This window comes from Diabrotica undecimpunctata, chromosome 5 (assembly GCF_040954645.1).
Source record: "Diabrotica undecimpunctata isolate CICGRU chromosome 5, icDiaUnde3, whole genome shotgun sequence".
NCBI lineage: Eukaryota > Metazoa > Arthropoda > Insecta > Coleoptera > Chrysomelidae > Diabrotica > Diabrotica undecimpunctata.
This window is the reverse complement of record NC_092807.1, coordinates 117,630,291-118,783,723: the sequence shown is the minus strand read 5'-3', so window position 1 is coordinate 118,783,723 and position 1,153,433 is coordinate 117,630,291. Positions and strand designations below refer to the sequence as shown.

General features: G+C 32.6%; 4 protein-coding genes and 1 non-coding gene across 6 annotated transcripts; 2 read left to right on the top strand and 3 right to left on the bottom strand.

Moving 5' to 3' along the window:
* Window positions 1-477,864: 477,864 nt before the first annotated feature.
* Window positions 477,865-494,730, bottom strand: LOC140441709 (NPC intracellular cholesterol transporter 2-like). 2 transcript variants are annotated; one of them, XM_072532592.1, is made up of 5 exons: window positions 494,581-494,720; window positions 494,383-494,495; window positions 489,748-489,858; window positions 482,097-482,269; window positions 477,865-478,020 (listed from the first exon to the last, which is right to left on the bottom strand). In XM_072532592.1, exons 2-5 carry the CDS (start codon window positions 494,477-494,479, stop codon window positions 477,907-477,909), a joined length of 495 nt encoding a protein of 164 aa, XP_072388693.1. In that variant the 5' UTR covers window positions 494,480-494,495; window positions 494,581-494,720; the 3' UTR covers window positions 477,865-477,906. The 2 variants fall into 2 exon arrangements, with proteins under 2 accessions (XP_072388693.1, XP_072388692.1); XM_072532591.1 differs by having other exon boundaries at window positions 494,383-494,730.
* A 44,586-nt stretch (window positions 494,731-539,316) lies between these two features.
* LOC140441708 (NPC intracellular cholesterol transporter 2-like) lies at window positions 539,317-558,383 on the bottom strand. The gene is made up of 4 exons (XM_072532590.1): window positions 558,224-558,383; window positions 547,928-548,038; window positions 541,747-541,919; window positions 539,317-539,548 (listed from the first exon to the last, which is right to left on the bottom strand). The coding sequence occupies exons 1-4, from the start codon at window positions 558,318-558,320 to the stop codon at window positions 539,462-539,464; spliced, it is 468 nt and encodes a 155-aa protein (XP_072388691.1). The 5' UTR covers window positions 558,321-558,383; the 3' UTR covers window positions 539,317-539,461.
* An 11,908-nt stretch (window positions 558,384-570,291) lies between these two features.
* Window positions 570,292-609,078, bottom strand: LOC140441707 (NPC intracellular cholesterol transporter 2 homolog a-like). The gene is made up of 4 exons (XM_072532589.1): window positions 608,792-609,078; window positions 579,709-579,819; window positions 574,828-575,000; window positions 570,292-570,566 (listed from the first exon to the last, which is right to left on the bottom strand). The coding sequence occupies exons 1-4, from the start codon at window positions 608,886-608,888 to the stop codon at window positions 570,480-570,482; spliced, it is 468 nt and encodes a 155-aa protein (XP_072388690.1). The 5' UTR covers window positions 608,889-609,078; the 3' UTR covers window positions 570,292-570,479.
* Window positions 609,079-621,746: 12,668 nt separating this feature from the next.
* Window positions 621,747-1,140,203, top strand: LOC140441706 (protein turtle-like). The gene is made up of 14 exons (XM_072532588.1): window positions 621,747-621,870; window positions 675,281-675,489; window positions 836,730-836,840; window positions 935,100-935,315; window positions 938,011-938,162; window positions 992,881-993,025; window positions 1,002,502-1,002,632; window positions 1,030,198-1,030,357; window positions 1,036,259-1,036,552; window positions 1,107,964-1,108,076; window positions 1,111,095-1,111,290; window positions 1,131,065-1,131,295; window positions 1,134,956-1,135,209; window positions 1,139,742-1,140,203. The coding sequence occupies exons 2-14, from the start codon at window positions 675,309-675,311 to the stop codon at window positions 1,140,003-1,140,005; spliced, it is 2,448 nt and encodes an 815-aa protein (XP_072388689.1). The 5' UTR covers window positions 621,747-621,870; window positions 675,281-675,308; the 3' UTR covers window positions 1,140,006-1,140,203.
* Window positions 671,246-671,352, top strand: LOC140442539 (U6 spliceosomal RNA). Its single transcript, XR_011951065.1, has one exon. It is a non-coding gene; the product is annotated as a U6 spliceosomal RNA (small nuclear RNA).
* Window positions 1,140,204-1,153,433: the final 13,230 nt, after the last annotated feature.

Sequence of the window (1,153,433 nt, the reverse complement as noted above, 5' to 3'; positions counted from 1 at the left end):
ATAACCGGCCATATAAACACCAAATCAGTACAAATTACTGCATATGCAGACGATGTAGCCATCATTAGTAAGAATAAGCCACGACTAATGGAAGTGTTCAAACAAATTAATCCTGAAGCAAGAAAAAGAGGTCTCAAAATAAACGAAGCAAAAACGAAGTATATGACAGTCAAAAGAATAACTGACAATGAAAATAATATCACAATAGACAACTATACTATCGAACGAGTGGATGCCTTTACATATCTCGGCACAGAAATCAATCAAAAGAACTCCGTAAGTAGCGAAATTAATGCACGTATTTCCAGCGGGAATCGTACATACTATGCTAATAAAAGATTGATGACATCGAAATTATTAGACAAAAGAACCAAAATGACTATCTACAGAACACTGATTAGACCCGTAGTAACCTATGGATGTGAAACTTGAGTAATGACGGAAAAAAATGAAGCCCAACTCAGGACATTCGAGAGAAAAATACTGAGGAAAGTATATGGCCCGGTACAAGAGGAAGATGGCACATGGAGAATCAGGAGAAACGACGAGGTTAATGAGTGAAATGAAGGTTATGACATTGTAAGATTTGTGAAAAGTCAAAGACTGTCATGGCTGGGACATGTGCAGAGACAAAACGATGCAAAAACAACAAAGAAAATGTTACAATGGAAGCCCATAGGAAGACGAAAAAAAGGAAGGCCCAGAACGAGATGGTTGGATGACGTGGAAGACGACCTCAAAACAATAAACATTAGACAATGGAGAAGAAGGGCACAAGAGAGATCTGAATGGAAGGACATAGCCAGACAGGCAAAGACCCATCCAGGGTTATGATGCCAAAAGAAGAAGTAGGTAGTTAGGGTTGTTAATATTGCTATATAGTTTAGCAGCATACCTTAGTGTGGTATATTGTCTTCTTATAAACCAAGGTGGTTCATTTAATGCAGCTTGAAGACTTGCCACCGGACTAGTACGGAAGGCACCAAGCACAAGTCTCAAAGATGCACTTTGGATAACGCCTAAGACTTTAAGAATTTTTTTACTAGCAGTAGAATAGCACATTGCACCGTAATCTAATTTACTACGGATGAGTGATTTATATAAATATAGCAGAGTAGTTGTATCAGCACCCCAATTTCTCTTAGAAAGTATTTTAAGGAGGTTTATTTTTGGCTGACAGGATAAGGCTAATTTTTTAATATGGTTCGTCCATTTCAAATTACTGTCGAATCTCAATCCTAGAAAGTCTGTTGAATCTACTTGTTTTATGTTAATATCATTTAGAATTAGGGTAGGTTTGCTATTGGTTTTATTTTTACTAAAGATAATAAAGTAATTCTTTTCACTTGAAAAGGTAAAACCACTTTAAATCTTTTCTGGTTTTTTTATCTGACATGTTTATAGTTTTAACTAATATTAACACAGTTAACTGAAAATAGAAAACAAACCTACAATTGAAACTATAAATAACTTAGTTGTTCTGTTAATATATTTTTTTGTTATAGGTAAGTTCTTTTGACATCTACAAGCATATACAACAATAGACGGTAAGTAAATACTAACAGTAACAACATTTAATTTCTACTTAACATAGTTACAATACGTGAATCGAATAACGAGTAAATAATATGGAGGTGAATATATTACGATCCTTAGATATATTTTCCCTCTCTTCCTCTCTCGAATATATTATATATACATATATTATATATATATATAATAAAATATTTATTAATATTATTATTTATGTGATATGATTTGTATTATTTATTAAATGTTCTTAATTATATTAATTTCTTTTGTATTTCAAAATAATAATCTCAATAAATCACTGTATGACCCAGAACTATCAATTTTGAAATATATTTGTCTCATGTCCTCGATAGTATAGTAGTCAGTATCCCAGCCTGTCACGCGGGAGACCGGGGTTCTATTCCCAGTCGGGGAGGGCTTTTTTATTAATATTAATACATTGTAAATTAAACACATGTGTAAGTAGAAAAGTATATTATTGTCATTTTTAAATACTTATTGTATTTCTGTATTTTTATATTAATAACAAAATAAACAATGAACTTTACCGCAGGGTATGTGTGAAAAACTTTTTGCATTTAACTCCTTCAACCCTTCATTTACTATACTCCTATTACAGGTCAAATGTTGTTTATTAATTGTTAGTAAGTTGTTATTAATTCTGTTTCTCTTTCTGCTATGTCTTACCTATAGGATTACATATGTAATGATTATGCAGATTGACTCCCAAATAAATTTATTACGGCAAATGCGCGTATAGAAGTGTAACTTCTACCGGCAGTCCCACTGGACTTCCACACCCGTTTTTTATTTTCTATTACTAATAAAACACCCAGCTATTTAGTTTTAAAGTTTATTAGGAAACAATGATGATATTTTATATTCCCAATTACAAAAAGTTTTTATTAACATGTGTTTGCCTGTATAGAAAATATCAAAGACGTCTTTTAAAAATATTTAGATAAATATAGTAATTTGAAAATATTCTATTATAATAAATAAACTATTTTCAATTAATAATCCAGGGAACACCTATTGTTAACATACTTGTCTAGTTTCAAAATATTTTGAAAGCTTGTCTGGCTTTCACAACTGTATTCTTGTTTCATTCTAATAAACATGGCTGCTCATATCAGTTAGCATGAGTTTATGCTGACTACTCTATTTGTTAACCTTTGAGAAGTTTCGGAGTTTTGGTGCGACGTTCTGGATTTAAACTAGCTTCCTTACTGGTTTTATACTTATATTTGTCCGCTTTTTGAGTTTAATAAGGTGCTTTATAATAATTGTATCCTTGATGCCAGCAAAAGTAATAATTTCGCAATCTTTCAAAAATAAAGCTAACCTTGAAAAAAAAGCTATCTGGTTCTGTTCTACTTTCTGTCTCTAATATTGCAGCTTCAGTCCAAACGCTGACATTATTGCTCTCGCTGAAATAATATTATTATTCTTTCCTTGCAATTCTTTGTTTAATATATTTATACTCTTAAAAATGTCCGCTAAATATGCGAGATATGCAACCCAGAAAAAGTTGTTAAACTTATCTGCGAGAATATTTTTTTGATCAACCATAAAAATTTCGACTTCAGTTTTGAGTGTCCATACTCGATTTAGTACCTCAGTGACGTATAGTTATTTTAAGAAAATTTTTTTAAAAATTTTAATATATTATGTGTAATGTTTAGTTTCATAAAGTATCACATAAACTGTAATCTCACGACTAGTAAGGAAGACAATTAATAATTATAACTAGATAATTTTTATATTGATTTGTTCACAGATGTCTTGAAAAAGAATTAAAATAAATTCGAAAGCTTGACAGTAAGTCTTCTTTGTCTTGTGGGCCAAATAGACTGTAGAATATATATATATATATATATATATATATATATATATATATATATATATATATATATATATATATATATATATATAAATATATATAATATAGGGTTTTTATCGCGGTTCTCAAAGAATTAGTTTGTAAGTACTTTTTTAAATTATCTTTATTAGATCTACTATGAAACACACATATATATATCTAAACTAGCTAATGTAAATTTAAAATAAACTATCTTTAAATTGAAATTCTTATGAAACTAATTAAATTCTATAGACAATGTAAAATTTAAACAAACTATCTTCAAAATTTAAATTGTTATGACACTAACTAAATTATATTAACAAAATTTTTGTACCTTTCTGTCACTGAATGCCTAAATGAATTGTTTTCCACTATATAGATTATAATCACCACTCAAATGTCTTCTTCTCAGCTTCGGTTATCCTTGTTTTTATAAAATTACTTTTTCCAATTATCAGCTTCCACCAATTTAAGATATTTTTCTTCACAGCATTTATAAACCACCAAGCAAACCAGCAAACAGCATTTATATTTATTCTTCTTTTCTATATACCAATATCCAATCACCAAATATATTATTTAATTTTAATATTCAATTAATAGTTCTTCCATTATCCAATTATCATTTATACATAACATAATTTTTAATCTTCAATATTATTTTCTTTATACTGTTTCTTAATATTGATTTAACTCACTATATTGAACAATTGTAACTGATTGACTGCCTCTTACTAATTTTCATACTAAAAAACTCATAACTGATTGACTAACTGAATGGACTTTCTTACTAAACTTTCTGACTGACTTCTTGAATCCAAATCACCGGGTATTTATATCTTTTTGGATGTTCCAGAACCATCTGGTAAGAAATCATGTTCCATTTGTTCTATTAAAAACATGTCTGAATTTTCTGGAAACAGTATATCCACAGTGATCCACAGACATAACTATTATTCCCGAATGTTCGACCGTAAACAAAGGTCAAATTCTGCATTCTGGAGAATTCGTTAATTTTTTATTGATAATTTTGTTGACATTTAGGCTTTTCAGATCAGAATAAACACTTAAATCAGTAAATATATATAAATTAAACATTTTAAACTAACATTATTATTATAACCCCACTTTATATTCCTAATTATTTAAAATGTCACTTGGAGAGTAGGTATACTGTCTGTCATTCACATGTATAGTTGGTTGCCTAGTCACATGGCTCACTTAAATATATCTACCACATTATAATTACTAAAATACAACTTTTTACAATTATTATATGCTAATTGTTTAAAAATGCCCTCACATAAATATATTTTTCTAAAATTTTCTAGTATATAACTTATTAAAATAACCAAATACTTTTCATATCTAATATTATGTAGTATATAATTTATAAATTATTTTCTTTAAACACTAATCATATCAATATATATATATATATATATATATATATATATATATATATATATATATATATATAATTTGGATTTCTAATTTGAAACCCTCCTCAATATTCAACAGATCCGCCAGAATCATGATTTTTAATTAACATGCGTATATTAATGGCAAAATATATCTTATAATCATTCCTGCGGCATAAATGTTAATTACTACCTACTACAATATTGTCGATTCAAATTTATGATACTCCTGGTTGTTTAGGCAGTTTGAATGAAAGTAAATAATGAATATTTCCGAACGCGTTCCAGGCTTCGGGCAGTTCTTGTTCTAGCGTTCGAAATCCATTACTGAAAAGTCAATGAATGAGCTTTTACCAATCTATTCCCGCATATTTGTTGTACTCGACAGCTCATATTAGCTTAATGAAGTAACTGCCAGTTACCTTTGTAATGCACTACGGGTATTTAACTTTTTCCATAATTTGTTTTTGCAGTCACGCCGAGGGTGGTAAAAGACAAAGGTAATGGATAAAGAATAAAATTAATTTAGCTTTTTGTAAAAGTGTTTTTTTTTCTTCAAAGGAATAAATATCCATTTGCATAATTATACAAGGTGGTCCAGAATTATGTACATTAATTTCTAGAGCTCATACATAGTACGTCAAAAAATAAGGGTACTTCTTTATGTACACTTTTTTATAAAACTGAATAATAAGGGAGATACAACCCTTTAAAGGGGTGAATTGAAATTCTTATTTTTTCAAATATCTTCCAAACGGTTTTGAATACTAAGTTCATATTTTGGGAGTGATTATAAGACATTAGGATAATTAATTTCATGTCACCACCTACCACATCCTATATTAATACAGGGTAGTTTTGGAAGGTAAGTGGGGGTTATTGCGTCACATGTTTTTTAATTTTTACATATTTTAAAAATTGTTTCCTTAGATTTTTCTACGCAAAAAAGGTGCTCTTGTAATATTTCGATAGATATCACCGTTTTCGATTTATTTAAACTCGAAGGTATACATGTATATATTTTATTGTAATCGTTACATTTCTTAATATTCATCAAGTATGCTTTGGAATTGACACTTGTGTTAGCAACAACACTTTAATCTCAAGTAGTCTATGAATTGTCAGTGACGTTTAATAACAATTAAATTATTTTATCTACACTTTTATTGCACTCGGCAGTGAAATTTGTTTAACACGTCTCTTTTGCTATATTTTTAAATTTGTTTGCCCGCAATATGGCACACTATTCAAATTCTGAGATGACAGACATACTTTTAGTATTAGGGGAATGTTCGGGAAATGCTGCTGCCGCTGTAAGACGCTACAGAGAAAAGTATCCGAACAGAAATATTCCCAATGCCAGGACTTTTGTAAGTACTGAACGACGACTGAGAGAAACCGGTTGTCTTCAAAGAAGGAATACAGATGCTGGTCGTCGTAGAGAAGCAAGAAATGTTCGCGTTGAACAGCAAATATTGGATGCTGTAATAAATGACCCCACAGTAAGTACACGCAGGTTAGGATTAAGAACGAATATTTCCCATCAAAGTGTTTTAAGAGTTCTGCATGAAGAGTAATTACATCCTTACCACTATCGACAAGTGCAGGAATTGTTACCTGACGATATGCCACTTAGAGTTGATTTTGTGAAGTATTGCAAAATAAAGTTCAAACTGCACCAAATTTTTTAAGCAATATTCTGTTTACAGACGAGGCCACATTTACAAGACAAGGTATGTTCAATTCTAGAAATATGCACTTCCGGGCTGAAGAAAATCCAAGGACTACAATGGAAACTCACTTCCAACACACGTTCAAGATAAACGTTTGGGCAGCTACTTTAGGAAATAGTTTCATAGGATACCACATCTTTCCCGGAAATTTAAATGGTAACATGTATTACAATTTTCTAGACAATATTTTATATGATATTTTGGAAGATATTCCATTACAAATACGAAGAAACATGTTTTTCATGCATGATGGTGCTACACCACATTACACAAGAATTTGTAGAAGGTGGTTACATGAACATTTCCCTGATAGGTGGATAGGCCGGGGTACGGATGGACCGATTCATTGGCCTGCTCTTAGTTGTGATCTTAATCCAATGGACTTTACAGTATGGAGTTATTTGAAATCAAAAGTGTAGAACACTCCAATTAATACAGTAAATGAGTTAAGAGATAAAATTGAACAAGTATTTTCCGATTTACAAAACGATCCAGTAACATTAAATGGATTAATGCGTTCGCTAAATAAAAGAATTAGATTATGTATTCAACAAAATGGAGGAAATTTTAAACAGTTGTTGTGAAATATTATTTTCGCCATTAATTAAATGTTAAGTATTAATTAAGTTTTCCAATAATTTGTAATATTATTGCTAACACAAGTGTCAATTCCAAAGCATACTTGATGAATATTATGAAATGTAACGATTACAATAAAATATATGTATACTTTCGAGTTTAAATAAATCGAAAACGGTGATATCTATCGAAATATTACAAGAGCACCTTTTTTGCGTAGAAAATTCTAAGGAAACAATTTTTAAAATATTTTTTTAAAATATGTAAAAATTAAAAAACATGTGACGCAATAACCCCCACTTACCCTCCAAAACTACCCTGTATTAATATAGGATGTGGTTGGCGGTGACATGAAATTAATTATCCCAATGTCTTATAATCACTCCCAAAATATGAACTCCGTATTCAAAACCGTTTGGGAGATATTTGAAAAAATAAGAATTTCAATTCACCCCTTTAAAGGGTTGTATCTTCCTTATTATTCAGTTTTATAAAAAAGTGTACATAAAGGAGATTTAAACAAATCGGGATCCTTAGTGGCATCTACAATAATCTGTAAGACCATAATTCATTATTAATCCATTGCACGGGTGTTTTTTCAGCTGTCTGTCGTACTGTTTTTAGTGGAAAATGCTTAAATATCAAATAATTGATATATATTTCGGTAAGAAACACTTTTAAAAAATCAGGATCTTTATTAGTATCATAAAAAAAAGTTCATATTTGTACTAGCTAGCGCACGTTTAAGCTTTTGTAAACCATAAAAATTCTGCAAACCGTTGAAATGTTTGATAAGTGTCAGCAACTTTATGCTCAGAGTCAATAAATAAAAATTTATCTCTATGGTCAGAAAAAGAAAAGGCTTAAATACGCCCACTCTGTAGATATTTTCAGAAAAATTTGTCATACTATTGTCGATGCAATTACTGGACTGGGATGTGATTCTAGTATAATCGTTTATAGTTACTTTTACACCAAAAGATGTTAAAAGATTTTGAATATCAAAAAAAGAGACAGATTCAATTTTAAAATTTATATTAAAATCACCAAGTATGATTAGTTTATCTGCTTTACTCAGCAAGGACGTTATGAAATTTTCAAAATTTACCAAAAACAAGTTAGTCACCCTTACCCTAGATTAAGAGAGGAATACATAAGATTTTCTTTTACACAAATTGCATCTCCGCCTTGTTTTTTTTACTCCACAAAAAAAAATTAGCTAATGAAAAGCCGGAGATGCTAATTAATTTTAAATTTTCTTCACTTTGCCAGTGCTCCGAAAAACATGTGACGTCATATAATTTTTGATCTGCAACAAAAGCATTGATCATATCTACTTTATTTGAAATAAACTGCAAATAAACATGAAACATGCTTACCGTACCTTATCGAATTTGTTGATTTTGATAAAAGTTTGTAGAAGCTTCTAGGTTTTTTCCTCCGTCTCCTTTATGTGCTAAAAATTTCTTTTAAAGTCAGAATTTAGAAACAACTTTAAAATGTTGCTCATTAAGCTGATGGTCCGGAAATCATTGCAGCATAAGGATTTTGTTCTCTTTCGTAGAGCAATAAACGTTGACTTCAGTCATTATCTTGGTATTACCCATTTTAATATATGTCATTGAATATTTTTGTTAGTCGTTGAGTAACGTCGGTGTTAAATAGCTTTATGAGTTAAGCAGATGCATTTTTAGGTCCAGGAGCTTTGCCATCTTTTAGTTGTGATATTGCTTTTTCCACTTCATCTTATGTAATTGGTAAGTAGTTATTACTTATGTAGTACGGAGATTGTTCAACCTGTTATGATGATCCCCTGTTGATCTTGCAGTTTGCTAGTTATGTTGGATTTTTGAAGACCAGCTGCTTGTTTTACCTTTTTATGCAAATTAAATGTATCGTATTTTTGTTTCAACAACTCATCTCTTCACACTCTCTTTTTTTAACCAATTTTCTATGACCTTTCGTATTTTGGTTCTTATTTGTCTCTGAATATTTTTATACATTCTTTTGTTATTTTTTGATTTTTTCCTTCTTCCATGAGTTGCAGTATAGTGTCATTGATCCAATTTTTTTCTTCTCTTATTTTCTATTAGATGTTGTTCTCTAATCTTGTTAAAGGTTTCACATATATTCTGGAGTAATTCTTCTGGATCATATGTGCGCTCGATGTTAGTAAGTTTTTCTGAAACCTTTGTCTCCTTTGTTTCCTTACCTTTTAGGTATCATTTAAGTCTTCTCATATCACATTTTTTGTTACTATTCTTTTGTGTAACCTTTTTAAATCTAAACCTAATCGTTTTTGGTTTGACGAAGAGTGTCAGGCGATAGCAAAGGAAAAGAAGAAGATCAGACAACAAATATAAGCAGATAATAGAGAGTGTAAAAAAACAAGAAAATATAATAATTCGAGGAAGATTGAAAGTTCTGTGTAGAAGGAAAAAGAGATACCACAATGAGTTGAAATTAAAAGAGATAGAAGAGAAGTTTAAAAACAAAGAGGTTAGGTCGTTCTATCAAGAAGCAAAAAAAAAGGGAAAAGGTTATCAAAGCCACTGTAGTTATACGAAAGGTAAAGAGCGATCCGGCAGAAATAATGACGGAATGGAAAGAACACTTTGAAGAATTATTAAATGGTGAGGTGGAGCATGAATCAGTAAACAACTGGATGGTTGGAGAAGATGCGATAGTTGAAAGACAGCCTTCAGAGGAGGAGGTGGTGATACAAGAAATGAAAAATAACAGAAATCCTGGTAAAAATGACATAAGCATAGAAATGATCAAGTTTGGTGAAGAACAACTACAAAGAAAAATATACCAGCTACTAGTGCAAGTATGGAAAAAAGAAATAATGCCATCGGAGTGGTATGAGACCCGCATATGCCATCTGCACAAAAAAGTAGACAAACTGAAGTGTGACAACTATAGAGGATTAGCCTTACTAGACACGGTATACAAAATCTTGGCAAGAATGTTGAGAAATAAACTAAATTGCTATACGGAAACAATCATACATGAGTATCAGGCCAGCTTTAGAAAACATAGATCTACTGTAGACCAAATCTTCTCATTAAAGGAGATACAAACGACTTGTTATGAAGGTAAAGTTCCCCTGCATGTTTTGTTTGTAGATTTTAGACAAGCATATGATAGATTTGATAGAATCAAAATGTATTGAGCAATGGAACATTTGAGTATACCAAAGAAACTGATCCGGCTAGTTAAAATCACACTAAAGAACTCTACGTTTGAAATTGCTTGGCAGGTTCACATATCAGATCAATTTACGGTTGCAAAGGGCTTGAGACAGGGAAATCCTTTATCCACTACATTATTCAACTTTCTTCTTCTTCTTCTTAGCCTTCTGTCGTCCATGCTTGGACATAGGCCTCTCCCAACTCCTTCCATCGGTCTCTATCCTGAGCAACATATTTCCAATTTGTTCCGGCTATTCTTTTAATGTCATCAACCCATCTTATCTGTGGTCTTCCTCTTGGTCGTTTACTTTCGTAAGGTCTCCAATGTTGTTATTATTCAACTTAGTGTTGGAGAAACTGTAATCAAAAAATGAAGCATGAAGGTAGAAGAAATAATCATGAAAAATGAGCACCAGTGCTTGGCATTTGCTGACGATCTAACGATCTTAGCAAAAATCGAGAAATAATTAAGAAGAGTTGTGAAGAAAATCATTGAAGAAGCACAGAATTTCGGATTGGAACTAAATGAAGACAAAACCAAATATATGATCATGGAAGGGATAGAAGGGAAAAAAGAAGACTTTAGTGTGAGGTTAGTAAGTGATAAAAGCTATAGTTTTAAAAGGGTGAACAAATTTGAATACCTGGGTGTAGTTTTCGATGAAAATGGAAAAAAAATGGGAGCTCGAAGCCAGAATAGCAAAATGGAATAAAAAAATTAGGTAGTTTAAGAGTCCTACTGAACTCAAAATACGTTTCTAGACAAAGTAAACTCAGAATATATAAAACAGTAATTCGACCCACAGTAACATATGCCAGTGAGACATGGACATTAAATAAGAAGGAAGCGGATACTCTGGAAAGATGGGAAAGGAAAATATTGAGACGCATATTCGGAGGACGGAAGACAGAAGATGGTTGGGAGAGAAGAACCAACAATGAATTAATGGCTTTATACAAAGAACCTACTATTACTAAGTTCGTTAAGTCACAAAAAAATCAGATGGTTGGGACATGTGGAAAGAATGGCAGCAAACAGAATGCCTAAACTAGTAATAACTAGAAAACTAATCGGCCCCAAAAGAAGAGGTAGACCCAGAACGAGGTGGATTAGTAAAGTGGAGGAAGACCTTAAACACGTGAAGGTGAGGGACTGGAAAAAAAAAGCACAAAATAGAAGCGAATGAAGAAATATTGTCCACCAGGCCCTTCAGAGCAGTTAAGAATGTTGTATATACATATTTAAGTTAAAGTTTTGTTTAAAATATTTGTAATTAGTTAATATTATGATTATGTTTAAAAAAAATGCCCTAGGCCTTAACGACCTTGTTCCAGAAATGAACATATTGTTTTTAAAATATAAAATAAAAATGTAAATTTAGACTTTTCTTAGTGTAGAATAAGTAAAATAGTCACTTTATGAAGTTTGCTCGGGATACCCGACTTATTGGCGCCACAGCCTCTTAAATAGTTTTCACACCTAAATACAAGAGGGGTAATCTTCACTTTAAGTTCGCATCAAGTAGTATTATCAGGTCAGTTCATTCTCACACGCCCTTGAGGCATGTGCATTTTAAAACACTCTCAATTCATATATAAAATATTTCTCTACGCTGAAATCGGGCATTTTTCTCATAAATACGGTTTTCTCTTTTACGTGTGATAAAGAAAGGATTATTTGATATTGTACTGTCAGCTACGTCCGTATTGAGGCTTCTTTACACTAAAAATAGTTAATTATAAGTCGATAAACTAAAAGTGATTTTATTTCTCTGGAGTTATATTTGCTCACATTAACAATCCTTACCCTTCAACGGTCACTGAAGAACCAAACCTATGGAGATACATCCACTCACAAGTCCTTTGAAGTAAGGCTTGGAATCAAAAGATTTCCAACCCTCGAATGTAGGGATCCAGTTACAAGGCCCCCACATTTCGTGGTCCTATCGAGCACAGATTATTTGATGAAACAGGACTGAAGAAAGAAAAGGATTACACACGCCGGAGAGCAACAGGAAGAAAGAATAATGGTTTCTCGTCCCTAGAAGAAAGATTGCACAAGTTGACCTTCGTTCAAGATTAGACACGTGTGTTTTGTGAAAAGTGCGTTATGTGTTGGTAAGCGACAGCGGTAATTAAATTGGATACTTGAAAAACATTTGGTGAGGTTAAAACTCTTTCTATATTTTCTATACTCACTGCATGCACATAATTTATATTGGTAGATATTTGTCTCGACTTTTATTTGTTTATTAATATTTATATTAACTAATGGCTTTGATTTGACAACAGATCTTTCTTCTCAATATCTCTAAAGATAGCTGACAATTATTTATTATACAGATTGTCTCACAGCCCGCTCTCACGAAAAATATTTATTTATCACTCTAGTGAAAATACTCGATTAAAATTAAAATCGCGTCTTAGTTGAAAAAGACATTTACACTAAACAAAATCATTCACTCTTATTTCTCGCTCAGCATATATTTGCAAATAAATTCACTTTTAAATAAAATATGGAAGCTTTAAAGAAAAAGCGTAAATCACTTAAAGCATCAATTACACGTATCTCAGAATGGTTTATAGCCAATAAAGACAAAGAAAACGAAATACTTGATTTTGAAAATAGGAAAGAAAAACTTTTTAATTTTTTCACACAATATGAACAAATTCAATTAGAAATCGAACAGACTGATGACAGCGACCAACAATCAGCTGATCGAGCAAATGTTGAAGAAAAATACTTCAACACACTCAAAGGTTTGCAAAGAAAAATAATAGAATTAAATGTAACAGAAAATAAAGCACCTAGCTCAAATAATAATGCTGTTTCCAGTGCGAGGCTGCCTGAAATTAGCATGAAAACATTTACCGGAAATTTCTCAGAATTCAATGAATTCTTTCAACTATTTGAAACTCTGATTACAAACAATTCAAGTTTAAATAATGTACAAAAGTTTATATATTTAAAATCCTTCCTCAAAGGAGAACCTTTAAACTTAATTAGCAGTATCGAAGTAGTAGATGCAAATTTTGCTATCGCTATAAAAATCCTAAAAGAAAGATATGATGACAAATCACAAGTGATTAGTACTCTTATAAAAAAGCTGTTAAAGTCTCAATCTCTAGTTAAATGCACTCCTCAGGTACTAAGAGATTTTCTTGTACACACGAAGCAAACGCTTCAAGCTCTTAGTAATCTCGAAGTTCCAATTGAACATTGGGACCTCCTTTTAATAGAAATATTTTTAGAAAAAATAGATTTTGCTTCTCACAAGGCTTTTGAATATGAAGTGGGTTCTAAGAATGTTCCAACGCTCAAACAATTTTTTGAATTTCTAGAAAAAAGATGTGATGTTTTAGAGAAACTTAATTACACTGAGACTCAGTCAAAGTTTTTTAATAAAGTCACTCAAAAAACTGCTCATATTTCCACTATAAATAATAATAAATCTAGCTATGAAAATTGCATATTTTGTAAACAAACTGGTCATAAAATATATCAGTGCAACTTATTTAAAGACACAAATTCTCGAGAAAGGTTTAATTTTGTAAAGCAAGCACAGCTTTGCAGAAACTGTTTTGGCACTAAGCATTTTACTGATAAATGCATCTCTAAATACACATGTAAAATTTGCAATAGAAAGCACAATACACTTCTGCATGATGAAAATAATTTTTCTCACACTCATGAAAATAATTTATTCTCTCCCACTCGAAGCAATCAAAGTGCTTCAAATTCACATGATGGTAATCAAAGTCACGCCAATAGGCAACAATCACGCTTTAATGCACCACAAACCTCTCAATCGTCCGCAAGTATACAAGGTGATTCACAAACTCGCCATAGTGCACCACATATCTCTCAAAGTCATTTTCATGCTCCTCAAAGAAGTAATAATGCCCAAGTTACTAGAAGAATTAATTCTCCACATTCATATAATGAATCACCCAACACTTCTACTCACTTAAGCACTCAGACAAATGAAAATTGTCTACTCTTAGACACGCAAAGTCAAAATTCATCTTGCATCTCTTCTCTCTCAACTTTCCATCCAAAAAACGAAGTTTTGCTAGCCACAGCGCTGGTAACAATTTACTCTAAAAGTGGACAACCTGTACACGCAAGATGTCTTCTCGATAATGGATCTTAATCGAGCTTTGCAACAAAAGATTTAGTAAATAAACTTAATTACTCTACCACTAATAAAAGATTACAAATTTCCACAATCTCTCAAAATTGTTCCATCTCAAATGAAATGGTAAACATTGAATTTTTCCCATATAAAAACAATGATATGAAATTTGAAGTATCATGTGCAGTTTTGGATAATATTACGTGTAAAATACCTCAGGTACCTCTAGATCGTAGCAAAATAAAAATACCAGTCGGTATAAAGCTCAGTGATCCCTCTTACTCCTCCCAGGGAGAATCGATCTCTTATTAGGTGCAGAAATTTACTGTGATCTATTAAAGGATGGTTTAATTCATATTGGAGCAGGTCTTCCAGTGCTTCAAAACACTCATTTAGGATATGCCATGTTCGGTAACCTATCTCCACAAGTTTCATCTAAGAAAAAGATGTACTCTCACTTAAACTGTAACTATTCACACTCGAATCATATTTCTTTATTTGTTCAATCTCACACTGAAGAAGAAAATATAAATAATCTTCTCCAAAGGTTTTGGGACATTGAAGAAGTTCCCGAAATAAAGCGTTTAAGTCCTGATGATGAAAAGGCTGAGAAAATATTTAAAGCCACAACACAAATCCTAGCGAATGGACAGTTCCAAGTAGATTTACCCCTATGCACGCCTAATGAAAATAATAAATTGGGCGACTCTTTCCAAATGGCGCGAAGGCGATTTCTAAATTTGGAGAACAAATTCTCAAAAAATAATTCTCTTTACAAACAATATAAATCTTTTATAGATGAGTATGTTGAATTAGGACATGCAAAATATGTTCCGTTGTCTCTGCAGAATGTACACTCAGAAAACAAATATTTCTTGCCTCACCACAGTGTAGAAAAAGACACTTCTCTCACAACTCGTTTGCGCGTAGTTTGTGACGCATCAATGAAAACCACTTCTGGTTTTAGCCTTAATGATATTATGTTAAAGGGTTATACCACACAACCAGAACTATTTGACACTCTAGTCAATTTTAGACTCTTTAAGTATGTGTTCACATCTGATATAAAAAAGATGTTTAGACAAATCAGAATTAACCCAAACCAAACTTTCTTATTAAATATTTTGTGGCGCAACTCTCCCTCGGAGCCGTTAAAATATATACAATTGGAAACGGTTACCTATGGAACGAAACCAGCTACCTTCCTTAGCACACGATGTTTAATTTAACTCGCAAACATGCATAAGGAAGAATATCCTCTCGCTCGTGATATGCTCATTAATTTTTGCTATATTGATGACATACTATATGGTACAAATAGTATTGAAACACTCACACTTGCGCATGAGCAAATCACTGCACTGCTACAAAAGGCAGGCATATCTCTTCACAAATGGTGTTCAAATTCACCACAATTTTTAGAAAATATTTCACAATTTACAACTGACTCTACGTATGTTATATCTTCAGAAAATCATTCCAATAAAATATTAGATCTTTGTTGGGACTCTTAATTAGATAGTTTCTCTATTTTAGTGCCAGAAATCGAAATAAAAGATTCCTACACTAAGAGACAAGTGCTCTCGATAATCGCAAGTTTTTTCGACCCCAAGGGATTAATTAATCCAGTAGTAGTAACTGCAAAAATAATAATGCAAAAAATTTGGCTTTCAAATATTCAGTGGAATGAAAGTTTAGACTCTACACTCTTAAACGAATGGTTAAATTTTCTCAAACATATTTCAGCACTAAAACATTTTCCGACGCTAGTGATAAGGCATACGCCAGCTGCATATATATTAGAGTTACTTATAGCTCAAGAAATGTCTCTTCCACACTCATCACCTCTAAAAGTAGGGTAGCTCCAATAAAAACATTAACTTTACCTAAGTTAGAACTTATGGATGCTGTTTTATGCAGCAAACTCACTAAAAGAATAGTTGAAATTCTAAATAATAAATTAACTCAAATAGACTCAATAAACTGCTGGACGGACTCAGAAATCGTACTTGCTTGGTTAGGCTCACATAGCTCGAGATGGTCACAGTTTGTTGCAAATAGAGTTTCTGAAATACAACGAAACCCACAATTTAAGTGGCGATATATAAAGTCAAAACAAAACCCCGCAGATATTGCGTCAAGAGGCATGTCTGCTCCTGAACTTCTAAACTCAAAATTTTGGTTTCAAGGTCCCTCATTTCTACTTAATTATGACTATGATTTAACTTCTTATGATTCAAAACCAAATGTAAGTAAAATACCCGAGGAAAAGAAAATAGTTCATCTAGCAAAAGAAAGTCCAATAAGTTTCATTGAAAATTTATCTCTCAAATTTTCAAACTTCTCAAAACTACAACGCAGTATCACACTTATTCTCAGGTACATTCACAATTTCAAGTTTCCAAATGAAAAATATGTTGGACCCTTCTCTGTTTCAGAATTAAAAAATGCTGAAAATTTAATAATAAAACTTTTGCAAAAGGCACACTTTTTTCGAGAATTTTCTTGTCTTGAAAATAAGGAGATAATTTTAAATAGAACAATTTTAAAACTCAACCCATTCATAGATAATCAGCAAATGATTCGTGTAGGTGGTCGTCTAAGGTACTCAGACGTCCCATATGAACAGAAGTACCCATTACTTCTACCATCTCATAATCACATAGTAAAATTAATGCTGCATAGAGAACATATAAGATTATGTCATGCAGGCCCTCAAAATACTCTTTCCAATTTTCGTTTAAGATATTGGTGTCTAAATAGTCTCAAAGAAACTAAAAGGATAATTAATAAGTGTCACGATTGTTTTAAATTTAAAGCAAAGACAGCCACACAGTTAATGGCTGATTTACCACGGGAACGTTCATGTTTCTCCCCTTCATTTACCAATGTTGGTCTAGACTTTGGTGGTCCATTTCTTATAAAAAGCTCCAATTTAAGAAAGTCTCCAAAAATAAAATCCTACATAGCGTTGTTCGTATGTATGGTTACTCGTGCAGTGCACATCGAATAAGTCACAGGTCTCTCTACCGAAAGTTTCTTACTTGCTTTAAAAAGATTCATCAGTAGGAGAGGCTGTCCACAAATTATCTACTCAGATAACGCCACTAATTTTCTAGGAGCTAGAAATCAGTTGAGGGAAGTTGCACTATTTCTTAAACAAAAGGAAACCTCTATGTCCATATTCAATTTTCTCTCCTCTTCTGAAATCCAATGGAAATTTATTGTAGTCCATTCTCCGCATCATGGTGGAATTTGGGAGGCAGCCATAAAAAGTGCCAAATATCACATTTTAAGGCTTTTAGGCAATACCATTTTAACTTTTGAAGCCTTTAGCACAGTTCTCGCACAAATAGAAGCAGTACTAAACTCACGTCCTCTTTGTGCTATGTCAAATGATCCAAATGACTTTAACACATTGTCTCCAGGACATTTCCTAATAGGAAAACCAATTACGTCATTTCCTGAAGAGATAGTGACGAAAATACCTGACAATAAATTAACAATTTGGCAAAACTACATGAAGATTCAGCAATCATTTGCCAAACGCTGGAAAATTGATTACCTTAATCAACTTCAGAATCGCCCCAAGTGGTTAACACCACAGAAGAATCTTGAAGTTAACGACTTAGTTCTATTAAAGGAAGATAAAGTTCCACCCCTACACTGGCCATTGGCAAGAATTGTTAAATTGTTTACTGGTAAGGACGATAAGGTCCGTAGCGTTAAAATAAAGACTAGAGATGGATATTTTAACAGACCCATTACAAAACTCTGTCCTCTTCCTGTGGACAAAGTAGAAAATTAAAATTTTAAATTTTGTCACATTTATATGTATTACTCTAGTTTAGGAATAGTTATTTCTTAAATTACATTTAAGTTAAGTTTGCTTACTTTCTCAAATCACTCTTTCTTTCGTTTTGAAGTAAATACTTCAACGCGGGCAGTCTATGTTCCAGAAATGAACATATTGTTTTTAAAATATAAAATAAAAATGTAAATTTAGACTTTTCTTAGTGTAGAATAAGTAAAATAGTCACTTTATGAAGTTTGCTCGGGATACCCGACTTATTGGCGCCACAGCCTCTTAAATAGTTTTCACACCTAAATACAAGAGGGGTAATCTTCACTTTAAGTTCGCATCAAGTAGTATTATCAGGTAAGTTCATTCTCACACGCCCTTGAGGCATGTGCATTTTAAAACACTCTCAATTCATATATAAAATATTTCTCTACGCCGAAATCGGGCATTGTTTTCTCTTTTACGTGTGATAAAGAAAGGATTATTTGATATTGTACTGTCAGCTACGTCCGTATTGAGGCTTCTTTACACTAAAAATAGTTAATTATAAGTCGATATACTAAAGGTGATTTTATTTCTATGGAGTTATATTTGCTCACATTAACAATCCTTACCCTTCAACGGTCACTGAAGAACCAAACCTATGGAGATACATCCACTCACAAGTCCTTTGAAGTAAGGCTTGGAATCAAAAGATTTCCAACCCTCGAATGTAGGGATCCAGCTACAAGGCCCTCACAGGCCTGTTGTGCGTAAAAATAAATAAATCGTTTTTTGTAAAATGCTTTTAGTAATTTTTGTTTATAATTTATTTATTTTTTATTCTAGAATTAAAAATAATAAAAACAAAGTTGTAGATAATTTAATTTTCTACAAAAAATATATATAATTTTCTGTATGGCTGCAAGTTAACGAAATATAGTTTGCATGTCTTTTCCCAACATGGCGGCAAGGGGGACAGGATGGCGATCCCACAAACTTAAACTTACGCTTATTTTTAACCACCAAATTTACCCCAAAAATAAAATTCTGTCCTCTCAAAAATCCAACCTTACTGTAACTTTTCAATGGACTAAACTGACTATTAATTATTAATTTATTAATATATTAAAGTCGTTTTTGCACTACTAAAAAAAATTTTTTATTCATCTTGGTTTTCATATACCATCTATTTCAGTCTTTAGTTTCTTGAGTACTTCAAGATGCTGTAAAAGCGTGTAAACAGTGGAACCGGTCGCTTATTTTTTGTTTTAATAAAAAACATATTATGGATTAAGAAAGTATGCCTTTTTTCTCTAACATTTTTAAATATGTGCTCACGCCAACAATCCTTTCATCATTGCAGGATGGAATTAAATGTTAGGTCCAGGTTTTATGAACTCAGAAATAACTTTAAGCATAGAAAATAAAAAATAAACAATTTATTGTATTATTTAGTTATTTCTCAAAATATCTAGTAACATTTATTTTGCTCTTTTCTGTATCAAGCTTCATTTTTTAAAAGTAAAATAAATGGGCGTATTTGTTGCAGTTGTAACATACTATTAGTTTCACGTAATAACAGGCGCTTTCTCACTAACGTACGATATAACACGTAGCAAAAATTGTTTTCGCAACCGTGTCTGGAATTATAAATAATAGCGCAGTTTATAAACTGAGTTAAATGCATTTTTAATTAAAGGACCTCCATAATTTTACGGTAAAACAGTTTTATTTGGTAGTTTAACTTAAACATCATAGTTTTGTAAGTTAAAATGAAAAAATTTAAGAATGAAAGAAAATAAAATCTGTAATAGGATCGTCTGCATCTGTAGATTATATTTCCTCTACGGAGATTGAAGATCAATATGACAATCAATAATTTTACTTGCAGCTATAGTCCTACCAGATATCTAAGAGTTATTAATTTATTATCGATAAGTGTCTACCGCAAGGTAGCGGGGAATCGCCTCTGGACAGGATCGTACTTTTATTTTCGATTTGCATTACTTATTCGATTGTCAGGTGTATTTAAAAGCCGGTCTTTATCATTGTCTACTAAAGTTATAATAATTTCAAAAATATTTACAAACACTACAATCACATATTTACAAATCTTTATCATTTTTAAATAGAGTACAAAAAGAACAGGCAAAAATATTTTAGAATATTATTTTCAAAATCGAGATGTGTCTAAAAGCTGGTTTTGCACTGTTATCAACTATTTAAAAATATTTACATAAATTACGGATAAATAGAAAATTTACCATTTATAAATACAATTCAAAAAGTACTTATATTTAAAAAAAATTACATGGACAAGTCAGTTCAAGTTCACTATCACTGTTGTTATCTAGATCTATAATAATCTTGATTTATATAAGATCTTTTCATCTTTAGAATATGGGCAACACTATTTTTCCAGCTGTCATTGGCTATTTTCTCCATTTCTAATTCAATTAGACGAAATACAGATGATTAGGGTGGGCAAAACATTACTTCTCCTTACCGATGCTTTTAGCTCATGCCATATGTGTTCAATCGGATTAAATATGCAATAGTAAGGAGGAGGTCTTAATAATGTATGACCCATTTCTCTTGCTCAACTGGCGCAATGATATTGTTTGCTGATGGAAAATGATTTTATAGTTTAAAGTAATTGTTTTTTAGAATAATAATCTTAATAATATATCATTTTCCAGCATATATTCCTGGATTCAAAGTTTGGTGTCATTGGAACATGGAACTTTATTTAGACTACGACTATAGAAGGTGGCATTGTCCATTATAATTACACTGTTTGGTGGTATATTTGGCAGTAGCTTCGTTGACAACCAGTTTTCAAATAATTCTGACGTGGTGTCATCAAGATAGTCGAGACGAGAGTCTTAATGTTTTTGCATGACAAGGCTAAACCATTATTTATAAACCATTTTTTGTACCTGCATGGATTATTGTAATACGTTTTCCTTTATTTGATGGAGCTTTTGTTGTACAGCAACCAGAAGATTTTGTCCAACTATATTTTGCAACGTCATGGATGTCAAATAACGTCTCATCCAGATAAACAATTTCTCTTTCACTTTTTCTGTATTTATGAATTTGAATTAAAAATTCCGTCTTCCACATTTGAAGACCAGCAGATTCCATAATCACTTGGCGTTTATATGTTTTTATTTTAAAGCCGTTTTTTAGAAGACATTGCCTTACTGTCTCACTGCAGCACTTGATCTCGTCATCTTTCTGCAACTTTTGCATGATGGTTTTTAACCTGAGGACCATCTCTGTTCTTCATACTACATTATTCTTCTTACATCACTCCGGTCTAGTTTCCGAAACATACCAGCGTCTTTTCTTTTCCTTCTACTTACTAACGGTTGTTTTGTTATGGACTACACTGTATTCATTGGTCTTCGTGATAAGGCTGCCGCTTCCTTAACTGCATTAAATTTGGAAAGTTCTCATTCAAGAAGGTTAGTGTAAACGTCAAGTCAAATATCACTTTTTTTTGTGTCAACTGACAAATCACTGCGCTTTACGGGTTTGTTAACACTGACGTCTATTTTTTCGGCATTATTATTATCATTAACTTCACGGGGAATAATAGGCTCTTCCCACGGACGAAACATTTTTAAATAATATTGTTTTATACACAAATTGTCTTCCTTTATGAAAAAAGGCAAACAAATAACTAACGAAATGTTCGATGGATAGGACATGTAATTAGGCGAGATGAAGATGTAACGATCAGAAAAACTTTCGACCGAAGAGGTCCAGTGAGAAGACGAGCCAGAGGAAGACCAAAACTTAGGTATCGAGATAACATAGAGGATGATCTGAAATCCATCGGAGTTAAATCATGGAGAATAGTTGCCAGATACAGGGACGAATGGAAGATTGTTCTGAAGAAGGCTTTGGCTCATAACGAGTTGTAATGCCACTGATGATGATGATGATATTTCGAAATCCAAAAATTTCATCACGACCCAATTGGAAATAAAGATTTGACTTAAGCGCAGTTTCATCAATACATATAATACAATTTTTAAATTCTGGCATAGTCTTAACTTTTAAGTGAATAGTATTAAATACAAAGGTCTGAGTTAATCCAGGTTTACAAACAATTTTTCTAGTCATTTCTTCCAAACAACATTTTCTTTACTACGTAAATAAAGAATTTTTTTCAAAAAGTGATAAGTTTTGGGTAGAAAAAAGTATAATGTGAGAGCAAATTGTTTGTATTCCTAAGAATATCTTCTGGCATTTGGAACTTTTTCCTGCAACAGTGCCTGAGTTTTCACAAATTCGGCCTATGATTTATTAAGAAAGTTGTCACATAATCTTTTAAACTGTTCTACTCTTGTTTTGTGCCGTTTTGTTTTTTACATATTTTTCTATCTAAAAGTTTCCTTTTTAAAAACTTGATTTTATTCGTGTGCTATTTTCAGCTTAGACTCGTCTGGTACTCAATTTATACATAAAAGATGTTGGTTTTGAAGGTGATAACTGGGAAACATCTTTTACATTTGGTGTAGAAATCTCTCCTTATTTTTCCACACTGAGGCAGACAGAAACATGTTTAAAGGAATAATAGGTCCCAGATATTAGTTGTAAATTATTTGCCGCAGGATTTATTTTATTGTCTAAAAAATCATCTTTTTATTATTAAAATTATTGAGATTTACACAATTTTTTACCTGATAATATTTAAACTTTTTTTCGACGGCTTCTGAGACGTATAAATTGGCGGCATAGCGTTGTCATACAACAGTTTTCGTCGCGAAGATGAGCATAAAAATTTATTTTCAAAATGCCTTTCGCAAACGCTGTATTTAGTTAAGCCTTATTCTAATAAATCTTACCTTTTAGTAGCTTTTAACCATAGCTGGGCTCATATAACATAAGATGTTTTTTAATACAAATTTAATTTCTTATTTATTTCTCTTTTATTTTGTAAGATTATTTTGACTATTTTTAATAACAGGCCTTTAATCATTATTACTAGTAACTAAAATCATATTAATTTACTGTATTCAAGACAAGACTTTTTTTAACGTTTATTAAAATAATACTTGGAAAAAACTATTTCTAACTAAATTATGCTTAATTAGACTTTCTTTCTAAATTATATGCCGCCTATGCGATATGCCGCTTAATCAGTGTTTTGTATAAAACTCGGTGGTTAAAGGATGCTTAGAAATAATATTAAAGAAAAATGCAATGTTTTGACTGTAAATAAATTAGCGAAAAATAGCAACTATAACTGTCAATAAATTACGAGAATTAACTGGTCTTAACTCATACTGTCATTGGTACAAAGAATACAGACTTATCTTTTGAAATATTAATGTATTTATAGCAGGCAAAAGCATTGGTCGCGGTGCGTCAGCGCCGAGGCTTAAAAGAGGACTTAACCAATACACTCGATATGCTTACTGTACGCTGCCTCGTGATGAAGTCAAAGTGTTGAGACGGTCAGAAAAAACCCTCTAACCGTTGAGTGGTTTATGGAAAAGTGCATCTCATAAATCAACCCTAATGTGGGACGCTTCTGAATAGCTACAATCCAATTCAATGATCACAATGTAACACGATACTTTAGACGTTTTGTGTGTATTATCGACACAAAAATAACAAAAAAAGTCAAATTCTCCGTACTTAAAACATAATAAATGAGATAGCCAGTTTAACAATTTTACGAGATTTTATGAAATAACCGGAAACAGTACATATTTTAAAGCCAATAAGTTAGATTATACCATTAAATCAGAGCATATTATAATATACTAAAAGTAAGTAAAAAAAATATAAAAACATGAAAATAAATAACTACATACTTTCCCAAACAATCAGCATTTAGAAAGTAAATTAATTCATTAATGACAATACATACCTTACTTCATCCTTATGCAATCTTCTTCTTCTTGATGTGCCTATCCGTTACGAATGTTGGCGATCATCATGGCAATATTTATCTTATCTGCAGCAGTGCGGAAAAGCTGCACAGATGTTGTGTTAATATTGTTCTGAAGCTATTTTCTTGTGGCATTTTAAAGTAATTACGATTTAAATGGGAATAAGCCACAATTAAAGGTTAAAGTCAATTTCCACTTCGGAAATTGTCTTTTGAGAACGATTTCCGAAGTGGAAATTGAAACGTCAATAAACGTACTTTAAACTTTAATTGTGGCTTATTCCCATTTAAATAGTAATTAGATGTTGTGTTGAATCAGATTCTGAGGTTCTTTAACCAAGATGTTCTTCTTCTTCCTGTACCGCGTTTTCCAAATATTTTTTGTAATATTTTTCCTTGGAAATATATTAGGATTAGAATATAGGCAATCTAAACAATGATATTCCTTGACCGATCTTAAACGAACACCCTTCACGTTAGTAGATATACGTTGTATACTTACTATATTATTATGTTAGACAATTGATGCAAAAGTTTTGATCCATTTTTGAATTGAATTCCGTTATTGTCCAAGACATACCACATACCCCCTCGTGCCTTCGGAATGTCACTATCTGGTCTTTTATTAAGGTCGCGGCATATTATCGTGCACGTATAGTTTTCAGCACGTAGCGTTTCCACTCCAGCAATTGGGCTGCGCGTTCACATTTTCATACATAGAACGTTTCACTTTGGTTCGGTGAAGATATGATCTCGCTTTTCTCGACAAAAATTATGTGCAATTGCTCTTCTACTTAACGATGAAGAATGAAAAACTGTGTCAAATAAGAAGGTTTGAAGTACATCCAGTGCAAAGAGAAAGGAAGAAGGAATGTGAATACTGGACTTTATACAGAGAATTAATTGATGATGATGAAAACTATTATGGATATTTTAGAATGAATAGGATTTAGTTTAAATATGTTTTAAATTTAATTTCACCTTCAGTTAAAAAACAAAATACTACATTTAACGAAGCCATACATATCAAACCAAAAAGTATTTTTAAAAAGAAGAGGTATTATATTATAGACAAAATAGCTCTTCGAAAATTATTTTTTTTAAATTCCCTGTATCAAAATCAAACAAATACCTAAATAAACAACGAGGGGAAAACGACAGACATCTAATTCACATTATCCTTACCAACCAGTAACAACTCATTACGTAGCCGTCGGCATCAGTAAAATATTGTTTTTAAATATACTGAAGTGTCTGAAATGCTATGTTCCGGACAGTGTGCGTTGTTCATATTTAAAACCATTTAAATTATGTTTTTCGGAAACTAAACGCTATGTGCTGGAAACGCAACGTGCACGATAATACGCCACGACCTTTACACTTAGTCCATCTTACGTAAATTCCGAAACATTTATCTTAGTCGCTACATAGTTTTTCACACGATAGATCATTCATCCGAGCAATCAATCGGATGGTCGTCAGAATCCTCACCCAAGTTGATTATTGTTTGATCAAGATCGACATCGAATTGTGGTTCTTTTGTCACAAAATTATCCTTAATCGAAATAATTTAATTACAAACTTTTTTTCAATCTTCTGCAGGAAATTTGTCAAAAAACTCATCGCATAATTCGGTGATGTCATTTAATTTAAAACTATCAATTTTTGGTCCAACAAAATTTTTTAGTGCAGCCCATACCAGTTCAATTGGATGATAAGGAACCAGTCTTAATACCTCGTGTCCAAAACTTCTAATCACAGAATCAATGGAATATTTAACAAATCGAGTCTTATGTAATTTAATTGATTCGTAGAAATCTGTCCGAAGCATATCCTCGGTGTACGGTATATTTCGTTCTCTAAGCAACATTTGCATATTATCTGTTTTCGAGATGCCAAAGTTGGAAGTTTATCCTTTTGTTTGTTGTGATACGGTGTATTATATAACACAATAACCCAGTTAAAATGTAAATTTAGCAACAGTTTTTCCGTAAGCCACTTGTGATAGTTTTCATAATTCATATCGTCGTGGTAGTGTCCAGTTTTAGATTGGGATTTCCATCTTAGATACGAATCCTTGACGAATCCGTCCTCAGATCCAGCAGCAACAATGATTAATCTCTGTCCTTTTGATACTGGCTTCCCCAAACCGTCGGAACTGTTATTACTTCAATTATATTCTTTTAAATAATCTGAGTGCAAGTATCTCTCATCCGTAAAAACCATTGTTCGCTTTTCGCTGCGAAATTGTTAAATTTTTTTAAGATAATCTAGTCTTAATTTCCGTATTTCATGTTTTTGTAAATTGTAAATCTCTTTTCCAAGAGTTTCTATACTTCGGGTGTACTGCAATTACTCCACAATTTTTTGATGCAATCTTTTAATTGTCGGCAACATTTTCTGCTGAATATAGACGTTTATTATAAATCGACGTAACAAGCCTTCGTCAACTACATCCATTTCTAGTTTGGAAACTGTGTGCTTTTTTGTAGATGGAGAATTGAACATATTTCTGCTCGTGCAAGCTTTATCTGTTACCCGACTATTCGTTGAACTGATCTTAAGCTTATGCCTGAAAGAAAGCAATATTTTTTATTGGACCAGAAAAAAGCTGAAAGTATGACAAATATATTCCGTTTATTTTAGTTTTTATAAAAGTAACATTTTTGTTGTTTAACTATACACCTTGTGGGAACTAAAAGGTAAAAAAATGCTCTAAAAATTTATTACGCCTTACTATTAGGAAGATTAAAAACTATAAAAACTTTTAACTTCAATCTAAGCTATTCATAAATGATAACTATAAGTAAATTATAAAAATTTTGAATTGATCATTTTACTTTCATTTAAAACTAAAAAATCAATCATTTACGTTATATATAAAATATATTTTTATGTAGAATAAGTCCTGCACATAACAAATTTTAACTCAACTAGATGCAAAGTTATATAAACAGTATAATACATATAAAGATATATTACCTATAGCATTATTCTTCAGTAAATATAACAATTTCACTTAAAATAACAATTATATTATCAATAATAGTGAACTTTAAATTACTAATTAACTGATCCATTGTTTACTGGTAATCTAATGCACTATAATTTTTTATTTATTTATTGATTGTAATTTAACTTATCAGTTTTTTCGGTTGTAAACTTAAAAACATTGAAAGTTATTTCTTTTTCTTGAAATCCCAAAGGTTTGCCCTTTAATACACTTGCCATTTTAATAAATATAAATAATAATAGTTTATATTATATTTCCACTCCAAATAAAGATGAAAATGCTTGACAACACTGTCAGAAATCTAGCACAAATCACTACAATGTGAACTCCTAGCCGACAGCAATAGTAATGAGCAGTTCCTTCCATTTTTCAATTTGTTCTACGCGCAATCCGCCAGCTCTCGCTTGTTGGATTGTAGTAACTCAAATCTCCTTTGGGTAACCGAGAGTGGGCGAAGTTTACCAAAACTCGGTACCCAGGATTTACGCGACTGTTTCGCATCTGTGTGTTCTGTTAATTTGTGATGTAACCCACATAAAAATAAAGACAATTAATATAGGTACGCGTAAATTCTACAAACAATAATAGTTGATCACTGCATAACAAAACTCATCAGCCGAAATGCAAAATACAAATAATAACCGTGTAAACAGTTCTTGGAACGCTTCGCATCGTAAGACCGGCTAGTACCTGCACTTACTGATTACACTTCCTTGAATTCTATCCTTTTACCAGTTGGAATATAGTGAATAAATTGGATTTAAAACAGTTTGTGTATATAATATTACCTATCTTCTTTCTATAGGATATTATTTTTATTTTTGCGTTGTTAGAAAATTTGTTTTGTTACCACGGCGAAAGTTTGGCATATATTTTTTCCCAACTAGCAGAAAACTATCTACCCTACTAAATATTTCCTGAAGCATAACGCCGAGAATAAAAAAGATGTTAGAAATTATAAGTTGTGAAGCTCTTGCTATGTGATTCTTTAGCTTGTTGGAAGCTTTAAAATTCAAATATTTTTAATGAAACCTTTATGTGTTAATATGTTTCTTTGTTTTCATAATAACTAAATAAAAACCAAAAATTCAACACATGTTTGATATTTTAGTATACGAAATTAGTTTTATTTAAACCAACACTTCATGAAAATTAAATTATTCTGCCCTACATTATACGAAAATAGGTTACCAATACCTATTCGATTGTACTAAATTAGTAATGCTAATGCTGATAAATCATCAAAATCAGATTCACGTGGACACAACATACCATAATCGCTGTTAGGGGATCTAGAAATCTCAAGCCTCATCTGATTATTCATGACCTGAATTGTATAATTGTAATTATTAATGCTGTATATAAATGCGAAACTATTAATTATTTTTTTAATTTTTAAGTTCATTTACCGTAAAAACATTTTCTATATTTATTATTTATTGAAAATATTTGTACCGTAATATAAAATTGAACTATGCTTTCGCTGCATAATTGTCCCCTGTGTGCATGGATTTTTTGAAAGCATTTTGTTTAAAAGTGGTTAAATTTTTTATTTATTATTTATCTATATATTGTTATATTTAAATTTATGTCATAGTGTTCACTTGAATATCGTAGACTTAGGACCTATTCCGACTAGTGCGATAGCAAAAAGTGGCCACCGAGAGGAACGAGTAAAAACGTAGTTATTAAAATAAACAGTAAAGTGGCAGGGGCGTACCAAATTATGTTTTCTACAATGAGCAATTCACACACACGAAACAAAAACAAACAGTGTCTATTGTAGTATTAGCAGGTAAGCAACAGATCCACTATTAACAAATATTCAGGAACATGTACTCAACTCCCCAACAATATACGCCACTAGAATACACATCCGAACATGCACTAAACCACATATCACTGGCTCCTGTGAATAAGCACATACGTCAGCAAATTATCAAAAGATATATACAGTGTGGAAAGCACTTGTGGAATAAAATTGTTTGTGCCCTTATTTTAGAAAATAATAAAAAACTCTGGGACACGTTAACTTTTAAATTTAAATGTGCGCTTTTTAAACATAAATTTAAATTTACAGGGTGATCCACGCAAGTCTGGCATAGTCCATAATCCCTATTTTTATTAAAACATTCTGTATATTTTTATGATTTTAAAATATTCTTAACAACCTGATTTCAACGAACTATATCATGTTGAGTCTATAATTAATAATACAAGGTAAAATTTTGAAATTAATAATTTATCACGTGTTATGGTATTATTTTAAATTAGCTAAATACAGACAATCCACTTCTACTCTAAGTATCAGTGTATTTGGGAAAATTTCTGTTTAGTAACCGCGATAACATTTTTTGTCATGAATAGGTAAAATTTGTCTAGATAGTCTGCTAATTAAAATAAATCGGTAAATAATGCGGATTGTTATCAATCAGTTGTTGGTGTGTTGACATTTTACATTAAAATAATAAGTTCCTAATTAAAAGCTAATTTCTTGCAGATATAAAAATAAAATATTTAACTGAGACCCACCGAATTGAGATTTTAAAGATAATCGGTTACGGGGAGAATTGTAGAAGTCAAGTTAAAGTAGCAAACTTATTTAATTAGAGATATCCTTAGTTGCCTAATATTGCACAAGGAACTGTGTCTAAAATGTATGCACAATTTAGAGAACTTGGACATGTCAAACCATTAAAAAGAAAACCGAACTTCATTGAAGATAAAGTGAAAATGGATATTTTGTGAAGTGTCGCAGAGAATCCAAAGTCAAGTTAACGTCAAATTGTACGTCAAAATAATGTAAGTCACACAACTGTCCTAAGGTGTCTCCATGAAGAAAAACTTCATCCAAATAAGTTGACTTTTGTGCAGGAGCTAACAGAAGACGATCCAGATCGTCGAATGGATTTCAGCGAAAGAACGATGGATAAAATTAACAGAAATGAAATAGCTCTTGCCACAATTCTTTTTTCTGATGAATCAACATTTACATTGAACGGAGAGGTAAACCGACAAAACTGTAGATATTGGTCAGCGGAGAACCCTCATTGGATGCATGAGACACACACTCAGTATCCTCAAAAGTTGAATGTTTGGGCAGGTATTATAGGAGATCATATTATTGGTCCTATATTTGTAGATGGTAATATGACAGCGGAAAAATATTTAAGCATGCTAAGAGACGATGTTCTTCCTCTGGTGGCTAACTTATATCCCAATCCAATAAATCTGACCCTACCGCATGAAACTGTCTGATTTCAGCAGGACGGTGCAACACCCCATTATTCTTTAGTGGTGAGAAATTACTTAAATGAAATCTTCTTCAATAAATGTATTGGACAAAGGGGTACTATTAATTGGTTAGCTAGGTCGCCAGATCTTCCGCCTTTGGATTTTTTTTCCGTGGGGTTATCTTAAGAACAAAGTATACGCAATACAACCAACTAACGTTAAAGAACTCAAAGAAAGGATAACTACAGAAATACGGAATATTTCACCTCAAACTTTAAACAAAGTTCGGGACGAGTTTTATAGGAGGCTGTGTTATTGCCAACAATACGGTGGAGAACATTTTAAGCATTTATTTTCTACTCCATCACCAGCTTGTTCAGCTGTTCGATTTTTTTTAAAACATTGAAAATTTTTTAAATTTATGTTATTTATATATATATATATATATATATATATATATATATATATACATATATATATATATATAATATATATATATATATATATATATATATATATATATATATATATATATATTGATTTAGAGTATCAGCAATCGGTCAGGAAATAAAACTCTATTTGTTCAGTCTCTCAATATTTCGTCACGATTTTGTGACTTCTTCAGGAGAAAACTGTAAATTTATTAGAATAATTAATGATTATATGTAAACAAAATGAATATTTTAATACTTACAACTATAAGAATGAAAATTTAAATTTTTCTGGCATATCTAGATAAATGACATATTTTTGTTTGATTTTATTAAGGAGTTATGGTAACCGCAATATGTTATAGAGTGAATTCCCGTTGTACAATTTTCAGCGAGTAGGTTAAAATAAACAATTACTATGACAGTATTATTCATTTTATAAAGAAAGATGGAATTATATATTCATTCAGAAAGATGGAATTAATAAAATTGAGAAAGAATCAGGAACACGATAAATTGATCTATAAAATGTAATTGATGGTATGTAGTCAGTTACTGCAATACTGATATTTAGGAATGTAATAAAATTATAGGTACAGTTACTAGAGAATTAATATAATAAGTATGTGTTTAAAGGTTAAGATCTATCATATTATATATTGTTTAGTATGTTGCAGTAGATATTACTTAAATGATTGGTGTCTGTCTTATAATTGATAGATTCAGGAGTTTTATTAATGTGTACCATTTCAAGGAAAAGCCGATTTTTATAATTATCAACTTGTTCCAAGATTTTTACATTATTAAAGTCAAAGTTATGTCCTGTCTTCAAGTGGTGGTCCACTAAGGCACAAGAGTTTTTTTGTATGTTACAGTCACTTTTGTGTTGAGTGACACGTTTTTTAAGCCACTGTTGACTTTGACCAATATAACAACTTTGACATTGACTGCAATTTATTCTATAAATTATATTACTCATTAATGAATTTGGAGTTTTAACTTTTATTTTTGTGAATAACCTTGAATTTAGAAGTGGATTGTATTTAATTAATTTAATGTTCGGAAATGTTTTGAAAAGTGGGACAATTTGGTCTGTTAAATTTTTTATGAAAGGTATTTTTTTATATGAAACTGGTTGTGGATTATTTATTAAAGCTCTATTGTAAAAGTTAGTGTTATAAATAAGTTTTTTTAATATATGTTTTGGGTAGCCATTGTTTAAAAACATTTCAAAAAGTTTCTTTAAATTGACATCTAGGAAACTCCGATCACAGATTGTCGTTACACGATTTTTCATAGATACAATTGTGTTAAATTTTTGACTTCTAGGATGATTAGAATAATAATTTATAAATCTGCCGGATGCAGTATCTTTTTGATACCAATCTAATATGATTTTGTTATCATTAGTTCTTATGACTTTGGTATCTAGAAAAGGTATACTATTTTTATTTTCATATTCGACAGTGAATTGAATATTTTGATGGAGTGAATTAAAGATCGTTTGTACTGTCTGAATATGGTTGAATGGTACACTGCATATTATATCATCAACAAATTTATAAATAAATGCTAGTGAAAACGGCAATTTTGAGATTCCAAGGTCTAATAAATGGTCTAGGATAATTGTTGCTAAAATAGGACTAATAGGACTGCCCATTGGTGTTCCAAATATTTGTTTATAGAATTTATCACAAAAACAAAAATATGTGCTGTCAAATAAGAATGTTAATAATGACAGGAAATCTTTCTTAGATAATGACGTGAATTGTTCTATTTTAGACCATTTTTCTTGTATGATTTCAATGATTAACTTTATTGGGATGTTAGTAAACAATGACACTACATCTAATGATATTAAAACATAGTTATCTGGTAGCTGAATTCCATTTATAGCATTGACAAAAGAAAATGTATCTTTTGTATTGAAACTTGGCTCATTTTCAAATGTCTGTGTAAGTATATTTCCCAAGAATTTGGATAGGTTGTAAGTTGTGGAGTTTATAGTACTTACAATTGGACGTAGTGGTATATTTGCTTTATGTATTTTTGGTAGGCCATATAATTTGGGTATGTCAGAATTGTAAATTTTTAGTTCTTTAGCGTGTTGTTCTGTAAGCTTATTTTCGTTCTTTAAAGTTTTTATTAATTTATTATATGTAGTTTGGATGGAGGTAGTCGGATCATTGTTAATTTGGGTGTATGTTGTATTATCTTGTAAAAGAGTATCTATTTTTTGAATATAGTCTAATTTGTCCATTGCGACTGTACATCCTAAAGATTTACTAAGAGCAAAGGTAACCAATATAACAACGAATTTTATTCAAAATCCTAATACCGTAAAATTCTCTCATCTTAAAACAACATTTTATAAAACAAAAAAATTTCTCAAGGATCATCCTGACTTATACATTCTACCAGCAGACAAAGGAGGATGTACAGTCGCAATGGACAAATTAGACTATATTCAAAAAATAGATACTCTTTTACAAGATAATACAACATACACCCAAATTAACAATGATCCGACTACCTCCATCCAAACTACATATAATAAATTAATAAAAACTTTAAAGAACGAAAATAAGCTTACAGAACAACACGCTAAAGAACTAAAAATTTACAATTCTGACATACCCAAATTATATGGCCTACCAAAAATACATAAAGCAAATATACCACTACGTCCAATTGTAAGTACTATAAACTCCACAACTTACAACCTATCCAAATTTTTGGGAAATATACTTACACAGACATTTGAAAATGAGCCAAGTTTCAATACAAAAGATACATTTTCTTTTGTCAATGCTATAAATGGAATTCAGCTACCAGATAACTATGTTTTAATATCATTAGATGTAGTGTCATTGTTTACTAACATCCCAATAAAGTTAATCATTGAAATCATACAAGAAAAATGGTCTAAAATAGAACAATTCACGTCATTATCTAAGAAAGATTTCCTGTCATTATTAACATTCTCATTTGACAGCACATATTTTTGTTTTTGTGATAAATTCTATAAACAAATATTTGGAACACCAATGGGCAGTCCTATTAGTCCTATTTTAGCAACAATTATCATAGACCATTTATTAGACCTTGGAATCTCAAAATTGCCGTTTTCACTAGCATTTATTTATAAATTTGTTGATGATATAATATGCAGTGTACCATTCAACCATATTCAGACAGTACAAACGATCTTTAATTCACTCCATCAAAATATTCAATTCACTGTCGAATATGAAAATGAAAATAGTATACCTTTTCTAGATACCAAAGTCATAAGAACTAATGATAACAAAATCTTATTAGATTGGTATCAAAAAGATACTGCATCCGGCAGATTTATAAATTATTATTCTAATCATCCTAGAAGTCAAAAATTTAACACAATTGTATCTATGAAAAATCGTGTAACGACAATCTGTGATCGGAGTTTCCTAGATGTCAATTTAAAGAAACTTTTTGAAATGTTTTTAAACAATGGCTACCCAAAACATATATTAAAAAAACTTATTTATAACACTAACTTTTACAATAGAGCTTTAATAAATATTCCACAACCAGTTTCATATAAAAAAATACCTTTCATAAAAAATTTAACAGACCAAATTGTCCCACTTTTCAAAACATTTCCGAACATTAAATTAATTAAATACAATCCACTTCTAAATTCAAGGTTATTCACAAAAATAAAAGTTAAAACTCCAAATTCATTAATGAGTAATATAATTTATAGAATAAATTGCAGTCAATGTCAAAGTTGTTATATTGGTCAAAGTCAACAGTGGCTTAAAAAACGTGTCACTCAACACAAAAGTGACTGTAACATACAAAAAAACTCTTGTGCCTTAGTGGACCACCACTTGAAGACAGGACATAACTTTGAATTTAATAATGTAAAAATCTTGGAACAAGTTGATAATTATAAAAATCGGCTTTTCCTTGAAATGGTACACATTAATAAAACTCCTGAATCTATCAATTATAAGACAGACACCAATCATTTAAGTAATATCTACTGCAACATACTAAACAATATATAATATGATAGATCTTAACCTTTAAACACATACTTATTATATTAATTCTCTAGTAACTGTACCTATAATTTTATTACATTCCTAAATATCAGTATTGCAGTAACTGACTACATACCATCAATTACATTTTATAGATCAATTTATCGTGTTCCTGATTCTTTCTCAATTTTATTAATTCCATCTTTCTGAATGAATATATAATTCCATCTTTCTTTATAAAATGAATAATACTGTCATAGTAATTGTTTATTTTAACCTACTCGCTGAAAATTGTACAACGGGAATTCACTCTATAACATATTGCGGTTACCATAACTCCTTAATAAAATCAAACAAAAATATGTCATTTATTTAGATATGCCAGAAAAATTTAAATTTTCATTCTTATAGTTGTAAGTATTAAAATATTCATTTTGTTTACATATAATCATTAATTATTCTAATAAATTTACAGTTTTCTCCTGAAGAAGTCACAAAATCGTGACGAAATATTGAGAGACTGAACAAATAGAGTTTTATTTCCTGACCGATTGCTGATACTCTAAATCAATATTTAAAACAGTACGGTCGAAAAAATAATTTGAAAATATATATATATATATATATATATATATATATATATATATATATATATATATATATATATATATATATATATATATATATATATATATATATATATATATATATATACATCCTACTATCATTTTCGCATCGATACATTATGCTTTTCCCATCAATTTAGCATCGTCTTGCAAAGTAGCATCTGTATATCGACGCTACTTTACAAGACCTCAATAACTGTTTTCCTGTACTTGTTACAAGAATTTTAACCATCTCATTGATTAGAGTTTTGATACCGTGTTGGTATTTTAAAATATCCGCTTTCTCTTTTTATCCCTTACTGAGTTATATAAGTTTATTCCAGAAAATGTTTGAGTCTAAAATGATGGTACAGTGAAAATATTATATATATTTAGTTCAGGGTTTTACCGTTTACTCGCTGCCATTATATACATGAAAATGTATATCCCACTTTCATTATCAATCATTTTAGCATCAGAAATTTGGCATCGCTGTTGAATATAATATTGCCCACAACGAAATAGTAAATTTAAGAATATATATATATTTTTTTCATCCACAAATCATTTTGGAATCATGTTTGGTTAAAAGGAACGGGTTATGATATATTGCAACTACCTATTGTATCTTCACTCCAATTCGTCCAGTCGCGACGTACAGCCCCTCAAATGATAGGATTTAACCAATAAAATACAATAAGATAGAAAAATCAAATATAGCAGCATGTCAAAAAGGCCTTAATTATATATCTTCGTTTCTATAAGTCCAATCGTGACGTACAGTATCTCAAATGACAGGATTTAACCAATTGAAAACAATGAAATAAAAAAATGAAATAAAGCAACATGTCCAAAGGGCCGTAGTCACGTATCTTCGGTCCTATTAGTCCAATCGTGACGTATGGTACCTCTAATGATAGGATTTAACATAAATAATACAATGGGATAGAAAAATCAAATGCAGAACAATGTCAAAAGGGCCTTAGTTGTGTATCTTTAGTTCTGTTAGTCCAATCATGATGTGCAGTACCTCAAATGAAAGGATTTGACAAATAAAATACAATGAGGTATAAAAATTAAATGGAGTAGCATGTCAAAATGGCCTTAGTTATGTATCTTCGGTCCTATTAGTCCAATCGTGACGTACGATACCTCAAATAATAGCACTTAACCAATAGAATACAATGACATAGAAATCAAATACAGCATCACGTCATAAGGGCCTTAGTTACGTATCTTCGTTTTTAGTGGCCCAATCGTGACGTACAGTACCTCAAATGATAGGATTTAACCAATCGATTACAATAACATAGAAAAATAAAATACATCAGCTTGTCAAAAGGGCCTTAGTTATGTATCTGCGGTCCTATTAGTCCAATCGTGACGTTTCGTACCTCAAATGATAGAATTTAACTAATAGAATACAATGAGATATAAAAATTAAATAGAGTAGCCTGGCAAAAGGGCCTTAGTTATGTATCTTTGATCCTATTAGTCCAATCGTGACGTACAGTACCTCAAATGGTATAATTTAACCAATAGAACACTACGACGTAGAAATCAAATACATTAACACCAAAAGGACCTTAGGTATATATCTTTGCTCCTATATATGTTATGTCAAAAGAGCCTTAGTTGCGTATCTCCGGTCCTATAGGTCTAATCATGACATATGGAGCCTAAAATGATAGGATTTAACGGAGATAATACGATGGTGGAGAAAAATTAAACATGGCGGCATGTAATAACACCTTAAACTGGCAGCAATAAAACGAATTAACGCACAGAAGTGTGTGACATATTACGTGACAGGATTATTAGCGAATACCATACGATTACGTCATGCATATCTTTGCATACGTCCACTTTTAGTTAACTACTTAGTATGTATTCAGTACTTTGCTTTACGGTTGTTGAGGCATGGGCTCTTAAACAGAAGAATGTTAAAAATCTTGAAAGCTTTGAGATGTGGTGCTACCGCCGTATACTAAAAATAAGTTGGGTGGATAAAATTACAAATGAAGAGGTAATACGCAGAATAAATAACGATCCAAAAGTTATACTGAATATAAAAAAGAGAAAACTTGAATAGTTTGGCCACCTGATGAGAGGACAAAAGTACACATTCCTACAAAATATAATGCAAGGAAAAATCCAAGGACGCAGAAATCCAGGCCGTATAAGAATGTCCTGGATGAGCAATTTAAGAGAGTGGTTTGGCTGTACCACTAACGAATTATTCAAAACAGCAGTAAATAAAATTAGAATCGCCCTAATGATATCCAATCTCCGATAGGAGAGGCACTTAAAGAAGAAGATATGATAAACTCGAAAAATCTCCAACGTTCACTGTTAGACATATGCCTCCCGTTCAGTGCACACATTTACTGCTCCTTGACGCTGTGATGAGAATGAGATAGGATTTAACAAATAGAATGACAGAAAACTAAACAAGACAGTGTGGCAAACGTGGAATGCGTCGCAGAACGTGAAATATTAGCGTAAAATATCCATTTAATTTTTTTCCTCAGTTGAATAATTCCTGCTGGTATTTGGTCTAAGCTTACTTCTTTTCCCCATTCAAGCTGTTTCATAGCTAATTCTACTTCCTCTTTATAGTGCTCTGTTCATCTGTTTTGGTAAAACATAAAACAGTTGTTTCAGATATCTTTATCGCGTTTCCTTTTTTTATCGATGAATATGCTGTCGTTTTCATCTTCTACTATTTCATATGGAGCTACACGATTAACAATTCCAAATCAAGAAAACACAAATAACACTCAGAATTATATTATACAACTAATAGTCGAAAAATGAAGAGCAAGAGATAGATAATCAGACAATTAAGATCAGCGCTACATGATGCACGCAATTCCACATTTGAACACTACATTAGTACATTGTCTAAAGAAAATCATTCACTATGGATAGCAACAAAAACACTTAAAGAGACCTGAACAATACAACCCACCAAATAAGAAAGATGACGTTAGTTGAGGAAGATCAGACCAGGAAAAAATGTCAACATTTTCAGAATACCAGATAATAATAATCAAGCAATAGAACACTGAAAACTTTTGTTTTTAACTGTACGCCCGTGAATGACTTATTATTTTTTAAATAACACTTAACATTGCACTTTTTTATTGTATTTTTTCATCTTTCAAGATAATTCTTATAGGAATATATTTATTTATAACATACGGTCTTATGGTCTTATTACGGCTTTAAGATTATACGACCTAAATGTATCTTGTACCGCACTGCTAATTGAGAATTTTGTTTGTAATGCGATAAGAGGTCCGGATATACGAGACATCAGTGACTCATGCCGCACTGATAAAAATCCAACAGGAATCTGCATTTCTATAAAAAAAATAGATTAATTTGTTTTGTGTATTAATTTAGTTTAGTTTAGTCGAACAAGAGTTGCAGTAACAGATTTTTCTAAATATAGAATGTAAACCATATTTCCAATGCTTTGTGAAAGAGAACCAGTTTATAATATTCCGGACGACGTAATAACACCTTATTTTAGAATATTGGTCGTTGAATTGAAATCATTGTTGAAGAAACGAATTATTCATGTGCAGATGTTTTACTATAAAAACATGTAAAACCAAAATCTCGATTAAAAAAGTTGCAACCAGCTACTCACGATGAAACTTAACCCCATAATTGATTTTACAAGTGATAAAATGGGTCGACAAAAGACCAGCTTTAATCCTTACAACATTTAAACATAATAGTTGTATCTTGGTTTAATCAAATGAAAAGAAAAATTATACACAAGTACTAAAACCACAAACTATTCTCGATTATAACTTGGTGAAAAAGAGTGTTGATTTTAGTGATCAAGTGGCTTCTTACCAAAGCCCAATACGCAAAATTCTGAAGTGGTACCGGAAAGTGGCAGTGGAATTAATATTTAATGCCGCATTTAATACCGTAGTAGTCAATGCTAAGTTGCTAAATAATAGAAAACGTAAAAAAAGCGACAACCTATCCTTATGTTCAGACTGGAGTTCGCGAAAGCATTTGCAATTAAAGAAATGTTGTAACCCTCACGACCAGTTACACCCAAAAATACCATCTCAGGCAAAGCGATGTAGATAATACAAAGAGAAGAAAGTGTGCAAGATGTTACAAACTTTTAAGAAGAAGCATGACTAGTAGAAAGTTAAAACATACTGTGAAGAATGTGATGGCAATACTGCAATATGTCTAGTGTGCTTCATTGAAGCACATTAAAAAATAATTTTTCTTATACAGGAACTATTATTGAGTAAAAACGTATTGTGCCTCAAGTGGCCTATAGTATTGGAAGTCGTAAGTTGATAGTTTCTAGTAGAACGTTTTTATTGTTAATTACCTCCGTAAAAGTGAGTTATAGTATTTATAAAAAGATGGATGTAAATAATATGCCTTCGACATCTAAAAAAGCTAGATGTGAACATAAACGTAGATTGACCACTGCTGAATTACAATCATTGTTAGAAGCATCTGTCGAGGACGATGTAGATTAAATGAATGATGGAAGTGACTCTGATTGACTCTGACGAAATATTTGCACAAAGTCGTTCAGAAAAATCGAGGATTGCATTTTGGAAAGAGACAACACAAACAGAATTTAAGACTTTTCTCGGACTTATGTTCCATATGGGGACAATTAAGATGAACCGTCTGAATGAGTACTGGAAAAGTATGGGTAACTTCTATAATAGTGTTGACTTGACTAGATAATTGCTCATAGCCCATATTAAGAAATAAGCGAATAGACAATCCTCACTTGTCAAAGAAACTGAAAAAACGTGAAGTGGTCTAAAAACTAAAAAGTCCCCTATTCAAACTGTTTTTAATAAAAAATTTAATAATATGTTTAAGTTTTTTTAATATACCCTAAAACTGAAAGCGCAAAGAATCGATTGCAAGTTACAAAATACTTGTAGAGTCATACTGTTTGGACAAGTACGGTTGTTTAAATAATCGGTTTCTGTCATAAACAAATTGAATAAATTGTAAAATATTTTTTGATCTGCTTGATATTTAGCACACTTTAATAACTGATCAATTGCCATAATTTCAAGTAGCTATATTACCTGTCGTTAGGCAAAAAACAAAGTTATTAACATTTATAAATTACTACAAACATAATATCTTAAAGTTAACGGTTTTTTGAAATTATATCAATTATTTATGTATTTAAATTTGGTATTTCTCTACATAAAAAACTTTTTATGGTCTACAACTTTTATTTGAATTATTTTTCTTTAGAATGTATACAAAACGTTTTATAAGCAAAAAATTTTTTTTTGCCTTTTAAGATTGTTTAAAAAAACAAAGCAAAATCAAGTGTACGTCTTTACGAATTTTTCGTCAGCTACCCCTCAGACTATTTAGAATTTAAATTTCTGTATAAGATTTTTTTAAACTATTTAGCGAGGTTCCGTGAACTACTTTCTTATGGCATGTTCAAAGTCAAATATTATTTTTTTATGTGATTAAGCCACAATTATTGGTCGTTATTGAGATGAAAATTACATTTTTAATTAACTAATATTTAACGTTTTGATTTCCACTATTATTTTACAATAACTTTGTTTATTGTACAAATTATGTAAACATGTGTATACACATTTTGTACAAAAAAACGTTTTTTGAGAACGATTTCCGGAATGGAAATCAAAATTTCAAACATTAACAGGATCACAACCAATAATTAAGGCCTCATTACCATAAAACCATAATATTTATCTCAAACTATTCATCGATAGCTTCGACTAAACAGGTTGTAAATTGAAATTTATGTAAAATATTCCCCTACACGATTCTCTGGGCAAAAATATCTAGGTTGAATAAATATAACATCTAAACGAAGAAAAAACCCGTTGAGACTGCAACTTGTGAGCAGGTAGTTTCAATGTCGTTCTTTGAACTTGAACCCAAAGCGATCGATATTTAGGTATCTAAAATATTATTTTAAGGATTAATACCGGCAACATCTATTGGCTCTAAAATGATGCCAAATACAGTGATTTTACCGCTCGATGTTAAAACGTAGGTATGACGTAAAAAATTAAATATATAAAAAAAATCGGAATATTGAAAAACCGACAACAGTGCCAAGCCTACAAAGGTGCACTAAACGAACATACACAATTTATAAATAGAAAATGATAGCAATTCTTGGTGATGCTAAATTACTGCAACGTGAAAAGTGTTTAAAAGGATAGCGGGATGTATATATATATATATATATATATATATATATATATATATATATATATATATATAAGTAAAAAGTAATGGCATGTCTCGCAAAACAGAAAACCAAAAATGGTATATCGATGGAAGGCAACCGTATATACGTATTTCTGACTATTGGTCGTCTTCAGTACGGTGCCGCCAAGTTAGAAAAGGAGCATATTAACTTGGGAAAGGATCACTACAGGAGCAATGCAACCAATTTGTGGCATTAGAGTTAGAAGACCCTGATGGTTTCCAGGGCAACAACTAACACCAACCACGGAGGAAGCTACAGCTACCTGGGGAAAGGAATGCCAAACGTTGAAACGTTTAAAACAAATGGAAAAGGATAATGCGAGTGAATAATAAAAGTAAAAAGTAATGGCATGTCTCGCAAAACAGAAAACCAAAAATGATATATCGATGGAAGGCAACCGTATATACGTATTTCTGACTATTGGTCGTCTTCAGTACGGTGCAGCCAAGTTAGAAGAGGAGCATATTAACTTGGGAAAGGATCACTACAGGAGCAATGCAACCAATTTGTGGCATTAGAGTTAGAAGACCCTGATGGTTTCCAGGGCAACAACTAACACCAACCACGGAGGAAGCTACAGCTACCTGGGGAAAGGAATGCCAAACGTTGAAACGTTTAAAACAAATGGAAAAGGATAATGCGAGTGAATAATAAAAGCAAAAGGTAATGGCATGTCTCGCAAAACAGAAAACCAAAAATGGTATATCGATGGAAGGCAACCGTATATACGTATTTCTGACTATTGGTCGTCTTCAGTACGGTGCCGCCAAGTTAGAAAAGGAGCATATTAACTTGGGAAAGGATCACTACAGGAGCAATGCAACCAATTTGTGGCATTAGAGTTAGAAGACCCTGATGGTTTCCAGGGCAACAACTAACACCAACCACGGAGGAAGCTACAGCTACCTGGGGAAAGGAATGCCAAACGTTGAAACGTTTAAAACAAATGGAAAAGGATAATGCGAGTGAATAATAAAAGTAAAAAGTAATGGCATGTCTCGCAAAACAGAAAACCAAAAATGATATATCGATGAAAGGCAACCGTATATACGTATTTCTGACTATTGGTCGTCTTCAGTACGGTGCAGCCAAGTTAGAAGAGGAGCATATTAACTTGGGAAAGGATCACTACAGGAGCAATGCAACCAATTTGTGGCATTAGAGTTAGAAGACCCTGATGGTTTCCAGGGCAACAACTAACACCAACCACGGAGGAAGCTACAGCTACCTGGGGAAAGGAATGCCAAACGTTGAAACGTTTAAAACAAATGGAAAAGGATAATGCGAGTGAATAATAAAAGCAAAAGGTAATGGCATGTCTCGCAAAACAGAAAACCAAAAATGGTATATCGATGGAAGGCAACCGTATATACGTATTTCTGACTATTGGTCGTCTTCAGTACGGTGCCGCCAAGTTAGAAAAGGAGCATATTAACTTGGGAAAGGATCACTACAGGAGCAATGCAACCAATTTGTGGCATTAGAGTTAGAAGACCCTGATGGTTTCCAGGGCAACAACTAACACCAACCACGGAGGAAGCTACAGCTACCTGGGGAAAGGAATGCCAAACGTTGAAACGTTTAAAACAAATGGAAAAGGATAATGCGAGTGAATAATAAAAGTAAAAAGTAATGGCATGTCTCGCAAAACAGAAAACCAAAAATGATATATCGATGGAAGGCAACCGTATATACGTATTTCTGACTATTGGTCGTCTTCAGTACGGTGCAGCCAAGTTAGAAGAGGAGCATATTAACTTGGGAAAGGATCACTACAGGAGCAATGCAACCAATTTGTGGCATTAGAGTTAGAAGACCCTGATGGTTTCCAGGGCAACAACTAACACCAACCACGGAGGAAGCTACAGCTACCTGGGGAAAGGAATGCCAAACGTTGAAACGTTTAAAACAAATGGAAAAGGATAATGCGAGTGAATAATAAAAGCAAAAGGTAATGGCATGTCTCGCAAAACAGAAAACCAAAAATGGTATATCGATGGAAGGCAACCGTATATACGTATTTCTGACTATTGGTCGTCTTCAGTACGGTGCAGCCAAGTTAGAAAAGGAGCATATTAACTTGGGAAAGGATCATTACAGGAGCAATGCAACCAATTTGTGGCATTAGAGTTAGAAGACCCTGATGGTTTCCAGGGCAACAACTAACACCAACCACGGAGTGAGCTACAGCTACCTGGGGAAAGGAATGCCTAACGTTGAAACGTTTAAAACAAATGGAAAAGGATAATGCGAGTGAATAATAAAAGTAAAAAGTAATGGCATGTCTCGCAAAACAGAAAACCAAAAATGGTATATCGATGGAAGGCAACCGTATATACGTATTTCTGACTATTGGTCGTCTTCAGTACGGTGCAGCCAAGTTAGAAAAGGAGCATATTAACTTGGGAAAGGATCACTACAGGAGCTACAACCAATTTCTTTTCTCATTCCTAAACAAATTATGTAAATTACTATTATTCCTACATTTGCAAACTAACTTGTAATCTACATTTGCAAACGCTTACAAATAAAATTTTATTTTCGGATATTCCCAACCGATTTGTTTTCTAATTTCGATAAATTTCTATAATTACGATAAAGCTTATCGTAAAAATTTTGTTCAATTTGTCCTTTGAAATCTACTGATAATACTTAAACGAAAAAAGAAGTCATGACATCTTAACTACTTTTTTCTATCTCCTCTTGTTTGCGGTGTACCTTGCAAAACGTAACAATTTAAGACACCCTGTATAATGCCATTTTTGTGTTTTGGCGGTTAAATTCTAATTTTTTTATCACGCCGAAATTCTGGTTTGACTGAGTGCTTATTATTGTCATGAGGTTTCATATCAATAAAACGCAGTTATTCTATTTTGATTATACTTTTGACATTTACGATATTTCTAATATCAGATTTACTTATTTTCAAAGAATATATCTTTATATCGTTTATCTTAGACACCATAATGTCAATTCATTTATTGCCACAATAGTGTTACGTCCAATTGAAACAGATTTTTAATGACTAATGAACAAGCGGTATTTAGTACTTAAAAAATAATATTATGTAACCATTGAACAACTTCATCAACAACGGCTTATTTCTTCTACAAAATGCTGATACTTTGGGTCAGAGAAAAGCGATCGAAAAAAGCTACTTAATACACCATTACGTTAAGGATTTCCGGTGTTTTTACAAGACCCACAATGTGACAAGAAAATAAGTTGCTGTTGATCTCGATTTATCCATAGCTTACGCCACACTGCGGGCTGATTTTGATTTATGAGTAGGGAATGTTACTATTTGTAGTGATTAATACGCTTTTGGCACGTGAACAGATCCAACCGCTTTCTCACGAATTCAATAAAATAAAGCTTTTAGTGTTAACCAGGTACCTGAGGTAAAAAAGGATGGAAATTCGATTGGTTTCGCCTCTTATCATTTATTTGCTTTGAGATTCGAGGGGATGTTTACCATCAGATTGAGAACAGCATCTCGAGAATTAGATGCTTGTTGAAATTTCCCTTATAAATTTCGAAATGGGAAATAGTATACAAGCACGTTTCATGTTTTTTTGTTTGGTAAATGCATATATATATATATATATATATATATATATATATATATATATATATATATATATATATATATATATATATATATATATATTAAAATATACTGGAATGAAGTCGTAAGTAATTATAGTTTATTTCACGAAAAATGGTTGAGTGCTTAATGGTTACCTGAGTTGATCCTATTGTGTATACAAGAGTCTCTCAATAAACTACCGAAGTACACAGGGTCGCATTTCAGAAAGTTTGTTATTTAATATATTTCATTGGTAGCTATGTAATACACGATTATAAAAATTTATTAAATTATTTCATATGGTATTTTCAGGTTGTTCAAGTGAATATACTTGATAATTGAACAATTTTTATCATGAAAAAAGTAGTTTTTTTTTGTGCTACGTGAATAATTGTAGTATATGGAGCTAAATTCAGAAAGGTACTTTTCTTCACACTTTTTACAGGCTTAAGACTGTCAACAAAAAACTGGCGTGTTTAAAAGTTTTTCCTCCTAATCTTTCTTTCTTCTAAAAGTCTTCCTAATCGGATATAGTTAAAAATGTACAGTAATAATAGTTCTATTTACAGTATATACATACAAGCGAATACATAATGTACAAAAAATAGATAAATTAAAAAAATATATAGAAAAATATATACAAGTTAATATTTACAAACCAAAATATATTTATGAATTTCTAAATACCTAATTCTCTTTCGCTGTCGCTATCCTCTTCAAGATTAATAACAATTGGTTTAATTATGGGATTCAAAGTAACATATAAATTTTCTATGTTCATTACATGGCGTACTGAATTTTTCCAACTTTCTGGGGAGATATCATCCATCAACACATTTCCTTATTAATTCGACTACACTTCCACTTACAGTCGGAGAAACATTTTGTGACCTAACATTTGACTTTAGTTGGTGCCACATATGCTCTATGGAATTAAATAAGCAATAGTAGGGCGGAAGCCGTAACACTGTATGTCCCATGTCCTCGGCCAATGCGTCACAAACATATACTTTTTTAATAGAAAATAATTTTAACACTTCTAACAGTTCATTTTTTAAATAAATTTCTTTAAAATATATATCATTTTCTAACAGGTAGTTTTGAATTTCAATTTTCGTGTTATTTGCTCTTGGAGACTTATGTAATTGACGACTGTGGTAACTTGCATTGTCCATTACTATCACACCATTTTGAGGAAGGTTAGGTATAAGACAATTCTTAAACCATTGCTCAAAAAGTTCTGCCATTGTATCCTCATGGTAGTCCACGCAGGAGTCTTTAATGTTCTTTGTAGAAAGCCATAAGGCATTTGGGACCCAACCATTTTCTGATCCTGCATGTAAAATTGTTATTCTTTTCTCTTTGTTTGATGGAGCTTTTGTTTGATATCTGTTGGAAGAATCGGACCATACTTTGGATGGTGTTTCATGAGTGTCAAACCATGTCTCGTCCAGATAAATTATTGGTCGATCTTCTGTACGGTACTTTCTTATGGAAGTTATATATTCAGTACGCCACTTTTGTAAACGATGGGACTCCATAAGCACTTGCCCTTTGTCAATTGTACGATATCTGAAGCCCATTCTAGACAAAATCCTCCAAAGACTAATGCGGCTACAGTTTATTTGTGTATCATCATTAGTAAACCGTTGTTTTAAAGCATCTAATGTAGGTATCCGTTGCTCTTCGTACATTGTGTAAATTTTTCGTCTTATTAAGTCGTTATCACTTTCGTCAATACATTTGGTAGAACCGGCATCCTTACGCTTCCTTCTTGACTTAATGGGATTTGATGTAATTATTTTCACTGTGGTTAGAGGTATTTTTGTTAAATCAGATATTTCACTGGCAGCAGTATTAGCAGTAAGTCCTCTTGTAAGTAAAGAACTATATATTGTTTCTACGATTTCTCTAGCGTTAGCAGATAAATGCTTTTTCTTTGCTGGAACACTGGAAGAAGCACCATCAATGTTTTTTCACGGACGCCACATAATGCTGTTTTATAGGTATAAATAGGTATAACACTATTAACACTTGTAACACTTTCAATTAAATGAAACAAAATGTATATTTAAACATTTCTCATCGGTTTTATATACTTTTACAAATTATACAGAATAGAGGGAACCTGTATAATTATTCCAGGAAATACTTAACGATCAACAAATTTATTGTGGTCATTAAAAGATCAACCATTGATAGTGAAACTCACGGTTCAAATGTTTACAACTTTATGGAATAAAATGTATTCTAATCGTTTTTATAATTTTATACAATTTTTTAAACTTTTTTATATTACCAGGAATTCATTATACAAACAAGATAACGACACTCCACAGTAGCTTCAATTTTACCTGAATACTTACCTGCTCAACTAATATTGACTAAGCTGGGGTACTTGCGGTCTAGTTTTATTGCAATCATTAAGCACTCAACCATTTTTCGTGAAATAAACTATACGAATAATAACATTACCAAAATAATAATATTTTAATATTCAGTAAAAGAGATAAGTGTGCTTGCATCTAAGCTAGGTATCTAAGCTACGTAAATGTTTAACAAGATCTTAGATATGGAATTGTTACAGTTTAGCAACTGTATAAAAACATTGTTAAAATGTAGATATTTTGCTAGTTTTGGTTAAATTTTAATCACATTTAACAAGCTAAAAGTAACTCTCTGTATGGACATAAAATAAATGTGAAGTAGAATATGGACATACAATATATTGTCATTATTTACTGCAATTGTGAAAATATCATAAAATCAGATGAAATTTTTATTAACGGAAAAACACGCATAAAGTCAAACGCAACTAAAACTTAGTCTGTTTCGTATTCAGAAGCCAATTAGTTTTTACTCCTGGCGTATCTACTTTGCGGTTGGTGAGAAGCTTTTTTGTATCTTTGGTTCCAAAAAAATTTTTCTTTTGCATTTTCGTAACCTGTAAGTGTTACAAAATTACGGATATTTTTTACGGAAGTTTTTTATAATATTTATGTAATCGTCTTCTAATCATCTCATCTGTAGATTCTTTGTTGTAACTTAAATGCTTTTTTTATGTCTGAAAACTTGCTGTCGTTTTTTAAAAAACTATTACCGGAAACCAGAAACCATAATGAAATATCTTCCAATGTCAAATGATTTTCCAATGCAGCCTTTCACATTAGTATAATTTTTATATATCGGTATTGGCCACCACAAGAATCTGACCAAAGTATAAGATGTTTCGAGGGTTCAGGAACATGTAGTGCAATATGCTTGAGCAGACAAAAACCTACCTTCTGAGCTCCTCTACCAGCCTTGCCTTCGAACCGTGTATAACAAAATCCTTAATTGAATTTGCATGAATGGATACCAGTATTATAAAACCATATCTGTCTTTGATAGAACTTTTGGCAAGGATAATGTTATTTCCATGTCAAACGTAACGACTTCTAAACTGTCATCTATTGTTGCCTGTTGCATGTTTTTGTTCATTTTGTTTCGTGCTTCTTTCTTATTAGTTAAATGTATTTTATGCTCCTGCAAAAACTTTTCTTTATGATCGTTACTGTTTTACATTTTACACCAGCATTTAATTTGTCACATAGATTACAGGTGTCTTTTTTAACGGCTTACGTCGTAGATTAAAATTTGAATAAAAATTTTGTTTGTACTTTTGATAGCTGACTGGATTTTCCACTTCTTCTGAATACAAAGAATGCCTTTTATTAATAGTTATGTGGCTTTCTAAATACATAGCACCACACATTTCTTCTTGTCTGTAATGGGTATTATATTTTGGAAGTCTTTTTATGTGGTCAATAACTTCGCTGAGACGTATACTGCGAAGTTTATTGTACTTATGTTACGTATGTACGTTGTATTAACACGTTTTGTTGATAGTTGAAAAGTTTTAACAAACATGTCCCGGCAAACCTTAATACTACTTATTTTATATACTCGAGTAAATTGTTTCTTCCGATCACCAGAATTAATTCCATAATGACGCTTGACTGGTTCTTCGCTAATTAGTGTACCTAAATAAGCTATTTGTTTGAGAACCATATGATCCTCATTCCTAGGATTTCTTAAACAGATTTTCCCGTTCTTCCACGGAAACCATCTTACTGTACCTATTTTTACACATGCACACATAGTTTTCAAATTCTTTGGAATTAGGAGTGATTCCTGTATAATTTACGTAAGGTTTGTTAGTGTTCTTGAACTTTTTCCTGCGATTACGTGTTTGATTATTATATTTACGTTTTCGACCCTTTGGCGGTCTACTTGTAGAAGTACTCTTATTGTTAACTACATCTCCCAACGAAGCATTTTCATGTTCTGTATCTAATGAGGAGGGTACATAATCTGCATCAGCAATGCTATCATCGGTGTCTTTTGAAAAATCACCCAAATCTTGTAACAGATTATCACTGTCAGTAGCAGGTTCCTAAATAGTATTGAGGTTAGGTTTCAAATAATTTTACTAAATCTGAGCAAACTAATTTTTGCATGCATTTGATAAATATTACATACCTCATCTTTGTTTTCTTTTTGTGCTAGCTGCACGATATATCGTCCTCTAGACACAGACATAATTATATCGCTCGTTACACTTAAAATGTAACTGAAAGATAATGATTTATGTAAACACAACTGGAACCAAGAATAGCATAATTCTATGTATGAAATTTGCACTTTTGGTTCCTTTATGCAGAATTCTGCACCAGCGTTTTAGGGTATACGTAATGATTCCACAGATGGCGTGACTATGCATGTAAATAAGTTGGATGTTAATTGCAAGGAATATAGACGCTTATAGAAGATCAGTTCAAATGGGCGCTTTGGTTACGGTTTATACTTCAAAACACTCCTTCACAATAAAATCTTTAATTTTAATATATTAAATTGTTAAATTTTAAATTTTAAAACTTAAAAATGTATGATATTTACAATATTCAAAGTATTTATTTTTTTAGTTGTATAACTTTGAATTAAAAATAGATTTGTTCCAACACAACGAAAAACTGTCATATAACTTTTTATTATACTGTTTTTCTGCCCAAAAATTAACGAAACATTTTAAAAAAATTTCAAAATTTTTCAACCAAAAATTTAACTTTGTCAGGACTTTTCATCAAACTTTTTAGACAATTTTCCAGTCTTCACCACTTTAGTCGTCCATTTTTTTGTATACTCGTTAACACAGTTTACCCACACGGTCCCTTCGCTAAACGATGTTTTATGGAACTGCAGAAGTTCATTTTGACCTTAGATAGGAGCCTTCATCAAGTGCTTGCTCCAGTTTGTTAATGATCAAATTTGCTTGAGCCCGATCTAGTTGAGTATCAGGATGGTGTCTGTGTGCTACCACTTTTGTCAGGGTGCTTTATGACCTAGTCTGCTCGTTAGAGCACCTTCATTTCTTAGCAACTCTGTTACGAGGGTGTGATGGTATTGTCCCGAAGTCTCTTTTTATCGTCGGGTGTTGCTGATTTTGATTTCTAAGTCTATAGTCTATGTCCCATCAGCCATTTTTGTCTTTTTCCTATCTTCCTTTGTTGAGCTCTAGTGATTTTCAAATTGTAAAAAATATTTCTTTGGTGTATGTGTTAAAAAGCAATTCTAGCGTACTAACAAGATCAGGAATTGTTTTTTGATCAAAACACCTTACAATTTTTTGAGCTTCCTCTCCCGGTGATTAACTTTTAATTAATTTTATTTATAGTTTATAAGAAGAGAGTTTTAATTATATTATTTGTAGATTTGTACATATTTCAATTAAAAATTTGAATCATAATAATTTCCTCAAAAAGATTAATTTATTAAAAGTTACAATAATATTATTTTCTTTCAAAATTTTATAAAACGCAAAAATTTAATCCTATTCTACGACCACGCGGCATCTACATATAAAAATATCTAAAGTTGCATTTGTTGCCCCACTCTTTCATATTTTGCTCTCTTGATCCACCTCGATCCACCTCTCACTCTTGTTTATAACGTGCGATTCACCCTGTTCAACCTTTGCCGACCTTCAAAAATAACAGTGAACAAATCTTCTAGAAGCGTCTATATTCTTTGTTAATTATTTTGCAGTTTAAAGAATACTAATTTTTATAATCGAAAGCTGCATTATCTCAAAACTGCCACAATGTGGGTTGGTTTCTTCATGCAGAAATACATGTAACTATAGATACTAAAAAGATTTACCTTTGCTTAAAATATTAAAACCTTGAAGCAAAAATGATTTACAAAAGACCTTTCCCTTATAAGAAAATTCAATTATAGTTAACTAGTATTTTCTGAACTGTTGTGTAGTAATTGTTTTCGGTATTTAATTTAATAAAACAGACTGGCAATAAATCGAAATAAGCCTTAAGCTGCTAGTAAGCCGTGGATAAATTGCGATCAAGAGCAACTTATTTTCTTGTCACTTTCTGAAGTGTGTAATAGAAAAAAGGAAAAATCCCTCGGCGTGACGGTTATTAAAAAGTTCTCTACGGACGTTTTCGGCTCCATCAAATAATTTAATGATGCGAAGGAACATGTTTCGCCCTTGATCACGCCAATAACAAATAAAGCTCCATTTTTCAAGTTTTCCAAGTTTTTTCTGCTTCGACCGAGACGCCGCCATGTTTAAAATATCACGCTCTCGGTTAATATATTTTATAAGAAAACCTGTGCGAGTAACGTGTTATAAATTCGATCAAAAAAAGTTTGCATTATACGTGGATAGAATTATCAACCTGTGCAAAAAAGCAAGTGGAAGGGCGCATTGTAATTTCTTTTCCAACATATTAACTTTGATTGGATTTGATAGATTTTAAATAAACTGGTAGCCTGTTTCAAAGCAATATACTTGGGCCACATATATTTATGATTGATAAGATTTTATATACCTATTAGTTTACCCCATTAATGCACAAATTATTTTTTTTTATTTTTTTTTTTTTTCGGATTTTATAGTAAAATCTGGTTTAAATGGAATGGTATTTTATAAAACGTGACAAATTATAATTAAATTTTTATTACAAAGTTTTTTTGGTGGCTAGCCATATAGCCTCTTAGTATTTTTTATGTAAATTGATCATAAATTTCTTTAAAATATATTTTTTTTAAAGAAGACGAACAAAAACAGAAAATTTCAGTCCCAAAAATCTTTTTTTAAATAATCTATATCGAAATAAACTTAAACAAAAGCAATAAATGATCGTATATACTGCAGTTACGTTACGAAGTACAACAGTGAGTTATTTTTATTTTATATATCAAAAACATTTCAAAGCATACCGTTTGTAAGGTTAAGTGGCGGCCGACAGGCCTGTTATAAGAATCATTTCTGGTTCTATAACTGGTTTTATTAAGTACTAATGAGTTAATCAAATGATATCAGATCCGACCACAAAAATTTGTCAACAGCCATGACTGACGATCAACAATCTCAAAACAAAACATCATACTCTGCTGTGCTTAATAATACTCGAATTAAGTTTCCTTATAAGAATTAAGCAATTTTATTTAATGCTCTACGGGAATATATAGATAACAATACGGAACCTCCAATTACACTAAAAACTGGGGTATTAAACCAAGGATCAGATTTAATGCCCGATATAACAAAATCAGAAATCAAAGAAGCCCTGAAGAAAATGAAAAATAATCGAACCCCGGGTGAAGATGGAATAGTATCAGAAGCACTAAAAATTGGAGGGGATGTATTACTTGAAAAAATTAAACAACTTTTCAATACCTGCCTTCACAGCGCCAATATTCCAACAGACTGGAACAACGCTACTATGATTCTATTACACAAAGCAGGAGACAAAGCAAATTTAGAGAATTACAGACCGATTAGCCTCCTCAGCCATATATATAAGTTGTTTAGACGAATACTAGTTAAGAGAATGGAAAGAAAATTAGAGACTTATCAACCAAGGGAACAGGCAGGATTCCGAAAAAGTTACGGAACAAATGACCATCTACAAAGTATAAAAACCCTAATAGAGAAAGCAGTGGAATACAATAAACCTCTAGTTCTAATATTTATCGATTTTCACAAATCCTTTGACACAGTTGAGCTAGGCAAAATATTACAGGCGCTTAAAGAATGCAGGCTAGATTATAGATATGCTAAATTATTATACAAAATATACCTGCAGGCAACAACCACTGTCAGATTACATACTAACAGTAATCGAATAAAAATATAACGGGGGGTTAGACAAGGAGACCCAATGTCACCGAAACTTTTTAATACGGTGCTAGAACATGCTTTTAAGAATTTCGATTGGATGACAAAGGGAATAAAAATAGATGGAGAATATCTAAACAACTTACGTTTCGCCGATGATATACTTATAATAGCTGAAGATCTAGGTATGGCAAGAGAGATGGTACAGGAACTCGTTGTGGCTACAGAAAGTGTAGGTTTAAATATAAATATCTAGAAAACAAAACTCATGACCAATTTGGTACCCAACCAGAACATCAGTATTGGTGGGAAAGAAATACAACTCGTAGATAGATATAAATACCTGGGACATGAAATTATGATTGGCAGGGACAACCAGACTCATGAACTGAAGAGAAGAATCTGCCTTGGGTGGGCAGCATTTGGAAAACTGAGAGAAACTTTTAAAAGTGAGCTGCCCACATGCCTAAAGAGAAAGCTATTTGATCAGTGCGTCCTCCCAGTCTTGACGTACGGAGCAGAAACACTTACCTTAACAAAAGCAGCAGCTACCAAACTGAGAGTCACGCAGACAAGAATGGAGCGGTCCATGTTATGAATAACTCTGCGAGATAGAATAACCAACGAAGACATCAGGAGAAGAACCGGAGTGACTGACATCATCGAGAAGATATCCAGACTAAAATGGAGATGGACAGGACACATAGCCAGAATGACAGATGGGCGATGGACAAAGAGGTTATTGGAATGGAGGCCAAGGGAAGACAAGAGAAGCGTCGGTCGACCACCTACAAGATGGACTGACGATTTAAGAAGACTCAATAAAAACTGGATAAGAGCGGCGCGAGATAGACGGGGTTGGAAACATGAGGAAGAGGCCTATGTTCAGCAGTGGACTCTTAAAACTGGATAATGATGATGATGATGCTCTACGGGATACTATAATGGAAGAGTATGTACTTAATTGTTCTTGGTAAAGTTGTTCATCCACGGAATATATTATTTTCCTCAAGACTATGAAATAACAGAATATATATTTATCTCTTCAGCGAATCCTTGGTTAAAACTTTGATGTACAATTCAGCAGAAATGACAAGAAAAGGCAAAAATATAAAAGCATATAGATTAATAACTCCGAACGGAAGACTGTTACTATCTAATGTTTGTCCGTCTATTCCACACACTCTAATATAAAATGAGTTAATTAAATTGGGTCTTAAATTAATGTCATATTTAACCTTCCTTAGAATAGGTAGTCAGCTCCCAGAATTTCAACACGTCTTTAGTTTTAGAACACAAATATATTTTAACACCTTGTAGATCTATACTTACATACCTCCATCCTTCTTAATTATGTATGAACAAACTTCGTGTCGCATATTTTAAAGTTAAGATAAACCCTCATGTTTTATTTGTAAGCAAACGGATAACATTGCAGCAAATTGTTCGCAAACAACAACAATAATCCTCACAGTCTAACAAATCACCCTTAGAAATAGAACCAGATCTTGCCCTCAGTAATTCTAGTACTGAACCTACATCTAACCAAGAAACAGATACGAATTTAATACCTCCCGTACTTATAGAAACTAATTGTATATCTAAAGATCAGTCAACGATAAATAAGAGAACAATTTCGGAAATCAATACTACTTCATCTCCCACTGAAGAACAGATCAATTCAGGAAATGATGATACAAACAAAAATAATATTTCACAATATGTCAAATAATTTTAACTTAACATATGAACAAACTCTTGACTTTTTTAAAAATTATTCTAGCTCGTCTGATCCCCTCAGCTTACTACAAACATACACATCAGATATACCCAACTTTATGAATATAATAACAATAATTAAGCCGTATTATAGAAAAATGTATGAAGTATGAAGATCAAATACACTAAAATAATAAACAAAATAAAAAATCCGTTTAGAAATGCTTAAACATTTATGTTCGATAATCTCACCATCAATTATTTGTTTACAAGAAACAAACTTTAAAGGACAGCATGTTATGACATGAGGAATTATTCTTGTTTCCATAAAAACCGAAAAGACGCAAATATTGCTAGTGAAGGAGTTGTTACATTATGTTAACCAAAAATATGAATCGGAAGCATTATTAATCAAAAGTAAATTAGAAGTAGTAGGAGTATCAATGTCCTATTCACAAAAAATAAATATCTGTAATATATATTCCAACTGACTTAAAAATCGCAGAAGCAGATATTTCAGATGTAATAAATCAAATTCCCACTCCCACAATAATTGTTGGTGATTTTAATAGTTACAATACAATATGGGGACCTCTCGGCATAAATTCCAAAGGAAAAATTTTAGAAATCATAATTACCTTAAAAAACCTAAACTTGCTGAATGATGGACAATCAATACGATATAATATCCATACATGTACCTCATCAGCTATCGACTTGTCAATATGTGATCTTGTGCTGTCACCAAAGGTTTCAGGTAATGTAATCCCGTTTTTATATGGAAGTGATCATTTTCCTATCAAAACATTAAGTAATAATTATGAAGATATTAATACAATTCCAAAATGGAACCTAAAGAAAGCCAATTGGTATTTGTTCAAAAAGTATATCCAAGAGAACTGCCATACCTTAAAATAAGTCAACAAAATCATCACATAGATGAACTTCTAAATTCGTTTATATCGCTAATTAATTTTGCTGGTGAAAGACATATAGGTAAAAAAAAATCCACAAGGAAAATAATTCCTGCAGCTGGCTGTATACCACGTATTACAAAAAGAGGTTAATCTTTGTATATGGGTATATTTTATAAAAACTCTTAAAATGGCTACATTAAAAACACGAACGTTTTCGGAACAACAGTTCCATCATCAGGTTAAAATACAGGTTACCATGCCTGAGCCACCAAAATATTTGGGTAAAAACCCTTTAAAATATTGTATTATGTTACCAAAGATTGTACATGATGTTGATAATATTATTTGTTTATACATTGATGTTTAAACATCAAATAATATTATCAACATCATGTACAATCCTTGGTAACATAATACATTTTAAAGGGTTTTTACCCAAATATACTTGAATCCTTTTGGATTTTTAAATTTAATTTTCAATTAATTAATTACTTTATTTATATAAAATGTTATATATATATATATATGTGTGTGTGTGTGTGTGTGTGTTATGTATACTTATAGATCATATCTAGAAATAATTCGTAGGTATAAATAATTTTTGTAAACCCACCAAACATGTTTCTTTCTTAACTAAAGGGCAAAGAAAGCTTGAAAACAAAATTTTAACTACAGATTAAGGTAATTTGTTTTTAAGGTAATTATCATAGTTATCAACATACTTATTTTAAGCAAATTACTGAGTTTTGTAACCCAAAAGCATAATAAATAATCTATTTCAGTTAATATTCCAAAACGTAAAGTTAAACTTGACTACCAGAAAAAGAATTAAAAATATAAGACCTGCTTTACGTCAATGCTCAAGCTATTACCAGAAATAGAATATTTTCGGTTTAAGCATTTTTTTATTAGACATAACTCATAACCTCCTCGTTGATATAACTTCAACGGCATTTCAGTATTTCTCTTTATGACAGATGGAATCGCACCTTTAACACTAAAACCCCTGAAATATATAAGAGCATGACATTCGCAAATGGTATACTTTACCGACGATACATTTATACATAGAATAGGCTAAGGCAATAGCAGCAATAGCATTTTCATCTGAAATTCATATAATACGGCAGGCGAAAAGAGCTTCGAGTTGCATAAATTCTCCCTATACTTCCCTATATTTTGTTGTAGCCCCAGGTCGAATTGGAGTAACAGCGGGGTTTTAATGGGTTGGTGAAAAATGTGAGCCAGACATGAATATAAATGGCAGACAATAGTTATACGGATATTTTTCACTTGAAACTAGTAGCTACAATAGGCTATTTTCCTGATTATTAAAAAATATTCCATTTGCTAATGTGTAAAGAAAAATCTAATAGTTCGATCAGATTTCACTATAACCAAAAAAAAAGAAATAAATCAAGGATGACAATTTAGGAAAATTTAGGTGTCTATTATTAAATAAAATAAAATTTACATTCGTAAAGCACCTTCGTTTTTCAAAATCTTGGAAAAATCATTGAGTTTTCATATTATGTTGTGCTGTATTTTAATAATGCCTAAAATAACAAGTCCTTTTAGTATACTACGATCGACTTACCTTAATAATTTGCCACAACAATGTTTTTATACCTTTAGTAATTTATGATGACCTTGAGACACATTTTTTAATTAACTTATTTTTTAATTCATAATTTGGGACAATTACCAAATACAAAAATTTAAGAAAAAGAAGACAAAAAAAAATGTATAAAAAAGATCACTTTTAATATAAAAATATATTTGTATAGCAAGTTAGAGATTATTTAATTTACAAAAATATGTTAAAAACTAAGCGGATTTAGTTTTTCAGAGCAACAAATATTTTTCGTGATAAATATTTATACAATTATTAACCTTCGTTAGTGACATGACTAGGCGTCGGCGACAAATGTCACCCATTTTTTATGTGCCATTTTTTTTTAACCTTTATTTTATTTTCTATGGAAATATAATCAGTACGGTGTATCTATCAAGACAAATCCAAAAAATTATTACAACAAAACTTCATATTCAAGTAAACGATAATAAATTCACATAACCTCATTTTGATGGCAGTTTATATAGATTTCTTTTAAATAGTCACCACAAACTTATTTTAAACATTTGGAACAGAATTTTTTGGTGGTTTTATTCCGAACCCTTCCACATACATAACATCTTCCTTGGAATCCGGTTCTAGTCCTGGCTGGATACTCATCCTCAAAACCAAGCAGCAGTTTTGCGCTGCGTTCGTCAGTACCGTCCACATGTCGAACAACATTGAACAACGGGGTTTCCATTAGTGTATAATAGTTCGCTAGTTATTTGCATTTTTGGTCTGTCAGACTCTACTCGACTATTCGAATAACTTTTGTGAGTTCGACAAGTAAACTTATTTTCCTATTTTTTGTCAAGTATAACCCGCATAGGGTAAGTATTTAAAATTCCTGTTGTTATATATAAATATAGTAATGTTCCAGCCTTTAATTTTTTTTCTTGTATTTTAGATTTCAGTGATGCAAATTCAAAGATTACAACAGCCCTATGATAAAGTAGAACAAGAAAATATTGATTTGGAAAGCTAGCCAAAATCAGACAGGTGTGAAGAAAGTGACCACAACACAGACACAGAAGAAGAATGGGAAGAAGAATTGAAAGTAGAATTGGAGGAAGGATTGGAGAACCTCCAAAAAATATTCGGACAAGAAGTTCTACTTTAATTTCATACTTACCAGGTTAAAAAAAACGCTCGTCAAGCAGTTAATCCTTTAGAGAATAAGATTCTCGAAACCACTGTATAGCACATTAATATATTTATTTGTAAACTAAGAAACACTTATGCAGATCCGAATAAAGCCACAGCTACAGATACTGTGGAAATAGAGGCGTTGATTAGTCTATTATACCTAGCTATGGTTTTCAAAGCAAGCCGTCAAAATTACAAAGAATTCTGGGCTACTAGAATAGGCGATTTGAATTCTTGCTACGTTGCTTGCGTTTTGATGACGTAAATACTTGAAAAAAAAGAAGAACTATAGACCAACTTGCACCAATAAGAAACTTTTTTGACCAATTTAATCAGAAATACAAACCTAATTAGGTTCCTGAATCTTGCTTAACATTAGACGAGATGCTTTTTGCATTCCGTAGAAGTTGCGGATTCTGCACGAACATTCCGAATAAGCCAGCCAAATATGGCATAAAAATATTTTTCTTACTTCTTCTTGATCCGAGCAGACCACAGTACTCGTCTATGTTTGTATTTTCCAAATCCCTGACTTTGGTGTGGTATATTTCAAAGAAACAAAAAAGTCGTGACGCTATTACCATGTTCTCACTATGATGACTCGATTGATGAAGATTCTGGAGATGCCTGTAAGCCTAATATTCTAACTTTTTATAACGTAACAAAATTGGCCGTTGACTCAGTCGATCAGAAATGTGTGGCTTTAATGTGCTATAATGTATCCAGAAACAGCCGAAGATGGCCAATGGTCATTTTTTATAATTTTCCCACATAGGTTAATTTCTTTACTTCTAACTGCTGTACTAATTCTATAGAACTCAACCAATTATCGGCTGTAATATTACGGTTGGTTCCATAAAATGGTTTAGCAAGCCGAAGAACAGGTAGAGTTAGTTTATTCATCTTGTTTTCTTTCTCAGGTAACCCTTTTCCGTCAGTGTCCTTGCCTTTATATATATATATATATATATATATATATATATATATATATATATATATATATATATATATATATATAGGCATTATATATAAGTAGTTTGTTCGTTTAATGCCATCTTCCACAGGATTATTAGGCATATACATTTTGAACCTACACCTTCCACTAAAGCCAACCAACATTTCATCAATACAAACATAATATGTGCCTACGGAATACAGTTATTGACAATTTGATATACATATATTAAATATGTTGCTAACCGCTGCTGTTGGATCTACTTATCTTCTTTCCTCTCTATCCAGAGGGGTATCAAAACGTAAATATTTTAGAAATATTGCAAATCTTTCTTTTGACATCTGGCATATCTGAATATATCCCTACCAATGCCATCTGTAGCAGACATAGAGTTTATATCTTCGTCACTGAATTTTAAAGCTGATGTGCATAAAAGCAATCCCAAACAGGCTTGCAGTTCTATTTTGTCAATTTCATTTAGTTCTGGTCTGTTAATTTTTCTATAGTTTTCACGAATTACACGAAATTTATTATTTGTCCATTTACGTATTTCTTATATTATATAACGAAGTCTCGTTTCTTACATCTTTGGACCAAAGAGTTGGTAGTGTTGTTACAAGATTGTGTAACGGATTACTTTCATTTTTGAGGCTTATGTAGTGGACCACTTAGAACGATTTTTGACGTACAAATATAACTTGCCAGTAGCATTTGAATCATATTAGTCTTCAGAACATTCCGATTGCTCAACTCCGGTGTCGTGTTGACTTTCAATGCCTACTTCTTTGCTTACATCGTCAATATCACTATCACCAAAATATTTTAAATCGCTAGGTACTTCGTCAGTCCATTGAGGTAAAACAGCCTCAAAATCATAATCAGAAGTTTTTACAGATTTGCGAGTAAATATAGAACAACTTGATAAACTTGCTGCCATACTAATAGCGAAAGAATACACTGTACTGCTTTTAACTATAGAAATGTAAACACTGACATGCGGTACGTGATACCGCAGGAAAACTTTACGTCAACATAGCTCAAAGACTAAATCCATACTAAAACTGCAGCAGTTAGAGCAGGTATAATAACACACCACTTGAAGGTACACAGATGGTTTTCTAGGAATCTTTTAAAAAACACGTTTTACAACAAAATATGTTTAAGGCGCGGTATGCTGTACCGCATGTCAGTGGTTAAGGGTTAAAAAATAGTACTTACCAAACTAATAAATGTCACAAATTTACAAAATTAATTTTGTTATGCTAAAGGGCGCGGTATATCAAGTTGAACAACATTCAAATATATTTTCGTTCTACCAAAAAAAATTACCAATGACCGATCACGTTCTGTAGAGGTAGGAAACTACAGGTTACGACAATTCCCGACTGTTTACGAGACACACATACTGGCACAAAACATTAGCATATTTTGTTTATTATATATTATTATTACCATCTTTATAAAAAGCAGTTGTTAGATACCTATATCAAAGATTGTAACGAAAAAAGCTTTTCTATTTTCTCTAGTCTATAACAGCTTATGGTAACCTAGTCACATAAACTAATAAAGAAAGCACCATCATATTTAGCAGATAACGTACATCCGCTGCCCTAATTAATTGGTTGTGATCTTTAACGATCTCATAACTTAAAAGTAATTAGCAAATATATATCACCGTTTTTATCGTAAGCTCTAGCTAATTTCCACTATCGCAGAAAATATTGAACCAGCGGCGCTATATTGCTTCGATTAGGATTTACGGCTTAGAGTTTAACTTCAAAGTGGAAATGTGTTTCTGCTATATGATGCTCCTCTGTGAAATAAACATCTACCTGTTTCAGGAAATTAAGGTTCATTAAATTGTGGCCCGAGGACTTGACGTTTTACTTTCTTACCTTCTTGTACCTAATTGGGAATCTTAAGATGCTCTCGGTTAATTACTTACTACTTCCTAGGAAATAATTCGAATTTATCCTTGGTAATTGCGACTTGAATTAAATATGATTTTCAAAGTTTAATTTGGGGTGGTGCAGTTAATGCTAAAAATCTAGTTATTCCGCTTAAGACTTCTTGTTATCCAGATAAGTTACACGAAAAACCTTAATATTTTCGTATTGAGCATAAATTTTAGCATATATAAACTGTTATTTGTATTTATTTTGATCTTTTTTTATACTAGATTTGATCACCTTTTCAATATTTCATTATGTACGTATACTTTTATTTTATTTTTAAAATTAGAAGTTATTTACAGAGGTAAAACACTTAAGATTACCAACTGGAAAAACAAAGCAAGAAACAGAACAGAATGGCGGAAAATCCTAGAACAAGCCAGGACCCAGAAAGGGTTGTCGAGCTACTGATGATGATGATGATTTACAGAGGTTCTGAAATTGTTTTATTGTGGGATTTTTAACCCTAATCTACGCAATTTCGTTTCCAAAAAGATCTGGACGATGTAATTGTGTCTACAAAACAAGAAAAAAACTAGAAATATTTTTTTGCAGAAATAATTTATTATAAACAAAAATTTTGTTACAATGTTGCCATTGCGCATCAAAGGGACAAACTTAGTTCACGTAAAAGTTGACAAAGCAGTTATTATTTTTGTTTAAATAAAGATATACACCACATTTAGAACATTTTATAAGGGAGACTCACCTCTTCTTCTTCAGCCTTAAGTAATCCAACTTTGGACATAGGCCTCTCCCAAATCAATCCAGTGTTTTCTATTTTGCGTCACTTGCTTTAAGTTGTGTCCTCCGATCTTCTTAATACCATCAGCAATCTCATTTGTGGACTTCCTCTGCTTCTGTTTCCTAACCATGGTCTCTATTGTTGTATTTTGTGGTTACATTTTTTATCCTTTAGTCGGGCATTGTGTCCTGCGAAGCTCCATTTTAATTTGGCAGCTGGTTTTCCTGCGTCTTTTACTTTGGTCTTTCGTGTAATCCATTTGTTTGTTTTCTTTGTGTCTATAAGTCTCACCCCGAGCATTGATCTTTCCATCGCTCTTTGTGCCAAATGGTGCCAAATATGGAACATCATGCAACAATGTAAGATTAAAGTCAAACTATTTTGAAGCTACAGTATACACTATACAGTATGAAACTGCAAATAGCAGTTTCTGTCTTTATTAATACACAATGGTATTGTGCATTTTGTGCACACTATATATGTTTTCCCTGTACAGCCTGGAAATTTACATCTTGACCTAGTGCTCTCATCGCAATAGGGAAAATGATCAAACCCATCTTTACGGATGTCTTATTGGAGTATTTCTTTAGTGGGTCTGTTTTTTCGTTTGTTCTCGTACATCTGCGAAAAGGTACTACTTGACGGTCTTCCTACTCTGTTCTGTTTAATTGGTTTTCCGGCTTTGCATAGAGCATCGGCTGTTGCTAGTTTGGTATCCAAAAGAGGTAAATAAAATTTCTTCGCTCTTTTGGCTAATAACCAACAGTTCACGGCTGTCATGTCAATGAAATGAAAAACTATTCGTAAATAATATTTCTTCGACCTGACTTTTTTACGATAAACTCCTAAAACAGAATCAAGGAGATCTACACCTTTCATGTAGTTGTAGATTAGGACACTGTTCGGACAAGGTATCATTTTATGTATACTTTCTTGTTTGAAAACTCTTCTTTTTTCTCATTTTGGTTCACTTCCAGCATATGTTCTCATTGTAGTAACAATTTTATTATCAAACCAGGACACTACACTGACATCCACATTGTCTATATTGGCTATTTTCTCTACCATATGACCTCTGCCTTCTTCATTTATTTCTCAGCTGGAATCACAACTCCAGAAACATGATTAAGTCTTACTGTTCCCAAAGGTAAAATGCCCTCTTTGGTCAGATATATCATTAGAGGTATGCTGGTGAACCAATTGTCAAAAAACAACTTGTAATGTTGGTGTTTTGGTATCGAATCTGCTAATTTGACAACCACGTTGCTGCTCATACTAAGATTTGGTGCTACTAGAGGTACAATATTACTCTAAGAACCAGGAAACAAATTAAAGTATAACTGAATAACAAAACACCACTCAGTACAAAGTTTTTGAAGCCCCACGTTTTTTTTGGGTTACACTGCTTTAGCTATCTTTGCGCTTTTGTTGGTATAATCTGTTCGTCTACAGCTAGAAATTCTTCTTTCGGAACCATGAGTAGTCGTTCTTTGATTTGGTTCAGGACACGTCTAATTTTGAATAATATGTCATGTCCAGACTGATCTTTTTGAATCATGTCATCATTGTTATTGAAGAAACGTTATTTTTTGGAATCTGTTACAGCTCATCACATTGCTAATTGTTGCTAATATTAGCATTCCAATAGTGTCTTGTTGATGTAAGTTGAAATATCGGCATGTAAATAGTAATTCCTATAAATTGTTCTAGGTATTTTATATGTTTTTATATTAGCTGGTTTATCTGGACGTTGTTGCACTGAGTATAAATTTGATTGGTCTGTGATATGCTCTATAAGACTATCAGGAAAGAGAAACTTAAAAAATTGGACCGGAGTTTCTAATTGTAAAATCAAAGAAGGTAAATTTTCAGAACAAGTAAATTTTGTATCATTTTCTGATATTCTCAGATTTCCTTTCACCGAATAATGAAATTTCTTCCTTTTATATCTTAGTCTTTTAGACAAAAGGGTATCATCATCTGAAGAATTTGAGGATGTGGCAGAAATGACAGTTCCCTTGATATTGCTTGGTAAATGTTTACGCTCCTTATTGTCACTATCTTGACACAATATCATCTCATTTGTGCCGTCTTCATCGGAGAGATCTGATTCTTCACTACTAGTACTATTTGGAATTCTAACTGCATTCATTGTACCATAAAAGAGTTTCAGATCCATGTCTATAAAACAATCACTGAGTCCATAATTTCATAGTGCCATTTATAGCACAAAGCCTTTATGGGGTTTTAGAGAGGCTTTCAACATTCTTAATTTTTAGTACTTACCTAAGCAGATATCTTATATCACAATACAATAAATTTCAATTTTTCTCGCCGTAAAAAACGTTTTTACTATGAAAAATAACCTCTAACTTCGAGCACTGTTTCACGTGGTACAAAAATGAACTTGAAACTGCGCACGGCTGCCTATCTCGCCGTCAGAACTATGCCGCATATCTCGCGTACACTATTAGTACGTGTCAAATATGGGCTGCCATGCATCTACGATAAACATTGAGTTAAAACATTAAAAAATTTTTTGGTTTGTGCCATTTATGGCACCTGAAGTGGTAATATACTGTATGTATTTTTTTCTTCTTCAGCTTTCTTTTTTTCTTAATTATTTTATATTTTGGTAAGTCTTAATACACTGTTAAGATATTGAAACATTTGTTTTGTATCCTGTAACACGCATTCTAGTTTTTTGACCGTGAAGTATAAAATCACCATATGGTTTGGCTTCGTAAAGTAAACTTTTTTGATACCAAAACCATTGATTTTGAAATTTGAAGGTAAATTTTTGGGACCATATTTTTTTGTTCTTTCGTAATAAAAACTAAAAAAAAAATAGTGCGGCCACCCTAAACGTGGGTAATCATGTCTCTTTGCGAAATTCCAAAAATTGAATGAGCGAAAGAAGAGTGATTTTGGAGAGTAAAAATGTCGCGATTTACAATTACTGTAGAATCTGTTGAAAAGCACCTACCGAACTGTAAAACAACAAAAAGGTCTTTTTAACACTTGTAGAATAATGCTTTTGTTTTTTTTTCTAATCTACAGCGTGAGTTTTAAATATGGAACGCAATAATTATCTCGCAAACGGCTTGTATGATTTTTATAGATTTTGGTGCGTAAGTAGTATTTATGTTGGTCTTGGAATGCGGCCGATATTATAGTGGTATTGACACTGTTATCAGATCTTGAGTTTTTCTGGAAACACTCCTTAAGAAATACTGATTATTTTTTATATTATGTTTCCTATACCTCAATGTTATAATTACTACATTTATGTGGCTATAACTGTTACAATAACAACTTTGACGTTTCAGTAGTATTGTCGGTGTCCATTTAAAGTCACAATATATTGTATGTCTAAAAAAGAACGAATTGGGATTCTATTGATATTAGGACATGGTGATATGCGTAGATGTCAACAAGAAACGTGAAATATCTTTAATAATTTATATCCTAAAATATCCTATAACAAGGTCTAGCTTTAGTAAATTAGTAAAAAACTTTAACGAAACTGGTTTGGTAAATGATTTATTAATATCAGCGAGCAGAAAACATAGATCAACTAAAAACAAATCCTTAGATGTTTGTGTCCTGTTACAAGATGATCCACACTTAAGTACTAGACAAACATATAGGGAACTTGTGATTTTACAAACAGCCGTAATGAAAATTTGACGTTAAAATAAATTCCATCCATACAAAATAAGATTAGTTCAGGAGTTGTCATATGACGATCTTGATAGACCTGTTGATTTTTCACACATAATGAGAGGAGAATATTACAATTAAAACGTTTTAAATTATAATGTTATTTTTTACGATGAGGACACTTTTAATTAATGGAAACGTAAACTGGCATAACTGAAGACTGGTCTCGTAGCAATCTCCGCTGGATGCGTTTATACCACACACGGTATCAAGATAAATTTAATGTATGAGATGATATAATATACTATATAATAAGCGACAAAATAATTTGTTTCTTTTCTATTTCAGGAAACTTAAATGGTCCGACATATTTAAATTTATTGACAAACAGTATTATGCATGAGTTGGCTCGGTTAATTCCAAATCCAAGTGAGCCTTTTTAATAACATTTTAATATAGAAATTTCATTATTCGAAACCTTCAAACAATAACAACATCCCAAACGGCAATGTTTGATTGCAACAAGATGGTGCTTCACCTCACTATGCGCGCGTGGTGAGGAAATAGATATCTAAAGAATAGGTTTACCAGAAGATGGATTGAAAGCCTAACCTAACCTAATATAAATCTTCTAGACTATTGCCTCTGGGGTCACTTGAAAATCATTAATAAAATTATTACAAGCTGCAACACCTTTGACTGCTACTTACGTTTTTAAAAAATTTGGGAATAGTTCCTTAGGATTCCAATACATTCACAGATCTAGATTTTGGACCATCTGCTATGCCTAAAAGAAATTTAAAGAATAACAGTCTACCTCTGACAAGTCAAGATGAGGCAATTGATCTAACTTCAACTGCAGTGCTTCGTAACGGTAACGATTTTCAGTTGACAGTTTCCTCTGCAGACAATATAGCAACAACCTCATTTGGAGCAAATAGCCCTTAAGATACACGTCCTCTGCCAAATAAAAGTAAATTAATGGAGCCAACGACGAAAAGGTAAAACAGCTATAACATGTAGTTCATATAAGCTAGAATTAGAACTTAAAATAAACACGAAAGAGGCGAAAAAAATAATAAAAAAAATGAAGATGATAAACACGAATATAGTAAAAAAAGATACAAAAAAATAAAAAATTTTTCTTTCAAAAATGCTTGGAGAAAAAATAAATAAATGTAACTATTAGGTACATGTTAAACGCAATGATAAAAATGCTAAATTTTTTTACTGAAACGAGTGGTTTTTCTCATCTGCCGATGAAATAGGATGGGTATGTTGTCCGGTCTGTCTGAAATGAGCTCATGAAGCATGTGCAGGAATAGAGCCAGAAGATGATGAAAAAGTTCAGTGTTAATTTTGTATTTCTAAATAAGTATTTATTTTTACTAATGTGCTCTTACCGGTTTTCTAAGTTTCAGCCATTGGGTAATGAAATAGTTAGATTTTCCTTGACAGTTTGCATTATCCCACCCTATAAGGCAATGTGAACTTGTGGCATATAGTTAGTTGTCATTTTTTTCTGTAAATACGCTAACTACATTCAGTTTCAATTGCAACTAACTGATGAACGAACGTTCCTAATTAATTATTCAAAAAAAAATCTGGTTTAACTATATGTCCATATCTTCCTTAGATGATTTACAATGCCCCATCTTCTTCTACATACTTGTATACTTTATTGGCTACATACTCTATTTTTCGTCGGTTCACTATACATTTTATATATAAGGTTTGGTGGTATCCAAAGATAAGTAATAAAGTTAAAAAAGTATATATATATTTTTAATATTCTCAAGTTATATGACGCATTCACACATCCTAAACTTTTGCTAGACCTTATACTACTTAATTATTCTAGAAAATATAACTTTTATATAGTTAGTAACGCCACTGTAATAGATATGCCGAATCTCCTCTTTGTTCTGGATAAAACCAATCCTTCTACAACGTCAACTTTCATCGGCCATGTGCTTGAGGATGCCTTATCCTGAAGAGGATCGTGTGACAGGAAAATAAATACGGTTGCTGAGGCTATTTATGTGTGATAAATTTACTGCAGACATAAATACGGATTGTCCGTTCTTTGTACTTGAGATTGAACATTTACCAAAAACTCTTTTGTAAAAGTAATACCTTAAGTTTTGGTGCATGTACAACAATAGTTTGCATAATGAAACTTTATGGATTTTTCTATTAGAGCTCACTAAATTATTTTTAATAAATTGACAATTTATTCATTATAACAATAAAACACTGAAAATTTTGTTTTCAAAACTCTGAAAAAATTTATTAGAATATTTTATTACTACAGCTGTTTCAGCAGAGTGCCTTTCTCAAGTGATCTATTTTTGGATGAGTTTACAATTTAAAGTCTTTAACGAAATAGGTTAAGAAGGGGAAAAATGTTTATCTCAAATTGGTTATTCAAAATTAGGTCTGTTTTTTAATTTGTTAATTTCCATAGATTCTAATAAAGTTATCTTAAGGCCTTTATTTTGGATGTGAAGAATTTGAAATTCGTCATTACAAGAATAATTATGATCTAGAAGGTGAAGTGCGTATGTAGAATATGTTTTTCTATTATTGAAAGCCCTTTTATGTTCTGCTATACTTTTGATAAAGGTTCTACCAGTTTGACCGATGTAAGTTTTTGGAAGTCGCAATATTTAAGTTTGTATACACTACTGTGTAAGTGCTTTTTATTTTGGCTTTTGCTGTTTTTAATATATTTGCCTAAGTTGTTGTTTGTTCTAAAAGCTGGTGTTATTCCTTCCTTTTTTTATGTGTTTGGCAATTTTTGTTGTTATTTTGCTTGCATATGTAATCAAGCAGAAACTACTGGGTTTTTTCTATGGTGGTGTAAATACTAATTTCAGGGCTAACTTGTGAAATATTTGATTTAAAATTTTATTAATTGTTTGTTCATTCTACCAATTGCTTACTGCTATTTGCTTTTTCTTCTAAATGTGGCTATCTTCTACAGATGATAGCGACCACATAGACCCATCTTATTCTAATCACAACAGCTCGAGATAGATCAGTTGACGTTAGACCAGTCCACTTTCTAAGATTGCCAGCATATACGTCTACGTCCAGGGCATCTCTTACCCTTAATCTTGCCTTTAAGAATTAACTGTAGAGGTCGGTATTTATCATTACGCATGATGTGGCCAAAGTTAGCCAGTTTTCTGTTTTTATGGTGTTAATAATTTCTTTGTCTTTTCTTAACCTCTGGAGAATCGTTATACATGGGTGGTTTATATAAGACCCTCAACATACGTCGGTAGCACCACATTTCAAATACCTCCAATCGTGTTATGGCATCTTCTGTCTAAAAGGCTCCAGCTTTCTACTCCATTAAGGAGGACACTAAAGACGTAACATCTAAGAATTCTTATGCGTATATTGATAATTAAAGATAAATTGCAGAGAATTTTCCTAAGGCTGTTGAAAGAGCTTCTGGCTTTTTAAATACGAGTTTTTATTTCGTAGCTGTGATCTCAAGTATCCTTAGTTTTAGGCCATACTTATTATATGCCTCTACAACCTTATCAATCATCCTTTACAGCCCCTGCGCACTATCTGCCAGCAACACTATATCATCTGCATATCTAATATTGTTTATAAGTTGGCCATTTACAGCAATCCCATCTTCTAATTCGTCCAAAGCCTATCTAAAGATGTTTTCAGAGTATATGTTAAATAATGCTGGTGACAATATGCAACCCTGTCTAACTCCTTTTTCGAGTTTGAAGATCTCGGACAGTTCATTAATGATTGTGCTATTTGCTTAATGATATTTAATTCTGACATCGGAATTTTTATTAATCTATGTATCATGCTATAATAGGCTGCCATTTTATGTTGTATAGGATGGGATGATGAATTGTGTTTAGTCGTGTCAGTATAGATAGGTTTAAGAAATACGGAGAACTCATGTTTATTTTTAAGTCTGATGACTTTTAAATCTAAAAAATGATGGAATTGATTTAATTCTGTTTCTATTGTAAATTCGATATGACTATGGAGTGAATTAATATGCGATAAAAATTGATCAATTTGTCTGTTAGTTCCTGCAAAACAAACAAGTATATCGTCTACGTATCTCTACCAATATTTTAAGAATTATGGATTTTTTAATGCTACATCATAAAAAAATGAAAATAAAAAATGTTGAGCAAAAATAAAAACAAATGTTTGGTGTAAACCACCGTTAATCCTTAGGGATATAAAAAATATATTACGACCCATTCTCAGAGCTACCGAATACATAGGTAAATGTACAGCAATTTCAAGTAAATTTATGCTCTTTATGTATTTTCGCTATCCTTTTGGACTCCTCTTTAAGCCTGCCTAAGATAACTCGTTCTTACTTATTGCTGATGCTAATGGTACCAGTTCGGTAAAAAAGTTCCCTTTTTCCCGGGTTCTCCTAAAAATATTTGGCAGATTTTTTAAGGCTCTATTATATTATTCGATGCTGGAGTCTTTTCTGCGTTAGTCATTTGGATCAGCTGTTTGATTTTTTCTGGGAAGGTGTGTGTATGTCCTTTTAGACCCCGTCTGCTTCTTAGTATTTGATTTCTCTTTTAATCAGTTTTGAAAAACAGAAAAAGTACAAATAGTAAAAAAGAGGTGTCGCACAATATAATCCTAGACCGCATCCTAAGACTAAATATCCTCCTAAGGGTTGTAAGTTTGAAATTCCAGACACAATATGTATAAAATGCTTGAAAAAAACAAGTTTCTGTGGAGACAGTCAATTTCCAGGCTCTGTCTCTGGAAAGTGTTCAAATATATTGGTTTTAGGTTTAAAATAAAAGATAATAGAAAAGCCTTCTGTGTAAGAGTTAGTGTCGTTCACAAAAGAATTGAGTTTAAACAAAAACTATAATAAATTAAAAAACGAATACGTTTTCTTTGTTTATTTAGATGAAACGTGGATTTTTGCTAAGGGTCGAATAATACGGAAACATATTTTATTGTAAGCGGGTAAAAAACATGGTTTTATTGTTGAAACAGATCTTGTATTTTATTTAATTCATAATACGCTGATTATTATGATAACATGAATACGGAAATGTTTGTGAAATAGTTAAAAGAAAAACTGCTTTAAAGTTTACATGAACCATCTGTTCTAGTTTTGAAGCAACCAACAAATATATAAAGTAAAATAATAGTTAACGAATAAAAATTCTTCAGTTTCTTCCTTTCAGTTTCTCAGGATTATTGTAAGCTGGAATTTCTTTTTATACTTCTAAGGAATTCTTCCTTACCATTGTAAACTCAATTCTATTAAAGATATCGTTCATTTGGAAGAAGAGGGTTACATCTCAAAATGTTAAATTTTTTTTATTGCATCAATAGCTTCCAAATATATTCGGTATATAGAGTTATAACTAAAGATATACCCATTTTTCTTAAAAATATAACGTTAAAAGTAAATATTATGTTCTGATAGAAAGTTACTTTCTTAGTTGTAACTTTCTTTTAGATAATATATCATAAAATAGAAGCAATGTAGTGTGCGTAAAAAGTAGTTTTGTGAAAGATAACCTTATTGTTTAAAAATATTTTGTTATATTTGAATTACCTTCTTTTTATATTGGTAAATTATTATAATTATTATAACTTAATAACAGCCGTACGAATCGTATTTTTGAATCGAAAACAACAAAGTGGGTGATGGAACATTTTGTCAAGGAAAAATTAGAAAATTCTCCTGTTGTTAAGTTCTTATTTAGATCGAAAAAATACGGATTTTTTGTATAAAGATTTTAGATTTTATTAATAATAGAGACCCATCTGAAAAAATCTTCAGCAGCCCTATTATGATAAATGATGACACATGTTTCAATGGAAATAATAATTTTTTGGGTAAGATAAAATACAAAGATACACTGCTTTAAAGTTACTAAAAATGTAAATATTATTATAAGTGGTATTATTCTTATTTTTAGAAACTCAATTATCTAAAAAACTATGCATCATCTAGCAGTAACACAACTTCGGATACAGACAACAGTTCACAACATTCTAAAACCGATCATTATGGATCAGATGACAGCATGCAGATCCTCTTTTTAATCCACCTGTCATTAAAAGGCAAGTTAAATTAACAACAGGTAATGCAATTTAAAAAAGAAAAGTTAAACATCCTTCAAACAATGAAAATGTGGGTAGGAAAAAACTTCGGCAGCCTGCAACGTGGTAACAGGCAGACTCAAAGAGATTGCGAAATGGCGGAGAAGCCTATTTATCTACCAGAATTGTTAAAAATGCACACGGCACAAAAACCAAATCCAAAATATTACAGCCAGCTAAAACCCTTTTACCACCCTGCGGAAATAAATGCAAGTTAAAGTGTTCCGAAAAATTAGACGAAGCACAGAGAAACAAAATATTTAAAAAATACTGCTCACCACTATTTTGCCCATAAAATCAATAACTCCTAAATTTTTTGACGTGTTCTAATGGTTTTAATGACGTGTTTTATCTTAAAGCTTTGTGTGCAGACTTACACCTTACTATTCCCAAAAATTTTAAAATATCTGATGTGAGGATCTTGATGTTAGATCGCAACAATCCAGATCAATATCAGATAGATATCAGATCAATATTCAATAGATCAATATTCTTTATTATAAATCATCTTTTAATCAAGCAGAATGTGATCAAGTGGGAATTGTGCGTTCTAGGCGTGAAAATAATATCAATTATATTGCTTTAAAGAAAGCTTTTACAAAAAAGTGGGAATCACCGAAGCTAAAAAGTTTATATAAGAATTTGTAAAGAAAAACAATCGTTATTATTGTTGCTTTATGTTTCATATTGTGTTGTGTAATGGATACGAACTAGTTATGTAGTTTTTTTATGTTTTATTAAATAGTTTTATTAAATAATATTGATCTAATGGTATTTTTAATAATACTTTACCAATACAATTTCTAAAATGTAACTTTATGAGCAAAATCAATTTCTTCAGAAGATAATATTTCTTTATTCAAAAGGGTTATATCTAAGTTTTTTTTCTAAACCTGATATCTTATAAAAACAAAAATTTGTCAGAGCGATTAAAAGATCAGAAATCTATCATACTCAATCAATAAATCCTACAATATCAATAAACACTGCACAATATAAATAAAATAAATTGATGAGAATTTTAAAACCTCTCTACTGAAAAAGTGAAAATTCTTAGATGTAATCCTCTTCTTCCAAATGAACGATATGGGAAATATGAAAAACTTACTGTAACTTACTTACTGATAACTATATTGATGTAAGGGGTATAGTGACGCAGTTTTCGCAACATGACAAGAAGCATTGAATACTGTTATTACTGGAAAAAAGTACATATGCGGAAATGTGAAACGTTAATAGAAGAATGTTGGATACTTAAAAATTGCATCGAAGCAAATAACCTAGTCATCGTAGTTAATCCAAATGAAAATACTAATGACAGTGATTATGAGTATGGATCTAATTCTTGATTACACTCTAAGGTAATATGTTTTTCATTGTCTCATTAAGAATAATTTTGGGTATTATCGTTATTATTTTCTCAGTAAATACTTTGCAATAATAATTGTGTATTTCTCCAAATAAATGTAAAATACGTTATCAGTTAAAATTGTATTTTTGCTTGTTTTCGACAATACTTTAAATGTTAGAATTTGCTATTAACCCATTAGTGCTCAAAACTAAAAACGCTTAAAAGTAAATTTTGTTATAGATCTTATTACGATGAGGGTTATACATTTACTAAGAGATGTTAAAAAAAATTAAGGTCTGTCAAAAGGTTGTCAAAATGAGTGAGTCATTTTTGAAAATTTTGACAATCAATTACAAATATCGGAGGAGAAAATACAACCCTAGAGATGACAAAACGTATACAAAAATTAATATTGCACTGCAAGATACCAGATGCATTGAGAAACAGTATAATGATACGAATGTTCAAAAAAGGAGATAAAGACGACCCCAACAATTATAGAGGTATAAATATACTAAACAGGGCACTTAAGCTTACCCCAAAATTCCTAACCAACAAAATTAATAAACTAATAACTTTATCAGATAAACAACAAGAATTCATATCCGGAATATCCTGCATAGACGCCGTATTTGTACTAAGATAACTCACAGAAAAGGCCACCGAGTACAATAAACCAGCATATATGTTTTATAGACCTGACAAAGGCTTTCGATTGCTTCCAAGTCGAAGACGTCTTACACGTACTGTATAAAAAAATGAACCAATCAATAATATACAAACCATCGAAAACATTTTCTTCCATAATCGAATACAGGCAAAGATAAATGGAAAACTAACATAGTGTTTACCAGTACAAAGCGGAGTCAGATACTGTGACTGGTTAAGCCCACTTCTCTTTAATATAGTATTGGACGAAATAGTCCGGTAAAATAAGGATGCAACCTCGGAATGAAAGATAATAAGCTGAAAATTTGCATACGTCTTTATTTTGATGGTATAAAACTTACCTCAAAAGTCTCATATATTCACGTGTCCGCGACTTAAGATATTTAAGGTCAAAGGTCACGAAAATGAGTTTTCTGCAAATATCTCGTTTCCCTTACACTTTATGACATTTAAGGCGGTAAGAACAATTGTAGAATGAAAAATTCTCTTCAATTTTTGTCTCAAGTACTTTTATGTACCTTCAACCCTTCTTAAGATAGAGCGCAAAGAGTGGGGGACCGCTTACCTGTGTATACGGTAACGCGAAGTCAGCCAGTAGGATTCAATAAATTATAAGTTATATAGTTAATTATTCACTTAAAATACTATTATTATCATTAAATTTTTATTATTTATTATTTAATAAACTATACTTATAGATATTAATTATAAAATATATATTTTTTATATAATATTTATTTTATTTTTAACAAACATACAATATTAAATGAAATATTTCAAATGAACTTTAATGATATTTTTAACAGCTGTATATACGATAAATTAAGATCAAGTGCAGAATTCAACAATAATCATTTTTATATTTAATTAAATACTGAAAAAATCATATTTATTATTTTATAAAAAAAATCATATTTATTATTTTTTTAAATTATATATTTATTTATTAATCCAATAATCGATTTATTAAAGTTACAAATATAATATATATTCTTTTACTATGTATGGTTAATATTTTTGTATTAATTTTCTTCTTCATCGTCTTCTTCTTCTTCTTCTTCTTCTTCTTCCTCTGACTGCTCAATATCGGATTCATCATCATCATTCTCGTTTATTAAAGTATCAGAATAAAAATATTTAAGAATATCAGGTGCATATTCACTTTCTTCATTGAAATCATCTGAAGTTGATGAAGCGTTTAGACATGATTGTCCATTACACTGCCCACAAATTAAAGTACATTGCAATCCTGATTTCCTGCATCCGCAATTAGAACCACAACCTTACTTGCAATTGCAATATTGTATTCAGCAGTTCTTCTGGTGCTGGCGGTAATAATGTTGTTATTGGTTCCAGAAATTCATTTTGCATTACCCAGCCGAATTATTGGCGTTCTAAATCATTTCCTAACCAAATTTGGGTCTGATAATAGACACGAATGATATGCTGACGAGCTGCTGCACTTGAAGGTGAAAGACTTGATAACTGCACTGGTTTGTTGAGTCTTGTTGATGTGATGAACTGGGTGTATCGAAAAGAGTCTATATCGTCTTCTGATGTTGGAGCATTATACGCTGCTAAGAAAATACGTACTCCATTTTCAAATAATTCTTGTACAGAGCAGTTTTTTTGTTGAAATAGTTGAAGTGACTGATGTAAATGGTGATTTTTTTCGAACATTTTAATAAACGATATTTTACCTTTCCTATAAATCGCAGAAGTCGTATCACATCCACTAAACGCGTGTAAAAATAAGATGTGTTTCTTAGAATGAGAGTATTTATCAAAACTTTTCGATGAATATAATTTTGTCTCCGCATTACCCTTACCAATTTTTTTAAAAAAAATTTCTTGTTAATGTGATTGAGCTCGTCCTATAAAGATAACTAGCAAATCAATATCTTCTTCTACAATGACGGAAGTTTTTCCTACATGTTTAGACTCTGCAATAGCTGTTTCTACAATGAGAACATCAGCATTATCTCTGGCTTGTTTTGTAGTGATATTAACAGCTGTTAATTTGTCGATAAGCATGTCTATAAAGATTTTTTTATTAGATGTGTTCGATAAAAATTGTTCTTGGCTGATAGGTACATTCACACAAGGAGCATCTGCTACAGCTTCGCAGAAACAGCAACCGCCGTACAAGAGATTTGTATTTCGAGATATAATATTCGTAGTAATATGGACGAGAAGTATTTTATTTAATATTGTATGTTTGTTAAAAATAAAATAAATATTATATAAAAAATATATATTTTATAATTAATATCTATAAATATAGTTTATTAAATAATAAATAATAAAAATTTAATGATAATAATAGTATTTTAAGTGAATAATTAACTATATAACTTATAATTTATTGAATCCTACTGGCTGACTTCGCGTTACCGTATACACAGGTAAGCGGTCCCCCACTCTTTGCGCTCTATCTTAAGAAGGGATGAAGGTACATAAAAGTACTTGAGACAAAAATTGAAGAGAATTTTTCATTCTACAATTGTTCTTACCGCCTTAAATGTCATAAAGTGTAAGGGAAACGAGATATTTGCAGAAAACTCATTTTCGTGACCTTTGACCTTTAATATCTTAAGTAACGGACACGTGATTATATGAGACTTTTGAGGTAAGTTTTATACCATCAAAATAAAGACGTATGCAAATTTTCAGCTTATTATCTTTCATTCTGAGGTTTGCTCCCTTTTTTGCCTTATTTTACTGGATTAAAATATACTCATATATTCCGTAACATTAAAATTTATCTCTTCATCATACTCAACTATAAATTGATCCCCACCAAAATGAATTTATTTTGTAATTATAGTTTCAACTTCTGATTAAAACTAATTTTTAAAAATACAGTAAATTTGTAATTTTCTGTTTAATTTCATCCGTAATTCAGTTTAATGTAATTGGTATCCATATTAATAAAACATGACACATTTGATGATTACACACTAAACAAATACTATAGTTATGCCGGACGATAGTCAGACATTTCAATACAAATAAACCGATATAATTTGAGCATCATTTCGAATTAAACGTCATACTAAGGGCTTTTAACGTATTTAATAGATTCTGGCATGGTTTCCGTGATAATTGCATTTAATTTAAGAACATAGTGAACTGTGAAACTTATTTTGGTGAAATTTGAATAAATAATATTTTCCAAAAAACTCTACAAATTAATGGAATATAAACTGGTACGGCACGCGTCCAAATATCCCACATAACCCTAAATTTAAGTAACAACTGAAGTACCTGCAAACTATTTTTATGATTTCTTACTGATGTAATTATTCACGACGTACAAAAGACTCACTAGACTTTATAGAAATTTGAATTCATGGCATTAGCTAAGAACAAAGTTAAAATAATCGAAGACATCTAAGGATTAATCAAAGAAAAGAAACTGTTTTATATGAAAAGTTTAAACACTTAAGCTCCAGCAGACATAGAGAAAAATAAAGAGAAAAACAGAGAAGTAAAATGAGGATGGGTAGAAAAGAAAAGAATGAAGAATGGAAGAATCTGTGTTAAAAGAAACGGATTCCTGGAAAATAGTAAAATCTATAATGAAAAGTAGCCACAAAAAGATTAAAATGCAAGACATATTACACTTAGAATAAGAAAATTGATATAAAGGACTATTTACAAAAAAAACTCCTCAGAATTTCTTGAAATTATCATAGAATAGCAACTAAATTAAAGTAAAAATAAAGAACAGATAAAGCTAACATTAAACGAAGTACAAAAGCGAAAAAAACTTTAAAAAAACAAATTAAGAGAACCAGGATGAATAATAGAAACTAAGTTAATTAATTACGGAATAGTAAAGCTATAAAGTGTTTTATTATAATTAAAGAACTATACTAAGATGGACTATACTAAAATTGTGTGAATCATCCTGTACATTTAAATTTAAATTTAAAAAGCGCACATTTAAATTTAAAGTTAACGGATTTTAACGTTTTTTTATAATTTTTTAAAATAAGGACACAAACATTTTTACTTCTTAAGCGGTTTTCACACTCAATTTCAAAATTTCATACTGTGGTATTCATAATAGTCCCTACATGAAATAGTTCCTACATTTGCAAAATGCCGACTATGCCATCACTAAACCAACATAATCACATATATCTACCAAAATGTCACGGCTAGAGTAAAACTGTCAGAACAAGAAACAAATAAATATTCTGTAGACAGCAAAGAGTGCGGCAAGGAGACACCGACGTTCCAAAGTTAACCACGACACTTTTAGAACATACTTGTATGAAGGTAGATCTAAACGAGTATGGTATCAACATAATAATGTTGGCAAAAATATCACGCTTGGTTCGAGGTCGGACTGAAGATTAACATGAACAGCGTTTTTGAAGCATATTTCAAATGCCTCACATTAGTTGCCAAAAGTCAAAACTAAAATATCATACTATAGATTTTGAGGGATAGGCCCTAGTTATCGAAACTTTATAGTGGCCTGTCAATATAAGGCATATATTGTATTGGTCTTATAAAAAACATAAGAAATTGCAAAATTCGCGTCACGTATATTTCTTCACCACCTTTAGAAAATCAATGTCTACTTGCGGCTAAATAAAACAGTTGCGTACGTAAACTTAACCGTTTACTCTTAAAATGCATCTTGATTTTTGTCGATAGAGCACTTAAATCAAAAGATATCGAAATTTAAAATCGACGGTCGCTTCAAGCGTTATTTCTTAGAGAACGGTTTATACTGCACAAAAAGTGCCAAAAATCATTTTTGTTTAGAATTATCTCAGCTACATTTTTTATTTGAAACATTTTTTCCCAAGGTATACGGATTCTTGGTATATCGAATTTTTTGCGATTTTTTATCATTAAATTGATAATATCTGGATTATTATTCATGCAATAAAATTACCTGATATTCCTATGTGGATTGGTTTTCTTAGTACGATTGATGATATTGACTTTCTAAAACAACATGTATTTTATTTATTTTCAATAAATGCTTTACTTATAAGCTATTCTGTTGTCTTGGAAACCATTTAATAAAGTAAAAAGATTACTGTAGAGATAAATCAATTATCAATGTAAGTAAAATATGATTTGGCTCTCACCAAAGCTTTAAAAATTCGAGCCACAGAAAAACCTTTATATGGGAAACTTTTTATTTTAAGTATTATAAAAAAAATTTATTTCTTAATGACAAGTTTTGAATGATCTTAAACCTAGAATATAATTACCAGATATTAAATATATACGCAGTTTGTCAAAAAATATAAATTGTATGTATACTTCATCTAATTTACTTACCGTTGCATGTCATCCGCATCATAGCCCGTGAGGTCACATGATACCAACACGAAATATTTAGGCGGTAGGTGTGTTCTTTTTTAGAATCACTTTGCCAAGTACACTGACATTACAGCCACTAGACATATTTTATTATATACGCGTAGAAATAATATTTAAAGATTTATATTAATGTTAACTTAAAGAAATACCAAATAATATGTTTCATTTAATTTGTATAAATGCATTATAAGTCGTTTTTATGAAGAACATGTGTTCGGAACTGTAATCGAACGATGGTGATATTTTGGCGTAAATAGGTAACACTTATTTGACAGTTGCGGTATTGACTAATATTAATAAGTAATCAAAAATGTATTGTTTTTGTTTAAGTATTCCATTTTACATCTTTGTACGACGCATACAAGCGGCTCAAATTGTTTTTAACAATATTATTTTTTAACATCTTTATCAACGTCTGCTATGCCTTGCAATTTTTAGAAGGCTCAGATTAAGGCAGAAATCTGAATTGTGTTTCGAAACTATTTTACGGATTTAATATCAGATGTCGCTATTGCGTCCGTTTCGAAGCCATTTTATTGTTGCTTCTTAAAGACAGGAAAGATTTATTTTTCACGTTGAGAACGCCTATGAATATCTGTTCTGATGAGCTTTATTAGCCCAGATATTACTACCGTCCTTTTAAAAGGCAGTGTAAATTATGCGTAATTTAGGTTAGTACAGCTACCAACTGATAGATGGCTCTAGATGGAGTGTTTTCAAGAGCCAGCATTCGACAAGTTTTAACGATTTTAGTGCGCGCACATGCTGTAATTGTGAGGTTATCTGTGTAAATTGCCAGGTTTTGGACTACAAAATGGATGCTTATAATTATAGGTAAGTCTAGAATTAAAAAACTGTTATTTCACGGCATTGGCATGTGGATTATTGTATCATAGGGACTTATGTACGTATATTCTTGGCTCGAATAGTTGTCACGTTGTTTCAAAGGCTCGCCGCCTGGGAGAGCCCTTCGTCTGGGATACATAGTTTGGTTTTCTCCTTACCAAGATAATTCCACTACAATACCTGAACAATATAAAGTCCTTGGATTGGGTGCATCAGTAGTTCTATCCTATGCAGACAGATTGAATGAAGTATGGCCTCAAAGGCGATTTCATCTTATTTTTGATAATTATTTTACTTCTATTCATTTACTGCATGAGCTAAAACAAAGAGGCATATTTGGTACAGGCACTGTAAGGGAAAATCGCACCATGAAATGCCCTTTACCCTGTTCATCTATTATGAAAAAAACTGAACGTGGTAAATACGAGTATCGTCTTGATAAAAATACAGGAATAGTGGTTTGCCGCTGGCATGATAATAATATCGTTTCTATTGCTTCCAATTTTGTACCAGTAATGCCTTGCTTCTCTGTAAAGAGATTTTCACAAGCAGAGAAAAAACATATTCAAGTTCCTCAACCAAATATTGTTAGAATATACAATAACTTCATGGGTGGCGTTGATCGCAGTGACCAGAACATCAGTTTATATCGAGTGTCCATAAGAGGAAAGAAATGGTATTTTCCCCTTTTTGCTAATTGCGTTGATATGGCTATTCAAAATGCGTGGCAGATTCACAAAACTCAAGACGGTAAACTGGATCAACTTGAATTTAGAAGATCTATTACAACTAATATTTTGGAAACTTTTAAAAAAGAAACAAAACGCGGACCTTCTAAGCGGAATTCGAATTCGGTAGCCAATTCAAGATATGACGGTATTAACCACTGGGTCGTTTATCAAGAAAAGCAATCGCGATGTGGATATTGTCACAAAAAAGTCCAGTTTTTGTGTGAAAAGTGCAAAATACCTTTACATCCAAAATTTTGTTTTAAATCCTTTCATTCTTTGTAAATTGATACTAATAAAATATATATGATATCTGGTACCGTATATTACTACCGTCCTTTTAAAAGAACATGTCAAAACTTGACAGGTATCGTCATAAAAAAATATATGATTGTGTTTTTTGGTTCCATATGCTATAATTTCCATGAAAATTCGAAATTAATTCAAAATGTTAACAATAAAAGTTTCAGTAATATCTGGGTTAAAGCGAAATACGTATAAACAGATACATAAACGCTTTGTACGTGAAATCAAATCTTGACTGTCTTTTTCATTTCATATTATTTTTTAACTCTTGTTTTGTTTCTATTTATTTACAATAAATATTAATTTGTTTTGTTGTATAATCCACTTTTGCAATAATTATGTGACCTATTTGATTTAAAATGGATTCAGGATATTTTTATACTTTGGCAACTATGTCAACTTCGATCTCTGTGAATGATAATGATGTACAACGGTAAGTAAATTAGATGGACTGTAAGTGTTAACAGTATCCACAATTCATACTTTTTGACAAACCGCGTATATGACAGAAAAAAATTAATACTTGATAATTGTATTTTGGAATTTAGAACAAGCCGGATTCTTATTTAAAGTATAACTTGTTTTTAGAAAACTAAAAATTTAAAAGTTTCCTATAGGGTGTCGACTTAATTGGATACCGTGTATAATATCATTTATCTACTTTTTCTTTACTATAACAATGACAAATTTTAATGTCATTACCCTATTTTTCTATTAAGTTTTTGAGTATTATCTCATTTATCTTATTTATAACCTTTTCCTTTACATTTGATACCTTACCCGCTTCTCTGGCAAAGGGTTGAAATTATCAAAACAGTGTGACTGATGAGGAAACATTATCTAATTATTACATAAGTAATTTATATACAGTGATGAGTGTCTTACCACCCGGCTTTTTAACTTAAGAGATAGAAAACACAGTTACCTTGTGAAATAAAAATAGATGAAACTGGTAGAGGTGAGAAATAATCGGAAAAACCTATAATTTATATTACATTACATTACCACTATCGATAGTCTCACACCTTTAGACTTTAGATACGAGCTAAATCACCTCGGTCATAATTATTACGAGTAACGTCGAATGTGTGACGTATTTCCATTTTTTAATTTCGAATAAAGTAAAAACTGATTGACCACAATAAAGCAGTTTTAAATTATTAACCAAGAATAATTTCTACTATGATGTGAGGAGTTTCATACACACTTGTCACGGAATAATTATAAATCCTTCGTGGATTACTGGAAAGAATTCGACATTGCGATACAGACATCGCAGACGATTAGAGTTCAAAACCCACATGTGGTTTTTTTTTTTTTTAATAATTTGAAATTATGCAAAGATCGTTTTGCTTTGAATCACTAAACAAAACTAAACAAAAACTAAAGTTAAAAGAAAAAATCTTATTGACAAAACAGTATCATCGTACTTTCGAAAATAAAGTAAAAACTTTTAAAGAATGTTTAAATAAGTAAACATTCTACAAAAATAAAAAAATATCCGTGGCCACTAATCAATCGATTAGGAAAAGTCCCACTGAGATATTCACTGACGATGCGAGAATTATGTACAGGACAACCATCGTGTTGAAACCATATGGAATGGAAAGGTATTGGTAAATTAAAAAGGGCTGGGACAATTTCATTTTGCAGAAGTTCCAAGTATTTCCGCCCAGTCAACATACCGTCTATAAAAAATGGACCAATGACATGATTCCCTATTATGCCTCCCCAAACATTTACTTTCCGAAGACGCTGGGTACGAGCGACATAAATCTTACGAGGATTTCCTCGAGATGAAGATTTATTGAATTGTGACGGCCAGGCAATGAAAACGTATATTCATCGGTGAACAAAACGTTCTCTAAAAAATGTTCGTCTTGATGTGACATTTTCATTGCAGTTTGACAAAATTCTAAACGTCTATATTGATCCCCAGGGAATTGTTCGTTGGATTTATGAAGTTTATAGGGACGGTATCGATGTCTTTACAAAATTTCACCTACTCTAAATCTTGGAATTCCACATTGTTCTCCGAGACGAGGTGTTGATTGGGTAGGATTTTGCTCAATACTTGCACAAATCAAAGTGTCCCTTAGTTCCAAATCTGGATTTACCTCCCTTCGTCTGCGAACTCCTCTTGGATCGAACACGGATCCATAAGTAAAAAAATTACGTATAATAGACTGAATTGTTGATCGTGCTGGAGCCGGCCTATTTGGAAACATATTTACAAATTGTTGTCTAATCATCTTCTTCTCCAGTGCGCTATCCGGTCCGGATGTTGGCGATCATCAAGGCTATCATAGTTTTGTTGACTGCTCTGCGAAACAGCTCCGCTGAGGTCATCCCAAACCATTGTCGGAGATTTTTTAACCACGAGATACGACGGCGTCCCGGTCCTCTTCTGCCAAATACTTTACCCTGCATAACAAGTTGAAGAATTCGATATTTTCACGCGCATCCATTCCAATGTCGTCAATTGTTTTGAAAATCATTACCTGTACAGAGGAATTGATATTAACACTGAGAATTTAGTGATGGATTTGACATTAAACAGTCTTCAATGGATTATTTTCCATTCACAACTGAAGACTGTAAAACTGGAATTGAATTTTAAATATTTTGTATTTCTATTTTATAACATCGGAATAAGAATAAATTGTAAATAATGAGTTTTTCCAAAACTTGTTATCTAATACGTATCATATTTTCTATTATTTTTGATTGAGTAAAACAAAAATTTTACCCTTGGTGTGAATTGAACCCCAGTCTTCTTATCAATAGACAACGTCTCTAACTATTACGCCAACTCTACATACAACAATTGTTTTCGTACTGAACATAGCTATTTAGTTTAGTCAAATATTTCAGTTGAGTTATTTTTATTATTAAATAAACTTAAAGATTTATAATTTAAAATCGCTACTAATTAATGTTTTTTACTATAATATATCTTAATATATTTAATCATTTATTCTAACATCAGAAATTATTAAAATGAAATATTTTCGAGGTCATCCGTATAATTATGACTGAAGTCAAATAGACACGTCTAATAACTAGTCTTATCTCGTATGTTCTCACAACGTATTCTCGATGTGTTATTATTTGATAACTTGAAGGCTTGATAATTTGGTTAGCTATAAAGCAGGTAGCTGTTTGCGCTAGTCTTCAATAGATTATTTTCCATTCACAACTGAAGACTGTAAAACTGGAATTGAATTTTAAATATTTTGTATTTCTATTTTATAACATTGGAATAAGAATAAATTGTAAATAATGAGTTTTTCGAAAACTTGTTATCTAATACGTATCATATTTTCTATTATTTTTGATTGAGTAAAACAAAAATTTTACCCTTGGTGTGAATTGAACCCCAGTCTTCTTATCAATAGACAACGTCTCTAACTATTACGCCAACTCTACATACAACAATTGTTTTCGTACTGAACATAGCTATTTAGTTTAGTCAAATATTTCAGTTGAGTTATTTTTATTATTAAATAAACTTAAAAATTTATAATTTAAAATCGCTACTAATTAATGTTTTTTACTATAATATATCTTAATATATTTAATCATTTATTCTAACATCAGAAATTATTAAAATGAAATATTTTCGAGATCATCCGTATAATTATGACTGAAGTCAAATAGACACGTCTAATAACTAGTCTTATCTCGTACTATCTCACAACTTAATCTGACTTCTATCCTTTCCGCTATTTTGCCGGGTGGTAAGACACTCATCACTGTATACAAAAATTAGCTGTTATGCTATAACGTAAGTACGATCACAATTAAATGAGCCTTAAAGGTGTCTGGCAAAAGTTTGCCAAGATCGTAAATGTATGGCAATGAATTACGTAATTTTCAATGATACTCTAAAATAAATATCAACAAATCACGCTTAATTATTTATTGAAGATAGGCTGCTATTTTATACATATTTAGCGCAGTTTATCTGCCAAGGCCAAGATAACTCAAACATCATGATGGTCTATCGTTTGTAACTACTGGGAGCATGCGTTAACTAATTTTTAACTTTATAAAATAGCGAATATCTGGGCTTCATGAGCTTTTGCCCTACTATAGTAATAGGTATGTATTCAAAAGAAATCCACCGTGTCTGAACTATCCATTACACTCCTCCCAAAAGAGTTTAGTACTTACCAATTTTGTATCGAGACATAGAAATTTTTGATAATTTGCTATATAAAATGAATAATACTTTCGGTATTCGTATTTTATCAGTAAAAGTTAAAAGCATTTTAATTTAACTTTTGAAATTAACAACTCACGCAATGTCAAATTTATTCTGAATATTATATATAAGAGATAATTTATGTATTAAATCTGTCCTAAGTTTTGCCAAGTTCTGATATCCATAATTCACGTTGACATAATAGCCTGTCGGAGTAACATTAGGCCATCGATTTATCGGTCGATTTAATAACCAACAGATTCAATCAGATGATAAGATTGTGCGTTACTGTCTACAGATTTGCGGCAAGCACAGATTTGTCTCCGGCATAGTTAGCAGGATAGTGTAACTTAATTTGAATATGAATGACCTAGGCATTCATGATTTCAATATAATAGGGAAAAATAATAGAAATATTATAATAAAATAATATATTGCTTAACTTAATTAGGAAGATGAAAACTTTTGTAATAAAAATATGTTATTAATAAAAACACTATCAAAAAAATTAAATAGTATTCACCAGTAAAGAATATATTTTATGACAACACTTTCAAGTAAACTATTACCTTTTGATACGCGCTGAACACCTGTTACGATAATCAGCTGAACTACTCTCTAAGATTGTAAAGTCAACACATCCGTCTTCAACTTATATCAGCTTGTATTGTGATTTCTTTATTATGTGGTTCAGGTTTTGGACTTGTCGTATCTCATTTTCACCTTATTTTGTCAACTAGTTATGTTGGTAAATCTAGCAAAATATTTTCAGTAATATTGTGCTAAAATTATATAGAATATACAGAATATGATGAATTTAGTAAAGGGGGCTATATATTTTTCCTTTGGTGGATAACTTTTGGGAAAGTGCCAGGTAAACAATTGGCCAAAGATGGTTTAAGCCAGTTTGGCGAAGAACTTTATTTAAAATGTGAAATTGTCGTTGATAGGCTGTCGCCTTCATCAGCACCTAAACAGAAAACTTATTAAGTACAAGTGGTGGAAGTTAACATCTAAAACTAACATTAAAAATGTTCAGTTAGTCATTTTGAACATTGTCATAAAATATATTAAAAAAATCATTAAAATTTTAAATAAAAACATTACAATATAAAAGGGTATTTTTAAAAATACAACACAGAAACATCTAAAAGCAACAAAAACTGCAACTTCATGTCAAAGGCACCTCAACGAGAAGAAGTGGAATAGAAGAATTCTTCTTCTCTTTTGTTGAAAATCTTGCTATTTTTTGTCAATACATTATATGTAACAAGGTTATATTTATATTTACACCTACACCTCATGCAATATGGAACCACCAGTTGGAACAAAACTCTAAAAAAATACAATCACCTAAGAAATGAAATCTGTTTTAAAGTGCAGGTAGGTCATGTGTATATGTTATGATAAGTTATTGTGGTAAACCTTTTATATAGAGAAAAGACGTAATAGTTTTTCTTTGCCTTGCTCGTTTTATTGTTATTCTAAAATGTATATATTCGCGATTTGAAAGTGTTTTCGATAAGTGTTGTGGTTACGAATAACGGGTTAATGCTGTTTTTACATTTTTTCGACTGATGTCTGTTTATAGGGTCGGATAATCTGTTAGGTCTGTCGGCAAAACTAGTAACTACTTTTGCGACAAGGAAAGATACAAGTTGAAATTCAGATGTCTCGACTATTTGATAATTTTTTCTAACTTCCAATTTAAACTTTGGTTTTTGTTGAAAGTTATTGAATTCATTTAACAAAATATCCATTTTATCTTCTGGTGCTAAACTTAAACAGTTATTAATATAACAAGAGAAAAAAGTATATCGAAATCTTTTTTATTTAAATCAATTTCTTCTAGGTACTTTCAATTTATTGAGCACTAGATATACTAGCGCCCATTGCATACCTGTTAGAATATTTTATTTTTATAGACGAAATAAGTTAACTTTAATGTTGTTTGGGTTGCTAATATTAATTCTTCTAGAGAAATGTCTAGAGGGTGTTTAAATTACACCCTCGCAGATTGTACACTTGGACTTCACCACAACACAATGAAAACAGAGTAATCCGTAACCAAATAGATTACATATTGGTCAACAAAAGATATCACAATACAATCATCAGTGCAAAAACATATCTTGGAACTGACATCAATTCCGATCATAATCCTGTTGTTGCAAAAGTTCGCGCAAGATGGAAACTAATAAAGAAACAAAAACCTCAACACCAACTATTAGACATCCAATTATTGAAAAACGACACCATACATCAGACAGTAAATAAAGAATTAAACAAAAATTTAGGAAATATCGACCACAATAGAATTAGCGAGTACGATGACATAAACGTTCTGTGGAAAACTATTAAAGAACAAATGAACAATGTTACGGAAAAACATCTAAAAGTAACACCTAGAAATAACAAACAGGAATGGATGACAGAAGAGATTTTACAATTAATGAACAAACGAAGAGAATCTAAAGGAAAAAATGACAAGGACGGAGAATACAAAAGACTAAATAGAATAATTCGAAAAAAAAAATACCCGAAGCAAAACAGAAATGGCTGGAAACAAAATGCGTGGAAATAGACGAACTACAACAAAGGCACAATTTTTTTAATTTATATAAAAAGGTAAAAGAGTTTACATAACTGATGACTAAGATAAACTGAAAGAATGGGAAAACTATATTAAAATTCTTTTTCACGACATACCAGATGAACCAAGATTGGTAAATAACAACGAAGGGCCAACAATTCTGAAATCTGAAATCATAAATGCAATTAATCCTCTTAAAACAAATAAAAGCCCAGGTCCAGATGGAATATACCTAGAAACGTTAAAATTAATCAGCGAAGAAAATTTCGAAATATTTGTCCTTTTATTACAATCGCATTTATGATACAGGTAAAATACCCCAAGATTGGCTGGAGTAAATATTCATCCCACTACCAAAAAAGCCAAACCTACAACACTGCAATGAGTTCCGTCTGATAAGCCTTATGAGTTATGCAGTAAAAGTCCTACTAAAAATCCTATACAATCATATCTATAGAAAGTGCAAAACAATCATCGGAGACGATCAGTTTGGATTCAGAGCCGGCATGGGAACGAGAGAAGCTCTGTTCAGCTTACTAGTTCTCGCCCAAAAATGCTACGACCAACAGAAAGAAATATTTATATGCGTTATAGACTTTGAAAAAGCATTTGATAGAGTAAGACACGACCTACTATTAGAACGTTTGCAAGAGGTCGGTTTAGATGGAAAAGACATCAAAATCTTAAAAAACTTGTACTGGAACCAAAACGCCAGAGTTAGGATCGAAGGTTTCACATACGCAGAAGTAGAAATTAGAAAGGGAGTTAGACAAGGATGTGTTCTGTCGCCTCTGTTGTTTAATCTTCACTCCGAGTTTCTATTTAAACAAGCATTGGAGGATTCCAAGGATGGAGTCAATGTGAATGGCGTAAATATCAACAGTATCAGATACGCCGATGATATAATATTAATTGCGGATTCCGACTTAGGTCTACAACGACTCATCGACAAGACCAACTCGACCTGTGAGCAATTTGGTATGAAAATAAACATTAAAAAAACCAAAGTGATGTCAATCCGAAAAAACCAAAACGTACCTCAACCTTGCACAAAAAATGGGCACATTTTAGAACAGGTCAATAGATTTAAGTACCTGGGATGTTGGATCGATAGCAGCCTAAATCCTAATCTAGAAATAAGATCGAGAATAGAACAGGCTAGAAAATCTTTCGAAAAAATAAAAAAACTGCTTTGTGATTCTCGAATAAAACTCGAAATTCGACTACGTTTATCGAAATGCTACGTCTGGTCGACTTTTCTATATGCAGTTGAAACGTGAACCCTTAAAACATCAACCGTAAATAAATTGGAGGCCTTTGAAACGTGGATCTACCGGAGAATACTCAAAATTTCATGGACATCGCATACCTCAAACGAAGAAGTGCTGTAAAACTTAGAAAAACATCATACCTAGGCCACGTACTGAGAAATAATAAGTACCAATATGCCCAACTTATCGTGAAAGGAAAAATCGAGGGAAAGAGAGGTCTAGGAAGGAAAAGACTATCGTGGCTTAGAAACATCTGACAATGGACAGAGCTAAATTTTGAACAGCTAATAAGAACAGCTGAAGACAGAGAAGAGTTTAAAATTGTAGTAGCCAACCTCCATTGAGGAGAGGGCACTTTAAGAAGAAGAAGAGAAATTCTGTACACACGTTGATTTTACTCCACTTTTTTAAATAATATCTTTCGCTAAAACTATTAAAATATAAGTGTATTGAGATACAACGTAAAGAGAAATTAATTTATAAATTCTATTTAATCCTTTTGAGCCGGCATCAGATGAAACGTAGTAGTTTCCCAGTACGGGCAAAGTCAAGAGTTGCTGATTAATCCGCTTCCCGCTCACAATCAGTAATTATGGTGGTAATTACATATAATCATTTTTATTTATTTTTCTGTTCGTATTGGCGTTATTAGAAAAAAAGAAACAAGTTAGTTACTAACAAAATCATTTTTATTTAAATTAAAAATTTATAAAGAAGCAAAATAACCAAAAAAATGGGCACAAAAAAACATCAATTCTAATTTTGAAATAAATTCAACAATACAGAACTCAAAATTTTTAAAAATTGTATGATATCGTTCAAAACAACTAACTACACACAAAGGCACATTACACTTTTGACACAAGTAACTTGTATCTTTTCTAATTTTGCGTTTGGCACAAACGACAAATCTTTTTGACAAAGGTCGCCTGTTTTCTCGTAACGGATACAGGATAATACATTCAGGTTTTTCAACTTCTTGGTTTCTGGTACTTTTGGTTTTAGATATTATATTAGCTTTATGCATGGTTGTCATCATTACAACGTCTATTTTATCTTTCCATTTGAGTGCCAAAGATTTGTCAGTAGAAAAGTATTGTATAGAACCTTTTTCCAGATTATTTTTAAATTTTTGCATATGTTTTCGATTCTGCTTTACAGTTCCACAACAATTAGTCTTTTTTTCGAATAAAGCTTCAGCTAGTAATAGACTACTGTACCAGTTGTCCATGAATATTTTGTGGCCATTATTCCAATATGGCTCAGTCAGTGTCTTAACGGTGTTTTCAGATATACCAAGATTTTCAGAATACTGAGTTATATCTGTATCCGCCCCGGTATATATTATGAAATCTAATATATAACCGGTTTCACAATCAACGGCAACAAAAAACTTAAGTCCAAAACGTTGCTTTTTTCTTCGGAAGATATTGGCGAAACGAGGTACGTCCTTTGAATAACATAAGGCTTTCATCTATGGAAATATTTTTAAATGGATATAAGTTTTATTTCAAAATATTCCTAAAATAGTCACTTATGTTTCTAATTTTCACAAGACGGTAATTTAAGTTACAGTTAAGTTGTTATCCGAAAAGTGGATATTTCTCAATAGCTGAAAATATCTATCTCGAGGGATATACTGTTATAATGTTGGTGTTTGTAGTGAAGAATCTTTGATCCAATAATCACGCGGTATCTGCTTTTTTAGTGGTGGCATAAGCAAAGATACGAAAATAAAAACATATATCTCATCAATATCTGTGTTTTGCCAGTTTTTCATGTCAAAAGGGCCACGCATTCCAGAATTGGCATTATCACCGAATATATTGGTTTGTTCAACGACAGGTTCCATTATCTCTTGTTTAAAAAAAAAGGCTTTAAACACTTGTAGGACAGATGGAGCGTCCGACAATGCTTCAAAACAACATCCAGAGGCATCGTTTGAAAAATTATGTATTATAGGAGCAATATTTTTTTCTTTCCATTCGAAATAATCCCATTCTTTTTGTTTTTTTTTTTTTCGTCTTTTGGGTTGTGGAATATCAGGAACAACGAGTTCGGTGTCACTTTCTGAACTGTCATGGTTTTTCTCACTATCACTGCACGTCGGTTCGCAAATATTTTCCCACCCGTAGCTTTTCTCTGATTCAGCATCAAAGTTTTCGTCTGAATCACTGTTAAAAGCAAGTTCTAATATTTCTTCTTTAGATAAACCCTTTATACGAAATATATTATGAAAAAACGTGCAAATACAATGCGTATGCCTACGAAGTTATGACTTCACTGACGCAAAATCAACAAGTATCGATCCGTATCGGAGCTAGTAAGAATCGATGCTTGCAATCCCCACTACTGATATTTTGCTAGTGCCCTGTTACGTGAATGATCACAATCAAGTTATCCATGCGCTGATTAATACGTTTTCCGTCTCGAAGTGCATCCTCTGTCCCTGCGGACTTATACGTCTCCCGGGTATCGGACTCGTTATGATTTCGCGGATATATCAGTTTCCCGTTACAAAAGGGTTAAATGTATATTTTTGAGTTTAGATTTTAGGTTATCAGCGTCTTTTGAATTGTATGGATTTTTAGTAACTACAATAATGGTCTTCAAATATTTTAGAAGGTTTCCAAAACGAGACTGAATATATAAGACAATAGGGCGCAGAGGCACACCCTTCTTATGTGTTTTGAACAGACCGCATATTTTCGGAGCTAAAGCATTTTGTATTTTAAGAAAATTAGCAGTATTTTTTAGCACAATTTTAGCAAAGTGTGATATGGCACTTTTTTTTTTCATCTATCAACTAATTTATTTTTTAAAATGTGTTGGTAGGGTCATTTTTTATATCACAGTATGTTGTTTTGTCATTTAAGAGAGAATCCATTTTATTGTCATAGTCATTGGACTCCATAATAACAGTCCTATTTGTTTTGTCAGGTTTCAGACCAACTAAGTTTTAGATCTTATTTAAAAAATCGAAGAAATTTAAATCTTATTTCTTATTCTTCTTATTTCTGTTTATTTCCTGACAGTTCATTTACGTTTTTTGTTTCATCCCCTTCTGTTCTTATTAAATTCCTTTATTTTTTTTTTATTTTATAGGTAAATCATATTTGTCTACATGAAATAGATAATTCCATTACTATTGAATCATTCATTCCTTTACTGAGTGTTTCTTTAGATCCTTTGTAAAACATAGCACTCTATCCCTAGGAAATAAATCATTCCCTCGTTGCCATTGTTTTAATTTGCTACTAGTCAAGTTCAAACAGGGACATAACCTTTTATAATACGTTCGTGTGAATTACGTTAATAAAACGTTTTATCGTAGTTTATTATCTCGGTGTGCGTGTTTGTAGGTTTCAAATCTCGGTTGACAACAACATGAATATCGCAATAATTACCTTTTGGTGTTCGAATTTGTCGTGTGGATTTTATTTTGCGTTTAAAACTATAATAAATTTATTAAAATTTATATGTATCGCTTTAAAATAGTCGATGGTCGATTTAAACCACTCTTAATTGAACATAACTTTTGCGACTAGAATTAAAAAGATGTCAAATGAAAATGCATTATGTAGTAAAATGTTACAATACGTGACACAAATGCGTGGGCACATTTTGAATAAATAATATATGAATTTAATTTGTTGTTGTTGGTTTGCATTACAAACAGTTCTCCACAAATTTAGATCTACAACTATTTGGGAAAAGTGCTGCATAAACATGTATGCAATTTACTAGCGTATATAGAAGCAACTTTAAAGAAAAGAAGAAAAACAAGGCTTAACAATAGATAAAACAGATAAAGATTAAGTAAAAAACTATAATAAAAAACTATATAGACAAGGAATTGGTGAAACTAATAAAAATAAACAAAGCAAATAAATAAATAATAGGATCTGTAATTGAATTTAAAAAATTTAAAGAAAAATTAAATGTATTGAAAGCTAAAGGTAAATTATTATATTATACACTTAAAAACATAAGAAAAGAATTTTTTAGAATCCTGTGTTTCCTGGCAGTATTTAAGTCAAAAAATATCGCGGTTCACTTTCTGTTAGTTGCAAACGATTCCATTATATCCCTTTCGAGTTCCAGAATATTATCAGCCGTTGATAGATTCTGTCTAAATTCATTTTGCTTAGTAATCATCAGTAATCGATTTTGTTCCAATGTCCACATTAATTTACTGTTAACGATTTTTTCTATAAGTTTGCACATGGAACAAGTAAATGAGATTGGCCCGAACGATTCCACACCATATCGTGATTTTTTGTCCTTTAAAAGAGGTAGGAAATTAGTAGATAGCACCTCACTGGTTGTGTACGGGGTCGAAGCTCCTCTTCGTCAGATCACTTGACAAAACAGAAAAAGAAAGACGAGTCCTTTCGAATGAGCTGAGAAAACTTACTACCAATTACAACATATTATAATGACATATTCTTTTAGATCGCTAAGAAGCTTAGGCACCATTTATCAAACTCATTCTTTATTGCGATTGATAAAGAACCGTTTGTAACAAGTTCAGGAAACAAACAGCACACACACAACTTCAGGAAAGGAATGCCATCTTAAAATTTATGTGTATTGATCAAATAAAGTAGATATATACATGGTTATGAAAAAATAAGTACTGCCGCCAAATTGTCAGTTAACAATGAAGAGTTAACAAAAACTACATATGAAGGGTACACGGAAAAAACCGGCTAAGTCCATTTTTGTCGAAAATCTATTTTTTATACCATATTGTAGTAAAGTCCAGTTTGCATCTTCTCAAACTTTTAAACAAGGGAATATTAATTCAGGAGAAGAAGCCCATAAATATATGCCCATACATGACAAAAATAAGCTAAGTCCACGCGGTATGGGAAAACAACAATCTAAGTCCAAAAATCGAGACGCGACTGCTTTCTCATTTTGGCATCAATCAGACGATCAGTAATAACAACGCTCATTTTGTGTTTACTTTTAAGTACTCTCCGAAATTTGTAGTCGTTTGGTGTTAAAACTATATTACAGTTAACTAAAAAACGGTTGTGAGTAAAACTGGGGATGAAAATAAAGATATTGTGTAACATGTACGAATTTTTAAGAAAAAACAAATATATGGCCAATTCCAAGATGTAAACAAAAAACTACGTCTACAGAGCCATGAGTTTGGGACGGAATATTCCAGCAAGCGATTGAAATGTTTTGCTAAAACTCCGCAGGCTTCAAAACAACATTTTAAGAGAATTTAATAATTTAACCTCTGTTAATAAACAAAATGTGTATTTGTGTGGGCTGATAAGCATTGTAGTGGTGGAAAAGGGACGCCGTAGGAAACATGAGAATAAAGCAACTTTGAGAGATTGTGTTATTACATACAAGGTGAGATACTCCTCCTAAAATGTATCGAATTCAAGAAAAACGTGTGCCGTCAAGACTTTTTAGCTTTGCATAGTATTACGAAAAGCAAAATCGAGTACTTAGTTCAATTTTTAAAAATAGGTGGAAAATAGTCCCTAAAGATAATCGCTTATCACACAGAAATTGTCCTAGAAAAGTTCCTTTAGTAATGTTAATATCATAATGGATCACATATGTTCAATCAAAGGACGTGCTTTTCATTATAGCACAAAAGATTCAACAATAACTTATCTCCAAGAAGAGATAAATTTGAAAACATTATTTCTAATATTTAAAGAGAAATATCCAGATTGTTCTGTATCCTATAAATTTTATAGAAAAATTTTCACGGTCAAATTCAACAAAACTTTTAGCTATCTCAGGATGGACCTTAGATTAAAGAAACCCTTTAATCTAAGGGATGGACATATGTAGCGTCTGTAACAAATTTTTAGCTAAGTTGAGGGCCTGGAAAAAATGCAAGGTGGAACCTAGTGAAAGTACAAAAAACATAGAAACTAAAATAAACCATCAGAAGATAGAAAATGGGCTTCATAAGAGACGAGCAGTAGAATTTTATTCTAAAAATTTATTCGTGAATCTGTAGCATTTACAAATTCTGTGATATATAAGTTCTTATATATATATATATATATATATATATATATATATATATATATATATTGAAATCCTCTCGTATATGTATTAAATTGAAATCCCCTCATATACGCATTATAATAATGAAGAATTTTTTCCGTGTTTCTTAGTTCGTATCTTTCAAGTTAAAACTCAAATAATATTTCGTTCTTTTTACGTCGCCAAGTCGATAATAAATTATTTTATTGTTTGTTTATGTCACAGGCGAAAATTCTTCGATATTTTTTCTTTGATCGTTAAACCGCCCGATACTGCGTTGTCAAATTAATTCAATTCGCGTTTGTGGTTGTTTATACCCAGCGTTTTGTTTATTCTAACTTATGCGATGAATTTTAAAAGATAATTGCTGATTCTTACTTTAGTCGCTATAAAAGAGAGTCGGCTTAGGTCTGGATCCAAATTCATTCGTCGTCATTTGTAAAGTTTTCTGTTTTTACCCCTTTTTATGGAAATCTTCGTCTTACGTTATGGAAAGTGATTTGAGTGGCAGTTAATAGTAGCAATTTAATGTGTATGCAGTCTAATTCTACCTGTTCCTGTTTTTTAAGAGGCAGAGTCCAAAGTTTTGTGTTCTGTGCCGGCTTCGGCCTCAAATGGTCGGTCCAATTCGCAGTGTGAGATACAATCCTTTTGTTTGTGTGTTCGTGTCCAGAGAGTTCAACTCCAGTTTCCAACCTCAGAAACTTAAAGTTATAAAGTAAAATCCAGATAACTTTTTGTGTATAAATTTCAAAGTAAAGTAGACATTTTTTTAAATAACAATAATTGCTTTCATACTCCCAATTACCCTAGCTTGGTTTAACATGGTAATCAATTTGTATGAACTATGGTAGGTACTCACCCATTCCTAAGATAAATAACAATGACGTCTGACAGTTGGCAAAAAAGGCAGTAACAATAAATTTCTGTATAATCACCTGGATGGACAAATTCGGCTATTAAATATTTTTTGTGACTTCTGCGGAGGACAAAACAAAAACTATACAATTTTTCTCTTTCTACACCATATAGTCCATAAACAAAAACATATACAACAATATGTTTAACAATAAAAGGGCAGCAGTAAAATGCAGTATATATTAAAAAGTAAAATTTTATTAAAACAAAATTACAAAGTGTGGAATTCCTTAAAATATTCTTTTAGGTGTTATGGTATTTTATTCCATAACATCCGTCTTGTTGGGTCGCGTTTTTATTGGTTTCTAGAAGGTTGCAAGCTATTTGCCTTCTAAATTCAAGCTGATTAAGGCTTTCTCCGAAAAGTTTCTCCCTCTTATAGAAATCCGGTAAAGACTGATGTTTTGGTCACAGTGGTCTACGTCACCCCTAAAATTAATTATATTGCTTTATAATATTTGGTTTAGAAACAAAAATTTCTCTCTTCTCCTGATGGGAAAACCGTTTTAATAGGTGATGTAGTTTTGCTTAACATAAGATAGATGCGATTCTAACGGCAGTATTATCGTGGTATCGACAAACCCCAATTCCTGTGTTTTATCTAATCTGCAATCGTTAGTTCCTCTTTCCTTTTTTTTTTCATAGCTGTTAGGGCGAATGGGGGGCGTTTTAGTGTTTTATTGTTCCTTGTTGTACTTGTACCTAAAATACCTCTATAATGTTCTGAAGCTATTTTATTGTGGCATTTTAAAGTAATTACTATTTAAATGGGAATAAGCCACAATTAAAGATTAAATTACGTTTATTGACGTTTCAATTTCCACTTCGGAAATCGTTCTCAAAATATAAACCTCCAAAATACCTCTAGTTTTTAACTCATTTAGTAGATGCATGGATAACAAGTTATCAAAAAAGGTGAAATCTCGTTTTTTGGCCAGCATGATTGAAGCACATCTGCATAAGACCCAAGACAACAACAACAACCGACGAACCAAGACCCAAGTTTTTGAATGTGTCTGGTGGAGCGATGTTGCTTAAAACTGGAAGCCATTGGGTTGGTGTGGGCTTTATAGTTCCTGTTATGTACCTTATTGTTTGGTTTAACTGAGTATCTATGACGTTTGTGTGATGACTGTTTAGCCAGAGAAGAGTGCAATATTCTGCAGTAGGATATACTAAGGACAGCGCGTTCGTTCGGATGATCTCTGCATTAGACCTCCATGATGTATTTGCTAATTTCTGAATAATGTTATTGCGGGTCTTTATTTTTGCTGAAGTGTTTTCCAAATGCTGTTTAAATGTTAGAGTACGATCTAGAGTTACACCGAGGTATGTTAGGTTCAAACTGTGCTTTAGAATTGTCCCATTGCATTCTATGTTTAGTCTGTAATTTGCCTTGTGGTTGTTAAGATGGAAAGCAGTTACTTCAGTCTTCGATGGGGGTGGTTGTAGACTAGCCCATTGCGACTAGTCGTCAACAAGACGACTAGCCGCAACTCAACATTCTAGTTCAAAAATGCTAAGAAAACACAGCACTACCGATAAATACAGACATCGCTAAGCTAGACCAAAGAGAGTTAAGACTAAAATCCAGACATCCACCTACTAGAACTGCTACAAGATTGGCTGATTTTACTACTGAGGAGCACTGAATGGGCGAATGGAATCCAGATATCAGAAATGTTAATCTCATAGAAAACTTTACAATTAAACCAGACGGCTTTTCTGTTCCTCGTCGTTAATGGTGCAACCTTGATAGAATACGAGTTGGCCATGGAGTTTGTACCAAGTCTCTGAACTAGTGGGGTATAAATGCCAGTCCGGGATGTGACAAATGCAACGCTATTGAATAAAGAATTAACCACATCGTCTTCGAGTGCCCAGCCACCAAGTTCGTTGGCAGTCTTCAAGAAATCCACCAACTCACTCCCAAGGCAAGAGATTGGCTTGGAGGCTGTAACCTTCGACTTAAATAATTTTTATTTTATATGTTCTATGTTCGTGTTTTCTTATTTATTATTGTTATTATCATTATTTTTTTAATGTAAAACTGCAATGTGTAAAGTTCTTACGAATATATATATATATTGAATGTGTCTGGTATTTGCATTGAGTTGCCCTGATACGGTATAAACAATACAATATAACTTAGACGTAAATTAGCTATCCAGAGATTATAACCCCAGTGAATGGGTTTATTTCGTATAAATTGTTTCGTAGGGTGCCTTCCAAAATATGGTACCGTAGCTTCATCTATGCTATGTTCTTGTTCGAAAGGAGCGTAATTTAAAAAATTGGAATTTATTGCATATAATGGCCTTATTTTAGCAAACTTCTCTGTTTTGTCCATATTATTATTATCACACACATGAAGAATTTTCATTATATGGGAAAAACTGTCTCTACATAGAGATCTGGCGACTTTTTTATAATGTCTGTTATTACCATTTTGATAGTACATATTTTTTGTAACCACGTAGACACTTAAAATAAGCACAGCCACAAAATACCCAATTTCTTTAGTTGTAATGTCACTAGACAATTTTTTTGTGCCGCATATATATTTGTATCGAGTATCACCACGCCCTGACAAGGGCTCAAGGAATGAGGAGAAGGATGTGTTTGTATATGTTTTTATATTGGATAAGTGATCGTCAAAAAATAGTCTGGAGAGCTGTTATTCCTAAATCCGGCTCTTCTACAAGCTGATTTTAATTGTCGAAAGTAACCTTCACGTCATTTCTCAAATGGTTTGCTAGTAAATAACCTATCAATGTGACATTTTCGTCTCCTGAATCACACTCTGTTATATTATCATTTGCATTGTCTAGAGGAAAAATAATTGTGCTATCAGGAAACGTTAGAATCCCGTCTGTCCAAATTTCTGCAATTAACTCATGCAATTTTAACTGTCGCCTTAAAAAATAATTATTTTGTAGTGATTATTAAGAATGTCCTTTTAAAAGAACATAACAAAAAGAGCTATATACAAGAAAGTAACAAAAATCTCAAACCATTATTTCCACTATAATTACACGTAAGTAAAGTAATGACTAGCAAATCATGTAAAACGCCCAAACTTAATATATAATTAAAAAAAACTTACCTCCAGCTAGAAATATTCATGTTTAAATAAAAAACAAAACAAATTAATCCTATGCCGGTAGGTAAACAAGCTTTAACGCGAGCGATTGATGAAATATCTTAATCCATATGTTTGACGGTAAATCCCACAGGTGCCATCTATCAACGGTAAGTTTAAGTTATCAAAAAACCGATAATAGATCGATTGCTTTTTAAAAGAACAGTAGCAGTATGTGGGTTAAATGAATGGTGGCTTCAAGAATAAATTCAATCTCAACAAAAACTATGAAACATAAAAACAACAGTTACGAGATGGAAGAATAAGTGTAGCAACAGGAAAGATCAAACTAAAACAAACAGACTGATATTAGGACATAACCGCTTAACACTTCTTCTTCTTCTTCTTCTCGTAGTGCCTATTTGTTTCGAATGTTGGTGACCATCATGGTAATCTGTATTTTGCAAACTGCGGCTCTAAAAAGATTTGTGGTTGTTTTATTGAACTACGTAAATAGATTTCCTGGTCCCCGTTTTTCTTCTACTTTTCCTTGAAAAATTAATTGCAGCAACCCATATCTTTCACTCTTCCTTATGATGTGGCCGAGGTACTCGATGTGTTTAACAACTCTTTTGTAACCTCATAGTAACCTCATTTTTATGGGTACTGATAAATCGTGGCATTTAAATCGCCTAGCCATTTTTTGAAATGTAGATCTTGCTTTTCTTGTCCTAGATTTTATTTTTAGGGAATGGTCCTAATTTTCATTGACATTCGTACCAAGGAAGGTGTATGTTTTTATTCTTTTTATTGGTTGACCATTCTGATTCTTTTAATTTGCTATTCCTTCTTAGAGATCATTATACATTTTGTTTTCTTAACGTTCAGTGAAAGTCTATATCTCTGACTCGTTTCCGTGATTATATTCAATAACTCCTGGAGGACTTCTAACTCTCGGCGAATACCACCGTGTTATCCGCGTATTTGATGTTATTAATACATTCTCCGTTAATTCGAATTCCGGCTTCAACATCCTCTATTGTTTCTTGAAAGATTTCCTAAGAGTATATCGATGGCTTCACGACAAAAAGGCATAAGCGCCAAAATTTATAAATTTATGTTTTGGTATCAAAATAAAATACATTTTACGTCCTATCGACTATTAAAATGACGCAGCTGTAAAAAATTCCAACTCGACTAAAACAAGCTTTGAATTTTCTAACCGCCAAACGAGTTTCTTAAAAGATGAGACACCGAAATCAGTAAGCGACAAGATCCGTAGTGGAAGGTGGTGCTTACGTCTTGGGTCTGAAAACGTGGTTATATCAATAAGGTAAACAATAATTTGAAATATTATTAATATTTAATGTTTTGTTAAGCGTTTAGTTAGATTATTTATCTTGAGAAATCATAATATACCATAAGAATGTACAATTTTACCGACTATCGGTTAGGCCTTTTCAGAAAAAATTTTTTCGTTTATCTAACCGCCATTTGGCCATTTGAAATACACTATGACTTAGATTTGCCATAGAAAAGTTACTACTTAACCGACTTAAATAAGGTTTGAACCTAAATAAAATATATATTGATTTTGTTGCATAGTTTTCGTTTTTTTTTAATTTTAAAGTTATATTTTGGTAGTAATATTATTTTAAAAAACTAACATTTGAATGGCGCTTACTCCTTTTTTTTAATGGTATTTAGAATGGTTTCTCGGGGGCACAAAATAATGAATCTTGCATTGCAATCCATTTGGGAAGATCAGGAAAGCAATGTGCAGGAATCCTGCGGAAATAATGAAAACCATGGTTCATTTTCCACTGAAAATGAGGTCCTCAATGAAGCGCTAAAGCATGATGTTCTTTTAGAGCCTGTACTAAAATACCATGAACAAGAACTCCAAATGCCTAGTTCTGTTCTAGATGATGATGCCATTGTGGATTTCAGTTTTCCTCGAAGTCCAAATTTGAATATTGACAGCCGTTTATTTTCGAATATTGATGAAACTGCCGAAGAGACTGATTTATTAACCTGTGATAAAAAGCTTGTACCTTACTCAGATAGTGATGATAGTAGTAATAATGCCGCAATAGTATTTAGTTCATTAGTTGATGATAAGATAGGTTGTAATGATTTTATACAACAAAATGATTCTTTAAACTCCGAATCAGATTCATCATCCTTGACATTATTTTTTAAAAATGAGACTGAAATTGACAGCATTAGTTCTAGCTCATCAACTGGTTCAATTTTCTGTTATATCGGTCCTTCGTTTCTATTAGTTTGTTTTGTTATTGATAAATGTTATTTTCTGTTATCAAATTTTGATTTGTATTTTATTTCTTTTAGTTTTATAATACAACTTACTTCGTTATCAATGTAGAAAAAATGGTACGTTTTAATAGTTTTTATTGTTTTTTACTTAATATAACGTGATAATTATATTAACTTTATTTTTGTATTTTTTTACACCAATATAACTCTAAGAAACTCATAAATATATTATTGTGTATTGTTTAATTTGTATTATTTTTACTTAATTGTTATGCTTTAAAATATAAAGAATTATTCTCCATTTTTATTATAATTCCGTAAAATTGAAAGGCATACAAGTTCCTAAGCGACATTTTTTGATTAAAATACTTTTTTCCAAATTAGGTAACCGCCTTTCAAAAAGGCTTAAACACCTCAGAACCTAACATTAAAGTCGTAAGCACCGAAATGTTAAATATCTCATGTTTATAATAATTGTTTTATAACTAACATATTATGGTAAGTCAAAATGCCTCAGTTCGATAATAATAAAATGCCAAAAAAAGAAATATTAAGCGATATTAAACGTTTTTTGTGTCTCCTGAAAAAAACTGTCAATGGCGCTTATGCCTTTCTGTCGTGACACCGTCGATATGTTAAACAGCAAAGGTGATAGTATACATCCCTGTCAAACCCCACGTTTGATTTTGACAATATCAGATTCTCCTGCCTCTGTACAGATAGACGATGTTTGATTCCAGTACAGATTGCTAACAATTTTTAGATAACAGATGTTTATTTCCATAATTGTTAATATCTCCATCAGCTTTTCGTATTTTACTGTATTGTAACGCTTAACACATAAATACCATATTGCTGGAAGTGTTAATCCTTCTTCTATTTCTTGTAATACTTCAACCCAGGGTGGCTCTTGGATGAGTGCACAACTCGCATTCATCTTATCACACCGATCGTCCATGATAGTTAGGTCAGTGGGTAGCCCAATTGTTCTTAAATCTGACCATATGTTTATCACATTTGCGGACATCCTAAGTGCTTTTTATCTGTCTATTGAGTCTGTGGACATGGCCAGCCCATCTTAGATGTTGGGATTTTAATCTCTTGGACTAATTGCTATCTCTATACATCTATTTGACCTCGATATTTGGCAAGTGTTAATCCAATGTACAGTAAGTGTTTTAACAGTTTAAGTGTAGAGCATATCTTATTTGACTGCCCAGCATATTCAAATAAAAGGAAAAAGTGCTGACAACGCTACGTAAGTGTCTAGAAGAGAACTGTATCTATCCTTTAGATTTAGGTTTCTTAGATCAATAGAAGTGTATAAGAAAATATAAAAATCAATCTATATAAATGCAATATTCTATCTACATATATATAACAAAATAAATTTATATATGTAAAAAAATCTTTATACACTCTGGACCAAAATTAACCATCCACCTTAAAAATGGGTATTTTTTGATTTCTTATATCTCCTAAACCTGTTGTCCGATTTAAGTGATTTATTTAATATGTTATAGCCCTATTACTTAACAATATCTTTATAATAATATTGTTGCTAAATAGGTAAATTTTCATTGTATACCGGGTGTACGAATCAAACTGTGTTTTTTTCTGAAAGTTTGCATCACCCTGTGGAATATTCTAGCATTTGTAGAATACTGAAATTAAATCGTAACTATATCCTTATGCTTTCTGAACATTTTGTTTTTTTATTGATTCGCTTATGTTGGATAATACAAAAGTTAGGTGCTTTAACAACTAGACATGTTTTTTATCAATTTTTATCTCCGCGGAAGAGAAAAAATAATCTTTTAAAAAAAAAGTCATTAAACAGTAAAAATCCAATGAATAAAATCTTTGAAAAAAGTTTAAATTAAAAATGTTTTGGAAATCAAAGTCTAATTAAAAAAAAAATTGGGTATCAATAATGGGTTTTGCCGCCTCTACCCCTTAGGACTTCTTGTAGCCGGTTTGGCAATCCATTCATGATATCCTGGATATCAGATTGGGGGATATTGTGCCACTCCTCTACTGCAGCTGTCTTCAGCTCTTTAAAGATTGCAGGAGCTGGTACTCTAGCTCTTACCCATTTTCTAAGGTTATTCCAGATATGCTCAATTGGGTTAAGATCGGGACTGTATGCTGGCCATGCTAGAACTTGAATACCGATCTCATTAAGGTACTTACGGGTAGATCTTGCTGTATGGTAACGTGCATTGTCATGCATTAGTTTGAAGTTATCACCAATGAATGGTGCAAAAGGCATGACATGGTCTTGGAGAACTTCTTGCACGTATACTTGGGCATTGACACTGCCTCTACCGAACACAACAAGATCAGTACGCGTTTCGTAAGAAATACTCCCCAAATCATTATTGACCCTTCTCGGTAAGCCACTGTTTCGGTTATAGCGCATGCAGCAAACCTTTCATTTTGACGCCTATAGACACGTTGGCGTCTATCTTAACCTTTTAGGGCTATTCTGTTCTCATCTGAGAACAGTATATTCTTCCAATCCGTCATAGTCCAGTTAGCATATTCTCGCGCAAAATGAAGTCTAGCCCTACGGTGTTATAGGAGCAGTTGTGGTGCGAGAGCTGGACGAAAAGCCCTCAAGTTTATATCTGATATTCTTCTTCTAATCGTTTGTCTACTCACACTAACGTTTCTTACCTCAAGAAGAGACCTACGAGCTTCAGGAGCGGTGCAGAAGCGATTTCTCAATACTTTATTGACAATGAAGCGGTCATCTCGAACTGTCTCCCGAAATCGTCTGATCGCATCTTGTATCGTATTTCTGGGTACATCGAGTATACCAGCGATATGACGTTGACTGTAACCAGTGTCAACTTAAGCCACTGCCCTAGCAGCATCAGTTGGAACGAGTGGCAATTTTAAAATCACAAACAGTAAATAAGCACCAAAATTTCAACTTAAACAATATACGCTCACAATGATATAAAATTACAATTTTAATTTGCAACAAACGACTATATGTCAAAAATCCTTCGATGACACAAATTTAGGAAACAAACTGTCACAGGTAATGTAAACAAAACAATAATAAAGGTGGTCGGGTTAATTTTGCTGGTGAGTTAAATCGTCTATATTGATGAAAAACATGGCTAGTTGTTAACCCTGCTGTCCTGTTCGGGTCTATTTGACCCAAAAAAAAAAATTATTTCTTATTTTACAAATTATTACGCGGCGTAACGTTTTGGTATTCCGTGACTTTATTACCTAATCTGAGGTCTTTCAATTGCATATGAGATAAAACTTCAACTTCCTGATTTTTTTGATAAAAATTAAATTGTTACCTATGATACGTTCGGGTCAATATGACCCACTTATTTAAACCGTTAAAAATTTCCTGTGTACGTATGTTTAGTTGGCAGTGTTTTATATTTTCTAACAGTGTTTGTCAGTCATGTAAGTTTATAAATAAAAACAAGATTCTGAAAGCTAGAACTTGTAAAACATTTGAAGTGTAGCTGGACGATGTCAGGTAGAAGGGCACGTCATGTAGAAGGAAGTGGGGGTGATAGACAAGTGGTAGGACACTGATGATATGTCAAGCGCTTTCATGCCATTCATATACATTTCAGTCTATTTTTTCATGTTGATAATGTCGCATCGAAGAACGCTAACCGAAAATGAGCTGCGCGAGCTCGCGAACGTGTCAGACAGTGATGAATACATATCAGAAACAGAAAAACATACAAGTAGTGAGAGTGAAGAAGAAAGTAATGATGATTCTGTTATTCCATTCTACGTACCACATCCTGTAGAACCTTCTGTAACAGTTCCTTCGAAAGATGGTAATATTCAGTGGTCGCTTGATCCTCCTTATCAACGCGGTCGTTTTTCTACGGCCAATGTTATAAATAATGCTCCAGGAGTTACAAGGTACGCATGTGCACGAATTTTCGATATCAAAAATTCATTTGACGTGCTCTTTTCTGACATAGTTGCAAACCAAATTATTAATATGACAAACATGAAAGGCCAGCGTGTTTTTGGAACTAACTGGAAAGACTTGGATAAAATTGGTTTTCAAGCATACATTGGTCTTTTATTATTAGCTGGAGTTTTTAAGTCCCATGGTGAATCAACTAAAAGTTTGTGGAATGAAGAAACTGGTCGTAGTATATTTCGAGCAACAATGTCCCTTGAAGTGTTTACAAAAATTTTGCAAGTGATACGTTTTGATAACAGGACTACTAGACAGGATAGGAGACGATTAGATAAACTTGCTGCAATACGTGAAATTTGGGGAAAATGGGTGGAAAATCTACCAAAATTTTTTAACCCTGATGAAAATGTTACTATCGACGAGCAATTAGTAGCCTTTAGAGGTCGCCGTCCCTTCAAACAGTACATTTCAAGCAAGCCAGCGAAATTTGGGCTTTATGTGACACCAAAAGTTCTTATGCTCTAAAATTGCAGATCTATACAGGAAAAGATGCAGGTGCCGCGCCAGAACGAAATCAGGGAATGCGTGTGGTGTGCGACTTGACTAATGATTTGAAAGACCACAATATTACTTGCGATAACTTTTTTACATCGTACAATTTAGGCCATCTTCTTCTAAAAAGAAAAAATACAATGCTGGGGACTATAAGAAAAAATAAACCAGAGCTTCCAGCACAAATTGCGAATAAAGAAGTTTATAGTTCGTATTTTTACTTCACGCAAGATACCACTGTTGTTAACTATATTCCTAAAAAGAATAAAAATGTTGTTCTTACGAGTACTTTGCATCATGAAAAGGCTATTAGTGACAGAAATGACAAAAAGCCCCAAATTATTTTAGATTATAATTCCAGAAAGGGAGCAGTGGATACTCTAGATCAGCTTGTTGGTACATATACATGTAAGAGAAAGACAAATCGCTGGCCCATGATTGTTTTTTATAATATGCTGGACATTTCTGCCTACAACGCGTTCGTTTTATGAACATCAATAAATCCCCAATGGAACACCAATAAACTTAAAAAACGGCGAATTTTTCTTAAGGAATTGGGAAAAACACTGGTGAAACCACTTATCCTTTCCAGGAAAAATTAACCAAAAACCAAAGACTCACAAGAACTGGTAAAAAGGACACGAGCAGAAGTGAGTAGAGAAGATGGAAATTCTAGTTCGTGTGAACCGTCTATGAACAATCCAACTCCACCTGCTAAACGATCACGCTGTAAATTTTGTTCTAAAAACGATAATAAGACTGATATTTTATGTCGTATATGTCATAAACATATTTGTAAAACCCATTCTTTTTATTACTATCCCAGTTGTAAACTGAATTAAATTTTGTAGATATTTGTTATTAGGTATTTTCTGGTTAATGAAAGAAAAAAATACCTTTTGTTTTTGTTAATAAGGTTTAATTTACATTAACAACATCATTTTTGTTTAATTAAGCATAATTTTTTGTTAGTAAAGTTTTGTTTAGCACTATTAGCTTATTTTATTTCGATTAAGGAGCGTAAGCCATAGTTGGGTCATATTGACCCGAACAGTACATTTGTGTAGTTGAATCGAACGGGACAGCAGGGTTAAACTACCTAACTTATCCAACCTAAGCGAATAAATCAAAATACAAAATGTTGAGAAAACATGAGCCTATAGTTAGCTTTTAATTTCAATATTTTATAAATGCTAGAATATTCCACAGGGTGATGCAAACTTTCAGAAAAAAACACAGTTTAATTCGTACACCCGTTATACAATGAAAATTTACCTGTTTAGCAACCATATTATTATAACGATATTGTCAATAAATAAGGCTATAACATATTAAAAAAATCACTTAAATCGGACAACAGGTTTAAGAGATATATAAGACATCAGAAATTACCCATTTTTAAGGTGGCCGGTTAATTTTGGCCCAGAGTGTATTATCGAACGGAGCTAATTACCACATTGCATTAGCCACAGGTTGATGCGCCTTAAATGTTAATAAAAAAATTAGTAACATACCCTTATTGTAATGTTTGTATACAATATTGTTGGAGTTGAAGGCTATTGCAGACGTGGTATATTAAGTTCAATGAAAAAGAAATCCATTGACATTTTCTTTATATTTCATTAGTTGGTATAAACACAAGTATTTAACGTCAATAAATAATTACCCCAATACCCATAAATTCTGGTATGTCGTAAATAAGTTTATTATCATTTTATTCTAGAAGTCAACAATCTCCTTTAGAACATAAAGTTCGCAAGGTTGGTCTACATTTATGTTGTAACATTTTGTAAACGTTACGTCCAGCTCTGAAAAGGAGCGGTCTCTGAGCCAAAAGGAAATTACAACAAGAGAAAACCGTAAACTTTCCAACCGCTGTAAAATAAGTAATTTTGATGGTGCTATAAAATGCACAATTTTATTTAAAAATACCTTATATTTGACGTTTTTGTTTACATCTCGGATATTTGTTATTAAAATACAAGTTAAACAAATTATTTTGTTCTGTTATTTTGATTAGATATAAGAAATTCATATAATAGCTTAATTTTATCTGCCTTATTTAAAATCATATTTGAGACAAATCTTGAATGTTTTAAAATAGAGAAATATTATTTTTAGTATTTTTAAGGAGCGTTCGTGGGACTATTTTACTGTAGGATGGTTAATATTGTGCACAAGTCTTATATGTGCGTGTTTTTCCTTTTATCCTCAAGTTCATATTTCTCCATATCACGTCTCGTATTCATCCTGAAAGGTATGCTGCTTTATTATTTTGTATGAGGGTTGCTTTAAAGATGTTTCCATAATACGATATTTGCGGTCACATATAGTTGAATTTCGATACTATACTAAAACCATTTTTAATTAAAGGTGATTAATTGGCAACATCGTACTTAACGAAGCACTTAACGATAACTTAGCAACAAAATCATATTCCACTTATCAATTTTGCAGAGGCGTAACAAATTAAATTTTAAGTATCTATTTAAACGCATAAGTAATTACGTAAAAATTAAATCTAATACCGATATAATTATTAAATTATCATGTTTCTTTTAACAGGTATCTTATAGTTGTCTGGAAAAATAAAGTAAAATTTTATTGTTATTAAAGAGTACCTAATTCAGTATTTCAAAAAACAAAAACTTTGGAAAAAGCTTATTTTTTTTATTAGACTAAATCTGAAATTTTAATATACGATCTCGTCATTACACTTCATTCTCTATTTATAGAATTACTGTGTGCTGTAAGCGTTATATTTGTTTTTTTCTTAATGTAAATTCCATCATCAGTGTAACAAAGTATACATGCTATAACCCACTAAAATATATGGGTGAAAACCCTTTAAATGTTATTAATTTATAAATATGTTACATTATTATGTTATTAAAAATTATGATGTTTAAGTTATCGTTGGAGTTGGTAAAATGTTTTTTTTTTAACTTTATTTGAAAGTTTCCTTGTGTTTATTTGTTTTATATTCCATACAAATTAAAATAAAGTAAGCTAAACTATTACCATGTGAATGCGTGAATATTGTAGTGCATTTGCTTATTTGAGTAAATTCTCGAAATATGAAGTGAAGATGGCACTAACTACTAAAAAGTTAATAGCTTTGTTAGAAAAAGACTCAAATTGTGAAAATGCTGACTCACTTAATGTGGGTTATTTGCTGTCGGAATTAGAAGTTTCCAATTTAGAAGACACTGATGATAATATTATTTGTGAAAAATCAATAAAATTGGATATTGCAGTTACATATGAGATACAAGTAATTGACGATTCTGATTATGATATTCCTCTGAACCACAGATAAAACTTGCAAAGAAAAAAACAGGCAAAACTGTAAATCCAAATTTGTCTGAAGTTATTATTATCAACAACAGATACTCTTTCGTACTCAGTAGTTAGTTTTTTTACTCTTTTGTGATAAATAAGTAATTAAGAGCATTTTATATTTTACAAATATTTATGCAACGTAGAATAACCGTCATGATTTTAAAATCAATGACATCGATTAAAAAAAAATTGGCATTTTTATAGTATCTGGTTCACACTCTGCTTCAAGTTGATATGTATTGGTCGAAGGATGAGTATAAGAAAGTGCACATTATAAGACTGAGCATGAGCCGACATAGATTTATATTTGTAATTTATAATAGTGAAGAAACCGCTACATAAGTGTCAAACTTAGGACATGAACATCAATCTAAATTTGCTTTACCAGATGAAACCAGATTCGACAATATTGGCCACATTACAAAAAGAGACGATAGTGTTAGAATGTCGGATGTGCAAAAGTAATACTATTTATTTATGTAAAAGGTGCAGAGTACTTCTACATCTCGAATGTTTTGAAAATTTTCACCTTAAAATTTAATTACCTAACCTTTAAGATACATTATGTTCCTTTATTAAAAATTTGTTCTGTTTTCCCTTGAAAATGAGATGAAAATCTTTTTGGTTGTAAATTAATCTTAATTTATGTGTTTTTAATCCAATCTATTAAATTAATTGTCAAATTTCTCTTGGTTTGTTGTATCGCCCTAATGGGTTAACACTATAAAAAAGAATAAACTTAGGTACCTCAAATTTACTTTACTCACCTTAAAACTATTTTATAGTTAATAATAAAGTATATTTAATAAATATATTCTCAAGAAATGGAACACACTACGCCTTGTAACGTTTCAATCAACCAATTTAACGTGACACCAAGCTCCGCTTGGTACTTGTCCCCCGTACTATATTATTCCAAAGCGACCTCACTAAATTATAAATATTTTTATTAGCCGACGCACTCTATATAAGACAATACAAATTTTTATTTGCTCTTTTTAATTATATCAATACAATCATTCTTAATGAAACTCTAGTCACACAAATTGTTTAGTGTCTTAGCCGTATACACGGGTAAATATCTTTTTCTAGTTTTAGGCCTCTGTTTTTTACTTGTTTTCTTTTGCATAGCAGATACTTTCTTTCTTAAATAAAAGCTAAAAACATTTTAATTTTTATTTTTTTACTGTATATATGTACCTATATTACCTTATTTCCTTTAATATCTTATTAATAAAATCTTTTCCTACAAAGTTCAATCAGTACACCCAAGCTTCAAATTTCAAAAGCTCAATGGATCAACATTAACCGACAAAATCCGGGATTAGTTCAAATACGAGAAACTCTGAATGAACTATTTGCAGAAATGATTCTTCCTAACTTGACCTGCCAGAGCAAAATTTCTAAAGAAAAAATAAACAAAATTTGTTGGCAATGGTTCCCTATTTGAAGAAAGAAAATAGAAAATTTTATGAAGACCTATTTAATCCCAATACTCCTTAGAACCTACATGTTTTGGTGTTTTTCCTTATTACTTACCCCAATATTTTATATTTTTGTGATAGGACTTAGCACATTCTAAGATTTTATAGCGGTTTTATTTTTTTTTTACAATTGAAGGGCCACGGGAAAGAACGATCAGACTCCATTTTTGGTTGGAATTTAGATATTGGGACCATATTTTAGCTTTTCTTGGAAAGAACGCAAGCGTGGTTTCGTTCGTACAATAACGATCACCGTACAGAAGATAATAAAGGGGAAATATATAAGCCAACGTAGAAGAACGATCAGGTTCCTCGCGCTGACGGCTAATAACGATCAGATTCCGACAACCTTGTAAATGTACGTAGATTGTCATTTGTATCTATAGCATCTTAGCGTCAGTTCTATTCTGTAATCGCTAAGCGAGCTGCTGCTGTTTTGTAGTTTTCATTAGTTTGTTTTTGAGAAAATTCATAATGTCAAGTTATCTTAGTGATAGTGATATATCTAATGAAAATAATCAGCCAGGTGAAGTTAAATGCGGAGAAAAACCGGCAAAATGAGTGATGTAATGAAAAAATTACGTGTCACCACTCACGAGATCGGGGAAGACTGTAAGTGCATTCGTTACAACTGTTTTCAAGTCATCCTTTCGAATAAAAGACAACGATTAATTTCTCATTTTAATGAGTTAGGGGACTACAATGTTCAAAACAAATATTTAACAGATCTTGTCACGGTTATACCTGATGGTAGACTGAGAAGCCAAAACCCTGAAGCTGAAGCAAGTTTTAATCAATCTTCTTATAGCTATAAAGTTCGGGTAAATGTGAGTGGCGCGTTACAAGATACTGTTGCTTCCTATAAAGCATTTTTGTCTTTACACGGCATCACTAATTGCCGTGCTCAAACCATAAGAAAAATTTACTTAAATTTGGCGATACTAAAGAAGGTGGTTATAAAAACAGACATAATAAGTTGACCGATGAAACAAGGACAATGGTAATGAGCTTTATACAGTCCCTGAAAGGTAGAAAATCACATTATTGTTTGCATGATACTAGTAAAATATATTTACCTGCAGAACTTAATACAGCCAAACTTTATCGAATGTTTAATAAATCATACAATAATAATAAAATTAGCTACACTACATTTCATGAGATACTTGTGAGTAATTTCAACATATCATTCGGCTACCCACGTAAAGATACATGTAGCTCTTGCGACACTTTTAAAGCTAACATTGCAATTACGAAGGATAAAATTGCTAACTGCACTGATGAAGAAAACAAAACATCAGTGACAACAATACTGCAGACACTAATGCGTGAAAGGACAATCCATTTACGGAAAGGCGAAAAGTTTTACACCATGAAAAAAAATATAGAAAAGAATCGCGAAAAAACGAAACAATGGAAGCCATAACGATGTATTACCAAAAAAACCTCCCCACTCATAACATCTCAACATCTGATGTTTACTATCGCCGACAAATCAACTTCATATCATTTAATATTCATGTACTGTCAAATGCAACTTCAGTGTTTTATACCTACGACGAAACAGTTGCCCGAAAGGGTGCCGATGATGTTTGTTCGATGTTGAAACATTTTATTTTGCATATTTTGGACTTAAACATACGCCATCTAATAATTTTTTATGATTCGTGCGGCGGACAAAACAAAAATTTTACCGTAATTCGCTTTCTCCACTACGTAGTGCACAAGCTTAATCGATTCGACCTAGTGCAAGTGATATTTCCTAGTCGTGTAGTCGTGGACACTCTTACCTAGAATGTGATAAGGACATGAGTTTTGTGAATTCCAAAATTCACATTAAACCATTCGCATTAAACCATCACCATTCAAGGTAATAAACTGTGCAGATGAAGTTAACTATCAGACATGGACCGAGTATTTGTCCCATCCTTATGTGCCAAAATATCCTACGGCAACTAGGCCTATCAGGATTTAAAAAATAGAAAAAAACCACTCACGGCTTGTGTTACACAAAGACCACTATTGTGGCCTGTATCTTATAGCTGTGTTAGTTCCCTCAAAAAATCAGGCTCGTAAGAGAAAATTGAAAGCTGTTCCACTAAAGAAGCTATATAATGAACCTTTGCCTATTAAGACTGCTAAATTGCATGGTTTATTGCACCTAACTCAATTTCTGACAAACCCTGAAGCGCATTCCTTTTACCAAGGACTAGTTTCCGATGCCGGTACGAATGAAGGTAGTGATGTGGAATTTATCGACGATCCACCAATCGACATTTAACGAGCAAAATAGATCAGACTCCAGCTCTTTAATTACAAATTTGAAGATTTCAAGTACTTATATAATTAGCAAACTATTTTTTTTCATTTTTGTATTAAAAAGTCTTATAGTAATAAACTGATAATTAAACATTTTGTATTTAATTTTCCTGAACCAAAATAAATGACTTAAAACTTTAAAATTCGATTTGTTCAAAATGAACATAATGTGAGTCTGATCGTTATTTCTCGTGGCCCTTCAATTATTTTACAAAAAGTTCGCGAAATTATTTAATGCACAAAAGCATAATTCACTTAAATAAACCTATGTTTAATTTTGAGAAAGTTATTTCTAACACATTCATTGTGGAAGAAAAAAATCAATTATTTCGAAATAATGATTTTGGCACTTACCACATTATTTATTTCAAGTCTTCAATTATTATTTTTAAAATAAGTTTTGTATAAGCTACTAGGAGTATGGTAAATAATGTATACTTTTCTTGTATATGAATCTTTTAGTGTACTTACACGTAAAAAGAGTCTTTAATAAACAAACGGTAAAGATAATCAATAATAGACTATTTAATATTGCATTTAAGTTTTATTTTAATAAAAACTCCAAGTATTAGGGATATTTTAAAAGCGGAACTTTGTTACAAAATATAACGTGATCGTTTATGCTCTCGTGATGCATGTCAAAAAATGAGACTTCCTATAAAGTATATTGAAAACTCTCGAGTTTGCAAGCCCCCATGTTTGATTAAAAAAGTCAACAATGTTCGCTATTATAAGCTAGATAAGCTAAAAGTAAACCATTATTCGTTTTCCATTTACTTTTCAGAGCTTTTTCGAAACATCGTTGAATGTTATCTTTCCTTTACAACAAACAGTTGCTACAAGAACAAACAGTCGTATCTTGTCTGTATATTTTCTTTTCTCGAGCAATGCACTGATGACAAGGCAGGACAAAACCGATCTTTCCCCGATGTCAATTTTCATCGGACCGAAACGAGGCCTTAGCCTTAAACGAAGGTACGACAGGATAACTGACGTAATCTGGAGTATAGATGAGTTTTTGTCGGTGACATGTTTATTTTTAGATTTCTTTTTATCTTTTCGTTAAGACATATACAATTTTTAACATTTTTATTTGAAAATTCAGTATTTAAATTTCACTCATATTAAGTATTTTATGTATATTTTTTAAAACAACAGTCTAATATATGCGTAATTAGGTATGAATTTTAGAGAAATGTTAGACTCAGTGAAAAATATTAATTAAAAAAGATCGTTTTTTAATAAAGCCATTATCAATGCAGCAAATAAATTAATTGGAAAAACAGCTTTTCATCCAAAAAGTTCACCTGTACCGTGACGGAACGATGCATGCAAACAGGCATTAAGAAAATCTAAATCGGCTTTTAATATATCTGATCGATATAAAACTACTGAAAATCATTTGAAATTAAAAAGAAAATAAGTATTAAATGTAGATTTATTATTCAAAAAAGCAAACTAGAGTCATGCCAAAAGTTTGCTTCAGAAATCAACAGATCTACTCCAATTGGTCATATCTGAAACTTGGTTAGAAATATTTTTGGACAAAATTCACATCACTCTATAAAGTATAGTAAACTCGCGATTATCCGAGGTAACTGGGACAGTGACTACTTCGGATACCGAAAAAACTCGGTTAACACTGAGATTGGTTATTATACTGATAGAAAAAAGTGTGCTAGAAAATGTCATTGATAATCGACTTAAATGGTATATTGAACATAAATATCTTTTTATACGCGAACAAAGTGGATTTACGGGAGTTCGGTTTTGCATCGATAACTATACTGTTGTATTCAATGTGGGCTCCGAATATTTTAAACATTAACAAAATTTAATGTAAGTTATAAATTGAGAATCTTAGTGATATATTGAAATAAACTGTAAGTGTACAAACTCTTTACATAATATCCAGTTAAATTAGCATAAAAGTCAGCAAATTGCAATTATTTGTTATTGTTGTCAATAAACAAATCCAGTTTTACCAGCAAATAACCGCTTTTAGTAAAGAACGATATACCTGTTTTAGAAGGTGTGCAGGGTCGGACGTACTTTTCACAAACGTTTATCGAAATGATTTCAAACATGGAATCACACAACAGTTCTACAATACAAGACCATCAAAATCAAATAAACATAACACAGTCATATTATTCGGCAGCGTCGAGAGTGCAATTTCCTTTAAAGTCCCAAGCAATTATCTTTAGTGCCTTAGAAAACACCAAACTTCAAGACTACCTTCTCCCACTTGGAAATATAATTCAACTGAAAAATATAATCTTCTCTTCTAGATTATCTAATAATCGCATATGTATGTATTTATCCAATAAACAAATAGTGGACGATTTTATGAATAATCATGGTCAAATAGAAATACAAGGTAAAATTGTCAGAGCAAGAAGGTTAGTTACACCAGCAAAATGACTTGTGCTCTCCGGCGTATGTCTTCAATACCGCACGACTTGCTAATCAATGAGTTACAAAAAATCGGCATAGTTCCTGTCTCTCCCATGACCTTTCTCAAAATAAGAGCTTCGATGCCTGAGTACAATCACATCCTTAGTTTTCGAAGACAAATCTATATCAGTCCTCACAATCTAACACTACCAGAGACATTTACTCTTGTTTTTGAAAACACGACTATTATTTCTCATATAGACTATTCATTTCTCAAGACAGTTTAGTTTGCTTTAGATGCAAGAAGCCAGCACACATCGCTTCACAGTGCTACGAACCACTAGCTCAACTAAACCCCAACCTAAACAATTAAGCATCGGTATCCAGCGCAACAAATATATCCTTGCAAGCATCCAATGACACAAACGCTTCTCAGTGTGAACAAATGTCTATTTCTAATATCCCGGAGATACCGAACAAAGTAGATGCATCAAATAAGGACAGTCACATAATTAATCAACCAAAAAGAAACTTTGATGAAATTATTTCACCTGAAGCAGATCCATCTTCAAAAGAATGTAACATTTTTCCACTACCTAAAGTCCAAGCAAAATCTAAAAAGCTAAAATTAGTTTAGCAAGCACTTCTGAATGTTCATTTTCTCTCTTACTTGACCCTGCTAAAAACTTCATAGAAAATCATCCTCTACCTTTCCCTCTAAACGTTGATCAACTTAACATGCTCCTAATGAATATCACGTTGTCAACAGATCCTATAACCACAATTCAAGAATATACCCCCAGACCTACCAGCTTTGTCCCATATGCTCAGTCATGTTTATCCCCATTTAAAGAAAAGATCCATAAAACGTAAATATTTTAGTTCGCGGATAAGCCACATTAAGATAACAGGAATATAGCGACAATGCGCTGTCCTGAGCTTAGAATTCGGTTAGGAAACCATGTTGGGGTCTATTACCCAGGATCTCCACATGAAGAGCATTTGGCTGATAGTTGTGCCCCTATAGCAATAGCATATACCCACAAAGCATATATATGCAATCAAGGATGTTAAGCCATATTCTTTAATGTAAAAAAGGCTTTTCCTACAGTATGGCGCTATGATATTCTAACCACACTCCACAATTGGAAAATGCACGGTAACATGTTTGCATTTATTTCAAACTTACTACAGCAACCATATTTTCAAGTTCTAACCAATGACCATTTGTCTAAATCTAAATTCAGGAAAATGGAATTCCACAGGGCTCGAATCTTTGCACAGCGCTATTTTTAATTGCTACTAACAATGTTGTGTCGTAGTCCAAAGATCAATTTAAATTTTGTTATTTGCTGGTGATCTGGTAATTGTAGCAAATAATAAAAACATATTATCTGCTCATAATCATATTGCTGCAGCGCTTAAGTCGATACAATCGTGGTCTAACTGACTCCAGTTTTCCACCACGATAACAGAAGGTATACATTTTTCGCGAAAATTAAATCACAATATCCCAAATCTATTTTTATACAATTCTCCTATAGAATATACAAAAGAAATAAAATACCTAGGTATGCAACTCAACCTAAAATTAAGCTGGATAAGTCACATTCACTCGCTAAGACTATCGCGCCAAGCTGGAGTAAACGTTATGAAATCTGTATCGCATTAAAATTGGAGAAAACAGCTTTTAACTTTATGTTTAAATGTATGTATATGAAGCTTTAATAAGATCAATACTGGACTACGGACGTGTTATATACAACTAAGCAAAAGAAATATTGCTCAAAACTTTGGATGCTCTTTAGAGTTCAGACGTGCTCTTGGAGCATATTGAACCAGTCCTGTAGAGTCCTATGTGAAGCTAGAGAACCACCCTTAAATCTAAAAGTACAGTACATTATTCTATTGTATGTCTTGACTTTAAAATCTAACTCTAAATATCCAGCCCTCCATCATGCTGTGACTAACACATTTCAGGAAGTATATCAAAAGGGAAAAAGGGGTCCTGTTCCTTTTTATGAACAAGCTAATTGATAATTATTGTATTTTACTCCTATTTATCCTACCTTTAAAATAAATTTATTTTTTCCTTGGGTTATTCCCTCTCTGCTTTGCAGTCTTAAACTTACAGTATATAACAAAACGTAGTTGCCGAATACTTTTTTCGTGAAATGTATGAGAGCACCGACGAAAGGCAAGATCAGCCCATGACCAAAATCATTAATCAGAAATCAAAATTAATGATCACAAGAATAACACTATATGAAGTCAAAACGGACTTTTAGAAATGAAAAAAAAAAAACAAATCTGATAATGAATTTGACCAAACTTTTCACCAAACGCATGTACTAAGAAAAAACTCCTTCTCAATTAAACAATGCAGTTATTGCTTTATTATATAAGCAACCAAACCTGATAGATCTAAAAAACTACCATTCTGTCAGTTTGCTTTTACGACATATAAACTTTTCACAAAAATTATCACAACAGTATTTTACGCTTAATTAGATTTTACTAGAAAGCATTTGATACCATATAAGCTAGCTGAAAGTTTTGACAAGATACCAAAAAATTATCGCTACACTTATATCATCAAATATATCTACAAAATTGCCACACCTAGCGTAAGACTATCTGAAGAAGAAAAAAAATATGTGTACAGCGAGAACTACGCAAGGATACACCGTCTCTTTAAAACTATTCAAAATCTTTTTTTAAATTACTTGTAATAAGGAAGATCTAAACGAGCATGATATCAACATAAATGGAAAGAAGTTTGATCATTTGAGATTCGCAGATGACATCATCCCTACAGCCGATCGTATTGATATTTTTTTGAAAAATTTTAAATATCACGCTTTCTTGGACGTCAGAATAAAGACTATTATGAACTATTAAAGATTATTATAAAGAAGACAGAAAATTAGGGCTTTTAAAATGTGACTTTATTGTCGAATCCTGAAGATATTTTATAACGACCACGTTACTAACCAAGACGTTTTATTAAGAATGCAAAAAGAGAAAGAGTTGTTGACCACAATAAAAGCAGATAACATCGAATACCTAGGTCACATCATGAGGAACAGCAAAAAATATGGGTTCGTACAATTAATTCTACAAGAAAAAGTAACAGGAAAACGAGGACCAGGGGGGCGAAGAATTTCGTGGCTAAAAAATCTACGTACGTGGTTCAACACAATAACCAGAAAGCTTTTTAGAGCAGCAGTTTACAAAATACAGATTGTCATGATGGTCGCCAACATCCGAAACGGATAAGCACTACAAGAAAAAGATGAAGAGGACGCAAATAATGACTAATCTGGAGCTAAATCTAAATTATGCTGTTGATGGAAGGAATATTGTGCAGACTGCATCGTATAACTACTAATGATATGAAATTCGGTCGGGCAGGTATAACCAGACATGTGAGATCTCACGTTATTGGCACCGTTTTGTAAATTATTAAACTATGTAAATCGGACCTACCAATTTGCCTCAAAAGAAAATATTTGGCCAAAGTGTGTGACTTGTACTAACTTATAAAGCGGGAATAATAATACTCACCAAAACGGTAGTGAATAAGATTCGCCTTACTCAGAGGGCTATGGAGCACCAGATGTGAGGCGTCTCTCTGAGAGGCCGAATCCCAAATGAATAAATTCGTCGTAGAAAAAAAAAACAACAGACGCTATCAAAAAAATTGCGTCTCCAAAGGAAAACTCGGTAGGACATATTGCCAGATTATCGGACAACTGGTGGACACAACTAAGACAAGACGAACTACGGAGAAAAAGGATGTCCAGCAACTAGATGGACTGACGACCTGAAGCGTGTTAGCGCTAAATGGATACAAGCCGCACAAGACAGAGGCAGATGGAGAGAACTAAGAAAGACCTATTTCCAGCAATGTAAGGGTGCAGGTTGATAATAATGATTTAACAAAAATAGCATGATCCCCAATTTTTTTACTCACATTCTTTATGTTCTCACGCAATACAAGTATTACCATCTAATATGCACAGACGTCTCCAAGACAATAACTAGAGTAGGAGCATGCTTTTTGACAATACATGAACATTCCATCTATAGTCTCCTGAGACAAGTATTTTTACAGCAGAACTATTTGCCATAATTAGGGATCTAACCGTTATTATAAAAAAAAACTGACATCAATTTCTCAGGTTTACTCCTTTCATCCAATATTACAGTGGATTAAGTTAATTTTATACTGCATATACCGAAACAATTTGGCAGTAGGATTCCTCTGGGTAGTATCACGCATTAGAATAGATGGTAATAAAAAGGCAGGTAATCTAGCTAGGTCCGTAGTAATCAGTACAGCTACAAGTGCTACAACAGTGGAAAACTGCAAAATTGCACAATGTTTGGCAAAACTAATGGAATAGAAGCAATACTAAATTGATAAAAATAAAATCTTTCGTCCTTCTCTGGAACTTCTGGTCTTCAAACCGACAACATCAAGTCCTAATATTACATCTTATATTAGGAGACACAACTGCAACACACGACCACTTGTTAAAATGAGAAGAGGAACCAGTGTATGTTTTTTTTTGAAATGTAAAGTGACAGTAAAGCACATTTTGATCGACTGTCCAATATATTTTGTTAAAAGACTATATTACCACCTTTCAAAAACATTAAAAAGAACTTAGAAAATCTAAATACATAGCTGACTTGGTGCAAATCTTAAAATCTATAAACTTGTTTAATCCAATTTAATATAATACTGGGTTTTTCAAAAAGGTATGTCATAAATTAAATCACATTATTCCGGGGAAAAAAATAAATTGATTAAATCCAACTTACCTTTGTACGAATGTATTCAAAAAAAAATTACAGCCCTTTGAAGTTACAAAATAAAAATTGTTTTTTGCATTATCTCCTAAACTACTTGACTTTTTGTAATAAAATGGACACTCTTGGGGGGTCTTCGGCGTGCTACCTGGTTCGGGGTGTCTTAAAAGAAAAAAGATTTGAAAAAATAATATAAACTAAAAAAAAATCTCCAAAGAAAATAAAATTCCTGAAGTTGACTGTAGCTTTCCGTAGCTAGATAATGCCTATAATAGATATTTAGATATTTTAGATATTTATACTTCATCACTTGTTCTATTATCTGACCTTCCAGCTATAATATATGTTGTAGTAAATTTGCTGTTAGATGCATGCATTCTGTCTTTTTTTGGGAAAATTATCATGTTTAATTGTCTGGCAGTTATATTAAATTGGTGCAACATACGTTGCAAATCATCTTTATTTTGAGAGACTAGTGTTGCGTCGTTTGCATAGCAAATTATTTTAAGTTGTTTTTCTTACCTTTTTTATTCTTTTTCAGTTCTTACTTTTTTTATTATTTTATCAATAATCAGATTGAACAATAGAGAACTTAAGAAGTTTCATCCCATTATTAACTTCAGTAGGGTCAGTTAGTTCTTCTTCTACTTGATGCTATAAAAACATAACGAAATGTAAAATTAATACTTGTTATGTTACGGTACTTTCTATGGGTTTTTGTAGCAAGTTTTAGGGCATATCAAAAGACCTTTTCACTACAACCTCCTTCTTTGGCGCAATTTGATTGGGGACTGCTTATTAGATATATTCGTAGCTAGTTTCGATATCTAAAAGACGTCCACTTTTTACCACCTGTGACCCCGCTGATAGCCAACGTATGATAGTTAACATATTAACCTTAACGACCTTCTTTGTTAAACGTACCAGGTGGGAACTCTATTTCTAATTTTCTGTATATTAATGTCGTACACTGGTCACTAAATACGAACACAAAAAAAAGCTCTTAAACCGTAACCTGTCAGCTGAAGTCATGCAGACTTCTAGTACTTTAGAAATTATTGTAACTTTTCCGATGACCTTGAATCTTGCGCGTGGTCATGTACCTATAAGCGTTGATTGAATAACCCATTTGGGTTATTCAATCAACGCTATAAGTCACTGTTATAGTTGTTGGTATTTAGTGGGTATTCAGCTAGGCTTATAGATTTTTGTTATTCAATTAGACAATAATTTTGAAAGTACTGTTTTAAGATTTTAAAATGAGGAAGATTCTGACTGTTCGGCTATAGAAAATGGATAGGATATCGAAGAAGAACAAGACTATCGACCTTTAAGTGATCATAATGAACAATCTTTCTGAAATGATAAAAATATTGATGAAAAATTAGAAAAAAAGAATGAGGATGAAGTTTAAAAAAAATTGACTTAAGATAATAAAAAAATTATGGAAAGATCAACAAAAGTAAGCAGTGAATAAACCTGTAAATAATGTGCGAACTACAGAACATAATATAGTCATAAACCTATCAGGATTTCAAGGTCCTGCTCGTACTCCAGGAATTGAAGCTACTCCAGAAGATATATGGAACCTTTTTATCTCTGAAATTATGATAAATACTAAAGTACAGTATACAAATATAAAAATTACAGAAATTCGAGCAAGGTTGGCTGTAGAGACATGAACAGATTTGAAAGATATTGATAGTACTAAAATAGGAGCTTTGATAGATGTACTAGTATATATTGCGATCTATAATATGCAGATGAAACCAGAAGAAGGATTTTTGGAACTGTTATGAGCGGAAAACCATTTAGTGTCTAATAAATTGCTTAAGGTTTGATCATGCCACATCTAGGAAAGAAAGACTGAAAGAAACACCAGTGGCTCATATTAGTGACATTTTTGAAATGATTTTTAAAAATTCTTAAGATGTATTTTCCATTGAATGAATAAATTTCTTTACTTTTTGCATGAAAATTAATGATTAGTATTCCCTTAAACCTAATATAAATTCTAAACTTCGCAATAATAAATATACTTATACAGCTATGAGTGAATAAAGTTCATCCAGTTGTAATTTTTTTCAAATACCTAAATGTTTTATTTTTTATTTGTTAAAAAGAAGTCCTTGGGACTCTACAACACGCTTAATGTAACTAAAATTGTACCTCACCGGTTATAGGTTGATACACTTCGTATTTATTAATTTATATATGCCTTGTTTCCTGGCAGAATTATTACTGAATAATATTTTTATCTGATTTAAAAACAAAACATATAATTCGTATTTTGCTTTGCGTTTCGTCTTTGCGGTAAAAGATCAAATAATTTGGCAACGAAAAATATTTCATAAATATGAGCAACTTCAGTTTTGGCTTCTTAAAGGAGTTGAAGCTTTTTTATTTTGTAAAAAGTTTTGAAGTAAGTATGCATTAGTTCTGTTTCACCGAATATTATGCGGGTGAAGAAATCCGCTCTTTCCATCGCATTCTTTTTCACTCAGGAAATTAAAAAGTTCAAAAGTCGTAATTGTCTTATCCACCTGTAGAAGTTCTTGAATTTCTAAATATAAAAGTTTTTAACTCTTTACAGGGGTAAAGTAGAAATAAGAATGAGATGATTCCGTTAGGAAGTAAAAAAGGCAACCAATACAGTCTAAAAAGAAAAAATGTAAATATAAAAAATATTTATCTCCAAACTAAAATATTAGGCAAAATATTACACATTATGTTGATGTTTTTGAGTATTAGACTTAAAGAGTAGATGTTACTTATTGATTAAATTAATGAAAATATGTATATATATATATATATATATATATATATATATATATATATATATATATATATATATATATATATATATATATATTGTTGTGATCTGCTTTATGATGTTTTATTATTAATTAACACTAATTTAATTAATCCAATTATTTAATTAATTAATTCACTAATTTATGCAGAGTCATACAAATCAATTACTATTAAAAATTCTCAGGGTGCCTTTTTAATTTTGCTTTAATAAATTTACTTTATATATCTCTTCTAGTGGGTTCAGTATCTCCTAGTTGCTCATAATCGGGATAGAACAGGAAACGGAACTAACATTAAAACAACATAAATATGCACACAAATTATTATTTATTTTCAATAAGCAATACGATGAATATTAATAAATAACTTTTGTGGGCAATTATTTTTCCCAACAAACTCCTATACTCTAAATTTGATTTTAATTACAAACTATCTATTGATCTGTTTTATAATAATATCTACTAAAAAAATGACCATATAAAAATATAATTTATTCACAAAAAATAACTCTTTGAAACTTGTAATCTTAGTTCGTATGCTTATATTTGATTTTATCTTTAAAATATCTTAAAATTTTCTTTCATTCAAATTATTTGACTGACCTTTATTTTTTTACACCAATGATGTCTCCTCTCGATGAAACCACAGTTCATTCTTTGATTGATTATGTCCGGCTACCATCAAATCTTTCCCGTTCTCAGCATCGATCCAAACCGCATACCAGCAAACTACTCCTCCGAAAACACAAGCCCAAGCCTCTTTTGACCGGTACTCTTTATTCACAAGTTCTCCTTTCTTTCTCAATTATATCTCGTGGACTATGCAGACTCAAAAGAGGTATTAATCTTCTCGATTTTGATCTGCTCTCAGCTTCCACCTTTTTCACTAACAAACGAAAACACTGGCACTCAGATTGACTACACGAAAACACGTCTTCTCTTCTGGTCTGCCGGTAACATAATAATCTTTTCAATCTCTCCAGACAACCTTCTCAACTCTCTCATTTCCACCATTCCTTTTTAACCAATCATAAGCATTCATCTTTCCCACTTATTTTCGATTTAGAAAATTTCCAACATGATATTTAAAACAAATAAACTACTTTCACTCAAATTATTTTTCAGAAACCATTAACAATTTTACCTTTTTCAACAGAAATAAGTTTCCAAATTCTTGTTATCTCATATCTAAATCTAATTCTTATTTACTTTCGAAAAATGCCCACCGCAAAATACAATTACAAGTTTATTCCTAAATCTATAATTATACGGGTTCCATTGTCCTTTCACTATTCACTCAGGGTCCCGTCACGGAACAATGTTTTCTCTTATTCTAACTATTACAAATAAGTACAGGGTTGTATTTTAACTTATATGCCCGCGATATATTAAAATAATAAAAAAACTCTTTATTCTATTTCTGATCGATAAACTGATCCATAACAATATATATATATATATATATATTATATATATATATATATATATATATATATATATATATATATATATATATATATATATATATATAATCTAATATAATATATATATACACACATATATATATATATATATATATATATATATATATATATATATATATATATATATATATATAAGGTAACTCCACTCATGAACTGATTGTAGTGATTAATCACCTGAGATCTATTAACCATTTTGTATTCCTTTTTATGTTTTGACCATCTTCTGCATTGTTCTGGGTTGTTAGCAGCAAGGTATGTTGACAAAATTGTAACAGGTTTGTTGCCTAATCAGCGAGTTATGGCAATGCTTCCATCACCTCGAACCTTCGTTTCAGATGTATCTCTTGGATTTTTCATGAACTATTATTCTGGAGAAAAGACAAAATTCCGAGGGACTTTCTTGTTTACAATCATGCCTGTTGCGTGGAAACCTCTTTCTAGTAATACATCAAAAACTTTTATTGTCATAAAATAGCGATCGAAGTAAATTAAATGACCAGTAACAAGACCTTTACACAAACTAAAAAATGCTAATTCACCCAAGCCATATGTCTGTGCTGTAAGCTCTGAAAATGTTGAATCACTCTGATATATTATCATATCGCATACTAACCAATTGGGATTGGCAAGTACAAACATCTTAATTTCAACAGGATTTGATTTTCCTGGGTAGTACTGACGAATTCTGAAATGACCGAAAAAGATATTATGATTTCATCTAAACTTATATTATCAGATGTTATTTGAGCATGAAAACCATTTAATATAGTGTTGAACAGAGGCTAGAACAAATTTTGTTTGTGCTTTGTTGATTATCGATTTCTTTATCAAAAACAACTTTTAAAGATGTCTGACTATAAAAAATGTCATAGCATTTTTGACGATTGGGATATCATACTTTTTCGACCAATACATTTTAATTTTTGGGAGCTCTATAGCACTCAGAACGAATAGGGCACTAATATTTTTTTTTAATTCTTTACTTGCCAATTTTAGCTCTATTCCTTTTTTTTACAGTCATGGTTTCCAATATGCGGTCATCAATCTTCTTCTTCTTCTTCCTTTGCCCTATCCGTTTCGGACGTTGGCTATTAACAAGGCTATTTTGACTTTGTTTACGGCACCTCTGAACAGTTCGGTCGATGTTAGTCCGAACCATTGTCGCAGGTTATGCATCTATGAGTGTCGTCTTCTTCCCGGTCCCCTCCTACTGTCAATTCTTCCTTGGACTATTAACTGTAGCAGCCGGTACTTAGTATGCCTCATGACATGTCCGAAGTACTCAAGCTTCCGTTTCTTTACGGTGAAGATTATTTCTTTGCTTTTGCCTATTCTCTGCATTACTTCCACGTTAGTGATGTGGTCTGTCCAGGATATCCGAAGAATACGGCGATATATCCACAGCTCAAAGGATTCTAGTTTCTTCAGGGTGGCTTCCGTTGTGGTTTATGCCTCTGCTCCATAGAACAAGACCGGGAAGACATAACACTTGACCAGTCTTAATTTTAGTTCCAATGAGATTTTGCTTGTGAACCACTTTTTCATATTGTTGAACGCGTTTCGCGCTTTTTCAATTCGTGATATTATTTCTGTTGACTGGTCCCATTTTGTGTTGACTGTGGTTTCAAGGTATGTGTATGTCTCCACTTGTTCTATTTTTCGGTTGTTTAATGTCAATTGCATCGGAGGTTGTTGTGTTCTGCTGATGAGCATGCATTTAGTTTTGGTTGTATTGAGTTCTAAACCATATTCTTGACTTGCTGTGTGTATGCTTTGCATGAGTCTTTGAAGCTCGTTGCAGTCATTTGCGATAATAGGTTATCAATATATTGCTTAATAAAATTTTAAAGAGTCAATAACGGTATAGGGGTTATTCTAGGGAAGAAAAATTACTGGTTCATGCATCAGTTAAGACTGGTAGTGGTATTGGAGTACCATTACGGCGACCTCCACTACTGCTTACTCTTGTTCTGACACCACGACTACAACCGACTCTGATAGATCTACGAGACGTACATGTTTCTTGTGGTAATGACGTTGAGAGTGATACTACTGACTCCGAGAGAATCTCTGAGATTTCTTTTGAGGTATCCGAGTTATTTGAAGAATTTATGTAGTCAGAATTGTGGTTATCTGATTTTGGCGGTAGAAATAAGGGGTCTTCTTCATCGGAAAGGTTTAGATCCGATTCGTACAGAAGCTCTTCAAGTTCTTGTTGAGTTAGTGCAGTAACAAATGAAACATTTGTTACGGTATTGAAAATCGTACAAAATTGTTGGCATACATTAAGACCCTATGTAGTGTTTTGCATATGGTGAATCTATACAAAGGCTCTAGTATAAACGTAACCTAATTTTCTCACTACATTACAATTGGCTCATACATTGAAATTTTGGGAAATGAGTCCAGTTTTTTCTTTGTCTAAACGAGCTGTCAATTTTAATAAATTTTATATCCCCCTGACCTAGTCAGTTGGGTGTTTTTAATCCTTAAACAAAGTCATCCTCCTTTCGAGCAAGGAAGATGTATGTTTATGTGAAGTCCTATAACATCCATCTTGTGTCATTATATTATTCTATTTAACCCTGATTGTGAAATTTAATAACCTAAAGGTTTGACTACCTATTTTCGTAGCTAGTTTCACCTACTTTGATTAGTCATTTCCACATGTTTAGTAATTCAACAATCCAAGTTTGACCTTATATTTGTGGTTTAAAATCAAACTATACTTCTAGATTTTACTGATGATGTCCCGATTGGAGCAAAAACGTTTTGAAAATTGGTAATACTTTTAAATAAATTTTAAATATTTTTAATAAAATATACCATCATACACCCAAAGTCTTTACTTCTCTGTAGATTTTTTTAAACTATGGCGTACAATCAACTACTGAAATTTTTCTCTTTTACTTTGTAATTAGAATTTAATGACCACCATAAAAGTTTTAAAGAGTAGGAGTACAAGAGCTGATTTGGTATCAAAAAACTCAGGACTATGAAGGAGAATGTTGCGAATTCTAGAGAATATAGTAAGATATAGTATAAGGTATACAGACAATGAAAGCATAATTAATGATAGAAACTTAGAAGTCAGTAATATAATAAAAATTCGCAAATACTAAAAAACGACAGTAACATCTCTGGTAAACTTTTCTTCTAATTTATTGTAAATATTTTTGGTTCCGTCTGTTAAAGAGCTTTGATTGATAACTTAACTGATAAACTTTAATAATTAATATACAAAAGGACTTTTTTCAAAATTCAGTAAAATCAAGATATCATCTCCGTTTAACCGGAAGCCAATCGCATAAGTTCCATAAAAGAAACCGCAGTTTAGTGACAGAAACTCATGAGATCCCACTGCAGATGTCCACAAAAGATAATAAATTTCCCGAGTGGTCTTTTTCCCCGCACGCTGCACTCACGACGTCGGTCAAGACAAAACCGATCCTTCCGCAATGTCAATTTCCATCGGCCGCCAACGAGACACTTGATCCCAGAAAAAAGGACTGGTCTACAGGATTACTTTCATGTTGGCGAAGTTACGATGGGCGTTTTAGTTTTTTCTTTAGCTACAGAAACATTTTACTGACATTTATTCAAAACTGCAACCTATATGAGAATTTAATCATTTTTTGAGTTTCAATGGAAAACTTTTTACTAGAGAACATATTTTTTAATTGGACTTCTCTTTCCTCGAACACACTTAAAATAAATGTGACGAAAATTGAGGATCTATAAAATCTTTTATTATTATGTTTTTAGTATGAAACTTTTGCATTAATAATTATTGAGTTTTGTTAATTTTTTAGTATTGTCTCTTATTGTGGGTTTCTTTATTTCTTGAAATAGTCCACTTGTTGTTAAAAATATTTTGAACGACTTGTGATATTTACTGCAGATCCAATCGAATTTTCATATTTTTAAAGCATTTGCAAGAAAACAATTTATTTTGTTTTAAATGAGGGTTTCCACATATGCATTGTAACGACTGAAAACTCCGATATGTTACATATTGTCCAAATTTGGTTAATTTATTAAATTTTAAAACACCTAGTATATGGTTTTAACTTCTTTCTCATAAAAACATCTTTGTTGACTGTTTCAAAAGATATCGTAATCTTTAACTAAATATTTGATGTTTTGTATTCTAAATGGTCTGTACGAAACCAACCGTTAGGTTTCTTTTTGAAAACGTGCCGACTACAGGTACCGATCGGATCGTTTAAAACTTTATGGCACCTCTTCATAATCGGCGAATCGGCGATTAGAGACGTGTAATTTTGTAAATAATTTCGATGAAAACGCAATATGCATTTAACTTCTGAGATAGTTTAAGTAGTCTTAAAAAATCCTATGAAAAAACTTATAGACAACAGATCAAATTGTGACCATAAATTATTGTTAAAAAAAAACGCAAGGTAAAAATACGAGTACTTTTTCATCTATTCGTCATCTAGTAACCTTCACCTATGTCTTAAAAGCTTCAGAAATCTGCGAAAAAATTTTCGACCTTTTTTTTAACCAGACTAAGTGGCCGTGATTATAATATTTCTGTTTCTTTGTAATATATCTGTAATATACCGAGAATTTTATCATTTTTGTAGCTTTTGGCTCCTTTGGTGAGCTTGTTGTAGATTTTATGGTGTTTTGTGAAATTTAAATTGAGTTATACGCTTTTTACTGTAAAAAAATTATTATTAGGAATATTTTCAACTCTTTATGCTATTTTGTAGGTGTAGTGTCTTTGTAGGTATACCTACTTTACATGGACATAATTTTCATATTTTAGAAGTTATGAATAAGGTATGTTTAATTATTATTGGGTCAGTACTTAATCTGATAGGTTTGATGGTTTCAAGGACTCGGTAGTGGAAAAACTTTGGGTCATTGCTTGTTGTCGTAAAGACAAATTTAACACTAAAACCTTAAGGATTTGTTAGAAACACTCTCCAACAGGTTCAACATAACTGTTGATCCACAGTATAGTGGATGAACACAGTTGTATCATTTTGCAAACGTTATGCACGCGTTTTGTCATTGTCAAACCGTAGGAATCTGCTGATGCTCCAAAAACGATTTATGCCCATACTTGCTCGGTACAATGTCCAATATCTATGGGTCAATGCTCTGAATTCGAATTCCGTACTCCTGCTGTGATAAGAATACCTAAGTATGCATCAAATTCTTCTGTTGTGAGTGATTTCCAAACTTTTCCAGGTTTGTCGGGGTTTTTAGCCTTATACTTTTCACAAACGCCATTAGCTTCTCGATTGATTTCGCGTATAGTTATGTCACACATTACGTCACTAAAAACACATTTGAATGTATCTTTAATAGAAAGAGTTTTAGTAGAACGTACTGGGCCCGTCTTTTTACGTAAAAGATTACGTTTTAGTGTTCAACTGCAGTAAACGGGTTTTGTTGCAAATCGTTTTATCTTTTGCAACTAGAACATCACTTTGGAAAGAAGTTCCTTGAAAATCGTCAAAATCTTCATCACTACTACCGTTGTCGTCGGTATCGATTTCAATCTTATTATTGATATCAGTAAAAACGGACGTGTACGAACTCATCACTACATAGCCCCTCATAAAATTATTAGACCCTCGGAGATATAGTAAACTGATCACCGGCATCCTTTGGATATTGGTAAACTCATCACCATAGATAGGTAAACTCATCACCGGGATTTTTGCCTGGTTTCTAATGCGAAAGATTGCCTCTTACCTGTTATACTTCTCGTTTATGTGATAATTTAATAAATTCAGAAATTATTTTAAGCAAGTTGCTTTAAAATTTAACTGAGATATTAATATGTCTCACGGTGTGGCCTATTAGACGTATCTGCCAATCTAAATGGTTTTGAGATCTAAAAATTTAGTTGCATAGGATTTCGATAGTGAACTTTAAAATGAAAATATTTGTCAATATGTGTTATTTTTGTTTATATCGGAAGTAGTCCCAACTTCGTTATTTTATTTTCATTGCATTTTTATATTTCTCATTGAATTCTCGAGATAATTTGTTAAGCATACATTCGGTCTAAGTTTTACCGTTTTGGCGTTATTTGACTATTTTGAAAATAATACACGATTTTGGACAGTTAGTAAATATAAAATATCTGAAAAATAGGAAAAGCTAAAAACTTGAGTGTGCTATTACTGCATTGAAGTCGAAGAAAACCTAATTTTTTACACGTGCAAAGCTTTAAATTTTATGGCATCATTGGCGGAAATTTTTAAATTTGAAGTAATCAGCAATGCATTTATTATGACAGAATGTATCAAAATGCTTAAGTACAGCTTCCTGTACTTTATCTTTCAATGACTTGTACAAAGATCCCACAATTAGAGTGCTTTTAAAAGCAATATTTTTACATTTTTTGGTTAGTTTTCGCCATTATTTGTAGGAGTCAGATGAGTTGTTCATTTCATTTCATAAACATCATGACAACTAACCTCAATTAGTGTAAGATACAAAATAATTTTTATTCTGTAATTTGTACTAATTTTGTTTATTGTAGCACCGTGATGATGCAAATAGAGATTTGCGAATGCTTGGTAGTTTAAAAAGAGTACTTCTTTGTCCTATCTTCGGCTGCACACCCAAATATATAGTTGTGTTTGTAGTCTAACTGATCAGCGTTGACTACAAGCGTTTATCGCTTTTTCAGTATATGTATCTAAGAGTCCAATTAAGTTGGTACCACATGGAAATTTTTTTTATTTTTAGTTTTATGAAAAAAAATTTATTCTCTAGTTCTGAATGATCTAGAATTTCAGTCATCAGAATCAGATATTAGTATTCTTCAGTCAGTTACGCGGTTCGTTAAACAACATGAATTTTATTAAGACTTGAGAATATCCACAATTCAGTTTTTTTTGACAAACCGCGTATACAATTAAAAAAAATTTTTTATCTGATCATTGTATTCTAGGTTTTAGATCATTCAAAACTTTTTATGTAACATAATTATAATTTACTAATGTTTGTATTTTGAGAACGATTTCCGAAGTGGAAATTGAATCGTCAATAAACGTATTTTAACCTTTAATTGTGGCTTATTCCCATTTAAATAGTAATTAATTTAAAATGCCACAAGAAAATAGCTTCAGAACAATATAATTATTTTATATAACAAAATTCATAGAACTAAAAATAAAAAGGTTTCACATATGGTGCCGACTTTATATATATATATATATATATATATATATATATATATATATATATATATATATATATATATATACATATATATATATATATATATATACATATACATACATATACATATAACAATGTGGCTTTAACAATTTAATTAGAAATCTCAAAATATAATATCAGAAAAGGTAATCTACAGCAACAAAGTAATATTATGCCTTGCCTACAAGAAACATCTTATACAGTTAACTTAAAGAACTTAATTACACTGATTTTTTTTCTGTTTGATCAGGATTATTCGCGAAAACCAGTGCGAAACAACTAAACAAAAACGGTATAACATTTCTACTCACCAGTTGTATGACATTTAGCCTTACACCCTTTCGTCGCACAAGTCCACAAAAGGCAATTCGATTTTTTAGAGTCTTTCGCATTCAATTGAAATTTGAAATTATTGATAACCATCATTTTTTGTCCGCGTTGGCTCAGGACGTAATAAATTAGCAGTTCACTATGCATGTTGAAGAAACAAGGACAAATAAAGAGAAATTTTTCTTTTCGCATGATTTTAGGTAGCTATCAATAGAATTTTGTGGAATTCCCAAATAAAAACCAATAAATTGAAGTTGCATTTAAGACATCTGGAATTGGATTATTCTGTGAAATTACCAAAAACTAGCAGTTTGCTGGGATTTTATGGTCTATACCTGATCCAGGCTGCAGGTAGGCCAGTGATCAGTTTACCAATCTCTTAGGGTCTATTTTGAAAACCCTACTTTTATGGCGGTGATGAGTTTGTACTATGTCTGAGGGTATTTATGGTAATTGGTGATGAGTTTACGTGTACCCGTAAAAACCTCCTCTATGTCAGAAGTTTCATCTCCATCTGGTTTGCTTTGCCGAACATAGTTCTCATCTGATTCCTGGTTTTCGATATTTTTGTCTACTTCCTCATATATATCGTCTATAAATTGTTGCAAATACTTCTATTGCTTTTCATACGCCATTCTAAAATGAATGATCTATTTATAAAATATTGTAAAAATAAACTGTTATAACTTACTTTATAAATTCGCTAGCACTCACTTCTCTTCTTGCCATTATTACAACATGAAACACGCTTATTATAGTCACAAAAATATTAACAACTTGTAAGCACAGTTAAATGAGCACTGAAAGCAAACAAACAAAAATACCAAGCGATATTTTCTGAACGTACGAGCGAAATTGAAATTGACCGAAGGTACCTGGTAGCACGGGTATAGACTACCGTATCAGATATTTGAGTATAGACACAACGTTCAAATAATCTTGCACAAATAAGCTCTGAATTCCGTGAATTCAATAGATTTCGGTACTGTTGTTTTTAGCGAATACATTATTGTGGGCCAATAAAGCACATATTTAATAATTTTCATATGCAGTATATTTTCGGTAGAATTAATCAATACCTTATATATCTTATATAGATTTTAACTATTAATAACTATTCTTGTGCAGAGAAAGATTAATTGTAGCATATTCTCTATTAATAATAAAGCCCTGTAGTCATCAACGAAACAGTATTTTCTTTGCCATCAAATTAATGAGAGCTATTTCAGGAGGCAAATTCGTCCTCTCGTCTTTGCCATTGTCGTTCAATAACAATAAGTGTTGTCCCTGGCTCCCTCTCGTTTACCTTCTTGGAACGTGTCGTCATTTTGGCTGCGACAGAAGAGGCACAGAACATACACCGACACTATAGACTCGCGCGGGAAGGTGCTTGATTACATGTCTTGAATACTAAGCAACGCAATCGAATCTATCACGCCACCTTTACGACACAAAATTAAATTAGCTACCGACCCCGTACTGTCATATATCGCTTGCCAATTTCCTGCTCCACTCACTCTTTCCGGACAAACTCGTTTATAATGTGATGTATTACTTGTTTGGATAAAGGGGAATCCCCTTCGCATATCCCTTATTTTTGTTAATTTGCGAAGTAAATATTTGAGAAACATTCTATACTTAATTTTATGCTAGATTTCGTCGATTATAAGGAAGTCGATATGAAACAACAAGAGTTAACAGACTTTTTTCAACATAAAAATTATTACTCCTAACTTATACAAAATGAAATGGCGGAAATTTATTTTCGGAGATGAAGTATTTTAAAAATGAGATGAATTTTTTCGACAAAGAACAAGCAAAAAAATTTTTTATGGACTTTAATAATTTAAAATATTTTTGTCTTTTATCTTTTGCTTGCTTGTACTTTTTTATATTCGAATTCAACTTCTGGTATCGTAACTGTATAAAAGAAAATACAGATTATAAATTTGGTTTAACATTCTTCATGTAGGTATTAAAGTATTTTTTATTTTATGAATTATTTATACAACGCAATTGTGTATAATTATACTGTTGTTTTTAGCCTTCAGTAATGGAGAAGACACCTTAAGAAGAAGATACTGTTGTTATTTTGTATTATTTTACTTATACTTATACTGAGGTATATATTTTTCTTCCTTTTGTGTTTTTTTATTTTATCGTGACACTGTTAAAATGTGGGTTTTCTTAAATTCCCAATTGGACTGACAAAATCAAATTGTTTACTAGTTTGTTTTCTAGTACTGTGCTTACTAAAAGTCTTTTCGTTCTTTCTTTTACTAAAAGTACTGTCTTTTCATTATCTTTGATATTTTTGGTAATAGACTTATTGGTTTGTATGTGCTATCTTTTGTGGTTTATTTTCTTCATTTGGCGGTAATAATGATCAGCGCGTATTTCTATTGGATCGGAAAATGACAAGGCAAAGAACAAGAGGAGCCTCAAAAAATCTTCCCCTCTCATTGTTTTTTCTTAGGATATATTGAGAAGACCAGAGGGACTTGAAACAAAAAATGATTTTAATTTTTTATAATTATTTATGTAGACCATTTGCAATTTAATAGTTATTTATTGTACAAGACGATAAAATTGTACTTTATCTTCGAGAGCGTTTTTTAGCGTCGAGACGTCAGTCGAGACGCTAATTATGCTTGAGAAGATAATGCGATTTTATCGTCGTGTGCAATACAACATTTTTTTTCTATAGCAAGACTTTAAGTTCAGGTGAAAAATAGAATTTCAAAGAAAATTGTAATTTTTCGAACAAAAATCGCAATTGTGTTGCTCCGTTGCTAGGGATATGCTCTGTCAACAAATGTCAAACAAATGTTACGTTTTGGTTTTTACGGAGAATATTGTTGTTTTCGTACGAAGTGAATAAATACGAAATGGACGGAAAAGAATTGGCGCAAAAAAAGAAAAACCTGCCATCAGATGTAGAAAATGCAGCGTTGAAAGCAGAAAGTTTATTGTTGACACAAAAATCTAGGATGATGTATGAGAAAGAATACCAGTCTTTTAAAAAGTGGAAAAGCATTAAGAATATCAATGGAGTGAGTGAAAAAATACTTCTGGCATATTTTTCTGAAAAGTCGAAGAAAGCGATGCCATCGTCATTATGGTCGTATTATTCGATGCTGAAGCGTACGTTGTTGGTGAATAAAAATTGTGACATTTCTAAATTCAGCAAGTTAACCACCTTACTAAAAAACCTCAGTGGAGGATACAAAGCTAAAAGTCCAGAATCCTGGAGTCAGATGACATTATTAAATTTCTGACAGAAGCTCCTGAGGACGTCTATTTGTTGATGAAGTTTATTGCTATTTTTGGTGTGCATGGAGCGACTAGGTCCGATGAATTGTACAAGTTAGAAGTGTTTAACGTGGACGACAGAAAATCGGTGATAATCCTTTTTTTATCTGTTACTAAAACCAAGCAGGAAAGGTCGTTTTGTATTACTGACAAGAAAAGTGGACTGAGTTTCTTGGAAATTGTGAGAAAGTATATTGCCTTGCGCCCCAAAAACGTACCTCACAGTAAGTTTTTTGTAAATTACCGACAGCAAAAGTGCACTACTCAACCGGTGGGGATTAACACTTTATTTAATATCCCCAAGAAGATTGCAGATTTTTTGAAACTTGCAAATTCAGAAATGTACACGGGGCATTGTTTCCGTCGTTCTTCAGCTATTATGTTCGCAAATTCTGGAGCTGATCTAGTAAAAGTTAAACGTTTAGGTGGATGGAAATCGTCATCTGTTGCAAAATCTTACATTGAAGAGTCAATAAGCAATAAGATTGCTGTATCCAAGTGTATACTTGGCGGACCAGAAAATCAATCCAGTACCTCGAATCAATTGTTTAAGCAAACGAGTACAAGTTGTGATGCTCCAAAAATAGATATTTCTAATAACGTTAATTGTAAAATTTCAGTTGTTTTTAATCCTTAATGTGTTTGCATATGTAAATTTTATTGAATAAACAAAAGTTAAAACATTTTATCTACTCTTGCTGTTAAAGTGTCACTTTATCTACCCTTGTGGTTAAAGTGATACTTTATTTACTCAAAACAGTTGTTATAGCAACACTTTAACATTAGCTATGGAAAAAAGATAATATGTAGTATAAGTAAATTGTGTTTTATTTAGCTAATCTTGTCATAATTTTCCATGCTACCAAAATGTAATTACTTAAAATGTTTAGATTTACTTAAATAAAATGGTGTAAAGTATCTCACCGCTCCCTAGGTAAGGGAGTGTTGAGACAGGTTATAGGAATCATTGTGACATTATAAGCTTTTGGGAAATGTTTGTTATTTATTAAACAAACAAAAACATAAGAAAATTTACAACGCAAAGTGTTCATTAATTAATAATCAATAACGGAAACTGTATTTCAATTAATAAAAAAATGCAAAAAAACAAAATTTTGATAATAGCGGAAGTCCAAGTCAAATGTCAGTGACAATTTAACTCTTTCTCTTCCACCTATATTGTTTGGATATCGTTATTTCAAAATAATATCTTGTTTAATAACTAAAGGAATGTCTTTCATTGGTGGATAAATAAATTTCCAGGTGGCTTTGTGACGACGTAAAAATTTAATTTCATATTCATAATCTGCCCTTGTTTGTACGGATCCACATAATGCACAGTTAAAGTCTTTGTCCAATTTAACTATAACGAAGTCTCACACTTGGAGGATCTTGACATCTGAGCTTTAATTTGAAGAGTTTCTCTTTCGTAGCTTTCAACATCTGAAATATTCTCGCTGCTTGCGTCTAACTCTTTTTGTTCCTCTACATCACTCGAAGAAGATTCTGGTGGACTTGCAAGTTTTTCGTAAAGATTTCTGTTTGTCTGAAAAAAGATTTTCATGCACCAATGAAACAACCTTTTGATCTTTTTAGCATTTTCTTCAGCCTTTTTAGTGCTTTTTTCTGGTGGGTCGGTAAGAATCCTTATAGAATCCCGTTTTCGCTTTGTAATATGCTTCCGTGGACCTGTCTTCGGAAGCAGTCGCAAAATTTCTGGACTAAAAAAATTTTGTTTAGTGTTGACATTACATATTGTATAGGCTTTTAACGTTAAAGGTTTTCACTCTAAAATCTTCACGGTGTTTAAAATTTCTTTTTGTATGTCGGTTTTCGGTAAAGATAAAGCATCTCTTAGAATTGATGATTCCAGTGGTCGATCGGTCACTTCGCTAGACATAAAATCAATTTCAGTAAACACATCACAATTGAATATAGTGGCACAACTCAAAAGTGCCGGTATTGCATAGAATGATAAGATCTTGTCACAAGAATGTCGACCCAATTTCGACTGCCACTGCACAGCTAAAATAAAAAGGGTCAGTACTGCGAGAAACAATTTATCTCAACCGACAACATGTCATAGCGACACTAATGACGTCAAGCGGACATTTTGGTATTATTATTGTACCAGTTTGGCTGGTCATAAATAGGGCTTTTTTAAGCCCTATGGTGGTGTTAACTTAATTTGGCAATTATTGAGTTAAGCCACTATTGCATACAGCCGATGAAATAATCTAACCTAAAATTCTTGTTAAACTTCTAATTTATCAGATAATCAGGATCCACTCGAATTTTTACTTACTACAACGTTATCACAAAATTAAGATTTACTTTTGGCGTAACTTTTGCACGTATACTAACAAAAGTGTTCTGCTAATCATTGTCGCCGTTACGCTGGCAGAGCAGTGAGAGACTTGATTAAAGTTATTAACCAGTAACCAACAGATAGTACTGTTTACCCAATTTTAAGAAATAAATGTAGTGTCTCATTCCTCCTTTGTTTTAAGTCTCCCTAGTCTCCCTTTGCTAAAGACTTATAAATTTTTTTGGTTGCTTATGAATTCTTTGAGTATATTATAATAGGCTTAATAAAAGTAAAATACAGTAGTTCTTTTCTAACTATAACTGCAAGACGTGCTTTAGTTTTTATATTTTTTTGTCATATGTCGCATAGAAAATACACACAAAATACTTTTAAAAATATTAGTATACACCAGATACCACAGATAAAGACGAAATATAAGAAAAAAAGGCAAAAACTACTTAAATGAGTTAATTAATCAAGACTAATGCTAAGTAAAATTTACGACTATTATATGGAAAATGAGTCAATACTCACAATCTTATGTAGTTTTTATATAATAAAGTTGGTGAATTTTGGGCTACCGATTTCAAGACTTACAATATTTGTCCCATCATCAGGCCCAGTACATTATTTTTATATGTATTAAAAACTTAAAGCTAAAACAACATAAAACAAGCAATAAACAACTGAAACACAATAAATAACACTAAATTTATTTAATCTTAAACCTGCTGTTAGTTATTTTATTTATTTTTAGTAATAAACAGTAACTTTAACAGTAATAACAGTTTTTTAAGTTTGACTTTATCCTCGAGGCAATAGTTATTTTTACATGAGAAACAGCAACAAGCAATATCGAAGCTGAAAAATGAATTACATCGCTTCATATCTGTGAATATCTACATTACCAACAACTACTGTATAGGGTTTCTAATTTCTAATTTAAATACGGATTTATTCAACCCCTTTCGCATCATAAGATACACTAACCCGCATTACATTCACACACGCTATAATATTTTGACTGCACGATTCGCCGTTAAGGGGGCCCTCCATTAGCATTTCCAATCAGCTGTCTTTACCGAAGCATTTGACAGTTCGCAGTGTTGAGAATATTATTTTAATTCAAATTTTCTCATTTACATAATTCCTACTTCGTTCATTTGCACATTTTCCGGAGCACTGTGTAATGGTGATGAGTCTAAAGAGGTTTATATTTAGGAAATATTAGATTTGTGTCAGGATAACGTGATCAAATGTTTGCAGAACGAATTGTGTTAAATATTTCGGGTTCACTTTACTGCCCGCTAGAGACAAACTGAGTTGTGGTTACGTAGTTTGTGTAAATACGGGAATTGTTGACTTTTGTCAATTAACAAAATAAACTGAATAAGTCCTTTAAAAACCTTCATGTTTTTTCGGAAAAATCCAATAAAAGCAGAAATTACTGATAAAATGTGTAGGTATTTGAGTATAAGTAAAGATTAATTATTAAAATAAAATTATTGTTATATAAAAACTTTTCAAAAATTAAGTATAATATTAAAATTACATAAAATTGATTATTCTTAGAGGTTTTATCTGCTTTTATCTAAAGTGATTACAACTTTTACCTATTGCTTTATTATAGTTTTTTTTTGTATAACCAAGTTTATTCCTTCTACCTGATGTATCATAGTATTAATATGAAACACAAAACTCAACTCAATTTTTTTGGTGCGTAGTTTCGTAGATTCGATTTTTCGAGCATACAGGTTGAAAACCTGTCAGCTAACTTATTATTAACACTTTAATTGTTTAAATGATTGTATCTACCAAACTATAATATTTATATAATAATATAAGTGTATCCATAAACTAATCTGCTACATATGGACAATAAAAGTCAGAGAATTGAAAAGTAGAAATCATACTTCCTAAGTTTTATATGCAGTTTTATTCATAGATTATATTCCATACCTCTTTTACCAACTAATTTCAATAAAGAATTAAACATTGTTTAACAAATTGCAGTTAACAATCGTTATGATCCGTCTATTATAAATAAACTTTAACACAAAAGAGAGCTCAGACTCCTCAAACAATTAGCCTTTCACGCAATTTTCAATATTTATGTCTTTTACCGTTTTATTATACCAAATTATCCACAAGAATCAAACAAATCATCTTTACCTCTTTTGACAACTTCAAAATTTCATTTACAATATAATTAGTAACAGTTTAACCAATACAAAGGACCCCATATATAACATGAATCGCAGTAGTGAATACAAACTCTCTTGTTCAAATTGCGATGCTAACTGTATTGGTAGAACTTATAGATATTTATCCTCCAGATCCTCCGAGCACTCCAAGAGAGATTCCACATCTGCCTTTTCACACCATTTAAAATTCAATAAACATCAACTCAAGATTTCTGAAGGTTTTATACGAAGAGTTAGAGATCATTGAAGACATGAAGAACAGTCTCAATTGTGTCCACAGACATACTTCTATCCACCGTTATTTTGTTTCAATTCATCGACAGTAAGTTGTTTTTTTAATCTTTATACTTTCTTAATTTTACTCAATAATCTTACTATTTACATATTTATTACTTCATCATTTCCTTCTATTTTCACTATATTCCAGTACCTCATTAACTACAATTAATTTATCCAGATCATCTTATTCTCAACTGTAATAACTCCAATCGTTTTCTCCTGCTACTATACCGACACTCTTCTTTATCTTAATTTCTTGAATATAAAATCATTACACCAAATAATAGAACAATTTCTTTTTTTTTTTCATCATAATTTGATATCACCTTTATACTTTTTACTGACACACCTTCACTTTAGGAATCATTAAGTGTGTCCCATTTTAAAGTAAGATATTAAAACTATGAATATTACGCAGTGGTGAAGGAAAGTATTCGACAGGTAAGAATAAAATAACGTTGTTAAGCAGTACAAGACCCACAAAGGATTATAGCGTCATCAAAAAAAGAAAAAGAAGGTAATGAAAGTTCTGTTTATTTTCAGTACACCATTTTAAAGATATACATTCAAAACCTATTGGTAGGTTACTAATTCTTTTGATAACTAAAAAGCATACCCAAAAGATATACAGTTGAACCTCGATTATCCGTTAGGGAACCGGACCGGAAGGGTATAACGGATAATAGAAAACACGGTTAACAGAACATTAAAAAAGATAAAACTTCATAGTATAACTCTCAGATTTTATTCGTATGTTTAATTTGAGACTATAAGAGGGATTTATGTTAGTACAGTCGAATCAATTTGATTTAAAATATTCTGAAATATTTGTTTTGTCAGTTGCATCATCAACATCGCCACCGGCAAAGTCTGTGTCAGCTTCTGAATCAGTTTCGTCCGCCTCTGTTGCCATTTCAACGATTTCATCATCTCTCAGCAAACGATAGCCGTTTGCGTCCTCATCAGAAATTAACCATTCGTTATGTCATCTTTAGTAATGAAAACAAAACAGTTGATTCAGCCATAACTTCATTTAGTACCGCATCACGCTCGGTACATCGACATTTTCATCTTGAATTGATTCAGGCCATAATTTATTCCACACTCTTTTCAGTGTTACTTTCGAAACATCAACTCAAGCATCCACAGCATTGTCGACTACGTGTTTTGGACTGTATGCTTTCCAGTATTCTGGCAAAGAATATTCCTCTTTCATAAACAGGTTTTGAATAATTTTTTTTCTGTATCTTCAGGCAGAGAAGAGCACATAATATTTCCATCGTCACTTGCAGTATCGCGGCTTTAGGATGGGCAGGTGCATTGTTCAAAATGAGAATCGCCTTTGGAGGCAAATTTTTTGCTTGCAAGTATTGTCGAACGTCCGGTGTAAAAACCTAAAAAACAAGACGTTAGAAAAATATGTAAACAAATTTTGGTAGTACATACCTTTTTGAACCAGTCAGCGAATATTTATGCCCTTGAAACAATGTGGTTTTTTGATATACCAATCAATAATAAAGGAAGGCGATGGTCACCACTTGCATTTGAACACATTATTGCTGTGATTCGTTGCTTTTGCGCTTTAAATCAGGATGCATATTTTTAAGACAGTGCAGCGAGTGTTTTCGTTGGCAATGCCTTGTAGTTTAAACCAGTTTCATTCGCATTGAACACTTGATCGCGTGTCAAACCATATTCCTCGATCATAGCTTGAAACCTTTGTTTTATGCTCGTCAACGACTTCAATTCTTGCGACACAAAATTTTTCAAATTTAATTTTCAGTTCCCGTATACCGTGGCGATTTTTGAACTTTTCCAACCAACTGCCGCTTTCTTTGAATAAAGAATCGCCATTCAATTTCATGTTGAAAAACAACAGTTTTTCGGCAACAATTGGTCCAGACAAAGGAACACCTTCGCTTCTTTTTTAAACGAAGCACCAATACAGAGCCGTGTCGAGTGATTCATTTGTGGATTTTTTCATTGTCTTACGATGTTTCACCCGACCATCCAACGATTCCATTTGCAAAGCATACTTTTCAATTCCTTCAGAATTTGAAATTTAAATTTCAGATTTAAATCATTGATTGTTGTTCTCGGAACATCATAATTTTTGCTCAATGCGCCAGCAAAAATGCCTTTATTTAGTTCTGCAATAATTGCTATTTTTTTTCCAATTGACAAAACATCAACTTGACAAAAATTTTCTTTTTGATGCTCCAGAGGTGGAAGGCTCTATTTTCACAAAACTTGATTGATCAGACGACTAAGTGACACAATCAATGTTCGAGCTTCATCACCCAGCTCTTTGAGTCAACTTCTGGACATAGGCCTTCCTCATTTTTGTCCATTGTGCTCTATCTTGAGCACTTTTCATCCAATTTCTTGACATTTTCTTGAGATCGTCAGTTCAACGAGTAGGGGGTCTTCCTCTACTTCTTTTGTTTAACCTCGAACTTCCCTTAAGCAATCTCTTCGTCCACCTTTCATTACCGATTAGGGCGACGTGTCCGGCCCAGTTTCATTTTAGTGTGGCAATAGGGATGTTCACAAATTTTTAAATATAGTTAAATTCAATTTAATTCAATAGATTATAAAATATATAAAAATATAGTAAACATGAAATTGTTTAAAAATATATATTTTTTAAGACAAATCAATTCTTAATTTTAATTTTGATGGAGGCTAGAAAAACGGCTCCTCGCAGCGAGGCTACGGTGTGTGACGTCAGCAGTCGTATCGACAACTTGTTGTGTATACGTATTTACGAAGTGTAACCAGTTCTTTAAGTATTTATACAGTGATCATGAAGCCAAATAAGTGGTGTTTGTTACAAAGAGAGAGAAAAACTAGAAAAGGCAGTTATTATGCAAGTTAGAAAAAAAATAAATGCAAATATCTGTACCTCGGAAGGAATCAACACTATGTTCATTTTTAAAACTTTACAGGAGAGCAGTTTTAAACTTTTTTTCACCAAAAAGTATTATTGCTGCAGCTCTTTATTAAGATATTGAAATAATATTTTACTAGAACATTCTGTTTAATGTTATTTACATAATACATTTGTTATAATTAAAAACAAATTTGTTCCTGTGTTTTTTAACCCTTTTAACGGACATGGTGTTGTATCCATCTAATAAAGTTATTGTACTGTAAGAATTAGTATGGGGTATTCAATAACAACTACAATTCTATTTGACTTTTACTGACAAAATTTATTTAACCATACAATTTACCTTTACAAATACAAATATGTATGTAAAAATGGCATTTTAGGTACAAACTACTCAGTCATCCACATGTAAGTCTCCTTCTGGATAGTCACTATTAGTATTACTAGTAAGTATGCTTTAAGCTTTGATAAAAATCATGGCAAAATGTAGGAACATTTGACAGTAATGCCAATAGATCGTTATACTTTTGTTGTGATATAAGTATTGGACTTTGTGATACCAGCTGCAAATCTTTTGGCAATGTAAGGTGTCGCCTTCGAAACCTAACAAGGTCAATTTCCTGGTTTTCGTCATGAAAATTACTTTTTAAAAACATAGTTCCAATGCTGTTTTGTTTAACTTGCAGTTAAACACAGTTTGACAGAAGAACTTGTTTGTTAATGTCTCTTTTCTATTAATCAAAGGCGGATTTTAAGATGTTTTGACATCATACAAAGACCTTAAATTTTTAAATTCTTCTAGTTCCATATTATGTGCGGTATATTTCATTGAGGTTTATCTGACTAACGGCTGCCAATCCCAGGGCGTGTAAATAGAAATGTTAAGTTTTTTCTCTTTCGCTCTATCAGCGCATGGACAGTGTCCGCCTCCATGTGGGTATTACTCTTTAGTAGAAACTTCTGGATGATAATTTTTACTTTTTGAAACAAATATTAATGCTAACATTTTTATTCTGGCCGTAACATTTGTAAGACCGTAGTATGATTTCTTCTATGTTACTGTCAGGAATGACGGTATCTGCCCATTTTAGTAATGCAGATCTTATTTTACTTCCACTACGAATAGTTTATCAGAACTTTTCTCTATATCAGACTGATCTTCGTTATCACAACTCAAGGCAGCTCTAATAATATGCTCTTCTTTTAAAACATCATTGCTTGGTGTATTATTTTTTGATTCTGAAATTAAACAAGGCGTATAATATTGGTTGTAAAAGATTTAATAATATTGCTAGTCTAAGGTTGGTATCAAATCACTACATTATCCTTTTGAGGTTATGTTTTTTAATAATTTAAAAATAATGAGCAAAAAGGTAGCTTACCTGTAAATGCAGTAGAAGAATTCGCAGAACTTTTTAGTAGGTACTTCAAGAATCTTTCTCCTACGAGAATTATGGTTCATTGTTCTTATTATTAGTAACAAACCACTGTAAACACACCATAAATAGCAAAAGTATTATGATAGCAAAAGTCCACATGGTGTTTTATCCCTCTAAGTAAAAATGGACTTGGTGTTCTTTTAAAGGTCACTTTCTCTATCAGCAAATGGTTTAGGACCTAGTGCTCTATTCCTTTAAATAAAGTTATAAAAGTTAATTATTAGTCTGTAAAATTGTCAAAATTGAAAAAATGGACATAGTGCTGTAGAATATCCCTCCGAGGTACAGATATAAAAACCTGTGGTTTGACTTTTTTATGTGAATATGGTGTTAAATTGTTGGGAACTGTAATAAAAATCTTCTCAGAATTGTTTTTAAATGTATTTAGACGCCCAGGAACAAAACACCACTTAATTGGCTTCATTATCAGTGATTAAATATTTAAAGAACTGGTTACACTTCGTAAATACGTACACAAAACAAGTTGTCGATACGACTGCTGACGTCATACACCGTAGCCTCGCTGCGAGGAGCCGTTTTTCTAGCCTCCATCAGAATTGAAATTAAGAATTGATTTATCTTAAGAAATATATATTTTTAAACAATTTTATGTTTGCTATGTTTTTATATATGTTATAACCTATTGAATTTAACAATATTTAAAAATTAGTTAACATCCCTATTCGGGAAATTAAATCGATAACTCCTGTTCTTCGTCTTAAGTCTTCATTTATAACTCGGTCACGAAGCGATATACTCAGCATTGAGCTTTCAATTTTCCTCTGAGCTATTTGCAGCGTTTTAAAAGTTGTAGCTGTCGGTGTCAAAGTTTCGACACCATAGGTCATCACAGGAAACATACATTAGTCAAATCTTTTACGTTTTAAAAAATTGGTATATTGCTTTTAAATACGTCTTTGAGTTTTCCATAGGCTGCTCATACTAGGTTTATTCTTCTTCGTAGTTCGCATGTTTGGTTGTCTCTTGTGATCTTTATTCTATGTCCAAGGTATATATATTTTTTTACCAGCTCTAATTCGTGGTATTCAATATTAATATTTCCGCTAGGTACTAGGTTTGTCATGAATTTTATTTTGGAGATGTTTATTTTAAAACCCACACTGGCACACACTAACTGAAGTTCATGTAGCATTGTATATCTCTCCTTGATATTGTCTGAGAACAAAACTATTTATTATGCTCAGGCCTTTTTCTTCCCATTTAAGTTTTTTACAAGTATATTCTATTACTGCAGTAAACAGTTTAGGCGATAAGGTATCACCCTGTCTGACTCCTCTGCCGATTGAGATATGATCTGTGTTTTTATGTAGTTTCACATACATAGTTTTTCTTGCACATGTATTGTAAATTATTCTTATAGTTTGCTAACAGTGATTTTGCTAGTAAATGCTTTTTAGCATGCTAGGGTCTTTCAGTGAAAATCAGAATAAATAAGAGTTCGCCAAAATATACGTTTCTGTTTCCTATATAATACTGTATACCAACTATATAATATTGCCTTTTACTCAACTTAATTTATCAAACAAACTTTATACGAAAAAAATTATAAATCCACAGGCTTATCCATTTTACTACTACTACCAAACAATTAGTTTGGATACAAACGAGGATGTGGAATTTTAGATGCTCTAGCTACACTTGTAACGGACATACAGAGTAACTTTTCTAGAAATAACTATTTGCCTACCTTATCTCTAGATTTAGAAGGTGTTTATGACAGTGTGTTTACATATTTACCTTGATTAAAAGACAAAATGGTCAATCAATTTTAAATACCCACAACTCTGGCACAAACCATAATAAATTTCTACACCAATAGACGCTTAAACGTTAGAAACTATAAAAATGAATTTCATGGACCACATTATAACAGTTGGGGATTACCTCAGGGATCAGTTTTAAGCTTTCTTCTTTTTAATCTGTATACTGCTGATTTTCATATCCTTAATATACCAAGTATCACTTAAAAAATAATCCAATATACTGATGACTTCTTAGTCTATACAGAAAGGACTAAGTATGAATACTACCTTACAATCTTACGAAATTTACATGAACATTTCTCAAACTGGTTTTGTGAAAATGGTTTTAATTTATCCACTAATAAATTAAACGTGTTTATTTTTTCACGACATAATATTCCTAACATAAATATTATTTTATTAAATGATCAAACTTTAAATTTCTGTAAGTCAATAAAATATCGAGGTATGTTTCTAGATCAAAAGTTAACATGGAAATTACACATCGAGTATATGCTTGTCAAAATCAATAAAGCTCTCAATTTTTTAAAATCAATTTCTAAAACTTGGTGAGGTGCTGACGTAGAAACCGTAGAGTCAGATCCATTCTGGACTATGGATGTATACTTTATGGATCAGCAAGTAAACCAATTTCAAATAAAATTGATGTATTTCAATGGACTGTTCTAAGTACCTGTATGGAAGCAATGAAGTCTACTCCAATAGCTCCATTGCATGTTGAAGCTTAAGAACCTCCGGTAAATTTAGACGAGATTATCTAAGTGAAAAATTTGTAGTGGAAATTTTATATATCAACAATTCCTTATATTCTGGCATAAGCTCACTAAATACAGATGATTTAACAAACAGTTACTGGACTCATAAAAATTCACCAACCTTTAGAGCTATGTGTAACAATAAGAATTCCAACAGTATTAGCAACCTTAATATTAACGACTATTTCGCATTTTTTTAATGAAGCTGACATACACATACCAACATATTATAATACTTCATTATTAGATTCATACGTCTTAAATTCTTATATAAAAAAAATGGCCCAAGGCAACTGTAATCTATACAAATGCATCCAAAACATCGAAAGGAACCGGATGTTCTACATTCCATCCAAGTCAACAGAAAAAATGTTCAATCAACCTCTCAATTGCTCCATTTTTAGTGCTGAAGCACTTGCAATTCTTGAAGCCTTGATATATTTTGATAGTTTAAACAATAATGCAGTTTTAATAATATCCGATTCATTGTCAGTCTTATTAGCTCTCAAAAATACAAAGTTGCCCAATTATAATTCTAAAAACATTTAAACGATTGAGATTTGGCCAATCTTGTTATCCTGTTCATTTTACACCAATCAAAATATACAATTCTTTTCATTTCTTACATCAAACTTATGTGAAACTTGTCAAGAACAAGGAGATCTTAACCACATCTTTTTTAAGTGTTACAAATATCTTCAGCATTCAGGAACTCTATTAAAAAACTTGCAAACTCTGCAAATATTTTCTCCATATCAAATAAATAACCTATTGGCTACTAATAATAAAAAAGTCTATGATTGTCTGAGTAAATTTATACATAGTGCAAATGTGTGTCTGTAGTCAATCTTAGCTAAGCTCGTTAACTTTTGTTTTAACCCAATTGTTATTTACCTTTCTCTCCGTGACTTATTGCTAGTAATGTCTTAAACAAATGTCCTGATGGGTCCCTGGATGAGAAGTGAGTATCGCTGTTTTTCCTGATATAATTTTCTCTTTTTGTTTGATTAAGTTATAGGGATTTTAGGAGGTTTTTTTTTACTCGGATACGGATACACTTTTTGCACTAGCAATTATTAGTATAGATATACACTTTTTTATTTTCTTTAGTAGCAATTATATTAGAATATTAATATTAGTAATTTTTCATTTATTATTTCTTAACATGTAATTGGCTAAATAGCTAAGTGTTAAAGCCACAAAAAAAAACATCAAAGATTGCAAATAAACAATCCTTCCTATATACCAAAATTAATTTAATCGACACCTTTGCAGCATTTTTTTAAAACAATGTCAAAAGTTTTGTTAATAATTGAGTAGTATTTTGCATTTAAGAACTGTAGACAAATGAAAAATACATACTAAACACTTATTTTTCTGGTCTGTTGTGGAAGATATAGTTACCAATCAATTTTCTATATTACTTAGTAGAATTTTAGTTTATTGATATACCGATTATTTAAATATAAGATTGTATTTACCATTTGTTTTACTTAAATATCGAGTATCTATTCTAAAACATGTCAATTTATCGAACGCCACTGGTATGTAGACGAGCAAGTTCTAAGTTTCCGTCGGACCGCAAAATCAAATGAATGAATGATAAGGTTGATCTAAGTACTAGCGGAAAACTAGTCTTCAGGAAGCAATTGGGCGCTTTCGGCCCACATCAAATGTAATTTTGAAGTAAGTTAATGTCCTGGATATAATAGATATAAATCGTTTTATTTCAGCCACAATGTCTGCGCTGCCAAGCCTTGTCTGATTTCTTTAGACCAGTCAAGGGTGTTTACAATAATAATGAAAATTAAAACCTTTTAAAATAGTTAATTTATTGAACACACCACATCGTTTAAGAATCTCGTTGAGTTATTTTATTCAAACGCGTTAAATGGTAGTATTATAGAGTATAATGTATTTTAAACATTTCAAAGGCCGCAAACTAGATGACTCTCAATAAAATATATACCTTTGGTAAAACCAAAATAAGGCACTAGATAGTAAATCACTTATTGTTATCATTAACTAACTAGATCACTCATAGTAAAATAAGTGCGATTTGCCCGCCTAGTCTGCTTGGCTATCGAATGATCAGATCATCACAAAGTAATACAATCTTTATAGTTCAAATAATTAGAAATCTGTAGTTACATATAATTAGAGTTTTTGATAGTTAAATCTTTTGACAAAATAAATTCACAGCGGATCCAAATTTTTTTCTTCTATGAACGCCGTCTCTTTTCTACGTGGGTGGTACACACACAAACATACACACACCCACACTCACACGCACACATACATATATACATATATATATATATATATATATATATATATATATATATATATATATATATATGTATTGGATGATTTAGTTTCTGACCGTTTGGGTCTTTTGGATTTTCAGGTCCCTTTTATTAAACGGTATGTTGATGACTTATTATTAGCATTACCCCCAGACAAGATTCAGGCCATCTTGTCTTTGTTCAATGAGTTTGATCCTCATTTACAGTTCACTGTTGAACTAGAGGACTCTAACACAAATAGTATTCTCTTCTTGGAAATGCATGTCATTAGAATGATAGATAACACCTTAACTACAAGTTGGTACAGGAAACCAATGGCCTCTAATAGGTTTCTCAACTACCACTCTTGTCCATTTAAATATAAATTAAACTTAATTAAAGCTTTAAGCTGCAGGCTAAATAGACTGACACATCCGGTTAATCGAAGGGAATCCCTTTAATTGCTTAAAAAAATTCTGATTGAGAATTCCTATCCATCTTCCCTTATCAATAAATACCTCTTCTTACAAAGCTATTGTTTTTCTTTAAATGACATACCCAATGGTGACCAACTTAGAATAATATCAAATAATTCCATTAATAACACTGTTCTGCCTAATACTGTACTTGGGACTCTAACTACCCATTATTCATCTGTACCTTATTTTCCTCAAGTTACTGAGAAGCTCGTTAAACTGTACAAACACAATAACGTACCTGTTAAAATTGCAGTTAAGAATGCTAAGACTGTCAGGAATTTGTTTTCTAAAACTAAAACAGCTTTGTCCCTTCTGGAACAAGTTAATGTAATCTATCATATACCTTGTGCTGAGTGTGACTCATGTTACATCGGTTAGACAGGGAGATCACTGAGAGGGCGTCTTACGACACACCGCAGTGATATCAACTTATCTAAGCAAACTTGTGCTCTTGCCCAGCATGCTATTAACTCTAAGCACAATGTGAACTTTGATGGAGTTAAAATTCTTGGCACTGAACGCAATTTCGTCAAAAGACAGTTTTTGGAAATGTGTTCAATACTAAAACACCCAATACTCTCAATAAGAGAACCGACATTAGTAACTTGAGCCAAATTTATCATGCATTAATTCTACAGAATTAGGCTCCATATGTTATTTACTTTGAATTTTTTCTTCTTTTAATTAACTTGAATTTATTAATTTACAATTTTATTAAATATTTTGTCAATATCACATTTACATATATTAAGTAATTCTTTTTGTTGGTTGACTTGTTTAATAAAATCTTTTTATTGAAACTGATTCATAGAATATTTTTCATTCACAGTTCCAAATGCTATGAACCTTGGACTGTGGAAGTTAAATCAATCTTCACCTGTTGGCTGGCTAACCAGTCACAACGTAGATATTATAATATATGATATTTTGGATTGACCTCGCTTGCTTTGTTTTTGAGTTTTTGAACCAATCACTGGGGGGAAAATGGTGTTTTTAACCACCTTTTCCTTTCATTTTTTGGCTTTTTGACTTATAATGACAAGTTGTCATATTCCTGTTAGTTAATATACTTGTTATATATTTTCATAAAATATAAAATTGTACATGTTGTATACCGAACTTCCCTACTCGCAAAAATGGACTCTCCCAACAGTCAGGCGTTTTAGATTAAAATAAACAAAACATATAATGTATAATTATTGACCACTGTTACATGATACACTTTATATTAAAAGTTTTTATTGCAAAATATGCGAAACTAAAAATACCAGTCGACTTTCGTCGATTGGTATCAAACGCGTAAAGATCGTACAAACGTTCTTTTTAACACCCTCGCATTTATTAATTATACAATTTAATCCATTTGGCTATTCCACCCTGCAAACGAAGCAAAGTAATAGAAACTATAAAAAAGAATGCTGAAAGCTAAATAAAGATAAACTACGTTAGAGTAAAACTTTGATATTATTAGGTATTATCTAAGGTATTATAATATTAGGTAGCTATTATACATAAATATAAAGGCTACAATTTACTAAAAAAATAATCGAATCAACCTAGCTTCTAATAATGACGAAAGTGACTGAAATACTATATTTCTTTGTGTGAGTTCTTAATAATAAATAGGGTGAAAGGGTAACTCGCTGTTCGGTTAGCATTTATTTTTTGCAGTGTTTTACGTTGCAAGTTAAAGACGAAAAGCGCGCTTGAGATAAAATAATGGTTTCATGGTAGATTTCTTTCAAGAATACAAAATCATTCGTTTCACTCCTTCCTCTGTAAACATTTCTACTAAATATTTATAGATGTTTTGTGCTTGTTGGAAACGACCTGTAAAAATAATGGTTTGGTTGTATTTTACTTTGTGTTTTCGCTTCAAATAAGAGCAGAAATTTTGTATCCATGTCTGAAACTCACGAAAGGAAAATAATATAGCAACAACAACAGCACCAAACAAACAATAAGTATTATTATTTATTTTAAAAATAAAATTTCTCGTGAAATGGTATAGATATTTCATCTTTCTTATTTTTTTGGTCGTCGATTTATTTAAAAGCATTAATTTAAATTTAAATCTAAATTTAATTTAATCCAAACGATTTAGCGTATATACTTAAACAATTTTTAAATGGAGGTGATTAATAAGCAACATCGCACTTAAAGCAACATAATCATATTCCACTTGATGGCGTTGTAACGTAGTCTGTAAATAATTATTTTTATAATTATTATTGTCTTACGACGAGGGAGATTTCGTTTATTCAGAGCAACTGCATACTTTAAGTTGCTCTGATGAGACCTAATGATGTTGAAATACGTATAAGCGGCTTGCAGATGCCCTGAATCAAAATTAAATCTAATACCGTCTTTCTGCAAAATTTTATTGTTATTATAGAGTAATTAATACAGTACTTCAAAAAAGAGAAAACTTTGCAAAATACTTAGTTTTTCATTAGACTAAACAATCTGAAATAACATACGATCTCGTCGTTACACTTCATTCTCTATTTATAGAATTGCTTTGTGCTGTAAATGTTATATTTTTGTTTTTTTTAACTCGATTTGAAAGTTTCCTTGCTTTTATTTATTTTATACTCCATATAAATTAAAATGAAGTAAGCTAAACTATTGGTCTCCAAGAGACCAAGAGGCGAGGAGTGATCTGTGGAGATCTGTGGCAGACCACAGAAGAGATAAGCAGATGATATCAAACAAGTCACAGGCAAGCAGTGAATGAGAATTGCCAACAGTAGAACTAAATGGAAGCAAATGGAAGATACCTATGTCTAGCAGTGGACGAATACAGGCTGAAGAAGAAGAAGAAAAAAAAGCTAAACTATTACCATGTAAATGCGTGTATATAGTAGTGCATTTTTATTATTTTAGGTAATTTTTAAAATATGAAATGAGGAGTGCACTAACTACTAAAGAGTTAATAGCTTTATTAGAAGAAGACTCAGATTGTGAAAATGATGACTCACTTGATATGGTTTATGTGCCGCTGGAATCGGATGAAGTTTCCGATGGAGAAGACATTGATAATCGCTGGTCTAGAGGACTTTAATTATTACACAATGATTATTTCTAACAGTTCCACTAATCCATCTCATGGCACAAAATGAAAAATCACTAACACTATTCAAGAAAAGTTTAACACAGTTATTGAGCGGAACGCAGGTGAAAAGACTTGAACATTGTCTTAATAGACATTAATATTTAGAACTATCTAAAACATTTATTTTTAATATTTATCTTTTTGACATCGTGGTTTTAAGGGGTATATTGGCATTAAAACACCACGCCTGCCAGACGGGTTGGTGAGTTTTCTCAGTATCACAGCCGGTTAAATCAACTTGATTGCCGCTTGAGACTTTGTAGTACTGCACCTGTAAAGAATTCTATTCCTCAGCCATGGGCCACTAATAATACGGCTACTGACTTGTGTCATATCCTCAGTTGTTCCGCGGGTACTTATTTGGCCAAGCTTTATTCGTACGTGTCCTGCATATCTACAAGAACTTCCCTATCAGTCATTGGGGCGTGCCGTGTCGGAATTGAGGACTCCCCTGCCTAGAATGTCTTGCGCAGAGTGCTTAAGGACCCCTATTTAGTTCAGAGTCCCTCCTTCACGCAAGCTGAGGCTGGCACGGGAATTGCATAAATTGAAGGCCAAGAGCAGACAAAGGTACTAGAAGAAGACAACCTACATGTTAGGCTGACAAAATTAGGCGTATTACCAAAAATTGGAAACAAAGAGCACAAAATCGTAAAGAATGGAAGAGTTTAAGGGAGGCCGATGTCCAGCAGTGGACGAAATAAATGAATGCTGGATAATAATAAAATATTTTACGTTTGTCACTTAATTCCATAATAAGAAACCGTCAATGTACTTTGATTTAAATAAATTATTAAATAAATATTGTAAATTTAAGGATTCGTGTACATTTGCAAAATTATCAAAATAATTTGAGAATTAAAAAAAAATCCACAAGGAAAATAATTCCTGTAGCTGGCTGTATACCACGTATAACAAAAGAGGTTAGTCTTTGTATGTGGGTATATTTTATTTCATAAAAACCCTTAAAAGGGCAACATTACAAGCACGAACGTTTTCGGAACAACTGTTCCATCATCAGGTTAAAATACAGGTTACCATGCCTGAGCCACCAAAATATTTGGGTAAAAACCCTTTAAAATGTAATGTGTTACCAAAGATTGTACATGTTGCTAATTATATTATATGATGTTTAATATTTTAATTAGATTTTACTTCAGGTAACATACACCCATGCTTAAGTGAGTTCCAGTGTCCGGAGAGTAAACCTCTTCAAACGGACTACGGTTGGCTACTTGGTTACTTGGCTACTTGGTACTATGTTGCCAACCGTAGTCCGTTTGAAGAGGTTTACTCTCCGGACACTGGAACTCACTTAAGCATGGGTGTATGTTACCTGAAGTAAAATCTAATTAAAATATTAAACATCATATAATATAATTAGCAACATGTACAATCTTTGGTAACACATTACATTTTAAAGGGTTTTTACCCAAATATTTTGGTGGCTCAGGCATGGTAACCTGTATTTTAACCTGATGATGGAACAGTTGTTCCGAAAACGTTCGTGCTTGTAATGTTGCCCTTTTAAGGGTTTTTATGAAATAAAATATACCCACATACAAAGACTAACCTCTTTTAATTTGAGAATTGTTAGTACTGTACCTATCAATAGATTTGGTTCAAAAAACTAGAATAGGTAATGACATGTAATGATAAATTAAGTTTATCAGGCTGTCCATGTTCTTTTTTTGTAACTAGTCTATATCACTAAGAAAGCACGATTATAGAGTTATTGAGTGTCAAGAGCAGTGAGACTCGTCCAGAGTATATACCCCCCTAGTAAGGTAACTCCCATAGAAAGTTTTGGGACAGAGTTTTTAGCGCCAAATACGGACGGGCCGAAACTAATTTCATTTGGCGGCAAATTCAGAAAATATGCTCTGAATTTTAGGCGCCAAAATTTAAAAAGTATGCTTTTAATGGAAAGTAAATATAGTCATAAAATAAGAAATAAAAACTTATATGTCAAAAAATATATTCTCTCTGTCCAAAAATACAGTTTACAGTTACACATTTTTATATATAAATGTATAACATAATATCTGATACAGAGAGAGTATATATTATGGCATATGACAGTTTTTATTTAATATTTTATGATTATATCTGTTTTCCATTACATTAACAAACCAAAGTCCGAAAAATAACAAAATAAAACACAGACATCCTGACACTTGTTTGTGCCAAGTATTGGCTCCAAATCTCCTCATCCTCCTCATTTTTTGAGCGCTTGTTAAGGTGTGGGTGGAGACACTCTAAATATTGTTAGCTTGCTGTCTCTATTGGCTGCAATTCTGTACTAGATGGACAACTTCATGAAGGGATTTTTCCACCAATCTTCATTTAATCTTTCCATCGTGTTGGAGATCTTTCTTTTGATATACAAATATAGATACCTCTATATTTATTAGTAATGGTTTGTTCTGAAGTGTGTGTGTGTGTTTGTTGTGTTATGAAGTTTCATACCTTCTAAAATACTCTGCCTTAAAGTACCATCTGTAGATAATAAAGTGTAAACTCTAGCATTACTGCGATCTTGCTCTTCAGGATCATCACAAATTAGCATCAAATTAGCATGTAACTTCATGTAAGTATTGCTCAGAAGTAGAAGATTCATGAAAATCTAAAATAATGAAATTTTATTAAAATTAAGAATGTATGACTTGTTTTTATAAAATAGGGTCAATTTTAGGACTGCAATTATAAGAGATAAGAGTTTTTTTTATAAAATAAGGCAACTTTTAGGAATGCAGTGATAAGAGTTAAGAGTTTTAATGATTTTAAAATATATATAGTATATAAATAGACTTCGGCAAATATGCAGATAAAAATGTAGAAAATATGCGCATAAATATGCACGTGTTTACCCGAAAATATGCAAATATTTTACAAAATATGCATACAAATAAATAAAAAAATCGTAAAATAGTAACAATTTTATTTAAAAAAAAGTGTACATAACTAAATATTTCCTACTATTCATTAAGATTTACATTTATTTTAAGTAACTACATCATTTTTAAGTATGAATAAAATTATTTAGAATTATGGTAACAATAAATGATCAAGTGGTGTTCAAAATTTTCTAACAAAAACTTGTGGCTTCTGTCTGAGTACATATATTTATATATGGAAAAACTTCGTTCAACATCAACTGATGTAAGGGGAGCATTTTTCAAACTAACCAAAACATTTGTTTCTAAATCAATTGTTTCCGAAATATTTCCAGCTAGAACACTGACTACTTCAGAAAGAATATGGTAACCTTTATTTTATTCCATAGTAGCTTCAATTTTTTTTAAAATATCTTTTCCAATATTACCTCTAACGTTCCGACAACATGACGCAAATTCTTTTATTAATGCTGTACTGAAAAATATTTTTAAATTTTGTCCTGCTTTCACCATATAAGGAGCAGCATCCAATAAAATAAGCAGTAATTTATTAGAAGGAATAGTTGTTGGAAGAAAAAAAGTTGCTAATGTTTCTTGTATAAAACGCGAAATTGTTAAAGCATTTGTTTTCTCAAGTTGCTGGTATGAAATAAGATGAGATTTTGGTAAGGTATCTTCTTTAAGAACACCAATCAATAAATGAGCAATATACTTTCCTGAGGAATCAGTGGTTTCGTCTACAGATATGTAAAAATAATTATCTGCAATTTCTTCCTCAATATTAATTAACACCGACGAGTATAGCCCGTTCACATTATTTCTTCTTAGAGACCGATCACTTGGAACATTAAGTTTGCAATATTTTTTTAGAAACGAACTAAAATTTACATTTGCTAATTTTGAAAGCGGTATGTTTGCAGACACTAATGCGCGACACAAGTCTTCATTAAAAGTTTCTTGCTCATCTAATTTTTTTGAAGTAGATTGGAAACATTTAGCCATTGAAGTTTGATGTTTTCCTCCTATTTTTCCTTTTTTTGCAATGTGTGAAGCAGTTCTCACATGTTGGTCTATCTGAAATTTCTTCTCACATGCTATCTATAAATAAAAATAAAAACCTTTATTTTAACCCAACCTTTAAAATATAAAAATATACAAGGTGTTTTTGGTTAATCAAATAACTGGTTTGGAAAAAAAACACTCGCTAAGTGTTTTAAATGCAGTATTAATCCCCAAATTAGTTTTTGTTACTAACCATTAGTACATCATATAACTTATTTTAAAATTCAACAAAAGTTTTTTTTTTGTTAATTCAATTACAATAAAAATAATTGTGTTTTAGAATAGCTGACTTCATAAAAAAAGTAAAGGTGAAAAATTTTTCTAAATACACACCATTGTATTGTACCATGGACAATTTTTTCTCACTAAAGGAAGCTATTTTTCATTTAAAAACAACCTACGAGTACTAAATTTCAAGTAAATACGTTTATTGGTTTTAAAGTTATTGTTGTTATTAACTAAAAGAATTTAATTTTTTTTAATTTTAACACCCTGTATCTCGAAAAGTAAATAAGTTTGACCCCTCATTAACTATATCGTTTTGTTCAATTTTTCGAGAAGTATCTACAGTCAAACGTTGTAAGTGTCATTTGGAAACACCCTGTATGTATGAAATATTAGATATTTAATAGAAAATATTAGATACTTACAATTTTGCCACAGACTGAACAGTAGATTTTTCCCATATCCATAGACAGCTCTTTATAAGGTTTATTCCAAGTTGAAGCACTGTTTGTTTTAGGCATTATAAAATCACAATCTTCCTTTTTGTTACGCACAACGAGTGTTTACGCTTTGAATATCAAAACAAAAATGATTTACAAATCTGAGCATCAAATTAGAAATGTTTAGGTACCTAATTCAATAAACTGGGAGATTTTGGAAAATCCCTAAATTAGGAACAAAACTATTAGCCGTTTACCTGCTGTTAACATACAATAAATTGTAGATAGATTTGGGGATTAGATCATAAAATGCAAATGAGCGAACCCTTAGCGATTATCCAATAACTGAATGCCTCAGTGACCGAGACTTTCTAAGAATGTTGAGGGCTACTTAAATTGATCTTCTTTGAAATTGTAAATGTTTTGTACTTGTAGAGATTACGTACTTAGATCATTTCTTGATTAAAATGACTACAAAATTTTATACAAGAATTGAAATAAATTGGTATGTTTAAAAATTTTCAAATACAGTATAAAAATCTGAACTTTTATGCACTTTATGCAAACTTTTATACAAATATGCCAAAATATGAAATATTTGCATAAAATATGCACAATATGCAAAATATGCAATATGCATATTTGCCGAAGTCTATATATAAATATAACACTAATGTTGGTTAAGATTTAAAGGTAATTTAAGTACAAAAACAAAATAGTATTGAGTTTGTATTTACTAACAAAAGTTTGGTATAATTAGGTGCTGTTCTTACCTGGTGCTTGTAAAAATAAACTCCTAATCCTCAGAGTGTTTAATAGCCATTTGTCCAACTTTAACTTTCACCCATTAACAAAAAATATTCTTTTGGTTGGGAATACTATACCATTGGTAATGTACCTTCTTCTCTTTTAGCAATGTTTATTAGATATATAAAAATTGATGTATACTTTTTTTATCGCCTTTTTCTAAAATTTGGAATATGATGTTTTATAACGCCATTTCCAACTTGCAAAGGCGTGGATTGGTGGATTACAATGTTGCCACTAACGGTACTGCACTAACACATTTTTTTTGGTGGATACTCATAATTCTTTAGAAATACGCTGTTATAAATTTAAGTGTTGATTTTAGTAGAACTTAGTAGATTTAGTAGTAGTATAATCATTATTTGGGTAAATTTGCAAAACTAGTGAAACCATGGCAACAGCACTTACATCAACGTCATAAGTCTTTTGCTATGTCATACCCCCCACCTAACGTGACTAGTAGCGCCGTCGCCATTACGAACGGATGGGCCCATGCAAATCACTCTCCCCACCCGTCCTATTCCACTTGCGCTACTATTGGGTATGTATTGTGGACTCGTCTATAGTCTAGAGGAGACGACAGTCAAGAGAGATTTTTCTGTTGCATTGTCCAAAAATGTCTGTATTTCTAGAGAGTGGAGATTAAAGGTATGAGTAGAAATTATTACTAAGGGTTGGATTAAGTAATGGGTTTCAAATTAAGATTAGGAATTATACGAATTGATTCCACGAAAACTATACTATTGGTTTTTGCATAAAGTCACTAATATGATCGTTCGTAAATAATTAGATTTGAAATATTTAAATTATTCATTAATTGCGTCTAATAATATACACAATACTTTATTTTATCTGATCGAATCGTGCTTGTGCATTTAAAAATATTTAATTTTACTACAAATTGATTTAAAAAAATAACCATTTTACTTTTTAGTTTAAAAAGCTTTATTTTATCACGACTGTTATCACTATCGTGATAAAATAAAGATTAATTATAATAAGAATATAATAAATTAGAAAATAACCTTGTTTCAAGAAAATAATTATATTATTTTCTTGGAAAAAATATCAGTCCATTAAAAGGGGACCACTGAATAAATAAATAAAATCAAGCTCACTTGCAAACCAACACAAATAAAAGCGCATTGTTTACTTTTACTATTCAAACCGCTACAATTCTTAAAGGACAAATACGGTTACCACTAAACTCGGAAAGTTGTTTTGAATAGAACTACCTCCAAACATTGTTAAGTTTGCCTTTAGCGGTTCGTAAATAGTAGAAACTAGTGGACGCTGTGTGTCAAACTAATTCTTAAGAAACGGTTAAAGTAACACAATTTCAAATCCATACATTTGCAATAGCTTTTCAATTGATTTTAAGCAAACGAATAAATTTGTATAGGTATCTATAAAAGAATAATCATCGTAATACTTAGTAGTCTTGTTCTTTTGATGCCTATTCGTTTTGAATTTAACCATATTCTCAGGTTTTGTAATCATGATATTCTTCTTTTCCCAATTTCTCGCCATCCGAATACTTTGCATTGAAGGATTTTTTTCAGTAATCTGTATTTAGTGCCGTTTCTCATGATATGTCAGAGATATTCTAACTTTCTCCTTTTAATGGTATACATTACCTCTCTTTCCCCATTCTTCGAAGTACATTCTTGTTGGTTATCTTGTCCGTCCATGATATCGTTAGGATTCTTCTGTATAGCCACATCTCGAAGGCTTCAAGTTTTTTCTCCATTGCTTCAGTGAGTGTCTAGGCTTCAACTTCGTAGTATAATATCGAGAAGATATAACATCGTAGGAGCCTTACTTTTATTTGCAGATTAACCCATTATAACCCAAGCTATTTTTTTTGTAATTTATTAAAAAACTAATATATTTTTATTAAAAATGTATAATAATAGACAAATTAACAATTGTTTAACCGAAAAACTTATAACAAAACAAAAAAATATGTGTTACATAAATGTAACGCTAGGTCATTACGGTACCGTAACTAAAATAAAATAAGTTCTTAAGAAACATAATGAAATTTATATTATAACTAGAATGTCTTTTGTTGTTAGGTCTAAATATTAAAAGGTGATTGTTTTCATCGTACTTTAGATTGTCTGAGATTCTATTAAGCGGACACTAAATTTCGAAGAACTGGGTCTTCCTCCATGCTTTGAAGCATTTGTATATTTTTGAAGATATGACTGAGCAATACATCTTCTGAAATCTAATTGGGAAATCTTGGGGTAGTGGTGCTTGTAGAGTATCCAGCTGTTACTAATACTTGCATCAATAAGCAATCTGAAGATACACCACCACCACTTCTTTGAACGGATTCCAATTCTATATGTATAGATGTTTTGGTCCAATAAATCCGTTCCTCAAATATAATTGTTATATTTGGCAATGATTTGCGGTATTGGAATTTTTTACGTGTGTGTTTGTATTGTGTTAACACATACCCCTGAGAAATCACTTAATGAAAAAAAAAAGAACAAAAGAGGGCACTGAATAAAAAAACTAAAACCTATATAAAGGTGAATTAAAATCGTTAAGAAAGGGAAAAACGTGAAGGTACCATCGAAAAGCAGACATATTTCAGAAGAAAGTGATATAAGTCAGAGTGAAGAGAAAGTCAAATATAAAGAGGATTCCTCAGACATGGAAATGGATGAAGAAACTTTTATGCTGGATCAAGAGTCGAATATTCCAATACCAGAAGGAAAATTTGTGCTCATACGGTTCCCCGGTAGAATACACGATGTTGCAAAAGTTACAGGTAACAATATAGCAGATTAGCAGTTACAGGTAGCAATTGAAGGGGTGGCTGCAATAACCAGGCAGCTCCACTTTTTTACGAAAATGAGATTTTCAGTGACTTACTCTTAACAAAAATCGGCCGATCGTTCCCTGCAACAAACGGGTATCTCTTAATAACGGCACATAACTGGCAACGATATTTGGAGCTACCTTGCTTTCGGTTTGTAGCAAGAACCGGGCAGCTCCTGGAGCTGCCTGGTTCTTGCACTTAACTGTTGACAAAATAATATAATAGAAAAGATATAAAAATATGCATGGAATATAAAAAATAAGTTTGATTCCTTCATGTATTTGTTTAGTTTCTATTGAATTTTATGTAATAATACAATAATTTTAATATTATTCTATTTCTAAACAGTTTGTAATACGGTCCTGTTCATTTTCCCATGCGCCGCCGTGAACTAGTTACTTACTCGTTTAGTCGGGCAAGCGCAGGTGCTCGTTGTGTTTTAGTTTAGTTCAGATCGACGTGTTGTTATACATAGATACACACTTTTCTTACGATTCGTAGTGAATAAAATTTAGTATTATTTATATTTGAAATGGCAAGTGAACTCAGTTCAAGTGAAAGTGAACCGTTTCAAGATTCGTCATCGGATTTCATTCCTGATTCCGAATCAAGTGAGGAGAATGCTGTAAACGAAGTTGCTGCAAGCAATGTTGCCACTACGTCTGGACTGGTTGAAAATAAAAAATCGAAAAAGAGGAGCAGGGAGCCGAATATGTGGAAGCGAAACCAGAGAAAATTAAGAAGATCTAAAGGTGAAGAGTACATTAATGTTAAAGGAAACATAGTGGAAAGACGAAGTAGAGGAGGTCCATGCCAGTGAGGGTTCAAATGTTTTGAAGGCATAAGCGAAGAAACTCTTGATAACATTTTCACGTCTTTTTATGAAATAGGTGATAAAGAGCAACAAGATATCTATTTAGGTAAGGATAAAATTATTGGCGCCTGAAAGCACGTATTAGTTATATATCGTTTCATAGGTTCTTGGGTATGCAGATTTCGGTTCCGAGGTTTATTTGATATTTAAACAAATAAATGACGATTCCAATAGCCTTCCATACCTGTTGGTACGGACGGCAAATAATGATTTTTACGAAATATTGATTTTCTGTTCTTTTTTTCAGGTGGTTTAATACAGACGAGAAACGTTGACAGAAGGCGACCGAAAGGAGGTGGTAGAGTTCCAAGAGGCCAAACGTTTTTATATAAAATAAAGAGAGGCATATTTGAGAAAAAAGTGTGTAAAACGGCATTTATGAACATTCACGCAATAACGAAAAGCAGGGTGGAGAGAATAGCGACTCATATGGCTTCACAGATAGTAGGTCCGAAAGACATGCGAGGGCGCCATGAAACTAGACCAAATAAAATCCCAGATCAAATTATCAAGTCCATTGAGGATCATATAAATAGCTTTCCAAGAAGAAAAAGCCATTATAGCAGAAATGATAACCTAAACAGAAGATATCTTTCATCCGAACTGAATTTAAGGCTTATGCACAGATTGTATTTAAAAAAAATATGAACCAGAACAGCATAATCTATTAGACACACCAGAGTTTAAGCCAAATTTTCATACACATATTATCGGCGTGTATTTGTGGAAAATTTTAATTTAACCTTTGGCCACCCTAGAACAGATACTTGCAAAACTTGCGACATCCTTGACAATAAAATAAAATGTGCCAAAGATGATGAAACTCAAAACACATTGAAGGTGGAAAAAAAAGTGCACCTGACTAAAGCTGATACTTTCTATAAAGATTTAACAGAGAAAACTGCTTTGGCTAAGGAAGATCCCAGAGTTGAAGTCATGTCATTTGATTTTGAACAAAACATGCCCCTGCCACATGTTCCTTCTGGTGACGTGTTCTACAAGCGCCAGTTGTGGTTTTATCCATTTTGTATCCATAAGGGCAGCGTTTCGAAGAGTTAAGAGTTAAACTAAAATACTCATGTTTTACTGTGTACTGAATACGGTCTCAATGTGCCTCGCGTAAGGTACACAATGAGACAATTTTCATGAAAAAAAGACGCTTGTTCATAATTTGCGTTAGGTTTTTTTTTTAGTTTTAATCTATTGTGTTGTTGGCGTAAATAGGCATCTAAACCGTGGTTAAGTAATTAAATTTAATTTTTGAAATTTCCGAGTTCTATTTGACGAAATATGATTTTTGTCTCACTGTGGACCACCCTCCTATAGAGTAAATCGATCACAATTTTTAATATAAGCGTGGATCAGTTAATACGAGGAAATAATAATTTTAGATCACGATTTATAAACAAAAAAAAAATAAAAACGTGTGTGGCAGTCCAGTGGGACTATCGGTAGAAGTTATACTTCTATAAACGCGTTCGTCGTTACAAATTTATATGGGAGTCAATCTGCACAATCATTATATATGTAATGCTATAGGTAAGGGAGAGCAGAAAGAGAAAAAGAATTAGGTATATAGGTATATGGTGCATCGTTTGCTGTAGATAAACATTTGACCTGTAATAGGAGTATAGTAAGTAAATGACGGATTGAATCAATATTTTAATGAAAATATATATTTTTATTTTCATATATGTGTAAAAGGAGTTGAATGCAAAAAAATTTTTTAGACATACTCTGCAGTAAAATTTATTGTTAATTTTGTTATCAAAATATTGTGTATTATTATAAAAATACAATACAATACACTTCCACATAATTCAATATTATAATACAATAGAAATTAAAATGCAACATTCATAAGTATTTAAAAATGACAATATTCATAACTTACGCATATGTTTAATTTACCATGATAATATTATTAATTAAAAAATAATAATGTTAATAAATATTAAATATGTTTACAAAAGGAACATTTTTATTCTCGAGAGAGAAAGAGACAGAAAATATATCTTCTGTCTCTCTCTTACCTATATCTTACATATGTAATGATTTTGCCGATTCATTCAATATATATATATATATATATATATATATATATATATATATATATATATATATATATATATATATATATATATATATATATATATATATATATATCGCACCCTCAGTGCAAGACTGCAGTAACTCAAAATTTTATGAAAATGAAGTAATCATGGAATTCGATTGTAAACATGCATATCTATCCCCTGTAAAACTTTAGTAACTTTCAAATGCTTAACCGGCTAAATATTACAACAACAACAGTTTACCTATTTTGCGTTTTTGTACATAAGTTCCGTGCAAAACTGTTGTAACTCTAATGTAACAGAGTTACAACAGTTTTGCACGGAACATTGCAATGGTTTCGATAACAAGCAATGAAAACCACGAAAAAAGTGAGATATTTGTCATATTTGTTATTTTAATATGTATATCTGTGGTGTTTAATATTAATATACAGTGTGTCTACGTAATCCATTAACGGTCGAGACAATAAACAAAGATTAACGAGACCAATCTATTCATGTAAGTTTTATGTCCTTTGTGTATCATTATATTTTCCATAAAATGTTTGCGATGTCGTTTGACCATTTATTTATTAGATTGGATTAAAAACACATAAATTAAGACTAATTATTTACAGCCAAAAAGTATTTTTTTTATGAAAGGAAAAACAGTTATCTTAAAACTTGTGTATTAACAATACTGACAGGTTAAAAATATCTATTCTCAGAAAACTTGTTCTATAAAAACTAAATCCCAAACTATATTAAATTTTCACGTAACCTTCCGGGGTGATCGTCATCATATTATTGTCCCCACGTAATTCCCAACTTTTACTAAGGTAGTAAATTCCAATACTTTTGTTAATCACTTTACTCAAGGTAGCCTGATTTGCATATTTTTATTATAGTCCTTTTGTTTTGAATTTAAATAAAAATATTCAAAGTTTTACAAATAATGTTTCTACCTTGTTATGGCATTGTCATTACAAAGCGAAGGATTTGTGGCTATCAGAAACATGTGCAGAAATAAAAATATTAAATTGCCGCTAACAATAAGCCGTTTTATTAGGTATAATACCTATTTATTCTAGTTAGCTATCTGATTTCTTGGATTCTATTAAATGTAAAGTTTATTACCATACTAAACCACGATTGCTGTTGGGGATTATTTTTTCTTTACTTACCCGATGATCTATTGGAATTTATTAAACGTAGATACTTAACCCCGGGAATTACTTTCCCTTTACCTACCAGGTGATTTCTGTGAATACATTAAATGTAATGTTTAGTACTATTCCTATCGTTGTTGGAGATTATTTTCTCTTTACCTACCCTATTAACTCATTAGAAACAAGTTCTCAGGGAAGAAGTACGAGTAGGTACATTTTAGTAGTGTAGTTTTTAATATAATCTGTTATTAGCCCTTGCAAGTGATAGATGCAGAATTAACGATTTCGAAAATGTCAAAATTTAATAGTTCCAGAACATTGAGGATTTTATCCCTGTGTGCGCAGACAAGTGAGGATAGCAACGACATGCAGAGTAAGTTGAATTTAAATTAATCGTTGTATAATAATCTATTTATCTACTCTTGTTTTTAAATTCAATGGTGAGAATTTCTACGGCTAGTGTAAACTGAACGAAATAGGGGCGTTCAAAAAAATACTTCTGATTTAAGCAAAATGATTAAAAGTACATAGAAGACACAATGTATTAGAGAAACAATAATACTAAAGTTTATTTAGCAAAATAATTTTATATTCGAAACCGCACGATAACAATATTACTACTTATTTACAGAGATTGTTTCATTGTAGAAAGTGTGTCTACACTTTTTACAATTTTTTCCGTGCAAAAGTGTTGTAACTTTGAAATTCCTAATTTTTTTAGCATTAATATTATTTTATTTAAATTTTTATTTTTCGTTAATGTAATATAGGCTAAAAAGCATGCAAAATAATAATTAAATGTTAATTTTTCTTCAAACTTGTGTCTTATTTCATCGATATTAGCACGAAAATAAACAAAATCGTCTTTATCTCGAAACTTACTTATTCTGACTTACTGCAGTCTTGCACTGAGGGTGCGATATATATATATATATATATATATATATATATATATATATATATATATATATATATATATATATATATATATATATATATATATATATATATATATATTGTTATGTTTCTTCTTTCATCGCTGTGTCTTTCATTCTCATTTTCCTCTATTTGTGTATGATTTACCTCTCTTCTGTTTTCTTTTGGTCTGTCATATCCGTTCCGGTTTCCACGATATTCCTGTTCATTTCGTCTATTGTAATTTCTGTTTTCAGGATATGCGCGTGTGTTATTTCTGTTGTGATTTTCTCGATATCTGTCCTCATTCCATAGCCGATTTCTGAAATCATCATTTCCTCTTCTGTTTTCCCTATTTTCGTTTTCCCTCCTGAGAATAAATTCTCGTCTAGTGTAATCCCTCCTAAAATTTTGTCCTCTCTCTCTGTATTCCTGAGTTTCTCGGTGTCTGTAATTTTCTTGTGACCTTCTTGCTCTTTTTTCCTGTATCCGTGATGCCCTTATTTGTAGGAATTGGCATAAACTATCGATGTCTTTGTAGTTTTGTAGGTTGATTTGATCTTCAATTGTGTCATCAAAGTGTCTTGCAATCAACTCTACTAATTGCTGGGATGAATAATTGTATTGCAGATGTTTTGCATTATTGTACATTTGCAATGCGTATGTTTTTTCTGATATACCCATCCTCTCATGGTATTTCCCATTTTGCAATTCCTTGTTTATCTGTAATTGCTCTGTCTTTCCCCAGAAAAAACTCCTGTTCTATGGACGATAACTTCTTTTCTCTCTGCTCCTCTTAGTTTAATTTCTGCCATTTGTTTTTCATTTTGCTTAAGTTTCCTTTCCATTTCTTTCCTGTCTTCTTGTAACGCCATTTTAAATTTTTTTCTAACTGTTTTAATTCCTTTTTCTGTACAGTCTTAATATCTTTCATTTTAGTTTCTATTTCTTCTCTCTGCATCTCTAGTTTCCCCTCTGTTTCTTCTCTGACTTTTTCTAAACAGACTTTTATCTCATTTTCATATTTGTGCAAACGCTTTTCCATTTTCCTATAATTTTCTTCTAATTTTTGTTCATAGTTTTCCAAACGCTGCTCTATATTTCTGTTATTTAGTTCTATTTAGTTCTATTGTTTGTTTTGTTTCATCCATTTTTAGTGATGATTCTTGTATTTGTTGTGTCTGTATTTGCATCATTGCTAATAATTTTTCCAGCATCCCTGTTTCTTTTCTTTCCTCCATTATTGTAGCATTTCCTTCATTATCCGATCCTTCATCAATAATTGTTTCCTCTTCTATCTTATCCTCTTTCCTTTCTTGCGTTTTGCTTTCACTCCTTGTGGTCGACATGTTCGTTAGATTATTTATCCCCGCCAAATATAAAGCTTTGAAATTTGTGCAATAATATCCCCGCCAAATATGAAATTCGAGTAATGTTGCAAAGACGAAAACTTTTCCTCTTATCCCAAATGCAATAAAATTTTAAAACTTTTTTCAGTTGTAAAAATCAATCAAATATCATAAATTATATCATGTAAAAATTTGTACCTAGAGAAATTTGAAATGTAATGTCATAAAAGCAAATATTATAAACTTTAACCATCGGCAAATAAATTTTCAATCTATCTGCGTTCTTTCTCTACCCGTTTAAATTTTAACTAGAAATACTCTCTACTTCCTTACACGTTGTTGGCCATTTATTATGATTGTTTATTTTGACTTTAATCTTATTTTATTGAGCCAATAAAAAAATATAACTTATTTGTTATCAAAAGTAAAATAAACTCCTTATATTACCTGTGTTCGATGGATTCAAAGATTTTCTAGTTGTCTTTTATCGGGATAGAGAAGAAAGATAAGAATAAAAAATATATTATATTACCAAAAATTTACGTTTCTTTATTTTATATGAACGAATAAAACAATTATCAATTTCTGTCGTTATCTTATCAATCAGCATACAAGAAAATAAATCAAATTTTTATAATAAGATTTTAAATCTACATACATTTATGTTAAGTGAAAACCAATTTTACTTTAATTTTTCTTTACTTGAAACAATAAACAACAAAACTTTAAACTTTTGATTAGCCTAACAAAACCTCAGTTCTTAAATTTTAATGCTAATGACCATGATGTCAAAACGATCCTTCACAGATATAAAATTCAATTGTACAAAACACTTACAGCTTATTTTCTTATTGAGTTGTATGTTGGAACATACCCAGAAAAGTCCAGTCTCCTCAACGATGTGATCTCTCCTCTTTGGCACCTCGACTCCTTCCTAACGTCTCTGCAAACCTCCTGCAGACTGCACAAAAACACCTGATTCACTTCTCCAAACTTAGCTACTTATTTATGACACAAGGACCTCCTTTTGTCAACTTGATGCCGTAAAACTACTTTCACATATACTTCATAAAATGCCCACGGTAGATACAAGGACCTTTTTTAATCTACTTGTTATCTCATTCTGCAAAACTATTCACTTCTTTTCACAATGCCGGTATCGAAACTCACGAACCACACTCTATCTTAAGACAAACGACTGTTTCTTTCGATGACCAAATTATAACTAACTTCTCCGGTCTCATGATCGGCTCACAAATTCCCATTTAAAAACGACCGTCCAATCAAAAGCTCAAATTGTGTTTACCATGATTTTGGAAAAGCCTAATTTCGGTTTCAGAGAAAAACTAAATAGCTTACTTTAAAATTGGTTTTGTCAATACACAATTTATACATATTTCAAAAGATTAGAATATGATCATTTACTACTCGATTATACAAACAATGAGAAGATTAACTTACAGGTAAAATGTCTTCTAATTCTAAGCAAAGGTTTTTTGATAATTTTGTTTGAAACGGAAAAAGGTCGTTTGCCAAACAAATTTCTATTCTTATCTACACTAAATCTTATCTTAAATTACTATATGCAATTTGTTTATATTAATATCTTAAAATTTTATTTCGATGGATTTTTTTATTTATTTTTCTTTGGTTGGGAAAGAAGAAACATAACAAAATATATATATATATACATATATATATATATATATATATATATATATATATATATATATATATATATATATATATATATATATATAATACACACAAATTTCCAACTTCGAACGCGCGTATAGAAGTATTCAAAAAGAAGTATAGAACTTCAAAAAGAAGTATAGAACTTCACGTTAGTTAATGCAAGATATTATTATTTAAAATATATTAAATACTATACCAACACATTTATCGGTAAATCTTGAAATATATCTGAACATCCAAAACACATTAGAAGGAAAAATTATTAGTTTTTAAAAAAGTTCCGTTCACCATAGCCAAAAACTCGACAAGTAAGTTGAGTTTTCATCCTGGGAAATATATAAGATTAGTAGCGAGATCAATTTCAAGAGAGGGAGCCATAAATATCGAGACGACGGCTAAAACTTCCGAAAAGAGCCATATTGCCTTCGTAATACAATAACAAATGAATAAATTCAAGTTTGGTAAAAAAAGTTTAATGGAATTCAGAAATAAAGAGAGCGGTTCTGTGAAATATTTGTCCCAGGACGGTATATGGAAAACTTTTGGTAGAGACCTGGAGAAGATGCGTGCAATTTAGTTGAGTGTCCCTTTGAACGTAGGCGGACGAATTGTTTCATTTCAAAAGATAAAAGCAATTTATGATTCTCTTTTGACAATATAGGTCAATGCTGAAAGATTTTTAATAAAATCGAAATACAAATAAAGATTTTCCCGATGCTATTCGAATAAACGAAAGCAATGGTTTTCTTATATTAGTTGGCTTTGGTATAATAGTTGCTTTATTTTTTTGTTTTCTAGTAGTAGTAATCTGTAGTTCACATAGTTACTACAATTCATATAAAGAAGTGGATATCAAAACTATTTTTTACACAGTAAGTATTATTTGTTTGAAAATTGTGTCAGATAATTTCTAAATATAAATGGTATAAGGTAAAAGAAATAATAAATTAGACTTACTTACAATCAATTTAATTTAACTATCAGACGACCGGTTTCGCTTTCTACAATATGCAAAGCATCTTCAGGTCACGATACAAAGTTAAATAATTGTACTATATTAATTGATGGTTGAAAGAACATGGTAAAAACTCATTGTCTCCAAGTAAGGGATGTAGTTCTTTTAAAATCCTCCCCTTTTTAAATTTAATGTCTGTTTCGTCCCCCCGTTTTTTAAGTGTTTTCTGTGTGTTTTCTGTGTGTCTTAAAGTGTCTCAATTTTAATTTTTAACTTTATATATTGGACTTTACAACAATTTGCCGCATATTGCAACATAACTTTATCAAATAAATTTAATAATTACAAGCAGATATAATTGCACACCCACACAATTTGTACATCTATTCTTATTCATTGTCTCACAACTGTCACCTTCCAAAACAAAATTAAAATCTCAATAAATAACACACATTTCATAAATATATCTCCAGAATAAATATAAATAACTTTAAAGAACTTAATGGTATAGAACATTACTTTCATCAAACAAATAATTCCATTTACCTATCTCTACTTCATTGGATAAAATCTGTCTCCTCAAGAACTTCCCCGTTTACTGTTAAACAATTACAATAGTTGACTTGAGTTCTCCAATCAATAATACAAGATAGTTTGAACCATGTTCTTTCAACCATCAATTAATAGAGTACCGGCATCATTTATTAACCTTTGTATCCTGACCCGAAGATGCTTTGCATATTGTAGAAAGCGAAACCGGTCATCTGATAGTTAAATTAAATTGATTGTGAGTAAGTCTAATTTATTATTTCTTTTACCTTTTGAAATGGACTCACACAAGCAACACATTCATGATTTGATTAATGGTATAGTTTGGTTCAAGATATAAGAAATTTTGCCTGAGGCTGGTGGGATGACCCAGTCGGCCGCAGTATTATAATAATAAACAACACCTATTGATGTTACTAATTCCTTAATTTTCTTTGCGGTGGGTAGCATTAGTTTTGGAACAGCTTACCAGGACCAGACTTTATATTATTTATAGAACTGACTCGTTACCTATCAGTGCAAATAAATTGTTAAAATTAAAATTTCTACACAATGCTTAATATTAAAAAAAAATTTGCTATACACGACTTAGTCATCTTTGCTTACGCATCTGATTTACTGATCTGAAATTAAGTTGCTTGAAATCAATTATTATTAACGATCACAAACAATTTTCATGTTCAACTTGATTACTTGAATTTTATTGACTTACAGTATTATCTGTTTTATGTCGTTTGCAGTTTAAATAAAATGGACTTTCGATAATGAACCTTTTTATCTTTAAATAAAAGAAAATTAAAAAATCATTAGCAAGTGTATTAGTTAAAGATAAAGTATACCTCTTACTATTATTCTATAGCTTTACACACTGTAATTCTCGTGCTAATAGGTATTTAGGTATAATTAGGTTTTAATAATTTATCTAGAAAATGTAATTTATGAAACATTACGAAAGGGAGCAAACATATTTAAGTTTGACATTTGTACATTCAGGCAGTTATTTTCCTGCATTTAGATCGGTGGTTAGGTCACGACTATTCTAGTAAAATGTAAGGAAGCTAGTCCTAAGTGTAAAATACGTTTACATTTATCTGTTGATGCTAAGGAAATTATTAGGAATGTTTATCAAACAGTAAAAGAAGATAATCTAAATCCAGAAGACGGTAAATTTCATAGCAAGGCAACATTTTGAATGACAATGATGCCATATACAACAGTGTGGAAAATTATTACAGATAGAATTCAACCTCGTAAAAAGCGGAGTGACTTTTCTACATATAAAGCAGTAAATGAAAAAGCCGCTGAGGTAATTAGAAAAGCAGTTTATAATTCCTATTCAAAGAACCTAGTTCCAACGCTTAGTATGTTCTACGATCAACTTATTAGACTATTTTATTAAGTATTCGGCTTCAACTTTATCAAAGTTTTTGAATCACATTGGTTTTTAATACAAGAAAATTAATGAGCGATCATCAATAATGGATTCCCCTTGACTTATTAACTGGAGAAACGAATACTTGAATGCTATATCTAAATATAGAGATGAAGAAAGACCGATATTTTATTTGGATGAAACATGGTTCGATACCCACGATACTGCTCAAAAAGGTTGGACAGACGACTCTGTTAAGTGTGCACTCAATTATAAAATTAATAGAGGTCAGACAAAAATTATTCTAAACATTGGATCCAAAAATGGCTGGCTTGGAGGAGAAAGTTTTTTACTATTGGCAAAAAACATTAAAGATTCAAAGCTGGATTACCATGAAAATATGACGAGTAACTTGTTTAAGGAATGGTTTGAAAAGAAAGTGTTGACAAATTTGCCTCCAAAATGTGTCATTGTAATGGATAACGCGACGTATCACAGCGAACAAATTAGAAAAATCCCCAGTGTAGGCTCGACGAAAAAACAAATATCGGATTTTTTGTATGAAAATGATTTGTACTTTGAAGAAACATATGCAAAAAACAAATGTTGGAAGTTCTTTACACAAAAGTATTTGAGAAACAGTTTGTTTCTGAAATACTTTTGTGCTGTTTCTCAAATACTTTTGTGTGAAGCCGAAACGAATAAGTAAACGTGATGGTCATATTATATTGCGATTACCTCCTTGTTACTGTGTTTGCAACACTATTACATTAATCTGGAGCCTATTTAAGGGAAATTTACGGCGAAACAACTGCTGTCCCAAATTTAGTAGCCAATCTGTATCACATGTTGTAGAAGAAATAAAAAAGATTTCTCCAACACTGTGGCAAAATTTCGCATATTATAAAAACGGAAGATCATTACAGAACATTAACCTCACATATTAAACCAATAATTATAACATTAGATGATGACGATTCTACTGAAGATGGCAGCGATAGTGACATATGAGTTGTAATTTGTAATTATTTTTAAAGTTATACCTATAACTACATGGATCTAAATACGTATTAAATATATGATAATATGATATTTAATTTTATATTTATTATTTCAACCCTATTAAAATATTATATATATTTAATATTTAAGTGTTAGATGCTTAAGTGTTACGTGTGGCCTGTTCTCCTGTACGGAATGGAAGCATGGACGTTAAAGGCCAGTTCCATTAACAAACTTAAAGTGTTCGAAATGTGGTGCCTGCGTCGAATGCTCAGAATATCATGGACGGACAGGGTCAGAAATGAGGAAGTACTCAGAAGAGCGGGCTTACAGGATAGGGAACTTTTTAATTATGTAAAAAGTAAGAAGACTGCATACTTGGGGCACATTATACGAGGAGAACGATACACTTTTCAGCAACTGATACTCGAAGGGAAAATAGAGGGTAGGAGAGGTCTCGGACGTAAAAAAATGTCATGGCTGCGCAATATTCGACAATGGACAGGAATCCACAGCTATGAAATGCTTCGCAATGCTGCTAAAAACAGAGTTATTTAATCCAGAATATTTAACATCTCACCTGACAAGACGATGTACGGTGGACGCCTACGCAGAAATGCATGGCACCTTAAGAAGAAGAAGAAAATATTATATGTACTTGAACTTTTTTGTTAATTTTAGCGACCCCTCTCCTGGAGGGTCTGTTGTTTGTTATTATAATACTAAATCGGTAGGGTGGTCCCACCAGCGTTAGGAAAAATTTCTTATAACTTAACGGAAACTATACTTTATTTTAAATAATCTACCGACCTCATCAGGTTTATTTTTAAATCCTCCTACCAAAGGAATGTGATAAACATTAATTTATGGTTTATCACAAGGCATTGGTTTTTAAACGTAACAATACGTGATCTCTTCTTTTATATCTACTTCTATATCTATATCTACTTGTATTTAAGGTTTTGTTAATTTGAAATGGACCTAGTTTTAGTTTGCCAATTTTTTTTTTTAATTTTTGTTATTTTTGCACCAAATGTTTATAGTTCTTCGGGAACAATAGAATGAGCTTTTCCAAAAACAAATATTCTATGCTATAGCCGGTTACGAAGTAATCTATTTTATTGTATTCATTTATACATTCGTCGGAAATTTTTGTCCATGCTATTAATCCTTGATTTAGTTTGTTTGCATCTTATATTTTTCAATAATGTTTTATTAAGTCTATGTTTAAGCCATTTCAAAATGGGCGGTCCAATTCTGTAAAGATTATTTGAATATTAAAATGTTTCATATATTATTTTTAAATATTTTGGAATTAATTCTAGAATACCCAATAGGGTGGGCCGATTTGTATACGAAATTCAAAAATATTTTAATTTCAGATTTTGCAATCCAAATAAACATGTGGAGTAGGAAAACAATTTTTTTTGTAAAAATAAATTTTTTCATATTTTGCAGTTTTGAACTGCCACAAGGTCACTAAAATTTTGAATTTAAAATTTTACTAGTGTTACAACTTGCATATCCGAAAATGTTATAATACATAGAATGAAACAAATTCTGTTAATTATTCATGTTTTTATTTTTAATATTTTAACTGCCACAACGTCATTTACATTAATATTAAAAAAAATCATTAAATCATTAAAAATAAATTTTATGCTTAACTTAAACAAACAAACAACTGTTCTTACAACTTATAATTTTTTTTGGCCTAAAAGAAGGCATAATTCGGTGTGATTCCAGTTTGGTTCTGATCAAACCATCTCTGCTATCAGCACCACAAACTTTTGCTGAAGCTTCTGTCACAAGTTTAATCATGCATTCAACTGCTTGGGTGTGAGACGGATATAACTTAAGCTCCGATAACAGTGCTGATGTCTCCGGATTAACCACAATTTCCTGTAAAGTTTCATTCGAACTTACAATTGTTAATGGTGGTTTAGTTAAGGGTACTGTACTCCAATTTATGATATCGATATAATCCATAGCGTTCATATTAAGCACAGGTGGTACCTCAAATGTTCGTAGTCGCTAGTTTATATTACTTGTTCGAGCTTTAAAAATACGGCGCACAGCAAGCTCTCTAATATGTTTCCTTGGATTTCTTAACATTCCAAGTAGCATATTTGCTGGATGTGCAAAAAAACTATTTCGCAATAGAACTGGATTCATTACATCCTTTAGGTGTTGTGGTAAATACCTAGATAACTTAATCATTTTCCAAAAATTAAAGGCTCCATGTAGGCAGGACGGTCTAGTTTTTATGTTGCATGGTGGGAATGCTGGTTTGGAAGTTTGTTGGCAATACTTCGCTCTGAGATTACAACACACATGTCAAGAAGATATTGTTGATCTGTACTTTAATCAGACCTATCCACATTCTCCTGTACATATGATTTAATTACACTGAACTTAACAACAGGTAGATTTTCACATCCAATGAGTGCTTGTCCTATAGGTTCGTTGAAGTGACGAGGTCCAGTTGTACTATCAAGGAAATTCATAAGGTGTCGCAAAGGTAATTCCTTACAGTGCAGCTGGCAAATATGCCACTGCAACGGGCGATTTAAATGTTTTTCTAATTGCACAATAACACCATGAAACTTTCCAACATTAACATTCGTCCCATCACACCGTATTACTCTTAAGACATCTGTTGTTCAATTTTTTCACATGCGAAAAATCATGTCATTTTTTCGCTGTATTACTAGCTACCATTCTACCACAATTTTACAATTATTTCCCGTTCTCCAACCCTTCCTACTCACATTTTAACCCCACTCCATTAGAAATACAGACAGTTGTAAGATAGAAAAGAAAGTCACACTCTCTTGCCTGTTGTCTCTCGATGATAACAGACACTCTCTCTTGACTGCTGACTGTTGCTAGAGACAGTCGTCCTCTCTTTCGTCTGCTGAGTCCTACTAGGCAGACGTATTATCTCTCTATCGCTACCTATCGCTTGGTACAGACTTACCACGCTTTTTCTCTACTCTAATTATCTCTCTCGCTTATAGTTACGCGAAAAATACCGCAAGTACTATTTTAAATCGTGTACAGACGCAAATGTGCTATATCTCGTGTGATCTAAGTGTTAGTACCGCGAAACACGTCTTCAGAAACCGGTAACCGGACAGTTTCCCCGTATGAAGAACAACCGCGACTGAAGCCTCTAAATACCGCGAGTGTGTGTATGTGCAGCAGAAGAATTGGTAAGACTTTGTATAAACTTTTTATTTGCTATAATCTGTATAACCTTTTACCACATATCCTAATTTATTTGAACCAGCCCTATGTAATACAGTCCTCATTAACTGAAATTATATTTATAATTTCACATATGTACACCCTTTTTGTACATCTGTGGATACGTCAGAGTCACCAAAATATTTTAAAATGCTTTTTAAAGCATTACCAGAACCAGGAGTAACATGCGCCAGATAACTCGACTCAGGCATTTTTAAGATTGTAATATGTTCTTCTCGAATTAACTTTCGACGATTATCTTCCATTTTTAACGTATTATCCTTGCGACCATCGAAAAAAAAGCCACGTAACTGTGAAGAATCGTCCATTTCAAGAAGGGCACATTTTTTTGTTCTAGCACGACGAATTTTGTTCTTATCTATAATGTTGCTATTATCTTCCACATTTATAATACCGACGTCTTATAGTACTGCTGAAGCGACTGCACCACCAGCTCGATCAGAAATACCAAAACGATCAAGTGTTCTTGCAAGCACAGGTAATTGTAACATATAATAGGAAGCTAATGATTTTTGCTGCACATTAGAAGTTTCCGCAGAACTGATCGATTCATGTGTAAGTGTTTCCGTCGCTATTCTTTTCTGCCGAGATCGATTTTTCGGTAAGTGAACAACATTCTCATTTAATTATTTTTGAATTTGCAATAAATTTCTCTCCTCTCGGTTCTGTAACTTTTTGGACATTGTTATATCTATGATACCAATTACCATTCGTCTTTGAGTTCTTTGGTCTTCTAAAAATGATCGTTCAGCTGCTGGCACTTTAAATACTTTATCGCAAGAACAAGTATTTAAATCTAGACATTTACAAGCAGCCACATCAAATAGTACTTTGGATTGTGTTCTGAAATCATTTAACTGTTTTTTCTAACTTGCAACACCACTGCGTTGTTTATAAGGTTTTAGTAAATTTCTAATTTTAAGAAGATAACTTGTTATTCGCTTTATAATACTGCACTGCTGAACGGTTGGAATTGAAGCACGACTCCAAATTTCCTGAATTTTCTTTGCTAGAATTTGACTTGTCTCCGTTGCGGTTTGTTGTGGATTTGTTGCAATCGGTTTTAATTCGTGTTCAACATAGTTGAAGTAAGTGTTCATATCTTCATATGTTGGTAAAACTGTTTCGTTTATATTATTGGACGCTCGAAATATAGGACACTTTACCTAACTTCTTGTGTTACGCGCCATTTTATCGGTAAACATAAACATATAAACAAACTTATATTACGACATAAAAGATTAAGAGATACCGTGGTTGTTAGTCGAAAACTGATTCATTCCCAAATGAAAGAATACCTCTTTGTCTGAAATCGATAAAACATTACGATCGGTCTGAAAACATCGGACAGCCTAGTCAGTGATTTAGTTTTAACATAATGTCCTTGTGGCAGTTGACATATTAAAAATATACAAAAACTTTATTGTAAAAAAACTTTTAGTTTTAATTACTTAACAATGTGGTAAAATGCAAAATTTAATATTTTTAATATAAAAATTTAGATTTTTGACATTTATGTGGCAGTTCAAAATAATTTTTTTTTTATTAATATTTAATATCAAAAATTTTGTTTTTATACACTTCAACTTTTTTTCAATTTCATTTTACCATTTTATTAATTTCGAAAAATCGGCCCATCCTAATACCCAACTGATAATAATATTTTTATGACGTGTTTATCATACATTTTAACAATTAATCCTATTATATCTAAGGACATTATCTCAAAAGAATTTTTTGTTGGACCCAATTGTGACAGACCATATTTATTTTCAACCTATTTTTGTTTTATTTTTACAGCAGTTCTCGCATTTTTACCAACACAAATATAACCATAAATTTTGTTAATTTTGTTTATTACCTTAGTTCCAGAATCTGGATAAAATTGTCTTTTTATGCTTCCTTAAGTTATGGAAAAGTGGTCCAAAAAGTTTAAAACTGTTTTTCTCATTTTATCTATTATTCGTCAATTATTGTTTTGATCTTGTTTTATTTCGTTTAGAGTAACTATGTTTATTATTACTATTTTTTATCAGGTCTTGTAAGAAGTTCTCCTTCCTCAACGGACTTCCCTCAGTAATAACTTTGTCTAATAGTTATAAAATAACTAATTTTCGTCCCGTTAGCCAGTATTGCCAAAAGTTTATTTCTTCTTTAATTGCAAGGCATTCTAAAAAAATTCATTGTTATTTATTTGATATTCTTTTTTTTTTTTCGAAATATCGATTTCGATAATTTTTCAAAAAGTAAGCTACTGGTTTCATTTTTAGATATTTTTTTTTAATTTAGAATTGCACCAATTCCTAAAATTCTAACATCTGTATATATAGTTAAATGAATATTTAAATCAAAAATATATAGGATAGGTTCCGTGCAGAGAATATTCTTTCTCCTATTAAAAGGCAGCTTGAAGATCAGTAAAATTTGATAGCTTCTAATTAAATTATGTAATGGTTCTAATAACCCAGCTGAATCTTTTATATGTTTGTGGTAAAAATTTACTTTTCTCAAAAACTGTCGTATATTTTTTTCGTATCTGGTGCTAGAAAATCTCTAATTGATAATAAATAGTCATGTTATGGACGAACTGAATTGTTTTTCACAATATATTATAACGATATGGCCTCCTTCAACCTGTAAACGGGCGTTGCGTGCCAATGTGTAACAATAGACTATACTTTGTCTCAAAATGACTAGTCTGTACAGGGTAAGATATGAAATGCTTGCCGTTTGCGAATTTCGCCAAGACGTTGCCAGTTTTATGCAGTGAGCAATGGCGTTCTCTATTGTCTAACTTTCAAAATAGGCGGAATAAACCAGGAGTTTTCAACAAGTCCTCACGTACAATTTTATGTAATTTACAAATATCGTTTGCTAATAATTTTACATAATACTATACATTATTTGTTTCTAATAGTAAGTTATCAACTTTTATCTTTTATTAGTAGCAGTAATATAATAAAATGTGCATTAAATAAGCATTTGTTTCGAAGTTTAAAATAATTCCGGTAATTTCTACTAACTGCCAAATTTTTAATGTTATTTATGTCCCTGCGGTGCTAATTACTGCCATAATGTGTAAGGAATTTGTAATTTTGGTTGATATCAACTGCAAATACTTTCTTCTAAGTTATTCAGTAATTAAGAAGTAATTAGAGTAATTCTTGTACATAATATGTTTAAAAGCTTGATACATCCAGGGCCTTAATTAGTCTTTATTTGTTCTTCAGAGCGCGTAAACATACTCGAGTTACAATTATTTGTACCATTTTGGATGTACTGTTACTGTTTTGTTCTTGTTATTATTTGTTGGTGGCTGTTGTTGTGATTTGCTGTTGGCAATTATTGTTATTTTCTGTTGTTGGCTATTGTTATATTTGACTCCGAATTTTTACCGCAAAATGGAGGAAATTGTTCAACGGAAACGTGGAAAAGCTCTGAAACTTTTAGAGAAGAACATACTAATGAATATTATTAATTATCACCTTAATATCAGGATAACAAGGATTATGTATCAAGTGTAATTAGGAAAGTGTCAGAAATGAGTGATGTTTGCCAAAAGACTCTGTTTCGCATACGGCAGGAATATTCATCACCTGCTGGATTACAATCTCCAAAAAGCAGGCCCAAGAAGCGAAGGTTGGTAATTCTTGTGACAACAAGTACGATGGAGGTGTCAGGGGCCAAATTCGTAGAATAGTTCATTAATTTTTTTGTGACAACATACCACCAACAATAAACACCATATTAGCTGTTGTAAATGTCGAAGAAACTTTGTCCAACTTTTCACGGGCCACGCTACATCGCTTGCTGAGTGATATGGATTTTGTGTTTATAAAACGTGGCAGAAATTCAATTTTGATTGAAAACCAGAAATCATCTCGTGGCGTCATCGTTATTTACGCGCAATTTATAAATACCGTGCAGAAGGATACAACATAGTGTATTTGGATGAATCATGGGTAAATATCGGGCACAGTGTGAAAAAAGAATGGGTTGATAAAGCAATTACATCTTATCGCGATGCTTTTCTTCGTAGTCTGACAGGATTAAAAGCCCTAACAGCTCGCGGTACACGCTTCGTTTTATTGACGCAGGATCTACCAGGGGATTTGTTAATGGAGCAGAGCTCAAGTTTTTGGCAAAAAAACTACCACGACGAAATGGATGGACCGACCTTCGAAGATTGGTTCGAAAATAACTTAATGCTAAATTTGCCAGAAAAAACTGTTGTGGTATTGGACAATGCCTCCTATTACAGCAATAAGTCAGAACAAATTTACAACAGTTCAACACCAAAAAAAGATATTTAAGAATGGCTTCTATCAAAGGACCTATTTTTTGAAGAAGACTACCTAAAATGCGAGTTACTTGATGTAGTCAAGGCTTACAAAGCAAAATATGACAGGTACATAATAGAAGATATTGCCAATATATGAAGATTCTAAGGCTCCCACCCTATCACTGTGAACTCAATCAATTTTAAAGAAGCTGAAAAGCAAAATTTAATTACAGCAGCGTACCAGGTCATTACGCCAGAGAAATGGAAAAACTATGTAAACCACGTAATAGCAACAAAAAAAATGTGGGAAATTGACAATTTGTTGGATGATATTGAACCAATTAATATATATATATATATATATATATATATATATATATATATATATATATATATATATATAAATAACGGAGATAGTGATGACAGTGACGATAATAATGATGATGATGATAGTGAAGCAGAAACTAAATGGGACAGCGATTGACAGAAAAAGAAACTAAATATAATGGTGTACAATTACGATTACTTACACACGAAATTAAATACAATGACTTCTTTAATTTTCAACTTATTTATTAGTTTTATTTTCAGATATTTCTACGTTTTGTTACTGCCAACATATACAGTGCGGTTTTTTAAAGTCCTTCCCCCCTTAACTTTTGAAAGGAACAATACATAAGTAAAATGTTTTCTTATATTTTAGTTTTATTTTATTCGATTTTATTTAAATCTATAAACAAATAGTTTGTATCGCTAGCACATACTGTAGAAATAAAAACAAACTGCTTGTGTGACATAAATAAAAGGCATTTCTTAATTTCTATTTTATTTTAATTTAACCCAAGTATGTTGTAGCAAATATTATTTATGTTTGAGAACCACTGACAGAAGAAAACCAGGCAGGGTTGTTAGTGGGCATTAGTACTTAAGCTACCCTCAACACAAAAGATGGATTAGGCTAAGTAGTAAAAAGTGACGTTTATTTCAATACAAGTTTGCAAAGAAGTGTGACATCGATGTTGTGCATTTACCCTGTACAGTCTAGTCACTTTGAGACAATATATACCAAAGAAAATTGAAATACTATTATAAACTAAAACCTCAATTATCTATGGAATCTTATCGTCCATGTTTCGCCTAGTTCAGTCTCTCAAGTGTGAATCTGTCTTGCCTCAGAACTATGAATTAAACAATGATAATTCAGTTGGTAACAAATAAAACAATAAATTAACGAATCATATTTATTTAGCATAAAACAAAATAATGATACTTAGTTTGCACAAACAAATCGTGCCTATAGCTTTACAATAAAATAAAATGATACTTATTGCATCGATGGTTTGCTTGCTTCTGTATAGTTGGTTTAGTCTTAGTTGGTTGGTTTTATATGTAGTTAATCCATCGTCGACGATGTTTTCAGGAGGTTCCTCCCGAGAGAAGAAGCAGAAATTAGTTTTATTTAATAAACTATCCCATAAACCCAAAAATTATTTTATATTTCCTTCTTTTATAAATTTCTCCACTACACTACAGACAAAAAAAAATATCCCACCACGTTAGAAGAGCTGATTCACTGAAATAGTGGGACTAGGGACAAAAGTTGTGACTACAATGAAGTATAGCACAGATGCCATAGAACATACGTTTAAGCTATAATTAGTTTTTCTGTCAAAATAGACAGAATAATTAGTCTACCAGACAGAAAGAGATCGAGTGCCAACTATTTTTTTAAGAAAAAATAGTAAAAAAGAAAAATAAGGAATAAATAAATAAATAAAAAAAATTAAAATAAAATAAAGTGACGTCTATAACGTTACAATATCTAAATTTTTTACCTCTTTTCTTGAAAAATTACATTTTAGAAGTTTTATCCTAAATCCCTGTTAGAGAATTACTTCTATGATCTTATATTATATGATCTTATATTATACTATGTTTTTTAAATGATAATTAAAATATTTAAATGTCTGTAGTTTATCTATGTAGTTTATACAAAATGAGTTTAAATGATGTTTTCTGATAACATTACCTGAAATTCTTTGAAATATGGCTGGAGATGTTTTAAGCTCAAAAGATGCATATTTACATTGCCAATGTCCATTTTGTGTACCGAAAGCATACATCAAAAAGCAAAATTTATATGTAAAGTAGTAAAGAACCAAGCACTAAAATCTCGTTAATTAATTAAAAAGGTTGCGGTTCAGGAATAATTAATTTGTTTAATTCACAAAAATCATTGCATAATTTGGATATATATATATATATATATATATATATATATATATATATATATATATATATATACAGATTGAACGAATTTAAAACGGAACATACGAAATCAATGTATTTCGGCTCAACTCCGCTCTAGGTGGTTGGCCAACAAAAGGTTGTCAAATAATTATATTATAAAAATCCAATACTTCAGCGGGCTACTGGATTCGGAACTCATTCAAGAACAAGTCAAAACTCCACCCAAATAGGTTGCCTAGAATCACTGAAAAACTAGACTTAAAAAGCAGTTATTATGCTGTCAATCCACTTATCGCTTCCTTATAGTCCAAGAGATAGGGCCGAATTTATAATGTTAACTATTAAATATTTTTGGTATAACAAATAGTAATTTTACTTATTTTTTATTACAATAAAAAGGTTTTTAAATTTACATTGCATAAATAATGATTGTTCAGATATAAGAAAAATTTGATTTATTATTACATTAATAATCAAATACAAAATATATTATTTCTATTTATCAATAGGTAAAATTCAAATTGTAGAATTCCTTTAACATTTTATAAATAATTATTAATAAAAATCAATTTAATAGTGGAATTATCAATTTTTTAAGTTTTGAAATTTACTTTGTAGATATTTTCAATATTTTTTTGACGTGACAACGTCTTAAATTAGGTTGTGGCTCGGAGTCATTCATGAAAAAGTGTAACGCCCGCTCACGTCTGTTACAGTGAGTCACCGAACGAGAGAGAGGCCCGCCGGACCGGCGAATGCCTTGCGTCTCTCTCCCACTCAAACATGATCGGTCCGCTGCGCGCGCAGCACTAGAGAATTAGGCGCGTTGAATCGGTGCGTGCTTCCGTGCTTGTGTCTCTGTCTTTCTCGAGCGTTCTTGGCGTTCAAGACACATTACAGCAGAAACACTTCCTTTCATTTCATATTTCTCCTATCATCGTCCTATCCTCAACAAAATCACTCAAATAGAAATTAGTTAAGTTTAAGTTTACATGTACAATGTTTTAGTAAACAAAATATATTTCTATAGTTAAAATTTGTGCAATTCTTATTTTCATTCAATTCCTTGTTCCTATTGTGCAATTTAATAATATTCATATCAATAAATATTCTACCGAGAAAAAGACGTTGTCACGTAAAATCTTCGCCCGTAAAACCGACTTTACAGGCAACCGATTTTTTTTAACTTTCAAGTTGATTGAATTTTTTTTTCATTAGTTAATTATAATTTTACAAATTCTGTTTGGACATTAATTTTGCATCATTATTATTTTAAAATATTAAAATAATAATGATGCGCGTTCATTTAGATCAGTAATTCTAGACGCATGCGCTAAATGTAATAAGTATCAAGATGCTTTTATTCAACTTCGATTTGACTGACTTCGATTGTAATGAAGTTTTTGAAACCTTAGTCACTTATATGGAACAGGACTGACGAGAACAAGCTGCGAGCTCATTATATTTCAAATATTTGGACAAATGCTCATAAAAAAGTACCAACAGAATTGATTGTTGAAGACCATGGTTGGGAGTTTGAAGATGAAACATATAAATTCAAATGGTTTAGTGGACCTCAGATGCCAGAATCAGTTCGAGAAGTAGTGATTGAAAATGAAGCAGATAATGAATGTGATATTATTGAAAGTAAAAGTGACGAAGATTATGAATGTGATAACATCAATGAGAGTGAGAAAAATGACGAAGTTTTTCTAAATTTTTTTTTTCTTATCGGAAAAATCGTTTGAAAATTTTTGGAAAAAAATCATGGTATAACTTACAGAAAATTGAAAGGATTCTACAAATTAGATTTTACCTCAAAAAATTACGAAAATTTTCATTTACGGAAATTTTTTTGGAAAATTTTGAGGAAAACTCTACTTGACGCTTCTCAGAATAGTAACAGCAGTGAGCATACAAATTTTCAAATCAATCGGTATAAAAATATCATAATAAAATCAGTTTGAAAATTGTTACCGAGACCTAAAATGCGCAGGCAAGTGGTACATTTGACCCCGTTTTGTGGCTCTCTGTACCAACCCAGCTGTCCGCCCTTTTGGATTTAGAGTTTTTAGGGGCTAAATAATAAGCCATGAAAATGGCGGACATATTACTTATCGTTAATTTTTCCCCAAAAAATTGCAACTTCACCCCTGTCCGCCACCCCTTATGTATCCACTCTCGCGTCCGCCCTTTGGGATTTCGTCTAGTTATACCAAGATCTTACTCTGGGCAAATTTTCAGCCATATTATCGATCGTTAATTTTTCCGAAAAAAATTTCAACTTCATCCCTGTATAGCCACCCCCTGTACCACGAGGGACGTCCGCCTGTAAGGCAAAGTCTTAACCCAGATACAATGAATATATTCCAATAGAGAAATGTCATATTACTGATCAGTTCAAAATTTCGGCTCTATCTCTCCGACTATTAGGCAAACTCCTCTTTCCTTTAAAGGAGACAGATAGTTGAACGATATTTTATACAATGTCTATCACCGGGTATGTATTTATTTTTGTCCAAGTTTTATATTGGTCCACTATTTCAAATGCAGTTCAAACAGACATATATTAAATTGTATGTTCCGTTTTAAATTGGTTCAATCTGTATATATATATATATATATATATATATATATATATATATATATATATATATATATATATATATATATATATATATATATATGAAAATTACTGAGTTCTCGGGAAGAACCGCGTTGAGAATTTAAAACTCGACACCCGTGCTCGTTTCGGCACCCGTTTTGGAGCCATTATGAGTAACAACCGGTCTTACCCTCAGTCGCTGCTTTTATACTCGCTGTATGCGCGGGAACGGTATGCGCTGACGTGGCCTGAGCGGTGTGGGAGGGAGGTCGTTGAAGCAGGGGTCGCCATGTTGCCGGCAATCGTTTCGCGTCATCACGCGTGTTCAAGCTGTTAGGCCTTTTTTTGATTTCGATAGCTTCACGAATGATTCTAGCTTTTAATGAGCGGATGGGAGCGATGGTTTTTGCTAAGAATATGAACTGATATGATGTTGGGCTAGGGCTGAAGTAGTATCAGAATGTTTGACTGATAGAGAATGTTCGTAAATACGGTTATGGATTCGTCGGTTTGTCTGTCCTACGTATGTACGTGGGCAACTGGAACAAGGTATCTCGTAGACACCATGGTCTTCATTGGGGATTTGGTCTTTTACGGATCTGACGAGATTGGACAATTTGGAGTGAGTGGTGAAGATGGTTTTGATATTAAGAGCGATAAGAGTTCTACTGATCTTGTCAGTGACACCTTTAATGAAAGGTAGAAAGATTTTGGGTTGATCCGGCGGCAAGGTTTCTTTTTTGGATGGAATGGGGTTTAGAAGTTTTTGAATGCTTCTATTGATTTGGGTTTTGTGGTAGCCGTTTTGTAGGAGTGTTTGTCTTATTGAATTGATTTCGGATGACCTGTGATTGTTGTCGCTAAGTTTTATGGAACGGAAAATAAGAGTGTTGATGACTGAATTAAGTTGGGCGGGGTGATGATGTGACTGGGCATTGAGATAGCGGTTTGTATGAGTGGGTTTCCGGTACACGGAATAGAAAAAACTGTGAGGTGGATTTTTCTGAATAAGAACATCAAGGAATGGCAAAGACGCTTCAGACTTAACTTCCATCGTGAATTGAATGCTGCGATGTATTCCATTCAGGTGGGAGAGGAAGAGATCTAATGTGTCTTTACCATGGGGCCAAATGACAAAGGTGTCATCAACGTACCGTAACCAGCAGGTGAGTTTGAGATTTGACGAGGACAAGGCTACTGTTTCGAAATGTTCCATGTATATATCTGCTATTACGGGAGAGAGGGGCGATCCCATTGGGGCACCTTTGATTTGACGATAGAAATGATTTTGGAACGTGAAATATGTATTAGACATGCAGTGTTTTATAAGAGATAATGTGTCTTGGGGAATTTAATGTTTAGAGTCCAAGATGGAAATGGTTTCATCGATGGGAATGTTGGTGAATAAAGAAATAATGTCAAAACTGACTAGTATGTCTGAGGGTGAAATAGAAAAGTTTTCAGAAGATCAATGAAATGAAAAGAGTTTTGAGGCGTTTTCGGCTAATGGTTGTAAGGATGAAGCGAGATGTTTTGCCAATTTCTGAGTGGGACAGTTCTATGCACTGATGATGGGTCTTGGGGGAACATTGGGCTTATGGATTTTTGAAAGGCCGTATATCTTTGGAATTCGGGATGATTTTTCTCTGGAGAGAAAAATCTCTATAAGAGATTTTTTGAGGTCTGTAGGTAGAGTATACTTATTTATAACGGATTTGGTCGTTATTTCTAGATATGTGGTTGGATCATTTGGGACATGTTTGTATTCTGTGGAATTCAGAGGTTAGGATATTTTGTCGAAATAGTTAGAAGAGTTGAGAATGACGGTGGCATTACCTTTGTCGGCCGGAAGGATGACGATGTCAGGGTTGTTGTAAAGTTCTTTGAGGGCACGTCTTTCTGAAAGACTGATATTTGAAGGTGGGGCTGTGAAAGTACGGAGAATTCTGGCGACATCTTGTCTGGCAACTTCGGCTTGGTCGGAAGGAAGATGGGAAATAGCTTCTTCAGTTTGACAAATAATTTTCTCGGTTGGAATGGAAAGAGAAGTGACAGAGAAATTGAAGCCTTTTGACAGAGCTTTGGTAGCTGAATCGGATATGTGAATATCTGAGAAATTGTGAACAACAGTAGAAGGTTGTTGATTTGAAATGGGCGGTGGATTTTGCTTTAGCTGCTAAGAAATTTTTGGATTTCTACGTTTTGGTTCTGTTCTAATTGTGCTTCAAAAGGCTCTATGGGATTTCCCTCCTTAAAATTTGTTGAGTATTCTGTAATATTAATACTATTATTAAATTGTTTATTCTTTTTTTCAATATTTGCATCCAATTTTTGATAAACTTCCAAATCAAAATCTTATTTGATTTAAAAATTTAAAATGGAGTCTAATCTAAGTAGTATATTTTACTCTAAATATTTATCAACCGTTTATCGTTTTAAACATGTTCCTATCTTTATAAATATTTAATCTTAACTTTTCTGTCACCTTTGAATTTAGAAAAGTAACATTTGAACCTGGGTCATAAATACCACAAAATTCCCGATTACTTAGGAATACTTTTAATTTGATCAATGGATGCAGTCTAGTTTTTTTTGTCATTTAATGTTTCATATTCCTGTATAGCAATATCATTTCCCTGTATAGCAATATTATTAACTTATTTAGTAGTGTTTGATTTGTCGTCGTGTGTTGTTTTTCTATCTTTTTATTTTAAAACGACATATTACTTCTTGATAAAACCATCCAGGGAACTCATTTTTATCACAATATTGACAAGATTACTTTTCTTTTAATGTTACTTTTTTTCATAACGAAACTTTTTATTTTTCAGTTTTTATTATCAGTTTTTTTAATGGTGTAACATTAGATCTATTAATAAAATCAATAGGAGAGTAACTTTTTACATTTTTATTCACATTTAACCCATTTACTGCTAAGTTTTTTTCTGTTTTTTTTTTAAATTGACTTTTGATCTAAAAAATAAAAAAAATAGTTTATTTAATACAATTTAAAAATTGGTATTTTGTCAGTTTTTTTTTGTTTTTTTGTTGAGTGTCCCAAAAGGAAATCGGTTGTTCCTTATTGACTGTGGGACACGTTTTTGAGATAACTTTTTCAATGAGGGTCGGTCAAGATTTTTTGGATTGGAAATTAAATTTACTTGAAGATAAGCTCTAAATATTTGCCTTCTAAGTTGCAAGAGCAGTATAGCATTATTAGGATGACAATAGAGTACATAACAACTATCACATCACTAACGTTTATCAAAATGAGGAAATACCATTTTTTGCCCCGTAGTTTTATTCGATATTTATCGATCTACCAATCCAATTTATCAACGCCACCCATGAATGTATTGTAACTATGTATACAGTGATGTAATTGTGTAATGTTAATCTGTTTGTTTTCAGTCCTTTACCATCGATTTACTTTGTCTAATGGGCTCATCGCTTGGTGGTTAGACAAGATTCTGACACATTTATTGTCTTTCCATATGTTACCAAATACTTTATTTTTAGTATCAAATCTATAATCTATGGCACCTCGGTCTTCTTTCTTCACAATTCTTTCACAATTGTTCATTCTGTTTGATAGCACTGTACCGATGGCTGCTATTTTTTATCCGTTAAAGTCTTCATCAAGTTAAAACTTTTTTAAAAATTGTCAAAATAGAAGACGTGGTTTGATGGTTTTTTGATCACAGATATTATATTTAGTATCACAGATGCTCCTAAACTTTGAACTTTATACTCATCATCCCTTTTTCCAGTGTACAATTCGGTATAAGAACAATACTCACGTTCGGCACAACACACTGTCCACTGTTTGAAACCAAACCAAATTGGCTTTCCCCGAATAAATTGTTTAAAATAGTATCGGACCATCTGTTTATAAAGAATTATATTATTGTTTGAAAATATGCCAAATTTCAAAAAATTTTGTTCATTTTAGAAATCAACGGACTAATTTTAGATTCTGGTTTACGTGACTTTTTATTAAGACCAGCATTATCATTGAAATGTAAATTTCTCTTTATTTCTAAATACCTGTTTATTAAAAAATATTTTTTTATACTGTCTATACATAAATCCTCATCTTTTCACCAATACATTTGTTCTTGAGGTAACGAATGACAGCCGGTAAGCATCAAAAATTCCAAAAACTATCTTAGATAATCTACTGAGAATGTAAAATCATATTTGTTATTCTATCCAGCATATCTAACAGATTGACAGATTGTATTACTATATCACACATAATGTCGTCATCAAATAGCATCTCGAACACCTCTACATGAGTTTTTTCCTTTAGAGACTGGCCTATTTCTTCTTTAGCTTGTACAATCTCCGTATTATCCCCAAAGTTTTTATAAAGTCTGACCTACGTTTTTGCCATGCTGAATTTGGTTTTAGTTTCTGAGTTTCGGTTTTCTTTTGGCGTTTCTGTGATATTTCGTTTTGAGTGTTATAAGAAGTCTCATCAGGTGTCTCATTTAGCGGTGATAATAATTCAGTATTTATAGCAGCTGAAGGTATTTCTAACTTGCCGTTAACATCTTCAGAGCACGTGTTTTTTAGTATGTCGTCATCTATTTCTTTAACATCAGACACATCATCGACGTTAGAGGGTGGCAATTCAACAATATTAATTCCATCATCTTTATCGTCGTCCAAGGAATGGGGGTCATTTATAATATCCTTTAATTTAGCCAATGTATAAAATTGTCCTGTACCCATTTCTGAAAACAATAAATAAACTTCTGTAAAAACTATTTATTAAAACCTATTATTATATTATATATAATCAATATTATTAGAGTATAAAGATACATAAATCGAAATATTATTACAGAATGTCCTACGATGAAAAAATACACAGCAATCATATACACAGCTGTCTAAAAAAATAATTTTCCATACCTTAAAACTATTAACTAAGCCTACTGTGGTCATTTTTGATTCAATCACTCTGCTATTTTATCAAGAAACAGGAACACCAAAATATTTAAATCAGTATTGTCATAAACTGGTGGTTATCGTCATGATCTATAAATCTGTCAACGAATAGATGTGAAATTTTTACTGTTCGAGTTTTTTTTCAAAATTAATAATAGCCTTAAAAAGAATAAAGCTTACACAAACAGAACAAATTGAGATTTAAATCATGATTGATGGTAAAGATAAAGTGTGGACTCATGCATAAAACCATAATTTAATGCTAAATACTCCAATCGCGAACATATTTCTTAATTCACAATTAGAAAAACTAATAAAAAATGGATGGATAGGACATGTAATTAGGCGAGATGAAGATGCAACGATCAAAAAAATTTTCGACCGAAGAGGACCAGTGGGAAGACGAGCCGGAGGAAGACCAAAACTTAGGTATCAAGATAACATAGAGGATGGTCTAAAATCCATCGAAGTTAAAGCATAGAGAAGAGTTGCCAGAGACAGGGGCAAATGGAAGATTGTTCTGAAGAAGGCTTTGGCTCATAACGAGCTGTAATGCCACTGATGATGATGAATAACAAAATGGGCCAAGATGGGTAAAAATGGGTAAATAATCATAATTTAGTCTTTATCAGCATCTACCTGACATCGCAAATATTCTTATTCAAAGGTCTTAATTTATTAAAAATTTTTTTTCCAATAAAATATCGAAATACAAAATTATCTTTTATTTTTTTAGTTTTTTTTTTCAACTCAGGTATATTTATATCACTAAGTTTTTGGATTAACTCAAATAATGACAGAGATTGTTTAATTGATTCTGTCGTCTTAGACACTGGTGGTCTGTTGTAAGTACCCATTTTGATAAATCACATCACCATCTATCAAAATAAATCTCCTTCAAATTATCTTCTAATTAAATATTCATATCCTAAAGGACCCTCTTATTTCAATAGCTGCTAATATATTCTTTACTTTTTTCAGATATAGTTCAGGATGACCATTTTGGAGTTGCTGTTCAGGAAGAATTTCATAATAAAATCGGGATTCTGTTGGCTGAAACCACTTAAACTTACATACATTTTTTTATTAAAGGTTTTGCTTCCTTCTATCGATTTATAGATTGCTTTATTTTCGCTTTATCAGCTTAAGTTTTTAATGTAAATAAGTGAAATATTACACTCTTATATTTGCGAAGAGATAACAGTTTGAATCTAAAAGGAGTTTATTATCCTAGGAATTACAATATTAATGTAGGTACTAATAATATAACAAAATTTTTTATTTATATTTAAAAAAAAACTTACCTAAAAAAAGAACAATGCTATTTTTTGGAAAGAACGATTTGTTTGACAGTTGTGTCACATAATTTATAAATGTCAATGATACATCATTTCAAGCAATCTCCAAACTATTTATTCTGTAAAAGGTACAACAAACTCTGTGCACTTCCGCTTCTCGATCTTCTGCAATATGGAATTATTGTCCTGCATTTGATATGAGTCCATTTACGATTTTATTGCATATGGTTGTCTCTCAAGTGCCTTTTTAAATAACTGGTCCGAGTAAACATTAACAATGTCGGCGACAAAATGCAACCTTGTCTGACTCCTCGTTGTACGGAGATTTCATCGGTGTACTTATCTCCAATTTTTACGATAGTAGTTTGATTCCAGTACAAATTTTTAATGACACGAATATCCTTGTCATCCAGTCCGATATTTTTTAGTATTTGCAATAATTTTACATGCTGTACTTTATCGAATGCCTTTTCGAAGTCCACGAAACATGCAAATACATCTTTTCTTTGGTTACGGCATTTTTGTAATAGGATGTTAAGCGTAAAAAGTGCCTCTCTAGTTCCCATAACATTTCTAAAACCAAATTGGGTATCTTCGAGATTTTCTTCACATTTGGGTTTAATTCTGTTGTGAAGTATTCTTAGGAATATTTTAAGAATGTGACTCATTAGGCTAATGAGCTTTATAATAGCTATAATAGCACTATTACATACGATTTTAATTTATTAATTATGTCCATTTCTTTTCTTCCTCATTATGTGATGCATTTACTTTTTCGCCTTAGTGCTGATTTCTTTAAACTTTCAACTGCTTAGTTTTAATGTCGTTTTTTAAAACCTTTTGAAAACAAAGTATTATAACTTTAAAGTTCAGAATTGTATTTATTGTTACTTTTTGACGTTTATATTTTTATCGTTTTTTAATCTATCTACTAATATACATCTTATGTTTCAGGTAAGTTTGCTTGAAACTTGAAAGTAGTAAGTATTATTTAATATTATATATTGATAAATTTAAACCTTAGCTGGTAAAATTTTTTGTACGCACTACCATGTTTTCCTAAATTTTAAAAACTGTTTGTGTATCTATGGCTTATGATAGGCAGCTTAATGTAAACTTGCTGCCCACAAAATTTTATAATTCGTCGTTGAGAATCATTCATTTTAAATTAAATTATCACAATGTAGACTATGCAATAGTGGCAGAACACAAAACTGGTAATTTTTCAAAACGGGGGTTTTGAAATTTTAATGTGCCAATAATTTTGTCTTATTTGTTTTTCAAATTTTGGAGTATTTTGGGGAGCAATAAGTAGCCTTTAGTAAATTGTAACACAGATTTTTAAATTCAACCCTTATTTTAAGTTGTGCCACTATTGCACATCAACATTTTGTCTTTCAAGAGTAATTAAAGTAAAGACAAAACTGGCATTTTTTTGTTATTCCTATCAACTAAAATAAAGGTTCAATAACGAATACTACAAGCTACTTGAATAAGAAAATATATTTATTACAACTATAAGAAGTACGAAATAAAAAAGGGACATATTGATAATAATAGGAAAAGTTATGATTATCAATGCTTTAAATGTCGGTAGAAATCATCATAAATTGGTGGAGCACTCTTGTCTTCATAAAGGCTAGCAATGTTTTCTTCTTTTCAGTTATTGGCAGGCTGCCAGTGTAAGCCTTTTCTAGTTATATAATATTCATGCTTTCTAAACTTTTTTATGTTTTTTTCTTGGTGGTATCAACTGATCTGTATTCCTCTTGTACAAATAAAGTTTTGAAATAGTAGTGAGCTTTTTTTACATGAATTTTACAAATATCGTTGAAATAAAAAGTATTTCCTTCGACGTCTTCATTGAAAATTGTCACTGTTTAAGTATTTAGTGTTACTATATATTTATTCTTTTGGTAAAAAAAATGATTATGACATCATTCTTGTCCTTCAAATGGGTATTTGCAACGAGCAGTTCAGATCAGCATATTCTAATGAGTCGGTAGATAAATAGGCCCTCCTTTTTTAAGCTGTAATGATATTTCCTTTTATTAAAGAGTGGCAGCTGTCACCCTTATTTTGAGTATGGCCGACAACTAAATAGCGATGAGTTATAGAAGAAATTTTGAAATGAGTTACAGCGTACTGATACATTGCAATTGGGTACTTGTTTTTTCCTTGGCCACCACAATTTTCTGAGTAAAATTCAAATCTTCAGAATCGGCTTTTATAGATGTTTGTTCCAAATATATCAGCAGGCACGAATCAATTTCTATGGCACCTTTACTGCCTTCTCCATCGTTCGAAACAAAGCTGTGCATATTTTTCAGTATTTTTTCTAAAGTTCACATATAAAAAAATAATATGTTGACAGCTTTAATTAATAAAAGAAAACGAAAAGTCCCCTTTTGGTATCGGAAGAGCAGCTTGTAGGTCAAAACAAGCAACTTTTTAGTTAGTTACTTAGTTAGTTAGTTACATTCTCTTTGTCAAGTATTTTTAGGTCCCGGCTTAAGTTTTTCTCCTTATGATGGTTATTGTAAGCATCTTCTAGGGCCATTTTATCTTTAGTGCCCAAATTTTTGTATTTTTCACAATACAAAATGGTTTGGGATGACCTCAGCGGAGCTGTTTCGCAGAGCAGTCAACAAAACCATGATAGCCTTGATGAACGCCAACATCCGGACCGGATAAGGCACTGAAGAAGAAGAAGACAATACTAACATTGATATTTTTGGGAGAAAAGAATGCATAGTTAAATCCATAATTACTGTCATTGTTTTACCTTCTTTTATATATTTTTTTGAAGTACTACTTTCGATAATACTGGCTCTCTATTGTCGGAATTAAAGAAAGTTGTTTACGAACCCTGTTCATAATATCGTTACAAAATTTTTTACGCGTGCTATATTAACCTCTTTGTTCATTGCTTATAAATCCACTTTTCGTCTTCCCAATAACAGTTCGAATACATGTATTAGTAAATCTAATGGTGGATATAAAAAATCTTTTGCACACTCATATTTTTTTCTGATCACGGTTTTCCAAATAAAATGCATTGTTATAACCACGACTTGATGTATTACCGTTATTTCCATATCGATATGTTGGTTTAATTATAGACATGGATTTCAGATAAAACTTCGTTGTTCATTTATATTTCCCATTGACCAATATTTTTCAAAGATCTGAGTTCTTTCTTGTAACGTGAATTTTTTATGACATTTCGTCTACATGGATTGCAAGATGGACCTAAACTGCGAGCCTGTACAAGATTAATGTTAACATTGGTGTATTTTTGGCCTGAATTTCTAAGAAACTTTCTGACATTTCTTTTTTATTGGTCCGGACAAGCCTTCCTTTTCCTACTTTTAGGTTTATTAACCGTTACGTGTTCTATCACCTAAAAGGCTTAAAATAGACGATCCTCTCTTTGCGAACCAGTTGGTGTAAACCAAAATGGGTTTATTTTTTGTTTAAACCGGTGGATGTAAACAAAATATCGTCTAAAGTTTTCTACTAAATCGATTATTTGGAATTATACAATTTATTACTTTTATTTAATGTGACACAACTCAAAAATTCTCACTGATAGAGTTTGAAAATATCTAAAATTGTCTGATATAGTGGCACAACTCAAAAGTGTCGGTATTGCATAGAAACTTGATATCGATACGGTTCAACTTCCACTGCATAACTAAAATGAGCCAGTACTACAAGAAACAATTTTCTCGACTGACATGTCATAGCGAAACTAGCGACGTCTAGCGGACATTTTTGTTATTACTATTGTGCCAGTTTTGCAGGTGCTAAATAAAGCTTTTTCAAGCCCTCTGGTGATAACTCAATTTGGTCAATCTTTAAGTTAAGCCACTATTGCATACAGCCGACGACATAACTGTCTTATATGTACCGCTTATCAGTAAAAGTTTAATAATTAGCCAGATTACATTGATGTTTAAAACTTAAAATTACTTTCACCACTTATTCCTTATGAAACCTGTTTTTTACGATCTATTCAAAGAATTTGCCGTCAATAGGCAATGGTTTTCCTGTTAAAATCACTCTAAGAACAATGAATAAAAACAATTAGAGCTATATAGGAGAAATATCGAAGAGACCATCACATTAGCTCATCTATTTTGGTAACCTGGATATCATGAGCATAAATTAACGCTGTACAAAACAAATTAGGTTAGATAGAAAAGGCTTAAATGAAAATAATTATAAGGAATAATTACATGGTTTATTTTACATAAATAAAAAACGAAGAAAATTTAAGATCTTTAGGAGAACCATTATCACCATCATGATAGGAAGAAGAAAACCTCAAAGACGAAGGAGTTGGGGTATGCGAAACAGACGGGAGGAAAGAGGAACTACCAAACATTTTTGACATTTAAGATGAAGATTAAAACTGACTGAAGCCTTGATTAGGATCCAGGTACTGACACTGACAATCAGAAATATAAATCAAGATTTATACATATGTCCACTCGATTTTGAGAAAACTTTTGATAAGATCGACATAACAAATTAAAAAAAATGAAAACAGCTGGATTGAAAGATAAATTTTCAAGAATATTTACAAATCTATACTGGCACTAAGTGTCAAGAATAAAAGTTGTCAACAACAAGAACTGTTGCATAAAAAAACGCAAGCTAGAATACTTCGGTCACATTATAAGACACTCTGACAAATATGAACTTTTGTATTTGATCATTCAGGGAAAGATCCAAGGTAAACGTGGTCCTGGTAAATGAAGAACATCAGTGCTGAAAAATCTAAAACTATGGCACGGAAAATTAAATGTATTTTATTTAGAGCTGTTGTCGGTAAAGTCATTATAGCGAATAGGATAGCCAACATTGTATCCAAAGACCATAACGGCCAATAAACTAAAGAAAAAAAGTAAAATATTTGTGATAGCTTTATATAATGTACCTTATCAAGGTGAACTAAAATATTGTAAAGCCATTTAAAAAGCGATTCACAACTGATTGAAATAAAAAATATCAATCATCCATATTAAAAATATGGCATTTACCTAATGGCCAAACACAAACATAATAACAATAAATAAAACATCAATAAAATAACCAAATAAAATAAAATAATTTTTTAAATTTCCACCACATTATTGTCAGTTAAATCCAATTAGAGACGCTGTAAAAGATTAGAATCGAAAATATCACTTTGATTTGCAGATACAAAGATTATTTTAATGAAGCGACAGAAAAATTATACATCGCTACAAAAATCTGACATATTCAATATGAATTCAATATAAAATCAATTTTTAAACAATAATAAATATCATTTATAATAGCAGCTCATCAGATCTACCGAATCGATATAAATGTATGTAAATCGATATAACTATATGTAGGGGAGACTGGGGAGGGTTGAGCCACTTTTTTTCAGCGACCTGATTTTCTGCCTTGCTTTAGTAATTGCATAAAGTTTTTTACATATTTATTAACTATGGGTTTTAGTTTTTTAACGCAATAGTATGATTATTTTAAAAATTGTTATTTAAGCAAAAAATTAATGATTTAAGTACAACATACACTTGTCTCAAACCTCCCTTATGAAGGGACGCTTGAGACAAGCAAAGTTAGGTTTGAGACAAGCATAGGGAGGGTTGAGACAAGAGTAGTAGGTAACGATAAAGTCATGAGTTAAAATTAAATTTATTAAAGAAAGTGACTAGGTATTATTTAATCCCGCAATAGCAATAATAAAAAAAATAGTAACATTTGAAAAATATGCCAAAGTAGTATGCATCTCATTAGAATAAATTTTCATATTTAGAAAAATCAACTAAAAAAGAAAAAGTCCTATGTGTTCTAGCTATTTCTCCAGTAAAGATGGGGTTTGGTAACCTAACAAGATCGCTGCTCGGTGCACAACATTCATCTGCAATATCGGGAAAAACAAATTTGTATCCTGGAGGTTTTATTCTCATGCACAATAGGTCGTAATCGTTGCCATTATTATTTATGACTTCAGAAACGTAATGTCGGAATTATATTTGGTGAAAAATCGTACAAAAACATAGTAATTCTTACAAACGTCTTGATTCATAAAGTTTCTTTAGCATTTTCTTGTTCAATCTGTTCCTCGATATCAGTTAACTCATCAGAGCTAGAAAAATTGAAGGAATCTTTAGATTGTTCAGAGTCCTCCATGGCTATCTCAATTTCATTTTGTTTAACTGACACTTGTTTTTCATCTTCTAATGCCAATTTTTTTTTAATCTTTCCACCCCTTCCTTCTTTTTTTATTTTGCTTTTCCTTGTTCTTAGCTCTTTCTTCAAATTCTTTTTCTATTTGGTCTTTTTCGGGGTTGTCTGTTAAAATCCGCGTTTTTCCACATTTCCTTTCAGCTTTCTTTTTACGTGAAAGAGATTTCGGAAATGGCCAACCTCAGGGCTTACAAATGCATTTGGATTATTTTGGGAAGTATGAGGGGTAGCCAAAAGTAAATTTTCTGTAGCCTGTAAAGCTTGAGATGGATCTGGCCAGTCTGTAATTTCCGCACTGGTAAAATCACTATCTGTAAATACAGCTAGATTGTATGGACAAATACCAGTATGTGAAAACACACCTATGATATTGGCAGTTGTAAAAGCGCGAACGTAAGCACTTCCCACAACTTCAGGTATTTCTTCTAAGGATATCAGCTATGCAGCATTGTTAACCATCCAGTTATCGGCTGCTTCATTATAAAATCTTTTAAATGACCCGAAAACGTTGGTATCCAAGGGCTGTAACTTATGGCTAGTATGAGGGGGAATTTTAAGGAGTATTACTCCATTGTTTTTAGAGATGTTAAGCCATTTTGGCGAAATATGGCTATTATAATTATCTAGTATCAGCAGACACTTGTGATTCATGTCGACTGGGGAATACCTACGGAAGTGCAGTAAATATTTTTCGAAATTCTCATGTCATCCAGCCTGATGGGTTAACAGCAGCATCAGCACCAATGGGAAGCCCACTTGTCATATAATCCTGGATCCTAACCCTAGGATAAATTAAAAATGGGGGAATAATGTTACCAGACGCACTTATAATACATAAAACTGTTATCAGTAATCCTCTTTCACACGATGTTGCCTTTGACACCTGCTTCTGCCCTTTATTCGCAATTATTTTTTGCGGCTTTGCAGTAGTACCCAGTTATTTTAATTCTTTATTTTGATGTTTAATGTTTTCTTGTTAGTGATAGTTCTGTATGCTCTCTATGTGTTCTATGATATCTCGTATGTCACTATATATTAATAATTAATGAAGATAATATGAAGCCACCTATTAGCAGTCGCCGTGTTGTTTTTTAATATATTCGTTATGTCCCTCATTTACTTGCTATGTAGCATGTTAGGATTCGTTTACTGTATACGTTAATTAATAAAGATACTTTCTAGTGCTCTTACAGTAGTCACTTTGTTTTATGTTTTCTTTCTTAATATATTGGTCATATCCTTTAGTTTTATTTACTATGTCGCATGGTAAAAGTCGATCATTTGTTTATTTTGAACTTAACCAGAGGGCTTCTTTAAGTCAATCATTTAAAATTTGTCTTTTAGTTAATTTATTTTCTTATATCTTATATCTCTTATGTAACTAAATGTTCGTTACTAATGAAAATACTGTGTAGTGCCCTTTTGGTAGTCGCCTTGTTAGTTTTTCCTATCTTAATCATATTTGTTATATACTTTTCTTTCATTTGCTTTGTAGTATATTAGGATTCGATCAGTTAATTATTTTGAACCCAGCCAGAGGCCTTATTTAAGTGAATAAATCAAAATTTGTCGTTTGGTTAATCTATTTTCATCCATAGTGTCCTATAATTTTTCGTATGTAACTAAACGTTCGTTAGTAATGAAGATACTGTGTAGAGTCCTTTTGGTAGTTGCCTAGTTTGTTTTTTCTCTCTTAATATCTGCATTGCATTTTTTCCTATCATTTGACGTATCACATGCTCCAATCGGGCACATAAAATCGGAGATTATAATATAATGTCCTTTTGGCAATACCGCCATGTACGTTTTTTTGTCTTAACATACTGGCTACCCCCTTTTCTTTCTAACCCCAAAACACTCAAAAAATATTTGAATTATTTTAATAAGTGGTAAATACAATTATTCCAAACTGAGAGAATTTCATTATTAATAATTAAAACTAGATACTTAAAAAGAAGAAATAGCTACATTATTTGCAACTCTCTTAATACACCACTAGTTTTTGGGTAATCTGTATAAATGTCATTTTCTGTAGGAATCTAACTAAATAAATCATTTAGTTTCTTTTTAACAATAAAATAATATACTTTTTAAAAAGTTTTTAAATTATTCTTTCTTCCGTTCACTGTTCTGGCTGTTTTTTTTAGCAGCCGATCGGCGAGCGAACGTAAAACTCCAGTATCATTTACGAACTTTGAAAGGACTACAAAATATCCAACGGAAACTTTTTATCCCATATCATTTAATACTTTTCGCAAACAGATTTTGCGTAACTTTAAATTACCTTCCCATAAATATTCTTCATCCCAATAAAGGGGTATTTTTTTACAGAAAGTAACAGTACGGTGACAGCTACTTATTTCAGCGGAAAATTGAATTATTTCAGTCGAAACGAGTTAAGTAGGTAAAAGTGTACATTCATGAATAGAGCCGACGCATTTGTCAAAGTAAATAAAACTTGAAATGATTACATAAAAGTTACCGAGAGCCATCCCAGATATTCGTTTAAACTTTTCCATCTCCAAAGGCGACAAGGAAATGATTTATAGCTCTTTGCAGTCGTCGAAATTTATTTGCCTGCAGTTTACTATCGCATGACTTTCTTTCAGACTTTTGTACTTCTTGAAAGCTTGCAGACTCATCAGAAACTTGCTTTCGGTTTATTATGGAAGCTTTTAAGGAAATATGGAGCTCCGTTACGGCGCAGTTTTTAAAAATGTTAGCTGACCCATTAAGAATTTTTTTTGGTAATAAGTCCATTATAATATTAAATCAGGGCAAAGCATTTTAAGGAAATTAATAAGAATATTAATAAAAACATAGGATAGCGATATTTATGTTGACACTCAAAAACAGTAACATTGCCAAAAGTTATCGGTTAACAAATTTAATGCAAAATCTAAAATCACTTTCACCAGAACGCAAGTTAGACCAGGACAGAACTGTGAAAAAACATTTTAATTTGTATGTGAGAGGTGACATTCAGATTTTTGCAGAATTACGAGTAGTTAGGTGATAAATTCGGTAATAATAATTGACTTATCCTCTTTGTCAAATAGGTCGAAAACGTTATTAAAAAAATTTAAATATTTAAAAATTACTAAAAAGATCGATTTCTTCTATTTTCTTGCTTAAAACTTTAAAACAGTTTATTTAGGAGCAAAGTCGTAATGAAGCGACAATTGAATTTTCTATAAGATGCGGCTGGCTAAAAATGTTTTAACCTTTTCACTACTAGCGGTACGTGAGCGTACCAGCACTTGTAACCTCTTAAAATCCCAAGAACCTTTCTGCTTGAATATTAAAAAGTTTTTATTGTTTTCTGTTTTAAAATAATTATTAAAGTATTATAGAGTTCACAAAATAGTCTGAAGATGTATTTTTACAAAAAATATATTGGTGTTACTCACAAGTACCGCTGGGAAAATCTGTATGTCATTAAAAATTTTAGGCACAATACTTTTATTTAAAAAAAAAATACATTTTTCAGTAATCCATTCCATGATACTCAGCAAAACAATTCTTATTTGCACTAATACACAAAAATACTTTGCACTGAGGTAGGTTGAACAGGTTGAAGTAGGTTTTGACTGGATAGCTTTTGAGCTGAATACTTTGCATCTACCGCGTCTTTCCACAAACTTTGGCCAGTGACTTCCAACTTGAGTTAGCCTTATTCCATAAGGCACGCTATGATCATAACGTCGTTTCTTTGATGAAGTACCTGTTGAAGGAACATATTTTATTTTTTCTTCGTGGAGATAGGTAGCAAAGGCTTCTGGTAAGATCCCTTTGAAACTGTAATAAGTTGGTGGGAGGTTTATCTAACACTTTTTTTGCAATTACAAACGCATTTACAAATGTAATTTCCATACACGCCCAAAAGATACGTTGCCACCATTTTCTGGACCTCCGATCTAAACCATAGCATTGACGCAATTGATCATGGTAGTCTACACCTCCCATTGATTTATTATAGTCTTTAATAATAGAAGGGGCATCTACTTCGGATATTGTACCATCCATCACGTTGTTTTCTTTTGACTTTGATAGCTTCGGAGCCGTAGAAATTTGAAGCAATACTGACCACACGATTATCTTTCCATTTGAAATATGAAATTCCTGTATTAGAAATTCTAAAATCGTATTCACCCTTTTTAAGAATTTTGTCTTCTTTCATTTTAGGTGGTAAATATTTGCGGTTAGTTCTTATCGTTCCACAGGCTAATGTATTCTCTCCCTTTAACTTCTTTAATAATTTCACTGTGGTACAAAAATTATCAAGGTAGATAATTTTATTTTTCTTCCTGTCGCCTAGTCGAGCACTACTCTTTCGCCTAAATTATACTCTTTGTATTTGTTATCTATCTTCTCATTTTTTCCCTGATAAATGTCAAACTTTTTAATAAAATCACTCATATCACTATAGCACCATATCTTGTATCCCCTTTTAATAGGTTTCATCGGATTATATTGCTTTAGTGCAGAGCGCCCTTTGAATTTGATGATAGATTCATCGAGAGACATTACTTGTTCCCCACAATAATTTATAAACTGAGTATTATTAACGGTCTGTGTTCGGTGTTATTAACGGTTATTATTAGCGGTAAACGCACTTATTAACGGTCTTACTTTATATAATCGATCTGTGTTGTTTTTGAGTATACCCTGATTGTCGTTTATGTGTAAAAAAAGATAAAATAGCTTGGAATCTATTCTTAGGCATTATCTTTGGCACAAGTGAAACTGAAAGGTCATCCTGCGTTGACCAATAATCAGGAATTGATGGCAGAGTGTGATACCCCATTAAAAAATTAATTAATAAAAATGCAAGAAATTCTTCTTTAGTCATATTTAACTGTTTTCCTTTTTGTACTGTATTTAAATTAGACTGAAACGTTATATCGATGGCGTCACGACAAAAAGGCATAAGCGCCAAAATTTATAAAATGTTTTGGTATCAAAATAAAATACATTTTACGTTCTATCGACTATTAAAATGACGCAGCTGTAAAAAATTCCAACTCGACTAAAACAAGCTTTGAATTTTCTAACGGCCAAATGAGTTTCTTAAAAGATGAGACACCGAAATCAGTAAGCGACAAGATCCGTAGTGGAAGGTGGTGCTTACGTCTTGGGTCTGAAAACGTGGTTATATCAATAAGGTAAACAATAATTTGAAATATTATTAATATTTAATGTTTTGTTAAGCGTTTAGTTAGATTATTTATCTTGAGAAATCATAATACATATACTATAAGAATGTGCAATTTTACCGACTGTCGGTTAGGCCTTTTCAGAAAAAAATTTTTCGTTTATCTAACCGCCATTTGGCCATTTAAAATACACTTTGACTTAGATTTGTAATAGAAAAGTTACTACTTAACCGACTTAAATAAGGTTTGAACCTAAATAAAATATATATTGACTTTGTTATATAATTTTCTTTTTTTTTAATTTTAAAGTTATATTTTGGTAGTAATATTATTTTAAAAAACTAACATTTGAATGGCGCTTACTTCTTTTTTTTAATGGTTTTTAGAATGGTTTCTCGGGGGCACAAAATGATGAATCTTGCATTGCAATCCATTTGGGAAGATCAGAAAAGCAATGTGCAGGAATCCAGCGGAAATAATAAAAACCATGGTTCATTTTCCACTGAAAATGAGGTCCTCAATGAAGCGGTAAAGCATGATGTTCTTTTAGAGCCTGTACTAAAAGGCCATGAACAAGACTTTCAAATGCCTAGTTCTGTTCTAGATGATGATGCCATTGTGGATTTCAGTTTTCCTCTAAGTCCAAATTTGAATATTGACAGCCGTTTATTTTCCAATATTGATGAAACTGCCGAAGAAGAGACTGATTTATTAACCTGTGATGAAAAGCTTGTACCTTACTCAGATAGTGATGATACTGATTAAAGTAGTAATAATGCAGCAATAGTATTTAGTTCATTAGTTGATGATAAGATAGATTGTAATGATTTTATACAACAAAATGATTCTTTAAACTCAGATTCAGATTCATCATCGTTGACAGTATTTTTTAAAAATCAGACTGAAATTGACAGCATTAGTTCTAGCTCATCAACTGGTTCAATTTTCTGTTATATCAGTCCTTCGTTTCTATTAGTTTGTTTTGTTATTGAAAAATGTTATTTTCTGTTATCAAATTTTGATTTGCATTTTATTTCTATTAGTTTTATAACAACTATACAACTTACTTGTTATCAATGTAGAAAAAATGGTACGTTTTAATAGTTTTTGTTGTTTTTTACTTAATATAACGTAATAATTATATTAACTTTATTTTTGTATTTTTTACACCAATATAACTGTAAGAAACTCATAAATATATTATTGTGTATTGTTTAATTTGTATTATTTTTACTTAATTGTTATGCTTTAAAATGAAAAGATTTATTCTCCATTTTTGTTATAATTCCGTAAAATTAAAAGGCGTACAAGTTCCTAAGCGACATTTTTTGATCAAAATACTTTTTTCCAAATATGGTAACCGCCTTTCAAAAAGGCTTAAACACCACAAAACCTAACATTAAAGGCGTAAGCACCAAAATGTTAAATATCTCATGTTTATAATAATTGTTTTATAACTAACATATGGTAAGTCAAAATGCATCAGTTCGATAATAATAAAATGCCAAAAAAATGTAAAAAAAGAAATATTAAGCGATTTTAAACGTTTTTTGTGTCTCCTGAAAAAAACTATCAATGGCGCTTATGCCTTTCTGTCGTGACACCGTCGATATACTCGGGAACATTTCCCAGCAATTTTATAAAAATATGAAGAGAATTTTGACACTCTTCAAAATAGTTTTCTTTCCAAACATAGTTTGGTTTTACATAGGTAGGAATTTCTGTAGCCTTTTCAATTTTGTTCCGCTGCCTCAAAACTTGTTCTTCTGCACTAGTCAGTATGAGCTCATTAACAACTTCTCCTTATTCGTGAACTTCAACACTGATCGTGAACATCGTCAGTAAATTTAGGTATTTCACAACTATCATTTTCATTTTCGATTTCATCATTCAAGTTAGATTTTACGTTTCTATTGGATTCCACTAGTAGCTGACTTTCCGGAAAATCTTCTTCGTTTTCAGATTCTACATCAGTGTCTTCATTGTTAACCATTGGTACCAAGCGGTGGTAAAAATGCAACCATATCCTTATCATTTTCAATGATTTGTGCCAACTCGTCGTATGTCAGGACTTTCTTTGCTAACCTGCGGTTTGCAGCCATACTAAAAATTATAAGAAAAATCATGATAATTGGGTCCTACATTTTTTGTACAATTTTTTTGTTGTATAACAAGCATTCTTGTGAAAAAAAAAAACAGTTAAATTACTAAATATGGAAAATCTATCGTGGCATCAAAACAACACAATTAGTACCAACGGTACGTAGAAGTACCAGTTAAACTTAAGTGTTTTTTTATTACTTACGTGCCCATATATTGTGAACCCAATTGTATGTGTGAAGAAAATATAACTTACCTACTGATAGTCTCCAAACAAAATCGTAACGACGAAGAAATCAGCAAACAATAAATATCAAATAATTTATAAAAATATAACCTTAAATACGTTTACACTGACAAATCTCAAGGGTCACTGACGCATCAAAAACCCGCCAAGCAGATCGTGTGACGTTGCAATAATTTAAAAATGCTGGACGAATATGTACATTTGACAAAAATAGACTAAGTTGGTTTATGTTTTATTGTAACGTCGATTTATTTTGATGGTAATTCCGCGTACCGCTGGTAGCTAAAGGGAATATTTTTTGAAAAAGATCCGGTAGTTAAACGGTTAATGTATCAACCTTGCTGCAAAATAGCAATATATTCAGAAAAAGGGGGTGAACCAATATTTTTTTATTCAATATGTTTCAACCCCTTAAATTGCACTTAGGACCTTGATAGTTTGTCTAGAAAAAAGTAAAGTAAAGTTCGTGTAACCTTCTGGCCAAGGTCCAGGGTTTTCAGGTCACGCAAGCGCCCCTAACATGACTTACCGACTACTTTCATAGCCGGGACCGACGACTTTACGTGTCTTCCGAAGCACGGTGGCAGCTCAGTTAACACATTAACGCCGAAAAAAAAATCTTAAAATTTTAGAAATTAACAATAATAATGACTAAAATAAGACCCTAGGATAAACTTTTGATTATATTTTTTATTAGGAAAAACAAGATGCTTAAAAATAGCTGTTCCCATATGGACTCGTTAGGCGCAACCTATGTTATACACAAAAACAATTATTTTTATAAAAATTAACTATTAATTATGAAACATTCGAAAACAATCTATACAAAGTTCAATATTGCATTTGCAGCACATTGTTCGTCATCTACTATTGCAATTGTCACCCCCACATCTTCGCCTTTTACCTTCGGTGAATATAATAATGTAATGATGCATTCCATCATATCTAATATTATTTCTAACTCGAAAATCACTCGCTGCTGCTTTCAGTGTTCGTCCAGTAGCTTTCGGTTGTACCCTGTATCTTGTTAAATACATCCGAAATAAAGAAAAGAAACACAAGAGTACTACTGACCAGCTTCCTTCTACCTGTTTATGTACCTGGTAAATACTTCGTCTAAAATCTAGTTAACTAATTTTTCGGTCACTTTTTCTGTACAAAATCCATGCATTCTGTAATGCAGCGTCAATTAGATAAGTAAATATGGGCCAGTACCATTTATTTGACCTAATACCAATGCGATAACTACAATCATATAAAAAATTATATTCTAAAGGCAGACAAAGAGACAAACTTACCAAGATATGTTGTTGTCCATTTGGTCAGTTCCACTCATATTTTTATTGTATTGCGCTATAAGATTAGGCCTTGGTATGAAAAGTATTTTCTTTGCTTTTCTGTTAAACCTGTCTACTGCCTTCACTGGCTCAATACCATAACTCGTACTAGCAAGGGTGACAACAATATTGTCCATCCATCTAACATACATTATTCCAGTTTCCCTGTCTTTGTTTTTCAACCTTCTTTTTTGAAGGAAGAGGGCAGTCCTTTGGCAAGCGGTTTTTACTTATAGTGCCGGTTCCACTATAACCATTAACTGCTTTTAGAGTACATAATAAATTTGGATTTGTAAACAAGTTATTGAAAAAAAAAATTGTACGGAAAGTTTCCTTTTTCCTTTAGTTCCATAATCATTTGCAGTAGAGCAGCCGTTGGTTTTCAAAAAATTGATTCGTAATTAGAATTTCATCTGGGATTTTTTCCTTGGTATACTTCAAAATTCACCAAGTAACCATTCGGAGTATTCAACGACCAAACCTTGTATCCAAATCTTACTGGTTTGACACGGATAAATTGTTTACATGCATGGTGACCAAAATACCGAATCATCGATTCATCGTAGAAAAGATTTGGTTTAGGTATAAAGTGTAGGAAAACTTGATTTTAAGTGGTCTGTAATTAGCCGAAGCTTGTACATTTTATCAGAGGTGTTTACATTATTATTATCAACAAAATGAATAAATCTACAGATTTGCAAGAATCTCTTTTAATTCTTCTATGGTCATGTTAGGATCAGGACAATTTTAAAATAAAGCATAGTTGATATGAAGAATATCGTCGGAGACAAAACATACAAATATCTCTGACCAGCTCAACGATTGGTATTTAGAGTAGTCCCCTGGTGGAAATGTACGACTACCGGTTTGCAAATCTCCTTCAACAAAATTGGTGACTGCTGGTTTGATGGCTATATTTAGTAAATAACTGTCCTTATTTGGAACATGTAGATGAGTTGATGCAGATAAAATATAAATTTTATCAAGGTTGAGTCCCAGTCTGTCTTTGTTCGCAAATACAATCTCAGCTGGAGCACTCAGTTGTCCTGCCGACAAATTGTCTGCTAAACCACTCTCATCTTCATCTGCAGGGTCTTCATCAGTTAAGATGTTACTATCAGGAGGCTCAATATATATATATATATATATATATATATATATATATATATATATATATATATATATATATATATATATATATATATATATATATCTACGACATTTCCTTTATCATAAGCTATATCTAGAGCTTCTTGAAGCATAATTCCCCTAAAATGAAGCACATTATTCTTAAATGGCATTAACCCCTAACGAGCCCTTATGTTTAGAGGCAAATTTTATAGCCATAATAATTTAGACAAAAATAGTTTTTACATCATAACATTCCTTCACATGTTATTGATAATATACATATAAATGCAATTAGCTAGATAATATTTTCAGAGTTAAATAATACTACACAAATTTGATGTCCATATTTTTCACGAATATTACTATCACATGTATTCAAATATCCAAAACAAACGAAAACTTTTACCACTGGTTCGCACAAACTCTCCTAGGCATGTACCGACATGTACTAAGCTTGTCTGGCTACTAAAACCACTTCGGAGTCCCCACTACAAAAAATTCTTTACGTTTTAAAAACCTTCTAACGAGCCCATATGGTACCGTTAGGCGCTAATAGGTTAAATTAGAAATTGAAAATTTTGTTGGTGCCGAGGTTCGAACCCGGGCCCTCCAGCTTCTTAAGCCAGTAACATAGCAACCCAAGCTACGGCTACCACTAGTCTAAAAAATCTTTATAGTATAGTCAAATAGTCCATTATTAAATCTGTTCTGTCTTCTTGCTTGTGTAATAAAGTAATAACTGCATTATTTCATTGAGAAGGAGTTCTTCGTTCGTAGATGTATTCGGTGAAAAGCTTGGCCAAATCCTGGTTAATGTTATTTCCACCTAGTTTGATTGCTTCGATCACTACTCCGTTATCGCCAGGGGATTTATTATTTTTCATTTCTAAAAGTGAGGCAAATGTTATTTCTGACATTAATTCCGATCCCTGATTTGTAATTTTGGGCAGGGGCTGATCTTGCATTTCGTCGGTGCTCTCATATATTTCGCGATAAAAGGATTCGATGATCTCAAGGATTTTGGTTCTATCAGTAGTGTTTTTATCTTTGTTTTTTATTTTGTGTACATATTTTTGTTGCCTATGTTGTTCGTATTTAGCCTCAAAACTTTTGTTTTCTTAAATTATTTTAGTTATTTCTCTTGTATTGTTTTCTCTTACATCTTTTCGTATTGACCGGTAGATATCTTTATTAAATTTCTTTATTGTTGTTTAGTGGAAGCCGTATTTTTCCATCAGCTGTCTTCGTTTACCTATTAGCGCTTTGGTATTTTGGCTTAGTTTTTTGTTATGGGTCAGAACGGTCGGTAGCACTCCCTTTCCGTTTTTTTTTTAGAGCCGTCCTTATGCCATCATTTGCTTGATCTACATCTTCTATTTCGTCTTGCAAGTCTTGTATATGTCTGGTTAGTGTAAGTTCATCCAGATCGTTGTTTTGTGGGGGAATCCATTTCTTTTTTCTTGTTTTTAGTATTATCTTTGTTCTTTCCAATTGGACATTTAATAGTATCTTATCTCAGATTATTCTGTGGTCGCTTCTTATTAATAATAATAATAATAAGTAATCTCGAAAATATACAAATAAGTTTCCATTTGACGGAACTATAGCCAGACTCATGTAGTATAATGACAATTTGTAGATTATAAAATATTACTTTTCTCATAAGTTATAGTATAATAAATACTTACTAGAAGTACTCAAATTAAGAGAGCAACATTTAGTCGTTCTAACGACTAACTTTTGCTCTCTTAATTATATAATTCGAATGACATACCCAAATACTATAAGTTGAATAATTTGAAAAACCAAAAAAAAAAAATTCAAGTAAATCAATAAACATGACAAATGAGCTAACTGTCAATTAAACGTATAAACGTCAAAATGTATAGTAAACAAGGTATCAAAGACATGTCATAATGTTGATCCTTGTTTAACTTATTGTGATATCTATAGACAAACGACTTAATTTTGCAATACTATAGTATTTTATATATAAAAGTGCGTGCACGTCATTCAAGATTTACTACGTCAGAACCCCACAGTGTTGCCAAAACATAAGAATAGTAAGTAAGTGAGGAATTTTTAAATAGTCAACTATTTGTCAAACTATTATATTAACAGTAAATACACTTAGTTTTAAGATTACTGCAACGCACTAAAATACATAAGAAAACATTCTATTACGAAATTATATATTCTAAATTTTAAACTTGCCACTTTTAGAGCATTAATAGTAAAAACGTCCCGCTATTATTTCTTGTTCAAAATAATCTAACTTATATGAAAGCTTATCAGCTTTCTACAGACTATTTAGTTGTTTTGGCATATCATAATCACAATACACAACAATAATTAGTTTTTAAAGCTATGAATCTAAATTTAATATATAATTATAAATACAATTTATAAATAGATAGATAGAACGTTTATTGACCACTTTACATAAAGTTTGAAGTCCGTATAAAAAATACAATAAAAGATATAATAATGTAAACTTAAAATTAACTTAACCATATTGGCTAAAGTAATATACATATGTAAGTATTAGCAGAAGAATTAAAATTAAAAATTTAAGATAAAAAAATCTCTAACCAAAAAAAAAAAAACAAACCTAAACTGTCACATAAAAAATCTTTGAAATATGGAAGTAACAAAAATGTGCAAATAATTAAGAATATTCCCGAATCGATGACTAAATAAACTAATACATAAAACTTAGTACATTTTAATAGCAATAATACAATGTGATATGTAGATAGTAAATGGACAGTATTCTGATCAAACTGGGTACACGTTATAAAGGTGTATTGAGGTATTCTGTCTTTGAGTAAAAACAATATGTTAAAAAATGCTTTCTGATCCTATTTTTAAACAGTGGTGGAGACAGAATTTTTATTTCGTTAGGCACATAGTTATACAAGTGAATATCAATTGAATTCTTTGTGCTCTTTGATAGTCTGAATCGTTGTGACCTAATTAAATCCCTCGATCTTGTTAGATGATCATGTAATTGGGAGTTTATAGTAAACTTATTTCTATTATCGTGAATTTCCAACAGTGTTGCATACATATAAAGCGAAGGTAGAGGCATAATACCCATGTTCAAAAATAATGGTTTACAATGATCCCTTAAATCCGCTCCAGCAAGTATCCTCACCACCTTCTTTTGTAATTTAAATATTCTGTCGGCATGACCAGAGTTGCCCCAAACAGCTATTCCATATTGTATATGACTATGAAACAATGAAAAGTAACACATTTTAAGGGTACTTTTAGGTACCAAATAAACCAGGTTACGCATTACAAATATTGTACTGGCGAGTTTAGAACTTAAGTTGTCTATATGGATGCCCCAATCTAAGTTGTCATCCATAAAAATCCCTAACAATTTGTTTGTTTTTACAGTTTTTAATTTTAAGCACATCGTTTCCTATTTTGTTATTTAAATTATATTGATTCTGGTCGGTACTAATAACGGTTGTATCATCTGCAAAACATATACACCTTAAGGGGTGGGTATAATGAAATGTACCGTTGAGATATAGAAGAAAAAATGTAGGTCCTAATATAGACCCTTGGGGAACTCCATGTTCAACATTGTGAAAATTGGAGTAGTTATTATTTAAAAAAACGGCCTGTTTTCTGTTTATTAAATACGATCGAAATAAATTAAGAGCATTTCCCCTTATGCCATATTTGTGCATTTTGTCTAAAAGTAGAGTGTGTGAGACACAATCAAAAGCCTTAGATAAGTCACACAATGTTAAAGACACGAAGTGACCTCTCTCTAGGCCATCAACTACTTCCCTTACAATTTCCTGAATTGCTTGAGTAGTGCTGCATTTTTTTCTGAAACCATATTGATTACAATGAAGTATTTTGTATTTTTCTATGTACTCTATTAAGCGATTATTCAAAATACTTTCAAAAATTTTACCAAGAATGGGAATAATAGAAATAGGGCGATAATTTTCAATTTCTTCTGGAGATCCTTTTTTGAGTAGCGGTAACACTTTTGTTACTTTTAATACATCGGGAAAGATTCTTTCGATAAGGCAAAGATTATAAAGTATGACCAGTTTATCAATAATAATATCCAGAGTTTCTATCACTAATTGTTTGTTTAAGAAGTAAAAATCAGTGCATTTTGAGTTTTTCAAGCTGTATAATGTATTCCTAACTTCAGTATCACTAACAGGTGTTAAAAACAACGAGTGGCAAGGGGAGTATATTCCCTCCAAAAAATTCATGGCATCATTTTCATCTGTCTCATCTAACGAGTTCAATATATTTCCCGCTACCGAAGTAAAGTAATTATTAAACTCGTTTGATGAAATATTACATGAAGTTACTTTTTTATTTTGAGTTTTATTCCTATGATAATTGATGACTTTCCAAGAATCTCGAGATATATTATCAGATTTTAAGAAAAACTGCTCATATGCCAGTTTTTTCTTTATTGATATTGTTAATTGATAGTGTTTTTTGAATTGATTATACAGAGTGTAATTACTAGTAAGGTTAGCAGTAATTTTTATCTTCGAAAGGTTTACTCGCATTTTCCTTAGTTCATCGTCAAACCAAGAAACAGGTGCCTCAAAATGAATTCTTGACTTTTTTACTGGAAAGCAAACTTCAGTTAATTTTACATATGTGTCAATTATGAACTCAGCTAATTCCGTTGCTCTTATTGAATTGTTTATTAACGACCAATCCACAGATTTTAGTGATTGTTTTAACATTTGGGTGCCTTTACATGTTATGTGTCTTCTGAATATCCTGTCATTGTCAATTTGATCAGATTTTATTTTTAAATTCAGGAATTGAGCACAATGATCAGCAAGGCATGGGTCTACAACACCACACCCAACTATTTCATTATCTATATTTGTTAAAATATTATCTAAACAACTTGCTGATGTAGCAGTGATTCTTGTAAATTCATCAATCCTCATAGTTAAACCAAAAGAAGAAATTAGATCGGAAAAATATTTTAATTCATTTGAAGTGCCTTTGAAATCAATATTGAAATCCCCAATTATAATTGTTTGAACATAATTATTAGAACAGAATATTAATAATTTTTCAAATAGGCCTAAGAAAATTTGGAAATCTGCGTTACCTGTTCTATACACTGATACTAGAATAGTTTTTATATCTATAATTTCCAAAGCACAAAATTCACCTTCATATTCACAAGATATATCATTTAAAGAAACTGGACGTGTAGATATTTTGCCATCGCAGAAAATAGCAACACCCCCATGTTCTCTACTTTTTCTACAGTAACAAGTTGATAAAAAGTATCTGTCAATTATCACTGTTGTTAATTCAGATTCTCTAAGCCAATGTTCAGAAAAGCACAAAATATTGTAAGTTTTATCTTTTAAAAAAATGTTAAGTTGATCAATTTTATTTAATAAACTTTGTGTATTTATATGAAAAATGCTTACCAAACTGGTTTGGTCAGGATTTACTACCAACTTTTGTTTATCAGAACTTATCATATCACTTTCACAAAAACAGGTGTTTCCTATATTCTTTTGCACTACCGCTGATTCTATTCGTACACTTTTATCTACATCTCTTGCGGCTTTCTGGGTGTTACGTGAAAAAAACGTTGTACGTGAGCTCCACATGGCCATATTTTAGGAGACATAGCTTCTTTAAAATTGTTATTAAAAATTGTAACTTTAAATGAACTGTAAATATCAGGATTCTTTGATTTTAGGGATTCTACCTCTACTTCGGGAAATGTAGTCTTCATAAGTTCCCTCATATTTTCCGCAGTCATATCGGGATCGACCCTGTATACATGTAGGTCTATCAACTTATGTACTCCCTTGATTTCTTTTCCATTTAATATCATTTCAGTGTTTTTTCCCACAACTAAATGCTTTCTTTTTTTCCTTCTATCTCCTTCTGTCCATTCAGATTTTTCCTGGTTACTTTCACCTACGTATATGTACTCATTTAACTTTTGTTCTGTAGTTACTTGTAATATCGCTTCTGAAACATCTTTCTTTGTAACTTCACATTTCTGGGAAGAACTGGCAACAGTGCGATCTCTGTTCGCGTTGATGGGTTGACGAACTGATTTTGTTTCGACTGAATCCATAAGTGTGTCTTTGTTTATTACCTTATTTTGATGTATAAGTTGTTCTTGATTTTCGACAACATTTTTTTGCGAATTTAATTGTTTTAGTAAATCAATATGTTGACTCATAAGGTCAATTTTTCCGTATAGCTCTTTAATTAGGGTATCTTTTTGTCTAATTATATATTTGAATATGTTAATATCAATTACCTTATCATCTGTTATTAAGTTATCCATTGCTTCCAAAAATATTTGATCTTCAGGTTTCACTGGTAAACAACATATAATATATAATATATATTAAACAATATATAATATATAATATATATTAAACAATATATAATATATTATGATCAAATTTTGTAAGAATTCAAAACATAAACAAAATTCTTACTCTAAAAAAGTGGCAACCCTTTAAAACAATATTGCCATACGCTGAACTGTCAAAATTTGAAGTATTCCCGTATCAGGTGTGTACATTTGTTTAATATATTTAATTAAAATTATTATTTTGTGGAATATTAGACTTACAGAGTTATTTCATAAAATTTATATTGTTAATAATAACAAATGTTTTTGGTTATTTAATAAATATAATTCTAAAATTTTCAATATAATGATAATTAAGTTTTTGGATTTCGTATGGGTTTCGTATTATTAGCTGTGTTAGGGAAATTTGAACTCTAAGGTTGACGTTCTGGAAATTTTAAATATAAGTAACGTCACTTTATATAAATTGTGACGTTCACGCATTTTTATATAAAAAATACTATAGTTTCTTTGAGTAAAAAGAGACCTACAGCCGGAAAAATGAATGATTACCCATGAAGAATCATATTAATAACTTATTGTGTATTTGCTGTCTTTTTCTATAAATAATAAATGTTCGTTACAGAAAAAGATAGCAAATACAAAATAAGTGATTAATATGATCATTTATGATTTTTTTCAAATTTTGCAAATAATTTTTTACGTTACTATGGTTACTTCTATTGATTCTCACTTTGACAAATAAGAAAAATCACCGATTTTTGCGTGAGTAATTAAAATAAAAAATAATTGGAAAAATAAAAAAATCAACATAAATAATTACATTATTAATGCAAATATTATAAATAAATCAAAATAAATTTTGAGATATTTTTTTTTTCTTTTTTGAAAATAACATATTTTTGTACTTTGGTGACCAGGCGTAAAAGTGCTTTACTTTTCCGTCTAGGTGTAAAAGAGACATTTACATATTTTCAATCATGTAAAAATTAAACTTTGGTGACGATTAAAAAAAATTATTTATTTATAGTCCACATATCAGACACGAAAATGCCACTAAACGTCTAAAAATTGTAACGGTAAAATTTGCCTACCACATTGTGTATCACTTATGGGAGCTGGAAGTTGGGACTGAGCAAATAGGGTAAAGAAATAGTGTAAACAAACAAACCGAAACGTTTGCGAATGGCCACTTTTAGTTTGGTTAGAGAGCTTGGTCGTAAGAAAGTGAATAAAAGAGGGACTGGATGGGGTAACTACAAAGAAAAAAATATAAAAATACTTACATAGATTTCCTGGGCAACACACACAAGAAGGTTCCTAAATTATTTGAATTGGACGCCGTTTAAAAGAATCTTCTTGCTGGATAGAAGGCTTTTCTTTCCTAGAAAAAATATTAAAGGCTAAAAATTTTTTAAAGGAAATAATTCTACAACTCCTGGTTTAGAGAGAAACTTTCCTGACGTTGAAACACATATAAGAATTTAAAATATTATTACAAACTAAAATTATCTAAATTTTTCAACATAGCTTTCATTGAGGTTAACCTTTAAACAAAACAATTTAAATTTATAGATGTCAGGATAATACTGACTGTCATTTGTCGAAATAAATTATCAAACGTTCTTAAAATATTAATTAAAGTTTAAAATTAATTGCATTTAAAAGAAGTTTAATATGATAATTAGCTCATCTATTAAACTTATAATTTTATTTATTTAAAATTTTTTAGTCTGAAAGCAAATTTTTTATTAATAAAAAATTGTTTATTTTTACTTTAACAAAACTTTACTGGAAAAACTTTAACAAAAAGTACCTTATATTACTCGGGTTGGTATTAAGTTTTTGGGATTAGGATTAGATCAAAAACACTGTCCCACACAAACTTTAAATGGTCTGGGACGACCATGGAACATAATAATAGACACATCTTGGGAAGTTAGGACACTGATTAGGGCTTTGGATTATCCTGAATGACAACACCTGCACTTTTCAAAACTCGCCCCCTTAAACGCTCCTGCTTAAAACCATGTGGACTTTGTCAAATTGTTGTAACGCTGCTTTACAAAACTCCTCGATAGGACACAGCACAAAAAATCGGTGATTAATTCAACAAAGACTGCCATTTAGCATCGTGAGCTCAAATTCACCTCTCCACAAAAAAAAATTGCCAGCTTTGCAGCACTACACGCAGCAAGCTATTTCTTCCGAATCAAAATCCCAACTTTCACTTAGACTCCACACTGCTACACTACACATTTTCCCATAACAAAAAGAAATAACAAAAAAACAATAACACATTTAAAGAAAATCCGGACTAAACAATGAACCAAATGCTTTGGCGATCCATCGTAGAGTAAATCACTTTACACTATATTTCTATGACAAAAACGAATAACGAAAAAACATTACGAATTTAAAAAAGAAAAATTCGGACTAAACAATGACCTGACTCCTATGGTGGTCTATTACAGAGTGACATCATTCTTAAAAGTCCTTCGCCTCCCCGCATAACGTTCTCACCAATCTAAGTGGATGATTATTTGACGCGCAATATTAAGCGGAATCAACATCAAATAAATACCATCTGTGTTACATAAATAAACTTAAAATGATTATATTATCAATCTCAGCTACGCAAAAAATTGAAAATATTTTTCGGTGTTTTAATACATACGAAAGGAAAATAGAAATGCAACAAAATCATATGAACAAGCTGAATTTTGCCACAGACATATATAATAAACATAGACTGATAACCACAATAGATTAGCGTTCCTCCAGTGCGACAGAGAAAAAAGGCGAACGAAAAGAGAAGCAAAGCACTCCCTGCATCTTTTTCTAATGGACGGGGTTTATTGACCACCTGATTATCCCACTGGTTCTTTTAGGTCTCACGTGGTCAAAAAATACAGGTCATTAGAAAGAGATGCAGGGACTACTTTGCGTTAGTTTTCTCTATCGCACTGGGGGAACAACGATGCATTGCAACGCTCAGTCTATTTGTATTATATGTCTATAATTTTGCTGAGAATGTTAATTTTGGCACCCCAAAAAATACACAAAACAAAAGTTTACTACTCCTACCCCCCGACTTTTTCCAAAACCACCAAAACGGACAAATCATTTACCAAAATCTGTACGTATTAAAAAATATATTTCAAATTAAAAATATAGCTAGGCCTGGTCGATCAACAACAGACCAGATCTTTGTGCTAGGGCAAATACTGGAAAAAACCAATGAATTCAATATCGACACATACCATCTTTTCGTAGACTTCAAATCGGCCTATGATAGTGTCCTAAGAAATAAATTGTATGAAGCCATGGATGAATTCCACATCCCCGATAAACTGATAAGATTGGTTAAGGCTACAATGCGTAAAGTTGTTTGCAATTTCAAAATACAGGGCGAACAATCACAGGCATTTGAAACACATGGGCTGCGACAGGGAGATGCGCTGGTATGTCTCCTTTTCAACATAGCTCTGGAATAGGCGGTCAGGGGTGCCCAAATAGACAACAGAGGAAATATTTTTAGTAAATCATCCCAAATTGTGGCACATGCAGATGATGTCGACCTAGTTGCCCGCACAACACGCAAGGTAGAAGAAATGTATACCATCTTGTCAAACGCCTCAAAAAATATGGGCCTGCAAGTAAATGAAGATAAAACTAAGATAATGGCATCAACATTCAACAATAGAGCCAGAAACATCGGCCACCAATTCACGGTTGATAATTCTACCTTTGAAGAGGTGGACAAATTCAAATACTTAAGCTCCCTAATCACCAAGGAGAACGTCCTGATGGAAGAAATCAAGCGATTTCCAAGGCAGATGAAAATCTCCTGCTTATATTTGAATAAAGGATCCTGAGAAGAATATTCGGTGGCATCTGTGAAAATGGTGTTTGGAGAAGGAGGTACAACTACGAGATATATCACAGATATAAACATATATTTGGTGGTAAAGACGTAGTATCCTTTATAAAAATGGGAAGACTAAGATGGGCAGAACATCTGGCAAGATCACAGCAGAACAACCCTCCTAGAAGAATTCTTATGTCGCAACCTGTGGGAAGTAGAAGTAGGGGTAGGCCAAAACTCAGATGGAGGGATGGTGTAGATGAGGATGGTAAACAAATAGGCGCAGCAAACTGGCAACAGTTGGCAATGGATAGAACTGACTGGCGTAATAGACTTGGGAAGGTCGAGGCTCTTTTATAGGGCTGTAGCACCAATGATGATGATGATAATATAGCTGGGATTATTCTGAACACAAATGTTAACACTTTTTGTGTTTATAATGTTAATGATGATGATCAAGCTTAGAATCATCAGAATATACCTAATAAAAAATTATTATTGAAGAAACAGTTGACAAGACAAAATATTTCGCAATTTACATTTCGTATAAAATCCGACTTTAAAGCAGTCCTATTAATATTCATTTTAAATAGTATATTGACATCAGCATATTTTAAATAGTATATTGTGGATTAGTGTATTATGTAAGTATTTTGTAGTTTTCTATATTTTTAGTTAAATTCGTACAAAGTCATTGTTAATAGATTTTTCTGCTCCATCTGCCAGAGCAAAACAAATTTATCCCCTATTGTACAAAGTTCCACAGAATTTAATCGATTGTTAAAGTTTGCACATAATTCAAAGAGTCAGTGATAGTAATCCACCTGAAAAATGGTCGTTGCACTTTTAACGACTAGAAAGACCGGCAGAGCGACTGGAACTTTTGTTTGACATGTCAATAGCATCTTTTAGTGAAGGATGTCGAAAAATTCCTACAGAAACTCGAGGGCCTGACTGTCACCCATTGTTAAACGATTCCCGTCTCATTTAAAACTTCCTGCTGAGCATATTTAAAATATATTACAAAAATCTTTTATAGCAAAGTTTCAAGTGCAAATATTAAACCCTATGAATCTATATTCGTCTGTGGAATAATATTCTTGTCAAAAAATATCGCTGTGAAATTTTTGTACTGTGAAAAGCAAACAAAAAAACATTTTTTTAATCAATACAAAATAGCAACTACGAGGTTATTAGCAATTAAGATGCAAAAATCAAATTCTTAATAAAAAATTTACAACAAAATAACAACGTGTATAGAAAAACTTAAAAAAAAAAACGGTATGAAACAGTAAAGGAGGGCGCGCATTAGATCGGCTCAGACCGGTTGGCTCGGCTAAGAGCAATCGGCAGATTTTGCTATACATGAAAATAAATGAGCCAACGCGCACCGCTTAACCCTTATTCGGAAAAGTTGTGTCCATCGGACACACTTATAGATATGTTAGACTGTATATTTCAAAAATCACAGCATATAATTACCTCAAAAATTAGAACTTTGTCGACTTTAAAATAAACTTATTGGAGACAACAACTAAATATTTTAAGCTAATCAAAATATAATATGAAAAAATAAAATTATTTTTACTGACGTAAACGGACAATGCATGTCCGTCGGACACAAATTGTTATTCGATGCGGTTACGCTACTGGTCATCAATATTTATCGAATGTCGGTCACATGGAGTACTAAACAAGCTATGACTAGTTGGACAAGTAATTTATAAGTATAAAATAAATCGTAGATTGAGACTAGTATACCTTATGATACAACTTCAGCTCTTGAACAACACATCAGAAACAGTCAACCAGAAATGTGTGTTGCTAAAAATAAAACTGAGTGGTGATCACAACCTTTTCCGACTGGACGAACACGAGTTCATAATTTAGTAAAAGAACCACTACACAAAGTTCTAATTCCACATGGAACACGCATTGAAGACCCACTAGACACATTTCGCTTATATTTGACTGAAAATGTTGTGGATGACATTGTCCGTTACACCAATCTAGAGGCTCATCCTGTATTGCAAAATAAACCATGTACATAAGTCCTACGATAGAATTGAAATGTATGCTTTCTTTGGTCTTCTGTTTACCGCCTGGCATCTGAAATCAAACTGTGAAAGTTATGAAGCTTTGTGGAACTCAGTTTATGGACCACAGATTCTTCGACCCACTATGAGTATAAATTGGTTCAAAGAGCTTTTGCGTTTTATTCGTTTCGACGGCAAAACGACAAGATCCAATAGACGTAAAAAAGATAAACTAGCTGCTATACGGGATATATGGGATCAAGTACTAGGAAATTTGAAAAAGCATTATTTGCCAGGTCGAAATATAACAATCGACAAGCAGTTGATTCCTTATCGTGGAACATGTCTGTTCAAACAATATATTCCCTCAAAACCCAACAAGTATGGAATGAAAATATGGTGGGCATGTATGTTCGAGATTGTTAATCCCCATTTTAATTCACGAGTTCGTTACAAAACTTTTCCATCGACCGTACTTTTCAGAAATAAATATATCTTAGTTTAAATTTTTATTTACTTAACGATAAACAACAATTTTGTTAGCTTTCATTAACTTTATTCAAAGTTTAATTTTTCTTAGTGAAAGTTGTATTATTGTAAACATTAATATTCGAAATAGTACAATAATTACTAAAATTAAAGGAAGGTATTGATAAATGATTATCTGCTGTATAGCATTTTGACAAATTTTTTCAGCCGTCTCAAGTTTATTCTGCATAGAATTATCTATATAGCCTTCTGTTACATCAGCCGATTTCTGTTACATCAGTCGACCAGCCACCTAGTCTTTTATTAGCTGAAAAGTCTGCACCACTGTCACACAGTATTGAGGCAGAGGAACGTATAAAACAATGCCCAGTGTAGAGATGAGGGGTACACTAATTTTATCAATTTAGCAATAGTGGAAGGAATTTTGATGAAAAAAAAAATGAAAAATCGTTTATGTGGTGTGTGTGCCGGTCTTAAAGAAATATAGTTTTTAATCGCATTGAAAATGGTATTTGCTTCGTTATCTACTATGGTAAATATTCTATTTGTATGTGTTTTTGATACTTTTATTGTGACAAGAAACTTTGGCCTCAAATCTTGAACGTTATTTGTTTCTAATTTCAATAGTTTGTCCTTTCTTAACGCACTAGCAACTCCGAAAATCAATGCAACCTACAAAATAAAATGTTATAAAATACAAGTATTAAATATATAAAATTAATTAACTGGTTTACCATTATCAGTAGAAACACGTCGTTAGGAGCACTGGAGATTAGGATGGATCGAAAAAAACTTTTTTTCGAATTTGATAATGGCCCTTGTGGCAAAAGTTGCCATTCATAAAAGTAAGTTTTTTGCCAAAAAAATTTTTTTTTACATCAACCCCTTTAGGTGCCCCAACCCCCTAAAAAAAATTTTTTTTTTTTGAAAAATTTTTCGATACGGCCCTATATGTAAACTCTTCTTAAATGTTTAAAAAGTTTGTGTTCAAAATTTGGAGGCTCTAGGAACATTTTTGGAGGTGCCCCAAAGACCTAACGGAAAATAAAAAAATCCTATTTCATGTAGATAATACAATTTTAGCTGAAATCTAAACAAATTAACGGAATAATACATTTATTGACGGTAATACGACTCGTTACATTTCTATAAGGTAATATTAAATATTAAAAGTGAGTGTAGGAACAATAATGTAGGTAAGAAAAATAAAACTAACAATTCAACAAAACACTTAAGCTGCCAAAACGTATTTACCTTAAAAGGAACGTGTACCGATTTACAAAAAATATGTTATTATTAACAAATATTTAACTTATAACGTATATTATTATTAAATGGAACAAAAGGTTATTTAAACTTAAATTCTGACTTAGAATTAAATGATTTCATTAGCTTCCTGGACTCGATTCGAGATTTTATGAAACCATCTCGTTTTTTCTCTCCACAAACTTTAGACGATGCCTCTGTAACTAAATGTACCCATCTTTCAGTGGCCTGAGTGTGGCAGGGGAACTTGGACAAATCTAGAAAGGGTGCTGCAGTTTCTTGACCAGATACAAAACTTTCCAGGTCCTCGTCGGAGACGTGCTTTATTATTGGTGGTTCTGACCTATCTGTTTCATACCAGTAAATTATATCTGTATAATCCTCTACCTGCATGTTTAAAGGAGGTACGCGAAATTGTCTGACAGATGTTGAATTTTTGTTCTCTTTTCTAGAAGCAATTATTCTGCGGCAGGCTAACTTGCGGATGTGCTCTCTGGTATCTGCCAACATCGCTAGAAGCAGGTTCTCTGAGTGGCCAAAATAGCCATTTCTTTGTATTACCCCATCTACTATCTTCCTTAAATCAGTCGGCATATATCTTGAATATGCAATCAATCTCCACAAATGTCGTGGACCTTCAGTACACAATGGCTTACATTTGATACTGAACCATAATGGACCATATACTTTCATGATAAATTTAGCTAAGTGTACCAGATTTTCGGAGGGGTGCTCCGATGCGACATATAACCGAAGGATTCTACTCGCCGTTGTCACCCATCTTGAATGTACGACTGGTCCTGGTTTAATCCTCGCAAGGTCTTCGCTGCATTCTCCAGATGATACTGCATGCAACATATCATACAAATATTGCTGATCAGTACTCAAAATCTTTCTATCTAAATCAGGAATAGTGTTACTCACAATGTTCGAGAATCTGACTAAAGGGAGGGTTTCACAAGCTTGTATTGATTTTCCAATGGCACCAGAAAAAGCTTTCGGACCTTGAGTAACACCATCAAGTTGGATTAAAAGGTGGCGTAACGGAAGTTCGTTTAGATGTAACATGCAAATAAACCACTGAAGAGGGCGATTTAGGGCAATTTCTAGTAGTCTTATTATTCCTGCGTTTGTCCCTGTGTTGACATTGGTACCATCACATCCAACTGCTATTAACGATTCAGTCGATACTTCTTTTCTATTAAAGAAATCCAATATTGCATCTTTGATGACGACAGCTGATCCAGACGATACGGCTAAATGGCCGAGGTAAACGGAACCTGGCTCTTTTACCAAGGATATATGTTCCTCTGTGATGATACTATAGTAATACTTATCGCCCTTCTTAGTTTGTGTCAGGGATTTATCCTTCCGTCCATCAAAATATAATGCTTCTACTACCTCCATGTTCTCATTTTGCAATTCTTTCCTGTTCTTTTCCCTTTCCCGACGAACTTTATTTCGATCTATTATTTTGGAAGTGTCCTGTTCATTAATGATGCCCAAATCTTGTAACAGAGCGGAAGAAAGTGATGCAGCGCTTCTGTCTGAAACACCGTAACGATCGCACTCCCTAGCAAAAGCTGTGAGATTTACCCTCATTTGCAAATTTGTAACGTTTTCAGATGTGGAAGAACAACAGGGCTGGGGATCAGAGTCAGACAACTTTCCAGGATCAGTCCTAGTCTCATTCTCAGAGTCTCCTGGCTCAGATGCAGTATCTCTAGACTTTAATTTTGGGCGTTTTTCAAATTGTTCTTCATGTTCTTGAGATCGTTCCATCATTCTTTGGTTTCTTTTTGCTAATTTCCTGGATGATGCTACATCAATTGATCCTATGACTAGGTTTCTGGTAGTTCGCTGATCTATTACAAATTCCCTTTCTTGTGCTGGAATCTTCTTCTCTTTGGAGCAATGGCAATCGTTGAGGTCTTTACATTTACAACTAGCAATATCAAAGAGAGTTTCCTCCGAGCTAAGTTTTAAATCTGTAAGCTTCTTTGTGTAGCTTTCAGATTGCTGCCTGCCCTTATATGGTTTGAGTAGAGTCCTATAGTCAGTATTCAATTTTTTTACTTTCTCAGTAACTTTTTTAAATGTAATTGTTGGAACCGATGACTTCTTCCAGATGTTCACTAGAGTGTTTGCAGTTTCTGTTGCTATTATTGAAGCTGGTGGATCTTTGCCTGCCATGATGCCTTTTTTCTCATTCCTGACAAAAAAGTAGTGTCGAATTATATCCGCATTCGTGGGAAGTCTTAGCTAGGACATCTTGGCAAGGGTTGCAAAGATAGGACAGGACAAAGGGTGGTTTTCCTGGTAGGTGTTCTTGCGCTCATTTTACTTTGTTTGGTATATGAAACAAAAGCAACTATTATAATATTTTTAACTATAGAAATTTAATTAACTTGAATAAAACGAATTAATGTGAAAAGTAACCAAAATATATTTGAAAGTCAAAATAAATATAAACACATATTTCTTTACGTAACTGGGGCACCTCCAAAAATGTTCCGAGTGCCTCCAATTTTTGAACACACACTTTTTAAACATTCAAGAAGAGTTTACACGTAGGGCCGTATCGAAAAATTTTTCCAAAAAAAAAACTTTTTTTTAGAGGGTTGGGGCACCTGAAGGGGTTGATTTAAAAAAAAAATTTTTTGGCAAAAAACTTACTTTTATGAATGGCAACTTTTGCCACCCGGGCCATTATCAAATTCGAAAAAACGTTTTTTTCGATCCTACCTATTGGAGATGAATTTCTGGACTCGTTCTTTTTCAAGTGTTTTTGATTTCTTTGGTACACAACCTCTTCTTTTTTTCTTGATAAACATAATTAACTTATTAAATTTAGATATATCAATGTTTGATTTTAAACTTAAGGTTGATTTTAGCATATAATATTTGGGCCACAAACTTGCTATTAGTCCTTTTTCGGCAATGTTTGAAAAATATGCCAACAATACTGATTCTGAATATTGTATTATTTTTCTCTTGTCACACCATGCAATAAATTCAGTGTATCTTTTTTCGTGCAGTAAACTTAAAAATATTTTATTTGTAGTTTCTGACACTTCTGGTGGAGTTAAATTAAACTCTTCGTCAATATCCATCCTTTGATTTTTCAAATACACAGAATTTTAAACAATAAAGTAAATAATGACATACAATGACAGATAGTACTAACAGCGGCTACTTTATTTTAAATTTTTTAGTGGGAATATAAAAAGGTATATGTTTGGTTGCCTTCCTCACAGGTCACTGCAAATCACAGAACGTTTAATTAATTTATGCAAGCAATGTATATTATGTTGCCTATAATGAAATCGTTCATTAATAGAAAATCATTCATTAATAGGGGTCATTAATTAATGATTTTGAGGGTGTTAAAATTGATCATAAATGGACGGTCGACGGAAATAAACGTTACGACATCCTGACATACGACAACTCTTTAATCAATTCTGATTAAAGAGTTGGTATAATTTAAAATTATATACTTTGCGCCACTGCCCTTGACCGTTTATAGCTCCAAATATTTTGCGGAGTATCTTATGCTTGAATATTCCCAGAAGTCTTTCGTCCTTCTGCGTTAAAGCTCATGTTTCCGCCCCATATATCAGGACCGGCCTCAGTAGTGTTTTGTATATAATAATTTTAAATACAAAAATCGAATATTTTTGTATATAATATTTATTTTGTACTACCCAATTTATAATAATTTTAGTTTTTCTTTGACTATTTCTTGAGTGGAATTATTTTTTTGAGTTCATGGTTTGCCCCATTTGTAAGGTTTATTCGTCTTTTATTTTCTTAGTAGTAGTCACTAAGAAGTCAAGGTATCTGAAGCTGTCAACACGTTCAAAAATATGACTTCCAAGGACGGCTTTCCGTTCCTCATTTGCTATAGAACCCTTAGTAACCAACATGTATTTGGGTTTTGTCTTCGTTGATGACTAGATCGACTTGTTTCGCCGTCCCATTCTAGGAAATATTGCTCAACATCTCGCTTGCTACGTCCTATTATGTCAATGTCATCAGCGTATGCTAAGATTTGTATGGATCTATTGTAAGTTGTACCGCCGTCTCCAGTTCGTGTGTCTCGGACTACCTATTCCAAGACAATGTTAAATAGGAGACAAGCTAGAGCATCCCCTTGTCTGAGTCCATCCTTTATCTCAAATGATCGAGAATTTCTTCCCTGAAACTATTGTATGCGGTCTGGAAGTTAACGAATAGGTGATAGATAGGTTGGAGTGTTAAATCGTAATCTTTTCTCTAAAATCTGTTTTAGTAAATGAATCTGTTTAATTTTTGATTTTTCTGGAGTAAATCCGGCCCGGTACTTTCCAACCATGTTAACTGTGTAAACTTATAGCCTTTCGAAGAGAATAATTGCTAGTATTTAGTAAGCAGTTGTTTACAGGGTTATACCTCTGTAGTTGTCACACTGAAGCTGATTGCCTTTTTATGTAACGGGCATATCATGCCTTGAGGCCATTTACAGGGCATGGTCTCATTTTGCCAGATAAGAAATAAAAGTTTATGCAGTGTTTGTAGCAGGGTATCGCCATCACTCTTGTAGAGCTCTCTACAAATTTGATAAGTTCCTGGTTATTTATTATTTAAGTTTTTAATGGCTTAGGAAACCTCCACAGTGGTAGGTTGTCTTTCGTTTGGGTTGAATAGATTCCAATCAATCAACCCATTGGTTCAAGATTAAGGCCGTATCACATAAAACATTTCCTTTTTCATCCATACAGCTCCCTATTCTTGGCTTAAACTTTTTTACTTATTTTCTTTATATTTCTCTGGAATGTTCGAGCTTCGTTTTTATTCCTAGCCATTCTATGTTTACTGTTTTTCTTTAAATTGCCTTTATTTTCTTGTATGTTGTCTTTTTTTTCCTTCTTAGAGTCCGCTACTCTTCCTTTGCCCTTCTTGTGCAACTGTCTTAAATTGTATTTATAAGTAATGCTCTGTTTTTGTTATCTGCTGCTTCTTGGCACTCCTTGTCAAACCATTTGTTTTGTTTAACTGTTTCTTTGCTTTCTCAGTTATTATGTTCCTACATTTTGTGCACAATTCCTCCACATATTCCCCACTTCCAGGATCGCTATTTCCTCATCCATTTGTCTTCTATAGTCTCTCTCAACGGTTTCAATGCGCAGATTATCAACATTAATTATGTGTTGTTTTATATAATTATCCTTCTTTAGGTTTATTATTCTTCCCCTGGTTTTTGCAATTACACGAAAGTGATCAACATCTACGTTTGGATCTCGGTAGCTTCTGACATCCATAAGGTAGGAAGAATGTTTTGTATCTAATGAGATGTGAGCTATCCAGTTAACGGTTTCGTTGTCAGATGATTTCCATGTTCCTTTGTGTATCATTTTATGGGGAAATCTTGTTCCTCCTACTATCATATTTTTGGTGCTTTTATGCAAAGTTTGTTAGTCTCAGCCCGTTATCATTTGACCCTTTATGTAAGGTATCGTAGAATTCATCTTTTTCGTCGCATTTCTTTTGTTCCGTGGGTGCATGTACACTAAGTAAGCTACAATTGAAGAATTTTGCTTAAGATGTAGATAACATATTATGTTGTTTATGGTTTAAAGTTAAGGCTAATTGCTTTGCCTTTTTACTGACTAGAAAACCACTGCCAAACTCGTGTCGAGTGCTATGTTCGCTATGGTATATTGTAGACTTTTTCTCAGTAATTCCTAAACCAGTCCATCTCATCTCTTAAATCGCTATTACGTTGGCTCTCATTTTATCCTGGGGAAGAAAGGTTTCACGTGAACATCCGTAAATCGTAATTCCTTTGCCGTTTTCTAGGTCTTCGTGAATTAAAGAGTACGGCTTTTTTTCTTTGTGCTTTTATAACAATAAGTTTTTTTTAAGGTGCGAGGTCGTTTGTCAATTTGTTCAGCTCGCATATGCCTTAACTCTATTTCCCACTGGAGTTGATTACCGCAATCTTCCACAGAGTGTCTTAAGTTACCGAGGTTCACCACGTGGAGATAAGAGTTGGAATTGAGTAGGAGAGGCTAGTGACGCTAACAGAATACAGCATAATATTTTGAGCGTCACTACCTCATTTAAACCCCACTAATCCAATCTTTCAATTTTCTCAACCCTAAACCCAATATCCCCTTTTTTTTGAGTTCCGTTTGAATTTCATTATTAAATTTCTAATAATATCCGTGGCCGTGAGTAATACGTGTTGTTTAATTCACTCCGAATACTTTCCATTTTTGTTTTACGAAATTCAAAAACTTAAAAAAAAAGACTTTAATACATTTCACATGGGAATCAGTCTGATTACTGGCATATGTAATATCTACTCCTGCTTTTTTTCTTGCCAGTACACGCATCCAAGCTGCTGGCATGGCAATTACTCGCAAAAAATGTGTTTTGTGCATACCAGCTGTGTTGCTTACGCCAGCAACTGGTATACAAGTAACTTTCCCATTTTACAGGCATGCGTATCCCCGGCTTGTTTTAGTAAAATTTGAAAGTATATACAAACTATCTCTTTTAATATTATTTTAAGTACTTTTTCTTTACAATTTTAAGCAATTAATTGTACGATTTAAGGCGCTGTCACTTTTGCCTTAACCTTCTACCACTGACGTGTACTTTCTGGAACATAACTACGGATGTTGTGCCATGTACACCCCATGTAATTTCTATTTGGTATTGCCAACATTTTTTTAAAATATGACAAATTATATTCAATATAATTTCTTTGATATATTTTACAATCAATCATCGGTTTGTTCAGTATTCTACTGATGTTCATTTTTAATTCTCTTGGAAGTGTTTTGTTGATAATTCTTTTGTTCGAATGTCGTTCAACGAGTTGTTTGGCGAGCACCTTCACAAATTATGTCCGTAGTATGTTATTTGCTTCTGGATAACTTTGGTATAATATTTATGAATTAACTCCTGCGATGTCGATGATGGAATAAAATACCGTCATAGGCCAACGCCTAGTACGTCTACTTGAATTGAAGCGTGCATTTCCATAACGTTGTAAGTGCCAATATGCCTCATTTGGTTTTTTTTTTAAGTTAAATGAGTTGCAAGTGCCATGTTCCATCGCCTAAAATTTATTTCATGTCGATATGGCTAGCGACGGCGTGAAAAGTGGGGATAAAGTAGCGGTGCAAGTCATAACGTTGTAAGTATCGTAGTGCAATTCTGTTAAATGTAGAGTGGCGCATCAGTTACTAAATTATTTTTGTTTGGACGTGTTGTGTTGGGTTTAAACATAAGTATTTGGAACGAATATGGATGAAACTACAGAACAACGGTCCAAAAAGAAAAGAAGAGTTGTTGATAGTTGAAAAAAAAAATAAAACCAAGAAAATGAGAAACTCTGGCGAAGAATATGTTTCTCTAGTCAATAAAAAGACCGTTACAAAGAAAATGCTATCAGCTGATGAAGGTATGGTTTAAAGAGATACCTATCTAAATAGACGTTAAAACATAAATAATTTTTTTTTGTTTAAATCTATCTAAATAATCCAAAATTGTTTTAGGTAAAATGCAAGTGTCCACTAGCATGTAGATCCATAAGACTGGAATACCTTGTTGAGTTGTACAATCATTTCTATGAAATGGCTGATTATAGTAAGCAGCAAAGTTACCTACAAAGGTTTATTCATCCCAAATTAATCAAAAGGAGACGTCATGGTCAGTACGAACATCCCAGTGAAAGTAGGAGAAAGCACTCTTTCACTCTTTTGTAGTACGTTTGCCGTAACTCCAAGAAGAGTGCAACTTTTGGGAGAAAAAATTCTTGATGGTAAAATGGATATGTCAGAAAAACGAGGAGGGGCTCGACAAAATATTTTCAAGACTGTCTGGACTAACAAGATTATAGAGCATATCGAAAGTTTTCCAAAAATTGAGAGCCACTACGCAAGGGCGAAAACCCCGGATAAGCTCTTCTTGTCACCGGATTTAAATGTAAGTAGAATGTACCGTGCATTTTTAGAGAAATATTGTGCGGATTATCAGCCGCCTAACAAACCACCAGTGACTAGACAATGGTATAATGAAATTTTTATATCAAAATTTAACTTATCTTTTGCGAGGCCTAAAGTAGATACATGCTCCACATGTCATAGTTTGGCTGTTCAAATAAAATTAGGAGATAAAGCTGCTGTAACAGAACAGGAGCTTCACCATCGGAGAGCAGAAGCTGCTACAAAAGCAATGTCAACCGAGACCAAAAATGCATGTACAAGTAATTGCTATGTTCTTTCCTTCGATATGCAGCAGCAAATGTACATTCCCCAATTAACTCACTCCGAAATGTACTATTCACAACAGCTTGCAGTGTGTAACTTAGGAATTCACGATTCCATCACAGGAAAGGGATTCATGTGTTTATGGACTGAGGACTTTGGGGGAAGGGGTGCCTTGGAAATAAGCTCCTGTTTATATACTTACCTTACTAAGGAAATTGGCAATCACGGAAAGAAAAAGCTTATTTTGTGGTCGGATAATTGTGGGGGTCAAAATAAAAATCAGTTCATGATCGCCATGTATTTGACCATACTAGCAAATAACGTTTTTGAGGAAATTATTTATAAATTTCCTGTAAAAGGACACACTTTCCTTAATTGCGACAGAGATTTTGCAATCATACAAAAACGTAAAAAAGTGTGTAAGGCTTATACATTGATGAATGTTGTTAACATCATTATTAGTGCGGCCTAGAAAAATCCATTCTCGTGCATGGTGGTTAAGGACTTTTATGATTTTAAAACCGTTGCCTGTGATAAACTGAACACAAAGAAGTTAGGAATTTCAACAGCTACGCAGCTTCGTCTTACAAGAGAGAAATTTGGTACGGTGATGGTGGCTAAAGGACATAGTGAGCTCGCTGGATGGAGTGAGACCAATGTACTCAAATCTGGAGTTACATTAGAAGACTTTAAAATCATAGACCTTCAAAAAACTAGAACTCACTTTGGTGTCCCAGAGAAAAAAAGAACAGATATTGAAAAAATGCTCCCTTATCTTCACGTTGATGCCAAGAAGTATTTTAAAGAAAAATTAGGTCAACCAGGGCAAGTTTCTACTGTAGGAAACAACGGTTAAAAATCTGACACTTAAAACGTTTTGACTTGCAAACCTGATGGCACTTACAACGTTTTGACCTTAGACAGATTTTTGAATTTTTTTTTAAGTAAGCTTTGTTTATTGTTCCTTTGCGGTATGTTTGTATTATATAATACCTTTAAACTAATCTTTTTTCAGTATAGTGTCCTGGTGCTGCTGCCTTAATGTAGATGATTTTTCAATATTTTTCTTTAATTTTAGTTTAATGAAGTTCATCGTCTATGACCATTTATGAATGATTTGGACACGTCCCTTGGGGCTGTCCTTATATATTTGATGTGGATTTGAATTTGAACAGCAGCTGCATATTTTTAAATGTTGTGTTTTAAAAATGGAATAACAAAAAATTTTTGTTATTCCGTTAATTTTCAGGAGATATATTTCCAACAGGATGGGTGTTCGGATCACAACTCTAGATGAACTATTGACTTCCTCAATCAAATTTTTCCTGATTGACTGATAAGTACACGTGGTACAATTAAATGGCCCGCTAGATCCTGTGACAAATTAGCTCCTAACAATTTCTTTTTTTGGGGTTTTCTCAAAGAAAATATTTTATAGGCATTAGTTTAAAAGTGCCACAAACCTAGTCAAATTAAGGGCAAAAATACGTCATTTTTCTGCTAGCATTACACCAGCCCTACTCCAAAATATGAGGAGAAATCTGTATGATAGATTTAGTTACTGTTTATCACAAAGAGGTGGAATATTTGAGCCCTCAATTCATGAATCTGCTTTCCTAATTTTTATTTCTTGTTAGGTACATTTTACGAAGTTTGTAGGTTCTTAATTAGGTAGTAATATTTATGTTTAAGTTTGGAAGAATTGTATTGTTTTTTTTTTCTATTTAAAAGTACAAACGATTCATATTCTGATTTTTTTTTTCTTTCTTATCTTATTGTTATGAGCTGTGTTCATAAAATTTGTACAACTTTCAGTGGCAATAAAGCATATTACAATGATATTACTTATTCACTTACTTATTTATTTGTATTGCTATTAAGACTATAGAATAAACAAAAAATTAGTTTTAGAGCATTATAAGAAATATACTCTAGAGATGGGATTGCAATAAATATTAATTCCTATGGTTAACAAAACAATGTCGTGATCTGTATATTAACAAAAAAGTATTTAAATTTTTATTGAAAAAAGTGTTAAAAAATTAACATAAAAAACAAAATATTAGGAAATACCAGCATGTGCTACAGAGAAAGTGGATGTCCAAACTTTTTTATTTACCTAGATTAGTTAATAAAATGTTAAACAATCAGTAAAAAGGCTATTTTAAAAGCGAGTGCTGGCACGCCAGAAAACCGATTCAAAATTAATCAGTTTGTTTAAAGCAACAAATTGAAAAGAGCTAAGCGGGATGAAAACAGGTGTAGGGCGTTTATAATTGGTTTTTTAATTGAAATTTAACGATCCATTATGCAAATAAAAACAATTTTTAGCAAGAATAACAAAACCCAACAATTTATCATGTGTTAAAGCGGCATACAGAATATAAACATCGCTATATTTTTCTTTGTAATTACATGTGAAATGTTTATAGGCCGTTACACAAGGAGCGAATGTTGGCGCAGCGTTCAGAATGAAATGAGTACATCTTAAAAAACAACTGCGCATTGTACTTCTAAAAAATACCAAATGAACCGGAACGACAAATGTTTCTTTCTTATCCATTCTTTTTTGTTAAATCGGTATTCTGTCGGTTCTACAATGTCTCCTCCGAGAAGACGTTTAGATAACGTTTATTTCAAACGCATTGATGTGCTCCGTAAATGTTCTGTCCCGTACATTTATTATTTTAAAAAATAAAAAGAAGTAATATTATTTGGTGCACGCAAATTTTTAAAATTTTCTATTTTAACTGTTTAACTGCTTTTGCTAAAACAAAATACATTGCGTTATTAATTAATAATGTTTGTTGAAAGACTATAATATCTAAGCTATAAACTGATATTAGGAGTACCTAGCCCTGCATCACTTGAACTATGAACATTTCTCTCACGCTTCCGCATTCTACAAACGGTAAATCCTTTTGCACTGTTGCCCCACTTCCAGCTGACTTTTCTAGTGTCTCTTTATCGATATGCTTAAGCGTATGCAATGTTTAGTTTAGACTGGTAATAGATATGTATAGTTGTTAGTCGTCTGCAGACCTGTGTGAGAGTTTCTCTCATCGCTTGAGTTCTTACGTTACGTAAACATATTACTTGTAGGGTTAAAGAGAATTTTGGTAAGTAAATGTAAGTTTTATGATATACAGGATGTTTTGTTATTGCTATAATATAATTTTAGATAGCACACAATGAGTAGACGACGAATGCTTTGACACTTAGGGCAAATTCGATATGAAGATATTCAAAGAGAAGAGATGATGGCTCATCCTCCACCACCAAATGTACGAATGCCTACAACGAATATTGTTAGTCATATACCGGGCATAAACATTTTTGCAAAAGTAAAAATACTTCGAAGACTTGCTGGGAATTATATATTGCAGAAGCATTAAAAGAGAAAATCGTTTATTAAGCAAATATCTATACAGTAAAAGTACGAGACAATTTTACCAGAGAAGTAGATTGCCACTGCAGAGATATATGCTTATATTGGCTTAATATACATGGCTGGAGTACGGAAGGCTCAATACGTAAATACTAAGTAACTACTAACTTTGGGAGAATTCGATATTTGCACGTGCTTGCTTTAGACAAACGATGTCACGAGAATGCTTTCACTTTTTAGAAAGAACATTAAAATGTGACAATGCCTTTGACAGAAACAAAAGAAAAGAGTACAATAATTTAATTGTTACTAGAAAATTATTTAAACATTTCGAGTTCAGGTGTCAAAAAAATATACCAAGTTGAAGAGTATCATACGGTAGATGAAATATTAGAAAGTTTTAGAGGATGTTGAAAAATGTCGGTAATATATTGCTAACAAACCTTTTAAATATGGCATTGAAATGTACGCCTTAGAAATATATGTATGCAAAAAAACAGCCGTATGGTCCTTTTCATCTAGACAACTCTTCATCTGGTGTTGTTAAGTCTACAGCATATCCTATATTACATACAAGAAGAAAAATTACACTTGGCAATTATTTTACGTCAGTGCCGTTAGCAAAAGAATTACTTGGTAGAGAAACTAAACTCGTCCACACCATAAGGCAAAACAAGATGGAAATTTCACCAGTATTCATACAAGATGAACGTCCTATACCTAGCAGCATGCTTGATTTTTTAGAAGGATATGGTGTTGCTGTCGTATAAACCAAAGCCTCAATAAACCGTACTGATATTGTCTGTATTTCACTTTGATGGCTATATCGACTCGGAGTCTGGTGAATACGTAAAACCTGAGATTATTACGTTTTACAACGTAACAAATGGAGGAATCGGTGTGATTGATGAATTAAAATCAACGTTTTCTGTTTTCAGATTTTGTTGCTGCTAGCCACTTAGAATTTTTTATGGTTTTGGACGTTGCTGTTAGTAATTCAAATATAATATATAAAACCAATACTGGAATTATCAAAGAACGTAGGATTTATATAAAGAGCACATAAATAACAAAAACGATAAAAAATCGAAAGTTACAATATTTCGGTCAAGTAATGAGACATCCAGAGAGGTATAACCTTCTACACCTCATAATACAGAGTAAAATCGCCGGAAGGAGAGGCCCAGGCCGACGAAGAACATCCTGGCTCCGAAATCTCCGAGAATGGTATCAAGAGGCCACCGCTAATTTATTTAGAGCCGCCGTAAACAAAGTTATTATTGCTAATATGATCGCCAACGTTCGATAATCGGACAAGGTACTGAAAAAAGAAAAAGAAGTAGGATTTATCTGAATAGTCTGGATAAAGTTTTGGTTAAAACCCCTGTTGCTTCGTCATCTAATAGGTAGGTGTTTGCCAATTAATAGCAGAAGCATGTTAGGGAATATTTAAATATACCCCGGATTGAACAAAATAGAGGAGCACTTCCAGAATTTGGTTTACTTTGTCAAAGAAGAAAGAAGGGAAAGTAAAAAAACAATGCGTTAACTGCAATGTTGCTTTTTGCACAGAGCATACCATCTTCACATGCTCAACGTGTGCTACCTTAAACGATAATAACGATACTTTAAGTGATTAAGTTTTCCATTATTACTGTGTTTTTTATCTTATTTAATTTTCACTAATCAAAACTTTGAGGAGATCCTAGTGTGAGATAATCTCTTACACGCGAGTGTGAGAGTATCCAGATTTCAAACGAAACTAAAAGTTAAGAACAGCAGGTTTTTATTCCTATTATTTTCTTATTACTTTTTTATTTTATTTTTTTCTGTCCCTAATATATTATTACTCGTCTTTGAAAACAATTTTATTCAACAAAACTTGTTTACAATACTTTAACAGAATGACAGCTATAAACTTTAACACATTGGCTGCCACCATAAGAGTGTTAGGTACGTTCTCCAGGAGCCAAAGTAAAAAATGCTTACAAAACAATATTTATTTATACAAATGGTTAATAATACAATGTAGGTTTACATTCTCATATTTTTTTTTTAAACAGCAAGATTACGGGTGATCGTAATGGCACTGCAATAACATATTACACACGTATGTACCACTAGTATCACCGGTGCTTTTTAGTAAAACATGTAAAACAGTGAAATTTTTCACAAACATTACAAAATCTAGAAACAAGTTTGGGTTTCTTTTGAGCTTCTCTACTGCCATTTGTTGCAACTGTTTCAGTGTAACACTGGTTACAACATTTTCTCTTCTTCCTCTTGTTTGTAGTTTTGGCGTCAACTGTAACAAGCATTTGCTCTACAGTAGTAATGGGTTCTGGCATCGGACTGTAATTGACTAAACTTAGGATTAGCATTTCCCGAAATGAGATAACCTATTGTTTTGGTGTGTTGAAAGAATTATATATTATCAAACTATTGATGACAGCCGTATTCAATAAAACTTTAATTGAAGCTTTATGGTACTAGCGAACAGTTTTTCTCAGAGGTGAGAAATAGCTTGCGAGTTGATCTGAAACATCAACATTATCTTTTCCTTCGTTGTAGTATATAATTGCTTCAGGTTTATTTATAGCTACACTATCTTTCTTATGTTTACCTGTCTCTTTTATGTCGATTCCATGTCTGGTCGTCAAGAAGAGGACATCACGTTTATCGTGCCATTTGCCTATTACAATGCCATCACGATGTTTTTTTATGACTTTTTCTAAATTTAGTACAATTTTTCACGATAAATTTTGCCCTTTATTAGCCATTTTCCGGCATACATATTCATTTTTAGAGTATAACCTGCAGGATTACATAATTTAAACAGTTTCAAGCCATAGCGGTGACGCTTTGAAGGTATATATTGTTTCAAAAGTAGTCTTCCTCGAAAGGGAATCATACTTTCATCAACAATTAGTATTGAACCAGGAATACATTGTTGGGCAAAACGTAATTGTGTCATTTCAAATAATTTTCTAATTTTATGGCAACGATCGTTTGGTAAAGCAGCCGTGTTATCAGCAAAATGCAAGAATCTCAAAAGAAGCTAAAATCTGTTTCTACTCATTACAGAATAAATAAAAGTAAAATTATACAATGGTGACTTACTCCAATAATCAGCAATTTTGGGAAGCTTGACAACTCCCATAAACATAACACAACTCAAAAATTTTAAAATTTCTTCTTTATTGGTAGATTTCCATGCATGAATTCTGGATGATCTGCTATAACGTTGCGTTGTGCATTTTTTACTTGCGCAGCATTTCTGTTAGTCTCCTCTACAATAAGTTGTAAAATTTCATCATCGATCAGTTTCCTGCATACATGAAAAGAAGTTAGTTCGGTTCTATTTTGAGGATACCTATCATCACAGACATATGATTCATTACCAGGAAACTATATATCGAAATGTAAATGAGTACAGTCAACTTCGTACCATTCATCGTCATTATTTTGCTGGTCGTTAGATTCTACCGATTGTCGTGTATTTTCATCCAATAAGCTGAAATCACTGTTACATTCATCTTCTATATCAGATTCTTCTTTGTCACTCGGGTTGTTGTCTGAACCGGATAACACAAATTCGTCAGAATCCTCCTCTAACAATTGGAGCAACTCCGCCTCTGTCAACTTTTTATTTTTATTTGGCAGACGCTGTGTTTTACTTGTACTTGGTAAATTATCCATGATGTGAAAAACAAATTCCATTTAAAACAAAAGTAACTTTACTATCACCATTGTTCATTAATTAAATGTAAGCAAAAACATTTGAGGTTATGTAAAATAAATACTGTAATATTTTGTTTATCTTTACAAATATTCAAGCAACAAGATTTTAAAACGAATAAACTACATATTTATGCTTACTTTATATAATTTCAAATTTACCAAAAAAACTGATAATTCTGTAGAAAAACTTGATAATAAATACCACTAATCGGTTCTACACCGCCTTATTATCAACTGTCGTTATAGGCTATTTACGGCAATCGCGCCTCACAAAATAATATAAGCTAGCTATGGGTTCCTAGTGTGCCACAGTAAAACTATTTGAGCGTCCTCACAGTGCCGATCGTTATAATAATTCTGAAAGTTAAATACTCACAAGTAACACCGGTGATATTAATGGCACAATTATAATCTGTTAGTTAGGATCGCCGGTAATCCAATGTGTTAAAAATTCAATTACAACTGTTTTTCAAACTGTCAACAACATATGTTTATATAAATTGTTTGTCGTTCCAGACTTCAATAGATATTTCATGATTTTTCAATGGCATTTTGAGTATTCTGGAATTTAATTACTTCTTCTGTTTCGTCAAGTGACTTTTTCTATGTGGGATAAACCTGCCGGAACTTTCGTAACACTGCTATCTCCTTTACAGTTATTCGTTTTAAATAACCGGTCTATTAGGGACCGATTGAAGCTGGCAGGGTGGATCAGTACCATGGTATGGAGGTAATCGCTCGATAAGCAGTACATTGAGCGTACTCCTAGATGAAAACTGGATGTACTAGATTATATAGTTTATTTTCTGCAGGACGGTGTACGGGCCTTTCCAGTTTCATTAAAAGTTTTGGACAAAGTCCTTTCTTACCTGTGGGATTATAGATTCTGGGATTACTTTAAAGCTTTAAGCTTTTACAAGCAAATTCGTAGAATTTTTTTATTTTTTTTTTATTTTTAATGTACGTCAGGAATAAACGTTTTCCTTCGCATTGAGGCAATTTTTCAAAAATAAGAGTTTGAGGAAGCTTTGGTTCTATTTCAGTGATCATCATCGATGAAAACTAACCTTTCGCTTTATATTCGGAACTTTTATAGACTAACAGGAATAAAAGAATAAAAATATTCCAACCTTTTTTATTCTCAGTGACAAATATTGAAAGGTATTGACAAACAGTTCTATTATGTATTTCGACCATTCGATCGGATTAAGGATAAAGAGGCGTAGTGCGAGTTTTCTTAATACCCAAGATTTTCATTAATGCTTCATGTCTTGATATGATGTGTGTTATGAATGGTTCTGCTACTGTAGTAACTTTTTGATTAGGAAGGGGTGCAATTTTAGACCATTTTGAAAAATAATCCATTGCGACAATTGAGTACTGCTTTTCTCCCTCTGGCATCGAAAGTGGACTAAAAATAGCCACTGAAAATTGTTCAAAAGTCTCTCCGGAAATATATTGTGCCATTTTACTACGACTTCTTATTGTATGTAAGCTTATAATACCCTTAAATAAAATACATGTCTTACATCAATCTTTTACATCTCGGCGACAATTAATCCAGTAAAATCTCTCGCCAGTGTTCTTTTGACACCAAAATCCTCCAGAAAGGCTGATATAAAGTTCTTGTAACACACTTTCAATTTGCAATTTTGGCAGCACCATGTGTTGAACGGTATGTACTCCATTGGGACTTTCACACTTTTTATATAACATTGGAAAGATATAAAAATTCTTATTGGCCGCAGTACGCCTTTATAGTTCCACTGATTTTAGTTATTTCTTGACAGGTCTTACTCCAGTTTTAAACCATTCTCTTATAACTTTTAAATTATCATTTTTTTACTCATTTTGGGGTTTTCCAGGGAAGTTTGAACATAATCTTCTTCTTGTATGTGGGTACCTCGACACTTACTTCTTTGGTTAGGTTCTCTTTATCTTCAAGTCTTCTACAGTGCTAGCATTGTCGGTCCAAACAAGGTTGCCTAAAAAGAATATCGGCATTGTTATGGAGATGCTCTTTTCTATGTTTTATGTCAGTATAATATCTCTTTATCACGCAGCAACCTGTCATTTTGGCTTTGTCAAATTCATTGGCCACTGCAACGTGCTATGTTTAGTTCTTTTTATAAAATTTCTGTTATAAAGAAAAGTATAAATGTTTTGAGGCTTTTATAATAGCTACGGGCTCTTTTCTAGTAACTCAATAATATTTTTCAGCCTTTCCTATTATTTGATTAAAATATGCAGTAATTCTTGTTCTTGTGATAAAACAGCGTCAATACCATACTAAGATGTTACAATCCAACAAAAATTTGCCATCTTTGCGCCATCTAGAAACGGCGCTGTTTTTTTTTTAAATCTACGAAGGCATTTTAACAATTCGTTGTCGTCAAATCCTGTTATTTTAGGTTAGTCGATAGCGGGGCTAATTTTCTATTTTATTTCCTAGTTTAGGCCAATCTTTAATAACTAAAATCTTCGCTGGATCAGTTTTAATTCCTTCTGCTGAAACAATACATTCTAAATAGTACGCTTCTTTATAAAATTGTAAACATTTCTTATAATTTAGCCTTAAATTTGCATTTCTCAATCTGTAAAATATATAATATCACTTAATACTTATCAAAGGTTTTGGATATATTCATTATATCAAAATAATCCTAGACGTGTTCCAGGTAAGTTCTCATAAAACCATCTCCATCAGACGTTAAAACGTAGCTGAAGTATTACAAAGACCAAATGGCAGAACTTGAAACTTGTAGGGACCACTACCAGTTGAAAAAGCTATTTTCTCTGAATCATGAGGACGGTCTATTATCTGCCAGTAGCCGTTTTTAAATCTAAGGTCAAAAAGCATTTAGCACATGATAAAGTGTTTACTGTGACATCTATGGTGGGCTATGGATAACTGTCTTTTCGTGTAACCGACCTGGTTTATTCTTACGTAGTCTACACAGCGAGCAGATCCATCTTTCTTAGTTTCTAAGACTATCGGTGAACATAACGGACCCAAAGCTTCTTTGATAATATCGCCATTTATCATGTCTTGTATTATGTAATAATTTTTTGGCTAGCTAATGGTAATCTCTGTGGGACTGGACGAATTTTCTTACATCTTTAGTATAAATTCTGTAAACGAGTTGAACTAAACGAATACGCCATGTAGATTTCTCAGATTCAAAAATGTAGTTTCCGTAAAAAGTTTATTAATTTTGTCTATTTCTTCAGTTAATTAAAAAATATTTTTGATTATTTGCTTCAAGAGGCTAGTGTCAACTGGATTATTTGAAGCTGTATTTTTTAAAATATCTATCGAACTTGAATATTTTTTCTATTTCTATGGATTATAGTTTCTATTTGCTGTTCTTTCTTTAACTTGAAAGCCTCTTTAGACAAATTAGCAACCTTTACTTAAATCATATCATCTATATTAACGATGCATCTAGTTATCAAAATTTTGTCACTAGCGGGTTCCTCGCTTTGTCTCCAAGTAAGAGATGTAGTTCTTTTAAAATCCTCCCTTTTTAAATTTAATATCTGTTTTGTCCCCCCGTGTTTTAAGTGTTTTCTGTGTGTTTTCTGTGTGTCTTAAAGTGTCTCAATTTTAATTTTTAACTTTATATATTGGACTTTACAACAATTTGCCACATATTGTAACATCACTTTATCAAAGAAATTTGATAATTACAAGCTGATATAATTGCAAACCCACACAATTTGTACATCTATTCTTATTCATTGTCTCACAACTGTCACCTTCCAAAACAAAATTAAAATCTTAATAAATAACACACATTTCATAAATATGTCTCCAGAATAAATATAAATAACTTTAAAGAACTTAATGGTATAGAACATTACTTTCATCAAACAAACAATTACATTTACCTATCTCTACTTCATTGGATAAAATCTGTCTCCGCAAGAACTTCCCCGTTTACTGTTAAACAATTACAATAGTTAACTTGAGTTCTCCAATCAACAATACAAGATAGTTTGAACCATGTTCTTTCAACCATCAATTAATAGAGTACCGGCATCATTAATTTAACTTTGTATCGTGACCTGTAGATGCTTTGCATATTGTAGAAAGCGAAACCGGTCGTCTGATAGTTAAATTAAATTGATTGTGAGTAAGTCTAATTTATTATTCATGATTTATCAAAAATAATGTGTGTCTGAGCGTTGTGGTCTACTATAACCAGAACTAGTTGTGGTCCTAATGGTAGGCTACTTTTCTTATTAATATTTTTGGCTCCACAATAAGTATCTACGGCATAACAATATCCACTGGCACTACATCACAACCAATTTTTGTAGCAGAATCTAATAGGTATACTTTTTGTAAATTGCTTGCTGGTACGTCTTCCAAAAATTTAACCATAGATTCATGAATACATAAATATTAATAAAAAATACCCCACTGTCTCTAGTTCTGATTCAGCCACGTTAGCAGAGGTTCAACTTTTGTCATTTAATCATGTGCTGGTAATGCTGTATTGCCAGCAAGTTGAATGTAAAGCTTTATATCTAGATATATATTTCTAGACATAGGTGCACAAACAAACGGCACATTTAAATCTCCGAAGAGTCCGAAGAGACTCCAGTCATTCTTTCACTGGGTAGTTGGTGACATGCTGTTTGTAATATTACACCAGAAAATGTTTGTGTATCTACCTTGAATTTTAAGAAACTAAGGTTGTTACATTGAGACGAACATAAATTAGTTTGGGTAACTTGTAATCAAATATACGGGCCTTAACACTTTTGTTCTTATAATCTTTTCAACCTTACTGCGGAAGGTACATTCTTTAAGTCTTCGTTTTCATCTAAAGAGCTTCTTCTTTTGGTGCCTATTTGCTTCGAACATTGGCGATAATTCTGGCTATAATTATTTTTTTAACTGATGCTTTAAATAGATTAGTTGTTGTTGTGGGGAACCATTTCCTCAGGTGTTTTAACCATGATATTTTTTATTGTTTTAACCAGTAATCTGTATTTAGTGCGTTTCTCATTACGTGTCCAAGATATTCTAACTTTTTCTTTTAAATCGTATACATCACTTCTCTTTCTTTCTCCATTCTTTGTAGTACAGTCTCGTTGGTTATCTTATCTGTCCATAATATCCTTAGGATTCTTCTGTATAGCCACATCTCGAAGGCTTCAAGTTTTTTCTTCATCGCTTCAGTGAGTGTCCAGGATTCAACTCTGTAGTATAATATCGAGAAGATATGATATCGTAGGAGCCTTACTTTTATCTCCAGATTAAGGTTGTGGCTTTTAAAGAGTTTGGCTGTGTTGTTAAATGCACTCCTAGCCTTTTCTATTCTACATTTTACTTCTTGTGAGTGTACCCATTGTTTGTTTACTACTGTTCCGAGATAGCTAAACTGTTTTATTCGGTCCACCGCTGTATTCTTTATAAGCAGTTGGACGTTTCTAATTTTATTTTTGCTGATGACCATGAATTTAGTTTTTGATATGTTTACTTGTAGTTCAAATCTTTCACTTACTTTATTTACTTTGTTTATTAGTTACTGGAAACTGTTTAAAATGTCTGCAAAAATAACGGTGTCATCTGCATAGCGATTGTTGTTTACGTGTTCTCTACTCAAAAGGATTCCATGTTCGCAGTTTTCCAAGGCTTCACTATATATGTCCTCTAAATATAGGTTGAATAATATAGATAAAAGTATACATCCTTGTCTAACGCCTCCCAGAATCTGGATCACTTCCATTACTTCATCTCCAAGATTTTTTCTTATTGTGGCTGATTGTATTATACGCCGGTCTTTATTATCTATTTGGGCTTGTGTTAGAACATCCATCATTTTTCGGTGTTGAACTTTGTCAAATCCTTTTTAGTAGTCCACAAAGCAGGTGTAGATATCGCAAGTAATATCTCTGCATCTTTGGAATAATATCTGTAGACTAAGCAGTGCATCTCTCGCATCTACGCCTTTCATGAATCTAAACTGTGTGTCTGTTATTCTCTCTTTGCATAGCTTGTATATTCTGCGATGTATAATTTTAAGAAAAAGTTTGAATGTGTGGGTCATGTACTAAAACTTTTTAGTGGTTTTCGCTCCCTGTTTCTTTGGTAACGTAATAAATTCTGACACTAGCCAATCTTTTGGAATATTGCCTGTGTCATAGATAATATTGAACATTTTACATAGTATTCTTAAATATTCATCATCAAGAAGCTTAAGAAATTAAGACTACTCTGTCTGGTCCTGGAGCTCTTCCTTCTTTTAATGATATCATGGCTGCTCCTGCTTCTGCCCCTAGTATAGGTGGTCCTGTTTCTGTAGGTATTGCGGACTGGTTCTCCCTCTCATCAAAAAATAAATTTCGTATGTATCTAAAGGGCAATGAACTTTAATTTCACCTACGTCTTTAGGTAGTGTCAAATATCCTTCTATAAGGTATCCTTCTATAGAATATCATAGGATATAGAAGATTACAACTGATCCTTAAAGGCAAAATTAAAGGCCGTAGAGGTGTAGGAAGACAACAGATTTCTTGGTTAAAAAATTGACTGAGATATCAAATGCAGGACAATTAGTTCATGTGGCAGAAGATCAAAAGGCCTTTGAAATGGTGATCGCCAATGTCGAATGTCTCTGTTATGGCACGTGAAGAAGAAGAAAAAAAAAAGGTTATCATCCCCAATGTCTTCCTTATCAGCTAGCATATCTAGATCTAAAGGAATAATAACAATATCCACCTCAGACCGTAAATTAGAAGCACGAATATTTTCTATAGCTGAACTTTGGTGTTTGTTTCCATAGATAGTTCGACCAATAATACTCTCAAACTTATGTAGAGATGGTATATCTGTAACAAAATTGTAAAATATCAAAAATACTCCCAAACGCTCATTGTACTCATATTAGTTCATCTAAGTTTTACAGTATATAAATCATGTTAAAATTAAAATAATTTATAAAATTATTCACTTAATCCCTTTAATAAACTTATTATAAACTAACATAAACCATTTAATGACAAAAATAAGCAAATGAGATAAACTTACTGTAAATTTACAAAGTCGATGTCGAGAAAATAAAAACTCGGGTGTTGACTTCATAAATAATAAATCAAAACTAACAAACCAGCTGAATTATTCAACGAAATCTGTTAAGGTTGTCGTCTTAGGCATTCTGCACACGAAGAGTATCATAATAGACGCGTATAAGTTTCATCATGCACGATTCTTTTACGCCTTAAAATCCCCAAAAATGTCTTAGGCATACTGCACACGAAGCGTATCGTCATAGACGCGTATTAGATGCGACGACGTACAAAAAGTATACGCTTTCGTTCTGCTCACTTTTGTCTTTATGGAATACTGTACACGAAGCGTAAGCGGCGTGGAATCGTCAACGCAGACAATCTTCAAGCCACCAGGCGTACAACGATGTCAGTCGCTTGCAGTACGTTTTAGTATTAAAACACCTTTTTTGACGGAATTTTATGAGAATGGCGGATCAAATATTAAAATTTGTTCAACTGATTGAAAACGATCAGTGTTTATATAATAATATCCTACAAGAGTACTCCAGAAAAGCAAAAAGTTAAGCTTTGGATTATTGAGATCCATTTGGTCAAATTATCTGGACCAGCATTCCAAATTAGATCATTTTTAAAAAAATCAAATTAAATAATTAAATTTTACAAGAACTGTTTAACCGATCTGGCTCATCTTTTGCGTTCAATTTAAACACGATAAGATCCTCAATTTCAAGTACATTTAAAAAATTTTTAATAAATAATAAAAAAGATTAAAGATATTCAAAAATATCGATTTTGTTGTTCAGTTTGCAATTACATTTTTGTTTATTAAGCGATTTTATTTTTGAAAAAGTTGTCGGTTGACACCAAATCTCTAAATAGACAAGTTTTTAAGTTATGACCAAAATAATAAGTTTAACGTATTGATTGTTTATTTAAAAATAGTTCCAATAAAAAATTAAGAAATCTCTAGACAAGAGTCCTTTAGTACTATCTCATACTACACATTCAAATTGTCAAACCCATATGTACAGTTGTAACGAAAAAGTTCTTATTTTTGACTTATAACTTAATTGATCTAAATATCAAAAAACCATATATCTTATATTGTCGACTACATAATACGCAACTGGTGTCGGAGATCGACAGGTATCGTTTTGGGTTGAGTATGGCTATTATCGACGACGGGTGACAAATATTATGAAATCGGACAAGAGGGAAACCTTAGCTAGGGGTTAATTCGACAATCATTAATCTTATTTTCTCAGGGATTTGGTCAATATTTCAGACCAATAATAACACACCCAGAATATAGTATGTTTTAAAAAAATTTCCTGTTTAAGTAGCAGCATTAATATATATATATATATATATATATATATATATATATATATATATATATATATATATATATATATATATATATATATATATATATATATATATATATATAACTATGTTTTGGATGGGTTGGAGTCAATAAAAGGGGCTATTATGTAACTATTTTTTATCTAGAGCTTTCAATTGTATTTCCAATTACTTTCAAGAGCTGCTAAAAAATACAAAATATCTTACAAAGTGAAACTAGAAAAAAAAATTATATTAATTCACCCAATAAAATTAGTTTTGTTAATAAATGGCTGCTAAACATATTTCAAAAAACTATTTTAAAAACTTTCTTATCTAATAAATTTTTCTTAAATTTTGTAATATAATTTTGAAAAACTTTTTTAACACAAAAACAATTGAATTTATAAATAATTTAGAATAGCGACAAATTACAAATAAGCCTCAATGTCATACTATACAAAGAGTTAGCGCCTAGTACGGATGCTTATCTTTCCTATCTCTACCTATGCATCAGAAACTTGGACAATTAAAAAGTCCGACTTACGACGTATAATGGCCTTTGAAATGTGGGTATATCGTAGAATGATGCGCATACCCTGGACAGCACATCGCACAAATGTCTCAATATTGACAGAACTCAACAATCTAACATTCTATCAATACTAAGCTTACCACAATCATCAAAAAAAAATAATGAGGTACTTTGGACACATTACCAGACGAATATAAGGCATGGAGAGGTTGGTGGTCGAAGGCAAGGTAGATGGTAAAAGAACTCGAGGAAGATCGCTCGATGGTCAGTACAAAAAAAGTGCGCTACCGGTTACTCTCTATCTGAGGCAGCACACCGCGTACAGAAGAGAGACTGGTTTAAATGCAGTTCTATAAAACTCTTCAGAGTAGAAGTAGATAGAGTGAAGATAGTGATGATGATATCCAACCTCCGATCGGGAGACGGCACTTAAAGAAGATGGTCCAATTGTCCATGGTCACTTCAGACCAACTATAGCTTGTGTGGGACACAGTTGTGTTTATTTGCAGTATTTTGATCAGGTTCCAATCCCAATAATTTTTTAAAGGAAGTAGATCAGCTAGATTGATATAAGGTACTGTTTGTTAAAATTTTTCTTGGTAAAAATAGACACTTTTCATTAATAAAAAATTTGCTTCCATGACAAACTAAAAAATTGTAAATAAATTAAATTATAAGTTTTATGAATTAGCTAATTGTTATATTAGTTAAATTAAATTAATTTTAAAAATTTAATTAATATTTCAAAAAGTTTTGATATTTCATTTCGACATATGAGTGTCAGTATTATCATTTTTTGACAATTGGTACATAACCATAAATTTTAATTGTTTTGTTTAAAGGTTAACCTCAATGTAAGCGCCGTCGAAAAATCTAGATATTTTTATTTTTAATAATAATTTTAATTTCTACAAGTATTGCCAACGTCTGGAACTTGTTGTAAATCGTTACAAATAGCGTCATTGTAAGTTTTCTTGATTTTGTTAATATTATTTGTATATAACTGCTGATGTGAAGTAATAATAAATATGTTATGTTTCTTTTCAAGCCAGCAGTTGTGGAATTATTTCTTTTAAAAAGATTTTCATTTTTTGATATTTTATAAGGAAAGAAAAGCCTTTCTTTCTATGCAGCGGGAAGGTTCTTATAAATGACGACCAAATTCAAATAGTGTAGGAACCTTTTTGTGTTTTGTTTCTCAGGAAATCTATGTATTTTTTTATTTCTCTGTTTTTAGTTACCCCTTCCAGTCCTTCCTTTATTCACTTACTTACGACACAGCTTCTACAACCAAATCAAGAGTGGCCGTTGGGAAACGTTTCGGTTTGTTTGCTTACCCTATCTTGTAGCATTTGAAAATTCTTTGGATATATATTGAAATTTCCTCGTATTTGCTAAAGCAATCGAAGAATATTTTAGTGTATTTCATTTCCCATTCGTACGTATTAAGACACCGAATTCTTCCAATTCATCTTTACGTCGTCGAAGTTAATGTAAACCATTTTTAGAGTTGTTTATATTTCTTTGATATTTTCCTTTGATCGAAAACGCTAAATATTCTGCGTTTCAAATAAACATTCATTGAGATCGCTGAGAAGTTTTTGCCGACAAGAAAATTGTTCACTCTTGCTAAAGCGGCTGTCGGCTAGAGTCGCTTATAGTGTTAGTCAAAAATGTTTCTTCGAATTTGTATTGTTTCCTGTGTTGTTCCTTGTCATGGAAATATAGTATGCAGTAGCAGTTAAATGTTTGGTATTGAGCAGTTTTACAACAGTTTTTGAAAATGGCCTTATGTTGCCATTGTGCTGTGCCTGTTCCAGTTTTTGAAGGAGACGAGTTTTCAAGGTTTGTGTTCCAACCGGTGTTGGCTTCCGCCCTCATCTTCTTATCCCTGGTCGTCATCCCGGATCTACCCCCAGTATAATTCCAGCATGAACCCAGTTCCCGACCTCAGACATCATCATTATCATCAGTGGTGCTACAGCTCTAGTTGAGCCTTGACCTTCCCCAGTCTATTTCGCCAGTCGTTTCTGTTCATCGCCAACCGTTGCCAATTTGCCGCGTCGATTTTCCTTTCGTCCTCGTCCACACCGTCCCTCCATCTCAGTCGTGGTCTGCCTCTACTCCTATTTCCCACTGGGACCGATAATAGAGTTCGTCTGGGTGGGTAATTTTCATTTGCTCTTGACACATGTCCAGCCCATCTAAGCCTACCTATTTTTATGAAGGATATTACATCTCTACCATTTACTATTTTTTTATACTTCTCGTACAATTCGACGACAGACATGCAGAGTGAAATTTAGTGAAATTTAAGGTAACTTTTTGTGTTAAATGTTAAGGTCAAGATAGACATTTTAAAAAAATAATAATAATTGCTTTTATTATTTAAAAAGATAATTTTTTAATTGCAATAATTTCTTTATTTGCCACAGTTTATAGCTCAGTAACATTTGTAAGTTTTTGTAGCATCTCCCGAGTTTGTAAATGAATAGAACACATGTAAGTTTTTCTTTGATTTTTATATTTACTTTTGTGATTGTCTTTATATATTATCTGTATTTTTGACTGTTTGTGGTGAGACACAATAAATATTTAATTTTTTCTAAACCATTTTGTTTGTTTATCTTGACTAACTCTCTAACCGTTTTTTAGTTTCATTTGAAAAGATATATTTTTTATGTTTAATAATTATTTCAATAGTTACAACTAGCTGTTGTATTGGTTATAATTTGACACCTCGAAGAAGCGTCCTTTTTAAATTGCTAAAGGTATTTCCTGTTTTCTTTTATTTTGTTTGTCCCAAGAGATTTACGTTAGTACCTCTTTGTTTCCCCAGTCCCCACTTTCAACCCCCTATAAGTAATACCCAGCGTGGTGGGCAAAATATTCCATTACAAAGTTCAAGGCAAAAGATCAGTTGAAAGACGCCAAAACTCGTAGCTGATAGACCTAACGAGATAGTTTGACCGCTCATCCACAGAAATCTTTCGTTCGGCAGTTTCCAAAGCTACAATTGGTATATGGATCGAAAATCTTCGAAAGGAGACGGCGCAATAAGAAGAAGAATCATTTGTTCTGAATTGTTTGTTGTTAAGTTTGGTTTAAGACAAAAGATATCAGCGTATTTGTTGTTTTAAATGTTAAATTTTAAATTTATTTCTTATCGTTTCAAGTTTTTCTGATAATCTTAATATATGGTTGTGGTATTTTCCTCGTATCATGTGCTCTAAATGTTAAAGCATTTTATTTTATGTTGTTCGATTTTAATTTCTGTATTTTGAACATAGTTTAATTAAGGCTTTTTTTATGGAGTACCGAAAGTTAATAAAACAAATACACTAATTAGAACTCTTTGTCCATGAATTATCTCTATAGTAAAATGTCAATGTTTTATTAAATATTATATAACCAAGAGTTAAATTATAATTACACAATTATATACAACGAACAACATTTTTTAAGCAAATATTGAATACTGAATTTAATCCAAATAATAATTAGAGAACGAGAGGCCGATAGACTAATGATATCAAGCGAATGGATGGCCACGAATGGAAGCAAAAATCAACAAATGTTGTTAATACGTTTTGATATAAATGGTATATTTTTAAATTTGGCTTTAAATCAAACTTCATAAAAATATTAAAATTTAAGATTCAATTTCAATACTGAGCACCACCTTTTGCTTATACGTATTTTAACTTTATATAATTATTAAAACGAACTGCAGCAAGCTCTAGGAATAAAATATAATAAAAATAAAAACGTTATTGTCTTAATAAATGGTCACATTTTCATACTTGAGATATTTAACCTAAGATATTTTAGCCTTCTTTCTTCTAGTATTCCGCTTCTGTACCATATATTGTTTATAAAACTTTCTCTTCTGGTACCTCATATTTCTTACATTGACCCCTTGGCTTCTTTCTCTGTAGGTACTTTTTTTAGCATCGTACCTACAAGTAAACAGAAGTAACTGCGATGGTGACGATTTGACTCGACCAGACATTGATTAATGCGGTGTTGCCTAATCGAATATTATTTTAGAGGTTGTCCATTGAACTGTCATATTAATACTCCATAATTACTGTAATGAGTTTATAATTATATTTATTATTAGAGCCCTAATATCAAAGTTAAAATGTTTGAGGTAATTGATAAAATATGTTATTTGCTGAAGTTATTAGTCATAATCATTAAAATGAACTGAATGAATGGAAATCTATTATAAATTAGAAAGCTAAATTTGTTTCATACTGAGAATTGCGATATTTATTTAAAATAAATTGTTTCCGACGGTTGCGGAAATAAGCTTATAAAAATAAATTTACCTGTTTTTATTTTCAAATATCAAGTTCGCTATTTTCGCTGTCGGAATTTAATTGTAAATCGTCGCTATCTGAATCTTCATCTGGATTAATAACAATACGATCTACGACTACATCAATTAGTGGCTCTTTTGACATCAATTCACGTTCAGTTGCGATGACTTTGTCTGTTATTTTTTTCCACTCCTCCACAGGAAAGGTTTCAAAAAATTCGTCCGACAGCTGCTGGATTAATGTAAATGTAAAGTCTACATTTCTGGCTCCTACATATGATTTTAAAGCTGCCCAAACCATTTCAATGGGATTCAGATCTGGATGGTATGGTGGGAGTCTAAATACATCATGTCCTTGTGCTCGTATAATTCTATCGATTGCATATTTTACATAACGAGGTTTATGCAATTTTATTATGTTATAGAGATCAGGCTTCAACATAGAGGCAGTATATGCAATATTTCTTTCCCGAAGCCATTCCTGCATAACACACTTTTTCGATGCAGATGAGGGACATTTATCTTCCTGTGTATTATGGTATGGCGCATTATCTAACACTATTACACTATTCGGAGGCAAGTTACACAAAAGATTTTCTTCCAACCATTTTTTAAAATTTGCATAGTTCATGTCATCATGATAGTCTCCAGATTTTGACGTCGACTTCCACCTCACATAAGAACCAGGAACAAAACCTTGTTCATTTCCTGCCCCAACAATAATTAAACATTGCCCTTTTGACACTGGTTTTTTAGTTTATTATTACTGGTATTACACCAATTGTTTTTTGCAATATGGCTAGTAAGTAAATAAGTTTCGTCAGTAAACACTATAAATTTATTTGCATTTCTTGCTTCCTTGATATTCCTCAGATATTGCAGCCTTAAATGTCTAATTTCGTGTTCCTCTATCAACATTTTTCTGTTGTCGACTGTTTTTTTCCAGCGAAACCCAAGTTTGTGGAATTCCATCCTCATACTTTCTCTACTACCTGCATAATTCAATTCATTTACAAATTATTGGTAAATTTTTTTAATTGTGGGAACTTGTTTATGGCGATGATGAAAATCATATATTTGTCTCCGTAATATACTTTGATCACATGGATCTAGCTGTATTTTTGAGGACTTTTTTTGTCGTTTATTAGGTGTGGAGAATCCGGGGGTTTCTCCATTTTCAACCTCATGACCCTCTTTAGCTATTTTTCTGACGCTGGATAAACTGACACCTATAACAATTAAATATTATGTTAACTTTTTCCTCTTATTCGATTATTTTCTATATCTCTATATCACCATCTCTTTTTTTAATTGATTTATAACAAAAAATGGTAATCTAAGTATGCAAAACATTTATAATATATTATATACATTTTAATATAATTATACAATCGATTTACCTGTCAAAGCAGCTACTCGTTCTTGCACTTTCGATAACTCAATAGGAAGAACATTTCCTTCTGCTTCCTGTTGCGTAAATTTTAAAACCGAGTATATAATTTCACGAGCTTGTGCACTCAGAACCCGATTTTTTACGGCACTTACGTGATTCATTTTAATAATAAGAAATAAAATAATAAGAAATTTCAGCTCTTGCGTACTAGAATATTATGAAAATTCAACAAACAATCACTATTTCACGAATTACGAGGTTATCTGACAACGTAGCAAATAGCAACGTAGGTTTTATATGGATGTTTACGCTTCGAAAAATTGCATACAACTGACTATCGGCTCCTCCGTTTATCGATGAAGTGACCTTAAGCATTGCAGCTATATCTGTCAAATTGTACTTTCCTTTTTTTGTTGTCTTCAGCAACTACCTGACTAGACCCTGATCAAATGGTCGATCAGTAGGTGTTTTTTTTGTATATCCTCTTTATTCTATTTTTGTCGACGACGTCCCTGGTCTTTAGAAGCCCTCTTGTGGTTTGGTGGAAAAAGTAGCTTGTCCTTTTCTCAGCAACCTATCTTAGTGATGTGTACTGGTGTTGTTTTCTGATGGTTGCATTTGTCCTTTTGTCTTTCCATATTGACCCGTCGATTACTTTGTAACACGCTGTTTCTGTTCTTTCCAGTTTCTTCCAAGTGGTCTCTGCTGAGGAACTTTATACTGAGACTGCATACAGTATCGCCAATGTAATGTACGCCTGATATAATTTGATTTTCTTGTCCTTAATAGTTGTACCTGAAAATGTAAGGTTGAATTAGTCTTTTTGTAAAATTAGCTTTTACCCTAATGTGTTGTGTATTGTTCGTGAAGTTTAGTATCTTGTTGAAGTAAACTTCTAGGTATTTCACTGATGTTTCTGATTAAATGATGTTTTCTCTTATCGTAAGTTTGACAATTGGAGAATTATTCTGTTATGTGAACATGATGGATTGGGTCTTTTCAACGTTGATTTTGATTTTTCATTTATTTGTGAAATGTGCAATTCTTCTTAAGTGATTTTTTAGTATCTGGATAATGCTTCTGTCATATTGTCCTTTTGTATATACATTGCCTTGTTACCGGCGTACTTGTTCTTGCATCTGTTGGTAAATCTAAAACAAAAATGTTGTATAAAATGGGCGATAGAAAACTGGCCTAAGCCATCCCTGTTTAGATTTCTTGAATCCTGAATATATCTTTTAGCCAGCTGAAACTTATAATGTTCTATTAAATAAATATGTGCTACGTATATTAACTAAAGCAATCTATTTCTGCCCATCTTCCAGATACAGAATTTCTTCAAAACCGTGTCGTATGCTTTTCGATGTCTAGGCTGACCATTCCTGTTTTCTGTGTTGTGTTGAATTGGATCTTTGAGTCGCTGATGACTCACTCAAGCTGTAGTTCGCTATTTTTTCCACTTTTAAATCCGAAATAGTGTTCTTGGACAATTCTTATCCATTCTGTATATCTTATTAATATTCTGTATATGATTTTCTTCACAATTTTTTCTTTTTCCAGGACTGCTTTTGGTCTTTAGCTGTTTGGTCTTCTTCCGTCCTTCCTTGATTTTAGTGAATGGATGATTTTAGCATGTTTCTATTTAGTCGGAAAGTGAGCTTTTTTTAGGCAAAATCTGAAAATGTAGTAAAGTTATACTATTATTTTCTTCGGTAGTTCTTTAAAAGCTATGTTGTGGATGTCCTTTACTTTCTGAGCTCTGTCTTCTTTCAGTCTTCTCATGATTTTAGTAATTTTGGTTGGATTTAGATATGCTTCTTCCTCTACTAAAAAATTGTTTCTTCTTGTTATCCTTTCGTATTCGTTGTTAACCTCTTTTACGTTGCATCCTGTTGTTACCCGCAATGGTATTCAATTTTTTTGTGATTTAAAGTGTGTTCGTTTTTTGTCTATTATTTGAGGCATCTTCTGTGTTTTTCTCATCTTGGTTATAGAATTTTCTATACATTGCTGTGACTTTTTTTGCTCTTGTAGTAACTCACCTCCCAATGTCCTGAGACTTCGCAGTATATCTTAGGTATCCCGCAGATATCTACTTCTTCTTGATCAGTTTATTTTCTAATATTTACAACTTACCTCTGCTTTCGACGTAATGCTAAGTTTGGTCTTTAAATAATTTTAGCGGTAATTAGTTGTAAATATATTTTGATATAAGGTTAAATGCTCGAATAAATGAACTTTAATCAAATGAAAGGCAGATATCGAGCATAGTATATTTATTCTTGCTCGAGTACTTTCGCTCCTAGAGCATCTTCAGGGGCATTTCATCAAATTTGGCCCATCCAATAATCTATTGAGAATATCATAAACATAATAATTATTACTACACGACACATGAATGATTCTCTCTCCTGATGTCAACCAATATGTAGCTTCGCCGTTTTTAAAAAAAATTAAACTGTTTGTCCTTGTGTCCTGTACTGTTAATTGTATAATTATTATGTTTATGACAATCTCAATAGATTGTTGGATGGGCTAAATTTGACGAAATGCCCCTGAAGATGCTATAGAAGCGAAAGTACTTGGTCAAGATTTAATAAATAAACTGTGCTTGATATCTGCCTTTCATTTGATTAGAGTACATATATTTGCCAATCAAGTTGTTTTGAATCAAAGATTGGTTAAAATTGATTAACCCTCGAGCGGACGCGCCTATAATTATCGCGTGAGTGGACGCGTGGTGCAAATATGCCACCAGCAGCAAATTAAAGTTCTATAAGTATATAAAGTTTTAGGAAATTGTTTTAAATATTTATTAAACGTATATTTTACATAGCAAATAAATAAACAAACACTGTAAACATAAAAAGTTAGTCACTTTCATCAGTTTCCACTAAATTGGTTTTACATCGGTGACAGGTAATCGTAGTTTCACTGTACTCTTGACAGACAAAATTATCACATTTGTCACACAATTGTGACGTAAATTTATTTTTCTGTCTTCCACATATGGCGCAACGTCCCCGCTTTTTTCTTGGTACATCATGTTTTTGTGTCTCTTCTTTAGCTTTGTAAGTCGTTAAAAATAACTGAATATCTGAAGGTAACGACGACATTTTAGACCTTTTTTCTAAGTGAGATTTCATAAGTTGAAATGATAAATTTTTAAGAAAAATTCTTCTTGGCCTCTTTGCGTTGTTTTGGTTACTGTTATATAAAATCTGGGCATTTATTCCAGCAACATTGAAAAGAGCATAAAATAATGCTAAGGGCCACCTTCTGGTGTTTCCCGAAACAGAATATCCCCCACATAATTGGTCGACTGTATCGACGCCACCCGTGGTCTTATTGTAGTCAAGAATTATCTCGGGCTTTCCAGTTTTTTCGTCAATTTTTCCATCATCATGCATAGTAGAAAGTAATACTACAGATTTCCACTTTTTCGAAACGTAAGACACCATACACACCTCTTTTTAAAAACCATGGCACAAAGATCCAATTGCACGATCTTTGTAGGACAAAAATGAAAGGAGGTATTTCTGATTTATTTTTTCGCGTAGTACCAATGGTTGTAATTTTTTGTTTCAAAACTGAACATGCCAAAGAATAGCTGGTGTATCAATTATCGGTGGTCAGATTTCTATTAGTACTTTTTATATGCGCAACTAGTCTGTTTACTATATCAGATGGAGAGTTAGATTTACAGTAGGGCCCCTCAGGCTGTTTGCCACAGTAAACTTCAAAAGCACTGGTATAATAAGTTTATTCATCGTAAAGCGCAAAAATGTTTAAACCGTATTTGGCCGGTTTATTCGGGATATATTGGATAAAGCTGCATCGTCCTCTAAAAGGTTCTAGTTTTTCATCTATGGTTACATAGTAACTGTAATTATAATATTTCTTACAGTTGTCTTGAAATTTGTCTAAAAATACTCTAATTGCCGCTAAGTTTATCCAATTTTTTACGTTGTTCTCGTGTTTCTTTATCGTCAAACCTTATACATCGCAGCAATAATTGAAACCGCCTATAGCTCATGCAGGCCCTCAAAATTGGCAAACCTGTTCCGTCATTTGTCCACAGTTTCTGGACATTAGTCCAACTTCCTTTTTGAGTACCAATTAGAAACAATAATCCAAACAAAGCCATCATTTCAGATTTACTTGTAACTTTAACTGCTCTTTCTCTGCTATAATTAACCCCCTTTCTCTTTTTTTCAATATACAGATTTGTAAAATGCACGATATCATTTATAATTATATCATCAATTAATTTCAAAAAGGCCTCAATCTCGGTGGTAACGTTTTTTGCAGTCCCTTTCGGACCAGGATTCGTTTTTAAAAGATTTTTTGAACTGGTCTTGGAAGTTTGTGAATGGTAACTATTTTCTCTCCATTTGGTTTTCTTGTTTCTACCTGTATAAAAGTTATTACCGATTTTGCCAGGCAGACTGTCAGAATCTACTTCCATATCAGAACCGGGGTCACTAGCATAAACAGCCTCATTTTTCTCAATGTCTTCCAACTCTATCTCTGAACCTGAATTATGGTCTTCTTTAGTTACAATCAGTCTTCTTCGCTTCATTCTCCGTCATCTGAGTCATTAATTTCTTCTATATCAGACATATCTTCTAAAAATTTTCGAAGCTCTTCCTCCGTAAGTCCTTTTGTCCTAAAATACAGTAAAATGTAAGTTTTGGCAACGCTGTAATACAAAGAAACTGATAAACGACATTTTTTTAGCAATCTAAAATTAGTAGTAGCAGAAAAAATATTATTATAAAGAAAAAAATAAAAATTAATTCACTTACATGACTTGACGCGTGGTAGCAAAAATGATCCAATTAAATTTAAGTTGCCGTAGACAAAGACGTTAACGAAATTAAATCGCACAAATTCAACTAACACTTCCTCGTCAATTTCTAGGAAGATACTGAGAGGTATAAAAACAAATAACCCAATAGTCACGCGCCACCCCCTCATAAAGTAATATTGGTGCACCAGCGCCTCCACTCGAGGGTTAAGACGCATATATTGAAATGGCAATAATAGACCAAGGGGTGCAAAATATGAATATGGTTAAATTAAAAATATGCAGCATCTTTTCATTGGTAAAAACTGTCTCCATCGGAGCACCCTCGAACATTTGTGTCCCGCTATTTAATGTGGAACCGACAACGTCTAATATTAAGCTTAAATTCTCTAAATAAAATGTCGGAACTCAGAATAAAAAAACAAGTTTCTGCAAACCACTTACACCTTTAAGCTTCAACTACTGACGTGGATATTTCAGGATGTAGACACTGACATGCGGTATGTCATACCGCTGTCAATGCCCTTTGTTTTCAATATGAATTTGTCTCATATCACGGTATTTGTTTTTTACATCAACTACGGAATGTATCTTCACACTTCTGTAAAATAAAATACTGCTCCAAATAAAACAAACTTTATTTTTTCAAGAAAATAATTATGAATGCATGCATGATATTAAAAAAAATGGTAGAAGTTATTACAAAATCATTTATGAATTAAATTACAAAAAAATTTGAGTAGGTATTGGTAACTGAAAAATAGAAAATAGTATTAAATGGCACAGACTAATAATATTATAAATAAACAAAAAATAAATTACAAACTACTAACAATAAAACATAATGACGGAATTAGATTTTTGTTTTGATACAGGGCAGCGACAGCAGCTTATACGTATTTCGACCTCTTTAGGTCTCCTAAGAGCGGTATAGCCACTACTCTGAACTAAAACAAAAATATTTCCCGTCCTAGACAATAGTTATCAAAATAACTATATACGGACGTAACTACGCCATCTAAAAACAAAAAGAGAAATCAAACGATTTCTACCTGGCGAAACCGAATTCAAATTTTTACCGCTGTGCTTCCTAAAACTTGCGAAGCAAACAGCTTGATAAAAACTCGGCAAGGGAATCTAAAATTGCATTCCACATGCCGTTCATCATGGTCAAAATTCGTAGTGAATCGGTATCTCTTTGAGCAGTTGGTAGAGTTCATGGTTGTAACTGGATCTCCATATTTCGCTTTCGTTAATAGGTCCAAATATCTTTCTTAGGACTTTTCTTTCGAAGACTTCCAGTTTTCTTTTTTTTTTTGTCTCTTCTGTCATCACCCATATCTCGCATATATAACATACTATTGGTCTGATAATAGTTTGATACACCCTGATTTTCAAGCTCCGGTGTGTGTTTTTGGAGCGGAACACATAATCGATTGACAAATAAGCTTTTTATTTCCCTTTACTATTCTTCTTTCTGGTTCTTGTGTTCCATCCGTGTTTAATGCAACTCCTAAATATGTGAAACTTTCTACCGTTTCAATATCGTCCTCTAATTCAACTGTGCGTCTGTTTCCCCTAGCTCTTGCCTGTGTTAACTTTTTTGTCTTTTGAATATTTATTTCTAGTCCGCTCTCTTTTGCCTTTGTTTTTAATTGTGAATATATTTCTGCTGCCTCTTCTTTTCTGCGAGACATGATGCTGATATCATCGGCATAGGCGGCAATCTGTATTGATTTATTTGTTAGGAGATTACCTATATTCAGCCGTCATATCACATATTTCAAGGTCAGGTTGAATAGTGTCGGTGCCAGCCCGTCTCCTTGCTTTAATCCTTGGACTATTGTAAAGTTTTCAGTGAGCTCATTTTGGACTTTAACAGTTGCTATTGACGAATCCATTGTTGTTTTTAATAGTCGGAGTTTGGGGGATATTAAAGTTTATTCCCTTTTTTATAGATTGGGCATATAATCCCGGTTTTCCAATCATTAGGGATCTTTTTATCATTTTAAATCTTGTTCATGAGCATATGCATTTGTCCTACTAGGTGATCGCCACCTAATTTATATAGCTCAGGGGGGACGTTGTCAATACCTGGAGCCTTATTGTTCTTTTGTTCTCGTATTACCTGTTTTACATCTTCCATCGTTGGGGGTTCTATATTTTCGGCGTCTCCCTCATTGTGATGCATGTCCATATGCTCTTCATTTTCTTGTGTCCCTAAAAGAGTTTGGAAATAGGTTTTTCAGACTGATTTTATTTCTTTTGGATCACTGGTTATTTGCCCTTCTTGAATTCTGTATAGATTTAGTCGGGGTTTGTATCCTTCTCCTAAATTTCGTAGATATCTGTACGCCTGTCTTAAATTGTTGCTTTGAAGATTTTCTTCCATTTTCTGTATATTGCGGTTTTCGTATTTTCTTTTCTCTGTTCGGCATATTTATTTGCCCTCCGTCTTGCATCTTGGTAACTAGCCCTTCTTTCTCTGGTTCTTCTTTCCATATATTTCTTGTGTTCTTCATTTTTTTCTGTATGGCCTTATTACATTCGTCATTGAACCATTCCCATGAATTTTTCCCACAAAAAGGGAAAAAATATATTTCTAGAAAGCTAGAAATAAATTTCCATTTTACTTAAAACATTTTTGTTTAGTTAAACTGTAGAGTGGCTAAATATTTTATCCATCTCCTCCCCTAGCTTTTCTCCTTCGTAAGGATATAGTGACGTCATGTAATTTATTTGACTATTTCTGTCCAACTATCGCTCTTGTGTGTGTTGTTTTGCTTCAGAGAATAAGTAACCAGTCATCTCCTTTAATTGGTCCGACCATCGTCCTGGAGATCTTCCTCTGGATCTTTTATCCGCTACGTTATCTTCAACTATCATTCACTCAGTGCCTTCAAATACCTTTTTACTAAAACCTATATTTTAATTTTGATATATTTGTGAAACTTATAAAAAGCATCATACTTTGTGTTCATTTTTAATTCATACAATATACTCATATTTTTGCCGTAAAGATATGACTTATCAGTAGCATTTGCATTATATTCGTCTTCGGAACCTTCCGATTGCTCACTATTTTATTGAAGCTAAACTAAATGCACGACCAAATACTTACCATATCGGGATAGCATTAGGAGGTTTTTTTCCTGGTTTTTCCCTCATAATTTACTATGGAATCACTAACAGGAGAATTTTCCTGTCATCATGGCATGTATTTGTCTTTTTAAAGACGAATTACATGCTATGATCTTTTCTGATGGATTTTCTCAAGTTAAAGTTGATTTCATGTAATCGAATGAACTATCTTATAAGTAAAGTTGTCGCAGGAGCGTAACTCAACAATATTGGCAATATCATTGTAAAGTCGTCTACTTTAAAATGTATAATGTATGTCTGAATTGTCAATATAAATGAGTTAGATAAAATTAAATTATTAGAAGAATTTTTCACTAAGTAACAAAAAAACAAAAATTTGTTTAATTTACTAATGTTTGTATTTTGAAAACGATTTCCGAAGTAGAAATTGAAACGGCAATAAACGTACTTTAACCATTAATTAAGCCTTATTCCCATTTAAATAGTAATCGCTATATTCATATAAGAAAAGACATATTATATTTATGACAAGAATTTATTTATAATTAAATAAAACACTACATTTTACAAATTTAATATTTTTTCAGAGGACATATATTTTTCTCAGTGTGAATTAATTTAAATTGTTGTGCCCTACGAACCCTCATGAAAGCTTTTACGGCTTTATTTTTGCGCCAGCGAGACTTGGCTGCTGCGATTTAAAATTGTAGCTCATCTGAATAAGTCAGACAAAAAAATCTGACTCACATTATTCAACATAAATCACCGGAAACCGGTCCTGGCAACCTCCATAAATATCCCAGAAAACACAGAGTGGAGGGCATGAATGTTTTAGTACTTCCAGCAATAAATACATTGGAAAGTGTGATCTTTTTAACCTTCGTTCCCGCCCCTTCAATTCCCCCTTGCTTTCCTACGTGGTTCTATCTGCTTTATTTTTATCTATCTGTTACAAATAATTACATTTTTTTCGTTTTTATAAATTTTTCTATAAAACTTGTAAGAAATCGAATTTGCATCTGCTTTAAAATATAAGCGAATCAGGATAAAGATTATTTTAAATAATATCTCTAACTTTTATATACGTATATATATATATATATATATATATATATATATATATATATATATATATATATATATATATATATATATATATATATATATTATGTTGAATTTCTATCCTATCTTAAGAAAAATATAATACTAAAAAACTGTAGTAAATTGCGTAATACCAATATTTATATAAATCACGGTCTATACTACGAGGATAGACAAGTCCAAAATCTTCTCACTACATACATATCTTAAACTAGCAAGAGAAAAGAAAATGTATGCTAAAATTCGTGGCAAATACTTAGTCATAAATAATGAAAAATACTCTGCCAAAGACTTGAGAAATATGGAAAAGGATGAAAATGAAGATGATGTTCAATCAGAAAAACCTGAACCACACAGTGCACCAGAAACACCAACTCCAAATTCTAAAACATTTTTTGAAGACAGCATCTTACAATTTACCTTAGCTACGCCCAAGAATTCATCACAGAAAGAAGAGACTACCCAACAACAAAACATTAACCTGATAACTACACTGACTGAAAAACTGACAAGGGAATCAGATACTGATAAAAGTAAATCAGAAAAAAAGAGTTCGGAAAAGAAAAATATTGTAGACCATAAAGAAGTACTAAGAGGAGTGGAGAGGAACAAAAACGAAGATAGACACGAAGAAGGAAAAAAGCCAAAATCAAGACACAACTCTACTTCAGGTACCAAAGAAAGAGTTATTACTCGGGAGCAAAGCAGTAAGTGCTAGAATTTTGTAAGACAATTATTTTTTCTTAGGCATTTCATTATCAAATTTTTTTAGTTGTTGTTTTGGTATGGATCCATACATTCGTGATGTAGACTACATTCCCGTAATTACTCATAAACCTAAACATATTGAAGATTTTAATAAGTTAACTGCGGATTTTTATAAAGGTAAAAATAATGAAAATCTTACCATTTTACTCCAAAATATTAGAAGCCTTAATAAAAATCTAGATCAGTTACGATTAAATATACAACAGATGACACTTGATTTTGACTCTTCAGTCAAAATCAAGTGTCATCTGTTGTATAACGGAAACTTGGATATGTTATCCCATGTCTAACGGAAACTTGGATTATTCCTGATAAATCTTTATTTCAAATAGATAATTAGCACAGTTTTATAATGAAGGAGATATAAATCAAAATGATGGTGTCGTTGTATACATAAAAAGAATTTAAGATTTACGTAGAAGGTTGTAAACATTAGTGTATGTAAGGTATTGGAGATAACTATATTAGGTAAATATAATCAAAATACAATATTAACATTAATTTATAGACCACCATCGACAGATGAAGAGCATTTTTGTATTGGTCTAGATAAATATTTAGAGAGCACAAAAAATTATGTTTGTAGATATCATGTTTTGTTGGGTGATATTAATATTAATATCAAAAATATGGCACCAGATTCTTCTGAGTATCTAAGTATATTGAGTAAACAAAATTTTTTATCATTAATAAATAAAAATACTAGAGTTCAGGGCGATTCTCGTAGTTGTATAGACCACATTTTTGTAAAAAGTAAGTTTGTATTAATAATAATACTTTACCAGCTGTTCTGGATCTTTCCGTGACTGATCATAAAGCAACATTTGTAAGTTTTTCTTTTGAAAAAAATAAAATTGAATGCAAAATTAAGTTTAGGAAAATAGTTAATTATGATGATTTAAAAAGAGATCTTAGTTTTCAAAATTGGGATCACTGTTCTGATATGAATAGCCCTAATGCTTTCCTTAATAATTTTACCGACACCCTCATTTCATTAATCAATAAAAATACCAAAGAAATAAAGAAAAAAAAATGTGAGGTTAAGCGAAATATCTGGATGACAGACGGCTTAATAAATAAAAAGAATCAACTTTACAGAAAATTTATGAACAACCCATATGACTTAACATTAAAAAAAGAATACACAATTTACAAAAATAAATTAAATAAGCTAATCATTGAGGCAAAAAAAAATTATTTTCACACGGAAATTACAAAATATAAAAATAGTTCTAAAGATCTATGGAATACTATTAAAAAATTGGATAATAATAGTACAAAAAGTGAAATTAATTCCATTTTAAATCAAAATAATGAGGTAGTCACTGATAGTCCGAATATTGGCAATATTTTTAATGATTATTTTTGTAATGTAGGGTGTACGCTTGCTAAAAGTATTAAAATATCATCTGCTCCTGATCCTCCAAAAAATACATGTCATAGTACGTTTTTTCTAAAACCCGTAACAAAATCAGAAGTTCAGAGTATTATTCATTCCCTAAAACCAAAAAAATCTCCTGGCATAAACAACATTTCCGCCGATCTGTTAAAGATCATTTGTAATTATGTTGTTGAACCGATAACTGATTTAATAAATAAAATATTTGAACATGGTATATTATGTCCTGACCTTTTTAAAAAAGCTCTAATTATACCTATATTTAAAAAAGGTGATACAAAATTGGTGCAAAATTATCGTCCTATATCACTTATTACCAGCCTTGCAAAATTTTTTGAAAAAGCCTTAGCAGAACGAGTAAATTAATATCTTACAAAGTTTAACCTGCTGTCTCTAAACCAATTTGGCTTTAAGAAAGGATATTTCACTTCAGATGTTATAACGTGCGCTACTGATTATTTATATAAGATGCTGGAAAATGGTTCTTCTACTTTAGCGATATTTTTGGATCTAGCTAAGGCATTTGACACTGTTAGTCATCAGCAGTTGTTAAGTGCTTTGGATGATCTAGGAATAAGGGGTATACCGTACTTACTATTTCAAAGTTATTTAAAAAATAGATCGCAAATTGTCAACATTTATTAATAACAAAGTAAGTGTTTAAAAAATCATTGAGTATGGTGTGCCGCAAGGTACTGTTTTAGGTCCTTTACTGTTTTCAATATATATAAATGATCTAGCATCAATGAAAATAAATGGAAGTATTATTTGTTTTGCTGACGATACTGTCATACTTTACACTAGTGATTCTTGGGAAAAACTTAAACTTTAGCAGAAACAGAAGGTTCTAGAATGGCTAAATAGGAAATTACTGACAGTTAATACTGATAAAACTTATTTCATACCATTTTCAATATACAAAAAAAATTTACCCGACTTCTTGTAATTAAATCTAAGCTATAATAACGCGTTCATTAAAATAAATAGGAAAAAATACATAAAATATTAAGGAGTTTATATTGATTGTCACTTGAAGTGGCATGTGCATATTGATATGGTATGTAAAACTCTAAGAATGTTAATATAAAAATTTAGATATCTCAGCAATATTCTTAATTTGTCTTACTTAAAGATAATATACTATTCTTTGATACAGTCACGTCTTAGATATGCCGTTTTAGTATGGGGTGGAACATATGCTTCTCATTATAAACTCGAAATATTACAAAGGAGGTTTTTGAAAATAATGCTAAAAAAATCTCGCTTATATTCTTCAGAACTTCTTTATCAGCAACATATAAAAATAAACATGTTTTAAAACCAATAGATCATACTTACAGAACTAGAAGAAAAGTTCATGACTATGTCCAAATTACTAGTTTTTATAAATCAATTGGAAAACACAATTTCTCTTATTTCATTCCTAGAATATTTAACTATTTACCCGAGATCTATAAAACCAACATAAGAAAAATCAACTCATTTAACATGATTAAATCTATTTTTACAAAATTGCTCAAGAACACTGGATCTGAAATTTTGGATGCAATCTTCTTTAATTAAATTCATCATATAACTAATACTATACAGTATACTTTGTAACAATTTTTTATATTATCAACCTAATGGTACTGTAGAACAAATATTGAATAGTGTAATCCCTGAGCACAAACTCTGGTTCATCAGGGAATTTCTTCTTTGTTTATTTGCCAACAAATATTTAACTTAGAATTAAATTGTAATTGTATTATAGTAACATTGTTGTATATTGTATATTGGGAAGTAAATAAACATTATTAATATTATTATTATTATATAGGTAAATATAAATAGTAGATTTAATAACAGTGGTGGGCTAAAAATGACTAGAGTTGCCCAGATAAGGGTTAATTAATGGGAAGAAGAAGATTTTTAACATCTTTTAACTTGGAAAGATAGTGTATAAATCAGTTGTGCTTTTTATATTCTAATTCTAAAACAGTGAGTAATATTCATGCAAAATAATTATTTCAATAAGTAAATTTAATAATAATGGCAAATAAAAATACGCAATTAGGTACGTTCAAAACTTTTCGGCGTTCGTCTTTTTTTGGTACGTGTCAATGTCATTCAAGTATTTGTGTATTTATATACCTCTTCCGTGTAGATTAATTTTCCATGAGTTGGCGTGAAGACTCTTGGGAGGACCGTCGAAATGAGTACTAAGCCCTAACCTAATAACAGCGCACCTGAGAATTGAGTGAATTGAATTTTAAAGTATGTTTGACCTGCGGATACTCCAAATTTACTCGAATGTGTTTTCGTTTCACTCGTTAGAGTGTACAGTTAGTTCTTTATTTAATGTATTTCAATTTTTAGATGAGACAGGATATAAAAGAAAAATATTTAACAAAATGTTAGCATTTAAAATACTTTTCATTTTATATAAAAACGCAATATTCATACACATACTTTTAATGCGTGAGGGTTATAGAAGCAAAATCCGCACATGTCACATTACGGAAGTAGGTATAATGTTTTATTAGATGAATAGAAAATAAAAAATATTTGAGCTGTAGTTTCAGTATAAAATTGATTTTATTTATGGACATTGGGATTGGCAATTTAGCAATTTAACAGCAAAAACAAAATTTAGCAATTTAACATTTGGGATTGGAAATTTCCGAATAATTCGGAACATCGTTTTTTTTTTTAATTCACTTATTTTATAAATTATTTTAAACATTGGTCTCTTATTATTTATATAATTATTGCTATAAAATTTAAAATAACATAAACTTCTGAAAATAAACTTTTTAACACACCAAAATTAACATATTGCGTTGTTTCTTCAGGAGAAAATTCTTCACATAACTCATTTGTCAATAATTGTAGATCACTCTTGTCATTATTTATTTATATAACTTCTTTGGAAAACTTTAAATCAAAATGTTCTTGCCAATCAGTTTCATAATGCGTTTCTCATAGTTTGGCAACACTCTGGGCTTTCTTATTATCACTTACTCTGCCAGCTTCAAATTTGTCAGGATAAATAGAACTAATATGTTTCGCTTGTTTAGAAATGCCCTTTGGAACACCTATAGAAGTATTATAGTTGACTTCACCCTGAACTTCTATTGTATTATCATTTCTCTTCAAAATCCTAAAGCGTTTGCACTGTTGAAATTGAAAGTGCCAAGCTCCTGGTGGTTTAATAACTTCTGATGCTGAGGTTTTCCAATTAAACCCGTCCCACTCTGTGAACAATTAATAGGTTGTGACATTTTGTTTCACTATATATTGCTCTGGATTTGTTATAATTTCTGTTATTTTTTCTTCAGAAATACCAAAAACTCTATCTGGCGGCATAAAACTGTGTCATACAACTGGGAATATTAGTTTAATTCAGCGAATATTATCAGGCACATTTTTATTATTTTTAATTTGACCTAGATAGCCACCGGCACAAATTAAAATTTCTTTAACATCTTTGGAAAATTTATGTTTTGGTAATCTATGAAACAATGGTCATTATCAACTAACCTCTAACGTCCACTGCTGAACATAGGCCTCTCGCATGCTTTTCCACTTAGTCCGATTTTGCGCCATCTGAATCCAATTTGTAGTCACTCTTTTTATGTCATCTGTCCATCTAGTTGGGGTCGACCTTTATTTATGTTAGATTGTATTCAGGGTCTCCATTCCAAAATTCTTTTTGTCCACCGGTCATCAACTTATCTTGCTACATAACCTGCCCAGTTCCACTTTAGTGTTGTTATGCTTTCAATAACGTCTGCTACTCGTGATCTTTTGCGTATAGTAGCATTGGGTATTCTATCACGTAGAGAAATCCTTAACATTATTCTCTCCATTGCCCTTTCTGCAACTTGTAGTTTACTCATTCCTGTTCTTGTAAGTGTTAGTGTTTCTGCGCCGTAGGTTATCAGTGGCAAAATACACTGATTGAATAATTTTCTTTTCAGACACTTTCTAATCTTAGACCTAAAAATATCCTTCATCTTTCCAAATGCAGCCCAAGCGAGGTTTATTCTTCTTTTCAGCTCGATTGTTTGGTTGGCTCGACTTATTCTGATCTCGTGGCCCAAGTATTAATAGGAGTCAACTGGCTCAATATCTTTGTCTTCTACTGAGATGTTTTTGTTGTGGATTAAATTTGTCATAAATTGTATTTTTGAAAAATTTATTTTAAGACCAACTCTTTTTGTGGCAGTATGGAGTTCTTGGAGCATTATCTGTGCCTGATCAAAACTGTCCGCAATAAGAACGATATCATCTGCAAATATAGGGTTATTTAAAAATTTTCCATCTACATTGATACCTTTTCGTTCCAATCTATTGTTTTACAAGCGTATTCTAGCAAAGTTGGAAATAATTTAGGAGACATGTTGTTTCCTTGCCGAACGCCTCTTTCAATACGAAAGGTCCCAGTATGTTCATTAAGTCTTACACAGGCTGTATCATGCTGATAGATGTATCTGATTAGGAATATGTATCACTGATTTATTCTACATTCTGTTAAAGCTTGGAGCATTTCACTTTGATTGACCGTATCAAATGCTTTTTCAAAGTCAACAAAGACAAGTATCAGTGGTCTATTATATTCAATGGTTTTTTTAATCAACGACGTAATGGTTTGCAAATGATCATTTGTTCCGAATCTAGCTCTAAATCCTGATTGTTCGCAAGGTTAATAGAAGTCTAGTTTTAATGTCAACCTATTAGTTATTATCTTCATAAACAACTACTTATAAACGTGAGATAACAAGCTAATATGTCTACAGTTCTTAAGCTCCGTTATATCTCCCTTTATGTGCATGACTACTATAACAGTTTTATTCCACTGAGATGGTGTAACCTCTTTTGAAAGGCATAAGTTATATAATTGTGTCAATGCTTTCAATACTGTCTTTCCTCCTGCTTTAATTGCCTCAATAACGATTTAACCATCACCAACTGCTTTATTGTTTTTCATTCGATTTAATGACTTTGAGACTTCTTCGATTGTTATTTCTGGGATATCCTCTGAACCCACATTCTGGATTTTTCTCAACTTGGTGCACCCTTTCTTTATATAATTCTGTGTAAAATTCTTCAACTACCTTAATTATCTTATCTTTATCTGTTGCCACTTTTTCATTTCGATCTGCGTTTAACAATATTCTTCTTACCTAGAGCTTGACATCTCTTCAGCACCTTTAAACTTTTATATTCCTCGACAACCGTTGTAATTTTTTTTGTGTTATATTGTCGTACGTCCTTTCTCACTGCTTTATTATTAATATCTTTATTAGGTTGTTGTAGTACGCGTGCATTTGTATTGTTTTTGTTCTTAAGTTCTCTTTGTGTCTCCATAAGTCTTTTTGTCTCTGGACTGATTTTTCCTCCTTATCTCTCCTAGGATTTGTATTGCACTTTTTCTTTGCGTTCTTAATATCTTTCATTAAATTATCATTTAACGTTTAGATATCCATAGTGTCTGTATTTGTTGTCTCTAGACAATTTAGAATTTCCTCTTCGAAACACTTGATTTTCTTGGTAAATCTAAATCGGTCCATGGATCAGCTAAAACAATGCCAAAGTTAAGTTTCATATTGAAAGTAACACTTACAACTAAAAAATTGTATAAATTATATTGGAAAGAAAAGTAAGATCATAAGTAACTGCAGAAGAGCTAGGTTGTTTTGACAATCAATTGAAAAGACTTTTCTTTCGCTGCTGTTACTTTTGAGAATTTTGTAAAATATTTTTGCTCAAAATTTATGTAATTCCTGTAGAATAAGTTATTTTTTTATCCTTATCTTTTTTCTTCTTTATCTGTTTCCTATATGTTAAACAAATATGCACACGTGTGTGATAGCGTTCCAAAACCTATATTATGGTGCATTGCAAAATATCAACTCTTAATAGAATTACTCATAGCTAATTATTTTGATCATACTGTTCTAAAACGTGGTCGTCTTCTCGTTTTTGTGATAGAGTTATAGCCTCAAAAAAAAATCACCTTACCACACTATGAATTCTACCTTGTTTCACACCTTAAATTTGCATAAAGATTCTTCTACATACATTTATTCATTCACCATCTTTAATTTAATAATGTCTGTTTTTAAGGAATTGTGCTAATCACTTCTCTCTCTGCTCGTCTTCTTGTTCTCTGCGGTGTCTTAGCCTCACAACATTATAATATGAAAGCATCTTGTTTAGGTTTTGATTCAACTTTATTAAATTTTTTATGAAAAAATTTCAGATTGACAATAGTTATTAAATTGTACTTACAGAACTTATTTTTATGAACACATCTTGGTTTTTTAGGCAAACATTTAGCCAGATATCTAACAACCAAACAAACCAAACATAATTAGTCTGGAGTCGTTTTATCTATAAAGATACCAATATTATTGCAGCCATTATCCATTACAACACAAACAAAAGGAATCCTAAATTTGCTGGATGGAGGAAAAAAGGCTCTTCCTTCCTAAAGAAGTAAACACAAAAAAAGGTGAGGAGATTTTTCTAAAATAAAAGACAAAATGGTTCACAGAAATGAAATAATTATTTATTTTTGTCTCACATCAACAGTTACACAAAGAGATGAACAAATTACATGGGTTTATACCAAAATAAAATATAAAGAAAACTTACATATTTCCTATTTGTTTACAATTGGGAAACGCTACAAAAAACTTTCAAAACTATTATTAAGTTATTTATAACTGTGGCAGAAATAGATTATTAAAATTAAAGATCTTAATTTTAATTAAAATGAAACTTCATAAAGTTAACCTCTTCAAAAAAAAAACAAAAAAAACAAACGTCATAGAAAATTTAATTCTGGCTGTCATATGTCGACATTTATACTGACGACAAAGAACAAATAAATTGACAGCATAACCTTACCCTTGATTTAAAATATATAATACATCTTACAATATCTAAATTGTTATGAAAGCAATTTTTGTTATTTGAAAACCGTGTCTACTTTACTTTGAAAATGAAACACAAATTATTAGCTGGGTTTTTACAATTTTGCACTAAAACTTCTGGGATTATTGCTAAAATTTCTGGGGTTGAACTCTCTGGACACGTAAAAAAAATTGCTTCAGGAACATATCAGGAACAGTGAGGTTGAAGAAGCACTGAACACAAAACTTGAACTTTTCTCCTTAAGAAAAACTGGGACAGGTAGAATTGGACGGCCATTACACATTAAATTGCTACTATTAACCGCTACTAAACTTATTTTCCATAACGTAGGACAAAGAACAAAAGGACATTACAAATTTGATGAAAAATTTGGACCCAAGCTAAAATCGACTACCTCTGGTAGCGATCCTAGCGAGAATGAGCAAATTATCTTCTAAAATTCATTCGCATAACTTAAAATAATAAAAAAAAAACACTTAAGGGAAATATTTATTTAAAATGCAGAATACGAAACGCAAAAGAATGCCGAGAAGGTGCACATATGTAAAACATAAACAAACTCTAAAAATGTGTTTATATTACTTGGCGACGCTAAGAGGAATTGAAAATACTTTTTGCGTATTTTAACTTGTATGAAAGTAAAGAGAAATACACTGAAATCATTATTTGTTATTTTAATACATATATGACGGGATTTCAATTTAATACATATACGAGGGTATTTCAATATAAACATATATATCAAAGAATTTATGTACCAAAGAATTTGTAAATGCTACAGTGTTTGAATATCACAAAGTAAAAACTAGAAGAGCAACTTCACGAACTGACAAGAATTTGACTATGAAAAACGTAGCTTATCGTTCAGTTGATAGTTCAAAGCCTACTAGTGCCAAAAATATTAACTTAACTTGACGAAAAAACGAAACATTTTTAAATCGATTTTTCTCGAAAACGGTATATTCTACCGAATTAAAATAAGAGTCTCTTTTAGTACTAGAATACCTGGAAATCTAATAATCTAGTATCACAATTGCTTAAAAATTACAGACAAAGTTATTCGTTAAAATACCCGTTGATCTACCCAAAACGGACGTTTATGAATGGTACTAGAAATTCGCAATTAATGTAATCGATTCAACTCTGGAGGATAAACAATCGTACCAGTTTTCATTTTTCCAAATAGAAGCATTCTGGAGTTATTAAAAAAAACTACTTACAAGGCGCCATCTTCAAAGAGATCTAGCTCCCTTAGGAAGTATTTTTGAACTAGATGAATTGGGTTAAATCATCTTAAAATTATCTGAGGAATCTCCGATTTTCGTTTGTCAGGAGAGTTTCTGTACACCCTGTATAGAGTTTCGGTGAATGTTTGGATACGAGTAATAGACATACAACGAATAGGCCTCCATTTCTTTAATGCACCGTATGTACTTTTTGCATGATGGGGCATCAACCCAGTTCTCTGTTACGTCAACATCTTTATGCAGTTTATAGAAATTGTATACAATTTTTGTCTATTATTAAATTTTGGTAAAAAAGTAAAATAAATTCGTTTATTTTTTAATGTTCCATCTGTTTTCTGTTCCTTAATTTATATAATATTAAACTGTATTTTTTAAATATTTAAATTAAGTCGTATTGTCGTATTACATATAAAATCGTTCTATATCAAGAAGCCTTAGCACCTGTCACAATTTCGTATTACTACAAATTCTAAACAACGAAGAAATAAAACACATATGTTTATCATTTTTACATTGCGAATATATCTCTATCATATGTTCTGTTTTTATTTTTTAAATAAAAAGCATCGTTTATTCGTACAAAATCATCTTCAAACATCCATTCCCTTAAACTTGCTCATATTTTATTCAACATGCTAGAGGCGTTTGATACAGGTATTTTATTAAATTTAACAAGTATTACTGAAGTTTCGAAATAACCTACTTAATTCGAGAAAAACTTTCTCAAAGTTGGTAAAGTTAAGATTTAGTTTGAAATATTTAATACTCGTACAAATATATACTTTACGTGTTTTCTATACTAGAGTTAATTAAATATGTTTAAATTTTTTAAAAAATGATTAATTATTTTTGACGTCTGCTTTATGAGATTATTTTATTTATATAAAATTTGATCATGCTGCTATGAAAAAAAAAAGACTAAAAAAAATGCATAAGAAGTTTTTAAATCATATGTTATTAAGAGGCTAACTGCAAATAATGATCAACACCGTACTATAGGTCACGGCAGTAAAAATCTAATAAGAAACCTATTCAACCAACCAGTAGAAAGAAGACTTAAAAGACTACTGCCAGAAGACTTAAATTAATTAAAGTGAACCATTGGTAAATAGAAACATGACATGGATGTTCACAACGTGTTTGTAGACTTCAAACAGGCATAAGACTCAGACAAAAGGAATAAACTCTACAATATATTGGCTGAATTGGCAATACCACACCAGCTAATTAGACTCATTACAGCCACAGTAGATTAAACTCAATCAAGTGTACGAATACAAAACCACTGGACAGACCTTTCTAAAATTTCGCAGGTACTACAGCAGGGCAGACGAAGCGTGGGGAGGCGACGTATATCTTGGCTGCGCAATTTAAGAGACTGGTTCCAGTGATCATCTAACCAATTTTTTAGAGCAACAGCTTCAAAGATAGGAGTAGCAATGATGATTGCCAAACTCCGTAGCGGAGATGGCGCTTGAAGAAGAAAAAGAAAGCAGGGAGATGGGCTGGCCCCAACTTTGTTTAACCTGGCACTAGAGGGGCGACTACGAACTCCTTCATGCTACCTAGATTTTAATGGGTTCAGTTTTACAAATTTAAATATGTCAGGATGTGATTTATAAAAACTTTCGTTAAATTTTGAGTGAAATGATTCATATGCATGTGTAGTAAATATAAGAAAGAAATGATGAATTTAAACCCCACGTAAGGTGGGAATTTTTATTCTTCTGTTAAATAATTATCAACTAGGTAATTACAAAAATTGCAAAACTCTGTCATCTTCTAGCATAACATTAAAAAGTTTATCAGAAAAAAGTCAACAACATCATTTGGATCTAAATTAGAAATGCCGAAAAACAATTTTAAATATTTTCCAATAACAGTTTGATTTTTATGTTAAGGGGACAAATCTAAATTTTGAATTTTTCGGTACCAATTTTGTCTAAAATGAAATTTGCAACAAAATATAATAACTAACTAACTTGGATACATTTAAAATTGCTATTTTAAAATCATAAATTATTCGCTTCGGTTTGAAATTTAAATTCAAATCTGTACATATTGTTATTAATGTATCAAAAGTACTTTGGTATGATTGCTGTGATTTATTTGTTAACAAACAAAAAACTAGAGGAATTTAAAAACCATTTTTGTAGCCATGTATAGTAAACATCTGACAAAAATATTTAGAACAGTATTAAAAAGTTCCATCTACATACAAACAATCTACATTACACAAAAAGTAAAGATTTGTGAAAAAACTAAAAATTGCGGAATTATTTTTCTTAGATAATAAAAAGTTTTCACCCGTATTTCTTTTTAAATTTAAGTTTACTAACACTTGTAGAACTTCTTCCTGTGACTTGGGCAATGACGGTGTGGATTTTCATCTTGCAGCACAGGTTTTCTTCGAACGAAAGAAATGTCTTTCGTCGTCAGCGGTAAATTGCTGAAATTTTCCTTCACATATATCTTCTACAGCTTTCCTATGCGTAGAATTACTTAAAAATTGTTGGTCAACGTACATATAATTTTTCAAGAATAACGTAATTTTCATCATTTTCCTTTGTATACACTTTTTTTTGACACCCTTTTTTGATGCATGGCCAACTTTTCCATCTTTGGAGACATGGGCCTTTGAATGTTTATATTCATTAATTATTAATAAAAGTACTCTTCTTTGACTAAACATAGTCGTTGGATTCGCCATTTAAATGTTAAACACTAACGAACAAAACTATACCGTATACTTGCAACTGAAGTGAATAACTTAAAATATTTATATTCTTACTTTCAACTATAATCAAATTTGGAATTTCCGGTCATTAAGACTTAATCCCCAACTTTCTCGGCGATGGGGCAGCAGGTACTTCGGATTAATGGGCCCAGGTAGTTCGTGGGGCAGTTAGATAACGCCGACTAATAAGGCACTTACGACGTTATGACTTTCTCTTTCTCAGTATTGAAGGTGGGGGCATCTGAGAGCTTTGGCTTCAAGCGTGCGAGTAGAGGTCGGCACATATAACGGTTTAATCATATAAAACGTATTTTAGCTCGAGTGGCATTTACAAGGTTTTGGTTTTTCACTACTCATAAAATATTATTATAGGGAGTTTTAATATTTACTTTGTTTTAAGATGGTATTGTGAACTAATTCTGACATTATTCTTAAATGCTTTCATTTATACATATTTACTAATGCTGTGCTTTTATGTTGACTTTTATTTCATTTATGAATAAACTAAAATATTTAGTTTATGCTTTAGTAAATTTACCCTTACTGAGATTGCCAAAAGCTTAAAATACGCTTTTATGTTTGTACAAGTTTTTACCTACCTCTAGCTCTTTTAAGTTCGATATATACAGTGATGAGTGCCTTAAGAACCGGCAAAATAACGCAAAAGATAGAAAACATAATACGTTGCGAAATAAAAAGAGATGAAAGTAGTAGAGGTGGGAAATTATCGATAGAAACCTCTAATTACACAGCGTATTATGTTTTCTATCTTTTGCGTTATTTTGGCGGTTCTTAAGGCACTCATCCCTGTATATATTTTTCTGCTGTGTACAAATTCCTATATAGCACATCTGATATTCGAATGTAGTTTGAAAAGTGTTGTTTTGTAAAGCTTTTTTTAAAAATCAAAGGCGGACGTAAAGCTGGTATTAATGGTATTCAGTTCAAAGAGTGAGTAAATATACAAAAACAGTGTTATATAGCATGTATTTTATTTTATTAGGATTTGGTATTAATAATAAAGGTAGAAGATTGTATCAGACTATGATATTTAGAAAGTCATAAAAATAAAATTAAACAAGAAATTTTTTCATATTACATCTATACTAGATATGTATGTATTAACTGTATCGTTAGTTTATTTTATGCTAAACATATAATAGTTTATCTACAGTTTAATACAGTTTATCAAAAAAAAAGAACTTGAACATGCGACATATTGGGTCATATCTTTTTATTTAAGACTTTTATTTTAAATTTATTTTTTTGAAGCATACTAAAGGTCAAAAAAATCATGTTTCAATACATGTTTGTTTAACCTTCATCTTCCTGGGTGGGGTACAGCTGTACCCCAGATACATGATTTTCAAATTTAAAATTTAGCAAAGTTACCAGGGACTGAACTTTGTACAGTCTGTCTTCTGCTTGACATAAATCATTATTTGCGAAATGCCACATATGCAACAAAATTTTAAATCTATTTCGAGATATGTATTCTGCAGCTTTTGACCAGTATAAATCCGAATTTCTCCAATAATCAGCCAGTTTAGGTTTATGGTCCAGACCCATCCAAATTAGTACCCCCAAAAAGCAATACATTTTAGTCACGTCCGTGTCTCTCCATTTATGCAGTCTTGAAGATAGACCGATGGTTTCTTCAACGATGTCATTCACAATCACCTGATTTGCGTATATGTTGGTTTGTTCTGCAATAATGCTGATAATTTTTTCGTCTACAAAAAGTCTGAAGTAGGCGAATTCTTCTTCATTTTTCATGTTTAGGACTTCTTCTGTTAATCCTACATTTTCTTTGAAATTAAAATTTCTCATATCGCCAAATACTAATTCCTAATCAGCCCCTGTATTTTCTTTTTCCCCGAAGAATCTTGATTATCTGAGATATCGCTATCTGAAACAAAAAAAAAACAAAACGTAACAGCATGTCAAAAGAATTTATAAGTTTGCATTCAAATGCAGTCGTACCTAACATCTTGTGTCATTCCCACATAAACATGACCTTATTGCCCTTGTAATTTTCTACTCTCTCTCGCAAGCTCATTGGGATATAATAAAATAATTACAACATGATTGATGTACTTATAACATCAATAACTATTATTTCATTGGCAAATATGTATAAGTGTATTAACTATCAGTTACGGCCCTATATTTATTTATTGATCTTTATTCATACTGACGCTTAGTAGTTATCCGAGGTCTTTTAGTTGGTATGTCACTGCTGTTCCGTGAACTCTGTGTTTCTTAGTTAGGAGCTTCTTCAGATTCATTCTCAAATGGATCATCATTATCATTACTTTTATCCGATATTTCATCCCAGAATGCATGAAGTCGGACTTGTTCTCTTTTATATGATGACATTTTATACACTCACAAGAAAAACTACCTTTAGGAATAAATGAACCGCACGATGCAACGTTTAGAGTCGAAATAACAAATACAAGCCAACGTCACGCTACCGTTTTAAACAAGATACGACAAGTCTAGACCCTGTATCCATAGTTATACACGAGGCGTAGAATAAAAAAATGTTTTTCCAGGTCACGTTTATATTTTTCGTACACTAGTCAAACTACAAAACATATAATTAAATTACTTAAGCAATGTATCTAAGGTATGTTGATAAACAATTTTAAATACATTTTCATAAAAAAATTAGTGTGGTGCACAGGACCCAGGTGTGGCAGTCAAAGTGTTAAACAATTTGAATTTTTATATGTACATATTCAGCGTTTAATAATATGCATACCTATTTTAAAAGTCAGTAATTGTTCTCTTTCAAATTAATTTATATTTGAAAACTTCCGTATTTAGTATGGAATGATTATCGTTGAAATCTAGTTAAATAAAAAAAATCTAAGTAAAGTTAGATTTTTTTTTATAATAAAGTAAAAAGTAAAATAAGACTGCACATTTCATTTTTGTTATAGAAGTGGCTAAAAGAGCAGACATAATTAAACCTTCTACAAGTGCCGTCAAAGAAACACGACACTGAAGAAAAGGACCCTTTTCAAGTTAAAGAGCCTGATTTAGACAACTTAACTTTTGCTCTTGCTTCGTCCATGAAACAAAATACCATCGACAATATTATTCCCGTGCAAACAAACAGTACGCAGGTAAATAGCTGTCCATTTATTGATGACCTTGAGAAAGATGCTAGAGAAACCAAAGAAATGCTTATCGATCATATATGGGAAGAAGAACCGTATATCATTATGAATTTGGGTGATTTTATTATTACAAACTCGGTCACTGGTAGCACAGAAAGATCAAAAGAAGGCATGCAACAGACAAACTGTCAAGACAATGAAACATCCAAAGATACAGACAATATTTCTATTTTGCAGAATTTTCCAAACTGCTTTCTGGAACACTATGTCAAATGCTTTCCCAATATCAAGAAAAGCCATATATATTTCTGTGTTCTTTATTCTAGTTTTCTCAATTATTTGTTTCAATGTAAATATATGGTCTTGCGTACTGTGTCCCTTCCTAAACCCACTTTGTACTTTATCCAGATGTAGTTCAACGATGTGTCTTAATTTCTTTTCTAGGATGCTTTCATATATTTTGGAGACGATACTGAGTAGACTAATTCCTCTATAATTTTCACAAGAACTTGGGTCACTTTTCTTAAAGACTGGTAGTATTATGCCAATTCTCCAATCTTCGGGGACTGTACATCGGTTCCAAGGCATGTTCATAATTTTGGTTAAAAATTCAACTCCTTTCGGTCCCATTGTCTCTAACATTTCAGCAGTGATTTTGTCATGACGAGCCGATTTACCTCTCTTTGTATTATTATTTGCTTCTTTGACTTCTTCTATTTGGATATAATTGTTTTGTCCATGTTCTCCTTCTACTTCTATCATTACAGTTTTCTCTTTCGGCTTTCCATAATCTTATTTGGTCTGATAATCAGCGTGCCGTCTTTACGTTTCACCTGTTTCATCATTGTTTCTTTACCTTTTCTTACCGTGTTTAGTGCCTTGTAAAACAATTTTTGGTTACCCCTGCTATCTGCCTCCATCTTCATTCCAAACTCACCCCAGGCTTCTTTTTTCTTCTTTAGTACCATTTCTTTCACCACTTTTCTTTGTAGTTTATATTCTTCGTAACTATTTTCTGTTTTCTCGTTTCAGTATATTTTTCATTTCTGTTTTTTATATTTTATTTGGGCCTTTAATTCATCGTCCCACCATCGTGTTAGCTTCTTATATCTGTTTACATGGTTTATTCCACATGTTTCTTTTGCTGTCGTCACGATGGATTCTATAAATTGTTTCCAAGTTTCATGTAAGTTATCAGTACTATGTGCATTAGATAATTTCGCTAGTTTTTCTTCTATTTTACTTTTGAACATGCCCGCGACTTTTTGGTCATTTAGTTTATAGTTTTGGATATTCTTGTTCACTTTATTATTTTTCGTTCTTTGTTTAGTGGTTTTAGGTGTTTTTTGGGGTAATTTTATCTAATGGCCGCTTTTTGGCCGCTACCAGATAGTGGTCACTATAGATTTCCGGTCCTCTTTTAACTCTGACATCAGTGACCTCTTTCCTAAATTCTCTATTAATTAGAACGTAATTTATAATTGATTTTTCATTTCTGCTCCTGACTTCTCTCGTGAACTTGTGTATGTCCTTGTGTTCAAAAAATGTGTTGGTTATAATCAAATTATTCTCAATGCAAAAGTCTATCATCCTTCTTCCATTATCGTTTCTTGTATCTTCCCCCTGCATACCCAAAATATCTATGTTATCATCGATACTGCATTATACAGAGGTAGAATTCCCATTAAGAGAGAAAAATATGAGCATTTGCAACAATTGAAAAAAGTTTACAACAGGACTACCATTTGTTTTATGATTTATTACCTGATAATTATCCTTGCGCTTATTATACTTTATGTTTTCTGATTTAAATTTTTTTTGAACATTCATTTTTCTGTTAGAGTTACTGATGTGTAATCCTTACGTTACTGGTTTGCTTGCATTAAAAAATAAATAAACTTTTTTCAGAGAAATGGGTATTTCCATTTTGCTCTCAAAATATTAGTCAGCAAAACGCGTTCCCTTTAACAACGCCTCAGAGTTATATTGCGTGCTGATCCTAATTTAATAAAGTAAAAAAGTAACTCTTATTTTAATTAAAACAAAAATAATATTTCATCTAAAAACCAAAAATAGATCATTCAAATTCTTCCTGAGTTGACTAGTAGTTGTAAAAACTAATTTCTTGCCAATCGGTAAAAAGTTTAATCATTTAAATTAGTTTTTTCGCTCTCCTGTAAAATTTTATAAAATGGAGTTACATACTATGCGAATTACACTGATAATATATTTGTAAGCTCCTGTCTACAGTTACAAATTTGATTAATTTTTTGCTTTACAAAACGGCATCTCTGAACTTATTACTTTTGGTACTTCCAGATTAACTTGTCAAGAATCCAAGCCAAATAAAATTTCATATATTCGCTCAGTAACTACATAAAGTCGTCGCCGTCGTCTTATTATGTTTTCTCTCCGTAATGCACTTCATGTTCGCTTGTGCAGTATGTATCTAGTAAACATTATTCAGTATCTCGAATTGACAATATTGAAAATAACATATTCATGGCATGTCTGTGGACGTTGAATGTCCAATTTTCGCTGACTACGAATCTCTAAACTGGGAAAATAATGACAGACAACTATTCATCACCCTTACAACGTTCTACAATTAATTTATGTCTTTAATAATGGTTCGAGATACATTGATATTTATCACGCCCGTTCCCTTTCACAACGCCTCAGAGTTATATTGCGTGCTGATCCTACTCGAGTTGAATCTTTTGAAACCTTCACAATAATGCCTCGTCTTTGTAAAATGAGAGGTTTCGACGAAGGATATAATCTAACATTTGTTTTGCGGATAAAAGGAATAACGGCATTTTAATAAATTAAAACTTTCTCTGTGGATTATATATTACTCTGCAAATATTGTTACCTGTAAAGTAAGAAAATATAATAAAAAAGTAACTGAAAGGAATAATGTTCCCCTCCCCCTCCCCCAATTTAGATCTAACAATATTAAATTTAATTATTAGTATTTCTCTAACCTTCGGCTGGGTGCGCCTCAAATAATTACAACATTATGGGCGCGGCAGCAATGTGCTGTCATGTTTGTGACTTTTTTAATTATTAATTTATTGTAACGTTATTTATTATGTCAGAAAGTAAAAAAAACTTAAATATTTTAACTAATTTATATAAATTATGCAAAAAAAATTGGTAATTTATTTGATCATTAGACTTTGTACTTACAATATTAGATCTAGCATGTCGTTTACAAGTAAATGGACTACACTTTGTAGATTTCATAGACGTATAAGACTTAGAAATTACAGCATCTACCAAGTTTATCTTATCTGATATCTAATCACATTAAGTAGTTCCCCGTTGATTTTTTATTCCATATGGTTGTCTCTCAAGTGCCTTTTTAAATAACTGGTCCAAGTAAACATTGAACAATATTGGCCACAAAATGCAACCTTGTATGACTCCTCTTTGTATGGAGATTTCATCGGTGTAGTTATCTCCAATTTTTACGATTCAGTTTGATTCCAGTACAAAAATTTTAATGATACGAATATCCTTGTCATCTATTCCGATATTTTTCAGTATTTATTGCATTAATTTTACATGCTGTACTTTATCGAATGCCTTTTCGAAGTCCGCGAAACATACAAATAAATCTTTTCTTTAGTCACGGCATTTTTGTAATAGGATGTTAAGTGCAAAAAGTGCCTCTCTGGTTCCCATAGCATTTCTAAAACCAAATTGGGTAGGTATCTTCGAGATCTTCTTCGCATTTGCGTCTAATTTTGTTGTAAAGTATTCTTAAGAAAATTTTTAGAGTGTGGCTCATTAAGCTAATTAATCGATATTCGGAGCATTTTCTGGCATTACTTTTTTTTAGATATTGCGACAAAGATGGATTTAAGCCAATTTATGGGAATCACTCCGGTGTTATTTATTGAATTAAAAAGTCTTACTAGTACTTTTATGTAATCATCCTCTATTAGTTTCAGCAACTCAGTTGGTGTATCATCTGGACCACAAGCTTTTCTAATTTTAGCATTATTTATAGCGTGTTCTACCTGGCATTTCATAATTTCTGGGCCGTCAGTACAGTTTTGGTAAAATCCGGCAATATTATTCCTGTCATCTTCAAACAACTCTGATACATACAGCTGCCATTCTCTTCTTATTTCGTGCTCATTTACAATAATTTTGTTATTATTGTCAACGAGTAAAGAGGGAACTCGTTTTTTAAATATGTTACTCATTTCTTTTAGTTTTTTGTGCATATTAAATAAGTCGTGTTTAGATATTACATCCTCCATTTCGTCGCACCTTTCTCTCATCCATTTTTCTTTGGATAATTTGATCTCCGTTTTTATTCTTCTCTGCAGGTGTCTGTATTCTATTTCATTAGATTTTATCAGTCGACATTGTTCCAATAATTTTAAAATGTCGTCTGTCATCCATTTATTTTTCTTGATTTGATCTCATTTAGTTTTTTTTATAATCATTGTTTGTGGAGATTTCATTATGTTGGTTTTTAAATTCACTTCATAGTTCTTCTGGATCTTCTAGTTGTTCCCCGATGTCTTTTATTCTATTGTTATATTTTTTTAAGGTTATGTTTTATGTTTATATCGACAAAGTTAAGTACATATTTAATTTTATTTATTTAATTTATTTAATATCTGCTACTACTAAGTGGTTGATGATCAGATTCAATATCTGTCCCAAGAAATGTAGTGACTTTTTTGACTACATTTCGGAAACGCTCATTTACAAGTATATAGTCTATTTGATTTCTTGAGGATTCAGGGTTATTGCCATCATTAAATAGGGCTTTCCAAGTGTATAGTCGTCGCTTAGGTAGTTTATACCAGGTGTTTGCAATGATCATATCGTTTTCTTTACAAAATTCATACAATCTCTGTCCTCGATCATTAGGTTGTCCTAGACCATAAGGACCTATAGTCTGACCTCGTTGACCTTCCCCAATTTTTGCATTGAAGTCGCCTATATTATATAAAATTTCGTGTTTACTAAGTTTCTGTAAGATGTCTTGGACTTCATCATACAACTTCTCGACTTCATCGTCATATTTTCTATTTGCAGTCGGGCATAGATTTAAAGTATGTTAGTTTTAAATGGTTGAGTATTTATTTGGAGTAATATTATTCTATCCGAAACTGGTACGAAATTGGTCACATGTTTACTCAGCTCTGATGTTATTAATATACCTACGCCATTTTTGTGATGCAGATCTTCTGTGCTGTTCGCGGAATAATATAATATACTTCCGTCCTTTTTACATGATCCTGACTCTGACTATCTCATTTCGCTGATTCCCAGTAGGTCTATTTTTTTCATTTCTTGAATTGCGTTGTCAAGTTTCCCAGCCGCAAAGAGACTTTCAACATTCCATGTGCACGTTTTAAAATTAGATTTCTTTATTTTAAGGATTTCTTTACAAGGTTTTTGCATGTTTACGACTTAAGAGACCTCTTGGTATAAATATGTTTCACCTCTTCTGTCGAATCTTGGCCTTCGCGTTCCATGTTTAGTAACGGTTTGCAATTGCAATGTGAATTCTATGGTGATTTTCCTGGGGGTACTCTATAAGCCTTTAATGCAGTGCTTTGCATTATTTAGCCGTTGACCATTACTTGTTGATTCATTCGCCTTTGGGGCCGATTTCTCAACGCCAGGACAAAAGAATGCCCTACCACTCACCAACTCATAAGCCGTTGGTCAGTAAGAGGGGGATTGCTTATACCGGCAATCACTTGGACGTCAGAGCCTCATTTGTTATCTAGCAGGATGCATCGGATGACCATAATTAAGATCATCGCGCGGGCAGGTAAGGTTGACTTTTGGATAGGAGAGGCTATACGTTGCGCATCACTATCCCTTGCATCCCTATTTTATTTTATTTTAAATTAAACCCATCAATTAACATTTAATTAACCGCTTATTTGCACACAATATTTTTCGTTAACTTGTTTTTTGCTAATATAAATAAATTTGATGGTTTACCAACTCGTGTAAATGCAATATATAATTGAGCATGTAAGAAATATGGATTTTTTAATCCAAGCCGCAAACGGGCATTGTCTGGCTTTGGGATTTGTTAATGATCATCATAAATGCTAATCGAATAGAAAAATGAAGCCTTTTGAATAATATTGTAGTATATGAGGGTATCATTGGGGTACGTGGCAACAGGCCGGTTTCTCCTTCAAATCGTTCAATTAAAATGGTTGATTTAATAATATTTGCGGTGATACTTTTAATGACCAAACGTGTGCAGCTAAATATTCTCGATATATTCAAATTGCGTAGCAGGATAATTGTAAAATAGTAATAAATACTGTCGATTGATTTAAAAGATATCAGATCACCTGGTGACAACCGTTGAAGCTTAAAGTTAATTTTGTCAACATCAACATTTTTCGCCTCCAAAATTGCACGCTTACTGAGCCGATTATGATTCAAGTAATTATTTAGTATAACGGAGAAGACACTTACAATTAATTTATGTTTGGTCTTAATAAAAGTGCAGAAATTATCTAAAAATTTGATGCATTGTGTATTTGTAACTTTAATAAAGTTAATAGTTAACGAAATATTAAATAAAATAAATATATTAGCAGGATAGAATAGTACGATTTGACAAAATAACAGAATAATTGGATTTTACATCAAACATTTTACGTTTTGTATTAAATTAAAGTCATAATCAAATTATTTTATTTATAAACCAAATTAAGAAATGGTTAAACTAAATAACATTAAACTTTTTGTCAAAGTAAGTGTTCGATATGTCCACCATTTTCTTTAATTCATTTGTCAATACGTTCCATAAAAGATCGTCTCATATCAAATAGCATCATTGGTTCTAAAGAAACTGCTGCAGTATTTATAATAAGTATTATAAGTATAATAATAAGTATTCTTTTGAGATTTTTATGCATTAAGTAATTATATTAATATCTCACCACATGACCCAAGGAATATGACTACCAGGAACAATCCAACATTCAGGAAAGTTGTATTTAATTATGTTCTCACTGCACTTTTCTTTATAATGTGGTGGTGTACCAATCAATAAAATCATTTTATAAAAAATGTAAATAAATCTCACCACTCAAATTACAAGGTAATTCGCATGTCCGTAAAAAATAATTACCAGTTTTTCCAAACCATACGTTTATTTAAAATTCATGTTTAAAATGCATATCGTATGGTTTGGTACCATTTGTAATTATTTTTTAAGGACATGCGAATTACCTTGTAATTTGAATGCTGAGATTTATTTACATTTTTTATAAAATGTTTTATTGATTAGTACACCACCACATTATAGAGAAAAGAGCAGTGAGAACATAATTAAATACAACTTTCCTAAACGTTGGATTGTTTGTGGTAGTCATATTCCTTCGTCATGTGGTAAGATATTAATGTAATTATTTAATTCATAAAATTCCCAAACGAATACTTTATTATTATATTATGTTTATTATATATTATACTTATAATGCTTATTATAAATACTGCAGCAGTTTCTTTAGAACCAATGATGCTATTTAATATGAGACGATCTTTTATGGAATGTATTGAAAAATGAATTAAAGAAAATGGTGGACATATCGAACACTTACTTTGACAAAAAGCTTAATGTTATTAAGTTTAACTATTTCTTAATTTGGTTTATTAATAAAATATTTTGATTATGACTTTAATTTAATACAAAACGTAAAATGTTTGTTGTAAAATCCAATTATTCTGTTATTTTGTCAAATCCTACTATTCTATCCTTCTAATATATTTATTTTATTTAATATTTCGTTAATTATTAACTTTAATGAAGGTACTTTATACCAAAATTCAGAAGTATTGATGTTTTTGTCTAATTTTCTTTCGTTGCCTGGAGTAATTGCGTTAAATCTGAATTATGTAGTTGATTTCTAAAATGCGAATATCTCGAAAACTGTTGAGTTTTGAAGTTATTTACAAGTATACCTTTTTTTGGTAAAATAATGTATCTTTAATATTTTTTATCATAGATATCGGTAACTTAAAAAGCAAAAAAGTTAAGTGCAAATGTATGCCACACATTTGGCATATGTAGCGCCCTCTATCAGCTACATTAAAGTATTCATCAGATTATAGTTACTGATGATCAATAGTACCCAGTTAGTTTTTATACATAAATGTTCACAAACCTGAAAGTTATAGTGAAAATTAAAATTTTTAATTTCCACTTTAACACCCCGTATCTTTCTTAATATCAACATTTTATTGAAGCAACTTGACTTAAATCGCAATATTTTAAAGTGTAGAATCTATGATTTTATTTTGTACAATTACTTAAGGACCACCCTGTATATATATATATATATATATATATATATATATATATATTTACCTATATACCTATATATATATATATATATATATATATATATATATATATATATATATATATATATATATTTACCTATATACCTATATATATATATATATATATATATATATATATATATATATATATATATATATATATATATATATAATATATTTGTACTAAAACTAATTTTACTTATTTACCTTTAGTAGAAAAGTTCTAACTAAATCCGGCTCTAATCGTCATGTCCCATACTTTCGACGATACATGCGTATTTGCCCGTGAAACTAATAGCAAAAATAGTGTAAAAAGCTTTAAAAATACTTACTTTTATATCTGTGTTGTTCATAGCAATTTATCCTATCATTTTAAGTTTGTATTATTATTGTAATGCTCAATTAAAAAAAAATCATTTTTTATTAAAATAATAATTATAGGCAGCACTAAACAAAGGTTTTCATTTTTGTGAATTTACGGCACTGCATGATAGCAGAACAATATATTATCCAATAAAAACTTAAAAAATGTATACAAATATAATGGTAATGCAATGATTTTTGTGGGATGTATTTTACATTTTTACCTTTCCACGCCAGCAACCGCGAGCTATATAAATTTTGAAAAAAACGCAATTTCCCAAGAGGACGAGCGAACATTTATAACCTTTTTTATATTCACTGGTGGTTTACAAACCCATTACATATTTAAACGTTGTTAGTTATAATTTTAATATAATACGGAATATCATTCCTGGTGAAAATTGAAATAATTTATGGTAACTGCAATGTTACTCTGATAATTTTGAAATGGGTTGCGGTTTGCAAAGGGAATTAATGGCACAGTGTAGCAGCAGCTGTGCCTGAAGCCCTGATTATTGCGCGGAATCAACTTTACGATACAATTTTCACAAACATCACCGTCCTCCTGACTCTATCATCATTAGAATGATTTATATAGAGACTGTTTTTGATCCTCTAAGGATCTCATAAATTAAAAATCATTAGGATTTACGTAAGTGGATAAGAAAATTAGATGTTTATTTTTAATACTAAAAAGAAAAATGTAAAAAGATAAAATAGAACATAGTCGCAGCTGCTAGCTTAATTAATAAGAATAATTTTAACAATAAATAGACGGCGTTATGCATAAAGCTCCCAACCCTTAATAGTGAAAAACTGAGATAAACAAGTTTAAAGTTTTTACTGATTTAAAAAATCTGTAGGATATTTTATGTTGCTACTACTTTGTTACTTTTGTAAATTAAAAGAGAAACGGGAAATTTTTGTGGATTTTAGGTTTTTGCATTTTGCAAAGTATGAAATTAATACCAATAATATTAATAAAACAAAAGTAAAGTTAGAAATATTATTTTTATTTACCAAAAAATTAAGGATATGATTATTTAACGTATTAATTTAATAAATTTTAGTTACACTTCTTTAGTTATATTGACACCCTGAAAATTTTGATAAAAGGCTGTGCATCGGCAGGAATAAGGTGCGATAGGCTTTGCGTTAGACCACATCGCTAAAGATTTCTTCGTTACCAAATCTACCTCGAGAAGATTTTTTAATAGAAATGTTTTGATAAGGTTGTGAAAAATCGTGTTTTTGTATCATTAGCCGAAATGGATCTTGCTTTTCTATTTTTATTGACCTAATCTTTAACGAATTAATTTTTTCTTTATCTTCTTTCACATTGCGATTAGTAATTTTTTTTTCAATGTTCATTACACCTAAAAAATCTTCGACTTTTTGGGTAACAAACAAATGGTCTCTTCTTTCTGCAAGGTCGCATTACCTCGGTATAGTCATTTGGGGTGTATAATCTTTGCTGTCGTTTAAGATGTGGATTTTAGGTTTTTGCTCAATATCACGTAAATCAGTGTCATTGCGCAGAAAACTATGACCACAAGAGAGATATTTTACGGTAATGCTTTCTAAGTTTGTGCGTGTCTCATGCAAAATTGATTTTAGATAAGTATTAACTTTGGGCGCCACAAGAATCACACCAAAGGGTAAGATGTTTGACTTCTGAAGCTTTTTTTTTCGTCTTTATAAAGGGGGGGTCTGGAATCTTCAAAATACATCTCAGTCCAGGACGCCGCCTGAGTAATTTTAGTGCAGGATTCATTCTTCGTACTCCCGGCGATAGTTCCCGAGGTACTTTAAAATGCTCTCTCGTCGCCGAGTCTACGCCGAACGCCTACCTGCTAAACCAGACCCTTTTCTGTCATCCAGCGATCCGGAAGCGGAATGGCCGCTGTAAGTCCGGCATCACTTCCGAATCACTACCTTCTTTCATTCATTCTCCATTCATAAACATCCACACTCTATTCATCAGCAAGGAGGCTCCCTGTCTCGTTCCAGGTAGCGCGTAGAAGACACTTATCGCTCCTAGTTCGGCATCATTCCCAGATGGGTATTTCCTTCTTCCCCACAGTCTGACTCACGCATTCTTACTCATACAGTGTGACCCACTTTTCTATCTTCACCTTTTAGCATCATTTACTCTTACCTTTAGCGTTGGTCCAGCAGTCTTTCTTCCTCTTCCTTTTTCTTGATCACTGCACGGATATAGCTGTGTATGTTAGTCCAAACTAATTTATTTTTAATCATTCTCTTAATCATTTCTCTCACTGTAACAAAATTCACTGAAAGCGAATGCTTTTAGATGCTTTTAGAACTACATACCGAATCTTCTAAAATAGGACTGAAAATGAATTTAAACAAAACAAAAGTCATGCACTCCGAAGACACCGTGACAATAATAAACGATAAAGTTATAGAAAAAGTTGAAGAATATATATACTTGGGACAAAAAATAATACTAAATAGGGAAATTCAAACTGAAGAAATAAAAAGAAGAAGAAAGTTAGCTTGGGCAGCATTCGGTAAACTGAACTATATACTCAGAAATCAACAAATTCAATTACATCTTAGATCTAAAGTTTTTGATGCATGCATTATTCTGATATTACCTTATGCGGCACAAACATGGACAATCACAAAAAAGAATATGAATATACTTGGAGTCACTCAACACGCGATGGAAAGAGCATTGCTAGGTATATTACTTAAGGACAAGAAAACAAACACATGGATAGGACAGAAAACCAAAGTCACCGATGTGGTGCAAAAATTATTAAAGTTAAAATGGGAATACGCTGGACATGTAGCTAGGAGCGATCTAAACAAATGGCACAGATCAATTTTAACCTGGAGACCATACCAACACAAAAGACCCAGAGGCAGACCTTCTATGAGATGGACAGATGATCTGAAAAGGACTGCCGGAAAAAATTGGCTACAAGTAGCATACAATAAAAAACAATGGAAAGGAAGACTTGAAGAGGCTTATGTTCAGATGTGGACGTGAATGGCTAGACGAAGAAGAAGAAGGAGAAAAAGAACAAAATTCACACCTGTCTCTCTCCATTCTATTCCTTTCCACTATCCATCTGCTGCAATCTAACATCGTATGTGCCACAGTGTCCGAGTATCCACAGTATAGGCATTCATCTGTATCAGCCTTTCCGATCCTATAGAGGTAGGCCCTAAAACACCCGTATTCTGTGAGCACCTGCGTCAGGAAATAATCCAGTCGCCTGTGGTCACAGTCCACCCAATCTCTTATCTTCGGGATCAGCATTTTCGTCCTCTGTGCCACATCTTCCGTATTGTTCCATTCTTCTTGCCATCTTTCCACTGACCTTTCCCTTTCCTGTGTTCTCTCGGCCAAAGTAAGGTTTGGACCTCTTCTCTCATAAAGCTCTTTTCTTTCCACCGCCAAAACATGCAACGGAACACATCCAGTGATGGTCCACAAGGCTGCCGCAGACACAGTCCTGTAGGCGCATGCCACTCGCAACATTCAACATTGACTTCTGAAGCTAATTTACTTGTTACATGTTTTATAAGGCAAGAGCCTATTTCTTGGGTGCCCCTTCGAGCTGAACCTTCTACACAAACGTAGCAGTATCCTCTATTTTCTTTAGCACTATATATTCCTGCATTATACACCCACAACTGACGCTTATAAAATACTATGCTTATGGATATTCTGGGAAGTGGTAAGGTTTTTTTTTAAGTCAAAACTTAAACACTCTTGATCTATTTGTTCAGTCGCTATCTTGAAATCATCTCTTGTCATTTGCCTCCACTGCAACTTGCAAATACTTATTATGATCCTGCTTTAATTCTATTTTTTTTACATTCTATTCATTATCCATTTTCATTTTAAAAGTATCACAAACATTGCAGGTTTTTTTTTAGTGGCTTCATGTTCAAATTAAATCTCGTGTTGAATATGTTCTTGTATGACATTAAGCTTACGGGATTGGCTTCTTCCTGCTTGTACATGTCATACATTTGTTATAAAGTGGTACCAGGTGGTAAGTAGATATTTCGCTTCTCTTGTTCTCGACGGTAGTCTGAAATGTTTGCTTGAGATCTGCAAAGTAGGCTTCCGTGGCGGCGATGACCTCTTCATTCGATATAAATTTCTATCTAGCGACAAGTTTGAAAACAAAAAAAGTCGTATGGGGCCAAATTTGAAGACTACGGTAGACAACGCAACAGTTCCTAGCCCAGTTTGACCAATTTCGTCATGGTGACGGCAGAGGTATCATGGTGGAAGAGCACCTTCTTCATCGCCAAATAGGGACATTTTGTCTGCATTTCGGCGTTGAATCGGCACAATAATTCGGTATAGGAGAGCCTTGTGATTGTTTTGTTCTTTTTTAGACAATCTATGAAGATTACTCCTTGTGAATTCCAGAAAATTGTGGACATCACATAAGACATCGCCTTCTTCAGAGCACGTTCACCGGTTGCCGTTTACCGTTTTGACTGTTCTTAGGCTTCTGGTGTGTACCAGTGGATCCATATTTTATCTACGGTTAAAAAACGATAGAGAAACTCCTTTGGATTATCCTTAAATATCGTCAAACACAGCTCTAAATTGATTTCACGGTTGCGCTTGTTATCAATAGTGAGCAAATGTGGCACCCATCGCGCCGACAGCTTTCTCATGCCCAAAATGTCATGCAGGATATGACATATGAAGTCTTTTAAGTTGGCTGCTGTCTTAACTATATTGCTCACCTTCAGTCAACAGTTTACCAATAAGAAATTATGTATTTTTCTTACGTTATCTTCAGTAGTACCCATTTTCGGGCACCGAGGCGTGGCTTATCAAAAACCGACGTACAATCACGCCATAACTCGTTAAACCAATTTCTCATGGCTGCTATCGAAGGAGAAGAGTCACCGTACACAGCATCTAAGCACTCTTTAATTTCGCTGCACGATTTCCCTTCCAAAAACAAACAGAATTGAATCACCGATCGATATTGCTCTTTTTCCATTTTTCCAAACTCTGCGGACACGTCCACTGTCACACGCGGTGAAAACAAAACTATAAGTCCAATTTAGCTAAAATTTTGCCATTAGCCGTATAAAAGAATGTATTACACGATAATAGATTTCTCTTAAGATTGTGGCGCCATCGGGCGGTGAGGAAAAGTACTTATCGGACCACCTACGTAAGTGTACGTGTTTATTAATATAATTTAAAGTGCTAAACCTTAATTAAAATCGGTTTCTGGCTGCTCAAATCCTTGTGGGTAATCGTAATTTTGTAGTGATGTATTTTCTTCCTGATAGAGTAAGAAGGTGCACAGTTTTCATGATTTGACGTATGGTTTAACATCTTGACGACGGCACCTCAAAACGCTGTCATTAGTCAGAGCAGAGACCAACTTTTCATTTATTTTAAGTGTAACTGGATTTAAATTACAAAAAAAAAAAGTATTAATGTTTTACATGTTTTTTTTACACTTGAATGGCATTTTAAACGTGTACCATCGGTTTTACATGACGGCTCTAATGAATAATTTACTGGAGCCGACATGTACCACCGGTGGTACACGAAAGAATAAGTATATAAAATAGCTTTTTGTTCCATATTAGCCAGTGGAAATGTCCTCTGGGGAAAAAAATAGTTGCGTTGGTCTCCGCCGACACATAAAATAACGAAGAAAAACATGAAAATACTCAAGCCGCTACTTTTACGTCACTACAAAATGTTGAACCTTCAGCAACATTATCCCAGAACATAGAGCTACTAGTGTATCCTTTAACTTCAGTTGTTGTTTCTGTTATCTCTTCGGAAGTATTTGATCCCTTTGCAGATTCAGAACAATCTTATGTTCCCAGTGATAGTGTGCAAGAGAAATCAGACGTCGAGCCATCTAACCAAAACTCTGATGAAGAAGAAGATGCAGTGAATGCTCAGTCAGATAATGAAATATTTATACAGAATCGTTGTAAAGAAAGTAACACATGTAGTGCATGTGAACACATTTCAGTGAGTTTTCAGCTGTCTGGACAGAGTGGTGTAATTGTAGACACTATAAACCTGCCGAAACCATGTGGCATTTTCAGAGAGTTTGTGCCAGATGAAGTACTTGATGTGATTCTTTCAGAGACAAATCTTTTTGCGAAGCAATATTTGAGATCCCACGTACTGCGCCTCCGTTCAATATACCGGAAGTGGAAAGAAACAAATCGTAATGAAATAAAAAATCTCATCGACATAATTATAATTATGGGCATACATCATTTACCCAAAATGCACGTATACTGGAGTAGCAGTGAAATGTTTGGTAACAAACTTATTCAACAAACTATGACACGTGATTTATTCGATACACTGTTGAAATTTTTACACTTTGCGAATAATGAAAATCATGCTGTCAGTAGTGATCGATTGGGCAAAGTAAAAATATTGTCGATCTCATCTGTAATCAATTTAAAATGACAGTTTCTCCTGGCGAACAAATTGTAATAGATGAGACGATGCTGCCTTGGAGAGGCCGACTAGACTTTCGATAGTATTTGCCTGCTAAATCCCATAAATATAAACTTTACAGAATTTGCACAACAGAGGGCTACACTTATGACCTTAGAATATATGCAGGGAAAATAATCCGAATCCACCTATTACATCTTATGGACACACTTACGACATCTGTATGGACTAGAAGCTAAAACGTACGTGTGCGGCACGTTAAAATCAAATAAACGAGGAGTTCCAAAATCAGTTATTAAAAAAAAATTACGAAAAGGAGAGATTTACGGCGAACAAAATCAGAACGGCATACGTGTGGTAAAGTGGGTAGACAAACGTGCCGATTTAATGATAAGTACTGTTCCAACCCTCATTCGTAATCTACAGGCTACTGGAAAGCAAAATGGAAAAGGAGAGGACATTCTCAAACTTCCTACAGAACAGTTCTCCAACAGAACTAGTTGCAAGTGACTTATTTTAGGACATTTCTGAAAGTATGGAAGCAGTAGAACCCACACGAAAAAAGTCTCGTTGCAGTATGACGCAAAAGGTGTGTCTCTTGTTACGAAAAATTGCAAGAAGCTGCTGGTAGTGCTCGTGCCAGAAAAAAAACTAAACGAGTAAATACGTTCTGTAAGGACTGTCCAAACAACCCTATATTATGTTTAGAATGTTTTAATGAAAAACATAAAACGTAATTCATGTTAATTTTTTTTCGCTTTTGTTTTAGTTTTCATACAATTAGTTTTAAGAAATGTAAGAATAAGTTTTTTATGTTCAATATTTCTTGTCATATTAGTTAGTAAGCTAAAGTTTTTATTTTTGTTCAGAATTATTTTAATTTTAATATTTTTAAATTGGAAAATAAAAATAATTATTATTTTTGGTGTCCGTTCTTTGTCACGTGCTGACCATAAAAATAACCGAGTGCGCCACCGGTGGTACACTGATTACTTATACCTTTTATATAGCCGAGGACTGAATATTGCAAGCTTCACTTAAATCTGGTTGATTTTCTAGCACGTAAACTCAATATATTGTCATGTACCACCGGTGGTACACGACGGTTACAAATAATAACAGCATGTACCACCGGTGGTACACGTCGTCGCCAAGGTGTTAAATTTGATAATAATATAGGGCATAATAATAATTAAGTATTACAAACGAGATGATTCCTAGACTATTTGCCGAACACTTTTTATATATAAAATTGATTCGGTCAATGCTTTAAGGAATGTGACCTTCTGTTTTGATTCACATTTCATAAAAATATGATTCTCTTTACACCGACAAAACATTTACAAAAAATTTTTAATTCATAGTTGGGTATTGAATTTCCTTACGTTGTACCTCTTTATAAAAACAATAGTTAATATAATTACTAATTAAGTTTTTGGTTTATATGTTTTATCTTAAACCCACAATACTAACATCAGAAACTGACTTAACTGGCCAATTTTCAATTTAACAAATTACAGATACGTGTTCTTTAACTCATCATCAAAGATAATTTAATCACCAAGATCGTTGAATGTATCAAAAAACAACGCAACAACCTCTCAACAAATAAAAAACCAACTTTCTTGCTCTCTTAAAATAACAAATAACGATCTTTCACCTCAAACTTTTCCAACTTCTCAAGAAAAAAAACATAAAAAGAAAAAAGTAAAGCTACTCCAGATTATTATCCGAAGTTCCTAATTGTATAAAAAATCAAATCTAACATTTTTTTTTAATTTTCCTTAAATAGTTATGTGACTTCTTATAACGCCCTAAATTATAAAATCCTGAATATATTTCACAAAATTGTAACGAACCATCAGAACTAAATGAAATACTTACACTTATATATTTATTTTATGTATTACTGAATACGTCCATATTAAAAATAAAAATATAAAAATTAATTTACCAAGAATAAATAATAAACTAAAACTAACAGCACAAGATGCTACTGATAATCACACTTTCTCTTAAACTATAAAAACAAATCAATAAATCACTAAGTCTTTAACGAAAATTAAATAGGTTCCAAGTAATAATAACTTAATTGCGATTATGGCATAATATTAAAGCAACACATATCCATCCAATAAATAAAGAACCCATTCGTTACTACTACAACTGCACCATCCCAGTCACTGTTAAATATATCCTTTTAAAATTCCAAACATATATCAACGAATCCACATACATACGAATCTACATACGATCCATTATGGATTACGGTTGTGTTCTTTACGGTTCAACATGCAAAACAAATCTATTAACTCTTGACGGAATACAATTTTAATCAATACAAATTAGTCTAGGAGCTATGATGTCTTCACCAAACCAAGCAGTTCTAGGAAAAGCCCAGGAACCACCTTTACACATACGTAGGCAAATGTTAGCCAACAAACGTCTAATAACATACAGATCGTTTAATACAACTATGGTTCACAAAATAGGTTTACTTTTGACAGAAAATTTAACAAATTCTTATTAGAGAATAAAAAATTCTCCTCCTCTTGCAGAATCTTTTATCGATACGAATTCATTTCAATCTTATATATTACAGCTACCAAAATTTACATACAAGACTTTGAAGTTCTGATAGACAAACCAACCATTATAATGCCCTCTTATTCAGACTTGCCAATTTTAACTAATATGATATTCAAATCCATACTAAGCAAATTAGGGGAAGATTTAACAATAATTTATACAGATGGTTCAAAAACTGTTGAAAGTACTGGTTTCGCTTTTTTTGTTTCAAACAGCAATTATGTTGAGAAATATCGAATTCCTGAATGTTGTTCTATTTTTACAGCCGAGTCTGCTGCTATACAGAAAGCACTAACTTGGTGTGTCACTAATTATTGTGAGAACATCGTAATAGTATCAGATTCTCAGGCAGTATTACAAGCTATTCGTAGCCATCCATTGGATAGTTTTCAAAACTCCATTATACTTGATATCAAAAAATTATTACATGATCTAAAATTCACAAAAAAAAACAGTTACTTTACTCTGGGTTAAGTCATAATGGAGTAATTGGAAACGAATTAGTGGATGGTATGGCAAAAAATACATCTGAGATATCAGAAATTACAAATTTTTACTACTTTAAAGATCTTTTTTCTATTATCAGGAGTATTGGCAGGGAAAGATGGATGTCAAAATATAAAGAGGTTCAGAAGACTTCAAGAAACCATTACTTTTCTATTCATCCATGCTCACCAAAAAATATTCCCCATTTTAATTTTAACTATAATAAAGTACATTCTTTGTTAATAACCCGGTTAAAACTTAACCATGGCCTCTTTCCAGAGCATCTGCGTAGGATTGGAATCTATGAAACCCCTTTCTGTCCATGTGATGGTAAATCTGTCGGAGATTTGAATCACTTATTTTTCGATTGTAGTAATCATAGGGAACAGACTCGAAGCCTATATCTAGATTTAATTGATCTCAATATTAGCCTACCAGTTAACATCAGCAATCTGTTATCTTATTCTGACAAATCTATATATAATATTCTAATCAAGTTTATAAACGATTCTAAAATAAAAATTTAAACATCCTTATAACAATTTTCTGTGGCAAAAAGATTTTTTGTCTAATGCCATCTCTCTCTCTCTCTCTCTCACACACACACACATATATATCAACGAAAGAAGAAAAACAACCTGACGTCTAACAGGAAGCATCTACTAACCTGTCGATTCAATCAAATCCTGAAATATTTAGATATTAGACATTAAGTTATGCTATATTTAAAATAATTTATTTTTTTTTTATTTACATTTACATGGGTTATGTCGTAAAAAAATGTTTATGATACAATAATATTTTTCAAAGGAAGAGGAGCCCTATGTCCAAAATTGGACAGCAAGGGCTGTATGGATATATAGAATATTTTTCTAAGAAACTAATGTACTCTGTCTATCTGGTTGGGATCACTAAGAATGTCGCCTAGCTGAGGTTTGAGATGTAGCTATCGTCTTATTACACTCTATTGATGATATTCGGTAACATGTGTTCGGATGGCATGTTTGATAGATATGCTGGGCATCTGATACCATTAGGAAGCTGTGTGTTAGTTTGGTGTGTCCTATACGGATTCTTCGTATAATTGTACCATTTTGTATAGATAGTCCCGTCGGGCCAGTGTATAATGGGTAATACAATGCGGGCTGGATTGTAAGTAAGGATGTATTTAAGGAGCTCCAGTGGGTTTGCCATAATCTTCTGGTGAATATGTAAGCGTTTTTAACCCGGCGACTGTGTGGTAACATTTTCTGACAGTAGCTGTGTGTTGGGGTAATTATCATCCCATTTTTTTATTTATAAAATTGAGAAAACATTTTATTTTTACATGTAACCTTAAGATCCTAAATTATGGTTATATCGTTATATATATATATATATATATATATATATATATATATATATATATATATATATATATATATCCTTTGTCTAATTTATTTGTTTTAAAAACTTCCGTTAAAAAATTCAATGATTCAAAAAAGATACTAAAATTTATTTTATTAACCAAAATTTTTATTACCAAATTTTTTGTTGGAGATACAGAATAAAAAAAAATACAAAGTTTATAAAAAGTTACCAAGAACTTTTGTTTAAGTAGCATAATTAACAATTTGTTTGTTTATTCTTGTTGGGAAGTCCTTGAGGGTCCTCTCCACTGTCATTTGTTTTTAGTTTCGCCATTATGTCGGATGGTATTTTTTGATTGTTCCTTCATTTTTCAATATATGGTTTAATTCGTGCCAAACCAAGTTCTTTAAATAACATCAGCGTTTTAGTTTTTTAGTTGGTTTGTTATATTGAAAAATATCGTAACTATTTCTTTCTGCATTGTTAAGCAGTGAAATAATATTGTTAAAGGCTATCGCTTGCTATTACGAGACACATTATATAACGCAGCCATTTCGTCAACCATATCTATGCCACCTTTTGTGTGATTACAAAAGTCTATAATCTCATCTTTATTTGATTTGTTGTAAAACTCTGTATCATGATGAAGTGAAGAAGCTACTAACACTATTTTATTTTTCTTCGGGACAAAGAACACCAAAGAAATGTCTTTTTTAAATCCGAAAATTCCGTGGTTTTCAGCTCTGTTTGTGGAATTTAAAAAGATATCGATATTCTCCTCGTGTAGTTCCAAGAGATGTTAACCGATGTTTACTAAACAAACGTTCCATTAGCGGTATGCTGGTAAACCAGCTGTCAAATGTAATCTTGTGGTTAGTACCATGTATTGGATTTACAAGCCTGTTTACTACATCAAACGGTTGATTACTGAATTGAAAAGGTGCTTCAGGCTTTGAGCCAAAATATACCTCTAAATTTAAAATGAAGAATGTTTTGGCATCCAATAAGGCAAATATTTTAATGCCATATTTCGACGGCTTATTGGGGATATATTGCCTAAAGGAACAACGTCCCCGAAAATACTCTAATTATTCGTCGATCGTCAACTATCGACTAAGAATAAAATATTGTTGACAGTCTGATACAAATCGATCAAAAAGAGCTCATATATGACTCTCATTTTCAGATTCGCTTTCTGATCCTAAAGGCGCGATTTCACCATACACTTTGGATGATCATCCCGGATGAATCATTCTACTTTTGTTCACTTTAGAGGATGCATCGCAGATGAATCATCCAAAGTGAACCATGTAAGCATACATTTATTGCTGTTATTCATCGGCAGTGACTAGTGAACGACAGAAAATAGGAAATGTAGCATTTGGGTACATGATACAAAGCTTCGAGTGTTGAACAGCAATCTCCAGCTGCAAGATATCTTAGTACAATTTGCAATTTCAGACTCGGATGAAGAGATTCTCTTATGGTTGTGCTTTGCTTTTGAATTAACGGTGTGACTTTGGCAAGTAGCTCTTCAAATTGCACTTCAGACATTCTCATATGTTTTTTTAACATGACATGATCTCCTGTAGACCGTTCCTTTAACAAACACGTTGACGCTCCTATTTTATGGGGATATAATCTTCTGTTTTTTAAGTACATGTCTAAGTTCATATAAGAGATACTCACTTATTATTCCAATTCCAGCACGTACAACTTCAAGTCAAAGCTTCAAGTGGGTTTCTCCCACTTGATTGGATCCCATTGGTAGGAATATTTTCAATATTCCTACCAATTCAATTATGTTTCTGGTAAAAAGGTCAAAATAAATTGTGATGGTATAAGAACTTACCTGTTAAAAATTAACCGGTGTTGAGGGGTGAAGATTACCAAAAACTAAATCATACTGAACTTCAACTGTGTGGACGGGTTCAAATCACACACAAGTCCAAAAAACGCGACACCACTTATTCAAATCTTATTTATATACATACTCAAATTTATGTTGCAATACAAGGTCTGTTATATTATAGAATAGAAGTATAGCTTAAAAAATGTTTATGGAAGATAAAAATAAAAAACCAGCAACTCTGATTATATTGTAAATTTTTATTTTATTTTAAAATTTAGCATTTTTGCGTGTGAAATGCGTGTAAAATATTACATATATTTAACAAGATTAATGTGAGGTTGTTAAATATTTCAAAAATAAAAAAGAAATTCATATTGGGATTCGAACTCACCAGCGTATGAACCAAACACGTAAAAAATTTGCCAATTAGACATGACACTAACGCATTTTAAAATTGACAGTTTTCGGTCATACAGTGATTTATTGTAATTAATATTTTGAAACCTAATAATAAAATAATTATGAACATTAAATAAATAATACAAAAAATATCACATAAATAATAATAATAATATATATTATATTGTATGTATATATATATATAATATATATATATATATATATATATATATATATATATATATATATATATATATATATATATATATATATATATATATATATATATATATATATATATATATATATATATAAATAAGAATTTTATTCTCGAGAGAGAAAGAGAGAAAATATATCTTCTGTTTCTCTCTTACTCATATCTTACATATGTAATGATTTCACCGATTCACTCCCGTGCAAATTTCCAACGTCGAGCGCGCGTATAGAAGTATAACTTCAAAAAACGTACTTGTATAAACTGTTTTATATGATGCTAGTAGAAGCTTTCTTGAAATAAACGTTATATTTTTTCGAAGAGTTTCACATAGAGTTATATTCTTCTCCCATAACTTATCTGCAAGTTGTAAACTCCTAAAAAATTGTCAATTATTCCAAACCCTCCTTCCAAATGGTCTATTAAGTTTAGGACAACTCTTTGGCCTTAAGCTTTTTCCGCCTTAGTACCTTGTTTTTCTAAAAATTAATAGATTTAAAAATTTGCTTGCTTTTTTATTGGCAATTTAAAAACTTACCCAAATAAATTTGCATGTTTGCAATAAAAGAAGTAGTGCAGTCCACAAGGGCCCATGTCTTTAATCCGTACTTTTCAGGTTCACTCTTCATATAAACTCGGAATGGTGCTTTACCTCTAAAAGGCACGAGCTGCTCATCTACACACAGATGGTCACCCGGATTAAGTGATTTCTTACAATTAGAAATAAAAATATCACATACATCTCTTATTGGGGCCAGTTTATTTACTGATTTTCGTTCTTGTCTAGTTTCAAAATTCTCAAAACGTATAAATGAAGTTATTTGTTTGAACTTATCTTACATAGCAGCTGGTATTATAGGACGGTAATAAGCAATATCTTCACACCAAAGCATATCGATCTCTTTCGATCCATAAAAAGCTCCAAGTAGAAGCAATACTCCAATATAAGCTTGAATCTCTACAGAATCAACGCAAACATACACTTTAGTTTTATTTGGGTATTCACTTTTCCATTTATCGTAATACGCTTGAGCCTTCTGATAAGTTTTCATGACAATTATGTTAAGAACCTCGTCTGAAAAAAAAAGAGAAGAAAACATTTTTGATGCTTGATGTATCATCACTTTAATTTGTAAGTCCTAGAGCATGTCTACGAATATTGGCCTTTGCGCGTTTAACTTTTGTGTTTCTTGGCAACCCTGACCACTCAGTTCGATCTTTAGATACATATACCGGTAAGCCTTCGGAGTCAGTAACATTTGGTCCATTTTGCTCTGTAATTTGATTAATAATAGTTACATTGTCTTTATCTTCTAAATCACTTACTGTATCCTCATTGATATCAAGCTCTGGATCATCACTTTCAAGTAAACGTAAAAGTTCATCTTCACTCAGTTGCTTTCGGCTAGATATAAATGAAATGTAATTCATGTTCAGAATTTTATGCACTATTTACAAATACGACAAGAAACCAACTGACACTGGAACTCAATATATTTATATTATTTCGTTAAATTTTATCGCAAGTTGGGGAATTCCTCATTTAAACATGTAAAACCCTTACATAAAACGCGGCGGGCGTAATTTCGGCCGGTAATCCCTTGGCCTACCTGCATAAATCAAGGGGTACCATTTATGACAGGGGTAATTTCGGCCGAGGGGTTTACGATGAGATTAAAATATTGGTAATTACGCTTCATAGTTTCTGTAAAATATTAATTGTGTATTTATTTGGAAATACCTAATCCTGTGTACCTGTCGGAAATACCTTTAATTTACTTATCTCTTTATTCTAATAACTATGTTGTACCTACTTAAGATTATTCCTTTAAATGTATAAAATTCACAAATAACAGGTATAAAATTATTATAGCTAGTCAGTATTATAACTTATCTTGAAGCTACTAGTCGATAAAAAGCATAAAATATATTATTTGTATAAGATGGCATCTGTTTCAGTAATTAAGAGTTCACGCGGTTGTGACTTACTAGTTGTAGAAAAGTTTCAGTTTTGTAAACAGGACGTATTAAAAAGTGGTGAAGTACGTTGGAGGTGTATAAAGAAAAATTTAAGATGTTTAGCCAAACTGTACACTGTTGGTGCGGAATACACAGTTACTAGAAGTGAATTAATCCACAACCACGAGTCCGATGAAACTACGTTGGAGAGAAAAATAGTGACGACTTCATGCAAGCGCAAAGCTGAGGAAGACATATCGGAGAAACCTTCAAAAATTATTAAAAGCGTTCTTTCAAATCATTTGCCAGAGAATTTGTCATCGATAGATGTCAGTCTAATAAGAAGAAATTTGTACAACAGCCGCCGTAAGCTCTTACCAGCCCTGCCTAAGGATATTCACGATGTACATTCTGTACTCGATAGTTATGGACCGAAAACCACAACAGGTGAAAATTTTTTGTTTATTAACAGCACAGCTGATAATATCATTGTTTTTTCTTGCCATACAAATATAATAAGTTTATGTAAAATGAAAGATTTTTACATGGATGGCACATTTTCTTATTGTACAAAATATTTTTATCAGTTATTTACCATCCATGGACTGGAAAATGGGCATTATGTTCCTCTTTTGTATTGTCTGTTGCCCAATAAGACCAGTGACACATATATGAGACTTTTTCTGTTGGTAAAATCTAAAATTTTTGAACTTTATAATATTGTTTTTGAACCGAAGGAGGTATTTGTGGATTTTGAAATCGCAATTCATAACGCATTAAAAGTTGTCTTTCCCAAAACCAAACTAAATGGTTGTAGATTCCACTTGCACCAGGCGTGGTATAGGAAAATACAATCATTAGGGTTAACCCAAATGTATAAAGATAAAAACTGCGAGGAAAGCAAATGGCTTACTCATACTTTTGGGCTAACTTATTTAGACCCCTCTGAAGTTGAAGATTGTTTCATATTTGATCTCATGTCATACAAACCGGACCATAAACTTATAGATAAATACGCAGACTATTTATTAGAAAACTACATAGCGCCAGAATCTCATTTTCCACCAAATATATGGGCATATGAAAACCCATCAATTAAAAGAATCACAAATGCCTGCGAATCATTCCATTCGCACTTTAATTCTAGTTTTTATTCAAGTCACCCTTCTATATTTATTTTTATAGAAAAATTAAAAGATTGTCAGATCGATGCATATTTAAAAATAAAAAATTTAAATATTCCAGCAAAAATTAAAGACAAACAAGTAAAAAACAAACTAAAATTTATCGAAAACATGGTAAATATGCTTCGATCTGACAATATTTCTAGAATTAATTTCGTGAAATCTGTATCACATCAAAACGTTTTTTAAAAATTTATAGTTTACTTAATTTATAGAAATAAGTTGATGTAATAATTTTATTGAAATAAAGAAATATTTTAATATAAAGCATTCTGTTATTTTATTTGATTTGCGGCCGAAAATACCTATGAGATAAGGAAGCAACTTAAAACCTCTGGCCGAATTTACCTACCGGCTTTTAGTACCTGCTCTTTTTCCGGCCCGCCCCATAAAACGATAGTACACTCACATTCGGTACTAATCCGTAAAATCTATGGGATTCCCAAATTATTACAACTTTATTAGAATTTATTTTATATGACATAAAAGGCTGGCTGGGGTATTAGGAGATCCCATCTATAAAATTGTAGTTTAAATTTAATTTAACCGTTAAATGTTCTTGTAGGCGTAATTTTTTATCGATACAATACACATATAAACTACAGATAGATGGATGTTTGTTGATTAAAAATATCTATAAAGTAACAGCCAAAAATTGTGATCTGGGGTCAAAATAGACCACGGCCAGTCTGATGAAGGTTAAAACAAGAATAACATCACAAAAATTGCTCAGTAAATTCTTACGTAGCCAAAGGTACGTAAGAATTTACTAAGCAATATTTTCAGTATTAACTTTAGGTAGATATTTGACTTTGTTTTGACTATTATAAAAAGTTTTATTTTGATTCGTATGAATCCTCCTCATGAAATTGAAATAAATTTTATTACAAAAAGTTAAACTTGATAATTAAAAGTTCTCCTATTAATTTTTAATAATTGTGTGTATATTAAACAGTATTTAATAGTTATATTACAATTAATTAGTATTCAAGATTCCCATTGATGTAGCCAACGAGTAAACATTACCTTGTGATGTGATAATTCGAATTATTTTGTGTGTTATGGAAACAGCATCTATTATTGGACTATAATATTATTATATTCAACTGAAGGAAAACTGCAGATACAGGTAACTGTTATATTCCTATTATTTTATCCACAGTGTCCTAATAGGACGACTGTTGCAATACTAAAAATTAAGTGAAGTGTTTTTGGTATCCAGGAACACTCACAAAAATGAACTCAAATCAAAACCTCACAACTCCACAAGTCCTCCCCACAAAATCATATGTCGCTGCTACTTTATCCAAACCTCCACCTCCTACTTTCCCACGTAAGGAGCAAGCCATTTTAATGCACGCTATTCCAAATACTGTTTTATTTGACTATGTTAAAGCTATAGGGGACATTGTTATCCCAAAAAACATTACCTTTGCATCACGTATTCCAAATAACCGCATCTGTATTTATCTTTCCTCGCCTACAGTTGTCGATAACCTTCTAAAAACACATCAAAATATCTCTATCAACTCTACAGTAGTTCCCATCAGAAGACTTATCACCCCAGCTAAACGCCTTCTTATATCTAACGTATCTCCTTCAATTCCACATTCCATAATTGAGAAAGCCCTTAAAGATATTGGATTACAGCTGGTCTCTCCTGTGTCATTTGTGAAATGTGGCGCACTCGGAGAAGGTTATGCACACATAATGAGCTTCCGAAGAGTAACGTATATTATCCCCGATAAAGAGAACTTTTCAATAGATAGAAACTTCGTTATTACATACGAAAACACACCTTATAGAATATTTATTTCTACGGATAAATTGCATTGTTTTTTATGTAAAGAGGTCGGACATACCGCTGACTCATGTACCAATAATCCAACTACTTTTTCTCAAACTGAACTACCCCATCTAGAGCCCTCTACATCTGAAATTACTGATATAATTTCTGACGTAAACACTCCTGTTCAATCAGACCTAACTACTTTAAATTGCACAGAAACCCACACTGAAATAGATACTGAAACTATAGACCCATCAATTCCACCCACACAAGGACAAAAAAGAGCTATATCAACAGACAGCAATTCTGATATTCCTTCTCTATTATCTTCAGCAAGTACACCCGAACCAGCGTCTAACCAAATGCTTCCTCCGTTATCCACAAAAACAAACACTATCTCCAAACCTCACAAGAAAAAAGCAAAAACTACAAAATCAGAGGAACATAATCTTACAGCTAGTTCACTTCAATCCGTAGCGGCCATTTATAAAAATAATCCATCTGGTCTAACTTTGACCGAGACTCAGTTTATTGCTTTCCTAGAAAATACACATGGTAATCCTAGTCCACTTAATGAAGCTTTTGTTTTTACGTCAAATATTGAAGGACTATTACAAGACATAACAGTTCTCCATTCAGAAACTAAGGAAAGATCCCTTAAAAATCGACTTACGAGACTTCAAAAGAAAATCAAAAGACAGCTAAACCCAGATGACTCTGATAGTATCAGCGTCTCATCTGAACTCCTAACCGATGATGAAACCAAAACCCTTATCTCCCAACAGCCAGAACAACCATCTCAGTTGCCCCTTACCCCTTCAACTCAAGATTCACCTTCAATTTAATCCAATGGAACTGCCATGGGTTCTTTCCCCGTATTGAAAGAATCCAACAACTAGTGACAGAAAAACAACCCGATATCATATGTCTACAAGAAACGAACTCAAAAATATCTAAGCTTGCCACACTAAAAAAGTTCGAAGGATACCATTATATCAGAACTAATTGTGACAGAGCCAGTGGTGGGACATCTATTTTTATTTCAAGTGAAATATATTCATCCCATCTTCTCATCACCACCGAACTCGAGGCTATCGCCGTAACTACTTGGTGTCCTAATAAACTTACGATATGCAGTGTTTACATTCCTCCTAACTACCCCCTAAAAGAAATTGAAATTCTAAATCTTATATATCAGCTCCCCGTTCCGTATATTCTAGTAGGTGACTTTAATGCTCATAACTTTATGTGGGGGTCAAACCATACTAATGGCAAAGGTAAAACTATAGAAAACGTTATCAATTGCACAGGCTCCTGTCTACTAAATACAGGCTCTAATACGCATCTGAACTTTTCCTCTGGCACATTTTCGGCGATAGATCTTAGTTTTAGCGACCCAAAAACATATACTTCACTAACTTGGAAAACTTCCGATGATCTATATGACAGCAACCACTTTCCAATATTTGTATCATCTGATATCTCCAACCATGAACAAACTATAACCAGAAACTTCTGGCGGCTAAAAAATGCCGACTGGATAGACTATACTTCACAAACAGATAACACCTTAACTTCTCTATCCCTATCCGACAATATTAACAATAATCTATTATTAATCACAGATTCCATACTTAAAGCTGCAAATTTGCACATAGGCAAAAATAGTATTTCCCATAAAAGAAAAGCAGTACCTTGGTGGAATACATCTTGCCAAACTGCAACAGAACAACAAAAATTAGCTCTTAAAAATTACCGTAAAAACAAAAATCTGGAGAATCTTATTGAACTAAAGAAAACCAGAGCCAAAGCCCGATTTATTATAAAACAAAGTAAAAAATCATCTTGGAGAGAATATGTATCCTCTATTAATTCAAGCACCAATCCGGCGGACCTCTGGAAAAAGATTAGGCAAATCCAAGGAAACAACACCAACCTCAAAATCTCTAGTATTGCTGTAAATAACACTACAATCACTGACAATCAAGAAATCGGTGAAACCCTAGCAACGCACTTCGACACTAAATTCAAAAGTAAAATAGATGCCTCCTTACGAAAACCATTACCTAACACCCCACCCTGTTCCTCACCCGAAACAATAATGGACATCACACATCTTAATTCTCCCTTTCTTTTTGAAAAACTAGTATCAGTTATTCAAACTTGTAAAAACAATGCCGCTGGTCCTGACGACATTCCTTACATATTAATCAAAAAGCTCTCAAACTGTAGCCTACTCAAAATACTTGAGATGTATAATTTAATCTGGTCATCTAACCAATTTCCCAATCAATGGCAAACCTCTATCGTAATACCTATTAAAAAGCCTAACCTAGAACGTTCCTTGGCCAACTCTTATAGACCTATATCACTAACTTGTACGATGTGCAAAATATTCGAAAAAATGATTAATAAAAGACTCCTATGGTTCATTGAAAAACATAAGATATTTGCTAGTGAACAGTCAGGATTTCGTCAGAACCGTTCAACCCAAGACAACCTTGTAATCCTCCAAACTCATATATCAGAGGCCTTAAACAAAAGACAAGAAGTCGTAGCTGCCATATTTGATATTGAAGGTGCTTTTGACACTATAAGTAGGCAATGTATATTAAACAAACTTATCCTTCTTAATATTAATGGTAATATATTTAACTTCATACGAAATTTTCTATCTTCTAGATCGTTCAGAGTCTCTGTCAACGGTATTTTATCTTCTACTTATACTCAAACTGATGGCGTACCTCAGGGATCGGTACTAAGTCCTACACTTTTTAACCTAGCAATAAGTGATTTATGCTCTCACCTCATTTTTCCTATTAAACATATCATGTATGCTGATGACCTAGTAATTTACTGTCATGGACAAAACTCTTCTACTACCTCGAAGCTTATTCAAACTGCTGTTGACACACTTTAAAAAAAAACTAGTGACATGGGGTTATCTTTATCCAATGTAAAATCTAAAATTATAAACTTTAGTAGACGTCCCCCTTCTCCATCTCCACTTATTTTGATCAACAATGTCCCTCTTCCTGTTGTTAAACAATGCAAAATTCTCGGATTAACGTTTGACTCACGACTAACTTGGAAGCAACATATATTTGCAATAAAAATAGAAACGAGCATAAGACTAAACATAATAAAAACTCTATCACATCATTATTGGGGATCTGACGAAAACTCACTTCTTAAAATATACAGATCACTAATACGCTCCAAGCTAGATTATGGTTGTCACATATATATATCCGCCTCCAAAACATATATTAACCTTCTAAACTCAATTCACAACACAGCCCTTCGTCTTTGTATTGGCGCTTTTCGATCTAGTCCTGTAGATAATATTTATTGCGAAGCTAACGAACCTCCTCTTTGTATAAGACGAAAACAACTGCTACTCTCTTATGCAGCATCGGTATCAGCTAACCCCTCTAATCCAGTGCATCCCTTATTTGTAATGTCCACGTATAATTTACACAATACCAATTTCTTACCACCAATAAAACCTATTCCACTAATTTTAGCACAGACACTTAATGATATCTCTCTTACACATACCCTTCCTCTTTATCTCCCTCCATCTCCTCCTTGGATCATGTCCACGCCCAAATTTAACACCTCGCTCACCAACTTCGATAAAAATAAACATCCGAAAGAGATCATTATAAATGCATTTAAAGACATTATAGATACAAATAAATACGACCTAATATTATACACGGATGCCTCAAAAAATGACACAGGAGTAGGCTGCTCTGTTACAACCTCTCATTCACTAATTAAGTCATACTTATACCAGCCATCAGCAACGTTCATACTGGCGAATTATTTAGTATATTGCAAGCTTTTAACCATATATCTCCACCTAATAAGCAGGTTGCCATATGCACAGACTCTTTAGCATCAATCTATTCTATCAAAAATATATTTACTGATCATCCAATCGTCCAAAAGATCCTAGACTCTTACCAAATTATCTTGTCCCAAAACATAACAGTTACCATAATCTGGCTGCCATCTCATATTGGTATAGAAGGCAATGAAACTGCAGATCACTATGCTAAACTTGCTACAGCATCACCTGAAATCACCGATAAAATTCAAATTTGTAAGGACCTAAAATCATATATTAAAAGAAGAACCAGACTCCTTTGGCAGCAGCATTGGAACTCTAACCGTTCGATCTTACACGAAATACAGCCGTCAATAACCAGTCAGCCTACATTTGACTATTCAGCCCTCTCAAGACGAGATCTCATTGTGATAAGACGACTTCGGATAGGACATTCAAAACTCACACACAGCTACCTAATGTCCTCTAGCATCCGTCCCTCCTGTCAAATCTGCCAATCATATTTGACAATCAAACATATTCTCACTGAATGCCATCAACATTTGGCCAGAAGATTACAATACAAACTCAAAAGTGAAGTACGAGATATCCTAAACAACCCTGACCAAATAAAAGCTGTGCTACAATTCCTTAGAGATGAACACTTATATCAAAAAATATAATTAGATTTTAATTTAGACATTGTGTAACATATTATTATCATTCCGTATTATTGTAACATATTCTTAATGTAACACTTAATGTTTGTGTAATGAAAATTCATGTTATAGTACCTGTGTAAGTGGCCATAGTAGCCGAGCACGTTAAAGTTGAAATAAAAAAAAAAAAAAAAAAAAAAAAATTTATTACATAAATAAACTTTTCTCTATGTATAATAATATTAAATTATGAAAGTATTTTTATTATAACATAAACTTTACTACTTTTAAAAATGTACTGGGCTATAGCCTTTAAAAATCCTTATTATGTGATATTATTCACTGACCACTTTTAATAACAGAGCACAAAATATTATCAAACAGGTCGCTTGTCTGTATAACCACATTTTAATAATAAATTATTCTTTACGGTGCTCTTCGAATAAACCGTTGGGAACATCATCGTTAGAGAACTGTAGATAAGAGCCTAATGGAAGTATGGAAGTAGACCACAAAATATTCATAATTTGATTTTATCGCAGTTCTATAAAAATATGAACAAATTACAGCATTATTTTTATTTTGGTCGATATTTTTTAAGGTAAGTATAATGGTAAAATAATTATTTAAAAAAAGGCAAAGTCGCATCCATCCGAAGGTTATTAGTCACATACCTGTAAAATTTGTAACAATATGGGTCACGTAAACGTAACCTCAAAGTTGATCACATGTGTTTGTTATGCTTGTGATTAACTTATGCCTAATTAAACTAAAATAAATAATTAAAAATAACTATTTTCATACTAGTAAAGATTGATAAAGATCTTTGGGTGAAAATTGTTAGTTTTATTTATATTATTGCTGGAACTTCATTTTTCTGAATCAAAATTTTTGAGGTTATTTTGTTAAAATGAAATCTTGTAATATATGCTCAAAACCCATCAATGACGAACAAATGGAAAAAGCTCCTAGATGTGACAGCTGCCGTGTAGTTTTCCATTTGGAGAAGAAATGGTCAGGTCTTTGTGCAAGTGAGCAAAGAGCCATTGTCGTATAGAATCGGAAAATTTTGTTCTTCTGCGGAGACTGTTTGCTTTTTTTCAAAAAAATAACTGTTTTAACTAACAAATTCATTCAGCTAGAGAAGCAAATCAAGTCTTTAAAGGAAGTGCTAGACGCAGTTAAGCAACAGCAGCAGCAGTGCGTTGGTGGTACAACCAATGTGGAAACATTATTGCACGAGTTTGAGGATCGTGCTGAACGTGCTAATAATCTGATGGTGTATGGCATCCGTGAATCAACAATTAATAGTATTCAAGAAAGAATAAATTCTGATAACAGCGCACTTACTCTTATTTTCAACAACATTGGTCTTGCTCAGAACGATGTAGTAAAGATATTACGAGTGAGGCAGACATCTGATGACAAAAACAGGGCAATAAAAATTGTAAGAAAACACCGACATTTAGTCATAAATGCAATTAATAAGCGCAATCGCATTAAAGATGTCATAAAAATAGGCTACGATAAAACGAAACTTCAACAGGAACAGTTTAAAACTGTTTTGATAGAGTTGCGTGCTCGAGAACAGAAGGGAGAATCTGACTTGATCATTAAATTTACAAAGGGGCTTCCGACAGTTGCTAAAAAAACTTCAAAAAACCAATCGCAATAAACACTATGTCTGTATATTATCAGAATTTTGGAGGAATTCGTACTCGACTCAATGAACTTCGAACCTAGAACTTCCAATGAAACTATGATGTCATCATTCTGGTACAAACTTAGCTTAATCAAGATTATTCAGATAATGAATTGTTAAACTCTGGCTGACACATTTTCAGATTGGATAAAGCTAAACAAATCAAATCTGACATTAATAATGTTGAGCATCTGTTTGTTCAAGTGGATTATGAATGTGCATCAGTTATCTTGGGTGGAGTGTACAATCCTTCAAACTCATCATAAGATATTTACCTTAGTCATTGCTTTGCAGTTGAAACTATTTTAAAAAATAGGCCAGATGTACCTGTATATTTATTTGGCGACTAAAATTTACCACTAGCTTCTTGGGCTTACTCAAATAAAAAGGGCTTGCTCGTTGACTGCCCACAAAACTATCTAGCAAAGTTGATATGCAAATGCTTCTCTTACCTGAACCTGAGGCAATCAAATATTATACCGAATCAACGTGGAGTATTTTTGGATCTCATTTTCCACAGTTTTAAAGACTATTAGAAACTGTCAGTGTGTGAGACAGTGGACACTTTGCTTCTCAATAACTTTCATCGTGTGGCAATTACTTGTGATCTTAGTTTGTTTTAATGGTAATGTTAAAAAATAAGATTATAATACTACGCATTTTGACTATCGTAATGCAAATTTTGTAGGTCTAAATAATTATTTTTCTTCAGTTAACTGGAATATTATTTATGATGATTCAAATATTAATATCTTAGTAAATAATTTTTATGAAGTTCTTTCTGAAGCAATATCACTCTTTGTTCCGAAAAAACATATAAACCTTCAAATTTTTCTCGTTGGTTTTCTCCAGATTTAAAAAAACGTTATTTTCAGATCTTAGAACACAATGCAAAACATTAACAGATCAATGCTACAGATCTTATATCTCCAATATTGAGAAATCTATTTACTCAGACTCAAAACAATTTTGGAACCATATAAACTCTTTGAATAAAAGTTACGGAATTCCAAATGTCATGCATTTTGATGACTTGTAAGCTGAATCAAGTGAGGAAATAGCAAACTTCTTTACGAGCCATTTCTCTAGTCTCTATCGCTTAGACTTAAGTAACTTCAATTTTAAAGTAAAAAATTCTGTTGACATTCCATTTATCTAATTTTCACTTTCTGAAGTCTTTGAGTCTATAAATGGTCTAAAGGATAAACTGAGTTATGGCCCTGATAATATGCCTACATATTTCTTAAAAAGATGTGTCTACAGTCTATCCAAACCTCTACATGTATTATTTAATTTATCTTTGAGACTACACACCTTCTCTAGTAAGTGGCGTGACAGTTATATAACTCCTGTATTTAAAAACGGTGACAGAGATAATATAAAAAATTATAGGCCTGTTGTTATATTATCTGCTATCCCTAAACTTTTTGAACTAATTCGAAACAAATACCTTACTTGGTATTGTAGGAATTCTCTTGATTAATGAGCAACATTCTAGATAAATCTACATCTACAAATCTTGTTTTGTATCATGATTACATTATCAGGGCTTTCGAGGATGGGTACCAAGTGGACTCCATCTATACTGATTTTTCGAAGGCCTTTGACACAGTTATCCATTCTTTACTCATCTTTAAATTAAGATATATTGGCCTTCCTGAGTGGTTTCTTTGATGGTTAAGTAGTTATCTTGACGAAAGAATTCAGTTTGTTTTTATAAGGGTTCACTTTCAATTACTATTTTTGTCAATTCAGGGGTCCCACAAGGTTCCCATGTGGGTCCTCTTCTGTTTAATTTGTTTATTATTGATATTTTTGAGGTAATAAAGGATATCCAGGAAGACCTTACTTCCCTGTACAATTGGTCTTTCCAATGGTCTCCAGTTAAATAAAGATAAGTGTTTTGTTATATACTTTAGCAAATTCAAAAATAATGTTATGTTTGACTATCACATTAATACAAGCTTTCTATCAAGAGTGACTGAAATAAAAGATTTGGGAGTGTTATTTGACAGTTCCTTGTCATTTATCCCCCACATCAACAATTTGTCAAATAGAGCTTACCGACATCTAGGTTTTATCACAAGAAACTCTCGAGATCTTTCCGTACCCACATGTAGAATTTTATGTCTTACTTTCGTCCGTAGCATCCTGTCTTATGCTTCTATAGTATGGTCACCATATTCACACCCTTGAAAAAATTCAAAAAACAGTTTCTCTGGATTTGTGCTTATAGAATAAACTTAAGGAACATGTCCTCAATAGAACTAAGGTCAAGGCTAAATATCAGTTCCTTAGAAGACTACAGAACTAAATTTGATCTAGTTTTTCTCCATAAACTACTTAACCCTACCACTGACTGTTCTGATTTATTAAGTCTTATCAACTTTATATGTAAGACTAGAATTCTTAGAGACATGCCTTTGTTTTCTATAAAACACTATCACATTAACTATAGCAAAATCTCTCCTATTAACAGGATTCAAATCCTGGGAAATGACTTTAGCCCATCTCATTATCTAATGGATATAAAATCTGTAAGATTTAAGCACTGTTTAAATAAGTATGTTAGGAATCAAAGATGAGTGACATTTAACTTGAAGTATTCATTTCATTTCATTTTATTAAGATCACTTCACTTTAATCTATTAAGATCATTTTATTTTATTTTATTTTATTAAGATCATTTCATTTTATTAAGAACTTCAGGAAATTTAATTTAATTTACTTAATTTAATCATTTGTTTAACAATAATTATTTAATCATTATTTAATACTTAGTTTTAGTATGTACTTGTATTATTGTTAGCATATATTATTTTTGTTAAATTTTGTAAAATGGGGACATCCCGTAACCCGTAACATGGGGACCCCGTTGGGGACAAACACCAAATAAATAAATATTAAATTAAACATTATTTGTAACAATTAATTAAATAAATTTAGATTCTCTCTCCTGTTGCCGACAAAAATGTAGCGTAGAATAATTTTTAAATAATTTTAAACTGTCTGTCCTTGTTTTAGTGTAGTGCTATGTATAATTTATGTTTAAATTCATGTTTATTACATTCTGCGCTTGCTGGATAGCCCAAATTTGACGAAATGCTCCTGATGATGCTGTAGAAAGCGAAAGGATGTGCTCGATATTTGCCTATAATTTTTTCAAAGTAAATTTAAATTAGTTTTAATAAAATTTAACGTGTAATAAATTTAAAGTGTGGTTTTTTTAAATTTTGTGTAACAAGTCTATACAGTTTACGTATCTAACCTAATAAATTGTCCAGTGCAAAGTTTTAATGGAGAAATGCTTTCAGGTTATTTAAAAAATTGTAAGAATGTCTTTGATTTACATACTTAGGACAGTCTATCAAGAAGTGCTTTATACTGTCTACTATATTGCATGTTTCGCATTTTGGAGGTTTATTATTTGAGAACAAAATAATGATTTGAGATCTACTACTTCTGGCAGTGGACCTACATAAAAAAATGTCACTTTTCATGGTTCTGAGTTTAGAACTGAAATCATTTCACTCCCGATTCCACGTCTTATTATTAAGTTCTATAAGATCAGTTGATCTAGCCGTTCTGTTACTAATTGTGTCATAGGGTTTCAATGCTATAAACTTGTTGGTGCATTCTAATATTTTTTATGGAATATCTGTAGTGAAAAAACATTGCCAAATCTCTTTTATCACTAATTTTCATCTAATTTCCCCTTTTGGTCCTGGCAAATGGGGTACAATTTTTCAGCACGAGTTCAAATGTTACGATTCAATTCATGATGTTTCTTCCACCTTGTTCCATCTTTTCCAATCAAACATGGTTTGGGGGATATTACTTCTACTGATATACAATTGGTATCATACACGGAGTAGTTTAAAACAGTGGTTCCCAACGTTTTTCTCATGATCGCCCCCTTAGACAGGTTTCACTAGTTATGAATACTACAATCGCCCCCTCCCCCACCCAATTAAATTGAAACAAATAATGAATCTATACAAAAGGTAAGTATCCATATTTATTTATTTTTACATTTCATAAAATGATAAATGGTTATATGTGTGTAAAAGAATTGTTAATGGCTTCCTTGGGCCTGGTGTCCCTCACATTATTTTTTTTATATCTGGCTCAATGTTGGTTAATAACGACCTCAAATCCCCTCTTTCTATTACGTCGAGCCTATTTCTTTGTCTGTTTTTCAATATACACATAGAACTAAAACCTTTCTCCACTAGATATGTTGTGGGGAATGCCAATAATAATAATTTGATTGCATTCCACAAGATTGGATACACTTCTTTTATCCACGGCCAAAATCTTTCATACCACACTCCAGAAACAAACTTTCAATTTCAACATCATGTCTCAAATCAATCAAGTTTTCTTGAAGAGAAGGACATACCGTTGAAACTTCCACGCTGAAAGGATTGATAAACCAAGTTGGCACTTTCAGACTAGTCAAATCTTGGAATCGGGACTGCAGATCTTCTTTCAGTGTTTGAAGGTGAAGGCAGTATGTTTGAAGATCCTTAGAATCAACACAAGAAGATTTCAAGTTGGGGAATTTGGTCAGATCTCTTCTCTGCATATTTTCTTCAAAAACAGTTTGTCAATGAATGCTCCGACTACTCCCTTCGCTTTGGCCATATTTATGTTCTTTCCCTGTAGTTGCAGGTTCATTTCATTTAATTTTTGAAAAAAATCTCAAAGGAAGGGATGTCATTTCGCTTCTCTTGTAGTTCTGTACTCAGTGTGGGGTCAGTAGTATTAAGAAATTCAATAACAGTATCCATGAGGCTGAAGAACCGCAATTGCCTTTAGAAAGCCAGCGGACTTCCATATGTAGTAGCAATGTATTAAATATCTCATCATTTTCTTCACAAAGTGTACGAAATATTCGATCATTCTTTGGTTATTAATTTTATTTACCGCATCTATGACAAGTGGAAGAGAATCGTGCAACCTCCCACTCAAATTCTTGGCAGCCAAATGCTCTCTGTGAATGACGCAGTAAACACACAAAATTCCAGGTACTGCTTGTTTCAGATGTGCAATAAATCCCCGATGGCGTCCTGTCATTGCTGCTGCACCATCAGTAGCACAGGCGATCATATTTAATAAGGGAATCTCTTTTTCCTTAAAAAATCTCTTAACGACCTCAAGTATGGAAGATCCTTTTGTATCAGTAATCAAACTTCTAACAAACAGCATTTCCTTGGCCATTCCTCCATTGTCGTCAATGAATCGGACATATGACAGCAGCAAAGCTGTGCTGTCACTCAGGGTACTCTCGTCAAGTTGTACAGTAAACTCTCTGCTTTTCAATTTGTTGCAGAAAACATCTTCGACATTCGCTCCCATTTCATCAATCCTTCTGGAGACAGTATTATTGCTGAGAGGAACTGCATCTGTTACTTGGCCGGCCTGACTGGGTCCCAACATAGTATCAACTATCTCTTTGACAGCTGGGAGGATGAGTTCTTCTCTACTTGTGTGCGGCTTGGCACACTTTATATACCACAATACAAAACTCGGGAACGAAAGACTCCGCATTTGAAGCGACGACAACCTCGGCCGTTCGCTTTTTGTTCGAGTCAGATCGGCAGGAGCGGTACCTACTTCTCATCATTCTTATCCCACTTCTCTCTCTTTCTCTTTTGTGCGGATGATCGCACAATACGAAAGCTCGATCAAAGGAAAATGCAGAATTCGTTATAATGTATAATTAGAACGATAATGTATAGAAATAAATTGTATTATGATTCATAGCTCTCTGTGACTAGACGAGATGTTTGTGTTATTATTACCTGCATTGGTATACATATATTTACTTTTTATTATCCTATGGATATCCGATCGAAAGTATTGTATTTTTTTTTCTCTTTTATTATTTTTCTCATTTACCCATTTCTCGTTTTCCGGATGCTAAACGCCCCCTTATCGCCCCCTTTTCTCTGTCGCCCCCCATATCGCCCCCTTCGCTCTATCGCCCCCCTGAATATCTCAAATCGCCCCCCGGTGGGCGATCGCCCCCAGGTTGGGAATCATTGGTTTAAAATTTCGTCAAACAATTTCGTCAAAAGTTGTTTTAACCTAGCTTGTTCTCTTTCGTAATCCATATTCGCACATAGTTTCTAAAATTATTGTCTATAATTTAAACTTACTATGGAGAAAAAACGTCAAAAACTTACGGTTGAGTATATCAGAAATGGTAATGCCAGTCTCTCACACCGTCGGATCAAATAATATACGAACTATCCACACTTGGCCACAGATTTTTCAGGACTGAATAGCGTGATGGGAGTTTGAAAGCTACCCAATTCCAAGGGCAAAAATCCAATTCGTCGGTAACAGAGACCGTACGTTATCACTCGAAGGTCATTAAAAACATATTAGGATATTTCGACAGAAAAGTACTAAGGTAAATCTATGGAGCAACGAATGACAATGAAGTATGCAGAAGATAATACAACTTCGAACGTTGACTATTTGACTGTAAATAAACTTGTAATATAGAAGTTGATAAATTATTGTGACGCAACATGACGCAAATTCTTTTATTAATGCTGTACTTTCGAACAATGACAGTTTTGGTGATTCTAACTGAGTAATTGTTTTTTGAACAAAACTAAAATTTGATTTTATAAATGAAAGTTCTTGTTGAAGCAAGTTACTCTGAAAAGTTTGTTTAGAATCCAAAAGAGATTGGGAAATTTCACCTGTTAACGTATCAATTATGTTCTTTATTTTAACAAAATGATCTGCATAAAAATTAGCTGCTTCTAACCATGTTCCCCATCGCGTTAAAATAGGTTGTGGTGGAAGAGGAATGTTAGGTAGCATTTCTTTATAAAGTTGAATTCTTATAGGAGATTTAAGAAATACTTTTTTGACACTGGATATCATGGTATTTACAAGAGGAAACTTTTTTCGTATTTCCTCTGCAACTCTGTTTAATCCATGCGCTACACAAGTAACATGTATTAAATCTGGGAAAAATATTTTTAAAGTTTGTCCTGCTTTCACCATAAGGAGCAGCATCCGATAAAATAAGTAGTAATTTATTAGAAGGAATAGTTGTCGGAAGAAAAAAAGTTGCTAATGTTTCTTGTATAAAACGCGAAATTGTTAAAGCATTGGTTTTCTCAAGTTGCTGGCATGAAATAAGATGAGATTTTGGTAAGGTATCTTCTTTAAGAACACCAATCAATAAATGAGCAATATACTTTCCTGAGGAATCAGTGGTTTCGTCTACAGATATGTAAAAATAATTATCTGCAATTTCTTCCTTAATATTAATTAACACCAACGAGTATAGCCCGTTCACATTATTTCTTCTTAGAGACCGATCACTTGGAACATTAAGTTTGCAATATTTTTTTAGAAACAAACTAAAATTTACATTTGCTAATTTTGAAAGCGGTATGTTTGCAGACACTAATGCGCGACACAAGTCTTCATTAAAAGTTTCTTGCTCATCTAATTTTTTTGAAGTAGATTGGAAACATTTAGCCATTGAAGTTTGATGTTTTCCTCCTATTTTTCCTTTTTTGCAATGTGTGAAGCAGTTCTCACATGTTGGTCTATCTGAAATTTCTTCTCACATGCTATCTATAAATAAAAATAAAAACCTTTATTTTAACCCAACCTTTAAAATATAAAAATATACAAGGTGTTTTTGGTTAATCAAATAACTGATTTGGAAAAAAAACACTCGCTAAGTGTTTTAAATGCAGTATTAATCCACAAATTAGTTTTTGTTACTAACCATTAGTACATCATATAACTTATTTTAAAATTCAACAAAAGTTTTTTTTTTGTTAATTCAATTACAATAAAAATAATTGTGTTTTAGAATAGCTGACTTCATAAAAAAAAGTAAAGGTGAAAAATTTTTCTAAATACACACCATTGTATTGTACCATGGACAATTTTTTCTCACTAAAGGAAGCTATTTTTCATTTAAAAACAACCTACGAGTACTAAATTTCAAGTAAATACGTTTATTGGTTTTAAAGTTATTGTTGTTATTAACTAAAAGAATTTAATTTTTTTTAATTTTAACACCCTGTATCTCGAAAAGTAAATAAGTTTGACCCCTCATTAACTATATCGTTTTGTTCAATTTTTCGAGAAGTATCTACAGTCAAACGTTGTAAGTGTCATTTGGAAACACCCTGTATGTATGAAATATTAGATATTTAATAGAAAATATTAGATACTTACAATTTTGCCACAGACTGAACAGTAGATTTTTCCCATATCCATAGACAGCTCTTTATAAGGTTTAATCCAAGTTGAATCACTGGTTCTTTTAGGCATTATAAAATCACAATCTTCCTTTTTGTTACGCACACCGAGTGTTTACGGTTTGAATATCAAAACAAAAATGATTTACAAATCTGAGCATCAAATTAGAAATGTTAGGTACCTAATTCAATAAACTGGGAGATTTTGGAAAATCCCTAAATTAGGAACAAAACTATTAGCCGTTTACCTGCTGTTAAGATACAATAAGTTGTAGATAGATTTGGGGATTAGATCATAAAATGCAAATGAGCGAACCCTTAGCGATTATCCAATAACTGAATGCCTCAGTGACCGAGACTTTCTAAAAATGTTGAGGGCTACTTAAATTGATCTTCTTTGAAATTGTAAATGTTTTGTACCTGTAGAGATTACGTACTTAGATCATTTCTTGATTAAAATGACTACAAAATTTTATACAAGAACTGAAATAAATTGGTATGTTTAAAAATTTTCAAATACAGTATAAAAATCTGAACTTTTATGCACTTTATGCAAACTTTTATACAAATATGCCAAAATATGAAATATTTGCATAAAATATGCACAATATGCAAAATATGCAATATGCATATTTGCCGAAGTCTACTTATAATAAAACAATAGGTATGCTATTAATGTCAATCTAAACTATTATATTAACTGTTTCAAGATGTTATATGGCTAACTAAATAGATGTCCTAACGCGATACGGTACGACCTCGACAAAAGTATACGACAAAAATAAATAACTTAGAATTTATGCTGTAACGTTATAAACGTCACATCTTTATTGATGTATATTTACATAATTATTTTATTTTAATGTATTTATTAATTTATTAATTCATTTACCTCTAGTTTTGTTTTTACTATTTTTTTTTTCAAAAAGTAGCTGGCGCCCTCTGTCTTTCTTTTCTCTCCTTTTCTGTCCCGTAGAATAAAAATTCGCCCTCTCTCTTTTTGCCTGGTAAACTAAATATTCTGTTCTATGTTGACAGAAAAGCAAATTCCATCATATAGGAATATCCTATGGCATCTGTGCTAACTTCATGCAGTCCCTTCCTTCATTCTGTTATCACCTTGGTGGGATTATTTTTTGTTTATAATTTAAATTTATAAAAGAAATTAGGAATTATATTAAGCTTGATTTTATGGTCTTCAATATTCTCTTGGGTTAATTGGCTGGATTTATCGACCATATTCACGGTTTATTGGCTGTATTAATTGGCCGTATCATTTTACTGGCCGTATTATGAAAATTTATCGAATCTATCTGAGGAACTGATCACTTAATTGGGAGGCCACACATACACACATGGAATAACTGCAGCTTTTAGGAGGACCTAACCGTCTAATTAGGAGGCCACACAAGCAGCCCATTGACGCCATCGTTGCCTTAAGTATCACCCTCACTATATTCATTGTAAAGCATTGGCAGGGTTGATTGTTTCCTACTTTTAATAAATATTATTAGTTAAAAATTCTTTTATTGGCTATCAACTAAGGGATCATGGTTTGATTTCTAGTTTGAGACAAGACGAACTCACACTTGAGATACTGAGCTAGGCGAAGCATAGACGATAAGCTCCCATGGTTGATTGAGGTATTATGGTATTATTTTTATAATAGTACTTCAATTCTTTTTGGTAATCTTATCGTTACAATGCATAACACATGACAATATATTTATTTTACAATGTATTATTTAAGTTTTTCTAATCATATTATCACATAGAGCAAAATTTATATGCAATCGATGTTTTCGTTATCCACCCGGTAAACACAAAAGCCCCCTATAATGACTCATTTCTGGCTGTGATCCTCGTACTTGTAATAATTAGTACATTTGTCTATTATTCTCTGCTCTGATCTAGTCTAAACATTAAAGCAGAGAATACCCGACAAATGACAAATGACTATCTTATTTCATTAAGTGCAATGACGGAATGAATAAGTAGAACAACAGAGAGTTTCAAAATGCGAAATACAAGACATGGGAGGAGATTATCTGGCTCGTCACTTACATCTTTGTGCTTCCTATTAAGGCGTGGGACACTTCCTTAGGGAGCATCTTACCGCACATCTGGAGGCCCTTCAATTGCAGTGGGAAGAATAATGTAAAAGCGAATCGTATTTTGATACTTATTTTACAAAATCGAAGAAGTAATTTTTATAATTAATTGAATATTTACTTGAAGAGGAAGAAAGTGTTTATACAACTTATTAAAATACCGGAAACTAAACTAAAAGGCTATGAAGAAAATTTGTAAAAAATAAGTTATGTTAATATGTTAAGATGTTTGCAGAAAAATGAGTGATCAGGATATTTAAAAATTACTTAAAATATTGTTTTTTACTACTTTGCTTGCTTATAACGTTAAAAAATTCATTTTGAAGCAATGTCATGCTGAAATAAAATAGTGACAATTTTCTATAAGCTACAACTGGTTAAAACTGTTTTAATTTATTCTATTTACTGCAAAATACCAATAAATTTTAAGGAGGTTACAAGTCTTTTTCTTATTCATCTTCATAATATAACAAAATACCACACCAAATTTCATTAAAATTGATTTAATAAATTTTGCATAATATTTTCTTTTTTTTTACTTTTTTTTAAAAAATAAATTTTTTTAGAATGTTACACAACAAAAACTAGACCATAATAAAGAAGTTTGCCAATTTTTTCACATATAAAAATACAGTAAAAACTCGATTTAACGGAACTCCAACGAACTTCGGATATAACGGACAAAATATCCGGTCAAATGTATAACAAAAATGAAAACATACTGTTAACATTGTACTCGCTTAACCCGTCCCATACCACTGTATTTTAAAAAGAATTTCAATAACATTTAGCATAAGAGGACACATTTCTAATAATAATTATGTATATATTTTTTGCTGAAAAATAAATAAATAAATAAAGCATTTGTAAGAGAAACATAATATTTTATCATAAACATAATATAAAGTATCTACACATATGAGATATAAATTTACATATTTGTAGGCAAGAGACAAAAATTGAGAAAATCACATATTATTAGGGGATTCCCTGATCTGTTTATGTTTACCACGCTGGCTGGGGATTCACGCAACTCTACAGCAATTTGACTTGTTTATTCGTTGTGAATAAAACACATTTAGTGTACACCAGTAAATAAAAAACTAGAGATTATACAAAAGTTGGAGTCTGGAATATCTGAATCTCATATATGTGATCAATATGGCATAAAAAGCCCGGTCCGGGCAGTCGAATTGAAATCAAAGCAAGTGATGGATGGCTCTGGCGCTTTCGCAAGAGGCACGGAATCATGAATAAAATAATTTACGGCAAAGTTTCAAGTGTACCAAAAGAAAAAATAGAACCTTTTAGGCAATAATTAGTAGAACATTAAGTAACGAAAGCATTTTAGATTTACAATGACGACGAAACTGGTTTGTTATGGCGTACTTTGTCTAAAAGCACACAAGCCTCCAAATATGGAAAATCGAATTCTGGAAGAAAAATCATCAAGGACAGGATCTCAGCTCTGCTTTGTGCAAACGCCGATGGATCGCATAGAATGATTACTCTTATGGTTGATAAATCTCGTAAACCTAGAGTTTTAAAAGATATAATGCATCATCTGCCCTTTACATGTTATAGCTCTAAGAAGGTATGGTTCACCTCAGATATTTTCATAAATTGGTTTTTCAAAGAATTTGTACCTTCAGTGAGAAAATTTAAAGAGAAGAAATTGGGAATATCGCCAGAAGAGGTCAAATGTTTATTGATTTTAGACAACGCTTCTGCTCACCCTTCTGAAAATATTCTACGTTCAGAAGATGGCAACTTAAGCTGTACGTTTTTGCCAAAAAATACAACATCGCTCATTTAACCCATGGACCAAAGAATAATTTTGGCAACCAAACGAATATATCGCAGAGAGATAATGCAGAAGATACAAAAGGGCAGCGTACTTTGCAAACCGTAAGGTCTTATAATTTAAAATCAGCAATTTTTAATTATGCTGCAGCATGGGAGGAGATGAAAGAGCAAACATTAAAATATGGTTGGAAGAATTTGTTTGATGGCCAAGGTGCAGACATAGATTTAGAAGGGTTGGAAATTACTGATTTCTGTAGGACAATACATAATAATGTCGGAGAACATGTAGCTGAGGAAGATGTTTTAAAATGGCTAGAAGTAGATGAAGGTGACCCTGGGTATAACATCGTAAAAGGAAAATAGCAGATGAAGTTATGAACCTAAAAAATGAGGATGGAACTGAAGATAGTAAAGAAGACGACAAAACAACACTGCCAAAAATAAAATTATCGGAGATAAGATCACATCTCGACGATCTATTAACATCTATTAATTATTTATTATACGCATTTTCGTAATTTTAAAGAGTTGATCATAAAAAAAGCACGTCGATATTACCAGCAACGTCACTTTACGACGAATGTCCAAATATAGTTAAATAGAATTTGCAACTTGCTTTAATAAAGTCCTCGTAGACATACCGTCTCAGGACTTGCAACTTATAGTAGAGTCATATGTCGCCATGTTACCAATCCAACGGTAACTTTACCATGATGAAATACTTATACCGAAAACGTTTTGTCTATTTAACATAGCCCGACTGGGTTTTTATATACTTTTTTATAAAGGATTTTATTAAAAATTTTTTAATTTATGGTATACAGCCAACTACAAGAACTTAGTTTCCTTGTGGATAATACCAAATACTTCTTAATAACAAGTTTGCACCTCAAAAGGAGAATCAGTTTGTAGTATCCTGTGGTAGGTAGTCGTAAAATAAATGACAGTCTATAGGCAATTCAGTCTTTAAGCTTGGTAAGTGATTCCATTTTGTCAATTTAATGGATCTCCTACATATGTGTAAATTTTTGTATCCATCGCCATAATTTACTTTCTTTGGTCTAATTGGCAAGTCTTTCCAGTCATCATCAAAACGTAACTTATATTCAATCTTACCGGAGTTCTCGAAATTGTAAGCTATAGTCCTTAAATCTGTTACAGTGGGGTCATTGCTTTTTCGACCAGGTCGAATTGAAGTATACCTCAAAAATCTGTTATCTGCATAATTCTTAAAAAATGTGTGGTCCAATTCTTTCACTTTATATGGAAATGGTTTCTGACGAGCTTCTTTGGTAATTTTCATATAATCACTTGGCAAATATATGTCTCTGTTTTTTAGCCTTCTCTCGATTAAACTGTGAACGGACTCACACTCCATCTGTGTGTGACCCCGTTCCAAAAACTTCTGAATTATTTCCAAATTATTATCCATGGCAGATTTTAAAAGTGCGTTTGCCATTACAACATTCCTGTTTTGGTACACACACCCGTCCGAAAACAGCACAATAGGCAATTTTTTTCCAATACAATTGTCTGACAGGTAGTCTATAACAAGTGATGTAAAAGTTGAAGCACTTAAATCTGACTCATTTTAATTGGACCAATAGCATGTAACCTCATGACTATTGAGATCATACATAATGAAGTTGTAACAACATAATTTCGTTTTAAAAAATGTAGAGCTGGCGTTGATACTTGGAGACAGTTTGACGGCCTGTAAGTCTATTTTAAGTGTAAGGCAAGCGTTTTCGTTGGCGTGAATTTTATCAACAAACTTCTCCTCACGAGCACGGTCGTTTTTCTTAACATGTTGCATCCATTCATTATACCCTAAATTTTCTACTTCATACTATACACAGATGTCACATTTGCCTTTTTTGTTTTTGTGGATGGAAATGTTTTTTTGTTTGAGAATTTTGTGCAGGACTTGCCGTGTCATAGCAATTTTGTTTTCTTCAACGCACTTTTTTGAATATATTTCGTAAAGTTCACTTTTTTTTTATTAATGACTCCAGGAATAGTTTAGTCGTGTTAGATCTATTATAGTGTGACGGTAACTGGGGAAGGTCATCGAGAAATTGATTTAAATAGACAATTTCTACACTGTTGTTTCTAGGTGTTGGCTTCTTTGAGTTTTCGTTAGCTTTATAAGAATGCATGCTGTATTCACTTTTTGTACCCAAGACTGTACCGTGAATAAACCCAACGCTAACATGTTTAAAAACATTTGTCTGCAGACAGGTACCTTTTCACCTTGTAAAGGTAAGCTATATTGTAATGTGCCATCACGTCTCAATTGGCCTTCTGTAGTCCTTCGTTTCACTTGAATTCTGCTGACATGAAAAGCAATAAAAACTTTTCTTTGATCCCAGCTCGTCTGGTTCCAAAAGTATTGGAATAATTTTTTTCGACTTTCTTCAGAAAAATTAGCGCACATTCGAACTTTCGATCGTTTGCAAAGCTTTGAGTTACAAGTAGAGCCAATTTGCCTAGCCTTTCTAATTATGTTGTGCTTCACTACTTTGTTTCTTCTCGTGTAACCCAAATATTCTTTGCCTTCCATTTTAAGCTTTTGGTTGACCACTTTTAACCATGTTTTAGGGTCTGAAACTATTTTTTTCTTCCCCCCTGTTTCCAAGTTTCCATTATCAGCGTCAATTTCATTAGTAATATCTTTTAAATGTTGTTCTTGTATTGGATCTTTCACGTCGTCAGTATTGGTATTTTTATTATTTTGCTTATCCGCAGGCAACAATAAATCGTTTACATGGTGATTTATATCCTCAATATTTGTGAAGGTTGGGTCATCAAATTCTAGTTCTCTCCATTCAAACACTGGATTTCCCAGTGATGAAGCTTCATCTAAAATATTCTCACTCAAGATATAAATGTCCATATTTTCTATATCCATTATAGGTTCGTTTAAAACTAGGTATAATGTTATGGGAACAGTGTCCATGGTTTCGAAATATGGGATCTGATCGTTGAAGTGTGCATCTGATTATACTGAACTATCGGCAGAACTGATTTGAAAATTGTCAATAATGTTTATTTTGTTCAACGTAGAAGTAGAAACGTTTGACTTAATTGACTGAGAGGTAGTGCCAATACTAGAATCAATAATATTGCATTTTTGACTATGTGTTGAAGATTGTATAAAACCCACTTGGGTTTTCCCAATTTTGGAGAGATGCAAAATTGTTTTGGTTCTTTTAGACATCTGTAATAAAAAATAACCGTCTTTAACACTAAATTGCTTTGAATAATGATTTAAAATAATCTTTTAGATATAAACAGAATCGGAAATAACTCCTATCTGACTGAGAGATGAAATGAAGCAGTATCAAAAATACCTTCTAACTGAAACTATGGTTATAATCATGATTACCATTAGCAAAAAACTGATTACTTTGTTTAAATTACAGCAAGATAAGTAAACAGATCATGTTAATTTAAGTGTCAATAAATAAAAATTGTTTAAATAGACAAATACATTGAAATTGTTGAATATACGGTAGTATCTCGTATCACGTGGAAACAATATGCGCCATTTTTGTTGGATAGGCACCCAACATTTGTTGGGTTAACGGACACCCCGTCCCCCCAAGCAGTCCGTCATATCGAGGTTTTACTGTACACTTCACCTATCTAACGTACTTTACAAAACTAAAATCAAATTATTGTATGGCCTAAGAAATGTTGTAAAATTAAAAACAATTTTTTAGCTTATAAACAAATAGAATATCTCGATAACTATTAGATCAAATTAAATTTAAGAAACTATTTTGAAAAATACTTGGCAAGGACCTTTCTTAACAAAGGAAAAAAGTTTAAAAAAAACTACGAGTAGTGGTTCCTCAGATACAGCCGGTCAAATTTGACAGGTATTTGCGACGAAGTTCATAAATAATAGGATGATAGCGTCGGTATACTGCGAAAACCAGGTAAATGACAAATTTTAAAATATTGAGTTAATTATACCAAAATTCTCAACTTTTTCCGCTCTACATACAGGTAAAACCCAATAAATGATACGACTTACCATTCAGCAGATAATTTGTGTAATAAACAAATAAGTTACACATAATCAACTTTACATTTTCAAATAAAACAATATATCGCTACTTACTTCCATAAAATTAAAGTTCTGTTGCATGTAAAACAAAGTAAGCCCACATATATTATTATGCCGGACAACAATATATTTCTACTACTGCAAACCATATTCAGTAAAAAGGTGATATGAATTATTAAAATTTATCTTTCATATCGACTAGTAAAAACCTTTAAGTACACTTACTTCATTCTACCTGAAAACGGGTTGAGTTAAAATTTAGAAATGGTTACTAAGCTAAACCCATAAATGATCTTTATAACACATACACAGATAGAATAACTGGAGACAGCAGTTCAACTCTTGATGATTCTGAGAACAATATAGTCTCAATAATGGAATTCATTTTTGATAGTGACTTTTCAGATGTAGACCCCACATATCAGCCAAGTGAAGAGGGATCGCTTTGTCTAGGAAGTCTATATGATATACACACTTTGATAGCCTAAATGATGAGAAAAAAGATACTGAAATAGGTGCACCCACGAACAATTTAGTGTCAACTGAAATAGCTAGTTGGATATTAAATCTACTTCTTGACAAAGTATGGAAAGACATATGTCCACTAAAACTTTGAAGAAAAGCTAACCCCAAAGATTGGGTAATAAATGTCGCAAAAAGGAGGCATGCTGAGGATTTGCCTTATAACATAAAAAAAGACCATAGACTAGCAATGCCAAAACCAGTTAATTGTTCAGAGTGCTTTTACAAATATGCCAGTTATTTCAGCGAAGATTACAGACAAAGACTATGTCGTGATTATTGAAAGTTAAAATATATAGGCCAGAAACATTTTCTTATTGCACGTATTAAAACGGAGCCACCAAACAGAGTCGTTGCAGTTCGTTGAAGTTTAAAAAACCACGTGCATTTTCCAAAAAGTGTTACTTTTCTGTAAATGGTCAAGACATTTCTCACATACATAGGTATGTGAGAAATTTCTTTGTAAGACACTTTGTATATCATCGTCGTTAATACAAGATGTTGTAGGAAAAACTGATATTCTAGGCTGTTATGCAGATACTGATAAAAGAGGCAAACATACAGCGCCAAATAAAACAAGCAGTAAAACCCGAAAAATCGTGAAGGCTCATATTGAGTCTTTTCCAACCATGGGCCCACATTATATTCGCCAAAGTTCAAAGCGTAGATATTTGGACAGAAATTTAAGTATAAGAAAAATATACCAACTTTTTATAAATAACTATGAGTAGAAGAAACTGGAAGGTGTTAGCGAAATTACATATCGAAGAATATTTTCTAACGACTATAATTTAAGCTTTGTTGTTGCTAAAAAAGATCAATGTTTAGTTTGTAATAAATATGATAGGGCTAATCCAACTGACAAATCGGATTTAGAAGACAGTTACAGAAAACATCAGAAAAGAAAAGAAGTATGTAATCTTAAAAAACAAAATGATAAAAAAAAATCTAATGAACAACGGGATTTTGTTTCAGTTACTTTCGATCTACAGGCCGTACTACAGATTCCAAGTGGATTGACTGGAAAACTATATTATTCTCGAAAATTATGTGTCTACAATTTGTGTGTATATAAAGCCGCATTACCAAATGCAGCTTACTGTTTTGACTGGTCAGGAATTAACGGTAGACAAGGAACTTCTGAAATAGAAAGAATTATACTCCACTACTCATCAAAATGTGTTCCAAAATATGTAAGTTAAATAAGTTTATTTTCTGATACCTGCAGAGGACAGAATCCGTTTAAATATTATTGAACACAAATTTTTAGAGTCCTATGGCCTAGAGTGGACATTCCTATATGGAAGTTGACTCTATGCAGAGTAGTAACGAAACCGCTAAAAAACACAGATCTATCTATGGGATACCAGATTACTTGTCTGTTTTTCAAAATGCAAGAGGAACTAAAAATATCAAGGTTGATGATAAAAAAGTATGTATAGAACCATACAAATGTAAAGAATTTAAATACTACGACTTTTATGATTTAAAAAATTTGTCACACACTTTAATTAAAAACCGGACAAAAGACCAAAACGGCGAAAAAATAATGTGGTTGAAGATAAAAAGAATGAGATTTGTGAAAGGAGAGACAAACAGAATCTATTTTCTCTATCAGAAGTATGACATGTCAACAAGCTTCAATTATTTCCTTACTGATACTGCACGGCAGTAAACAAGAAAAAAGCACGCTAAGTTATCAACTAATTCAAGCAATCTTGAAAAACTTAAGCGACTTTATGATGCACATTTGACAATAGCATAGTAAAAAAGAGAGATTTGGTACAGTTATGTGATAAGGGAGTGATACCGGAGGAATATCACGGGTGGTATCGTAATTTGAAAACGGGTAATGATGTAACAGACATCTTGCCAGAGCCTGCTTTCAGTGTCGAATCGGACGACGAAGCCTCATAATAATAATATTGTTATTATTATATTCGAAATAAATTTAATTTTTTCTATAAAACTGCCTGTCATTCATATAAACAATAACTATAACTACACACAGCTGTTAATAAAATTGTTAGGGAAAATCAGTTAAATGTCATAAATAACGACTAATATCTTAAAAACATCGCTATTACCTAGTAAAAGCCTCATATCTCGATCACAAAACTGGACAATATTATACTTGGTTTATTATATTTGTGTTTAATATGTTATTTGAAGAGTAATTGATTTATTTAGATTTACAGGTAAAACCAGGTAAGTGATAGCATTTCCAACTTAAATTTAGGATTAGTCAGATAGGTGTCTCATGTTTTTCAAACTAATGATAGAATATCATTTCAGATATATGCATCTATCACTAGAATACCTAATATCAAAAACAAGCTGACTGCTTAATTTACAATATAAAACTAAACTTTAAAAACGTTTTTTCTCGATTTCGGTATTCCGACATTTACCTGGTTTTCGCAGTATACCGACGATAGTATTTAAACAATTACCTCATTATTTCAAAGCTTTTTCTTGATAATTTTTTTTATATATTTAAGATATTTATACCATATATTATAATAATAAAAACCATTAGGTTGTCGTTTGAAAAATACAAAAAAAATTACTTTGAAGAAAATTAAATTTTACCTATGAAAATGGATATACGCAAACAAATGTATTTTCTCGGCTTCCAATGAAGCATTTTTCTTCATTTTTACAAGTGAATCCATCTAAAAAATGCATGATTGAATACCAGAGATGCTTTATTTTTGTTATCCCCAGCCCTTAGAGACGAAAATGTCACTGAACCTCGAAAAATCTTACGATCAAGCTGAAAAATATACAAAAAGGTTATTTCTACCCTACAGCTTTCAATTTTTTAAGAAAAATGTTCATTAGCACTTTAAATTAGCAAATAAAATTTAAATCAAATCGATGGTCACCAATCGATATATTTTGATTAGAGTGTCCTATTGACAAAAGTCAAAAAGCATTATAAAGGTAAAGAGTGGTAAAGAAATCGAACACTTTTATGAAGATATAAATAGAGCTATAGAAAAAGATAAAACCCACCACCTAATCTTAATGAGCGATTTTTAATGTTAAACTTGGATTTAAAGAATATAACGCAGAAGTGGCTATGGGCTCATTTGGATACGGTGAGCTAAATGATAGAGGAGGTGTGCTACTACATTTTTTGTTGCATCATCGGCTCTATGTGATGAATACATTTTTTAAAAACAACCAACAACGTAAGTGGACGTGGGCTAATCCAGATGGCATAACAAAAAACGAAATTGAGATTTCATCATCAGAAATAGAAAAAATATTGTCCAAGATGTTACAGTCATTAATAAAATCACTGTTGAGAGTGACCATCGGTTGGTTAGAGCAAAAATAATGATCAACATTAGACGAGCAAGGATAGCAATGATAACAGAGAGGCATTCTAATAATTGGAAATCGATAGAAGATAGAGTAGCTTATCAGAATCTCATAACTTCAGAATTGAAAGTAGTAGAACATCTAAATGAAAATGCATTAGATATAGAGGTGACAAACATGCGAATAAATAGTGTGATTCGAAATGCTCATAGAAAATATAAGGAAAAAGGAAAAAACAAGATGTATAAACTCACTCAAGCTACTAAAGATCTTATAAACAAAAGAAGAGAATTGAAAGACAAATACACAGATAAGTTTATAACAATTAGATAGTTAAACAAAGATATCACAAAATCCATTCGAAAAGGAGTCAGAAATTACAACACTGAATACATAACTCAAGCCATTGATAAAAATAAAAGTTTAAAGGTTCTGCGCCGACAAATAACTGAAGGATCCAAAAATATTTGTAAAGTTGTAAATAAAAAAGGAGACCACACCAAATAAGGAAGATATTTTAAAAATTGCTCTAGATTTTTACTCAGAATTGTATAAGCGAGAAGAACTTCCAGATCCTGATCAAAATCAAATACCAAAAGTTCAAAATGTAGGCTCAGAAGACATCCCAGATATCACAACAGAGGAAATAAAATCAGCTCTCTCGTAGATGAAAAACAATAAATCACCTGGAGAAGATGGGATAATCATTGAACAAATCAAAGAAGCAGGAGGAACGTTAGTAAATGTGTTGAAAAATATGTTCAATACTTGTTTGGCAAGAGGAGTAACTTCCTCACAGTGCCATAATGCAATAATAACCATTATTCACAAAAAAGGTGACATTTTAGACCTAAAGAACTACAGACCTATTAGTTTGCTCTCCCATACATACAAACTATTCATGAAGATAATAACAGAACGGCTTGTAAACAAACTGGATAGTTATCAATCTTGTGAACAGACTGAGTTTCGCTCCAATTACGGAACAAATGATCATCTACAAGTTATAAAAACGCTACTAGAAAAGTTTACAGAGTATAACAAGCCTATTTCTCTTATATTCGTAGATTATGAAAAGTATTTACGAGCCTTTAAAAGTATTTACGAAACTGGTACAGCTTGTGTCCGCCTTCATGAAGATACCAAGAAGTTTCGAATAGAACGTGGAATTAGACAGGATGATACTATTTCTCCTAAATTTTTTACAGCTGTTCTTGAATATATGTTCAAGCAAATGGAACGAGAGGATAACATGGAAATTAATATAAATGGGGAAGATCTGAATCACCTAAGATTTGCCGATGACATCGTTTTAATATCTGATAGAGTTGATAAAGCTACAAAAATGCTGCACACGCTCTATAAAGTGTCAAAAACAATTGATCTTAAAATAAACACCTTAAAGACAAAATTTATGACCAACCTTGTAGTCAGCGGTAAAATTCTGATTGAGAGCCAGAGCATCGACCAAGTAATAGCTTACAAATATCTAGGGCATGAGATTCGCTTAGGCCGAGATAATTAGACAACTGAAATACAAAGAAGGATAGATCTCACATGGGCTGCCTTTGGTAGATTGAATAACATTTTCAAGTCTATTATCCCAGTTTGTTTAAAAATAAAGGTTGTTAACCAGTGTGTTTTACCGGTTCTTACATATGGTGCAGAAACACTTACTCTGGCAAAAAGAACAATAGATAAAATAAGAGTTACACAACGCGCCATGGAAATATCAATATTAGGTATTACCATCAGAGATAAAGTATTAAACCCAGAAATAAGACGAAGAACAGGAGTCACAGATGCAGTTGAAAAAATCGCCATGGCTAAATGGGCTTGGGCCGGACATGTTGCCAGATTAACGGATGATAGATGGACCAGAAAGATTCTGAAATGGCGACCAAGGCAAGAGACATATCGAAGCAGAGGACAACCACCGACTATATGAATATAAAGCGCATCACCACAAACTGGATGCAAGAAGCTCAAGATAGAAATAGGTGGAAAATTTTACGGGAGGTCTACGTTTAGCAGTGGACAAATATGGGCAAATTGATGATGACGATGATCTATATAAGAGGAGAGATTAGTTAATTATTATTAAGATTATCACCTAACTATTTCTGCAAAAATCCAAATGTCACCTCTTGCCCTAGTCTTGCCCTAGTCTATAAGGAATAGTTTCTTTCTTAAAGATGCGTTTTGCCTTGAATATGTTCATAGTATTATAAAGGCCTTTTCTTATATTTTAATCTTCTCTTATATCTTATATTTTAATAACTTTAATTCAAACTTTACTACAAATTTCGTGAATTTTCGACAACAATTAATAAAAAAATTTTAAGATTTATTTTGTTGAGAAATCTGTCTGTAGATTTCCATGTCGTCTTAATGTATTTTAACTATTGATGTTGTCTCAACACATAGACTGTATAGTTTGAAAAGTACATTGTGAGGTAAGACACTATACAATCTACCAGACAGCGATAGCTTTTTCGTGTTTTCGCGCTGACTTTTGAAATCCACTCATATACGAAATTTGCCTGGAGGGTATTGAAAAACATGCTTATCCGACAATAAGATTTGCGAGTTTCATCATAGTTGATATTAAATTTGGTACTTTGTCTCGCAATGATGATGGCGGGTCTTTTGTGGTTTTATTCAAAGTTTGGACCGCTGCCGGCCCACAGTTAATGCTGGTTAGAGTGGCAAAAGCTGCTTTTCGTGCGGCTAAAGTAATCAGTGTTGGACTTGGCTTCTAGGTAAACTATATATTTCTGAAACAAAAGTCATTTAGCTTAATTGCTTATTAATTAATTTTGGTTTACCAGCACGATACGTTTGTCATATTTGTGGATTTCATTTATCAGTTAATTAATTAATTTACATTATACAATTAATTAAACTTCTAACTAGGTATCATGCTTTCAGAGCTTTGAATTATATACTAATTGTTGTAATAGCCATCGCAAAACAATTCACTTTTGTGAAATATCGTAAACTATAACACCTGTCTTATATAGTAATAACCACCTAAACTAGTAAAGTACATAGGCAAAGGTGGATCTGTTTTGAGTTGACTGTGAGAGGTGGCATTTGGATTTTTGCAGAAATTGTCAGGTGATAACTTCACTAATAATAGTTGACTTACTCTCACTCTTAAATAGGTCGCGAACAAAAATAAAACAAATAAAATCGTTAAAAACTATTAAACACTTATATATATATATATATATATATATATATATATATATATATATATAAATATATATATATATATATATATATATATTTATATATATATATATATATATATATATATATATAAGAAAAAAGAAGTACTTGTGACTCGTTTGGAAAAAATATATAACTGTTTTAACTGTTTTGGATGGGTTGTAGTCAATAAAAGGCTATTGGTTTACTATTTTTTATCTCGAGCTTTCAATTGTGTTTACAATTATTATCAACAGCTGCTAAAAAAGACAAAATATCTTACCAAGTTGAACTAGAAACAAAAAACAATTTTTGTTAACTCACCAAATTAAATTAGTTTAGTAAATAAAAATTTCTGCTAATACATCTTAAAAATAATTAATATAAAAATGTCCTAATCTAATAAATGCTTCTCTGAAATTTTTAGTATAATTTTGAAAACATTTTTTTTTAATACAAAAACAATTAAATTTATAAATAAGTTAAAATAGCAACCAATTACAAATAAGCCTTAATGTCATAAATACCAACTTAAAATTTTTATTTTTAACAATTATATGGCCAAAAATAAAATTTTGTTTAAAAATTCTTTTTTATTTAGCAACAAAAAAGAAGAAGATTTATTCACCATTGACAGATGTCTAAAAAAATGTAACAGATATATGGAAAATTAAATCAAAATGTGACATTGTACAAGTTTTATACATAAATTATAAAGAAAGAATATAATTATAAATTTTGCTTAGATTTTGAATTTCTGATCTTTTGTTTAAATTATTATCACTTTTGCTAATACAAACCATTTCCAAAAAAGTCCTTTTGAATTTATTACTTTCACTACATAAAATTTTGATAACATAATTTTTAATCTCCAACTAATACTCTCTTAATACTATTTTTTAATCTTCATCTAATATACTTTCCACTATTGAATCACTGATTACTGACTATCTTGAATACTGCAATAATGACTATTCTGACTGACCATCATGACTAACTATACTGAACATACTGACCATTTTTAGTCCAAATCACATCGTATTTATATCATTTCAATGTTCACGAATATTCTTGAAAGAAAATATCTTCGAATCCTTTTATTTCATAGACACTACAATGTTCGCGAAGATTCTACTGCGAAGATTCTACTGCGAACAAAGGTTAAATTTTTTCTATTGACGTGTTATTTTAGAGTTCTAGATAATTCTTTATTATTCTATCTAGAAAACTACTATTCTAACTAAAATTCTATCGAGAATTTTATGGAAATTTAGGCTTTTCAAATCGGAATGTAAACTTATATATAAATTAAACATAATTAATTACAAAAGTTCCTACAACTAAATTTACTTCAATGTATATTTGGTTGCCTATAAAGATGACTTACTCAAACATATTTACAATATCTTAATTACTAAATTAACCAAATACATTGCAAAATAAAACACTTTTTAAACTTACTATTATGTTAATTTCTTAAGATTGCCCTCATATAAATACTTTTTATAATATTCTCTAGTATATAACTTATAAATTATTTTTTTCATCACTATTTAAGTTCATTCTAGATTACCTTTGTTTCTCCTATATTTAATATTTAATATATATATATATATATATATATATATATATATATATATATATATATATATATATATATATATATATATATATATATATATATATATATATATATAGTTTTGATCTAAATCTGTTAAAAAATAGTAAGCTGTCTTGATACTTTAAAATATTCTTAACAGGAAACCTGATCAAAAAACGAATGACAATGGTAAGTTTTAAAATGTTTTTACTGTTAATAACTGATCTCAAAACTTGTATTATTTATATTATAAAACTGCAAAAATGTGAAAACTAATTACGTCACTACCGGTCCCCGAAGATCGGTAACGCACCGTGTTCGCGTCAAGCCACCGGTCCCGGAGGACCGGTAACGCACTGTTCTTTGGTTGACATATTTTGGGAACGCAGTCAACCTGTTAATGGCAATAATGGAAGCCACTCACAGTATAGCTGTTCACGTCACGCTCAACGGTTACAGGTTTCTATAGATGCCACTTGTCCTTCCTCCTTAAAAATAAGTGGCTTCAATGTATACAACTAACCGTTGCGAGGTGCTATCGAATTTCAAATGCACCTGTAGCTGATGTACCTTTTATTGTGCTCTGCTTAAGTATATTGCGTATGTGAATAATTTCATTGCATAAAAATGTAAAACCCAATTTTTGCTACATTATATTAAAACAAGATATGCACCAAAGAAATACAGCGGGTTTCTTATACAGACTATTTGTCCTATTTTTGGTTATGTTTTGTATTCTGAAAACTCTGATTACCTCTTTGGTTATCTTTTCTAACTGATCTTAAGAAATCAGGATCAGATATTGACTAAGACTAATATAACTTAATTAATGACCAGAACTATGTCTCTGAAAAGAAAACTTCAAAATGAAGATCATATATTAGATAACACCACTAATTTAGCAACTGATTTTAATTTACCATATTAAAAATTATGCTTTATACTTTGATAATTTTTTTTCATAATTGAATGGCTGTCCAATTTGCTACCTTTTTACCTTCATAATAAATGGAAAGCATTGTCCTAAGAACCTTTTCTTACGTGATAACCATTATTTGCGTTGACGGTACTCTTGCAGAAATTTAGAAATGCAGGAATATAACAAGAAAGCATATGTATGCTTCATAGACTTTAGGAAGGCCTTTGACCATGTGCAGCATATGAAGTTAATAGATGAATTAAAAAACATATCAATTTAGACAAAAATGACATTGAGTTTATTAACTCTATATAGTCTATATACTATAGTTTAGTCTATATACTGGAACCAGAAAGCAGTAGTAAATGTGAACGATATAGAAACAAATAATATACCGATTGCGAGAGGGGTCAGGCAAGGATGCGTCTTGTCTCCGACGCTTTACTTACAGGGTCACATTTAGAAAAGCATTATGGGAAAGAAAAGAGGGAATACGAATTGGTGAAAAAATCGTACACACCATGAGATTTGCAGATGACATGGTAATTATGGCTGAGAGTATAAAAGAACTACAAACTTTACTAGATGCAATAAATAGTGAATGCATTCAAATGAGACTTGACATCAACACAGATAAGACCAAATTTATGATAGTATCAAGAAGTAGAATAAATAATGAACAACTAACACTTGGTGCACAGCAAATAGAGAGAGTGACAAAATATAAATATGTGGGAGCTTACATGAACACAGATTTAGACTCAGACTAAGAGATCATGGTACGAATAGAAATGGCAACAGCAGCTTTATTAAAATTCAAGCAATTGTTATGTGCCAAAATCTGAATACTGCACTGAGACTGAGGTTTATTGAATGTTAGGTCTGGTCCCAACTATTGTACGGGATAGAAACATGGACGTTAAAAGTGCAAATAGTTAAGAAGCTTGAAGCCTTTGAACTTTGAATATACCGGAGAATGTTGAGAATTCCATGGACTGCCAGGGTCACCAATGAGGAAGTGCTGAGAAGGATGGGTCGAAACAAAAAATTGTTGAGAACAATAAAAGTACGCAAGACTACCTACCTTCATACTAAGGAAGGTCATATACTGAGAAATGATAAATATAGTCTTCTGCAGGTCATCATGCAGGGTAGAGTCGATGGGAATAGGTAGAAAGAGGAAGTCATGGCTGCGAAATATTCGAGACTGGACAAACATGACCAGACAAATTATTCCACGTTGGAAAAGACAGAGAAACTTCTAGAAATGTGGTCGCCAACCTCCGTTAATGGAGAGGGCATAGGAAGAAGAAGAAGAAGTCACCAATCTGCAGAAGAAGTATCGGACGACCGAGCAAAAAATGGAGTGACAACCTTTCATAGAGGTATCAATCCGTCAATGAATAAGCAGAATTGCTTACAAAGAGGAAGAAGAAGAAGAAAAAGATAAGTACAGTAGAATATGAGTTTGCAAGTGGCATGAGAGAGGCAAAAAGTTTGTTGTCGTATTAAGTTCTCTTCATGATCCTTTATTGAAAGTTGATGTTGCTCGAACAATGAAAGAAGGAGAAAAAGAGAAAGTGCCCTGTCGACAATTCGTATCTGCCTACAAATTTATGGGTGGCGTTGGTCTTTTTGATCAATACCTTGCTTTCTACTCCATTTAATGGAAAAGTCGTAACTGGTGGATGAAAATTTTTTTCAACCTTTTAAATTCTGCGATTCTAATCGCATATATATTGTACAAAACATCAATGTCCACTAAAAGAAAAAAGAATTTCACAGAAAGTCTTATTTACAATTTCGATTGATACTAACCAATGAACTAATTGGTAATATATTTCCGGCAGAAAACATAGAGGTACGCCAACTACTACAAGCAAAAACAAAATTTGTAAAATTGGTGGTTGTTTTATTTCCACCAATAATGTTACTAGAAAAACAAATGTAGTGCATTTACCAGTAAAAGGAAAGTGTAGGCGATGTAGACGTTGCTCAATCGAAACAAGTGTACAGAGATCACAATGAGGTGAGTGTAATGATAAGACTGGAGATGTTTATTTTGAACATTCACTGTTTAGAATTTGTAGTAATATTATGTTGGTCCATTTCCTGTTTTTGTTTGTCACGTTTATAAATAAATATATTTAAAGCATTTTTGTGATTTATTTATATAAATCATAAGTGGCTATATGGCTAGCCACCATCAATGGGCAATAAGGGCAATGAAAAGCAGATGAAATGGCCAAACAAGGCTCATCATTGCCATTCATTGGACCGGAACCCTTCTGCGGAGTTGCAGAATCAGTAACAAGAACGGGTACAAGGTAGTGGGTAGCTCACAAATCTCTGAAATGGTGGAGGAATTCACCAGGACGAAGACAGGCGAAAAAGTTCATTAGAGAACATTTGCCAAAATTTACGGCAGACCTAATAAACAAAGACAGAAAAACATTCAAGGCCATAGTAGGTCTTCTAACAGGGCACTGTAAGCTGAATAGGCACTTAAAGCTGATGGGATTATCAGATGATGACCTGTGCAGATTCTGTCACCTCGAAGAAGAAACAGCCGAGCACCTTTTATGTCAGTGTGACAGTCTGGCAAATATGCGGTTCTTTGCATTAGGAGAAGAAAATCCACCGGCAAATAATTTTAGACTTTATAAAAAGGGTCAGGCTAGAGAATGTTATCTAGGACTAGAGGACCACAATAGATCTGAAAAGATCGCAGTGGAATAGGCCAAAAGGCCAACTCTCTTAATCCAATCTAATCTAATATTATCCACCAAACTTCAGATGGTATTGGTTTATCAGAACGGTAAGTGGCACATATAAAAGCCACTTCATAAAAACTTTGTGATGAAAATTAATTATAATTTGTCACCTTGTATAAAACAGCATTACATTTAAATCAGATTTTACTTTAAAATCCGAAAAAAATAAAAAAAAAATTTGCGTGTTAAGGATTAAAAAGCTTGATTATTATTTTTAAGATAGTTCGTTACTTGAACAGTAAGGAAAAGTATTTACAAAGTGCTGAGTTTACTTTGTAACTTGGCTCTATAATATCATAATTATTAAAATACAATTATTAGAAACTCTTAACCTTCCTTAGCTAACTGTCGATCTGTGAAACCGTTGATAATGTTTATCATTTATATTTTAACCTTCTAGTGAAAATACTTTTTTACAGTACAGTATTCCAGCGGCAGAGCATTTACGCATATTTTGTATTATCAGTTTCTTCGTCTGACAGACCAGTATCGGCTTTTATGGTACTTGGATTGAAGTATAAAAAATGTAAGCTAGTTTTCTTATATCATTTTATTATTGTTTTATTATTATATTAACAGAAAATACTTATAAATGTCATTTTAAAAATACATGCCACAATTGTGATATCTCGGTCTCTGAGACGCCTATTATCTCCTATGTATAATTACAACATTTTATCTTCAGAAGGTTATAATGTTAAGAAATACATTCGCCTTGCCAAATGATAATCAGCAATAATTTTAAAACAGTTACCTAACGAAACTTTAGAATTTTTCTTGAATTTATATAAAATACAATTTGTGTTAAATTAAAATGTCCTACACCATATACTCCTCCTAATCCTCCTTTGTTTGTTATCCGACACAAGAATATGGAGACATAATGATATTTGATTAAACTTTCCGTGGCCGTGCGGGGTATTTTAGGTACCCCAGATGCGGTTTTGTTTTTATAACTTTTCAAAATATTTTTATTTTTCTTTATCCCTCCAGGTAATCTTAGAAAATATAACCAAATCATTTTTTTGTAAAAATTATTAAATATCATTTCAATTTTATAGTAAAATTGAAATTAATTCCTTGGGGTACCTCCGGTAAATGTAAACAATATTCTATTTTTAGATTACTGTTAGACTAAAATAATCAGGTTTAGATTACTTTAGTCGATCTTAGTAGTAATTTCTTTGCTTTGCGGTACGTATTTGAGTATTTCGGAGAAAATGGCGCGACGTAAATATTATACTGAAGAGGAATTACGTAGAATTTTAGAAGAGAGTGACAATGATGAATACGAGATCAGTGATAGTGAATCAGAAAGTACCGACAATGTCGAAGAACAACAAACAGTTCTAGATGAAATTACAGTCTCTGAAAACGAAAGTGAAAAGTCTACTTTTGAGCCAATTGCGGAAATACTAAAATCGAAATCAGGATATGAATGGAAAACGCAACCCCCTGCACCTACAAGGCGCAAGGCTCATAATATATTAAATTGTCGAGAAGGTTTACAAAATAATAGGTGAGTATACATTTTGAAAATAAACAAATGTTTTGATTCATTCGCAATTCGTTTTAGCATGGCTCTAACTTCAATAAAAGAAGCATTCCAATGCTATCTAAATGACAATATGCTAGCTGACTTATGCACTCACACAAATCGAGATGGAGAAGTATATTCTGAAAAATTTAATGAGACTCATCCTGATGATCAAATGCGTTGGAAGAATGTTACAATTACTGAATTATACGCTTTCATTGCAGTGCTTATAGCAAGTGGGAGGAATCACGGAAGAAAACTCCACTTGTCGGAAATGTGGGCCGAAAATGAACTATTCAAACAACCATTCTTTACTGCTGTAATGTCTAGAAATATATTCAAAATGATATATACACTTGCGATTTGATGACCCCTCAACAAGAGCAAATAGAATAATAGAAACAAAAGATAAACTACAAGCAATTCGCAATACATACGATCAATTTGTAAAAAATTGCGTTGATTATTATTCACCTGGTAAAAATATCACAGTCGATGAGAGATTAGCTACATTCAGAGGAAAATGTCCTTTTAGAGTTTATATTAAAAGTAAACCTGGTCGATATGGAATAAAAATTTGGGTTTGTTCGGACTCTGATACTGCTTATATTTTGAACAGTCAGATATACACTGGAATGATAGAAAATCAACGAGAAATAAATTGGGGTTTTAGGGTAGTTCTAGACATGGTTAAACCCTATTTTGGATCAGGGCGTGGCGTTACCACAGACAATTTTTTTACCTCTGTTCCCCTAGCCGAAGAACTGCTAAGACGTCAACTTACAATTACGGGAACTCTAAGATCCAACAAAAAAGAGATTCCTGTTGAATTTGCTCCAAATTCTGCGCGCGAAGAACGTTCCTCTATTTTTGGATTTTCTAATGATCTCACATTAGTATCCTATGTACCTACAAAAAAGAAAGCTGTCATTTTGTTATCGACACAGTTTCACAGCGACGAAATATCCTGTGATGAAAAAGAAAAACGTAAGCCTGAAATTATTTTACACTACAATAAAACCAAAGGGTCAGTTGACACCGGAGATAAAATGACTAGAGAATATACATGTGTTCGTTCAACTAGGAGATGGCCATTTAGGATTTTTATGGAAATTATTGATATGGCTGCACTCAATGCCTATATTATATTTACTAAAAAGTTTCCCGATTGGAAGAGTAATGACCGAAGTAGGCGAAGAATTTTTTTACAAACCTTGGCAGAAGAACTTTCACTCCCAAATGTTCTACACCGGAAACAGAATAATAAAAATTTTCACAAAACTGTAAAAAGTGCAATAGATTTATTTCTCTCTAATAGCAATGCCACTGTGTCAGAAACCCCTACCAGAGACATTCAACAATATACAAATCGAAGATGCAGCTTTTGTGCCAGAACACGGGACAGAAAGACTAAAATATCATGTAGTACATGCAGAAAACCCATATGCAACATACATCGAGAAGAAACTAAAACATTTTTTTGCCCTGACTGTAAAAATGATAAATAAGATCATATTATTGTAATTACAGGTTATAAAAGGTGGGATGGGGGTGGGTACACGAAATATACGTTTAACACTTGTTACTGTAGATTTATATTGGAGATTAAAACATTGTTACAATAAAATAAAATGCATAACGCGAAGGAACCACGAGGAGTTGTTCTTAGGTTCGCTTCACTTGTTGAACTGCTGCTCTCGCGCGGCTTCGTGTCTGCTCGGGAAGTCGACGAAGCGGCTGAGTGCATAGTGCGGGAGATTAGTAGGTAAAATAACAGGTGGCTGTTATAGTCTCCCCCTTTACACCACCTAATCGTCTCGAATGTGGGGCAAGAATCTATTTCGAGGTGGTATTCTTCTTAGGGCGTCCTCTTCTACGGATAGGCCCAATGGGTTCTGGAGGAACTTCTCCAGGGTCTGCATGGTAGGGCGTCAGCGCAGATACGTAGTGCTTGCCAACAGGTGTATCTGGGTTGCTAACAGAAGCGATTTCGTATGTTGTAGGTGTCACTATTCGGAGAATGCGATACGGTCCATCACGACGCGGCACAAATTTAGATGTACGCATCTTGCTTGCATTACCTAGGACGTGAGTGTCCACGAGAACTCGATCACCCACATTAAAAGCGACGTCACGATGATGAGAGTCCTGATAAGAGTTTCTACGGTCCTGGGATAGTTCATGCTTTTCGCGCGCGGCGCGTAACGTATCACTAAGAGTAAGCAAATACGGAGTGATTTGTGGCACAAAGTTTTCAGTCTGCACTATCGCACGAAAGTCTCGATTGGCATCATCCGGGGTGCGTAACTCGCGTCCGAATGTTAGATACGCCGGTAAAAAACCTGTGGATTCACACTTGGCAGAGTTCATTGCGAAACGTACGGCGGAAAGTTTATCTGACCAAATCGTATGATCATCTTTAGACAAAATAGCTAATTGGGTTTTCATGTCGCGATTTTTACGCTCAACAGGGTTTGATGCGGGGTGGTACACAGGAATCAGCGATTGTTTGAAACCGAAACACTCTGCGACCGTTTGCATTACGAATCCGGCGAATTGTACGCCATTGTCACTTATTACCCGTCGAGGCAATCCGTACCTCAGTATGACCTCGTCGATTAAACATTTGGCACATGCGGCAGCGGTTGCAGTTTTTAGCGGAAAGAGTTCCACCCATCGACTTGCGACATCTTCAACTATGAATACCCAGCAGTAACCATCTGCAGTCTCTGGTAATGGTCCAAACAAATCTATGCTAAATACTTCGAAGCGTTGGGACTGTATAGGCGTCTGGAGTAGGCCTGCAGGTTTTAAGTTGGTAGGCTTAAATTTCTGGCAGTCTACACAGTTACGTAAGTAGTCAGCTATTGTCCTGCGCATACCAGGCCAAAAATATCTTTTAGCAATGCGTTGATATGTGCGTTCGACACCACAATGACCAGCTGTATCAGCATCATGGTATTGTTTTAAAATTTGTGGAATACGAGCACTAGCTACTACAAGTTGTGGCTCATCTTCATCAATGTCTGGGGTGTAGCGGTACAAAAGTCCATATGACATCACATATCCTTTCTCCACCCACTTTTTGTATTCGACAGAAGTCTCGTTAGGGTCTTCAAGCCCTTTTATGATTTTCTCGATATCAGGGTCAGAAACCTGCTCTTGTCGAATATCGGCAGCGCTAAGTGTAGGAAAATCGGCTACAACATACGTTATTTCTATTGTTTCTTCCATTTCATTGCGTGGTGGTCGCGAAAGTGTATCGGCAACCATATTTTTCTTACCAACAATATATTCTATGTGCAGATCATAAGGCATTAATTCTAGAGCCCATCTGGCGAGGCGTCCGGTTGGTGATTTAATAGAAATTAGCCATTTGAGGGGCTGATGGTCGCTTTGAACAACAGTGGTGGTAGCGTCTTCCAGGTAACCTCTGAATTTCTTTACAGCCCACACAACAGCAAGAGCTTCACGTTCCGTCGTGCTGTAGTTCTGCTCTGCGGAAGTCAAGAGTCTAGATGTATATTCCACTGGTCGTTCATCGTCGTTCTCCCCCTGGAGTAAACATGCACCGATTGCATAACCACTAGCATCTGTGCGTAATATATAGGGTAGTCTGCTGTCCGCTTGTCTTAAAATTGGAGGCGAACACAGGAGAGTTTTAAGTGTTTTAAAAGCTTCGTGTTGCTTGTGGCCCCAGGTCCATTTAAAGTTCTTCTTCGTCAGAGTGCTTAACGGCTTTGAGATCTCAGCGAAGTTTTCTATGAAACGCCTGTACCATGAGCAAGTTTGTAAGAAACTTAAGAGTTGTTTCACGTTATTAGGAGGCGACATGTTGAGTATTGCAGCTACTTTTTCGTTATTCGGCGAAATTCCTTCGAGGGTAATAATGTGGCCTAAGTAGTGCACTATTTCACACACAAACGAACATTTCTCCCGATTTAGTGTGAGTTTGTATAAGATCAGTCTTTCGAATACCTTCTTCAGGTCTCCTAGGTGTTCTTCAAAACTGGACGAAATAACTGTTAGGTCATCAAGATAGGCCAGTATAAAAACATCTTGCAGGCCTGATCTGAAGCGGTCAATCAGACGCTGAAAAGTAGATGGCGCATTACGGAGTCCAAAAGGCATGCGTGTATACCTAAATGTACCAAAAGGTGTCACGAAAGCAGTTTTGTCTCTATCACTCTCTTTGACGCTAACCAAATGATATCCACTACGAAGATCAAAAGTTGTCATACATCCTGTCTTCTTGGCGGCATGTAAAAGATCATCTCAGTTTTCATTTGCTTATGGTCAATCTTCCGCGCTTGCTTTATTCCGAGGTATTTATACATATCATTTTCACCCATGGCCTCGATGTTCTGGCCGTTTTGCATATCGAATCCGCCGGGCTGAACCTTTCCTTTGATTATATTTAAGACACGGCACTTGTCAAGACCAAAGTGCATACTAATATCATTAGAGAAATTTTCTACTGTTTTTAGCATCTGATCCAGGTGACTTCGAGTGGAAGCTAGTAGTTTTAAATCATCCATATACAATAGATGATTAAGCTTTGCAACAACAGTGGTGTTATTTTTGATGCTAAAACCTGTGTCAGTTGAGTTCAGTATCTGGGATAGGGGGTTCATCGCTAGACAAAACCACAGTGGGCTCAACGAATCTCCTTGAAATAGGCCCCGGTTGATTGCAATATTTTCAGTTTCGATATTGTTTTCACCAGGTATTTTAAGGTGAATTTTTGTTTTCCAATCTGACATTATATGTTTTAAAAAGGTCACTATGTTATCATCGACTTTATATATTTTTAATATATCTATAAGCCATTCATGTGGCACTGAATCAAACGCTTTCTTGTAGTCGATGAAAGCAGTAAAGAGATTCCGTTTTTTGCTATATGCTTGGTTAGAAATGACAGAGTCGATGATAAGTTGTTCTTTGCAGCCCATGGAACCCTTAGCACATCCTTTCTGTTGTGGCTCTATGATATTGTTTAAAGCACAGTGTTGGTTGATACGCCGGGCTACACAGGATGTGACCAATTTATACAGAGTTGGAAGACAAGTAATTGGGCGGTACTTGGTTGGATCTTGGGTGTTATTTTGATTATTATTATTATTATTATTATTGTATTGCAATATGTACTAAAGGACTTAGTTGGTAATAGAAAAAATGCAATTCAATTATTTCTGAACAAGCAGGAATAAGCGGCCTTAAAGATCTGACAATCTGAGACATTTCTCAGATCAATCTATGACATTTCTCGACAAGTCGAATTAATTAAGTTTTCTGCAGGAAATACAAATGGTATGGTTACTTTGACATTTATAACATGAATTGGTGACATAGTATACAGTATACAAGTCTAGATAAGTCCTACACTTTTTATACTACTAAAAAAATGATATCTTATGAAAGCTACTTCAAAACACCAGCAAAGGGAAGTCACTTCTGTACGTTTTAAAAAATATCATTTTTACATGAATTTATTTATAATTTAATGAATAAGAGAAATAAATTAATTTAGTATTTAATTTGAATTATATAAAGTTTAATTTTATTGTTTTATTTCTATTTCTATTTTTTGTATAATTTAATTTTTCAATACAATCAATCAAATCAATCATATTCGTTACGAATAAAATAATTATTAATGCATGACCTCTCTTTCATCATATTGTTTGATATAATATACTCTATTTATACACATATGTTTTTATGTTAAATATTTATTTATAATATAAGATTCATAGACTTTTCTCCATTCTTAAATTATCAATTTTTTGATGAATGGCATGTTTTCTAATTAACAACCAAATAATTGTTTTTTTAGATGATGACTTTTTGTAGTTCTTATTTGGTTTTCACGGTTATTTTGGTTTTGCAAATTATTATTTTCGTTCTTCCTACATTATGTACAAAAGTTTATAAATTCTCCTTTTTTTAGTCTGAAAAAAAAATTTCAAATAAGGTAAATCGGGCGGTGTATACTATACAATACAAAAAGTTTTCATTCGATTTGCTGAAAAAATATTAAGTACACCAAAAATTTGTTTATTCACAAATAGTATAATGTTTCAAAAATAAATTCTCAAAAATTAGCACTGTATAATAAAAATCAATAAACTGATACATTTACCACAACAAAAACTTACCACTTGTTGGTTGGAACAACACGCTTGCTCAAATTAAGAATTTTCGGGCCGATTTCCAGTCGGCTACAAACGGTAGCGCATGCTCAACTATACAGTGCTAAGAACTGGGTTTCAAATACTATTGATTGTTAAAAAAATAAAAAATTTAAAATATTATGTATATTATAACATACATTGCCAAGTTAAGGGTTAAGCTTCAACATCTCGGTAACCAATTAGTCGAGCTTTTGAAATCTATATAAAAGGATAGGCCGACAAATCACACTGTTTATCAGGTAAGGTAACTGCGCCACCTAGAAATGTAATCTAAACTACCAACTATCATTTCAATCTATTGAGTCAATCATGTTTTGTTCTTGAAAAGGTATGTTTAGTTAATATTATTATAATATTAATTTTATATAATACGATTAATGTTTTGCAAAACTGACAAAAATATTGGTTGCTGTAATTTTAAGATTATATTTAATAAACAAAATCATTTAAAATTTCATGTTAGTTTAGACTTAAACACCCAGCTCCACCTGGGAAAGAAATGACATAAATAAACTTATCTGGTAGATAAAATGTAAAATAATTATTTGTCAAATACAGTACAGAATAAGAAGTTATTTGAAAAATAAATTGTGTTTACTGTGGGATGATATTGTGTTGTAGGTTACCGTGAAATCAAAAATACAACCCGAATATTGATGTTTATTGTGGGTGTGAGACATGGACCTGATATTAAAAGATAGAGACTATTTTAATGATTTCCAGCCCTAAGAGAAAAATAACCACTTGCCAATATTATAGTTAACACCAACTGCGACAACCAAATTTAACATATACATAGGTAACTCAGAGAATACCAGCATCTCAACCACCCACAATACAAAACATGCAGATTCAAACTACGCAGATTCAGCCAAATAATCAGACTGATATATACACAATTATAAATAAATTAGAAAACATTACTACTAGATTAGCAGATAAATTAGAGGATTTATCAAGCCGCCTGGCAGCACTCGAATCCAGAATCATTTAAATTATTATACTTAAACTAGCAATATGGAACGCCATCTGTATGGCTCAACACAGCCAAGAGTTAAAAATATTTTTACTTGCAAATTAAATTGATATAATGCATATTTTCGAAGCGCACTATACAGGTAAAAGTTACTGGAAAATGCCAAGCTATAAATTATACACCACAGATCATCCTGATAATACTGCACACGACGGTTCCGTCATAATTATAAAGGCAGCATAAAACAATACGAACTACATGCAACTAAAATACCGCACCTGCAGGCTACAAACATAGTGATTAAGGACGGGAGCGGGCCAATCATTATGTTAATATTATACTACTCTCGCAAGCACACAATAAAAACAAATCGATTTTCTAAATTTTTTAAATCACTTGGATCAAGGTTCCTAGCCGATGGTAATTACTTTTTGGGGCTCTAGATTGATGAACCCACGTGGCAGACAAGTACTTCAGGTAATAAATATTAATAACCTCAAAATTTATTCTATAGGTGAACCTACATATTGATCAACAGACAGAAGAAAACTTTTAGATAGATCTCCTTGATTTCTGAACAACCAAAGGTATAGCAGATAATCACCTATCAACTAAATCATGCTTCGTCTTAACATCCAATCACTTGCCAGTATTTCCCACCCTGTCTTCTGAAATAATTTATTTACCTAGACCTCCTAAGCTTTATTCATCAATAACCAATTATACTTTATTTAAAGAAACCAATACTAATAACTTAAACATAAACTTATGTGATCTAGACACTGCTGTCGTCTAATTACCTGTATACAGAAACTATGCTAGGAGCCACCCCACCAACTAATAATAAACCTAACAAGGAGTTCTATCCCAAGGCCACTACAGAAAAAATGGTCGAAAGACAAAAAATTAGGAAGACATGGCAAAACAATCGAACACCGACCATTTAACAAAGCAGCAAAAGACCTGAAAAAAAAGCTAAGTGATTTAAAAAATACATCAACTGCAAAATACCTGAGAGATTTATTGCCATTTAAAGCCACATATACCCTTTGGAAGGCTACCAAAAAATTGGTACGACCACATATACCACCTATCAAAACGAGTAACGAACATTGGGGCACGCACTGATGACGAAATGGCAAATATATTTCTCGAACACTTGGAAACTACCTTTACTCCATTTCTCTGTGACGTACAACCAGAGGAAGAGAAAAATTTTCATAGATATTTGTACTGCCCATACCAGATGTCTATGCCTATTAAACCTTTTAGAAAAACCGAAATTTTTGACGCAATATTTAATACTAATAAAAAGAAAGTTCCTGGTTATGAGCTGATTACTTGATTCGTCTTATGTCAATTACTACAAAATTCGATCCTATTATTAACACAAATCTACAACGCAGTATTAAAATTAATATATTGTAGCGAGATTAAATAAAACGAGCGGTTCGAATTTATATAAACATATTTATTTATAACTTTACAGTTCGGTAGTATCTTAACAACTAACTCTACTTCTAAAATCGCGTCATATATATACCAAAAGTATTAAGTTCCAGAACATTCGGGAGTTGTCCCACCTCTAATTTTGCCTACGTGACCTGTTGTTCTCTCTCGCACTCGATACACGGAGAAGCTTCTGGAAGGGTATTAGAGATGCAATGCAACCGTTACCTGGGCCATCTCGAAAGCATGTTCGTAACACTGCTCCCCTCTTAAATCTGACCGTCCCGATCAGCAACTCTATATGTAGGCACAGGATGGCGGAATCTACAGGACTCTCCAGCTCTGCATGAACCCTTTAGAAAGAAATAACAGTCTACTGACTTTGAAGGATACGATTTCATCGGGTTAATGCAACACACAGTAATTCCTACGCCGGTTTCTCGGAAGATCACTTCAAGCATGCTTCTGACAATCTTCCAGTCCAGATTATCTAGTGCATGACCTATCTTGGGTAAGGCCAAATTCTTGATGTCGTAATTGCACACAATTTTCTTCAAATTAGTTAGAGCACGCCATATATCCTCGTAGCTTGCCCTGTCTGTATACGACTTCCTGGTCACCATATACAGCAAAGATCGAGAACCATCTTCTAATCTCAGTACTCTTCCAACTTTAGGCTGCTGGTTTTTTAACTCGTCCAAACGACCGAATTTCTTATAAAATACAGATGAGATTCCTTTAGTCATCTCAAGATCTTGGGCAACACAGTGGGCTAGAGAGACGTTATGCGGAACCCTAAAAAGATCCTGCTGAACTTCTCTGGTCACGCCGAATCTAGCACTCTTTCTCTCTGCGTAATTTGACATAAATTCATTAAAGCTTGGTCGCCGGTCATCTTTGATCTCATGTTGAAGGGTTCGTGCTTCTTCTGTTTCATTTGAGCCAGCATATGGTGCAAGACGATTTATGTGAACTACTTTTGGTTTACCTTTCGGCAACTTCTTAATTCGGTATATTACGTCATTTATTTTCTTTTTAATTTCATATGGACCTTCCCATTGTCTTTGCAGTTTGGGAGACAAGCCTCGACGACGTTGCGGATTATAAAGCCAAACAAGATCACCTACTTCATAGCTTTCACTCTTGCATCGAGAATCATATTGATCTTTCATTCTGTCACTGGCTATCTGGATGTGTTGTCGGGCAAGTTCATGAATGTTGTTCATTCTTAACTTCAGGCGGTCGACATAATCTTCGCTTGCAACATGTTCTTCGGAAGGTCTGCAGCCAAACTCTAGGTCGCAGGGTAAACGAACTTCACGACCTAACATCAGGCAGGTTGGAGTCTGGCCTGTAGTTTCATTCACGGCCGAGCGGTAGGCCATTAGGAATAAATGAATGTGCTGGTCCCAATCTCTTTGATGTTCCGATACAACTTTGGACAGGTGTTTACCCATTGTTCGGTTCATTCTCTCGACCATTCCATCTGATTGAGGATGCAGGGGTGTCGTTCTGGTCTTATTGACACCAATCAATTTACAGACGTTTTGGAAAAGGGTTGACTCGAAGTTTCGCCCTTGGTCGGAGTGGATCTCCAAAGGAACACCAAATCGGCTAAAGAATTCTTTAACAAGTACCTCTGCAACGGTAGCAGCTTCTTGATTTGGTATCGCATAGGCCTCAGTCCATTTCGTAAAATAATCCATGGCTACCAGGATATATTTATTTCCATCATTTGTCTCTGGAAGTGGACCTGCAATGTCGATTGCTACTCTTTCCATAGGACTACCAACATTGTACTGTCTCATGGGTGCCCTCTTTTTACCAGCTGGACCATTACTGGTTGCACACAGTTCACATTTCCGGCACCATCTTCTTACATCATCTTTACAGTTCACCCAATAGAACCGTTCTCGAACCTTTTGCAGAGTCTTCGTGATACCAAAGTGTCCACCTGATGCACCGTCATGCAACTGACGCAATACTTCTGACACTTTACTTTTAGGTACAATTAACTGAAGCTTAGTTTCTGTACCATCATCGTTCTCAAAGGTTCGATACAGAAGATCATCTTTCAGCACTAGGCAATTCCATTGGCTCCAGTAACACTTGACTTCTGGACTACATGCACTAATGTCTTGCCAAGAAGGTCTTCCACTTTGACGCATCCAATCCAATACTCTTTTTATACATGGATCATCTGCTTGAGTGTCTTGTAGCTGTTGAGGCTGCCATTGATCATTAATGACGGCGGTTCGTCTCACGGGGCAAAGTCGTTCTTCTAATTCAAGACAATGATTACGATTTGCACTGTATGCCCGTCTTGACTGAGCATCATCATTTGAATGACTCTTTACAGCCCTGTGTTCCATTTGTTCTAGCTTTCTGACTGTTGTATTATTTTCTTGCAATTTACGGCGAATGTGACCTACGTCGCCATCATTCGAACATCTGGTTTCGTGTCTCTTCGGCATCATGTTGCGAACTACTTTCCGTACGATTTCCTCCAGACGTTTCTCGTTTTGTTCGTCGCTCTCTTCAGAGGTTCGTACTCGATAGCTCCGTGAAACTTGACTAGCTGTTTCATGTTCCAAGGCAATAGCGAGCGCTTCATCTAAAACTTTCGGTCTTGCTAGTCGTAAAGCTTTCTGTAGTTCAATGTCTCTTAACCCATTGACGAAGGCATCTACAGCGATTTCTTCCAAAACGTTGTCTGGTGCCTCTGGATAGGCCAACAGCGCTATACGAGCAATATTTGCTTCAAATTCTTGCAAACTCTCACTTGCTCGTTGGATTCTACTTCTTATTTGTACTTTGTAGACTGGTTGTAGATGGGCATCTCCGTAACGTTTATCTAGTCGAGTGAACAAGGTCTGGTAACATTTTTCTTGACCCTTAGGAATTGATCTTAGGATATCCGCAGCATCACCTCGTAAAGCAGCAGTCAAGGAAACAGCTTTTTCTTGTTCTGTCCAATGATTGGCTGTCGCAATAGCTTCAAATTGTCTAAGGTATATGGACCAAGAAGACTTTCCATCAAATGGTGGTAATTTGAATCTCATATTATGTGTCGTTTCGTCTCTGGGTGATTCTTCTTTCACTACCGGATCTAAGGCTATTGTATTAACTGGTGGTAGCACTTTTGTGTTAGTTATCATGGTCTCTAATTGTTTGATCTTCTCTTCTACGTCTTCTATCTTATCGTTAACATTTTTCTGTATCTTATCAAATGTTCTTGAGACTTCTTCGAATTCCTCATTGTTTTGATTACATACTTCGTCGAATCTTCTAGACATATTTTCGAATTTCTCGTCGTTTTGTCTGGCTGTTTCTTTAATAATTTGAGAAGTTTCTTCGATCATTTGAGACGTTTCATCGAATCTTTTGGAAACAGTCTCGAATTTATCATCAGTTTTTTTAGACGTTTCTTCAATTTTTTTAGAAGTTTCTTCTATCTTCATTAAAACTGCTTCTTCCGCTGACTGAAACTGGAATGTCTCTGGGTCATCTCCATTATTGTTGAGAGCAGTCTTCAGACGTTCTTGAAGTATCTTTTTGGACCCGCTGCAATCTTCATCGCGTTCTTCCAGTTGCTCACGCAAGTGTTTTACTGAAAGTTGTACTAGCAGCATCTTTGGTCAGGCACACACGTACTTTTTAAATGTTCTTTCGTACAAAGGACACTACCGGATGTACTAACTACGCGGATGTTCCCGACGAACAATACTTTTCAAAAGTTCAAAAGTCTTTTTCAAAAGTCACTGCTGAATTTATTTGCAAATCTCACACCGGACACCAACTGTAGCGAGATTAAATAAAACGAGCGGTTCGAATTTATATAAACATATTTATTTATAACTTTACAGTTCGGTAGTATCTTAACAACTAACTCTACTTCTAAAATCGCGTCATATATATACCAAAAGTATTAAGTTCCAGAACATTCGGGAGTTGTCCCACCTCTAATTTTGCCTACGTGACCTGTTGTTCTCTCTCGCACTCGATACACGGAGAAGCTTCTGGAAGGGTATTAGAGATGCAATGCAACCGTTACCTGGGCCATCTCGAAAGCATGTTCGTAACAATATTTTTTCACAATGGAAAGTGGCTCAAGTTATTTTAATCCAACAAATGGGCAAACCTTTACAATCCGTAACTTAATATAGACCGATTAGTTTATTACCTATTCTTGCTAAAGATATACCACCTCTTAGTTAAAAATTCTGAGAGTGCTGTTTTTCTTCAGGATAACATTAATTCTGATTATTTTGTGTGTAAGTGTATTATTTTTAGTGTAAGTATATTATAAGCGGTAGCGGGTAGCACTCCTCTACGATCCCGATAGAGGACAGGCTGCCACAGGGAGTGGCGTCCCTGCAGTACGCTAGCTACTGACTTTCTCCTATGTCCAAGCCTTTAGGAGAGGCCAGGTCCCGAACCTATCTTCCTACCCATTTTCCAATCCCTACCACATCCTGATATATTCCGCTACCAACCCGCACTGGCCAGCGTGGTAGTGAAATGGGTAATTTTCCCCGTAAATGACATGACACAAACTAGAAAAAGGTCCTTAATCCCCGGCGGCCCCACGGTCTCTGGTGGCGGTAGCCACCGATTGGACCAAGGGCAGAGGGTACAAAGAATCACCGGGATAGACACGGCTACCATGGACAACGAACATTGCATATTAATGGGCGATTTTAATGCTAAACTTGGATTCAAAGAAGATAACGCAGAAGTGGCTATGGGCTCATTTGGATACGGTGAGCGAAATGATAGAGAAGTGTGCCACTACGTTTTTTGTTGCATCATCAGCTCTATGTGATGAACACATTTTTCAAAAAGAACCAACAACGTAAGTGGACGTGGGCTAGTCCAGATGGCATAACAAAAAACGAAATTGATTTCATCATCACAAATAGAAAAAATATTGTCCAACATGTTACAGTAATTAATAAAATCAATGTTGGGAGTGACCATCGGTTGGTTAGAGTAAAAATAATAATCAATATTAGACGAGAGAGCACAGCAATGATAACAGATAGGCATTCTAATAAATCGAAATCGATAGAAGATAGAGTAGCTTATCAGAATCTCATAACTTCAGAACTGAAAGTAATAGAACATCTAAGTGAAAATGCATTAGATATAGAGGTGACAAACATGCGAATAAATAGTGCGATTCGAAACGCTCATACAAAATATAAGAAAAAAGGAAAAAACAAGATGGATAAACTCACTCAAGCTACTAAAGATCTTATAAACAAAAAAAGAGAATTAAAAGACAAATACACAGATAATTTTATAACACTTAGACAGTTAAAAAAAGATATCACAAAATCCATTCGAAAAGATGTCAGAAATTACTGATTACATAACTCAAACCATTGATAAAAATAAAAGTTTAAAAGTTCTGCGCCGACAAATGACTGAAGGATCGAAAAATATGTGTAAACTTGTAAATAAAAAAGGAGAAACTACCACAAATAAAGAAGATATTTAAAAAATGTCTTAAGATTTTTACTCAGAATTGTATAAGCAAGAAGAACTTCCAGATCCTAATCAAAATCAAATACAAAAAGTTCAAAATGTAGGCTCAGAAGACATCCCAGATATCACAACAAAGGAATTAAAATCAGCACTCTCGAAGATAAAAAACAATAAATCACCTGGAGAAGATGGGATAGTCATTGAACAAATCAAAGAAAGAGGAGGAAGTTAGTAATTGTGTTGAAAAGATGTTCAATACTTGTTTGACAAAAGGCGTAACCCCCTCCCAGTGGTATAATGCAATAATAACCATAATTCACAAAAAAGGTGACATTTCAGACCTAAAGAACTACAGACCTATTAGTTTGCTCTCCCAAACATACAAACTATTCATGAAGATAATAACAAAACGGCTTGTGAACAAACTGAATAGTTACCAACCTTGTGAACAGGCTGGGTTCCGCTCCAGATACGGAACAAATGATCATCTAAAAGTTATAAAAACGCTAATAGAAAAGTGTACAGAGTATAACAAGCCTATCTTTCTTATATTCGTAGATTATGAAAAGGCGTTTGATACTATAGATCATCATAAAACGCTTCGAGCATTGGCTGACTGCCGCATTGACTACCGATATATCGCATTGATTAAAAGTTTTTACAAAACTAATACAGTTTGTGTCCGCCTTCATAAAGATACCAAGAAGATTCGAATAGAACGTGGAATTAGACAGGGTGATACTATATCCCCTAAATTGTTTACACCTGTTCTTGAATACATGTTAAAGCAAATGGAACAAGAGGATAACATGAAAATTAATATAAATGGGGAAGATATGAACCACCTAAGATTTGCCGATGACATCTTTTTAATATCTGATAAAGTTAATAAAGCTACAAAAATGCTGCACACGCTCTATAAAGTGTCAAAAATAATTTGTCTTAAAATTAACACCTCAAAGACAAAATTTATGACCAACCTTGTAGTCAGCGGTAAAATTCTGATTGAGAGCCATAGCATCGATCAAGTAATAGCTTACAAGTATCTAGGGCATGAGATTCGCTTGGGCCGAGATAACCAGACAACTGAAATACAAAGAACGATAGGTCTCACATGGACTGCCTTTGATAGATTGATTAACATTTTCAAGTCTGTTATCCCAGTTTGTTTAAAAAGAAAGGTTTTTAACCAGTGCGTTTTACCGGTTCTTACATATGGTGCAGAAATACTGACTCTGACAAAAAGAACAATAGATAAAATAAGAGTTACACAACGCGCTATGGAAAGATCAATATTAGGTATTACCATCAGAGATAAAGTACCAAACCTAGAAATAAGAAGAAGAACAGGAGTCACAGATGCAGTGGAAAAAATGGCCATGGCTAAATGGGCTTGGGCTGGACATGTTGCCAGATTAACGGATAACAGATGGACCAGAAAGATTCTGGAATGGCGACCAAGGCAAGAGTCATATCGAAGCAGAGGACGACCACCGACTAGATGAACGGATGATATCAAGCGCATCACCACAAACTGGATGCAAGAGGCACAAGATGGGAATAGGTGGAAAATTTTACGGGTAGCCTACGTTCAGCAGTGGCAAATATAGGCTAATTAATGATGTATTATTTTTGCTTCTGTATTATGCGTTTGCGTATTTTGTTTATGTATTAAATATTTATATATTGTGTGTTGTATATGTTTTATGTAAAATTGTAGACGATGTGTCCTCGACATACTCTAAGATAAAACTTGTAGCTTTCCTCTAATAATTGGTATCTTCTTCTTCTTCTTCTTTTTCTTCTTCTTCTTCTTCTTCAACCTTCATTTATCCATTGTTAGACATAGGAATTCTCCAATTGCTTCCACGCTTTTCTATCTTTTGCAATTCTCATCCACTGCTTTCCAGCTACAGCTGTTACATATAATAATTAGTATAATTATCTTAAAATAAGAAAAAATATCTAGTAAATATTTACACACCAATGCGCGCGTTTGATCTTAATATTCGCTATGCTATAAATATATTATACTCGGAATTTCTTAATTTTTTTTTATTTATTTTGTAAAATATATTTTTTTACTCACTTAGCACATTTTTTGTTAAAGCACGTTCCTTATAAGGTGTTTTATATACCTACCTACGTGTACTTTTTACGCAAATACTTTGGCTAGTACAACCCATTCGATCCTCTTTAACAACCAAGGATTAACGTCGCGCTCTCATTGTGAGCTAGATATATCCTGTTACGACGACGAATCAAAGTTGAAATTTAGTATGCAGCAGCTGCAAAGCTGCAAATTGGATGCATTACGGATACTTAGTTCAGGTTGATAATTCTGGAGAGCATATAACTCTTTACAGTAAGTTAACTCTTGAAAACTTTTGGATAATTAAATAAAAAAATTTTAAATTCTAACTGTTAAGTTTTCTTAAGTAACTCTTAAGTAAGGAAAAATTTTGTGAATACATATTTTTGCCTAAATAGGAAAAACAATTTTACATCCTCCAACTGCGTGCAAACGGTACTTACATATATAGTCCAGGTGGGATCTGCTTTGATCTGTACATTTTCCATAGGAGTCTATTTTTTTGCTAAAATCACTTCAGGATGTACGCTTTAATAATAGTTATGATATATACCAATCAGAAACCTTGTGATTAAATTTTTATTTAACAAAATCTAAACCAAATCGAAAATTTCAGCTTTTTGTACTCATATTTTTGCCTATAACTCAAAAGATAGGGCTCTTACAAAAAAATATATACAAAGTGAAAGTTTTGTTTTTTAATACAACATACTATTTTATTAGCGAGAAATAATTTTTTTTTGTTATTTTCCAAGTAAAGATTTGCAATGTGTCCTGTTCCTTATTTAATATAACTAAAATTAATATTAAAAAAAATTTACTTATGAAAATCTATCTGGTAACTCCAAGAGTTTGTGTCTTTTAAGTCTTCTCACTTCCCTGCTGTTGTCCAGTAGGTTTATGCACTAGAATCTGGGTGGATTTCTATCCGCTGTAAATACCTATTACTACACATTTTTATTTGTTCGCGAACAACACTCACTGAAAGATCACGATATATGACTTCATTAGGGACGTAGTATGGTGCATTAAGAATCTGCCAAAGGATCTTCGATTGGAACCTCTGCAGGATTTCAATATTGTATTCGCCGGCACACCCCCCCAGTTGAATGCCATAGATTCAAATGGGTTTTAGAATTACTTTATACACTAATAATTTATTTTCCTTTGACAGTCAGATCTTCTTCCAAGTAGCCAGTAAAGTTGTTTTAATTTTAGTCCGAGTTGTTTTCGTTTATTGAAGATGTGGTTTCTCCAAGTAAGTTGTCTATCAAGATGAATACCAAGGTATTTTGCACTATCTTCTTCTTCAAGTGCCGTCTCCATCAATGGAGGTTAGCGGTTATGGTGGCAAACGTTTGTCTATCTTCAGCTGTTCTTAAGAGTTCCTCAAATCCAAGTCCTGTCCAGTTTCTGATATTACGTAACCAGGACAATTTTTTTCTTCCAATTCCTCACTTTCCTTCTATTTTGCCTTTTATTATCAACATTGCACTATCGGATTGCGGTATATCTTGATTGTTTAGTTGTACAGGTGGACATGTCAGAAGTTTAGTTGTAAAAATTACATGGTTTGATTTACTTTCATTAACCTTGATTCACTATTTTCTTAACCATATCTGAATGGTGTTTAAGTGGACTTGTTACCTTTAAGATGCTTCGATTGAATTTGTGTGCGATGAGAGGATGACGGTCAGAACACTAATCAGAAGTAGGTAGGTCAGCCGTATATAATAGATATAAGAGTGGACCAAGCACACTACCTTGAGATACGCCAAAGTTTATAGGTCTCAATGCTGTTACTATCGTACCGTATTTTATCTGAAAATGTCTGTATGTTATGTAGGATTTGCATATCCTATAGTATTCATTTAGTACAATATCTACTAAATGGTTACCGGCTAAACAACATCAGATATGCAAATGACACCATAGTATTTGCGGACAACTTAGAAGACCTACAAGTTCTTATTAACAAAATCACGTATTACAGTCAACAATATGGAATTAATATAAACGTTAAGAAGACAAAGCTTTTAATAATTAGCAAGAAAAGAATATCATAAGGGCAAATCTAAGTCAACCAATCTTCTGTAAAAAGAGTGACGCACTACAACTACCTCGGCACCATAATAAATGAAGATTGGACCAACAACCAGGAGATTAAAGCACGCATCGGAAAAGCTAGATCCACCTTCAATTGGGTATGGGTCTTCTTCAAGAGTCACAACCTCTCTCTTGATACAAAGTCAAGAATGCTGCGATGCTACGTCTTCTCTGTCCTTTTAATGGTGTTGAATCGTGGACCTCGAACGAAGATATGTGCAGAAAACTGGAAGCATTTGAGATGTGGCTATATCGAAGAATGCTTAAGATCCCGTGGACTGACCGAGACATAAATGAGGAGGTCCTCGAAAGAATTAATAAGAACCGAGAGGTACTGACCTAGAATAACAGAGTGGAGCCCGATAGGAAGAAGAAAGAGAGGCAGACCCCGAAGATCTTTCAGAGATGAGGTGGACGAAGCAATGAGTAGAAGAAACCTACAGAAAGGGGACTGGCTAAACAGGAAAAATTGGAGAAAACGGTTGAGTGAAGGAATACAGTGAAAACTGTGGAAATCCTTGTATATATAGGTACTGACCACCATCACATCTCGAAAGTTACAGTTCTTCGGACATATTATGCGAAATGAATCCAGATATGCTCTCCTTCAAGCCATCGTGCAAGAAAAAATAGTTGAAAAACGAGATCCAGAAAGAAAAAGAACATCTTGTATAAAGAACCTTAGAATCTGGTTCAATACAACATCTGTGGAGCTCTGTACAACATCTGTTTCCGCGCTGCTACCAATAAGATAAAGATTGCCATGATGATCGCCAACATTCGTAACAGATAGGTACATCAAGAAGAAGAAGTATTCAGATGCTAGTTGTTGTTTAATTTTATACAGCAAGCCTACATAAAATTGTTATCAAAAGCTTTTTTGATGTACAAGAAGACTGCAGAACAATAGCGCTTTTCCTCAAAATCCTGGTTTATGATATTACCAACTCTATGCACTTGGTAAACTGCAGCGTGTTTTTGTCGAAAACTAAATTGGTAGTCAAGAACTAAGCAGTTTTCTTCTAGGAAAGAACTAAATTTTTTTATTATTAGTTTCTCAAGAATTTTAGCAAGAATTGGTAATAAACTAATCGGTCTATATGAAGTTACGGATTGTAAAGGTTTGCCCATTTTTTGGATTAAAATAACTTGAGCCACTTTCCATTGTGATGAAAAATATCCTAATCTTAATACTGCGTGGCAGATTTGTATTAACAATAGGATCGAATTTTGTAGTAATTGACATCAGACGAATCAAGTAATCAGCTCATGACCAGGAACTTTCTTTTTATTAGTACATATTAAATATTGCGTCAAAAATTTCGGTTTTTCTAAAAGGTTTAATAGGCAGAGACATCTGGTATGGGCAGTACAAATATCTATGAAAATTTTTCTCTTCCTCTGGTTGTACGTCAGAGAGAAATGGAGTAAAGGTAGTTTCCAAGTGTTGCCCCAATGTTCGTTACTCGTTTTGATAGGTGGTATATGTGGTCGTACCAATTTTTTGGCAGCCTTCCAAAGGGTATAATATGTGGTTTTAATGGCAATAAATCTCTTAGCTTTTTTTTCAGGTCTTTTGCTGCTTTGTTAAATGGTCGATGTTCGATTGTTTTGGCATGTCTTTTTAAGTTTTCTCTTTTCAACCATTTTTTCTGTAATGGCCTTGGGATAGAACTCCTTGTTAGGTTTATTATTCGTTGGTGGGGTGGCTCCTAGCATAGATTCTGTATACATATAATTAGATGACAGCAGTGTCCAGATCACTTTTTGTCTTTAGACATAAGTTTATGTTTAAGTTATTAGGACTGGTTTCTTTAAATAAAGTATAATTGGTTATTGATGAATAAAGCGTAGGAAGTCTATGTAAATAAATTATTTCAGAAGACAGAATGGGAAATACTGGCAAGTGATTGGATGTTAAGACAAAGCATGATTTAGTTGATAGGTGATTATCTGGTATACCTTTGGTTCAAGGAGATCAAGGAGATCTAAAAGTTTTCTTCTGTCTGTTCGTCAATATGTAGGTTCACCTATAGAATAAATTTTGAGGTTATTAATATTTATTACCTGAAGTACTTGTCTGCCACGTGGGTTCATCAATCTAGAGCCCCAAAAAGTAATCACCACCGGCTAGGAACCTTGATCCAAGTGTTTAAAAAATTTAAAAAATCGTTTTGTTTTTATTGTGTGCTTGCGAGAGTAGTATAATATTAACATAGTGATTGGCCCGCTCCCGTCCTTAATTACTATGTTTGTAGCCTGCAAGTGCGGTAGTTTAGTTGCATGTAGTTCGTAATGTTTTATACTGCATTCATAATTATGGCCAAACCGTCGTGTGCAGTATTATCAGGATGATCTGTGGTGTATAATTTATAGTTTGGCATTTTCAAGTAACTTTTACCTGTATAGTGCGCTTCGAAAATATGCATTGTATCAATTTAATTTGCAAATAAAAATATTTTTAACTCTTGGCTGTGTTGAGCCATACAGATGGCATTCCATATTGCTAGTTTAAGTATAATAGCCATTTAAATTATTCTGGATTCGAGTGCTGCCAGTCGGCTTGATATGTCGTCTAATCTATCTGCTAATCTAGTAGTAATGTTTTCTGATTTATTTATAATTGTGTATATATCAGTCTGATTATTTGGCGGAATCTGCGTAGTTTTAATCTGCATGTGTTGTATTGTGGGTGGTTGAGATGCTGGTATTCTCTGAGTTACCTGTGTATATGTTAAATTTGGTTGTCGCAGTTGGTGTTAACTATAATATTGGCAAGTGGTTATTTTTCTCTTAGGACTGGAAATCATTAAAATAGTCACTATCTTTTAATATCAGGTCCATGTCTCACACCCACAATAAACAACAATATTCGGGTTGTATTTTTGATTTCACGGTAACCTACAAAACAATATCACCCCACAGTAAACACAATTTATCCTTCAAATAACTTCTTATTCTGTACTGTATTTGGCAAATAAATATTTTACATTTTATCTATAAGATAAATTTATTTATGTCATTTCTTTCCCAGGTGGAGCTGGGTGTTTAAATCTAAACTAACATGAAATTTTAAATGATTTTGTTTATTAAATATAATCTTAAAATTACAGCAACCAATATTTTTGTCAGTTTTGCAAAAAATTAATGGTATTATATAAAATTAATATTATAATATTATTAATTAAACATACCGTTTCAAGAACAAAATATGATTGACTCAATAGATTGAAATGACAGTTGGTAGTTTAGATTACATTTCTAGGTGGCGCAGTTACCTTACCGGACAGTGTGATTTGTCGGCCTATCCTTTTATATAGATTTCAAAAGCTCGATTAATTGGTTACCGAGATATTGAAGCTTAACCCTTAACTTGGCAATTTATGTTATAATATACATAATATTTTAAATTTTTTATTTTTTTAACAAACAATCAATAGTATTTGAAACGCAGTTCTTAGCACTGTATAGTTGAGCATGCACTACCGTGTGTAGCCGACTGGAAATCGGCCCGAAAATTCTTAATTTGAGCAAGCGTGTTGTTCCAACCAACAAGTGGTAAGTGTTTATTGTGGTAAGTGTATCAGTTTATTGATTTGTATTATACAGTGCTAATTTTTTGAGAATTTGTTTTTGAAACAATATACTGTTTGTGCATAAACAAATTTTTGGTGTACTTAATACATTTTCAGCAAATCGAATTAAAACTTCTTTTATTGTATAGTATACACCGCCCGATTCAGCTTATTTAAAATTTATTTATTTTTTTAGACTAAAAAAAAAGATTGATAAACCTTTGCCTTCAGTTGGTGCTGAAAACCCAGAAAGTAGTAGTGGTGATAAACAAGAGGACGAAGATATATAAGAAGATGTAGAAATATTACCTGTTTTAGTCAATAAACAAAGACTAGCAGCAGCTACTTCCTCAGTATTGCCACAATTTTCCCCAGTAGTCCGAAAACATGTTCTTTAATAAAATGGGAGGGGAAAAGAGATAAGCCGTCATTCAACTGGATAACTGATGATTTTGAATATGAGATAGCAACAGAACAAAGTAATGATTTTACAAAACCCCAAAATATAAAAACACCTTTGCAATATTTTAAAACTTTTTTTAGTCCAGATATTGATGAATTGTTCATAGAACAAACTAACCTGTATTCGACACAAACATTTCACAGTAGACACAAATATAGATGAGATGTACGATTTCTTAGCTATCGAAATTTTAATAGGGATTGTTGACATACCGGCGTACATGGACTATTGCTCTCAAGAGACGCAATATGAACTTATTGCAAATGTAATATCACTAAAGAGGTATCAAGCAATACGACGCAGCCTACATTTTGTCAACAATGAGGAGTTGAATAATGACAGATATTTCAAAATAAGGCCTATTTTAGATCGTGTACGAAGAAACTGTCTCACAATTGAATCAGAGTCTAGATGTTCAGTGGATGAAATGATAGATATGATTCCCGTATAAGGAGAAAAAGGCAGGCTGGAGAAGACATTATATGATAATTATTTTACAAGTTTAGAACTTATTACGCATCTTCCTTCGAAGTGTATTTGGAATATTTTCTTTGGGAACTGTTAAAAAAGACAGACTACGGGCTTGCCCACTTGAATCTGATAAAAAAATAAAAAAGATATAAGAGGTTCTTTTGACCAAAGAGTAGACAATGATACTCGCATTGTCGTTGTAAAGTGGTACGATAGCAAGTCCGAAATCTGACAAAATAAAAAGAGTAAGTCCCAGCAATAAGCAGCTACCCCTACCTTCCAAAAAAATTAAAAACCCGGTAAAGCCTAGACACCAAGATGATATCAGATTACATCATCTGGATCATTTTCCAGTATACGGTGCAATGGGCAGGTGCAGAAATTGCAAGAAGGGACAAACTGTCATATTTTGTAACAAGTGTAATGTAAGACTATGTTTAGTGGATAACAGAAATTGTTTTATGGATGTTCATATTAATAAATAAATATTTTTAATTAAATTTTAATAGATCTTATTCATATTACTTGTCCTTCATAATTCGCCAAAGTATGATATGCTACACAAACTTATTTTTTGGTCTATTTGGCAATGTACACTCTGGTATACAATCCAAATTTTTGACATATAGATGTCATATTTTTTTTTTATTATAGAATATTTGTCTAATGCCCAAACAGCAAACATACCAATTTTCAGATTTTTAGATTCAAAATTAACCTTTTGCCAAGTTAGGGGTTAAAGTTGTCTTGTCAAGTACTTATTATATAATAAAATTATAGGATGTTTCTCGCGTCAACGTGTGTATCTGTCTCAACATATTCGATATCCACTATCCTTTACAATGATGTACCGTACGTTATGATTCGACTTAAATCTTATCCTTGAATACTAAAATGTCTGGCAAAAGAATTTTCTGTCTACACCGTGTATATCAAGATTTTTACCTACACACTTGTTCTTGTTATATGTCAGCTGTGGGTTGGTAAATGGTTCCGGTCAAAATAATTTGTAAATTAATATAGATTTAAAAATGGCGAATTACTGGCGCCGACTACCGGATAATAATTGAACTATGACAGTCAGTAATATAGATTTCTTCGACGTAATGTGTGACGTCTGAGTGGGAGGAGCTTACAAAACTATTAAGATACAAAATGTTCCCAAGAAAAAATCAAGAATCTGTACCTACGTCGTAGAAAAAAATATTTGAAATAAAAATGTAGCTAAGATAATTTTAAACAAGAAACGTTAATAACCATTTTATGTGTAGAACGAACACTTACAAAACATATCAGTTACGCGCGCGAAGTCAATTTCAAATAAAATTTGTATAACATAACAGTAAAAATTCGATATCCTTTGATCAGAGTATACTCTCAACAAAAATTAAAACGAGTTTTAAATGTTAAAAGCATATCGTATAAAATGATTGTATTTTGCTACAAATGAAGTCAGTTTCTATAAAGTTGTTAAATAAATAAACTAAAATAAATAAAATTTTTACCATTTTTGATCACCATTTTTCTCATGAGATCAATAAAATTTATTTTGTTTACTGACAGGTCACTATGGAACTTTCATTTAGAACTTAGAAGGCAAAAAAGTGAGGCATCTGAAATATGCCTAAAAACTCTGAATTTAAACTGTCACATTACAAACGATCTAAAAGTTTGAATTCTATGATGATACACAGGGTAGAGATATTAGAATGCCAAGGAAAGAATATCACAAAGATTGCATGAAAAGAAAGGTTAAGCTTCCGATATCTGTGATAATCTGAGGTTTAACCCATGAAGGACGAAGTTTTCGAAAATCTTTATTTTACATAAATAATACAAATAAATATTATGAATGGACAAAACTTACTTAGAAAAAGACAAAAATAATTATTAAATATATTAAAACCTAAAAATATTGCCTGTTGCCAAATGGTAACGCTAGGTTCCTATGGCTACATTAACCGAATAAAATAAAAGTAAAAAATATTTTATGAAATTGAGAGATAATCGGCAAAAAACTTTCTATAGCTGTGTATGAAATTTAACATTACACTTTGTGCACAAACCTACTTCACATTTGGCGCATCTTGTTCTCATGATCAACCTGCATTCTTCACCTGCACACCTAATTTTCTTTTTATTTGGTACTAGTTCCAGTAAATGCCCAACTCCATCGTATCTAATATCATGAGATACTTTATGAAAGGAACGACTTGAGAGTGAACTAGACGGTCGGCCACCTTGTTTTGCAGGCACTCCGTATTTGGTCAGATAGGCTTGCACAATTTCACGCCTAAACTCTAACTGTGTCAATTTGTTGCCGGATTTTTTATGTAGCACCCACGCATTTTGTATAGTCGCATCTAGCATCCAGGTAATCAAGCTCCAGTACCATTTTTTTGCCGTCATTCCTATTCTAAAGCGGTTTATATTTTCGTCCATTAGGTCAGTGCCCCCCATTGCATTTTTATATTTACCAATCAGGCATAGACTTTAAACCTGGATGATTTTCTTTTCAGCTTGTGAATTTCTTTTCACGAGCGATTGTGGTTCCACCCCATAACATGTTGACGCTACACTTACGACGCTGTTATTCAACCATCTTACAACTATAATACCAGTTTCTCTCTCGAGAATCGACTCTACATCACCCCTTTTGCGTTTCTGCATATTAGCTTTCGATTCTATAGGGCAGTTTTTGGGAATGCGATTTTCCCGTATTGTTCCGGTAAGGCTATAGCCACGATTCTTTATATGTTTCAAAAGGTGGAGGCTCGTAAATAAATTGTCGCAGAAAAATTTGTAGGGTAATCTTGATTTATCATTGGGCAGTTCATTGAGCATTGTGACGAATGAAGCCGCACATGCTCCAAAAACTTTATAATAATGATTATTTGCTTTGGGATCGGTTCCTTGGTACATGTTGAAGCTTACAAGATACCCACTTTTAGTGTTGAGGCACCAAACTTTGTATCCGAAACGAATCGGCTTTCCTTTTATGAACTGTTTACATGAGTGGCGTCCAAAGTATTTCACCATAGATTCGTCGTAATATTCTTTATATTTTTTCTGTGAATAGTCAGCTAAGGGTCTGATCTTGTAATATTTGTCCCTTTCATCGATGGCTTCATTATTTGCAAGGTGGAAAAAACGCCAAATTGTAAGGAACCGATCTCTTCGCATAGCGTTCATGACCATTGCATTACCCATATCGCCTTTCGTATCCCAGTAAAATTTTTTTCCCGGGAGCCAATTATACCCCGATAGAATCAAAATGGCAAAGAAACACCTCATTTCTCCTGCGGAAATTTTGGGGTCGGGAAAGTTCTTCTGTAGTGCATAACTCGTGCATTGGTTGAGAATGCAACTAATTATATCCTCGTCGAAAAATAATTCGAACATCTCGACAGGTGTCAACGTATTGAATGGTTCGTAGCTATATTCTGGGAAACTAGCGGCATTGTCGACCAAATCACCCGTTATCCAATTAAGGGACTCGTATTCAATTTTCTTCACTTGAGAGGTAGTTTGTGGGATGAAGCTTCCGCTGCTTTCCTGGGAAATATCCATCGCTTGAACTGCATCTTCTTCGATGTCGTCATCCTCCTTGTCTGCTTCTTCGCCATACATTTGCACCTCAACATTTGCTTCCAGCTGTTTTCTAGACAGATTGTCGATGAATCCTCCCCCATCCTCCTCGCCAGAATCTTCATCAGTGAGGTCTCCAATATTTGGGGGCTCAACATAAATATTTCTAACGTTGACGTCATCTTCGTAAACCATGTTCAAAGCTTCTTGTAGAGAGAAACCCCGCCTGAAAAAACAAGATGCCTGTAGATGCTAGCGTTGCCATATGGCAACGTGATGAATAAAAACAAAATATTGTAAAAGATCGCTTTTTTTCAAGGGTTGTCAAATATTCACAGAGTGAAAATGACCTTTCTATTAGATCATAATTGTTACTTTAGCCACTTAGATGTAATATTTATTCAGAAGTAATTGACAAATTGAGCTACTTACACAAATTTTATATCCATTTTTACAACTATCAAAATCGGTGACTATAAAATCTCACAAACACCAACGAATTAAGTTTTTGTTAGGTGTTTATCTTCAAATCACTTATTTTCTGCAGACCAGCACGTTCTTGGAAACAAAACAAACTAACATAACCTCAAAATAATAAGATTCGTAAGTCAATACCAGTGTTGCCATATGGCAACTCCAGTCCTTCATGGGTTAATGTTATGTCAGGGAGATAAACATCTGTTTTTCATTGATGGAACTGTCAATATGGTAGATATATTCAAATTCCAGGGGAAGAATATCACAAAGATTGCCTCGAAAGAAAGAAGTTCCCAATATCTGTGATGGTCTGTGTTTGTATGTCCTGTTAAGGAAACGAATATCTTCTTCCCATTGATGGCACTGTCAATGATAGTAAGTAAAAAAGTATTTTACAAGAAGACTTAGTGTCTTCCGTTAATAAAACTCAACTACCAAATAGGAGATTTATATTTTAACAAGATGGTTTAGTCTGCCGTAAAGCGAAATCTGTAAGACTATGGTTGCAGGAACTGAATATTCCTGTTTTAAAATGGCCTTAAGCAGTCCTGATCCATCCTTTATCTAGAATCTTTGGCAATAGAGGAAAAATGCACTTCTAACTACACTAGTTCCCACAATTCCTAAATTACATGATGAAGTTTAGGAAATTTAGAATACTTTTTAACCAGATTACTGGCAAATATTGATAGACGGTGGCTACTTTGTCAAAGAGAATTTATGCCGTTTTAAGTCATAAGGGTGACTTCACACTATGGTAAATAAATTAATTTTCAGTTGATAAAAGTCTAAGAAGTTGTTAATTATTTGGTAAAACAGTAAATCAATTCTAATTCAGAAAAATAAAATTGTGTTGCATATATTGGTTTTGGTTTAATTCATTTGTCTCGGAGCTCGTAATGAAGTGATATCCTGGATTTTAAGCATTTAGGGATAATAGAGACCTTTAATGTGGTGAAGAAATAGTATAAAGAAGATTAAAACAAAATAGATTTATTTTAAAAATGTATGTATGTTAACTCTAGAACCACAACGTGAGGAAACTGGTACATAAACCACAACGTGGGGTCGCCTTTGACCCTAATAAAAACTTACTCAAATATGACAAATAAAAAAATTTATTAGGTACTCACATCATGAGTTAAGCGGCTGTGATACTGCGATCTTAGGGCACTCTTTTGTCCTGGAGTTTGAGAAATCGGCTTCGAAGGCGGAGGAACTAAGACTTTTAGTGAACGGCATAAGGATGCAGAAGGCAAGGAGAAACCACTGCATTAAAGACTTCTTGTAAGTATCTCTAGTACAATTATCATGGTAATAAAAAACTTTAAGATTCCGACTACTGATCATGAAAATCGGAATTCAAGATCCGGCTGGGAAGGTAAATCTAGCTCAAACCGTGAGGCCTTCCAGGTCGTTATCAAGAGAAATCCTCACGAACCAAACTACATTCTAGATGATGGATCTCTAAGAGTATTGCGAACAGCCATAAAGATAGGTACCTGGAACGTTAGAACAATGTACGAGGCGGGAAAAATCTATAATGCCATTCAAGAAATGGAAAGACTCTCGATTAATATTATGGGAATAAGCGAAATGCGCTGGACAAATACGGGATACCGAGTTATCAAAGATCACAAAATATTTTACTCAGGAAATCTTAAGAACGAACATATAAATGGAGTGGGCCTAATTATGAATAATAAAATCGCCAATTGTGTCAGTCACTTTGTACCTGTATCAGAAAGGATGCTCTTAGTTCAGCTAAACACAACTCCCATAAAAACAAACATTATTCAAGTATACGCTCCTACAGCGGACGCCCCAGAAGAAATCATAGAAGAATTTTACAATGACCTTACTAATATTGTCAAAAGGATTCGGAAAAACGAAATAATACTAATAATGGGAGACTTTAATGCCAAAGTTGGCAAAGGACAAAGTGGAAATTTAGTGGGATCTTTTGGTCTAGGGGAACGTAATGAACGCGTTTGATTGAATTTGCAACTGAAGAACAGCTCGTAGTGACAAACACCTTTTATGATCTTCCTCCAAGACGACTATATACGTGGAAATCTCCCCAGAATACTCCAGATCACACAGTACGAAATCAAATAGACTATAGAAGACTATATAGAAACTCTATAACATCTGTTAAAGCGTACCCGGGATCCGACATAAATTCGGACCACAATCCACTTATCGCCAAAATGAAACTTAGTTTAAAGAAAGTTTAAAGACCAAAAATTATGAGGTACGATATTAACCAACTGAAAAATAAAACAGTAAAGGAAAAGGTACAAACACGCCTAAAAGAAAAAACGTGGGCTCGTACAGAAAAACCATGGGCCCATACAGAAACAGATAACACAGATGTAGAACTAGAAAATTTGCACAAAGTAAGTCAAGATATAACAGAAAAATACTTAAAACCTGAAAGAACAAATAAAAAGGAATGGATGACGGAGAATAAGAATAAGAATAAGAATTACTACAACAACATAAATAACGAAATAAAAAGGGCTATTAAAATAGCAAAAGAAAATTGGTTTAGCTCGAAGTGTACAGAGATAGAGACATTACAACAAAAACATGATTTATTTAACCTCCATAAAAAGATTAAAGAAGCGGCAGGCTTATATAAACACAAGAACACTGGATTCCTGACAGATAATCAGGGAAACATAGTACTGGAGATAGAGCATAAAAGAGATATTTGGATCAAATACGTGGAAAAAACTTTTGAAGATATACGAAGTAACACTGGTATTACAACAAACACCAATTGCGAATCTGGACCACCATTTACAGTCGAAGAAGTAAAATATGCCATCAAAAGCACCAAAGATGGTAGAGAAGTAGGCCCTGATAATTTTCACTCAGAATTCTTAAAACTTATGGACTATAATGGCATAAAATGGTTGACAAATATATTTAACAGTATATATGATACGGGCGTGGTTCCCCAAGAGTGGTTAGTGTCAACTTTTATAAATCTTCTAAAAAAACCCAATGCGAGAAAGTGCGAAGACTATAGAATTATAAGCCTTATGAGAGATTTACTTAAAACATTTCTAAAGGTCATCCACAAAAGAATATATACAAAATGTGAGGAACAACTAACAAGAACACAATTCGGATTTCGTGATGCTCTGGGAATACGGGAGGCTCTTTTTGCTGTACAGGTGCTATTTCAGAGATGCAGGGATGTGAATTGTGATATATACGTATGCTTTATAGATTACCAGAAGGCATTTGACAGAGTAAAACATGACAAATTAATGACTCTAATGCAAGAAATTGGAATTGACAACAAAGATCTTAGAATTATCAGAAACATTTACTACAATCAAACGGCCAAAATCAAAATAGAAGACCAGTTAACTGATAAAATTGCAATAGAACGTGGAGTACGACAGGGCTGTATTTTGTCTCCATTGTTGTTCAATATTTATTCTGAATGGGTATTTAAGGAAGCTTTAGACGGTTGTGCGAAAGGAATACTAATAAACGGTGAATGGTTGAATAACATTAGATACGCAGATGACACTATAGTTTTTGCCGATAATCTGAATGACTTACAGATATTAACAAATCGCATAACAGAAGTCAGCAACAGATACGGACTAGCTCTTAACATAAAGAAAACCAAATTTATGACAATTAGTAAAAAACCAATACTAAACGCTCAACTTACAATCAACCAACAGAATATCGAAAGAGTCGAGCAATATACATATCTAGGCACCAATTTAAATAGCCAATGGGACCACTCAACAGAAATTAAACAGCGAATAATAAAAGCAAAAGCAGCATTCGTTAGAATGAGAACTATTTTCAACAGTCGAGACATATCATTAAAAACAAAATGCCGTCTATTGAACTGCTACATATTCACAGTTCTGCTCTACGGAATGGAAGCATGGACACTGACTGTTGCATCTATGAATGGGCTCGAAGCTTTCGAAATGTGGTGGTATAGGCGCATCTTACGTATATCCTGGGTTGACAGAGTTACTAATGTGGAGGTCCTGCGTAGAATGGGGAAAGAATGTGAAATTCTCATGACCGTCAAAACTAAAAAGTTGGAATATCTAGGTCATGTAATGAGAAATCAAGAACGTTACGGCCTTCTCCAGCTGATTCTCCAAGGGAAAGTAAATGGTAAGAGAGGACCGGGAAGAAGACGCATTTCCTGGCTTCAAAATTTGCGAAAGTGGTATAACACGACTACCACTGAACTGTTCCGCGCTGCAATAAGCAAAGTGAAGATAGCCGTGATGATCGCCAACGTCCGGAACGGATAGGCACTTTAAGAAGAAGATTAGGTACTATTTCATTTTGAAATAGTTTGTTATATGACAGTTTAATGTTTCTACAGTAAATACCGAAATAAGAGTATGATTAACAAATAAACAACAAAATAAAAATAACCATTTTTTAGTAGTAAAAATAACATGATAAACAAATCTGACCAATACAAAATATTTAAATTAAGATTAAGATTTACATATTCCACAAATGCTAAATTGATGTTCTGCACATATATTTTTTCCACAATGAATACAAATATGGCGACCTTTACGGTCACGAGATCTTGGACAAAAATCACAACGACGTGAACGTTTTTGTGGCTCTTGGGGTGGTAGTTCGTCATGATATCCAAGGTATAGTCTCAGAGATTGGCAGTCGGTTATTTTCTATTCTTTGCTTCATATAATCTTCCACCAAAGAATCAGCTAAGTTTTTGAGAAAAGTAGAACAGACGTTACAGTTCGGCAATATTTGAAATTGATGTAACACAAAAGAATTAATTCCAGCAGCATCTAACATTCCATACAAAATCCTTAAAGGCCACCTTCTCGTCTTTCGAGCAACTGTTTTCGAATGAATGTTGATCAAACGTATCGACCCCACCTTTAGTCGAATTGTAGAACATTGTAATTTCTGGCTTTTTTGTTTCTGCATTTATTTCGTCTCCAAAATGCATAGAACTTATAAGTAGAACGCATTTTTTCTTTTCTAAAACATGGGATACTAAAGTTACATTTTTTGAAAAAGCAAACGCTGATGAGGGGATTTCGCTGCATTTTACATCTAGAAATTGTACCGGTATTTTTTTTTTATTTTTGCGGAGAGTTCCTACCATGGTTCCAAGTTTATTTTCAAGAAGTTTTTTTGCTTACTCGATCGATGAAAACCAGCTGTCCATTGTTATGGTACGATTTGTTCCTGCTATTGTTTTCGATAGTTTCGTAACATATTGCGTTGGAATAGAACCAACTTCAGGCCGTCTGTTTGGATCTTTTCCTGTATAAGGAATTGCAGAACACATATAATTAGTTTTGGAGTCGCACATCATAATAATTTTAATACCATATTTGTCTGGTTTGCTAGATAAGTACATTTTGAATGGTCAGCCCTAAAGTTTGTTAGCTGCTCATCTATAGTTATATATTTGTAAGGAGTATACAAGCTTTCGCAGTTTTCTATAAATAGATCCCATATTTCTCTTATTGGTGCAAATTTATCGACAGTTTCTCTTTCTGCTCGAGTTGTTCTGTCGTCACAACGCAAGAAGTTTAAAATAAATTCAAACCGGTTTTTTGTCAATGTATTGCGAAATATTGCTAACCCAATTTTTTCTGACTAGATGTCTTCGAGGAGGAAAAGATGTGCTTTTAGAATTCCTGCAAAGTATAAAAGCCTAAACAAAGCCATAAGTTCTGCTTTATGTGTTTCTTGTATGTATCGTTGTTCCGATATTTTTGTTTCCACTAAATTTTTATTTTTGAATTTCTATTTCTCTATTGGTGCTGTTGACAATTATCTTTAAAATTTCATCGGTAAAAAATAGCTGCCATATTTCTTTTGGGTTTTAAATGTTTTTACATTTTTATTTTGGGCCAGGTAAATGTACAACTAAATTTTTTGTCGAGGTCCTTGTTCTCTTCGAACATAATGGCTGCGAGTACCACTTAAAATCATTACGAGCAAAAAATCCAGTACGGTCATCTGTAGCATCTGCTTCCATAGCTTCCTCATTATTGTCTGTTCCCTTCTGTAATTCTCTAATAGTACATTCATCAGATGCAGAATCGTTGATTAAGACATCCTCGTCTTTGCTATAGTTTTCATCTAAGGACTCCTCGTATGCCAGATGGTCATTCTCGTCTTTGTTTAACTCGTTCCAAAGCTCTGTTTTAGTAAGAGGACGCCGTCGTTCATACTGCAGTTGGAATGCACTTCGTTTTAAACTTTTATCAGCCATTTTCCTACAATAAATCATTATTTAAACAACCAAAACAAAAAATAATAAATTTAGCTTACCGGAAAATATTATACCGTAAACCATAACGTGGGGTCAAAACCAATTCAAATCCTTATTATCCGCGAAAACGAAAGTCAGGTCAAAAAATACGTACACACACCAGAACCTACAAACGAAAACTGAATTTGCATAGCAATTTGCGTGAAATTTAATACAAAATAATTTAAAGCTTTATGCTAGTTTAGATATAAAATACTAACGCCATAATAACAAAGAAATCTGAATTAAATAGTTTTGTCGAAAATTGCTAAAGATATAGGTTACTGTAATTGAAAGGTAAGATCAAAGACGTATAATATATATTTATTATATATCACTGGGTAGGATATACATACACTTACTATAAAAATAAAATGTAATAAAATAAAAAATAAAATAAAACAAAATAAAAACTAAATAAGATTAAATAAAATTAAATAAAATTAAACAGAATTATGTAGAATTAAATAATTTTTTGAGCGTTTTGTGGTGAGAGTAGAATAATTCGTCGGATCCTGACGTATGATACATCATTGGAAAGCAGAGGCGGTACCGAATATGTTGAGTCAGAAGAAAAACACATTGCAGCATCACATCATGTCTCGTTTGTGTTTGATCCGATTGGAGCGTGTGATACTTTAAATGAAAGGGAAGGATATCACGAATATATTAAGACAGAAAAAACAAACAACGAACAAAGCGACTACCAAAAGGGCACTACACAGTGTCTTCATTATTAATTAAAGTATAGTGACATACGAGATATCAAAGGGCGCTATGCATAAAAATAGTTTCGTTAGGACTAACGTGACCGTACTATATATATATATATATATATATATATATATATATATATATATATATATATATATATATATATATATATATATATATATATATATATATATATATATATATATATATAACGGGTGTTTTTTTAGAGGTATAGAACATTAAGTGGAATAAAAAAAAGATTATTTTATATATGAACAGGAAATTAACTTTATTTGACAGATCATTTTTTGACATTATATTTTAAATATGATTTCTGGCATATGACCACCAAGGCTGGCTCTGAAGTAGTCTAATCTGGAGGTCCAATTTTCGACGACTTTTTCCACTATTTGTGGCCGTATATCGGCTATAACGCAGCGAATGTTGTCCTCCAGTTCGTCAATCGTTTCAGGCATATTGGCATAGACTAGCGACTTCACATAACCCCACAGAAAATAGTCTAACGGTGTTAAATCGCACGACCTTGGAGGCCAATTCACGGGTCCTAAACGCGAGATTATGCGGTTACCAAACGTTTCCCTCAATAAATCCATTGTGGCACGAGCTGTGTGACATGTTGCGCCGTCTTTCTGAAACCACGGCTCCTGCACATTATGGTTGTTCAATTCAGGAATAAAAAAGTCAGTAATCATGGCTCTATAGCGGTCACCATTGACTGTAACGTTCTGGCTAGCATTGTTTTTGAAGAAGCACGAACCAATGATTCCACCAGCCCACAAAGCACACCAAACAGTCAATTTTTCTGGATATAGTGGTTTCTCAACATACACTTGAGGATTATCTTCACTCCAAATACGGCAGTTTTGTTTGTTGACGTAGCCATTTAACCAAAAGTGACTTCGTCGCTAAACAAAATTCGCTTATGAAAGTCGGGATCAACGGCAATTTCGTTTTGGGCCTATTTACCAAATCTACGCCTTGCTAGGTGATCGTGTGGCTTCAATTCCTGCACGAGTTGAATTTTGTAAGCACGCAAACCAAGATCTTTTCGCAAAATCTTCCATAAAGTGGATGGACACATATCCAACTGCTGTGCACGATGGAGTATAGACTGATTCGGGTCTTCCTCTATACTACGCTCAACAGCAGCAACAACATCTTCTGTACGCACTGTACGACGTCTCTGTGGATGCGTATTATCATTAAGAGTGAACGTGGTGCGAAAATGTTCCACAGTTGATCGAATTAATTGCTCTGATGGGCGATTATGTATACCATAAAATGGACGTAGTGTGCGATACGTATTCCGAACAGAACTATGATTTTCAAAATAAATTTTCACAATTTGAAAGCGTTGTTCAGGCGTCAATCTATTCATATTGAAATGTCAAACTAAAGTAAATAATAATCACCTGACAGCTGTCAAAATGGCCGCCCCTTAAAAACGTGTTGCCAACTTCTATTTCTATACCTCTAAAAAAACACCCGTTATATAGGGCATAGTAAAAACATGATAGGTCAGAAGTGCAGCGGATCATACTTTATATTTACTTGGATTATGTGCAAAGAGTTTATTATTTTAAAAATTTAATGACTGAATGTAGATGACAATTCATTGGATCCCCCATCGCATGTGACGGGCGATGTCTATTATAAAACATGTTTTACAACAAAATATATAGAGGCGGTATGACATTACGCATGTCAGTGGTTAAGAGTTGATAAGGAAGTCGATATAAATAAACTAGTACTTTTTATATTATTACCACACAAAAAGTATGAAAAACTTTCACTAAACAGTCAATGAGTTACAATTTGTCCACTTTTTCTATCAAGTTTTTAAAACCATTTACATTTTATTTAGTATTTAACCATTTACATTTTAATTAAAATTATAGCCACACATACGATTTGTAACTTAAATTCCATTAGGATTTTTCGGTTGATTTAGTGAGTGAGAGTTTTCCAGATTAGTTTCTCAGGGCAAACTGCCAAGCTATATTTCAGATCGGACACTAGATTACAGTCGCGTGGTAAGGTTACAATTGTTGGTCGGGAAAACTCATTTCCAGAATTAAAAAGTTGACTTTTATGATTCTGATTTTATCTTTTGCTTTTCCGGTATAATTTCAGGATTATTTTCAATCAGCGGGGATTGCTTAAAAATGATGACAAACAAGGGAATAGTCCAAATTTATACCGTTTTAACGTTTGAGCTTATAGTACGATAAGCATAAATTTTATAGTGCTATTAATTTTTAAATTAAGGGCATTTATATTATAAAAATTTGTTTTTTAGTTTTATTTGAAACTACAATAAAAATTGAAAAAAACAATATTTTTTAATCCCCTTTATATATGAATTTTCTAATTGACGGCTAACACTGCTTCTTCGTCTGCAAAATTTGTACCTACCTCTTACATTTCACAAGTTTCTTGCAATATTTATTACGACTTGAATATGAGCGTTCTCTGTTTATTTTATCTGTAAGTAGTCACTTCTATATCTTCCGGGGCATCTGTCTTCTGTTATGCTGTTTAATGTTCAGCTCAAGTTAATCTTCCAATGACCAACCTTTTTTTCTTACGCGGATGATTAACGGGAGTCAAAAATGATAAAGAAGAAAGAGCTTTTTTTAAAAAGACTTTCTTTTTTCGTAGTCTTCATATTTATCTTTGCGGCGTTATCTAACTGCCCCACTAACTACCTGGACCCATTAGTCCTAAGTACTTGCTGCCCCATCGCCGAGAAAGTTGGGGATTAAGTCTTAATGATCGGCAATTCCAAATTTGATTATAGTTGAAAGTAAGAATATAAATATTTTTAGTTATTCACATCAGTTGCAAGTATTACGGTATAGTTTTGTCCGTTAGTGTTTAACTTTTAAATGGCGAATCCAACGACTATGTTTAGTCAAAGGGGAGAAATTTTATTAATAATTAATGAACATAATTATTCAAAAGCCCATGTCTCCAGAAATGGAAAAGGAAGATGGCGATGCATCAAAAAAGGTTGTCAACAAAAAGTCTATACAAAGGAAGGTGATGAAAATTGCGTTATTCTTGAAAAAGCATCGGTGGAGCATAATCATGCTCCAGATATCCACGTTGACCGGCAAATTTTTAGTAATTCTACAAAGAGGAAAGCTGTAGAAGATATATATGAAAGACCTTTAAAGATTGTCCAAAAGGAATTGAAGAAGGCAAATTTCAGCAATTTACCGCTGACAACGAAAGACATTTCTGGAGTTGGAAGAAATATCTATGCTGCAAGACGAAAATCCACACCATCATTGTCCAAGTCACAGGAAGCAGTTCTAGTGTTAGTGAACTTAAATTTCAAAACAAATACAGGTGAAAACTTTTAATTATCTACAAAAATAATTCCGCAATTTTTAGTTATTTCATAAATCTTTACTTTGTGTGTAATGTAGATTCTTTGTATGTAGATGAAACTTTTCAATACTGTTCTCAATATTTTTGTCAGATGTTTACTATACATGGCTACAAAAATGGTGTTTATGTTCCTCTAGTATTTTGTTTGTTAACAAATAAATCACAGCAATCGTCCTTTTGATACATTAATAACAATATGTACAGATTTGAATTTAAATTTCAAACTGAAGCGAATAATTTCTGATTATGAAATAGCATTTCAAAATGAAGCCAAGTTAGTGTGGCCCGACATTATTATTTTTCATTTCAAATTTCATTTAACATAAAATTGGTACCGACAAATTCAAAATTTTGGTTTGTCCTCAGAATATAAAAATTAAACTGTTATTGGAAAATATTTAAAATTATTTTTCGGCATTCTTAATTTATATCCAAATGATGTAGGTCACTTTTTTATGATAAACTTTTTAATGTTATGCCAGAAGATGACAGAGTTTTGCAATTTTGTGATTCATCATCATCATCACGTAGCGCTACAACCCTGGGTGGGTCTTGGCTGACTGTACAACTTTTTTCCAATTTGTTCGGTCTTCCATCAACCTAGGGTCAAATGGAATGTTCATTTTCCGGAGATCAGCTTGGATGTTATCTCTCCATCGCATTCTGGGACGTCCGAGTGATCTTTTGCCTGTGGGAATCTCTTCCCATACCAGTTTTACCAGTCTATCGTTATGCAGTCTGTGCACGTGGCCTGCCCATCTTAGTCGCTGTGATTTAATTTCTTGGACAATATCGGCGTCATTGTAGAGTGCTTTTAATTCGATATTGGTTCTAATTTTGTGATTACTTAGTTGATAATTACATACTTAACGGAAGATTTAACATTTCCACCCTACATATGGGCTTCAAATTCATCATCTCTTATATTTACTACAAACGCATGTGAATCATTTCACTCGAAAAAAACTTGATAAAACGGCAAAAAAAAAGTTAATTTTATTGAAAATAGGCTAAATGAATAATACTTTAATCAAAACATTACGAAATTAGATTTCATTAAGTCAGTTTGCAATTACTATGCAGCTAATTTTTAAAATCTAAAATATAGTGTTTACTGTTACTTATTTTAATCACTTATCAGACATTGCAATTAAGCATTGTTATTGTTTAACTGTAGTTGTTTTGTTATTGTATATAAGTTAATGTAGATTCATAAATAAACTTTATTCGATTATATTGTTATAGTTTCATTATTTAATCATTTAAAATTTTTACTCATGCTTTGAGAATTGGGTTCCTTTTTGAATACAATAAAATAAAATAAAAACTATATGTTCACAAAAATATTATCTAAGTACCCAGGTAATGTGGGGTAGTTCGTAGTCGCTTTCAATCCTAATAAAAAACTGAACCTATTAAAATCTAGGTAGCATGGGCGTGTTCGTAGTCGCCCTTTCTTTGTACAGGGTAATACAAAACCGCTTTGTATTACGATTGCATAAATATACCTTGAACATTTTATCCAAACTATTAACTGCAATTTTGTGTTTGTTATTGTACAAAATAATTTGGGGCTTATAGACTATTTCTTTACAAGACACATTTAGGTTAGAATGGCAAAATGACACAATGGAAAATGGCATATTTTGTATACAAAAAAATTTGTATACAAAATTTGGCTTGAATCTTCCGCTCATTTTTTTTGGAATAAATTGTGTAGGTGCGATTTTCAGGTTTCTATTTAATTGGTCCTGTGAGTTTTTTATATTGTAATAGACGTTTTTTTAATAAATGTATCGAGGTGAAAAAGTTGTCCGTGGTTTTTCTTCTTCATGGCCCTTGTCGTTTCAGAACTTTGGTTATCATCATAGCTATCTTTATTTTATTCACTGATACCCTAAATCCTAGTCCTAATCCATTAACTAAATTCAAAACGACTCGCTTACATATAAAAGAAAAAATCATATAACACTATTTATACAGTGTGGAAACCATTATGGAATAAAATTTTCTGTGTCCTTATTTTGGAAAATAATAAAAAACGTTGAAAAACCTTAACTTTTAAATTTAAATCTGCACTTTTTAATTATAAATTTGAATGTACAGGGTGATCCACGCAAGTCTGGCATAGTCCATTATCTGTATTTTAAATGAAACACCCTGTATATTTTTATGTTTTTAAAATCTCTTTAACAACCTGATCTCCACTTCCTATAACATGTAGGGTCTATTATGAATAATATAAGGTGAAATTTTGAATTTAAGTGTAATTTCAAAATAATAAGTTATGAGCACAAAATCAAATTATAATTGTGTTCAGAAAACTATAACTCAATTAGAATCCTCCAAATTATCATTGTTAGACAGCACAGTTTTAATAAAAGAATTTGAGTCATTGTGTCAACACGTTAAAAGTACTATTGGAAAGAAAATTTTTCAAAAATTTGAAGTAACCATGGAAAAAAATAGTGGTTATCAGGTTCTTTCTGAAGTGGTTCAAAGACTAGCTGGGACATTTTCCGAACCACTTAATTAAGAACCAGCTATTACAGTAAATTTGAAAAGTGCCCCAGTTACATCAGTTAATGCCGAAAGAAGTTTTTCTATTTACAAATATATGTATTCAGATAGAAGCCATAAGTTTTTATTAGAAAATTTTGAACATCATTTGATAACACAGGTCTGCGACATAAAAATTGTTTAAAATTGAATAAGTGATTTTTATAGTATTTTCAACGCTTATTATGGGAAAAATAGTGAAAAAATTCCATCACATACAGTTATTCGACAAACTACTTGTCTATTTTTAGCTTTTTTTTTTTCGATATTTTTATACATAGTTCCGTACTCTAGTGAGTTTGAATTTTTGTTTTTTGGATCTTTATGAACTGTTTATTAAGCCCATAGTACTTTTAGTAAGTATAAAAAATACTTTAAGGTTTTTTTTCAGTTACTTAGCTGTTTTTTTACTATACAAGTTGTATGTAAAATAAAGAGTTGATTAGGAGAAACCAGCATTGTTTTCATATCGGTACTTGTCCATTGCCTCCCCTCCCTCGCCATTCACTTACTGACTCACTGAGGATCTTTTATGTCAGTGCCTGTCTACCACAGTGCCCATCCCTTCTTCATCACCAAGCAGTGAGCTTCTGCTACCTGTTTTTCAGTTCACAGTATCTCTTCACTCTGTGCTGTTCACGTGCTGTGGTTACTAGTGATTTGTAGTAGTAATTGTGAGAGTAGTATTAAATGATATCTCGTGACACACGGATAGTTGGCAATAAAGTGTGAATCAAATAACTTTCAGTGATTTTTTATCGAACTACAAAGAACATAAATTCAAGGCATCAGCCTAAACAGATTGCTTTCTTGTGGTGTGAAGTTGTTTTATGAAAAATGGCTACCAGAGGATGTATCAACTCACCAGATTGCTTCTGCTATATTTGTGGTAACTATACAGTTAAAAATCAACAAAGAAACATTTCCGATTTTGTTGAAAAGGTATATTTTGCCTATTTTGGTATAAAGTTGGGTGATCAAGACAAGTCTTGGGCTCCACACAAAGTTTGTTCAGCGTGTGTTGAAGAACTGAGACAATGGTTTCAAGGTAAAAAGCAGTCATTTCGTTTTGGAATACCAATCGTTTGGAGGGAGCCCAAAAACCATAGTGATGACTGCTATTTTTGTTCTTGAAATGTTCAAGGTTTCAATTTGAAAAACAAAAAGGATATTTCTTACCCTAACATCAAATCAGCCATTTGCCCTGTTCCTCATGGACCTGAAGTACCAATACCCTCTCCTCCAGTTTCTTTGGATGGTATTTTAGATGACCACGAGCCATTAGCTCAGCTAGGTGAAAGTGAAGAAGACAGTGATGGCTACGATCCTGGCACAACCGATCCCATTCCATTCTCACAATCTGAACTGAATGATTTAGTTAGAGACCTAGGTCTTCCTAAAGACTTAGCAGAACTTTTAGGGTCTAAATTAAAAAAAAATATTTAGGCTCCAGGTACGTCCTTTTCTTGGTATCGTTCCAGGGAAAAGAAGTTTGTATCTTTTTTCTCTCAAGAAGGTGACTTGGTGTTTTGCAGTGATGTTCCTGGACTAATGGCACGTTTCAAAATAGAATATACTCCTGATGAGTGGGGACTTTTTATAGATTCTTCAAAAAGAAGCCTTAAAGCAGTGCTTCTACACAATGGCAATAAGTATGCTTTTATGCCAGTTGGACATTCTGTTCACTTGAAAGAATGTTATGAAAACCTTGAACTGGTTTTAACCAAACTCTGCTATTCAGACCATAAATGGACACTATGTGGTGATTTGAAAGTGATCTCAATGCTGCTTGGTCAACAAAGTGGTTATACAAAGTTTTCTTGCTTTCTCTGTGAATGGGACAGTAGAGACAGAAAGCAACACTACATTAAAAAAGTTTGGACCTTGAGAAAAACCTTACAGGTGGGGGTTAAAAATGTTGAGAGGAAAAGCCTTGTGGATCCCAAAAAGCTATTACTACCACCACTCCACATTAAATTGGGGTTAATGAAACAATTTGTAAAGGCGTTGCCAAAAGAAGGAGAGTGTTTCAAGTATCTTTGTGGACAGTTTCCTGGTTTATCCGAGGCAAAACTAAAGGAAGGAGTCTTTGTCGGACCAGACATTAGAAAACTGATGAGAGATCCCAATTTTATGGACAAAATGGAAACAAACGAAAAATCAGCATGGACATCTTTTAAACTAGTTGTTACCGGTTTCCTAGGAAACAAAAAAGATCCTAACTACAAGACAATCGTCGCAGACATGCTCGACAACTTTAAGAAGCTAGGATGTAACATGAGCATTAAAGTTCATTTCCTCCATTCACATCTAGACTACTTCCCTGCAAACCTTGGTAATGTAAGTGAAGATCAGGGTGAAAGATTCCACCAAGATATCAAGGAAATGGAAAGAAGGTATCAAGGAAGATGGAACGTCAACATGATAGCGGACTACTGCTGGATGCTAAAACGAGATGACCCTCAACGAGTACACAGCCGGAAAAGCAATAAAAGAAGCTTCGACGGAAAGCAAAAGCGTTACTATAAGGACTTATGAGCTTAAAGAGAAATGTAAGTGTACTAGATATGTAGTTTATAACATGTATTATACATAAAATAAAATCCTTTAACTTAAAAAAAGTTTGAAAAATTGCAAAAATTTTGTTATTATACCAAAAAGTAATTCCTTTTTTGTGAGAAAACCTTACGTGATAGAAAAAAATGGATTGCATTTTTGCAATCAGCGCTGAAAAATACATAAAAATCAGCTATGAAATTCCAAACAATTTTAAAAAATATTTTTTTTGTAAACCTGTGTAATCTATTGTTACCACATTTTAAAATAATATTTATATGTTAAAATAATTGTATATGTTATGTATTTATAATATTGTAAGTATTTTTGTAAATAAAAAAAAAATTGTAAATATTTTTTATTACATGCAAATTTTCTAGATAAATATGTAAATTCTGCATAAAATACTGCATATTTCACACTTTTTAATTTGCATATTTGCCTAAGTCTAATCATCAGACTCCTAAATGCTAATAAAAAAGTTATATGTAGGTTATTAGTTAAAATAATACTCCTTCGTGTTCTAAAGCTGAATAAATAAATTGTAGTTTATTGCTAGTTTAATAATCTCCATACTAAAATATTCTATGAAAAAATTTCTCTATTTCTAATGCTAAAAACCTACCGGCAAAACCATAATGACGGTTTCATGTTGAATCAAAAACTGATTGTGTTCCGAACGTGAATTCGCGTGATTTCTTCAAAAACCCCCAACGTCGATTTTATCGATGTGGAATATGGCGCTATAATCCACAGATACGCGGTCATTTGCATTTTCGAACAATTTGACAAAATTCCCATTTGCGTGAATGGACATAAACTTCCGTAAATAGCAATACAATTTGCGGAGTTCATATTTCATGAGAAATTACTCGTTTACCACCATTAATTCTGTTCTTTGCATGTGTGTTTCTGTCGTGGGGGGAGCAAAAGCGTAGGGATATGGAAAATTCGCAGCCCTCTTGGCATCGCACACTTTGTGTACTACACGCTGCTACTAAGAAATTGCGTTATCCGGCCAAGATTATAAAGTAATGAGAAAAACACTGTTATGATGCTTTAGCGGGTTTTATGCGAGGAAATTTATATTTGAATTAAATTTTGCCTGGAATGTAATTTATATGATATAGTGTTAGTTTAGCTGCTCTTTAGCAGGATTTATAGCGAGTTTATTATTTGGATTTTACTTTCGGGCATAAACAGCGTGTATTATACGCAGTTTAATAGCCAATCTAAAATAAATATACTTTATATCCTTCACCAGCGTCAAATTAACCGGATAGCTTATTTTATATTAATTAACCCTAAGGGTCGATAAGAACTTGTATACTTACAGTATAGTATTTATTAAGTCATATTAATTTATTTAAGTAGGGTACTAGAACCTAATATCCTTAATATTTTGACAAATAAGTAATTGTTATAGCTCTGGAACTATTTCCTTGTGGTATACTTTTGTGATTTTTACCATTGTAATATTTAAAAAATATAGTGTAGGCGGGATCAGTTCTAAAACACTCTCATTTTGGTAAATAGTGAGGTAACGGGTGCAGTGATTGGCCACTTAAGAGCGTAGGCGCAAAATTTCGGGCCAATGCTTTTTAAATGCATTAATTTTTTTCAAATCCTGGGGAAACTAATAAATATTTTTAAAAAATTTAAACGCAGAATAAAATATTACATTATTACCGAGGGCCGAAATTCCCTTAGACTAAACAAAAATTTTCTTTTGAATGAGATATTTGAAATTAAAAATCACACTTAATTTTATTTTCTTTTTCACCCCTGTAACTTACTAAAATAAACATCATAACAGTTTTCAGGAAAGTACGATCCTGACTAAGGTACAATATACCACGTTTAAAGCCGTCCAAAAATAAAATTATTTTAAATGGTAAATTACCTTTCAAAAATTGTTGTTTCATCTGTGCATAAAGTTATAGTGCTACACTAGTGCTCACCAACATAGACTGACGTGAGTACTCGAAATTACATTATTATAAACAATGTTATCAGAAATATAACCTGCAAAATACAGAAAGATGAAACAAGTTTGGGTCTGGATCCGGAACGACGACCAGTTTTCGAACTGGCGATAGGGCCGGACTTGAGGTATTTTAAATATCATGACTTTAAACGATATTACTTTAAATAACACTACGTCAATCAACATAAATCAACCACAAAGCTCATCTTTAAACTTATATTCCAATGTAGTCAATTCTTTTAAACACCCAACAAAAGAACAAGCTATTGTCCTGTCTAGTATGGAAGATACCAAAATTCACGACTACATCGTCACAGTAGGATTACTAATAGGACCACGTAATGTCATCTTCGCACCAAGAATTTCTAACAACCGAATTTGTATTTATCTTTCCTCAAAAAGCACGGTCGTCTCACTTTTCCACTCCTACAAGTTTGTAAACATAAAAGAGTCACAAATAGAAATAAAAAGATTGATCGCTCCAGCCGATAAACTTATAGTATCTAATGCATGCCCTATAATTCCAAACAACATTATTAAAGCAGAACCATAAAAGATGGGGATTATTGCTGTGTCTAAGATGACTATCTTAATAGGTATGCCAGAAATAGAATACAGCAATGCCCTCAGTTTTAGAAGGCAAATATTTATCACTTCTCTAGAAAATATGTCTATTCCCGATTCTTTTATTATATCACATGACGACACCCTGTATCGTCTGTACCTTTCCATAGATGGATATAACTGCTTAAATTGTAAAACTATTGGTCACACAGAAGCAGAATGTCCTCACAGAACTGATTTCACCCCATTAAACCCTTCCCTAGCACCTATCCAACCTAGAACAACAGTTCAGGAATCTAATGAGCAAACAAATTTAACAACGGAAACCGACTCTATTCTAGTAACACCCATAACCAACACTACCCAAAACCCTTCTCCCAATATATCATCAGTCTCAAAAAATTTAACCAAAAATTTAGCAGAGGAAACATCTATACCTTTTATAGACATTGCAAGTAAAACTAATCAAGTTAAAAGACAAATATCATCCTCTGCAGACATTATTAAAAATAATGCTCAAACTAACACACAACTTTTTATGCCTCCTACTCTAAACAAATCTAAGAAAAAATCCAAAAAATCAGATAAAACTTCCCGCGAAGAACTCACTCTTTCTCTGGAATCAATAAAGGATAAAATAGAGAACAAATCGCCCGCATTTATTCTAAATTATAATGAGATTTTCGATTTACTAGAAAACACATTACATGAACAACATCCCAAATTAATCTCCAAAAATTATTCCAATGAACCTACTGAACTAATTGATATTCTTAACTTAACTTAACAGATAATAATATACACGGTGTATATTCTACTGGAGTTAGTATAATACCGTTTTAGAACGGAGCTTACATTAACCGCATTAACAATTCCTTTTAACTCCCTTGAGCATATTACAGAATATAACACTATTTTCGTTAGCTGTACAGTAAGGTTTATTAAACACATGTTTATAGTTTTTGTTTCCATAATAATTAAACTCTTATAAATATAACTTTTTTAGATCAGATATTTGCTTATTTTTTCTTTCATCACATTTTCACATTACCCATTTCGATTGTGAGTAATATGATCTCTTTCAGGAACCTATTTTATTATTTTATCTTTATGCATGTATAATGTATTGTAAATTGATGATTACTACGAGATATAAATACTCCTCTCTCTATATGTGTTTTGCTATAGTATACCTTTTTCGTATTATCCTCGTTGTCTTCTCTTATCTCTCTCGTGTCTGTTAACTTTCTTTATTCCCTATCCACAGATAGGGTGGCGCCCAAAATTCTCTTTTCTTCTCTTTCTCTTCGGTACCTCACTCTTGTATCTCTTGTATTTGAGCTACAAACAATCCCGAATATACCTCTACAAGACTGAAGCCCGAGCCTAGTGCCGTTTCCTGGATAACCTCTACTCTATCCATAAAGAGGGTACAATATACTGGACAGAACATAGGAGCAACCTGTCAATTTTGTAAGAGATTCATCTGAAAGACTATAATTTACTTTACCCACATAGCTAGAAGAATGGAGACCATGGAACTATTAATAGTAGAAAGAAAGGTTATAACCTCCGAAATCTTTTTTAGATGGGGCTAGAAAGGTCACCAATGGAGACACTGCGGACGGCAGCCAGATGGTTGGGGGAGAGCGAGTCGTGGGTTCGAAACTAGCTTTTGGAACCAGGAATGGGTCCAACGGACGAAATAAGTGAAGATAGAATAAGAGATATTGGAAAAGATACAGAAATAAACAAAAAGATAGATGGGTAAAAGTACCAAAGATAAGATAAGATAGGGAACACAGCGCCACTTAGTTTTTTGGGGTTTAAGGAGACAATTAAGAAACCCTAGAAAAGAAAAGAAATAAAGAAAGATATTTTGGTTCTGAGACCAAAAATAAGAAAAGATCTCAACAGTTAGTTATTCAATAAATTTAGTCAACACTCTATATAAACAAATAATGAATATATTAGGTGGACTCCGTCCATCTAATTACCTACGAAACTTAATCGGCCTGATCTTTCTACTGGTCAAAAGTTTTGGTAATATTTAAAGGTAAAAAGCAAATATTCAGTTATGGTTATATCAGGAAACCTTGTTAGGAGTCGACAAATAAAATACATACATAAAACAAAAAATATATTCAACAACACAATGATGTCGGTAGCTAAATGTACATACAAGTAATAAAAATACACCATCAACTATGAAATGGTGGTGTACACATAAAAATAAGTAGTAACATGAATAATAAGTACCTTTACAAATACAACAATATAGTAATGCACAGGTTCAATTATCAGCGAAGAGAGCCTGATAGTGAGTAAGAAACAAATTCAACCAAGGTTGATTAAAGGCATATTTTGAGACACTGGGTTAAAAATGCATAACAATTATAGCAAATAACAAAAATTAATCAAATAATATAAATTTATAAGAATACAAAAAGGTTACCAAAATAAAAATTTAAAACCGCAAACCAAACCGCACTTGGTTATGTTGATTATTTATCTCGCACTGTTATTTAATGATGGAGAACTAAATGTTCGTAATTATGTTTATTGAAATTTCTTAGTAGCTGGTGGAAAGTTCGTAAGAAAATATTGAATGTAAAAATCAGTAGTTGCTCTCAACTACAGGTGAAGACATGGATGAACTTAGATTCGCCCAGATGATTGAAAAAAATATGATAGAATACCATATCATTCGCCCAGATAAGTGGAGATACTAAGATTGTGGTAACTTACAGTAATTCCTGATGACTGCTGCACTATTATACTGAAGTTAATTTAATTTACTATAATACTTTACTTGTATCAAGCACTGAAGTTAATTAAAATTAAAGGTACTCTATACCACTATTTAATCTAATATGATATTAGATCCAAAAACTCAAATATACAAGTGTATACACACTTAGAAAGAAAATGCACAGATAATGTGACACAGAGACGATAATGTGAGCTAAGCGTCTTTACTCGACTAATGTCCACCGGTAAGTAAGTTGGTTCCTCTAAAATTTTACCAAACTACCCAAGAAAAGGTGAGGGTATCTCCCTCCCAAAAATGATAGGCCAGTCCACATGGGTTTCTAAGAAGGTAAAAAGATTCTAATGATCACCGAAACTAACGGTACCCTTCTAGCTAATAACGTGATAAAATAGAAAATCCCTTGCATTAGGTTATTATAGAAAAACATTTCTACGTGCCCCGACGATATCTAACAACTTTATCATAAAGGAACCCGGCCTTAGAGCCGAAAGGAATTACCCGAGGATTACCTAATCAGTCGTTTTTAAATAAGTAGGTAGATTGTTCGCCTTAATATTTCGGTAATTTTCAATAAACTTTCCTAATGGTCAACCGACTAACCGCGCATATATTATTTGCAAATACGGCCATCGGCGTCTCAGCAACGGGGTAAAAGAATTCGAAATAATTGAATATATTATTTATAAAAAAAAATGTTACAAGATAAAAGGCTCAAGACTAATAGAAAGATCTCCAACACGATGGGGAGATCAAATGAAGTCTCTGCTGTCAAAATCCCTACATCAAGCCGTCTATATGACACAAGATCGCAGCCAATGGATGCAAGGCCTAAAATGGGCTCAAGTGATAATGAGGAGCAAAGACAAATCAACTAGATACATTATAAATATATAAATATGTATAAAAAGTATATGATGATATCAATATTTTATGAGTAATTAAGGCGTGAACAAGGGCGGTAAGCATCTTTCATACTTCATTTGTTACACACGGTTTTAACCTAACATGTTTCATAGTTATACAAGTTTCCAAGACTAAGAATGTTAAGTGGTTTTCTTTGGTATTAGTTGATAAATTCTGCTGAATTATGTAAGATGAGGTCACTAGAAATATTTGATTTTTATGTTGTATATATAATACGACACTAGGCTCCAGAAAGTTAAATATACAGATTGAATGTTTTTGTGTAAAAATTGTAAAAATTTTGCGGCTCAATGGGATCTTTTGTGGATTTTCTTAAATAAGCGTTAAATGAAGACTATAGGATTTTTCACCTAAGAAGACCGCTTTACCATTAAATGCTGGTAACTTTATTACTAGCGGACCAGATAAGCGGCGATATATTTTACACCACCTTTATGAATAACATTTTACTGCTCTGTTGTTTCAATGAGCACTGCTTAACAAGTTATCGTTTTTTGGTTTATAATTTTATTGCAATGTTAATTTTTTTTAATTTCTTCTGACGTATCGTATAATGTAGGTTTACCCAATAATTAAAGTTATGCATTTACAAGAACATATTATTTGAAAAATAAGGAGTAAATACCATGTGTCATAATAATTGTAATCTCAGGAAAAAAGACAGTTAAGATTTTATACACACTTAAAAAATTTGTTATAGTAATGTATTTCTTAAATCCACACAATCATTTAAAAATGATTCATGCTGTTTAAAATATCTTTCTGTTAACGACACTGTCATCGACAAAGTAGATCAAATTCAAACATCATCATATTTTTCTTCTGTTTATCATTAAAAATTAATTGATGGTCGTGAGTTGTATTTTTTGTGTGCAATCACAATCAATACAGTGTTTATGCTTGTTTAGCATTGGCTGTTAAATAATTTGTGTTCGATTGTTTCATCTGTTGTACAACCCTCGTCCTTTTTAGGGTGTAGTAGTTGTATATAAGTACCTATTTTTTATAGTAGTGTATTGAAGCGGTACTTTAAAGCAACAGAAGTAATTTGGAAGAAAATAAAATACAGTCGAAACGTAGAGTGTTATCTCCAGAAGAACGGCGTTTAGTTCTAAAAGTCGAAAGTTATTTCAATTTGGAAAAAAATAATATGGGTCCATTGACATCTGTTATGGCAGTTCAGAAATGCACATGCGATGCTTGCGGTATCTCAGAGAGGACATTCCGAAGAATTAATAACATGAGTGAGGATGAAATAAATAAAGTAAGCAAGAGAAATCGTCAACATCCAAAAACTTTAGATTTGCACCAGTTAATTAAACTTGCAATTAAAAATATTATATATGATATGTATAAAGCCAAAGAACATGTAACAGTTAATGCTGTGTTGCAAAAAATAAAAGACAGGGAACTGTGTGATATTAGTTTAACAAGTTTGTGGAGAGTGTTAGAACATTTAGGTTATTCGATATAAAAAGACAAGTAATAGACAAGTATTGTGTGAACTCTCTAATGTTGTTTCAAAACGGTGGCATTTTTTAAGATAATTCATGAACAATAAAATGTCTGATAGTCCGAGGCAAGTTGTATTTTTAGACGAAACTCGGATTTTCGCTAAAGGAAATATGTCAAAATCATCTTGGCAAGATGGCACCATGAAATGTTATTCTTCTAGTCGTTCCGGTAATGGTAAACGCTACATTAAACTTCATGCTGGAAATGATGAGGGTTTTATTCCTGACGCTAGTTTAATTTTTTCGTCCACAAAGAATACAGGTGATTACCATGGAAATATGGAGCAAATATTTTTGAAGAATGGTTTGAAGAAAATTTGTTAAAAAAATTGGAGCGACCATCCATAATAGTGTTGGATAATGCATCCTACCACTCAAGAGTAGAAGAGAGATTTCCTACAAGCAGCTGGACAAAAGAAGAAATAAAGTTGTGGTTGACAGAAAAGAAAATTTATCACAGTGACATATTTTCAAAAGTCGATTTACTTCAAAGGTGTGTAGAGCACAAAATTCAAAAAAATTTTGTTACTTCGACTTTCGCCCTACCATTCCCACTATAATGCAATTGAGTTAGTTTGGGGTATAGCCAAAAATTTTTATGATAAACATGCATCCAAAACAAAAGATGACGCTAGCGTTCTTGGTTTATGGAATCCATTCCATATGAAACCATTCATATAATTTTCACTCTACGCTAAATGGAGACTTATAGAGACCTTGATGAACATTTGATGTCGACAAATAATTTCGATTATTCGAAATATTCCGTCCACTTCTTTTAACCGCCCTGTATATATATATATTGTGTATATAATATTACAGTATTATACATATTGTAAAATCCAATATTATTACTGAACATAAAATACAGGAAATTAAATATTTTTACTTTTCAAGCGATCGGAATTAAATATTAACGTAATATTTCATAGGGTAAAAGGAGTTAAGTCAGAATGTGTGAAGGAGTAACCTATAAATCTATGCCTTACTAAAATTTAAAAGCATTTTTAAACTACTACAATAATTTTCTTTATCTACGGGTCTTGTTAATTGATTTTGATCTCTTCTTTTATTTGTGCGTACTTTTTTTAAATATTACAAAAAGGTGATTGGTTAATAAATATAATAACAAACTAATAGTACTAATTTTATTTACACTGTTTTAGGACTATCAAAAATGTAAATATTAGAACTAAATTAATTGTCACTCAAAACATCACTAAGTTCTGTAAATAGCTTGCTAGATAATATACGTGGATTATTTCAATGTCCCGTGAAAAATTAACTTTTCTGAAATAAAAGTAAAAGTGAAAAACATACCAAGTTAGTTATTACTTTGCCATCACGTACGCTAGTGCAGTAAAACATAATAATGAACTCAACCTAAAATTACGGTTGTCAAGAGAGAAAACCCTAGTTTTGCTTGTATATGGATTTTCGGCGTTCGGGTTTCGAACTTGTAAAGTCTATTATTGTAATAAATCCTCTTAGTTCTTGACACTCAGAACAAGAGCAATATTTCAAATGAACTTATCGAGATGAGCAGTGGATTAAGTTATTGCGATACTTCGAGCCGTGAAATAATCCGGCTAACCAGACGTTTACGAGAGCTGTGTACTAAATTGTGGAAAATAATGCTCTGGATATTATTACCACGATTACAATAACCTGTCAAAAGGATTTTCCTGCCTACAGTTAGAACATAGTAGTTGTCGATAATGCGAATCGTATCATGTTTTTAACTAAAACACCTAAACTATGCTTCCTGCAAATCTACAAAATGTTATTATTGGCAACTAGTTTATTTACTTTAATTACTATTTAAATGAGAATAAGCCACAATTAAAGGTTTAAATACGTTTATTGGCGTCTCAATTTCCACTTCGGAAATCGTTCTCAAAATACAAACATTAGTAAATTAAACAAATTTTGTTTTTTGTTACTTAGTGAAAAATTCTTCCAATAATTTAATTTTATCTGACTCATCTATATTGACAATTCAGACATACATTATACATTTTAAAGTAGACGACTTAAAAATGATATTGCCAATATTGTTGAGTTGCGTTTCTGGGACGACTTTACTTATAAGATTCGATTACATGAAATCAACTTTAACTTGAGAATATCCGTCAGAAAAGATCATAACATGTAAAATTCGTCTTTAAAAAGACAAACACATGCCATGATGATAGTAAAATTCTCCTGTTAGTGATTATATAGTAAATTATAAGGGAAAAACCAGGAAAAAAACCTCATAATACTACACCGACATGGTAAGTAATTGATCGTGCATTTAGTTTACCTTCAATAAACACCAAATTCCGATTTTATATGTTTGTTATTTAAAAAACATAAATGATGTATTCTCTATATGTTACTGACTTACCAATACTGGTATTTTCCTTTTAATAACTTCCTCTTTCAATATGGGTAACCAGATCCTACTACATTCTGCAGAGGAATTCGCGACACAATTGGTCTCATTAAGCATAATTAGAGCCGCTTCTTTGATTTTTCTCTTTTTACCATCCGTTTCTTTTGAGACTATATTTGAATCATTCCATTGAACCCTATGTTCATTATCCCATGCGTGTTTACATATTTGAGATCGATCAAATTCGGTGAACATCAATCAAATAAGTGATTGATGTTCACTTATTCTAACATTTAATGGCCTTGATGTTTCAACTAAAGAAATCTGATCGTATTCACAAGGTATTTTATAAATGCAATTCCTTTTCCTTTCTTGTTCATTGTTAGTTTTGGTTTTGGACAAAATAGATCTCAACGTGTTTGTTGTTTTGAATGTGGTTGAAATGTTGAATTTATTTCCTATCCTTTTAAGCTTTTCCGATAATCCTTTTATGTATGTTATTGTTATTTTCCTCGTATTATTCCTTGTATATGCTGTAGGATCTCGTTTTAAGTTGTTTTGTTATATTCGATCGATTGTTGAAAATTCCTTATTTATAAACGATAAAGGATAATCATTTTTCAATAAAACAGATGTTAACAAAATGTTTTTCCTCCAAGAACGAATTTTCGTTAGAACAAGTAATTTTGGCTCTACCGTATAAGGATTTAATAATTCTCTTTTTAATACTAATATTGTGATTTGATTTGAAATTTAAATATCTGTTGGTGTGTGTTGGTTTTCTATACACCTGAGTTTCATATTCAGTATCGTTCTTAGAGATTAAAACATCCAGAAAAGGTAAGGTGTTATTATATTCCTTTTCCATGGTAAATGTTATTGTCTCTTCTTTATCGTTTATATCACTTAGGAATGTGTCCAACAACTCTGATCCATAAGGCCATATTGAGAATACATCATCTACATATTTCCACCATACTGAGGGTTTTAAATTTTGTTGAGAAATAATATTTGTTTCAAAATCTTCCATAAATATATCGGCTAATAATGGAGATAAACTAGAGCCCATTGCTAGTCCAAAACTTTGTTTATAGAATTCATTATTTAGTTGAAAATATGTATAACCAGTACATAATGTTATTAACTCCATTATAGCTGATATATTTAGTCTTGTTCTAGTTGCTAATGTATCATCACTCTCTAATTTTGTCTTGAATTACATGTTATGATCTTTTCTGACGGATATTCTCAAGTTAAAGTTGATTTCATGTAATCTTATAAGTAAAGTCGCCCCAGGAACGCAACTCAACAATATTGGTAATATCATTTTAAAGTCGTCTACTTTAAAATGTATAATGTATGTCTGAATTGTCAATATAGATGAGTCAGATAAAATTAAATTATTACAAGAATTTTTCACTAAGTAACAAAAAACAAAATTTGTTTAATTTACTAATGTTTGTTCTTTACAGAACCTGCTTCTCTTGAAGGCGCTCTAATAGGTAATTTAATCTATCTCTAAGAGGTTTAGGTATTATTGGTAGTTCTTGTTTTAGTTTTGCTATTATTAGTATATGGTCACTGTTAGTATCTGTCATTATGTAGCTCCTGCAATTGATTATTGTCTTATCATGTTTGCTTTCAATAAGGACATGGTCAATCTGATTTATTTTTTCATCAGGAGAAATTCATGTTACCTTATAAATGTTTTTGCGATCAAACCTTGTGTTAGCTATCTTCATTCTGTTCTCTGGAGCAAATTCTATGAACTTTTTCCCGTTTTCATTTGATTCCTTATGTAAACTTCGTCCCCCTGTTATTCTTCTATATATTTCCTCTTTTCCGACTTTCGCATTCAAGTCACCAATGCTTATCTTTAAATCTTATTTCTTTATATTTCCTATTAAGGTGCTTAGCTTTTCGTAGAATTCTGTTTTGGTTTTTAAGTCTTTATCTTCAGTGGGCGCATGTACATTAATGATATTTATCTTACTATACTATCCTCTGAATCTCAAGTAACATATTCTGTCTGATATTGGTTGAAAATTTACAACTGCTTTGTTTACTTTCTCCGACACCATGAATCCCACTCCAAAATATCTCTTGGTTTCCTCAGCCTTAAACAGTGTCTCTTTCCTATTTTTATTATTTCATTTCCCAGTTGTTTTGTTTCTTGCACGACAAGGATGTCTTTTGTATATTTTTCCATAATGTGTTCTAAGTTTCTTAAAGCTCCCTGCTCGTAAGTACCTACCTCTTACATTCCAAGTCCCAATTTTTATTATATCCTTGGATTGCTGCTTTCTTTTGTGTTTATTTTTCCGTTTTCCATTCCTTTGTATTTTATTCCTTTGCCTTGCCGTTTCGGTATCATATCTTTCTGGTTGTTTTTCTTCCTGTAGTTTTTTTGGCAATTTTTCTTTAGTATTTTCTTTTAGTTGTTGTTTTTATTCATCCCATATCAATTTTTCGCATTCACGAACAACTTCGTATAGCCAATCTTTGTCCAACTTCCTTTACTCTTTTCTTCCTTTACTATTTTCACTATTTCTTTCTGTATTTCTTTTTCTTTTTTTGTCAGATCATTAGTCATGTAGATGCGATCTTTATGATACTTCAATTTACTTTTCCTATTTAGTATCTCAATTTTATCTGTGAAAGTTTCTGTTTCTATGGCATAGACTGTTTCTCCTATTTTTGTTGCGTTCCTCAGTTTTATTTGCGCCTGCAGTTCTTGTGATATGAATGTTTCCATACTTTCTTTTAGTTTCTTATCATCATTTATATCTATTTTTAAAACCAATTTAATCAAACTTTTCTTTTTACTTGTTTTCTTCAGTTGTTCCATTCTGTCTTGTAATTGTTTCACATCGTTTTTTATTTGCTGTTTTCCTCCTTGATCTCTTGTAGTTATTTATTATTTTCTATTTGTTTATTTCTTATTTGCTTTATCTCATTCATAATTTCTTCATTTTTTTTTAATTAGTTGTTGCATCATTTTAATCATGACATCCTCTTTCTCTTACTTTCTCTCCGTGTTACTTTTAGGAGGTGTACGCTTTGTCATTTTACTTCTTCTGAAATATTCATCCTGGTCTTATCTCTTGCGTTTTGTTTCTCCATCTGTATTTATTTCGCTTCCTGTTCTTTGTCAGTTCTATTTATTTTCCTTTATTAATTAAACTTTTTTATTACAATAACAATTATTATTTAATATTTTAATTTAATTTAATTCCAATCTTAACTTTAATCTTATTTATTTTAAGGCCTGATCTGGATTTTTGTAATAAAAGTATGTGGCTTTGTTTGATATTTAATTTCTTGTCTGCACTAATTACTTTCTTATCTGCCAAAAAACCAAAAAAAAAACGCGTACAAATGCTTAAAGCGAGTTACGCCACTGGATTCCACAGAATCTGCACATTATAGGAGAATAGAAACGACGCAATAGAATATTATAAATAGAGGGACTTTTCAATTAAGATAACTTTTGCTTCATATATTTTGCTAGTAAACTTTTGTCTGGTAAACTTTTGCTACTTAACTTTTGCTTCATAGTTTTTGTTTCATAACTTTTGTTTGTTAATTTTTGTAAATTTGTAAATAAAATAATTTTTAAAAACTCCCTTTCAAAACACAAAGTTATAATTGGCGCAGTCAGTAGGATACGTGCGGATCGGAAAAGAACATTTTACACATCAAGTGATAGAACTTTTTCGGTTTTGGTGTTTCAACATCGTAGTGCGTATCCAAATCGAACCTTTACCCTACAGTGGTATCAACGAGAAGAAGCAGAGTTCCAGAGGAAGCAAAAGTTCGGAGAAGAGAAGCAGGTGCTCCAGATAACTGTAAGTGCCTTTCCTTTTCGCCTTTCCTTTCATACATTTGTGAGGATAGATAGATTAATTCTTGAATACGAATTTGAATTTTTTTTTTTTTTTGAATAAGAATACTGATATTTTATCCATTTTAATACATATTTATGGTATTGAAAATATTTATTTTTATTGAATAATTTTTGAAATATTTGAAAATATTTATATTGCGTATATATTTTGTTATAATACATAATTCTATACAATTTTGTGAAATATTTTGACAAGTAATTTTATTTGAAAATATGGCTACTGCAACTCAAACTCAAACTCCCCTTAACTGGGACTTTCTCAAATCAAAATTAAAAAATATTAAACCCTACGATGGAGATTCCAATACTCTCAACAAATTTATCTTTAGATGCAACGAACTAATACAAACATATTCTACATATAATGATCCAGATTTAAATAAACACATTTTGGAATGCATACAAGATAAATTAGTTGGAAAAGCAGAAGCACTAGTAGGAAATCGTATGGAATTAACGACATGGAATAGTATAAAGAGAGCATTAGAACAATGCTTCGCAGATAGACGTGATTTAGACTGCTTAATGCAAGAACTAACACGAACTAAACCATTTAAAAATTAAACACTCCATAATTTTGGAACAAGAATACAATTATTAAAAAGCAATGTAGCCCAAAGAATAAGTAACGATACTAGTATAGAGCATGCAGATAAACTATGTCAAATTAACCATTGTGATAAAATCGCACTGAACACTTTTATTGCGGGATGTACAGGTGTTCTTAAAAATAATATGCACCTTAAGAAACCCAGTTCTCTTGAAGATGCCATTGCATATGTCGACGAGTTTCATAATTTCATTATCGTCCCCAAAATTCTAATCCCACACATCAATATCAAACAAATCCAAATTTTACTTATCAAAATCAAAACCCTTTTAATTCTAACTTTTTATATCGAAATCAAGGTTATCAAAACCAAAATTCTTTAGCACCCCAACATTCTCAGACTCATTTCACATCTCAGAATCGTTCCACAAACTTCCGACCAGAAAGTAATGTATTCAGGCCCAACCGAATTCCTAATGATCGGTTACCTAAGCCACAACCTATGTCAATAGCATCCAGAAATACATTAAATTCAAACGCTAGATCAAATCCCAATAAATACAATAATTATCGGAGAAATTATTTCCCTAGACGAATTCCTGATACTATAGCTGAGGAGCTATACACAAATAATTATCAAAACGAAAATAATAATCCAAGAGAACCACAACATGAACAAGTAAATAGCTATTTTAGAAATTCTGAGTACGATTTACCACAAAACGGTCAAGGTGATCAAAATTTTCAGATAGATGCCTCGGAAAGGAAACAGTCAATATAGAAATAAATTCGAATAATCCCCTACCATATATTGAAGTAGGAAATTCAAAAATAAAATTGCTAATTGATACCGGTAGTGCCAGGTCTTTGTTACGACCAAATATCGCCGAAAAATATTTTCCTAATTGCATATACCAGTCAAATGTAGATATTATAACTGCTCTTTATAATAAGACTATTAAATATCAAGCTGAAATACCAGCATTTCCAGAATTCAGAAGTAACTTTTATATTCATTATATCTTATATGATTTTCACGAATATTTTGATGGAATCTTAGGATTAGAAGATATGATGAGAATGAACTTAGTTATAGATTTTACTAATAAACGACTGTATAATAACAATGTAACGATACCGATAAAATTTAGAGGACCAATGGATATTAAATTTGAATTTACTATAGGTGCACAGGAAAGAATGCTTTATCCTCTTCCTGTCAGTATACCTAATGGAGAAATAATGATCGAAGAAACATATTTAGAAGAAGTTTATATACCTGAAACATTAACATTAGCAAAAAATGGCTATGCTATAATGGAAATAATAAACACAACAGACAAACCTTTGAAGATAACCTTACTAAGACCAATAGACGTATACCCCTTTGAAAACGCAAATTATGAATTATACAATTTCAATTATTTTAACAAAAAACCTAATGAGAAATGTAATAAGAGAAACAAAATAGACTTAGGAAACCTTATAAGGACAGACCACATGAATTCAGAAGAAAGAGAAAATATAATTAAGCTATGTAGAGAATTTTCAGATATATTCCTAAAAGCAGGAGATCCCTTGACATTTACTTCCAATGTCAGACACATCATAAAAACTACAGACGAAGTTCCTATACATTGTAGATCTTATAGATATCCTTACTGCCACAAAGAAGAAGTTCGAAGGCAAATTCAAGAAATGTTAGATAAAGGAATCATAAGGTCATCATGTTCACCTTGGAGTTCACCCATATGGATAGTGAATAAGAAATTAGATGCATCAGGCAAGAAAAAATACCGTCTAGTCATAGATTATCGAAAGCTTAACGAAAAAACAATTTCTGATAGATATCCAATTCCACATATTACAGAAATTTTGGATAAATTAGGAAGAGCACAATATTTTAGCACATTAGATTTGGCCAGCGGATTTCACCAAATCGAAATGGATCCAAAATCTGTAGAGAAAACAGCATTCAGCGTAGACAACGGTCATTATGAATTTCTAAGAATGCCTTTTGGTCTCAAAAATTCGCCGTCAACATTCCAACGGGTAATGGACGAAGTACTAAAAGATTTGCAAAACAAAATATGCATGGTCTACATGGATGATATAATTATATTTAGTACTAGCTTACAAGAACATATTCAAAATTTAAAACTAGTATTTCATAAACTACGAGAAGCACGTTTAAAAATTCAATTGGATAAATGCGAGTTTCTACAGAAAGAAGTTGAATTTCTTGGTCACGTTGTTACACCAGAAGGAATTAAACCCAATAAAAACAAAATATTAGCTATACAGAATTTTCCAATTCCAAGAACACAAAAACAAATTAAATCTTTTCTAGGTCTTTTAGGATATTATCGCAAATTTATAAAGAACTTCGCTAAAATAACAAAACCGTTAACAGTTTGCCTGAAGAAAGACCATAAAATAGAACACACAAAAGAATTTATCGATTGCTTTAATACTTGCAAAAATTTGTTAATATCAGAACCAATTCTGGCCTACCCAGATTTTAACAAAAAATTTGAAATAATGACAGACGCATCCAAATATGCCATTGGGGCAGTATTATCACAGGATGGACATCCTATTTCATATGCGTCAAGGACCCTAAATTCAGCAGAGATAAACTATTCTACTATAGAAAAAGAATTATTAGCTATAGTATGGAGCTGCAAATGATTTAGACCATACTTATTTGGAAGAGAATTTATAATTTTTACAGATCATAAACCACTACAATGGTTGTTTTCATTAAAAGAACCTAATTCACGACTAGTGAGATGGCGGTTACAACTCGAAGAATTTGATTATAAAATTAAGTACCAATTAGAGGAACAAATATTCGCATACGACTCCATTGGTGACCACCTCAGTCATAGCAGTTATTCTAATCTTGATCATTCTGTATATTATTAAACAACGAAGATCAAAGCAACGGAACGAGCATGATATAGAATTACAAGAAGATTCCGGCATTGAAGAAGATTCCACAAACCAGCATCCCAAAAATAACTCCGTTATTTTTCGGACTCAGTGAGGGAGGAGTTACGCCACTGGATTCCACAGAATCTGCACATTATAGGAGAATAGAAACGACGCAATAGAATATTATAAATAGAGGGACTTTTCAATTAAGATAACTTTTGCTTCATATATTTTGCTAGTAAACTTTTGTCTGGTAAACTTTTGCTACTTAACTTTTGCTTCATAGTTTTTGTTTCATAACTTTTGTTTGTTAATTTTTGTAAATTTGTAAATAAAATAATTTTTAAAAACTCCCTTTTAAAACACAAAGTTATAATTAGCGGGTCGACCACTCGGACTTAAAACATTCGTCAAAACCAGTTTTTTAATCGTTCACACAATTATTCATTGACTCAAAACTTGTTAAAATTATTAAAATAGTTTTACTTGTCTGATGGTTTTTCCTTTACTGACTAGTATCACCTGTATGCACTTGAACACTTATTTTTGAACTTGAATTTTCTAACTTGTAATTCCCCAATTATTTGTTATTACGAAGCAAAAATCAACGAAACTACTAATCGATGGCTTAACTTGCACAGCGGCTAACTCCGTTTTTTAAAACTTTACAGGATCACAAAAAAACTTCTTAAAAAAATTAATACTTACAATATCAATATTCCAAAAATTGATTAGTTGCCTATTTATTTTGCACTTTAAAGTTACTAAAAAGCATAAAAAAATATTTTGATTAAATAGCAATTATTTAAATTTTTGGAGTTACCCTGTTTGTAATTAAAAGAAAATAGTAAATAATCGGGAGTTGCACACTTTTCTCTGCATCGTATTATGGAACCTCTTTAGAAAAATGAAATCAATCTATAAGTATATGTTTATTTATTTTTGTTTTATGATTAAGTATTTTATTTTTATTATACCATAGAGTATTTTATTTATTAGTCTTCATGTGGCACATTGTCGTAGTAGTCCCTGTAGTCCACCGGCAAGGTACTTTTTAGTTGTTGTAAGTCTTTGAATTTACGACTTTAATACTTATTTTAAGCCGATTTTCATGAAGATTCGCTAAGCTTTCAATAGGTTTAACTGAGACCCTTTTATCACATTGCTGTGACAGTTACTGCCATTAATATGTAAACCGTAACATAAAGTACAGGTTCCCTTGTTTATATTGTAGGGCACGAATATCTATTACCTAAAAAACAAAACATTAATAATGTTTTCTTCTTCTGTGTCTGTAGAAGACCAAACAAAATTAACAGTACCTTGGCATCTCCTATGGCCTTTGCTTTTCTTATTAACTTATAAAACTGTAAACTTGCAAAAGATTTAAAAAATTCATGGGTTAGGTAAGATGCGTTGTAAGGTTTAGGATGTTTGCGAGCTCCAATACAAACTTCTGCATATTCAGCTGGTACATGAATTATTTTGTTTTTCAGTTTTCTCTCTATGGTGGCATGCATTTGAGTCCGCTTCCATCTGGGTATGGCTTACCTGTAGATACTTTTGCTGAATTGTGACATTGTGTCAATATTACTTTTCTATTTTGCGCTGTACATCCATCGTTGTACAATATAATTTTAGTATCCTGTCCAGGTTCTCTGTGAATACTCGGCAAAAGTTTCTCCTTAATAAACTTGACCATTATGGTAGCGTAATTGCCAGAGAATAACCCAGCTTCGGTCTCGTTCCAGAAATAACAAAATCCGTCTTTATTTTTTATATTAAATATAGAGAAATTGTGCGTGCATATCTTAGTTTTGTAATATAGAGGTGACACATTAGATTTAGGTGCCAATAACACAGCTTGCGTGTCCATTGTGAATACAAATTCTTCTGTATTTTTATTCTGTACTTTTTCAAGTCTAGCTTTATTCTTTCATGTGCTCATTGTGTTCTATGTCAGGTATTTTTCCTAGTTTGTGAGAGAGGCAATTTTCGCATTTATCTTTTTTTGGCTTAAACAGATATATTTTCAATTTCTAAAGTGTTGCTAAATTTAGCAATTGACGGAGGTTTGCTATTCCATGGCGTGCACCAGTCTAATGTGTAGAAATTGTACAAGACTTTTTTTGGTGTCCATTCTGGCAACAAATACAGCTTGGCCGAACTTTTACGGCAATAATGGGATTCCATTTTTGGAATATTGTTCAAAAACTCTTTAAGTGATTTCACTTCTACTTCGTAGGGATTTTTTGTTGCGTGTTGATTTGTTTTGTAAGAAATATTGTCTTTGCCTTTTTCCAGTTCCAGATAGTCATTTTGGTAAGACCCAAAGTGTTTTGAAGCATCGTTTTACAAAATCTCACGTGGCATTCGTTAGTCAAGTTTAAGTTAACTACCATTCTGCTTTTTCTTTTTGTTAATAATGGGTCTTTTCTATAATTTTCTAATAATGGATCTCTTAGCCGTTTTGTGGGTATCTCTTGTACAAGACCATTCACGAAAACCCTTTTTCCCCCCAAGTCATCCTCCAAAACATTTCAAATATAGTTTTCCTTTCTTCTTCTGAAACTTCGCTACATTTTAAAGCACTTTTATCAGTTGTCTACATTTGCATCGAGGTTTAAGAATTCGTTTATTTTTTTGCGTTCTTTCCCATTTCCCTTTAATATTTTTACGCCCAGTATACTGTTGCCCATTTTCCCTGTGAAGCTTGTTCATTTGATCTTTGCATGTAGTTTTATTTACCTGACACCTTTTTCTTCTCTTCTTCACTGTTAGAATCAGAGTGCTCAGAATAAGGTACAAGTTGTGCATTCATGCAGTCGCTATCATCACTGAAATATTTGTCAATCAAGCTAATATTGTAGTAACAGATAATCACATAGTAAATCAGTAACAGATTTCAAGAAAACAGACGAATTATTATTGAGACGCGCAACAGTCATAATCTCTTGGAGTTAGCCAAGTTTCGGTTTTGTTATGCTAGTGTTAGGAGTTGACCGTTTTACGTGTTCGCCGTTTTCTCCGTAATTTTAAAAGTTAGGGAGATATTTGATTGAACATAATGTGAGCGACAACTAGAAGCAGTCGACAACGCCAAAACCTGTATTTCGGTAAAAAATGGAGTTAGCCGATTTGCAAGTTAAGCCATCGTAATGTCACTTGCAGGAACGTCTCCCTCAAAAAATAAAATAGCGAAAATTAAATTTTCTGTAACACCCGACTGAGAAATAATGGTTTAGATTATTAACCTTGCTGAAAAATAGCCATATATACATACAAAAATAACAAAGAAAGAAAAACAAAAATTTTTTTATTCAATATTTTTCAAATACCTAAATTGCACTTAAGACCTTTGTAACTCGTCTGCAAAATCTATATAACATAAAAGAGTCCACAAAATTTCATTAAAATTTATTTAACGGATTTGGCATAATAATTTTTCAATCTAAATGAATTTTTTTAAAGTCTTGCACAACAAAAACTGGTCCATGTAGAAATTTGCCTATTTATTTACCTAATAAAAACGCACTTAACTATCTAACTTACTTTATAGAATTAAAATCGGATCATTTATACGGTCAGTATAAATGAGTTTTAAATCAGTAAAAGTTTTAAATTGTTATAAACAATTTTTTACTCATAAACAAATAAAATATCTCTGTAACCGTTAAAAGCTTAAATTAAATTTAGGAAACAGCGTGGAAAAAAGACTTGGCAAGACGTTTCTTATAAAAGAAAACAAGTTCAATTACAAGTAGTGTTTCCTGAGAATACAACCAGTCAAAGTTGACCGGCATTTGCGATTAAGTTATAAACAATAGGATAATAATAGACCATTACCTTCTTGTTTCGAAGCTTGTTTTGGATAAAAATTTTCATATCTTCAAGGTATTTATAACAAATATTATATCAATAAAAACCATCGGTATTGCGCGTGAAAAATACCAAAAAGTTAGGTTGAAGAAAATTTGTTTTTCATACAATAAAATCGGTACATTTTTCATAAAAATGCAATTTTCTCCAGATTTTTTAATCTGACGTAAATCGAATAGAGCCATCTAAAAAATGCATTACCAAATGCCAAAGATGCTTTAAATTTTGATACGAAAATGCAACTCAACCTTTAAAAATCATAGGAACAATCTGAATTTGATGATACGCGCAAAATTAATATAACTTCAAAAGCTAAAAACAGACCAAAGTCAACTGACTCATTAGAAATAGAACACACAACTGATTTAGAGTTTATCGTACCAGAAGAAGCCACAAAAAAAGTAAATCAAGCCAAAAACAAACTCAAAAGGGACTATTTAAGATGATAGCAGAATATCGCTGGAATCTAAGAATACAATCAGAATCAGATACAAGACTATGAAAAAGGCTCCTTTACATTACCGGTCTTATAACATTATAGCTTTCTTAGAGAATTGCTACGGTAAAACCAACCCACTGAGCGAATCACTCCTGTTTACAAAAAATATAGAAGATCTCCTCTCCGACATTTCCATGATTTACAAATCTACAGAAGATCTCGCTCTCAAAAATCGACTAACTAGAATTATTAAAGGAATTAAAACGGAACTAGGCTCTAATAATTCCGATGCAGAAAGCATAATCTCGGTAACCTCACAAGACAATTTCGAAGAAGACCATCTCTCTGAAGGGGCAACCACTTCAGAAATATAAAATACCCATTTTTAACTTAATCCAGTGGAACTGCGACGGATTTTACCCCCATCTAGACCGCATTCTACAACTAATTATGGACACGAATGCTGACATCATTTGCCTACAAGAAACAAACATTAAATAGAAATATCTCAATGGTTTTCAAGCACCACTTTTTAAGAACAAATTATATCAGAGCTAGTGGAGGCACATCTATATATACCTCTTAAGACTGCTATTGTAAAGTACACTTAACTACCACTAGAAGCTATTGGTGTAACTCTTTGGTGTCCAAATAAAATTAGTATCTGTAGCATTTACATACCATCTTTCCACAGCTTTACTGAATTTAAGCTAATTAACTTAACTAATCAACTTTCAGCCTCCTTTATTTTAGTAGGTGATTTTGATGCCCATAATTCACTTTGGGGATCGAAAAAAACATTTGGTAGAGAAAAGGTCGTTGACAATGTTTTAAACTCCTGTAACATCTGTATATTAAATACCAGATCCAAAACATACTTTAACATTTCTAGTGGCACTTTCTCCTCAATTGATCTTAGCTTATGCGTTCCAAGGTTAACATCACTTCTAACTTGGACTACAATGGATTGCCTTTATGACAGTAATCACTTTCCTATCTTGACTTCTAATTCTATCAGCAAACTCAGTGGAAAATTTTAAAAATGGAAATTATCTCAAGCTAACTGGAAAAACTTTTCGGACTTGATTGAAAACAAGATCAACCAGCTACAACTACCAGAAGATCCTGATATAGCAGTAGACTTCCTAGTGAGTTTAATTACCCTGGCTGTACAAACGCATATTGGAACATGCATAATATCGTCTTCTCGTAAAACTGTACCCTGTTGGAATACTGAATATAAGAACGCTATTCGAGAAAGTAAAACAGCATTAAATAAATATCGTAGAACCTGAACTGAGTCAAACCTGATTAAATTCGAACAACTAAAAGTTATAGTGCGAAGACTAATAAAACAAAGTAAAAAATACTGTTGGAATAAATATATATCTGCCATATCCATTGACACCCCCTCCACTAAAGTTTCAAAGAAAATTAAACAAATGCACGGGAAAACAACACACTTGTCAAATTCAGCGCCCAGTTATCATAATTCGATAGTAACTGAAGATGATCAAATTGGTAAAATTATGACAACTCATTTTCATAATAAAATTAAAAGCGACAACTACACAAGTACTCTGACTCCCCATAAAGATTTTCCTTCTACTACAGATCTCTCAGATGACCTTTACTTTTCAAGAGGTTTCCGTTGTTGTATCTACCTTTAAAAATTCTGTAGCAGCAATTGACAATATACCGTCTATATTCCTCAAAAATTTAGCCCTCAATGGACTAACAAAATTACTTACATTTTATATATTGGATAAATGAAAAGTTTCCCAACCTGTGGAGACAATCAATCATTCTTCCAATAAAAAACCCGACAAACCTTTAATAAAGCCATCCTCTTATAGACCGATCTCATTAACATGTTACATGTGCAAATTAATGAAAAAACTAATTAATAATAGACTTAACTGGTTTTCTGAGAAGCATAATATAATTAATTCCCGTTTAATCAGGATTCAGACCACATCGAAGCGTAATAGACAATTTAATATTACCACAAAACCATATAACCGAGAATTTTAATAAGCAACATGATACAGTTGTGGCAGCCTTCGATATTGAAAGCGCCTTCGATACTAGTCCAAAGAATGTAATATTACAGAAACTTATCGATAGTAATATTACAGGAAATATTTATGTTCCTTTGTTGATGTTCCTTTACCTACAGTAAATAATCATAAAATCTTGGGGCTAATATTCGATCAGAAGTTAAACTGGAAAATACACTTAAAAAATCTAAAGGATAACTGTGCTTGTAAACTAAACATATTGAAAACACTTGCACATCATCAATGGGGAACTGAAGAAAATATGTTATTGAGAATCTATAGAGCTCTAATTCGCTCTAGATTAGATTATGGATGCATGCTCTACATGACCGCCTGTAATACTTATCTTAAATCTAAATTCAATACAAACGACCTCCTTACGTATATGTTTAGGTGCATTTTGATATAGTCCCGCCAAAAGCATGTGCATTGAAGCTTTGGAGTCTCCTCTTTTCATACGACGTCAACTTTTACTCTCTTCTTATTTCACTAGAGTTTCCACCAATCCAAAAACCCGCTAATTAAGCTCATTAACATCCACCACGCTCCTGAAAATAGAGACAGATCTGTTTACCCCGTTCCACAGTTAGTAAATTATTTGCTAGCAGCTATAGACCTGAATTTAACTACCCCCATCAGTTCTTCCAGTATTCCTCTATGGACCAAAAAGCTACCTTCTTTCAATACTAGTCTAACTTGACATAAAAAAGAAGACACTCCTAAACACCTCCTTAGACAATTATTTCAAGAAGCAATAAATGCAAAACAGTGCAATCAAGTTCTTTATACCGACGCACCTTTCACATTTACAAACGATTACACGTCACGTATAAATCTGAATTGTGTTTCGAAACTATTTTACGGATTTATTATCAGATGTTGCTATTGCGTCCATATCGAAGCCATTTTAGTGTTGCTTCTTAAAGACAGAAAAGATTTATTTTTCACGTTGAGAACGCCTATGAAAGCTGTTCTGATGAGCCCTATTAGGGCAAAATACGTATAAACAGATACATAGACACTTTGTACGTGAAATTAAATCTTGACTGTCTTTTTCATTTTATTCGGATCTACTCTGTATGAGTACAAGACACCAATTCGCTAAGGATTTTTGTTTAGTTGAGGAGACATCTCGTGGAATGCAAATTTTAGATTCCCCATGTCTCTATTAACATCTTTATCAACGTCTGTTTTGCCTAGCAATTTTTAGAAGGCTCAGATTAAAGCAGAAATCTGAATTGTGTTTCGAAACTATTTTACGGATTTATTATCAGATGTCGCTATTGCGTCCACATCGAAGCCATTTTAGTGTTGCTTCTTAAAGACAGAAAAGATTTATTTTTCACGTTGAGAACGCCTATGAATAGCTGTTCTGATAAGCCCTATTAGGGCGAAATACGTATAAACAGATACATAGACACTTTGTACGTGAAATCAAATCTTGACTGTCTTTTTCATCATATTTTATAAAAATTTTAAAGAACAAAAACATTACGATATGTTTAGTGAACCGTTTTATTGTTTAGAATATTTTGACATGTAGTTTGTAATAATAATAGATTCAATCGTTTAAATGATGAAACAATTAAACATCAGGTAGAATCAAGCATTGGGGCAAATCTTGAAAAACTTGAAAAGATAGAGAAGATACCAGAACTAGACATTAATATACACTGGGCCATTATTAAAAAGAATGTGCTGGAGCTCGCTAAAAATATTCTGAAGAGAGAAAAACCAAAGAAACAAAAAGAATGGATGAGTGACGAAATTTTGTTATTGATGAATTCTCGAAGAATATGGAAAGGCAAAAATGAAGAACAGTATAAGCAAATTAATACAGAAATCAAAAGAAAAATCCGCGATGCTAGAAAATAATGGTTACAAGACAAATAAATAAGTAAGGGGATTGAAAACTTGGAAGCCAAATATAATTCGTTTTATCTTCACAAGAAAGTTAAAGAAATGATCAACAATAGAAACAGGAACCAGACAGTACTTATAGACCAACAAGGGAACATAATAATGAAAACAGAGGAGAAACTAAAACATTGGCAGACATACATAGAAGAACTATTTTACGATCAAAGGCAGCCTCCTTGTAATAATTTTTTAGAGGAGACAGGTACAGAAATACGCAAAGAAGAAGAAATGCAAGCGGTGAAGTCATCAAAGAATAGCAAAGCTCCAGGACCAGACGAGCTACCAGCGTATATACTAAAGTTGATAGACAAAGATCGAATCCACTTGTTAGTAGACTTATTTAACAAGATTTATGAAAACAGTATAATTCCCGAAGAATGGCTAAGATTAACGTTTGCCCCCCTTCCCAAAAAGGCACATGCTAAGCAGTGCAGTGATTAAAAATATTCCTTAAAATAATTCCCAATAGAATTTACAGAAAATTGGAGGAAGATATCAGAGAAACTCAGTTTGGATTCCGGGAGGGATATGGAACTCGCGAAGCATTATTGCCTTAAACATCTTGACACAGAGGTGTTTGGATGTGAATCAAGATGTATTTGCTTGTTTCATTCATTACAACAAGGCGTTTGATAATGTCAAGCATGACCAACTTTTAGAGGTCTTGGAAACTAAACAGTTAGACACTCGCGATATAAGAATAATATCTACTCTGTATTAGGTATAATCAGAAGGCAGTCGCACGCATCGAAAATAGCACAAAAAATGAAACTCAAATTAAAAAAGGAGTTAGACAAGGATGTGTGCTTTCACCATTGCTATTTAATCTTTATTCGCAATAAATTATAATTAATATTAGATACGCAGATGATACGGTTTTAATTGCGGAGACAGTAGAAGGCCTCCTTATTTTAAACAAGGTAGTCACAGCTAGTGAAGAGAAAGGGTTAACAATGAACGTCAAGAAGACAAAATTCATGATTATTTCAAAAAAACAAAGATTGAATGCAAACCAGTACATTCACAATAACGAAATCGAACGGGTGCACAAATATAAATATTTGGGAATAAGCGTTAATAACAAAAATGACTTCACAGAAGAAATAAAAACTAGAATTGAAAAGGCTCGAGCTGCTTTTGTTAATATGAAGGACATTCTGGGAAGTCATCACAACTTAAACCTGAAAATGAGATTGGTTAGATGCTACATCTTCTCGATACTGCTGTACGGAGTAGAGCCTTCGAAATGTGGATATACAGAAAAATTTTTAATATACCTTGGATAGACAAAGTAACAAATAGTGTAGTTCTTCGAAGAATGAACAAAGAACGGGAGCTGTTGATCACCATCAAGAGAAGAAAGAAGAAAGTACCGATTGCTCTAGTTAATTATACAAGGAAAGATTAAGGGCAAACGAAGCGTGGGGAGATGACGTATATCTTGGCTGCGCAATTTAAGAGATTGGTTCCAGTGCACATCTAACCAATTATTTAGAGCAACAGATTCAAAGATACGAATATCAATGATGATTGCTAAACTCCGTAGCGGAGAGGGCACTTGAAGAAGAAGAAGTTCGTAATATGCACGATAACTAACAGTTTAGAAAGATGTTATTAAAAAATGCATACAAATGTAAAATATATTATAAAAATAATTATATGTATTTAATTTAAAATAATTCGACATATTTTTAAAAATTGTTGCAAATACAAAATAGAAATTACAAGGGGTCTACCTGACACCACATCAGTGGTTATGTTTCAGAAAGTACACGTCAGTAGTAGAAGGTTAAGCAAGATGTTTAAAAAGAAAATCTAATAGTGTATAGAACATAAATTAGTCACAAAACTAAAATAAAACTCCAATCTAATAAAGCTGATGTAAACAACTTTCATTTTCTTTTAATTTTATATCATAGTTTATGTTCTCCTAGTAAAATTCTATATTGGGATATTTATAAAAATGCGGACACCATACTTAAAATAAATAATTACCAGAAAAAAACGGTCATTAGTCACTTCTTTGCCCTTGAGATTAATAAGACCTTTTATCATTTTTTTTCCGGGTCTTTAGACCTCTTCTCTCTCGTTCCTAATTCTCCTAATTTAGATTATGTCAGAGATATCAACCTCTAGAAAATTATCGTCAACCCACATATATATCAGACACAAGTACATTTCCAGGGCAGAGGAAAAAGGAATTTAGAGGAGTAAATTTTAAATATAAACTAAATTAAATTTGAGACTTAATTATATTTGACATGACTAACTTGTACGATATGTATAAACCTTTTACAGTTTAATATATCTATATTAATAAAAATAAATCGCCGAAATGTTTGTGCGAGCATCACTTAAAAACAACTGCACCAAATTATTCTTTTTTGTTGTGTTTGATATTATCAGGAGAAAATTAGTATAAACAAATTTTTAGTAAAAATTGTACATAAAGACTTTAAAAACAGTGATGCTCTTTATGTAAATCGCAGTATAACTAACAGATCACGCCATTTTTTGACTAACAGAGGAAGCTATAATATTATCAAAATAAATAGAGAGGTATTAAAGACGCACTTTATATCATCCTTTAATAAATAAAAGCACCTACATTTTGACATATACACATGCGCGGTTGTCTGTCCTGTATTATTTTCTGTAATAAAATAAATTACGTAGAAAGACAAAGACGTCTAATTTCACTTATATTTATATAGATACCAGCTAACTCGGCAAACTTAGCACTGCGTTAGAATAAAAAATAATGTGTCTAAAAAATTAATTGAAAATAAAACCAAAAAGACACTTAACACATGATTTATGAAAAAAGTTGAATCAATTTGTTGCTTATTATTAAAAATAATCTAATTATTTTTAATGAAATAAATATGCAACGATGACGGTTTTTTCACACGCGAATAATTGTCCATGCGCAAAACAAAAACTTTATGTTAATTCCGCTAATAAACTTTTAACGGTTGGCTTTGTGATTTGTTTATTGTCATTGCAGAAGCCAAAAGCACGGGAAATGACAATCGAGAGATAAGTCAGCACCTGTTTATTAAAATAAAATAAAATGGAATAAAATACATTGAAATACAATAAAGCAGTGTAAAACAGAATAAAATGGAATACGTTAGAATAAAATAGAGTAAATTAAATCTAAAATAAAATGAAATAAAATCAAATAATATAGATTAAAATAAATGAGAAAAAAGGGATATAGTAAAATAAAATAAAATAATATAAAATAAAATCAAATAGAACGAAATAGAGTAAAATAAACTAAAATGAGTAGAGGGGTAGCGGGTATATACTCTTTTACGTTCCCGGTAGAAGATAGATTGACTTCCCAATCCCCAAATCCCAATATCTCCCAATTTCCTGGTACCTGGGAGAAATTATGTCCTAAACCCATTCTCCCACCTAACTACCAAAATTTCCATTCACATATCCTACTCTGTCAGACAGCAGCATCAGTACCAAGATAGAGAGTAAGGAAATGATCTTGGATCGGTATATTATTGGATACTGGAGCTGTTAAATTAACCGAACGATTACCGGTATAACTAATCCCCTACCTGTTGGTCAACAGCTACGGGTAGAAGAACCGACACGTGGTAGGGCACTTCATTGCCCTGGAGCATAGAATTAACTCCGAAGGCGGAAGAACTAAATTAGTCAACAGAATTGGGATGTGGAAAGCCAGGGGATGACCATCACATTAAAGATCCGCAAGGATATCTTTAGTAAAAATCATCACGGATGCACTAATGGATAATTTATTTAATGATCATAGAGCTCGGAATCCAAGATCCGACAGGGGAGGACAATCAGATCTAGACGACAGGGTCTCTCAGGTCGTCATCAAGGTAAATCCCTGTCAAGCAAATAAGAATAACTCTAGAGCCTTGAAAATCGGAACATGGAACGTAAGAAGTTTATATCAATCAGACAAACTGGATAACGCTGTGTCGGAAATGTGCAGAATAAAAATTAACATACTGGGCCTTAGCGATATACAATGGCCTGAATCAGAAAAATGTAACACCAGAAATGGAACATTGTATTATTCTGGAAACAACGACTCCAAGCCCAAACAGGGAGAGCATTAGAGTTGATAAGAATTCTCAGAAAGCTATTTGTAACTTTGTTCCCTACTTTGATCGAGTATTAATGTTGTCTCTAAACTCACATTTAAAACGTAAAATAAATATAACCAAAGTGTATGCACCCACTGCAGACAAGGATGAAGACACCATAGAGGCCTTCTATTAACAAATCGACAATGTCTTAAGGCTAACTAAAAGAGAAGATATAAATATTATAATGGGCGATTTGAACGCTAAAGTGGGCCAAGGAGAAGTGGAGAATTGCGTGGGGCGATATGGACTCGGGGAAAGGAATGACCGTGGCGATAGGTTTGTCGATTTCTGTGTCAATGAGGAACTCATAATTACAAATACCTTGTTCAAACTTCCTAAGAAGACTATATTCATGGAGGTCACCAGCTGACAATAACAATAAAATAGTCAGAAATCAAATAGATTATATTATCGTCAACAGAAGATATAGAAGTTCTATAATATCATCTAAAACTTATTCAGGAGCGGACATATCCTCCGATCACAACCCGGTTGTTTTGTCGATGAGAGTGAAACTAAAGAAGGTCAACAGCCCTAGCACCAAGAAAATCATGGATACAAGACGACGTCTCAAATAAGACAACACATATGCGGAAACGAATTTTAAAATAAACAAGAACTTAAGGAAAGTCATAGAAGATAATGCGGAAACTCTAACTATTGACCAAAAAGGGGAAAAATTCAACATGCCCTTATGTCAGTTGAAAAAGAAACGCTTAAAACACTTGGAGAAAAAACAAAACCTTAAATGACAGTAAAACTTCTTGAACTTATGGAAGAACGAAGAAAATATTAAGCAAAAGACCTAAATAATTACAAAAAAAATCAGAGAAACATCCGAAAGAAAATTCGAGAGGCAAAAGAGAGGTGGCTTTTCAACAGATGCAAGGAAATAGAAGATCTGGATAAAAAGTATGATAGCTTTAATTTACACAAAAAATCAAAGAAATGACAGGTTCTAGAAAACGTACAAGAACGAATATCCTTAAAAATGATAAATTGGATATTGGTACTGATATGAAGGAGAGATTATGTCACTGGACCAATTACATCCAACAACTATTTAATGATGAAAGAGAAGAACTGTCATTAGAAATCTCCGAGGATACCGGACCACCAATATTAAGAGAAGAAGTCATATATGCCATCAAAAACACAAAAGAGGGTAAAGCTACTGGACCAGATAATGTGCCAATCGAATTATTAAAACTCATCGATGAAGATGTTATTGATATAATGGTTGAACTCTTTAATCTAATATATCAAACTGCCAAAACCCCCAGACAATGGCTGCAATTGACCTTTGTAGCAATTCCCGAAAGGCCAAGTGCAACAACTTGCTCAGATCACAGAACAATAGCTTTAATAAGCCACACAGTTAAAACATTTTTGGAAATAATTCACAGCAGAATTGTTAAAACTCTTGAATATGAAATTAGTGACACATAATTGGGCTTTAGAAATGATAAGAGTAAAAGAGATGCTTTGTTTGGCTTGAATGTGCTGGCTCAGAGATGGATGGACATGAATCAGGACATGTACTTATGTTTTGTAGACTTTGAAAAGGCATTTGATAAGGTTCAACATACAAAGCTTGTAGATATATTAAAAAGCAAAAATATTGTCAATCGTGATATGAAAATTATATCTAATTTATATTGGAATCAAACTGCCAAGGTAAGAGTTGATAACCAGTACACCCAAAATATCAAAATACAGAGAGGAGTCCGCCAGGATTGCGTGCTGTCCCCACTACTTTTCAATGTCTACAGTGAAGTGGTATTTCAAAAAGCGCTCTCAGACTCAATAGAAGGTATATCTATTAATATAGAAGTTTTGAATAACTTACGTTTTGCAGACGATACAGTAATAATGACGGATAACAACGATGATTTACAGAACGTAATGCAACGCCTTAATGAACGCTGTTATAAGTACCGACTGAAGATAAATTTAAAGAAAACTAAATGCATGATCATGACTAACTCTGCACATGCAAATATCCAATTGACTATTGAAGATACTGCAATAAAATTGAGAGTGTTAATAACTATTTATACATAGGAACATGGATAGCATCAGATGTAAACTAAACCAAAAAAATTAGGACACGCATTAAAATAGCACGTGCATCATTCATTAAACTTAAAAAGTTTCTTTGTTGTCGGGATATAAGGTTAGAACTGTGCCTGAGAATGCTTCGATGTTACATGTTCTCTACTCTTCTTTATAGGTTGGAAGCGAGGACACTAAAACAAGTCCATCTGAATAAGTTGGCCGCCTTTGAATTTTGGTGTTACAGAAGAATCCTACGAATATCATGAATTCAAAAAATGTCAAACGTGGAAGTAACTAGAAGGATAGGAAATGAGGCGGAAATAATATTAACTATCAAAAGACGAAAATTTGAGTACTTAGGACATGTGATGAGAGGGCAAAAATACGCATTATTACAACTTATTATGCAAGGCAAAATCCGAGGCAAGCAAAATGTGGGAAGACGAAAAATATCCTGGCTTAAGAACTTAAGGGAATGGTTTGAATGCAGTAGTACAGAACTTTTTAGAGCGGAACTTAAAGAAGAAGAAGTAACTAAAATGAAATTTAATAAATTAGAATAAACTGGTATAAAGTGGAATAAAATAAAGTAAAATGAAATTAAAATAAAATATCATAAAAATCACAAAAAATAAAGTAAAGTAAATAAAATAAAATAAAATCGACTGTTGACACTAAACATTGCACACGCTTGTGCATGTCAATGAAGAGAATCCAAAAGTCAGCTAGAAGAGTAAAATTCTACCTTTTAAAGAAATAAACTTTTGAAAGAAGTATAATATTTTAAAAAAATTCATTCTTTTCAATCAATATCTCTCCATCTCTTAGATTTTTTATTATTAAATTAGAAATAAGAAGAATAAGCAGAAGCTAACGCTAAATATTAAACAAAATCTGTGAATTATAGAGTCGCAAAACTCAAAGTTATTACGTTAGCCTATAGCATTGTCTTATAAGATTTTTAAAAATTTAAAAAAAGGTGTTAACGTAATTAGTCAATAATATTTAACTAAATGTAAAAATTTAGATAGTATCCATTCTTTACTTACCATCTTTTTTTTGTTACAGGTTAGTATTTAACACGTATTCAGCAGCTCTGGTATGTATTATCATAAAAATGATCTTTACCCTACAGACCTAAGTAAAAACCTAAAATTTGCTACATTAATATTACAAAATACTAGAACGTCATTAGATATAGTCTTGAGAATTTCACCCCAAATTATATTTAAGTAATAATATTTGACAAAAAGAAAAACACAACACCATTTAAGTTTAAAACTAAAGTGATTCACTCTTACAACAATTAAAAAAATCAAATTCTTGAGAGCAATATTCGATTCTCAACTGAAATGGAAATCGCATATAAGTGAACTAATTAATGTGCGACTTAAGATCTCAATGCAAATGAAAACCCCTTCGCAACAAGCTTAACAAAGAAAAACTCTCCAAATCTGTATTTACTTACTTATTTATTTATTTATTTAGACACCTTACAAATACTATAGACTAATAGTAATTACATGTAAAGTGTTTAAGACAAAACAAATATAATAAATGAATGAAAAAAATGAACAATAATAATACAACAAGAAAAACATACAATAAATCCATTAAACCTAGTGCTGACGAGCAAGCAATGTCTTAAGTTCACGGCTTTTTACATTAAATATATCCACATGAGTCAGTCTATTAAACACTTCATTACAAATTTTTAACATATGATATGTTTCTATAGTAATTTGTAAAGAATAGTTCTAGATTAGTTATCCTTAACCTACTCTTGCGTACTTTACAGTAAATAAACTCAATTAAACCATAGTTTGTGTACTTAATACTGTTAATAATCAAGTATATGAACATAATGGCCTGACTGTTTCTTCTAGTAGCAAGTGACTGCAACTGAAATGAGTCTAACATTACCCTGTATGAGATCACATATGGATATTTCTTATTTTTCCTTACGTATAGAAATACTCAAAATCGTTTTTGCCCTTTTTCAATCATTTCTGAGTTTGCTTATTCTAAAATTTTGCTATTTCTACTAACAAAACCTAAAGCACGATAAGCTCTGTTAATTATTTCATAAAAGTGTATATTAAACTTCATGTTGATTTGGAATTTAACTCGAAGATCTTTCGCAATACTCAGTCTCTCAACTCGATAATCATTAATATAATAATCTTCAATAACACTATTGAATTTTCGCGTATATGAAACTACTGCACACTTTTTAACATTAAGAATCTTTTGAATCATTAAACCATTGAATAACTGATCTTAGATCATCTTGCAATTTAACTGCATCTTTCTTATTAGAGATTATTTTTAAAAAGTTTAAAATCATCGGCATAAATTAAGATGTTACAAGATTTAATACAGTCTGGCAAGTCGTTAGTAAAAAAAATAAAGAGCAATGGTCCTAGTTTGCTCCCCTGTGGGGCTCCTAAGGATGACACATATTGGTGAGAAAAGCAATTTGTACCAAGCAAACCAAACTGTACCAGTTTATTCAAAAAAATACAGTGATTTACCTTATCAAATGCTTTTTCGCAATTAGTATACACAAGGTCCAACTGTTCCCCTGCCTCAATAGCCTTAGCAATAAGTTCAGAGAGAAAATAGAGATTAGTTATTGTTGATTTGTCTCTTACAAAACCATGCTAGAATTTCCTGATTTTACTTTTAACATGCTCATATATATATATATATATATATATATATATATATATATATATATATATATATATACATATACATAAAGAATACTTTTAAAAATATTAACAACACTATTAATAACAAGCTGATAGGGCTGTATTTTTGAATGTCATTTTTTTTATTTTTTTTATGAATTGGAGAAATTGTTGCCACTTTTAAAATATCTGGAAAATATTCCTGTTCAATCGACATATTAAACAAAATCGCCAGAGGTTTAGCCAAGGGTTCGGCCATTCCCTTATAGATATAGGGTGGTATTTCATCAGGGCCTGTAGATTTTTTAATACTATTTACAACATCTAATTCTGTGCTATATTTAAAGGTAAAAGAACCCCACAGTACTTTGAGAATGACAATGTGTTTGGTCAGATGTATCATTCACTGATGCAAAATATTTAGCAAAGGCACTCGCAATTTCAAAAAGTGTATTAAACTTGGAGTTGTTTAATGTCATTTCTGTGGGGCTTCAACTATTCTTATATTTTGACTTAAGGAAAGTCCAGAATTTGTTTGGTAAGTAAATGATTTGCATGTAAACGTTTGTATAAGTTATGCTCATATTTGCTTTGATTTAATATCAGATCTTAAAAGCTGAAATTCAACACTCTTTGGGCTCCCGAGGCTTTATTTAAACACAAAAGATGCAGACTATTTTCCTTTTTAATTTTATGGATCAAATCTTGAGAGAACCAGTTTGGAAACCTAGTTTGGAAGTAGATTTGCTGGCCCTTTTTTGGCTTGAGGAATTATTATGAGGAACATTTGACTATAAAAAAGATTAAAAATATGTTTAATATCCTTATAGAAGAATAATGAGGGCCAGTTAAACTGAAAAATTAAATGATAAAGATGCCAGTAGTTACCTTGAGCATAGTTGTATGTATATACCTTTTTATTGTATATTAAAACAGCTATTTCACTTACTCTGATACTGAAGATGAGAGCAGGCTAATACGAATCTACGCAGCCACTAATGGACAGTCAGACCTTGCCATAGTATAAATATCTATATTAGTCAGAACAAAATCTAACAATCTGTTCATACAATTAGAAATATCATTTATTCGTTGCTAAGTTGTTAATATTAAAAAACTGCTGCATCAGCACATTTTTATCACAATCCGAAAAGCTGTTATCATTAAAATGGGGTAAATTGAAATCTCCTACTAACATCATATTTGAGTTTTTTGATAATAAAATATTCTAAAACAAATTAAAATAATTTTCATACATCACAACATCAGCTCTACGTATAAAATATACAATGAAAAACATAAAGTGTAAAGTTTTTTAAATTTATCTTAACTATTACACAATCACTATCACAGGTAACATTAACAAGTTCGTAAGGTAGGTTATTTTTGATTGCTAAAAGTACTCCTCTACCCTGCAGCCTATGGTCTGACCTATCTTTCCTAAATACTCTGTACCTATTGTCGAAAAATTTAGAATTAAAAATACCTTCATTCAGCCATGTCTCAGTAAGGGCAATTATGTCATAGTTTTCAGTTAGAGCTTCAGCATATCGTGTATTGGTTTTGGTTCTTAAATCACGTACATTTTGATAGTATATTGACATCAGTTTCTTTGGTGTATTAATGTTTATATTACTTACTATTTGTGTTGATTCAGAGGGTCCGTTTATTTTTCTGTCGTCACTCTCCTCTTCATAAAAAACTTACTTTTCTACTTACTTTCCTAGAAACTTACCTTTCAATGAACGCATAAATCGATCTGAATACTATACATGAATTGGGAGCCACCTCCATAAACAGATGCCAGACTCCTTCCTAGAAAGTCCAAATACATTTACACGATCCTTCTGAAATACAAGACTGCAAGCAATTTTCGACGCACTGAACCAATGTACAAGCAAAAATATAAATTTTCTTATCATATCTCTCTAAGTGCATTAAATTCTATTACACGTTATGTATCCTACTCATGATAATTTAGCACAAATAAAATACATGCAATAAAAATTATCAAAAAATGTTAACTCTGCTTTACTACCGCTCCCAGCTCAAAGACATGACCAAGTAGTCCTTAACAGACTTTGGCTAGGTCGTACAAAGTTTACACATAGATAAATCATCTGCAAGGACCGTAAGCCAATTAACGAACAAGATCGACAGCGAAAATAAAACACAAGCTGAAAGAAGTTTTAATACAAAACATCAATAAAACAATAAACCTTTTGAAAACTTGTAAACTGATATGAAACTGTAAGATTTTACAGGATTATCTTATATTTTTCAAAAGAGCTGGGTAAATAAAAAGTTGCGATGTCTAAAAAGCTTTGTCTAAATTAAAAATAAACCATCCTAGGGGTTAATGAGGTTAAAAAAAACTGTATAATTTGTATCAACAGAAACAATAGTATTGGTTATTTAAATAAGAAACAGTTTACATAAGATGAATAAATTCTGATTCCCTTATTTCTTAGCAATAAAGCAACCTTACAACTAAGTTTTTATATATTATAAAATAACTTTTTGTTCTCAATCTTGTACATAATAATCTTGACAAAGGCAAGGGTAGCCTGCCGAAACGTTTAAATTGCACAATAAATAAAATCTAAATAGTTCCAAATTAAATATTAAATATAATATGGTTCAAGAAACTCCATAAAGCTTTATATATATATATATATATATATATATATATATATATATATATATATATATATATATATATATATATATATATATATATATATATATATATATATAATAAATAAATATTGCGTAATTTAATTTAAATGCATTTAAATTTTACACGAATTAGTTATTCATTCATTTATTTGTTAATAAATATACCCTCAAAGAAATACCGAACGAGACGTTATTGGTCGAAGGTGCCTTCGTCATTCGGCATCAGATTGTGTCATCCGAGTACGTGGCTAGTTTTAAACTGTTAATTACATATCAGCTTGTCAAAGAGAGCCATTATGGAGTAGGGCGATGTAAACTTCAAGAGCATACAGTTTGATAGGCTTTTGAGAACAGCTATCAAGTCACTTTGATCAGGAAAGATTGATTGAAGTTCACGTTACCGACCCCTGGGGAATTAATACATAAGTCGTTTCTATTTGTCTGTCGAAAATGACAGAAAATTTGGTTATTGATAACATGTTATATCCAGTTTTACCTTATGGGGCGTTTAAATTAATATAATTGTTATATTATATTTATATTTATTTATTATGATTATTATATTATCGAATATAATAATAAATATTTATTTTATTATGACATGATGAGCAGAGAACGCTAGATAGGTTTTTCTTAAGATCTTTAATTGAATATAGTTAAACAGTATCTTTCCATCTTCCTGAAGCAGTTCAATAATTATACCATTTCTCAAACCTACCAATGCACCAACTAAAACTTTCTCAAAAAGACCCATCTCACTCACCAATGTAATGTCATAAAAAAAATAGTTATCAAAAGATTGCTACGAGTGTTAAAAAAAATCACCTCCTCGTCAAAGAGCAGAATGGATTTTGACAAAACCGAACTACTACTGATAACCTCATCGATTTAGAGTCTAAATTTTGAAATCTTTTGCGAACAAATAGCAAACTATTGCAGTGTTCATAGATATTACACAAGGGTTTGATACAGGATGGCATTATGATAATATCAGATCACTACACACATGGAATCTTATAGGTAACATTATTAATTTAATTTCAAATTTTCTTAAACGCAATTTTTAGGTAAGGGTTAACCACTGCACATCTTCAATGAGACGTCAAGCAAATGGCACCCCTCAAGGGTCTGTAATAGGTGCGACACTATTTTTAATTGCTATGAATAATATTATACCATTAAACTCTAGCTTGGTTCGTGGCAGATTAGAAGCAGATGATCTGGTGTTAATATCCTCAGGGAAAAATATCTTCTTAGTTTAGCGTCACTTACAAACCGCACTGCACGAACTCGAAAACTGGTCGAAGAAAACATAATTTCAGTTTTCGCTCAGCAAATCAAAGTGTTGAATCGAATCAAATCCTAAATTACGCTGATGACATTAGGTATTTAGGAATAATCTTCGATACAAAACTTGGAACATAAAAAAAACATGTACCACAAATTAAAAAAACATGCCAAAATGAAATAAATCTTATGAAAATTCTCTTTAATAAACTATGGAGCGGACTATATCTGCTTAATCCATGTTTCTTCTTCTTTAACTTTCATCTTCTATCAAAGGTTGGAAATCATTATGGCTATGCCTACCCTGTTGACTGTCGCACTAAATAGTTCTAGATAACTGCATTTAAACCATTTCGTTAAGGTCTTAAGCCACGATATTTTTCAGCTTATATTTAATAAGATCCAAAATAGATTAGGTTCCATAGTCTATGGCCATTAAGAGTAGCCACAGGTTCATTCCGGACCAGTCCAGTAGAAAGTTTGAGAGCAGAAACTGGAGAGGTATCACTTAAATATAGACGGATGCATTTAACTTTTACACATGCATTTGACGCTTATTCTAATGCAAAAAATCCAACTAGAAATAACATATTCAGTCCTTAAATATCTTTAGAAATAACGATACTCACTACTCCTTTAATAAAAAATACTTTTATCACGTATACAGAGATGCCTCTAAAACATCTACTTGAGTTGGGACAGCTATCGTTACTTCAAATATTACACTTAAGTATAAATTACCATCTTTAAACTGCATACATAACGGCGAGCTATATGCCATCTACCAAACAGCCACCATACTGTACAATTTCTATGGATTCCTTCACACATTAGACTTCAAGGGAATAAAGAAGCAAACCGCGTTGCCAACCAAGCAAGAAAAAGTAAAATCGCAAGTGAAGTGAGAAATGTAGTGCTAAATGACTTAAAATCTTTTGTTAAAATAAAGGTCGAAACTTTGTGAGAAAACCAGTGGGCAGTTCCACTTTAAAACTTCGCGAAGTGAAAACATATGTAAAACCGTGGAAATATCAAATTCCCAACAGAGCTCGTCAAGTCGTTATTACTCGACTTCGTCTAGGATATACCCTACTTACCCAAGGACCTATAATCGACCACATTTATCCTGCTTTATGTGACAATTGTAATGTTTCACTCAGTGTTAAGCAGGTCCTTGTAGATTGTCCAAGATAGCAGTTGCAGAGACAGACCAACCACATCATCGGATCAACAAGTGAAATCTTATGAGAAAAATGTAAAATTAAACAATTGATGAAATCCCTTAAAGACAATAATATTTTTAACAAAATTTAATATTTTTAAGTAAATTATCTTATGTATATGTATATATGTCGCTAATAACCTCAGAGGTTAATGCGACAATATTTGCGAATAAAAAAAAACTTACATACACAATATCTATCCACTGAGCCATTGGAAAATATTGTTCTGAAGCTATTTTTTTGTGGTAATTTAATATTATTTACTATGTTAATTGGGCTTTAAATTGGACTTGCTCTTGGGCTTAGAACGGAAGTATTTGAGCCTTATAGAGACGAGATAACGGAAAAGTAAAAACAAAGAAATAACCACGAATTTTATTCACTCTAAAGAAAAAAACATATTACGATACCTTAAGGCAAATTGGATTATATCGGCAGAGATTTAATATTCCAGCATACCAATTATTATAATTCGGCATTCAAACCGAAGCTTCTATACTGGCATCGTATTACTATTTTTTGTTTGCAGTAAAACGCTGACGCGAATATCACGGAACTAGCGCCACAAGATGGCGGCGTCACGATTACCGTCATAGAATAGCGGTTTTTAACATTGATTCACTATCTATCTATCTAATTAGCCTTATTCTGTCCATCTTTGGACATAGGCGTCCCCAATCCTTTTCCATTATTCTCTGCCTGTCGCTACAGTCATCCACCTAGAGCTCACGTGCTTCTTGATATCATTTGCCCATCTTACTTGGAGCCTTCCTCTGCTTCGTTTATATTCCCACGGTCTTCAACTTATAAGAATTTTGTTCCATCGGTCTTCTTTTTGTCTTATATTGTGTCCGGCAAATCTCCATTTCAATTTTGCAACTTCTTGTCTAAATACACCCCTCACTTGTGTTTTCTCTCTTATCTACACGTTTTTTTTTTATCCATTAGTCTTATGTGCAACATCTGTCTTTCCATTGCCCTTTGGGTTTTTATGATTTTGTCCATGTTTTTTTTTGCAAATGTCCACGTTTGGAAACCATAAGTGAGAACAGGGAGTACGCATTGATTGTATACTTTGGTCTTAAGATGCTGTGGATATCTTTTGTTTTTAAGAATGTAGCTTAGTTTGCAAAATGCCGCCCATGCCAGTCTAACTCGTCTTTTTATCTCTGCTGTTTGGTTTTCTTTGTTAAGTTTTATAGTTTGACCCAGTTTGACTCATTGTGATGTCTTCATCTGTATTTGTTATTTTGGTTTTGCTGTAATTCATATTAAGGCCTATGTTTCCAGCTTCTACATCCAGTTCTTTCATTTTTTCAAATAATTCTTCTTTTATATCGGTTATCAATGCGATGTCATCAGCGTACCTTAGATGCTTCAAGCGTTGTCCACAGATTTTTATACCTTTTTCTTCCCATACTTATCTTTTTAAAATATCTTCTAGAGCCTGGTTGAAAAGTTTCAGTGATATTGTGTCACCCTGACTCACGCCTCTATTTATTTGTATTGATTTTGTTCCTTCGTATACTTTAATTGTTGTTTTGCTTCCTTATATATATATATATATATATATATATATATATATATATATATATATATATATATATATATATATATATATATATATATATATATATATATATATTGGCTATTAGTTTCGTATATCTGTGGTCAATTCTGCTGTCAAAGAAAATCAAAGAACTTTTCACTGCCCAATGTTCGACACCGTCGAAAGCCTTTTCGAAATCTATGAACGCTATATATGAAGGAATGTGGTATTCATTTGCTCGTTCTATAAGTATTTTCATACTTAGTAAATGGTCACTTACGCTGAATCCCTTTCTAAAATCAGCTTGTTCTTTCGACTGGTATCCGTCGAATTTTGTCGTCAATCTATTGATTAAAATTTTTGGAGTTAGAAGTTTATACATTACATTGAGGAGTGTTATAGGACGATAGTTTTTTATCTGCTTTATCCCCTTTCTTGTGTGGGATAATGGTTACGGATTCCTTCCAGTTGTTTGGGATTCTTTTTCTTTTAATATCTTATTAAAAAGGGAATGCAGAGTATTAATTGCCACTTATCCACTATATTTCAGCATCTCTGCAGTTTCTGATTTGCCTATTTCTGGCTGTAGCTCTGAGTTGACATTTTTTATTTTAGCCTTAAGTTGGTTTTTAATTTCTTCTGGTGGTTCCTTTTTTGTTTTATATAATTCTGAGTAGAAATGGTGGATTATATTTATGATGTTATCCTTAATGTTTGTTTTTACTACGTTTGATTCACTTGATTGATTGATTCACTACTCTTGAAAAATTCTTTTTTAGTAATCATATATTTACTCTACCTATAAGTAGGTTTAAATTAAAAAATGCATGAAAAATAAGTAACAAAATATAGACATTGAATGAGAAGTAAACAATTAAAAGAATATCTGTCAGTAAAAGATTTTATTCGTTACTATTTTCAAAATTTAATAAAACTCATAAATGTCATCGGATTAAAAACAATATTGAATCATCTGTATAAATTTTTATATTAATTCTCGTTTTAAAATAATTTCATATACATCAAATAAGTATTTATTATAAAATCCTAACACTACAGCTGTTTCGGCTGATTGCCTTTCTCAAGTGATCTATTTTTGGCATGCGTTTACACTTTATAATCTTTAATGAAATAGGTTGAGGAGGGGAGAACTGTTTGTCTCATGTTGGTCATTCAGCATTATGCCTGTGTTTTTTAATTTGCTAGTTTCCATAGATTCTAATAAGGATAGTTTAAGGGTTTATTTTGAATGTGAAGAATTTAAAATGTGTCATTAAAAGAATGATTATGATCTAGAAAATGAAGTGCGTATGTAGAATCTGTTTTTCTATTATTGAAAGCCCTTTTATGTTCTGGTACTCGTTTATTAAAATCTCTACCAGTTTGACCGATGTAAGTTTTTGGGCAGTCGCCACATTTATGTTTGTATACACCACTGTGTAAGTGCTTTTTATTTTGGCTCTTGTTGTTTTTAATATATTTTCCTAAGTTGTTATTTGTTCTGAAAGCTGGTGTTATTTCTTTCTTTTTTATGTGTTTGGCTACTTTTGTTGATATTTTGCCTGTATATGTAATCTAGCAGAAGGTACTGGGTTTTTTCTCTGGTGATGGAAATACTAATTTCAGGGCTTTCTTGTGTAGTTTTTGATTTAAAATTTTATTAATTGTTTGTTCGTTGTATTCATTGTTTACTGCTATTTGCTTAATGATATTTAATTCTGTCTCAAAGTTATATTTTGACATCGGAATTTCTGTTAATCTATGTAACATACTATGATAGACTTCCAGTTTATGTTGTGTGAAATGGGATGATGAATTGTGTATAGTCGTGTCAGTATGACTAGGTTTATGAAATATGGAGAAGTCGTGTTTCTTTTAAAGCTTAATAATTTTTAAATCTAAAAAATTTATGGATTGGTTTTGTTCTGTTTATATTGTAAATTCAATATGACTATGAAGTGAATTAATATACGATAAAGATTGGTCGAGTTGGCTGTTAGTTCCTGTAAATCATACCAGTATGTCGTCTACGTATCTTCACCAATATAAAAACTGTTTGAATAAGGGATGTTTTGAAATCTTTGTCTTTAGATGATCCATAAAAATATCTGATAGCAATGGGCTTAGAGAATTGTCCATTATAATTCCTGCACTGTTATTATTTGTATATATTTGATTATTAAATTTAAAGTAATCCTGGTTTATGCAAATTTCAAGAAAATGTAAAATTTCAGATGTAATGATTGGATTTGTACTATTTTGGTTGAAAAGGTTTTTTAATAGAATAAAATTCTGTAGGAGGAATACTAGGAAAAAGATTTTTTACGTCAAATGAAATTAATCTGGAGTTGTTAGGTAATTGAAAATGTTGTATTTTATTAACTAGTTCCATTGTATTTTTTATGGTAAATTTAGGTGAAAATTTAGTGTGTTCTAAAATAATCTCTAACAGTTTTTTTGGAAATTTGATATGACAGATCTGTATAAAAAGAAACTACAGGTCTTATTGGGTGATCCATTAGAAAATTCAAAATCAATAGTAAACCCAACAGAACAGTAATACCTCAATATCATGAACCCACAGCCTCCTAAATTATACTCTTTTATTAAACTACACAAACCGTTTTTTATTGTTAAATAAAATAAATTTCCATCAAGTAACGGTCGAATCCATCAATTAACGTATGCTTTGATAATACGGTAATACTCTGGTAATTTGGTAATACGCTAGTCTACAGTAGCACATACACCTAATTAGCTAGTCCACTGTTCTACTTTCTTGTATTTTTTTAGTTTTCTTACTAAGCGTATTTATCCTCACTAACAGCATTAACTTTACCAATGTTAAAATTTAGTAATGTATAATAAAATCCGCGGATTGGATAAGTATGATACTTTGTCTAGAGCTTCCTCGTCTACCATAGTCGTATTCCCGATATGTGAGATGCACTTTGTTAGGTTGGCTTTGATTTTGACTTAAACAAATAGAAGAAGAGGAAGGCCCGGTAATAGGTGGATTTACGATGTAGAGGAAAACCATGAACATCAAGCAGGGGTGAATTAAAGTATCCGACAGGGCAGAAAAGAAGTACGTTGTTATGCAGGCTAAGATACACAAATGGTTTTAGTACCATTATATAAGAAGAAGAAGACGTAGTCACGTTTTTAATTTTTTACTTTCTCACGTTTTTAAGACATGAGTTTTGAGTTCGGTATTCATAAAAAATCTTGTTTGTCGTGTTGTTTTTAGCATCGTTATCATTATTCAGCCTTCTCAATCAAAATAAGCCTCCCCTAATTTCTTCCAGTTCTATTGGACTTGAGCTTCCTGCAGCCAATTCACAGCGTTTCCCTTAATGTCGTCTGCCCATCGTGTAGGTGGTCTGCATCTGCTGCTTCTATCAGCTCGTGGTCTCCACAATGTAATTTTTATGGGTCTACCGCCCGTTATTTATTCTCACCAAATGATCCACGCAGTCTCACTTTAACTATGCTATGCGCTCTATGACATCTGTGACGCATGTCCTTTTTCTTATTTTTTCTTTTCTACTCTGTCTCTAAGAGTCAGTCTAAGTAGCAAGCGTTCCATTTGTCTTTGGCCTACTCTGGGATTGTTTGGCATAGCCTGTGTTAAGGAAAGTGTTTTGGCGCCCAATGTTACGACTGGAAGCACACATTAGTCGAACAATTTTTTTTTTAAATAGTTTGGCCTGTTGCTCTCGAATATGACTAGTAGAGCTCCATATATGACCCATAAATCAGGTAGAACAACCATTTCTATATAATAATAAAACCGATTGGGGAGTATTCAGTAATAAATAGATCATTTAATTACTTTAAATCAGCCAATAAAAATGAACTTGCTATAGAAACGGAAACTTGATATAGAAACGGAGGCTAAAAAGTTAAACAAAATTATACAGGAGGCGGCTTGCCCTGCTATCCCACACTACGAAACGCATTAAGAAAAAAATGCAATATCTTCTTCAGTCAGAGAAAAAATTCCCGCAACAAGACCTTTGAGGAAACAGTAGCAAGTAGCTAGGATCACAAATAATAAGAAAAAATTGAACAAAGCCACCAAAGAATTGAAAGAGCTAATCATATATATATATATATATATATATATATATATATATATATATATATATATATACATATATATATATATATATATATATATAAATATATATATATATATATATATATATATATATATATATATATATATATATATATATATATATATATATATATCGGTTTCAAAACGTCTTGCGTCGTTGCCCGATGCCTAATTTCCACGAATTTCTATCATTCCATTGTTCTTCGGTCAAGTCTCGGGAGGTCATTGCCTTTGTTATTCCCTCATTCCATGTTCTTTTTGGTCTTCCTCGTTTCTTACGATTTGGTGGTATCCATTTCATGGCGATTTTTGGTAATCTTGTTTCTGGCATTCTTTGAACATGGCCATACCATATAAGTCGTTTCCTTTCTATGTCTGTTGCCAGTGATCCATCTACCCCCATCCGATTCCTTATTTCATCGTTTCTAATTCTGTCTGACCTAGATATTCGAAGTGATCGTCTAAATACATTCATTTATGTTGCTTTGAGTTTTCTTTTATTGCTTTCTGTTAGTTTCCATGTCTCTGTACCATAGGTTAAGCTGGTTTTTATGAGAGATTCATATATATTGTATTTTCGTCTTTTACCAATTTCTGAGGTCCAAAGAACTCCGTTAAGGTATCCAATTGTTCTACGGGCCTGGGTTATTTATTTTCTAATTTCCCTATTGTCTGTGTCTGTGGTGTCGAAATCAATTCCTAGGTAGGTATATTCAGTGCAGAATGCAATTTCGGTTGTATCCATCTAAATGTTGGATAGTTCTGCGCCTATTGGGAGATATTTTGTTTTTTGTGTATTGAGTTCTAAACCCCACTTTTTGTATTCTTCCTGTAGTTTTCTGGCCATATATGTCAGGTCTTCTTTATCGTTGGCTATAAGGACTTGATCGTCTGCAAACTGTAGGGTATATAGGCAAGTTTCTCCTATGTCAATGCCCATTTCTCTGCACTTTCTCTTCCACTGATACAGTGCTTTTGCCACGTAGATTTTAAACAATGTGGGGGATATGCAACACACCTGCCGGAGTCCCTTGTTTACAGGAAATTTTTTTGAAAGTCTATTTCCAATTTTTATTCCCGACGTTGATCCTTCATAAAGCTGTTTAAGGGCGTTAATTACTTTGTGGTTAATGTTTGTTTCCTGCAAAACTTTCCATGGCTTTTTAGCGGGTACAGTATCATAGGCCTTCTGAAGGTCTATAAACATAAGGTAGGTTTCTTGGTTGGTACTTGATCTTTTTTCTATTATTTGTTTCAAAACAAACACATTATCGGTGCAGCTCCTTCCCGCTCTAAAGCCAGATTGTTCCTCTTCTTTTTGTTCCTTATATTCTTGTTCGATAATGTCTCGAAGTATCCTTCCATATAGGCGACTTAAGGTACTGGTTACTGATATACCCCGATAGTTTGAGCAGTCCAGTTTACTTCCCTGCTTATGTAAAGATGATATGGAGGATACTTTCTACTCGTATGCGGGACTGGTGCACCGTTTATAAATTGGTTTATATACCAGGTTAATTGTTCAAACAGTTTGTTAGTGCCGCATTTGATTAGTTCTGCTGTAATTCCCTCCGGACCTGCAGCTCGATCATTTTTTAGTAGTTGTATCGTTTTTATGACAGTCCTCTCATAGATGTTTATCGTTCCTCTCTGTATGTGTATTTCAGTTGGAGACATTTCTCTATATTCCTCTCTGTTTTCTGTTAATAGATTTTCGTAATGTCGGATCCAGTTCTCTGTTGTTATTAATTGTATGTTTGATTCTCTTTTTTCATTTGATTTAACTTTTGTCAGGAATTTCCACGTCTCTGAGCATTTTCTACTTCCCATATATGTGTCTATCTCTTTGCATTTTTTGTCCCAAGAGCTAATCATTATGTCAGAATAAAAAACAGGGAATCCAATTTTGCCTGGAAATACTTACACCTACAAAAGCTACAGATTACTCACTGTGGAAAGCAAAGAAAAAATTAAAAAGGTCTTAGTTGCCTAATACACCAGTCAGAAGTAATAACATCTGGGCCAGAAATGATAAAGAAAAATCTAAAGCTTTTGACAAGTATTTAAAAAAAGTTTTCATTCCCTTCCCTTCAGACTTAGCTGCTGAAGAAGAACACAAAATTACCGACTATCTGAATGTACCATTCCAAATGGATCTGCCTTATAATAAGTTTACTATTAGAGAAGTCAAGCAAACAGTTATGGAAGAAATTAACATAAAAAGGTCCTGGTTTTAGATATGGAATCTGAAAAAATACTTTTAACACGTTAAGCCCCAAAGCATAAACGCGCACCTTTCGTCTCGGAGCAAAGGATTTTTTTTTACTTCTGACATTAAAGTTATATTAGTTTTTGTGTGTGCATGATAATTTGACGTTCTGACAATTAAAACAAGGAAAAAACAGTGTGGTCATTTTTGGTACACATGTCTGGGGATAAAATTTTTTGTTCTTGGTTTTACTCCAGACCATGAGCACCAGGTTGTCCCACACAGTTTGTAATGCATGAACAAAATATATTACAACAAATATACATATTATGATATTCTATTACATTAACTTCTTAACAGTACTTGCATGGGTATCAAAAAAACACTTAATGCACATAAAAGTAGTTGAGGGGCAGCCTGGACAATATGTATGTACTTTTTTAGCATATTTTAGCTATTCTCTTTTACTATAATGCAGTGTCGGACGGATTGTTCTTGTTGTGGTTCGGGAGCACCCCTAGCAATGACAAAACTATTTTTTTCTCGGAAAGAAGTAATAGATATTGTTTGACCCGTAACATATTTGTAAAGCACATGCGCATTGACAACTGCCGTATTAGTCAAAAGTTCGATAGCGACTTTCCGGTACCACTTGATACTTCTACGAATGGGAGAACTGTATGCTGCTTTTTGGTCCGAAACATCAATAAAGGCTTTTGCTGCATTGTATTTGACAACAGTCGATGGCTTAGTAACAGGTCCCCGTTTAGTCTCTACTTCAATCATTGAAGGAGGATTCTTAGTAGTTAGAAAGAGAAGTATCTCTTATTTTTCCACTTGCTGACGATAATTTTTGTGTTGCTCTGTAAAGATTTAGATTTGACAGTTTGAGCTTGATATTTACGACAGCTTTTGGATTGTGTTTTTTGTTGGAGCGTAATGTACCAGCTAAATGTGTGCTTTGTCTCTTTAACTCGTGTGTTAGTTCAACGCTTGTATAGAAATTATTCGTGAATAATGTTCTTCCGGTACCTAAAAAATGTTACATGAGTTCCATAACTATCCTAGAAGCTTTCCCTAAGGATTTCTCTGATGGTGTTTCTTTTCTCCCGTAAAGTTTCGCCGCATATGTATAACATTCAGATACACAAGGTTTAAACAGCTTAATCCCATATTTATGCCCTTTTTCCAGGTACATATTGAAGAAAACCTTCCACGAAAAGGCACCATTGTCTCATCAATACACAGAGAGTTGTTAGGCGTTCAAATTTTCTGAAATTTACTATTCAAAATTGTTATAAGAGGTGAGATTTTGTATAGTCTGTTATTTAGTGGAATATTTTCATTATCGGAAATGTGAAAACACTGTAAAAGGACCTCGAATCGGTTCCTGCTAAAACCGCAACTTTGAGAAACCGCATTTTTATAAAGTGGATTGTTGCTCCAATAGTCTCTCAGCTCTGGTTTCTTATCTAATCGCATCCACATTATAACGGCTAAAAAACGAAGTAATTCATCTCTCTCTGTGTCTTGCCATTTGCACAAAAGCGAATAATTTTTGATGGTCTCATTTACAATCCAATCAACTGCTTTCTGTTGAGCATACCTATTTGTTTCTGTTATTAACAAATCTTGAATTTCATGATCAACAAATACTAAGTAAAAATCAATCGGTTCATGATTACGTAGTTTATCTTCGTCAATGTTAAATCCTGGACTATCAGTAAATTCAAATTTATGTATTTCTTCCGGGTAATCTATTTCTTTTCACATTATTTTATCTGCTCTTAAATTAACATCGTCTATGTTGACGATTCCTTCAGTTTCTCTGGGTTCTAAATAATGAACAAATAAATACAAAATATAAAATAGCAAATAAGACATCTTAAGAATTACTAAATCATCGACTGCATTAGAAGGACCTACTTCGTTATACATCTTTTGTTTCTTTCTTGGTCTACTAACATCGTCACCCCTTTCTAAAAAGTACGAAAACAATCAAAACAACATTCTATACTGTGAGCGAAACCAGTTACCTATTACCACTTTATCAATAGAATTACTGGGCCCAGTTTCTTCATCACTACTCGAATAACGTTGATCACTATCATTCCCTTGATAAGCAGGATCGTCGTCAGAGTCATAATCTGATATATTACAATCACTGAAATCAGATTCTTCTAGTATTCGACGAAGTTCATCTTCTGATAATCCTTTTTTGTTCATTATATGAAGTTATTAATACTCTTCTACTGCAGGAAATGAATACAATTGTCGCACACGATAATACCACAGTGAAATACAAATGTCAACAAAAATCCTAACCTACAAAAACTAGAGGCAGGTTTTACCAGACTAAGACAAATTTCCGTTTTCCATAGACCAGACCTTTCTAATTTATCATATAACAACACAGAAACTGCGTCCCTCACATGACCACAGTCTCTTAAACACGATAATATACTGAGGAAAAATTGGTACACATGGTCTGTGGTAAAACCATGCTGTGAACCAGTGTGTTGCACATGGGGTTTAACGTGTTAAGAACTATCTGAAAAGTGCTATAGACTTGTTACGTATTTAACTCTATAATAAATAAAAAAAAAAGATAATTTAAGAGCACCAATTCGGATTAAGAAATAAAAACAGCACAATAGGGCAAGTTCATAGACTAATAAATCAAATAAATTAGGATCTGAATAGTAAAAGATATTGTTTAGCAGCTTTTCTTGATATATTTCAGGCTTTCAACAAGGTGTGACGTGAAGGAGTTTTATATTTGATAATTGCGATTGATTTTGTTTTATTGGGATACTTTCTGCAAAAATAAATAAAAAACATAATGCAAACATTTTTTTCAGTTTGAATTTGAGTTTTACAAACGGATATATAATTCCAACATATTCAATAAATCAGGATTTCACGAAACGCAAAACAATGCCAAGCTAACAAAACTTTTTCACAAATACTAATAAAAGCAGCAATCAGTGATAATTCGCTTTCAATGTTTTTCCGTATTCGCTAAAGTTCAGCTAAATACTACCGAGAGACGTGTGTCACTAACAGAACTTTTACGAAAATCGTCCATTTCACTAAAGTTTTCTTTCTCTTTAAAAGTTAACATGCTCATAGGCGTACTCTTATATGAAGGATAGCTATTAATATGTAGAATTACCACATTTATTCGTTTTGTTGTAGGGAGGGGACAATCGATTTACTAAGAACTTGTACACAGCAAAAAAATGTTTTATATGAGAAATGTATAATTAGCATTTTTTCTGTAGAATGAATCTTTTTCTCAGAAAAAACGCTGAAAGCGATCGTATATTTTTAACGTCAGTGAAGACGCGAAATAAATTGTTTTTACTAAAATTTATATCAACTCGACGTTAAAAATTTGATCTTTTGATTAGAGTGTCCTATCGGCAAATATCAAAATGCATTTTAAAGGGGAAAAGGACACAATTTTCACAGTTTGCCTGCATTGTTAAATAAATGAGGAGGTGTCAATCAAAATCAATCATGTCCATAAAAATCAAAAAATGAGTTAGCAGCTGTTTTATAATATAAAGAGTGAATCCTATTCTATGGTGTTTTTGGTTTCGGTTAACAAAAATCATGTCCTGTTTAAAATGAGTACACAATATTAGGTTCCCAAATCAAATGAAATCATGTCCACAGTTGGTTTCAATCATACCACCACATGTCCATTCAGCTAATAGGAGTGCCCCGATTTGGTCACGTGATTTGACCACGTCAACACATTGTCTGTGTTTTCCCTCTAGGTTATGTCGATAGCGAGTATTGAGTTTGTATTGCACTGTGGTTTAATTTTAATATTATTATAGTAGTTTTTATTAAATAAAATTGAAATTTTCCATGGATGAAGAAAACTTAGTGAGAGTGGGCGATGCCAATGAAGGATCTCGTAAAAATAAAAAGACTGTGGATAAAAAAACTAGAGCTAAGCTTAAGCGATACAGTACTCCAGTGGGATTTCGTGTGTTTGTTCCATGTAAACACATGAACAAAGGTATGAAATGTGCATTAGTTAGGCCTATAGATGCTATTTTTGTTCGAAATATCCTTTACAAAATACCTGACAAAAACACGCAAGATAACACCATTGCCAGTTGGATAAATCAACGTAACATAAAGCGGCGAAGGCCTAGGCCTACCTCTGAAAAATCAAAGGCTAAAAGTTTTAGTGTACAATATTCTATACTTTCATCAACCGGTAAAGTTATACCTGTGTGTAGGAAACTTTTCATGCATATTACCATGGTGAAAGGAATAAGATTGACTAATATTTCTAAAAAGGTGAAAGAGGGAAAGGCTGTTAAGGATCAGAGGGGTGGCGATAGGAAGAGTCACAAATCTGCTGCGAACAAGGAATCAGTCCGCCTTTTTTTGAGAAATTTAGGAGGAAAAGAAAGCCACTATAATCGAAAAAAATCGAAAAGGATTTATCTTGGTGCAGACTTAAACATTAAGAAGTTGTGGCTAATATACAATGATTCTGTACTTGATAATCTTAAAGTTAAGAAATCTATCTTTAGAAGAGTTTTCAATGAATTAAATATCGGATTTCCATCACCAGCCTCTGACGTTTGCAGTACATGCAATAAAATAAATCTTTAGCTGAAAATTAAGAAGGCTAAAGCTGTGAAAGACTTGGTAGTGGTCAACCAATTTATGATGGAGAAAAGAATACACAGATTAAGAGCTAATGCTTTTTATGGGCTCTTAAAGGAAAACAAAGAAAATAAGGTTACTTTCTGTTTTGATCTCCAGCAAATTCAAGCACTTCCCAAAACTCCTATTCAAGACGCGTTTTACAAAAGACAATTAAGTTTTTACTCTTTTTGCATTGTAGCATTAAACGCACAAAACCCCATATTTTACGTATGAACTGAAGAACTTGCAGGAAGGGGTGCGACCGAAGTTTCATCTGCACTTATAAATTTCTTGAACTCCGCTAATTTTTCAAATGTAACAAGACTTAATCTGTTCTGTGATGGGTGTTACGGTCAAAACAAAAAAAATGCCGTTGTTCACACATTAGTATATTACTTAGGATCAGTGCAAAATGCTTTAGAGGAGATTGTTCTAACATACCCTGTTCGCGGGCATAGCTTCATCCCCGCTGATCGGGTGTTCGGAAGGGTTGAAAAGTTACTCAGGAAGCAGCCTACCATTGCAACAAAGGAAGAGTACTACAATGTATATAGTTCTGTTGGATAAGTACGGAAACTTGGAGAGGATTGGGGATTGATTGATGCTAAAAGTTTGGCTACACGATTTAAAAACATTGAAATGATATCTGAAAAGAAGAGGATTTTTGTGAGGAAAGAGAAAGCTGTCAACCGCAATGGACAAGAACTTACTGTTATCAAAGTGAAATCGGCACAGAATTTTAGGTTTGAAAGTGATTTTGAAACCTACAACAAGCCTCAAAAAAAAAGGCTGGCATTCTGCAAGGTCGTTCTCAACTCCTGTAGAGTCACTTCCACTGAGCAATATAGTGAAAGCAGCTAAGAAGAAGGACATGGAGACGTTACTTGTGAAAATGTATGGTGATGACTGGCAGAAACATGACTTTTTATCTTGGTATAAGACCATAATAGTGGAAGTTCAGGACGACGAAATTGATGCTGACGAAGTGGACGAATCCTGTGATTCTCTAGAACCTGATATTGGACTACACATTTAAACATTTATATTTTGTGGAAAGTGTCGTTGGTAAATTTAGCCATTTTTCAAGATATTTTTTGTTACAATACAATAGATATTTTAAGTAGTCTAAGAGTTTTTTTATCAACCCCTTCTATCAACGTCCATGAAGTCCAATCAAATGAGAACATGTCCTTTTTTTAAAATGTATTTACAGGTTTATTTATACCTTCAGACTTGAAATATTTACTAAGAGTCAGTTAATTTCAATAAATAAAATGATATATGCTAATTTATCCGATTTTTCATGTAAGGTTATTTACTAATACGTTTTTTGCGATTTCCCTAAAACTTCTTAAGGTGGACATGATTGATTTTGATTGACACCTCCTCAAATAAACGTTGCGGTATTTTTGCCACTTGTTATTATTATCATGAGATCAATAAAATGTATACCTTTCGATGACCAGTCACTATAAAATTTGCGTTGATAGATACTATAAATTAAAATTTATAAATTTTAATTTCGAATTTAAGTTTGAAAACAAACAGGCATTTGAAAAATGCCTTATACGCTAAATTTAGACTTTCGCGTTATAAACGATACAAAACATTTAAAACTGTTTTTACTTAATTGCACAAATAAATTTTTCAAAACTACACAAGTTCAGGTACAATTTCATTTTTCATGACGTGAGGTCATTTGTCATGTAAAAGTTTAAATTCAGCGCATTTTGGAAATATTTCAAATGACTAATATCTGTTGCCAAAACTTAAATTTAAAATTTCTTGTCATAAGTTTTAAAGATTATGCACTAGCCCTGAAAATAAAATAAATTTTGGTTTTTAATTGTCCATTTTTCTTTCTGCTTATAATTTATAAAATTAAAAGACGTGACCAGTTGTTTTTTTCTTTGTAAATAGAACCCTTCCAAATACTTGTGATGGGGGTCCTGACAAATTTAGATTTACTAAACACAATTATATTTTTTTGATTTAAATCCACAATTAAAACATATTAGAAATTCTAATCAACATCAATATCATCATATACACTGCATTAAAAACTTTCTCGAGAACAAGCAGTCTTCACACTTAATCATTTTAATTACTGCCCGGTAGGTATCACAGGGGTCCTTCATCATTAAACATTAATAAAGCATTTCACCATTCGTAGAGCCTGAAACCCTCCTATCCTTGTAATGAAATATTTGGAAGGGCAAATTCATTAAACAATGACACACCCCTTTTACCATGAGTTTAGTTACAACACTTTCGAAGCCATAACTCAGAGATAAACACCGCTATAATTATTTTGATAATCAAAATATATTTCTTTATGACTATTTACTTGCCAAAATATTAATATTTGATTTTATTATTTATATTTTTATATCATATTAAAATATTTAGATGTTTCAATACGTTCTGATTTACAATATCCAGCTCAATCTCTCATCTTTTTATAACAATCTTTGCCCATTTTGGGCAATTCTGTTCTTCTTTTATTTTTCTCCTTTAGAAATTTCTGCCGATATTCTTCGACATTCCATTTTGGTAGCTGTAAATGTATCTACCTTTGAGTAAATAGTCACACAGTTCACTCTTCCATTTTAGATTTTACTTCGTGTTGTTTTGTTCCGATAGCCAACCTCCATTGAGGAGAGGGCACTTTAAGAAGAAGAAGAACTTAACTTTGCCCTTAATACTACCAAAAACTCTGCTCCTGGACTCGATAATATACCTTTAGTATTCTTGCTATTCACATTCAAAATAAAGGCCTTAAGCTATCTTTGTTAGAATCTATGGAAATCAACAAATTAAAAAACACAGATATAATTCTGAATGATCAGCTTGAGACAAACAGTTCTCCCCTCCTCAACCTATTTCATTAGAGACTATAAAGTGTAAACCCATTCCAAAAACAGATCAATTGAGAAAGGCAATCAGCCGAAACAGCTGTATTATGTGGATAAGAATTTAAAATAAATTTTGTGGAAGTTTTGAAAACAAAGTTTTCAGTGTTTTATTGTTACATAAAATGAATTTCCATCAAGTAACGGTCGAATCCATCAATTATAAGATAATTAGCTTTTTATTTTTTTATCTTATTTTTTGCAATTTTCAGAGGCTCTTTGTATTTTTTTAAATGTCATTTCATCAACAACATTTCATTTCAAATATGACCCAACGTTTTGTAATTTAAATCGAAAGCTGTATGTTCCGTCAAAATCTAAGCTCTGCTTGTCAGGAATTTAGAAGAGGTTCAAAACTGTAAAAATCATTCTGCGTCATCTGCGTAACAACAAAAGGATTCATTTTATTTGCTTTTATAATAATATCTGCCCAACCTTCTGGCGAATAAATAACTGGTGCACGGTTTCTCTGGCGTTTCTCAATTTGAGCAAAATCCCGGTTTGATGGCATGATAGAATAACCACTAACCAGAAAATGATGTGTTATTTGTTCAAATTTCTTTTCCTTGCTTAACTGCACCCAAAAAGCCATTAATTGCCAGTTCTTGTTCTGACGTGGACAGTAATCGGTAAAAACAACGAGCTCTTTATAACATGACTTATTCTCTAAAAATTTCATCACAACAGAAGTAACCTCATTTGCTCCGCGCTTAGCTTGATCTTCGGTCCATAAGTACATGTATCCCTTGTCGTTGGTGCAGTCGTGAATCCCTAAGTTTTACATAAAGCCAAATTTTTCTACAGTATAATGCAGGACCAGTGGTTAATTTTGGCAGAGCCATATTTTGCTGTAAATCAAACGAGATTACTAATTTTAACTTGTTTGTAATAGGATTCGTTTTTTTTTTTTCAGTTTTTTAGCAAAGTTTGCATTGAATCATCACGAGCTGTAAGTAGTTAACTCTTTTTCTTGATCTGTGTTATTAGCGTCTTTTGCTGTTTTTATTTTAATGATAGTCTCATCACAAGTCTTTCAAGTATCAGATCTAGGTAGTTTACACCCTATGTTATATCCAGTACAAAATATTTTTTTGTATGCACTTTCTTTAACTGGCATAGTATTCAGTTCTCTACACCAGGGTATAAAAATCTATCTACAGTCCTGTTATTGTCATATCGCAGTTCAGATATTCCTTTTTATATTTTTGGCTCTGCTATAGTGACTTTGGTATTTGGTAATAGATTCAATATGAGGTTTTACAGACTGAATCTGTTCCTGTGAAAGTCTATTGGGTCTGTTTTTGAGCTTACCTCTCATATCAGGAATAGAAACCATAGCTCCGTTTAGCTTTATTTAAAAAATATTCTCAATTCTTTCACGAAATTTTTGAAGACCATGAACGCTTAGGAACTCAATTGCATACGTTAATCTTCTTATCTCCTAAATTAACCAAATATTCAGCAGTATATTTTCTTTTAGAAATGTTACTTTTCTGTTTTTTTTTGGACGATCTATCCTTATTTTTTACTCTGATACTTCCAAAGAGATAACTGTTTTGAAGGTCGAATCTGCCCAACTCCCTAAAGTTCTTAAATAAATGTTTATGGTTACCTTGCAGTTTCTCCCTACATTTATTTTTACAACTACGCCAATTTCACGTGAACTAAAATTCGTCTTAGTTTTTTTCGAAGTCTTGTCCCTAATTACGGCTTCTATTTCATTCATTTCGATAATAGGTTTCCTCCATCTTTGTCTCCATCTGGATGGTATTTTCTTCTCTGGATTTACCTAGTTACCTCCAGAAACCATAGGTTTGGAAATACCTAGAATACAAAAAACATGACTGTATTAGTTTCTAGAATTTATGAATATTTCAAAATTTTTATAATAATAACTGGATAAGCCACATGACATACCATATTTCTCCATATACATAATATAAATGAAATATATTTTTACAAAAACATGGCAAGCCAAACAAATAAGAAAAAATGCCTACCTCACTAGATTTAGACGAAAAATCATCGCTACTGGGCTTATAGTCTTTATCTGCTACACTATCATCACTATCGTCAATAATACTTAAATTTAAACTGCCATTTTCGCTTAAAACTGCACTTAACCCATTTAGCGCCGTTGATGCAAAAACGCAACATTTTAAAAGGAATTTTTTTTATACAACTAAATATTTTGTTTTTAGAAAATTCTTTATATGTTTTAATTCCTAAAGTCTTGATGATATTGAAATATATTTTATAGAACAAATATAATTAATTGTTTATCTATTATAAATTAATTTCTTCAGCAGTTTTTTACATGATTCGTCATGACTATATAATCTTCTTGTAGAATTTTTACTTTGCTTATAATATAATGGTTTATATGATTTTTATAAAGCATAAACTACAGATTTAGCAATAACCATACAAAAAAATTAAATAATTTTATCAAGAAAAAGTTACATGCATTCAAACTTATTGTTGCGTTTTCGCATCAATGGCAGAATGTGCTGTCTCTAGGTAATACCGCCTACGCTACGTGACAAATCGAGTGTAACCGTATTTGACTAGTTCAGTCTTGTCTAGAGCGTTTTAGTGTAAGCATATACAGCAATAATTGTGTTTCTCTGTATTGTTGCGGATAAAACATATATAATGAGTTCTGGCAAAAATAAGTGGAAAGATAATTATGATCGGAATAGACCTCTTACTATTCAAGAATTGGGAGCTGCTATTGAAGAAATTCAAAATGAGACCGAAATTAATGCTGTTATAATACCACCAGATGTCGATGAGCTTACTGATGAAGAGGGGATAGATGACGATTTATTGGAAGGTATTATACGGTATAATTATATAAGATACTGTTATGTAACTTTTATTTTTTTATTACTTATAGGCCATGATAAGCCTCAAGACACTGCTGGGACATTCGAATTGATGGCTGAGGACAACACAAATGAATTTGAAGATAATTTTAATGAACCTTCTACAAGCCAGGCTACTTCAAAGAGGGCAAAATCTGTTCAATATAATCCAAACTGGAGCAAAAGGGACCCCGTATACAGTAATGTTCCGGAATCGCAGGAGCACATTCAAAAACAACGTATAAAGGACATGCTTTACGGTAAATCACCAGTTGAAGTATTTTATAATTTTTTTGACGAGGAATTATTAGACATGATTTTAAAATACACTTTAAAATATGCCAAGGACAACAATCGACATGATTTTTCAATGACAGTATCTGATTTAAAGATATTTATGGCTATTTTGATCTTGTCAGGATATCACACGTTGCCACAAATGGAGATGTATTGGAGCAGAGATGAGGACAAGGGAGTACCATTAATTAAAAATTGCATGAGTCGAAATAAGTTTCGCAATATAAAAAAATATATACATGTATGTGATAATGCTCAACTTGACAAGCAAGATAAGTTTGCTAAATTGCGCCCATTATTTGACAAAATAAACAAAAGAAATCTGCAGTTTGGTGTATTTTCACAAAATTTATGTCGATGAGGAAATGGTTCCTTATTTTGGTAAATACTCCGCTAAAATGCTCATCAAAGGGAAGCCTGTTCGCTTCGGTTTTAAAATTTGGTGTCTTTGTTCTCAAGATGGATATTTGTTTCAGTTTAGTCCATACGCTGGAGCACGAGAACATAAAAGTGATATGGGACTGGGAGCAGATGTTGTTATAGATCTATTAAAAGTTCTTGAATTTCCTTCTTAACACAGAATATTTTTTGACAATTTTTTTTCGTCTTTTAAACTATTTCAATATCTTACTGAAAATAATATATACGCCACAGGAACTGTGCGGGAAAACAGAATCCAAAAGTGTCCTTTAGATAGCTCAAATGATTTAAAAAAAGGGGGCAGAGGTGCTTTAGATTTTAGATATGATTTAAAATCCTAAATTTGTGTAGTTAAATGGAATGATAAGTCAATCGTTATTATGATGTCAAATAATATACCAATATATCCAATTCAGCAAGTAAAACGGTATGATAGAAAACAACGAAAAGAAGTAAGTGTAGACCAGCCATTTCTAATAAAAGAATTCAACAAAAATATGGGGGGTGTTGATTTACACGATAACGGCATAGCCAATTATCGTATAAAAGTAAGAGGAAAGAAATGGTGGTGGCCTCTTTTTATAAATACTATAGACAGTACAATCGTCAATGCATGGAAAATTTATAAATTGGCAAATGACTCTACAATATCGCAATTAGAGTTTCGCTCTTATATTGTTATGGCGCTAATAAAATCAGAAGAAAGTAATTCATTATCAGCCAGCGACGATGAGAGTACATCAGCTCCTAAATACAAAGGACGAGGAAGGCCAACAAAGTCAGAAATACCGAAAGAAATGAGAACTGACAAAGTGAACCACATCGTAATACGCCACACTGAAAAGTCAAGAAAAAGATGCAGACAATGTAAAAGCCAAACTATATATATGTGTCAGAAGTGCAATGTACATTTACACTCGACATGTTTTAACAGCTTCGATAAATTGTAATATTAGGTTTTATAGTTTTTTTACAAATATTTTATTTAGTTTTACTACTTTTGTATCTTTAATTTTGAAATAAATCTCATAATCTATAAAAGTGTATTTCATTTATTTCTTAACAGATTCCGCCATTGATGCGAAAACGCAACATTATTTTTTTAGAACACCCTGTAACCTAAAAAAAAATTATATCCAGTTTTGTCTTTAAAACACCATAAATAACTAACCCTTATATTATTTTTATAAAAAATTTACATATTTCATACCTTGGCGGTTAATGGGTTTTCAGCACGTGTACGTGAAGTCGACGCCATTTTCATGAGGCTTCGCTTTAAGCGAGAAAGTGAACAGTTTAAGCTCTTCATATACAGTAATGAAGCAAATTTTTGGTGTTCTTGGAATGTAGTGTGATGACTTATGTTATGGGCTGCTTGAATTGTTAATGGAATAATAGATGTGGTGTTAAACCGAATTTTTTTAATCAGTGCATATAGTTAAGAATTATCAATAAAAAGGTGAACGTTTTTTTGATGCAATGATTTATGTTATATTTGAGTAACTCTTCATGTGTATGGTATGAAACACACACATATATATATATATATATATATATATATATATATATATATATATATATATTGTTATGATATGTAAAATCGAGAAAATATTGGGTTGATTAAAATATTTCAAAGTTAAAAAAACATTAAAATAATTCAGATAAGTAGGATAATAACCAACAAACATTTCGAAGAAGGAAAGTTATTAAATTCTTGGATTACCTGTACTAAACAAATGTAAGCTATGCATGAATTATTTGTTTGTTATACTTGAGTGACCCGCATAATTTTAAGTGAAATCCAAAGACAATTGAACCGGGTTTTCCAAATACATTAATGCAGTGATTAAAGACAATAGAAGAGATTTTAGAAAGAGGTTTTTGTAAGAATTATAGAAAAATATTATTTGTAAATAAGTTTTAGGAAATTTTATAATTATAGGTAAAAATTTGTTTGTTATCGAAATGAAAAAATGGGGGAATTGTAACGAGTTTTGATTGGCGGAGATTGAAAAAGGTGGGATAGGTATGTAGGAATGAAAGTTTAGCTAGATTTAGGAGAGAGAAAAGATAATCAGTTGGTTTTCCAAGTCTGTAAGACGAACAGTGATTGTTCTCTGGTGGTTCCCGAGATGTAGCAAGCAGTAGTGTTGAATGTTAGTGAGTTTTTGTGGAGTTAGTGTATCTGACAGAAGCTGAAGCAGAAAAATATTGTAAGTCATATTTCTCTACTTATATTCCAAGAGTCACTGTTCAGGCCAACGAGAGATTCAGTTTATCGTAAAGAGAAGATATTCCAAGAGTCATTTTTCACTCGGGCCAACGAGAGATTCAGTTTATCGAGAGGAGAAAGGCTATCATAATTTGAATGATTTGAGCTTTTGAAGGAGATCATTAAGGACGATATACTTGCAACAATCTGTTGTAAGATTGCTGACTACATAGGGAGCGTTTGAGAGGAGATAATATAGTCTACAAGGAACAAGGATTTGGACCACTCATCATCAGAGAGAGATATTTTTGTTTTCTGCAGTTTTTTCTTTTATTGATAACACAATTTTTACACTTAATTTAGAAAGGATATAAATATTTTGATTAGGAGAGTTAGAATAGTTTGGGATTTTGAGATTTCAATTAATATTGTTTGTACCATTAATTTTGATTGTTCACGTACGTAGAACAAAATTTTGAGAATTATTATATGAGATTTGTTTATTGAAAACTTTTGAGTGTGAATTTATTTCATTATTTTTATTTCAATATATAGTGTTAGATCATATGTGTTTTTTGTTATTCCGGTATTCTTTGGACCTTACCTTTCACATGTAATAGCATAGATATTGAAGCACGAATTTAACCCTGAGATAAAAGAATTAAAAATTGTGATAGAGTCATAATCATAACATTTAAATAATTTTAATTAATCAAAAAAATTAATTAGCTAATTATTGCTTGGCGCACCAAGACTTTAAATATCACAATGATATATATATATATATATATATATATATATATATATATATATATATATATATATATATATATATATATATATTATATCCATATGTGCATTGCAATTTAAGATGAATCAAATAAACTGCAATTTAGCGTTCAATTTCCGTCTTGAATAGCATAGAGATTAAATTTCCTCTTTATATATCAATTAGTGAACATCACAGAAATTACAATCAAATCTCTATTTTCGAAGTCAATGTGAATAATGCGATTTGTGAGCCAAGTTAGTACCTCTCCGGCATTTCCATTAAACTTATTTCGGAAATCAGTTTGGTCACGTATCTAGCCACGAGTGACCATTTGGGATTTGACAAAGTTTAAACCCAAGTTACGATATTCACTTTGTTCTAGAATTTAATACAAAGTTAACATACGAACTTAAGATAAATGTACCAATTTTAGTGTTAAGAATTAAATGTAAATATTGAGATATATTGTAACGATTGTCCTCGAGATAACCTAAACCGTGATTGCTATTGCTGTGACTGCGTTAACTTAACCTTTAAAAGGCGTAGGACCACAGAATCTATATATATATATATATATATATATATATATATATATATATATATATATATATATATTGATCCTTTCCCAAGTTAATATGCTCCTTTTCTAACTTGGCTGCACCGTACTGAAGACGCTCAATAGTCAGAAATACGTATATACGGTTGCCTTCCATCTTATACACATATTTTATTATATATAGTTTTTTCCTTTGTTGCGAGCTATGTCGATATCTATAACCTTATTATATATATATATATATATATATATATATATATATATATATATATATATATATATATATATATATATATATATATATATATATATTAGAAGTGATTATTTCGACCAAAAAATAATTTATAAATACGTTCAAATTATCGGGTATAGTGGTCTATAATAAAAATCTTTCTTTTTTCTAAATTACTCAATATTTCGCTATTTATTTATTTATTTAAAAGCTTCCTCAGGAGTAAACTAAAAACAATTTGAACATTACAAAAAATGGCGTACAAATAAATTTTAAAACACTTACAGAATTTAAAAGATTTCGCAAATAAAAACTGACATTGAAGTATTTGAAATATTGAATGTCAAGATTAAATTGTCTTAAGCACGTTCGTTACAGCTATACGATAAAAATTAAAATTATTTCAAATGTAAAAATAAAAATAACAATAAAAGAAAAGTTAGAAGAATAATATTTATTTGATGAATTATTAAGGTTAGTTGTTATTAAGATGAATGTTGGCTATTTTTAATATTTATAAATTTTGTTCAATATGTTACAATATATGTTACTTAACTGTCCAGTGTCCGTTTTATAATTTAAAGTTTTTTTTATTTTTATTAATGTAATACATTTCAAGAAATAATCTACTTTTGTAGTTATCAGTCTGTGCCAAAATGTGAGCTTTGTTATAGTCTAGCATATGACCAGTGTTTTCATAGTGTTCAACCACTGCGCAAGTATTTTTTCTCAAGCGGCAATCACTTTTATGTTGTGTGATGCGTTGTTTTAGCCATTGTGATGTTTGACCAATATAGCTATTTTGACATCCTAAACAAGGTATTTCATAAACGACATTACTTTTATATAAGGTTGGTACTGGGTCTTTGATTTTTGTTTGCTGTTTATGGTATTATATTTAGCTATACTAATATTAGGAACATTTTTGAATATGGATATGACAAAATATTCTTAATCTTAATAACTTTTCTTTTATTGTTATTTTTATTTTTACATTTGAAATAATTTTAATTTTTCATCGTATAGCTGTAACGAACGTGCTTAAGACAATTTAATCTTGACATTCAATATTTCAAATACTTCAATGTCAGTTTTTATTTGCGAAATCTTTTAAATTCTGTAAGTGTTTTAAAATTTATTTGTACGCCATTTTTTGTAATGTTCAAATTGTTTTTAGTTTACTCCTGAGGAAGCTTTTAAATAAATAGCGAAATATTGAGTAATTTAGAAAAAAGAAAGATTTTTATTATAGACCACTATACCCGATAATTTGAACGTATATATATATATATATATATATATATATATATATATATATATATATATATATATATATATATATATATATAAAGAAAAAGGTTAATGCTAGTTGACAGGAAAATACAGGTAAACGGTATCGGCATAGCTTGCAACAAATGAAAAAAATATAAAAAAATATGTGTATAAGATGGAAGGCAACCGTATATACGTATTTCTGACTATTGGTTGTCTCTAGTACGGTGCAACCAAGTTAGAAAAGGAGCATGTTAACTTAGGAAAGGATGTAGGAATCCATCGCGCGGACAGATTTCTTATGCCTAAATATCATACTGGATATGAAATACGTGGTCTTTTGAGATGCCCACTGTCCCAGCTATCTCGTGCACCTTCAGTCCGCGGTCTGTCAATAAGAGGAGTGGCTCATCAAAAACCGACATGCGATCAGGTTAAAATTCATTATACCAATTTTTGACGGTGACCATCAAAGGAGAATACTTACCGTACACAGCATTCACGCGCTCTTCGATTTTGCTGCGCAATTTTCCTTCTAAAAACCAAAATTGAATTACCGACCGATATAGCTCTTTTTCAATTTTTCCAACATCCGCGGACACGCCTATTTTCACACGCAGTCAAAGTAAAACTACGGGTCTGATTCCGCTGAAATTTTGACATCACAAGACATCTATAGTGTAGTACATCTACAAGAATGTACTACACGATAGTAGATTTCTCTTGAGATAGTGGCGCCATATAGCGGTGAGGCTAAGTACTGATCGGAACGTAAGTAGATGTTCCCATATTTGACTAAATGGTTTCCTTGAGGCTGGTGGTGATCTACAGAATTATCTACATTAAAAGAACCTTGGTTCTTAGAATGAAATTTGGCCCCAAAGAGATGAATTAACAGGAGAATGGAGAAGACGCCACGATGCTGAATTAGTGACTCTATATGGCACTAAAAACATCGTCAGACTTATAAAAGCTTCCCGCATAAAATAGGCAGTTCATGTGGTAAGATCAGAGGGAGACAGAGTGGTAAATACAGTGTTTTTAAAAGACCAGACGGTAGAAGATCGGCCGTTCCAGAAAAAGATTATGTTGAAGCTGATTCAGCTAGGATTGGGGTAAAACAATGAGAAATAGGAGCGCAAGATCGTAGAAGATGGAGGGGTATAGTGGATGCGGCGAAGATATCCCGAGTTGTAAAGCCAGTCAAGAAGAATAAGAAAAGAATTTCTTGAGACTGCTACGTAAGTTTTAAACATACAAACCCTATAATAATTAATTAATTACTGACTGATTCTATTGTGCAGTTCCTATCACACTAAATATAACGAATGCCACTGATGTGTCAATATATTGTATATTGTGTCAACTCTTACTTAATTAATGTTACAGTTCTCACTTAATTAACATGATATATTTTGTCTATTATCTCAGTCAATTAATGTTATAGTTTGTTGCATATTTAAATTTTTAATTTTAATTCTTGTTTTTAATTGAATTCTTCTATGTTTGTTTTATGTTGTTTTTAGCTTGTAGTTTTGTTAAAACAAAGAGTTATGTAGGAGAGTTCGGCCCTGAATGAGCCACCAAAAGGCGTGTTTATTTTGGTCTCAACAAATTTGCAAATTTTATGCAGTAATTATAACAGTTTATTTATAAATAGTTAAGTGACAATTACATGAAACACCAGTAAGTGAACACATCATATTAGTTTTCATTAATATAACGTGATCAACCAGTTTTTGGTTGATTTTTAATTTAACAATTATCAATAAGATACGACTCAAGAAATATTATTCCAGTTTTACTACCTGTTTGATTACTAGGCAGGTCCGTATTATTTTTAAACACATGTTCCGTGTTAAAATCAAAAATGGAACCTAATATTCAGAGTCTCTCTAACATACCACAAGTATCGCAATTACAGACAAATACCAATAAAACCTATTCATCAGCAGCTTCTACACAATTTCCCTCAAAACACCAAGCTATTGTCTTCAGCGCTTTAGAAAATACTCGACTGCAAGATTACTTAATTCCTTTGGGTAACCTAATTCATCCCAAAAATATAATATCTTCCTCCCGACTATCCAATAATCGGATTTGCATGTACCTTGCAAATAAAAAAATCGTGGACGAATTCATGCAAAACCATGGACACATACAAATCCAGAACAATATTGTACAAGCTAGAAGATTAATCTCACCAGCGGAACGTATTGTTTTTTCAAACGTATGTCCAACAATACCACATAGTCTGTTAGTTGATTATCTACAAAGTATTGAACTTAATATGGTCTCTCCTGTCACTTTTCTGAAAATCAGTTCCACCCTTCCGGAATATAATTATATTTTAAGTTTCAGAAGACAAATATATGTCAGTCCCCATAATATCTCCTTACCCGACTCATTCACCTTAGACTTCGATAATACAACATATCGAATATTCTTATCTCAAGAAACTATGGCCTGTTATAACTGCAAAAAGTCTGGACATATCGCCACCAACTATCCCGATAAACTAGAATCAACAACAAATTTAATTGATTCTAATAACAGTCAATCTACTACTCCTTTCACCCCTGACATCATGCCTCAACCTGCATCAACATCCATATCAAACGAACAAATTTCCGTCCAAGAAAAATTAGCAAATAATCTGAGCAATCCTAATGGTCAAGAAGAAGTCAACACCTTTGAAAGCTGCAAAGTAATCAATATCGATCTTCAGCCAAAACGTAGTATCAATGATGTTCTTACGTCTCCAGAAACAACCCATACAGAAAAATCATTTGCTGTACCTACATCCAAACCTAGAGCCAAGAAAGTTAAAAGCAACGAGGAGCCTACATGCATAAAATCAACAAAATCATATGACCTTGAACCTGCCAAAGATTTTATCCAAAATCATTCACCCACATTTGTTCTCAATTTTGACCAATTAAATCTACTTCTAAGCAATGTTAGCGGCGTGCAAGATCCTTCTAACATAATTCAAGAGTTTACTTCTGACCTTTTGGGATTAGTTCATATGTTAACTAAAGTTCATCCGCAATTAAAAGATAGATCAACCAAACGTTATATCACCTTCTTAAGAAAGAAAATCCTCCGGCACTTGGGTAACGACATTTCTGAATCTGAGGTCGAGTCATCTCAGGTTAACCCGTAAATTCATATTTTTTGTATATAATACAATTCACTAAACTACTGCAATGGAATATAGACGGATTTTTCCATCGACTCCCAACCTTACAAAAACTTATTTCTGAATTCTCTTCCGAAATAATATGTCTCCAAGAAACAAATTTAAACCCCCAAAAAAACTACAATTCCAAATATTTTAACATTTTTAGAAAAGATAGAGTACATGACAATAATTTCTCTTCAGGTGGTGTTATGACACTTGTCAAAAAATCTTTGGTTGCAAATGTTTTTCCTGTCAATAGTAACATTGAAACTATAGTTATAGAGATCACCGCTCCCGTTCCAATTTTTATTTGTAACATTTACCTTCCATCTAGTTCTTCAGCTACATATGAAGATTTAAAAAGTCTTATCGAACAGATACCCTCTCCTCGAATCATCGTAGGTGATTTTAACGGTCATAACTTTATTTGGGGATCTAAGCGTACTGATCACAGAGGAAAACTTTTAGAAAAGGTAATGCAGGATCTTCAATTAAATTTTCTAAATGATGGTTCACCTACAAGATTTAACATCTGCACTGGAGAATCCTCCGTGATAGATTTAGGCCTCTGTGATCCAGGTCTTGCTCCGCGTCTCTCTTGGAATGTTCTTGAGTATACTTATGGTAGCGATCATCACCCTATTACCATTGAGAATCTCTCAGGTCAGCCTTCCCCAATATCCTTCTTGCCCAAATGAAATATAAATTCGGCTAAGTGGATCGATTTTGAAAATTATATAGATAAGGCTTTGGAGAGTCTTATACTGAATGATAATATTAACGATTCTTTAGGTACTTTTAATAGTGTCATTCTGCAGAGTGCGGAGCTCTTCATCGGCAAAACAAAGCCCATTAAAAATCATGTTTCTGTGCCTTGGTGGAATTCGGAGTGTAACGAAGCAGTACGTGCCAGCAAAACAGCTTTTAATAGATTTAAGAAGCATAAAACACTCGAAAATAAAATTAACTACAAAAAAATGAAGGGCAGAGCTCAACGTTTAATAAATCAAACAAAAAAATCCAGTTGGGTCCAATATGTCTCTAGCATTAACAGCTCCACTCCTGTAAGAGAAGTATGGAAGAAAATACGTAAAATTTCTGGTATAAAGGAGTCATCCCCAATATCTAGTCTCAAAATAGGTAATCAAATTGTCACCTCTCCTCTTGAAATTGTTAATACATTAGCTAAAAACTACAGAGAAATGTCTTCCAATGAAAATTTTGACCCTGTATTTCTGGAAAATAAACTAGAGGCCGAAAGGTCTAACCTCTATTTAGAAAACTATAACATTCCATTAAACGCTCCTCTCACGTTACAAGAACTAAACAACTCTCTAAACGATCTAAAAGAAACAAGTCCTGGTCCTGACGATATCCCAAGTATTTTCTTAAAGCACCTACCCACTTCCGCTAAAAATTACATGCTTTAATTATTTAACTTCATTTGTCAGCGACACCAGTACCCATCTGTTTCGTCAAAATCTATCATTCTTCTATTTCTCAAAAGCCAAAAATCTCGTCTAGACCCCAATTCCTATAGACCGATAAGCCTAACTTGTGCAATGGGCAAGCTACTAGAAAAAATTATTAACTCAAGGCTGATTTGGCATCTAGAAAATTCGAACTTACTTATGAACGAACAAAATGGTTTCCGACAAAACCGATCCGGTATAGACAACATATTGGACCTGGAAAGTGATATTCACGAATCTCTGGCAACAAAACAACATTGTATCGCAGTATTTTTTGACTTAAGAAAAGCATTTAATACATGTTGGAGATTCAACATTTTAAAAAAGTTACAGTCATGGAACATTCGTGGAAATTGCCTTCATTTTATTAAGAACTTTCTAGAAAACAGATCTTTTCGTGTAAGAGTTAACAACTTCTATTCCGAAATGCAGGAAGAAGAAAACGGTATACCTCAAGGCTCAATTATTAGTCCTACACTTTTCTTAATTGCTATTAATGATATAATCAAGAACCTCAAAAAACCTTTAAAAGCACGTTTATATGCAGATGACTTGGTGGTTTACGTAAAAGGCAAAGATATTAATTTAACTTCAACAATTTTGCAAACTTTCTTACAAAAACTCGAAAAGTGGTCTCGCGATACTGGTTTTCAATTCTCGGTTACAAAAACCGTTGGTATGGTATTCTCAAAAAAGAACTTCTCAAATAATCCCAATCTTAAGTTTTTCAATACATCGCTATCCTTCAAATCATGTGTAAAATTCTTAGGTATGTGGTTTGATAATCAACTTACTTGGAAAGAACATATTAGACAATTAGTTTTGACTTGTCATAAGAAACTTAACCTAATGAGAACACTGTCAAATAGATTTTGGGGCTCTGACCTCTCTACCTTAGTTACAATCTACAGAACTCTAATTAGATCAAAAATTGATTATGGATCAATCGCTTACGCCTCTGCTTCCCCCACATTGTTAAAACGACTAGACTCTATTCACAACACAGCACTTAGACTCTCTCTTGGCGCATTTCGAACGTCACCGGTGGAAAGTTTATATTCTGAAAGTGGGGAGCCTTCATTATATCACCGCCGAATTTCCTTAACACTTTCACACGCAACGTCAATAGCCTCAAATGTAAACAAACCTCTATTTAATAATACGTTCACTAATAAATATATAAATCTCTTTACCAATAGTACCAAACATAAGCCTTACTATGAGCGAGTACGGTGTTACCTGAGATGTCTTAATATAGAATTCCCAATTACCTTTCCAATCAATATTAAAATCCCCTCTCCTTGGAAAATTAATACCCCAAATTTAAATACTTGTCTAACCCAATACAACAAACATATTAACTGTTACGCAGAGATTAAGAATAATCTAGATCTAATTCTCCGTCAGCATTACGAACATTGCTATAAAATCTTTACAGATGCATCTAAGTGTGATAAAGGAGTAGGTGCTGCATTCGTTACTCCAAGCGATACATATCAATTTCGTCTTCCAACCTTCTTTTCGATTTTCTCCGCTGAGCTCTATGCAATGTTTAAAGCTATCATGCATATAAATTCTAATAACATTCCTAACTCTGTTATCTTAAGTGACTCACTAAGCGCCCTTCAAACCCTTAAACAGATCTATCCTAAAGGTCCCCTTGAGAAACTGATAAAACTAGAACTCATGAAGGCTCAAGAAAATTCTAGGAGTATCAGATTTATATGGATTCCATCCCACATTGGTATTGCTGGCAACGAAAGTGCGGACCAGTGCGCGAGTGAAATTGCTAAATGTGTCGATATAGAAAAAGCCGAGAATCGAAATACCGCGAGTGATATAAAAGCTTTTATAAAAAATCGAGTTTTGTGCAAGTGGAAAAACGAATGGCAATCTTCTCAAACATCACTGAAGCAAATTAAAAATGACGTTACAGCTTGGCAACCTTCAACCAGGAACAGAAGAGAACAATTGGTGATAACTAGATTACGAATTGGACACACGAGACTTACTCACTCATATTTACTGTCCAAAAGTGATCCACCTATTTGTGAAACATGTAATGTACAAATAACCGTTAATCATTTATTAATTGAATGTCATAGATTTGCCCACTTTCGTCTTACATTTAACATACCTAACAGTTTAAGTAATTTATTAGGCACTAATTTTTCTGTTATTAATATCGTAAATTTCTTAAAATCTATAGGAATATTTTATAAACTCTAATTTTGCAATTCTGTAGCCGCCGCTAATAACCATTATGGTGGATGCGGCTGTAATTTCTAAATAAAAAAAAAAAAAAAGAGTTATGTACTGGGGTCTGACGATGAAGCATATATTGCAAGCCTCGAAATCAGCAGCCAAAATTTAACACCAATAAAAAACTACAAATCAGTATTATGGAATCACTTTGGTAACTATTAATTTGTACGCAATTTTATATTTTTTTTTTCTGTAAAATATCGTTAAAATTTTTTATTGTAAAAGACAAGAAAATGCACAAAATTCTACATAATTTTTCCTGCTATTTTCCGGATTCTGCGTGTCAGACATGCATGATATAACATTAAAACTTTTCGTTCATCAGTCGTAAAGCCCTTTAAATGTACAAGAAAATTCAACTCGAGTGAAAAATTTAATTTTCCATTATAAACTTTTATGGCGGTTCGGAAAGGTTTTGAGAAAAATGAGGAGAACAAGCAGAATTAAACTTTTTTAAGTAGCGACTAATCGTATTCAAATTAAATTTATGTTGCTCGATATGGATTTTTTAAAAAAGTTTGCAGTCAGGTACAGATAAGTTTTGCAAACAACGTGTTTTAAAATAGCAACTCGGATATTTGAGAAATATTATACTCTGTAAGACTTAACGGTTTAGCATTTTAATTATGGTCCAATATTGGCTAGGTAAAGATTTATCAGTTGATTTTAAGCTGTTTGTTAATAATGTGTATACCAGAGGACTACAATACATGTTTTGTATACCTTAAATAATATTTTTACAGAAAAATATTATTTAAGGTATTTTAAACATTTGATACAATAATTATTATATAATCATATATATATATATATATATATATATATATATATATATATATATATATATATATATATATATATATCGCACTAATAATACAATAGTGTTGTAACTCAAAAAAGATGATTTTTCAGAATCAACGAAAAACTCATTTATCATTTTATATTGCAGGTAAAAAAAATTTCTTTGTACTCTTAGCTAAATAAAAATACTGACTGTGAAGTTATATAAAATTTTTGAGTTTGAGTTAACACTGTATTGCTCTAAGCAAAATGTTCGAAATGAAATGACATTAGTTATGACATTATTTATGAAATATTTTGTGTTACTACAATTGTGTTACTATTTTTTCTGAGGTTTACGTTAGTTTTTGAACTTAACAACAATTTTGGGATTTAATTCTTGGTATTTCTTAACATTGGATCTAAAAAGATTGTATTATGTTAACATGTATCTAGAACTTTTGTTTTTAATATTAATAAATAAATCAAGACTGTTTTTAATTAAGTTTATATTATAATCAAACAAATTCAGATATATGTAGATAAAAAATACAGTATTCTTAAACATTTTGTACTTAATCTATAAATTTAACAAAACAAACCTTGCAAAAAAAGAACACGAAATCTAGCCATATTTAAGTAATTTGTAGTCAATTAAAAAGACATACTTAAAAAAAATTATTTAAACTTAGTTTGAATTAGTCTAAAAATAAATTATTACTGATTACAATTACTGATTATTTTGAGTTAAAGGTATCTTGCTTCTGTACTCTCGTGTCAAACCATTAGCAAATAACGAAGTCTGATTTTCACTTCAAAACTTTTTGGTAGTCTTCATTTTCGTAAGAGTTCTTATAAAAGAAAGTAAATGGATGTTCGTTTTCAACACGAAACACCTTAATGTGATGCCATTTTATTTTGCCTTTCTCCTCATTAACATTAAAATTGTTACCTTACTCTTCTTGAAGTATTTTCGGATTGTAAAATTTTTCATTAGTCATTTCAGTCACTCTATATGGTTTGCCTGTCTTTTTAGCCGTCTGAATTAATGCCATATATTCTTGTGGGACATACTCTGGACCAGATTTTACGTAACGCTTTACTTGCTTTTCTATGACGCCATGCACATTGTCATCCTCTTTTTGAGAGTGACCGCAAATCAGAAATTTATGGATTATGGTTATGACATTCGTTTTCTGTACTGCGTACGCATATGCTGTAAGGTCGTATTAATTTTTTTGCTGCCCGCAACAATTACTAGAATAAAATAAAGTCCAGTTCTCTACCAGGATTAGCCTGTATAATTTTTTCTATATATTACAGAGTACAACTTTCAATCTCATTCTCTGTTTCACTGTTTGCGTCAATGTCTTGAAGGCGGTGGTGGTTGTAATTTCCCAAACTCACTATTTTCTATTTGGGCACCAGGTTCATTATTTGTACTCTCAAGTGACAATAACGACGGTGAAGAGATTTCCTGCTCGCAATCCTCAGTATTTGTTGCCATAGCAACAAGTAATCGCCCACGATTCAGGTATTAAACCTAAAAATGGATCAAGTAATATAATTAGATTAAGTATAAAGGTAATTAATGCAAGAATGTCACAAAGAGTGTAGTAACTCTAAATTTATAAAATATTGTTGTTGGTAAGCTTTCTTAATAATACTACTACATATCTTAAATGAGTTATTACTCTCCGGTGATCGACAAATAGATAATGATTAATAAATGTTTTACAAACAACAACAAAAATGATTTAAAGTGATGATTCAGCAATAATGCAGAATGTCAAAAATAATGAACTGAACCAATAATAGTGTCATTAGTACAAATATTAATTTAAAAAGTACTGGTGTTGTGGGGTATTAACAAACGAATGTACTATTACGAATTAATAGTACTTAAATTAACAGAACTATTCCTTCGATAACTCTGGCGAGAAAAAAATGGACTTTTCCTCATAGGTGCAAATAATTATTAAATTTAAATGGTTGCAATAAACAACCAAAAACAATTTATAGGTTTAGGTAAAACTAGGTAAAAACTTACCGCTGGGTCTAATTACCAGGGTTTGCACTACGAAACAACGAACACAACCGATTCAATATTCGTGCATGGGTTCACTTGCTGGGTTACGTCTTTTCTTTTCAACGACTGGTGCTCTTCTCTTTTAAAGGGACGCATTCCACGAGCCCGATGGCGGTACTTATAGGGATCGTAGGAATACAGGGAGGACAAATGTTTTGATTAGTTCACACAACCATATTTCAATTTAAACAGGTGTAAACCAGTTATAGTGTAATAACTAGAAAAATAACAATGTGATGGTTAGGTTCAAATCAACAAGAATGTAATAACTCGAAATATAGCTATGAAAATTACATACCTGATTCAGTAATACCGTGGAAACTCGAAATGATGAGCAAAGCAACACGTGCGTTCCTGATCACTGTTGGTAGCAACTAAAGATGACGCGATATTGTGAGGACTGTGACGACAGTCGGTCAGTCATGAATACCATCTTATGGCGCCATCTCTTATTCATTTCTTGCACTATTAAAACGATAGTTTTATTGACTTATAGGAAATTGAATTTTACGTGTGAATATAGTGTTATGTCAATTTCGAAACATTTTTAGTTGCAACACTATTGTATTATTAGTACGATATATTATATTCTCTGCTGTTGGAAAAATCAGAATAAAATTCAGACCACAAAAAAAAAATCTGGAAAAATACAGCTGAACCATAAAAGCTAATTGTAAAGAAACTATGGGACACCACAATAAAAAAACTTTATGGCAAGAGGTCTAGAAAAAACATTAGTGTCGCTTGTATCGACTGATAGGCACTGAATTATGACTTCTTCTCCTTAAGTATAGGATTTTTTGATAATTTCTAGTGTATTATTTACTTGTTCTAATTTATCTTAAATTCTTTCGTTTTATTTTTTAAACACAACAATAATATTTTTCTTCTTCTTCTTTTTATCTAGACATGACTCTGTCTGTGTTTCAATATGCCTCCAGGAAGTTGTCGTTTCATCGTTTTGGGAAACCGTCTTTTGCCGTGTTTACTACTCTGTTGTCATTTGAATTATTTGTTATTATTTCATTCTACTCAGCACACATATATGTCCTCCTAGCTCTGTTCCACAGTTTTTTATCATCAATGTTTTCATGGTTTTTATCTCTGCTGTTTCGAAAATTCTTTTTGTCCTCTCTGTGTCAGGTCGTGTTTCTGCCATGCATATCATTTTTCGTCTGTTGACTGTTTTGTAAATTCTCCCTTTATTTTTTTTCTCGATATTTTTATTTCTCCATATTGTTTAATTCAGGCAACGTGTGACCCTGTTTGCTCTATTTACTTGATCTTTTACTTCTGTTTCTAGCTTTCCGTAACTAAAAGCTAGACAATGTGATGTCTAGATATGTAAACTCCATAACTTGTTCTATTATCTGACTATAGCTCTGAAGCTATTTTCTTGTGGCATTTAAAAGTTATTTCATTATAATGAACATAGGGTTGAATGGAATGATTCAAGTATAGTCCTCAAAGAAACGGATGGTAAAAAAATAAAAAAAGCGGCTCTAATTATGCTAAATAAGAACAATTGTGTCGCAAATTCCTCGGCAGAATGCAATAGGATCTGGTTACGCATATTAAAATAGGAAGATAATAACAGGAAAATACCAGTATTAGTAAGTCAGTTACATATTTTTTGAGGTTTGTCCTCATGATTTACTATGAAATCACTAACAGGAGAATTTTAATGTCATCATGGCATGTGGTTGTCTTTTTAAAGACAAATGGCATCTTATTTTTTTTCTGACGAGTATTCTCAAGTAAAAGTTGATTTCATGTAATCGAGTGAAATATCTTACAATAAAGTGGTCCCAGGAATGCAACTCAGCAATATTGGCAATAGCATTTTAAAGTCGTCTACTTTAAAATGTATAATATATGTCTGAATTGTCAATATAAATGAGTTAGATAAAATTTAATTATTAGAAGAATTTTTCACCAAGTAACAAAAAACAAAATTTGTTTAATTTATTAATGTTTGTATTTTGAGAACGATTTCCGATACTTTAAGCTTCAATCCTGGCTTATTACCATTAAAATAGTAATTACTAATATCTGACCTGCCAGTTCCAATTTCCATCTTAAAAAATTTGCTATTATAACCATGCATTTCGTCTTTTTTAGCGTTAAATTTTTTGGCGGTTATATTAAATTGGTACAATATACGTTGTAAATCTTCTTCACTTTAAGAAAGTAGTGTTGCGTCGTCTGCATAGCAGATAATTTTAAATTATTTTCCTTTCATTTGGTATCCGTTTTTAGTTCTCTTTTTTTATTATTTTATCCATAATAAGGTTAAACAATAGATAACTCAGGAAATCTCCCTGTCTCATCCCATCGCCAGTTTCAATGAGGTGAGTTATTTCTTATAGTTTTACTTTTATTGTGTTGATATGGTAGATATTTTCGATCATTTTAGTTATTCCTAAAGGTATCTATCTTGCGTACAATAAGTAGATACCGTCCTTTAATTTAACCCGGTCAAATGCCTTCTTAAGGACTACGAAACATGTAGCATAATAAATTTCTTGGTTTAAGAATTTGCATATTAAATTTTTTGGTTTAAAAATTTCTAAAGACGCCCCTATACGATATTGGATGTATGCGTTTATCTGTTTGCAACGGAAATTAAAATGTTAAATATATTATGTCTTGGGTTCTACGTTTCCTAAAATTAAGTCGAAAAAGATTGCAAGTCTTGTGTTCATTTTTCTAAGACGTAGTAACGGCAGAAGTAGATCAAACTTAGTAGAAAACGGGAACATATTCAAGAGTCATTGAAGGATGCATTATGAAGTTTTGAAGAATAATTCTTCTATACGTAGTGTGGCGAACAAATGGAATATAGTCATAGTTTCGTCACCAAACTACTGTTTTTATTAGTGTTGCAAGTATTTAATGTTGCAGAAGAGCAACTTTTTGGAACACTTAATGTCTTATACTAAACCTACCCAGTAAAAGTCGGTACTGATTATCATGGATAATCATGATACGCATATTTCAATAGACATAATTGATGAAGCCAAAAATTCCGTTGTTGTTTTATTAACAATTTATCCGCATACATTGCATAAAATGCAGCCCTCGGATCAAGGGGTTTTTGATCCATATAAAACTTATTACCACAAAACTGCAGAAGACTTAATGTTAAGTAATCCTGGTAAACCAATCGGTATGTATGACGTTGCAGGAATTACAGGAAAAGCTTATCTACAAGCATTCACACCAAAAAATATTGTTAAAAGTTTTGAGGTTATAGGTTTGTGGCCAGTTAACACCAATATTTTTACAGGAGAAGAATATCTACCATTGTATGTCACAGATCGAACGGAGACAACAATGGCTGGTAAATCTACCTCATCTAGTGCTCCTGGGGACCCAATTTCTAATTTTTTGACTTTAATCCAAGCTGAACATTTATCTACCCAATCTACTTCCGTTTCTATTCCTATTCCGTCTACTTTTGTTTCTATTCCTGTTCCGTCTACTTCTTTTTAAGCTGATGATCCGACTTCAGCGTCTTTAGCTGTACTACAGTGTAAATATTCGTCACATGTAACCGATCTGCCTTTCAATATATCTATATAGTCTATAGCTCCGTTTTCAAAAGCGCCAGCTAAAAAAGATTTACAAGGCAGAGGAATGCATAGGAAAGAAAAAACTAGAATTTTAACCAGTACACCAGAGAAACTTGCTATTATGTCCGAGCTAAACAGACAGAAAAAATCAACGCCAAGAGAAACAGAACCTAAGAAAAAATTAAAAAAAAAGCTGATTAAACTTCCTTCTAGTTCTCCATATGATAGTGAAGATGACGATCAAATATCCTTCTGTGATACGTTTGATGAAATGAATTATGATAATATGGTTAAAGTGCATGATTTTCCTGAGTTTCAATCAGAAATGGATCTTCATTATAGTAGTAGGAAACTTTATTTTGGTTGAACTCTACTCTAAAAAGTTAGTTAAAAATTACGTAGCTAAAGTACGGAAATGATTGACAATGATACTAGTTGTATTGTAAAATTTTATGAGAAAACGCAAAAAAACTTTCATTTTATAGAAAAGTGCACTGCCTAAAAGCATGGGACCATCAAAAAGGTTTATCTCTCATATTAAATTTAACATTTTTGTTTTGACAATTATACTTTTTGGCAATATATTTTAATATAAGTATCCATTAAACAATATTTTATTATTATTTTTTTTTTTTATTTAAAGAAATAAAGTCGCATCCACCCAAAGGTTATTAGCGACATTTCTGTAACATTTGTAATAATATTAAATTTAACATTTGTAATAATCAATCATTGTAACAATTAATTACAATTTGTGAACAATAAAACATTTGTAACAATTAATTAAGTTAAATTTTGTGTAACATATTTATACATTGTAAGTAACCTAATAAATTGTTCGGAACTAAACTTTTGTTGAGGAGTGCTTTTAGGTTATTTGGCAAATTTTAAGACTGTCTTTGATTTACGTATTTAGGACAGTCTATCAAGAAGTGCTTTATACTGTCTACTGTATTGCATGTTTCGCATTTTGGAGGTCATTATTTGTGAAGAGACAGGCATGAGTATACCTACAGTGTCCAAGTCGTAGATGTGGAATAATAGTTTGGCATCTTCTACTTCTGGCTGTGGACTTCCATGAAAAAATATCACTTTTGATGGTTCTGAGTTTCGAACTAGAGTCATTCCACTCCCGATTCCACGCACTTAACACCTTATTTTTGAAATAATCTTTTAGATCGCCTGCGATACTCCGACACTGTGTTTCTGATGTGTCACTGGTGATAGCGTTACGCGCACTAGTATCTGCTTCTTCATTCCCTTCTATGCCTATATGAGATGGTATTCATAGGAAGTGGACTCTTCTGAAATTTTCTCAATGGGGTGTTTAGGGTATACATTTTGCATAGCTTTGACTGCGCTGAGAGAGTCAGAAAGGACCAGACAAGGGATGTTTTTAATTAATGTTGGCTTAACTGAGATGTATCACTTTCAGCGTCCGATGCCTCACTGTTAATATAATTATGGATTTTTTTCATTATGAACCTGAATTTACGTTTTATGGATCTTTCTTTTAAATGAGGATAAACTTGACTGAGCATATGGGACAAAGCTGATAGGTCTGTGGTATATTCTTTAATTGTGGTTATAGGATCTGCTGACCCCATGATATTCATTAGGAGCATGTTAAGTTGAATAACGTTTAGAGGGAAAGATAGAGGGTGATTTTCTATGAAGTTTTTAGCAGGGTCAAGTAAGAGAGAAAATGAGCATTCAGAAGTGCTTGCTGAACTAATTTTAGCTTTTTTAGATTTTGCTTGGACTTTAGGTGGTGGAAAAATGTTACGTTCTTCTGAAGATGGATCTGCTTCAGGTGAAATAATTTGATCAAAGTTTCTTTTTCTTTGATTAATTATGTGACTGTCCTTATTTGATGAGTCTACTTTGTTCGGTATCTCCGGGATATTGGAAATAGACATTTGTTCACACTGAGAAGGGTTCGTGTCATTGGATGCTTGCAAGGATATATTTGTTGCGCTGGATACCGATGCTTCGTTGTTTTGGTTGGGGTTTATTTGAGCTAGTGGTTCGGAGCACTGTGAAGCGATGTGTCCTGGCTTCTTGCATTTAAAGCAAACTAAACTGTCTTGAGAAATGAATATTCTATATGTCGTGTTGTCAAAAACAAGAGTAAATGACTCTGGTAGTATTAGATTGTGAGGACTGATATAGATTTGTCTTCGGAAACTAAGGATGTGATTGTACTCAGGCATAGAAGAACTTATTTTAAGGAAGGTCATGGGAGAGACAGGAACTATGCCGATTTTTTGTAACTCACTGATTAGCAAGTCGTGCGGTATTGAAGGACATACGCCGGAGAGTACAAGTCGTTCCGCTGGTGTAACTAATCTTCTTGCTCTGACAATTTCACCTTGTATTTCTATTTGACCGTGATTATTCATAAAATCGTCCACTATTTGTTTATTGGATAAATACATACATATGCGATTATTAGATAATCTAGAAGAGAAGATTATATTTTTCGGTTGAATTATATTTCCCAGTGGGAGAAGGTAGTCTTGAAGTTTGGTGTTTTCTAAGGCACTAAAGATAATTGCTTGGGACTTTAATGGAAATTGCACTCTCGACGCTGCCGAAGAGTATGACTGTGACGTGTTTATTCGATTTTGATGGTCTTGTATTGTAGAACTGTTGTGTGATTCCATGTTTGAATTCATTTCGATAAACGTTTGTGAAAAGTAAGTCCGACTCTGTACAACTGCTAAAACAGCTATATCGGTCTTTACTAAAAGCGGTGTTTTGCTGGTAAAACTGGATTTGTTTATTGACAACAATAACAAATAATTGCAATTTGCCGACTTTAATACTAATTTAACTGGATATTATGTAAGGAGTTTGTACACTTACAGTTTATTTCAATATATCACTAAGATTCACAATTTATAACTTACATTAAACTTTGTTAATGTTAAAAATATTCGGAGCCCATATTGAATATAACATTATAATTATCGATGCAGAACCGAACTCCAATATTTTATTATTATTTTAGTTGACTTTATCAACTTGTTTACCAGTCCAAAGTAGAGCTAAGTAGAGCTAGGTGCTGTCCCTTTGGACAATATGACAGTATTTTAACAAATACATGTTGATTTTAAAATGGTGCAACTTATAGATTACACAAAATTAGCATTATAATTTGTTTAGTAAAAAAATCCAAAAGTAACATTTTGTGAAATGTCTATAGGTACACGTTCTTACCCTTTTCAGATCGGTTAACATTTAAAAAATCCAATTAAAAGACGAATCTATTATAAAACACTATAATATTATTATTAAAATTTTTCTAAAATTTAAACTCACATGCGAAATAGTATTCTTTTTTTCATTCAAGATATGAAACTTTATGAATATTTCGGTGCATTTCTAATAAACGTTTACAACTTGAAAATTCTCTTTTATTTCTATGTTTACGGAGTGCATCATATTCATACAGTTCTCAAACGATGCGATGTTTCTATTTTAGCATGCCTGTTATATTCGGTAAAGCCAAACTCATTGTTCTTCATAACCTTGGGCGGTGTATGGCAATTTTTATATTTGTTTAGATGAAAAGTTGGAAGTTTTGTACAAGTGTGTAACAAAATTCTTGTCGTATATCAAAGAATGAATTTAACAAATATGTTTATGTGTAATTTTTATTTATTTTAGAATATTTCAACAACAGATATAAAAGATATATTTTTCCATTTAGTTAAATATATAACTTATTTTCAAATAATTATTAATAAGTCCTTAAAACACTTTTTTCATTCGTAAGAATACTTTTTCTGGCCTTTTTGTTACAATTTTTTATTACATTTCGCCCATACGAAATTTTATAATATAGATTCTAGTGATTTTTTCCATTACCATGCAACGGGGATCCATTTAGTTGACATTTAATCACTCCACTAATTGTTTTTCTGATTTTTTTCTGTTCAAAGCTAGGACGTGAACAAAATGACATTTTAGACTGTTATACAACTTTCACAACAAATAAGTCACTATTAGAGAATCGCTGAACTTTTGGGAAAAGTCGTGTTATGAGATCGATCTACGTACAATAACCGGCGTAATTCTAGTTGGACAATTCATTTGATGGGAAAGCTCGAGGTTCGTATTTTATTTTTTACCGATTACCAAATTCACAGCTAATATTTTAGGATCAATAAACTTTCAAATTTGGTACCCAACCAGAACATTAGTATTGGTGGAAAAGAAATAGAACTCGTAGATAGATATAAATACCTGGGACATGAAATTATGATTGGCAGGGATAACCAGACTCATGAACTGAAGAGAAGAATCGGCCTTGGGTGGGCAGCATTTGGAAAACTGAGAGAAACTTTTAAAAGTGAGCTGCCCACATGCCTAAAGAGAAAGGTATTTGATCAGTGCGTCCTCCCAGTCTTGACGTACGGAGCAGAAACACTTACCTTAACAAAAGCAGCAGCTACCAAACTGAGAGTCACGCAGAGAAGAATGGAGCGGTCCATGTTAGGAATAACTCTGCGAGACAGAATAACCCACGAAGACATCAGGAGAAGAATCGGAGTGACTGACATCATCGAGAAGATAGCCAGACTAAAATGAAGATGGGCAGGACACATAGCCAGAATGACAGATGGGCGATGGACAAAGAGGTTATTGGAATGGAGGCCAAGGGAAGACAAGAGAAGCGTCGGTCGACCACCTACAAGATGAACTGACGATTTAAGAAGACTCGATAAGAACTGGATGAGAGCGGCGCAAGATAGACGGGGTTGGAAACATGAGGAAGTGGCCTATGTTCAGCAGTGGACTCTTGAGGCTGGATGATCATAAAACTTTCAAAAGAGTTATAAATTACATTTTTAAAGTAATAAACTTCCGGTCGGTCTTTTCATCTCCAAAGAAATATTGTCCTATCTGACAGATAGTTATCTGGAGGATAGACATTCATTCATAGAATAAAATATATCCGTCTTTTCAAATTGTCAAAAAAATCACACTAATGTTCTAATATCTCTTTTGATTATACAATTTGTGATGACAGAAACGAATTTGTAGCATTTTCAAATTCCTTGGTATATGTTGAAATCCCCTCGTAATGTATTGAAAAACCGAAGACTTTTAGTGTATTTTATTTTCTATGGTACGTATTAAAACACGAAGTATTTCAATTCCTATTCCTCCCAATTCCAATTTTAGAGTTTGTTTATATACCACGGACGCGTATATTCTTTAATCGATCGAAAGCCGCTTAATATTGTGCAATTCAAATAAACATCCATTTGGATCGCTGAGAAGGTTTTGCCGGAAAAATAATTGCGACGCTCTCGCTGAGGCGTTGTCAAGAGTGATTGACTTCAGCGTTAGTCCAAATTTAACGTCAAATTTGTAATGTTTTCTTGTTTTTCGACCCTTTTCATAGAAAATCTGTAGTGTATTGTAGCAGTTATTAGTTACAGTTAAAGTGAGGTTTGGAAATATATACACATGTTCCATTTTCCTGTTTTTTAAGAAGCCGAGTCTAAAGTTTGTGTTCCAGTCCCCCAATTTCAATCTCAAATTTGTATGTCCTCCAGAGCCGTTTCAAAATAATTTTAATAGTATGGAGATGAATTAGTTCGTGTCGCAGAAAGTGTAAACCCAGTTCTACCCCCAGAAATTCCAGTGAAGTCCAGTTTTCACCCCCAGAAATTTTAGTGAAATCACGGTATCTTTTGTGGTTAAATTTTAAAAGGAAAAATACTAATTTTGATTAAAAATTTCGTTCATCATTAAAAAAGATAATTTTTTATTTGTAAAAATTTATTTCTGCTTTAAATTATAGACCAGTAACAATAGAAAGTTTTATAGTAACACCAACTTTTGGAGTTTGTAAACAGATATGACACAGTATGTGTTTCTCTTTGTTATTTTTGTATTTACCTTAGTGACTTTTAATATAGTATTTTTGTATTGTCTCTTTTCGTAAGTGTTTGTGGTGAGAAAACAAGTCATTTTGTTTATTTCTCTTAACTAACTCTTTAACCATTTCTTTAGTTTCATTTAAGAGATATATTTTGCATTTCTAATAATTATTTTAATAGTTACAACTAGTTGTTGTAATCGTTACAATTTAGCACCTTGAAGCGGCGTCCTTATTTTAACACTAAAAAGTCGGGCTTAGCATACTTACCTAGAAAGCCTGAAGGGATCATTTTGGCCCCAAGTTCCTAAATCAATAAAAACCAAGTTTAGAATTAACTATTTATTGGGGAATAAACAAAAAATAAAAATAAACAGTTTTAAGAAATTATATAAACTCTTGACGATATAATTTGATTTAATTTTATAGTTTCATTTTAAACATTTGGAACACCATACAGTTTGCAGTTTTTGGCATTTGCCACACATTGTCTTGTTACAGCCGTGGCACTCATTGGAAGTATGATTTCCTTTACAAAACATTTTTAACTAACATTTTTTTATTTTTTGACTAGTAACAGTGCTGGTGGTTGGTAAACCCGGTGGTGCTGGGTATAGTACCAGATTTCGGGAGGCAAGGTATGGAGCCCGTAATTCTTCACACAGCTGAAGAATAAACTTACGACGACTAATTTTACTTCCAGTAACTTCTTTATAAATAATCCATGCATTTATTGCTCCTAAGTCAAGAATGTTATAAAACACGTGCATTGGCCATCGTCTTGAAGCAAACTTTTGAAGTATAAAGACGCGCCATTTGGTCCACTACATCAACCCCGTATTTTGTTTTATTATAAAAACTTACTGTTTAAGAAAGTTTTTTTCCATCGACAGCAACATCCACTGATTGATGTAATGAGCTCAACAAAAGCACATTTTTGTGACTCTTTCCTTGGTATGCAGTAAGTGTTATCTTTTCGTCTTATCTTTCGTCTTATCCGGCTTATTTGATATGTACTGTGTGAACGGGCACCTGGCTTTAGAAGGCAGTAGTTGTTCGTCCACAGTAAGGTTTATTCCCGGTTTGTAACATGCACCACTATTTTCTATAAATCCATTCCAAACCACAGAGGCTAAAGCAAATTTGTCGGTTTTCAATCGTTCAGATCACGTTTGCTTTATGTCAAATCTGAGATATTTTATAATATCCTTGAATCTGTCTCATAGTTTGTGGCAATGTGGCATAGTTTGCCTAAAAAACTGAGGACCCCATACTGTTGACCACAAGCTTTTGGTTGGGAAATTTTTGGCGCCGTAGACTCCTCTTGCGTACATAATAGCAAGGGCAGCCTCCAGTTCTTCCAAAGTTATAATCCATGTGTCATTTTTCAAACATCGATGTGCTTCTGCAATAGTGCATTCTTTTATATGACGTAACATGCTGTGGTTGATTATTAGATGCCGAGCACTTACCACACAATTGTTCCTCACGTTCCTTTCTGCATACGACGTAGGACCTGATTCCTCTCGATAAATGTTTTGCTGAGCGCGGCGTCCTGTAATGAGCAAACGTTCAATAAATATGAAGATACTAAAAATCATACTCTTACCACGTACTGATCCAGAATCAATAACTTTCCACGTTGTTCCGTCTTTCGATTGTTCGGTGTCTCCGATTGAAATAGTTTTTCCTTGTTGACCTCTTTTTCTCTTGTGACTTGGCTTACATGCACTTGGATTCGATAAAATTAGCTGACTCGTGCTGTTGAGTTGTAGAAGCAGTGTTTACATAAATTGGTGAGTCTTGTACAATAAAACTTTCTAACTGCTCTGAAGCATCAGTCACTTTAATCATTATTTTGTGGTGGTACGTATTGTTCATCGTCTGACTCATTATTTTCTGCAAATTCAGATTCACCTCCCGAAAAATCTTCTTGTATTATTCGTATTTCTTCAAGAAGTTCAAGCTCTGATAGTCCACGACGAAACATCTTTACAGTCGTCTTGAATTTTCACAATTGAACGAATGTTTCAATATTCTCCAAAACGAGTGTCCGCAGAACCTAATAAACCACTCAATAAACAAAATACTTTCAAGGAACAAACAGTATGTAACAAAATACCTTCTAGGAATAAACATACATAAACATAATTTTATCTATCCGACAGAAAGTTAAAAGAAATCGTCAAATTTCCGAGCAAACGATAATAATTAATACAGGGCCAGTTTGGCCCCTTCAGACTTCTATGGTAGGTTTGTTAGAAAATCCATTTAATAAATTTAGTAAACAATATTTTTTTGCATTAAATAAGACTTTGTATCAAAATATTAAAAGTCATAAAATATAAAATTATTATTGTGTCAAATAAAAGAACTACAATAACTTCAAATTGCAACAGGGGCCAAATTGGCCCCTCCGACTTTCTAGTGTTAAACAGCTAGAGGTCCCTCTTGTGTTTAGTTTGTCCATTTGTCCAGGAGATTCATGTAAGTACCCCTTTCTTTCATTTTTGTAGTTGCTCAAATCCAACCCCCTTTTAATTCACTTATCCACGACCCAGATACTCCAAATAAATCCTGAGTGTCGTTCGCATAGTTTCGATTTATTTTACTTACCCTATCTCTGCCCCAATAATTTCTGTCCCCAATTTTCAACCCCCCATAGTAATACCCTATGTGGTAGGCAAAATATTTCGTTACAAATTAAATTATAGATTAGAATAAAATATAAATATGCTTTATTGTCACTGAAAATTTTATAATTTTATGGACAAAGCTTATATGAGTTAAAAAAAAGTAATAATAACAATAACAAGTAAAGTTTACTAAAATTGCATAAATGGTCAGTATCACAGAATAAAACATAAAATATACAATCCATTGCAAAATTTCACTATATTGCAAATTGGATAATAAAACCTCACGAACTAGTTTACGAATAAGTTTAAGCTGCTTCATGTGATACCCAAATATATATATATATATATATATATATATATATATATATATATATATATATATATATATATATATATATATATATATGTATATATATATATATATATATATATATATATATATATATATATATATAAGAAAATACTTTGTTACTTGTAACTAAACGAACTGTACTTTCTTAATTCTTCGTTGAGAAAATCTTCCACTGAATAATATAGTCTTTCGGGTAGATAGGCTTTTGCCAATTTACGGAACTTAAGAAAAGAAGTTGTAGATTTAAGTTGCAAAGGGAGATGGTTGTATAATTTTTTTGCGTAATATAGATTTCTTTACTAACTCAGGGGATGGGATCGGCAGATACACATCAAAGCTTGAATTTCTGGAGGAGTAGTCATGACTAGGTCTTGCTGGAAAAACATGTAGGTATTTACGAATTAGGCAAACAGTTTTTAGAATATATATAGTAGGAATTATGTGTCATTGTACTGAGGCCGTAAAGATACCGTATTTCTCTTTTTTGTAATTTAAAAATAACAACAGATTGGGCAGCTGTACTAGAACCCCAAAAAGGAAGGCCATATCGAAGATGAGACTTAAACAAAGAAAAGTATGTTGTTTTGGAAGATGCTAAATTCATTATCTTCAAAACAGATCTTATTGCATAGCAGGCTGAGGCTAGTGTCTTAATTAACAAATCAATATGAAGGGACCATTTAAGGTTGCTGTCTATAAAAATACCAAGAAATTTTACAGAATCAATTATACTGATCTGGCTGTTATTAAGAAACAAGGGTTAAAGAGCTCGTTTATAGGATAATGCAACTATTTTATCCACGTTGAAAGAGAGTAAATCGGACAAGGTTTTTATTTCAAGTAGATCAAAAGTTATGATTGCATGAAGCGTTGCAATATTAGAGTTCTTCCAGGTAGTACTGGTATCATCAGCAAAAAGAGACTTTTTTCCATCAATTTTTAAGTAAATGATGTCATTTATAAAGATATGGAAAAGTAGAGGACCCGGTACTGAACCTTGTGGTACGCCAAATATAATGCTTTTGTGACTAGAGTCAGTATAATTTGCTCGAACTAGTTGTTTCCTATTCCTCAAGTAAGATTGGAACCAATTCAAAGAAATACCTCGAATTCCGTAGAAATTTAGTTTTTTTATCAAAATGCTATGACTTACACACTCAATAGCATCGCTGGTACATTTATTAGATATAAAGCCGAACTGACTTTGTGATAAAATGTTGTTTATAACGAGAAAATCGGGCTTTTATAAGTATCTCAATAATTTTGGATAGGACAGGTAGTAAGGCAATAGGTCTATAGTTGCAGACATTAGATTTATCACCACCCTTATGAAAAGGTAATGCTAACTGTCATATTATATCAAGATTGAAATATCAAAACTTTTTGAAATACTAATTAAATTTATTAAATAAATAAAAATTATTTGCATTTAAAATATGACAATTAGACAATCTATAAAATTTATAATTTTATTTATAACAATTTTTCAACTTGTCGTTAAAGCAAAATTTTTTATTTTTAAAAAAGTACCTTGTACCACTGGCTGATGTATTTCCTTTAAAAAATTCTTGGGATTAGAATTGGATTAAAGGACTGCAAACAAACACAAATGTGTCTCACTTATGCTGCAAAATGGTCTGAAATGACCAGGGAAAACAAATAGACGATTCTTTGGAAGTCAGGCACGGGACTAGGGCCTAGGATTATCTTGGATGACAAAAAACTGTGATTTTCAAAGCTAGTCTTCTCAAGTTTTTGCTTGAAACCATGTGGACCTCTTAAATTGTTGTAACGCTGTTTTTCAAGTCTCTCAAATAGGACACATCTGTCAACTAAAGAAGCTGTCGCCAATTTACATTTTGAAGTTGCTAAAATAGCTAGACAAGACATCGTTAGAGTTCTCAGAAATTTAAAGCCTTTTATTTTAATGATTAGCTAATCCAAGAAAAAAGCCTAAAATATGTTTACCTTTAGTAAAATCCAAACTTATGAATTTTTTCCGCCCATAAGGGAAACACCACCGTCATCCTAAGCATTTCTTCTTTTATTAATAAACTGTTAAATCTTATTAGTACTGCAGACTACAAACCAATTCCTAATAATCGAACAACCTATCTAGGAAATACAAAAAAAATCCATCATCACTAAAACCTCGCTTCCTGTTGACATAAAACAAACTTTTATTCTTCGTGAAAAGTTAAACACCTCGAAGACCTACCTAAAATTCACAAACCCGATATTCCTCTACGCTCCATTGTTAGTACAACTGCAGTAAATAACAATTGGCGAAAACTCTACAAACACTATAAACTCTCTCCGAAAATGCTTCATCCTTGGTCAAAAACACTTTTCATTTTAAGAAACTTTTTAGACAATAACCTATCTCTAGTAAGTTTCGACATCGTTTCATTCTTTACTAGAAAAAATCCTAAACATTCTGGAAACTAAATACAGTATTTAATAAGACTACCTATATCATATATCCCTCATTAAGCATTGTATTTTCAACACCTATTTTATCTTCCAAAATCAATTCTGCAGATAAATAAATGGTATCCCAATGGGTTCTTGATTATCTCCAGTAATTGCCATTATTTTTATGGACAACTTGAAGACCCGAGTACTATGTTACTATGAGTACTGTGATATGTTGACTATATAGTCGTCACTTTGTTGTTACAGCAGGGATGCTTAAGTGTCTTTTTAAACTTATCTAAATGGTATACATCCTAGTATCCAGCTCACTCTAATAGATATGGAAACTAATTCATTCCTGCTCTTTCTCGACGTTAACATAAAAAGAACCAGTCCCAAAGTTTTCACCACTCTGTTTACCGAAAATCCACTTATACCAATCGTTACTTGCATGCCAACTCTCATCATCCACCTTCACAAATTAATTCAGTAATTAATACGATTGTCTTCAGATCAATACGCCCTTGCAATGATGCAACTAGACCCGCTGAGCTCTTTATCCCTTAACTACTGACGTGGATGTTTCAGGACGTAGACTCTGACATGCGGTATGTCATACCGTTGCCTATTCTCCTTTGTTTTTAATATAAATTAATCTTATATCACTGTATTTGTTTTTTATATCAACTACGGAATGATTCTTCACATTGCTGTAGCATAATATACTGCTACAAGTAAAATAAACTTTACTTTTTCAAGAATATTATGAATGCATGCATAATATTTAAAAAAATGGTGGACGGTACTACAAAATCGTTTATAAACTAAATTACAAGAAAAATTGATTACTTGTGACTAACAAATGGTAAAATAATGTTAAAAGAAACAGACTAATGATTTAAATTTAATGAGAAGCTAAAATACAAAATTCTGACAATAACCAAAAATTACAATAAAATAACTAGTCATTTTGCGCGCAAGGTCCGCAATTTTTCTTTGTACACTGTAAGCACACTGGTTTTCCACAAGAAAAGCACACATAAAAAGTCTTTCGCTTTAATGCACTTGGGCATAAGTAACACGTCTTCTTTTTCTCAAGCCTTTCTTCAAAATCTGCTTCTTTTTGGCGTTTTTGTCCTAGTATTCGTTCAATACCACATAATAATTCTCTCGTGATTCTGGGATTTTTGAGTCTTCTTTGTAGATGAGGTGAAACTAATTGTTTCGCCAACTCCTTTGTGTAGTTTAGCCTTTCCATATTATCTTCTTGTAGTGATTGGCACACAACATGCGAATTAAAAGCAGCTATATCAATGATGCGGTAAAAAATAGTAAGTGGCCATCGGCGAGAACGACGTTTTACAGAATATTTGGCACACTTGGCATCTAAAGTATCGACACCTCCTTTCGTACGATTATAATGAGACATAATTTCTGGTTTTCCAGTAATCTGATTCGTGCCTATTGAATGGTGCATCGAAGAAATAAGTAAAACAGCCCTCGATTTTTTTGGCACATGGGAAATTAGGGATAAACTTTTCGTAAATCCGTAAGTAGTTGAATTTACTTGCCTACATCGGTGTGGCTGGAATTCCTGAGGGATTTCCTGCTTTACTAATTCTATAGAACAAAACCAATTATCAGCTGTGATATTACGGTTAGTTCCATAAATAGGTTTAGCAAGCCGAAGAACAGATTGAGTTGGTTTATTCATCTTCTTTTCTTCCTTAGATAACCCAGTTCCGTCAGTGTCCTTGCCTCCATATATATAGGCATTGTATAAGTAACTTGTTCGTGCATCAGTCAGGCACATTATTTTAATGCCATATTTCACAGGCTTATTAGGCATATACATTTTAAACCTACACCTTCCCCTAAAGCCGACCAACATTTCATCAATACAAATACATGTGCCTACGGAATACAGTTTTTGACAATTTGATATGAATATATTAAATATGTTATTAATGGCTGCTGTTGGATCTATCTTTTTTCTTTCTTCTCTATCCAGAGGGTTATCAAAACGTAAACATTTTAGAAATATTGCAAATCTTTCTTTTGACATAACACATCTGAATATATCTCTACCAGTGCCATCTGTAGCAAATATAGAATTTACATCTTTGTCATTGGATTTGAAAGCTGATGAGTATAAAAACAATCCCAAAAAGGCTTTTAGTTCTATTTCATCAATTTCATTTAGTTCTGATCTATTCATTCTTTTATAGTTTTCACGAAATGCACGTAATTTATTATTTGTCCATTTACGTATTTCTTGTATTATATCCTCAGAAATAAGAAAATTAAAAAAAATGATGAAGTTTCGTTTTTTACATCTCTGGACCGCACAGCTGGTACTTTTGTTAAAAGGTTGTGTAACGGAGTTCTTACATTTTTTGAGGGTACTATAGTAGATCACTTAAAATGATTTTTGCCATAAAAATATGACTTACCATTATCATTTAAATGATATTCGTCTTCAGAACTTTCCGACTGCTCACTTCCGGTGTCGTGTGAACTTTCAATACATACTTCGTCGCTTGCATCGTCAACATCACTATCACTAAAATATTCTAAATCACTAGGTACTTCGTCAGCCCAGTGAGATAAAACAGCCTCAAAATCATCATCTGAAAGCTTTACAGTTTTGCGGCTAAATTTAGAACAACTGGATGAACTTGCTGCCATACTAACAGCAAAAGAATACACTACACTGCTTTTAACTATAGAAACGTAAATACTGACATGCGGTACTTGATACCGCAAGAAAACTTTATGTCAACGTAGCTCAAAGACTAAACGTGTACTAAAACTGCAGCAGTTGAGAGCAGGTACAATTAAACCCCACTTGAAGGTACACAGATGGTGTTCTAAGAATCTTTTATAAAACACGTTTTACAACAAAATATATTTTCGGCTCGGTGTGACATACCGCATGTCAGTGGTTAAGGGTTATTTTAAAACAAGCCCTCATCCAAATTAGTAACCGCGAAAATAACATTAATGGGAGCATCAATCTTCCACTAAATCTCAACCCAAATAGTTAGATCCTTATCATATTTATAAAAGCTTGTCTTTCTTATATCAAACGTATCACTGACAAAATCGAGTCATTAAAACAAAAGGAAAAAATGACAATATTTACCACCCAACAAAAACTTTCATTTCTTGTTCGATCAATAAAGATAACGGTTGAACTAAAAAATACAGAGTTAATAAAATTCTTTTTTGTAGACTGTTCCCGATTTTATATAGACCAAACAGAATAGTTTAAAACAATATTAGGTAATGCTTTGTGTGTCTTATACATTAGCTCCAGTTTTTTGTAACTCCAATTAATTTTAATACTTGATCTGTATCATGAGTTACTGAATTTAATATCCGAATTACTAAGTAAACCATAAATCACCAAAGTATGTACTCTAAATAAGAAAAGTTTGGTAAAAAACGGATTTATTTGTCTGTTTTCTCAGAGCTGGTTTTTCGTTTGACGTATTTCATTTATCTTATTCTGTCGGAAATATATCTTACCGTCTTGTTTTAAAGCTTCAACTTAATTTGAGTGCATTAGTAGAAAAACTGTGAAATAGAAAATACTCTTCAGATTCAGCTCTCGAAACTATTATATATATATATATATATATATATATATATATATATATATATATATATATATATATATATATGTAATGAAATAATAATTTCATCATTCAAATATTCCCGCGCTCTACCGAGCACACTATCTGGAATATTATTAGACACAACCACTTCTGTCATCTTTATATTTAAAAACTTGTCACCTTGTCATATTTTATTTTGTGGTTAAGAATGTTAAACATCCAGAGTTAGTGACATTAAATGTCGTTTCTTTAATTTCTGGTAAAATTTTGTGTAAATAATGTAAATAGAACATGTTTTAATAAATCTTTAATTTCAGAAACTCAGTTGTGTTACTAATTATCAAAAGGAACGTTATATATATATATATATATATATATATATATATATATATATATATATATATATATATACATATGATATGTGATAATATTGTATGCGTTTTTTCTATTATTTTTTATTAATATTGATACTGCTTTGCTGCTCTTTACTGTCTGCGATCCACCCACCATAGAAAATTGAATATAATTTAATACAATTTAAGTAAATTAAAAACATAAGGTTTATTAAAAATAAGTACGGTATTATAGCTTGAATAACCTCATAGAAAAATCTAATATTTTGACCACTCCGTACAAAATTTTGTCATAATGTTTTTTTAAGCCCTTCTCTCTATTAAGATTGCCGAATATAGGCCTCTCCTAATTCTCGCCATTCATCTCTGTTGTTTGTAAGACGTTTCCACATTGGTCCTGCAGTTCCTTTAATATCGTCGCTCCAGTGCATTTGTGGTCTTCCTCGTTGTCTTTTGGCTTTATATGGCCGCCAATTCCCGATTTCTTTGTTTCATTAGCCATCCTTAAGACGTTCGTTATCTCCAGCCCATTTCCATTTCAGTTTAGCTGCTAGTTCGACAGCATCTTTTACTTTTGTTCTATTACGAATGTCTTTATTGGTTTTATGGTCTTTGAGTCAGATACCCAACATCTGTCGTTCCATAGCTCTAGAGTTTTTTTGATCTTCTATATGTTTATTTTAGTGCATAACTACGTTTGAGCTTCATATGTAAGTAGGTACAGGTAGGATAAAGGAATTAAACACTTTGATTCGCATTTTTTTATGTATATCATTATAACTATATACCTCAAAGTTATAATGAATGTCTGCTTAAAAATGCTTAAAACATACATAGTCTATTATTAAAGACCCAGAACAAATTTGTCCTAATTCTTAGATTTGTAAATATTTAATATTTAATTTTTTTTAGAACAATTCAAAAATGTCAATTAATATGGGATGTTCTATAAGAAAAAAAAACATTCTTTTATACCATTCTTTTTGGCAGCACCCTATATAATTCACATTATCTTTAAATTATAGTGGCCATTGCCCTGTAAATTTGTATAAAAAAGTTTTAAATATTAAGTCGTTTTCTTCTTCTTCTGCTTCTTCTTCTTCTGCTTCTTCTTCTTCTTTTTCTTCTTTTTCTTCTTTTTCTTTGTTCATACCTTAGGAGTATGTCCTATGTTTTCTTTAACAGTTTAGTCACAAACATATAATACAAGATATACTAATTGTGGTAATACCAGCCTGTTTCCCTAGTGTGACAGAAAACTGACGCAAAGCAGCACTTGCATCTCTTTCTAATTTACCAGGTTTATTGACCACGCGACCTAAATCACTAATGAGAAGGTCACGTGATCGATAAACCCTGCCCATTAGAAAGAGATGCAGAGATGCGACAGAGAAAACTGACGCAAAGCAGTCCCTGCATCTCAGTTTAATGAGTATGATTTTTTGAACACGTGACCTAAATAATCAATCTAAAGGTCACGTAGTCAAGAAATCCGGCTCATTAGAGAAAGATGCATGGACTGCTTTACCTTGGTATTCTCTGTCGCACTAGGGGTGTTTTAAAACATAAAAACCTATTGAACATATTATATGATTGTCTGTAAAATATTTATTTTTCATATAATCTAAATAATTTGTACAACAATGGGAAGATCTCCAACGATATGGGATGGTATTAGAGCGCAAATAACATCTACATTGGTGTCATCTATCAGATGTAATTCGACATCTACTGCAATCTAAAACAAATAATTTATGCAAAATTTATAAATAATATATACCGAAAAATATTATGGTCGGTATTACAAAATTAGCGAGAGATACAATAGAGATACCAGCATTATGTTTCCACTCAAGGGACAGAGATCAAAATTATATTTCCTCCCAGTCTGTCGATTGAAGTCAGAGTGTGTCCGATCAAAATTGTCACTGTTTAAAATAGCATCTTGAGTTGCCAGGAGTATAACAATTTTCATTTTATACAATAATTTTAATGTTGTTTGTAACGTACATAATACCATAATAGAAAATATATGATAATTTCAGTTATTGCTATGATCATCCTGTTTAAATATTTATCTTGACACATACAAACGTTCAAATAAAAACAAATATTTTCCTAAGTAGAATAAATTTAAAACTAGTGGAAGCGTTTTAGTGGAAACTTTTTTATCTATTTTTGCAATGGGTTTTTTCTAAAATTAGTAGAATAAAATATTTTTTTGCTAATTCTCAAGACCTACAAACCATGCAAAAGTCGATGACAAATGGAGGAAATTTTAACAATTCAAGAATTGGAATTGTGATAAATCGTGATAAATTCTATTTGAAAGTAAGGCCAATAACAAATTTTAATGTTAATCCTCTATTTGTTAATTTTATTGACTTTTTATTATCTTGACTTGATCTGACTTAAATGCAAGTTGAAAAACAAAAATTCAATAGTAAATTTAATAAAGAAGATCTGCGTAAACCTTTTGGTAACTATATATATATATATATATATATATATATATATATATATATATATATATATATATATATATATATATATATATATATATATATATATATATATATATATATATTTATATTATATATATATATATATATATATATATATATATAAAGTAGTTAGGTATTATTGACTGACACGTTATGTAAAATAAAGTTTTATATTGAGGTTGCAGTCATTAATAGGGCAGGAAATTAAAACTCTTTGTTCTTTAATCAAGCTTTCGCAAAATTTATTTGCTTCTTCAGGATATGCTAAAATATGGTATCAGTAAATACAACGAAATTAGAACTAAATAGCATTGTATAAAACTAGTAAAAAAAAAACTTACAACATGAGGTTAATCCATTAAATTTTCAAATTTGCAAAACATTAAAACTTAACTTATTTTAAAAATTATACAGTTATGTAAGTACAATATTCCAATTTAATTTTACAAAATTAAATTAAATTGGAATATTGTACTTACATAACTGTATAATTTTTAAAATAAGTTAAGTTTTAATGTTTTGCAAATTTGAAAATTTAATGGATTAACCTCATGTTGTAAGTTTTTTTTTACTAGTTTTATACAATGCTATTTAGTTCTAATTTCGTTGTATTTACTGATACCCTATTTTAGCATATCCTGAAGAAGCAAATAAATTTTGCGAAAGCTTGATTAAAGAACAAAGAGTTTTACTTTCCTGCCCTATTAATGACTGCGACCTCAATATAAAACTTTATTTTATATTATATATATATATACATATATATATATATATATATATATATATATATATATATATATATATATATATTAAACTCTTAAATATTGGGGAAATCTGTAAGAAAGACTCTAATGAGTATCAATTGTTTCGCCGAACGTTTTCGCCAAAGAAATTTAATTTGGCTTCTTCAGGACTGAAAGAGAATAAATTATAATTAGCTACCATATATTATCTATTAAAAACATTATTGATCTTACCGTAACTTAGAATTGTAGAGTTGAAATATTAAAAAACTTTGCTAGTAACAGCATAATGGTGTTTTTTGTTACTATGTGCAAAAAACAGTTTTTTATAACATTGGAAATGTATGGTAGCTTTGAAATTAAAACATAAAGGTTTACCCAAGGTTAATCGAAAAACCCAATGTAACTACATTTAAAAGGAGATAATTCTTTGAATTGTCGGCAATAACTAAATTTTTGATTGTTAGAAAGTTTAAATGTGAGGTTCTGTTTTAGCCAGAACGCATGTGCTGACAAATTAATTAGTTCTTTCGAATCTTTATGTCGTTAAGGTTCATTGGTAAACCGAATGAAATTAAATCCCAGCATAGGGAAATATTATTTTAGATTTTCTTTTTTAATTATATTATATTGTTCATGTATTAATATAATATCTTATTAACATGTATCTAAGAAAAGCAAGGGAATGTTATCTTTTTTAGTAATGAAAATTAGTTATTAAAGTAGGTTAGTTGTTAATGGATATATCAGTCAAGTTAGTTATCTGTGATGTTGTATTGTTCTTGGTATCCGATTTAAGTAAGAAGTGGTATATATCGCTTAGATTCTTAATGTCACTCTTAACATTAATGGAGAAATCGTTAAGGAAAATATAAGACATTTCAATGAACTCTCTTTTGGATTTATTGTTCTCACGGTGGAGAATTGTGGTGTTGATTCACAATCACAATTCTCCACCGTAAAAACAATAAATCCAAAAGAGGGTTCATTGAAATGTCTTATATTTTCCTTAACGATTACTAGTTACATTGGGTTTTTCGATTAACCTTGGGTTAACCTTTACGTTTTAAGTTCAAAGCTACCATACATTTCGAATGTTATAAGAAACTGTTTTTTGCACATAGTAACAAAAAACACCATTATGCTGTTACTAGCAAAGTTTTTTAATATTCTAACTCTACAATTCTAAGTTACGGTAGGATCAATAATGTTTTTAATAGATAATATTATATGGTAGCTAATTATAATTTATTCTCTTTCAGCCCTGAAGAAGCCAAATTAATTTTCTTTGGCGAAAACGTTCGGCGAAACAATTGATACTCATTAGAGTCTTTCTTGCAGATTTCCCCAATATTTAAGAGTTTACTATTTAACTTATCTGCAAAGATTAGAATTCTTTTCTATATATATATATATATATATATATATATATATATATATATATATATATATATATATATGTATGAGGACCCTAGATGTATAAAGGGGTTTAAGTGGCATTTTTGTAAATATTGAGAAAACTGCTTCGCCGAACTGGAAATCTCTCGTTCTATTTGGAGGTAAAGAAATGTAAGCGATAAGTCGAACAGGTGCTGCGTTCTAGTCACAAGTTACTTCACCTCCAAGCCAACTAAGATTAGGACTTGGAAGAGAGGAGGAACAGGTACACTTGTACCCCTGTTCCACTGTGTCAGACTGTTAGTTGAATGTTGTATCATTTTGGATGAGTAGTAATATTATAGCTCCTCTGAAGCAATATTAATTTGTTGTTATAGTAATACTTTATTGTAAACTGCAGTGTTTTACGTTATTGAAAATTATAGTGTTTTTAAGAAGAGTTCGTTTTCTTAAGCTTTAAATTACATGGATGTACTTATCTCAAATCTGAACGTAAGTTACACCCGAAGTCAACTATACAATAGATTGGGCTACTAATTTGCTGAACGTGGTGGAATTTTTAAAAATTTATTTAAAATAGGTTTAAATATAAGATTGGTATTTTTATGAATTGAGATTAAAGAAACTGTTAATTTAATTTAAGATATGAACCAACTATTAAATCTTGTAATAACATCGTTAAAATATTTCCCCAGACCATCTAAAAAATAAACTTGTTTTCAGCAAGAATATACGAAGTCAGTACAGTACTGCTTACGGGTCTACCACATGTGGTAACATGGTATTCTCTTGAACATGCAAGTCTATATAATATAATGGTGGGATATGTCCAGGAGTAGACTTAACTCCAGGCTGAGAGAATATACATAAAAAAGATATTTTAGTTGCAGTAATAAATCGTCTACAATATTAAAAGACCTCCTTGTAATCTACAATACGAAAAATTTGGGAAGCTTTTGATGAATTATGATTAATTAAATTTAAATGTTCTAATTAGGTTCAGATCAATTTATATCAGAAATATTCAAAGAAAACTTTAGCTTCGTTTTGAGCCTTAAATGATTACTTTAATTATAACTTTAGGGTAATTTAAAAATAACAGATAGTATTTTATTTGAAAACTTTATCTCGCTCCAATATTAAATAAGAAGGTATTATCTCCTACTTACCTTCGGATAGTTTTCGGCGACGAAAATTGTGAGAGTATAGTTATAGGTTTCTTTAGGACTTATAGGACATGCCACTCCAGTGTCACAAGCATTTGAGTCAGGCAATTTAAATTTGCGTTTAAATATACCAACTTTACCATAAACTGCAGCTGTTAAAGTTTTTGACTTTACATCTGAAAAACAACAATATGATACGATGAGACTGTAAGTAAGATTCAATGTTAAAGCTCGTTTTAGGTTCTATTCAGTGATCTGTTTTAACCGACAATCCTAAAAACACTTATTTTAATTATTATTATTATTAAAACAATTGTCATGTCTTATTTTTTAACTATATCTTAGTCAAACTTTATCCATTCACTCCTGGATATAAATCTCTTCCAATTCTTCCATCTTTCTTTGACCTTTACGAATCGCATTCACTACTTTCTCGCCAGTACCTTCATATAGGTTTTAAATACATATCTTTGTGTTTTTCTTTTTCGCAAAACTCAAATTAAGTAAAACCAATAGAATTTTGATACCTGAAAGTAATCAGCTGTCTAGAAAGCATATCCCTGATCTCGTATGCGATAATAGCTCTTTCTAGGAATTTAAGCGATGTTAGTTTTTACTTTTAAAATAGCTTATTTGATGCAAGTAAAACCTTCATCAATTTAACAAAAATTCTTATTAGCACTAGTAAAAAAACCATAGACTTATATAATAAGTCTGATCGTTGCAAAACCAGCCCGTTTTCTAGTGTGACAGAAAACTGAGGCAAAGCAGACCCTTTATCTCTTTCTTATGGACTTGGTTTATCGACCATGTCACTTAGGTCTCTCATTGCTCACTTAGGTCATGTGGTCAAGATATGCAGGGACTGTGCGTCAGTTTTCTTTGTCGCACTGGAGGAACGCGACTGTATTGCAGCAATCAGTCTAGTATTAAAAATAAAAGAATGACATAATCATAGCATTAAATACTGTCCAGGACCACAAAATTATCGTTTTATTGTAATATTATTATTTCGATCCCATATATCGTCTAGTTTTATCTGTCTGACCCCTGGATATACTTACAACTGACCGTTTTTAGCATATTACCAAATTTCAGAGCGAATTTTACAGTAAAATAACAAAAAACAAACCTAAAACCTCATCTAGGTAGTTTTGATACAGCTGATCTTAAGTTTTATGTTTTTTCTCAGTGAATTGGTATAATATAGTCTTTTGTCAAATAAATGTCACAATTATTGCAATTTTACCTTTATAATTATGCTGACGTTGATTTAGCAATATACATGCACAGAAGTTGATTTTCCAAATTAAGTCCACAAAAGTGAAGATACAACTATCCCTGATGGACATAACCTAGTCATTGAGAGGCAAGTGTCTTGCGCTATTATTTCTCTACTACTACTCATGTACGAAGTATATATTTTATCTGCTTAAATATATCTACCCCATTACATACTATCTACCACTCTTTAATGTAATTCACTTATACTCCAATGATCCTTTTGGAGTGTAATTTTCATCGTCACGATGGATTTGCTTAAAAATTTTAATTTATTTTCCTCTTATCCTCTACTTTACTTTTGGACTTAAGCCCTGGGTTGTTTTTACTTGGGAGCCACCCCTTCTCGTGGGTGAAAATACTTACGTTTAAAATAAGTCCAGAAATGGATTCTTCTTCTTAAAGTTCCATCTTCTATCGGAGGTTGGATATCATAAAGGCTATGGTCACTTTGTTGGCTGCTGCTCTGAAAAGTTGTAGTGAACTACAGTTAAACCATTCTCTAAGGTTCTTCAGCCAGGAGATGCGTCTTCTTCCTATGCTTCTTCTTCCTTGGATCCTTCCTTGCATAATAATTCTCAGCAGCTCATATTTTTCTCCTCTGGTTATGTGACCCAAATACTTTAGTTGTCTTCTTTTTATGCTGTTCATAATTTCTAACTCCTTATTTAGACGTCGTAGTACCTTAGAATTGGTAATCCTTTGAACCCACTAAATTTTTAATATTCTTCTGTAACACCACATTTCAAACGCTTCTATTTTTCTTATGTGTTGTTTCTTCATTGTCCAAGCTTCCATTCCGTATAGTAAGATAGAAAATATGTAACATCTTAGAGCCCTTAATCTGAGATGCAACTAAAGGTCTCCGTTGGTAAGCATTGTCTTCATTTTCACAAATGCTTGCCTTGCAGTTTCAATTCGGACTTTGATTTCTCTGTTTTGGTCATTTTTGTCATCAACCCAGGTTCCCAGATATTTGTATGTCTCTACTTTTTCTATTTGGGTTTGCTCTATCATTGAACTTTCATTCCATGTTGCGTTTTTGAGACAATCATAAATTTAGTTTTTCTCTTATTTATTTTTAGTCCGTATCTACTGCAATAATCGTTAATTCTATTTACCAACTCTTGTAGCGATTCCAGGGTGTGTTTCATCAGCGAATCTTATGTTATTTACTATTCTTCCGTTTACAAAGATTCCATCACCCAGATCCGCTATCGCTTCCTGGATTACGGCTTCACTGTACAGGCTAAACAGTAATGGTGACAGAACACAGCCCTGTCTTACTCCTCTCCTTATATCTATATTTTCGGACTTTTGTTCTTCTATCTTTATATTGGCCTTTTGATTCCAATACAGATTGATAATGATTCGTAAGTCTCGTCTGTCTATATCTTTGTTTCTCAGTACTTCTATTAGTTTTTCAGGACCTTGTCGAATGCCTTCTCGAAGTCGATGAAACAGGAATAAATATCTAGGTTCATATCTAAGCATCTTTGAGAGAGGACTAAAAGCAAATAATACCTCTCTCGTCTCTAGTCTCTTGCGGAGCCCAAACTGAGTATCATCCATATCATCTTCTAGTTTTCTATATAATCTTCCATGAATCACCTTTAGAAATATTTTGAGGGTATGGCTTATTAGTGATATTGTCCTATAGTCTGAACAATCTTTGGCATATACTATTTTTGGTATTGCTACAAAGGTGGACACCAACCATTCCTGTGGGATTTTTTCAGTTTTATATACTTCATTAAATAGGTCCAGAAGTACAGGTAGAGTTTCATCGTCTAGACATTTCAGTAGTTCCGCAGGTATTTTGTCTGGACCTACAGTTTTCCGTTTTTCGCGTTTCGTATTGCTTGTTCGATTTCCTCTATTATGATCTCTGGCCCCGTTTCGCTGTCGATTTCTTCCGGTTCTTGTCGATTATCCTCAAACAGATCTGTTATGTATGTCTTCCATTTTTTTAATTTCTCTTTAATTTCTATAATGATTTTTCCATTTGCGTCTTTCAGAAGGGCATCTTTCTTTTTCCTCAGTGTATTTGTCATTTCCTTTATTTTCTTGTGCATATTAAAGCAGAACTAGAAACGAAGAAGTTCTTCGAAGAATGGGACATCAACGAACTCTATTAAATATTATTAAGAGGCGTAAACTAGAATATCTTGGACATATAATTAGAGGACCAAGATATGAGTTCCTTCGGCTAATTCTCAACGGTAAAATCGAAGGAAAGAAATGACTAGGACGAAAGAAACTTTCTTGGTTGAGGAATTTGCGGCAGTGGACAGGTTTGACAGCGGACCAATTGCTACACGTAGCGCAAGACCGAGATCAGTATAAAAATATTATAAGCATGGTAGTCGCCGACGTTCCGTAGGGATATGGCACTCTAAGAAGAAGATTTGCTTTCCTGTAGTTCAATCTCTGTAGTTCCTTGTATTTTGCTTTACTCCTGAATTTATGTTTCCTTTTTTCCTCCACTAGATCTAAGATTTCTGAAGTCATCCATCTCTGTTTTTTTCAAATTTTTGTCTGCAGTAGCTTTTCTCCTGCCTTTATTAAAGTTTAATGTACCATGTTCCATTTGTCATTAACATCTGTTGTTTTTATCACGTCTTGTTTGATTTTCTTTAAGTTATCATTTATTTCTTGTTTTAAGCTCTGACGTATAGGTTCTTCTTTTATCTTTGAGACATCAAACCGTGGTATATTTGTTTGTTTTTGGATCTTCTTTAATTTTATCTGCATTACGCCTACTAATGGATTATGGTCTGAATTTATGTCAGCTCCGGGGTATGTTCTCAAAGACTTTATAGCGTTTTTATATCTAGATTTTATTAAAATGTAATCTATCTGGTTTCGAACCATGTTGTCTTCTGAATCCGCAGGTGATTTCCAAGTATAAAGTCTTCTTTAAGGTAATTTAAAATTTGTATTCATTATTACCATCTCCTCGCTTTGGAAGAATTCGACAAGTCTGTCCCCTCTTTCATTTCTTTCTCCCAAGCCAAATGGATAAAGTGACTAATTCTAAGCAATTTTTTTTCATAGAGTTTTTCAATAAGTCAACACTTTTTGAGTTAATTTGCGAGTGTATATGTTCATTTTTCAAAATATATGTAAAAACCACGTTTTGAAGCGGTTTTTCACAAATAACTTAAAAAGTTAGTATTAGTCAAAAAAAATTTTTAGCAAAAATGTAGGTTATAAAAAAATCGTGTACTTATAAAATTTATAGACCCAGTAGCAGGAGAGTTGTAGCTCTAATGCGATTTTTATAACATAAAAAATTGCATAAACCTCGTTATGTAAAATAAGCAATCGATAGAATTATACGAAGACAAGGACATAATGTATTTAAACTCCCATCATACCATCCAGATTTCAATCGTATTGAAATGGTTTGGGCAGGTTTGAAATCAAATTTGGAAGCCCGAAATGTAAACTTTACATTTACGTCAATCCAGCAGCTGTCGGAAGCATTTTTTAAAACCTTCCTTGTGGAGGGGTGGAAAAAAATAACAGACAAAATCATCGCAACTGAACGTGAATTGATATCAAAGAGCCACTAATTGATGTAGTCGTAGATCGTATTTTTATTATTCCAGACAAAGATTCAGATAGCGACGATTTACAATTTAAATTCCGACAGCGAAAATAGCCAGCTTGATGATATTTGAAAAAGAAGTGATAAATCTATGTTTATAAGCTTATTTCCACAACCGTTGGAAACAATATATTTAAACTAAATATCGCAATTCTCAGTATGAAACAAATTTAGCTTTCTAATTTAATATACTTCCATTCATTTAGTTCATTTTAATGATTATGACTTAAAACTTTAGCAAATAACTTATTTTATCAATTACCTCAAACATTTTAACTTTGATATTGGTGCTCTGATAATAAATATAATTATAAACTTATTACAGTAATTATGGAGTGTCAAATCGTCACCGTTGCAGTTCAATCTGTTTTACTATACATCTAATCTAGTGTGTGAGATTTAGGGGTTTAAAGTGTGATAAAATCTTAAATTATGATGTCCAATGTTAATTGATTTATTTACTTCTTTAGAAAATGAATTAAATCAATTGACCTTTTTAATTTACAATTATACGATTTTTTTCTTATAGGTGTAGTTTTCACCCGCAAAAAATAAAAAGCAACAACGGCAGAAGTTCAAAAGTGAAATGGAGGTCAAGTAGAATCTGAATCGAAAGTTTCATGCAATTCGATGGTGACACGTTATTTCACGTTCATTTACTAATCTATTACGATTGTTTATTGTGCAGTATACTTAAACGCACTTTGTTTATTTATAAAATTTTACCAAAATAAAACTAGGTTTCTGTTTACTTTTGAAGTTATACTTCTATACGCACGGTCGGCGTTGGAAATTTGCATGAGAGTGAATCTGTGAAACCATTACATATGTAAGATAATGAGTAAGAGAGAGACAGAAGATATATTTTCTCTCTCTTCCTCTCTCGAGAATAAAAATGTTCCTTTTGTATATATATTTAATATTATATATAATTATTGTATATATATATATATATATATATATATATATATAAATATATATAATATTATATATAATATAATATGTATTAATATTATTATTAATGTGACATGGTTTGTATTATTTAAAATTAAACGTTTATAATAATTTTAGGCTTTTAATAATCCGACACCCTGTTAGGGTAAAAGGAAGGGGAGAAAGAAAGAAAAGTATTTCAAAATAATCACAGTTTTACCGAGAACTGTCAATTTTGAAATCCGTTAGTGTAATGTCTAATTGGCAAATCCTTTACGTGTTTGGTTCATACGCTGGTGGTGGTGAGTTCGAATCCCAATTATGATTTTCTTTTTTTATTTTTGAAATATTTAAAAAAATCACGTTAATCTTATTAAATATATGTAATATACGCAAAAAACATAAATTGTAAAATAAAATAAAAATTTACAACATAATCCTAGTTATTTTTTATTTTTATCTCCGTAAAGTAAGTTATGTATATTGGCAGTTTTAAATATGTACTTATGAATATTACATTTTAATTTATATTGTATTGTTATATTGAATTATGTTGCAGTGTATTTATTGTATTGTAATTTTTATATTAATAACAAAATAAACAATGAATTTTACTGCAGAGTATGTGTAAATTTTTTTGCATTCAACTCCTTTTATACATACTTATATAAAAATAAAAATATGTATTTTCATTAAAATATTAATACAATTCTTCATTTACTATACTCCTATTACAGGTCAAATGTTTATATACAGCAAAAGATGCACCATATACCTATATAATTAATTCTTTTTCTCTTTCTGCTCTCTCTTATCTATAGCATTACATATGTAATGATTGTGCAGATTGAATCCTATATAAATTTTTAACGGCGAACGCGTATATAGAAGTATAACTTCTACCGGCAGTCCCACTGGACTGCCACACCCGTTTTTTTGCTCGGAATCCATACTAATATAAGCTACTAAAAGCTCCTCTACGGAAAATTAAGCTAGAGCTTCCAGCACAAATTGTGAATAAAGAAGTTCATAGTTTGTCTTTTTACTTCACGCCAAGATACCACTGTTGTTAACTATATTCCTAAAATGAATAAAAATGTTATTTTTATGAGTAATTTGCATCATGATAAGGCTTTTAGTGACAGAAATGACAAAAAGCCCCAAATTATTTTGAAACCACTTATCCTTTTCGGGAAAAATTTTGCAAGAACTAAAGACTCACAAGTACTGGTAAACAGAACACGAATAGAAGCGCGTAGAGACGATGGAAATTCTAGTGAACTGTCTATTTAATCCAACTCCGCCTGCAAAACGAGAAAGCTGTAAATTTTGCTCTAAAATCGATAACAGGACTAATATTATATGTTGTATATGCCACAAACATATTTGTAAAACCCATTCTTTTTATTACTGTCCCAGTTGTAAACTAAATTAAATTTTGTAGGTATTTGTTCTTAGGCGTTTCTGGGAAATAATGAAATGCCCTTTATATTTGTTAATAAAATTTAATGTTTATTAGCAACCTAATTTTTGTTTAATTGCCTATAATTTTTTTTTAATAAAGTTTTGTTTAGCACCAGTACCTTATTTTATTTCGATTAGGGATCGTAAACCATAGTTGGGTCATAGTGACCCGAACAGGACATGTGCATAGTTGACTTAAATGGTTCAGCAGGGTTAAAGCCTATGAGGTTACCAAGTACGTATAATAAAATTTTTTGAAGTAGACAAATAATCTGGCTATGGAATGTAAAAGAAGATTAATTTTAGAGTGCATTGGTTATTTATTTTTTGCAAATACACAATTTTTTAACCTTTAATGCTTACCTGAGGTGAACGTTGCCACCATAGTGACGTTTGTGCCTATTTTTAAGGGACATATGTCCTGTCCGTCACACCCAGATACGTCGACGTTAATGATAGTTCCATGGTTAGATCCTAAAAAAAATATATTTTGTTTTAGTAGTTTTTCTGTTTTTCTAAAAAATTAGCTTACTAATTATTTTCCCCCAGACCTCTGTCCAGAAAGCTGTCCATGTTAATTTCATTAACAAAAAAAAAACAATATGTACCAGTTACACTTAATAATATCCAAATATCATAATGCAGATACTGCTAAGTAAGTATTTGGATATAACATTAAATGCAAAGCTACGCTGGAAAGCTCACGTAGAGAAAAGAAGGAAAAACTAAATGTAAGGTACAAAAAAAATGTATTGGGTAGTTAGAAGAAACTTCACATTGTCGATGCATAATAAGTTATTACTTTACAAACAAATATTGAGACCTGTATGAACTTACGGGTGTACTAGACCAAGTAATATAACAATAATACAAAGATTCCACAATAAAATACTGAGAAATATTGTAGATGCTCCTTGGTATTGACAAACTGTGACGTCCATAAGGACCTAGGAATGGAAACTGTCGACATAATCATCAAGAAGATGGCATGAAGTCACGAGCAACGACTTCATAGGCACGAGAATATTGAGGCAATCCAGCTCCTCGATACGACTGGGCAAACTAGGAGATTGAAGAGGACAAAGCCTTTAAACTAGTTTAAGTAATAGGTGATAGTAAAAAAGCAGAGCATAGTAATGGTGCGCGTGTGTATGTTAGAGTAGTGCACTATCTTGTTAGTTAAGATAAGAGACGCTATGGGGTAAGCTCTTAATTCTAAGGAACTAGTAATTTAGTTTAAATTAAAATTGCTCATTGGTCACATATGACCAGATTGTAATTGGAATAATCATTATCGTAGTAATAAATATGGAATTAAAAAAAAACTTCGCTCCAGTAATGCGAATTGTAAATATTTAACCATCCCGTTTTTTGTAAATTTTAATTAGTCACACCATATAATAATATTCTTCAAAAATTCTTATCTTTTTTTCTTTCATTATCTTCTTAACAGTTAAATGTTTTACAAATTCTATTCTTTACTCGTAGTCTGTTTAATTTAAGAACTGTGGTGTAAGAATAGGAATACAATTTTTGTTTTTTTTTTTTAATTCGCTGAACAACAAAATGATGCTTCCAAGCACCATAGTTACCATTAATTGTATTATCATTATTATCAACAATTTTCTTCGATTTGTTAACTTTTTGGTAAAAACAAAGATAATGTATAAAATTTTTGAGTAATCTCTTTACAGTGTCACGGGTAGATCATGGTTGATCTTTATATCTTTTCGCAAATAAAGCACAGGTTCTAGTAATAACTCTGTTAAATTGTGTGTGCAATAAACTGAATTAGTAGGTCAGAATTATTCAAGAGGAGAACTCAGTGTAAAACAATCATATATGTAAAATGTAAAAAAACTTCAAAAGAGAAAAGACCAGGTCCATGATGACTTGAGTTAATAAAATATCCTGCATTCTAGACAAAAGAGAAGTCAGCAAGAAGTTAACAAGGAACAAGAAGAAATAGAGGAAGTTTGTACAGAAAATTTGAAAATTACTCGGATTGGCGTCCAATGATCTAGTTTAAAAAGTTTAAACATGTACGTTATATAAACTTTCTCTTTTCACGTATGTATCTGGGAAGTTAATTACTATTTAACTGGGAATAAGCCACAATTAAAGGTTAAAATACGTTTATTGACGTTTCAATTTCCACTTCGGAAATCGTTTTCAAAATACAAACATTAGTAAATTAAACAAATTTTGTTTTTGTTACTTAGTGAAAAATTCTTCTAATAATTTAATTTTATCTGACTTATCTATATTGACAATTCAGACATACATTGTACATTTTACAGTAGACGACTTTAAAATGATATTGCCAATATTGTTGAGTTGCGTTCCTGGGACGACTTTACTTATAAGATAGTTCATTCGATTACATGAAATCAACTTTAACTCGAGAATATCTGTCAGAAAAGATCATAACATGTAATTCGTCTTCAAAAAGACAAATACATGCCATGATGACAGTAAAATTCTCCTGTTAGTGATTCCATAGTAAATTATGAGGGAAAACCAGGAAAAAAACCTCATAATACTATCCCGACATGGTAAGTATTTGATCTTGCATTTAGTTTACCTTCAATAAATACCAAATTCCGATTTTATATGTTTGTTATTTAAAAAATATAAATAACGTATTCTCTATATGTTACTGACTTACCAATACTGGTATTTTTTTTTAATAACTAATTTGTTTAATTTACTAATGTTTGTATTTTGAGAACGATTTCCGAAGTGGAAATTGAAACGTCAATAAACGTATTTTAACCTTTAATTGTGGCTTATTCCCAGTTAAATAGTAATTAAATTAAAATGCCACAAGAAAATAGCTTCAGAACAGTATCAGGGAAGAGTCAGATTTGTGAATAGTCAATATTTAAGAAATACCGGTTCACTTACAAACAGATAAAGTAGTTAACAATTTTATTATTTGGCTCATTTTTTTAAAATTATAGTTAAAGCCTCCTCCGCTAAAAAAATCGGAAATGATTTTAAAAAATATATACAGTAAAACCTCCCTTAACCGAAACATCGTTTAACCGAAACGGCTGAGTTTCAATAATTTCGTCAATAAAAAGTAAATTTTTATCGCAAAACGTAAACAATTCCATTAATTTTACTCACCGATTGATGCCTACCTATGTGTGTTGGGAAATAAAAAAAACCATGAGCTCTAAAAGATATTTCCGAAAAAGCACTTTTTATAAAGGCCAAAACAGCTCATGGATGTCGACCACTTTATTTTCAGAATGGTTCTAACATGAATTCGTCCCAAGTGTAAAATCCTTTTTAAAATCAAAAAACCTTTCCATCAAAGCATTGTTGCCTGTTGACAATGCGATAACTCACCCTCAAAATCTACAAAATGGTGAGAATTGTTAGACTTTTGCCACGAAATGTCACGAGCTTAATTCAGCCGTTAGACCAGGGAGTAATAGAGACATTCGACAGATATTATAGAGGAGCATTCTTAAGATATCTATTATTACAGACGACAAATGAATCCAAAAGTGTTGATTCTCAAATCTTTAACAATGAAACATGTTGTTTAGTGGTCTACTGAGTTGTGGGCCAAGATCAAATCTTCAAATGCTGGAACAAACTTTTTGATGGGATTTTGATTGACGATCCTGAAGAAGAAAATGGTAAAGAAACGACAGAAAAAATTAACCCTTTAATAAAAAATTTTGCCGGGATGTGACGAAATCAACCAAGAAGAGATACGTGAGTGGTTAGCAGCCTATGACTCAAAAAGTGAATTCATCGACCAGAACATCATTGATATGGTTCTTCATCCAGACAACCTGAGCGTATCAGACGACGAAGATGACGACCCAACAGACAACAGGCAGCACGAGACCGCCGACTTGCGCTGCCTTAAGGTCGGTACACATATACGAGCCAAACGGTATGCATACGGTATGCGAACGCTATATTCGGTAATGTGTACGGCAAAAAAAACCGCTTGCGTACTGTTTCATCGTGACTCGTCGCGAACCAAATTGTTGCGGTTTATGTCACGACTTCAAAGGAAGCTCGTCTTTCAGTTTGGACGGCGCTTACTAGACGCAGCGAACATTTTTATTGTGTCATCAAATCGACATTGTGTGAATGACGTGTTCCTTCCTAGAGAGACGTGAGAAAACAGTAAACTGATTATTGTACATATTTTTATTTATGTTAAACAAGCAAAAACAGGAACATAAATCAGTACCCAAATTATAAATAAAATGAATCATTTCGCACATGTGTGTTCGTTGTTGGTTTGTCGCTCTCCATGGATCGAGATAAGTTTGCGATCAGTACGATGTAGAATATTTTTCAAGGATCTGTACGCGTACGGTACGTATACCGTTTGGCTCGCATATGTGTACCCACCTTTAAATGATTTTCAATGCCGTAGAGGTAAGAATTTTATACAGTAGGCCTAATTAGTAAGGACACGGCTAGGTTTTTAATTTTTGTTGTCTTTGCATACAGTTTTGTACTTTTCAGATTGCTTTACTTTTCGTCGAACAATCGAATGAGGCAAACTCATGACGTTCTGCAAATGAAAGATGAAGAGATATAGCTGCAAAACATCGTTGTCAAACAAAAACGCAAAAGGAAACAGAAGATTTCTTTAAAAAAGCATGTTTAACTTGTTCATTTTCCTTAATTTTATTACTTTATTCTGTATTTACTCATTAGAAAACATTACAAAATCACCTCAAAGTATTTTTTAATACTAATACTTTGACCAAGAATACTATAAAAAACAATTTTATTTTTAACCGAAATTCTTGTTATCCGAAACGGCCTCCCCCCCCCCCCCAAATATTTCGGTTAATGGAGGTTTTACTGTATATCAAATGATCCATGTCACAATTGAACCAATCTTAAATACAATAAAAACAAACATATCAAATTTGTAGCTTTTTAAATATTTACATCTATACTTCTAATGAACTGTGAGTTTCAAACTAATATTTTGGATTAAAAAAAACTTACCACAATCGTCCGCCCTTAAATTATTTACTAAACACTGTGATACACTTAAAATAAAAATTAGGTACACCAAATTTAACATTACAATTTTGAATCCCATTTTTAAGAGAAATAATCTACAAATGATTAATTATTTAATGGCAAATATTAACAGAAAACTATTATCTTCTATCGATCTACTGTATCTACAAGTATACCCACTGACTAAAGCTTTGTTTTGTTTCAGTTTAACTAAAATTAGTGTTAATGACTTTCATCATAATATGTTGTTCAAAATCAGAATAACTCATACAGCACACAATATTATCACCAGTTTAATGTTTAATCGCGAACTTTGATATTAATAAACAAAAACAATTACTTTAAATTAAAGAATTTTAAAAATTGTTATACTGAAATTTGGTAGCGGTATAGAGATAGGCATTGTGATTTCTATATGTCTGAAATAACTACAATGTCGTCAAAGTTTTTAATCGTAGGTTATGGGCCGGCTCCTACAAAAATATTATATTTTGGGAAATATTTATAAATGTAAAATGGAAAAATATTGCAATGTTTTGAGAATTTGTTTTGAATTATTTAATTTCTGCTGTTGGTATTTTAAAAATAACATAACATAACATAACATAACAATATCTTTATTTTTAGAAAATAATATACATTCCGTGAACATTAAATTAATAAAAAAAAAACAGGTCACAAACGAAAATATTATTTACTTATTCCTAACCGTTACATATACAAATAGTCCTCCACAGAATATGGCTCAAGAGCTACCAGTAATTTTATATTTGATGTTTATACAAACTTAATCTTTCCTCCCTTTTAATAGGTTCAGGCAGTTTATTAAACAATTTGATGCAGCAATAAAGAGCGTTTTTTTCTGTTATACTTAACCTGTGTATTGGAATTTTATAATTATATAACCTGGTATTTACTATACTATTGGGCTCAAAGTTCCTAAAGAGTATTTTATTCTTGTATAGAAAAAGTAAGCATTCTTGAATAAATACAGCGTAAACTGTTAAAATATTATTACTCCTAAAATGCCCTCTACACGATTCCCTACTTTTTAAGTCAAACATAACTCTGATTATTTTTTTCTGAACCAGAAATACATTATTTATGTCCCTACTGTGGCCAAAATTTATTAGACCATATCTAAATTTTGCTTCAAAATTAGCATGATACACTGTTTTTAATGAGTTACTATTCATGTATTTTTTTAGAACTCTAAAAAAATAAAAAGTTAAATTTTGGGGAATCTGGTCTTTTCGGTTTCATACATTCTCTTTAAATTTGTTTGCAATTCGTGGAAATGCAATAATTTTTTGTATAATCCCTTTTTATTCTTAACACGTTCTATGGCATGTTAGTCCGATGAAACCATGGCTGATGTTGCTCCAATAGGCCACGTTGGTCCAATGGGACCAACGCAAGTTTTGCATTAACAGTAGTGTTTCCAAATGTAAGAACAAGACGAGACTTAGACAGTCTTAGTCTTGGTCTTGCGCCAATACACCTGGTCTTGGTCTTGGTCTTGGTATTGCACTCCTGGTCTTGGTCTTGGTCTTGGTCTTGCAGCAAGAGTCTTGCAAGTCTTGCAGTTACCCATTAGCCTATTACTATTTATTAAACGTTACTAGGGAAGATTGAAGCCACGATCTAAGCGATCTATGGCTATGCTCTAACTAACCCAGCTATCTACCATGCCCCATGAAAGTCAATCAAACATGGTTAAAACACAAAAATTATTGACATAAACTTGACTGTATTTTAAAGAACATTTTCTGTCTAGAAAGGTATTGATGGACTTCCACCATATATGAAATGGAAATCTTAAAAAAGATTGGTACGTGGCAAAAATCCAAATACAGGTATCAAGGGCACATATTCTTTAGGTGATAAGATAAATGGGCCGTTAATGAAAATAAGCTATGGCGTCGAAGATACAACTTTGAACTGTATCAGTTATACACCGATCCAGATATTGTGAAATTCGTTAAAGTGCAGAGACTTAGATGGGCTGGACACATTGCTAGGATGTCAGATCACGAATACACGAAGAGATTAATATTTTCACAACCAGAGGGCACAAGAAGCAGAGGACGACCACGAATGAGATGGATTGATGATGTGGAAGAAGACCTACAGATTCTAGGGGTTAGAAGATGGAGAGAAGTTGCCAGGAATCGACAGGAGTGGCGACTTCTTTGTGAGCAGGCCAAGATCCACAACGGATTGTCGAGCCACTTATGATGATGATGATAAGATAGCAAACTATAATCCACTTATTAAAGCAACATAAATGTTATTAACAATCTTGCTCTACTTTTATATAAAAAACTAACTTGAAAAAATAAAGAATAGGTAAAAAAGCAATGATAATCAAAACAAGTTATTTTAAATTAAGGAGATATCTACTTAATAAATACATTAATTTACCAAAATAAAGTAGTAGGAATATTTTTTTAGTAACCAGAATTTTGGTTTTTCAGGAAGAAATATTTGTAATTCTTTTTTGTGAAAAGATATTAGATGCTTCCTTAAACCTGAAGTGTTTCTGTTTTTCATTTTCATTTTAACCGTTCTATGTAGGCACAATTCAAACAGCAATTTGGGATGCATAAATTATTTCGAAAAACTCATCAAATTTGCTTTTAGGTCTTTTATATCTATAATTCCAACGCTTACTAGTCCGACTATTTTAAAACTATTTGAATCTTTGTCCCCCATGTCAAATTGTAAACTTGTCAAATGAAGTTTAGTGATGTCGAAAAAGTACCTACTACTATAAATGTCCGTTACTATTCAATACCCTAAGTATCTATTCGAGAATTATATATTATCGTTACTTCGTTATTCTAAATATTTCGGTATTTTGTTTACACAGTAAGCTACATTATCTGTTATTAATAAAGGTTTGAATAATATTATCGCGCTCTTTCAGCAAATTTGGTTTAACCGAATGATCTCATCGCACACTCAGCAGAAACAATTTTTAGTCTTAGGCCGATAAGATTTGTTTATTTGGATTCCTCCTAACTAAATTATAATGGAAAAAATTGAATTATTAAGAGGGGAGTGGGTGTCCGTAATAATAAGTGTTTTCGAAAAATTTCGATACGATATTACTGTCGACGTATCAATTGCAAGATTATTTTATGATTAGAAAGCGGCTATAAATCTGGACAATTAATTTCAGAGCGTAGAAGTCGTCTGCTGGAAAAGAATGTACAAAATATTTTATTTTTACATATGATCTCTGAGCACGTGTCAAATGTGTTGTTTTTAATGAATATTTTGATTGATGGTTTTGATGTATGTTTATGGTATTGTTCGTAATGCGCATAAGTCCAGTTTTTTAAATTTTTATTACATTTTTTTTGCGTCTCATAGAGTATTTAAGCATATACCCGAACTACAATACTCGCTAAAACGACACTCCGTCCTAACTGCAAGACGCAAGAGTCTCGCAGGCTTAGTCTTGTTCTTGCGTAAATCTTGCACGGTCAGTCTTGGTCTTGGTCTTGCTAAAATTAGGCGGTCTTGGTCTTGGTCTTGGTCTTGCGAAAACGCAAGAACAAGACCAAGGCTGCAAGACCAAGACCGATTTTGGGCAACACTAATTAACAGGCCATGTTGGGTCTATGGGACCAACATTTATTCCGATATGTACCGAGCCGTTGGTGTTTATTTAGTATTAAATAACCATAGGAATGGACTAACGAGGCCTACAAGCTATGTGCTGTATACAGAATTTGTGCCATTTATGGAATATGACAAATGTGGTCCCATATAAGTCAAAAACGTTATTTACAGCTTTGGGATAATATTTATTAATACAAACATGTTTTTCAACAACAGTAAAATCGAATAATGTAAAACAACCAATAAAAAAATGATTTAAGTTCTATGTAATTCATTAAAACAACCTCTAGATAGAAAAGGTTCCTTGTCACAGCTTTTGCAAAAGGTGTCTAGCTTTTTAGTTTTGTTCATAGCATACTGACGGATGTTTTGCTCACTATTTTTTTGTAGTAGTAGTTCTTGCAAATCTTCCTTCGTTGATATTTAAATCCGTCTGCCTTCTGTTCAAGCTAATGGTGATTATTTGACACTCTTCGTGGTACTGCGGTGGTTTCGTTATAAGTAACTAGATGTTTCACTATTTGTTTTTTTAAATCTGTCACCGCCATGTTATTTGTTACAAGCTTATATATTAAAAAAGTAACTGATGTAGTTAATAATAATTCAAACCCCACTTTTTTAAATCATTTTACGCTTTTCCTAAGGGGGTTGGAATACGCTCCCATTTGGTCAGATAAGTCTACCGCCGCTTTGCCTTTATTGTAATCTATTACCACCTTGGGTTTCATTTTAGTTTGTCGATTACGAGATACTTCGACCATTTCGTTGCCGTGTTTAGGAGAAAGCATGTAAATATTTCTTTTGTCTTTCCAGTTCGTAATGATCACTCTATCATCATTTTGCATGGAAGCAATCTGCCTTTTATTTAATTTTGCAGCTACTACTTCTTGGTATAAATATTTTCGATTTTTTCGAACAGTTTCTATCAATTGTGTAATCGACGGCCAACATTTTTTTTGATAGCGGTAAACTTGTATACTAATTGTCGGTTATCAGCGTGCTTCCTTGATGTAGTAAATCCTTCATAAGATACAGTACAATGCTTTCTGGTTCGTTAGAACTATTTTCTGTCCCTGTATCTTCTTCTTAAAGTGCCTATCCGTTCCGGATGTTGGCGATCATCACAGCTATCTTTACTTTGTTTATTGCAGCGCGGAACAGTTCAGTGGTAGTCGTGTTATACCACTTTCGTAAATTTTGAAGCCAGGAAATGCGTCTTCTTCCCGGTCCTCTCTTATCATTTACTTTCCCTTGGCGAATCAGCTGGAGATGGCCGTAACGTTCTGGATTTCTCATTACATGTCCTAGATATTCCAACTTTTTAGTTTTGACGGTCATGAGAATTTCACATTCTTTCCCCATTCTACGCATTACCTCCACATTAGTAACTCTGTCAACCCAGGATATACGTAAGATGTGCTTATAACATCACTTTTCGAAAGTTCGAGCCGATTCATAGATGCAACAGTCAGTGTCCATGCTTCCATTCCGTAGAGCAGAACTGTGAATATGTAGCAGTTCAATAGACGGCATTTTGTTTTTATTGATATGTCTCGACTGTTGAAAATCCCTGCGTATACTTTGAAATTGTAAGTATATCCAGATCTAGAACATGCTTTAAAAATTTTTACACCATGTTTGTATCTTTTTGACTTAATGTACTGTTTAAACTCCAAGCGTCCCTAAAGGGTATAAGGGTTTCATCGATGCAGACATTTTCTTCCGGCACGTATAAAGACTTAAAATTTGCAGTCAGAATATCGACAATCGGCTTTAACTTATACAGTTTATCACTTGTATCTGCCAATAAATTATCATTAAAGTGAAACATCCTTAACAGCATCTCAAATCGATTTCTAGACATTACATTCTTTGCAAAATTAATATGGAACATGTTATCGTTACTCCAATAGTCTGCGATTTTCGGCATTTTCACTAAACTCATCCAGGCAACCAGTCTTAAAAATTTTTCTAATTTCAATATTTGTCGTTGGAATCCAGTCATGTAAGCGAGAGCTTGGTGCTGCGTCTGCAGCCAGTACAGACGTGAGTTGCACATATATATTTGTTTGGTTACAAATCAGCTAATTACTCTGTCATCGACCACAGCAGTAAACCACTCGACCACATATTACTACATTAGACCACAAATAAAAAATAGGCCACTCGTTACTCATGTAATGAAAAAAAAAACGGTTATTCGAATAGCCGTGAGAATAAATAGGATGAAGTAACTCGCTCTAGAACAAGACAAGAGTAATGTACAGTTTTTTATTGGGCAATATTTCTCCAACCCTTGACGTAATACTAGAAAAAATTAACGAAACGAAGCATCTTTCGAATTTTTCTATGGGACCATTGAAAAAACTATTGCACAACGTGGGTTTTATATACAGCAAGTAGGGTAGAAATTCAATATTAATAGGAAAACGAAAAATAGTCGAATGAAGGCACCACTTTCTCAGGAAAATAACGAAACTAAGGAATCAAGTAGCCGATATCATAGGACGAATCGTGGGTGAATATGGAACTACCAATGGACAAGTATGGCAAGATACAACAATAAAAAATTAAACGACAGGTTCTTGTAAATGGACTTACCATAGGTTTAAAAACTACGAGCTGAACAAGACCAAGATTTTTTTTAGTCAAATATGAATTTTCTGAAGGTGCTGACATGACTTTCTTTGCCAAAAAAGGTGCTTAAGATTACCATGAAGAGATGGACAAATATATTTGAAAAATGGTTTGAAAACATGTTAATACCGAATCTCTAAAAAATAAAATACTGTGATTGTAAAATACTAAATTTTCCAAAACACGATTGGGTTAAATATCAAATTAAGAAGTGGTTTTATGTAAACGATATTATTTATTTTGAAGAATATTACTTAAAAAAAGATCTTCTTGAAACTGCTCATGTATTTAAGGTTGATCTGCACCCCCCAAAAGATAAACCCCAAATTCAAAAAATTTGAAAAAATTTGAGAAGGTATATGTGATGTCTAGAAGTATTTTGACAACGTTTAAACAAACTTCATGTTTTCGTTTTTGAAAAAACTCAAAAAAACTACTTTTTTCCAAGTATAAAGCGGGAAAACCAAACATAGGATTTTGTTAATTTTTTTACAGCATCAAGATATGATTATAAGAAATACTTATGAATTTTTTGAAAATTTTTGAATTTACAGTTTTGTTCCAATAGGAAAAAATAATATGTTTCGGCTTATAATAAAGTTACCGGTAAGAAACCGAAAAATTTTTTAATAACAACATATTTAAAACTGTAAAAGTAGAAAATATTTGCAACAAAAAGTTAAATATTTTTTCCTAAACATATGAAAAATCTCGTTAAACAAGAATTATGTCTTGAACTGCCGCCTTCAAATCGTAATGTAGGGAGATGGCTCCATCTGAAGCAATGGTAGTATTTATCATCGATAGATAGCATTACGTTCGGCTTCGAAACGCTTCAAGCAAAACGTCACACTAACATGGTTGCCATATCAATTACTTTGTACAACACTTTGGCAGATAACAACAAAATTTAATAGGAATGTTATCGGTTTGAACTTTGAACCGGTCATGCTGAAACTTACAGAGTTACAGAATAGTAGATACTGCAACTTTTATTTTGAAAGTAGGATATCATAAAATTTACACTCTATAAGTAATAAATCTATAAAAAACCTATTTAGTTTTAAAAACCTATTTAGGCGTTTTTGGTTAATTATTTTAGTATTTATAAAAATAGTGTTTCTTGCATAACCAGTATCGTACACAGAATTTGTCTGAGGGTGGGGGGGGTTTGAAATTTTTTTATGCTACCTCCATTTTGAGTCCCTAAAATTTGGGTTTTAGTTTAATTTAAAGTACTAAAGATAGCAGTGCCAAAGATTCAGGTATCTATTATCCTGCCTACCAACTAAAACCACCCTCTCTTACTTGTGTGCATTTGACTGTCGCACGTACCGTACTCCGAAAGTGGGGTGAAGACATTTTGGAACACTCACTTCTCTTATCTAAATCTTATCTATTGTTCTGAAACTATTTTCTTGTGGCTCTTAAAGTAATTACTATTTTAATGGGAATAAGCCAACTTGTAAATACAATTTATTTTGGAGACGGCTATCGCCGTATTCCCGTTCTTCTCCGCCAATTCTGCCGGTTTAAGGCATGCTCCTCCTCCAAACCTTTCGATTCCATCGCTCTTCTAATTCCTTCATTCCATGAGCGTCAAGTTCTACCTCTTTTTTTTCTTCCGGGGGGCATCCATTTGTGAAGTTTTTGGGGCCAACGTTCGTCAGGCATTCTCAATAGGTGTCCAAACCATTTTGAACCTCTTTTTTTCTATTCTGTCAATGACCGTTTCTGTAGCGTAGGTCTTCCTTTCCTGGTTTGATGTTCTAGCACTTCTTCTCAAATAATCCATTTCAACTGCTAACAATCTTCTCTTCAGGTCTGCATTGACAATTGTTTATACTTCAGAGCCATAACAAAGAACTGATTCGACCATGGTTTGCCCTATTCTTTTTTTGTTCCTTTTGGAAATGTTGCGATCCCATCATAAGGAGTTCAGACATCCTACAATTTTACGTCTCTGAGTAATTTGGTGTTTAATTTCGGTTTGTCCCAAGCCGTTTTTAGTAATGAGTGCAGTTAAATATTTAAATTTTTCCACTTGTTTGATTTCCACGTCCTCGTCGATCAACACTTCAAACCTTGCATCTGAATTGATAACTAAATATTCTGTTTTCTTCATGCTGACTTGTAACCCACATTTTACATATTCTCTGTATAGACGCTTTATCATAAATTCTAGATCATAAAAATCTTGAGCTAGGACGACTTGGTCATCGGCAAAGTTCAGGGAGAACAGTACGTCATTTCTTATGGGGATTCCCATTCCCAGGCAGTGGTTTTTCCAATTATGGAGGGCTGCCTCAATATATAAATTAAACAGTGAGTGTGACATTATGCATCCTTGTTTTAGTCCTTTAGTTACTTTTATTGGCTCTGATAGTCTATTTCCGATTTTTAGGTAAGTAGTGTTCTCCCTGTATACTTCTGTAATTATTCCTAAAAGGTATGGACTAATGTCGAGTTGTTGCCACAATTTAAGTCTTGGAACTGTATCATACGCCTTTTCTAGGTCGATGAAGGCTAGATGTACTTTGGTACCAACTACTATTCTTTTTTCTATTAATTGTTGGAGTATAAACAAGTTATTAGTGCAAGATCAAAGATCAAAGATTCAAACGTCAATAAACTTATTTTAACCTTCAATTGTGGCTTATTTCCATTAAAATAGTAATTAGATCTTATCTCTGTCGTTGGCTCGGTTGGTGTTTCTCTTCTTCTTCTTTCTTTTTAATGACTGCTCGGATGTAATTGTGAACACTATTCCATTCCTCCGTACTTCCTCCAGTCATCTTCACGATCATCTCTCTTACAGTCACAGGGTTCATACCTATTTCTTTCTCTGTTTGATGGGTGAACCTCTGCATGGGCGACATCTCAATGAGGTCAGTCAAGACCATGTCGACAATATAGCGTCGAACTATTGGCTGACGTCAGGAAAGATGTTCCCTGAAACAGAAGATTCACTACTAGCCATTCAGGATCAGGTTATACAAACCAAAAATTACCTGAAATATATCGTCAAAGACCCTCAGGTCCAGAATGACAAATGCCGATATGGATGTTAAGCTCAGGAAACCATCAAACATCTTACCGGGGCTGTCAGGCATTTGCTGCAACTGAATATAAGGAACGACACGACTCAGTAAGAAAGATCATTCATCAAGAGATAGCTATTTAACTGGGACTTCTTCAAACAAACCATCTTCCATATTATCAATACATTCCTGAGATTATACGTGACAATGACAACTACAAGCTATCCTGGGACCGCACTGTGCTCACAGAACAAACAGTGGCACATAATAGACCAGATCTCATACTAGTTAATAAACTAAAGAGACAAACAACAGTAATTGATGTGGCGATACCCAACAACCATAATCTTCGTGTTAAACAGAACGAAAAAATCGCCAAGTACAGGGATCTGGAAATTCAAATACGAAGACAGTGGAGAATGGAAAGTACCCAGATAATACCTATTATTCTCTCTACTACTGGAGTAATTCCAAAGAAACTCCTAGAAAACATAAAAAAGCTAGGTCTGAATGAACATCTCTACAAGACTATGCAGAAAGCTGTAGTACCCTCAACGTCCAGATGTGTACGAAAATTTTTGGGAGATACTCCAACATATCAAGCCACCTAGGGCTCGGTAACACGGAAAGAGTCCCACCAGAGCTCAATCCTTTTGATACCGTAGGTATCTGGGATGAGTCAATTTTCCCCTTAGATGGAGTGTGAGCCGTATGACTAAATCTGGGATACTAATACTCAAAAGCAAACTTAATTTCAAGCACATAGTAAAAGCAATAAACACATACGCAATACCATTTTTCACATACTCATTTGGCTTTATAAAATAGTCGAATACGGAAACTGAAGAACTAATTAGACCAAATAGAACCGTGATAACTAAATAGGCATCAACTACCCCAAATCGTACATCCAACGCATGACACTACCACGCACACAAGGTGAGAGAAGAACATCGTGTTTTGGAAATATCATTCACTACTTAAAGATAAAAAACAGCAAAAAACAAAGACAAAAATATATAGAGCAGCAATTAGACCAGTGATAGCATACGTAGCGAAAGTAATATGTCGTACGAAAATAGATATAAAGAAAATAAAAATATAAATAAAAAGTAAAATATAAAGAAAAAGTAAGAATTATTAAAAGCAAAATGATAAGAATAAACAGCCCAATAAAGCCCGAACAAGGAGAATATAGAAGACTAATGAAGCATGAAATAAGAAATAGAAATATAACCGAAGGGGAAGACATAGTAAAATTTATTAATCCACACAGACTGAGATGGTTTGGACACATACAAAGAAGAGAAAAAGACGCACTAATAAGGAAGATAACAAACCTGAAACCAGTAATAAACAGACCAAAAGAAAAACATGTTCGCATGTTTTAAATAACATTTTTGACGATTAACCATTTTTCATATAAATCCCACTAAAATATTAAATAATACCAGATAATTTAATTTTTAACTGTTCTATCAACAAAAATCTAATATATGATTGCATGTATAAATTTAGTGGTAATACGATATTCACAGATAGCGCCGCTAAGTACCTCTTTGTCGATAAAAATGTTTACATAATAAATATGTGTCATTTTTCAATGATATGGTGTGGATTATGTTCTTGCAAATGCGTAACTTTAATACATTCCGATTGACACAGCGGAGCAGTAAAATATTATACATAAAGATGTTGTTAAAGATATCTTTGCTTATTTGGTCTACTAGGTATTTGATAAAATTACTGTCTACACAACTTGGCAACTCAGCCAATGGATATAATAATAGAAAACTGTAATTTATATTAGGGTTTGAAAATATTACAAAGTCGTCATGTAGAAATCTACGATTAAGTTAAAAAAATTACCACAGTAGTATGCCGCAGTAGAGCCATCTCTAGGATCAGAAACAAATTAATCGAGGGTGAAGATCAACCTTAAAAATATTTATGACAAATATAAAATTGATCGTATTGTCGAAGAAAACAGAAATCACAAAACGCCATTAAAATATTATTTAGGAAAGTTTTGAAAAAGTACAAAACAATGGACATTGAAAAAATTCCCTCAATCATGGTATACAATTGGAGAATCATTTTAGGACAGTAGATAACAAGCAGAATGACATTGAACCTATTTCAATTTCATTAAACGATGACTAATAAGATGAACTAGATTATCTTTTTCTTCTTTTTCTGTGTCTGTTTTTTAATGTGCCTCCAGTAAGTTATCATTCCATCGGTTTGGTGGTCTTCCTACTGATCATCTTCCTATTGGGAAATCGTCTCTTGTCGTCTTTACTACTCTATATTAGTTTTAATAGTTGTTTGGTCAGATCTGGTCCTCCCTACTTTATGAGTTTGTTTGGTATTCTGTCCTTTTCTGGTGATTTTCTATTTTTTAATTTCCTTAATGCTTCCTTTCCTCTTCCTTCTCAATATTTATTTTTTCGTTTGTCGTCACCTCTGGTGTTGGTAATTCATTATCGCCACCTTTAGCAAATATGAATCGAAAGTAGTCTACCCATGGTTCCTTCTGAATGTGTTTCGTTTTTATTAGTTTCTCAATTTCTTTTCTTTGTCCTAAGATCATTCTCTATATTTCTTTTTGTGTTCCGTAGAAGTCATGTTTCATATGTTTTGAGAAGCTCTGCCAGTGTCTCCTTTTCATTTGGCTAACTAAATATTCGTTTAAATAATTGATGGATTCGACCGTTACTTGATGGAAATTCATTTTATGTAACAATAAAACACTGAAAACTTTGTTTTCAAACTTCCACAAAATTTATTTTAAATTCTTATCACTACAGCTGTTTCGGCTGATTGCCTTTCTCGAGTGATCTGTTTTTGGTATGGGTTTACACTTTATAGTCTCTAATAAAATAGCTTGAGGAGGGGAGAACAGTATTTTGTTTGCCAATCACCCTTCAGAACACAGGCAGTGTAGATTGTGAAGAGAGAACTAGATGAAAACTAGATTATGAAAATGAAAATTGTATTTTTGGAATATTCTCTTAAACTGCTTATATTAAATACTTTCTTATTAATGTTCACTAAAGGTAACTATGTACTTAAAATTAATAATGTAGTTTATATAATTTGATAGTTGTGGTTACTAACCACAGCTATCAATTCTACCATTTGTCATATAATTCACCCCTTGTCCAATTTTTATTGATTCCTTATTCAAATCCTTAATAAATTTTTGTAACTTTTCCTACTTTTACCTGGATACAAGTAAAATTTCGTTAGTAAGTAGTATCGTCCATTATTATCTAAACTTTTCAATCTAGCTTTTTTAATCTATTGTTAAAGAGTCTTATCAGAACAGCCAATGAGTAAAGACGTTTTTGCAAAGTTAAAAACGCGTTTTGTGAAAGTGTTTTATTTTAATGATAAACAATGGTAAGGTAACTTTATTTCAAATAATATCGACAACTATATAAATAGGCCAGTATTTTATGGCTCCAAATAATTAATATTTTGGCAAACAAAATATTAATTTTCACATCATGGCATCATCATCTACGTCAACTCAACCTAGTTCTGTACCAGACCAACAACCTGTGCAACCTAAAAGTTACTCTTCCGTTAACAGACAACTAACTACTAGTGTTTTTCCATCAAGAAATCAAGCAATCGTATTCGATTCAATAGACAACACTAAAATTGAAGATTACCTTCACAGTTTAAGCCTAATAATTCGACCAATCAACATTATTTTCTGTTCAACGCTATCAAACAACAGAATATGCATTTACTTAGCAAATGAAAAATTGGTCGATGATTTTATTACCAACCACGGAAAAATCAACATTAATCAACAATTCTTGCAAGCACGTCGACTAATCACCCTCAGCCAACGACTAGTACTTTCTAACGTATGTCCGTCCATTCCACACTTAATCTTGGAATTTGAATTGCAAGCACTTGGTGTCAAACTTATGTCACCCCTATCTTTTCTACGGATAGGGACTTCAAGTCCTGAATTTCAGCATATATTAAGCTTCAGGCGGCAAACCTGCATATCCCCTTTAACCAAACATACCTTACCCGATTCTTTTGTTATTACTCATGAGGAAACATCATATAGAAGATACTTATCTCTAGATAACCAGACTTGCCAAATATGCAAAAACTCCAAGCACTTAGCAAAAGACTGTCCAGCAAAGGTATGATACCTTAGGTATCTGTATCAGGCGACACAACTTCTATACCTCACAATATAGAAGTCGGTCAGAACCCTATCGATAATAGTAACAATCAGGTGATTAAAGAAATAACTAGTACCATCCAACAAAAACAAACCCAACTAAAGGAACAAACTGTGCAACATAAAACACCAAGTACAAAACTCATAACTAATCAAATAGAAACAGATCCAGTACCACAAAAACGCACAGTTTCTGAGCGTTCTACACCGTCCCCAACTCCTTCTTCAGAACACCTCTTTGAATTACCAAAATACAAAGAGAAAAAGACCAAATTAAACCAAGAAAAGAAACCAACAAAGACGCTAGAGGAAATGCTGAAACCAACAGAAGAATTATTTAACGACCAAAATTCCAATTATCCCTTAAACTATGAACAACTAATAGATTTCTTCGAAAACTATACAGGATCTTCGGACCCACTAAGTATCGCAAAAATATATACCAATGAAATTTCTGAAGTCACAGATATACTGACAACAATTTACTCTAAATGACAGAAAAATTAAAAGTAGATGCACCCGAATTAGTAATAAAATTCTTCGACAAATTGATCCAAACTTCCATATCGAGGCAGACAGCGATACCTCTGTAGAGACATACTAACATAATAATAGTATTCAACAGTTTAATTCAATGTAATCTAAATGGGTATTACACCCATTTAGAAATGTTGCAAATATTAATCTCAAAATACAGACCAATGATTCTATGTTTACAAGAAACTAATTTTAAAAGCAACACTGTACATAAACTAAAAAACTTTAATTGTTTCTTTAAAAATCGACAACATGCTAAAATAGCCAGCGGAGGAGTAGCGATATACATAAAGAACGACATTGATAGTATAGAAGTACCATTAAAAACAAACCTGGAGGCAATTGCAGTCAGAATCAAAGACGTAACTACCTTTTCCGTATGCAACATATACATTCCCCCCAACCAAGAACTTAACCATAACGAAATATTGGACCTCTTAGATCAAATACCTATTCCACGACTAATCGTCGGAGACTTCAACGCACATAACCCTTTATGGGGTTCAAAAAAATTAACGAGTCTCGGTAGAAAAATAGAATCCCTTCTGGAAAAATTTAACCTAAATCTACTTAAAGATGGACAAGACACCCGTTTCGACATTAGATCGGGTGAAGGTTCTGCTATTGACTTGTCTATATGCAAACCATCAATAACTCATATGCTTTCATGGGACGTATTACTGGAGCCATACTATAGTGATCACTACCCTATTATAATCCATAACGAAGAATCATCGACAGCTATACCTGAAGTAAAATGGAACTTGAAAAATGCTGACTGGAAGAAATTTCAAAACCACATCCAACACAACTTGCATGTCATAAACCAAAACAGTAATGTGAATGAAGAAGTAGATTTTATTACAAAACTGATAATAGATTTAGCAGATAAAAATGTTGGAAAAATTAACTTCGCCAGTAAATTCCATCCAGTTCCTTGGTGGAACCAAGAATGCAAACAAGCAATTCAACAATCCAAAAAAGCGTTTAATAAATTCAAACGACAGAAAAATTAACAAAACTCTTTAGAATTCAAACGACTACGAGCTATAGCCAGATATACTATCAAAAAAGCAAAGCGCGAATCTTGGATAACATACGTTTCAACAATTGACAGTTCTACTCCAATCACAACTGTATGGAAAAAAGTAAAAAGAATATCTGGTACAAAATCGCACAAGTCGATAAATCTGTTAGAGCAAAATAATGTAATATTATATAAATCTCAAAAGGAAATATCAAATATACTGGCATTAGGTTATGAAAAAAACTCAAGCGATGCATACTATTCACCAAATTTCTTAAAGAACAAAATAAATGAAGAAAAATCTACCATAGACTATGAAGACCAAAATAACAGCGAAATAAACTTTCCAATATCGATGGATGAATTAGAAACGGTAATGAAAAATTGTAAGAACTCGTGCCCTGGGCCAGATAATATACCCACTATTTTTCTAAAAAACCTCACCTACCCAGCTAAAGCATACTTACTCAGCATATTCAACCTAATATTCTCGAAAAATGTATTTCCAGAATCCTGGAGAAATTCAATAATAATTCCTATTCCTAAACAAAGTAAATCAAAATCAGATCCCGAAACATATAGGCCAATATCTCTTACTTGTAGTATGTGCAAAATGCTAGAGAAAATAATAAATAACAGACTCATATGGTATCTGGAATCAAAGAAATTAATTATACCAGAACAAAGCGGCTTTCGAAAACCTCGTTCTACTGTAGATAACCTTATTGATGTAGAATCGGAAATACATGAGGCTTTCGCAATCAAACAACACTGTATTGGAATATTTTTCGACATTACATAGTAAAGCCTACGATTCAGTATGGAAATATTTAATTTTGAAAACACTCAGCGAATGGAAAATAAGAGGCAATATACATCATCATCATATAACGGGGGTCCTACGGCGATTGCCGCTTCCCGCATTTCAGCCTCCATCTTTTCCTATCTCTCCAATCTCCCTCTTCTAAGCCTCTAGATTGCATTGTTTTTGTAATTTCTCTTCTCCAGGAATTTGGTGGTCTTCCCCTTTTCCTTCTTTCTGGCGGAACATACATTAAGGCTTTCTTTGGCCACCGCTCCTCCTCCATTCTCATCACGTGACCATACCATTGTAATTGCCTTCCTTGTATTCTATCTGAAAGAGTATCTCTAATTCCTGTACGGTTTCGTATTTCCTCATTCCTGATTCTTTCCATTCTCGATACTCGACATGACCTTCTAAGATAATCCATTTCCACAACGTCTACTTTATCTCGTTCATTCTTTGTCATCGTCCAACATTCGGCACCATATGTGGTAATTGGTTCTACAATTGCTCTGTATACGCGAAGTTTGGTATGCATCTTTATTTTATTAGACCACAGTAATGAATTCAGTATTCGTATGCATTTTTTCCCTTGGGTTATTCGGTTTTGTACATCTATCTTAACTCTGCCATCTGCTGATATGATGCTTCCTAGATATTTATACTGGTTGCAGCCTTTTATGACTGCGTTTTCAAGCCTTAGATCTGTGGTATTTCCTCCAATTTTTAAATATTCTGTTTTGCTTATGTTTACAGTAAGCCCCCATTTGGCATATTCCTCAAATAATTTTCGATTCATATAATTTATATCTTCCTCATCGGTTGCAACCACCACCTGATCATCTGAAAACAACAATGTATACAGAGTTTCTTGTCCCACTTCGATGCCCATAAATCTACATTTATTTCTCCAATTCCTCAATGCTTCTTGGACGTATATTTTAAAGAGTGTCGGTGACAAACAGCATCCTTGCTTTAGGCCTTTAGTGACTTTAAATTCATTTGAGGTTCTGGTTCCAATTTTTACACAACTAACTGCATTTTCGTACAATTTATATATCGCTCGGATATACGTCGAATCCAATCCGGACCTTTTGAGGACCTCAAACATTTTCTTTAACGGGACACTATCATATGCTTTCTTAAGGTCTATAAATACCAAATGGGTCTCTCTACTTCTTTCGACACGCTTTTCAATTATTTGTCGTAGGATAAATATATTATCAAGGCAGGATCTCCCGGTACGAAATCCGCTTTGTTCTTCAATATCTTGTATCTGTCTTTCAACCCTCTTCTTTAATATTCTGCCGTACAACCGGCCCACAGAGCTCGTCACACTAATACCTCTATAATTGGAACAGTCTCTTTTATTTCCTCTTTTATATATGGAGCTTATATAAGATTTATTCCAATCTCTAGGAATTTCCTGGTCTCCACACATACATTTATTGAAAAGGTCTACTATTAATTCTAAAAGTGCAGTCGGCCCATATTTAACCAGCTCTATGGGAATGTCTCCAGGCCCTGCGGCTTTTCCGTTTTTAACCTCTTTTAAGGTTTCCGTCAATTCAGATAATGTTATTATAGGGATTTCCTGTCTTTCGTCTCTGTTGTCTATTAATTCCCTTATCTTTTCCCATCTGTATTCTACTCTATCCTCTTTCAGCAGTTTCGTATAATATTCTTCCCATTCATTTAACTTTATGAGAGAAATGTTGTCTTCATTTTTCTCATTTTTCCTAAACTGTTTTAATGTTTTCCAAGCTTGCGCCACTTTTGTTCCACCCATAAATCTGTCCAGTTCATCACACTTAGCCTCCCAGTTTATATTTTTCGCCTTATCCACGTCTTTTTTAACTTCTCTATTCCATTTAGCGTATATTTCTCTGTCTTGAGGATCTTTGGATTGAAGCCATATGTGATATGCTTGTTTTTTCTTGAGAACTTTCTCTTCTAGTTCCGTTGACAACCATTCAGGTTTTCCTTTTTTCCGATTTTCAACTTTTCCCAGTGCTTCATTTGCCGCTTCATGAATATATTTTTAATTACCTCATACAGACTTTCAGGGTCTAAGTCCTTTGTTTCTATATTTTTTATTTTCTGAGCTATTCTAATTTTATATAAGAACTTTGTCGAATCTTGTTTAAAGCTTTCCAGGTTATATTTTATGTTTTCTATGGTTGTTCCTATGTCTGTTACTTCATCATTTTTGTGACTTGATTGTTCTCTCTTAAATGTCACCATTACTTTTGCAATAATCATATGGTGGTCACTTCCACATTCTGGCCCTCTAAACACCTTCACGTCCTTCGTTTTTAGTTTAGAATCTTTACGATGAATGAAATAGTCAATTATTGATTTTAAATTCCTGGTAGGCTGCGTCCATGTAAATTTATGTATATTCTTATGGGGGAAGAAACCATTTAATATTTTCAAAGAATGTGCCTCGCAAAAATCTATTAATCTTTGGCCATTGTCATTCAGAATGTCTTCTCCATATCTCCCTATGATTTTACTGTTGGAGCTCTTTCCGGTTCTTGCATTAAGATCACCTAAGATCCAAATTTCTTTCTTCTTATTAATTGTGGCTAGAACAGTTGTTAACTTGTTAAAGTACTCTTCCTTGCTGTCAACCCTTGAGTCATCCGTCGGTGCATATGTTCCAATTACCACTATTTCATGGCCATTTTTCTTAATTTCCATGAGGATAATTCTTTCATCTATTTCTTGCCATGATTTAATACATTTTTTCAGTTTCTGATGTATTGCTATAGACACTCCCCTTTTAGCTCGTTCGCTCTTTTCTACGCCACTATAGAAATGCAGGTATTCGTTTATCTTTTCATTTCCTCTTCCTTTTTTCTTTACTTCAGTTAATACACAGATGTCTAGTTTCATGTTACTCAGTTCACGGAAGACCTCCTCTTGTTTTGTCCTTATTCCTTGTATGTTCCAAGCACCCAAATTCATAATCCATTTTCTTTGCGAATTTCGTTTATAGTTTAATCCGTCCGAATTCCAAGGCTTTTTGCTGAAATTTTTAACTTTGATCATTTTTCCGAGTATCGAGGAGTTGGCCCGATGCCTCAACCCCCAACTTGGAGGACCAGGGTTTTAAATCAGAGTATCCTTCTCTTAGATAAGTTGCCTTCTCTACGGCTTAGGAGTCCTATCTACCCCACCTGTTGGTCCGCGGGTGGTATTTTATTTCCCACCTACCCGCCGGCCTAGCTGCAAACAGGCCGGTGAGGGCATTCCCCTATCCGCCACCTGGGGACGCGCTCTCTAGGGTTACAGGTTCCCCCGAGAGGAGGCAATATACTCAAATACATATAAAACTTATTAAAAAATAGACAATTTCAGGTCAGAGTAGACGGCGTATATTCCTCAAAATCAAGAAAATGGTATACCACAGGGTTCGAACCTTAGCACTACTCTGTTTCTTGTAGCTATGAATTCTATTACCGCAAAAATTAAACATCCTGTAAAAGCTAGGCTATATGCAGATGATTTAGTTATACTTTGTAGAGGAAAGAACCTAACAACCATCCATAACCATGTCCAAAAAGCCATAAATCAAATTGAAGAATGGTTATTCACAAGTGGTCTTCAGTTCAATACCCTCAAAACCAAAGCATTATGGTTTACGAAAAGTCACCAAATACAACCTAAGAACCTATATTTAAATGAAGAACAGCTTAAATATGTAGACGAAGTTAGATTTCTCGGTATGATCTTTGACCAAAAACTAACTTGGAAGAAACATTTAGAATATTTAAAAAAGACATGTCAGCCTGGAATAAATTTGTTACGATCACTCGCAAACAAAAAATGGGGCGCCGACTCTTCTACATTACTACATATCTACAAGGCTTTAGTACGCTCCAAACTGGACTACGGCTCAATTGTTTACAACTCCTCCAAAAAATCGTACTTAAAAACAATAGAAGTTATTCAAAATACAGGCCTACGAATTTCCTTAGGAGCACACTACACAAGTCCAATACAAACTCTATACTGGGAAACTGGAGAGGTTCCTCTCGCATTTAGAAGACAATATCTAAGTCTTTCTTATGCCGCAGCAGTATCGTCTAATCAAAATAATCCTGTTATACACAACGTATTCACTGACCGCTTCAAAAGTTGTTTCCAAACTTCAAATCGAACTGATCACCCTTTCTATTACCGCCTACATACCTACTTGTTAACAATGGGTATTTATTTTCCAGACACCTACGATATCTCCTCAATTCAAACCCCTCCTCCTTGGACAATTCGACTTCCCTCTACTGACACCAGCTTATTGCGCCTAAACAAACCAGAAACGCCAGCAAGCCCAATTAATCAAGAATTTCTAAAAATATTAAGCAAATATGGTAGCTGTTTCAAAGTTTACACCGATGCCTCCAAAAACGAAGACGAAACTGGGGCAGCAATCTACTCATCAGATTATACAGAAGTTTACAAATTACCTTCATATACAACAATGTTCTCAGCTGAACTATATGCGATACTAAAAGCACTAGTTCTGATAGTTAACAAAAATAAAAAGGGATATATCATTATTACAGATTCTCTCAGCTCAATAATGGCATTAAACCAACTCTACTGTAATCATCCACTACTCCTTCTCATTAAAAATGAACTAAAACATGCAGAAAATATAAACATTAAAGTTAATTTTATATGGGTACCGTCACATACTGGAATCGAAGGAAACGAGGTTGTAGATAAAATAGCAAAAAATGCACCTACTAACCCAAACGCAGAAGAGAATATGAAAGTTTTTCACACCGATCTGAAAACATTCTTTAAAGAAAGAATTAATTCAATATGGCAGGATACATGGAAGAACTCCCCAACCAAGCTGTACGAAGTTGATAAGAATCATAAAAAATTCCCAAAATTTAACAATAGAAGACAACAAGTAACCTTCACACGCCTCCGGATTGGCCATACTCGGTTAACACACAACTACCTACTAAAACGTACTGATAAACCTGTGTGTGATATGTGTAAAAGTGTCTTAATGGTAAAACATTGTTTATTGTAGTGCCCCAAGTACGATGTGCAACGCAAAATGTATAACATACCATCAACATTAAACAGTGCTCTTGGAAAAGACAGTAATACTAAAAATATTTTCGCCTTTCTCAAAGACTGCAAGCTGATATCAAAAAATTTAATATTTTACTGTGTATAGATCTAGGTTTGTTTCTAACTATTTATGTATTGCTATAGTTAATATTCTATTGTTAAGTTCTAACTCTGTGTGGTTGACGCGTGGTTGATGCGTTATATAAGGAAAAAAAAATCTATTGTTACAGAGTTTTTATGATGTAATATTCTTTTGTGACTGTCCTGCTAGTTTATTTTAATTAAATCAATATATCTATAGACAATTGTGTTGTTCTGTAAAGCATTTATTACTGTTCAATATTGTATGATATGAAAATCATATACAATAATCCAGCATTCCTGGACTTTTTAAAATCCAGGAAAGAGTTTTTGATATTCGTTTGCTTTTTCGATTAATAATTTTATAATTAACAAACAGTCAATTATGATCAATTCCATTCTAAATCAAGCTTGTTATTTCGCCTGGTAGCTTCCTCGTTTTAGCTTTAACGTATTTGCTAGCATTTTAATTATTAACTTATCGTATCATTCCATAGAATTTTGAATATATACTTTTTAGATTTTTCTGTGCTTTTGGAAATAATAATACAGGTTTTTTTTTATTAGTTACGTATGTTATTGAGATTTGTGTTTCGTAAATGTTCAACTCACAGGTGACAAATTTACGCACCACTCATTGATTAAATCAAAATATTAAAAAATACATGGTATAAAATACCAAATTGACAATTTATTCTATACACCAACACATAAGAAAAAGACAATAAAAAACAGTTTAAAAGCCACATGTACCAGTCCACTGTGAATTGTGAGGTTAAAAGTAAATGCCATTCCTGGACATTGCAAATGACACCACTTCTTCTTTTATTTTTTTCCCTTTTTCTTATGAAGTACTACTAGTGTGAGATTACCCATCAAAATTTACAAGAAAGTTGTTTGAAGTTCAAAAACCAAAACTGTATACCAAATAATTTGAGATAGACTGAAAGCTGGAACTTTACAATGAATTAGTTGTTGAGACATAATTGGAATTGCGAATGGTTATCAAAATATAATAGGTAGGAGTAAATAGTGCTAAATTGATTTATATTACTCCTTTTGTTCATTGTATTGGCATCCTGAGAATTGAATGCCATTTCTATGAACAGTCTGTTAGTATAGTTATATATATATATATATATATATATATATATATATATATATATATATATATATATATATATATATATATATATATATATATATATATGTAGCTAAAACTCTGACCGATCCACAATTCATTTTATGATATTCTTTGCTAACATGTTTCGCAAGAGCAGATCTTTCAGGATATAGTCTGCTATCACTCCGGTGACTATTTAAACGAGTACCTAAACTGTGTGAGGTTTGTCCCACATATACCAAATTACAGTTGTTACATGTAATCTAAAGACTAAAGTGGTATGGACATGTAAGAAGAACTAGCGACAGCAGATGGATAAAGAGAATAACCGAATGGAGCCCCATAGGAAGAGAAAAAGAGAACGACCTCGAAAATCCTGGAGGAACGAAGTAGATGACGTCATGAGTAAGAGAGGCCTAAACGATGGAAAATGGGGCGAAAGAGAGAGATGCAAACATTAGAGCGAGGGAAGGCAGTGAATACTGTAGAATCCCTGAATATACATACATATATAGACAACGTTGGAACAATCCCTAATGTCATTCTTATCTTTAACCTTAGAAAATATAGATCTTAAAGTTAACGAAGTTCTGAAGGCAATTTTTAATTTTATGATATCTTTAAACAATCTTGCCGGTCTGGGTGTAATGCATTCAACGTATTTTAAAGAAGTATATAAGCAATTGGCATTCGGATCTCCGCTTGTGACAGTAATTTGCAACTCATCATTTTGGCGTACTATGTTCGAAGTCAAACTGAATAATATCTTTGGTGACTAGGGGTTTTGGGTACTAATTATCGATAAAAGCGTTAAAAAGTATTCTCAGGTTTTTCTGATGGAAAAAAGGATCACTAATAGTTGTACTTCTAGCCTTAATTTGGTTCAGCAAATTGATTTTCATTGAATGACGATGATATGACCAAAAGTTAAGAAAACATCCAGAACTCTGAGGTGTTCTATGTCAGTCGATTATCACTGAGTTCAGATCATCCTCATGTTCGATTATAAACTGTAGTAGAGGGTCATAACTAATAAATATCTGTAAAATATCTGTGGAACTATTACTAGGAATAGCCAAGATTAAGTCATTCACATACTTTTTTACAAATGGAATATAGAAGGACAAATCTGGGATCACCATATCCAGTAAATGATCCATCACATAACAGGCCAAAATGGGAGAGATAGTACCTCTCATAGGAGTTTCTTGTGTTTGCCTAAACACAATATTACTAAAGGTGAAATAGGTGTTGTTGAAAAGAAGGAAGATAAGTTTTTGAAACATTCCAAGCTGATATTTCAATAAGAATTAATGAAATTCCAATTGTTTTCAGTAGCTATTAAAGCTGCATCTAGATTACAGTACATTAGTCAACAATGAGACTATATTCAGACTAAAAATAATTTCCCGATGAAAAAAATAAACATTTTCGAAAGCTTGAAACTTATTTAAAAGAGTATACTTATTTCACCGCTGCGTATCCCAATAAACCTTAAAGCTCTCTCTCTCTCTCTCTCTCTCTATATATATATATATATATATATATATATATAATATAAAATTTGTTTTTCTTGGGTTTAGGTGCAATAAATTATATTACATGTGGAACTAGATTTTATTTTCCATAGAAATCAACGTTTCGACAGAGAGCCCTTGTCTTTGTTAAGATTCTAGAATGTACAAGATTAAGAACAAACAGTTATTGTAAAATATGTATATATATATATATATATATATATATATATATATATATATATATATATATAAAGTTTTTAAACTTTTATTTGTCACTTCATTAATGTCAGTATACAATGTACAGAATAACAACAGCGAACACATTATACGAAAAATAATAGACGGATGGAAGGGTAGAATATCAGTAGGAGGTCAAAAAAGAAGTAACTTGGGATATGCTGATATCAGTTTAATAATTGCGGCAAATCAAGAAGAAATGGAAGACATAATATGGACATATGGACTAAAGCTAAATATGAGTAATACAAAGATCATGATACTGGACAGAGCTCGGAATTATCTTCAACACATTAAAGAAATTGCAGGCTTTGAAGTAGTAAATAGTTTCATATACCTGGGGTTCCTAATAACAAATGATGGAGGGTGTGACAGAGAGATACCTAGAAGGTTGAGTATTGCTAGAACAGCTATGATGAAACTGGTAACAACTTGGAAAAATTCTAGCATAACAATACACATAAAACTAAGTCTGGTAAGGGCACTCATTTTTCCCATAGCCACATATAAATCCGAAACGTGGACCTTAAAGAAGGCGGATAAACATGAAATAGACGCTTTTGAAATGTGGGTATACCGCGGCATGTTAAAAATATCCTGGATTGATCATCGCACTTACGTATCGATATTAGAACAACTTACAGTAAAGGATAGATTGCCTAAACAAATACAATAGAGGTATTTGCAGTATTTTGGACACATTGCTAGAAGAACAATGTAATAAAAAAAAAGAAATCCTATTAAGAATTGAACAAGCGAGGAAAACACTCATGAACATAAAAACATTTTTTACAAGCTCAGACCTTAGTCTAGAGCCCAAAATTCGAATGACCAGATATTACGTTTCCTTTGTTTTGGTGTATGGTTGTAAAAGTTGGACAATGAACTCGGAAACAAAGAAAAGAATAGATGCCTCTAAAATGTATATATACAGACAGATGCTGAGAATTCCATGGATACAAAAATTTGCCACTGGTGAGGTACTTTGACGCATAAGTAAACAAAAGGGAAAACTTAACATAATTAAAAGGAGAAAAATACAATACTTGGGTCATCAGTTGAGAGATGAAAAATATGAATTACTCCAAAGCATATTGCAAGGTAAAATGTAGGGCAAAAGATTAGTTGGAAGATGCCAGAACTGGTGTCTAAAAGACATGAGGAGACAGTTTGACCACTCGTTCACAGAAATCTTTCGTGTATCAGTTTACAAAGCAACAATTGCCATTTGGATCGCCAACCTTCGATAGAAGACGAATACTTTTATTATTTGAGCACTTTTTTACATCAGTCTCCTACAAAATATACATCACCTATTGACAATCAACGGTAACGTGATAGAACAAGTAGGTACAGTAGGTACAGTACTTGGGAACTTTGATCAATGAAACCAATGATCATCCTGCAGAAATAAACAAGCGAATAGAGATTGCCAGATCAGCATTTATATAAATGAAGCCACGCCGTGGCTTCAAATTCACACGCACTCTTCATTAAGTCGCACTCTTAACGTGCAAAAATCTAAATTTGAAGATCAGACTACGTACCATTCGCTGTTATATATTTTCCATATTATTTTATGGAGCTAAGACTTGGACATTAAAAAAATATGCAATTTAAAAAGAATCGAGGCTTTCGAACTCTGGTTATACCGCAGGGTATTCAAAATATCATTAACTGATAGAATTAAAAATAAAGAAGTACTGGAGAGGGCTGGCAAAGAGACAGAACTAATCAGCACTACACAAATCATAAAACTGGAATACCTAGGCCACGTGATGAGGGGACCAAAATATGAAATTTCGAGACTCATAATACAGGGAAAGATTCAAGGAAGAAGATCTGTTGGCCGAAGACAAAACGCACGGTTGAAGAATCTACATGATTGGTATCAATGCAGATCGATTGATTTGTTTAGAGCAGCAATTTCAAAAAAAAAAAAATAGCCATTATGGTTGACAACCTCCGTAGAGAAACGGCACTCTAGGAAGAAGAACGTCAATCTCCTAACTCACTAAATTTTAAGTGGATCTATTTAGACTATCAGTGAAGTTCTTATTCCATAAAAATGGTGTAGTAGTTTTCCCGCTACTTTATGCACCTATATGCAAACGCCGGTTTTTAAGTTATCCCTCTTTCACCGATCCTTGTCCATTTTAAAACCATTTTTTTATGTTTGGTTATGGTAATCCAGCTGCCTATTTTTTGGTGATTATTCATTTACTCCTATGTCTAGGTGGTTTTCCTATAGATATTTCTATTACAACCTACGAAGTAACATCATGAATTTTGTTGTTTTGTTATTAATAAATTAAATATATTTTTATTTCTAAATTTAATAAAGTAAATTCCAAAGTAATCCATTATATTCTCTCTCGCCTATTCATATTTTATTCAAATAAACTAAAGTTGTCGTCCTGCTTCAGTATTACACGTTACAACCATTTTTACTTGTTTTCGAGATTCTTCCCCAACCCCGAGCGGGAATTAACTGCGGAACCGAGGTAGAACCGTCGAGTTAACACAATAATCTGCTGGGTTTTTGTACTCCGTTTGTTTTTGGAGAGATGGTCCGCAGCAATATTATCAAATCAAATTTAAATTAAGCCCAGAACTGGAAGTTAATATCCGAATTAGCAAGCGGTCGGAAACAACTGGAGTTTGTGCTTTTTGGAAGGAAAGTCAAATGAAAAACCGGATATATTTCTCTATTTTCTCCAGGCGTGCTTTAGTTGGGACGTATGACTCATTTATCTTATTCCGTTGAGAATACTTTTTACCGTCTGGTTATGGACAGTCGCTTAATTTAAAAGTATTGGTATAAGAAACTCTGTTTCATAAGTCAAGTTGAACTGTAAAATGTATTGCGATAAAATTTCTAGTTAAAAAGTAAATTTATTACTGTAGATTTATTTTGGACAAACATTACCTTATTACTTAATTCGCTGTTTTAAGATGTTTCAGTTTTTAACTAAATAATATACAAATCGTGACTTCTAGCTATAAATATTTCTTGCAATACCTTAACAGAAATAAAAAACATTAATAGAAATACTCCTTCATTTATTAATAATTTTTTTTTAATAATATTTTGTATTTTGAAATCGATTTTCGAAGCGCAAATTAAAACTTTAAAATAAACTTATTTTATAGTAAAATTGTGGCTTATTCTTAATAAAAATACATTGTATTAAGAAGAAGAAAAGCCACAAGAGAAGAAGCTGAAGCAAAATGGCATCGTCACCCGTTATCCCTTTCTCACCGTGGGACCTTCGTTGGCGTGGCTATGGTCCTTTCTTGTTACTAAAAGAAAATCTTAATTCAGTATTAACTGACCATTTACGGAAGTATATACTAAATTAAGATTCAATTATGCGAAAAATTACTTTTTTAATTAGAAATAACAATATTTTACTCCTAATTAATAATAAAAAAGTAACGAACACTAACATATCAAAAAATCGGTTGCCTGTAAAGTCGGTTTTACGGGCGAAGATTTTACGTGACAACGTCTTTTTCTCGGTAGAATATTTATTGATATGAATATTATTAAATTGCACAATAGGAACAAGGAATTGAATGAAAATAAGAATTGCACACATTTTAACTATAGAAATATATTTTGTTTACTAAAACATTGTACATGTAAACTTAAACTTAACTAATTTCTATTTGAGTGATTTTGTTGAGGATAGGACGATGATAGGAGAAATAGCATCGTACCAGTGGACCGATCATGTTTGAGTGGGAGAGAGACGCAAGGCATTCGCCGGTCCGGCGGGCCTCTCTCTCGTTCGGTGACTCATCGTAACAGACGTGAGCGGGCGTTACACTTTTTCATGAGTGACTCCGAACCACAACCTAATTTAAGACGTTGCCACGTCAAAAAGAACACACCATGGTTTAGAGAAAAAGTGACAAAAATGTAAAGAAAAGCAGAAAACCTTTTTACAATACAGAACACACCATGGTTTAGAGAAAAAGTGAAGACAAAATATAAAGAAAAGAAGAAAGCCTTTTTAGAATACAGAACACAACAAACACAGCAGTTATATAACCACTATAAACGAATCCGAAATGAAGCGAATACTTTAGTTAGACAAATAAAAAGGGAACACTGTCAGAGCTTCTCAAAACAGATGAAACACGATTTCTGCAGAACACAAAAAAAAGAAATATGGAGAATGATCAAAGGGCAAAGAAAACTGATAAACTAACTAATAAAAACGAAACACATTCAGAAGGAAACATGGGTAGACTACTTTCGATAATTATTTGCTAAAGGTGACTATAATGAACCAATATACAAACACAAGAGCTGGAAATGTTGACACAAATTTAATCATCAATGACCAAAACTTCAAAGCATTTAAAGAGTTCATATATCTGGGGACATTGGTTAACCCCAATAATAACACATCTGAGAAAATAAAAAAAAAGAATAATAATTGCAAACAGGTGTTATCATGGTCTATCAAAGTACTTAGCTAACAAACCTCTGTCTCAAAAAACTCGTATAAGGCCGTAAAGAACACTGATAGTCCCCGTTCTCACATATGGATCAGAGACATGGACGCTAACGAAAACAGATGAATCCGCTCTATTCATTTTTGAAAGAAAGGTGCTACGCAAGATATTCGGAGCGGTCTGTGAGAACGGAATATGGAGGCGTAGATATAACTTTGAACTGCAGAATATCTACAAGCATACGTTTGGTGGTAAATATATTACCACTATAATTAAGCGAAACTGCCTGCAGTAGGCAGGACATGTAGCCCGGGCCCCTGAATCGAATATAATAAAAAAGATTCTAACAGCGCAACCCGTGTGAATGAGAACACGGGGTAGACCAAAGCTGAGGTGGATGGATGAGGTAACACAAGATGCGGAGAAGATCGGAGTCGGCAACTGTAAAATGCAAGCAAGGGACAGAACAGACAAGCAAGGGACAGAACAGAATGGCGTAGAAAGCTTGAGAAGGTCGAGGCCCTCTAACGGCTGTAACACCAAGATGATGATGATTATTTTAAATATAACTTTCCTTAATTTTCATGCAAATTACTAATACCTGCGGTCATGTTAAAGAATTTTTAAGAGCTTTATAAAGTTTGTGTAAGTATTTCATAAAAAAACTTACCATTTTCTGGTTATTTAACATTATAGGTTTAGATTTTTGTATTCGATGAATAAAAGTCTACTCTCTAACAGCCATAACTTTGTTAATATTAAGTTTACGCTAAAAATAAAAAACAAATCTCTTTGTTTTATATTCCTCATTTTATATCCAAAGAGTTTTTTCTGTAAAATTTAAAGTTTTGGAGTTATTTGCAAAAAATCGTTTAAAAATATGTTTTTGTGTAAAATTTCAGTCACAAATAATTGCAAAATTATGGGCTGTTTGAAAACTTTTAACGAAGTTTTTTTTGGTAAACTTTTTCCATTCCCGATTTAGGGTAATCACCACCCCCAGAGGAAAAGCACATATTGGCATTGGATAGATTTTGATTTTTAAGCTATTTTCTTTTTCTTCTTCAGGTTCCTTCTCCTATCGGAGGTTGGAAATCATCATCGCTATTTTAATTTTATTGGCCGCGCTTCTGAATAATTCTAATGAACTGCAACCGAACCACTCTCTCAAATTTCTTAGCCAGGATATTTTGCGTCGTCCTGGGTTTCTCTTCACTTGTATCTTCCCTTGCATAATTAATCTAAGTAATACGTACTTCTCGCCCCTCATTATATGACCTAGATATTGAATCTTTCTAATTTTAACAGTTTTTATGACTTCACATTCTTTTTTCATTCTTTGTAACACCTCTATATTGGTTACATTTTCAGTCCACGATATTCTTTGGATTCTCCTGTAGCACCACATATCAAAGGAGTTTAATTTTTTGATTTCAGACTGTTTTATGGTCCATGCTTCCATGCCGTATAGTAAAGTAGAAAAAACGTAACAACGTAGCATTCTTGTGCGGATCTCTAGATTAAGGTTACGGTTGCAAAGTAAGTTCTTCAATTTTATGAACGTGTTTCTTACCATTTCTATTCTAGATCTGATTTCTTTTGTTTGATCTCCATCTTCGGTTAGCCACGTTCCTAAATATTTATATGTTGTTACTCTTCCGATCGTTGTATTATTGATGATCAGGTTATCTACATTTAGTGTTTTTTTTTTGAGAATATCATTGATTTCGTTTTACATGTTTTATTATGTACTGTAGATCTTTCATGTCACTTGCAAATATGACCATATCGTCCGCATATCCAATATTATTAATGCTATTTCGGTTGACCAAAATACCTTCCACAATATCCAATAAAGCTTCTTGAAATATCACTTCACTGTAGACGTTGAATAAGAGTGGTGAAAGTATGCACCCTTACTCAAACTCGAACTCCTCTAAGTATACTTACTTCCTCTGTCAGTTCTCATTCGACCCTTATTCTTGCTTTCTGATTTTGATACAGATTCGATATAATTTGTAGATCTCTATTATCTATGTTTTTGGTCTTAAGAATATTTAAAAGCTTTTCATGCTGGACTCTATCAAAAGCTTTTTTAAAGTCTATGAAGCAAGCATATATGTCCTGATTTATATCCAGACATCGTTGTGTTAAAACATTGACTCTAAGCTATTTTCTACGCACTGTCAAAATTTCAAGTAAACCTGTGCATATAAAAAGAATTCTGAGCAGAAAACTGTCATATTCTGGACCATATAATTTTCAGGTAATCTAGATAAATGTTGAATGATCCAGCTCTTTTTTTAATTTTTAAAATAATTTTACCTGGCCCTAAGTATGTCCGATTTTAGCTGCGAAAGTCAGACAATATTGACCAAAAATTGAATATTTTTTAATGTGTTAATTTTTTGACATTCAGTATTAAAATATTTCACCGAACCCGTAGTTCGTATGGTGTATTTCTGTTCTTTCGAAAAAAGTCCCTGATTTTTTCTAAAATTTTATTTTAAGTTTGACAAACTGTTTACCCCTATATGCGTGCAATTGACGCATGCGCACATTCACGCAAATGTGAAAATGCTTGCTTTATGTTGGAAAGAGCGCAGATTTATCAATTTATTTTATGAATTTCTAATTTTCGATAATTATTTCGAAGCATTAAATAATTGATACTGATATTATTAATGGACAAAAGATATCTTATTTACTAACCTCCTTTGTATTTTTTTGTATTTTCGGATCAATATTACAGAATCGATTATTTAGTTCAGTGGAGTTGATTATCTTTAGTCGCAAGCAAGATTAGCAACATTGAACTGTGACCTATGGCTTTCCAATGATAATATTTTAAAAAATAGTTGATATAAATATCAACTTTTTGACTTAATAATAAGTTCTAGTTTAAGTGTTTGTGTACAAACGCAAATAAAAGAATTTTCAAATAAAAGAATTTTCCTAAAACCTAAACGATTACATATATTAATAAAACCTATACTAGCCATTTTGTTGTAATAGTTATGACTTTTAATATGGAATTAGAAGTTCAAATATCCTTAAATAATATACCTTACTTTCGATTTAGTTTACTTTATTTTTCGTTAGATAAAAAGGACAACAAAATTATCTTTTTCGGCCTCTGAATGTACCACACACAATTTTGAACATAGGCAGCTCCTTTAAATTTGTTGTGTATAATTTAGTGTAAACAGATAATATGGAACCTACGGTTTAACGTCGGCTTCTAGCATATAATGCTTATGATCACGGCAAAAAATAAGGACAAGCGAAAGATATCCAAAATCCGATATGAATTACAACATGGAATATCAGGTCGCTCAACTCAAGCGACCAAGAAATAATCCAAGTGCTGAAAGAGAAACAAATCGACATTTGCGCTACACAGGAAACAAAAAAGAAAGGAAAAGGACAAACAAAATTAAGTAAATATCTACTAATCTACAGTAAAGTAGAAAAAAAATAAAGCCAAAGAAGATGTAGCCTTACTGAAACACTAGAGGTACCAAAATTACATCAAAAAGTGTCAATGCATATCAGAAAGGATTTTAACAGTAAAGATAATAATGGAGAAGGAAGATCTAAACAAAATCGGAGTATACGGCCCAAAAAATAACAAGCCTTAAACAACAATGGAAATATTTTATGACCAATAACAACAAGTAAAATATCAAGTCAGAGGGAAGATGATAATATTGGGAGATTTTAATACTCGAATTAGCAATTAGGTAATACCTAGAATTAAGCAAAAACAAAACGAGAATGTTAAAAACGAAAATCGTGAACTGATGAACTGATTTCTTTGACGATAATATCATCCAGCGTACATTTGAAGCATTTAAACTGTGTTTTTGCCTTTCTAGCTTCTCTTATTAAGAAAGATATTTGGACCTATTAACGAAAACGGAATATGAAGATCCAGGTATAACCATGAACTCTACCAACTGTTCAAAGAGACACCGATCTCAGAATTCGCTAAACTTCAGACACTTCGCTGGGCTGGTCATGTAGTAAGAATGGAGACAGAAAGATTGCCGAAAAGAGCCCTTGATAGTAAAATGCAGGGCACAAGACCAAAAGGAAGGCCACGGAAAAGATGGGAGGATGAAGTGGCAGCGGACGCGCAAAATTTGCTAGACGTGAGAACCTGGAGAAGATCGGCGCGGGATCGACTAGGTTGGAGGCATAGTTTGAAGGAGGCGAAGGCACGGTTTGGGCTGTAGCGCCATTGGAGAGAGAGAGCTTCTCTTATTGGTCCTGGTAACTTCAAAACAATATTTGTTGCACGAGTTTTTGAATTAGGCGCAGGATACATCTGACTCCACTTTGATTTTTTTGTCTTTGCCAAGATAGTATTTTTTAAAATATCGCTCAACATTATAGTCATCTGAGCAGCTATCGTCATCACTACCACTTATATTCGGCTCGTATTCGTTCCATATTGCATTATTCCATTCTATCAACATTTTTTCAAAATTAGAGTCGACGAATCTTACAAACATAGGGACTTGCGATATATGCCCCATTATCAGGCCACAGTACAAAGGTCTTTGTTTTAATAAAAACTAAAAGCTAAAAACAACATAAAACAAACAATAAACACACAATACAGAACAAAAGTTAAAGTCAAAACCAATTAAATCAAAATTATGCCAGCAACTATAACCCTAATTGAGTAAGAAAGTTGATATTATATATAAAATATTTAATATTCAATAAGAACATAACTAATATTTAATAATAAAAACATTCGATAAAGTGGAATTGCGATTCTGTGCATCACAACCGTCAGTGTAAAGGATAATAAATTTGTTGTTTGGATTCATGTTTGGTAAGACTTTGGTTAATAAAAAAGTGCAAATAATCAAGACAAAGCATGTCGCCTTTATCTCTCCTTGCCCCTCGTGCCATAAAAAACAGTAATAATCCTTTGTATAAACATCAAAAATAGTAAAAATGTGAAGAACCAATTTAGTTTTATAATAGAGCACAGACACGTTTGACTGTGAGCACAATAGAACAGATTGAAGATCCATAATCAAAACTTGATTTAGTGACTCCTTGTCTTTTTTTTTTTTCATTACTTTCTCATCTTTTTTAATTCTGTGTTCTTGATAAATTAACTCTGAAAGGTTTTGTGTTCGATATCCTACATAGATATTACATTTGTTTTTTTTTGGTACTGAATAAAGACAAATCCAGCTCATTAAAAATATATTTAAATAGGGGCAATCCAGCCAGTTCTGTTTTCGTATTTGTTAACCAGAAATTTTTGTAAAAGTCATAAAATTCAGCTTTGGTTTTTAGGTGTGGCTCAAGATATAGTTTGAAAAAAGATTTTCGACAATAATGAGACTCTAGCTTTGGCAAGTTGGTAAAAAAATCTCTAATCTTTTTTCTCATTATTTTCTAATTGCTTCATATTGTCGAAATCATTACTTTTTGTAGTTTCTACTCAATCGTTTTGTTTGGTGTCTGGAGAATTGAGGCTTCCATTTAAACAATGAGTAATTGTTCTCATAGACACACCAAGTAAGTTGCAAAACATGGTTTTGCATACTCTTACTCTTTTCTTTTTCTTGTCTAGAAAGAATGAAAAAGAGCATTTTCTTCGATTTGGTGGCTTTTTTGATACTTAAGGCGATCGCTCTTCCACTGACAAATACTTATTTTTCTTCCCATGTTAAACTTCAGAATTTTTGAAATAGTCGTCTACGGGGAGCTACGGGTCCCAAGCTAACTGCAGCCCAGAAGGAAAGGCGATTAGAATTTGCTCACGAACATCTGGATTGGGACGACTATCAATGGAGTCAGGTATTATTCTCCGATGAAAGTAGGACCTGCCTACATGGCAACGACAAGAGACGTCAAGTCTATGGAAGGCCATGAGAGCGATTTGCTCAATTTTGTATACGAGAAATTGTGTTATGAAGGCGATTCTTGTATGTTTTGGGCAGGCAGTTCTATGGATGGGAAAACCGAGTTGATTTTTGTAGCTGGTGGAGGACGTGGAGGAGGTTTAACGGTGGATCTTAACATCAGAGACATTTTTGAGGAATATGTGGTTTTATACGCGGGATTTATTAGTGATGCCTTTATTTTGATGCACGATGCCATATCGTACGAGTCACCACCACCTATCTATCTGATATCCGTATACCTACATTAAATTGGCCTGCTTTAAGCTCGGACATAAATCCAATAGAGCCTGTTTGGGATGAGCTTAAACGAAGGGTCCGGAACAGAAATCATGCACCAAAGAGCATAATAGAATTGAGAGCTACGCTTAATGATGAATGGGAAGCAATGACTCAAGAATTTATTAGAAAAGTCATCCGATTCATGCGAACTCGATTGGAAAGTGTAATTAGGAGTAGGAGTGGTAATATCAAATACTGAATAATTAGGAAATTCATTTTGTAATTAATCATTTCTCTGTTCATAACGTCTTTATTGCATTAGTTCCAATGATGAATATTTAGGAAACTCTGTTTATATTGAATATTGTTTTAATAATGCGTCTTCCAAATAATGCAATAGCAGTTTTTGTAAGTTCAATAATAAAGTTATTGTTTGCACATTACATTTTTTTATTTTCATACTTCTTACATTGAAACAGAAGGTGTAATCTCAAATCTCGCTTTTGAGTCGATTATTTTGCACTCAAGTGTATATATTGTTATGAAATTAAAGCTCCTAAACAGTTTTTTTTATATGAATAGTATGAACATAAAACAAAATGACAATATTGAATATACCACATATATATTTAACTCAAACAATTGTATTATTGTTGTTAATTTAATAGTTGAAACTAGATTCAACAATAAGAAAGAAACTAAAAGAAAAAAAGCAGAATTCACAGACATGTAACAAACCAATAACGACTATATTGTATCACCAGATTTAATTAATGTTTTCAAAATAATTTTATTATTATTATAATTAAAACCAGTTGGTTTATTATAAACAAATTTAGCATAAGAGAAATAAGATTCTTTTAATACGTGAGTTATTATAGCCACTGAGTTATAGTTGGTTGATAAACACTTTTCAATTAAAAAAAAATATATATATATAAAAAAATTAAACCAAAAACAATTGTTGATCATGAAATTGATTATGATTTAAACTTAAGTTATTGTTCGTTATATATATTATATTATTTATGTAAGAGAGACTTACAGAATAAGCCAATATAGCCACAACATAAAGATACAAAAAGCAAATATCAACCACTTCGGATCGAGTGGAAATAAAAACCATAAATTTGTATTTATTAATTTCATTTTTTATTATAATCCAAATTCTAATATAATACAAGTCAATAGAATCTTCAACAGTCCTAAAACAGATAAAATATTTAAGTCATTTATTCACAAAGTAAGAAGTTTCAATTTGTTAGTAAACATAGTTAACATGGATAGAGCTCGGAAAATAAAACGTGTTAGGAGGTGAAATAGGATATAGCTCATAAATAAGAGTTCAGAATGATATAATCTTTAATGGACAGGTAATCTGAAGACAATTATCAGTGATTCAATATCAAAAGTGCTTTCAGATAGCTTTAAAATTAAATAAAAGCAAAATAAAAGCAACTAATTCATGTTAAAATTGGTGTATGTCAAATTTGATAGTAAAAATTTTAATATTTAAATTATCATTTATTGTAGAAATTATATGTCAAAAGAAAGCTTAAATTCTCTAGTATTTGTTTCAATTCATTTCAAAAGTCAATATAGTTCTCAAGATTTAACAATTTATTAAAATTTAAAATATTTTTTATTTTAATCATAAATGTCAAAAATATACAAAAATCCTGTCAGATCTTTAAAAACATTGTCAAAATGCTTGGAGATCTGGTAAGCAATGAAAAATAAAAGATAGAAAATCAATAGTTACGAAGAGTCCAGAAAATTTTTGATTTTTCAGCAGTCACAATTTTTCAAAAGTATTTTAAAACCTTAAAAAAGTCCTGAATTATAACAAAGCATATTCAAATTACCTTGCCGATAAGAAACCATCGTTTCTGATTAAATTTTAGCAAAGCCTGCAGATTAACAGTATATTTTCCGATAAGGTAATTGTTAGCAGTCATCATAAAGAGGTCAACAGTTACCAGAAAGGTGAGTTTTTTCCACTCATTTGAATTCTCGCTGAATAAAGAGACCGTTTGGTGTTTATTTTTGACTGAAGATCATTTAAAATTCATTTTGGGTACTTATAAATATTTCTCAACCATTGGAGAGATAATTCTGATAGTTTGCACAGAGAACATTATTTTATATCACAATTTTGCGGCCCTAATCCATTAGAAGACGTTACTGAAAGATCTTTGTTATTGAAGATTTCCATAAAATTTTCAGAGAAGGGATTATCTGAAAGACGAAAGTGAACTTTAATAAAGTTAAACGCAAGTTTTGAAATTTCTTTAGAAATAATCTTACCTTTTTAAACAGCCTATATCATTCTAAATCATTTTTGTGTTAAAAAAAAATAATTTGAAGTCAAGTTCACAAAAATTTTATTATCGCTTTTGTAATATTAACCAAATATAATTCGCCGTTTCTTTTGCTTCCTAAAATCATTAAACAAAACAGTTAATCGATATTAAACTAAAAATTGAAGGATTATAAACCTTTGTTTTCGCTCTAAAAAGATAGTAAGTGAGGTTATAAATACTTTGACAAACAAACACGTATTAGATCAAGTATTTCTTGTTGCAACTTCACAAAACACTAATTTTATATACTTACTTCAATATTGTATTACGTCATAAATCTAAATCCATTCATATTAGTATTAAACGGTTAAGTATTGGTTTATTTATTGGAAGAATCTTAAATAATTTTTTTTATATATTATACAAGATATCGTTGTGTAATATTTAATTGATCATTTGTGAATAATTGCACAGTACATTAAAAATAAAACTTCTTGTGTGGTGATTTTTGCTTTATATAATTTTGTATTTCTTTATCAAGCACTACAGGTCACAGAACTCGCTTGAGTTAAGAGTCTGCATGTTCTAAGAAAAATAAGTAAAAATTCAAATTCAAAATACAGCACGTTTCTTTCTATACTTTAGATAAACAAACGAAATTTTCTTTTATCAATAATAGAAAAGATTTACTTTGCATAAAAAAAGCAGTATCCTGTGAGATTTAGAGAATACAAGGTGAGTAGAATAAATGTTTGTCAAATTTTTTTTATATTTTCAGGCGTTCAATAAATTTTATTAAAAGCATTTATAAATTTATCAATATTACAAATTAATCAACTTAATCAACTTATCAAAAAAAAAATCTTTATCTTCATAAAGCTAGCCGGTAAATAAGAGCAACTTGTAGTTTTCTTACATCGCATTCACATATTATAACAATATATATATATATATATATATATATATATATATATATATATATATATATATATATATATATATATATATAAAAATAAAAAAAAAATAAAAAAAAAAACGATGATGTGGCAACCCACAGAGAAGAGGAAACGAGGAAGACCACCACAGAGCTGGAACCTGGGAGTTAGGAAAGCGATTAGCGCTCGAAATCTGGACGAAAACCTAACTCAAGACAGAATACAGTGGCGTTTGGGAGTCGGACAACGTCGTAAGACGTTATAAAAAACCGAATATATATATATATATATATATATATATATATATATATATATATATATATATGTATATATATATATATATATATATATAGAAAAGAAATTTAATCTTTGCAGATAAGTTAAATAGTAAACTCTTAAATATTGGGGAAATCTGCAAGAAAGACTCTAATGAGTATCAATTGTTTCGCCGAACGTTTTCGCCAAAGAGAATTAATTTGGCTTCTTCAGGGCTGAAAGAGAATAAATTATAATTAGCTACCATATATTATCTATTAAAACATTATTGATCTTACCGTAACTTAGAATTGTAGAGTTAGAAAATTAAAAAACTTTGCTAGTAACATAGTGGTGTTTTTTGTTACTATGTGCAAAAAAAGTTTTTTTCAAGGTTTGAAATGTATGGTAGCTTTGAACTTAACTCGCACAGGTATACCCAAGGTTAATCGAAAAACCCAATGTAACTACATTTAAAAGGAGGTAATTCTTTGAATTGTCAGCAATAACTAAATTTTTGATTTTTAGAAAGTTTAAGTGAGGTTCTGTTTTGGCCAGAACGCAAGCGCTGACAAATTCAGTAGTTCTTATGAATCTTTATGTCGTTAAGGTTCATTGGTGAAATACGAATGAAATTAAATCCCAGTATAGGGAAATATTCTTTTGATTTTGTTTATTTAATTATATTCTATTGTTCATGCATTATTATATCTTATTGAGATGTATTTAAGAAAAGCAAGGGAAAGTTATCTTTTTTTAGTTAATGAAAATTAATTATAAAGGTTGGTTAGTTGTTAATGGATATATCAGTCAAATTAGTTATCTGTGATGTTGTATTGTTCTTGGTATCTGATTTAAGTAAGAAGTGGTATATATCGCTTAGATTCTTAATGTCACTCTTAATCTTTCTCCATTAATGTTTGGCTTTGTGCATACCTTGTCCTATGATATTGAAATTTAATGATGTAGAGGTAAAATTAAAAAGGAACAAAAATGCGACAGTACACTCGAAGTTTGTTCTGCTCTCCCTTTAATTTATTTCTAAAATCAAAACACATGCAAGAAACCAACAAAACAAATTTTAATATGAAACTGGCATAACCTTATATGTAACCATATGCAACGAAAACTGAAACGTGCCTAATGCCCGTGCCTAATTTTAAGAGAATTTAACAAAAAAACACACCAATATGTACTTTTTTACTTACTTACCTGAACTATTTGACAACTAATTACAATTACTGTCTTACTAAAAAATCTTGTTTTTAAACGTGTAAATGCAATAATTATAGATGCACGTTATTAAACCACGTTCACAATGTAGAATGTGTGGACGGACTTACGCAAAATTCACGTTGCTTCAAATAACGTTGGATGTAGGCAACATTCAAATCCATATCTCGTGGCACCATTTACTAACTAATAGCTAAAATATTTTGTAAAGTAATCCAGTTTATACCGTTTAACAAGATGGAATTAAAATACGAATTTTCTTAAAAAGTGGACTTACGCAATATTCACATGACGTCGATGATATGACGGCCACATACGAGTATAATATATAGGTATATATGGATCATAATCTCAAATGCAAAAATTTACGTGCGTAGAATGTTTCTCAAATAACTTATAAATCAATCTTTGTATTACATCCATCCGGAACCCCGCTACCCTTCAAAGGTGTTAGGAAATCACTAAAATGGCTATAGAAGGATGTCTCCCACATGACCCATTGCTACATGCAAAAACAGGAAGTTACAACGGGGTCACAACGTAACGCATCTGGTTATACCATCGTGGTTGGGATTTGTAACGTATGCAGTCAAGGAAACACAAAAACCAAATGACAAGAATAAGTTGCAAAATCTGTAAAAAGTCGGTGTGATCAACATTCAATAGCCAGACCATAAAATATTTGAGCTATGCATTTGAGTTTTATTCTCCTTCTTCTTTAGGTGCCGTCCTCTTAGCGAAGATTGGTGATGACCTCTGCAAAGTCTTCCCTATTTTGGGCTTTCCTTATTAAACTTTGAAAGTCTAATCCTGTCCAATCATTGATGTTGCGCAGGCAGGTCATTTGTCGCCTACCCGGGCCGCGTCTGCTAATGAGATGATGAGTTTTATTGACAATACAAAACTTAGTAGTTTTCATAAATGTGTTATAATTATAATACAATTTATACGTGAGTGCATCTATATCTTTTGAGTAATTCACGTGGATAAAAAAAATTATTTTAATTTTTGTACCCAATTTCTTGTAAGAAAATAGTCACGTGGATCTTTTTAAAAATTAAATGGGTAGAAAGTAAACAGCAATAGCTACATGTGAACCTTTCCAGTAATTTTAACGTCAAAGAGGAGTCGCCAATGGCAGAAGGGAATGAAATACAATTGTTAAAAGAAAAAAAATACTATTCAAGTACATTGAAGTATAAATACACATTACTAATAATTCTGTATAAAATATTGAAATATTATTTCTAAATATTATTGATAGTCTATTATTAGGACCATTATTCTATTCTTACGTGTAAATTTTCCTAGCTTTTGCTGATTATTGTTCTTTTTATTTTGCCATAATATTCATAACTGTATATTTCTTTTAATTATATAAATAACTTACTAGTGCCTAATGCTAACATAATATTAACCTACGTATCAACCATTTACCTTATATATTTTTTAGTTACGAATTGGGATCTCACTAATACAGAATCGTATTGTGTGTGACAGCATTTGCGTTTCCCAGTGAATTATTACAAATTACAGTTGGTTGTTGTTTGAGTTTAACCATCATTTTTATATCAGCATAAACAGAAGAATTTTCTATTGCCAGTGGTGTTTTTATTTCGTCATAAAGTGCATCAGAGACCCCATATTTTGGATTATATACAGATTGCAAGGTCAGTCTTTTTATTTTGTTTATATCTATTTACGGCGATTCACTCCCACTGCTGCTCCCACCATGTCGACCTGCGCTAACTGTTCAAAGTCAATCGATAATCGAGATTCATCAAAACAACTTTAATGTGAAGCCTGTAAACAGAACATACATCTAGCTTGCACTGATCTAGGAGTCGAAGATCGCGTTACAAGGCATAAGCTACGTGGAATTAAAATTCTTTGCAACAACTGCTGCTCTAATATCAACAGTTTTGCTAATTTAAAGATGCTCTTAAGAGATCTAAAAAAAGATCTTTAATCAAAAATTATTCCAATATATCAAAAAGCTAATGATATCAGTGAAAGACTTTTGCAGATCGAAACCTAGTTATCTATTGAGGATCATTCTTCATCTCCAAAATTTACAGATACCATAGCAAATGAAGCAGTTGATCGCATTAACCGGGCTAAGAATATTTTTGTTGGGGGTGTACCATAAATTGCAGGAGACATTTAAACAAAGAAAAATCACGATGGTAGAATATTAAAAAATATTTTAGATACTGTAATGCGTAACTCCACCCTGCCACATTTTTCAGGATTGGAAAACCAAACAATTGCTTCCCTAGGATGATAAAGGCCATTATGCAAAATGAACATGAAGCCAAACATATTTTGAAAAACAAAAAGAAACTTTCTCAAAGCGTCTCTTTAAAAAACGTTGCCATTATCGACGATAAGACTCCGAATCAAATAGAATGCCCAAAAGAACTTCGAGTGGAATAGAACAGAGCAAATCGAATGGAGAGGAAAATTTAACCATAAAATATATACACGGTAGCCCGAAAATTGTAAACTTTTGTCACTGATTCTGATATTTCAGGTTTTCATAATTGACCCTGTTTCTATACTAATCTAGCTACTTTAAATTCCAAATTTAATGAATTTTTATGCAACATTCAAAACCTAAATTCTCAAATACTTCTTATCACTGCAATATGGTTAACACCAAATGATCTTGACTCTCTTTATAACATTGATAATTATTTCGTTTATAGGTGCGATCGTCGTAATCGACGTGGAGGAGGAACTTGTACCTACTTCTCTTCAGAATTTACTAATAATTTCTCTGTTACATCTGTTGATATTACTGTCCCTATTATGGAACTTCTTGGCTTAAAAATATGTCATAAAAACTCTTTTGTTTTTTGTCTAGTATGTGTTTATCGGCCTGGTGATTCTAGATTAGCATCTAGAGCATCTACTTCTTATTGCATCACTTAATGAACTGTCTAGGCTAGAGAATCTGATTGTTATTGGAGACTTTAATTTTAGAGACATTTCGTAGTCTATAACTGATCCACCTGGTGGCTTAACAACTTCCAAAAATATATTTACAGATTTTGTATTAAATTCTAATTTACATCAATTTATAATGGAGCCGACTCGTTTCAGAATCAATAATTTACCATTTCTTTTGGACTTGACATTCTCTAATGATCCAAATTTATTAACACATCCCATAATAAGCTCTCCAGTAGGTAATTTAGATCATGCAGTTATAACGTTTCATATTCAGTTTAACTTACAGTACTGTAATCCTAATCCTTATGTTAATAAAACGTTATATGAAATAATTGATTTTGAAAACGCAAGTCGCCAACTGGCTGATATTGATTGGAATGATGTTTTCGGCGACATAAGGAATCCAGTTGTATTCTGGGATTTACACACGTTGTTAATTTCTGCAAAAACCAAAATACCTTCAAAAAAACATACAAAAAAATAACATAAAACCTTGGATTAATGGGGTATTAATATATCTAATCAAGTATAAAAAAAGTTGTGGAACAAATATAGACGTATAAATCGCAAAGAGAATTTACTAATTCATCGAGACTGCCAAAGATTTAAAGAAATCTCTACATGAAGCTCGTGTTGCCTACGAAGAGAGTATAGCCATTAGTAATAACTGTAAATAATTGTACAAGTATATTAGAGCTTTGTTGACAACAAAAGTTTCTATACCTTTACTGGAAAATGATAATGGGGATATATCCCAAAGTAACTATGAGAATGCCGAAGTCCTCGCCAGTACTCTCTCTAAGGTTTTCTCTTTCTAACCCACTAATCATTAGTTGCCTAATAATACTTCGTCACGAGTTTCTTTTTACCTTGAAAACATAATCATTCGTCCTGAAAAAGTTAAACATCATCTTTAAAGCCTAAAAAATAATTAGTCTCCTGGTCTCGACTTAATATCTTCTTTATTTTTAAAAAGAAATGTTCCGATGCTTTAGCTTACCCACTATATGTGATTATGTCCTTATCATTCACCACAGATATTTTGCCTCCTATATGAAAAACCGCATTTGTAACACTGATTTTTAAAAAAGGGAAAAAATTGAATCCTAATAACTATCGTCCTATCAGATTAACACCTATATTATCTAAGATAATGGAATCTATTATTGCCGAGACAGTTTCTGATTTTCTGCAAAATGAATTGGTTATACCAGAACAGCAGCATGGTTTTGTCAAAGGACGTTTTTCAAGAGCATTAGACAGAAAAGCCCCAGTAGACATTATTTACCTCGATTTTGCTAAAGTTTTTGATCGAGTTCCAAAGCGAAGACTATTACATAAATTGGAACACCTTGGTATCCGTAGTCAACTGAGATGGATCAGCGCGTATTTAAAAGATAGAAAGTTTTTTGTTAGACTTGGCGACTCTTTCTTAGTTGAGAGAACGGTTTTATATGGGGTACTGCAAGGATCAGTTTTGGGCCCACTTTTATTCATAGCATACTCTGCTAATTGATTTACAAGAAAAGCTTTCTATGTAGATGACACGAAGCTATTTTACGATCCCTAAGTAAATTTACAGTTACTACAAGATGACCTTGATTGCATATCGGAATGGTGCTCTACTTGGATGCTGCCTTTTAATGTGGACAAATGTGTAGTTCTTCACATGGGTAAAAATATTTCGTGTCTTCCTTACTGTATTAATGGGCGCGTGTTAAAAACAGTGAAATCATATAATGATCTAGGTGTTATAATTATTAACAATCTAAGTAAGTCGGAACATATTTTGCATATTTCTAAAAAAGCTAAGAGTAAATTATATCTACCCAATAAAACGTTTGCGAAAGTGTCATTTATGAGCTCAGTTTATCTGTATAAACCGTACATTTGTCCAGTTCTGGAATATTGCGTTCTGGAATATCGTAATATTCTCGAAAACGTACAGCGGCAGTGCAGTAGGATGTCTTTTGGTCGCTCAAGATCTACGTATACATAAAGACTGAATAGGTATGGCCAATCTCACTACATTTAAACAACGTCGACTTCGCGGCGATTTAATTATTACGTTTTAGATAGTAGAATACAACTTTGGAAATGTGGAGGTATGTTTATACTAGACAATGAAAATCGTCTTGGTGGCCACAAACCAAAGTTTAAAAAGAAAACTTTTTAACAACAACTAGACAGTTTTTTCTCTGTAATCGAGTGTTCTCAAAATAGAATAGCCTTCCGGCTGATATCATAGATGCTCCATCTGTCAATATTTTCAAAAATAAACTGGATGACCATTTGCTCCATAGTTGGGCATTTAATTTGTATTAAATACTTGCTATTATTTATGTTTTTGTATATTTATTTAGTTAGTTGGTGCTCAATATGCAACTATTGCAATGTAACCATTTTATTGCTCTCTATATTACATTGTATTTACATTGATTGGCATATGGTTTTGGGGACCCCTGCTCAAATTTATTGTAAAATAAATAAATAAATAAAAAATTATTTTACCAAGTTCCTCCATTAATCTTCCATTATAAAATCGTTATACTAAGACTTAAACATTGCGTTATTTGTAATTAATCTACCAGATATTCTTTATTGTAAGACATAAATATACCTATACAAGTTTTGTTTTCTATTTAAAATATACATAAAACAAAAAGGGTGTAAGTTAAAAACTATATTAACGAGACAAATATCTAAGTGTGTTAGTATTAACAGTTTAAAAGGATTTAAGAATAGCTATAGAGATTTGTTCTGATTTTGTATGGTTTTTCATTTCGACGAATTAAGTATGGGAATTATCTGGCTTAGGGTACAACCTTAACTGGTATTGAAGCACAAATCACGTCTTTGTCATTTTCGTCCTTCAGATGTAGCTCAAGATCTATTGATATCTAAAACGATAAAGAATTAGAGATAATAATATAAATATTAGACATAATATAAAAATACAAAGAGTAACAAAAAAGTAGATCAAAAATAAAATCGCGTATTCTGGGCAAAAAATACTTCTATTGAACCTAACTTACAAAGGTAAGTTAGGTTCAATCGAACAGTACAAATGTATGTACAAAAGTACAAATGTGCACTCAAAACAAGTTACAGCCTTATGAAATTAGAAAATAAAAATTTATTATATATATATATATATATATATATAATAAATTTTTATTATATATAATAAATATATGAACATGTGACTTTCTCATGGCAGGAATATCTTAAAAAAAATAACAGTGAAATTTGTACACCCTATAAAAATTTACTTAAACCCCTCTCAAATATTTGTTTACGTTCCAATTTAATTATTATTGTGGTACCATTAATTAATGCTTTTTTAACTTTTTTCCCTCCTTGTACTTTTTCGATAATCTAGTTTTTATCGAGATGAGGCTTCTTTTTTAAGATGTTTTAAAATTTCTGAGTACCTAACAAAATATTAAATATAAACAAATTTTCATATTATTACTAGGTTTCTATAATCCTGCTTAACCATTTACCAATGTGTGGTGGATTTTACAAATGTTTAAAATTACCTCTATTCTTTTGAATACACATTCGACACCGTTTTAAACAAGAAAATCGAATATTTTGAAAAATCATGGGCTTCTGACGAAATCGATTTGCAGTTTCCATGCTAATATTCCTTAGTTGTTGTTCGCTAATAATTGGTACGGAATTTATACCTAACCTTTTATAAAACCACAGAAGCAAAAGTCAATTGAGTCAGGAAATGCACCTCTGGGTGGCCAAAAAATATGCGCATCAGGGCCTCTTTCAATCCAACATCATAAATACTGATCAAAAAGTTATTATCTTATTTCATTATGGTAATGCGCTGGAGCCCCATCATGAAAAAAACACATATTTTTCCTGACTGGTACTAAACACATATTCTGGTAACACGTTTTGTGGTAATTGTAAATAATTTTCACCGTTCAAATTGTTTGAAAAAAAAAATACTGACCCTATCACTATACTTCTCTTCTTCTTCGCATTTAAGATTCTAGCCCGAATACTTGTGCCAACTAGAAAATGATCTGAATCAATATTGGCGCCTCGATATATGCGGACATCCATAAGGTTGGAAAAGTGTCTAGCATCTATGATCACATGATTAATTTGGTTGTTTGTTAATCCATCAGGCGAGGTCCAAGTCCCCATATGTATTTTTTTTGTGTAGAAAACATGTGCTTTCTACTATGATGTTCTTAGATGCTACGAAGGTGACTGCTCAGTGTCCATTCGCATTGGTATTATTGTGGGGACCATATTTACCAATGTGAGGTAGATATATTTCTTCCCTTCCGATTTTTGTGTACAGATCACCATTAAATATAATAGATATCGTTTTTATTGAATCTATTTTAATAAATGTTCTCGCTCAGAGATTAGAGCTTAGAGAATGGATTCTACCTATTGTATAGTATTTGGGAAAAACCGACAAGTCCTTATAAATAAAATCACGTATAAAAGTCAAGAATATGTACTTCATATAAAGAAGACAAAGCTTATGATAATTGACAAGAAAAAGATACGGAAGATCAACTACGCCAACCAAACCGCAGCAGAAAGAGTGAGGCACTACAACTATCGCGGCACCACTATTAAATAAAGAATGGAATAACAACCAGAAGATAAACGAGCGCATCAGAAAAGCTAAATCCACCTTTAACCGGATGGGGGCCTTTTTCAAGAGCCACAACCTTTCTTGGTATAAACGTATGAATACTACGATGCTATGTCTTCTCTGTCATTTTTTTATGATGTTGAATTCTAGACCATGTACGAATCTACGTGCAGAAGATTACAAGCATTTGAGATGTGGCTCTCTCAGGGATTACTTAAGATCCCGTGAAGGTCTTCAGAAGAATTAAAAAGAGCCGAAAGTACTACCATAAAATTGTTAAATCTGAGTTTTCTTTCGGTAAACCACTAAAAATATATTATTTAATAAAGATATTAATATTAAAAATATTAGCGGCGCAAACAAAATTATTTTATATAAAGTGCAAGCAACAAGTAAAAACTGTTAATTTTGTCTTGTCTCAATTATAGAATCAAACCATTTTTATCAATAAATGTAACTTACCGTGGGATAACTCTTGATTAGGAACAGGTTGAGGGTATAGGTGTTGGTGTCTCCGGAGTTTATTGGACACGTCACTCCTAACTCACAAGCGTTAGGATTTTTTAAATCATATTTGTGTTTATTCGAACCAACTGTACCTATGACGACTGCTTTTAGGGTTTTAGAGTTGGTATCTAAAAAGAATAATATCATATTTTAATTAATAAATATTAATGAGCTATAAATATTATACAGAATGGTCAAGTGCTACATATGGTCCATCTTGCTTTTTGGCATGGAAACGTGGACTTTGAAAAAAACATCTATCAACAAACTTGAAGCATTTGAAATGTGGTCATTGAGAAGAATGATGCGCATACCTTGGGTGGATATAGTTCGAAACGATGACGTCCTTAAGAGAGCCGGCGTGGAAAGAGAACTCTTTGAATTAATTATAAAACGCAAGATTGGTTACCTTGGGCACATATTGAGAGGAGCAAAATATGAAATACCACAGTTAATCCTACAAGGGAAGATCGAAGATAGGAGAGGAGCCGGCCGCAAACAATTATCCTGGTTAAGGAATATTAAAGAATGGACAGGAATACACAATACAGGCGAGCTGTGTCACGCTGCCAAGAACAGAATTCTAGTAATGAGATAGTCCCCTACGCACTTTGGTGTATGGCATGTTAAGAAGAAGAAGATAAATAATATAAAATTATTAGATTAAGACCTAGTCTTGCCATAAATAATTATACAAGGTATTTAACTAAAAAAATTTAAACTACTTTGATTCGATTCACTACTAAAACTACCAAAAAATTATTCAAAATGGCCGCTATTTGCCTGAATACAGCAACGAACTATGTTAGGCCATTCATTGATGATCTCTGTATGAACGACATTCATAGGCACATTATCCACAACTTCTACCAGAGCCTGTTTTATTAATAATAATGGTGACGTCCTGTATAGACATGCCTTCTCAAAATAACCTCAATTAATTTTCGATTAGATTAAGGTTTGGGATAGCTGACGGCTACTGATAACTACTAATAAATTGGGGTATATGATTTTCAAGCCATTGTTAAGTTGTTTTTACTTATGTATAGGTAGATGACAGATGGTATTATTGGAATATCCACGGTATATTTTGGAACATGTGTGATTTAGAAGCTTCACTATATTTGGTAAAATGTTGCGCTGATAATTTTCCCTACTGTTTTACTGTCATGTTAACAAAAATGTAAAGAAGTGACGCCTCGTTTGATCCTTGGCACCAGTTCGCGGATTTCATTGAATAACCCTTTTATACTAAATAAAATAATCGTATAAACTCTATTGTTTTCCAGTTTGAAAGTTTTCTCCAGACGAAATTTTTTTTATCTGTAAAGAGAATTTCTATGTAACTCGCTTTACCGTCCAACGATAACATGCGTCTTGATTTGTTTTCCCATTTTGTTTTAATACAATTATAATGGATTGTCTTGCTTGTAGTTTAAAAACTTTAAGTCCCAAGTCTTGTTTAATAATGTAATTGATGATTTTGTTAGTTACTCTTCTCGTACCTGAAAATAACTTAACAGTACATATACATACATATATAAGCTATATGCTTCTAAAGAAGCTAAAGCTGTTTTTACTTAAAGATGCTGTTTGTGTAGAGAATCATGTAATTTTGAATTGGTTATATAGTTTCTGGGGTAATTTCGCTGTTTCCACTACTTTTCTCCAGTCTCCTCTCTCTTTGATTGTCCTTTCTATATTTCAAATTTTTATACTTCTTAAGTCTTTTCCAGTTGTTATCTCTATCTCAGTTTAGGTCTGAATCTGGTTCTTTTATCAAGTGGTATCCATTCCGTTATAACTCCTAACGGACTGCTTTTCTCTCCTCCAATTATCTATCCATTGTTGCATGTATTGTCCCAACTTAACAGTACAATACACAAAAAGGCGTGAAGTATTTACCGGTTTAAGTGATTCAAAAATACAAGCTCTTTTTATTACACACTTATAAAGAGCAACAACAGCAATACGGTTCTATTTGTCTGCCAACTCTATCGTAACGGCTCAAACCAGACTGGAATAATTTGGCGTGTTTTATGGTGTACATTTAGCCGTACAAGTTAAGTTTACACTTGTGTCAATATTTATGGCAGGACTATGTACCTACATAAATTTAAATCTTAAAAAATAAATACAAAAAGGAACTATTTGTTTTTTAATCATACAATTTTTAATATAAATATAATAAATATTGCAAGTAGTTTTTTTTGTATTTAAAGAACAATGGTCGTTCTAATTTTACAAGCACCGGGAATAAATTGTTAATTATTTTACAATATTTGTTTAGAATTACTTCTAACCAAATTAAGTGACAGATAATTTCGGCATAATTTCGATAAAAGGGGAATTAATTTTCAGTAGGGAAAAATCCCAGTCCAAAAAAGATTTTGCAACAGATACATTTTATAAACTTCTAGAAATCCTAAAATTTTTATTAAACTTGTTATAACCAACCTTGTTTTTAGTTCCTAAAACGTAAATAAACAATCCGTTAAAATTCAAGATTGTTAAAAAAAGTTGGAGGGATTTTTACTTAAATCAAAAAAGAGTAGCCACAAAAAAATTAAATATAAAGTTTTACATCAATGTTAATTAATAAGCAATCATGAATTTTAAACTATTGATTTAATATTGTCAATTACATCAGTAAACTCTACAAAATACTACGCAAGACAAAATTATAAAATTAAAAGTGCGCTCTTTGCATCTATACAAAATATAGGAGAAACTTCTGGTCAAGTTTCAAATTTAAATAAAAATATTCAAAACGAATTCAAATAAAAATATTGAACATAAACGGACTACGTCCAACGTTGCCAATCCTACTAACGGGGGACTTACCACCTGAAAATTCAAATGCTGTAGCTAATAATAGTAGACGTAGTCGTAGTAAGAGTCAATCCACGTCCACTGTAAAAGCAGTACTTCCAGCTTCAGTTGATTTAGGAAGTAATGAGTGTAAAAAGGCCCAAGAAAGTATTATGTCATCTGTAAAAACTCTTACGAAAGAAGCCACAAATGACGAAGCTCTATGGAAGAAAGTTCAAGACAGAAACAAAAACAGAAGACAGTTAGTTGTTGGAACTGGTACTGGTCCTGTCAAAGGTGTTCCAAAATATGGACTGCAATGCTAAAGTTGGCCAGGGAAGAGTGGATTAATATGTGGGGGAATATGGTCTAGGATATAGAAAGGAACGTGGTGTCCGTTTGATACAATTTTGCCAGACGGAAAAATTTGTAATAGCTAATACACTTTTTAAGCTACCAAAAATAAGATTGTATAAATGGAAATCTCCCGATAATAAAACGAATAGAATGATCCAAAATCAAATTGACTTTGTCCTCATTAGACAAAGATTTCGTAATTCTATACTGTCTGCCAAAACTTACCCTGGAGCAGACCACTCTGGAGCAGACCCAACAGTTCAGACCATAACCCCATAGTAGTCACATTACGAACCAAATTGAAACGATATTAGGAGATTAAGGGAACCAAAAACAAAGGAACAAACTGTAAAAATTTTTACTGAAAATCTACGTAATGCCCAAGAACTAAATAAAAGTAGTTATAACATTGATCAGAAATGGGAAAATTATAAAAGTACCAATAATTAAAACAGCAAATAAAAACTTAAAACCAAAGAAAAGATAACATAAAAACTGGATGACTGAAGAAATAGCAATTAAATATAATAAAACTGATCGATTAATTAAGCAACTAAGAGATGAAAGTGGTGCACTTATCACATATATAAACCAAAAAATGCAGAAATGGACACAATATATAGCACAATTTTTTGAAAACAAAGAGAGAACAGAAGCACCAAAAGAATTTAAGGATGATATTGGGCCTGAAATTATCCGAGAAGAAATTGAATATGCAATGAAACAAGCTAAAGGTGGTAAATCTCTCGGGTCTGATAAAGTTCCTATCTAATTACTCAAAATTGTGAATACTGAATCTATTGATCTTCTTTTGGATCTATTCAATACCATATATAGAACAGGTATAATACCTAAAGAATGGCTCCAATCAACATTCATACTGCTACCCAAAAAAGCCAATGCAACGGAGTGCAAAAAACATCGCACCACAGCCTTAATGAGTCATGTCTTGAAATTGTTTTTAAAAGTAATTCATAATAGAATACATAAGCAATTAGATGGATGCTTCGATGTTACGTGTTCTCTACTCTTCTTAATGACTTGAAAGCGTGGATACTAAAACAAGTCCATCTGAATAAGTTGGCCGCCTTTGAATGTTGGTGTTACAGAAGAATCCTACGAATATGATGGATTCAAAGAATGTCAAACGTGGAAGTAACTAAAAGGATAGAAAATGGGCGGAAATATTACCTATCAAAAGACGAAAACTTGAGTACTTAGGACATGTGACGAGAGGGCAAAAATACGCATTATTACAACTTATTATGCAAGGCAAAATCCGAGGAAAGCAAATTGTGGGAAGACGAAGAATATCCTGCCTTAAGAACCTAAGGGAATGGTTTGAATGCAGTAGTGCAGACCTTTTTAGAGCAGTAGCCAACAGAGTCCGCATAGCCATGATGATTTCCAAACTTCAATAGAAGATGGAACTTAAAGAAAAAAAATAAGCAATACTTAAATGGGACTTAGGAAAGGATTGGGAACAAAAGATGCACTGTTTGCAGTGAGTAACATAGACAGTAGAGACATTAGAGTCATATGTAATCTCTATTGGAACCAAACAGCAAAAGAGTGAAAGTTGAAAATAAACAGACCGAGGATATCCAGATTCGCCGTGGGGTCCACCAAGGGTGTATTTTATCACCCTTGTTATTTAATGAACATAATTACAGTGAAGCCATCTTAGAATTAGCGCTTGCCGAGGTCAGATAGGGGCTAGTAATAAACGGTGAGCCACTTAATAACATAAGATATGCTGACGACGCCGTTCTTCTGGCAGTAGAAGCACTGCAATACCTTGCTGAACAACTACATATATAGTGCAACGATTATAGACTAAAAATAAATTTAAAGAAAACCAAGTTCATGGTATTTAGAAAAGCACAAAACATCAAAGTTAAGCTAGTAGTAGATAATACAGAAATTGAACAAATATCTTCGTACAAATACCTTGGAGCCTGTATCACAGAAGATACTGATCAGACAAAAGAAATAAGACGTCGCATTGAAATTGCATGATCAACTTTTAATAGAATGAGAAAACTTTGTTGTAATCGCGATATCAATATATCGCTCCGAATAATAATGCTTCGATGTTATATTTTCTCTACCCTTTTGTATGGGGTTGAAGCTTGTACACTTAAAAAATCCAACATTAAAAACCTAGAAGCATTGGCAATGTGGTGTTACCGACATATTTTAAAAATATCATGGATGGATGGCAAAACAAACGAACAACTAGGAAAGTTCTTAAACAACTAGGAAAACAATGCGAAGTTTTAAATTCTATAAAAATCAGGAAATTGGAATACTTGGGGCACATCAAGAGAGGTGAAAAATACGAACTACTAAGGAATATAATGCAGGGTAAAATCAAAGGCAAAAGAAGCGTAGGAAGACGTAAAATCTCGTGTCTACGCAATCTACGTTAATGGTTTGAATGCAGTTCAATTAAACCATCCAGGCGCGTAACCAACAAAATTATGATTGCCAGTACGATTTCCAATATCCGATAGAAGCGAAACTAGAAGAAGAAGAAGAAGCCCAATCTTCAAAGACGAAATTTCAACATGAAATTTTGGTTTTAATTTTTTGCAACAAATAGGCATTTGAAAATAAATATGCCTAACAAACGCTGAATTTAAACTTTCAAATTACAAACGATTGCACGTCATCAAATATACTACTTCCAAGAAGACGGTATTGGGTGAAATTTGTAGCTAAGGTTACATGTGTGGGCAATAAAATATTAAATAAAAAAAAATTAATCTCGATTTATGTTGCAATAATTAAAAAGTGGCAACAAGTAAAAGTTGCAACCACATTTGTTTTAGATTGAGGGCACAAAATATATTTATATTTTCTGTACAAAATATACTACAGGAGAAGAGAGCAATTTTTTTTATTTTTATGAGTTCAAAAATATGGGTAACAGTTTAATTGTACCAACAATGTTAATCAAACTTACTCGATTTAAACGTCACCAATATTGATGGGTTTGTTCCTTGCTTTAATGGGCATCGATCTTCTCCTTCACAACCTGCTAACTCGATTTTGACTATTTGGCCTGTCTCGGATCCTAAAAAAGATAAAAATTAAAAATCCTGTTTAACAACGGATAAACTAAGTATTGTAAGAATTAATTAATTACGACAAATCAAAGAAATTTGAAAAAAAATAACAGTAGTTGTAATATACAGTGTTTCAAAAAGGTATGTCATTAATTAAATCGCGCATTCTGTGGACAAAAATAAATTGATTGAATCCATCTTACCTTAGTAAAAAAGTATACACAAAAAAAGTTACAGTCCTTTGAAGTTACAAAATAAAAATTGTTTTTTTGCATTATCTCCTAAACTACTTGACATTTTGTAATAAATATGGATATGTTACTTTTTTGTTCTGAAAGCATTTTTCATAAAAAAGAAACAACAAAATCTAAGCGCACAGAAAAATTTTAAGGGGGGTGTGTAGCCCTAAATCCCCCCAAACTTTCACATTTAGTATCGTTTTAATAAGAAAAACCGAATGCGCTCAAAAGTCATATTTTTCTGACGAAATTGATTTGCAGCTTTACTTATTCTAACCCTTAATTGTTGTTCGTCCTCTATTGTTACAGAATACACTTTCTCTTTCATAAACACCCAAAAGCAAAAGTCCATAGGGTTAAGACCTGGACTTCTAGGTGGCCAAGAAATATATGCTTCACGACCATTTCCAATCCACCGACCAGGATATTGCCTGCAAAGGTATTCCCGGACTTAATTACTGTAATGCGATGGAGCGCCATCTTGTAGAAACCACATATTTTGCCTTATTGTAATTTTCTTCTAAATAATTTTGTAAATCGTTTGCCAAGAACTGCAAACAATTATCACCATTTAAATTGTTGGTAAGAAATACTGGGCCTATAAGATTGTTATCCACAATTTCTGGCCAAACATTAACTTTAAAAGTCCTTTGGTGATGAGTCGTTGTTTTGGCGTGAGGATTTTCGTCGAACCAAATGTGCTCGTTATGATGGTTTGTTATTCCATTGCTACTGAAGGTAGCCTCGTCGGTAAACAAAATATTTATAATAAAATTAATATTTCAAGTTTCCATTCACAGCCAATCGCAAAACCCAATCCTTTTTGGATAATCTTCAACCAATAACTCTTGAACCATTGTTAAGTGATAGAATTTAATCAGCTGATCCTTCAAACGCCTCCAAACCCTAACATGAGGAGCATTTAGTTAAGCAGCTATTACCTTTGTACTTGTTCCAGGGACTTCTAAATGAATGACTTCATCATTTACTTTAATGATTTCTAAAATGTCTTCATCAGTTGCATCCATTATTGGACGACCACTATTGCCAGCAACTTACGGTTGGAATGTACCCGTTTCCCGGAAACGACGATCAATGGTCAGAAATAATCATCTATCAGGTGTACTTCGATTGGGGTATTTTGTATATATTTTGTATAATGTATGTATTTTGTATATTGTACAGCATTGCAACTGCTGAATTATTTCCTTGACATTCACCTACGGATTTAGGGCTGCATACCTCTCTTAAAATTTTTCAACAAGAAAGTAACGTGTCCATTTTTATTACAAAATGTAAAGTAGTTTAGGAGACAATACAAAAAAACAATTTTTATTTTGTAACTTTAAAGGGCTGTAACTTTTTTTGTGTACACTTTTCTACAAACGTAAGTTGGATTCGATCAATTTATTTTTGTCCCCAGAATTCGTGATTTAATTTATGACATACCTTTCTGAAACACCCTGTATATTAGTTAACACCCAACCTAATTGACTAAATATAGCATAGCACGGTCAATAGGCATCAAATTTTATTAAAATCTCTTTTATTAGGCTATTGATTATCTACTTAAAAAAACGTTAAAGGGGTTTTCTTACAAATAGTGCTACCATATAAAGGGGAACTTTTTTTAAGAAAGGCGTGAATTAGTTCCTATACACTAGGATGCATAGGGACTAATTATGAACATTTTTATGCACTTTTCATAGATATACATTTAAAGAAAAGTGGTTCAAAATTAAATTTCCTATCGAATTGTGATCTTTGAAAGTCAAAAAATTAGTTTTTTGATAAAAATATATTTAAGAAACAAAGCAAAAAAACAGAAACACACGCGATTTTTCTTTTGTCCCATAAGTTTTTTCCACCTGAGTATAGTTTATATAATAAAACATTTTTGTGCATCCTCTTTAAAAATATGTTCAGTATAATATAAGTCTTTAGGTTTCATAGTGTCCAAGGTTACGATTTTTAGAAGTTCGCCGCTCATATTATTTTTGGGCTATTTTTCCTACTTTTTTGCAAATATTGTTCTAGAACCTGTTTCTGTGTAGTTTTAGGTATATGCAATGAACTACAAAATAATTAGTAGAAATAAAAAACAATTACCTTTTAAACGATCTACTTAGAATGATTTGGAACAAATATTAAGCAAGATAAGATTCTTCAAAATTTTCTAAGGATTTTTAATAACTTTTCCTTTTTTTAATTTTTCTTTATAACTTTTTTTCTTAAACTTCAAGGTATCTACATTATTAAATAAAAGTTGATATTTTGTTTTAAATATTCCATTGAAACCTGAAACTGAGTAGAACAAAAGTTAGGTAGGTATAGAAGAATTGCGAAACATTATAGAAAATGTTCCAAACATGGTGAGTAGCAAAATTTGAAAAATCGTACCTCAGAAACTGTGAATTCAACTTTTACTTAACATTATTTATGTAAAGTTTAAGTTATGGGACAAAAAATCCAAATCGAATGTGTTACGGTTTTTTTGGGCTGTTTTAGGTACATATTTGTCAAGAAAATTATTTTTGACCTAAAAAGGTGATATTTATATAGAAAATAAATTAATTTTAAACAACTTTTTTGTATATGTATGTGTACGAAAACTGCACAGACTAAATGCAAGAGCATCTTAGTGCATAGTGCAATTTATAAATAATTTATTTAACTCGTTAGTCAGACAGAAGAAAAATCCAAAAATATAATAGGTATTTATAGATTGAGAGAACGAATACCTATACGTTAAACTTTGAAGACGATCAAGTAGTGATTGCATAAGACCAAGACGACCTCAGCTACATGATGAAGAAACTACAAGAAGAATATACCAAAGCTGGCCTAGATATTAACCTCGCGAAATAGAGTACCTATCTACAAGTAAAGAAGACATAGAAGATCTACAGATTGATGACAACGTAACAATCAAAGGAAAGGATAAATTCAAAAACTTGGGGTTTAAAATCACGAAAAAGGCAACAACAGAGGAAGAAATTACACAAAGATTAGCACAAACAAGAACAGCAATCCGACAACTTAACTCAGTATGGTGGGATAGACACCTAAATGTGAAGACAAAAACACAGATTTATAAAACATTAGTGCGAAGTATTATGACATATGGGGCTGAAAATTGACTCATAAATAAGAAAAACAGCTGTAAGACAGTAGCAACAGTGATGAAATATCTGCGAAGATGCTGCAGAGTAACAAGAATGGATAAAAGAAGTAATGACGAAATAAAGCAAAGAACATCAATAGAAACAGAAATACAATATATATATATATATATATATATATATATATATATATATATATATATATATATATATATAGAACAAAAAAGACTGTATATTCTGAATATTTTAAATAATTTTAAATTGTTTTTCCTTGTTCTAGTGTAGTGTTATGTACAATTTATGTTTCAATTTCATGTTTATTACATTCTGCGCTTGCTGGATAGCCCAAATTTGACGAAATGCCCCTCATGATGCTGTAGAAAGCGAAAGTACTTGGGCAAGATTTAATTATTCAAATTGGGCTCGATATTTGTCTTTCATTTTTCAAAGTTTATTTATTCGAGCATTCAACCTGACATCAATTAAGTTTTGCCGTTGATTGTAAAACCGGTTATATATTAGATTTCATAATATATACCGAAGCGGATACAGATATAACTCAGTATTCTGATAATCTTGGTATATCTGAAAACATCCTTATGACACTAACCGAGCCATATTGGAATAATGGCCATAAAATTTAAGTGGACAACTAGTACCGCAGTCCATTACTGGCTGAAGCTTTATTCGAAAAAAAGACTAATTGTTGCAGCACTGTAAAGCAGAATCGAAAACATATGCCAAAATTAAAAAATAATCTGGAAAAAGGTTCTATACAATACTTTTCTACTGGCAAATCTTTGGCACTTAAGGTCGTGGCATATTATCGTGCACGTTGCGTTTCCAGCACATATCGTTTCCGACAAATATAATTTAAATGGTTTTAAATATGAACAACGCACACTGTCCGGAACATTGCGTTTCAGACACTTGTTCAGTATATTCGAACACAATATTTTACTGATGAACACGGCTGCGTAACGAGTCGTAACCGGTTTGTAAGGATAATGTTAATTAGATACCCGTCGTTTTCCCCTTGTTTATTTAGGTCTTTGTTTGATTTTGATACAGAGTATTTAAAAAAATAATTTTCGAGGCTGTTTTTAATAGAAATTTAATATTAATTAATAGGTTTAACAATTATTTTAGAATGAATAGGATTCATTTTAAATATGTTTTAAATTTAATTTTACCTTCAGTTAAAAAACAAAATACTACATTTAACGAAGCCATACATATCCCAAAAAGTATTTTTAAAAAGAAGAGGTATCACTTCCGTACAAAAGTCCTACTTGTTTATCACTTCCGTGATTAATTGTCACAAAGCAATAAAAACACATGCATAAATGACAAAATAGCATCGAAAATTATTTTTTTAAATACTCTGTATCAAAATCAAACAAATTCCTAAATAAACAACAAGGGGAGAGCGACGGACATCTAATGCACATTATCCTTACCAACCGGTTACGACCTATGTCCCGAACAGTGTGCGTTATTCATATTTAAAACCATTTAAATTATATTTTTCGGAAACGCTATGTGCTGGAAACGCAACGTGCACGATAATATGCCACGACCTTTAAATGTAAAGATAAAAGAGAAGTTATAATGTTGACAACCATGCATGACATGAAGCTAATATATCTAAAACCAAAAATAGCAGAAACTAAGAAGTTGAAAAACCTGAATGTATTATCGCGTACGATATGAATATGAGTGGAGTCAACAGAACAGACATGCTCCTAAGTTCTACTGAATCCGTAAGGAAAAACGTGAAATGGTACAAAAAGGTCTTTTTTCATATACTTGACCTGGTTGTACTAAATTCACATGCTATTTACAAAGTCAAAACTGGGTAAAACATTCCTCTATTGGATTTCCAGACGAATTTGGTGAAACAAATTTTACAAAAATATAAACAAAGCACTTCTCGACTGTCACGAAGTAACAGACTGAATGCTGGTGATCATCCATTACGGTTGATAGAAAGACATTTTCCTACTCTGTAGCTGTTACGAGAAAACAGGCGACCTTTGTCAAAAAGGTGTGTCGTTTATGCCAAACGCAAAATTAGAAAAGACACAAGGTACTTGTGTCAAAATTGTAATGTGCGTTTGTGTGTAGTTAGTTGTTTTGAACGATATCATACAATTTTAAAATTTTGAGTTTTATATTATTGAATTTGTTTTAAAATTAGAATTTGTCTTTTTGTGCACATTTTTTTGGTTATTTTGCTTCTTTATGAATTTTTAATTCAAATAAAAATGATTTTTTCAGTAACTAACTTGTTTCTTTTTCTAATACTGCTAGTACGAACAGAAAATTAAATAAAAATGAATATATGTAATTACCACGATAATTACTGATTGTGTGATTAATCAGCAACTGTTGACTTTGCCCGTAGGTACTGAAAAACTACTACGTTTCACCTAATGCCGGCTCGAATGGATTAATCCGCCAATGAACAAGCAGAATTGCTTAAAATAAGGAAAAAGAAGAAGACAAAGCAGCTTGAAAAATCCTACGTAACAAACAGAAAATAAAAATCACATATAAGACAAAGAGGTCAATAAGTTAAAAATTTAGCAATTTAAAAAAACCGAAGTTATCATTTAGTTTTAAAAGTTTTAAAATAAGACAGAGCAAAACAAAGATATGTACAGAAAAGTTGGAAGATAACAGACAAAGGATTTAAGGTGCCAATACATTAAGAATCGTGAAAAAGCTTATTAGTCATTTTTTTTCAAATATGTAAATACTATAATGTAAAACAAATAATATACCGATTGCGAGAGGGGTTAGGCAAGGATGCGTCCTGTCTCCGACGCTTTTCAATGTGTACTCACAAGTCATATTTAGAAAAGCCTTATGGGAAAGAAAAGAGGGAATAAGAATTGGTGGAGAAATCATAAACACCATGAGATTTGCAGATAAAACGGTAATTATGGCTGAGAGTATAGAAGATCTACAAACTTTACTAGATGCAATAAATAGTGAATGCATTCAAATGGGAATTGACATCAACACAGATAAGACCAAATTTATGATAGTATCAAGGAGTCCAATAAATAATGAACAACTAACTCTTGGTGGACAGCAAATAGAGAGAGTGACAAAATATAAATATCTGGGAGCATACATCAACACAGAATTAGATCCAAACCAAGAGATCAGGGTACGAATAGAAATGGCAAGGACAGCAATCTTAAAATTCAAGCAATTTTTCTGTGACAAACATCTGAATACTGCGCGTTGAATGTTACTGAGGTTTGTTGAATGTTAAGTCTGGTTGCAACTATTGTACGGGGTAGAAACATAGACATTAAAAGCGCAAATAGTTAAGAAGTTTAAAGTCTTTGAACTGTGGATATACCGGAGAATGTTGAGAATTCCATGGACTGCCAGGGTCACCAATGAAGAGGTGCTGAGAAGGATGGGTTGAGACAAAAACTTGTTGAGAACAATAAAAGTACGCAAGACTGCATACCTTGGACACATACTGAGGAACGATAAATATACTCTTCTGCAGGTCATTATGCAGGGTAAAGTCGATGTTAAAAAGGGAATAGGTAGAAAGAGGAAATCATGGCTGCGAAATATTCGAGACTGGACAAACATCGCTCACTTGATGCAATAGTGGCACATCTCAAATTTTTGCTCTTTTGAGTTTTAATACTTAAAATACCTAGCTTTTGAAGCTCTACCTTCTAAAAATACTGGCATATACATAGCTCTCTCATTCTCGCATCTCGCATCGCTCTCGCATTTTTGCCACATCTGAGGAGCAACACCGGCTCAACAGTTTAGTACGTCGACAACCCTCTACAAGTGCACAAGGTGAGAGCGTGCAATAGTGGCATATTGATTTAGTTGGGTAAGTTTTAACAATTATCATAATTTTATTGTGACAATAATGGCACTTTTAAAAGTGCCGCTATTGCATGTGTATATTTATATTAATAAAGATTTATTTGTGAAGCATCTTCAATAATTGTGCCATTAATGCTAATATTTTTAGAGACTTACTGTTTACAAAGTAGAAATTTATAAATTGTGCCACTATTGACAATGAAATTTAAATAACTTTTAGCAAAATTTTAGTAACTTTGTTTTAGTAATTACTATTTAATACATTCATTTTGCATAATATCTTATTTCCTACTGTAAACAAAATCACACCTCAACGCCAAACAGGGTCGTACTTTTTTAAACACCAATAAAGTAAAATGTTTCTCTTATTTTAGTGATAACCGCAAGGTATGTTTACTTTTAATGAATATTTTGTTTTTGGATACTAGAAGTTCACTACACACTATAAAACTTATAAAAAATAACATGACCCAGTAAATAACAGTAACTATGTATGTATAACACACCAATATGCTACAATTTGAATTTAATCAAACTGAAAAGTTTGGACCTGTAAAGTGAGACAGTCTCGTTTAAGGCGATAAATCATAGTTAATAGTCTCTTGACAAATATTACAGAAAGCGAATACATACCAACACGTGCCTTTGTTATGTTTATACATAGTTGGGAATTTGCTGAATGAATAAACAAGTTTGTTTTTTGAATTTTGTAAGGTTGCATCAGTATTTTCTTTTAGTTAATACATCAAAGATGGATTCTTATTCAAGAGGTGCAAAACTGTTGGACGCTGTAGGTATCAAATTATTGAGATCTGTCGATGACGACGATAAAAATATTTGGAAGATTGCACCACTCGTTTCAGAGCCAAGTGATGTCGAGAATAAAAATAAAAATTCTTGTGAGAGTGCTATTAAATTTGAACAAGAGACCCTCCACGTTGAAACATTAGAAAACAAGTCATTTGAAAAAACTAGCGGTGTTCAGTTACAAACTGCTGTAATAATGGAAATAGAAAATATTTTGTTGGAAGAAGTTGAAGGAATAAAAGATTTGCACACATCTAAACAAGAAAATTCAATAGAAAACCCAATTTTTTTCTTTGGTAAATGAAAACACCCCTTTCGAAGAAGATGAAGGTGCCGGTTTTTCAGATGACTCTATTGCAGATCCAAACTATGAAGACGACACAAACACATCTTCAAGCAGCGACGAAAATGTACCAATAGGAGTTTTAAAAGAAAAAAATGTGGAAGAAGAACCTGAGGCGAAGAAGAAAAGTGGGAAGAGAAAAAGGATGCCTGAAAATTGGAAGAGAAACCAAGCCAAAACTTAAAGAAATAGCGGCAAGCCATATAAGACACTTAATAAAGGTCAACAAATAGCGGCCAGAGAAATTAAACCACCATGTGGAGAACATTGCAGATTTAAGTGTGCGACTAAATTTTCTATGGAAGAAAGAGAACAGCTATTTAGCAAATACTGGGGTTTGAGCAATATCGAGAAGCAAAGAGCACACGAGGCAATACATGCTTACAAAGATAAGAGTAATTTTTACAGCAATAATGACGCTTCACGAAATTATTACTAATAATAGTTTTATTTGGAAAAATAGTTAAAAATTATTATAAATAAGATATATTACTGTAAAAATTATAATCTATTTAATTAAACATATTTCTTTGGACTATTAAAATATTTTGTTGAGAAAACTGTCAATAATTTCAGCTCCGAATAAAAAGTGTTTTTTGTTGATTTATGCCAAAAACTAAAAACAGGGTTGTTACAAAAAGTAAAATTAAAGTGATTTTCCAATTAATGAGAAGAAAAATTGTTAGTAAATGGTTTTTATTTAATAGCACAGTATACTTAAGGTTATCCTAAATATATATTACAACACCCCCTGTAGATCGTTTAGATGAATTGCAGCATATCACCTTATACTCACACAAAGCAATTTCAGAATCTTCAATTTCACTTGTAACTCGAGCTTCGCTAACTACTATTATTTTAGGACAATAACACAGTAGACTTAACTTGATTTGATCCATTTTGTTTAACAAGCTCTGTGTATTTAAATATAAAACCAATCAATATTAAATAATATACCAGAGCTACTTACTAGTTTTTTCGAGATAAAATTTTGTCTATTTTCGCCATTGTAGGTTTGTCTTTCATTTATTGATAATGAATTTGATTGTTTTAGACTTATCACATTTCTTAACCATATCATCTAATTGTAATTTGATTTTCTTGAAATACTCTTGCTGGGCTTTTGTTTAATCAAGGAAAATTCTGACATCTGACACTTTAATTAATCTTTTATTTTCGACAACAGTTTTAGCATCTTCAGCTGTATTTAATACTACTTTAATGGGTCTCGTTCTGTTAGCAAATTTTCCCAATCTAAATAGTTTAATATTATTTTTGTTAATATTAAAATCAGTCAAAATATTTAGTACCGCTTGTTTGTCCTCTGAATTAGGTTCTGATTGATTATTTTTAACAGAGTCAATAACATTAAATATAATTATGTCGGAAGCCCTAAATCTATAAATTAAATGTACAAATAAAAAAAGTTACAAAAATAAACAAGATTTTTAGAAAATAATGACACAAAAAATTGTGACATTTATACTAACCTGTTTAAACAACACTATTTTTGTTGGGAATAAGTTACAATTTTATTTTAAAATAAGTTTGACGTGTTGATTTACACTTTGAAAATCTAAATATCAAAACAAACTTATTTGAAAGTGAAATTGTGGCTTATTCCCAATAAAAAATAATAAGTTTAATTAAGATGCTAGAAGAGAATCGCTTCAGAATAATAAAAACATAATTTCATCACCGAAAATTCAATGTAAACTCATTTAAACTAATATTGTATAATCCGTGTATATGGAGCGAATAAAAACTATTTTGCTAAACGAAAATTAATATTAAGACTTTAAAGCTTACCACAATCCTTAATATTAACACTATCTGCTAAACATGATGATACACCTAAAACTAAAATTATACACACCACACTTATCACTACTTTTTTCAATCCCATTTTGAAGAGCAAAGATACAAGACCGTCCAACCAATTAACGACTTAGCTAATGAGAGTAAATCATCGACGACCACTGTATTTAGCTTCGCATTATCTTCAATTTAACAAAAATTAATGTAAATGATTTTCATCCTATATACAGTGTGGAAACCACTTATGGAATAAAATTGTGTGTGTCCTTATTTTAGAAAATAATAAAAAACGTTGAGATACATTAACTTAAAAATACATGCTCATAATGTTCTCCACCTTGTTGGCAATAACACTGTCTCCTATAAAACTCGTCCCGAACTTTGTTTAAAGTTTGAGGTGAAATATTCCGTATTTCTGTAGTTTTTCTTTCTTTGAGGTCTTCAATGCTAGTTGGTTGTGTTGCATATACTTTGTTCTTGAGATAACCCTACAGAAAAAAATCCAAAGGCGTAAGATCTGGCAGCCTACCTGGCCACTAAAATGGTACTCCTTCGTCCAATCCACTAATTGAAGAAGATTTTATTTAAGTAATTTCTCACCATTAAAGCATAATGAGGTGTTGCACCATCCTGCTGGAACCAGACAGTTTCATGTGGTGGGTCGTATCTATTGGATTGGGATATTAGTTAGCCAACTGAGGAAGAACATCGTCTCTTAGCATGCTTAAATGTGTGTCTCACCCATCAAATGAGGATTCTCCGCTGACCAATATCTACAGTCTTGTCGGTTTACCTTTCCGTTCAATGTAAATGTTGATTCGTCAGAAAAAAGAATTGTGCCAAGAGCTATTTCATTTGTGTTAATTTTATTCATCATTCTTTCGCAGAAATCCATTCTACGATCTCGATCGACTTCTGTTAGCTCCTGCACACAAGTCAATTTATATTGATGAAGTTTTTCTTCATGGAGACACCTTAGGACAGTTGTGTGACTCTCATTATTTTAACGTGCAATTTGACATGAATTTGACGTTGGATTCTCTGCGACACTTAACAAAATATCCACTTTCACCTCATCTTCAATGAAGTTCGGTTTTCTTTTTAATAGTTTGACATGTCCAAGTTCGCGGAATTGTGCATAAATTTTAGACACAGTACCTTGTGCAATATTAGGCAACTAAGAATACCTCTGATTAAATAAGTTTGCTACTTCAACTTGATTTCTTCAATTCTCCCAGTAACCGATCATCATGAAAATCTCAATTCGGTGGGTCTCAGTTAAATATTTTATTTTTATTTCTGCAAAAAATTAGCTTTCAATTAGGAATTTATTATTTTAATGTAAAATGTCAACACACCAACAACTGATTGAAAACAATCCGCATTATTTACTGATTTAGTTTAATAAGCAGACTATATAGACTGTTTTTACCTATTTATGACAAAAAATGTTAACACGGTTACTAAAGAGAAATTTTTCTTAAAATACTGACACTTAGACTAGAAGAGGATTGCCTGTATTTAGCTAATTTAAAATAATACCATAACACGTGATAAATTATTAATTTCAAAATTTTATCTTGTATTATTCATTATAGACCCTACATGATATAGTTTGTTGAAATCGGTTTGTTAAGAGTTTTTTAAAAGCAAAAAAATATACAGGGTGTTGCATTAAAAATAAAGATTATGGACTATGCTAGACTTGCGTGGATCACCCTGTGCATTTAAATTTATATTAAAAGAACGCACATTTAAATTTAAAAAGTTAACTTATTCCAGAGTTTTTTATTATTTTCTATAATAAGGACACAAACAATTTTATTCCATAAGTGATTTCCACACTGTATGACCAATTTTAAGCGACCTATGCTAGTACACACGATGTAGTTGTGAGTTTAAAAATTCATTTTGGTTTCAGTCTTTTATCTGGGCAAATTCTATTAGGGATTTTTTGCCGATTGTTAAATTGTGTTTATAATTATTTCGGAATAGTATTTATCGATAAGGTATCTAATACACTGTCAGTTGAGACATTTATATGGTATATCTTCTTCTTTTTACGATAATATGTAATTATCTTTATTGTTATTAGCGTTTTTTCCAGTTATTTGTGTTTTTTTACTTTTAGTAAATATATTTCCAAAAATACTTATTGTTAAAGAATTTTTTTTATTTTCATGAATTTTTTTTTATTTGCCCCGTCTGTATACCTCATTTCTGTTCAAAAATGTACCCTTTAAAAAATATAAAGGGTGCTGGGCGAAATTTTTGGGCAGAATGTGTTTAACCCTTTTTCAGTGGTCTTCCCATATGTAACAAGATCATTTATCTGTTGATTGTAACATTGTTCATTGTAATTTAAACCCCAAAATTAAAAAAATATATGTTTAATAAACAAAATTAATGATGAAACTCCAAACTTACTAAATTAAGCTTACTAATAATAGAATTTTAAATTAACAAACTAAACCAAGTATAAAAATCCATAATAAAAGGTAACAATCAACGGATATCGCAATCAATGTTTTGTATACTGCATTCACAGCAAATAAATATCATACTTTCTGTATGTTTCATGCAAATCAGTTTGTTACAATCTTAGACTATCCTTTTTCTCTTATAACATTCTGATGCACGATAGGGGCACAACTATCAGCCAAAAATGCTCTTCATGTAGTAGTCCTGGGTAATAAAACTCCAACATGGTACCTTAACCGATTCAAATTCATGCTAGAATTAGGCGCTTTAGTCCTGTTATAGTTTTTTGTTAGTATTTTTATTTTTTTTTGTGGTATTTTTTTGTAGAATGTCTGAAAATAAAAAACTTATTAGTGTATATTAAAATAATCTTCTCCATTTGCGTACACATTGCTGCGCTTGTCCTCGGTGTTATAGCTACGAACTATCCACTTTTATTTCTTGTTTATTTATTGACGTGACAACGTCTTAAATTAGGTTGTGGCTCGGAGTCATTTAAGAAAAAGTGTAACGCCCGCTCACGTCTGTTACAGTGAGTCGCCGAACGAGAGAGGCCCGCCGGACCGGCGAATGCCTTGCGTCTCTCTCCCACTCAAACATGATCGGTCCGCTGCGCGCGGCACTAGAGAATTAGGCGCGTTGAATCGCTAAAGTTGAAAATCGTTGAAAGTATCGTCAGCTGTGTCTGTAGTGAAAATGTGGAGTGCTTAGATTCGTCATTTACAACAACTACAACAATAAAGGTAAATAATTGTACACTAATATTTCATTATCGTAAACTATGATTGATTGATTAATTGTTAGATTGACACAAAAGTTGAGAAACTGAGTTTATAGGTTATGTCATACTATTGACAAATGTTGATAGTGTTAAGTAAATTATTAGTTTAAATCACTCTGCAATCAATCGTAATTCAGTCGATTGAGAAGAAACAGCGCGTATTGCTAGTCAAACATTTAAAATAACAAATTATATCTTCTAACCTGTCAAAACAGGGCGACCAAACAAACGAACTAAACCGACCAATCACCACGCGCGGAGTTAGAATTTAACTGTGTTTAGCAAGAATTTCAAATTCCAATTTTAGTAAATGTTTTAATTTTCAACTTTACCATTTACATTTACAAATTTTAATTAATTTCAAATTTATTTAGCAAAAATTTGAACCTTCGATCTGAATAAGTGTTTTGATTTTCAAATTGATTCTTTAAAATTAAAAATATTAAAATATATATAATCAGAAGTGAGCGTCACATAACATTATCTGTACTTATTATTATTTAATATGTAGGCAAATACATGTGACCATACTTGGTAGACACAATTGGAAATAGTAATTTTTTATAACTGAAAAAAATAAATATATAAAATACTGGTAGCAAACAATAACTTCAATGATCGATGATATCTCCTTAACTAATTGATATATCGAAAAAATTTTCAAATAAATTTTGTAGAAAATAATAAGATCAATTATATAATATAAAATAAATAATATATAAAATAATATATAAAAATATAATATATAAAATATAAATAATATATAAAATACCTAATAAATCGGTAATGCAATTCTTATTTTCATTCAATTCCTTGTTCCTATTGTGCAATTTAATAATATTCATATCAATAAATATTCTACCGAGAAAAAGACGTTGTCACGTAAAATCTTCGCCCGTAAAACCGACTTTACAGGCAACCGATTTTTTTTTATTTTGTTTTCTCTCTGGTACATTTATTTATTTAATTTCTAAAAGCGTCGTTTCTCATGATTTTTTGCACTATGGGACTTGGGTGATCTCCAGTTCAGCGTATTTTTTTCTGGCTTTTCTCTTTATTATTTCAATCACCCCAACTTGCTGCAGTTCTTTGAATAAAAATCATTTAGCGATGTAATTTGGTACGTTGACTGCCTCTTTTCGGGTGCTGTTGTGCCGCTTGCTTCTTTCTTTATGGTGTTAGAGATGTGTCCCCATGCAAGAAATGCATATGTTAGTATTAGTAGAATACTATTTATTACCCTTATTTTTCTTTTCTTTAGTTTACTTTTTCTACTTTTTTTACCGATGAGTCCTCCTATTGAAGCTTTTGCCATGTTGGCTTTTTGGATTATGGCGTCTACGTGCTTTTTGAAAGTTATTTCTTTGTCCATGGTGACTCCTAGGTATTTTGCTTCACTTCGACGTTTATTAAAATTTTGTAATTTAACCTTAGCCCCGCTAATTTTTATTTCAATCTGCACTTCACAGTAACTTTGGAACGTGCCTGCGTCTATTCAGTCGTAGTTTAGCAAGTGGTTAGTGTGTATCGTTTACTAGGAATTTTGAATATTATATATGATTTGGTCCCACAAACCGACGTTATAGTTGCCGTTACATTTTGAGGTAAGACTGATTTGTTTAATTTTTGTTTACAGTAAATGACGGCTGTTATGACTTCATGGGAACGTTTTAACTGATTTAGGGACAGAACCAGATAATGATGATGTGAGTTTGATAGACGACCATATTATAGAAACTAGTGAGGATATAGACTCGGAAGAGAACTTTGAGAATGCACAAAACTTACCTATTCTTGTCGAACAAGCTGCAAGAATACCCTGTCTTATTGCTACAGATGGAACTACCAGGTGACGAAAACATCCTGCATCAGCATGAAATGTTCAAACACGCTCTGAAAATATTTACACCCACTTACCTGGACCTAAGGGAGATATAAGGCATAAAAATAAAGATTCAGAAATTTTGGAAATGCTTCTTCTCTTTAAACATAAAAATTGTTACTTACACCAACAAATTTATAGAAATGTAAGCCTATGAAATTTCGTAAAATCGTTGTTTAAGACCAACTGATTTATTAGAAATAAAAGCAAAGCATTATTGGAACTTTTATATAATTCTGGTGCCAGTAAAAAAAATTAGGAGAAACGCTGAAGATTTATTTAGGACAGACGGAGTGGCTATGGACATATTTAGACTTACTATGTCCCGGATACGATTTCAGTTTTTCTAAAACATATTCGTTTTGATGATAAAGCTACCAGGCAAGAAAGAGTACAAGTTGACAAATTAACTCCAATTAGGGAAATTTATGATGTGTAATGCTGTGTAAAACATTACAATATATCTGCATATACCACGATTGACGAAAAACTCGAATTATTTCGAGGTAAGTGTTCTTTCAAAATTTATATGCCTAAAAAACCGAATAGCTACGGAATAAAAATATATGTCTTAGTGGACGCCAAAATGTTTTATACTGCGAATTTCGAAGTTTACGTAAGAAAACAGCATGCCGGATCATTTCAATGGGATAATTCGAATTTATCATTAGTGCCTTTTCTTTGTTCACCTATTTTGATATCAAATGGAAATATCACGATTGGCAACCTTTTTACTAGCCTTCCTATGACGGAGATACGTGAATTACCTCTTCAAATGTTATTATCAAGACCAGAAAAATCCATTATGTTTGCCTTTAGAGGTAAGTATACGCTCGTTTCATATTCTCCAAAACGGAAAAGAAATGTGCTGTTACTACAAACTATGCGTTACGATGAGGACCCTTAAGCTAGCGGGGACACATGAGCGGAATCCAATTTAACCTACGTAATATTTTTTCACCCATTTTTCACTAATTTATTACCACCCTAATAATTTTTCACCACCAAACCAACCTTAAGGGGAGCGATTCTGCTGGCTTAAGATTCAAGCTAGCAGAATTCAAAAAAGAAACTTTTTGTTGATGGCATATTTTTTCACTAATTTATTACCACCCTAATAATTTTTCACCACCAAACCACCCTTAATGGGAGCGATTCTGCTGGCTTAAGGTTCAAGCTAGCAGAATAATAAAATAAAAAATCTTTTTGTTGATGGCATATTTTTTCACCAATTTTTCACTAATTTATTACCACCCTAATAATTTTTCACCACCAAACCAACCTTAAGGGGAGCGATTCTGCTGGCTTAAGGTTCAAGCTAGCAGAATTCAAAAAAAAAACTTTTTGTTGATGGCATATTTTTTCACAAATTTTTCACTAATTTATTACCACCTTAATAATTTTTCACCACCAAACCCCCCTTAATGGGAGCGATTCTGCTGGCTTAAGGTTCAAGCTAGCAGAATTCAAAAAAAACTTTTTGTTGATGGCATATTTTTTCACCAATTTTTCACTAATTTATTACCACCCTAATAATTTTTCACCATCAAACCACCCTTAATGGGAGCGGTTCTTCTGGCTTAAGGTTCAAGATGGCAGAATTAAAAAAAAAAAAAATTGTTGATGGCATATTTTTTCACCCATTTTTCAGTAATTTATTACCACCCTAATATTGTTTCACCATTAAACCACCCTTACGGGGAGCCATTCTGCTGGCTTGCGGTTCAAGCTAGCAGAATTAAAAAAACATATTTATAATATACCACAGTGTTTTGCTAGGTTTGTACGAATTTATTACCATCCTAGTAATTTTTCACCCCTTAACTATCCCTTTGTAAAAAGTCAATAATTGTGTTAGATTAAAATTTAAGGAGAATTTTTTTTTTAAATTTACTGTCCACTACTTATAACTGAAATAAAAAGTGTTTTGTTAAGTTTATACTAAACTTTGACCATCCTGATAATTTTGCTCCCATAAACCTATTCGAAAACATTCCTACTAGCTGAATATTTGATCCAGCAAAATAAAAAAAAACGTATTTTTGAAATACCTCAGTATTCTGCTAAGTTTTTACTAATTTATTACCACCCTAGTAATTTTTCACACCTAAACTACCCCTTGTGATAAGTCAATAATTCTGTTAGGTTAAAATTTAACGTGAAAAAAATCTTTTTTTACAATTTCACTATCCTCTACATATAACTGATATAAAAAAGTATTTTTACCCTGATAAGTTTCCATCTCTAAACCAATCTTATTTGGAAACGTTCCTGCTAGCTTAATATTCGAGCCAGCGTAATTAAAAAAAATTATTTATGATATACCACAGTGTTTTGCTAAGTTTTTACGAATTTATTACCAACTTAGTAATTTTTTATCCCTCGACTAACCCTTAGTGGAAGTCAATTGTTCTGCTACGTTTAAATTAAAGGTGAAAAAGTTTTGTTTTATAATTTTACTAAATACTATTTATAAATAAAATAAGAAACACCCTGGTTAGTTTTTACTAAATGTTAACCAACTTCACCAATTCCACCATCTACAAATTTACCCTGGTTGAATGCAAAGCAAATCTTTTCGGAAATATGAGATACTACAGTATTATGCTAGATTTATACTAATACATTACCATCCTAGTATTTTTTCACCCTTCAACTACCCTCTATGAGGAGTCAATAATTCTACTACGTTAAAATTTAAGGTGATAAAAAATCTATTTTTATAATTTTACTGTATTCTACTTGTAACTGAAAATATAAATTGCTTGCCTGGTTTTAACTAAATTTGATCCACCCTTATAATTTTTGACCCCCTAAGCATCAGTTAATGGGAAACATTCAACAAGATACACATTAACGCTAGGTGAATAAAAAATCTTTTTGAAAACACAAGAGTGCTCTGCTAGAATTTTACTATATTTTTACCAGCCTAGTCATGTTTTTCTCAACTACCCTAATTGAAAAACATTTTCAAATGTCATTCTATACTAACTAATATTTATTTTTTCAATGTTTAAATATTAAAAATATGAAAACACTTTATTCCAAAAACTATAAATGTTACCTGTTTTAAAAAATTGACTCTGATTCGAGTCGTATTAGATGGCTAAGCGAAATCTAATCGTTAGTTCCTTTTATGAATATAAAATAACTGAAATCAAGTTGAGTTTTGGTAAATACAATGGAATTTTTATATTTCACAGAATAAATTACCAGGTAAGAAATATTCAAATTGAAATAATTTTATTACGTCTATTACATTATTTATCTGATTGTAAAGGAGGGTCGTCGGGACCGTGTGCACCTATTGTTAAAAGATTTGTATTCATTAGATAGATGAAAATTTGAAAAATAATTTAGGTATTTAATATTTTAATATTATTTAAATAAGAAAAGTATTAACGATTGGTCAAAACATAATTTTAAGATTAGGTGTATAACATAAAGAATTTATATTGGAAAACATTTTAGGATATAAATATTTTAAGTAGGTATTCAAATGAGACCGAAATTACCGGTTGGTCAGAACAGCTGATATTTGTATTTTAATTCTTTGTCGATTTTTCATTCATTGTCAGTTGAATATAGGTAAAAATTAAAGGTTATTACAAAAAAATATTAACTTATTTATTTTGTTTATGGAAATGTTTGAAATAATCGCCCACGGAGAGATCTGGTTTCTCGGCACAATCCACACACTCATAAATTGGGTTTTTTCTTATTTTTAGGATAGGGCATACTCTGCATCTTTTCGTTTTCGTTTCGCGTTTGTCCGATTTATTAGCAATTATTTATAGGTAAATATTCGCGTGCAATATTCTGTCTTTCTTTGCTTTTTTATAAATTAATTTACGAATTAATTCTTACCTTGATATCGTCTTTTATGTCGTTTGTTTAGTATATTGTTTAAAACCAAGTCTAACTTTCCACGGTACCATCGATTGATCTAGTGATAATTCTTTTACTGGATAACGCAGAGCAGTCATTTTATTATTAAAAAGTCTATAACTGTTCGTATTCTATAAAACCGATCTTCAGGAATAACATTCGGTCCCATTGGATTATGGATGAAGATTAAGCACCTTAAAATTATAAGAAAAAGATCTCTTCCGATGTTCTGCAAAAAAGATTTTAAGTTGAATAGTGGATCTGTTTTCCAATAACCCTCCAATCTTGAAATCCGTATATGTCAGTATGGAAGGTAATTCCCATAAATACTAGAAATTCAAATAAGGAAAGTAGTTTACATCTTTTAATGCTAGAATTTACACAAACACCAACTTCACCAACTTTTTTATATGCTAAACATTGCAATATTGTTGTTTTGTACATTGCCTATTTTTTAACAAAATTTTACAACTTAAAAAGGGATATCATTCCCGTGAGTTGGCTGTATATCATATAGTTAAAAAACTCGAACATTGAAGTAAAACACTGTTGTAATTGGTATATTTAATTAAATTTTAAAAATCCTAAAGGATTAAGTTCAAAACGTTTTCGGACTTATCAGTCCATCTTCAGTGAAATTTGTAGTACTTTTAGTAAGTAATTAATAACTAATAGGTAAGTAGTAATTTTTAATTAAAAATACCAATTATTACAACGGAAGTGGTTTTCACCCACACACTCTCGCACACACACACCGAGTAAATGTATTGAAGTATTTTTGAAAAAACAAATTTATTTAATTTTTGTTAAAGGGGTAGTAAGGGTAGTAAAGGGGTAAAAAATTACTAAAGTTGTAATAAATTCGTAAAAACCTAGCAGAACACTGTGGTATATCATAAATATTTTTTTTAATTCTGCTAGCTTGAACCGTAAGCTAGCAGAATCGCTCCTCTTAAGGGTGGTTTGATGGTGAAAAAAATCGGTTGCCTGTAAAGTCGGTTTTACGGGCGAAGATTTTACGCGACAACGTCTTTTTCTCGGTAGAATATTTATTGATATGAATATTATTATGAATCGCTCCCATTAAGGGTGGTTTGGTGGTGAAAAATTATTAGGGTGGTAATAAATTAGTGAAAAATTGGTGAAAAAATATGCCATCAACAAAAAGTTTTTTTTTTTAATTCTGCTAGCTTGAACCTTAAGCCAGCAGAATCGCTCCCCTTAAGGTTGGTTTGGTGGTGAAAAATTATTAGGGTGGTAATAAATTAGTGAAAAATGGGTGAAAAAATATTACGTAGGTTAAATTGGATTCCGCTCATGTGTCCCCGCTAGCTTAAGGGTCCTGTTACGATGATGCTGTTGACGAGACAACTGGCAAACGGAAAATAATTATGGACTACAACATAACTAAAGGAGATGTCGACGTTGTTGACAAAATGTGAGAAACCTAACTCGTCGTTGACCAATGGTCATTTTTAAACCATGAACGTTGCGGGAATGAATAATTACGCCATTTACACCTCGAATACGGTTGGAAACGCCATCTTACAAATCTTTCAGATAAGGCACAACACACACAAATCGGTGACTGACTCAACAGAAACTGCCAGATTGCATTTTAAGTACAGATTCACCTTATAAATTAAAAAGAAATTGCCGGCTTTTAAAGACCTACACGCCGTAAGATATTTCTTCCGAATCAAAATCTTAAATTTTGCCTAAAATCCACACTGCTACTATCTACACATTTTCCATAACAGAAACGAACAACGAACAAACAATAACGAATTTAGAGAAAGTCCGGACTAAACAACGACCTGAATCCTATCGTGTTCTATGCAGAGTGATCTCATAATCTTTAAAAATCCTCCGTCTTATATAAACAAAACTAAAAATGTTTATATTGTTAACCTCAGCGACGCAAAAATATTGACGCAAAAAGAGAATCGAAATATTGGCGATACCAATATTTTATCAACAAACCAATTAAAGTTTATTCCAATTTTTTGTACCTAATTTTGAGTTCTTCTAAGGAAAGTAGTCACATAGTACTACCTTCCCAGTAATTTCAAGGTGAAAGAAGAGTCTCAAAGGACAGAATGAAATGCAGTTTAAAAAAAAAAAAAGAATACTATTCAGGTACCTTTGAGTATAAAAATATATTGCTAGTTATTTTGTTTAAAGTATTTTAATAGTATTTTTGATAGTCTATTATTAGGAACATTATATTCTATTCCTATTAACCATTTTGTTTTTAACCCATCACTATATTGACTAAGAAAACCTTTTATATCCTAAATAGTTTAGTTTACTGTTAACTCAAACTAGTTAATAGTGACATTTGTGACATTTAGTGAGAGTTAGAAATTTTGTTTTGCAATGAGAATGTGGAGATCGTACCGGGTAATTATAGTAAAATCCTTAGAATGTAACTTTAGTTTCAAAATTTTAGATAATGACCCAACCATACGTATATATACAGGAATAAGGAATAGCATTATTTCTAAGGCTGTAGTAAGGCAAAATCTGATTATACCAGTGATTTTTATTATAGTGACTTTCTAATGTTACTGCAGATCAATAATGGGATAATAAGACAAAATGGGTTTTTGTTATAGAAGAAAAGAATTTCCTAAAAAACCTTTATTTAATTTTAATTTATAATTATATATTTTACTAACATTGGACTACGATAAGAGTTGTAGTTGACTAAAAAATGCATTTTTTGGAAAACTTCCATAGCTGTTGTTGATTATTTTTTTATTTAGCCATAATATTCCTAACTATGAATATATTTCTAAATATTTCTTCCAAATATATCAACCACTTACTGGTCCTCTACTTCCTAATGCTAACATATTGTTTAATTTATGTACCAACCAGTTACCGTATATATTTTTTAGTTACGAATTGGGATCTATTATTTTACCAAGTCTTTTCATATAAAATCGTTATTCTAAGACATAAATATTACCTTATATTCGTAATGCATCTACTAGTTAGTCTTTATTGTAAGACATAAATATATTACAAGTTTTGTTTTTTATTTAAAATATATATATAATACAAAGGGTTGTAAGTTAAAACCTATATTAACCAAAAAAATATCGAAGTATGTTGGTATTAACAGTTTAAAAGGATTTAAGAATAGCTATAAAGATTTGTTCTGATTTTGTATCGTTTTTCATTTCGACGAATTATGGGAATTTTCTGGCTTATACTACAATCTTAGCTGGTATTAAAGCACAAATCACGTCTTTGTCATTTTCGTCCTTTAGATGTAGCTCAATATCTACTGTTACCTAAAACAATAATACATTAGAGATAATAGTATAAATATTAGATATAATATAGAAATATACAAATCAGTTGTCAACTAAACTTTATAAAGTTTATGCACAAAATGCGTATTTTAAACAAATAAGAAAAACTTTTAAAATTTGAAAATATTATCAAATACTAGAAAACTAGACTAGACTATTGAACTAAAACGTTTATCAGATATAATAGATATGGTTTTCATTGAATTTATTTTAATAAATTTTGTGGCTTAGAGGTTCCAAAATGGATCTCTACAAATAGTTCACTTTTTGTCGGATACGCATTTATCATTTATTGTTCGCTTTTTTTTAGTCCGGCGTTGTGTTATTTATTGCGCAAGTTACACGATATCTCAATCTGCTTTTGACAATAACTTTTTAATTAGCATTCCCTTTTTCTAATTCCTCACCTATATCACAAAGTCCTCTTCCTTCTAGAGACGGCACTACAAAGATGATTTTTCTACTAGAAGTGTAGATGATCGTAGCTGTAGTAGAAATAAATCATCTATATTTGTATCAAAGTGACTAGTCTGTACAGGGTAAGATATGCAATGCTAACCTTATGTGAATTTCGCCAAGACGTTGCCAGTTTTATGCAATGAGCGATGGCGTTCTCTATTTTCTATTTTTCAAAATAAACGGAATAAACCAGGTGTTCTCAACAAGTCCTCACGTACAATTTTATGTAATTTACAAATATTTTTTGCTAATATTTTAACAATACTATACATGATCTGTTTCTAATAGTAACTATAATTTCTACTAACTGCCAAATTTAAAATGTTATTTATCTCTCTGTGGTGCTAATTACTGCCATAATGTCTAAGGAATTTGTAATTTTGGTTAATATTAACTGCAAATACTTTCTTCTAAGTTATTCAGTAATTAAGAAGCAATTAGAGTAATTCTTGTACAGAATATGTTTAAAAGCTTGATACATTCAGGGCCTTAATAAGTCTTTATTTGTTCTTCAGAGCGCGTAAACATATTCGAGTTGCGATTATTTATACCATTTGATCATTTGGATGTACTGTTACTGTTTTGTTATTGTTATTATTTGTTGGTGGCTGTGGTTGTAATTTGCTGTTGGCAATAACTGTTATTTTCTGTTGTTGGCTATTGTTATATTTTGCGCCGAATTTTTACCACAAAATGGAGGAAATTGTTTAATGGAAACGTGGAAAATCCCTAAAACTTTCAGAGAAGCAAATACTAATGAATATTATTAATCATTATCTTATTCAGGATAACAACGATTCTGTATCAAGTATAATTAGGAAAGGGTCAGAAATGAGTGGTGTTTGCGAAAAGACTCTGTTTCGTATACGACAGAAATATTCAGCACCTGCTGGATTACAATCTCCAAAGAGCAGGCCCAAGGAGAGAAAGGTTAGTAATTCTCGTGACAACAAGTACGATGAAGGTGTCAGGGGCCAAATTCGTAGAATAGTTCATCAATTTTTTCGTGACAACATACCACCAACAATAAACACCATATTAGCTGTTGTAAATGTCGAAGAAACTTTGCTCAACTTTTCACGGGCCACGCTACATCGCTTGCTGAGTGATATGGATTTTGTGTTTATAAAACGTGGCAGAAATTCAATTTTAATTCAAAAACCAGAAATAATCTTGTGGCGTCATCGTTATTTACGCGCAATTGGTAAATACCGCGCAAAACGATACATAATAGTTTATTTGGATGAATCATGGGTAAATATCGGGCACAGTATAAAAAAAGAATGGGTTGATAAAACAATTTCATCTCATCGCGATGCTTTTGTTCATGGTCTGACAACAGGATTAAAACCTCCAACAGCTCGTGGTGCACGGTTTGTTTTATTGCACGCAGGATCTACTAGTGGATTTGTTGATGGAGCAGAGCTCACGTTTTTGGCAAAGAAAAATACTCAGGACTACCACGACGAAATGGATGGATCGACCTTCGAAGATTGGTTCGAAAATAACTTAATTATGAATTCTCTCAACAGGAGAGAGATGATTCTCTCTCCTGTTGCCGACAAGAATGTAGCGTAAAATATTTTTTAAATAATTTTAAACTGTTTGTCCTTGTTTTAGTGTGTTGTTATGTACAATGTATGTTTAATTTCATGTTTATTACATTCTGCGCTTGCTGGATAGCGTATATTTGACAAAATGCCCCTGATGATGCTGTAGAAAGCGAAAGTACTTGCGCAAGATTTGATTATTAAAATTGTGCTCGATATTTGCCTTTAATTTTTCAAAGTTATTTTCTTAGTATTTGGTGTTGGACTCTTTAAAGACAAGCATAGTTACTTTCACTAGTACCAGCCCCATAACTATAAACCATAAGACCACACTTGTTTGAGCGTTGGTTTGTGAACTAATACCTTATTCTTGATTGTAAGTTATGAGCTTCTACCTAATAACCAATAAAATTTCTTGTATTTCAGTTTTGGATCTTTAATTTTCTTTTTGATATGTTTCTGCCACTTCTCAAAGATGCAAAGAAATTAAGATACAGTCAAAGTACGATATTCACAATACTCATAGGAAAGTTAAAGAGCTGACAGGTGACTTAAGATGGAGACAAAGGAAATCTATCTAGTTCTGACGGAATCGTTAACTTGGACAAACAAAGTAAAATAAGAAATAATACTAGAGAAACTATTTAAAGACCAAAGAGCTAGAAACCACCTTTGAGCTAGAAAAAGAGGTAAACGATAGACCAAAAATATTAAAGCACAAAGTGTATAATGCTATAACACAGTTAAAGGATAGCAAAGAAGCAGGCCACATAATGGACAACGAGTATTGCTCATTGCGTTATAGCTCTCAGTAGCTATAATTACGAAAATTCTCAACAACATATATTATAACTCTAGAGAAATAGCAATGAGTGTATTGCACTTCCAATCAAACCAAAACTAGGACCTAAAACAATGAGAAGTGTACGATAAGCCTCATAAGTTATTTACTAAAATTGTTCCTAAAGGCAATCCATGAAAGAATTTACAAGCTGTGCGAAATTAACATTTAAATTTTCATTTGGTTTGAAGAACTAAAGTTGCACTAAAGCACTAAAAGAAGCCGAAATTTACAACCAAGATATAAAAATAATTAGAAACCGTTACTTGAATCAGACCGCAAATCTCAGAGATGAAGGTAAACACTCAGGTGAAATGTGAAAATTATTCGTAAAGATTAGACAACGCGGTATTTTGTCTCCTTTAATCTTTAGTTTCTACAAGAATATGTATTGAAGCTTTGTACGGAACTGAAAAAGGCATTTTACTAAACGGATTCCAACATAAATTACAACCAACAACGGATAAATGAACCAACAAACAGGAAATAAGAACGTGCATCGTAAAAACTAAATCCACCTTCAACCATATCGGAGCCTTTTTTAAGAGCCACAACCTTCCTCTTCGTATAAAAGTAAATATTCTGCGATGCTACGCCTTCACACTAAGTAAAATGCGGCAAGCCGACTTTCGAAAGCCGAGGCGCCTCCACTCACGAGCACACTAACCCACAAAATTACAGTGTAATACACTGGTTTTGGGGGCGAGTTAAGCTCGAGACTGCACAGGACCAATGGTCACTAGAGACCCGGTCTTGTCGCATTGAGCTCTAAAACACACACATTTAACTGGAAAGAACATCAAATTCAGTCAAGCCTTTTACCCCTGATTCTCCAATGGTGACTACATTTCAACTAGGAGAAGAATGCTAACACCACAGTGAATCTAGGACTGTTTGCTTTGTACTACATACTCCACACATTCAACTCCAAGCCTGAAAAGGATTAACCGATCCTAAACGGGCACAAGAAATGAATAAAGGCTCAATATTCCTATCCTCGAGAAAGAACATTGTTTGATTGATTGATGCTACGTCTTCTCTGTCTTTTTTTATAGTGTTGAATCGTAGACCTTGTACGAAGATACGTGCAGAAGAAACCATTTGAGATCTGGTTCTGTCGGGGATTACTTAAGATCCCGTGGGTGTGACAAAAGAATAAAGAAGAATTGAAAAGTACTGACTATCATCTAATTATTTTATCTGAGTTTACCTTTGGTAAACCGCTGAAAACATATTATTTAATAAAGATATTAATATTAAAAAATATTACCAGCGAAAACAAAAATTATTTTACATGAAGTGCAAGCAACTATTATAGTAAGAAATATAAATTTTGTCTTGTGGCAAATATAGAAGCAAACCATTTTTGTTGATAAATAGTGTAACTTACCCTGGGATAATTTTTTTTTACAACCAGGCCGACAGTGTAGGTGTAGGTGTCTCCGGAGTTTATTGGACACGTCACTCCCAAGTCACAAGCATTAGGATTTGGTAAATTAAATTTGGATTTAATTAAACCAACTTTACCTATGACAACTGTTTTTAGGGTTTTAGAGTTGGTATCTAAAATAAAATATTAGTATTTTCTAATTAATAAATATTAATAAGATATGAATAATACACAAATATTAAATAAAGACCCAGTCTTGCCATAAGTATTAACACAAGGTATTTAACTAAAAAAAAATTAAACTAGTTTGATTTGACCTAATACCAAAACTACCAAAAAATCATTCAAGATGGATGCTATTTGCCTGAATACAGCGTTGAAGTATGTTGAGCCATTCATCGATAATCGCTGTATGAACGACATTCATAGGCACATTGTTCACAACTTCTACCAGAGCCTGTCTTAGGTACCTTCCTTCCTGGGTACCAGGAACATCAAAGATCTTCGCTGGCATGATATTTTTGTTTAGCGATCCCCAAAACCGGAGTAGCAAAATTGACCGTATTTAATTCAATACTTGCCAAGTTAAAATTTTTTGAATTTGCAACTCTGGAAAATGCATTTTTCACATCCAATTTTTTCATTTCTTTATGATTGTAGTTCATTTATAGGTCGCTGGTTTATATCCGGATCGAAGGAACAATGTTCAGTTCGAATGTTTTTATAATTCTGAATTGTTTTTAATGCCCTGTGTCTGATTCTGCTCAATCGTTAATTAAAAAATAAAATAGTTTGATTTAATGTACTACTAAAACTGTAAATATTTGCCTGAATAAAGCTTCGAAGTATGTTGGACTGTTTTAAAGACTCTTGATTATGGTGATGTCTTGTACAGACCATGCCCTCTCAAAATAACCTCAATTAATTGTCGAGTAGATTAATTTTGGGATGGCTGACGGCCACTGTTAATTACTAATAATATATGGGTATATGATCACAAAGAAGTGACGCCTCGTCACCAATCCTTGGCACTAGTTCGCGGACTTCATTGGATGACTGTGCATAAACTCAATCGTTTTCCTTATTGAAAGTTTTCTCCAGACGAAATTTTATTTATCTGTAAAGGAGATTTCTTTGTAACGCCCTTTAACATACAACGATAACATGCGCCTTAATTTGTTTTCCTTTATTGTTTTAATACAGTGATAGGGGATTGTGTTGTTAGTCGTTTGAGAACCCCAAATCTCAAGTTTTGTTTGATAATGTGACTCATGGTTTTCGGCACAATATTCATTTACCGAGCAAAATTTTTTTGTTTTCGAGCAGGATTTTTGTTATTTTTTGACTTACCAGCGGTAATAGGATTTGGCGCACAAGCCACGCAAGGCCGGACGAATCTTTTATAGTCATTTACTCCTCTCGTTTCCAAAAATAATTTAACATCATCATCATTCTGGTTTTACAACCCTGCATGGATCCTAGCCTTCTCTAAAATTTCTCTTTACTCGCCCCTATCCAATGCCTTTCTCCGCCAAGGATATATTTCCATATTTCTTGTGTTTTCATCGATGTTATAAAGGAACCTTGTTCTGGGTCTTCCTCTTCTTCTCTGACTAATGGGTCTATAAAGGAGCGTTTTTCTAGCTTTCATTCTAGCATATTTTGTTCCATCCGCATTACATGCCCTATCTACCTCAGATGCGCCTTTCATTGCTTTAAACATTTCTATTCTATTCACAGAGTCGTAGGGTTGCAATCTGATCATTTGTCTATTTACCACCTCTGAAACCAGCCTGGTATTTGATACTATTCGTTCTGCATATGGTGCCATACGGTGGCATATTACTGTAGAAAATATTTTATACGCTGCATTTAGAATTTCAAAGAATCTTTGAATAACTTAATAGTACAAAACACAAAAACACGTGAAGTATTTAACGGTTTGAGTAATTCAAAAATACAAGCTCTTTGTATTTCACACATATGAAGAGCAATGGCAGCTATACGGTTCTATTTGTATGTCAACTCTATCGTAACGGCTCATTTGTATCTATACATCTATAAATCTGCTATAATTCCAAACAGGTATAATTTTATGGTAAGCAAAGAAAATCTGACTACTGAAATAAGCAGCCGTGTAATAATTAGATTTGCAACATTGGAAAGACTCTCATACGTACTTAAAAATAAAAATATACCTCAAAGACTGCGAACCAAAGTGTTTAATTCCTGTATCATACCTGAACTTACATATGGAGCTTAAACCTGGACATTCATTAAAATAAACATGGAGAAGATCAGAAAAACTCAGAGAGCTATGGAACGACAGATGCTGGGTATTTCACTCAAAGACCATAAAACCAATGAAAACATTCGTAATAGAACTGTAGCGACAAGCTAATTACCAATAATTATTTTTCTATTCAAAAATTAAATAACAGATCTCATATATGAAAATTTACATTTACATACATCACACAAGATATACAAATCCGACGAGGAGTTAGACAGGGTTGCGTCTTATCACCGCTACTATTTAATTTGTATTCGGAGTCTATATTCAGAAATGCATTAGACGATGTCCAAGGCGGAATTAAGATTAACGGAATCAGCATAGATAACATCAGATATGCTGATGATACCGTCTTAATAGCAAGCAACGCACAAGAACTACAAAATACTCGTATAATAAATACAGTAGTTCACCATAGCGAAATGTTCGGTTTACATCTAAACGTTTCCAAAACTAAAACTTAAATATTTGTAAACACACCAATAAACGTACATGTGTTTGCCAAGGGTCAAATAATAGAACAGGTAAATTCCATAAAATATTTGGGAGCAAATCAGACCGTAGTCTGCAGCTTAGAATCCGAATGATCAGATGTTACGTTTTTTCTGTCTTACTGTATGACTGTGAAATTGGACAATGGATGACAATGAGGTGGAGCGAAGATATTAAAAGAACTGGAGTACCAATGTGAAAACGTGTTACAAACAACAGAGATAAATGGCGAGAATTATGAGACGCCTATATTCGGCAATCCGAACAGAGAGAAGGGGGGAAAGAAAAATTTATGTTTCTTACACACTCTTGATCTTGATCAATATATTCGGATTGTTAATTATCTTGGTAGATTACTAAATTTAGTCGCGTCATATTTTGCCTGTTAAGTAACGGTGACATATCCTTTATCCCATAATCACCAACTGTAAACAAATATTCTTCCAACTTTGTATTTTCCAGAGCAGGAAAAACTATTGCTTGTGTTTTAAATGGAAATTTAGGTACGTTTTTATTGTGACGGTTGCAACAGATTGTGTCATATTTAATTGGTAAATGTTGCTCCAGTTCTTGTTCAGGGGCCCCAAAAGACGAAAAATTATCCAGTTTTAATTATTATCATCGATCAGTTTTAAAACTTAGTTCGATCCTGCCCCTTTAATTGTTGATTAAAGGAGCAGGATTTTTATGCAATTTTTTGCAAAAGTCTTACTACTCACTATTTAATTTTTTTTAACCCAACCTTCAAAAGATTGGGTATTAATTTTTCGCAACAACTAAGCATTTGAAATATGCCTAATAAACGCTAAATTTAAACTTTTAAATTTACAAACGATTGCACATCACAGAATATACTAATTTTAAGATATTGGTCTCTCTTTGTCAACCATTTTCCGTTCACTCCTGAATGTAGGTCTCTCCAAATTGCTTCCATCTTTCTCTATCTTGCGCCAGTTTAATCCTCTGTTTGCCTGCCAATACTCTTATGTCATCTACCCATCTTTTTGAGGTCTTCCCATGCTTCTTGTTGTCGTCCTTGATCTCCATTCTAGAATTATCCGTGTCCACCTGTTGTTATTATATCGGGCTACGAGTCCTGCCCAGCGCCATTTCATTTTTGTAATTTCTTCCACAATAGCCCTAATCTTCGTTCTATTCAGTGATATTCCAAGCATAATTCATACCATTGCTCTTTGCGTTGTTTCTAATTTTTAGCAGATTTTTTTCGTAAGGGCTACTCTCTTCAAGCCGTAGGTACAAACTGGTGGTATGCATGTGTTATACACCTTTTTCTCCAAGTTTACAGGAATGGAGGTGTTTTTCAAGATATATTCTAGTTTGCCAAAAGCGTCCCATGCCAGTTGTGTTCTTTTTTTAATTTCAGCATCGTGATTTGGTTTTCCCAGTTTGATGACATTACCTAGATATACATGATATACATAATGTTCAACATTTTCTATGGTATTATTTTGTATTTGTCTGGTCTCGGCTCAGTATTTTTGTTTTGTTGTAGTTCATTTTTAAGCCTACTGCTCCTGAAACTGCATTCAATTGTTGTAATATATCATTTAGTTCCTGGATATTATCGGCTATTAAAACTATGTCATCTGCGAATCTCAAATGGTTTAAGTATGATCCGTCGACTTTGATACCCTTGTTGTTTCATTCTAGTTTCTTAAAAATGTCTTTTAGAGCAACGGTAAATAGTTTGGGAAAGATGGTGTCTCATTGTCTTACTCCCCGTTGTAGTGTCAAGGGATTAGTTTTTGTGCTTTCATCCAGCTTTATCTGCATGGTGGTATTTCATGTTAAAAAGACGGTATTGGGTGAAATTTGTAGCTGAAGTTACATGTAAGGGAACAAAAAATATTAAATTTAAAAAAATGAACCTTGGTTTATACTGCAATAGTTCAGAGGTGGCTCAAGTAAAAGTTGCAATCACATTCCTTTTTGATTGAGAGTACAAAATACATTTATATTTACTATACAAAATACTAAATAGGCTACACGAGAAGGAAGCAATTCTTTTTATTTTCATGGCTTCAAAAACAGGTGTAATCGTTTTATTACTACAACAATGTCAATTAATAGCTTACTCGATTTAAACGTTGCCACCATTGATGCGTTTGTTCCTTTCTTTAATGGGCATCGGTCTTCTCCTTCACAACCTGCTAACTCGATTTTGACTATTTGGCCAGTCTCGGATCCTAAAAAAGATAAAAAATACTGTATAACAACAAGTAAACTAAATATTGTGAGTATAAATTTATTATGGTTAATTAAAGAAATTAAAAAAAAATTATAAGTAGTTGTAAATGTAACAAATATTGGTAAACACCCAAACTGATTGACTAAATATAGCATCGCACGATCAAATGGCGTCAATTTTATTAAAATCTCTCTTAGTAGGCTATTAATGATGTACTTCAAAAAGAGTTTTTTTGTTTTAAATGGTCAATGGACCACCAAATAGTGATACCATTTAGAAGGGTGCATTTTTAAGAAAGGCGTGAATTAGTCCCTATGCACTAGGATGCATAGGGACTAATTATGAACATTTAGGTAAAGCAGGGACACAAATAACAACAGGATTTATAACATCAAAAGGATTTAAGCAAGGATGTTGCTTGTCTCCCACTTTATTTAAAATATATCTCGAAAGTGTTTTAAAAAGATGGAAACAAAAATGCAGGACAATGGGGATACCTCTCACCAATACTATGATATATACGCTTAACTTTGCAGAAGATCAAGTAGTAATGGCTCAAGATTATGACGATTTAAACTATATGGCACGAAAATTAATTGAAGAGTATGATATATGGGGTCTAGAAGTAAATAAAAAGAAAACCGAATACCTGTGCATTGGAGCAGAAAAAAAGATCTCATATTAGACGATAACACTACAATAAAGCCCTGCTGTGACTACAAATACCTAGGTATTACTATTTCACAAGATGGAACATTAGACAAAGCCATCAGAGAGAGAAATAAGTCAGGGAGAAAAGCCATCACAATGTTAAACACCATTTTATGGGACCAATCCATCCGCAAAGAAAATAAAAAAAAATTTATGAGACTATAGTAAAAAGTATCACTTTATACCGCTGTGAGGTATGTCCACTGAAAGAAAGAACACTGTCAACGCTGAAAGCGACGGAAATGGATTTTTGGAGAAGAAACCGTAGGAAGATCTAGAAGAGAAAGGATTACCAACGAACGCATTAGAGAAATAATGGGAATCAAACGAACAATCACAGATGACCTAACAACAAAACAACTTATCTGGTTCGGACACATACAAAGAATGGACGAACAACGAATGCCAAAAGAAATACTAAAGTGGCAACCAGAAGGAAAAAGAAAACGAGGTAGACCGAGAAAAAGTTGGAGCGAAGGAATAAATAAAGAACTGAGAGAGAGAGGGCCATAGAAGAAGATCTATGGAACAACCGGTCTAAGTGGTGATTGGAAGTCGGAAAACGGCGGAGAACGCTATAAACCGACAAGTAGTAGTAGTAGTAGGTAAATTGTATGCACTTTTTATAGATATACATTTACAGGAAAGTGGTTAAAAATTAAATTTCCTATCGAATTGTCACCTTTTATAGTCAAAAAATTTTTTTTTTTTTGTCAAAAATATATTCAAAAAACGAAGCAAAAAAATAAAGACATACGCGATTTTACTTTTGTCCATAAATTTTTTTACTGGGGTATATGTATAGACATAAATTTATAGAAAAAAACTTCTTGTCCTTCCTCTTTAAAAAGACGTTCAGTAAAAATCTTCAGGTTTTATATTGTTTAAGATATAAGTATCTATATAGTAGAATATCTTGTACAGATGCAATATTCGCTATAAAGCAAATTACTTAGAAATCAGTAGAGTATAATAGACCAGCACTTCTGTGTTTGATTTACCTAAAGAAAGCGTTTAACAAGTAAGACTCAAATATGTAATCCATGTTATATATAATGGAGAAGTTTCCCTAAATATTATAAAAACTATCGAAGCCAACTTACAGAACCTAACCCAGATGTCATATGCCTGTCTGAAACAAGATACATGACGGATTCCCAACTTCCAAGGATAACAAACTACGATGGATTCGGAAGAAGAGACGAACCAAACGACAGAGGAGTAGCCATCTATGTTAAGAACAACATAGAATGGAACCAGGTTTTGATGGACACACACCATTTCGAAAGTGTTGGAATCAAAGTAGGTATAGCTAATATCTTTTCAATTTACAGGAAGCACTCGGAAGAAATAGCCATAGAAGAACTGGATGCCTTACTCAACTCTGCACCAACCGTAGTCGTAGCAGGAGATTTCAACGCCAAACACACAGCATGGGGATGTATGACGGACACAGCACCAGGAACAACTCTACTAAGATACTGTGAGGACAGAGATAGGATGTTATTCACTCCAGACGAACCAACAAGGATCAACCCAATAAGAGGACACAACAACTCAACACTGGACCTTTTCATCACCAAGGATGTAATAATGGAAGACGTCAGAACATACTTCGCATGCAGTTCGGACCACAAGCCAGTAATAGGAAGGATGACATCGAGAGTCGACTTGCCAAGGATAGAACCAGTAGAAAGATGGAGATGGAAGGATGCTAACTGGCCTAACTACAGAAGACAGCTAAACCAAATGGAAATGAAGAGAGAATTCCAATCAACAGAAGAAGTAGAGAAAAAGATCGAAGAAATCACAAGAAGAATCCAACGAGCAATGGAAGCCAACATCCCAAAATCAATGACGAACAACAGAGGACTGATCATCCCAACAGAACTACAGGACATCATCAAGGATAGAAACAAGGCCAGACGAGCATTCCAAAGAACCAGAAGACAGAAATTCAAGGACTATGGAGACATCCTATCCGAAGAAATAAGAGTAAGACTGAGAAGTCTTACTGAAAACCAGTGGCACAACAACATCAGAAGAGCTGAAGAAAACCATGGAAACGTTTGGAAAATGCTGAAGGCAAGAAGAAGAGGAAAACAAAAGATGCCACAAATCATGGACAACGAGGGAACACACTACGACACCCAAGGAAAAGTAGATGCAATATCAAGGAAGATGGCAGCCACACACAGACAAAACCAGGATATGTCGGATGCAAGAACAAAGAGGAAAGTCGAACAAGAATACAACAGGATCAGAAGAAGGAACGAGTTTCAAATAGACGAGGAAGACCATACCAGCCCAAGTGAAGTTGCAAAAATCATCAGGAAACTGAAAGGAAGCAGAGCACCAGGACAAGAAGGAATCCACAACATCACCCTCAAGGAACTTCCGAAGAAGATCATAGTACACCTGTACTATATCTTCAAATACTGCCTGGAAAAGGACATTTTCCAAACAACTGGAAACACGCCAAGATTATACCTCTTCTGAAACCAAGGAAAGATGGAAGAAGACCGGAAAGCTACAGGCCCATATCACTCCTGGAGACGATGGGAAAAATCTTAGAAAAAATCATCTACAAGAGACTGGTGAAACATACAGAAAGAAGAGGAGTCATCCAAGAAGACCAGTTTGGTTTCAGAAAAGGAAGAAACTGCAAACTCCAATTAGCAAGGATCATCAGCGACACGAAGATAAAATTTAACAGGAAACAGAAGACAGGATTAGCCATACTGGACATAGAGAAAGCATACGACACGGTTTGGAAGAAGGCACTAATCTACAAGATGGACAAGGCTAGACTTCCACACTACCTCATCAACATCTGCGACATGTATCTATCTAATAGAACATTCCAAGTTTCAGCTAACCAAAAGATGTCGACGATTCAAGAAATCCAGGAAGGAATGCCTCAGGGCAGCATCCTATCACCCATTTTATATAACATTTTTGTTTCAGACCTCCCTACAGATCCAAGGACTTCTACAGCCCTGTATGCAGACGACACAGCAGTGTATGCATCCGGAAAAGACGAAGGAAGAATCATAGATGACATGGAGAACCACCTGGAAAAAATCACGGACTACACCGAAAAATGGAAAATCAAGATTAACGCCGAAAAAACGCAGTTCATCATTTTCGGCCAGGATAGACGACCACTACGGAACCAGATCACAGTAGGAGACAACAGAATTCAGGAAACAGAGACGGTCAAATACCTAGGAGTCCACCTCGACAGAAAACTCAACTTCCGGGTGCATACACAAAAAACTAAGGTAAAAGCTAATGCAGCTAAAAAACTAATACTTCCTTTCATTTTTAGGTCCAGTCCACTCTCGAAGGCAAAGAAAATTCAACTCTACCAAGCATATGTTAGGTCGGTGATTCTGTATGCTATACCAGTGTGGAGCTCCATTGCGGAATCACACTGGAAAAAGTTGGAAGCAACTGAGAACTCATGCTACCGAATCATCGACGGAGCAGCATGGGAGGATAGAGTTACAGACGCGACGATCAAGAACAGGTTACGATACACGCCACTAAGGGAAGTGGCCGAGAACAGAACCAGGTGGTTCTTCAACCAGGCCACACGAAGACTACGAAAGACCAGGGATATCCTCGAGAAGAACAGGATCCAGAGGATACACAGATCCACCCATAGACTGATCGACCACCTGATCAGGGTCTAACCAGGCGTGCAGGGAAGTAGGTACGTTTGCCGATTTAAGTACCTACAGAAGCAGACGAGGACACCACCCAGGAAAACCCAGGAACCGAAAGGAGAAATCTTCAAGCGCTGGCGGTGCACGAGCGGGACGTCGATGAAGAAAGAAGGCAAAAATATCTTAAGTTTTTGACATGTAAATATCTTAGAATGGCAATAAACGTTTTTATTTTTATTTTTATTTTTATTTTTATTATATTACAGAACCTATAGAAAGAGTCAGCGGAATAAGACAATGGGACTTATTGCGCCCCATGCCCTTCAATATGATCACCGATGAAATCATCAAAAGCGTTAACATGGGAAGAGGATACAGACTGGGAAACAAAGAAATAAAAATACTCGTTACGCAGACGACTCAATATTGATAGCTTAAAATAAGGATCTGCTGCCAGCCTATAATAATAGTCTGCAAAGACCACAGATTTAACATAAGAGCAAAGTAACTTAATATGACAATCTTATCTTAAAAAACTAAAACAATAGTAGTCAGGAAAGAACCAACCAGATGTAAAATAGAAATTGATGGCGTCAGTATTGACCAAATATTGGAAATAAAATACCTATAAATTATACTGTCTAGCTATGGAGACCTGGAAAAAAGAAGTGAGAGATCAAGTGCAAAAAGCAAATAGACTGGCTTATAACACCATATGGCGATACAGACACATTAACACTGAAATGAAGTTAAGAATTTATGAAGTCAGTGTAAGACCAATAATGACATATGCCTCAGAAACAAGACTCGATACAGCTACAACGCACAGGCTACTGAAAACAACAGAGATAAAAGTACTGAGAAGAATTACAGGAACTATACCGACATATTGTTGAACGAAAAGTAAACAAAAATGTAGTGTACAATGTATACATTAATGGACACCAAATAGAAAAAAAGAATGAAGTAAACACATAAGCCGAATGCAGGAGTCCCCTGTCGTCAAAATGGCAACAGACAAGTCACCAATCTGCAGAAGTATCGGAGGACCGCGCAAAAGATGGAGTGACAACCTTTCATAGAGGTATTAATCCGCCAATGAACAAGCAGAATTTTTTATAACGAAGAAGAAGAAGAACTTTTTCTGTGTTTTTTTCCCTTTATAACTTTTGTTGTTGAACTCTAAGGTATAGACAATATTATATAAAAAGTGATTCTTTTTTCTTTTAAATATTTTATTGCAACTTTAAACAGTGTAGAAAAAAGTGATAGCATAATTGCAAAAAAATAATATTGAAAATAGCCCAAAAATGGTGAGTGCAAACTTTGAAGAATTGTACTTTAGATACTGTGAATTCTAAAAGCTTCTACTTAACATTATTTTAAAGATAAAGCATAGTATTTTTTTTCTGTATAGCTGGTATAGCAGCAATGGGAAATAGCTGCTCAGGGCCGACAACAATAGAGGAAAATAGTAAACGCGGTCAAGACTCACATAGAGTTGTAGACCCAAATGATGATAATGATGAGAAACGTGATATCGTAAAACATATTAAGATAAGACGGCGTGGATAGGGCATGTAATGCGGATGGAACAAAATGAACCAGCTAGAAAAAAACTCCTAGATAGACCTATTGGTAAGTGAAGAAAAGGAAGACACAGAAAAAGGTTCCTTGATAACATCGATGAAGACATATGGGAATATGTGCTTGGTAGAGAAATGCATTGGATAGGGACGACTGGAGAGAAATTCTTAAGGAGGTTAGGACCCACGCAGAGTTGTAAAGCCAGAATGATGATAATTATTTATATATAGGAATATGTATGTAATCAAATACACTTCATGTCCGTGTACAATCAGTAAGTTAGAAAGTCATCAATGTAAAAAAATCGAACTTATCATTTAGTTTTAAAATAAGACAAAGCAAAACAAAGATATGTAGAGAAAAGCTGGATAAACTGACAAAGGATTTAAGGTGCAAAAACACCGTGAACCATGGAAAAAGCTTGTTTCAAATAATTGTACTACTATGAGAATAGGCGATATAACTATAGCAGTTGTATAGAAGATACCATCAATGTTCATCGACGGAAACAGAGAAAGATTAGGGGGACATTTATATATAACTATTTTTATAGCAATACAAGTAAATAAGTACTATACCGCAATCTTCAATATAAACTATAGATATATTGGGTAAACACAAATAAGAAATTAAAAACGAAATCACGGCACTGACAAATACCACGAGGCAATACATGCTCACAAATGATAAGAGTAATGTTTAAAGCAATAATGACGCTCCACGAAATGAATATTGATAATAGTTTTATCTGGACAAATAGTTAAAAAATATTATAAATACGATATATTTTTTAATTACTATAAAAAATTATAATCTATTTAATAAAAGATATCTCTTTGTACTGTCAGAATATTTTATTGAGAAAACTGTTAATAATTTCAGTCCCGAATAAAAAGTTATTCTTGTTGGTTTATGCCAACAACTAAAACAAAATTGTTACTAAACGTAAAATGAAAGTGATTTTCCAATTAGAAAAAAAAAGTTAGTAAATACACTCATGAACAAAAATATCGAATATTTTGGAATTTTCAAATTTTTGTATTTTTAAAATAAATTCTGGTCGAGCAAGTCGTTTATTGTAAAATAGAGTTTATTTTAACAATGTTTAATGAACAATTTTAAGTTTTTATGCGGAGAAAATTGTGGAAAAAATAAATGTTTAATATTAGGTAAATAAGATTATTTTACTCTAAACTTAAATGATAATTAAAATTGATAAAACAACTGGTTTAAACTGAAAGAAGTGCATGATCAGTAACGAGTATTCCCCCCTCTAGGTCTTATTACTGCTTGCATCTTTCTCAGCATGCTTTCAAGTAAATTTTGGACATATCCTTGGGAAATTGCATTCCATTCATCCTGTGCAGCAAGCCGAAGCTGCTATATCGTATTTGGAACGGGATTTCTTTGTCGTATGCTGCATTTAAGGTGATTTCACATGTGCTCTATTGGATTTAAATCCGGGCTAGACGGTGGCCAATCCAATCATTGAATTTGGACCTCATCAAGATAATTACTCACTATGGCAGCGGCATGTGCTCGAGCATTATCGTGCATTAACGTGAATCTTTCATATCCAATGTAACCAACATATGACAAAACATGATCTTGCAGGATGTTTTAGACGTAAGAATCACCAGTCATCCGTCCAATCACTTCCACAAGTGCGGTACGTACCTCCCAACTAATACCTTCCCAAAGAATTATGCCATTAACTCCAAAACTAACGCCTGGGTGAGACTGCAGCTGGCGAATCGTTCTCCAACTTCTGTAGACGTAGTTTTGACCATCTGGCTTCCATAATAGGATTCTGATCTCATCAGTGAAAAGAACGTTTTTCCAGTTGTCGATATTCCACTAAATATGTGTTCTTACAAATTCCAAACGACGAGCTTTATGGTTTTGGAGAAGACGTGGAACTTTGGCGGGGGGTTTGGGCTTTAAGTTTGCTTCTTTTGATCTTCGTTTAACTATTTGTGAACTTACATTAACTTGTCAAACATTTAATAGCTCATTTTTGAGGTGCATCGATGTCAATGAACGATTTCGTGTAGAATTAAGAACTAAAAAACGGTCATCAATTGTGGTTGTGCACCTTGGGCGTCCTTGACCAGGCCTTCGTACAAAATTTTCTGTTTCGCGGTACCTTTTTAGAGTATTTAAAACTATAGATTCAGTTCTGCTGAGACGTCGTGCGATATCTTTTTGTGCATATCCTCCCTCGTACAAAATTACAATATGTGCTACTTGGAATTTATCGCAGTGCCGAATTGGTGGGATACTTGTTTTAAACTTAGTTAAACCAAACAATATTTAATTAAACTTAATAAATGAAACTAAAAAGAACCGAATTAGTATGATTTTTTCTTTACGTGAAGAAGGATTTTTATGATAAAATGTACGAATGACACTAATCACTGAATAAACATCAAAATAAACATCAAAATATTTTAAACCAGTTGAGTACATCAGCCTACTATATGAGTATTATCAGTAATCTAAAATTATTTTGAAATAATAGTGACTACAAAAAAAATAATTGGAGAATTCCAAAATATTCGATATTTTTGTCCATGAGGTAGTTTATATTTAATTTATATAAACCATTTGAAACATATCGCATTGACACAAACAAAGGATCCACTTGTATTTTTAAAAACGTTGAAAAATCAAACTAATTGTCAAAAATCAGTAGCGGCTCTTGCTTAAAACTTGCAAATGAAGGAAATAAAAATTAAACATTGATAGAAAATTAGAAACTAAGATCAGTCATCAAGCAATTATTAATGTCTTGAACATCAACCTTATCTACAATATCTTCAACAATAACCTACTTCAACGCAGTAAGCATTTCAATTTACCATGTTACTCCAACAACATGGTGTGCACTATAGCAGCATTTTTTATGCAGAGTGTTGACACTCTACTATAGTTGGAAAATGTCCCAAAGATTAATACGCCACTAAACGGACTAAACGGAACAGATGTAATTCCCATTAAGTATATAATTAGAATAAGAAAATTGTGACAAAGCAATTGTTTGGGAAAGTATATAGTATTTATTTTGATATTTTACATTTAATATTTTTCTTTAACTGTACTATAATATGGTCTTATTTAATGGTATATTTAAACTACCTATTTGCTTCAAAATATATTGTTTTCTGTTGTTCAGTAAAATATCATTGTTAAACTGGCTTAAACACATTAAGTCTGTTTTTTAAGTTCAAAGAATTTATTTTTTTTATTATTTTTGAAAAGTATGTCGCCAGCACACAAACCGCTGTAAAGTATTATATTTTAGTGACCATTAAGATTATCGCCATTCAAAAGCGACATACAATAGCTCTAATTTATGGAATGCACATGTCCCACGAACAATTGACCACCCCTTAGAATTGGTAGGTGCATTTATCCTTACAAATGTCAAACACTTCCTACAGAGACAGCGAACGAAATGCTCCCAGTTTATCGGTTACGGCCTCTTTTGAGCCTAGGCGCCGAAGGTCGGTCGCGACGGACAATTACAACTCTATTCCACTGGCTACAATAATTAATACACCAATATTTTAAAAGCTAAGCTTATTCTTTGTACAGATAAAAGCAATGAATAAAAGTCAGTTAATTTTCGTAATTTATACACAATTAATATTTGCTATTTTCGCTAATTTATTTACAGTCAAAATATTGCATTGTTATTCTATTATTATTATTTCATTAAACCAGCGGCCTCGAAGTTTTTCACAAAACAGCAATGCTTAATAGAGAAAAAACGGAATCTTACATTTCAGTACTTGATCTCTTTGAGAGAGAAAATATTTCCAAAACCTTTATACATAAATATATCTACAAATTATTATACGGATTTGTTTAAAAACTCTCTTTAGGTTGGTGACCTGACGGTACTTCTACTTTTTTGTAATAAATATTTTATTGAGCATTCTTATACATCTTTTTTTCTAGATTCAATTCAAGTTCTAGATATTCTGTAACAATAAAACAATGAAAACTTTGTTTTCAAAACTTCCACAAATTTTTATTTTAAATTATTATCACTACAGCTGTTTCGGCTGATTGCCTTTCTCAAGTGATCTGTTTTTGGCATGGGTTTACACTTTATAGTCTCTAATGAAATAAGTTGAGGAGGGGAGAACTGTTTGTCTCAAGCTGGTCATTCAGAATTATATCTGTGTTTTTTAATTTGTTGATTTCCATAGATTCTAACAAAGATAGCTTAAGGCCTTTATTTTGAATGTGTAGAATTTTAAATTCGTCATCAAAAGAATGATTATGATCTATAAGGTGAAGTGCGTATGTACAATCTGTTTTTCTATTATTGAAAGCCCTTTTATGTTCTGCTATTCGTTTATTAAAATTTCTACCTGTTTGACCAATGTAAGTTTTTGGGCAGTCGCCACATTTAAGTTTGTACACACCACTGTGTAAGTGTTTTTTATGTTGGCTCTTATTGTTTTTAATATATTTGCCTAGGTTATTATTTGTTCTGAAAGCTGGTGTTATTCCTTTCTTTTTTATGTGTTTGGCTATTTTTGTTGATATTTTGCCTGTATATGTAATCGAGCAGAAGGTACTGGGTTTTTTCTCTGGTGGTGGAAATACTAAGTTCAGGGCTTTCTTGTGTAGTTTTTGATTTAACATTTTATTAATTGTTTGTTCTTTGTATCCATTGTTTACTGCTATTTGTTTAATGATATTTAATTCTGTCTCAAAATTGTATTTTGACATAGGAATTGCTGTTAATCTATGTAACATACTATGATAGGCTGCCAGTTTATGTTGTGTGGGATGGGATGATGAATTGTGAATAGTCGTGTCAGTATGGGTAGGTTTATGAAATATGGAGAAGTCATGTTTGTTTTTAAGTTTGGTAATATTTAAATCTAAAAAATTTATGGATTGATTTTGTTCTGTTTCTATTGTAAATTCAATATGACTATGAAGAGAATTAATATAAGATAGAAATTGGTCGAGTTGCCTGTTAGTTCCTGTGAAACATACCAGTACGTCGTCTACGTATCTCCACCAATATAAAAACTGTTTGAATATGGGATGTTTTGAAATCTTTGTCTCTAGATGATCCATAAAAATATCTGATAGCAATGGGCTTAGAGGAATGCCCATTATAAGTCCTGCACTGTTATTTGTATATAATTCATTATTAAATTCAAAGTAGTCCTGGTTTATGCAAACTTCAAGAAGATGTAAAATTTCAGATGTAATGATTGGATTTGTATTATTTTGGTCTAAAAGGTTTTTTACTAGAATAAAAGTTTCTGTAGGAGGGATACTAGGAAAAAGATTTTTTACGTCAAATGAAATTAATCTGGAGTTGTTAGGTAACTGAAAATGTTGTATTTTATTAACTAGTTCTATTGTATTTTTTATGGTAAATTTAGGTGAAAATTTAGTGTGTTCTAAAATAATCTCTAACAGTTTTTTTGAAAGTTTATATGACGGAGCTGTATAAAAAGACACTACAGGTCTTATTGGGTGATGCGGTTTGTGTAGTTTAATGAAAGAGTATAATTTAGGAGGCTGTGGGTTCATGATACTGAGGTATTTCTGTTCTATTGGATTTACTATTGATTTTGAATTTTCTAACGCTAGCTTAATTTGTTTTTGATACTTTTCTGTTGGATCTTTGTGTAACGTTTTAATGTTTTGATTATTTAAAAATTCTATTGTTTTGTTATTATATTCTATTTTATCTATAGCAATAGTAGTGTTACCTTTGTCTGCTTTTGTAAACACTATGTTGTTTTCTATTGATTTATTTTTAATTGAAATGGCTGTTTTATTCTCTTAGTAACAGGAATTTTTGGTTTCACTACACACATCTGTGATAGATTTTGCAATTATACTTTTTTCGATATTGTTAGCAGTTTTGTTTAATGCTACTTCACATTCTACACCTAAATATTCTAAAGTTTTCTGATTATTATGTTGGGGCAAGTTATGTTTAAATCCTTTCTCTAAAAGTTGTATCTCGCTATTACTAAATTTAGTATCTGTTAAATTTATAAATCTATTGAAAAAATTATGGTTCGAAAAACTTCTTGTATAATGAATATTGGGTTTTTTACTATTGCAAATTAGATTATTTAGTTTTTTACACTGTGTATTGAATTTTTTATCTATTATATTATCTATATTAATTCTCACGTTAGAATCTAGGATATCAAATTCTATATTATTTAATCTATAATTTAATTCTGAGTGACATACCTTAAGATAAACAGCTATGATATGAGTAACGGTCGAATCCATCAATTATTCTAGATATTCAATTATTATTTCACTCTTTTTTCCCGCTTATATTGTCTACTGTGTCTACATGTTAGAACCTTTTTTACAGTGTATACTTTTTAGCATACTTTTTTAGAATTTTAAAGTTCCAGCCTCTGTAAACAGGGTTAAACAAAAATATAAATCTAATCATTAATACCAAAAAGAATAGAAATAAGAGATGCCTTAAATAAAATAAAAAATAATAGTTGCAGGTGTACCTGGGATAGTCGCAGAAACAATAAGCCTAGGGTATAAATATTACCTCAAAAAACTAATCTACTTTAAACTTCTGGCTTCATAATGCCAACAGTCTAACAAAATGAGGTAATACCACAATTATTTTAGCTTTGGAAATTTGTGGACAATTCAATATATTTTGCTGCACATCCTTAAAATTATGTTTCCAGATCACAAGTCTAAAAAGAACAGTGTTAATACTGACGAATAAAGCAGAAACTCGCCCTTCCAAAAAATTCAACCATTACATTGACAGTGATACTAAATGACTATGCAATGATCCATCCTGAAAACAACTAGTAGACAAAGTTAACAATGTAAAAATAATTTCACTAACTGACATTAAATAGATAGGCTAGACTAATATAAATTTAGGCACGACACACGCAAGGGATACAAAAGAATAATGGACAAAGAAAGAGAAAATTAAATCACCCTAGTTTCAAAAAAAAAACTGGATAGAAGTGGCTCAAACAAGACAACAGATATGCGGAAACAAAATTTAAAATAAACTAGTACTTAAGGAAAGTCAACGAAGATAATGCAGAAACTCTAACTATTGACCAAAAATGGAAGAAAATTCAACATACCCTTGTGTCAATTGGAAAAGAAACCCTCAAACTACTTGGGGAAAAAACAAAACCTTGCATGAGAGAATAAATTCTGGATCTTATAAAAGACCGAAAAAATCATGAAGCAAAAGACCGAAATAAATACATAAATACAAAGAAATACAGAAAAGAAAAAAATTCGAGAGGCAAAACAGAGGTGGCTCTCCGAAAGATGCCACGGAATAGAAGATCTGAATAAACAGTACGATAGTTTTAATATTTACAAAAAAATCAAAGAAATGACAGGTTCTAGCAAATGAACAAGAACAAATATCTTTAAAAACTATTTAATGATAAAAGAGAAGAACTGTCATTGGACACCACAGGGGATACCTTATTACTAATATTAGGGGAAGAAGTCATCAATGCCATTAAAACTACGAAAGAAAGCAAAGCTACTGGACCAGATGATGTGCTCATCCAATTAATAAAACCCATTGATGAAGATGTTTTTGATGTTATTGTTGAACTCTTTAATCTAATATATCAGAGAGCCACAACGCCTAGACAATGGTTGCAATTGATCTTTGTGGCAATACCCAAAAAGTCAAGAGTTCATCAGTGCATCATTCGTTAAACTTTCTTTATTGTCGAGATATAAAAATAGGACTACGCCTTAAGAGGCATTAGTGTTACGTATTCACTACTCTTCTTTATGGCTTGAAAGCATGGGGATTGAAACAGTTGAATATGTTTTCCGCCTTTTAATTTTGTTGTTACAGAAAAACCCTACTCAAAGAATATCATCGACTCAAAAAATGTCAAACGCAGAAGTTAGTAAAATATTAGGAAATAAAGCTGAAATATTATTGAATATCGAACATTGCTTCACTAAAATCTCAAACGCGTTCCGTTATCATTGGTTATTTGTTCTTCATATTTTCCTACGACCCTGTTATTTTCTTCTCTCCCTACTCTACTTTTAGTATCTTTTAGTATAAGGATTTCACGGTTTTCTTTAACTTCAGAGAGTATTTTATTCATCTTGTTGTAGATATCGTCTTTACTTCCTGGATCTGCATCTTCATTTGGGGCATTCACTCCGACAATTACGATGTTGTGCATCTTCTTTTTTATTTCCAGTATAAGCCGTTGTTCATTTACTTCAGTCCACAATTTAATATTGTTTTTAAGATTTTTTCGAATGGCAATAGATACTCATCTCGTAGCTCTGTTATCTTTACTTAATTCACTGTAGATATGTATATATTCTCCTATCTCTTCATTTCCTTTTCCCTTTTTCTTGTTTTCGGTGAGAAGACTTATATCTATTTGTCTTTCCGCTAATTATTTAAATACTTCTGCTTATTTGGTTTGAATTCCTTGTACATTTCATGCAGCCAATATTTTTCTGTTGCATCGTACTTCGAGGCTTTTTGTCAAAATTTTTTAGCATTTATTTCTTTTGACAAGGGATGAGTTGCTAGCCCATTGCCTTAACTCTCCTACTTTATCCGGGCTTGGGACCGGCACCGGCATTTACTGAGCTACTTAATCCACCCAGCACAAGAGGCGGAGAAATAAAAATTTTAAAACATCCCGTATTAAAACAGTTTTTATATTAGTGGAGATATACAGGGTGTTTCAAAAAAAGGTAACCCCGTCTCTAGGGTAGGTAAAAAACTGAAAAATAATTGGGGTTTGCTTAGTAAAAAATTTTTGTAGCGCCATCCGTGTTCAAGATATAGGGCGTTGAAGAAAAAAAATTTTACGCATTTTTTACGATTTTGCCGAAAGTACTGACAACATTGTAATGAAATTTTATACGAATATGTTTTGGAAGTTGATACATCCCATGAATTTGTTTTTATATCTGATTCTCATAGAGGGCGCTAGTTACACGGATCGTACTAAGTATTAGTTAATATAACTTTTTTAAGAGTATAATTATTAATCAAAATTTCAAGTAAACTTAAACATCATCTAATTTTACACGAAAAAGGTACTCTTGGTAAAACTCGATACTGTGTACCGTTTTCGGAATATTTTGATTTGAAAATTATGAAGTAATAATTGATGCTGGTAGTAATGATAAAGTTCTAATAGGTATACCTCTATTTTCTCCAAGTGTGCCATGGAAATCTGACATTTATTGATTGTTATGACGATAAATCAACAATAATTAGAGTTTTGAAACCTTGTTATTCGTAAAATTAAATCAAAATGTACTCAAATGTTGAATACACTGACATGTTATTAACCTTAGGTGAATGTTTAGGATGTTCTAGTGCAGCTGTGACACGTTATGCAGAAAAGTTTCCTAAGTAGAAGAAACTTACCAAGTAAAAAAACATTTAGAGCCGTTGAACGACGTTGTCGAGAAACTAAGAATGTGAGACCAAATAAAATAAATTCTGGTAGACCAAGAATAACAAGAACAATTAATAAAGAAAATAATATGTTAAATTTACTTGATCAAAATCCAACAGTTAGCGTAAGGAATATAGCAAGACAAACAAATACTTCTTCTTCAAGTACTTGGCGAATACTGAAAGAACAGCAATTACATCCTTATCATTACAGACAAGTCCAAGAGCTCTTGCCAGATGATCTACCTGTTAGAGTGGATTTTTGTGAAACATTGCAACAAAGGATAGCCCACAATCCAAATTTTTTAAAATGCATTCTTTTTACGGACGAGGCCACCTTTACGCGACAAGGTATGTTTAACTCCCATAATGCACACTACTGGTGTGATGAGAATCCACGAGTCAAAAGGGTATCACATTACCAACACTCATTTAAAGTTAATATTTGGGCAGCAACTTTAGGTAACAAATTAATAGGTTATCATATTCTACCTGAAAATTTAAAAAGTGATATGTATCTTGATTTTTTAAACAATTCCTTATTCGAGATATTAGAAGATTTAACGCTAAACGAGCGAAGATCTTTATTTTTTATGCACGATGGAGCTCCACCACACTTTGATAGAATGTGTCGTAATTGGTTGAATAATCATTTTCCGAATCGATGGATTGGTAGAGGTGCAGAAGCTCCGATTCATTGGCCTCCTCGGTCATGCGATTTCAACCCTTTGGACTACGCAGTTTGGTCGTATATTAATCATCAATTATTACTTCATAATTTTCAAATCAAAATATTCCGAAAACGGTACACAGTATCGAGTTTTATCAAGAGTACCTTTTTCGTGTAAAATTGAATGATGTTTAAGTTGACTTGAAATTTTGATTAATAATTATACTCTTAAAAAAGTTATATTGACTAATACTTAGTACGATCCGTGTAACTAGCGCCCTCTATGAGAATCAGATATAAAAACAAATTCATGGGATGTAAATTTCATTACAATGTTGCCAGTAGTTTCGGCAAAATCGTAAAAAATGCGTAAAAATTTTTTTTCTTTAATGCTCTGTATCCTGAAAACTGATGGCGTTAAAAAATTTTTTACTAAGCAAACCCCAATTATTTTTCAGTTTTTTACATACCCTAGAGACAGGGTTACCTTTTTTGAAACACCCTGTATAGATGATGTACTGGTATGTTTTACAAAAAATAAAAGACAACTTTGCAAATTCTTATCTTATATAAATTCACTCCATAGTTATAATGAATTCACAATAGAAACAGAACAGAATCAATACTAAACACATACTAAAAATAGTTCACTTGAGAAAGGCACTCTGCGGAAACAGCTGTAGTGATATTAATTTATAATGAGTTTTGTGGAAGTGTTGAAAACAAAAGTATTCAGTGTTTTATTATTATTTTTTTTTATTGATTTATTTAATGTCGTCCGAACCACTGAGGTTATAGACGACAACAATGAAATATTAGAACAAAGAAAAGTAAATATTAATTACATACTAACATGGAAGAAGATTGATATATGTAATTTGTGATACAGACTAGATTATTTTATCTAGTCTGTATCACAAAAAAAAAATTTAAATATCTTTTATGCCTATAGCAGTTAAAAACTTTATAATATTGTTTAGATGATTGTTGTCTCTAGAAGCTCGCTGTTGTGGCTGGGAAGGTTGAGTTTACTTCTCGTTTCCTGGAAAATTTGACATTCGGTCAAAATATGTTTTACTGTACTGTTGGTTTGACACTGGTTGTAGTATGGAGAATTGTCTCTTGTAATTCGGTAAAGATGTGTATGGCGGGTGTCACCAAGTCGAAGTCGAGAAAAGATGACTTGTTTTTTTCTAGGTAACACAAAGGCTTGTTTTTGTAAAGCATTGTATTTAATTTGCCTTAGTTTTTCGGAACACTGCGACCATTTGTATTGCCACGCACAACTAACTACGTTTTTTAAGCACAATTTAAGATCACTTAGGACTATTTTATTTAATTGCACTTGACCATCACCTGTCGCTGCTTCGTAAGCTAGACGGTCCACAACAGCGTAAATTAAGTAGGACACATTAAAAATAATAATAATTATTATATTATAGTATATATTGGTTTTGCAGCATTAAAATTAAATAGTATTACAGTAATACAGGGTGAGTCATGAGGAACTTTACATACTTCTACCATATGTAGAGTCCCTCAGGGAGCATATCATGTGGCCACTAAAAAATGTCAACCCCTCTTCTTTATTAATTAACAGGGTGATTTGTGTAATTGACGATTTATTTCATTTTACTGTAGTGTTTATTCGGCTCATTTGATTTTTTTAATTTTTGCATGATACAGTACACTACTATCAAGCATTCGACTGGTATTAGCTAAACTAAAAAATTCCAGGACTGGCTTTAAAAAAATTAATTTAGGGATTCGTATTAAATAATACACCCTGTATATATATTTTTTTAAAATGCAATAAGTGATTTTTAAACTACATAAATAGCCAATGAAAACGACATATGCGACAATGTTGTCGCACTTTTATTAAATTTTTAGTGAACGATCAAATCTTACCAAAAATAGAACAACCATAATGAAGTATCAAATTATAAGGTAATTAATTTAAACAAATGTTATAAATTTCAAACATTTTAATTGAAATGATAAACTGAGTCACTGCACAACAAAAAACAGTAACTACTAACAATAACGAAGAACAATTAAAAAAAAAAAACTAAAAATATGTACATAGTTATGATAAACCCATAAATTAGAACTGAAAAAGATACAATAATGGTAACAAAATAAAAATAATTCAAAATAGATTTTCGAAATGGAACCCTGCACCCTGTACACATTTTTGTTGCCGAATTGTTAATTGACGTATTGAATTACGGATACTCTGGGGACCATTTCTAATAGTATTACAACAATGTATAATTCTATCAATTAATTGTTGTCGGTTATTAATATTCACTGCGTAAACTAGTTGCTTCAATCGTCCCCAAATATGGTAATCAACGGGATTAAAATCAGGGGATCTTGAAGGCTACGAAATAGGACCTGCACGTCCTATCTACCTGTTGCCACAAACATTATTGAGATGTTGTCTCACTGCAAGTAAAAAGTGTGGGGGTGCCCCATCATGCTGAAAATACATCCCTCGGATAGCAACGTTCGCGTTGGCAAGCAAATTCGGCAAAATATTTTGTAGAAAGTTCAAATAGACCTGCCCTGTTAAAGGACTATCAAAAAAGTGGGGACCTACTAATTGGTTATTTATGACACCAATCCACACGTTAACCGAAAACCTTAACTGAGAACGACGTTCTCGAATAGCATGGGAATTTTCTTCTGCCCACACATGTGAATTTCGTGAATTATTTATCCCGTCTCTGGTAAATTGGGCTTCATCTGTAAATAGTGTCCTGTATAGCGTTGGTCGATTATTGTTAATCCATCTACATTTGAATGTGATATGAGTATAGATTATTTTTTTGTAAGACTCTACTTACTTTTGATTGAGTAACATTGAGTTCTCGACTTATTTGTCTAGTGCTTATTGTAGGGTTCATAGTAACGGCGTCCATAATGTCATCTTCCTGCGCTTCATCTACATGTCGCTCTGTTGTTCCACTAGGAAAAGTGCCATTTTCTCGCAAATAATTAAAAACTGACCCAAATGTTGGATGACTGGGAGTTCGACGATTAGGAAATATGCTGCGATATTCTCTACTAGTAGCCCTATCATTCCCATTACAGAATCCATAAACAAATATTATTTCTGCATATTCTGTGGTCGAAAACTGATGTGGCATTTTGAACGAAAGTAGCAAAAGCTCTACCAAAACTAACACAATGTACTTAACGTAGATATGAGAGAAGAAATATGTATTCTTGTACACATAAATAACAATTGATAATGACAATAATGACAATGGGTATAAAATATCAAGAAACGTCAAACGGTCAACGCCAACCTTCATTTTAAACTTTTTAGATTTATTTTTATTTAGTACAGTTGATGCAATGTATTATTATTTGACATAAAATTTTAATCATTTACAATCAACAAAAACTAACACATACAAGAGGTTTGACTTTTTAATCAATTTAATTTATTATTTATCGAAAATAATGCCCCAATACGATCTATGAGTAAAAATTTAAAATTGAAAAACAATTGATTCTATCGTAGAGATAATACAAAGTGACAGTAAAGATGTTAATTTTCTACGTATTAGATTATGTTGTAGGAACTCATTTTAATTAAAATGTTTGAAATTTATAACATTTGTTTAAATTAATACCTTATAATTTGATACTTCATTATGGTTGTTTTATTTTTGGTAAGATTTGATCGTTCACTAAAAATTTAATAAAAGTGCGACAACATTGTCGCATATGTCGTTTTCATTGGCTATTTATGTAGTTTGAAAATCACTTATTGCATTTAAACAAAAAAATTTATACAGGGTGTAATATTAATTACGAATCCCTAAATTAATTTTTCCAAAGCCAGTCCTGGAATTTTTTAGTTTAGCTAATACCAGTCGAATGCTTGATAGTAGTGTACTGTATCATGCAAAAATTAAAAAAATCAAATGAGCCGTATAAACACTACAGTAAAATGAAATAAATGGTCAATTACACAAATCACCCTATTAATTAATAAAGAAGAGGAGTTGACATTTTTTAGTGGCCACATGATATGCTCCCTGAGGGACTCTACATATGGTAGAAGTATGTAAAGTTCCTCATGACTCACCCTGTATATTATATTTTTTGTTTAGTTATTAACTCAAATAATAATATCTACACAATAAAACCACTGATTATTTCTAATGAAAAGTTTATTTATATTGTGTCAACAACTGATAATACCTAAACAATATATTCTTTTGTACTTATAATAGGGACATTTATTATTCATAATTTTTATGACAGTACAATAGCGATTACAACTTTTCCGTTTCATAGGACTGCAAACATGATTAACCTAATTATACCAGGAAATATGATTGTACTCTTTGAATTAAGTAACGACGAAAATTATTTGTCTAATAATTTCTAATTAGTGTTGATTAATACAATTTCCAACGAACTGACGTCTGACCTCTAAAGATTACTAGTTGTACAGTAAGATAAAGAATAATCTGTGTTTTTCATTTTTATTTTACGAAAGTGTTTTTTTTTTAATTTACGAATATTATTGGCTAATTTTTCAAATTCTCAGTTTGATTTATTTAATATTAATTATCTAAAAATAAAAATAAAAATAAAAACTATTATATATGGTAATTAATTAGTGTAAAAAAGCAAATCCTTTGTAATAAATGAAGAGCATCAGATTCAGCACAACTGTCAACAGAGCTTGCACATACCCTGGAGCAGATGTCCCTTCTGACCACGTACTATTAGTGGCCGTCATAAAGATCGCTCTTTCATGCAAGAACAAGCCTAAAACTCAACAACATATAGCACTGGACAAACTGAAAGACCCAATGATACAAGCAGAAATAAGCAATGAAATAAACGCACAAATTCAAATATTGACGACAAACATTGCCGAAGATCTAACACCAACATGGAATACGATTACAAGTGCTGTAACAGACATCATGAAAAACAACTTAGGGTACAAACAAAATAACAAGAGGCAAAAATGGATGACAGACGAAATACTATTACTAATGGAAGAACGACGAAGACACAAGAATAAACAAGATGGCAGCAATATGTATGAAAACATTAACAGGCAAATAAAAGCAAAAATAAGAATAGCAAAAAATGAATGGCTTAAGCAACAATGTATCGATCTAGAACATTTACAACGACAGCACGACGACCGTAATTTACATAAAAAGCTTAAGAAGACTGCTGGAATATACAGAAAACGAAGACCAACCACCATAGTTAATCAGGATATCCAGATAGTGCTGGGTGAAAATGAAAAAATTGATATATGGGAAAATTATATCCAGGAGCTCTTCCATGACGAAAGCCCCATGAGTGAAGTTTATACAGACGACCAGCTGACTGGCCCTTCAATCACCAAAGAGGAGATAGAAAAGGCAATATTCAATTCAAAAAACAATAAGGCACCTGGACCAGATGAAATCCCGTCAGAAATACTCAAATTACTGGATGAAAGGGGAATTTCAGCACTACACAAAATATTTAACTTAATTTATGAAACTGGCTGCTATCCTCAACAGTGGTTACGCTCTACCTTTATTCCCCTGCCCAAGAAAGTCCATGCAAAAAGATGTGAGGATCACAGACTCATTAGCCTGATGAGTCACACTTTAAAGATATTCTTAAAAATACTACATCAAAGAGTATACAAAAAATGTGAATGGGACATCAGTGACTCCCAGTTCGGGTTTAGGCAAGGTTTAGGAACACGAGAAGCAATAGTAGCAACACAGGTGCTGGTCCAAAATTGTTACGATCAGAAGAAGGATGTGTTCCTATGCTTTTTAGATTACCAAAAAGCGTTTGATCGTGTCCAACACCACAAGTTAATGCAGATCCTCAAGAAAGTTGATATAGACCAAAAAGACATAAGATGCATTGAAAACTTGTACTGGCATCAAACGGCACAGTTAAAAATAGACAATTCTATATCCAAACCCATACATATAAGAAGGGGCGTTCGACAGGGATGTGTGCTTTCCCCTCTTTTATTTAACATTTATTCGGAAGCCATATTTCAAGAGTCTCTGTAGGATGCAAAGATGGGAATCAAAGTGAATGGAGTACTGATCAACAACAAACGATATGCTGATGATGGTGTCTTAATTTGTGACAACATAGTCGATCTTCAACAACTTGTCACTATAATCGGAGAACACAGTAAGCGAATGGGATTAGAGATTAATACCAAAAAAAAAGAAATTTATTATCATCTCCAGAAACTTGGATGCACTTGAAAACTCCACCATAACACTGAATACTAAGTCCATTGAAAGAGTGAGTAAATTTAAATACCTGGGATCGTGCCTTTGAAGACTGGGCATCGGACAGGGAAGTAAAATGTCGCATTGAGCAAGCTCGACAAGCTTTCGTAAAATTCAAGAAGGTACTGACTTGTTCAGAGTTCGATCTTCAACTGAGACTAAGGTTTACTAAGTGCTACGTGTGGTCAGTGCTGCTATATGGCGTAGAGGTCTGGACACTCAAAACGAGGGATATAAACAGATTAGAAGCTTTCGAAATGTGGCTCTATCACCGTATCCTAAAAATACCATGGACAGCGAAAATCACAAATATAGATGTCCTTAAAAGAATAAACCAAGAACGCCAACTTTTCGAAACCATCAAGAAAAGGAAAACGGCGTATCTAGGTCACATCATGCGAAATGAAAAATACCAGTTCCTCCAACTTATAATCGAGGGTAAAATTGAAGGCAAGAGAGGAATGGGACGCAAGAAAATGTCCTGGCTCCGAAACATAAGGCAATGGACAGGGATTAACGACATACAATCTCTGATACATATTGCAAGAAATAGAGAATTAATGGAAAATGTGATCGCTAACATCCATTAGTGGATTTGCATCTAAAGAAGAAGAAGATCAGTAAAGCGACTCACAAATTGCGATGTTGCTCGACAGTCTTGTTCGACGACCAAGTCTGTCAGAACAAAAATGTGCAACACGAGTTGCACACATAGGTACTTCAGTTTTGTTTCAGTTATGTTTAGTAGTTTGTCTGAATATGAAATGAATTTATTTGTGTGCAGTAGCGGCGGCGTTTACCATAAAATCAAACACAAATCGTAAACGAACAAAATGGATGAAAAAATGGCTCTTAATGAGAAACTAGTTTTCTCATGTAAACTTGTTAAAGGAATTAAATTTGGAACGTGGTGATTGATTTAATTATTTGAGAATGGATTACGAAACATATTGCACCCTTTTAAAATTAGTAACTGCCCTGGCCGTTAAATAATCGGCATTTGCGATTATGGCTAAACAAGGCTAGTTGTTAGACTATCTTTTTACTTTTTTATTATCCAACATGAGCGAATGAATCAAAAACAGAATATTAAGAAAACATGGCTACAGTTTGGTTTTAATTTCAGTATTTTATAAATGTTAGAACATTCCAGAGGGACACGCAAACCTTAAAAAAAATCACAGTTTAATTGGTACACCCGGTATATAATGTCAAGTTTTACCTCTCTTATACCAATATTATATACAATATAATATTATTACATTTTAAATTATTATTTAAATGGGAACAAGCCACAATTAAAGGTTAAAATACGTTTATTGACGTTTCAATTTCCACTTCGGAAATCGTTCTCAAAATACAAACATTAGTAAATTAAACAAATTTTGTTTTTGTAACTTAGTGAAAAATTGTTCTCATAATTTAATTTTACCTGACTCATCTATATTGACAATTCAGACTAGACTAGACGGGATCTGTAGAAATTCAGACCATAATGGACATTTTCCATAGGAAGCTATTTTTTTTGCTGGAATCCCTTCAGGATGTGCCCAATATCGATAATCACGATATGCGCCAGTCGGAAACCCTGTGCTAAATTTTTTATTTAACAAAATCTGAAAACAATTGACAATTTCTCATGTTTTTGATCTTATTTTCGTTTATAATTCGGAAAATATTGATCCCAGAAAAAAAATTATAAGTAGTTAAAAGTTTGGTTATTCAATTTTACACAATATTTCGTTAGCTAGAAATTGAAAATTTATTGTTTATTGTTGAAAAAATAGCAATAATTGGAAAAAAAGTACAAAAAAATGAAGTTAATCCTTTAAATGTTTTCGACTTTCTAAACTTGACTTACAAGCTCCATATTCCGCCTAGAAAAACTTTTTAATATGTTTAAAACGTGTGCTAAATTTTGTTAAGATCGGTCGGATAGGTTTTACATAATAATTTTGCAATCCAGCCTACTGGAAAAAAATCGCAAATTTTCAAATTTATAGTAGGCCCTAAATAAGGCCCTCAGATAGTTGCAATTTTTTTTACATATAAAAGAAGGCTCAAACTTTCAAACGCTTTTAGTAAAATTCAAATCGGTTCACTAGGAGAGCCTAGAAAATTTTTTAAAGTTTTAAACATTTTTTAGGCTTATAAACAAATTGAATATCTTTACGAGCTTTAAACATATCAATTTCAAAATTTATACACTTAAAGAACATTAAAAGACGTTTCTTAAAAAAAAAAAACGATACATTCGGCTTACTGGTTGCAAGGTCAGACCTGAAGATTCTTGTCCTTCCAAAAAAAGAAAAATACTTTAAAAAAAATTATTGAAGATTGAGTCAAAATAAAGTTTATTTATGAAAAAAAATTTTTTTTTTCGTTCGCCTTTGTTTTAACAATATAAATTATTTATTATCAATTTATAAATACATATTTGTTTACTAAAAGTAACAATTTACTTCAATGTATAAATTGCAAGCTCAAAAAAAATGCATGAAAAAAAATGCAATTACTTGTTTAACATACAATTTGCAAATTTCCCAATTTTGCAATTAAAAATGGTATTTGAAAATATGATATTTAAAATCCTTGTCGTCCGAGACATCGACTCAAAAAAAAAAGAGGAAAATTGGTTAACAAGAAGCCGAGGTAATGCAATTTTTAGCGCGCGCTATGATTTTGAACTCGCCGATTCACATTTCGAGTGAATGTCCCCCACTATTAGTGTATGAGTGAATGACCAGTAAAGTTTAAAACAATTTCTAGACTCTCCTAGTGAACCGATTTGAATTTTACAAAAAGCGTTTGAAAGTTTGAGCCTTCTTTTATGCGTAAAAAAAATTTGCATCTATCTGAGGGCCTTATTTAGGGCCTACTATAAATTTGAAAATTTGCGATTTTTTTTTTCAGTAGGCTGGGTTGCAAAATTAATATGCAAAACCTATCCGACCGATCTTAACAAAATTTACCGTACGTTTTAAACATATTAAAAGGTTTTTCTAGGCGGAATATGGAGCTTGTAGGTCAAGTTTAAAAAGTCGAAAACATTTAAAGGATTAACTTCATTTTTTTGTACTTTTTTTTCCAATTATTGCTATTTTTTCAACAATAAACATTAAATTTTCAATTTCTAGCTAACAAAATATTGTGTAAAAATTAATAACGAAACTTTTAACTTCTTATAATTTTTTCTCTAGGATCAATATTTTCCGAATTATAAACAAAAATAGGAGCAAAAAAATGAGAAATTTTCAATTTTTTTCAGATTTTGTTAAATAAAAAATTTAGCACAGGGTTTGCGACTGGCGCATATCATGATTGTCGATATTGGGCACACCCTAAAGTGATTCCAGCAAAAAAATATAGCTTTCTATGGAAAATGTCCAATCCAAAACAGATCCCGCCTAGACTAGACATACATTATACATTTTAAAGTAGACGACTTTAAAATGATATTGCCAATATTGTTGAGTGGCGTTCCTGGGACGACTTTACTTATAAAATAGTTTATTCGATTACATGAAATCAACTTTAACTTGAGAATATCCGTCTGACGGATAAATGACTCTGGTACATATACTTTTTATTGTGATTATGTTTGGTACCCATTTTTATGAATTAAAAAACCCACTCCTCCAACAAATGAATCTTCGTTTAGTCTGAAATGGAACATATTTCCAGACTTAAGTATTATTTAATCTTCTTTTCGACGCCTAACTTCACTTATACCGATTATATCCCATTTTATGTGTTGTAGTTCATTCTCCACTTCTATCATTGACGCTTCTGTTGATAAAGTTTGTACATTGTAGGCACATATATGCATTTGTCGTTTGTTTTGGTGGCCTGATCTCTTCCGGTGATTCTTAGCACCCTCTGCTCCAACACTGTTCTAACCGCCACCTTGGTCAGGGAAATTGGAACTGCCGGGGACTGAGGGCCGTACACTTGATGTATCCATCATGAGGGGAAATTTGGCCTTGAAACGCCGTGCTGGCCAAGCGTGTTGGCGAGTTTTAGAGTTGTAGTAGAAGGAAATATAGTGACCCGTCTGCCTTCGGAAACTTAATCGCTATTCGGGGTCGGAAGAAACAAGAGTTAGCCAAGAGAGGCTGATAGGAAAGATTAAAGACATTTCACTCAAGACATGTTGAAAAAGAGTAAAATGTGAAGGCCCTTATGATCCGCCAGATGCGTTTCATAAGCGTATGAGTATTTATTCACTTTGTGTTCCTGCTCATACCTCGGGGTGTTGACTACAGACTGTATGGCTTGTCCAGCATGCGATAGCATGAAGAATAGGGTGCACGCCATTTTTCCAGTTGACACCCCACTCCATGGCCTGACAAACTCAGATCGGTAGACATTTATCGATAATTAACAATAATGACTCTCTTAGATCTCTGGTAGGAATATAACTTAAATGTTTACTTATTATAGTTACGTATAGTTAGTATTACAAGATAAATAATATCTTCTTGACTAACCAAATTAGTCAAATTAAGTATGTAAATTGTAATATCTTAATTATATGTACAGCTTATGTCCATAATACTTATTTAAAATTATATAATTATAAATTTATAACAATTAATTTGAGTAAGATATTTTTTTAATATCTAAAAAAAGGAAATGTAAAAATAATAAGCAAAATTAAAAAGCACTTCTTGTTTAAACCTTTTATCTTTGGCGGAGCATGGACAGTTTATTTTTGCAGGTATCTTTTTTAAAATATTTTTGTCTAAACTTAAATTCTTAAAATTCCAAAAAATTCTTTTTAAATTTCTTATTATTTATAAATAAAGCTAGGTAAATTAAAAGAAAGGGCTAACGCGGGATTTATGGGTCATAGAGCATTATGTTTTATTTTAAATTCGTGTAAAAATGCCAGCATGGCCAATAAAAAGAAATTAACTTCCTACTGCTATTGCTTTTGATTTATTTATATTATTTATGAGCTTAAAATCACAGTACTTTTACAAACCTATTTACCAATATTTAACATAAACTTTTTAATTTTTAATCATTTAATTTAATAAAATAAAACCTTTTTCTTCAATTGGATGCTTCCAGCATTTATGTAGACCCTATAAAGTATGCATACTAATTTTAATTTAATGTGCATAATATTGTAATAATGATAAAAGCTTTTTAAGATAAACATTTTCAATTTTGCAATAACTGTTAAGTGAAACTTCTTAAAATTCACGTAATATCAAATGTTTCTTTCGCATTTTTGAAATTTTGAATATTTTTTATATGCTTTTTCGGCAAAATAAATTATTTAAAATAAATAGCATCTTACATTGTTTCTATATCAAAAAGGTAAAAAAGAAATAATTAGACTTACTCACAATCAGTTTAATTTTACTACCTCAGACGACCGGTTTCGCTTTCTAAAATTTGCAAAGCATCATCAGGTCGGTGAGGGATAGTTTGAACTATGACTCACCAATCACTATATAGTAATTCTTGTGCCGGAATGTAAGTAGTATTTTGTTTATTTCTAATGTATCACAATTCAACAGACTTTTCTCTTACCAATTTGTGGGTTGTTACTCTGTCTGCTAATGCAATTTATGCATATTAATTAACACAGGCATGTAATATTGGCACAATTACTAAAACTTTTTTGATCTATAACTTTTTGATCTATATCCTTATAAGACAGCACCCTAATATGGGCTTTTTATAATTTCAGCATTTAATTTACTTTGTACCACCGACCTGATGATGCTTTGCAAATTTTAGAAAGCGAAACAGGTCGTCTGAGGTAGTAAAATTAAACTGATTGTGAGTAAATCTAATTATTTCTTTTTTACCTTTTTAAAATGGACTCACATAAGCAACACATTCATGATTTGTTTTTATATTGTTTATAAGTAACAAATGGATGTTTATTATTTTGCATATTTTTTTAACTACATACTGTTATTACCAAATTGATCAAAAGCAGTTACTTATAAGATACATATATCAAAGAGTATCATGAGAAAATCGTTCGTTCTCTGATCTAGAAACGTAAAAGAGAAAAAAACCTACTAGTAACATAGTCCAGTCAAATGAACAGTAAAAGGGTTATTAGTATTTTCTCATTACATACTAATCAAAAACACACTTAAACCTTTAAAAAACTAAAACTTGATACTCTTCGCTTCCTATCATCTTAAAAAATAATAAAATAACATAAGAACAACATGTGAAATTTTGCGAAAATTCTGAGGATATTGTCGAAAAAAAATCTTGTTACGTATTACATATGTTGTATTTTTGTTGGGAATAAGTTACAATTTTATTTTTAAATAAGTTTGACGTTTTGATTTACTCTTTGGGAATCGAAATTTCAAAACAAACTTATTTGAAAGTAAAATTGTGGCTTATTTCCAATAAAAATATTAAGTTTAATTAAGATACCAGAAGAGAATAGCTTCAGAATAATAAAAACATAATTTAACCACCGAAAATTCAATGTAAATTTATTTAAACTAATATTGTATAATGCATGTATATGGAGCAAATATAAACTATTTTGCTAAACGAACAAAAAAGGCTTAAAAGCTTACCACAATCCTCAATATCGTCACTATCTGCTAAACAGAATGATATACCTAAAACTAAGATTAAACACACCACACTTATCACTATTTTTTTCGATCCCATTTTGAAGAGCAAAGATACAAGACTGTCCAACCAATTAACGACTTAGTTACTGAGAGTAAATCATCGACGACCACTTTATTTAGCTTCTCATTATCTTTAATTCAACCAAAATTAATTTAAATGATTTTCGTCGTATGTATGACCAATTTTAAGCGACCTGTGCTAGTACACACGATAAAGTTGTGAGTTTAAAAATTCAATTTAGTTTTATGCTTTTATCTTTGCAAATTCTATTAGGGTTTTTTGCTGATTGTTAAATTGTGTTTATAATTATTCCGGAATAGTACTAATCGATAAAGTATCTGGTACACTGTCAGTTGGGACTCCTTTATGGTATATTTTTCTTCTAGTTTTTGTGTTTTTTACTTTTAGTAATTATATTTCCAAAAAAAACTTCTTTTTAGTAAATTTTTTTATTTGCACGAAATTTTTTTATTTGTCCCATTTGTATACTTCACATACTATATAGTCCAGGATATGAGGCCGCTCCCTTACAACCTGGAAAAATGTTTTTAATTCGGTTGCTTTGCGGATTGTTCAAAAATGTATCAAAAAAAAATTGGAAGGGTCTCGGGCGAAATTTTTGGGAATAAATTGTTTAACCCGCGATCAGTAACTTTCCCATATGCAATGATTGTAGGATCATTGACCTGTTAAATTTTATCTAACACATTGTTCATTGTTATTTCTTCTTCTTCTTCCTCTTTATAAGCAATTATGTTTGTTCATTTGCGGATTAATACCTCTATGGAAGGTTGTCACTACATCTTTTGCGCGGTCGTCCGATACTTCTTCTGCCGATTTTGAGGACACGGGTCTCCTCCATTCTGCTTACACTGTTTTTCCATTCTGTTTTCTATGTTGTATTTGTATTGTGTCCATTCATGTATACACTGTACGTTACATTTTCTTCTAATGTCTTCAGTTCTCTTTCGACCACTCAGCGTATTTCCTGTAATTCGTCTTAGTACTCTCATCGCTGTCGTTTCCAGTAGGCTTTGCGCTGTGGTTGTGTCGGGTCTTGTTTCTGAGGCGTATGTCATTATTGGTCTTACACTGGTTTTATGAATTCTTGACTTCATCTCAGTGTTAATGTGTCTGTTTCGCAATATAGTGTTATTAAGGCATTTTGTCAGTCTATTTGCAATTTGTACTTGATCTCTCACTTCTTTGTCCAGGTCTCCATAGCTAGACTGTAATTCCCAGATATTTTATTTCCATTACTTGTTTAATACTGATACCATACATCTGGTTGGTTCTTTACTGACTACTATTGTTTTAGTTTTTTAAGATGAGATTGTCATATTAAATTCTTTTGTTTTTATGTTAAATATTCTTCAAAAGACGTTAATAAATCTAATGAATCATTATTTACAGAAATATTTTTCCAAACTTTGATTTATCGGCATTACAGGGACTAAAGCCTTAAGGATAGCTTTTTTCTTTTGTTCTGGAATTCTCCTAGTAACTGTTAGTGGTTCGAGTAAGTAGTGCTCAGCCGCATATTTTTTTGCAAAAAGTCAAGTTCAGTGTAGTCTTTGGTAAAATTTGATTTGAAAAATAGTGTTTGTGATCTTGTTAAAATTTACTTCTACAACCGATTTTATTTCACAATTTTTTAAAACATCGTTATTTTTTCTTGTGGCTCTTCTTTTGTTCTCCCATTTATATGATTTTTCGACCTCTAAAACTTCTAAAGCCTTCCTTGAGGATTTAATTAACTTCTTTCAAATTATTAAAATCGTATCGGATTTATAGAATTCGTTAGCCTTTTTTGCTTTATCAATGTGAATTTTATAATTCTCTAGACTTTCCAGAGGTATTTTTTTATTTTCCTTGTCTGCTTCCTTTTCTATGTTTTTGAAAATTTCACACTCTAAACATTTGTCCGATTTTGGCATTTTTTACGAAATGTGCATTTCCGTAATGGTAGACCTATACATTTCTATCGAACAATAGCTAGGATTTTTTTCTAGAAAGTTTGAAAACATTAAAGTAATTGATAAGTCTCTGGGCAAATACTTTATGTTCTTATGTTCGGTGCGTTTGTCGTCTATAATGACTTACAATTGGATGAAAGCTTTCAACGTGTGGTTTAATTATCTCGGTCTAATATCTTGTTTTAGTACTTGCCACTATTTTCTTTCACTACTATACCCAAAGGAGCACGTTCTATTGCATTGCACAATTCAGTAATAACTAAATCATTTGTATAACCCCTGTTTGTGTAACTGTTTGTTTGTTACAAGTATTGATTGTTTTGCTTGCTCAATCTACACCCCATAATTTCTGTTCCAATTTTCTACCCCTCATAATCTTACACTATGGTCGGCCAAATAATTTCGTTACATATGCGGACGGCACTAAGGGGTTAATTGGAAAGCTGGGGTCGTGGATAAGTTGAATGACAAAGGGTCGGATTGGGGTAGCTACCAAAAAATGAAACAAAGGAGTAATTACATGAATCTACTGAAACAAATGAACAAATAGAACAACAAGAAAGACTTCTAGCAATTTGAAATGAGGGCGCCGCTTCGAAGGATCTTAGTCTTGCTGGATGAAAAAACAAAAAAGACTCTTCCTTCCTAAAAAAGTAAACACAAAAAAGGTTAGGAGATTTTTCTAAACTAAAATAAACAACACAGTTCAGAGAAATGAAATAAACATTTAGTTTTGTCTCAAACAAACAGTTACACAAACAGATAATCAAATTAAATGGGTTTATACCAAAATAAAATATAAAAGAAACTTACATAATATGTCCTATCTGTTTACAATTGGGAATCACTAGAAAAACTTTTAAAATGTTTATTAAGTTATTTATAATTGTGGCAGAAATAAATTATTAAAATTAAAGATATCCATTAATTAACCTGAAACATCATGAAGTTAACCTCTTAAAAAAAAACAAAATAAATTAACGTCATAGAAAATGTAAATCTAGCTGTTATATGTCAACATTTATACTGACGACAACGAACAAATAAATTGACAGCATAACCACACCCTTGATTTACAATATATAATACATATAACATTATATAACCTGTTTCGTATTATAACGACCTTTAAATACCGTGGAAATATTAATTGAAGAGCTTAATGTGAAACAATGATAAGCCACACATGAGTTTAAAAAGAGTTAGTGCTATGATCGGTTAAAGTAATAATATAACAAGCCACTAAAAATTTATTTCAGCCCGTCGTTAATAGATGACGCGACAAACCTTTGGTAATAGTGTTGCATAGATCTAGTTTGTCTTAGTATCTACTAATGACAAGCCACATCAAAATGGCGAACATGGGCGAAAGCGATTCAGATATTTCTGTGAGTTCTGACGATTCTAGTAAGATAAATACTGAAGTTTAGTCGACATTCGATGACAGTGACCGTGATCCTGACTATGTACAATCTAGAAGTGACTCAAGTGATGAAAATACATTGGTACGTAATTTTTTTGTTAAATGTGGCTTGTCACATTATTACCATTAAAGATTAAATTATGATTGTTGTGGCTTGTGACATGGCTTGTTATATTATTGCATTTTGTTGTAGGATAATGAACAAGGTCCGTCAAGAAAAAGGACAAAACCAAACACACCCGACAAAACTACAACAAGTCGATGGAGACAAAGCAATGAACACTGTTATTCAAGATCAAAAAGAAACATTCGACGAAATTAAGAGCAACCATATGTAAGCGACAAAACGAAAAAAAAGTGCCTGGTCGAGAATTGGGACCGCATTGCAGTTGCACTAATAAGTGTAGGGAAAAGCTTCAGGGCCACGAGAGCAATATTTTTAACGAATTCTGGAACCTCGGTTTACGGGAGTTACAAAATAGCTACTTATTCGGATGTATAGATATTGTTAAGAAGAAAAGGTCCTACCGAAAGAAGAAAAAACATCAAGAATCGCATAGAAAGAGCAATGCAGTCTACTCCATTAATGTTAATGGTGAAACTACACGTGTCTGTAAAACAGAATTTTTAAATATCCACGGACTTCAAGCTTCTAAGGGCAGAGTAAATAACATTGTTCACAAGAAGATAGAAGGAAATCTAGTGCCAGAAAGAGACAACGAAGGAAAGCATACAAACCGTGTGAACAAAATATTTGATTCTGAAATACTAAGTGTTAAAAACCACATACACATCGATTCCAAAGTATCAAAGTCACTACAGTCGACACAAGAACATGAATAAAGTTTATCTGGATCATAATATGAGTATAGCCAGTCTCTATTTGAATCGATATGTCCCTTGGTGTACAGAAATGGGAATTGAACCAGTCAAGGAGCATACTTACCGTAAAATATTTTGTACCGAGTATAATATTGGATTCAAGCTGCCAAAATCAGATACTTGCAAGACATGCGACGAAATTAATATCCAAATAGAGTCAGCAAAATCAGAAAAAAATGATTATAGCGAATTAACAACAAGACTTAACTTGCACAAGTGTAAGGCTCAGGCAATGCAACAACTACTGAAGAGCGAAACAGCCCAGTCCAAAATTGATAACAGGACATGTGTTATATCGTTTGACTTGCAGCAAGCGTTACCGATTCCCAAATTAACCACTGGTTCTGCATTTTATTGCAGGAAAATCTGGATGTATAATCTAGGAATCCATGATTGTACGGAAGACGCTGGTCATATGTTTGTCTGGACGGAAAACATTGCAAAAAGAGGAAGTGATGAAATTGCATCAATACTCATAAAATTTCTAAGCTCAAAGATAGGTGAAGTAGAGCATCTCGTTTTCTTCACAGATAATTGTCCCGGGCAAAACAAAAACTGGCTTTTAATGTCTTTATGGTTCCAGCTAGTGAAGGAACAAAAGTTTAAGTCTATTACACACCATTTTTTAGTCAGCGGACACACTCACCTTCCCTCCGACAGGGATTTTGCTCTTATAGAAAAACGACATAGAAAGTATGCTCCGCTTGTGTACTCTCCTGAGGAATGGCAAAAAATTATAAAAGAATCTAATTAAAAGAAACCCTTTAACTTAACTGTTATGAAGCAGGAAGATTTCCTCAATGTACAACCACTCTTAGAGAACATTAAAAAGAGTACTCGCACTGATGACCAGCAATCTTTGGATTTTTCCAATGTTTTTTCCTTTTTGTTCAGGAGTGATAACAGACAAGCATTTTACGTTAAACATTCTGTGAATGGTACCTACAACCCCGTTAGTGTTGTCAAGAAGGGACGTCCTAATGTGCTTACTGTATCTGCTTTAAAACAGAAGTATATTGAGCCCATTCGGATTGCAAAAAAGAAACTCGAAAATGTAAGATCGTTATTACCCTACATACCTTCAGTGTATCATCCATTCTACAAGAGTTTACAAGAGGATGTCAGCTCTGCTATTGCTGATGAGGTCGCCGAGTTGGTTGATTAAATAAGATTTTGGGTACTTATCATTAATGTAATAATGTAACAAGCCACATTTTTTTAAATAAAGACTGTTTTTATCTCAACTTTGGAGTAATTTTATTAATATTGTTATAAATATAGTTCCATAGCGCAACATGCACCCACATATCTAAATTAAAACAACAAAAGTTGTTACTGGATTTTATAATATTATTTTTAACATTCAAAGTCAAATATCTGACTTTTGCCTTTTTGAGGCTTGTCATTGTTTCACATTAAGCTCTTCAATTCTATAAACACATGGTTAGATTCACAAATTGCTCTCAGCTAGATTAAACATACCGCTAATAATTATAATACGTTTGTTTTGAATAGAGTGGCATCTTGGTAAAAATCTAAAATGGACAAATATTAAATCACAATTAAATCCTGCGGATTTTTGTCCCGCGGTGTATTAATCAAGAAACATTTTCGTTTTGGTTTCAAGGACCTGAGTTTTTGCTAAATCCCAAAATATATTTTGATGAAATTGATACCTTTGAGAAAATTGAGAATTTACCGGAGGTAAAGAAAATAGCTCTATTAGTTGTTAATCACTAACCAAATAATTGAATAACTATGTTTAAAAGATTTTCTAACATTTAAAAACTACAAAACGCTATTACGTTTACGTATTTAGGTTTTTATACAATATGAAACACAGTAATGAAAAAATTAAGGTTATTTTGCAACCGATATAGCCCGCTTATTAGAAAAAGAACTCACCTTATACAAAAAATTGCTTCCTCTTAATCCTTTTTTAGACTCCTCTGGAATTATACATGTTGGAGGGCGCTTGCAAAATGCAGATATAAACTTTAATAATAAATTCCCTATATGTTCCCGCAAATAATCATGTTGTTTCTTTGTTTATTAAAAAGGAACATTGTAGACTAGGACACAGTGGTCCTTAAAAAAATGTGTTTTGGCAATCTGCGCCTACGCGACTGGCCTTTAAGTGGGGTCAAGTATGTTAAACACATTCTCAAAAATGCATTACATTTGATAGATTCAATACACAAACCGCATTGGATAGAGTTAGAATCTCGCTCGCTTTCTACACTGTAGGTGTGGATTTTGCATTTTTGGTTTATTAGGGCTTCTAGATTAAGAGAGTCGCAAACACTAAAATGTTATTTTGCAATTTTCGTTTGCATGGCAGAATTGGTTAGTGAGTTATCTTCTAACGCGTTTTTAGCAACGTTCAAACGATTCATTTCCCGTAGAGGTAATTCCCACACTATATATAGTGACAAAGGGACTAATTTTGTTGGTGCCAGTAATCAACTTAAGGAATTAAGTAATTTTTTCAAATCTTATTCGGAATTTGACAAAATTAGAGCTTATTTAGCTCAAACTGAAATTCACTGAAAGTTTATTCCTCCCCGATCACCTCGTTGGGGTAAACTCTGGGAGTCAGCAGTAAAAGGTACCAAGTTTCATTTAGTACGTTTAATACGTAATTCGGTATTGCCTTTCGAGGAGTTCTATGCCGTTTTAACCCAAATATATTTTAAATTCTCGACCACTTTATGCATTATTTAATGATCCTAATGATTTACAACCATTAACTCCTGGGCATTTCTTAATCGTTACTCCCATAACCGCATTCCCTGAGATTGATGTTACAAATACGCATGTTGACAGACTTTCTATCTGGAAACAAATTTCGAAAATACAACAATCCTTTTGGAAACGGTGGTCTGTTGACTATTTAAATAACCCTACAACATCGCCCAAAATGGCCCTTTCCTACCATAGATATTAAAGTAAATGATCTAGTTCTAATCACAAGTGATAACACACCTCCATTACGGTGGCCCCTAGCAAGAGTGATAGAATCAATTATTAGCAGCAAAGATGGAAAAGTTAGAATTGTCTGTGTCCGTACTGCTGATGGAGAATATATAGAAATGTAGCCATAAGCTCCCTTACTATTAAGAATCAGCAGACTCCGATATCCGACGTTGTAAATAGTAAGAAATCAATATTTTAATTATTATTGTAATTATTATGTTTCAATAGTCAAGTTTAAAATCATTAAATGTAGTAGTTTGTAGTATTTCTCAAAATTGTAACTTTTATTTTCGAAATAAAGATTTTTTTTGGGAAAATCAACGTTGAAGAAACATTTCTGGCGCTGCGAACAGGATATTTCATACAGAAACATAGTCGTTACCTGGTCTACATTAGTTTAATGAAATCCTGAAGAACCTGGTAAAAGAGAAAAATGTATTGGAAATCAAACACGATCATCCTTGCGTATCGCTGCGAATAAAAATTCCGCAGAACAAAACTACTCCACTATTGAAAAAGAACTTTTAGCCATACTAGATTCTTGTAAACACTTCCGTATGTATTTATACAACCAAAAATTCACTGTAGAAACAGATCACAATCCTCTCGTATGGATCTACAAAATTAAAGACCCCACTTCTAGATTAGCCCGATGGAGACTTAAACTAAAAAAATATGATTTTGAAGTTAAATATAAAAAAGGCAAAGAGAATCAAGTTGCTGATGCTCTTAGCCGAGTCCAAATAAATGCCCTAAGCTCGAGTTCAGAATGTGCTGAACCACCGAATTCAGAATGTGCAATTTGACAACTTACAAAACAGTACTAACACACAACATACATCAGTTGAGAACCCTATCACTGGAATAGAGATTTCACCTGAACCAATTAATTTATCCTCAAACTAAATTATTTTTAAACCAGAGTCAAATAATTTTGAAATTAAATACAAAAGAATTTTTAACAAACACCGTTACACTGTCACTTTGACAAATAATTGGAAAACAGAAATAGCAAATACCTTCTAAAATATCCTAAGAACAAATCAAAAATTTGCAATAACAATCCCTCACGAATTTAGACCTTTTATCTGTAACTATTTTAAAGAAAAAATAAATTCCACAGTCAAAGCAATATTTTGCAATATACTACTTCAGGACATAGAAGAAGAAAACCAACAAATAGAATGCATAAAGAAATATCACGTAGAAAATCACAACGGAATAATTGAAACTTACAAACATTTAAAACAAAAATTTTATTCGCCCTCAATGCAGACAACTACTTCTAATTTTATCAATAAATGCGAACTTTGCCCAAAAAATAAATACGAACGACGCCCTTATAAACTTCCCCAATTAGGACCGTTGTTAGGTCAAAAACCTTTTGATATATTACATATCGATCTATTCCACTGCAATAAAAATCTGTATCTCACAATAATAGATTCTTTTTCCAAATACTGTCAATGCTATAAGCTCACCGACAAAACTTCCATTTCCATACTAAATAAATTAAGACACTACTTTTCGCACCACAATTATCCAAAAAAGATTGTATGCGACAGCGGCACCGAATTTAATTCCGCAGTCATTAAAGAATTCCTAAATATCCACAAAATCGAAATACATTTTACAACAGTAAAGAATTCTTCCTCAAATTCTCCAGTAGAGCGCTTTCATTCAACTCTTATTGAAAAACTTAGGACCTTACAAGCCCAAAATCCAAATGATTCATTAGATGACATTTTAACACACGCCATTCTTATTTACAACCAATCAATCCACAGTTCCACAGATTATTCCCCTTTCTCAATTCTGTACGGACTATATGCAGAAGAAATACATTTCGACTTTGATCTTCCGATATACGAAACATATTATCAAAGACATAAAGAAGAACTCCAACCATTTATTGCAGAACTATATAATAAACAAAAACAAAAAAGACAACAACTTTCAGATAGACAAAACGAAAATTCCGAAGATATTCCGGAAATAGACCTCACAAAATCCCTATATGTTTCTAAGAAAAAACAAAAAAGTCCAAATTACAAGCCCCTTTCTCCACTATTCATCCAGAAACACAAGACAAAACAAAAATAATCGGTAAAACAGATAAAAAAAATTTAACAAGCACTCACCTAAAATATGTAAAACGAATACGAAAACATGTAGACAAACCTACTCAAGACCCAAATTTTTCACAGGACAATCCTCGCCCTGATCCATCCACTCAGTATTCAGGAGATTTCAAATAATGGTTACTATGCTGAAGACATAGGCAAATCAAGAGAAATCTCCCACTATCACAGACATTTTCTTCACATTCCACTAGACAAATTATCCGACAGTATTGACGCTAGTCCGATAAGCTATTTCAAAGATCACTTCAAAAATGCACCTCTCTCGCTACTGTACTCCCAATACACCCACATACAAGAACAAACAAAAGACGATCTACACAAGATTACGCGAAAACAGAAACGCGGACTTTTTAATTTTCTAGGTACAGCCATCAAATACGTGATAGGAAATCCAGACGACTCTGACTTAGACTTGTTAATCTATAACATCTTATTTATCTATTAATCTTAAAACACATAATCTCTTTAGAAAATAAACAAAACGAAATCATAAAAAAATTTAATAACCAAATATCTTATGGAAACTCTTTTAACACGAGATTCGATAAACTTTTAGAAAAACTAAATTCTGATAATTCAATTCTCATATCTGCACTCAACAAATTATCAGCTGATTTTGACAGCTATATCATTCTACACAATGAGATAATAAATCTCCAAAATATAAACGAATTTCTAATGAAACTTATAAGAACCATTACTTTAACTGAACTTAATATCTCCAATATAGAATTATTCACTTACTAAGGAAATAATAGACCTTAAAGAGAACCTTCTCAAAATTTATCCCAGAAATTCAATTCCCAATAGTAATGAACACCCTTATGAACTTATAGAGTCAACAAAAACTTTAGTTTGTATAACTTCAAATACAATGCTCATAATAATTAAAATCCCTATACTCCATGAAATTCCTTACACTACCTATAAAATCTATCCCATTCCAAACAAAGATCATGCTATGATTCTGCCACCTGCAAGCTACTATACAAATAATAAATGGTTCAACACTAGTATAGGACAAGGCGATAACATAGTTTGTTCCAACTATGTACAATCCAAATGTAACATACCCAATGTAGATAATTGCACAAAAACATTAATCACAGAGAACTTTTTCCAAGAAACCAGCAAAGTCATATTGCTAGGAATATTTCACCCAATGAGAATCCAGCAGATAGAAATTAATTCAACCAGCCTCTTGACGACAGATGTACCAATAATGATTGAAGGTATCCAATTTAATAAAAAGACGTCTCAAGACATTTCCATTCCAAAAATTGTTCCGATAAAATTAATACCAAACCATGAGATGAAAATTGAAAAATTAATAATCCCAGAGACACATGGCCAAATTCAACCAATAGATACCATAGAAGTACTACCCCGATTATCAATAGGACTGAGCACCACTTCTGTTATAATATTTTTAACTATTTTAGCTTTCCTAATAATCTTCCTAATTAGGAAAAGAAAATGAATTTCCAAAATCCTATTTGGAGAAAAATTGCATCCTGCCCAGATCCAGATATTAGACGAGCTGATAGCCGAAGTAACCAAAACTTCGAGGACGAAGTCCCAACCAATGGAGGGAGGAGAAATGTAGCCATACGCTCCCTTACTATTAAGAATCAGCAGATTCCGATATCCGACGTTATAAATAGGAAGAAATCAATATTTTTATTATTATTTTAATTATTATGTCTCAATAGTCAAGTTTAAAATCATTAAATGTAGTAGTTTGTAGTATTTCTCAAAATTGTAACTTTTATTTTCGAAATAAAGATTTTTTTTGGGAAACTCAACGTTGAAGAAACATTTCTATATTCGCCCTATCACTAAGCTGATTCCTCTTCCATTGTCTGAAGCCGATAGTTTTCAGTAGCACTGTAGTTGTACTTAAGAAGTAAGTTTAGGATATTTCTAGCTAAAGTTATACTTCACCTAGCCGCGCGCCCACCAGTATGGATAAATTTATGTAAGAAATGTATCCAAGTGTTGCTACGCCACTGGTAGCAATTAACTTACAATTCTTAACTTCTACCTAGGTCAATTCTCATGACAGTCAAAAATGTATTTAAAAGATATGTTTACCCGTAGATTAACTTTCTCCGACCAATTCCAAAAATTTCTCTGTTAGACAAGTATTCAAAAGGTCGGTTTTTACCTACCTCTGTATAGAAATATCGATGTTGTCCCTCGCCGCTCGAAAATCCCTTGCAATAGTCAGGTACTGAAAATCGGAATTTTAAGTCAGTATAATATTGTTCCCCAGCTTAGCTGGTCGCTCGCATATTAGTTAGTTTTTAGTTTCGAATTCGAAATAATTCGACGCGTTTTTGGTTTAAGAGTTTTTAAACTAGTATTAGTATCAAATTGTATCCCAGCTGAGCTAGTCGCTTTTTGTTTTTAGAGTTTTATCTCGCGCATTGTAGTTATCGTTACATAGCTTAGAGTTAAAAGCTGAACGCTCATTAGTTATTAAGTTTATTCATATATAAGAAAACGTCCTTAGTTGAAGGGATAGTTAATAGCAATACTTAATCTGTATCAGTGCTTGTGTTTGTAGTGTGTCGTGGACCAGTGTATAACAGTGATCGGGGCTATTTCAATAAAGAACTTGCGCAAAACTTTGGCTAAATATTAACTTAGTTGTAGTAACATTCAATTATTAAATTACGTATTGTTTGAACTGCTTGTGTTCTCATTTCCCATGCCAGTGGGTGATCCTTCGGATTGGAAATAATTTCTAGACTTAGTACGCTCTAAATGGTAGCAATATCGCCATCCTAATTTGTTGAACAAATGTCCGTTTAATTCTACCAACATTCCGCCTTTGAAAAAAAAAATATTACTAATATCTGCAACACTTGCGAAAACTATATGCTTTAAATGTAACGAATTCATATTAGTTTTAGTTATTGTTTTAACAAAATTATGTTAATTAAAAACTTTAAATAGTCGTTATATTTTTATTTCAGAATTGTCCTAAATACGTACTTGTCACTCCTCTCACTCATTCTTGTCCTAACTAGAAATATTTGGCAGCCTTTGCGCATTATGTTTGTTACCTGAATGTTATAGTCTTTCGTTTCAATAATCTAAGGTATTAATAAACCGTATTTTCGTTTGGATTTTTACGTTTGGACATTCATTATATATTTTATTTTTGCAGGTATCAGTCGGTTATCGAATTGTGCGTCGATACCGTCGGCGTAGGATTGACATTTAATTTTTGTACATAGTATATAAGCTTTTATTTTGTCATTTATTTGCTTTGAATATATTTTTATTTAAATTAAACCTTTACTCGTATTGTATTATATAACATTTTAATTTGAGCAAATTACTATTGAAATAAAAAAGTAAACAAACAATTTCATATTTCATGAATAGTTTTAGATAATTTCATCCATTACACTGATGTTATTAAAAACTGTATTGATTTTAACGTTTATTTATCTACTTATTCTTATTGTTTCAGTACCGATTGTCCATATCGACGCCGTGGTGGGAGACCCAGTATATCTCCCTTGTGATATATCAACAATCGAGCCCGGCGACCAGGTCCTGCTGGTGTTATGGTACAGGGAAGACCTGGGGACGCCTATTTACAGGTAAACAATGTTGTTTAATTAAGTGTTACTCAATTCAACGATCTGTTTAATTGCAAATAGATTACAATGATTTTTTAAATGCTAAACCGATGTAGCAGCCGAATTTTGAAATTACTTTTCTATCCTTTGTAATATTTTACCAGCTATCGGTCACATACTATATCAGAATGTTTAATTACAACCTATTAATTACGGCACTTGATTTTATTCTCTCTGAAATTAAAACTTAAGTCACAGTGTTTAAAAGCAGGATAACATTGAAGTAGATTTTTGTGTAGTTTTACCGATATTAAAATTTCTTTTTAAAATATTTTTCATAAGTTTTTATAACACATAAATTGTTTTAAATTGTTTTACTATTAATAGGTAAAATAAATAAAATAAGTCTTATTCACAATCAATTTAATTTTACTAACAAAACGACCGGTTTCGCTTTCCACACTTTGCAAAGCATCTTCAGGTCAAACGGTTAAAGTAAATCATTAACTAATAATTCTTGTACCGGCATCATTTAATTTACTTTGTACCGTTTGACCTGAAGATGCTTTGCAAAGTGCAGAAAGCGAAACCGGTTGTTTTGGTAGTAAAATTAAATTAATTTTGAGTAGGTCTTATTTTATTTCTTTTACCTATTTGAAATGGACTTACACAAGCAACACATTTATGATTTGTTTTATTACACAACCCAACAAAAAAAAATTTTTCATTTCATCAAAAATTCATCTATGGTGATTCCAAAAATACAAACCTTTTCTTTGTATCAGCTCTAGTTATAGCATAACATACTCATCAAATACCTAAATATTTTTACATTTCTGTATATTCCACCACTATAACTGCAATATGTTTATAAACCAACTTAACAAATTCTAATACGAATACATAATAATTAAAGTGTACTTTTTGGAAATGCTCATAACTTAAAATTAGCGCTAATTGCTTTTTAACAATTATCCGATAAGTAAATAGTATTTTCTCTAAAACGGCCTTAATAAATTCCTATAAAGTCAACTGCGTTCTATTGTAAAATTTAGTTTGAACTTGAGTTTCGTTGCAAGAGTTTGTTTTTGACAACTGAAAACCATGGCTTATACAAGCAGGCGTTGTTGTGTGAATAATCCGGACGTTTTTTGCTATATGTGTGGCGAGTACATTGTAAAGGAAAGTAAAAAAACAGTTTGTGATTTTATAAAAAGGAAATATCAAGCCCATTTTGGTGTTCATTTAGGAGATCAAGATAAATCCTGGGCTCCACATGTAGTATGCAAAACTTGTCTGGAAAACTTGCGACAGTGGACGAAAGGACAACGAAAATGTTTAAAGTTTGGTGTACCAATGGTATGGAGGTAACCAAAAAATCATTTTGACGATTGCTATTTCTATATTGTGAATATAAAGGGCATTAATCGACATACGCGGACATATCCTAACCTGGATTTAGCAATAAGACCAATTCCACATCAGCTTGAACAGAAACCTATTCCAATATTTAGCTGTCTACCGACGTTACCAGAGGATAATGTCGAAACGTTTTCTGACGAACTACAGACTAACAGATTTGAGGAAGACGACAGTGATTTTGAAGAGGAGTCATCACGTCCTGAACTCTTTACTCAGGAAGAGCTAAGTGATCTTATCAGAGATTTGAACCTTCCAAAGGATTCTTCCTAGTTGATTGCCTCCAGACTAAAGCAAAAGAATCTTCTTCACCCAGACACCAAAATTACATACTACCATAATAGAGAAAAAGATCTTTTGCCTTTTTTTTCTCAGCAAAATGATATGTTTTTTTTTTGTAATAATATTAAACGACTGTTAGACAAAATGTGTGTATCGGAATATACACCATATCACTGGCGTCTTTTTATCGATAGTTCCAAATGAAGTTTAAAGTATGTCCTTTTACATAATGGCAACAAATATGAAAGTATACCAATTAGGCATTCTACAAAAATGAAAGAAGAATATAAAACAATTTCGCTGGTGCTAAAAAACATTAAGTATGACCAACATCAATGGGCAATCTGTGTTGATTTTAAGATGGTGAACTTTCTCCTAGGACAACAAGGTGGCTATACAAAATATCCTTGTTTCCTGTGTCTTTGGGATAGAAGGGCTAAGGACCAACACTGGAGTAGAAGTAAATGGCATCCCAGAGATGCTTTAGTTTAAGGAGAAGCTAATATAGTTAACGAAGCATTGGTCGACCGAGAGAAAATAATATTACCTCCGTTACATATTAAATTAGGGCTGATGAAACAATTTCTAAAGGCCCTAGACCAGAATCATCCTTATTCTGAATACTTGTCCAGCAAATTCCCTGCACTTAGTAAAGAAAAATTAAAAGCTGGAATATTTAATGGGGCTCAAAAATTTCAATAAACACGGTTGTCATATGAGTATTAAAATGCATTACCTCCACAGCCACTTAGACCGTTTCCCAGAAAATCTTGGTGACCTTAGTGAGGAATAAGGATAACGTTTCCACCAAGATATAAAAACGATGGAAGAAAGGTATCGGGGGAGATGTGACACTCACATGATGGCGGATTACTGCTGGATTCTTCAAAGGGACCGTCTTTTTAAAGCCATTGCAAGAAAATCATATAAAAGGAAGTTTTTAGATGACGCTGAATAGCAGATTTGTGCTGCGATACTGGTTAGGTTAGATGAAAAGTTAAGTTTTTTTTGGCAGACATGTGTGATGATTTTTGTAAGTACAATATTGTACAATAAATATCTTACTTTTTATTAGTGTTTTGTTTGTTTAATTGGTAGCAGCACTACATATATGTAGCTAGTGCTGCGTTAAATTACCCTATATGTTAGAAATGTGATCTGTTGTATTTCCTGAAAATGATCTGATGGAGCAAATCTGGTGGCATTTTTGGATTCAGCAGACCCAAATTACCTAGAAACAGTAAAAAAATTTCCGACAGCAAACTGCAATTGAAGTACTTTTTTCAATTATATCAAAGTAACTCTAAAATATGGGTACTAAACGCTTTAAGCGCTTCTTCAGTCGTCGATAATCGTTGACCACGCAATTTATTTTTGATATGCGGGAATAAAAAGAAGTCACTGGGTCCCAAATCAGGACTGTACGGCGGATGATCCGTTAATTTGATGTTTTTATCAGTAAAAACTCGGTTTTGTGTGCCGATATATGTGGCATTGCATTGTCGCGGTGAAGAACTAATGTCGTCAAATTCGTTATTTATTATTCTTTTTCAGAGAATTTTACTGAAAACTTCTGGCAAACAAATAGTCGTATACCATTCGGAATTGACCTTATTACGTTTTTTTATTGGTACTTTAGCTACATGGCCATTTATATTAAAGAAACAAGAGACCATCTGTTTCGATGTGTTTCTTCCAGGAACTTTTGTTGAATATGATTCATCTTGAAACACCCATACGGTCGATTGCTGTTTTGTTTCGGGATTACAGGAATAGATTCATGTTTCGTCATAGTGTAGATGTTGTATATAGCAGTTGATGCACCGCGATCCCATTTCTTCAACATTTTCTTGCACAAATTTAAGTCAAAATATTTAAGCCAATGTAGACAACACAAATATTGGTTATATGTCAAACCATATAAAACGACTGCGAATTTGCTTTAAAATGTTAGACTTTTTAGTGCAAGTGTCAGATACCATTTGGCAGTACGTTGTGCTTCCTAGGCTAGAAATATAAATAGCAGTGGTACCATAATTCACCTTATAGAAACCAAAATAATTAGTAATTTAGTAGTGAAGACATACTAACAATGAGATAACTTTGTATATTTTGTAGATACATTCTCCACAACTTTTAAGCCTCTCTTATTCTCGATAAAATATGTCAAAGAATTTTTTTTAGCTGCAAAATTGTAAGATTGGTTAGATATCTTCATTTATAACTGGCATGACAATTCTTTGAGAATTTTGACTTACACGAGAAAAGTCACCACTCTCGTTGATTCCTAGCAACTTCCCTCCATCTTTGGACCCTATGAATCTCTAGTTCTTCTTTCACTTCATCACTCCATTCAATTCCAATTCAATTCCACTCAATCTTACGCGGTCATCTTTTGCTTTTTTTGCACGTTAGGTTTGAGAATGTCAATATCTTTGTGCACCTATTATCTGATATCCTAATAATGTCTCTGACCCATACCTCTGTACCTTAATAAATTTCATATAATTCAATTTGTATAATTCAAAGATATTATTTATAAAGTAGAGACAGGGAACGTTGATATTTTGTCGATCCCAGAAAAGTTAGTGCATCTAGTGCAAATAAAATTCTCACGATCTGCCCATAAAATGTTAAAACATTATACGAGGCCAGTTAGATTCATAATGCAATTACGGAGATAGATAGACTATCAATAGACATTATGGGAATAAGCGAAATGAGATGGACGAACTCTGGAGAATGTGAAATCATCACATATATTATTTAGGTAACCCCAAAAGAACACACAAAAATGGAAAAGGTATAATTTTAAATCAAGAAACTGCCAGACATCTTAAAAACTTTGTACCCATATCGGAAAGAACGCTCCTCCTTCAACTTGATACCTACTCAATAACAACTAACATTATTCAGGCATATACCCCTACCGCTGACAAACCAGACAAAATAAGTGAAGCATTCTATATTGAATCATCTAACACCTTGAAACACCTTCCCAAAAGGACCCAACCTTGATTATGGGTGATTTAAATACCAAGATTGGTAGGGAACAATCGGGAGAATTCATATGACAGTTTGAGCTTGAAGAAAGAAATAAGCGAGGGGAACGATTGGGTGAATTTGTATTAAAAAAATATTTTGTAATTACTAACAATTACTTCAGAGTCCCATACAGAATATTATACACGTGGAAATCAACTCAAAATACTTCAGGCCATATAGTCAGAAATCAAATAGATTATACACGTTTAACCGAAACGGCTGACAGTTTCAATAATTTCGTCAATAAAAAGTAAATGTTTGTCGCAAAACGTAAACAATTCCGTTAATTTCACTCACCAATTGATGTCTATGTGTGTTGGGAAATCACAAAAACCAAGAGCTCTAAAAGATATTTCCGAAAAGGCATTTTAAGGTATAGATGCCAAAAAAGTTCATGGATGTCGACCACTTTATTTTTAGAATGGTTTGAAAATGAATTCGTCTCAAGTGTAAAATCCTTTTAAAAATCAAAAAACCTTCTCATCAAACCATTGTTGCTTGTTGACAATGCGCCCTCTCCCTCCAAATCTACAAAATGGTGACAATTGTCAGATTTTTGCCACCGAATATCACAAGCTTAATCCAGCCGTTAGACCAGGGAGTCATAGAGACATTCAAGAGACATTATAGAGAAGCATTCTTAAGACATCTGTTATTACAGGAGACGAATTAATCCAAAAGTGTTCCCGAAATTCTCAAATCTTTAACAATAAAACGTTTTTATTGGTGAGCTGAGTCGTGGGTCAAGATCAAATCTTCAACTTTGGAAAAATGCTGGAACAAACTTTTTGATAAGATTTTGATTGACGATTCTGAAGAAGAAAATGGTAAGAAAACGACAGAAGAAATTAAACCTTTCATTAAAAATTTGCCGGGACATGACGAAATTAACTAAGAAGAGATACGTGACTGGTTAGCAGCTGATGACTCAGAACGTGAATTCATCGACCAGGACATCATTGATATGGTTCTTTATCAAGACAACCTGAGCATATCAGATGACGAAGATGACGACCCAAGAGGCAACAGGCAGCACAAGACCGTCGACGAGATTTTCAATGCTTTAGAGGAAACAATTTTATACAGTAGGCCTAATTAGTTAGGGACACGACTAGATTCTTAATTTTTGTTGTCATTACATAAAGTTTTGTCCTTTTCAGATTGCTTTACGTATCGTCGAACAATCGAATGAGGCAAACTCATGACGTTCTGCAAATTAACGATGGGGGGAGAGAGAAACATCGTTGTCAAACGAAAACGCAAAAAAATAGCAGATTTCTTTAAAAAAGCATGTTAAACTTGTTCATTTTCCTTAATTTTATTACTTTATTTTGGATTTACTTATTAGAAAACATTACGAAATCAACTCATATTATTTTTTAATACCAATACTTTGATCAAGAATATTATAAAAAACAATGTTATTTTTAACCGAAATTCTTGTTATCCGAAACGGCCTCTTCCCTAATTATTTCGGTTAACGGAGGTTTTACTGTATTATAATTAATAAAAGATTCCGTAACAGCATTACATTAGTCAAGACATACCCAGGAGCCGATATCAAGTCAGACCACAACCCACTGATTTGCAAAATGAGGGTCAGGCTAAAGAAGATTCGACGTATTGTAAACCCAAAAAATGACATCAAGCTACTCAAAGACCAACGCACTGAACAAAGTGTGAAACAGAATATGAATATCAATTTGTATACCGTTATTCAAACTGATTTATTAGACCAGGCGCTTGAAAAATTGCATAACAGAGTTTCACAAGGTACAAGAAAAATTCCTCAAACCACCAAAAATTAAGAAAAAATCATGGATGACAAATGAGATTATAGATATGATGGAAGAGAGGCAAAAGGGCAAAGATCAGAACAATACATTATACAAAAAAAAATAGACAAAGTGATTTAAAAACAATTAGAATGGCTAAGGACACACCGCTGAGAGAAGAATGTGCGGAAATACAGCTATTAATACAGAAACACGATCCATTCAATATGCACAAAAAAGTTAAAAAGACTGCAGGCTTATACAAGCCTAGAAGATTTGGATGTTTGGTAGACAACCAAGGTAATTCACTACTAAGTGTGAAAGCAAGACTAGACACTTGGAAGAGGTATGTGGAAATAATATTTGCAGATGAAAGGCCAAACAGTACCCCCGATTACCATTGAAGAAGTCACGGAAACTATTAGAAAAACTAAAGATGGTAAAGCTGTAGGACCTGATACTTTTATATAGAATTCCTGAAATTTATGGGCAAACAAGGAATACAATGGATAACGACTATATTATTTAACAAAATGTATTTAACTGGAAATATTCCTCAAAGCTGGTTAAAGTCGACCTTCGTAACTATACCAAAAAAATTAAATGCAAAAACATGCGAAGACTACAGAATAATTAGCCCAATCAGCTACTTACTTAAAACGTTTTGAAAAGTGATATATAATAGAATATATAAACAATGTGAAGAACAAGTGTCATGTACACAATTTGGATTCTGCGATACCTTAGACACACGAGAAGCTCTATTCGCTATACAAGTGCTTATTCAGAGGTGGAGGGATGTCATCTGTGATATATATATATATATATATATATATATATATATATATATATATATATATGTTTCATCGACTACAAAAAGGCATTGGATAGAGTTAAATATGACCATCTTGAAAGAAGCGGGCTTGGATGATAGAGACTTGCGAATTATATATAATTTATATTTAACTAAACTGCCAACATTACAGTGAATGACCAGTTGACAGAGACAATCTCCATATAAAGAGGAGTAAGACAAGGATACATTCTGGCTCCAGTACTATTTAACATGTACTTGGAGCATATCTTCGAGCAAGCACTGAGACAACTAGAGTAAGGCGTCTTAGTTAACGGAGTGTGTTAACAACATAAGATATGACGACGCTGCTGACGGCGCAGTAATTTTTCCAGATAGCCCAGATTGTTTACAAATAATAATGTCGCGTATATCAGATAAGTCAAGAATATGGGCTGGATTTCAATACGAACAAAACAAAGTACATGGTAGTTAGTAAGCGGCAGGCTTACATCTTTTAGTAAACCAACAGCCAATTGACAGGGTAAACAGCTACATATATCTTGGTATTAACATAAACAGTCAATGGGACCACTCTACTGAAATAAAACAATGCCTAAGGAAAATAAGATCAGCGTTCGTAAAGATGAAGTCTCTTTTCAGAAGTCACGATTTACCACTTACTACGAAAATCTTTATCATCAGATGCTATATTATTATACAAAGTAGAGGCATAGAAGCTCTCGGAAGCTTCTTTAAGAAATCTCGAGGCCTTCGGCATATGGTGTTACAGGCGCATCTCACGAATTTAATGGAAGGATCCTGTGACTATTATTGAGGTCCTACGTAGAACGGGCAGGAAATGCGAGATCACTGATACAATCAAAGAGCGCAAATTAGAATACATTGGCCATGTTATGAGAAATGAACACAGATATGGCTTATTGCAACTCATTCTTTAGGGTAAGGTATTTGAAAAGGGAGGACCAGGGAGAAGAAGAATATCTTGGCTTCAAAAACTAAGGAAGTGGTTTAATACGTCTACAACCTGACTATATCAAATAGCTGCAAGTAAAGTTCAGATAGCTATGCTTATTGCCAACATCCGGAACAGATAGGCACTGTAAGAAGAAGAAGAAGGAAAGTTACATAGTCTGCTCAAAGAAATGCGTCACTTGGAAGAGAAAGCAATGGGTGTAATTGAATTGAGGTGGTCTGGTTCAGGTATTTCCCACAAAGACAAATTTACAGTGTGCTATTTCGATAGCGATGCCACATATAATTACCACAAGCATATAGTTGCAATAGTGCTTGATAATAGAATTGCGATGTCGGTTCTAGATTATATAATCTTTCAAAAAGTAATAATAGTAAAATTAGCAGATCAACTTATTAATACGTACCTAATACACCTTTACGCCCCCACAGCTAATAAATCTGAAAGTAAAGTTCTAGATTCCTACTAAGATAATAATAAAGCAAGTAAGGTCAGAAAAAAACACGATATCAACATTATAATGAGCGATTTGAATGCCAAAGTCGGTAAGGCTGGATGTGGTAATCCGATAGGTGATTTTGGTCTGTGTTATAAAAATTAGCAAGGAGATTTACTAACTGAATTTTGTAAAGAACATAATTTTCGCATATATCCCATACATGGTATCAGTTCTACCAAGAAGATTGTATATATGGCAAACACCAGGGCACCGTCCAAACTTTCTTTAACCACAACCTCTTAATCGCGAATGTAAGGCTTCAACTGGCTAAGATTAAAAACCATTTAACAAAAAATACATAAACACAAGAGAATTAATAAAAAATTGACAATTTAAAACTACATACTGAAAGTATATCAACAAAAACAAGTACAAAAGAATGTACAAGTAAATTAAATAGAGGAAATTTGTGAGAAAATATAAATAGCTGTAGAAAATGCTGACGAATCAATCGCAAGTAAAATAAGAAGAAATCACAAAAATTAGTATATGACGGAAAAGATACTTGATGTAATGATGTAATGTAATGAACCAACGCATACAGTAAAAATATATCAGAACCAACAAAACAAGTCCAACGCACAATAAGGACAAAAGTTAAAATTGCAAAGGAAAGCTAGATAGAAGCACGCTGTGAAGAATTGGAATCACTACAAGGAAATAGATAATACTTTGAACTACATTAAAATGTTAAAGACATTATGAGTGTATACAAGAAACATCATGAGATTCGCCTGAAGAATGATCAAAGAGGGAATGTACATTCCCAGGAAGAATTAGCTAAAATCTGGACAGACCATTTATGAATAATAGACCGAATCTGTCAACTACTTACTTACCTACGGAAAATTTATCTGGCCCTTCCATTATTCCTGCCGTGGTAGAGTATGCTACAAAAGTAGCACAACTGGTCAAGGCATTGCTAAGGAAGCCATAGAACTGTTGGAAGATGACAATATCGACATGGTGGTAAAAATTTTCAATGTTACATATAACAACGGCCCCATTCATCCTTCACACAAGAATGATTAGAAAACTGGAAAAGCTAAGCGACGAGACACAATTTGGGTTCAAGAATAGACTGTGTACATGTAAAGCAGCTTTCTGCTTGAATACTCAGGCCCAATTAGATTGCTACGAACAGAAATATTTAACAGAAAAATATTAAAAATATTTGTTGTTACAGGATACAAATACAATTATATAATCCAGTAAAATAAGGCAAAAAAGGGGGCAAACCTCGGAATGAAAGATAATAAGCTGAAAATTTGCATACGTCTTTATTTTGATGGTATAAAACTTACCTCAAAAGTTTTATATAATCACGTGTCCGCGACTTAGGGTATTAAAGGTCAAAGGTCACGAAAATGAGTTTTCTGCAAATATCTCGTTTCCTTTACACTTTATGACATTTAAGGTGGTAAGAAAAATTGTAGAATGGAAAATTCTCTTCAATTTTTGTCTGAAGTACTTTTATGTACCTTCAACCCTTCTTAAGATAGAGCGCAAAGAGTGGGGGACCGCTTACCTGTGTATACGGTAACGCGAAGTCAGCCAGTAGGATTCAATAAATAATAAGTTATATAGTTAATTATTCACATAAAACACTATTATTATCATTAAATTTGTATTATTTATTATTTAATTAACTATATTTATAGATATTAATTATAAAATATATATTTTTTATATAATATTTATTTGATTTTTAACAAACATACAATATTAAATAAAATACTTTTCGTCCATATTACTACGAATATTATATCTCGAAATACAAATCTCTTGTACGGCGGGTGCTGTTTCTGCGAAGCTGTAGCAGATGCTCTTTTGTTATATATGACCTAACCGGTTTTTTTTTAATATGACTTAGCAATATATAAAAGTATGACTCCTATTGATATTGAACTGGACGAAATCACTACAACATATATTATCGATGGTGGATTTCTTTTGCACCGCGTTGTATGGAATAAAGATGATACTTTCTGTAATATTTTACATAAATACGTCAGATATTTACAAACACATTATGGCTCAAGTATCGTTGTTGTATTTGATGGTTAGTCAGACTACACTAAGAACATTAAAGCAATGGAACAACTAAGAAGAACTGCCGGTATTTCAAAATCTTACGAACTCCGTTTTGATGAAACAATGAATGTGCCTATCAGCCAAGAACAATTTTTATCGAACACATCTAATAAAAAAATCTTTATAGACATGCTTATCGACAAATTAAAAGCTGTTAATATCACTACAAAACAAGCCAGAGATGATGCTGATGTTCTCATTGTAGAAACAGCTATTGCAGAGTCTGAACATGTAGGAAAAACTTCCGTCATTGTAGGAGAAGATATTGATTTGCTAGTTATCTTGATAGGACGAGCTCAATCACATCAACAAGAAATTTTTTTTTTTTTAATTGGTAAGGGTAATGCGGAGACAAAATTATATTCATCGAAAAGTTTTGATAAATACCCTCATTCTAAGAAACACATCTTATTTTTACACGCGGTTAGTGGATGTGATACGACTTCTGCGATTTATAGGAAAGGTAAAATATCGTTTATTAAAATGTTCGAAAAAAATCACCATTTACATAAGTTACCTCAACTATTCTAACAAAAAACTGCTCTGTACAAGAATTATTTGAAAATGGAGTACGTATTTTCTTAGCAGCGTATAATGCTCCAACATCAGAAGACGATATAGACCCTTTTCGATACACCCAGTTCATCAAATCAACAAGACTCAACAAACCAGTGCAGTTATCAAGTCTTCCACCTTCAAGTGCAGCAGCTCGTCAGTATATCATTCGTGTCTATTATCAGACCCAAATTTGGTTGGGAAATGATTTAGAACCCCAAGAATTCGGCTGGGTAATGCAAAATGAATCTCTGGAACCAATAACAACATTATTACCGCCAGCACCAGAAGAACTGCTGAATACAATATTTTGCAATTGCAAGAAAGGTTGTGGTTCTAATTGCGGATGCAGGAAATCAGGATTGCAATGTACTTTAATTTGTGGGCAGTGTAATGGACAATCATGTCTAAACGCTTCATCAACTTCAGATGATTTCAATGAAGAAAGTGAAAATGCACCTGATATTCTTGAATATTTTTATTCTGATACTTTAATAAACGAGAATGATGATGATGAATCAGATGTTGAGCAGTCAGAGTAAGAAGAAGAAGAAGAAGAAGAAGAAGAAGAAGAAGACGATGAAGAAAAAAAATAATACAAAAATATTAACCATACATAATAAAAGAATATATATTATATTTGTAACTTTAATAAATCGATTATTGGATTAATAAATAAATATATAATTTAAAAAAATAATAAACATGATTTTTTCAGTATTTAATTAAATATAAAAATGATTATTGTTGAATTCTGCACTTGATCTTAATTTGTCGTATATACAGCTGTTAAAAATATCATTTAAGTTCATTTGAAATATTTCATTTAATATTGTATGTTTGTTAAAAATAAAATAAATATTATATAAAAAATATATATTTTATAATTAATATCTATAAATATAGTTTATTAAATAATAAATAATAAAAATTTAATGATAATAATAGTATTTTAAGTGAATAATTAACTATATAACTTATTATTTATTGAATCCTACTGGCTGACTTCGCGTTACCGTATACTCAGGTAAGCGGTCCCCCACTCTTTGCGCTCTATCTTAAGAAGGGTTGAAGGTACATACAAGTACTTCAGACAAAAATTGAAGAGAATTCTTCATTCTACAATTTTTCTTACCACCTTAAATGTCATAAAGTGTAAGGGAAACGAGATATTTGCAGAAAACTCATTTTCGTGACCTTTGACCTTAAATATCTTAAGTCGCGGACACGTGATTATATGAGACTTTTGAGGTAAGTTTTATACCATCAAAATAAAGACGTATGCAAATTTTCAGCTTATTATCTTTCATTCCGAGGTTGCATCCTTATTTTACCGGACAAATAAAAAATAAAATATCTTATATTTTATGAAATACGTTATAAAATGACTCTACAGATATTAGAGAAATTTAATTAGGAATTTATGAATAAAATATTCGGAACATTTTTAGATATGTAAAAGATTTATATCAAATACATGAAAACGTTTAGAAGCTACATGATAAACGTTCATTGTCTGCTGCCTTTACGATAAACTTTAACCTAGTATCAGTATCACTGTTTCTTAAAAAATAACTGTAGTAACGTCAACCACCGATTTATTGTACCTGATTTAAAATTAAAAACAATAGAAAATAAAATAAAAGATCAATACAGTGACTGCATATATTTTTGGCTAAGCAGACAAAGCTGTAGGGTCAATAGCGAAAGCGGAAGGTGCAGCATGGAGCGAAGCAAGAAATCTGGTAGGTGAGAAAAGAAATGGACAGAAGCTAGACATAAACTATAAAAAAAACAAACTTAATATGAAATAATATAAATTATAAGTTGCCTTACACACCACTGGGTACTAAAACGGCTAATGAGGTAAATATACATGTATATTTATATAAACTAAGGAACACTCGAAGAGCGGTGGGTTTTTCGGTCAAAGTGGAGAAATAAAAGACAAAGAAGGTGGCTACTTCATCTATTTATTGAAGACGTTTCGCTTTTTAATCAAGAAGCATCATCAGTTCATCTAAAAAGAACAATACTAAAAACCAAATATCCATGGAAATGTATAATAAGTGGGTTACCTTAAAAAGATATGTAGCAGTCAAAGATATAAAATGTGTAAAGCAGCTTATGATAATGGACATTAAATATTATGTTCTATAGACAATTAATTAAACTGAATACAGTTTACAAATTAACTCAACTTAGCACAGCAAAAGACATGTGGTAATGGTACATGTATATAAAAAGATATGTGAAAAAACTTAAGTAAAAAACATCAATTTATAGAGAACCAAAAAGATCATACGATGCACTTCCAACAGTATTTAATTATTTAAATTTGATTTTAACTTTAGGTAACATTATTAAAATTGAATTATAGATATTTAAAAAAATATATAATGAAGGTACCACTCTTAAGCTTCTAAGTCGCTGTCGGTGAAATGCGACAGCGACTGAGAGAAGAGTAGAACAGCAAGACATTTTTTAAAAAGTTAATATTGTGGAAGAATAGACAGAAACGTGAAGATTGATTCAACCTCCATCAGTCCAAGGTTCATACATTTGGAACTAAGACTAATATAGATTCTATGAATCTATTTTATTATAAAATTTTATTAAATTATTTGAGCAGTAACAATGTCTGTTTCTGCTCATTTCAATTTTGCAGTTACTACTTCTTGGGGTAAATATTTTCGATTTTTTTGAATAGTTCCTATCAGGTGTGTATCGAAATATTTTTTTTTGCTAGTGATAAACTTGTATATCAATTTTCGGTTATCAGCGTTCTTCCATGATGTAGTAAATCCTTTATAAGATACAGCACAATGCTTTCTGGAGTGACGTTAGAACTATTTTCTTTCCCTGTATATACTTTGAAATTGTAAGTATATCCAGATCTAGAACATACTTTTAAAAATGTTTACACCATATTTGTGTCTTTTTGACTTAATGTACTGTTTAAACCCCAAGCGTCCCCTGAAGGGTAATAGGGTTTCATCGATACAGACATATTCTTCCCGCACGTATAAATACTTAAAATTTGCAGTCATAATGTCGACAAGTGGCTTTAACTTATACAGTTTATCACTTGTATCTGCCAATAAATTATCATTAAAGTGAAACATCCTTAACAGCATCTCGAATTGATCTCTAAACATTGCATTCTTTGCAAAATTATTATGGAACAGGTTATCGTTACTCCAATGGTCTGCGATTTTCCGCATTTTCAGTAAACTCATCCAGGCAACCAGTCCTAAAAATTTTCTAATTTCAATATTTGTCGTTGATATAAAGTCATGTAAGCGAGAGCTTGGCTGTTGCATCTGCAGCCAGTACAGATTAAGTTGCGTATATATTTGTTGGGTTACAATTCAGACTAATTACTCTGTCATCGATCACAGCATCAAAAAAGTCTCCAAGCGTACCATTTGCCAACATTGCAGCTACTTCATCATTTACTCCTGACGGAATAGAAAAATGTGCTATTAGCTTATGGACCTACTACTGGACCCCAATTTTGTTCTATATTCGGTACTGGGTCTTCACTACGTTGTGGATTTAAGTTCGGTTCTGGATCGACTATTGAATTTAAGTTTGGTCCTGGAACAATATTACTTTAAAGATTACGATTAGGTTGTTCTGGATTATGCATTGAATTCAAGTTCGGCCCTGGATTGATATTATCGTGAACATGACAAGTGGGTTGTGAATCTAATTTTATTTTTTTTCTTTGTAAAAACTTTAGTACATTTCTCACCGTTTCTTCTGAATCTGACGAATCTGATGCTTCTTCTAAACTGCACAAGTACTCAGTATCAAAAGCTTCGAATGGTTCGTCATCGTCATTGGAAAGTTCTCCAAAATATATTGCAATGTTTTGCAATTCACGCTCTGTCAGAGGTTTAGAACGTTAAGACATCTAAAAATACACAAAATGTGTAAAAATATGGTATTTTAAACATTATTTAATATTTACAGCAATTTATTCTTTCAATTTATTGAAATTGAAAATTGAAATGAAAAACAATCAACAAGAATAATACACAATGCGCATTCGTTTATTTGTATTAGGTTATGTTAAAATATAGTCGGCAGCGAACGTGTTAAGGATTATATTTGATTTCATAATCCGGAATGCAAAGTAAGCCGTCATTAACATAGTTTGTAGATTTATACGTTCTACTTCAATTTAGAGATGACTATTGTCTCTAATATTTTCATTACTAAGTTTGCTATTGGTGCTAAGATAGACAAACTCATGGTCACTCCAGTAATCTGAGGATAGTATTTATTTTCATGATGTAAAATGTTGAACTGAGGCAGAATTTCACATCCCTTAGGAAGTCTGCAAGTGGTTTTGACTTCTACTCCATCTAGTTTTAATACACTTTTAAGCTATTTTAATTGGAGTTTTAGTATATCATGATTTTACTCCGAAATATATGTTTTTGATTAATTGCTGCAGATTGTTTACACATAAAATTGTGAAAAACTAAAACTTCTCCTAAAAAGTTTGTATTTAAACTTCTTAGAATTAATCTTAAAAATTTTAATGTGTTTACTCATATGTACCAATTATCTTAAAAGTAATATAGCTAGTCTTTGGTACACATGTACTGGTGTGTACTTGTTATTTCACCAAGCATAATAAATATAAATTACGAAACACATATATTGCAAAATATTCGTTAAATAATTGTAGGAAATTGAATGTACAAGTATATCGTATACAAAAATTGTCAAGGTTAATGGTGTAAATACCATTAAAACGTATCAGAATAATTATAAAAGATATCATTCATATATATATATATATATATATATATATATATATATATATATATATATATATATATATGTATATATATATATATATATATATATATATATATATATATATTAGAGTTGGCAGAAAAAAACACTTTTTTATTTCAAAATTGTAATTGTAACACTCGGGTAGCGGGTAGACACTCTTTACGATCCCGGTAAAGACAGGTCTGCTTCAGGGATGCGCCCCTTCCCCTTGAGCTCGGCTTTTTCTCCCAATCCTCTTCCGGGAGAGAAACGGATCCTAAGCCCTAAATCCTACCCACTAACCCAGACCTACCCAAATCCTTCCCTTCCCTCCTCAACCCGCACTGGACCAGCGTGAGGAGATAACGGTCCAAACATTCAAGTCAATGTACAGGACAAAAAAGAAAAGGCCCCCAGTGCCCAGCACTTCCCAGAGACTTGATCACGGCAGCAATCAAACAACTAACGAAAGGGGGGGTGCTAAGAATCCCTGGGTAAGACCCGGCTGCCACAAGATGACAATTTGGCTATGCTCCTACAATATTCGAACACTGACGGACGACAATAGATTCCCAGAAATAGAAAGTGAACTAAAGGGTATAAAATGGGATATCCTTGGTATATGCGAGACCAGAAGAAAAAGTAATGAGTATATAATACTAAAAAATGGCACACATTTTATGCATAAAGGTGGCGAATACACGGGAGTGGGATTCTTGGTAAAACAAAGCCTCACACAGTGTATCGAAGAATTCAAGCCCATATCAGACAAACTAGCATATCTCATCATCAGGATTAATAAAATGGCACACATTTTATGCATAAAGGTGGCGAATACACGGGAGTGGGATTCTTGGTAAAACAAAGCCTCACACAGTGTATCGAAGAATTCAAGCCCATATCAGACAAAGTAGCATATCTCATCATCAGGATTAATAAAAGAACCACTCTAAAAGTGATCCAAGTGTACGCTCCGACCAAAAGCCACGACGATGAACTCCTTTTTCAATAAAAAACCAAGCAGAAAATGGACATGGATGAGCCCCGATAAAAAGACAAAGAATGAAATAGATTACATCCTAACGAAGAATAGAAACCTAGTAGAAGACGTATCAGTATTAAATCAGTTTGACCTAGGAAGCGATCATAGACTAATAAGAACAAAACTAATAATTAACAAAAAACTAGAAAGAAAAAGAATACATGAAAAAAGATACAAATGGACATCTGAAGAAATCAAAAATAGTGAATTTAATAGAAAGATAGCGCATGCATTAAATCAAGTTAGCATGCAGCAGATAAACTCCACTGATATTGATGATTTGAATAACCTTATTACCGAAACAGTGAATAAAAGCCTTCTGCAACTGAAAAAACCAAAAACAGCATACAATGAATTAGACAAAGAAATATTACAACAAATAAAAAGAAGGAAGATCTTAAATAAATCTAACAAAAGGGGAACCGACGAATATAGAGAACTTAATAGGCAGATTAGAAAAGGAATCAGACAACAAAAAAGAAAAGAAAACGAAAAATTAATAACAACAACTATTGAAAAAAATAAGAGTATGAAATGCCTCAGACCGACACTAGGACGACGTCAGATGATATCCTTAATGGGAAAAGACGAAAATGAAATCACAACTAGAGAAAACATACTGACACGAATAGAAGAATTTTACACAGAACTTTACAGAACACATCAACAAGATGATGAGATGAGACCAGCACGGAAATTAATAAAAAATGTTGGATCAGAAATAATGCCAAAAGTAACAATTTCAGAGGTAACTACAGCATTGGAAAATATGAAGAGAAATAAAGCTGCAGGAGAAGATAATATTACCACAGATATGATATTAGAAGGAGGTAAGGAACTAATTGCAATTGTAACTAAGCTTGTGGACAGTTGTTTACATCAGGGCAAAGTCCCTAAGAGCTGGAACAACTCTAAAGTAATCTTATTACTAACAAGGAAATTAGACGAATACCAACCATATGAACAGGCAGGTTTTAGAAAAGGCTATTCAACTTCCGATCACCTGTTAACCACAAAAATATTAATAGAAAAATATAACGAATACAAGTTTCCAGTTTTCCTAGCATTTGTAGACTACGAAAAAGCTTTCGATACCAGAGAACACACGGCCGTAATAAACGCAATGCAAAATTGTAGAATAGACAGCAGATATATTAACTTAATAAAAGAAACTATGAACCAAGCTACAGCTACATACTACCTAAATGAAAATGAACACACGAACCCTGTACCATTAAACAGAGGAGTCAAACAGGGTGATACTTTATCACCCAAACTGTTCACCTTAGTTTTGGAGGACGTTCTAAAAAACCTAAATTGGAAATATAAGGGAATAAACATCAATGGCCGCTACCTCAGTAATCTACGATTTGCAGATGACATAATCCTGATAGCTACTGACCTACAAGAAATGCAAACCATGCTTTTAGAACTACATACCGAATCTTCTAAAATAGGACTGAAAATGAATTTAAACAAAACAAAAGTCATGCACTCCGAAGACACCGTGACAATAATAAACGATAAAGTTATAGAAAAAGTTGAAGAATATATATACTTAGGACAAAAAATAATACTAAATAGGGAAATTCAAACTGAAGAAATAAAAAGAAGAAGAAAGTTAGCTTGGGCAGCATTCGGTAAACTGAACTATATACTCAGAAATCAACAAATTCAATTACATCTTAGATCTAAAGTTTTTGATGCATGCATTATTCCGATATTAACTTATGTGGCACAAACATGGACAATCACAAAAAAGAATATGAATATACTTAGAGTCACTCAACACGCGATGAAAAGAGCAATGCTAGGTATATCACTTAAGGACAAGAAAACAAACACATGGATAAGACAGAAAACCAAAGTCACCGATGTGGTGCAAAAATCATTAAAGTTGAAATGGGAATACGCTGGACATGTAGCTAGGAGCGATTTAAACAAATGGTACAGATCAATTTTAACCTGGAGACTATACCAACACAAAAGACCCAGAGGCAGACCTCCTATGAGATGGACAGATGATCTGAAAAGGACTGCCGGGAAAAATTGGCTACAAGTAGCGTACAATAAAAAACAATGGAAAGGAAGACTTGAAGAGGCTTATGTTCAGATGTGGACGTGAATGGCTAGACGAAGAAGAAGAAGAAGACGAAGAATTGTAACACGGGGACATTTCGAACCCCGCCAGATGGTCTAGAAAGCATACTTCGCCTGTGCTTCTCAGATGTCAACGAGGACTAACATGGCCACAATATTTATTTTCATAAAACGAAACGTAATAAAATTATATCAAAATTGTATCTAAATTACTACCTGAATTTTTTGTCACGGAATGTATGACAAAAAACAGCCAAGGCAATAGAATTTTTTACAGCCATCATAACATGTCAATGAGGTGTTGGTTGCTTTCCTCTGTGCTACCTGCCTTCCTCCCTCTTCTACAATTTTTACGTAACACGTTTTACATCGTCGGCCTGCACGACCAACATCGCTAAGTTTGTGACTATTTTCTGTAATGACTGGTATGACAATAAAATCTCCTAATAGGCCTAGAATTAACTTTTGTGTCAGTCAAGAGCTCTGTACAAGTTTCTGTACAATTTTATTTCTTTACGCAATGGCGAATTATATCGTTTTATTTGATCTGAGATATCAATAAATCTTTTATATTTATTATATTCGATGACATTCTTTGGCTTTACAACATTATCGTGTGCCTTCTGCATTGTCACCATTTCGTCAGCGAACAGCTAAACAGTGATGCCCGAATTACTTTGTTCAGCTACATGTTCGCATAATTTTAATTTTTCGAAAATGACATTTTTGGCATCATATTTGCGGTTTCTACGTAGCGTACTAATCATATAAGTGTTTCGGTAGTAGGAGTTTATGCGCATGTGTGACAGAACTGTAGTAGTTATCAATCGCAAATGTTCGTGCTTAGTCAAGAAGTCTATCCATGAGTTGAATCACTACATTTGTTGGTACTGTGCTACCTTTAACATGTTTTCGTCCCAATAACTTAACAATATACGTTAAAATCGTGGGTATAACCACCTTCGAGGCAAAGTTTGAATAATTTTATCCTAAAGTTGTGCCTCTTGTTGGCAATATACTGCTTGAATTTTAGTCGCCCTTAAAAAGCACTAGAGTTTCGTCAATGCACACGTTTTCCTTTGGAACGATAGCAGCTTTGAATTTATCCTTCAGTCTGCTGACCAAGTGAATGACCTGCAAACGGTCATCTGTTGTTACTACATTATAGTTTGAAATGCAGCGTTTTCCACAATAACTGGAAGTTATTCCTTGAAATTATTTTTTTGATATTATTCACATAAAGATCTTTCTTTGACCAGTACAAATAAAGAGATGGAAAATAACATAATCCCATCTATATAACTATACCCAGAAATCATTTATTTCAGCGACATCAGTATTGTACCACGCAATAATAACGCTTTTTTCTGATTTCTTTCCTCACATTGCAATACTGGTCATAACAATTTGTTTCTTTGACCTAAAAATTACAAAAATAACAATCAGTTGAACAAAATAAATTATTATTATGATTAAATGATCATCGTCTACAAAATATTCGTCGTATTCAAAGGACGATTTGTTGTAGAAGTTTTCGTATAATTGTGTATGAAAACATGCAGAATTATAGTCCTCAAAAGTAAATTTTCGCTGTTGACCGGCCCCAAACAATAGCTTTATTTATTGCATTGGATACTGTTAATTCTTCTAAAATTTCCTGTTAGGAAATTTCAGAATGTTGGGTAATGCCAGATTGTATAGCAGCATCAACATGTTCTTCGATATTCGTATATTCTTTTTCTTTACTCTCCGTTTGGTATTTCCGGCCATGATTAATTTTTTTATTTTGTTTCGGAATAGTCAATTCATTTTCACTGTCACTATTTTTCATTATCACTAAGTTTTTGTTGCTCGTTCTCGTACGACTGCATTGTACGGCTCTATTCTAAGTGCTGACAATAAAAACGTTATATGTATATATTATTACAAATTATTACCTAGAATTGTGTAGAAGTACCATAAATGGAATTGTCAAAATATTTCAAATCCGTATGGTGGCATTAATTCGCGAAGGGAATTGCATTGGTAGACAGGAGCGGATTATCTTTAGGAGTGGTCTCCATAGCGGCAACCGCATCCCATAATCTGTTTTCTTGGTTAATAAAAATGGATGAAGGTTGTTTCTAAAGTTTTGTAGATCAATTTTGTGACCTGTATGGAGATGACGTTAACATTAAGCTAAAATTGAATCGGAATTGCAAACAGAAATAATTTGTTCATAAATCCTATTTTGGTTTTTACGATTGGTTTGGCATATGTAAGATTGCAGTCTGCCAAAGGAATTTCATAAAATCGGTGTTTTTCATTTGAAATGTTGTCTTGGACAGATCGGAAAAGTTTTAAACAGTTTGTTTTAAAGAAAGCTCAGCGGATCTACTTGAATAATCGCAAAGGAGTATTGATTTGGAAATAAGGGTACTTATGAGTGAGTTAATTTGTGAAGGTGAATGATAAGGGGTAGCCATGCAAGTAGCGGTTGGTATGGATCGGTTTTCGGTAAACAGTGATAAAAACCTTTGAAAAAATTTTTCTTTATGAAAAAGTTGATGACAGGGATGATTCAGTTTCCATAATCGTCGTGAACTAGATACTGAAATGTATGGGTTGGAAGAGATGCTTTAGAATGTGGTGGGATCAAATAACAAATGTTTTGTTTACATATAGCAGTTAATATGTAGGTTTGAGCATTATTGCGCATAGTGCTCGTGTTTTGAGATCTTTCATGAAGATATTCTAGTGAAGAATTACTAAAGACGGTGAAGATCCCATTGGGGCGTCTTTTATTTGTCTGTAGAATTGATGTTCGAAGATGAAATAAATATTAGACATTTAATGTTTAACCAACTAATCTTGCTAGATATTGTACTTAGTTTTTAGACTATTAAGGAGTTCATAAGAATGTTTGTAAAAAGTGAACTAATATTGTAACTAGAATGTCTGAGGGAGAGATAGGATATTGTTTAAGAAGTTTGATAGACTGAACAGAATTTTTGAACAACGATTAAGCATGTTCAGTGAAAGGTTGGAGAGGTTTGGTCAATCTGCCAATGGCTGCAAAAGGCAGTTGTATGCACTAACAAGGAAATGTAGGTAAATATGGATTTATTGAGTTTTAGTTAGGCCATATATTACAGGTGTTCTAAATGACTGTTACCGAGAAATTTAAGTTTGTTTTGCGTCAACAGAAAGAGAGGTTCTATTATTGATGGCTTTTATTGTTTTCTTAAAGTTTACGATTGTAAGAACAAGTATTCAGGATCGCTGTGGCGTTTTCTTTACCGGTAGGAAGAATGACCAGATTTAAATTTTATTGAATTTTTTTCGGGGCTTTTTTTGAATTGACTGATATTTGGCGAAAGTGTCTTTGAGATTCTAAGAATCCTAGCGATTGTTAAAGTTGATTTCATGTAATCGAATGAATTTTCTTCGAAGTTGTCTCAGAAATGCAACACAAAATGTTTTTAATATTGCTAAATAATCTACTTTCAAATTTAAAGTAGATGTCTCAATTGTCAATATAAAGGAGTCATATAAAATTAAGTTATTACAAGAATATTTTTCTTAGCAACTAACAAAAACAAAATTTGTTTAATTTATATTTTTAGAACATTTTCCGAATTAAAAATCGAAACGTCAAAATAAACATATTTTAAACTAAAATTTTGTTTAATTTTCAGTAAAAATAGTAAACTGTAAGATGTCACAAGAAAATGGATTCAGAATATAACTGAAAATGATTTTCAAACATGTCTACATCTTTTACTGACTAATATTTATCTCTGTTAACAAGACTGTATTTATCTTCGCATTACGCAAACAGTTCCTTCTAGTAATTTGTAATATTGTAAATAATTAGGACAGGTAACATTTGTTGCGGTAAGTTATTCGCAAGAACACACGAGAGAACACATGTTCCGCTATTAAATGCAACTCCGAAGCCCCTATCCTTTTAATGCAATTAGGAGTTGAAAGTCTTAAATCTAAATAATGAAGCTAAATGTGCTCTGATATTCCAACACACCAGAGCTAGAGAAGCGGATTAATTAGATTAAAATTCTCTTAAACTGCAGGGGAAACCAAAAGAACGATAATTTTAAGTAAGTGACTCCCATTTTACTACTTCAACAAGCTTTTACCCTGAGACCTGACAATACTAAAGGAAACTACTGAAAATCAGATTATAGTAAAACTGCTCTTTAATCACTTTCGGTTATAATATGTATATTTGCGGAAATAAAATTCTTTACTTTCTTTTTTTTATTTTGCTTTAACCACTCAGGGTTCTTAGTGAAAGAATCATTCACTTAAGATGGTAAAAGAAAAAGGTAAACAAATGAGGACTAGGGTGGGGATCCTTTTACAAAAAGTAAGAAAGTATCTAGATCCCCAAACCAAGAACGAATAGAAATTATGATGGATCTCATACAAGTAAGAGCAATAAGAAAAGATCAAAAAAAAAAACTTTTAAGAAGATATTTGTAATTAAAAAAAAAGAATATGTATAGCTAAATACAAAGTAAATTTCCTAGAAAATAAGATTGAGAAAGTAGATAGCAGATAAGAAAACAGAATGTTGTAATCAGAGGGCTCGAATTTAAGGAAGACAAAGAAATTAAAGTTGCTACAAAATTCATAGAAGATTAGCTGAAACTACATCAGTTGGAGGCGTAAAAACCACGCGAACAAGATAATACACATCCAAAGTGTAACATCCAGAGTGGCATATCTTATTCTAAAGCTGAACAATAGATATCGCTCTAATACCAGATGATACAGACGAAGAAATCGAGGTGCCTTATGCTGATATATCTATTGCGCTTAATGACTCTCGAACTCAGTTCACAATTTTATGTGGCGATTTCAACGCAAAAATAGGTGTAAAAGAAGTAGAACTAGAAATATCCCTGGAAAAATTCGGTTTACCAGGAAGAAATGACCGAGGAAAAAAGCTACTAAAATTCCTACTCCAGAAAAATTCATTCAACATGAACAGCTTTTTTCACAAAAATATGCACAGAAGATGGACCTGGGAAAGACCAAACGGTAGAACAAGGAACGAATTCGAGTACATTATAAGTGACAAAACTAAATAAATAAAGATTTAACAGTATTCAAAAAGTTCACCACAAGCAGTGGCCATAGAATAATACGAGCGAAAGTCCAAATCAACAAAAAAAGAAAACGGAATATAATAATTTAAAATTAATCTCGTAGTATCTGGACACTCCCATTAGATATCAACCAATATCAGGCACATATCAATAATAAGCTACTACTGCATGAAAAGTAAGTCAACCAGTGCACTGTCCTAAAAAAAATCAGATAGTAAAAAAAGTCCATACACTGAAACACATTTGGATCGAATAAGACAAATGAGAATCGATAAGAATAAAAAAGCTAAGAGAAATGAAGAAAACTGTTTCGAAGACAATCAGGAGAGATTTAAGCAAATTTAAAGCCAATAATATTAAACGTACTATATAGGAACATAACAGCCTAACAGTTCTACGTAAAAAGCTAACGAATGTGAAATGCGAAATTCATAAATTAAGAAAGAAGCAAAATAAAATAATATCACGTAGAGACGAGTTAATACAGGTCATCGGAGAGTTTTACGAGGAATTATATGGAAGTAGACGAGTAGATTAAACAGGAATATAAACGACATTTTCAAAGAATATCATAAATCCAGGTTTCGAACTAATGCCAGAGATAGAGGTAGATGAACTTCGACAGGCGGTAAGAAAAATGACAAATAACAAAGCCCCAGGAGAGGATGGAATTGTAATAGAAGCTATCGTAAATGGAAGAGATATGTTATTAAATAAATTAAGTAAACTGTTTAGTCTATGTTTGGCCCAAAGAGAAGTTTTCAAAGAATGGAGCAATGCTATAACCATCCTTTTGATTTATAAAGAAGATAGAACGGACCTAGAAAATTATACACCTATTAGTCTGTTGAACCACATATACAAGCTCTTTACTAGGTTAGTGACATTAAAATTATAGAAAAAAATAGATTTCTACCAACCGAGAGAGCAGGCAGAATTCCGATTCAATTATGGTACCAATAATCACCTCCATACAGTAAAGACACTCATAGAAAAATCTATAGAATATAAGAAACCTCTTGTCCTTACTTTCATAGATTTCTATAAAACGTTCGACTCGATCGAAAAAGACAGCCTTATAGGATAAGGTTAGGAGATACATTGTCACCGAAATTATTCATGACGGCATTAGAGTATACCTTTAAGATGGTCAACTGGGACCGCAGAGGAGTAACAATAGACGGCGAAAAGTTTAACCATCTCCGTTTCTCAGATGACATTGTCCTTATCACAGCTAATTTGTAAGAAGCCAAAGATATGTTAAATGAATTGGACTTTGCATATTCGAAGGTGGACCTCAGAATGAACTTGACCAAAACTAAAGTTTATAACAAACATGGTCCCCAATAACCATTTAACTATTCAAGACAAAGTGGTAGAACTGGTGGAGAAATATACGTATTTGGATCATGAAATAAGAATCAACAGTGATAACCAAACATGCGAGATCCAAAGACGAGTTACTTGAGCGTTGGCAGCCTTTGGAAAACTGCGAGACACACTTAGGGCCAACATACTAATTAGTCTCGAAAGAAAAGTATTTGGCCAATGCATATTACCGATCATGACCTATGGGGCGGAACCTATGACTCTAACCAAGACTACGGCTTCGAAATTCGATTCGAGACGATTGGATCGGTCTATGCTGGGAGTGACGTTGCATGACCGAATAGGAAACGAAGATCTACGAAGAAGGACGAGTATTTCTGATGTTGTGGAAGGTATAGCGGAACTCAAAAGGAACTAGGCAGGCCATGTGGCGAGAATGCATGACTCACTATGGACGAGCAAAATTACAAATTGGAGGCCAAGAGCAGACAAACGTGGTAGAGGAAGACCACCTACACGTTGGGTAGACGATATCAGGCGTATCACCAAAAATTGGCAACAACGAGAACAAAATCGTAAAAAATATATGAGTTTAAGGGAGGCCTATGTCCAGCAGTGGGCGTGATAAATAAAGGCATGATGATAATGAAGCTGAATGTGAAAATAAAAATAAATGACGTTCAGAAAATCAAGAGTATGAATGGCAAACCTCCAATACCAGTAGTGAAATGGACTCCCTCAAGGGTAAACAACCTATAATAAAGAATAAAAATAAATTAAGTGGTGCGCAATATTTCACTCAGAGTGACAATCTGAAGCCAAAATACGGAAGAAGTTGAGAAAAAGAGGAGAAGGAAATACACAACGGTCGGATACCAAAAACTATGCTAAAAATAACAAATGGTGAAAATGAAACCCTACTCTCTAAGAGCTAGAAAAAAACAAAAAAAAACTAATAACGAAAAAGTACAACGAACAGGAAAATCCAATAACGAAAAAGGCACGAAATAGGATTTTGATTAAACAATAGACTGTTGGAGGAACATTTGAAACAGGCGCATTGAAAAACTTAGCAAATACCCTAGACAAGCACGATATATATGTAGCAGCTATCCAAGAAAACAAACAAAAGGGAATTATATGCACAAAGATCAAGAACTACACATTTTTTCCCCTTTTAAAGACAATGAAAGACAGGGTAGGGATGGGATGGGGTAGGGTTTTTTGTTAAAAAGAATATTGCAGAGCTAGTGGTAAAATTTGAGCTGAGAACAAGCAGATTATGTCAGTTAATATTGAGCGAAAAGTACATAAAAACAACATTTATTAATGTACAGGGTGTTCCAAATTGGTATGGTTTGCAGGATATACCAAAAACTAGAGGAGATAAGTAGTTAAGATGCCATGACTTTTTTTTTTTCGTTATTAAAGTAACGATTGCCTAATCAAATCATCAATAGCTCCCCACATTAGCGAAATACATGACGATTATTTATAAATGTCGTAAACGACAAGGTTACATATCTTCTTTATTAAAACACATTTTAAAAAGATTTATTGGGACTTTTGATCGAGGTATTATGGAAGACTTATTAAACTGTTTCATCGGGCTGTTAGGCCGTTGTCTTCTGAGATTAATTCTTGATGTTTCGCCAACACTAGGGTTTGGCATCTTCTGGAGATGTTACTGCTACGCTTGTATTCAGGTTTCAGGCTTTTTCTAGTTCTCCTCTAGTTTTTGATATACTCTGCAAAACATACCAATTTGGGACACCCTGTGTATGCCCCAACAGAAAATAAGGATGAGGATATGAAAGGTTACTATTGTGAACCACTCGAAAAACATTGCATGAAATACCGTCGAGTAATACGAAAATAATTGTACTAGATTTTAACGTGAAAGTGGGTAGGAAGGATGCTTACTGACAAATAACCGGCAGAAAGAGCAAACATGAAACAGCTCTAAATTGCCGAAGATTTATTGAATTTGCTTTTGAAAATAATATGCGTATTATGAGCACGTATTTTGACCATAAACGAGATATTCATGCAAGAGATTTATATATGTACTAGGATATCATCAGATGAACAAACAATTATTCAAATAGACTATTAATTCAAAGAATTAAAAAGTAAAGTATTTTTAAAGTAAAAAATATATTTAAAAATTCCTTTATAAAAGGATTAATAAAAAAACCCTATCGGGCTAGATCACAAAACGTTTTCGAAATAACTATTTCATCATCAGTGCTAGTTTGTATCTCTATAAACTTTTAACAACCACACAATACGAATAATCCCTCACTCCTATACATCCCTTTACACTCACATAACCAGATAATTTCATAGTCCATCTAAAGCCAAGCCACACATCAGTATCTTCTATTTACCATTTACAATACTTAAGTAACATCCATACTTTTAACATATCTGCTCTAACTAAAATCACCAACCACCCCCCTAATTTTCCTTTACAGTATACTTCACTTCCCTTAACAACACAGGCTTTTCTTAGGTTATGGTCTCATCCAGAGATCTTAGTCTCTTATCTAGATAATTTTCCTATCAAAACAACAATAAAACATTACATATTACAAAACATTACTTTATCAAAACATATTCACCCTATACCCATCAATTTTGTTATGCTTCCATATCTTGTCAACACAACAGATAAATTCTAATCAACTCTCGCCTTTTATATACATTCATAAATTTATAACTTAGACATCTCATATTTTTTAGGTATCAAATGTTATACCAAATATATGTTTTAACATATAGATCAATTATCCTGATCACTATCTTCTTCTTAGGGTGCCTTTCCATTCCGAACGCTGGCGATCATTCTGGCTATGATGAGTTTGTTGGTTGCTATAAGAAATAGCTGTGTTGAGGTCTTTCTATATATTATGCTCTTAGGTTAGCAAGCCAGGATATTCTTCTTCGTCCTGGGGCCCTTTTTCCTTCATTTTGACCTTGCAAAATGCATTGGAGTAGCTTATATCTGCCTTGATTTTCCCTATGTCCCAAGTACTACAGCTTACGGCCCTTCACGATGTTGACCAAATCCGCGGTTATGTTCATCCTCCGCAGTACTTCTTCATTGGTGACTTTGTCTGTCCATGGTATTCTGAGGATCCTTCTGTATAACCATAGCTCAAAAGCCTGAAGTTTTTATAGAGTTTCCGCCTTCAATATCCACGTTTCTACTCCGTACAATAGCACTGAGTACACGCAACATTTAAGGAGCCTTATTTTTGTTTCTAGGGTGAGGTCATGGCTCATGAACACAGAGGTCATAGTCAAGAATGCACTTTTTGCCTTTCCGATGCGACATTTAATCTCTTGGGTATTGTCCCATGACACATTGATTATAGTTTCCAAGTAGTTGTACTGTGTAGTTGTACAGATTTGCTCCAGTTCTGTTTTCCTTGCTAATGATCATTAGCTTGGTTTTGCTGGTGTTTATATATAGTCCATATGTTCTACTTATTACCGTTGTTTTGTTCATTAAGTTTTACATCCTTTCTATGGTATTGTAAAACACTATTGTATTATCTGCATTCCGCAGGATATTGAGCTTGACTCCACTTATTGAGATGCCTACATAAATATCTTTTAGAGCCTCTTCAAAAATTTGCTTCGAGTACAGATTGAATATCAGTGGTGAAATTATGCACCCCTGTCTTACTCCCCGTAAGATTTTGATCTGATCTGTATATTTTCCATCTAGCTGGAGCACCGCTGATTGACTCCAATACAGGTTAGCTATTATTTTTAAGTCTCTTTCGTTAATCTCTGTCCTCTTCAGCACTTCCGTCATTTGTTTATGCCTGACTCTATCGAAAGCCTTCTTGTAGTCAATCAGGCATGCAAAAACATTACAGCTGACATCTCTACATTTCTGAAACAATACCTGCACGCTAAAGGAAGTTTCCCTTGTACCAACGGCGTTCACAAATCCAAACTAATTGGGCGCAATTTGTTCCTCGCATTTCCGGTAAATTCTTTTGTGGATGACTTTTAAAAACAGCTCCAGCAGATGGCTAATTAGGTTTATTATCCTATAGTTTTCATAAACTTTTGCTCCTAATTTTTTGGGCATTGGTACGAACTCCGATTTTAGCCACTTTATTGGTATTTTTCTGCCTTGTATATTTCATTAAATATATCAATATAAATACACTAAAGAAAACACCTTCTATATCAATATACATAACTAATTCATATATAATATCCACACCAAATGCTTTTACTAAGATCATCACTCCCCTCCATTTTCCTTTACAGCATACTTTATTTCTCTTGTACACATATGTTCTTCTTAGGATATAGTTTCGGGCCTCTGGAGATCCCAATATTTTACTCTCTTCTCACAAAAACAATAATAAAACATCACATACCACAATAATTTTTATTTAATTCTTTCCATCCACCTTATGTTCATGAACTTATAATTTACATACCTCAATTTTTTTAGGTACCAAATGTTGTTTTTTAACATGAAGGGCGTTTTATACTTAAGATCTAAGTCAAGTAACATAAGTATCAGCAATACTTTTTAACATTTACTTTGTTCACCTTCCATATCAATAACATACTGAAACAAATTAATCAACATTTTACCCTGTTATAACATAATTAAAAACCCAACTTCCTATACATATATTTGTTTTCCATATTCCAGGTATCAGGTAAATGTTAAAAAATCATATAGGGCTTTCTATAAAAAATCTTTAGTTCTCCACCAATGAATTCTGATGTATGTGTAGTTGGTTGCCTACTTATATTCACAACGCTTATCAATCGTTTAGTCCACCTACAATAATAGGTACTTATTTTACAAATTTCCAACACAGTTTCAGATAAATCATACTTTTAACTACAACATATTGATGGTTGCTACTGTTATTATTAATAAAATTTTAACTTATGTAGTTTTACATCTTGCTGGCTACTTAGACACATCCCTCCGGTTAAATTAACTGCTTTGTTCAGATTTCCGTCTTAATATGTCATTTTAATTATTTGTTATCAACAAGTTCTCACAGACACTTCGTATAAGGACTAGCAACCTCAGTGGAGTCTTACGTTGTCGCCATGTAATCAGTTCCTATAATAGGGGTATAGTTTCAAAGTGTACAATCTCCATATTTCAGAAAAAATGAGTTAGATGTCGCATTACGTTGAGTTTCTAGTCCTGAATCGAAGAAATAGAAAAACTTTTTTCAAAATAGTCATTCTCCAATAAATTTTGAGGGCAGAAAATTAGACTTTAATTCAAAACGTACAATCTCCAACGACATTTAATTTCAAACCGTACAATCTCCTATCCAATATTTAAAATCAAAAAGTACAATCTCCAATGGGTTTTTCTCGTTTATAGGGCGAATATTTCAAAGCGTGCAATATCCTGTTCGGACTTGTCAACAAATCTCGCGCTAAAAACGTTGTGTTTTTACATTATATGTTAGTGTTAGTTGCATGTGATTTGTGAAGCATCACAGTTTGTTTATTAAAATAGTATCATATTTTTTCGAATTCTTAAAATAATAAATCGTGTAATGGAGGTAAATGTTTCTCCTGTAGCTAGTAATAAAGCACGAAAAAGACAACGTATTACCACATCATGGAAAAGAATTCAGCAAAAAAAATTGAGGTAAGTTGCATCAAAGGATTTTGTATATCTTTGTATAAACATGGATTTTATTTTAGGTATAGTCCACATTCGCTCCCAATTTATCCGAAATGTGGACACAAAAGTGGTGCTTTTCAATGTACGTTACTACAAATGAACGAAATAATACGTTTCCACTCTAAATTTTATGGAACGAAGGAGAAAACATTTTAAGATAATTTTCTGTTGAAATATTACAAAACAGTTCCAATACAGCCTAAACGCCCAAAAAAATCGCAACATGTTGCAAAAACATTTCAAACACGATTTTATATTCTGACTAACGAAAACAGAATGTTGGCTGTGTGTAAGAAAGCTTTCATGAAAGTTTTGGGTATAACAAGGAGACGAATTGATACAGTTACAAAAAATTTCTATAGAACTTCCCTTCCTGCAATGGAAAATCGAGGTGGCGATAGAAAGCTGGAAAAGTACATGTTGAAAAAAGTGCTGTTATGGATTTTATTAACAAATTCCGCGTAATTGAATCGCATTATTGCCGGGGACAAAGCCAACGGTTATATCTGGATCCTTCTTTGAATATAAAGTCGATGTGGAAAATGTACTTAAAAGAAAATGAAAACCTTCCAGTAAAAGAAAGCTATTCCAGGAAAATTTTTAATACACAATATAACCTTGGTTTTGGTTTACCTAGAACCGATGCATGTTCGACATGCTTACAATTGACTGAGAAAATAAAAGTGTGCCATGATAACGACATGAAAGCCAACTTAATCATCCAAAAAAGGAAACATACTTTGAGGTCCAAAGTATTTTATACCCTTTTAAAAGAACGGGATGAAAGTGTAGAAACGTTTTCTTTTGACTGTCAGAAAAATCAAGTTTTGCCTAAAATTCCGGATCAACAGGCGTATTAATTACGTCAATTTTATATGTACAATTTTACCGTTGTCAGAGGAACTTCCAAAAGTAATTTAAATCCATCTAATGTCACTTCTTTCTGTTGGGCCGAAAACGAGTACAAGAAGGGTTCGAACGAGGTTGCCTCCTGCATTTATTACATTCTTGAATCGGCTAATTTTGGAGACGATATTCATACTATCAGGCTTATGTGTGATGGATGCGGAGGCCAAAACAAAAACACGACACTCATATCTATGTGTTGTTATTGGTTTTCTAGACAAGATAAAATTAGAAAAATTGAAGTAATATTCCCAGTGAGAGGACATTCTTTCATGCCTCCAGACCGGATTTTTGGGAATATCGAAAAGTAAATTAAAAAAAAGGAGATAATTTTAAAACCACATGAATATCTGGAGATCTTTTCAAAGTATACTACTGTTCATTGGGTTGGACAATTAGTTGAAATATATGACTGGAAAAATGAAACAAGCAAGCACATTAAGGCTCCAGGACAATGGCATTTTGTTTTCTCAAAAATGAAGGGGATTATTTTAACTAAAAACTCTCAAGGCACAGTGTTAGTCCGCGGTGAGTTAGCTTATAAGACGGATGTTGGTGTGGAAAAATCAATAACAAAAAAAAACTAAGAACATGAAAGAATGAAACCTGCCAAAATTCCGAAACATAATGTCGTGGTCAATAACAACAAAAAGGTTAATGTTAATAATTTATTATGTTGTCATTTTGGAGAGGACTGAAAAAGTGATTCCCGTTTAAGTTTTTACAAATTCATCATCATCGAAGACAATGCAGCACCAGAAAATGGAACTGTCGACGATGAAACGTTGTATGAGAGCGTCGAAGAAGATGATGGATTTTCCATTTAATTAACTATTTTTGAATAATTAAATGTATATGTGTATTATCTCAATAAAATAAATAAGTTTAATAAATGATGTTCGTAAGTTATTTTCAATGTGGACAAACTCCATTAGTTATTTTCATAATGTACAAGGTACAAATATTTTTCTAGAATTACTTAGTTATTTTTGAATAGTTTAAAGAAAAAATTTGTATATTAACTCATAGTTGTCATATAAATGTAATAGAAAAGAAAATTAGTTTAATTGTTCATATGAAATAGGTTATCCGTTTTTTTTTTTCGATTACTGAAAATTTAGGAAACATGGAGATTGTACACTTTGAAACTATACCCCTCTAAATTGTAACTTCTATAGTCCTATCTATCAGTCCTATAGGATTTTTTTTATTATTATACCGTTTATAAAGCAATTTTTAAATACATTTTTTGTGATACTTGGTATACAACTAACTGCACGAATTTAGTTTCCTTGTGGATATTTTTAAATTGTGTAAAGATTTATTTCTTAGTTAAGCCCTTTCGGCCTACAAAGCCATCTTTAGTGCTATGGTAAAGTTTTTAGAAGTATCACTACTAAGGATCTGAGCATCTTATTTTGGAATAAAAATACAAAATTTTCTGTTAAAATATTTCCTAAAAAAAACACAAAATAGACTATACACTGGATCTAAAAAAAAATTAACTTCACATTAAAAAAATTTGGTTATGGTACGTGTGTCAGAATCCGACCGTATGTTAGAGTTGAAGCAGTAGGTAGTCGTATCTAAAATGCAATGGATATAACAGAAAATTTACTAAGATGCAAACTGAAGCTAGTAAATCAAATAATAGAACAAGTGATGGCGTTTAAATATGCAGGAATCACATTATATAGCTCTGGAAAGGTTAAAACAGAAGAATAAGATCAGTTGAATAGAGCAAACAGAGCCGTAGGTTATCTGAATGAAACAATATGGAGAGATAAAAATATCAGGAAGAAATGAAAGGCAGAATTTACAACAGTCAACAGGAAAACAATGACATACGTGGCAGAAGAAATACGACCTGGTACAGTGGACAAAAAGTATGTTAGAAACAGTAGAGATAAAAACATTTGGACAGAGCTAAAATTACGAGTAAGGTATACGACCTAGATGCTGGATGGAGAACATAAGGTCTGGATAAGAAACATTACAGTAGAATGGAAGGATCACATCTATAAGCCGAATGACAACAAATAGAGTAGTAAAGACGGCAAAAGACGGTTCCACAATAGGAAGACGATTAGTAGGTAGTCCACGAAAACGATGGAACGACAACGTACTGGAGGCATATTGAAAAACAAATACAACCATGTCTACATAAAAAGAAGAAAAAGAAGAGAAAAACAAACAAGATGAAGAAGAAGACGACGAACAGCTTATGAATGATGATGGATAACTGCTTAAGAATTGATTTTTTTATTTTACGTCGAATATATGCCCTAGATGTTTTATTTTTTTATTTCGTCTCAATTTTTTGTAACGACTGTCAATATAGGTATGTTTTTTATATTAAAAAAATAAATCTAAAAACTGAAATACACTCTTTTAAACTAACTTTTATTTTTATTTTTTTTTTAAGTCCTATCATTGCATTATTATTTTCCTTTAGTAAATATTATCATGTCACCAGAGTATAACATTGGATTTACGAAGGCTTTAATATTTTTGTATTATAACATTATTTACTGATCCCTGTGGTGTTTGATCAGATTCAAACTTGATGCCGAAAAGTTTTCCACTGGCACGTATTGAAAATTAGAAATCACAAACAAAGTTCTTTTATAAACGCTAAAATACAATTTATGATTTTTATTGGGAAAAATCAAAGTGGAAATCTAAACGACAAAATAAACTTATTTTAACTCTTAAAAAATGACGTTTTATTTTGTCATGTAAATTACTGCATGGAGTTATTTTCAGGACTCAATCATTTTTTCATGAAAACGTTTACTTTTTAGTAAGTAAATTTATGTTTTAAGGAAGAAATAAATATAAAACTTATTTACATTATACCTGGGAACTTTTTTAAAATAAAAAAAAAATTCAAAAGATTAAAATTGGACAAAAGATTATTGTCTTTATTACAATGAGACAATCATTGTTATAACAGTTTGACACTATTTTTAATGTTTGAGAAGATAAATTTTTTGCAGTTAGCACATTTAGACTTTTCAAGTGAATGAGGACACAAATTGCACCTTCCTCGCTTTTTTTGATTTATTGGTTTGGCTTTTTTTGCTCTGGAGTATTTATTCAGCATGCAACTCTTGCTTTGTAAATGCCAGGATTTCTCTTTGTATCTGCTAATGTTCGTTGCACATTAAGTATTAAATAGCTATCTGCTTATCTAGTGTTTTCCTCAATAAACTGTTACCTTGATACGAAACCTGGATTCTTAGTACATCTTGATAAAACTGTTTACGGCAGTACTGTCAAAAAAGTTCATTTACAGTCCATAAGGGCAACGCGAAGTACGTCGAGTACATGTGTATACCTGAATCATTTTATTGGTATTATTAACTGCCCGTTTGGTAGAATTGTAGGATAACATTATTTAATCAGCAATATACTTCTGATTTTGCGTAGACAAGAAATAGATCAATTTTTTTGTTTGGTACATACGATACCATGGCAACGTTTTCAGTTTAACAGTGGTTAGCATACAGAGGCGCCACCTGTTGTGGTGGCTGTGAAAGAAAACGATATAATAATATCGTTTTCTGTCCTCTGGGCTATGCGAAATGTATGTATAAAAATTTACAACTGGGTACTTTTAAATATGAGAAATTATAATTTGATGCACACTTTAATGTAACTGATAGAGGGCGCCACTTATGCCACATATGTGGTATAAATTTGCACTCAACTTTTTTGCTCTTTAAGTTACCTGTATTTAGGATAAAAAATATTAAAGATACATTATTTTAGCAAAAAAAAGTATACTTGTTAATAACTTTAAAACTCAACAATTTTTGAGATAATCGCATTTTAAAAATCAGCTACATAATTCTGATCTAAGGCAATTACTCCAGACAACGAAGAGAGATTAGACAAAAACATAAATACTTCTGAATTTTGGTATAAAATACCTTTATTAAAGATAATAGTTAACGAAATATTAAATAAAATAAATATATAAGCAAGATAATTAATAATAGGATTTGACAAAATAACAGAATAATAGGATTTAACATCTAACATTTTATGTTTTATGTTAAATTAGAGTCACAATCAAAATATTTTGTTTACAAACCAAATTAAGAAATAGTTTAACTAAATAACATAACTTTTTGCCAAAGTAAGTGTTCGATATGTCGTCCATTTTCTTTAATTCATTTGTCAATATATTCCATAAAAGATCGTCTCATATTAAATAGCATCATTGTTTCTAAAGAAACTGCTGCAGTATTTATTTCTTCCCATAGTTGGTTGCGAATGTTTATGAGATTCTTATAGACACGTTGTTTTAATGCGCCCCATACACCAAAATCAAGAGGATTAAATTCGGGGCTACGTGGTGGCTATAATGTATAATGGATGAATATATTATTTTGGATACATATCCAAATCTTATGGTATATTATGGAACTACATCTTATTTGTCCCAGAAGTTAAATCATGTATTAAACTGTGAATTATCTCGTTCATTGGTTACTTATATACACACGGAATAACCTGTCGATGACATTACTTATTTATATGATTACGTTACAGCTTACGAGTAACTATAATTACATCTCGAACAAATGGACTATTATGATTTACTAACGAACTAAAATTATGCTAAACTAAATTGCCTGTGTGTTTACTATATTTATAACAATATTGGTTATTAGGACAACGATGATGTTTTTGTAAAAATGCTGGGTCTTTCAGGTTAGATTTGTAGCAAAAGTATTATGAAACAGGACACATATGTGTTATTTAATACCTATGCTCTAGTTTCTATCTGTCCTAATAAAAATGGGTAAACAATTTACGTAGTGAATAATAAGTATTCTTTTCGGATTTTTAATGAATTAAATAATTATATTAATATCTCACCACAGTGTCAAGGAATATGACTACCACGACCAATCCAACGTTCAGAAAAGTTGTATTTAAGTATGTTCTAACTGCCTTCTCTCTAAAATGTTGTGGTGTACCATCTTGCATAAACCACATATTTTGGGTTTTTAGCATTTTACAATATAGAAAAAGTAATACATAGCCATTATAGAAACTTAAGAAGCGATAGCTAAAGAAGAAGATGAAATATATTTTCTCCAATAAGACATTTACCATCCATAACAAAGCATTTTGTGATGTTACATTATCATTTTTGAGTTGTTTTATTAGGAATAAACTATGAATTATGCTTATCTACAGGTATTCAGTGTTTTACTACACAAATATCAAACTAAGAATTATTGTGCAGCTGACTTATAAAATGCATTTATCTCGAAAACGGTTGAATTTTCAGGTTACTAACAAGTATACCTTTTCTTTGTAAAAATACTGTATCTTTGATATTTTTTAAGATAAATAAAGCTAGCTTAAAGATCAAAAAAGTTAAGCGCAAATTTATGCCACACATGTAGCATATGTGGCGCCCTCTATTAGTTACAGTAAAGTAAGTATAAAATTTTAATTTATCCTACTTAAAAGCATTCAACTGTAAATTTTTGTCCAAAAATATTTACAACCATAAAAGTTATAGCGAAAAATAAAATTTTAAATTTCCACTTTAACACCATGTATCTTTCTTAATATCAACATTTTATTAAAGCAAGTTGGCTCAAATCGTAATATTTTAAAGTGCAGAATCTACGGTTTCTGTTTGTACAATTACTTAAGGACCACCCTGTATATTATAATAGCCATAAATCTATATAAAGGAAATTTTAGTGTACCTACATAGACACAAAATAAGAAAGAATAAAAATCAAGACTTTGGGAAGCACTACTACAAGTTTATAGTAATATAAATTGTGTGCTTGACCGTTGAAAAGAAAGCATCGGTGTGGAGTCGCTTTTTTGTGGCAAATCCATCGTGATTAATTCTCCTGGGGTTGAAATATGAGTCCGGTTGATATGGCTATCATTCGTGTGGGGTGATTCATAAAAAGATTGGATAGATGAATTGTGCGTTTGAAAACCGTACTCAAGAGACTGGAGATACGGCAGAAATGCAGGATTCTTTAGAGAAATTGACACTTTCAGGATATACATATATAAATGAAAAGAAAATATTAGCCATTTTAGACTTTGCGTAATATGTTAAAATAACGAAAACTTAAAATAAATCTAAATGAATAGAAAAATGAATGAATGAATAAATAGAAACTTCCACATAAAACATGATATTTTTAATTGAAAAATTTTCAGTTTATTTTAAGTACGGTGATCTTATATATGTAGTTGTAGATATGTTTAAATTCATATAGAGGTTTTGCGAAAAAAACTATGAAATAGAAAATTTAAAATTATGTTTTATAAATTCTAATGTTGTCCCGTTATTGAGACTTAATGGGTATTAAGCTTTGCGTAATAAAAATTTTTTGTAACGCCATCCCTTTTTAAGGTAAAGGGCGTGGAAGGCAAAAAAATGTTAAATGTTTTACTAATAAGAATGGGAAGCTGACACATCCCATGATTTTTTTATATCTGACCCTCATAGAGGGCGCAAGATACAAGGTTCTTACCAAGCATTATTCAACATGTCTTTTTTAAAGGTTGAATTATTTATGAAAATTCCAAGTGAACATATTGTGCAAAAGCATTTGATAGAGTTGATCATGGTTTGCTATTAGAAAAACTTTGCACATTCGGCCATTCAATTAATGCAGTAATGTTTGTGAATACACATCTAACAGATTGAAGCCAACAAGTTGGCAATTCTTTCTCAGAGCAATATTTGGTAACGTCAGGAGTTCCTCAGGACAGCAACCTAGGACCACTCTTATTTACTTGTTTATAAATGTACTTTTTAGATGTCTCAAGTTTTTGGCTTGCTTACTGTTTGCAGATGATTTTGAGATGTTTAGAGTTGTCGAAAAGAATTGTGATTGCCAACTATTACAACTAGACTTAAATGCAGTATCTAATGGGTTTCCGAGAAATTGATAATATCAGCCTTGATAATAAATTATAATATCAGCCTATAGTAGTCCACTGGTGAACATAGGCCTCCTCGAAAAACCTCCAGTTGGTACAAATCCTCTTTATGTCGTCAGTCCATCTTGTGAGTGGTCTTCTCGGATTTCGTCTATCCGCTTTCGGTAACCACTCCAAAATTTTTTGGTCCACCTGTTATCCTTCATTCCAGCGATGTGTCCTGTCCACCTCCATTTATTTTTGGCTATGTATTTTATAATGTCTTCTACATCACTTTTTCTACGGATTTCTTCGTTTCTTACCCTATCTCGCAACGTTATGCCTAACACTGATCTTTCCATTCTACGTTGCGTCGCTTGTAGTTTCGTGTAGATGTCTGTGTTAGGGTAAGTGTTTCTGCGCTATATGTAAGTATACAGATTGAACGAATTTAAAACGGAACATACGAAATCAATGTATTTCGGCTCAACTCCGCTCTAGGTGGTTGGCCAACAAAAGGTTGTCAAATAATTATATTATAAAAATCCAATACTTCAGCGGGCTGCTGGATTCTGAATTCATTCAAGAACAAGTCAAAACTCCACCCGACTAGGTTGCCTAGAATCACTAAAAAAACTAGACTACACAAGCAGTTATTATGCTGTCAAACCACTTATCGCTTCCTTATAGTCCAAGAGATAGAGCCGAAATTTTAAACTGATCAGTAATATGACATTTCTCTATTGGAATATATTCATTATAACTGGGTTAAAACTTTGCCTTACAGGCGGACGCCCCTCGTGGTACAGGGGGTGGCTATACAGGGATAAAGTTGTCATTTTTTTCGGAAAAATGAACGATCCATAATATGGCTGAAAATTTACCCAGAGTAAGATCTTGGTATAACTAGACGAAATCCCAAAGGGCGGACGCGAGAGTGGATACATAAGGGGTGGCGGATAGGGGTGAAATTGCAATTTTTTGGGGAAAAATTAACGATAAGTAATATGTCCGCCATTTTCATGGCTCATTATTTAGCCCCTTAAAACTCTAAATCCAAAAGGGCGGACAGCTGGGTTGGTACAGAGAGCCATAAAACGGGGTCAAATGTACCACTTGCCTGCGCATTTTAGGTCTCGGTAACAATTTTCAAACTGATTTTATTATGATATTTTTATACCGATTGATTTGAAAATTTGTATGCTCACTTCTGTTACTATTCTGAGAAGCGTCAAGTAGAGTTTTCCTCAAAATTTTCCAAAAACATTTCCGTAAATGAAAATTTTCGTAATTTTTTGAGGTAAAATCTAATTTGTAGAATCCTTTCGATTTTCTGTAAGTTATACCATGATTTTTTTCCAAAAATATTCAAACGATTTTTCCGATAAGAAGAAAAAAATTTAGAAAAACCTTTCTAAAACATTTGATAAAACTCTACGTCATCGTCTGAATCTTTTATAGAATATTTTGTAGTTTTAAAATGATATTATGATAATGTTTTTTTTTCAAACTAAAGTCATATTTACTTTACAAATCACGTTTTTTTCTTAAATATAAATATTTTACGAATTAATTTTTAATTGAATAAATGTTTGATATTTGATATTTTATTAAATTAAAGTAATTTTATAATGATAACTATTAAATATTTTTGGTATAACAAATAGTAATTTTACTTACTTTTTATTACAATAAAAAGGTTTTTAAATTTATATTGCATAAATAATGGTTGTTCAGATACCTCAGATGCCAGAATCAGTTCGAGAAGTAGTGATTGAAAATGAAGCAGATAATGAATGTGATATTATTGAAAGTGAAAGTGACAAAGATGATGAATGTGATGACATCAATAAGAGTAAGAAAAATGACGAAAAATTAGAAAAACTTTAAAAATTTCGTCATTTTTCTTACTCTCATTAATGTCATCACATTCATCATCTTTGTCACTTTCACTTTCAATAATATCACATTCATTATCTGCTTCATTTTCAATCACTACTTCTCGAACTGATTCTGGCATCTGAGGTATCTGAACGACCATTATTTATGCAATATAAATTTAAAAACCTTTTTATTGTAATAAAAAGTAAGTAAAATTACTATTTGTTATACCAAAAATATTTAATAGTTATCATTATAAAATTACTTTAATTTAATAAAATATCAAATATCAAACATTTATTCAATTAAAAATTAATTCGTAAACTATTTATATTTTAGAAAAAAATGTGATTTGTAAAGTAAATATGACTTTAGTTTGAAAAAAAAACATTATCATAATATTATTTTAAAACTACAAAATATTTTATAAAAGATTCAGACGATGACGTAGAGTTTTATCAAATGTTTTAGAAAAGTTTTTCTAATTTTTTTTTCTTATCGGAAAAATCGTTTGAAAATTTTTGGAAAAAAATCATGGTATAACTGACCGAAAATCGAAAGGATTCTACAAATTAGATTTTACCTCAAAAAATTACGAAAATTTTTATTTACGGAAATTTTTTTGAAAAATTTTGAGGAAAACTCTACTTGGCGCTTTTCAGAATAGTAACAGAAGTGAGTATACAAATTTTCAAATCAATCGGTATAATAATATCATAATAAAATCAGTTTGAAAATTGTTACCGAGACCTAAAATGCGCAGGCAGGTGGTACATTTGACGTCGTTTTATGGCTCTCTGTATCAACCCAGCTGTCCGCTCTTTTGGATTTAGAGTTTTTAGGGGCTAAATAATGAGCCATGAAAATGGCGGACATATTACTTACCGTTAATTTTTCCCCAAAAAATTGCAATTTCACCCCTGTCCGCCACCCCTTATGTATCCATTCTCGCGTCCGCCTTTTGGGATTTCGTCTAGTTATACCAAGATCTTACTCGGGGCAAATTTTCAGCCATATTATCGATCGTTAATTTTTCCGAAAAAAATTACAACTTCATCCCTGTATAGCCACCCCCTGTACCATGAGGGGCGTCCGCCTGTAAGGCAAAGTCTTAACCCAGTTACAATGAATATATTCCAATAGAGAAATGTCATATTACGGATCAGTTCAAAATTTCGGCTCTATCTCTCCGACTATTAGGCAAGCTCCTCTTTCCTTTAAAGGAGACAGATAGTTGAACGAAATTGTATACAATGTCTATCACCGGGTATGGATTTATTTTTGTCCAAGTTTTATATTGGTCCACTATTTCAAATGCAGTTCAAACAAACATATATTAAATTGTATGTTCCGTTTTAAATTCGTTCAATCTGTATGTATGTCCAATGTATATGTAGCTGTCAACAATTTCAATTTCGACGTCTTCTACCCTTAAAGGATGGTTCGGAACTAAATTAGTCATCATTTTCGTCTTTTGGTAGTTAATATTTAGACCTACTTTACGTGCTGCATCGCTTCATTCAACATATCACTGGCAGCCTTTAGGTCATCTAAAATCAGAACACTAAGCATCTTACCATCAATATTTATTCCTTTACTTTCCCATTCCAGTGACTTCAAAGCAAGTTCAAGTACAGTAATGAACAACTTAGGCGACATAGTATCTTCCTGTCGAATACCTCTCCTGATATGTATCTTATTGGTAGGACCGTGCAGATTTACAGTTGTTGTAGCATTTCTGTATATATTTTCTCTAATATTGGTGTACCTATGATCATTTAGACACTCTTCCAATGCCTTTAGAAGTGCGCGTAGTTCGATGGTATCAAACGCTTTATGGAAGTCTATAAATGTTAGAACTAGAGGTCTATTGTATTCAATTGATTTTTCAATCAAGACTTTTATGCACTGTAGGTGGTCATTTGTACCGTAGTTGGGGCGAAAACCAGCCTGTTCTCTTGGCTGATATAGCTCAAATTTTGCTTCCAATCGATTAGTTATTATTCTGATGTACAGTTTGTATAAATGGTTGAGTAGAGAAATTGGCCTGTAATTCACTAGGTTCATGTTGTCACCCCTTTTACGCAGAAAAATTGTAATGTAGTTATTCCAAGCGATAGGAGATTAAAGAGGTCTCGTATTTTTTCAGAAGAGAATTTTCCGCCAAGTTTCTGTAATTATTCTATCATCTCCTGGCGCCTTGTTGTTTTTCATTGTTTTGAGTGCATATTGTATCTCATCTTGAATGATTTCTGGAATGTCCTCAGATCTCTGGTTTTGAACCTTTTGTCTACCGTCTTCATTTACATTATTGTTAATTTGGTATGTTTATAATATAGTGTAAAATTCTTCGACTATTTCAAGTATTTTCTGTCTGTCTGTTTTTACTTCACCCCCTTTATTCCTAAGCTGGAAAAATTTTTTTCTACTCGCCATTTTTCGTCTCATCACCTTCATCATAGGGACAATAGGTATACCTCGATTTTCTCTATTGGTCATAAGAAACTTTCACGCACACTCACGGTATTTATAGGCTTTCACTTGCAGTTGTTCTTCGTATGAGAGGAGCTGTTTTTACCGATTTCTAAACACTAAGATCAAGAGATAAACCACGTTTGCGTTTGTTGTCTTTACAATTTAAACGAGGATTCGCGGTATTTTTGTCGTAACTATTAGAGAGCGAGAAGATCTGTTTCTAGCGACAGTCAACAGTCGAGAGAGAAGACGTTTGTTGCTAGCGAAAGTCAACAGTTAAGAGAGTAGGTCTGTTGCTAGCAGCAGTCAACAGTCAAGAGAGTACGTCTGTTGCTAGTGGCAGACAACAGTCGGGAGAGCACGTCCGTTGCTAGTGGCAGTTAACAGTCGAGAGAGTGTCTTTTCCGTTTGCTGTTTTAAAACTGTCGTTATTTCTAAAAGAGTGGGGTTGAAGTGAGAGTAGGACGGGTTGGAGTAAGGTAATGATTTTAAAATTGAGGTAAAGAATAATTGGAATTAATACAGCGAAAATGATGTCATGGTTTTTCGCATGTGAAAATTGAACATACTGGGGGCGGGCGAGAATAGGTACGTCACTGAGATAGGGCATCGAATAGTTACTTCGAGAACAAGGGTGTACATTAGGGACATTGTTCTAAGAATCAAGATAACTAAGGACTATTTAAAATCTAGAGAAACTGAAGTCTAAAGAAATTATATATTTGATTGAAAGCGCCACTATTGTTTAAAGGGTAATCTAGCTACTTTTTTTATTGACTTAAGGTATTCGCCATTAAGTATGGATACCTTAACAGTTCGAACAACAGAATATTTACCTGGGAGCAATTGGATTTGCCAGAGGCTAGAGAAGTGGGGGAGTCTCTTCATTTGCTTGCATTTTGATTAGTACAACATCACTTATCTTTAAAAGATCAGTAGCCATGGTATACTTACTTCTACTTTGTCGTAATAGCCATCTGACATCAATATGTCATCCAGTATTTCACTGTCCCAGTCTAAAAGCAACGACCAAAGACGTTGTAAGAAACGTTTAGAGTGTACTATAATATGTGACTATAATCCTAAGGGGTCATACATTCGTGAAACATCTGCCAATACTTTTCTTTTTGTTAAGGAATGCGCTTCTTCACAAACGGGCGGCTTTAAAGAGAAATTTTCTCAGTAAGGTGACCAGTTAATACCTAGGACCATAGGGGAGCTATTAACTAAGTCAAGATTACCTTTTGAAGTGAAGACCAGACTACATTTATTTGAAAAGGCACCAGAATTTAAATATATTTTATAGAGTTAAAGGCCGTAACTGTTCAGAAGCAAGCATAATTGAGAATAGAGTATGTGCAACCTTTCCAAGTTATTGGCGCTTGTCAAGATATTGTCTATATTTGTAGACTTTTGTAGACTCTTGTAACTTTTTAGAGTAAGGAAGACTAAGTGCGTTATTAGGTTAGCAAAAGTTTAAACTCGAGGGCAGTAAACAACGTAGTAGGGCACGTTATATTGCGTTGACCATTATCAGGATACAGTAAGACAGACTGGACCTTCAAAAACAGAATATTGTTGGGCACTTGTTGGGCTGCTGTTATGTATGGGCTGCTTACTGTGGCCCTCTACGAATAGTAGGGCATCGGTAACAGAAGAAAAGGCAAGTTCGACTGAATCTAATGAATTATATTGTGGCATGGTATGAGTAAGAACAGTTTATCTTAAGAAAACTTTGATGGCAGCCATGTCAGTACGAGGCTTTAAAAGGAGTATTAGATTTTCGTGTATTAATGGAGGAAGTATGGGCTTATTTCGAGGAAATATAGTTTTCAAAAAATCGGCAGATATAACATCTTCTTTACAAGGTGTTGCAATTGATAATAAGTCTATAGATTTTTGTATCGGAATATTATTCAAATGTAAGAAAGTGGGAATGAATATATTCTGATCTTAAATAGAGAGTTTATTAACCTGTTTTATATTAAAAGCATTTTAAGTTTTAGGTTTAGAGTTAGCAATACCTAATGGAGGCAAATTGACAGTTGTCAAAATTGGAGCAGAGACTAAAACATTTTGTGTATGCAGAGCTTGACTTGAGACCAAAGTATTGAATGCTTGCAAAATTTGTGAGGGAAAAATGTAGTAAAAGAAGTACAGGCGATGCACATATTACAGTTTTAGTAACAGTACTTTGTTCTGAAGTAGTTTGAAAACTGATTGTTTTAGCTGGTAGTACATTTTTTAAGAAAGGCTGGCCTACTACATCTTGAGAACTAATGTTATTCCAAGTGATTTCATAAGTCGGCTTTTGAAGCTCTTGCGTCTCATCTAGAACAATTGTCGAACTAAACGAAGTACTTTCATCTGTTTGACCTGATTGGTGAGGGAGTTATTCTTAAAAAATATATTTTTTACTTCCTTTTGGTCATTTATACTCGTATACGGGTGGTAAGGTGTACTTTTAATAATGTGTTTACTGGAAGTGTTCGCTTTAAATTTTTTATTAAACTTGCAAGCCAGTTTAGCTTACAGTTTTTCTTCTAAGAAACATAAAGCATCTATATGTTTTCCAAAAGTAATATCTACTTCTTAACTTTCGAGTTATCAATACAAAATCTGGTTTAATACAACATATGTGCAGCTTTTCCGAGCTGCTGCAGATAAAATAGAGATTGCCATGATGATCGCCAACATTAGTAACGGATAGGCACATCCAGAAAAAGAACTTTCGAGAATAGTTTCGTCGTCAGTAAGGTTTTATAGAGCATCCATATACGATTTATAAGCTGCCCTAAGTTGAGCAATATATTTTCTGATCCTACAATTAGAGAGGCCTTGTTTATTAGAACTAACAACGTTCGCAATTTTGACGATATTTGTTTGTGAAACGTGCATCGCATGAAAATACTTTGCAATTTCTGCCATTTTTAATTATTGTTTATTATAGTTAAATAGAGTGTAATAAGAGTCTACGAGACAGAGACGAATGATAGAGAGAATAAAATACAGCTACCCTTGGAAAGGGTACAAAGAGAAGAAAAAAAAAATGTATATATATAGGTATACCGACAAAAGGACGCGGAAAAAAGGACGCGGAAAAAAGGACGCGCGAAAAAAGGACACGTGGAAAAAAGGACGCGTGGAAAAAAGGACGCGTGGAAAAAAGGACGCATATTATTAATGAAATACTATAAATAGTTTATTTTAATTGACAATAGCAATAACCCCCGTTTATCCCCTATATATAATTACAGAAAATGATTCTACCTAACCTAAAATCGGTTACGGTAAAAGTAAAAAGTGAAAAATATTTATATGAAAAAAACTTGCCTTCACACTCTATCCAGGCTTAGGACTGGCAGCAGAAGCTGGCGTGTTTACAAGTTTTTTTTATTTTTTTTTTATTTTTTTGCTTTTTTTGGAATTTTTTTGTCATTTTATTTTTTTTTGTTTTATTTTTGATATTAATTTTTTTTGTATTTTTTTTTATGTTTGCAACTGAAAATTGTGAGCAATGCCTCTCAAATATTCTAAAGTTGGCCTGTCAGCATAATCGGCAACAATAGCCATTATCCTGTTTGCTGTATCTTGATATTTTCTTTTGCGTGGAGATACATTGCCCGAAATGTACTGCTCTATTTTCAAAACATTTAAATCATATTCTTTTTTTAGAGAATTAATAAATTTCCAAATATTCGGATGTGCACTATTGAGAAGAGAAGAAAAGCTGTTGTGCCATCCTTCGACAGCATTATTAGTTCGAGGTATATCTTGGTCTGCCAAATCGTAACAATTCCATACATTTGCTGGAAAAAGGGGTTGTCTTCGATTTCCTCTTCTAGCTAATCTCCCTATCCAAATGTCTTCAAAGTAATTAATCAGCGGCACTAGTAGTTCTTCATTTTGTGTATAAAAATCGCTATTGAGCAACTCCTCGTACACTCTGACTACATAGTTGTCTGGAACAAACGCAAGAGCTGTCAATTATCTTAGGTGAAGGGCGAAGTCAGGATTCTCAATATATCTACGTTGCAATCCGGCACTTTGAATATGGCGCCACATACACTGCGAGAAATAAAAAAAACATCCGCGGATTCTCACATTTGGGAACTCAGTTTGTGCAGCATTCATTGCCGCTCTTTCAAAGTCCATCATTATTGTTAGAGGGCGCAAGGCCGGATTCAACACCTTTAGTTGCTAAAAACACGTGTATAAGTCTCTTGTGTTTTGTTCGTTAGAAGTGCAAATACAGTCGGGATTACATTACTGTATCGCACTCCATGAATTGTGTATATTTGGGAAAACAATGGTGGTGCTGAGTTAAATGTTCCATCGGCATACCAATGATCGCATTGTTCCATAAATCTTAAATTTCTTTGTGTTGAAAATAACAAAATACGTTCTTCTTCTGGTCCGCTATCAAATAATAGAAATAGCTCACCGCCTGTAGTTGTTTTATATTCTTCAGGAAGCACAAGTTCTTCTAAATTTCTCGGATTTGCGGACGTACCTCCTAGCTCGTTCCGAACTCTTTGCACAGTTTTTTTTAACGACGACACTGATGGAAGTTGTGCCGTAGCAGCTAAAGAAAGTCCTTGAGAAATTTCACTTACTACACCTTGGGTGGAGTGTTCCAATTATTGTGCAACTTCTTTCATCCGGTTACAAGCTTCTTTTGCTTCAATCTTTGCCGTGTCTGCAACGTGATTATGTTCTGTGGATTTTGTAATTTCATCCACAACGGTATGCACTCTTCCTGTACATTTGCACTTATTATAAGTAGCACACTTCCAAATTGTCTTTTCACCAATCACTCGCTCTTTTTTATGGAGAAATCCATTATAAAGTAACAAGTTGTTGCCTTTTTGGCTTTTCACAAACGCTTACACCATCTTAACAGACTGATATCAATTTGTAAAATGTTTTCTTGTTAAGAACAGAATAAATTACCTACCGCGACAAGTTTCCCCTATATAAACAATTTGGTTAATGATGTTTTGTTATATCGGACCTTTTGTAATATTCATTTCTTAAAAACAATTATCAAACAATTAGAAAGTTTTATTTTCTTACTAATCGTTTCTATTTACATTCTTAACATTACCTGCGGAATTTACCAACCTTCCGGTTCGCGTTAAACCCTCATTAGACCCCTTACTGGGCTGGTACTTGGGTTTTTCTAATCCCATACATAATTCTGATAATATGGAATCTAACCTGTTTCAATACCAGAAATCTTGAATCAACATTATATTAGTATTTATTATTTTACTTAAGATATTTTAGTCCTAAGCCTCGATAAAATGTGAGGGCAAGTTTTTTTCATATAATTATTTTTCACTTTCTACTCTTACCGTAACCGATTTTAGGTTAGGTAGAATCATTTTCTGTAATAATATATGGGGATAAAAAGGGGGTAATGGCTAATGTCAATTAAAATAAACTATTTATAGTAATTCATTAATAATATGCGTCATTTTTTCCACGCGTCCTTTTTTCGCGCGTCCTTTTTTCGCGCGTCCTTTTTTCCGCGTCCTTTGGTCTCGCGTCCTGTTTTCCGCGTCCTTTTGTCGTAGATTCATATATATATAAAAGTGTAATGAGATTATCAGTTTCTTTTTTTTGTGTGTGAAAATTATATTTGGTATCATAAAATAAAATTAAAATAACACAGGGTGTACTTGCTTCGGCGGTACATATACTAAATTTGGAACGATACAGAGAAGATTAGCATGGCCCCTGCGCAAGGATGACACGCAAAATCGTGAAGCGTTCCACATTTTTGAAAACCTATTTATAGTAACACCTTCACAGATAAATATAACGAACTTTTAATTATAATAATAAACTAAGAAAACCATACTATGAAAGAGTTAGAACATATTGCAAGAAATTAAACTTTGATTTTCCTGACATATTCGATTCAAACATCACCGATCCTCATATCCCTTGGTCAATCAATATTCCACAGTGTAATGTATATTTAAGCAAATATAATAAGTCAAAAATACGTCCTGTTTCCTCAGAAATAAAAACTATTTTGTCAAATATACTCCAAAAATTTCTCCAAAATATTTACAGCTGCTTCAAAATCTAGCAATGGAGTTGGTGCCGCTTTTGTGATCAATTCAAGTAAATATCTATTTCAACTATCTCCCCACTGTAGCATATACACAGCAGAATTATTCGCTCTTTATAGAGCAATTAAGTTTATTATTGATACCAATATCGTCAAAGCGGTGATTCTTTCTGATTCTCTGAGTTCAATTACTTCAATTTAACGAGTATATCCTAAACACCCAATTGAAAAAATGATCGGATCAGAACTTCACACATGTCAAGAAAAAGGAAGAACAGTTGACTTCATATGGATTCCTTCTCATGTGGTTATCCCCGGAAATGAAGAAGCAGACTTAAGTACGGGTAGTGCAGTGTCTAGTGCGGACTTAGAAATAATATTAAAGTGTATTCCAGAAGACTTAAAGCTTTCTATTAAGGCAAAAATCTTAGAAGTCTGCATAACGAATGGCAAATATCAACGTCTAAACTACGACAAATTAAAGACACAGTTAAAGGAACTAAACCTTTGTACAAAAATTGCCATGAACAGAGTGTAGTTAACCGATTACGATTAGGCCATACTAGACTCATACACTCTTATCTTTTTTTCAAAGTGTAACCCACCAATATGCGAGCGCTGCAATTCAACAGTAAAACGTATCTTTGAATGTGACAAATTCAAACATCAACAATCTCTTTATAATATAGATTCAAATTTATTAGTTGTGTTAGGTCAAAATAGTTATTTAGAGAACTTAATAGATTATTTAAAAGCTATCGATGTGTTCCATAAGATTTAACTTTTTTTTGGATAAAATTGCTGACTTTTTTTTAGTACTATTTTTTAGGAAAAAAAATATTTTTTGTAACCATGTAATATACCTATTCTTGTAAAATTGTACAGATCTTTAAACTTTACTACTTTACTTTACAGAACTTTAAATAAAAAAAATTATTGTTGTAAAGCAATTATTACTCTAACAATTTCTAAGGGGAGATATTATTGTAAAAATTTAGTTTGTGTCATCAACCGATTTAAATAAAGCAATTGTTATGCCAGGGATTAAATCATACTAACAACAATAGCGGAAAATTCTTGTAAAAATTTATTATTCAGAGCAAAAGACACGATCCTAAATTATTTACAGAGATCATGTACCTACCTAGATGAAACGTGTGAGAGAACAATACAATAATTTGATATTATATGGGTATTTTGATTGACAAAAGCTTGAAATTTTTACTACGTCACGAGAATAATACATTTACGATATATTTATAGACTATATACAGTGATGAGTGTCTTACCACCCAGCTTTTTAACGTAAGAGATAGAAAACACAGTTACCTTGTGAAATAAAAAGAGATGAAACTCGTAGAGGTGGGAAATAATCAGTAGAAACCTATAATTTACATTACATTACATTACCACTATCGATAGTCTCACACCTTTAGACGTTAGATTCGAGCTAAATCACCCCGGTCATAATTATTATGAGTAATGTCGAATGTGTGACGTATTTCCATTTTTTAATTTCGCATAAAGTAAAAACTGATTGACCACAATAAAGCAAAAATGTGAATAAAATAATTTAATTAATAGTGATTATTTAATCTAAAGTTTTAAATTATTAACCAAGAATAATTTCTACTATGATTTGAAGAGTTTCATACACTCTTGTCACGGAATAATTATAAATCCTTCGAGGATTAATGGTAAGAATTCGACATTGCGATACACACATCGCAGACGATTAGAGTTCAAAACCCACATGTGGTTTTCTTTTTTTTTTTTTTTTAATTTGAAATTATGCAAAGATCGTTTAGCTTTGAATCACTAAACAAAACTGAACAAAAACTAAAGTTACAACAAAAAATCTTATTGACAAAACAGTATCGTCGTACTTTTGAAAATAAAGTAAAAACTTTTAAAGAATGTTTAAATAAGTAAAAATTCTACAAAAATAAAAAAATATCCGTGGCCACTAATTAATCGATTAGAAAAAGTCGCACTGAGATATTCACTGACGATGCGATAATTATGTGCAGGACAACCATCGTGTTGAAACCATATGGAATCGAAAGGTATTGGTAAATTACAAAGGGCTGGGACAATTTCATTTTGCAGAAGTTCCAAGTATTTCCGCCCAGTCAAGATACCGTCTATAAAAAATGGACCAATGACATGATTCCCTATTATGCCTCCTCAAACATTTACTTTTCGAAGACGCTGGGTACGAGCGACATAAATACAAGTACAAGTGACGGCCATGCAATGAAAACGTACATTCATCGGTGAACAAAACGTTCTCTAAAAAATGTTCATCTTGATGTGACATTTCCATTGCAGTTTGACAAAATTCTAAACGTCTATATTGATCCCCAGGGAATTGTTCGTTGGATTTATGAAATTTATAGGGACGGTATCGATGTCTTTACAAAATTTCACCTACTCTAAATCTTGGAATTCCACATTGTTCTTCGAGATGAGGTGTTGATTGGGTAGGATTTTGCTCAATACTTGCACAAATCAAAGTGTCCTTTAGTTCCAAATCTGGATTTACCTCCCTTCGTCTGCGAACTCTTCTTGGATCGAACACGGATCCATAAGTAAAAAAATTACGTATAATAGACTGAATTGTTGATCGTGCTGGAGCCGGCCATTTTGGAAATATATTTACAAATTGTTGTCTAATCATGTTGTCTGATAATCAGTTATTATTTGATAACTTGAAGGCTTGATGAATTGGTTAGCTGTAAAGCATGTAGCAATTTAGTGATATATTTGACATTAAACAGTCTTCAATGGATTATTTTCCATTCACAACTGAAGACTGTAAAACTGGAATTGAATTTGAAATATTTTGTATTTCTATTTTATAAAATTGGAATAAGAATAAATTGTAAATAATGAGTTTTTCGAAAACTTGTTACCTAATATGTATCATATTTTCTATTATTTTTGATTGAGTAAAACAAAAATTTTACCCTTGGTGTGAATTCAACCCCAGTCTTCTTATCAATAGACAACGTCTCTAACTATTATGCCAACTCCACATACAACAATTGTTTTCGGACTGAACATACCTATTTAGTTTAGTCAAATATTTCAGTTGAGTTATTTTTATTATTAAATAAACTTAAAGACTTATAATTTAAAATCGCTGCTAATTAAGGTTTTTTGCTATAATATATCTTAATATATTTAATCATTTATTCTAACATCAGAAATTATTAAAATACAATATTTTCGAGGTCATCCGTATAATTATGACTGAAGTCAAATAGACACGTCTAATAACTAGCCTTATCTCGTACTATCTCACAACTTAATCTGTCTTCTATCCTTTCCGCTATTTTGCCGGGTGGTAAGACAATCATCACTGTATAAATATTTGAAATCAGTGTTATTATTTTATCTTTGATTTCTGTAAACTCACTATGCTTAGTTTATAAGTTGGTGGTCTTTTGAGATCAATTTTAAAGGCGCACCGACGAGGCTAAATTGGTATTCGCTTTCCAGACCTGCTTAATTTTTTTCATTTAGTTTTTTGTTTCATTTTTTACCATTTATGGTCAATCGTTAATCTGTTGTAATAAAACATAATTGAACAAACCTACATGTTAATAACAAGTTTTTATTTTATTTCAGCGTTGATGCCCGAGAACGAGATTTTAGTATGGCCGAACGATGGTCAGACGAAAACGTTTTTGCGAACAGGGCGTACTTTATGCCCGAAAAACAACCAGCAGAATTAGGCGTAGATCACATAAGAGAATCTGACCAAGCTGTCTATCGATGTAGAGTAGACTTTAAAATAGCTCAAACCAAGAACAGCAGAGTCAATCTCACCGTAATCGGTAAGTAGTTTATTTGTTATTTATTTTAAAGTGCAAGAAACGTAACAAATTAACAACCATTTTGTTATTCTGTGTACAATTTGGTATAATATTAGTGCTCATTTTTAATCTGATAATCTTTTATACTGCTTTGCAAAGAGATATATTAGGTCAAATTTCGGAACTTATCTTGGATACTTGCTTAAAAATTGTTGAATATTGGCTTGTAATAAGAATACACTTTAATTTCTTATTGTTTGGACTTCAAATTAATTATTCAAATTCATTTGAGTTTCTCTCGCTTTATATTTAATATCAGATGTCGCTATTTGCGTCTATACGAAGCCATGTTAGAGTTGCTTCCTTAGACACAAAAGATTTATTTTCACAGCGACTGTGAATATCCGTCTCTGAAGAGCCATATTAGGGCGAAATACGTATAAGGCGGATACATAGACACACTGTACGTGAAATCAAATCTTAACTGTCTTTTTCCTTTTATTCGAGTTTATTTAACAAAAAGTTCATAACCAGCGCAAATATACAGTCAAACCTTCATGGTTTCTTCTAATCCCTTTATGGTTTGGTCCTTCGAGCCGGATATTAACAAGAAAAATATAATCGAAAAAGCAAGTATTGGTCCATCAAAATATTTAACAGTTCTCTTCTTAACGGGAATCAACATTTAACTACTTAACTCGTTTGGATCGTCCCATTCCAGTTCCTAACGGTAACACCTGCTTTCTACAATGCTGCGGTAATGCAATTTAATATACCCATCTAAGAAGGTATCGGTCTGGTGCTGTTAAAATAATTTACACTCCAGTCATGCGAAGTAATATCCTTTTTAACTTTCCTATCTTAAAATTTTCTTTGTTTTTCCTTTAATATAATATATTAAATTATAATAATTTAATATATATTTTACTTTATTATTCCTGATATTTGACTTAAAACTAATAAAATGTCAGATATTGCAATGGTACGTAAGAAACGATTATTAATTAAAACAAAATTAACAAATCTCAATAATTATTTTAGATAAAGTAAAGGTTTTCGACGAGCAGAATCTTTCAGTAGCGGAGTTAGAAACACGTCTTTCTAAGATGAATAACTTAAGAGAAGCGTTTGAAAATATTCAAGATGAAATCGACTGTCTAGAAGACTCTGTGTCTGAAAAGGATATTGTTCAAGGGTAGAGTTTGAAAATAGTTTTTATTCTGCAGTAGCTTTAGCAAAAGTACTTATATCAAAATTTGTTATTGATAAATCATCTGAAATGTCTAATAATTCAAGTCAAAATAGTTCAAATAATGATAACCATAGCAACATTAAATTGCCTACAATAGAGCTGCCTAAATTCTCAAGCCACTTTCAAAACTGGCTAGGTTTTCATGACTCGTTTGAGTCTCTAATTATTAATAATAGTAGTTTAAGACAAATTCAAAAATTTCACTATTTAAAATCTGTCATTTCTGGCAATGCTGCAAAGCTTATCAGCTCGTTGCCACTTACTTCTACAAATTTTAGTTTTGCGTGGCAGCTTATACGTGAAAGATATGCAAATCAAGATCTTTTAACCTTATTCTTCTTATGGTGCCGTGCACCTATAGTGCGTTGGCGAATTATCTTAAGGTCAGACGTCTGTCTTTTGCGGCATGCAAAAGTTCGCCAGTGTTAGTTACGCCTGTCCAGTTCTTTATATTTCGCAGCCACGACATTTGTTTGCGACCTACTCCTCTCCTGCCCTCAATCTTTCCTTGGATAATTAGTTAAGGGATTGCGTATTTTTCACCTCTCAGGATGTGGCCCAGGTATCCAATCTTTCGTGCCTTGATCAAGCTGAGCAATTCTCTCTCAGTATTTGCTCTTCTTAGGACTTCCTCGATTCTCACCCTATCTGTCCATGGTATGCGGAACATTCTTCGCAAGGTCCACATTTCGAAGGCTTCCAACTTGTTAATGGAAGATATTTTCAACGTCCATGTCTCCACGCCGTATAACAATATGGACCATACATAGCACTTAACCATTCTGTAACGGAGATTGAAGGAAAGATTGCGGTTACAAAGTAGCGGTTTAAATTTAAGAAAAATTAAATTAAATAAAATTAAATTTTGTCTTGCTTGTTCGGTACGGCATTTTATTTATTGTTGAGGATTTCATTGGTCATTCACCATCATTCCCAAGTATTTAAATATTTTCACTTGCTCGATTGGAGCATTATCTACGTGCAGTTGTACTCTGAAAAATGCGCCCTTTCTTATTGTCATGCATTTTGTTTTTCCAGCATTTATCTTCAGGCCATATGTTTTTCCTGTGGTGTTTATTTTATTTAGTATCAACTGCATATCATGTTCGTTATCTGTGATTATTGCGGTGTCGTCAGCGTAACGAATGTTATTTATCGGGTACCCGTTGACCTTTATACCACAATCAGTGCCTTCAAGTGCCTCTGCAAAAACATTCTCCACATAGAGGTTAAACAGCATAGGAGACAAAATACACCCCTGTCGCACCCCTCGTAAAATTTCGAATTGTTCTGTGTTTGTTGATTTGTTCAGCCTCACACGTGCCTTTTGATTCCAATAGAGATTCTGGATAACTCTTATATCTTTCTCATCAATATCAGCATTGTGTAGCAGTTTTATTATTTCATCGTGTTTTACGGTGTCAAAAGCTTTTTCGTAGTCGAGGAATGTGATGACTATATCTTTTCGTTGGTCCATACAGTTTTGTACCAGGGTATTCAAGCAGAATGATGCTTCGCGCGTCCCGAGTCCCTTCTTGAAACCAAATTGTGTCTCGCCGCTCAGCTTTTTTAGTTTTCTGAACATTCTTGTGTGGAGTATGCGAAAAAATATTTTAAGTAAATGATTCATCAAGCTAATCAGTCTGTGGTCCTTGCACCTTGTCGCTCTTTGTGATTTAGGGATCATTATGAAGGTTGAACAAAGCCAATCCGTTGGAATGTGGCCGGTGTCATATATGGCATTGAAGATTGTTACCAGAGTGTCGATGTTGTCATCATCCAACAGTTTTAGGGCTTCCGTAGTAATGCCATCCGGTCCAGGGGCCTTGCCCAGTTTTGCTATTTTTATAGCGTACTCCACCTCGGCGCGAATAATCCGAGGACCGGACAAAGTTTCTGTAGATAGGTTAGTAGTTGGCAGATTCGGTCTGTTGTCTGCAAAGAGGGACGAAGCATAATCTGTCCAGATTGGTCCAGAGCTGTCCAGATCTGTCCAGATATGTCCAGATCTGTCCAGAGCATAATCTGTCTTTTAACCTACAGCCATATAAAAGCAATATTTAACTTGCCAACAGTAAATAAAAAACTCTTTTTATTTAAAAATATTGATAGACAATATATGAAGCACTTTTAACTTATATAGTATTTAGTAAGTTGGATCCTATTTCTGAACGTTAGTGGGACACAGTTAAACCTCCACACCATATATTTAACCAACTCTTAGAGAAGTGCAAAATCATTTGCTTCAACTGAATATGTATGTCAATTGTGTCAAAATTTACACAAAATTTTAAATTGTCCAGAGTTTCTTAATTTATCTTTAAAGATAAATTTAGTATCAAAAAGTCATAAATTATGTTTGAACTGTTCACATCTGGGGCACATAAATAAAAACTGTAAATACGGAAAATGTCAAAAATGTGGTATAAAGCATCATACACTACTTCATATTGAGTTTTAGACACAGATTAGTCATTATTTGCGTCTTGTTCATATTAATCTTTAGTCCTATCTCCAAGGAAGCGTGATATAATTTTTCAAACATTATTATTGCATCATCCATACGATCGGCTATAAGGACGATGTTATCTGCAAATCTCAAATGACTAAGCTTCTCTTCATTTATATTGATACCATACTCGTTCAGATGTGCCCTCTTACAAGTAAATAATAAAAGCGTCGTGAATAGCTTTGGAGCTCCTTGCCGTACTGTGCCTCCTTGCCGTACTCCTTTCAGTATACAGAATTTATTTGTTTTTTGTTCAGATAGTCTTAAGCTAGCTGTGGCATTTTAGTAAATATATTTGATAATGTTAGTGTAGCGATGGTCAGTGCCAATGGTTTGATGTATTTTGCAGACTTCTTTATCAGGTTCTTTATCACTAAAACGTGGTGGTTAGTGCTGTATCCCGACCTAAATCCAGCTTGTTCTCTAAGCTGATAGAAGTCTAATTTAGCGTCTAGTCTTTTTTTGATAATTTTTGTGAAAAGTTTATATATGTGTGAAAGCAAACTAATAAGATGGTAGTTTTTTAAATCTATTATGTCTTCTTGCTTGTCTAATAAAGTAATGACTGCAGTATTCCATTGAGAAGGAGTTTTTTTTTGGTATATACATTCGGTAAAAAGCTTGGCGGGGGTTTTAAACCATTAAAACGCCACGCTTGGCTAGTGCGTGTTGGCGAGTTGGTTTGGAAGTGAGAAAAGGAAAGGGTGGAGATGAGAATGCTTTGGGTTTGGACATGGTTTCCCCGGGGATGGAAGGCTGAGGAAATCCATGAGCTCCGTGGGCAGGTGTGCTATTGCTAAAGTAAATCTATCCCCTGCTGGGATCACAGAGAAGCATACACCAACATAACGAGTTAATAATGTGTCTTAAATTTCAACTATATCTACCTAATATTTTATGTTATTCAATTTGTTTGGCTCGAAGAGCGATTATTTAAACAACTGCTCTTGTCCAAACAGTCACTGTAGAAGTATTCTCTAAATTGCAATATATTCTTTAAATATTTATTTTTAAGGTGTATTAAAAACAACTGCAACATTTGATCAAATTTGTTATTAAAAAATACTTTGATACCAAACAATTATAATACCCTTGACATTTTCATGTTAAATGCTTGTAAGTAGGCTCAGTGAAAAGCTGGTGAAAAACAATTTAAAAAAAATAATCTTCTATAAATAATAGAAAACAAGATAGCACTTTTTTTTAAATTATATTTCCATTGTTTATTAATATTCTTCTTCTTCTTCTTAGCCTTATGTCGTCCATGTTTGGACATAGGCCTCTCCCAACTCCTTCCATAGGTCTCTATCCTGAGCAACATATTTCCAATTTGTTCCGGCTATTCTTTTAATATTATCAATCCATCTCATCTGTGGTGTTCCTCTTGGTCGTTCACTTTCGTAAGGTCTCCAATGTTGTATTGTAGTATTCCAACGTTGGTCTTTTTGTCTAGCAGTGTGGCCCGCGAAGCTTCATTTAAGTTTGGCAATTTTTGTTGCTATGTCCTCGACTTTTGTTTTGGATCTTACGCAGTCGTTCCTCTTTCTATCTGACAGTCGTATACCTAACATTGCTCTTTTCATTGTTCTTTCTGTTGTGGCCAGTTTATTTATGTTTGCCTTGGTTAGGGTCCAGGTTTGACATCCATATGTGATGATAGGAAGGATGCATTGGTTGAACAGTTTGCTCCTTAAGTATTGGGGTATTTTGCGGTTCTTAAGTATCCAACTAAGTTTTCCGAATCCTGCCCATGCTAGTCTTGCTCTTCTAGTAATTTCCGCACTTTGGTTCTCTTTGTCAAGTCTCAGGATTTGGCCTAGGTAGATATATTCCTGGATTTGTTCTATCTCACTGCCATTTATAGTTATACGTCTGGGGTAATCTGTGTTTGTCATTATTTTTGTTTTTTTCGTATTTATTTTTAGGCCGACGTATTGGGAGCTGGCTGCTAGTTTCCCCATCATAATTTGCAGTTCCTAGAATGTGCTCGCTATAATCACTATGTCGTCATCGAATCTGAGGTGGTTTAACTTGTTGCCATTAACGTTAATGCCATAGGTTGACCAATTTGTAGTTTTGAAGACGTCTTCGAGGGCTAGGTTGAAAATCTTTGGCGATATTACGTCTCCTTTTCTCACTCCTCTCTTAATGGGGATGGTATTTGTATTTTCGTCTAGTTTTACTATCATAGTTGCATTTTCATATATATTGTGTATTAGTTGCCTATATCTCGAATATATTCTACAATTATTAATAGCTTTTCTACGGCCCACATCTCGATACTATCAAACGCCTTTTCATAGTCGACGAAGGCAAGAAATACGGGTAGTTGGTATTTATTTGCCTTCTCTATCAATGTTCTCATTGTCAGCAGATGGTCTGATGTACTATATCCTTTGCGACAGCCAGCCTGTTCAACCGGTTGGTAATTGTCCATTTTGTAGGTTAACCGGTTGTTAATAATTCTCATAAATAGTTTGTGTACTTGACTGAGCAACGATATAGGTCTATAATTCTGTAGATCACATTTGTCCCCTTTTTTGTGTAAGAGTATTACTAGACTCTCGTTCCAGTCTTTAGGGATCTTGCTATTATGGAGACATCTATTAAATAGCTCTGTAACATTAAGAGCTGAATATTATACAGATAATAAACGGAGATTTTTATAAATAAACAAATAAATTTTATGATCAATTATATAGATGGTAAAGTTGTGACCAACGAAAAAAATGGGGGGTATACAAAAATATTACTTATATTTATAAGCTTATTTAAGCTTTAAATGTATTGTATTAATTGAGTGTATTGTATTAATTAATTTTTAATACTTATATTAATAGTGGAAGATGGAATAAAGAAATTGGCCGCTGGAGACCACATACTGCAAAAAGGTCAAGAGGTCGACCGCAAATGAGATGAAAAGATGACATTGAGCAAAGCGCAGGTCCAATGTGGAAAAGACAAACAGAAGACAGAGACAAACGGAGACAGATGGGAGAGGCGTATATTTAACACATGAATAGATTTTGGGCTATAGATAGATAGATATATATTATTAGTATACACTTATCAATAAAATTGAAATATTTCTTATAACATAATAGTAAAATCATTTTTTTGTGTAAAAATTTAATTAATCTATTTTTCCAAGATTTTTCGAGAGATAAAACTACACAATTCTTATTATTCTGTTGAGCTATCCGAGTTTTTACCATCACTTTAAAGGTTTATAACTTTTAACTCCTTCCATCTATAGGTTGGATTATAAAATACAGATTTAAATTAAGAATCCGTTCAATTTTTGATCTTAATGTTAATAAAAAATGAAATTATGATTGTACAAAAAGGGGTATACATATGTAAAATTATGAATATAATTTCAGTGTAGGAGGACTGTATTACAAAGGGCTGGTTCAAATAAATTGGGATAAGTAGTGAATGATTATACAGATAACAACAAATCCAGTTTATAAAAAGTCTTACCAATACTGCAGGCACACACTCACGGTATTTAAAGGATTTAATTTGCGGTTGTTCTTCGTACGAGGGAGCTTTCTTTACCGGTTTCTTAACACGTGTCGCGCGGTACTAACACTGAGATCACGAGATAGAGCACATTTGCGTCTGCGTACGATTCAAAAGAGGATTCGCGGTATTTTTCGCGTAACTATAAGTGAGTGAGAGAGAATGTCTATTACCAGCGGCAGTCAACAGGAGAGAGAATACGCCTGTTGCTAGCGATAGTCAACAGTCAAGAGAGAGTCTTTTTCGTTTTCTATCATTTCTAATGGAGTCGAGTTGAAGTGGGAATAAAAAGGGTTGGAGTAGGGTAATGATTGTAAAATTGTGGTAGAATGATAATTGTTCCAGAAATGAACATATCATTTTAAAATATAAAATAAAAATATAGTTCTTTACACTTTTCTTAGTGTAGAATAAGTAAAATAGTCACAGCCGACTTATTGGCGCCACAGCCTCTTAAATAGTTTTCACACCTAAATACAAGAGGGGTAATCTACACTTTTACGCACCAAGTATTATTTTATTAGTTAGTTCTCACAGATCGCCCTTGAGGCATCGGAATTTAAATTCACTCTCAATTCACGTATAAAATATTTCTCTACGCCGAAATCGGGCATTTTTTCTCATAAATACGGTTTTTCTCTTTTACGTGTGATAAAGAAAGAATTATTTGATACTGTACTGTCAGCTACGGTCGTTTTGAACCTCTTTAATCTAAAAATAGTTAATTATAAGTCGATAAACTTGAAGTGATTTTATTTCTCTGGAGCAATATTTGCTCACCTTAACAATCCTTATCCTTCAACGGTCACTGAAGAACCAAACCTATGGAGATACATCCATTCACAAGTCCTTTGAAGTAAGGCTTGGAATCAAAAGATTTACAACCCTCTCATCTAGGGAGCCAGTTACAAGGCTCCCTCCTTCGTGGTCCTATCGAGCACAGATTATTTGATGAAACAGGACTGAAGAAAGAAAAGGATTACACACGCCGGAGAGCAACAGGAAGAAAGAATAATGGTTTCTCGTCCCTAGAAGAAAGATTGCACAAGTTGACCTTCGTTCAAGATTAGACACGTGTGTTTTGTGAAAAGTGCGTTATGTGCTGGTAAGCGACAGCGGTAATTAAATTGGATACTTGAAAAACATTTGGTGAGGTAAAAACTCTTTCTATATTTTCTATAGTTACTGCATGCACGTAATTTATATTGATAGACATTTGTCTCGACTTTTATTTGTTTATTAATATTTATATTAACTAATGGCTTTGATTTGACAACAGATCTTTCTTCTCAATATCGCTAAAGATAGCTGACAATTGTTTATTATACAGATTGTCTCACAGCCCGCTCTCACGAATAATATTTGTTTATCACTCTAGTAAAAATACTCTATTAAAATTAAAATCGCGTCTTAGTTAAAAAAGACATTTACACTAAACAAAATCATTCACTCTTATTTCTCGCTCAGCATATATTTGCAAATAAATTCACTTTAAATAAAAAATGGAAGCTTTAAAGAAAAAGCGCAAATCACTTAAAGCATCAATTACACGTATCTCAGAATGGTTTATAGCCAATAAAGACACAGAAAACGAAATACTTGATTTTGAAAATAGGAAAGAAAAACTTTTTAATTTTTTCACACAATACGAACAAATTCAATTAGAAATCGAACAGACTGATGACAGCGACCAACAATCAGCTGATCGAGCAAATGTTGAAGAAAAATACTTCAACACACTCAAAGGTTTGCAAAGAAAAATAATAGAATTAAATTTAACAGAAAATAAAGTACCTAGCTCAAATAATAATGCTGTTTCCAGTGCGAGGCTGCCTGAAATTAGCATGAAAACCTTTACCGGAAATTTCTCAGAATTCAATGAATTCTTTCAACTATTTGAAACTCTGATCACAAACAATTCAAGTTTAAATAATGTACAAAAGTTTATATATTTAAAATCCTTTCTCAAAGGAGAACCTTTAAACTTAATTAGCAGTATCGAAGTAGTAGATGCAAATTTTGCTATCGCTATAAAAACCCTAAAAGAAAGATATGATGACAAATCACGAGTGATTAGTACTCTTATAAAAAGGCTGTTAAAGTCTCAATCTCTAGTTAAATGCACTCCTCAGGTACTAAGAGATTTTCTTGTACACACGAAGCAAACGCTTCAAGCTCTTAGTAATCTCGAAGTTCCAATTGAACATTGGGACCTCCTTTTAATAGAAATATTTTTAGAAAAAATAGATTTTGCTTCTCACAAGGCTTTTGAATATGAAGTAGGTTCTAAGAATGTTCCATCACTCAAACAATTTTTTGAATTTCTAGAAAAAAGATGTGATGTTTTAGAGAAACTTAATTACACTGAAACTCAGTCAAAGTTTAATAATAAAGTCACTCAAAAAACTGCTCATATTTCCACTATAAATAATAATAAATCTAGCTATGAAAATTGCATATTTTGTAAACAAACTGGTCATAAAATATATCAGTGTAACTTATTTAAAGACACAAATTCTCGAGAAAAGTTTAATTTTGTAAAGCAAGCACAGCTTTGCAGAAACTGTTTTGGCACTAAGCATTTTACTGATAAATGCATCTCTAAATACACATGTAAAATTTGCAATAAAAAGCACAATACACTTCTGCATGAAGAAAATAATTTTTCTCACACTCATCAAAATAATTTATTCTCTCCCACTCGAAGCAATCAAAGTGCTTCAAATTCACATGATGGTAATCAAAGTCACGCCAATAGGCAACAATCACGCTTTAATGCACCACAAACCTCTCAATCCTCCGCAAGTATACAGGGTGATTCACAAACTTGCCATAGTGCACCACATATCTCTCAAAGTCATTTTCATGTTCCTCAAAGGAGTAATAATGCCCAAGTTACTCAAACAATTAATTCTCCACATTCATATAATGAATCACCAAACACTTCTACTCACTTAAGCACTCAGACAAATGAAAATTGTCTACTCTCAGACACGCAAAGTCAAAATTTATCTTGCATCTCTTCTCTCTCCACTTTCAATCCAAAAAACGAAGTTTTGCTAGCCACAGCGCTGGTAACAATTTACTCTAAAAGTGGACAACCTGTACACGCAAGATGTCTTCTCGATAATGGATCTCAATTGAGCTTTGCAACAAAAGATTTAGTAAATAAACTAAATTACTCTACCACTAATAAAAGATTACAAATTTCCACAATCTCTCAAAATTGTTCCATCTCAAATGAAATGGTAAACATTGAATTTTTCCCATATAAAAACAATGATATGAAATTTGAAGTATCATGTGCAGTTTTGGATAATATTACGTGTAAAATACCTCAGGTACCTCTAGATCGTAGCAAAATAAAAATACCAGCTGGCATAAAGCTCAGTGATCCCTCTTACTCCTCCCCAGGGAGAATCGATCTCTTATTAGGTGCAGAAATTTACTGTGATCTATTAAAGGATGGTTTAATTCATATTGGAGCAGGTCTTCCAGTGCTTCAAAACACTCATTTAGGATATGTCATGTTCGGTAACTTATCTCCACAACTTTCATCTAAGAAAAAGATGCACTCTCACTCAAACTGTAACTATTCACACTCGAATCATATTTCTTTATTTGTTCAATCTCACACTGAAGAAGAAAATATAAATAATCTTCTCCAAAGGTTTTGGGACATTGAAGAAGTTCTCGAAATAAAACATTTAAGTCCTGATGATGAAAAGGCTGAGAAAATATTTAAAGCCACAACACAAATCCTACCGAATGGACAGTTCCAAGTAGATTTACCCCTATGCACGCCTAATGAAAATAATAAATTGGGCGACTCTTTCCAAATGGCGCGAAGGCGATTTCTAAATTTGGAGAACAAATTCTCAAAAAATGATTCTCTTTACAAACAATATAAATCCTTTATAGATGAGTATGTTGAATTAGGACATGCAAAATATGTTCCGTTGTCTCTGCAGAATGTACACTCAGAAAACAAATATTTCTTGCCTCACCACAGTGTAGAAAAAGACACTTCTCTCACAACTCGTTTGCGCGTAGTTTTTGACGCATCCATGAAAACCACTTCTGGTTTTAGCCTTAATGATATTATGTTAAAGGGTTATACCACACAACCAGAACTATTTGACACTTTAGTCAACTTTAGACTCTTCAAGTATGTATTCACATCTGATATAAAAAAGATGTTTAGACAAATCAGAATAAACCCCAACCAAACTTTCTTATTAAATATTTTGTGGCGCAACTCTCCCTCGGAGCCGTTAAAATGTATACAATTGGAAACGGTTACCTATGGAACGAAACCAGCTACCTTCCTTAGCACACAATGTTTAATTGAACTCGCAAACATGCATAAGGAAGAATATCCTCTCGCTCATGATATGCTCATTAATTTTTGCTATATTGATGACATATTATATGGTACAAATAGTATTGAAACACTCACACTTGCGCATGAGCAAATCACTGCACTGCTACAATAGGCAGGCATATCTCTTCACAAATGGTGTTCAAATTCACCACAATTTTTAGAAAATATTTCACAATTTTCAACTGACTCCACGTATGTCATATCTCCAGAAAATCATTCTAATAAAATATTAGGTCTTTGTTGGGACTCTAAATTAGATATTTTCTCTATTTCAGTACCAGAAATCGAAATAAAAGATTCCTACACTAAGAGACAAGTGCTCTCGATAATCGCAAGTTTTTTCGACCCCGAGGGATTAATTAATCCTGTAATAGTAACTGCAAAAATAATAATGCAAAAAATTTGGCTTTCAAAAATTCAGTGGAATGAAAGTTTGGACTCTACACTCTTAAATGAATGGTTAAATTTTCTCAAACATATTTCAGCACTAAAACATTTAAAAATTCACAGACCTTTTTTTATTGAAAATTATATATGTAGTATACAAATACACGCATTTTCCGACGCTAGTGAAAAGGCATACGCCAGCTGCATATATATTAGAGTTACTTATAGCTCAAGAAATGTCTCTTCCACACTCATCACCTCTAAAAGTAGGGTAGCTCCAATAAAAACATTAACTTTACCTAAGTTAGAACTTATGGGTGCTGTTTTATGCAGCAAACTCACTAAAAGAATAGTTGAAATTCTAAATAATAAATTAACTCAAATAGACTCAATAAACTGCTGGACGGACTCAGAAATCGTACTTGCTTGGTTAGGCTCACATAGCTCGATTACAAGGAAACCCACAATTTAAGTGGCGATATATAAAGTCAAAACAAAACCCCGCAGATATTGCGTCAAGAGGCATGTCTGCTCCTGAACTTCTAAACTCAAAATTTTGGTTTCAAGGTTCCTCATTTCTACTTAATTATGACTTAGATTTAACTTCTTATGATTCAAAACCAAATGTAAGTAAAATACCCGAGGAAAAGAAAATAGTTCATCTAGCACAAGAAAGTCCAATAAGTTTCATTAAAAATTTATCTCTCAAATTTTCAAACTTCTCAAAACTACAACGCAGTATCACACTTATTCTCAGGTACATTCACAATTTCAAGTTTCCAAATGAAAAATATGTTGGACCCTTCTCTGTTTCAGAATTAAAAAATGCTGAAAATTTGATAATAAAACTTTTGCAAAAGGCACACTTTTTTCGAGAATTTTCTTGTCTTGAAAATAAGGAGATAATTTCAAATAGAACAATTTTAAGACTCAACCCATTCATAGATAATCAGCAAATGATTCGTGTAGGTGGTCGTCTAAGGTACTCAGACGTCCCATATGAACAGAAGTACCCATTACTTCTACCCTCTCATAATCACATAGTAAAATTAATGCTGCATAGAGAACATATAAGATTATGTCATGCAGGCCCTCAAAATACTCTTTCCAATTTTCGTTTAAGATATTGGTGTCTAAATGGTCTCAAAGAAACTAAAAGAATAATTAATAAATGTCACGATTGTTTTAAATTTAAAGCAAAGACAGCCACACAGTTAATGTCTGATTTACCACGGGAACGTTCATGTTTCTCCCCTCCATTTACCAATGTTGGTCTAGACTTTGGTGGTCCATTTCTTATAAAAAGCTCCAATTTAAGAAAGGCTCCAAAAATAAAATCCTACATAGCGTTGTTTGTATGTATGGTTACTCGTGCAGTGCACATCGAATTAGTCACAGGTCTCTCTACCGAAAGTTTCTTACTTGCTTTAAAAAGATTCATCAGTAGGAGAGGCTGTCCACAAATTATCTACTCAGATAACGCCACTAATTTTCTAGGAGCTAGAAATCAGTTGAGGGAAGTTGCACTATTTCTTAAACAAAAGGAAACCGCTGAGTCCATATTCAATTTTCTCTCCTCTTCTGAAATCCAATGGAAATTTATTGTAGCCCATTCTCCGCATTATGGTGGAATTTGGGAGGCAGCCATAAAAAGTGCCAAATATCACATTTTAAGGCTTTTAGGCAATACCACTTTAACTTTTGAAGCCTTTAGCACAGTTCTCGCACAAATAGAAGCAGTATTAAACTCACGCCCTCTTTGTGCTATGTCAAATGATCCAAATGACTTTAACACATTGTCTCCAGGACATTTCCTAATAGGAAAACCAATTACGTCATTTCCTGAAGAGATAGTGACGGAAATACCTGACAATAAATTAACAATTTGGCAAAACTACATGAAGATTCAGCAATCATTTGCCAAACGCTGGAAAATTGATTACCTTAATCAACTTCAGAATCGCCCCAAGTGGTTAACACCACAGAAGAATCTTGAAGTTAACGACTTAGTTCTATTAAAGGAAGATAAAGTTCCACCGCTACACTGGCCATTGACAAGAATTGTTGAATTGTTTACTGGTAAGGACGATAAGGTCCGTAGTGTTAAAATAAAGACTAGAGATGGATATTTTAACAGACCCATTACAAAACTCTGTCCTCTTCCTGTGGACAAAGTAGAAAATTAAAATTTTAAATTTTGTCACATTTATATGTATTACTCTAGTTTAGGAATAGTTATTTCTTAAATTACATTTAAGTTAAGTTTGCTTACTTTCTCAAATCACTCTTTCTTTCGTTTTGAAGTAAATACTTCAACGCGGGCAGTCTATGTTCCAGAAATGAACATATCATTTTAAAATATAAAATAAAAATATAGTTCTTTACACTTTTCTTAGTGTAGAATAAGTAAAATAGTCACAGCCGACTTATTGGCGCCACAGCCTCTTAAATAGTTTTCACACCTAAATACAAGAGGGGTAATCTACACTTTTACGCACCAAGTATTATTTTATTAGTTAGTTCTCACAGATCGCCCTTGAGGCATCGGAATTTAAATTCACTCTCAATTCACGTATAAAATATTTCTCTACGCCGAAATCGGGCATTTTTTCTCATAAATACGGTTTTTCTCTTTTACGTGTGATAAAGAAAGAATTATTTGATACTGTACTGTCAGCTACGGTCGTTTTGAACCTCTTTAATCTAAAAATAGTTAATTATAAGTCGATAAACTTGAAGTGATTTTATTTCTCTGGAGCAATATTTGCTCACCTTAACAATCCTTATCCTTCAACGGTCACTGAAGAACCAAACCTATGGAGATACATCCATTCACAAGTCCTTTGAAGTAAGGCTTGGAATCAAAAGATTTCCAACCCTCGAATATAGGGAGCCAGTTACAAGGCTCCCACTCAATAATAGAACAATGATTTTAGGAATAGAATTCAAACTAAGTTGCAGTTAGTCATATAAAAGTTTCGCTTTTTTTTTGGAAAATGTGTTTTTGCATCAGCCTTTGATTGACCCTACTTATAAGCATGTGGCATAAAATATATTAACGATAATATAAATTTTTTTAAGCTTTAAAGTCAGACTTTTTTTAAACTGTTTTTTAAGAAAAGATTTAACAAAATTTTGAAGATTGTTTAATCAACCCCAAATCTGAAGTATCACATAATCAATTGCGAGTTACAAAATAGCTGTATAGTCACTATTTGCGTATAATATACAGTTGTTTAACTAATTGCTCTCTGGCCCAAACGAAATGAATAACTTATAAACTATTTGGTAGGTACAATATACAACAAACGTTTTATACGAAAAAATATTGTTTTAAAAAAAAAAAAAATAAAAAAATAAAAACAAAGCAAAATCGCTGTATGTCTTAAGCAATCGTAAAAAGTAAAAAAAAATAGTTTTGCCTATAATACATTTTTTATATAACTATTTGGTCGACCTGAAATTTGATAAACTTAAATAACTCATTAACTGCCACAGTTTTTAATACTTATAATATACGTCATTATGCAAAAAACAAAGTTATTAAAATTTATATTATATTAGTACAAAAATTAGAGTTTTTTCTATAATTATCTCAGTTCATTGTTTATGTCTAAATTCTATCAGTCTATCATTTATATCTTAATTTGGAAGCTCTTAAAGTTAAGAACTTTGTGTGATCTACAACTTTGATTTAAATAATTTTTTTTGGAATGTATAAAAAACGTCAAAAAAATCTTTTTTTTTTTTTCACTTAAAAAAACAGCAAAATTAGATGTTCGTATTCACAGATTTTTAATTAGCTATCCCTCATATAACTTGTAGAACCTTCAAATATTTGCGTAAGATTTTTGAGTTTTTGTTCTTTCTCGACTGGTGTATTAGTATAGCAAACATTGATTTGAAGCAGAGAACATTTCGTTTATCTCTATGTTCCTTTACCGATGAAAAGAAGGCAGAGTAAGTATAGAACTCATACATGAAAATCATCTTAATCTGTAGTCATTGAGATTATTGACACTGCTTAATGATTGCAAAAAAATTACAGTATTGTGCGAAATAATGGAATCATTGTGACATTTTTCAATATTTAAAGTTGGCAACACTGTCCACACATTTACAACTGACCAAGCATTGAAAACATAACCTTACTTTTCTCTTGTCTTTTATTTGAAGGTGTTTTAGGACATTTCCGACTATGTTTGTGTTGTTTTATACTATTTTGCGCTGTTTTCGGTAATTGGTGAGTTTGTTTCTTTTAATTTCAACATTTCAACAGGGGGTAGTAAGTAAGACTTTGAAGCGTAAACGAGAATTGGGATCAATGGATGTGAAAAGGTTAAAAAAAATGTGAAATATAGAGAAAAACAACTGCAGCAGATAAAAGATTTTTACTTCGAAAGAGCAAATTGGACCCAAAAAAAACTAGCCATCAGCTCCAACAAGATCTAGCAGCATCAGGTGTAGTGATTTATGACTCAACTGTTCAGAAAAGACTTCTGAAGAATGGTAGAAGGGTAATGCGTCCACAGAACAAACCGCTCCTAACTGAACGAATGAAGAAACAAAGGCTATTGTGGGCCAAAAATACACTAACTAGACTGTAGACGACTAAAGAAAAGTCCTATTTACAGATAAAACCCACTTTATAGTTTAGAGACAGCGGTCGAAATCCATTAGGAAGTCTGACAATGAAAACCTTACACCATCTTATATTGATCAAATAGTAAAACATCAGTCAAAAAAATGTTTTACGGATATTTCTCATACATGGAGGTTGAACCTTTAATACCAATCGAAGGCATGATGAACAGCCAAAAATACAAATCCATGTTGGAACACCATTTGGACATAGAACTCAAAAAATATCAGCCCCGAGAAGAAGCGATTCTTCAACAGGACTCTGCTACCTGTCACAAATCATAGCAAATGATGGAATTTTTCAAAAATAAGAAGATTGTTGTCTTAGATTGGCCCGGTAATTCATCAAACCTAAACCTTTTTGAAAATTTATGGACCATTTGCAAAGCAGCTAGACTGCGCAAAATTGACTGTACTACAAAAATAAAAATGATAGAAGTGGTCATTCACACTTGGTTTTGAGACGAAAGGATATCTGGGAACTGTCAAAAGCTCGTAGAATCTATGCCAAAACGGGCAGAAGCAGTAATTGCAGCCAAATGAGGACATATTCTCCTTCTAAATGATGTAAGTTTACCCTTATAGTGTTGTCTTAATATTCATTAAAACAGACTATGAATCCATTAATTCGCACAGTACTGTAAGAGTATGTATAAAAGTAATGACATATAAAAAACAGTAATATTAGCAATAAAGTTGGTCGAATAGTTTGTAGTATTAGGAAAATAAAAGACAAAAAATTGTAAAATCTGTTAGACTGATCAGATATTGATGGAAGCAGATAATTGGTAAATTACTAATAATTTTATGTAGTGTATTTCCTATTTTTATAATTTACATCTTTGCTACAACTGTTATATTATTATTGGACAAACACTTTTTAAGGAATAAATAAAAACAATGTATTCCAAATACTCATAAAAATATACTTACTCTTACAAATTTTTGTGCTTTGTAAAATTTCAAGTATTTTTGCATACAAAGCATGTACAAGTTCTTTCAAACTTATTACCAAGTGCTCTTATGTGGTCAACGGCCTGTATCAAGATCATAGTATCTAATATTTTCGTTGAGTGAACCGAGAGGCCATAAAAAATTTAAAGCATCTTTTTTAAACTCACCCTAAATATTCAGTAGCAATTAATCTCTCTGCTTAATAAAGATCAGAGCTGGCCTAGCCTGGAGCAAAAATAGTTTATTTTTCATTTTCTATTGTCTATGATGTTGAGCTCCCGAGCAGGATTATTAACACTGCGTTAAAATTTTAGTCTCGATTTACTGAATTTTTAATAAATAAATAATAGTGTAAAGTTGGAATGATTTATGTCGAATGTTTAATAGACGAAAGTTTAAAAAAATATAATAAATAATTGTGCAATAAGAGAGTAAACGGACGCATATTAAAAATATAACAAAATATAAAACCACGAAGAGACTAAATTCCTGTAGCTGGCTACAGGAATTTCTTTAAAAATGGTATATTGTAGTATTTTTTATTAAATCTAATTTATTGACTTAATTTATTATAAAAGGTTGTACATTTATAACAGTTACAAGTTTATTTAAAGTCTTTATTTGTACAATAGAACTAATTTATTTCACACTAATAATTATATAATTTATTTACATTTATTACAATACGCGTTACAATTTGAAACTCAGCGCGATATTATCTTTTAGACTAACTGTTTCCAATAAAATTCCCTCCTTAAATATAAAATACAGTTATTCTCGAAGCGGCGTTGACCTTCCAGAACTTATTCGATCGTCGTGGAGCCAAACAGGTCTTTTAGCGTAGGGGACCCGTGCATCTTCTTACTAGAAATTTCTGCCGACAGGTATATGATCTGGAAAATACTTGAATGAGAAAGGATATTTACAGTTTAGATAATACGAGTCATTATTTATCGTAACAATATTATTAAAAATCTTATCGGGCTACATCTCAGAACGTTTTCGGAATTAATATTCCATCATCAGAGCTATCTAGAAGTATATGTTAAAAGCTACTAAATACATAGGTAAAAACTCTTTAAATGTTGTTGAATTAACTTATTGAATTACATTGTTTAACTATATAATCTATGATGTTTAAGGTACAACAGGAATGGATAACATAACAACGTAAGACTTTACTGTATGTTGCTAGTCCTGAGACGAAGTGTCTACAAGGACTTGTTGTTATCAACAAGTTTTACGGTTCAAGTTTCAAGTTCCAAGTTTCAAGTTTCATGTTTCAAGTTTCAAGTTTCAAGTTTCAAGTTTCAAGTTTCCAGTTTCAAGTTTCAAGTTTCAAGTTTCAAGTTTCAAGTTTCAAGTTTCAAGTTTCAAGTTTCAAGTTTCGAGTTTCAAGTTTCAAGTTTCAAGTTTCAAGTTTCAAGTTTCAAGTTTCAAGTTTCAAGTTTCAAGTTTCAAGTTTCAAGTTTCAAGTTTCAAGTTTCAAGTTTCAAGTTTCAAGTTTCAAGTTTCAAGTTTCAAGTTTCAAGTTTCAAGTTTCAAGTTTCAAGTTTCAAGTTTCAAGTTTCAAGTTTCAAGTTTCAAGTTTCAAGTTTCAAGTTTCAAGTTTCAAGTTTCAAGTTTCAAGTTTCAAGTTTCAAGTTTCAAGTTTCAAGTTTCAAGTTTCAAGTTTCAAGTTTCAAGTTTCAAGTTTCAAGTTTCAAGTTTCAAGTTTCAAGTTTCAAGTTTCAAGTTTCAAGTTTCAAGTTTCAAGTTTCAAGTTTCAAGTTTCAAGTTTCAAGTTCACTCCCCGCCTCTCGACGCGTTAGAGCTGTTGGACGTGAATCCCTGTCCTGGCATTTGGTTTTCACCTCTGGCTGCGTTAAGTAGTTGAGTTACTGTGACCATATGCCCATCTTGGTAGTTAGTATTCGCCTCTGGTTGCGTTGAGTAACTGAGTTACCGTTGCTAACTACCCATCTTCCTGTCTTTTGTTTTCTTTTTCTTTTTGTTCTCCTGAAGAAGCTACATACAGTTGTAGCGAAACATCGAGATGAACCCACTTTTGGGTCACTCACAAATGACACGGTCCAAACCCGGAAGACGAATAAACTATAATTGTATTTTTTTGTTATGTGATCTGGTTTCTCATTAAAAATGTCATTCGTCACATTCCTTGTTACAGTACCTGTCCCTTTATTGCAACGTTTTAGTGATTGTTTTATTCTGTGAGCTCCCAATCTTGCTCCTCCTTATATTATTAATTACAAGGAAGGCAGGCCTAGTAGAGCCTCCATAGCTGCTTTTGGAGTAGTACGCATGGCACCAGTTATCTTCATACACGCAACTCTTTGCACCTTGATAAGTTTGGTTTTTGCAGCTGTTTGAAGTGTCTTAGTCCACCACATTGCCACTGCATAGATAATTGAGGATTTAAAGGTTTGAGTGTGTGAAGAGGTTATGAAATGGGCATTAAATCATGCCCAGTAGATAGAAAGGATAGATTATAAAATAATTAGAGCCTATAAACAGAAGTATGTGATAATGTGGTATAAAACAGAGAAAACAAAAGTCAAGGAGCCTGGTGGAACAATAAAATAAAACTAACAAAAAAATGTGTTATTGCTATGCCTTAGTTACTAAAACTTTATGTCAGTTTATTATTGTATTGTTAATATATATTTTATAATGACACTACACATTTAAAAAAATCTTAATTTTTTTTCTATACACTTAGAGAGTTTATAATTTTAAAAATTTGTTAAATATAATATAAAATTTATTCCCATACATTTTTAATCTAATCTACATAATTATTTATAATATTTTATTCTTTTATTTAGTTTTAATTTTTTTAAATTTTTTATAATTCCTTTATAAGTTTTTATAATTCTTTTTCTATTTTTTTATAATTTGTTATAATTTTTTATATTTTTTTTACAATTTCTTATTATTTTTTATAATTTCTTAGATTTTTTATAATTTTTCATATTTTTTTATTATTTTTTTAATTTCATGTAATTGTTGTTATTTTTTTTAATTTTGTTTAATTTTATTTAATTTTTTTATTTTATTTTATATTTAAGTATATAAATAAGTTAATAATTTTGTTTTATTTTATTTAATTTATACAATTTTTTTGTTTAAAATTTTTATTAATTTTATATAATTTTGGTTAACTTTATTTAATTGTATTTTATTTTATTTAATTTATTGTACACTCATGGACAAAAATACAGAATATTTTGGAATTTTCAAATTTTTGTTTGTTTAAAATAAATTCTGGTCAAGCAAGTCGTTTATTGTAAAATAGAGTTTATTTTAACAATGTTAAATGAACAATTTTAAGTTTTTATGCGGAGAAAATTGTGAAAAAAATAAATGTTTAATATTAGGTAAATAAGGGTATTTTACTCTAAACTTAAATGATAATTTAAATTGCTTAAACAACTGGTTTAAACTGAAAGAAGTACATGATCAGTAACGAGTATTCCCCCTTCTAGCTTCTTATTAATCTTTCTCAGCATGCTTGCAAGTAAATTTTGGACATATTCTTAGGAAATTGCATTCCATTCATCCTGTGCAGCAAGCCGAAGCTGCTCTATCGTATTTGGAACGGGATTTCTTTGTCGTATGCTGCATTTTAGGTGATCCCACATGTGCTCTATTGGATTTAAATCCGGGCTAGAGGGTGGCCAATCCAAACTTCGAATTTGGACCTCATCAAGATAATTACTTACTATGGCAGCGGCATGTGGACAAGCATTATCGTGCATTAACGTGAATCTTTCATATCCAATGTAAGCAACATATGACAAAACATGATCATGCAGGATGTTTTAAACGTAAGAAGTACCAATCATCCATCCAATCACTTCCACAAGTGCGGTACGTACCTCCCAACTAATACCTTCCCAAAGAATTATGCCATCAACTCCAAAACTAACGGTCTGGGCGAGACTGCAGCTGGCGAATTATTCTCCAACTCTTCTGTAGACATAGTTTTGACCATCTGGCTTCCATAATAGGATTCTGGTCTCATCAGTGAAAAGAACGTTTTTGCAGTTGTCGATATTCCACTAAATATGTGTTCTTGCAAATTCCAAACGACGAACTTTATGATTTTGGAGAAGACGTGGAACTTTGGCGGGGCGTCTGGGCTTTAAGTTTGCTTTATTTGATCTTCGTCTAACTGTTTGTGAACTCATATTAACTTGTCTAACATTTAATAGCTCATTTCTGAGGTGCATCGATGTCAATGAACGATTTCGTGTAGAATTAAGAACCAAAAAACGGTCATCAATTGCGGTTGTGCACCTTGGGCGTCCTTGACCAGGCCTTCGTACAAAATTTCCTGTTTCGCGGTACTTTTTTAGAGTATTTGAAACTATAGATTCTTTTCTGGTGAGACGTCGTGCGATATCTTTTTGTGCATATCCTTCCTCGTACAAAATTACAATATGTGGTACTTGGACTTCATCGCAGTGCCGAATTGGTGGGATACTTGTTTTAAACTTAGTTAAATCAAAACAATATTTAATAAAACTTAATAAATTAAACTAAAAATAACCGAATTAGTATGATTTTTCCTTTGCGTGAAGAAGGATTTTTACGATAAAATGTACGAATGACACTAACCACTGAATAAACGTCAAAATAAACATCAAAATATTTCAAACCAGTTGAGTACATCAGTCTACTATATGAGTATTATCAGTAATCTAAAATTATTTTGAAATAATAGTGACTACAAAAAAAAATTCAAAATATTCGATATTTTTGTCCATGAGTGTATTTCATTTTTTAAAAAATTTTTAAATCAAAATTAGCCACGTCGTTCTACAGTTGTTATAAAAAAATATATTATATAAATTTATAATAAGTGTATTTATATATATATATATATATATATATATATATATATATATATATATATATATATATATATATATATATATATAATTTTATTGTGGATATTACGGTATACCGGTATAGGGTTACTACACGCGTATCGATTTTTCTTGTCACGCTAAATAGGATTTTGCGCCTGTCCAAAATATCATACCGAGAGATTACCAATTACTCAGATATTGTTGTTATATTTTTAATGTTGACTTCTTCTTTTAGTGTTGACAACAAGAGCTGGTTATATTCTGCTAATGAGTTTGCCACACATTTTTCTTCGTTGAGTAGGATGAGGGCTGCTTCTTTGACTTTTCTCTTTTTCATGTCTGTTTCTTTTATGATTATCAATGCATCTTTTCATTGTAGTTTGTGTTCGTTGTCTCAGGCATGTTTGCATAACTTTGATTTTTCTGTTCTTGATGTATGTTTTATGCTCGTTTATCCCGAAATTGCTGGTTTATTGTATAGAAATAGTATTTAAATAAAAGTGTACAGTAAAACTATAAACAAAGAAGCTAAACAGGACTATTAGAAAAATTTTGGAGCAAAACTTAAACAAGAATAGTAAAACATTCTTTTAAATGTCGGTCATTTAGTGATTTTTTTTGACTGACTTGGGTTTACCTACTTTCCATTCGCCAATTTCTTTTAGAGTTGGATTGTGATCTCCCGTCCTCGTATTTATTGGTATGATGTTTATTTCCTGTCCAAGGTCCTTTTAAAATGCTATGTCCCAAAGAATGGGTAGACGCCAAGAAAAAATGTCGGTTCTTGGGACCTAATAACTACTGTCGTTGTCCTTAATTTCTTTTTGTACTACAGTCATTCCCATTAGAGATTATTACATTTAGGCCTCCTTGAATTATATTCGATTTATTTGAATCCATCATTTGGTCTGAATGGTAAGGTGAACGTGGATATCGTGGACAGAATGCGTCTCAAACAAAGAGGTCTTAAGAAGGATAAATAAAAAATGTAAATTATAAATACAAGCAAAACAAAACAAAAATAAAATATTTTGGACATATTACACGTGAAGAAAGCTACAACTGGCTCCAACTAATTACACAGAGAAATATCCAAGAAAAGGGAAGCCTAGGGAGACGTAGAATATCAAAGTTAAGATATACGTACGGATGTAGATCAAATAAACTATTTAGAGTAGCCTTTTCTAAAATCCAAATAACTGTGATTATTGCTTACCTCTGTCAGATGCCACTTAGAGCCAGTTAATCACTAGTTAACTCATGGATTAAGTAAACAATGATTAAATTTAATTCAAAGATTATTTCTCAAGAAGTTGTTCAATGCATGTTAACTCTCGGATTTGTTAAACCCGAGTACTGAAGCGGTAACAATGTTGCCAGTTATTAATTACCGGCTTGGAACAAATTTTTTCATGAAAGTTATAAAAATAAATTTGTTCTGTGGTATAAACGTTGGTGTTCATATATAAAAGTTAATGACTTTTGGCGTAGTGTTTACATTTTTCATGTTCGTGTTCATGTTGCATTAGTGATTATTGTCTCTGGTAGCACAGCATGATTTCTATATATAGATATATATATATATATATATATATATATATATATATATATATATATATATATATATTGTTTAATATATATTACCTATTTGTGGGATGAGCTATTCTGTCTCTTATGCACTTAACCAGCATAAAAACTGTTTCCTTTGGTAATCGGAATCTATTCAATAACTCATTATCTGACCATTTATGAAAATGATTTTCTCTTACTCGAAAAACAGGATTTTTTAACAGAGGAAAAATTATATTAACAACAGCTAAGAAATCTTCATCCTCTGTAATATCTCCATCATCAAAATCAAACACACCATTATTAGCAATAGCCATAATTATTATTATAGACACGAAATTATAATAGATTATTGCTGTAAATCTTATCTAAGACTGCAAATTTGAAGCAATAAAACACAATATCTAGTGATATAACTATGGTTGTTTTAATCTGGAATTGTCTAGACAATATTTAATTTAAAACCAGAAAGTAAGGTTACAAATCTCTAGTTAACACCGTTAATCCTTCGTTTTTGGGCGATTAAGTTAATCTCTGGTTAACAGATGGTTAAGTGTTAAACTTGCATTGAACAACGCTATATTATGTTTAACTGAAGATTATTTTTAATCTGAAGATAATCTTCAATTGAACAATCGGCCCTTAAAGAAGAAAAAGTGGTGTAAAATATAGTCTTGTCGTCTGATAATTTGCGGATTTTATTGTGTAGGTAGAGTACAACAAATTTAAGTTTGAGATCGTGTCGTAGTGTTTAGCGCCGGTGGGCGGACTGTTTCTACCAGTGGCAGGCTGAAACAGGTAGATTTAAAATAATTTTTCATAAGTATATTCAATTAAATTGAAAAATGAATTTGATAATTTTTATTTTTATAGTTTTTAATCATTATGAAGTTTATAGTCAGTTGCACTTGATAAAGTAATGAGTAAAAGATTAGAAGTACTTCAATAAATAATAAATTCCTTAATACTTACAATTTAATAAATTATCTCGAAGGAGAGGTTTCAAGTAGTTTATTTTAACTAATGAAATAATATATGTATTTATCTAAACAAGAATGCCTTAGTTATGATTCCTCGCATGATTCTAAGATCTCTATTCCTAAATTTGAATCACTATCTTCATCCTCAGCAAGGCTTTCTTCGGATGAATCAGTTGCCACCCTACCTTTTACCAAAGCCCATATTTTTTCTATAGGGTTTAACTCCGGATAATAGAGAGGCAAGAGAAGTACTTTATGTCCATGTTGATCAAGCTCATAATATAATACATAAACAGGTAGAAAACGTGGTTTATGGGCTTGTCTAATTTTATATCTCCAAAGTTAACACTAACCAAACTCCGGTTTGGAAGGGTTTGTTGAAAAGGAATACTATTTTCCTGTAACCACTTTACCAAATTATCCCTTCGCCTAGCAGGTATCACATTTTTTCTATTAGCACATTATTATAGAGTGTATTATTAACTACCAGGACCGAATTGTACCTTTGCCTCGTTCTTAGTTTCATAGACAGTCGTTAATAAGCTTTTTACGAATTTTTTCTCAACAATAGAATTTGATTTATTATAAAACTTTAAAAGTAATTATGGCTTACATTACTGTTATTATTAAAATTTACTTTTTAATTATAAACACACACCTGATTTAAAAATTAACACAGCGTTAGGTACAAATCCAGTCTCTCCTCCAGTCTGAACAATAATCTGCCTTTTGCTCTTAGAAATCAGTTTCTTTTAAAGTTTTTCCACTTTTTCGTCGGTATAAACTATGGATTTGCCATGAGATAAAAAAGTTAATTAGCTGTTTTAAATATTCTATTCGTTTTAAACAAATATCATAACTTTCCATTAGGACACAGATGATTTGAAGAGTATCTTTTCAAAAGTATGATGGTTTAATTTAGTTCTTATCTTTTTAGCAACCACATTGTTATATAACTATTATTATTAATTGATCTAAACACACTAAATTACTTTATAATACACTAATTACTACTACCAACCACTACTACTATACTAAGCACTAATCTAGAAAAAATAATAAAATATCCAACAAAATCGAATCAACAAGACAAGTCAAATACTCTCTTTGAGATTCGTACTGATACGTCCGTACTGTTCAGACTACGACACTGCCAAGCAGCGCACTGGTCGTTTCCATGGTAACAATAGTAAATACGATTCATTGCGCATCGTCGAGGTATGAGTCATATTACCAAACTTAAGTTTGTTGCAGTATATTATTTCTTACATTTACCTGAACTATTATTAAATAAGATCCTGAAACTGTTTTCTTGTAGCATGCTAAGTTAAATAATGTATTATGTGGGAATAAGCAACAATTAATTGTAATTAAAATTACATTTTACCTAAAAAATTTGATGTTTCGATATCCACTCCGAAAATCGTTTTCCAAAAATATTTTTAAATAATTTAGTTAAAAAACCATGAACATATAATACGAGTATAAGATAAACTGATCGTTGCAATACTAGCCCGTTCTCCTAGTGTGACAGAGAAAATTGAAGCAAAGCAGTCCCTGCATCTCTTGCTAATTAATCGGGTTTATCGACCAAGTGACTTAAATGACCAAACCCGGCTCATTAGAAAAAGATGCAGAGACTGCTTTGCGTCAGCTTTCTCTGTCGCACTGGAGGAACAGGCTGGTATTGCAACGATCAGTTTATCTTGTGTTATAGGTCCATGGAAAAAACGGTGTGTATAACCGCCAAGATTGTTGATAAGGTTATATCCATAGACATATAATACAAATAGACTAATGGCTGCAATACATCACCGTTCCCCCAGTGCGACAGAGAAAACTGATGCAAAGCAGTCCTTGCATCTTTTTCTAATGGGCCGGGTTTATCGACTACGTGACCTTGATATTGTTCATTTGGGTCACGTGGTCAAAAAACTCGGTCCATTAGCAAGAGATACAGGGACTGCTTTGCGTCAGTTTTCTCTGTCTCATTTGGCGAATGATGCTGTATTAAAACGCTCAACCTATATGTATTATATGTCTATGGTTATGTCATATCAACAAAATTTGAGGTTAATTCACTTATGCTCAAGGTGTTATATTATGTAACAGCGACTTTTGGCTGAAAAGGTGTTTGGCTGAATGTTTTACCCCATCAAAAATTCAGAGTTTGAATTCAAATAGATTTCAGAAGTTCTTCAGCCTTAACGACCTTCTATTTAATATTTCTTTTAAAAAGTAGTCTTAAAGTTTTAAAGGACTCCTCGTCGGCACATATTAACCCGTACTACTCATCTATAGGCCGGTTACCTTCGTAACGTGGTGCTCAAGAAGTCTCGTCGATAAGTTTAGTTATAGCTTTTATTGTCCCAACCTCATTCTTAGATACAGATATGTCTGAATATTCTTTGTGAATAACAGCCATCTTTTAGTAAGAGCAGCTTTGTAGTTGCCGTTAAACCCTTTAGAAGAGACAGTAGCAGTTCTGCTCTTTGTTGATAATGTTTTCTAGCGAATTCTTCTATTAGCCGCAGTCTTGTAACAGCATGTGTGATTTGCTCAAGTGCCAATTGCCCATTTTTTTATTTTCCGAAGCGTCTCCCTAGTTGCCCCAGATAGTTTTTATCGAAAAACCTCAAGCCTTAAGATATCTTTCAAAGGAGTCTGCATGACGTTCTTCGTATTACCCGATGTGGTGCGTTTGTTGTTTTCCAGAGTCTACCGAACAGCCTCAGTGGATGTATTAACGTTGAGGCTAAATTTTATAAGTTTGTAGATGGTTCCATGTTGATCTTATGGTGCAAGATAAGTAATTTGTGTACCTGTACAGGTATAAGGCATTTGAGACAATTCAATTTAATACACAACTTCCATGCAAGTTGGGCATGGTACAATTACACCTTTACCTTTTGTGTTGGGGATGTAGGTTTATTGTCAATGATGATAAAGGAGGCATAGGCCCTTTTTGGTTGTACTCAGAGTGTAGGATAGATACAACTGATAAAGAATATTAGGTCGAATTGAGCATGTGTTGGCGTTGTGACCAATGTCGTAGACTGGAGATATGACAGTTAAGGCCAGAGGGTTTTCTGTCTGCATTTCAAATAGGGACATAAAAAATGGAGTGGGTATGACAATGCAACTGGAATTTACGACTGTGATCGTACAATTTACCGACTGCATCTCCGTTTAGTCGCCTTTTACGACAAACAGGAAGGAAACTGTGGGGTACATATGTCATCGAATGCCATAGTCTGTGGACTAGTACGCATTTCGATGCGCATCGCCCCGCCTCGAATTTTTCCATTGCCTCTTGACCTGGAAATCCCTATTTATCGCTCGAACAGCGCATATAAATATTGGCGATTTTCAGGTCAGCCAGGGCAGTCCCTCACGTTCTCTCCGAGAGCTTAGTGCTCTCGGGGCTCTGCTTCCTATTTTCCATACTCTGAGGCTGAGAATTGTTTCAACTTAACTTGGTGTTTTATTTCGACGAAGAAATTGTCATGTAAGAAATATCTTGCCTTTTTTAAGGCAAGACACTAAAGATAAATATTTTCCAAGTCCATAACCCGAAAATGGACTTAAGTAGAGGAGCTCTCGACAGTATATTCGAAGCCCTCTACAGAGCACCCGGGGATATCATAAGGTGGTTAGACCCTTATTTGTTCCCCCGAGGTGACACATAAGGGATATTTTAGTATTAACTTGCCACACTGACCATACCGTTTGGTAAGTGTGTTATTAGCAGTTACATAAATATTATACATTGATACTATAATAGAAAAAAAATTCGAGGACATAATTCGAAATGAATTGTTAAAACTCAAAATTTTTCATTTCTATCGAAACATCATCAATGCAATTTGACACACAAGCTGCATGCAGCCACTTAATTATTGATGTAAAAAACCCCAAAGTTACATTGTAATATTTATGTTACAATGACATGTATACTGAGGCATCATAGATATTTTATTTAAAAAACAGCCACTATTATAAAAAAATGTTCTTTATCGAAAGTCGTTATATTTTTCATATATAATTGACTTACCCAATGTATATACCACTTTAAAAATTGAAAGGTCTATAGAAATAATTTTAATATATAAAAGTAACTTAACTGACGTATGTCAGAATAAAGGCGTTTTGTCTTCAGTACAAAGGAGAAAAATGTCCTGTGATCTAGCAACTTCCATACATTTTCTGTTTGACATGTCGCGTTTTAGTTTTCTTTTAAATTCATTTTTCATTTAGCGTCAAGCATGTCTAGACGGCCCTAATACCTCAAGGTATATAATGAAATATGCTATTATTAATGACTATAAACTTTTCTTTGCTATTTTTTATTTTTTAAACCTTCTGATGTCTTATTAAATTCAATATAAGAGTAACCAATTTTAAAAGCCTTTTATTTAATGTACACATTTTATTGAGTATTAAATAGTTTAAGTATATTCATAAAATATTCTCTTATGGATGTTTCTACGTTTGTAAACGTTGGCCCTCTAGTTAATTTTTACTCCTCACACCCCACGAAAATGTTAGAGGAAAAATTGCCCACTGTATTATCATTGATACTGGTCATTACGGATAATATCATCTCTACTTTACTTTCAAGATTTCATCCCTAATAAAAATTCAGAAAGTTATGGTTTACGTCTTAAAATTCGTAACTAAACTTCAAATAAAAAACAATGCTGCCTCTTTAAATTCTCTTGTCAGCCTTAAAGATGGAATCTGACTTACGATATATTGTTAAGCACGTACGTACAAGCTAACGTTTTTTCGGATATTTTTCTCAAAATTTTCTGTTACCCAAACCTTTTCATAAACTCGCACCCTTTATTGATGAATATGGGCTTCTGAGAGTAAGAGGTCGATTACAAGTTATCTTTTGATGTTAAACATCCAATGCTATTACCATCATCGTTTGATCGATTTAATCATCGAATGGACTCATCAATGGATCAAACGCGTCTGTATCCTGGTTTAAAGGCTATGAATTATTTATTACTTTAGCGCTTTTGGATTCTGTCTCAAAAAAGTGACATTTATCGCTGTTTGTCAAAGTTCATTCATTGTTTTAGGTGCCGACCTAAATCTTACAACCCCTTTATTGCAAACTTGCCAACTGTCTGAGTTACTCCATTACGTGCTTTTCTGTCTGTGTGGATTTTGCAGGACCATTGTCCGTGTATTCGTGTATACGAGTACAAAGGCCATTCATCTGGAAGTAACTTAAAGTCTTAGTTCTGAGTCCTTTCGTAGATTTGTATCTCGACGCGGTAAGTGCTTAACATTTGCCCTCATTTTAATGGAATAGCCAAGGCTGGGGTCAAAACATTTAAGAACCATATGTATCGTGTTTTGGGTACACAAGTTTTGACTTATGAAGAGTTCTATACTCTTATGGTACTAACACCTGGTCACTTTTTAACTTTTAAACCCTTAGTGGATTCAATTCCTGATCCAGATCTAAGCGCTTTAAAGATTAATCTTCTGAATCGTTGGCAATTAATTCAAAGGATAAGGGTGACTTTTGGAAAAGATGGTCTAAAGAGTATATTCATTATCTTCAAGAGCAATCCAAATGGCATAGTCCAACCCCATCTGTTACTAAAAGTTCTCTAGTCCCTATAATAAACCAACAACAGCCTCCTCTTTGCTGGCAATTGGGCCGAATCACTGAGTTGCATTGCGTCACCGACAGTATTGTACGCGTTGTTAGTCTGAGAACAGCTTCAGATGGCATCCTAAAACATCCGGTGGTCAAGATCTGTCCATTACCTATTTGTTAATACCTATCTCATTTTTTTATTTTCATTATTATTATATTGATAGTTTAGTGTTCGTTTTTATCCTTATTATTGTAGTTGTTTTTAAAAACATTTGTTTTTAGGGGCGGAGAATGTTTGGAAAAGTGTTCAAGACTTATTTAAATATTTTATTTTTATTATTCAGAATATGACCTTATTTAGTTTTAAATCTTTTATTTTATTATAATATATTAGCTAATTTTAATATGGCTTTAGTTCCACATCTTTTAAATTCTCGCACTTAAATTGACTGATTCATTATTGTCAAGTTCTCAGAATTCACTTGTCTGAAAAACAACATGTTTTTGAGAAACTATTTATCAACCCAAAACAATTCGGACTCCTTAAGGAAACGTACCCGTTCTTTGTGTAGAAAGTTTAAAATGAAATTTTAAGCTTAATTACTATGCACGGAGGTCCTAAGAACCAAGGAACAAAACTAGTCGACTTTCGTATATACGTATTTCTTCCGTATGTGCGAAATGGTTGATTCACCCTGTTCTAGTGCCTAGACAGACAGAGGGAAATTTTTTGCTTTTACAGAACAAATTAAAAGAATATCCTGACAAGTTTTATGAATATTACAGGATGTCAGTGTCTTATTTTAATTTTTTATTAGGTGAACTAGAAGATGCCATACGAAAACAGGATACATCAATGCGTGATAGCCTAAGCCCCAAAGAAAAATTAGCAATTACCTTAAAGTAAGATTTCAAATTACATATTTTATAATCCTATACATGTATCTACATAAAAATAAAAAGAAACAAAATATTTAACTATTTAACTTTCATTAGAATAAAAAGGGGCCGCCACCACTTCTTACTTCTGCGTATTCTGTAATTTGCTACTGAATTATCAAGTAGATCGACGGCTTCCCGAAAATCCAAAAAATATATTTTCGGGAAATCAATAAAAACTGTTTATTCTGTTTATTCATCTTTTTCCTGTTTAATAATGGCATCTATTATAAACAACAGTTTGATAAGGTTAATTGGGATTGAAAAAAAAACATCAATTGATTTTCGTTATCTAGAATACCGTTAAAGAAAATATTGGATTAATTTCTTTCTTAGAACTTATAATTTTTGAAAATTGTATGAAAAAACTTTAAAGCAATTTATAAAAACAAAGAAACAACTTAACAAACACAGAAATAAACAACCAAGAACAAAAATATCCAATTAAATGGCAATTACCGCTACAAGCGACAAATTATTGCTAGTGGAGCCACAAACGCGCTGCAAATTACCGCCAAAAAATAGGTCCGGACCTATTTTTGCGAAACGAAGCGACAATCTACAGCGTGTGGAGCCACTCAGTATCACTGCTGTTGTTTTCATTTATCAAGCTACATTTTACTGCTACTGCTAGCGACAATTTGTAGCTTGTGGAGTCATAGGCTAAGGCTAGCATCTAGCACCCTAAGCAAAATGCAAGATGCTTTAAGCATGAGGGATCTCTATTATCTCTAATTTGTTGATTAATTCACTTATTTCTTCCTTAAACCCCCTCCCTCTTTAGTCAATTCCTGTACCTTTATTCTTTTCAAGTCTTTGAGGAGCTCAGCCTTCTCATGCTAAATTTAATCCCATAGGTTATAATTTTAATTTCTTCAGCCGGAAGATTTTTAATCTTTATTTAATTTGTTGGGCCTACTTATATAAACCTTTTACCATACGAGCAGTCAAAAACAATTTTATTTAAAAATGACGTCTTATATTAGCTACAAATATGTACAATTCAATTTTACCTTGTCCTAGATGTGATCAACATAAATGGCAATTTCATATATCTAAGCTAATCAGTCACAAATACACCTTTTAGATCACACTCCATACGAGAAAAAGTAACATGGGCTGCCTAATGTATACGTCATTCTCTTAAACATGACCTTTACCTCCATCGGTAATTTTACATCTTTCATATCCAAAATTTAAAAAAATTAAAAAAATTTTAAATCCCAACAATTGGATTGCTGTTATCATTTTTAAAATCACTAAAGCTTTTGAATCGGTTGGCTGCAGTAATATTATGTATAACCAACACTGTTCCATGGTGCATTGACATTCTGTTTTCGACACCGTTCATAGTTATCTTGTCAATCAGTTGCCAGCTGAAGTCCGTTTAAGAGGTCTACCCTCCAGACGCTGGTACTCACGTGAGGCATGGTTATATGTTGCCTGAAGTTAAATCTAATAAAATCTTAAACGTCCTTCATTTTTAACATCAATATGTACATTTTTTGGCAACTTTAACTTCTGTAAAGGGTTTTACCCTAATATTTTGGTGGCTCAGGTATGTTAACCTGTAAGTATAACCATTTTGCTTTTTTTTTAACCTTAGTCAACATTTCAATCACGTTTTCTTTAATTAAATGGTTTATACTTATTTTAGGCTTTTAACCTGATGATGGAATTATTATTCCGAAAACGTTTGTTATTTTAATGTAGCCCTTCTAAGGGTTTTTTAAATATACCTACTTACAAAGAATTAAACCTCTTTTTTGTGATACATGGTATACAGTCAGCTGCTGGAATTTATTTTTCTTGTGGATTACTAATCCGTTTACCTGTCACCTCGGTTTATTTCAATGTAATGAAAAACGCGATTGAAGATATAATACATTTCAAAGGAGATTTATTGTTAGCGCCTCTACCATATTATACAACATATTTATATATGTTTTTTCCGTATTTTAAAGGATTAAAGTCTATAGTCCTACCAGAGACCTAAGAGAGTCATAAATTTATAAAAATAAAATAAAATAAAAGTTTGAAAATAAAAATAGTAATTATGATTGCCAACCTTCATAGTGAGACAGCACTCTAAGAAGAGAGGATGTGTAGATAAATAAATTCTATGAAACTATTAGGAAAACCAAGTACCTATATTGGGTGTAAATATTTAAATTTTAATTTTGTTGTTAGCTGTGGTCGAATGGACCCCTCATTACTAGTGGAGTTTTTGGAATTACTAGTACTATGTATTTAAAAAAACTTTTATAACATTTTTAATTTAAATTTACCAACTTAAGTTTGATCTTGATTTCATTCTCGGTTGATATATTAAATCAATATGTTATTGAATATAATTGAAAAATTTTAATAAAAAGTTGGACCACAAAGAAATAATCTCAGCTTCGGTATTGAAACATGTTCAGAAACAGAGAGTAAATGAAGTCAACGGTGAATATTTACTTTGCAGTTGTATGAAAATACGAAATGTTTCAGTTGCATTGAACATAAATAAGCTTGTTTAAGATTATTTATTTCCAAGGCAGCACACAAACTAACATTATTTTTGGAAATAATGTAATAGGATAATTTTTTTTTAACTATTATAATTAAATATTTACAACGTTTATTAAAGAAGTATATATTAATCATAAATATTTATGTTTAACAATAAAAATTACCTTTAAAATTGAACAAAAAATTGTTGGTATATTATTGTTATGTTAATTAGATGGTTTATTTATTAATTTCAATTATTAGTGCGTTCGTAAATATTATTAAATTTATCTGACTTGCCCCATTGTTAAGATTGGTCCGGAGCGATAAGCAAACGAGGTAGACAGGGTTGGTTTTTTGACAATTAACACTGACTAGACGGTACTCCTCTAATAAAACAAAGGATCCACAAAATTTACAATAATTATGACGACAAAAACAAAAAACGGATGTAAAATATATTGCTTTGCCTTATATACCCGAAACTAATGTTTTCAAATGAGTTTTAAAATAAATTAAATCTATTTTAATTGTTAAGATTATAGCAAAACAAACACTAATAATAATTTGGGGTTCTGAAAAGAACCGTTTTTTTTTAATCGTAACATTTGTAGATCTGATGACAGTATCTCGGGAAATAATGATCAGGTTCATCAACCCCGTAACGGGGTTGGAGTAATTTAAGAAGACAACTATAACAATGCCGTCACAAACTTTGTGCCATTTTCGGACCGATGTCTTCTTATTCAACTATCCGGAAAGCCAGTAAATATTAACATTATTCAAACTTATGCCCCTACGGCCGATAAACCCATAGAAGAGCTAGAAGCGTGGTATGCTGACGTAGAAAAACTTGTAAAGATGACCAAAAAACGAGACCTAACATTTATCTTAGGTGACTTTAATGCTAAGTTAGGTAGAGGAAAAGTTTCTGGATTGATCGGAGACTTTGGACTTGGAGCAAGGAACGACAGGGGAGAGATAATGACAGAATTCTGCCAACAACATAACATGGTAGCGACAAATACATGGTTTAAATTACACCCTCGCAGATTGTACACTTGGACTTCACCGCAACACAATGAAAACAGAGTAATCCGTAACCAAATAGATTACATATTGGTCAACAAAAGATATCACAATGCAATGATCAGTGCAAAAACATATCCTGGAACTGACATCAATTCCGATCATAATCCTGTTGTTGCAAAAGTTCGCGCAAGATGGAAACTAATAAAGAAACAAAAACCTCAACACCAACTATTAGACATCCAATTATTGAAAAACGACACCATACATCAGACAGTAAATAAAGAATTAAACAAAAATTTTGGAAATATCGACCACAATAGAATTAGCGAGTACGATGACATAAACGTTCTGTGGAAAACTATTAAAGAACAAATGAACAATGTAACGGAAAAACATCTAAAAGTAACACCTAGAAATAACAAACAGAGATGGATGACAGAAAAAATGACAAGGGCGGAGAATACAAAAGACTAAATAGAATAATTCGAAAAAAAATAACCGAAGCAAAGGAGAAATGGCTGGAAACAAAATGCATAGAAATAGAAGAACTACAACAAAGGCACGATTTTTTTAATTTACATAAAAAGGTAAAAGAGTTTACATCGACTACCAAGAAAACGACTTTTCACGCCATGCTGAACACGGATGGCAAACTGTTAGAATCAACGGAAGATAAACTGAAAGAATGGGAAAACTATATTAAATTTTTTTTTCACGACATACGAGAAGAACCAAGATTGGAAAATAACAACGAAGGGCCAACAATTCTGAAATCTGAAATCATAAATGCAATTAATGATCTTAAAACAAATAAAAGCCCAGGTCCAGACGGAATATACCCAGAAACGTTAAAATTAATCAGCGAAGAAAATATCGAAATATTTGTCCTTTTATTCAATCGCATTTATGATACAGGTAAAATACCCAAAGATTGGCTGGAGTCAATATTTATCCCACTACCAAAAAAGCCAAACCCACAACACTGCAATGAGTTCCGTCTGATAAGCCTTATGAGCCATGCAGTAGAAGTCCTACTAAAAATCGTACATAATCGTATCTATAGAAAGTGCGAAACAATCATCGGAGACGATCAGTTTGGATTCAGAGCCGGCATGGGAACGAGAGAAGCCCTGTTCAGTTTACTAGTTCTCGCCCAAAAATGCTACGACCAACAAAAAGATATATTTATATGCTTTATAGACTTCGAAAAAGCATTTGATAGAGTAAGACACGACCTACTATTAGAACGTTTGCAAGAAGTCGGTTTAGATGGAAAAGACATCAAATTCTTAAAAAACTTGTACTGGAACCAAAACGCCAGAGTTAGGATCGAAGGTTTCACATCCGCAGAAGTAGAAATTAGGAGAGGAGTTAGACAAGCATGTGTTCTGTCGCCTCTGCTGTTTAATCTTTACTCCGAGTTTCTATTTAAAGAAGCATTGGAGGATTCCAAGGATGGAGTCAAGGTGAATGGCGTAAATATCAACAGTATCAGATACGCCGATGATACAGTGTTAATTGCGGATTCCGACTTAGGTCTACAACGACTCATCGACAAGACCAACTCGACCTGTGAGCAATTTGGTATGAAAATAAACATTAAAAAAACCAAATTGATGTCAATCCGAAAAAACCAAAACGTACCTCAACCTTGCACAATAAATGGGCACATTTTAGAACAGGTCAATAGATTTAAGTACCTGGGATGTTGGATCGATAGCAGCCTAAATCCTGATCTAGAAATAAGATCAAGAATAGAACAGGCCAGAAAATCTTTCGAAAAAATAAAAAAACTGCTTTGTGATTCTCGAATAAAACTCGAAATTCGACTACGTTTATCAAAATGCTACGTCTGGTCGACTCTTCTATATGCAGTTGAAACGTGGACCCTTAAAACATCAATCGTAAATAAATTGGAGGCCTTTGAAATGTGGATCTATCGGAGATTACTCAACATTTCATGGACATTGCATACCTCAAACGAAGAAGTGCTGCATAGAATAGGCAAGGAAAGAGAACTTTGTAACACAGTAAAAGTTAGAATAACATCATACCTACGCCACATACTGAGAAATAATAAGTACCAATATGCAAAACTTATAGTGAAAGGAAAAATCGAGGGAAAGAGAGGCCTAGGAAGGAAAAGACTATCGTGGCTCAGAAACATCCGACAATGGACAGGGCTAAATTTTGAACAGCTAATAAGTACAGCTGAAGATAGAGAAGAATTTAAAATTGTAGTAGCCAACCTCCATTGAGGAGAGGGCACTTTAAAAAGAAGAAGGTGACAGTATCACTCCACACATAGTTCTGTTTCGCTATCGCTATCCTAATCTAAATTATTTATAATCGGTTTAATTATATTGTGATCTACATGAACATAATATGAATTTTATTTACTTATTACGCGTCGGACTGAATTTCTCCACTACTACTTGGAAGAATATCATTGACACATTTCCTTATTAACTCTACAACAGTACTACTTAACGTTGGAGAAATATTTTGTGACCTCACGTTAGACTTCAACTCGTGCCACATGTTCTATGGGATTAAACATACAATAATATCGTGAAAGCCGCAGCATTGCTTTTAAAACACTTATAGAAAATGCCTTTAAAACTTCTAAAAGCTCATGTTTGGTGGAACACTCTTTAAAATATATATCATTCATCTCCATGTAATTTTTGAATTTCCAATTTAGTATTATTTTCGAGTTTGGAGCCTTACTTAGTTGGCGACTGTGAGAGCTTGCATTGTCCATTACTATCACGCTATTCTGAGGAATGTTTGGCATACGATTATTTTTAAACCATTCTTCAAAAAGTTCTGCCGTTATATCTTCATGGTAGTCAACGCAGAAGTCTTTAACATTCTTTGCAAAAAGCCACACGGCATTTAGAACCCAACCATTTTCTGATTCAGCATGAAAAATAGTTATTCTTTTCCCTTTATTCGACGAAGCTTTTGTCTTGCTTTCACCGGAGAAATCGGCAAATCCTTTAGGTCTCGGTGAATGTGTGTCAAACAAGTGAATTTTCTTATTAAAGTTATATACTCATAATCTATAAGTTTCCATAATTACTTGTCTTTTGTCAATTATGCGATATCGAAAGCCCATACTTTTCAAAATTTTCCATAAGCTGGTGAGGCTACAGCTTATTTCGGTTTCGTCAACATTGAGCCGTTGCTTTAGAGCTCTTAATGTGGGTATGCGTTGCTCTTCGTACATGGTATAGACTTTTCGACGTATTAAGGTCCTTATCGGGTTCGTCCATACATTTGGTGGAACTGGAATCTTCACGTTTTTTTCTTGTGTCTATGGGATTTGATGAAAGTATTTTTACTGTGGTCAGAGGTATTTTCGTCAAATCGCATACTTCACTCGTAGCGAAAGTTGTTTTAAGTCCTCTTTCAAGTAAGGTACTGTATATAGTTTTTACAATTTGCTTTGCATCTACAGAGGTTGGTGTTCAGTTTCATAAACTTATTATTTAAATATCTGAAATACCACTTAAAAGGTGATTAGAAAATTCGTCGCGCACTACCATCGAATTTGAAACACTCTCTTATCAGTACAGTTTTGTTAATATAAGCCTTATCTCTATTAATGAAATTATAATGAGTTTGGATTATACGCAATAAAATCAACATTAAGAAATGAAGATTGACAAATTTTACCAGGAAACATATTTAAATTTTACCTGAAACCGGGCCTTTTATATTATTATCGGTTAACCCAGGTTGTTTATAGTTGGTACTTATTGAAGTCAACTATTTACTGCTAACCAAACTTTAAAATTTAAATAAAAAACGTAAATCCATAAGCAAAAACCAGATACAGTAACATCTCCTTTCTTCTCCCCGCTATCGCAAGTTTCAAATTCGGCCGATTTTTAGGACTACATTTTAAAGCATTGTGGACAATTCCATTAAAAGGCAATATATTGCATTTTTTTACACTAAAACTTTAGAGTATGTTGTTTCAAATGACTCTAATTAAATTTCTTAATTGTTGTAAACAAAGCAGCTGTCAATTAAAACAAAAATAGAAAGTAACTTCGTCCCAAATTCTTCTAAGTAAACTTTTTCTTTTTTTTAATTTGTAGAAAAATGAAAGATTTCCAAATATGATTAAATAATTTTCCTGCAGGCAACAGTTAAAAAGTTATTGTAATTGTTTATAAGTAAAAAAATTGATGTGTTTTTGCAAAATGCTTTTGCAAAATTTAAAATCCTTTTTCTTTATTTTTTTTTAATAAAATTGATAGAATGATCCTTCTCCTTTCATAAGCTGTCCGTAGAAGTACTGTAACTTCATTACTTTCTGACTTATATTGTTGCAAAAAATTTAATTTGATTGATCACTTTGAAATTTCAACCACATTTTAAGCAGTATTTAAATTTAAGTAATACTTAAATTTGTTCTAAAGTTTTTACTTTTTGTTGATAGACGAACAAGGAAAAATTTACCGTTTTTGTACCGTAATTTGTTAATTACTAATTCCGAATAAATTTGTTAATAACTAATTCCGAAAGTCCAAAAAATCGACTGCAGAAAAGATATAAGTTTTTGTTACAGAGCTTCATACTACTCAAAACAACTGTCGTCTGTTTCGCAACCGGTTTAGTGTCACAAAAAAAAACCTTATTTGCCTGGTCTACTATTCTTGACTCTATTTACATAATCGCATCTGCGTGGGAATCTGTAAAGTCTTTAACAATTGTGAAGTCATGAAGAAAACTGCTACTAAACGTCAAAAATTGTGTCGAACTAGCAGTTGGAGAAGACGAAAATGTCTTTAAGAAGATAAAATGCCTGTCCTCACAAATTTATTGACCTCAGTTCCTCGTGGAAAGAATGTGGATGCAGCAAACCTGCAAAAGTGGTTAGACTGCGACGCTACCGACCCGATATTTGAGCATTTAACGAATGAAGATATCCTAAGAAAATGCCGGGGAGAAAATAAGAAAACTGATGAAGAAGGAGAGAAACTTGTACCTGTTGGATAAGTGACTAACGAAACAGCCTCGATTCTCGTAAATGAACTTCTAGAATACCTTGAGGACCAGGACGATGCGGTACTCGCTAAGAAACTGATGCTGCGTAAAGTGCAATATATAACAAAGAAAAACATTTTTTGCTCCACGAAGCAGAAAAAGTGACGGACTGCTTTCAAAAAGTGTAAAAATATAAGTACACATTGAAAATTGTAAATTGGAGCTAAGTATTTGATTTCCAGTTACGGGTTATTCGCGATTTTCGTTATTCGCTACAACCGCACCAGTAAACCACACTGATAAACGGGAGTTGACTGTTCTTATTTCTAATATTTCAGTGAGGTCCGATAGGTTTTACTTCATAGTAAGTTTTTTAAAACTATGGTATACAGTCAAGTACTGGAATTTTTCCTTTTAAATTTAAAGTTTTATAAACATTATTAACATATATTTAATTAAATCTTTGTTGTATAAACGGAACATCACCCATATTTCTATTTTATGGTATATCTTGACATTTTCCATATAATATCCCTAAGGCTCACACTTTCACAATAAAAACTTGCCCCAGAAAAATATTGCAGAGACTCAAGAACATCAAAAGTGTCTCTTACAGAACTGAGGTATAGAAGTCCATGGGCGGAGTATTTATTTAATTCTGAGGTCCAATTCATCGTAATATTTTTGTTTGTTTAAGGAGTTTGTTTCTTGTACGTAAGCGCGTAATATATTCTAAAAGTCATTTGACATAAATTTCTTAGTAAGATTATAGATTAAAAATGTCTTAAGAAAAGTAGTGGTCATTGTGAAGTAATGATTTTGGGCTGGTAAACTTGACAACGCAAAAATGAGATGGCTAGAGTCAGGATCATGTAGAAAGGACGGATGTGTATTATATTATTTCGGTAATAGCACAGAAGACCCGCATCACAAAAATGGTGTAGGTATATTAGTAACATCAGAACTGAGTAAATATGTATGTGACCAATTTCGTACCAGTCTCAGATAGAATAATTTTACTTTAAATAAATACTCAACCAATTAAAACTATCATACTTCAAATCTATTCCCCGACTGCAGATAGAAAATATGACGATAAAGTCGAGAAGTTGTATAATTAGATCCAAAACATCTTATAGAAACTTAATAAACACGAAATTTTATATATTATAGGCGACTTCAATGCAAAAATTGGGGAAGGTCGACGAGGTCAGACTGTAGGTCCTTATGGTCTAGGACAACCTAACGATCGAGGACAGAGATTGTATAATCATTGCAAACACCTGGTATAAACTACCCAACGACGACTATACACTTGGAAAGGAACACTGAGTTCTCAAGAATTCAAATAGACTATGTACTTGTAAATGAGCGTTTCCAAAATGCCGTCAAAAAAGTCACTACACTACTGGGGCAGATATTTGATCTGATTATCAACCACCTGTAGCAGATATTAAACTAAGGTTAAAATGAATTCAGCGACAAAAACCAAAAACCAATGTACTTAACTTTGACGATATAAACATAAAACAACAATAAAAAAGAATTTAACAATAGAATAAAAAATATCGGAGAACAACTAAAAGATCCAGGAGAACTATGGAGTGAATTTAAAAACCAAGTTAATAAAATCTCCACAAAAAACGATTAAAACTTAATCAAGAAAAATAAATGGATGACAGACGACATCTTGAAATTAATGGAATAACGTCGAGTGATAAAATCTAATGAAATAGAATACAGACACCTGCAGAGAAGAATAAAAGAGGAGATCAAATTAGCCAAAGAAAAATGGATGAGAGAAAGGTGCGACGAAATGGAGGATGTAATATCTAAACACGACTTATTTAATATGCACAAAAAACTAAAAGAAATGAGTAACATATTTAAAAAACGAGTTCCCTCTGTACTCGTCGACAATGATAACAAAATTATTGTAAATGAGCACGAAATAAGAAAAGAATGGCAGCTGTATATATCAGAATTGTTTGAGGATGACAGGAATAATATTGCCGAATTCTACCAAAACTGTACTGACGGCCCAGAAATTATTAAATGCGAGGTAGAACACGCTATAAATAATGCTTAAATTAGAAAAGCTTGTGGTCCAGATGATACACCAACTGAGTTGCAGAAACTAATAGAGGATGATAACATAAAAGTAGTAGAAAAACTTTTTAATTCAATATATAACACGGGTGTAATTCCCACAGATTGGCTCAAATCCATCTTTGTCACAATAGCTAAAAAACACAATGCAAGAAAATACTCAGAATATCGATTGATAATTAGCCTAATGAGCCACACTCTTAAAATTTTTCTAAGAATACTTCACAACAGAATTAGACGCAAATGCCAAGAAGATCTCGAAGATACCCAATTTGGTTTTAAACATGCTATGGGCACCAGGGAGGCACTTTTTTCGCTTAACATCCTATTACAATGCCGTGACCTAAGAAAAGATGTTTTTGCATGTTTCGCCGACTTCGAAAAGGCAGTCGATAAAGTACAGCATGTAAAATTAATTCAAATACTGAAAAATATCGGAATATATGACAAGGATATGATAATTACAAGCTAATATAATTGTACACCCACACAATTTGTACATCTATTCTTATTCATTGTCTCACAACTGTCACCTTCCAAAACATAAATAAAAATCTTAATAAATAAGACACATTTCATAAATATATCTCCAGAATAAATATAAATAACTTTTAAAGAACTTAATGGTGTAGAACATTACTTTCATCAAACAAACAATTACATTTCACCTATCTCTACTTCATTGGATAAAATCTGTCTCCTCAAGAACTTCCCTGTTTACTGTTAAACAATTACAATAGTTGACTTGAGTTCTCCAATCAACAATACAAGATAGTTTGAACCATGTTCTTTCAACCATCAATTAATAGAGTACCGGCATCATTTAATTAACTTTGTATCGTGACCTGAAGATGCTTTGCATATTGTAGAAAGCGAAACCGGTCGTCTGATTAGTTAAATTAAATTGATTGTGAGTAAGTCTAATTTATTATTTCTTTTACCTTTTGTAAATCTCTTAAATATTTTATTACATGGTCAGTGTTTATGGTTAAAGTAGTTTTGATGTCATCTGAGATTTCATATTTTCTTTTTGTTTCTTCGTGGTACTGGCAGTCAATGAGAATATGCTTCACCGTCAATGGGAGAGAACAGTTTCTGCAGGTTCGAGAAGATTCTTTGTTGATTAAGAATTTATGGGTTAATGCAGTGTGTCCAATTCTTAGTCAGTTAGTTATTACTTGGTCCCTTCTATTGGATGGATTATTCAAGATGGTCTTCACAAGGGGATAAATCTCATATAGTTTGGTTCCTGAATCTTTCCAGTAGTCTTGCCATATGTTCATACAGTGGTCTTTAATTAGGTTTTTGAGATCGGAGTATGGGTAATTTATTGATTTGGTTGTTTATTGTGAGTTTATTCGACTTGTGTTTGCTAGGTTGTCCACTTTCTCATTTCCAGCTTTTTCTACATTCGACGGTACCCAGATAAATGCTGCTTGTTTTCGAGTTGATTGAATTATATTTATCTCATTTTTTATAGCCCAAAATATTGGATTTGTAGAGTATATTTGTTTTACACCTAATAGAGCATTTAATGAGTCAGTGATGATGACATATTTATTCTCACTACGCGTTTTAAAGAAAATTAAGGCTTCCAAAATGGTTGTGGTCTCGCCTGTGACTGAGGATGCAGCAGTTTGTAGGTATAGATATAGTGTGAGTAGTGTATTTACAGTAGTATGCAGCAGCGTGTCCGTCATGAAATTTAGAGGCATCTAGAAGAAGAGAAAAATATGGAGATAATAAGGATAATGAGATATCACTTCAGAGTACAAGTTTTTAATGAAAATCGAATTTGTAGTTGATTTGGGGTATTTTGTGAGGGTTAAGTCAGTGGTAAGTTGTTGTATTGTCCATGGACGAAAATTTACACTGACTTGTCGAGATCGATTTAGCTTATCCATATCAAAGTTAAAATATTATGTTCGTTCTATAAGAGGAGTACAATTTATAGTTAGTTTTGTAGAACCAATACTGGAAAGGCAAATTTGGGAGAATACTGGATGTTGTTTCTGTGCTGATATTTTCCCTATATAGTTTAGGAAGAATTAGTCATCCCTTGATTATCCTTCAACTAGTGATGATTTTTCAGTTTCGTCAGCTGAGGAAGGTTTAGGGTTTATTTTTTTCTTTAGTCGGGTGATATTATTTCTTAACCTAGAATTTTGTGTGTAAAAATAAACAAAATTAAGGATCTGAATTATTTCCTCTGGTTCATTGGAGTAATCTTGAGAAGTTAATTCAGGGTTATGATAGTTTAAGACATTTTCCATAAAATCACATATTTCATTGAAATTTAGTATAAAAGAAGGTGATCTATTTTCGATTTTGTCTTTGATAGATTCTAGGGAATGAATGACATCTTCGCGGGGGGTTTTGGAAGAGGCTTTGTGTTTTTTTTTTGGTTTATATTGTTTGGGGGTATTAAAAATGGATAAGTCGGTGGAGTCCAAAAAGTACATTAAGTGGACCCACTAGTGATCCAACAGCTACGACGTAATCATGGATTTTTGTACCTTTAATGCTGGAAATGAATATTGCTTGTTGTTTTGTTGGATGTTTAAAATAATTTACGACATCTGAGTAACTGTGCTTAGTGGAGTTGTGTGTAGTATTATTGTTGTATGAAGTCATTTGATTAATTTTCTTGATCAGAAGTTGAGCCGGTCCTGTGGCCGGTCCAAAAAATTGGTCAAGACCGAACTGGAATTTTTGTTATCTCTTTACGTAAGGTAATATTTAAAGGTTATTTTGTTCTTGTTACAAAAATAATACGAAAATAAGTGCTACTCACATGAGATAATATTGTCAGCACTAACTAATGCACTTAAATTTGTAGGTAGAGGTATAAAATATTAAATTATGATTTGTTTTTACCATTTAAAATGATTATATTTCGGGACAGCTGATAACATGGTAGATTTGATATCATGGTAGCTATCAGGTTTATATTATTATTTCAACGTATTTTTGTATTCGTATCGGATCTAAATACAATTTTCTGAAACTAACTCATTTGGTTTTAATTAAATTTAAAATAAAAAGAAAATAGTATATCTAAATGAGTCATTATATAAAATTTGCGTATTGACGTGTAATTTATATTATGTTAAATAAACGTTGGTGTTCGAGGGTTAAAAATATTGTAAACATTATCTATTAAGAAAGCGGGTTTTATATAATTTTTTAAAATTACTCGTTATAAAAAAGTAAATTTACTATATATTATTTGTGGACTTTATAATGATACCCGCTTCAAAGAATAAAATACTGACTATTTTAAATCAACGTATATTCTCCACGCCAATGACTGACCTTAGTTTTATGTTTTCATATTTTCTTGGGATTGATTTTTGTATGCAAGAACGCAAGAAGGATTTTATTGGGGAGCACAATCTTTTCTATCTGGATTATTTATGTGAATGGACCATCGACTGGTAGAAGAAGTTCATATTTTACGACGTTCGTATATCTGGTTTCGAAAAATTTATAATATAAAAACGATCTTAATAACTTTTTACTTGATATTTGATATCGTTGCCAAAAGCTAACTAAACTAAGTTAAGCTAAGATAAAAAGGTGTTATTTTAAAAAATTTATTTAAAAACTTGTCCCATCTTTTTTATTTTATCCATGAATTATAAAAAGAAATATTAGGGAAAATTGCTCCAAAATAATCTTCGTGGGCGAAACGATCCTTCACATTATTTTTAGGTCAGGTAATGCAATCTGTATTTGTAGTGACGTACCCACCACCCAACACACTTTTATGGTCACTTTAACATATTCGAATATATAAACGAATCTAGTGTAGGAACATCGTATTTCCAGAATTTCGCGTAAACTGATTTTATATAGGTATGTTTGATATAAGGTGATTTCCTTGAATTTCCTAAAAACGTAAATGAAAAAATTTCATTTATTCAAAATGCATTCCAAAATAATCAGCGCCCTGAAATACTTAGAGGGACCGAAAATAACATTTGCCAAGACAAAGGCTATCGACTTAATTAAAAATTAAAAGGCAGTCGGACCGAATGAGGTTCCAATAGAGATTCAGAAGTTCCAATGGAACTTCTGAATAAAAAAATAATGTCATAACATTAAATACGATTTTTTTACAGCGTATGTATCACCGGTGAGATACCAGAAGATTGGCTAATGTCTGCATTTGTTACATTCCCAAAAAAACCCCAACGCTAAATCATGCGATGAGGTTTGCAAAATTAGTCAAATGAGACATGCTCTTAAAATTTTTTCTCAAACTTATTAATGCCGATCATATAACAAGCATGAAGAGAATATGGGAAAAACTGAAATGGAGTTCAGAAGTGGTTATGGAATGCGAGAAGATCTGTTCGCAACGTAGGTGATGTTTAGAAATGTAAAAGCGTTAATGGTGACGCGTAGATATTTTTTTCTGGACTACGCAAATATTTTAACACGTGCAATCACGAAGATGGTTCATTACCTTAGAAGCACAGCAATGTATGAAAGGAATATATGAGTAATAATCAATTTATATTGGGAACAAAAGGCGAAAGTACGAGTGAATGAATAATATAAAAGTTCAATTTAAATTTAACAAAGATTCCGTCTGGGTTGAATGGTATCTATATTGTTGTTAAATCTATACTCAGAACAGATTTTTAGAATCGCTCTATATGATCTTGCATCTAACATGAACCGAGCTATTTCGCAGCGCAGTAAGTAAGGCTCGCATTGTCATGATCATGGCCAATGTTCGGAAAGGATTGGAAACAAAGACGTTTCTGTAGTATGAGGAGCGTCTCGAAATACGCTGTTTCGTGAAACTACATCTATAATTCAGTAAATTTGTACTGTAAAGTGATACTAGTAGGAAAGTTTTGGGGAAGTTCTGATTTTTTCATTCCATATGTGTTTTGGGGTGCTAAATCTGAATCTGAGGTTTGCGGGCAAAATTTCGTGACGCAACATTTAAAAAACCAGAAGAAATCGGTTTTTTTTTGCTTTTTTCCGGTTTTTTGCTTAAAACTCGAAAACTGTTAACTTTTAGTAAATGGTCTGTTTACAGAAATTAAAGTACTTAAAGTTCTGTACAAATGTCACTATTTTGGTTATTGTACAGACGAACCGTTCGGTCTCAAGTGCATGTTGAAAATTGACAATTTTTACCGGTGTGACTGCAAAACCCACTTTTTAGATTTGTATTGAAAGGTTTTCAGTTAATTGTGTGTGTGTGTGTGTGGAAAGTTATAAGGAAAATGCTTCAGTTAAGTATTAATTTTCACTTAATGCGTATCTAATATTATCTTATATTTAATGAACAACACATATTATTATACATAATACTTAATACTCAATATTATATTATTGATTATCCTTATAATGTAACTGTTTTTTTTTTTAACTATATTGTTTGGTTTTTGATTTATTATTTTTTTTTTTATTATTTTTTTTTATTTTTTTTATTTTATTTATTTTTTTTTTATTTTTTTTTATTTTTTTTATTTTATTATTTTTTTTTTATTTTATTATTTGTTTTTTTTTATTTTTTTAGTTTTTTTTTATTAATTTTGTTAATTATCACAAAGGAGATTTAAAAGGAGAGCTAATTTGCCGAAGGGTCGTCTCGGCGGGGTTTTATAACATGGGGGAGGGGACCCCTGGAATGGATACAAAAGAGTGGGATTTATGTTAGTGTGCTTATAATTTAAATTTACATTTAACTGTATGTAAATAAATAACCTCGTATACTCGTATATCTTCAGTTGCAAGTAAGCTCGATAAGTTAAAAGGTGTGTCTGTTTTTAATTTATATAGATTACTAAGTAGTGTAGAGATCTCTTGTTATATACTGGCCCCGCATGCGGGGTAATTAATTTTCCCTAGTATTTAAGTTAATTAAAATAAAGACCGAGGCACACGGATAATTTACGTTTTGACTCAAATATTATAGCTGGATTGCAAAAAATCAAATAACTCAGTTAAAAAGCAGTTAAAGCCGCTTTACATTCCAAACGGCAACAATGTGCTAAACTGTTGTAGACGTTGTAGTATGTGTGTACGTGTAGCACACACTAGCGCACTATATAAACTGGATGGCACTCGGTCGGCATTCGGCACCGCACACACACATACACAACGTTACGTTACGAACTTAGCCCCTATCCTCTTGCTCTTTTTGATTAGCATGGGATGAGGAAAGGAACAAAATCCAGTTTGTACAAGGCTTTTACACCTACTGAACAGACTGACTTTAACGATACAAAATATGTCATCGACGGGGGTTTTTTGTTACACCGGGTAAAATGGCGCCAACGTCAGACATATGCAGACATATGCAGCAGTTATGTATCATATGTCAAATCAAACTACAAATCAAGTGCTATTGTCGTTTTTGATGGCTACCCTGACGAGGCTTGTGGTAACACCGAGCGTTTAGAACGATTGAGAAGAGCACAATGAAAACAATCTGCTGCAATATAATTTACAGAAATGATGGTACCCACTCTGTCGTAGGATAGTTTTCTTGCAAACCCAAAAAACAAGAGCCGGTTTATATCTATGTTAATGGAGAAACTTCATGATGCTAAAATTCATTCAAAGCAAGCTATGGAAGATGCTGATATCCTAATTATCACAACAGCTCTTGAGATGGCACCGTCAAATGAACATTTGACAGTGGTGGGGGAAGATATAGACCTACTGGTCATTTTGATTGGCCTTTGTAGCCCTGATATAAAAAATCTATGTTTTTTTATGCCAGGAAAAGGAAAGGTTTCGCAAAGCCTTTACAACCCTCATCTGGCTGCTGAGAAAATCCTATTGGATCATAATTTATTCCTGCATGCGATGAGTGGTTGTGATACTACTTCTGCATTGTTTAATCAAGGGAAACTGAAATTTCTTAAAGTCCTGCAGAAGAACAAAGATTTGCAATCATTGCCCCCAACTGAAGTTGCTGCACGAGAACATTCACTAAGAGTTTACTATCAGGTGCAGCAGTGGTTATCCGGTCAAGCCACACCTAACGAGCAACAAAAAGAGAGATTTTTTGCCATCCCCAAGTGAGTGGGGATGGCAAAAAACTAGTAGTGGTCTTGTGCCAGTACCAACTACTTTGGACCCTGCACCAAACTCAATACTCCGGTACATTTCATGTAAATGTAAAAAGGGCTGTCAACGCAATTGTGGATGCAGGAAGGCGGAACTCCATTGTTCCCCAATATGCGCATCATGCGAAGGACTGTGTAACAATGTTGAGCCCCCAGAAGACAGCTCTGACATAGACGTAGAAGAAACTGAAGAAAGAGAGAGAGGTATGTTGGATCTGACAAGTTATTTTGTAGTCATTCATCTCTCCTTGATATATGATATGTGTCTCTCCTCTTTTTATTTTCCAGGAGAACGACTCCCGATAAATGACTTAACTTTAAACTTTTATGTTCCAGAACAAGCAGAACCAGGACTCATCGTTATCGAAGAACCTCAGCCAGGGACTTTCCAAAAGACAACGGCTCATATAAATTTTGCATATTATAATTTATAATCATAATAATATATGATCATAAGTAACGAGATTTTAAGTTTTATTTTGTTACGAGTTCCACCTACCTACTGAATTTGCATAATTTTTGCCTTTTTTCTTACTTGTGTGGAAATTTTTAATAACTTGTGTGGAAAACCAGGTGACATTTATCAAATGACAGCATGCATAAAAATTAAATACTGAAATGTAAAAAGTGGGTTTTACATAAACTGCTAAAAATTTACAATTTTCAACTCGCACTAGAAACCGAACGATTCGTCTGAAAAAAAAAACTAAATACTGGTAATTGTAGAAAATTTCAAGTACTTTAATTTCTGTAAACAGACCATTTACCAAAAGTTGATAGTTTTCGAGTTTTAAGCAAAAAACCCGAAAAAAGAAAAAAAAAACGGTTTATTCTGTTTTTTTTTAATGTTGCGTCACGAAATTTTGTCCGCAAACCCCAGATTCGGATTAAGCACCCCAAAAAACATATGGAATGAAAAAATCAGAACTACCCCAAAACTCTCCTAGCAAAAATACAATATAACTGAACTACTATGACGCTGCGTCGTAGTGCTACTTCCGGGATCTCGCCCCAGCATTTTATTATACATAAAAAAAAACGTAACACAATGCCAGTATAGAAGCTTCGCTTTTAAAATGTTTACTTTCGGGTTTATTTGCAATAACTTTTTTGTTTATTAATATTTTTAATTTAGAGAATTCCATTTTAAACAGCAAGGAATTCGTATGTTGAACGACTATAAGTTTTTTCACAATATTGAAATGAATTAAAAAAGTCGGTTTTTTTGCTTAAACGTTAATAAAACTACCATAACGCAGTAGAAATTTCAATATCCACGAGATGGTACGCCTTTTCTACTGACTTCAAAAATAGTCCCATATATTCCAGTTGAAAAATAGCTCCCAGTAATGTTTCGATTTTTACATGTTTTGTTTATTGGGTTAACTAGTTATTTATAGATATAGTTTTTATTTATATACATCTGTGTAACCATTGTTAGCTTAAACTTATTTTTCTGAACCTATTTATTTATACGATGTCCGTTTCGAACTCAACCAATTCTCAATTGTATCCTATTATAGTAAAATAATTGCAATACCCCAAACATCCTTCAAATGCCGAACATTCCTTTGACCAAACACCTAAATTGAATCTCAGTATAAAGCTTCCTATTTGGAATTCAGATATTGCGGTTAATCCTATAGCATTTCACACTTTGTGTAAGATGAAATGGTCAAGAATAATTTTGAAATTAATAAAATTAAATTAAAGCTCGCTAATTTGCACTATAAAAGGATGGCAATATAATAGATGTTCTTTTGTTTATCTTAAAAAAGAATAAAATAGAGATTTTAACTGGAATTTATAGTTTTTAACCCGTTATCTGGCAACATCAAAAATAGATGTCGTAAAATAATTTTATTGGATACATAATCTTATATAACCCTCAATAACACCCTGCGGTCAAAAAAAAAAGGAAAGGAAAGGGGGGAAAGAGGTTTTTGAATTCGCTGCCTAGAAGCAACATGGCCAGTCAAGAAACATTATTTGGTATTTCCTTCACTAATGAAGATCTCAAAATTTAGTTAAACATATGTAAAGAACTGTTTAACTAAAAGACATTTTATTGATTTAATATAAAAAACTGTTACATATAAAGTGCCTAAGACTAAAAAATTATAAATATAGGCTCAATTCTAACGGTGGAACAATAAAAATCAATCTTTGTTCCATCTCATGTTAAATTTTTCACACTGCACAGTTTTTTATCAGTTTTACAAAATCTACATCTTCATTTAGCGGTATAAAGTGGCCAGTGACCTAAGGCATCTGTTCTGGTTGCATCATCAGGTCTTACAGTAAGAGGATGGCAAATTAGGATTTCGGTATTTTCCGTACTTGATGGACGGCCTCGCTTTACTTTGATCTTTCCAGAGTTTGACCCAACTAGTTGTATTCTTAACTTCTTAAGAGGCATACAATTTAGATAATTGGCTTAACTGTTATTTTGATATAATATCCATGCATTTAAAAAACAAACATCTAACAGCCATCTAACTAATGGAAAATACCATCTTTTACTACGACTTGTACTTCTGTAAAGACCCAATAAAGAGTTTGCAATATTCACTTCACCCATATGTTTATGTTAATGTATCTGTTATAACTGGTATTTCTATTTTTGAATCGTACTACATTTTGAGGGGCAATATAGATAATCTTTCAGTTGAAACTAACTTGATGGTGTACGAGGCATCAATACCCATAAAAAAGCCAAGTACAAAGACGTAATGCAGTTAGCTACCAACTACGTTTCAGCCAACGAAATGGAGTTTTACCAATAATAAATTGTATTTATAAATACATAACAAATTTAGATTAATAGATTTAAAAACTAATTATTGTGTATTGTATTGTAATTAGTGTATTACGATTGTGCTATGCCAAAAAACTAAATAGTCTCTCTGTAGAAAGCTGATAAGTTTTCATATAAGATAGATTATTGTGAACAAGAAATTTACCCGCTAATAACCCTTAGTGGTTGATTCAGGTATATTTGTTAAAATAAAAAAAAAAGAAATAATGGCGGAACGTTTTTACTATTAATGCTCTAAAACAATGTTTCCCAAAGTGGGGGTCGCGACCCCCTGGGGGGTCGCCATAAGGTACTAGGGGGGTCGCCGAACATTTCCAAAATAAGACAAAAGCACGACTTTGTTAAATCATGTATTTTTATTTTAACAACGCCGTAAATAGAAATTAACAATTAATTATCAGACGAAATATAAAACTAAATATTAAAGTCCGTAAAAATAAAAGAGTAAAACAAAGTCAAATATTATATTCTTAATGAGAGCTATGCGCCTGTTTCTGTGAAACTAATCTTTCAAATCTAGGCTGTGTATTTGAGACACACACAATTATATCATTTTCAAGTACGAGACGATTTCTAGTTCTTGTTTTAATGGCAGTCATAGACAAGAAACTTAACTCACACAAATATGATGTTACAAATGGAACCAAACATTTTACAGCTTCACTCGCCAACTGCAGGTATTCTTGCATCTTTTCGGTCCAAAATTGGTCCGAGTTGTGTGAAAAAAATTTAAGCTTCAACATTTCATCACTTGATATTTCAATAAGTTTTTCTTTCATGTTTATTGGTATTTCAACATTTGTTATTTTTTGCCAAGTGAGGTCGACCATAAATCGATTTTTCTTAGAAATGCCTTAATTTTATCTATGGCTGTAATTACATTAATGTCGCGACCTTGTAAATTACTGTTCAAAATATTAAATTGCTCGAAAATATCAGCAAGGAAACCTAGTTTCAGAAGTCAAGTCCCCATATGATTTTCATATGGGGACTTCTCATCTTTCAAATACATTAAAAGCTCTGCTCTTAAGTGAATATCTCTTTTTAAGATGTTGCCCCTTGAAAGCCACCTTACTTCGGTGAGATAGAGAAGATTTTCAAATACAGCACCCATGTCTTCGCAAATTTTTCTAAAAATACGGGTATGCAAAGCTTTTCCTTTAATGGAATTTACAACTTTAATGATGGTTTTCATAACACAGTCCATTTCAGGAGGTGAAGCTTTGGACGCAAGATCTTCTCGATGTAAAAAACAATGTCTCCATTTGGCATTAGGCATTATTTCTTGTAATTTGACGACAAGACCAGATTTATGTCCTGTCATAGCTTTAGCGCCATCTGTGCATACAGCAATACATTTACCCCAGTCAATATCATATTTACTTGTACGTTTCACAAAAGTGTCAAGTAAACATTTTCCAGTGGTATTGGTCTCCAATGGGGAACAAAATAAAATATCTTCTTGAATGCCATTATTTGTATCATATCTTACAAACGTAATGAATTGGGCACAGTTAGGTATATCTGTGGATTCCTCCATTTGAAGAGAGAAGTACGTACATTTATTAAGATTTTCCACAACTTGTGCTTGAATATCTTCTGCCATATCAATAATTCTTCTTTGGATAGTATTATTTGACAGAGGTATTGTATTTAATTTTGGAGCCTCTCTTTCCCCACACATTATATGTACCATTTGAACAGCTGCTGGAAAAATCAGATTTTCAGCAATTGTGTGCGGATTACTAGTTTTGGCAACACGATAAGTAACTTTATAACTTGCTAATAATGCTTTTTCATTAGTAGTGGTTGCCAAGGGAAAACTGTCTTGCTGTTTGTGAAGGACGTTCAGTTTTCTTTCAAAGAATTCTACGGGCTTGTCTTTTTTATCTGGATGTTTGCTATTTAAATAACGAAGTACTTTGATGGCTTCATGCTTTCTTTTGAAAAGACTTGTCCACAAATAACATATTGTGATTTATTGGAAATAACGGTAAAATCATATTTAAGATATTAACACCGCGTTCGCCACCATAGGCTGTTTGGATTAGAACTGAGGTTTCGTTGCGCATCGCCGCTTATATAAAGCCAAAACAAGGCTATGAGAATGTTCCAGAGTGCCATCCAGTAGCGAGCGCTTTCGCGATTATCATGGAAGAGTTTTGCGATGTAGATGTAGACACAAGCTAATATGTCGCGGTCGACTTCTTATTATTTATTTTTATTGTAAATACTATTTAAACTTAAACAGTAAAGTAAAATTAAACTTGAGAAACCATCAGATAATTGTAAATTAGGCAAGCTATTTTTGTCAAATAATATTGAATAAATGAGTAGGGGGAAATTGGGGGGTCGCGAACAAATTTTTTAGCAAAAAGGGGTCGCGGCTTAGATAAGTTTGAGAAACTCTGCTCTAAAAGAGGTAAGTTTAATATTTAGAATATATAATTTTGTATTAAAATGCTTTCTTATGTATTTTAGTGTGTTGCAGTAGTCTTAAAACTAAGTGTATTTACTGTTAATATAACAGTTTGACAAATATTTGACATTTTAAAAATTCCTCACTTATTAAGTAACTAAAAATTCTATAGCTGGTAATATTAATTTTATGATGGACTTTTTATGATGGGTTCTTCTTTTAATAATCGATTTAATTTTGCGTTCTCTCCTACTTGGTATCATACTTCCATATTGGTTACTCTAACCACAAATCAAATTAAAATTTCTAAGTAAATACACTCCAAAATGAAACGTAAGTTCTTCTACATTATTGTGCTATTACGTAACAACGAAATTATGTTGAGTCTCGACATATACTCGAATTAAAAGGGAAATACAGTAAGCAATAACCAGTGCTTTGATTAATTAGAAATTTTGACCTAGCATTAAATCTGTTGTGCTGGAAAGGTGATCGAATCGGGGAGTCGTACAGGCGACTGATAAACAATGTTTATAGGACCACATATCCGGCTAAAACAGATCCAGATGGCAGCTGACGTCCCAAATCCAGGGAATAACTACAAGTGTATATTGTATCAAACGGGAGAACAATGTAATAACAAATTAAACGACGGTTGGCAGCTCTGGTACGATTGAAAGCAATTTAATTGGCTAACGAACCGCCAACTGCGGCGGGCCACACACTACATTGGCAACGGCGCGTGATGTGAATTCGTGCGAGACACGTCATCGTGTCGACTGTGTGGAATTCAGACCGAACGATAACGAACTCATTACAAAACGGATTCGCACTGAAATTCTGGAAAATCACCGACAGCTTTTACGGAATTCGTTCACGTCATTAGAGAAAATTTAGTGTCGAAATATGTGCCTCCAACCAATTAGTCAAATCCAACAAAAATCAATAACGTCAAATATTATTGAAGTAGTAATCCCAATAAAACAACGTTTATGTTTCAAGTGATAAGCTGTTAGATTTAAAGAAGCTTAAATTTGATTATTTGTTCACGTTAGCAAAATATTCGATGGTATACATAGTTATTAAAAATTTTTTTGTTAAGTAGAAAACTCGAGTATTACAATACAAGTATATATACACAGTGTGTCAATTTTAAAACTTACAATGAGCTATATCTCACGAACAAAAGTTGATATCGAAAAATGCTTGAAACCGTTTCTAGGATAGTAAGGGGGAACAAAAATGATTTAAAAGAGAACTGACCTCCATCAACCCCCTAGGCACTACCCATCACAAACAAAAAAGTTTAAATTATTACAAACCCCTACTTGTAATACATCATTGAAAACACTGTAAAACATGCTATCCAATGGTATAAATAATAATTATAGAGGAAAAGCAATAAATATGAACTACAGATTTGTTAAAAATGTTAATTAAATAAATGTTCAAAGTGAGTTCCGTTGTTTTGTAAACAATAATACGGCCTATTTTCAAATTCTGCACGAACTTTGGCAAATGTTGTTCTAGTAATAGCGCGACATGCTTGCGCAAGTCTTTCTCGCAATTCCCCAAGCGACGCAGGTATAGAAAAATGTCAGGTGGTGGTAAGTCTGGTGACCTCGGAGACCACTCAATAGGACCTCTCCTTTCAATCCACCTGTTCGCATAATTAGTATCCAACCAGTGCCTAACTGGAGATGCATAGTAAAGAGGTGCTTCATCTTGTTGGAACTGCAGCAAATCTTCGTCTAGAGCTAGGCTGCACTAATGATCCCTTTGGTTCTATAATTCATGCATTATTAAAAGTGTGTTTGTGATGGTGTTTTCCAGCATATCCAGATAAATGTCGCCACTTAAATTACCTGGTATGAACAAGGGGCCAATTATAGCATCGCCTAATTATCCTGCCCAAACATTCAGTTTTTTAGGATATTGAGTAGGACCTTCTCTAAATCGATGCGGGTTTGCATCACTTCAGTACCGACAGTTTAGTTTATTTACATTACCATTCAGCATAAAAGTACATTTATTAGTGAAACAAATATTTTTTAACATTCTCGGTTCAACCGACTCATGTGAAAGTCCTGTCATTGCAGATACTTGACGTGTTGATGCAGTAGGCTATATTTCAAAATTTCCAAGGACCTCAATATGGGATGCTTCATTCAGTAATCTTGGGACATCCCTTTTTTTATTTTGCACTGATCCCATTTCTCTAAACTTTTCAACCAAATCGCGGACGTACACGTTACTTACATTTTTGTCCGGATGCCTTTCGTAAAATATTTGGGCTCTTCGTAAATAACAATGGTTCTGGGTGGCAAATATGAAAGTGATCTCAACGCGTTCAGATATAGTGTAAACCATCGTGCCAACTACAGCTGAATGATAGTACCGATCGTACAAATGATGAAAACTAATGACATTTAAAATTCTCAAATAAACCAAAAATTCTTGAATCTGACAGAACCCAAAAAACAGATGTTTTTAACTTGTTTTTGCAAAAACAACAAACTAAGTTATTATAACAAAAAAAATTCCAACGGGCATTAAAAATAACAGTTCGGGAGATAGCATTACAAATACAAAAGTCATAGTGAGTCGGCTGATATTAACACCCTGTATAATTATTAAACAATAATTATACAGGGTAATCAACAGAATCAACAAAAACCTCAATAAATGTTCCATTTAAGCCAAAGTTCCACAATGATTGCTTCACCCTGTATAATTATTATTTATACCATTGGATAGCATTTTTTACATTGTTTTTAATCATATATCACAAGCAGGGGTTTGCGATTTAAACTTTTTTGGTTGTGGTGGATGGGGCCTAGGGGGTTGATGGGGGTGAGTTCCCTTTCATGTTATTTTGGTTCCCCCTTACTATCCAGGAAACGGTTTCAAGCATTTGTCGATATCAGCTTTTCTTCGTGAGATATAGCCCATTGTAAGTTTTAAAATTGACACACTATATATATATATACATATATATATATATATATATATATATATATATATATATATATATATATATATATATATATTTAACATGATTATTTTGACCAAAAAACAGTGGCCTTGAGGTCAAAATATGACAGAACAGCAAGGCGAAATACCAACCTCTAGTGCAATGGAGCGGTACATTTAAAGAATATGATAAATTTGGGTGACAACTTGTCATAAAAGCCAAACAATGAAAGGAAAAGGTGGTTAAGATCACCATCTTCCCCCCAGTGATTGGTTTAGACAACCAATAAACAAAGCATGCGAGGTCAGTCCAAAATATCATATATTATACATAATATCTACGTTGTGACTGGTTAGCCAGCCAACAGGTGAAGATTGATTCAACCTCCACAGTTCAAGGTTCATACCATTTGGAACTGTGACTGAAAAATATTCTATGAATCAATTTCAATTTAAAAAAATTTTACTAAATAAGTGAATCAAAAAACATTTACTTAATATATGTAAATGTGATATTGACAAAATAATTAATAAAATGTAAGTTGATGAATCAAAGTTAAGTAAAGAAAGAAAAATTTATTTTATTTTTAATTGAAATTATTAAATATGAAAATATGATAAAACTATCTGACCGTTTGGGTCTTTTAGATTTCCAAATTCCTTTTATTAAGCGGTATGTTGATGACTTATTACTGGCCTTACCACCAGACAAGATTCAGGCGACCTTCTCTTTGTTCAATGAATTTGATCCTCATTTACAGTTCACTGTTGAACTTGAGGACTCTAACACAAATAGTATTTCCTTCTTAGACATGCTTGTCATCAGAATGGGAGATAACATCTTAACCACAAATTGGTATAGAAAACCAATGGCCTCTAATAGGTTTCTCAACTACCACTCTTGTCATCCTTTCAAATATAAATTAAACCTAATTAAAGCTTTAAGCTACAGGCTAAACAGACTAACACATCCGGTTAATCGAAGGGAATCCCTTCAATTACTTAAAAATATTCTGATTGAGAATTCCTATCCGTCCTCCCTTATTAATAAATACCTTTTCTTACAAAGCTATGGTTCCTCTTTAAATGACATACTCAATGGTGACCAACTTAGAACAAAATCAAATAATTCCATTAATAAAACTGTTCTGCCTAATAATGTACTTGGGACTCCAACTACCCATTACTCATCTTTACCTTATTTTCCTCAAGTTACTGAGAAACTCGTTAAACTGTACAAACAGAATAATGTACCTGTTAAAATTGCAGTTAAGAATGCTAAGACTGTCAGAAATTTGTTTTCTAAAACTAAAACATTCTTGTCCCTTTTGGAACAAGTTAATGTAATCTATCATATACCTTGTGCTGAGTGTGACTCATGTTATTTCCAATACCTTTCAAACGAGGTATCACTTGCTATATTTTCCTTTCATTGTTTGGCTTTTACTTTAAGTTGTCACCCAAATTTATCATATTCTTTAAATGTACCGCTCTATTGCACTAGAGGTTGGTATTTCCCCTAGCTGTTCTGTCATATTTTGACCTCAAGGCCACTGTCTTTTCACGTTGTTGGCGTGGGTGTTACACCTGTTAGATTCATTTACCTGCGGCACCTAGTAAGCTGAAGAATGGCAACTTCATTTTACTATTAAATATTATATTTTAATCCTAACCTATTCAATAATGTTACTTAAAGTCAAAATTAAATTTAGCTGATAACACATTTTGAACACGTACTATAAGAATTTGTTGTTAAATTTAAGAAGCTACAATTTTAGTATTTATTTAATTGATTTATCAAAATGAGCTTAAACTCAAACAAAATTATTATGACTAAATAGATATTTCCAATACCTTTCAAACGAGGTATCACTTGCCATAAGGTCTCATTTCAAAATATCTGTCACAGTGGCGCTGTTACGTCATCTGTTACTATTACGTCACCTGTTATGACTAGTTGAGAAGCCTTCGTCTGTTTATTACCTGCCTCCAAATTTCACAATTATAACTATAACTGTTTAAAAGATACGATGGGGGAACGGACTTTTGACTAGCACTGTATTATTGTGTAGTGGCATTATTAATAGTGAAGTATAGTGAGGACTTGCATCAGACACTGTTCGATAAGTGGAAGTATTTGAAATTAAATTCAGTGGCTCAAAAAATCACTCCCCTATCAAAATACGAATTATAACTTTAGATATATCTCGAACTATTTAGCTAAATAAACGTTTTGATTTCGAATCACACTCTATTTTTAAATAAACCTCGGGAAAAAATTGCTATTTAATATCAAGTAAGTTGTTTTAACAGCGCTTCATATCTTTTATTAAAACTAAGCCATTTAATCTACATAAAAATGGGCAATTTAGCACGATTTAAGCTTTTTGTTAGATTTTTTGTCCACATTCGACTAAGTCATTTGTAGTTATTAAACATACCCTTATACATATAATTTTTACTAATGGTCATAGCATTTTCTTTAAATGACTAGTTGAGGGTTAATATACCAATTGAGTCTTCAATTATATGGAATGAAAAATATATGTCTCCAGTTTATTATTTCTATCACGCAAATAAACGATTTTTACTCCAAAAATCATTAAATCGATAAACCTAGTAAAGCAACCATATATCGTTATCATTTTTTGTTGTATAGTTAATAAACCGTTAATTTTTATTGTACTATATATTACGTTTTAACACGTAGAGTTTGTAAGAATATGTATAGAAAAAATTAAGGACATTGTAACTTTATAAATGTCACATTGATATTTTTCTTAAAATAATTATTTTATTTCACTTTATTTTGATTTTATTCGTTTTTAAAACATTTTGTTTTATTTTACTATTTTTATTCTAAATAAAGATACGCCATAAAACTATATTAAAAATTTAACTCTAAGAAATATACAATGCGAAATTTTAAAATTATCCCATTCGCTACCAAACTTCATTTTTTAAATTTTATAGAGCCTACAGGTCAATTTTATGTTCTGAATCAACAACTTCAACTTAAACTTAAACATTTATTAATATAAAAATGTCACAAGTTGTGTTTATTTTATAAATTTTGCATCAGTTTTTTTTAGGGAAATTGGATAATGAAGAACCGACATATTTTGTGTAGCAGATCCTAAAATTTTTTGAAATAATGTTCCTAACTTTGTCTTATCAGGTTCTGGTTGTCGAAGGTTGAGTAGTAGATGTTGTCACAATGTTTCTTGTAAACCCCATTAAATCCAATGGATGCATACTTTCAACAAATTCATCAGCGTTAGATTGAATTTTATTGTGGTGTTAAATACTATATACTTAAAATCCATGTATTAGAGGTTGAAGCAGACAAAAGGCGAACAAAAATTTTGCACCACTATTTATTGTTACGTAGATTTGGTCCATAGTTAGCGATAATTCGGTGCATCCCATATACGAGTATTATATTGCTAAATTGCCAAAGAAACGTTTACTATTATATATTTTTTTTTCTGCTGCAGAATAACGACTTACCGATTTTGTAGGTTGAACGCCATAACCATTTGAAGCCACGTGAACGATGACATTATCCTTCCACTGGATAAATATTATATCGTCATCAAAACTTGTATATCAGTCAACGGATCCTCTAACTGATTTTTTATTGCGTTTTTGTTCAACTATATTTTAATTCACTAATGCCCTTATCAGTGGAAGTCCAGTTAAAAAATTATCAATAAAAAAGTAAAATTTTTGATTTGCAAAATTATGCTTCATCTTCTCGGCAAAAGTTGTAACTACAAATCCACCTAGCCCCAAATGACTCTCTTCTTGTAAGGTTTCCTTCCATTGATAAGGTTCGGTACCCACAAGATAAACATTTGATACATTTTCACACCAAAATTTAAACCCATCTAATAGGTTTCCCTTAAATACGCCGTTTACAGCTATGGTGGCTGTACTAAGGTACCATGGGTTCATCAACAGATACTGATATAGTTTCACCAACTGGCACATATTTTATAAACGAATTGTTGAAATGTTCTATAAATGGTCTTATTTTAGCAAACTAATGATTTTTTTGTAGCTGAGTGTTATCTGAAAAAACGTAAATTTTGCAAAATTTCTCTAAACCTATTTCTCGACATTGCGTTGGCGATTGCTTCGTTTCTGAGATTCAAATCCAAACATTAGTGCATATCTTTTCTGGGCCTTTGAGAATAACCAAAAATCAGTAGGATTGCAAAGAATACTTTGAGTTCTTCAATAGTAACCTAAAATGATGTGTTTGCATTTTTGTGTCGGGCATACTTTATGTTCTCGTCTTTTATGTATTCAAATTCATTATTTCGATTTAAAAGTAAGATTTTTTTTGGGACAAGTCAAGCCAAGATGTTGATCTTGGGACAAGTCACTTCTTTTCCAGTCGTTTTGTCTTTTTGATTTATTCGCTCTTTTATTAGATTGCACATTTATTAGAAGTTCATCATCTCTCGTCAAGAACATATCTTTAGCCTCTTGTATCTCACATTTTGAAATAAGAGTTGCCTCAGCTGGGGCGTTCAGTATCTCTGATGAAAACTTATTAGAAAAATCATTAAAATTCACATCATCCGATGATTCAAAATCTCCATCAGAATCTTCCGCTGGAGGATGAATATGTATATCTATAGAATCAAACTGCTTCTCATTAAGGTCATTGATTAGATTGTTTAGAGTATCAGCTGAACAACTCATTTTCTTTCCATAAATTGTTTTTATATCTATAATTAAAAAACTAAAAAGAAAAACCCCAATTAGCAACTTATACAGCCAAGTTCTATTTTTGAAACAAAACAGAGAGGAAGAAGAATTTTGACGTGTTGTTAAACTTATTACCTTGTAATTTATGAAAACAAGATAACATAAGTTAAAATCTGCTATAAGGAATGGTGCTTAGATAAAAATGAAAATCTGTTAGACAATGTAGGTACTATTTCTAAACTTTTTTTAAGAAAAATCGAAAGGGGTTAAACTATTATTACTCCTGTTCAAGCACTCAATAGTGAAGAGTTGCATAGGATACTGCTTGGTGAGTGAAAGTATTTGAAAGTAAATTAAGTGGCCCTAAAAAATCACTCCCGGGATATCCCATAGAATCACCAATATCTTTATTTTTCATATTTAATTTTTACAGAAAAGCATAAAAATTAATCTTCGTCAGGCAGCAAAGGTACAACTGTACCTTTAGAGTTTTCAAATTGTGATAACTTTTTTTAAAGATGTAGAGACTTAAATTTTTGTGACATCTCTACATTTATTCAGTAGATTATGTGAGCCAAATGTAACAAAAAAATTTTTATTCAGTTCCTAGAAGAAGGCTTAAATTCTACCATAAACGACGGCATTAAATAAATGTTAAAAAAAAACGATATATTTAGTATTCATATAATAGTTTATTTAAATCAAAATACACAAATTAATGTTATTTTGTATTTTCTTAACACATAGACGTCGTTTTAGACACAACATGAAAACTTACGGTTACTGGAGTAGATCAACGAGTGCTGCAAGATACTTAGGGAGGAGTAGCTACTTTAAATACTATGTTTGGACCAAGGATTATGTCTGCAGAACTACAAAGAAAATGACTCCTTATCATAATTCGGTTTTTATTTCGAGATTAAGCTGAAAGCAAACAAAGATCTTTAGCAAGACCCTTTAAATATGTCGTACGTTGTAATGGATTGTGCTCTCCATTGAAAAAAGGACAAGGGCCAATGCATTGTTCGACCCTTGACCGTATACTCACCCAGCATTTTATCCATGGTATCAACCCCTGCTTTGATTTTATTGTAATACTTAATTATTTCTCAATATATTCTCTATTGAGAATACCTGACGAACGTTGGCCCCAAAAAGTCCCCTGGAAGAAGAAAAATAGGTGGACCTCGACGCTCATGGAATGAAGGAATTAGAAGAGCGATGGAATTGAGAGATTAGGAAGAGGAGCATGGAAGGATTGGCGGAGGATAACGGGAATACGGCGGTAGCCGTCTCCAAAATTTGTTGTATTTACAAGTTGGATCCTGTAATATATATATATATATATATATATATATATATATATATATATATATATATATATATATATATACTTTAATATTTCCGGCTTAGCTATTTCACTGTCTTCTACTTATTTTGCCATATGCATGGACGAGAGTAACACTACTGCTTTGTTTTTCTTTCGTACTTAAGAGCATATAGTAGCATCATGATTGTATGCAAATTTATAGTAAAAATCTTTTATTTGTTGTAATTGTGCCCACTAGCACCATGTTCCATGAATTTAAGACTTCAGCGAGTTCAAAAGGTAAAAAAGTTATCTGTGGTAACGTTCCGTCCAGAACCTTTATAGGACGAGAACAGATCCCAAACTGTTCGTTAACGTTAACTTATTGGGAACCATCTGCTGTTTTTTTATTATAAAGGTAACCTTATAAGGAATAAGGGTTTGATGCATCATAAGCCCAAAACACATTGATCATTAATGCAGTTTCGTTGTCAAATCTTATAAATCTTAGCATGGTCTTAAAACTATCACGATACATTGCTGCACGTATTATTGGCATAGAATCCATACTTCACACCTTACACCACTTTTCTGTGTTGTTTCTATGTACACCAGCAACAATTAAGATACCAAAAAATGCGTCGAGCTCACATGAGGTAAATGGTTCAAATTTTTTTGTGGAGGCCGTCTTAAAACATTTGGGAATCTTTGCGCCAATTCTTTGGTAAAAGTCTCACAGATTCTTTTGACTTCTTTTCTGTTTATTTCACGCAAAATTATTTCTCAAATTTTTGGGCTCATAAATGACTTGAGTACTTGTTTAGGCGTATTAGCGGCATGATCGCCTTTTTGCAATAGGGTGTTACCAGATTCAGTTTAAGCACTATACAGCGGATCACTACTTCATCCAGTTTCATTCTTGGATATCAAAATGTTGACTGAAGGCTTAGGTTCATTCTCTACGTGCTTTTCTGAGTCGTGCTCTTCTGCATGTTCTACAATAAATTCTTCTTCCATCTCGAACTCTTCAACATCTGCTTTTGAGACATAGCTTTCATTATCAGATACAACAAACACTGTTTGATCTTAATAGGATTTTTCAACCTATTCAAGTAGTTCAGGGGATATAAGTCTATAAACGAAAAACGTAAAATTGTGTTATTAACATTTTTCACTATTTACCGTCAATTTGTGTACAATAACATTATTAAGAAAGAATAAAAATCTAGTGCTACTATTCCTAGTATTTGTTTACGTCCACTATTTCCAAGTTTATTGTTGAAATAATTTCAATAATTTTTGATAGATAAGTAGGGTTACGTCAAAACTGCTTCTAATCTTTATTTGTAAATCATCCGTACAAGATCAAATTACCAAATAATATTACATACTTATATGTTGCAATTTCTAACAACTCGCAATCTCTCAAATTTGACTCTACTTCCATAAACATTCCATTTACACTACAGCAACTATTAAATATTCTTCCCACTTACAAAAGTTCAGCTGCAGGTCCTGATAACATTCCCTTCATATTCCTCAAAAATCTTTCCATATCTGCGTAAAAAAATTACTTATATTGTACAACATAATACGGACCAATTAGAAATTTCCCATATTGTGGAGGGAATCTATCATTATACCAATTAAGAAACAGGACAAATCTCCAAATAATCCAAATTCCTATCGTCCTATTATACTGACATGCACCTTGTGTACGCTGCTAGAAAAACTAAAAAACAAAAGACTTATGTGGTATCGAGAAAAACACAAAATTTTAGACTTAGATCAATCCGGATTCCGTCCATCACGAAGCACTGCTGACATTTTAGTAATGATTCAAACAGAGACTGTAACAAAAATATGTTAATGTAGCAACAATTGTGCTAGAGGAAGTCTGGGTGACTCTATCCAGTGTAGCAAAAGGGTGAACTCTAAAATGCACCTTGATACACCAACGAACTAATATGGGGAATAACGGAAGATGGAAGGGATTAGATAGAAATAAATTATGTAAAAGAAATAAATATGAATTTTATGAAGTAAATATGAATTTTAAAATATAACAGAATTAAGTGTTGGCTAGCGACTATGCAGGAGAATGACCACTTGACACTCAAAGAAGGATTCGGCCAATTTGCATGCCCTACAGAGACCGTAAGATATAAGAATTAATGACAAGAAAACCACCAAGAAATAAACAGATGAAAAAAATAAAAGCTGCTCTAGTGAATGGTTGGGCGCCAGGAAGTTAAATGTTTTCTTCCGAGATATCTTGTATTGCTGAAATATGAAAGATAGGTATTAATTGAAATATTGAATTGTTTTAACCCAACTTTAATAAATACCAATTTTATGTACAGACTATTTTAAACACTTATATATGACCCATCACCTCTTATATACAATTAACTTATCTATATTTACAGTAAAATCCCTGAATAATTATAAAACAATTTCCCCTTAAAAATTTCAAATTGTGACAAAAGTTAGATCCAAAAATAATGTATAAATAATAAATATAATTATATACTACTCACTAATAGTTAGTTTTCGTTCAAAAATTGTTTAGGTTTTTAAGTAAAAATTCTCCGGGATATGTGTGCACACAATAACCTAACAAAGAGAAATTCAAGGGAGAGTTATAACCTCATCCCTTGGTAAACAATAAATAATTAAATTAAATTACAATGATAAAATGTTTTTTTTAGGAAAAATTGAAAATATTTATTATTAAGGATAGTTTTTGTTATTAAAAATTGAACCAAAAGTTAAACCTTGAAGAGGACATAAAAAAATTATTTAAAGTAATTGAATGATAATAAAAAAAAAATAAGTCAGTTCTTCCTGTCGGTTTCCCTCGAAGAGTGGAGAACTGGACTCAGGTGGTAACAAGATACCAAACCTGTATTCCCTGGATCAGGTACTATTGGACAAATACGTCCCTTTAAACTGCTTCTTAATTTCCCATAAAAAAACCAACTTGAAACTCCTTCCTCTTATCTTTATTAAGTATAACCCCAACTAAAAAATAATTCTTCCCCTGACTTGTAACTGGATTCTTGAGTAGGCTAAAAAAACAGTTGTGTTACTCCAAGTTTTTGTACATACAAAAGTTAAGGAAAAACACAAGGGTTATCAACCTTGGAAGGCGATACAAAAAATGTCAGCAAGTGACCTTAAATTGAAATAAAAACCTTAATGGTTTTCGGTAAATAGTGACCTTCGAATGGTGTGACAGTGTTTTTATAATGTATGGATATATTAAATAGATAATTTTAACGGAAAACATGATCTTTATATTAAATAGAATAGAAAAAAAAGAAATATTAGCCGGTTTAAATGGTATGAAATTGAAATACATAATTGTTTACTTTAACTCTTGAAAGGAAATAAAAATTTGAGATAGATATAGAATCTAATACTTATAATTTATTTAGGTATAAAACTTTTCCTTAATGAAATAAGGTGAAATATAACATGTATCAAATATATGAGATACCTATCAAAGACGAAATTAAAATAAGTCTGAATTTTACTAACAATGGCGGATGGTATGAAGGATTTTTCCTTATAATTTATTTGTAATGTTATCTTACCGGCTAGGGTGATCCAACTGAAAATATCCTCGTACAAAACAACAAAATAACTCAAATGGTTTCTTCTAAAATAACAGCTCTTCACATAAAAAATAAACTTAAACCAAATTCGGGAAAAAAAATGGACTCCCAGCCGCTCTACTCTGAGATGTTTATTCACTCACATCCAGTTAACAAGTGACAAGTTGAGATTTTACACGTCGCAGAATAAATGTACTTTCAGAATTTCACCGCTGAGGGCGCAGTTTAATGCCAATATCAGAAAATAAAATTTACTGGGAGTTATTTAAATATTTAGTTTAAGAATATTTTAATATGAATTTAATTTAGAATTAAATTAAAAGATTCCAGTCACAAAAAGAAGGTAAACGATTATTTAAGTAACGGACTCGTTACAAGACCACAACCGCCTTTCAAAATAAGCAAGATTTAATAGCAACATCATTCGACATCGAGAGTGCCTTTGATATTCTATTACATTCTACTGTAATACTGACCAAATTAAAAGAATACAATATTACTTGAAATATAATATTATCTTTTATCGAACAGTCTCTTTCTAATCGCTGCTTCAACGTATTATTTAACGAAAAAGCTTCCCCAACCTACGTTCAGGAAAATGGGGTACCTCAAGTTTTAAGTTCAAGTTTATTTATAATGAATATTAATGATATTATAACTTCACAACCCAGTGAAGTACAACTTATATGCTGACGACCTGATTTTATATTACTGTGGTAAAGATACGTTTACAACTGCAAACTTAATCCCAAAAGCAGTAAATGAACTAACTTCTTAGTCTATATAATAAGCTTTGGTATTAATTTCTCTGTTAAAAAAATTAAAAGTACTCAAATTCAGTCGAAGAACACGTAGCGTATTATTACCTAAAATTACATTAAATGGTACTCCGCTCACAGCAGTTACTGAACACAAGATACTAAGTTTAATTTTTGATAGTCGACTAACATGGAAACCACAGATTATAAACAAAATCTACTAAAATATTTTGCAAACCATCACTTGGGAGCTAATGAAGATATCATAATTAAGGTATAAAAATCTTTCATTCGCTCTCGATTCGATTATGGATGCTTTGTATACATGTGAGCATCAAGGACTTATTTAAGGATTCAACTTCGATATCGTTTGACGTTATTCAAACTACAGCATTAGGTATATGTCTCCCGGAGCTTTCAGATTTGGTACCACCGAAAGTATTCGCTTCGACACAGGTGAACTTCCCATTTCGCTTCGCAGGCAACAGTTTCTTCATAGAGACATTCAAGACATACTTTGCTAGAGTGTCTTTGAATCAAAACAACCCTATATTTAAGCTAACATACAAACCCTATAATTGTAAGTCTAATAATAAATACCAGACATTACCTCAAGTTTTATTTCCCCTGTTCCTCTTTCACGACCTGTTAATTTTTCATTATGAGATACCTTATACTGTCATCAACTCCTCCTTGTGTTCATAACATACCAGAAAGTAACCTTTCGCTTAATAATTATCACAAAAATAAAACCAACAGCCAAATTTTCAAACAATAATTCCTAGAATTGGTCCACACAAACTCATATGACGAGATTCTCAACACAGATGCATCTAAAACTGAGACAATTGTCGGACATTCGGTTACAACTTCAAATAGTATTATTCAGAAGTAATGTCTTCCAGAATCTACCTCTTTCCATACAGGAGAGCTGTACGCCTTTCTACAAGCATTTAAAGGCTTGTGTAACCAAACTAAAGCCAATAACACTGGAATATGCAAAGATTTAATATCCTTAATTGACTCAATACATCAATACATCCGCTACGCTGATGACACTGTGTTACTAGCAACCAGCCTAAACGATCTGCAGGCCTTACCAGACCGAGTGCGAACTGTGAGCGTAACATACGGACTGAACCTCAATATTAAGAAAACTAAATTCATGGTTGTCAGCCGTACAAATTTAGATCCCGGGCCACTATTGGCAGGTAGCAAAGAGATCCAGAGAGTCGACAGATTCACTTACCTCGGAACTACCCTCAACATACAATGGGACTACGCTCAAGAGATTAGATCCAGAATTGAAATGGCACGGTCTACATTTATTAAAGTGCAAGCTGTGAGCGTAACATACGGACTGAACCTTAATATTAAGAAAACTAAATTCATGGTTGTCAGCCGTACAAATTTTGATCCCGGGGCACTAATGGCAGGTAGCGAAGAGATCCAGAGAGTCGACAGATTCACTTACCTCGGAACTACCCTCAACATACAATGGGACTACGCTCAAGAGATTAGATCCAGAATTGAAATGGCACGGTCTACATTTATTAAGTTGATATCCTTGCTGTGCTCCAGTGATCTCAGTTTGGGAACCAAGATGCGGATAGTGCGGTGCTACGTTCTTCTAGTGTTACTATATGGAGTTGAAGCCTGGACACTGATGCAAGCCACTGAAAAACGAATCGAAGCCTTCGAGATGTGGATATACAGAAGGATACTAAAAATATCTTATGTGGACCATGTCACCAACGTTGAGGTCCTACAGCGCATGACAAAAGAAAAAGAAGTGCTTAATTTAATTAAACAACGTAAGCTTGAGTATCTCGGCCACGTGATGGGAACGAAGAAAAATATCGAATTCTTCAACTCGTTATGCACGGTATAAGTATTTGGCAGAAGATGACCGGGACGCCGTCGTATCTCGTGGTTGAAAAATCTCCGACAATGGTTTGGGATGACCTCAGCGGAGCTGTTTCGCAGAGCAGTCAACAAAACCATGATAGCCTTGATGATCGCCAACATCCGGACCGGATAAGGCACTGAAGAAGAAGAAGAATTGACTCAATTAAAAATAAAAGTATTCCGAACATACACTCGTTCAAGCCATGAAGCAACAAACTGTCTCACTTTTTCTGGAAAAACATAACATCAATCTGGATTCCTTCACACGTTGGTATTTTAGGTAATGAGATTGCTGATACTACTGCAAAAGAAGCAATTACAATCAAATCAGACATTAAATTTGTTCATCTAGCATCAGATATAAAACTACTTTTTAGGTTCCAAATAAGAAAGTCCTGGTAAAACCAATGAAATAATTCAATCTCGAAATTACATAAAATACAACCTACCACCGAAACCTTTTAGTTACCTAACTTAAGTAGAAGAGACAAATTAATCGTTCGCAGGCTAAGAATTGGTCACACACGGCTGACACATGGACATCTGATGGCTTTGGAAAAATCACCTGTTTGTGAAAAGTGTAGTAAATCATTAACCGTTCAACATATGCTTACACAGTGTGTCAAATTCGAGCAAGAACAAAAAAAAATACCTCAGTTATCCTCAGCCAATTAAAACTTGTTCAGACAGTACTAGATTTCCTTCGAGAAACGAACTTTCAACACGAAGTTTTACTACTTTCTCTTTCACATATTCCCTTTATTGTAAATTATACCTTATGTAATGTAAAATGTATAGTAACAAAATTGACCTAGTGTCAATAACCCTGTAGTTGAGATTGTTTTTCAACAATTTTAACCAGTTATGCTACTAATAAATAATATTATCTTAAAACTAACGAATATTTCCCTCCAGGTTAATAAGTTTTTGAGAAAATCTATAACAGGTACAATAGTTATACCTATGTCTTCCGTTAACGTTGTAAAATTATGCCGCTTGGCAAAGGTTAAGAAGCCACAACTAAACGCGTTTTGAGCATCCTATAATCATGTTGCCTTTGAGGTTGGATAATTATATACCAACTTCCATTACACAAATATTAAATTTTGCATTATCCATTTCGTACATATTCTATAACAATTAATCTCTATCACGGAGTGTAAAATATTCTCGCCCCCCGGTAGAGGAAAATTAATAACCCGCCGAAATAAAAACCCTTTCCACCCGCGAGCTTTTTCCAAATTTCAGGCTTAATCATTAATCACCCTCGGGTATGTAAATAAAACCATAAATCTTTGCTCAACGCACCGATAACAGTCAGGTTGACTCTGCTGTTTCTCGTCTGGCCGGTTTTGGAAGTCCACTCTACACCGGTAGTATGGTGAGCCTAACTGGAACGAATTTAGGAATAGATTAATTATGATAAATCAGTTTAAACACATCGCCCGAAAAAATATTTTAAGTGAAAGACATTCACATGAAAGCAACATTATCACAATACATATATATAAAAATGTAATTTTACTTAGAGTATCTAAATCTATCCTTACTCAATAAGGACAAGATTAATACCTAACTAGGTGAGGGAGTCTAAATTAAATTTCATACACAGAAACATAGTAGAAGGAAATAGTTTTATTATTATTATTATTATACAGCTAAGGTAACTGTACCTTTTACCGACCACTTAAGGTTTTCCTTAAAAGCAGATTCAATAATAAGAAGAATACATTTTTATTTTTCTTTGCATAATTTTTAAAGATAAGTTCTAATCTAGTCGATTCAGGTAGTAATATAGAAAAAATAATATTATCACAGTTTAGTTCTTTTTTTAAATGTTTTAATAATTATGTACAATTTCATTAAAATGCTCCCTTTACCGACCGGCTTGAAAAATACTCCCTTATCAACGACCGATTTTTTTGCTATTACCGACCACAAGCACCTAATTACCGGACATTTCAGTCCTATCAGCGACCTTCTTGGGGGCTACTTATTTAAGTAATTAACAACATTATATTTAAAAATAATCGTATCTACTGGCTCAATGGAAAAAACAAACGCAGTTGAAGATTTTAATATTTTTAAAAAATATATAAATTCATAATACAACAAATAAAAAGTAACGTAATGTATTGGGCATTTACATTGGGCATAATAGATTCAACTTTGGTATGAAATCATTTTATTTATATACATATATATATATATTGTGACAATTAGGGTTTATAGAAAATAATTTATAAGTTATATACTACATAATATTAGATATTTGGTTGTTTTAAATAAGTTATATACTAGAGAATTTAATAAAAATATATTTATGTGAGGTCATTTTTAATAAATTAGCATATAATAATTGTAAAAAGTTGTATTTAGTAATTTTAATGTTGTAAATACATTTAAGTGAGCCATGTGACTAGGCAACCAACTATACAAACTCTGTCTCCAATTTGACATTTTAGGAAATAATTGGGAATATAAAGTGGGGTTATTATAATAATATTGTTTGAAATGTGTATTTGATTAAATTAGAGTGTTAGTTACTAATTTGAATGTTTATGCTGATCTGAAAAGCCTAAATGTCAACAAAATTATTAATAGAAAAGAATGGAATTCTCTGGATCTCCGGAGATGGCCATGTTTGCGAAATGGTTTGTTCCAGAAAATTCAGACATGTATTAAATAGAACTGAATAGAACATGATATCTTACGAGATGGTTCTAGAAATCCAAAAACATATAAATACCCGTGATTTGGATTCAAGATGGCAGTTTTTAGAAGTTTTTAGTTAGAAGTCAAGCAGTTTTTGAGTTTTATCATGAAAGTTAGTTAGAAGATAGATACATTTACTTAGTGAAGTCAATTGTTCAGCAGTTTTTGGAAGTTTTTAGTCAGAAGTCAAGCAGTTTATTATGAAAGTTATTAGACACATTTAGTGAAGTAAATTGTTCAGAATTTTCAAGAAGTCAGTCAGAAAAGTTTAGTAAGAAATATGAAAGATTATTTGGAGTCAGAGAATCAGGTACAAATAGTCAAATTGTTTAATATAGTGAGTTAAATGAAGATTAAAAATTATGCATATAATTAATGCACATTTATAATTATACACAAATAATTATTGAAGATTATAAAAGTATATTGGAAGAAATTAAATTATATTGTGATTGGAGATTAGTATAAATCAACTTATAATAATTGGATATTGGTATATTGAAAAGAAGAATAAATATAAATGCTGTTTGCTGGTTTGGTTGGTGGTGTATAAATGCTGGTGAAGAAAACTATATCTTAAATTGGTAGAAGCTGATAATTGGAAAAAGTAATTTCACAAAAAAACAAGGATAACTGAAGTACGAAGACATTCAGTGGTGATTAGAATCTATATACTTAGTGGAAAACAGTTCATTTAGGCATTCAGTGAAAGAAAGGTACAAAATTTTGTTAATATAATTTAGTTAGTGTCATAACAATTTCAATTTTGAAGATAGTTTGTTTAAATTTTAGATTGTCTATAGAATTTAATTAGTTTTATAAGAATATCAGTTTAAAGATAGTTTATTTTAAATTTACATTGACTAGGTTAGATATATATGTGTGTTTCATAATAGTTATAATAAAGATAATTTAAAAAAGTACTTACAAGCTAATTCTTTGAGAACCGCGATAAAAACCCTATATATTATTAAAAATACTCATTGCTCATCATTCAAACAAAAAACACATCATAACAATATATATATATATATATATATATATATATATATATATATATATATATATATATATATATATATATATATATATATATATATATATATCTATAACGAGTTTATTACAGCTGCCGCCGTCAATGTTGACGAAATGCCCCTGAAGATGATCTAGGGATCGAAAGTACTTGGGCAAGATTAAATTAAACTGTGCTCGATATATGCCTTTTATTTGATCAAAGTTCATATTTAATCAGTTCAATGGGTACTCCCCCCGGTCCTGGAGCCTTTCTTTTTTTCATAGCGTTGGTCTGTTTTTTAATTTCTTCTGGTGTTATTTTAGTTTCTTCGCGGTAGGAAATATCATATTTTTGGTAGCCAATATCTTGGAATTCTGTTCGATCTTCTGTCAGCATTTGTTCATAATATTCGACCCATAATTCTGAAGCTATAAGAGTTAACCTACTGCATTTTTTTCTATCTGTTCTACTACCTCTAATTGTTTTCCAGGCTTCTTTACTTCTTGCTGTACCCATAAAATTTTCTACGTTATCGCAGGCTTTATTCCACATCTCATTTTTGGCTTTATTAACCTCTTTTTTTACTTCTTTGTTTAAGCTGTTGTACTGTTATCGATAGTAAGGGTCCATTGTTGATAGCAATTTGTTATACATATTCTTCTTCTTCCCCACAAGATCTTCTATTTCTTTATTCCACCATTCATTTCTATTTTTTATTATTATATTTTTTATTGCATCCATCCTCGGAATTGCATAGATGCCCCATTTATTCACGGGTTTTGGAAGATTAATTTTTGCAAATATTTCATTTTCTGAATACGATGAAATATCCTCTTTTTCAGGCCATTTCCAATGTGAACCACTTCTTATCATAGTCTTCACTTCGAATCCCGTACCGTCAAAGCCAAGACTTATTCCAGAAAAGTAGTCTCCTTCATAAATAACCACAGCATATTCTTCCTCTGTAAAATCTTCCCGTTTTAGATTTTTGCTAGTATTTTTCTTTACAGAAAAGTTTAAGAGGAGTAAAAATAGCAACATCCAGTGGTTGCAATACATGTGTGGAGTTAGGCAGAAGAGAAATTAGTATTATACCTTTGTTTTTGGAAAACTCAGTTAGATGAAGCGTTAAATGTGAAGAATTGCTATCTAGAAAAAGCACAATAGGTAAAGGAACGTTCTTTTCAACAATCCATTTTTTATAGAATACATTCGTAATAAATTCATAAAAACATTTTCCAGTCATCCACCCGGAGTCTGAATGGCCAATACCTAAGCTCAGAGGCATTTTCAAATTAATACTGGCTGGTACTCTTTTATAGGGAAAAATAGGTTTTACAACTTGTCCTTCTGCCAAAACTGCCAAAAGTACCGTGAGGCATTCTCTCTAGTCATTCTGGTATAAATTTTTTTCGAACCTTTTCTTACGATTACACATTTTTCTTTTGGTAAAAGAAAAAGAGAGCTGGCGAAAAAATTTTCGTACCAATGACGACCTGGAATTTCGTCTTTAAATTTATTTGCTCGCTCTAGACGGCGAACTAGTTCTCTGTAACACACCCCACCAGTTGATTTTTTTTTACAGGAAAACCAACAGTTTCTAAATATAGAATCCAATCTACTATGGTTTGTTTTAAACCATCAGTCAGGACACAGTGGGACGCAGTAGTAGCAACTTCTTCATATTTGTTATGAGTTTTATTAACTTTTTGGAATTTTGAATTCTCTGGATGCTTTTCCAAACGACATTCCATCTCGAATCGAATCCAATGCTTGCTGAAGAATTTCATTGGTATAATTTTTTCGTTTTTCAGACATAGCTCAAAGTTTTTCTTGAATCTGGAAGAAAACGTTTATAATATTCTCGGTCGGTAATAGGTCACAATATATATTTTTTGTACTCCGACCGTGAAAAAAATATTATTTTAGGAGACTACTTTTGAATATTTTAAAATTCATTTATTTCATTCACGTTTAAAACAATGAAGTACCTACCATAAATATGATTATCATTTCCCGTTCAAAAACAGACTTTTGGAAATATGACACTTAATATATTATTCGATTTAAAGTAATTCTTCCAATAAAATACAATTTTGTTTAACTTTCAGATTACTTCTTTCAATTGAAAATTACAATCTAGTCGGTCGGTAAATGCTCAAGTGAATTGTTGGTATATTACCTTTAAGAAAAAAAATATATTATAAATAAAATTGTATGCTAAAATATTTTTAAAATTTCACAATTTTCAATGACTACATTCCCCTCATTCCGACCGCCCGGCCGGTAAAGGGTTGATTTTAAGTTTTAAAGCACCTTTTACCCACCGTTCTTTAATTGTAAATAAATTTTAATTAGAGAAAATAATTAACCAACGAACACATTAAATCTTTAAAAAACGTGGTTTTGTGCTATTTCTTGTTATAAAAGTGCAATACTAACCTTGATATACATATATTAACAAACGCTTAATAATGCCAACACACATGCACAATGATTCTTATAACCTGCCTTATGGAGTCTTGCAACACCAATGCGAAATCCGTTAAAATTTGTCAAATTTAGCATTGGTCAGCGGCTGAATTATATTTGTAATGTTGGCATATCTATGTTTTATAAAAAGAAACTGTTAAAAGTTTCAGTAGTTTCAGTAGGACTTTTCATAATTCGTCTAATACTGAAAAAATTCATTGCGGTCGGTAATAGAAAATGGTCGGTAACAGTTAACAAATTATCAATTCTTCTTTGTTCTTAAGAGAGTTACCTTGTTAGTCTTTTTAATATCCGTATAAGATCAAGAGAGTACCCAATACTATAGCGTCCTCTTATTTTATCTAATGACTATGTACTATAACTAACACACAACAACACAGCACTAAGCTCTGCTTTTACACTAATTAACACTTTACACTAACTCAAATAATTTTCTTCGTTTAAGTCTTCTTTAACCCAGTATTATCGAGGAGCTAGATGACCTCTATGTTTACGTGGCTATAGAGCCGTTGTTCGTGACTACCTGCTATCTTCTTGATAACTTTATCTACATCTTCTATCTCTTGGTCGTTGCGGAGGTTGAAATTTCTGAGGTACCAAGGAGCATCAACAATGTACCCTAACACTTTATTCTGGAATCTCTGGATCCATACTGATTACAGCATTTGTTTGCATATCATTTGTTTGTATAGAAGTTGTTTGTTATATATGGCAATGCTGAGTTTCTTTCCATCAGCCAATACATTTTTTGGTAATAAATATTTACCTGTTTCCACCGTTTTCTTTTTTATATGGACCAAGCGAAATCTTGCATCAAGTGTGATACCTAATTATTTTGCAGAAGATGCATGTGGTATTTAGTCATTATTTATTCTAATTGGAATGATTTTGATTTTTTTATTTGTAAAATTAACGTAAATTGATTTAGATTAATTAAGATTGATTTTCTAGTCCAATTATGGATTTTAGTCATTGACAACTGTAACTTCTTTTCTGCTGCTTTTTCGCTGGTATCGCCTACTGCTAGGATAGCAGTATCATCTGGAAATGTGAATGTAGTATCGTTTTCTAGTTTAAGTATGTCTCATGTATGTAATAGATAGATTATCGGACCTAATACGCTTTTTTGAGGGACTCGTGCTTTGATTCCTTTTGAATCTGTGTACACATCTTCTTGCTTAATTTGAAAATACAAATGCAAGATTTCTGAATATTGTTTAGATATAAGAATTTTGAGTTCCTAGATTTAACCGTTTTGCAATACTTAACGAAGGCCTTAGCTATGTCTTAAAATATTGTAGAACAAACTTTCTTTGCATCTAATCATTTTTTAATCATGTTTGTAAATTTGTGTATCTAGTCAATCGCATAATAGTATTTATTTCTAAAACCAAATTGGTGGTTTAAAATATTTTTTTTCTTTTCTATTATTTGTTTTATTCTTTTTAGCAGTTTCGCTAAAGCTGTTTAGAGTTTCTCAAATAGCTTTGACATCACTAGTAAAAGTTAATGGCCTATATAAAGAGACTTCATGTGCTAGTTTCCCTGGTTTTGGTATTATTATAACCTCAGATATTTTTCATAAATTTGAAAAATATCTCAATTCAAATGCAGCATTAATGATGTTGGTCAATTTGACTATGACTTTACGAGGCAGGTTTTTTAGTAATTCTGTAGTGATTAGATTATATCCTGGTGCTTCCTTAAGATGCATATTGTCTTTTATTAAATCAGCTGCTTCCTTCGGGGATGTTGATCTGATGATCAACATATATATATATATATATATATATATATATATATATATATATATATATATATATATACCCGGTATTTAGGCGGCACACGCCCTTCCGGTAGGGATCTATGGAGGAGTATCACCAAGCCGCAAGCCCTTATCTCTTGCCGTACTGCTCCACCATAGGCCGATCAGATACCAGCATATTTTAGACTAAGCCGCAGATTCATTTAGAATTTTAAACTGCTGCGTTAGCCTTTTTGTTTTCTGTACACCGAGCTGGGGATTGAACTGACATCTCTCGCAGTGAAGCGAAGGAGAAGCCAGCCGCCCAGCCCGCTTGGCTATCCGATCGACTTTTTAATTACTTTTGGTTAATTATTGCCTTTTACTTTTGATCTTAGAGTAGGAGTACTTTACCATGCTGATTTTTGTATATTTTAAATAAACAACTCTACTTACTCATCCAATTTTTAAAATTTTTTTAATGGCATTGGTAATTTAATTCTATCTTCAAGCATTAATCTGAATTGTGTTTCGAAACTATTTTACGGATTTATTAATCTAAACCTGTCCCTGTCTGTTAGTTTATTTGTTATTATTGGGTTACAATCATCTATATGTGATGATCTAATGATCACATCACTTACAGTGAGTAGTATGGGCGAATGATCTCAATTCATAGTCATGATCTCAAGTCCCTTATTTTGTTTCTATCTTTTAGTCAATAAGTCGGTCTACCTGTTAATATTACTTCAAATTTCTGTTCTTTTATAGCTACCAGTAACTCTTTTCCTTAAGTTGTTGTCAATCTTGATCCCCATTGGGTATGTTTTTCATTAAAGTCACCTCCAATGATATATATTTTCTTCAAACTTTTCATATATTCTACATACTCTTCTTTTTTGATGGAATGCTTGGAGGCTATAAATTAAGTTAACATTAATTTTGTATTCAGTTTAACATAAACTGCAGTTGCTTGTGTGTGTTCTCTTTCATATTTAAGCTAATCATACACTATAAGGCATATGAGAGACAATGCATTTTACCTTTATTATTTATTCGCATTAACTTTCAATATTTCTTTTAAACGTTCTAACCTTTTCTCAGGTACCTATAGCTTCCTCCGTGATCTACTTCTACCTACCATTCGCAATTTCAATGATGTCTCAACAACTAATTCATTGTAAAGTTCCAGCTTCCAGTCTATCTTAAAATATTTAGTAGACAGTATTGGTTTTTGAACTTCAAACAACTTTCTGGTAAATTTTGATGTGTAGTCTAACAGTAGTAGTACTTCATAAGAAAAAAGGAAAAAATAAAAGAACAAGAGCTGTCATTTGCAATGTTCAGGAATGACATTTACTCTTAACCTCACAATTCACAAATGGCTGGCACATGTGGCTTTTAAACTGTTTTTAATTGTCTTTTTCTTATGTGTTAGTGTATAGAATAATTTGTCAATTTGGTCTTTTACAAGCGGGATTTGTCCCAGGAAAAGACACAAGAGACCACATCCTTAATGTCAGACAGCTAATCGAAAAAACTCGTGAATTCAATACTCCTATGCTTATGTGCTTTGTGGATTACACAAAGGCCTTCGATAAAGTCAAATGGCAGCAGATATGGTTCATACTAGCAGAAATGGGAACACGTCACCACTTTCTACACAATTCAACTAATCAGAAGTCTATATGAAAATAATAAGTGCACAGTAAAAATAAACAACACCCATTCCGATCATTTCATAATAGAGGCAGGTGTCAGGCAGGGATGCATAATCTCGCCAACTCTGTTTAATATCTACAGCGAACACATTATGCGAAAGGTACTAGATGGATAGAAGGGCGGAATATCAGTAGGAGGTCAAAAAATTAATAACTTGAGATATGCAGATCACACTTTAATAATCGCGGCAAATCAAGAAGATATGGAAGACATAATGAGACGTCTGGAGGAAAAAATCAAAACATATGGACTACAGCTAAATAGGAGTTATTAATAAGTTATTAATAATCTTTAACACATTAAAGAAATTGGGTGCTTTGAAGTAGTAAATAGTTTCATATACCTGGGATCCCTAATAACAAATGACGGAGGGTGTGACAGAGATATACGTAGAAGGTTGACTATTGCTAGAACAGCTATGATGAAACTTGTAACAATTTGGAAAAATTCTAGCATAACAGTACACACAAAACTAAGGCTGGTAAGCGCTCATTTTTCCCATAGCGACATATGCATCCGAAACGTGGACCTTAAAAAAAGCGAATAAAAATAAACTGGACGCTTTTGAAATGTGGGTATATCGCCGCATGTTGATAATATCCTGGATTAATCATCGCACTAACGTATCGATATTAGAACAACTTAAAGTAAAGGATATATTGCACAGAGATATTTGCAGTATTTTGGACACATTGCTAGAAGAACAGGTAGGATGGAAAAACTGATAGTTAAGGATAAAGTTGAAGGAAAGAGACCTAGGGGAAGATCTCCAAGCCGTTGGGTAGATTAAACAAAATTACTGACTAATCAAGGGTTACATGAAGCCGAACAACTAGCCCAGGACAGAGAAGGATGGAGAGAAATCGTGCAAAAATTGTAAAGTCCTGATGGTGTCACCACATCCCAAAAGGGATTAGGACTGAGGAGAGAGAGATTTTTTAATATTTGACTCAATCAATGAGTGGTGCGTAAACTTGTCACCTGTAAGTAGAACATACATAAAAGACAAATCTCAATAACGTAAGTTCTAAAACCTTTCCACGTTTTAATATATGTTTCGAGCATACTGTACTAACAGTCGCACTTTATTTCAGTTTTTCGTGATGATGAAAATAAACATTTTCGAAAGCTTGAAACTTAGTTAAAAGAGTACATTTATTTCATCGCTGCTTATCCCAATAAACCTTAAAGCTCCGTTTTTCTAACGTTGTAAGCAAAGACTTATTTTTCCTACATGTACACAAGTATGTACATATAAGGTAACTGTACTCTTTACCGACCATTTCCTATTACCGACCGTAATGAACTTTTTCAGTATTAGACGCATTATGAAAAGTCCATATAACTACTGAAACTTTTAACAGTTTAGTTTTATAAAAGATAGATATGGCAACATTAAAAACATAATCCAGCCGCTGACTAATGCCAAATTTGACAAATTTTAACAGATTTCGCAGTGGTGTTAGATTCCATAAGGACTCCATAAGGCAGGTTATAAGAATCATTGTGCATGTGTGTTGGCATTATTAAGCGTTTGTTAATATATCAAGGTTAGTATTGCACTTTTATAACAAGAAATAGCACAAAACCACGTTTTTTTAAAGATTGTATGTGTTCGTTATCGTTTAATTATTTTCTCCAATTAAAATTTATATACAAATAAAGAACGGTCGGTAAAAGGTGCTTTAAAACTCAAAATCAACCCTTTACCGACTGGGCGGTCGGAATGAGGGGAATGTAGTCATTGAAAATTGTGAAATTTTTAAAATATTTTAGCATACAATTATTTATATTATATTATTTTTCTTGAAGGTAATAGACCAACGATTCACTTGAGCATTTACCGACCGACTAGATTGTAATTTTCAATTAAAAGAAGTAATATGAAAGTTGAACAAAATTGTATTTTATTAGAATTATTAGAATTACTTCAAATAGAATAATATATTAAGTGTCATATTTCCAAAAGTCTGTTTTTGAACCGGAAACGATAATCATATTCATGGTATTTTATTGTTTTAAACGTGAATGAAATACATGAATTTTAAAATATTTAAAAGTAGTCTCCTAAAATAATATTTTTTTCGCGGTTGGTGATAGAGTACAAAAAATATATATTGTGACCTATTACCGATCGAGAATATTATGAACGTTTTCTTTCCAGATTCAAGAAAAACTTTGAGCTATGTCTGAAAAACGAAAAAACTATACCAATGAAATTCTTCAGCAAGCATTGGATTCAATTCGAGATAGAATGTTGGTTGGAAAAGCATCCAGAGAATTCAAAATTCCAAAAAGCACCCTAGTTGATAAAATTCATAACAAATATAAAGAAGGTGCTACAAGTGGGGCCCACTGTTTCCTGACTGCAGCTGAAGAACAAACCATAGTAGATTGGATTCTATATTTAGAAACTGTTGGTTTTTCTGTAATATAAAATCAACTGTTGGGGTGTATTGCAGAGAAGTAGTTCGCCGTCTAGAACGAGGAAATAAATTTAACAAAATAATAATAAAAAGACGGAATTCCAGGTCGTCATTGTTACGAAAATTTTTCGCCAGCTCTCTCATCGGGTATGTCACAATCTGACCAAACTTTGGGCAGAAACATATAACAGAAAAAGTGTAAGAGGTTGGTTTGATAGAGTTTCAGACTATTTAAAAACAAATAATTTGGAGGAAGTTCTATCAGACCCAAAAAGGATTTTTAATTGCGACGAATCAGCTTTTTTTCTTTCACCCAAAAGAAAAATGTGTAATCGTAAGAAAAGGTTCGAAAGTTTATACCAGAATCGCTAACGACTAGAAAGAATACCTCACGGTACTTTTGACAGTTTCGGCACAAGGACAAGTTGTGAAACCTACTGTTCTTTTTTCCTATAAAAGAGTACCAGCCAGTATTCATTTGAAATTGCCTCTGGGCTGGGGTATTGGCCATTCAGACTCCGGGTGGATGACTGTAGAATGTTTTTATGAATTCATTACGAACGTATTCTATAAAAAATGGATTGTTGAAAAGAACGTTCCTTTATCTGTTGTGCTTTTTCTAGATCGCCATTCTTCACATTTAACGCTTCATCTAACTGAGTTCTGCAAAAGCAAAGGTATAATACTAATTGCTCTTCTGCCTAACTCCACACATCTATTGTAACCACTAGATGTAGCTATTTTTAGGCCTCTTAAACTTTCCTGAAAAAACTGCATCCATAATTGTCGTATTAAGAATAATAGCAAAAACTAAAACGAAAAATTTTGCAGAGAAAGAATATGCTGTTGCTATGTATGAAGGAGAGTAGTTTCCTGGAGTAAGTCTTGGTTTTGACGGTACGAGACTAGAAGTGAAGACTATGATAAGAAGTGGTTCACATTTTAAATAGCCAGAGAAAGAGGATATTTTATCATATTCAGAAAAGGAAATATTTAAAAAAATTAATCCTCCAAAACCCGTGATTACAAGGGGCATAAATGCAATTCCGGAGATGGATGCAATAAAAAATATAATAATAAAAAAATAAAATGATTTCATACCAAAGTTCAATCTATTATACATGGCCAATATAATATGTAACTTTTTATTATTTGTTGTATTATGAATTTATATTTTTTAAAATATTAAAATCTTCAACTGCGTTTGTTTTTTCTATTGAGCCAGTATATATGATTATTTTTAAATTAATAAGTTAATATAATGTTGTTAACTACTTAAATAAGTAGTCCCCCAAGAAGGTCGCTGATAGGACTAAAATGTCCGGTAATTAGGTGCTTGTGGTCGGTAATAGCAAAAAAATCGGTCGGTGATAAGTGAGTTTTTTTCAAGACCGTCGGTAAAGGGAGCATTTTAATGAAATTGTACATAATTATTAAAACATTTAAAAAAAGAATTAAACTGTGATAATATTATTTTTTTTATATTACTAGCTGAATCGACTAGATTAAGACTTATTTTTAAAAATTATTCAAACAAAAATTAAAATGTATTCTTCTTATTATTGAATCTGCTTATAAGGAAAACCTTAAGTGGTCGGTAAAAGGTACAGTTACCTTAAGTAACTACCATATTAAAATTAAAAACTAAAAATTGGAAGGGTGTTATTAATAAGGTAATAGGTTTAAATTAAATTGATCATTTAAATAATTTAAATATTGATACTAAATAGAGGTAAACAATATTTCATGGAATATATTTCGGTTATAAAACACCAATTCTGCTTTTGACGGATGTTATATATCAATCATACATATATGTAGATCAGTGTCATACACTAGTAAAAATTTTTTCGCGGAAATACAATCCAGTAATTTTATATTTTTGGTAGTTTAATTCAAACCAAAATCAGACGATTTTGTTGTCGATGGATAAAAAATAATTAATAAAATAAAAAATAAAAAACTTATTAAAAAAGCAGGATACTGAAATGAGTGCAAATATAGATTAAAATGAATATATTAATATGATGTTATTATAACCAGATAATTTGATTGAATATATTATTAATAGTATCTGTTTTTTTTTTTAATTATTTAAAAACCGCACACGGCAACTCACAGACATAAAAGTAAATATAATATTAGATTCCCTAAAAAAATATTGAGCCCGTCATCGATTAATAAGGATGTAAAAAAATGCCATTGTTATTCATATAAAATTAATCTATCTATATAAAACGCTATGATGACAGGTCACACTGTAAGTTCAGTAAACTAACGGCGCCATCTAGGAAACAAATATGAACTACCATATTTCCATCATATTTTGTTCTTAAAATGATACGTTTAATTAAAAATACTGTATTAATTATAGAATAACATTATTAAAAATTAATTTTAATAGTACTTTTAGGGTAGAATTGATTATAAAATAATTTAAAGTTTTACGTTATTTTACATTTAAATCCTAGCAAAATCTAGGAAAAAAATTCTAAACTACTCACATCTCTATTTCATTCATATTTTCTTCTTGAAATGGTACCTTCAATTAAAAAACTAACAATATTAGTTAAATATAATTAATACATATTAATTAGATAGATAATTATAAATACGAATATTTATTATTATTTTTTTCGCAAAATTGACAAGAATCTTGGTTGCTCTAACTTAAAGGTAAGATTTATTTTGCAAAATAATTTATAATAATATATTTATAATAATAATAATAATGAAGCATTGTGTTTTATATTTATTAGGTTTATGTGCAACAAGTTACATGATGGTTTTGTACGTAGATCCATTTCATAAGACATTAAATTTTTTTAAAACTTTTTTATAACAACTCGAGATATACCGGATCCACTTGGGTAATTTTAATTTTAAAATTTGTTTATATAAAAGGCTATGATGACAGGTCACACGGTTTGTCCAGTAAACTAACGGCGCCATCTAGGAATTAAATGTGAACTACCATATTTTAATCATATTTTGTTCTTGAAACGACATATTTAATTAATAATACTGTATTAATTACATGTGAATATAATTAATAATTAATTTTAATATTTTTAAGGTATAATTTAATACAAAATAATTTAAAGCTTTATGCTAATTTAGATATAAAATCCTAACGCCATCTATAATCCAAATTCAATAGGATTGTCAGGGCAGACATTTTGTAGTTCGTAAACACTTGATAGTAAGCGGTTATATATTGATTTATTTATTAGTACACAAATTTACTTCTCAACTATCATTTTTGCCGGTTACATTTAATATAAGTCCGAACTAGATAAAGTATACTCGCCTTGTTGCGAAATTTATTATTTAGTACCGCGTGCAGCTTCTCAGTGTCGTTAAGCTATACCTGAATGTCAAGAGAGGGACACGCGGACATTTTTATCTTTTTCGAAAGGTATATTCTTATTGCAATACGGCAACATTGTTAAAACTCGCCGGCAAATTGTGGAAATAAATATTAAAATCAGGTTTTCAGAAGTATTACATAAGCGCACAGTCGGGTAACATGGCATCAAAACCAACGTCCAGTACATTTGTTAATAAACCGGATAAAAGAAGGTGGTTATCTGTGAAAGAAAAACAAATGATTAAATCGGTTTATGAGGGATTACGTAGAAGAAATCAAGATAAGTTTATAGAGGACGTCATTTATTACGCATATATGAATTGATTCAGGTTTCTCACAAGGTGGTTTAAATGTCTTTACCTCTATCAAAACGGGCAATTATCATGAGGATATGAATTCGGATGTGTTTGAAAAGTGGTTTTCATCTATACTGATTCTTGTAGAACCTGGATCGGTAATTATAATGGACAATGCACCTTATTACAGTCGTCGTATGGAAAAAATACCGACTTCTGCATCTCGAAAGGCAGATATAGTAGATTGGCTAAAAAGCAAAAATATAGATTTTGATGAATCCATTATAAAAGTTCAATTACTTGATATAGTGAGCAAACATAAGACTTCCTACATCTGATTTGCAGTAGACGAAATGGCACGTGAGCATGGTATCACCGTATTAATAACTCCACCATATCATTGTGAATTGAATCCTATCGAGCTGACATGGGCACATATAAAAAATGAGATAGCGCAAAACAACATAACCTTCAAATTAAAAGATGTCAAATTATTGTTAGAACAAACCATACAATGATGGTGGATTAACATCTGGAAGTGAATTAGCATAAACAGATTTATTTTAAATAATAACTAATAGACTTCTAGTGAATTTGTTACTGTTGTTGTTTTGCTATTCGGAAAGTACCTGTGAGATCCTTCGTCCTACGAGGTTATAATATTGTAAGTACTTATCTAATAACCTTATTGTTATTATGGCAAATTTGTTTCTCAAAATTAAGGTTTAAATTTGGCTGCAGGGTCTATTAAAACTCTTATTTTCTGTAAAGCAGTTGGTATTTATATTTAAATACGAATTTTATTTTAAAAATATCAATAGGTACATAAGATCATTATTCCAATATCAGTACGTTTAAAGAAGTCTAATGTAAAGTGTTTCTTTCGAATTAGTCCTCACAATGATTTTCCTTATTTTAAAAATGTACACGCCACCATTGAACTACACTCGTCTCTCGTTTCGTGCCTCTCCAGAGTCTATCATTTTAAAGCGATACCCTGACAATCCTATTGAATTTGGACTATAAACAAGTAAATCTGACTTACTTAATTTTGTCGAAAATTGCTAAAGAAAGTTACTGTAATAATTTTAAGGTAAGATCAATGACGTATAATCTATATTTATTATATGTCACTGTGTAAGGTAAACATACACTTATTGTAACTATAAATAAAATGACGTAAAGAAGTGTAGCATTAAATAATTTTTTTAGCGTTTTGTCGTGGGGGTAGAGCAGTTCGTCGGATCGTGACGTATCATACGTCACGATCCCACAAACATTGTAAAGCAGAGACGGTAGCGAATAGATTGAGAAAGAAAAAACACTACATCATATCTCCTCTGTGTTTGGTCCGATTGGAGAGCGTGATATGTTAAATAAAAGGGAAGGATATCACGAATATACTAACATAAAAAAAACAAACAAAGCGACTAACAAAAGGGCATTACACAGTGTCTTCGTTAATAATGAACGTATAGTTACATATGAGATGTCATAGGGCTTTATGCATAAAAATAGTTTAACTAAAAGGCAAATTTTAATATATTTACATAAAAATGCATCCGGCTGAGTATAAAATAAACAACTGATCGAATCCTAACATGCGACATAGTAAATGAAAGAAGAGGATATAACGAATATATTCAGATACAAACAACAAAGAAGGCGACTACTAAAAGGGCACTACATAGTATCTTTAATATTAATGAACGTATAGCAACATACAAGATATCATATATATCTTGACACTATATATAAAAATAGATTTACTATAAGACAAATTTTGATTTATTGACTTACAGAAGACCTCAGGCTGAGTACAAAATAAACAACTGATCGAATCATCATCATCAACAAACATGCGACATAGAAAATAAAAGGGGAGGATATAAAGAATATATTTAGATAGAAAAAACAAATAAAGCGACTGCCAAAAGAGCACTACACATCGTCTTTGCTCTTATTGAACGTATAGCGACATATAACATGACACTATAGATGATAATACACATATTTGCTTTATACATAAAGCATAAGGTAAACATAAGGTAAATTCGCTTTATTGACCTAAAAAGGGTTTCTGAGTGATTACAAAATAAACAACTAGCCCAATACTAGCATATATGACACACATCAAATCAAACGACGTGAGACGTATAGTACATATTATTGTATATAGCGTGCCATCAATATATATATACATATATATATATATATTTATATATATATATATATATATATATATATATATATATTTATATATATATATATATATATATATATATATATATATATAAAATAAAGGTCCCAGGACGCTGCCCTGTGGAGTCCACTTTATGCCGTAGATATATATATATATATATATATATATATATATATATATATATATATATATATATATATATATATATATATATAATATATATATATATATATATATATATATATATATATATATATATATATAATATATATATATATATATATATATATATATATATATATATATATAAGGTATAGCAAAAAAACCATGACGCCAGGTCAGAAGTGCACTAGATTATACTTTATATTTACTTGGATTATAATATGCAAAAAGTTTATTAGTTTAAAAGTTTAATGACTGACTGTAGATGACAATTTATTGATTGAATCTCGCGTGCAATCTTGGCAAACTTACTAGTTTCATATAAAATGAGATCCTTTAACCAAAATATTGCCAAGACATTGTGCAAAATAATTTTCCTCCTTTGATATAGAAATAAATAGATAAGAAAAACCATTTCATTTACATATTGTTATTGTTTAAGAGGTGGCTATTTTACACATGCCGAACTGCAAACGAATGGATTATTTAAAATATTTATTGGGCATTGGAACATTGACAGATTGGTTGCTTCTTTTATTTTGGTCTAATATTCCCATGGCTCTAATATCAAAGCTACTCCAAAACTTCTAATAATAATGAAAAGTTCTGCCTTACTGTATTGAATCTACTGGTTTCTTTTGTAGACACAGGAAAGTCACTCATTTGAACTTCTTTTTGGGTTATATCGTTTTGCTTTTGCTATATTTTGCTATATTAATTAAATTAAAAGATAATAACCTAACCTCCTGTATTTTTTATTGCATGTTCCAAGAACACTCTAGTTTTATTATTTTATTCACCCAAAGCCGTTGTTCAGTAAGTAGCAGATTATATATACCGGTAATCGCTTAGTAAAAGATAATATAGTAGAAAGAAATATAGTTACTCATATGATTTCCGAAACCTAATAGCCATTCGGGGTCACAAAAAACAAGAGTTAGCCAAGAGAGGTTGATAGGAAAGATTAAAAATATTTTACTCAAGACAAGTTGAAAAAAAGTAATTGTATAAGTATTTTTTTTAATTGCCATATTGTCAGATTTCAGTAAGAGCCTAAGAAGGTATTCATTGAATTCTGACAAGCAACGGTGGGGTAAATCTTTTTTGGACATCTATGTCACGAAACAAGACACCCTGGCATCTTTCGGCCGAGTAGGATACTAGGCCAGAAGACCCCAGGGGTAGTGCCGGATTAACCGTGTTTTGGCTAAAACCTTAACCACTGTTCCAGTGTGGTTTCCATCTTTCTGTTGTCCCATTCTTCATCGTTTAGACCTCTCTTACTCATGGCGTCGTCCATTTCATTCTTCCAGGATCTTCGGGTCGTCCTCTTTTCCTCCTTCTTATGGGGCTCCATTCGGATATTCTCTTTGTCCATCTGTTGTTGCTAGTTCTTCTTACATGTCCATACCCCTTTTTTGTTCTATATATGTTAGTATGTCTGTTTCTATTGATGTTCTTTGCTTTATTTCGTCATTACTTCTCCTATCCATTCTTGTTACCCTGCAGCATCTTCGCAGGCATTCCATCTCTGTTGCTGCTATCTTACTGCTGTTATTCTTGTTTATAATCCAATTTTCTGCCCCATATGTCATATTACTTCGCACTAATGTTTTATAAATCTGTGTCTTTGGCTTCATATTTAGGTGTCTGTTCCACCATACTTAGGTTAAGTTGTCGGATTGCTGTTCTTGTTTGTTCTAATCTTTACCTAATTTCTTCCTCTTTTGTTGTCTTTTCCGTGATTATAAACCCCAAGTATTTGAATTTATCCTTTCCTTTGATTGGTACGTTGTCGTCAATCTGTAGATCTTTTATGTGTTCTTCACTTGTAGGTAGGTACTCTGTTTTAGCGAGGTTAATATCTAGACCAGCCTTGGTATATTCTTCTGGTAGTTTTCTCATCATGTAACTGAGGTCTTCTTGATCTTTTGCAATCACTACTTGATCGTATGCAAAGCTTAGCGTATATAGGTGTTCGTTTCGTACCAGAACTCCCTTGCCTTCACATTGTCTTTTCCATGTAGTCAAGGCTTTACCTAAGTATATATTAAATAAGGTTGGAGATGTGTAACAACCCTGCAGGAGCCCTTTTCTCAGGTCCTCAAATGCCAAATATATATATATCTCTATTTTTTGCTTTTATTTTTTCCAACAGTTGTTTCAGTGTTTTTATATGGTCTATGCATGATCTTCCTGCCGTGAAGCCTGTCTGATCCTCCCCGGTTTTGCCTTTTGTCGCTTGCTCTATCTTTTCTCGCAGTATCTTCCAATATAATCTTCCTATTGATGATATTACGCTTATAACTCTGTAGTTTTCGCATCGTTTTCTATATTCTTTCTTATATATATATAGGTGTCATATATGCATCCGTCTATTCCTTTGGGAGCTGTCCTCCATTTATGGTTTTCTGAAATATCCATTTTATGATCCAGTGTAATTATTTTGAGCCATGCTTTATAATCTTAGTTGAAATGCCGCCAGGTCCCGGTGCTTTCTTATTTTTGATTGCTTTTATGGCCGTTCTCATTTCCCTATCTGTTATTTCTATTTCTTATTGTGGGGATCTGCTTTGTCTTCGCCTGTTTTCTTTTTCAATGAATTGTGGTCTTTGTTCTGTTAACAGTTCCTTGTAATAGTGCTTTCATTCTTTGTGTCTTGTATATTTCCCAATTTAATTTTTTCTTTTGAGTTTTGTTTCAATCGTCTCAGTACTTTCTTTGACTCCAAAGTTCTTGTACCTCCTATGTATGTTTCAATATTTAAGCAGGTTTTTCCCATTTTTTATTCTTTTGTTTGTTTTTTCACTTCTCTATCTTTTTGTTTATATTCTTTATAAACTTTAAGTACTAAAAGTTATTTAAGTCATTACATTCTCTAAATGTAGTCGATGGTTCACCATAGACACCAGTGGCATGACTGTAATTCTCGATTCTTAAGTAGTTAGTTTTGTATGTTAATACATTTTACACAATGTTATTTTTTTAACTTATAATGAAATTGTTTATGGCTTTTATATATGTCTTAAAACTAACAAAACAGACTTGCACGTGTATCTTATTTTCTGTAAAGTTATATTTTAAAAAATCAAACAATTCTAGAAAAGTTAGTTTATGTTTATATTTATTTGGAATTTCTTGTGTACCACTCAATACACAAAAGACGATGAGCTTATTCCATAGCCTATCTCAATTATGACTTTTTCAAGTGGTTCGTTATAATTGGCATAATTTACATACAAAAAACGATATAAATTTATCTGGCTTCTGAAAAAATAAAAAAATATATGTCTCGTTCGCATTAACGACAAAGTACATAAAAATATCTTAAACCCCTAAAACAATTTTCGAACTCAAATAGAAGTATTTCTTATCCTTTAAACCTTTTACCTTTCGCGAATTTCAGGCACAACGACCGTTTAAAGATTTTTAATTTAAGACAAATTGTTTACAGTTGTTATCTTGTTTCGATTACGCGACCTTCACGTTTTCTGGAGACATCCGGAGGTTTACAAAGCCCTGTTTCGACTTTAAGCTGACCTACTTTATAGTGTGCTCGCGTATTTCGTATCTATGGGATTTTATTGCTATTTTTTGTGAGTTTTTGTGTTTATAAGGCAATATCAAAAGTATCTTAATAAAATGATGAATCTGCTCTTAATCGATTTAAAGAATTTTAATATATGTATATATATATATATATAAATATATATATATATATATATATATATATATATATATATATATATATATACATATATATGCTCTAGATAAACACAAAATTACTGACAACAATGAAATATTACAACTCATAACTAAAATTTACAGCGAACTATACAAAGCCTCTGAAACCTTTCAAGAGTAAACAAGAAGATATACTAGAAGTCCTTTCGGAAGAAGTAAAATCGACAATTACAAAAAAAGTAAAGCAGCTGGAATAGATGGCATAACAAGCAGGAATATTTACAAACTACCTAAGATCAAGATGCATACCAGAACACTGGAATACAGCAATGTCATCGAACACTGTCAGAATATCAATATAATTGATAAATACATATTATCTATATAAATTTCAATGGGGAGCAGTAAAAAAATCTGTAATTTTTTTCTGAATGCCAGTCTCGACGTGCTAACCAAAAGCTCTGCCTCTTATACACCTCAGCATCATGATCTCGCTGCTGTTGAGGTTGTCTTCTGCCCAACTGATGACCGTGATCAGGACTTTAGCAGCTTAAGTAGCAGAAGTTTTTGAAGCAGGTGGTTCATTAGTTCACATCGATACTCCAAACCGAGCGGACGTTAAATGATTCTCCGTTATCAACATGCGACCGGTTTTCTCGAATTGAACAGATAAATGTTAAGTGATTAAAAAGCAGCCAATTAGTGATAGATTTAAAAACAATAAACTCATCAAATTTATTTCACCCCAGAACATCAGGGACAAATTCAGTTTTGAACCAATCCAAAAACAAATCTCTTATTACCCATGTACTTTTTGCCCTCGATACCGTACGGGAAGATCAACAGATTTTAATGCACGAGGCTTGTTAGCCGTCTCCACAGCAAGCAAATGAAGTTTGTGAGTCCCTAAAGCATTTGCACAAGGCATAAAGGTGATTCTTTCTTTTATATTTTTTTAACAAGGCGTAACAATAGCTACTTTCATCTGCATTGTAAATTTGCTCAGGTGTCAAATTGGTTTTAATCACAAGTTCTTTAAATGCAGTTCGGCAGCGTTACATGTCGTCTGCATTACTCGAAAGTTTCTCACCAGTAATTTTGAGATGTCTAACTCATGACGTCGTTTTAAGTTGTCCAACCAACTCTTACATGCACTAAAAGCTTGGTGAATTGGGAAATAATGGACTTTTTCACACAACATTTCACCACTTTCTAACTTCGGATATTCGGTGAGTTTCATCGTTTTTTCTCTTTCCTGGACCGCTTTCCGTTTCGCTAACGAACTTTTCGATCTTCTCTTAGTTCTTCTTAATGTCCGTAATGGCAGATTCGCCAATACCGAACTGTTTTGAAATGAAACTACTGGGAGCCATCGTGATACGAAAGCACTAACAAAACTAAATAATATGTAGGTGGGCAAGGAAAGTAAAAACCGATGTTCGTCATGTTAATTTATGCCGATTCAATCGTGGGAGAGGCAGGCTGAGTCGCGCGAGCCCATTCGGACTACCGCGTCGTTCGGACGACCTTGGGTTCGGATTAACGCGACTGTGAAAGTAAAGGATCATATTTCATTTAAATTAGAATTTTACCATTGTTCTACATGTGTCTAGAGTTATTCAACTCTCATCAGAAACTCTTGTAAAAGTTCAATCTGAAATTTAATGCAGTTAACTAAAATTAAATGCAGTCTAGTAATAAAATATCTTCGAACTACAGGAGATGGGCCAGTCAAGGTACACTCACATACAATGAGACTTTTTCGTTTAGAGTTACGCATTAAGCTCGGATGCATAGAATCTTAAAATTTCTCCTATATTTTGCATTAATTTAAGATACGGTAGGTACCAGTTAAAAAACTATTTCTGTATAAATTAATTTATTCAAAATATAATAATATTCAAGTACATAATACTAAAGTCAGCAAGCAACTGACAATTTTCTTTTTAAATCATCTGTAAATAATTTCTACGATCTCAGTGGAATTCAAAAGGATCATATTTTCCCAGCGGTTTAATGTTTCTATAATGTAAAATAAGAAATTTCGATGGGTTTCTATTTTCCATCAAAAGGGAATATAAACAAGATATCTATTGAAATATGGATAATATTTCTTGCTCAATTCTTCTCTCGTGAATATATTTTGTCGAAAAAACTTATTTCTGTTATGATGGAAAACAAGCAATATTCTTTTTATTTTTGTAACTAGCAGCTTTTAAAAACTTTGTTATTTATCATTATTTATTTATTTCTGGTTTGTACATAAAGCCATTGCTAGCAAATATTTGCATCTATAGTGAACATTTGGTAGCGAACATATATTTATATAAAATGTTTTGTTTATTTTATGCGTTTAAAATCACAGGTTAAATGAATTATTTATTTAGTATACTCATATCATATATATATATATATATATAAAAAAAATAAAAAAAAACCTATTTCTATGTGACAATTAGTGTTTGAAGAAATATGTAGTATTTATTGAAAAAATTTAAAATTGTATATTCCTTTTTAACAATACGATCTGCTTTAGCTCTGCTCTGCTTTATGTTTTAACTATTTCAAATCTAATATCATATTTTTAAATTCCTATCTGTAAAGTTGGTGTAGTTATATTTTTTCAAATTTAAAGAAATAAATTTTTAAGAAATAAATTTTATTAAATTTCCTTAGGCATTTAGCTAAATTATTCCAGATCCAGAAATCAGAATAGATCAGATCACAAAAACACGGTCAGAAACTATCCTGAGACCATCCTCTCGAACGAGAATCTCTAAATAAAGTTTGTTTAGCAGTAAATGGTTAACTTCAATTAGTACCGACCGTCTTAATATACCAAGTATCACTTACAAAACAATCCAATATGCTGATGACTTCCTAGTTTATACAGAAAGGAGTAAATATGAACCTTCCCTTACAATTTTAAGAAAATTACATAAACATTTCTCAAACTGGTTTTGTAAAAATGGTTTTAATTTATCCACTAATAAATCAAACGTGTGCATTTTTTCACGACATAATATTCCGAACATAAATACTATTTTATTAAATGGCCAAAGTTTAAATTTTTGTAAGTCAATAAAATATCTAGGTATGTTTCTAGATCAAAAGTTAACATGGAAAGTACACATCGAGTATATGCTTGACAAAAGCAATAAAGGTCTCAATTTTTTAAAATCAATTTCTAAAACTTGGTTGGGTGCTGACGTAGAAACAGCTTTGCTTTTTTACAAATATTATATCAGATCCATTCTGGACTATGGATGTATACTTTATGGATCAGCAAGTAAACAAATTTTAAATAAAATTGATGTATTTCAACGCACTGTTCTACGTACTTGTATGGGAGCAATGAAGTCTACTCCAATAGCTCCATTGCATGTTGAAGCTTTAGAACCTCCTTTAAATTTTAGACGAGATTATCTAAGTGAAAAATTTGTAGTGAAAATTTCATATATCAACAATTCTTTATATTCTGGCATAAGCTCGCTAAACACCGAGGATCTAACAAACAGTTACTGGATTCATAAAAATTCACCAACCCTTTGCACGGCCTTTAGAGCCATGTGTAACAATAAGTATACCAACAGTATTAGCAACCTTGATATTAACGACTATTTCGGATTTTTTAATGAAGCTAATATACACATACCAACATATTATAGTATTCCATCATTAGATTCATGCATCTTAAATTCTTACATAAAAAAATGGCCCATGGCAACTGTAATCTATACAGATGCATCCAAAACATCGGAAGGGACCGGATGTGCTTTCTACATTCCATCCAAGTCAATAGAAAAAATGTTCAAACTACCTCTCAATTGCTCAATTTTTAGTGCTGAAGCACTTGCAATTCTTGAAGCCTTGAAATATTTCGACAGTTTAAACAATAATGCAGTTTCAATAATATCCGATTCATTATCAGTCTTATTATCTCTCAAAAATACAAAGTTACCCAATTATAATTCTAATCCTTTTATTTACCAAATTAAGAACATACTTGTTAACCTTAAAAATAAAAATAAAACTACGAATTTTATTTGGGTAAAGGCTCATGTTGGTATAAAACATAATGAGCATGTTGATTACATTGCAAAAGCTGCAATAACCTCGACAGCTGAAATTTTACCAGATGATAGAATTTGTGTTCCTGATGCTTTTCTCATCTCTAAAAGAAATCAAACAGATCGTTGGAATACCGCCTGGCAAACTTTTTGCGACCACTCAACAACACAATACGTGCATATACAACCACACATCCCTAATTCCAGATGGTTTAATAATTTCAATACCGCTCGTAAATATACAACAACTTTAATAAGATTGAGATTTGGCCACGCTTGTTATCCTGTTCATCTTGCTCAAATCAAAATATATAATTCAGATTTATGCGAAACTTGTCAAGAACGAGGAGATCTTAACCACATCTTTTTTAAGTGTTCCAAATATCTTCAGCATTCAGGAACTCTTTTAAACAACTTGCAAACTCTGCAAATATTTCCTCCAGATCAAATAAATAACCTGTTGGCTACTAATAATAAAAAAGTTTATGATTGTTTGATTAACTTTATACATAGTGCAAATGTGTGTCTGTAGTCAATCTCAGCTAAGCTCGTTAACCTTTGTTCTAACCCAATTGTTTATTTACCTTTCTTTCCGTGACCTATTGCTAGTAATGTCTTAAACAAAATGTCCTGATGGGTCCCTGGACGAGAAGTGAGTATCCCTGTTGTTCCTTAAATTTGTTTTTTCTTGATATAATTTTCTCCTTTTGTTTGATTTAGTTATAGGGATTTTATGAGGTTTTTTGACTCGAATAGATACACTTTTTGCACTAGCAATTAATAGTATAGATTATACACTTATGTATGTATACACTGTATAATGTACACTTAGGTATGCACTTATGTGTATATGCATACACTTTTTTTTTCTTTTCTTTAGTATTAATTATATCAGAATATTGATATTGGTAATTTTTATTTTATTATATCTCAATATGTAATTGGCTAAATAGCTAAGTGCTAAAGCCACAAAAAAAAAAAAAATTAGTACCGACTATTAACATCCTGGGTTAATCAAAGGGTTTTTCAAATTAGATGGTAGTGCGCGACGGCTTTGCTAATCCCGGTTTAAGTGGTTTTCAGGTATTTATATAATACTTTTATGGAACTGAACACGAACTAGTATTTAAATACGAGTTCTTGATAAAATTTGTTTGTCTTTATGTATCACTGGAAGTGTTAAGTAGTATTACTCATTTTATTTATTACGTTTTCTATCATTATGTGGCGTCCGTGGGATAATAATAATGGGGCTTCTTCTAGTTTTCCGGTTCAGAAGAAACATTTATCTGTAGATGCAAAGCAAATTGTAAAAACTATATACATTACCTTACTTAAAAGTGGACTTGACTCCACTTCCGCTACAAGTGTAATATGCGATTTGACCAAAATAATTTTGACCGCAGTAAAAAGAATTACATCAAATCCCATACAAACAAGAAAAAAACGTAAAGATTCCAGTTCTACCACATGTATGGACGAAGCCGATAAGGAATTGATACATCAAAAAGTCTATACCATGTGCGAAGAGCAATGCATACCTACATTAAGAGCTCTCAAGCACACTACTGTGTTGACGAAACACAAATAAGCTGTAGCCTCATCAGGTTATGGAAAATTTTGAAAAATATGGGCTTTCGATATTGTATAATTGACAAAAGACAAGTAATTATGGAATCTCATTGATTATAAAAATGGCAATAAAAGTATATAACTTTGATAAGAAAATTTCGTTCTGAAAATCGTCCGATAATTTACCTCGACGAGACATGGTTTGACACACATTCAATGCGACCTAAAGCATTTGCCGATTCCTCCGGTAAATGTAAGACAAAAGCTCCATCAAATAAAGGAAAAAGAATAACGATTTTACATGCTGGATTAGAAAATGGTTGGCTTCCAAATGCCCTTTGGCTTCTTACAACGAATATTAAAGACTTCTGCGTCGACTACCATGAAGATACAACGGCAGAAAAATGGTTTAAAAATAATCTTATGCCAAACATTCCACAGAATAGCGTGATAGTAATGGTCAATGCAAGCTATCACAGTCGCCAACTAAGTAAGGCTCCAAACTCGAATAATACTAAATTGGAAATTCAAAATTACATGGAGGCTAATGATATGTATTTTGAAGAATGTTACACCAAACAAGAGCTTTTAGAAGTTTTAAAGGCATTTTCCATAAAAAAAGTATATGTTTGTGATACATTGGCAGAGGAACTGGGACATACAGTGCTACGGCTTTCACCCTATTATTGTATGTTTGATCCCATGGAACATATTCTGGCACGAATTGTACATAGTACTGTTGTAGAATTATTAAGAAAATGTGTCAATGATATTTATGTCAGTAGTTGGAGAAATTCAGTCCGACACGTAACAAATAAAGAAAATTCATTATGTTCATCCAGATCATAATATAATTGGACCCATCATAATTACTTTAGATGAGGATAGCGATAGCGAAACAGAACTATGTGTGGAAAAAAAGTTTGTGTAGCCTTCTGGCTAAGGTCTAGTGTTAGGGTTTTTTTGAGGTCGCGCAAGCGCCCGTAACATGGCTTAATGACTACTTTTGTAGTCAGGACCGACGGCTTTACGTGCCCTCCAAACCACGGTGGCAGCTCAGTTATATTAGAAATTAAAAATTTTGTCGGTGCCGGGATTTGAACCCGGGCCTTCAGCTTGTTAAGCCAGTAACATAGCCACTGAGCTACGGCTACCACTATGTGTGGAGTGATACTGTCATCAAATCTATAAATGTTACGATTAAAAAAAACGGTTCTTTTCACACCACAAAAATTATTATTAATGTTTATTTTTCTATAATCCTAGCAATTAAAATAGATTTAATTTAATTTAAAACTCATTTAAAAACATGAATTTTGGGTATAAGTATAAGGCAAAGCAATATATTTTATATCCATTTTTTTTTGTTTTTGTCGTCGTAATTATTGTAAATTTTGTGGATCCTTTGCTTTAATATAGAAGTACCGTCTAGTCAGTGTTAATTGTCAAAAGACCAACTCTTTCTACCTCGTTTGCTTATCGCTCCGGTCCGGTCTTAACAATGGGCTAAGTCAGATAAATTTAGTAATATTTACGACCGCACTAATTGAAGTCAAGCATTTTCTGCTAAACAAACTTTACTCTTATACATATTGAATCAGTAGCTAACCAGGCGCCGATCAGCGAGCAAGCACGGGTTATCGCCGAAACTATTTTTCAAAGTGGTACCACACAGAGCCATTCTACATCGCGACGTCGCGTCGGTTGTCGATCTCATTATGCTGCCATCGCTACTTGTCAATTAACACATTTCAACACACGATAAATGATTTTTTTGATTAGATAATATTTACGAGTTAAGCCAAGTATTTCGCTTATTTACATATATCTATTATATTTAATTATCCATTATTTTAATTAATTAACCAGCAATTTTTATTATTCATTACAAAATACAAAAAAATTGTGAATAAAAAACTAACTTAAATTTATATATTTTTTTAAATTTAATCTGAACATAAAAAACAATTTTAAATTTAAATTTAATCTTTATTTAAATTGAAATTAAAGTTAAATTCTTAATAAATTTATTCTATGCAAAAGTTGCATCACTTTTAATGCCACTTTTTTGTGAAATTATTGTAAGTGGTACAAGCTGATTTATTTGTTATTTAATATTAAATTTTACAAAATGGTTGAATATTGAGTATTTCTCTTCCTCTGGCATATCCAGTATATAAAAATAAATTTAAATAAAACTCCTTACAACTCTGTGTGGGTCAACAATAAAATGGACTAGAACGGCTTTAGAATCATAGTAGAAGAAAGAATTAATTTGGCAGTGTCATTGAAAACTCAAGAAATTTTGGACGCTAAGTTGGAAAAATTTAATACTGATATTTCACAAGTGGCCTATGGAAATACCCCTAAACTACAAAGAAATCTTTGAAGTAGTCTATAAAAAAGAAAAGCAGAAAAAAGTAGCAACTAACCAGAACACCACAAGACAAAACAAAAGTAGACCAACTTACCTTGCAAGTAAAAAGAGATATTAGGGAACTTTAGTATGAATCTATTAGCGAATTTTGACATATTTGACAAATGATTTCTCGCTATGGAAAACCACCCACCAAAAATTTAATTAAAGTATTAGTATGTGCAAACTATATCGACAGTGATTTCCAACCATACATAGGCGACATAAATGAATCTCTCCCAGAAGTAATTCGACAAGGTGATGTGGTTATTCCTGTAACCACACCAAAAGAGGTTAAAAATGAAATCGACACTAGCATTATTTCTACAAACGTCCCCGGCTACGACCTGATAACTGGGCAGGTTGTGATATGAAATGTATCCTAGAATATATTAACACGGATCAAGAATACTTTAACAAATTAAAATAGTTGTTTATCAAACTTTATTAGGACAATTATAAACTAGAGCACATGTATTGTTACCATGCTTATCTTGTTTCATAACACTTTGACTACACTTTAAGTTAACCTGGTAGATTCAGCAGTTCTATCAACCATCTTGACCTAATAACTGTTATAAAATATAGTAAACAGACAATTAATCGAGGTTCAGTTGTTCAGTAATTCATTCGTAGTCATTAATTATCCATTAAGTAATGTCATCTAGTATAAGTTATCCTGTCGTAAATAGTGATGAATAAATATCAATGTGTAAAACAAAGTCAAATGGTTCATAAATCCATTTGATCCGTATAAATTACTAATCAAGTTTCTCCTAAATAACTAATCTTTGGAGAGAGTATTTTGCCCCACCTATACAGTAAGTCTATTGTGACTTATATAGGGAATGTTAGTTCCCTATCTTAGAAAGAGTAATGGTACTGAAGTTAATGACATCTCATGCCAAACTAAATTTAATATTTTTACTAAGTAACTTTTACTAACTAAGTTTATTCTCCTACGGCGAATGCCGACGAAGATGAAGAGGAATTATTTTACCGAAATATCGAAGAGGCACTGAGAATAATGAAAACAAGAGAAATCATGATAGTCATAGGTGATCTCAATGCAAAGATTGGAAAGAGACAAAGTGGAAAGTATATAGGAAAGTATGGTTTGGAAAATCAAAACGAGAGGGGAGACCGTCTGTTACAATTCTATCAAGAGCAGAACTTGATTATTACAAATACATTTTTCAAGTTACCAAACAGTTACCAATACGTTAGAGAAAGTAGTCAGAACCTAGATAGACTACATTGTGATCAATAAAAAATACCGTAAATAAAATTTGAATTGGAAAATTGGAATATCTCGGACATATTATACGTGGAGAGAAATACACCCTGCTCCAACTGATTATTCAGGGAAAGATCCAAGGAAAGAGAAGCATAGGGAGGCATAGAATGCCTCTGGAATAGCTATGATGATTACCGACCTCCGCCTCGGAGATGGCACTTGAAGAAGAAGATACAGTGAGTCAGAGCACCTTCCACAATTTGTTGTGATTCCGTTCAGTGTGGCACAGATTCGTCTTGGTTGGTCGAAACCTTCTTTGCTTGTGATACATGGCATATTCCGGGTGTCAGTTGGTGCATTCTTCTCCCAATCTTCTTGCCAACGGTCAGCTATCTTGAAGTTTCTTTCAATTAGACTTCTTGCAGAATCTAGAGAGTTGTTTCCTGAACAAAGTCTATTTATATCACTGCAGGTGATACCAACGTGAGAGTGGAGTACAGGATTAACGTTAATTTATCTATACCACAGAAGGGCATATTCTCGGCGGTCGTATGTGGGGGCTTTGTGGCTTAGTACTGGTAGACTGTATGTTGATGTGGCCTTTGGTGTGCCCGATATAATAGGTAAAGCCTAATTGAGTTAGGCGTCAACACGTTTGGTGTGCGGGCCGTTAAGCTACATCCGTGCATAGTACTCCGCAATGGTATACACGAGCCTTAGTGCTGTCGATCTAAGTGTAGATGCCGAGGAACCCCAGGTGGTACCGCATAACTTTTGCAGAATGTTACTTCTAGATCTAAGTTGGTTTTCATTTTAAGAAACGCTATTTCGTGACGCTACCCGTGACGCCTTCTCGTAGCGCTAGTTTCGTAACGCTCACCTTAGTATTTTACTTGTAACTTAAATAAAAAAGTAATACAAAGCCAGTATAGAAGCTTCCCTGCAAAAATTTGTTCGATGATTTGACATAATTGTCTTCTTTATTAAAATTGTTTTTCGTGTGTTTTTACAAATTTATATTTGTCACATAAAAATAAGAATAAAGATGCTATAGTGTAAAAACTAAAAAATACTGTCAGTCTGCAGTAAATTATAGTTAAAAAATACTTGTTTCCATTTGAAAATTCATTCTCTAACTTTTGTCGTAATTGTTTTGAATCAACTTGAATCCTTGAGACGTTTTTATATTCTAAAATAATTCCAACTGGATTTTTTTAAGAATGTCATAAGTCGAAATAATTTGTAGATAATTAAGCCAAAAAATTCAAAATTTTAAAATTTTTAATAATTTTAAAAAATAATGACATAACTCAAAACCATACATTATTCCTCACAAAAAGTTTAATCTTATTGCGTTTTTGAGAAATGACAACATATATCAAAATATGACAATGTTGTGCAAAACGTCAAAACAACTTTTCCAATAACAATAACGACACTTCTAGCAGCTGAAAACCATATATAAAAAATAAGTTTGTGACGTTCACACGAAAAAAATATGGACTATTTGAAATCTGTTTACTAACAGAGTCCATTTTTTACTTTTTTGAGATATGACAATCTTCCTCCAAGTTGGCAATATAACAAAAGGAAGAAAAAAAATGTAACAAAACCTACTTTTAATCGTGTTTTAGCTGATGTTCAGACTGTACTAATAAAATTGTTGATGGTAAAAATTTCATTGTCTACTATAGTTCTATATGTCTACTATTAATTGTCTATTATTTATGTGACTGAAAATTTGTATAATAAAAGCGTATAAAAAACATTGGAGAGCATATTTGCAGTGTAATCCATTGATTTTAAACTGAACACGATTTTAAACTTCAAGTGTCAGTAAAAATGATATCTGCACTCAAACGTAATGCTCAAAATTTAAAAAGCTTTTGCGTGTATACCCAATATAATAATGACATGAAATATTTTAATATTTGATAGCAAGACAACACATATAAAAAGTTAAATGTATCTATATTTCGCTTGTTATATGCGATTATACTTCAGCTTATTCAGCTTATTATCCAGATATTTAGAGAAGAATTATAAATTTTATGTTTTTGCAGATCTTTAATTAAAAACTTTTGAGACCTTTATCTATTAGATCTTTAGCTAATGAAACAAAAATTGTAAAAATATTATCTAATTTTATAAACATAAATCAAAATATCGAAGACCAAACAAAACATGTGCTAGTAAATGTAATTCATCAGTCACAACTATCATCATGTTACAAAATAATATTTACTTACTAATAAATGTAAGTAATCAATATTCATAAATTAATTTAATAAATAAATAAACTAATTTTAAAATCTGCCTTAGTGATTTTAAACAAATAAATAAATTTATGATCGCTTTGCTTGACTTAAATGATCCTATATTAAATTGTATTTTCGGGAAAGATCAGTTAAAAAACTTCTTAATATCAGTACCGACATACAAAAATACGTTAAATATATCTGACAAAACAATTATTAAAATAAATAGTACCTACTTGTGTCACAAAAGATGTTAATATTGCTGTAGTTACAGCATATTTGTATCAAATTTGTATACATTAAATATGAATTTTTTAACTAAACTATTTATTATCTTTTAACATGTACATATAATCAGATATATCCGCGCAGAAGACATTCTACAAAAAAAAAACCTTCGTAAAACTTTTAAATAGCTTTATTTCTTCGGGCAATGTGCAATATTTAAAAAATATTAATACCAAACACGGTTTTAGGAGTGGGAATAAACAGACGAGTTATGGTATTGCTTGTCAAATTTAACGTGATACTTGGCCGATTTGAAATTAGGCTCCACCCACGATGCGCATTCGACCACAACACAATTCGTCCTTATTATTTCTTGGCCCTTCGAAGTGCAAGGTACTTGTATAGTCTGCGACAAAGTTTTTTTTATTTTACTTATGTTTAAAGTTACTGTGTGTTGAAGAAATATCGTATTACAATAGATTTTGAAGTTTCGAGTTCCACTTTGGAAATCGTTAACTCAAAATACGAAATACCAATAAATTAAACAAATTTTGTTTTTGTTACTTGAAAAAAAAATTCTTCTAATAATTTTATTTTATCTGACTTATTCATATTGAAAACTTAGTCACTATTTGAGATATATTTTATACGATATACTTCTACAAAATCTCCTTACAAAAATAAAATATTCGGGAAAGTTAATAAGGTTATACAGTTTAGTACCTAAATACCGGATGTTGACAGCCATCCCAACGGGGCTGGTATTATTCTATTGTAAAGAAATAAACAGATTAAAATATTTATGACTTACTAAAATTTAGAACTACTGTTCTTTTATTCTTATACAGTTTACTGTAACGCAAATGTAAAGCTTTCATCTCTGCCAATATTCCGTTTATAAAATTACAGAAGAGACATTTATAAAAGTGTTCGAAAAAACTGCCGCTTCAACATGACTGAATGGTCAATATTATTGAGTCAAATAAAATATATTTATTAGAAGAATTTTTTTACCAAGTAACAAAAACAAAATATTTTGTATTTTGAGAAAAATTTCCGAAGGAAAAATTGAAACGTCAAAATAACATACAATATAGACATATCATAGAAGTTTCATTAATAAATAAGGTCACTCTCTGTAAACTTGTAGGATGGAGTGTACCAACGAGGCGAAGAGACCGAGCGCATTATGTATCTCTTTTCCTCCGAATGCGTTCTCACTTAATTTTCTACGCAAGTGGACAAATTTGTCAAGTATCACCTTAAATTTGACAAGCTGTACATATAATAGGGAATCCACATATAAATAACGAGCCCATTGAACAACTATATAGAGTTAGGAGTTAAATGCAACAATAAAGAAAAAAGTAAAAACAAATTTAACTTTAAACTGTCATTTAAAGTTAAGGTGCACCAGCAACCCACATAAAAAAATGAATTTTGTATGTGGGCGAAAGAAATGTTAAGTCAAAACGTAAATTTTTTGAGAAATATTGTATTTCTGACGAACATAAATTTTATTACAATGTGTTTATTTATTGAGAACAGTTATCCATATAACAGTTATAATTATCATTATTACTCCGAAGAAAATCTTCACTTATTTCGAGTTACGTCCTAGAACAGGTGGTCGTTGAACATCTGAAGAGGTATTGTCGGATCATAGATTTTTAAAAGACGAGTTTCCTGGCTTGTTAGAGGATGTTCATTTGGGAATTATACAAAACATGTGGTTTTAATCTATCTATCTATCTATACAGCTCTTGCTGTCCAATTTTGGACATAGGCCTCCTCTTCCTTCTTCCACGTCTCTTTATTGTAGGTAGTTTGTATCCACTTCGGACCTGCGTGTTTCTTTAAGTCATCTAACCATCTCATTTGTGGCCTTCTTCTTTTTCGTTTGTAACTATATGGTCTACAGTGTATAATCATCTTATTCCATCTGTCGTCTTTCTGTCTTATGGTATGTCCAGCGAACTTCCACTTAAGTTTTGCTATTTGCCTTATTACATCGGCTACTTTTGTTTTGTTGCGGATACAAGTATTTCTTTTCTTGCCTGAAAGCTTGATGTTCAGCATTTGCCTTTCCATGGTTCTTTGGGTCTTTGCTATATTTTCCATCTTTTCCTTTGTAAACATCCAAGTTTGAGAACCTTAGATGAGAACAGGAAGTATACATTGGTAAAAGACTCTTGTTTTCAAATATTGGGGATATTTTCTATTTTTTAGTATATAGGAAAATTTTCTAAATGATACCCAAGCCAACCGTATTCTTCTATTTATTTCTCCGGTCTGATTTTCTTGATTTAATTTAACTAGTTGTATCAAATATACATATTCTTTTACTTGTTCTATAGTTGGTTGTGCAAATGTAATTATTAATTCTTTTGGTTGGTTGGTCATAATTTTCAATTTATTAAAATTAATTTGTAGACCTATTTTTTTTAATTCGTTATTTAATTCATTCATCATATTTTGTAATTCTTCCCTTTTATTTGTTATTAATACAATGTCGTCTGCATATCTCAAGTGATTCAAGTATTGGCCATTTATGTTCATACCCTGTTTTTTCCATTGTAATTTCCTGATAATGTCTTCTTGACTGAATAATTTGGGTGATATAGTGTCACACTGTCTGACTCCTCGCTGTATCTTAATGGGCTCCGTTTGTTCAACTATTTTGATGTATGTTGTTGCTTGATTATGTATATTGAAAATTAAGTCCGTATATCTATAGTCTATTCTCCCATTTTGTAAAGACTTCTTTACTGCCCAATGTTTTACCTTATCGAATGTTTTTTAAAAGTCTACAAATGCCATATACATTGGGATTTGATATTCGTTGGCCTTTTCAATTAATATGTTTATTGTAAGCAGATGGTCGCTTGTACTGAATTCTTTTCTAAAACCGGCTTACTCTCTTCTACTGGTAATTATCTAACTTAGTTGTTAATCTGTTTCTTAGTAGTTTAGTTAACAGTTTGTACATTACATTCAGTAGCGTTATGGGCCTATAGTTTTTCAGATCTTTTTTATCGCCTTTCTTAAATAGTAATAGTGTTATTGCATCATTCCATGTGGTGGGTATTTGTTTCGTGTTCAATATTCATTAGTACATAAAGGACTTCCACTGTAGTTTTCCCCCATTTTTTAGCATTTCCACAGTTATTCCATCTTTCCCAGGAGATTTGTTATTCTTAATTTCTTTGAGTGCCTTTTTTATTTCATTTTTACTGATTTCTGGTTGTAGGTCTGAGTTAACGTTCTTTATTTTCAGTTGTAACTGATTAAGGATTTTTTGGGTTAGTTTTTGTTCTGTTTTATAGAGATTTGTATAATATTCGTGAGTTATCTGTAAAATTTCTTTTATATTTTGGTTTTATAGTTGGTCTCCACTCCTTCTCTGTTCTTTATGCTATTAATTTGTAATTCTCCCAGGTTCTGCTTTAAGCACTTCATGTTTTTATTTTTTTCAATTGTTTTTTCTATCTTTTCTTCCTGTACTCTCCGTTTACACTCCTTGATATTTTTTCTAATAGTTTTGTTTATTTCTTTGTATTCCATTTTATTTCTGTCTTCTTGTTTTAGTAATGTTCTTCTTGTGTTCATAAGAATCTTTGTTTCCTGGGATATGAAACTTTCTTTTTTTGTTGTTGTCTATGCTATTTCTTTACCCACTTTCATTAGAGTTTCAGTAAATATCATGTTTATTTCATCGATATGTTCTCTCTTCGTACGTCTGTTTTCCTTGTTTTAGTTTTTTTATGTCTAATTTCTAATTATTTTCCATTTTCTTTCTTGTTTCAAATCTACTTTCAATGATCAGCTTGGCTCGGACTAGTCTATGATCGCTACCAGTTGAGAAGGGTCTCTTTTAATTCCTTCCTCTTTATTATATCGTATACTTGCTGGAAGTCGGTGAATAGCGCTATCGTTGGTAAGTTGTATTCATAGCTTTCTGCTTGTAATTCTCTGATTACAAATACCTGGTCCATTGTGCTTCTTCCTCGTCTAAATCTACACTGATATTCGCCTATTACATTTTGAACTTTTTTTTCTAGCTTATCTTTTATTGATTTTGATAGGATTTTATATACGGTATTTAAGTAACGCTTCTCCTCTGTAATTACTGCATTCTGTTTTGTCTTCTTTTTTGTTTAATGTGCAAATAATTGCTTCCTTCCAATCTTCTGGTATTTGTTCTTTTATCCATATCTCCTTTATGATCTTGTATATCCAATCATTTAGCAGTTTTCCACCATATTTCATCACCTCTGCTGTTATGTTATTGCTTGCAGGGTATTTGTTTTTTTATCAGATTTTTTATGATTTCCTCGATTTGTTCTTTGCTGCGTGAATTATCTTTTATGTCTTCTAAGTGTTTGATTCTTACTTCTGCTTCCATGCATTCTCTTTGGTTTAACTTATTATTGCCAGTTAGTAATTCATTAAATTACTCTTTCTATCTTTTGACTATTTCTGCTTCACCGCTTATATTGTTTCCTGCTTTGTTTTTGACGAATATGGGTTTTTGTTGGAAACCTCTTTTTTCATTTCTAGCACCTTGATATAGGTTTTTTATTTCTTTATTTCTGTAATTACCTTCTATTTCTTTTAGCTTATTTTCTATATGTTTTCTCTGCTTTTCTCTCAGCACCCTCTTTACTTTTTGTCTTTGCTCCATATATCTATATATATATATATATATATATATATATATATATATATATATATATATATATATATATATATATCTATATATCTATATATATATATATATATATATATATATATATATATATATATATATATATATATATAATCGTGGATCTCTTTTTTCATTTCTAGCACCTTGATATAGGTTTTTTATTTCTTTATTTCTGTAATTACCTTCTATTTCTTTTAGCTTATTTTCTATATGTTTTCTCTGCTTTTCTCTCAGCACCCTCTTTACTTTTTGTCTTTGCTCCATATATATATATATATATATATATATATATATATATATATATATATATATATATATATATATATATATATATATATTCTTTGTCTCTGTTGTTTCTTTCGTGATCATTTCCATCCTTAATAGTTCTATTTTTTTTTAGCACTCTATGTCGAACCAGTCTTCCCTCTTTTTATTCTCTTGTTTATTACAATTTTTTGCTGCTTTGTTCATTACTTGCTTTATGTTTACCCATTTGTTCTCAGTTTGCTCTTCTTTTTGTATCTTTTTTAGTTCTCTTTCCATTGTTTCCTCCTACATTTCCTGCTCTTCCTTTTTTGCTAATCGAATTGGGTTATTTATACATTTCTTTTCTTTCATTTTGTTTTTGTTTTCTGGTATCAGTTGCTTAATTTTGATGCCCACTATGTAATGATCTGTGTCAGCGTCTGGTCCTCTATATGTTCTTATCTTTTTTATACATTGCTGTTCTTCTTTTTCGATGAGCACGTGGTCTATTTGGTTTTTACTCTTTCTATCTGGCGATATCCATGTTTCCTCTTGTATTTTTTTTCTTTCGAAATATGTGCTCATTATGATCATATTTTTTTCTCTTGCGAAATCTATCAGGAATTGTCCGTTTTCATTAGTTTCATTGTGTTTAGTATATTCTCCTATTGTCGGTCTAAATACTTCTTACTTTCCTATTTTGGCATTTGCGTCGCCTAAAATAATTTTCATGTTATATCTGGGTATATGTTCTATTGTTCTGATTAGTTCTTTACAACTAGAATAAAATCGTGGATCAGATACTCAAGCGGCTCAGACTTCATTGTGAATGATCTAGTGAATTGATTGTTCAAATCCTAATCAGAAAACAGAAAATGTTACGTAACATTATTAAGACTAAATGGTCTGCTACTTGGCCTAGATTATGCTGGTGTATCAGATATACCCATGGAAAAGCAGTACTAAAAAAGATAGGGGTTTGCGACTTAGTGTTACTCACTCCACATCCCATTTAAGTGTTTACGCTTAAAAACTAAAGACTAAAAATAATTATATATAAAAAATAGTTATAAAATAAATGTCTCAAATAAATTTAAATTTCAATTATAATACTTTAAAGATATCTTAAATCCATTGCTTAAGAAAAAATATTTACGAATTCGCATAAATTGTGCTGACCAAATATTAATTGGCTAAAACGTATCGTGAATTCGTTTGTTGTTACTACTGGCTCACTGAAAAAGATCGCATATTATCCATTAAAATGTACGGAGAGCTATCATTTTGCCATATTTCCACATTTACCTCAATGTGTATTACCTACGTCTAGCTGAAAGATTTATGTACTGTTTATTAGGGAACATTGTTTTTTCTCTTATTTCGCTTATTAACCCTAAATGCCAAAATTTTTATTTTTGTGATTTGTAATTTTGTATTTTGAGAAATATTTATTTTTCAAAATACAAAACATTAATAAATTTAACAAATGGTTTAATTTCTTAATTGATTAAACTTACTAAAACTTAAATTGTTGCTTATTCCCAATAAAAATAGTAATTGTATTAAGATGCTACAAGAAAATAGCTTCAGAATAATTAATTTATATTAAAGTTGATTTTGATTTACATTATAAAATGTTTTTGTTTTAGTCAAATTAATTTCAAAACCGACAACTTAAATGTAATCCTATAAAAACAATTATCATTCTGAAATGCATTTTGTTCTTCCATTTTTCATTAAAATCTACTTTAACTAATTGCTCTATTCTTTCTGAAAAACTTACTTGGCTGCGGTTGTAGTAGACAGAATTTTAAATTTGATTTGCCTTTTGTAATTTTAAAGTTATTCATTTGTATCAGAGTAGTAAGTGCTTTTTAGCATTTGCATTTAGGTTAAGAGGTTCTTTATTTTGTAGGTAACAATTTCCTTGAATTAAACAAATTGAATTTGGATGTCCTGTATATGACGAATTGGTTAAATCGAGCACTAAGGATAGATTTATATTGCACTGTAATGCACAATATTTACCTTATTCGATTTTAGATTTAAATGAATTAATATTTTTGTCCGTTATTATTTCCCCTTCTTGTAGTCTTTATAACTTCTATACCATGTTCTGTACTATAAGAGTTTTAGACTTTCTTTTGGTAATGATGTCGACAGTGACTAATCAACGAAAAACTCATTTTTTTTTAAATTTTAGTTATAACTGAATATTAGAAATAAGGGAAAACGATAACGTCCACTTCTCTGCATGGCACTAACTAGGTTCCTGTTTTTTAATTATACCAGGAAAATATTCACCCTTATATACAGTGTGGATATTAAGTCTTACCCCCCCCTAGTGAACTCCGTTATTTAAGACAAAGATGAAAAACGCTCGGACCCTTCAATTTTTATTTTAATAGAGGTATTTTATAACATAAAAAAAATTGTCACCCCTTTCATCCCCTTCACTTGGTAGCTACCCCCTCAGATTTTTTATATAGCAATGGGGGTCGTGCGATAGTTTGTTGGAAAGGGTTTGAAAAGAAGAATTCAAAAATCTATAAGTTTGAAATTTTGTATGGCATAATGGTTTTATTTAAAATAAAATATACAAAAAATAATGTATTAAATTACATCTTTAAAATTAAAGGAACTGGCAAATTTCTCTAAAGAAAACTTCAATTACTGCAGGAGATGCTCGAAATGTTCTCCATTTACTTCCTGGTAGAAGTAGATTCTTTGTTTCGTTGCCTCCCTAACCCTTTGTAGGGTCAGCATATCAATCCTATCACATTCTTCGATTATTCTGTGACGGAGTTCATCAACTGTCGTCAACTGGCTCCCATACAGTTTGGATTTAAGGTAACCCCATAGGTAAAAATCTAGAGGAGTAAGATCTGGTAATCTTGGTGGCCATTCAATGAATCCACGACGTACAATCCATCTTCTCGGATACAAATTATTTAAAAAATTTCGAACGCCAGCACCGTAATGAGGCGGAGCTCCATCTTGCTGGAAAATAATATCTTTCGTGAAATCGCCTGGATTGTTTCTAAGCACATCATGAATTGCAGGAATTATTTGTGTTTCCAATAGATTAAGATAGTTTTCCCCCGTTAAATTGCCTTCTATAAAAAAAGGGCCTATAATGTGACCCCCAGTATACCTGCCCAAACATTTAATTTAGTGGGAAATTGAGTATGACACTCTCGAAACAATCGAGGGTTTTCGTCAGACCAATATCTTACATTTTGTCGATGTACATGACCATTTAAATAGAATATAGCTTCATCGAAAAAACAAATATGTCTTAAATAACTTGGATCTTGTGAAATATTATTATCCATAGTTTCACAATATTGCAGTCGTCGATCTGGATCATCCTCTGTCAATTTGTGCACCATTTTCATCTTATTTAAAATGTTTAAGACAGTCCTGTGACTTACTTCGCATTCGCGAGCAACATTTCTAGTTGAACTGGATGAATTTACTACAAATTGAGACAAATATCTACTTGCTTTTCCTCAGAAATCTTTTTTCTACCATCCCGTTTCTTGTTTTCGACAGAACCAGTTTCACAAAATTTGGTGACAAGTAGTCTATAGTAATGTCGATCAATTGGACGATTCGAAAAACGTTCATTAAATATTCTCACAGCTTCATGGTAGTTACGGCCTGCTTCGCTAAATATTAAAATTGCTTCACATTTGTCTACTAATCTACGAGGTGGTGCCATTTTGATTGTTTTGAATTTTTAATACTAAAAATTTACAGTTTACCACTAAAGCTCACCAAATCTCAAGTTCTTGTCAATATTCTTTACAATCAACAGTGCTAATTGCTTTTTTTTATGACAGTTGTCAAAAACTATACACGCCAACTAGATTATTTAAAAAATTGTTCTAACCATGATATGTTTTAACGACACAAAAGTATTTATTTTGCAAAAAAATAATTCGGTATAAACGTTCAAGAATAAAAATTAAATAAATTGTGTTATACCGAATGTCCCTTATTAAAACAAAACCAGTGTACCTACTTTTGTACTATTGTATCGCAAAGTGTATCTCCAAACAATAAATCGTTAATAACAAACAGATCCTTAAAGTTAAAGTAAAGTGTGATAGATTTTAGAATTCTTCTTTTCAAACCCTTTCCAACGAATTATCGCACGACCCCCATTGCCATTTAAAAAATCTGAGGGGTAGCTGTCAAGTGAAGGGGATGAAAGGGGTGACAATTTTTTTATGTTATAAAATACCTCTATTAAAATAAAAATTGACGGGTCCGAGCGTTTTTCATCTTTGTCTCAAATAACGGAGTTCACTAGGGGGGGTAAGACTTAATATCCACACTGTATAGTAAAATCACATAATCGTGAACTGCCAAATTATTTTTATTCACCTCTTCATCACTCCGCAGTTCTTGATCACATTCTTCCACATTTTTTATCCATTTTCACTTTGTCGGTTCTTTCTAGTGTCTCCAATTTCTTTTTTTCTATTTTTAGTTTTTGTTTTTATTTTTTCTGTCTTCCTTGTCTTTTACTTTTCTTAAGTAATATTCCTTTCATGAATCAGTTGTCACTGAAGGAACTTTTTTTTTTCTTCTTTGTTTGAGGCTTCTTTTTATCTTAGTTTGGCCAAAACTATGCTTTTTTAAAAGATTTAAAAAAAAACGCACAAAAAATTTATTTTGGTGCTTTTTCTTTTAATAAGGTTCTATCAACTTTCTTAATACTTATATTTTCTGAGATTATAATTTCACTTTTATTTGCATCTAAAATGTTTTTTTTTTAATTTCATCACCAAGTTCTTCTTTTCCAGCACAAAGGGGTTTGTGTTTGCGTTTTCATTTAATGGGGTTTTTTCAGCTTCCTTAATAGTTATATTTTCTAAGAATATTAATTTAGATGGTGATGTTTCACTTTTACTTGTATCTAGAATGGTTGTTTCTTAAATTTCATCACCAAGTTACTTTTTTTGGATTTATTGGATGAATATTTTCCCCCACAACTCTCGGTAAAGTCAGGTGTATTATAATCAAAAGTCATTATTAATTTCTCCCAAACGTCCTTAAGTTGCAACCCTTTCTTAATATCAATAATAATATTGTTTTCTGTTTCAGTCTTCGGAAAGGTTAAGCCTGACTAAAGAAATATATTATAATAACAGACTTTATATTAATTTTGATCATGATTATTTTCTTTCCATTGATCTCCTTTCAATTTATAAAAGTTTGCCAAAAAGCTCTGTGGAATTTTTTTCTCTAAACATTTTAAATGATGTACTTTACAGCTTGGTTCACCGTTATTTTTAAATTAGTAATCTCACTATCCAATGGAAATAGTCTACAAGCTTGGAAAGCATTTTTAAAAATCTTTTTGATATCCTTACTTTCTTTAAGAGCAAGTTTTAGAACCGTAAAAGTTTCCAGAAAGATTTGAAAGATTTGAATGATCCAACGTCTCTTCTTTGTCAACCATTTTCCATCCACTCCTGAATGTAGGTCTCTCCCAATTGCTTTCATCTTTCTCTGTATTGCGCCAATCTAATCCACTGTTTGCCTGCCACTATTCTTATGTCATCTACCCATCTTTTTTGAGGTCTTCTCATGCTTCTTGTTGTCGTCCTTGGTCTACATTCTAGAATTCTCCGTGTCCACCTCCGTGTCCACATTTTTGCAATTTCTTCCACGATCCAACGTCTAGTGGTTGCAAAATATGGGGTTTGCTAGAAGACTTACCAAAACAATTCCTTTTTTACGGCAAAAATCTCTCAGCGGTGCAGTTATATGCTACTTGTGGCCATCAACATACAGAAAAACAGGAAACTGAGTTTTATGTTAAATGAGCTAAGGGTGAAATGAATTAGTAATATATTCATAAAAATATTCAGATGTTATCCACCCATTTTCAGGTTTACGAATAGCCCAGCCACTCGGAACTTGTTGCACAATATGTTTCGGTACTATTTCGTAGCTATACATGATCATTGGGGGAACTCAGTTTTCAGCTGCATTGCCTAAAAATAAAAAAAAAAACAAAAATAAAACACAGCGGCTATTATATAATTTGGTTGATTTCCTACCGATTATTAATACTGTCAAACATACTTTTTTGGACAATACTTAATTTCCTTTGTAGGCTAGAGCAGATAAAATCCATTAAAAATTATTTCTAATGTTGTGCCTAATATATCAGGTTCTAAGAAATAATCACTAATTTCCTTAAATCACAATCCAATGTTTTTTTTATCACAGCAGCTCTGGTGACAGTTTTGGGTCATTGTTACCCCCAAATTGTTCTAATGTGCCAGCGACGACCAGAGCGACCATCAGTAAACTTATTAGGTATTTTCAGAATTTTTACTAACATTGCCAAGGTATCAAGAAGTTGACATTTGGTAACAGGAAATATTAGAATAGTATATTCCATTAATTTTTCCTATCACAGTTCGGGGATCCTAAATAAACTTGAGCTGCACAAGCTTGGGGAGTTCTATGTTTAATAGCTTCAATAGCTCTGTTTACATTTTCCTCGGAATGTTTTGTATACTTCTTTTTGGTGTCATTTAAAATAGCAAATTTTATATGGAAATTTGGAAAAGGTTTCTTGAGAAAAACAAAAAATTAGGTATCGGAAATAGATAGGGGAGAGTTGGCTAAAACAGGATAATTTAAAAATAAGCGGCGCCATCTAATAACCGGGGATGTTACTCACCACAGATACCGTTCATTTGAATGTAGCAGAAGGTTACTCTGATTAATTGTTGATCTGTGGCTTGTGGCAAATGCTAATTTGAAAAAGTAAGGTTATGCTAATTAGTTTCATCCGTAGTTAGTTAAGATTTATTAAGTTTCAATCAAAAAAATAAATATCGGTGAGTATTTTTTATGTAATATGAGTGTGTTTTGCGATATTTGTCATTATAACTGTTTTTTTTTTTGTTGAAAAATTTCAAAACATTATTCAGTGTTTATTTGGTTAAAATGGGATATCGAGTGGTTGGGTAAAACTTGATACTATCCCGTTTTGTCCATCCAAAATGTAGATACTTTTTAACAAGCGTATTAAATTTAATATTTTTTTGGGGTTATTAAAAAATGGGAAAATATAAAAGAAAAACTGATCTGCAGTCTTGGAATAAGGAAAGTATGCGCCAAGCAGTGACAGAGGTTCTTGGTTGAAGAATGAGTTATCTTAAGGCTTCTAAAGAATTTGGGGTACCTCGAACAACTATTGGAGCCAGAGTAAAGAAAATTAAAAATGGAATTCTCGAACGAGAAAATTCAGCAAAGAAAAGACTAGGGCGTCACCGACCGGTTCTCACAGCGAAACATGAGGAGTTAATGGAATACACTTTGTTAATAGAATCACGACTATTTGGTTTTACTTTGAATGACTTTTGAAATTTGGCTTTTCAGTTAGCTTAACGCAATGGATTAGATAATCCATTTAATAGAGACAAAAAAATTGTTGATGGTGATGCAGAAACTGAGAATTCTCCAAATACATTGCCTTCAGATACTTTTACACCACAAAAATCTCTTAAGGTGCTTGAAAATAAGGAAAGTTATCATATTAGTCCTCCTACTCTTTCTTGCATCAAGTTTAATGCTAATGCGATACTCCCTTGTTCGTACTCTGTCAATAAATTTTAAGTCACTCCCAAAGAACTAGTTGCCCTTCCTCACGCAGAAAGAAAAATTAACCCTAATGATAAAAGGAGAGGAAAGACAGCTGTGTTAACCTCAACACCTTATAAAGAAGGACTGGAGAGGTCTATAGGTAAAAAGCCCACTAAGAAACCAAAACTAAATTTGGAAGAAAAACAAAATTGAAAAGGCAAAGAAAAAAAAAGAAATATGTTCCAAAACCAAGAAAAGAAAGAAGAGAAAGAAACAAAGGGATGGCAGTTCAGATAATGAAGACGAAGACGAAGTTTACATTTATTACTCGGAACTGTATTTCAAATTAAAATTTATAGAACCAGAGTGACCAGAAATCCACTGGTAACTTTAACATCTTAATACATACATATATACATCGGTTTAGAACGTCTTTCGACGTTGTCGAAACACCATCTCTTCCTATCTTCGCAGTCGTTTGTTGTTAAATTTCTTTCGCTCATGGACTTGTTTACGCCGTGTTGCCATTCTAATCTGGGTCTTCCTCTTTTCCGTCGACCAATCGGTTGCCATTCTATTACTTTTTTTGGGAGTCTTGATGCTGGCATCCGTTGAACATGCCCATACCACCTTAATTGTTTCTTCTCTATATCTTGAGTTATATTTCCTTCTACTCCCATACGTTGTTTTATTACATCATTTCTGATTCGGTCTCGTATGGAAATACCTAAAGATCTTCTCATTGCATCCATCTCTACTGCTTCTATTCGCTTTTTGTTCTTTTCACTAATTCTCCATGTTTCAGCACCATAAAGAATAGTAGCTTTAATCATGGTCTCATATATATTAAATTTCCTTCCTTTCGTTATCTCTTTACTCCACAGTATACCATTGAGACATCCTAAGACTTTCTTTGCTTGAGTGATTCGTTTTTCTATTTCCCGTGTATCAGTTGCTGTATTGTCAAAGGCAACACCCAAGTAGTCATAGCTCTGACAGCAGGAAATATGTTGTCCGTTTTCCAGGTCTATGTTATCTGACTCGTTTCCAATACAAAGATATTTGATTTTTGTTGTATTGACATTCATTCCCCAGTCGTTATATTCTTCTATCAGTTTTCTTAGCATGTACTGCATGCCTTCCCTGTCGGTCGCTAGCACTACCTGGTCATCAGCAAACTGGAGTGTATATGTACATTCATTGCTAAGCTCTATACCCATCCTACGTACCTTTCTTTTCCATCTTTCCAATGCCGCTGCAACATATATCTTGAATAAGGTTGGTGAGATACAGCATCCCAGTCGCAAGCCTTTTGTAACCAGGAATTCTTCCGTTAGATATTTTCCTGTTTTTATCTGTGCCTTAGAGTCTCTATATAGTTCTTGTACAGCATTTATCAATGTGTGGTTGATGTTAGATCTTTTCAACGTTGTCCACAGTTTTGTTAAGGGGATGTTGTCATATGCTTTTTGCAGGTCTACAAAAGTAATATGAGTTTATAGATTCTTAGCCAATCTTTTTTCTATTATTTGTTTAAGACAAAATACGTTATCGGTGCACGATCTTCCTGCACGGAACCCGCTTTGTTCTTCTTCTTCATTGTGCTTATATTCTTCCTCGATCATATTTCTCAAAATTCGTCCACACAGTCTGCTCAGGGTGCTGGTTACCGATATGCCTCTATAATTATTACAATTCCTTTTGTCCCCCTTTTTGTGTATTGAGGACATGTATGCCGTTCTCCATTGTTCTTATGTTAATACATAAGATCGAATAATATAAACATAATTTTAACCTACAACTATTAACGGGTTTTACCCAGATATTTAGTGGCTCTAAACATGTATACCTAGACACTGATGATAAAATATGGATTCCAAAAACGTTTTGTCTTTATGACATAGCCCGATTGGGTTTTTTAATTATATACCTTTTATAAAGGATTTTAATAATTTTTTTGTGATACATGGTATACAGCCAGCTACAGGAATTTACTTTAATTGTGGATTTTAAATCAAAATCAGATGATGGTTGGGTAATGTGTGAGCAACGTCGACTTTGGGTTTACGAAGCTTGCACCGGGGTAGAGAATGATGGTGAACCATACTCATGCGATTTTTGTCGGTTTTATACTATAAATTTATTTAATATTAATGTTATATGAACAATGTTTTATTTTTCAAGTCAATATATTTAATTTCAAGATAGTCTTTATTCACATTCAAAAACCATCCCGTTTTACCAGACCAGGTGGACAAAACGGGATACTTTGCCATTTTTAAAAAAATTGACTTTTTTAATGTTATCATCAAACTATTTAGGAGTAACTATACTTAAACATAGAAAGTAATTAATGAAGAAGTTACAATTAAGAAGAAGAAGTATGAAGTAAGAAATAACTCAATAGCATAGTTAAATAGTTGTGAGTCAAATAACGTTAGTTATCCCGTTTTGTCCAACTCTCCCCTACATATACCACATAATTTCGACACCCATGTCGGATTTAGGAAGAAAAATTTTATTGTGTAAAAAATAACGAAGAGAGATGGTCGAATGCTGTATCTCTGTAATACAACTAAGATACTACAATATCGTGCGAATAAATAGGTGTACATATTTTGAACAGGCACTGTCTGAATTAGGACAACACTCCAATGCTGCACCAATTTAATATAACCTTAAAAAATTTAACGTGTTATTATTCCCAAAAAAGACATAATACGTGGTTGTACATCTAATTGACTAAGACGTAAATTGGAGCTGAAAGGTCAAATAATATAACAAGTGATGGAGTTTAAATGTCTAGATATCCACTATATAGCTAAAAAAAGCTCTAAACAGAAGTGCAAGATTAAGTGAATAGAGCAAATAGAGATGCAGTATACTTGAATGAAAAAATATGGAGATATTTAGAAACAGCAGAAATAAAAACTCTTGAAAAAAATGTATGATAAGGCACTATGAGACAGAGGTAGAAATACAGATAATATAACGAAGATACATGATGTAAACCATGAAGGACTGGTTAAGAAACAAAAGAGTAAAATTTTAATAAATATGGCGAGAGATGGCGAGAGATGGTTACCCAACAGGAAGACAATGGAACGAAAACGATGGAACAACTTACTGGAGGCACATTGGAAAACAGATAGTTATGTATATATAAAAAGAAGAAGAAAAAAAGAAGAATACATAAATATTTTATTAAATATCACGTTGGTAAATAACATTTCACAGAAGTTATAAGCGTCTTTTTTTAGTCGCGACGTTTCACTACCGTTGGCTAATTTGTACTGCCACCTGTGTAGAGTTTCTGCACGTCCGCTAAGCAGCTTTTAGTATGTCACTTTGTTATAATTTTATTTTGTCAAGTTTGAAAAACATGACTAATTAACAAGATTAATTTTGCAAAAGATTTAAAAATTTAATTTCGGTTATAAATTAAACCAACTAGATATTTCAAACTTGCGCTTAGTTTATATAGTGCCGATTAAAATCTACTCTTAGTTAAAATAACTTTTTTGGGGTTTATATTCAATAGAATTCAAAATATTGCTACATAAATAGTGTATTTAAACATGTATTTTAGTGTATTTTCATCATACAAAAAATAATCTGTGAGTACATTACCAATTTGATACAATTTAAATAATATTAAATAAAACCAATATTTCAATATAACAAATTCAATAATCCTGTTTCTCGTTTTTCGAGCTAATTAGCCGATGCAGGAGCGGCTCAACAAAATTCTATCAACTGAAGATACATACAACAAATTTAAAATGGATGACTTTAAAAATATTAGCCTCCCTAAAACATAATAAATTTCAGTTTTCCTTTAAAAGAACACGCCGTTGTCCTGTCAGCTATCCAATGTATTAAAACACATAAATACATAGTAACCATAGGATCTCTACCCACACCAAAAATATTATTTTTGTATATCGAATGGCCAACTACATAGAATGGGTAAAGAGCGCGAACTAGTCGTAACCATAATACGTCGCAAACTAGAATACCTTGGCCGTATAATGCGCAATGAACAACGATATGACCTACTTCGGACCATACTTCAAAGGTAAAGTGCATGGGAAAAGAGATCTAGGACGACGAAGAATATCCTGGCTGCATAACCTGGGAAAATGGTTTAACGTAACCACTACCGGACTTTTCAGGGCAGCAGTCAACAAACTCAGAATAACCATGTTAGTGTCCAACATCCGTAAATGATAGGCACCATAAGAAGAAGAAGAATGGCCAACAACCGAGTTTGTATTTACTTACTTTACAATACTAGCATAGTAAATACTTCACTAAATAACCATAATACCGCAAGGATTAAATGCAATGAGATAGAAATTCGAATACTTATTACGCCAGCAAGGAGATTAGTGATAACAAACATCTGCTTAAGCATACCGAACAATGTTATAGAAGATGAACTTAAACAGCTAGAACTAACTTCTTCTTCTTCTTCTTCTTCTACGGCATTACAGCTCAAATTGAGCCTTGGCCTCCTTTATTTTTTGCCTCCACACCTGCTTCTCTGTAGCTGATTTTCTTCATACAAGGACTCCTAAAAGGGCTTGTGCGTCACTATTTACTGTATCTTCACAGCGCTTTTTTGGCTTTCCAACCGGTCTCTAGCATTCCCTCCCTGCATTCTAGCATTCAGTGCTCTTTTTGGAAGCCCATCATTCTCTCCCTTTCTTATCACATGTCCTGCCCATTGCAATCTTTTTATTCTATTGAAATCTGACAGTGGTGCTTTCTTATAAAGTTGATAAAGCTGGTTGTTGTGTCGACTTCTGAAGATTCCGTTTTCCCTCACAGGTCCTAGTATTCTCCTCAGTACTTCTCTTTCGAATGTATCGAGTTTTATGTTGGATGATTCTTTCAGAACCCATGCTTCACTGCCATATTATGCTATTGGTCAAATTAAGGTTTTATAGATTCTCACCTTTGTATTTAGGTGGATACTTTTAGACCAAAATATATGGGATAGGGTAAAATAAGCTCTATTTGCCTGCGTTGTTCTCTTCCTTATTTCTTTATCTTCTGATCCGTCGGCATATATTTCTACTCCCAGGTATGTAAACTTTCCAAACTTTTCAATGTCATCTTCATGTATAATGTTTTGTGGGACTATATTTCTTCTCGTCTGTATCATTATTTTTGTTTTTTCTGTGTTAATTTCCAGACGTAGCATTTTTGTTTGCGTTTTTAACTGCATATGTTTCCTGTGCTCCTGTTGATGTCCTACTCATAATATTAATATCATCGGCATAAGTGGCCAGTTAACCGTTCAGTTGGTCAGTAGGTTTCCTCGTCCAGTTTACATTTGCCTAACCGCATACTCCAGTGCCAGGTTAAACAAAGTTGGGGCCAGCCAATCTCCCTGCTTTAATCTGTGCAAAATTTTGAAAAAGTCTGTTCGGTGGTTTTATATTCATACATATGCCTGAGTTTCATCCATTGTGGCTTTAATGTGTCTAATTAGCTTGTGTGGTATTGCCAATTCAGCCAATATATTGTAAAGTTTGTTTCTTTTGACTGAGTCGTATGCCTGTTTGAAATCTACAAACACGTTGTGAAGATCAATGTCATGGTCCCATGATTGACTCAAGATCTGTTTGACTGTAAATATTTGATCCAGTATTGATCTGCCCCATCGAAAGCCGGTCTGATACTCTCCAATAATATTTTCTGCTAGTGGTTGGAGCCGCTGGTTTATAATATACGTGAGGATTTTATATACTGTACATAGTAGAGAAATTCCACGGTAGTTTTTGCACTGGAGTTTGTCCTTTTTTTTATAGATCGGGCATACTATTTTTTTCTTCCAGTCGTCGGGTGTTTTCTCTACTTATCATATGTTTTTGATGAGCGAGTAGATGTGACTTGCCTTATACAATTCTGCTGGTATTTCGTCAACTCCCGGAGATTTATTGTTTTTCTGCACCTTACTAGCTTCGATAACTTCCTCTATGGTTAGAGCTTCTACTTTAATCTCTTTTACGTAGTTTGTACCCATTTCATCTTCCATGTCTCTTTGTGTACCAAGTAGGGTCTGAAAATAATGCTTTCAGGTTTCTGTGACTTTCTGTTGGTCACTGATTATTTGCCCACTTTTATCTTTACATAGACTTGTTTGAGGTTTATACCTACTTTTTAGCTTTTTTAGGTATTTGTCTTCTTCTTCTTGTACCACTCCTATCGGAGATTGGAAATCATCAAGACTATCTTGACCTTGTTTACAGCTGACCTAAAGAGTTCATTAGTGGTACAGCCAAGCCACTCTCTCAAATTACAAAACCATGACATTCTTCTACGGCCTGGATTCCGTTTCCCTTCTATTTTTCCTTGCAATGTATTTTGAAGTAATGCGTATTTATGTCCTCTCATCAGGTGACCCAAAGATTCGAGTTTTCTTGAAAAAAATTCTGGATCTTTTCCTATCCTTCGCATTACTTCAAAGTTTGTGACTCTTTCAACCCATCTTATTTTTAGCATTCGACGGTAGCACCACATCTCGAAACTTTCAATATTTTTTATGTATAATAGTGTGGTAAATACGTAGCCCCTTAGCATTCTTAATCGTAGAGGGATGCTTATATCTCTGTTGCAAAAGAATTTGCTTATCTTTATGAAGGTGGCCCTGGCAATTTCGATACGTCTTTTTATTTCATTGTTTTGGTCTCCAGTTTCGTTTATTGAAGTCCCCAAATATTTGTAACTTGATACTTTTTCAATTTGAATGCCGTTTATACTAATATGTGCTGGTTGTGTCATGTTCTTCCTGAAGACCATATACTTGGTTTTTTTGATATTAATACTTATGCCATAATTGTTGCAGGCAATATTTATATTTGTAAGTAGTCGTTGTAATTCTTCTACTGTTCTTGCAACTAGTATAGTGTCGTTTGCGTATCAAATATTATTTACAACCTCTTCATTGATTACTATTCCTTCGTTTGCTTGCAAAAGGGTTTCCTGGCAGATGCTTCCACTATAAAGAGTATTCGGCATTCGTATTCGTAGGTATTCGTAGCCCCTCTAATTTCGTTGTTTTGAAATTTTCTTTCATTTTTTCTATTTTTTATAAGCTCTTTTTTTATTTCTACATATCTTGTCTGCTTTCCGTCCTGCGACTTCAAATGCTGTTCATCTTACTGTGTTCTTCTTGTTATATACATTTTGTGTGCTTTATTCCTTTCCTCTATTGCTTGTCTGCACTCGTCATCGAACCATGCTCCTCTTCTCGCCTTTTTCTTGTTTCCCAGGATGGACCCTGCCACTGTCAGTATTGCTGTTTTGATATTATTCCATTTGCCCTCTACGGAGTGCAGTTCTAGCGTCCTTAACTCATTTGCGACTTTTTCTTGGAACTTCTTTTTACATTCCTGAATCTTCGTTTTTCCAATTCCAGTTTGTTTATTCTTTATTGTCTTTCGTTTCTTTCTTTGTTAACTCTGCATCTAAATTTTGTTCGGACTAAAAGATAGTCTGATCCACAGCATGCTTCTAGCATGCTACCAATTCCAATCACAATCTTAGTCACCCATGACAAAACTCCTTACATAATCTTCTTATAACTAGATAAATTGCTCTCGATTTAATATTATTAACCACAAAGATGAAAACTATATATCAAAATCAACTGGTGCGGAAACACCTAAAGATCTACCAAAAGTAATACAAACATATCTTGGAATTTAAATACATAAAAGTAAATCTAATTTACTAACAAACATTTCAGTTAATACAACCAACTATTTTAAACTTACTTCCAAAGCCAAAGAAAGACCTCTACGATACATGTGAGTTACGATACAAGAGCTGAAAAAGATAAAGATAAAGAATCCCAGAATGAGGTATTCACCATGGATCTACAGTCGGTTTTGCTTCGCCCAAAGTCTAATGTTTCATCTCTCTTCTACAAAAGAAAACTGATTGTACATAATTTCACCATTTATGATATCAAGCGCCAAAAGGGTTATTGTTATCTCTGGAATGAGTCTCAAGGTGGTTTAATAAGCAATGAGTTTACAACAATAGTAATTAGTTTCCTAACACGACATTTAGAACATCATAGAAATGTGACATTGTCAAATGGTTTGCTCAATTTTGCTTAGGGAAAGGTGTTTGTGTAGTACAAATATATTTACAAAAAGGCCACACTCAGATGGAGGTTGACAGCATGCATTCTGTTATTGAGAGAAAAGTTTTGTAACAAGAAAATAAATGTCCCGGCAGATTACGTGAATATCTGTAAAACGGTATGCCACAAATCTTCATATAATTTTGAGTACCTTTTACACAATTTTTTAAAAAAATTTGATACTATGCAATATTATTTGAAATTTATTCGACCGGGCAAAAAAGTTAAGGAACCAACGGTTAATGACATCAAAGCAATAAAATACTCAAAAGAGGGAGTATTTTTTAAACTTCGTCACATTGATAATTGGCAATTTTTACCGTTAAGACTAAATTTAGACAATATTATACCATTTAGAACACGTGAACTGCCTCAACTTCACAAAAATAGACTAAAAATAAAATCAGAAAAATATGAACACCTGCAGCAATTAAAGTTAAGTATGGAATCGGAATACCATAAGTTTTATGATAATTCGCCTCATGATTAAATAAATAATTTATTTATACTTTATTACGAAATTTATTATGTTTGAAAAATTTAAACGCAGAATGAAATATTACATTATTACTCAGGGCAGAAAGTCTCTGAAAACTTCTACAGTGGTTATTTTAATATGTTATGTAACAGGGGTGAAAATAAAAGAGAAAATAGAGTATAATTTTTAATTGAAAATATTGCATGCAAAAGAAACTTTTTATTTATTCTAAAAAATATTTCATTCTGCTTTTAAATTTTTCAAAAATGCTTTTTAGTTTTCTCAGGATTTGAAAAAAAAATGGATACATTTAAAACACATTGAACATTTTGACAGGCGACCTTTCCCCTTTAATACCTTATGATTACAACTACTATTACTTACCTTATATAATTACGATTAGAAAACTATTCAAATTCAAAATAAATAGGATCAACTTCGGAATCCGAGTCGTCTTGAGGGTTAATAACTTGGTTAATAATCTCGACGGTCGCATCAATTATGTTATCAAGATCCCACATTTTTTGTTATTCTTCTATTACATGTCTTATTGCATCTTTCCAGTTTTGTTTTGTAATACGTTATAAAGACTCATATAACAATTCACGTACAACTTGAATTTTATATGACGTATTTTTTCTAGTCACATAACTTTTCATTTGTGCTCAAATGACTTCAATTGGATTTATTTCGCAGTGGTAAAGTGGAAGTCTAAAGACTGTGATGTTTCGCCTTTTCGCCATTTTGTCAACTACGTATTTCTTGAACTTAGATTTGTGTTGCCGGGCAATTTTTAAAAGTTCTGCTTTTACCATTCCATCTTCGTAAGGCAGTTACTTATTCCGCAGCCAGTCAAGAATATCCTGTTTCTTCCACGCATTCGTTAGAAGTCTTTCTACTAGTCGTAAATGATAAGGTGCATTATCTAATACTATAATTGAATTTGGTGGTATGTGTTCAATCATTTGCTCAAAATACTCTTCGAAAACATCAGCTGTCATCTCCTCGTGATAGTCTTTTGTGCTTTTGGAATGAAATTCCAACAAACCATGCTTAACAAATCCTTTTTTACTGCCAATGTGAAAAATTATTAATCTACTGCCTTTACCAGAAGGTGGGGAGATACCAGTAGACCAACCTTCCATAAAAGCTTGCCTGGAGCTTAATATATTTTTATCTGACCAAATTTTTTTTTTGGGTATGACCTGAGTTTACCCACGTTTCATCCTGGTAGAAGATGGGCCTTTCATCAGCCCGGAATTTTCGTATGAATCTTAGATAATTTCTTCTCTAACATCATCTTCTCCTCCCGGTAAATCAAAAGTGATTTTCGGTCTGATTTCTCCCACCGGAAATTTAATTCTTTTAAAACTTGCCACAATTTAGTTCATCCGATATGAGGCAAATCCGGGTCGTCTCTAACTTCTTGTAAAATTTTGTTTAGGTTTGGTATTTCTTTTTTGAAAAAAAAAATCCATGAATTTTCCTTCGAATACCATTTTTGGCAAATTCATCAATTTCAATAGGCTTTTTCCCTCTCTTTAAGTGTTCGTTTGTGTTTGGGTTATCTATACCGTGTTTTTTTCTTTCTGATAGGAACCTATATAAAGTTGACTCTCCTACGCCAGTCATGTTGGCACAACTTTCGACTATGTTGCGAACAGTGTTTGCGGGATTCTGAGAAACCAGAGCATCGTGAACATTCAGGACAATAGTCTTCTCTCTTGGTGAATAGACAGACTTACTGACTGTACGCAACATTACCGGTGTAAAACTTAATGATGAAGCCATCACAAACAATCCAACAAAACGAGCACGAGCGAAAGGTACGTATATGTTCGAAGGTATATGGAATAAAAAATCACTCACGCACTGCATATAATTCGCAAAAGAAATATTTGAGACGCTAATTACTGCCGTAGACGCGGAAACACCAACGAGCCGTAAATTACATGCGATCAAAAACGTACTAAACAAAAAAATTGTTTTCGTTCGTAATAACTTCACCCTTTCAAGTTAAGTTTCGAATATAATTATATTATTAAAAATCTGGGGAATTCCATCTTAATTATCTTGCAACGAATAGTACCTTCGGATATGAATTCTAGGTTTTCGAGTAAAGTGATTAAACGCGAAGATTAGTATTGAAATATCCAAAGAGATAAGGTATTCTTATTTACAAAATTGTTAATGGTTAAATTCTTATTTTTATTAATATAATATAATAACCAACATTAGTCGTGCAAGTTTTAATTGTTTTTTGCTAAATATATTAGTATTAAAATATTATCAATATTATATATAACAGTATTAAAACAATATATTATTATTTAATGAATAAACACCTTAGGAACGCCTATGATTTACGACCGTTTTATGAGTTTGAGGCATATTTCGTGCTTTCAACAATTTGTAAACGAAGAATAGTTTGATTTAATTATTATTTATTTTATGTTATTAGTTATTTCAATTATAGTTTTATTAACCTTTTAACCTTTAAGACTGGTACACGTATCTCTAACTTAGATACAATAAAGCACAAATCAAAATGCATAACTCCTTTATTTTCAAATAAATGGCAGGTAAAGCAAAAAAATGGTGTGTATGTTTTAATATATTTTCTCTTTTAATTGCAAATATAGTAGCATCTAGTTTAAAAAACAAATAATTCGGCCAATGATATGTTTTTTGTATTTCCTGAAAAGTTTTCGAAAATGGACTTGCATTGCAAAATCCGCATTGTGCGGATTAAGCCGACGATATGAAAATAAAAGATCTTTTTTGAATATAACACTGTAAATTTAATACATTAATACTCTACAACACTAAAAACCTATACCAACAGACCCACAAAGAGTTTTAAATCGCCAATATTACTTTTACCACTAGTAAAATCTGGTAAAAAATTCATTTTGGTATTGCAGGTATTTACATTTTTAAAAACAACCACATAAAACGGTCACATCATCCGCTGTGATTATCTAGTTCGCATGTATCATTCGTTATAGAAATTTTTTGTAAGCTGAAAATAAAAAGAGGGTGATTAGAGCTTCCATTTCTCTAACAACCGAAATATCTGGAGCATGAGCACATTTACTAATTACTGTATTTTAGTATTTTACACTCTCCGTGTTGCACTTTCAATTAAGCTTTGCTTTAATACTGTGGGAAATAAAGTAACTGACAGTAGGAAAAAATTTATTTTTTTAAAAATCCAAAAATCCAAACCAACAAACAGAACAGTAAGAAAAAACAAAAATGAGTGTAAAGGTAAAATATATGTATATAAAAGGCTGGGATGACACGTTAAGCAGTTTGTCCGGAACGATAACTCCTAGCACCACCTTGTCAAGAAATTCGAACTACCAACTAACATTTCAATCTAATTTTGTTCTTGAAACAATACGGTTGATTTATTGCTAATTTATTCTACAAATTGATGATTCCACTATCCTTACTCGGAAATTTTGCTACTTCATCAGTAATTAATTTTTACTAGTTACTATAAATGTACTGTAAGATTTATTAAGCAAAATTATTTTAAAGCTTTAAGTTAGAAGTAAAGAGGCTATACCGTTTCTACCTTATTTCCTATGTAAAATCTCATAAGAAAATTAATTCTGCTATTTTTTTATCATTTTGTGGTGGGAGTAGAATAGTTTGCCGGATCGTGACGTATGATACATCATTAGACAGAAGAGGGGCAGCAAATATGTTGAGATAGAAAAACACATATCAAGGCATTGCCAAAAGGGAATATATTATATCTTTGTTGTGATTGGTCAGATTGGAGCGAGTGATGCCTAAAATGAAAGGATATAACTAATATATTAAGACCAAACAAAAAAAAAACAAACCAGGGAACATCAAAAAGGAACTACACAGTATCTTCATTAATAATGAACGAATAGTTACTTACGGGATATCAGAAGACACTATGGATGAAAATAAATAAAAATAAATTAACTGTAAGACTAATTTTAATTTATTGACTTTAAACAGGCCTCTGTGTAAGTAAAACATAAACAACTGATCGAATCCTAACATGCTATATAGCCTAACATGCTAAATCAGGGAAATACCGTTTTTGAAGTTATACTTCTATACGCACGGTCGGCGTTGGAAATTTGCACGGGAGTGAATCTGTGAAACCATTACATATGTAAGATAATGAGTAAGAGAGAGACATAAGATATATTTTCTCTCTCTTCCTATCTCGAGAATAAAAATGTTCCTTTTGTATGTATATATATTTAATATTATAAATATATAATATTATATATAATATAATATATATTAATATTATTATTTATGTGATATGTTTTGTATTATTTATTAAATTTTCATAATTATTTTAGGCTTTTGTATTTCAAAATAATCACTGTATGAGAGACAACTGTCAATTTTGAAATCCGTTAGTATCATTCAACTCCTTTTATACATATATGAAAATAAAAATATATGTTTTCATTAAAATATTGATACAATCCTTCATTTACTATACTCTTATTACAGGTCAAATGTTTATATACAGCAAACGATGCACCATATACCTATATACCTAATTCTTTTTCTCTTTCTGCTTTCTCTTACCTATAGCATTAAATATGTAATGATTGTGCAGATTGACTCCCATATAAATTTGTAACGGCGAATGCGTGTATAGAAGTATAACTTCTACCGGCAGTCCCACTGGACTGCCACACCCGTTTTTTTTTTTGTTAGATTAATGTGAGAAGAATCGTTTATGTTATGGGATTTATTCACTAACTAGCTTGCCATCCACCACATAACTTAAACTGTGGATACCTATCTCTGAGAAGTCATCCGGATTGGGGAATTTATTTATGTTGGGGCTGGTTTTTCTTTTTGTTTTTAATGTTACCAGGAATTGGGTTGATGTTTTAGGGATTAAAGTTAAATTGGGATTTTTTCCCTATGATAACCCAGGTCTGTGACCAAAATTTTTTTTGAAATTTATAAGTGATTACAGTTATTTCACAAAATGATATAATAAAGAGTAATTGACAAACCAGCAATATTTTCGTGTAAGCACTTGTTGTTGCCGTACCCCTCCACAACCACTTGCTGACTCACTGCGCCTTCTTTCACGTCAGTGCCCATGGTACAAAGAATAACAGGTATGATACTACTGAGCGCGAAATTAAGACGAGTTCGCGCATGACGTCACAATGAGAGTGATTTTAAATATACCGCGTAAGAAAATCGGCGCTCGGAACACAATTAATTTTTAATTGGTAATAAAAAGTCATGTTATAGATTAATAGAGTCTCTATTGAACTATTTGGAGTTTATTGAAATATAGATGTTTTATTATTTTGAATGAAAACATTAATAAACAATAGAGTGAACAAAACTAAATCTCTAAAATAAATTTGTGAATTTTATTTAAAACTTTTTTTTTGTATTCTTCGCTTTTTAATCCTAGGAAAGCAACCTTCGTAAATTTTACAAGCTCTCTTTTTATTGGCTTGTTTTATTTGGCCTCAGTCTCAAGGAGGGGATCGAACCCTCATCTAGTTGCACGTAAACAGATGAAAATAAATGATCAGTAATTATCTGTAATAAAATCAATAAAATAAATGAAACACAAGGTTTTAAGTTACTTTTTTGTTAAATTTTCTTTTATTTCTCATATCTTCTTTAAGTGTCAGTCCCCTTTAACTCTTTTGGAAAGCCTTTCCTGCCTTCTAGGTTAATTTATGAATAAACTTTTTGATTGTAGCAGATGAAAAAATGGAACAGCATCAGCTTAGATCTTTTCTTTGATTCATATTGCAGCAATTCAAGCTGCAAATTCATTTCAAAGTCTTCTGACTTAAAGTATTTGGAACAAATCCTTGAGGTTTTAGTATTAAATTTGTCTTCACGGCAACAAACAATAACACACAGTATTTACACTACCGAGTTCTTGAGAAAACCATGAAACCCAGCAGCTAAATCGACATCCCGTGTCTGATTATCACTCAAACAACCAGCTACTACACAACGCATTTTATGTTCAGCTTATAAATTATTCCTAGAAAACGTCCCTAAAAAATACAGTAGGGGTATGAGTATGGTTGAGTGTTAAGTACTGACTCAATAATAATTAAACATCTCTCTCTCTCTCTCTCCCTCTAATGGCACTACAGTCCGAGGCGAGCTCGTCCTCTTTTAAACTGTGCCTCCAACCTTAGCGGTCACGCGCCGATCTGCTCCTAGTTCTTACATCTAGCATATGTTGCGCATCCGCTACCACTTCATCCTCATACCTTTTCCGTGGCGTTCCTTTTGATCTTGCGCCTCGCATTTTACTATTTAGGGCTCTTTTTGGCAATCTTACGGTCTCTATTTTTACTACCTGACTAGCTTGTTTAAGTCTCTGAAGTTTAACCAAAAGTCTTATGGTTGTACCTAGATTTCTATACTCCGTTTTCGCTAATATGTCCAAACATCTTTCTTAGGACTTTTTGTTGAAAACTTCTAGCTTTCGATTTGTGTCTTCTGTCATCACCCATGTCTCGCATATGTCTGATAATAGTGTTGTATAGTCTGATTTTCGATCTCCAGTTTGTGTTCTTGGAACGGAACACATAAGCGAGTAAAAAGTAAGCTTTGTTTCCCTTTACTATTTTTCTTAATAATTAAACATATCTTATTTATAACTTCTTAAGCAACACAATATTGTCCATATAAAGTAGGTATACCTACAAAAGTCACTATCATTTATAAAATCACATAAAGGGTTTAAAATATTCCTAATAAAAATTTTTTCACACTAAAAAGCCTAAAAATCATCTTAAATTTCACCATAAAATCTACAAAAACAACCTTACCAATGAAGCCAAAAACTAAAAAATAAATAAAACTCCCATTATAAACAGATATATTGCAGTGACAGCCACTCTCATTGTGACGTCAAGAGTAGGGGATGTGCTGACAGTGGCCTGCGCACTATCATACCTGTTATTATTTATACCACGGTCAGTGCCTATCTGTCGCGCTGCCTCTTTCCTTGCCATTGACAAGCACAGTTCACAGTAGCTCTTCACTGGATGCAGTTCACGTATTGTTGTTACTAGTGCTCTAAAGTAGTGACTGTATTTCGTGTTGTAAAGTTATTGTGTTTTATAAGCATTGGACAATGGCTTTCAGAAAATGTACAAACTCGCCAGATTGCTTTTGTTACATAAGCGGTAACTATACCGTTAAAAAGCAACAAAGAAACGTTTCCGGTTTCGATGAAAAAGTATATTTTACTTATTTTGGTAAAGTTAGTATACGTTAGTGTAGTACGTACACATTAGAACAACTGATAGAGAAGAAAATGGCAAAAGTAGACCGGTCCATCTGGCCTTTGTTGATCTAAAGAAAGCATATGACTCAATACCTAGAGTCAAATTATGGGAAGCAATAAATGATCTCGGAATCCGACAAACACTAATAAAAGCAGTTAAAGCACTATACAAAGAAAACAAAGTAGCTATTAAATGTGGAAATAAAGCCTACAATCCATTTAAGACGACAAAAGGACTTCTACAAGGCTGTGCTACGTCCCCTACTCTGTTTAAAATATTCTTGGAAAAGACACTCAAACCATGGAGGAGAAAGTGCGAAGGAATGGGCATACCAGTAAGAGACGAATACCTATACACCTTAAGTTTTGCCGACGATCAAGTAGTCATCGCACAAGATGAAGAAGATCTCAGCTTTATGCTCAGAAAACTAGAAGAGGAATATAAAAACAACGAAATGGAAATAAACTTAGAGAAAACCGAATACCTAACAACAGAAAACAAGGATATTAGAAACCTAGAGATAGACGAGGGAAGACAAATAAATGGAACAGATAAATTCAAGTATTTAGGAACCATAATATCGAACCAGGGAACAACAGAAGAAGATATAAACAACAGACTGAGACAAACAAGAAACTGTATAAGACAACTAAACTCAGTGTTGTGGGATAAGAACATTACGATAAAGACAAAAAAGAGAATATATAATACCCTGACAAGAAGTATCCTGACATATGGGTCCGAAAACTGGACAATAAACAAGAGAAATAGAGGTAGAATAAGAGCAGTAGAAATGGAGCTCCTGAGGAGAAGCTGTAGACTTACAAAAAGAGACAGAATTGAAAACGCAGAGATTAAGCGGAGAATGGGAGTGCAATCAGACATAATCGACTATATAGAGGAGAAGAGACTATCCTGGTACGGCCACGTCAGAAGAGCGGACAGAGGACGCTGGATAAACAAAATCACAGAATGGAGCCCGATTGGAAGAAGAAAGAGAGGAAGACCCCGAAGGTCATTCAGAGATGAAATCGACGAGGCTATGGAGAAAAGAACCCTGCAAAATGGAGACTGGAATGACAGGGAAAATTGGAGAAAACGGTTGAGTGAAGGAAGACAGTGAAAACTGTGGAAATCCTTAGTAGTAGTAGTAGGTAAAGTTAGGCAATCAAGACAAAACTTGTGCCCACATAAAGTTTGTTCTTACGTTTTGGAATATCAATGGTTTGGAGGGAGCCTGAAAATCACAGTGATGACTCCTATTTTTGTTTTTGCAAAGTACGAGTTTGAATTTGACAAACAAAAAGGATATTTCTTACCCTAACATTCAATAAGCCATTCACCCTGTCCCTCATGGACCTAAAGTGTCAATAACTTCACCTCTAGATTATTTGTATGATACACATGATGATCATAAGCCATTGGATCAGCAAGGTGATAGTAAAGAAGACAGTTATTGCTAAGATCCTGTCACAAAAGATCCCATTTCATTCTCTCAATTTAAATTGAATGATTTAGTAAGAAACATAGGCATTTTATCCTCCTTTAACCTCCAGATACATTTTTTCTTTGTATTGATGTAGGAATGATAAATTTGTATCTTTCTTCTTAAAAGATGATGCCAATTCCTTTGTACTTTCTGTTGGGATTACCCTGACGTCTTGTTAGTTGTGTAACATTCTTATTTTTATTTAAATAATATAACATTTTTTTTCCGCTTTTCAAATAGTATTCTGGTTACTTAATAATCACCCAAGTTATTAAAATATTACAGTTTTATACATCCAATATTTGGAACAGTTACACTACCAGTTTTAAATTTTCGCGGACCACCGTAGTCCATCTTCAAAACTCTGGACAGCCAGTTGTTCCAGAAAGTCATCTGGGGCAGTAAGATAGGCCATTCTGATAAGGCATCCTATATTGGCTTTAAATTCTTATATAGGTTCTCCGGATTTTAGCTGTGTGGACCTTACCTGAGTTTGTAACATTTGCTGCAGATGTTTGTCACCATATCGCTTTTCCAATTGAGACACCAAGCTATAAAAGGTCATTTGCTACTCATCAAAGGTGGTCTGCAAAACATTTGAGGCTTCACCTCGGAGGAAAATTATGTGCAGTGGTCTGTTCTTCAACGGACCACGAATTGGCTTGGGTTGTACCCTAAAAAAACTGTTTTAGATAAACTGATACACTAGTCGTGCCGTCGAATATTGGTGATTTGATTTTAGCTGGGCTAAAATGACGTGCGAATTAAGGAATAGTTGCAAAATTTACCTGACCCATTATTTAGGCTACAACCTCTCTTAATTTGTGGTTAAATTGCTGCATCTCTGTTTGAAGTTGCCAGGCATTCTCATTCACAGCCTCTTGTATCTCTGTGCAAAGTTGCGTTGTGGTCTCAGTAGCGGCTTCTTGTATCTCTGTAATTAGTTGTATAGTACTATCACGCACTTCCTCACAAAGTTCTAAATTACTTTCTTGTATCCTCGTCTCAAGCCCTGCCAATTTGCCGAACATTTCTTCTTTAAGACCACCTAACTGTTCCGTAATTGTATCTTGGTTTTCTTTCACATTTTCTTGCTGTCTGGTTTTCGGTCATCTTACTTAGTAAACTTTGTTGCAATATAGTCATCAGATCCAGCAGCATGGCTATTAATGATGGATCTTGGTAGGAGGAACTTTGTAGAACATTTCCAGAGTCCGTCAGCAAATCGCTTTAACCTCTAGTTCGTAACCACCAATAATTTCTACCGTGGTTTTCTTGAAACACGTGGATCACGAACCTTATCTTTATTAAAAATGTATATTGATCGAGAAAGTTTACAAATCACGACTCGTGTTTTGTAGTGTTAGATATATTTTGAATCGGATAATATGCAATGGATGCTTTTTCTTGGATGTACTTTTTAACTTCTAGGATAACTGCACATTTTATAAGATGTAAGAAAATATTCACGTGCGAGGCTTGCCCGTATTATTCAATAGAAACGTCGCTAAAGAAAGCTATAAACAAAAGTAATTTACTCTAATTTGCATAGTGGATGGAAACAAGTTAATTTATTTGTGTTAGCGGGGCGGTGGAGGGCGTAATGAGGTAACATAACATACCTAATTCTGGAAGCCGAATATATACAACAGTAATTGGATGTATAACGAAGCAAAATATTTTTCTTTTGCATGAATAAGAGGCAGTAGAAGTCTGTGGTATAATTTTATTAGATATAACTAGAGCGGCCCCTTTCGGTGAATGTTTAACGATGTAATTTACTAAAGTTACTTTCCGCATCCGTGTAAGGAATTTCTAGCGTTATTTCGAGAAATAAGACGGAAGACAAAATATGTTCTCATACATTTGTAGGGGCATAAAGACAAAGCTAATATGTACCAGATGTAGGCTTATGGACTTGGGCTTACAAAGAAAATTAAGTCGTACGTATATAAAAACGAATGTAACAAGCAACAAAAATGGGTAATCGCTTTGTTTCCAAAGAAGATGCGAGTAAAAATATACCAAAACAAAAACGAAAAACTGTGAAACCCTATTTTTTATTCTTAAACTAAAAATTCAGCAACTAAAAGTTACGTTTTACCCAGTAGAATGGAGCAAAATTGTCTTTTTCGATCACGCAAAAAGCTAAAAATGAAAGATAAGAATATGTTGGTTTATTTACTTATATTCTAAAATCTTTTTATTTGTAGTGAACTAATGATGCTTTTAAAAATAAAAGCGAAACGTATTCGAATAAAGTAGTTGACGACTTTTATTTGCCAATTATTGACCGATAAATCCTCTGCTATTCAACCATTGAATATATTCCAAATATATATATATATATATATATATATATATATATATATATATATATATATAGAAAAGAAATTTAATCTTTGCAGATTAAATTAAATAAAGTTAAATAGTAAACTCTTAAATATTGGGGAAATCTGCAAGAAAGACTCTAATGAGTATCAATTGTTTCGCCGAACGTTTTCGCCAAAGAGAATTAATTTGGCTTCTTCAGGGCTGAAAGAGAAACAATTATAATTAGCTACCATATATTATCTATTAAAAACCTGATTGATCTTACCGTAACTTAGAATTGTAGAGTTAGAATGTTAAAAAACTTAGCTAGTAACAACATAGTGGTGTTTTTTGTTACTATGTGCAAAAAAAAGTTTTTTTTATAACGTTGGAAATTTATGGTAGCTTTGAACTTAAAACGCAAAGGTTTACCCGAGGTTAATCGAAAAACTCAATGTAACTACATTTAAAAGGAGGTAATTCTTTGAATTCTCGGCAATAACTAAATGTTTGATTGTTAGAAAGTTTAAATGTGAGGTTCTGTTTTACCAGAACGCATGTACTGACAATTCAAGTAGTTCTTTTAAATCTTTATGTCGTTAAGGTTCATTGGTAAAACCGAATGAAGTTAAATCCCAGTATAGGGAAATATTATTTTATATTTTCTTTTTTAATTATATTATATTGTTCATGTATTATTATAATAATATCTTATTGAGATGTATCTAAGAAAAGCAAGGGAATGTTATCTTTTTTAGTTATTGAAAATTAATTATTAAAGTAGGTTAGTTGTTAATAGATATATCAGTCAAGTTAGTTATCTGTGATGTTGTATTGTTCTTGGTATCTGATTTAAGTAAGAAGTGGTATATATCGCTTAGATTCTTAATGTCACTCTTAACATTGATGGAGAAATCGTTAAGGAAATTATAAGACATTTCAATGAACTCTCTTTTAGATTTATTGTTCTCACGGTGGAGAATTGTAGTGTTAGTATAGTCCATGAGATGACCAGTGAAATGGACATGTTTGGCTAATGCACAGCGGTCACGGTGAAGTCGAGAATCACTTTTGTGTATTGTAATACGTGATTTCAATAGTTAAGATGTTTGGCCGATGTAGGAATTGCTGCAAGAGAGGAATGGAATGTTGTAGACAATGTTAGATATACTTATTATAACTCTGTTGCAAGGTATACCAAATTGTCATTGACTATTAGCCGATTAAAATGAATGATCATATATCTAAAAACTTTGATAAAACCTTAATAAAAAGTGAAGTTTTTTGTTTCTTAGTTTTTAAAAGTACTACAAATAGTATGGTTAAATATTTAGAAAGTTTAAATTATTATGCTACAACCTATTTTGTTACAGTAAGGTGAGAAAGATTACTATCTTGTTAAAAGGAAAATTATCTATCTTATAAACTAATCACTTCAAGCCTAAAGTATTATATATTTTTAAAATCAGTGCAAACTGTTACAGCAAGTTTAAATATGACATAATGTCTTCCCCTTCAAATATTAGATGACGTGTTTTTGCGCTTTTCCTCTAAAAATTAGAAGTTCAAAAGTTATTTAAAGTGGATAGTTTTATCTGAAAACACTGTATATTTATTGTAGGGTAACGTCGATGTTATATATTCACCGATATTTTATAACGAAGATGGAACTTTGAATTTACATTTAGTTATCCAAATGTAAATGTATTTAGTTATTTGCATATTTTGTTGAAATGATATTATAAATTAATGAAACAGTCGATTTTTTAATTTAAATTTTTTTTTTTAATAATACAGTATATCGCTCTCCTGGTATCAAACAATATTTAAAACGGTTTCATTGTTAAAACGATTGGTATCGTTAAATGACTTCTATTCATGATAAATAATAAAGCCGAAAAAATGTTTGTCAATATTAAAAAGCTGATAAAATGGCAAATGTAATTATAGCGGACGAGTTAATTGAAAATTTGAAAAGATCAATATAGCGTTTGTAACACCATTATTTTACCAACCGTATAATATTATTGTAGATAGACATCTTAACAATTTCTTTAATTTGCGTTCATGTTACGAAAGAAACATAGGATTTAAAAAAATCTAATCATTAAAAATTTCTGCCTCATTTTCTTACCTCAAATCGATTTATTTTTTTTTATCTAATCAGAGGGAACACGAAGAATAACCATTTTACAAACTTTCAGAATTTTATAACTTTCCGTTCAAGAAAATAAAAAACAGAAATATGAGAAGAATATCTATTGACCCCAATTTGAGAATCTTTGTTGTCTACACCTGTTTGTAAAAGTGTTCAAGAATTATTTAAATATTTTATTTTTATTATTCAGAATATGACCTTATGTAGTTTTAAATCTTTTATTTAATTATAATATATTAGCTAATTATAATATGGCTAGTTCCACATCTTTTAAATCCTCGATCCCAAATTGGCTGATTAATTATTGTCAAGTTCTGAGAATTCACTTGTCTGACAAACATGTTTTTGGGAAACTATTTATCAACCCAAAACACTTCAGAGTCCTTAAGGAAACGCATCCGTCCTTTGTGTAGAAAGTTTAAAATGACATTTTAAGCTTAATTTATTGCTATGCACGCAGGTCCTAAGAACAAAGGAACCACCCTAGTCGACTTTCGTACATACGTATTTTCTTTCGTATGATCGGCATTCTACATCAACTTGTCGCGAAAGCATCAAAACCAACATCAAGTGTGCGTCCCGACTACCTTTAGACCCCGTGCGGTGCACCAGCCACAGACGCCGAATTCGTAAGAGATAAATGAATCTCATATAGAATTGACAATAAGTTATTAAATCTGCCAATTGTTATTTGAATTACAATATTTTATTTTACATATCCATTTACATATATTGCAATTTTCTTTATTTTAAATTCAATATTAACCAGCGACCTCATTAAGTTTTACACAAAACAACACCAAAAGGATTCTCTGTACCGAGTGTATTAACCCATGGCTATAGTTTATTTTTATGAACGAGAAAGTAATTAGCATAATTTTAACTGGTAGCTCCGACCACTCCATGGGCGTGCTCAAGATTAATTGAAAAATTACTTTGAATAATTGTAAAAAATAAATGAATTATTTCAGTGTTATAAAGTGTTATGTGTATGTAAACAAAAGTGACCTCTTTTATCACACACTATATTAGAACTGACTGGCCTACATTAAAAAGGGTTTTAAAAAATTCACATTTTTTTTAATTTTTAAAAATTACAAAAGAGAACAAGAGTTTTTAAAACCGTCTAAGGTATGTTAAATAGATGAATAAAAATATTAATATAAAACTTACAGCTACTTGTTACAAATCCAAATCAGATTCAGAAGATGAACTTTCAGAACCAAGATTTATAATAACTGGCTCGATCATTTTATCAGTAATATTGTCCAGCTTCCACATTTTTTCCTCTTCTTTAATAGTGTAATTTACTGCCTTTTCCCAGTTTTCAGGTTTTACATTATTTACGGCCTCCAAAAACAACTGTTTAACATCATGAATTTTAAAAGTGGTATTTTTTCTTGAAACTTCACTCTTTATCTGTGCCCATACCAGTTCAATCGGGTTTAATTCACAATGATATGGTGGGGATCTAAGTACTGTCATTCCACGATTTCTGGCAATTTCATCAATTTCGTATTTTTTAAATTTTTCTTTATGAAGGGCACACAACGAATAAAGTTCCTTTCTTATAGATCCGGGATGGTACGTAATATTTTTGAACTCAGCCAATTCTGCAAGTCTTTTTTTAACCACTTGGTTGTGGGCAGTCCTTCTATAAGTCTGGAGTGATAACTTGCATTATCCATTACTATTACACAGTTCTTAGGAAGAAGATCTATCATTTGTTCGAACCATTCTTGAAAGACATCAGCGTTCATGTCTTCATGGTAGTCACCGGTACGAGTTGATTCAAAAGTTAATAAACCACCTTCAACAAAACCGTCTGAACTTCCAATGTGTACTATTATCAGCCTGCGTCCCTTTCCTGATGGTAGGTTTAAACCAGTAGATAAGTTATTTACAAAAGCGTGCCTTTGACTTGTAAAAGTTTCATCCTGCTAAAATTTATTTGGTATATGACCCTAGTTGATCCATGTTTCATCAAGATAAAATATTTTTCTTTTTTGGTTTCTCATTTCCTTTATGGTTCTTAGAAAAGGTCTTCTCCATATGACAATATCGCTTCTTTCTAATAAAATAGACTTTCTGGGATTCTTTTTCCAGCGGAAGCCTATTTCTTTTAAAAGTTTCCATAACGTACTTCGACTCATTTCTGGGTAATCCTTATCATCTCGAACTGAGACAAGAACTTTATCCAATGTTGGAAATTCTTGTCTAAAGAAGAATTCATGCACTTTCCGTCGAAGTCCTTCTTTAAAATGAAATTCTATTTGAAATTTTGGTTTCCCTGGAGCATTACGTGGCATTTGAAAACTACCACATTTCTCTTCTTTAATAACTCTGTAAATCGTAGATTTCCCAACACCAAGTGTACTGCTAACGAACTCAACGGTCTCATCAACACTTTCACATAAACGTTTGTCTGTAAATGATTTAAAACAATTAAATATTAATGTTTTTTCATTAACTGTTAGAGGACCAATTTTTCGGCGTTTACACGGCACTTCCAAATTTTCCATAACACTAGTATACACAATAAACTGCACCTTGCAACTGAAGTACCTACTTTTAGTGAACTGTTAAGAATTTTGAATACGCCACTTGGACCTTCCTATATACAAAATGGAAAAACCCACTATCACATTTTCTGTGGAATAAGTTTAGAAGGTAATTATCTAGTCAATTACTGTCGTAGATTCCTGGAATTAAAGAATTAAATGTTTGATTGTTGAAACCCTTACTTCGTGAAATGCACTCATTTCAGATAAAATAAAACGTTTTATTTTATCTAAAGAATTAAACTTTATTTTGCAAATAGGCAAAGAATTAAACTTTATTTTGCAAATCGATAAAATAAAACGTTTTATTTTATCTAAAGAATTAAACTTTATTTTGCAAATAGGTAGGTACTTATTAAACTTTTATTGGTTATATCTAACCAATAAAATAAACATCTTACATTTCTTGCAAATTCATTAGTACCTGTTAACCTCCATCACTCCGACACTGGCAACCCTATTTAGGGATTAGTAACTCTCACAACTATTGTATTCTATTCTGCTCCAACCTTTATACCTGGTGGTCATACTCAATTTAAAATTGTTTTCCTATATACTTCTGTAAACTTGTTGACAAATATCTGTTTTTCATTGAGTCACCCGTATCAACAGTTTAGAGATTTGCATACATAATTTATTGTTTTATTACTCTCTCATACATAAAAATACACTATAGTTTGCCGTGAAATATAATTGCAAATACTTTATTTTCTTAAAATAAGATAGGACAAATGTTGAATAATATGTATATTATTTGCTATAGCGATGTTTACATGCTCACGTTTAAAATAGGTAGGTAATAATATAAAAATACTCTAGGTTACAAAACGTCCTACTTTTCAAACTGGGTAATTTCCAAAGCACAACTATTTCATGAATGCGCCTTTCCAAACTCAAGACAAAAGTGTCTAACGAAAACTATTCACAAAAAATAGCCAGCGCATTACATTCTTTTATCGTAAATTTTATAGCCATTTAAAGATAAAGATTTAACTATAACAATTATTACCAATGTCGTACATCTACAGAAATGCCTTAAAATTGTTATTTTAATTCTCTGAAAATATATATTTTAGGAAAAATAATTTACCAAAGAAACATTAAAAATTACACATACAAAAATTAACCAATATAATTAACGGAACAAGCGCCCGCCTTGAATTACTGAAGTTCAAAATGAGGGTACATTTGACATCGATGATCTAGCTCAGCGTTTCCCAAACTATGCCCCGCGGAGCACCGAGTGCCCGAACTCTGAACCACCTGCACTTTAACAAATTGTAAACAATTACCAAAGTACCCATAAACCAGTGAAAAGCCTACTATAACCCCGATTTTTCTGAGAGTTTATATATTTATACATACCTACGCCGTTATATATGCGACACATGCCCTGTTATAGAACATGCTAATATTGTAAATGTCACGGTATGAGCGCTGAAAGTGTTAAATATGGATATTGTGATTATCCAGAACCAGATTTTGATGATACAATTGTTCAGTTGTAGTATTAAAGCAATTACTGATGTAGAAACAATTCGACAGGCTGAAGAGTCTGTGGAAAAGTTAGTGACGCCAAATGCACCAGAAGTCTTTAACGAACTGCCTTTTTCTTCTGTGAATATTAGTTCCACAGGAAAAAAATCGGTAAAAAAAATACAATGATTCCTATTTAGAAATTGGATTCGCTGAGACCGGTGATAACAAACCACAGTGCGTAATTTCTGGCAAAGTGTTGCGAAACAGTTTGATTTTTCCAGCTAAAATGCGTCGTCATTTTTAAAAGGTGCATCCAGAATGTAATGGAAGACCCACTGATTTCTTCAGAAGGAAGCACTGCGAACTGACACATGCCAAAAAAACTATAACCTACCATTTAAAAACAGTTAACGGAAATGCTTTGATGGCATCCTACTTAGTCAGTTACCACGTTGCTCAAGCAGATGAAGCTCACACCATCGCGGAAAACCTCATAAAGCTGTTCGTCAAGGATATAATTGGATACAAGGATATAAATAATACAATCTCGCGTTGCATTGAAGACTTAGCAGAGGATGTGAAAGCTATCTTACGTTCTTGAATAAAATGTACCAAGTTTTCACTACAGATAGACAAGTCAATATATGTAGCTGGATTGGAAATTTTAATAGCATTTGTGCGGTACCAGCACTTGGAGTCTTTTCAAAAGGATCTACTGTTTTGCAAACCAGTGACAACTAACACAACTGGTGCCGATATTTTTCAAGTTAATAGAAAGCTTTTTCACAGAGAATAGCATTCACTGAAATAATTGCGTCGATATTTCAAGTCCTGAATAGTTCTCCTTGACCAATTTTGGGAAAGGCTGATCTAGCTGATCGGAAGTAAATACAATTTCTTCAAGCAGCGCTTGTACTTTAAAATTTTGGTTTTCAGAGTTACCACTTTGACAATGCTGTTCTCTTCAGGTTACACTGATGCGATGGGTCCAACTGACCATTGCAACGGTGACATATTGTCTTCAAGAATTCACACCAAAGCATTGACTTTTATTCCATTATCAGTGATGAAGATATTCTTTATACCATCGTTTCCAGAACTGCTGCTTTAATTTCTGGGAATGTTGCACGCTGATAATTTATTTGATGACATAACCGAAAAGTCAGTCTCCGAATAGCTTGTCATCGGACCGCCAATCAAAAAATGTCCAGCGGTAAGGGGAAGATCGTTAAATTAAAATAACGAAAATATTTCCGTCAGGCCAATAACTAATTTTGGTACTTATCGGTTCTGCGCTCTTAAAAAAAACAAACATGATTTTGGATCACTGGTTCAATTTATTTTTCTGTTCTTCTCATTTTTTTTTCTTCATCACCCCAGAGATCAGACAGTGTATTTGTCTCTATTCCTTATCCTCCTCTCATTATGTTTACTGCAGTGGAACCTAAATGGGTATTACACCCGTTTAGAAGAGCTTAGATTACTTGTAGCTAAAATTAAACTATCTATAATATGTCTGCCACAGACTCACTTCAAAGAAGATAATTATCATAACTTAAGAAACTATACTCCATATTTTAAGAACAGACTAACTGCTAGCCAAGCTAGTGAGGGAGTAGTAATGTATGTTTATAACTCATATAATATTAAAGTCATACGTTTAACAACTGGGTTAAATGCAACAGCAGTAACTATAAAAGGGCCCCACAAAGTTAATATCTGTAATATTTATATACTACTTTATTGGGAATAAGACACAATTTAAGGTTAAAATCAGTTTATTGAGGTTTCAATTTCCAGTTCGGAAATCGTTTTCAAAATACAAACATGAATACATTAAACAAATTTTGTTCCTCCCCAAAAAAAAATTCCTCAACTCCTTTTGTTCCTGCAAAGACTCCTCAATCAAATCCCAGAGCCTCGTATTATTTTAATAAACAAATCATCATCATCAGTGGCGTTACAGCTCTTTATGAGCCAAAGCCTTCTTCAGAACAATCCTCCATTCGCCCTGTCTCTGGCAACTCTTCTCCATGCTCTAATTCCGATAGACTTCAAATCATTTTCTAGGTTGTCTTGGTATCTAAGTCTCGGTCTTCCTCTTCTTCGTTGTCCGATCGGCCCTCTTCGGTCAAAAACTTTTCTGACTATGGCATCTTCCTCTCGTCTGATTACATGACCTATCCATCTGAGGCGTGCTACCTTAATGAATTTTACAACGTCAGGTTCTCCAAATCTTCTATACAACTCAAAATTGTAACAACTGCGCCACAAACCTTGCTCTTTTATGCCTCCATATATTCGCCTTAGTATTTTTCGCTCAAAACGTTTGAGCAATTCTTGGTCATTCTGTGTTAGTGTCCAAGTTTCTGAACCATATGTTAGCACTGGTCTTATTAGTGTTTTGTATACAGTCAGTTTAATTTTTCTAGGCATTTTTGAGGCCATCTGTCTTCTTAAGCCATAGTAACACTTATTGGCGAGCACTATTCTTCTTTTTATTTCTTCACTGACGTTGTTATCTTTGGTTAGCAGCGACCCTAAGTATATGAAGGTGTCAACACCTTCCAGTTCTAGGTCATCAATTATTATTCGTGTAGGTGACTGGTTGCTTGATCTAATGCAACACATATATTTGGTCTTTTAAACATTTATATTTAGTCCCATTCTGTGTGCAGATGCTCTTAACGACTGAAATGCTTCAGTCAGAGATTCTGTGCACATACCTATGATGTCTATGTCATCTGCGTATCCGACAATTTGTACTGATTTGTTAAAGATAGTACCATTCGTAGTAATCTGCGACTCTCGATTTATTTTTTCTAATGCCAGGTTAAATAAGAGACACGATAGTCCATTTTTACAATGTAAGGGTCTTGAGAGATCGTTTTGGATTTTTACCATGCTCTCTGCACCTGTGAGTGTAAGTTCAGTTAACCGGACAAGATCAAATGGAATGCAAAATTCTACCATAGCAAGTAGAAGTTTATTTCTATTAACGGAGTCGTATGCGGCTTTGAAGTCAACAAATATGTGGTGGGTGTCGACGCCGAACTCCAGGGTTTTTTCAAGGATCTGCCTCACTGTAAATATGTGATCCGTTGTTGATTTATTAGGACGGAAACCGCACTGATATCCTCCCACTATTTGTTCGGAGTAGGGGAGGAGTCTTTTGTACAATACGTTGGACAACACTTTATATGCCATATTGAGTAGAGTGATGCCTCTATAATTATCACACGACATCATGTCTCCCTTTTTGTGTATAGGACACAGTACACCTAACTTCCAGTCTGTGGGTGTTTTTTTCTGTTGCCAGATTGCAGTTATCAGTTTATGCATGTGTTTCATAAGGGGGTCGCCGCCATTTTTGAAAAGTTCGGCAGGGAGATTATCCGAACCGGGAGCTTTATTATTTTTCAGTGTTGCGATGGCTTCTCTAATTTCTTCTTCGTTGGGGGGTGGTTGCCGATCATCTTCATTCATTTGAAACATGGGATCCTCAATCTCTCCATCTTCGTGGTTGCCGCTAAGCAGTTCTTCAAAATGGTCCGCCCATCTGTTTAGTATTTGTTCTTTGTTACTAATTATAGAACCGTCCCTATCTTTACAGGCTATTATTCTGGTATTAAACAAATATTTACTGATTTTAATATGATTATCTTTACTGAAACACAAGATTTAATATTTTGACTGACGATGGATCCTAATAGATTTTTCCCTCTATGAGCCCGTTATACAACCATCTCTCTCGTGGGATGTGACCTCCCATTTGCAAGGGAGTGGTCATTTTCCCTTACTAATTATGAACAATAATTACCTTATCTGCTCATCAATGGCATCCAATAAATGGCATCTAAAAAATGCAGATTGGTCTCTTTATACTTCTTTTGTTTTACATATAATTCTTTAGTTGGTACAGCCCTTTGATGCAGATATTTATATCAATTCTAACGTATTTTATTTCGTGCAGTTTTTAACGTCAATAATTTCCTAAGTTTTCTAAAAGTTTCCTAAAAACATGCATCATTCCCATGGTGGAAATCTGATTGTGAAATAACTGTTAAGGAGTACAAAAAGACGGTTTATATATTTAGAAGGTACCTACTTTGAAATAACCAACTTAAATTCATAAGATTAAGGGCCTACTGTAGATACACTTTACAGAAAAGTAAGAGAGAGGCCTGGAAAAAATATCTATCATCTTTTAATTCTTCTATCCCTACTTCTAAAATTTGAAAAATAATTAACAGGATGTACGGAAAAAAATCATTAAACACCATACATTACCTAGAACATGATAATATGACATATTTATTCAACAAATCAAGAAATAATGTCTCTACTAGCAAACTTATATCAACAACATAGCAGTGAGGAAAATCTATCTACAAGTTTCCTAGTTTAAAAAAGTAAATTTAATAATGCCTATATAAATATTGATGACTATAATAATTTACCTATAAATGATATATTATCGATTGATGAACTCTTAGAAACATCAAACAAAGTTCAAGATACTAGCGCAGGGCCTAACAACATACCTGCTACATTTTTAAGGTAAACGATGTCTTTTGGATCTCTATAATTTTATTTGAACAAAGAATGTTTTCCCAATTAATTGGCACAACTCAATGATCGGACCAGTTCTTAAACAGGGTAAGAACTAATCGGTCCCAGAATCTTACCGACCAATATCTCAACTTCTACTATGTGTAAAGTACTTAAAAAATTGTCAGCAACAGACTAATATGGTACCTAGAAGATAGATAACTACTAATCTTAATACAAAGTGGATTTATCTATACCTACATTACACAACCTAGTGGATATTGAATGTGTAATTCATGAGTCATTTAGATGTGGTCAAGAATGTTTTGCTATCTTTTTTGATACACCGCGTGTGTGTGATACAATTTGGAAATTAGATATCATAAGAATTCCAACAAGTTGGTAGATTTAATGAAATATTATCAAATTGATTAGTAATTTCCTATATACAATATAACTTCAAAGTTCGAATGGACAACGTTCTTTCAGACTCCAAAATCCAATTAAACGGCATTCCTTAAGGGTCCACTCTTAGTGTTGCACTTTTCCTTATTGCTATCAATGACATCGCTAAATCATTCAGGACATTAGTCAAAGCTTGTCTATTTGCTAATGATCTTGTTATATTTTGTCGAGGAAGAATATATTAACAATTACGATCCATATACAGCAAGCCATTTACAAACGAGAAACTTGGTCAAACACACGACTGGCCTAGAATTTTCTTCTACTAAAACGAAAGCAATCATCTTCAGTAAAACTTCAAAGAAGCACATTATATCACGGAAACTCTATCTAAATAATTCACCAATAAATTATTCAGACTTCCACATTCAAGACCACATCCACTCATTTCGACTGTCATCTCAAAATGACCTTAAGTTAATGAAAAGTATCTCTCATAAACAATGGGGTGCCGACTTCTAAACTCTTATGACTGTCTACAAAACCTTAATTCGTTTAAAATTAGATTATGGTGCTGTTGGCTACAACTCAGCCAAAGGTTAACTATTAAAAGTGCTAGATCCAGTACATATTTCAGCGATTAGAATTACACAGGGAGCACACTACATAATCACCGAGTGATTACCGGTATAAGCAATCTCCCACTTACCGACCAACGACTTCGGGCGGATGAGTTAGTAAGTGGTAGGGCCCTCTTTTGTCCTGGGGTTAAGAAATCGGCCCCGAAGGCGGATGAACAAAAAAACTGTCAACGGCATAAAAATGTAGAAGGCAAGGGGAAACCACTGCATTAAAAATTCTACACAGATATCCCTAGTACAATTGTCATGGCTGTACAAAAAAGTAACTCTGTTACTGATCATGGATATCGGTGGCCAAGATCCGTCAAGGGAGGCAAATCACACAATGACCACAGGGCCTTTCAGGTCGATATCAAACGAAATCCCTGTGAAATACCCATTAGTAACACATCGTCCAAAAAGAAGACTAAAATCGACAGAAAATGTATGAAGATAGGCACGTGGAATGTTAATATACCAAGCAGGTAAAGTTCATAATGTCATTCAAGAAATGGAAAGATTTGACATACAAATATTAGGACTAAGTGAGACCAGATGGCCCAATTCAGGTGACATATTAGTAGGCCAAACAAAGATATACTACTCTGGTAATGATAATGACGCAAATCACTGGAACAGAGTAGCGATATTAGTTGACAAAACTACCCAGAAATTTGTAACTGGCTTTCTACCCATCTCGGATAGAGTTATGATGGTAACACTAAAAACAGCTCAATCTAGAGTCAATATAATTCAAGTATATGCTCACACTGCAGAAAAGTCGGATGAAGAGCTCGAACAGTTTTATAATGAATTACAACAAGCTTTAGAAGTAACCAAGTCTAGAGACGTTACAATAGTCATGGGAGATCTAAATGCAAAAAATCGATAGAGAAAGTAAAGGTGATTTTATTGGAAACTTTGGACTTGGCACCCGTAACGAGAGAGGGGACAGATTGGCTCAATTCTGCCAAGAGACCGATTTTATTGTCGCGAATACTTATTATGATCTGCTGCCCAGGAGACTCTATACAAATCTATAGCAGACAACCAACGTAACGTCATCAGAAACCAAATTGACTATATTCTTATCTGCAAACGATACCAAAATTCCATAAAATCAGTAAAATTATATCCCGGAGCTGATGTGAGATCAGATCACAACCCAGTTGTAGGAAGGTTTAGAATTAATCTAAAAAAGCTTGTGGTTAAAACTAAAGTAGAGAGGATACAAGTATCCCATCCCGTTTGAGAGATCCATCAACAAAAAAGCAAGTCACACTAAAAATTAAAGCAGAGCTCACCAAAATAAAAATTATTCTACTGAAGATGCGAACAGGAAATGGCATATGTTAAAAGATGCTCTAATATGCACATGTGAGAAAACACTATCACCTAAGCTGATCAAGAACAAAAATGAATGGATGACCGATGAGATTCTGGATCTCATGGAAGCAAAAAGATCCTATAAAACCAAAGACAAAAACATGTATAATATTATACACACAGAAATAAGGAGAAAGACCAGAGATGCAAAGGAAATATGGTATAGTGACAGATGCGAAGAGATTGAACAGTTGGTACAGAAACATGATAACTTAAACCTTCATAAAAAAATTAGGAAAATAACAGGCACTAATATTAGAAAAAATAAAACATACTGATGGATAAAAACGGCAAAATAATTATAGACGTCGGTGAAAGGCTTAAAAGATGGCAGGAATATATTCAAGAGCTATTTAAAGACGAACGGACTGAGATAGTACTAGAGCAAGAAAAGTTCGACAACGGCCCAGACATAACAGAAGATAAGGTATTAGAGGCGATAAAGCGAACAAAGAACAACAAGGCAACAGGTCCTGACGAAATACCTGTAGACAAAATACGGTTAATAGAAGAACAGCAAATTGGAATATTGGTCGACTTATTCAATACAATATACAGTACAGGAATCATTCCCAGAGATTGGCTGATGTCAACATTCATAACACCACCAAAAAAACCAAATGCAAAAGAATGCCAAGACCACCGGATAATAAGGACCACACAATTTGGATTTAGAAATACACTGGAAACGAGGGAAGCCCTGTTTGCTGTGAATGTACTTGTGCAAAGGTGCATGGATGTTATTCAGCCAGTATATATGTGTTTCTTGGATTACAACCAAGCCTTCGATAAGGTCAGACATAACCGTCTTATCGAATTACTTTAAAAGAAAAACTTAGATATGAGAGACATCAGGATCATTAGCGCTATCTATTATAATCAGATCGCTGTGGTAAAAGAGAACAACGTCTTTTCAAATGAAATACAGATTGGGAGGGGCATCAGGCAGGGCTGTGTCCTGTCTCCTACTTTGTTTAGTTTGTATACAGAGGAAATAATCCAGGAAGCACTAGAAAAACTAACTATGGGAATAAAAGTAATTGGCCGACCAATCAATAATATACGGTTTGCCGACGACACTATTTTATTAGCGAAATGTCTTGAAGATTTACAACAAATGGTTGACAGAGTGGTAGAAGTCAGTGAAGAAAACGGACTGTCCCTAAACACAAAAAAGACAATTTATGGTAATTACAAAAACCCAACAGTGCCAAGAAAACATAACAATACATGGAGAACAAATTTAAAAAGTTGAAAAATATAAATATCTGGGTACAATAATTAACGAAAATAATGAGTACACAGTTGAGATTAAGGCAAGAATAGGACAGGCAAGAAATTCTTTCAACAAACTGAAAAAAGTACTCTGCAGCAGAGACATTTCAATTTCTTTAAAGATAAGACTTCTGAGATGCTACGTGTTCTCCGTATTACTTTATGGGTTGGAGGCTTGTACTTTAAAGAAAGATGTTTCGGGCAGATTGGAAGCCTTCGAGTTATGGGCCTACAGAAGGATATTAAGAATAAGTTGGGTGGATAGAGTCACGAATGTCGAGGTGTTGCGAAGAATGGGAACGGATAAAGAGGTTTTAAATACAATTAACGTCAGAAAACTGCAATATCCGGGACATGTCATGAGGGGCGAGCGTTATAACTTGTTGCAATTAATAATACAAAGAAGAATACAGGGTAGAAGGAGTCGCAGAAGAAGACGCATCTCCTGGTTGAATAATTTGAGAGCTTGGTTTAACTGCACTTCTGCTGACATCTTTAGAGCAGCGGTGTCGAAAATGCAAATTGCCATGATGGTTGACAACCTTCTTAGAGGAGATGGCACGTAAAGAAGAAGACACTACATAACCTTAGTTCAAAATATGTATGTTGAATCAGGCGAACTATCCCTTCAAATTAAGAGAAAATACCTTTTATGCCTCAAGAGTATTAGTTGACCCAGTATTAGTAGTAAAACCCAGAGGTACTAGTTTATAAAAACACATTTACAGACACATTTCCACTGATGTTTAATTGTATAAAAAGATGGGATACTCTGTTTTATCATCGAGTGAAAGTACTGTTACAAAGCTTAGACACAATTCCACCTACTAACAATATTTCAGAAGTCGGCCAATACACAATACCAAGGATCATTTCTCACACTGATTGTAATACAAACTTTTCTGCATTCAAGAAATGTGACACAAAAGCCAAAATTTTTAAAACAGAAAGCACTAGAGATATTTAATGTCTTTAACTATAACATCCTTATATTCTACAAACAAAGTAGAAGCGTGTTAAACAGCAGACAACTATAACAGTTCCTATTAGTTCCCTTCCCAAACTCCAATATTCTCCGCTGAACTCTTTTCTATCCCCCAGTCATTAACGTTTGTCTACACACATACGATTCCACATCCTACATTCCATTTCCTACAAACATTAATAAATTAAACAAATTTTGTTATGGCTTATTTCACACAGTGTCACTATTGCATGAAGTAATATTCAAACTTAGTGTGCAGTATTGGTTCAAAAAGTGTCAATATAGCAATAATCTATAAATACAGTCCTCAGAAGGGCTCAGGGCACACTGAATTTTTAGTTTAAGAATACAAATTAGTATTGTTTCGAATAACCAATAATACTTTATCGATACACACTAAATTTACTCTCTGAAGCATCATGTAAATCTTAAACTAAGCAAATAGATAAGCCAGATAGCAGCTTTAAAATACATCAATTCCCGACACTTAATATCCTCGATAACGTATCTTCGTAAGTAAGACCGCCCAGAAAAACCGCGTTGCACTGGGAATTCAAAATTGTCGAACATATTTGCGTCGATTCTTGAAAGAATACTCTTTAGTTTATTTTAAAATGATTGACGACGACGACGTAATCCTTGCTTTAGCGGCGACAATTATGATTTTAATTGATTTTGGATTCGGCCTAGCCTTCAAGCCAAAAAAAAAAAAAATATAAGTAGTGCAACCGATTTCATGAAAAATCTTCTATTAAATAATATTAGTGAACTCAATATAAGTCTTGAGCAGAGTTTAGAGTATTTGAGCAGTTTATAAGAATTTTCTTCCGTATGTCGAGTACTTCATTCGACGATATTCTGAAAAGTATTGACCCAAAAATTCGAAAATCTAACACAAAATTCAGAAAAAACGCATCCACTCATAAGGGATTTTCTGCTACATTACGAAATTTGGTAACTGGAGATTTCTTCCAATCTCTTGAATAATATTTCAAAATTTGTTGCTGTAAGACTCAGATCTAGGTCGTTGTAGACCTTTCGGTCGAGTCTTGAAAATTTCTTATTAATTTATAAGCGATAAAGCTTTATTCATAAACATTCCTAAATTAGAGATGTTTGTTAACATATTTTTAATTTAAAAATAGATTATCCTTTGTAGTTTATAAATAAGAAAAGCATCCACCATGAATATTACGAGGAAAAAACAATAACATAAATAAAAGGATTATTAGAAAAACTAAACGACAGGAAATAAATTCAACATTTCAAGAACATTCAAAACAACAACATACATTACCTGTATTTCTAAACTTTTCAACAACCTTCAAAATTACAGCATTACTTGGAGAACGTTTGTGTGAATTGATCACACACGTATTGCAGACTTGTAGTATTTCGTCAGCCGATTCCGCATGAGCGAAAATAATGCTCCACAAGAAACACTTTCTCCTCTGTAATTACCACCATTTTGAACAATTAGGCTTTAATAATTAATTATTTAATGATCACTGGACAGGTCTGTACTAGTTAATTTAAATATGACAGCGTGCACAAAGAGACATTTATGTTTCAGTTTCAGCACTGTTTATTTTCTACAATACTGTACTATTCTTGAGACCTTACAAATTCACGAAAAACAAATAATGCCCAGAATGAATAATCATAACCAAAAAACAATTAAAAAACCAATATTTTCGACTTTTTATGTGACAAATATACACAAATTAGAAATGTTTGGAAAGGTTTTTAAAACCCCCCCTCATTCTGCAGTCAGACTTAGGTAGTCCATTCTAGGATTTTGGGCTAAATGTGGTTGTCAAGTTGTTAGAGAAATATAGGTAACTTTTGGCAAAAGTTCTAGGGAACTAAAAAAAATCATCTGGCAACCTTGGACGTGAGAACCTGTAGAAGACCGGCGCGCGACCGGCAAAGTTGAAGGCATAGTTTGGCATAGGAGGACAAAGCTAGATTGAGGCTGTAGCAACATTGGGGGGAGAGAGAAAAATCTAACAATAAACTTTTAACCTAACAATAAACACTTGAAGGGTACAGGGGAAGAACGATCATAGTCACAAAAAATAAAAAATCCAAAATCCATGTAGTTATGATGGTGTGAATGTTTTGAGAATGTTAACGATTGAGAGCGTTCTCGGTGGATCAAAACTTTTAATAGGTTGAAAGACAGAAATGAACAAAACTCATTTTCTGTGCATGAAATTGAACGAAGACGACTTAGGAAACCTGAAGAAAATGCTAATCTTCATGACTTTTCATAATAATATAAGGTAAGAGTGTTACGTGAAGGCAAGCTGCAAGAAATAAAAGTTTGCTTTAAAGTTTTTATGTCGTTTTTTGGTGTCACTAACCGACGCTTGATAATAGTTAAGAAAGCTCTTGTGCAGACCGGTAAAGCTCCTATTGATGGTAGAGATACACATAACAACCGTCCTCATAAATTACCAGATGACGCAAAAAAAGCCTTGATAGATTTTTTTATTTTCTTAAGGGTAGAAAAGCGCACTATAGTCTTAAGGACTCAAAAAGAGTGTACCTGCCAGAACATCTAAATATAAAAAAGCTTTTAATATTTAGATGTTTAGATAATAAAAAAAAATGGTTTTATTCTTGAAAAAGTATAGCGATAAGTATTTTGAAATCTTTTACGAAGTATTCCGCAAAATTTTTGTTACAAAATTTAACATTGCCTTTATCTACCCACGAGCCGAAACGTGGGCGTTATGTGATGAGTATAGAGTAAAAAAAAAATAGTTTAGAAAAATCGCTAGAAAACGCATCTGATGAAAATAAGGTTTCATTGGAACAAAAGCTGAGGAAATCACGTATTGAGATAACTTTGCACAAAAATAAGGCTGACAGTTTTTATAGTCGTAAAAGAGAAGCTAAAAGAATTAGCAGAAAAACTGCTAAAACTGTAGCTATTGCCATGGACTTTGACAGGAACCTACAAATTCCAAATATATCAACAAGTGAATTATACTTGAGACGCCAATTATCTTTTTATCAGTTACCAGCTGAAGTCCGTTTGAAGAGGTTTACTCTCCGGACACTGGAACTCACTTAAGCATGGGTGTATGTTACCTGAAGTAAAATTTAATTAAAATATTAAACATCATATAATATTATCAACATCATGTACAATCTTTGGTAACACATTACATTTTAAAGGGTTTTTACCCAAATATTTTGGTGGCTCAGGCATGGTAACCTGTATTTTAACCTGATGATGGAACAGTTGTTCCGAAAACGTTCGTGTTTTTAATGTTACCCTTTTAAGGGTTTTTATAAAATAAAATATACCCACATACAAAGACTAACCTCTTTTTGTTATACGTGGTATACAGACAGCTGCAGGAATTATTTTCCTTGTGGATTTTTTTTAATTATCTTTTTATTTATTTAATGTCCACGTATTAGCAATATCTGAATCAGTATTTTACACATACAAACAAACAGAGGGTAAAAAATGAGCAGACGATGTTATCTCAATGATAAATCACTACATTGAAAACTACTTAGATGAATCAGTTGAGGAGCTAAAAGTGTTTTGCGATTCATGTAGTGGCCAAAACAAAAACTTTACTCTACTCAGATATTTCCACTGCATGACTGCTATTAAAAAAAGATTTAAGGAGGTAGTAATCACATTCCCTATACGAGATCAATCGTACATGGAACCCGATAAGAATATGGGTTTGATCCCAAAACGTTCGTCAGCCGAAATACCTGAAGATTCGAGGGACATTATAACATCAGCAAGAGTCAAGCCTTCACCTTTTCGTGTTGTGAACTTTAAAAGAAAAAACTTCAAGCTATGGGGAAATTTCCTCTCAACTGAGTACACGAAAAAATTTAGTGCTGCAATACGTCCCATTCGAAAAGTGAAGATTTCGCAGACAAAATCACGGACAATTTAACACCGGGATAGTTACAATGGAGCGTTCACTTCCACACGGATAAGGAGCGTTAACAAACCCTCTTCCAAAGCCCCTACGGAGCTACAATCTACATATCCAGGGCCGATATCTGTACCAAGCTCCAAATATAGCGACCTTCAGGTCTTAAAGAAGTTTTGTAGACTGGAAGCCCAAGAGTTCTACAAACAGCAAGGTGAAGAGGGCAACCATGATGATTATCTTTAAAAGGTTAGTAGGTACGTATCTTGAGAGACTTAAATTTCATGAAAATGATTTAGAATTTATATTAGATAACTAAACAAGTTTTATTTTTCAGATTAAAAAGACAAGATTTCCCCGAATAAAAAACCATTTTTTGAGCATAAACTTCGTTTCTTGTATTGTAAACAAAATAAGTTAATAAAATATAATCCATTCGAATTATAAAAATAACTCATGTACAATTAAATTACGTTAAACAAACAGCTGTTTTGTTTAAATTCTTCCAAGTTGCAGGGGAATAATGATCATTGTCCATGCAGTAGTTTTTTTACACCAGGTATAATAAGAAATCGATGCTGATACAAGTTTAATATTAGAGTTATAGCATCTCAATAAGATAAAGTTAATTTTAAAACAAAAATAAAGTGCATAAAAAACATCAGACATTCGACACAAGCCTTTAAAGTTTAAAAACGCTCCCCTGAAAAATTTACTTTTTGTGACTATGATCGTTCTTCCCCTGTACCCTTCACTTTTGTTTAGGACAAACATCAAGACCAATAAATGATAAAATAAGTGAACATCAATCTTTTATTAAAACTAGAGAATTTGACAGACCTCAAATATGTAAACACGTAAAAGAAAATGAACATAGGGTTCAATGGAAATATTCAACTAAAAGAAACTGATGGTAAAAAGAGAAAAATCAAAGAAACGGCTCTAATTATCTTAAATGAGACCAATTTCGTCGGAAATTCTTATATATAAACTTATATTAAACTTAAATATACAAACTTATATTCACCCTTTAATCGGCAAAATAGAAATCGGGGGTTTAACTTTCTGAAAATTTTGGTTTCGGGGTAATTTTGGTACGCGAAATACGAATGAAAAGTCAATTTCTCGATATCCTTATTGAGCTAGCCACAAAGTGAAAAAGAAGAATGCCGCCCATATGGCCGGTATATCGTTCTACAGGGAAACATGAACTACTGCTTTTTTGGTGCTTATAAAAACATTTAAATTTTTATTGAAATAAACTTGGTAAAAAAATTAATAGATAATAACTAATAAATGAAATACACATTAATGACGGACGTGGTAGTCTTTCCAACAATTTTTGGCACCGGAAGAACATAAATGCAGTTGACATTTCGGGCAGAAAGTGTGTGCCTTCGATTTCTTGCAGTATTTGCAGGACTTTTTACGGCCTGAAATTCATTTAGGAACATGATCTACTCCATCGTACCGTACGTCTTCAACAGGATGCCTTTGTACCAGCATTAGTACTATTAGTAGGGAGCGGTGAGTTTGAAGGTCGACCAATGGGTCTTTTCTGAACAGAAGAGCACAGACCTTGAGCAATTGTCACACGAAATTGGAATAGTCTCGAATTTTTTTCTTGTGAAGCTTCTTCTTCTTCTCTGAAATCTGTTTTCTTGGCATCTTCATTATATGATCTGCGATACAAAATGAACGCATTTGTGACAGCCATATCCAGAAGATGGTAAAAGATGCGTGTCACTGCATCCATTGTTTTAATGCTCAGTCCACTTCGTCCCATATGAGAGTCCATAAGGTCAACTCCACGAATGCGAATTGTACTCACGAATTATATGGGGGTAGTCAACATTAATGTATTCTTTCTTTTTTTGTCGTAACGAGTCGTTTTTGCTATCTATTTGTCTGAATTCAATTTCCAAAACGGTTTGACCCCAACGTAAGTTGAACAAAGTTTTACGTTCTTGGTGTCTTTCCAGAGGACAGTGGTAAGATGAACACCATATGCACAACCCATATAATCCAATGCATAACCTCGTTCCGCGTCTTTGATTTCTCTATATGTATCAAGTGGAAGTTTACAATTGGGAATTCGATTTGCACGTATTGTCCCCAACCCAAAAATTCCACGAGCTCGTAAATAAACTATGAGAGGCAAGGATGTGTAAAAATTGTCACAATATGCAATATGGTTTTTGAAATTTGGAATTGTTTGTGACAACCGAATAACAACGTTGCTAGTAGCTCCGAGGTCTGTTGTTCCTCGCACGATGATGTTATCTCCAGCACCATTATATATCTCAAATTGGTACGAATATCCTGTGGTATCGCACAGTATAAACAACTTAATTCCCCATTTATGGGGTTTGTTCGGCACGTACTGGCGTAAATGTTGCGCCATTTTTGTCGAACACATTTGCTTGTCAACACATAACCGCGCATTCTTTGGAACGGAATTGAAGCGTGCATTTAAAATATTAACAACTTTCCTGATTCTAAAAAGCGAATCATATCCAGGTTGTCCTTTTTGGATACGTTCTGCTTCATTAGCAAAACAAACATATTTTTTTATCCGCTCAAATTTCTTCAGTGGCATACACTGAGGAATTTGTATGCCACTGAAGAAAAGGGCGGGTATCACTCAACACTCAAAAAGTAGCACTAATTTTGCATTTCCCATCAAACACGCTAGCAAACTATCAAACAAATACTATAAGTACTTACCAAAAAAAATATAAAATCAATTGGACAACTAGAACTATTTTATTTTACGGTTCGATTCCACGTGTTCCAGAGCAATAATTTGTATGTACGATTCACTTGCTTGTTTCTACGTATCTGGCTATATCTCTCAAGTAACTGAACCTACAACTTTTAAACCGTTACCGTTGGTCGACTCTATTCTTGCCCAAAAGAGGTGTAGTCGATGTGAGAGCAAATAAATTTTACATTTTAAAATAATTCTGTTATTTTAATGCCGGCCTTATGGCGGGATTACCCATTAAGGGTTAATCAATAAAATATATTAATCTTTAATTGTTCCTAATAAAAAAAGTAATTCGTAATTTAAGTTATTGGAGTTTTGGTTATTCCATAGCTCCAAACTGTATCATACGCTCTGGTAGTATTAAAAACTACTGCTATGCAACTTTGATTATTTGCAAATGCCACATGTATCTCTGATTCGAGTAATATTCATTTATCAAGAGTTGATATATTCTTAGGCAACGCGAAGAAATGTTTAGCACGGTATTATTGTTATATTATTGTATTTTTTTAAAATAGCTTTTATATTTTGGACTCAGTTTATAGCTTACGGCATTTTTGCCAAATTTCAACCCTTCATATTTTGTTTTAATTTCTTTTATTCAATATTGTATACTAAATTACTTTACAAAACCAAGTATCCATTATCAATATAAATTAATTTTCTGCTTTTGAAACCTTTGCCTCTAATAAAACGTAAAATCTTTTTGTAGTAGACACAAAGGATTTTTATAAAGCAGGGTTTCGGCTTTGATAAAATGATGAATGGACGGATTGTTTTGAGGCATTCCATTTTTTAAGGCGTAGAAAAAGAGGTCGGGTACGCATCATCTTTCATTTCTGGACCACCTACAGAAGTGTTTGTATAAACTTTAAGAGGAATTACTCGACAGAAGAAATTCTCAGTTCTCAGAAGTGGCGTGGAATATATATATATATATATATATATATATATATATATATATATATTGTTATGATATGTAAAATCGAGAAAAATATTGGTTTGTTTAAAAATATTTCAAAGTTCAAAAACATTAAAATAATTCAGATAAGTAAGATAATGAACAACAAACATTTCAAAGAAGGAAAGTTATTAAATTCTTGGATTACCTGTACTAAACAAAATGTAAGCTATACATAAATTATTTCTTTGTTATACTTGAGTGACCCGCATAATTTTAAGTGAAATCCAAAGACAATTGAAACGGGTTTTCCAAAATACATTAATGCAGTGATTAGAGACAAATAGAAGAGATTTTAGAAAGAGGTTTTTGTTAGTTTTTAAGAATTATAGAAAATATTATTTGTAAATAAGTTTTAGGAAATTTTATAATTATAGGTAAAAATTTGTTTGTTATCGAAATGAAAAAATGGGGGAATTGTGACGAGTTTTGATTGGCGGAGATTGAAAAAGGTGGGATAAGTATGTAGGAAAAAGTTTAGCGAGATTGAGGAGAGAGAAAAGGAGAATCAGTTGGTTTTCCAAGTCTGTAAGACGAACAGTGATTGTTCTCTGGTGGTTCCCAAGAAGTAGCAAGCAGTAGTGTTGAATGTTAGTGAGTTTTTGTGGAGTTAGTGTATCTGACAGTAGCTGAAGCAGCAAAATATTGTAAGTCATATTTTCCTACTTATATTCCAAGAGTCACTGTTCAGGCCAACGAGAGATTCAGTTTATCGTAAAGAGAAGATATTCCAAGAGTCATTTTTCACTCGGGCCAACGAGAGATTCAGTTTATCGAGAGGAGAAAGGCTATCATAATTTGAATGATTGTTGCTTTTGAAGGAGATCATTAAGGACGATATACTTGCAACAATCTGTTGTAAGATTGCTGATTACATAGGGAGCGGTTGAGAGGAGATAATACAGTCTACAAGGAACAAGGATTTGGACCACTCATCATCAGAGAGAGATATTTTTGTTTTCTGCAGTTTTTTTCTTTTATTGATAACACAATTTTTACACGTAATTTAGAAAGGATATAAATATTTTGATTAGGAGAGTTAGAATAGTTTGGGATTTTGAGTTTTCAATTAATATTGTTTGTACCATTAATTTTGATTGTTCACGTACGGAGAACAAAATTTTGAGAATCCTTATATGAGATTTGTTTATTGAAAACTTTTGAGTGTGAATTATTTCATTATTTTTATTTCAATATATAGTGTTAGATCATATGTGTTTTTTATTATTCCGGTATTCTCTGGACCTTACCTTTCACATGTAATAGCATAGATATTGAAGCACGAATTTAACCCTGAGATAAAAAAATTAAAAATTGTGATAGAGTCATAATCATATCATTTAAATAATTTTTAATTAATCAAAAAAATTAATTAGCTAATTATTGCTTGGCGCACCAAGACTTTAAATATCGCAATAATATATGTATATATATATATATATATATATATATATATATATAAAGAAAAACTTTTTAAATTCCTGGGTTTGTCATCTGTTATAAACAAAATACTTAAAAATTTTTAAACATTGTTTAAATGTTTCCACCCTTTCCTACTTTCAATAAGCACTTTAATTATATAAACATGAGTTAATACTATGTTGTCTGACCATGATGTCTGCACTATTTCCTAGTTTAAGATGAAATGCAAAGTGTTATTTTTTTATAAAGAAACATGGCCGTCACTTTAATCTACGACTAATTCAGAGTCGTATTTAAAATATCTGCCAATGGTGCATTTACTAGTAATGCAATTCAATGAGTTACGATTTATTTATATTGGAGAGCTCTTTAATATCAGTCTTATTATTGATACAATTTTGATCTTTATATATGTGGATCATCTCCAATGTACATTTTTTTATAGTTCCGTTCTTTTTTCAAAATCTGTATATTTTCAAAAATATGTTGGTTGGTACACTGCGCCTGCGTTTGTGTGCAACAATCTTTTTTGTAGATATTGGCCAAATAACTAGTCTTTAGACAATATATGTTGAATTGTAGTATTTACAATTTACTTTACAAATTGTAAAGACTGCACTACAACATATATTGTGCAAAGATACCAATATCTACATAGAATGGTTATCGCACACAAACATAGTGTACCAACCAACAAATTAAATACTACAGCCTTAGCTAAGTATTCTAAAAAATCGCTAAATTATTATTTACAGCTTTAGATAAGTTAGTAAATATTACCTTGATATTATTTTTCAATGTTTTTTGTTTCAAAAATAAAGCAAAAATGTTTTTTGATTAATAAAACTTGTTTTATCTTTAAATTCGCGTCCTTTCAATATTACCTCGTTCAATCGAACATTTTGTGGTTTCAAAAGATCTCATTAATGTTGTATTAATTCCGAATATTTTTTTCAGTACCTCCACAGAAGATGACGATCATGGACGAATCGGGCTCAGTGCTCACTACGTTCGTGGGCCCCTTCGCCGAAGGGGCCTCTTTTGTGCTCCGCTGCGATGTTTCTGGAGGTAAGAGTTTAATTGACAAGGCAAATTGAGATTTTTATTGGCTTTTTGTTCGGACTTACGTCTTTCGATGGGTCCTTTGAATTCGAGAAAGAAGCGCTTCTTTGGGGAAAACAGATTTTATATAAAATTCTTCTTTAATATTAGGGAATGGCACAAGTTTTTGTTAAAAATTTTTATGAAAAGACCTTTTCCAGACCAATATATTTAACTGTACAAGAGAATTTATAGAAAGTATATAATTTTTCAGTTTTATATTTTAAGAAATAATTAGTACAACGTATCTTCTGCTTCTTCTTTATCATAATTATTTTTAAAGTAAAATGTTCTCCGTTTACGGATATTTTTGTGTAATGGATTAGGTATATCTATTTTTAGTTATATAAGGGTATGAAAATAAATCAGTAAAGTATATTAAAACTTAGTATAATAGAGCTAAACCTTAATTTTAATCCAAATTATGTTTGTTTAATTTTTTGGTTTCCACTTTGAAGATTGTTTTCTATTTTGAGAAAGATTTCTAAATCTTACTAAAATAATGAATCACATACATATTTGAACAAAAAGGGATTAGGCGAAAATTTAGAATGCCGGTTTTATGCCAGTTTTGACAGTTTTGCTTGTATAATATTATATAATAATATAATATGCTTGTATATACACCGTATACAATAATAATAAGAAAAAACTTTACACTGTCAATCATAAAGCTCTATGTGTTTAATAAGTTCCTAAGAAATTTAAACTTTTATTCAAATTAGATTAGATGCTATTGAACTTTATATGCATGGTAGAAAAGTATAATTTTCGTATAACAATCAACATAACTCAAAAACGGTTTACAGTAGGTATAGACAAGGATAAATAAAAAGAATTCAGAATAACGTGAGTATTTTTAAAATTAAAAAATATTCAAGGTGTCCCACTAGAAAACGAAGTTAGTAGCAAATAGAAAAAAAAAATTCATTAAGCAGTGGATAAATTTCTGTAAGAAATTTATCCAAGTGTAGCTACGTCACTGGTAGCAAACAATTTTTAATTTCGTAAAATCTACAGAGGTAACTTTCTCCTTTCTCCTAGCAAATTTTAAAAAAATCGGTGATATAAATCTTTCAAAAGATGTTCTTACCCACCGACAACTTATATTCTGAGTAAAACAAAATAAACAAAGAAATCGGAAAAGACATACGTCAACCTAACATGAGAGAGGTGACAAGGGTGATAGAGAAAAATAGAAGTCTGAAAGTTCTAAGACACAACATGTCCATAGGAAAAAAGAACATACATAAGTTAAGAAATAAACACAACGACATTGTGACTAATAAGGAAGAAATGGTGAAAACAGTGGAAGACTTCTACAGACAACTCTATGAAATAAGTGAATCCAATGAAAGACGCCCCTTACCAAAGATAGAGAATCAAGGCTCAGAATTAATGCCGAACATAACTGTTGACGAAATTAAAAATGCACTTCGAGTGATGAAGAACAATAAATCCCCAGGTGAAGACAGGGTAATGACCGAAAGCCTAAAACTAGGAGGAAATAAGCTCTTACTGACACTTGCTAAACTGTTCAATAAATGTCTGTGCGAAGCGATAACACCGACGCAGTGGAACAACGCGGAAATCATCTTACTTCATAAGAAGGGAGATATCAGCGACCTTAGAAACTACTGCCCCATTAGCTTGTTGTCACAAGTATATAAGCTATTTACAAGAGTTATTACCAACAGGCTAGAAAGTAAGTTGGATTTCTATCAGCCAAGAGAGCAAGCAAGTTTTAGAGCAGGATATGGCACGAATGATCATTTACAAGTAATTAAGAACTTAATAGAAAAGAGTGTTGAATATAACAAGCCATTAGTCATGATATTTGTTGACTACGAAAAAGCTTTCGACACAATAAGTCATCAAAAGATGTTAAAAGCCTTAACAGAGTGCCGTATAGATCATCGCAATATAAACATGATAAAATACATCTATCAAAATGGGACAGCAAGTGTGAAACTGGGAGATAAAAAGACCAACGTATTTAAAATAAAACGGGGAGTGCGACAGGGAGACACAATTTCGCCAAAATTGTTTACAACATTATTAGAGCATATGTTTAAGAACGCAAATCTAGTGAAAAAGGAATTAATGCCAATGGAGAAATGCTTAGTCATTTGAGGTTTGATGACGATATTGTCCTTTTTGCTGACAGAATCGATGATGCAGTATCGCAACTGGAGAAATTATACCTAGCCTCACTACAAGTAGGATTAAAAATCAACCACACAAAAACACAAATCATGACAAATCTTGTGTTAAGCGAAAAGATTTCAGTAAATGGCATGCATATTGAAGAAACCACCTCATATAAGTACTTAGGACATGAGATACGCATAGGAAGAGATAATCAAACGTGCGAACTAAGCCGCCGAATAGGACTCACTTGGGTGGCATTCGGCAAGCTAAGCTATGTTCTTAAATCAGAACTGCCTATGTGTCTTAAAAGAAAAGTCTTTAATCAGTGCGTGTTGCCAGTACTTACATATGGTGCAGAGACATTAACACTAACCAAGAAAGTAAGAAATAAAATTTGTAATACCCAAAGAACCATGGAACGATCGATGTTAGGCATTTCTCGTAGGGATCGGATCACGAACAAGGAAATAAGACGGAGAACAGGAGTGACAGATGCCATAAAAAGAATTATGACCCTTAAGTGGAACTGGGCGGGGCACATAGCTAGAATGTCGGATAGCAGATGGACACAGCGAATAATACAGTGGAGACCGAGACAAGAAGCACATCGAAGTAGAGGTCGTCCACCAACAAGATGGTCTGATGACATAAAACGGATCGACAAAAATTGGATGCAAACAGCACAAAATAGAAATACATGGAAAAGACTGAGGGAGACCTATATCCAGCAGTGGATAGATCCGAGTTAAATGATGATCATGATGATTTTCATCTCTGTTGTTTCTAGTAGTCGTCTCGTTTTAGATGTGTCAGGTCTTGTCTAGACCGTGTATGTTAATATAGGTCTAATTTCTGCTTTATAGATTCTTGTTTTTGTGTTGTGTCTTAGGTTTTTGTTCTTCCAGATTGTGTCATTAAAAGATCCCGCTGCTTTACTTGCTTTTAAGCTTTGTTGTCGTACTTCTTCTTCAACATATCCGTAACTAGTTATATCTATTCCCAGATATCTAAACCTTGCTTCCTGCTTTTTTATTTTCCCATCAATTTCGATTTTACATCGTAGTGGGTATTTAGATGTTGTCATACATTTGGTTTTTTCTGCTGATATTGTGTTTATCATATTGTATTTATTGGCTGTTGTATTGAAGATGTGTGTTAATCTTTGGAGTTCGTCTTCTGTTTCAGCGATTAATGCGGCGTCGTCTGCATGACATAATATTTGGATTTCTTTGTTTCCCATTCTGTAGCCATGACCCTTACGTACTGCTTGTATTATTTCATCCATTATTATAGTAAAGAGAAGTGGGCTTAACGAGTCGCCCTGCCGGACTCCGCTTTGTACTGTACTGGTATACACTGTATTAGTTTTCTATTTACCTTTGCCTGTATTCTATTATGGAAGTAGATGTTTTCGATGGTTTGTATAATATTAATTGGCATGTTTCTTTTATACAGTAGTAGGTGCAAGACGTCGTCCTAATTACCTTATTTAGTACACTCTAAATTGTTGTAAGATTGTCATTCTAATTTCGCACCTTCAGAACTATAGAGCATTAACTGCAAATAATATCTTTCTGAGATAATGGGAATTTAAAAATATTTTAACACTAAAAAATTTTTTATTCTTAAGATATTAAATGTTAAACCAAAATTTTTGGAAATAAAAATAATCAATTTTAAGGGGCTTTAATCCCAAATAATACGTATTAAAAAAATGTTTGATTTTTGGTAGATTTTACAAATAATTCCTTATAGCTCTGAACTGAAATAATAAAATTGCACATAATCAAATCAATGGTAACTTTATTACAGACAAAAAAAACAGTATGTAATAAAAATTACAAGCTACACAGAAAATGAAAACGTATCATCAGACAATACAATAATATATTATACATACTTATATCGCAAGTATCATTAATATTATGGTGAATCATTTCCAACTACTAAATTATTAAAAAAATCATGGTATTGGGGTTTAATTGCATTTGTTTCGCATAAAGATATGAGATCTCTCTTTTTAACTGCAGTGATACCTGGTGCAGTATCATATGCTGTCTTTAGTTCTAAGTTTTCTAGTTCAGTAAACTGAACCCTTAATCGGCGACGCAGGTTTATTGTTTTGAAGGGTCCTTCAAAACTAGTCTTTACTTTGAAGGAAAATGGCCTGTTCTTTTCTACCTCCAAAACTTTAATATCATTCCATGTGATTTTGTTTCCGTCTTCATCAATGTTGAAATTGTTGCCAATCATTGAACATAAGTGTTTAAGGTCATAAAATCCATCAGTGCACATTTCATTTATTTTGAATGGTGGTCCATTTTTCTTAGCTGACTGGATAACGGTCACCCATTGGGCTGGTACATAAATAGGACCTCCTTTAAGAACTCGCTTTCGTTGTTTTTCAATGAGGGAATGTATGTTATCTTCCTCGTTCTGGGAATGTCCAGTAATCAGAAATTTATGTGTTATTTTAGGTATATTAAATGTATGCACTGCGTATACGTATAAGGCGAGTATAAACTTATTTTTGTTCTGTCCGGAACAATTATCTGAACAGAACACCACGTTGGTGCCGTTTCCTATGTCCTGCAGGTATTGAAAAAGGCATGTTCCAATTTCATTGGGACCACGATGAGCAATGCCCTCATACCAAATAAAACAATGTCCCAGTCCTTTTCCGATATCGAAAATTGTGAAATTGAATGTAGAAAGTCGTCGCTTATAATAAAAGCTTGATATTTCACCACACGGAGTAGGCAACACAGCTTGTAAATCGAAGCATGCTGTTATGCATTCTTCAGATTTTGCTAATGCGGCGTCTTTGGTCTTTTCCTTTCTACTTAATTCAACTTCGTGACGATGTTTCTCAAATTTAGATCTGAGAACTTCTTTGTCGCTTCCATTTTTGTATGACTCACAAAGTGAGTCTATAAGTAACAGTAGAGTCTACAAAGTAAATATATCTCTAAAGATGTGGTAATTTCCATACTCACTTTCTTGTGCGATTGATTGAGAAACATAGTCTCTGTGAAGGTCTGCTAACGTTTTTTCGCCACTTATAAATATTCTGCTTGTCTGATTTCTTAAGTAATGCGATTCAACTTTTGGAATTTCAGTGAAATAAGTTCGGATCCTTTGCTTGATTTCGTGCCCTACTTGCTTATGATTTTGGTGAAAGCCTCTTTGGTCTTTCTGTATGAAATTATCCTGTGTTTTTAACTGAATGTTTCTGATAAATTTATCACTTATGCTGAGAGTTGACATAAAAAATGTTTTGCATACTCTGTACTTGTTATCTTTAATCTCAAACTCATATTCATAGTTTGGTGCTCTTGGACGATTTCCTACATTCACTCTATGGTATTTAATGTTAGTTTTTTTCATGCATTTTAAAACAAAATTTCTTTGCAACATGAGGTCTCCAAATCTCCAATATTTTGTAAACAGCTGGATTCTCTGTCCATCTGTTATTTTCTTGCATTTAAATTTACATTTATTTTCATTGCACCTATTTTTCATACCTCTAGCAGGAACTTGAACATTTTTGGCATTAGTATAAGCCTGTCCTAAATTTCTTTGTGTCTTCCTCAAATTTTTCTTCCATTTTTCTGGCTGGCGCTTCCTTTTCCTTGTATTTTTTTTCTCCTCTTCATCCATTGCATTGACTGACATATTATGTTCTGCATTTAAATCTTCATTCACTACGCTTGCTCCAACTTGTTTTTATCAACATTTTTTTCGATGATGGCATCTTCTTCGGTAATATTTTCACCGCTTGATTCATGCGGCAGTACCGGCCACCATGTTGGATCATCAATGCTGTCATCGCTGAATGCTGATAATAGTGAAGATTCAGCCTATAAAATAAAATAATTGTAAAAAGCGAATATTACTGTGGTTAGTACTGGCAACATAGGTACTAATAATGATGAATGACTTAGGTATTTACAATTGTTTGATGATCACTGCCAGTTCGATGGTCTTGATCTAGGTTCACACCACTACAGCCAGCAAAACTACTGGTGATCTGAAATAAAACAAAAAGTTTAATATCCCGTAACTACAAATAAAATTAATTGTAAACATCATATCATGGCACTAGTTTTAATAATTTAATTTTAATTAGATATTATTCCCATTTAGTAGCACAGGCTTCTCGCAATCATTGGGGCAGATGATCGATTATGAAATTATGCTTCTACAACAATAATCAACTGGAGTAAAAAAACTAATATAGAGAAGCCATCAATCCAGTTATTTAAGTAGGAACAAATATTGAATTCTAATAAAAAAGAATGCGCTACGAACATACCTCAGAGGCTATTTTTGCTTGGAACAGCTCTTCTCCACGACTTGCAGCTTTGTCAGTTAACATTGTTGATGGATTTCCATTCTTCCACGTATCTCTCTCTGAGATTATTTCTATAGGACTATCTTCTCGGCCAACTCTTTCAAACTCTGAAATTTCTGTTTGAATTTCATTTTCTCTTGAGAATAAAGTCCCTTCTTCTAGCAAGGGTGGTAACTGAATTAAAATTTACACTAATTAATTATCAATTTAAACTACCTATATAACTGTGCATTCATTGAAACTTGACATACTTAATTATTTAAATTTATGTTGCTAAATACCCAAATAATAAATAAATAAATAAAAAACATTCAGTATTAGTCGTTCCTAGGAAGGCCACCCATCAGAGAAACAGTAAGTAATTATAGGTTATAATATTGGTAATAATAATCATACTTACACGTTCAGTACACTTATTTCGGAGATCTTCTAAAAATTGCAGTCTTCTAGCACACATTTTTCATCAATATCAAACTTTTGCTACAGATTACTCAAAAATAAAAGCTACACCAAACGAAATCAAGATGTAAATGAATAACGAAGGCACAACAACAGATTAGTCGGTACTAACGTACTTTACTGAAAGGCAAAACACGCCTTTATTGACAGCTCTTGATTGATGCATGTCTAACAGTGTTGCCAACTTTACAAACTGTAGGGAATTATGTGCAAATAATGCCTTATAGTTTTAACTACGTGAAAATAGTTTAAGTAAAATAAAGAATTATTTGCAAATAATCCTTTACAGTTCCCAATTATTTGTTTTTAATTAACTAATGACATACAGCATTTAGGGGTATAGAGTGCAAGTATTACCTAATGCCTTATAGCCCCAAAAAGAGAATTTTTTTTTAATAATTCCTCAGTCAACTCAGTTTAGGATTTTTTAGCAGTTAATGCCCTATAGTTCTCAAGGTGCGATTTGTGGAATAAATCTTTCGGTTATATCTATCAAGCAGTTCACTCTTCAAACCCCTTTATTTCAATTTTAATAATTCAGTTACCTTTAGTTATCGAGATATTTCTAATTGACCGTTTATCTGCCACACTATACGCTAAGAAGATTTTGCTTAATTTCAGGTAAACCTAGTAATTAAGTCTGTACGTTTAAATTTTTTGACTCATCTTGTTTCGTTGACTACTTCAAAAAATCGTTTGGCAAACACATTCACGATATCTTATATTATATCTACTTATAACTTCTTTCACTGATGGGATTGCTGTATCTTTCTAAATTCGGTATATTTCTCTAAATTAGGTACATATTACGGGGCATTTAGTATCATTCTTAATGACTCGTTTTGAAATCTTTCGAATATTTCTATATTGCTATTGGAGGTGACTCCCCAGAACTGAATTTCGTATGTCCAAATTGGTTTCGGAATAGCTTAGTAGATTAGCAGTTTTTTTTGGGCAGATAACTTTGAGGTTACGTTGCAGGTGCTACGTAACGTCATCAGCTTTAGGTTATTTAACAACGTCAGCTTGTTCCAGATGGCCTTTAAATCCAATTGGCTTGTTTCATGGACGTATAAACACAGATGGACTCAGTTATTATATAAAATAATAATTTATTACTTATATTAATATATTTAATTGTAATTAAAACATCAAATGTGCACATAGTGTGCATATTATTTAATAATAGCGTATAACAGATATCAACCAATTATTTTATATGTAGAAGCACTGAAACCTATTTATTAATGGCAACGGTGTTTACATTTCTCTGTCTTATGGCTCTACGTCAAACTTCAAATGCTATTCCATGTCATGTCCATGTTTGTTTACTTTTTACCCAAGATGAGGAAAAGTTGTTTTTCGATATTTTGGCTGTATTTTAAGTGATATTTGTAAATATTGAAATAAACAATTTATAATAATGGTGCTACAGTTTTGCATTTGCAAAAAAAACGAAATATTTACATTCCAATGTCTCATTTAATTTGTAAGTACTGTTTGTTTACATTATTTAAGATGAGGAACTGAGGAAGCCTGTGTGTTTACATTTTAAAATATGTCTTTCATAGGCGTACCATTAGGTTTATTCATATTAATTAATGTATTGAACAAGATATTAGTTCATGAAATTAGTATAGACATTTTTAAATTGTAAGTAGACATCATCTGATTAAAAAGATCTGTTTAGTAGCTTTTTAATTTAATATTTCTCATGAATTAACAATAAATTAGTGAAATGAATAAAACTCATTTAGTTTTCTATGTAGGTTTCCAAATAATATTGATTAATGATAAAACTTACTCTAAACTTCAACAGAGAAAACAGTATAAAAAAACCTTTCAAAAGCATCCTTTTTGGTTATTTAAACTTGTAAGGAAGCTGAAAAATATTTCAGGTTTTTAATAAAACCCTAAATATCAACAACAGACTAGTTAAAATCCTTATGAATATTTTGATTAATAAAACCATACAAAATGTCCCAAAATCAATCTATGAGCATTTTGGTGACCATATGTATGATGAAGATGCAATCGATGGTCACTCTATGCAACTTTTAAAATTGGTTCTTGAGAAATATTTTAAAATTGGAATTCATCATGAAACGAGGACTACTTTAGATGCTAAGACCGTGCGCATAAGAAGCGTTCTTACTAAGACTGTTTTATTTCGCAATCAATAAAAATTTATTTCTATACCAATGTCTTCTATTATGTCTATTTACCATTTTTACTTTAATATTTCTGTTCGGTAAATAGCTTTCCAATAATTTATACATTTTCACGCCTACTTTTTAATAAGTAGGTATATTTGCAAATAATTTTATGTCAAATGCCAGCTTTGGAATGATCAATAGATATTTTTGTAGCAGAAACCCTTACTACGAGGAATCTATTCATATTGTATTAAAACAAATTTGTCACAATTTTAAAAAATATTTTTTAATACAATTATCAATAAATATAGGTATGTACTTAAATTTGACAAATGTATATTTTTTAATTGTTTTTTTTTATCGTAGGATTATTTGATACCTATTAAAAAATTAACTTGAGCTCAACTATATTTTATTGTATTAATTTTAAAGCAAATAAAATTGTATTTTATTTTTTCTATAAAAACGTGTTTTTATACATTATTACTACTTCCAATTATTAACGTCTAAATAATTATCCCCGCGAGTAACAATTCAAGCACGCTTATGCTCATCGAGGAAGTATCACAGTCTATCGATACCCGTTTTACTCCCCTTTACCCCCTTGTCCAGCAATATCGAAGCTTCAAAACAGTGTGAGTTTAAGGTATCTTATTGCTGGGTCCATCTATGTTTATACGTCCATGGCTTGTTTAGTGTTTCTCTGCGGAGAGAAAATGTGATGTATGTTGATTTAGTTGCTTTAATATGCCGCTTGGATAACCACTTTTTAATTTCATTCAGACTGATTTGTAACTGCCTTAATGCCTTTTTGCATCCTTATTTGAGGTAAGAACAGCTGTATTATCTGCGAAAGTAGCCACTGTCATCATCAAAGTTATGGTAATATCATTCTTGTAAATCATATTCCCACGACCAAACAAAATTTGGTTCAAACGCTGAGCCTAATAAGTTATAAGTTAATAATTCTATTTTTATCCGTAGAAGCTTTTGATTGTATTAATAATTTTAAATTAAACAGAGTATATCATTAGTTCGATTGAATATTAATCTTTTACTGTGCTTTAAGGACTCATATTTTAACATAAAAACAAATTTTAATATATAAAGGATATTATCCTACCTACAAAGAATTTATTCTTGATTTAATTCAGCGTCTTTGGGCAAGTCCCGCAAGGAATTTTCTAATGTCTTCTTGAAATTTATAGCCCACGGTTTCCTTCCTTCAAGGAATTTGATTTTAAATAAAAATCTGTTCACATTTATAAATTTCGACGTCGTTTTCCTAATAAATCTTTTGAATGGGCATCTCCATTCACAAAAATTATACCGAACATATTAAAAGAAAAAGTTTATAATATATACTTGACATTAGACATGCTCTTTCTTGGATTTTTCGTGCCATTATTAAGTCGTAAATAAGGGTTTATTTGAATATTCGAAAAATTTAATTTTATATGCTGGAAAAATTGTCCAAGGACGGTCCTCTGAGTTATATCGGTAGTAAAACCTTAAAATATTAAAAACTTCACGGTACACATTTTCTCTTCTAGGGTGTTCTGTCTAAAGGTAAAATACATTTTTTATTAAACTTGCTTCTATTACAAGACATCTAAACAGTCTCAGCCTAAATATTTGAGTAGATACTAGAAAAAAACTGATAGGGCTGTCAATTGAAAGTAACTAAGCTAATGCCTATATGAAAAAATAAAAAATTAATACCATCACACCAATGAAGGTTCATAAAACAACGTTAAACAGTACATCATGTACGTAGAGCTGTAGAAAAAATCAATGAAGACTGAAAATAATATTCCTGAACATTTGATAAAGTTAGGCATAAAGATCCCTTAGATAAACTAAAACAACATTTTTATAATAAATTACTATATAATCAACAAGTCCAATATCATTAACAGACATTTTCAGGTAAAGTATGAGAATGAATACACAACAAATATACAACAAATTCTCGCGGGGTGCATTAAAGAAGCGTCCTAGGACCTATTTTATACATTATATTTTTTGCTGACCTACCGACAGATACAAATATTATCACAGCTGCACTTGATGGTAATACGGCAATACTATCATCAAAATAACTTAACTAAAAAATATAACAATGAATGACAAAATTGAGATTCAAAATAACATTTTCACATAATAACATAAAACATACTTAAACTTATATATGTTTATATATATATATATATATATATATATATATATATATATATATATATATATATAAACCACGAGATTAGGAAGACGATAAAGCAGGCAAAAGAAAAATACTTTGAAGAGCAATGCAAAGAGATCAAAGACCTTCAAAATAAATATGATCTGTTTAACCTACACAAGAAAGTCAAAGAACTGGCAGGACTAAGAAAACAAAATCCCACTTGTGCAATTCTGGATAAACACATTACTGCTATAACACATACGGACGAGAAAGTACAAAGATGGGCAGAATATATCGACGAATTGTTCGATGATGAAAGAGGAGATCTGGAGCAGATAGAACTTACGTCAGAAGAAAATAGGTCCATATATTACAAAAGAAGGAATATTACACGCAATAAAAACAATGAAGAATGGGAAAAGCCCTGGACCTGATATGCTTCCTACAGAAATCCTAAAAATTCTAGATGAGAAGCACATTGATGTTTTAGTGACACTCTTGAACCAAATTTATAGTGCAGGCGTATTACCCAAAGAGTGGTTAACATCTATTTTTATTTGTCTCCCTAAAAAGAAAAACGCAAGAGAAAGCAGCGATTACCGCACCATTAGCTTAATGTCTCATATGCTAAAGTTACTACTTAAAGTCATCCATAATCGAATATATCACAAACTGGACATAGACGTTAATAATACACAATTTGGTTTTCGCAAAGGCCTAGGAACACGTGAAGCTCTTTTTTCACTTAATATACTAATACAAAGATGCCTGGACGTCAATCAAGATATATACGCATGTTTTATTGACTATAATAAAGCATTCGATAAAGTACGACATAAACAATTAATTAATGTCCTGAAATCAAAGAAGATTGACTACAACGACCTCAGGATCATATCAAATTTATACTATAAACAGCGGGCAAAAGTACGTGTTAAGACAGCGCAAAAGTACAGCTGTTAGAAGAAATTGAAATTAGATGTGGAGTAAGACAGGGATGCGTATTGTCGCCAATTCTTTTTAATGCCTACTCCCAAGAGGTCCTGAAAAAAGCTCTTGAGGGTGAAACAGCTGGAATAAAGGTAAATGGAGTTCCCATTAACAACATTGGATATGCGGACGACACTGTGATCTTGGCCGGAAACATTGAAGATCTTCTGAGACTGGTGACCAGAATAGCAGAGTATGGTCTAACAATGAATGTTAAGAAGACGAAATTTATGAGAATATCGAATACTCAAAGAAATAACGAGAATCTTCTAATAAACGTAACCAACGTCGAACAAGTGGACAAATATGCATACCTGGGAACAATGATTAACTCCACAAATGATTACAATCAGGAGATCAAAATAAGAATAGAAAAGGCTACAGCAAATTTCAACAAAATGAGAAGAGTGCTATGTACCAGGGATTTAAAACTGGAACTAAGAGTTAGGTTGGCGAGGTGCTATGTTTTTTCGACTTTATTTTATGGAATGGAATCTTGGACCTTGAATGCGACATCAATGAAAAAACTGGAATCATTTGAGCTGTGGGTGTACAGAAGAATTTTGAAAATATCATGGACAGAACACGTCACAAACAAAGAGGTTCTGGGAAGGATGAACAAAGAAATTTTAGAAAGAAAATTTTAAATACAATAAAAACAAGAAAATTAGAATATCTCGGACATATTACACGTGGAGAGAAATACACCTTGCTCCAACTGATTATGCAGGGAAAGATCCAAGGAAAGAGAAGCATAGGGAGGCGTAGAATGTCATGGCTGCGCAACCTGAGAGAGTGGTACGGATGTACATCGAATAAACTTTTCAGAGCAGCCGCGGAGATGGCACTTGAAGAAGATATATATATATATATATATATATATATATATATATATATATATATATATATATAATATATATATATATATATATATATATATATATATATATATATATATATGTATATATATATATATATATATATATATATATATTGTCGTGGTATTCAAAATTGAAGAGAGATATTAAATGTACGATGAAATCAATATTTCAGAGATTATAGAAAGTAAAAATACTTAGAACTGCCTGAAATTAACCAAAGGTAATCTTAGTCATAAATAATCTTTTGTATAAATATAACAAGTGGATAGTGCGGGTACAATGAATAGAAGTTAACGATGGTTTCTTCCCATAAGCCATAAAGTGTTCCGTAATCCGGGTTTGCGCCATGAACAGGACAATAAAAATAGTTAATAAGTAAATGGTTTTTGCGGAATCTGTAAATACCCAGTAGAAATTAAGTGTCTTTGTAGAAATAATATGAATTAGGAAAGTTTGTAGGTATTTCTGATTTTATGTGGGGAGTGGTATGCAAATTTCTGATTGGCCGAGAATTGGGAAAGTGGTGAGATGGGTGTGTATAATAAGAGGTTGGATGGATGGATAGATGAGATGAGAGAGGTAGTTTGTTCCAGTTTCTTAAAGTGAATCGTTGGTTCTCGAGGTGGTCTCCAGTGGTAGTAAGTGATAAAGAATAAGTTGTGAGTTCGTGAAATAATTGTGTCCGACGGTAGTTGATCTGTTACAAATTTGTACGTAAACTTTCCCTACTTGTATTCTACGTATCGCTGTTTATTTCCGAAGGAGAGATTAAGTTTGGCGAGAGGAAAAGAGGCTGGCATCATTGGAAAGGTACGTGCATTCGAAGGAGAGCATTGAAGACACTAAATTGCAATATCTTGTTTAATACTACAAATTACATAGGAGGCTGCTGACAACTGATAGTTAATTTTGCATAGAACGAGGAATTGGACAAATCAAGGCAGAGGAAGCATTTCAACGGGAGAAACATTCATAATATATTCAATTTGAGAATTTTGGGTCAAATAATATTATATCATATTAGTAACGTGTGAATAAGTTGTCGATAGTCGAAAGAGATCAAATTTGTTCTGAGAGGGGACACGGAGCTGTGGAGAGAGTTGGATAATTCATACAAATTTTTCTTGGTACAATCGATATACCAAAATTGCATTAGGAAGGACACTGAATATCACTTAATTTGTTTATATAGAATAATAAGCTGGATTTTAGATTGTAATTGTATTATATTATCCATGCATTATTCAAGTTTCACGTACGTAGAACGAATTTTGTTTGATAAAAATTGTATGCTAATAATTTTTGGAGGTATTTTAATCAGTTTATTTTATTACATTATCTTCATATCATATTATGTTGTTTTATTTCGTTATTCTTTGGACCTAACCCATCAGCTGTAAAGTATAGATATTGAAGCACGAAAATTAAAATTCTTGATATCACACATATATATATATATATATATATATATATATATATATATATATATATATATATATATATATATATATATATAAATCTCGTGTAACGATATTTGTCCAAGCTAATATTCAAAAATCACTGAACCGATTGCAATAAAATTGTATGAAACTGTATTTGTTTTTTCAACTTAGGAGAGGATAATTTTGATCTCGGTGAATGACCCTTTTTTTTTTTAATTGTAAATTCAAAATGTTTTATACGATTTTATTTCTACAGTTTTAGTTCAATTGATCGATTTGTTAAACGTCATTGTATGATATTTTATAACTACATAAAATATCATGAATTGACGTTTAACAAACGTTCTTTTATGTTTTTATAACATTTTTTTATAATAAATCAAGAACGACTGAATCTGTTTGGCTTATTTTGGTTTTGAAATAATTATTTAAAGTCCTACGAAGTTCTAATAAGTGAGAAAGTATGGTGAAAATATAAAGAGAATAGTAGAAACAACGGTTTTATTTTCTCATAAAAACAGTTACATTATACCAATATACAAAATATTTTATTTTTTATTAATATTTAAGACTCTTCCTCTACTACAGTGGTAGTTCATTTAAACATACAGTGATATTTAACAAACCTCATGTCTATTTACTTTTTTTGTTTCGCATAAACTCGAAAAAATATAATTAAGTTATAAGAAAAATAGTAAAAGCAGTTTCATTTTCCCATATACACAGTTATAGTATACTGATCTAAGTATAACATATACCATCAGATATTAACTTTTACTAGTTGTACATAAAGTGTTTAAAAAAAATGTGTTTTTTGCTCGAGTGTAAAATATTTTTATTTTTGACAAAATTATGTGTGATTAGAATTAAAAATAATATTAAAATGTTCAACATTGTTTATTTACAATAAACTTTTTTTTTCTTTCATCTTTATATCCTCCTAATGGATGAATAGTACAACTAATCACTGACATCTTAAATAATGCTTATAATTTAAACAACAATATTTACATTAAAGATTCATTTGATTATAGTTCTTTCATTATTAATTTCCAATTACCACAAAATTATGTTTTAGTTAGTATTGATGTATAACATCTCTTTTTACCAATTTACCTTTAGATTTAATCATAAGTAGTATTTAAAAACATTGAAATAAGATTTCGCAACATACTAATATTGACTTATGCATTTTAAAACACTTATCAACTTGTAATAGTTTTATATTTAATGGTGTCTTCTATAATCAAATTTTTGGTAGTCCTATGGGATCTAGTCTTTCACCCATTCTAAGTAGCTATATCATGGATAATGTTATCAGTAATTGTATCAACAATTGCACGATTTTCATTTCATTAAGACATGTAGATGATTTAGTTTTGGCACTTCCTAAACACAAAATTCATCAAACAGTTTACATTTTCAACAATCATAATCAACATATACAGTTTACAGTTGAAGAAGAGGTAGATTATTCTCTACCATTCTTTGACATGAGAATTGTAAGAACTACAGATAATGTTTTGAAAACCAGATGGTTCAGAAAACATATATGTAGTATTAGATTTATAGGCTATTACTCACATCATCAAAACTAGATGAAAATGAACCTTATAACAGGATTAAAAAAACGTGTTTTTAGGCTCTCTCATCCAGATTATCTACAAGAAGATCTTCAATTGTTGAAAAATATTTTAATTGAGAACTCTTATCCTCCAGATATGCTACATAGGATGCTTTTTTCTAATATTGTTAATATAAATAACTTCACACCATTTTCTGCTAAATCTCAGAACATTGTATCCAACAATCATAACATCTATTATCATTCACTATCTTTTGTATCATCATTAACACCTAAATTAGTACAAACACAATATAAAAATAGCAACAAAGAACATCAAAACTATTTCATCTTTATATTCCAAAACTAAGTATCCTGTGGACAAATTAGATAAAACAAATGTAGTTTACAGCATTCGATGTACTCAGTGTAAAGCTGTGTATGTTGGTGAGACCGGAAGAAATCTGTCAAATCGTATTATTTCTCACAAAAGTGATTGTAGAATTAAAAAACCATCTTGTGCTTTAGCAGACATGTAATCGACGAAGAGCATATTATGGATTTTGATAACATTAAAATTTTTTGTAAAGAAGGTAATAAATTCAAAAGGACTTTTTTAGAAATGGTTTGTATTAGCAGAAGTGATAATAATTAAAACAAAAGATCAGAAATTCAAAATCTTAGCAAAATTAATAATTATATTATTTCTCTATAGTTTATTTATCAATCAGTAAAATATCACATTTTATTTTATTTTCTAGGCATCTATCAATGATAAATAAATCTTCTTCTTTATTATTAGGATTTATTAAATAGTATTTTTAGATATGTGAGAGCTTCTTTCGCTTCCAGGAGCTTTATTCCTTTATTTCTTTTACTGCTCTTTCTATTTCTTTGTGACTTATTTCGGGCATCACTTCTGAGTTGACATTTGTTATCTGCCTTTTAAAGTTCTGCTTTGAGGAGTAATGGGGATCGTTTCTGAAATGATACAGATCGACATAGAACTTTTCAATTAAGTTTGCTATATCAAATTTACTTTTTTCTAGTTGTCCTTGTTCATTTTTAATAGTTATTATATTTTTCTTTCCTAGTTTCGGTTTGGTGCATTTGAGACCTCGGTTTTTCTCTATGACTTGTTCTATACGCTCTTCTTGATGTTTTTTTATGTCCTCTTTTATCTGTTTTCTTATTACCACTCGATTAAGTTCCTTAAATTCTGCAGTGTCTCTTTTGTTTTGTCTCAGAAGATCTTTTCTTTGTTACAGCATATTTTGTGATTATACACTTATTTTGGATTTTCGTTTTCTGTTAGCGGTGGCCACTTTTGAGTGCATTTAATTTATAGTTATTTTGTTATGACTTCATTAATTTCATTTAAGCTAAGTTTATCTAGATTTAACATTTTATTATATTATTCTGTATTAGATTTTAGTTTATCTGTGTCTATATTCCAAGTTTTTCTAAATTTATTTCTATTTTTATTATGTTTTATCTCTAATTTAGCTCTAATCATTCGATGATACCTACTTTCTGACGCCGTATTAATTACTGTTACGTCCTTATGATATGTTTTGTTACACAGTATGTAATCTATTTCGTTCCGAGTTTTTCCGTCTGGGGATAGCCACGTCCACTTTCTTTCAGGTTTTTTATTATAGAATGCGTTCATTGCATAGTATTTGTGTAGAATGGAGGAGCCCATTTACATACATTTTACAATTTTACAATCTGGTCCCCTATGGATTTAGAATACCACTGCATTGCTTACCTACATAATTAAAAACACAAATAATTCACATAACGTTTTATAAAGGACAACGAAATTATACAATCCAATGCAGTAAACCAAAACAAAGTTAGGACTGCAATCAGCTATACATAATAGCGTCCCAAAACTTTTGTTATTCCCTGTTAACCTATTTGTTTATTTGTTTTAAACTTACATTAAAATTAGTATTGCCGACTCTGCGTCCCTAGGTGAACTGCGTCGAAAAGTAATCTGACCTCAGTCGATGTTGCCAGCTACATTTTTTAAGAATATTCCTAGCGTTATTTATATATTTTTTTATAGTATTAAGTATATTTCAGTATAAAAATAACCTAACTAAAGCAGACTTGGATTAATCCTTCCCTATTTCAGATAATTAGTTATTTCTACAAAAGATAAGCGCCGATTATTTTCTAAAACAGGACCAATCATAGGATCGTTTATCAGTGTTTCTATGGTTTCAGCTGGTTCAAACATTTAGTCTTTAAAAATTTCCGGATTAAGAGGTTGAATGTCATCTTTATAAACCCATTCACAGTAGTTTCTTTCTTCTTTATGTGCCGAGCTGGATTATCGAGCGTTGGCTATCAAATTGGCTATGGTAATTTTGTTGACGGCAGCTCGGAAAAGAGATGCAGAGGATCTGTTAAACCAATCTCTCAGGTTCCTAAGCCATGATGTTCTTCTTCGACCTGACCCTCTTCTTCCGTCTACCTTGCCTTGTATTATTAAATGGAGTGTGTTATATCTCTCTGGGTGGCGCATAACTTGGCCAAAATATTCGTTTGCGATCTTTAACTGTTTTGACGACTTACGTAACTTTTCCCATACGATGCAAAACAGCTTCGTTACGAACTCTATCCACTTAACTTATTCGTAGGATTCTCCGATAGACGCAGATTTCAAAGGCCAGTTTCTTGAGAAGTGTATCCGTCAAAGTCCAACCTTCAACACCATACAAAAGAGTAGAGAACACATAACATCTCACTAATCTAATTTTCAGACTTAAATTAATATTGTTTCCACATAAGAGTTTTTTCATCTTAAAGAATGCAGCTCTGGCCTTCTCTATCCGTATTGTAATTTCTTTGCTCATGTCCCAGTTCTCATTTAGATTACAACCAAGGTCAGTGATACTGTTAGTTCTCTCCAGTTGTTTAGCATAAGCTGTTACAACTTTCGGTTGTATTGGCGTTTTACTGACGACCACCACCTTCGTCTTTGAGGTGTTTAGCTTCAGTTTTCACAGCAGTTTGGACGCTAACATCTTTTATATATACGTTTCCGAAATTTTTTTCTACTTGGGAGACTGTGATTGGTTGACCTGGATGTTGCTGCATCCATTTTTGAATTTCTGACGTATAATAAGTGGTAAGTGGTGACATGAAAATGACGTCTAGAGGCGGCAATCGATGCGTGGTATGCGGAGGGAAGCACAACATTACAACACCAATATCTCTAGCTTTCTCTATGACGTCAATATTTTTTGTGTGGGTCGTATGTCCGTCCAAAAGTAAAAGATCAGGATATTCTTTGCAACTAGTAAATATATTGTCTAATTCATAACGTTGAGTTAACTGAAAAGCCAAACTTCGAAAGTCATTAAAAGTAAAACCAAATAGTCGTGATTCCATTAACAAAATGTGTTCCAGCAACTCCTCCTCTTGTTCCGTTGTGAAAATCGGTCTGTGACGCCCTAGTCCTTTCTTTGCTGAATTTTTTTATTCAAGAGTTCCATTTTTAATTTTTTTTTTACTCTTGCTTCAATAGTTGTTCGAGGTACTACCCCAAATTCTTTAGAAGCCTTAAGATAACCTATTCTTTAGTCAAGATCCTCTTCCACTGCTTGGCGCATACTTTCCTCATTCCAAGACTTCCGATCACCTTTTCTTGTATATTTTCCCATATTTTAATAACTAAATTTAATATGTTTGTTAAAAAGTATCTACGTTTTGGTTGGACAAAACGGGATGGTATCCAATTTAACCCAAATACTCGATATCCTATATTACCCAATTAAACACTAAATCATGTTTTGAAATTTTTCACCAAAAAAAATAGTCACTGTTCACAGGTCACAGTCAAAAACAATTATAATCACAAATATCGCAAAACACACGTACATTATATAGGAAAACATAAAAAATACTAACCGGTATTTATTTTGTTGGTTCAAACTTAATAATTCTTAACTAACTACGGATGAAACTAATTAGTATAACCTTACTTGTTTAAACTAGCATTTTCCTTAAGCCACAGATCCACAATTAATCAGAGTAACCTCCTGGTACATTCAAATTGACGGTAGCTGTAGTGATTAGCATCCGCGGCCATTAGATAGCGCCGCATATTTTTAAACTATCATCGATAACCCGTTTTACCAGACTGTCCTGTTTTAGCCAACTCTCCCCTATTTGTCAAGTTTTTTCGTATCAACATAAATAGTGTAGTCAGTAACTGGCTTCAGTTCGCTTTAAAAACAACCAGTTGTGATTATAAGGTGCTTGGTAGTACATGAATTTCTAAAGATATGTAGTTACAGATTAATAAACATTTTTCAATCAAGAAAAAAAAATATATTTTAAAAGTTACCGGAAAGTTACCGGAGTTAAAAGAACCGGAAATTAGAAGTCTACGGACTATTTTAAATGTAAGTATTCACCATACTAAATTTATTTTGTTTGGTAGTATTTAACAGCCACTCTATTTTACAGTTCTCGATCGAGAACGTTAGGCAGAAATATGTCTAATTGGTGTATTTGCTTATTTTCGGATCAATATAGATCCTTTAATATTTCATGGCTTCAAAACCTTCCCAAAGTGGGAAAACCCCTTGGAAAAAGTTAATAACGAGGAATATGAGCAACTGGAGAATATTTTTTTGTGAGTTCTGCCACCAAATTTGGACGAACTGATAGATATCGAAGAACTTGATAATGATACTTTAGAAGATCCAAGGTACATTCCAAATGATTCTATATATCAATCAATCTTCTATAAATTCCTGGAGCTATAAAAATTTCTGTTAAGTCTCAGATGAACCAGAAGATGTTAGAACTTCTAATTAAGTTTCTGGTGAATAAGAGAATATGCTAATTTTTTATAATCCAAGTGGGTAAAAACCGATTTTTAAATTTACGACCACAACAGTAAATACATCGTTTGAAGATAGAAAGAAAAACATTAAAGAAGTTCTGAGGAATTAATCACAAATTAAAATTTTTGAAAAATTAATAACTGTGTATATTATTACTTACACTTTTGAGCAGTCAATTTTATACTTCACTGTGGATATCACAAGAAAGATTATACTGGTCATTGGATGAGGACCTATGAGTTTCCTGTGTTTACAAAAAATCGTATTTACAAAATTAGATTCAGTAACGGAGTATAAGCTAATGACGAAAATGGCATGTACATATGATTATAGATTCGACAAAACTGATGAAATTTTGTATCCGAAATGGTATAACAATAGTGTTTGTTTTATGTTATTCAATTATGATACCATTGTACCAAATGTAGTACAGCCAAAATTATTTGCATTCTATAATTCTGGAATAGGTGGAGTAGATGCACATGATCAGTACATATCATTGTATCGAATAAGTATTAAAGGTAAAAAGTGGTGGTAGGTTTTAGTTACGTAAATTCCTTAAAATGATTATGACTAATGGCTGAAAACTTCATCAAATTTCTGCTGAAAATGTGATGGACCAGTTAGAATTTTGTCGTCATATAATAGTACGTAGTTATTTTAGGGATGGCGTCACTTCAAGAACTTAAATAAAAAGAAAAGCTGTTTCTAGCAATGAAGTCACCGAAGGCTTTTATTTTCCTGGAAAATTGGAAAAATAGTGTATGCCATATAAGAAGGATATGTAAAAAGGATATAAGAAGGATATGTAAAAAGTCTAAAAAAAAAACAATTAAATGTGTATTGAAAAAGGATGTTTTGAAAAGTACCTTACAAATTGTTAACGTTCCCGTTTGAGGACGCCCTTGTATTTCAAAATTTAAAAAATATATATTTTTTTGGATATATGTATTAAATGTAACCCAAACATCACAATTTTGTATCGTTTACCATTTTTTTCCAAGCTAGTTTCTTTTTAGGCGTTAATGGACTAAAGAGCATATTAAGTATATTCGGAGAAAATATCGATGCTTTCTTTCTCTGAAATGAAATTCCAAATTTAATAAAAGTCGCAAGCGAAATAAATTATAACGATTTGATACCCAAAATATCACGACGTGTATTATTGCGAACATTAGGGCAAATGAACATTAAATATATAAAGAGAGGTATGAACAATATTCTTATAGAAAGAGAAGATATTATGTTGTTGCGGAGAGATTACCTAAAAAAAATACAAGACTATCATCTTAAAGGAAGAAAAATCTACTATTTTGATAAAACTTAGCTAAATCAAGGCAACATTGGTTCAAAGGATTGGCAAAAGTTTGAAGTTAAAAACCATTGACAACCCTTGACTAAAGGATTGTCATCTGGTCTAAAAACGCCAGTGGGAAAAGGACGGGGACTCATTTGAACACGCAGGTAGTAATTCGTGTTTTTTTTTATATTAAGGCTTCTTACTCTTCAACTCCAAAAAAACTATTGACTATCATAAAGAAATGTACGACCAAAAATTTAAAGATTACATACAATTCTTTGTTCTTTCTTGTTTATTGTTAGGCTTAGTTTTAAATATGGCTACAACTAATGCTTTTGTTATAACTTTACATATTTATCCAGATGCACCCTATAAAAAGAACAGAAAATCCTTTAAAAAAACTTTAGGAATTTAGTTGGTTAAATCAAACATTGCAGTACGGGCTTTAGCTCAGACGCTTCCTTGAGGTATGTGCCAGATTGCACATACTCAGGTATTGTAATACCCGATCCAGAGCATTCAAAGCCCCCACACAAAAGGTGATACTGCAAATATTGTAAAATAAGTCAAACTAGATTTATTTTTAAATTGTGTGAGCGCCGACTCTGTCTGGAGCATATTACAGCCTGTTGCGGAGTGTCTAAATCAAAATTAGGAAAAAAAGTTTAAGTTTGGGTCACTGTCATTTTTGCTGGTAAAGAGTTTTGGAGTTAATTTTTTTTAGTAGACTTTATTAGACTAAACAGGTTAAAAAATTTTGTTTTTGTAGAAAATGGCGTTATTTTTTAAATTTAATTATGTCAAAAATTACGGTAAATGTACAGTCGTTGGTAATGGTATAGTATTTGGCAATATTATTATAAATATATAAATATTAAGAGTCTCTGCTATTACTGAAATAAATCAAATGTACAGGATAATTTTGAGAACGTCGCTTAATGTTCACGTAAGTTTCGTCTTGCTATGTACAGAGACAATAGATTGCTTAAAGTTTGTGGTTACTTCTTGTTGTCTTCAGTTTAGTTGTTCATAGGTAAAAACTTACGAATTTCTTAAGGATTGTACACTTGTTTTTGGTTAAATTATAAACCTTATCGTTGTAGATATAGATATAATTTATCATAAGTTAATAAACTAAGATTGTAACTAATCATGTTTTAGTGACCATAATAAAGCATTCGATAAAGTACGACATAAACATTTAATGAATGTCCTGAAATCAAAGAAGATTGACTACAACGACCTCAGGATCATATCAAATTTATACTATAAACAGCGAGCAAATGCACGTGTTAACGAACAGCTGTCAGAAGAAATTGAAATTAGATGTGGAGTAAGACAGGGATCCGTATTGTCGCCAATTCTTTTCTATGCCTACTCCGAAGAGGTCCTGAAAATAGCTCTTGAGGGTGAAACAGCTGGAATAAAGGTAAATGGAGTTCCCATTAACAACATTAGATATGCGGACGGCACTGTGATCTTAGCCGAAAACATTGAAGATCTTCAGAGACTGGTGACCAGAATAGCAGAGTATGGAAAAGAGTATGGTCTAACAATGAATGTCAAGTAGACGAAATTTATGAGAATATCGAAAACTCAAAGAAATAACGAGAATCTTCTAATAAACGAAACCAACGTCGAAAAAGTGGACAAATATGCATACCTGGGAACAATGATTAACTCCACAAATGATTACAATCAGGAGATCAAAATAAGAATAGAAAAGGCTAGAGCAAATTTCAACAAAATGAGAAGAGTTCTATGTACCAGAGATTTAAAACTGGAACTAAGAGTTAGGTTGGCGAGGTGCTATGTTTTTTCGACTTTATTTTATGGAATGGAATCTTGGACCTTGAATGCGACATCAATGAAAAAACTGGAATCATTTGAGCTGTGGGTGTACAGAAGAATTCTGAAAATATCATGGACAGAACACGTCACAAACAGAGGGGTTCCGGGAAGGATGAATAAAGAAATGGAAATTTTAAATTCAATAAAAACAAGAAAGTTAGAATATCTCGGACATATTACACGTGGAGAGAAATACACCTTGCTCCAACTGATTATGCAGGGAAAGATCAAAGGAAAGAGAAGCATAGGGAGGCGTAGAATGTCATGGCTGCGCAACCTAAGAGAGTGGTACGGATGTACATCAAATGAACTTTTCAGAGCAGCCGCCTCAAAAGTCCGAATAGCTGTGATGATATCCGACCTCCGCCGCGGAGATGGCACTTGAAGAAGAAGAAGAAGTAACTAATTATTATTTAATCCCCAAACATTTTAGAAAACAACTATTATTAATAATTTATATATATTAACAGTTATTAGCCAGTTGGCTAATTACTGTGTTAAATTTCTAAACAAGAATGTAAAATTAAGGCTGTAGAGTCTATTGAACATGGTAGATAGGTAAAAGAGAAGCTTCTAAGTTATATCAGATTCCTCGAGCAACACTTCAGTTCCGATCAAGTGTCAAATTTAGTAATAAAGTTTCTCTTGGACCTAACCCAGTATTACCTTTAAAAGAAGCAGCAGTGCTAAAAAGATGGATTTTGACCTCATATAAGAAAGTTTTCTGTAAAATATTTCATTGACGCAGCCCCTAGAAAAAGGCCGTTTAAAGATAACCGTCCAGGAAGAGGATGGTATCACTCCGTCCTAACACGTCGCCCAAATATAACTCTAAAAATCTCAGGGGGAATTACAGCAGCTATCTCAGTTGTAGCCATAGCAGACATAAGAAGCTTGTTTTATTAATGGGGAAGACTATTTAAAGGAAAAACAACTATTTGAGGTTCTTAAATATCCCAGCAGAATCTGCAATAGAGACCAAACCTTTTAAACAAATAAAAAATTGTACGTTTGATCCATTGGCTAATACTACAATAAATTATAAGTTTTTATTTATTTCGACATATCTGTTTAATATTTTTGAAATTAAATTTACTGACAAAAACAAACATAAACGTTTTCATAAAATTGAAGAACCATAAACAAAAATCCTAAATAAAACAGCAACAAGATGGCTATTTGAATAATAAAAACATGAAATATAAAAATATTTTAACTGGACAATTTGCTTAAAGATAAATATTATTAATGTTTATTCTATGATTTACACTCATATTTCCCTTGCCGTTCCTAGAGACGTGCAGTAATTCGCAATCACATAAATAAATATTAACATAACCGGCAACAGTGCTTCTCCTTAACAGATTGCAGCATTCAGATTACTCTAGAGACTAATGGGGAGGGCTCTAAACATGACCCGTTGCAGAAGAAAGATACGTTCTTTGCGGATAATATTTCAGCATTGTATGAAGTTTTCGGGTAGCAGCTTTGTCTTCGACTTCTCGTCCACGATGTTCGTACCACGATTCAAACTACTTTCTTAAAGTTTGAGGTGGTATAAGCTATTCCCGGGAATACGGTTTTCACATTTATATAAAACAAAAAGGCGGTTTTAGCTCCAGATCTAATCGAAGTATTGACTAATATTTAATATGTCTATTTATTCAGTTATAATTCAGGTCTAATTAAAAACAATGAAAAACAATGTTTGATAAAAAAAAGTAATGAGTAAAAATAAATTAAATTTAAAAACATTTTTTTATTTATTTAAACCTTATATATAAATAATTAACATTATATTAAGAGATTCCATAAATGTAACGATACCACAAATAAGAGGATTATCAGAACCGTTTGAAATAATATAACCCAAATTTAATATTGAAAGCCACTAATAAATAAATTACGATTATACGAGTAATATCCGATATACGTAATAATAATTCCTTTCTCTAAAAGTCGTATCTCGCTATTGCTAAATTTAGTACCTGTTAAATTTATAAAACTATTGAAAAAATTATATTATGCTTCGAAAAACTTTTTGTATAAGAATTATTGGGTTTTTTACTTTTGCAAAAGTTACAAAAAGTTTTTCGAAGCATAATTTTTCAATAAATTTAAAAATTTAACAGATGCCAAATTCAGTTATAGCGAGATGCAGCTTTTAGCTTTAAACACAAATTAACTCAACATACTAATCAAAAACTTTAATATTTTGGTGTAGAATTTAAAGTAGCGGTAAAAAAGTCATTGCAAAATCTATTACCGATGCGTGTTAGTGAAATTAAAAAGTCCTACTACAAAGAGAATCAAACAGCCACTTTAATTAAAAATAAATTATTAGAAAATACCATACTGTTTACAAAGACAAAGTGTTACACTACTATTGCTATAGATACGATAAAATTTTAATGACAAAATAATGAAATTTTTAAATAAACAAAATATTAAAACAATAAACAAAGATCCGACGGAGAAATATCAAAAACAAATTAAACTAGCGTTAGAAAGTTCAAAATCAATATTAAATTGAATTGAACAAAAATACCTCAATATTATGAACCAACAGCATCCTACATTATATTCTTTTACTAAACTACCCAAACCTAATCACTCAATGAGACCTGTAGTTTCTTTTTATATAGCTGCGTCATATAAACTTTCAAAAAACTGTTATTAGATTGAGATTGTGAGATTATTTTAGAACACACTATAGTGTATTTTTATGTATAAGAGAGTAATAAAACAATAAATTATGTATGCAAATCCCTAAACTGTTGATACGGGTGACTCAATGAAAAACAGATATTTGTCAAAAAGTTTACAGAAGTATATAGGAAAACAATTTTAAATTGAGTATGACCACCAGGTATAAAGGTTGGAGCAGAATAGAATACAATAGTTGTGAGGCTTACTAATCCCTAAATAAGGTTGCCAGTGTCGGAGTGATGGAGGTTAACAGGTACTAATGAATTTGCAAGAAATGTAAGATGTTTATTTTATTGGTTATATATAACCAATAAAAGTTTAATAAGTACCTACCTATTTGCAAAATAAAGTTTAATTCTTTGCCTATTTGCAAAATGAAGTTTAATTCTTTAGATAAAATAAAACGTTTTATTTTATGTGAAATGAGTGCATTCCACGAAGTAAGGGTTTCAACAATCAAACATTTAATTCTTTAATTCCAGGAATCTACGACAGTAATTGACTAGATAATTACCTTCTAAACTTATTCCACAGAAAATGTGATAGTGGGTTTTTCCATTTTGTATATAGGAAGGTCCAAGTGGCGTATTCAAAATTCTTAACAGTTCATTAAAAGTAGGTACTTCAGTTGCAAGGTGCAGTTTATTGTGTATACTAGTGTTATGGAAAATTTGGAAGTGCCGTGTAAATGCCGAAAAATTGGTCCTCTAACAGTTAATGAAAAAACATTAATATTTAATTGTTTTAAATCATTTACAGACAAACGTTTATGTGAAAGTGTTGATGAGACCGTTGAGTTAGTTAGCAGTACACTTGGTGTTGGGAAATCTACGATTTAAAGAGTTATTAAAGAAGAGAAATGTGGTAGTTTTCAAATGCCACGTAATGCTCCAGGGAAACCAAAATTTCAAATAGAATATCATTTTAAAGAAGGACTTCGACGGAAAGTGCATGAATTCTTCTTTAGACAAGAATTTCCAACATTGGATAAAGTTCTTGTCTCAGTTCGAGATGATAAGGATTACCCAGAAATGAGTCGAAGTACGTTATGGAAACTTTTAAAAGAAATAGGCTTCCGCTGGAAAAAGAATCCCAGAAAGTCTATTTTATTAGAAAGAAGCGATATTGTCATATGGAGAAGACATTTTCTAAGAACCATAAAGGAAATGAGAAACCAAAAAAGAAAAATATTTTATCTTGATGAAACATGGATCAACGAGGGTTATACACCAAATAAATTTTGGCAGGATGAAACTGTTACAAGTCAAAGGCACGCTTTTGTAAATAACTTATCTACTGGTTTAAACCCACCATCAGGAAAGGGACGCAGGCTGATAATAGTACACATTGTCAGTTCAGACGGTTTTGTTGAAGGTGGTTTATTAACTTTTGAATCAACTCGTACCGGTGACTACCATGAAAACATGAACGCTGATGTCTTTCAAGAATGGTTCGAACAAATGATAGATCTTCTTCCTAAGAACTGTGTAATAGTAATGGATAATGCAAGTTATCACTCCAGACCTATAGAAGGACTGCCCACAACCAAGTGGTTAAAAAAAGACTTGCAGAATTGGCTGAGTTCAAAAAATATTACGTACCATCCCGGATCTATAAGAAAGGAACTTTATTCGTTGTGTGCCCTTCATAAAGAAAAATTTAAAAAATACGAAATTGATGAAATTGCCAAAAATCGTGGAATGACAGTACTTAGATCCCCACCATATCATTGTGAATTAAACCCGATTGAACTGGTATGGGCACAGATAAAGAGTGAAGTTTCAAGAAAAAATACCACTTTTAAAATTCATGATGTTAAACAGTTGTTTTTGGAGGCCGTAAATAATGTAAAACCTGAAAACTGGGAAAAGGCAGTAAATGACACTATTAAAGAAGAGGAAAAAATGTGGAAGCTGGACAATATTACTGATAAAATGATCGAGCCAGTTATTATAAATCTTGGTTCTGAAAGTTCATCTTCTGAATCTGATTTGGATTTGTAACAAGTAGCTGTAAGTTTTATATTAATATTTTTATTCATCTATTTAACATACCTTAGACGATTTTAAAAACTCTTTTTCTCTTTTGTAATTTTTAAAAATTAAAAAAAATGTAAATTTTTTAAAACCCTTTTTAATGTAGGCCAGTCAGTTCTAATATAGTGTGTGATAAAAGAGGTCACTTTTGTTTACATACACATAACACTTTATAACACTGAAATAATTCATTTATTTTTTACAATTATTCAAAGTAATTTTTCAATTAATCTTGAGCACGCCCATGGAGTGATCGGAGCTACCAGTTAAAATTATGCTAATTACTCTCTCGTTCATAAAAATAAACTATAAAAGTTTACGATAAAAAATACAACTCAATTAACAACACCTAATACTAAAAAGTTTTTTAGTATTCCTAATATAATAGTCCAGTCGTCGGAGAGTTGACCCCTAAAAATCATACGAACAAGCTAAATATTGCCGAGAATATTAATTTCGAGACCCAATAAAGATGAAACAAGTTTACCATTTTTACCCTGGGGCTTCCCCCCTAAAATCCCCTTGTAGGGGAGTAAATACGCAAAAAATTGATTTACTAAGAATCTGTACGACGCGACGGAGAAAAAATGCACTTTTTGTGTAGAAAGAACCGTTCTCTTAGAAACAATTCTTGAAGCGACCGTCGATTTTAAATATCAGTTACGAGCGAAATAAATGTTTAATAAAATTTGTATCAGCTCGACGGTGAAAATTCGATATCTTTTAATCCTAGTGTTTTATCGACAAAAATCAGGATGCATTTTAAAAGAAAAGAGTGCAGCTTTCGTATGCAGTTTCCGTGTTTGCCGAGAATAAACTCAGTTTTTATAAAGGTGTTCAATAAATATTTTTTATCCATTGCCATTTTTTACGATTCTCGTGAGATCAACAAAATTGATAAGTTTCATTGACCATTCGTAGTAAAATTTCCTTTTTTATAGATCAATCTTTAAAACCTATGACATGAAATTTCAATTATAAGTTGTGGAAACATATATGAGCATTTGACTTATGAATAAAAAACGCAGAATTTATTGTTTGACATTACAAACGATAATACGTCACGTGAAATGCCTCCAAGAAGACATTTTTGGGTGTAGTTTATAAAGAAGTTTGGTTCTTTTAAAAAACCTACTAATGTATTTAAAAAAAAGGTTTTAAATCGTTTGTTATGCGAAAGTTAAAATCCAGTGTTTTTTAAGCATGTTTTAAATGCCTCACATTTGTTGCTAAAACTTAAAACTAAAATTTCATGCTAAAATATTTGACAGAATAAGTATATTATACACTCCCTCCGGGGGATCAGGATTGAAGAGAGAGAGAGGGGGAGAGAAAGAGAGAGAGAGAGAGAGATATTTCAAATAAATGTGGTGCACGTAAAGCCAAAAATCGTAATAAAAAGGTTTATAAGAAAACAACAACAGTTTTACCTGCCTGCTTTGATTTGCAAAAAAATATTAACTACGCTCCAATCAGAGGTATCATTGTTTTATTATAAGAGGAAGTTTAAAGTGTATAATTTGACTATCTTTGATATTGGATCTACGGAACGTTATTGTTATGCAAATATTATAAACTCTTTTATAATTTGTTAATGCTCATTTTATTAAAAATACATCTAACAGGTATTATTTTATTTACTTCTTGTTAGTATGTATGAAGTAAATTCTTAGATACTTGTTTGAGTAAAAAAATCACGTTAAGGTAAGACCAATTAAAAAAGCTGATAATAATCTCTTTATTTTGATATATACTCATTAGTTACCATTTATACACTTAATCAAAGAAACATACTTTGTTGAAATATCATTGTATAAACCACTTACAATGATCTTCACCTACAATTCTTAAAAAACTTGGTGTTGTAACTCGACCTAAATCAGGACCAGTAATTTCAACAACAATGCCGTACGTGAAAGTGAAAAGCTGAGAAAAAGTTATAAAATATGGATTAGGAAAACTACAAAAAATATTAAAACTGATGAAATAAAAAAATAAAATATTGTTTTTTTTATCGCTCTCCTTTAAACTAAGCAAAAGTGAGTTACAATGTTTTTGTATTGAGTAGATTTTGATCTTTAAACTATTCTCTACATACACTCAAAATTTCAAGCAAATCCATGCGTATAAAAAGAATTCTGAGCAGAAAACTGGCAAAGTGTTATTTTATGTACTAACCTTATTACATATTATTTTGTCACTTGTCTTCTTCTTCTTAGCCTTCTGTCATCCATGTTTGGACATAGGCCTCTCCCAACTCCTTCCATCGGTCTCCATCCTGAGCAACATATTTCCAATTTGTTCCGGCTATTCTTTTAATGTCATCAACCCACCTCATTCGTGGTCTTCCTCTTGGTCGTTTACTTTCGTAAGGTCACTTACTTTTTTTTACCGCATCAACCCCTAGGGTTATTAGCGGGGTGGTATATCTTTATTTTAGAAAAGTTACACATTTTAGGTTATGTTACAGTTTGTTATACAGTTTACAATTTTTGATAAAATTTATTGTATTACCGATGTCTTCTTTTAGAGTTTCTTTTAAATTGTGTTTTATTTTTGCTGTCAATCTTGCTGTTGAGTACACTGGACAGTCTATCATTATATGTTGCACTGAAAATGGTATTTGACAGGTGTGACAAATCGGCTGAGGGTCCTTGGAGATGATGTATCCATGTGTAAATTTTGTATCACCTAGCCGCAGTCTGTTAATAACTACTTGGTCATGTCTTTGAGCTGGGAGCGGTAGTAAAGCAGAAGTAACATCTGGTTTGATAATTTTTAATTTTGCTTTTGTTTGGTTCCCTTTTACTTGCCAGGTTTTGTTAATGTAAGTTTTTAGTTTTTATTAATGTTTTTTGGTCTGAAATTGGTATGTTTTGCATAATAGGAATTGTTATGTTATTGATAGTTTCTGTTTCTGCTTTATCAGCTGCTTCATTACCCTTTATTCCAACATGGGATGGTACCCATAAAAATGTTATATTTTTACCACATGTTTGGGCATTGTATAGCATGTTTTTTATTAATGCTAAATTGGCATGAGTAAAATACATCTGCTTGACACCATTTAAGGCACTTAGAGAATCTGATATAATAGGAAAGTTTGTATCAATGCTGGCACATTGGTTCAGTGCGTTGAAGATTGCCTGCAGTTCTCCAGTATATATGCTACACTCCTTGGCTAGACGGGTGACAGAGGTGTTGTCTTTTAAAATTGCTACAGCAGCTACACCATTACTGCTTTTAGAGGCATCAGTAAAAATTAGTTTAAAACCAGGGTGTCTGGAGATGGTAGACCGGAATTGTTGTTTTATTTCAGAAGGATTGTGTGAATGTTTGGGATAGTTAAGTAAGGTAAAATCTACTTTTGGTATTTGAACTTTCCAGGGAGAAGACTGGCATCTGTTTGTAGAAGTGGCTCTTAATTGATGTATATCGAATTCAAGTCGATTTATTCGTTCATTGAAAGGTAAGTTTTTAGGGCAATAATTTGAGTACAGATTTGGAGGGTTGCTCCTTATTATGCTTGTTATAAACGGGTTTTCCTTTGCACTGAGATATTTAGTAGCACAACACATTTAAAAATATTGTCTTCTGAGAGTCAATTGCGGTTCTCCTGCTAGGACTTGAAGGCTGCTAATTGGCGTGGTTCTGAAAGACCCGAAAACTATGCGTAATGCTGTGGATTGGATGATGTCCAGTTTGTTCATTTTACTTTTAGTAGCAGTTTCGTAGCATATACATCTATAATCTAGTTTGCTTCTAATTAAAGCTTGATATAATCGTAGAAGAATAGTTGTGTCTGCGCCCCATTTGTGATTGGAACGAACTTTTAGAAGATTTATTCTCTGTTGGCATGATTTAATTAGTTCATTTATGTGCGATGTCCATTTTAGTTGAGAGTCGAATGTCATTCCCAAAAATTTGATTTTGTTGATTGTTATAAGAGTATTTCCGTTTAGTTTTAAATTTAAGTGGTGTTGTGTTTTCCTTTTGTCAAATATTATTACTTTAGTTTTTTCGGTTGAAAATCTCAAGCCTATATCTAAAGACCACCCTTCCAATTTATTTAGTGTATTTTGTAATATTGATGCAGCTGATTTTAGGGTTTTACTTCTCATATATATTACAAAATCATCGGCGTAAAGGCTTGCTTTTACTGGAAGCATAAAATGGTTAGATACGTTGGTGATTGCTATTAAAAATAGCAAGGGGCTTAATACAGATCCTTGAGGGATACCATTTTCCAGTGATTTCTTAGTTGACATGACACTGTTTGTTTTAACTTTTATACTTCTGTTCTCCAGGAAGTTTTTGGTGAAGGATAAGAATTTGCCATCTACTTTCCAACTTTTCATTGTTTTTAAGATGTGATGTGTCCACGTAGTGTCAAATGCTTTTTTGATGTCAAAGAAAATTGCTATTAATTTTTGTTTATGTATAAAAGCTTCGTGTATTTCAGATTCTAATGCTATAATATTATATATTGTAGACCGTTCTGATCGGTACCCACTTTGGATGGGTGTAAGGAGATTTTTCTTTTCTAAGTACCATTTTAATCTTTTACTTAGAATCTTTTCCATTAAGAGATATTGGTCGATACGAAGAAGATAAATTTTTTGGTTTATTTTCTTTTAAAAATGGTATTATAATGGATTCGCGCCAGAGAGATGGAAATTTATGGGTCGAATAAATTTTGTTGAAGATCTCTACTAAAGTAACCTTCGCGCTTATAGGTAGTTTTTCGATGAAAATTGGTGGTATGTCATCAGGTCCAGGTGAGGTATTTTTGAGGTTATTAAGACTTTCATTTAATTCATCAAGTGTTATGGAAGTGTATAATGGATCAGCAGTATCTTCTATATTAATTTTTAATGCTTCTGTTCTTTCTTTGTGCTCTAAGAAATTTGGGTGGTACTGCTGATTGCTTGAATATAACTGATAGTGTTCTACTAAAATTTCTGAGATTTCGTGTTTGTCTGAAGTTGTTAAATCATTTGTAGTTATTGTGTCAATATGGTTAAATATTTTTAAACCTTTAATTTGCCTTATTTTTTGCCATATATCCCTTATGGGCGTAGACGAGTCAATTGACGACACGTAATTGGTCCAGCTCTCTTTTTTTGCTTGCTTTATTAAAAATCTAGATCTGGCCCTTAAAGATCTAAAATTGTTTAAGTTATTAGTATTTCAGTGTTCCACCAAGGAAAAGGAGCTTTTGTGATATTTTTGGGTTTTCCTATAAAATCTCTGGCTGCGTCTAAAATTATACCATTGAAAGATGATCAAGTAGTGTCTATATTATCTGATATAACCAGATTTGGTATACGTATGCTTACTAAGTTCGAGTATTTTTCCCAATCAGCTGACTTTAATTTCCACGTTTCATATGGTGTTGTACAGGTTTTTTCATCTTTGTCATGAGTAATTCTTATTGGAAAATGATCACTGTCGTAGAGGTGGTCCAATGTATTCCACTGTAAAAATGGAGCTAAAGTTGAATCACTGATAGATAAGTATATGGAGGAAAAAGTGCCATTATGTGCATTGAATCTAGTAGGTGTTCCTGTGTTTAACAAAACTAATTTTATGTTATTAATTGCTTCTAATAATATTCGTTCATTTTTATCTGTTTTTTGTGATCAATACGCGATATTGTGACAGTTTGTGTTACCCAAAATTAATTTTGGAAATGGAATTTGTTTAATTACATTTTGAAGTTCCAATAGAGTAGTTTCGTCAGGATGTTGTAAATATACGTTGCATATATTGACTTTAAAATGATGTATTACCGAAACTGCTACTGCTTCCAGATTTGTCTTTAACGGAATTTCTTTGGATTGGATGCTTGAATGTACAAAAATTCCGACTCCACCACTGGATATTTGCTGTACTGCTCGATTTTTTGTATAGGGCATATAATTTTTTAGTTTTGCTTGATTGTTGGAAAGACGAGTTTCTTGAAGACATATTATTAGTGGTGACAGTTCATTGATTAGCATATTAATATTTTCAATGTGGCTATAATAGCCATTCAAGTTCGATTGAAGAATGAATATAATTGGACTATTGAGATAAATCGTAGTCGCTGTCTTCAGTGAGGAAAGATTCATATGTTGGATTTATTTTCTTTATAATTCTTGTGATATTATTTTTCATGCGTCTATCATTTAATTTTGAGTGAACCATTTTTAATAAGGTGTATAAGCCGTCAAAATCTTCTGTATAGTTTTTAGCTGTGACTTCAGGAAATTTTGATCCCATTGCTTTTATAACGAAGTCGCATAATTCAGAGAAATTTAGCGTATGTGAAGGAGATGCTGTCATTAAAATGTTTTCAATTGGTTTTAATGTGGCTTCGACATCTAAAGCCTTTTTCTTTTTTTTGGGTGCGGATTTTTTTGGAGTTATGAAAGTTTCGTTTAGGTTTTTAGTTTCTGAGATTTCAGGAGAGGTTGAAATTTGCCTTTTTGCTTGATTGGTTGTTTTAGTATTATTGCTGTTCTTTAAGGGACAAATATTTGCCGCCTAAAGCTTAAGACATGACTATACTCCGACTCGGGCATGCCAACTCTTAAAAACGTTAATTTGGATACTGCAGTTATTTCTAGTTGTTTCAGTTCATCTTATAGAATACTGTTCGGGATGCTGGGGCAGATGTTTGATATTACTAGTCTCCTTGCTGGCGTAATAAGTCTTCGAATTTCTATCTCATTGCCTTGGATGACTACTGTTTTATGGTTGTTTAGTAAGGTATCTACTATGCTAGTATTGTTCAAGTAAACACAAACTCTGTTGTTAGGTATTCGTGATGCAAAGATAACGTTTTTTGGTGTGAGTAGAGACCCTATGTATTCATGTATTTTATTACCTTGGATAGCTGACAGAATAATGGCTTGTTCTTTTGAAGGAAAATTGAAGTTGCTTACTGCATTGGAATATGTCGATGTTGATGATATAATAGGTATGCTAATATTTTCAGAATCATCTATTTTTAATTTTTGTTTTCTTCATTTGATGAAATTTTTCTAGAGCCGGTCCTGTATCGGCTAATTAATTCGACTTGTCGAAGTTGCCAAAAAACCAGAAACTGGATTAATTGATGTGTTGTATTGAATTATGGGTTATGTATAATATTGAATTTGTATTAAATTGGTAATGTACTCACAGTTTATTTTTTGCATGAAGAAACTTTGTTGTTTAAATACTCTGTTTAGCTAACAATATTTTACGTTTTTTGATTATAAACCGCTGAAAAGTTAGTTTTAGTAAGAGCAGATTTTAATTGGCACTTTGTCAACTAAGCGCAGGGTTGGAATCCGGTCACTTACTTTGTCACTTGTACCTTTTAGTTTCTAGTTCCTTCAATTATTAAGTAGTTAATAATTAGCTTTTCGTGATCTATCTTTTATAAATATCGATATATTTTTTTTTAAATTGAATAAAATCTACAGAGCAGAAAACTATATGAATCCGAAATGGGTCACTGAATATAATATTATATAACATAATTTTATATTCTGATATATTTCCGTTATGACTAATTTCAATTTGAAGCAATATTCAATCACTCACGTTATCTGAAATTGAATTCAGACACCATTAACCTTCTTCCTGATATTGGTAGCGGGGCCCTTGGGATATTCAATTATTATGCAAATAGGGATAGGCATTATCGTAAAGGTTCTCTAAAGAAACGTTAACTACCAAAATAAATGAGCATTTTAGTGGCGAATCCTCGTTATACACGATCAGGCAAGACATGTTTTAGTAAACAAATCGAACATAAATTTTAATAAAATACCGTCTTTGCGGTTCTTGCTTTTTATAAAATCTGAAAGATTTCAATTTATTTTCATCATATGTTCACCAAAGAAATGGAAATTATTATCTAGTCTGAGCAGATAAGTAACAAAAATAAATCACCGACAATTTTGAATACTAAAATACAAAATTTACTTTAGAACTGTACAGGACGTTAAAATATTAAGCTATTTGCTTTGTTTTTTGCTATTGGCAGTTCGAGAAATTTTCTGTTTTTATTAATCTTAATAGAAAAATTTTTTACAGTTGGTACAGTAAAAATCTACGTATGGTGTTGTCTGTCTCTTATCGGACGCATCCCCAGGTGGTGGATACAGGAACGCCCTAATCGGTCCTAGCACCAGTTGGTAGCTGAAAATTAAAAAAAAAATACCAACCTCTAACCAAAAGAGACTAAGGTACCTATGGCAACCCTAACAGAAGTCCCTGGCTCTCTAGGTTGGGGGTTGGGCTAGAGGCCGATAACCTCTTTCTGTAAAAAAACGTATTTTACGAAATCTCAGGAACGACTAGCTAGACGGAACTTGCGACGACGACTCTACAAACAAAATATGAAATTGAGATTAGGAACATGGAATACCCGAATCCTGTAATGAACTGGAGCATTCACATCTTTATTACACACAGTCAACACATACAAAGTAGCATTGCAGGAAATGCGGTGGACGAGAACTGGTACTCTTAACAAGAGAACTCATTCCATATTGTATCATTTTAAAATTCTTTGGTATATATTTACTTTGGTTTAAAACGCCAATGTTTTATTGTTCCATGACAGAAGTAGTTGTTGGTGCTATAGTCGTGTGAATTTCATTAACCGCAAGCCAGAAAAATGGTTCATTTAAAAAAATGTACAATATTACAATTATACAGATGATTGGCTATGGAGATAAGACACGGACGCAAATGAAAGTAGATCGTTTATTTCACGAAGAATTTCCTGATTTGCCGCACATATCTCAAGGGACAATTAGTAAAATAGAAAAGCAATTCCACGAACTGGGCCATGTTAGGATACCAAATTGGTTATTATGCTTGAGTTTGAGGAACACCCACATACATCTGTTTGAAAAGTAGCCGAGTTTTCGATATTAGCTATTCATCGGTTATTCGAATATTACAAAAAAAAAACAAAAGGCATCTCTATAAAATTGTAAACTCTGGAGCTCATGGAAGATGATTTTGATAGGAGAACGTATTTTTGTGAACAAATGATGACAATGTCAGACAGCAATGTAATACAATTAGAACATGTTTTTTTTTCTGATAAGTGCACCTTTTTTGCCGCTATTTGTCCAGAGAAAATCCTGGCTTAATGAGAGAAGGCAATACTCAATACCCTGAGATGGTTAACGTGTGGGCAAGAATTATAGAAGACCAGATCATAGGTCCCTTTTTGATAGATGGCAATTTGAATGGCGACAATTATTTAGCATTGCTCCAAAATAATGTAGTGCCAACGTTGGCCAACTTGTACCCTGATCAAGAAAACCTACAAGTTCCAGCGAATATTATATGGTTTCAACAAGATGGAGCACCACCCCACTACCAAATCATGTCTGGCAGTACCTAAACCAAATATTTCCAAATCGGTAAATAGGGCGGCGAGGATCGATGGAATGGCCACCACGATCCCCGATTATTGTATACAAAACTGAACTCACTGGCTTAGCTGACGAAGACGACTAACACTGGCGATTAGATCGATCACATCTGAGATGTTGAATAACGTTAGAAGAAGTTCTATTCACGGTTAGGGTGTTGCCAAGACGTTCATGGGGAGCATTCTGAACATATCCTACATTGACATTATTGTTTAGATTTGTATTATTAAGAAGTTTTTGAATATGTTGTAGCTATTTTCGGCAAATATATAATTTTCTTTTCTAAATGTGAATTTTTGCATTTTACTTAATATTTCCGAAACAGTCAAACTTAGGTATAGAACATTGTATTCAAAAAATGTCTAAAATGATCTAAGGAATCTAAAAGTTAATTAATATACAGGGTATTCTATTTAAAATAAGCAAGATGGTATTACCCACCGTTATCTGATACACCCCGTATAACAAAATTTTATGGAAAAAATGCGCCACTATAAATACTAATCGACGTATTCAACCGTTTTTTCGAATATTCCCTCATTTATTTATTAGATAATTTATTCGATTTGGCTGACACAGAGTGTAGGGGAGAGGGGGGCAAGTTGTTACACGGGCAAGTTGTTACACAATTATTTTAAAACGCAGCAAGTATCATGAGTTGCCGATATTTTATGGAAAGTTGGGTCAACCGACCCGTCATCTGTGAACGGATATTGATACTCAAGTCAGACATCCATCATAGTGTTATTGCTTAGAATGTGGTTTCGGGTCTAAAACTGTACCGTTGTCAGGTGGCTTTTGTTTTTATTTGTGAGAAATTGGTAAGTAGTATAAATATGTGTATTATATAGTTTTGAAGCGTATATATTTCTCGTTATTGGCATGCTATTGTTAGTAATTGATTCTCAATATTTACCAAAAAACGTTGACTTAACCTCATTTCGTACACGTGGGGCCAGTTGTTACAATAATCTGGGGCCAGGTTGTTACTGTAACAACTTGCCCCGAACACGTTAATGTAAGAATATATCGAAATACCTACAATGGTTACAATATGGTTACCATAATTTATGATTTCACTAAAAATCCAATATTATGATCAGACATATTTTGTAGATAGTAATTTGTTTGTAATGAATAGCATACCTACCTACATTTATTTTCGCAAAGCATGTTAGAAACACAGATTAGGTTTTATTAAATTTTTCTATCATGAAATTGTTTTGGTTGTTTTCAGATAGCTTAACATGGTGCGAACGTATACCAAGAAAACCACAAGGGGTATTATTCCAACCAAACAATTTGAAAGGGCGGCGCAATCGGTTTTACAAGAACACTTGTCAATTAGGGATGCTGCTACTCGCTATGGAGTTAATTTTATGACATTGCACCGCTATATGAAAAGAAAATCAAACTTAGGTGCTGAAAACAGTAACAAGAACTTAGTCGGCTACGCTACGGCCAGAAAAATATTTAACAATGCTGAAGAAGAGGAACTTGCCGAATATACTGAGCATTCTGCTAAAATTTATTACGGTCTTACAACTTCTGATTTGCGAAAATTTGCATTTCAATATGCAACAGCCAACCAAATATCTGTTCCGGAAAATTGGAAGGTCAATGAAATAGCTTTCAGAGACTGGCTATATGGATTTTTGAAGAGGCATCGAACTTTATCAGTCCGGACACCTGAAGCTACTAGTATGGGTCGAGCTACCGCGTTTAATCGTCATAATGTGTCACAGTTTTTTAACAATCTCAGCGAAGTTTATGATAAATATAAATTTGAGCTCCAAGAAGTGTACAATATGGACGAAACTGGACTTACAACTGTCCAAAGGCCTACAAAATCATTGCAAAAAGGGGAACTAAGCAGGTAGGTGCTATCACATCTGGAGAAAGAGGTCAACTTGTTACCTTGGCATTAGCTGTCAACGCAACTGGAAATTTTGTACCTCCATTTTTAATATTTCCGAGAAAGAAATTCAAAGATGTTATGGTAACCAATGGACCTCCTGGTTGTGTAGGTGCGTCTCATTCCTCTGGATGGATGACATGTGATAACTTTTTGTTGTTTATGAAACATTTCGTCCAGTTTGTACGATGTAGCAAAGAGAAACCCGTTTTGATGGTATTAGATAATCACGAGTCTCATTTGTCTATTCCGGTGTTGAAAGAAAATGGAGTGGTTCTTTTAAGTTTCTCGCCACATACATCACACAAGTTGCAGCCGCTTAATAGGACGGTATTTGGCCCACTTAAAAGATATTTTAATATTGCTGCAGATGCCTGGTTAAGTTCTAATCCCGGTAAAGTAATGAACATTTACGATATACCAATCGTTCTTAAAGATTCATTTCCTCTTGCTGTTACACCTCTCAATATACAAAAAGGATTTAGTGTGACAGGAATTTGGCCATACAACAGAGAAATTTTTCAAGATGATGAATTCTTGCCTGCAGAGGTAACAAATAGGCCAATAACAGAAAATATAAACGCAACAGTAGTCATAGATCCGGCACCTATTGGCACCGAAACATAGAACTCCTTCCCAACAGCAACCTTCTACAAGCACAGATTTTAACTTGGCGATAAATGAACCTGTCGATTCACCTACTCATATAACGCCCCGGGAGTTAAAGCCTTATCCAAAAGCAATGCCAAGGAAATCCAAAGGGGGTCGGAAGAAAAGAACTTCCGCTGTTTTGACTGATACTCCCATTAAATCAGCTTTGGAGGAGGAAGAAAAGGCAAGACAAAGAAAAAAAAATGTGGGGGCAACCAAAAGAAACATATTAGGTGAATCAGGAAACAAGGTAAAAACTACTGTTAAAAAATGTAAGAAACGGACCGTCATTACCAAAAACACCTTCAAAAAATCAGATTCTGAAAGCTCGGAAGAGGATGAGGAATCGACGTGTCTGGTATGTTTAGCTCCAATTTCGAAGTCCAAAAACGAAGAATGGATTCGGTGCATTGTGTGTCAAAAGTGGGCACATATTGCTTGTGGAAAAGACGATGATTTTTATATTTGTATTCACTGCTCGTCCGATAGTGACTAGTTTAACATTCTTGTAAACAGGTTTGTTCAGATTTTCATTTTTTATTTTATTTCATTTTGTGTTATGTTTATAATATTTTTTGTAGCTAAGCAAGGGTTCTTTCTGTGACCACTAAATAATGTTGTGGGAAGTTTTTAGAATTTTTTTTTCTATTGTAACATCTTACCCCATGGACTGTAATAATTTGCCTCATAGTGGGGTATGTTGTTGCAATTTACAAGTTGAGTTAAATTGATAATAACTAAATGTTAAATATGACTTTTTAAATAAATTAAAATTAACATTATTTGTGTAAATGTATCAACTACCTTAATCCGATTTTAGTTTACATATAAAAGATCTACTATTGCCCAAATAAATAATAGAATCAATTATGTAACAACTTGCCCCCCTCTCCCCTATATAATTTAAAACATGTTTTCAGTTAAGATAAAAACAACCTGACACTTTCACTGTAGACCTTATTTCAAATTTTATCATCCATATATTTTACTTTTTTAGTACAAGTTCTTAATATCTAACAAGGGTTTCAAATAAACTTCCAGTTTTTAAACTAAAAAGACTTTTATATTTCCAAAGCAATAGGGATCAAATAGATATCGACTTCAACTCTATTAATACCTTCTTTGTTGTTTAAAAGAGCTAAATTAAAAAAGTTTTATAGAATTTTATTCACTCATTCAATTCCGAGCATCGTACTTGACTAATGCATTGTAACTTTTGAAATATTTCACACATTTTAATATTTCTTTTATTTTGTTTTATATGGGAAATGGAGCTTATCCTCTCAAAATCGCGTATTAGTGGTTTAAAAGTCCGCTTATTCGGTTTTCTCCCGTATATCCCGGAATTAAATGAAATATGTTTTTAAATGAAAAATTTGTACACTCTATTTACTCGAAATACAATAACAAATGTGAAAGTGAAGTGAATAATATATATTTATATATACCTATATATATATATATATATATATATATATATATATATATATATATATATATATATATATATATATATATATATGTATATATATATATATATATACCTTAATTGTCCATATACCTAGTGAGTAACTGGAGAAACCTAAAAACAAAATACTAAGAAGAATTAATAATTAAGATTTGATTTCACGTACAGTGCGTTTGTGTATCCGCTTATACGTATTTCACCCTAAAAGGGATCTGCGGAGCGGCTATTCACAACCGCTCTGAACGTGAAAATAATCTTTCGTGTCATAGTAGAAGCAACTATAAATAGCTTCGATCTGGACGCAATAGCGACATCTGATAAATAAATCCATAAACTAATTTTCGAAACCAAGTTCAGATTTCTGCCTTAATCTGTCCCTTCTAAGAATTGGAAGGCAAAACAGACGTTGATAAAGATGTTATTAGAGACATGGGGAATCTAAAATTGCGTTCCATAACATATCTCCTCAACTAAGCAAAAATCCTTAGCGAATTGGTTTCTCGTACTCATAAAGAGTAAATCGGAATAAAAAGAAAATACAGTTAAGATTTAATTTCACGTACAGTGCGTTTGTTTATCCGCTTATACGTATTTCACCCTAAAAGGGATCTTCGGAGCAGCTATTTACAACCGCTCTGAACGTCAAGGTAATCTTTCCTGTCATATTAGAAGCAACTATAAAATGGCTTCGATCTGGACGCAATAGCGCCATCTGATAAATAAATCTGTAATCCGTCTGTTCTGACTTGTAATTCTTAGAAGGCACAGATTAAAGCAGAAATCTGAACTTGGTTTCGAAAGTTAGTTTACGGATTTATTTATCAGATGTCGCTATTACATCCAGATCGAAGCCATTTTATAGTTGCTTTTAATATGACAGGAAAGATTATTTTCCAATATAGAGCCTTTTAATGTATTTGGTAATATCGAAAAATGCCTTAAAATAACTTTTTCTGAGTAAGTGCGAATATGCTTTTCTTCAGCTTTAAAATGCCTTTTGCTTTAAATTTAAATACTGTTTTTCGTAGTTTTCTTTGGATTTTTGGAGTTATAAGGAATGTGGTGTTATATTAACTTTTTTCAAAATATCTGGTGGTGTATTATTATTTTTAAATTTGATTGAATCCCTACTACACATTACTATTTTACTTATGAGTCTTTCGAGGTCTTGTAAATTATTGGCTATTATTACTGTATCATCTGCATATCTGATGTTGTTAACTAAGACTCCATTTACTCTTATGCCGACTGGTTCATCTTCCAGAGTTTCTCGAATTACCCCTTCAGAATAAGCGTTAAATAATAGAGGTGATAGTATGCAGCCTTGCCTGACTCCTCTCTTTATTTCCATTTCTTCAAATGTCTCTTTTTCAATTCGTACTATTGCTCGCTGATTGTAATAAAGGTTTGTTATTAACCTTAAATCTCTTTCATCTAGGTTTTTATTTTTCAGAATTTCCATAAGTCGGTCATGTTTTACTTTATCAAACGCTTTATTGTAAAACAGACGTAAAGAGGACGGTTAACATCCTAACATCTCTGCGTCAGCACGTTGAAGGAGAATAGTGCCTCTCTGGTACCCGTACCATTGCGGAACCCATATTGTGTGTCACTAATATCCAGCTCCAGTTTAGTGTGAATTCTGGCGTGGATAACAGAATTTTCAAGGTATGTGACATTAAGCTTATGGTTCGATAGTCATTGCACTCTTTGGCATTCACTTTCTTTGGCAAACATACAAATGCTGATGTCAACATTTCTCTAGGGATGATTCCCGTAGTATAGACAGCGTTGAACAGTTCTACTATTATGTCTAGGTTTTTCTCGCTCATCAACTTTAATAGCTCGCTTGGTAATTCATCTGGACCAGCAGATTTATTGGTTTTCATTGAGTTTATTGCCTGACCAACCTCTGATTTGGTTATTTCTGGGCCTACATCTCCCGTTTGGCTATCTACAGATGTACTAGCTTCTCTCTGGTCATTAAATAATTCCTCGATGTACTATTTCCATTATCGTAGTTTCTGTTCTGTCCATAATATTTCCGTTTTTGTCGAGCAATACATTCGACGTTCTTCTACTTCCTACTCTGGCTAGTTCTTTGACTTTTTTATGTAGATTAAAGTTGTCATATCTGTTTTGCAGTTCTTCTATTTCTTTACATTTTTCAGAGAAGTAGGTTTCTTTAGCCTCCCTAATTTTTCTTCTTATTTGGTTTTGAAGCTGTTTATAGCGGATCGTATTGATGGTTTTGTTTTTTCTCCCCTCATTCATCAACTTTAGAATTTCCTCGGGCATCCATTATTTTTTCTTACATTTGGTTGTTGTAAGTACTTTCTTACTTGGATTCAATATAGAGGTTTTGAAGAATTGCCACTGCTGTTCTACGTTGCAATTATTTCTTGGGTTTCTATCTAGATTTGTGTTGATTTCGTGTTTCAGATTTTCTTTTGTTTCTTCTGATTTTAGTTTCTGTATGTTAAGTTTATTGTTGTTGCGGCTCTTTTGCGTCTTTTTTAGTTCAAGTTGAAACCTAGCAATAAGCAAAGACTGTGATCAGAGGATACGTCTGCTCCTGGATATACCTTTACTGCCTGAATTGAGTTTCGATATCTGTGTTTTATTAGGATGTAATCAATTTGATTTCTGACGATTTTGTTGTCTTTGTCAGCTGGCGATTTCCATGTATAAAGGCGTCGCTTGGGTAATTTAAAAAATGTATTTGCGGCTATAACATTATACTCCTGGCAAAATTCTATTAGGCGATCTCCTTTGTCGTTTCGTTCACCAAGCCCATATAGTCCCACATTAGGGTAGCACTTTCATTCGCCAATTTTTGCATTGAAATTACCCATGATCACTGTTATATCTCTAGATGCTGTGACATGTAATGTTTTTTGAAGTTCGCTATAAAAGTTGGCAATCAAACAAGCGAAAAGTGGTAAGGCCCCCGGTCCTGATGAAATTCCCGTAGAACTGCTCAAACTTATGGACGATGAATCTATTAAAATACTCCTAGATCTATTTAACACAATATATAGAACTGGAATAATACCTAGGGAATGGCTCCGTTCGACCTTTATACTACTGCCAAAAAAGGCCAATACAAGGGAATGCAGCGAATATCGTAGGACAGCTTTGATGTGTCATGCTCTAAAACTGTTCCTGAAAATAATCCATAATAGGATCTATAGGAAATTAGACGCAGACATCAGTAACACTCAGATGGGATTCAGAAAAGGGCTGGGTACAAGGGAGGCTCTGTTTGCAATGAACGTTCTCTCACAGAGATGCTTAGACATGAACCAAGAAATTTACACCTGCTTTATTGATTTCGAAAAGGCCTTTGACAAAGTACAACATGAACCACTAAGACAAATTCTAATAAAGAAAAATATAGACAGCCGAGATATTCGAATTATATGCAACCTATATTGGAATCAAACAGCAAATGTGAAGGTTGAGGGTAGGCTAACAGAAGAAATTCAAATCCGTCGAGGAGTCCGGCAGGGATGCATCTTGTCGCCACTTTTATTTAATCTGTATAGTGAAGATATTTGTGAACAAGCACTCGAGGAAGAAGATCTTGGTCTGATAATAAATGGTGAGACGATCAACAATATAAGGTATGCTGACGATACGGTTCTCCTAACGGAAACGCTAGTAGAACTACAACATCTCGTTCAAAGTCTCAATATATACTGTAACAGTTACGGCTTGAAAATTAATTTGAAAAAAACTAAATTTATGGTAATCACGAAATCAAAGAACATCAGAGCTAATCTTGTAATAGACAATACAACGATTGAGCGTGTGTCCTGTTATAAATATCTAGGTGCTTGGATCACAGACGATACTGATCAAACGAAAGAGATTAGATGTAGAATAGAAATCGCTAGATCAGTCTTTAATAGAATGCGCAAACTCTTTTGCAATCGTGATATCAACATAAAGTTACGAATACGAATGCTGCGGTGTTATGTCTTTTCTACCCTGTTGTATGGAGTAGAGGCTTGGACACTAAAACAGTTGACCACAAAAAACATAGAAGCTTTCGAGATGTGGTGCTATAGGCGCATTCTCAGAATATTATGGATGGACCGCGTCACTAACACGCAAGTACTCCAAACTTTAGACAAAAGATGCGAAATTCTTAATGGGATAAAAACTAGAAAGATGGAATACTTGGGGCACATTGTGAGAGGTGAAAAGTACGAACTTTTAAGAAATATCATGCAGGGCAAAATTAAGGGCAAAAGAAGTGTGGGAAGAAGAAAAATATTGTGGTTTCGTAATCTACGTGAATGGTTCGGGTGTAGTTCGATTGAACTTTTTAGGCGCGCTGCTAACAAAGTCGCAGTGGCCATGATGATTTCCAATCTCCGCTAGGAGTGGCAAGAGAAGAAGAAGATAAAAGTTGGCGCATAAATCTGAATTAAGTTTATTTTTCCATGGGTTGTCAATATCTGCAGCATTATAATTCTTTCGGACATCGGAACGAACTGATCGCGCTTTCCAAGATTGGAAAGACATGTTTATAAGAGGTATTATATACAATATATATATATATATATATATATATATATATATATATATATATATATATATATATATATATATATATATATACTAATGATTGTATTATTGGATTCCCAGAATCATAAAACTCGTTTAGATAAATCATTAAAAGATTTTCTAAAATCTGAACCTGTGAACTTTTGACTTTTGACATAAAACTTACAATAGCTTGGAAAGTGCATTCGATTTTAGTATACAGTACATTCCCAAAGTGTGGAAACGCTCTATTATCTTAATAGAGCGCTCTATTATCTTAATCTTAAAACTTAATTGTTTTCAGAGTTAAAGCTCTGACAGGTCGCTCTTTATTTTTGTTTTTTAACCTTTTTGAAAAAAAAAATAACTTTTACTCCTGCTACCTTAGCAGATATGACGTCATCGATAATTTTTTTATATAGAAAGGGCACAGTTTTATCTAAAAAATTAAAAGCCCGTATTTTTCTGAGTACAACCGTACCAAACTCATTAAATACAAATTTCAGTGTATAGAGTGTAAAGGAAACCAGTGCTCGTATTTTTTTAAATTTAATCCAAAATTTATTTTACAAAGATAGTTATTAAAGAAATCATTTCAAAAGAGGTAAAAGAAATAAATACAAAAGAAAAAGCTACTAGAATTGGTCAAGGAAATTCAGCAATACGTCAACTGAATAGTATATATTGGAACAACCACATCACCCGAAACACAAAAATTAGGATATACAAAAGTATCATAGAAAGCATTGCTACATATGGTTCAGAGCTTTGGGTAATAAATAAAAATGACTCATTCAAAATAAAAGCAATGGAAATGAATTATTGGAGAAGATGTTGCCAACTCACTAGAAGAGATAGAGTAAGGAATACTGAAATCAGAGAGCGTATGGGCATAGACATTGACGTCCTGGAAACTATAGAATGCAAAAGGCTGAAATGGTATGGCCATATAGAAAGGATGAATGATCAACGATGGCCAAAGAGAATGTTACAGTGGATCCCCACCAACCGCAGGAAAAAGGGAAGACCAAGAAGATCGTGGAGACAAAAAGTAAAAGGTGCAATGGAAGATAGGGGTCTACAAGTAGATGACTGGAACGATCACAAGCGTCGGTTGCGAGAAACGGTGTAATAAACTTGTTATATATATATATATATATATATATATATATATATATATATATATATATATATATATATATATATATTTAATTTTACTACCCAAAATGACCGGTTTCGCTTTCTAAAATTTGCAAAGCATCATCAGGTCAGTGGTACAAAGTAAATTAAATGATTCCGGTACAAGAGTTTTTATATAATGTACCTGAATAATTTAATTTACAATTACAATTATTACCACTTTGTTTTACTGTATTTTTGATCTATAGCCCATTACATTTGGAAAAAAAATCCAAAAAGGTTAAAAAATGAAAATAAAAATCGATCTGGTAGAGCTTTAACTCTGGAAATAATTAAGTCATGAGATAATAGACCGTTTCCACACTTTATGAAAACATTGTATATCTGTTAGTTGACTTATATTTACCATAAAATCTAAGAAAAATATTTAACTGATTGACAAGAACTTACATGTATTTTATATTTTTATGACACTTAAAATTCTTTGAATTTCCAGTCTACTTGAATTGTCATTCCTGTTTTGTGCAAAAGGCTGTAACTATTTTGCATTTTGGCGTTACGAGCTGATTTAAATTCCGATCTTGAAATAGGTTAAAAACAATTCTGTATTCAGTGTACTGCTTCAATACTATCTGTTTCGTGACGTTTCCGGAAATTTTAACTTCTATATTTATAACTGTTATAGAGACACTCTTCTAAAGTAGTTTCTGCTAAAACAATAAAAATTGATACAAGGTACTTTCCATATATCTTGTTGGAAATAAACGAATTCTAAAATAAATTATTTATTTAAAGTTTTCTTTCATAATGGAATGCATTTTTAAAATTCATTTTTTTTATTCAATAATTCATACAAGGGAACTTGGAAATGTTTTAACTGTAACTGCAGTAAAACCTTCCAATAGCGAGCTCCCTCCGGGAATTAAAAGATGGTCGTTAAAAAGGAGTGGTCGTTAAAAAGAGAAGACATACGAAAATTAAAGCAATTGATCTGCATTTCTCCTTATTTATTTATATATTTACATAATTTTAATTAAATGTAATTAAAATTATGTAAATATATAAAAATCGTCTATGCTTCACCTAGCTCAGTCTGTCAAGTGTGAATCCGTCTTGTCTTAGACTAAGAATTCAACAATGAAAATTTATTTAAAATAAAAATAAGATAAATAAAATAAAAAAAATAAATTAACTAATTATATTTATTCAACATAAAACAAAATAATATTTAATTTGCAAAAACAACCTTGCCTAAAGCTTGGCCATACTTATGGCTTCATTTGGTTGCTTGCTTCGGTTCAGATGTTGCCTCCAGATTATGTGGGTAGGTCCTGTTGTTGCCTCTAGAGTATGTGGGTAGGTCTTAAAGATAGCTGCAGTTATTTCGTTCTACATTATTCCATAAATTCCATAAATTATTAGTTTTTTCAACATATATGCAATAATTATTTAACGAGTACTTATCTGGATTTATTGAGTCAAATAGTTTTGGTTCTTCCTCCTTAGCACCTATTGTTCCGAATTCCATGACGGCAGCAGTACTTTCCATATTGGAAAAACTATCACTTTCACAAAAAACTCCACTTTCACAGAATCCTTCACTTTCACCATCTGGCGTCTTATTTTTTACGCTCCCCATGGAGTAGCGAAGTTTTTAAAACCTAACTTATTTAAATTGTTTTAATAAATTTAGTAACACGAAAAAGCAAAAACTTGAACACTAATTAATACCAAATCAATAAGCCGGTTATTGTTGTTTGACTTCTCTCTTCGAAGGTTCAAACGAAACTGAACTTTAAAATATTATCACAGGCTCTTTAAGGAGTTGATTTGAGTCTGTTAACATCTGTATCATAACTTCTGTATCATAGAAATACTCAAACTCTTTTTATGCATATCACCAGAGTCATGTTCTATAATACTATCTTCAGAAGATTCAATTAATGAAACGGGTTCTCTTGTTGTATTCATTGTGTTTATTGTTCCATGGGTTCGAGCGTTCTTGACTACGTCACACGCCTGGGTCATCTGTCAAATGTCATGCGCAATAGTTTACCTTGTGTTCATTGTACCATGAGTTAAACCCGAGACACGAATTAGTTCAATTAGAACCCTGGCAGCGGTGAGGTTGTGTTATGTCAATTAGCAGCTCCGAATATCGACGCAATTATTTATTTAATTGTATACACCAAGCCCACAACAGACAAGACTTTGCCATATTGGTGGCCAACCTCAATAGATATGGTACATAGGAGGAAGAAAAGGATTATCCCGCATTCGGGATTATATTTTTCTCCATAGTCCAATGATATTGATGATTTGAATAACCTTATTACCGAAACAGTAAGTAAAAGCCTTCTGCAACTGAAAAAACCAAAAACAACATACAATGAATTAGACAAAGAAATATTGCAACAAATAAAAAGAAGGAAAATCTTAAATAAATCTAACAAAAGGAAAACCGACGAATATAGAGAACCTAATAGGCAAATTAGAAAAGGAATCAGACAACAAAAAAGAAAAGAAAACGAAAAATTAATAACAACAACTATTAAAAAAAATAAGAGTATGAAATGCCTCAGACCGACACTAGGACGACGTCAGATGATATCATTAATGGGAAAAGACGAAAATGAAATCACAACTAGAGAAAACATACTGACACGAATAGAAAAATTTTACACAGAACTTTACAGAACACATCAACAAGATGATGAGATGAGACCAGCACGGAAATTAATAAAAAATGTTGAATCAGAAATAATGCCAAAAGTAACAATTTCAGAGGTAACTACAGCATTGGAAAATATGAAGAGAAATAAAGCTACAGGAGAAGATAATATTACCACAGATATGATATTAGAAGGAGGTAAGGAACTAATTGCAATTGTAACTAAGCTTGTGGACAGTTGTTTACATCAGGGCAAAGTCCCTAAGAGCTGGAACAACTCTAAAGTAATCTTATTACACAAGAAAGGTGATAGTCGAAAATTGGAAAACTACAGACCCATCAGCCTACTGTCAGACCTGTTTAAAATACTCACCAAAGTCATAACTACTCGACTAACAAGGAAATTAGACGAATACCAACCATATGAACAGGCAGGTTTTAGACAAGGCTATTCAACTTCCGAACACCTGTTAACCACAAAAATATTAATAGAAAAATGTAACGAATACAAGTTTCCAGTTTTTCTAGCATTTGTAGACTACGAAAAAGCTTTCGATACCATTGAACAAACGGCCGTAATAAACGCAATGCAAAATTGTAGAATAGACAGCAGATATATTAACTTAATAAAAGAAACTATGAACCAAGCTACAGCTACATACTACCTAAATGAAAATGAACACACGAACCCTGTACCATTAAACAGGGGAGTCAAACAGGGAGATACTTTATCACCCAAACTGTTCACCTTAGTTTTGGAGGAAAAACCTAAATTGGAAATATAAGGGAATAAACATCAATGGCCGCTACCTCAGTAATCTACGATTTGCAGATGACATAATCCTGATAGCTACTGACCTACAAGAAATGCAAACCATGCTTTTAGAACTACATACCGAATCTTCTAAAATAGGACTAAAAATGAATTTAAACAAAACAAAAGTCATGCACTCCGAAGACACCGTGACAATAATAAACAATAAAGTTATAGAAAAAGTTGAAGAATATATATAGTTAGGACAAAAAATAATACTAAATAGGGAAATTCAAACTGAAGAAATAAAAGAAGAAGAAAGTTAGCTTGGGCAGCATTCGGTAAACTGAACTATATACTCAGAAATCAACAAATTCAATTACATCTTAGATCTAAAGTTTTTGATGCATGCATTATTCCGATATTAACTTATGCGGCACAAACATGGACAATCACAAAAAAGAATATGAATATACTTAGAGTCACTCAACACGTGATGGAAAGAGCAATGCTAGGTATATCACTTAAGGACAAGAAAACAAACACATGGATAAGACAGAAAACCAAAGTCACCGATGTGGTGCAAAAATCATTAAAGTTGAAATGGGAATACGCTGGACATGTAGCTAGGAGCGATCTAAACAAATGGCACAGATCAATTTTAACCTGGAGACCATACCAACACAAAAGACCCAGAGGCAGACCTCCTATGAGATGGACAGATGATCTGAAAAGGACTGCCTGGAAAAATTGGCTACAAGTAGCGTACAATAAAAAACAATGGAAAGGAAGACTTGAAGAGGCTTATGTTCAGATGTGGACGTGAATGGCTAGACGAAGAAGAAGAAGAAGAAGTCTGGGTTTCCTACCATAAGGACTACCTTGTCAGTCAATGGATATTAAACATAAGGATAGAATTTTTTTTTAATTTTAAAGTCTAATTATAGTCATTATAAATTGTCCCAAACTAGACCGATTGGTAATCCTGAAGTTCATAAAAAATATTCATTCAATAAATAACTTCAATAGGGTTGATATATAAATAAAAAATTTCCAATATTAAGCTATTGTTTTCTTGGTAAATAATCTATCAATTTTCAATGCGTTCCAAATTCCATTTATATAAGATTAATGATGTAACTTTTTGAACTTGTTTCATTGTAATGAACATTCGACTTCCAACTAAATACAACGACGTTTTGTCGATTACAAATTAATCGACTGCGACATAAATTGAGTTGCGTATACAATAAAAAGGGTTTGTTAAAAACATCTTGAAGCTATTTATCTTAAAAGTTAGAAAATATGTAATTTTGGGTGTAACACAAGACTTGTTTTTGCGTTCATGCAAAAAATAGGACTTTTAGAACTATTTTTAGTAAAAAAACTGTTTTGTGCTCATATTGTCTACACTTATTCAATTTCCTAAGTGCTTTTAAGTATTCAAGGTGTTCAAATTTTAGCAGAAATCCAGTAACCTCCTTCAAAGCTTAAAATTTAAGTAAGTAGTTAACTATTAAGTAGTTTAAATGCTTTTATTAAAAGCGTTTTATCCAACTCATATTCGAGAATTTTAACTTTTGTTGCTTGTATAGATGCTTACGTCGAAATCAATAACTTTAAATTAGCATTACATAAATATTTTATTTATATGACATATATCTATTATTGTCATTGAAATTTCTTCAAAGACCTTAATTTCTGAATACAAAAATTTGGCATGTCCAAATAGTCAAAGACATGATTCAATTCTCTTTCAATTTGATAATTACAAAAGCATATAAATAGTTGGTTATTATGCATAATTAGCAATTTCAATTTATGAAATATCCATTTCTAATACATTATGTTTAATAATTTTTATATTAGTAAATTGTTTAATTAATCTAGTCACAGAAAGGGTTGTACGCTTTATCAATGTAAGTTTTTTATATTGAATTGGTTGTACTGCTCCCATAACAGAGGGACTGTTAATAATGTCCGAGTTGAATATCAGTTATTTGAGATTATGTTTTGGGTATCCATTATTTTCAAAGATGTTTAATACCAAGTTTAAGTTTCTGTTTATTTACTTTTCGTCAAATAAACAAATGAAGGATGGAAAGGCAGCGGGACTTGATGAAATTCCTTCAGAACTGCTGAAGCTATTAGATGCAGAAGAAATGAAAATAATAACTAAATTATTTAATGAAATATACAGGGCAGGAAAAATATAAATAGAGTCGCCCAAATTGGAGTTTGTATCATTGCCCAAAAAACCAGGAGCAAAAGTTTATGATGACTATAGGACCATAAGCCTAGTAAGCTATCTGCTAAAGCTGTTGTAAAAAGTCATCCACAAAAGAATTTACCGGAAATCCGAGGAACGAATTGCGCCCAATAAGGTTGGATTTGTTAACGCCGTTAGTATGAGGGAAGCTTTATTTAGCATACAGGTATTGTTTCAGAAATGAAGGAATGTCAGCTGTGATGTTTTTGAATGCCTGATTGACTAAAAGAAAGCTTCCGATAGAGTCAGGAACGAACAAATGATGGAAGTGCTGAAGAGGCCAGCGAATAGCGGAAGAGACCTAAAAATAATAGCTAACCTGTATTCAAATTAATCAGCGGTGCTCCGAGTAGATGAAAAATCTACAGATCAGGTCAAAATCTTAAGGGAAGTAAGACAGGGGTGCATAATTTCACCATTGATATCCAATCTGTACTCGGAGCACATTTTTAAAGAGACTCTAAAAGATATTGAATTGATGGAGGCATCTCAATAAACTGTGTTTCCCAATACCATAGAAGGGATGCAAAACTTAATTAAAAAAATAACGGAAACAAGTATAACATAATATAGACTGGATATAAACACCAGCAAAACCCAGCTAATGATGATCAGCAAGGAAAATATAACTGGAGCAAATCTGTATATGAAGCAAATGAGAATGGAACTTGCCTCACAATACATAAGAGATTAAATGTCGCACCAGGAAGGCAAAAAGTGCATTCTTGACTATAAGCTCTGTGTTCAAGAGCCATGACCTCACCCTAGAAACAAAAGTAAGGCTCATACAATGCTTCTATATGGAGTAGAAACGTGGACATTGAAGGCGAAAACTGTATCAAAACTTTAGGCTTTTGAGCTATGAACACAACCGCGGATTTGGTCAACATCGTGAAGGGTCGTAAGCTGCAGTACTTGGGACATACAATGAGAAATCAAGGCAGATATGAGCTACTTCAATGCATTTTGCAAGTTAAAATTGAAGGAAAAGGGGCTCCAGGGCGAAGACGAATATTCTGGCTTGCTAACCTGAGAGCACGGGATAGAAAGACCTCAACACAACTATTCCGTATAGCAACCAACAAAGTCATCATATCCAGAATGATCGCCAACGTTCGGAACGGACAGGCACCATAAGAAAAAGAAGTAATATGCCTTACCATATTTCATTGCAATTATTGTATTAAGCTTTCGATGAGTAGGACGATTTGAAAAATAATTTAAATATCTCCCAGATTGTGTTGGCTTTTAATATCAGTATATCATTATTTTGTTTTGTTCAGTTATTATTAATTTTGTGTCTAGAAATTATACCGAACACCTACTTTCAATCTCTAAAGTAAATTGTATATATGTTTATTAAAAGTTTTAAAAATATTTAAGGTATTTGGAATTTGTGAAGAAGGAACATAACAAATAAGATTGTCCACAATTTTTTTAATGAAACGAAAAGGGAAATGCAATTGTGGAATTACGGTATCAAGTATTATAGTAATATATAATAATAATGTAAATAACTTTAAAAAAAACCTTCATAAACATGACATATTGCTTTTTGTAGTGCTTAAACCGTGATTAAAAGTTTAAACCGATAGGTCAAATAGTTTAAAAATTATTTTATTTGTTTATTCCAAATTAAATGTTTTTGCAACAATATAAATCAGAAAATAATGAAGTTATAGTAGCTCTGCGGATAGCTTATGAAAGAAGATTTGTTCTATGAATGATATTAAAAAAAAATTAAGGAAAATTATATTAAATATTGTAAAATCCTTTTGCAAAAGTATGTCGAACTGTTACCTACAAGATAATTGTTTCTTGATATTTGGAAGGCTTGCATTTTGTCACAAATTTAACAAATTTCAAAAGAAAAAGTTGCTCCAGGACATTTTGGGAAATAGCTAATGCCTTCTTTTTAAAAAAATGACAACAGCTTCGTTTTTAACAGCGTTTTAAGAGATCTAATTAGCGTTATTTAAAAAAAAATGCTTTAAATTTTGAACGTGACAAAATTGTCTGACGATTCAACGGAATCGTCGGCAAAGCTTGAGTAGGTGGTTATTATATCTGGTACTTATTTATGAATTTTGATGTTTATTTTTTTAATTTGTATGTAATAATACTTTTTAAAAGACTAATTGAATGTGCTATTTATTAAATAATAAAATGTGGTTTTTAAAAATATCATAAGTGGAGGATACTTTATGATAGAATCGTAATAAACTTGATACCATGAATAGTGCAAAATTAGGCACTGACGATTGCTTTCCGTTAACAAAATTGCCTTTCGTTATTTTGTTACGGTTATCAATGCATCTTAGCTTCATTAATTTTATAATCATAAACTTCCTTGCGAATATACTATTATTATAAATGATTCGGAAACAGAAACAAAAACAGAAATAACTTTAAATATGCACTACATGACTAATAAGACAGAAATTGAACAAGGGTTGGATGGATAAGGGTTACTCTGTCCCCAAACCCTTTATCGCACTCATATAATGTGCATTTAGAAGTTTAGAGATAAAGTCAAGCCTTAGAACAAGAACAAATATGTCACGTTTAGATCAAGACATTTGATATACCCGTTAAGTTAATCAGTGGTGTAGTACGGTTTTTAAAATTTTATATTTATTAATAAAAACAAACCAACAGGAGCATATTCTGTTTATTATTATTTCTGAATAATAAATATGAATATAGCAACAAAGAATATACGATAATATATATATATATATATATATATATATATATATATATATATATATATATATATATATATAGAAAAGAAATTTAATCTTTGCAGATTAGTTAAATAGTAAACTCTTAAATATTGGGGAAATCTGCAAGAAATACTCTAATGTGTATCAATTGTTTCGCCGAACGTTTTCGCCAAAGAGAATTAATTTGGCTTCTTCAGGGCTGAAAGAGAATAAATTATAATTAGCTACCATATATTATCTATTAAAACATTATTGATCTTACCGTAACTTAGAATTGTAGAGTTAGAATATTAAAAAACTTTGCTAGTAACATAGTGGTGTTTTTTGTTACTATGTGCAAAAAAAGTTTTTTATAAGGATTGAAATGTATGGTAGCTTCGAACTTGACACGTAAAGGCTTACCCAAGGTTAATCGAAAAACCCAATGCAACTACATTTAAAAGGAGTTAATTCTTTGAAATGTCGGCAATAACTAAATTTTTGATTTTTAGATAGTTAAAAGTGAGGTTCTGTTTAAGCCAGAACGCAAGCGCTGACAACTTCATTATTAGCTGGTATGAATCTTTATGTCGTTAAGGTTCATTGGTAAAAAATAATTGAATTTAAATCCCAGTAAAGGGAAATATTATTTTGATTTTCTTTATTTAATTATATTATATTGTTCATGTATTATTGAATCTTATTGAGACGTATCTAATAAAAGCAAGGGAATGTTATATATTTTTTGTTAATGAAAATTAATTATAAAGGTATGTTAGTTGTTAATGGATATATCAGTCAAGTTAGTAATCTGTGATCTAGTATTGTTCTTGGTATCTGATTTAAGTAACAGGTGGTAAATATCGCTTAGATTCTTGATGTCACTCTTAACATTAATGGAGAAATCGTTAAGGAAAATATAAGACATTTCAATGAACTCTCTTTTAGATTTATTGTTCTCACGGTGGAGAATTGTGGTGTTAGTATAGTCCATGAGATGACCAGTGGAATGGACATGTTTGGCTAATGCACAACGGTCAGGGTGAAGTCGAGAATCACTTTTGTGTAGTGTAATACGTGATTTTAATAATTGAGATGTTTGACCGATGTAGGAATTGTTGCAAGAGAGACATGGAATATTGTAGACAATATTACTAAGCCTATCTATGGGAGTCTTATCTTTTATCTTAGAATAAAGATTATTAATTGTTAGGGCTGATCTACAAGCTACATTAAGTTTAATGTTGTTACTATTATTGCCAAAGCTATTTTCAACACTTTTCAGAATCCTTGTTAACCCCGGAGTGATATCTCTGAAATATGGTAATGAAAAATATTTGTTTATAGGAGTATCCTTTAATATTCCATTTATTAAAAAATATGTTGATGATATCATTTTGGCTATACCCAATGACAAGGTAGATGAACTATTAGACACTTTTAATGGTTATGACCCCTACATCCAGTTCATTATAGAGAGGGAAGATGGTAATTGGTCCGTCCCCTTTCTCCACATAAGGATGATCAGGGAAACCAACAACATCAAAATAGATTGGTATCAAAAACCGACCCATTCTGGTAGATACCTTAACTACAACTCATACCATAATAATTCTACCAAAGTCAACTTAATCAAACAGATGAAAAATAGAGTAACAAAACTATCAGATCCTTCATTTCATACAAAAAACCTACAAATCCTACAGAAACTTTTTATTTCAAACGCTTATCCAACACCATTAGTTAATAAGATTTTGTTTAATACTATCCATGACGAAGATATTTCACCTTCCTTCGCGACTAACAATGCTGATCCTGATGTCTTAAGTGGGAACCCAGTCTCTGATACTCCTATAAACAAATATTTTTCATTACCATATTTCAGAGATATCACTCCGGGGTTAACAAGGATTCTGAAAAGTGTTGAAAATAGCTTTGGCAATAATAATAACAACATTAAACTTAATGTAGCTTGTAGATCAGCCCTAACAATTAATAATCTTTATTCTAAGATAAAAGATAAGACTCCCATAGATAGGCTTAGTAATATTGTCTACAATATTCCATGTCTCTCTTGCAACAATTCCTACATCGGTCAAACATCTCAATTATTGAAATCACGTATTACACTACACAAAAGTGATTCTCGACTTCACCCTGACCGTTGTGCATTAGCCAAACATGTCCATTCCACTGGTCATCTCATGGACTATACTAACACCACAATTCTCCACCGTGAGAACAATAAATCTAAAAGAGAGTTCATTGAAATGTCTTATATTTTCCTTAACGATTTCTCCATTAATGTTAAGAGTGACATCAAGAATCTAAGCGATATTTACCACCTGTTACTTAAATCAGATACCAAGAACAATACTAGATCACAGATTACTAACTTGACTGATATATCCATTAACAACTAACATACCTTTATAATTAATTTTCATTAACAAAAAATATATAACATTCCCTTGCTTTTATTAGATACGTCTCAATAAGATTCAATAATACATGAACAATATAATATAATTAAATAAAGAAAATCAAAATAATATTTCCCTTTACTGGGATTTAAATTCATTCGTTTTTTACCAATGAACCTTAACGACATAAAGATTCATACCAGCTAATAATGAAGTTGTCAGCGCTTGCGTTCTGGCTTAAACAGAACCTCACTTTTAACTATCTAAAAATCAAAAATTTAGTTATTGCCGACATTTCAAAGAATTAACTCCTTTTAAATGTAGTTGCATTGGGTTTTTCGATTAACCTTGGGTAAGCCTTTACGTGTCAAGTTCGAAGCTACCATACATTTCAATCCTTATAAAAAACTTTTTTTGCACATAGTAACAAAAAACACCACTATGTTACTAGCAAAGTTTTTTAATATTCTAACTCTACAATTCTAAGTTACGGTAAGATCAATAATGTTTTAATAGATAATATATGGTAGCTAATTATAATTTATTCTCTTTCAGCCCTGAAGAAGCCAAATTAATTCTCTTTGGCGAAAACGTTCGGCGAAACAATTGATACACATTAGAGTATTTCTTGCAGATTTCCCCAATATTTATGAGTTTACTATATATATATATATATATATATATATATATATATATATATATATATATATATATATATATATATATATATATATATATAAAAGTAGTCCAAAGTTTGTTGACTAGTTTGGAAAAAATATATGTAAATACTTTTTTCTTTTTGGGTGTGGTAGCCAATAAAAAATAGAGCTTTGCTAAGGCGTACTATTTATTCTGAATCCAAGCTTTGAACAATTTGAATGGTGCCAAAAAGAGGCTATAAAAAACTATAAAAAACTTACCCGAGTGTAAGATTCGTGGCATAAACAACAAACGTTGTTTACGTTGTTGTCTAAATTGTTACAACATATATATATATATATATATATATATATATATATATATATATATATCAGTTCGACTATCTTAGTCGACTAAAGAGCGACTTAAAGAGTTATTAAATAGTAAAACATTTAAATTTAATTTTCATATTTTATAAATCAGCAGATAAAATATGGCTTTTTTACGAAATAGCAATAGTTGGAAGAGGTCATCTACGCTACGACTCCTGTCGTAGTTAATAAATAAAAAATTAATTTTATTACTTACTTTTGAAAATATTACTTAAATTTTGAAAATACAAAAAACATAGTATAAAGCTATGCACTAGTCTATAGTATTGCCCACTTTACCACTTTTTTTTTAACACATAATTAGAGAACGCAAATATCATTTATTTCTCCTTATTAGACATAAGGCAAAAAAGGCTCTCAAAAAGTAAACGTATGGGCAGAGATGGTATATGGGTTTCCCAATAGGGACGTCCTGTTTTTGAAATGTCATAGCGGCCATTTTAAGAATGGTAGAACTGTCACTTTTTGACGTTTGTATTTAGTATACTTTAACAAATTACCATGGCAAGATATACGCTTGAACAACGTTTGGAAATTATCCTAAAATTTTATGCTAATAATCGTTCTTTTCTGAATACCTATCGTGCATTACGTGAAAGTTATGGACCAAATCATGGTCCTGATGTGCGTGTAATTCGCGAATCGTGGAAAAGTGTGAACGTGAATTTACTCTGTATGATACGAAACCACCAACTGGACACCGAAATGTAAGAACTCAGGACAATATTGCAACTGTAAGAGCCAGTGTACGGAAAATGCAAAGGCGTCCGTAAATTGTCGTTCTCAAGAACTTGGACTCACCAGAATGACAACTTGGCGAATTCTGAGAAAAGATTTGGGCTTACACCCTTACAAGATTGTTCTGACTCAATAACTGAAGCCACTTGACCATCGTTAGTGTCGTTTGTTCGCTGATTGGGCTCTAGACAAACTCGAAAATGATGGCGATTTTTTTCTGACGTTCATTTTTGGTTAAACGGCTTTGTGAATAAGCAAAATTGTCATTTTTGGAGTGAAAATATTCCACATGAGATTCTTGAGAAGCCTTTGAATCCAGAAAAAAAAGTCACTGTCTGGTGCGGTTTATGGCATGGCGGCATCATCAGACCTTATTTTTTCGAACATGGTATAACAGTCAATGGTTAAAGGTATCGAACGAATCTAACTGATTTTTTGTGGTCTCAGTTGGATGAAATGAATATGGATTGCATGTTTTTCTAACAGAACGGTGCCACATGTCACACTACTGCCCCAACCATTGATTTATTAAAGGAAAAGTTCCCGGAAACATTGATTTCTCTTGATGCCAGAGATCCCAGGAGAATTTAGCAACTTCGACCAGATGCTTAGCCTCCAAGAAGCTGCGATTTAACACCTTTGGATTATTTTTTATGGGGCTATGTTAGGTCATTGGTCTATGTGAACAAACCACAATCTATTTAAGCCTTGAAGAGGAATATAGAGCACACCATTCGTGAGATTAATGCGGATGTTTTGCATAAAGTGACCGAAAATTGGGTTCATCGGATTCGCTCCTGCAAACGTAGTCGCGGTGGACATTTGAATGATGTGTTATTCGGAACATAATTGTTATCTATTATATTTTTCAATAATTTTTTTTTAGTTACAGCAATTTTTACCGTTTTCGTTAAAGAAAAACATCAGGACATTCTTATTGGGAGACCTTCTGATCTGAGGATAGAATTATAGACCCTTTTTTCTCCGATGAGCCTCTTACGGGGCAAAAATATCCTGATTTTTTTACAAAATAAATAATAAACTATCCCTTATGTTATGAAACATGTTTTCAAATGAAATAATCGTAATTTGCGTATGAAAATATAAGATATCAGCATGACGGTGCACTTTCGCACTTTTCACATCCTGTTCGTGATTTTAACGTACGTAATAAACCGATGTTTTTCTAAGAGATGGATTGGTAGACGAGCAACAATAGAGTGACCCCCAAGATCTACAAATCTTACATCACTAGATTTTTGTCTATGAGGTTACTTAAAATCAAAAGTTATTGATTGACCACAAAATTTACAAAATTTTTAAAATATGTTGAATTCACTATTCACAAGGTTGAAAATTGCCGTCGTCGTTTAAATTACTGTCAAGAGTCAGGTGGGTGGAAATTTAAAAATAATTTCAGACCAACGGAGTTTATTGTATATTGGACATTGTTACTACGAAAAAAAGAAAGACATTTTTAAAATCAAAGCATCAAAAATAATTAAATACAGTTCTTACTTCTTCGGCACCAAAATGGTTTAGGTTGTTTTATCGATATATTAAAATTATTTAAAAATAAAAATGTTGTTTAATATGTTTAGTATTTACGAATATTTTGGCACTATAAAATATTTGATCTATAATAGGTATTATATTTAACAAAGTCATTAATTACCCGCAATCCCGTGTAATTGATTTGAGTAAGTAAACGTTAGTACAGTTAATTAATAAGAACATTAAGTTAGCATGCACGTTAATCTTCATTAATATGTCAGGATGCTTTGAACACATCGATGTAGGTCCAAATTAAGACGTAGTAAAGTGACTGAAATGGGCCAATATATTCAATTCAGTTGTTTATCAATGCAATTTAGACAAATTTGATAAGGTATGCTAACGATGTAAATTTTAGTAATTATAACTGTACAAAACAGCATTGTAGCGTTATATTGAAATTGTGTAAGTGACATAATGTTTCATTATAAATAAAGACCAGACATATATGCTCTAAAATTTTCCAAAATATGCGCATAATTATACGCACACATTATAGTGTTTATTTAGATATGCAATATTTTTTCGAAACATGATTTATATAAATGACAAATAAACCAAAAATTTATGTCAGTCAGTAGTCGCATTAAAAAACACTTTTAAATAATATTTTATCACGGTAATGGACATTAGCTAATGGGTGATATCTGACATCAAAATAAAGCGTTTGAGCTCACATTGCTTAGGCAAAATGTTGCTAGTTTTCGTTCTCGTTTTCGTTCTACAGGGTGATTCAATAATATTTTTTTATATTATTTTTAGGAATATATTAAAAAATTACTTAACCGATTTAAGGGAATTTGGTATCTTGCTATTATTTAGTATGCTTAATATAAACATGATATTAGTTTTAGTAGTGCTACCTACTATAACATTGGTTCATTATTGTGGCCATAATTTGTTTGTCCGCCTGTATAAATATTTTAGGGAAAAAACATGAAATACCATTCAATTCTACACAAAAAGGTTTTCTTGTTTTAAATCAAAAGAGTACACCGTTTTCAAAATAAACGTACTTTTAGATACGTGCATAAAATGAAAAATGTTAACAAAAACTTATGCAAATTCATACATTATTCAAAAGGTCTTAAATACCAGAGAATATTAAATATATTAGTAGTATATAATTTTTGCAAACAACAAAACAAATTTAAAAAAAATCAGAAATTAAATTAAATTAAACAATGAAGTGAATATAAAACAATTGACAAAGTGAATAATTCAAAACGAAACAAAAAAAAATACAATAAGTGTTCAAAATGTTCACCATTAAATAAACTACATAATCTAAATCTTTTGTGTAAGTTTTGTCTTACTTTAAATAATGAGTTTAAACTCCCTCTACAATATTTTGCCATAACTCTTGACGGTTATTTATTTTTTTTATAAACAAGTGACTTTAGGTAGCCCCACAAGTGAAAGTCTAGGGGATTTAGTTCGGGACTGCGTGCTGGTCATGGGTATACACTACCTCTACTAATCCACCTTCGGGGATAAATTTCATCTAGATAATTTCTAACTTCTAGGCTATAATGTGGTGGTGCACCATCATGCATTTACCAAGAGTTCCGTCTCAAATTTAGAGATATGTCTTCTAAAAGAGTTGGTAAATTTTCTCTCAAAAAATTTAGATACGTTATTCTGTCAAGCCTAGTTGGTAATTCGAATGGTTCTACTATACACTCTTCAAATATGCCAACCAGATATTTATGGAAAACTCATGTTGAAAATGATATTCTTGAAATGCATGAGGATTTTCTGTCGCATAGGTATGTCTATTGCGCCAGTTAAACAAACCTCTTTTAGTAAATGTGGCTTAATCGGTAAATAAAATTTGATTATAAAACATTGGATCGTCTAAATGCCGCCCTATCATAAACTGCCTAAATTGGAGCCTTGCTGGAAAATCCTGTAGTATGAGATTCTGTACTAGAGTAAAACGATACGGATAAAGATTTTCTGTCCGTATTATCCTTGAGACCGTACATTTGCTTATACCAGTGGCCGCAGAAACAAGCCCTGTACTGGTTTCTAAATATTCTGCAACACGCACAATAATTTCATCCTCCATATCCGCATCAATTACTCTCGGCACAGCCACCTAAAGTTACAAGCCATGAAGTAGAAATTTGGCAACATCTACGGGTAGTCCTGTTTGAATGTGAACAGCTGATTACAGTGAATTGATAACTATTTGTATACTATATTTTTTAATTAATACTTTTATGTGTCTAGTCCGTTATTTAAGTTATTTATTTAGTTTTTTATTAAGTTAGTTCTTTACTTCTTATTCAACTAATTATTGATATTGTACTAAAGGTTGAAATAAACTCAAATGTAAGTATAAACAGGTAAGTATATAAATAAGGTTAGGTGTGGAATTTTATTATTCTCAGTATTTGTTAGGTAATTTTTAATTCTTTTGTTATATTAACCCTTTGGTCAATGAAATCACAGTTTTTGCTACAACGTGCTACAACTGTGGGTTTATTCTCTGGTTAATATCGTAATAATTGAATTGCTACAAAAGCTTAAATTTATTCTTCTTTTCATTTACAGATACCAAGACATTGTTGTGTACCTCGATGCAAAAGTAATTACACAAGCGTTCTGAAGTTGAAAGGGCCTGTAAGCACATTTTCTTTCCCAAAAGATAAACAATTATGTGATAAGTGGTTAAAAGCTATCAAACGAGACAATTATACCCCAACAAAATCTTCTGTTGTATGTGCTAAGCAGTTTCATACCTAGATACCTTCATGTTTTGCGAAAAATTAAATACAGACATGCGTATCATTAACAAAATACGTTTATTTCGAAAACGGTGCACTTTTTTAATTTGAAATACGAATACTTTTTGTGTAGAATTGAATGTTATTTCATGTTTTTTTTCCTAGAATGTTTATACAGGTCGGACAAAAAAATATGGCCACATTAATGAACCAATGATATAGTAGGTGGCGCCACCTAGTGTCAATGGTAAAACTAATTGGGAATACTAAATAATAGCAAGATACCAAATTTCTCTTAAATCGGTGGAATAGTTTTCAATATACCCATAAAAATAATATAAAAAAATATTAATAAATCACCCTGTAGAATGAAAACTAGCAACATTTTGCTTAAGCAATTTGAGCTCAAACGCTTTATTTTGATGTCAGCTATCAACCATTAGCTAATGTCCAATTAATTATGGGACACCCTGTATAGTTTTAACTGTAATAATAGTATAATGAATAATAAAGAATGATGATAATGATGAATGATGATAAATCAAAGAATAAATGAATATAATGATGAAGTTAATACAAATTTCAATAAATATTTTTTGTGACTTTAGTATAAAATAAATTAAATACCTTCAATACAATTACTGCATTTTTTATTTATATGCATAAAAGCATAAACACATAAAAAGCATATTTTAGTGCATATTTCAACTGTTTTTTGTGCATATTTTCATGCATATTTTAAAGTTTTTTAAGTGCATATTTCCCGAGCTCTAGTCATAACAATTAAATGTTAGTTTTCCATGGCAAACTTAGAGAAAATCGAGATATATATCTATTAGACTTTTACCATTACTTTATACCAACATCGGGTATTACTTCTTAATTTTCAAATCAAAATAATACAAAAATTGTACACAGTACCGAATTTTACCAATAGTAAAATGTATACTTACTTACTTATGTTACCCTTTTTGGTGTAAAATTGTATGATGTGTAAGTTCATTTGAAATTTTGTTTAATAATTGTACCCTTAAAAAGGTTATGTTAGATAATATTTGGTACGAACCTTGTAACTAGTGCACTCTATGAGCGTCATATAGAAAAACAAATTCATAGCTTCCAAAACATATTTCGTCTTCCGGTAAGAATAATGAGACAACTCAAAAATGGCGAATTTCGAGTTATTGCTACCTCTTGTTACAGCTTTTAGTGCTTGACAGTTGACGAGTAATGGGATTTCTGTAGTTGCAGTTAGCGCCGTAGGGGAGCGTAAAGTGCACTATTCAACTGGTGCTTGGAGGTGGTAGACGGTTCAAGAATAACGCCCCATTTCAAATTATCTCAGTCAGGCACAAGTACGTTAAGGGTATGCGTCACGGATAGTGGGCCTTTTTGAGTTGTCCCAGTATTCGTGAATAATTTCGTCTTTTCGTTTTGTGTGTAATTCGTGTTTTTGTTTTGAAATTTCCCACTACGTAAGGAGCAAAGTAAGTATCATTCGTCACGCATCTTCAATGCTTTCTCACTATTTATAAATTCGTATTTATTCAACAATAATTATCATTTTTAAATTAAAGGGAAGATCCCAGTGATTGGCTGTATACCATAGTTTAAAATCTCGTAAAAATTGTAACTAAAAATTACCTATCTTGTCATGTTATGTCATTTTGAACCTCACTTAATACTTTATTTTCATTCGGTCAATAGCAGTCACTCTGTTAAGAACCACTTCAGCTTCGAGCAATGTAGCCGTCCTACTAGTATTTTACAAATCCATTGTCACCGACATTGTGTTATGATTTTATTGTCTATTTTTTAGATCAACGATGTAACTTTAAGTATCAATTAACATCTGGTTGGCCAGTTTCAACTACTATACGGAATGTAAGTATTTACCACATTTGTGTTTTTTTCAACAGTCAAATTTTACCTTTGTATTGACTTTAAAGTGGAAATACTTTATTCCAAGTCACTGATGATGGTCTGATAAACCGAAAACGTTCTGATGTTTTACAATCCTTTTGGATGACTTTTTTAAAATTCTTTAAATAAAAAATATACCATTTTACAAATTTTTAAATTTTTACTTCTTTGTAAGTTAATTATCATTTTGTTTTAAGACATTAGAAGATTGTGGGCGGGGGCGTTATCTGATCTTGCTATGCACAGATCCCATCACATCGACATCTAGCCAACTGTTACCCTCAAACAAGGTTGAAGAAAGGTATTTACTAAAGACCCAATCAAGATTTGACTCTGCAGTTCCAATTTATGATGGAAAGGTATGGCAACCATTCATTTTCAAATATGATCGGTTCAGCACCATTATCAGCGAAGAACACTTAAAAAGTATGCGAGAGTTTATGCATCATGATAAAACTAGGTCCTCACTCTTGAGTCTATTACCGGCTTTTAATTTTCTCAATACTGATGAATATGATGTTCCGAAACCACTCGGTGAAAACTCAACCAATATGGATACGATTTTTTATAGTGACGACTCAATAAAAGATCCTGATTTTGAATTATTGGATCCTAATAACAGTGACAGTACTGATGAAGATAACTTAATTGCTTCTACAAATGAGGTTTTCCAAAATAAGTGTGATGCGCATTCCGAAAAAATTTCAGAAGGCAAGCCAAAATTAAAAAAGGATCGATCGTCCTTCAGCGTGGGCGGCAAACAAAGCCAAAAGACTTAGGAATTCTGGAAAGACCTATGTCTCTGTTAAAAGCAAAAAAACTGTTGCTGCAAGATCAATGAAGCGTTCGTGCGGAGAAAAATGTTTACACAGGTGTGGCAACAAATTTACGGAAGAACGAAAAATGGCAATATTCACACTTTATTGGGAAATTGGTGATTTGGAGAAACAGCGTGAGTATTTGATTCGCCATATGACTGAAATTAAACCTCAGTATTGGTATGCCGCAGAAAAATCTAGTAAGTTAAATCAGGTTTTCTATGGGTCCCGAGTAAGAGTTTGCAAGAATCAGCAAGCGTGCAATTTTGACAAGCTTGGAGAAAAAGAGTAGACGGTTTTATGCATGTAGACCAACGTGGCAATCATAATAACAGAAAAGTAGTGGATGAGTCTATAAAGAATGATATTAAGGCTCATATTGAGTCCATTAAAAAAGTAGAGAGCCACTACAGAAGAGCTGACACTACTCGAGAGTTTATTGATGGAAGCAAGTCGTTGGCATAAATTCACCGTGACTATGTTGCATGCTGCCAGACAAAAAGGAAAACGTTTGGAAATTTGAGGATGTTTAGCCGAATTTTCAATAATAAGTTCAACTTGTCATTTTTCTCGCCAAAAAAAAACCAATGTCAGGTGTGTGTCCCCTTCGAGAATAGTGACGAAAACTTTCGGCAACTCCACGCGAATGAAATGCAACATCATCTAAAGGAGAAAAAATTGTCTCTTCAGGAAAGGGAGAGGGATAAAGCTCAATCAGGAAACAATGTCATCGTGGCATCTTATGATTTAAAAGCAGCGTTGTCAACTGATAAAGGAGAAGTTTCTGTATTTTACTACAAAACGAAACTCTCCACTTACAATCTTACCATTTATGACATTAAAACAAAACAGGCCATCTGCAATGTGTGGCACGAGGATGATGCTCACAGAGGAGCAAACGAAATTGCCTTATGTATTTTCAAATTTATAAAAGAAAAAGCAGCTAGCACTACAGAAGAAATTGAGTTTATATTTTTTACTGACAACTGTTATGGTCAGCAAAAAAAGATAAATACATGCTAGCAATGTACGTGTATGCTTTAACAAAATTCACCAACGTTAAAAGCGCTGTTTACAAATTTCTCATCGTCGGACACACACAAAACGAAGGAGATTCCGTTCATTCCATAATAGAAAGAGGAATGAAAAGAACCTCTAAAGGGGGGCACATTTACGTTCCTACCCAGTATTACCAGTTAATGAAGAGTGCAAAGAAAACCTCCTCCGTTTATCAAGTAAAAGAATTTTAATACAACACGTTTATAAATTTTAAAGACTTGGCAGAAAAAATTGGATAATATTTTAACAAAAATATTGATTCAGAAACGTTTCTGTTCTCAGACATAAAACTAGTGAAAATTGTAAGAGATAGGCTTTTTGAGTTTTTGTATAAGTTGTCCTATTTGGATTAATTTAAAACTGTGGATCAAGGCAGGAAGAGTGTTCAAATTCTGAATTCGATACTTTGGTCCAACAAAGCTACTATGAGAACTAAAATGACTATCTACAAAGTAATTGTAGAGCCCATTCTTACATATGGAGCAGAATGTTGGCAAATGACAGTAAAAGGAAAGAAAAAAGTTGACACGGTTGAAATGGACTACCTAAGAAGAGCTTGCCGTATATCAAGAGTAGAACGTATACCTAATTCTGAAATTAGAAGAAAAACAGATAAAGTACATACAACTTCTGAAAGAATAGAAACTAGACAGTTAATATGGTATTGACACGTACAGAGGATGGACGACAACAGATGGCCAAAAAGAGCTATGGAATACAATCCAAGTAATAGAAGGAAACGAGGAAGACCAGCCAAGTCTTGAATACAAGGTGTTATTGAAACCATGAAAGATAGAGCCATTGATGAAGACAGCTTGAGAAATAGAAATAGATGGCGATCGAAATGCGGGAAGCGGCAGAAGCTGTAAGATCCCCGCTTATATATATATATATATATATATATATATATATATATATATATATATATATTAAAACTGTGGATATATTTTCCAAAGAATCTAATGTGCGGAAAAAAAACTTACGCAATGGTACTAACTGTAATGTCAACAGCGACGTTGATAACATTTCTACTATAAAACATTGGCCGCAGAAGATGGCGTACAGAAAACCAGTTGGAATTTCTATCAAAAAAAAGGAAGACTTAATGTGACTTTATGCAAAAGTAATTACATTCCGCATAGTTACCACGATTTTTACTCAGGGCTGGTTACTTTTACTACTGATAAGGCCAAGTAAATATATATTAAGAACAATCATGGTACTTTGTATGTAAATCATTACATTAGTATGTAAGAATCTAATAGTTTTTAAGTTACCAATATTTTTGATACAATATGTCTGTTTTCTTAAATAAATATTTTTAAGGTAACCACTGAATGATTACTGAGTATTATAATCCCTACAATTTACCTTGCATGTTGGCAATAATAATTAGAAATACCTATTTTGCTTCACGGTTTTGTTATAAGGCAGCCAATAATATTAAGTCGGATTATTTGTTTTATCCAAAAATGCCCTGTTTAATTAAAAATAGCGTACTTTGAAAACTAACTGAGGAGCCATTTAAAAATTTAAAACAAAATCTTGCATCAATACCGGTCCAACTCAAAATTTTTGTAATTTTAATGTTAATTATCATATCGAACGAGGTCAAATTACTGAAATAAAGTTATGGTCATAAATTTTGATCTTTGTGTATTAACTTTGCAGTTAAAAAACAGATATAATGATACGTTTTCCAGCGCTTTCAGTTCAGGATTATTTTAACGATGGTTATCACAAAACTTCAATTTTTGAGTTGTCCCATTATTCTTGCCGGAAGGCGATTTATATAAAATTTCATTACAATGCTGCAAGTAGTTTCAGAAAAGTCGTAAAAAATTTGTAACATTTTTTTTCTTCAACAGACCTTGAAACGGATGGCATTACAATTTTTCACCTATTCTAGGGAAGGTGTTACCTTTTTTAAAAAATCCTGTATCTTATATTTAATTATTCGATCGTTTTTTTTATTCTGGAATTTCTGTTAGTTCATGTAACATCTATTATTTGTTTGTAATTTATTGTGTATACGGAAAGCTAATGTTTTTTTACATGGTTATATCTCTATATGATGGTTAAAATTTAATTGAAAATCCATGTCTGTTACTGGTTTTTTGTGAATGACAAAACAAAAAATTCATGAATTATTATATTTCATATATAACTCGTGGATTATGTTTTATGCATTTGCGAATTAATGTGTGAATATTCATTTTGCAAGCAAAGTTGTGGATTACAATTATTTCGATCCAATAAATGAACTTTTTATACAATGAAAATTTTTAATGATTTACTAATTTTGTAAGCTTTAAGACTAAATCAACATTTAAAACGATTAAAAATAAATCGGAAGTGAACAAACATTTTCACCGAAAGTAAACAATTATTTTAATTTTTTCAAAACCAAAGGTGAGTATTTCCGTTTCGGCAATTTTTTCCGTAATGACTAAGTTCTCAATGCGAGTCAGTCCTTAGTTTTTTCTATTTATTACAGTTTTTTAAAATGACTATGATTTACCCCTGGGTATGCCTGTATGTTTTTGCACGGGCCTGAATCAATCTCACCTGTCACGCGACGCTTCCAGTATAAGATACATTATGTTCGCATGTTTCACAATCAATTTTGCGACCTGTATGAAGATGGTGTTCACCTAAAATTAAAATTATATCGAAATTGCGAACAGAACTGAAATGTTCATAAATACTATTTCGGATTCTACGATTTGTTTGGCCTATATAGTATCTGGGGCAGTTTGCAAAAGGAAGTTTATTAACTTCGTATTGTTCATTTAGAATGTTGTTTTGAATGATCGGACAAAAGATAAAAGTTTTGTTGGGGGGTAAATATTTTCTTTATTCCTCTTAATTTAAGAATTTTGCCGATTTGGTCAGTGATACCTTTGATTTAAGGAAGAACAATTTTCGTATAATGAGAGTGTGAGTCTTTTGGTTGAGATTGAGTGGGTTATTGATGTCTGTGGATGTGCCCATTGATGTGATTTTTGCCATAACTGTTTTGGATCTGAGCTTGTTTTAAACTAGAGAACTCAGAGAGTCTACTTACATCATCACAAATCCGTATTGATCTGGAGAAAGGGGTATTAATGACTGAATTAATTTGTGAAGGTGTATGATTTGGCATGTAAGAAAATGCTTCATCTTTTTTTAAAAATTCTTTTTATTTTATTGAACTTCGTAAACAATACCCTATCTCACTGTCAGAAATGTTTATTAAGTTTGATATCTTTTCCCCCTTTACAAACATTCCTATAGACGAAACTCTTAACATATCTCTTATTAAACATTGTAATGTCCAACACTTATTTCATCTTCCAAAATCAATTCAACAGACAAATAAATGGTGCTCCAATGGGCTCCCCACTATCGCCAATAATTGCCAATATCTTTATGGAAGACTTCGAAACCCGAGCACCATCGAGATCAATGCTCACACGCAAATATTGGCTGCGATATGTTGATGATACTTTCGTCATTTAGCCCGCTGGTAGGGATGCTTTAATGTCTTTTTAGATTTATCTGAGTGATATACATTCTAGTACCCAGATCACGATGGAGGTGGAAACTAATTCCTTTCCACCGTTTCTGGCAGTTACCCTGGTCTGCAGATCAATACGCCTTTGCGATGATGCAAGTAGACCTACTGAGCCCTCTAGTTTAAAACAAGTCCACATCCAAAAGGGTTATCGCAAAAATCATATCAATAGGGGCATTTACAGACATAATTCTCCCACTCAATATTAAAAAGACTTAGACCCTCATCATACGAAATCTTTTTTTCCTTTCATTAAAGGTGTCACTGACAAATTTGAAAAAAATTCCTAAATTAAGAGTAATAAAGACAATATTTACCACCTAACAAAAACTTTCATCTCTTGTCCCATCAATCTGAAAGACAACACTGCAAATGAACAAGCCGAAGGTTATGAAATTTTTTGTGCAGACTGTTCCCGATCCAATATGGGCCAAACAAATCGTAGAATCAAAAATACGATTTATGAAACAAGAATTATACGAAAAGTCATAGAAATCAAGAAAGAACAAATTGTCACAATAAAGAGATAACGGTTCATTCGACATGGAAACCGCACATAAAAAAAATATCTTCTGCTCTACCTGCCAATCACAATTCTACTGTCCGAAATATTTGCGGCAACCCCCGCGCCAATTTAAACCTACTAGGAGCTAGTATTAATACGATAACCAAAAAGGAATATTAAACTCAACAGTTTACACGGTTGAACCATGTCGATTATTATTTCCCCGAGTTTTGGACATATTCTTTGATGTCGTCTTCAGGACCCCCGAAGTCTTAGTCTCCCGAGCCCTCAGATACTACTACAGTGATCAGTAACCAATGCATTACTATAATGATAATTGTACGGTTAAGCTAGCTGCTGTATCCGAGATACTTGTTATTACTACAACCGTTCGTTTCCATTTGTTGTTGAGAGACTATGTCTTATAGTGACATACTGAAGGCGTATGTCTTTTAGCACACCGGAAAAACTTTGAGCACTACCACTGAACTCACGATTAAAATACGAACTATGTGTCTGCATCCCTGAAGTTGAAGGTCTAGTCTCCTTAAATCGCCTTTCTTGTTGATGTGTTCTGGCATCCCCACGCTGTGATAACTTGCAATATTTCCTTACTGCAACTTCCACTCGTTATTTGACACACCTCTCTTCCTTCTGCTGGTTCCGTTTTCACCACACTTCTGCCATTTACTTCGTTAATGCCAGTTATTGCTGCTTCTTCAATTTGTGCTGTTTTCATAGCTTTATTAAATGTGATGTCTGACTTCAGTGCAAATAGAGTATTCTTTACTTTTCCCTCATTATATTTTGAAATAAACATATCTGTTAATTTCGTCTCCAAATAATTTCCAAATTCACAAGTACCGGCTAGTTTTTCTAAAAGTACACTCCAATCTTGTAAACTTTCACTTTTTGTTTTCGAAGCACCATAAAACTTTGCTCGTTTTACCCACACTAAACAAGTTTTGTTATAGTAGCGATCTAGGCTTTTTACAATGACATTGAATTCACATTCTTCAGGTTTTTTAGGCACGGACAAGTCAGATAACAGGACATAAGCTTCTTCTGAAAGGCTATAAAATAGCCCTTTTAATTTTAATATCTGTAATTTCTCTAGCGATGAAATATTGTTCTAGTCTTTTTATAAACACATTCCATTCACAAATTCTGGGATTAAATTCCAAATTTAACGATAAATCTAATTTCCCGTCTTTCGACATTTTGTATTCACTTATACACAATTTAAAAACGTTTTATCCTCGTCGCCATGGAATGTTTGGTACAAAAACACTTGGATGAACCCAAAACAAATCTTTATTTGACTACATATCAAACATAACTCTCTTTCTTTTACCGGTAACCTAGCTGAAATAGAACAATACATACCAATTAGTAATCTAATACCACAGGTTCTGCCCATTGATGTTACTCGGTAGTAGAATGTTTTTCATGACGCTCATTCCAATGGCTTTTCATCTCTTTATTTTTGAAATATTTAAAAACTTCACGTTAATCTTATTAAATATATGTAATATACGCAAAAAACATAAATTTTAAAATAAAATGAAAATTTACATCATAATCCGAGTTGTTGGTTTTTTATTTTTGTCTTCGTAAAGTAAGTTATGTATATTGGCAGTTTTAAATACTTATGAATATTACATATTTTAATTTATATTGTATTATTATATTGAATTATGTTGCAGTGTATTTATTGTATTGTAATTTTTATATTAATAACAAAATAAATAATGAATTTTACTGCAGAGTATGTGTAAAATTTTTTTTTGCATTCAACTCCTTTTATACATATATAAAAATAAAAATATATACTTTCATTAAAATATTGATACAATCCTTCATTTACTATACTCCTATTACAGGTCAAATGTTTATATACAGCAAACGATGCACCATATACCTATATAACTAATTCTTTTTCTCTTTCTGCTCTCCCTTACCTATAGCATTACATATTGACGGTGTCACGACAGAAAGGCATAAGCGCCATTGAGAGTTTTTTTCAGGAGACACAAAAAACGTTTAATATCGCTTAATATTTCTTTTTTTTACATTTTTTTGGCATTTTATTATTATCGAACTGAGGCATTCTGACTTACCATATGTTATTTATAAAACAATTATTATAAACATGAGATATTTAACATTTTGGTGCTTACGCCTTTAATGTTAGGTTCTGTGGTGTTTAAGCCTTTTTGAAAGGCGGTTACCATATTTCGAAAAAAGTATTTTGATCAAAAAATGTCGCTTAGGAACTTGTACGCCTTTTAATTTTACGGAATTATAACAAAAATGGAGAATAAATCTTTTCATTTTAAAGCATAACAATTAAGTAATAATAATACAAATTAAACAATACACAATAATATATTTATGAGTTTTTTAGAGTTATATTGGTGTAAAAAAATACAAAAATAAAAGTTAATATAATTATCACGTTATATTAAGTAAAAAACAACAAAAACTATTAAAATGTACCATTTTTTCTACATTGATAACTAAGAAAGTTGTATTATAAAACTAATAGAAATAAAATGCAAATCAAAATTTGATAACAGAAAATAACATTTATCAATAACAAAACAAACTAATAGAAACGAAGAACCGATATAACAGAAAATTGAACCAGTTAATGAGCTAGAACGTAGTGAGCTAGAACTAATTCTGTCAATTTCAGTCTCATTTTTAAAAAATACTGTCAAGGATGATGAATCTGATTCGGAGTTTAAAGAATCATTTTGTTGTATAAAATCATTACAACCTATCTTATCATCAACTAATGAACTAAATGCTATTGCGGCATTATTACTACCATCATCAGTAGCATCACTATCTGAGTAAGGTACAAGCTTTTTATCACAGGTTAATAAATCAGTCTCTTCTTCGGCAGTTTCATCAATATTCGAAAATAAACGGCTGTCAGTATTCAAATTTAGACTTGAGGAAAACTGAAATCCACAATGGCATCATCATCTAGAACAGAACTAGGCATTTGGAGTTCTTGTTCATGGTCTTTTAGTACAGGCTCTAAAAGAATATCATGCTTTAGCGCTTTATTGAGGACATCGTTTTCAGTGGAAAATGAACCATGGTTTTTATTATTTCCGCTGGATTCCTGCACATTGCTTTTCTGATCTTCTCAAATGGATTGCAATGCAAGATTCATTATTTTGTGCCCCCGAGAAACCATTCTAAAAACCATTAAAAAAAAGAAGTAAGCGCCATTCAAATGTTAGTTTTTTAAAATAATATTACTACCAAAAAAGTCAATATATATTTTATTTAGGTTCAAACCTTATTTAAGTCGGTTAAGTAGTAACTTTTCTATGGCAAATCTAAGTCATAGTGTATTTTAAATGGCCAAATGGCGGTTAGATAAACGAAAAAATTTTTTCTGAAAAGGCCTAACCGACAGTCGGTAAAATTGTACATTCTTATGGTATATTATGATTTCTCAAGATAAATAATCTAACTAAACGCTTAACAAAACATTAAATATTAATAATATTTCAAATTATTGTTTACCTTATTGATATAACCACGTTTTCAGACCCAAGACGTAAGCACCACCTTCCACTACGGATCTTGTGGCTTACTGATTTCGGTGTCTCATCTTTTAAGAAACTCGTTTGGCGGTTAGAAAATTCAATGCTTGTTTTAGACGAGTTGGAATTTTTTACAGCTGCGTCATTTTAATAGTAGATAGGACGTAAAATGTATTTTATTTTGATACCAAAACATAATTTTATAAATTTTGGCGCTTATGCCTTTTTGTCGTGACGCCATCGATATGTAATGATTGTGCAGATTGACTCCTTCTATAAATTTTTAACGGCGAACGCATGTGCAGAAGTATAACTTCTACCGTCAGTCCCACTGGACTGCCACACCCGTTTTTTTTTTCCAGTTCTATAAGTCTGGATTGATATTTGCTAGCGAGTGGCACTTAGATCTCATAGAAAAGGATTTATAGGAAAATAAGCGTTTTTGCATAAGCACAAAATTTATAGCATTGAGTACAGCGGTTAACTTGGCTGTCTAAATGTCTAAATGTTTGTCAATTTGGGAAGTTTTATTAATAGTTTTGTTTTATAAAACCTAAATGCTGCTCCCACTCCATCTATAGTTTTAGAATCATCGGCATGTATAAGATTGTGGTTACTGTTTTTTAATTTATGAAGTTTATTTTTAAATTGAGTTTCCTGTAAACAAAGTATGGATGGTGTAAGTTTTTTAACCATTTATTGTAACATCTCTAGACGAGCTTAATACTAATTACACTCAAGAATCAATTAAACGCAATTGTTTGTTTATTTAAACCTTATGTGGTAAACATAAAGCAAAAGCATGATACATGAAGAAGAAAATAATTACTTTCAGTGATTTTTTTTTCAGCGTTTACCATTTCAAACTTTGATGAATATACAGTTACGCAATTTAATGTTTCATTAAATAAAGAGCAAGTAAATTTGACTAAGTGGCCGAATTCATGTTTACATTTGTAACTATTAACTCTCCTAAACTAACGCGAAGCCGGAAGTTTAAAATAAAGTAAATTTTAATATTCAGAGTAGATCCTGTTTCCTAAATTATTTCCATTTCCTTAAACGATATTATTAATTTTCTTAATTAAGTACTTTATACATTTGCGTTTCAGAAATATTGCATTTTTTAAATTTAATTTAGGTTTAACAAAATTAGTTCTTAAGGCCCTGATCGACAGACGAGTAAAACCGCGGGTAAAACCCATTTTGTATGTAAAAAAACACATACAAAAGTTAAATAAGAACGAAGAAGAAATTAAAAATTATCGGTCATTTGTTATATCGGTGTTTGTTGAAACAATCTAAACAAAGGTGTGGTTGACCTTCACAAGTGTCACAGTAAGTTACTACTTTTTGACCTATTTTTTATGTTTCCCCGAATCTTCTCTTTATAACAACCTTTACAGTATTTCTTTATTTTATCATATGGTCCTTCTTTTTTCGCCAAAGTATGAGTTTGCATCGATCTCCTTGTAGTTCGTATTTGTTGTTGTTCCCTTTCGGAATCATTCTGTGACTCTATGTTGTCTTCATAACTTAAGAGCGACTTTATTACATGCTCTCTAAATTCAGTTATTTTTATATTTTTATCGGTTAGTTGGTTGAAACGTTTGAAAATAATGTGAGAATTAACGAGGGATGTACCAAGAAGAAATTCTACGGCGAGCTTCCTGTACCATTTAAGTGACATTCGTAGAGGTGAATTATAACTTGTCATCTGGTCTGACTGGTCAATTGAGGACTTTGCCTCATTGTATTCCATTACAGCCTCAGGTTTATGAATAACACCACTTCGTCGCTGAATTGCTCGAGTTTCAGTAGTGTGTTTTGTAGATAGTAATAACACATCTCTTTTATCCTTCCACTTCAAAACGCAGATGACTCTCTCGTTTTCCAACCCAAACGTTTTCACTTTTTTCAATTTTTTATCTATTACTTTTTTTTGGGTTTCCACGACGATTTGCTCTTAGAGTCCCAATATAGCGAGTTTCCTTGTCAAGTAAAATGTTAGCTAACTCTAGGCTTGTATAGTAGTTATCGGCTACTATCGTACGTCCCGAATTCAAAAGGTTTTCTTATAGGTTAATCACTACATTTGTTGGTACAGAAGCGTTACCTTCATTTTTCTCCTTATCCGCATAAATTCTTATATTATACGTATAGCCATTGTCACTACAAAGCTTAAAAAGCTTAACTCCATACTTTTGCGTCTTTTGCGGTATGTACTGTTTCATTACTAGCCGACCTTGGAAAGGAATAACAGACTCATCAATACAGAATATACGCCCTGGTGTATAAACTGCTTAAAAGTTTTTAATAAGTTTATCTAGCAATGGTTTAACTTTGTGCAGCGGTCACCATCTGGACACGAGGTATTATCGGATAAGTGCCACATTCTTCGAAGGAGCTGAAATCGGTTTCTAGGCATAATTTTCTAAACCATACAATTTTTGTAGAAATTGTCAGTGCTCCAGTATGTGTCAATAGAATGCAGCCTCACAAGTCCAATATAATGAATATATTGTATCAATTCTTTTTTGGTGGTTGGAACCCATCGATGTAGTCTAGATTCGTTACTGATATAATCAGTATCGCACAAAATCTAGGTGGCATTCAAGTTAGTTTGATTAACCATCTCATCTATAATTTCATCGTCTACGAAAATTCGAAAACAATTATAGGAGGACAATTTTTTTATAAGAGCTGCAGCGTAATTTGCCTGTAATCCAGCTTCCGCAGAATAGTTGAAAATTTTGTGATTGCCAATAGGTTTTTTCCATGAGAGTTGTTCGTATCCATTAGCAGAATTTTCCTGGCTTTGGTGATCTTCATGTTGCTCAAATGATAATTTGTTTTGTTGGTTTTGTTGATCAATTGTAACTTGAAAAAAGTCATCTAATTCTTCCGAGAAAACAGCGCTGTTTAATTCCAAAGGCTGAAGTTGGACAATATTTTTTGAATTTTCACCCAAAGAGTGTATTTCTTTGTGAATATTATTCAGGCTGGAAAGTGACTTAGAACAGCATAGCTCATTACCAATTTCCCTTTTTTTAACAAGAGTGTTTAGCTTTCTACGTTTATTTTTCAAATTTATTTTTTCTTTCGCTTCTGACCCATCGGAGCTATATAGAATTTCTTCATCGCTGGACGGAAAGAACAGAGGGTCTAGGTCAGAATCAAAGGAAAAATCATTAGGTTCGTGATTTGAAAAAAAAAACAAAATTTTTAACCGTGAAACTGTCAAAAAAACATAAATTATTTGCAACTTATTTAAATTTTGCAATAAATTGTTTTACTTCATAATTTTTTATTTATATTAACGATTTGTATGATTTTAGTAAATAGTATTAGCTATTGTTATTTTCTGACCCTTTGTAAACTTTTGCTATAAATCTTTCGATATTTATATTGTCTATATAGCTTTCAATGATAATACAGCATATTTCTACGCTATTCTACTAATAAATAAACGTGTATTTTTCAGAATATTATCTTGCATATTGTGTAGGTACGTACTTCAAACAGTCATCCTATGCAATGATTTACATCTGAAAATATAATAGGAATATATGATATAAAAATATAAGAATTATATCTTAAATACCTGAACGTTCAATGCTTTCCAAAACCATACCAACCATCATTTTACCGCGACTTCCCATTTTATTTCAAGAAATAATAATTGTTTTTACTATTATCTAACTATAAAAATAACACGAGCACAATTAATTTACTTGTATTACTAACAATCAAACCTCTACTGATAAAATATTGGTCAAAACAACTACTCAGCAGAATAGTACTCGACAAGTCTCATCATGAACAGAACGACCGCCCGACCGACCGCTTGGTACCAGGGGAATAAGTATGCGTCCTACGCCCCGGCGGTCATTTTCGATCGCTGACCTATTTTTTTAAAAATTGGGACTAATAAATGAAATTGGTGAAATATTAGTAATGGAAGTATTTCAGTTGGTTGCCAGATGCACTTTTTTCAACTTGGCACCATGGACTTTTTTAAACATTTTTATGTGGCAGTCAACCTGGTAATGGCTTCATCGGGAGTAAACAAATTAAAAGATTATACACATAAATAAAATTGAACATTAAAATAACAATATTGCTGATGTATATGTACATACAATAAAATGCATGTTAAAATTTAAAATATCTTTGAGCACTTGCATTAACAATAAATGGGATGGAAAAATTAAAAGTTATTTCAAATTTTGAAATCGGCAAGTACGCTATTTTTTTGACTCAAAAATGTAGTGAAAAGTGCGTTGGTTTTCTCTTTATTTGCACGCCCCTAAAACACCGGTATAATAATGAACAATGAGCTAAAGCAAACTCTTTAATTAGTAGTAGTTGCTTTATGAATATTCTGTAGTTATTAAATGTGTAGTGTCGATAGATCACGCTTTATTTTTCTCTAAGTACAATCCAATAAAACCAAACACGTAAGGAACCATCGCCGTGACGTCTGCTTACGCATATCGAAGGAATCTCTGTAACAGTCCACGATCTACATCATTTGGTACAGCACCCGCTAGGGAAAGGAATTTTATAAGCTGTCCCCTAACAATTAGTGCAGATCATACAAACGTTCAATTAACCTATATAACTTAAATATTCTTTAAAAAAATTTAATTTTTTTTCTGGGCTCAATTTTTATCGAAAAAATTGTGAAAAAAATGTGTTTTTGGGCATAAAAATTTATTAGTGATAAGAAAAACAAAAATCGTAATTTGTCACATTAAAATGAGGATATCTGCTACAAACATGGGAAAAATTATCAAAAAAAAGAGAGTTTGTCGTATTTAGAGCATGTTCTCGTCTGAAAATAAAAAAATATAAAATAAAAGTCGTTATTTATTATTGACATACAGTTGAGTTTATATGCTAAAACAATCAAAAAAAAACACCACAAAATGGGTTTTTTCAAGTTTTAACGATTTTCCGGAGCCAAAATGAAAAATTTAAGCCAGCCGCCTAAAAAAACGAAAAAAAAAATATAAGAAAAATATTTATTTAAAATTGCCTACTTAACTTAAAATTTTTTTGAAAAATTCAAATATTTTTTTGAGCTCAATTTTGATCAAAAAAATCTAAAAAATAAGAGTTTGTTAGCATTAAATGTATATTCGAAAAATTTTCCGATTTTTTCAGCTGAGGAATCGCTCAGGAAAATTTGTTTTCGAAAAAACACATTTTTGCTATAGGGGGCTCCAAGGGCTACCTACGGAGCTAAAAATTTGGCTATAGGTATTTCTTAATATCTACTAATTATCCAACTCTACATAAAAATTCAGCCGAATGCAAATTTTACCATCTTAACACGCTATATTCTTTAGGTACGAATTAAAAAATATTGGGAAGATGTTTCGACCCTACCGTCTACTTTTGATTTTTTAAAATGAATTCTACCCTTAGAAAGAAGATGTAAAACTAAATTTACTAGTATCTTTGAATTTTTGGAGAAAATGTTTCTTCTGGTAAAATGTTGAATTTGAATTATGCAATTATGTAAATTGCGAGTGCTTGAAGTAGAAAAAAAATGTAATGCGACTTAATTTTATTCAAGTCCAGTATTTTTTTTTAATAATTGGTAAAATGTTATGTGGTATAAGTGGTAAAATGGTTAAAATGTTAATGGCAAAGTCAAGTTTAGCAGATTTATGGTAAATTCATTTTAAATTAAATATATTGCAGAATATTACAGTAGATGTTAATCAGTTGGTTGGTGTATCCTTTATAGTTAATAACATTTGTTTGTTTTTTGTAGTATAACGCATTTCGAGAAATAGCCCCTTTTTATAAGTATTTACTGATTGCAGGATTTTAACATTATTATAATCAAACTGGTGATCTGTCTTGATGTATTATGAACATATCTAAATGTAGCATAATTAGAGACGCAAACAAGCTTCATAATATGCATACTTAGATTATACAAATAAACTGATTAGTGAAAAGGCCATTAGTATTCGTAGTCACAGTTCTCTAATACTTCCTAGAGGATTTTCTGAACGAGATATTGAATCCCTATCAAAGTCCATACGCAGCAAATTAATAACCTTAAATCTCGTAAATAAGATATTCCTTGCTGTCAACCTATTGAAATTATTGTTTGTTTAACCGGTTTTTAAATTTTCTTTAATATATATAACAATATTTTGATTACACCGCTTTTATTTGGCGATAAATGTATACCCTTTCTGGTCAGCAACACATAATATTCATATTGTAGCGAGATTAAATAAAACGAGCGGTTCGAATTTATATTATTATATTTATTTATCATTTTACAGTTCGGTACTCTCTTATAAACTACTCTACTTCTAACATTGTTACCTATATATACCAAAAGTATTATGTTCGAGAATATTCTGGCGTATTCCCACCTCTAATTCGCCTACGTGACCGATTATTCTCTCTCGCACTCGATACACCGCGAACCTTCTGGAAGAGTATTAGAGATGCAATGCAACCGTTACCTGAGCCATGCCGAGAGCATGTTCGTAACAATATGTATTATCCCGTGACTGCACAAATTCACCTAAACTGTTACACAATGAACGCCCAGAGCCCAGAGGTTTTTCTGCAATTCACTGTCAATAAAATTAATACTTAAGGAACTATTTTTGTTGATTCGTATACATATAACGACATTGTTTTGTTGACCATAGGAATTAAGATTAATTGCAATCCCATCTCTAGAGTATATATTTATTATACTGCTCTAAAACTAATTTTTAGGTTATTTTTTAGCCTTAATAGCAATACAAATAAATAAGTAAGTAAATAAGTAATATGCTTTATTGTCACTGAAAATTGTACAAATTTTATGGACAAAGCAAATAAGACAAGAAAGAAGAAAACAAATGAGAATCAGAATCGTTTGTACTTTTAAATAAAAAAAAACAATAAAATTTTTCCAAATTTAAACATAAAAAATACTACCTAATTAAGGACCTACAAACTTCGTAAAATGTACCCAACAAAAAGTAAAAATTAGGAAAGTAGATTAATGAATTAAGGGCTCAAATATTCCACCTCCTGGTGCTAAACAGTAACCAAATCTGTCATACAGATTTCTCTTTATATTTTGGAGTAGAACTGGTGTAACGCTTGTAGGGAAATAAAGTATTTTTGCCTTAATTCGACTAGGTTTGTGGCCCTTTCAAACTGATGCCTATAAATGTTTTCTTTGAGAAAACCCCAAAAGAAGAAATCGTTAGGCGCTAAGTCACAGGATCTAGCTGTCCATTTTATTGTACCACGTGTACTTATTAGTCAATCAGGAAAGGTTTGATTGAGGAAGTCAATAGTTGCTCTAGAGTTGTGAACCGAACACTCGTCCTGTTGGAAATAAACCTCATGAAAATTAACGGGATGGCGTCGAACTGCCGAAATGATCTTATTCTGTAAAAGTTGTAAATATTTGGGTTCGTTTAGGTTTACATCGATAAAAAATGGACCGTCAATATGGTCTCCCAACATCCCAGTCCAAACATTTAACTTTTGCGGATGCTGCGTTCGCACTGCAACACTGAGATGCTTATTTTTCCGAGAATAATACCTTGCAACGGATGGATTGTGTTTTTTATGTAATGAAAATAAAGATTCGTCAGAAAATAAAATATTTTTTAAATAGTGTATATTTTAATTCTGTTTATCTAACATAAATTCACAAAACTCCATCCGCCTAAAGTACTCTTCCGAAAACAGTTCTTGTGTCGGTTTATCTTAAAACAGTGACACCCATTCCTTTTGAGAACTCGCTGGATAGTTTGAGCGTTTACGTTAACATCCCTAGTAATTTGTACACTATTGCAGGGTTCGCTAGCATCCACAAAAGCAAAAATATCAATATCCCTGTTTTGACGGTCCTGATCGACAGGTTTAACACGTGTTTCATTACCTTTGTGACATTTTTACAACTGTTTACACATCCCGAAGTTTGAAAATGTTTAACGGTATTTTTTACTGTTGTAACACTTGGTGAGGGTCTATTTTCGAAGGCAACAATAAATAAATCAATTACTTCCCGTATCGAATGACCCTGAAAGTACCATGTTACAAGTTGCACTTTTTCTTGGACGGTATACAACGTAATAGGTATTTTATTCATTATTTGTTTATTCTTTCAGAAATTTATTTGAAATTTTTAATGACAATATGACAATTACAACAATTCGTGCCTACTGTGAAATGAATATAAAGGTGAAAACGTGTAACATGGCACAGCGACTGCCAATGTGTTGTATGTTCAATAAAACAATGTCGTGATCTGTATACTGATCACATATACTGAAGATAAGCTGATTGTGATTTTCGGCTTATAATTTATATTAATCCAAATTTATTATGTATTTATAAATACAATTTAATAATATATAATATATTATGGTCAAATTGTGTAAGAAATCAAAACATAAACAAAATTCTTACTCCAAAAAAGCGGCAACCCTTTAAAACAATTTTGCCACACGCTGAACTGTCAAAAAATGAAGTATTCTCATATCAGTTGCGTACAATTGTCTAATATATTTAATTAAAATTATTATTTTGTGGAATGTTAGACTTAACGAGTTATTTCATAAAAACAAATGTTTACGGTTATTTAATTAATATAATTCTAAAATTCCCAATATAATGGTGATTACATTTTTCTGATTATTATACCATGTTGACGCCTATGAAAGATCGAGCAGTTCCGTATGGGTTTCGTAATATTAGCTGTGTTAGGAAAATTTGAACTCTAAGGCTACAGTTATATTGGAAGCGTACTCTGACGACTAACGATTCGGACGTACTCGTGCGTAGTCGGACGATAGAAACAAACACGGGCAGATAAATAGGAACGGTTATATCGAATAAGTACTAGCCGTCAGTTTATGCACGTTTACGGACGACTAATTTCAAAATACAAACTTGTGTGCCACTGTTTCTGAAAGATTGAATTCCTTTATACCTTCCTGGTTAATGACAATGTTATGAAGAATACAGGTACATTTTACAATTATATCAACTTTGTCGGGGTAAACTTCCATTTCGTTTTTTTAATACTTTCCATTTGGACGTTAATATCCCAAAAGTACATTCCACCATTCTTCTCGCTCTTGAAAGTCTATAATTAAATACTTCTTCTTCTTCCTGCAAATCGTTTTTGGGATTGGGTCTCATAAAGTAGGTTTTGAGATGATATGCTTCATCACCAAGAAGGACATGCGCAAGTACCAAATTGCTTTGTGGAAGTGCTCTATCTTCTGACAAATTTAACGACTTATTTACAAGATGTTAATATAACGAACTATGTGAAAAAACACCTCCATCGCTTTGTTTTCCAAAAGCCCCAATATCAACGCAGATAAATCTGTACTTTGCATCTGCAACTGCTTGAAGTATAACAGGGAAATATCGTTTATAGTTATAATACATGGATCCTGAATTAGAGGGACATCGTATTCGAATATGTTTGCCATCGATACATCCCAGTTGTGTGCTGGCATCGATAGTGTCCACATCAATTAAGTGCTAATTAGTTTTCAATTTCTAAGCAGTTAAAGTTTAGTTTTTTAAATAGTAAGGAATAATAAAACAAGGTAGGATTGTTCTTTATATTTAAAAATGGATGATTCTTCGGGTGGCGAAAAGCCACCCCCTGATAAAGGTGAAAATATGGAGGCAGTAAGTGCCCGTTTTGATTTAAATAATAGGTATAAATCCTCTGATAAAGGCCCGTTTTTTGTTTTTGTCGAGTCCATCGACCCAAATATTAAACGTTTATCACCAGTCCGAGTAGGTCATTATTTATTCATTAATAACTTTTTTAAGAAAGATGTTGTCGATATTAAACTCGTCGGTAGAAATAAAGTGAAAGTAATTTTTAATTCTTACACTTGTGCAAATAGTTTAGTCAATCACGACATAATTATTTCTAACAAATTTATTGCTTACATTCCAAATTTTTTTAATCACAAAAAAGGAATAATTAGACAAGTTGATACTTTTTTGGACGAAAATTATATGATGAATAATATTATTTCCGACCAAAAAATAACCGAGGTAAGACGTATGAAAAGAAAACTTATTGATTCAGATAATGAAACTATTTTTGTTCCTAGGCAAATGGTAATTTTAACATTTGAAGGAAATATTATTCCTCAATATATTACGTTAGATTTGGTAAGGTTTCAAGTTGAACAATACATATACCCTGTGGTACAGTGTTTAAATTGTTTTAAATTTGGTCATACTCTCAGACAGTGTAAGTCCACTTTCAGCTTATGCAAAAATTGTGGCAAAGAACACGAAGACAACTCCCGTTGTAGTAACTCACAATATTGTCTTCACTGTAAAACAAACGATCATACGACTCTAACGAAACAATGCCCAGCTTATCAACATCAATATAATATTAAAAAAATAATGGCGATTGAGAATACTACATTTAAAGAAGCTGAGTTTTTAGCAAAAAATCCATCCTATGCCAAAATCACGACACATAATAAATTTGAATTGCTTAGTAACCTAAATAACTTTCCCCAACTCCCGACTGCGGCAAATGACCGTACAGTAAACAATTCATTCGTTCCTAAACCTAAACAAACTTCTAATCCTCTTAAACGAAAAGCCATATCCCCGACTCAATGTAAAACTGCCTTACAATTTCCTTCAACTTCTAAAACAAAATCAGTGTCACATCCTATAATTCCTAACCCATATCGTAATGAGTTTATAGCATATAAAGAAAAAATACAATTACAAATTCTACAAGAAATTCCATTTGCTTTAGAAAGAATAATTAAACAAATTGACCCCAAACTAGTCTCAGTTGAATTCCAAAAAGTCACTCAAAATGAAATCAGAAATATACTTTCTTGTTTATCAGACAACGATAGTGATGGGGAATCATAGAACACTTAATATTCTTCAGTGGAACTGCCAATCTATTATAAAACAAAAGACTAATTTGCTTAATTTTCTAGAAAGTCATACAATTGACGTCATTCTTCTGAACGAAACTTGGTTGTCACAAAATAAAAATTTATATATTAAAGGTTTTAATAATGTTAGAGTTGATCGACGTGATGGCTATGGAGGCGTTGCTGTTTTAGTTGCAAACAACATTTCCTTTTCAGATATAAAATTCAAAACAAATTATAATCCAAATATAGAGGTTTGCGGTGTTTTTCTAGAACAAGTTAAATTATCAATAGTATGTGTTTACAAACCTCCTAAAATATATGTCTCATCCAAAGATTGGGAAAATTTATTTGGACAAATTAAAGGCAGAGTTTTAATTGGGGGCGACTTTAATAGTCATCACTGTAGGTGGGGTTCCATACAGGATAGTGCACAAGGTAATATTTTAGCTGACGCTTTAGACAATACTAATCTAATTTTACTCAATGACGGAAGACCAACCAAAATATCCAGACCAAACGAACGTCCTTCAATGATAGACTTAACATTAGTATCTCCTCATTTAACAGGCTTTACTACCTGGAATCCTCTAAATGACTCACTAGGTACAATCCACATCCCTATCCAAATCACCCTAGATTTGAAATATTCCCCAAGAACAATCCATACCTCCACAAAATGGAAAGAGTCTTCAGCGAACTGGTTTATATTTGAAAATTACTTAGAAAAATGCCTTCTAGATACTCATTCTATAGATGTTACATCTTTGGAAATGTTTAATAACTTAATAAAAACAATTAGCGAAGCTGCAGACTCTGCTATGATTACTCAAAAATCATTTCAACCAAAATCCGGTCTTCCCGTATGGTGGGACGACGAATGTAAAAATTTAATATCGTGTCGAAAAAAAGCTTTTCGAGAGTATAATATTGTCTCAAATCTTGAAAATTATCTAAAATTTAAACACATCCAAGCCAAATGCAAAGTTGTTTTTATGAAAAAACAAAAAACATCTTGGATCAACTTTGTAAATACTATCAATAAAAATACACCGCTCAACAAAATATGGAAATTTGTTAATAAAATGGCTAACAAAAATTATCATTCAAAGACACAACCAATTTCAACAGAGCTAATAGAAGAGTTACTTGACAAGTTCGCTCCACCATACGTTCAAGACCAATTAAAACACGTATCAATATGCAATTCCAGTAAATTTAAATTACTAGAAAATCCAATAAACATCCAAGAACTGGATGCAGCTATTAAAATATCAAAATCTACTGCGCCCGGGAAAGATTATATTACTTATTCCATAATTAACCACCTTCCCGATAAGGCAAAAAATCATTTATTAAAAATATTTAATGATTGGCTTTTGAAAGGAAATTACATTGACAAAATGAAAGAAACAATTATATGTCTTTTTATCAAACCCAACAAAGACAAAACTCTCTCATCGTCTTATCGACCCATTTCTCTATTGTCTTGTATAACAAAAACTTTCGAAAGAATTATTAAAAATCGTCTTAACTGGACAGTCGAACACTATAATCTTTTGCCAAGCACTCAATACGGATTTCGATCTGGTCTGGGAACACTAGATGCAATAAGTCACTTAACAACAGATATCCAACTAAATTTTTCAAAAAATAAATATTTAGCATGTTTTTTTCTAGACCTTAAAGGCGCTTACGACTGTGTTAATTTAACAGTAATGCATTCAAAGTTATGCAAACTGGGGTTTTCCACAAATTTATCCGCTAATATAGTTAATCTTTTTAGCAACCGAACTTTATATATCAGAGACCATAGTAATCAGTTATATGGTCCACGAATAACTCATACAGGATTACCACAGGGGTCTGTATTAAGCCCAATTCTCTTCAACATATTTTCGGCAAGTATACACGACATTTTTGTTGATTCCATAAAATGTATACAGTACGCCGATGATATATGTATTTACTCCGTCCGTGATTCATATGACGATTGTGTGGAGGTCCTGGAACACATCATGAAACTAGTAGATAATTGGACTAAAGACCACGAACTTACTATATCCCCAGAAAAATCTGCCATTATGATATTTACAAGACATAGGTTACGTACGCCTGATAGTCTACATCTGTCAGGATATGATATACCCGTTGTCACTGAATATAAATATCTTGGTATAATCCTAGACCCCAAATTACTATGGTCTAAACATGTCCAATATGTAAAAAAAAGATGTGAGAAAGGCATTAATCTTCTTAAATGTGTCACTTGCAGAAAATGGGGTGCTGATCCCAAAGTTGCATTGATGTTTTACAGGACCTACGTGCGATCAATTTTGGATTACGGATGTGTGTTATACGGATCAGCAAGCAAAACACATTTACTAAAAATAGATCGTATTCAGTTTAAAAGTTTGAGATTAACTTTGGGTGCTATGAAATCAACACCATGCCCCCTGTTACTTGCTGAAAGTAATGAAATGCCATTAGAATATCGTAGAAATTTATTAGCAACAAAATATGTATTAAAATTAAGGGCTAGAACAAGTGGCCTACTAAGTATGCTGTATGAGTTATCCATTCAAAATCTAGTAAACAATTATTGGAGAATAAAAAATTCACCACCATTAGCAGATGCCTTTCTGGAAACCAATGATTTACCGGTTACACTTTCAACAAATTATATTAAACCATCTTATAAATTAGAATTTAATACAATCTTAAAAAAATTAAATATTATATTTCCGAAATATTCAGATTCACATCAAATAAATAACAAGCTGTTGAACTCCATATTGAGTGAATATACTAATGAAACTATAATTTACACAGATGGTTCTAAACTGAACGATGGGAAAGTAGGGTCTGCAGTGTATATTCCTTCCAAAAACAAATCACTTAAAATAAAGCTTCCTCCACATTGCTCTATTTACACTGCAGAAGCGGTAGCTATTAGGAAAGCTCTGGATTGGCTAGAGCACGCAAATTTGCAAGATGCTGTGATCATCTCAGACTCTAAGTCAATTCTTAGTGGACTTAATAATACTGAGTTAAACCATAAAACATGTGAGCTGATATGTGACATTAAACAAAAAATGAGAAACAAAGATATAACATTTATTTGGGCAAAAAGTCACTCCGGGATAAAAGGTAATGAAATAGTAGACGAGCTCGCTAAGGATTCTACTCATTCAGGTATACAAGAACATATTTACACAGTATCAGACCTAATCAATTTTTATACTAAAAAAATAAATTTTAACTGGCAAGACAGATGGAAAATATTGGCGAATACTTCAAATAATCATTATTACAAGATCCATCCTACGTTACCATCCCTAACAGAATTACCACACATATTCCATTATAATATATCTAAACGATCAGCAGCAACTATCACAAGATTAAAAACTGGTCACGGTGCTGTTCCTGCTCACCTGGCTAGATTAAACATTATAGAATCAGGAAAGTGTTTATGCGATAATATTTCCCAGTGTGATGTTAATCACATCCTGTTTGGATGTATTAAAAATAAAGCACTCTCATCTACGTTTTATGAAAACCTAGTTAAAAGTAATGTGCAACTTCCAGTAAACATAACCCACCTACTGTCATTGAATCAGAAATCTATATACGAACTCATATGTAATCACTTATATGCATCCGGATATATAATATAAATTTAGTACAATCAAGTTTTTAATTGATAAACATAACATAAATCATTTAAAAATCTGTGGCAAAAGGACTGGTTTCCATGCCAAACACACTATCATCATCATCATCATCATCATCGATACATCCTATACAATTCGGAAAATTGCATTTATTCAAAAAATCATTGGAAATTGATCGAAACATGTCTTCTGTTGGAAAAGGCATATGCCGTTCATAAAAAGTTTCCCATATGATAGTGCACGTTTCGTAAACAATTAATCTTATAGTTGTGTGAGACATTCTGAAAGAGAACGCCAAAGAGGGAAAAGCGAGTCCAGTGGAAAGATATCTAAAACAACAAACAAAATGAATTAATTAGTTTAAGATAATTATAGATAATTGTTTTAGATAATAATTATTGGCGCACACACACACACACTTTGAAGATGAATTTTAACTTATTAATTTTGTTTCAATTCAACGTAATAAGTATTTAATTTTTCATTTTATAAAACATACTATTTACTTCTTGACTTTTAGGTGATGTACTCAAATCAAAATGGCGATGAATAAGAGATAACTTTAGAAAAAAACTAGCAAAAACAAATAAAGGGCGATCCGGAGATTCTGTTGAAATATTAATAACATCAAAATGGCCTTATTTCGCAATGATGCTTTTCCTAAAAGACACCATGACCCAAAGAAATGCTACAGGAAATATTCCTCCTCTCAATAACCAAGAAAATTTATATGATGAAAACACTACGCCAGATACAATCTCTGAATCTGATTATGATAGAAATCATAATTCTGAATTAAATTCAGATCCAGAATTAAATACTGAAATTATTTTCACTACGACACCCAAGTCTGCTAAAATAGCTCATACAGATAAGGGAACGGGTACAAAGGAAAAAAAACTAAATCTTCGGTATATGAAAAAATGGTAGCTATAAAAGAAGAAAAACTTAAAGCATACAAAGAAAAGTGTAAAGAAAGGCCAAAGGAAGAAGATAGTGACTTCCATTTCTTCATGAGTCTGATGCCGTACATGAAAAAAATACCCGAAGACCAAAAATTGTCAGTACGAATAAAAATACGACAAGTTCTTTTGGAAGCCCAGCAACGTGCTCAGTATGTCTGGCTAAGAGCTTCTGCAGTGGATCAAGAAGCCTAGCCACATGCTCGGTCTGTCTGGATAAAAACTACTACAGTGGATCAAGAAATCGATCAAAGCAGGTATCAAGTGGAAATACCATCAGATTCATCAGAAAACGAAGTAGGATGTCCAGATGTGCGAGAATATTTGCATAATTTTCAGTAGTGTAATGACTTTTTTAGTTTATTTTAGTTTTTATACCCTAACTTCATAAAAAGTATTTCTTTTTTAGTTTGTATGAAAAATAAATTTAGTTTAATAAATAATTTCATTAGTAATGACTTACCTTAATGTTACTGCCAGTTTTTCTGCTGGTTGAATACACTTTCTAAAGTTCGACTGTTTTTCCAGTCTTTCGGATATATGAGACAAAATATAATTAAATGTTTCAGGTAACATTCGAAAATATTCAAAAAACTTGATTTTTCTAACATCAAAAGACGTAAAAAATTATTTTCTAATAAATATTCTTCATCCTCGGCCATGTTTTCTGAACACATAATCGCAGTTAAACGCTTGCAATCCGACTACCTAGTCGCACTACCAATGTCGTCCGTTTATGTCCGACTGATTGGTCGTCAGACTACGCGTCCAATATAACCGTAGCCTAAGGTTGACGTTCTGAAAATTTTAAATATAAGTGACGTCACTTTATATAAATTGTGACGTGCACGCATTTTTATATGAAAAATACTATAGTTTGTTGACTTCAGCTTAAACGTACTTAAACCGGAGAATAACTATTTAAACTTTATAAGCTAATACTGTAAACGTGTTTAATATTTTGGTCCATTCAACTCTTTTTACAATGCATTGTGGCGTTAAACGTGTTAAAGATGTTTTAGCAACTCATCATTTTTAATGTACGGGTTTATTTTTTAAGCATGATAATTTACGGGAATGTTTTTTTGCATTTTTGAGTAATTTTCAGTTTTATTGGATATACTATGTTTGAAAAGACTAGATTAATCCAAAAATTGTATTAAAGGCCCAACTGACTAATAGAGATATTGTAAATATAATATGCATCATATGCATTTTTATGTAAATGCTGCATTATGTTTAGTTCTTTAATCTTTGTTCTTCAAACAGATAAATAAGCTTTCTGGTTAGCAACCATAACAGTTGTAGAGCAATACGTTTATGCAGTTACGATGTAATAGAAATTACTCTAAGGGATATATACGCTAAACTAACCCCAATGAACGGCGCTGGGGTATAATTAGTCAGAGACTGGAACTATATACCGAAGTTCCTTCAACTGTCCTGTCTACTACGTAATAGAATTAGTTAGTCAAATGGACCATGAGTTAGATGTGAATATGTTTAACTTTACAAAGTAGATTATTCTTCTTTATTATAAGTATATTATCTAAAACTATGAAATATACCCTATTTAAATATTTAGATCATTCATAAGGTTATGTTGAAATAAAGTTATATGCAATGATATGGCGGGATCCTAACGAATTCCAATTATAGCTATTTTTTAGTGAACATAAAAACCTTTGATTATTATTGTTCTATAGAAATACAAATATGTTTATATTTAATTAGTTTGTAATGGTTTTTAACGTTTGCCACAAAGTATATTTCCATAGAATATATAGTATATTCATGAGAATTAACCACAACTTTAATTGAAAACACGTTTACTTTGACGTTTTAATTTCTTCTTTTTTTTCTTCATTTGATGAAGATATGCTTCTATTTGTTTTTCAATGTGCCTTCAGCAAGTTGTCATTCCATAGGTTTCGTGGTCTTCCCACTAATCGTATTCTTTTTAGGGAACCGTCTCTTACCGTCTAGGGTAAGAATAAATTCTTACCATATCCCTTTCTTTTACGTCTTACACAATCCTTGATGTTTTTCACCTTGCATCTGCGTCGCATATCTGTACTTACAGCTCTGTAGATCACTTGGGAAAAGCAATCAGCCGAACCAGCTGTAGTGATAAGAGTTTAAAATAAATTTTGTGGAAGTTTTTAAAACAAAGTTTTCAGTGTTTTATTGTTACATAAAATGAATTTCCATCAAGTAACGGTCGAATCCATCAATTATGTTGATTATTTCTGTTTATTTTTCGTCTAGTGTTATTTCTTTGACAAATTACTAAATATTAGTACTGATCAATTTGACAATTTACTACCTTTAGGCATTTCGAATTCCCGTAAGCCACATATCAGCATCATCCTATCATTCAACCTTAAATGAAATACTGAGCATATATTTGTTATTCCAAATGTACCTGTGACATTATCTACCAACCGCTATCCCTGTCAATTTACATAAAACAGACAAACACGCATACATTTTCGACATTACAGTGGCAAAGCAGGTCAAACGGATTCACTTATTCAACCATCTCAAAATATCATAAATGAGTTGGTCGCGATATTTTCTTTAACCTATTTTTTTTTTTTTCACTAAATTACAATAAATTAAATATGTTTTACCTATAAAATAGATCATAACATGTAATATTTAAAGAATAAGGAAGAAAATAGAGTTACACAAAAAAATTATAATTTATTTTAAAGTTGTCTATAACGATATAGTCTATGACGATATAACCTATGGCTATAAAATTTAATTTGTTATAATAGTTATTTATTGTACAAGACGATAAAATTGTACTCTATCTTCGAGAGCGTTTTTTAGCGTCGAGACGTCAGTGGAGACGCTATTTATGCTTGAGAAGATAACGCGATTTTATCGTCGTGTGCAATACAACATTTTTTTCTATAGCAAGACTTCAAGTTCAGGTGAAAAATAGAATTTCAAAGAAAATTGTTATTTTTAGCACAAAAATCGCAATTGTGTTGCCCCGTTGCTAGGGATATGAGTTACTCTGTCAACAAATAATGTCAAACAAATGTTACGTTTTGGTTTTTGCGAAGAATATTGTTGCGTTTTATGTCATCATCATCATCATTGGTGCTACAGCCCTATAAAAGAGCCTCGACCTTCCCAAGTCTATTACGCCAGTCAGTTCTATCCATTTTCAACTGTTGCCAGTTTGTTGCGCCTATTTGTCTACCATCCTCATCTACACCATCCCTCCATCTGAGTTTTGGTCTACCCCTTTTTCTACTTCCCACAGGTTGTGACATAAGGATTCTTCTAGGAGGGTTGTTCTGCTAGGATCTTGCCAGATGTCCTGCCCATCTTAGTCTTCCTATTTTTATAAAGGATACTACGTCTTTACCACCAAATATATGTTTATATCTGTGATATATCTCGTAGTTGTACCTCCTTCTCCAAACACCATTTTCACAGATGCCACCAAATATTCTTCTCAGGATCCTTCGTTCAAATATAAGCAGGAGATTTTCATCTGCCTTGGAAATGGTCCATGCCTCTGACCCATATGTCAACACTGGTTGTATAAGGGTTTTGTATATGGTTATTTTTGTTTTTTGGCTTAAGTTTCTGCTTCTCATATGTCTACCCAGTCCAAAATAGCATTTGTTTGCTAGGATTATTCTTCGCTTGATTTCTTCCATCATAACGTTCTCCTTGGTGATCAGGGAGCCTAAGTATGTGAATTTGTCCACCACTTCAAAGGTTGAATTATCAACCGTGAGTTGGTGGCCGATGTTTCTGGCTCTATTGTTGGGTGTTGATGCCATTATCTTAGTTTTATTTTCATTTATTTGCAGGTCCATATTTTTTGAGGCGTGTGACAAGGTGGTATACATTTCTTCTAGCTTGCGTGTTGTGCGGGCAACTAGATCAACATCATCTGCATATGCCAAAATTTGGGATGATTTATTAAAAATGTTTCCTCTGCTGTCTATTTGGGCATCCCTGACCGCCTTTTCCAAAGCTATGTTGAAAAGGAGACACGCCAGCGCATCTCCCTGTCGCAGCCCAACATGCGTTTCAAATGCCTGTGATTGTTCGCCCTGTATTTGGACCTTGCAAACAACTTTACGCATTGTAGCCTCAACCAATCTTATCAGTTTATCGGGGATGTGGAATTCATCCATGGCTTCATACAATTTATTTCTTAGAACACTATCATAGGCCGATTTAAAATCTACGAAAAGATGGTATGTGTCGATATTAAATTCATTGGTTTTTTCCAGTATTTGCCTTAGCACAAAGATCTGGTCTGTTGTTGATCGACCAGGCCTAAAACCACTTTGATATTCGCCAAGAAGCTCCTCTGAATATTCACTCAGGCGACCATATAAAATACTCGAAAATATTTTGTATGCTGTATTAAGGAGGGTTATTCCCCTATAGTTTCTACATTCTAATTCATCGCCCTTTTTGTGTAGCGGGCAAACGATCCCAATACACCACTCTTCTGGGATTTGTTCCTCATTCCAGGCTCTCAGTATGATTTTATATGTATGATTAGTCAGAGTAGCACCTCCACATTTAATAAGTTCCGCGGGTATACCATCACTTCCTGGAGATTTATTATTTTTTAGGCGTTTTATTGCATCCCGTACTTCCTGAATTGATGGAGGCTCCAATGGTGTATTGTTGTTTGCTCCTGGGGGTGGTTGATTTGGATCTTCTACTTCGATAGTAAGCAGTTCTTTATAGTGTTCCACCCACCTTTTCAATACTTCTTCTTTTGTATTGAGTATATGCCCCTCCTTATCCTTACATAGTCCGATCCTTGGTTTAAATTCTTTTCTTGCTTTATTTAGATTTTTATAGAATTTTCTTGTTTGATTTTCCTTTTTTAATTCCTCAAGTGCTTCCAATATTCTATTTTCATAAGTTCGCTTTTTTCTCCGATGGATGTACTTCTCTTCTCTTCTGAGATCTTTATATTTTTGTTCTTTTTCTCGGGTTCTTCTTTGCTGCATCAGTTTATATGCATTGTTCTTTCTTCTTGTAATGTCCTCGTTTTGTGTTGCGTTTTATGTACAAAGTGAATAAATACGAAATGGACCGAATATCATCTGTTGCAGAATCTTACATTGAAGAGTCAATAAGTAATAAAATTTCTGTATCCAAGTGTATACTTGACGGACCAGAAAATCAATCCAGTACCTCCAGTCAAGTGTTTAAGCAAACGAGTACAAGTTGTGATGCTCCAAAAATAGATATTTCTAATAATGTTAATTGTAAAATTTCAGTTGTTTTTAATCCTTAATATGTTTGAATTTGTAAATTTTATTGAATAAAAAAAAGTTTACATTTTATCTAGTCTTGCTGTTAAAGTGTCACTTTATCTACCCTTGCGGTTAAAGTGATAGTTTATCTACTCAAAACAGTTGTTATAGCAACACTTTAACATTAGATATGGAAAAAACAAATTAAATAACTTTTAAACTCTTTGACCGATCAACTTAAAATTTTGATTTTATTTTAACCACCACAAGACTCAACATTGTGTGTAATATAAAGGTTATAAATTTATTTATAAAAAACCGAACTTTTTGACTTATTTTGCAACTTTCTTAGCAACAAATAAGAACAGGAACGTTTAGAAAACGCCATTTAGAAGGTTTTTGTATGACGTATAAGTTTCTTCTCTTCTTAAATTTGTTTTAAAAGCTTTACTTTTTTCTGATAGACGAAAAAAGCGAAAATTCACCGTTTTTTGACCTAAATTTGTTAATAATTAATAAGTCCAAAAAATCGACTGCGGGAAACATATAGATTTCTGTTACAGAGGTCCATACTACTCAAAACAACTAACGTTTGCCAGGCCGGTTCAGTGTCACAAGCAGGGTACTTTTTTTGCTTATTTGCTTATTCTTAAATAAAATTTATTGTTTACTTACCGAGAGAATAATAAGAGGAAGAGGGATGTACACACTTTTACCAAACGACTAGATATAATCAATAAAATCAATGATATGCACTATAGGTATCATACTATTCCAAATTTAGAGTAACTACAGAGGTAATTTTTCTATGAAGAGTACTGTGTATAATACACTAAGCTACGTGACACGACGAAGATTGTATTGCACTTTCATATGGGTGAGGCACGACAGGCCTCACCTGTCTGCTGGAGGGTTAATAATCATCATGAGTAGCTAATACGGTTTTTTTTTGTTCAAATAAAAAAACTATTATTAAAGAGTGTTTTTCCTTGTTACAGCCAAACCACTGCCAATAGTAACGTGGTACCGTGATGATGTGTTAGTAAGCAATACTAGCATATCATTGGGAAACAGCGCCGGTGTCAGTCAGGTACGGAGCGAACTAAGGGTCAACAGGTTAGGACGGCACGATGTTGGAAAGCAACTAACATGTCAGGCATCGAACAACCCAAGAACACCCCCTTTAACTGCCTCGCTGAAAATTGACATGAACTGTAAGTATAAAAATAATAATATATTTTGACTGAGCAATTCTCTCATTATAAAAATGTTCATTGAGTTTTTTAGTAGCATTTTGCTTAAGAAAATACCCAGCTTAAAATGATTAGTATTAGTTAACAAAGAGCACAAAATCGTAAACAATGGAGGAGTTTAAAGTAGGCCTATGTCCAGCAGTGGACATGATAAATGAAGGCTGGATAATGATCATGATGATGATGATGATGATGATGATGATGGTGGTGATAATGATGATGATGATGATTTAACAATAAAGCTAAAATATTTAGTATTATCGACAAGTATACTAAACTAAAATCGTTGACTAGTAAATAATAAAAATCCAAACTGACTTGGAGATGCAGAAACATTTTCTTTACGATTGTTATGTCCCAATGGTTATCATTATCAATTATGGGCCCACTACACTTTTGACAGATTGAAATAATTAAAATGATATCCTCGTCCTCAGTCCTAATCCCTTTTGGGATGTGGTGACACCATCAGACCTTTACATTTTTTTTTACGATTTTTTTCCATCCGTCTCTGCCCTGGACTAGTTCTTTGGCTTCATGTAACCCTTGGTTAATCAGTATTTTTTTTTGATCTACCCAGCGGCTTGGAGATCTTCCCCTAGATCTCTTTCCTTCAACTCTACCCTCGACTATCATTTTTTCCATCGTACCTGTTCTTCTAGCAATGTGCCTAAAATACTGCAAATATCTCTGTTGTATTTGTTTAAGTAATCTATCCTTTACTTTAAGTTAAGTCCTAAAATAATATAGGCCGACAAATATGCATCAACATCATCTCTATGCAAGAAATATCATTCATCAGTTTTTTAATAAACTGTGTAAAAGCGACCAATAGCATCAGTAGGACGCACATTCTGATGATCAAGAATCGCTTTGTTTTGATTTCTATGTTGCAATTTTTTAGACAAACTCTTTTGAGTGTAATAATTTGTTAGTGGATCATCTTGTCAAATAAAAATGAGATTTTCGCTGGAGGTATTTCAGTTTGTTGAGCAACACTTAATGAAGTGAAATAGACTCGTTGACCGTTCTTCGGATACACCACCAAATGTACAAGTTTTTAAGATCCACTGTCTATAACAAACTCAACTGGCATCTCCATATCGATGAAATTAAAGGCAACAGTATTTACTGAGAGTTCCTCTAAATTCTCTGTTATACAAACAAAAGCACAAAGTTTCAAAACAGAAATGTCATTAAATACATAACAGTATCTTCTTTCGTATCTATTTGTTTGTAGCAAATCATCTTTAATAGTTTTTTTTTAACTCGTTACCATCTTTCATCGGTTGAGATTCTATCCTCCTTGCTCCTGTTTCACGATATTGGCACATCTACTTGAGTTGGTAAACAAGGCGTTGTTGTGTCGTCATAAACCATCCAATTCAAAACAATATTGGCTGCAACGCTGTGGTTGAGTCAGCTGATGTCATAGTCAATCCTGTCGATATCATATATCCTATCTTCTACCTTCTATTTATTATCCATCCTGTATCTTCTATCCTCTATCTTGGCTGAGCCCCCAAAATGTAGGGTTTTTTCTTGTTGTCTAGGGTTTAATTATTGGCCACGGGTCGATTCGAATTATAACACATTATTGTTTGACTTGTAAATTACAGAAATATAGAAATAATGTAAACGGTAACTAGTGTTCTACTCACACTGTGCTCGACTCATCGTCGACCTCCTCTCGACAGTGTTTTTGATTATTCTGTAATGCTATTTGACCCTAGCTTTCGGCTCGCGGTTCGTGATAAATGGAAGTTAGGAATTGGTAACTAAAAGTAATTGCCGACGAATGCAATCCTACATTATAGTAGACACTCAATAAAGAAAATAAATCAAATAAAATTTAAACGTAAGTGGTGTTATTTATAACCAAGTTTAAAATCTACTACTTTATTCATTTAACATTAAATATATCTAGAATAATCAGGATAAATTAAAAAATTATCAATCTCCTTTGCCCGTTATCCAGCCAATTTGGATATTAGTATTAGGATAGAATTAAGAACTAGTTTTATTTAATTTTGGAGTTTGATGATTCTTCTTGAGGATGCAGTCAGTCTATTTGGCCCACAAGACGAAGAAAACTGTTTGGCTTACTGTTAAGCTTTCGAATTTATTTTAATTCTTTTTCAAGACATCTGTGAACAACTCAATATAAAAATTATCTAGTTATAATTATAAAAAGATGTTTACAGATGACTTAAAAAAAGAATTAAAATAAATTCGAAAGCTTGACAGTAATTCAAAGAGTTTCCTTTGTCTTGTGGGCCAAATAGACTAACTGCATCCTCAAGAATCATCACTTGATATATATATATATATATATATATATATATATATATATATATATATATATATATATATATATATATATATATATATATATATATATGTATATATATATATATATGTACAATGCACTTAAAAGAAATTTTAAACATTAGTTATAATCTATCCCCGAGCTATCACCCCATAATATTAAAAAATACTCTGCTTACAAAGTTAAAATACATAATTATGTAGTAAAAAAACTGTTTGACTTGCATTTATTCAGAAATTCCAATGTATTTTTCTCTTTCGCTTTTAATAATACTTTTAAAACTGTTTTAAAATACATTTCATACATGAGAAACTTCAAATTTTTCAGTCGGTCCATTGGACGTAAAAATTTTGGGATCCAATCAACCCTTGTCAGCTGGGAGACGCCACGATTTATTATGTCAAAGTTCCGGTTCCCGACCTCCTGCCAGTATAACATGGTGGAAAAACGGCCAGAGATTCGAAAGGACGAATCACACGGTAAGGATAAGAACGCACGACATATAGGTAGTCACTGTTTTTGTAATTAGGCCAGTTGTTAGAAGCTATGGCAATTTTTTAATACAGAAAATTTAGTACTTATTTTCCAGATACATATGAATGTGTATGAATTAAGTGACAGTTTATGTAAGAAACTATTAATAAAAGTGTCAGTTGTCTACAATCCACATAAATTAATGGACAAATTTTAAATTGCATCAAATAGTACTAAAAATTAAATAATAGCTTATACAGTGTGACCAGCTAAGATTGGGAACACCTCTATAAAATGTGAGCATGCCAACCAATTTTAATTAATTTTTTTAAATATAATGTAATAAAACGTCAAAGAAATGTAGAACATCTAGAACCCAAAATGATTCGGATAATAAGCATTTAAACCGGTAAATAAGAACACAAATCAAAAACACAAAGAAAGGAACGCTTGACAAAGTAACGTAACTACAATATGTCTAAAATAATGAAAAAAATTACATACACTAACAAAAATCACTGTGAACGCTTACTAGAAAGGTTTTAAAAATGTTTAGAATTAAATCTCTTTTTTTTAAGTACTTAAATTTAACATTTAAGCATTTTTATACACAATTAACGTATCTCGAAAATGAAATGATCGATCGGATCTGAGAAAGTTTAATTCGATTTGTAATTAAAAGAGCTGTAATATAAAGCTTTTGTATAAAAAAAAATTTTTACAAAAGTTATTTCAAAAATAAAAAATGGTGAAAAATTTACATTTTTGAACTTTCACGATATTATACTGATTTTATCCGAAAATGTGGATTTGATACAATAAAAAAACGGGTGTGGCAGTCCAGTGGGACTGCCGGTGGAAGTTACACTTCTATACACGCATTCGCCGTTACAAATTTATTTGGGAGTCAATTTGCACAATCATTACATATGTAATGCTATAGGTAAGACATAGCAGAAAGAGAAACAGAATTAATAACAACTTACTAACAATTAATAAACAACTTTTGACCTGTAATAGGAGTATAGTAAATGAAGGATTGAATCAATATTTTGATGAAAATATATATTTTTATTTTCATATATGTATGAAAGGAGTTAAATGCAAAAATTTTTTTACACATACTCTTCAGTAAAATTCATTGTTTATTTTGTTATTAATATAATAATACAATACAAATTAAAATACAATATTCATAAGTATTAAAAAATGACAATAATATACACAAAAAAAATACACTACAATACAGTGCAACATAATTCAATATAATAATACAATACAAATTAAAGTGCAATATTCATAAGTATTTAAAAATGACAATAATATGCATAAGTTTTCTACTCATGCATATATGTTTAATTTACCATGTAATAATATTAATAAAAAAGTCCTCCCCTTCTGGGAATCGAACCCCGGTCTCCCGCGTGACAGGCGGGGATACTGACTACTATACTACCGAGGACATGACACAAGCGTATTTCAAAATTGACAGTTCTGGGTCATACAGTGATTTATTGAGATTATTATTTTGAAATACAAAAGACTAATATAATTATGAACATTTAATAAATAATACAAAACATATTACATAAATAATAATATTAATAAATATTTTATTATATATATATATATATATATATATATATATATAATATTATATGTATATATATCTTTATATAATATATATAATATTAAATTATATATACAAAAGGAACATTTTTATATTCGAGAGGAAGAGAGAAAATATATCTTCTGTCTCTCTCTTACTCATTATCTTACATATGTAATGATTTCACAGATTCACTCCCATACACATTTCCAACGTGGAGCGCGCGTGTAGAAGTATAACTTCAAAGATAAAAATAAAAATATTCAAAAAGCATCTTTTTGCACCTTTCAAGTGCCATAAAATTAAAAAATTATAACCAACAGTATGAAGTTACAAACATTTGGAGCTTACTCCAAGCCTTACTCTTTATAACGCTGTGCTAGTTTCAATAATTCACTAATTAATGTGAGTTTTTTTTTCTACAGCTTGGGATATACTTGCTAGATTATAGAGAGGATATACTGAGCTTTAATGTTTTTTTTTATGTGAATGGGACAGTCTTGTAAGTGATAAATATTACCTACTGAAAAATTGCCTCAAAAGAAAAAGTAAAGCTGGAGTTACAAATTTATCTCAAATAGCTTAAGTGCCACTAGATAGAATTTTCTTGCCGCCACTTTACATAAAGCTGGTAGTCAAAACACATTATAAAAGCTATGAACAAAAACTACTTACAGTAAAAAAATCCTCCCTGTCTCTCGGCACAGTTCTTGTATTTATACAGAACACGATACTGGTACGTGTCGAGTGAGGGGAGTAGGCAGATTGAGACCCCGAACTCGAAAGGAACCGTATCACTCTTGATAATGGCTCCAAAATGGGTGCCGAAACGTCGAGTAATAAATTCTCAACGCGGTTCTTCCCGAGAACTAAGTAATTTTCATTCATCTGACCGCGGAAATTTATCCGAACATTTAATATTACGAACGTTCAATATTAATGAAGACGATGTGTAGTGCCCTTTTGGTAGTCTATTTGTACGTTTTTTTCTATCCAAATATATTCGTTATATTCTCCCTTTTATTTGCTATGTCGCTTGTTAGGATTCCTTCAGTTGTTTATTTTGTACTCAGCCAGAGGCCTTCTTTAAGTCAATAAATCAAAATTAGTCTTTCAGTTATACTATTTTTGTGCATAGTGCCCTATGGCATCTCATATGTAACTGTACGTTCATTAATAATGAAGACACTGTGTAGTGCCTTTTTGGTAGTTGCTTTGTTTGTTTTTTGGTCTTAGTATATTCGTGATATCCTTCCCTTTCATTTAACGTATCATACGCTCCAATCGGACCAAATACAAAGGAGATATGATAAAATGCCCTTTTAGCAATGCCGCAATGTGTGTTTTTCTGTCTCAAAATATTCGCTACCGCCTCTGTTTTCCAATGATGTATCATACGTCACGATCCGACGAACTATTCTGCCCCCACCACAAAACTCTTAATTCTACATAATTGTGTTTAACTTGATTTAATTTTATTTAATTCTAATAACCTTTATTTAATTTTATTTAATCTTATTGTTTTTATTTTATTTTATTTTGGTAATGCGTCGGCGTTTGTTATGTGTCATTTTATTTTTATAGTAAGTGTATGTTTATCTTACCCAGTGACATATAGTAAATACATTAATTATTATACGTCATTGATCTTTCCTTACAATTACAGTAACCTATAATTTAGGAATTAATTAATTCCTAATTTTCCTAGATTTCTATGTTCAGAAGGTATTAGGATTTTATAGCTAAAGTAACACAAAGCTTTAAATTATTTTGTATTAAATTCTGCCTTAAAATTATTATTAATTATTATGTCAAATTTTGGTAGTTCATATTTCTTTACCAGATGGCGTCGTTAGTTTACTGGACAAACGGTGTGACTTAACATCATAGTCTTTTATATGGATAGATATTTACTGATAGACGCTAGTACAAAATTGTAGCATGATGTGAATACAACTTATAAATTCCCATGCCACTACATTTCGTTGCATTCGTCGCATGTTTGTTTTGCACCGTTTAGAAAATTTCGGCTGAATCCTGAATTCGATTTTTGATTTATATTCTCTATATTATATTGTCTTTATTTCTATGGTAAATTCCGAGTTTAGACTACCAAAAATAACATTAACATGCATGAAGACAATAAGGAGAAAATATTTTTTGCAGACCAGTGTAATTCAGAAACACTTTTTAAACAATTACTATTAAGTAAATATATTTTGGAGTACAATGAGAATAGTATTTGACCAAATTTGAGTTAAAAAATTTACTGTGCGACAGGTCTGTAGCGATATGTTCAATATTTACAATTCCCCTTGTTACACACCAATAACTTTTTGGGTCAATGGTTCAGTATTACAATAAAAAAGTTTGCCGCGATTTTTCTCCCTTGCTGATAGGTCGGCGAGCACAGAGCCGCAAATAACTTTTTTATTAGATCGATCAAAGTTTTGTCTGTTTGATGCGATGGGTTCCTAAAAATGCGAAAGTATGTGACAAAATCAATTAGGGTTAGCGAAAATATGTTTAAGAAAATATTTATTTTCAGTTGAAAGATTTGACTTTTGAATTTTAACGGGGTGCCAATAAAAAAGGAAGAAAAAAATATTGTAAGTATAATAGAGATCAATAAAAAAATGATAAATTATTCCTTCTGTAGTTTTGGTAATATAGCCCTACTACACCATCTTACAATTCCGTAAAATTTAATATATATCTAACAATGAAACACTTTTATTTTTAAAACTTTCACAAAATCTATTATAATTTATTATCACTACAATAGTTTCGACAGAATATCTTTCTCAAGTGATGTATTTTTACTATTCCTCTACACTTAATAGTCTTTAATTGAATAAGTTGAGGTGGGGAGAGCTGTTTGTCTCAAGTTGGTCATTGAGAGAGTAAGATTCGCGACTCTAATTTTGAGAAAATGTTAATGGAATGGAATAATGAAATAGAGAACGAACAGGAGCCGAATATAGATGGTAGTGAAGACAACAGCTGCTCAGATGACTATAATGTTGAGAAATATGTATCTGATAATGTTCTAGAATAAGAATGTACCATGTCTGAACAAGCATCGGAATAAGACTGTGATGAAGGGGTTCAAGGGGAAAATGATGAAGAAAAAATTATTTCAAAATAATATCTTGGCAAGGACAAAAAAAAACAAAGTAAACTAAGATGTTGAAGAACTCGTGCAATAAATATTTTTTTGAAGTTACCAGGACCAATTAGAGAAGCTAGGAACGCAAAAACACAGTTTGAATGCTTCAAATGTATGCTAGATGATAATATCGTCAAAGAAATTACGCGTTGTACCAACATCTATTTTGAGAAGGTAAGAGCAAATTTCTAACGCTACAGAGATGCTAAAATGACTGACGTCGAAGAGATTTGGGGACTTATTGGTATACTCTTCTTAGCAGCTGTTCTGAAATTTAAAGTAAGTTCACAAACAGTTAGACGAAGATCAAAAGAAGCAAAGTTAAAGCTCAGATGCCCCGCCAAAGTTCCACGTCTTCTCCAAAATCATAAAGCTCGTCATTTGGAATTTGCAAGAACACATATTTAGTGGAATATCGACAACTGGAAAAACGTTATTTTCACTGATGAGACCAGAATCCCATTATGGAAGCCAGATGGTCAAAACTACGTCTACAGAAGAATTGGAGAACGATTCGCCAGCTGCAGTCTCGCCTAGACCATTAGTTTTGGAGTTTATGATATAATTCTTTGGGAAGGTATTAGTTCGGAGGTACGTACTGCACTTGTGGAAGTGATTGGACGGATGACTAGTGATTCTTACGTTTAAAACATCCTGCAAGATCATGTTTTGTCATATGTTGGTTACATTGGATATGAAAGATTCACGTTAATGCACAATAATGCTCGACCACATGCCGCTGCCATAGTGAGTAATTATCTTGATGAGGTCCAAATTCGAAGATTGGTTTGGCCACCGTCTAGTCCGGGTTTAAATCCAATAGAGCACATGCGGGATCACCTAAAACTCAGCATATGACAAAGAAATCCCGTTTCAAATACGATAGAGCAGCTTCGGCTTGCTGCACAGGATGAATGGAATGCAATTTCCCAAAAATATGTCCAAAATTTACTTACAAGCATGCTGAGAAAGATGCAAGCAGTAATAAGAGCTAGAGGGGGGAACACTCGTTACTGAACATGCACTTTTTTCAGTTTACACCAGTTGTTTAAGCAATTTAAATTATCATTTGAGTTTAGAGTAAAATAACCTTATTTACCTTATATTAAACATTTATTTTTTTCACAATTTTCTCCGCATAAAAACTTAAAATTGTTCATTAAACATTGTTAAAATAAACTCTATTTTACAATAAATGACTTGCTTGACCAGAATTTATTTTGAAAAAACAAAAATTTGAAAATTCCAAAATATTCGATATTTTTTCCATGAGTGTATTTTCAATATATTTTTTTTAATATGTAAAGCTATAAACGAGAATACTTCTATGTGATTATTAAATTAGAAACTTCAAGCTGTACACATGCAATAAAACGATAAGAAATAGGCAAAATTTAAGACTTATAATAATAACTTCATATTTTTTTCCCCTCATCACGTGGCCTAGGTATTTCAGTTTTCTGGTTTGTATAGTGGTGATTAGTTCTGTTTCTTAACCAACCCTCTCTAGTAATTCTTTATTTGTAATTCTATCAGTTCATGATATTTTTAATACTCTGCGCTCTAACCAGAGTTCGAAAGCCTTGATTGTTTTTAAATTGCATTTTTTTAATGTCCAAGTCCCTGTTCCATATAATAATATTAAAAATATAAATATAATAGCGAATGGTACGTAGTCTGATTTCCAAATTTAGATTTTTGCACGTTAGGAGTGGCTTCATTCGTATAAATGCTGATCTGGCAATCTCTATTCGCCTGTTTATTTCTACAGTATGATCATTGGTTTAATTGATCAAATTTCCTAAGTACTGATATGTTTGTACTTGCTCTATCACGTTACCATTGGTTGTCAATAGGCGATGTATATTCTGTGGTCTTTTTGTAATTAGCATGTACTTCGTTTTTTTTACGTTTATAGTAATTCCCATCTCAGCACTATTCATACTTAAGCTTTCGATAAGATAATGTAGGTCTTCTATACTCGTTGCTATGATCACAGTGTCGTCCGCATCAAAACTCCCGCTTTGATATTATTGAGCGTCTTTTGGAAAGTTTCTTCATAATATAATTTAAACAAAAGTGGCGATAAAAACCATCCCTGTCTAACTCCTCTACAGATCTTCATTTCTTCTGAGTGCTCCCCATCAATTTGAACTATGGCACTTTGGTTCCAATATAATGCTTACACTATATTTATGATTTTACTGTCAATGCGCTTATTCATAAGTATTGATATTAGTTTTTCATATCTTACTGTATCGAAAGATTTTTCGTAGTCAACAAAGCACAAATGTAGATCAACGTTTACATCCCGACATCGCTGAATCAATATGTTGATGGCAAATAGTCCCTCTCGAGTAACCATTCCATTTCGGAAACCGAACTGCGTCTCGCTAATATCCTCCTATAACCTTTCGTATATTCTCTTATGTATTACTTTCAGCAGTACTTTTAAAGTATGACTCATGAGGCTCAGTGTTCGATAATCAGAGTACTCTTTTGCTGCTTGTTTTTTAGGGATGGTTATAAATGCTGATTCCAGCCACTGTTGTGGTATTATTCCCGTATCGTACACCGTGTTGAATTAATCTGCCAATACTTCCAAGTTATCCTCTTCCACTAGTTTTAACAGTTCTACTAATATTTCATCTAATCCAGCTGCCTTATTGCCTTTAGAGTTTTTGATAGCATATTTGATTTCATATATAGTGATCTTTTGTCTCTCTAAATGATTTAATTCTTCTATTTTCTGCATTTCACCTCTTTCATCTTGGAAAGGTTCTCTAACGTACTCCTCCCATCGTCTTAATTTCTCTAGTAAATCTATTAGTAGTACTCCTTTTTTGTCTTTTATGTGTCATTGCTGTCTATTTCGACCCATTCCAGTCACTTCTCTTATTTGTTTATTGTTTCATCAAATATATTTCCTTAGCTGTTTTGATTTTTTCTTTAATTATTAGTTGTATTTCTTTAAACTTCTGTAGATCTTTTTCTTTATATTTCCTTCTTTCTTCCATCTGTAATAGTATTTCTTCTGTCATCCACTGTTTTTTTAGCCTCTGGCTTATGTTGTACCAAACTTTCTTGAGCTGGTTTCAATAATGTGTTTTTTATATTATACCACTTTTTATTTATATCCATAATTTGTTTGTTGCCAGTTAGTGCTTTTTGCATATATAAGAATAATACTATTATAAAAATTAATATTAAACTCACCAGTCTTCCGGGTTGAACCTAGTTGATATCCATTGGGCCGAGAGCTTTCGACGTCATATCTGATGTCTGCTTTAGAGCTTTCGAGGTCTCAGTCTCCCGAGCCCCCAGACACTGCTACACTCACTAGTCACTTCTAGTTCACTCACTAGTCCACTAGTGAACTAGACAGTAGTAAGTCTATGCTCCCACAGCTGATAAGACCGAAGATGAGATCGAAACGAAAAGTTTTATTTAGAATTGCACAATACAATCAAGTTAACAAAATCTATAGATATTACTTACATTTTAGTAGACTTGAATGCAAAAATTGGAGTAGGTACAGTTGAAAATATAATTGGACAGTTCGGATTAGGAACTAGAAACGAGAGAGGAGATAGGCTCATAGAATCCTGCCAAGAAAAGAATATGATAATTGCCAATACTTGGTTTCAGCTTCATAAGTGAAGACTATATACATGGACGTCTCCTTCACATACAGAAAACCACATTGTCAGAAACCACATAGACTTTATACTCGTAAATAGCAGATATAAAAACTTTATAACCTCAGTTAAATTTTATCCTGGAGCAGATGTTAACTTAGACCACAATCCGTTAGTTGCTGACGTGAAAATAAAATTAAAAAGAATTGAACTTAGACAACAACAATCAAAAATTAATGTAAGAATGCTAAAAAACGAAGAAATAAAAAACAATTTAAAAAATAATGTGAATGTTAATATGCAAAAAGCACTAACTGGCAACAAAAAAAATTATGGATATAAATAAAAAGTGGTATAATATAAAAACCACATTACTGAAACCAGCTCAAGAAAGTTTGGTACAACATAAGACAGAGACTAAAAACAGTGGATGACAGACGAAATACTATTACAGATGGAAGAAAGAAGGAAATATAAAGAAATAGATCTACAGAAGTATAAAGAAATACAACGAATAATTAAAAAAAATCAAAACAGCTAAGGAAATATATTTGATGAAACAATAAACAAATAAGAGAAGTGACTGGAATGGGTCGAAATAGACAGCAAGGACACATAAAAGACAAAAAAGGAGTACTACTAATAGATTTAGCAGAGAAATTAAGACGATGGGAGGAGTATGCTAGAGAACCTTTCCAAGATGAAAGAGGTGAAATGCAGAAAATAGAAGAATTAAATCATTTAGAGAGACAAAAGATCACTATATATGAAATCAAATATGCTATCAAAAACTCTAAAGACAATAAGGCGGGAATAATACCACAACAGTGGCTGGAATCAGCATTTATAACCATCCCTAAAAAACAAGCAGCAAAAGAGTACTCTGATTATCGAACACTGAGCCTCATACTTTAAAAGTACTGCTGAACGTAATACATAAGAGAATATACGAAAGGTTAGTGGAGGATATTAGCGAGACGCAGTTCGGTTTCCGAAATGGAATGGTTACTCGAGAGGGACTATTTGCCATCAACATAATAATTCAGCGATGTCAGGATGTAAACGTTGATCTACACTTGTGCTTTGTTGACTACGAAAAATCTTTGGATAAAGTAAGATGTGAAAAACTAATATCAATACTTATGAATAAGCGCATTGACAGTAAAATCATAAATATAGTGCAAACATTATATTGGAACCAAAGTGCCATAGTTCAAATTGATGGGCAGCACTCAGAAGAAATGCAGATCTGTAGAGAAGTTAGACAGGGATGTGTTTTATCGCCACTTTTGTTTAACTTATATTCTGAAGAAACTTTTCAAAACACGCTCAATAATATCAAAGCGGGAGTTACCGTTAACGGAAAATTAATTAACAACTTACGACATGCGGACGACACTGTGATCATAGCAACGAGTATAGAAGATCTACATTATCTTATCGAAAGCTTGAGTATGAATACCTATTGACAACCAATGGTAACGTGATAGAACAAGTACAAAAATATCAGTACTTAGGAAATTTGATCAATGAAACCAATGATCATACTGTAGAAATAAACAGGCGAATAGAGATTGTCAGATCAGCATTTATACGAATGAAGCTACTCCTAACGTGCAAAAATCTAAATTTGGAGATCAGACTACGTACCATTCGCTGTTATATTTATATTTTTAATATTATTATATGGAACTAAGACTTGGACATTAAAAAAATGCAATTTAAAATTAAATTGCATTAAGTCTTAAATTTTGCCTATTTCTTATCGTTTTATTGCATGTGTACAGCTTGAAGTTTCCAATTTAATAATCACATAGAAGTGTTCTCTTTTATAGCTTTACATATTTAAAAAAAAATACTGAAAATACACTCATGGAAAAAAAAATATCGAATATTTTGGAATTTTCAAATTTTTGTTTTTTCAAAATAAATTCTGGTCAAGCAAGTCATTTATTGTAAAATAAAGTTTATTTTAACAATGTTTAATGAACAATTTTAAGTTTTTATGCAGAGAAAATTGTGAAAAAATTAATGTTTAATATAAGGTAAATAAGGTTATTTTACTCTAAACTCAAATGATAATTTAAATTGCTTAAACAACTAGTGTAAACTGAAAGAAGTGCATGTTCAGTAACGAGTATTCCCCCCTCTAGCTCTTATTACTGCTTGCATCTTTCTCAGCATGCTTGTAAGTAAATTTTGGACATATCTTTGGGAAATTGCATTCTATTCATCCTGTGCAGCAAGCCGAAGCTGCTCTATCGTATTTGAAACGGGATTTCTTTGTCATATGCTGAGTTTTAGGTGATCCCGCATGTGCTCTATTGGATTTAAACCCGGACTAGACGGTGGCCAAACCAATCTTCGAATTTGGACCTCATCAAGATAATTACTCACTATGGCAGTGGCGTGTGGTCGAGCATTATCGTGCATTAACGTGAATCTTTCATATCCAATGTAACCAACATATGACAAAATATGATCTTGCAGGATGTTTTAAACGTAAGAATCACTAGTCATACGTCCAATCACTTCCACAAGTGCAGTTTGGACCTCCAAACTAATACCTTCCCATAGAATTATACCATAAACTCCAAAACTAATGGTCTGGGCGAGACTGCAGCTGGCTAATCGTTCTCCAACTCTTCTGTAGACATAGTTTTGACCATCTGGCTTCCATAATGGGATTCTGGTCTCATCAGTGAAAATAACGTTTTTCCAGTTGTCGATATTCCACTAAATATGTGTTCTTGCAAATTCCAAACAACGAGCTTTATGATTTTGGAGAAGACGTGGAACTTTGGCGGGGCGTCTGGGCTTTAAGTTTGCTTCTTTTGATCTTCGTCTAACTATTTGTGAACTCACAATAACTTGTCATAACATTTAATAGCTTATTTCTGAGGTGCATCGATGTCAATGAACGATTTCGTGTAGAATTAAGAACCAAAAAACGGTCATCAATTGCGATAGTGCACCTTGGGCGTCCTTGACCAGGCCTTCGTACAAAATTTCTTGTTTCGCGGTACCTTTTTAGAGTATTTGAAACTATACATTCAGTACTGCTGAAACGTCGTGCGATACCTTTTTGTGTATATCCTTCCTCGTACAAAATTACAATATGTGTTACTTGGACTTCACCGCAGTGCCGAATTGGTGGGATACTTGTTTTAAACTTAGTTAAATCAAAACAATAGTTAATTAAACTTAATAAATTAAACTAAAAATAACCGAATTAGTATGATTTTTCCTTTACGTGAAGAAGGATTTTTATGATAAGATGTACAAATGACACTAACCACTGAATAAACGTCAAAATAAACATCAAAATATTTCAAACCAGTTGAGTACATGAGTATTATCAGTAATCTAAAATTATTTTGAAATAATAGTGACTACAAAAAAAAATTGGAAAATTCCAAAATATTCGATATTTTTGTCCATGAGTGTATAATAACCAGTTATTCAATTTTTTCGGGAGAAAACGGAGAGCTTTCTGTTGAACTTTAGACTATTTATACAAGCTTGTACAACCTCGACAAATATTATTTTTGCTGTAGCTGAAAATTCTTAAACACGATGCGAAATCTCAAACTAAATAAGTGAGCCACATCTGTATATTTTCTCATGTATTTTTGTTCTACTTTTTACTCATTAAATAGAAAGCGCGACTGTCTAAACCGTATTTCCAGAATGATCTCAGATTTAGAACAGACCGAATTAATAGAAAAGATTTTAAACATTAATGCAGTATACAGTATACAGAAAACCAGTTAGACAAAATATTCTATGCATATAAACGATCCGCATCTGCATCATATTCCGGAATATGACGAGATTTAGACACCCCCGGGATCTCGCTATGAAAAAATGGTTATCATTATTTCGATGCATGTATAATTCATAAATATTTTTGGCTTTTAATGGACACAAAATGTGCTATTTATACAAAACCATATTATTGTTTACATAACTATTCCAAATTTAGTATGAATGAAAATTGAAAAAAAAAAGAGCTTATAAATTCGAACAGGGCAAAATCATAGCCTAAACAACTGCTTTAAAACTTTTACCAAGAGATTAAAACAACATGCAGGGTGTTTTCAAGTTTTCAAGTAATCTGAAATATTTTGTGGAATATTCGTCGATTAATTCTAAGAATAAGAACTCATAAAAATTCGTGCTAAATTTTGTCGTTATTGATATACAGGAGGCTAAAAGTATACAATAGACATTAAAAATTTATTTTAGGTCAAAACACTATTGTACGTTCATGAACTTGTAACTTAAAAGTTTTACATTTACCAGGTACCAAATGTTGCTTTTTAACATACATGGCCTTCCATGCTTAAGTTATTAGTTAAATATTACATAAATATTAGATTACATTAGCTTTTATTTTATTCACTCAACACCACCTCCAAATATAAAATATATCAATTCCTATTTCGCCCATCAACAATAAATTTTCAAGAATCCAACTTCCCACATATGTCTATTTTCCATTTTGCAGGTACCAAATGTTGTGAAAACATAAGGGGCTTTATATTAGAATCTCTAATTCACACTACTGTAAGACGTATGTATAGTTGGTTGCCTAACAATACCACATACATTAATTAATAAAACAATGTCCACCATGTTCTTAAAAATAAATTCAGGACAAATTAACAACTTAAAACAACAACATTGATGGTTGCTACTGTTACATTATTTTAATTTAAACTTCTTCAATTTTTAAATAGCGTTGGCTTCTGTCTTAATTGGACTAACACATAAAGTTACACTGACTGCTTTGTTCGGACTTCCGTCCTAACTTGTCAAGATTGTCATTTCAATCAGTTGCTTTCATCAGGTCCTCGTAGACACATCATCTCAGGACCAGCAACTTCACGTGGAGTCATACGTCGCCATGTTATTAAATCCACTATAGTCAGAATCCAGAAATCTAGGCAGTAAATTCTATTGTAGATCTTCCAATGACATACGAAAAATATCATAAGAAGTTACGACAAAGCTACTTGTATTAAATAAATATGTACCTATTTATAATTATGTTAATTTTAATATGATTATTGTTGACATTTGGGTTATTATATATATTAATATAATATACATGGGGTTTGGTAACGAATGGCCATAACTTAATCTTAGATTCCTGAGATTAAAATAGACCGATTTAAAGTAACTTACTTTAGTACGAAAGTTGATAATAACCAAAATAAAGGGGGTCAAAATTAAACTTTTATTTTTAAATATTTCGTGATAGGCATGGGATAACAACACGAAATTTGGTAAGCTGGAGTTTTTTGGGACGAGAAATCAAAATTCGTCACTAAAAATGATGAAGGACGCCACATACATCTTTCAGTGCTCGTTTAATACGTTCAATTTTTTTTTATCTCCCACTCGACATACTTTTAGAATCAAAACTTTTATTCTCTTAATATTTTTACTTAGAAAAGATATACTTCATCGCTGTAAAACCCATTGCTTTTTATTATTGTTTTATAAATTTGAATTAATTACAATAAATAATAATTTTAGTTTAGAATCTAATAGTTACACCTCCCTAAAACCGCGATAGTCGGTGAAAGTCGGCTACTCAGGTATTCAGTTGTTTTGCTATCGAAGTAAACAGTGGTGTGATGACGATGAGTAGAATACTATTTTGCTGACGTCACGTTGTCCAGCAACCGTCGATTCTATTCATCGTTGCTACGCAACGTGACGTCAGCAAAATAGTATTCTACTCATCGTGGCCCCACCGCAGGACATGACTCACATATCGATTAGATTATCTAAGCAGTGAACACTTATTTTACTGTTGTGAGTAATATGGAAAGTGAAAGCAGTAAAAGTAAACGACGTCCAAATTTTTCGATGGGAGAAAAAACTATTATATTCAATGTGTATTGTGGACTCCGTGAAAGGAATAAAAGTATGTCGGTCAACGATGTAGTTATCCTGTGTAGTGATTTGACTAAAGTTTCGACGAGAAGTGTATACAGAATTGTAAACAATTTTAAACAAAGTGAAGGCAAATTGAATGATGGACCTGTTGAAACCATTGAAACCAGAGGTAGAAAACGCATTCAGCTTGAAGATCATACCAAATATGCTATTCGGAGGAAATTCCATGCTTTCTTTTTTCGGAACGAAATCCCAACCTTAAAGAAAGTTGAAGTTGAAATAAATTTCGATAATTCAATACCCAAAATATCACGATGTGTTTTATTGCGAACATTAGAACAAATGAACATTAAATATATAAAAAGAAGCAGGAATAGTGTTCTTTTACAAAAAGATGAAATTGTTTTGTGGCGGAGAAATTACTTACAAAAAATCCGAGAGTATCGTTGTGAAGGACGAAAAGTATACTATTTAGATGAAACTTGGCTAAATCAAGGTCATACTGTCTCAAAGGTGTGGCAAGATTTGGAAATTAAAAGTCATCGACAAGCCTTCATTGAAGAGCTTTCATTAGGATTAAAAACACCAGTGGGTAAAGGACGGAGGCTCATAAAAACAATAGGCAGCGATTCAGGTTTTTTGGACAACGGCTTGTTACTATTCGAATACAAGAAAACCAACGATTACCATGAGGAAATGGACGCTCAAAGATTCAAAGGTTGGTTTTAAAATATTCCACCAAGCCTTGAAGCAAATTCTGTCGTTGTTATGGACAATGCGTCATACCACAGTCGACGGTTGGAGCCATCACTAACGACTGCCTGGCAAAAAGGTGAAATGATCAACTGGCTCTCTCAAAAAAATATACCATTCAATGACAACATGTTGAAAGTACAATTAATAAACCTCGCGAGGATACATATACCCGTTTTCAAGAAATATGCAGTCGATGAAATGGCTCGTGCAAACAACATAATTGTACATCGCCTCCCTCCTTATCATTGTGAGCTAAACCCTATCAAGCTTATATGGGCTCAAATAAAAAACCAAGTGGCAAGGGAAAACTTGAGTTTTAAAATGGAGGTGAAGTGCTTGTTAGCTACTGCCATACAAAATGTCACACCTGAGTCTTGGAAAAATTGTATAAGACACACTATAAAAGAAGAAGAAAGAATGTGGGACTTAGACACAAGAGTGGACATTTCGGTTAAACCATTAATTATCAATGTAAATAATAGTGATCGCGATAGCTCTTCATCAGCCGACGAGTCGTCTTCATACGATGATTAATATTTTAACTTCCTGTGGAGGTCGAACCATTTTATTAAGATTACTTAATAATAATAATTAATAATTCTTTTAATTTTCCCTTGTCTCTTTAAATAAGAACTATGTCATCTAAATATGCTACTATTTGTGTTGAGGAGTAAGCTATAGTTTCTTTAATTCCACACGCCTTGACTGTTCCTTCTATGCTATGTTGAATAGTGTGGTTGACAGGGAATCGCCCTATAGCACTCCTGTTTTAATTGCAATTAAGTTAGTGCCACCTTCTTCTGTTGTTATTTCAGCTAGATATCCACATATAGTCATTTTTGTTAATCTAATTAGCTTTGCCGGTATATTTTGATTTTTCATTTCATTAAATAATTTTTTTCTTCCAATATAGTCAAATGCTTGTCTGTAGTCTACAAAGAGGATTTGGAGGTCTATGTCGTGTTTGTGTATTTCTAGATTGTTTCTGTTATTATGTGGATGACATCTGTATTGGATCTGCCTTCCCTGAGTGCTTGCTGCTAGTCCCCAATTTTTTTCTCTGTGAATAGGGTGAGTTTTAGTCTGATGAGGGCTGTTACAATTTTATAATGTTGTACTCTATGTGTTAAATTCGAATATATTGGTATTCTAATTATATTATTAGTTTGTAGATACTTGGAGAAAACGGTTGAGTGAAGGAAGACAGTGAAAACTGTGGAAATCCTTAGTAGTAGTAGTAGATACTTGTTATTAATTTTTCTCTTCCGTTTTTAATTAGATTGTTTGGAATTTCATTTTTTTCCTTCAGTTTTTTACGTTTCATTTTTTTATTGAGGTGAAAATATTTATGTTGGTATCCCTATTTCCTTATCTTTAATGTCTCTAATTCATTGCGCAATCGTTCTCTTCGGGACGTTCTTTGCATCTACAGATTGAACGAATTTAAAACGGAACATACGAAATCAATGTATTTCGGCTCAACTCCGCTCTAGGTGGTTGGCCAACAACAGGTTGTCAAATAATTATATTATAAAAATCCAATACTTCAGCGGGCTGCTGGATTCTGAACTCATTCAAGAACACGTCAAAACTTCACCCAAATAGGTTGCCTAGAATCACTGTGAAAACTAGACTACTCAAGCAGTTATTATGCTGTCAAACCACTTATCGCTTCCTTATAGTCCAAGAGATAGAGCCTAATTTTTGAACTGATCAGTAATATGACATTTCTCTATTGGAATATATTCATTGTAACTGGGTTAAGACTTTGCCTTACAGGCGGACGCCCCTCGTGGTACAGGGGGTGGCTATACAGGGATGAAGTTGTCATTTTTTTCGGAAAAATTAACGATCGATAATATGGCTGAAAATTTGCCCAGAGTAAGATCTTGGTATAACTAGACGAAATCCCGAAGGGCGGACGCGAGAGTGGATACATAAGGGGTGGCGGACAGGGGTGAAATTGCCATTTTTTGGGGAAAAATTAACGATAAGTAATATGTCCGCCATTTTCATGGCTCATTATTTAGCCCCTAAAAACTTTAAATCCAAAAGGGCGGACAGCTGGGTTGGTACAGAGAGCCATAAAACGGGGTCAAATGTACCAATTGCCTGCGCATTTTAGGTCTCGGTAACAATTTTCAAACTGATTTTATTATGATATTTTTATACCGATTGATTTGAAAATTTGTATGCTCACTTCTGTTAATATTCTGAGAAGCGTCAAGTAGAGTTTTCCTCAAAATTTTCCAAAAAAATTTCCGTAAATGAAAATTTTCGTAATTTTTTTAGGTAAAATCTAATTTGTAGAATCCTTTCGATTTTCTGTAAGTTATACCATGATTTTTTTCCAAAAATTTTCAAACGATTTTTCCGATAAGAAAAAAAAATTAGAAAAACTTTTCTAAAACATTTGATAAAACTCTACGTCATCGTCTGAATCTTTTATAGAATATTTTGTAGTTTTAAAATGATAATATAATAATGTTTTTTTTTCAAACTAAAGTCATATTTACTTTACAAATCACATGTTTTTCTTAAATATAAATATTTTACGAATTAATTTTTAATTGAATAAATGTTTGATATTTTATTAAATTAAAGTAATTTTATAATGTTAACTTTTAAATATTTTTGGTATAACAAATAATAATTTTACTTATTTTTTATTGCAATAAAAAGGTTTTTAAATTTATATTGCATAAATAATGGTTGTTCAGATATAAGAAAAATTTGATTTATTATTACATTAATAATCAAATACAAAATATATTATTTCTATTTATCAATAGGTAAAACTCAATTTGTAGAATTCCTTTAACATTTTACAAATAATTATTAATAAAAATCAATTTAATAGTGGAATTATCAATTTTTTAAGTTTTGAAATTTACTTTGTAGATATTTTCAATATTTTTTTTAACTTTCAAAATTGATTGAATTTTTTTTTCATTAGTTAATTATAATTTTACAAATTCTGTTTGGACATTAATTTTGCATCATTATTATTTTAAAATATTAAAATAATAATGATGCGCGTTCCATTTAGATCAGTAATTCTAGAAGCATGCGCTAAATGTAATAAGTATCAAGATGCTTTTATCCAACTTGGTGAAACTGACTTCGATTGTAATGAAGTTTTTGAAACCTTAGAAACTTTCATATGTCACTCATATGGAACAGGACTGACGAGAACAATTCCAAAAAGAAAAGTAAACGATGTCAGATTTTCACTATTTAACCGGCAGTATAAGTTGCATGATGTGAACGAGCCTTTTAAAAAAAACTAAAAAATTTCGATGCTTCAAGCTTACCACTATGTCAAGATGAATTACACCAACATCTACTGCGAGCTTATTATATTTCAAATATTTGGACAAATGTTCATAAAAAAGTACCAACAGAATTGATTGTTGAAGAACATGGTTGGGAGTTTGAAGATGAAACATATAAATTCAAATGCTTTAGTGGACCTCAGATGCCAGAATCAGTTCGAGAAGTAATGATTGAAAATGAAGCAGATAATGAATGTGATATTATTGAAAGTGAAAGTGACGAAGATGATGAATGTGATGACATCAATGAGAGTGAGAAAAATGACGAAATTTTTAAGTTTTTCTAAATTTTTTTTTCTTATCGGAAAAATCGTTTGAAAATTTTTGGAAAAAAATCATGGTATAACTGACAGAAAATCGAAAGAATTCTACAAATTAGATTTTACCTCAAAAAATTACGAAAATTTTCATTTACGGAAATTTTGAGGAAAACTCTACTTGACGCTTTTCAGAATAGTAACAGAAGTGAGCATACAAATTTTCAAATCAATCGGTATAAAAATATCATAATAAAATCAGTTTGAAAATTGTTACCGAGACCTAAAATGCGCAGGCAAGTGGTACATTTGACCCCGTTTTATGGCTCTCTGTACCAACCCAGCTGTCCGCTCTTTTGGATTTAGAGCTTTTAGGGGCTTAATAATGAGCCATGAAAATGGCGGACATATTACTTATCGTTAATTTTTTCCCAAAAAATTGCAACTTCATCCCTGTCCGCCACCCCTTATGTATCCACTCTCGCGTCCGCCCTTTGGGATTTCGTCTAGTTATACCAAGATCTTACTCTGGGCAAATTTTCAGCCATATTATCGATCGTTAATTTTTCCGAAAAAAATTACTTCATCCCTGTATAGCCACCTCCTGTACCCCGAGGGGCGTCCGCCTGTAAGGCAAAGTCTTAACCCAGTTACAATGAATATATTCCAGTAGAGAAATGTCATATTACTGATCAGTTCAAAATTTCGGCTCTATCTCTCCGACTATTAGGAAAGCTCCTCTTTCCTTTAAAGGAGACAGATAGTTGAACGATATTTTATACAATGTCTATCACCGAGTATGGAATTATTTTTGTCCAAGTTTTATATTGGTCCACTATTTCAAATGCAGTTCAAACAGACATATATTAAATTGTATGTTCCGTTTTAAATTCGTTCAATCTGTATATAGTTCTGCAAGGTGTGTTTTCCATGATCTATTGTCAATTTTAACCACTGATCTAAATATTCTTTGTTGAGCTTTTAGGTATCCAAATAGTTTAGCCCTGCCGTTACTATTCTCTCCTAGGCCCTTTAATAACTTTTCCATCCAAACCGTCTACCAAACTTATGGTTCTATGTATAAATTAAAAATAACAAGTTCTCTTAAAATCTGCAAAAATCGGTATTTCCGGTGAAACCGGTAGTAGAGTAGTAAAAAAATATAGTAGTAAATTGTATGTTCCGTTTTAAATTCGTTCAATCTGTATATAGTTCTGCAAGGTGTGTTTTCCATGATCTATTGTCAATTTTAACCACTGATCTAAATATTCTTTGTTGAGCTTTTAGGTATCCAAATAGTTTAGCCCTGCCGTTACTATTCTCTCCTAGGCCCTTTAATAACTTTTCCATCCAAACCGTCTACCAAACTTATGGTACTATGTATAAATTAAAAATAACAAGTTCTCTTAAAATCTGCAAAAATCGGTATTTCCGGTGAAACCGGTAGTAGAGTAGTAAAAAAATATAGTAGTAAATTGTATGTTCCGTTTTAAATTCGTTCAATCTGTATATAGTTCTGCAAGGTGTGTTTTCCATGATCTATTGTCAATTTGAACCACTGATCTAAATATTCTTTGTTGAGCTTTTAGGTATCCAAATAGTTTAGCCCTGCCGTTACTATTCTCTCCTAGGCCCTTTAATAACTTTTCCATCCAAACCGTCTACCAAACTTATGGTACTATGTATAAATTAAAAATAACAAGTTCTCTTAAAATCTGCAAAAATCGGTATTTCCGGTGAAACCGGTAGTAGAGTAGTAAAAAAATATGGTGGTAAAGATACATTATGTGTCATTGTACTTGCATGCAAAGTTTTATAAAAGGCGTCTTTTCTGTTTCAAAAAAATTGAGTTTGTTCCATACTTTAACCCAACCCTGTATGTTTAAAACTATTTTTTAAATCGTTCGTAGTAGGTGTGCGTCAGAAGTTTTATTAGTTTTTTTCTAGATCATTGTTTTTATTCTGCTTTTCAAAAAGTATTTTTTAAAAATCATTTCTTTATTCCTGACCAATATGTTTTCCCTCTATTTAAACCTATTTAGTAGAATTTAAATATACTGCTTTTTGTCGATTGGTCATTGACTCTGTTCTATATAAAATAATACGCTGACACCGCTCTATTTTTAGCTTTTGTTCCATCAATTTTATTTTATTTGATGACCTGCTAAAGCTTTCGTCAAAAAAATATATTGGGTTTTATCATCAAACAATGTTTATGACTCTGATTGTGGAGTACGTAAAATAATTTTTAGTATGAGTATTGGAATAGTAAAAAACGGATTTCTCGCATAAAAAAGGATTTTAAACTAATGCAGCTCCCATTATTACAGCTTATGTGCATTATGTTTGAATAATTAATATTTTATATCACTACACTTAACAGTACAACAAATAAAGGTTGTTTTTTTTTTAGAGTTATAGATCTTTGACATGGCATAAAACAAAGATGATTTTTTGAAATTGACATGAAATTGCCTTTATTCGAAAGATAATCGTTTGACATTATACTTTAAATGATGTCTGATTTATGATTTCTGACATATGACTGCAACGACTTGCTCTAAAATAGTCTAATCTGGAGGTCAAATTTTCAAAGACTTTTTCTAACATTTATGGCTGTATATCGGCAATATCACAGCGAATGTTGTCCTTCAAGTGGTCAATCGTTTCACGTTTATCAACGTAGGCTAGCGCCTTTACATACCTCCACAGGTATATGCCTAGCGTTGTTAAATCGCACGATCTTGGAGGCCGCCTCACGGGTCCGAAACGTGAAACTATGCGGTTACCAAACGTTTTCTTTAATAAATCAATTGTGGCATGAGCTGTGTGACATGTTGTGCCGTAATAATAAAACGACAGCTCCTGCACATTTTGGTTGTTCAAATAAGGAATAAAGACGTCAGTAATCATGGTTCTATAGCGGTCATCAATGACTGTAAAGTTCTGACCAGCATCGTTTTTGAAGAAGTACCAATGATCCACTAGCCCATAAAGCATACCAAACAGTCAGTTTTTCTAGATGTAATGGTTTCTCAATATACACTTGAAAATTATCTTCACTCCAAATACGGCACTTTTGTTTGTTGACAAGCTACTCAACCTAGCTTCGTCGCTAACATAATTCGCTTTTGAAAATCTGGATCAACTACAATCTTGTTTTGGGCCCGTTCATCGCATGTAAGCATTGCTAGATGATCGTGTATCTTCAATTGCTGCACGAGTTAGATTTCTGTAAGCACGCAAACCAAGATCTTTCCGCAAAATTTTCCATAAAGTGGATAGAGACATATCCAACTACTTTGCACGATGACGGAGCGACTGATTCGGGTCTTCATCTATGCTACGCTCTACAGCAGCAAAAACTTCTGTACGCACTATACGACGTCTCCGTGGATTCGTCTTATGATTTAGAATAAACGTGGTGCGAAAATGTTCTATGGTTAATCGAATTAATTGTTCTAGTAGACTATTATATTATTCATAAAATGGACGTAGTGCGCGATACGTATTTCGAACATATTTTTCATAATAAATGTGCACAATTTGAAAGCCTTGTTCAGGCGTCAAGTCTGTTCATGCTAAAATGCCAAACCAAACTTAACATAAATCACTTGACAGCTGTCAAAATGTCTGACAGTTAAAAAAGTGTTGCCAACTTACATTTCTATACATCTAAAAAACACCCGTTATATAGGGAGAATCTCTGCCAATGGGACTAATATTTATAAGAAAATCTAATAGTTTTAAAGCTCTTAACGTAAGAAAGCTTTGTTTCCGTGGTAATCGGTTAAAGTCTCCCCCTACAGAAGTACTTTCCTACTGTCCAAGCTCGTAGTAAGAACTCCGTATATGTTTTCTTTAAAAGATTGATTCGTTGTCATGGGTGTAGCCAAACTTTCTAAATCTGATTTGTGGCATGTCCCCCATGTTCATGCTAAAGAGTAGTATAGCTAGTAGAAGTCGTTGGATCTTGGATCGTTCAGTTGTTCAGATACTGTCGATTTGGATGGGTTAGGATGGATTTATATAGAACTATTCATAAGAACTTATATATATATATATATATATATATATATATATATATATATATATATATATATATATATATATATATATATATATCACAACTTCTCTTCAAAATATATCATATGCCACTATTATATCTATCAATGCTGTTGCAGTTTTAAGTTTATGAAGTTATACTTCTATACGCGCGTTCGACGTTGGAAATTTGTAAGGGAGTGAATCGGCAAAATCATTACATATGTAAGATATAGGTAAGAGAGAGACAGAAGATATATTTTCTCTCTCTTTCTCTCTCGAGAATAAAAATGTTTTTTTTGTAAATATATTTATTATTTATTAATATTATTATCATGATAAATTAAACATATGCGTAAGTAAGTTCTATATATTGTCATTTTTAAATAATACTTATGAATATTGCATTTTAATTTGTATTGTATTGTTATATTGAATTATGTTGCAGTGTATTGTATTGTATTTTTATATTAATAACAAAATAAACAATGAATTTTACTACAAAGTATGTGTAAAAAATTTTTTTTGCATTCAACTCCTTTCATACATATATGAAAATAAAAATATACATTTTCATCAAAATATTGATTCAATCATTCATTTACTATACTTTTATTACAGGTTGTTTATATACAGCAAACGATGCACCATATACCTATATACCTAATTCTGTTTCTCTTTCTGCTCTCTCTTACCTATAGCATTACATATGTAATGATTGTGCAGATTGACACATATAAATTTGTAACGGCGAACGCGTGTATAAAAGTATAACTTCTACTGGCAGTCCCACTGGACTGCCACACTCGTTTTTTTTTTTCTAAAACCCTCGCTCAACCATATAAAGTAATTGAACGAGATTGATCTGCGTAACTTTTCTTTAATTAGAAGCCTGCTTTTTCGACAAGTAATGCTTCAAGTAGTTTTGTACTGATGAGTCGTTGTAGTAACTCAAACGTCGCTGATAATAGGGGAATTGGAATGTAGTTTATAGGATTGTCATCATTTGGGTTGTAATATTTTATATGGCAATGACCTGTGATACTGATTTAGATGAGTCGTTTCAGTAACTCAAACTTTATATATATATATATATATATATATATATATATATATATATATATATATATATATATATATATATATATATATATATATATATATTTCTTTATTCAATGAGTTTGATCCTCATTTACAGTTCACTGTTACACTTGAGGACTCCAGCACAAATAGTATTCCCTTCTTAGACATGCGTGTCATCAGAAGGGGAGATAAAACCTTAACCACAAGTTGGTATAGGAAACCAATGGCCTCTAATAGGTTTCTCAACTACCACTCTTGTCATTCTTTTAAATATAAATTAAACCTAATTAAAGCTTTGAACTGCAGGCTAAATAGACTAAATGTATTCTGATTGAGAATTCCTATCCATCCTCCCTAATTAATAAATACCTTTTTTTACAAAGCTGTGGTTCCTCTTTAAATGACATATCCAATGGTGATCAACTTAGAATAATATCAAATAATTCCATTAATAACACTGTTCTGTGTGTCCCTATCCATCACCTTTCTCCGCCAAGCCCGTATACCCATATTTCTCATGTCTTAATCGATGTTATCAAGGAACCTTGTTCTAGGTTTTTCTCTTCTTCTCTGACCAATCGGTCTATCAAGGAAAGTTTTTCTAGTTGGGTCATTTTGTTTCATCCGCATTACATGTCCTATCCACCTCAGACGTCCTATCTTAATATGTTTTTCGATATCAGGTTCCTGGTATATTCTATAAAGTTCAAAGTTGTATCGTCTTCTCCACACTCCATTGTCATTAACTGATCCATAAATTCGCCTTAGTACTTGTCTTTCGAAACATTCTGACATATTTTCATTATTTTTTGTTAGAGTCCAGGTCTCTGAACCATATGTTAGAACTGGGCGTATTATTGTTTTGTAGAGTTTTATTTTTGTATTTCTCGATATAATTGTGGATTTAAGGAGGAGATTAAGCCCAAAATAGCAACTGTTGACCGTGCCAATTCTTCGGTTTATCTCTGCGGCAGTATCATTCCTAGTGTTAAGGACAGCTCTCAGGTATACAAATTCGTTCACTGATTCGATGAAGTGGTAGTAGGATTTGTAGTTGCGTGCTTATTTTCATATACTTCGTTTTGTTGGTGTTTTTCGTTTTCCCAACAATACTGATATCATCAGCATAGGCAGGATTTGAACTAATTTATTATATATTAAACCAGTGGTTGTGATTTTTGACATACATATTACTTTTTCTAAAGCCAGATTAAAACAAGAAAATTGGAATATTTTGGACATATTACACATGGAAAGAAATACACATTGTTCCAACTGATTATGCAGGGAAAGATCCAAGGAAAGAGAAGCATAGGGAGGCGTAGAATGATATGGCTGCGCAACCTGAGAGAGTGGTACGGATGTACATCAAATGAACTTTTCAGAGCAGCCGCCTCAAAAGTCCGAATAGCTATGATGATTGCCGACCTCCGCCGCGAAGATGGCACTTGAAGAAGAAGAAAGCCAGATTAAACAGTATACAGGAGAGAGGGTCTCCCTGACGCAGCACGTTATTTGTTTTAAAAGGTTCACACAGTTCCTCCTGAATTCATACTCTACATTTAACTTTTCCAAGAGTTAGTTTTATTAAATTTACCAACTGATTTGGTATTCCTAGGTATTTCATTGCTTTAAACATTTCCTTCTATTTAGTGAGTCGTAGGCTGCTTTGTAGTCTATAAATATGTGATGAGTATCAATGTGGATTCTACTATCTGTTCTGCATTTGGTGCCATACGATGACATAATACTGTGGAAAATATTTTATACGCTGCACTTAGAAGCGTAATTCCTTTGTTGTTAGAGCATTCAAAGATATATCCTTTTTTGTGTATGGTGCAAAGTATTCCAATATTCCGGTCATTGGGGAGGGATTTCTCCAGGTGATTTGTTTCTGGCCAGTTTTTTAAATGAATCTTTAACTTCAAGAATCGTTGGTGGTTCCTCTTCCCTCTCGTCTATTCCTCTTACCTCATCTCTTCCGTCTTCCAGGTTTTTTTCTCCATTACATCTTTCCTTGTTGTTAATAGGTCGCCATTCTGACTTATGTATTGTCTTGTGGTTGCCTTGGATTCTTTTCTGTTGATGTTAACTTTCTTATAGAATGCTCGGAATTCTTTCTCTTTGTTGAGGTTTTCTATATATTTAAGTTCCTCATTTAGGTGGTTTCGTTTTTATATTTTATGTATCCTCTTTTCTTTTCTTTGTCTGGTAATTCTCTACAGTTGTTCTAGTTCATCGGGTAAGCATCTTTTTGTAGACTTATTTTTTTTTTCCTTTGTTGCATTCTTTCATTCATCGTCAAACCAATGATTTCTTCGGGCATAAACTTCTATTCCTGTTTCTTCTTTCGCTGCTGCTACAATGTTTTCCTTTATTCTGGTCCAGTAGAAATCTATATCTGTCTGGCATTCTTCATTTACATTTTGATTTCTATGCCTGTCATTTTTTTGTATCCATTTTATTTTCTTTACTAATATTTGAAATTCTAGCCCTCAATGTTAAGATCACTAGGCAATGATCTGTGTCTATGTTTGCGCCTCTATAACTTCTGCAGTTTATTACGTCTGTTCCATGCCTTGAATCTATTAAGATGTGATCAATCTGACTCGTTGTTCTTCTATCACGAGAGGTTCAGGTCACCTTGTGTATGTTCTTGTGTTCAAAATATGTGCTAGCAACTGTCATATTTAGTGCTGCTGCTAAGTTTATCAGTTGTAATCTATTTTTACTACTGATAGGCTTTGCTTTCCTATCGTGTGCATGAAAACTTGCTCTCGTCCTATTCTTGCATTCATGTCACCTAAAAAAATCCTAATGTCATTTTTGGGACATATGCTGTAGGCTTGCTCTAGGTATTAGAAGAACTGTTCTTTTATTTCCTCTGGTTTGTCATTAGTTAAGGCATGTGAATTGATCAAACTGTAATTAAATAATTTTCCTTTTAAGCGCAAATAGCACATTCTTTGAGTCTAGGCTTTAAAGTCAATAATAAGGCCCTTTGTTTTTCTGTTTACAATAAATCTTACCCCATCTATTTGTTGGTTTTCATTGCAGCTGTAATATATATGGAATAGGTTCTCTTGTCAAGTGTGCCAGTTTCCGTCCACCGCATTTCCTACAGTGCTAAAACATCTACTTTGTACGTGTTCACTTTGTCTGGTAAAGATGTGAGTGCTCCAGTCCGGTACAGGGTTCGGGTATTCCATGTTCCTAATCTTAATTCCATTTTTCGTTTACAGAGTCGTCGTCGTGAGTTCCGTCCAGCTAATAGTTCCTGAGGTTTCGTAACATATGTTTTTTTACAGGAAGAGGTTGTCAGACTCTAGCCCAACCCCCAACTTGGAGGGCCAGGTTGGCTTGCCATACCTTAGTCTGTTTTGGTTCGCGGTTGGTATTTTTATTTCCCAACTACCCACAGGTCCTATGACCGGTTATAGCGTTCCCCTATCCACCACCTGGGGACGCCTCCGATCGGAGATAGACAACTCCCCACGGATCCATCTAATATATACTAAAATTTTAAAAACTTTCTCATTCAAGATCTTTCCACACTGAAAAGACCAACGCGAATGAAAAATCAAACCCTTTTGGTCTTCACACTACCTGGAGTGAACATTGGTTCACAGTGGTTCCAGTTCAGGTTTCCCCGAAAAACAGATCAACTCACTCTTTTCCTGCAGTAACCTTTGCTGTCGAGATTGACTGATTCATTTGTATTCTGGTAGCAGAGCAGAACCTATATACCAGGTTTGGCTTTTATAGTCAAAGAAAAAAGAAACTGTTGTGTCGGATGCAAGAAGCCGCTTAACCGATCAACATATTTATATATGAACGAGTTTTTCTTAATAGACTCCATGAGAAGTACTGGTCTATTTGTAACCTTGTAAACTATTTTTTTACTTTTTTACTTAAATTATTACTTCTAATTTATTTTTTTACTTTTACTTAGCGGTGGATGAAAAATTACCAGAAGAAAACAGAGCAGACACCACAATAGAAAACCAATGGAACACCATAAGCAGTATCATACTCAACACAGCCAAAGAAGTCCTAGGAACAAAGACACAACGGAGAGAAGAAACATGGTTCGACGAAGAATGCAAACAAGCTATACAGGAAAGAAATGAAGCACATAAGAATTACATACTCAGACGTACTAGAGAGAGAAAAACAGAACTTGAGAACAAAAGACGAAGAGCAGATAAACTGTGTAGGCAGAAAAAGAGAAAGTACGAAAACCAACGGATATTAAACATAGAGAGGGAGTTTAAGGAAAACGAAACACGTAGTTCATACCAATTTATCAAACATTTAAGACAGGGATACAAACCGAAGACTAGCCTCTGCAAAAATAAGAAGGGTGAAATCATTAGCGTAATGGACGAAATTAAGAGAACTTGGATGACATATTTTAAAGAATTACTAAACAAAGGGACACAACCACCATTACAACAACAGAGGCAGCAGCAGGCACGGCAGGAGGTACAAAAACAAGAACTGGGGGAAGATGGAGAAGAAAATGAATTAACTAGACCCCCAACGCTAGAGGAGGTTAAAACGGCAGTTCACATACAAAAAAGCCATAAAGCACCGGGAATAGATAAAATACCGGCAGAACTACTCAAGCAAGGAGGAAGGAATTTGACACAACAGATGTATCAGCTAATACGAGAGATATGAATTGAAGAAGAAATCCCCCAACAATGGAAGAAAAGTATAATCTGCCTTATGCATAAAAAAGGGGACAAACTGTTATGTAAGAATTATAGAGGCATCTCTTTACTTTGTTCGGGATACAAAATACTCACAAACATCATTAATCGAAGACTCCAACCTCTCACGGAAAAAATCATCGGAGAATATCAAGCAGGGTTTAGGCAAAATAGATCTACAATTGACTAACTACTTAAAGTTAAACAAATACTTGCCAAAGCATGGGAATATGACATGGACGTTAACAATCTCTTTGTAGATTTTAAACAAGCCTATGGTTTAATAAATAGAACAATTCTACCTAATATATTGGAAAAATTTGGCATACCATCAAAATTAATACGACTAGTGCAAATGACAATGAGAGAAACAGAAGCACAGGTATGTATTCAGGGACAGATCACTAATGCGTTTACGATAACGCAAGGACTGAAACAAGGCGACGGACTGGCCCATCGCTCTTTAATCTTGTTCTTGAATATGTAATTAGACGGTTGACAGTGAGCGGAGATAACATACTTGCAAACAAATCTACCCAATTAGCAGCATACGCAGATGATATAAACATAATGAGCAGAACAGTAAATGCAGCAAAAAAAACCTACGTTGAGTTGAAGCAGAGAGCAGAAGCAGTGCGGCTAGCAGTAAATAGAAATAAAACAAAACTACTCGTTAAAACAAGATCAAATAGACCGGCGCAACAACACTTTATTGACGATATAGAACATGTGAATAGATTCACATACCTAGGAATGGATCTGGTCGCAAGCAATGAAGAAGAACCGGAAATAAATAGAAGGCTTATGCTGGCAAATAAAGCCTATCTCGCGATGGGCCACATATTCAAATCACTAAACGTACACCGGAAAACAAAACTCCGGGTCTATAAAACAATAATCAGGCCCATAGTAAGTTATGGTTGTGACACATGGGTGGTGATACAGAAATCTGCCAATGCATTAGGTGTGTTTAAAAGAAAAATATTACGTAGGATAATGGGCCCAATAAGTGAAAACAACAACTGGCGAATTAGGTATAATAGAGAAATATACGAGCAATATAGCGAACCAACTCTATCACAATACACTAAACTGCAGAGATTACGGTGGGCAGGGCACGTGGTCCGCATGTATTAGAATAGAATCCCCAGAAAATTACTAAATGCAAGATGCAGAGAAAAAGTTCTGTTGAAAGACCTAAGAAGAGATGGGAAGACAAAGTCGATGAGGATGCCAGGAACTGTCTGGGAATGCGTTCATGGAAAAGAACAGTGATAAATCAAAATAATTGGAGAAGCCTGTTGAAGGAGGCCAAGGCCCGATTTGGGCTGTAGTGCCACTGGATGGATGGATGGAGAACTTTGTTCTTTTTTTATGTATTTTTTTGATTAAAGTAAAATTTTCATTCCTGATATATATTTTCTGTTTACATTGTGATTCGGAATTTTTTCCAGGTTGTAAAATTGACTAGTAAAAAGTTGCTGTTTATATATATTGATTGATTGGTACCTTGGTACCAATATATTCTTTCGATAATATCGATATAGGTAATATTGATATCGATTCAAATGGAGTATCGCAAATTAAAGAGCAATGTAAACGTAACGTTGTAACCTCTTAATAAAATTATATGTTTATTTCTATAGATGAAAAACCTCGTCTTTTACCTAGAACAGCTGTCAGAATAAATCTTTCTGCCTCATGCTGTCTTCTTTTGAGAAAAAAAAAGAACCACGTATATTAGTGACCTCTCCATGTTTAGTAAAGAAACCACTCATATACGTTATAGTTTTACTCCTTGTTTCAAGTGAAGTTTTTATTGCTGCTTTTATCTTCTACAATTTTTTTGAAGAAAAACAATAAAAGATAGGTAAGTTCAATATTTTATATACCTTTTAATTATATTTAATAATAAAACACCTTCGTTTGTAAGTGGTTATATTTATAAAAACCTCTTAAAAAGGTTGTGTTTACTATAGTTGTTTAGAAAACCTCGTAAATCGATTTACGAGGATTTCTGTCTATAATATGACACAGTGAATGCATGACATTTTACATGTCTTATAATGATTTACGAGCTTTTCTTTCTTGATTATTAAACCTATTTCAGTTTTTTATCTCTGAGAGGAATCCGAGGGAGGAGTAACTGCTAACGAGTTTACATCTGTTATTTCACATTTCATAACCTCTGAAATTGATAGATTCAAATAATGATAACGTGATTTTGTACAATATATATGCACGTACCAGAATAGAAACTGCATTCTATCCAATGCAATAAGCCTTATTTCACAAAAAAATGGATCGACTATAACTCAAAATTACTTAGGAAAGGGGCACACACAAATACAGTGTGATTGAATTCACAGTGTTATCGAAAGAAAATTAAGACATAGAGAAATATACTCTCCTGTTGGATATGTGGAAATATGTCATACAGCAAGACTCAACCTCGGTCCCTACATTGATCACTGCCTGGATCACCAGTTTTGTAAAATGTACAGTAAATTGAATTTTATACCCACGATCTGACCGGGAAATAAAAAAGGAGATCCCGTGGTAACTCATTTAAGGTACATTTAATATAAGCCTGAAGGTAGGGTGAAGTATAAATTAAACTTTTCAGATGATTTTTTGGATCTTCCGTGCAGCATTAAAAAGCCAGCAGCTGATGTTACATTGAAACTTCTGCACAAAACAAAAATTACTATTTAGTCAAGGAAATTCACTAATCTACAAGAGATTAAATTAGTCTTGCCAGGAGATATATATTTTTTATGATAGCGTTCCTCAATACATGCAAAACTCAACACTATTTGTAGCGGAAGCGTCTGCTCATGTATTTTAAAATAATGTATTGTTACGATAAAAATCCTGGCCTAAAAATAACCGTATTATATTATGACTAATGCTGTTCTGTTTTAGAATATACGAGACCTTTCGAATAGCTGGCATAAACTCCAAGTAATAAAAAAACTGGTTCCATTCGAATCTTCCGGAATTAGGCCTGTCCATTCGAGGCGAAACCAGGTCAATTGAGGTCAAAATCCATGGGATTCTAGAGCAGCTGTTTTCGTATAAATATGGAGGAACTTTTATTTTGAAAACAGTTAGTTAATTCGGACGACGCGCTCGCGATAAAATGTTACGTTCGCTTTTTAATAAATTATGTATGTTTAGTGAAAATAAATAAATATCAGTCATTGTGCTTTTTAATGAATTAAGATAAGAACAAGACATTATAAATTAAAGACTTAACAATTAATAAATTCACAACAAATGGTGTCAGAGTGAGATCGAACATAAATTAGACTTATAATAATAATACAAGTGAATATAAAATAAATTGTGAAAATGGCTACGATTTATGAGCTGACAGTGACTAATTTAAGAAGACATCTTGAAGACAGAGAATTATCTTCCACCGGAAAAAAGGCTGAGTTAGTCCAACGACTAAAGAACGCTTTGCTAGAAGAAGGACTAGACCCAGAGACTTATATATTTGAAGACAAACATGATGCTGTCATCTCGTCGATTTCGAAATTGGAGAACAAAGTATCCGGCGACATCGCTTCTTTAGAAAGCAAAGTTTCTAACGAGATTTCTTCTCTGGAAAGCAAAGTCTCTGCTAACATCTCTTCGGAAATCTCTAAAGTCACTTCTGAGATGTCTGCCCTGGACGATAGAATATCTTCGTTAAAAAACCAAGTTGCTGCCGATATGTTGGCCTTCGAAGAAAAGATATGGAAAGAGATGGAAAAGAAGATGGAGGAAACCGGGACAGCAGAGAGAGGAAACAATCCAATTACAGTGGAGATAAAAGAAGACGAGACGAAATGTAAGTTGGAGACACGGCCGAAATTTGAAGGAAGTGGAGGTTCTATTCATGTTAAAGTCCCAACTTTCGACGGAAAATCATCATGGAACAACTACATGAAACAGTTCGAATCAGCCGCAAGAGCAAATGGATGGTCTGAAAAAGAAAAGGCGGTAAACCTGACTATCGCTCTTCGAGGAGATGCCTTAGATGTGCTTCAGACCATAGCCGTAGAGGAGACCGATGATTTCGAACAACTGAAGAAGAGGTTAAATATGCGATATGGCCACGAACATTTGGAGCATGTATATCAGTCACAGCTTAAAAATCGTAGACAGAAGAAAGATGAAGCTCTTCAAGAATATGAGGTAGATATTGCCAGATTAGTACGATACGCTTATCCAACAGCTCCCGAAGACATGATGGAAAAATTGGCCGTTCAAACGTTTATTGATGGTCTTCGTGATCATGAAATGCAGAGAACACTGCGATTAGCTCGTCACAAGACGCTGGTTGATGTCCTATCCGCCGCCCTCGAATACGAGTCAGCTACGCAGGCCTCTGGCGGGTACAGTAAAGTTAGGACTGTAAAAGAGGAAGGAGACGAAGATAAACTTGACCAGCTCTTTAATTTGATGAAAAGCATGACATGCAAGAAAAAGAAGACCATAAAATCAAGAAACTCACCATCAGGAAAACCAGAACGAGTCAACCTTAGGGGGGCAGCTTCGACCCGGAACTCTTCCAAAGACCCTCTTATACTAATAGCTTCTTTGAAATGTCGTGAAGATAGTGTATATGTAGATGGAGACATAAATGGTAAAAAGCATACGTTGTTGGTGGATACCGGAGCGACCAGAACCATTATACGCCCGACAGTTATAAACAGCCGAAAGAAACTGTTACCAACGAGGTTGCGACTTCGGACCGCTACAGGTGAAAATGCTAACATTCATGGAGAAATCCAGGTACAATTGGGAATTGGAGCAGAAAAGTTCGTCCATACTGTTATAGTTGCTGACATCGAAGAGGATGTTATATTAGGAATGGACGTAATGAATATGCATGGATTCCAATTGGATTTTAAGAATAAGGTAATCAAAGTTGGCAACGAAGAGGTATTTCTCCATCCACATAATGACAACACTGTGCAAGCAGCCATTACAGAAGATACAGTCGTGCCTGCGAGAAGCGAAACGATCATAGTAGCGCGACTACAGGGAATTGTAGACGAAGGGACACCTGTTATGATGGAGCCTTGGAACCACGACGATGAGGTTGGCCGTGGAATCATAATTGGAAAGGAATTGGTGACTTCGGCCAAAGAAATTCCTGTGAGACTTATCAATGTCAACGACTACCCAGTGACCATCAAGAAAGAGACAAAGGTAGGAACTTGTGTACCTGTGACATCCATAATCCGTCAGGCGACAACATCTGATAATTCCAACGACAAATTCGACCAAATGGTTGCAGTTGCAGGACAGTCTCTAAATCAGATGGAGAAAAGGAAATTAAGGGAATTTCTTCGGCAGTATCGTGATATTTTCGTACCGATAGGAGGAAAGACGGGAAGAACTACCGTTGTTAAGCATAAAATTGATACTGGTAATGCTAAGCCAATTCGTCAAACAGCTCGACGATTACCACAGGCGAAGAGAGAGGAAGCTGAAACGATTGTTCAGGAAATGAAGAAAGACGGGGTGATAGAACCTTCTACGAGCCCATGGGTCTCTCCGGTGGTCCTGGTTAAGAAGAAAGACGGAACGACGAGGTTCTGTGTGGATTACCGTTTGCTGAACAACGTTACCAAGAAAGATAGTTATCCTCTGCCTCGGATCGATGACACATTGGACACATTGGCTGGAAGTAAATTGTTTTCTACTTTGGATTTGAAGTCTGGATACTGGCAGGTAGAAATGGACCCAGTAGATAAAGAAAAGACAGCCTTCACCACAGGATCTGGATTGTGGCAATTCAACGTTATGCCATTTGGACTCTGTAATGCTCCTGCGACATTTGAGAGGCTTATGGAAAATGTGTTGAGAGGGTTATCTTGGAAAACATGCCTGGTTTATTTGGATGACATAATCGTCTTGGGGGAGACATTCGAAGAACATCTGAAGAATCTAGAAAACGTTTTTAATCGACTTAAAGCTGCCCAATTGATGTTAAACCCCAAGAAGTGCCAGCTATTTCAAGGTAAAGTCAATTATCTGGGTCATATAGTCAGTAAAGAAGGAGTGGCCGTGGATAAGGGAAAAATCGATTCCATTAAGGAATGGCCAAAACCAACTGACAAACATCAAGTGAGAAGTTTTCTTGGACTATGTACTTACTACCGGAGGTTTATTAAGAAGTTTGCAGATATCGCTAAGCCATTAACGCGACTTACGGAGGAAGCAAGAGATTACCGCTGGGATACAGACTGCCAAAATGCCTTTGAGACCTTGAAAAAGCATTTAATAACAGCACCAATTTTAGGGTATCCACTGCCAGAAGGAGAGTTCATCTTAGATACAGATGCAAGTAATGTGGGAATTGGAGGAGTGCTGTCTCAGATTCAAGGAGGACAGGAACGAGTCCTCGGATATTTTAGTAAAGTTCTTTCAAAACCTGAGCGGAATTATTGCGTCACGAGAAGAGAACTTCTGGCAGTAGTGAAATCAGTAGAGCACTTCTATCAATACCTCTATGGAAGAAAGTTTCTAATCCGAACCGACCATGCCGCCCTTAAGTGGTTGATGCAGTTTAAGAATCCAGAGGGTCAGATAGCCAGGTGGATCGAACGACTCCAAGAATACGATTTTAAGATTGAGCACCGGGCCGGAGTTAGCCACAGAAACGCTGATTCTCTTTCCAGAAGGCCATGCTCAGCAGAGTGTTCCCACTGCAACAAAACGGAATCCAAGGAAGCAGCAGTGCTAAGAACGACGATTGTCAACGACGACTGGACGCCTACTAAGATAAGGGAAGAACAAGAGAGAGATCCAGTTATACAGAAAATCCGAAAATGGAAAGAGGAAAACCGTCGACCACCTTGGCAGGAAATATCAAACCTATGCTCAGTAGTTAAGACGTATTGGGCCCAGTGGGACTCATTTATCATCGAAGATGGCTTGCTTAAACGAGTCCTGGAAAATGATGACGGTTCAGAGAAGAGAAGACAGTTGGTGATCCCAAAGAGCAGAATAGCCGAAGTACTTCGTCAGTTACACGACAGTCCATCGGGAGGGCATTTTGGTGTAAGGAAAACCCTTCAGCGAATTCGGGAACGGTTTTATTGGATGAACAGTTCCGACGACGTAAAAGACTGGTGTAAGAAATGTACTATTTGTGCTACGAGTAACGGGCCTCACCGGAAAAGGAGAGCTCCTATGAGACAATATAATGTTGGAAGCCCGTTTGAAAGAATAGCTTTGGACATTGCAGGGCCATTTCCAGAAAGTGAAAATGGGGGCAAGTACATGTTGGTAGTAATGGATTACTTCACTAAGTGGGTCGAGATTTACGCACTTCCAGACCAGAAGGCCGCCACCGTTGCAGATAAGTTGATCCAAGAATATATCAGCCGATTTGGAGTGCCTTTGGAGATCCATAGTGACCAAGGCAGGAACTTCGAAAGTGATCTATTCCAAGGAATATGTGATAGACTAGGCATGAAGAAAACAAGAACTACCGCGTATCATCCGCAATCGGATGGTATGGTAGAACGAATGAATAGGACAGTTGGCAAGTATTTGACAAAGATGGTGTCCGATCATCAGCGAGACTGGGACCAATACCTTCCGTTCTTCACAATGGCCTACAGATCTGCTGTTAACGAATCAACAGGCCAGACACCAGCGAAAGTCCTATTCGGACGCGAAATGCGACTACCTTGTGATCTAGAGTTTGGGTGTCGACCTGGAGAAGATGTAGCAGGTGAAGATTATGTGATCGAATTACGAAGAAGAATGGACGATGTACATGAGTTGGTCCGTTCCCACATTCAGATCGCTAGCGACCGAATGAAGAAACGGTACGATACACAAGCCGAAAAGGGTTGCTTTAAGAAGAACGACAAAGTATGGCTGTATAATCCCAAGAAGCGAAAAGGTTGTTCTCCCAAATTGCAGCAGTTTTGGGAAGGTCCATACCTCATTATGGAGAAGATCAACGATGTCATCTACCGAATAAGCAAGATTCCGAAGGGAAAGCCGATGATAGTACACCATAACCGGCTGGCGTCTTTCGAAGGTGACCACGACGTAGATGAAGAAGTGGAAGTAAACCAAGTCCACGATGTGTCTGACCTCACGTTTGAGGAATTCATGGGTGCCTATGGAGGTACCGGTAAAGCGAGACATGGTGTTACCACTGAAGAAAAGCAAGATCTACTAGCGCTCCCCGATGACTACTCGCTGGCCCTCACCATCCCGGCCAGTATCAAAGACGCACCAGGGTTGGCATCCGTCTTTCGAAGGAAGTTTGGTCGAGTTGCAGAACTTCAATGCCAGGTGCCAGCTCCCGGTAAAACCTTGAAACTCCAAGATGCATCACGTTACCTTTTCTACCTGGTAACAAAAGACACTGCCCGTGACCAACCTACCTACCGAGATGTATGGGAAGCCTTACTTCAATTGAGAGAGCACGTACTAGAGTCCGACGTGCAAAAGTTAGCCATGCCAAAGTTGGAGTGCCGCCAATTAGATTGGAGGGTTATCCGAAATATGGTGGAGGAGATCTTCAAAGACACCGAAGTCCAGGTGTTAGTCTGTTGCAATCCGCATAGTTACTGGTGCGGAGAGAAAACCGTCCCTTGTCATTTTTATACAACTGGAAGTTGTAAAAGAGGGTCCAGTTGCCGATACCAGCATACAGTTCCGGTTCCAGTCCCGACAAGGTTCCAGGAGGAACCATCTTTTAAGAGGGGGGCAATGTTACGATAAAAATCCTGGCCTAAAAATAACCGTATTATATTATGACTAATGCTGTTCTGTTTTAGAATATACGAGACCTTTCGAATAGCTGGCATAAACTCCAAGTAATAAAAAAACTGGTTCCATTCGAATCTTCCGGAATTAGGCCTGTCCATTCGAGGCGAAACCAGGTCAATTGAGGTCAAAATCCATGGGATTCTAGAGCAGCTGTTTTCGTATAAATATGGAGGAACTTTTATTTTGAAAACAGTTAGTTAATTCGGACGACGCGCTCGCGATAAAATGTTACGTTCGCTTTTTAATAAATTATGTATGTTTAGTGAAAATAAATAAATATCAGTCATTGTGCTTTTTAATGAATTAAGATAAGAACAAGACATTATAAATTAAAGACTTAACAATTAATAAATTCACAACAGTATCTTAATATGAATAAATGTTTGCGCTGGCAAGGTACGGTTAAGTTGTACTGATATCGTACTCCTAGTTTTTAATAAAAACAAGTGGTTTTATTAAATAGTTTTTTAAAATTAAAGTGTTTATCTACTAGATACTACTACGTAAGTCATCTATACGTAATTATTATTTTATTATTGTGAAAAGAAAACGTCAAATAATAAATATACACTACCGTACAATCATTTTGTGAGGTTAGCTGCTATAAATAGCTTATAGTAGCATGCGATTGGTTTTTCATTTACCAGAGTCGGAGTAAGGCCTTCGCCACCGCAGCTTAAAATGACTTCACACAATGTAAACACACCTTCCGATCTAACCAGTCCAGTAAATCAACGTTCGAATATCACAAACAGTTATGCTTCAGCCGCTTCACATTCTTTTCCGAGTAAGAACCAAGCAATTGTATTTAGTTATATCGATAATGCTAAACTGCAGGATTATCTCATTCCTTTGGGTACAATCATCAACCCAAAAAATATTATTTTTTCATCTAGATTATCTCATAATAGAATCTGCATGTATTTGGCAAACAAAACCGTAGTAGATAACTTCATGACACAACATGGCTCTATAGAAGTACTCGGCGAAGTTGTATCAGCACGAAGACTTGTCTCTCCAGCAGAAAGACTAGTCTTGTCTGGAGTCTGCCCGTCAATTCCTCATCAAGTATTAGTTGAAGAATTACAGAATATCGGTTTAAAGCTTATTTCCCCAATAACATTTCTGAAAATTAGCTCGACTCTTCCCGAATATAGTCACATATTGAGCTTTCGGAGGCAAGTTTATATAAGCCCTATAACATCACCAATTCCAGATTCTATTCTAATAAATTTCGACCAAACACCTTACCGCATATTTTTGTCACAAGGTACACTCACCTGCTTTATTTGCAAAAATGCAGGACACATATCATCCCAATGCAAAACCAGTTCAATAACGGAATCAACTCATATTGAGTCAAACAATGAAGTACCAAATCAAACAGCTTCAACAAGTATACTACACAAGGTACCAAACACCCAGCAGTCATCAAGTTATCCATTATCAAATCCGAGCATATCACCTACACCTACAAATCTCCACGACAAAGAAACTACTAATACTCCTACTCATAGCAACACTTTTAATCAACCTCCTTCAGCGGCAATACCGTTTTCACAAACTTCGGAAGCAATATTTTCCAATTTATCAGCTCCTTTTCCATTAGATACAACTGCAGAAAATTCTAATAAAACTGATACATCACCACAATTTTTTGAAACAACGATTTCAACCAATCTTACAAATAAAACTACAAGCTCGACTTCTGTCACTACGAATGAGTTTGCTCCAGTACTTCCAAATGTAATAAAGCCACATCATCTAAGTGAAAACTCTAATAGCAATTGCGAAAACGCAAGTTCTTCCATAAAACGCAGTATTGGTGAGATCGACACGCCTCCTTCAGATTCAGCAATTTCATCAGAAAATCTGTTTGCAAACTCTCTAAACCAAAAAAACCACGCTCATCTAAAGTCCAATCTACACGCGAAACTCTTGAAAATTTCATTGATAATCATACCCCACCATTCGTTTTAAATTTCCACCAATTGTCCTTACTGATTGATAATGTCCAAGGCTCCCCCGACACTATTAGCGTCGTAAAAGAATTTACAACGATATCGCTGGTTTACTCCATCTTTTACAAAGCAGCTATCAATATGCAAATGATAGATCTACAAAAAGCAAGTTTACAAAACTTCAAAAGAAACTACACAACCACTTAGGGAAAGATATTTCTGACTTAGATAGTGACTCTTCTGTAGACAATCGTTCAGTATCATCTAACTCTCAGGTATGAGGTTCCCTCACACGTCGGAATAACAGGAAATGAAGAAGCTGACAGGATTGCACGAGAGGCAATTTTAATTGATTTGTCGGAGCCGATAGACAAGTGTGTTTCCAGTGACTTAAAAGCTTATTTTAAAAAGTGTTGTGTTTGTGGCGAAATGAGTGGTCTTAAACTAACTCCAATTTAAATAAAATCAAAAATAATGTGTCTCAGGGGTTTCCATCGTCGCGCAATAGACGAGAACAAATTGCGGTTGCGCGTTTACTTCTAGGACATACCAGATTAACGCACTCTTACCTTTTCACAAAGAAAAATCCGCCTATATGTGATCAGTGTAACGTCCGATTAACAGTCGAACACTTTTTTTTTAACAATTTGTAGTAAATATGACCAAGAAAGACAGCGCTACAAGATCCACTCGCTCTACCACAGGCTTTAGGTCAAAACTGTTCCTGTGACAATATAGTGAATTATCTTAGATCCATAAACATTTTGTATAATCTTTAGGTGTTTAACTTTGTTATTTATATTTTGTTCCGTCGCTAATAACCTTTTGGTGGATGCGACATATTTTTCTAATAAAAAAAAAATAAATGTTTGCGCTTCTATATTGTTTATTTCTATTTTCCTAAATCTTTCTTTCAAAGTGGGTAGACATTTATTGTTATAATTTTGATACTTATAATACACATATCACTATCAAATGAATAACTGATCCAATAATAATCAATACCTAATTATTATTTTTTTAACAATATATTTAGCAACAATTATTAATTTTCTTCTGTGATGACTTTAAAGAAAACCTTGAAGATAAAATAACAAGGGTAAGGAAACCACGTATATTGTGCAAAAGCAAGAAAGCCACGTAAATATTAATGGGCTAAAATAGATAACCATGTATTTCACTGGTTAAAAGAGATAATAAAAATTTACACATAAAATTTTAGTATGTTTATGCTAAATGTAATATTATTATTTTAGTATTTCAATAAATTTTATTAAGTATTCTATTTCAAAGGGTCTAATCAGTTTTTACTTTCTCCTGTAAAGTTTGGTTTTTGTGACATACGACGTTTTCTATTTAAGGCAACGATTAGCTCTTTTTTAAAAACTAATACAAAGTAAATAAATTGTACTGTTAAACTTTATATTTTCATTTGTTTATATAGTTTTTCCTCTGTATATAATATAATCTTTCGTGAATGAACCCTTTTCACCTCATAATACTGCACACAGCATTAAAGGATTTGCCATAACATATGGACTTAACTATACATATTAACTAAAATAATCGTCGAATATATCTTCAAAATGAGTGCTTATGAACAATACAGACGAAATCGCTTGGCTTTCATAAGAGAAGATTTCGTGTATTTTCTCAGTTATACGCTTTATTCAACTATCCAAATTAAAATACCCAACATGTATAATGATTTTCGAAATAAAGACTATTATAACGTTTTAAGGAGATAAAGTAAATAGTTTTATTTAATAAAAATTCGGAAAATATACGATATTTGACAGTAAGTAGTCTTCACACTTATTTTTCGAGTTTTGGTATACCATAGACAGCGACAACGTAGTCGACTTTCTCGATATTTCTCCCAATAAAATGATTTTAAAAATTTATACAATACAATAACTTTTTTACATTTCGTAGCTCGATTGTTTTAAATAGGTACTATGTTCCCCTTAGGTCTTTTTCTCGATCTTCTTCCTGATGGTATCCATCCTTAGTTTCTCTTAGTGAGTTTGCTTTTTGTTTCGTTATTATATGCTGATATGAGGTTGTAACCTCGGAAACCTTTTTTTGGGTGGTGCTCGAAAGGTCAGCAATGGAGACACTGCGAACGGCAGCCAGATGGTTGGTGGAGAGCTAGTCGTGGGTTCGAAACTAGCTTTTTGAACCGGGAATGGGTCCAACGGACGGAGAAAAGATACAGAAATTAACGAAAAGATAGATGGGTAAAATTACCAAGGATAAGATAAGATAAAAAAAGGGCACCACTTAACTTTTTGGGGTTCAAGGGGAAAGTTAAAAAACCTCAGAAACGAAAAAGAGATAAGGAAAGATATTTAGGTTGTGAGACCAAATCCAAGGAAAGATATCAATATTTAATTATTAAATAAATCTTGTCAACACACTACATAAACAAATAATAAATATATTAGGTGGACTCCGCTTACCTACTTACCTACAAAACTTAATCAGCCTGATCTTTCTTCTGGTCGAAGGTATAACAATAATTTAATGTAGTAAGCAAATATTCAGAGGTATTATTTTATCAGAAAACTTATTAGGAGTCGAGAAATAAAATTCATTTATAAAACTAAACGATATATTCAACAACCCAATTATATAGGCGGGTGTATATAAATAAGTAAAAAAAATGTACCATCAATTAATGAATGGTTGTATCCATGTAGAAATAAACAGTATTATGAATAAGAAATACCTCTATAGATACAGTATAATAAAAGCATGCACAATTTAAATTATCAGCGGATAGAGCCTGATATTAGTTAAGAAAAATTCAACTACAGCTGATTAAAGAATTCTCTCTTCGCTGTTTATGGGCTTATCTCGGGTACAATAAAATTAAAAAAATGAATGGCAAATAAGTTAGTTAAAGTTAAATTCAAAAGAATACAAGAGTAAGATAATAACAAAGAATAATAAAAAGGTTGCAAGAATTCTATATTATAAAATTAAACCAACCCGCACTTGATCTTAAATTAATTATCTGTCTCGCACTGTTGGTTAATGATTAAATGTTCTTACTGAGAATTAAGTGTTCGTAATAATTATTAGTGAGGAGTTCTTAATAGCTAATTGAAATTTCGTATTAAAATATTAAATGTTCTTTTAATTAAATTGCTAAATGGGTAAATAACCTTAACTGCAGGTGATGAAATGGTTGTCGCAGATTCGTCCAAAATTGTGTAATATGATTACATACCATAGTATTCGCCCAGATATTCGAAAGTAATATGATTATGATAACTTACCATAAATCTAGATGACTGCTGCACTAAACTGACTCTATTATACTTTTACTAGTATCAAGCACTGAATTTAATTAAAATATTGGTACTTTATAACCATATTTAATATAATATGGTATTAGATTAAGAAACTCAAATATTTAAGTGTATACACACTTAAAAAAAAATCAGAGAGAACGGTAAGAGAAGCAAGCGGCTTTACTCAAAGACCACCCTGCCAGAAGTGAAGTTCTTCCTCTCAAAATTCCACAAGCTCCCCAAAAAAAAGAGGTGGGATAACCCTCACTTAAAAATGACAAGCCAGCCTCTATGTATTTCTAGGAAGGTAAAATGGTTCTAACGGCATAGGAAGTAACGAGAAGAACGTGAGGAGATATGAAATCTTTTGGATTAGGTTCTTACAGAAAAATACTATAAAATACTTTTTATGACTTTGTTTACCAAAGTTCCAACAGAAACCGCCTGAAACCGAAAAAGAATTAATCTAAGCCCTGCCGTAAAGTATACTATTTTGGCGGCGTCTTTTGATAACTAGAACCTTCTGTACGTGAGAATTCTGTGGTTTGGAAAGTCGGTGGTTGCAATAAAATTGTCTAATGGTGAGCAACACCACCCACATAGCTATTTGCGAATACGGCCATAGGCGTCTCAGCAACAGGGGTAAAGGTGTTAAAAATTATTTAATATTTTAATTATAAAAAAAATGTTAGAAGGTTATCTTTGTGCTATATTGCCCTCACTATGTTATCACTTTTCATTCAGTTAATTAATGTCTAGTTAATCCAAGGCTTTGCTTGCTTTTCGTATATTCATAACCTTCTTGTTACCTTATATATAGGTCCCAATAGTTTCTTATTTTCTTTCAAAACTTTTTAGTTATTCTCAAATATGCCCATTCCATGGTAAACTATAAAAAGGAGAGGACATAAAATATAGTTATATGTATTATGTACTATATCTATATAAAAGACTACGACGACAAGTCACAATATTTGTCCGGTACAGTAACTACGCCACCTTGAAAAAAAATCTGAACTACCAACTGGCATTACAATCTACTGAGTCAATGATATTTTATTCTTAAAACGATATGTTTAGTTCTTCTTTTTATGTAGACATGACTGTCTGTTTTTCATTGTACCTTCAGTAAGTTGTCGTTCCATCGTTTTCGTGGTCTTCCTACTGGTCGTCTTACTATTGGGGAACCGTTTCTTACTGTCTTTACTACTCTATTTGTTGTCATTCGGCTCATAAGATTTTTCCATTTTTCTCTCTTATTTCTTACCCAGTTCTTGACGTTCTCCACCTTGCATCTACGTCGTGTATCTGTACTTCTAGCTCTGCTCCATAGTGTCTTACCATCAATTTTTCAAGTGATTTCATCTCATTTGTAAATTCTGCCTTTACTTTCCTTTCCGATATTTTTATTTCTCCTTATTGTTTCATTCAGGCATCCTGAGTCTCTGTTTGCTCTATTTACTGGGTCTTCCACTCAGTTTCGAGCTTTCCGTAGCTAGATAATGTGATGCGTAAATATTTAAACTACATCATTTGTTCCATTATCTGAGCTTCCAGCTCTAATTTACATCTTACTAAATTTGCCGTTGTAACCACGAATTTTGTCTTTTTTGAGAAAATTAACATGTTAAATCTTCTGGCGGTTATATTAAATAGGTGCAGCATACGTTGTAAATTGTCTTCACTTTAAGAGAGTAGTATGGCGTCGCCTGCATAGCAAATTATTTTTAAGTTGTTTTTCTCCCATTTGGTATCCTTTTTTAGTTTTTACTTTTGTTATTATTTCATCCATAATCAGGTTGAACAATAGGGGACTAAAGAAATCTCCCTGTCTTATCTCAGTGCCAGCCTCAATAGGGTCGGTTGGTTCTTATTCTACTTTTACTTTTATTATGTTGCTTTGTCCCTAGAGGTATCTCTCTTGCGTAAATTAAGTAGATAACTTCCTTTAATTTGACCCGGTCAAATGCCTCCTTAAGGTCCACGAGACACAGATATGTCGGTTTATTGTATTCTAATAATTTCTCTTGCACTTGCCTCATTATAAATATAGCGTCGGTGCATGATCTTCACGACCTAAAGTCTTGTTGTTCTTCTTCTGGTGTTATTGGTTGTTAATTTTAGTATAGTCTACCCATGCTTTCTTCTGAATGTGTTCCGTTTTTATTAGTTCGTTCATTTTTTTTCTTTGTCCTCTGATCATTTTCCATATTTCTTTGTGTTTTTTGAAGAAGCCGTGTTCTATCTATTTTGGGAAGCTCTGCTAGTGTTCCTTTTTTATTTGTCTAACTAAAATATTGGGATATAGGAAATAACCTACCTTAGCATTGTAACGGAGTTGGATTTCTGGTTAACATAGACTCAAACAAATCACTAAGGAACTTCATGGCATACTCAGATAGGACAGCACTACTAAAAGTCCAAGCCGATCCTGTTGACCTTAACATTATACAAATATATGCTCCAACCTTGGACAAGCCTAAGAATGAAGTAAAACAATTGTACAGAGAGATTAAGGAGTTAATAAAACTGATCAAGAAGAATCAGACACTTGTAATCTTGGGAGAATTCAATGCGAAGGTAGGGCGAGGACGTGTTAAAGATGTCGTCTGTGACTTTGGCTTAGGAGATCTAAACGAGAGAGGTGATATACTAATCCAATTCTGTCATGAAGAAAAATTAGTCATTGCGAATACCTGGTACAAACTGCCACCTCGGAGACTCTACAGCTAGAGACAACATCGTAAGAAATCAAATTGATTTTTTATTGATTAATATTGATTAATCACAGATACAGAAATGGATTGCAAGGAGTAAAAACGTACCATGGAACAGATATCGGATCTGATCACAATCCCGTAGTAGGAAAATTGAAAACTAAGCTTAAAAAAATTAAAAGTAAATCCATAAAGAAAATTGATATAAACAGGCTAAAACAACCTAATGTTAAACTAAAAGTCAAAGAAAAATTAAATAAGGCAATAGTGGATATCACGGCAAGATCTAAACAACCAGTCAGTATAGAAGACAAATGGAATTAAAAAAGCTATTGTAATCACGACCAAGTCTCTGATCGCTTCCCAAAAGTACGAGAAGAAGAATTGGATGATTGACGAAATATTATCAATGATGGACGACCGCAGATCATTTAAAAACAAAGACCGAATCAAACATCAGCAGATTAACCGACAAATACGAAAAGAGTGTTACAAAGCTAAAGAACAGTGGCTGCTAGACAGGTGTGCAGAAATGGAGGAATTGGAAGAAAAACATGACCACTTTAACATACATAAACTCGTTAAAGAAGTGACAGGTCATACAAAACCTTGCAGTTTTAACAGTATTGTGAAGGACAATAAATTAATTACTGATACTGATAAGGATCTACTTCAACATTGGAGAAACTACACACAGCAACTATACTCAGACAACACTAGAAAAAACTCTGAAAGTGAATATAAAAGTGAACAATCTCCCAAAATATTGAAGTCAGAATTTGTAAGGCCAATCAAACAGAGCAAATGGAAAAAAGCACCAGGTCCAGACGACATGTACATAACTAACTAATTCTAACAATGTTGAGTAAAGACAATATAGACGCCGTGGTAGATCTTTTTAATGACATTTATGGGTCCGGTCAAATACCACAGGATTGGCTTCAATCAACCTTTATACCAATCCCAAAAAAGCCAAACGCTAACAGTTGCGTCCCATTCCGAATAATCAGCTTATTCAGCCAGGTCCTAAAACTATTCTTAAAGATAATAATTCACACAAGAATATACAACAGATGTGAAAGAGACATTAGCCCCAAACAGTTCGGTTTCATCGTTTTTAATCTTTACTCTGAAACAATTTTCTATAGAGCCTTGTGTGACACTGAAGATGAAATTAAAATCACCGGACAAACTATTAGTAATTTTTGCTATGCTGATGATACAGTCATAATAGCTAATAGCCAAGAAGCGCTACAACGACTAATAAATAGAATAAACACTGAGGGAGAACGACTGGGCTTAAAGATTAATATAGACAAGACAAAGGTAATGGTGGTTAGTAGAATATGAAATATGCAATTAAATATAAGAGTAAACAATAAAAACATCCTAAGGTCCCCTCAAGTATCTCGGTAGTTGGATAAGTGAAGATCTAGATCCCGACATCGAGATACGTAGCAGGATTGAACAAGCCAAAACAGCATTTACTAATACGAGAACCTTGCTAAGCAACAGCAGCCTTAACTTAACGCTTCGATATCGCTTTGTAGAATATTACATTTACTTTATACTGCAATATGGTGTAGAAACCTGTACCATAAAGGCCAATGTGATGAACCGATTGGAGGCCTTTGAAATGTGGGTATTTAGAAGACTACTTTAAATTCCCTGGACAGATCATACAACAAATGTCGAAGTATTAAATCGGATGGGCAGAGAACGAGAATTGCTGCCAATAATAAAAAGAAGAAAAACTTCTTATCTGGGTCATATATTTCGAAATTCCAAGTACCAGTTCTTAAAGCTTATTATGGAAGGGAAGATAGAAGGAAAACGGGGCATCGAAAGAAAGAAATACTCATGGCTTAAAAACATAGGGGATTGGACAAACATCGATGCCCATGCACTCTTTAGAGCCACACAAGACCGAGATGCCAATGCCAGAATTATCGCCAACATCCACTAATTCGATAGGGCACCATAAGAAGAAGAACTAAAATATTCGTTTCATTTCTGATTCGTTTATAGTGGTTATATGCCTGTTGTGTTTGTTGTTTTGTGTATTGTAAAAAGGCTATCTCCTTTTCTTCACATTTTGTCTTCACTTCCTCTCTAAACGATGGTGTTTTCTTTTTTGATATGTTTGTGTTTGTTACTTTCCTCTCTCCAAGTGATTCTTTTGCTACGTTAATTATGTTTATTTTGAGTTTTTGCCAGCTTTCCCCATGTGTTATAGTTTTCTAGTATTTCATTCCCAGCGATTTTCTCTGATATTTTTTTTGTATAAGTATTCCGTGGATTCCGTATTTAGTCCTTCGATTTTGTTTTTTGTTTGTGTTGGTGCCGCTCTCTTGGGTATAAAGTATTCTTATAAAAGTATTCTAAAGTATTCTTATTTTACGTAATACTAAGCTAGTTTGTAGCCTAGTATTATGTAAAAGTACTAGATTAGTACTATATTTTATATAGTACAAATAATATTAATTACATATTATAGACAACTAGACTAATAAGTTTATGTTGGGGATAGTTTTTAACAACGTTCTTGAGTTCAATAAAAATTACTTTGTACTATTAAAATTTCGCATTACAATAATTATAATATTTATTTGACTTTCTCACATACAGTTTAGAAGTAGGCAAATATACAACTAGACTAGAAATATAAAAATGTTACAGCTCGTAAAATTATCTATAGAATATTAAAGTGTCTAGACAGAAATCAGTTAGCGTTCGAGGGCTGATATTCTTAAATACGAAACATAGGCGTAGTTAGGCCAATATGTATAACTGCTCCACTCTTGGAATCAGGCACTTTTCATGTGGTGAAAATGATTTGCACTGTATATTAAGTAGGACTTCTCCGGCTTCATCCAGTTCATTACCGTCAATGGGAATATCTGCTTTCTTCCTTCATTCCCCTTTAACTAAGTAAATTTTTCTAGTGGAACCCCTTTGATGTGAATTTAGGATATCTCTTTTTCTTTATGTACAAGTGAAATTCCTATATTTGAAAGTACAGAGGTTGACTTTTGGAGATGAAATGGTTGTTGCTAAATGTTTGAATGATAAAAATTGTCTATGTCTACTAATAATTATAAAATAACGCTTTTAATAAATTATTTTTAATTAACCTAAAATATTTCTAGTTAGACAACAAAAGCTTTAAAATTAAATATAAACTTATTAGGATTGGTACGAATGGATTGTAAACCAAACAAAAAATATATCTTGATTACTTTTGATTACGGATATAGTTTTTTTAAAGTTGTCTACAGTTTCTGTGGGTAAAGAAATTTGTTAATTGAGCTTATTCACTACTTTGTTTTGATTATTTTTGAATTTGCTTAAAGTCGGTTCGCTATATTTACGCGGGTTTCGGATTAACAAAATTATGCTAATGACTCATTGATAATCAGTTGAAGTAAACTACTTCCCAGAAAATTAGGTAAAAACTGCATTAATGGTCATATTTTAAAATACATTAAAATAACATTAGGGTAGGTATAAATTTGTTACAATATTGCAGTTGAATTGATTCTTTGCCAGTGTTGACATTGTATGTTTGGTGGAAATATTTAAAAATGCCTAGACGTGTGTTAGATGTAGATTGTCTAATTTGTAGTGTACATAAGTATTTTATGGATGAAAAAGAAAATGGCGGTCCTTTAAAATCGGTAATGTCTGTTCAACAACGCGTATGTGATGCTCTAGGAATTAGTGAAACCAAACTAAGAGGAGTATTACAAAATCGCAATAATGAACGGCCGAAAGAAGATCACCGAAAAACTCGCCTATCATTGAAAACGAAAGATATTCCAGATGGAAAAAAATTTTAAATTCGTGATACCATTTATCGAATGCGAGCCAACAAGGAACATGTGACCTTAAATACAATTCTCTCGGAATTAAAGGATAGAAAATTTGACGAAATTAACTTTCTACGAAAATATTCTAAATTAAAAGAAGAAAGGGCAAATTTTATATTCAAAGTCGAATATTTCATTTGCATAATATGATCATCTGCAATCTACAATGTCAATGAACTTTTGTTTAACCGGAATTTTGAGAAATTGAAATTTTTCTATTTACAAGACAACGGATCAAGCTTTTGCTTAAAAATTATTTTGATATCAGATTTATATTATGTAATTGTTATTCTTGAATATGGAGTGGTTGATTCGAAGTTAACAAAATCTAATTTGGCATCAAGATATTTGATATTATGTAGACCAAGGTGGCCGTCAAAACTACTGTGAAAATCAAAAAAAATTTGATTGCCATTTTTTGCCATTATTTGCCATAAAACTCATTCTTTGTAGTTTGAAATACTATAGAGACAATAAAAAGTTTATAGTAAATAATATTTTTGTAAAAATGATCAACAATTTCGGGGTTTAAAAATGATTTGGCGGGATTGGTCTAGACCAGGAATTTTAAAGGAGGGTCATGGATTTAAATGTATAGAAGTTCTCTTTTATTGGTTAAAAAATTTAGCTCCACAAAGTCTTGTGGTCTAGATTGGGGCTTTCCTGAAAATTTGAAAAGAAATTATCGTTGACAAATTCAGGCTGGTGGTGAGAATTAACATTTATCTCTCTTAGCATGTCTTGTTCGTTTGATCCAATGGACTCTCCGTATTTAATCATTTTTCTACCATAAAGTTTTGATTTTGATAATTGGGATTTTGAAAATTACGTCTAAATTGCAACGTCGTATTTTCCGTGCTTGTGCACATAAGAGTAGGCCTATATTGATTAACGTTGTGATTTCTAAAATTTTGATAATTATTTCTATACTGTGGAGTATTATTCCTAGTAGTGGTACTTATAGGAGTGGAACTATTCGGAAAGAAAATTGGATTGAGTTTCCAAACATTTGGATTTGTGATCCTCTTGAAGATTGAGGTTGATTTTGAAAATTATGTTATATTGAAAACTTGGTTGTGATTGTGGACGATAATTATAATTTGGACTTTTGAATTACTTTAAATTATTATTAGCACAAAAATTTTGAACTTTTTGGTAATAATTGATATTTTTTCGTCTTTAATAAACTTTAAGGCTTGTTCAAGCGATTAGGGTCGCTTTGGGCTTATTCTTGGACCTAATGGTTCTCTTAAACCAGCTAAAAATGTTTTTAAGGTTTGTTTAGTAAAAAAGTCTCTTTTATACACTTTTTCTTCGGCAACATGATGTAAATTAATATAATTACATATTTAATTTAATAAATCGATCACTTTTTCATAAAATTGATAAGGTGATTGGTTTGGCATTTGTCTAATATTGACTAAATTTTAATTGTGACAGTTTTCGTCTCTCTAGTCAGCGAATTTTAATAATAATGCATTTTTTATACCATCCCAGTCGATGGCACTTCTTCTTAACATGCCATACACCAAAGTGCGTAGGCGACTATCTCATTACTAGAATTCTGTTCTTAGCGGCGTGACACAGCTCGCCTGTATTGTGTATTCCTGTCTATTCTTTAATATTCCTTAACCAGGATAGTTGTTTGCGGCCGGCTCCTCTCCTACCTTCGATCTTCCCTGGCACTACTTATTACAATAACTTCTGCTCTACCTTCTAATTTATCTAATATACCGTTTAATAATTTTGAAGGTATTTTGAAACCTAGCAACATTGCTTTAATTAATATAATAGTTTAGAATTGATTCTATATAAATAATAAATCTAATATATAACTTATCGATATTTCCATCAAATCTAGGAATTATAGCGAAGTTTGCGATTTCTAATCTTGGTGCAATGCACGAAGAATTTGGTGGAGTCATTTTTTTTATTTATAAAATTTAAAGCAATAACTAAAATATAATATAATAATATAAAATACTTTTTTTTTATTTAAACACAAAACCACATCAACCACGCAGGGTTATTAGTGGATATAACAAATACATGAAATATTACATTAAATAAAATTGAATAACTTGATGTCTTTTAAATAGCTTAACACTGTCGAAATTTTTTTGGTGAGAACTGTCTTGAGATCGTCATCTGTGAATCCGTGGGATCTTCTTTTTTCCTCGAATTGAGGACAATCAAGCAGGATGTGTTTCACAGTCAGTGGGTTAGAGCATGAAGATAGTTTAGATACTACTGTTTTTTGGAAAACATTGATAATTTCGAATTTAAGATTTATATTAACTTGTTTAAAATGAGTTTCTTGAAGACATAAAATTTTTGGGCATAATTCATTTATTAATAGTTTTAACTGTTCCAAATGGGTATAAAACTCATTAAGATTCCACTGTAAAATAAAGGAATTTTACATATTAGAATTCTGCCTGAGATTATTGTTCATCTGTTTCTTCTGTGGAAAAGATATTATTGGGCTTTAGTTTCTTTTTTAATTTAGTTATATTATTTTTTAATCTTGAATTGTGGGTATAAACGTCAACAAAATTAAGGATCTCAATTAGCTCGGTAGTTTCATTGGAGTAATCTTTTGAAAATATTTCAGGGTGTTTGGCATATATTGTATTTTCTAGAAAGTCACATATTTCATTATAATTTATGATAAGCGGTGGTGATCTGTTTTCTATTTTGTCTTTAATTGACTCTAGTGAAAGTAAAAGTTCTTCGCGGGAATTTCTGGTTGACTTTTTTGACTTTTTTTTTTGGTTTGCTCACTACAGGAGAAGTAAATATCTGTGAATCGGTCTGTGGGGTATTTTCGTTAGTGTCTGGAGAAGATGAGATGAACCTTTTTAGTTGATTAGGGATGTTTGTATTAATTGGATTTGGTGTTATTTCTACTGGAGTAGGATTTCTGATGTTGTTTGAGGTTGATGATGTTGGAGTTTTTAAGGAAGATGTTTTACTTTTATTACTTATGGATTCTGTCAGGTTATTGTAAGTTTCCATAATTTGTTCTGTTTGGTTGTTAAAGGAATTTATTGTAATTAATGTATTTTGAAAAGTTTCTGGGTGTGCACTAGCAGTAAATGAATTAGCTTTGTCAGAACTTTGTAGTTCTGTTTGGATATTAGATATATTTACTGTAGGTAATATGTTTTAAGAAGTTTCTGAGTATACATTAGAAGTAGTGGGGTTTGCTTGGTTAGAGCATTCAGCTTCCTGATGACCAATAGTCTTGCATTTTGTACAAGTTAAATCCTTCTATAGAAAGGTATAAACAATAATTGGTATTATTATAAGAGATAATGAAAGAATCAGGAATAGATATATTGTCTAAAGGTGTAATAAATATTTGCCTTCTAAAACTCAAGACATGATTGTATTCGCTTTCAGGCATACCTACTCTTAGAAAAGTCATTTTTGAGACGGAGTTTATACCTATCTGATGTAGTTCTTGTTCAATTAACGAGTTTGGAACAGTAGGACAAGCATTTGATATGACTAGTCTTTGAGCTGGAGAGATAAGTCTTTTTATTTCTACTTGAGTTTCTTTTATATTAACATATTTGTGGGAATGTAGTAGTGAATCAACTGCATTTTTAGATGATAGATATAGACATATTCTATTGTTGGCAATTCTGGAAGCGAAAGATACGTTACGGGGACCAACAAGTGAACCAACGGCGATGATAGTCATGAACTTTAGTTCCTTTAATACTGGAAAATATTATAGCTTGTTCTTTTGTTGGATCTTTAAATGTGTTTACATTGGAATATGAGACGTGAGATGAAGTGTGAGTAGTATTCATAGTTTTATTCGAAGTCATGGCTGATTAATTATAAGTCCGGTCCTATCACCGGTTCGAAAACCGGTGTGGATTTTAACCCAAAACTGGATTTGTTTCTATTTCTTCGAAACGTTATAGGTTATAATAATATTAATATAAATAGGTACTATGAAGTGATTTTTGGTACTTACGTAACGTTTACTCGGTTGACTTGAAGGTAGCACTATAAAGATTTTCTCCAATAAGTTTACTACCTTTTTACTGCCGAAGTTCACACACTACTTAGTTTTTAACCAGTTTTACTAAATGAAACTGTGAAAAATACTTTAATATTAATTAATATTGAGTAGTGTTCAAAGAGTTCTAACTTAATATGTATGAATGTATATAAAATACTTATTATAGCTAAAAATTAATAATTAGGCAAGGAGAAGTTTCATTATGAATAAAAATCGCTTATTTCCCTATCGATACTGAATGTCCTTATGGAATCCAAGATCGCTGACAGAAACAAAAGATTAAGAACGTTCGTTTTTTCATTAAAGAGTTAAAACTCACGAATGTATTAATATCTACAAAAAATCCACTAAAATGTGCCACTAAAGGGTTTTTGCCGTTAGGGACAGGTTTTAAAAACGATTTAGTTCAATAAAAATTACTATATATAAAGCTTTATGTTAGTTTAGATTTAAACACTTAGCGTCATCTGAGAAAGAAATCTGAATTACCCACTGACATGAATAATCTTATCTGACAGATAAAATATAAAATATTTATTTGCCAAATAAAGTACCAAAGAAGATGGTATCTGGAAAATAAATTGTGTTTATTCTAGTCTGTTATATTGTAGGTTATTGTTAGATCAAAAATTTAACCTATATATTGATGATTATTGTGGATGAGAGACATGGATCCGGTATAAGAAGATTAGATAAAATCGAAGAGTTTGATCTTTAACGTTTATAAACTTAATGCAAGAACTATTTGATGCAGAATCGACCATTTCAATTTTTGTAATGATAAAGACTTTTAAAGAGGTTAAGTAAACCGACAGTAATCTCTATTCTAAGAATATATTGTAAATAGTTGTTAATAAGAGATTATAAAAGTAGGTATTTTACCTCTTTTTTTACATAATTTAATTTATTCCTGCCACCACACATTGTATATCCAAAAGAGACAAAACATTAATTATAAATAGTGTGATTTCTTTGACAATTAATTAAATATTGGTGTGTTTCAAAATAAATTTTACGTTTATTTTACAGATAAGTAACAGCAACATAATTTGACATAAAACTAAAGAAACATTTTATTCTATGAATAAATGTCTATTCACCAGATAAATATGTGTTAATGGGGCACCTTGCACCAATAAATATGGGGCAATATTTGTCTGGATGTGGAAAGACCGACCCTTTTATACAAGAAGGATATTATTTTAAAAATTTAATTTCGAACTCTTTTGTAAGTTTGTTGATTTTGTTTACGTCCTAGCTTTAAATAGGAGGAAATAAGAAAAAATTTGAGTGGAGTGACTGTAGATGGCGATTTCCTTAATCTATTTATGTTTTTTTTAACAGGTCGGTTTGAATTAATGATATGCTTAAACATCTGTAGTAACTTAAATATTTTACTATCCTCCATTATACGACCAGATGTAGCATGCTTTACTATGATTATTCAAAATTGCTTGTATATTACTAAACATACTGTTATCAAAAGGTTAAAATTCAATTATTAATTATTTTTTCTCTTTTATTAGACTTCCAAGGATGGCAACACAACTACGAGCACCTTAGCCTTCGTACCCAAAAAAGAAGACGATGGGAAGTACCTCGCATGTAAAGCAGAAAATAAAATGATTTCGTCAGTAGTACTAGAGGATGGCTGGAAATTGGAGATTCACTGTAAGTAATTCTAAAAAAATAAGTTTTAAAATTCAACTTGTCTTTAAATATAGAATGATATTTCTATTTTTTTTTAATGTTGTAGTGCGTGACATAATCAGAGAGTGTATACATTGATATAAACTTAGACGCATTATTTTATGCTATCTAATACATCTCGTTATTCTAATGTCGTGTTTTTAAAACTTTGACTTTTCCTGGGGTCTTATACTCTTGGCCTTATATCCTTATCTCTCCTTAACTCTTATACTCAGTGCGTTCTTTTCCCGATTTTTTTTTTGTATAATATGAGACGAAGAAGGTTGTTTCCCTTTTAATAAAATAAAAGTTCAACCTTAAAAAAAAGTTAAAAGAAAGAGTTATTGCTATTAATATTAAAAAAAAGAAAGTATAAAAAAGGTCGACAGTGACGACACTAGATTTGATGGTAAAAGAAAGAAAAAAGATAAACCAGAAGAAATATTTGGCAGCAGTTAAAAATTACACCGATTACCAGATGAGATAAAAACAAAACCAAATGAAACAACTAACCAGAATGAAATGATGGAATTAATAAGACAACTAGTCTTCTTCTTGTAGTTCCTTCTCCTATCGGAGGTTGACTATCATCACAGCTATCCGTACCTTATTAGCGGCTGCTCTAAAAAGATCTACTGAGCTGCAACTATACCACTCTCTTAGGTTTCTCAGCCAGGAAATTCTTCGTCTTCCTATGAATCTTTTACCCCTTGATTTTACCTTGCATTATGAGCCTTAATATCTCATATTTCGCACCTCTGGTAATGTGGCCTAAATATTCCAGCTTTCTTGTTTTGATGTGATTTATGACCTCGCAATCCTCGCAAGACAACCACTAGATGATACCAAAAGTGAAAAAACAGGGAGCTTAAGGATCTAAAAACTATTATGGCACATAAGAAGAACATGTTATTACAAAAAAAAAACGAAAATCTACAAAAGGAAATGGCAATCATAAAACAAAAAATGGAGGAAATGGAATTAACTATTGAAGTATGTCAGAAAAAAAAGAGGAAAAATAATTTTAGTGAGAGACTTACGAATAGATACATCAGATAAAGAGTAACTTAAAATCGAAATAGAAATCTTTATAAATAAATATTTAAGAATTATAACAAAAATAAACAGAACAAAAAATATAATACGATGTGGGTCATGAAATTTAATAAATTTGAAGAAAGTATTGAAGGCCAGCTGTAAATAATCAAGATGTAAACCACACGGAGTATACATAGAATATGACCTGACACTAAAACAGATCGAAATACCTAAAAAAAAACTTATGAACAGAGCCGTAAACGTAAGAGCAAATAAGAAAAAACAAAAATAGGTGATATATTTATAATTATAGAAGACATAAGATGTAATTGGAACTAAAAACACACCATGATAGAAAAATCTAGAAAAATACAGGGCAGGCTAGTTAAAAAAACTAGTGGAACAAAATAGGTACGTCGACCGAACGGAAAATGAGAAAAACACAGAATAAGTCCATGAGTGTATATAAAGATAATAACATAGACCGAAAGAAGCCACATTTAAATCAATATAAAAATTAATTTTTCATAATGAGAAGCAAGGAAAGAAAAACGTTCTAAAAATGGCTAGATTGAATGTAAGGGGCATAAATGAAAAACAAATGCAACTGGGAAAAGAAATAGAAAGCAAAAAAATTGAAGAAAACCACGACATTGGCAAATGGAAACTTAATGATATATATTGGAGTAGAAGAAATAAGAAATAAGAAAAATAAGAAAGTTACAATATCTGGGACACGTAATGAGGGGACAGCGATATGAACTGCTAAGGCTGATAATATAGGGAATGATAAGAGAAGAAGGAGAGTGTCATGGTTGAAGAATTTAAGGGACTGGTTTAAATGCAGTTCCATAGAACTCTTTAGAGCAGCAGTAGATAAAGTAAAAATAGTGATGATGATATCCAACCTCCGATGGGGACCCGGCGCTTAAAGAATAAGAAGGAGTAGAAGAGAAAAAGAGTGCTCAGACAGGTGTATCATGCATGGTAAAGAAAAATATCATCAATAGAGTAAGGAATTCGATATATTTTATTGAGCGTATACATAGAGTTGATATAAAGACGTACAACGGAAGCAATTACGAACCTTATTATATGCTATGGACCTCATAAAGGTGCAATAAAAAATTTAAAAAAATGAGTGCTGGGATAAATTGCAAGAGGTAATAACAAAAAAGAGGCAATAAGCAAAAAACAGATAGTTAAGAGACATAAGCTATAAAATAGGCAATACTCACTACCTATTGAAAACTACATTTAACAGCAAAGAAATAAAAACAAAAAACACAGAAGACAAGAATAAAAAATACAGGAAAATATTTAAAATATATTTGCTAAGAAAGCAAACACCATAAATCATATACAAGGAGTTAGAGAAGAAAATGGAGAAATAACCAAAATAGTAGAAAACAATGGTAAAAACTTAGTAGTGCTATGATAAATACATCAAAACTAGTATGTGGGACCACAAGAAATAATAGGAAAGAGAAACGGACACCATGGTGGAATAAGTAGGTAAAAATTGAAATAAAAGAAGAAATTGTGGAAAGAATACCTACCAGACAAAACGCAACAAAAATATAAAAGATACAAAATACAAAGCATAAAAGCTAAAGAAATAGTCAAAAATAAAAAAAAGGAAATTTGAGAGAAGTTTGGTGAAAAATGGAAGAAAACAGTATACAGAACATTATTAACTGATGACAAGGATATAATGAGCAGATGGAAAAATCATTACAAACAACTGTTGAACGGAAAACCAGGTAAAACAAAGGATGATAAAAATAACGTAATTGGCGGATCGGAGGAAAACACGGAGGAACGATAAGCTATACAGATAAAAAACTAGAGAGTAGCAGTAGGAAATAGTGTTGCCCAAAATCGGTATTGGTGTTGCAGTCTAGATCTTGTTCTTGCGTTTTTGCAAGACCAAGACCAAGACCACCTAATTTTAGCAAGACCAAGACCAAGACTGGCCGTGCAAGATTTATGCAAGAACAAGACTAAGCCTGCGAGACTCTTGCGTCTTGCAGTTAGGACTGAGTGTGGTTTTAGCGAGTATAGTAGTTCAGGTATATGCTTAAAGACTATATGAGACGCAAAAAAATATGTAATAAAAATTGAAAAACTGCACTTATGCGCATTACAAACAATACCATAAACATACATACCGAATCAAAATATGCATTAAAAAACACATTTGACACGTGTTGAGAGGTCATAATTACAACGTAAAAATAAAATATTTTGTACATTCTTTTCCAGCAGACGACTTCTTCGCTCTGAAATTAATTATCCATATTTTGAGAAAAGCCGCCCTCTAATCATAAAAATAATCTTCGTGCATTGCGACGCCGACAGTAATATCGTATCGATATTTTTTAAAATATGTCACCCTAGCTAGTAAAAAATATAATTGTTACGGACACCGACTTAATAATTCAATTTCTTTTTTTTTTCAATTATAATTTAGTCAGGAGCAATCTAAATAAACAAATCTTATTGGCCTAAGACTATAAATTATTTCTGCTGAGTGTGCGATGAAATCATTCGGCTAAACAAAATTTGCTGAAAGAGTGCGGCTAATATTCAGAAGTAACGAGTTGCCTACCGTGTAAACAAAATACCGAAGTATTTAGAATACCGAAGTAACGATATATAATTCTCGGTTTGTTATTAGATACGTAGGGTATTGGATAGTAACGAAGATAGAGTAACTAGTAGAATAGTAGTTACTTTTTCGACATCACTTAACTTCATTCTCAATTGAGCTTTCCTTTGAGTCTAATGTAAAATTTTTTGTTATCTACTCCTTGTTGTTCCCGAAGTGACAAGTTTACAATTTGACATGAGGGACAAAGATTCAAATAGTTCTAGTCGGAGTAGTGAGCGTTGGAGTTATAGATCTAAAAGACCTAAAAGCAAATTTGATGAGTTTTTCGAAATAATTCATGCATCCCAAATTGCTTTGTGTAAATTGTGCCTACATAGAAAGGTTGAAATGAGAATGATCAACAGAAATACGTCAGATTTAAGGAAGCATCTAATATCTTTTCACAAAAAGGAATTACAAATATTTCTTCCTGAAAAACCAAAATTTGAGGGAGATATCACAAGCTTTTTAATAACCGCTAGAAAAAGTGGACATGTAAAAAATATACTTTTTACCTTATTATCAATTATATATATTATGTACCTACTATTTTATTTTGGTAAATTAATGTATTTATTAAGTAGGATCTCCTTAACTTAAACTAACTTGTTTTGATTACCATTTCTTTTTTAACTATTCTTTATTTTTTCAAGTTAGTTTTTTATATAAAAGTAGAGATAAGATTGGTAAAAACATTTATTTTGCTTTAATAAGTGGATTATAGTTTGTTATCTTATCACCTAAAATCTGTTGCCTTGATACATGTAGGTATGTGGATGTTTTGCCCATCATGTCCATCAATCCCTTTCTAGGCAGATAATGTTCTTTAAAATACAGGCATGCTTATGTCATTAATTCGTTTTTTTTTAACCATGGTTTAGCACATGTAAGCTTAGTAAATGCAAACATTTATTAACGAACAGATTGACTTCCGTGGGGCCTGGTAGATAGCTGAGTTAGTTAGAGCATAGGCACGGATCGCTTAGATCGTGGCTTCAAACCCCACCCGGTGTCAGTTGTTTAGACATTTATTAATTTGGTCAGTCTTTATTATAGCTATGTTAATTTAAGCTTAAAATGTACTTACTCTGTTATGTTGTTCTAAGATCTTAAGTAACGTTTAATAAATAGCAATAGGCTAATGGGTAACTGCAAGACTTGCAAGACTCTTGCTGCAAGATCAAGACCAAGACCAAGACCGGGAGTGCAATACCAAGACCAAGACCAAGACCAGGTGTATTGGCGCAAGACCAAGACCAAGACTGTCTAAGTCTCGTCTTGTTCTTGCATTTGGGCAACACTAGTAGGAAAGTAGAAAGTAGAAACAGTAGGAAAGATAAAATGACTTGAAAACTTTTGGGAATGATGAAGTTAATCCAGAGATGTTGAAATATATAAGACAAAAGGCAAAGATAAAAAAATATATATGGAAGAAAAAAATAGTACTGGGTAAATGGTCAAAAGCAATAATTGTACCAATCACAAGAATAAAAACTAAAAAGACTTTCAGAACTATAAGGCGTATCCCTACTATATGTAGCAGCAAGACTATACAAAATAATATTAGAAAGAAAAATTAGGATAGAAATAGAATTATTACTAGAGGACGTAAAAAGCGGAATCAGAAAAGGACATAACACACAAGACCATATATATTCACTATGCTACAGATAATAGAAAAATCCTTAAAGAAAAATAAAGAAGTATACGTAAGTTTTATAGACATGGAAAAAGCATTTGATTCAGTCGAAAGGAAAACTATATAGGAGAACCTAAAGAGAAAACAAGTAAGCGAAGACCTGATAGAAGCAACTAAAAATATAAATATGAAAACAATAAATACAATAAGAACTCAAAATATGCAATCGCAGCCATTTGAAACAAGGTAAGGAGTTAGACAAGGAGGTAGTTTAAGCCCATGTAATAAATGAGATAGTGAAATAATGTAAGAAAACCTTTAAAAAATACTGTATAAGATGGAATAGAATGCAAATGATAAATACAGAGATCTGCGTATTTGTAGATTACATGGTAATATTCGCCGAAACAGCAGAAATACTGAAGCACAATTTAGAAAAATGGAATTCAGAAGAAAAAAATTATAACCTAAATATAAATAAAGAGAAGACACGGATAATGAAAATAACAACCAAAAAAGACCAAATCGAAATGGTGATAGATCAACAAAAAAATAAAGCAAACAAACATATACAAATATCTGGGAACAGTAATAAATAACAGAGGAAAAATCGAAGACCATCTCAACAATAGACGAAAGAGTAAGTTCAGGGAAACTATTCCAGGGTCTAAACATAGGATTCATCAACGACAAAGAAATATAAAAAAACGATGACAATATCTGAAACAATATATAGGCCAACGATGACATACGGAGCAGAAAACTGGATCTTAAACAATAAGAACTAAGAAAGATTTACTTGACACACTGCAGTATAAAAAATTAGCACGGTTCTGAGTCATATAACACGACTGGGCAATAACAGACAAGTGCAAAGAATGTGTTAAGCTAAAATAATGGGGAAATACAGAAGAAGCAGACCAATAAAAGAACAGTGACATAGCAGAGATATTACAAAATAAGGGCAAATCTTGACAAGAGGCAACAAAATTGGACAATAACAGAAAAAAAATTAAGAAAATTCATCAAAAGCTAAACTCACCTCCCTCGACACCTAACGCTAGAAGAGGAACGATTATTTTTGTATGTATGTATGTACTTCATAGATCTTCCTCATGTACTTCGAGACAGAAGATATCACAAAAACTTAACCACGAATGTCGAGAACTTAAAAACAGACAAAAGGAAAAAGATGTACCAGAAGAAGCCGACGACTTAAACCAAATATGGAAAGAACTTAAGGCTGTATTTCTAAAAGCTAAAGACCACCTTAAATACACGAATCAAAGAGGCAAAAAACCATGGATAACTAATGAAATATCAGAAATGATGAATGTGAGACGACAACACAAGAAAAAAGACTGGAATAAATATAAAGAAATACAAAGACTAATAAAAAAAAGATAGTGGAAGCAAAAGCACAGTGGCTTGTAGAAACTTGCGAAGAGATAGAAGACCTACAGAATAAATATGGTGATAGACTTCTCCATAAGAAAATTAAAGAAATGTGTGGGATCAGAAACGCTAGGCAGTGTGGCACACTAACAAGCACGGATAATAGAGTCCTGACCACAATAGAAGAAATAAGCGTTAAATGGCGAACATACATACAAAATCTATTCTCAGACGATAGAACAATATATATTGATAGACAAACTAACATCGAAAATAACGACTTGTCCATCTTAACATCAGAAATAAAATAGGCCTTAAAAAATATGAAAACCGGAAAAGCCTCTGGATCTGACTACGTTCATAGTGAAATTATACAACTTTTGGAAGAAGACAATTAAGAACTATTATCAAGACTCTTCAACAGTATAGACAAGACTGGTACAATTCCACAAGATTGGTTAATGTCTACGTTTGTGCCTATACCCAAATCAAACTACGCAAAAAAAAGTAACGACTTTCGATTAATAAGTCTCTGTACAAGTACTGTACAAGTCAATACAGTACTGATTGCTGGCAGTGAAGAAGAACTACAAATTCTGTTAACCAAATTAGTACGAGAAGGAGAACTATACGGCCTTAAGGTGAATGTAAAAAAAACAAAACAATGGTAATTTCAAAAAAACACACACCAGTTATAAACATACTAGTCAACAACAATCTAGTTGAACAAGTGAAAAGTTTAAGTATCTAGGCTGTTGAATATGATGAAACCTTAGACCAAGAACAAGAGGTTAAATGTAGAATAGAACAGGCAAGAAACACCAGATAAAGTGTTATGTATATAGTGTACTATTACACGGCGTGGAAGCTTGGACGTTAACAGTCAGCTCGTTATGACGTTTAGAGAGCTTTGAGATGTGGGTATTTCGTTGTATGCTGAAAATTCCATTTACCGACCGCGTTAGAAATGAAGAAGTTTTAAGGCCAATGAATAGAGAACGTGAACTCACAGAAATTGTCAAGAAGCGTAAAACGTCTTATCTTGGACACATATTTAGACACGACAGGTATAACTTCCTTCAGCTTATTATAGAAGGGAAAATAGAAGGCAGACGCGGCCCGGGTAGACGACAAATGACCTGGCTGCGCAACATCAAAGATTGGACAGGATTAGACTTTCAAAGTTTAATAAGGAAAGCCCAAAATAGGGAAGACTTTGCAGAGGTCATCGCCAACCTTCGCTAAGAAGACGGCACCTAAAGAAGAAGATGTATGTATGTATGTATGTATGAGATGAAGAAGGTTGCTGTTTCTCCCTATCAAATTCGTCCTAAATAAACTATTTTATATTGCACAGAATGCTTAGTATTATATGTATTACTATTTCTTCTTGGGGATGTTTCACTTGTTCTTTTCTTATATTTACTTAAGTCCGGTTTACCCTTTTTGGTCAATTTGATGTTAAAAACCACTGGCTTAAGGTGAAACTTTCAATAAAATTACAAATTAAAAGTTGTTTTTTAAATTTAGTTTACATTATATGGCAGCAATTATTGTGATGTTAAAGTTAGCAGTGGATTTGGTAACATGGCGACGTATGACTCCACGTGAAGTTGCTTCACGTGGAAAAGGGAGGGGACAATGGTAGTGTTAATTTAAATTCGCGACTGAAATCAACCATTGGGTTAGCCGCCATCTTAAATTTGAAAATAAAAAAAAAAGAACAATTTTTGCTCAATATCTCCGCCATTTTTAACTTTTCGATGTAAATGATACAGACTAAAATTGTTTCTAATGTGATTTCCTAGAACTTCTTTTTACAATTTTTTTCTGCGGCCGATATTTTCTCGGGAGGGAGAGAAGCATAATTTACGAATTTTCTCCTTTATTATTAACTTTACGACTTGAATCTACATAAACAAAAATGGAAAGAATTATATTTTATACAATTTTGATTTCTGTCATTTTTTGCTTAAATCAATGTTCAAGGTACTAAGCCTAATGACCCCCAGACGGTGACGTCATCAGCAGCAAGCTATAAACAGGAACGAACCTACGACTTTAAATATTAATTTTAGCAAAAAAATTAAGAAGATTAAAATTGTATAAAATATATATTTCTCTTTATTTCTTATGTACATTCATGTCGTAAACATAATATTAAACGAGATAATTCAATAATTATGCTTTCACAGCAGATAATTATGCTTTTACAGATGCCGGCTGACGCAACGGCGAATTTCAGTCGTGATTTTAAATTTACATTACTATTGACCCCGCCTAAAGGTTAGAATAATAAAATTTGGTGCAACTTGACTTGCAAGGTTAGGTCTTTTTTTCGCCCAAGCCGACTAAACTATAGTGTACATGAAAGTTGAGACCTAATGAATGGTTAAAAATGTCAATTAATCAGTGTTTATATGTATAATGAAATAATACTGATAAATTAAGTGGATAATGTGTAGTCACTACTTAGAATGTTTGATTTAGGATTAATTAATGATTAATTTAAAAACTATAGTAAGCAAAATGTATAAAACAACTATTTGCCCACCAACTACACTACAATTTATTCATTTTTCAAAGACGTAATTACGCATATATAATTAGAGCATATAAAAAACGGTCCTCAACAGGAAAATCCTCATTTTGCAAGTAAAGTGGGTTAAATGTATAAGCCCTTGGGCTAACTAAGCTTTTTACAACTTTCCCTAATTATTTCTAATATTGCAGATACTCCAGAGGCCAGGATTCTCCTGGGCACTTCCCTTAATCCCAACACCATTAGGGAAGGTACTGACGTTTATTTTGACTGCATTCTTAAAGCTCATCCTCCTGTATACAAAGTGGAATGGAGGCATAACGTAAGTAGTTGAGGCAGAATTATAGTTTTTATTTATATTTATAACGGGTTTTTAACAGTCTTTATAAATAATAAGTTAATTAAGAACATATTTAATTAAGGACATAAATAAAATTTTATATATAAATTTAATATATTACTTGCATTCATGATAATATTTAGATTGGTACAGCTATTTTCTTTAAGAAATGTACTCTATATACAAAAATACAGCTAATCTTCGGTGTACCTATAATTGAGATTTGAATAAATGATTATTGAAATCGTCTTCTTTTTCACTAAGTATATTTCTTTTTGTTATTTATATTATTACATTTTACTTGGATTTCCGTGTTTTGTTAGTTTTGTCTCTATGCAGCATTTCAAACATTAGAATCAGTGTGGTTGTATATTGCAAGCAGGTTTGCCATATTTCGCCAATTTAGTGAATTATCATAAATAAATCCTCGTTTTGTATCTCACAGCACTTTACAGCGATAATCCTCTACAAGTACTTGCCTAATACTTTCATTTGCTTCTTTTGCTCAGCAGTTATCAAACAACTAATATTTTCTGACGGTACTGAATAGTTTTTCTTTCAATTCACTAGTGAACGGTCAACAAAAAAAATGTTAATAAAAAACTTTTTTAGTAAAGATTTAGATTTAAATTAAGATTTTTAAAAAGATGTAAAAATATTACTCATACAAAAATATTTTTATTAAACCCCTTGCAAGGTTGAATTATTGTTTTGAAAATTTACTAATAATAAAATAGCCCAAAACTTCAACAATATAATTTTTTTTATTTATACGTAGCTAATATATTGACAACTTTCAACAGTTCTGTTTCTAAATATATATTTTTTTAAATATATAATTCGATAAAAGCCATATTTTTATTTCTTCTTTATTGGAAGCATTGTTAGGAACTCTCTCCAATTTTCTGCTGTTATTAGGAGTATTATCCAATTACTATTTAAATGGGAATAAGCCACAATTAAAGGTTAGAGTACGTTTATTGACGTTTCAATTTCCACTTCGGAAATCGTTCTCAAAATACGATTTTCGAAGTGGAAATTGAAACGTACTTTAACCTTTAAATGTAGTTTATTCCCATTTAAATAGTAATTACTTTAACATGCCACAAGAAAATAGCTTCAGAGCATTTTTTATCACCACAACTCTTTTTTTCTGACAAATTATCGGGAACAAGTATTCGCTGCAGTGTTCCTGTCATTTGATTCTTTTAAGGCCTTATAACACACAACACAACGGTTTCGTTTATGGTGTACCAAAACGTGTTCTAGTTGTTCTATATCATCTGGTTTTTCGTTCTCCATGTGCTCCACACGATATTTACCGAATAATAACCTTGCAGCTAACAGCTCTCTGTATTCCGTTATTTGAATTGTTTTCTGTGTTACCGCCTTATATATTAGAAAGGAATTTACTAATGCACAGCAAAAAATAAGTTCAACTGCTAATTTTCGGTACCACTTATTACCTCGTCTAAGGTAATGAGAGTAAGACTTGAGTTGATCTGATAAATCAATGTAGCTCTTGCACCTGTTGTAACTAACGACAGCAGTTAGTTTCTCTATTTCACCGCGTCTGTTCTTCTCTATATATTGCCTAAATTTTAGGCGTCCTCTAAACGGCACAAGTGTCTCATCTATGCATACTTCTTCACGTGGCACCATTACTGCTTGAAACTGTTCAATTAGCTTCTCGAGAAGTGGAGTAATTTTTCTTAGCCGATCATTTACTACAGATCGGTCATTATTGTCGCTAAAGTGCCACATCTTTAATAGCTCTTCAAACCCATCTCGAGACATTATACTTTTTATCGAATTTGTATACAAAATGTCGTTACTCCAGTATGCTTTTATTCGAGGATATTTGACTAATCCCATCCACATAATAATGCCAAAAAATTTTTCCATTTCAGAAGTATTTGTGGGAACCCACTTCTTTTTGTGTTTCCTCTTATTTGATGGTGTAGTATAATTTTGTAAAACCTGCTGTACATATAAGTTAGTTTGTTCAACTATATAATTTATTATGTCGTCAGTAAGGAAGATCTTGAAACAATCATATGGTTCTTGATCTATATATTTCTCGTAATACGAAGATTTTATTCCGTCGTTTTCTACACTGTAATCGAATGTTTTCAGCGATGTTCCATCAACTTCCCTCCACTGAAATTGTTCGCTATGACACACTTCTTCAGTAATTGTGGCCCTGTCAATTACTTCTTGTATAGTTACATCAATAATATTTGTTTGTTGTTCAACAGTCCTTGTTCCTTGGATTGAAATAGTTTCATGTGAACCAGATTCCAAATCCATCTATAAAAAGTTTACCTGTTTATTGTTGACAAAATAAAAATAAAGTTCAATAACTTACGGTTGCAGAAACCACATTAGAAGTACCTTAAATGGCACGATAACAACACTCCGTCAGCAACAACTAATAACAACTAAAACTACTTCTAACTAGACACAGAATACAAACGATCTACAAATTCAGTCACCCCACTACTGTTCCAAGAACCATGAATATGCATTTGGCGCGAAATATAGCGTGTGGTGTACGCGTAACAAACCACGCCGGCTGAAATAAACAAATTAATCCTTGGCCGGCGTGAAACAAACGTTATGCCACAAAGTATATTCTAAAAAAACTTATGATATATCCAAATTCAAACAAGAAAAATTACTGTGGCATGTTAATTAGATAAAAATGAATCTAGATACATAAAAAAACGCCGCCTGGGGGTATACTTTTTTTTGTACAGCTGTACGCAACGTGTTAAACCAAACTAAACATGCAAAAGTAATGGTAAACATTAGACTGTTATGTTTATTTATACCATTTATATCGCCCATGACACTGCAATCGACTTGCCCTCTACATTCAGTTTCAATCGCGAATACAGGGAATTAGAATATTAAGAGAAAATTAAAATTGAAATTATTTTTATAATAAAAATTTTAAAATAAAGATAAGATGAATATAATACATAAATAATTAAAATAAAATAATTATTTAAAGAATTTTATTTAAAAAAACAAAGATGTGGTGTTTATAACCTTACAGGTGATAGAGGGAATATTTAATGTCCATTTATTATCAAAGAATGTTTCAAGAGTATTTTATTTATGTTATAAACTTTTGTCGAGACTCAACAGCAGATTGCGTATCGCAAACCATAGCTTGCTCCAAATGTTTAAATCATGAGATCTGTAGTTACATCAAGTTTGTCTTAAATTGACCAAGTCATGGGATTATGTAATTTGATTCCACTATTTTATATGGTTCGAACTTTTTTATCTTCTAGCTGATCCTACTACAACCAAAGATCTTATATAAGATCAGCACATAAACCCTGACCAAGTTACAATTCAAGTTTGCTTTACAACATTGTCCTGAATCAGCCATGTTCCTCGGAAAGTAGGTACTTAAAGTTACTTAATAATCTCCTTTTTAATAAAGTTCTACTTGCCGTTTTGTAGTTTGACTAACTTGACTAACTAAGTTTATTGTTATTGCCTCTCTTAAGAATTTTGTATACCATGGCACTGTCAGGTACACTTTTTGCTTTTTACAGCTATACTGTGCTTATTTTTCATTATTTATCGAATGTTTGAATAAAAAAAACGGGTGTGGCACTCCAGTGGGACTGCTGGTAGAAGTTATACTTCTATACACGCGTTCGTCGTTACAAATTTATATGCATCGTTTGCTGAATATAAACATTTGACCTGTAATAGGAGTATAGTAAATGAAGGATTGAATCAATATTTTGATGAAAATGTATATTTTTATTTTCATATATGTATAAAAGGAGTTGAATGCAAAAAATTTTTTTACACATACTCTGCAGTAAAATTCATTGTTACTTTTGTTATTAATATAAAAATACAATACACTGCAACATAATTCAATATAATAATACAATACAAATTAAAATGCAATATTCATAAGTATTTAAAAATGACAATATACGTAACTTACTTACGCATATGTTTAATTTACCATGATAACAATATTATTAAAAAAAATCTTGTTTGGTGATGCAACTGCCAATTTATCTAAAATTGACAAATACAATATTTAATTGTTGTTTGTTGTGTATATAAGTACACATTTAAACTTTCTTAAGATATTTACAAGTTTTAATTTATAATTTAAAATGCCTAACGAGGCTTGTTACTCCCATGCAAATTTCCGATTCATTCCCGTGCAAATTTCCAAAGTCGAACGCGCGTATAGAAGTATAACTTCAAAAACCAACAACTCGGATTATGTTGTAAATTTTGATTGTATTTTAAAATTTAGCATTTTTGCGTATATTACATATATTTAATAAAATTAACATGGAGTTCTTAAATATTTCAAAAATAAAAAACAAAATTCATATTGGGATTCGAACTCACATACACCAGCGTATGAACCAAACACGTAAAATAATTACCAATTAGACATGACACAAACTTATTTCAAAATTGACAGTTCTCGGTCATACAGTGATTTATTGAGATTATTATTTTGAAATACAAAAGACTAAAATAATTATGAACATTTAATAAATAATACAAAACATATCAGATAAATAATAATATTAATAAATATTATATTATATTATGTATATATATATATATATATATATATATATATATATATATATATATTATATACAGGGTGGTCCTTAAGTAATTGTACAAACGAAAACCGTAAATTCTACACTTTAAAATATTACGATTTAAGCCAACTTGCTTTAATAAAATGTTGATATTAAGAAAGATACAGGGTGTTAAAATGGAAATTTAACATTCTATTTTTCGCTACAACTTTTACGTTTGTAAATATTTTTGGACAAAAATTTATAATTGGATGCTCTAAAGCAGGATGAATTATAATTTTATACAAACTTTATTGTAACTGATAGAGGGCGCCACATATGCCACATGTGTAGCATAGATTTGCGCTTAACTTTTTTGCTCTTAAAGTTAGCTCAATTTGTGTTAAAAAATATTAAAGATACATTATTCTTACAAGGAAAAGGTATACTTATTGATAACCTCAAAATTCAACCGTTTTCGAGATATTCACATTTTATAAGTCAGCTGCATAATAATTCTTAGTTGTAATATTTGTGCGGTGAAGCATTGAATACCTGTAGATAAGCATAATTCACAGTTTATTCTTATTACAACAACTCAAAGATGATAATGTAACATTACAAAATTTTTGTTATGGCTGCTAAATGTCTTATTGAAGAAAATATTCTTCATCTTCTTCTTTAGGTGCTGTGTCCGTATTCAGACGTTGGCCGTCATCATGTTTACAATTTCTCTTTTCTATCGCTTCTTAAGTTTCTATACCTACTGGAGTTGTATTACTTTTTTCCTATTGTAAAATGCTGAAAACCCAAAATATGTGATTTATGTAAGATGGTAGACCACCACATTCTAGAGAGAAGGCAGTGAGAACATACTTAAATAACTGTTCTGAACGTTGGATTGATCGTGGCAGTCATATTCCTTTGCAATGTGGTGAGATATTGATATAATTATTTAATTTATAAAAAATTCCAAAAGAACACTTATCATTCATTACGTAAATTATTTAACCATTTTTATTAGGACAATTAGAAACTAAAGCCCAGGTATTGAATAACACATATGTGTCTTGTTCCATAATACTTTTTCTACCAATCTAACCTTAAAGACTCAGCATTTTTACAAAAACATCATCGTTGGCCTAATAACCGATATTGCTATAAATATAGTAAACACACATGTAATTTAGTTCAGCATAATATTAGTTCGTTAGTTAATCATAACAGACCATTTTTTCGAAATATAATTATAGTTACTCGTAAGCTGTAACGTAATCATATAAATAAGTAATGACATCGATAGGTTATTCCGTGTTTATATAAGTAACCCATGAATCAAATACATCACAGTTTAACACATTATTTAACCTCTGCCACAAATAAGATGTAGTTCCATAATATACCATAAGGTTTGGATATGTATCCAGAAGAATATATTCATCCATTATACATTATAGCCACCACGTATCCCAGAATTTAATCCACTTGATTTTGGTCTATGGGGCGTATTAAAACAACGTGTCTGTACGAATCCCATAAACATTCGCAACCAACTATGGGAAGAAATAAATACTGCAGCAGTTTCTTTAGAACCAATGATGCTATTTAACATGAGACGATCTTTTATGTAATATATTCACAAATGAATTAAAGAAAATGGTGGACATATCGAACACTTACTTTGACAAAAAGTTATGTTATTTAGTTTAACTATTTCTTAATTTGGTTTGTAAACAAAATGTTTTGATTATGACTTTAATTTAACATAAAACGTAAAATGTTTGATGTAAAATCCTATTATTCTGTTTTTGTAAAATCGTATTATTAATTATACTGCTGATATATTTATTTTATTTAATATTTCGTTAACTATTAACTTTAGTTAAAGGTATTTTATACCAAAATTTAGATTTAATAATGTTTTTGTCTATTTTTCCTTCGTTGCCTGGAGTAATTGCCTTAAATCAGAATTATACAGCTGATTTGTAAAATGCGATTATCACGAAAACTGTCAAATTTTGAAGTTATTAAGAAGTATACCTTTTTTTTGTTAAAATAATGTATCTTTAATATTTTTTATCAAAAATACAGGTAACTCAAACAGTAAAAAAGTTAAGTGCAAATTTATGCCACATATGTGGCATATGTGGCGCCCTCTATTAGCTACATCAAAGTGTGCATCAAATTATAATTTCTCATATTTAAAAGTACCCAGTTGTAAATTTTTATGCATAAATCTTTACAAACATGAAAGTTATAGCGAAAAATAGAATTCTAAATTTGTACTTTAACACCCTGTATCTTTCTTAATATCAACATTTTATTAAAGCAATTTGGCTTAAATCGTAATATTTTAAAGTGTAGAATTTACGGTTTTCATTTGTACAATTACTTAAGGACCACCCTGTATATATAATATATATATATATATATATATATATATATATATATATATATATATATATATATATATATATATATATATATATATATATATATATATATATATATATTGTACCGATTGGGGTTTATAGAAAATAATTTATAAGTTATATACTACATAATATTAGATATAAAAAAGTATTTGATTATTTTAAATAAGTTATATACTAGAGAATTTTATAAAAATATATTTATGTGAGGGCATTTTTAATAAATTAGCATATAATAATTGTAAAAAGTTGTATTTTAATATTGTAAATATATATAAGTGAGCCATGTGCATAGGCAACCAAAAATACTCTCAGAGTAATTTGACAGATAGAAATTAATCATAAGGGAATATAAAGTGGGGTTATATAATATATTGTTTGAAATGTGTATTTTATTAAATTAGAGTGTTAGTTACTAATTTAATTATATATTCTGATCTGAAAAGCCTAAATGTAAACAAAATTATTAATAGAAAAGAATGGAATTCTCTGGATCTCCGGAGATGGCCATGTTTGCGAAATGGTTTGTTCCAGAAAATTCAGACAAGTATTTGATAGAACAAATTGGAACATGATATCTTGCGAGATGGTTCTAGAAATCCAAAAACATATAAATACCCGTGATTTGGATTCAAGAGGGCAGTTTTTGGAAGTTTTTAGTCAGAAGTCAGGCCAGTTTATTATGAAAGTTATTAGACACATTTAGTGAAGTAAATTGTTCAGAAATTTCAAGAAGTCAGTCAGAAAAGTTTAGTAAGAAATATGAAAGATTATTTGGAGTCAGAGAATCAGGTACAAATAGTCAAATTGTTTAATATAGTGAGTTAAATGAAGATTAAAAATTATGCATATAATTAATGCACATTTATAATTATACACAAATAATTATTGAAGATTATAAAAGTATATTGGAAGAAATTAAATTATATTGTGGTTGGAGATTAGTATAAATCAACTTATAATAATTGGATATTGGTATATTGAAAAGAAGAATAAATATAAATGCTGTTTGCTGGTTTGGTTGGTGGTGTATAAATGCTGGTGAAGAAAACTATATCTTAAATTGGTAGAAGCTGATAATTGGAAAAAGTAATTTCACAAAAAAAAAACAAGGATAACTGAAGTACGAAGACATTCAGTGGTGATTAGAATCTATATACTTAGTGGAAAACAGTTCATTTAGGCATTCAGTGAAAGAAAGGTACAAAATTTTGTTAATATAATTTAGTTAGTGTCATAACAATTTCAATTTTGAAGATAGTTTGTTTAAATTTTAGATTGTCTATAGAATTTAATTAGTTTTATAAGAATATCAGTTTAAAGATAGTTTATTTTAAATTTACATTGACTAGGTTAGATATATATGTGTGTTTCATAATAGTTATAATAAAGATAATTTAAAAAAGTACTTACAAGCTAATTCTTTGAGAACCACGATAAAAACCCTATATATTATATTATTAAAAATACTCATTGCTCATCATTCGAACAAAAAAACACATCATAACAATATATATATATATATATATATATATATATATATATATATATATATATATCTTCTGTCTCTCTCTTACTCATTATCTTACATATGTAATGATTTCACCGTTTCACTCCCGTACAAATTTCCAACGTGGAGCGCGCGTATAGAAGTATAACTTCAAAAAGAGAAGTTAATCAGAAATGTATCAATCTTAATTTTGAATTTGTAAGTTTTCTTTAATATCCAGCAACTCAGTTAGTAAAACTGTATACGAATTAAGTATTATTTGTTTATCTTTGTCTATCTAAGTGATTGTTAACATAGGCTTGTATAAATTAATCCATTATTTCAAAAACATGAAGAACTTAATCAGAGTTTCAAAATAAGCTATTTAAAATTAGCAGAGCCCTAATTTTAAACGTATAATTAAAATTTTAATTACCAAATTCACTCTTCTGTGAATTTCATTCCCACTAATCAGATTTTATTGTATGTAATATTAGGTTTGTTATCCATAATTTTTAACTTAATTACCAGTTATTTTATGTGATAGGCTAAGATTTTACATTAAAAATGCATAAAAATAGATATACAGTCGTCACATTATTAATTACACAACAAATTATTCAGGACTTAATTACAACAATTACAACAACAATTACTTTCTAAAGTACATGGAGGTAAGGAAGACGTCATAGAATACTTCAGTAAAATTCTGGGAAAATCAGAAAGAAACCATTGTTTCTTTAGAAAGGAGTTATTGGCGGTCGTCAAAGAAGTAGAACACTGCCACTTGTTTTTCTATGGCAGAAGATTATTTATAAGAACTAACCATTCCGCTTTGCAAAGGTTTCTCAATTTTAAGGCTCCTGAAGGCCAGATAGCTTGATGGCTGGAGTGACTATAGGCCAATGATTTTGACATACGCCGTAGAGCGGGCAGAGGTCATGGGAATGTCGACGACCTCTCGAGAAGACCATGTAAAGAGAAGAACTGTCGATTTTGCAAGCGACAGGAAGAATGAAATTCTACAGTTCTACAAAATGATAAAGAGCGGAAGTAACGAAGAAACTGTAACCAAAGAAAACCTCCAGGCCAAGCATAAAAAATGTCCAGATATACTCTATATATATAGTCTGTGAGTGTCTGTACTACAGAGATAGGTCGCATTAGCAGGACATTGCTAAATATGGGCAATCGGTAAAGGGCTATTGGCTTCAGTGGGACTCCTTATGTCTGCGAGATGGCGTCATCTCTCGTAAATGGGAGAGTTCAGATAGAACAAAAACAGTGCCTCAAGTTGTTCATCCAAGGACATGTGTAAAGGATGAGCTTGCAGAACTCCATGATAGCCACTGCGAGGGCATTTTAAGATCAATAGAACTCTTGCCAGAGTCCGTGAGTGGTATTACTAGGTTAATTGTCGACAAGATTCAGAAGAATATTGTAAACCATGGAGCCTGTGTAAATCCAAGAAAGGACCCAAAACAAGACTTAAGGGGAAAACTCACACAATACGTCACCCGGACACCATGTAAATGAGTTACTGTCGTCATTCTTTGACAATTCCTAATAACAGCATCAGGAAATAAGTATTTGATAGTTGGTATGGACTATTTTTCCAAATCGTTTGTGCTTCAAGGGTGTTATTAACATAAATGACTACCTAACTACTGCCAATTTAATGCCTTCATGGGTATTTTCTCAAGACCACTACTTACACACTTGTGACAGAAACCAACATATATGCCGCACAAAAGCTAAATCACAATTTCAAAACTTCCGAAGATGAAATTCTAACTTTTGTAAGAGTAACGCATTTGTCAGGATATCATTCACTACCATATCGAAGGCTGTACTGGTCACGAGTGCCAGACGTTAATTTCTCATTAGTATTCCATGCAATTCGCCTTAATCGTTTTGATGAAATAATGAAGTATCTGCATCTAGCTAAGAATGAAAAAACTGATAATACAGATTCTCTGTACAAAGTTCGACCATTATTTGACTTCCTTAACTCGGTTTTTAAGCAGATTACACCTGGTAATTATATGAGTGTCGATGAGAACACTACTCCATATTACGGCAGAAACAGTCATAAGCAATTCATAAAAGGAAAACCAATAAGCTTTGGATTTAAATTATGGGTTGCCTCTGATTCGCCTGGATAAATTCATCATATTGAACCATATTGTGGCTCTTATACCAAAATATCTGGTGCTGGTCTAGGACAAAAAGGAAATGTTGCAATCGGATTGTCTGATTACCTTCAGTTACCAAAATGGTACAAAAATATATTTTGATAATTTGTTTACATCGGTTGCATTGTTGCAGGAGCTAACAAGAAGAGGCCTGGGTGGTACTGGAACTCTTCGTGAAAACAAACTTAATTCTGCAATAAATGTACCAAATAAAACAGATTTAAAAAAAAAACTTCTAGAGTTAGCACTTCGGTTTCATCTACAGGAGAAATGTTATGCTTCGTGGAAACGACAACAATGTGCTAACTATACTCACCAATGATGACGAATTTCGACCCATGAAGTTACAATAGCAATATGGAAGGAGGAGACTTTTTTTACCAATTTGTCTCAACTTATAGTACTCAAATAAGGTCAAAAAAGTGGTGGTGGCTTTATTTTTCATGGGCAGTAGATGTTTCCATGAGTTGAAGCTTGGTCTGTTACAATTTCGACGGGAGTGTGCAACTTATATTTTGAAATCGTTTGGAAGTAGGCCATCAGTGAGTGGAGTACGATCATCGTTACAATGTTCCCCTGTTATTGAAGACTTGCGAAGAGATTGAACTGACCATACAACAGAGAAGGGTAGGTCTAAATATCGACGTTGCAGAGTATGTGAAAATCGTACTTGTTACTTATGTAAGAAGTGTGATACACCTCTGCATCCTAATAAGTGTTTTAAAATATTCCATAATGTTTAAAATTAACCTGAAATAAATATTAATGTATTTTAACTTGTTTTATGTCATATCATCCCAGTGGCTATACTTGCCAGTCACAAAATGGCATTTATACATATAATTTAATTCTGAATATAATGTATATAATTTTGAATGCCTTTCTGTATCTCAAAATTAAAAATGCATCTTCTTATTTCTGCTATGGAACTACGGGCTTTAATGGAATAATGAAGGTCATAATATGTCACTCAGTATTGTACTGAAAGACATTGATTTTAAATGGCTAAAAGATTATGCAAGACGGGGACTGATGGAACAGTCTTAAATTGCTGCGAAGGGAGCAGAATTTTTGAGATTATATTAAAAATATAAACATGAAGGAACTGTACAAGTTTGTTTTTATAATTGAAACTTGGATTTTTCAGAATGGATTTATATGTCGCTCATGGCAAGACGGGAATAAAAGAACTATAAAATCTATCAAAACTGATGGAAAATGTTAATATATTTAATCATATTGAAAACATAAAGGTGTTAAAATAAAAAATTTTTAGATACAATATTTTTCACGCTGGTAATGACAGTGGCTTTATTGAGGGTGCAGTTGCTATATTTTCCTTTAAATCGGCTTTAATGGACTGCTTTGGGGAAATGAATGAAGCTAATATTTTTTCGTGGTTTGAAAATCAACTATTAAAAAGTTTTTCTGAACCAGGTCTAATTATAATGAATAATGCTCGTTACGATAGCATGTTGGTAGACAAAACGCCAAAAGATCGGTTAATTAACAATAAACCGCATTTTCATGTGACATTGAAAAAGAGCTTTGGAAGATTGTTGTACAGTAAGTACGCCTAATAAGATGTTAGTTCAGGTTATCATTTTTTTTAGAAACAAGACACCTCCAAAATACATTGTTTATGATATGCAAAACAATATCGCCATAAAGTATTAGATCTGCCACTATACCACTTCTTATACCCATACCACATTAATTTTATAGTATTTTCAATTTAAATATAGAATTAATATTGAAAATTGACAAAAGCTATTGTAAACAAAATATTGGTAGAGATAGCTATCAAGAATGTGATGCTTAAAACATCTGGAAAGAAGCTCTTCAAACTGCTACACCCCAAACATGATAAAATTCTACAGATCATGACATTGTTTTATTGACCATACAACACAATGGCAATCGCTGTGACATCTTACACTTTCCAGCTCTATATTCATTTCACAGTAGGTACGAATTGTCGTTATTGACACATTGACATTCAAAATTTCAAACGAAGTTCTCAAAGAATAACAAATAATTAATAAAATGCCCATTACGTTGTATACCATCCAAGAAAAAGTACAACTTGTAACATGGTACTTTCAGGGTCATTCGATATTCGAAGAAATTGATTTATTTATTGTTGCCTTCGAAAATAGACCCCCACCAATTATTACAACACTTAAAAATACCATTAAACATTTTCAAACTTCGAGATGTGTAAACAGTTGTAAAGAGTGTCATGAAGGTAATAAACCACGTGTTAGACCTGTCGATCTTCTTCTTCATGTACCATGTCCTTTCAGAACGTTGATTACCATCATAGCTATCTTAATTTTATTCACTGCCACCCTAAATAGAATGCTTGACCTGTCGATGAGGAGCGTCAAAACAGGGATATTGGTATTTGTGCTTTTGTGGAAGCAAGTGAATCCTGCAATAGTGTACAAATTGCTAGGGAAGTTAACGTGAATGCTCGAACTGTCCAGCGAGTTCTCAAAAGGAATGGGTATCACTATTTTAAGATACAACCAACACAAAAGCTGTTTCCGAAAGATAGCTTTAGGCGAATGAAGTTTTGTGAAATTATGTTAGATAAACAGAATAAAAATGTACACTTTTTAAAAAATATTTTATTTTCTGACGAATCTTTATTTTAACTACATAAAAAACACAATCCATTCGTTGCAAGGTATTATTCTCGGAAAAATAAGCACCTCTGTGTTGCAGTGCGAATGCAGCATCCGCAAAAGTTAAATGTTTGGACTGAGATGTTAGGAGACCATATCGTCCGTCCATTTTTTATCGATGGAAACCTAAATATTAAGGCTCAAAAAATGTGCCCAAATATTTACAACTTTTACAGAATAAGATCTTTTCGACAGTTCAACGCCTTGCCGTTAATTTTCAGGAGGTTTATTTCCAACAGGATGGGTGTTCGGCCCACAACTCTAGAGCAACTATTGACTTCCTCAATCAAACGTTTCCTGATCGACTGATAAGTACACGTGGTACAATTAAATGGCCCGCTAGATCCTGTAACTTACCGCCTAACGATTTCTTTTTTTTTTGGATTTTCTCAAAGAAAACATTTATAGACATCAGTTTAAAAGGGCCACAAACCTAGTCGAATTAAGGGCAAAAATACTTCATTTTTCTGCAAGCCTTATACCAGCCCTACTCCAAAATATGAGGAGAAATGTGTATGAAAGATTTGGTTACTGTTTAGCACAAGGAGGTGGAATATTTGAGCCCTTAATTCATTAATCTGCTTTTCTAATTTTAATTTTTTGTTAGGTACATTTTACGAAGTTTGTAGGTTCTTAATTAGGTAGTATTTTTTATGTTTAAGTTTGGAAGAATTTTATTGTTTTTTTTTTTATTTAAAAGTATAAACGATTCTTATTCTGTCTGATTTTTTTTCTTCTTTCTTATCTTATTGTTATAAGCTTTGTCCATAAAATTTGTACAATTGAAGACATGAGATGATAAAGGTGCCATGTCCACTTTTTCAGATATTGAGTAATTGAAGGAAACGCGTTTTCACTTATATATTTTTTTTAATAAATTTTATAAAAATTACCAATATCTTATTAGATTAGAATCGTTTTGTACTTTTTTATATAATATTTTTTGTTTTTCTAGAATTTAAACTTTTTTAGTAATTTTAATTTTAATGGACATAGCACCTTAATCAACCAACATTTTATGCAGATGTTGGTATAAACTTGAGTAGAGAAAGGTGTTATGTCACCTATGTTGTATTTAAATTTTAAAAAAATAATAAAAAAAACTATTAAATAATCTGGAAATTAAATTTTATTTGCAGATTAACAAAAGCAAAGTAAGATACATTAAAAATTTATAAACAAAGACACAGAAACATTTAAATTTAACATGAATTACGTTTTTTCTTAGGGTTTTTCAAACATTCTTCTAAAACAATATCATAATACCATTTATACTCTGCTGGAATAAACGTAAGTTGATCTTGTAGATTTGAAATTTTTTCAGAAGTCAAACCACCGCATTTAGGTAACTTTTGTAAAACAACTTGATTACTTTGTACTATCAGTTTTCTTATTTTCCAAAACAACTTACTCTTAGCCACTTCACTTTATCTCGAAAATTTATTTTTTATTCAAGACTATTAGTGAGTCTTTTGTTTAAATGAAGTTTTGCAGGTAGAGTTTCAAAGCAATAAAAAAAATGTTCCATATTAAGGCATACACTTTGTTTGGTACTCGCAGATCTAATAATTTCCCGATATTGGTCTGGTAAATAAATATTCTGATGTTTTCTAAGAACCTTTTCTATTCTTCCAAAGTCTCTGTCAGAGTCAAGGTAATTGTGACCAACTTCGGGAAATTTATGGTCAATGATCTTAAATATTTTATTTAATATTAGGTATTGAAAAAGGTTAATAATGGAGAAGTTTTTGTTTTGTCCCCCACATTGATCTGACCAAATTATTAAATGATCAATTTGGGGATTTTCTTCTTTAAGAAGCAGACAAAATCGTAGCAAACAACTTGCTATTTCATTACTTCCCCTGAGGACTGAGGATATTGGCAATATCCTCAGTCCATGTAAAAAACATAGGACTTATGACCAGAACTCGTTAAACAGTGGACTCCAAAGTTGTATAGCCACATTTGTCTTAAGTAAAAAGATTTTGACGTTGATAGCTTTGGCAAAGGCATCGTTTGTTGAAGATCTACTGTTATGTAACATTTTTCTTTGGAAATTTTTACTGCTTCGCGGTCAACTTTCTGCTGCGCAAAAGCAAGTTGAAAATTATTCGAGTGCTCTAAAGAGTTCTCTCCAGCATCTCATAAACTGCAAGTATCACTTTTTGGTACACCAAAAGATAAGCTAAACCTTGTTTCAAATATATGTCTGTAAAAAGAGGCCTTTACGAAATATTTAGTTTCGAGCTTTTTTGTTTGACAATCCTCTATATACAGTTGATGAAGTCGGTTAATATTTAGTAAAGGGGAAATGTATTTGTTATGTGGGTTTTTAGTCCTAGAATAATGTGATTCTTCTGAAGAAAACTGCTTGATATGATTTTCAATGCAGTTTATTACTTCATCGGATATTTTTTTTGGATTTTTGTGATGCCCTTGCTTATGTGGTGAGGGCATTACCTGGGCAGATTTTAAGTCATTTTGAGCTTTAAAGACTTTTTTTTGTCCAATTCGGTATAAAGAGCAGAAAGTATCTTTACACACTAGTGTATTTTCTTTATCACACGTAATAAAATATTTAAAGCTGTAAGCTTTCGTTTTTATATTTTTACTAGGGCGGTGACGATTAACTTCCTGCATCTTAATACTTTTAAATATTTTTGGAATTTGTATCTAGCTTATAAAATTTTCTTAGAATTTCTTCTCTGCTTGAAATACTAAACTTCTCAGTACAGTTTAGTCTACATTTTTCTTTACACAGTAAATCTCTTTTAATTGTTTTTTCTTCCATCACTTTACCAGTCTTTTGAGAAATATATTCCTTACTTTGTTGTCTTAACCTTGCAGCTTTATTTCGTTTCCAATTATCAGGTTTCCGGACTTTTTTTTAGTTATTTTTAAAACTGGTTTAACAATTTCTCTTCTACTTATTTCATCGGCAGTAACATGGAATTGCTGGTTATGGTCTTCTATACGTATTTCCCGAGGTATTTCCTCCTGCACTTCGTCAATCCTATCCGGGGTTTCCCTGCTGTTTGTTAGAGCCTTAAAAATATCTTAGTTATTTATTAAATTTATACTTATTTCTAATTTCTATTTTTATTTCTTAATCTTAGCTTTTTTTAGCTTTACCTTTTTAATTTCTTGGTTATCAGAAAACATTTTACGTTTGACTCTATCAATATCCGGATATTTGTTTATGAGACTCGTCGAATAAGAAATATTTGAGTTATCAGAATCCTCTTCTGAATCTTCTTCACTTGATGGGGAATATTCGCTGCCTGATGTAACACTTTCATCAGTACAATTATCCATATAGTCTAAAAATTTAATTTATGTACATAGGTAGGTATGTATGTAATAATAACTTAAGTAATGTATATTATATCTATATTTTTTTAAATAAAAAATTGAATTGCAGAGGGGGTAAATTGTTATTAAAAAGAGATGATTAATTAATAAAGGTAGTAAAAAATTTTTTAATATGCTTACCTGCTTTAGAGTTGACCTTCTTTTGAAGTCCACTAGTGCTTGGCTGCTCCAAAATCACCGCATTGGTATTATTGACCTCTAGAGAAGTACAAAATACAGTTTCTATCTACAAAAAAATTCTCTATTTGGACTTACCTTTATTTGAAACACATATTTTCTTGTTTTTTACTAATTCTAACATTTTTTTACTTCTTGAACCCATGTTGAAAGATGTGATAAACAACAAACATAACCTTAAACCTTGTCATGTCACATGGCACCTACCATGTAAATAAAACTTTCCCACTATCTAGTTGATAAAGGTGATATGTCCTTAAATATGGACATAGCACCTTTATCTAATAAAAAAGGGTACTAAGTCATAGGACATAGTACCTTTATCAATTAAAATAATCCTTATTATTAACAATTTAAGAATCTTGAGTTATTCAGGGGTTGTATTACGACTTTAGGTAACCAAATATACAAATAAGTCATTTTTTGAAAAAAAAAATGGACATAGCACCTTTATTAACTCTTGTTCTTCAATTTTCTTTCAATGTCTTCAATTTTCAGTGACAATAAAGCATATTACTTATTTACTTACTTATTTATTTGTAGTGCTATTAAGGCTAAAAAATAACCAAAAAATTAGTTTAGAGCATTATAATAAATATACCTACTCTAGAGATGGGATTGCAATAAATCTTAATTCCTATGGTCAACAAAACAATGTCGTTATCTGTATTAGCCATTCAGAGAATGTAATTAAAAAATGGTATGATTTAGAGCATATACTAGATAGACAGATTCCAGTGGTAGCGGTGACATAGATAGTGATTAAAGCATCTTGGGGCTCTTTCAGCATTAAAGTTAAGCTTCATTTTTGAATAGGTTTAACTGATGATGAAACAAAGTTTTTCTAAAAAAACCAAGAAAGGCTAAAATCTGGAAACAGAAGCATGTACTAGTGTGTAACTTTTAAGCACCCCATTTTTTTGCATTGTTCAAAAAAAATATATAAAACGATTATATGCACAATTGCAATGTATCGATCAAAAAACTCAAACTTAAATAACGCTAAAGTAAAAATATTGATTAACATCTGAAAATCAAGTTGTAATAAAACATTTTAAAGTAAATAAGTAATGAAAACAGTGTTGTTTTTTATTCTATTTTATTTCTTTGTACTGCCCAAGCCGCTGAAATTATTTTTAACATATGATTATTACTCAATTTTTATTTTCTATTTCTAAGTTTTTAATTTATTTACATTGAATATTAATTTATTTTGTTGCATAATTCACTTCTGCAACAATTATATGATATATTTTATTAAAAAAAAAAAATTTAGGAATTTTTTTTATTTTGACCATAATGTCAACTAGATCTCTGACGTAGTTAATGACGTGCATCGGGGTTTATACTGTACCAACTACACATGTAATTTCATCAAGTGTATCAATGTTATTTTTTTATTTAATATTATTATTATTATTATAATATCTTCTTTTCTTACTTTATGTAATTTAGGACAAGATAACTCTTGTTTAATAAATCTACAAATCCATTAAAATGTTCTTAAAGATTGATCAAATATTGCAACAACAATTTTATCATTACAGGATTGTCAATAGTTAATAAAGACACATCACATATCTCTAGAGATGCATCAACCAATACGAAATATTATTACAAGTACTACGTCACTTGTTAATTAGAACAAACACTGTATGTAGAACTTGTTCTGAAGTTTATAAAGTTTGTACATTAATACTAGAACTTCGCTACACACCAAACTTGAACAAATTCCGAATCGCATTACGCTCTCTGGTTTGACGTTTTCCTGTTACTAAGTATAATAATGCAAGTAATGAATTTCGATCCTTGCTAACAAATTATTTAGTTTAGTTTCATCTTCATCGAAACTGATCTAGATAGGTACACTTTCACTTGTGAGCAATAAAAATAGTATCAAAAAGATTAAAATTTATACCACGATATTCATAAATCTGTGGCCTGGTTTTAAAGATGGCCAACTCCATTTAGCAAAATTTTCAGTATAGGTACAAAACTGTTTAAACTACTTCCACACAATTAGTACTGTTGAATTTTTTTTGTTGATTAATAATTATTTCCAGAGCATCTTGGAATAAAATATTTATGCTTTTTACTCTAGTTAAATTGATCTTTAACGTTAAAATATGGAGTTGGCCGTGTTTGTAACCAACATGTTGAGATAGTCGTTTTTGTCACCAAAAATATTGCTGATGGTGTCGCTGATATCTTAAGGCAGCAGTAAAATGTCAGTAGCAATGCATCAGGACTTGCCCAGTACTGAAGATTTTTTTGGTGAAAATAAAAAAAGTTGAAATATGTGGTAAAAATACTAATAATTTATTGGGCTAATACAATATTTTCAATAAAATTTTACCCAATCAATACACTAACAACAAAAGTTCTTTAGATACCTGCTTGATCGGTAGACAATATCTGAATCTTACAATAATTCTGAATCAAAAGTCCATTACAACTTGGTTGACTTCCATGACTTCATCACAGTCTGCATTATTTAAGCACTCACATTCAGGAAGTGGATTTTCAGGCATCATTTCATTATTGTTTATCACTTCGTGATACCATTTCACATTTTCCATTTTACTTCATTTTTAACCATAATGTTTTTGTAATAAAACACGCACGTCTTTATTTTTAACGCATTCACTTTGACTCCAAGCGTAAGTTCAGTTGGGTTTATATCCCACACTTTTTTCCCTGGTCTCATAACACTCAAACTTGAAATAATTGGGAAACTGTAGTTTTGTTCGTCACTGACAGTTACTGACTTTTGTTTCTTGGTCAGAATTAACTTTTTGACTTATGAAATTTTTAAATGAAGATTTGTTAGGTCTTTAACACAGTTTTTAGCTTCTGACTTCCAATCTTGGTTGGTCCAGTCTTTTCCTAAAAGTTTGACTGTCCCATGCTTACTAAATTCTGAATGATACTCTTCAAGCTGCACAATTGTATCTCTTTTCTTTACACTTCGTTCTATGCCACCAAAAATTCTATCACTAGGCATATATGAGTGACCGGTAACAGGAAACACAAGCTCCACTGTTATATTTGAAGTTTTAGTCCTGTGCAGCCAAGCAATGCATATCGATAATACAATACTATTTTGTTTTGGCCTGGACACCCATCAGCTACCAGCCTCAAAGTGTCTTTTCCTTCAAAGTAATCAGATTTAGATCTGCCCTCAAGTTCTTCAAATACTGCAAAGGCTATTTCATTCTAAGACTTTTTCATTTCGTGTTCGGCCCAAGAGTACATTGATACATTTTCTTTGCGTAAAGCTTCGGTTTCATTAGAATATCCAGAAACTATCGTCAGATAATAGCAGTATAACTATCTTGAATAGTACCTACACACTCTGATCTGGGAGCTTTGGCAGAGGCTTTGTGGAGATGACTGTTTTTGTTACCAATATATTTGAAAGCTGGCCGATTTTGTAACCAAGAGTACTATTCGAATGCAGTTTTAATATTGTTCTGGCCATTTTTGTCACCAAAACTATTTAGATTTGGATTCCTCATGTTATTTTACACAATAATCCATCAATATCTGAAAATTCAAAAAAATTGTGTTGGCCATCTTTGAAACCAGGCTACAGAAATAAAGTATAACAAATACATTCGCTGAGAAACTGGCAATTAAATTAACTTAACTTAACTCAATCGGATTGAGAAGAAGAGAAAATAAAAACGGATAACTAATGATAATCTAAAACTGGTAGGAAAACAATTAAACAGAAAATCCTAAAAAGAAAGAATCGGAAGAAGAGAGATCACTTAAAAGGAAGTATAAGGCAAAAAACGTAAAAGTAAAAAAACAAGCCAGAAAAGATAAAAAAACTATATAAATAAGATATTAAACTTATCAGAGAAGGCAGCACAACAAAATAAGGAAATGACCTACGAACACAACATACAATCTACAAAACCTAACAGGAAAAACATAAATTACGAGAAGTTAAGAATAAACAAAGAAATAGAATAAGAAATGGGTAAGGAATAATACAAAGAGAGAAGGAATACTTGCTAAGCAATTTTCTGAAGGGAAAAGCCGCAGGAATTTTTGGTGTCGGGGCATTAATATTTAGCCTGTGAACGTAACTTTGGAATCGTAGAGAAGAACAAGAAAACTTTTAATGATATTTATGTACCCGGAGATTGGACCAGAGTGATTATTACAGCCAAAAAACAAAAACCATTTACAGTAGTGGAAATGACCGGTAACGATTTCGTGAATAGTGTTCCATTAGAGAAAACCATTACTAATCGTAAAAAGACTGTCTAGGGTGAATCGGTCAACTAGTTAAAAATGCAATGGTTGCAAGACTCTTTAACTGAGCCACTACAATTTTATTATAAAGAATCTTACAATCTGGAGGTTATTTTTAAACATATAGACATTACAAAGCGCAATACATCTACGTTTATTGGAAAACTTCCACTTTTATACCCAAAAGGCAGAGACATTGAAGCAGCTAAATTTAGCAACTTACAAGATTTGTTAGTGTATGTACCACCTTATTTACATAACTTTTATAACAATTTAGATCAATGTATACAAAATAATGATGATGGAGAAGATGTGTTTTACGCTATAGAAGATTTCGAACAAATAATGGAATAAATGCTTATAAAAATAATTAGTTAAGGGCATTATTTTGACTTTTGTTCATTTTTTGTATATAAGTATTGTAAAAATATATTCTATGCAAAAACGCATTAAATTTTTTTTATTTATATAATGTTAGTGCAAAAGTGGCCTACAATTTTTTTTTCCCAAAAATATTTTGAAAATTTCACTTTTTTGTGATATTAATGTAAAATAAAATTTACTAACTTAATTTAAGGTGTAGAAATTGAAAACTAAGGTTAATAATTCTTAGAGAAATAGAGAGCAGTCAAATTGAATAAAACTTAAATCGTTCTTAAAGTCTAAGTGTTTAAAAGTTAGGCCACTCTTGCCTATGTGCCTCAAATATAGTACAGATGTGGAAACCTAAGATTGTACGGGATACCACGCAAAATCATAAACTTCATTAAACCTTTCTACGAAGAATACAAAGCCAAACTGAAACAGATAGGTAAAGTAACAGAAATAATAGACATAGAAAGTGGAGTCGAACAGGGTTGTGTACTATCCCATATCCTATTTCGTATTATGATAGAATGGGTAATAAAAAAAGTAACTGACGATCGAATAGGCTTCAGATGGAACCTATTTAAACAGTTAGAAGGTCTCGAATTTACAGATTAAATCAGCGTATTAACTGAATGCGGAAGTAATGTTCAAAAAAAAATTGGCAAGCTCTCACAGCACTCTGACACGACTGGACTTAAAATAAACATGGAAAAAACCAAACTCTCCAAATAATAAAAGAATGATAAATAGTAAGGAAGTAGAAGAGCAAGTTCACATATTTGGATTCAGTCATGGAAAGAAACGGGGTGTATAAAAAGGATATACAGACAAAAATCTTCTTCTTATGGTGCCCTATCCAATTAGTGGATGTTGGCGAGAATTCTGGCATACTCCTCTCGGTCTTGTGGGGCTCTAAAGAGTGCATCGGCATCGAGGTTTGTCCAATCCCTTATGTTTTTAAGCCATGAGTATTTCTTTCTTCCGATGCCCCGTTTTCCTTCTATCTTTCCTTCCATAATAAGCTTTTAGAACTGGTACTTGTAATTTCGAAATATATGACCCAGATAAGCAGTGTTTCTTCTTTTTATTATTGGTAGCAATTTTTCTTACTTATACACATAATTAACTTGCTACAAACAAATGTAAAATTTGTAAACGTAGTTAAATAAATCTTGAATCTATGAATCTTGAATCTATTCTCGTTCTCTGCCCATTCGATTTAATACTTCGACATTTATTGTGTGATCTGTCCAGATCAAAAATAATAAAGGATTAACATGCATCAACGCTTTAAATAAAATTTGTCAAACAAACAAAGTGTCAGAAACAACAAAAATTAAAATATTTAATAGTTGCATCAAAAGTTAATTAATTTACGGAGCAGAAACATGGAAATAGGACGAATCCACAACTTAAAGACTACAAACTTTTGTAAACAAATGATCCAACAGAATATATATAAATATATATATATATATATATATATATATATATATATATATATATATATATATATATATATATTATATATATATATATATATATATATATATATATATATATATTTATAAGGTCATTGAACTTCTAAGTGGAGCATAGAGCTTCAGTGAAAACGCGCCCTCAGGTTCTATTTTACGCTAAGGCCTTCACCTCATTCACCTCATTCGTAAGCAAGGTTATGTCTCTCCAATTTCTGTCAAAACATCTGCCAAATATTCCCAGCTATTTACTTCACGTTCTCTTGTTTTGAGTCCCGCCCTAAACATGTGTCGTCCTGGAGCCGTTTTTAGTTTATCTAGATTGTATGTTGGTCTGTTGGGGTCTCACGTGATTTTGTCTTTTGCCATCTTGATTCTAATGGTACTGATTACGAGATGGTGGTCACTTGCGATGTCTGCTCCTCTTTTATTACGTACATTAAGAAGAGATGATCTCCATCTTTTTAATATGGCGATGTAGTCTATTTGATTTTCTTTTATATGACCTGGTGCAGTCCAGTAACCTTGTGGATATTTTAATGTGGGAAGATAATTCCACCAACAACTAAGCTATAAAATTGGAACAATTTGTAAAACGCTCTTTGTTTTCATTTATTACTCCCAGGCATGTTTGCCCATTACGGTTTCTACGTTAATATTGTGTTCTCCAACTTTAGCGTTCATATCGCCCATTACTATTAGTATATCGCCTTGGTTTACTTGTTGTGTTGTTTGTTCTAGTTGTTCGTAGAAAATGTCTTTATCTTCGGGGAAGATGTGTTCATGGAAGCGTAGCACTAAATCACTCTTATCTTGCGGTGTCTGGTAAAATCTGGCAGTAATAATTTTATCATTAATGGGTTTCCATTAAATAAGGCTTTTTTGGCTTGTTTGCTTGAGTAGACGCCATCTTACTTCCGATAGACCAACAAAGCTTAATTTATACCTATTTAATTATTTTACTGCTTGAGCTAGTTTAGAAATCTCATGCAGAGTTTTAACATTCCAGCAACCAAATCATGTCCGTGTTTTCGGTGATGCCAAGGTCGTCAACAATTGATCCGTCTGGTTTGTTTCTACCAAAGTTTCAGTAATGAAATGAAATTTAAGATGGGTAGATTATTGGCCTTTCGTATCAGAGTCTAGTGCCAGGGATGCCGACTGTAGCTTCCAGACAAGCCTCAGGGGGTAGTGATCCTGGAGGTGGCAACGGCATTTCCTTCGTGCGACATATTAAAGTTATACCGCCTATACTCGGTCGGTCCAATAGAATAACTAATACAAAACTATGTGAAAGAACAAAGCAAACCAACATATCTACTACATTCAAGGAAAAAATGGAAATGTATTGGCCGTACTTTAAGGAAAGATAAAAGCAACATAACCAGACAAGCATTTGAATACACCCAGAGTGGAAAAGGAAGAGAGGAAGGCCAGTCAACAGCTGTAAAAGAACTAAAACGAGAGAACACGAAAAAATTGGAATAAGATGGGGAGCAAGAAATGGGGAACTAGTACACAGTTTATCCAGGGAATAAATAAGAAAGAATATGCGTTGACCCGTCCAGTCAGCAACCATACACTTTTGGCCAAGAAACGCATAAGTGCCCAATACTCCGTAAGGAGGGATGGAACTAGAAACAGAGAGTTATTTATAAATTAGTTCAGTAGATGTGAAAGTTTTAAGGGAAAGAAACAAAGTAAACCCAACTTCAATAGAAACAAACATTTAAAATAAAAGAGTTTTGTCAATAGGTGGAACAGTGCAATATAAACTCCCCGGCACAAAATTCGGCCAATAAAAATTTTTGATTAAATTTGACAGTTTATAACTTTTTTATTTGTAGTCCGATTTTCAAGACTCTTGCATAAGTTTGTAGGTACATATTATGAAATCGTTTTTTATTATTCTAGTAATAAACAATACTTGCTTAGATGGCATTGTACCCGGGTGAATAAAAGCGTTCTATTTTCTCCCAACTTTAAAGAATTCTGTGGAAAAATTAAAGGATTGATTTTGTTTGATCGTCTTTTCATATTATTTCGGAGGTAAATCTAAGATTTTGTTTTTTGAATCATTCGAATATCTCTTTTCTTGTAAGAGCTGTAAATAAAAACACTGCTCTGAAGGTTTATATAATTAAAATTTACAATATGAGTTACGTTAGGTCTAGCGGTATTGTGCATTAAGTTAAACTGGTTTCCAATGAAAGATGCAAATGGCACTACTACATCTTCGAGAACTTCTTCAATGTACCGACGAGCAGTCATAGCTCCATTTTCAACAATTACAGATTCGGTACGTGCTTGGCTACAAATGCCTGCCCAAATCATAACGAAACCACCATGATAAGATATTGTCTCTGATATGGTAGAGTTTGACATCTGTAAACTAGCTTCCGACCATCGGGTGACCTCAAACAAATCCTTGATTTGTTAATGAATAAAACGTTACCGCATTGTTGTACAGTTTAGTGGATATCTTTCAAACTCCAGTGGCTGCTGTCGATACCGAAGGAGTAGTTGTGGTACTGTCGCCGGCCTTCGTGAATGAAGCTCAACTTCCAATCTTCTTCGTATCGTTCTTTTATTTACATTTACATGACGTACAAGTTGCAGTTGATTTCTAAGAGACACAGCAGTATCGTTTTATTTCTCAAGGATCTAACAACTTCAAAGCAACCATCGGCTGCAATAGTTGATCTCCTTCTGTCAGAGCCTTGACGTCTTGCGAAATTTCCAATCTTTAGATACACCAAAGTTCCTGCCTTTTAACTTTTGTTACGACCATCCTACCTTAAAGCAACAATTCGAACCACGTCTGCTACTGTTAACACCATGATGAGAAACAATGTATTTTCTTGCTGGTACTGTTATTTTTATAAATGAAAATGTAAATTAATGTCACTGTCATTTAATTTTTATTGACGTGCCAGGCAAGATATTCATGTTTATGAGTCAATAATTGTTTTGTTTACATAAAATTGTAGAGAAATTGTAGAAAAAGAAGAAAATCTTAAAGATGTCTCCGAGATAATACGAAAGAATTATAAAACAATATCAGCTCTTCAATTTTTCCAGAATATTTTTCAAAAGTTTAAAAAAAACGGGTGTGGTAGTCCAGTGGGACTGCCGGTAGAAGTTATACTTCTATACACGCGTTCACCGTTAAAAATTTATATAGAAGTCAATCTGCCCAATCATTACATATGTAATGCTATAGGTAAGAGAGAGCAGAAAGAGAAAAAGAATTAGTTATATAGGTATATGGTGCATCGTTTGCTGTATATAAACATTTGACCTGTAATAGGTGTATAGTAAATGAAGGATTGTATCAATATTTTAATGAAAATATATATTTTTATTTTTATATATGTATAAAAGGAGTTGAATGCAAAAAAAAATTTACACATACTCTGCAGTAAAATTCGTTGTTTATTTTGTTATTAATATAAAAAATACAATACAATAAATAGACTGCAACATAATTCAATATAATAATACAATATAAATTAAAATGTAATATTCATAAGTATTTAAAACTGCCAATATACATAACTTACTTTACGAAGATAAAAATAAAAAAACCAACTCGGATTATGTTGTAAATTTTCATTTTATTTTAAAATTTATGTTTTTTGCGTATACTACATATATTTAATAAGATTAACGTGAGGTTTTTAAATATTTCAAAAATAAAAAAGGAAATTCATAATTGGGATTCGAACTAACAACCACCAGCGTATGAACCAAACACCTAAAGGATTTGCCAATTAGACATGATACTAACGGATTTTAAAATTGACAGTTCTCGGTAAAACAGTGATTATTTTGAAATACAAAAGCCTAAAATAATTACAAACGTTTAATTTTAAATAATACAAAACATATCACATAAATAATAATACATATTATATTATATATAATATATTATTATATATATATATATATATATATATATATATATATAAATATATATATACAATATTATATATATAATATTAAATATATATACAAAAGGAACATTTTATTCTCGAGAGAGGAAGAGAGAGAAAATATAGAAGATATATTTTCTCTCTCTGTCTTACTCATTATCTTACATATGTAATGGTTTCACAGATTCACTCTCATGCAAATTTCCAACGCCGACCGTGCGTATAGAAGTATAACTTCAAAAATAAAACGTTTCCATTCACCCCTAAATAATGCCATATAAGCAAAAATGGTTTATTACTAGAATAACAACAAAAAATGTCAATACACGTACAAATTGATGTAGAATCTTAAAAATCGGAATAAAAATAAAAAAGTTACAAATTGTCAAACTTAATCAAACATTTTTAGTGGCGGAATTTTGTGCCGGAGAGTAAATTTTAAGTTTATAAATAATATATTCGCAAGAATAACAATATTCCTTTTAGCATATACAAGATGTTAATAAAAATAAAATCATTGTTCTTTTTGTTGTTTATAATAATTTATTTTTATTACAGGGAAAAATTCTGAATATAAACGTGAATGCGGGAATAATTATAAGCAATCAAAGTCTCGTTCTGCAGGGCGTATCAAGATCCACCGCCGGAAACTATACATGTGTGGGGTACAATACCGAAGGTGACGGAGAAAGTAATCCATTCTACCTTAACGTCCTATGTATGTATTGCTTAATTAAATAGCTTATACAGTCACGACCAAAATATTTAATTATATATTAAGATTAACGAGTATAATAAAATAAAATCGGTTTTGTATTTTAGCATTTTAGTAAGTGTAGGTGCAAACTTTAGTTGTTTTTGATTTAAAAATATATTGCAACATGCAGCGATCTTGTACACGACATAAAATGTGACTAGAATCTCATCCATAATATTGACACCGCGGTTGCGGGTTAACTTATCCGCCGTTAGTTATTCTAAACATCAAAGGTAGTGGTGTAACGTGAAACATGCAAGCGATGTCGTCTATTATACATGTATCAGAGTATATTAGAGATAGTGCGAATACTTTTGACCACGGCGCAGTAGACGAAATTTGTTTTACAATAGAACCTTTTTGCCTTTACATTAATTTCGACTCCGCCTTCGCGCAGCTTCATGGTCAGGAGTGTTTACACTATCTCTATTTCCATCTGACACAGCAATATAGTACGGAGAGTAAAATCAGCTCTATTGATAAGGGACACCTTGTATATTTTCGAATTGTTGATCTCCAGCTACTTAATAAAGTAAAAGAGCAACAAGATTTTTATACAAATATCGACTAACTGTTATTATTATTCGGGTTTATGCCATATGGGTCTTATCCCCTTTAAGGTAGAAATTCATTCACTACGTTATCAAAAGGATTTAGCTACAGGGGGATTCTTTACGTGTTATCGAGTCCTAGGTGACCTGATATGCCAGAGTATCTTTCATATAAAATTCACCATACAGGTGTTGTCATGAACACAATCTATTTCATGCAATGTCTCGAAAGTTACTCTTGAAAGACCGCTTGATGACCTTAGTCGTGTGGAGCACTTGCTGGAAACTTGCTTGAAAATTTATTGATTAGATGATTCGTTCGTAAGTCTAAGTTCTATGTTTATTTGGTATGTTCCGGTTGCTGTAGCATTGTTTAATGTTGTGATTGCCTTTAAAAGTTATTTCATTATCCAGAAATAATTAACACAATAAAACACTAAAACCTTTTTTTTTTAACACTTCCACAAAATATATTATATAATATTATCACTACAGCTGTTTCGGCAAAGAGTCTTTCTCAAGTGATCTATTTTTACTTTTACGTTTACACTTTATAGTCTTTAACTCCATAAGTTGAGGAGCAGAGAACTGTTTATCTCAAGTTGAACATTCAGAATTATGTCTGTATTTTCCAATTTGTTTAATTTTTATAGATTCTAATAAAGATAGCTTAAGACCTTTATTTTGAATGTGAAGAATTTGAAATTCATCAATAAAACAATGATTATGGTCTAAAACGTACGCACTTCACCGTCTAGATCAAAATAATTCTTTTAATGGCGAATTTCAAATTCTTCCCATTCAAAAAAAAGGCATTAGAAGTCTTTCTTAGAATCTATGGAAATAAACAAATTTAAAAATTGAGACATAATTCTAAATGACTAACTTGAAACAAACAGTTCTCCCCTTTTCAACTTATTTAGTTAAAGTCTTTAAAGTGTAAACGCGTAAATGATACATATCACTTGAGAAAGGCACTCTGTCGAAACAGCTGTAGTGATAATAATTTTCTGGAAGGTTTTAAAACAAAAGTTTTCAGTGGTTTATTAACGGAAATGACTTCAATATTACTACTCAGGGTTTTTGGGGTCACTGATGACGAATCTCATGACGGCGATGATCTTAAAGGTCTCACGTATATTATAAACCAGCTGCTCCAACCTTCTTCTTCTTTAGGTGCCGTCTTCTTAGCGAAGGTTGGCGATGACCTCTGCAAAGTCTTCCTTATTTTGGGCTTTCCTTATTAAACTTTGAAAGTCTAATCCTGTCCAATCTTTGATGTTGCGCAGCCAGGTCATTTGTCTTCTACCCGAGCCGCGTCTGCCTTCTATTTTCCCTTCTATAATAAGCTGCTGCTCCAACCACTAGCAGAAAATATTATTAGAGAGTATCAGATGGGGGAGATCGACACTGGATCAAATATTTACAGTCAAACAGATCTTGAGTAAATCATGGGAACATGACATTGATGTTCACAACGTATTTGTAGACTTCAAACAGACATACGACTCAGTCAAAAGGAACCAACTCTACAATATATTGGCTGAATTGGCAATACTACATAAATGAGGTAGACTCATTAAAGCCACAATGGATGAAACTCAGGCATGTGTACGAATACAAAACCACCGGACAGAGTTTTTCAAAATTTTGCAGGGACTAAAGCAGGGAGATGGGCTGGCCCCAACTTTGTTGAACCTGGCGCTGGAGTATGCGGTTAGGCAAATTCAAACTGTACGAGAAAAGCTACTGACAACTGAACGGTATAACTGGCCGCTTATGACGATGATAATAATATTATGAGTAGAACATAAACAGGAGCACAAAAAACATAAACAGAGTTAAAAACGCAGACAAAAGGCTATTTCTGGAAATTAACATAGAAAAAAATAAAAATTATACAGACGAGAAGAAATATAGCCCCACAAAACATTATACATGAAGATGACATTGAAACGGTTGGAAAGTTTATATACCTGGGAGTAGAAATATATGTCGATGGATCAGAAGGTGGAGAAATACGGAAAAGAATAACGCAGGAAAACAGAGCTTATTTTGTCATCTCCCATATCTTTTGGTCTAAAAATGTCCATCGAAATACAAAGATGAGAATCTATAAAATCTTAATTCGACCAATAGCATGCTATAGCAGGGAAGCATGGGTCCTGAAAGGCACATCCAAAAGCAAACTTGACACATTCGAAAGGAAAGTACTAGGACCTGTGAGGGAAAACGGAATCTTCAGAAGTCTATACAAGAACGAGCTATATCAACTTTATGAGGAAGCACAACTGTCAGACTTCATTAGAATACAAAAATTGCAATAGGCCGGATATGTGATAAGAATGGGAGAGGATAGGTTAACAAAAAGAGCACTTAATGAAACTCCAGGAGATGAGTCCGACCTGTGCCATAGATGCCTCGCACACTATCGGCGATATAATACTAGTGTTTAGCGATCCCAAAAACCACCGAGTAACGAGTTTTTACTGATTTTGTATCGAATTTTTACAAAACTCTAGGAGCTTAGGCCCATTCTGGCCACCAGAAGCCTCGCACAGTATCGCCGGCATGATATTAGTGTTTAGCGACCACAATAACCCCTAAGCAATGACCTTTAATTTTGTATCGAATTTTTACTAAACTCAAGACGCTGAGAATACATGTGCATAAGGTGGCTCGCACATCATCTTTGACATGATATTAATGTTTAGCGACCCCAAAAACCACAAATTATTGAGTTTGCATTGATTTTGTATAGAATTTTTACAAAACTCTAGGAGACGGGGTCCGTCCTGGGTACCAGATGCCTCGCACACCATATCTCAGATATAATATAGATGTTCAGCTACCCCAAAAATCACTAAGTAATGATTTTCACTGATTTTGTATTGATTTTCCAAAAAAACTGCAGGAGACAAGGCCCAGGTGTACCACGTGTCTCGGAGATCATCGCCGTTATGATATTTATATTCAGTGATCCCAAAAACCAAAAAAAAATTATTTTTACATCATCATTTTTGTTCACAAAATTTCCTGATGCTCATACGAATCGAACGCAAAAAGTTCCATTGACATCCATCCTACTGCAACAATTTGGTGGGTTTCTTGCTTCATTGCCTTATCTATTATTGGAGATCTTAATTTCTAATCCTAAACCATCACAACCGCGTTATTGTACGTACGTTACCGATTTGAAAGGACCTCCATTATTTTTTGCCGCTAGAACGTACTTACAAAAAACTAGTACATACATCTAAAACGGGTTTTGGCTATTTTCTGTAAGACAGCACGAACGGATTTTATACGAGTATATTATTTAAACGATTCTTCTCTATTGCCATACCTGTACAATCATATGTGATTCGGGCCATCTTAAAGATGAAGTAGTTTTGTACCTTTTGGTTTTTTTTTTTAATAAATTTCACGATAATTTTTTCGTTTTGAGTGTCACCAATTTCGTAGTCACGAAATTTAAGTATTTCCATTTCCTATTATTTTAAAGTTGCCGCTACCCACCCTAAGCAAGCAGCAAGTGTAATATTGTTGGTCAGTTGAATCGTTGCATATTTACTTCATACAAAATCAGTGTAAGTTCACCGAATAGACTTGACTGTTTTTATTTGGGCAATTAGTAATTACTGTCTTTCTGATTGCCTCTTAGGCTATGGCTCCACGAGCGACAGATTGTCGCTAGCAGTAGCAGTAAAATTATGGCTCCACGAGCGACAGTTTACAGTGGGTATATCGCCGCGTTTTGGTCTTGTAGTGGCTCCATGAGCGTTAATATGACGCAGCTACAATAAGTGGTATCTTGTCCGTTTATATAGTGTCCGTGTATATAGCAGATAAAATAAATAAATAAATATGTAAAATAAATTCAGACCGATAATTCAATAAAATAGTATGGATAATCTATCATTTCAACAAAAAGTTGCTTTAATATTGGCATTGCGCCGTCGACGTAGGGTTAAAAAAAAAGGAAATGGTGAATTCACCCTGTTCTAGTGCCTAGACAGACAGGGGGAAAATTTTTTCTTTTACACAAAAAATTAAAAGAATATCCTGACAAGTTTTTTGAATATCACAGGATGTCAGTGTCTTCTTTTAATTTTTTATTATGTGAAATAGAAGATATACGAAAACAGGATACATCAATGCGTGATAGCCTAAGCCCAGAAGAAAAATTAGCAATTACCTTAAAGTAAGATTTCAAATTACATATTTTATAATCCTATACATGTATCTACCTAAAATAAAAAAAAATAAAATATTTAACTATTTAACTTTCATTAGAATAAAAAGGGGCCGCCTCCACTTCTTACCTCTGCGTATCTGTAATTCGCTACTGAATTATCAAGTAGATCGACGGCTCCCATATGTCAATTATATTAATTTATCATATTGGGTTGATGTAATGAATCTTTCTTTTCCAATATCTAACTTGCTTTTTTATGTTACAATAATTATCGTTATATTATTATGAATCACGCCAAGCTATCAAAAACGAAACTTTAGTACTAAAGAATAATAAAATTTTACTATAAACAATAATTATTAAAATTTTGATATGATTAGACAACCACTTATATAGAAATTAATCACCAGTTCGAAGAAAGAAATCCAAAAAATAGATTTTCCGGAAATCAATAAAAACTATTTATTCTCTCTATTCAACTTTTTCTTATTTAATAATGGCATAATCTATTATAAAGTACAGTTTGATACGGTTAATTGGGATTAAAAAAAAAACATCCATTAATTTTTGTTATCTAGAGAACCGATAAAGAAAATATTGGATTTATTTCTTTCTTAGAACTTATAATTTTTTGTTATGATTTGAGACAAAAAATTGTATGAAAAAACTGTAAAGTAATTTATAAAAACAAAGAAACAACTTAACAAACACAAGGAAATAAAAAAAAAACAAGAACAAAAATATCCGATTAAATGACAATTACCGCTTCAAGCGACAAATTACTGCTAGTGGAGCCACAAACGCGCTGCAAATTACTGCTAAAAAATAGGTCCGGATCTATTCGAACGCGACACGACCTTGACGACGCGTCTCGGTCTCGAAACGAAGCGACAATCTACAGCGCGTGGAGCCACTCAGTATCACTGCTGTTGTTTTCATTTATCAAGCTACATTTTACTGCTACTGCTAGCGACAATCTGTCGCTCGTGGAGCCATAGCCTAAATTATACAATATCTTTTTTATTTTTTATAAAGTATTTTTATGGAGATTTTACTTACTCAATTTTCTGTAGTATGGTCTTTATATTCGTTGTATTTAATATATATTTACAGATGCACCTAGTTGTAAGCCAAATCAAACTAGAATCTACGGTGTAGCAAAACAAGAAAGAGCTCAGATCAGTTGCCATGTAGATGCCAACCCACCTGATGTTGAATTCAAATGGACATTCAATAATTCTGCTGATTCGGTTGATGTGAGTCAATCCTACATCGCCCGTAGTGGTACTGCAAGTGTAGTTTCGTATACTCCTATGACTGAACTTGACTATGGTACTTTACTATGCTACGCCTCCAACAGAATTGGTGCACAAAGATCTCCTTGTGTGTTTCATATCATAGCTGCGGGTAAGTTTAAATCTGTCTATTTAAATGAAAAAATGATTAAGAGTAATTTCTGTAGTTTTTGTACCATTTACTGGTAAATGTCCAATACAAATATTTAAAAATAAAACTTCCTTAATAGATAAAATGTAACTTTAAAGAAAGACAAAAAAGTTTACCGATAATGCTGAGTGTATGAGGATGGCTTCGGAGATAGGTTTTGTTTACAGCATAAAATTCATCGGTAGTTTACTTCGTATTTTACCCATTTTTCGTTCCTGTTTATTTATATTTTATTAACAAACTCATATTGCTTTATTTTTTACAGATTTATTACTACACTCACTGGTACTATTAATGCCACTGAAAATTATCGCTTTGTATGTTTCATGAATAAGTGTTTGATATTTTTTTAGTTCCCCGTGTTAGATATTTTCTGCGTCACACGGATGTGTTTTTATAGGTTTTTTGCCACTCTAAGATTAAATTTGGCATGAAACAGACGTAATAAACTGCAGAAGTTGATCATTGTCTAGTGATCTCCACATTGAGAGCTAGAATTTCAAACGTCAGCAGATAGAAAGAAATTGAATGTGCAAAATCTGAGAGACGCAACAATTCCAGAACGATACTCGGAAAACATCACCAAAGGCTAAGGAATTAAAATGTAAATAAAGAAAGCCAGACAAATACAGACTCCTACTGAACCAGAATAAAGGAAGATATTAAAGCAGCAGCAAAAGATGAATAAGAAACATAAAATTCTGCCTGTAAAAATAAGTTAATAATTTCAGACAATGATAGACTATACTAAAAATATTTTAAAGGTAAATATGTTTTTGATATTAAATGTCTACAATTCTACAGGGAATTAATATTGCTACGAAATTATTAAAAAAAAACGTAGTTATCTTTTAAATTACCTCGTTTATCACTTCCAAACCTTATATTAAAAAATGAGAACATCAAGAAAAACCCAAAAATGTAAAAGTTAATAGAGAGTATACTATTAAAAAAAAAAGTTTGTTTCACTTCGTCAATATGGGTGGCCCTGTATATTTGAAAATATTTTAAAGAATGGTCCTATCTGTATTCTAAATTTTACATAAATATCTTTTTTTTTTCATATCTCTTACGGTAAATGAGTAATTGACTTTCTCGCACTAATACCGCACACTGTTTTTAGTGTAAAGCATTTTTTTAAGAACTGATTTATTTAAAGGCAATACAAAAGTTTTCCCTACTTTAAAATAATTACTGTAAGTATATTAAAGCATTTATAATAGCCTAAGATACGATATAAAATCGATCTGGATCTGTTTAATCAATAAAAATTATTTGATGTGAAATTTAGTATGTTAAAAGTTATAAAAAACAAGGTCCGATATAATTTTGTTCTGACTATAATTATTATCTAATAATTAAAAACTCGGGTAAGCGGGTAGCGGCTAGGAACGGCGGCGGACAGTCCTATCAGGGAAATTTAATCGTTCCCTGTCCTCCGCAGATTCCAAGGATTTCCTGACACGGGAAACTAGCACCTGTTTAGGGTCCCATGTCCAGGGTTACGGATAAAGACCACAACGCAAAATCCCGTGATTTTAAGGCTGGTATAGAATCAAACAGCGTCTGATCCAGAATGGACGGTTACAAACAGCGTCTGACTCTAGGTTAGGGCTGGCTGAAATCAAAACTTGCCAACCTGCTCGGCAAGCGTGGTTGGCGAGTTTTGATTTCAGGATATGCGTATTAACGTAAAGAGAGAAAGACGAAAACTATTAACAACAAACCCTTTACCGATGGCAGACATCCTAGCCAGTAATAAAGAGAGATACCAAGAGGAATTAGCACAGAAACTAGAAGCACATACCTTTGAGTACAAGAATATAGATGAACTAGCTGAGGAAATAACTAAAGACATACAAACAGTCACTAAGAAACTTTGTTGCAGAATAAGAAAACAAAAAGAAGCTAAACTAAAACCTGAGACTCTAGAACAAATAGAGAAAAGAAAAAGAACGAACAGAGATAACCCGGACTATAAAGCGCTCAACAGAAGTGTTAAGAAAAATATTCTAAAAGACCTCAGAGCTTATAGAACAAACCAGATTCTTAAAACCATAGAGAACAATAAGAACATGAAAGTACTGTAAATGTAAATTCACTGGTAGGAATAAAATCATAAAGATAAAAGACGACCGTGAAACATTGTGCTCGCATAAGGAAAAAATCGTTAGAGAAATCCGAAAATTTTATTAGAAGCTGTATACTTCTATTATTCCGAACCCCGGTATACCAACAAAACATATCTTAAATGTGGGCTCAAAGGATCCCTGAAATAATAACATCAGAAATTAGAGCCGCCCTAAAACATGAAAAATGGGAAAACACCAGAAAAAGATAAAATTACTTTAGAGATGCTAAAAATGGGAGGCAATGCATTAGAAGAGGCAATGAGAGCATTATTGAATAAATGCCTATTGGAAGGACAAATACCAAAAGCATGGAAAAATGCGGAAGTCATTGTACTCCATAAAAAAGGTGACGCCGCAAATATAGAAAACTACCGATCAATAAGCTTATTGTCACACCTTTACAAACTACTAACCCGAATAATAACAAATAGATTGACAGCTAAGCTACATGCATACCAACCAGTGGAGCAAGCAGGCTTTTGTAAGGGTTTTAGCAGTATCGATCACTTACAAACAATCAGGACAGTTATTAAAAAAATAATAGAGTACAACATACCACTACATCTGGCGTTTGTCGATTATCACAAAGCATTCGACAGTATCGAGAAATGGGCTTTCTTAACAGCATTGGATGACGCCAGAGTAGATTCAAGATATGCTGGCCTCCTTAAGAATATATACGATGATACTACTGTTGACGTAGAAATAGACGATGATCTGGAAACTATGAAAATAGACCTTGGCAAAGATGTGAGACAAGGCGACACCATATCACCCAAGTTATTTACTTTGGCATTAGAAAATGTCTTCAAAAAACTAAATTTGGTCGAAAAGGGATTAAAAATAGATGGAGTGTATCTTAACCGTTTGCGTTTCGCAGACAACATAGTACTAATAAGCACAGATATCCATGAACTAAAATCAATGCTACAAGATTTACATCCCAAATCGAATCAAACAGGATTAAAAATGAATCTCGACAAAACAAAGATAACAGCCTAGAAAACATCACGATAGATAACATCAATATAGAAAAGGTAGAACAATATATATATATATATATATATATATATATATATATATATATATATATATATAGGACATGCAATTAAAACCAAAGGAAAATTAAAACAACTTCCTACGACTTATAATGGAAGAGAAAGAGGAAGGAAGAAGAGATCCAGGAAGAAGAAAATGCTCCTGGTTGATGAATGTAAGAGACTGGACAGGCATGGACACACATTCTATACTAAGAACAGCTCAAAATATAGAGCAATTTGCTGTAGTTATAGCCAACCTTCAGTAATGGAGAAGGCACCTTAAGAAGAAGAAATTAAAAGAAGGACACAATTGTCATGGGCTGCTTTTGGTAAGTTGAGCTTTATTTTAAAAGACAGAAAAATCCCAATACATTTAAAACGAAAAACCTATGACACTTGTATACTACCAGTTGCAACTTATGGATTGGAAACTATGGCAATAACAAGAAAAATGGCAGAACAATTAAGAGTAGCTCAACGGGCCATGGAGAGGGCCATGTTAAATATAAGCCTCAGAGACAAAATTCCTAACACCGAAATACGTCGAAGAACTAAAGTAACCGACATCATGGAAAAAATAGCAACATTGAGATGGCACATGTAGCAAGACAAGACACCAACAGATGGTCTCATAAAGTGACATTCTGGAGACCTCGAGAAACAAAAAGAAGCGTGGGAAGACCCAAAAAGAGATGGATAGACGATATAACAGCTGTAGCTGGAAAGTTGTGGATAAGAATTGCAAAAGATAGAAAAGCGTGTAAGCAATTGGAGGAGGCCTATGTCCAACAATGGATAAATGAAGGCTGAAGAAGAAGAAGAGAATTAAAAACTAACTTTTTTTGTATAAATTAAAAAAACTCCACCCGAGTAGATATTATTTTAGATTTTGTGAATCATTCGAAACAAAAAAAATCTTAAGTTGTATCGTTTAAAGTCATAAACAATTTAAAACTGAAAAAAAAAACGAAAGATGACGATTTTCAAGGCTTAAAAACATATTTAAAAAATATCATTTTTGAAGATACGAAGTACCTAAATTGAAGATAAACCTAATTCAAACAGTTTTCGATAAATATTTTGGACTTATTTAATTTTGAAACATTGTTTTTTAGTTGTTAATGTAGCCGATCGAAAAAATACGAAAAAATACGAAAAAATAATATTTTTCACTTGTTTTTAAATCGTCAGTTTTCATTTTTTTAGTATTAAATTATTTATAACTCGAAAACAATCCACATAATAGAAAATTTACAACAGGCCTTTTATGTTTGAAATGATAGAAAAAATCTAAAATAATATCTGCACGGGTCGATTTTTTTTTTCAAAGTTTGTTACAAATGAAACAAAGTCGTTTTTTAATTATTAGTTAATTATAGTCAGGACAAAATTATATCGGGCACCCCTTCTTTTAAATACACATCAAATAATTTTTATCCATTAAACAGACCGATGTAGGTCGATCTTATCTTTAATCCTCTATTATAAGAGTAAATTTTGAAAAGGCACATTTTGTCATTTTAGTTGGAGAAAGTATACACATGAAAATGGGAACTGTTACCACCAAGTCCTCCTAGGAAAAGAGCTAAAAAGATTCATATATATATATATATATATATATATATATATATATATATATATATATATAAGAACCAAAGAAATAATGGTTAATAAATGTGAATTACAAGATAATCCTATTTTAGCGTTAACGGATATTCAACAAAAGGTTGCAGATAAAGTTGGAGTTTGTTCTAAAAATGTCTTCAATGTCATTAAAGAGTATAAAAGTACCCACACAAGTCATTCAAAATTAATAGATGCTGTAGATGATGTTAATAAGTCAGCTATAAGAAGAAAAGTTCATCAATATTTCTTCTGTAATAAAGTTCCTACAATTAACAATTTACTAGTCCGGCCCTGAACAAACGCGTGTTTCCAGCGTGCATTTGTTTACACCGTCCGTAGCTTGAAGTTGAATTTACTTAGAGAATACCTCAAGATTACCCAATACCTAACCTAACTTAACCTAACCTAACCTAACCTAACCTAACCTTTTTTTTTTTTTTTTTTACATCTTTAAAGAGAAGAAGGAAAAATCTGCATACAGACACCTGTGCCTCACACAGGTAGTGTTGGGTTCCTAATACCCTAGCGAAGCCGTGCCAGGGCGAGATGCCCCAGGAATTTAGACCTTTGACATCTCGCCCCGTCACCACCCCGAGACGGTCGGCGTCCAACTAAAAACCTCTCCTCTGTCACGCCAGACATCAGGATGGAAGGGCCGGTTAAGGCATACATCTCTCCTGATGCCCTGCTATCGCCCGATTCCCATTCTTTCTCCGACACATTCATTGAGGAAACTACATTCACACGAACCACCAAGGACTTTCAACCCCTGCCTTAGCGAGGCTGCCATCTCTCTCGCGTCGTCTGTGTCCCATTTGCTACTATTTCGGCCTGCGACAGTCCGAACCCCACCAAGGTGCTACTCGCTTGTTTCAGAAGTCTGTTGCGAGTTCCCTCTCCTCTCGTTCTTTTGAAGAGAGCAGCTCCCTGATAAATTTGTGGATCCGTGTCCACCATCACTCATCCGTCATCATTTTCTCCACCATTTCTCTCACGGAATCAAACATTCTGCAGTTACACTCTCTTACAAACTTATCTCTTTCATCCGCCCAACGCTCACATTCCAACATCGTGTGTGTCACAGTATCCGAAAAACCACAGTAAAGGCACTGATCGGACTGAGCCCTCCTAAACCTGAAAAGGTAGCTGCGGAAGCAGCCATGGCCTGTGAGCATTTGCGTTAGATAATAATCCAGATGCCTATGCCCACAGTCCACCCAGCTTCGAAGGTTCGGGATTAGTGACTTCGTCCACTCCGCCACATCACGTGTTGCCTCCCACTCCTGTTGCCACTGACCAATTGAGACTAATCTCTCGGCCAGTCTTATCTCATTCATTTCTCGCTCTCCAATGTTCCGCCCCCTACGGCTGTGAATCCTTGCCCTTTCACCTACTAGTACATGTAGAGGAACACAGCCGGTGATAACCCACAGAGCGGCAGCTGACACAGTTCTGTAGGCACATGCTACCCGAAGCAGACTAGTTCTGTCCACGCGTACCATGAGCCTCTTGTAAGTCGGTATTTCTACCGCCTCACTCCAGACTGGGGCCGCGTAGAGGACGACAGACTGCACAACACCGTGGAGCGCCCTTCTCCTTTCGGATTTGGGACCACCGATATTAGGCATTATCCTCCCCAGCGCAGCCATTCTCTGAATAGCTCTGCGGGTCACCCCCCTCAGATGTTCCCCCCAACTCCCACACTGGTGGAGAGTAACTCCCAAATACTTAACGTACTTTTTGGGCGCCACTCTCGCTCCTGCGCACTCGAATTCCACCCTATCTCTCTTTCTATAGCCTCTGAGTACTACAGCCTCCGTCTTATCCTCCGCGAGAGAAAGACCATGCTCACTCATCCAATCCTCAACTAGTACACACGCACGCGTAATCCGAAGCAAGAGTTCCTCCCTGTCCCGTGCCGCTACCAGCATAGCAAGGTCGTCCGCGAATGCGAAGGGGGTCACACCCTCCCCATATTCGCAGTTTAAGACCCCGTCGTATGCTAGGTTCCACAACGTCGGACCCAGGACGGAGCCCTGCGGGACCCCAGCCGTTACATCCACCATCACACCATTTTCCACCACAATCTTTCTCTCGGAAAGGTAATCAGCGACCACATTCCTCAGATACCCAGGACAGTTCCTTGCTTCCAAAGAGCCCATTACGTGACCCCACTGCAATGTATTAAACGCATTTCGGACGTCAAAGAGAATCAGGACGACCCATCGATGATCAGCCCCAACTCCCCGTGCCGCCCGGAGCACATCGGTCACCGCATCCACTGTACTTTTACCCTGGCAGAAACCATATTGTCTCGGAGACAGGCCTCCAGACATCACAATCACCTCTTCGATACGCGAACGTAGCATTCTCTCATACAGCTTTCCGATACAAGGAAGAAGGCAAATAGGACGATATTTTCCTGCCTTGAATTTAGGCAGGAGCACGAGCCTCGAGATTTTCCAGGGATCCGGAAAAGACTGCGCGGCAAGAAGGGCATTCATGTGCTCCAGAAGCCACGTGGGCTCCAAACGCCCCAGACGTATAACCGCCTCAGGTGGGACACTATCTAGACCGGGAGCCCTACCAGACTTAAGGGAACTCACCGCCACAGCTAGTTCATCCAAAGTAAAGGGAATCCCACACTCAGCCTCGACGTCTCTCCGCACACCATGCCACCGTCCTTGTGGAAACTGGAAACAGTTCGGTGACTATTTCCAGCTTCCGGTCCAATGGCATGTCATACGGAGCACAGGCGTCGAGATGCTTCATTGCGATCTTATACCCTTCACCCCAGATGTCCTCGTCCAGCTTGTCACACAGTACCCTCCAGTGCCTTTTCTTCTCGGCTCGGATCCTCCTATTCAACTCCTTCTTCCTCGCACGGTACGACGTATCCACACGTTCCACCTCTTCCGCGCTCCGACGTATTCTCGCCCTTGTCAAGTGCCGGCGAAGGGCCACGCACTCTTTTCTCAGTTGCTCTATCTCGACACTCCACCAGTAAGGCATTCTACCCGTACGCTCAGTCCTAATTTCACTCATATGCATCGCGGCTTTCATAACCTGCTCGAGGCCTTCCACCGAAGGTGTAAGACGTCGAGCCCCATGTACCTCCCATCTAATACTCTCATCATATACACCCCAGTCCACCTGATATCTCCGGCATCTCGGCAGGCAAGGTTTGGGTCTACCCCCAACGTCCCCCGTCTTGCCAATCGAAAAGCCGATGAATTGGTGATCCGTGCCGGTATACTCCGTCAGTACTGCCCAGTCCTTGACACATCGGGCGGTTCCCTGCGTAGCGAGGGTGACGTCGATGTAGGATCTGGAATCGCCTCTTACAAAAGTTGGCTCCAAACCTGTGTTTAAAACCACTAGATCTAGTGCCCCGATCCATTCCATTAACATTTGACCCCGAGTGTCAGTGATCGGCGAGCCCCATACAGCAGATTTTGCGTTGAAGTCGCCGAGCACCACGCACTCGTTACCCAGTCGCCTCACCTCTTCCATAATTGCATTTAACCTATTCTCATACTCACCTACCACTATATTCGGTGAAATATAGCAGCAGACCAGATTCAATCTCTCCATTCTCACTGATATATAGCCCATATGAGCGTCAATCCCATACACCCTTAATTTGCGATTACAGATATGCACACCGACGACACCAGCATCATCCACAAACCAGCCCCGATTCCTGACCAACGTGGGGTTCGGTTCCGCCGCCACGAGCAGATCATATCTCCCCTCAGCGGCGGAAGCCAGGGCGAGATCGTGTGATAGTCTCGCCCTGCCCACATTGGTCTGGAGAATCCTCAGCTCAGCACTGCAGTTAGTTGCCATGTCGAGAGGAGGATACGCGCCTCTTTAGGCCCCACTCCCGGAGCAACGTCTGGCTTCGTCGACCAGATATCTGAACTTAGGGCAGTCTCTCGACCCACTCAAGTGACCCTTTACATTGCAGTTCATGCAACACTTTATCTTAGCCGTGCATTCCCTGAGAATGTGCCCTTCTTGGCCACATCCCCAGCATCCCTTGCGCTCTTCTTCCTTACATTCATTCCTGGTATGCCCATAGGCTTGACACCTATAGCATCGCAGGATAGGCACTTTCTCCCTTACAAGTCATGCTACAAAGCCAACCTTCAATCGTTCCTTTTTCAACAACACATTGGCAACATTTTCATCGACCTCCACAGTGGCGTTTAAGCCATTTCGTGAAGGCCTAATCCCTAGAACTTCGCATGACGCATTGCTGCCAGCACCACTCTGGATTGCGTCAGCGACGTCCTTGGCTGTCGTTACCGCATCCATCCCTATCAAGAGAAGTTTTCTCCTCGCTGTACCACCCCTAGTCGTTACTTTCGCAACGCAGGAGGGCATCGAGCCGACGACTTCTCTGACTCTTTCTACCGCCTCACTACCACCCTCCAGCTCAAGGACTACCCCTTGCTCTTTTGTTTTACGCACTCTCTTGATAACAATATCACTCCTTTCACACAGGCCCGTCCTGAGCCCCTGTAGAAGTTCGGCATACGTTCTGTCCTTCGTCTTCTCTACAATTACCACTCCATTTTTCACCTTGGGCTTCATCACTCTCGCCTCTTTACCACTCTTTCCAAACACTACGACCTTGAAATTCCTGTCTTTGAACGCCCACTCCGCAAGCTTTCTGGACACCTCAGTTCCCAGAGCTGCCGGAGCGGCAAGTCCAACACTCGTTCTACCACACTTTTCCATTTTCTCCCCCAGCAACTTACATACCGACAGGAACTTCACTGCCATAGGCTCCTCTCCCTTTCCAACAATGAGCTTGTATATGCACTTTTCCGTGCACACCTCTTGCCCATCCTCTTTCAATACTCCCACCCTCGAGAACATTGTTCCTACTCCTCCGCTGGCGTCGCCAATTACCGGCACTCCCGGCAGTTCCGGGTATCTCTCCCGAAGCTTGCCGATCATGGCGGCATCTGCCGTGTCCGCGGTTATTGCAACGGCCACATCACCAGCGGATTCAAGGAGACTACCCTCACACATACTTGTTCTCTCAAAGATTCCCTCCGGTCATTCTTGACTGACTAGATCCATGATCTCATCAGTCCCCTTACACTCATCCCAACTCTTTCGAATTTCGTTCGCTCTATTCTCATTCATCTGCAGGTCATCAGATATTGTAGCCTGCACACCTGCATTCCTTTTAGCACATCCGACAAGAGACGCGTCCGTCTGCGTCCCCGTCGAACTCACACACTTCCTTGCTACCTCTCTTTCACTATGCCCTTGTTCTCTGGCCAAAGAGATGAGATTCCCGGCACGGGATATCTCCCTCTCCAACCCGCAGAACATGGTGGTCATCTTTTTCACACCGGACTTGATTTCCACCTTGGTGTTGACGTTGACTTGCGTCAACTTCAACACCTTTTCCAACTCTACCTTCAACCAGGACATCTCCCTCTCAACCCTATTGAGATTCACAGGAGGATGCTCCGGCGATTTTGGCGACTCCGCTCTCCTCTTTCTCTTGCCCCTCACCTGGGACCAGTCCGAACTATTGCCTGCGTCGTCTAAATCGACCGGCTCTGGAGAACTTTCGGACCCAGAACTCGGTCTTATCTCTCCTCTTACCGTCTCCACTCTGACCCCTACCATGCCAACGGGAGTTTTGCAGGTCTCACCCGCAGCACCCCCACCGCATACGCGCTTGGGCCGCGGGGGCGTTCGCCCGATCTTCTCAGACCGAGCGAACACTCCCGAGCCCTCACCTTTCGCTCCTTCAACATCTTTTGTTTTGTTTTTTGTTTTGTCTAATTCCATCTAATTCCCACGAATAGGGCCGAAATATCCGTCCAGCGAGGCAGTGCGCCCTTACCTCGCTAAGGCTACCATACAACGAGAAGATGCCATTCTCCCCGAGGGCTCCGTTCGAGACCATCTGACGCTAGGCCATTCATCCCATAGGCACGGGTCGCTTAACACCTTAAGATTGCGGATTTTTTCATGAGGTTTACTCCTCCCAGCGGTAGTCGCACGCATGCATGCCAGTAAGACCAGCACGAATGAGTGTAACTAGATGACCGACACAGCCGCCTCTCCTATGACGGTATATGGCAGAGCAGCTGGAATTGGCTGCTCTCATCTTGGGGAGGTGACCGTAGGTGGGGGCAGGGCGTACCAACTCCGGTCCCCAACCACGCCCACCTCCCTTAGCAGTCATAAGCCTGCCCCCTCGCGCCCGCTTTACAAAATTTAGCGACCGCGACAGGACAAGAAAATGCCCGCCTCTCCGTTTAGTCGGCTTTTACGACAAGCAGGAGGATCACTGTGGGGATATTCTACTTAAGAGGCCCGTACCCCACACGGGGAAACCTAACCTAACCTAACCTAACCTAACCTAACCTAACCTAACCTAACCTAACCTAACCTAACCTAACCTAACCTAACCTAAGATTTGCAGACGACATCATTCTGATCGCTAATAATCCTGCAGAACTTTAAGAACTTATAAGTGATCTAAATGCAACTAGCAATGAAGTTGGCCTAAAAGTAAACTTGACAAAAACTACGGTTGCGATACTTGGATAAAGAAAGAGATCGAGTTGCCATCCAGAGCCCGTACAGAGTAGAGATGTGTAGTTCACCATCGAAATAGTTCAAATGAACGATTCTTTCAACTGAACTAATTGAATTAGTTCATTAATTTTCATAGAACTAGTTCACTGCGAACGATTTGCATTATAAATTCTGTCTCAACTTATAAAGAAGAAAATAATGAATGAATGAGATCATATATTTATTATTTTGTGAATGGGATGGACTGACTAGTTTAAAAAAAGAAGGGCCGTTTAGCCTCAGATAACAGATCATTTCTTATGAACGTGACAATAACATAAACAGTCTTATCTTAATATCATAAAGGTTCGGATCTTATGCCCCTGCATTGGCTTGAACGTTGACATGCTGTGTTGTTTCTTGTATTGTAATTTTGAAATAACAATTTTAAGTTGTGGTTAAAATGATTGATGCATTTACATAAAATATAATTTTATGTAAAAGTGAGAATGAAAATGTGTTATTTAATGTTCCTAGAAAATTCACTGATTTTCTTTCGTAAGGTTCTTTTAGAAATAACCTAATTATAGATACCTATGAGTTTAAATATACGTAAATAAACTCCTGGACAAAATTATCGCACCACTCATATTTTTCTCAATAATCTTTAGTTATTGATAATTTACTGTACAAGTTGCTTATGGACCTTGTTTGACAGTGACAGTTGTTATTAAAGCTAATAATAGTCTTGTTTTATAACAATAATTTGTAACAATTTATAACAATAATTTGTATTAAACTTCGTTTTAGACTAAAAGTGAGTTAAATTTTTCATAACGATTGCCGATTAAAGCAAACTGCTTGTGAGAAACAAGCTTTTTATTGTGATATTTTTAATGACGTGCATGTTTAGAAGTTCATTTGCATAAAAATCAAATAAAAAAATGAACCGCCAAAGAAATTTGTGAGGCAGTGCGAGCATCGACTCTCCTAGATGAAGGATATTCAATGCGATACGTTGCAGGTTTGTTAGGAAGACATCATTCCAGTATCATTCGCAAGGTGAGGCGATATAATGAAACAGGGTCGTACCATTGAAGACCAGGGCAAGTGCGAAAACGTTGCACTAATCAAATTGATAATCGTTTTTTGACACAACGTGCTCTCAGAAATAGAAGAGTCACCAGCAATTTGCTAAAAAATGAACTAGCACATGTTCGAAATCTCGCGACATCATCTCGAACAGTTAGAAGACGTTTACATGAAGGAGATTTGAGAAACAGGAAACCGGCCAAAAAACTCTTGCTTACCAGAGAACACACGGTTTAGAGATAGAATTTTGCAAGATTGCATCAAAATTGGACCATCGATGATTGGAAACGAGTTCTTTTCTCTGATGAGACTAGAGTACGCCTTAAAGCTCCAGATGGTCGTGAGCGTGTCTGGCGAAGGCGAGGAAAAAGGTTTGCCCTCTGCAATATCTCTCCTAAAGTACCTTTTGGTGGTGGCTCTATAATAAAATGTGGGAGCGGGGGGGGAATTTGTTTTGAAGCTCCTACGGAATTGGTCCCCATACGTACGAGGTCTATGAATGCCCATTATTACTTAGACAACATTATTGTCGAACATGTAATGCCTTTTGCTACGTTTCTTGGACCTAATTTTTTATTCATGCAAGACAACGCTCGTCGACATGTGGCTCGACAGGTTATTGACTACCTAAATGATGTTGATATTCCATTATGAGAGTGACCACCTAACAGTCCGGACATGAATCCTATAGAGCACCTATGGGACTATCTCAAAAAAAAGATTCGAAGTCGTAGACCCCCTATTGCCAATCACAACCAACTCATTGAGGCCGTTATTGAAGAATGGGAGAATATTCCGCAAGCTTTTGTTGAAAATTTGATATCAAGCAAGCCTCGACGCATAAATGCAGTCGTAAGAAGTAGAGGAGGGGCCTACACGGTATAAGTGTTGACCCAGATGCATTTTATTGTGTTACTTTACTGATTTTTTTCTTTTTGCAATTTGGAATTATGCTAGCTTATTTACGCATTTCTGGCAAAAACAAATTTTTAAAGAAACAATAAGGCAAATTAAGGTCATGATAAAGTCATGTTGGACTTATGTGTAGGTGTTTATTATAATTTCAATGTAACTTAGTTTTATTTTGTGTTCATATTGTAAATATTTAGATTAATTAAAGTGGTGCGTTAATTTTGTCCAGGAGTTTATAAAAATAAATCATACGTGAACCATATTTATACTTAAAACGGTTAATAAAAAACAAATCTTAATAATTTTTTGCAAATAAAAAAAATGTTATTTGGAAAACATTTGAGAAATAAATTTAAAACATTTAAGCCTAAACATACGATCGAAAGAAATGGTTCCGAACCCAAACTACTTGTACGGTAGTGAAAGAGTGAAAGACTGACTGAAAACCGCGAAGAAAACGCGCGGCCGGCGCCGAGCTTGTGTGATGATAAGACGAGACATCTGGCAACCAGTTATGTTAGGGTTGGATTTCGATTTCGGTCCTACAAATAGTTCTTTCGCGAACTAGTTCACTGAACTAGTTCATTTTTGTGAAATAGTTCTCTTGAACTAGTTCGTCTAAAAGAACTAATAAGCACACCTCTAGTACAGAGACTTCCTCTCAGGGTCAGCAACCCCCAATTTGAGCTTTGAATTTTGACTGAAATTACTCTTCATTATAACTTTGGAACTATAATTTAAAATTTTATCTTATATTTTGGTCAAACGTTACTCTATTACCACTTAATCAACTTAATTATTCAAACTAGAAAAAAATCGGATTCGGCTAAAACATTAGCTCGTTTTGTTCATAGCAAAAATGTCACCCTGTATACGGTCCTTGAAAACTCCAATAAGAATTTTAGCAATTAGACAAATAGACAATTAAAATGCCATATTCATTTTTTCCCCGCATGAGTAATTAATTTTTAATTAAAAAAATTAAATTTGATTATGAATTAAAAGCTTAGCAAAATGAACCATCAATGTAAAAAAAATAAAACTTTTTCGCAAAAATTAATTTTTTTTTAATAAACATTTTATTTAACATTTAACAAACAAACCAGACGTGATTTCAACTAAAAAAAAGGTAGGGTTTTAAAAAAATAGTTCGTTTTGTTCATAGAAAAAATTTCATCCTCTATAAACTTTTTAAAACCTCTAATAATAGTTTAATAAATTGGACAAATAGACAATTAAAATGCTTAATCTTTAATTAAACACTCAAAGTTGACTATTAATAAGCCTTTGACTATATGTAAATATATGTAAAAAATGTAACTTTTCTTGCAAAAATTAAATTTTTTGAACAAACTTTTAATTTAACATTTAACAAACAAATCGTATCTGATATTTTTCGAGTTTGATTTATTCAAGAAAACTATACACAACATAGTGTGTTGTTGTTTTTTTTTTTCTTAAAATACACTACACTACACAGTACGAGTAATAAGATGGACCACTAGGTATATATGGAAAAAATACATAAACAAAATATCAAAAATTAAGCGGCGTGTATTTTTAAAAGACTAAAGTATGAAAAGGACTGTAGGAGGAAATCAAACTAGAAAGTATATCACCATTATCAAGAGCCAAAAATCGCAATTTATATTGAACTGTCAAAGTCAGATATCTATGACATATATTAAACAAAGTACGGGAAAAAAATACCAAAAGTTTGACGTGGAATGTTTTACGAATGTAGAGGAAGATCAAGTACACTTTGAATAAAAAATTGGAAATTTTTGTGGCCAAATAAATATCCTGAAGAAGAAAAAGATTAGACCAAACAAATGGAGGAATATTTTAAGGTAGACTAATAAAGAATCTGACTACACATTTTAAAAAATAAAAAAACTTTTTATCACTGTTTAAGAAGTTAATTACACAACGTTTGTGAGAATACGGCAGCACAAATTAAAAGAAAATATTTGATTAATTACATACTACTCGTATTATGTGTAATATAATTTTTTGCGCTTCAACTGATCTAGTCCAAACCTGATGCGATGTATTTTCACGTATAAACTATATGCTTTGTTTAAAGTCAATTTAAAATTTAAAGATCAAAAGATCGATAATTAGCTAATAACGAGTTCAATTTCAAGTTTGTAATACTCTAAAAAAGCGAATAATGAAGTGAGCAACTTCTTCAAGTAATTTCTGTAGTGAGTTGGGTCTGTCTTAAGAATAGATTTTCCTTGGAAAGGCTAATATTAGTGAACCCCATTATTAATTCTAAACAAGTTTCAACCCTAGACTTGTTGCCATGCTTGTTTCTGTTTCGTGTCTGAAAACGCGCTTTTAATTAGTCGGTGTGATTCCTTTGATGTTCGTGCGTCCTCTGAGAGCATGTTTTGTTTTATTCTTTCGCACCGTCATGCCACAATACCAACATGCATGTATTGACGTTTCCCTTAATTTATTTGATTGATGTTAGTTCTATGTAACTGATGCCGGTTTCCCTTTCACTCTCGATTGTCTGTCGTAAATGTATGTTCATTCGATCGCTTTGCTCTCGATAAGCTCACGCTCTAATAAAATATTTTTACGTGGAAAACAAATTAACTTTGTTACATTAACATACACGTAATAAAACAGTACATATTTATCATGTGGATATTTAAAAACATCTTGGTTTTCTATTTAACTTAACAATACGTGCTGTTCACAAATAAAGAACAAATTTGCCAAAGATTATTATTTGCAAAGTAATTGCAAACTTATATTCATTCAAGGAGAATTAATATTCCATGCATTAAATCAGTTTATATCCTTTCTAATGTAACGTAACTTATCTGGATGTAAAGTGGGGGATTAAATAAGAAATAGAAAATCCAGGTGCAAGTCAGTTTACCTTGCAAACCGGGGCTCAGGTGTTTTGAAAAACACAACAGTGAGCTTTGAGACGTGTGTTTATAAAAAGAAAGCAAGCAGTTTAATAAGTCCAGCCTGTGAGACCTGTTCACCCCTAAGAATTACGTTCGGGTGTAACAATTCATTGGAGCGATGTGTACTGACTCGAGTTAAAAACAGGAGTCACTCCACCGCGCCCCAATGCTCCAGACCATTCGTTTCTCCCCATAGCACACTGATGTGCGATAGGGGTACCACTATCAGCCAAATGCTCTTCATCTGGGAGTCCTGGGTAATAGAACTCCAATATGGTACCCTATCCGATTAAAATTCAGGTTAGTATTAGTCGCTTTATTCCTGTAATCTTTATGTGACTTATCCTCGAAACTAAAATTGCTTACTTGGGTCTTAAGTCTCTGCTCTGGACTAGGCCCAGTTCGCAAATCTGGTGCTCAAGCAGTTGGGCCCTACTTGCCCGGGTTTTTTTGGTTTTTGTTAATATTTTTTTGCGACTTTCGCCGGTTTTTTTTAGTAATTTTATAATTTTTTTGGTGACCAAAGCCGTTTTTTGTGTTTTTTGTAATTTTTGTTTTGTAGAATGTCATAAAACAAAATCATAATTAGTACATGTATATAAATTTAATCAAATTACGTGGACCTCCACTGTGATTGCGTTTGTCCACGATTTTATAGAGCTACGAAATATCCGCTTTTGTGTGCTGTTGTTATTGTTTTTTGTTTTATTTTCTCTCTGGTAATTTTTGTTATCTCTTTAATATTTTTGTTTATTTTCTCTCTGGTTTTATGTGTTTATAGATTTAGGATGAGGGTATATTTATAAAAAATATGGGAATTGAAATATACCAATGAAAAAGTTTATTACAAAAGAAAAAGGCGAAAATAACGGGCACTACCTAGTCCTTTGTTGAGAGATAAGGAAAACTCGACACTTGACCATGGGAAGATTGGTTTAAGATAAAAAAATAAGTCAAACCTCTCTAAAAAACCAAAATGCATATATAGTCAAAAAAGGTAGCAAACACACTTACCTTGTATTATCGACCTATATTTCCGTCAGATTTCTCTTTCTATTAGTTACCAGAAGAAAGGAATAATATAGGTGAGCATTAAACAAAAAAAGCTACAAATTAACAATTTTTATTACTTCAGCCAGATAAAAGTGTTACAGAATTTTAACACATTAGCAAAATAAACATAAAACAAAAACAAAAAAGTAAATTTAGACAAATCAGGTATTAAACATATACTAATAAAATTATATGCTCAAATTAACTAGGTAAAGCTGTAAGATGAACTCAAATAGTAAAATTTAGCAGAACCACATAGAATTACGTCAGTTATAGCATACTATCTTGATAATATCAGCATTAGCACGTATTACTTATCAAAAAATAACTATAAATTAACTGAATAAAAAATATTACCGAACATAACTATTACTGAACATACAAACTTTTAGGTTATAAAGAAAACAAAAGATAATTACGGAATATAAAAAAATTTATGGGATATACCCTAAATAAAAAAACTTTACACTTGACTGCACTAAATACATAAGGTTTGATAAGTTAAAAACATTGGCTTGACCAAATGACTTTATAAAAAAATTCAACTTCCATTAATTTCTTTTATCAAAAAGAAAGGAGAAAAAAGAAAATGTTATAACTTACAGTTTGTCCCTCTATCCCCAAAAACTTCATAAACTGCAACTTAAAACACTTTTTACCGGCATATTGCAACTCAGATCTCTCTCGTACAATATAATTGACTGCATACTGTACATTTAATTTCCAAAAATGTCTTCCAACCTTAGATGTACCAATCGAGAATACATGGCACTGGATCTTCTTCTTATGCTGTCCTATCCAATTAGTAGATGTTGGCGACAATTCTGGCATACTCCTCTCGGTCTTGTGTGGCTCTAAAGAGTGCATGAGCATCGAGGTTTTTCCAATCCCTTATGTTTTTAAGCCATGAGTATTTCTTTCTTCTGATGCCCCGTTTTCCTTCTATCTTGCCTTCCATAATAAGCTTTAAAAACTGGTATTTGGAATTTCGAAATATATGACCCAGATAAGCAGTTTTTCTTCTTTTTATTGTTGACAGCAATTCTCGTTCTCTGCCCATTCGATGTAATACTTCGACATTTGTTGTGTGATCTGTCCAGGGAACTTTAAGTAGTCTTCTAAATACCCACATTTCAAAGGCCTCCAAACGGTTCATCACATTGGCCTTTATGGTCCAGGTTTTTACACCATATAGCAGTATGGAGTAAATGTAACATTTTACAAAGCGATATCGAAGCATTAAGTTAAGGCTGCTATTGCTTAGCAAGGTTCTCATATTAGTAAATGCTGTTCTGGCTTGTTCAATCCTGCTACGTATCTCTATGTCTGAATCTAGATTTTCACTTATCCAACTACCGAGATATGTAAACTTGGGGACCTTTTGAATGTTATTATTGCTTACTCTTATATTTAATTGCATATTTCGTGTTCTGCTAACCACCATTACCTTCGTCTTGTCTATATTAGTCTTCAAGCCCAGTCGTTCTCCTTCAGTGTTTATTCTATATATTAGTCATTGTAGCGCTTCTTGGCTATCAGCTATTATGACTGTATCATCAGCATAGCGAAGATTACTAATAGTCTGTCCGTTGAATTTGATTCCATCTTCAGTGTCACTTAAGGCTCTATAGAAAATCGTTTCAGAGTAAAGATTAAAAAGGAGGAATGACAGAACAAACATGTCATACACCTCATTTAAAATTCGAAAAAGATGTACGACGATGGTACTGATCCCCACTGAAAAGTGCAAACTTCATACATCGAACTTCTACGATCGCCCACCGGAAAGTCTAGGACTTGGCACCTCGACAACTGCTCATTGTAAAGTCTAGACTAAAACATATTCAAGATTTTAACATATTCAAGATCTCAAGACTCTAAAAAGTTTAGATTATCATTCTTATAAACGCAAAAAGATTAAGAAGTCATCTTGGTTTTTACAATATATGGGATAAAATAGAAATGCTATACTAATACCGGATATCTACAAAATTCGTCCAATATACAACATATACATATTAGCAGTTAGTTTTTACGATCTTTTCATATTGAAACAGTTGTGCTGTATCGTGGATATACATTCCTCTTGCACTGGGCACATGTTCTTTTCACTTTGTTGTATTTGCTCCTTTGACACCCGTTACACATTCGCCTTTTTGGTTGCTCTTTGTTTGGTTGAAAGACACAGCCGCCCGGATTAAGATTTTTCTATAAAACAAAAGTATTTACTGCCGCTATGTAAACTACATGCATAAAAATTACTGCATGCCACCTTCAAGACTGTCTATTGCAACTATATTTTGCTACCAGCTGTCTAGGGTATTTACCGCACTCTAAGTAGCGTTATAGTGTAATAAAATTTCTGGTTTCCTCTTTCCTTTATTAAAAATATCCATATCATGATGTTCGAACGATAGTAATATAACGGCCTTATTTACTTTTAATACATACGATATTATACTGGCTTCTGATTGAAATCCAAAAAATGAAAGAATATAGAGGTAGATTATTACATGGCAAAAAATAAAAGTTCCACTTATTGTTAATTTTCCGTCAATCGATTCCTCGGCTTACTGTAAGCAGTTAAAGAAGTTGCCTGTGGTGATGTCGTGACCGCGATTCAAAACAGAAACCAAGACTAAGGTAACCCTTTTTGCTTGGTCACGTTCTGTAGCGTTTCCAACTTTTCCGAGGTACACTCAATTTTTGCAGTACGATATCTCTGAATCGGTAAAAGCCCTAATTTTTATACCATGTTTGGCAGGTTTGCTCTTCATGTACACTATAAAGGGGCACCTGCCATGAAATGGTACCAATTGCTCATCTACTGTTAGGTGAAAGTTTATGGCATTATTTTTTTGAAACATTTCGAATATATCGCGGATTAGTGCCAATTCATATATCTCTCTTAGTTTTTTCCTGGTATTTATGTTATCAAATCGCATCAAACTCGGTATTTGAAAAAAACGAGTTTAGAGTATATAGGCTGCTAGAAACAGAAATCGTTATTCCACGGCATATTTACAGGTTCGCGGTTACTTTTCAGAGCTCCAGCACAGATTAATAAACCTAGGAACGAGTATGTTTCTGTTTCATGTACATTTTTTTACGCCAATCCATTTTCAATGTTTCACGCCAAGCTATCATTGTTACGGTTATGTATTTCTAAACCACCCTCTTGGTTTGTGGAAGTGACTAATTATTCAACAATTTCATTAGTAACGAAGAGCTTGAAGATATCTGCAATGCTGTTTGACTGAAATATTGATGGAAGAAATCCTGGTAGTTACCCATTTACATTCTTTAAACGATTTTTTTCCTTGGTGGTAGATTTCTTCAGCCACACAGTCACTGGGGAACCCTTTTTTTGTTGAGTTAGATCTGACACTTGTTTTCCAATAATTTTTGTCGTCTGAATCTAAGAATAACCTCAGATTTTGTCTATTACGTGAACGTGTAAACTACAGGATATCCTTAAAAGTATGCATATAAAGAAACATAAAATAAAAACGTACCAAATCTACAGTTTGCAAAACATTTAATGTAAGTTAAATCGAGTTCATATAAATATAATTGTGCAATTAATGAACAGTACTTACAAATTAAGACAAAAATTTTCGTTTATAGCTTTTTCTGAAGTGTGCAGTTTGTGTACATTCGCACTTGCTGCTCCAACAATCCGTACCTCATATGTACATCCCATCTACCTTTATAACATGCTTCCCTGACCTTCAAATCTTGATGGAAACGCTCATCCTGCTCATCACTCACCGCACCCAGATTGTCCGTGAAATTAGCAAGGTGGTTATGTAAAAAATGCACTTTAATGCTCATGTTGCAACCTAACTTTTGGAAGCTCTTCAAGAGTTGCTGGACAATGTCGGCGTAATTCAATGCTCTTGTATTCTCAAGAAAGTTTTTAACAAGATTTTTGAATGCCCACCACGCATTATTTTCAATTTCTAACATTGTTACCACAAAATGTTCATTTGCAAGAAGTTGCCGAATCTGTGGAACATAAAAAATACAGGCCTTTATCTTTTCAAATGACAGGCTAGGAAATTTCGATACGAGATACTTGAAACAGTCTCTTTCAGTTGGCAAAGCTTTAACAAATTGTTTTATAAAACCCAATTTTATATGCAGAGGTCTTGGCGGCCAATTTGACTGCACCCAATGTTGCGCACGAGCTCTGCTGTCCCACATACATAAAAATCAAGGATACTTTGTATATCCACGTTGTTAATCAAGTAGGAAGCAGACCATTTTAAGGTTAACACAAATGATCCACTGGTGCATGTGATATCGCCACAGATCAATGACTTTCTTTATGTTGGCGTATTATTCACACAACCAAACTGATTGGCCAATTGGAACTCAACCAAATAAATTACCATTTTGTATGTTTGTTGTTTAAAAAACATAAATAATGTATCTTCTATATGTTACTGACTTACTAATACTGGTAATTTTCTTTTAATAACTTCATCTTTTAATATCTCTACTACTGCATTCTGGCGAGGAATTTGCGACACACTTGGTCTCATTTAGCATAATTAGAGCCGTTTCTTTGATTTTTCTCTATTTACCATCTGTTTCTTTTAGGACTATATTTGAATCATTTAATTGAACTCTATGTTCATTATCCCATGCGTATTTACATATTTGAGATCTATCAAATTCTCTATTTTTATTATAAGACTGATGTTCACTTATTCTAACATTTAATGGCCTTGATGTTTCATCCAAATAAAACTGATCGCATTCACAAGGTATTATAAATACAATTTTTTGTCCTTTCTTATTCATTATTACGTTTGGTTTTAGACAAAATGGATCTCAATATGTTTTTTGTTTTGAATGTTGAATTTATTTACAACCTTTTTAAGTTTTTCTGATAATCCTTTTATGTATGGTATTGTTATTTTTCTCGTATTATTCCTTGTGTATGGTGTAGTACCTCGTTCTAAGTTGTTCTGTTCTATTCGGTCGATTGTTGAAAATTCCTTATTTATAAATGATACAGGATAATCATTTTTTAATAAAACAGATGTTAACAAATGTTTTTCCTCCAAGAACGAATTTTCGTTAGAACAAGCAATTTTGGCTTTATTGTATAAGGATTTAATGATTCCCCTTTTAATATTAATATTGTGATTTGATTTAAAATTTAAATATCTGTTGGTGTGTGTTGGTTTTCTATACGCCTGAGTCTCATATCCAGTATCGTTTTTAGAGATTAACACATCCAGGAAAGGTAGTGTATTATTATATTTCTTTTCCATGGTAAATGTTATTGAATCTTCTTTATCGTTCACATCATTCAGGAATGTGTCCAATAACTCTGATCCATGAGGCCATATTGAGCATACATCATCAACATATCTCTCCCATACTGTGGGTTTTAAATTTTGTTTAGAAATAATATTTGTTTCAAAATCTTCCATAAATATATTGGCTAATAATGGAGATAAATTAGAGCCCATTGCTAGACCAAAATTTTGTTTATAGAATTCATTATTTAGTTGAAAAAATATGTATTATCAGTACATAATGTTAATAACTCATGATGTATACATTATAGCTGATATGTTTAGTCTTGGTATCATCATTCTCTAATTGTGCCTTTACTAAATTTAAAGTCTTATCTAATGGCACATTTGTAAATAAACTATTTATGTCAAAACTTACCAAAGTATTATTTGAATAAAATTCAATATTTTTGATAATTTATTTAAAAAATGTTGTGTATATTTTTGTTGGTTGTATAATATTTAATAAAAATTTTGATAGTTTACTACAAGGAGAATTCATGGAACTACAAATGGGTCTAAGTGGTATATTCGTTATATGAACTTTCGGTACTCCATCGAAATGAGGGGTCTTACTGTAATGAGGTGTAATTAATCTTCTCTGATACCTTGTTAAACAATCTTTAAACTTGCATAAAGTTCTATATATTCTGTTTTCCAAAGGCTTTGTTGGATCCTTTGTTAATTTTGTATAAGGTCCGTTTATTCTTAGATCTTTAATTTTGTTTTCATATTGAATTTTATTCATTATCACAGTTGGATTCCCCTTATCTGCTGGTAGGATGATTATGGAGTCGTCATTTTTTAAAGTTCTTATAGCATTTAGTTCCTCTTTGCTTATGTTTTTTGTATTTTGAGAACGATTTTCGAAGTGGAAATTGAAACGTCAATAAATTTTAACCATTAATTGTGGCTTATTCCCATTTAAATAGTAATTACTATTATTTCTGCATTGATGACAAAATTTGTACACAAATAAAAACCTTGCCCAGTTTCCACATTTATCAGGAGCAGAAAAAAAGATAAGATATATTTTCCTATTACGGATTTTGGATCATTTTTGAAGTAAGTGCAAATACAGAAAAATTTCGACAATTACACAGTTAATTGACATTTAAATTTAAATGTGGCTATCGACAATTCTGGCTGGACAAGATCTTATTTACGTTTACTATTTTATCAACAAAAAAAGCATAAACCGATTGCAAATTCATTGAATAGTTTAAAAGATCGGTAAACTTATCAATATTTTGCTGGTATATATATATTTAAGTTCTTGGAAAGAATGGCAATGAGAAAAATATCATATTCGAGTTTATTCCTTCCACATTCTATATGAGCATAGGCGTAGTGTGTTCTATTTCTTGGGAATATATTTATTAAATAGACTTTATTATTACCTTTAAAATAGTTTTAAGGTAAGTAAAGTAAATTTGAGGTAAGTTTATTCTTTATTTAGTAATAACCCATTAACGGCCGCTCAATATACAAAGATAAATTTGACAATTAATTTATTAGATTGGATTAAAAACATAAATTAAGACTAATTTATAACCAAAAAGTTTTTTTTCCTCATTTTCAAGGAAAACGGAAAACAGTACAATTTTTAATAAAGGAATTATTGTATCTTAAATGTAAATTAAATTTTAAGGTGAAAACTTTCGAAACATTCGGGTGTAGATGCATTCTATACCTTTTACATAAATAAATAGTATTACTTTCGCACATATTACATTCTTGCACTATCGTCACTTTTTGTAATGTGGCCAATATTGTCGAATCTGGTTTCATCTGCTAAAGCAAATTTAGATTGACGTTCATGTACTAAGTTTGACACTGATGTAGCGGTTTCTTCACTACTATAAATTATAAATATAAATATATATCGGCTCATGCTTTCTCTTATAATGTGCACTTCTTTATTCTTATCCTTTGACCAATGCATATCAACTTGAAGCAGAGTGTGAACCAGATAATATACATATGCTAATAATTTTTTTCTATGTTTCTAAAATATAGAATGCTCTGAATTACTTTTTTTATCAAAAAAGAGTAAAAAAACTTAATAAAATATATAAAATTAATACTGAGCACAAAGGAGTATCTGTTGTTACCCAACTTGAGACAAATTTGTATTTACTATTTTTTTTTCTTTGGATATTTTATCTGTGGTTCAGAGGAATATAATAATCAGCATCGTCATAATTCCCAATCACTTGTATTTTATATGTACCTGCAATATCCAATTTTATTGATTTTTCACAAATACTATTATCATCAATGTCTTCTACATCAGAAACTTTCTAATCTAATCTCGGCGGCAAATAAACCACATTAAGTGAGTGAGCATTTTCAGAGTCTTCTTGAGTCTTCTTCTAACCAAGCTATTAATTTTTTGGTAATTAGTGCCATCTTGATTTCATATTTCGAGAATTTACTGAAATAAACAAATGCACTACTACTTACACGCATTCACATGATAATTTTTCGCTTGGGGCAATGAGAATGTTAACTTAAATTTTAATAATTGTACTTTCACTAACTGTACTTTTAATAAATTAATGTTTCGTTATGTTGAGTTATGATTTTTTTTTTCGAAAAATTATCCTCCGAATATCCCTCGGACATTGATGAATGCCTCATAATTTCATGACAAATTTCTCAAGCTCGTTGCTTGGTAACAGCACTCAGCCTTCGGCTTCGTGCTGTTACCAAGGAACGAGCTTTCGATTGTCATGAAATTATCTCGTCTGTTATCAATGTCCTAGGGATATTACTACTGATAATAGTTTAGCTTACTTCATTTTAATTTATATGAACTTCATAATTATATTTTTATATTTATATAAACAAATAAACACAAGTAAACTTTCAAATTAAGTTAAAAAAAAAACAAATATTACGTTTACAGCACACACCAATTCTATAAATAGAGAATGATGTGTAATAACGAGTTTTCTGTTTTATGAAGTTGTGTCTTAGGTACTCTCTAATAAGAATCAAATTTTACTTTAATTTGTTAGACAACTATAAGATACCTGTTAAAAGACACATGATAATTTAATAATTATATCGGTCTTAGATTTAATTTTTACGTAATTATTTATGTCTTTAAATAAATAATTAAATTTTTTTGGTACGCCTCTGCAAAATTAATAAAAGGAATATGATTTTGTTGAAAAGTTTTCGTTAAGGGATTCGTTAAGTGCGATGTTTCCAAGTAATCACCTTCAATTAAAAATTGTTTTAGTATAAAAAATCATATTTAACTTAAGAAGACCGTCAGAAAAATCATAGCATATGATTTGTCTTTAAAAAGACAAATTTTAAATATTAAAATTCTCTTGGTAAAAGTCTCATAATAAATCATGAAGAAAAACTAGCACAAATCTCATGATACTATAACAACATGGTATCTTAGATGATCTTACATTTAGTTTACTCTCAATATGCACTAGTTTTACAGGTTTTCTAATGTTCTCTCTTCATTTTTTTTAAATTCAGTCAGCTTTGATCTTTATTTGTTCTTTAAATTTCTTTTAAATTTTAGGTCTTTACATTTTTCGCAGATCTAGAATTTTCTTTTATGGTTAATTCTCTTTTGTCTACCTGAACTAGTAGGTGGTCTGAGCTACAGCATGCACATCATCTACTTTTTACGTCCAAAATGCTTTTTGCTGATTACTTTTCTATGAAGACGTGGTCTATTTGGTTCACAACATCTTCTCCAGGAGATATCCAGGTGTCTTTGTGTATTTTCTTTCTCTTTCTGTAGAATGATATAGTAAAACTAATGATCATATTTTTACTAGCTGTAAAGCCAATAAGATAATAGCCGTGTTCATTCGTGTCTCTAATTAAATGCAGTTTTTAGCTTTTTTACTTTAAATTTAATTGGTTATCACGCTTAACAGTTTTTAAATTCTAATTTACTAAAAGGTTTTAATTAAAACTAATATACGTCCGCTAGTCTCTGGCTCAAACCGGCCCATCCACCCTTGTCCAAACATTTCTCTGTTAATTTCATTTACTTGCAAAGATCGCATTTTATCTTGACGTCTAGAAAAAGAAACAAAACACCAACCGGAGTCGGAATGTGTAATCGAGATGCAGCTGGAAAATGAGTATCGTTTATGTCAAAAAAGTTACTTTTTCAGTAATTGAGTTGCGCCCCGGCTTCGTACTTAGCCTCTTTTAAAAGTAATTGTTTCAAGTAAACTATAATTCAAAGGGGAGACTTGCACCCTCTTTTTACCCAGTTATAAGGACGGTTTAAAGGAGAACTTTTTCTTCAATCCCCAAGATCAAAGTGTTTTGTTCCTAATGTTGTTGGGGAATTTTAGAATCTACAGAAGCGAAATTAGGTAATACTGCCAGTTTTCTCGGGTTACATAAAAGGAAAAATTACAATTTCCAGAATGCATATTGTCTATTGCTGTCTTTTTGCTAATGTGAAAATGCACCTTTTGTTGATAGTTAATTTTAAATCATAAAAGTTGAAAGCTCTTTAAAAACTATTTTTAAAAAAGGACAAGGATGAAAATATAAAGGAGTTTGATATTTTCTGTTTTTCATAATAGATTAGCTATTTTCTTCTTATAAAATTCTAAAAAGTATTAAAAATAGAAACAATTTACGCTCTATTTATAGGTCAGAAGTATGTCACTATTAAAATAGTTAAAATGAGTTATATACAAAAGAGCATTACAAAAATTATATTGTGGTACAGTTACAGAATAAAACCAAATTTTTAATGTTGCAGTAAACGGTTAAATAGTTATGTCTTCGAGCACTTACTTTTACTTTTTCGAATCCTAATTTTAATTAAGTTTCTCTTTAAAGTAACAAACCACGTCTATTGCAGTATCACTGACCAACCATAGGTTGTCGTTTGGCGAGCACAAGGTGTTTTATGTTTTGTTGTTTTCTACACTCGCACAGGTCATAATTAGTCATTTGTGGGTTTCACTGAAAACTTCAGAGTTGATTATCAAAATATGTACCCCAAATATGAAGACAATCTATCAGGCTGCAAGGAATAACAAAACAATGTACAAAAATATTAAGAGACAAATCAGAACCGAAATACAAAAGGCCAAAAAAAATTAGTTAGAAGCACAGTGTAAAGAGATAAAGTTGTTGGAACAAAAACAACACAGCTTACAAGATCAATAGCGTTGATCAATAGAATCACAGAAGTAAGTCAGAGATATGGACTTTCACTTAACATTAAAAAAACAAAATGGATGATGATCTCTAAGAAGGAACAGCAAATTGAAAGAATCGGTGTGAATGATCAACCAATAGAAAGAGTAAAATCATACACCTACCTTGGTACGAACGTAAATGAAAATTGGGACCATTCCAGAGAAATAAAATCTAGGATAGAAAAAGCAAGAACTGCATTTTAAAAAATGGCTAAGCTATTTAAATGCCACGATTTATCAGTACCCATATAAATTAGGTTATTACGATGTTATATCTTTCCTATACTGTTGTATGGAGTTGAGTCGTGGACTCTCACAGACGCTACCTGGAAGAAAATTAAGGCATTCGAAATGTGACTTTATCGTAGAATCCTGAAGATATCTTATACCGACCACGTTACTAACCAGGACTGCAAAAGAATGATTTCCAAAATTTCCAAAAAGGAAAAGAGTTATTAACCACAATAAAAACAGCCAAGATTGAATACCTCGGTCACATCATGGGGAACAGCGAAAGATATGGGTTGCTGCAATTAATTCTTCAAGCAAAAGTAGAAGAAAAGCGAGGACCAGAAAGGCGAAGAATTTCCTAGCTGAAAAATCTACGTATAGTTTGTTTCACGAAAAATGGTTGAGTGCTTAATGGTTACCTGAGTTGATCCTATTGTGTATACAAGAGTCTCTCAATAAACTACCGAAGTACACAGGGTCGCAGTTCAGAAAGTTTGTTATTTAATATATTTCATTGGTAGCTGTGTAATACACGATTATAAAAATTTATTAAATTATTTCATATGGTATTTTCAGGTTGTTCAAGTGAATATACTTGATAATTAAACAATTTTTTTAACATGAAGAAAGTAGTTTTTTGTTCTACGTGAATAATTGTAGTATATGGATTCTAAATTCAGAAAAGTACGTTCCTTCACACTTTTTACAGGCTTAGGACTGTCAGCAAAAAACTGGCGTGTTTAAAAGTTTTGGCTCTTCCTAATCGGATATCGTTAAAAATGTACAGTAATAACAGTTCTATTTACAGTACATACATACAAACGAATACATAATGTACAAAAAATAGATGAATTGAAAAAAAATATGGAAAAATATATATTTAGTTATTATTTACAAAAAAAATACTCAAAATAACCAAAATATATTTATGAATTCCTAAATACCTAATTCTCTTTCGCTGTCGCTATCCTCTTCAAGATTAATAACAATTGGTTTAATTATGTGATTCAAAGTAACATGAATTTTCTACGTTCACTACATGGCGTACTGAATTTTTCCAACTTTCTGGTAGATATCATCAACACATTTCCTTATTAATTCGACTACACTACCACTTAAAGTCGGAGAAACATTTTGTGACCTAACATTTGACTTTAGTTGGTGCCACATATGCTCTATGGGATTAAATAAACAATAGTAGGGCGGAAGCCGTAACACTGTATGTCCCATGTCCTCGGCCAATGCGTCACAAACATATACTTTTTTAATAAAAAATGATTTTAACGCTTCTAACAGTTCATTTTTTAAATAACTTTCTTCAAAATATATATCGTTTTCTAACAGGTAGTTTTGAATTTCAATTTTCGTGTTATTTGCACGTGGAGACTTATGTAATTGACGACTGTGGTAACTTGCATTGTCCATTACTATTATACTATTTTGAGGAAGGTTAGGTGTAAGACAATTCTTAAACCATTGCTCAAAAAGCTCTGCTGTTGTATCCTCGTGGTAGTCCACGCAGGAGTCTCTAATGTTCTTTGCAGAAAGCCATAAGGCATTTGGGACACAACCATTTTCTGATCCTGCATGTAAAATTGTTATTCTTTTCCCTTTGTTTGATGGAGCTTTTGTTTGACACTTGTTGAAAGAATCGGACCATCCTTTGGATGGTGTTTTATGAGTGTTAAACCATGTCTCGTCCAGATTAATTATTGGTCGATCTTCTGTACGGTACTTTCTTATGGAAGTTATATATTCAGTACGCCACTTTTGTAAACGATGAGACTCCATAAGCACTTGCCTTTTGTCAATTGTACGATATCTGAAGCCCATTTTAGACAAAATCCTCCAAAGACTAACGCGGCTACAGTTTATTTGTTTATCATCATTAGTAAGCCGTTGTTTTAAAGCATCTAATGTAGGTATCCGTTGCGCTTCGTACATTGTGTAAATTTTTCGTTTTATTAACTCCTTATCACTTTCGTCAATACATTAGGTAGAACCGGCATCCTTACGCTTCCTTCTTGACTTAATGGGATTTGATGTAATTCTTTTCACTGTGGTTAGAGGTATTTTCGTTAAATCAGATATTTCACTGGCAGCAGTATTAGCAGTAAGTCCTCTTGTAAGTAAAGAACTATATATTGTTTTTACGATTTCTCTAGCGTCAGCAGATAAATGCTTTTTTTTTGCTGGAACACTGGAAGAAGCACCATCAATATTTTTCCACGGACGCCACATAATGCTGTTTTATAGGTATAAATAGGTACAGCACTGGTAACACTTGTTGTAACACTTTCAACTAAATGAAACAAAATGTATATTTAATAATTTCTCATCGGTTTTATATACTTTTACAAATTATACAGAATAGAGGGAACCTGTATAATTATTCCAGGAAATACTTAACGATCGATAAATTTATTGTGGTCATTAAAAGATCAACCATTGATAGTGAAACTCACTGTTAAAATGTTTACAACTTTATGAAATAAAATGTATTCTAATCGTTTTTATAATTTTATACGATTTTTTAATCGTTTTTATATTACCAGGAATTTATTATACAAACAAGATAACGACACTCCACAGTAGCTTCAATTTTACCTGAATACTTACCTGCTCAACTAATTTTGACTAAGCTGGGGTACTTGCGGTCGGGTTTTATTGCAATCATTAATCACTCAACCATTTTTCGTGAAATAAACTATACTTGGTTCATCACAACATCCGAAACGGATAGGCACGACAAGAAGAAGAAGGGTTTCTCTTCATTTTATTCGTCATTACTGGGCCACGCCTGTTCGTATACGATTTAAAGTCCTCTATAGGGGTTCTAGTCAAGACCACAATAGTAATATACCTAAATTCTAGGCACTAATTTCTGAGAAACGATAATTGAGTTTTAACGAAAGCACTGTTGGCAGGTTGTGATTATAGATCATTTATTAACTTAATAATATTAATATTATTAATAATTCACATAAAGTCAAATAGTCATAGTTTAAGTGTATCTAACATATATACCTAATATATATCGTCGGTATACTGCGAAAACCAGGTTAATGTCGGAATACCGAAATCGAGAAAAACGTTTTTAAAGTTTAGTTTTTTATTGTGAATTAAGCAGTCAGCTTGTTTTTGATATTAGGTATTCTAGTGAAAGATGCATATATTTGAAATAATATTCTATCATTTATTTAAAAAAGTTGAGACCCCTATCTGACTAATCTTTAAGTTGGAAACTAAATTTAAGTTGGAAATGTTATCACTTACCTGGTTTTACCCGTAAATCTAAATAAATCAGTTACTCTTCAAATAACATATTTAATACAAATATAATAAACCAAGAATAATATTTTCAAGTTTTGTGATCGAGATATGAGGCTTTTACTAGGTAATAGCAACGTTTTAGGGTATTAGTCGATATTTATGACATTTAACTGGTTTTCCCTAAAAAATTTTATTAACAGCTGTTTGTAGTTATAGTTATTATTTATATAAATGATAGGCAGTTTTATAGAAAAAACAAATTTATTTCGAATATAACAATAACAATATTATATATTATAATAATAACAATATTATTATTATTATGAGGCTTCCTCGTCCGATTTGTCACTGAAAGCAGGCTCTGGCAAGATGTCTGTTACATCATTTCCCGTTTTCAAATTACGATACCACCCGTGATATTCCTCCGGTATCACTCCCTTATCTCATAGCTGTACCAAATCTCTCTTTTTTGCTATGCCAATTGGCAAATGTGCATCATAAAGTCGCTTAAGTTCTTCAAAATTGCTTGTATTAGTTGATAACTTGGCGTGCTTTTTTCTTGTCGACTGCCGTGCAGTATCAGTAAGGAAATAATTGAAGCTTGTTGACATGTCATAATTAAAATAGATTCTGTTTGTTTCTACTTTCACGAATTTCATTCTTTTTATCTTCAACCACATTATTTTTTCGCCGTTTTGGTCTTTTGTCCGGTTTTTAATTAAAGTGTGTGACAAATTTTTTAAATCATAAAAGTCGTAGTATTTAAATTCTTTACATTTGTATGGTTCTATACATACTTTTTTATCATCAACCTTGATATTTTTAGTTCCTCTTGCGTTTTGAAAAACAGACAAGTAATCTGGCATCCCATAGATAGATCTGTGTTTTTTAGCGGTTTCGATACTACTATGCATAGAGTAAACTTCCATATAGGAATGTCCAGTCTATAAAAATTTGTGTTCAATAATATTTAAATGGTCTATGTTTTGAACAGCCCATAATAGTAAGGCTCCAATATGCTGATTACGATTCTGTCCTCCGCAGGTATCAGAAAATAAACTTATTTTACTTACATGTTCTGGAACACATCTTGATTAGTAGATTTTGAAGAAGTGGAGTATAATGCTTCCTATTTCAGAACTTTCTCGTCTACCGTTAATTTCTGACCAGGCAAAACAGTAAGCTGCATTTGGTAATGCGGCTTCATATACACACAAATTGTAGACACATAATTTTTGAGAATAATATAGTTGTCTAGTCACTCCACTTGGAATCTGTAGATCGGCCTGTAGATCGAAAGTAATTGAAACAAAATCTCGTTGTTCATTAGATATTTTCTTATCATTTTGTTTTTTAATATTATTCACTTCTTTTCTTTTCTGATGTTCTCTGTAACTGTCTTCTAAATCCGATTTGTCACTTGGATTAGCCCTATCATATTTATTATAAACTAAACATTGATCTTTTTTATCAACAAAAAAACTTAAATATTAGAAAATATTCTTCGATATGTAATTTCGCTAACACCTTCCAGTTTCTTCTGCTCACAGTCATTTATATAAAGATGGTACATTTTTCTTATATCTAAATTTTTGTCCAAATATCTAGGCTTTCAACTTTGGCACTGCAACACTGCATTGCTTCTACCGCAAAAACCTAAGGAATTTTTCCACTATTCACTTCAAACCGGCAAAAACATCAAAATTTATTTTTTTTTAAATTATTTTACGAAGAAAATTAAACAATCTTTCTCTTCCAAATCTCATATCGAACTCCCCCTTTATTTTATCTTTTCTTTCAAAACCAAACCTCTCGTTAGTCCTAAGATTTCCTGAAATCTCTTCCTTGATCAATCAACACACCACAATAAAAAACATATCTTTTTCACTCTTGCTATTGGCCATCGTCTTCCTCTGTCTCCTCCTTTTGTTTTATTATAAACACAACGTACTGGCTTGGCAACAAAATTTACGTTAAACACTGATTTGGAATAGACCAAATCAAAATTGTTAATGGCGGTCTTAGAAACCAGTTTCTTTTTCTTATTCCTAAACAAATATGTAAATTACTGTTAATCTTTCCTATTATCGACATTTAAACACGCTTACAAATAAAATTTTATTTTTAGAAAATCTCAACCATTTTTGTTTTCAAAGTTCATTGTTCCGTAAAATGTTTGTACCTCACATTTTGTCCCTTCAATCACTTTTAATTAGTAAAAACGCAGTTTCACTGGAGTACACTAAATTCTTATTTTTAACTTAATTGCTTAATTTTAAACAGAAGCCTACATATTTAATTTCTTAAATATGTTTCATACTGTCTACGTCCGATTTGTTATTTTGTAGATCCTCTAGGTACTTTTATTTATATTTTAAAACAGTTTCCCTCTTAGATAATCTATAAAGTTTTGTGACTTTTATACTAAAAATAATATTTTTCGATGTTATCAAAGCAACTTAGTGCTTATCACAAAATAAAAAAGTTTGAGAAGAAGAGGTCGCCATAATTTACCCCTGTAAGGGTAAAGACTGGCCATTACGCAAAAAACAAGAAACTTTTCACGACAGTAATGTATGCGGAGTGGTAAATCTGAAGCAATATTTCAACCACCCAAAAAAGTAGACGCCGCCGTCGATAAGAATATGAATCTACAGTATCTTGATCTATGTATCGGACATTCGCTAAAGTTAGCAGGGTTTGAACTGACAGTGGCGTACGTGGAAAAGCAGATATGGTCTATTTATTTACTTTGTCACCATTTTCAATGAATTCGTCTTAAACCTTATTAAAAATTTTAATTATTAATTATTATTTATTAATAATTTTAGTAATATGTATGTAGTAACACCTAGAAATAACAAACAGGAATGGATGACAGAAGAGATTTTACAATTAATGAACAAACGAAGAGAATCTAAAGGAAAAAATGACAAGGACGGAGAATACAAAAGACTAAATGGAATAATTCGAAACAAAATAACCGAAGCAAAGGAGAAATGGCTGGAAACAAAATGCGTGGAAATAGAAGAACTACAACAAAGGCACGATTTTTTTAATTTACATAAAAAGGTAAAAGAGTTTACATCGACTACCAAGAGAACGACGTTTCACACCATGCTGAACACGGATGGCAAACTGTTAGAATCAACGGAAGATAAACTGAAAGAATGGAAAAACTATATTAAAATTCTTTTTCACGACATACGAGAAGAACCAAGATTGGAAAATAACAACGAAGGGCCAACAATTCTGAAATCTGAAATCATTAATGCAATTAATCATCTTAAAACAAATAAAAGCCCGGGTCCAGACGGAATATACCCAGAAACGTTAAAATTAATCAGCGAAGAAAATATCGAAATATTTGTCCGTGTATTCAATCGCATTTATGATACAGGTAAAATACCCCAAGATTGGCTGGAGTCAATATTCATCCCACTACCAAAAAAGCCAAACCCACAACACTGCAATGAGTTCCGTCTGATAAGCCTTATGAGCCATGCAGTAAAAGTCCTACTAAAAATCATACATAATCGTATCTATAGAAAGTGCGAAACAATCATCGGAGACGATCAGTTTGGATTCAGAGCCGGCATGGGAACGAGAGAAGCCCTGTTCAGTTTACTAGTTCTCTCCCAAAAATGCTACGACCAACAGAAAGATATATTTATATGCTTTATAGACTTCGAAAAAGCATTTGATAGAGTAGGATACGATCTACGATTAGAACGTTTGCAAGAAGTCGGTTTAGATGGAAAAGACATCAACTTCTTAAAAAACTTGTACTGGAACCAAAACGCCAGAGTTAGGATCGAAGGTTTCACATCCGCAGAAGTAGAAATTAGAAGGGGAGTTAGACAAGAATGTGTTCTGTCGCATCTGCTGTTTAATCTTTACTCCGAGTTTCTATTTAAAGACGCATTGGAGGATTCCAAGGATGGAGTCAAGGTGAATGGCGTAAATATCAACAGTATCAGATACGCCGATGATACAGTGTTAATTGCGGATTCCGACTTAGGTCTACTACGACTCATCGACAAGACCAACTCGACCTGTGAGCAATTTGGTATGAAAATAAACATTAAAAAAACCAAAGTGATGTCAATCCGAAAAAACCAAAACGTACCTCAACCTTGCACAATAAATGGGCACATTTTAGAACAGGTCAATAGATTGAAGTACCTGGGATGTTGGATCGATAGCAGCCTAAATCCTGATCTAGAAATAATATCGAGAATAGAACAGGCCAGAAAATCTTTCGAAAAAATAAAAAAACTGCTTTGTGATTCTCGAATAAAACTGGAAATTCGACTACGTTTATCAAAATGCTACGTCTGGTCGACTCTTCTATATGCAGTTGAAACGTGGACCCTTAAAACATCGACCGTAAATAAATTGGAGGCCTTTGAAATGTGGATCTACCGGAGAATACTCAAAATTTCATGGACATCGCATACCTCAAACGAAGAAGTGCTGCATAGAATAGGCAAGGAAAGAGAACTTTTTAACACAGTAAAAGTTAGAAAAACATCATACCTAGGCCACATACTGAGAAATAATAAGTACCAATATGCCCAACTTATAGTGAAAGAAAAAATCAAGGGGAAAGAGAGGCCTAGGAAGGAAAAGACTATCGTGGCTCAGAAACATCCGACAATGGACAGGGCTAAATTTTGAACAGCTAATAAGAACAACTGAAGATAGAGAAGAGTTTAAAATTGTAGTAGCCAACCTCCATTGAGGAGAGGGCACTTTAAGAAGAAGAAGTAATATGTTTGAAATCTTTATTTAATTTATTGTTTTTTGAAGATCTTGTGATCAGCAAAACAGTCCCTTCATCTCTTTCTATTGTCGCCGGACGCTGATATTCATTAGAAAATCAGCGTACCGGACGCATCTCCACAAACATAAAAAATTGCCCATTGGTTAGAAATCGTGGTATTTCCAATCTTTCTTTAATTTAAATTCTTTAAATTCTATTGGTTCGATGTTTGGAAAATCCATCTTACTACGTCATAATCCAGAAGAACAAAGGAGTTGTATAAAAGAAGGTGGATTTAAGTACGGTGCTTATTCATCCACCTAGTTTCTGCATTTTTATTTTACCATATTTTCTGATTGTATATTTTATTGTTGATATTTTCTTGTGCAGTTTATTGTTGTTCTTTTTCTGCGGAATTTCTGTTTGCAGACCACGTGCATTTATATGTATTTTCATGTGCCGTATTATTGTTGCATATATGCAAAAGATCTATGCATAAATTAAAAATAATGACCACAAACAGAGATCTTTGGAGACGAACAATACACAATAAGAAGTAGTAGAGGAGTAAGCTCGAGCCCATTTTCCCTTAGAAAAGTAAGAAGGTAAACAGATGCCTTTCTGTTATCCTACTTACCAACTATAACCACCCTCTCCTACTTGTACGCAGTTGACTGTCGCACGTACCGTACTCCGAAAGTGGGATGGCCGCTGTAAGGCTGACGACAATTTCGGAACATACCCTTTTCTTATCTATATCTTATCTCTGTCGTTGGTTCGGCTGGTGTTACTCTTCTTCTTTCTTTTTAATTACTGTTCGGATGTAATCATGTACCATCTCTCCTTACTTCCCGTCATTTTCACTCTACTCTCCATCTATGATACTCCAGCATTGTGTGAGTAACAGTGTCGGAGTATTAACGGTATAGGCATTTAACTGTATCTGTCTTTCTGAACCTACGAAGGTATGTACTTAAACTCCAGTCGCCTGTGAGCACAGTCCACCCAGTCCCTTAGGCCCGAGATCAGCATTTAGATCCACTGAGTAATATCTTCCGAGTTGTTCCACTCTTCTTGCCATCTTTTTATTTATTTTTCTCTTTCTTTATCTATGACTGCTGTCAAATATTCATGTCTTCTCTCATAGAGACGTCTTCTTTCTACTGCTAACACATGTAGAGAAACACAACCCCTGCTATTCCACAAGTCCACCAAAAATACAGTAGGTGCATGTAGGTACATGGTACTCGCAACAGACTTGTTCTGTACCTATACTCGTATCATGAGTCCTTTATAGGTACCTCTATCGCCTCACTCCAGACGGTGCCGCGTAAAGGATAATTAACTTCATAATACCGTGTAAGGCCCTCTTCCGTTCTAATCCATCTATTTTACTGCCTTCCGTAGCTTCTTTTATGACTCGTCCCAGATTTTCCACTGTTGGCATTTGACCCTGTATCATACCTACTCTCAATTTAATGAGTTCCTCATATGCCTTTTAGTCATACCCATCACCGCATCCGACTCTGGACATCCCGGACGTACAAACCTTATTAGTAGTTCCTGCTCCAGTTATCAAGAATCCGATGTACCGATATTCCGTTCGGGTATAGTCTGGCAAGACTGACCAATCTTTTGTTTTTGCTGCTACTTTCTGTGTAGCCATGAAAACATCGAAGAAGGTACTCGTACCTCTTCTCACAAATGTGAGTGCTAGACCGATGTTCAGTATCATTAAATTCAAAATACCTACCCAATAAGATAATATTCTACCACGAGTATCGGTGACGGGGAACTTCACTCCGCGGCTTTCGCGTTGAAATCTCCCAGCACCACGCATTCTCCTCTCATACTCATTCATCCATACTCCTCCATGATCATTTCCATCCTTCTCTTATAATCACCCACCGTTTTATTAGGAGAGAAATAGCAGGAGAGAAATAGCTACATGATGAAGAAACTACAAGAAGAATATACCAAGGCTGGCCTAGATATTAACCTCGCGAAAACAGAGTACCTATCTACAAATGAAGAAGACATAGAAGATCTACAGATTGATGACAACGTAACAATCAAAGGAAAGGATAAATTCAAATACCTGGGGTTTATAATCACAAAAAAGGCAACAACAGAGGAAGAAATTATACAAAGATTAGGACAAACAAGAACACCAATCCTAAAACTTAACTTAGTATGGTAGGATAGACACCTAAATATGAAGACAAAAACGCAGATTTATAAAACATTAGTGCGAAGTATTATGACATATAGGGCTGAAAATTAGATCATGAACAAGAAAAACAGCAGTAAGATAGTAGCAACAGAGATGGAATGTCTGCGAAGATGCTGCAGAGTAACAAGAATGGATAGGAGAAGTAATGACGAAATAAAGCAAAGAACATCAATAGAAACAGACATACTAACATATATAGAACAAAAAAGATTAAAGTGGTATGGACATGTAAGAAGAACTAGCGACAGCAGATGGATAAAGAGAATAACCGAATGGAGCCCCATAGGAAGGAGGAAAAGAGGACGACCCCGAAAATCCTAAGGGAACGAAGTAGACGACGCCATGAGTAAGAGAGGCCTAAACGATGGAGAATGGAACAACAGAGAGAGATGGAAACGGTTGAGCGAGGGAAGGCAGTGAATACTGTAGAATCCCTAAATATATATATATATATATATATATATATATATATATATATATATATATATATATATATAGAAATAGCAGCACACTAGCTGTAATTATTCCATTCTTTGTCTGGAACAGCGGTACACGCTTTTACTACAAGACAAGGAAAATTATAACTAGCGGACCAACTCGACATCGAGTTTTTTAAATGAAATTTTTATTTTGCGAGAAAAATATACAATATATACAATGACCGGAAGTAAAAATATTTTTATCAATAACTCAAAAACTATAAATGATAATTTCGTGAACTTACACGTTTTGAACTCTACGTTGAATTCTCTATTGATTTAACTAATAAAAACGAAACCGGAATTCGACCTCAAAACCGGAATGCAATTTTTAGTTCATCAAATGTCGACATGGATATCATTTAGCAGGTAATTTTGCATCCTGATCACGAATCCGGTGTCAGATTTGCTCTATCTTGACTTTTTGTGCGCGTTTCGGGTCACTTCCGGTGTCGGATCGCAACAGGAAGTACATATTTAGAATTGTCTCGACGAGACCTTTCGATCCATATATACATTGTGGGGTCTAAAACTTAAAGTAAATTTTAACTTCCGGTCATCTCAAAACCGGAAGTAAATTTTTGTACCAATAGTATATCTTGACAATCTCATACGTAATACTAGTGTGTGATGAAGATCTTGCAGTGCCTGTGGACAAAAACTGTGTCAAGGAATCGATTCCAGGAAATCAAAATGTATATTCACTTAGTAGATAACGATAATATGGATACCCACAACAAATGGCTAAATTGCGGCCACTAATGTCATTTTTGAATGAATGAAGATGAAAACCTGCCAATCGACGAAGTCATGGTAAACTTTTGTGGTCTGTATTCCAGTAAACAATATATAAAGGAAAAACCAGTAGATTTTGGTTATAAGAACTGAATGTTGTTCAATTTCACAGGATATTGTTATGCCTTTGACACTTATTGTGGTGCTAAAGGAAATCCTTTTTAGTTTACGATTCACCCTTAGGATCTCAGATAGTTCTTGATCTCGAAATTATTCCAGTACTGTCTGATCTAGTAATTTTTTTTAATAATTTTAGTAGCTATGGTTTACTAAACATTCTGAGTTAACAAAGTTATCGTGCAATTGGTGCGATTAGAGAAAAGGTACAAATATTCAAAAAGAAAGAGGTTCTTTTGGACACTATTATGATAGTGATTTAGCTCTTTTTTTATTAGATGGCAAGACAAAAATACTGTCTCAATTCTTAAAAACTAAGACAAATTGCAACCTATCAGTACGGTCAAGCGCTGGTCATTAGTAGTCAAAGAGAAAGTAGATATGCAACAGCCACACATTTTCAATATGTATAATAAATGCATGGGTAAAGTTGATTTAAACGATCAGACAGTCAGCAACTACAGGATTTCTGTTAGAGGTAAAAAATAATAGTGTGTGCTGTTTACAAACATGATCAACATGACTGTTGTCAACGCCTGGATACTGTTTCAATTAAAAAATGATAATTCAATCTCATTGTTAGAGTTTGAACAAATTATAGTGCGCTTTTAATTAGATTGCAATGAAAAATCGACAAAAATAAAAAAACCAACCTGCTGTGCTACGTCATGATGGTGGTCATTTCCCAAAAATATTGGATCTGCAGCGACGGTGTTTCCAGTGTCACAAAAAAGCTAGGTGTCACAAAAAAAGTCTTTTAAGGTCTTTTCCTCGAACATTGTACGAGTATGTAGTCTGATATATCTAGATTGGGTTCCATTTTAGTCTCCACAATATTATTTAGTGTCAAATTTTCTGTGTCACTTTCATCTTTATAGATTTCTTTAATCTGTTGGTCTTCGCTGACACTTAATACTGCATTCTTCTTGTTGTTTGTTTTTTTCTTAAGTTCTTTTCTTATTTAAGTTCTAGAAATAATTTGTTACATTTATTCAAAACTAGTTAATACTTTAGCAGATAGATCCATCTATTTTGCGCTTTTTTGTGAATTTGGGGTCGTTTTTTTAAGCTTTGATTATAAGTGACTCGAAGAAGATAGGAATTTGATTATTGTCGACTCTACCATCACTTGTACTGGGAACGACTGAGGAAACACTGGATGTAGATTCTGACGCAGATAATGAGTTGTTTTTTATAGCGTTATTGAGAACACTTTAATATTAAGACAAAGTAGAATTAGTAATATTTGTACAATTAAAGGACTGCTGGGTAAAAACTTTTTCTGTGTTTCTGGGAACTCAGAAATTTCTAGTTGGTCGACTATACTTTCTGCATTATAGCACCTATCCGGTTTCTCAGGATCCAAGCGGTCTACGTGATACTTAATTCTTTAACAGTAAATGACTCCAGTACTATAGAAGGAAGAAATGATTGTTTTCTTTTTTATTCTTTCGTTCCATAATTTAGATAATAAGTCCGAAAATTTAGATTTCGATAACTTTTTTTGATTTTCACGTTGCCAGTGAATTAATTTTTCATTCCAGCGGAGATTTAGTGGTCCAAAGCAGCATTTGACAAAGGTTGTAAAAGGTCCGTGGTGTGTGCTGGAATTTTAATAAAATTGTATTTTATGCGATTGCTCGTTCAATTGTACTTTAGTCCGAATGGGTAATGTGACCCTCGAGAATTATAATTAATGGTTTTTTGATCACTATTGTACAAAATTTTATAAATGACTGCTGGAAAATATTAGTAGTCATACAATATAGTTTTAATAATTTTTCGGAACATGTATACAAAGTGTTTGGTATGTCATGTTGTCACTTCCAGCTAGACCAATGTTGGCTCCTTAAAAAATAATTAATGGTGGTAATAATCTGCCGGAATCTGAAATATATACCATGGCAGAGGTATTTTCTTTTCCTGGGCCCTGTATATTCCTATGAACATTGTGCTCCTTCATAGCAACACCCTTAATACGACAAGGATTGGAATGAAAACTGGTTTCATCTATATATATACAATAGCACTAAAGGCCTTAGAGGCCCATGGCTTAAAAAGTTTGTTCTTTCTTCATTTTCGCTTTTCTTTATGTACTGAGATCTTCTCTGGCTCGATATGTGATTTTTCTCCATTCCTTCTTGTTATTCATTTTTCTTTTCTGGCCTTGTAGTCCAATTTCTTCCATATCTTTTTCTACCTCCTGATTCCATCTATTTTTTGGCCTTCCTTTTCTCTTTTTTAAAGTTATAGTGTAGTTCATTACCCTTTTTGAAGTCCTCGTGTTCGGCATCCTTTCTAGGTGACCTCGCCATCTTAGTCTCTGTGCCTTTATGACTCCTATTATGTTAGGTTGATTATATAATTTCTTTAACTCATCATTTGATCTTCTTATCCATAAACCGTCCCTTATTATTCCTCCATATATCTTCCTCAGGATTTTCCTTTCCCATATCTCCAGTAAATTTTGTTCATTTTTTGTCATTGTCCATGTCTCACTGCAGTACGTTACTATTGGTTGTATAGTTGTTTTGTATAACTGTATTTTTGCCTTTCTTGATAAAAACTTGCTTTTCAACATTCCACTAAGAGCATGTACACTTCTATTGCCTGCCATTATTCTAGCTTGTATTTCTTCTTTAATGTTAGGTTTGCGTGATATTATTGTACCTAGGTATGTAAATCTTTCTACCATTTCGAATTCGTATGATAATCTTTCTTCTACTTCTACTTTAAACTTTTGTCCATCCCTGAACTGATCATCTGTCCACTGCATACATTTTGTTTTAGTTTCATTTATGTAAAGTCCCATTTTCTTTGCTGCTTTTACTATTCTCTGTACTATCTCCTGTAGCTCTTTTTTTCCTCTTGCCAGCAACACTATATCATCCGCAAATGCCAAAACTTGGTGTCTTTTATGATATAGGAGTCCTTCTCTATTGATTTTCGCTTCTCGCATTATTTTTTCTAGGCATAAATTGAAGAGTAATGATGACAAAGGATCGCCCTGCCTTAATCCTTCGTTTACTATAAATTTGTCCGATACATGATTGTTTACTTTGACTCTGTTTTCTGTATTCTCTAAAGTAAGATGTATCATGTTACGCAACTTTCTGCTAACTCCCAGTTCCTCAAGGGTCTCTTTTAATTCCTTCCTTTTTATTCTATCGTATGCTTGCTGGAAGTCGATGAATAACGCTATCGTTGGTAAGTTGTGTTCATAGATTTCTGCTTGTAATTCTCTGATTATGAATACTTGGTCCGTTGTGCTTCTCCCTCGTCTAAATCCGCATTGGTATTCGCCTATTATATTTTCAACTTCTTTTTCTAGCTTATCTTTTATGGATTTTGATAGGATTTTATATACGGTATTTAGTAACGCTACTCCTCTGTAATTACTGCATTCTGTTTTGTCTCCTTTTTTGTGTAATGGGCAAATAATGGCTTCCTTCCAATCTTCGGGTATTCGTTCTTTTATCCATATCTCCTTTATGATCTTGTATATCCAATTATTTAGCAGTTTTCCACCATATTTCATCATCTCTGCTGTTATGTTATCGCTTCCAGGGGATTTGTTGTTTTTCAGATTTTTTATGATTTCCTCGATTTGTTCTTTGCTGGGTGAATTATCTTCTATGTCTTCTAAGTGTTCGATTATTGCTTCTGTTTCCACGTATTCTCTTTGGTTTGACTTATTATTGCCATTTAGTAATTCATCAAAATACTCTTTCCATCTTTCGGCAATTTCTGTTTCCCCGCTTATATTATTTCCTGCTTTGTTTTTGACGAATATGGGTTTTTGTTGGAAACCTTTTTTTTCATTTCTAGCACCTTGATATAGGTTTTTTATTTTTTTATTTCTGTAATTCTCTTCTATTTCTTTTAGCTTATTTTCTATGTGTTTTCTCTTCTTTTCTCTCAGCACTCTCTTTACTTTTTGTCTTTGCTCCCTATATCTATTCTTTGTCTCTGTTGTTTCTTTCGTGATCATTTCAATCCTTAATGATTTTCTTATTTCTATTTCTTTTTGGCACTCTATGTCGAACCAGTCTTTCCTCTTTTTATTCTCTTGTTTGTTACATTCTTTTGCTGCTTTGTTCATTATTTGCTTTATGTTTTCCCATTTGTTCTCAGTTTGCTCTTCTATTTTTATCTTTTTTAGTTCTCTTTCCATTGTTTCCTCGTACATGTCTTGCTCTTTCTTTGTTGCTAATCGAATTGGGTTATGTATACATTTCTTTTTTTTTATTTTGTTTTTGTTTTCTGGTATCAGTTGCTTAATTTTGATGCCCACCATGTAATGATCTGAGTCGGCGTCTGGTCCTCTGTATGTTCTTATCTTCTTTATACATTGCTGTTCTTCTTTTTCGATGAGCACGTGGTCTATTTGGTTTTTAGTCTTTCTATCTGGCGATATCCAAGTTTCCTTGTGTATTTCTTTTCGTTCGAAATATGTGCTCATTATGATCATATTTTTTTCTCTTGCGAAATCTATCAGGAATTGTCCGTTCTCATTAGTTTCATTGTGTTTACTATATTTTCCTATTGTCGGTCTAAATACTTCTTCCTTCCCTATTTTGGCATTTGCGTCGCCTAGAATAATTTTCATATCATATCTGGGTATATTTTCGATTGTTCTGTTTAATTCATTGTAGAAACATTCTTTGACATCATTATCTTTTTCTTCTGAAGGCGCGTGAATATTTATGAGGGTGATTTTTTGGTATTTTCCCTTGAACCTGATACTACATATGCGGTCTGATACTGGTTTAAACTCTACTAGTGCTTCTTTTAGCTCTTTTCTTATCATAAAACCTGTGCCTAACGTTCGATTCTTTCCACCGCTGTTAAAAAACATTGTATCTTCTATTTCTAATATATCATTTCCCAGTTGTTTCGTCTCCTGTAAAGCTACTATGTCAAAATGGAACTTTTCGATTTCTCTCGCTAAGTGTTTAAGTTTGCCTTCTCCATATGTGCCTCTTACATTCCATGTTCCCAAAAGTAAGTGTTTTTTTCGTAATGTTTTTTTGTGTTTTGGTCCCGTTATCATTTTTTTCCTCTTTTTTCCTTTTTTCGTATTATCGCTAACCTTGTTCTGTGCTTGTTTCGTCAACTTTATTCCATTAGTACATTTAGTTGCTAGTTTTTTTATGTTTTTTTACATATTGCGCCTTCTTTGTCATTTCACTTCCATTCGCTGTTATTCACCCATATTTTTTTTACTCCAATCTTGACTTCATTTCCTTTATTTCTTTCTTCTTGAGCAATGTTTCTAATTGTTTTCTGTATTTCTCGTTCTTTTGTGGTTGCATCTTCGTTGATATATATTTTGTACTCTTTAATTTCTTTTAACTTGTGCTTTTTTTCCATTATTTTTCTTTTTTCTTCCTGGTTTTCCAATTCAATTAGGCATGTTTTTTCGCCAAACTTGTGAGCATTCCTTATTTTAACCTCTACTCCTATATGTTGTTTGATGAAATTATTGATTGTTCCTTTTAACCTTGCTTGCTCATATGTGTCTATCTTTAGGCCGTACATAACTATGTTATTTATTCGTCGGTGTTTTTCCATAACTTCCATGTTTTTTGCTATTTCTCTGAGTTCCTCCTTGATCTCTATATTTTCTTGTTTTAGTTCTGAATTTTCTTTTCTCAGCTCTCTGTTTTCCATTATGAGCTTTTCTATCGTTTCCTTGCATTCTGGTTGATTTCTTTTTATTTCCTTAATATCATCGGTGAGGTGGCTCACCATTATTAGTAATTGATCAATTTTTGTTGCCTCATTTTTTTTCTCTGGAGTTTTTGTTGGTGTTCTCGAAAACTTCTTGCTCTTTCTGAAAATGTTATCTTCTTCCTCGCTGTCTTTATATCTGTCCTTCCTTTTTGCCCCTCCTTCTGAAAGTGTATCATCACTGTCTAAATTTTTCATATATTTTTCCATTTTCCGGCGCCAAACACTGTCTTCCACCTCAACAGTTCAGAGAAGACAGCGTTTACCGTATTTATTTTATGTTTATTAACCGTTGTTATTTTTCTGTGTCTACCCCGAAAGTCTACTCACAACGGCAACGTCGCAATTTCAAAGGTCAGAGTTTCGTTTCTATGCTTTGATGTTAATTAGGCTTATCAATTACAGCGATCTTACTTTTTATAGGGCCTTGGTGTTTTCGGATGTAATTTCACCGATTTTAAAGTTTTTTCTTAGCACTCTCCTTCACTTAATGTCTTATATTGTTCACTGGATATTTTCAATAATTTATTTCCCGTTACAACTCTCAGAAATTGAGTTTATTGCAGACGACAAATAAAATATTTGTTTACGTTTTGGTTACCGTGTTGCCAATCGGTTTCATCTATGTTCCAAATAATATAATGCTAATTACTCCATTTTATTCTGGCTTAACGTTTGCTTTTTACAAAAAGCACGAAACCAGTCGTGTTTATAAATTGAGTTCTGATGATATTCTCATCTACAAATGATTGGACCGTTTTGAAGATTTCTTGTTTTGTCGTGGCAAAATTCCGTTTGGCCAAAATCCTAATTTTTTTCGCGAGGTCATGCTCCATTTCGGGTCTAAGATCGGTTTTACAGCCTTCTATTTTATTGTTTTCCATGGAACCGTCTACTTAACGTAGATTTGTCTATTTTAAAGCGTTTTGATGCCATTCTTAAACTAATCTTACATAATATTTAATGATATTATAATGAATTTTTGATAATATTTAATGTTGCCTGAAGGTCTTCATTGTTATATGATGTTGCGTTTTTCACATATTTTCTTGTCATTTTGCTAAAAATATATAATTGTTAGTCTCATTTTTTACCTAATCTTTTCTCGTATTTACCCTAAAGAATGTCCCACTTTTGCACCTGCTAACCAATTCGACGTAACTTAATTATGCTTCAAGACATACTGTCGCGCAAAAGGACTAACAACTATTTATTTAAACCGAATCAAACAGCTGCTCGAACGATGAAAGTTAGGAACCGAAATTTATTTTTTTTTTAATTGCATATACTAATTTTACGCTTTTTTAAAATATAAAATTGTTGTAATTTATAGACTACAAAGCAATCAGCAGTCTACGACTCTGTCAATAGAACAGAAATTTTCAAAGCAATAAAAGAACTAGGAATACCAAATCAGTTGGTAAATTTAACAAAACCAACTCTTCAAAAAGTTGAATGTAGAATACGAATTCAGGGGGAACTGTCTGATCCTTTTAAAACAAATAATGGGCTGAGCCAGGGATACCCTCTCTCCTGTATACTGTTCAATCTGGTTCTGGAAAAATTACAACGTATGTCACAAATCACAATCACTGGTTTAATATATAATAAATCAATGCAGATCCTGGTCTCTGCTGATGATATCAATATTGTTGGAAGAACGAAAAACGCTGTACGAGAAGTGTATGTAGCATTAAAAGAATCAGCTAGAAAAATGGTTTTAATAATAAACACCAACAAAACGAAGAATATGAAAATAAGCACGCAACCACAAATCCTACGACCATTCGTTATAGAAAACGACGTCGTCGAAGCAGTGACCGAATTTGTATACCTGGGAGAGCGCTCATTAACACTGAAAATAATACTACCGCAGAGATAAACTATTTTGGGCTCAATCTCCTCCTTAAATCCACAATTATATCGAGAAATACAAAAATAAAACTGTACAAAACAATAATACGCCCTTCCGGGTTCATAGACCTGGACTTTAACAAAAAATAATGAAAATATGTTACGATGTTTCGAAAGAAAAGTACTAAGGCGAATCTATGGAGCAGTGAATGCCACTGAAGTGTGGAGAAGACGATACAACTTCGAACTTTATAGAATATACCGGGAACCTGATATCGTAAAAGGTATTAAGATAGGACGTCTGAGGTGGATAGGATATGTAACGCGGATGGAACAAAATGACCCAGCTAGAAAAACGCTCCTTAATAGACCCATTGGTCAGAGAAGAAGACGAAGACCCAGAACAAGGTTTCTTGATAACATCGATGAAGACATGAGAAATATGGGAATACGTGGTGTGCGGAGAAAGGGATGAATAGGGACGAGTGGAGAGAAATTCTTTAGGAGGCTAGGACCCACGCAGGGTTGAGCCAGAATGATGATGATTGTTATAAAACAATAGCATTATTGGTATATATTTGTACAGCTTGTCAAATTTAAGGTGATACTTGACAAATTTGTCCACTTGCGTAGAAAATTAAGTGAGAACGCATTCGGAGGAAAAGAGATACATAATGCGCTCGGTCTCTTCGCCTCTTTGGTACACTCCATACTACAAGTTTACAGAGAGTAACCTTATTTATTAATGGAACTTCTATGATATGTCTATATTGTATGTTATTTTGACGTTTCAATTTTTCCTTCGGAAATTTTTCTCAATTTTAGTAAGTCATAAATATTTTAATCTGTTGTTTATTTCTTTACAATAGAATAATACCAGCCCCGTTGGGATGGCTGTCAACATCCGGTATTTAGGTACTAAACTGTATAACTTTATTAACTTTCCCGAATATTTTATTTTGGTACGGAGATTTTGTAGAAATATATCGTATAAAATATATCTCAAATAGTGACTGAGTTGTCAATATGAATAAGTCAGATAAAATAAAATTATTAGAAGAATTTTGCCTTCATTAATTTTTTTTGTTATATGTCGCAATGTAGGAACTTATTTTTCCGTGAGATAATAATTTATTATTATACGCCGAAGTAAACCTTTATCAAAATCGCACAAGTTGGATTTTGGGGCAGATCTCATTCTTTTGTTAGGCGTCGAACATGATGCAGAAGCACCTTCTTCTATATTTTTCATTTCACGAGAGATCCGTTTTATAGTGGCTATACTTACTCCCGTTGCTAAGGAAGCACGCTCTTGAACTTTTTTAAAATCTTTAACATGCGGATTTTGCATCGCTTCTCTCTGCATAAAAATAATTACAATTGCTATTACCTCCCTCGTTTGTCCAGACAAGACTTTGCCTTCTAATTTTGAATGAAAATCCATGTTTATAATTTAAAATACTTAACAATAATTATTTAAAAAGTCAAATCTATTGTAATACGATGTTCTTCAACACACAGTAACTTTAAACATAAGTAAAATAAAAAAAACTTTGTCGCAGACTATACAAGTATCTTGCACTTCGAAGGGCCAAGAAATAATAAGGACAAATTGTGTTGTGGTCGAATGCGCATCGTGGGTGGAGCCTAATTTCAAATCGGCCAAGTATCACGTTAAATTTGACAAGCAATACCAAAACATTTTTTCTTTAAAAATATTAACTGTCTCTTTTTGCATCATTTTTTTTCAGTCTCTCACGTTTCCACCACATGACCCTAGTAAATTAAAAATCTTTTTCTAATTATTTCAATTAGCAGACCAACCATTTATTAATCGACATTTAAATTGCAGTACCTTTTTTATTTTGTGTATGTTTCTTGAATATACTTGGTTTTATTTAAATATTTTAGTTTAACACTGGTTTACGAAAATTATTGTATTTTTTTTATTTTAGCTAAAGTTCTAGTTCTTTTCATCTCCTTTGTGTTTTCTTAATTGTTTATTTTCACATAGTTTACAAAGTATGCGATATTTCTATTGAAGTTTTTTTTGTTTTAGTTTCAGAAAATTCATTTTAACAAACGTATGGCTCACAACTTTCATCCTCACTTTGATTTTAAATTCATTGCAATCTAAATTTAAATTTATTTTGTCAACAAAAACCACCAAACTGAAGTATTAGTGTTTTAGCATATGTGTATTTAATCATTCGTTGGCATCGATGATGAGTATTGATTATTACTCAATAGCAATTTAAATTAATCATATAATATATTGTGTTATGTACTTAACGAGTTGCGATACATTTTATGTAATTAGATTTTTTGTACAGATACGGAAAAAATTTATAGTTAGTATTACAAAATAAGTGAGAGATACTAACAGAGATACAGCTTATTTCAAATCGAGTGGCGAGCCCTTCTACGAAATAGTTAATCACGTAGACAATAGAATATCTATGATCGGACCCATACAGTGGCGTTGCCATATCAAACAAATTAAATTATTTGAAATCGCACTAATTACAAAATTATTACTCACTTAAATAATAAATGGAGTTTGATTGTACACAGATTGTTTCATAGATACCAAACTTTTTGTTTGTTATAATACCATCTTTAATAATTGATACTCTATAAAGTTTGGTAAAAGTTAATTTCTAATTTGGTATCAGTAACTTTAAAACCGTAACTATAAAGTCATTTTATTAATGACTCCTTTACGACTCGTTAAGAATATACAAAGAATTGATAAGAATTATTTCCGAGAATTTCTAGTCACTGGATTTCAAACGAGTTCGTAATTTAATCTCATTATGTTGTCAAGTTTCAACAATAAAGGTGCTATCACGCGTATTAGAACTATTTTGTAGAATGTCGATGGTTAAGTGTAGTACGGGTAAACAGATCAGATTGACAACAGAATCGAAAGGAATAGTTTACAATGTATTTAAATATATGCAAATACTATTTCCTGAAGATAATCTAACCAGTATTAAACAATGTGTGAGTGAACCACTGGAGTATCTTTACTTACAGTAGAAAGGATCATTCAACAAGGGAGTATGTTAACAAACGCAGAGTCAAGTAATACACTAAAATTTCCAGCTACAATACTTGCTAAAAGGAAAGCAACTGTGACAGACTTAAGGGAGTATGACAAACAGTCTATTAGAAATACCATTCATCGTTTTCATGAGACTGAACGTTGTCGTGTATCATTAAAGCTTTTGCAGAAAAAGCTTGAAGAGGTGTACGAGTGGAAAATAAGAACTTATTTTCAGGTGCAGGCTGAGACATCTACTCTACATCGCGCGATTTGTGCAGTAGATGATACAACACCGATCAAACTAAGGGAACCAGAAATGCGTATAAACCATCTTACCAAGGACAAAAAAATGGACACCTGGAGGGGTAAACCTATGCACGGGCGACATCCCAATAAGGTCAGTCAAGACCATGTCAACAATATTGCGTCGAACTATTGGCTGACATCAGAAAAGATGTTCCCTGAAACAAAAGGTTCATTACTCGCCATTTAGGATCAGATTATACCAACGAAAAATTACCTGAAATATATCGTCAAAGACCCTCAGGTTCAGAATGATAAATGCCGATATGGATGTCAAGCTCAAGAAACCATCCAACATGTTACCGGAGGCTGCCAGGCATTTGCTACAACTGAACATAAGGAACGGCACGGCTCAGTAGGAAAGATCTTTCGTCAAGAGATAGCCATCAAACTTGGACTTCTCCAAACAAACCATCTTCAATATTATCAATACGTTCCTGAACGTATTCTTGAGACTGACAACTACAAGCTATACTGGGACCGCACTGTGCTCACAGTCCAAACAGTGGCACATAATAGATCAGAACTTATACAAGTTAATAAACTTAAGAGACAAACAACACTTATTGATGTGGCGATACCCAACAACAATTATCTTCGTTTTAAAGAGAACCAAAAGATCGCCAAGTACAGGGATCTGGAAATTCAAATACGAAGACAGTGGAAAATGGAAAGTATCCAGATAATACCTATTATTCTCTCTACTACTGGAGTCATTCCGAAGAACCTCCTAGAAAACATAAAAGAACTGGGTCTAAATGAACATCTCTACAAGACCATGCAGAAAGCTGTACTACTCTCAACGTCCAGATGTGTACGAAAATTTTTGGGAGATACTCCAGCGTACCAAGTCACCTAGGACTCGATAACATGGAAAGAGTCCACTAGAGCTCAATCTTTTTGATACCATAGGTATCTGGGATGAGTGAAGTTTCTCCTTAGAGGGAGTGTGAGCCATTTGGCTAAATCTGGATGAATTGACTAATGTGACTAACATTTTACCAATACATCTGTTTTTGTAGTTCTAGTTAGACATTTCTTTTGTTTTCAATTTGCTATGAACTACATATTGTTCCATTTTGGAAAATCCATATTCCATCAATAAAAATAAACTTATAAAAAGATGCTTCGTTCTTTGCAATATAATTTTTTTAAAATAAAGTTCCCTTTACTGTAATAATAGGAAGTTCCATAAGTCCACGCCTTGGTGAATCTTTGTCCCATCTGAAACCCAATTCCTCTAATATTCTCCATAACATTGTAATGAATTCATGTAACATTTGCTTTTTAATCAAGTTGTCTCTTAATAATTTGAAAGTTACATGTTTTTTACAAAGGCAACACTATAATTAATAAATATTTCTTAAGAATAATTTTTGTGTCTCCATTTGTCAAAGTTCCTCCTAGTTTTCAATAGTACATGTCAATCTGATTTAAACTGAAATCCTTTAAGAACGAGCCATAAATGACACTTACTAGGAATGTGAATTAATTTAGACTTCTGAAGGTGCTAAATTAAAAAACATTCGTCTACGTTGAACATTTTCGTTATCTGACAGATATGTAACTATAAAATGTGCCTCAAGTACGATTTCAATCTCGGACAAAATCCGTGAATAAAATCGTCTTTTTTTAATAAATATGAGTTGAATTTCATATCGCGCAGTATCATATTCCCTGAATTGTATATGTATTTTTTATTAATCATTTTTATTTCTAGGTAAAATTGCGTTTGTTTAACAATACTCCCTTTCGTTATCTGTGGGTCCTGGGGCCGTATAAATCCGCTAACATGTTTTGAGTCCTTTCTTTGTATCCGTTTTAAACTTCCTGTTCTGATGTATGCACTAGTCTGGCCATATCAAAATTAACCGACCGTGAACTGGAATAAACGGCTCCTGAGGGCTTACATTTGGAATCTTGAAACTTCACAACCTAAATTTTATTACCCAACTTGTCGACAGTTGTTTTTTCCTTCAATGCTAGTCTTGCAACTTTCAAGTATCCACATAAAGAAAACTTTTCTTATACCGGCATAAAATCTTTTGAAAATGCACAGCGGGCTTTCGATTTGTTCAAATAGTTCAAATTATTCATAAAATAAAAGTTTACGTGATTATTTTGCTCTGTGAAAAACGGCTTGTGCAACTTTTTGAATTTTGTCTATTTTACTGAACACCCTTTGTTCATTTTAAAAAACTTTTCAGAATGTTTACTCGTTTAAACGAGTTACAAACTTTTAGTACGTGTTTCATAACATTTATTTTTTAAATTTTTGTTTTCCGTACAAGCAGGTATTTTAATAGTAATATTTTATTCAAAATTATATTAATTATGCATTAATTTATTCAAAACTAGATAAAACTGTTTAAAACATTGCGATGTTTTTATTATAGTGACCTTTTTATTATACAGTGCTAGTCAAAAGTCCGTTCCCCACCTCGTATCTTTTGAACGGTTATACTTATAAATAATAGTAAAATTTGGAGGGAGGTAATAAACAGACGTAGGCTTTTTAACTAGTCATAACAAGTGACATAATAGTGACAGATGACGTTACAGCGCCACTGTGACAGATAATTTTAAATAGGACCTTATGGCAAGTGATACCTCGTTTGAAAGGTATTGAAAATATCTATTCAACTATAAATATAAATTAAATATATACATAAAATAAATTAAATTAATACTAAAATTGTAGTTTCGCATTTAATTAATAATTATTAAAACTTTCGCCTCTGGTTACTTGTCAAAAAGTTGACGTTTTTCAATTCTCTAATTGTTTTTACGTCAACGTCAACTTTTTTGACAATTATTTATGAATATTTATGAATTAAATGTGAAACTACAATAATTATTTTAATATACCTATAGTTCATCTAATTTACATACCGTTTCACGTCATCCGCGTCATAGCCCGTGAGGTCACATGATACCAACACGAAATCGTACAAAATGTGTAACATGTTTTTCCTTCAAAGCCCTATATCTTGGAAACGGATGGCGTTTATTAAAAACGCCAAAACTAATTAAGTTTTTTATCAAGCAAACCCCAATTATTTTTTAGTTTTTTACTTATACTAGAGACGGAGTTACCTTTTTTAAAACATCCTGTATATATATACTACATATGCCAGAATAACTATTTGTAGGTCTCTCTCTTCAGTCCAGACCCCTCTAAGAAAGTGTAGTTATCATCGTGATGTCGTGTATTATCCGTTTACAAAGATATTGGTCTCTGCTCTGGTCATTTCTTTTAACTCATGCATAGGTCTTTTGCATATTATTATAATTTGGTCGATCCATCTTGTTAGGGATCTTCCTCGTGATCTTTTGCCTTCTACCTTTCCTTGGATAATAGGTATCTCCATGTTTTCTGTATCTGCTCTCATAACATGTCCAAGGTACAGTCCTCTCTGTCTCTTTAATGATATGCAAGGGACTGGGACTTTTTATCGTTATAAGGAGAGATTGTTAAATAGAAAGAGGCAAAAATCTTTACTGTAATAATAACAATAATAATAATAATAATGAATGTTAAATACAACGAAAAGATCGCCAAGTACAGAAATCTAGAAATACAAATCAGGAGACAATGGAGAATGGAAAGTACCCAGACGATACCCATTATTCTTTCTACCACTGGAGTCATCCCGAAGAGCCTCCTAGAAAACATAAAAAAGCTGGGTCTAAACGAACATCTATATAAGATTATGCAGAAAGCTGTGTTACTTTCGACGTCCAGATGCGTACGAAAATTTTTGGGAGATACACCGACATACCAAGTCACCTAGGACTCGATAACATGGAAAGAGTCCCACCAGAGCTCAATCCTTTTGATACCGTAGGTATCTGGGATGAGTGAATTTTCCCCTTAGAGGGAGTGTGGTTAAATAATAATAATACGACAACACTAATCGATGTGGCGATACCTAACAACAATAATCTGCGTGTTAAGTACAACGAAAAGATCGCCAAGTACAGAGATCTGGAAATACAAATAAGGAGACAATGGAGAATGGAAAGTACCCAGACGATACCTATTATTCTTTCTACCACTGGAGTCATCCCGAAAAACCTCCTAGAAAACATAAAAAAGCTGGGTCTAAATGAACATCTATATAAGATCATGCAGAAAGCTGTGCTACTTTCGACGTCCAGATGCGTGCGAAAATTTTTTAGAGATACACCGACGTACCAAGTCACCTAGGACTCGATAACATGGAAAGAGTCCCACCAGAGCTCAAATCTTTTGATACCGTAGGTATCTGGGATGAGTGAATTTTCCCCTTTAGGAGGAGTGTGAGCCGTATGGCTAAATCTGGATAATAATAAGACTGTAGTAATTAACCTATTGTAATTTAAAAAATTTATCAAAACGATTATAAATGAATTAACGCTGTATATACTGTACATAGATTTATTAAAAAATGATATAAGCAAAACAGTTCAAAAAAATGACTGTACAATTAAAAAATGTATACTGCACAAAAAAATAATATGGTGCTGCACAAACCACATTATTTTTAATAATATGGTACATCATATTTTTGCTTGCATTAACGAAAAAGTCTGTCACCTTGGTCTGTTTCCTTTTTCCTTTCCACAGAACTGACCGGAACTTGTCCTGAAGATGAATAGACTCTTTCACTGTGCTCATATCATCCTCTTCCTAGTGGATGAAAACAGCTACATTCTCATCAACTTCTTTGAAATCTGTTAGCTCCTTCGGTCCGTAGGTGATAGGAAATTTAAACTGTCTAGTCCAAATAGCTAACAGGAGACTATCTTCATCATCAGTCAATCGTTGACCTTCCAGCTATCCTGCGTGTTGGGCAGGATAAGCAGAAGAATGCCCACAAGCAGAAGAATTTTTCTCCTTTAAGCTCGACATCTCATTTTATTATGGTTTTTTTTTTTTAATTTCCGATGCCATTTAAGCACTCTTGTTTGCTTTGTAGGTCGCGGGTAGATTTTTGATGTTTTTAAAGCAACGTGGGTTTTACGACTCCCATATCACTAACAATTTTCTCTTCACTGAACCTGTCATATTAGACACATATTACACACTAAACAGGACATGACTGAACTAGTTTCATCAGCATTAAAAATATCATCTGACGCATATCGTGCCTTCAGTCCAGCCCACACGTTTTCCAGCCAATTATCAGTTACGTTTTTGTTGAGATCGCGAGCCTCTCCTTTAATCTGCTAGTAGTTGATCTTGCGTCGCAGCTTTCATTTGCTCAGTTAACCCTCAGATGGCTTAAAATTCTCAATTCCAAGCTCAGTTGCAAAAAACTCAGCTTTTGTCATGACCACATGCGCAGAAAGTGGAATATGACTGAGGGAGACCCGTATGGCGATTGACATCCGATTGCTTTTTACCTTTCTCTATTTCCCGAGTTATTGACAACTTTTCTTTACCGAGAGCACTTTAATTTTTTTCAAAAACATATTAGCTGTTCACACGCTTAGGCAACTGAAACTGAAAGTGAGAAGTCGTCAATAGATGACAGCATCTGTGTGAAAACAGTTGGGCCTGTCGCGCAAACAGTAAAAGCATGTCATTTTTATATAACAATGAGTAGGAGGGATGACCGCATTCCTTAAGCGCGAAACAAAATAACCTCTGGACAATGATGTTGCCACTCGTGACTTAGGTATTCTGGGCTTTAAACACAATAACACATTTGCTGTCGACTATTGAACGCTGAAAAGAGAGAATGATATAGGTATATAGGAAGAATTAATACATTGTATTTATGACAAACCAAAAAACGTTTACTATTTTCATCGGTATATGGAAATTATCGTTATACAGGAAATCTTTATAAAGAGAGACTACTGTATTTTAATTAATGAAAATGGTCTTTGTTCGTTACGTTTAGCTTATTTAAAATTGAAGAATTATTTGTCCTGTGGTCGGTCCACGGAATTCTTAATATTCTTTTCCAACATAACATTTAAGTGTCATCTATCTGCCTTATTTTCGCTTATCGTATTGTCCAAGAGTGAGATCGGTATGTCAGTATTGGAAATATTAAACAGTGATTCAACCTCATTTTTAAAACTCATTTGTAGAATATTGAATTAAATTAAAGTTTTCCAGAAAATTATTTAGATTAGTTAGTAGTTTAATTATTATTAACATTTTTTTCTTTATTTGTTTATTTGTTATATACCTATTTATGGATTACTTGTTCATATTAGAAAAACTAACTTATTTATGTAATAGTTCGAAACTCTAATTGCTTACTCAGTCAGAAAAATATTCCCATGTCGTTAAAACCGTAAATTAAAAAACAAAATCGAAGTCGACCCAGAATAGTTGGTCAATCCACAAAAAAAATAAAACTCATTTATTTTCAATATGCGTAGTTTTTTGTTCGCCTGCTGGATTAGTATTTCTCGGTTCATCCTGCTTAAAAAATAGCACTAAATTAAACTCACTCAAAAATATGTCTGAATTTAAACCGTATTGATTTTGTATTATGCTTTTTATTCTTCTGTTTTATTAAAAATGAGTTAGTTATCCTCTGCCATCAAAAGTAGTATATTTAGGATTAATTTATAATAAATGTTCCAAACATATTATTTAAAACATCCACTCACAAAAAGCGATAAGCTTATTTATAAATGAATCAAGTAGAGAGGAATTATTAACATCAGCTATCAAGTAGTACCAGTCCAATTGGGACAAAAAGAATTAAACTATTTAGCTAGCAACAAAAGAACGTTTTTAGAATCGAAACAAAATATAAGCAGTAGGTTAGATATCTGATAGACTTATGTAGCAAAAGTCAATATTTTATTGACACATCTGTCGAATACATCCTTCTTCCTCTGTTTTCTTGGCACTGCAACTCTAAGTGAGTTTTGGCCGCGTATACTATTTTTCTCTACTCTTGCCGGTCTTGTGCAACAACTGTTACACTCCCATCTCACGTAGATCACTCGTTACTGTATCCTTTTATCTTTTTCTTGGGTGACTAACTGACTTTCTGCCATCGAACCTTTCCCAGAAATTTGCATATAGTCCTACTCATCTTGAACGATTTGCCTTGGTGTATCGTACTATGTTTTTGCTTCCATAGGATGCTTGGAGTTCTTGAATATATCTTCTTTTCCACTTTTCTTGTATCTCGTCTCCACAAGTCCCAAATATTAATCTTAGGAACAATGTGTAACCCTGAACGACCAATTAGAAATGGAGGGTGCCAATGGGTAACAATATAACTACTGCTGTCATTCTCTCCCCTGCTGTCACCCACAATGTAGCTTCTTAAAATTAAAAAAAAAAAATTTAAACTGTTTTTCCTTTATCTAGTGTTTTATGTAAATGTATTATTTAATGCTTATAACATTCATAAAAGTGCTGGATAGCCTACAATTTTGACGAAATGCCCCCGAAGATGCTCTTAGAGTGAAAGTACTTTTTCTTAAGTTACTATTTAATAAAAAAAACTGTGCTCGATATCTGCCTTTTATTGAGCATAGTTAATATAACAACATCCGAAAGTTGGGAGCCAATGTAAAACAATAAAACTCACAACTTTCATTGGGGGCCAATTAGTAGGCCTTGTCAAGCTCAGTCTCTTAGGTGTGAGAAGGTCTTATCTAAAAATAAATCTGAAAAATGAGTTTGGCTGGGAAAAATAAACTACGATATTAACTTATCATATTTTTGAACATAAATAAATATAAGATATAAAAATTTTATTAATATTAAATTAAAATCAACAGAGCAAATTTTGCCTATAGCTTTACTAAAAAAAAATTATACTTATGGCTTCTGATGTTGTCTTTAAGTGGTTAGTTGCTGATATAACTGAATCCACATACTTTTATGTTTGTATCTACTGCGTGGCCACTGCGTTCTGAATAGCAGCTGCAGTTGCAGTTGTTATTGCGTGGTCGACCATGTGCTAAGAGAAGCCTTTAACGAGGCTCAAGAAGTTCCAATCATATTGTTTCGATATGTCTCACCAAGAGGTGAACAAGAAACATTAATAAGGTCAAAAAAACCCAGAGAAAGATTTAACGATACAAAATGAATTTTAAATCGAAGATCTAGCTTAAATAAGCAAAAGAATTTATCCCCAAAAAAAATATCCTTTTCTATTGAATTATCGCTACTCTACTTCTGCGTTGAAGTGACATGACAGGTCAGAGTTGCCAACTGGTAGCTATACTGTCTATTGAAGTGACGCATAGAAATTTATATACGTTCTATCGCATAGACCATAATCGGATCTAAATAAAGTGATTAGAATATTAAGTGAAAATAATAAAGTTGGAATTTTAGATTATGACAGAATATTTAGTGAATAGAAAGTAAAATAAAGAGTTGAGCGCCAACTATTTATAAAATAAAAATAGTCAAATAAAAGTCTGAACTGCATATGTGATTATGGGGTGAATTATACAGGGTGTTTCAAAAAGGTATGTCATAAATTAAATCACACATTTCGGGGACAAAAATAAATTGATTGAATGAAACTTTGAAGTTACAAAATAAAAATTGTTTTTTTGCATTATCTCCTAAATTACTTGGCATTTTGTAATAAAAATAGACACGTTACTTTCTTGTTCTGAAAGCATTTTTCATAAAAAAAAACAACAAAATCTAAGAACACAGAAAAATTTTAAGGTGGGTGTGCAGCCCTAAATCCCCCTAACTTTTGAGTACGATCAAATTTAATGAATTTTGTGGCATCATTAGTTTCACACATTATTTTAAAAAAAAAATTGCCTCTTATCACTTTTTAAAAAAAAACAGTTTTTATTGAGTTACGGCCCTTTTCATTAACCTTTAAAAAATTACGTGCAACTAAATAAATGGCTTAAATGAATTAACAAATACGTACCAAAAATGTCTATAACCTCTATAAATATGATATTACAATAAATGTTCAAAATGACCCCCATTTTCCTCAATACACATTCGGTATCGTTTTAATAAGGAAAACCGAATGTGCTGAAAAATCATATTTTTCTGACGAAATTGATTTACAGCTTCAATTATTCTACCCCACAATTGTTGTTCGTCCTCCATTGTTACAGAATACACTTTTTTTTGATAACCCCCAAAGGCAAAAGTCCATGGGGTTAAGACCTGGACTACAGTTTACTGTAGAAAAAAAATAATACAACGCCGATATAGAAGCTTCGCTCCAATAAAGCAATACAAATATTTTTTTAAATTTATTGTTATATTGTACTATTTAGTTATGATCCAGATTATAAATTTGGCTAACTCATGATAGCTTAAAGATTTGGACTTCAAATATTTTCCGTCAAGCTTTTGACAGAAAAGATTTGATTTCACGTTTCGGGCTTCTACCCAGTTGCTCTGATGAATCCTGCTAAAACAAAATACATATAAGCGATACATGCATATACATGAAATCAAATCTTAACAGGTTCATTGCGTAAGGCGCGGGTCCGCGTCCAGGCCGTTCATTTCTCGGTGCTAACGGCGCGGATCCGTGCTTTGAACATGACTTCTATTTATAGTATGATATTAGCACGAGAGTTGTGCGTTTATTTGCTACATCAGCATCTAAGAGTAGCATCAGGTAACGGAAGTTACGTCACAGTTGTCACTTTTGTTGTTTCCTTTTATTCTGACACGTGTTTGACTATTGCAAATGATCGAAAACGCAGAGTCAGGATGTTCTCAGCCAAAACAAAAAAAAATATCCGTAAAAAACCCTAAAAAGTTAACAGAAGAAGAACTTGAATACTTTTTAACACAATCAGATAGTGAAGATGAATATATCTCATCGAAAGACGAATATATTTCATCTACAGACGATGAGGATGGGGATGAGTTGGATAAGTTGGAAACAAGTGAGTTTAAAAAAGTGTTAAATTTGTATTTTTGTAGGTGACGACGATATTTCGGGTATTGTACAAGCCATGCAAAACGAGGAGGAACAAAATGAAAATTTAAATCCAAATGCAGATAATTCAAATACACATGAATGGCAAAATGATCATAATGAAATGAAACAATTTGAGTTTATTAGATGTGCAACTTGCTGGTAGAGCCACCACAAAGTAAGACACCTTTTGATTACTTTCGTCTTCTGGCGGATGAAACTGTTTTTGAGCTGATAGTGACAGAAACGAATCTGTATGCTGAACAGTTATTTCTATCGGGTGTTACAGAAAGATCTAGAGTAACAAATTGGAAACCACTCATTACCAAAGAATTACATAAATGTTTTGGACTAGTCTTACACATGGGGACATGGAAGACCAACAGAACGCAAGATTATTGGAAAACTGATAGTCTTTTTAATGTAAAACGTTTCCCAGAAAATATGAGTAGAGACCGTTTTTTGTTAATTCTTCGGTGTCTGCACTTTGTCAAAAATCCAGAGGTAGGAGAAGTTATAGAGGACAAGCTGTACAAAATTCGTCCATTGTTAAATTATTTTAATCAAAAAATGAATGACATATATCAGCCTGTTTTAGAATGTGTATTAAAAATAAGCGCCATAAATTTGGTATAAAATGTATGTACTTACTGAACCTAACGGATTAGTTCAAAATATGAAAGTTTATGCCGGTAAATTTGATACTACCGCTGGAACAGACCATTCAAAAAAAATTGTCATGGAATTGATGCACAAACATCTAAATGCAGGTCACTCGTTGTTTATGGACAATTTTTACATGAGTATGGATCTTATAAAAAACATATTGTATAGGAACTCTTCTGGGAGGAAGACAAGGAAATCCAGTAGAAGTCACTAAAGCTAAGTTAAAAAAAGGCAAGTCAGTAGCAAAATATAAAAACGGCATTGTTGTTGGCAAATAAGTCGATAAATGGTAAGTAATTCATATATCCACTGAGTTCAGCAATGTTATGGTAGAATGTGAGAACAAACGAAAACAAAAAAATACTAAAATCTCTTCCAATCGCCGAATATAATAAAAATATGAGTGGTGTTGATCGCAAAGATCAAATGTTATCAGTTATCATACTATCCTTGCGAAAGAAAAACCCTTTCCTGATACAAAAAAATAGGTAGAGGTACGTATACTACAAGTGATTTTAGTAAAAACTTATTGTTTATTTAACAAATATTCTGGTACAAAACTGTCTCTTTATGACTTTTGACTAGAAATTATAAGAAATTTACTACGCTCTCCTCAGAAAAATGTTCCTAAAACAATAAATAACTTGTCTGAACGGCAGATTTTGAGCAAAATAGCTGAGAAAATACAAAAGAAGGAACGAAACGTAAAAAGTGCAAAAGTGGGTAAAATATACACAGAGGTAATATTTAGATTCAAATCTAAATATACAAAAATTGTATGATTTATAGAAAGAAGACTGTGTGAATAAAAATACTCAACAATTCGCAAGTTATCAATGTATAGATCTTTATTCATCACAAATTTTAACCTTGGATTCTTCTAACCAAAAAAGGATTTGTGTGACCTATGCGAAAAACATAAAAACAGCTATAATGAACAGAGAAATGAAATGAAAAATTTAATTGAAGACCATTTAAAGAACAAGACAGTTGTATTACCGTAGAAAGCTTTCTGTTTACAATCTGAGTATTTATGATCCTTATAAAAAAAAAGGTTATTGTTACATGTGCGAAAAAACAAAAGAAAGAAAGGATCCAATGAAGTAGCTTCCTATGTTAAAAATTAATAGAAGAAAAGGCTCTGAAAGGTAAACAAGAAATGTGTTTTTTTTCTGACAATTGTGGGGGACAAAATCTCAACAGAAATATTGTCGTAATGTATAAAAATCTAGCTTCTAAATATAAGATTAAAATTTCCCACTTTTCCCTGGAAAAGGGACATACCCAAAACGAAGGTACTAGTATACAAAATAATATTGGGAGGGCTTAAAAAAATGTTGCTATATACGTGCCAAGTCATTGGTACCTTATTGCATGAACAGCATGTAGAAAGATTCCATAAAATGTTGCCGAAATAAATGAATTTTACGATTTTGTTGAATTCAGAAAACATACTTGTGCTGAAATGGACAAAAATGAAAATGGAGAAAAGGTCAAGTGGCAGAAGGTACGTGTCATGGTTTTGAGCGTGATGTCAATTTTATCAGAATTAATACTGAGCGTAAGACAAGAAGAAAATCTTTGTCAGCACATAATGACCTGCAAATGTTAAATGCTGCAAGTTTATCTATTACTACAAGGAAATTAGAGGATTTGAAATATCTATGTAAATCATTGGTCATTTCGACCGTGTACCATGACTTCTATTTGAATTTAAAGTCATAATGGAACTTCATTTAAGAAATTACTGTTTTTATAATTTATTTTGTAATCAGCGACATATTAATAAAATATTTGTATTTTTATGAACAGTAGTAATTTATTTAATAATTCCTTCATTCGACTTTACTTAAATAGCAACTGCGTGTTTTTGTAAAAATGAAGAAAATTGTTAGTGTAGAACTAGCATAAATCCAGATAAACTACTTCTGCACTAATAATTCTGATGCAGCACTAGCCTATGTCCACCTAATTTTTTATTAAAACAATGAAACAAAAAAAAATTAGTTTTATAGTAATGTAAAAGTTTCTAAATGAATTGAAAAGTATGCACAAAGTAAACGTTAATCTTTGAAAAACAAAATAATGGAAAACTAAACTTCTGAAAAACTTCAAATTTCTCTCCTGAAAAGTTGTGATTTCGGACATAGACTAGTTCTATTCTAAAGCAGCGAAATTCCTTAACCAAGGTAGAGAATAGTAATAGATGCATATAATTTGTAAAATTTGTTTAATACAAGTAGCACTACCTCTCTCTCTCTCTTGCAATAAAAAATAGACCAAGAATAGCTCAGAATGGTTATCACCATTTCATGGAATTTATTGTCTAAAATTTCGAAACTAAACTATAGCAAATATTTTCATGGAAGAATTTTGAGAAAAGTATTGTATACAAACATGGGCCAGCAGCACTAATCAATTTTTTGATGGACATTAAGTGTACAGAAAAACAACATGCATTAGTAGATTTTTAAGTTAATACTCACACCACAACATTCATAAACGGAAAGCATCAAGTCACTATATACAGGGTGGCCCATCCTATACGCCTCGGTCTCTTCAAAGTTATATTTTTTTTATAAAATACTCTATATTTAATGACATTTTTGAATTGTATGTAAAAAATAAGCTATATAAATTAAAAAATTCATTATATGTAAATAGAGGGTGTTGTGATTTATTTTAATTTTTTTAAATGTGGGGTTTTTTAAAAAAATTTAATGTCTACGAATCTAAAAATTCAAGACAAATTCTGTTCTATGCCTTAATAATAAACTACTTGTCAAATTTATACAATTGTTTATTATAGCAAAATTGTTTACAGGGTGTTCAAAATATTAGATTGCTCTATTAGCAAATTTAAGCTGTAATAACGTACTTATTTTAAATAAAACACTCTGTATTGCGGTGTGAAAAATTAACTTAGCTTTTAATCTTAATTAGGGTTTCCTGTACCTATCTCCATTAATTTTTGAAATATTTAAAGATTTTCAAATTTGTAAGCTTTAACAATTATTATAATCAGGTACGCCGTGGAACACATCTTCAGACACCGGAGATATTCCTAGCCAAGATAGGGTAAATGATACAGTCGTTGGCCATGCTATAGTGATTGGCCATGTTAATATAAATATATAAATATTAAGAATCTCTACTTAAATAAATCAAATCTACAGAATAATTTTGACAACGTCGCTTAATGTTCACCTAAAGTTTCATCTGGCTACAGTCACAATAAAGTGTTTAAAGTTTGTGGTTACTTCTTGCTGTCGCCAGTTTAGTTGTTCACAGGTAAAATCTTACAAATTTCTTAAGGATTGTACAGTCGTTTTTGATCCATTATAAAGTTAATCGTTGTAGATATAGATATAATTTAGCATGATATATTAAACTAAGGTTCTAACTGATCAAATTTTAGGCTCCAAACATTTTTAGATAACAAAAAACGCGCGAATTTATTATGCCAATAACTATATCAATAATTTAGGTATATAAACAGTAATTGGCCGGCCGGTGATACATTTCTAAAATAAACTTTCAGATATAATTTTTTTTCCATAAAAATGGGCACTCTAAATTACATTATTCTTATTGTCACCTTTAAATATTCTAAGAGTAAACAGTCGTTGGCCGTAGGCTAATTACTATATTTCAATGTGGCCAATCACTATCGCAATCCTTTTTTTTTCAGTTATAACATGCCAAAGGTCTGTGAAGGTGTTTCTTACCGAAAAAAAATATAAAGAAGAAGATATAATTAAGGCTTTAGAGTCTATTGAAAATGGTATGAGTCAAAGAGAAGCTTCCAAGTTATATCAGATTCCTCGAGAAACACTTCAGTTCCGGTCAAGTATCAGATTTAATAATAAAGTGTCTCTTGGACCTCACCCAGTATTAACTTCAGAAGAAGCAGTTCGAGAAAGATAGATTTTGACCTCGTACAGGAAAGGATTTCCTCGTAGAATGGAAGACATTCAAGCTTCTGTGAAATATTTCCTTGACGCAGCTCCTAGAGAAAATCCGTTTAAAGATAACCATCCAGAAAGAGGATGGTATCACTCTTTCCTAAAACGTCACCCAAATATAACTCTAAGAACCGCAGAAGGAATAACAGCAGCTAGCTCAGTTGTAGGCGAAGCAGACATAAGAAACTGGTTTACTAATGTAGAAGGAAACGTATTTAAAGGAAAAACAATTATTTGAGATTCTTGAATATCCCAGCAGAATCTACAATGAAGACGAAACCTGTTTTTGGCTTTGCCCAAAGAACAAAAAAGTTCTTGCACCAAGAGGAGCGAAAAACGTTTATGAAATACAACATCATTCAAAAACCAATATCACAGTGATGTTTACATTTTCAGCTTGTGGTGTTGTGACCCCACCTATGATTATCTATGCTTACAAAAGACTGCCAGCTGAAATTGTTAAATATGTACCTGACACCTGGGGAATTGGATACGGTGATAACGGTTGGATGAAAAATAAGCTGTTCTACGAATATATAGGAAATATTCTTTATCCTTACTTACTTACGCTTAATAGCCTTGATCGTCGATGGTCACAGCACACATTTAACCTATGAAATAAGCGAATTATGCACAAAGCTACAGATAATTCTAATTGGTCTGTACCCTAACTCGACTCGAATCGTGCAACCTGCAGATGTGTCCATTTTTAAGCCCTTAAAATAAGGATGGAAAAATGCTGTATTAAAGTTTTGGAGAGAGCACCCTACTCAAGTTGTAACAAAGGACAATTTTGCTGAAGTTTAAATACAGTGGTTGATAATATAAAACCAGAAAATATTAAAAATGGTTTTCGTGCCTGTGGGCTTTTCCCTTAGAATGTATTCGCAATTGATTATTCCAAATGCACTGGCAAGACAAAAGAACAAGATAGAGACACGGAAGTCAGTAAAATTACATTCGAAACATTTAAAAAAATTGTTGGAGAGGAAAAAATGGAAAGGCTTAAAAACTTTGTTAAAAGTGATGCATATAATTCCGATTTTTTGACGTTGTATTATATTTATAAAGAATTTTTGAAGACAAGTCCATCCGTGAATACTGATCAACTGGAAGATATGGATGAAGACTAAGTTACAGAGCAGCAAGGAGGAACGGACTATTTCATGGGACGATCCAATCTGAAATCTGTGAGCCAGAATTAACTCTTGAAATCAGAAATTTACAGGATGAAAAAAATGAGGGTTTTATTAAGCATACTTTGGAAATTATCGTAAATGAGCAAATGTTTGACATTGAAAATATTCCTATTCTAATAGAAGAAAATACTAGCTTCGACAACCAAATGCCTAACACTTCATCGCTCACCTCTAAACACGTCTTATTAAATAAGTCGTCTTCATCAATCAGCGAGTATGTTATTTGGCCGAAAACTCCTGAAAGGAAAGGAAAAAGAGAGACGGAGAAACTACCATTTGTTCTGAATTCCTCCGTTATGAAAGAGGCAATTAAAGAAAAAATGGCTATAAAAAAAGAACTGGAGATGAAAAAGGAGAAACGTAAGACTGAAAGGTTGAACAAAAAAGAACTAAAAGGAAAACAAATTAATAAAAAAAAGCAGGAACAAAAAGAAAGCCTAAACATAATTATATAGAAAGATCACCAAACAACACTAACGTTAAACTTGTTTTTAAAAATAATACAGATCCAGAAGCAGTAACAAGCACAGCAGGTGATATAGAAAACAATGATCCCAATATGAAATATTCTCCAAATGTAAGTGTTAATAGCTGTGCAACCAAGGAAGTATCTAAAGTAGTACACGCAGACGATGGTGATGCTTTACTCAACGTAACGAAAACCTTGCCAAAAATGGACTTCTAAGATAGACTTGAAAATATCCAAAGTTGTCTTACTGTTGTGCCAGAAAAATCAAAAAGAAAACTGTTTAGTGACAATAGTCAAGATGGAATCATTAACACGAATATGGTTATTATTACACCATCAGCTCCTAATCCATTTAAGAACAAAACTATATACACTGGGCTGTGCTATACGTGTGTTAATAATATAACACGTAGTCAATATGGAGTAAAATTTTCAAATTGTTCCAAAACATACCATATAAAATGTATTTCCAAAAATAAGATGTTATCCTCCGAAATGGAGAACTTTTTGTGTAACGTTTGTTTTGACAAGATAACATTGTAATTGGTTTGTAATTTATGGCATTTATTAAAAATTTTTGAAACCAAATTCGTCTTTGATCACTAAAATTATATATAATTTTTAATGGTTTTTTTAGTTTTTTAACCAAAATTAAAATAACGCAGGTAGGATACATAAATAAGAAAAATATGTACCTAGGATAACTTAGCCTCTTACTGGTGGCCAATTACTATCTACTTACTAGGCCAATCTAAGATACAACTATACCGTATGTAACAGGCTTACCTTCTTCTTCTTCTAAATGTGCCTATCTTCTAGAGATGTTGGCGACCACATTACCCCATGTTATTCTGTTCACAGCAGCTTGAAATAGATCAACTGAGGTTAGACCAGTTCACTTCCTAAGATTGGCCAGCCAGGATATACGTCTACGTCCAGGGCCTCTCTTACCCTCAATCTTGGCTTGTAGAATCAACTGTAGAAGTCGGTATTTATCATTTTTTTGTTTTTTTATGGTGTCAATAATTTCTTTGTCTTTTCTTCTCTGGAGAATAGTTATGTTACTTGTGTGGTGTGTATATGAGCCCTCAACATACGTCGGTAGCACCATATTTCAAATGCCTTTAATCGTTTTATGGCATCTTCTGTAAGGCTCCAGCTTTCTACTCCATCGAGGATGGCACTAAAGACGTAACATCTAAGAATTCTTATGCGTATATTGATACTTAAAGATAAGTTGTAGAGAATCTTCCTAATGCTGTTGAAAGAGCTTCTGGCTTTTTCAATACGAGTTATTACGTAGCTGTGATCCCAAGTATCTTTAATATTGCAGCCCAAATAGCATATTTTTTAAACAGGCTGATCGGAAAAATTAAAAAGAATAGGAAATTTTATCTGAGAGAAACTTTAAGAAAACTAGGTGTTATGATAAATAAGCATGAATCATACTTAAAAGCAGAGACAGATATCAGTGGAAACATGCCTGAAATAATGAGCACAGTGAGTGTAATGTAAAGATGCACCAATGTCACACAGGAAGCGAAGAAAAGGAGAAACGTAAAAGAGAAAAATCAAAGAAGTAGCTTTAATCTTATTAAATTAAAAAAAATGTATAGCAAATACATCAAGAGAATGTAGTAGGTGCAAGTAAGTCCATTGTCAAATTAGTATTACTACCCAGTGCCAATTTGTAGACATTTTGAGGTTAAGTCATTTACAATTTTTATTTTAAAAATTTGTAAATACCAATTTGCCGATAATAAATCAAAACAAATGTAAAATGTTAAAATATTACAATCAAATGTGTTTTAATCATATACAAAATAATATTAACCCTATAACGCCGAATTTTTAATGTATTCAAAAAAAATAATTTTTTTTGTTTCTTATTACTTATTTTGCTATTATTAATTTACAGATTAAAAAAAAAACAGTTTTTTTTTTAATATTAGGTGTTTTTTTGAAACGTTACGAAATCGTCACAAAAGTCCTTTGTTTAGAAATAACTCATGATTTAAATTTTGAAAAGTTTTGATTTTTTGCTTAATTTTACATACATAGTAATGCACAATATCGATATAAAAGACATAATAAATTTGAAAAACATCAATTTATTATAAATTAAATACAAAAATAGAAGTTATTATGTAGTGTGGAAATGTATAAAACAGTTCTTTTCCTTTGTAATGCACAGGTGTACTTTACATTTGGTGCACATATATACTGGAGCACTTCTACAATTGATATTTTTACACCTACCCCTATCTGTGACCATGGGCAAGTGATCAAGCCCATCTAGACGTATGTCTGCTACCGGAATACTTTTAGTGGCTGGACCTAGCTTCTTCTTTTTTGAAAATTCTGCATATGTGCTGGTTTTTGATGGACGACTCCTTTTTGATTGTTGGGTTCTTTTCCCTTCCAATAGCAGTGCCTCTGCAATGCTCATTTTGAATTCTTGGAGATTAACTATGTTTCTTTTAGGTACCTGTAAGGATTCGCAGTCTCTTCTGTAAATGAGCCAAGAGTTTACCACAGTAACATCTAAAAAGTGAAAAAACAATTTGTGATAGAACTTTATAGATCTAATATGAATTCTGTAAAGAGCAATAAATTAATGCATCCATTAGGTCCACTCCACCCATAAATTTGTTATAGGTTTTGACAATAGCTGGACAGGTAATTGTAATATTCTGTTTAGTCTTTTTGTTATATCGCTCGCATGTTTCAGTAGGTTCTGCAGACGAAAATGTTGATAGTAAATTGACTACCCGATTTTCAGCCCATTTTACTGCTTTGACTTCAATATTATCTACTAGAGTCGAGACTTCTTGGAAGGATCCTTTACCTTTTTTTATCCTTGTTTAGAGGAACTCCCGATAAGCGATTTATCCTTACTGTTCCAAGGCAATAAATTTTCTTTTTTGCCAAATGCACCATCAGAGCTAGAGAGGTAAACCAATTATCGAAATATAGGAGATGATTTGCACCTACAGGAATATGAGTGGCTAATTGCAGTACCACATTGGAACTAGCTCCTAAATCTGGTTCTCCAGTTACTGGTTGGATTTTTTCAGAATATATAAAAAAATCATACATAATTCCTTTCTCATCACAAAGAGCAAATAATTTGTAGCCCCATTTGTGTGGCTTGCTGGGTATATATTGTTTAATGCTAGATCTGCCTTTGAATGGTACTATCTGTTCATCAATACATAACATTTGAGGCATTGGAATTTCTCTAAATTTCGCCTGTAAATGATTTATCAATGGCCTTATTTTGAATAGTTTGTCATATGTGGTATTATCTTCTGGTATTGTCGAATTATCGTTAACATGGATTTTGGATTTTATTTCTTCCCACCGATCCCTGGTCATTACTTCCGATACAATTGGACAGTTTAACTTAGTTTTCCAATACAATCTTGAGTTCGATAGTTTTACCATGGACATTGCCAATAAGGACCCTAAACATTGTTCCAATTCAGGAATTGACAATGACAGACTTTTATTGGGATTTTCTTGAATGGCATACAAGTTTGACTGCTCAACTATGTGAGTCAGAATATCTTCCGAAAAAAAATTTCTAAAATATTCCACAGGTCGCTTTACAACTCCAGACGGCTCTAGTTGACCTAACCATATAGGAAGTGGTTTAGCAGAATCTTCAGTTGACACATATCGCCAAAGTGGATAGGTTTTACGACTCTTTGATTTTAATGTTTCTGGTGCAGCTACTGTTTCTCCACTGGCTTCACTTTCTTCAGTACTATCGTCAGATTCATCTATAATAAAAAAAGAGTATAAGTGAGTCATTTCAAACTATAATACAAAGAGGCAAAGCAGTCAATACAAATGACTAGAAAATTATAAAAAGAACTATAAAAATAATTACCCAAATCCTCGAAATTAATATCAGAACCATCTACAGTATCTGTACTACTCTCATCCATTAAGGGAAGACTTTTTTGCCATAAAACGCTGCACAATCCATAATTATTTTGATCAATCTAAAAAAATCCAAAAGACTAGAGTGACGATTTCGTAACGCTTAAAATTTTCAATAAAAATACAGAAAAATAATTAATTTTAGCACATATTACCTTCGCCAAACGATAATCGTCCTTCTAGAAGTTTGTAAAAAAAAATCCAACGTTCATATGCTCCTTGATTCCAATTTATAACAATAAACACTCCACAGTACACTATAACCTAACTTTTCATTAGTGCACTGTCAAACAGAAACATCTCACGTGAATGTGCCGCGCGAACGTAATCAAAACGGGTTTGCTATATTTTCACTGAAATGTAACGATACCGATCCCGTCGGCGTAGCCGTCCTACATGGGTTATTTTATTTTGTGCATAAGACCAGTGTTTATCAAACGTTACGAAAACGTCACGCTCAGCGTTATAGGGTTAAACATGCCACAATAAAAAAGTTTCCGAACCTCTTTAAAGATTGTTTTTCTTAAGATATATTTTTTTGTTTCAGGTCGTCCAGATCAAGTTCATAATTGTACTCTCCTCAATATCTCCATGACGTCGTTTAATATTCGATGTTCAGAAGGATTCAACGGTGGTCTTCCCCAATCATTTTTATTAGAAGTAAGTACATAAATATTGTATTGTTTGTTTATGTATCAGGACATTGTATGAGACAAATGTGTTCAAAATTTAAACTTATTTTAGTTTAATAGTTAAATAGAAGCAAATTTACTAGGTTTACATTTTCTGTTTCTCTACTCCAGACAACACTAGATGGCACCTAATAGTATTCATAAAATATCTAAGAATTCCTTCATGTCGAAATAATTCGCTTTAAGTTTATACTTTAAATTAATGTTTAATTAATTAAACTTTAATATATAAATAAAATCACAAATGATTTTAGATGAGTTTAATGAAAACTAAAAACATACAACAACATGGCGCTTAAAATTAACTATAACATTCGCACACAGTGCGCGTGAACGTAAAATTAAAACAGTTTATCCAACGAACATCAAGAAATTAAAAAAAAAATAAATACATAGGTACATATTATATTATATTACACTCATCGGCACAAAAAACGGAGCACTATGAAAATAAAAACTTAAAATTTTAATTCTCTTCAAACTTTTATTATTATAATAACGTAAACAGAAAAGAAAAGAAATTGTTTTAAGTAATTTTTAATAAAACTTAAGTGCATATCCGAACAAAAAATGCATAAAAAATCAGAAATAAAGAATGCACTATTCTTATTACTTTTAAAAGTGCAAAGGTAGCTGTTGGTATTCTTTTGTTCTTGTTCATGTGAGTGAACTGACAACTCAAGTTGAATTAAGTGTTAAACATAATTATTTGAAGTTGAATTGGGTTGATTTAATCTTAAGAATTATGGTTGTAAATCCCGAAACAGCGGCTGCTATTGTTGCATTGCTTTAAGACGAAGAAGTGAGCGATATATTGCTCAAAAGTATCAAATATGCAATAGTACTATATACCGTATTTTTACACGTTTCTTGGCAACTGGAGCTTACACTAGACGACCTGTAACCGGTCTCCAACTAAGAACTAGTGCTCGTGACGATCGCTTCATCCTCTTGGGTCTAAGTCTACGAGATCATCGTGCCACGGCTGTACAAATCCGAAATCAACTTCAGTACGTCCGGAATACTAACGTTGGTGAACGAAAAATTAGACGATGAATAATTGGAGAAGCAAATTTAAGCAGTCGCAGACCTGCAACAGGACTACAACTTCTCAGGCTCCATCGAGTTGCGCAGCTTCAGTTTGCCATGCTCATTTTACTGTAAACAATTGGAGGAACGTTTTATTTACCGATGAGTAAAGATTTAACTTGCGATCTCCAAATCTCCATGATAAAGCATGGCGGAGGCCACATGAGCGTTTTGCAGAATGTCTCCGCTTTCAAAATTTGTCCATATATTTGGCCATTTAATTTTAACAATGCGATATCATCTTGTGCTAAAATATTTAATCTTTTACACATTTCGCATAGCCCAGAGGACAAAAAACGATAATATTAAATCGTATTTATTTAAGTATATTATTATTATTATTATTCCCATTTAAATAGTAACTACTTTAAAATGCCACAAGAAAATAGCTTTAGAACAATATTAAATCATTTTCGTTTATGGCCGCAAAAGCAGGTGGTACCTCTGTACGCTAACCACTGCAGTGGTAAAGGGTTATAGTACAGGGAAGCATTTTAGTATTTTGGAAACCTTTAAAAAACAGACATTAAATTATCTATAACAATATTGTTACAATTATTAACGCTTTCTTTAGATATACTAAAAAATGTTCATTATCTAAATTTTCCTGTCTTTATATGCTATTTGACTAAATGATAATAAATTTGCATCATTGGGTGCATACATAACATTAGTTATTGTACCTGAACCAATAGAATAATTTTGTGAATCAACTAAATCCAACTCCTGTGGACAATAAGGTGCTCTTATTAGTTGCACAACATTTAAAATTTTTGACTGTATCAAAGTCTACCATCAAATCTCTGTTATTAGATAAATGTCTACTAGCACAACTATCAAGATACAAATCTTTAAAATTTGGAGAAAATTCTAAGGCCAAGAAATTTGGAGAACTTACAAACACAGCGGTAGCAGTAAATAAAAGATTATTAGTTTTACCTTGAATTTCCTAGACTGGTCTTACCAGTTGGTGGTTTGTAATTAGGTTTCCAATTTTACCTCTGCAGCCGTGACAAGTGGGGATGAATTCGGTAGTGGATTTAAGAGAAGGCTTCTTCTTGATAAAATTATTTTTTGTAAACAGAGTTTTTTTCTTACCAGTTTCCCTCAACTTCTTATAATCAGTAATATTATTTAACAAGTTAATGACTTCTTTACTTTTAATAATTGTATGTGTTGCACAGTATCCATTCACAACCTGTTCTTCAGTGTCAGGAGGTCCACATAGCATCAATGTCCCAACTTCCCTATCATCAATCACTATATTTAATTCTGCAAGGTCCTTCTTCTTCTTCCCGTGCCACTCCTATCGGAGATTGGAAATCATCATGGCCACTGCGACTTTGTTAGCAGCGCGCCTAAAAAGTTCAATCGAACTACACCCGAACCATTCACGTAGATTACGAAGCCACGATATTTTTCTTCTTCCCACACTTCTTTTGCCCTTAATTTTGCCCTGCATGATATTTCTTAAAAGTTCGTACTTTTCACCTCTCACAATGTGCCCCAAGTATTCCATCTTTCTAGTTTTTATCTCATTTAGAATTTCGCATCTTCTGTCTAAAGTTTGGAGTACTTGCGTGTTAGTGACGCGGTCCATCCATGATATTCTGAGAATGCGCCTATAGCACCACATCTCGAAAGCTTCGATGTTTTTTGTGGTCAACTGTTTTAGTGTCCAAGCCTCTACTCCATACAACAGGGTAGAAAAGACATAACACCGCAGCATTCGTATTCGTAACTTTATATTGATATCACGATTGCAAAAGAGTTTGCGCATTCTATTAAAGACAAGGTCCAGAACAATATCAATTATTCCAGAAATATAATTATTTCTAATTATTAATAATTGATTATAATAGATATTAGTTATTCAATTTTTTTTTTTTATTTTTAGGTTCGAGAAAGTCAAAGTCAGGAATTAAAAAATAACTTAACGTCTCCTGTAGCACGTTTTTCGGTAACAGGATTAGCAGCTGGGCTACAGTACCATGCAGTATTATTCTCTTTTAATGCTAAAGGTCGCAGTGAACCAGCAGTGATACAAGCTGCGACTTTACGACTTCCAGAAAAGCAGTTGACAGCAGAAAAAGGTAAATACGTTTAAGAAATATAGCTAAGATAATTTTAAATAAAAATGTTTATTAGCCTTTTTTCTGTAGAATAAACCGTTCTCTCAGAAACAACGCTTGCAGCGACCGGCGCTTTTTTAAATAAAATTTGTATCAACTCGACGTTAAAAATTTGATAACTTTTGATCAAAGTGTCCTATTTTTAATGGTGAAGATCGCAACTTTTGTATAAAATATTTGCATTTTACGATTCTCATAAGATCAACAAATTTATCACTTCCATTGACCAATTGTTGTACAATTTTCAATACTAAAGCCTAATATTCAAAAGCTATAACATGAAAATAATGTTATTAATAAAAATTTCTATAGTCAATAAAATATTAACTCGATAACTAAAAATCATATATTTTTTGGATTTAATACGTTTTGCATGCATAGACCACATAAACACACTGGAACAACTGTTGGACAAGAAAAAAGCAAAAAATAGAGATATACATTTGGCATTTGTGAACCTGAGAAAGGCGTATGAGTCTCTACCAAGGTCAGAACTATGGGAGGCAATGTACAAATTAGAAATATAGACGGAACTCATAGAAGCTACAAAAGCTCTGTATAAAGAAAATAAAGACTTCACAACAGCAAAAGGGATCCTGCAGGGTTGTTCCACATCTCCAACCCTATTCAAAATATACTTAGAGAAAGCCTTGACTACATGGAAAAGAAAATGCAAAGGCATGGGAGTACCGGTACGGAACGAATACCTATATACGTTAAGCTTTGCAGACGATCAAGTAGTGATTGCACAAGACCAAGACGACCTCAGCTACATGATGAAGAAACTAAAAGAAGAATATACCAAGGCTGGCCTAGATATTAACGTCGCGAAAACAGAGTACCTATCTACAAGTGAAGAAGACATAGAAGATCTACAGATTGATGACAACGTAACAATCAAAGGAAAAGAATAAATTCAAATACTTGGGGTTTATAATCACGAAAAAGGCAACAACAGAGGAAGAAATTACACCAAGATTAGGACAAACAAGAATAGCAATCCGACAACTTAACTCAGTATGGTGGGATAGACACCTAAATATGGAGACAAAAACACAGATTTATAACACATTAGTGCAAAGTATTATGACATATGGGGCTGAAAATTGGATCATAAACAAGAAAAACAGCAGTAAGATAGTAGCAACAGAGATGGAATGTCTGCGAAGATGCTGCAGAGTAACAAGAATGGATAGGAGAAGTAATGGCGAAATAAAGCAAAGAACATCAATAGAAACAGATATACTAACATACATAGAACAAAAAAGACTAAAGTGGTATGGACATGTAAGAAGAACTAGTGACAGCAGATGGATAAAGAGAATAACCGAATGGAGCCCCATAGGAAGGAGGAAAAGAGGACGACCCCGAAAATCCTGGAGGAACGAAGTAGACGACGCCATGTGTAAGAGAGGCCTAAACGATGGAGAATGGGACAACAGAGAGAGATGGAAACGGTTGAGCGATAGAAGACAGTGAATATTGTAGAATCCCTGAATATATATATATATATATATATATATATATAAAGAGAAATCAAACGATTTCTACTTAGCGAAACCGAATTCAAATCTTAACCACTGTGTTTCCTAAAATTTGCGAAACAAACAGCTGGATAAATTACTCGGCAAGGGAATCTAAAATTGCATTCCACAAGCCGTTCATCCTAGTCAAAATTCGTAGTGAATTCAGTTTCTGGTACTTCAAACGAAGTAAATAACAAAACAGAATGACGGTATTAGATTTTTGTTTTGATACAGTGCAGCAACAACCGCTGATACGTATTTCGACCTTCTTAGGTCTCTTCAGAACGGTATAGTCACTGCTCTGAACCAAAACAAAAATCTCTCCCGTCCTAGACAATAGTTATTAAAATAACTATATACCGACGTAACTACGCCATCTAAAAACAAAAAGAGAAATTAAACGATTTCTACTTAGCGAAACCGAATTCAAATCTTCAATATTCAAATCTAATACCGTCATTCTGATATATATATATATATATATATATATATATATATATATATATATATATATATATATATATATATATATATATATATATATAAATTCTTCTGCTTCTTCTTCTTTCTCTTTATAAGCAATTCTGCTTGTTCATTGGCGGTATAATGCCTCTATGGAAGGTTGTCACTCCATCTTTTGCGTGGTCGCCCGATACATCTTCTGCCGATTGGTGACTTATCTCTTGCTATTTTGACGACACGGGTCTCCTCCATTCTGCTTATGTAGTTATTCCATTCTTTTTTTTTATTTTGTGTCCATTCATTTATACACCTTACGTTACATTTTTTTCTAATGTCTTCACTTCTCCTTCGATCTTTCAGCGTATTTCCTGTAATTCTTCTTAGTACTCTCATCTCTGCCGTTTCCAGTAGACTTTGCGTTGTGGGTGTGTCGGGTCTTGTTTCTGAGGCATGTCATTATTGGTCTTACACTGGCTTTATAAATTCTTGATTTTATCTCAGTGTTAATGTGTCTGTTCCGCTATATAGTGTTATTAAGGCATCCTGCCAGTCTATTTGCTTTTTGTACCTGATCTCTCACTTCTTTGTCCAGGTCTCCATAGCTAGACAGTGTAATTCCCAGATATTTTATTTCCATTACTTGTTCAATACTGATGCCATCAATTTCTATTTTACATCTGGTTGGTTCTTTGCTGACTACTACTGTTTTAGTTTTCTGAGATGACATTGTCATATTAAATTATTCTTTTGCTCTTATGTTAAATCTGTAGACTAGTCTTTGCAGACTATCTTCATCTTGGGCTATCAATATTGTGTTGTCTGCGTAACAGAGTATTTTTATTTTTTTGTTTCTCATTCTGTATCCTTTTCCTTTATTAACGCTTTTGATAATTTCATCCATGATCAAATTGAAGAGCATGAGGCTCAATAAATCCCCTTGTCTTATTCCGCTGCCTATTTCGATAGGTTCTGTAAGTTGTCCATCTATTCTGACTTCCATTTTGTTGTTTTGGTAGATGTTTTCGATCATTTTGTATAATATTTAGGGAATCTTCTCTATTATACAGAAGATGGATTACATCTTGAGTCTTATCTGTCAAACGCTTTCTTAAGGTCAATCAAACACAGAAATGTTGGTCTATTATACTCTAGTGATTTCTCAGGAATTTGCTTTATAACGAATATTGCATCTGTACACCATCTTCCACTACAAAAATCCTGTTGTTCATCTGCTAAACTTGTACTAATCCTCTGATTTATAACCACTAAAATTTTAATTGTAAGTTTTAGCGTAGTATTTAACAAGTTTATACCTCTGGTTGCTTTTTATCTCCTTTTTTGAATAGTAGAACTAGTTCGCTCGTTCTCCATTCTTCCGGTATTTTATTGTGTTTTATAATTTGATTTATTAATGTAATTAATTGTTCTGTCGTTGCTGCTCTACAATATTTCAGTAACTCGTTTACTGAAATAGACTCGTTTACTAAAATAAAATTAGATTGCAAAATTATTATGCGAAATATATCAAATTATTGTAGTGGTAGAAAAACATTGAATAAGAAAAGGTTTGTTTACCCCCCGTTTTTTATATTTAATATTATATATTATGTATATATTATTCTAATATTATTTTGTAGCCAGGGTAATAAATTAAAACATTTTTCACCAGTCGCATCTTATGAAATATTCAATTATCGCTATTTTATTTCATTACAACTTTGCTCCAAAATAAATCGTTTTAAAGTTATAAGCAAGAAAAGTAGAAAAAAACAATGTTTTTAGTAAATTAAATATTTAAATTATTATTAACTATTACTGAAGTTATCACACAACTTTTTCTGTAAAAATACGAATGCCACCTCTCACATCCACCTAAAAAAAACCGCCCTGGTTTATGACGAAAAAATTAAATATTAATATTTTTTGTAAAAACCGTAGTATTATTTTTGGTTTAATACATTAAGGCTTATAATTACGTATAAAAATTGAAAAAGCTGTTAAAAACGCCGGTGAAAGGAAATTTCGTAAAAAACAAAAGTATTACTCTTTTATATAGTACGACTACTTTTCATCTTTTTTTGCTTTCATCCAGTCTCGTGTTCACTTGATCTAATTAAGAACAGGTCCCGAGGTTATCGAAAAGCCAAGTACGGTTGAATGAGTATTTTTTCTTTGTAAAACGAAATACGTTTGTGTAGATCAAGTCAAAGGAAAAATTGGATTTTGATTTTATGGGGACTGCTTTAGTCGACAAGCTAAATATATTTGTGGTAAAATTGGTATTGAGAACTAATAAAGTGGATACTGCTACTTCCTCTTTCAAAGAAAGTGTAAATTGGTGTTATATACGAGGTAAATTAGATTTCGAGAATCGAATATTCTTTATTTCCGTGTGTTTTTATAGGTATTTATCGATCAATCACAATACATTATAATACAAATACAATTTAAGTCCCTCAGGAACTAATGAACCGATCATCTTATTTTTCTTTTATAGCGTCTTTTAAAACACTTTAAATATCCGTTTTAAAAATTAAAATCGATCAACAATTATTTATAAGTCTAAAATATAAGGCTCTTCTAATCAACTGATTTTAATTTTTCAAAATGAATTTAAAATCTTGAATGCTCTTCTATATGTAAAGAATGTTTTATTTTGTTCTGTTAGAAGCTAATGAAATGAAAATAATATATACAGGGTGAGTCATGAGGAACTTTATATATTTCTACCATATGTAGAGTCCCTCAGGGAGCATATCATGTGGCCACTAAAAAATGTCAACTCCTCTTCTTTATTAATTAACAGGGTGATTTGTGTAATTGACCATTTATTTCATTTTACTGTAGTGTTTATACGGCTCATTTGATTTTTTTAATTTTTGCATGATACAGTACACTACTATCAAGCATTCGACTGGTATTAGCTAAACTAAAAAATTCCAGGACTGGCTTTGGAAAAATTAATTTAGGGATTCTTAAATATTACACCCTGTATAATTTTTTTTTAAAATGCAATAAGTAATTTTCAAACTACATAAATAGCCACTTTTGTTGTTGCACTTTTATTAAATTTTTAGTGAACGATCAAATCTTACCAAAAATAGAACAACCATAATGAAGTATCAAATTATAAGGTATTAATTTAAACAAATGTTATAAATTTCAAACATTTTAATTAAAATGAGTTCCTACAACATAATCTAATACGTAGAAAATTAACATCTTTACTGTCACTTTGTATTATCTCTACGATAGAATCAATTGTTTTTCAATTTTAAATTTTTACTCATAGATCGTATTGGGGCATTATTCTCGATAAATAATAAATTAAATTGAATAAAAAGTCAAACCTCTTGTATGTGTTAGTTTTTGTTGATTGTAAATGATTAAAATTTTATGTCAAATAATAATACATTGCATCAACTGTACTAAATAAAAATAAATCTAAAAAAGTTTAAAATGAAGGTTGGCGTTGACCGTTTGACGTTTCTTGATATTTTATACCCATTGTCATTATTGTCATTATCAATTGTTATTTATGTGTACAAGAATACATATTTCTTCTGTCATATCTACGTTAAGTACATTGTGTTAGTTTTGGTAGAGCTTTTGTTACTTTCATTCAAAATGCCACATCAGTTTTCGACCACAGAATATGCAGACATAATATTTGTTTATGGATTCTGTAATGGGAATGGTAGGGCTGCTAGTAGAGAATATCGCAGGAGATTTCCTAATCGTCGAACTCCCAGTCATCCAACATTTGGGTCAGTTTTTAATTATTTGCGAGAAAATGGCACTTTTCCTAGTGGAACAACAGAGCGACATGTAGATGAAGCGCAGGAAGATAACATTATGGACGCCGTTACTATGAACCCTACAATAAGCACTAGACAAGTAAGTCGAGAACTCAATGTTACTCAATCAAAAGTAAGTAGAGTTTTACAAAAAAATAATCTATACCCATATCACATTCAAATGGTTCAGCGACTACATGCTGGAGATGAGATCGATAGGTTGGAATTTTGTAGATGGATTAACAATAATCGACCAACGCTATACAGGACACTATTTACAGATGAAGCCCAATTTACCAGAGACGGGATAAATAATTCACGAAATTCACATGTGTGAGTAGAAAAAAATCCCCATGCTATTCGAGAACGTCGTTCTCAGTTAAGGTTTTCGGTTAACGTGTGGATTGGTGTCATAAATAACCAATTAGTAGGTCCTCACTTTTTTGATGGTCCTTTAACAGGGCAGGTCTATTTGAACTTTCTACAAAATATTTTGCCGAATTTGCTTGCCAACGTGAACGTTGCTATCCGAGGGATGTATTTTCAGCATGATGGGGCACCCCCACACTTTTTACTGGCAGTGAGACAACATCTCAATAATGTTTATGGCAACAGGTGGATAGGACGTGCAGGTCCTATTTCGTGGCCTTCAAGATCCCCTGATTTTAATCCCGTTGATTACCATATTTGGGGACGATTGAAGCAACTAGTTTACGCAGTGAATATTAATAACCGACAACAATTAATTGATAGAATTATACATTGTTGTAATACTATTAGAAACGATCCCCAGAGTATCCGTAAATCAATACGTCAATTAACAATTCGGCAACAAAAATGTGTACAGGCTGCAGGGTTCCATTTCGAAAATCTATTTTGAATTATTTTTATTTTGTTACCATTATTGTATCTTTTCCAGTTCTAATTTATGGGTTTATCATAACTATGTACATATTTTTAGTTTTTTTTTAAATTGTTCTTCGTTATTGTTAGTAGTTACTGTTTTTTGTTGTGCAGTGACTCAGTTTATCATTTCAATTAAAATGTTTGAAATTTATAACATTTGTTTAAATTAATTACCTTATAAGTTGATACTTCATTATGGTTGTTTTATTTTTGGTAAGATTTGATCGTTCACTAAAAATTTAATAAAAGTGCGACAACATTGTAGCATATGTCGTTTTCATTGGCTATTTATGTAGTTTAAAAATCACTTATTGCATTTTAAAAAAATATATATATAGGGTGTAATATTTAATACGAATCCCTAAATTAATTTTTCCAAAGCCAGTCCTGGAATTTTTTAGTTTAGCTAATACCAGTCGAATGCTTGATAGTAGTGTACTGTATCATGCAAAAATAAAAAAATCAAATGAGCCGTATAAACACTACAGTAAAATGAAATAAATGGCCAATTACACAAATCACCCTGTTAATTAATAAAGAAGAGGAGTTGACATTTTTTAGTGGCCACATGATATGCTCCCTGAGGGACTCTACATATGGTAGAAGTATGTGAAGTTCCTCATGACTCTGTATCAGGGGCGGATGGGCCCACCGGGATACCGGGAATTTTCCCGGTGGGCCGTCGTTTGTGGGCTGCCACGCGCGGACCTAAACCCTTAATTTTTCAACTGCATGAATTCTGGCATAGTCTTTACAGAAGATATGGTTAGAGCCGAATTATTAGCATTAGTAAAGGCCAATAAACCATTATTCTTTATTTTATTTTCTTCATTATTATGTACATAACATATTTTTATAAATTAATCGTTTATTTCAATTTTTGTCTGTAGAAAAACTTTTTATTTTATTTTTCTGGTACGCCAATGGTTTAAATCACAAAGTATGTAGGTGGTATTTATTATAGGGTTTGTTCCAGCCGACGAACCGTCAGAAACTCTCAGCGAAAGTCGATCAGCACGAGTAAAGAGGATGATACTGATGACTGTATTATTGTTCTCTCACTGACCAACTGTTTGCCACGAATTCTGACTGTTTCACTGAAGTTATTCCGGTTCCAAAAGACACGAATTATTATGTGACGTGCGCTTTTACTTCGGGATTAGTTGAATAGTGGCGTAGAAGGATAATAATAAACATTTACCTACTTCTAAATTAACCAATAACGTTATATATTACTTAAGCCGATTTATTAGAGTGGAAGTTTAAGGTAGGAAATAATTATTTAAAATAATTTTTACTATACAGGGTGTTTCAACACTATACACCGTGTCCAGAAAGTCGCGGATAAACAGTACAAGGTGTTATTCTGTACTAAAAGTTCGTATTTTTTTTAAATAAACACATTAATAAATTAGGCAGGTGCAAGCTTTCTGTTTAAATCATTCGATTAAAATAAATTCTCGTACATCCTGTTTCATCTTCTTTCCCAAACAAAAAATTTACTTACTTTTAGTGTTTTGTAGTATTGTTAAGTTCTGTAAAAAACTATAAAATTTTGTAAAAATCTATTGCTTTCAAGTGTTTTTTTACGTCTAATTCGCAAACAAATCGTTTTTGGGCGTTTGTTTATAAAGCAAGAATGTTGGTTGTGATGTCTCCTACCACGTTTAAAGGTTTGTAGGTATAGTTATGAAATACTCTGTATAAACATGCTCAAAAAGCGCCTATTCTAGCTGTTCAATAATTATGAAATTTGTTACGTTAGGACGAAAACTGCTTGTATGATAGCCGTCAGAACCAATATACTAAGTGAATAAAAAATCAAATACCAATGCCACCAAAACGAAAAGGAGGACAAGAAAAAAAACTAGAAAGGGAGAAGAAAAAAAGATGTGAAATAGCAAAAAAATGTCACTCTTTGGATAATTTGCTCAACAGTTATTCTGTTCCTTCAACTTCAGGGGTAGAAAGTGATATTAACACGGAAAAACAAGAGCAAGAGCAAAAATCCGAAGAAAATTTACCGGTTTCAGAAACTAAATTTGAAACTGAGTTAAAGCTGTCAGAGGACTCGGACGACGACATAGAGACAAGTGATGAAAGCGATAGTGAAGCTAATGTAAAAAAGGCACTTAAAGACGAAGAGGCGCTACTAAAGCTGGGACAGCCGGAAGAGACAGAATCTGGCAATTTCTTCGACCGTCCGGATCCCAATAAATTACAGCTATTTTTTGAATTCCATCCAAAGGTACCTGTCGCCCAAAAAGATATACCTTTCAATGTGGAAAAAGCGTTTACACGTAATAATAAAACAAAAAGGAAATGGTTGAGCTATAGTGAAGAAAGAAAGGCACTTTTCTGCACAATTTGTCTTGCTTATTCAGTTGAGAGTAATAAAGATCAAAGTTCTGCTTTTGCAAGGGGTATGTCTGATTGGAAACATGTATATCAGCGAATAAATGAGCATGAAAGTTCAATCAGTCATGGAAAAAACTGCGAAACATATTTCATGTATATTAAAAATCAAACAATTGAAAAAATACTTTTTGGAAACGTTGTTGAAATGAGAAATAAAAAAGTTGCAAGCAATCGGCACGTTTTGGATGTTATTATTGATGTTATAAAACTAATTGGCAAACGAGGACTTTCTTATCGGGGCACAGCAAATGAAGCTGCATACAATCTAGAAAATGAAAACCTAGATCATGGTAATTTTTTGGAAATAATCTTACTTTTATCGAAATTTGATGTTATTTTGAAGAAACATTTGGACGCCATTGTTAAAAAAAGCAAAAGTTATCACAATAGAAAAATCAAACGTCGAGCTGGAAATTTCTACACATTTTTGTCAAAAACTACTGTAAATTCAATCATTGTCATAATCACAGAAATTATTCAAAAGAAGATTTCTTCAGAGATACAGACTGCCACTATGTTCTCTATAGAAATAGACAGCACTCAAGATATTTCAGTAACAGACCAATGTTCAGTTGTAACAAGGTATGTTAAATTGTAAGTATAATAAAATCTTCACCTTTGCTTATTTTATTTTATTTCAGGTATGTTTACAACGGAACAATTCACGAACGCCTTCTTGCAGTTGTTCCTTGTCACAATTCAACAGGGAAGGGATTCCATACCATGATTCATGACATACTGGTAAAAAATGGTTTGGATGAAAAAAATTGTATTGCTGACTCTACTGATGGGGCGGCTAATATGCAAGGGAGATATTCGGGATTCTCCAGTTTCATGGTCCAGGAAAATTCAAATCATGTTCATGTTTGGTGTTATGCGCATATTTTAAATCTTGTTCTGACAGACATTTTTAAATCCCACATTAAGGCCGCATCATTTTTTTCATTACTGAATTGTATAGCAGCATTTTTTAAAGAATCTCATCAACGCATGGGTTACTGGTTGGACATTGGCAACAATGCTAGATCACAGAAACTTCAGTTGATAGGAGAAACTCGTTGGTGGTCAAAGGAAGCAGCGCTCAGTAAAATTTTTGGTAATTTTAATGAACCTAATAAAGCACTGTACGTTGATTTAATTGACATTCTTAATACAATTGAAAATTCACAAAAAATTAAGCCAGATGCAAGAGCGACTGCTGCAAATTACAAAGCACAATTACTGAAATACGAAAATATTTTAATTGGGCACATATTCTTAAAACTGTTCTCTATAACAGGCCCTTTATCAAGATATATTCAGACAACAGGGTTAGATTTATTAAAATGTAACTTTATGGTTAATGATTCTATACTGAGTTTAAAAAAAATGCAACGAAATTTTCCAGACATTGAAGCATCTGCAGATAAATTTGTAGGGTGGGCTAAACTCTCTTTTGAAAGGAGAGACTTCGAATTTTTTATTGAAGAACAATTGCCCGAGTTTCGATCAAAAAAGAAAAAGAAATTCTTTGATGAGAAAACTTCTGATGAAATCCCAGTAAGCCCAAAAGAAAATTTTAGAATTGTTTTTTTTAACGTTATTGCGGATACTGCAGTAGAATCAATCAGTAGAAGATTTGCAAACAACGCTGAATTATGTAGGGATCTGAGCATTTTAGATCCAAATAATTTTGAAGAAATCGCAAAAGGTGAGCTACCTGAGAATTCTCTAAAAATATTGTCAGAAAAATTAATACAGTTTGATTCTTCTGCAACTCCTGCAAAGTTGAAAGAAGAGTTAGCAAGCTTTGCAAGCAACTGGAAACATATTAAATTAACAATTGAAGATTCATATGAAGTAAATTATGCTAGACTTGATGTGGGGTTAGACGACTCTTCTTCTGCACAGTCAGATGTAGACGAAGATGACTGTATAACAAAACAGAGTACAAAATCAAGGGTGTGCATCGAATCTAACAAATGTCAGAACTGTGTCATTTGTTGCTACGGTTCAATTTTAAAATATAATTTGTTTAAGGGGGCTTATTCCACGCTGGTATTGGCTTATCAATATATACTTTCATTGCCCATCTCGCAAGTGGCATGTGAACGATCGTTTTCAACTTTAAAATTTATCAAAAATAGATTAAGAAACTCCTTGTCTGATAATAGACTCGAGTCGTTCATGCTGATGAATATTGAAAATGATATACTGAGCGATATCAACAATGATGAAATTATTAATCGTTTGGGTCAAACAACCAAATTAATGAAGGACGCTTTAATGTATTAATATAATAAATAATAGGTTACCATTTAGTGATAGCTATATATGTAAAACGATATTTCATTCACCTATAGCTTATAACACATTAATTTGTTATTTATATATCTTAAATATCTTAATATAGAATTTTCTAGAGCAAACTTTGTATTTTATATTCCAAGTTTCAAGTTTCTATAGTTTAAAAAAATCAAAAAAACTCCCATGTGTATATATTATATATATATATATATATATATATATATATATATATATATATATATATATATTTAAATTTTGGGCCGCCGTCGTTTATTCTCCCGGTAGAATTTTACTTGCCCATCCGCCCCTGTCTGTATATACCCTGTATATATATATATATATATATATATATATATATATATATATATATATATATATATAATTTATTATAGCTATAATTATAGTTTATAACTCTCCATATAATATAATCTCTCTCCTATGGGGCTATAGTCCACGTTAGGCCCTGTTCTCTCGCAGCATCCTCCTCTAGCTCTAAGCATCCCTTTCGTTGGCTACTCTCCTCCAGTTATCCACCCTCATTATCTCTTTAGTATTGGTTCATACTTCGTCTATCCACTGCTTGCTTGGTTTTTCTACTACTCGACGTCCCACTATAGTTCCACTCAGTGGCGGCTCGTGGCTTGGGAGACAAGGTCGGCAAGGTATTTTTTGTCTCCTCAGATAGACTTCAATCATCATAAGAGATTTTTTGTTTTATTGTTTTTTGTTTTTTTGTTTGTTTTTTCCTATAAATTTAGAACCTAAACATGTTTATAAATTAACTCTAGTCTACGTTGTTTGGAAGTAGCAAAATGGGTTATAACGTCATCGTAAAATTTATTAGAGTTTTGGAGAGATTTTAAAAGTTTTTTTCTATTGACATTTGAGACAAGCTTGACATTCTCTTTGTTTCATGGTGTTTCGACAATACGTTTTGATTGTTTTGAGGCAACATAAATCTCGTTCATTTGAGGCACACATTGGTGGTAATGAGAGAATTAATGACAATAATTTATTAATTTCGGTAACAGTTTATTGTAATGAATTGCTGTATATAAAATTATACATATTTTGTAACTTATCCCACCTTCCGAAAATATTTGGATCAGCATATAAAACTTTTAATTCATTTTCTAATGTTATTTTATTAAAGAATGATGGATAATTTTTAATTAACCTGTCTAATAAATATCTTGGAAATTCTTTGGCATAACTTTTAAATTTTGAATCGTCAAAGAGGTCAAAAATTTGCAAATCTTCAAAATTTGAAAAACGGGTATCTATTTGCATAATAATAGTATCCAAAATTTCAAAATATACTTGTTTTTCGAGATCTGTTTTTGTGTCATGCCTTCGTCTTTTTTTGGGGGGTTCGGAAATATCAAGCGAGTCCAAAACGTCACTGCGCATATACTGGAAATTACTATCATTGCGAAAATCTCTGAGATTTTGCACTAGTCTTGTTTTTCTATTTTTGAACTGAATAATGTCAGTTAACTGATTTTTAACAATATTGAAAATCAAATCGGTTTGGGTAAACACTTTCCTAAAAATATTTAAAAGTATGTTAAAAGAGTAATCATTTAATAAAGTTTTCAACCCGATTGCTTGACGGATCGAGATATCATCACTTTCAAAATCGTCACATTTATTAATAAAATCAAAAACTTCCAAAAGCTGTTCACGAAAATCTGCTACAGTGAAAACTAACTGAGATTTAAAAGTCCATCGCGTCTGATGCGACAAACCGTTCTAAAACATTAGTCCGTTTAGGCAAGCTTGAGAAAAATGAGACAAATCCGCTTAAACTGGCAAAAAAAGACGACATTCTTTAATTTTTTTACATGTATCCTGCAAAACTAAATTCATTCTATGCGCATGACAGAAAGTAAATAAAGCTTGCGGTGCAATAGTTTTAATTTTTACCTGGATACCATTCAATTCACCAGACATCACAGCAGCGCCGTCATAAGTTTGCCCTACCAATTTATTTTTGATATCAAAAAATTTTAATCTGTCCTTTAAAACACCAAAAATATATTCTGCCTTATGGCTTTTACTCACGTCTGTAAAACCTAAAATCCTCTTATAGATATTACCACGTAACGCGTATCGAACAATAATTGATAATTGTGAATGACATGATATGTCGGTAGTTTCATCTACTTCTAATGAAAAGCAAATTGTTTCCTAAATCTCAGATTCACTAACGTTACTCAAAATGTAACTAATTGATTCTATTAATTCATTCTGGATTGTTTTAGATAAACCGTTAAATGTCTTCGAATCAGAAAGTAAATTAGAAAATTCCAAATCGTATTTCTTAAACATTTTTATTAGTTCTCTATAATTACCTTGATTTAACGAATGCTTCGATTCATCGTGTCCCCTAAAAGATAATTCCTGACAACTTAAAAAATTACAATATCAATTAAACGACGTAAAACTGCGTGATTATTTTTTACAATTTCGTTATGTTTAATAGCATTTTCATTTCACGTTGGGCATTATCTAATGAAACATAGATATTTTGTTTTCCAAATAAATCTAATTTAATCTGGCTGTATGTATGATCTTTCGAAATATCATGTTTATGTAAAGCCCTAAATAATTCCTTTAAATTATCGTAACCAGATTCACACCACGAATTTTGATGTTTTCACCTATTTGTCGAAAAGTTTTTTATTTCACTCCCGGTAAGCCATGAGTACTTGCTTTACCAATTTTCTGAAAATGATCTTACTTTCCTTATCCGCACTAATATTTATAAGCCGGGACATTTTAGGCAAAGGACGCCCCTTATTTTTAATAACAATTTGTTCTTCGTATGGAATAGATGAAAACCCATTTTGCAAAATATAATTTACAATATCAGATTTATCAATACTTACAGTTTCTCCCATAGCTTGCAATTTTTAGGTTAATTTACCTGAATTTGTTTACACTTTAATTTAAAAAAAACTTACCTCACTTCATATCACTTCACTTTACTACTTAAGTTCTTATATGAAATAACATTTCATCCCGCGCTCGCAATGTACAGTTCGCGACCAATCACCAATCCAAAAGAAGCATCAGCAAATTTAAATTTGCCGTACTTGGTAATTAAGTTCATATGGAAAGAAATGTATGTTTGGTTGCTAATCAACTAATATTCCGTTGATTTTTACAAGTAAATCGTCAAGGTTGGGATAGGCTTGCCGAAAACCCGAAACGTGCCTTTAAAATTTAGTCTTTATTATCTCACAGATATTTTTTTTATTTCACAAAAACAAATGACATCGACTGATTACCTGCCACAATTAATTATTGAAATACTGATTAAATTAAATATTAAAAAAATCTATAATATCTATAAAGGTGTGGGTCGGCACTGCCGACCCTGACCGGCCGCCACTGGTTCCACTCAGTGTTCTACTAGGTGTACTATTATTATTATGCAGTCCTACCAGAGTTCCACTCAGTGTTCTACTAGGTGTAATATTATTACCCACTCTTATATGGTGGCCTGCTCAGTGCAATATTTGTATTTTGACATAATTTGCTATAGAGGATTCCTTGCAATATTGATATGCTCGTGGTTAAATCTTATTCTTTACAAACCATTGTTGTAGATGGCCCCCAATATTTTTCTCAATAGCTTTCTTTCAAAAGTATTAATACGGTTTATTGTTTTTTTCTTGTATCATGATTCATATTTCCGCGCCATATGTTGCTATTGGTCGTATGATGGTTTTATATATTTTTAACTTTACTTCCCAATGGATGTCTGGCATTTTCTTTAAGTTCCACTTTTCTAAGAGACCATTACTCCTTCCTCGTCGGTCCTGATCCTACCTTCCACTGGGGTTGGTTACAGTCTCCGGTAAGGTTGCTCAGGTTTGCCGGGGTTGACCCGTACACCCCTTGTAATTAGATCGGTGATAGCATACGGAGCGGGAGTAATGTGTCTTATGAAAAATTATTAGAAGAAAAATTATGAGAAGAATACACAGCACAATAAAGACAGAACAAGGAGAATATAGAAGACTGAACCATGAAATAAGAAGTATAACCGAAGGGGCTGATATAGTCAAATTCACTAAAGCATAAATACTGAGATGGTTTGGACACACACAAAGAAGAAAAGAATATGCACTAATTAAAAATATAATAAACTGGAAACCAGTAATAAAGAGACCAAGAGGAAAACCAAAAATAAGATGAAAAAACCAACTACTAGAGGATATATCAAAAATGGAAATTGCAGACAACCTTATATATTAGGACAATTTTTAATAAAAGGTGACTCATCTACAAATTAAACTGAGAGCTAACAATGTTAAATGTCAGTAGTAAATTCTTACCGGGGTCATTTTTATTGTGTATGCTTCGCCAATGTGAATAAGTGAAAAGTAAGATAGTTCCATAAAATTTGCCCCTGTAACAAAATAAATTCTGCATACCGGTGTGATTCACGAGAGTATAGTTGGACAAGTTCGTTAAATACTTTGAAACATCGGTAAACTTATCAACATTTCCATACTCTATATTTTTACTTCGTCGGAAAGAATGGGAATTTAGAAAAATAGTTTATTTGTTCCACATTCTATATGTGTATTTATTATTAACTTTAAAATAGTTTTTGAGGTAAGTAAACAACAGACAAATAGCAAAATACTATAATTGATTTTTATTCTATTTAGAGCATTAAGAGGGATGCAGTAACAGGTCCAAGTAGTTTACAAAGAAAACGGAAGTTTATGTTGGTAGAAAAAAGAAGATTGTCTGTAGAGTGTATGGAAATTTTAAATATACACTTCGTACAGTGGAAGCTGTAATTCAGTGTTCATTTTTAACAGGAGTATCCTTGTCGACAATTGAACGTATTGTACATAAAAAAAGGTGACTGGGATTATGCAAGCTCCAAAAGTATATTGTCGTGGTAGAAAAAAAAATTAATTGGACAAGTACCACAAAAATTTTGTATGCACTACTATTCATTCTTTTTTTTTGAGAATAAAGCGCCAACCATCGAATCCATTAAGACAAAGATAATGGAAAATGATCTTATTTCAACAATGAGCAAAAAAACGTTAAGGATAATAATAAAAAAAGCTTTAAAATTTATATATGTCAAACGATCCCGTAAATCTGTCTTAAAAGAAAGAGAAGATTTAGTCTCATGGCGACGAAGATATCTTCGTTCTATTAGAGAGGTTCATTTTGCCCACAAAAAATTTACAAAATCTGGACAAAAAGTGGGTAAATGCTGATTACACAGTATCTAAGATTTAACAAGATACTACTGTAATGAGTTATCGTCAAGCATTTATGGACGGTTTATTAACAGGATTATGAGGACCAATGAGTAAGGGGCAATGACTGATTGTCGCCGAGATAGGTAGTGGAATTATCCCAAAGACATGGACCCCCAACGCTTTAAAAAATGATTTAAATCCCTTCTTTCCCGAGTCGAGCCAAATTCGGTGATAGTGATGGATAACGCTTCTTATCACAGAGAATTAGTAGAACATCTGTCAACTATGGCCACCAGAAAAGCAGACATGCAGAGTCTGTTAGGACAAAAGGAAATTCCATTTTCCAAGGACATGGTTAAGGTTGAGCTTATTAGTGTAATTAAACAGCATCGTGACAGATATCGCCAGAATGTTGCAGATACAATGGTTTGTGCTAATGGCGTCACCATTTTGAGACTCTCCTTACAATTGCGAGTTAAACCCGGTAGAATTAATCTAATTAATCTAATAAGAGTTACGTAGCTCGTGAAAACGTGACAAATAAAATGTCCACAGTCCAAAATTTGTTAGAACTCGGAATGGAACGGATACAAAAAGAAAATTTGATCAAGGAAGAAGAGAAAATGTGGAAACTGGGCGGGATGGTAGAATATAATAATTATTTTGCAAAAATTTCTGTTTTTTTGAAGTACCTACTGTATTACGCTATCTATAATATCAATAAAATGTTACTTTATTTTGTTAGACAACTATAAGATATCTTATAACAAGTTAAAGACTGAGATTGAAAAATCTGTCCTCATGTTTTAAATAACATTTTTGATGATTGACCATTTACCTTAATGTAATTTTCACAAATATTTTAAATAATATCAGATCATTTAATTTTTAACTATCAACAAAAATGTAATATATGAAAACAAATATGAATTTGATGGTAATACGATCTTCACAGATATCTCCGCCGCAGTACATATTTCTTTGTTCATAACAATGTTTAGACAATATGAATCATTTTTTAATGATTTGTGTGATTGAAAAATTATTTTTTTAATAACAATGTTTTTGCAAAGGCATAACTTTGATTATTTGGTAACTACATTTGGTCACAAAAAATTAAACAAAAATCATTCAAACATGTTTGTTAATAGATTAACTGTATGACTACTATATTATATTAAGGCTCGTTTTCACACTACGTCTTATTGTACGTTTTGTGGGTCATATAAAACGTACGACAAAATGTACGTTTTGTCCAGTGTATACACACTACGTTTTTCCTTCCGTTTTCTACCTCATTTCTAATTCAGAGTCTTGAGTTGTGTGAAGTTTGTTTAGTGTTTTTTTTTTATTATGGAGGAAACACGGCTGCCTTCTTTTATTTTTTCAACTATAAAGATACTACGACTGAGGAAAAAGGGGATGAAGAGGGAAAAGACAAGATGTTCAAGAGAGTGAGCTTCTAAAACGAAGCCAGTATTCCCACGTCTCGTTACTAAAAAAGGCGAACCAGATGACTGGCGCAATTATTTGCGAATGGACACCTCAGCGTATTGTCAATTGCTAGAGTTGGTAACACCATACATATTGAAATAAGACACCTCATGAGAAAAGACATTACACCCCATGAAAGACTCACAGTAACTCTCAGATATCTTACAACAGGACGTAGCGTCAAGAACTTGGACTTCACAATCATAATATCCAAACCATCGTTAAGCCAAATAATTCCTGAAACCTGTAATGCAATCTACTTGGTTTTAAAACATAACTACTTAAAAACTTTTATACAATTCAATAAATTCCCCGAGAAAATCGTGGGTGCATTGCCGCAAATCTGACATTATTAGGATTTTTTTGGGAAAAATGAAACGAACTGCAGTGGAACTAGTCGTCAAATAAGTCAAGATCGGACGACTTGTCTGAACATATATTTTCACGTAACGTTTCATCCATCAGTTCTCGCAAAACTATGCTTCTCCCATCATTTCTACGATCTGACCTTGGATTTATTGTATAGGATTTGTCCTATCCAACAAAACGTACAATAAGACGTAGCGTGAAAACCGGCCTTTACGGAGGTCCTATTTCAATAAAATGAATCGTAAATAAAACTTGTTGATCAGCGCTAATTGACACAACAGAGCAGTCAAATATTATACATAAAGATGTTGTAAAAGATATCTTCGCTTACTTGGTCTACTAGTAATAAAGTTATCAGCATTAAATTGCCAAGCAGTCTTCGTACGTGGCTTTAACTTTATGTATAAATTTTAGTTTTTCATTTTTCTTTCTAGGAATATGAAGTTCCTAAGTTTGATTTTGATATCGGAAACAAACTAGTAAAAAACCGGTTTTAACTGTTTTTTTTTTGTGTTTTTTAATATTCCTTTCAGTAATAATAATAATTTTAAAGATTTAAAGCTAGCATTATCTTATGTAAAATTTACAAAACTTTTATGTCCGATATAATATTAATCTAAAACTAATAGTTCTTGAGATAATGCGAAAAAAAGGAGGAAGTTGTGTTAATTTTTTTTTTTTTCATATTTTGTTTAACAAAATGTTAAACCCATATTTTACAACTCATGCAAAGTGAAATTACTATTTGTAGTACTTTTTGGAACGCTTTATGCAAAAAACTTTGTTTATATATTATGCTTGACGCCAAAAAACGTAATTTTAAACAAATGTAACTAATTGTTATATTTCAAAGCCAAGAATGTTTCAAATTCATAATATATATATATATATATATATATATATATATATATATATATATATATATATATATATATATATATATATATATATATATATATATATATATATAATACCCGTTTTTTTTTACCGTTATTGATTAATTATTGTACACACAAAATTTCCATCATTTTATTTTACGCCTTTAAATTATTTTTTAACGCGTCGGTTAAAAAGTACATGCAATTTAGTTGTTACAAAATGTTTCCAATTATCTCTAACAAGATAATTATTAGGTTTTGATTCATTTTTTAAACAAAAATGCATTCAAAATATAGTGACTAGTAATTACTATAAAAACACTCAATACCTTTTTTATTATTTTTATTTAACAATGCAGAAAGCAGCCGTTCTGGCAGTTTCCACTTTACGCCTATGATGAGCATCCTGATTGGTGTCGTTTCTGCACTGTTGATTGTTGCTTTGGTAGTCATAATGGTGTTGCGTATGCAGTGCTCTCATCACAACGAGATCCGGTTAAAAGGGCATAAAAATAGCGCCACGGCGGTCAGCAGGAGTAATCTGGAGCACAGAGGATCGGGAAGCCTTCCAACGCTGAGCGACAAAGGCGGTGAGTATGCTATTGTCATTTTTTAAAACCGTTTTATTTTATTTTTTTTTATCGTGAAATGGGGTGATATTGATTAATTTTAATATATTTTTTTATATGTTAATTACTTTTTTCTTTTTCCTATCTTTAAACACTTCACGTAATATATTAATATCTAAAGAGTAATGTTTTAGCACTAGTTTTATCATTTTTAAGAAAATCCACTTATCTGATCCGTGAATAAAGTGAGAATAATGATGATGATTTTATAGCATGACTAATTCGGTTAAGGTTTTCGAATTTTTACACAGGGGTGAGATTGATTCTGCGGGGTGAGAATGATCACACTATTTTTATTGTACTATTCTTTATTTATACCAAACAAAACAGATTTTTAAGATCTAAAAATGTAATTCAGTATGTTTTAAAGAAAAATAAAATTTAATTTAACATTATTTTATATTAATTTCTCCACGAAAATGATACTTTTGTCATAAGAAATCGTCTTATTCCAAGAATCATGCTTCATTCTGAATTTGTTCCTGCGCCCACTCACGAAATTCTACTCTTTTATTATAGTTATCATCATCATTAAGTTCTTGGTGCAACTGTGCATGATATGGATACATCTTATTTTTTTTTTAATTCTTCCTACTAAAAAATTACTAGATTCAAAAGCATGTGCAATTTCCCTCGTCTTAATATGCTGATTTTTGAGATAAGTTATAGGCGTTAATTACACTCTCCATATCTTTTCGTAATTTATATACCTATACCATTTTCAGAGTTGTATATTTTAACATCTCCCACTGTTGGTCAGTTGGTCTTGAGTAATACTTTGACATTTTCAATTTTATGGTTTTCCCATTGACTGTAGGTTTGAATAAACCAGTGGTATTATACTCCAGTTTGCGCACTTAGTTTTTAACTTAGATTTTTAATTCTCAGTATTTCAATTTTATATTTTAATTTCCTCTTTCTTGTTTTTTGATTCACCTGTCTAATAGACAAGCATTGACTACTGCTATATCCAGCATATGATAGAAAATACGGTGGTACCATTTACTGCTTTTGATTTTGATTGGATATAATCCCAATAAGGAATCTTGCAGATCCACACACCGCCCATGTGCCTGATATATTGTTGTACAATGCCTGGGCAATCAATTTCTTTCCTAGTTTTTTCGGTGCGAAAGAATCTGTCCACTTTGGCTATTGGTTTAGTTCCACAATAATTTGACAGTAAAGATACAATTTTGTTGTCACACCACTGGACTGTATGTATTGCAGTATTCTCATAAGTACCCGAGTGTTCCTGAATGCTTTTCGTTTGTAATTTTTTAATTCCTTTCTATTGCCAACCTTTATAATTCAGAATTCGATTTGTAAGGATTGTTGCGATATAATGTGTGCCTCGATTTGAAAAATATGACACCAGTGGTATACTTGAAAAATAATTATCGTAAAAGAGTTTGTGGTGTTTATTGGACGGTATATCTCTGCTCAACATTACTAGCAGCTCCCAAATTTACTTCATTCGGTAATTTTGTGTAGGTAACCATTTTTTCCAGCCAAAATTTCAAAATTATATAAAAATCCTGAGATTTCTGAGAGAACCCACATCTTGTATCCCCCTTTTTATGAGGCTTTTTGGGATTGTATGTCTTCATACTCGAACGTCCTTTGAACCATCGTCACAAGATAAGTGTTCTTCTATGTTGCCGAGAGGGGGCATTTGGGCCTGTAGGACCCATCGCCGGCTCTTCGGGCTTCTTCCTATCCCCGGAATTGGATCGGGTATTCACCATCTTTGGTTTGTCGCTGGTAGAAAGGTTAAATACCACCGCTGTTATAAATAACAGTTCCAGTGACAAATATCTGTTATAGGTAACGGTTCCAAGGAACAGTTACAAAGTAACAGAGCAAAAATGGAAAACAGATAGGTAAAAATGATCTAAGTATTCCTTGACTTACGGAAGGAATAACTTAGTAAACAAGTAAATTAAATGGTATAAAAATATAATGCAAAGAAAAATGTTTCTAAGTGTTTCTTGACTTACGGAAGAAACAACTTAGGACAGAAATATAGATAAATGAAATATGTAAATGTGAGAGTAAAATATGGAAATATTTCTAAGTGTTTCTTGACTTACGGAAGAAACAACTTAGAACAGAAAATAAACAAGAGAATCAAATATATAAATGCACAAATATGTTGGGTGTTAAGTGTTTCTTGATTTACGAAAGAAACAGCTTAGCAAAAAATGGAAAAATGAAATAGACAAATATATAAGTATTTTCTTAACTTACGGAAGAAAATATCTTAGATAAAATATCAGAAATAATAATACGATATGAAAATATTTCTAAGGGTTCTTTTAACTTACCGGAAAAGAACGACTTAGACACACAATAAAATAACAAGTCAGATATCAGAGAAATACTTCTAAGAGCTCTTTGACTTACCGAAAAGAACTACTTAGATACAAAGTACAAAATCAAATATATAAAATAGAAAAGGCAAGATAAATATTCCTAAGTGTTCTTAACTTACGGAAGAACAGCTTAGATACAAATACAAGAAAATAAACAATCAAAAATAATCAAATAAAATAGCAAACAATCAGTACATGAACAAATATGTAATATTCTAACCTGACAAGGTCTGGATATACAATAATGCTAAAATAAAAAGGTATACAGGAAATCAGAAATAAAACAATAACTTAGTTGGAACAATAATAGCACCGACTAGGTCTACAGTAGAAGAGGCAAGCTCGACTGACTGATGAGAGAAAATCTACCTGCTTTTATGTAAAACAAATCCTTTGTTTTACGTATTAAAAGTGGAATTTCCCTGCATCGAGTCAATTAGAAATTTGGATTTGGCCAAACTTGGAATTCCCAAGTATTTTGACCAATATCCAAATTCCTTGATGCGTCCGATACGGCTGTCAGCTACCGGCTGACACGCCTCCGGAGGACATCTAAAGGTATCTGCAAACAGTATCTTTTTATTTGTTCAATCAGAAGCGAACTCCGTGTATTTTCTAAATTATCACTAAAATGAAGAAACCTTTTGAACGTTTTAAAACGATTGATAGGCATTACGTCTGCAACGAGTATTGTATTTGTAACAATATGATTTATGTCATGCATGAGTCGATGTATAACTTCTTTCAAATAAATACGTTTTGGCATTGTTTTTAAAACATTATGTCCATACAAACCAAACAAGCATCTGCGGTTGCTAGCACTCTTTCTATTGATAGACTGAATAATTGAATATCGTTCTGAAATAAAAAAAAATGTACTAATTTGAGTATTTTACATCTTTAGATATATAGGCGACTTCCGCACATCCGCTCAGTCTACACAGTATTAATATGAATGAAAACTTATTTTATAAACTAGATCTAATGTATTATTTTTATTATTACAAGCAGAAATATAATATTCTATTGTTTCAATGTAAATTGATAAGCAAGGAAACATTTTCTTACGCGCCGCCAACGATCGATTTAAAAATTTCCGAGAATGCATGAAAGACACGTGATTTCGGCTACTTTTGATCACTAACGACGCGTGATTTATAGTTTCATTTAATATTTGCCAGACTATATTATATTTTAGAAACAAAAACAAAACAATATAAATAAATCTTTCAAACCAATGTTACAGGTGGCAGCCCAATTTCCAAACACGATTCCAGCGCTGGTGAATGTGACAGCGACGAAAAGAATCCTGATATCATTCCTCAGTCTCTAGACGAAGACGAGAATTCCGACTATTCGAGAAAAAGACAACACGTGTCTACGATAGAAACATCACCTAGCCGTGGTATGCAGCATCAGCCTGGAAATTCTAGTTATATGGGATATTGTACACTTAGAAATGGAATGCCATCGCATGATTTGTCAGCTCAACAAAAATTGGTAATTGCTGTTTTGATTTGATTTTTACTTTACTCTCAGGAATGTGTAAACAAGAAAATTTAGTTTAAGATTAGAAATAATATAAATAATAAGTATGTTACTATTGTATTATATTGGTTTATATTTAGAAATATAAATTAAACTTACAAATTGTAAACAATAAATGGAAGTAATAGACCTAACTAATACAGAGTGGTCCAAATGTCTGGAAACGGCCAATTATCTCGAAAATGGCTAGTCATAATTGTACAAAATTTGAGGTACACGTATTTTGGGATACGGAGATTCCATATTTGATATTTGTAATGTTGCCAGATTTGCCGTTTCTCTTATATTATTAGTAACTTTGGTTTTTCCAATTGATCACCCTGTATATTCAGTTATTATTAGAATCGACTATTCAGTACGGGTTTAATTATATGTAAGACTTATGATTTTATGTAGTCTAGAAGGTCTTAAATACATAAAACAGAAGTCTGCCAACGCCTAATTGTCTCAATAAATTTTTAAAAACTAACTATTTTCAACTACATTAAAACGTAACAATTGATAGATGACATTTCGTAACATTTTCTAACATAATGGTTACTTTATCAAGTGTTCAAAATGAGTTCTATTTGTGAGTTGACAGTACCCTAATCGATGGTAGAATGCGTCTACTATATTTCTCCATGATTGTCTAAAAATTATTCGAGATTCATCGATAATTCGTTGCCTTAGCTCTGCAAGACTTGCTGGTTTAGTTTTGTAAACTCAATTTTTCAAGTATCCCTAATAAAAATAATCTTTAGGATTAAAATCAGGTGAACGTGGATGCCATTCAATTCTAGCTTGTCTACCAATCCATCGTACGGTAAATATCTCATCTAAATAATGCCGAACATTTACACCAAAATGAGCTGGAGCTTCATCTTGCTGAATCCATATCTGATTAAAATTGGCCCTAAATAAGTTTCTTTGCATTTCTTAGTAACATTTCGTAACTATCTGACGTTAAATTTCCTTCGATAAAAAATAGCCCAAGTAACTGAGTGCCTACTATCCCTGACCATACATTTAATTTTTGTGGTCTTTGGGTGAACCAAGCTACAGCTACATACTACCTAAATGAAAATGAACACACGAACCCTGTACCATTAAACAGGGGAGTCAAACAGGGAGATACTTTATCACCCAAACTGTTCACCTTAGTTTTGAAGGACGTTTTAAAAAACCTAAATTGGAAATATAAGGGAATAAACATCAATGGCCGCTACCTCAGTAATCTACGATTTGCAGATGACATAATCCTGATAGCTACTGACCTACAAGAAATGCAAACCATGCTTTTAGAACTACATACCGAATCTTCTAAAATAGGACTGAAAATGAATTTAAACAAAACAAAAGTCATGCACTCCAAAGACACCGTGACAATAATAAACGATAAAGTTATAGAAAAAGTTGAAGAATATATATACTTAGGACAAAAAATAAAACTAAATAGGGAAATTCAAACTGAAGAAATAAAAAGAAGAAGAAAGTTAGCTTGGGCAGCATTCGGTAAACTGAACTATATACTCAGAAATCAACAAATTCAATTACATCTTAGATCTTCTAAAGTTTTTGATGCACGCATTATTCCGATATTAACTTATGCGGTACAAACATGGACAATAACAAAAAAGAATATGAATATACTTAGAGTCACTCAACACGCGATGGAAAGAGCAATGCTAGATATATCACTTAAGGACAAGAAAACAAACACATGGATAAGACAGAAAACCAAAGTCACCGATGTGGTGCAAAAATCATTAAAGTTGAAATGGGAATACGCTGGACATGTAGCTAGAAGCGATCTAAACAAATGGCACAGATTAATTTTAACCTGGAGACCATACCAACACAAAAGACCCAGAGGCAGACCTCCTATGAGATGAACAGATGATCTGAAAAGGACTGCCGGGAAAAATTGGCTACAAGTAGCGTACAATAAAAAACAATGGAAAGGAAGACTTGAAGAGGCTTATATTCAGATGTGGACGTGAATGGCTAGACGAAGAAGAAGAAGAAGAAGAAGGGTATGGTTTTCACGCATCCAGTGTGGATTTACGTCACTCCAGTACCTTAAATTATGTCTATTTACACAGCGTACAGGTCGCTTCATCGGAAAAACATATTCTTTGAAAAATTAAAGGCAAATATCGAGCACAATTTTCATAATCAAATCTTGCCCAAGTACTTTCGCTTTCTACAGCATCATCAGAGTCATCTGAAATAAGCCAAAAAACGTTTTTTAAATGAAGAAAATTGATTAACTTCGATAAAAACTCGAAGTTAATGGATGGTAAAAGTTTTTTGTGATTAACGTTTTAGACTTACTTCGTTAAATTTCGGCTATCCAGCAAGCGCAGAATGTAATAAACATGAAATTGAAACAAATTGTATATAACACTACACTAGAACAAGGACAAACAGTTTAAAATTATTTAAAATATTCTACGCTACATTATTGTCGGCAACAGGAGAGAGAATGGTATTTAACGGAAATGTTAAGGTGACATGTGACATATGACAGCTTTGATGGGCAGTCACAATCATGGATATGTGATCTGCACATATTAAAATTCCGTGTAAGTAAGCTGGCATTGAGCAAAGATCCAACTAACACTAAGAAAATCAGCTTATGAAATATGACATATAGAATATTTTAATTTAACTAGATTGCATAATCCAGATCTCACACTTACACCTGTCTGTAATAATAAGGTTGTTAGTTTGAGAGCAAATGAAGTGGACATAAAGTGTGAATGAAAGAAATAGACTAAACAATCTATTAGACAGTGGGTGGTTGACTACAATAAAATGGTCTACCAGGCACTATCAATACTGTAAAAAAGAAGAACTCTGGCTATGAAATTGAAATACTAAAAATTAAAACAAAATTGAAAGCATTGTATAAATGGGGTATAATTCAAGTAGTTCAGTTAAACCCCCAGTAAATGGGAGAACTATAAAACTAATATGTAAAAGCGTTACTAAAGACCAACTGACCAACAGTGGGAGATGTTAAAATATACAACTGTGGAATTGGTATATCTAAATTACTCAGAGGTATGGAGAGTGTAATTAACGCCAACTGTAGATCAATTGAACCTGAGCAAGCTAGTTTTGTAAATTGTTGAAGAATACAATAGTAATGTTGATCAAAGGATGAAATTAATAAATTCTTAATGGGTATACTCAAATATAATTATAATTTTGAAAAATTAAAGGCGAAGGTTTACCTTTAATTTTTCAAAGTTCATTTATTCGAGCATTCAACCTTATATCAAAACATATTCTGTTAACGAAATTTTCATCATGTTCAATTTTATCCATCATTACCTCAGTAAACTCTAATCTACGATCGAAGTCATCTTCACTTAATGCTTGCAATAAGTTTTATTTTTGTATGGTTTAAATTTATTCTGACGTAATACACGTAAGACTGAAAAACGACCTACATCATGTACTTGTACAACCCTGCGTAAGTATGTATGTAGATCTTCAACAAAACTTTGCATTAAATTCAAAGTTTTGTTGTCATTCATAACTCTTTTCGGTCTACTTGATCGGTATCTTTTTTTTACTTCTCCAGATTTCACAAATCGCTTTACAGTTTTTTGTACCGTCGCCTTATGAATAGGAGAACGGTTTGCGAAAGTTTCATTGAACAACTCGGCTACTTCACAATAAGATATTTTTCTGTCACCGTACCCTCTCATCATTAGAATAGTAATTCGTTCTTTTTCGTTAAGAGCCATTTTAGAGAAACAATCTACTGTCAGTTTTAGTTAATAATGTAAATGGTGAACAAATGTCAAAATCACAGCATTCTACATTTAAATATTTAAATTTATTTAAATCTACATATTTTGCATTGTTTTATGTATTTAAGACCTTCCAAACGACATAAAATCATAAGTGTTACAGATGGTTGAACTCGAATTGAATAGGAGATTCCAATAATGACTGAATATACAGGGTGATGCATTAAAAACCAAAGTTACTAATAAGAGAAACGGCAAATCTGGCAACATTGCAAATATCAAAGTGGAATCTCCGTATTTGTATATAATTATAATCACTCTGTATATAAATTACTAATCTACAGATTAGTGGGATAGTGTGGATAACATATTAATAAGAAAAATACAACAGATGGGTCGAATATACGATATACAACTGTCAATATTACAATAGTAGGAGAGCGATGGGTAATTACGAACACAAGGAAAGATTAACCAAAGTGCAAAATGTGCAATGCCCATTTATTTATAACTTTTATAAAAGTTATAAAGAGAGAATTATGTTCATATTATTATGAGCGTGTCTTTGAGTTTTCTTGGGATATGCAAGTCACAAAGATTATAGTAACACCTCTAATATGAATAATATAATTTTCTTTACAATTCAACGGTCTTTAAAATGCCCTGGTATTATGAAGTCAGCTAGTTACCTAGTAAAAACACTGAGGCTAACAACAAATTAATTATCTTTTTGTTTAGCTTCCTGCACCGCAACAAATGATGAGTCCATACACATCGTGCACACTGCCACGTCAACCGCCACAACAATGGCTCTACGGTCCGATGAGCCACTTACCTCCAGGGATGTATCCTGTTACCTATAGAAGCGGTCCACTCCCAACGCAGCGGTCCCATCCGCAGACTAGGGAACCACCTATAGCGTTACAACCGTTATCAATGACTGAAGAGGAACCTTCGGCCGAAACGCCTTTGGTGCCAAATAAACGAGAAAGCACTGTTTGACAAATCTCTCCAATCTAATCGTTATCAGTATCCAGCACAATAAGACAGGGTTTCTCTAAATATTAAAGATGTCGGTTTTTGGTGTAATGTGATTTTTAATCTGAACTGGGTGTTAAAAGTAGGACCATAAGGTTTAATTTTTTATAAATATGTTGAGTGGAATTCTACCCATAAGTTTGAGATTTTATTATATAATATAAAAAGGTGTGCTATTATTTTATTTAAAAATAACAAAAGCCAGTAAAAGGAGCTTTAAATTAAAAGCAATAAAATATCTAGCTCCACAATCGTTTTTAGTCGTAATTGTTTCAAGAAAATATTCTTCTTACTTGTAACACTAATTTCTTCATTAACTACAATATAGCCTTCAAAAATCATTAAAAATAACAGTTTGTAGAATAAATATTAGTTGCGGTCTCCTATTGTACGGTGAACGTACCGTTCAACTGCTGCACAAGCATACAGATGCGACGTATAGCATTTTATAGTACTACCATCTTTCTAAGAGACTTATTAATATTCAGCTCACCGAGGTGCTACTATGTGAGGTATGAAATTACATAAACAAGGGATCATTTCAAAAACCAAGTAGATCCATTGTTATGGAATTTAATACCTCACACAGTAGCACCCCGGTGAGCTGAATATTAATAAATCTCTTAGAAAGATGGTGGTACTGTACACTGTAACACTGTACGCGGCGTACTGCGTTTATTGGAAACTACTACATTATAACAGTTAAGATACTGTATACATATATGGATCGTATCGTACATATATGGACTTTAGCGGTGTTGCCGGCTAGTTGCTGTTGTTTTCTAACAAATTTTGTCTGACTAGCACCTGATTTTCTAATCTCTAGTAACAAGAACACTTAAATTTCCGGCAGAATTATTGCTAACGCTTATTTGATTTTCATTTCACAAATTAGATTTGTTGCATAATAGAATTTACAAATACAATTTAAAGGGGTAAATTTTATTTTCAAAATTGGAGATAAATGGGATAACTTTAGCATTTTTACTACTAGATCATGGCCCTGATTCTATTTCATTTTGATGTCGAAGTTTAAAAGCGACTACGCCATGACAGTCGCAATCGCTAGCGATTCTCATTCATTTCAACTGTAGTTAAAACTGGGAATATTTACTTTATCATTTTGACACTGCTGAAAATTTGGGTTGGCCCTCTTGTTTATTAGCTGCACGCTGCACAACGCTTGTTGAATGTTTGTTTTGTTTACGTTACGTGAACGTGTTTTTTTTTCTTGTGTGAGTTGTTAAATCATATAGTGGCCATTCTCAATTATATTTTGAATTGAAAGAATATGGATGGAGAGGCTGTCGGTGATCGTGGCACTAAATTGTCTGTGGAGCAAAAGGAAATCATGGTGGCTTTTTTGGAGGACCATGCTATTTTGTTAAGGGCAAACTCCTTGGCCATGATGGCAAGGAAAGAAAAAGGGGATGTGGGAGATCCGTAAGTTATAACCACTAAGGTTAATATAACCACTAAGATTTGAATTAGTGGTTATATTCCAATATATTTTTAAATTTACTGCAGCTTAGTAATACTTACCCTAAACATTTTGGGTATCCTAGAGGCATAAACACCCTCCTCCAAATATGGTTCTAATACCCTTATTAAATAATTTGCAGCTTGTTTATTAAGCCGGAATTGCTACCTAAATTGAGCATCACTTAGTAAAAAGGGATTTTGAGTATCCTGTAACATTCTTCTTATCCTCCGTTATGAGCGTCGGATATATATCCTCTCTAATTCCTCCAAAATCAGCAAATGTCCATAAAACGCAGCCATATAAATACTTTTTGTCTCAGTTTTCCTTGCAAGAATCAAAACACAACACCGTCTAAACTGAACCTAAGTTCACTTCTCCCAGTCCCGCCAGTCATGTTCGACTCGAAATGAAATTTCAACCACTTTCTCGAAGTTAAAATTTATTTCGATAAATTGAAAATTATTGACGTCGTTTGGTTAGTTCAGCTGAAATCCACAAGGCTGGCAAAGTCGCATTTCGATGTCGCCATATTAATTTCGACATGTTTTGAGTCGAAATCTCAATTAGAATCAGGGCCCATATTGTAATGAGTTTTGTATTTAAAGAACGCAACAGTGGTTTTGGGACGTGAGTCAATAGATTTGGGATGAGGGTATATTTAAAAAAAATGATAATTGAAGTCTACCAATGAAAATGAGGAAATTTGGTACTAAAAGAAAGGGAAAATAAAAACCGGCACCTAGTCCTTTGTCAATGGACGAGGAAAACTTGACACTTGACCTATTAGAAGATTGGTTTAAAAAGGATAAAAAAAAATAGGCTAAGCCTATTCTAATAGGCTAAAAAAAAACCAATATGCAAACATAGTAAAAATCAAACACACTTACCTTATAATATCTTTATATTTTATTTCTATCAGATTTATATTCTTATTAGTTACCAGAAGAAAGAAAGGTTATTGGAGAGCATTAAACAAAAAATAACTACAAATTAACAATTTTTATTTCTCAAGTTCTGCTAGACAAACGTATTATAAAATATTAATAAATTATCCAAGTAAAAATTAATAAAATAACATAAATAGCAAAAAGGCAAAAACACAAATTTAAATAAATCAGGTATTAAGTAAATAATTATTCTAAAATTAGATGGAATACCTTTATAACTGATTAAAACTGTAAAATGAATTCAAATAGTAAGATTTACCAAAAATGCATAGTCATTACCTGAGTTATAGATGATATTATAGACATTATATCTTAGTATCTTTGAAAAAAATGTTTACATAATTATTTGAACAAAAGGGCACAACAATTTCCTTTGATCACCAGAGCACTGACAGATGCAAACTGTTAGGTTGTATTTGCAAACAAAGATTATTAGGGGCCACAAAAAAAATTAAAATAGAAAAATTTTGCACTGCACTGCATTAGATATGTAGGCAACAAAAGTTAACAGGTATATTTATTTAGTCGACCAGAAAGAATGCATTTAGCGATCTTATCTTTAACATTCGGACAATTTTTAAAATTAATTTTAACTTACATAATACTACTGTAGACTAATTTTTAACTGATCCGATCAATAATCTACCCAAAAATCATTCTCTTTCTAGCATCACCAGAAAGATTCTTGTTTATTTCCTGAGTAATTATCTAGGCCGATCCGAGATTAAACAAGATAGCTAGAAAATGCTACAATATTAATTGCCCAAACTTTATCAAAATAATGTGTTGTTCTTCAATATTACTAATTTCTACTGGAACTATCGTATAAAAAATTGTTCGTATCAGCAGTGGCGATAAGGAAAAAATATATTTGTAGGTTATAATAAATATTGGACAGATTCATAAGTATTGAGATTAAGACGAATTGTTGGATAAAAAACAGCATCAGAAGCAGTAGTCGGTTCAACTGTCGGTTCAGTTTTATTCACACTTACTTATGTATGTTTTATATACTTATTATGACATTTTACAAACTATAGCTTTCAAACTAAAAGCTCTATCGTAACGTACAACTCCTTTATAATGTCCATCGACTCCGTCAAAGAATGCAGAATATATTCCTGCGAATCCGGTTTACAATCACACATAAGACGATATAGAATATTTGAGTTAACCTTGTTCGATGTTGTAAGTCACGACGAAATTGTAAGTATAAGATCAAGTAACATAACCAAAGGAATACTTAAGTGTCCTAATGACCATCAGTTATCTTTGACTGGTGTGCCTAAACATAGAAATATACCTTATGACTAGTAATAATCTTAGTGAGTATATTATATCTTCTTTCCCACTATGATACAGGCCCTAGGTCTCAGAAGCGCAAGAAGTTTTAGAATTTTTGAAACGCAAACAATTGATTCGACAAGTTGCAGCAAAAAAAGACGTCATTTCCGTCTTTTGTTTATGACTTAATCGTCCGTTCCACCCGTTAGCTCCAAGAACCTCAGCAACTTATATTACAATAACGAGATGATTCTTCATAACAATTTTCTTCACTTCGGCGACATTTCAATCCGGTGTTAATATTCTGGAGCGTTTAAGGCGGCATCGTCTCATATATCGTCAAGTATATGTAGAACTTGTACCACTTATAAACATATTGTTGATATAAAAGTAGATCCACTACATACCATAGTGAACAATTCAAATGAAACGAAGTACTTAATTTTATTTTTTGCTCAAAATTTAATATACAATCTATGGAATCCATTTTTTTGATAGCACAGAGTCAACAAGCACACCGACATAGTACAACATAGATGCTGTTTTCCAACCACAAAAAAATATGTTTTCGTCGTAGACCTAACAGATGCCTATAGCACAGTTAGGAGGGAACGTCTTCCTTATAAACTTGTTTTATTCCATGCCGCACGATAATGAGACTAATTACTCATACTTTTATCATAATCGAATAGATACTTTTGCACCGCACAATGCAACAATGTAAGCAAACACAGAAAATTAAACAATAGACTACCACAAAGATCTATTTTGGCCCCAACCTTTGCATATCAGACCTTCCCAACACTAATGCAAGAAAATTTAGATACGGTGATGATCTAGCTTTAGTTGTTCAATAAGCCACCGATGCAACCAGCAATGTGTAAATCATAATTTGCTCACTCCGAATGAATACTTTGAAAAATAGAGACTCACACAAAGCCTAAATAAGACGATGATGAATGAGATGAAGTTAGCTGCTTCTACCTTAATAACGTGTATTCAAATCACCAATTAAAAGTCTCTTTTAGTAATACTGTGCTCAGACACCAAAAGTATCATAAATACCTTGGAGTGATTTTAATTTGAATCCTGTCTCCAAGGGAAAGACACGCAAAAACATTATCCATCAGATCTGTGCAGTTTTGGCAAACACATTACGAACTTCATCTCTAACCCTGGTATACTCTGTAGCGAACACTGTGCACTAATTTAGTTAATTACCGACCACTCTAAAATGATTAATATCTAACTACATAGAAAAATGAGGATGGTTACTATGGATGTATCAGGTCTAATACCCTTTTCTGGCTTCCAGCAACCAGCCATATAGCTTACCCTCTCTGCACAGACAGGAAATACTCGTAAAGGTATACAATAAAAGCATGAATAACCCTAAACTGGTCATCTATCAGGATATTATCGGCTGACCACAAACCGACTGCCATCTCTAAGCCAAATCTAGCGTCTCGCGTTTGGAGGGAAAACGATCTCTGCTACCTAAGAAATTTGATAAATCCATTATCAAAGACTAAGGGTTTTGACCTCTTTTGTCATATATGAAATACCCTGAACAGATTTCGCACGGGACACGGTGTCTGCGCAAAAAATCTATGTAATTGCGACAAATTTCCGACACCAAACTGCGACTGTGGAGGTGCACGTGGAGCTAACTGTGGAGCTTGAGGTCCCAGTGGACTCCTTGATTCCAACGTCCACGTGTCTTGAGTGAATAACTGCATAATAATGAAATTACATGACTATGTATTTTATATATATATATATATATATATATATATATATATATATATATATATATATATATATATATATTATATATATATATATATATATATATATATATATATATTACCATATATATGTATGTATTGTAATACGCTAAATAAAAATAAAAAGCACACGAAAGCACGACGAAGCTGGCTGAATCGAAAATGGCTGATAGATCTCGCGAAAATTGGAAATTACCTTTTTTAACAAGCTCCATAATTCTTGTATTTTTTTACGCATGCTACGGCACAGCCTAGTTAAAGACAGATTGTCTTGAAGTGAACGGTGAATTATATTCACGAGTTTTTAAATCTTTATTTGATAAATCCCTAAGAGGCTTTTTATATTTACGCTATACGAATGTTTTGTATACGTTTTATGAGTTATATTTTTCATTTCAGTCAAGCTTACAATTAATTATTTACACTTCTTGTTTATACCGCACTTTATCTTAAACCTTTGTTTTTTTGGAAAATTATACTAAAAAAATGACGCGTGGCACTTAAAGAGTGCTGACAGAACTTTACACATATAAGTTCTTTATAATTCAAAAATCCTAATTTATTTTATTTTGTTTATTGATTTTAGTAATTTGCGAACGAACAGATGTAGTCATTTTGCTGAAATTCAACTGAATACTGATAGCAAAACTTAAAAAATTGATCCATGTTAAAGAATATTGTAGATAGGTTTGTAGTTTATACATCCCTGATGAAATATTTGTGTTTGATGAATCTATGGTGAATTTTCATGCAACGCTTCAGATAAAAACAAACAATCCGTCAAAATCAGCTGTGTATGGTCTTAGGGTTTATAAATTTTGCAATATTTATTAAACAGCTGCCATGGTTATATGAACTTTATTTAGGTGCTTCAACTCAAATAGAAACTCTTGATATACCCGCTACAATTATTGTTGTTAAATTATGTGTACCTCTATCGAATGAAGGGCGCATTAGCAAGTTACTTGAAGCATCACAAAGCAGATTTATGTTAAACTTAAAAAAAACAGAGCGGATTTAATAAAATCCAAACTACAGGAATGACAGAAGGAGAGGAATCGCAAGACAAAAAGACAGTGAAATGACATGACATGACATTGAAATTGCTTGATAAACTGAGTTGTCCTGACGATTAGCATATTCCATGTAGAAGAAATGATGAAAAATATTACAAAAATAATGGAAATAAAAATGAAGCAAACTGCAGTATTGCAAATAATAATGCAAAAAAGGAATAAATATTGATGACCAACTTGCATCACTTTATTCACCTCTACGTAAAAGCTTAACATGGTATAAGAAGCTGCTCATTGATTTATTATTTAGATTAGCAGTCATCAACGCCAGATGTAGGTATACATCATGACGTTTTGACAGTCGTATACGACTGTCAGATAAAAAGAGGAACGACTGGGTAAGATCCAAAACAAAAGTCGAGGGCATAGCAACAAAAATTGCCAAACTTAATTGGAGCTTCGCGGGCCACGCTGCTAGACAAAAAGACCAACGTTGGAATATTACAATACAACATTGGACACCTTACGAAAGTAAACGACCAAGAGGAAGACCACAGATGAGATGGGTGGATGACATTAAAAGAATAGCTGGAACAAATTGGAAATATGTTGCTCAGGATAGAGACCGATGGAAAGAGTTGGGAGAGGCCTATGTCCAAACATGGACGACAGAAAGCTAAGAAGAAGAAAAAGATCATGACGTTACAAATACAACGTTAACCGTACTGCAAATACAAGAAAAAATAATTTGACATTATCTTAGATTTTTGGCCACAACAGATAAATCATCAAGACCACCGATACAAGGACCGTTAAAACATTATTTTGGTTGTTCAATGTGCTACAAAAGAATGAAATCAATTGGAACCCCACTAAAAACTAAATAGGCTCATACATATTGTAAAAACTGTGATACGGCTTTTTGTTTGGATTGTTTTAAATCAGCCCTTTAGATCAGCCTGGTTCAATTTTTAAATGATAATTGTTTTATAAAATACCTCATAAATTACTTTATATGTTTATTTCTATATCATCATCATCACTGGCTCGACAACCCTTTTTGGGTCTTGGCCTATTCCAGGATTCTGTTTTCTCCATTCTCCATTCTTATCTGTTTCGTGCTTTTTTTCTCCAGTTTTTTATTGTTAAGGATGTTTATATCATTTTCTATTTGTTCTAAGTATCTCAGCTTCGGTCTTCCTCTTGTTCTTTTTCCTACTGGCATCTGTTTGTATATTTTGTTTGGTATTTAGCCTTCTTCCATTCTTTCTACATGTCCTATCCAACGCAGCCGCCCTATTTTAATGAATATTATAATATCCGGATCCTGGTATATTTTGTATAGTTCAGAGTTGTATCTTCTTCGTCACATTCCGTTTTCTTTTGTGCCCTTACATAGGTGTCGTAAGATTTTTCTTTCGAAGGTGGCTAACAACGTTTCCTCTCTTTTAGTGAGTGTCCAGGTTTCTGAGCCGTATGTGAGTACTGGTCTTATTAGGGTTTTATATATTTGGCATGTTGTTTTTCTTGCGACGTTATCTGATCTTAGTTGCCTAATTAAGCCATGGTAACATTTATTTGCAATAAATATTCGCCTCTTCACTTCCTCCGTAACGTTATTATCAGACGTAACTAAGGATCTTAAGTATATAAAGTATTTTACCCCCTCTATGTTGTATTCTCCTATTGTTATATTTTGTGGCTACCTTATTTCTGCATTTTTACTTACCTACATATATTTTGTTTTGGTCTGATTGATTTTAAGACCACTATTTTGTGCAGCTCGTTCTATTTGGTTGTATGCCTCTCTATTTCTATATAAATAGCAATTATTTTATAATATACGTAATAAACCTTTTTGTATTATTATTTTACATCGCTATGTGCAACTTCAGAAAAGCGACACCTAGTGTCATAGATCACCGAAATTATTAGCACTTTTAATACAATAATTATTCAATATTTAGTTTCGAAATAATGTTAATGGATTTTTAATTGTCAAAATGTGTAAATATATTCTTTACTTTTAGATTTCATCATTTGAACATTAAAGATAGAGGTTATTAAAAGGTAAACATTTCAGAAGAGCAACACTTAATATCATCAATCAGCGAAGTTTTTAGTAAACTACAAATAAAATAATTTAAAATTCTTTATTTAATACAGTAATTATTGTAATACTGGCCGGAAAAAAATTTTGGTCACATCTAAATTTTGTAATTTAATGTAGTAATTTGTTTACGATTATATCGGTTTCTTGGTAGGCACTGATCTATTACTTTCAGAGAAATGATGTATCATTTGTTGTTGTTATCTGTCAGTTTAGTCACGTACCTACTGTTATCGTATTTACGACCTTTACGACTTTTTTATGAAATATCTGTATTCAGTCTAATGGAACCTTGATAGTTAGTTGCCAATTTCTCAATTAAGTGTAATTTTTTGTATAAAACCTATCGGTGGTACAGTGTGTTGTTGATGGTACATATCTAATGAATTACCATGCCTTTAGATCCTGTTACTGTTTCAAAAATTGTAGCATTTATACAAAATGGCTGCTGACAACGTGAACCTGCAAGAGTTGTTGGAAGTCTATGTTCAATTCAAAATTTGTACCAGCACGATTAAAAGACTGGTCCTAAGTATAATCAGAAGGCTAGAATCCGGGCGAAATCGAGTCACCATTTAAACAAAGAGACGATCGGCTTGTGGTGTCCGCAAGTTTCCAGAATAGAAGAGCCTCTGCGGTTTTCTTACCGACTTCAAGAGAAGAGAAATGCTAATTTTAGTAAATAAACCGTTAGAAGAAGGCTTAGAGCTGCTGGATTATCTTGCGAAAGGATGGCTACAAATCCAACATTACAACGCCGGTATCGGATAGCAAGATCAAATTTGCCCAGACTCAGCTCCATCCTAATGATTTAAATTGAAGCAACTTACTGTTTTTAGATGAGTCGCGATTTTTGTCTGAATGGGTCAGACGGACGTCGTCGAGTATGGAGAAGACACGAAGCAAGATATGCTGCGCCTTTTATTGGTGAGCGACTCCTATTTGGCGGTGGGTCGGTTATGGTCTGGGCAGGAATTACTTCACAAGCACGCACAGAGTTAGTCTTTATACAAAATTGCTCCCTTACGATTCAAGATACATTACAGAAGTTTTAGATAATTATGTTATGCCTTTAATGACTATTATGGGCGAATATTGCATTTTGATGCAAGATAATGCTAGACCTCATACTACCAAGGTTGTCAGAGAATATTTTGATGAATTGCGAATTGAGCGGTTTGATTGGCAATTACTCAGTCCAGACATGAATCCTATCGAACATGTCTGGGATCAGTTGGGCCGAAGTTCCCAAAGGTATACAGCCGCTCCAAGAACGGTCCAGGAGCTACGAGAGTTGTTATTGAAAGAATGGTATAACATCGACCAGAATGTGATCCGTAATTTAATTTAAAGTATGCCTCGTCGCCTACAAGTTGTCATTAATACAAGAGGGGGAAATACACGCTATTATTGAAGATTTTTTTCCAATAATGTTTATCATTAGTTTTAATCATTTTTTTTTCTAAGTGTCAATAAGTCGCACTTTGTTTAATCTGTAAACTTATTACTTCTCCTAAATAAAGCGGAAAAACTAAAATGTTGCTATTAATTCAATAGATATTGATTATTAAAGTTAGTTTACAAAATACATTACCAATGGCTTACAACCGCCAACAGAAGTTTACAACCGAAAATATCAACGAGACATTTCAATGACAAATGATAACGAGATCACAATTTTAATGTGACCTGAATTTTTTGCCCGCCAGTGTATTAGAAATCCACTTTTGTCTTTGCGTTAATTTTGCTTATAATTTGGAAACGATTAGATCTTGAATTGACTATTTATTGTTGTATTTTTACACCATTAACGAAATTCCATTTTCTTCAATGATAATATGTACTTGTGAAATGTGCTAATAAAAATAAAAGGTAAAGTTTCGTCGCTTCACGGGCACGATCGTCCCTCATATCCCATCGAAGTACTTGCACACAGCGAATTAAGAGTAATATTTTACCAATTTTTTTTCACGTCCCAAAGTTAATAATAATTGTTACAACATGCTCATATAACTATGTGTGATACATATCATCACGTTCTATTTTAAAACTGACTACAACATAAGACCTATTCCGAATCACATTTGTTTCAAGGACGAACGTTGTAGGGTTATAACCACGGTCTTTGAATCTTCTTTTCTTCTTCTTCCTCTTCATATGCAATTCTGTTTGTTCATCGGCGGATTAATATCTTTATGGAATCTTTTACCTGTTCGTCCGATACTTCTTCTGCCAATTGATGGCTTATCTCTTGCTATTTTGACCACATGGGTCTCCCCTATTCTGCTTATATGGTTATTTCCTCCTTTTTTCTATTTTGTGTCCATTTATTTACATACTGTACATTACATTTTCTTCTAATGTCTTCACTTCTCTTTCTGTAATTCTTCTCAGTACTCTCATCTCTGATATGGCCAGTAATAACCTTTATATTGTGGCTGTGTTGGGTCTTACACTGGCTGTATAAATTCTTGACTTTATCTCAGTGTTAATGTGTCTGTTTTGCCATATAGTGTTATTAAGGTATCCTGCCAGTCTATTTGCTTGTTGTACTTGATTTCTTATTTCTTTGTCCGGATCTCCATAGTTGGGCAGTGTAATTACAAGGTATTTTATTTCCATTACTTGTTCAATACTTATACCATCAATTTCTATTTTACATCTGGTTGGTTCCTTGATGATTACTATTATTTTAGTTTTCTGAGATGGTCATGTTAAATTCTTTTGCTCTTATGTTAAATCTGTGGATCAGTCTTTGCAGACTGTCTTCATCTTGGGCTATCAATATTGCATAATCTGCATTTTGTTGTTTTCGTAGATGTTTGCGATAGTTTTTATAATATTTATGGGAACTTCGCTGTTATACAGAACAATGGATTACATCTTTGAGTCTTACTCTGTTAAAGGCTTTCTTTAAGTCAATCAGACAAAGAAATGCTGGTCTCTTATACTCCAGTGATTTCTTAATAAATTGCTTTATAACGAATATTGCATCTGTACACGATCTTCCACTACGAAAATCCTGTTGTTCATCTGCTAAACTTTTCCTCTGATTTATTATTACTTTAGTTGTAAGTTTTAGGGTAGTATTTAACAAGTTTATACCTCTGTAGTTTTCTGGCTGTTTTTTATCTCCTTCTTTGAATAGTAGAATTAGTTCGCTCGTTCTCCATTCTTCCAGTATTATATTGTGTTTTATAATTTTATTAATTAATGTTGTAGATTTTTCTTTCATTTCTGCTCCACAATTTTTCAGTCATTCGTTTGGTATCCTGTTTTTACCCGCTGCTTTTCTGTTCATTAGCTTTTCAAGATTGGTATAGTGTTGATACAAGCATGCTATTTAGGGTGGCAGTGAATAAAATTAAGATAGCTATGATGGTAACCAACGTTCTGAAAGGACAGGGTACATGAAGAAACTTTTCAAGTATTGTACGAACTTTGTGAACATTTATATTAAATTCTTCATTTGTGGTAATTTCTGGTGTCTCCGGTTCTAGCGTCGTTTGTTCTTCCTCTCCATAGAGCTTTTTTACGTAGTCAATCCACGTAGATATCCTTTTCTATGTGTTTTGGTTCTATTAGTTCCTTTACCTCCGTTCTTTGACCTCTTATGCAGCGCCATATTTCCTTTTGCAGACCATAAAAATTGTGTTCCATTTCTGTCGAAAAGCGTTCCGAGTGATAATTTTTTATTTTTCTTACATTCTTTGATTCATCATGATTAATTGCACAGTGAAGTTGTTTATGCAGTGTAGCTCATGGTCATGGTAGATCGGGACAGAACCAATTTGTGTGCCGTTCAAACACTTAGATCTTTTAAATATGCAATTATAAAAATTAGGAATTTTTTTTAGAAACAATGACATATTTGTCAATTTTATCTTTCAAGCGGCTTTAGGAGGATATTAAAGAAAAACCCTAAAAAACTTTTACATAGGTATATATTATAGTATACAGTAATAAACAAAATAGAGAGCATCAAGGAGTGGATAAGAAATAAAAGAGTAGTATGGAACGGTAATGTAAGCCGAATGACAACAAATAGAGTAAGTAAAAACGGCAAGAGACGGTTCCCCAATAGGAAGACGATCAGTGAGAATACCGCGAAAACGATAAAACGACAACTTACTGAAAGCACATTGAAAAACAGACAGAGGCAGGTCTAGATAAAAAGAAGAAGAAGAAGTAATAAACAAAAATTTGCACTTGTTTCAGTGTTTTCCAGTGTTTCCAGAAAAACGTGAACAAAAATATCTTTTTTTAATGGAACATATATGTTTACATTTTCAAAACTCTTCTCGATATTCTCATTTTTGTAAAATAAGGTTCTGTAATGTTATACGCTATAGTTTAAAAGATAATTAATTACCTAAGTTGTTTTATTAATTGCGTAGAAATATTAACACCGTGTAAAATTATAGAGATTTGATAATAAAAAATCTATTTATTAATGTTATACACTCAGGTGCAAAAAAATCGATCCATTCCTTACTTCTTATTTATTTGAAGTTGTATAATTTTAGAGACATTAAATTACGTATGTAAATTTAGGTGTACCCTCGTATACGAGAAATAAAATAATATTTTTAATATTACTTTTTATATTTCTTAAAACAAATTGGTATTTCAGGTTTTTGTCAAAAAGGGTCTGAAGCAAGTAGATATTTATTGAATGTTGTTTTTAATTCAACGACCATACTAGTGTAGTGATTTTATTTTCAAAACGTGTTATATTTTTATTTAATTATCCTTCCTAAATGTC

Coding starts and splice junctions, on each gene's coding strand:
- LOC140441707 (XM_072532589.1), bottom strand. CDS start 608,888: ATGGGATCGAAAAAAATAGTGATAAGTGTGGTGTGTTTAATCTTAGTT. Junction 575,001..579,708: donor GGTGGCAACGTTTAAATCGA/GTAAGCTATTAA, acceptor ATTTTATTTTAG/ATACCAACTCTAAAACCCTA. Junction 570,567..574,827: donor TAAAAAAAAATTATCCCAGG/GTAAGTTACACT, acceptor TTATTGTTTTAG/GTAACAGTAGATATTGAGCT.
- LOC140441708 (XM_072532590.1), bottom strand. CDS start 558,320: ATGGGATTGAAAAAAGTAGTGATAAGTGTGGTGTGTATAATTTTAGTT. Junction 541,920..547,927: donor ATTGGTGACGTTTAAATCGA/GTAAGTTTGATT, acceptor TATTCTTTTTAG/ATACCAACTCTAAAACCCTA. Junction 539,549..541,746: donor TAATCAAGAGTTATCCCACG/GTAAGTTACATT, acceptor TTATCGTTTTAG/ATATCAATAGATCTTGAGCT.
- LOC140441709 (XM_072532591.1), bottom strand. CDS start 494,479: ATGGGATTCAAAATTGTAATGTTAAATTTGGTGTACCTAATTTTTATT. Junction 489,859..494,382: donor TTTAAGGGCGGACGATTGTG/GTAAGTTTTTTT, acceptor TATTTTTTTTAG/GATCTAACCATGGAACTATC. Junction 478,021..482,096: donor TCGCCGAAAACTATCCGAAG/GTAAGTAGGAGA, acceptor TATTTGTTTTAG/ATTGCAGTAGATGTCGAATT.
- LOC140441706 (XM_072532588.1), top strand. CDS start 675,309: ATGGCCGAACGATGGTCAGACGAAAACGTTTTTGCGAACAGGGCGTAC. Junction 993,026..1,002,501: donor CTGGAAATTGGAGATTCACT/GTAAGTAATTCT, acceptor CTAATATTGCAG/ATACTCCAGAGGCCAGGATT. Junction 1,036,553..1,107,963: donor GTTTCATATCATAGCTGCGG/GTAAGTTTAAAT, acceptor TTTTTGTTTCAG/GTCGTCCAGATCAAGTTCAT.